Genomic DNA, 870,451 nt, shown 5'->3' with positions numbered 1-870,451 from the left:
CTGTTAGTCTGCTAACCTTCCAGCAAGTAACAACGACAACAAAACAACTGAGTTCTTTTTATGAGTCAGAAAACTTACTAAGGGTTTTAAAAACATTATTTCATTAAACCCTCGCAAAATCCCCAGAGGTTGGTAATATTATTATTCCCATTTTAGAGATGAAGAAATTGAGGCTCATGGAAGGGAAGTGTCCTGCTCAAGGTCGCACAGCTAGCAGGAAACAAAGCCAGAATTGGACTTAAAAAGGAGTCAGAAAAAAAAAAAAAAGACCACGTCACTAGCCTTAGCCACTACTCCATAGAGCTGACGTGTTGCCTTCCTTCTCACTCCCTTTGGACTGGATTCCATGCATGAAGTGGTCTCCCAGCAACACAGATAGTCCATCTGTTTACAAAGGTTCGCCAAAAAGGTTTGGAGTTTGTGTGTGGGGTGTGTGTGTGTATGTGTGCATAATATTTAGGAATGGGGGAAAAGATGGAAAGGAACAGTGTCCAGTCTGGATGGGGGAAAAAGTCTGCCAAAATTGAATAAGAGAGAGAGCTTCTTAGTGTAGAACGTCCCTACTCATGGATTTTGTTGGAGAAAAACTAGAAATTTAGTGAGTAGGAAATCCAGAGGGCCAGTTGCACCATATGCAGTCCACAGTTTTGTTCCTACTGCTTTTCCTACATGTAGAGTCAAAAACAGTTAGAAACAGTTGTTTAAGAAATATGTCATTATGAAACTACAAGGGGAGGGTGAGAGAACTAACATTATCAAGCATTTAGTGTGTGCCCAGCAGTACAGGTGTACGATCTTATGGCTGATGTTACTTAACCTCTTCAAGCCCTCGGTTTTTTTAACTGTGGCAAAATGGAGCAAATAATAGCTACCTTAGCTGTTTACTATGAGGACTCAATGAGATTTTGTAGATAAAATATCTAGGGCAGAACCTGGCACGTCATAGTCTTTCAACATGGATTAGTTACATTTCTCAACTCGCAGACTTCTATAGAAGGAAAGACAAGGGCTTAGAGGTCCATATCAGAAGTGTGGTGGTGGATTGCATCACTGCCCTGCAACTCCCTGCAGTGCCCACCCTCCTTTTTACATTCTTGCCCTTTTGAACTCAGGAGTTGCCCTGTAACTTGCTTTGACCAATGAAATGTGGGAAGACTTAATGTGTATATTTCTGGGCAGAAATTTTAAGAACCAGTATGTGATTTGCCATCTCTCTTATTTCCTTCGGCCATGAGGCTACATAGAGGCTTCTCTGTCAGCCTGGGTCTTGGCATGAGGATGGCGTGGAGCAGAGCTACAAGCCAGACCTTGATGAACTTGGAGCTGAGCAAGAAATGCATTTGGGGTTATGAACTACTCAGATTTGGGGCTCTTTTGTTATACATCACAACAAAACCTAATCTGGTTGATTAAAGAGTTTTCATAGCTAGTAAGTGGCTGAACCAAGATTCCACCCTGAGTCCATATGATCTCACTGTCCTTGCATCCTTGCTCCTTCTATCAGAATCAACTAGATTATGGGTATAACATCTCGTTCATATTTTGATAATGATGATCATAATAAATCTATTGAGTTCCTGCTACATGTCAGGGACTGTGCTTAGTACTTTGCCGATAGCATTTCAATATTCCTTATTCTATGGATAGTCTATCCAGGCTTAGAAAGGCTAAGTAAATTGCCCAAGGTCATTTAAACATTTGTTATCTCTTTAGACAGGGATAGTGATTTATTTAAAATATTGCTCATTTGCATATCATTTGAGCTGAGAACTTGGCACAAATGAAGTGTGATTACTGAGCCTATTTCCTAGGTCCCCCTTCACATCCACATTCCTCCTTCCTAATATCATGGCATTTTTTCCCAGTTCTCCAAACACCATGTGAAGAAGCCAGAATTGTGGCAAATGGCGATGTAATAGCTTAGACAACAATTGCACATTGTCAGAGGATGCTTTTCACATTCCAGAAATGTGTGAGCTTCCAACAGCTGCATCACCAAAATAACCCAGAGTTCCATATCACATTTGCAATGTTAAATATTTTGTAGACTTTGGGGTACAAAAACCTCTGTACTCAGACTTGGAAATAACTTTGGTTCCCTAAAGAACTAGTTTGGGAGGGGTAGGAAGATGGTGTAGACATTGCCCCAAGATCACTATCAATGGCTGAGGGTAGCCCCCTTTCTTCTGCCCTTAGATGATGAAAGGTAATTTCCCTTTTACCATATCAAATCTATCATAAGGGCTTAAAGATCATGTTGACCTTGTTGGGGCATAAATGCTCCTTTTTAGTGTCCTTCATTGATTATGTAACTCAAAGAATTTATGAGTTTTCTTTTACTTTGGGCCAGGGGTGCATAGATATGCAGATGTATTTGGCATGCCAAGGAAACCCATTCATTTACTGTATAATAGAGGGTGATTTAGTCCCCTCCCTTTCCCCTACCCCAGAGACATTTGGCAATGTCTATAGACACTTTTGATTGTTATGAAGGGAGGAGATCTAATGGGGGGGACGGGGTGCCATTCAGTATCCTATGATGCAGAGAAATAATCCCCTCATAGCAAAGAATTATCTGGAAAATATCCATAGTGCCAACATTGAGAAACCCTGACTTACTCACTCAGCAAGTAAGGATGGAGTGCCTAGTATGTGCTATCTCTGGCCTAAATACTTGTGATGGACTCTAAACAGCTTGACAGATTCCTGCCTTCACAGAGCTTACATTGTAGTGTGAAATGCCTTAGGCCCAATTTCCTAAAGCTCAATGTTTTTGAAATAAAGAAAATAAACAAAAGTCAAGTTTCAGACAACCAACCATTTTGAACCTCCAAGAGAGTTCATCTTGAATCAAAACTGCAAAAACCCTATCCTAAGGCTCCGTTATAGACAAATTATATCTTGTTCTCAATGAAATAGACATCTGGCTTTCGTCTTCCTTTGTCTCTTGTGGTAGAAGAAAAAGTAATTTAAAATTTTATCCATAGCAACCTAGCAGAGGAGGAAACATTGCCCATATGTTCTGAAATCTAAAATATTGGAAGTAAGTAATGCGTGGGAGTCAAAATATTATATGTTTAACTCTCTGCTCATGCTACTCGCCTGAACCTTCCAAATCTCTCCTTAAGTGAGTAAGTAGGAAAGCAGAGGCCAACAACATGTGTAGTTATTTGTTTTTGTGTTTGGTTTGCATAGGGCCACTGGTACATAGGAGGGGAGATGGTATAAAAATATTTTCAAGAACTCTAATTTTACAATATATATGGCATTAACTGTCAACCCAAAGATCAAATAAAGCCACTTTAACTTTTTCATGCTTTTGTCTTGGGAGGCTGCAATAAACTATGCGAACCTGTGTGTGTGTGTGTGTGTGTGTATGTGTGTGTGAGTGTGGTTTAAAATTTCATCACAAAATGGGATTCCATAGGCTTCCTATGGGAATTCCTAGGATTCATATAGGATCATTCTTAATTAATAATCGTAACTAGTATAAAAATGCAAATATGGATGGCCAATGCGAATTCTCATCACAAAATGCTAATTCTAATGCACTAATTCTAGTTCTGTCTTTGTTTTAAACCAAAGACATCTGCATAAATATGGCCAGGCTTGTATGTATGCAAATTAGAAGACCAAAAATAATGTCAAAGGATTCACTAATGACCCCAGAGAAGAACAATAGTAACAATAAGCATATTAATAACTCTTGCAATCTATTAAATATTAAGTAGATGCTGCATAGAGTGCCAAGTGCCTCTATAGGCACAGTTTTTTAAAATTCTCCATCAACTTTAAATGTTTCACTTAATCCCATTGTGCAGATGAGAAAACACAGGCTCAAAGAAATTAAAAATCTTGAATAAGGTGATTTTTTGGTTTTGGTTTAAAACAACCTTTTATCATGCCCACGGATCTGTGGGTCAGGGCTCAGCTGAAGGGATTCTTTTTCTCCCTGTGGTAATGACTGAGGTCCCGCAGAGGTATTCAGCTGGTGAACGAATGCCACTGTAGGGTCCTAGATGTCTTCACTCTGGTCCTGGGCTGGGCTGACTCAGGGACAAGGACGGCAGATTGGGGTGTCTAATGTGGCCTCCCCCATGTGGCTTGGCTTCCTTCTAGCACAGCTGCCTTGCTATGGATAAAGTTTTATGGATAGTAAATAGCGGAGACAGGATTTTCCTCCTACTCTCATAACTTTCCAAGGAAAAGACGATACACAGTTTCAATTGCAAATTTAAAAATGTCACAGGCTTTAGGCAAAATATTTTTCCTGCTGAAATATAAACAAAATTTCACTGGAGAAATGAAATAAAGATGGGTGCCATTTTCTAGTACTATTAATACTGCTGCTGCTACTGTTATTCCTAAACCCTCTAGAGCACAATTGGAAAAAGCCTTCCCCTTCTCAAAGGCTCGATCATTCTAGTTTTTGTCTTTCATCATTAGCTGTGATTTCCAAAATGCTCATCATTTTTGATGTTCTCCTTGGATCATGCCCATGTTTTCATAGATTCGTGGAGCAGGACAGCTTTGAGTTAATATCATCCCACCCACTCTAATTTTTGAGTGAGGTAAATGAGAGTAGAGGCGTCTTGCCTAGAGTCTTCCCGGGAGGGGTCCAGCATACGAGGTGGTGGCACAACCTCTGGAATCAGGTTGGCTGAGTTCATCATGTCCTGGTTTTGTCACTTCTAGTTGTGTGATCTTGGGCTAGTCACTTAATCTCCGGTACTCAGTCTCCTTATCTGTGTACTCAGTTTCCTTATCTATAAAATGGGGATAATAGTTGTACTTCCCTATCATTTTGTAAGAAGGTACAAATGAGTTAATATAAGTAAAGCACCTGGAAGACTGTCTGGCACCAGATAAGCTGATATGGGTATATACTAAAAGCCGAGAAATATGACCTATAACAGCAGTAAGGAGATGGTCTGTATTAGCACTCTAAATAGTTATTACACAACCACTATTCAAAATAAACACGTTTTTATAAATTATTTCCTTCTATTTCCCTCACCATTTCTTTTCAGTAGTCTCATTCCCCTCCCCCACTCTCCAATTCTTTCTTCTTCCTTTCTCCTTAACCCCCTAGCCTGTCAGTTGGTCTTAGGTATTTTCCTTAGAGATTAGAAGGAATATTGTAAGACTCCAGGGCATTCAAAGCATCCTTTTAGGGGTTTCCAGATACCCATACACTTCCTAGGATAATACAATACAAAATAAAATATATATTATTTTTATGATGAATGTAAGTAGTACACTGGCAGTGGCTTTTAAGATTTTCTTAAAAATAGTTTTACTTGGCAACATTTACCATCTCTCATAATTTTATTCTCGTGTTAGGGAAGAAACATTTATGGATGAAAAATCTTACAGATGATCAAGATAGGAACAATCAGATGAACTCTACCATATCTTTAATAAAAGTATGTAATCCAAATTTTACTGCATGCTTTTCACTTTATTAAATTCTCCAGATGGTCTTTAGATCTTGTGTTTCAATATGACAGAATGGCTTTTGCATCTGTTGTGAATGAAGTCAGTGAAAACCTGACCCTGTTCATCAATTATAAGTACTTATTTATTTATTCTTTCCTAATCACAACCTTTAAATTAAAAAAAAAAACTCTAATTAATTTAAAGATAGAACGCTAAAAATTGGATCCTCTAGCACTCCATTGTCATCGTCTCTGTCTGCCTGACGACTGAGGATGCTGCTGGATCCATGCGCATAGAGACAGCACAAGTCCAATACCTAAAATTAGGTTTTTACTAAATTATATTGCACTGCACTTTACACCTTCTTGGCAAATAATACCCAGAAGAAAGGTACAATTACATAGATTCTTTGCCAGAAATAGAAGACAGGTTAAAAAAAAAAAAAAACACACACACACAAAGAGAGAAGGAAAGAAGGGAGGGAAGGAAGGAAGGAAAGAAGGAAGGAAGGAAGGAATTGAGACACGGAGAGGGAGGATGAAAGAAAATCCTTTTCCTAAACCATGGTCAGTAGTTATAATTATCTAAAATATTTCTTTTTTTAATCTGAATTCTATAAGACATTAAATACTAATGAGGTGACAGAAAAATGATTTTTAAAAATGTTAATCACTACTTAGCTTCTATTACTTCTCAAATGTAGATTAAGAAATGGAATATGTTGATGAAATTCCTCATCTAGTAATATGAATATAGGATTACTCTTTACTTAGCCTGACCTATAAATTAACCAAGAGAAAAAGTGATTTTCTTCCGCATGACTTTGATCTCTATATTAGGATCAATTAAAGGTAATGGTTTTTTGTTTTCTGTGTTTGTGTGTGTATTTATGTTTATGGGGAGAAAATATAAGCACATTAACACTTTCTGATATCCTTTCTGCTCTATGTATTTTAAAAGTATTTGTGATAGTAATACATGTAAAATTCCAAATACTGAACTGTGTAAAGTAAAAGCATAACTTCTTTTTCCCCTCCTCCTTCTTCCATTACCCATAGGTAACCAATTTCCTGTACAGTTAAGTGTGTATGTGTGTTTATAGACACACACATATATGTATATAAAGATATACATATATATAAATCAAATAAATATATCAATATTTCAAATAGCATATTATGCTATTTTTTTTTACAGAAATGAGATACTACTATGTATATTATTCTACCAGCTTCTTAAACTTTACATTACATCATGGTTAGTTTTCTCTGTCATTACCTGCAAATCTACTTCATTATTTTCAGTTGCTTCATTCTATTTCATTATTTAGATGTGCCATAATTTAACCAATCCTGTGTTGTTGAACTATGAAATTGTATCTATTTTCATGTTGCAATGAACATCCTTGTAACTATAGATATTACCACATGCATGTGAGGTTTTATATGTAGTTCCCTAGAAGTGAAATTACTTGACTAGTCAGAGAATAGGCTTTGATAGGTAGCCTTTGGCTACCTTTATTCCCATCAAATTTATAGACAATTTCTGGGTGCAAAAAGATGCCAATACTCAATGCCATGTTTTTCCATGGGAGGAAGTTCCATTCTTTGGTACATACATTCTTTAAGGAATGATATTTGTAGCAAAAACTTCTACTTGTCTCTTGGCATTTCTTCTCCTCTTTCTTTAGTGATAAACTCTTGAGTTTTAGCCACACACGAGACCTCTCGGATAAAGACTAAAATTTCTAATCACCCTTGCAGTTAGTCATCACCATATAACTAGACTCGGATCAATGGGAGAGTCTTCTGCGCTATGCTCTTAGGAATGGGCCTGTGCTCCCTTTACATTTCTTTCTTGTTGCTGGCTTGGATCCACTTATAATAACAGGAATAGGGGCAGCCACTTTGGAGGCAAAGATGAAAGTCATGCCTGGAGGATATTACGAGGTAGTACTTTGTTCATGCCAATAGGCTTTGGGGTTTGGGTTTTTTAATGGTATATTAGAATGTGACCTAATAACACTGCCACTCAATGCCCAACTCAAATGGTGTCTACTCTGGGAAAGCTTCCAGATTTCCACCTCCCTTAATCGTTTGCAATCCAGCTGGTTACTCTTAAACCAGTGCTCTTTGAACTTTGAAAATGTCTATTTTAGCACTTATAATCGTCTGATTTTACTTTTGCTCCCTTACGGTAGTTTCTGTTTCTCACGCTAGAAGCCTTATCTAATGCTCCAGACTAAGTTAGGTGCCCCTGTCATGTACTTCCATAGCACTCTGTACTTCTGCAAAACAACTGTGCTTAAGATTACTTTTCCAATATTTATCTCCTCACTTACTGCATAAGCTCTGTAAGAGCAGAACTTTAGCTGCCTTTTTGGTAAGTTTATCTTCAACTCCCATGAAAGACCTGACATATAATAAGCACACAACAAATATTTGTTGGATTAATGAATAATCTCCCTGCTGGAAGAAAACATGGATTACTTGTATTTGTAGCCCGTTCAGAGCTAAGTTAGTGTTTGGCACCTATTAGGTAGCCGATGGATATACAGTGGAACAGATTGCATTTGGATGTGATGGGATGTCATGTTTGGAATATCATTTCTGTGCAGGGCAGTAAATGGATGGTTTTGCTCAAGAACATCCTTACAAAGGGTTTGTCTGGCAGTGTTTCCATTAACAAGTATTTTTAAGATCCTTTCTATCTGAGAAATGATTGTTGGTAATAAAAAATACGTATCAGCCAGAAAAGAATGGCTGTTACTTAAATTCTTAGATGGGCTTTCCTTATCTTAAAGCAATCATATGCATTTTAGTTTTAACTTGAAACCCCAACTCCATTTTTCCCTGGTCAAGCTTTTGTAAGAAATATCCAGCATTAATTTTCTAATCCCAAAGCAAATCATATCCTTGTGTTATTAGGGAATTAGAATTTATGCATATAATTTGGGTAATAGATATATATGGGATACTGAAAAATATATAAATGGCTTCTTAGTCATTTATTATTATTAATATTATTGTTAAAGTTATAAAAAAGCCTTTCCAGAAATATTTTTTAGGAGTAAAACTGCTTAGAAATTGAAGGAAATTTCTAGGATTCACACAGAGCAGAAAATTTCAAAAATGGTACATTCGGGACATTCATTTTGAGGGCTTAACAATTCCATTCAACCTATCCGTGCTATATAATGAGTACAAGATTAGGTTCTTTAAATTTTTAAAATATTCCACCTCTTTCACAAATACTTTTACATAATATCATAATCACATACACTCTACATTTCAGGAATGGATTGATCGATTTGACCATCAATCCACAATATGAAATGGTGTTTTCCTTAGTATCACCCAGGGTTCTTTTGCTGTCTGGATGCCAGGCTACCATTGACTTGTACCTTCCCCTTTAATAAAGGCTGTCCTTGGAGGCTTTACTCCCTCATTTGTTACTTGGCATATAAAATCATGAGTTAAATTGTGTTCTCATTTTATTTGCTTGTTTACATGAAAAGCGATGATTCAGCGTGAAATGAACTTTCAACTAGTGGAAAATCTGAATTTATTAAATTGTTTCAGAAATTTTTTGCTAAAATTAATCAATTCATGAGAACAAATTGCTATTTTGTTTTTTTGTTGTGTTCCTGTGGTCTCCTTAAAATCTATGCAGTGGGGGAAGTTCTCCCAGGCCCTTGAATGAAACCTGAGATGTGACTTTTTTGGATCACTCCTTTAATAAAAAGTTCCAAGATCATTTTAGGTTTTCTAACACAATGTCAAATTGGAAAATACAATTCCCAGTTCCTCATAATAATCAAAATCATGAAATTGATTTAAAGTTAGATATCTCATTCCCCAGCCAGAGAGCTTATACATGGTGGACTGTGGTGTGGTTTGCTTTTCTTTTCATGCTCCTCCTCTCTCCCTCACTAGCAGCTTTCTGAGAGTAAGGAAGGAGTCTTGGATTAGGAAAGCCCTTACTTGACTGACACTTTAAAAACTGGTTTCATTCTCTTTGAGTCTGGAAGACTTCCTTCTTCAGAAAGACTTTCCCAACCCCCACTGTTGGAAACCACTCACCTGCACCTCATTAACCTGAGCAAATGTACCTCTGCTTCAGCTGGTCACTGTCTCCTGCAGCGGCAAAGGAACCGGGTGTCCTCTTGGGCTCCCTTTGTTGATGTCCTATCGACACTGCAGAAAGCCCTTTCACAGCTCCCTTACATAGGACTCATGGGTGGTCCATGGGGAAAACTCATGAATCCTTTTTCCCAACAAACTCGGAGAGAGCAGGTTACTGAAAGTTTCCAACTCCGCTTTGCTTTCTCTTGCCCACCAGTAGCTAGCCCAGTGCTTTTCTCAGAAGGGAGCTTGACATCAGCTCATTTTTTTCCAATGGCAGGGGCCACATAGTGAGCTCCATTTTCATATCTATAGGGTTTTCATGAGCTCAGTGCACTCTATAGTGCACCGTAAATAAATCAATTTTTTAAATAAACTCTTTATTTTGAAACAATTTCAAACCTATAAGATAGTTGCAAAAATAATACAAAACCCATACAGAGAGCTCCAACATAGTCCCCATTCAGATACACAGATCCACCGACTTTTAACATTTTGCCACATTTGTCATATCACTTGTCCTATCTATCTATCTATCCATCCGAGTCTGTCAATTTGTCTGTCTTCAAACCATTTGAGAATAGATTGTATACATCATGCCACTTGAACACTTAATGCTTCCATGTTCCTTTCCTAAGAATGAGAATATTCAGTCATGTAATCATTTAAGTACAGTTATCAGGTTTAAGAAATTGACACTGATACAAAGCTTACAGTCTATATTCCAGTTTTTCATATGTCCCAGTAATTTCCTTTTGAGCATTTTCTCCTCCAATATTAGATCCAGTCCAGGATTGTGTGTTACATGCAGTTAGTTGTTATTGTCTCTTTTGTCTCTCTCTTCTCTCTTAATTTGTTAACATACATACACATGAACGTTCCCACTCAACACTACCAAGCATACAATTCATTGGGATTAATCACATTCACAGTGTTGTGTTACTCTCACCACAATCCATGGCAAGAACCTTCCCATCAGCCCAAACAGAAAGCTTGCACCCGTTCTGCTCTAACTCCCCATTCTCCTCCGCTCCACTCTGTAACCTGTAGTCTATTTTCTGTCTCTATGAATTTCCATGTTCTAGCTATTTCATATAAGTGGAACCATACAGTAGCTGTCCCTTTGTGTCTGATTTATTTCACTCAGCATGATGTCTTCAGGGTTCATCTATGTTGTAGCATGTATCAGAATGTCATTCCTTTTAAGGTTGAATGATATTACATTGTATGTATATACTACATTTTGCTTATCCTTTTATCTGCTGCTGGACATTTGGATTGTTTCCACCTTTTGGTTATTGTACCAGTTTGAATGTATTATGTCCCCCAAATGCCATTATCTTTGATGTAATCTTGTGTGGGCAGACCTATCAGTGTTAATTAGATTGAAATTCTTTGAGTATTTCCATGGAGATGTGCCCCACCCAACTGTGGGTGATGACTCTGGATAATTTCCACGGAGGTGTTGCTCCGCCCATTCGGGGTAGGTCTAAGTTGAGTCACTGGAGACATATAAATGAGCTGAAGGACAGAGGGAACTCAGTGCAGCTGAGAGTGAACTTTTGAAGAGGAGCTACAGCCAAGAGAGACACTTTGAAGAAAGCACAGGAGCTGCAGATGAGAGACAGTTTGAAAACGGCCATTGAAGGCAGACTCTTGCTCCGGAGAAGCTGAGAGAGGACAAATATCCCAACTGCAACTAAGAGTGACATTTTTGAGGAACTGCTGCCTAGAGAGGAATATCCTGGGAGAAAGCCATTTTGAAACCAGAACTTTGGAGCAGACGCCAGCCATGTGCCTTCACAGCTAACAGAGGTTTTCTGGACACCATTGGCCATCCTCCAGTGAAGGTACCCGATTGCTGATGTGTTACCTTGGACACTTTATGTCCTTAAGACTGTAACTGTGTAACCAAATAAACCCCCTTTTATAAAAGCCAAACCATCTCTGGTGTTTTGCATTGTCAGCATTAGCAAACTGGAACAGTTATCATGAATAATGCTGCTATAAACATTAGTATACATATATCTGTCCAAATCCCTGCTTTAAATTTTTTTGGGATTCCTGGGTCATATAGTAGTCCTATGTTTAACTTTCTCAGGAACCATCAAACTGTTTTCCATGGTGGCTACACCATTTTACATTCCCACCAACAGTGTACTAAGGTTCTTATTTCTTTACATCCTCCCCTGCATTTGTTATTTTCTGTTTTTTTTTTTTTAATAATAGCCATTCTAGTGAGTATGAAGTGGTATCTCATTGTGTGTGTGTGTGTATGTGTGTGTGTTTTAGTTTTTATTGAGATTGTTCACATACCATAGAACTATCCAAAGATCCAAAGTGTATAATCAATTGCCCATGGTACGATCAAACAGCTGTGCATCCATCACTACAATTATTTTTTTTCAATTTTTAGAATATTTTAATTACTCCAGAAAAGAAGTAAAGACAAAAAAAGGGAACTCAAATGCTCCCCTACCCTTAACCACCCCCCATCCATTATTGATTCATAGTTTTGGTATAGTATATTTGTTACTGTTGATGAAAGAATGTTACGATACTACTAACTGTAGTATATAGTTTGCAATAGGTATATTTTTTTCCTATATTCCCGTCTATTATTAACTTCTAGTTATAATGTCATACATTTGTTCTAGTTCATGAGAGGGATTTCTACCTCACGTAAAAACATATTTGTACCTTTTATTACAATCGTTGCGCACCCTAGGTTTCACAGTCCCAGTCTATATCTTTCGTCTTTCATTCTGTTGTCCCACATGGTCCTAACCTTTTCCTCTTTCAACAATACTCACTCATCTTTGTTCAGTGCACTTACATTGCTATGGTACTATCTCCCAAAATTGTGTTCCAAACCTCTCACTCCTGTCTTTTCCTTTCTGTCTGCAGTGCTTCCTTTAGTGTTTCCTGTAGAGCAGGTATCTTGTTCACAAATTCTGTCATTGTCTGTTTGTCAGAGAATATTTTAAGCTTTCCCTCATATTTGAAGGACAGTTTTGCCAGATATAGGATTCTTGGTTGGTGATTTTTCTCTTTCAGTATCTTAAATATATCACACCACTTCCTTCTTGCCTCCATGGTTTCTATTGAGAAATCTGCACATAGTCTTATCAAGCTTCCTTTGTATGTGATGGATCACTTTTCTCTTGCTGCTTTCAGGATTCTCTCTTTGTCTTTGACATTTCATAATCTGCTTATTAAGTGTCTTGGCATAGGCCTATTCACATCTATTCTGTTTGGGGTACACTGCACTTCTTGGATCTGTAATTTTATGTCTTTCATAAGAGATAGGAAATTTTCATTGATTATTTCCTCCTATTGCTTCTGCCACTTTTCCCTTCTCTTCTCCTTCTGGGAAACCAATGACACACATTCCTGCATTTTGTTTTGTCCTTAAGTGCCCAGACACATTGCTCATATTTTTCCATTCTTTTCTCTTTCTATTCTTTTGTGTGTAGGCTTTCAGGTGCATTGTTCCCCAATTCCTGAGTGTTTTCTTCTTCTGCCTCTTGAGATCTGCTGTTGTATGTTTCCATTGTGTCTTTCATCTCTTGTGTTGTGCCTTTCATTTCCATAGATTCTGCCAGTTGTTTTTTCAAACTTTCAATTTCTTCCTTATGTACGCACAGTATTTTCATTATATGCTTCATCTCTTTTGCCATATCTTCCCTAAACTTTTTGAATTGATCTAACATTAGTTGTTTTAATTCCTGTATCTCAGTTGAAGTGTAAGTTTGTTCCTTTGATTGGGACATAACTTCATTTTTCTTAGTGTAGGTTGTAGTTTTGTGTTGTCTAGGGACCTGATTTCCTTGGTTACCCCAATCAGGTTTTCCCAGACCAGAATGGGACAGGTTTCAGGAGGAGGCAATAGTATCACGTCTCTCTGAGGGTGTGTCTTAGAAGATTGGTACACCCTCTGAGGCCTCAAGTCACTGTGCTTTTCTGCCCAGCGGGTGGCGCCTGTCAGCCTGTCACTCCAGACTGGTGTAAGGAGGTGTGGCCTGTAGCTGTTTTCCGCTAGGCTCTGGGGTCTGGTTCTGAATGGAAGGTGGGTGGTAGAGCTTGGCACCACCTTATTCCTCTTAGGGAAAATACACCCCCTAGGGTGAGGTCATTTACATTTGAATAGACTCTCTGCCTGTGCTATCTCCACCCTTGTCTGGGTCAGAGCACTGGGAACTGAAAATGGCTGAGGCTTTCTCCACTGAGCCAAAAAAGGGATAGAAAGCCCACTTCAGGGCCAGTCTGCAGCCACCCTCTGGCTCTCTAAGGTCAGTCTTCACCAAAAGCCTCTGTCTGATTTTTAGGGATTCCTATCTTGTATTGAGCAGTCCATGTTTGTTAATTAAAACCCCAGTTGGAGCTTATTATATTTGTTTGCTGGGAGAGTGCTGCTGTCTAGCACTGCGAGCCTTTGCAGTTCGGGCCATGGGGGGAGGGGGCTCCCAGCCTGGATCCACAGTTTTTACTTACAGATTTTATGCTGTGATCTCAGGCATTCCTCCCAATTCAGGTTGGTGTATGATGAGTGGACAGTCACATTTGTCCCCCAGCAGTTATTCCAGATTATTTATTAGTTGTTCCTGGTTGCTTATTAGTTGTTCCAGGGGAACTAACTAGCTTCCACTCCTCTCTATCCTGCCATCTTCTTCCATCTCTCATTGTGGTTTTGATTTGCATTTTCATAATGGCTAATGATATTAAACATCTTTTCATGTGCTTATTGGCCATTTGTTTATCTTTGGAGAAATACCTATTTGAGGCCTTTGCCCATTTTAAATTGGGTTGTTTGTCTTTTTGTTATTGAATTGCAGGCATTTTTAATATATTCTGAATATTAAATCCTTATCATATATATGGTTTTGACATATTTTCTTCCATTCTGTTAGTTGTCTTTTCACTTTCTGGGAAATGTTCTTTGATGCACACAAGTTTTGAATTTTGGATAAGCCCAATCTATCTATTTTTTCTTTTGGTGTAGTGTCTAAAAATCCTTTGCCTAATACAAGGTGCTGAAGGCATTTCCCTAATTTTTCTTCAAAGAGTTTTACAGTTTTAGCTGTATATTTAGGTCATTGATCCTTTTTGTGTTGATTTTTGTGTATGATATGAGATAAGGGTGAACTTTCTTCTTTTTCATCTGAATATCTAGTTTTCCTGACACCTTTTGGTTGAAGAGATGATTCATTCCCCATTGAGAAGACTTGGCACCCTTGTCAAAAATCAGCTGGCCATAGATGTGTGTGTTTATTTCTGTGCTTTCAATTTTATTCCATTTGTATGTATGTATATATGTGTGTGTGTGTCTATATATATGTATATATATATGCATATATCTGTCCTTGTTCCAGTACCACACTCTTTTGGTTACTATAGATTTGTAATAAGTTTTGAAATCAGGAAGTGTGACTCCTCCAATTATGTTCTTTTTTTTTTTTTTTGGAAGATGTGTTTGGCTATGTGGGGTCCCTTGCCCTTCGATATGAAATTGATAATTATCTTTTTCATTTCTGTGAAGAGTGCAGTTGGAATTTTGATTGGGATTGCATTAAATCTTTAAATCACTTTGGGTAGTGTTGACATCTTAATGATTTTAATTCTTCCAATCCATGAGCACAGAATATCTTTCCATTCATTTAGGTCTTCTATAATGTCTTTCAGTAATGATTTGTAGTTTTCTGCTTAAAAGTCCTTTACATTATTGGCTAAATTTATTCTTGGATGTTTATTCTTTTAGTTACTATTGTAAATGATATTGTTTTCTTGATTTCCTTTGCTTATTATCCCTTGCAGTTTTATAGAAAAATCACTGATTTTTGTGTACTGATCTTATACCCCTCCACTTTTCAATTATTAGCTTTACTGGCTTTCTTGTAGATTCTTCTGGATTTTCTACATATAGTACCATGTCATCTGTGAAAAGGGATAGTTTTACTTCTTCTTTTCAAATCTGAATGTCTGTTATTTCTTTCCCTGTCCTAATTGCATTGCTCTGGCTAGTGTTTCCGGGACCATGTTGAGTATCAGTGGTGATAGCGAGCTTCCTTGTCTTGTTCCTGATCTTAGAGGGAAAGCTTTTGTTCTTTCACCATTGAGTATGATGATAGCTATGAGTTTTTCAAATATGCTCTTTATTATATTGAGGATTACCCCTTTTATTCCTCATTTTCTGAATTCTGACATCAAGAAAGTTTGTTGGGTTTTGTCAAATGCTTTTTTTGTGTGTGTACAAGATAATCATGTTTTTTTTCCCCTTTTATTCTATTAATATTAATCGATTTTCTTATGTTGAACCACCCTTGCATTCCTGGAATAAAATCCTACTTGACCATGGTGTATGGTCCTTTTGATGTGCAGTTGGGCTTAATTTGCTAGTATTTTGTTGAAGATTTTTTGCTTCTATATTCGTAACGAATCTTGGGCTGCAATTTTCTTTTCTTGTGATATCTCTCTCTGGCCTTGGTATTGGGGAGATGCTGGCCTCATAGAATGAATGGGAAGTATTCCCTCTTCTTCTGTTTTTTTTGGAAGAGTTTGAGAAGGATTGGTGTTATCTCTTCTTTGAATGTTTGGTAAAATTCACCACTGAAGCATCTGGTCCTGGATTTATCTTTTTTGGGAGGTTTTTTTTGTTTGTTTGTTACTGTTTCAAGTTCTTTACTTATTATTGGTCTTCTAAGATCTTACATTTTTTTTCTTGAGTCAATTTAGGTAAGTTATGTCTTTCTAGAAATTTGTCCACTTCATCTAGCCTATCTAATTTGCTGGTATACAATTGTTCATAATATCCTCTTATAATCATTTTTATTTCTGTAAGGGAGTAGTGATGTTCCTCTTTCATTTCTGATTTTTATTCGTATTCACTGTCTTTGTCAGTCTAGCTAAAGGTTTGTCAATTTTATTGGTCTTTTCAGATAACCAATTTTTGTTTCATTGATTCTATATGTTGTTTTTTCTAGTCTCTATTTCATTTATCTCTGCTCTAATCTTTATTATTTTCCTTTCTTCTGCTTGCTTTGCCATTTGGTTTGTTCTTCTTTTTCTAGTTCTTCTAGATGTGATGCTAGGTTACTGACTTGAGATCTTTCTTCTTTTTTAGATGTAAACATTAAAGAGCTATAGATTTCCTACTCAGCCCTGCCTTTGCTTCATCCCACAAGTTGTGGAATGTTGTGTTCTCATTTTCATTAGTCTCAAGATATTTTCTAATTTCCCTTGTGATTTGACACACTGGTTGTTTGAGAGTGTGTTGATTAATTTCCACATAGTTGTGAATTGCACAATTCTCCCTCTGTCATTGATGCCTGGCTTTATTACATTGTGGTTGGAGAAGATGCTTTGTATGATTTAGTCTTTTTTTAACTTATTGAGACTTGTTTTCCAACCTAACATATGATCTCTCCTGGGGAATGGTCTGTGTGCATTGAGAAGAATGTGTATTCTGCTCTTGTTGGATGAAGTGTTCTGATTGGTTTATAGTATTGTTCAAATTCTCTATATCCCTGTTATCTTCTGTGTAGATGTTCTATCCATTATTGAAAGTGATGTAATGAAGTCTCCTATTATTAATGTAGAACCTTCTATTTCTCCCTTCAGCTCTGTCAACGTTTGTTTCATATATTTTGGGGGTCTGTTTTTAGGTGTATATATGTCTAGAATTGTTAAATCTTCTTGTTTAATTGTCCCTTTTATCAATAGATAGTATCCTTTTTTTAGTACCTTGTAAAAACTTTTGACTTAATGTGTGTTTTAGCTGATATTAGTATAACCACCCTAGCATTTTGAATTCTATAGAAAGTAAAAAGCAGAATTACAAATCAAAAATACAATAGTACTGACATTTATATTTACCCATGTCAGTTGCCTTTATCAGAGATCTTTGTTTCATCATGCGGCTTTGATCTAGTGTCTAGGTCCTTTCCTTTCAACTGAAGAACTCACTTTAGCATGTCCTGTAGGATGGTCTAGTGGTGTCAAACTCCCTCACCTTTTGTTGAATGTCTTAATGTCTGATCCATATTTGAAAAACACTTTTTTTCCAGATATAGACATCCTGGTTGGCAGATTTTTCTGACAGCACTTTAAATATGCCATCCCACTGCCTTCCTGCCTCCATGGTTTCCAATGAGAAATCGGCACTTAATCTTATTGAGGCTCCCTTGTGCATGACATGTTGCTTCTGTCTTATGGCATTCAAAATTCTCTATCTTTGGTATATGAGTGTTTGATTATGCTATGTCTTAATGGGAGTCTACTTGAGTATATCCTGTGTGGAGTCCATTGTGTGTCTTGGATGTGTATATTCATGTCTTTTGTTATATTTGGGAAGTTTTCAATCATTATTTCTTTGTATATTCTTTCTGTCCCTTTCTCTCCTCTTCTTGTGGGACTCCCACAATGCATATATTGGTATGCTTGATGGTGACCCATGTATCTCTCAGGCTCTGTTCAATTGTCTTCATTCTTTTTTCTTCAAGTTGATTGGTTCTTTCTTTTCCCAGCTCCAATCTGCTGTTGAATCCCTCCAGGGAATTTTTTTTTTTATTTCTGTTACTATCTTATGTTTGGTTCCTTTTCATTATTTCTATCTCTTTATTACTATTTTCTTTGTGGTCATCTATCATTTTTCTGGTTTCCTTTTGTTCTTTGTCTATGTTTTCCTTTAGTTCTTTGAGCATATTTAGGGCCATTTTTTTTTTTACAAGTCTTTGATATGTCTAAGATCATGTCTTCCTCATTGATGGTTTCTAATGCATTATTCTGCCTTTTTGTTTGAACTATCATTTCCTATTTCTTTGTCGAAACCCATCAAACATTTTGATATTTTAATGTTATACCTGGAATTTAAACATGAGATGTCTGTTTCTTAAGCTTGTATCCAGCTAGTGTTAGGACAAAGATTTCCTTGGATGCCAGGAGCTAAGAAACAAACAAAACAGAGAGAAATAGAGGGGGAGAGAGAGAGAAAGAGAGAGAGAGGGAGAGAGAGAGAGAGAGAAAGAAACACCTTGCTCAGTCTTGCAGGTTGGTCTGTGTGAGTGCTCTCCTGCAGAGCTTAGCCTTCCTAACCATAAGTGTAGCAGCCAGAGGCCAAAACATAGAGCCCTCCTTGGTCTTTTATGTGTTTGTGTTTTATCCTGAGCATACATATGTGGTCCTAGGAATTCCCCTGTGTACACAGATATGAATGTCCCCTTCTGTAGGAAATAGCATTTCCTCATAGTCCTGGGTCACAATGTATGTCCCACAGCCAGCAATCCTTTGCCCCAGCTGCTGTAATTTTTCCTACAGTATTCTGTAGAACTCTGTGAGCTTCCTTGTTGCACAGGGCACATTCTGGGGCAGTGAGCTTACGATGTGTGTCCTAGTGCAGTCCTTCATACTGCTCACAGTCAGGCTAGCATAGGCATACGTGCATCCGGTGTATGCACAAGAGTTACTCTGCTCCCTACAGAACCAGGACCACTGCAGTGGGAGTGCAGGTCAGCTCTATGCCAAGCCCTGGGGAGGGGCTGAAGGAGAAGACAACAAGGGCAACATGAGATACTACCATTTTTAAGTTTACTTTTTTCTTGATTTGACACTCACACTCTTATTACAACCCTTTAACTGTTTTCTGGAGCCTTCAGAAAGATGGTTCTGCCAGTTCTTGTTTGTTGTTTAAAACTTTTCTTGGGGGACAGAGTCCTAGATTATCTGACTATGCCATTTTGATCCCTGTTTTGTACATCAATTCTTAGCCATTCATACACATTATGATTTTTGTGAGCCTTGGCACTTTTGCGTTCACGGGCTCCTTTCGCCATAAAAAAATGAAAAACTGTATTTTACAACTGTATTGGTGTAAAGACAAACATAGTCCAAGCTGGATTATGTTCATTCTTTTCCTTTTGATTTTAAATAAACTAAAACATCTTTGTGGGCCCCTAAAAGTGATGTGGACCCTAGGTGCTGTATCTCCTGTGCATAGTGGAGAACCAGACCTAGGTGAGCATCCACAAATATAACCAGTATGCTGAACAAGTGGGACTCATGGGGATGCTATAACAACACAGTTTTAATTTTGTCTTTCTCTTATTAACAATTTACTGACTGCCTACCAAGTACTAGGCACTGTAGTAATAAACACAACAGATAACCTGATGTTGTCAATATTTGAATATATCAAGTCAAACAGGTAATGTAAAGAATAGTGAAAATAATAACAAGAAAAATCACAAATTATAGGACTGGTTTATGTTATAAATTCGTCTATGTCCCAGGCTGTTTGGGGCTATGTGGACAGATACTTGGTTTGGTAAGGGATAACAGTGTTTCACGTTCTTGTAAATAACGAGTATTGCCAAGTCCTTGTCCACTGGATTGATGAGCAAATTGAAGTGTCTGTTTCCTATCTGGTGTGGATTTCTGTAGCATCCATGAAGTTTGGTCAGATTTGTTAGAGTCTGGGTTTCTAGAATCAGTTTCTTCATTTGTAAAAAACATTTAGAAGAGATGGTCTTTAATGTCACTGCTATTTTGTAACAATAAAGGGAAGCATGGCAAAGCATATTTTTAAAATATGGATGAATCTGATTTAAATTCATTAAGTGGATTTAAATGGACTATGACTAAATATTATTTCTTGAAACAATTGAAGCATCTCATTCATTCATTCATTCAGCAACTGTTTATTGAATGTCCACTCACCACATAAATACTAGGCCAAGCACTGGGGTTGCAATAGTGGATGCCTGTGTTCTCCGCCCACATTGGGTATAAAAGTCTACTGAGCAAATAAATTGCCCTGTTCTCTACATTCTAGTGTATTAAGTATTAGGGAGGCAAAAATTTTTTTATTACTAATTAGAAAATAAAAATCCTTAAATTGATTTTGGGATTAGAGAGGTACGAGAATTGTTTTTATTTATTTATTTATTTTTAGCAAATAATATTAATTTCAAAGTTAAAGAATTTTTTCAGAAACCACACTACCATTGTACATTATACATTGTATGCTTAAAAACACATTTAAATTGTTTCTATGGTTTTGAATAACTCTGTTGTCTTCCTTCTAGGAAGAAATTTGGTCAAAAAGCCAGCAAGATGCCTCGCACTATGCTAAATTTTCAAACATTTTTATGTTTCCTGTCAGAGAGCAAGTACTACTATCCTCATGGGGTTCCAAGTTGAATGTCTAAGTACCATTTCCACATTTCCATCACACAAGCACAAAACAGTAGACCCTGTTTAGCGTTCAGTTCTGGAGATACAAGTCAATAAACACCACACATACTCCTGTTTTGGGCTTATAATAAAATTACTCTTCATTTGGAGCACTTTTCTTCTTAAGAGCTAAAAAGTTTCACTACATGTCCCTCTGTATTCAATATTCTTTCCAAAGAGGTTTATAAGGCAAATGTGACCTTCTGATGAATTATTATTTTGCTCTAATCTAAGCATCATATTGATCACTTAACTATTGATCTTTTTGGCTTTTTTCCACAAATTACTGAGCCCTTCACCTTTTCATCTACTCAGCATCAGATAAGATCCCTACCCATATGTAATTTATGGAACGCTTGGGACGTCTACCCTTAAGCAGCAAATCCAGGCTATATGAACTATGTGGAGTTTTATATACACTAAGCACAGGAGAGAGCCCAGCATAATGCTAAGAACCTGGGCTTTGGAAACAGAAAGACCTGGGCTTAGGTTTTATATGACATATACTAGCTGTATGAATATGGGTAAGTTACTTAATGTCCCTTTGCTTCAGTGTCCCTGTCTGTAATATTGAGATATATGAATAGCAAGTACTTCTCATATGGTTGTTTGAAGACGGGGCAGTGTTAAAACATGGACCCCAAATTCTTTGACACTTCTCCCATTAAGAAGTGCGGCCCATGTCCCTTCTATTTAATCTGGATTGTGACTACTTCATCATTGGAATACACTGTCAGTTTCTGAGCCCTTAGGAAACTGGCAGCTTCTACTTCCTAGCTCTTGGCCACCATGGTGAGAAGCCCAACAAGTTCATGGAAAGGAACTGAGACCACCTACCCTTAGCCATTGCTGAGCTCCCAGCTGGCTTTCCAGCACCAGCTTGCCAGCCATGCAAGTGAAATATCTTGGAAGTGGATTCTCTTGCCCAGTCAAGCTGCCCCAACTGATGCCACATGGAACAGATACAAACCTTCCCTGTTGAATTCTGTCCAAAATTCATGAGCTAACTAAATGATTGCTGTTGTTTTAAGCCACTAAGCTTTAGAATGGCTTGTTATGCAGCAGTTTTACTTGGAACAAAGATTAAATGGCATAGTATATGTTACATGCTACATAGTTCCAGCATACAGTAAGAACTTAAAGTCTTGGAAAAAAAAAGACTTGGAAAAGGCATTAAACTTGGGCCTCAATATTCCAGAAATGTTAGGGTTGAAAGAATCTAAGAGATCATCTAGGTGAGAGATGACAAACCAAGGGCACAACTGGCTGACAGGTGTATTTTCTTAAAAGCTCATTTATTGCTTAGAAATAAAAATTGTACAAACATTTAAAATAGGGTGACTTCTCATGAAAATTAAGTTTTCCAGCTTATCCCCTTAAAAAGTCCTTACATCAGGTAATGCTGGGTCCATATTCCCACTTTGCAACAAATGACTGGGGCTGAATGGGGTTACCCTCTTTAGATTGGACACAATCACTCAAGTTCACTTCACCTTCACCAAACACTCTCAAGAGCTGGTCCATTTCTCCCATTTGTATTTTTTGCCTGGCCACTGTGAGCATTTGAGTTTCCATCCTCTGATCTAATCCAACTTTATTATGTAAATAAACAAATATAAACCCAGAGAAATGAGCAGGTCTGTCACAGAACACTCTGCCTTAGATCCAGTGTCCTGATTTTGAGTTCAACATAGGTGTTTTCACTGGTGGCTGTGGTTTCTAATTCAGCCAGTCAACCTGTACCATTTATACTGGACCAATGTCTGTGCTTCCCTCCATGCACCTTGCTCCACCTGAGCCCTGGGCATTGGCTGCTTGGCCACTGCCTCCATGCATTGTTGGCTGCCTCTGTCTTCTGTGGAGCTAGTGCTGGGATTTTCATGGCCTCCATCCTGTTTGCTGCAGTGAGAACCACAGCAGCCAGGTCCACCCTGAGTGAACTCTCATTCCCTCCGCTGTTGAGCCCAGGTGACGCTGTATCCTGTGGGAGGTGGGACCTGGCTTCCCTATCAGCTTCCAGAAGGGCCAAGTACCACAGCCTAGATGTACAGGGGAGTTAATGCCCTGTGGAGCAAACTTTGACCAAGAAGGGAGAGAAGGGAAGAAGCCTCTTCCTCATCTTTTCTCTCCCTTCCACCCCCCAACACACTGTCCCTAAAACCAGTCATTCCATATGTCCCTTAAGAAAGGTCTTGCATGACCAAGCAATTAGTTGGGTTTTCTAGTCAAGCTGTAGCCAGTTCAATCATGAATCATTTTGTATTTGTTTCCCGACCTGTTCCTTCCTCTCTTCCCTTTCCCCACCCTTTCTGCCTTTGAATTTTTACTTGAATTTTATACAATACAGCATTAGCATGTAAATTTTATCTTCACCTTCATTATCTGGAGAATTCAGGATAAGGCACCATCGTTTTGCAATATTCATTGGCTTTTTTCTCAAGAAATGACTTTATAAAAATTGTAATGGTAAAGCCCAATACTGGGGACAGAAGTCTGAGTTCTTAAACCCAGCTCTGCCCCCAACACAGTGAATGATAGCAAATGATCATTAAACTAAGTTGGACCTTAGTTTTCCCATCTAAAAAGTGGAAGAAACTATTGTAAATCAGTGTTATCCAACCTTTTTCACTTCATGGCATACATAAAAATTGTATTTATATAGTACTTTGGCATAACAAGTTCATGGTCAGAGGTGACTGGCCCAGGGTTCTGTCTCTCCAGGTTTTGCCTGGCTGAAGAATCAACATCTTGGCATATCTGAACCCAGTTGTGACATAGTGTGCTATATGACACAGTTCAAAGAAAGAGATTTTCAGACTTTTTGACAGCAACACACAATCACAATAAGAAATTTATTTTTACATTATTAGTATAACTATATATATCTAGAGCAGCGGTTCTCAACGGGGTGGGGGTGGGGTGAGGTGTGTGTGTGTGTGTGTGTGTGTGTGTGTGTGTGTGTGTGTGTGAGATTTTGCTCTCCAGGAAACATTTGGCAATGTCTGGAGACATTTTTTGTTGTTGTAACTAAGGAGTGGGTGCTACTTACCTCTAGTGGATAGAAATCAGGGATGCTGCTATTCACAGGACAGGCCCCCAACTGCCCCCCACACCATCCCATCCCCCCCACGTACAATAAAGAATTATCCATTCCAAAATGTCAATAATGCTGAGGTTGAAAAACCCTAGTCTAGAAAAATACCTTGCACATAGTGTTTGCTCATAAATTTTTACTGAATAAATGAATGCATGACTGGAAAAATTGGAACAAACATTTCATGAAATAATACCCCAACTACATATGATGCATTTTTCATTCTATGTTTTTTAGTGTTGATTACAACCACTAAATTGATTTCATGACCCTCTCGACCCACAGCTTTAAAAATGTTGATCTGAAGTATTGCCCAACCTTAAAAACCTTATATTTACATATTTAAAAACAAATATCATCTATAGAGTGCTACTATGAGTCATTTAGACTTTTTTTTTTTAACAGAGAGACTAGAATTTACTCATCAAGATTATTATTTTAAAGTAGTCTACTAAGAAGGCAGTGCAGTTGTGCAAATGATGCTGCAGTTGTTTACAACATTCAAGAGTTTCTTTTCAGGAATGCAGCTTAAACTCCTTCATAATTTGAAGACCAATCATGCTGTTTTATGTTTTATAAATTTATTTTAAATTTATTATCTGAATCAAATTACTGCCTTATTCACCATACTTGATTCTAAATGAACTTTGGCTGCTTTCAGAATTTAAATCCACTCTCAAATGGGTATTTGGTACCCATTTGGACATTCAAAAGAATGTGTCGTAAACTCTGAAAGTAATTCCAAAAAGGTCTTACTAAATATTTTCAGTAACTTAGAATGACTATAAGATGACTTTGAAGGGAGCCATTCTAACCTGCATATGTAAGTTCTGGGGATACACTCAGTGTCCATTACCTGCACGTATTATGTATGCCAAGTCATGTGAAAGTGCATGACTTTGTCTTGTTCTTCAAATCATTTGTCATTGCTCTGGAAAGTCTTCTGTAGCTTTGTGCTGAGAAAATTAGCCTGCCCACTTTTTGGAGAGAAATAGTGGGAAATTTTCCTTCCTCTGAGGTTCTATATATATATATACATTTTTTTTTTCTATTTATGTTTATATAGTAAGAGATTTTATTATAAGGAATTGGCTCATGCAACGGTGGGGACTGGCAAGTACAAACTCCGCAGGGCAGGCTGCAAGCTGAAGACTGCCACAAAACTGATGCTGAAGTTGTCTGAGTTGCTCAGGGAAAGCTGGCCCTTTAAGTTTCTTAGAGGCACACTGCAACACCCTTTGTAACTGAAAGAAGAAACCCAAGTGGATTCTTTTGGATGGCTTATGTTACACCCAAAATATATGCAAGACATGTTTTTATTCTCTATTCTCAAAGCATAGAAGTAAATGCTACATAAATGGAATTCTAATTGAATGTAATAGATCACAAAACATGGCATATGGACAAAAAGCCTATGTTATTATTTTATAAAAAGAATACATGCTCTTGGTTAAAAAAAAATCTTCATGAAATGATATAAAATGATAAATCTCAATCTCCAGAGGAAATCAGAGTTAATCGTTTTCTTCCACATACTTTGAACATTTAGAACATATAACATTTTATGCAAATAGTGCATACTATTCAAATTTTTCTTCACCTTGCTTTTTTAATTTAAAATTTATCTTGCAGATCTTTCATATCAGAGCATATTTATTTTCCTCGTTATTTTAAGAGATACATATTATTCCATGGTATATGAAGTGAGAGATGATCTCATTCCACTAACTCAGCAATGAAGACATTTAATTGCCTTTATTTTTCTTTAGCTCAATTTTATCTCAGCATTCTATTTCTCTGGGTGGTTAAAACTTAATTTCTGTCAGTTCTGGGTCTTCCTGCTTTTCACTGGCATTTATCTGAGTTCCTCAAGGCTTATGTTGAACAGTGATCATGGAGCATGGACCTGGCATCTTATCCTTGGTTGTCATCTTCCATACTGGTATACACTGAGATGTATATTGTACCATTTTGTCCTCAGTCATCGAAACATGTAGGTCTCTGCTGATCATCTCTGGCTCCCATTCTAGTTCTTTTAGATCCTATGAATCTCCTTGATATAACCATGTCTCTCGCAGATACTGAGATGTGCTGGAATTTGAGGAAAATCTGGTAAGCTATTTCAGATCTGTCTTTCAGTTACACAACACAGCTATTTCTATTCTGCTCTTTTGGCACCATGGCAGGATACTGGTGAAACCATGAGTCTTGCTATTTTCCAGGGATCTACTTAAAAAGTAAGTTTTCTTTTCTCTCAGACTCTGAAAAATTACCTGAATTTTTTATTACTGCTCACCCCTGGATTCTTCCTTAAATAGGAGGCCCTTTCTGGTACATTCATGCTTCCTTCCTAACTCCTTCTCTCCTCTCCACTCAGGGAATTTTTATCTTTGGGGGCAGATAGATAAGCATTTTCTTACTCATTGCACATGTTTCCAAATCTTTTGGTTAGCATCTAGACTTTTGAAACTTGAAAGCGAAACATTCACTACTTACTTGTTATTTGCATTCTGCTGCGCCATTTTTCTCCTGAAGCAAGGCATGTAATACACCAAGTGAGAAAATTTAAAGCAAAAAAGAGCTAATATTGCAAAAATGTTATCTGTCATCTCATCACATGTGTATATTTCTTATTTATGAAACTTTATAGGTTGCCATTGATATTGTTTCCACTTTTCCACTTTTTGTGGTTGTGGTTACAAGCTATAATAAACTTCTTTGTCTATATAGCTTGAAAATTTATATAAGAATTTGATAGAATAAAAATTCTAGCATTGGAAGTACTGGGACAAACGGCAAGTGTGATATCACCACAAAAAAGCTTACACTACCAACAATTTTGTATAAGTGGTCTCATCCACACAGTGTTTTATCACATATGTTTATTTTTTTCAGTCTGATAGCTAGAAATATTGTCTCTTGTTTTTCTGATATTCCATACCTTTATAAGAGAAATTGAACAGCCATTTTAGTCTTTTGCTTATCTTGATCTCTAAACATAAAATAATATGTGAAATAATCCTAAAGTGGATTAGATAAATTTTTTGAGAGTTATGTATCCATTTATTTAGTTTTAGGGAGTGGATTATGCAGAATTTAAGGCATCTATTTCTCAGACTCTACTTCATTTGGCAGTAATACCTATTATATGGGGATAAGAACAAAACAAAACTGAGGATGAAAAGTGGAATCACGAAAACTAAGAGTTATTATGTTTCCACAATGTCATAACATCTCCACACTCCAAATACAGAGCTAGTTCTTGTCAAAATGACATTCGCTCTAATCCTTACACGTTAGGGAGCCATGAGAGACAGCTAACATAATCAGTAAGTGTCTCTTGAGTATGTATAATTATGCGAAGATTCCAATAACTAATTAGCAAAATGCATTTTGGTCTCAATTCAAGTATTGCATGGCATCCATTTCACATGTCCTTTGTTGTCACTGACTTGAAAAGTTTCCACCACAGTATATTTGTTCCCAGTAAGAATTCCCCAAAGAGAAAGAGAAAGAAGACATAAAGATTTTAAGAGGAACAAATGAAGACTGATTGCCATCTGTGAGATTAATTTTATTAAACAACTTGATTATGTAACATCTGAAATATCTGACTTCTCATTCTGTAAATTTCTCCATGTTCATTTCTTGTATTTTCTATAACATATCCCCTTGTATCTTATTGAAATTTATCTTTCAGCTAAAAAGCATCTTAAAATCTGAGTAACTCCTAGGCTACTTCCATCACACTTCACCTTCATCTTGATCATCATTGCTGATTCTATTTGCCAGGCAACCCTTCAGGGTAATCCTATTTTACTAATGGAGTCTGATGCCGAGAGAGATTGAAAAACCTGTCCAAAGTCAACATCTAGTAAGTGTCAGAATCAGCCTTAACAGGTTCTGGGGGTCTGATATATTCTGTAAGGCAAGAGGAAGATTTTAAAATACAAATTGTGGCATTTCTTGGAATAGGCTTTGCTAGAACTGCTACTTAATAGCTATCGATGCAAAGGCCTCTCTGTACCTTCCTTTCCCTTGGTTGTCCCTTGAATGCTTTGAGTATTTCAGTTTAATCCTGTTTATGAATCGTAAGTGTGGATAAGGCATTCTGTGTTGTATTACTCTTGGACAGTTTTTCAGACACTGAGAAAGAGGCCACACGGAGAGTAGACTGGACTCTTGATTCCCTGCTCCATCTTTTTCCCAGGCTAGGAATGGCCCTAGGTGGACCCCTTCCTCAGCTGCTTGCTCCCCCTTGGCCAGGAGCTGTCCACTTCCCAGTCTCTGCACATTTCACATCTCCTTTTTCAGGCCGACTCACTCAGAGAGCTCAGAAAATGCCTTTTCCTCAAGAGGGAGAAGGGGAAGAAGTAGGATTTGGAAAGGAAAGGTTGGAAGGAGAATTAATCCTGTGTAAGGGACCAGTAGCAGTTGGAGTTAGACTTGGATGATGGAACCCTTTGAAAATATCTCAGGAAGCCAGGAATTTGGGGAAAGTAACCCTTGAGGTAATTGAAAATTGGGCAAACTTTCTAGATAGCACCTTGGCCTGTCACACTGCAGAGCTAGGGAGCACTGGACTCCATGCTTCGGTGTGACTGCACAGACTTCTCATCATTCAGCCCAAAGCAAACCTGAGCGTCAAGTCCATTGTTATCCTTACCAGAAGTAAATGCAGCATTTTGTTCAGGGATTTAAAAGCAGGGCTAATAACTCTCACAGTATCTGGAAGCCTTAGGTTGAAAACTCTAGATTAAATTTCCTCATTTTGCAAAATCTAAGAGGCAAAGCCACTGTCCCAGTATCAAACAGAAAAAGAAACATGTCCAGTCATGTTATAATTTTTGATTAGTTTCAAGAAAGTTCAAATTCAACATTCATGATCCTCAATATTTGCTATTGCAGAAAATTCGTGTCCCTGAGAAGCACTCTTCCCCTTGTAAACAGCTAACATTTATTGAACTTAGCACAGTGCCAGATAGTTTGCTGAACTCTTTGCCCACACTGTATCACTTAATCTTTACAAGAACATTGGGAAGGAGGAAATTGCATTATTCCCGTTTTATAGGTGAGAAAATAGAGACCCAGAGATTTCCAATCACTTGACAATAGCTAATATATAGATTTTATCCAAATTTTCTAACGCCAAAGCTCAAACAAGCTTCTCTCAACTATTGTGACACACCGAGGCCATATATAGCATTTAAAGTATTTAAAGTGAATCAAGGGCCCTGCCTCAGAGGGCTTGCAAATGCTGTTTCCTTCCACCTGGATTGCAATTTTCCTAAAAATCCGCAAGTCTTAAACTTTCATTTACTTCAGGTCTCTGCTTAAATGTGTCCTTCTTACAGTGAGGACTTTCTTGACCACTTTGAATAAATATCCTTTCCCCTCTGCACATCCATAGTTCTTATCCCCTTCATCCTGTCTTATTTTTCTACATAGAATTTACCATCATCCAACTTATGTTATGTTTACTTCTGTGTTGTTTATTGTCTATATCCCTTGCTAGAAATGTAATCTCCATGAAGTCAGAAACTTGAATCTGTTCCCTGTATCTCCTGCACCTAGAAGAATGCCTGGAGCACTGTAGGTGCTTACTAAATATTTGCAGAATAAGTGAATGAATGAATGAATGAATGAACCAATCAAGCAAGTGTAATCACATCTCCATGAACAGTCTCGTAAGATGTCTATCACAGGAGTATCTCCAGGGAGTCTGATTTAAAATGTACCTGATTTTCTAGAGAAATCCAGTTTAATAAAGGAATATTTAATTATGTCAGCTGCTGATAATAAAGCATGCGAGGGGATAAAATTTTTCTTCAAGCACTGACAACTGGGAGAAAAATACAGAAGCCTATTCTCCTTGTCTGTCCTTGCATTCTCTTCCTCCTTGCATTGCTCTTTACACTTAAGAGTCATTGGGGACACGCATTCTGAGAAATGTAGAAGTAGTTTTTTCCCTTTTCATAGGTTGAAACATATTCCCAGTGGGTAACCTTTAGCAATGAAGTGTTTTTCACTCAGCACTTATCAGTGTTTCTGAAATGTACATCATAATTAAATTACACATGTTGTGCTTTGATCAGTAGCAAATTTAATGAATATTCAGGTGTTCATTGTTAGGGAAAGGGAGCGTGTCAGAATATTTTCATCACAGCCTCAAAAGTCATCCAGAAGAGGGTGCTATTGTTCTTTATGAAATCATTCTCTCTCTCTCAATCTCTCTCTTTCTCTCTCTCTCTCTCTCTCTCTCTCTCTCTCTGTCTCACACACACACACACACACACACACACACACACAGACTCTCTCTCTCTCTCAACAAAGCACTCACATAACTAATCAACCAAGACAAATTGTATGTAATGGACATTAAATAGAAAATTTGTAAACAACAGCAGTTCAAAAGTCAAAACAATTGCTTATTATTTTTAAGGCAATAAAAATTTTAGTTTTTTTCAGTCATGCTGTTGTTTATCCCTGTGTTTCTTTCTTTTTTTGCAAGTTTGGTTTTTAATTTTTTCCGTTTTTTCTTTATTAGAGAAGATATAGTTTTACAGAACAAGCATGCAAGATTCCCATATACTACCCCACCACCGCCACTTTGCATTGGTGTGGAACATTTGTTACAATTTATGATAGCACATCTTTATAACCATACTATTAATTAAAGCTGTTGTTTAACTTAGGGTTCCCTGTTTGTATGGTTTGTATTCTGATACCATATATAAATCTTACATTTCCCCTTTAAATCATATTCAGATATATATGTCAGTGTTGTTAATTGCATTCACAATGTTGTGCTACCATCACTGCCTTTCATTAACTAAACATTTCCATCATTCCAAATGGAAACCTTGTACATTTTAAGCCTTAACCTCCCATTCCATATTCCCACCTTGTCCCCTGGTAACCTATATTCTAGATTCTAACTCTATGAGTTTGCTTATTCCAATTATTTCGTATTTGTGAGATCATCCAATATGTGTCCTTTTCTGTCTGGCTTATTTCATTCAACATAATATCTTCCAGGTTCATCCATGTATCAGGACTTCATTCCTTCTTACTGCTGAATAATATTCCATTTATGTATATATAACATTTTGTTTATCTATTCATTGGTTGATGGACACTTGGGTTGCTTTTATCTTTTGGCAATTGTGGATAATGCTGCTGTGAACCTTGGTGTGCAAATATCTATTTGAGTCCCTGCTTTCAATTCCTTTGGGTATAAACCTAGTAGCAGGATTGTTGGGTCATGTGGTAGTTCTAAACTTAGCTCTCCGAGAAACCGCCAAACTGCCTTCCACAGGAGCTGCCTGCCCATTTGACATTCCCACCAGCAAGAAACGCGTGTTCCTATTTTTCTGGATCCTCTGCAGCACTTGTAATTTTCTTTTTTCTTTCTTTTTTTTTTTTTTTTTTTTAATAGCAGCCATGTTAATGGGTATGAAATGGGATCTCTTTGTGGTTTTGATTTGCATTTCCTTGGTGACTAATGATGATGAGCCTCTTTTCATGTGCTTTCTGGCCATTTGTATATCTTCTTTGCAGAGATGTCTGTTCAAGTCTTTTGCCCATTTTTAAATTTGTTTGTTTGCCTTTTTGTTGTTAAATTGAAGGATTTCTTCATATATTCTGGGTATTAAACCTTTATTGGACATGTGGATTCCAAGTATTTTCTCCTGAAACAATTATTTACTGATAGCACTAAAGGTTTTAAATAAGGGGAGCATTTATCTATAAAATCTACCTCAATTAACCACAACACCTCAAAAAAATTTTTTTCTAGCCCTATAAATGTACACCAGAGTTAATGCTGTGCTATAAGCCATGAAATTATATCAAAACTAATTTAGCTAACATTTAACATGACAGCCAATGGCATATTTAAAAAAAAAAATGACACTTTTTTCAATTAACAGCATAGCCTTCATTCATAGATTTTTCTTTTGAGGGTTAAATAAAGATGATTATTAGTTACTGCTTAATTTTGATGCATGAAAAATAATATTGTGGATTCTACTTACCAAACCCTAAATAAAAACAAGATTTGATGTTGACATTTTTTTTCTGGCTTACTTGGTCAGAAATAAAATTTCAGAAAAGATGAGGTTTCTATGAATTAAGTAATTGTCAAAATTCTTCTTTACTTGGTATTTGAAGGTATGTTAGAGAAAGTCATAGCAAAAACATCTTTTATTGATAAATATTTTTTTCAGGTTCTCTTTTTTTTTTCATTAGAGAAGTTGTGGGTTACAGAACAACCGCACGTAAAATACGGGACTCCCCTATATCACCTTATTATTAACACCTTGCATTGATGTGGTACATTTATCACAATTAATGATAGCACATTTTTAAAACTGTACTATTATTTAAAGTCCATTGTTTAACTTGGGATTCCCTGTTTGTATAGTGTAGTTCCATAGATTTAAAAAAAAATTTTATTCTGTTACCATGTATACAACCTTACATTTCCCCATTTAAATCTATTCAGATATATGTTTCAGTGCTGTTCGTTATGTTCACAATGTGTGCTACCATCTCATCTCTATTGTCAATAACCAAAGCATTTTCATTGTTCCAAATAAGAACTCTGTATATTTTAAGTCTTAACTTCCTATTCCCTATCCCCACACTGTCCCCTGGTAACCTGTATTCTAGATCTGACACCATGAGTTTGCTTATTCCAGTTATTTCATATTTGTGAGATCATACAATATTCATCCTTTTGTGTCTAGCTTATTTCACTCAACATGATGTCTTCAGGTTCATCCATGTTGTCACATGTATTAGAACTTCATTTATTTTTATGGATGATAATATTCCATTTCATGTGTATACCACGTTTTGTTTATTCATTCATCAGTTGATGGACACGAGTTGTATTTCGGTTTGCTAAAGCTGCTGGAATGCAATATACCAGAAATGGATTGGCTTTTATAAAGGAGATTTATTAAGTTACAAATTTCAGTTCTAAGGCCATAAAAGTGTCCAAACTAAGGCATCAGTAAGAGGATACATTCACTGAAGAAAGGCCGATGGTATCCAGAACACCTCTGTCAGCTGGGAAGGCACGTGGTTGGCATCTCCTGGTCCTTTGCTCCCAGTTTGTGTTGCTTTCAGCTTCTGATCCCAGTGGCTTTCTCTTTAAACATCTGTGGGTTCTCACTTAGCTTCTCTGGGGCAAACTCTAGGCTTCATCTCTTAGCTTAGCATCTCCAAATGTCTTTCTGTCTGCATATCAAAGCTTCTGGGTCTGTGTCAGCTCTCAAGTCTCTCTCTCCCTGAGCTCTCTTAAGGTCTCCAGTAAACTAATTAAGACCCACCCTGAATGGGTAGGGTCACATCTCCATGGAAGTAATCTAATCAAAAGGTCCCACCCACAATAGGTCTGCCCCCTACAAGAGTGGATTAAAAAACATAGTCTTTTATGAGTTATATAACAGTTTCAAACCAGCACAGGTTGTATCTATCTTTTGACAATTGTGAATAATGCTGCTATGATCGTAAGTGTCCAATATCTGTTTGAGCCCCTCTTTCAATTCTTTTGAGTATATCCCTGGTAGTGGGATTGTCAGGTCATATGTTAATTCTGTACTTTCTGAGGAACTGTCAAACTATCTTCCACAGTGGCTGCGTTATTTTACATTTTCACCAGCAATGACTGAGTCTTCCTATTTCTCTGCATCCTTTCCAACACTTGTTATTTTCTTTTTTTTTTTTTTTTCAATAGTAGCCATTCAGGAGGGTGTGAACTTGTACCACATTGTGATTTTGATTTGAATTTCCCTGATGGCTAATGATGTTGAACATCTTTTCATGTGCTTTTTGGCCATTTGTATACTTTCTTTGGAGAAATATCTACTGTCTTTTGCCCATATTTTAATTGGGTTCTTTGATTTTTTGCAGTTAGGTTGAAGGATTTCTTTATGTATTCTAGATATTAAGTCTTTATCAGCTATGTGGTTTCTAATGGTTTCTAAACATTTTCTCCCATTGTGTAGATTGTCATTTTACTTTCATGATAAAATCCTTTTTAGGTACAAAAGTTTTTAGTTTTGATGAGATCCCATTTATCCATTTTTTCTTGTGTTGCTTGTGCTTTGGGTATGAAGTCTAAGAAACCATTGCCTAACACAAGATGCTTCCATATGTTTTTTTCTAGTTCGATAGTTCTGGTTCTTGTGTTAAGTATGTGATCCATGTTGAGTTGATTTTTTTATAAGGAGTGAGGTAGGGGTCCTCCTTCTTTCTTTTGCAAATGGAGATCCAGTTTTCCCAGTACCATTTGTTCAACAGACTATTCTTTCCCAATTGAGTGGGTCTTTGCCCCCTTGTCAAAAATCAATTGGCCATAAATGTTAGGGTTGATTTCTGAACTCTCAGTTCTATTGCATTGGTGTATATGTCTGTCCTTGTGCCAGTAAGATGCTGTTTTGATTACTGTGGCTTTGTAATAAGTTTTAAAATCAAGAAGTGCAAGTCCTTCTTTTTCAAGATGGCTTTGACTTAATCAGGCCCCTTACCATTTCATGTAAATTTGATGATGGGCTTTTCCATTTCTACAAAGAAGGCTGTTGGAATTTTGATTGGGATTGTGTTGAATCTGTAAATCACTTTGGGTAGTAGTTAGTCTTCCAATCCATGAATGCAGAATGTGCTTCCATTTATTTAGGTGTTTTTTATTTCTTTTAGTAATATTTTGCAGTTTTCTGTGTACAAGTCCTTTACATACTTGGTTAGATTTATTCCTAAATATTTGGTTCTTTTAGTTGCTATTGCAAATAGATTTTTTTTCTTGATTTCTTCTTCCAATTGTTCATTGCTTGTGTATAGAAACACTACTGATTTGGGTGTGTTGATCTTGTCCTCTGCCACTTTGCTGAATTGATTTACTTATTTACTAGCTCTAGGAGCTTTATTGTGGATTTTCTAGGATTTTCTGTATATAGGATCATGCCATCGGAAAATAGGGAAAGTTTTACTTCTTCCTTTCCAATTTGGATGCCTTTTATTTTTTTTCCTTCCTATTTAATCTGGCAAGAACTTCTTGTACAATGTTGAATAACAGTACTGACAGTGGACATTTTTGGCTTGTTCCCAATCTTAGAGGGAAAGTTTTCAGTCTTTTACCATTAAGTATGATGTAGGCTGTGGGTTTTTCATATATGCCCTTTATCACATTAAGGGAGTTTCCTTCTATTACTAGTTTTCTAAGCGGTTTTATCAAGAAGGGGTGTTGTATTTTGTCAAATGCTGTTTTTACATCAGTTGAGAGTGTTGTGTGGTTTTATCCTGCCTTCTGTTAATGTGGTATACAACATTAATAGACGTTCTTTTGTTGAACCTCCTTTGCATAGCAGGGATAAATTCTACTTGATCATGGTGTGTAATTCTTTTAATGTGCTGTTGGATTAAGTTTGCTAGTATTTTTTTGAGGATTTTTACATCTTTATTCATAAGAAATATTGACCTGTTATTTTCTTTTATTGTGGTATATTTTTCTGGCTATGGTATGAGAGTAATGTTCGCTTCATAGAATGAATTAGGGAGTGTGCCCTCCTCTTGAATTTTTGCAAGAGTTTGCACAGAAATGGAGTTGTCTTCTGGGAATGTTTGGTAAAATTCCTCTGTGAATCTATTTTGTTCTATGCTTCTCTTTTTTTGGGGAGGTTTTAAATCACTTATTCAATCTCTTTACTAGTTTGATGAGATCTTCTGTTTCTTCCTGAGCCAGTGTTGGTAGTTTGTGTGTTTCATCTGAGTTGTCTAATTTATTGGCATACGGTTGTTCATAGTATCCTCTTATTGTCCTTTTTATTTCAGCAGGGTCAGTAGTAATGTTCCCTTTTTTATTTCTGATTTTCATTATTTGTGTCCTCTTTTTTTCTTCAGCAGTCTAACTAAAGTTTTGTCAATTTTATTGATCTTTTCTAAGAACCAAATTTAGTTTCATTCAATCTATTTTTTTTATTCTCTATGTCATTTAGCCCCACTCTAATAATTGTTATTTCCTTCTTTCTGCTTGCTTTGGGTTTAGTTTGCTCTTCTTTTTCTAGTTCTTCCAGTTTTGAAGTTATGTCCCTGATTTGAAATCTTAGTTTTTAATGTAAGCATTTAGAGCTATACATTTCCCTCTTAGTACTGGCTTTGCTGCATCACATAAGTTTTGGTACGTTGTATTTTCATTTTCATTTTCCCTAATATATTTTCTAACTTCATTTCTGAATTCTTCTTTAACTCATTGATTGTTTAAGAGTGGGTGTTTTTAATTTCCACATATTTGTGAATTTTTCATTTCTTCTTGTTATTTATTTCTAGTTTCATTCCATTGTGGTTGGAGAAGATACAGTATATTATTTCAATATTTTTTAATTTATTGGGACTTTTTTTGTGACCTAAGATATGGTCTATCCTGGAGAATGAACCATGTGCACTGGAGGAGAATAGTTATTCTGCTGCTGTTGGGTAAAAGTCTATATATGTCTGCTAGTTCTAGTTAGTTTAGAGTATCATTCAAATCTTGCATTTCCTTATTGATCTTCTTTTGAGATGTTCTATCCATTATTGACTGTGGTATATTGGAATCTTCCTGTCATTTATGTGGAACCATTAATTTTTCCCTTCATATTCTGCATGTATGTTGGGGCTATGCTGTTAGTTACATATATATTTATAATTTTTATGTCTCCTTGGTGAATTGTCCCCTTTACCAGTATATAATGATGGTCTTTGTCCCTTATAACTTTTTTGACTGAAAGTGTATTTTATCTGATATTAGTATAGCTATGCCAGGTCTCTTTGGCTATTAGTTGTATGGTATATATTTTTTCCATTCTTCTACTTTCAACCTACATGTGTCTTTGAATTTAAAGTGAGTCTCTTGCAGACAGCATATAGTTGGGTCATGCTTTTTAAGCCATTCTGCCAATCTCTGCCTTTTGACTGGAGGCTTTAATCCATTTACATTTAAGATCATTACTGATAAAGCAGGAATTTCTTCTGCCAGTTTGCTATTTAGTCTTGGTGAATCTTGTACATTTTCTGTCCTTTAATTCTTCTGTTAATGCCTACTTTTATATTTATTTGATTTTTTGTGTGGTACCATATTGAATGCCTTCCCATTTCTAACTGAATTTTTCTTTCCCCTATATTTTCCTTGTGGTTACCAAGGGCTTAAAATATAACATCCTAAATATATAACAATCATATGTGGTTTGATACCAACTTGACTTCAATAATGTATACATACACTATTCCTACGCCCTTCCATCCCTCCTGCTTTTTTGGTATTTGTTACCACTTATATCTTTGAATAATGTATGTCCAAAACCATAGATTTATCATTACTTTTTATGTATTTGCATTTTAGCACCTGTAGGAAGTAAGAAGTGGAGTTACATACCAAAAAATACAATACAATAATATTGACATATATAATTATCCATATGGTTATCTTTACCAGAGGTCTTTATTTCTTTATGCTGCTTTAAATCACAGTCTAGTGTCCTTTCCTTTTAGTCTGAAGAACTCCCTTTAGCACTGCTTGTAGAGTAGGGCTAGTGGTGATGGACTCCCTCAGTTTTTGTTTATTTGGGAACATCTTAATCTCTCCCATATTTTAAAAAGAAATTCTTGCCAGATATAAAATTCTTGGTTGAAGTTGTTTTCTTTCAGCATGTTAAATATTTCAGCCACTAACTTATTGCCATTGAGAAATCAGCACTCAATCTATTTGGGACTCCCTTGTACATAACATGTTGCTTTTCTCTTGAAACTTCCATAAATATTTTCTTGTCCTTTGCATTCTACAGTATGATCAATATATGATGGGCTGTATTTTTCTTATGCTTATCCTGTTTAGTATTCTCTGGGCTTTTTGGATGTGCATATTCGTGTCTTTTGCTAAATTTGGGAAGTTTTCTGTCATTATTTCTTTGAATATTTCTTCTGCCCCTTCCTTTCTTCCTTCTTCTGGAATTCACATAATGCATATATTGATGCATTTGGTGGTGTCCCAGAGATGTCTGAGGCTACATTTGCTTTTTAAAATTATTTTATTCCTTTGCTCCTCAACCTGATTGAGTTCTTTTGTCTTGTCTTCAAGTTCACTGATTCTTCTGCCAGCTCCAATCTGCTGTTGAAACCCTCCTGGGACATTTTCATTTCAGGTATTGTGCTCTCTAATTCCAGTAGTTCTGATTGGTTTCTTTTAAAAATTTCTCTTTAATGAGATTCTCATATTGCTCATTCATTGTTTTCCTAATATCATTTAGTTCTTTCCTTTTATTTTTCTTCATCTCCTTGAGCATTTTAAAGATCATTTGTTAAAGTCTTTGCTTGGTATGTCCACATTCTGTTCTTCTTCACTTTTTTTGTGTGTGAATTTGTACCCTTTTCCTTTGGATGGGTCATCATTTCCTGTTTGTTTGTCTGGTACTCTTTTATTGTACACTGTACATTTTAATGTTTTAAAATGTTAACTCTGGATTTATTCCTTGAAATGCCTGTTTCTGATTTTGTAATCAGCTGGTGATAAAACAGAGAATTTCTTGTGTATCATCCTTCCTATCAGGCAGGTCCACACAAGGCAAATGCATCGTACAGGGTCCTCCCTGGCTTTTTTGGCCTGTGTCTTGTCCTGGGCTTGTGCTTGTTAGTTGTTTTGGAGTTTCCCTGTTCACAGGAGTTTGAGAGCCCCCTCTATTTCCCAGGATACAGACCTCCCTCTCTGCGGTGTTTAAAGCAGGCAAGCCTTTGCCCCAAGCCATACACCTCTATAGTTTCTTATACCCCTTTCATTGTCTCAAGCTGCTTTCACGTGGAGGGTGCATTCTAGGAGGTAGGGAACACCGAGAAAGGAGCTTCCCAAGTCAGTCTTTCCCTCCTGAAACAGGGCCAGGGACTCACAAAAGGGGCACAGACTGGCTCCCAAGTGCCCTGTAGAGGGGATCAGGAAGGGTTCCAGGAGTTTCTTCCATCATTCCCCAAAGCTGCACTTTCTTGACCAGCCCAGCAAAGGCAGCCCTTCAACTAACTGCCCCCTGCAGCCCTGAGGAAGCTCAGTATCTTTAAGTCTCCTTTGTCTGGGGCAGGTTTGAACAGTGGTTGCCTTCAGAGCCCCAGTGATCCAAAGTTACTAATCAAAATCCATGGTCAGTGATCGGCCGTGCACACCCCATGTCTTGGGGAAGAGGATTTTATGTCCTTTTCTGTCACTAGCAAGCTAGCCAGGGCCTGGGCACATGGTGGCCTGCTGTAAGCCCAAGGCGATGGGTGCTGTATCCACAGCTAGAGGAAGCAATTTACTAATCTTTACTGTATTTTACCAGCTCTTCCTCCTGCTCCTCCCTGGTTGCTGTACAGTGTTTTGCCGAACTCCAAAGTTTCAAGATAGTTGTTTCTCCACATAGTTCCTGCCTCTTTAATAGGTGTTCTGGTGGTAGGACTGATTCCTGGAGCTTCCTGCTTGGCCATCTTTCCACAATCATGCTCTCTACTGATATTTAAAATGTACCCCAATTTCTCTTCCTTTTCCTAGGCTTTCTGAATGCCTGTCTTTATAGCTCAAGAAATTTGTCTTTTGATCACTTCTTTGAAGCAAAGCAGTCATGTGAACTGCAAATTTTCTGTGGGCAAATAAAATTCAAATAAGAGGAGCTTTCTGTGACTGCCTAACTGATGCGACTCAGAATACAAACAAGAAAAGCCATACAGACAGCAAAAGCTATTTTTACACTCCTTTCTTAGCTTCTAGGCATAGCAGTTTTGAGAGGACATCTGTATTCCAAAAGGCTCAATAGATGAATGGTTTTAAATGAAGTTCCCATCTTGTAGAACAGGACTCTCATTGGAAAGAATCAATGCTTTTGCATGAAAGAAAAGTCAGTTTAGGCAATCATGCACAAAATGCTTGCATCACTTTCAAGCCAGCCCTCAATACCAAGCTAAGTGGAAGAACTCAGGCAGCTGGCGGAGTTAGAGAATAGAGCAGACAATTGAACAGGCCACTGACACTTAAAACGTCTGTCCTCCTGCTAAGAGCCATTGTAGTGATGCTCACAAATCCATCAGCTGGGAGTGAGTTCAGCCCATCACTTCCTGTGTTCTCAGATCCATTCTCTGCCCTTCTCTGCCCTGTTGTGTACTGCAGGAAACTACATTTCCTAGGCTTCTTGCCTTGTGCTTCCAGGTGGGTTCAATTAATGGAAGACTCTAGTAGAAGCCTGGAGGGCAAGAGAAAGAAAAAAGCCAGGATACTATCCCTGCCTCCACCAATCTCCCATTCCCACCCTACTCTGTTTCAGGTGGCATTTCCTGCTGAAGCTGCACCACCTCTGTGGATTCAGTTCCTGCAGGATAGCCCCTACCTCCACAGCCTCTGCTCCCACCAGACGGGTGCACCAAGTGACCTTGACTCCTAAGCTCCGATATAACCACCTCCTGCTTTTCTCACTCCAGCCCTGGTTTGGTAGGCTTCCTCGCTTTTGCTAAGTTCAGGGTTCCCTCAGAGTGCCATTTGGCTCCTTAGCTACTCCATCACCAGTGTAATCCATACCCTATATTATATTCTCCCTTTGAAGCATTCTTTTGTTTACTAATACAGGGAACATCTTTTGTGCTACATGACGTTTTGGAAAGGACTCACTGTCTTAGCTTACAGAGTGTAGTCTTACAGTCCAATAACATTTGGATGGGAATATGGGTACAATATATTGCCAGAAAAAAAATGTTACTCTTCACTGTTTATGAATCCACAAAGAGTCCATGAAATGATGCAAAAATATTTCTTTATTTTCCATCCACTTATTGATTCATTTAGAATGCTTTTGGCTGGAGGCAACAGAAAACCCAAATAAAATTGGCTGAAAAATTCCCTTATTTAACCAAAAGGCTAAAAATAAGGCCATTTCAGAGTTGGTTAACTGAGTGACTCAACCTCACTATTGCTCCAGCTCAAATTCTTTGTGGATCTCTTAGCTTTCTCTTCATGGTTATGAGGTGACTGCAGCTGTTGTAGGCATTACATCCTTGATATATATTCAGATATAGGAAAGGAGGGGAGATGATGTATGTCTTCCTTAGGACTCTCTTTTTAAGAGCAAGGAAGAATTTCCAGAAGTCTTGGGGCACTTAGTCTTAAATGTCATGGATTAGAATTGTCCATTTCCAAGCTAGTCACTGGCAAGGGAAATGGAATTACCATAAATTGAAAAAATGAATTTAGACTCATCCTAGGGTTGGTAATGGGTCCAAGCTTCCCTGAAGCACAAGGTTCGTAACTGAACAATATCAGGAGTTTTTTTTTTTTTTTTTTTTTTAAGCTTGAAGAACAGGGAATAGATGTGGGGTAAGTAATCAATAGTGTACTGTTTTCACTTTTCAGTTCATTCAGACGTTAGGAAAGAATCTGGAAGTCCATTCTCTGGTATATTTTCCTCCCCATTTCCCAAGTCTCTTTCTTTTCCCCACGCCAACCTGTGCCAGGGCTCTAGAGCTATCTTGAGGATTATTGTTGTTTCTGGTTCTTTCCTGAAAGATACCTGATCATTGGCATCTCTTTACTGCCTGTGCAAAGCCTGATCTTTTAGCATCTTCAGATTGGACCATCTCCAAGATAATTAGGGGCTATACTCATCACCGACCTTCTTGAGAATTTTGGTCTTTCAAAAGTCCCATGGCATTGTATGGATTTGCATGCATGAGGTCATTGGATGGGAACAGTGCAGTCTCATGGCATCCTGGGATTCTACCCTGCAAAACAAAGCTGGTGACATGCTGGTATGAATGGCACAGAGTTTCTACCTGTTGCAGGCTGAAGTCTTGACTGGCGCAAGCTCTAGTTTATTATGGGTAATGGGAAATACTCACATAAAGGCTGTGTGGGTAGTTGGCAATGACTCCCAGACATTGTGGGTTGTGGGTCTTCTAACAGTGTCTTTTAAGTGGTCCTTTCTCTCAGTTTACTTACTGGGCATGCCTTAGGTTATGGGGCAATGACTTTTTGGACAAGCCCCTGAGGTGAGGTCATTAACATCAATTGCCTCACTTGTTTCTCCACTTCCAGGTACCCCTCCCCATCTAGTTTATCCCTTTACACAAAAGCTCTGTCTCACCTTTATTTCTTTCTGGACTTCAAAGGGCTATAAATCAAGAGCACAAATTATAGGCCACTGGAAAAGTTGTTTCCCTTTCCATGAGTGAAGGGAACACTGCTTTTAATATTTTCCACATAGCGAAGGAAAGCGTTTACTTTTTTCTTCTGAGGGTAGACTTTACTTTCAAAAACCTAACAAAATTAACAAACCAAACTCAGGAGGAGTGAAGAGGGCAAAGCATAAAAGGGATGAGAGGGGTGGGAAAGTTCCAGAACCCTGTCTCACCTCACATACGACCCCCGCCTAATTCAACTGAATTTTCTGAGCCTGTAGGAATATAAAGAAATAAATAGATTACACAGGGTCCATCTGATAACCTGTTTCCATTTTTTTAAGTCTTGTAAGCATTAAGCAGTTGCCTGACAGGGGTTGAATAGGTGAGTGACACCAATCACGTTTTCCCAGTTAAGAGGTGGGGAAGGTGGATTTTGAAGCACAAGTACCAGGGTGTTAAATAAGAATGTCAGCAAAGATTCATTTTGAGTCCACATCTATCAAGAGAGCTATAAACTAGCTATCACAATTCAGATTCAATAGACAAGAACCTGTAAAACTCAGGAGTTTTACAGTAACGTAAAACTAATTAATGGTCAGCCCCCATAGGAAAATGAAGTATATGCCACTGCATTCTCTTAAATAGTTCTTAATCTTGTTTTTGATCAAACCTAAAACTGTTATTAGCTCCAATATTTTTTTGAAATTTCAAAATAAATTAAATCTTATAATTAAAAGAGCTGAACAGACACCTCATCACAGAAGATACACAGGTGGCAAACACATATCTGTCAAGATATTCAACACCATATTTCATTAGGGAATTTCAAATTAAAACAATGAAATCCTACTACATGCCTATTAGAATGACTAAAATCCAAAACACCAACACCACCAAATGCTGGCAAGGATGTGGAGCAAAGGAAACTCTCACTCATTGGGTGATGAGAATGCAAAATGGTACAACCACTTTGGGAGACAGTTTGGCTGCCTAAAGCTAGTCATAAGCTTACCAGATGATCCAACAATTGTGCTTCTAGTGAGTCACTCAAAGCAGGTGAAAACTCATGTCCATGCAAAAATCTGCAAGTGAATGTTTATAGCAGTTTTATTCATAATCACCAAAAATTGGAAGCATCCAAGATGCCTTTCCATAAGTGAGTGGATAAACAAACTGTGACACATCCATACAATGGAACATTATTCAGAAAAAAAAAAAAAGAAATGAGTTATCAAGCCATAAAAAAAATGGAGGAACCTTAAATATATATTGCTAAATGAAAAAAGCCAGTCTGAAAAAATGCTGAAAAAAAATCAACATACTATATGATTCCAGCCAAATGACATTCAGGAAAAGGCAAAAACATAGCGATAATAAAATCAATGGTTGTCATGGGTTAGGGTGGAGTGGGGAAGAGGGATGAATAGGTGGAGCACAGGCCAATTCTAGGGCAGTGAAACTATTCTGTAGTGATGGATACATGGCATTCTTCACTTGTCAAAACCCATGGAACTATGTATACAAAGAATGAACCCTAATGTAAACTAGGGAGTTTAGTTACTAATAATGTATCGATATTGGTTCATCAATTGTAACAAATTGTGCCACATTAATGCAAGCTGTTAATAATAGGGGCAACTGTGTCTGGGGGTTATACAGGAACTCTCTACTTTCTGTGCAATTTTTCTGTAAACCTAAAACTGCTCTAAAAATAAATTTTACTATTCAAAATAGCATAAGAAAACAGTGATAATTTTAGAATCCACTCTTTAAAGATTATACTGCCTCCTCCAAGATAAGAATATACTGAATTACCTCCCTACCACACTCCAAAATTCACTGCCATGAAATAGCTTTCTCACTTACTAGCTATCTGAAATTATGCCTTTAGGGCTCTATTTTGTTTATCTTCGATCCATATTAGATACAAACAACCTCTAATAATGTTGAAACATATAAGCTGCATCAGTCATTAAAATTGTGTGAATGAATGTCATGTCTCTTATTTGAAATTGCAGTTTTAATTTAATAGTACTACGAAAACTCTGGAAATTTTAAAACTCCCTATTTTATAGCTTCCTTTGTGTTTAAGCTAACACAAAGGCTGTCCTGTTTTCCCACATTCATGCCACTAGTTTTTCATATGTTTAAAAATCATCCCAAAATTATTACCCAGAAGATGGGGAAGAGGATGAGGAGGGATAAGGGAAGTAGGGGCTAGAGAGTGAGGAAAGAGAAATGCTGGGAAAAAGGCCTTATCAGCAAGATAAATATTGTCTCCTTTTCTATGGGAGGTAGAAACTGAAGGACAGAAAAATTTTTTTGAATAATTTGTTTTAACTAGGTTTTTTCTTCCATTTAAATGAAAGAGGTCAGGTCGACATTCAGTCATGATCTGATAGCATAGACCCATTTATCCCTGCTCCTTTCCACAAAGCACAACTATAACCCTGGAAATGCCTCAAGAGACAACCAAAGGAAGGCTCTAAACAGTGGTGAGAAGGTGGTGAGCTGGTTTCGGACCTCAGGACTGAGGAACACCACTGTGGCAGGCTGTGTCTTGCCCCTTCATGCACACAAGAAGACCACCCAGACCCAGTGTTTCTCAACCGCTGATCTAACAAGAGAAGGTAGCCCAGGTAGGTTCACTCCTTCCTCAATGGAAAGAAGGAAAGAACGGGAGTCACACTGACAACACCAGGTGAGCACAATACCACTGTCAAGGAGGATTGATTGGGAAACCAGACAAAAATAAGTGGGGAAATGCTCTCCTTCTCTGCCAGCTTGAGACTCTCCTCTGCCTGCAAACACTGGGACAGGCAGGCAGGACAGGATAAAAGGGACCCAGTGGCAGCTATGGGCCTGGGCTAGGAGGCCCCTTTGTTAGTGTGCCCCTGAGATTCTCTTCCTCCTCCCAGAGACACCAGGGAAATGTAGGTACCCACAGGGGAAACCCCCACACCCTCATTCACTGCAGACACCCAGTGGCCTGTCTTGGGGAAAACCCGCACATGCCCTCTGGCGGCATTAGGATGGAACAGTGGAGACCCAAAGACACTATAGAAACCAAGTCTAACCAAAGAACATTGCCAAGTCTGAAAATTAAACTGCCAGTGAAACCACAGCCCACAAAAGTAAACTATGACTTGTGTGTTAAATGTAAACAAGATAATTGCCTGCTAAAATAAAATATTTCAATAGAACTCAAGAGTGTCCTAACATAATAGATAAAATGTCCAGGATACAACTGAAAATCACCCATTAAACCAAGAGCCAAGAAAATCACAACTTGAATGAGAAGACAATCAAACAGTGCAACACTGAGATATATCAGATGTTGGAATTATCTGACACGGATTTTAAAGCAGTGGTCATAAGAATGTATCAACATGTGGCCCTCTCTCTCTAGCTAAGCCAACTTGGCAGGTGAAATCACTGCCCTCCCCTCTACGTGGGATCTGACACCCAGGGGAGTGTGTCTCCCTGGCAATGTGGAATATGACTCCCAGGGATGAATCTTGACCCAACATTGTGGGATTGACAACATCTTCTTGACCAAAAGGGGGATGTGAAAGGAAATGAAATAAGCTTCAGTGGCAGAGAGATTCCAAAAGGAGTCGAGAAGTCACTCGGGTGGACATTCTTACACACTATATAGATAACCCTTTTTAGGTTTTAATGTATTGGAATAGCTAGAAGGAAATACCTGAAACTATCAAACTACAACCCAGAACCCATGAATCTTAAAGACGATTGTATAAAAATGTAGCTTATGAGGGGTGACAATGTGATTGGGAAAGCCATATGGACCACACTCCCCTTTGTCCAGTGTATGGATGAAAGCGTAGAAGAATGGGGGAAGGAAACAAACAAACAAACAAACAAAGGCACCCAGTGTTCTTTTTTACTTTAATTGCTCTTTTTCACTTTAATTATTATTCTTGTTATTTTTGTGTGTGTAGTAATAAAGGTGTCAGGGATTGATTTTGGTGATGAATGCACGACTATGTAATGGTGCTGTGGACAATTGAATGTACGCTTTGTTTTGTATGACTGCATGGTATGTGAATATATCTCAATAAAATGAATTAAAAAATAAAATAAAATAAAATTCTACTCAAAAAAAAGGATGCATCAACAATCAATTACATGTTTTCTCGAAACAAAGGAAAAATTAGAAAATCACAACAAAGAAAAAGGAAATTACAGTAGTGAAAAATACGGTCTCACTTGTAAAGCACTCACTGGATGGACTAAATAGCAAGTAGAGTTGAAAGAGAATAGAATCAGTAAACTTGAGGACAGAAAAATAGAATTCAAAATTCACCTAATCTTAAGAACAGAGAAAATAGACTGAAAAAAAAAAAAAAAAAAGAACAGAACATCAAGGACCTGTAGGGTAATAACAACAACAACAAAAAAATCCAACATATACTATATCACTATACCAACAAGTTAAAGAAGAAAATCCTATGATCATATCAATTGATACTGAAAAAGCATTTGAAAAATCCAATACCCATTCAATGATAAAAATCTCAGCAGGTTAGGAATAGAGGTGAGTTACCTTGATAATGTGCATCTATGAAAGAATCTACATCTAACAACATACTTAATGGTGAAAGATTGAATGTTTTCCCCCTAATATCAGAAACAAGGAAAGGATGTCTACTCTCACCACTTTTATTCAATATAGTACCAGAAGTTCTAGCCACTGAAATAAGGTAAGTAAAAGAAATAAAAGACATACAAATTGAAAAGGAGATAAAACTTTCAGTATTTCCAGATGATGTGATCGTTTACATATGAAATTCCAAGTAATCTACAAAAATACTCCTGGAACTGAAAAATGAGCTTAGCAAGATTGCAGGATACAAGATCAACACACAAAAATCAATCACATTCTTATATACTAACAGTGAACGTAGGGAAACCAATTTAAAACATGATACCAGTACAGTTACTCCAAGTAAAATAAAATACTTGGGTATATTTTTAACAGAATATTTACAGGATCAGTAAGCTGAAAAACTACAAAATGTTGAGGAAAGAAATAAAAATTAACTAAATGGAAAGACATTGTGTTTTCATGGATTGGAAGATTGTATATAGTAAAGATTTTAATTCTTCCTAAATTTGAATGCAATCCATCAAATCCAATTCCTATCAAAATCCCAGCAGGGGGTTTTGTAGACACAGACAAGCTTATTCTAAAATTTATATGGAAAACAGAATTTGAATTTATATCTCTTTACAAGGTTTGGAGACTTACTCCCTAAGTACATAGTAGGTTTATGATAATGTTCACATCCATACTATGCCATTCAGAGAGAGAGCTACATCAGTGATTTTCAAATGGCTATAGGCTTAAAAGTCAGCTGGGTTCTCACACCACATAATTCTGATGCCCCAGGCCTTTGGATCATGCTTAAAGAAGACTGTAAATAAAATTTAAACAAAATTCCCCTTTTACCTCACCTTTTAACAATAGATCTGAATGCACTTTCTTTTCATAGATGGATATAGCATTTCTAATATCCACTAGAGGGTAACATATTGAAATTTTGAGTTTTAAACAAAACTTGTTCTAGTTGTGTGATTTCTAAGTTATCAAATGTGTTAATTTTTTTAATTGTTTTTTTTTTCGTGAAAAATGTTAAAAACCATTTTTTGGAAAACTGATTTTTCTTTTCTTTTTCATTTAATCAAATGACTGTCCTAAATTAAATTATTTTCTCAATTGCTGATGTATTGATATTCTAGGCAATGCAACTACAGGAGACAACTATAGAGACAGCCGACCCACCTAGAACCCATTTTACAGATGAGGGGTGTGAGCCCCAGGAGATAACTTGCTCCAGGTCTCTGCACTTAGTAGCAGAGTAGGGATGAGATCCCAGGTGGCCTGACCACAAATTCAGTATCATTTCCTATAAACCATCTTATTAAAAGGTTAGATAATTTAGAAAAAGGTTAAGGGAAGTGAAATGAATACTGCATTATCAAATTTTAATTCCTTTAGCTATAGTTTCAATAAAAGCCAGAATCTAAAATATTCACTTGAAACAGTCCCTGAGAACTGTGTGAAGTAACCCTATTTAATTGCTTTATGAATCTGCATATGAACTACCCTATTTCTTTTTTTTTTCCTTTTTCCATTGGATTTACCAGCTTTGAGTTATAATTTTTTTATTTTTGCCTTTTCAATTTGTACGCCTGATTGTGTTGTTGTTTAGTTTTTGTTTAAAAATGGTAGAAATAGGGCTTCTCGAGTAAGAACAAAATGAATCAGGATTAAAAAGAACAGCAGCAGGATGTGTTCATCTTAATAAAATAAGGAAACAGGTGTAAATGCTCCAGCAAACAGCCAGTTTATATTTTAAGTGCTCTTGGCTTTAGATAAAGATATCTGTGCAAAAGGGTTGAACTTTCTTTTCTTTCTTTCTTTTTTTTTTTTTCTTTATTTCCTCATGCACAGCAGTTGCTTCACTTAGTGTCTGGTGAAGCCATGTGCTTTTTTGATATGGTTGTTTCACCCAAGAGTGGTTGAGAGACAAATGGTCTTTTCTTAGAAGGATGCTAACCATTTTTGATCTGAGCCTCGAGTTTGGCGGGCCCGATAATGGTAAAGTCCCTTTTATTAAAGAAAGTAGCAATAATGTTACTTCTTTATCTCGATGGAAGTAATTTCCTATGACGGAAGACTTCAGAATTTAATTAAGATACAAGAGGGAGTCAATAGGCAGTAATCTAACATTTTCCCCTTTTTAGTGGAAAAACAAGGGAGTTGTGGGAAACCACAAATCATCCTATGCACAATAAAATAGTATCTCCTGAGCATCCTACTCATATATATATAATAGTGACTATGAAACTCCAAATTTCCAAGGTGCAAACTGGCTTTATTGTTGTAATAATAAAGTGGCCACCATCCTAATAAATGTCAGGACTAGGATGAGTTTTACCCATAAGATCTCATTTATCCCTAAGAGGTTGTTGCTATTATTATCTCCATTTTACAGAGGGTGAAACAGACTCAGGTGGGTTAAGGGGCTAAAATTAAAAACTAGAGGTGAAAGAGTCTTCACTCAAATCCAGATAGTCAAACTCCAAGGGCTCTCTGTAATACTGTGCTCAGTTTACACGCAGGGCAATACAGAGAGAAATGCATCCCGTGCATGCTTATGTGAAGGACCAAATTTCTCAGGAATATTCACATGATGTGTATCTATCTTCTCTTTAAGGTTAAGATGTTCTGAGAGGGGAACAAATATTAATTGCTAGGCACACTTTAGTGAGAATAAGCCTTCAAAGCTGAGATAGGGTTAATGTCTGGATAAAATTCAAACCAGACCTGATTTTCATGCTCTATTAACTGCAGCAGACCAAGATCCTTAAGAATCTCTGGAAAAAGACAGAATAAATAGCAAATTTATTGAAAGTACCAGAACCTGGACACACTGTGTATATTCATGTTAGAGATAATAGTGTTATTTCAAATATATATTAAATTACATTTCTGAGACATCAAGGCATGTGCCTCAATTCACAATAGTTTAAAGCTCCATCTTTACAAAATTGTCCTGAATACCCACTGAAACTTACAAGAGTGAAAAGAAAACTACTGGAGGGAAAGAGAAACACTGAAATTCCTACTCCAAGGAGGCAGCAAGGTATAGACTGGGTTGAACACCGTGTGGTGGTTTGTGTACCACTAATGGTATCTGGATCTAGGTGGTACACGAATCCATTTTTTAAAAAGTCTTAATAGTTGTATATTAATTGAATGGGTATTAGGGAAAAAATCAACATATAAAACCAGTGATTTCATGTATATTATTTCTTAGGACAAGGCTATGTTTTAAGAGGTGAGAAAGTTTAAGTTTTATTTGAATAAAAGTATTAAACAATATTACTGCTAAAATTACTGGTAACAGGTATAGAAAAATTTTGGAAGTGTATATACATCATTATGGTAGACTCAGTATATGATAAAAGCTCTAGATACTTGGGTCCTATTTCTGGTTCTGAAATGGGCTAGCCATATGACCTAGGACAAGTCATTTACAGCTCTAATCTAGACATAGCCTCTTCTATAAAATGAGCAGATTAGACAATATCAGGGGGTCTCTTTCAGGGGCAGCAGGCCCCTAGATGGCCTTGGTGTTATCCCAAGGAATCTGAGAATCCATACACTTGCTAATCACTAAGGGTTGAATTAATGTCTTACCTGTAAATGCATGACTACTTTACAAAAGCACATGCATGCTGTCATGATTAACTCAGTCCAAATTCATGTAACAGCTCTAATGAATGCACAGATGCTTGTCCTGAACGTACATTTTCTATACAATAGATAATAAAGGTACAGTTGCAATTGATGTTTGATGTTGGCAAACATCCATACAGATTTTTCCTATTAACATACTTTAAACTTCCGCACCATGGAAAAATTTCAACTGTGCACATCACGGAAGGATGGCCCAAGGGATCATGAGTGGAAGCTAATTAGTTCCCCTGTTACATGATAGTAATGAGGGGAGAAATACCCTTTAGCTACCAACATTTGGTCTCTTTCCTCATCTAGAATAAGTGCATACAGAAGTGCCATACTCATCCTAATGATCTCACATATCCAGGCCAATTTTGCCAATTTCAAAAAAATAGATTTTTAGACAACTGTTTTTCATTGAATTACATTAATGATAATAATGGTAATAATTATGTGAATTTCTTCCATTTATTTAGCAATTCTTTCTCTCTTGATACATATACATATGCATATATATGCACACACATAGATGCTGTGCATAGTATTTTATGTACATATCTCTGATATTTCAATATCTCTGAAAATTAAATTCTGATATCCCTAATTTGTAGTTGAAGGTCAGGGATGCTAAATGACTTGCTTGAGGTCACAATTCCATAAGTGGCAGTACCAACATTCAAATCCAGAACCATCTGGTTCCAAAATACCAACTACTACTGTGTTAATCTGCTTTCTGATATAATAAAAGTGAAGATTTCAAAAAAGACATAGGCATAGGAGAAAGAGTTGTAAGGAGCAAGTTCAAGAAAATTTTCTTTAACAAGCATAAATGCTCTTAGGTTAAGATAAATGATAATCTGATCATTTTAAGACCCACTGGTAATTACTGTTTGGATTAAGCCAGAATTGAGAGAGGGATTACATTTTCACAGCTAAGGTCCCATCACAGTATCCCCTGCCTTGACTGAAAAGGTTTTCTCAAAAATTTAAGCTATAAGATAATTACAGGGTCTTGTGGCTGTTCCCATACTGTTCAGACTTATATTTTCTGAAGCATCAATTGGCTCTCATCCAAAAATTTGGCAATTTGATGAACTAAGCTGATGTAGAAAGCCTATGACTGACTGCTTGAATCCAAATTTATAATCCTAGTGTTACTAGAGTTGTTCTCCTATGTCAAAGAAATGCCTATTAAACAAGCCCAGTGGGAAAGGAGTGAAATAATACTCTGGGTACATGATCATCTGTATGGCTCTCAGATGTGGGGTGACACCACTCAGACAGAATGACTTGGGACATGATTTAATTTTACTTCAGTTACTATGAATGGAAAAGAAAGGTCGTGCATAAATCCATTCATTCAAAAAGCATTTGATGAGGTCCTACATTGTAGAAGTTACTAATGGCTGGAGAATGTCTGTCAAATGATCAGGAATCTGGGTCATAAGGGTCATAAGACTGACTTTGTGCTTGGAAGTACATGGTTTCTGCTGGCCACTGTTGTCTATATGTAACAGCGATTTATTATACCACAGTTGTCAGAACACCAGACAAATTGCCAGGCAGAAGAGATCAAGTCTCAGTTTTCCTGTTAACTAGCAGTAGGACCTTGGCTAAATTAGAAACTATCTGATATTTGGGGTTAACTGTGCCAAATTAAAGAAAATATTCCAAGTATTGTATAAATACCACCTCCTTTCCTTCATGTCTTCATGAGAGGATCCCAGGGTTCAGAGAAACCAATGAAATAGCATCCCTTTAAGATGGCAGCAATCAAATTATTATCTGGTTTTCTATCAGGGTCCCATGGCCATGAAGTAAAACTCGCATTTTTTTTCTTTTCCCAAGCAATTTCTAGAGTAGCCACTTGGTGGTGCCAGTTGGTTAAGTCTGTTTTTGTTTAAATGCAGAAGATGACTGAGAAATGAAGAGTTTTCTCTACAATTCCAGGGAATTCTTTCCTCTTTGTTATTATAAATATTTTCAGTTATGAGCTTAACCCATAAAAAGCTATTAGGGAGGGTCTGGAAATCTTGAAGTTGTGATAAACTGAAGAGAAAATAAATAAAGGAGAAATGAAACTGAGGAAAAGGTAAAGACTATCTACATGAGGAAGGAAACAAATGTGATACCCAGCAAAGTTTCACAGATTTGAAACTGGTATAATCAGATTCAGAAAAAAATTCAATTAATTATCTTTAATTATGAGTTAAAGAAGTAGCATGGTCGCTTGCAGCCTCAACAGCTTCATATCTAAAATGAAGATAATAATTCCTTATTTGTCTTCGAAACTGAAAGGTCTCTTTCCCCAGCTTCTGGAAGATTACCCACTGACACCTCTCTGCTCTCAGTTGTTTTGGGGAATTGCCTCACTTGAACAAGGCCATCTTGCCCAAAATAACACCCTCTTTCCAGGACAGCCCGCACTCAATGACCAACAGACTCTGAGGTATAAAAGCCTGGCCCCAAACTCTCCCAAATGGGGACATCTATGAGGGACTATCCTAATTTCACCCAGCCTGTGAGAGTGGATGATGTGGTATCATAGCCCAGCTACTCTCTCTTCCCAATGCTGATTCTGTCCTTTCCCTTCCCTTCCTTTTCAAAGATACTGATCATGAAACGACCCTCTAAATACTTCCTTCATGTTAACTTTTATCTCAGTGTCTCCTTCTCAGGGAACCCAACCTGCAACAGAAGGTGCCAGGAATCATCTGAAAAACAGTATGATAGGTATCATGGAATGTGCAAAAATTAGCCATTCAGACATGATCTCTGCCCTCAGGGAACTCACCTACAGGGTGGTGGCAGACAGTTACTGTACACATAGCACATCACAGCGGAAAGTAGAAAAAGTTAATGACAGTGAGAGAAAACACATTTCTGTGGGAATATGGAGGAAGGGATAGTCATTTTAGCTGGATGGATCTGTCTGCATAGTACCTATTACACAGCTGTGCTAGTTAGGTCGTTGGCCAGGAAGACTAGAAAACAAGGCTTGGAAAACAGGCAGAAGCAAAGGAGGCCAGAACTCAGCCAAAATCACGGCACTAGTCTGGTGATTACACTGCTCCAGCCCCCGCTTATCATGAGACGCCATGGCTTGTCGAACTCCCACCTCTCACCAAGGCTCATAAGGTGGGAAAACTCAGAAGCATAGGAAAGAGTTCAAGAGGTTAAGTAATCAAAATAACACTATGACCAAGGCATGACACAGATCAGTTTTTCAATAAGTGTTCAATCAGTTAAGAAATGAATATGCTTTATGAACTGGAGACGGTGTTTGAAATCATCTCACAGTCACTGGTAGATATTACTAGGGCTCCCTCTTTTCACTGATCACCTTTCCTTCTTGGGACCATGAAAGAGTCCCCTTCCTAACCATTGCCAGGCAGTTAGGCAGGGCGATGTGTTCAATTCTGGCCCAAGAAATGGGAACAGAGGGGACCTGTGTGCCTTCCAGGCTGAAGCAGTAGAAGCTGCCTGCACCATTCTTAGTCTCTCCTCCCCGTCTGGGAGGTGTTGAGACAGCCAGCACACAAGATCCCTGAGTCACTGCAGGAGGACAGCAGCCTGGGAGAGTGCAGGGTCTACAGCAGATTTTGAGTGATCAAAAAATATATTTGTATTTGTTAAAATCACTGAGACTTGGGGGTGTGACCAAAGCCTATGCCTAGCCTAGCCTGACTAATACAGGGTCCTCCCTACACAAATAAGACAAAAACTTTCTGACAATTATTTTGAAATGCCTTTTGCTTATCAAGATAAAAATAATATGACCAGTCTCTTTTAAGCCACCTTGAGACTCACCATGACCCTGTGTGTTACAAATCACAGAACAGAAATCAGGAGACATTTTGTAAAAGATGAAAATCATTTTAAAATTTGAAATAGAACCTTTTACTCAGACTCAAGGTGTAGCACCAATCTTTACTTCCTCTGGATCAGTCTTTCTAAATTTTCACGGTATCATTCTATTCTTAGCTTCTGTCATTTGTCACCTTCCTTTCAGGGTTTGGCTGAGCCATGAATCATTTGGAAACTTTGCAGTGCACTGTATCATGAGTTGATCTCTTTCATGTAGGAAGCAAAGGCCATGCTCACAGCTTCTCATTGCTGTTCTCTCAATCAGGAAGAATATATTGCATAAACGGTCTTCTCTAAAATGGCAGGGGCTTGAAACAGAACCTTCCATTAAACAGGGAGCTTACATGAAGCAGCCACTATCTGCTCATCACTTTGCAAAAAACAATCCAGCATGGTCTCTTTCACCAGGGCGTATCAGATAATCTTCTAACACTGCTTGACTGCTACTATTTCTAGTACCATCAGCTACCATTTATTGATTGCCAATAATGTGCTTGGCCCTTTGCTAAACCCTTGAGAGGTATTATTTAATTTAGTTGTCTCCATAGCACTCTGTGGTACAAATTCTCATACCTGTTCTACAGTCAAGAAAACTGAAGCTCGACAAGGCAAAAATTCCCCCAATTATACAGCTAGACAGTTTACTGCCAGGATTCAAACTTGGTTTTGCTTACTCAGGAATAACCACAGAACTCTACTGACTCCCATTAGGGGAAATAGGACAGGCAGAAACACAGTGCTGAAATATTCCTCCCCTGAGCCAGATCTGTATATCTTCTGGTTGCTTAGTACTTTGCTTAAGATCTTAGGAAGAACAACACCGGAGATAACTTAGCCAATATATGGTTCTTATTCTTTGTTGGAGATTCTAAACCAACCCCATTTCTTTTTCAACACTAGTAGGCTGGATTGCACACTTTTGCTCTTTGCCCTCAAAGATTAGACTAGTGTTTCCCAAAATGTATTGGGTTTCTTCCCATACCAATTATTGATTCATAATGAATATAAGCATGTTTCATAGCTATTCAATCCTAAATCCCCTTGTTCTTCTCTTTATATTCTCTCCCCTAGTGAAATCATCCAGCCTTATGACTTTAAATTCCATCTAAATATTTATATTCCCAAATTATGTTTCAAGTTTAATGCTCTCCTTGGAATACTAAATGTATTTCTCCAACTGTCTGCTTGACATCTCTACTTGTAGTTCTCATAGGCATCTCAAAATTAAGGTATTAAAATCCAAATTCTCCATTTTTTTTCCTCCTGCCTTTTGATCTGTTTCTCTCCCAGTCTTTCCCATACATCTATTGGTCAAACCAGAACCCTAGTGCATTAAGCAGAATCCAGTCAAGAGACGAAGCACACCAGTTATTTAAACAGAATTTAATATAAAGAATTGTTAGCTAGGTATAAAATTGTTAACTATGCAACTGAAAAACAAAAGAATATGGAGTTATTTCAGAAGTAGCACTTGAAGGAAGTGGCCATCACCTCAAGGCCTGCAGGACCAAAGGAAAAATGTTGGAGTTTTTTAAAATTAGAAGGTTAAAGGCATGGACCCAGTGGGGCTGAAACTCAGAGGCTTGAGGAGGTGCTGTGGTCTCTGAGAGGAAAACGGGACTGTTCTGTGAGTAATAGAGAAAGTGCAAACTGGATTTAAGCATTCTGCTGGGGTGAAGAAACAAGGCTAGAGTGACTTCCATAGACGAAGAAAGCCCACAGAAAGGGAGCAGGAAGGAACAAGTCCCTTCTCCCTCATCTTACTGCCCAGTCTCCTTCTAATACCTCCTATTAGGAGAGCATAACAGGGAGCAGTTGGTAAAGCTGAAAGGTGGTTTGCAGAGTCCTAGCCTCAGCATCATAAAGCAGAGTACAGAAGGGCAGACTTCAATCTGCGACAATAAGATAACAATCAGCTGATCAGTCATTAACCACTTAACACAATTATCCTTGGATCCATCTTCCTGCTTCTTCCAATATCAACAGAAAGTCCTAATATTTTCTTATTGTTGCTCTCTTCAAAATAGTTCTTAAATTTGTTGACTTTTCCCCTTCTTTCCAACTATAAAGCTGGGCCACAGTTTTGTCACCCCATTTTGGTTTGTTAAAGTTGCCGAAATACAATATACCAGATATGGGTTGGCTTTTTCAATGGGTTTTTATTAGGTTACAAATTTATAGTTCTAAGTCCATGAAAATGTCCATATTAAGGCATCAAGAGGGGATTAACTTGTCTGATGAAAGGCTGCTGGCATCAGGGGTTCCTTTGTCACATAGGAAGGCACATGGCAATGTCTGCTGCTGCTTCTTTCCTGGTTCTGGTTTCAATGCCTGCCTCCAAATGTCTCTGGGCCTTTCTCTCTGAGCTCTCCTGCTTTACCTGCCTTTTATCCTCTCATAAAGGACTGCAGGATTAAGGATAAGACCCACCTTGAATGAGCTGGGTCACATCTCAGTTGAAATAGCCTAACTACAAGAGGTCCACCCCACAAGAATGGGTAAAAAAGAACATGGTGATAGAGGTGGGGCATGATGGTGGCATAGGGAGGTGTGGAATTTAGTTAGTCCTCTGGAACAACTAGCATATAGCCAGGAACCACTACTAAATACTCTGGAACAACTGTTGGGTGACATCCATGACTGGACACACATCATACACCAGTCTGGAATGAATGGAATGGTTGAAATTGCAGCATAAGAACTATAAGTAAAGCTCCCCAAACTGCAAAACTGGTGCCCCTCCCCCACTGACATGGCAGGCTGAATTGGAACACTTTTCTGAGGGAAAAAGAAGGTAGCGCAACCAAGCTCCAATTGTGGTTTAATTAATGAATTTAGACTGCTGAGTACAAGCTACGAGTACAGATAAACCCAGAGCAAGCAGGAAAGGAACCTGGAGGCTTCTTCCGGCAGACAGGAGGTGGGGCTGATGGAAAAAAAATACATAAATAAACAAAAACAGAGGCTTTTGGGCTTTTGGAATCAGCTGAGCTCAGAATACTGGAAAAGGGCTATGTCCACGAAAAGGGGCACATAGAACCTGTCACCAACTCCAGTTCTTGACTGGAAACTGGGGGGGAGGGGGGGTCTAGGGACTGGCTCTGAAAAGGGGATTTCTTTCTTTTTTCTTTTTTTCTTTCATTCTAAGTAGCTCATGAGAGAAAGCCTTAGGCATTTCCAATTGTCAGCACTGACCCAGGCAAGGTTGGAGTTAAGATCATCAGAGAGTCAAAGGAACAAGTCAAATGTAGGAGATAAATCCCTAAAGGGCATATCTTCCCTAAGAAAAGGGGGATGCAGGGCCCAGTTCAAGTGGCTGCCCTCCCTCAGAGAACTCAGACCCTAGGTCCTCAGGGAAAAATAAACAGAAACAGCTTAAGCTTGGCTTCTGACACTCTCAGCCCCTGGCAGGGACAGGGTCTACTGAGAATTAAAGGCAACACATCTCTTTACACTGGTGGGGAGCTACGGGCTGACAAGCACCACCTGCTGGGCAAGATAGGAAAAGCATAGCATCTAGAGGCCTCACAGTAAAGTCTGACAACTGTCGGAGTCTCATTCTCAGGGAAATCTGATACTGATTACACCCTCTTATTGAGACCTGGGCCCATTTAGTCTGGGAAAATCTGATTGGGATAAACAAGGAAACCAGATGTCTAGACAGCAAAAAATTATGACTCACACTGAAAAAAAAAAAAAAAAAAAGAAGATATGACCCAGTCAAAGGAACAAACTTACACTTTAAGTACGCTACAGGAGTTGAAACAACTAATTAAAGATCTTCAAACAAATATGATAAATCTATTAAAAAAATCAAATCAACAAGTTGAGGGAAGATATGGTGTAGGAAAAGAAGGATATAAAGAAGACATTGGGCAAACATAAGGAAGAACTTGAAAGTCTGAAAAAACAATTGGCAGAACTTATGAGAATGAAAGGCACAATAGAGATGAAAAACAAAATGGAGACATACAACAGCAGATTTGAAGAGGCAGAAGAAAGGATTCATGAACTGGAGGACAGAACATCTGAAATCCTACATAAAAAGAACAGATAGGGAAAAGAATGGAAAAATATGAGCAGTGTCTCAGGGAATTGAATGACAATATGAAGCACACAAATATACATGCCATGGGTGTGTCAGAAGGAGAATAGAGGGGAAAGGGGGCAGAGACAATAATGGAGGAAATAATCACTTAAAATTTCCCATTTCTTATGAAAGGCATAGAATTGCAGATCAAAGAAGCACAACATACCCCAAACAGAATAGATCCAAATAGACCTACTCCAAAACACATAATGATCAGATTTCAAATGTGAAAGACTAAGGAAGAATTCTAAAAGCTGCAAGGTAAAAGTGATCCATCACATACAAAGGAAGTTCGATAAGACTATCTGTGTATTTCTCTGTAGAAACCATGGAAATGAGAAGGCACTAGGATGAAACATTAAAGATACTGAAAGAGGAAAACTGCCAAACAAGAATTCTATATCTGGCAAAACTGTCCTTCAAAAATGAGGAAGAGTTTAAAATATTTTCAGACAAACAGACAAAGACTTTGTGAACAAGAGACTTGCTCTACAAGAAATGCTAAATGGAACATTACAGGCAAATAGGAAAAGACAGGAGAGAGAGGTTTGGAGGAGAGAGTAGAAATGAAGGCTATCAGTAAGTGTAAAAAGAGAGAGAGAAAAAATAAAAATAAGATATGACATATAAAATCCAAAAGACAAAATGATAGACAGTAGATATTACATTGAGTGAAATTAGACAGAAACAAAAGGATGGATACCCTATGGACTCACTAATATGGACTAACATTGATGCGCAAAACTTGAGAGGTAAAGTTGAGAACACAGGTTGTCAAGACATAGAAAGAAGTTAGAAAATGGGCATTTGATGCTGAAGGAGTACATAAGGGTAAACAGGATTGATTGTATAGATCCAGAAATGGATAGCATAATACTGTGTGATGGTAGCACAGTATTGTAAGTACTCTAAGCAAAGATGAGTGTGAGTATGGTTGAAAGTGGAAGGCTAGGGGCATGTATGACACCAGAGGAAAGATAAAAGATAAAGATTTGGATTGTATAACTTAGCGAAACCTATAGTGATCAAAGATGGAGATTAAATGTACAAATATCAGAATGTTTTTAAGGGAGAACAAATGAATGTCAACCCTGCAAGGTGTTGAAAATTGGATGGTATAGGGGAAAAAGTACAATCAGTGCAAACTGGAATCTATAGTTAATGGTAACATTGTAAGATGCTCCCATTAATTTTAACAAGGCAATACACCAAAGCTAAATGTCTATAAGCGGGGAGATAAAAGGGAGTGATATGGGATTCTTGGTCATGTTGTTATTGCATGAAATTTTCATTGTATTTTATTTTATTTTAATTTTCTTCTGTCTTTTATATTTTTATTCTTCATTTCCCCCCTTTTTCCTCTTTCTTTGTGGAAGAAATGGAAATGTCCTCATATAGATTGTGCTGGTGACTTCATAATTATGACTATACCAGGAATCATTGATTGTTTACTTAGAGTGGATTGTATGGTATGTGAATAAAACATTAAAAAAATAGAGGGATCCAATGTGGAGAGATGGATGTACCTATGCACTGTTGGTAGGGAAGTAGAATGGGGCAGCCCATCTGGAGGGCAGTGTGGTGGTTCCATGGGAAGCTAACTATGGGGTTGCCATATGATCCTGCATCCTTGTTATTGGGTAAATACTTGGAAGAACTGAGAGCAGGGACATGAATGGACATTGCACACTAGTGTTTATGGTGGTAGTATTCATGATTCATAATGGATGGAGGTGACCTAAGGGTACATCTACGGATAAATGGAATGGTGAATTGTGGTGTATAAATATAATAGAATATTGGGCAGTGGTAAGAAGAAATGAAGTTGTGAGATATGCAACTAGGTGAATGGACCTTGAGGACAGTATGAATGTCCTCAGCCAGAATAGAATGACAAACATGTCACTAATGTGGACTAACTATAATGTGCAAACTCTGAGAACTGAATCTGAGATCATAGGTTATCAGGAGGCTTATGGTAAAGGTTCCTAGATTGTAAGCTCTTATAGCAGTCTCATCTTCATGAGTTATAATGGTTATTTCTAAATTCTGAGATGCTGAGCTCTTTATGTATAACCTGGTCAGTCCCTGGAACATTGGGTATCTGTGTGACACCTGAGATTCAGAGCCAGAGTTCAGCAGCTACGAATGTTGGCATTACCCCATACAGCAAATGTTAAAGAAGCTGAAAAAGAGATCAGACTTTAACTAGAGATATGAACAAAATGGACTTGGTTAGGACTAAGGTAAACCAGATTAAAGGGAAAACAATGATATTGACTGTGTTTTAAAACTTTGACTTCTGTGTGAGACCAAAGGAAGAGATGTTTATTTGGTGGAAAATCTGTATTTTCTGTAGCATCCTATATAATGTAACTTGTATGGTTAGTTTACTCAAACACCATAATTATATGGAACCTTGAATAAGGGGTGAGATCTGGTTGGTTTGTGCAGGTTAGCATGAAACCCCAATACACATCCCAGAATAACTTGGGCAGAGAATAAAAAGTATTTGCAGAGCACCCTTGGGGGACTGGGGAAAAATTGGAAATATTAAACGTCCCCACCTGGGAATTCCTGATATTCTCACAAGCACTGGGGACTACCATGGTTGTAGGCCAAGCCCTCGATCTTTGGGCTTACTGCAAAGGAGAGGCTAATCCTACTTATAATTGTGCCTAAGAGTCACCCCAGAGAACCTCCTTTGTTGCTCAGATGTGGCCTCTCTCTCTAAGCAACACTGCAGGTAAACTCACTGCCCTCCCCCCTACATGGGACATGACTCCCAGGGGTGTAAATCTCCCTGGAAAAGTGGGACACGTCTCCTGGGGATGAGCCTGGACCTGGCATCATGGGATTGAGAAAGCCTTCTTGACCAAAAGGGGGAGGAAAAATGAAACAAAGTTTTAGTAACTAAGAGAACTCAAATGCAGTCGAGAGGTCATTCTGGAGGTTATTCTTATGCATTATATAGATATCCCTTTTTAGTTTTTAGTGTATTAGAAAAGCTAGAAGGAAATTCCTGAAACTGTTGTACTGCAATCTAGAATCCTTGATTCTTGAAGACAGTCGTATAACTATATAACTTATTTAGATAACTGTGTGATTTGAAAACCTTGTTGCCCATGCTCCCTTTATCTGGTGTATGGACTGATGAGTAGAAAAAAGCAGGACAAAAAGTAAATGAATAATGGGGGGAGAGGTATGAGATTTTGTGCATTCTTTTTTACTTTTATTTTTATTTTTATTTCTTGGAATAATGAAAATGTTCAAAAAATTGATTGTGGTATCGAATGTACGATTTGTTTTGTATGACTGCGTGGTATGTGAATATATCTCAATAAAATGAAGATAAAAAAAATTGTGGTGATTAATATACAACTATATGTTGATACGGTGAACAACTGATTGTATACTTTGGATGATTGTATGGTATGTGAATATATCTCAACAAAATTGCATAAAAAATTAAATACAAAAAAAAGAACATAGTCTTTTCTGGGGTACATAGTAGCTTCAAAACAACAGAAACCCTTACACTGGACTACTGCAATATGTTTTACTGAACTTCTTAATTTACTCTTGCTCCCCTCCAAATTATACATTCATTCAACAAATAGTTATTGAGCACCTACTGTGTGCCAGCTGCTGATCCAAGCACTTAGATTACCGTAGTGAAAAAAACAGATGGAGTCCTATGTTTGGGGAGCTTCAATTCCAGCCATTCACATCCACACAGAGCAGCAATGTGGCTCTTTTAAAAATATGTTTTAAATTGTTTACCTGTTTAAAACCCTTCAAAGACCTTCTGTTCCAAATCAAATAAAAGGCAAACTCTCTGCAAAGCCCTGTGTGATCTTATGAATGCCTGCCTCTACAGACTCAGTGGTGCCCCGCTCTTCTCCTTTTGCCCCAAACGTCTGACTGATTTTCAGTTTCTTGGACACATCAGAAGCTTTTCCAGATTTACATCTGACACAATGTCCAGCACCTAGTAGGCTCTCAACAAATGTTAGCTCTCACACTTGCACCCACTCCATCTTTCCATCTTTCCATCCATAGGAGAAATAAATTGCTAACGGTCTGCAAAGAATGAAGGAGAAACAGACTGCATAACCCTGCCATGCATTATGTTAATGACTAGTGGTCAGGGTCATCAACTAATGCATCTTTTATAATTTTTCATCTTCACAACATGCTCAGTAAATATTAGATATGGTCCTTCCCTTGAGAATTTGAAAACCTAATTATGGAAAAACAACCAATCCAAAGGAAATAACAAGAGAGAAATAAAATGCTAACAGGCAGTAAGAGTTCTGGGAAAGGAGGCATGAAGATAGAAGTATCTGAGGTTTCTCTCAGTAAAGGATAGTGGGGAACATGGAAATGCAATTACTCATATATAGCCTCTCATCCTGAACAGAGTTATTCAAATACTTTTGGGGAGTTGGCAAATCCACCCAAAATAAAATAAAATTCAATTCCAAATTGAACATTGTGCCATTCTAAAACCACAGCACATTTTAAGGAGTCTGTCCTCATGAATCCCCAACTACAGAAAAATCCAAGCTACTTCCTAAAACCTGACTTCTCAGTAGAGTGCTTCATTATAGACCCTGGGAAGCTCAAATGGCAGGCTAATTTTTCTTCTTCCCCAAAATTGAAAACAGCTTGAGCTCTCTAAAGTCCTTGTCATCTACCAAGAAAGATGGAAACTTGAGAACAACCTTATAACAAAATAGCAGCAGGATTAACCTATGGGGAGAGAGTGGGCTTGAAGGGATTCCATAGATCACTATTGCCGTGAAAGACTGTGACCTTGAGTCTCCTTGCTCTGGGACCATCACATCATTCTAAAGGAGAAAAAAAATGTGAAGTAAAAGAAGGCATTATGGTACTCTTTCCTCCAGTGTAAATTATGAAAACAAATCTAGTTAGATTAGTGGAGTCTGGGGGAAATTCTGAACTGGGGAAGTAACAGTTCCTTTTGCTACATATTTAATTTAAGGCACTGGTGAAGCACACATGTAGTTGTCAGGGATGAAGTTGATTACAAAAGCTGATACTCACTTTCACTTGGTATAAAATAAAACCAGAGGTTTTAAAAATGGAATATTCTCAGCCTTATAATTTACCAAGGGAACAAGGGGGAGGGATGGGGGCAGATTGTGTGTCCTCCACCCTCAGTGACCCCAAGCAGCTCCAATTTGTCATTTTAATGGTTTAATTTTGTTTCTTAAAAATAGGTTCCACTGCTTTAAAAAGACTGAATGTCATGGAATTGTGTAATTTATCACAATCTAAGTGTGAATCTATCAAATTGGGAGAGTTATCAATACTAATCAAACCATGCCTAATACTCCCTCAAAGATTGCTACTCTCTGGATTTAGGGTTCTTCTGTGAGGTGGAATGTTTTCCCACTGCATTTGTTAACTTCCCTCTGGCCTTGACTTGATAATAGCTTTCAGTATTAAAATGGCAGAGATTCTTATATTAAAAAGACAGTCTTAATGAACTAAGAAAGTTTAACACATGATTTAACAATAGTAACATTAATGAAATCCTAATTAATCAGTTTTCTGATTGTCTCCATTTAGCATTCAATTTTGGTAGGAGCATATCGTGGGTATACAAGCATTTGAGAAGCCATACAACAATATTTGGATTGTTAGTGAGTGAGTCAATAGTTAAAACACACATCAGATATCTACTAAGAGGATCAGAAGGAAAGAAGGGAGAGAGGGGAGGGAGGGAGGAAGAAAGGAAGGAAGAAAGGAAGGAAGGAAGGAAGGGGAAGGAATAGTTTATAGAACATCAATGTGGATGGCATAATTTTTTTTTTTTTTTTTTTAACTAACACCTACAAATGGTTTTACCTTCCTCTGTTTGTCGTTCCTGTTCTTCAGCCAGTCCCCTGTTTCTCAGTTTTCTAGGTGGGGCACCAAAAGGCAGCAGTGGTGATTGTGCAGATGACTGAAAAGGGAAGGGGGAAAGAACTGGAAAATAAGGAAGATTTGTAGGAAACTGGACCAACCAAATTAATTTTTATCAGAGAAAACATGATTTAGAGCAAATGCAAGCTCTGATGAACCTGAGATGAAGTGAAAAAAAAAAAAAGGATTCTAAAAGGAAAGGGCCTGTGTATTACTGCTTTTGTCCACAATCTAATTCAGACATAAAATTTCTTTTATACCCTGATCAGTCCTAATTTCCATGATAGGACTCTTTCAACATTCTGCCACATTACCTACTCCTTGAGGAAAGGGATCACCAAAATCAGCCTTATGATTCTCAGCACCTGGGTAGTAGGCCCTGCAGCTGAATTAAATAAAAGCAGTTAACAATAAATGCTGGTCAGAGATCTATAAGGAAAGAAAATAATCATTTTCATTAATGAATAAGAGGTACATGGTGAACTGAATTTCTCTATCTTAATTACACAAAATTAACCCTCTTAATTTAAACACTCAAATGGTTTTCACAATTATATTATGTTTATTTGACTTCTTTTCAATGTCATGTTAGGGAAAAAAATAGTTAGCTATGAATTCTATGAGGTTTTCTAAACCCCAATTTAAATTGCAAAATAAAGTCTAAATTCATACAGTAAATATTCTTGAGCACCTATCAAACACTCCACTTTAGGCAACACTGAGCAAGACCACTCCAGGTTTCATGGAGCTTACAGTCTGTAGAGGAGACAGATATCAAGCAACAAATTACCTAATTCTAATTATTATTTGCTTATTTGATTGAAATGGTGGTAAGGTTATAGTGGGGAAGTTTAGGATGCTATGAGAGTATGTATATCAGAGATTCTGGAATTCTTTCCTGAAAAAGAAATTATACTTGAACCCAAATATGGAGGTTACGGAAGGATTAGTTAGGTGAATGGGGAGAGGTAGAATAGTTTCAGGTAACATGTTTAAAGACCCTGAAGTGAGAAAGATCAACATGTTGGCAGAACCAAAGGAGGGACTGTAGCCTTAGCACTATCAGCCTTAACACTTTCCTGGCTTTTAAAACAGAAAATGATGCTTAGATTTCTAGACAAGAAATATCTTTTTAAATGATGGTTGAGTTTTAAATGCTTTTTTTTCTTTTATTGAAGGAATAAGATAAACTTCAGAAGAGAATGGTGTGACAATGATCTATGCCACCATTTTTCAAATTGTGTTCTGTGTAGTATGGTATTATGTGAGAAAACAAGAGTTCTGTGGTCACACTTTCAGGGGAAACAGAAGATTAGACAAAGGTAAACAGGTTTCCTGCTTGAGGGATTTCTCAAAGTTTACTATTCTGCTGAGTCATTTGACAGTGTTTCTTGCTAATCTATTGTGTGCCAGTCACCGTGCTGATCCCAGGGACATGGAAATGACTATGAAAAAGGCTTGGTCCCTGACCTTATGGAGTGTACAGTCTATGCAGCAGCGATTGTGATTCTCCAAGATGGAGATAGAGTTTGTAGAACTACCCAAATGTTGTTTGAGTGCAGAATACTTTTTCAGCAGAGCTTCTCCTGAACAATTTTTAAGAAATGTTTGCTAGTTCTATCTAGAAGAATCAGTACTAGGCATCCTAAAAACACTTAGAGTTATATGGAAAAGTGCTTTTAAAAATGCCAACTAGACATTGTTTACTGGATGACAGATCAGATGACATGTGCTAGGACAGCCTTTTAAAACAATGAAGTCATCATTAGAAGTCCATTTGTTCCCCAGACGGGGAAATGCTAGCTCATTCTGTGCTGGATTGGACAATAGCATCAAGGAGTTCTAATGATGAGCACCAGAAGCCCACATCTTTCCTCATGCTAACTCTAGAGGAAGACCAAGAACAATTTAAATCTCATGCCAGTTACATAATAATTGGGTTTCATTGTATTTTCTATTTTAATGCAATTTTAGTTCAAAGGAGGGTTCACTCTAAGTTTGAGGCTAATTAAGACACCCATTAAGGCACTGATCTTCTATATGTCTCTCTCTCCCCCTTTCCCCTCCCCCTTCCCTCCCCCCCTCCTCTTTCTTGCTTGATGCTGGGATTTGAAAGGAAATTCTTTCATTTTCTTTCTGAACTACTGCAAACAGTAATTATACAGGAGATTTGCTGATGTTGGGATTAAGAAAGACTGGAAAATGACTTGTCTTTCAATTTTAAGAACTCAAAGTTTTATTTTCTCATGAATTATTTTACTTTCAAGAGTTTTACTCCTTGTGGAGCCTTATGATTCACACTACATTCAGTTATGGATATTGCATTGTGATATTATTTAGAAGGATCAAAAAGGTGATGGTTTTCAGATAAATCCATAAAAACAAGATGTCTTGGTACATAAAAGGTACTTGAGAATGCTTGTTAAATTGTTCAGTCTTGTTAGTGACAAATGTTTCCTTTGAGTCATTTTCCCTTTAGTGACAATGCCGTCATGAACAAGTCAAAGATAAAATCCACCTGCTTTGGTTCCTGATTTCAAGTCCACTTTTAAAGGAGTTAGCATTTTAATTATATGGCTGGAGATATCAGACCAGAACACACTATATGGAAAAATTAATATTGAGTCAGAACATTTAAATACATGTTAGGCTGACGTGTGTCCTCACAAACATCGAGTGAACACCCTCAGTGAAATTTGTTGATCTCCATCCTCCTCATCTCATTCAAGCCCCTGTAAATTCTGTGCTTTTATTAACAGTAATCTTGGTTATAAGGATGACGAGAAAATAAGACTAAATTTCATTCCTTGATCAGAAGATAATGCACATTGTCAATGGGACCTGATAACTGGGACTGGAAAACTAGGAACCAAACTTCCTCTCTCCTTCTCCCTTAGATCCTGGTGCTTCTCTTTATGTATGCACATTTACTTCATTCTGTTCTGTTTCTGCACAACAGTTTTCTCTATTGTCTCCATGCAACAAGAACAAAATATAGTCATATGTCAACTCCAGCCATGAACCCAGATCTACAAAACTTCCTAATTCCTATTCTTAAACCTAATTTCAACTTTCTAGAACAGAGAATCTGGTAGGGCTAGCTCAGGTTGAGTGTCTCTTTCTAATACAATCAGCAATGGCCAGAATGAATGGCCCATGTGTTATTCTGCCCACATAAGGAGAGGCCTAGCATGCAAAGTGATTGACATGTCAACTTTACTTTCCATGCCTTTTTTACAAAAGCTTTTTATTTTGAAATACTTTCAAATTTATAGGACAGTTACAAAATAATACAAACCCCATACAGAAACCTCCAAATACCCCTGTCTCCCACAGATACCCAGATAAATCAATTTTAGCATTTTGCCACATTTGCCGTATCATTCTATCATCCATCTATTTATCAATCCATTTTCTATATATGTTGTGCACACCATGCTCCTTGACCGCTTAGTACTGCCATGTACATTTCCTAATAACAAGGATGTTCACTTATATGCCTACCTTAAGTGCAGTTATCAATTCAAGAAATTTAATATTGATATAAAGCTTACAGTCTGTAACCAATTTTTTTCATATGTCCCAATAATGTCCTTTAGAGCTTTTTCTCCTCCCTTGTTAGATCCTGTGCAGGACCATGTATTGATATGCATTTAATTGTTGTTGTCTCTTTAGTTACTCTTACTTTCTTTTAATTGTGGAAATATATATTCAGTGTAAACATTCTCATCTCCACCACTCCCAAGCACTCCATCAGTGGGATTAATCACACTCACAATGTTGTAGTAACCTCAGGACCTTCCGTTACCAAACAGAAACCCTATTCCCATTATGCATTAACTCCCCATTCCCCTTGCCCCCCACCCCTAACAACCTGTGCTGTATTTTGTGTCTCTATGAGCTTACATACTTCCTAATATTTTCTTTGTAGTTACCATGGGACTTAAATTTAACATCCTAAATCTGTCACAATCTTGTTGGCTTTGATATCACCTTAACTTCAACAGTATATACAAACTATGTTCCTAAAACTCTCCGTCCTCCCACCTTTATGTAGTTTTTGTCACAAATTACATGTTTATATATTGAGTCTAAAACCATTGATTTGTCATTACATTCTATGCATTTGCATTTTAGATTCTGTAGGAAATAAAAAGTGAAGTTACCAAACAAACAAACAAACCATAACAAAAAAAAACAGTAGCATTAGGCTTTGTATTTACCCACGTCATAACCTCTACTGGAGATTTTTATTTTTTAATGCAGCTTCAATCTTTTGTCTATTGTCCTTTCCTTTCAACCTGCAGAACTCTCTTTAGCAAGTCTTGTAGGGCTGGTTTAGTGGTGACAAACTCCCTCAACTTTTATCTGGGAATTTTAAAACTTTCCCTCATTTTTTAAAGGACAGTTTTTCTGGATACAGATTTCTTGGTTGGCATTTTTTTTTTTTTTTTTTTTGCATTCAGCACTTGAAATATGTCTTCCTTCCCACTGCTTTCCTGCCTCCATGATTTCTGATGAAAAATCCACATTTAATCTTATTGAGCCTCCCTTGTATGTGACATCTGACTTCTCTCTTGTGGATTTCAGCATTCTTTCTTTATCTTTGGCATTCAGCAGTTTGATTGTAATATATAGTGGTGTGGGTCTACTTGGGTTTAGCCTGTTTGGAGTTCACTGAGGGTCTTGGATATATATATTCATGTTTTTCATTAAATTTGTGAAGTTTCAGCCACTATTTCCTTGTATATTCTCTCTTCCCCTTTCTTTCTTCTCCTTATGGAACTCCCACAATGTGTATATATGTACACTTAGTGGTGTCCCACAAGTTCACCAGGCTCCTCATTTTTCTTCTTTCTTTCTTCTTTCTTCTCAGACTGGACCATTTCAATTGTGTTATCTTCATGTTCACTGAATCTTACTTCTGCCAGCTCCAATCTGCTAATGAACCCCTTTAGGGGATTTTAAATTTCTGTTACTGTAGTTTTCATAATTTCTATCTCTCTATTGATATTCTCTTTGTGTTCATCTGTCATTTTCTTGATTTTCTTTAGTTCTTTGTCCATGTTTTCCTTTAGCTCTCTGAATGTATTTAGGACCAGTTTTTAAGGACTTTGCCTGTAATGTCCCAGATCTGACCATCATCATTCATGGTTTCTAATGCTGAAATCTTTTCCTTTGCCTGGGCCATTGCATGTTTTTTGTATGTTTTGTAATCTTTTGTTGAAACCTGGACATTTTGGTGTTTTAATGTGTTATCCCTAGAATTTAGTCTCTAAGATGTCTGTTCCTTAAGTTTGTACCCCGCTAATGTTATGACAGAGCTTTCCTTAAATGCCAAGAGCTAACAAAAAAAAAGAAAAAAAGAAAAAGAAGGAAAAAAAGAAAACACCATCCCAGTCTTTACAGATTGACCTGTGCAAGTGCTTTCCTTCAGAGCTTATGCATACGATGAGTATAAAGAATCGCTTGAGGCCAAAGCATAGGAGCCTGTGCATATGTTTTGTTTTGGGAATGTATATGTGGCCCTAGGAGTTCTCCTGTTTACATGGATATGAGTGCCCCTCTTCCCTGGAATACTGTTTCCTCATGGTCCCAGGTGTGTGAGTACACACACCCATTATGTGTACAAGGGTTACTCTGCTTCTCCAGAACTGAGACCAAGGGTCTGCACTGGGAGTGCAGGACAGCTCCATGCCAAGCCAGTGAGCGGCTTGGGGAGGGAGCAGCCAGGGAACCTTGAGATCCTACCACTTTTTTTTTTTATTCATTTTATCAAGATACATTCACATACCATGCAGCCATACAAAACAAATCGTACATTCGATTGTTCATAGTACCATTACATAGTTGTGCATTCATCACCAAAATCAATCCCTGACACCTTCATTACCACACACACAAAAATAACAAGAATAATAATTAAAGTGAAAAAGAACACTGGGTGCCTTTGTTTGTTTGTTTGTTTGTTTCCTTCCCCCATTTTTCTACTCATCCATCCATAAACTAGACAAAGGGGAGTGTGGTCCTTATGGCTTTCCAAATCCCATTGTCACCTCTCATAAGCTACATTTTTATACAATCTTCTTCAAGATTCATGGGTTCTGGGTTGTAGTTTGATAGTTTCAGGTATCTACCACCAGCTACCCCAATTCATTAGAACCTAAAAAGGGTTGTCTATATTGTGCGTAAGAGTGCCCACCAGAGTGACCTCTCAGCTCCCTTTGGAAGCTCTCTGCCACTGAAGCTTATTTCATTTCCTTTTACATCCCCCTTTTGGTCAAGAAGATGTTTTCCATACCACGATGCCGGGTCTGCATTCCTCCCCAGGAGTCATATTCCATATTGCCAGGGAGATTTACACCCCTGGGTGTCTGATCCCATGTAGGGGGGAGGGCAGTGATTTCACCTGCCAAGTTGTCTTAGCTAGAGAGAGAGGGCCACATCTGAGCAACAAAGAGGCATTCAGGAGGAGACTCTTAGGCACAGTCATAGGGAGGCCTAGCCTCTCCTTTGCAGCAACAGTCTTCCCAAGGGCAAGTTCTGTGGTAGAGGGCTCAACCCATCAAATCACCAGTCCCCTATGTCTGTGAGCACATTAGCAACCATTGAGGTGGGGCAGGCCCATACCCCTGCATTCTCCACCAGCTCCTCAAGGGGGCTCTGCATATTTTTTTCCTTTTTTTTCTTTTTTTTTTTAATTAACTTTTTTTTTTAACTCAACTGTATAAAAAATAAAAAAAAAATTAAAAAAACATACAATAAAAGAACATTTCAAACAGACCATAACAAGGGAGTAAGAAAAAGACAACTAACCTAAGATAACTACTTTACTTCCAATATGTTCCTACTCTACCCCAAGAAAGTAACCTGATATAGCAACATTTCTGTGAACTTGTTCCTACTATACCCCTCAGAAATTAACAGAACATAGTCATTCCTGGTCATTCCCAGAACATTAAATTTACCCACGATAGCTTATCTGTTCTTATTGGATTATTGTTCCCCCTTCCTTAATTGCTCTCTATCGCTAGTTCCCCTACATTCTACATTCTAAACCATTTGTTTTACATTTTTCAAAGTTCACATTAGTTGTAGCATATAATATTTCTCTTTTTGTGCCTGGCTTATTTTGCTCAACATTATGTCTTCAAGGTTCATCCATGTTGTCATATGTTTCACGACATCATTCCTTCTTACTGCTGCATAGTATTGCATCATGTGTATATACCACATTTTATTTATCCAGTCATCTGTTGAGGGACATTTGGGTTGTTTCCATCTCTTGGCAATTGTGAATAATGCTGGTATGAATATTGGTGTGCAGATATCTGTTCATGTCACTGCTTTCAGATCTTCTGGGTATATACCGAGAAGTGCAATGGCTGGATCGAATGGTAACTCTATGTTTAGTTTTCTAAGGAACTGTCAGACTGACTTCCAGAGTGGCTGAACCATTATACAGTCACACCAACAGTGAATAAGAGTTCCAATTTCTCCACATCCCCTCCAGCATTTGTAGTTTCCTGTTTGTTTAATGGCAGCCATTCTAATCGGTGTTAGATGGTATCTCATTGTGGTCTTAATTTGCATCTCTCTAATAGCTAGTGAAGCTGAACATTTTTTCATGTGTTTCTTGGCCATTTATATTTCCTCTTCAGAGAACTGTCTTTCCATATCTTTGCCCATTTTATAATTGGGCTGTCTGTACTATTGTCATTGAGTTGTAGGATTTCTTTATGTATGCAAGATATCAGTCTTTTGTCAGATACATGGTTTCCCAAAATTTTTTCCCATTGAGTTGGCTGCCTATTTACCTTTCTGACAAATTTCTTTGACTTGCAGAAACTTCTAAGCTTGAGGAGTTCCCATTTATCTATTTTTTCTTTTGTTGCTTGTGCTTTGGGTGTAAAGTCTAGGAAGTGGCTGCCTAATAAAGGTCTTGAAGATGTTTTCTACATTATCTTCTAGGAGTTTTATGGTACTTTCTTTTATATTGAGATCTTTGGTCCATTTTGAGTTAATTTTTGTGTAGGGGGTGAGGTAGGGGTCCTCTTTCATTCTTTTGGATATGGATATCCAACTCTCCCAGCCCCATTTGTTGAAAAGACCATTATGACTCAGTTCAGTGACTTTGGGGGCCTTATCAAAGATCAGTCGGCCATAGATCTGAGGGTCTGTCTCCGAATTCTGAATTCGATTCCATTGATCTATATGTCTATCTTTGTGCCAGTACCATGCTGTTTTGGCAACTGTGGCTTTATAATAAGCTTCAAAGTCAGGGAGTGTAAGTCCTCCCACTTCGTTTTTCTTTTTTAGAGTGTCTTTAGCAATTCAAGGCATCTTCCCTTTCCAAATAAATTTGATAACTAGCTTTTCCAAGTCTGCAAAGTAGGTTGTTGGAATTTTGATTGGGATTGCATTGAATCTGTAGATGAGTTTGGGTAGAATTGACATCTTAATGACATTTAGTCTTCCTATCCATGAACATGGAATATTTTTCCATCTTTTAAGGTCCCCTTCTATTTCTTTTAGTAGAGTTATGTAGTTTTCTTTGTATAGGTCTTTTACATCTTTGGTTAAGTTTATTCCTAGGTACTTGATTTTTTTAGTTGCTATTGAAAATGGTATCTTTTTCTTGAGTGTCTCTTCAGTTTGTTCATTTCTAGCATATAGAAACATTACTGACTTATGTGCATTAACCTTGTATCCCGCTACTTTGCTAAATTTGTTTATTAGCTCTAGTAGCTATATCGTCAATTTCTCAGGGTTTTCTAGATATAAGATCATATCATCTGCAAACAATGACAGTTTTACTTCTTCTTTTCCAATTTGGATGCCTTTTATTTCTTTGTCTTGCCGGATTGCCCTGGCTAGCACTTCCAGCACAATGTTGAATAACAGTGGTGACAGCGGGCATCCTTGTCTTGTTCCTGATCTTAGAGGGAAGGCTTTCAGTCTCTCACCATTGAGTACTATGCTGGCTGTGGGTTTTTCATATATGCTGTTTATTATATTGAGGAAGTTTCCTTCAATTCCTACCTTTTGAAGTGTTTTTATCAAAAAGGGATATTGGATTTTGTCAAATGCTTATTCAGCATCTATTGAGATGATCATTTGATTTTTTCCTTTTGATTTGTTAATGTGTTGTAATACATTGATTTTCTTATGTTGAACCATCCTTGCATGCCTGGAATGAACCCCACTCGGTCATGGTGTATGATTTTTTTAATGTGTCTTTGGATTCGATTTGCAAGTATTTTGTTGAGAATTTTTGCATCTATATTCATTAGGGAGATTGGCTGGTAGTTTTCCTTTTTTGTAGCATCTTTGCCTGGTTTTGGTATTAGATTGATGTTAGCTTCATAAAATGAGTTAGGTAGTGTTCCATTTTCTTCGATGTTTTGAAAGAGTTTAATTAAGATTGGTGTTCTAGTTTGCTAATGCTGCTGGAATGCAAAACACCAGAGATGGATTGGCTTTTATAAAAGGGGGTTTATTTGGTTACACAGTTACATCTTAAGACGATAAAGTGTCCAAGGTAACGCATCAGCAGTCGGGTACCTTCACTGGAGCATGGCCAATGGTGTCCGGAAAACCTCTGTTAGCTGGGAAGGCATGTGGCCTGTGTCTGCTCCAAAGTTCTGGTTTCAAAATGGCTTTCTCCCAGGACATTCCTCTCTAGGCTGCAGTTCCTCAAAAATGTCACTCTTAGTTGCACTTGGGATATTTGTCCTTGTTCAGCTTCTCCAGAGCAAGAGTCTGCTTTCAACAGGCATCTTCAAACTGTCTCTCATCTGCAGCTCCTGTGCTTTCTTCAAAGTGTCCCTCTTGGGCTGTAGCTCCTCTTCAAAACATCACTCACAGCTGCACTGAGTTCCTTCTACTATGTCAGCTCATTTATATGGCTCCACTGATCAGCCTAGACCCACCCTGAATGGAACTCATCCAATCAGAGTCATCACCCACAGCTGGGTGGGGCACATTCCAAAGAGACACTCAAAGAATTACAATCTAATCAACACTGATAATGTCTGCCCACACAAGATTACATCAAAGATAATGGTGTTTGGGGGACACAATATATTCAAACTGGCACATTCCACCCCCTGGACCCCAAAATGACATTATCTTTCCATATACAAAATACATTCATCCCACAATATCACAGAAACTTAAATCATTTCAGTAACAATAGTTAAGTACAAAATTCCATCAAAATCAATTATAGGCATAGTCAGTCCTAAGGCATAATTTTCCTTTAGCTGTGGATCTGTGAACTTCGGACAACTTATGTGCTTCCAATATACAAAGGAAGGACATTCATGGGATAAACATTCCCATTGCCATAAGGAGAAAGAGTAAGGAAAACAGGGTATCAGGGACCAAAACAGTTCCTAAAACCCACAGGACACGCTCCATTAGACTTCAAAGTGTGAGAGTCATTAACAGAATGACGTTGCATCCTTGGGGCTTGAGAGAGCGGGAGTCTAACCCTTCCTAAGGGCCTTTGCAGCAGCCCTTTCCTCTCCAAATGCTTAGGTGAGTGCTCCAACATATCCACACAGTGGGGAGACCACCTTCTCGGACCCACCCTCCTCAAACATCGGGGCAGCACCCGGATTCACTTCCATCTCTGGGGCACACGCTCAACCCCTTCAGAACAGTGTGGTGGCAGCCAGACTCTCCCCAATTCCCTGGGAATGTGCTCCACCCTCTTTGTAACCTGGGGTGGCAAAGAATTCCCTGAGCATCGAGGCGGAAGGCCCGCCCTTGACCTCCAGGGCAAACTTACCCTTTCCATGCATGTGGGCTGTTCCACTCTCCCAGCCCGAGACCTCTTGACTCCAGACCTCAACCTCCATGGCTCTGTCTTTGAAGAACTTTTTCCTTCAGTTTGTTCCTTGTCTGTCTCCTCCAGTCCAGAGTGGCAATGGCTCTGTCTCTAAAGATCTCGCAAAAATTCTGTTGGCTTCGCACGAAGCACACAGGGGTCAAAGCTGTCAGACAATAGGACTTTCCACAAATCGTTTCTGGATAATTCCATCTCCAATCTTGGCTTGTACTGAAATGGTGGCTGGGTTCCATGTTTGGTTACATCCTCACGTTGGGCTGTAGCTTCTGGGATTCCACCCCCTGGAAGCTCGTAATTTTCCAAGCTATCAGCTTCTGGTCTCTTTGAACCCAAGAGTTCAGTTCTAAGTTTATCTCTTTCCGCTCGCATTTTACTATAAGCTGCAAGGAGAAGCCAGGGTATATCCTCCACATGTAGTCTGGAGATCTCCTCAGCTAAGTATTCCAGGTTGCTGCTTTCAAATTCTTCCTTCCATCTGACACTAGGACTCAATTTTGCTAAATTCTCTGCCACTTTAAAACAAGGATCACCTTTCTTCCAGTTTGCAACAACACATTCATCATTTCTGTTGAAGGCCTTGTCAGAAGTATCTTTAGAGTCCATATTTCCACAAACAGTCTCTTCCAAGCAGTTTAGGACTTTTCTATCAAGCTCTTCACAGTTCTTCCAGAATCGTCCCCTTATACGTTTAAAAAGCCATTCTAACATGTTTGGTATTTGCAAACTCAGCAGCAAAAGCACCCCACTTCTCTGGTACCAAAATCTGTTCTAGTTTGCTAATGCTGCCAGAATGCAAAACACCAAAGAAGGATTGGCTTTTATAAAAGGGGGTTTATTTGGTTACACAGTTACAGTTTTAAGGCCATAAAATGTCCAAGGTAACACATCAGCAATCAGATACTTTCACTGGAGCATGGCCAGTGGTGTCCGGAAAACCTCTGTTAGCTGGGAAGGCACGTGGCCTGTGTCTGCTCCATAGTTCTGGTTTCAAAATGGCTTTCTCCCAGGACATTCCTCTCTAGGCTGCAGTTCCTCAAAAATTGTCACTCTTAGTTGCACTTGGGATATTTGTCCTCACTCAGCTTCTCTGGAGCAAGAGTCTGCTTTCAATGGCCATCTTCAAACTGTCTCTCATCTGCAGCTCCTGTGCTTTCTTCAAAGTGTCCCTCTTGGGCTGTAGCTCCTCTTCAAAACATCACTCACAGCTGCACTGAGTTCCTTCTACTATGTCAGCTCATTTATATGGCTCCACTGATCAGCCTAGACCCACCCCGAATGGACAGAGCAACACCCCCATGGAACTCATCCAATCAGAGTCATCACCCACTGCTGGGTGGGGCACATTCCAAAGAGACACTCAAAGAATTACAATCTAATCAACACTGATAATGTCTGCCCACACAAGATTACTTCAAAGATAATGGTGTTTGGGGGACACAATATATTCAAACTGGCACAACTGGTGTCAGTTCTTTTTGGAAAGTTTGATGGAATTCTCCTGTGACGCCATCTGGCCCTGGGCATTTATTTGTGGGAAGCTTTTTGATGACTGATTGGATCTCTTTGTTTGTGATTGGTTGGTTGAGGTCTTCTGTTTCTTCTCTGGTCAGTCTAGGTTGTTCATATGTTTCCAGGAAATTGTCCTGCTCCTCTACATTATCCAGTTTGTTGGCATACAGTTGTTCATAGTATCCTCTTACAATTTTTTTAATTTCTTCGGGATCCGCAGTAATGTCACCTTTGTCATTCATTATTTTGTTTATATGGGTCTTCTCTCTTTTTGATTTTGTCAGTCTAGCTAGGGGCTTGTCAGTCTTGTTGATCTTCTCAAAGAACCAACTTTTGGTGTTATTTATTCTCTCTATTGTTTTTTTGTTCTCTATGTCATTTATTTCTGCTTTAATCCTTGCTATTTCTTTTCTTCCACTTGGTTTAGGATTGGTTTGCTGTTCATTTTCTAGCTTCTTCATTTGATCCATTAGTTCTTTGATTTTGGCTCTTTCTTCCTTTTTAATTTATGCATTTAGTGCTATAAATTTCCCCCTCAGTACCACTTTTGCTGCATCCCATAGGTTTTGGTATGTTGTGTTCTCATTTTCATTCATCTCTATATATTTAGCAATTTCTCTTGCTATTTCTTCTTTAACCTATTGATTGTTTTGGAGTGTGTTGTTTAACCTCCAGGTATTTGTGAATATTCTAAGTCTCATATCGTTATTGACTTCTTATTGTATTCCATTGTGGTCAGAGAATGTGCTTTGAGTAATTTCAATTTTTTCAAATTTATTGAGGCTTGTTTTTTGTCCCAGCATATGATCTATTCTGGAGAAAGTTCAGGGAGCACTAGAGAAGAATGTGTATCCTGTTGATTTGGGATGTAATGTTCTATATATGTCTGTTAAATCCAATTCATTTATCAGATTGTTTAGGTTTTCAATTTCCTTATTGATCTTTTCTGTCTGGTTGATCTATCTATAGGAGAGAGTGATGTGTTGAAGTCTCCCACAATTATTGTGGAAACATCAATTGCTTCCTTTAGTTTTGCCAGTGTTTCTCTCATGTATTTTGTGGCATAAACATGATTGGGTGCATAAACATCTGTGATTGTTATTTCTTCTTGTTGAATTGCCCCTTTTATTAGTATGTAGTGGCCTTCTTTGTCTCTCATAACGTCCTTGCATTTAAAGTCTAGTTTACTGAGATTGATATTGCTACACCTGCTTTCTTTTGGCTGTAGCTTGCATGAAACATTTTTTTTCCATCCATTCACTTTCAATTTCTTTGTGTCCCTGTGTCTAAGATGAGTCTCTTGTATGCAACATATTGATGGTTCATTTTTTTTTTTGATCCATTCTCCAAATCTATATCTTTTAATTGGGGAGTTTAATCCATTTACATTCAATGTTGTAACCATGACAGCATTTCTTGAATCAGCCTTCTTATCCTTTGGTTTATGTTTGTCATATATATTTTTTCCCTCTCTCTATTAATATCCTTTAATGTAACCATACTGAATCTCTTTAGTGCTGATCCTTTCTCCATGTCTCTCTCTCCTTTCTTGTTTCTCTGTCTGTAGAGCTCCCTTTAGTATCTCCAGTAGGGCAGGTCTCTTGTTAGCAAATTCTCTCAGCATTTGTTTGTCTGTGAAAAATTTAAGCTCTCCCTCAAATTTGAAGGAGAGCTTTGCTGGATAAAGTATTCTTGGTTGGAATATTTTCTCACTCAGAATTTTAGATATGTCATGCCACTGCCTTCTCTCCTCCATGGTGGCTGCTGAGTAGTTACTACTTAGTCTTATGCTGTTTCCTTTGTATGTGGTGAATTGCTTTTCTCTTGCTACTTTCAGAACTTGCTCCTTCTCTTCCATATTTGACAGTGTGATCAGAATGTGTCTCGGAGTGGGTTTATTTGGATTTATTCTATTTAGAGTTTGCTGGGCATTTATGATTTGTGTATTTATGGTGTTTAGAAGATTTGGGAAGTTTTTTCCAGCAATTTCTTTAAATACTCTTCCTAGACTTTTACCCTTCTCTTCCCCTTCTGGAACACCAATGAGTCTTATATTTGGATGTTTTATATTATCTATCATATCCTTGAGGTCCGTTTCGATTTTTTGCATTTTTTTTACCCATTCTTTCTTTTGTGTTTTCATTTTCCATTCTGTCATCTTCCAGGTCACTGATTCGTAGTTCAGCTTCCTCTAATCTTGTACTATGAGTATCCAGAATCTTTTTAATTTGGTCAACAGTTTCTTTAATTTCCATAAGATCATCTCTTATTTTATTTACTCTTACAATGTCTTCTTTATGCTCTTCTGGGGTCTTCTTGATGTCCTTTATATCCTGTGCCAAGTTCTTCTTCATGTCCTTTATATCCTGTGCCATGGTCTCATTGTTCATCTTTAGTTCTTTGATTAATTGTTCCAGGTACTGTGTCTCCTCTGATCATTTGATTTGGGTGCTTGGGCTCGGGTTATCCATATTGTCTGTTTTTTTCATATGCTTTAAAATTTTCTGTTGTTTCTGGCCTCTTGGCATTTGCTTAGCTTGATAGGGTTCTTTTAGGATTTGTAGACAGATTGAAATCCTTACCTCTAATTTGTCAGATCTATAACTTCGTGGAGGACACTTTCTCTAACTAACCAGCAGGTGCCATCCACGAGCCACCTGTTCCCCTCAAGCCAGTTCTCCCCTGCTTTGTCTTTGTGGTGAGTGGGGGAGTGATTCTTGTGGGGTCCAATTGGTGTACCAAGCTTGCATGTGTAGTTGGTGTTGCCCTCCCTGTATATGGGGCATGTGTCTGGGTGGTCAGGGAGAGGGGCGGCTCTAACAATCAAATCTCCCTGGTGTTCCTGGAGATTTAAAGCTACTGCAATAGTTTAATCCTTCAATTCAGTCCTGCCACAGTTTGTCTCTGCCACTGACCCACAAGTCCTTGGTATTGGCATATGGCCCCTGAGACTTGCGAGTGGGTCCCTTTTCCAGGCCGTGCACCCCCAAGTCCTCTGTTGAGGGATGACTGTGCTATGTCACAGGTGAGTGCTGTCCCCCCAGGGCGGTTCTGGGCTGCAGGGCTGTGTAGGGAGGCTCCCAGTCTGATTAAAGGATGGCTGAATGGGATCTGTTAGTTCACACTGCTTTGCCTTCCCAACTCTAGGACAACCAGCTGAGGGTGCAGGGAAGGCTAATGTCCACGCCTGATTTTGTGGTGTATGCATGTGTTATTGGAAGCACTTTGGCCACACTGGGTTGTCTGGGGCAGCTCTGGGCTATGGGGCCGGCAACGGGCAGGAGAGTTCCCTGTCCACTGGGAAGATGACTGTGAGGGTACGCCCCCCTTTTCTTGGGAAGTTGTGGTGTTTAGTGAATTTTCTCAGCCCCTGGATTATTGCCTTTTGTCTCAGAGCTCTCTTAGTTCTGCTCTTGACTTGACCTGCCCAAATTGCAAGTCTTTGAAGCTTTCTGTATTGGGCTTCTTAAAGTAATTGTTTGAGAAAAAGATTAAAAAAAAAAAAAGGCCCTCCTCACAGATCTAATGGGTTATTGAAATGCTAAGAGACAAAGCAATTAGGGCCATTAAGGAAAGGTCCAGGGGGCACAGAAACCGGTTTTTCTTCTGGATTTGCATATGAGCCTGACTCTGCCTGAGCTCTGCCCTTCCCCTCTCTATGTTCACCAGAACTCCAAAAAGCCTCTGCTTTTATTTTTGTTTTTTTCTTGCTGTTTTTGCTATCCCTATCTCCTCTCCAACGGGCTGGCTGCTCCCAGAGTTTCTGGTGTCTGGTCTCAGTCTATCTATGGTTGGAGTTTGGATCAGTAGAATGAGTTTCCAATGAGAGCCACCACTGCTGTTCTCCCTCCTCGTTCCCAGCACTGATGGCCCCTCCTCCCACGGGACTGAGCCTAGCAGGACGGGGCCCGGGTTCCCTGGCCGCAAAAACTCACAGATTTCACTGATCTCAGCAGTTCGACGTGTTCATGAGTGTTGTATGAAATATGCCCAGAGTCAAATTGCTCTGCAGTGTCCAGTCCACGCAGTTCCTGGCTTTCTACCTACTTCCCTGGAGGAATAACTAAAACGTACACCTCACCAATCCACCATCTTGCCCTGCCCCTCCTACCACTTTTAATATACCTTTTTCTTGATTTGGTACTCTCCCTGTTGCTGCAATCCTGTAACTGTTTTCTGGAGCTTTGATACAGATGTTTCTGCCAGTTCTTGTTGTTTGAAGCTTATGTAGGAAGATGCAGCCCTGACGTTTCTCACTCCACCCTCTTGATCTGGGTGGGGCTTTTCATGCTCTTTTGAATAGAAATTTAAATACATCTCCATGTCATATTTGAAAAGTTTAATATCCAACCATACAAAAGTTTAAATGATTAAAACAAATTATGTAAAATCTAAATATTGTGTGATTTTTCCAGTGGGGTGTGTTTATAAATGTCCACTGGAGGAGTCTTCCCCTGAGCTTTTCCCTGAACTAATTCTAAACAGTAGTTATCAAAATTTAGGGCACACTAGGATACGACTCCTGGGGATGAATCTGGACCTGGCATTGTGGGATTGAGAACATCTTCTTGACCAAAAGGGGGATGCAAAATGAAAATAAAGCTTCAGTGGCTGAGAGATTTCAAGTAGAGTCAAGAGGTCACTCTGGTGGACATTCTTATGAACTATATAGATAACACTTTTTAGATTTCAATATGTTGGAATAGCTAGAAATAAATACCCGAAACTGCCAAACTCCAACCCAGTAGCCTTGACTCTTGAAGACAATTGTATAACAATGTAGGTTACAAGGGGTGACAGTGTGATTGTGAAAACCCTGTGGATTGCACTCCCTTTATCTAGTGTATTGATGGATGAGTAGAAAAATGGGGAAAAAAACAATGAAAAATAGGGTGGAATGGGGGGGATGATTTGGCTGTTCTTTTTTATTTTTATTTTTTATTCTTTTTCTGTTTAGGGCACACTGAATCCCCCACATTTGTTAAAAATGAGGACTCTTCTGCCCTACCTCAGAATGTCTGATTAAGTCAGTCTGGGGAGAAACCAAGGGATAAATATTTTTACAAATTCGTCAGGTGATTTAGTTGTAAATGGGTCATAGTTTGAGAAACACAAGTCTAGATTAAATAGAAGGGAAAAATGAGCAAGAGCTCAGAATTTGAGAAAAGGGTTTTCTATGGAGCGGAAAATAGAAAACAATCAGTCTTTTATTGTTTCTGGGGGGTTACTTTCTTCCTGTAAACTTACTCATTCAACAGGAGAACTGATAAATTCCCGCTGTTGAACTAAAACTTTCTCAGTAGATTTTCTACCACTGCATTTAACATGAAATGTGTGGCCAGAAATGTCCATTGTTCTCAGAATGGGGTGTGCAATATCTCCTTTCATACAGTAGCATTTTTTAACCAAGGTAGATAACAAATTACATCTTCCTTCCACTCTGGTAAAAGATAGCTGGCTATAGCTTATACAGGTTATGAATATAAATCTGGCTTCCCAGACAGACAGAGCTCAGTTATCTCCAGAAATCAGCTGAATGAAAATGATACAGACTCTCTTTTCAAGCACCTGTCAAGGGGGAGAACATAGACATTACACAAAGAGGCTTCATAAATCAGTTTTTACTCAGTGACAGAGCACTGTGGCGATCATTTCATTCTCTTTTGCAAGAGCCAACTTTAACAGTGACAGGAGTTTAACAGAAACTCCAGGGTTTCAGAGACATATCCCCCATGAGTGAGGAACTTGCCACATTGAGGGAGATCGTATTTCCCACACTCGAAGCACTAGGCCAAGTATCTTTTGGTGCTTTGTGAACAGGTAGAAGAGATTTTTTTTTTTAAATATCCCCTCAGAAAGATTCTCAAGTTCATTGATCCATTTATTGATTCATTTGCTTATTAAACATATAATTGCAAAAAAATATTGAGGCATGCTTTTCATTGAGCTGTGCCAGAAACTATGCTAAGTGTTAGGGATGTAAGACAATGCAAAATCTGACAGAGCCCATATCTGTGAGAAAGACAGACATAGAGACAGTAATTATATACATCGTGTAAAATTCTAGTGAGATACGTACTATGTATAAATTTGGCGGTGCTAGAAAATGTAATAAATGGGAAAATGACCTGGTCAGAGAGGTCAGAAAAGGATCAAGAAACAGAGGTAGGGTCACAGTTAGAGTAACCAGTTGAAGAATAGCCAGAGGGAGAAGTGTCTGCAAAGGCCATGGGATGAGATGGATCTAGGTAAGTGAAGATATTGCTGAAGCCTCCTGACAGAGACGAGAGAGCAGGTGTGAAGCACGATGGTGTTAAACTAGGCTGGGGAGTAGAGCAGGCAGATCACACAGGGCCTTGAAGATCTTGCTGAAGGTTTGGTTCTTTCTCTAATGAGCAGTGGGGAACCAAATAATTTTTAAAGCAATGAGGCACTGGTGGCTGGATGATGTGTGATAGGATGAGATTTTTTTTTTTTAATGGTTGCCTGGACTTTTCTAGTAAATGAGTTAGAAGTAGGCACAAATTATAGCTAACCAACATTGCCTTTTCAAAACAGCCATCCAGTTAGATCAGATTGTTCTTTCCAACTACCCTAGATTACAGAAATCAAAACTTTCTGTACTATTACTGGGCAACTGAAACAAACTTTTTCCAAGCTGTGTTCCAAGGAAAACCGTTCCTAAAAAATACATTTTAGAAGATATTCCATGGTCAAGGAAGTTTTGGCAATTCCAAGTTTCTTGGGAGTGCTTCTCCTTTCTTGGGGAGTCATGATAGGAATTAGCATATTGAAGTCTCTTGGGAGTCCTGCTATAAAGATAAAGGTTAACCCCGGTGCCCAAAGGTGTTTGCCTATGAAATATGCTTGGGCCAAACTAAAACCAGAAATAGGTGAGAACCCCTGAAAACATTCTTAAGAAAATGTAGAGGGATCTTTTAAAATAATCTTTTCAAATACTCACCTCACTTTTGGAACCAGGAAATGCTACCTAATACTTAGTTTAAATCTTGTTCTACAGTCTTTTGTTTTCCTGTGTTCACGGCTGTCTGGAGAATAGCTTCTTATAATCAGTGAAATGATTGTCATTTTGAAGCTTAAGTCTCCTGCCTCCTCTTCTCCCCATATGAAACTAATTTGAGAGATCTGCCCTCAAGCAATTCTACAATCAGAGTGTGGAAAAAATATTTCTGAACAAAAGGAATTGTAATCCTTTTTTAAACAGTATGTTCAAATGTGATTTCAAACGTATAGTCCAAAACTTCAAAATGTTGGCCATCGTCACCGAAACAGAGAATGCTATACCTGGAAAGGAACCCAGGAGGCATTCAGTAAAGAGTTCCACTTTTGTTCATAAATGAACCAAGACCCAGATAGTCAAGGAGACTGGATCAAGACCACACAGCTGATGGGATCACACAGCCGGAAGAAGAGCAGAGGTGTTCATTTCCACCCCCAACTTCTTTTGAAAAAATCTTCTGGGGCCTTTAAAAACTTGCATAAACTCCTGACTGTATTTAATCCAGACATTAACATCTAATATAAAGAAGACCACAAAAAAGGCAATATAACTAATTCAAGAATCTCAACAGCATATACCTTCTTTGTGAGTGAAACAAACCAATTCAATAAAAAGGTGGAAGGGGAGGAATAAGTTTTAAATAGGAAAAATAATGCACTATAGTTAAAGCTTTATGTTCCAGTTATTCAGGTACCACATAAATGATTACCTTTAAATTATCAAAGAATAATCCCTTTTGATAATTTTATATATTCATTATTAGTTCTCCATTCTTGGTGGTAGAATATGTATATTTTTCTTTTAAGCGATAAAATGTTAAGGAAATGACTCTGAAAACATATCTCCTTTGGCTATTCCTTTTTATTCTCTCTCCTTCTCTTCCATGAAGTATCTATGTTGCAGATCTCTCAATCAGTAAACCGAACATTTTAGAAAGGAAAGTCATGTTTTGCTATCTCTGCTCTTTGTATCATCTGGGTTGTTAAAGATCCTTGGTACATTGATGGAAATAGATTTCAACTACATGTTTTACCATCTGGTAGAAACAAAAGCAGATGCAATTCAGTGCTAAGGAATAGTCTTTCTGACAAGGTGATAGGGCAAAGCAGAAAGGAAGATGGCATTCATGCAGATAACTCTGGGAGACATAAATATGGTGGGTCCAGAGTGTGCACATCTTACAGGGTTGAATATATTTCTGGTACTTAGTTAAAAGTAGTGTTCATGCAGCGAGTCCCCTTCACCAAAGCCGGCTTCTTCATCCTGTAACTCAACTGAAGGAAAAGTGGTCTGTTCGAATATTGGAGCATAAATGGGCTAAGGAAACCCTTGAGACGATTTTTCAGTTGCATTTCTCCTTCCTGAGGCACTTTTAAGGATTATTTTGGCTCTGTTCCATTTTCTCCTTACTGGCAAATTTTGGAACCTAAACCACACATAAAATGTACATTTCAGGTATAACTTCATCAAGATTAAACAAGAGTGATGCTGCCTGGACACACCTATCTTTATTCTGCTCTTACCTGCCCACTTTGTTTCTGTTTAGATGGCACATTGATCTTATCCCACTTGAGCCAAACTAAAAGCGCATCCAGTTGCCATCGTTCTCTCAGGAAGCAGATACCTCTTTCAGATTGCTTAGGGGTTTTCCTTCAAAATGTCCCCAGTCCTCTGACAAAAAATACTCAAAGAAGTTACAGTCAGTATCCTTTCTCTAATTCATAGAGAAGTTTGTTGTAGGGAAAGACTGAAGAATAAAAAAGAGACAAGAATCTACATTATGGTCCCACAGATTATTTGCTAAGTGGCCTTCGACAAGTTTCTTCACCTTCCTGAAACTTTTGCTCATCTCTATAATAGGAGAGATCATATTTACTCAAACTATTGTTGGGAAAAGCAAGTGAGGTTTTATAAAGTGTCTTTCATGGTTCCTGGACATCAAAGCTCCCAGGCTCTACACTGCACCTTCCCTTCTCTGGTCTCCTTTCAACTGCGGCGTTCAACCCCAGGTAGCTTCAGGAATTAAATGTCAGCTAGATATCTAAAATAAAGTTCTTTTAGAAAGTTTAACCTAAAAGAATCTGTCATCCAGAGTCAGTCTCATGTTGAAGGGTGGGTAAAACACCATAAAAGCAAAGCATTGGTGAGAAAAATCAAGGATAGATAAAAAATGATCTTCATGTAATATCATGAAGGGACTGTGTCCATGAATAAGAGATTTAAATGAAATAAAAAATACATTCCAGTATCTAGACCATATCAATTCCACAATTACTTACAGATTAAAAAGTCATGATAATATTGAATTAAACCTGGGAGGCAATTAAATAACTATTACATGAATTTGTAGGCAAATAAAACTGTATTTCCATCACTGGCTCTACCGCTTATTAGCTGAGCCTTCTTAAGTGAGCAGCTATTTAACCTCTGCGAGCTTCAATTTTCTCATCTGTAAAAAGGGGGATAATGTAATAGTATTTCATTTATGAGGTAGTTGTTGTTGTAGTAAATATCGGAGTGGATGCAAAGTGCTTTACACACCACCTGCCAGGTAGCAAATGTTCAATAAATGATATTTATTATTATTGCTGCCCATGTTTTGTTTTGTATTTTTTCTTCAGGCACTTAAGGTCAAGTCTGATTCACTCTAATCACAGGGCTTCTGCCTTCCAGTGCTCCAGAATGTACAATAGGAACCCAGTGCTTGGGTACAGAAACAGACAAAAGAAGAAAATGTTTATCTCTGATGAATCCTCCTCCTCCATTAAACAGTCAGGAAATAACATAGTGGGCACCAGTAGGGCAAAACTGAAAGAACTATTTCTAGCCATCAAGAAACATTTTGCAGTCACTTGGAGTCCATGCTTTTCAGCCTGCACACATGAGGTGTGACTTCTGTAAAGCATGTTCATTTTAGCTCAATTGCCAGTTTTTCTTTTAGAGCAAAACTAAAATACTTAGCCCTGTAACCAATGGGAAAGTTTCTATCTTCATCCTAGCTGATTGGTCAACCTGACAACTGAAATAATAGAACTTTTCAATGTCATTATATTTAGATATCTAAAAAAAAACAGGAATCCTGGATTTCTCTTAAATGCCAAGTACTCAAAGCAAAACCTGATAGATATATAAATTGTTTCTTGGGTAATCCCCAGTTTTCCTTTACTTCATGGGAACATCGACAGGAAGATGTAAATCAAGATGTTAAAGATTAAATATCTCGGCCCCCCTTTAGAGCAGAACATGTGTTTACTAAATAAGAACAGTGTGATATGGAATGAAAATGAAGGGATATATGTGTTATATTGATGCTTTGTATAAAAACCAATTGAGAAAAGAACATTTCGGGGGGAGAATCCAATGAATGAGGCCAAAACCTAAAATGGATAGCTGCTGCTCATCCTAGACTAGGTGAAAACATTTAAATAATTTTACATTGTTTAAAATGTAATCATTTATAGAGAGACAAGTTATTTAAGTATTATATATCTATATATACCTCTCTCTCTCCCTTTGTGTGTGTGTGTGTGTGTGTGTGTGTGTGTGTGTGTGTGAGTATATAATGTAATTTCACATATCAAGGAGGCCAAAGTAACATGTAACTGAAGTATTATGTGATTATGGAATTGATAAAATTCAAATTAGAATGTATCTGTATTCTTTGTAACAACTATGGTTTTATTCATAATTATCAAAACATGAAAACAACCCAAATGTCTTTTACCTGGTAAATGGATAAACAAAGTGTGTCACATTGATACAGTAGAATAGTGTATACTGGATACAATGGATACAGTAGAATACAGCAAAAAAGGAACAAATTAATAATATACCCAATAGCATGGATGAACCCCAAAAGCATTATGCTGAGTGAAAAAAGCCAGAGTCAAAAGACTACATATGTGATGATTCCGTTTATGTAACATTCAGGCATAGACAGAACTGGAGGGACAGAAAATAGATCAGAATTGCCAGGATCTGAGGTGGAGAGAGGGATTGTCCACAAAGAAGCGTAAGAGAATTTTGGAAGAGGTGGGACTGTTACATGTCTTTATTATGGTGGTGGTTACCAGAACTCCTAGAACTGTACACAAAAAAGGGTAAATTTTACTGCGTGTAAATTGTACCTCAATAAAAACAAGAAAGGAAGAAAAAATATCTCTGGGTTTAACAGAAAATTCCATGAGTATAGCGTTTCAGACATAGCTTTAAGTAAAATAGCTAAGTCCCTTCTGAGACAACCTCTTATTGACAAGTGAGGCTGTACCAAGCAGTCATTAACTGCTCACTGAGTAGGTCTTAAATCTCCTCCACTTGGCCTCGATGCCCAGCCATGGACCCAAGGAAAGCAGCAACAACTTCCCATCTGAGACCCGAATTTTGTCCCCTCTTCCATTTCCCTCCCTGCCCTACATGCCCAGATGGGTACTTCTGGCCTCTATCCCATGGCTTCCTCCAGCTTCTCAGCTTCTCGGGTTAGTTCCTCAGATCAGACGCTGCCCAGCTCCTTCAGCATTTTCCTCCCTGCATCTTCTGTTTCCATAAATCAAAAGTATTGGCAGGGGGAACCAATGCCTCACAGCTGCCTGCACTTCTGGGACCCTGCTAAGCCTGAAGCCTTTCAAACGTCCTGTGTTTGACAGATAAAACTGTTTCTAAGAATCAGTCTCTGCTGGAACTCTTCCGGAGTAAATCAGAGGAAAAATGCAAAACCAGAATTAGGGATCAGTTGTATGAGAAAGACGAATCCCCAAGGCCTCCCAATGAAAAGTGTATTAATTAGGACTCAGTGTTAAGTAACAGAAACCAACCTGTGGGAGAGAGGTAATATTATATCTCAACGTACTAATCTGTGCTTTCTATATATTCCCTTCCCCCACTAGAATGCCAAGGTCATTGCCTTCCCTCTCCTAGTCTGTACAGAAGCAAAATCAAATACTGAAAAATGCCACTGGCTTAAGAGTAAGGCAGAATTATTTGGATGCATGTTTTCATCATCAATATTGGCTAGTTCATATTGAGATGTGCTGTTAGTGTAAAATATACATTGCATTTTGAAGACTTGGTACAAAAAAGGATGTAAATATCTCAATAGTTTTTATAATGAGTTACATGTTGAAATGATCTTATGGGTATAATTTCAAATATATTTTTGAAATTAATTTCATTTGTTTCTGTTTACTCTTTATTATGTGGCTCTAGAAAATTTAAAGTGGAATATGTGACTCACAGTATATTTCTATTGGGCAGTGCAACACTATATAAAACCTTGGTAAATGGCTGATGTTCAGTTCTCAACTGTAAATTGTTGTAAGGGTCAGAGCTAATGAAGAGTAAGAGCTTAGTGTAGTGTCTGAACTCTCAAAAATGGTTGCTGTAATTATCACAAAACAATAGGTATAAATAGTTATTTATACAGTATATGCTACACAGGACATTTAAGAAATGTCAAATTATTATATAACCATAACATAGAGAAATAAGTTTACATAAAGTGGAGTCAGATTTTAGAGTTTAATTACCTGTTCTTGTAACTTACTAAAAAAATAATTCTTTCAAAAAGTCTTGTGGGCAAGTTGGAGTTGTCACCCAAAAGGGAGTGTGTGTGTGTGGGTGTGGGTGGGTGGGGACAGCTTATATAGAAATATGGTTTGAGGAAGAAAGTCAATTTCCTGGAGTTTGGGAGAATTTGGAGTGTTGAGTGGTTCTGGGAAAGGTAGGGGCCTGCACCCAACTCTTACAAGCCACCCACGAGTCACAGGCCCTGAGGGGAGAACTGCATAAACTAAAGTCCCCGGAGCCTGGGCCTGGGCATGGAGCTTAGATTCCTTGGAGCCGCATTGCCAAGCTTGGCACAGAAGGTGCGGAGTCAAACCAGGAGCACACGGAGTGGTGCCGTGGTGGGCTGAATACCAGAGAGCCTGTCTATTTTCCTGAACTAAATAAATCCCAACATGTTTGTAATTTCAAGGGAGAAAAGGATAAATCCCCTCCCCATACACACATGCACACACACACACAAATTACATCAAAATGCCTGAGATGGGATGCCATGCCAACCCTACTAGCAAGTGGCTGAACTGGTTTAGTAAAATAAGGGAATGTGATATTTCTTGCACCTCAAGTTCTATATTAAAAATTCATGCTGGATTCCCACATATAATTGTGTATACTCATGGAAAAATATGTTGGAATTACAATACATTCAAGCATTATCGTTTGTTATCTCTTGAGTGGGGTAGAAATTTGAGGGGGTTTCTCTTACTGTTGCTTTTCCACAGTATTTGAGCTTCAAAATTAGTAATGTGTTCTTTAATAATAATGATATTATTACATTCTCATTTGGAGAAAATGATAAGTCCATAGAAAAAGTTCTCCTCATTTGAGTTTTCAGCAGTGTTTAAACTGCCTTCTCAGACTTGGATAAGAGCCAAGTTTGTCAGTTTAGTGGAAGTTCTAGGATTATGTTTCCAGGTTTTGGTCTGTAGCTGCTGACTAAAAGCAGCCGCCCCAGTGATCCCCTGATCCTCTGAGAGCTGACCTGGAATGGGAGGCCTGGGCCGTTGTCTCCACAAGCTTCTCCTCAAGTCATAGAGCACAATTTGGTCCTAGCTGCGGCCTTGCTGGTCACTTGCTCAGTAGCTCAGGGATCAATTGCTGGGTTATCTGCCCAGGAACTCTTTCCAGAAACTAACTGCTCTTCCCCAGGAGAAGTTGCCCTGTTTCTGGTGTGTCCTCCTGCACCTCCAGGCCTGGTGGTTTGGCTCAGGACAGCTAACTCAATAAGGGCTATCTGATTCTGTCTCAAAAAACTTTGCAACAGGGATGAAAAAAGAGTTGCTCCCAGAGGGTAATAGCCATTTGATGTGCAGACTTACAACATGGAGGCAGAAGAGAAAAATGAGTCTGCAGAAAGAGGAAAAGAAAGCAGATGGGCGAGGGGAGCAAGTAAGAAATGGCGGAGACTAGGACGTCAGTTCTGATATCAGCTGTGCCAAGTTCCAGTCTCTGCCTGAGGCTCCCTTGTCTTTAAGACCCTTGTAGCCTGGTAATAATTTCCCCTCCTTGGCTCAAGCTAGAGCTAGTTGTGTTCAGTTGCTTCCAATCAAAGGGCCTTAAGGAATGTCTGTGAAGTATCTATCTACTCAGAGCTGAAACAAATGAGGAAGAATCCTTACTTAGGAGAGTACAATATGGTTGGAAAAATTGGTCCCAGCCTTCTCATCTGTAATAAAGGGATAATGATACCTTTCTTCCCTGCTAATATTGTGACTTTATAGACAACACCAAAGATTTGCCAGAAAATTTCGAAGAATGGTATGGTGGTTATGATGTTATGACAACCCTGTACAGACAACCCTATCCACCCCCAGAACCCATTAGCTCCATTTGCCAACTCAAGTTGATCCTACACTATCCCACCTTCATACATCTCTTACACAGAATAATCGCATTAGACTTCTCAGCCAGAGATGATAAAATTAATCTACAATGCTATTGTCAGGGAACAGAAGGGGGCGCCCTAATAATAGTTAAGAAATGGTGATCACCAACTCTTAACACACTTTTGCTATCATGAATGCTTTCTCTCAAGCATATGAAAGCAAATAATTATCAGTGTTGCAGCTAAAATTATTCTGCAGAGCCACATAAACAGAGGATAAAGATTAAGTGTATGTAAGTCAATCTTTGGGGAAAAAAAGCAAGGACTGAAAGAAAATAAAATATCTGTCAAGCATGTTATACTCTCAAATAATTTAATTTGATTGTCACAGTGGTCTGAAATGTATTTTTTTCTATTTAGTGAATGTGGAAAGAAATTAGGGAAAGGAAATAATAAAACTTTTATGGAGCAATTTTGATAGCCATACATATCATTTATGTTTTTAGAGTATTTATTTAATACTCTACAACATCTCTAGAATATAAGTACTCAAAGTTTCCCCCAGACTGGCATTTACTAAGTGATTCTATGTCCCTATCATTTTTAACTAGCAAGTTTGTATCTGAGAAATTAAGAATTAATAAATTATAATGATTACTGAATCATTATATAAATGTTTTTTCTTTCTATAGTGCAGAATAGCCAAAAGTTAATACCTGAAATTACTGAAACTCAATTAGTCTCATCCTTGCTTATACTCACTATTGTAATGGTCATTCTAGCCTAGTCTCAGCCTCGTTTATATAGTACTTTGTGTTGTAATGGTAACAACTCCATCTCCCCTTGTTTGAATTCATGAACTCCTTAGATTTGGGGAGACAGATTTTGGGGCTGATAGGTCATCTGATCTGCAGCTTCCTGCATAGCAATAAACTGTTTCTTTCTCTGAAATCCTGGGGTCATAGATTGGCTCTTAGGCGCACCGGGCAAAGAATCACCCCCACCCCCTGCCACTTTTGTTCCATATCATGTTGATCCAAATGGTATCTCAATAATGATAGGTCTGAAATAAATAGGTAGGTTATTCAAGACATCTTTATTGAACTATTGAATCAAGCGATGGAAGAAGGAAAGAGTAAGACAGGAAATGAAGAAAAAGAGAAGATGGAAGGATAAGGGGAGGAAAAGACGGAGGGAGGGAGGGAAGGAAGGACAGACAGGAGGGGAGAAAAGAATGAGGAGGAGGGAGGAAGAGAGCAATGGAAGAATGAATGGGAGAGCAGAGCAACAAAAAAGAAGGCAAAAGGAGATGGAAATTGAAAGCAGCTGAAAAAAAGCTTCTCTTGAGGCCTAATTTATTCAAAAAGCCTTCATGGACCTGTCTCCAACATTTCCTTTATTTTCATACTCACAACCAGCCCAAGTATTATATTTCAGAGACCCCATAATGGCATTGGGCAATGTCAGTATAGGTTACAATGTCCTCATCTGGGAGTTAATGTTTATGAGGGAGCCAAAAGCAGCTACACGATTGGGGCCCAGTCAAGGGAGAGATATTGACTTAGCAAGCTCTGGAAGGGGCCTCACTGAAAAGGTTTGCCAGTCTCCAGCTGCTCATTAGTTAATGAATATGAAATATTGACGCAAGGGTGGCCTCACAGGTGTTCAGGAAAACAATCTCATTTCAAATCGGTCAATTGCACATGGCCTGGAGGATGGGTTGGTGAGTGGGGGAAGGAGTTTAAATCCTTTAACCCTCCCTTTGCCTTGCCCCAGAGCCTCAGGCTAAGGTGTATCTTTGAGTTCAGATTTTTTTCCCAGTTGCTTGAAGCAAATAAAGACAGTGCAGGCACATCTGCTTCCCTCCCTCCCTAAACACTTCAGGATAGAGCCGAACTGAGTTCTGAAGTTTGATAACCATGGTAGGTAAAATACTTACAAAAAAAGCCTGGTGTATTCATTTTAAGGAGTAATGAGAGAAAAATAAACCTGAAAATAAAGCCCTCAATTTCACAGATAATGAAACAAAGCCAGAGGAAGCATTTATATTTTTAAAAATAGACATGTACTTCATATGCAGATATATAGAGATGACTGTAAATATTGAAGTTAGAAGGCAAATGACTGAAGTTTGAGAAGGACTGATTTAGGACATAACGCTGTTTGGATCAGAGATAGTATATGGTAAAATGGTAGGTGTATAGATGGGTTCATGAGTGGTTGGTGAAATGGATAGCTGGATGAACCAGGAGTGTTGGAAGGATGGGTAGATGATGGATGGATGGATGGATGGATGGATGGATGGATGGTTGGATAACTGGATGATGGTTGGTGGGCGATACCAGGAGTGACCATGTAAGATGTTCACTTAGTTTGATTATCTGTCACTCAAAGTGGGTGCCAGTGGGTTTGTGGAAAATGGAAATGGAAATGAGTCCTGATTCTCAACCACTTCCACAAATTAGGGATGGGGCAATCCCTTCACAGGTGAGCTGGCAGCCTATGGTTAATGTAAAAACTTATTTTTCTTGTGATCTCAGCAAAATTCTAGAGTTGGGCTCTGGAGTCAGATTTCCTATGTTAAAAATGTGGCATTTCCATGTACTTGCTGTTGTCCTTGGAAAAGTAGTCTTACTTGCCTGTGTATCTGTCTCCTAGCGATCATAGAACCTACCCTGAAGGATTGCTATGAGGACTACTAATAAAGGCAACCAGAACTATCAACCAATAAAATTCAAATTGGCATCAATGGATGGATGATATTGTTTTCCTGGAACTAAACTGGTGATGTTGAGTATAATAAAATAAAAAGACATCTGCATGTTTTAAGTTTCACTTAGTTGGAATCTTCCAATTTTAGTCTAGCATTACCAATTCTGTTATGCTCTTCCTTTTAACAATGAAGTCATTTTTAACTTCTAATTACTATTTTGAGGAGCCATTCAATTTAATCCTGTACCCCAAAATGCAATCTCGAATTTTTAAGTAGCTGTCTAATGAAAGATTTATTTTGCCTCACACACGTTTTTTAAAATTATCATTTGTGATAGACAGCCTCTAAAATTGTTCCCAGTCATCCGTCTTTATCCTCATGCTCTTGTGCAATTCCCTCCCCTTGAGTGTAGACTGAATCCAGTGACTCAACTTTTAATGTACAAGATATGGCAAAAGTGATGAGATGTCACATCCATGACTAGGTTACAAAGAGATTGGTTTTTATCTTGCTTGCCTTCTCCAGCTTTCACAGCCTACCTTGGATTCCTTGCTCCGGGGGAAGCAAGTTGCCATGTTAAGAGTAGCCCTATAGAGAGGTTCAAGTGGCAAAGAACTGATATCCCTCCCCAACAGCCAGCCAGGGCCTGAGGCCGCCAACAGCCCAGTGTGTGATCGTGGAAGCTAATCCTGCCCTAGTGCAGCCTCCAGCTGATACCTTGAATTCAGCCTTGTGAGAGAGGCCATGCCTAGGTTAGAAACTGTGAAATAAAATAAATGTTTGTTGTTTTAAATTGCTAAATTTTAGAGTAATGTAATTTATAGCAATAGATAGCTAATATATCAACAAAATTTGAGTTCCTATAGAACATTCAAGAAACACTGTATTAAGTGACTGAAGTTGCTATTCCTATGGTGCGTGTGAGCTTAACAATTAACTCAGTCTCTCTGACTTCCATTCCCTCACCCATAATGTGGGGATAAAAAACTCCACAAAATTGGTCATTTATTTAATCTTTACTGTAAAACTTGGATGAGTGCTTCTTACTCCATGAAGTGTTTGTAAATGCAAATAATTATTCTACTTAAAAGCTTTCAGTTTGCTTCATTCCATGAATGTGGAAAGATTTTTTTGTGAAGATTGAAGATAAACTTAAATACCAGTTTGGGATATGGGGATTTAGTCTTGGGAAGAATAAACGTAGATCAATGCTCTCGTCTAACTGTGAGTTCAAATAAGAATTCAAGTTCAAAAGCACACATTTGGGTCCTGCCCAGTGTTGTCTCCTCAGGCAGGTCTACTCTGATAACCCTGGGTGAAGCAGCTCTCCTCATCCCCCAACGCACAGCCCTTAAGCCTGTTTAATCTTTTCACTGAATTTAGCAGTACTGGAATTTACTATATTCATTTATTTCTTTCCTGTTTCCTCTCTCAAGTAAGTTAGTTTTTTGAGAATGAGGACCCTCTCTGCTTGCTCATTGCCAGCACGCAGTAGGAGCTCAGTACATTGATTACCTGCCTGACAGGGGCTAGGAAATGGGTTTTCTGCCTTCATCATCTTGCCAAGAAAGAGTCACTAAGACTTTCAGTTAAAGTTCCTTTATTAAAAATAAAGAATCCTCTTCAATTTAGGATTTTTCTGGTTTTCATAGGATTCAGGATTGATTATTGGAGAGAGGTACTGGATAGAAGCTAATAAAGAGTTATAAAAATAATTGCGCAATCTCTAGCCCCAGAAGCTTTAGACAGTGAGAAGTGGACCAAATGATCTTGAGGCCACCTCTGCCTACCTGCTAGCAATACCCTTTAAAACATAAAAGGGGACAAGTAGCCTGTTCTCCCTTATCTGTTATTGTTAATATTTGTTTAGGAAATAGAGACCTAATACCGGCTGATGGCTAAGTAAAGGTTTTCAAAATCTTCAACTGAGAGAATGAAAGATTAACTTTCAAAATTCCTATTTGGGTGACATTAATTTTCTTTGATTGAATCTCCATTTATCTTCCTCCTACCAGAGTACACCGTCTGTCGTGTATGTGTGCGTGTGCGTACTTGGGAGCTGGGGAATTGTGAAAGGAAGAATGAAGTGAAATATGGATGTATTCAGATTTTTTAAGTATCCCACACCATGGTTAAAATGTAGTTTCATGTAGCAATCAGGAAAAAGTGCATGACATATCACATCATTTGATGCTTTGAAAGGATAGCATGTAGTTAGTTGTGTTTTAGAAAGATAGTTTAAAAAATAACCTCAGCTCTTAATCTCAGCAACTTTGCTGAGCTTCAGCCTAAAAAATGTCCAGTCTTTTCATTTATTTTAACTTCTAGAGAAAACAGCACAGGATGAAAAATTTATTTTGAGTTTTCAGAGGTGGAAAAAGAGGGAGGGGACCTGTTTTCCATCTTACTTAACCCTTCTTCCCTCAGGCATGATTCTGGAGCTGAATAAAGACAATATGTTCCAAATTGCCAATCACATTAGTCTCTGTGTAGGCTGCCTAAAACATGCAAATGGCTCTGAAAAATGTCTCCCATTCTACAAAGATAAATGAAGGTGCACATCACCATCAATTGCATTGGAAGTCAAAGGAGGACAGAAAGTGTTGATAAATGAGGAAACTTTGCTTTACCCATAGACAAATATTCTGTAAGGAAACAGGAATGTTGATGGATTACATCAGCCTCCTGACTAGATGTACACCTGTAGTCTCTACTGCAGCATCGTCCCCACCACTGCCAGACAAATCTTCCTAAAGGATAGCTCTGTTCACTACACCCCCATACTCAAAAACCTTCAATGGCTCCCTATTGCCCATTAAGTAAATAACGGAAACCCCAAATTTTCATGCTGGTATTTAAGGCCCCAGTTGACCTTGCTATCCTTATTTTCCACAATTTGTTGCTATGTGTCCTATGTTCCACCCAAACTCAGCTACCAGGAGATCCTCAGCATTTATTATCAGAGCCCAATGCAGTGTTGATATTGCAAAAGGAAGTCAAAGCTATAATAATAGGAAAAAATTTACCAACGAATAGAGCACTTATGAAACTTGGGACTATCTCTAACATCTCTGTTGTTTGAGTCAATCTCTTGGTTTCTCTAAGATGGTCAGAAGCTCTAAACTTCCCTCAATACAAGATAAATACAATGTGAACTGATTACAGAAGACGCAACATGATATGAGGTTGAATAAAATCACGTAGAAGAAATCAATAGAGCTCTCAAATGTTTTTTTGCAAGTATGCCATCTTCATTGCCAATCTGTGAAAATCAAATATAAAGTTAAGAAGGTCCTCTGATTTTACCATACAATTGTGTCAGAAGTTTCTCACACATACACACACACATCACTCCTGATTCATTGTTTAAGACTTAGCATATATCTGTGATTTTAATGAACAATTTGTGGAATATAAATTCCACTTCTTTTTGTAAGTTTTTCTTTTATTTTTGATATAAATTTGCAAACTTCCCCCATTGTTTACTTTGAAATTTTGGTCCCCACTTTAAGTGAATTCCTTTTAATGGGATACCAATTTCCTTTGCTCCTTGCTCATATCACAAAATAGTCTATACTTTCTGTTCCTGCTGATTTGCATGTTTCTATCACAAGTCTCATTCCTTCCAGGTGCAGCTCAAATACCACTTCCTCCAAAAATCCTTTCCAATCTCTGTGTTAAAAAGAATCTTTCTCCTCCAAACTGCCAGCACATTTTATGTGTAGCAACAATGGAATATTTCATATGCTACTTTGAGATATGGGTTCTTGAGCACATAGGCTAGACTGAGGGCAGGTATTATATAGTTCTCATCCCTTCATTCAGCTAATATTTGTTGAACTCTTTTGAAGTATGAATCAGTGCCCTGGGGTCAGTGGGGAGACAACATTGTTTCTGTAAACCATGTCTTTAATGAATTCTATTTATTGAACAAAAAGCAAACAAGAAAATGAAGATTCGTGTTTCCTTTTTATGGGCTTTCCCAAAGTGAATGTAACAACTGATATTTTTGAAGGGAGATTTATTACAACAAGGGGAGATTTATTACTTTTCACTGTGGGCCTGTGTTCAAAAGGAATAGTTTCAATGGGACATGACTGTCCCCCCTTGCAGGGTCTCAGTACACTGGTCAGGTCCCACGCTGCTTCCTGTTCTTCTAACCCAGTTGTTCATCATCTGCTGCCTGGCTGCTGGGGGCCTACAAGCACACATTGCCCCGGTGCATTGATGGAATGGTGTGGGATGGATCTGTAGGCCCTGTCCCCTGTGAGTCCCATGCCTTATTTGCGACAGTTAGATAGTTTTTGAAGAACTGGAAAGTTGCTTCTCAGAGCAACATTGGCCAATAATACCCAGGTTGGTCCAAGCCTGTGATACAATTACTCCTTCAAGGAGAGGATAGAGAAGGTGGCTATTGGCTGGAATCTTTGCAACACTGATCAGTGTTACATGTCAGCATTTGAAGAGAACCCTGAATTTAAAATGCCAAGGAACAGAGAGTTTAGAGGTCACTTGCTGAGGCCAAGTGCATAACACATCTGCCCTCCTTAAGTTTGGCTACTCTTACCTACAATAACATCTTCAAAAGGTCCTATTTACAAATGACTTCACACCCACAGGAAAACAAATCAAGATTAGGATATTAACATGTCTTCTTTGGGGTACATAATTCAATCTACCACAGAATTCAAATTCAAATATTTTTGTAAACACAGTATGTTCCTAACATAATTCAATTTTGGATGTGATGTGGCCTAAGGATGCCAGTTTGCAAATCCCAGTTTAGGAGAGCCGTAAATCTCCATTTTTAATTACTTTTTTATTTTATTCAATCATTCATTCGTTTGTTCATTTATTTTTCTGCTGAGGCATCTTTCTAATAGCTGTTTGTACTGAATCCATGGCTCTCCTCATCCAGATCACTAATAGAAGATCCAGTTCTTCTATTAAAGCAAAGGACAAAGAGTTTTTAATGTTGAATTCCAAACTTGTGTATACCCCTGGGACCGGCCTGGAGACTACAAACTTATTCTTTTAAACCTAATGAGATAGGGAGCTTATAGATGGCTGATCTGCACTGCGTTAACCCCTTTCCTGGCGGCGCCGCAGGGTGCGTCCCCAGCTGCCTCTGGGGAGGGCCCCGGGAATCCTCCACTCCTGTCTTTCCCAGAACCAAAGCTGGATGACCAAGTTTCAGCATTTCTTCACTGAAGGGTCCTGGGGACTATTTCCAAGCTCAGCTGAAGCATAGGAGAGTGAAGGGAGAGAAGAAATATTAGGTGCTGTGACTGAACTATTCCCGTTTTCCCGCACAAGGGCCCAGCCCTCCATGTGAACGGACTTGAAGCAGGTTCTCAACCTTGGCTTTAGGTTGGAAACACCTAGGGAGCTTTTTTTAAAAAAATACTGGTTCTAACTCCCAGAGAGTCTGATTTAATGGGCTTGAGAGAGCCTAGACAGCAGGATGGTTAAGCTGCTTCCAACACGCAGCCAAGGTCGAGAACTACTGGCCTAGACCTTTAGACGTGCGTGTTCCGTGGGACTGTGGAGACGGTAAGTGGTCTATGTGAGTGCTCCTGTTACCCAAATTCCTTCCCTTCCTCATTCCCACTGTGTTTTCTATAACCCCTTTCCTTTCTCTCTTGCACTCATATCCCCCCAATCAACATACATAAACAAAATCCAGCCTCCTTTATTTTTCTTATGTCTAGATAATATTCCAGTCTTAGGCATGCCTTAAGTATGAGAGTTCCCACCTCTATATTAGATTATGTAACATTTTTTCCCTTGCCACTAAATAGTTGTCATAAATGTAGTTGTAGTGGCTGCATAATATGTCATCATGTGTATACGTGATCATTTATAAAAACAGTCCCCTATTCCAATAAATTTTGGTTATTTTCCATTTTGTAATATTGTAAATGATGTCACTGTATTTAAATATAAATATTTGTCCACTCCTCTGATTAATTCCTTAGGTGAGATCCCTAGTAGTGGAAATTATTGGTGCAAAGATAAACTTGTTTAAGGCTTTAAATATATATTGCCAAACCACTTTTCAAAGGAGGTGCACTCATTGAGAAAACCAACCGGGATGGTATTCTTTGATTAATCCTTTGTTGCTGAGATGGATACATTTCAATTGTCTGGCATAATTTAAACGGAATTCAATTAAGGCTCATTTTGCTGGCTGTACCTTCCAGTAACAGGTATTAAACAAGAGGTAATATTAATAAGTATTTGTTACAGCGTCCAAATAGAACAGCATTTTATTTGTCCTCTTGCACAACTTCATTAGTACACTGTACCTACTTTTCAAATCAATAAAGGCCTTAAATTATTTTCATCTTGAGTAACTTCCCTTATAATTGTAACGAAATAGAACATGTCCATGAATCATGAGCCAGGTCTGTGGACGTACTGCAGGGGAATCATCTAGGGTTGTTTTAAGCAACACAAAGTCCTGGATTCCTTTCATGTCAGATTCAGATTTACTATATTTCATGTAGAGTCTGAGAATCTATATTTTTACAGAGGCTGTGCAGGTGATTCCAGTCTGTGGTCAAGTTTTGGTATCACTGTCATGTGTTACAGTGAAAATGTCTTTATGACCCTCAGGTACATATAAATCACAATCCTCCTTAAACTTTACACCTCTTATTTGAAGCAGCAATTTAAGAATTATTCGACCATGGTATTCTTTCTGAAATTATAATGGATTGAGGTAGCATCAAATGCTTATGAACTAAAATTCACAACAGGATAAAAGTAAAATGTTCTTGCAGATGAAGTAATTGCTGCAGGAAATTATCATATGATTAACCTGTTTAATATATAATAGAGATTAAATAATACTACAAATATGTTAGAATTATAAGGCATCAAATACATAGCAGAAACCAGTGATCATTAAGACGATAGTGTATCCCTCTAGGGGGTGAGCGGGTAAGTATGTCTCAAGCATCAATTTACAGATTAATACCTGGCTTTGATGAATTGGTATGACCTTTGTTCTCGGGAATGGCACACCGTTTTCTAAGTCACATACCTCTGTTTATTATGTTATACATATGCATGTATATATGTGTGTACATGTTAGGAAAACTTGGGGGGGTGGAATCAATGTTGATATCTTTATAGAATTCCCATAAACAGCACAGGGAATGCTGACGAATACATTTGCCACTGACTGTCATAATTAGGACATATACAGTTGCAAGGAGAAATATATTCATACTGACTCATGTAACAAAGAGGTTTACGGAAAGGGTACAAGAACGTCTCACATAAACCAAGCCCAGAAATGACAGCAAGGCTTCCTCAGAACTGGCGTGACCAACTCCCCCACTGTGCATAGTCTCTGATCTCTACTCACTTTGCAAATATATTCCAGCCCCCTGCCTAATTTGAATTGCAGCAATTTGCTCATTTCTCAGGTCTTACAACAAGTCACCTCTGGGACAGTGCCTGCCGTGCATCCTGTATCACCATGGGCGTTTAGTAGGCCCTTGTTAAGCTTGGTTGTTGAGAAGCAATGTCTGCAGACACCTGGAGTTGCAAAGGTCAAACTGCCTGAGGCTTCAGATTTACAATTTATGTTACAGGTGAGAAATGAGCAAATGAATTCCAAGACCCTTAGGGCGATGAGCTCCCATGTATTAGGCAAATAATCAGAGCAGCATTTGGAGGATTACCAAGCACCCACAAAAGTCAGATAATTAAATTGGCAGAAAAATCACAGTGATATCTCTGTGATTTTTATATGCAGACACACACGCACATACACTTACATATACACACACTCAATGACTCCTGGCAGTGTACCCTGTTTTTCTTTTAGACCTGATTATTTGGAGTCTAAATGGAGAAGGGGACTTCTGGAGTAGAGGTACCCACTGGTGAATAATTCAGGTATGATAAAATATTTCTTTACAACATTGAGGTTTTTCTTCCTAAAAGAATTATCTCTGATAATATGTGATAATTCTAAAATATGCCAATACCCAGTGAAAAGTTTTCTTATCCCAAATTCACAGCACCCAGAAATAACCAGTGTATGTACATAGTTCACTGCATGTACATACATTTCTGTATTCATATAGATTTAATATTGATAGGATAATACCATATATAGTATTCCACAACCTCTTTTTCTCTTCTGCTACATTTTGATGCTTTTCATATCAGTACATAAATTGGCTACAGAATTCTTCACTGTATGGATGAACTATGATTTGTTTGACCACTAGCCTTTCCATGGACATTGATTTTCCTTCTAAATTTTTGCTCTTACAAATATCTGTGCAATAAATTCCAATGTACACACACATATCTTGTTTTCATAGATTATTCCTCAAAGTGGTATTTCTGGATTTGTCTCCAATTAGTTCGTGCCAATGTCTTTGTAGTAGTGGGCAGAATAACTCCTCCCCTGCAAAGAGTTCACATCCTAATTTCCAGAACCTGTAAAAATGTTAGGTTATATGGCAAAGGGGAATTAAGGTTGCAGATGGAATTAAGGTTGCTAATCAGTTGACCTTAAAATAGGAAGATTATACTGATTATCCTGGTGGGCCCAAGGTATCACAAGAGTACTTAAATGTGGAAGAGGGAGGTTGAAGAGGAGTCACTCAGAGGAAGATGTAACTTCAGAAGATAGGCACAAGGAGATGCAACATTGCTGGCTTTGAAGGGGAGACAGGTGCCATGAGACAGCCGTCCGAAGCTGGACAGTGCTAGGAAACAGTCTCCCCTGGAGCCTCCAGAAAGCAGTGCAGCCCTGCCAACACCTTGAGTGTAGCTCAGTGAGACCCATTGTGGACTTCCAGCCATACAATACCATACCATACCATACCATACCATACCATACCATACCATACCATACATACATACATACAGTACAATACATACAATACCACACAATAATACAATACCATACAATAATAAATTTATGTTGTTGTAAGCCCCTAAATTGGTGGTGATTTGTTACAGCAGCAGTAGAAAACTACTACAGTCTACTCCCAGAATAATTTAGTCAGGGTCAGTCTAGGTTCTTCACTTGTTTTGATCTTGAGCTCTACATTAAGGTGAAAGGATGACCCCTCCTGATAATCCATGATAATCTCCCTATGTTAAGGTCAGCTAATTAGCAACCTCAATTCTGTCACACCATGGTGTTGTATAATAAAGAATTGGCTGGTCTGTGTCCCCAATTAATTGTCTTAATAATAATCCATATCGCTGGTTCTCAACCTGTTGCTTTTTCTCGTATCCTATCTTCCCAGTGTCCAGCTGTGAGAGAATGTAGATGAGTTCACCACACTGCCAATGACAGCTCCTTTTGTTCTTGCCTTCCTATAGTAGAGGCAGTAAATTCCTCAATTCTCCCTTGCATGTGATGTGACATGTGACACAGTTCTGGCCAGTCAGGGAAAGTCTGCTCACCTCTCTCTTCCCTCTTTTTCCTGCCTTTACTGAGGACATGAAGGCTGGACCTACAGCAGCCAAATGCCAACCCTTGGGAAGAGACCAAAAGAGTGTTAGAGATGTTGGACCTGACATCACTGAGTTCAATGCTGACTTCTTGTTTTGTGAGAAAAATAAACTTACACTTATAGAAACCACTGTTAGTTACTTTTCAATAATTTGCAGTCAAAAGCACTCCTAGAAGTTAGAACCCCCTTCCATCTTTATTCATCTTTTATTCCCTTTCTCTCTTGCATTTAATCCTATCCAACCTTAGCTACCTCCTTCCTGAAGCTTCCTCACTGTTTCAGCCTTGATGTCTCCTCCAAAGCCCTCTGGCACCATCTGGGCCAATCAGTTGGTACTTAATGTTGTATTTCCCCCTGACTGCCGCATGTGTGCCATCCTTGGCTGCTCACACAAGCAGAGCTGCCCAATAGAACTTTCTTCAATGATGGATGTAATCTATATCTGTGATGTCCAATATGGTATCACTAGTTCATATGTGGCCATTGAGCACTTGAAATGTGGCTAGCAACAGCAAAGAACTGAAATTTTAAATTTAATTTAATTTAAATTTAACTAGCCATATGTGGTAAGTGGCTATCATTTGGTCAGCACAGCCCTCAAGGGTCAATTCTTTAAGAAAACAGCCATGATTAATAAATTTCTTTGCCTCCATCAGAGGGGTAGGCACTAAGTAGATAATAAATCATTTGTAGATGACCATTAATTACTCCACATTGCCCAAAGCTGTGATTGCCAATCCATGTGACTACAGGAAATGGACAGGTAATTTAAATGGAAGAAGTGTACTGAGTATTACAATAGGGAAGGATGGGGACTGTGGCAAACTGTCTAAACTGTTCCAATTTGCTAATGCTGCCATTATGCAAAATACCAGAAATAGATTGGCTTTTATAAAGGGGGTTTATTTGGTTACAAATTTACAGTCTGAAAATGTCATGAAAATGTCCAAATTAAGGCATCAACATTAATATCCCTTCACTGAAGGAAGGCCAGTGGCGTTTGGAAAACCTCTGTTAGCTGGGAAGGCACGTGGCTGGTGTCTGCTGATCCCAGATTGTGTTTCAGCTCCTCTCTCAGCTCCTGTGCGTTCTTCAAAATGTTGCTCTTGGGGCATTTTGTCCTCTCTTAGCTTCTCTGGAGCAAAGTGTCGGCAAAAGTCTGCTTTCAATGGCCATCTCCAAAATGTCTCTCTTGGCTGCAGCACCAAGCTCCTTCTGTCTGGGCTCTTACAGGGCTCCAGTGATTTAATCAGGACTGACCCTAAATGGGTGGGGTCTGTATCTCCATGGAAATAGTTGCCCACAATTGATTGAGTAGCATCTCCATGAAAACAATCAAAGGATTCCAACCTAATCAACACTAATACATCTGTCCCCACAAGATTGCATTAAAGAACATGGCATTTTGGGGGACATAATACATCCAAACTGGCACGGAGGGCTGTAGCTTTTTAGCAACAGATGATATTGCTATGGCAAAGAGGAGTCAATATGGCCAAATATTCCCATTTTTCAAGAAAATCTAGAAATTTAGATACTTGAATGAAAACACTCGATTTTTTAATGTTGATAATTGAGTCAAAAAATTTTAAAAAGAACATGGGTAAAACAAATAAAAGACATATGTTGGCCATATTTGGTCAGAAAGCCACCGACTTGAGGCCTCTGGCCCGAAGATAAATTTAAGATTCTTCCCAACCTAGCCCCAGAAACCTGCAGATGTTCCAGGCTCGTCCCCTTTTATTCCTTCCAAACGTAATCTGCTCTAGCAACATGGGACTACTTACAATTCCCCAAATATGTCCTACATTCTTGTGCCCTTATGATTTTGCTTCTCCCATTCTCAACGCTTCTATACATCCTTAAACCTCCTTGTCGTCATAGGAAATTCCTATTTATTCTTCAAAGTTCAGTTCAGATGTCCTTTCATCTATAAAATCTTCTCTAAATCTGCACATATCAAAAGACTAGCATAGCCCTTTGCACATAGAGCTTCTATATTACTTTTTCAGATGGGATTAGAGTAAGTTGCTTATTAACCAGCTTAAGAAATAACAATTTTCAGTTTCTAAGTGCTGTGCTAAGTGACTTATATAACTAACTACACTAAAAGACATATAGCTTATGACCAGTTCTCCCCAGGATTAAATAACTAAGTTCTTTCTGTTATTTCCTTCTCTGTGAAGGGTGGTAATAATAGTAATTACCTCCTGGGATATGAAGAGTAAAAGAGAATCTGCATGGAAAGCACAGTGTCAGGCACACAGTAAGTGCTCAATAAATGTTTGCTCTCATTTTCATTACTAACCCAGTATTATGCCATGTAGAGGTGTCCATATGTGAGGTAACACAATCACAAAGAAATGCCTTATATTAGGAGATCTGTTCAAGAGAATTATATTTAGGGGCTCAAGTTTGATACCAACAGTTTTTCTTTTCTCTTTTTATTATGGTAAAATATACATAATTTAAAACACATACATAACAAAGCATACAATTCACCACTATTTTAACAACCACCACTATTTCCAGAAAGTTTTCATTATCCTAGAAAAACTCTGTACTCTTTAAGCAACAACTCCTCACCCTCCCTCCCCTCAGTCCATGGTACCCTCTAATCTACATTTTGTCTGTATGAATTTGCCTATTCTAGATATTTCATGTACCTGGAATCATAGAATATTTGTCCTTTTGTGTCTAGCTTCTTTCACTTAGCATAATGTTTTCAAGGTTCATCCACGTTGTAGCATGTATCAGAACTGCATTCCTTTTTGTGGCTGAAAAATATTACATTGTATGGATATATCAAATTTGCTTTATCCATTTTTTTGTCAATGGACACTTGGTTGTTTCCAACTTTTGGCTGTTGTGAATAATGCTTTTATGAACATTAGTGAACAAATATCTGTTCAACTCCCTGTTTTAATTCTTTGGGGTATATATATAGTCTTATGGAATTGCTGGGTCATATGGTAGTTCTATAGTTAACATTTTGAGGAACTGCCAAACTGTTTTCTACAATGGCTGCGCCATTTTTCATTTCCTTTCTGTGTCATCTTAATTCACAAGGTATGTTCCCAAACTGGGCAGTCACCTGCACCTCTCATTCCTCAATATCAGATGCTTAGAAAGATAACTTCTTTTCTCTCTGAATTGCCTCTTAAACATATCCTAAAATGAATTCTGCATATACCATGTAGCTTAGTTTGTCAGACTATCCAACTAACTTAAGATTCAAATTTGATGAAAAATCCATGCAACTGCTTTATCCTGAAATAGCAAGTAGAGAAACAATTTTGTTTATATAGAATTTTCCCTTACAAAAATGCTGTGACTAATATAAGAAAGATTTCACATGAACTAGAATGAAGGTATGTCACTATTACAAAGAGTTAATAATGGGGTGGCATATGGGGAAAATGCAATTAATGCAAACTAAGGTCTATAGTTTACAGTAACATTGTAATAGTCTTTCATTAATTGCAGCAAAGGCACCATACCAAGGCTAAATGTCAATAATAGGGGGATATAAAAGAGAGGTATGGCATTTTTTTTTCCTTTCATTTTGGAAGAAATTGGAATGTTCTCATATAGATGGTGGTGGTGAGTTTATAACTGTTGTTATACCATTGATTGTACACTTAGGTTGGATTATACAGTGCATGAATAAAACTGTTAAAAGAAAAGTAAAATAAAATTACGTTTTAAATATGAAAAAGTATGCTGTGACTTAAGTATTATGGATTTTATTTTATGGATTGAAAATCTGAAGGTCAAAGAGGTTGAGAAGTCTGCCCAAAGCCGCATGCATGTTGGAGCAGGGATTTAAACTCAGGTCTGATTGAAATTGAAGCCAAACAATTCTAAAGCTGATCTCCCTACTTCCCAGATGGGTAAGGAAAGTGATTGACTGGGTAACTCGGCAGGGCTGGGACCCTAATTCTGTCTCCTGACTCCAGGGGCTTCTTCCGTTCTAGCCAATCGCCTCTCCATTAGTAAGGAAGTTTGCACCACCCTGAAGGATTGATTGAGTTTCTGCAGAGCAGGGCTAGCAGCTGCTTCTGTAAAGGGAATTTGAAGCGGTCTAGCATCTCTTTAAGATACAGTCATTTGGGATAACAGCCAGAATCAGATCCAAGGAGCAACCTGCACAGCACTCAGACTCTTAAGAGGGGTACAAGGTTGTCCTTCAAGGGCAAGGCTGCAAGGACGCTGGCTTCCCTGACAGCCAGACCAAAGGATAAGGGGCATGGACCAGTCTTCACAGACAAACGGCGAAGCTCTCCGGAGACGCAGCCCAGCTCTTCTTTGTTTCTTCACAGCCTTTAAAAACTGTAGAATATACAAAAAGATATATTTCAAGTGCCTCCTGAGGAATACCTCCATTTCTTGAAAGAATAGTGTTTGTAATGCTATGAAGCCCATAGCTTCTAAGAATTCTTTAGAGTGGCAGAAATTCACAAAAATCCTTTTTTATTTAATCGTTGGGAAAAATGGATTTAAATAAACTAGTAAAGTGATTATCATAAAATATATGCTAATGTGTACATTTTTAAATTTAGTGTTTCTACAGCAATACCTCCTTCTCTTAAGAAGAATAGTTGTTGCAGTTTTCTGACTAAAAATGTCCTGTTCATCCAAGGAGAATATACAGACGACACAAATAAGAACATTTAAGTCTGCTACCATCCCATCACGCAGAGTTAGCTGCAGTTAATTTCTTGGAGTTTGTGTTTCCAGTCTGTTTTTAAAAATACATATCATACTTCTTTCTTACTTGATTTTTCTTTTAAACCCTTAAAATATTATGAACACCTTGTGATGGAACTGTTCTGCATTTTGACCATGATGGCAGTCAAATCTACATACGTGATAAAGTTGCATAGAAATAAATACATACACAAATGAGTTCTGTGGATTATATCAATCAATGCCCATTTCTAGGTTGTGATACTGTACTCTAGTAATGCAAGAGGTTCTCTTTGGGAGAAACTGAGTGAAGGGTAAACTAGACCTCTCTGTACTGTTTCTTACAACTGCATGTGAATCTACAACTATCTAAAAACTAAAAGTTAAAAATAACCTCAAAAATATTCTGAACATCCTTCCATCAATAAACATTGTCATGCCATATCATTGTTAATGGCTGCCTAATTTTCCATGATAGAGATATACCATGATTAGTTTAACCAATTCTCAAGCAAATTCCCTTTGAATAAGGCCATAGGGACCTGAAAAACTGCTCATTTGCAGACATTGCTCTAAATTTGCATTGATAAAACCAGAAAAGATCTTAGTAATCATATATACCATTTTATTGAAGGGGAAATTAAGGCCCAGAGAAGCAACGTGTTTTGTTTAGAGCCAGAGAACTAGTGAATGGGAAAGCCTCACCTAGAACCTTGGTCTCCAGACACCCATCTCTTACGAGGTAGAAAGTAAGCTTAGGGGAGAACTTCTGGGGAAGATAACAGAGTAGAGAGCTCCAGGACTCAGTCCTTCCACCGAACAGCTATTAAACCGGCAGGAACTGTCTGAAACAACCGTTTTGAAACTCCAGAGGCCAGAAAAACACTGTACAGCTTCCAGGGAAGAGCGGGAGGAAGAGGCTGATAAATGATGGCAAAGAAATGTAAAATACTCTTTCCATCCAGAGGCTACTGGCCCCCACCCCCCACTCTCACGGCATACCACCACAGGTTCCTGTCTCTGGCTAGGTGCTGGTGACAGGGAAGGATATAAAAGTCCTCTCCCCCAAGAACAGGGGTGTGCATGGCCAATCACTGGTCATGGCTTATGATTAATGAATTTGGGTCGCTGGGTCCCAGCTCTGAGGGTAGCTATTGTTTCACCCTGTCCTGGACAGGGGCAGAGGCGGTGGAGATTTAAAGATGCAGCACTTCCTCAGGGCTGCAGGGAATGGTTAGCTAAAGGGCTGCATTTGCACGACAGGCCAGGAAAGCCCAGCTTTGGGGAGCCATCAGAGAAGCTTTTGGTGTCCTTCCTGACACCTTCCACAGGGCACTTGGGAGACAGTCTACACCTCCTTTGTGGGTCCCTGGCCTGGGAAATTCCTCCCTGGGTTGACCCTCCTTCCAGAATTTGCCCTCCAGGCAAAAGCAGTGTGTGACAATGAAAGGAGTGTGCACCGCTATAGAGGCAGACAGTCTGGGACAAATGCCTGCCGGCTTCAAATACCAGGCAGAGGGAGGTTTGTCCCTTGGGAAACGGGGCACAACCAAACTCCTGTAAATAGGGCAGTTCCAAAACAACTAACAAGCAAAAGCCCAAGGCAAGACAGAGGCACAGAAAGATGGGAAAACCCCGTACAGTGTAATCACCTTGGGCAGACCTTCTGATAGGAGGGCTGAACCTCAAGAAAATCTCTCTTATTGCTATCTGGTTACAAAGCCAAGAAACAGACATCCCAGGGGGGTAAATCCCAGAGTTAACATTTTAAAATATTAAGAAATACAGTGTTCAACAAGGGAGTGCAAGACGAACATAGAAATAGGAAATGTTGGCCCATCGAAAGGAAGAAGATAAAAATACAGAAAACACCAATGAAGGAGGATGTGGACATACCAAACAAAGCCTTTAAAAAATGATCTTTAAAATGCTCAAGGAGATGAAGGAAAGTACAGAGAAAGAATCAAAGGAAATCAGGGAAACAATGAATGAGCAATATGAGAGTCTAAGTAAAAAGAATTCTTAAAAAGGAACCAAAGAGAACTACTGGAGTTGAAGACCACAATAACTAAAATGAAAAATGCCCAGGAGCAATCAAAAGCAGATGGGAGCTGACAGAAGAAAAAAATCAGTGAACTTGAAGACAAGAAACTTGATGAGCAGCGAAAAGAAAAAAGAAATAGTAAAAGCAAAATAGCCTAAGACAGCTGTGGGACACCATCAAGCGCACCAATATACACATTATGGGAGTCTCAGAAGGAGAAGACAGACAGAAAGGGGATAAGGAATATTCAAAGAAATAATGACAAATATTGCATGATCTGTTTTGAAATGATTAGAATAAGCAAACTCCTAGAGTAAGAATCTAGAATATAGGACATCAGGGGACAGGGTGGGGATAGGGAATGGGAAGTAAAGGCTTAAAATGTACAGGGTTCCTATTTGGAATGGTGATGATGGAAATGTTTTTTTTTGCATAATATTTGGTGATGATGGTAGCACAACACTGTGAATACAATTAATAGCATTAAATATATATTTGGATATGAATAAAAGGTGAAATTTTTTATTGTATATATGGTAACGGTAAACATTTTTTAAAATCCATGGAACTACACTACACAGTAAACCCTAAATGTTACAATGGACTTAAATTAATATAGAGCTATAAAAATGGGCTATTATCAATTGCGACAAATGTTCCACACCAATGTAAGGTGTTGCTGGTATGGTGGTATATGGAATACTGTAATTTATGCATGATTGTTCTGTAAACCCACAACTTCTCTAACAGGCAGAGGGAGGTTTGTCCCTTGGGAAACGGGGCACAACCAAACTCCTGTAAACAGAGCAGTTCCAAAACAACTAACAAAGGAAAAAAAAGTAAGTTTAATGAATCATGGCAAAACATATTACAGATACCACAACCAGTTGATAGCTTAGGATTTTTTTTTTAATTTTTTTTTTAATACTTTACTGATTTATAAAGAGCAAATAGCAAAATGGTATAAATAATAATAGGGTTTCAGCACAAATGCCTACATGGGCAGGCAGTAACGTGAATGAGTGAAGTGGAGTACACGGATTATGATAGAGTGGGGTGAGAACTATGGACAATCTAGCCACAGCAGTTGCTTCCAGTTAATTGTTGCTAGATCAGAATGCATGTGTTGCCAAAAGGAAATTTCAGACTTAATGTAAAAATTTGACTTTTTAAAAAATGTTTGCACCATATTCTTTAAAGTAAGCAAACAAAGAGAACTACCTGAGTCAAGCAAAATATGCTTGTGGGCTGGTACCATTTTTGGGGCTTCATGTTTGTGACAGTTTTTTGACTGCTAAAGTGTGGTCCAATCTGTATTATAAAATATACATAAACAGAAAAAAATCTGGGGGAATAAGTATAATAGCCATTACCACTGATACGTGGATATACTGAACATTTGTCATTTTCAGGGGCCACCCAGCACCAGAAATACATTCCTGTGGCTGAAGAGTCGCCCACCCACGTCAGAGTCTTCTCCCGCTAGATACTGGCTTTCCCAGCCTTCCTTGCAGCTGCGGCATAAGCACGTGACTTAGACGCTACCAATCAGATGAGCTGCCCCAGTCTCAAATTGGAAAATATTGATACCAAGAAACAGAACTGTTCCCACTCCTCACTGGGGAAGGTGGGACGATGGCAGTTACAGGCACTTCCTGGAGGCTTCAGTAACAGTGGGAGAGGCCGTGTTCAATGGTAGGAACTCTGCAGAGCCCAGGTCCAAGCTCTGGTTTTCGTGCCTAGTAAAAGCAAGTATGGGATCTTCGTGGGGTCAGTTCTGTAGCCTGATTTTGAGAATTGTTCCTGTCTGTTAGCATCCAAGCCTAGTTCTCCCAGAGATCATCTCCTTTTTTCAGCATCATTTAATAAATTCCAATTGAGCTTAATTCAGTCAGAATTGCTCAGTGTTACTTACAATGGAGAGCCCTGACTGATGCATGGGATTGGGGTGGTGTTTGCACAAAGTCGTGAGGAGCAACTCTTACTTTCTCAATTTTATATTTTTTATATCTCTGTAGTATTTACATTTTAAACATCAGTTTATATTACATAAATAGACAAATGTCTAAAGATTTGGTGTTCAAGTAAAGGATAATTGAGGGGAAGAGAATATGGAGTATAATATTGTAATGAATGGTTCTTAACCTATCCATTGTCCCCACTCTTGCTTATGGTAGTTCCTCCACCTGGAATACCTTCCCTCTTATCCACCTATGAAAATCCCACTGTATTAGTTTCTTAGGGACTCTGTAACAAATTACCACCAAATGGGTAGCTTAAAACATAGAAGTTTATTCTCTCACAGTTCAGGAGGCCAGAAGTTGGAAATCAAGGTATTGGCAGAGGTGTTTCCATCTGGAGGCTCTGAGGGAGAATCTGTTCTCCTCCCTCCTAGATGCTGGTGGTTGCGGCTGTCCTTAGCATGCCATAGCTTGTAGCTGCATCACTTCACTTGCTGCCTCCATAGTCACAAGCCTCTCTTCTTATTTGTGTCCTCTGTGTCCAAATTTCCATCTCCTTTCTCTTATAAGGTAACCAATAATTGGATTTAGGGCCCACCCTAATCCAGTGTGACTTCATCTTAACTTGATTCCTTCTACAAAGACCATATTTCCAAATAAGATCATATTCATAGGTACTGGAGATCAGTGCTTGAACATATCTTTTGGGGGAACTCAGTTTCAACCTACTATATCTACTACCTTCTTAGTCAGCCCTTAAAACCTTCTTCCATGAACCCTAAATCTAGAAATGCACACCAGCTCTCTGCCATAATCACCACTGTTATCACTCCCATACAGGTCCCATTTGGACTAAATGGAAGTTAAAAGTGAAGGAAGATCAGGAAAGAAGAAAGACATTCCTACCCCCACTCTAGACTCACGTTTAGGTCCTTGCCAGCCTGTCTTCTCTTTTGGAGGATGAACCATGCATCTGTATTCCTGCTTCCCCAGCATCTAGTACCTGGAACATACAGGGTATGCAGTGACTATTTGTTGAAGGAATAAAGACACCATTCCAAGGGAGGGACAAGAATTAAAAACATGTCTTCTCATTGACAGCATCTCCATTCCTTTTCCATCTTTATTTTTACATCCTCCATCCTGCACCAAATGTCCAGATCTATCTGAGTATAATCACAACCCCATTGATGAAACAATTTGGTCACTTCCAAGTAAACCATTGACATCCCGTCCCCCTCTCATCACATCAGACTTTGTTCACAGTTCACCCTTGAATGTTCTCATGCTGACGGCCCATGGAATAAGGCTGTATACTGTGGTGCAGCACTCACAGGGTTAACAGCGGGGAAAGGCCCCCCAGAGCTCCTGCTCAGAGTTGTAAATGTGGCTCATAGTTCTACGTTGGGAGATGGAAACAGTAACCACAGTCCCTGGTTGCTGAGAGTCTTTTGCTCAAAGTCTGAAAATCTCTCCTTAGAGAAGCAGACATCTGACAGAAGCTGCAAAGTTGGCAAATCTAATTTCAGACTACCTAGAATATAAAAATAGGTTACCCAAGTTCAGCTGGAGTGGCTTTGAGGAGAATTCAGAGGGCTGGCTGGCCCAGTGATTGGTCAGGCAGCTGTGAAGGGTCAGGCAGCGCCTCCCCAAAGCAGCCCAGATCTTGAGGGGCATCTTTTGCCTCTGCTGGGAAGCACAGCATGTCGAGCTAAAGGGAAATTGGATCACCACATCTAATGCTCTCATTTTAATGGCAAGCCAAGGAGAGGAGAGAAGTCATTTGCCAAAAAGACACAGCAAGGATACACTGCCAGCAACCAACATCTGCCTATCAGCAAATGGGTTCTTCTGTTTCCCCTGAAATGACATGGGATTGTATAACTCTGCTCCTCTGGCCTTTGGTGATCTCAGAGGCTGTTGACCCAGGAACTTGAACTCTACAAATCTACAAAATGGCCTGGCTTTCAAAAGGTTTGATCAACTGTCCCAAGGAAGAGTCAGTCTGCATGAAGTGCTGAATTTCCTGACAGTGTCTCTAATGAGGCTTTCTTGGTCAACAAACATTAGTTTTAAAAGAATTAATTCATCCATTAATATTCCTCCCGACTCCATGCTTGGAGGTAGCAGACACTTTCTAGTTGATCTGCCTGACTCGCAGTGATACCCCTTCTCTGAGAAATACAGTTCCCCATACCCAGGGATACACCTAGCTCAAGCTGGGTGAATCAGATTCCCTTTCTATGGATTTTGAAATCAAAGACTTAGGGAACTAGCTAATCATCTGAGCTGCTCTTCTGAAGTGGAGGAACTAGAACCTAGAGAGTTGTGAGAGGGCTTTGTCAGCATATGGAAACCTGAACCAAGCCAGTTGAAGGAAAATGAATAATGAGAGAGGAGGAGAAAGTGATAAAGAGAATGAGAGACAGACCAACAGAAAGAAACAGAGAGAGGGGAGGAAAGGAGAGGAATGGAGAAGGAAACACAGAGGGACAGAAGGAGACAGAGAGCCATAGGCAAAGCTACAGAGGGGTGAGAGAGAGAGAGAGGGAGAGAGAGGAGAAGAAGCAAAAGAAAGAAGGAAGAGAGAGATTGGAGACTTCCTTTCATGTTTCTGTTTCCAGGCATCTGAAAGGTCCAGCTGCTTTGGGGTTCCATGGATAACACAGTGTCCTTCCAATAATTCCCTCTTTTGTGATTTGAGCTTTTGTTGTTTTCTGATAATTGCAGCCAGGGGTTTTAACGATAAACTGCTTGGCACACATTTAAAAAGCAATGCGAGTGAAAAAGCAAAACCAGAAAAATACAAGCCAAGAAGTGACACATTTTGGAGTTGTACATATTTGAGACTACCCATACCTCCTCCTTTCCATTCAAACTCTGCCTAATTACCTTAGGTCAATAAAACCTTCACCATTAAAAGCTGTACATTTCAGCCCTGCAACTGGGAAAACAAACAAAAAAAATTTTTTCCATGTAACTATCTGATAGGTAGAGAAAGTTAATATATCTATGTTTGAAGGAAATAGAATGGAGAGTGCCAAAGAGAACTGCATGCTGAGTTAAAATGCTAGAACCCAGTCAAAAGTTCTGAACACTTTCTTGAAAAAGTGCTTTTTGAGACACGATTGGAGTGGGTGGCATAGGCAGGATCTGGAAAGTGGAAGCAGATGTATGGAGATTAATACCAGCTCATAGCTGTATATTATTGCAGATGGCATCACTTTGCCATGTTACATATTGTTTACAGGCAGGCACTCCTCTGCACTCTGTTTGTGTCATTACTGCCCAGACACATTACTCATTTTTGAGTATGCTAGCATCTGTTTCTACCTTTCCCTGTCCCTGCAATACTTCTTGCCTTTCTCTTCCACAAACTCCTGTGCACCTTCCAAGTCCCTGCTTGAAGCTTTGCTCCTCTGGTGCCTTTTGCAGTCCACCCCAGGCAAATCCAATCATCTCTTCCTCTGATACATGCATTGCACTTGGCATTGATCCCTTTTATAAGCTGGACACTTCTAGGTGCTGTTATAGGGCAATCAGCAAAACTCTTGTTTCACTGGTGCTTACTTTCTACTTTGGGAGAGAAACAGAAGGCAAATAAGCAAATAACTATATAATTTTCAATACTGATTAGTGCTATGAAAATAAATTATGCCATGTAAGGAAATGAATGATGGGGAAGGTAATTGGATTTTATTATAGCAGTTTTCACATGTTAGGTCTAATTGTGTCTATGTTGGTTGACCCTACTAGTCTATGAGCTCTGAGAAGGGTCTTGGCCTGGTACATAGCAAGTGCTCAATAAATTCGTAGTAAAAATACAAAAGATCAGGGTCATAAATTCAGTGTTTCACAGTCAACAGAAACCTTGTCTTGGTTTTACAGAAAGCAGGTTAGCTAGATAGTTAACCAATTTTCCAGTGAATAGCTGAAAATTATTTTGTTCCTTGAAAAATGTGTCATATTTTTCTCTGACTTCACCGGGAATGTAATTAACCAGAAAGCTCTCCATACTGTTACCAAACATCAATATTTCATTTCTCAGTTTCATAAATAGCTATGTAGACTTGGCCCCAGATTCCACTTTCACTTGGTTCAATTATTTAGTGCCACACATTCCTGACCAAAATCTCCTGTTTATTATCTATTTGTCTCACATTACTTTTCCAGCCACCAACCTAGACAGGTTGTAATTTTCAACCCAGTGCACTAGGGTTTGTCGTCTGATTTCCATTTCCAATACTAGCTAATTTGGCCATAGGGAACCTTGAGGGGCTGAGCTACTTGGCTGAAATAGGATGCATTTTGTTGAATAAGAATAATGAACTCATTTCTGATTACAGGAATGAGGGTGGAGTAAGCTGGAGCATAGGATCACAGAAGCCAAGGGTCTTGGATTTGGAAGGCAGCAAAGGACATAGGCTTTGTCACCAGTTAGAGATTGGTTTGAATTTCTATTCTGCAGCTTATTATTAACGTGTTCTTGGTCAAACCAGGGTCCTCCTCTGAAAATGAAAGGAAAGTAAAACCTACTTTGTAGGGTGTTGCTACAACAATCAAGTATAATGTATGCAAAACACCTAGCAGACTATCTCACACTTGGTAGGTACTCATAAAGTAATAATTATTAATAGGCTTTGATCAAGGTAGTCGGTATTGTTAGAAAGAAATTTATATTCAACAGACTCTCTCTTTAGAACAGAGACTGTGTCTGGCAATGGCAGTGTGCTCCTCATATTCTTAGCATAAAAACAGAGATTTGTTTTCAAGAACACAACAGTGGATCAGATGTCCTGGTTTGAATCCCTGCATCACCTCTTAGAGCTGTATATCCTTGGACAGGTTTCTTAACCTGCAGTGCCTGTCGCCTTATCTGTAAAAAGGGGATAATAGTAGTGCCTCCTTCATAGGTTTGCTGTGAGTTTAAAAGAGGGAATACGTGCAAGTTGTTTAGAACAGGATCTGGCATGGTGTGTATTATTTGTTTATCGCTTTTCTTTAAATTGACTGATTTTTTTTTACTTAGATATATTCATTTTAAACAAATGCTTTATACCATGCCCATTATGGGAAACCTGTAATCATTAAAAATGAACACAATAAAATCTAAACAATGTTATGAAAGTCCTGCTAAACACTCTTGTCTGCTGGGGATTTTGAGATTGAGACCTGCATTTTCTTGGTTCAAAGGGAATTTTGCAAGTACTAGAGAAGTATTAAGGGCAACCTAGTACTAAACTGAGACTTTCTCCATAGAGTCAGAAGATGATCTCACTATGTGATTCAGCCTTAGATTGATGTGCTTCCTAAGAGCATCTCTCCCACCCCTAGATTTAAGCACCCCATGCTTAGGGAAACACTGGAGAAATTGAATGAGGAACACCAGCTTCTAGTCCCAGGGTCACCACTAGTTACCTGTGTGACCTTGGACAAAAGACTTAACCTTCTCAGGTCTCAGTTTCTCCTGTGTAAAATGAAGAAACGGGGCTCTAAGATCCTTTCTGTCTGTGGAATGGAAGGTTCTGATGCTCCTTGAGACAAGGCTAGTTTTATTTTATCCCTCTGCTTAGCAACATCAGAGAATGCTTGAGCAGTACATTCAGTCTTTTAGTTGCACTGACCACTGTGGACTACTGTAGTTTCCCTCGATGGGTAATGTCCTTGTTCTGGTTTGCTAATGCTGCCAGAATGCAAAATACCAGAGATGGATTTGCTTTTATAAAAGGGGGTTTATTTGGTTACACAGTTACAGTCTTAAGGCCATAAAGTGTCCAAGGTAGCACATGAGCGATCAGGTACCTTCACTGGAGGATGGCCAATGGTGTCTGGAAAACCACTGTTAGCTGGGAAGGCACGTGGCTGGTGTCTGCTCCCAAGTTCTGGTTTCAAAATGGCTTTCTCCCAGGACGTTCCTCTCTAGGCTGCAGTTCCTCAAAAATGTCACTCTTAGTTGCACTTGGCATATTTGTCCTCTCTCACCTCTCCTGAGCAAGAGTCTGCTTTCAACGTTCGTCTTCAAGCTGTCTCTCATCTGCAGCTCCTGTGCTTTCTTCTAAGTGTCCCTCTTGGCTGTAGCTCCTCTTCAAAATGTCAGTCTCGGCTGCACTGAGTTCCTTCTGTTATGTCAGCTCATTTATATGGCTCCACTGATCATATAAACCCACCCCAAATGGGCGGAGCAACACCTCCATGGAAATTATCCAATCAGAGTCATCACCCAAGGTGGGTGGGGCACATTCCAAAGAAACACTCAAAGAATTACAGTCTAATCAACACTGATAATGTCTGCCCACACAAGATTACATCAAAGATAATGGCATTTGGGAGACATAATACATTCAAACTGGCACAGTCCTTGTCTCAGCCAGGTGGAAAATACCTTGAGGGCAGGAACAGCACTCATTTTGTCTTTTCACTTGCGAAAGACTGTGAAAACAGACTTAATGATTTCATATATTTGCTTTGAATAGATTCAATAATACTTACTTTTCTGTTAAAACAATGGGAGACAGAAAGGACCGGGCAGCATCTACAGAAAGTGAAACCATGTCACTCTGAAGAATATATCAGAGATCTTCACTTAATCTCAGGTTCACAATATGGAAATGTTTCTGCAAACTTAGGACCTCCCAACATGGAAAGCTCAGGTTTCCGAGGCCTAAACTCATTTTAACATTTAACATTTTTAAAATGTTTTCACATTTTGAAAACATTTCTAATCTCTCTTGATAATTTTTTAAATCTCTTTGAAACTTTTAGTAAAACAATTTTATAAACCCCTATTTCTGATTTCATTATAAAGGGCTACTTCAAGTCATAGAATTGAGCTACTGACAAATTCTACATTCTGTTTTTTAATTTTCCTGAATATCTGGCTGAACACCATCTTTTTTTGATAGATTCTTCACATTATCTTTGCTTACCTCACCAGGCCTCACCAGTTTCCAGTAAGACACTATTTAATAAATTGCTATTCTAATTGCTACTCCATATGCTGGTAGGAAGTATAATGGAACAGCTCATTGACATGTGGATGTTGGGCAGTTAGCTAGGCTCACTCATTAGCTAGATATTCGGTCTACATTGGTTAGAGTTCCTTGGTGGCAAGCAACAGAAAATAACTCTGATGACAATAAATAGGAAAGGGGAATTTACTTAGAAGGATAAGGGGGGAGCTCACAGAATAAAAAAGAAAAGCTGAAAACTAGACTTAGGAAAGACTAGGAACCTGAGCAACTCTGAGACTCTAAATTGCCAGACTAAGGCCCCTGGACCAAATACACCAGCCACCTATTTTTGTAAATAAAATTGATAGGAACATGGCCACACCCATTTGTTTACATATTGTCTATGGCCACAGAGTCAAGTAGTTGCTACCTTCATGTCCACAAAGTCTAAAATGTGGTCCTTTACAGAAAAAGTTTGGTGACCCCTACTCTAGATGATGGGAAGGAATGGACAGTATTTTCAAGGTATCATGGAAAGACTGATGTTTTTCCTGTTATCTCTTACTTCAAGATTCAAATTCCTTGGAGAGAGAGCCTGATCCTCTTTAGGGGAGGGTTGGGTTCCTTGATACCCTTCCACTAAAGCAGTATCCAATGGGCAGGGTCCCCCTGAGCAAACCCAAGGGGCTGTTACCGAAGAATGGAGAATAGGTGCCAGGCAGGCAAAAACGACAGATGTTCAGTATACACACTCCCACAGAGCAGACTTGCAGCAATTCAGATTCGTGCTTCAACAAAATTACACACACACACACACACACACACATACACACACACACACACACACACACTAGATCACAGAGTTTCAGGTTCACAAATTGTCAAAAACACAAATTATAACTTTTAATTCCAAGGATCTACTGTAGTCTATTTCCCGTAGCCCCAAATGCACTAGAAATAGCACTGAGGGGTAAATAAAGCCATAGCACTGGACTTCCAGTCCTGACACTGATAAGCGAATCATGTCAGCTCCCTGAGACTCAGTTTCCCCACCCTGCCTGCCTCACAGAGCTGTGGTGAGGCACAGGGGCAAGTTTGGAGTAGGTGCTTAAGTGGATGAGGATCCCTCATGAATAAAAGGCTTTATGATTGAAAATTACTAAACAAAAGTAAGGCATGATTAAAAATCCAAACACAGTCTTTTATAGTAGGTCTTGTCTATGTTGTGCTACTGTTCTCAAGGAGCCATTTGCTTGCTATCATTTCTTTCTATAGATTACAAGTATTGGAGTCTTCTCTTTCTCTTTCCCTCCATCCTCATCCTCATCTCCAGTGGGTGTGGCCTCCCTGAGGTCACCAGAGTAAGGTCATAAAGTTGGACACCAGACCAAAGCGTAGGCTCCTGGGAAATGATACTGACTTCTTGGGAGTAGATAATGATGCAAGTTCTGTTTGTAGGAAGAAGTTCTTGCAAAACTTTATACAAGCTAGACTCTTGAATATTACCACCTTTTTTGCTGTACTCTCCCAGGTCAGCACCCCTTCATCACCATAGTTGCTATGGTGTTCCCTGATGATTTTGTATTCCTCCCTGGAGCGCCTTATATTCTGGGATGTAAATCCAAGACTACTCTGTGTTTTAGTCTCCCTCTAATGACAACCACCACAAATCCCTGACAATGTGCCAAGAACCATGCTAAGATTATAATATATTTAATTTATTTGGCACAAGATCCTTGGTACCATTTCAAAGATGAGGAAACTAAGGCCAAGAAATATTACAAAATGGGCTCAAGGTTACAGAGCTTGTAAGGGCTGGAGCTTGGATTCGAACCCAGACTGGCTCATGCAGAAGTCCTCTCAGGGACTATGCTTGGTCATCTAAGTCCTCAGTGTAAAGTAAGAGAGCGCACCAGTGTTACCCAGATCAGCAAAAAGGAAATATGGAAAACAATGAAGTTTTCCAATGCAAATCAATATTCTCTAACTCAAGCATAAAATAAGATTAGATAAAGGAATGCAGAAAATCACCAGAAATGCAAAAAGTTAATAAGTATTTACCACCCAAAAATGTTGACCCAACAGGCCAAGAGGCTGAAACATGTCTGAAATCTGTACTGCCTGCCTCTGTCCTTTAAGCTGGGTTCAGTAGAGTTTACCCTAGGCCTGGGTAACCAGCCACCATTTTCACCACTTATCAACATGGTTTCCTTGGTTTCTGAAAAAAAAAAAAATAATAAGGAGGGAAGGAAGAAGAAGGTCCACCATTTGCTTTCTCATAAACAAGGTGTAAACACTGCATGTATCTGAAAACTATGCCTTATTCTTCAGTCAGTGGTATCTGGATAGAGCTGGCAACATGGATAGGAATATTTGGGAGAAAATGGACAAGGCTTGGATCTGAGCTGAAAAGAATGCCACTTACCCAGACAGTTGCAGGCGCATGACATATGGTCCACAGCACAGTGATGCCTGCTGGTTGTTCACCTAAACTACACTAGTGGGATTTCGGAAGCATAAATCTATAAATTATGACTCTCAAGTTTCTCTAGCCCAGCCCTGGATTCATCTGTCTATCTGCCTCTTTCTAGCACCAGTTGAATGTCAAATACAACATGCTACAGTGGTATATTTTATTGTCCCTAAAACTTGTTCCAACTTTCCCATTTCTGTGAGTAGCAGAACCACTATCCTTGTTGTTCAAGCTAGAAATTTGGAATCATTCTCTCCCTTTTCCCTTCCCAATGATAATTCTTCTATCAGCATATCCTGTCTGTCCTACTTCCAAAATATGTCTTGAATCTATCTAACCCCCCTCTATTTCTGTTGCTACTAATCTGGTCTAAGCCATCATCATCACTTTCTCAGTCCTCTGCAATAGCTTCAGATTTCCATTCCTGACTCTTAACAATCCAGCAGCAAAGGCCATCTTTTTAAAGCGCAATATCAGATCTTGTCACTCTCCTGCTTAAAAGCCGTCCATCACTTTCCATGGCACTTACAATCAAGTCCAAAGCCCTTCCATGGCTTGCATGTCTCTTGTGTCACGTGCTTGCTCTTTCTCCCTGACAATTCACTAGTCACACTCGTCTTCCTTGAGCTGTTCTTTGCTTTGGTCTTCCCTGTGTGTGCCTTTATCTGCTGGTCTGACTCCATTCCACCACCAGGCTCATCTCCCATATCACAGAGATTTACCAAGTTTGCTTTTTCAGTTTCTTTCTCTCATGGAGTCCTGTTCCTTTCCTTTATAGCACTTATTTCAGGGATATTAGCTATTTGCTTACTTGTTTAATATGTCTCCCCTGATATTGCCACAAGCTTCACAAAGTTGGGGAGACATCTGTCTTGCTCACTAATAATCTCTAGCCGTGAGCACAGGGCCTAATACATACTAGACACCCAATAAATAACAATGAATAAATGAATGAATGTCCTTTGATTCTTTATGATTTCTACTGTCTTGTTTATTGTTTCATCAACTCATTTCCTCCCATCTGCTTAGAGATTTATAGTTTATAAAGCGCTTTCATATTCTGTCTCTCATTTGTGAAGAAAGGAGAGGAGTTGAGATCTGCCCTTTCAAAGAACTGAAGAAAACAGGTTCAGGGAGTTCAAGGATCTGCCTAAGGCTTAAAGGCAGCTAGTAAGGGGTTTTCTTAAGTCTCAGTCAATGCCTTGACTCTTTTCTCCTAAATGGATGATTGTTATTAGCAAACAATATAAGAAAATGATATTCAAATAGAGCTAGGAAAAGGTCTGAGTCCTATTTAGTTCTATTGTGTTTTTTTTTTTTCCAATATTTATCTTTTCTGGTAATAAGGAAATACAGCTCATTTATGCATTGTGCTCCAAGCAAAGCCAGGAACAAGACTGTCACTGGAATTTCAGAATTTGAAACTTTTCTCAGATTTTATGAAGATTTATTACAAGCGAGGCATTATAGTGGGTAATAAAGCTAGCTTCATTGACTGCAGTAATGATCGAAAGTAATTAAAAAGCTGTGGCCATACGAGATTTTAATTAATGTAATGAACATGTCTAAAATGCAGGTATATCCATTCATTATTCTGTTAGCGTTCCATATTTCCTAAAACATTAACGTGCAAAGTATGGCTACATAAAATGGATTATTTTACTCATGGACATTATTTTAAATTTTGACTGAGAACAGTTCATATTTCAGAAATACCATTAAGTAATTTTCATGGAAAGTTTCTGCTATTATAGAGCCACATCAGTCCCTTCTACAAAGCAACTTATCCCTTTACAATTTGTAGAAAAGTACATTAGCACCATGTCTAAGCATGGCTATTCAAATATCATGATTGATTCATTCATTTATTTTTATCTTTGAAATTAAAATAACTTATGCAAAATAAGCCTCTCCCCTCTATTCCCAACTCACTCTTCCTAACTCATCCAAGGATAATCAAATCCACAAAAGAGAAATATTTCAGTTCAAAATGTAATATTGGAATTACCTGGTTTAGCTATCCATAGTGATTGATTTATCAAATGAGGTAGCTTGTCTGCAAAGATGACCCACAACAATTTCTCCCATTCTCATATGCACATGTCACTGCTGTCATCAAGGGGTGGAATCTATCCTCCCTCCCCTAAAACAGGGGTTGCTTTGGGCCAATAGAATATGATAGAAGTGACACTGTTAATTCTGACATGAAGATTTAAGAATCTTAGCAGCTTTTGTTTTTACTTTTTGGGATCCAGTTCCCATGTAAAAGAGATCAGGTGAAACTACTAAATGATGAGCGAGTACGTGGAGAGAGAGGGCCAGTGAGCTCCAGCCCTTCCAGCCATCCCAGCTGAGGCACTGGACATATGAGTGAAACCATCTTTGATGTTCCCGCTCTCACAGAATTTATCAGTTCAATAAAGCCACACAGTGACCTCAGCCAGTACTGCATAAAGGGGTGACAAGCTGTGCCCACTGAGCCCTGTCCAAATCTCAGAATCGTAAGAAAATAAATGGTTCCTGTTTTAAGCCACTATATTTAGGGGTGGTTTTTATGCTGCAATAGATAACTGAAACACCAAGATAATCACAATTTTCTTTGCTCCATGTAGACAAATGCTAGCTTGGTCAGTTAAATACTTATTTATTGAGCACCTACTGTGAGTACTAGTGGTGCAAAAATAAATGATACATAGTTCTAGACTTTAAGGAAGTTCTTATTCTAAAGGAAGATACAGAAAAAGAAACACAGATTTACAATACAATGTTTTAAGTGGTAATACAGGACTGTGCATTGAGGCATAATAAGGCCAACTTACTAATCAGAGAAGGCTGAGAGAGGCGACAATTGAACTGAGTCTTGAAGAGTAAGTAAGAACTACCCAAGTGTATAAAGAACAAAGGAGATTAAAAAGCCTGGTGCACATGGAAGTGGGGAGGGGTCAGAGGGTGGGGAAGGGGTCAGAGGAGGGGAACTGCAAGAAGTTTGGGGTGACTAGAGTATGACATGAGACTGGGAATGATGGAAGATAAGTCTAGAGAAGATTCCAGAGTATGGTTAGTCTCAAATATTGATACCGCAGGGACGGCTCTTTGCAGTAGAAAGGCTGGCCCCATGGTGCCACAAAGGAGAAACATGTCTCTCAGTGAGAAGGTGATTTTATTGCAAGTGCATAGCGAGGAACTGGAGGAATCTTCCTAAAACCAGTTTGAAGTGAGGATGTGGTTAACATTTTTATAAGTAAAGGAAAGGAGGTAGGGGTCAAAAACTAAGTAATGACTCCATGATTCATTCTTGTCAGGTCAGCGATGATGTTGGATCTTTGTAAGGAAGGCTCGGGCGAATTTCCCAATGCTGTGGTGTCTCAAGCCGCTTTTTCCAGCTTCAGTGATTAGATTTAGATACTGATGTGCAAACTTCTGCATGCAGAGCTTTCATGGCTCTTTTCTTAGCTGACCATTCAGGAAAGTAAACTTTTATCTTTTGAGGAGGAAGTCATTGATTCTTTGGGCCATGGGAGTTCTTGACGCTATTCTGTTATATTCCTGTAAGCAGAACTGACAGGGTCTGGTTAATGTCCGTCTGGGGACTAAGAACAAAGCTCAGCTAGGGTAGCCATATTTCCTGGCTATCAATATCATAATAAGGGGCTTGCTCTACACAGTATATGGGATAGACTTTACCATAGGGCATGGATCAGAGCTACTTTTTTAAAGGGAGTCATCAAGATAAAATTCACTCTTGGGTTTGGCAGCTATCATTACGATCACCTGGACTCTTAGTTGAAAGTGACAGAATCTTAATTCAGATTGAATTAAGTAGTAAAGGATATTTGAGGGTTGTGGTCATGTAGCAGAGAAGGAGACTGAGGCAGCTCACAGGATTGGAAGAAGAGCTGCAGAGACCTGGGGCTCAAAGAACAGAGCCAGAAACCTGAAACCACCAAGACACACTCACTGCCACACATTTACTTCTCATTATCTCTTATCTCCATAGAAGCAGCTACTTTAAACTCTAATTTTTTATGGTTACTATCCTACATGTCTAAGAATATATGCCTAAGCTACCTTTTCTTGAATTCTCATAGACATTGGCTACTGATTTCCTCTTTAGAAATACGAAGATCTCAGTTCTATTCCATTCTGTTTCCCTTGCCTCTATCCCTTTCAATATAATTATCTCACAACTTATTAACTACACACCAGCACTTTTATTATCATGACTATGTAAATATTGCTCACTGTTCAGTCAAGTGGTGTCCCATCACTTTTGTTTCACCCAGAGTTAAAATTGACTCCTTTTTTATTTGCTCAGTTTTATATAATTCAGTGAACTCTTTTCAATCTTCTAACAACTTTTCAGAACACTTTTTAGTTTTTCCAATATCCAAGGTGTTATATCTTGGTTTCAGTATCTCTCTAAGACTTTTCTCCTTGAGCCCACGTCCTCCTGCTCCAATCCTGACCACATTCTCCCAAGTAAAACTTGAAACCAGGTCTTCTATTAGCTACCATTTTGGGAATTCCCTTCACTTGGGTGGATCCCCACTTTTTCTGGGTCCCATCTCTCCATCTCATTGAATTTTTACATTCTGATGGAACAAAGAAAGAAGATTTATGAAAGGAATTATTTTGAGATACAAAAGCCTGAAAAATATCCTCATGCTTGATTGATAATTTAGAAGGCATAAAATTCTGGTTTGAAAATTATTTTTCCCCCAGAATTTTTAAGCCATTCTTTTTTTGTCTCCTAGCTTTTAATACTGTTGTTGAGAACCTGGATGCCCTTCTGATTCCTGATTCTTTTCACGTGAAGTGTCTCCCCCCACCACCACCACCTTGAAGGATTTTGCACTCTTCTCTCTATCCCTGGTCTTTTGAAATTTCACAATGATGTACAGTAGGGTAAGACTATTTACTCCCACTGTGTTGCATATTTAGTGGGCTCAATCTGGATACTCATATTGTCAAGTCCTTGAACATTTCCTTTTGTTACTGTTTAATAATTTTTGTCACAGATGATGTTTTCCTGTCCATATATCCTTAGCATTCATCTCTTCATGCAAAAGGATACACACTGTGAACCTCTGTGCATCTCTGAATGAGGGATTATTTTTCCCCTAGCTGCAGAAGCACACTTGGCCTACACATGAACAAGTCAAATAATCCCTGGAAGTAGCTCTCAAACAATGACCTAAGAGGAGTGGTGGATTAATACCCCAGCCTCCTCATCCTTTGTTCTGATTAGGTTCCTGTGTATCCTACACTATCTCCCATACTCCCCCAATGGGTTTGAGCTCCAGTTGCCCACCATAGTAACTGGCTTGATAACATTTGCTTTATTATGTTCCTTTTTCCTTCCCGGTTTCACTGACCACCAACCCTACTGTTGTTTTCTGGGATCACTGCCAAGTAAGTGACTTGAACTCAAATCCAAGTCTAAGAGCCTGCTTCTGGGGAACCCAAACCAAAATGTTTCCTCACCACCATCTCTTTTTATTCTAACATCCATATGTTAGTTTATTTTCTTTCTCTCTTACAGATTAATGGATTGTCTCAAATATTTGGTAATCTTTGGCTTCCATTCTTTGAGCTAGGTAAAAATGACGTGAGGAAAGTCTGTGTGCATGATTGGGGCTTGTCAGCTGGAGGGCTCATTTTAGATTTCATTGCATCCTGGATATTTTTCTTGGGATTCCCAAAGTTTGATCTGCAGATCTTTTGCAGGGGGGTACAGGGGCAGTTCAGTTTCTCTAGAGAAGGATCCCTCAATCTTACACTTGGGCTAAGGCTAAGGAATATGAGACTGCTTATAGGAGCTTTGGATTGGACAGAGGTTTGGGGCTATGGTTCATTGTAGCAAGCAGACTTGCCCTTAGCTCTCTATTTTCCACCACACCTCTCTCACTGCCTCTTCTATGCCCAGAGTCCCAAGTCTGAAGCCTCTTTGGTTCAGTTCCATCAGAGGCCATTCCTTCTATCTTGTGAGGGGTACTGGGGCAGGGGGACTAGGGAAGTGCAGGTGCAGTTACTCATTATTTGGACTTTTAATACATTTCCCTGTTTTCAGCCACCACTGGACTGCCACCATCTGAAATACCAGGTGCCTGTAATTCCTGAGCTTTTATGAGGTCCTTCAAATGCAATCTGACAGCTGGGTAAATGACTGTGCAGCTTAGGTATTTATCATTCCTAGATCTGCCTTATCTCTTCGTATATCATGGTTTGGGAGTTACATATTTAATTTAATTGATGATATTTAATCCAAGATAGAGTTTGTATTTCTGATTCTCTTTCTCCTTGGTATTCTGGGGTTGATTTTCAAAAGGGGGATATTGACTTTACATAATTATCTTAAAGTGGAAGTCCAGGAAATAGATTTTAAGCAACAAAGGCAACTTATTTCTAATCTAGTAATTCATACTTAAATTACAAATGACATCTAAACTAAAAATATGAGATTTAAAATAAATCTCATTCCTGTCTTATTGTTTTATGCATGTAAACTGATAACTATAAGGTCTTTGAGAGCAGGGAACACATGCTTCCCTCTTATTTTCTACACTATCCCTAGCACAATGCTGGGCAATAAGAACTGTTTGATAAATATCATGCAAAGTAAATTGAGAATGAATAAAAGAAACCATACCTGCCTGCCACTTTTCTCTAGGTTTAAATATTCCCTGACCATCATTCACATTCTCGAACTTGGCAAACCCAGTTTTCCCATTTCATTTTTACCTATGAAGAATTCTGTGAATTGCAATATGGAGAGCTTAATTCACCTCCATGTTTCAGATCTAATCTCTGTATCTCCTAAGGAAATAGTCCACCACTGCCTCATATATTAAGTCCAAACTATCAATGACTCAGCTCTCTATAAAAAGCAATTCACACTCCCTCCACTTTTCCCAGAATCCACAAATATAAAGAGATTCTGTGAAAGAGAAAAGACTTCATGGTCTTTTAAGATGATCAGATAGACAATGACCTATGGATATGGCCCGAGCTGTGCTTCACCAGGGAAAGCAGACAAACTAGCAATCACAGAATGGTAGAATTTCCCAAAGAAAGTGAGATGTCTAACAAAGAATGTATCCTATATCAAATACATTTGACAATTACTGAATAAGTTTTCCCTTCTGGGAGATTCACAGCATCAATTAGCATATTAAAGGCTCTGGGAAGTCCTGCAGTAAAGAAAACTGCTGAACTTGGTTTAATTAAATGGTTCCAAAAGGTATTTGAGAATACCAAACTTATTTTTATCATGTTAATAATTAGTGACTCCAAGACTTGGTTTCTTCTTTTGTAAAATAAAGATAATGGTATCTACTTCAAAAGAGCATCTTAAGTCTTTAAAGGGATAACCCATTTAACTAGTGTCAGGTTTATTATGAGCCTTCTAAATTTTAATTGTAGCAGTTTATTTAATTGTAGTTTAATTGTGGTAGTTTTAGTTTCTGTTGTCGATAAAAATAATACAGTATAACATAAAAGTATAATATAATACAAAATATCTAATGGGATATATCTAGAAGTGGTATATTAGAAGTATGTTGATGTTTACACAACCACAAATCAATGAAACATTATAAATGAGTAATTCTGAGATGATCACAAGACTCCCACTGGATCAAAAATTTCAATATGTCCCGTTATGTTCTCTACTCCAGTGGTTTAAACCATGTTATTGCTGCTATTGGCTCCTATTAGTGTCCAGTCTGACCTGGTTCTCAGAAGAGTCATGAAGGCAGCAGACTGAGACTTCAGGGATGCAACATGGATGAGTGGGAAAAAGCATTGATTTTGGAGCCAGGTACATATCTTGGCCCAGATCCCAGTTCTACTCTTTGCTTTCTGCGTGATCTTGGATCATTTACTTAATCTCTCTGGGCCTCAGTTGTCTCAGCTAGAAAGTAAGGAAGATGATGTCTAGTTTACAGGATGGTTGGGAAGATGAACTGGGATCATTTGTGGAAAGTGAGTGGCTTAGTGGCTGGTATATATTGGGCAGTCCCTGTTTAGTTCCAGGTATATTCAGGATTTTATGCACTTGTGGTGATGGTCCCTGCTCTACTGCTAGAATCCAGAACCTTAGTTCTGCCTGTTACACCGGAGGACATCAGTTGTGGGTTGATTTCATCCATCTCCCTGCCCTCCTGTCACCTCCCAGTTCTGCCCCTACTGGGCTAACACCTGTGAGGCATTATCCTCAAGCCCCCAAGTGCTAGAATTTTACCATCTTAACAACTCAATGCTGGATGTACCACACACCAAGGCAAGTCAATAGGGGAGAGGGGTAGGAGCATTAGGAGTTTATTACAAGACCAGAAAAATTTATATTCAAATTGACTCAAAACATAAAGCTTTTATATCCAAGCTTTGTCTTATTTGACATTCAAAACAGCCTTGTAAAGTAGATTTATCACATTTTATTATCCTCTTCTTATACAATAAGGAACAACTTCAGAATTGGTTAGAGTTTTCCCAAGGTAAACTTCTTCACTAGTACTAGAATCAAGCCTTTTGAACCCAAATAATACATACCAACTTCCATGGCCAGGACCACCGAGCACTGTACCAGCTCCTCAGTTGCAAATCTCACTTAATCCTCAAATAAACTCTGGAAGGTAGGTAACATCTCCCTTCCATAGATGAAGAAACAGGTGCAGCTGTAGAAGTGGTAGAATCAGGATTTGAATTGAGGTCTGTGTGACTCCAAAGCCCTCACCTTGCCCACTAAATCATGGGAACTCCAGATACAACCCTTGGATCCTCTTAACACCATAAAGACCCTCAGTAAGATGTGGTCCAGTAAACTAGCACCCAGGGCTGCAAATGAGTTTTTATGAATACTCACTGTACACAAACACATAGTCATCTATTCTTTAAACACAGGTTTTAGAAGTCTGGAAAGACTGGCAAAGTGAACAAGCCTTTCATCTGGACTGAGTCAGGCACACTGTAAAGATCTGCCGACACAGAGTCAATATTTGCCTAGACCCCTTCTTTCCTTGGTTTCACATTCAGCTGCTGATCATCCAGTTGTACTCACCACCCTCTCACAGAACTCTTGGCACTCTGGATTCTTTCATTCTTCATTTCTTTTAGATCAGAAATAGGCAATAACAAAAAAAAAAAAAAAAAAGAATTCCTTTAGAATTTTCTACAAGGCAGGCACCATGAAAAACTCTTTATTTTCATTATTTTTTGAAACTTTCCTAAGTCTTCATGGAGGTATTCTTATCACACCAATTTTGCCAGTGAGAAATCAGTATTGGTGACTTGAAAGGGGTCACAGCTTGGAAGTTCTGCTGGCACAATTTAACCCTTATCAGTCTAATTTCAAATCTCAGCTCCTTTGCCATTTTGCTAGACCTCTTTTTTTAGAGAAAATGGAAAAATACCACACCAAAAATCACCTCACAAGAACCACCAGCCTTATTTATCCTCAAACGCTGATGCCAGAAAACCTAGAGAAGGGAGCCAAGAGTGTTTAGACTACTTTGGAAGCATATATCAGGATTGAATTTGATGATGTTTTTACCAACTTTTACCCCTAAAGTCTCTATCTTTGTATCTTTCTGTGGATTACAATAGCTCAGGAGAAATACTTGTGATGAATCCATAAAACGTCATGTCTTAAGTTACTAAGAGGCTCGCTGCCAGGCTGCCGAAAGAAACATGAGTAAACAGTCTCTTCCCAGGCTCTTCAGTGGCAATCCTACATATATTTCCTGTTGGATTATTTTGGTTACAGAGCTATTCATAAATTTTTAGTCTCTGGATGAAATCCTTCAGAATTATGCAAAATTAGAAACATAAATGAGAACCTAGGCTTGAAAGATACTGATTTCTAGGAGATATGACACACAAAAAAATCACCAGTAGCAGCATCCAATTTATTTAGGAACATTTTAACATGCAAATAATTGTCCCATGATAACTCACTAATCTGCAGTGCCAAATTCTAAAGAGTTTATTAGCCACTCCATTTTATGGCTGAGGGAAACCAAGGCCCAGAGTGGTGAGGTTCCATGCCCAAGGTCACACAGGATTTAGTGGCAAAGCTGGAATGCAAACCAAGACATCTCAGTCCATAACTTGCACACTGTCTACCACCCATGGTTTCTCCAGACAAAGGTTTCTACCTCTAAGGGTGCATTTATTGACAAAGGCTACCAAATGCCAGGATTGAAAGTGCTGATTTGCTAAAGCACGTCTTCTAAACTCAGGGTATATGGGAGCAGATGTTCAGGGCATCTTCAAATGCCCTGGAACGTTCCCAGGTTCAACCTTTCAATCCTATCCCAAGGACTTGAGTTAGCAGGCCCCTCCCAGAACAGCCAGTCTTCTCCTGGTTCCTTACTCCCCAGGAATCCCAACCGAGGCTGTTTTTTCTAGGGTTGGATGGCAAGGAATTCCCAGGCCCCAATTCCTACTTCTATCCCAGCCAAGGAAAAATGTTCTACTCCTGTCATTTGCCACAACCGGTGAAAGGAAGGGTAACCAGCCTACCTTGCTGTTTTAAAACCAGGAAAGTCATGGGAAAACCCTGTTGGTCACCCTAATAAAAGAAGAGGGTGTATTTAAAAACCGGACCCTGAATTGGACCCTAGTATTCTTTCCAAAATATTTGATGAATATTCACCAGAATTAAGGCAGGTATGTGTGGACTCTGATTAGATATCTAAGTTTAGCATAGCACCAGGCTCTGAAGTAATTGGTAGTAATTACTACACTTACCTAAGTAATTGGCTCAGTAATTGGCAGTTTGAAAAAATTCCCTAGTAAAGGTAGATGGGTGACAGTGCCAAGTGTGGCTATCTACTCAGAGAGACCTTGCTTCAAGTCCCAACTTCTCTATTCATTCAAGGGTGACTGATGAAAAGTTTCTAACCTTCACTGAGTGTCAACTGTAAAGGAGAATAATAGTATCTTCCTCATAATGTCATTATTTTAAGAAATACATGAGAGATATTTATTCTTAGCACATCTTTGCATATAATAAATAGTAAGTCATAGGTATTATTATTTGAAATAATATATTAGGACTTCTTTGGTTGCAACTAAAATAAACAAAATAGGGATTTTATTCACTTACCACTTGAAAAGTCCAGGGATCTAACTGGCTAAATCTCAGCTGAGTTTTCTAAACATAAAAAATGATGTCACCAAGGATCCTTCTCTCTCCATCTCTTAATGCCATTTCTTCTCTGTGCTGCTTCATTCTGGCAAACTCTCTCCATATGAGGGAAATTCCTTATCAAACCATGAAGAAAGAACCACTCTCATTAGTTCCAACAAAATTTGGGGGTAGATTCTCATTGAACTCAGGTGACTTTTTTGCCTGTCCCAGAACCAATCACTGTGGCCAGGGTAATGAAATATGCTCTGATTGCTATGACAAATATCACATGATGGGTTGGCTTAGCAAGCAGGAACATATTGGCTCACAATTTGGGAGGCTAGAAGTCCAAAATCAAGGCATCAGCAAGACTGTGCTTTCTCCCCAAAGTCAGTAGCATTCTGGAGCTGGCTTGCTGGCAATCTTTGGGGTTGCTTGGCTTGCATCTCTGGCAATCTCTCTCTCCTTGTGTCTGCTCTTCTGGTTGCCACTGACTTCCAGCCTTTGGCTCCTCCCCATGGCTTTCACTGGAGTCTCTTTTTAAGGTCTCCAGTAAAGCAGATTAAGGCCCACCCTGATTTGTTGACCATAGCTTAGCTAATAATAACATCTTCCCAAAGTCCTCTTCACAAATGGGTTCACACCCACAGGTATGTGGATTAAAATGTGCACATATTTTTTTGTGGGGGACATGATTCAGTCTGCCACACACTGATTGGCTAGGCCTGAGTCACATGCCATCTCTAGAGCTGAAGGAATTAGACACAATTCACCAGCTCCACATGGACTGAGAGAAGAATCAGCGTTTCCCAAAGGAAAGTTAGAAGAAAGGAGAAGGGATCCTGGGCAGGCAAAAACTACAGATGTCCTGACATTGGCATTATTATTATGGCATCATCTGAATTCTTTAGAAGTCAACCTTGGCCAAGGAAAAAGGGCATTTAAACTGCCATCAAATGTGCCACCTGAATAAACTTCTCACACAATAAAGCTTTGACCACATGGTTCATTTTTCTGGCTTGAATTTCCTGGGGAAGCAACATTGCCTACACTTACTAAGGAATTTTGAAGCTACCCAAAGAGCAGGACTGTGATGATTTTAAAATATGTCCATAAATTCTACGATACTTCTCCTTTTCAGATCTGAAGCCTAATTCCCCTCCTGTTGAATAATGGCTGGATTTAGTGACTCGTTACTAATGAATAGAATATAGCAGAAGGTATGGTGTATGACTTTGAGACTAGGTCATAAAAGGTACCGCAGATTCCTCTTCATTCTTGCTTTGGGCTGTTCATTTTGGGGGAGGTCAGTTGCCATGTTGTGCAGACACTGGAGCAGCCTCATGGGAAGGTCCCGGTGGAGACCAATTAAGGCTTCCTTCCAACAGCCAGTGAGAAATGAAGGCCTACAGTCAACAGCCATGTGAGTGAGCACGGTGAAAGAGGATCTCCAGCCCCAGTCAAGTCTTTATGACCACAGCCTCGGCCGACATCTTAACGGCCTTCTGAGAGCCCACAAGCCAGAACCACCCAGCTAGGCCTCTCCCCGATCCTCAGAAACTGTGAAATTACAAATGTTTGCTATGTTAAGCCACTAGGTTTGGGGGCAATTTATTATGCAATAATAGATAACTAATGCAAGGTCACCAGGCTAAAGGTAGTCAGTGTAATCATATGGGATAAGCACTAGAAGAGGTATCAGAAAATCTGAATCTATGACCTGGATCCAAAATTCAGTAGCAACATATTTGAGCTAATAATTTCTCTGAGCCTCACTTTCCCCATATATAAATTAAAGAAACAGTACATTCCCTGCATATGTCACAAGATACTACTGATGATCAAACTACATAATGCAGGTATGGCTTAAAGTAGTGAAACTAGTCTTATTATTAACTTATAAACTTCATATCATCATATCATAATTAATATGGGGAGAAAATGATTTAAAAATTATCAATTGTATAAACAATTCGAGATCTTAGAATTAGAAGGGAATTCAACATTTAGTTCATTTCCCTGCATTTTTGGCATTTAGGATTGTCTTTCGGTCACAAATTCCAAAAACGTTAAGTCAATAGCTCAAGGCCATATAGATGCAAAGTGAAACCTAGAAAGCAGCCTCCCTAGGCCTCATTTTCTTCATCTATAAAATGGGAATAGAACACATCTCAGAAGGTTGTTTTAATTGTAAACCCTACAAAAGCTATAGCCCACATGGTCTTTATTAAAAGTTGTGTCATGGCCCAAGACTATAGTCCAGAAATTGAAAAGAAATCTCAAAATATCAAGTCATTCACTTTCATTTTCATTCACTATAGGAATACATGGGGAGAAAACAACCTCTTCCCCACATATTCTTCAACTATCCTGCAATAACCTAACACGAGGCCTGCAGTGCTCCAAAACCTCTTATCCCTCTTTCCTTCCAACTGCCTTTTCCTTTTATGGTTTTATGGCAGAGAGTGAAGAAAGAGAAGAAACTAAGTGGGCAAGTCCAGAATCCTTTTTGGTGGGCAGGGGAAAGCAAAGCAGGAAAAAGTAATTGTTAATCCTGTTTACACATCACTGCTGTCACTGGATGGATTCTCCTAGACACACACTCTGAGACAATTTTGACCTGTGGAAGGGAGGGAAAGGAAACAGGGCTGGTGTCTTAGTTTTCCAGGTCTGCTACAACAAATGCCCACAGTCGGCTGACTTAAACAACAGGAATTTATTGTCTCACAGTGTTGGAGGTTAGAAGTCCAACAGCAAGGTATTGGCAGGGTTTGTTTTCTCTCAGGGTCTGTAGCATTCCAGCAACCCTCCATCATATGGTGATATTCTCTCTCTCTCTCTCTCTCTCTCATTTCCTCTGGCTTCTACTAACTGACTGCTTCTGACTTTCCTTTACTCGTTATCCGTAATGGGCCATTTCCAGGAGCTGTAGATCAGGCATAGATTTTGCTGGTATGCCTGGGATCGGGCCCAGGCCAGGAAGCACCCAGAGGAAGGATTTGCTGCCATCACTATGCTGCCTCAGTCAGTTTTTCTTCCTTGCTGTTCACAGTTAACACAGAGCTCTTGTACCAGCTGCGTCTGACATCACTGATGACAGGGCAACTCTAAACTCCGACCCCCAAAATTGGGTTCATGTCCATGCTGGAGGTGTAGCTCTCCACGGGGAAATTCTCAGCCATCTTTTCAAACGCAGGCAAGGGCAAGCCTACTCATCGTCACTCACAACACTGTTCAGGAAAAATCAGGTCAAATGAGCATCACAGGCAGCCTTGAAGGGAAAGAGAAATGACTGGGGCTGAGCGCCAGGGAGACGGCGGAGAGAGGATAGGCTGATTTCTTTCCTCTGGGAAGGAGGGGTTTGTAAGCCGATTACCCTTTTATGCATTGATCCTTCTTTTCTTTCCCTTTCTCAGACATTACAGGAATTTATGGGTAGAACTGGAGCAATCTTCATTTCACAACAACTGAGGGGCAGCTTTTTCATTTATTTATTTTTCCACTCATTCATTCAGTAAATATTTATTACAGTGCCAGGTACTGTTCTAGCTAGAGGATACAGCAGTAAACAAAAAACATCCCCAACCCCATGGAACTCACATTCTAGCAGAGAAAGACAGTTAATAAACAAATTTGTAAATACAACCTCTATAGTATGTCAGATGGTAAAAGATGCTAATAAGAAAAATAAAGTAGTGATGGGTATAGAGGGTAGAGAGGCAGGAGGTGGTTGGCATTTTTAAATAGGATGGTCAGGGAAGACCTTAATGAGTACATGATGGTTGAGCAATGACCTGAAGGAGGCAGGAAAATACACCAAAGGGCAAACCGGGCATCTTGTGAAAGACTAACCAGAGCAATGCCAAGGGCTGGGTGGGAAGTCTCAGAGGCCCTTCTCAGGCCCTCCTGGCTGGCTCATGTTGGCACACCTGAATCATTCAGGACCCTGGGGAGAGCATCAGGGTAGTGACTAGTGTCAAGCTCAGGACTCCCCGGGAGGGAAACACTGTCTGCCCCTTGCCCAGCATCCATACTCAAAGGCTATCCAATGCCAGGTGGTGAGAGATGGGAACATGCATGACCAAAGTGGGGAGCCAGGGCAGGAGCAGTGAGTCTGGAATGCCCCCCAAATCTCAGTCACCACTCTACAATACTGAGAGACAAAGCTTCAGTTCTTCCCAGTTGTTCTAGTTTGCTAATGCTGCCAGAAGGCAAAACACCAGAGATGGATTGGCTTTTATAAAAGGGGGTTTATTTGGTTACACAGTTACAGTCTTAAGGCCATAAAGCGTCCAAGGTAGCACGTGAGCGATCAGGTACCTTCACTGGAGAATGGCCAATGGTGTCCGGAAAACCTCTGTTAGCAGGAAAGGCACGTGGCTGGCGTCTGCTCCAAAGTTCTGGTTTCAAAATGGCTTTCTCCCAGTACGTTCCTCTCTAGGCTGCAGTTCCTCAGAAATGTCACTCTTAGTTGCACTTGGGGTATCTGTCCTCTCTCAGCTTCTCCGGAGCAAGCGTCTGCTTTCAATGGCCTTCTTAAACTGCAGCTCCTCTCTCAGCTTCTGGGCATTCTTCAGAGTGTCCTTCTTGGCTGTAGTTCCTCTTCAAACTGTCACTCTCAGCTGCACTGAGTTCCTTCTATTTGTCAGCTCATTTATATGGCTCCAGTGATTTAATTTAGACCCACCCTAAATGGGTGGGGTAACACCTCCATGGAACTTATCCAATCAGAGTCATCACCCACAGTTGGGTGGGGTGCGTCTCCACAGAAACACTCAAAGAATTCTGATCTAATCAACACTGATAACATCTGTCTGCACAAGATTACATCAAAGATAATGGCGTTTTGGGGGACATTATACATTCAAAGCAGCACACTAGTCTCCCCACATCTTCTTTATAACCTGGGGAAACATCTCCTACCTGAGAATAGTTTAGGCATTTGGGTAGAAAATTAAACAGAAGAAAAAGAAAAAGCTGTCTATGTGCCCAGTTTCTGGGCTGAGCATATTATAGATACTACTCCATGTGAACCATGTGACAATAAATCTGTGAAGTGCATTTCACAAATAGGAAACCTAGGCACAAAATGGTCAAATGACTGGCCTAGAGTCATACAACCAGAAAGCGTGAGGCTGGAATTTTAACTCATGCAGCCTGTCCTTGGAGCCCACATTCTTAGCCCCCAGACTTTAATGCTATTGGTCACATGTCCAGCAATTGGAATTTGAATCCAGATCCGGTTGACCCCAAGCCCATGTTCATGAACCACACCATCTACAATTCTCTCCCTCCCATGATACATCCTCTCCCTTTTTGCCATTTTATTTATTTTTTGCCATTTACAATATCTAGAAACCTGAGGTTTATAGCATTTAAAACTCACTTGCAGGGGATAGGCAAGTGTGGAATTTCTAAGAAACTAAAATGGCTACATTGTTGGAATAATGGAATTATAGAACTCCTGCACTGGAGGATATCTGACCCACCACGAGATCCAGTCCCCTCTCTCTCCTTCCACACTATCACATGCTTCATTTCCTTAACCTCCTTTCTCAGCAAGGGCCACTCAGCTTCTGCTTGCACACCCTTGCTCATCAGGAACCCAATCTATTTTTGGACAGATCTGAGTGACAGACTTGATTATTTACACTCAGCTAAAATTTATTTGCCTTATTGTGACTTTGATTCATGGTCAGGCTCCTGCTACATTCTATTCTGTCCTCTAGTTATCCCCCTTGCTCCTTGAGCTACTGACTTCCTTTCAGGTCCTTGACTGTACCAAGTTCTTTCCCACTTTTCCTGTTCCCTCTGCTCCGAATACTTGTCCTCTCTGTTCATCTGGCTCTTCTGGAGGTACCTGGCAGGTCTCAATTTAAATGTCATTTTCTCAGGGAAGTCTTTAATGAACCCTGAAATTGGATCAACTCACTCATTCTGTTGATACTCTATTTTTCTTTCAGAGTTTGTTAATGGATGGAGATGGATGAATGGAATGGGTAAACTGATTGCTACTCATTGTTTTTAATTCCACCTTTTGGCTTCACCCAACAGGCTTGGCTCCTCTTCTTCATGAGATCCCTTCCATTATTTGCAGAATGAATTTATGCCCTGAGTCACTCTTTTCTAGTCTAAATATCCTCAGTTGTGTTTGTGTTCCATTTCAAACCAACGCATGGACAAGGCCTTTGTATTGTTTAAAGTGTACCTTTTACAGTTATATTTGATTCAAGTTGATTCTAAACAGAATGGAAATTAATGCATGGAAGGAAAGAATCCTTGAAAGAGGCCAGCTGTGAATGAAAGGAGCAATGAGTGGAAACAATGGCAGGAAATCAATATAGTGATATTGCAGCTATGTATAGAAAAGATCCACATTTACATAATTTATACCATTCTTGCGAGTACCCATAGACTTTTTACCAGCCAGCTCATTCCCCAGGAGGCCCAAAGGTCATACTGACATGGGGGTGAGTCTGTATGTAAGGCTAACTTACTCCAAGTAGTAATGGCTTAGAGCCGTTTCTGTTCTCTTCATTCTCAGCATTCGTAAAATGTTTAAATCATAACACCCAGGACCTCCTCCTTGCCATACCCTTCTTAGATCTCAAATCTTGGTTGAATGAATCATTTTATCTCTTTGAGACTCAGCTTCCTCATCTATTAAAATGGCATAATAGCCCCTGTCTTATTTGCCCTTCAAGAGCAAATGATATAAAGCAAAAGTGCTTTGCAAGCTGCGAAACACTATACAAATGTAATGTATGTTCAGGAGAAATGGTCTTACTTAGAGGAAAAGATGGGACATGTTTTGAGTAAACCGTGAAATATATCTCTGGTAAGTCAGTTCACAAGAGTGAACTGGAGACTCCAAAGAATAGTGGGGTCTCTTTACTTATCGAGGTTTCAGTGTGAGGTAAGATCAGCAAGAAAGATCCTCGGATGATGAATTCCAGTTTGCAGACGCCGACATCTCATGCCCAGAAAATATGGCTTTCCTAATGTGCACAGAATCCATGTTGACATGAAAGGCTTGCTTTTCTATAATTCAAGAAAAGAAAGTATGCAAAATGATATCCAGGCATTTTATGCTAGTGGATTAAAACAAGCTTTTGAAATCAGGCAGACAAGAGTTCTGCTCCTCACTCTGTGACATGGAAGCTGTGTGACCTTGGGCATGCCCTCAGTTGTTCAAGCCTACTTTTCCGCATCTGGAAATTTTATGTATGTATATGTGCATGCACATATAATCGTCACAGAGTGCCTGGAATGTAGTAGGAGCTCAATACCTTAGTGGCTTTTTGTTTGTGACATAGAGCAAGGAAATATCACAAGCAATTACAAATGCTGAAACGTGAAGTGGTATTTACTACAAATACCTAACTCAAGTTGCACTTGTAAAAGAAATGAGACGAAACAATGAGTTTAAAAACAATGATGGGAAGCACTTTTAATCTGCAATATGAACTCATTGGGAAGCGTTTTTAATCTGCAATATGAACTCACTGATATTCTTTATTAAAGCTGCCCTCAAATACACTCTGGAATTGACGTCTTATTAGATTTTAGCCCTAGCTGTTGTTCCTGAAGTCACTGTGCTACCCTACAGAAAAATGATGTTAAAAGCCTTTAATGTGGCCCCACTTCCTCTGGGCCATTTAGCCCACACCATGATTCAGTCTGCTCACTCATCTACCTACTTCCTCTCTTCTCCCCTCTAATCCATTCTTCACACAGCAGCCAAAGTGGATTTATTAAAATATAAATGAAATCATGGTATTCTCCCCCCCCCCCCCCCCGACACCACCTTATTGCTTAAAATCCTGCCATGGCTTTCCTTTGCTTTTAAAATACAACTCAAACTCCTTGCCATGGCCCACAAGCTCTGAGAGATCTGTCCCCTTTCCAGCTCCTTATAACATTCTGTGCCAGTGTACCCTTTGCTCAATGTGCTCCAGCCACATGGGGCTTGAACCAACACTTAGAATGAACCAAGGGCTCCCCATTGCCTGAGACACCCTTTTTCCTCACTCCTCTCCTCACCCCAAATCGCAAAATTCACTATTTGAATACTCCCTCCTTTCACTGACGCCTTCCCTGACAACCCTTTCTAAAATAGTCCCCAACCCTATTACTTTGTTTTTGTCCATCATAAATACTTGTTATAAGTTGAAATCATTTTAATTATTTATGCATTCACTGGCCTTTGATCCTATCTCCCCTTACTAAAATACAAGCTCCATGAGACCAGGAACCGATTTTGCATCTTGACCATGGAGCACTACAGAGTACTTGGCATATACAAAAGTACAAAATGAAAATCGTTGTGTGACTAACTGAATGAATATATCCAAGCTTCACCTGTTTTCCTAAATGGTGGGTCCCTGAAGACTACAGGCTGGCAGATTGATCACAGCTTTGGTGGTGTTTATTCATTCAGTGTTTATTTGCTTGAGAGAAAACACTTGCATGTTATAGCCAAGCTTTCTCAGTAAATTATTAAAAACAAAAAACAAAAAACATGCAGTACATGTGGCCCATAAATTTTCCTGGAAATCCTCAGAGTTAACCCTAGTGTTGTCATATGAATTCCCTCCCTCCCCAACTCAGCCACAAATTCAGAGGATGGGGTGGTGTGAAGCTTAGATAGATGTGGGAAGTGATGGCCATGGAGGTGTCCCCCCATATCTCCCTTCAAGAGAAGTTGCTGCAGGGATCATGGCTGGCTGACAAGCACAGCTGCAACACCTTCAGATCCACTGTAACATCTTCATTAAGGCTGCTCCAGCCAATAACTGAGCAAAAGAGGGCTTTTAAATCCATACTATTTCTGCCTGATGCAGCAGTCCTCCAACAGTAACTTTTGTTCAGGGACTGCTCATTGATCTGGCCACAACTTTCTCCTAACTGCACTATGGCCTCAGGCTCCTCTTACCCAATTCTTCCTCCCTCCTTCCTTCATTCTCTCCTTTCTCAGTTGTCAGAGCTGTGTTGCAGTTAAAGGCTCTCCCTACCTACTCCTGCTATCTCCCCCTACATTCCCCTCAATATATCTTTTTATTTTCCAAGCTTAAAGATTTATTATTTACCTACTCCTTCTATATAGCTCAGCATCATTAAACAGAGTAACAAGGCACAAAATTCAAAATGAAATTAAGTCATGTAAACAGATCATCCTGGATATATATGTTTTCCCTTGTTAGAGAAGTCATGGGTTTACAAAATAATTAAGCATAAAATAAAGGATTCCCATACACCACCCCATGACCAATACCTTGCACTGGTGTGGAATATTTGCTACAATTGATGATAGCACATATTTATAATTATACTATTAATGAGAATCCATGATTTAACTTAGGGTTCACTGCTTAGTGTAGTTCCATGGATTCTCTTTAATTTTTATTCTTTTACTATATATGCAATCTAACATTTCCCCCTTTAATCCTATTCAGATATATATTTTAGTGTGGTTAATTACATTCACAATATTGTGCTACCATTACCACCATCAATTACCAAAACATTTCCATCATTACAAATAGGAACCCTGTACATTTTAAGCCTTAACTTCCCATTCCCTATCCCCACCCCTCAAAATATCATTTGCACATCTAACACACCTAATCTCATCTTGTTGTCCATTTCTCAGAGGACACAAACTGACATAAGGGGCCTCCTTTGAGAAAAACAAATCAGAATCATGAATATAAATTTAGATACAGGTCCTTGTAAGGGGTCCATGTGAAAGTGAAGATCCTTGAGGGTTTAAGTTTCATGAACATCACAGGAAATCCTCCTCTGGCAGAGCTTCACACACTTGGCTACACATTGGAATCACCTGAAGAACTTTAAAATCTGCTGCTGCCTGGATCCCACCTGGGAATCAAACATTTTAACCCATAGCATTCCTTGAAATTTGCTAACTACTTGTTAAATCATACCTTGAAAGTTATCACTGTTATGTATATATGTTAAATTTCACAATAAAAATGTATTATAAAAAAATATTATTGAAAATAAAGCTCCCAGGGTGATTCTAATATTAGCTGGGGTTGGGAGCTAAAGTGCCTCATGGATGCCTGGAGGGGCAGCTGCCCTTCAGAAGAATTTCTGATTCTGGGGCTTACTTGTTTTGAAGACTTTATGAAATTCTGCTTCAGTGCTTCTGCCACTAACCAGCTATGTGAGGCCGAAGAAGATCCATACTATCTCTGAGGTTTTCCATCTAGATCTGGAAAATGGGTTTCAGGACCTATTTCATGGAATTAAATGAAGCAAGGAATGTTAGAGCACTTTGAAATTACTTTTGTATTATTAAGGATGGTTATGAAATGTGGACTGTGCCAGGTCCACATTAGAAACATGATGTGGGAGTAAGGATTTTGGGTACAGAGACATAAAAAACTTCCTGATCACTTAACTCCTTGAGAATACAGACTGTTAGGCTGCAGGGACCATTTTCTCCATGTGCTTGGTGGTATTAGTAACCGATAATGACAACTCATTGTAGGAAAGTAATTTGTTTTTGCCCAAAAGAGCTAGATTGGTATGTCTCAATTTCTCATGGGTATTAAACTTGCATCAAAATCTTCTGGTTAAAAATGCAGCTATCTGGGCTCCAAAGAAGGCATATGAAATAAGGATGAGGGAAGGTGCAGGATAAGAAAAGTGTATTTTTAATAATCACCACCAGGTAATCATGCAGACAAAGCTGCCGCCTTACCTCTGGTGTCCATAGGGCCAAGGTTTGTCCCCAGTTAAAATGGCAGTGTCCTCCATTTCCCTGCATAACATTCCTTTCATCACAAACCTATTAGCACCAAATGCAGCCCACTTGAAAGGACCACTTGATTACAAATTATTTGATCAAGAGATTTTGCACATTAAAATGAAAATAATTTTAAAGGGTTGAAGACTGCAGTAGGTACAAAAATAAACACTCAGCAAACATATTGTGCTATTTAGGAACATAACTCTAAAATTCTTCTTTATTATGTAGCACAAATCCAGGCAGAAGCAGGAAAGTGAAAGAATAATGCTTCTTCCTGCTCCTTAGCACCACATAGTCAAGATGATGCTACAAATCTAATTCCTGCCTTCATTATTTCTCACATGGATCTTGAAACATCTTCCTGACTGGCTTTCTGCCTTCAGCCTTCCCCTGTCCCTAATCTCACTATCCCAGGGTGATCTTTCTGGAACACCTTATTACCCTCTGCTTTATAGTCCCCAGTGCCCCATTGCTTAAAGTCTTGTTAAAGTGTAGCAGCATTGGTATCACCTGAGAACTTGTTAGACATGCACAATTTCTAATCCCATCACAGACATAATGAATCAGAATCTGCATTTTAGCTAGATCCCAGGTGATGTGGATATGGCATTGCAGAGAGAGAAGCCCTGGTCTGCAGCATAATGTACAAGCTATTTAACTTGCACACAAAGCTCCTTGTGATTGGTCCATGCCCCCCTCTCTAGCTCTGCCCCAAAGCTTACTCCCTGTCCACCTGCAGCAACTACAAACTATTCCACTTACATTTTTGCACATGCTATTCCTACTGCATGGAACATCTTCTAACTCTCATCAACTTCTATTTATCCTTCAAAACTTGCTTGGGCATCCCCTCTTTTGTGATGCTTCCCCTGACCCTCCACCAGATGGAGTTATTTTTTCTCTCTGAAATTCTTCTGGGTCTGTTTTCGTTTATACCACATTATGTTGTGATTGTTTTTGTTGCTTTGCTTTCCTAGATTGTGACCATGTGGACAGTAGGGCCCATTTTCATTTTTAATCTTGGTGTCCTACACTTAGTGCAATATCCTACACAGAATAGGTACTCAATCAACATTTGAGGAATTGAATTTAATACTTAGGAAACATGCTGCTCAAGAACTCAATGACCATTGTCAGATTAAAAACTGCACTGGACAATGTGAACTGGCAAGGATGACTTTATTCAGGGGCTGCTAGAGCAGGGGAGAGAGTAGAACTCAATTCTGTCAAAATAAAAGACTGCAAGCTTTTTAAAGGCTGAGAGTGGGTTAGGAGGAAAAGCACTGGAAGATAGCAAGGAGGATTGATCACTGGGATAGGTGAGGGATTTGCAGAGGTTGCAATTAGAACCACTTGGTTTGTAATGTTTTTCTCTGCAGTAATTAGGCCACCTGGAGTCTGTAAGGGCTGGGAGTGGGGAGGGGAGGGGAGGAGATAAGGGGGTACCTAGTTGGAAGCTCTCAGTTGCCTGGATAGTGTAAGGGCCCTGGTGAGAGGGAGGTCAGGGGCATGGATTCAGGGAGAAACCTGTCTAAACTTTAGTCAAGCTAAAGGAAAATTAAGGCCACCTTGGTCACCATGATCAGGGTCACTGCGAATGGTTATATAATACAGCTATGGTGTGACTAGCAGCCCCTAGTGTTGTGCAGTGTATAACTGTATGTGGAAGCTCTGGTTAAGATTAAGTTTGGTCTCTGTATTAGTTAAGTTCCAGTCAGGATAAGTGACAGAAACAACTCAAGCTAGTTTATGCAAAGAAGGGGGATTTATTGTAAGAATAAAGGCTAGACCTGCAAATTGTAACTAGAACCCATGAAACCAGACTGGAACCAGAAATTCAAACATATTCATGGCTTTCTATTTCTCATGTCTGTTTGCCTTTGCACCTCAGTATTATTGCTTTCTAGATACAGATAGGTGGGTGTTCTTTTGTGGGTTTTTTTTTCTCTTTGTAACATATGACTTTTGTGGCCATCCCATTGTCCCCAGGTTTACTTATTACTAGTCCAGCCACTCACCAGGATAAAGATAGGGTATCCCAAACTCACAGGGGCAATGATCTGATTGGCCCAGCTTGGGTCAGTGTTAGCTCATTGACCAACCAGCTCTGGCCCATGCAGTTCAAACATAACTGTTACAAGCGTATTTCTGTGGCTACATGGATGGCAGTGACCCCTGAAACAGGAGGTTCATCAACTGGCAATTGGAACTACATGCCAAATGGTGCCCCTTATACTGTGTAGTTATGTAAGAGACTGGCTCTGCCTATACTGCTAATAGCACTGATGGGGCAGAGCCATAGGTTCTATTCCTATGTGACAGGGAGAGTTGTTTGGTCCCATGCCAGATATCACAGTGAGCCCTGAATGGTCAGCTCAGTAATGTTTTGTCTGAGAGTGTCCCTCCGTCCATTTCCTTGTCCCACTTCCTTAACCTATGAGAAAGAAATGAGGAATGGGGAGTCACAGATACCAAGAAGAGGGAGACTGAAATTCCCTGGTAGACTCTGACTTCACTGAGGGCAGATTACGTATCTTTTTTCTTTTTCTCTTTGTCTTACTTTCCTTTCCCAGAAACTGAAAACACTTCATGCACTATATGAATCAAATGAACTGGACCAGACCATTTTTTATTACAGACACAGAGGATGATTCGAAAAGTATTGAAAGCAATGTATAAACAAACTGCAATATGTTGCTGAATAAGGAACAATTATATTATCATAAACTTTGATTTCGTGGCTCCCAATGACTGGGATCATACTTTGTTATGAATGTAATGGCGGTTTTGAAGTCTGGCGTACCATGGTTTGACATTGGCTTTGCCATGTACTAGCTATATGTCTCTGGGCAAATTACTTAACCCAGCCAAACCTCAGTTTCCCCATCTGTAAAGTGGAGATGCTAATACCTGCCTCATAGGTTACTTGTGAGGATTAAATGGAAAAATGTAAAGTACTGGACACAATGCTTAGCATATAGTGAGCAATCAGTAATTATGATTATTTATGTATTTATTTCAAACATCAGCTAGCTTAGGGGAACATTTCCAAGACTCCATACCCCCACATGATGGGGCTAACATTTCTAGGTTACATCATAATCCCAAAGCATCCGTGATGGCTTGGATGCAATAATAACTTCAAACCTGGCTAATTTACCACTAGGGAGCTTAGAAAGATAACGCTTAATGAGAAAATGTACAACCAATATGCACGTGTTCTTTCTAAAGCCTGCTCAGTTCCCAAGGGACAAAAAGCCAACTCAATATTAAAGTGTTTTGGAAGCTCAAAACATTGCAGAGTAAGAGCAAACATCAGAGTTACCAATTTTCTCCCTTAAATATGGCCCAAGCATCCCTCCCATTCTAACCTCCTCTAAATCACCTTTACTAAAACCTTGCCACTGTTTGGGTCAGCAGGAAAGAAATACCATCCCTTGTAATTAGCAACTCTGATATTCCAAAAGTCTTGACCACATAGTCTTGGTTTCTTTTATAGCATCTGTCAGCCAAAAGGTCTTCTGTGCATTCTTCAGTCTTTTCAATTATGTCTCCAAAACATTTGCCCCAGTTGTCATTGAGGATGTCTAAGAATAGGATGCTGTAGTTTGATTTTCTTAGCAAAGCAAGAAAGAAGCAGAAGAGAAAACTCAAACTGAAAGAAAGCCCAGGGGTAACTGGCTGTCCAATATTCTGTAAGCAAGTACTGTCCAAAGATCCAGAGTAAATTGCCCTGGGCCAACATACTGCTGGTCTACAAAATATTAAGCAGTAAACCAAAACATAAACTGAAGCCCTTCTAGTTCATTTACCCATCAATATTCATTTGTTTACTTGGGGTTTTCATTTGTTTGTTTTTGTTTTGCCTGTATCCTTCACAAGACCTTATGCCCTGCCAGGCAAAGCCATAAGTGTATGGTTCACTGTTAAAATCTCACCACCTAGCACAGTACTTGGCATATAGTAGGCACTCAAAAATGTATCCAATAAACAGATTATTTCATGTTAATGGGAACATATGTCTCTGTCATAGGTTAGGTTCTCTAGAGGCAGATGGTAAGTCAAGAGTTTGGGACACAAGGGTTTTATTAGGGATCAATATCTCTGAAAGAGAGAAATAAGACCCAGATTGGGGCAGAGGAAGTAAGTCAACTGCAGTGCAGGACTGACAAAGGCTTGGCCAATCTGGTGGACTTTGGAGTGAACTTGCTTGTCAGAGTACCTCGCTTTGCCACAGGGGCTGAACCTTTATATATCCTCCTCGTTCAGTCACTGATGCAGGCTTCCTTAGGAAGGGTGCGACCTCAGGCGGGAGTGGGAGGCTCTCTGCAGCTAAGAGCATCCTTGAAAATCTGCTTGATTGCTGGAGACTGTCTGCCTCCCTTGTTCCCCCGCAAATGGACAGCAAGTCCTTCTGAGGAGGAGCAAACAAGCGGTGCATCTTTGTGCATACCACAGTCTTTGTATTGTTTTTTCTCCCTGGTGGAGATGAGACAAAGGGTGAGACATGGAAAAGAAGGCTATCTTGGCTGAGCACATTAATGAATCTCTGGATGTGCAAAGAGAGACCCAAAGCACAGGTTAGGTGTTGAATTGGAGAGAGGTGAACTGTGCTTTATAATAAGTTAGGATGATTTTTCTTTTTAATTTGCTGGTGTAAAGAATGGAAGAAAACAGAGAGTAACAAGAAATTGGGCTGAAGACTGATGCTCCAATTAGCAAAATAACTCCTTGAAGGAGTTCTAACCCCTGAGAGACAGATACCTAATTTTAAGTTATCTGCTTGCAAGCCTACAGCATCACTTCCCACCCTCATTGCCTGTTACTCTGTACCTTTAGTAAAAATATGCTTCATATCTATCTGTATCTTTTTAGTTCCTTGGAGTACAATTGAATAGTCAAGCTCTACACCTGTTAGCTTAAGTAAACACACAATAGACTTAGTGTTAAGGATGTGAAGCAAAGATGTAGCAAGACAACATGGAGAAGGTATCCAGCAAACAGAGGCTCTTGCAAGTCTATGAAGATGAATTTATCAAAATAACAAAATGGGAGCATTTCCAGTTAAACCTGGCATTAACCAAATTGACTAGGCTCCGTTTTTACCCTCCCTTCCAGGTGTGTGAAATCCAGGAGATAGTTTCCCAATGGCATTGAAATGTTTTAGTCTTATCTGAACCAGATCAACTAACCAAGATTCCTATCCAAAACTGATTGAGTACAGGTTAGCACACATAGTTTATTTCTACCTTTTAGTGATTTCTTTGTAGGGTTCAGTCTGGGCATGTCCTCCATGCAGATGCCCACTGAGCCCCCCAAAGGTGATTTCATGGAAATCAAGAAGAGAAATGAATTTCTTATATGGGTCACACAGAACACAGAGAAAGATACACCGTAGGAAAGTTAAACATCCATTGGGAAGAGGAACTTTGAGCATGGGGTTATAAGCAACAATGCCCAGAAGTTCTAAGGAGAACATGGATGTGGGATTTGAAATGACATTTATGTTATAATATTCTCCAATTCAAGAATCAAGAAGTCGGTTTTCTCAAAGAGCAATATCTCAAGGATAATCTCCTCTTAGAATATATGGATTATCAGTTGCTAAGAGAAAGCATTCAAATCTAATAATTTCAGTAATATATGCTAAAACTTGAACACTTGGAGCATATGTTCAAAACGTTTATGTTGCAAGTGTCCAAAAACACAGCTCAAACTGGTTGAAACCCTAGAGCAGTGGTTCTCAATGGGGGGTGGGGGTGATATGTGATTTTGCTCCTGAGCGAACACTTGGCAATATCGGGAAACATTTGTGGTTGTCACAAGTGGGATACACGACTGGCATCTTGTGGGTAGACATACTATAATATGCAGGAGAGCCCCCCACAACAAAGAATTATCTGGTCTAAAATGTCAGCGGTGCTGAGATTGAGAAACCCTGCTCCAGAGCAGACTTACTGGGATGACTGCACCTGAAAAACCCAGAGGCAGGTGAGCTTGATCCAGCAGCTCAAATGAAGTCACCAAGGACCTGGGTTTTCTCTGCCTTTTCATCCTGCTTTCTGTGGTGTTTAATCCTGAGAATCTGCCAGTTCCAGATACTTCCTTTATCATACCGAAATGGCTGCAGAACTTTCATCTGTACACCAGGCACTCAGGTGAAGAGAACTTTTTTTCTTGTAGCTTGCATACAAATCCTGAATTACTTTTGGGCATTTGCACAGTAGGTTAGGAACCAATCACAGTGGCCAGTGGATTGGCTACTGGTTTAAATCATGGGTTCTCAAACTTTAGCTTGCATCAGAATCACTAGGAAGGTTTGTTAAAACAGATTGCTGGTTGGTCTGAGGTAGGTCTTTATTTTTCTATAAAGGGAGAGAGAGTAAACATTTTAGGCTTTGTAGGCTACACATGGTCTCTGTTTTTACTTATCCTTCACCTCCTTTCTTCTCCTCTCTCTCCTTTTTCTTCTTCTTTCAACCTTTTAAAAAATAAAAACTATTCTTATTATAAGCTGCACACTGGTCAGATTTGGCCCATAGGCTGCATTTTTTATGGCCCTAAACTATCCCTGTTTAAATTGCTATGTGATTTCCAGGAAAAGTTTGCAGATTTCCGTGATAAAAGAACAACTATAAGACATAAGAGAACTCTATATTGTAAGCAAGCTGAGGGAGAATAACCAAGGAAGGACAAACTTGGAAAGAGGCCCCCTTGCCAAGGCTGGGATTCAGACCGTATTGGACAAGGTGTAGCTGTTGCCCACTAGATGGTAGAGAAGTTTGCGGGTTTGCTGGGCCAGAGCTGTTGCACAATTGCTGGACAAGCAGAAAGCAAGCCTCAGGGTACAGGTGGGGTGCAGCTGGTGGCCAGGTGTGTGGGCCTGTAGAGGGAGTTGGGGAGGTATTGGTGGGAAGCCTGGGATGTGTACTGTCCCTGGCAAGAGGGCTGTGGGAAGGTGATCTCCAGGCTGCTGGGCTGCTAGGTGCTGTCCCTGACTGGGTCAGAGCCCCATCAGATGTCCTCCCACACACACCACTCACTGTCAGTGCACCTTCCAGAACCAGCAAGAGAGCACCTTTCCTCCTCCAACATCCTTCCAGTGCCATCTACTAAGAAAGCTTAACATTGTGCTCATTGTCAGAGAATTTTGTCCATGACTCTAAAGCATGCATTAGTGAAGGGTGCATGTGGAGCCGAGAGGCATTAAACTAATAATTGGCACACAGGTAATTTTTCATAATCTACATAATAACGTGATGAGGGAGGAATAAAAATTACTCACATTTTACAGCTAAGCAAGCTGAGAGTCAGAAAGGTTAAGTAATTTACCTCAAGTTAACATTGATGGTGACTGGGAAAGTCAGGATTCAAACTCAAGTAGACAGGTTCCAGAGTCTATGTTCTTACTGGTACACTGTATCACCCCTCATATGTATATGCACATCGATTGCTTTGTGTGTATGTGCATGTGTGTGTGTGTGTGTGTGTGTTATATCCATTTAGTTGGTTAACTCATTGTCAATTGAAGGATTACTTCTACCTCTTTTATTTTTTAAAATTTTTGTTTCTTATAGCCATGAAAGCTTTGCAAACTATTTCCAAAATATAGCAAAATAGTGTGCACCTGGCTTGCCCAGTGGGCAATAGCCTGTCTTCCCCAACAGCCCCTCCTCCTTCTTTCGGTGTTTGGTGTTTCCACAGCTGGTGAAACTCCAGGAAATATGTAGAACCCAGAATGGACGATCATGTCATTCTTTTTTTCTTTCACTCTCAAGAAACTTTCTTTGATTGTTCCTTTAGTTAAAAACTTTGAGACCCTTTGAAATGCTTTACCCTCCTAGAGCTTCAGGGGAATATGTTGAAAAAGAACACTTTTAAAATTCTGGTCACAGGACACATCTATATTTTTATTCAATTTTATCACTACCACGAATATCACAAGTACTAGAGAATGTGTGATGGGTTTTCTGGAGTTTTTAGTATCTCTGAGCTTTGGTCTAAAATCTCATTTATCACTCTATTTATCCCTTGGTCCTCAGATACTTGTATCCTGTTCTATAAGCCTCATAAAATGATCATTTCTTCACTTGCTAAATGCTTTCCCTCATGAACCTTGCTTTATAAATTGAAATGGAAGCTGAAAGTAGCCCTGGGGAAATATCACTGATGGCAGATAAAGTGAGTGTCATGGTCACTCAGTTCTCCCATATCTACTTTTTTGTTTTAACATTTGTATAAGATAGGCATTTACGGGCCCTAGATTTCTGTTTCTGAATTTGGTGGAACTGGGTCCTCTTTCTTACTTCTACTTTTCTACTTTAAAAAAATCAATTTATTTTTAAATGAAAACTTCTAAATAAAATTTAGTAGGTTAAAAAATTTAAAAAAATGCAATACATGCACATTTCAGACCATTTAGAAGATGCAGAAAAGTATAGGAAATAAATCCAGTCACCCAGAGACAACAATCGTGGTTAACATTTCAGGCTTGTTTTTTTCTAAGTGTCAAAGTTTAGTCCATTTATGATAAAACTCTCAATATTGTTTCATATACTGGTTTTCCACAAATGGGTTTTGTTGTCTCTTTTGCCTCTGAACCTTTTTATTGGAATATAACACACATGCAGAAGAGTGCTCGCATCATAAGTGTACAAGCTGATGAATTGTCACGCATAGTACATGCCCATGTAAACAGCATTCAGATCAGGAGACATCACCTGAGCATGTTGGAATCACTCCCCCATCCCATGTCCTGCAATCCCTACCCTGCCCAGGAGCAGCCATAATCCCTACTTCTATCCCCAATGAGTGGTTTGCCCTGCTTTAGAACTTTATGTAAACAGAACCATAATATATGTACTCTTTAGTGTCTGATTTTTTTCACTTAACACTTTATTTATGAGATTCATCCACGATGTTTTAGATAGTTGTAATTAGTTTATTCTCAATCTTTTTAAAATATGTGGGGCAAGAAGAGTGAGATTCATGTATATCCTAACTGATCTCTTTCATCTCCCAGTGAAGTGGTGTTATTCAGAATTATTTATCTGAAATGGGCATCCGACTGATTTTTTTTTTTTTTTTTTGAGTGGAGGGCTGAGGGGATGAAGTGTGGTAGTGGACTTCCCTTGTGACATACAAAGATTGTGTATGTATCCAGGACTTCCCCCAGGACCCCTCAAAACATAAGTAGTCTAAATCAGAAAGGGTTTTCTTTCTTAGAAAGAAGGTGTGCTCAAAGCAGAGTACACAAAACATTGAGATTAATAAAGCAAATAAATGAACCCACAAGAACTTCTTTTATTCTGGTTATTTCTAGGGTGTGTTTATGACTTAGAAGAATTTTGTTAATTTATGAGAAGTTTAACTTCTTGCTATCATTGAGAGCAGTGCCCCTACTTGGATCAGGAGTGTCAGCCTTACTCTAGAGCTTGTTAGAAATGCAAATGCTTGAGCCCCATCCTAGACCTACAAAATTAGAATCTCTGGGGATAGGGCCTAGAAATCTGGGCATGGATTTTGGAGTTGCAGAGAGCAGGGTTCAAATTCCACTTTTGGCATTTACAAGTGTATGAACCTGGGCAAAGTTCTTAGCCTCTTTGAGACTATGCTTCCTTGTACATAAAATGATAATCACATAGAGTTTCTGTAAATTTCAGACAAAGAAAATGCAGATAAAGCACTCACCATAATGCTCAGTGTAGGATTTTTAACATGAGATCTGTATTTCCTTAGGGATCCATATTTGGGCTTTAGAACTTCCATGAAATCCTTCATTAGTCTGGAGTGGAAAAATGGGCCAAACTGGGTTGATCAGAGACTCTTTTCTAGGAAGTAGGAGTCAAATATATGAGAGTTTTAGTTTTCACTCACTGCTTGACACTAGGGCATGTGAATGGGGGAGCCAGGAGACAGCCATCTTCTCCCATATGTGCAGAGATAATACTCAGCAGGGGTGTCATAAAAGAAAGAAATGAGCCTGAGGTACAGAAATAAGGGGAAATGGGAGACCCTGTGACTCCAGAGAGACAGCGAGACACAAAGATACAGAGAGACTAAGAGTAGGCATTCAATTCCCCAGTCCAGTGTCTTCAGAGGTCTGACTGTAATGACTACCTCTGAGTTCCATAAAATACCCCTGTGCTCTTATATATAAGCCTCTTCATATTTCAGCTAATTTGAGGGGATATATTCTAATTGTAACAGAAACAAATCTTGACTAAGACAAAGTACAACTGCAACATTGCCCCCCAAAGGCCCATTGCCACTGTCTGAACCAGCATCCCAGCAGCGGGGACCGTCTTACCTCCCTGAGGCTCCTGCATCCTTACGTCAACATCTTGAAAACAGAGCCTCTTCCTCCAGTTGCACTAATAATCACAGGGAAGGGAGTATTTACATGTTCAACATAGCTGCCTGGAAGAAGGAAGATGGGAACAAGGTTGTCCATAGTTCACAGAGAAATAGCCCTTAAGGCCCTCTTATAATGAGACTTGCGCCCCATAGAGTTTAATAATATCAAAGTGGCAGTTCAGTTTGATCATTAGGCTAACTCTTGATGAATTTTGCTAGTGCCAGGGAAAAAAAGAAACGTTCTTTAATGTTACAGATCAGTTAGAGATGTAAAAAGTATTCACAGTGAATCTATCTCCTAAATTTGCTTCATCCCTTCCCTAACCTGGTTGTTAGTGGCTCAAACAGAGCACTCAGGTTGAATTTGGTTTTTAGGCAGACTTGCAAGTGGGTATTGATTATACCTACTTATGCTTTCAGGGTATAATTGGGAATATGATGGCTCTATACTTAGATTCTAGAAGACTACCTGGATTATTCAAGGAGACCCTCCTTGGGATCTTCTGACATCCCAATATAATAAAAAATATTTTCTTATATTAATTAATAAAAACATTTTCTCTTTCCCTTGTTGGGGGATAGGAATAAAATATACAAAAAATGATATAAAGTTCTATAGACCATACCAGAGAAGTTAAATTATACACAAAATAGTAAAGAAAATGTGTAATAGTTGCAAAATCCCTCTGAAAAGATTCTCTTTGTCCATAAATTGTGCTTACTTGCTGCTTAATGTTCCTATTAAGAGGGGAACTTGCCCCTAAGGGCCTCAAAAGAGATCAAAGGTTGTGAAATCTTGTGACTGAATGCCAACATTGCCTGAAATTTCTGCTTTTGAGGAAGTAATGCAGGTGTGTGTTGGGGTGCTAACACTCTGTGTCCACCAGTTTGTACAAGTGACGCATAGATTGGGAGCGAGTGGCAAAGGGAGGGAGCATCCATGGACGCTCATTCAAAACAATCAAAACAGCAGAGGGCAGAAGATAGTGGCCATATTATCTCATTTATGATTTGCATTGTCTTGGAGACAGAACAAAGACATCATTAAAAGTAATTTTTTAAAATGTCTTGTCTATTTTGGTATGTCATGAAATTTCCATCTCCTTATATTTAAACGAATTAAATTAAGCCTCCTCCATGGAATGGAGTTGAGTTTTATTAAGTTCTAAAATATTTATTCCTTCTCACATTCACTTGTTCTACTGTTTCATTAGAAATTATCTAGTTCAACATCGTTATTAAGTAGATAAAGAAACTGAGGTTGAGGAAAGACATGCAGCCTGTCCAAACTAGCTGGTGGCAGAGCTGGGACCCAAACCCAGCTTTCCTATGCCCAGGGCTCTGCGCTTTCTCCCCATGTCATAGTCATACTTCAGGCTGAACCCGGCCCTCCAAGATGTGATGAATACAGTTTCCATTGTTTGTTGTTTTCCAAATAACACGATTTTCCATATGAACCATTTTTTAAGTATACAATTCAGTAGTATTAATTGCATTTTCAATGTTGCCTACCATCACCACCATCCACTACCAAAACTTTTTCATCACTTCAAACAGAAACTCTGTCTTCATTTTATTATAGTTTTTAAAGATTCTGCAAATAGAATTTTCCAAGTAATTAAAATGCTCACTCAGGGCTAAAATGTATACACTGGGCATCTTCTTTGCCATGTCTGAGTCATTTTCTATTTGTAGTTTAAGCCCTGGAACAACAATTTTCCTTATTCCAACACAGGAACATGACCATGTCCCAGGAAGAAAAGCCAGAGGTGGCCCCAGGAGCCTTGATAATTACTCATCATTGTGAAGCTATGCTAAGGAAATCAAGAAGGTACCTGTTTTTTAACTTCCTAGAAACTTGAGTTATGTTGACTAAAGTCTTTGTCCTTGAAAAAAAATTCTCTTGCTTTAAATATTCAGTATACACTTATTTAAAACATATTTTTTTTGATGATTTTCGCAGCATCCTTCAGGAATTTAGTTCCAACTCTGACACCCTGTGATTATGGCAGGGATATCAAACATGGGGTTCAGAGTCCCTGATCATAGTTTAGGTGAGGACTCAAGATTTGACTTGATGAGAATCAGACTCTCAGTCTAGGAATTTGGATCTTGGGCAACCACATACATGAGGTGGCTGAGGCAGAATGATCTGATGGCAGAATCCTGGAAAGACTGCTCATGAGCTCCTGCCACCGAGATCCAAGGAGAACACATGTTCCTGTCTTTCCCAATGCCTAGGTCTTCAGCTCTTCCTTCATTTCCATGAGCTGTCCAGTATTATTCCTACTTGTCTATTTCTCTATCTTGCATTTAAGTTATACAGTGCAGAGCTTATGTTTGTAATCAAGGAGCTCTACTCTTGCTCATCTACTGAGTAGGGATGTGATCCTGAGCAAGTTCCTTTGCCTCTCTGTGCCTACATATTATCTGTATGACAGGTGTTCCGGTTTGCTAATGCTACCATTTTGCGAAATACCAGAAATGCATCGACTTTTATAAAGGGGATTTATTAGGTTACAAATGTACAGTTCTAAGGCCATAAAAGTGTCCAAACTAAGTCATCAACAGGATACCTTCACTGAAGAATGGCCAGTGGCATCTGGAACACTTCTGTCAGCTGGGAGGGCACATGCATGGCTGGTATCTGCTTGTTCTTTGCTCCCAGTTTGCATTTCAAAACTGCTTTCTCCAAAATGTCTCTGGCCTCTGTCTCCCTCAGCTTCTCTCAGCTTTCTGCTTGGTTCTGCTGGGGCATTTCTTTCTAAGCCTCTGAGGGGTCCTCTCTTACCTTCTCCAGGGAAACTCTGGGCTTCGCCTCTTAGCTTAGCATCTTCAGACATCCTTCTGTCTGCATCTCCAAGTGTCTCCAAGTGTCAGCATCTGTGTTGGCTCTTTTCCCAGGGGCAAACTCTGGATTACATATCTTAGCTTCTTCCAAAATGTCTCTCATAAATTCTCTGAGCAACTTCTGTCCGTGAGCTCTCTGAAGTACTCCAGTGAACCAGTCAAGACTCACTCTGAATGGGCAGGCTCTGCACCTCCATAGAAATAATTCTATCAGAGTTATTGCCCACAGTTGAGTGGGTCACATGTCAATGGAAACATTCAATCAAAAGGTTCCACCCCACAAAATTGGATTAAAAGATCATGGCTCTTCTGGGGTCCATAACAGTTTCAAACCAGCACAACAGGCATGATGAATTAAACGCTCTCCCCAAGAGAACAAGTAAGGGCGTATGAATGAGAGGTTGAACAACTTTTTTTTAAAAAAATGACTATTTTAGGCTTTGTGCTAAGGCCAGGGGAGTAAAAAGGTAAATAAGACACTTTGTACTCTGCTGTTCTGGGCATACAACTTGTTTATTTAACAAGCATAGCAGAGTCAGTATTTCTAAACTATCCCAATTGGAGTAAATAACTTTACTCTAGCTTTAGATAGAAATTGTGGGAAATGGCAACAATGCTCATGGAGAGAGATGTCTTCATTGTGAATATTTGCTGCAAGCAGCCCCATGTTCCCCATTAGAGCTCCTGATGTCCCTGATGGGAGGATGGGCTCACCATGGCTGGCCTGCGGCCTCTGCAGCAGAGTGACTCTCTTGCTCCAGAGCAGTTTCCACCATGTACATCAAAACCTGGAGCCTGTGCTGATCAATACCTGGCTCGGCCAGGGCAGCCGTCAGTGGTTTGGCACTGTCTTACTCCTCGCATTGAAACTGATGATACCTCGTGGGTTTGAAGCTTTTACATATAGTGAGGTCTTCAGCTTGAATTCAGGAAAGGACAGTCAGAAATGCTACTTTATGCCCTGTCTCCAAATGGGTCTTTTCTATCTCCCTTCTGTAAACTACCCCAAGCAATAGCCTTTCTAGCTGTATGATTGGAAGCAGTAAAATGGACAGAGCCTCCGATGAAAATGTGAGCTGTGGCCCACAGTCACCTACCCCACAGCTGGACCTTCACACATTATCAGCCTCAAGAGAGAGAATGTGTAAGCTTAAGCGTCCTTGTTCTGAATTAATAAGAGTAAAGATTTACTGAGCACCAGGTTTTACAAATCTTATCTCCTTTTAACTTCACAAGAACCCAGTGAGTTAAGCACTGTAACCCCAGTTTTTCAGTTGGGGAAGCTGAGGCTTAGCATGTATAAAGAGGCAGAGTCGGGATTTGAGCTCTGGCTATCTGACTCTAACCTCCTGGTTTTGTCTTAACCATTACACTATTCTGCCTCTTCTCTCTCTCTTTGGTAATGGGAAGGGGTGAAAAATTAGTCAAATAATCTGAGAAAGGATTGATAACTTTTGTGCTGTGTTTGGCATCATTATGTAGTACCCATTACTATCGATGCCTGGCACTATTCTTACCTCAGTATAGGGAGAAATATCAGAGTTGGTAAGCCAGATACTAATGTGGATTCCCCAAAAAGTACCAAATTTTGCTCTTGTCTTGCATTTCCTGCACCTACAGACTTTCAGCTCTCAGTTTTCAATACTAATATTTTTAATTCCAGGATGGTTTCACCCCAGCACCCAGGGAAATTTGGAACTGAATTTCTCTTTTCCTCCTTTCCCACTAGAGCACATACTCTATTCAGTATTGAACTGTGAAACCTCTAAATAGAATATCGAACAATACACTCTTGCTAAATCTGATCATAGATTGCAAAGTTGAACAAACAGGTTTTGAGCAACTGATCTTCTGCTAGTCAAACTTACTGGCAGAAAATATACAATCAGACCTCCAGGCTGGATAAAATGAGTATACAAGTGCAACCTGAGAAAGTCCCTGAGGGTTATTTCCACAGCTGCTATTGGGGTTGTCTTGAAGTCTTTCATACTGGATCTCATTTCCATCTGTTATAGTTATTATCATTTAGTAAGTACCCCTTGTGTGCCAGGTACTGTACAAAATCCTATACAAATACCACAGTGTTTAATCAAAAAAAAATAACAAGAGGCAGATAATAGATGCCTCTGTCATCCTGAGTAAAATGGGGCTTAGAAATTTGCCCAAATAAATAGTACAGACAGGACACAAAACCAGCTAACCCTGACTCCAAAGCCTGTATTCCTAGGCACTGTGCTAGACGTCATCTATTCTCCAAAGGAATTATTGCTAGTTTCATAAATCATTCCCCCTATGGGTTCACTGTCATGTACTTTACAAATATTCAGATAAATTTCACCTCCCTCCCTCCTACTTATAAGGCAATAGAGGAAACATATAAAAATATCCAGCTACATTGGTCAAACATGATCTGTTTTTCATGAGTGCAATAGAGACTCAGTAGATTTCCACTGATATCAGCTGAAGAAATAATCAATTCTGCTACAAACTCACCTTGTACTTAATGTCATTCATTTGCCCTTGTAGATGATTTAATATACTTTCTGGGGCTGTAAGTGTTCATACTAAAATAGGCTGACATTGAAAGATGTGAGAAAGTGCTAGGAAGCCAAAACCCTTTAAAAGTTAGTGGAATCTCTTTATTCCTGTGTGAACTGGGTGGTTTAATGAATAGGGCATGAGCATTAGAGACTTAAATTGGCCATAGGATACTGAGGGCTGTAAGCTCTTAAGCAGGCAAGAGGCAGTGCCTTACTGAGAAGCTGTGATCCAGTCAAGGTTCTATCCTCACCTTCTCTGGAAATAATGTATTTTTTTCTCTGTCTTCTGTATGCATCATTGCAGCAAAAGATCCAAAGTAACTAGACCCCTAGTGAAGAAATCCAGCAGGGTCACTCACTGCCTTCCACTTATGACCTAACTGCTTGATATTTAGTCAATTACCTCCTCTCCACAGAATGTAGCTTAGATTTTCCTTCTATGCATTGGCTGAAAGCAACCTCAACTTCTGTCATATAAGCAAGACATTTTTTTTAAACAAAAGAGTACTTATTACAGAAAATGACAACAATAAAGTAGCAAAAACATGACATGCTTCAGCAGTGCTAGGTCCCAGCACTTGAGACTGCTAATGCCCCACCTTACATCATGCTCTATTTGCCATTAGCTACTGTATTTTTACCTGAGTCCATTATTCAACTATCAGAAAAGGAGCCAAAAAGGGGAGTTATGAGGCAGGTTCTGATTTATACATTTATAGCCCCTATTTGTCTTCAATGGTTTATACAGATTTCCAATATCTTCAGAATTAAAAAGTTCCCATTCACAATAGCTCTGAAGGGATTTCTTTTCCTGATTAAGATACAGATCATCTCTCCTACCCTAACAATAACAAGTTGGATGTGTTATGGAGAACTGAGGATACAAGGAAACCTAAGGACTAAATTTCAGCAAGTGATAAGACCATCTTAAGAGAGAAGAGAACAGTTATTTCATCCCTAATGGAACTGCAGGAGGAAGAGGAATCTGTTAAAACATAGATAAGGTTAAACCAGTCAAATTGTTAACAAACTTTAAATGGCTGCATGTAAGTTGGCATGAGAGATTAGAATCCCAAGGAGCCTCAACCACAGAGAAACTGGGTGCTCGTTCCCCAGCTCTTTCCCACAAGTTTTCACTGAGTACTTGAGGATGATGTGCTGAAGACTGGGAGCCATTCAAGACAGCTGAGAGAAACTCCTCCAAGGGATCTCAGACTTTGAGTTATACTTCAATTTCTATCCCAAGGCGGAGGGTGAGGAAGATGGGCTAGGGGAAATTTCATATGCTATGGAGTACTAGAGAGCAAACAGAACTCCGCAGAGACTTAAAATACTAGAGAGGCTGTAAAGCAGAGGCAGATGCCAGATCACTCACCAGTGCTCAGATCCCAAGTCCTTCTGAAGGGAAAATGCTTCAAGTGAACTGATATAACTAAAGCTGCATCAGAGATAAATGTAGATTATATTGACTCAGCCCCCAACATTATCAACCTCACAGAATAAGGAACCATGCCATTTTTCTGGAGGCAAACAATGTTTACTTAATGTTTATATACAGTATTTAGGCTATAATAAAAAAGTTGAGACATTGAAGAAGCAAGAACATGTGACCCATAGTCAAGAGAAGAAATAATCAATAAGGACAGGCTCAGAGATGGCCCAGATGTTGGTAGTATGAGACAGGGACTTTAAGAATTATGAACAGTTAAAGTTGTAGAGGAAATGGCGGACAACATGTGTGAACAGATGGGGAATTTCAGCAGAGAAATAGAAACTGTAAAAAAGTACCAAATTGGAATGCTAGAAATGAAATATATCTCAGAAATAGAAAATTCATTTGATGGGTTTAACAGCAGACTGGGCATAACAGATGAAGTGATCAGTGAACTTGAAGATAGGCCAATAGAAATTACCCAAAATGAAACCTAAAGAGAAAAAGAGTGCAAAACACATAACAGAGCATCAGTGATCTGTGAATCAATATCAAATGGTCCACCATATGTGTAATTGGAGTCCCAGAAAAAGCAGAAAGAATAGATCAGAAGAAATATTTGAAGACCAATGAACAACTTCAACCCACAGATCTAGTAAGCAGTATTAATCAAAATGAAACCACTACTAGGCATAGCACAGTCTAATTGCAAGACACACACAAACACAAACACACACACAGAGACAAAGAAAAAGAAAAATTTTTAAAGCAGCCAGAGGACCAAAAAGATATATTACATATCAGAGAACAATGACATGAATTGCAGTTGTCTTCCCTTCAGAAACAATGGAGGCTGAGGGTAATGAAATATCATCTTTAAAATACTAAAAGAAATAAAGCAGTCAAGCTGGGATACTATTTTCCATGCAAATATCCTTCAAAATGAAGGCAAAATAAGACAAATAAAAGTTGGGATAATTCATTTTTGACAGACATGCATTATAAGAATGCTAAAAAAATTTCAGATAGAAAGCCTGCATCTTCAGGAAGGAAAGAAGGGCACCAGAAAGGATAAATATGTAGGTAAATGTAAAAACCTTTTTAATGAACTGTCTATGTAGCCATTTAATGCATTTCTTTAAACACCTTTTGACTGTTTAAAGGAAAAAATAGTATTCTGTGTGGTTTATAACATATGTAGAAGTAAAATATATGACAGTAAGAGAGGCATGGAACTACCTCTATTTCACATATAATGAGTGCTCTGCCCAAATCCCAGTGCAGTGGACCTGGGCTAGACACTGGATATAGAACAGCCAATGTGTAGGCTTTCTAGTGACATAGGCTGGCTCAAAAAGATAAGCCGGACTAACTGAATTATTGTTCTCAAGAATTTGAATTATGAAACTCAAAAATAAATGAAGTGATTGGGAAGAGGAACTGAAGCTTAATGTATTAGATAGAAGAAGGCATGGGCATAAGGTAGATTATAGTCCCTTGAAGTCTAATTAGGATACAAAAGGACACAGCAACCCCAAATTATGTAGAAGCAGAATCCATAAGATAGCAGAAACCATTAGGTATAGAAAACATATTCAGAGAAGAGGGAAGGAATAGGCAAGTCCAGAATGAGAGAAGAGCAAAAAATTAGCCAAAAAATGATAGAATACCATGTGGTCCATGAGAAGGACACACACACACACATAGAGATTAGCTCTAAGGTAATAGTAAGTATCTTTCAAGTTGCATTTGTCACTAGACCCAGCTTGCCTCCAACAGTTCTTGTTTTGGGATTCTGGCAGTAGATGAAGGCACTGGCTTTCATATCTGTAGAACTGCATTCCCATCTCAATCTCCTCTGCCTACTAAATTTGTAATCTTGAGCTATTTAATTCACTAATATGTAGTTTCCGCTTCTATAAAATGGGATAATGATAGTACTAGCTTCACTGGATTGTTGTGAAGACAAACCAATCCATATAAGGTCGTAGCATAGTGATTGGCATCTGGTGAGCACTCAGTAAATAGTAGCTATTTCTATTCATAGTATTTTTTTATTGTTTAAATATATTTTGAACTAATATTGACAGGCAGTCTTATGTACTCTGAAGATACAGTGCTGCATGAAAACAAAACCCCTATTCCCATAGAGGTTACATGTTTTATTCCTTGTCTTGTTTATTAACCCTACAAACTTCCTTACAATAGTTCACTGCTTACTCACCTTATTTGGGTTGTCTTAATTAAGACTCTGTTCCTTGTATCCAAAAATGCATAACCAAAACCAGCAGCCTGGTAGAATGTAGAAGATTAAAAATTTAGATACATGTCTCTGGATCTAAAATGTCTCCTTTTGACAATTTTATCAAACTCTCCATTCCCTGATTTTCTCCCCTGGGAAATGAGCAGAGTACATGTAAAATAAATAGGTCATAGGGACCTCTTTTGACCTTATTAGAAGAAAAACACCAGAGAGAGTCAAGGCATTATAGTTGTTTGTCTGTGGCACTATCAGCATTCTGTCTATTGTTCATGATTAACAACTGCAAAGCATACATATTTGAGAACATTTGTGTAACATAAAGATGGGTGCTAAAAGTCCAAAAATAGTATTTTTCTTGATATCCTCAAATAGAAATCAGACACATCAGGAGAAACAGTCCAGGTGATGTATGAAGACAAAGAGAATCTGATCCTCTGTGTCCTCCTATCCTTATTTTTGATGAGCTGATCAAAATCAAAGTTTGTATTTCTGCCAGAAGATCAGTCATTGAAAAATGGTGACTCAGAGAGCTCAAGACCCGAGGGAAATTGTGCTTATGGTGACCTTTACCCTTATATCCCATTTAATTTACTTGAGTCTGAAAAGAATCAAATAGAAATCAGCAGCAAAGTCTAGACTTAGCTCCAGTATCAGTCATAACTGTGGAAGATAATGTGCCTGATTGCTCCTGTTTTATAGCCTTGTATCGACACAGCTCAGGAAAGGGACATGCCAAGCACGGGGATGACCAGACAGAAGAAGAGGTGCTGAGGCTCAAAGAGAGCCGCCAGTGCCTCGTGCTCACTAGACTAGAAGGCACCATGTCCTGTTGGACAAGCATCAGACCTGGGATCAGAAGAACTCAGTGTGATTCCTGGTGCTGCCACTTGCTGTTTTTGGTTATGGACATATCACAATACTCACTGAGCTTCCATCTGTCATCGATAAATTAAGGAATAGTAACTACTTTGTTGTAAGGTTGAAAATCAAAATAAGAACAGAAACTTGTCTGGAAAACAATAATTATCTAGTGAGTATATGGTGACTGAACTAAGACATAAAATGAATTGGAAAACACCATAAAAAGGGAAGATATTTGAAAGGGCTTATTAAGTTCCATATGAAACTTCAAAAATAGTGCTAAAATTTCTATATTTAAGCCATGGTATTAATTTTCTGTTGGGATTTATACAAATTCCTGAACCACTCTGTACCTCAGTTTCCCAATAAGCAAGAGATAAAAATTAGATACCCTAATCATACGTTATATATCTATATATATACAAATATATATTTTTGACAGTATAATAATGAGTGCTAGATTTTATTTAAAGTGTCCATATTCAGTTATTCAGTCAACCATTCAATAAATATTTACTTCTACTACATGCTTATCAATGTGCTAGCCCCAATGGACAAAGCAAAAAACAAGACGTTATTTCTACCCTCTTGGAGTTTACACTATAGTATATTTGAACAAATAATTTGAAGCCCATGTGATGGCCAGTGACAGGAGAAGCACAGGTGCTGTATGGGATTGTAGCAGGAGCCCTTGCTCTGCTTGTATATTACCACAGGAATCCCACAAACCCAAACATTTCACCACTCTGGATTTTCTAGTAAGAGCTAAAACCATCATCAAAACCTAGCAGTCTCCTTGAGCTTGGCTGTCTGCTGTGAATGAGAGTCAGAAGTGACATCTGTCACCACAGATGACACTGGCTGTCAGAAACGATTGCATCTTTAAGAAAGAATGAAGAAAATTCCCCTTCATGCTCCCAAGTGAGTGTACCAGGTGTAATTGTTATGCAAGAAGGGACTTTTCAAATCAGCAGCTAAAGCACTGCTTGGCACAACCTAGAAAGCAACAGATCTATCCATCATGTGGCTGGCAAATCTCCATTTTGGAAGAATATATATTCTTCCCTACTGAGAGTATGAGCTTATTTGTATCCAGTAGTGCACGGATCTTTGAAAAGAAGAGGTGTATGTATGGAATTCTGTTGCTCTTGCCTGCCTACAATGCATCAAGTTCCATCTTTATTAACAGTACTTCAATTGCCTCTAGGTAACCAGTCACAAACCAAACCTCTATGCTGATGTGATGTGATTTTGGTGGGAGCAGGGCACAGGCTGGCTCCTGGAACATCCCACCTTCTTCACCCCACTGACTGGTTGAGAATTGAGGACTCAGTTCAGACTAATCCCATATGTTCAATCAGAACCAACCCCAGGTTTACCTTGAACAACCAAGAAATAAGGCATTCCAGTTCTGAACTTGAAACTGGTTAGAAGTCTTGACCTGCTTGTACTATCTTGGCACCCCATCTGAAGAGTCTGTCTAAGAATGGATCCAACAAAGAGCAAGGAATAACCAAGAGAAGGAGAGAAATAACCTGGACCCTGATGAAATAATTTGCAGCTTTCAACTCACCATGCCTAAAGTGGAACCAATCCATTTTTTTAAATGAGTTTGAATTGAACTTTATTACTTGCAATTGAGAGAATTATGATGGATACAGATGAAATATATCTAATTACTACTAGGACAAGTGCTTTGGGTCACAGGATAGCTTGAATTATCTACACCAATCACCATTTATGATAGTTGAATTTGTACACAGAACTGTATGATTCCACAGGGCAGATATGAAACCATTCTGTTAGATTTGAATTCCCAACAAGTTACTTTTGTATATCATCCCACCCAAGGGTATTTTAATTTTAAAAGATGACACTCGGTTGGGGATGACATATCCCAAAGGGATGAATTCTTTTAACAATATTTGTCAGATGATTAAAACATCATCCCTTCCTTTCTCCTTATTGGTTTATCACTGAGTCCATATAGAGTTGAAAAATCTTAAATCTTTTCTTAATATCATATACTACAGTGAGATCTTCCATTCTCTCCTACTACTTCTAGCCAAATATTTTTAAAGAGCTGGATTTATGGCAGTTTAGGAATCATATAAGTAAATGATGATTATCTTCTAGCTTAATGTGGATGAGTCTGTATGAAAGTAGTTGATGCTAAATATACAACAGGTTGTAGAAACCCCTGACTGCATTCTCAGGTCTGGCTGGCACCCTCTGTCCCTATGCCACAGTCAAGAAATTAATCACTAGGAGATTTCTGGGTGCTCACAATGGACATAGCCTGTCATATTGTTTAAACACATAGTCTTTGAAGTTGGACAGTTCTCAGCTCAAATACCAGCTCTTAAAACAACTAACAGTGAAATCTTAGACAGGTTACTAATTCTCCTAAGCATCAGAATCCTCATCAGTAAAATGGGTATATTCATAGAGACTCTCAGATAGGGTTGTTGGGAATATTAAATGAGATAATATAGGGAAAGAGCTTAGGAATAGAGGAAAGGCTCAATAAATATTAACCATTATTAAATTATATAAATTATGCTTAAAGCCTCCGAAGAGTCCTAATTCATCAGAATCACATTGTTTCATTGCATTTGATTCTTTAGAAGAGACAGGAAGGCTCTCAGGACCTACTTCCATGGCTAATTTGCTGTGAATCTGAAACTGGAACCTTCTAGAAACTCAGAGTTAACTGTCCTTTCTCTGTTCGGAGCAGTTCATCGGAAAGCCTCCTCTGCGGTCGGGGAAAGGCCCAGGCTCCTCCGTTGTTTGGAGGCTCTTATTATATAGAAGTACAAAAAATAGCAATATATGATTTTTTAATATGAATATATATATATATAATTCATATGAATATATATAATTTTTTAATTGACAATTCACCGTGCACTTCAGGCAACGTGGTTCAGTAATGGGACACCAATGCAATTTGAAAGACAAGCCTCTTTATTTTCTCAATCTTGTCACTGAACCTCTGAGACTATATGATAAGCTTATTTAGACATAATCTCAACAGACTAAATTGTGGGCCCTTCATGAATGTGAAAGCCAGGTATAATGACTTCCCCTCCCAAATTTTACTTCCCCTATCCCCATCCTATGATGGATGAATATCACCAGAAAGGGAATTTATGTGTACAGGAAAAATATTGTAGTATTAATAATCAGCCATTTGCTAGCCATCTATATAAAGCCATGTATCAGGTTTTCTTCTCCTTTTTAAAAATATACAATGTTTAAGACACAGTGCAAAATGTAACATATAATACAAGGAAAACTGTATATTCATCCTCCAGCTTAGGAAATAAAGCATCACTAATAAAATTGAAGCTGACTTTCATTCCATTTTCTTAAAACAGATCTAGCTAAGTTATGGAGAAACAGAAGGCATATTATGGTGGGCACTTCATTCATTCTCTCATAATTATATAACCCATAGAGAACACATCTTTCTATGAAGGTAGACAAAGGTTTTGTCAAGCACTTCTGAGGGTGGAAAGCTGAGTGGCTCTACAATTTATACCCCTCTTCTCCAGATCTGCCTCTCTCAGCTGGGACTTAACAAACACTCTGAACCTCCTTTCACCCGCACTATAGAGACTGAAATGCTGCAGTGCAAAGTACTGATCCAAGAGCAAGCTCTCAAGCCAAACCAGATCCTAGTGGGACCTGGCCAAATATGGCAAATAATAAAACTATAGTGCTAAACGAGAATTTAAGTGCCATCTGGATCCAAGCTCCCATCCATAAATCCCTTAAGTCCCTTTTGGACTCTTTGAAAAATCCAGTGTCTCAGCTACTACTTCAAAAACAACTTTGGCCTCAGAGATTAACCTGAAATAGTGTCTTGTGTGGCTGGATTAGCCATGATGCCCATCTCTGGCTTTCAAGAAGGAATGTAAGTCATTAGGTATTGAAGTTGTCTGACACTTAGTCACACTGTAAGCTTTTCTTTCAGCACAGACCCAGGGCTCAGGGTGAGTACGTACGTCACTGTAACAGCAATGTTTTGTGAGGGCTTCTGTGGTCTCTAGGTCCTGGTGGGTGGACAGCCATATTTACCGAGAACCAACTAAGAACACTTTATTCATTGCTATCTGACATATTAAAAGAAATGGAAAAGCTTTATTTTTTTACTAAAAAGTTTCCAGCCTATTCAGTTGGCATTCAAAAAATGTGAAATAACAGTGAAAATACTTTATCAGTGAAATCACTTTATAAACTGAGTATCTCTATGCCAATGCAAAGGATTTTCATTGTTATTAAAATCCATTTTTATTGACTTCTGTGGCAAGCCATCTTTGATGATTCAATGCAAATGTCCATTTTGACTAAAAGAAAAGTAGGAGGGTAATCAGATTTGTGAGCCCCAGGGAATCTAATGAAGCATAAGTCTATCTTCTGGGATATACATTTCCATAGATGCAGCCGCAAATAAAGTTATTAATTACCAAAAGTCAATCTCATTTGCTTTGATGCCAACTTAACAACTTCAATAGCAAACATAAGCTATATTCCTATACCTGTCTGTCCCTCCTACTTTATGTAGTTCTTGTTACAAACTACATATCTATATATTATAAGTCCAAATCATTGGTTTATCATTACACTTTATGCATTTGCCTTTCAGATCCTGTAGGATGTTAAAAGGTGGAATTACAATTAAAAAATACAGTAGTACCAGTATTTACATTTACCCTTGTCATTATCTTTACTGGAAATCCTTATTTCTTCCTGTGGCTTCAGTCAATTGTCTAGTGTCATTTCCTTTCAACCTGGAGAACTCCCTTTAGCATTTCTTGTAAGGTCAGTCTAGTGGTGACAATGTCCCACGGTTTTGTTTATCTGGGAATGCCTTAATTTCTGCCTGATTTTTGATAGACAGATTTGCTGAAACAGAATTCTTTACTAACAATTTTTTTCTTTCAGCAAGTTAAATGTTTTACCACTGCTTTCTTCCCTCCATGGTTTCCCTTGAGAAATGGGCACTTCATCTTATTGAGGCTCCTTTGTATGTGATCTGTTTCTTCTCTCTTACAGTTTTCAGAATTTTCTCATTATCTTTGGCATCCGACAGTTTGATTATAACATGGTGTGTGTCTATGTGGGTATAACCTGTTTGGAGTTCATTGAGTATCTTGGGTGTGTATATTCATATCTTGTTAAATTTGGGAAGTTTTCAGACATTATTTCTTTGAATATCATCTCTGCCCCTTTCTTGCTTTCTTCTCTTTCTAGGACACCCACAATGTGTATATTGGTATGCTTGATGGTGTTGCACAAGTCCCTTAGGCTCTCTTCACTTTTCTTCATTCTTTTGTCTTTCTGCTCCTCAGACTAGATGATCTAAATTATATTATCTCCAATTCACTGAATTTTCTTTTGCCAGTTCCAATCTGCCATTTAACACATCTAGGGAGTTTTTAAGTTCTGTTACTGTGGTCTTCAGCAATGTTTGGTTCCTTTTCATAATTTCCATTTCTCTGTTGATACTCTTTATGTTCATCCATTGTTTTCTTTATTTCTTTTAGTCCTTTGTCAATGTTTTCCTTGAGCTCTTTAAGTAAATTTAGGACCATTTTTTAAAAGTCTTTGTCTGGTATATCTAAGGTTTGATCTTCCTCATTGATGGATTCTAATGCTTTAATCTTCTCCTTTGCCTAGGCAATCACTTCCTATTTCTTTGTTTCATAACCTTTTCTGAAAACCTGGACATTTTGATCTTTTATTGTGTTATCATTGGAATTTAGACTTAGAGGTATCTGTTCCTTAAGCTTCTGTTCAGCTAGTGCTATGTTAGAGCTTTCCTTGAATGTCAGGAGCTAATATTTTAAAAGGAGAAGGAGAAGAAGAAAAAAAGAAAACACATTTCCCAGCCTTTGCAGATTGCCCTGTGCAAGTGCTCTCTTTCAGGGCTTATCCATACAATGTATTTAGAGAATACTCCTAGACAAAGCATAGGGGCCTCCCTTATCCTTTCTGCATATGCCTCAGGTCTTGGGCATGCACATGTGGCCCTAGGAACCAATGCCCCCATTTACATGGATATGAGTGCCCCTCTTCCCTAGGAAACAATTTCCTCCTGGTTCTACACTGTATGTCCTATAGCCAGCAATTCCTCGCCCCAGGCAGCACAACTTGACTGCCCTCCCACAACTTCAGTGAGCCACCTTCCACATGTAGGACAAGTTGTGGGATAGCAAGTCCCTCAAGCTACCACCAGATATATTGGGCCAGACATTAGCTGGCTCCACACTAAGCCAGTGAGGGAATATGGAAAGGGCCAGCCAGGGCATTGCAAGATCCTCCCACTTTTAAATGTTCTTTTCCTTGATTTGGTACTTACCTATTACGGCAATCCTTTAATTGTTTTATGGAGCTTGTTGATTGCTCAAAGCTTCTGTGGGGAGGATGGAGCCCTGAAGGGTCTCACTCTGCCACCTTGACTGGGGCTGACCCCTAAATACATATAGCTTATATATGCATATTTAAATGGGAAAAATGCCTAGAGGGATATAAACAAAATTCCTAAAGCAATTATATAGGGATGTTTTGTGTAAGTTGGATATTTTGTTCATCTGTATTTTCTATTTTTTCTACCATAATCAGGCATTACTTTTGAAATTATAATATAATAAAATGAAATTTAAAGTATAAATGAAATAACAATACAAATAATGGGCTTATGCTTTTAAGGAGAAGAATCCCACTCCATATTTCACCCTGGAATCATTGGTAGCCTATCTAAATGTTGTTAGGGTTTCAGTGGATTTTTGCATCTCAGTCAGAGAGGTTAAAGCAGCTTTTAGTCCTTTAACTTAACAGCATGGAATCTGAATCCGTATGTCAAGTCATTACTTTCTTCTGCACTCTTGCAATTTTGAGTTCTACCTGTAGGTAATGCAAAGATTAGAAGAGGAGAAGTTGGTCACTGAAAAATTTTGATGGAAACTGAGAACTGGGAAGGATTCCCATGGATGATAGGTCAAACAAAAGACTTTCAGACTGGTGAGGGAAAAACTGGAAATGACAAGAAAATAACATGGAAGGAGTGTTTCCTATAATTATGCCTAAGAGCACCTCCGGGAAACCTCTTTTGCTGCTCAGGTGCGGCCTTTCTCTCTCTAAGCCCAACTTGGTGAATAAATTCATTAACCTCCCCCCAAGAAGGACATGACTCCTAGGAATGAGCCTGGCCCTGGCAGCAAGGGATTGAATAGGCCTACTTGACCAAAAGGGGGAAAAAGAAAGGTAACAAGCTGAGGTTACAGTGTCTGAAAGATCCCAAATAGAGTCGAGAGGCTGTCCTGGAGGTTTCTCTTATGCAAGCTCCAGCTAGACATCCCAAATGGCCACAGTATGCCACGCCCTTACCGAAAGTAGTCCCCAAATACCTAGGTCCCTACCTGAGATTCTATAAAAGAGTCACTCACTAAGTTTTATCTCTTAGAAACTTAAATCCACCAGAGTGTTCCTATGCCAGACAAGTCCTAAAACCCAGGGGCAACAGCTTCTTTAAGAACAACGATCAGATGCAGCCCCCCTCCCCATACTGTTGACACCCTTTCTTAATATGAACAAGTTAGGGTGCTCACTGCCTAGACACCCCTGAAGATGGAGAAAGGGATTAAGTGAGAGGAAGGAGTAGCAACAAACAAAATACGATTTTTAAAAGGTCTATGAATACTGAAACTTTATATATAAAATATATATATATATTTATATGCTGGGGTGTTGGAATAACTGGAAGGAGATAAATGACATGGTGAGACTGTAACCTATAACATCCTTTGAAATTTGTTCTATAGTTCCTCGTTGAATTGAGTTTTCAGAGTCTTCACCTTTCTTTATATACCCTATATTGCATAATAAAGAAAGAATTGATGCTAATTGTTTTAAATTGATTATTTTCATTTAATTCTTACCAGAACCATTTGAACTAGATACTATTATCCCAATATGATAGATGAAGTTTAGATTATATAACTTTTCAAAGGTCACCAGTAGCAAGCAGTGGAGCCTACATCCAAGACCAGCAAGTAGAAATTACAGAGATCACAGTTCAGCACAGGGACGGAGGATGAAATGGGCCTCTGCTCTACATAATGAGTTCCACACCACTGGAGGTGACCAAGACAACTTAGACTCCTATGACATAGTGGTTAGGAGGAGATTCTATCACTGCTGGGTGGTCACACCATTTGTACATACAGTCCATTACAACCCTGAAAATTTTGTCATCCAACCTACTCACCAAGAGTAAAACTTAGTCTCTTCATCTTAACATTCAGGCAAAAAGAGTTCAGAACCTCACTCAGGGACCTGAGTGTCTAAGAATTGACAAAGGGACATTTCACATGTATCTCTTTTATCCCTGCTGCTGTAATGTTCTTTCTTTTTCTTTGTATTCTCCTTTATTGTAGTTTGAAGAATAGCAAATTGCCTTTTCCATATCTGATTCTCCTCCTCCCTTCCCACTGCTTAGTCTCATGTTCTTTAAGTGACACATCCTAGGATAATTTCATTTTACCCCTCTCAGTTCTCCTTTTAGACACTTTCAATCAATGCATATCAGCAAGGGTGCAGGAAACAGCACACAATGGGAGAAATAACATTATAAAATCCTGTTAGAACAGTCTTCAGAGCTCTTTTGTTCGTGGGACTCAATGCCAAGTTCTGTTTTCTCCCAGCCAATGTCCCATAAGCTGTTCTTGCAATGTTTGAGCAGAGGCCTGTTGTGATCTTACATTTTAAAAATGACAAAAGGGTAACTAAGACCAATAAAGATGAACAGTGACACACAACCTTTCTCAGATCTCCTCTGTGGGAATAAGACGTCAAGACATTCCTTGCTCCATTCACCCATTCATTCATTTATCCATCGAGAATCAATTACGCATTTATCATGTATGAACAAATCCCCTGCCAAAGAGACAGGGGTAAGTAAAGCTTGGAAGAACACATCTGGACAGAGGGATTGCAGTAGTAGAATGGCCTCCAACAATAGCAATAAATCTCAGAAGCAATAAATCTCAGAAGAAAAGCCATTGCTGGAAAATTGGCATTTGTGGCTGCATCCATTCAACAGTCATAAGATGCATTCATTTAATACTTCCACCTCTGCAAGGAAAGTCATATTAATCCCAGTTTACAGGTGAATTAAATGAGAATTGAAGAGGTTAAAAAACACTCACAAGGTCACACAGCCCAGAAGTGGAAAAGCTTGTGTTGGAATCTGTCTCCAAATTCTATGCTTTTGGCACTAGAGGTGAGATGGAATAAAAGAGAATGTATCTCTTACACCTTAGGAAAATTTATTTTCTTTTCTCCACTTCTGAGAGGTAAATTCCACCAATAATACCTCCTATTTAATACCTTTAGGAAGTGGAAAGGCAAGACAAAGGATAGAGTCTAGTTGGGGAGTCAAAGAAAAAGAAAAGAGAGAAGGCACCATTCCCATTTATCCTTTTCCCTCACCTCCCAACACACACACACACAGACACACACACACACACACACACACACACACGCATACGCATGCATGCACACAGACATGCTGGCACACACCATGTTCATGACCACACATGGGCATTTTGTTATCTTTATTCTATACCTGGAATATCCTTCTATTCCCACATCCTGTTAATGGAGGAAAATCTGTATTGAAATTCTGATTTCAGGCAAATCTTTATTTAGATATTCCTGATTGTTTTAGTTCTTCATAACCCTGTTCTGTGAACCAACATTCTAATAGATTCTATTGAATCCTGCCACTCAAACCAACTTGAACTTACACACAAAACAGAACTTGTCTCAACAACTTAATCTGAATAACCCATATTTTATTATTTTACATTTTGTAGCATAGTCCTGGGCACAGAGATAAAAAACAAAGATCCTTACTGAAAGATAAGATTGAGAATAATCTTATCTGATGGTAGGGTATGAGTAGAAGCCACATGTCAATTCAAAATAGTTGGCAAGACATGATACTCTTATGGGATAGTTTAGGCTTGTTCAATCAAGGAGGCACTGGATATGACAGGCATTGTTGACAATCTGGAGGAAAATTGACTAACAGCAGGAATGTGAACAGTCCAAGCCAGTATTGATGATGTCATTGCTGAGTTCTGTCAGATACAGCCTATTGAGCTATAATGGGGACTGAAGCCTTATCCAAGGGGGTGCAGCAGAGAGCAGTGGATGAGAGGCCATTTCACAGCTCATCAGCATTTCTAGCCAGGTTTTGTTTGGTTTGTTTTTGCTTTTAAAGAACCAGGAGAATTGGAATTTTTAAATAAACAAGAGGTATTTTTGTTTGGCAGTGTTGAAGAATATATTGATGGTCTGGTACATATAAAATGCTGAATTGGATTATAGTTTTTGAATACTGGAAGAGTATAGCCTCAATTTTTTGTGCTAATCACAATGTAACAGCTACCTATATGGTACACTTTTAAATGAAGTTTGTATTATTAATATGCTCCCCATAACTTTCTCAAAATCAACAAAACAATAAATCAAACCCTGATTTTTAGCATTTACCAATTTCTGTGGTGTAAATATATCCACCGTGGCCACCAGGGCCTCTATCAATATGATGTCACTTAATGTGGAGTTGGGAAGAGATGCCTCATAGCTCACCATTAAATAGTATTTCCATCATATAGCTACAATAGATGTAATGCCAAAAAAGTAATTAGGAAACTATGAGTTTTGAATATTTATCACACCTTTGTTTTTAATATACTTATTTTTACCATTTAATAATGGCGGTGTTTAACAACCATCTTGCGAAATTCCTGAAAATGTAACAATTAGGCAGCTCATATGCACTGGTTTCTGCACACAGATGATCCACTCTTGCTCTATTTACCTTCTATCTCATTATATTGAGATAATTTTCATAATAGTATTGATCACAACCTAATATTATAGTATTTATTTTGAACCTTATAGTCTATTCACCACACAGCAATGGAATAAACATTCATGAAAGCAGCAACTTTGGCATTTTTCACTTTTGTATTCCTAGTATCTGGAAGAGCCCCTGGCACTATAGTACATTCTCGATAAATATCTACTGGATGTTGAATGAATACAGAATATATATATATACACACATACACACACACACACACAAACATATACACACACACACAGGGTTCCCACATACCTCCCTAATATTAACACCTTGCATTGGTGCAGTACATTTGTTACAATTAATGAAAGCACATTTTTATAATTGTACTATTAACTGTAGTCCATGGTTTAACTTTAGGGCTTACTGTTAATTGTTATATATATATTGACCAATTAATGAGAAAAAACATGCTAGTCAAAGCTAGTCTAAGGAAATATTAGGCATTTCACAGATGAAGAAACTCAAATGGACTGAACATATGTAAACTCAACCTCAGTTGAAGTTAAGAAAATGTCTTTATTACAATTATCCACCCTGCCCTTGCCTGGGGACTGCTTTTCACCATACCTCCCCATTTGGAGATAGAGTTTATATAGAAAAGCAATCCTCAAAGGTGAGTTTCCATAAAAGATTCTGACTTGGGAAGTCCAGGAGTCTCCAAATTTGTTTTTACAAGCACCTTAGATGACTCTGAGTTGGGAGATTCAAGGATTTTTTTTTTTTTTTTTTGAGAATCACAGTTAAATGACTGAACATTAGCATTACCTGGGGGGTATATTCAAAATAGAGACACCTGACCACCCAATTGTTTCTCCTCATATACAGCCACTGTATATTCAAAATAGAGACACCTGACCACCCAATTGTTTCTCCTCATATACAGCCACTGAAGATTTTTCCTTGAGCTCTTAAAAGATTCATTTCTTATCTGACTGTTTTCTGCCTGGTAAAAACCTATAGTCTGAAATATAGTCACAGTAAAAGAAAATGACCCAAGTTAATACCCTTTCCTATTTTGCCTCCGTAGGTATAAATACTATCCAAAGATTAAGTTTATTGAACTTAAAAATTAGAAATGCATATGACTTAAAAAAAATCTCAAAAGTTTATTTCAGATTTTTCAGCATTTTGACTGACCTTTTCCATTGTCTGTTTCAAAATATGTCTACACAACTGAACACACAATTATGTATGCCTTTAGCTTTGTAGAGACTGTTGAGTATAGTGTTTGAAGTCATGGACTGTAGAACAGAACGTCCTGGATTTGAATCCTAGCTGCCCCTGGCTGGCTGTGTGACCTTGAGAAGCTTTTCTAATCCCCGGTGCCTCAGTTTCTCCTAAGAGTTGTATTAGGACTGAGTCAATACATGTGAAGCCTTTAGAAACAGTGCCTGGCACATAATGAGTGCTCTGTTAATGTTGCTATTATATCATTAATCATCAGGGTAGCAGTAACCCCAGAAACATATATTCAGGGTAGAGGAAAAGGCCTATATCTAAGAAGAAAAAGCAACTGATAATGTTTAAAAATTACATCAACCTGCATCAGCGTCTGTACTAGCTGTCCCTTGCTAGCTCGATAATAACTGCAATTTAGCATTTACATAAACCACATGATGTGTTGCCTAGGTTCTCAGCCCCTCTCCAAAATAATAAAATACTCTTCAAGTCTTCCAGTGAGATGAACTTCGGGTGATCTTTCATTATCCTGGAGCTAATAAAGAAAACTTCGAGTGGCAGCCAGCATTGTCTTTCAAAGAACTTCTCAGAAATAGGAGAAATTGTACCATTTTTCACCTTAAATCATTCACCAGTGAAGTGAAACAGATTCAAGAAAAGGGATCCAGGATCACCAGGAGAACTGTGTGCCAAAACTAGGATCTAGTTCCTGCCATCAAGTAGCTAATGGCCTAACAAAGGAAAAAGCCTCATATAGCCCCAATTCTCTCTCTCCAAGTCATCTTCTTTTTTACCAAAACCAATATACTCTCCAGGTTACAAATGAGGAAACTGAGGCACAAAAGGGAAGTAATTTATCCAGGATCACATGGTGGGTCAATGTAGTATAATAACTGCAATGATAAAAATTTCATAGAGAAGTGGTTCTCAGGATGTGCTTCTTGGACCCTGGTATCAGAATCCCTTAGGCACTTGTTAAAACTGCATTTCTAGAAAGGACCGAGGAGTCCTTATTTTAACAATTTCCCAGGAGAAGCTCATGCATATAAGTTTGGGCACTATTTCTGGAGAGTTTCTATTGTTGTTTCTGTTGCTGTAAATAAATCTCCTCTAAGGATGTGTAGAGAATTTAGTTAAGGTTTTCCTTTTATTCAAAGAAAGAAATGAACAAGCAAAACTGAACCCCCAGAAGCCTTCCCTTCCTCCATTATTTTCCCCCTTTTCCTTCTTTGGTCTTTCTCTCAAGAATACAGTGAAAGCTGCTTCCTTTCATCCCTTTATTCTGGCATTGCCTCAGCACAGCCCATTTTCTCACCTCATGCCCCTCCTGAGAAGGAAATACAGAGGGCAGCAGACAGGACGAAAGCAAGAAAGCTGGACCAGGATGCTTAGGGCAAGACCTTCTCCATTTAGTCAGCAAGGCAAGACATCTCTCCCATCTGCCACTTCCTGAGATTCCTTTAGGAGAGCTTTTCCACGGTATTAGCTATTGCTCTGCCCAGAACGTCCATGTCAAGAACAGTCTGGGTCTAGCAGACTGCCCACAGAGGAGACTTTTTTTTTTTTATCACCTCTGAGCTTCCTGGCTGGCGCAGCTCCAGCTCTAATGGTGCCTGCGTCAAGCTGCTGCTGGCAGAGATAAATGGACCTGGCCACCTGCTTCATAATTCAGTTGGTTGCAGAACGCCAAACCGCAGCATAAGGAGGCTTACCTTACTTGCACTTTCTGGACCAGAATTCTCTCTCTCCAAGTCATATGTTCTTTTACCGACACCAGTATTTCTTTCCAGTTTACGGATGAGAAAGCCAAGGCACAAAGAGAGCAAGCAATTTATAAATATACAGGTAGAAGTGACAGATCATTTAAAATATCAAGGGATTAACAGAAGTTGTTTAGTACCTGGGCATATGAGCCAGAGAATGAAAAGAGCATCCTATCCAGAACCATCATTTTAAAAATAAGGAAACCGCAGCCTTGAGAAAGTGAGGCTATTGTCCAAGATCAGACAGGGACCTGAACCCCTAGCATCTGAACAAATGTTTTCCTCTACACCAGCAACTGTCAACCCTGACCAAATATTAAACTATCAGGGGGAGCTTCGAAACAAAACAAACAAACAATATATAAACACTGATTCTCTGGACCCAGCACCAGGAATTCTGATCAGCTGGTTTGATATGGGGCCTGGACATCAGTATTTGTGAAAGCTCCTCAAATGATTCTAAAGTGAAGTCCAGGTTGAGAACCACTGAATTGCAGCAGTGGCTCTCAAACTTCAGTGTATTTCAGAATCGCTCAGAGCTAGGTCCCGCACTCATAGTTTCTAATTCTGTAGGTTTGAGGTGGGGCCCAAGAAACTGCATTTCTAACAAATTCCCAGGTGATGCTGACACCGCTGGCTGTGGACCACACAGTAAGAACTACTGCATTGCTCAAGACCAGAATCCTACCTAATGATTATGACGGTCTGGATCCAAATCCTAATTCTGCCAGTTACTAGCTGAAAGAAGATGGAAATTTGCTTTTCCTCTCTAGCAGTGATTCTCAACTTGGGCAATTTTGGCCCTGAGGGAATATTTGGTATCATCTAGAGATGCTTCTGGTTTTCACAACTGACAGACTGTCACAACCTGGTATCTAGTGGGTAGATGCCAGGGATGCTGCTAAACATCCTACAATGCACAGCACAACTGGATGAAGAATTATCCAGCCTCCAAATGCCAATAGTATCAAAGTTGAGAAACCCCATTCTATAGCTTTAGTTTCCTCCTCTAATAAAATGGGGATTATGAGTTACTTATCTCATAAAAGTATCATAAAGACTAAATGAAATATGACATGTATGCAATTGGCACTCTGCCTGGCACATAGAAAATGTTTATTGATTGTTAGCTATTGAAGCAAATTGCACCAACCCCAGCCTATAATTTAAATGCCAAAGACAATGATAAGAAATATGGGGGTTGGGGACTTCCTTAGGATGTAGAAATTGGAATCGGTGTACCGAGTGAAGGTGTGGGATGGGAACAGCCTGCCCCTGGTGCAGACAGTAAGAGGGCACATTTTCTGTAGGCAATTTGTAAACAATAATAAACCCAAATAAAATTGGTCTGATTTTTGTTATCATCAAGCATCAGAAACTGTAAATGATGTTATCTAGTGAATACTTCTCTCCTTCGCTGGGGCATACCACTTGCATCACCCCACCATGCCACTGCATGTATCGGCTTATTAAGAGTCAGACTCATTCCTAAGAGCTTTACAAATATTAACTCATTTAATAATATTGGCAACAAACTATGAGGAAAGTATTAATGTTCTCCATATTTTGTAGACAGAAAAATTACACCCAAGAAGATTATGAATGTGTCCTCAGTCACACAGCTGGGCAGAGGTAGAGCGGAGACCCGAACCTAGGCAGACCCCTTCGGCGTTCAGCTCATAGCCACAAAACCACATGGCCTTCAACACTATCTATGCTACTAGCCACCCCAAATGACAGCCAAGTAAACCTCTTCTTAAAAATGTTAAATTTTTTTATTAGAGAAGTTGTGGGCTTACAAAACAATCATGCATAAATACAGGATTCCCATACACCACCCCCCCACCACCACGACCTTGCATTGCTGTGGAACATTTGTCACAAATGATACAGACTTTTTTAACAGTAGTTACTTTGTTACAATTAATGAAAGCTTATTAAAAGTGTACTATTATGTATTGTCCTTAAGTTACATTAGGTGGATTTTTCCCATATACCACCCTATTGTTGATACCTCCTATTAGTATTGTACATTTGTTATAATTCATAAAAGAACTTTCCTATACTTTATTATTAACTATAGTCCATCATCCACAATAGGGTTCACTGGGTTGTACAGTCCTATGGTTTATCTTTTAATTTGTATTCTAGCAATATATACATACTAAACTTTCCCCTCTTAACCACATTCACCTCTATAGTTCAGTGCTGTTGATTATACTCACAATAATGTGCTGGCATTACAACTACCCATTTCCAAAACTTTACCATCAACTTACATAGAAATTTTGTACAAGTTAAGCATCAATTCCCCATTCTCTAATGCCAGTATATCTCCTGGTAACCTATATTCTAGATTCTAACTCAATGAGTTTGCATATTACAATTTGTTCATATCAGTGAAATCATACAATATTTGTCCTTTTGTGTTTGGCTTATTTCACTCAATATGATGTCCTCACGGTTCATCCGTGTTGCATGCATTAGGACTTCATTCCATTATATGGCTGAATAATATTCCATTGTCTGTATATACCACCTTTTGTTCATCTGTTCATCAGTTGATGGACCCTTAGGTTGCTTCCATCTTTGAGCAATTGTGAGTAATGCCACTGTGAACATAGGTATGCAAATGTTTGTTCCATCCCTGCTTTCACTTCTTCTAGGTACAAACCTACTAGTGGGATTGCTAGATAATATGGTAATTCTATATGAAGCTTCCTGAGGAACTGCCAAACTGTCTTCCACAGAGGCTGCACCATTTTACATTCCCGCCAGCAATGAATGAGTGTTGCTATTTCTTCGCATCTTCTCCAACACTTGTAGCTTTTTTTTTAATAGTGGCTATTCTGGGTGTGAAATGATATCTCATTATGGCTTTGATATGTATTTCCCTAATAGCTAGTGATGTTGAGATCTTTTCATGTGCTTATTAGCCATTTGTGTATCCTCTTTGGAGAAATATCTATTCAAGTCTTTTGTCCACTGTTTAATTAGGTTGTTTGTCTTTTTATTGGTGAGTTGTAAGATTTCTTTATATATTCTATATATTAGATACCAGATATGTGTTTTCCAAATATTTTCTCCCATTGAGTAAGTTGATTTTTCATTTTGGTGATAAAGTCCTTTGATGCACAAGGCTTTAATTTTGAGGAGGTACCATTTATCTATTTTTTCTTTCATTGCTTGTGCTTTGGGTATAAAGTTAAAGAAACCATTAACTATCACAAGATCCTGAAGATGCTTTCCTATGGTCCTGGCTCTTATATTTAAGTCTTAGATCCATGCTGCATTAATTTTTCTTTATGGTGTGAGATAGGGGTCCTCTTTCATTCTTTTGCATATGAATATCCAGTTCTCCTAACACCATTTGTTGAAAAGACTACTCTTTTCCAGTTGAATTGACTCGAAAGCCTTGTCAAAAATCAATTGGCTACTGATGTGAGGGCCTGTTTCTGAACTCTCAATTTGATTCCATTGCTCAATATATCTGTTCTTATGCCAGTACCTTGCTGTTTTGACCACTGTAGCTTTGTAATATGTAAAGTCAAGAAGTGTGAGTCCTCCAACTTTGTTCTTTTTGGAGATGTTTTTGGCTATTCAGGCCCTGTTACCATTTCAAATAAATTTGATAATTGGCTTTTCCATTTCTGCAAAGTAGGCTGTTGGAATTTTGATTGGGATTGTGGTGAATCTGTAAATCAATTTGGGCAGAATCAACATCTTAATGATATTTACTCTTCCAATCCATGAACATGGCATGTCTTTTCATTTATATGTCTTCTTTGATTTATTTTAGCAATGTTTCGTAGTTCTCTGTCTACAAGTCCTTTACATCCTTGTTTACATTTATTCCTAGATATTTGATTCTTTTAGCTGCTGCTGTAAATGGATTTTTCCCATTGATTTCCTCCTCATATTCTTCTTACTAGTGCATAGAAACACTACTGATTTTTGTGTGTTGATCTTGTTTCACACCACTTTGCTGAATTCATTTATTAGCTCCACTAGCTTTGTTATAGATTTTTCAGGACGTTTTTTTATTTAGGATCATGTCATCTGAAAATAGTGAATATTTTACTTACTCCTTAACAATTTGGCCTTTAATTTATTTTTTCTTGCCTAACTGCTCTGATGAGAACTTCTAGCACAATGTTAAATAACAGTGGTGACAGTGGTTATTCTTGCATCTGTGTCTTGCTCCAGATCTTTCACCACTGAGTATGATGTTAGGTGTAGTTTTTTCATATATGCTTCTTCATCATGTTTAGGAAGTTTCCTTTTATTCTATCTTTTGAAGTGTTTTTAGCAAGAAAGGATGCTGGGCTTTGTCGAATACCTTTGTTGTATCAATCAAGATGACCATATGGTTTTCCCCCTTGATTTGTTATTGCAGTGTATTGCATTAATTGATTTCCCTGTGTTAAATGACCCTTGCATGTCTGGGATAAGACCCATTTGATCATGGTGTATAATTATTTTGATGGGCTGTTAGATTCTATTTGCAAGTATTTTGTTAAGGATTTTTGCATCTGTATTCATTAGAGAAAGTGGCCTGTAATTTTCTTTTCTTGTAATATCTTTATCTGGCTTTGGTATTAGGGTAATGCTGGCTTCATAGAATGATTTAGGTAGTGTTCCCTCCTCTTCAGTTGTTTGAAGAGTTTGAGCAGGATTGGTATTAATACTTCTTGAAATGCTTGATGGAATTCACCTCCGAAGCCATCTAGTCTTGGGTTGTTCTTTGTTGGGAGGTTTTTTGATGACTGATTCAATCTCTTGGCTTGTAATTGGTCTGTTGATGTCTTTTATATTCAGTGTAGGTTGTTCAGGTGTTTCTAGGAATTTGTCCTTTTCATCTAAGTTTTATAATTCATTGGCATACAGTTATTCATAGTATCCTCTTAAGATCTTTTTTTTATTTCTTTGGGGTCAGTAGTGAGGTCCCCCTTCTCATTTGTGATTTGATTTATTTGCATCTTCTTTTTTTGTCAGTCTAGCTGAGGGTTTGTCAATTTTACTGATCTTCTCAAAGAATCAACTTCTAGTTTTTGTTTTTTATCTCAATTTCATTTATTTCTGCTCTCATATTTGTTATTTCTTCCTTTATGTTTGCTTTGGGATTAGTCTGATGTTCTTTTTCTAGTTCCTCCAGATGTGCAGTTAGGTCTTTGATTTTAGCTCTTTCTTCTTTTTTAATGTGAGTATTTGGGTTATAAATTTCCCTCTCAGTACTGCCTTTGCTGCATCCCATAAGTTTTGATATGTTGTGTTCTCATTTCATTCCTCTTGAGATATTTACTGATTTCCCTTGCGAATTCTTCTTTGACCCAGTGATCATTTAAGAGTGTGTTATTTAATCTTCATATATTATGACTTTTCCAGTTCTCCATCTCTTATTGATTTCCAGCTTCATTCCATTATGATCAAAGAAAATGCATTGTATAATTTCAGTTTTTTACATTTATTGAGACTTCTTTTGTGATCCAGCATGTGGTCTATCCCAGAGAATGATCTGTGTATACTTGAGAAGAATGTGTATCCTGCTGTTTGGGGGTTCAATGTTCTATGTATGTCTGTTAGGTCTTGTTTTTATGATATTATTCAAGTTCTCTGTCTCCTTATTGATCCTCTGTCTAGACGTTCTATGTGTTGATGTGAGTGGTGTATTGAAATCCCCAACTATTATTGCAGAGGTGTCTATTTCTGCCTTCACTTTTGCCAGTGTTTGCCTCATGCATTTTGGGACACCATGATTAGGTGCATAAATATTTATGATTGTTATTTCTTCTTTGTGGATGTCCCTTTTATTATTATATAGTGTCCTTTGTCTCTTACAACAGCATATGTTTAATGTCTATTTTGTATGATATTAGTATAGCTACCCCAGCTCTTTTTTTGGTTGCTATTTGCATAGAGTGTGTTTTCCCAACCTTTCACTTTCAGTCTATTTGTGTCTTTGAGTCTAAGGTGAGTCTCTTGTAAACTACATATAGTTGGATTATGCTTTTTTTTTTTTTAATCTATTTTGACAATATGTGTTTTGATTGGGGAGCTTAATCCATTAACATTCAGTGTTATTACTGTAAAGGCAGTACTTCTATCATTTTATCCTTTGGTTTTTATATGTCATATCATTTTTTTGCATGTCTCTTTTTGTACCCTTTTAGTTGCCCTTACTGATAATCTTCATTTCTTCACATGACTCCAAGCCACTTTCTCCTAGTCTTTTCCTTTCAACCTGCGGAACTCCTTTTATTATTTCTTGTAGGCAGGTCTCTTGTTGACAAACTCTCTCAGTTTCTGTTTATCTATGAATATTTAAAACTTGCCCTCATTTTTGAAAGACAGTTTTGCTGAATAAAGAATTCTTGGTTGGCAGTTTTTCTCTTTCAGTACCTTAACTATATCACATCATTGCCTTCTCACCTACCTAGTTTCTGATGAGAAATCAGCACTTAGTATCATTGAGTATCGTATGTGATGAATTGATTTTCTCTTGCTGCTTTCAGAATTCTCTCTTTATCTTCAGCATTTGACATTCATATTACTGTATGTCTTGTATAAATGGGATTTATTCTGTTTGGAGTACATTGCACTTCTTGGACATGCATATTCAAGTCTTCCATAAGAAATGGGAAATTTTAGGCCATTAGCTCCTCAAATATTCTTTCTGTCCCCTTTCCTTTCTATTCTCCTTCTGGGAATTCCATGATGTGTATGTTTGTGCACTTCCTGGTGTCATTCAAATCCCTGAGACCCTGTTCAATTTTTCCATTCTTTTCTCTATCTGTTCTCCTATCTGTAAGATTTCGATTGTCCTGTCTTCTAGCTCACAGATTCTTATTTCTGTCTGTTCAAATCTGCTGTTGTATGCCTCTAATGTATTTTTAATCTCTTCTATTGTACCTTTCATTCCCATAATTTCCATTACTTTTCTACTTATACTTTCAAATTCTTCTTTATGCTTACTTAATATCTTCCTAATATCCTTTTTCTCTGTAGTCATATTTCCTTTCATCTCCTTGAATTGATTTAAGAGATTTCTTTGAAGCTCTTTGATAAATTGTTCCAAATTCTGGGTATCCTCTGAAGTTTTAATTTGTTCCTTTGACTTGGCCATATCTTCCTGTTTCTTTGTATGGCTTGTAATTTTTTGCTGATATCTAGGCATATGATTATCTTGATTAGTTTATTCTGAAGGTCAGCTTCTCTCTCTTGCCTAGCCTTTTATTGGTGATTGGCTTTGTGTTAAGGCTCTTCTTTGATGCTTAGTCTGCCTTATTTTAGACCTTTAGGATAGTACGTGTTTAACTGATCATATTTTTAAAAATATGTTCTTTATTTGATTCTATCCCTGAACATTTAGTACAGTATCTGAGATAGCACTTTTTGGGCAATTGCTTCACCTATAGGAGAAAGCTTCCTTTTCTCAGTTGCTTCTTTTGGGAACCTTGATCTGTTCTGTTTTTTTTTTTAATGCAATTTTATTGAGATATATTACACACCAGATAATCAGTGGCACACAATATTGTCATATAATTGTGCATTCATTGCCACAATCAATTTTCTAGCATTTTCATTACTCAAAAATAAAAATAAAAAATAAAAAAAAGGAAAAAGAAAACCTAAATCATCCCATTCCCCTTATCCCCCCATTATTTATATTTTTTCTCATTATTTTATTACTCATCTGCCCATAAACTGGTTAAAGGGAGTGTCAGTCACCAGGTTTTCACTACTACATGGTCACACCATAAAAGCTATATAGTTCTACAATTATCATCAAGAATCAAGTCTACTGGATAACCGTTCAACACATGCAGGCATTTCCTTCTAGTTATTCTAATACACTAGGAACTAAAAAGGAATATCTATATAATGCCTAAGAATAACCTCCAGAATGACCTCTCAACTCTATTTGAGATCTCTCAGCCACTGAAATTTTATTTTCTTTAATTTATTTTACCCCTTTTGTCCAAGATGGCATTCTCAATCTCATAATGCCAAGTCCAGGCTCATCCCTGAGTGTCCTGTCCCTTGTGGCCAGGGATACTTACACCCCTGGGAGTCATGTCCCAAATAGGGGAGCGGGGAGGGTGGTGACTTTATTTGCAGAGTTGGCTGAGAGAAAGAGGCCACATCTGAGCAACAAAAGAGGTTCTCAGGGGGTAACTCAGGCATAATTATAAGTAGGCTTAGCTTCTCCTTTGCAAGAATACGCTTCATAAGGGCAAGCCCCAAGATCAAGGACTTGACTTATTAAATTGGGATTCCCTAATGCTTATGGGAATATCAGAAAATCCCCAGGTGAGGAAGTTTAATACTGTATTTCCACATTTTCCCCCAGTCCCTCAAGGGGACTTTGCAAATACTTTTTTATTTTCTACCCAAAGTACTCTGGCGTGCATCAGGGCATCATATTAACCTGTACAGAATAACAAGATCTCATTCCCCATTCTAGGTCCCATGCAATCAAGTTGTTTAAATAAACTGACCATATGGTTATATTAGAAATTATGTTACAGAGTTTATAAATTTTGTGCCAAATAAGCATCTGTTAAATAATAGTCAAAACTCAAAAGTAGATGTAACTGCTGTAAAAGCTTGCAATCTATGAACCTTTACAACAAGCCTGTTGAACACTCTACACTTCTGTATCATCGATTGCCCAATCTCTGTGCACATTCTATCCTCTGGTATGTATGCTCTCAATGTCAATTCTCAGCATTTGCTCATTATAGTAAGTTTATATTAGTACGAACTTACAATATTTTTCCTTTCGTTTCTGGCTTATTTCACTCAACACAATGTCCTCAAAGATCATTCACCTAGTTGCATGTCTCATGACTTCATTCCTTCTTGCAGCTGTTCAGTATTCTGTTGTACGTATATAACACATTTCACCTTTCCATTCACCTGTCGATGTACCTTTAGGCCACCTCCATTCATTGCAAATCATGAATACTGCTGCAATAAGTCTATTTGTGTCCCTGCTTTCAGTTCTTCCAAGCATATACCAAATAATGGGGTTTCAGGATCATATAGCAACCCTATACTTAGCTTCCTGTGGAACCACCACACTGTCCTCCAGAACGGCTGCACCATTCTACTTCCCTACCAACAGTGAATAGGTACATCTCTCTCTCCACATCTTTTCCAGTATTTGTATCTTTCTGTTTCGTTTTTAAACAGTTTTATTCATACACCATATAATCCATCCTAAGTAAACAATCAATGGTTCCTGGTATAAACACATAATTATGCTTTCACTACCACAATCTATATGAGAACATTTCCAATTCTGCAAAAAAAAGAAGAGGAAAAAAATATAAAAGAATAAAGATTAAGAATAAAATAATATAAGATAAAAGGAGAAACAACAATAAGAAGAATAATTCCATACCCTTTCCTCCCCCTCTGTTGACATTAGCTTTGGTGTATTGCCTTTGCTACAATTAATGGAAGAATATTACAATGTTATTGTTAACTGTAGACCCTAATTTTAATTTATTGTGTTTTTCCCCATATACCATCCTATTTTCAAACAACTTGCAATGTTGACATTCACTTGTTCTCCCTCATATAAAAACTTTCTCATATTTCTACATTTAATCACCATCACTGTCTACTCTAGTTTTTGCTAAGTTATACAGTCCCAGGTTTATCCTTTCTTTTTCCTTCTGTGATGTACATGCCCCTAGCCTTCCTGTTTCAACCATTCTCTCACTCAGCTTTGTTCATTATACTTTCAATATTGGGCTACCATCAAATAGTATTGTGCTATCCATTTCTGGATTTTTGCAATCAATCCTGTTAAACATTCTGTACTCCTTCATCATCAAATGCCCAATCTCTACCTTCTTTCTACCTCCTGATAGCCTGTGTTCTTATCTTGAACTTTCAGAGTTTTCTCATTATAGTTAGTTCATATTAGTGAGACCATACAGTATTTGTCCTTTTGTTTCTGGCTAATTTCACTCAACATAATGTCCTCAAGGTTCATCCACATTGTTATATGATTGTACAACTAGGTGAAGATGATGTAAGAAACTGACCATTTATCTTGGGATAGAATATATATTAAGTCAAATTAGGAATATACTACATAATAAATCCAAGCCCTTGACTTGAGACTTGCTCTTGTAAAATTTAGGGTTAAATAGGAGGCTGGGCCCTCCTATAATTATGCTTAGGAGGCGCCTTGAGGCAACCTCTTTGTTGTTCAGATGTGGCCTTTCTCTCTCTAAGCCCAACTGGGCAAATGAATTCATTACCCTCCCCACCACAAGGGACACGACTCACAGGGGAATGAATCTCCCTGGCAATGTGGGACATGATTCCCAGGAATGAGCCATCCGCCAGTCAAGTATCAGGCCACCGTCGACTATGTTCCTCAACGGTGGGGGAAGGACTTTCAGACCCAGGGGTAGAACAGTCTCTGTCCACGTTTTCTTAGACTCTTTGACCCTCACAGAACTGGACCTTGACATGTCCTCCCCATCTCCCTGATCTCCAAATGATGGGGATCTGTCTCACTGCTGCAAGCAATTTTATAGTCTGTGTCCCTGGTGGTTGGTGAGAGGAATCCCAACTACTTGTTCTGTGTTTCTTCCATGCTGGGTGAAGCTGAGTGAAGGGGAGGGGAGAGGACCAGCTGGTCTGGAATGGAGTTTTTCTACCTGATATTTTTCTTTTTCTTCAACTTGGCATTTGTAGGGTCCTCAGAGTTTTGCAGAAGTCAGGGTTATCCCCCTTTTCGCTGAATATCTGGGGATAAGTTTTCAGTAGCTCTTTACACCACCATGTTGGTGACTTCACCCCTGTTCTGTTTGTTTTTGTGCAGAATTTTCTCCCCAGCTCCTATGATTTGTTTAAATTTTCTCCCTCACTCAGTGCCCCATTTTCCTTGTACTTTTCAGTTCTGGGAACCTCCTGTCTTACAAAGTTCAATTGAACCCTACTCTCTTTTTCTCTCTCCATTAGGCTTTTCTGCCTCTGGTTTCTTCCCTGTTAGCGTATCTCACCCTGGGGAGAAAGATGGGGTCAATCCAGAGTGGCGGGGGGTGGGGGAGAATCACACCAGAAGAGTCTGTTCTGTGTTTTAGGTGTCCAGCCAACAGAAACTGGATTGAATGAGGGCACCACTTCCCAACTGTAGCCCCCCCCCCTCACCCAACCACCTGGGGTCCTTACGCATGCAGCACTCCAAAGTGGTTTTTGTTCTGCACTGGGTCTCTGAGGACTTGGGACCCTGTGCCTGGAAATTCGTGGGGTTCTAGCATGCTCCTGTGAGTTGGTCTAAAGTCTGTGACCATGATGGGAGGGAGGGATCCTGGCCTCTCTGACTCTAAGGGACTCCCAAGTTGCATGGTGCCAAGTGAAGGGAACAAGTGGGACCAGCATCCTGGGGTGGCAATTTCCTACCTGCTATTTTCCTTTTTATCCACTTCAGCATTTGTGGAGTCCTTCTTCAGTCTCACTATCCTCCAGAGATTTAAGCAAGTGGGATTTGTAATTTTATTTGCTGAATCCCTGGGGAGGTTTCTTCAGGGGATGCCTTACTTTGCCATGTTGATGACGTCGCTCCAAGTAAACCTTTTGAGGAAACTTATAGGACTTCTTCTAAGGCATTTGACATTCTTCTACCCAAAAATAGAACAGCTCCTATGTTACATTTTCCTGTAACACTAACATTAGAAAAATGTTTTAATGTGGTAAGTTTTCAGGGCTAAGTCTCACAGGCCTGGAGGTCAGAGCCATGATCAGTTGACTGAGTTCTCCAGACTCAACGTTGTTGACTGAATTAATGTTTTCTGAGTCCAAGAAGAGAAATGCTAAGAGTTCTGGCTCCTACAGATGTTTTTGCTTGTATGTGGGCCAGAAAGCAACATCTGCCATCCATATCCCTGGACTTTTCCCAGATGTTTAGGGGACCTTTATATAGGTTAAATTTGCCTCCATGTGAGTAAACATGTTTTCTGGCTTCTTTTGTGCTGAATAATAGTTTCAGAGGGTCTACTTCCACAGATAAAAAGCAGAATTGATTACTCTATTTTAGGATTTGGTACAGAGTTACTGGACAGGAATTGGCAAAATGCAGCTCCAGGGAGAAATAATTCAGTTTTCTTTGGAAAGATTTTGCTTCTAAATTTGCTCCTAAAGACAATGTAGGGAAATAAATGTGTGTCAGGCAAGACAGTAGCCATTAGCTCTAAGCCATCTGAATGACAAATAAGGTTATAAAGTAAATGGTTAAATCTAGGACACTCACTCTTCAAGGGAAGACTCCAGAAGTGTCCATTACATGTGGAGCTGTGCAGATGTTATTTAATAACATTTCCCATGAAGAGAATAGAATTCGAGAGGTTCAAAAGGGCTTACATCCTCACCCATAGAAGGTGGGAAGTGAAAATACCATTTGTCTAACATTTCCAAGAGATGAGTAGCACCATTTAAGTGTATATTTTCAGATAGCAGAAATGCCAAAACTTGACTTTAATTGTTTGGGTTTTTTTTTGTAATTTCTTTAAAATATGTTTCCTACCACCTTAAAAAGAGCTTACAGCATTTTGATGCTGATTTGGGCTTTAGTGATAATAGTTACTTTTAGAGCTGCGTATAATAAAATAATGCTCTCCACTGTTACTGATACATTTTGTCCCTATACATACACTGAGTGGCCCCAGCCTGCTGTGTTTGAGCTCTTGCATCTTTGCTGTTTCTGTTACAATCTCTTTGATGCCTATAAGCTTATCTCTGGCAATCTTGCCTTTATTCTATTCTATTCTTCTTACCTCTTCTGTTCTGTTGAAGGCTGAAAAACTAGAGGACCAAACTTGTTAGAATTGTTTTGAACATAAAAGTCAGCAGGCTCTAAATGAAAAAAAATGGGTAAGGGAAATAATTACATGGTCTTGATGATTATTATTTTCACTTTTCACAGTTCTTAGTTCCAAGGTTGATGTGATCAAATCAACTTCAGATTAGTGTGGTTTTACTGTACTTGGGGACTAAAATTGATCTTCTCATCTGTTAAAAAAAAAAACTTCTAAGTCAAATTACTATACCTCAATTTTACACAGCATCAAATTATAGACAGCACGCTCTTGAACCAGATGAGGCAAATATTCTTATTTCAAGTCTTCACATAAGGAAATGATGACTCAAGGGGTTAACTGAATTGCATAAATCAGGGAAAGAATTAGATTTATAGCAGAGGTACTCAGATTTGGCTGTATATAAGAATACTAAAGCTCGAGCTTTATGCCAGATGAATTATATCAGAATCTCTAGGCAGTTGAGGTCTAGGCATCAGTATTTTAAAAAAGCTACCTGGGTACCATTTTCAATAGCATCAAAATGCATCGAATAATTGTGAATAAGTCCAACTAAAGATCTATGAGAAACTGCAAAACATTATGCAAGGAAAAATCTAAATGAATATACCATCTACATGAGTTAGGAAGAAGATCCAATATTGTAAAACAGTCAATACTCCCAAAGTCATCTATATATTCAGTAAATCCCAATCAAAATCCCAGCAGTTTTTTTGTTTTTGTTTTTGTTTTTTGTTTTTTTTTGTTTTTTGGTGGAAGTTGACAGGCTGGTTCTAAGTCTATAATGAAATGCAAAGAGCCAAATTATAACCAAGACAATTTTGAAGAACAAATCTATAGGCTTACACTCAGATAATAAGACCTATTATAAAGCTATAGTAGTTAAGCCAGTATGATATTAGTACAAGGATACACAAATAGATAGATGGAAAGATGGAACAGAATAGAATCCAGACACACACCCTCATTTATGACAAATGAATACTGTGTGCAGTTGGAAAAGGTAAATGGAACTGGGTCAATTGGATATTTAGATGGAAGAAAAAAAAAGTATCTTGACCCCCTACTTCATACCATATGCAAATATTAATCCCAAATGGATTGCATATCTAAATGAAAAATGTAGAATGATAAACCTTTTAGAAGAAAAAACAAGAGAATATAGTCATGGTCTTAGAGTGGGTAAAAATTTCATGAATAGATACTAAAAGCAGTAACCATAAAGAAAAAGTTTGATAAATAAGACTACATTAAAATTAAGAATTTCTTTCTATTCATCAAAATACCACAGTATTAAGAAAATGAAAAAGCAAGACACAGTGGGATAAGATATATACAATACAGATATTCAATAAGGACTTATATTACAGAATATATTAAGAATGCCTACAAGTCAAGAAGAAAAGATGGACAATCCAATAAAAACTTAGGCAAAAGGCTTAAGCAGTAACTTTAAAACCGTAGTTATGCAAATAATCAATAGGCATTTGGAAAAGAAGTCAGCTTCATTAATCACCAGGGAAACACACATTGAAACCACAAGGCAACACTACTACACATCCGCCAAAATGATAAAAATGAAAAAGACACACAATACCATCCGTGGATGATGATATGGAGTAAGTGGAACCCTCAAACACTGCTGATGGGCATGTACTCAATATAACCACTTTGAAAAACTGATTGGCAATATCCACTAAAGCTGAACATATATATATGCATGCCATATGATCCATAAATTCCACTTCCAACAAAAATATATACCCAATAGAAATGCCCATATGTACACTAAAAGGCGTATCCAAGAATGTTCACAACAGCACTATTCAAAATAGCCAAAACCAGAAAAGGAACTAGATGTCTATCAAGAGTAGAATGGATAAATTTTATATTCACACAACGGAACACTATAAACAATGAGAATGAACATACTAATTCTACACACAACAATATGGAAAAGTCCCAGATATTATATTGAGTTAAAGAAGCCAGGCACCAAAGAGTATATTCTGACTATTCCAATTATATACATTTCAAAACATCCAGACGTAATCTCTAGCCTTGGAAGTCAAGGAAGTGGTTAACTTTTGTTGGGAATAGTGAGCAGAAGGATCGATAGGGTGCTTCCAAGATGCCGAAGATATTGTTTCTTGAGCCATGTCCATCAAGTAGTACCCTAATAATTTGGGTACTTTTATGTGTGTATGTTATATTCAGTAAAAATTAAAACAAACAGAGAATTCCCCAGGTGATTCTAATATGTAGCCAGAGTTGAGAACCACTGAGCTCAGATCGGATTCCTTCCTTTCCTTTCTTCCTCCCCTCCTGGCTCCCACCCACCCATGCCTTCATCTTCCCGCCTCTCTGCCTCCAGTATCAAGCCCTGTTCTGGGTGCAAAAGATACACGGAGGAAAAAGTCTGTCTTTACCTCCAAGAAGCTAAGTGTTTTCTTACCTATTAACTTCAGGCTGTCTCCTGACAATAAGATTCGCTTGTCTACATTGCAGTGGTTACAAAATGAAGTTATCACTAATTACAGCTGCAAAGAAATGTCCCTATGACCTACCTGAATAATTGCAATGCTAATGCACAGGACATAACTAGATCATAGGCAGACCCTATTGCAACAGGTATTAAGTACCTAGCATTGTATTGGGTACCATTTGACCCAAGATATAAGAGAATATGCATAATAATGAACAGAGTTACTGGCGCCAGGTTTCTAGAACCCACATAATGTTTCAATTGTATCTGGCCTAAAGATACAGTGGGACTGTCCTATTCCCAGTCAACACCACATGCTTCCCCGAGCATAAATTATTATAATCCTCTTTTTCCTGGTATGACTTTTACAAGCATTGTATGAAAGTTACACTTTCTTTCCTTCCCTTTATTATTTCCTCTGCATCACTCAACACTCTTGTTCTCAAATAAACAAAAAAGCAAAGTCTCTTTAGAATCTAGACCTTGCTGATTTCCAGAACACATATTCCTGCTCATATGTTTGTCCTTAGGCATTTCCAATAACCGAGGCCCAGGCTGACATAGAAAGTCAAAGGAAATCACCTTTATCTTGCACAGCACATTCTGTCTCTTAAGAACTTGGCCATTGATTTTCTGACTAGGATCACTATGCTAAGGTTTGCTTCATAAACAAACACAAGATGAGCTAACCTTGGCCTACATTCTGCCTTTAGTTCACATTCTCTCTGACTGCCGTAACTAGAAAATCTAAATGCACACATGGCAAAGGGTCTTGAGAAATTACCAATGGCTTTACCTTTGGGCACAAATTCCCTTCTTCCTATACCTTCCCTCCAACCAATAATTTAACCCATGCATATAAGAACCCCTATAATGTCTCCAAGAAAAGGACATTCATTATTTCACTGACTCCAACTTACCCTTCAGGTTCCAGATTAAATGTTCCTTCCTCAGGGCAGCCCTCTCTAAACTTTCCAGAATGGCTTAGGTATCGTATTAGAAACTTGCATATAATTTTCCTTTATAGCACTTAGCCCAATTGCAAGTAATTAACTTTTATGACTATTTGTCTCATTCACTGATGTATCTCCAGCACCTGGCAAAATTTACTGCACATGGTAGGTGTTCAGTAAATATTGTTGAATGAATGAATGAATGGCTGAACCTCCTAAAGAACCTATGCTACTTTTTTCATTGTTGGGAGCTTGTTTTCTTCTCTAAGAGTATTTTCTCTTGATATAAGTAAAGTGCATTACCTTTTATTCTGTCTTAAGTGAGATGAATGGCAAACAGGTAGCCAGCACCTCCTATGTCAGAGCCCTTCACATAATAATAAATCATGAGAAATATATTTACTCTGATATCATGTGTCTTGCTGATTTTCTCTGAAGGAGACCTAGGTCATGGTGTCACACTCCAAAAGGGAGGAGGTATGAGGAATAAAATCAGCTATGTCTTCTGTATATGGGGATTACACTAGTACTTGAGACTCTATTGTGTCTAAGACTTTTCTAGAGATCTTGACCAAGTCCCTCTGACTACCTGGTCTCTTCTATATAAGTTATGAAACTGGACTGGGTCAAACAAAGGGTCTCCCACATATCTGCAGCCATATGCCTTCGTTGAAAATATTCAACAAATATTTTTAAGAGCATATATTGTGCCTAGGCTTGTACTAGGTCTTGGAGATCCAGAAATGATGTAGAGTAGCAGGGTCCTGCTTTGAAGGGGTCCAATTGCGATTGGGAAGAAGGTGGTGGTCAATGAAGACCTTCTGTCAAAGGAGTTACCTAGATCAGTGATTCGGTAGGTATCAGAATCAAGGAGGTCATGCTAACATAGATATTGCTGGATCCCACTCCCAGTTTCTGATTACCTGGGGTGGCATCTAATAAGTTCCCAGGAGTGATAGGTTGAATGAAAAGGAAAAAATGTCCTTAATCTCAATCCATTCCTGTAGGCATGAACCCATTGTAAATAGAACCTTTTGAGTGCATTATTTTCAGTTAAGATATGGCCCAAATGAGGTGGTGCCTTAATCCTATTACTGGTGACATTATGAAGAGAAAGTCATGTGGAGGAGCAAGAAGCTGAAAGTCAATAGAACTCAGAAGAGAAAGGAAAAGGTATTGCTACATGCATTGCCATGTGACAGAAAAGTCGAGGACCCAAGGATATCTACAGCCAGCCCCAGAAATCCACAGTCTTCAGGGAATATGCATCTCTTTGCTGTTGCCTCAATTTTCTAAGTCTCCTCACCTTAAAACTGTGAGCCAATAAATTCCCATGTTTAAGCAAACTCATTGTGTGGTATTTTTTTTTGCACCTGAGTCACCAGATGATACTGATGCTGCTGGTCTGGGGACCACACTTTGAGGACCCCTGACAAGAATGAAGTGGAGTATCATGTAAGAATATAGTTAGACAATAAATTTTTGTTTTATGGGTAAATGAATTGATGAGTCAATTAGCCAATCAGTGAAAATCCATCAATTTATCAATAGTATAAAACCTCTATACAAGGAGGTCAAAGAGATGGATTTTACAGAGGTTTATTGCAAAGCTATGAAAAAGTTTGTCCCTTCTTTTTCTGTGGTCCCTAACATGACTCATCACTCACAAAAATGGTATGGCTAGAATTAATCAAGCTGCTTTTCCCTATTTATGTCTTGTTCTATCTAGAGTTGCAATGGGCATTGCCTCCTCTGGAGTGTAATTCAGGCTGACTCATTTCCCAAGTCACTGACAAAAAGGTCAGCATGACTCCAGTTCACTGTTGAAGGCATAGCAGGAGTTATTGATCAAGAGTTGCACATCAGAGAGATTAGCCAGCTTCATTTCAGTTCTTTCCTGGCTGCCTTGCCAAAAATCTGGCAGGTCAGTTGAACTAAAAGTGAAAAACTCTTACTGGCATTTGTCTTTGAATGTATTGTGCAGTTGATAGCATAGAAAATTGCAACATTTGTCTAATAGAGAACACTTATGTGCATAAGCTTTGTTTGCATTCGATAGACGTGGGTATAAGTCCCTATGAATCTGTCACTATGAGTTACATGATCAATACTTTCATTCATAAAACAGGCATAACAGTAAGAATTAACTCATAGGACTGTTCTAATGAATCTATAAGTAATGTACATAATGCATATTAACCATTCAACACATTTTAACTTAGCATTGTTATCCATTAGTGTCTCAAACTTTCTTCATCACATCTATTAATGATTTTATCCATCATCTTTTGAAGTAATAAACTTACTTGTAAGTTTGTATCCTTCAATTAGCTTTAAGCTGGGTCTTTAGGAGGAATTTCACTGCTTGGATTTTCAATTTTGGGCCATGGAATGGAGTGATTCATATACCGCTAGCTTCCTTTTGCTAAACAGTATAAAGATTTCCACATTGGGCCTGGATTCATTCCCTGTTAAGGGTACCAAGAGGAGAGCTATAGAAAAAAGATAATTGTATTCCTTAAAATCAGCCTTAAAACATCAGAATAAATACCCCCAGTCTACCCAAATCCCCAAACATTTTCTTGAATCTAGCAATATTCCCTAGGATAGTAACAACTGATTGAGGAAGGCTCCGTATTAGCTTGAGGTCAAACACACCTAGTTGAAGTCCTTTCTGTACCACTACAGGCTGTGTGATCTTGGGAAAGTTACTTAAGTTATCTCTATTATTTTATCATTCTTAAAATAATAATAATAAATAAGTTAGTGTATTAAATCAGTCAATGCATTTTCCATTATCTGAAAAATAATAAATGCTACATAAATATGAGTTATGTGAAGTCTTAGCATCTTATCCTGTTGTGTGACCCTCCTTCTAGTATTCCTGGATTTGTAGGAGTCAGTGCTCTTCAGAATTGAAAAGCTTTCAACGATATCCCCTTTCAACCCTCTCTTTTCGATATAAAAGCCCTAATCCTTTTAGAGAGTACCCATTTCTTTCATCCTTTTGAATGTTGTAGTTGCCTGGTAATTTCTTCTGTATCTGCTTCTTCAGTCTTTTTGGCAACACTAAATAAGACCTTTCTATGGTAGCTCTTTCATCCACATTGCCAAGTACAGGGCCTTGTCCATAATAGGCACTCAATAAATATTTGTTGAATAGATGAATAAATAAAAGCAGTCAAGACATGCAAAGTAATCATGGCATTAAGTTAAAAATAAGGCAGGCTTTGTTCCTCTGTAGACATGCAATGAGACTAAATTACCCTAGCCTCTTGAAAGAGTTCTTCCAAATCAGTCACTCATAAGGAATTGTGCAAAGCCCTATTAATCATAATGCTATTATAAAATGCAAGGCTGGGAAAGGGGACTGTCTCCTCTGCATTAGGCTTTTTAAAATTCTTACTTTTGCCAAAAATCACTGTCCTATAGACATAGCCAAATTCAAAGCAAAAACAGTTCACAATTCATCTCTAGTGCCACCATACACTAAAAATTAGTAGATAGCCAAGTAGTTTGGAACCCCATGAACTGTTAGTAAGTTCTTAAAAATGTATATTAGATTATTTTACTCCCCTGTTTAACACTATGCAATGGCATTCCATGGTACTTAAAACCCAACCTCCTTACCATGACCTAAAGGGCCCTAAATTATCTGGGTCCTTCCTACTTCTTTGCTCAATTATCACTTCCTCTGAGAACCATCCCCCAACTCTCAACCTAACACTCTTTAACCCATAATAAGAGGTCAGTAAACTTTCTGTAAAGAGTCAGACAGCAAATATGTTAAATTTGAGTGTCTATACAGTCTCTGTTGCAACTACTCAAGATTTACATTATAGTGTGAAAGCATCCATAGAAATTGCATAAATGAATAAGTGTAGCTGTGTTCCAATCAAATGTGATTTATGCACAAACAGTAGGCTGTATTTGGCTTATGGGTTGTAACTTGCCTAGCTCTGCACTAAGATAAAACCCATCACTCTCTATACCCATATCCTGCTTTAGTTCTTGTCATATATTTTCATGTTTGTTTGTTTCTTATCTAGATTGGCCACTAGACTGTGAGCTTCATAAGGTCAAAACCTGTTTTCTTGACCCATTATCTCCAGGACCAAGGACAGTTCTTAGCACCCAGTATGTGTTCAGTGACTATTAGTGTAATTCATGGCATCATCTTGTACCAATTTCACCCTCACTCACCACCCTGACTTTCTTTCAGTTCTTTGAACACTTCAGACTCTTTCTTGCCTCCTGATCTTTGTACTTGCCTTTGCCCTCTGCTGAAGCATCCTTCCCTCTAATTTTTACGTCTGCCTCTTTCTTTCATTCATGTTTCAAATCAAATGATGGCAGTTTGGAGTTGTCTTTTCTTATTAAGCTAAACAAAGCTCCCTGGAAGCTTCAGCCATTCTGTATAACATTATTCTGCCTTATTTTCTTCATAGCATTTATTAAAACCTGGAATTATTATGTTTTACTTGGTTCCTACATCCTCCCCCATGAGTCCAGAAAGTTTCTCAGCCTCCTTAAAGCCTAGAAAAGTGTGTGGCATATAGTAGGTTTTCAGTAACTATTTATCTAGAACAGTGATTTTCAAATTTTAATGTCAAACTTCAATATAAGTCATTAAGGATTTTGTTAAGATGTATATTTGGAATCAGTAGGTCTAGAGTGGAGCCTGAGATTCTGCATTTCTAACAACCTCCTAAGAGTTGCTTATACTGCTGGTCTGTGAACCACATTTGCAGCAGTAAGGGTCTAGTGAACATTTTGACTGCTAGGCAAAGATATTCACCTCTTGACCAGGAAATGGACTGTAGTCTGAAGGTACTTCCAAAGCAATCTAAGGTATTTGCAGCCTGAGCCAAAGATCAAAGTGAGAGACCAATTCCAAACCTGAAATGTGCATCCAGTACAAATTACTGAGGGCATATTTTCCTGAGTCATTTAAGTGGTTTTGGCCTCGGGCACCAGATCTTCAATGAACGGGAATTGGCAACATTTCCCATATTAAGTTCTCCTCGAAAATGCTGGATCATCCATTGGGAGCCAAAATGAATCTGTCTTCATTAAATGTCCAATTATGTCTCCTTTTCTTCCAGTCACTCTGTTGCATGCATTAAGGGAGTTACCTGCTCTACACCTCAATGTGGTAATGCTGAGAGACTTCATGTGTATCACAAAGTAATGAGCAATGGCTTCTAGTGCAACCTGGTGCTGATATGACCTGAAAGAAGACTCTCCACATCTTAACTGAAAGTGAATATATCCATTAGAGAAATACGATATAGCAGAGTAACTAAGAGCAGATGCTGTAGTCTGATTAGATGTAGTGTCTGTGACTTTTGGCATAGAACCTATTTTTTTCATACCTTGGTTTCTTCATCATAAAAGGCATAATAATGGTGCCTAACTTGTAGAGTTGTTGTGATAATTAAGGGTGGTAATTCTTGTAAAGAACTCAATACTGTAGGTGCCATATGTGTGTATTAAAGAATATCAGCTGGAATTCTTATTCTGCTCTACCACAGAATATTTTTATCATATTGATTGAAAGTTATCGTATATACTAGAATTTGCAAAGTGGCTTTTAACATAACAGTTAATACAATAGCAAAGACATAGTGAGCTTACTATGAACCAGGCAATCTATTAAATGCTACAATGTCTCATTTTGTCCTGAAAATACCAATGAAGTAGATATTGGTGTCTCCATTTTGCAGATGGGGAAACTGAGATTCAGGATGGTGAAGAGGTTTGCTAAAGAGCACTTTGGTAGTAGGATTGGAGTCAAGATTTGAGCCCAGGTTCTGACTAATTTCAGTGCTCAAGCTCTTAGCCCCTACAATTCACACCTCAGCAGTGGTTTCTATATATAAGTATAGATTTAGATCTCCTTGTTCTAAAACAGGGGATCTTTCCACCACATTGTTGACACTCCAGGCAGTTTTCTCTTCTGTAAATGAGAGGGTTCTGGTTGATAATCTCCAAACATACTTCCAAGTCTGGTAACCTAATTTTCTGAGTTCTATTCTGAAGGTTTTGTTAGTTTTTATTCCATTTGTTTGTTCATTTAATTATTTGCATTGTAGACATATCCTCTATGTCAGAGCTTTGGCCAAATTAACATCATGTGTTCAACCTTCAAGATGTTCCTTGATGCCCAAGCTACTCCTTATTTTTCATTTATCTATTGCTGATTAACCACATCCCAAAATTAAATGGTATAAAATAGTAGTAGATTCTGTGCATCAGGAATTCAGAAGGGGCACAGTTATTCTCTGCTTACAATGTGTAGGGCCTCAGTTAAGAAGCCCCAGGACTAGGGAGTGGCTCTAAGGTCCTGGAGCTGGAGTCATCTAGCAGCATCTTCATTCACGTGTCTGGCACCTGGGTTGGGATGACTCAAAGGTTGGGCTTAGCTGGGACCAGGGGTAAGAGCACCTACATGTGGCCTCTCCATGTGGCCTCTCCATGTGGTTGGGCTTCTCAGCTTCCTGAAATGCAGTAATCCAAGTGGGAGCATCTCGAGAGCAAGAATTCTCTGAAGTCTTTAGGCTCTGCCTCAGAAATCATGTAGTATCACCTCCTTTGTATTCTATTGTGCAAGTGAATCACTAAGGAAACCAAGATTCAAGAGGAGGGGAATTACACTCAGCCTCTTGACGGGGAAAGCAAGGCCACAATACTAGAGAGTATATTGTTTGTAGCTCTCTTTGGAAAATACATGACAAATATGAAAATGTTTGCAAGAGGAAAAAAGCTTCTCTGACACCCTCACATGATCAGACAATGAGGAGGAAAAGAAGAATTTTCCCAATGTATTGAACATCCTCAGAAGAAATCCTCTTTTAATATGTAGCATAGCTTCAAGCTATGGCCATTAGTATTATATGAAGGCTTTTGGAATTTACCAAGAGGTCTTTTCTGGTTAAATGAAGAAATTTTTAAAGTAAGATTCATCTGAAGGAAACAATGGATAACATTAACGTTTATGAACACCTACAAGGCAACTTTTAACATGTATATAATCCTCACAAGCAAATTGAGTAAGTAACTTTCCAAATTCTCTATAATAAGAAAAAAAAAATAAAGTTTGGAAAGACTAGGTAAGTGATCCAGTTTCACCCAGTTAGGAAATGGGAGAGTAAGGATTCAGGTCCAGTTCTTTCAGACAACTATAGCAATTCAATGATAATCCGATGATCATCTTGAGAGATCAGTTAGTTCCAAGCTCCCCTTGTCATTCAGGACTTGTTTTATTTCAGATAACAAAACCAAGTTGGCTGAACTAAGTGGAAAGTCACACTAGTTACAGGAGTTTCAGATATGGCCAGAAACAGGAGCGCAGACAATATCATTATGAATTTCTTTCTCCATCCCTTCGTTCTTCTTCCTTCTATTTTTGGTTTCATTCTTAGGCAGACTTTCCTCAATGTGGTGAAAAGATGGCCACTGCCAGTTCCAGGCCTATATCCTACCATGTGAGCGATGACAAGAGAAATTCAGCTTCCCTTCTCTGTAAATTTGAGGAAGTCTCTTTTATCTCTTATCTCAACTAAACTCTAATTGATCTCAATTGGGTCTCAAGCCCATCCCTGAATCAATCACATGTGAGCAGGGAGATAAAATCAGATGTGTGGCCAGGTCTAAGTTAGGCCTTCACAACCAGCTTGTACTGTGCATGGGGGAGGAGTGGTTTCCTAAAGGAATATCAGAGTGAAGTAACCAACAGCTCAGGTGCTGACTGTGTCCTCATTTTACAGATGGATAATCTTGTAACAGGAAAGACTGAACCTCATTCCATTTTTATCAGTTCCTTCCCTCTGGCTCCCAGTATTCTATTACTGCATCTGTTCCTCCTTCCTTAGAGGAAAAGAGTTGACAAACTTATTCACACTAAGGTATGAGTCACTCCCTCAACAAGAATTCTTGAATTCTAGTTTCTATAAAGAGTACTCACTCATTTGACCAATATCTATTGAGCAGTCACTAAAGGACAGGTCCACACTAGGAAAGCACTACAGATAGAGTGGTAAAATAAGACAGGCATGTTTTACATAGATTTGAGTATCCATTAATATTGTAATGACAAAAATAAACTCTTTTCATTTTAAAAATTTAAAGATCATGTGGAAAGGGCAAATACTCAGGTATTTTCAAATTTGAGGTTCATAAAAATTGCTTGAAGCTGCTTTCTGTCCCCTACAGTCCAGATCTTTGATTCAGCAGGCCTGGAGTAAGACCCAGAAAACTGAATTTTTATAAAGCACTCCCAGGCAATTTTGTTGAAGAGATTTCAGGGACTTTACTTTGGGTATCTCTGGCTTAACACAAAGGAATTATTCTCTGATGACTAAACTTCTAGAATCGTTCAGTCTCTCCTGAAAAAGAGAAATCTGGGAGCAAGAGTACTTTTCTCTTCAAAACATACTGCAGAAGCAGCATCTAATCTTCCTGTGTGTTGAGATTTGCAAGGTAAATGAATGGTTCCCCCTAGTCATGTGATATTTACAGCAGATGCTTTCGGTGCCCCACCCATATCCCTTGGTACCGATCTCTTCATAGTGAATGCCACTTACTGTGAGTATCTGAGCCTCCTGTCTGATTGCCTGTATTTTTCTGGCTGTTGGAGCACACGTGGCCCATTCAGGTCCACTGGAAGGGCTGGAGAGTGAACGCTCCTAGGGCAGCTTTCAATCAATGCAGGATGAGGAGCCAACAGATAAGGGCCCCAGCTTTCTTCCTCTCCAGTGGGATAGCTCTGAGTCATGTTCTGCTCTTTTATCTCAGTGTACCCCAAAGGAATTAAGCTCTGGTTGCTCACAAATGTAACTGGGTGTTTTGGGTTCCCTACCTGATCTCTCATCTGCACTTCTCTGCTAGTTTTACCTGGGGTCACCTTCCATATAAATGACCAGTAATTTAATCTTTGTTGTAGAGTCATCTTCTGGGGGAATCCAAAGGAAAGGAAACAACCATGTATGTCTTATTGTAAAAACCATGTGCTGTGTTTATATTTTTCTTAGAAATATTGTGTTGATAATTGCCCTCAGATTACATGGAGGAAGAGGCTTCAGTCAAATATCTGAAAGAATCAAGCCAGGGCTTCAATTAGAATGGATCCCTCAGTATATCTGGCACACAAACTAGTGCATATGCCCTCAGCTTCAAGCAGAAGAAGAATTTATTTCCATTATTATTTTTATTTTTATCATTAACTCTGAAAAAAGAACTCAGCCTAAATTGTGCTAAATGGTGGTTCCAAAGAAGGATGCAGAGAAAGAACAGGTTGATATAAAAATGTTGTACTAAAATTGTCATAGAAAGTAGAAAGAGTATGTTTATTGTGTCGAATGTATCTGAGCATGAGTAGATGTTTGGCAGAATAGACACAAGGAAAGGGTGGAAAAAGCTAAGCAAAACCTAGCCAACCCCAAAGATTTACTCAAAAGGAGAATGGATAGAAAACTGATTCTTGGGATTTGAATGATGAATAACAGGCGTCTCCCTTCTGCTTTCTCTATTTCCAAATGGTAACAAATCATTTTGATGATAATTGCAGAATATGTCTATTAATGGCAACCTGACAGCCATGGAGATGATCCCATTTTGGTTCTATTGATTACACCCTCAACCCCCACCCTTGCCATCTGATTCGTGGGCTTTCAGAAGAACTCAGAGAATAAATAGCAAGATCAATGCTTTGTTCTCTGACATGACAAGAAAAAGATAATAAAATACTTGTTGAAGGAACATGTAAGAAAGAAAACAAAGCAGTACTCAGAAGGAAAAGTTAATATTTTATATTACATTAAATATTATACATTATGTAATTTATACACATGTATGTATGTATATGGATGTAAATGGTTGGGAGAGCTCTTTTTTTATTTTCAATGTTAATTTTTCTTCAGATGGATATTTTCTTTAGAGATGTAAGAAGGAAATTTTCCACTGAGAGCAGAACCTGCCAAAGAAATAACAAAACTGGATTTTGTATTTCATTATATCTGATTATAACCAACTGAAGCTTATAAAGGACGATTGCATTTTTTAATGCAACTTTACTGAGATATATTCAAGGAGAGCTCTTTCAGAGAAATATTCATAATTTCTCTTTTTTATTCCTGTTGTAACCACTAGGGAGAGGTCAATATAGAAATTTGTTTTCAGTTTTATAATTCAGACCTCCAAAATTTGTTAAAAAGCCCCTGAAAGGATAAAAACTAAAGGACAAATGAGGTGGGATGGGGGGATGATTTGGGTGTTCTTTCTTCACTTTTATTTTTTATTCTTGTTCTGGTTCTTTCTGATATAAGGAAAATGTTCAGAGATAGATCGTGGTGATGAACGCATAACTATGTTATCATATTGTGGACAGTGGATTGTATACCATGGATGATTGTATGGTGTGTGAATGTATTTCAATAAAACTGAATTTAATTTAAAAAAAAAAAAAAAAAGCCCCTGAAAGCGTTTTGTTTTTTTTTTTCAAATAAGAGAATTGAAAACTCATTCAGAAAATACAGACTTCCTATATACCCCTCTCACACATGCAGTTTCCCTATTATAAATACTTTGCATGAGTATGAGTGTAGTACCTTTGTTACAACTGATGAAGCAATATTATTATAATTATACTATTGACAATAGTCCACACTTCACTTTAGGGTTTACCCTTTGTGTTGTACAGATCTATGGTTTTTTTTGAAGTTTTTTTCTGTTAACATATATGCAACCTAAAATTTCCCATTTTAACCACTTTCAAATATACAATTCAGTGGTATTACTTACATTCACAATATTGTGCTACCGTAACTACCATCCATTACCAAAACTTTTCCGTCACCCCAAACAGAATCTCTGTACCAATTAAGCATTCACTCCCCATTCCATATCCCCTCCCTGATCTCTGGTAACCTATATTCTAGTTTATGTCTCTATGAATTTGCATATTTTAATTATTCCATATCAGTCAGATCATACAATATTTCTCCTTTTGTGTCTGGCCTATTTGGTGCAACATGGTGTTTTTAAGATTCATCCATGTTGTTTCAGGTATAGAACTTTATTCCTTTTATGGCTGAACAACATTTCATTATATGTATATACCACATTTTGTTTATCCTTTCTTCTGTTTATGGATACTTGGGTTGCTTCTATCTTTCAGCAACTGTGAATAATGCTGTTATGAACATCAGTGTGCAAATATCTGTTCAAGTTCCTACTTTGAGTGGGATTGCCAGGTCATATAGTAATTCTATAGTTAACTTTCTGAGGAACTGCCAAACTGTTTTCCACAGAGGCTGCACCATTTTACATTCCTGCCAAAAATGAATGAGTGTTCTTATTTATCCACATCTTCTCCAACACTTATTCTTTCCTGTTTTTTTTTTTTTTTTTAATATTAGCCATTCTAGGAGTGTGAGATGGCATTTCATTTCAGTTTTCATTTGCATTTCCCTAGCGGCTAATGATTCAAACATCGTGTCATGTGCTTATTGGCCATTTGTGTATCTTCTTTGGAGAAATGTCTGTTCAAGTCCTTTGTCCATTTATTTATTTGGGTTGTCTGTCTTTTTTGTTGTTGAGTTTTAGGATTTCTTTACATTATCTGGATATTGAATCTTTATCAGACATATGGTTTTCAAATATTTTCTCCCATTCTGTAACTTGTCTTTTTACTCCTTGCTGGAGTCCTTTGATGCACAAAAGTTTTTAATTTTGATGAAGTCCCATTTATTTTTTCTTTCATTGCTCATGTTTTGGTTGTAAAGTCTAAGAAACCATTACCTAACACAAAGTCCTGAAGATGTTTCCCTTTGCTTTCTTCCAGGAGTTTTATAATTTGGGTTCTTTTATTTAGGTCTTTGATCCATTTTGAGTTAATTTTTGTATACGATGTGAGGTAGGGGTCCACTTTGATTCTTTTGTGTATGAGCATCCCATATTCCCAGCACCATTTGTTGAAGACACTATTCTTTCTCCACAGAGTGGACTTGGCACCCTTATAAGAAAATTAGTTGGCCAGAGAAGTGAGGGTTTATTTCTGAATACTCAATTCTATTCCATTGGTCTTTATATCTGTCTTTGTGCCAGTACCACACTGTTTTGATTACTGTAGCTTTGTAATAAGTTTTAAGATTGGGAAGTATGAGTCCTCCAGCTTTGTTCTTTTTCAGATGGTTTTGGCTATTCAGGGACTCTTACCCTTCCATATGAATTTAATGACCGAGTTTTCTATTTCTGCAAAGAAGGCTGTTGGAATTTCGATTGGGACTATGTTCTACCCAATCACTTTGGGTAGAATTGACATCTTCTCATTATTTAATCTTACAATACATGAACACAAAATGTGCTTCCATTTTTGTAGGTCTTCTTTAATTTCTTTCAGCTATGTTTTGTTATTTTCCTTATACATGTCCTTTATATCCTTGGTTAGGTTTATTCCTATATAACTGTTTCTTTTGATTGCTATTGTAAATAGAATTGTTTTCTTGATTTCGTCTTCAGATTGTTCATTACTAGTGCATAGAATTACCACTGATTTTTGCCTGTTGATCTTATACCCTGTCACTTTGCAGAACTGATTTATTAGCTCTAGAGGCTTTGTTGTGGATTTTTCAGGATTTTCTACATTTAGGCTCATGCCATCTGCAAATAGGATATGTTTTACTTCTTCTTTTCCAATTTGAATTCCTTTTATTTCCTTTTCCTATCTGTTTGCTCTGGCTAGAACTTGCCATACAATGTTGAATAAGAGTGGTGGCAGTGGACGTCCTTGTCTTGTTCCTGATCTTAAAGGGAAAGCTTTCAGTCTTTCACAGTTGAGTATGATATTAGCTGTGGGGTTTTTTCTATATGCCTTTTTTCATGTTGAAAAAGTTTCCGTCAATTCCTAGTCTTCTGAATATTTTTATCAAGAAGGAGTGCTGGATTTTGTCAAATGCCTTTTCTCTGCCAATTGAGATGATGGTTTTTTTCCTTTGTTCTATTAATTTGGTGTATTATATTAATTGATTTTCTTATGTTGAACCTGTCTTGAATTCCTGGGATAAATTCCACTTGGTTGTTTTGTGTAATTCTTTAAATGTTGCATTGGATTAAGTTTGCTAGTATTTTGTTGAGGATTTTTGCATCTATATTCATAAGGGATATTGGTCTGTAATTTTCTTTTCTAGCAATATCTTTATCTGGCTTTGGTATTAGGGTGGTGCTGGCCTCATAGAATGAGTTAGGGAGTATTCCCTTTTCAATGCTGGGGGACAGTTTGAGCAGGATTGGGGTTAATTCTTCTTTGATTATTTGATAAAACTCACCAGTGAAGCCATTCGGTCCTTCCTTGAGACCAAGTTTGCTCTATACTTTTCTTTGTGAATTTCAGAGATGTGCCACTCTTCTGAAATTATTTATTAGTTATTTTCAGAAATCATATCATTAAATCCTTTCTTACACCTCTAATTATAACAAACCAACTATTTCCATTAGAATTCTTTGTTAGCATGCAACAAAAATAGATTGTGTTTCTGGCTTACTTAAGCACAAAATAATTCATTGGAAGTACCTGAGAAGACTTTCAGAATTAAAGGAAAAGTTGAAGGACAAGTCAAAGAAAAGGCTAGCTGGGACCAATAAAGCTCTGGCAATCCTGGTAGGAGGAAAAAATTAACAAATTCATCAGCCACCACACTTGGGATGATCAGTTCCAACTTTTTTTTTTCTGCCATCCTGCCATACCATTAAAGATACAGAATACTGGGAGAGAGGGAATAAGTTGTCCAGCATTGGTCATAAGTCCATCCTTGACAAGGGAAGAGCAGAAAATTCACCAAAAAAAAAAAAAAAAAAAAAAAAAAATTAGGTACCGTATGAGAAGTAGGGAGTGTATGAGGATCAGGCATGATCAATTGATTAATGAGGTAATGACTTAGTGAAAAAGGTGCCACCCTTAGACCCATCTTGTCTCACCATCTCACGGTCTTGCTGCCTTTCCTAAAATATTTCCTTCATAGATGCAACAACCATCATACCAACATTAAAATTTTGTGAAAAGGTTTCACTTTTGGAGGGTGTTATTCCTCATCCCCCTCTTACCCCTGGTGGCTCTGTCCCCAAACCCTGAAGTGTCACTGTCCTTTTCAAACTCTAAACACACAGGCAGCCCTGCCAGCGCACTCTACTTCTCCTGCTTTGTATGGCGCCTAAAAGACTCAAGTTTGAATAACAAATTTATATTCTCTGAATGCTAATATACAGCCAATTACTATGTTTTAGGAATTTGACACTTACACTTCCTGTGTTAGGTATTTTACATCTATATTTGTCTCTGTGCAGGTAAACCCTGCAGTATAAAACTAAAATTAATAATCATAACACAATGTGTCCTTATTAGTCCAATGTGATATATTCTAAGTCTTTTGAAAATTACTGAAGTTTCAAATATAACTCTTCAAATTATATTTTTCCCCACAAAATGCAGTAAAGCATAACTGAGAAACTATTAAAAAAAAACTCTGTTGTCTTTAATGATGTTATAAATATCAGACTAAAATTATTTATAAAGCCATTAGAATAAATATTGCCTGGAGCACTCTCTGAGAAAATTTCACAAATCACTTTTTCTTGTTTTCTAATAGAGAGTAGAGATCTGACACACTGCTGAATATAATATTCTCCTCTTTGATGCCTCCATTACATGTAATTTATGGATAAGAATGCCAGTTTTCCTCTAAACTTTTTCCTATCTACCACCAATGTTGAGAGGAGGAGGGTGGAAACGCGTTGGGCTCTGGAGTTCCCAGATTCAAATCCTGGCTCCACTACTTAGTGCTTGTGTGAACCTGACAACGACCTCAGTTTCATAAGTCTTGGTTCCCTCAACTGTAAAATGGAGTAATGATAGTATCTCCATGTGACAATTCATTTTCAGGACTTAGTAAAGTATCTGGTATTTATAAATGCTCAAAACACATTAGCTACTACTTTAAAAAAATCTTTAAAATAATTACATTAGGAAAACAATTATTTCTGCAAAGAAGACTAGAGAATAGCAAAGCACCTTAAAATATATATATTGAGTGCTCAGCCAGGCTCACTCACCATCTTTGTGACTCATTCCTCACACAATTCATATTTATATCTTAGCAAACTTGAAAATTCCTTTATGGCATCAATCTTCAGGATCACTTATAAATAACTGGAATATTAAATCCATAGATGCCAAGAATCTAATGCCAAGTTGACAAATAATTGTAAAATAAAATAGCAAACTTTTAGAAGGAATGTCCCTGAAATATCATCTTGCTTTGTGACAAAGACAAAGCATATTAATATTGAAACAAAGTAATTCAAAACGTTATTGAGCTTCAGAATATTTGTAAATGGAATCATATAATTCTCTGAATGACTTATTAGAACTTCCAAGTAAATAAAAGACCAATTAGAAAGTTCAGTTCACTGAAGCAATCATCACATAAAGATATTGTAGTTTCCCAGGAAATACATTGGAGTTGGTGGAAGGGAGGCAGAACATGAAAAATAAATGTAAGTCCCAAGATTTCCTGTCTTTATCAGAGAGTTGGATTTAAAGTATTAAAAACATATTTATGGTAAAATCTAATATAACTGCTAGTGAATGAACACCATAGTTAAAACACTAACTTATGACAGCTGTTTATGGCTATAAATTCCATGTTTGGTAGCAAGAATTTCCCATTAATTTTCATGGTAAATAACCTCCCAAGTTCATATTGGAAAGTGATAAATATTGACTCAAATACAGAATCTATGTACAGAATTTGCATTCAATAGAAACATGGTACAGTTTATAAATGGCCTCAGGGAAGATATGTGACTCCAGTTAAATAAGGAAGAGAAAGATGTCAAATGAATATTCCTCTCAAGGACTTCTCTCAGCCCAAGAGGCTTGAGAAATTTAGCTAGAGGAAATTTACTAGTAAGTGCTTTACCTCCTTGGCAATACTATCGAAGAAAATCTTTCTGACAGTGGATCTTTGCTTGATCCAGTGTCGGGCCCTTCCATGCTACCTTGGATTCACTGATTCGGGTGCTGATTAACAGGTCTCTCTGCAGCCTTGCAGCCAGGTATCATAGCACCAAAACGTAGCATTAATCATTCAGACCTGGGGTTACCAGTTCTCCATGCCGCAGGTCTTTCTTTAAAACACAAATATCCCTGGGAGGAGATGACATCTTTTTACTGTTGCCTTAGTGTGAATTAATTCAAAGGAAATGAAAGCCTTTAACACATGAGGAACAAGTCACAGAATTATATGTTTGTGGCACTGGGGTTTGGTTCCACTGTGAGGCAACAAAGAACCCAGTTGAGATAGTTAGGTGAGCATGTAAAGAAAATATTGCTCTACTTGGATGCCAAACTTGTAAGTGTGATAGATGAGATTATTTTCAGCAAATATTTTCTCCCTCTACCCCATCTTGCTGTGAGCAAACCCTGCCCCACTGACTTTGGGCTTGGCCCTGTGACTTGCTTCATCCTGTAGAGTATGGACGTAAGTAAGTAGAGGCCTCAAGTATGGTTACCTGCTTTGGCTTGCTCCCTTATACTCCTGCCATTCGTCATAACTGGAACATTCCTGGGTAGGCACTGGTCTCAGGAGGATGAGCAGAACTGAACCCAATCCATAGCCTTGAGTTAGCCAAGCCCAGTCAACTTGCAGCATTACAGAGAGCCTTTCCAGCTGACCCTCAGTCCCAAGAGCAAGAAAAATAAATGTTTATTATTGTAAGCCATTGAATTGTGGGGTGATTTGTTACTCAGCATTATTAAACAATAACTGACAGATTAATAACAATGGCTAATGTCTATTGAGCCCCACCCCATGCCAGGCAGGGAACTAGAAACTTAACATTCATGATTTCTTTTAATTCTTTTACAACCAGGAGGAGTGGGTATTACTAACCTATTAAAAAAGTTAAGTGATTTGCCTAAAGTCACACAATTAGCAAGTAGCAGAACTGAGAAGCAAATTCAGGGTAATCTGACTCCAATGTCCAGTTATTTTTCACTGTGCCACAATTGCCTAAGTGCTCATTTATTACAGTTTTGAAGGCTCAAGATTCAATTTTCTACTGACCTTGAAGCTATTTGTCCTACATTAGTAACTGTTTATTGAGTACATACTACGTGCTACACACTGAATCTGGGACACAGTAAGCACTTACTGTTTGAATGTAAATTAGCTACTATTATTAGTTTTACCGTATGAATATGTGAAAAAATTTAAACTAAGATCTTAAAACAATAAAGGAAGAAAAATAATTTGCTTCTGTGATAATATATTTGAACTAACTGAAGAAAGAGACCACTTATAATTATTCATGTTAAATGATTGATTGCTACCAAATATCTCATAATTAATTTAATTATCAGAGCATATAAATTCATTTGAAACCTAGGGGGATAAAAACTTTTCTAATTCTCTTTTCTCACTCCCAGCTTTTATATTCTGAATTATCTCTTGGACCCTAAGCTTGTCTTAAATACAAACAAGTCCAAAACAAAAATCATCTCTCTCTCTCTCTCTCTATCTCTCTCTATCTCTATCTCTATCTCTATCTCTATGTCTGATGCTTCTGCATGAGGCGGAATTATATGGAGGCCAGAATATTTTTAGATAGAAAAAAATGTCCACACCCCAAAACAATAATCCAGGGTATATAAGGAAGACTTTCTTTCTTCATAAACAATTTTCAAAACTTTTAAGAGTTAGATGGCAAAAAGTATTTATTGAACAAATGCTAGATGCCAGGTAATAATATAAATATAAATTCTGGGCATCTTAATGTCATCTAATAAATCACCCTCATTTTCCATTTATGGAAATTACAGAAAGTATTAACAATAGCCCCAGTCCCACAGCTGATAGTGGTCATTCAAGACTTAGAATCAAGGTTTTTCTGATTCAGAAAACCGGGCATCTTGTTTTGACAGAACTAGATCCAAATGAGAAAAGTGGTAAGTTTGCTCTATCTAGTTCTGAATTCATAAATGCATATACCTGCAAGAGCCATTCAGGTAAAGTAAATGCCCAAGAGTGGCCAGGTGGAAAACCAGAGAGGATGAGAAGGCCTGAGGGGTGGCTGTGTGCACAGGCCCTGCATAGTCATGGTTGATTGCCTCGTTGATTGCCTGCCCACAAGTCATTCCTGACACCTTTCTCCTTGCCTGCAAAGCCTTGATTTCATTTAGGTGGTGGTGTTCCCAAACCCTGGTGATGAATCAAATTGGTAAGAACGAATCATACTGATCCCATTGTGCAGCCAGGAGTGGCCACGTGGCCCAGCTCTGGCCAGTGAGAGCCAGGGGAAGACTTCTAGGTAGCTTCTGGAAAGAATTGATTGGGTAAGGAGTAATCCCTTGAGTATGACTTCTTTCTTACTGCTTTAATGGTGAACAATTTTTTAAAAAAGCCAATATACTGAGGATGGCAGAGCAAAGGAAAGAAAGATACCATTGTTAAGGTCTTGAATGAAGCCCTGACAAACCTACCTCCAGACTCCTCGTTAAGCAAGCAATAAATGTCCCTATGGTTTTCGCCTCGGTGTCTCACAGCGGAACGCATTCCTAAGTGTTCTGTGTCCTAATTAAATAGGCAGCTGCTACTCAGCTCCCACCAATTATAGACAGGTGAGAAGGCAGCACCAGTGGTGCCACAACTTCTAAAAAGCTAGAAATCTGGATCTTTCAAAATGTGAAATCATCTGTTTTAAAAATATGGCCAACTAAATCAAATTATTAAAACATCATAAATACTAACCAAAACATATCTGCAGGACAATTCTGAGAGCTGCAGTTCTGCAGCTGTCTGTATCAAGTTTGTAAATTCTTCCCTAAATAAAATACCCCCTTTGCTGGCCTGGTCTTATAGGAAACCCACAAAAGGACAATGAAAAAGTAATTATTATGTGAACACTGAGTCCTGCAGACCTCATAAGCCGGATTTGCCTTCCTAGATTCAAGAAGAAAAGGATCAGCTTCTCCATACAACGGGACTTGGATTTTAAAATAAAGTTGAATTATTAGGTCATAGAGAGGATTGAATCTGTTCCAACATTTCAATGGGTCTGTTTTCGAAATTGATTTGTCATTCCTTTGAAAAGATCCCAGAAACTGATTGCAGAGCTTTTTGTAGCCCAGAGTTCATGCAACTCCCATCAAAAGAGGAAGAAAATAAAACCCTTTATATGTCAGTAATCAAACCACAGACCTGCTGCTAATCTCAGATTCATTGTGTAGCTTCAGATACTGCCCCAGGCTAGAATAATGATAGTATCGGTGGTAGTAACAATAAGAGCAAGGGCCTCCATCCATTCTAAGCATAGAAATAGACGTCTGTTGTTTTCATGTTGGGAAAGTTCCCTCCCCTGCCCCAATTGAACCATAGATCATGGGACCTGCCTATCTCACGGACACAGGGGAGGGCACGTGACCCAGGCCTGGCCAATCTTTTTACCACCTCTTCTTGTGTGCTTAGCCAGAGGAATGGGACTGTGATGCAAGCAGGGAAAATCAGAATCCCTCTGTGAGAAATGAGACAGGAGTAGAAAGGGATAGTCTCTGGCCCCTTCCGTGAGTCTAAGCTGTAAAGAAGTGTGCTGTGCAAAACCAGACACTATCTAACCAGCACATGCATAAAACCTGTCTGAAAAAGAAGCCAGGCAGTTTGTGTATGGCCTTAATCTAGGGAGGGAGACAGAACCCCAAAAATAGCATTTAAACCCCTGAAACCAAACATGCCTGAAAACAGTGCACATTGTCTTAAGTAAGACAATGAATACCTAGAAAAATATTGCTAAAGGTTCACAGCAGAAGGTACCAGTGTACTGGGAATAGAGAGCAACTACATGTGAACCATAATTATTGGCCTAGGAGATATGTAAAAGCAGTTTCAATCCATGTGCCTATCAAAAAAATCTCATGGGAAGGACAAGAAATGTTTGTAGGAATCAAAATAGAAAGAAATAAGGAATACAGAACAGAGAGATGACATATGATAATGAAAGAATCTCTGCTTCCTAACATCTACAAGTGATATATCTTGAGTTGTCTGCCTTCCTTTTATGTTTCCCCGCTGCCTCCAAATGTAGTGTTTTCTACAGACACAAAAGGCATGGCCTCCAGTGGGTGAGGTTCCATGGACAGGTATCTTACAGGCCTGGTAAACCCTGTCTCCTTCTTAAGTCTTTGTCCCACTCATTGTTAACAAATTATAGTCATTCGCTGACAAGGAGGAATAAATATTTTATCTATTCAGAACACAGGTTAAGGGTCAGGAAGATTTTGTTTGGAGACTCAGCTCTGCCCATAACTAGCTGTGAGACTTAGATAAGTGTATTAGTCAGGGCTCTCCAGGGAAACAGAACCGACAAAATATATTATGTAAATATTATGAGATTTATTATGGAAATTGGCTCACATGACTAGGGGGATGGGCAAGGCCAAACTCGGCAGGCAGGCCACAAGCTGGGAACTCCAATGAAGGTTTTTGATGGATTCCCCAGAAGAGGCTGGCTGGCTGAAGCAGAGATGGAAATTCTTTCTCCTTGCTGCTGAAATCATCACTTCTCCTTTTAAAGCATTCAACTGGTTGGATGAGACTTCTCTCATTGCTGGAGGCAACCTCCTCAGCTGATTGTAGATGTAATCATCCATAGATGCAATCAACTTACTGATGATTTAAATCCATGAAATATCCTCACAGTGACAATCAGACCAGTGCTTGCTTGACCAAACAACTGGACACCATGAACTGGCCAAGCTGACTCATAAATTTAACCATCACAATAAGTTACTTAAACAACCTGAGCCTCAGTTTTCTCAGGAGTAATATAGGTTTGGTGAGCATTAGACAAGGTATTGTGTATAAAAGTACACAACACAATGCCTTGCTCATTGTATAAGCTCAATCAAGAGATGTGCAATGCCCAGCCCATTTTCCTCTGTTATCTCTTTCTTACTCCTAGGCTCTCTCGCACTCTCTTGGTTTTCTTTTCCTGTAATTTCTTTCTTTTTAAAAGTTTTCTATGAACCATATCTCATTTGTTTTTTTTTTTCTCAGAATACAGGATAATGGAGAACACAGAGTAGCATTCAATAAATCCCTTGTCCTGACACCCTGACATCCCTTGAGCTCCCAAATTCTAATTCCAACTTCTTTCTTGATATTTCCACTTAGGTGTCCAGTAGGCATCTCAAATTTAACACTGTTAAAACAGAACTCCTGATTTCCTCCATACCTTGAAGCCTCTTCTTCCTTCAGTTTTCCTACCTGAGTAATGGCTCTACCATCCTCTCAGTATCCAAGTTATTCCACCTTTCTATTCATCTCCCACATGTACCTCATCAGCAAATAGATGTACCCCATCTTCTTCCCTTATTGCCAATGCTATCACTCTTGTCCAAGCAACCATCACCTCTTGCTTGGTCTCCTCAAGGCCCAACTAGTCTATGATTGAGTTTGGAGTTGGCCTAAGCTAATCACCATTAGAAGTTTCCAATAAAGACAACATCAGGGCTGTTTATCCTTGGACACCTTCCAGATCATCCTCAACCAAGAAAAATTCAGGAAAGCTAGAAAGGCAAAGGACTGTATCATGAATTTTCTCCATCTGGGACAAAGTCTAGGAATTTTTAGGAATCAAGAATTTAAGTGTCATGCTGGAGAAATGTCAGCTGACATCCCCTGGTACCAGGTCGCATGTAACTTTTCAAGTTTAGCCATTCTTCCCAGGGTTATTTTCCCATCCCTGTGACACTAGAATAGAGACCTGGCTTCTTATGCCCTTGAGAATATCAAGGAAACCTGGTGAATAAATTAGACTTTGTGAAGTTCAATCAGTTATTGCCCAGAGCCCTGAAAAGAAAGGTAGCAATTAATCTGAGGTTTCTGCTGCTAAAACAAAAGCATCTAAGTTTCTGTGTGGCTCACTAGACACAGACTCTTGGTGGCTATTATAGCTACCCTTTAAGAACTTTAATATTCTGTCGAACCATATGAAATTGCAATTTTTGTAGGTCAAAAAGTAGTAGAGCAATAGCCATTTATATTACTCATCTATTATTCATTGTTTACTATCTGCCCAGTACTATATAAAATGTTTTATGTGCATTGTATGAAAGTGCTCAACAAAATTAAAGGGATTGATGATTACTGGCAATAACAATAACTAATAATGTATCATTCACTTCCCACAATAACTCTACAGGGTATTATTACCTCATTTTTATAGATCAGGAAACTGAGAGAGAGAGCTAAATTGCCCAAATCCAAAATACTAGTAAATGTCAGTCAGATAAAGTCAGGTCTTTCAGATTCCAAATGCCACAAGTTACTGCTTTATTGAGTCCCTTCTATGGATGGCATACTTAGAATACTTTAGCTACAATTTTCACAAAAGTGCATAAAAGGTACAGATCATCTCAATTTTCTAAAGAGGAAGAAACTGAGTTGCCAAGAGGTTAAGTGGCCTAAAACCACTTGTAGGCCTGAAACCTAAAACATGGCACAACTGCATTTAAACCCAGAGCTGTCTGACTTCATAGCACCTATGTTTTATCAGTACACCAAACTGCCTTTCACAAATGGAATTTGTTTGGGAAGGAAGGAAAAAATACAAGTATGTACATATGTGTGTGTTTGTGTAAAAAATATACACAGACATAATTTGTTAATACTAGTAAGCTGGATCTTATAAAAGAAGCCCATTTTCTTTGACTTCTGGAACCTTGTATTTCCTAAGAATGCAAAGTCCATGGAGCTTAGGAACGAAAGCCAGGACCCTGAGCCCAAAATTTGTTCTGGATAAAAGTGCTGCTGATGGTTTTCCTCGTGAACTTCCAAGCCATTCACTGGCACTGTGAAACTTTGCTTGCCTCCTTCCCCAATCCCCTGAGGGAACCAATGCAGGCAGTGTGTGTGGAATGACTCACCGAACACTGGAAAAATGAACAGATTTTCCGAGGCTGTCAGCCAACACTGAGAAATTTCATATAGACCATCAACCAAATGGAACTCAATTTATCTATATAAAGATGATGGGAATGAGTCAACTCTCAGGAGCTTTGAACCTTTCATTTCAATTAGTCCAAAGAATGTAAAGCACAGGCTTTAAAACCACTAAAATTCAACAAGCTGCCCACATCTTCCCATAAATACTCCCCCGCCCCCATCATTCCCCCTTGTCTTTTCGCAGATACGAGAAATTGCTAAAGTAAAGGGACAGACTTTGACTCGAATCAATTTCTCTCTACTCGTTGACTGAAGGCTAAAGTTGCCAACATTCCTCAATTCTGCTAGCCACAATCTTTATCTTAAAACACAAAAGGCAAAGAACTCAGAAGATCAGAATTAAGAGTCACCCACATGATGGAAAGAATGTGGCTTTGTAGTAATTCTTTACATCCTGGATAAACACATAGATTCCAAATGTTTATCATCTGTTATGCAAAGGCATTTGCTCCTTTGTATTCATGATAATGTGGAGGTTAAGAGCATGGACTCTGAAATCGCACAGACTTGGATTCGAATTATGGCTCTAACACATCTTAAAAGCAGGACATCTCATTTCTCTCCCCTTTAAAATGTGACTAATAATAGCTTAGTTCATAAGATTTTTATAAAGAGTAGATGAAATATAAAGCTTGTTAAGTGCTTAGAACAATGCCTGGCACATAATAAGTGTTAATTAAATTTTATGTTTTATCATTATTTTCATCTACATATTGGACAATAATCCTTTTCTTGAAGCAAGAGAAACCCAATTTAAACAAAAATGTAAAATAAAATAAAATAGAAATGTTGTTACTCACATAACTGACAGGTCTAGGAAATTATCAGGTTCATACACAGCTGGATCCAGAAGCTCAAGCTCTGTCATCAACAATCTGATCAACATCAGCAGTTTCCATTATACCCTTGAAAAGAGAATCCTTCTTTCCCAATAGCTCCAGGAAATTCATAAGGCATGTCTCACACTGGGCTAAAATTCTTTCCTGACTGTCTCTCAACCAATTGTCGTGGCTCTCTTTGACCAGGCCTGTGTCACGTTCCAGCCCATAGAGACAGAATGGAGTGAACCCTACTTGAACTCCATGGTTTGAGAAGGGGGGAAAAATAGGTCCTGAAAACAAAACTGAGGCACCATTACCAGAAGAATGGAGAATGAGAGCCAGAAAGGCAAAGATAATAGATGTTAACTCAAGTACCCAAGAGTTAAAACTGGCTCAAAACATAAAGTCCAAGACAGACAAGTTTGTAACAAGGGATTCATCACAAAGAAATCAGAAAACTTTGAAGATGACATGAAGAGCCTCATTTTTCTCTCAAGTCCACTCTCATTATGAACCTGTTCTAAGTACACTTAGGTCAAGTAAATAATCTTTAGCTTATTTTAAATTAATTTCAAGGCTGCTAGAATATGACCAGGTAGGTGGAGGAGAGCACTTCACAGTTCAGTTAAAATCACATCTAAATGTATAAAAGTCTGAAGAGATGGCTTCCCCCTATGGGAGGGGGAATTCTCAACCCAGTGAAGAAGGTATCATTACCACCCTTTTACAGATGAGGAAACTGAGGCTCAGCAAATTTAGGTAAACTGCTCAAGGCCACTCAGGTATGCACATAGCCCAGCCAAATTTCTAAACCATTTAAATTTGTTAGACTCCAAAGTTTATACTTTTCCTAAAGTAACTGGCTATCAATTTTCTCAGTTCCAGCCAATAGTTTCTTCCCTTTTCCCCGTTTTTCCATATTTTAAATGTTCTGTAAGGGAAGTAGAACGGTCTTGAATGAAGCTGAGAGTATCCACACACAAGCAATCTTTTGGTAATGACACCAAGTACGGGAAAAAGTGCAACTTCACTATAGCTGATGATCCGTCACTTCCAACAAGCAGCCACCCTCTTCAAATTGGAATGTATTGCTCTCCATCCTAACTGGAGGGTGGGTGCTTTTAAAACATTGGAGGAAAATTCTTTCAGCCATTTTGAGTTGAGCAAGCATGAGAAAGCAGACATTCTCCATTCCACAAAGAGCATGTCTGATTAATAGGTACAAGATATTTCTGGGGAATTTTCAAAATTAGAGGAATCTCTATTCAGGAGATTGTCTATCCGAAATGACAGGTTATCTGAGATAACTGCTTTCCCTGAAAAGTGACTCAGATTATGCTATTTTACTCAAGAGGGTTCCTACTGCATAATTCCTTATTGACATCCTAATTAACATGTAGGAAACTTTGAAGCTGGGTTTCCTGGCTACAGAAGAACTAAGGAGCATTCTGGTATTCATCACATGCCATGTTAGGCTGAGGCCATGGTCCATCCATCCATCCAATCCTTCGTTCATTTCATCTCCAGAGCTCCCGACTGCCTGCCTGTCCATGACCAGTTCTCCACATGGTGACAGATTTGGCTGAAAGGCTGCTCAGCATGTGAGCACAGTGTTTACCTTGATTACTTCTTTCCCAGTACCCTTCCAGAGGTGGAAAGGATTGGACCTTGGGGAGTGCTGACATGGAAGTGGAGGTTATCAAATGACTGCTCAAAAATTTTTAAAAAAAATAGTATATAGTTTTACTTAAAATATTATCTAGTTAATTTGCTTCCCACCTGTTTCTGGCTTTTTTTTTTTTTTCTTCAAAATGTGCTGGATGGTATAAAGAGGCACACAAACAAACACACATATCAAATGGATATGTACAGTCTACAAAGTTAGAACTAATAGAAAATATAAAGCTATTACCAGCTTACAGATTTTTGTCCCAAGCCTACAACCAACATGAGAAGTAGGAATAAGTAAAAATTCCCATTCTTTTCTCATTTCAAAGCAACTCATGAAGTGCAGAAATTGACTTTTAAAAATTTTAGATCCCCAGTACCTAGCAGTATGTATGCATATGGTAAGTGTTCAATAAATAATCATTAAATGAATGAATGGACAACTCACACAGTTGTGTAATTCCTTGTAGTTTGGTGATTTCTTCTGGTATGCTGTAATGTATTAGAAATGCTTGATATTTTCTTAGTTCCCTCCAAAGCAGACCATGAAACAAGATTAGATTTAAGTAGCTTGAGAGGTGACTTCAGGAAGCACCACCAATAAAGGAGAAAGGAAGGGAAATATGGAAGAGGAGAAAGCTAATACAGGTTGCTTTCATGAACAGGTTACAGCTGTGGGGACAGAAGCTCAGTCCCACCAGGGGCCTCTGGGAGACAGGGTAGAACACGCCTCAGAGTTGTGGGGTGTTTGTTCCCCTACTCCCATCCTCGACTGGTGGAGACTGGTTCCCGGAGGAGTTAACCCCCAGCCTTTCCACTCTGTTCCATCTGTGAGCCAGCCATGCTCCTGTGAACAGAGAAAGCCCTCGCAGGGTGGCAGGTGCTGAAGGTAGGGTGCTATCACGTGTGCTAGAGTGGTCCGTGCATGGATACTCGCAGTGTGTGCTATAGTAGACAGCCTCGAAAATACCCCCCAGTGATCCCCACCTCCTGGCACTCACACCCTTGCATAATCCTCTTTCCTTAAGTATGGTCTGGATATAGTGTCTTGCTTCTAAAGAACAGAATATGGCAAAACAATGGGATGCCATTTCCGAGATTAGGCTACACAAAGACTGTCTTGCTCACTGTGCCGGTTTGAGTGTATTGTGTCCCCCAAATGCCATTATCTTTGTGGTCTTGTGTGGGGCAGAAGTTTTGGTGTTGGTTAGATTTGCTTGGAGTATGCCCCACCCAGCTGTGGGAAATAATTTTGATGAGATGTTCCCATGGAGGCGTGGCCCCACCCATTCGGGGTGGGCCTTGATCGGTGGAGCTATATAAATGAGCTGACTTGGGGGGAAGAAAGAGAGTGCAGCTGGGAGTGATGTTTTGAAGAGAAGCAAGCTTGCTGGAGAGGAACGTCCTGGGAGAAAGCCGTTTTGAGGCCGGAGCTTTGGAGCAGATGCCAGCTGCCTTCCTAGCTAACAGAGGTTTTCCGGAGGCCATTGGCCATCCTCCGGTGAGGGTACCCGATTGCTGATGTGTTGCCTTGGACGCTTTGTGGCCTTAAGACTGTAACTGTGTAGCGAAATAAATCCCCGTTTTATAAAAGCCAATCCATCTCTGGTGTTTTGCATTCTGCAGCATTAGCAAACTAAGACAGATTTTGGTACCAGAGAAGTGGGGTGCTTTTGCTGCTGAGTTTGCAAATACCAAACATGTTGGAACGGCTTTTTAAATGGATAATGGGGAGTTTCTGGAAGAGTTGTGAGGAGCTTGATAGAAAAGGCCAAAACTGCTTTAAAGAGACTGTTTATGGAAATATGGACTCTAAAGATACTTCTGATGAGGACTTGAGCAGAAATGATGAATGTGTTGTAAACTGGAAGAAAGGCGATCCTTGTTTTAAAGTGGCAGAGAATTTGGCAAAATTGAGTCCTGGTGTCAGATGGAAGGAAGAATCTGGAAGCAACAACTTGGAATGCTTAGCTGAGGAGATCTCCAGACTACGTGTGGAGGACGTATCCTGGCTTCTCCTTGCAGCTTATAGTAAAATGCGAGCAGAGAGAGAGAAACTTAGAACTGAACTCTTGGGTTCAAAGAAACCAGAAGTTGATGGCTTGGAAAATTACGGGCTTCCAGTGGGTAGAATCCCAGAAGCTACAGCCCAACCTGAGGACAAGCCAAGATTGGATAAGGAGTTAAGCAGAAAGGATTTGTGGAAACTCCTATTGTCTGATGGCTTTGACCCCTGCATGCTTCATGCAAAGCCAACAGAATTTTTGCGAGATCTTTATAGACAGAGCCATTGCCGGTCTGGACTGGAGGAGACAGACAAGGGAAAAATTAAAGGAAAAATCTCTTCAAAGACAGAGCCATGGAGGTTGAGGTCTGGAGACAGGAGGTCTCGGGCTGGGAGAGCGGAGCAGCCCACACACAGGGAAAGGGTGAGTTTGCCCTGGAGGTCGAGGGCGGGCTTTCCTCCTCGATGCTCTGGAAGAGTTTTGCCACCTCAGGTCCCAAAGAGGTTGGAGCACATTTCCAGGGAATTGGGGAGAGCCTGGCTGCCACCACACTGTTCTGAAGGGGTTGAGCGTGTGCCCCGGAGATGGAAGGGAATTCGGGAGCTGCCCCGAGGTTTGAGGAGGGTGGGGCCGAGAAGGTGGTCTCCCCAATGTGTGGATATGTTGGAGCACTCACCCAAGCGTTTGGAGAGGAACAGGCTGCCGAAAAGGCCCTTGGGAAGGGTTAGGCTGCAGCTCTCTCAAGCCCCAAGGATGCAACGTTGTTCTGTAAATGACTCTCAGACTTTGAAATCTAATGGAGTTTGTCCTGCAGGTTTTAGGAACTGTTTTGGTCCTGTTAACCCTGTTTTCCTTACTGTTTCTCCTTATGGCAATGGAAATGTTTATCCTATGAATGTCTGTCCTTTGTATATTGGGAGCACATAACTTGTTCTAAGTTCACAGATCCACAGCTAAAGAAAAATTATGCCTTAGGACTGGCCATGCCTATAATTGATTTTGATGGGATTTTGTACTTAACTTTTGTTACTGAAATGATTTAAGTTTTTGTGATAAATGAATGTATTTTGTATTTGGAAAGATAATGCCATTTTGGGTTCCAGGGGGTGGAATGTGCCGGTTTGAGTGTATTGTGTCCCCCAAATGCCATTATCTTTGTGGTCTTGTGTGGGGCAGAAGTTTTGGTGTTGGTTAGATTTGCTTGGAGTATGCCCCACCCAGCTGTGGGAAATAATTTTGATGAGATGTTCCCATGGAGGCGTGGCCCCACCCATTCGGGGTGGGCCTTGATCGGTGGAGCTATATAAATGAGCTGACTTGGGGGGAAGAAAGAGAGTGCAGCTGGGAGTGATGTTTTGAAGAGAAGCAAGCTTGCTGGAGAGGAACGTCCTGGGAGAAAGCCGTTTTGAGGCCGGAGCTTTGGAGCAGATGCCAGCTGCCTTCCTAGCTAACAGAGGTTTTCCGGAGGCCATTGGCCATCCTCCGGTGAGGGTACCCGATTGCTGATGTGTTGCCTTGGACGCTTTGTGGCCTTAAGACTGTAACTGTGTAGCGAAATAAATCCCCGTTTTATAAAAGCCAATCCATCTCTGGTGTTTTGCATTCTGCAGCATTAGCAAACTAGGACACTCACCCTTACTCACTCTCTCTTTCTTTTTTTAAATTCAGTTTTATTGAGATATATTCACATACCCTACAGTCATCCACAGTGTACAATCAGTTATTCATAGTACCATCATATAATTGTGCATTCATCATCACAATTTTTGTACATTTTCATTATTCAAAAAAAAGAATAAAAATAAAAGTAAAGAACACCCAAAACCTCCCATCCTCCCCATCCCTTGCTATTAGTCATTTAAGTTTTGTCCCCATTTTTCTACTCATCTGTCCATACATTGGATAAAAGGAGTGTGAGCCACAAGGATTTCACAATCACACAGTCACACCATGTAAGCTACATAGTTATACAGTTGTCTCCAAGAATCAAGGCTACTGAGTTGCAGTTCAGCAGTTTCAGGTATTTCTTTCTAGCTGTTCCAATACATTAAAAATTGAAAAGGAATATCTGTATAGTGCATAAGAATGCCCTCCAGAATGCCCTCTTTCAACTCTCTTCTAAATCTCTCAGTCGCTGACCCTCTGTTTTGTTTCCTTTCTGTTTCCCCTTTTGGTCAAGAAGACTTTCTCAATCCCATGATGCTGTGTCCAGGCTCATCCCTGGGAGTCATATCCCATGTTGCCAAGGGGATTTACACCCCTGGGAGCCCCACATAGTGGGGAGGCAGTGCTCATTCACTCTCTCCTGCTGGAAGTTACCTACAGAGAGGCCCATGTGACATGGAGAGGATAAGATGCCCTCAGACCAAAATCCCACTGAAGCCAGGGACTGAAGCCTGCCAACAATCATGTGAGCCCTCTTGGAAGTGGATCCTTCAGCCCCAGTTGAGTATAGAGATGATGGCAGCCCAGGCTGACAGCTTGATTGCAGCTTGGGAGAGACCCTCAGCCAGAGGCACCAAGCTGAGCCACATGATAGTTATTAGTTTAAGAAGATAAGTTTTGGAGCAATCTGTTATGAGCAATATATATATTATACTATACATATACACACAATACAGATGCTCTATGATGACCAAAAGCTTTTTGACTACTTTCTAGTAATAGCTTCAGAAGAGGTATTAACTTTTTCATGTTACCAAGGTATACTGCTAATAGCTTTCATAAGACTTTCAGAGAAAAAATTTTAACAGGTCACTGGAGAACTCACCCAACTTTTTATATTTTTAAAATTGATTTAATTGGGCCTAACTTACCATTTAAAACAATGACTCGCTTATTGGACACAGTAACTGACATTATAATCTGAACAAATACATTGAACTAAAATGTGTTACAGGCAAACGAGAATCAATTAACTTTACACAATTGATTCCTGACTCTTACATTTATTATGTGTTTGTCAAAGCTATTGAGTGAAACCCTGAGACCTGTTACTCCCATTCCTGAAATAACCGAAGCTAGGAAAACAGTTAAATGGCATGAAGTCTGGGGATATACAGTACTGAAGTACAGTTTGGGAAGTCATAAATTTTGAGCATAGGGATTTATTTCTTAACTTGGGACAGAGCCATCTATAACTTTTTATCCTCATTTCAAACTTGAGCATTCTCCCTTGTCCTAATAGGATAGAGCTAGTTGCACAAATTCTTTTATTATGGGAAATACCTTGGAAAATATCCCTACAAGGAATCTCAGAGTCCCCATTCACAGTTTCTCTTGAGATGCAGATCAATAGAGTGAATAAACTGTTTTATTAAGCAGCACATCATAAAATCTACAGGGCTATTCTTGAAGATAAGCCAAATTCCTGCAGAAGACTACACATGTTGCTTTTATAAAGGCCCAGCTCACAGTCCCCTTTGGTTTGGAAACTTTGCTTGCTTGATTTTTATGGTTTTTCAAAAGAAGGTCAAGGTTACAAGGTCATCCCACAGGATCATAAACGATACGAAAGACTTGTGGCTTGATGAAATCCAGGCCCACAAGTTCTGCCCTGAAGGAAACAATGAAGGGAGTTGGGGCAGCTCCTCTGCATTTGCCTGGTCACGTCCACAACCACAGGTGCAGAATTGCAGGCAACCCTTCTGCTGGTGGCCTGAGGTCCAAGGCCAGTAGGAAAAATGAGGAATTGGGAAGGAGCATCCCTGCAAAATGTCCGGATGTTGATGAGCTCTGAATTTGATAGGGAATAAGACTGGAAATTTCTCTTGGCAAGTCTCTGTCTCTTCTTATTCTCTCAGGTTAAGATAACAAATTATGAGGTATGATTTTGCTCTAAGAAAGATGTCCTCAATTTGAATAAAATACGCCTTTATTTTGTAGACAAGGAAACAGAGACCCAGAAGGGTAGTGTGTTGCTTAAAGATCCCACAGCTGATTAGTGGCTTTAAAAGAGTTCAATTTTCCAAGACATTTGGCAGCACGTTAGGAGGAAATGGGCATCGGTATTGGAGTGAATTTAATCTAAGTTTGAATCCCAGCTGTCTCATCCACCAAGAGTATTACACTGAGCAAATGATGAGAAGTCCCTGAGCCTCAGTTTCCTCTTCTGTATGAAAGGTCTAAGTACATTGCCTGACACAGAATAAGTATATATTCACATGATTTCTTCAGTGTCATCCAATCTATTCTTTGATTATTCTGAGCAAAGCATTGTCCTTAGTCTTAGAATTGACTAGATAATAACTATCGTCTTTCCCAAAATAAGCCCCACAAACATTCATATAAATCTTCAAGTGACTCACCAATACTACTTTGAGTAAACTAGAATTTCCCTCTAATACTCCTCAGTCAGTTTGTAACAAGCCAGAAAAAAAGTCCTCTTAGGCATTCAAAGGAGGTAAAGGCTCCAAGATTCAGTAAAAGGTAGTTCAGCTGATTTGTTCTCTGGAGGAATAAATCATGGATTCTGCTTCAGTATTAAGAAGACAAGGCATCCCCACATGAGGTTTCTAACAGTAAAATAGATGCAGTCACCTGCCAAGTCATTAGAATACTGAAAGGGAGCCATGACCTGCCTGAATAATAATGCCAGCTAAAACTTATGAAGTGCCTACTATGCACCAGCACTATGCCAAGCCTTTTCTGCATTATCTCACTGGCTCCTCACAGTCACCCCATGAGGTGAGTACTTGTACTATGGCAGCTAACAGGTAAGGAAAGTGGACTTCAGAGAGCTGAGTAACTTGTCTGGGATCACAGAGCTAGTGAGTGACAGGACCAGCCAGGGTACATGTAGATCTGTGTGTCACACAGTTTCTTGATGATGCTGTCATCAATGCAAAGGAAACATATGCAAGCTCTGGAAAGACATTCCTCTAAGACACAGCCACTATGATAGAATGTTAAATTAAATGAGAAACCACGCAAAATAATGAAGCATTTGTTCTTTTACCGTATATCTTCTCATCAAAACACACAATCCAATTATATGTATTGCTGCCTTTGTTTCAGCTTCTTCTTTAAAAAAAAGTTTTGACTGATGGCTTCTTAGAAGTCACTATAATTCAATCTATTTACTTTCTCTTTAGCCATTTTACTTTGCTTCCTCTGTCAACTATTTCTCTACAAAGGAAGGAAAAGATTACTTTTCTTTTGCATTTTTGCATATTTCTATTTGGAAAATCTTAGAAGGCTTTGTATGTTTTTCTTTTCTTTTTAAAATTCTACCATTTCCAAAAGGAAAGTCACATATTTAAAAGAAACAGAAGCAGGGGAGCTTGGCTCCAATTGTTTTCCAAATAAGAATACAGGAAATCAGTAGAGGAGACAGACTATTCTCATTCATTCATGCATTTGACACATATAATGAGCACTTACTATGAACTTTGCCATTTGATAGGTTTAGTGGCTCATTCAGTCAGATGGCACATCAGTAATCACATTAGATCAATAAATGAATAGGGAGTTGACCTTATTGGGAAGGTCAGGAAACTTCTCTAGCAAGAAGAAGCAGGAGGAGATTAGGGGCAGAGTAAACTAGGCAGAGAACAGCAGGGCACTGTTGGAAGAAGGATTGAACAGGAGAGTGCTATGACTAAAGAAGGAGAAAGAACCAGGCCATGTGGGACCATGTAGGCCATGATGTGGATTTGGGATTTATATCCAGAACAATGAACTGGTATTAATCAAGAGCATACTATGTGTCAGGTACTTTCTTAAATTATCTTACTAATATTTGGATTGTAGAATGATCACTCTAGCTGCAATGCCTTGTAAAACTTTCACATAGAGGGGGCAAGACGGAGGATTGGTGAGGTGTGTGTTTTAGTTACTCCTCCAGGAAAGTAGGTAGAAAGCCAGGAACTGCGTGGACTGGACACTGCAGAGCAATTTGACTTTGGGCATACATCATACAACACTCATGAACATGTCGAACTGCTGAGATCAGCGAAATCTGTAAGTTTTTGCAGCCAGGGGACCCGCGCCCTTCCCTGCCAGGCTCAGTCCCGTGGGAGAGGGGCCGTCAGCGCTGGGAAGGAGGAGAACTGCAGTGGCAGCTCTTATCGGAAACTCATTCTACTGATCCAAACTCCAACCATAGATAGACTGAAACCAGACACCAGAGAATCTGAGAGCAGCCAGCCCAGCAGAGAGGAGATAGACATAGCAAAAAACAGCAAGAAAAACTCCAAAACAAAAACGGAGGCTTTTTGGAGTTCTGGTGAACATAGAAAGGGGAAGGGCAGAGCTCAGGCCCTGAGGCTCATATGCAAATCCTGAAGAAAAACTGATCTCTCTGACCCCTGGATCTTTCCTTAATGGCCCTAATTGCTTTGTCTCTTAGCATGTCAATAACCCATTAGAACTGCTAAGAGGGCTTTTTTTTTTTTTTAATCTTTTTTTTTCTGTTTCTAAAACAATTACTCTAAGAAGCCCAATACAGAAAGCTTCAAAGACTTGCAATTTGGGTGGGTCAAGACAAGAGCAGAACTAAGAGAGCTCTGAGACAAAAGGCAATAATCCAGTGGCTGAGAAAATTCACTAAACACCACAACTTCCCAAGAAAAAGGTGGTGTCCACTCACAGCCATCATCCTGGTGGACAGGAAACACTCCTGCCCATCACCAGTCCCACAGCCTAGAGCTGCCCCAGACAACCCAGTGTGACGGAAGTGCTTCAGATAACAGACACTCACCACAAAACTGGGTGTGGACATTAGCCACCCCTGCACCCTCAGCTGATTGTCCCAGAGTTGGGAAGGTGGGGCAGTGTGAATTAACAAAGCCCCATTAAGCCACCATTTCAGCAGACTGGGAGCCTCCCAACATAGCCCAGCGGCCCAGAACCGCCCTGGGGGGACGTCACTCACCTGTGACATAGCACAGTCATCCCTCAACGGAGGACCAGGGGGTGCATGGCCTGGAAGAGGGACCCACTCGCAAGTCTCAGCGGCCATACGCCAATACCAAGGACTTGTGGGTCAGTGGCAGAGACAAACTGTGGCAGGACTGAACTGAAGGATTAGACTATTGCAGCAGCTTTAAAACTCCAGGAACACCAGGGAGATTTGCTTGTTAGAGCCAACCCCCTCCCTGACCGCCCAGACACACGCCCCATATACAGGGCGGGCAACACCAACTACACATGCAAGCTTGGTACACCAATTGGACCCCACAAGACTCACTCCCCCACTCACCACAAAGGCTAAGCAGGGGAGAACTGGCTTGTGGAGAACAGGTGGCTCGTGGATGCCACGTGCTGGTTAGTTAGAGAAAGTGTATGCCATGAAGCTGTAGATCTGATAAATTAGAGATAAGGACTTTAATTGGTCTACAAATCCTAAAAGAACCCTATCAAGTTAAGCAAATGCCAACAGGCCAGAAACAACAGAAAATTCTAAAGCATATGAAAAAACCAGACGATATGGATAACCCAAGCCCAAACACCCATATCAAAAGATCAGAAGAGACACAGTCCCTAGAGCAAGTAATCAAAGAACTAAAGATGAACAATGAGACCGTAGTACAGGATACAAAGGATATCAAGAAGACCCTAGAAGAGCATAAAGAAGACATTGCAAGACTAAATAAAAAAATAGATTATCTTATGGAAATTAAAGAAACTGTTGACCAAATTAAAAAGATTCTGGATACTCATAGTACAAGACTAGAGGAAGTTGAACAATGAATCAGTGACCTGGAAGATGACAGAACAGAAAATGAAAACACAAAAGAAAGAATGGGGAAAAAAATAGAAAAAATCGAATTGGACCTCAGGGATATGATAGATAATATAAAATGTCCAAATATAAGACTCATTGGTGTTCCAGAAGGGGAAGAGAAGGGTAAACATCTAGGAAGAGTATTCAAAGAAATTGTTGGAGAAAACTTCCCAAATCTTCTAAACACCATAAATACACAAATCATAAATGTCCAGCAAACTACAAATAGAATAAATCCAAATAAACCCACTCCGAGACATATTCAGATCACACTGTCAAACACAGAAGAGAAGGAGCAAGTTCTGAAAGCAGCAAGAGAAAAGCAATTCACCACATACAAAGGAAACAGCATAAGACTAAGTAGTGACTACTCAGCAGCCACCATGGAGGCAAGAAGGCAGTGGCACGATATATTTAAAATTCTGAGTGAGAAAAATTGCCAACCAAGAATTCCTTATCCAGCAAAGCTCTCCTTCAAATTTGAGGGAGAACTTAAATTTTTCACAGACAAACAAATGCTGAGAGAATTTGCTAACAAGAGACCTGCCCTACTGGAGATACTAAAAGGATCCTTACAGACAGAGAAACAAAGAAAGGAGAGAGAGACTTGGAGAAAGGTTCAGTACTAAAGAGATTTGGTATGGGTACATTAAAGGATATTAATAGAGAGAGGGGAAAAATGTATATGACAAACATAAACCAAAGGATAAGATGGCTGATTCAAGAAATGCCTTCACGGTTATAACGTTGAATGTAAATGGATTAAACTCCCCAATTAAAAGATATAGATTTGCAGAATGGATTAAAAAAAAATGAACCATCAATATGTTGCATAAAGAGACTCATCTTAGACACAGGGACACAAAGAAATTGAAAGTGAAAGGATGGAAAAAAATATTTCATGCAAGCTACAGCCAAAAGAAAGCAGGTGTAGCAATATTAATCTCAGATAAAATAGACTTTAAATGCAGGGATGTTTCGAGAGACGAAGGCCACTACATACTAATAAAAGGGGCAATTCAACAAGAAGAAATAACAATCATAGATGTTTATGTACCCAATCAAGGTGCCACAAAATACATGAGAGAAACACTGGCAAAACTAAAGGAAGCAATGGATGTTTCCACAATAATTGTGGGAGACTTCAACACATCACTCTCTCCTATAGATAGATCAACCAGACAGAAGACCAATAAGGAAATTGAAAACCTAAACAATCTGATAAATGAATTAGATTTAACAGACATATACAGAACATTACATCCCAAATCACCAGGATACACATACTTCTCTAGTGCTCACAGAACTTTCTCCAGAACAGATCATATGCTGGGACATAAAACAAGCCTCAATAAATTTAAAAAGATTGAAATTATTCAAAGCACATTCTCTGACCACAATGGAATACAATTAGAAGTCAATAACCATCAGAGACTTAGAAAATTCACAAATACCTGGAGGTTAAACAACACACTCCTAAACAATCAGTGGGTTAAAGAAGAAATAGCAAGAGAAATTGCTAAATATATACAGATGAATGAAAATGAGAACACAACATACCAAAACCTATGGGATGCAGCAAAAGTGGTATTGAGGGGGAAATTTATAGCATTAAACGCATATATTAAAAAGGAAGAAAGAGCCAAAATCAAAGAACTAATGGATCAACTGAAGAAGCTAGAAAATGAACAGCAAACCAATCCTAAACCAAGTAGAAGAAAAGAAATAACAAGGATTAAAGAAGAAATAAATGACATAGAGAACAAAAAAACAATAGAGAGGATAAATATCACCAAAAGTTTGTTCTTTAAGAAGATCAACAAGATTGACAAGCCCCTAGCTAGAATGACAAAATCAAAAAGAGAGAAGACCCATATAAACAAAATAATGAATGAAAAAGGTGACATAACTGCAGATCCCAAAGAAATTAAAAAAATTATAAGAGGATACTATGAACAACTGTATGGCAACAAACTGGATAATGTAGAGGAAATGGACAATTTCCTGGAAACATATGAACAACCTAGACTGACCAGAGAAGAAATAGAAGACCTCAACCAACCCATCACAAGCAAAGAGATCCAATCAGTCATCAAAAATCTTCCCACAAATAAATGCCCAGGGCCAGATGGCTTCACAGGGGAATTCTACTAAACTTTCCAAAAAGATCTGACACCAATCTTACTTAAACTTTTTCAAAACATCGAAGAAAATGGAACATTACCTAACTCATTTTATGAAGCTAACATTAATCTAATACCAAAACCAGGCAAAGATGCTACAAGAAAGGAAAACTACTGGCCAATCTCCCTAATGACTATAGATGCAAAGATCCTCAACAAAATACTTGCAAATCGAATCCAAAGACACATTAAAAAAATCATACACCATGACCAAGTGGGGTTCATTCCAGGCATGCAAGGATGGTTCAACATAAGAAAATCAATCAATGTATTACAACACATTAAAAATTTGAAAAGGAAAAATCAAATGATCTTCTCAATAGATGCTGAAAAAGCATTTGACAAAATCCAACATCTGTTTTTGATAAAAATACTTCAAAAGGTAGGAATTGAAGGAAATTTCCTCAACATGATAAACAGCATATATGAAAAACCCACAGCCAGCATAGTACTCAATGGTGAGAGACTGAAAGCCTTCCCTCTAAGATCAGGAACAAGACAAGGACACCCGCTGTCACCACTGTTATTCAACATTGTGCTGGAAGTGCTAGCCAGGGCAATCCGGCAAGACAAAGAAATAAAAGGCATCCAAATTGGAAAAGAAGAAGTAAAACTGTCATTGTTTGCAGATGATATGATCTTATATCTTGAAAACCCTGAGAAATCGATGATACAGCTACTAGAGCTAGTAAATTTAGCAAAGCAGCGAGATACAAGATTAATGCACATAAGTCAGTAATGTTTCTGTATGCTAGAAATGAACAAACTGAAGAGACACTCAAGAAAAAGATACCTTTTCAATAGCGACTAAAAAAATCAAGTACCTAGGAATAAACTTAACCAAGGATGTAAAAGACCTATACAAAGAAAAGTACATAGCTCTACTAAAAGAAATAGAAGGGGACCTTAAAAGATGGAAAAATATTCCATGTTCATGGATAGGAAGGCTAAATGTCATTAAGATGTCAATTCTACCCAAACTCATCTACAGATTCAATGCAATCCCAGTCAAAATTCCAACAACCTACTTTGCAGACTTGGAAAAGCTAGTTATCAAATTTATTTGGAAAGGGATGATGCATCGAATTGCTAAAGACACTCTAAAAAAGAAAAATGAAGTGGGAGGACTTACACTTCCTGACTTTGAAGCTTATTATGAAGCCACAGTTGCCAAAACAGCATGGTACTGGCACAAAGATAGACATATTGATCAATGGAATCGAATTGAGAATTCAGAGATAGACCCCCAGATCTATGGCCGACTGATCTTTGATAAGGCCCCCAAAGTCACTGAACTGGGTCATAGTGGTCTTTTCAACAAATGGGGCTGGGAGAGTTGGATATCCATATCCAAAAGAATGAAAGAGGACCCCTACCTCACCCCCTACACAAAAATTAACTCAAAATGGACCAAAGATCTCAATATAAAAGAAAGTACCATAAAACTCCTAGAAGATAATGTAAGAAAACATCTTCAAGACCTTATATTAGGTGGACACTTCCTAGACTTTACACCCAAAGCACAAGCAACAAAAGAAAAAATAGATAAATGGGAACTCCTCAAGCTTAGAAGTTTCTGTACCTCAAAGAAATTTGTCAAAAAGGTAAAGAGGCAGCCAACTCAATGGGAAAAAATTTTTGGAAACTATGTATCTGACAAAAGACTGATATCTTCCATATATAAAGAAATCCTACAACCCAATGACAATAGTACAGACAGCCCAATTATAAAATGGGCAAAAGATATGAAAAGACAGTTCTCTGAAGAGGAAATACAAATGGCCAAGAAACACATGAAAAAATGTTCAGCTTCACTAGCTATTAGAGAGATGCAAATTAAGACCACGATGAGATACCATCTCACACCAATTAGAATGGCTGCCATTAAACAAACAGGAAACTACAAATGCTGGAGGGGATGTGGAGAAATTGGAACTCTTATTCATTGTTGATGGGACTGTATAATGGTTCAGCCACTCTGGAAGTCAGTCTGGCAGTTCCTTAGAAAACTAGATATAGAGTTACCATTCGATCCAGTGATTGCACTTCTCGGTATATACCTGGAAGATTGGAAAGTAGTGACACGAACAGACATCTTCACGCCAATGTTCATAGCAGCATTATTGACAATTGCCAAGAGATGGAAACAACCCAAATGTCCTTCAACAGATGAGTGGATAAATAAAATGTGGTATATACACACGATGGAATACTATACAGCAGTAAGAAGGAACGATCTCGTGAAGCATATGACAACATGGATGAAACTTGAAGACAGAATGCTGAGCTAAATAAGCCAGGCACAAAAAGAGAAATATATGCTACCACTAATGTGAACTTTGAAAAATGTAAAACAAATGGTTTATAATGTAGAATGTAGGGGAACTATCAATAGAGAGCAATTAAGGAAGGGGGAACAATAATCCAAGAACAGATAAGCTATTGTGGGTAAATTTAACGTTCTGGGAATGACCAGGAATGACTATGGTCTGTTAATTTCTGATGGGTATAGTAGAAACAAGTTCACAGAAATGTTGCTATATCAGGTTACTTTCTTGGGGTAGAGTAGGAACATGTTGGAAGTAAAGTAGTTATCTTAGGTTAGTCGTCTTTTTCTTACTCCCTTGTTATGGTCTCTTTCAAATGTTCTTTAATTGTATATTTTTTTTAATTATTTTTTTTTATTTTTTTTATTTTTCATACACTTGATTAAAAAAAAAAAAAAAAAAAAAAACAAGGAAAAAAATATGTAGAGCCCCCTTGAGGAGCCTGTGGAGAATGCAGGGGTATTGGCCTACCCCACCTCGATGGTTGCTAACATGACCACAGACATAGGGGACTGGTGGTTTGATGGGTTGAGCTCTCTACCACAGGATTTACCCTTGGGAAGAGTGTTGCTGCAAAGGAGAGGCTAGGCCTCCCTATAATTGGACCTAAGAGCCTCCTCCCGAATGCCTCTTTGTTGCTCAGATGTGGCCCTCTCTCTCTACCTAAGCCAACTTGAAAGGTGAAATCACTGCCGTCCCCGCTACATGGGATCAGACACCCAGGGGAGTGAATCTCCCTGGCAACGTGGAATATGACTCCCGGGGAGGAATGTAGACCTGGCATCGTGGGATGGAGAACATCTTCTTGACCAAAAAGGGGATGTGAAAGGAAATGAAATAAGCTTCAGTGGTAGAGAGATTCCAAAAGGAATCAAGAGGTCACTCTGGTGGCACTCTTACACACAATTTAGACAACCCTTTTTAGGTTCTAATGAATTGGGGTAGCTGGTGGTAGATACCTGAAACTATCAAACTACAACCCAGAACCCATGAATCTCAAAGACAATTGTATAAAAATGTAGCTGATGAGGAGTGACAATGGGATTGGGAATGCCATGAGGACCACACTCCCCTTTGTCTAGTTTATGGATGGATGAGTAGAAAAATAGGGGAAGGAAACAAACAAACAAAGGCACCCAGTGTTCTTTTTTACTTTAATTGCTCTTTTTCACTTTAATTATTATTATTGTTATTTTTGTGTGTGTGCTAATGAAGGTGTCAGGGATTGGTTTAGGTGATGAATGTACAACTATGTAATGGTACTGTGAACAATCAAATGTCTGATTTGTTTTGTATGACTGCATGGTATGTGAATATATCTCAATAAAATGAAGATTTAAAATAAAAAATAAAAAATAAAAAAACTTCCACATAGATAGGACTTGTTCATCATCTTAGCTTTTGGTGTAGCTAAGCAAGTCTCAGACAAATTTTTTTTCCAATAGGCAAAGAGCTTTGCTTAAATGGAATGATCTCAGAAACTCTGGGAATAGACTTCTTCTTTGGTCCTCAAAATCCCTGCCGGGAGTTGGGCAGTGAAATTAGCTCCCTAAAATACTATGTCATTAACAAAGACAAAATAGGATCCTAAACTCCCAAGAGCTAAGAACATATTAGCATGGATTTGTTTCTTATTTCTTTCCATGCTTAAGGCCCTTTGGGAATCAGCAGCAGCGGCATCTCTACATTTAAATAACTCTTCTGGAGATTATGAAACACTTTCCCAAACATTATCTTGTTTAAAATTAATGATAACAATAACCAACACTTACGAGTATTCATCAATTACATGAAACTGCCCTAATTTAATCTTTATCGTATCCTATAGGTAGGTAACAATTATGTTCATTTTAGAGGTGAGGAATCTGAGGTGTAGGGACATACAGTGAATTATTGAACTTGTAAGTGACCAAACTGGGGCTTGAGCCCAAGTCTTCTGACTTCTACTCTGGAATTTTATGACTGCATATTGTAGCAGGCCACCTGGACTTATTTCTTGGCTCTACCACTCACTAACCAAACAAACTTGGGTAAGTTTATAACTTCTAAGGCTGTTTAATGAGATATATATATATATATATATATATATATATGTATGGCTAGTAACAGAACTAGTTCAAAGAGTTAAAAAATTAAATAAGTTAATGGACACAATATACTTGGGACGATCTAATACATAGTAAAGGCTCAATAAGCATTATTATTATTATTACCATTATTATTTTTTTTATTATATGTTCCATTATACTGTAGTATTTTGATTGAGGCAGGGAAATGCCTACAAATAATAAAAGTAAATTTTAAAACCAGATAAAATTTTATCAGGCAGTTGTTGTTCGTGTTCAGAATGTTTTACAATGAGGTAATAATATTATTATTCCATTTATTACTGTTGAAGAAATTGAGGCCTAGAAATTAAAGTAAGTTGTCTATAACCCCCAAGTTAAAATGTGGCAGGGCCAGGATTGGACACCAGTTTCACCTGACCTCCAAGGCCGCAAGCCTCGCTGGTCAGCCTGAAATCACTTGGATTTCTTAAGAGGACCATTGAAGCGGGAAGACCCAGGTGGCAAAAGTAGCAGGAGGGCACCTGGAAATTAGGGTTGGGGAAAAAAATTCTTGGATCTGAGTTTTCATTCTGGCTGACTGAGTAGTCTGAAAAACATTTTAAGGGTTGAGAATCTTAAAGACATCTACATATGCGTCTATAGGGAAAGAAGAGGATGTTAATGAAAGACAAAATGTCTGTCAGTAAAGAGATTAGAGATCCTTAGATGAAATATACTACAATGTGAAACTTAGTGCATTTTAAGAGGCATAGAAAGTAAGATCCATAATGTATCCCAGGCAAGGGGAGAAAAAAAACACAAAACAGAACATGCTTCCAATTGAAGGGATTATCCAAGGTTTTAATATGGAATTGATTGTGTCCATTTTCAGTGAATATTCTTCACGTTTTTCCTCCTTAAAACTCTTTCTTGCTGTTCATCATGGTTCACGCCATTTCTTAGTTGAGTGGGTTTAATTATTATTGCATGTTCAGTAATACAGCTTTTTTCCCAAATCCAAGCGCACCCAACAATACTAGTGTCAATCTTTTAAATGGGTAGGTAATATAAAGTCTGTTTGAAGAGCAAACAGCATATTCATTTTACTCAAGAATAAAATTTTATCTCTAAACTGAAGTTTGTCTGTTCTCTACTTGGCCAATTTGAAGATGAGATGGTCTTGTGGAATTCCTTTCTATGCCCCTCGGTTTTAGGATTACGTTATTGTGTCTTTCCAACCTGTGTCTGCATGATGCCACCAAATTCAAGATTTTGCCACAGGTATTTGGGATTCTCTTTATGGTGGGAAATTACCACTGTCTATACTGGGTAAAACAATTAGATTAGCATCAAAAGGAAAACGACTGGTCATGTTACCAAAAAAAAAAACGTGTGGTCAAGATTCATTTATTTAAAAAATTGTTGGGATTGGAATACAAATAAATATTGCATATTGCCCCATTTACAGATTTTGTGAAGACCATATTGTATGCTGGCAATATTATAGTGGCCTGCACATTTCCTTTATTTGATGGTCATGACCATATTGTTGCCTTTCAATAATAGCTTACCTTTATTGTGATGCATAAGTGACTAGTAAATAAGGAAGCCTTTCATAAAACACTCTAAACAATTCAATAGATGCTGTTAATGTAACAGGGTATGCTTGTTTCTTTCAAAAAGACCTTACATATGTCCACAGTCTATTTACCATCTGTTTGATCTGATAGCTCTGTAATAGTATGCATGATCATCTCAGTTTCACCTGACATAAATGGTCCTTCTCAAATAAACAAAAGGCTAAAGACCCATTAGTATAACCAAGACATGGGCACTGAATTTTCTCCCACTAGTATAGATCACAAAAATGTTTTTAAATTGTTGTTAAGGAACTTTAATCCCTTATAAAAAGGATTTGAATTGCCATGACAAATGGCATGATTTCAAAATGGTGGATCAAGGTTAAGGTGGCCGGGAAAAGGTATGGAGGGTCAGTCTTTTCCTACATATACCTCATCAATCTTTCAAGTGTCCAATCCAAATTTTTGACCACATTAGAACTCATTAGTTGAGAAACATAATTCCTTAGACAAGGCCTTTCTTGCAATCTAAGAAAAAGCCTAGATGTTTCTTATCCTACTCACTAATTAACAGTTGCTAAGTTGGGCTGCATGCATGTAAAAATAACAAAAGGATGGATTTGAGTGGGGTTAAATATAGGAGCCAAGATCCAGATTCTATTATGTTAGAATTCCACATGACTGAACCAATTCCCATAGGTTGACAACAGTCTAATTTTAAATCTAGAGACATTATAGCAGTAAAAAGTATTTCCTAATTAGGCAAGGCACTTGCCTGTCTTTCTCGCCTCCTGGTAGTTATCACAAGAAAGTCATTTATATTTTCAATTGAACATTTTCGGAGCTTTTCCAAGTTTGTTGCAAGTCCCATTTGACTTCCAAGAAACATGCTAATTGTCATAGTGGTACTGCAATCACTAACTCATGGTGAGTGCTGAGCTGGAATTTCAGGGAGCTGAGCTTTAGTAACAATGAAAAGACTTCACTGTCACTCGTACTGACTGAATTTCAAAGGTATGATAAATGATAGAATCTCATTTAATTACCATTTGTTCTTTCATGACAGTGAAAATTATTGTAAATTATGCAGATAAGAAATTCGTCATGAAGAATATGCCAAAATTTTAGGTCTGCTATATTAAATAATGTTGATTCTAGGCTTTGAGAAAATCAAAATCATAGAGCACGAGGTTAAATTTTGCCCTAACACTTAGCACAAATGAAGTCTCTCTTCCTGTTTCAATATCTCTAGCCCTGCCTATTCTTCAATTTTTGTTCAAGTATGTACTCCAAAGTCAGACTAAGAATTCCACAAAAAAAATCACTTCAACCCAATTCATTAGGTTTTTATTCAGCACCCAACATGTACAGAGTTTTGCCTTAAGTTCTAGTTCAAATGGACATTTTGGTCTCATTTGAATTCAAGGTGTTACTTGCGATGCATTTCTATAAGAGTGGTGAGAGTGATAAATGACAGCTCTTCCCTTTTCCAGACAAAATTTCTCATAAGTTCTGTAACTTCAGCTTTTCAGATTCAGAAGAATTTGTTGTTGTTTTACCTTATAATCTGAAGTCCTAGTTTGTCTTTAGGGAATGAGATATTTTGAATCCAAATCCAGTGAGTATTCAAGATAGCCTCTTCTAAAGTTGTACAAATGAAACTGGTACTGAGGGTCAATACTTTGACAGAGCTAGGCATGGAATGAGCACGTTTTTATAAGGAGTAACAGGATATACTGAGGTGGGGAAAGGACAGGTAGAACTCTACAGTGGAGAGTGCAGGGGAACCAAAGAGCAGCATGGGGGCTCTGGGGGTCTAAAGAGCTGGATACTCCTTCAAGGAAAGTACAATGAAAAAAAAATGACAATAGTAAAGACTAGTACTACTCCATTTTTTTAATGCATAATGTCCCAGGAATTCTGCTAAGCACTTGACGTGCATCATCTCATAAATCCTCAAGATAATAGCCATTCTGCACTGTTCATTTTTCAGTTAAGAAAACTGAGGCAGAAAGAGGTTGAAAAACTTTCCCAAGGACACACACAGCTAGGACGTGGTAGAGCCAAGATTCAAACCCAAGTCTGCCTCCAGAGCTCAAATTCTTAATCCCTACACAAAAATAGATTTCATGAATTTGAGTAACAGCATTGCTTGGAGGCATGACAATGTAATTGAGTGGAGTTAGTCTCTACTCAGTGAATGGCACTTCAGTTGGCTCAAGTCAGAAATTGTAGGAGTAATCGTTGAATGAATTTTTCAGTTTACTCCAACCCAAACTTCCAGTCCATCTTTTCAGCTCCACCTCCAAAGTGTACCCTAAATGTGACCACCACTCTCTAGCCCCACTGCTTTGTCTTGAATCCCAGAAACCATCATCTCTCACCTGGGTTACTACAATGGCTTCTACCTAGTCTTCTTGTTCCCACTATTGACCCTCTCCTCATTCTGTGCTTAGCAGCTAGAATAATCATTTTTAATGAAATTTTACTGAGATATATTCACACACCATATAATGCAACCAAAGTATATAATCAGTGGCTCAGAGTATCATCATATAGTTGTGCATTCATCACTACAATCAATTTTAGAACATTTTCTTTACTCTAAAAGAAAAGAAAAAATAAAAATAAAAAATAACACCCAAAACAACCCATACCCCTTATCCCCCCCCCCCATTATTTATGAGTTTTTTTTCATCTTTATTTTATTACTCATCTGCCCTTACACTGGGTAAAGGGAGTGTCAGTCACAATAAAAGCTGTAGAGTTATACAGTCATCATCAAGAATCAAGTCTACTGGATTACATTTCAACAGACAGAGTAATTAGTTTTAAAAGCAAAACAGATTATGACACTGTTCTGTTTAGAGGACTCCAATGGCTTCCTATCACTTTTAGAATAAAATCTAAAATCATTTCCATTGCCTATTGGGTCCTTCAGGATTGGCCCTGTCTACTTCTTCAAAATCATCTCCATTAACTCCAATAATTCTTACTCCATCTCATTATGATCCAGTTGTCCTGGCCTTTCTGTTCCTTGAACATGACAAGATAGGTTTCACTCTAGGACTTTGCTCCTTCTTCTATTGTGAGTGTTTTCCCTCCAGATCTTCTCATGGTGGGCTCTTCTTTGTTACTTAGGTTTCAGTTGAAGCATCATTTCCTCCATGGATCCTTCTGTGAACGCCCAATCTCATTGCTCCTTATCCCTCTGGACATCCTGTTTTTCTTTTTTTATAGCATGTATAACTACCTGATAGTATGTCATTCATTACTTATTTATTATCTGTCTCTTCCAATCTCAGATATACTTGCTATGAAAGAAGGGTCCTAGTCTGTCTTTTTCTTTTCACTAAGAATAGTGCCTAGAAAATAATACTCACAAAATACCAAAGGTTGTATGAATGAATGAATAGATGAATGAATAAAAAATGAATGAATGAATGGAGAAATTAAGGGAGATTTAGTGCAAGGCCCTGTAGCAAGTACAAAGTAAAACCAGGGCTAGAATTTAGATCTTCTCACTTCCTGTCCAATGCTTTTTGTATTACATGATAGCATCTTAGTCTCTGTCCTTATTGACTTTACAATTGGGAGGAAGCTAACACCCATACACAAATGACCATTTACAAGAGAGAGGTTGATGATCTTGCTAAGTGCTATAGGAACACCGATTAATGGTAATAAAAAGATCAAGGAGAGTTGGTATTTGAGTTGTCTTAATAGAGAGTAGGATTTTGGTATGCAGATGTGGAGGCTAGGGCAATCAAAGCCAAGGGGATGATGTGAGCAGAGGCAAAGAGGTGGAGATGTTGGGCATGCTCCCCTACAGAAAAAAAATATCAAATTGGATAAGATAAGCAAAGAAGAGAAAGAGGCTGACACGGCCTCCCACTCTGCAGCCTGCAAGCTTGTGGGAGAATCTTTGCAACTGGTCCTACAGTTAAAAGAGTCTTAACTGTACTCCTTAATTTTTTAGCTCAACTGTTGCAATACCACACCTACTTCTATTCTGCTTCCATTATGAAGCTCTAATACAGCTCAAATTTAATTACCACTAGGTTGCCTAAGACTCTGATGACACAATTACAGCAAAGCTCAGTGGTGGGTGGAAAGGAGTGAGAATCAGGAGGTGTGGGTTCTTAACTCACCCTGGAACCTTGGAGACGTGTTATCACCTGTTTATATCTCAGTTTACTCATCACAATCCAGCCGTAACACTCTGAAATTCTATGGTTTGACCTAGAGTGTTGGTTACCACTCACTAAGTCCCTAAGGCATTCACTTTTTCATTCATTTATTCAGAGTTTATTGTTTGTCTCTTTAGCGGGCGTGTCTTAATTTCCTAAGATTGCCATAACTAAGTACCACTAACTGGATGCCTTAAAACAACAGAAATATATTCTCTCACAGATCTGGGTACAAAATCCACGTGTCCAGAGGGCCGTTCTTGCTCTGAAGCCTCTGGGTAGAATCTTCCCTGCCTCTACCTGCTCCCAGTGGCTCCTGGCTTGTGGCTGCAGAGCTCCATTCTTGGCCTCCGTCCTCACCTCACATGGTCTTCTTCTTATAAGGATTCCAGTCATTGGATTTAGGCCCCACCCTAAATCCGGGATATTGTCAACTCGAGATTCTTAACTAACTACATCTGCAAAGACCCTATTTCCAAATAAGGTCACATTCGCAGGTACTTGGGGCTGAGTTGAATACATCTTTGGGGATCCACAGTTCACCTCACTACAGGTAGCTGTACCAGATAAAGATCTCAGGCCATGGGGTTAGACGCAAAGTGACTCAAAACCAGCTTCCACCGCTCTTCAAAGTGTGACCTTGAACAAGGTGCTAAATGTAATCATCTAGGATTGTTCAGAGGATGGCATGAGAATATAGATATAGATATAAAACTTTGGCATATGACTGGCACATAATCAGTGTTTGATAAATGTTATACTCTATAACTATTAAACTCTTTAGCAAAACATTTCCATTGATGGAGCCTTCTGTCCATGAAGAAAACAAGTTTGTGTCCATACCAACCCACTACAAAGGAGAGTGGAGATAATTAACCGGGAAATTAAAACCCCAAAAACTTACTATAGAAAATGTGGGCCTGAGTTACCCAAACAGACTCACTGCATTGATTGCATTATCCAGACAAATGTCCAGTTGCCAACTTAATGGCATTCAAATAGATAACGGCTGGACTTAAGGCTCATTCAATACCTTTTTACTTTCTAATGGGCAATTTCCAGTTTCACCCAGCATGACTGGAAAGATGTAGTTAATATAGTAGGTTTCTTGGAATAAGAAGCCTATTAAGCTTAAAGCAAACGATCATTTTTGCACCTTGGAAGCTCAACAAATAAGAACAAGAATCCAATTTGCAGAGATTTTGCTCTTAAGTTTCTCTTGTTTATATACATCAAACCACGCATACTCAGATTGCAGTGGCATAAGGCTTTCTGCTGTTTGTGCTGCAGCAGCTGCAGTCTCCTTCCACTACGCAGGACCTGGCCTCTGCCTACTCCTTCAGCTTCATCATTTATCCACTCACTCAGCAAACAGTCACAGATCAACACCTATGAGCCATGCACTCTCTAGACACAGAGAACATCTCTGGTCACTCATCAGGTTTGTAAATGTAGATTGTCAGTGATATTTTTAGTTCTGGCACAGGATCCCAAGGATCTTGATCACGGCTTCTTTAAGTTATCAAAGAATTAGTTAGTGCCTCTCAGGACCCAGGGAAAGTGTGACAGCAATGTTCTGTTCCTTCTGGAAAATTACATATTTACAATATTGCACTGAGTGATGTGGGATTGCTGACACTGGACTGGAAGAAGTTGTCATTGTGGAGTTTATCGATTCTTCTCTTTGGTATTTCCGATTTGGTCTGTGACACTATCTACAGTGTACGCTCTAAGATCCTGCCATTCAAGCAAATGCCCTAATTGACATTATCCCGTGACTCTGGAGACCAAGGTTAAAGCAAGGCCTTGGTAGCTTCCATCACATTCATCTGACTTCAGGTCCATAATGTTAGCCACTTTGTCTGTTTTATTTTTCATTGTATGCCTGCCACTTGGGATACACTAAGTGTCCAATAAATATTTGTGGAAGGAAAAAAGAAGGAAGGGAGGGAGGGAGGGAGGGACGAAGGAAATGCTCACAATAGATCAGAAATAAAACTAATAGTTTTTGGTCTGTCTGACCCTTTGAGAAACTAGATTCATCAGAGTGGTCTACCACCACCACCACCAAGGAATGAACAAGTTACATTCCTCGTTCAACGGTGACTTTCTAACTCTCTGCTCTGTTGGTATTATTTTTATCTCACAGCTCCTAGTTACTTGTGGATTTGGATCCCTCCTAGCTACAGTTTACCATGGTCTAACCCTATTAAGGCCTCTCTAGTCAACCTTTCAGCCTTGACTCCTGAAATTTGCCGCCTTCTCTGTTTCCCAGTTCAAATTCCCAAGAAATAGAGAATCATGTTGGCCCATTATATCTTTTTTTTTTTTTTAACCCTGTCACATCATAGATCATTTATGTCAGATGCTAACCTTTTAGCCAAGCAGCTGTGGTTAGATTTATTAGGGGTAGAATATTTATTTATATATATTTTTCAGAGAAAAACGCACAGGTTCTAAGATGCATCCATTTCATGGCATGCCATTTTTTTTCAGCAGTGACAGCTCATTACCATATTGGCCCATATATTAAAAAAAAAAATTTACACCCGACGCCAAAATAATCTCATTAGAATAATAGTGAAGAAAGAAAATAAAGCACATCATCCATATAGCTTTGGAGACTAAGCCTGACATTCCAAGAAAACAGTCCCATGAGAGTGCTAGTAAAATCCTCCTCTGTATCTCCCCTCTCCACTACTCTGTTTATCTCCATATCAGTGAATTATTTTCACACAATGAAAGCACCCATATAAGAAACATTTCCACATGTAAATATGCTCACTCTCATTTGAAGAAACCTGTTTGCTTCGTTATTTCACAGGGTGCAATTTATACCATTTTCCCTGTTATTCCAGCCATTGACAGCAGCAACAAGAAGTAGGCCTGAAATATATCATCAGTTTCCAGAGGGGCAGCCATCCTTTGCTTGGACAATAAAATGGCCCAATGTGTTAGGCCAAAATCAGAAATTTAAAAATGGGTTGTATCTAATCTTCAGATGTTGGGATCTGTTTTTAAGTGGAAAATCAGTGACAATTAAGGGATCAACAAAGCTGAAACAATGTGATAGCTGTGTTCCTCTTGTAATAATACCAGAATTTGTGCTCAGTACAGCACTGCATCCAAATCTACAAGCCTCCCTTAAGCTTACAAATGATATTTCATTTATTTTAAATCAATCAAGTATCCCAAGAGGAGTTCACCAGAAAATCTAATATAATTACATACACACAAATCTTCCTATACTGTATATGCATATATTATATCAACAGATAAATGTATCTTAAGTGCAAGGCAGAAAGGGGAAGGTTTATAGAATATGTTCTAATGTCTTAAGACATAAGATGCCCAGAGTAACTATTAGTCTGAGATCTGGTATATGTATTCCTTAGCACAAAAAAAAAAAAAGTGAATAACCACAGAAGACATGATTAGACCATCACTGTGGTTGGAATTACCCAAAAGTAACCTTTCTTCATTTAAGTGAAGCTTACTGTGTTTTGTAGTCTTCATTTCAGTAACATGCTTATTCAAATCCTAGAAATTGCTAATTTCATCAGCACTAGGCAGTGCAAGGGCCTGAGGCCACAAATTGGTCTTTTATGTATTCATTACATTTGTATAGCATCTCTTTTCCAAAGGGCTCCGGGTACTCTAAGGAATGTTTAACTGATGTTAGACCAAGGTTTTATGGAGATGAGACGTATAAGCATGCAGAAGGAGAAATGGGAGGAGAGGAAAGGAAACTAAGAGGAAATGGAGATACTTAAGAGGATAGGAGGAAGACTTAAGCTGGCTTTAAAATACAAAAATAAAACAGAAGTTTCAGCACCAACATTCTATAGTTAATCCAGATTTGGTTTGATAGAAGAACACTGCTTCTCATGGAGGAATATCATTTTGAATCTCTTAGAATTATGCAACAGAAGAGTCTTGTTTTACTTAAAAGATCAATAAATGGATACCAAATCAAGGGAAATAATTAGTAATGGTTTATTTATTGTCATGTAATTTATGCTTTTCCAATTCTTTATCTGCAAACCCATTGACCCAAGAAAATAAATGTCTCAGAATATTAATGGCAAATGGAACATAGGCAACATAAATGAAAATAAGAAATTTTAGCTCTTGCCTATTCTTTAAAAAGAACATAATGGATACCTTATAACCAAAAGAGTCAATTAGAAAGCTGGATTAGGCTGAAGGTGTAGGCTTATTACCTGAACTCACACATGCAGGCTCTCTGTCCTGGCAGTTTGAATCCTGAGTGACAGAAAAGCAGAAGGAATGATTGATTGATGCTGACCCCTCCCAGCTGAGGCCCATGACAGCCTGGCCCTGCCCTGGCAATGATGCTGCCTGATTCCCGGCTTTCCGGGATTGCCTTAGAGCTCCCCATTCCCCAGGTCAGTTCTGCATTCTTCACAGGTTCCACACCCTGGATACTCCTCCAGCTTCTGTCCAAGATAAGATGCCCAGAGTTGGTTTCTATTGCCTAGAAGCAAGGCACCTGGTCAAAAGCTTGTGAAATGACCTGCTGACCTTTGCTGATTTCCAGATAATGAGAAGTCTAACAGAAGGGATGCTTTTCTCTTGTGAGCTCCCCTATCTAGCTTCTTGGAGACATTTTTACCTACAGTTGGGTGAGTCTGAAGAAAAGAGGGGCTGATTTACTCACTCACAAATGTTGGGATGGAGAATAGTAAGTAAAGAGGAAGAGAAAACCTTTATGTGTCCTTCAGTCATCCTCCTTCTCTGTGATTCTTGTCAGAATTCTTGTCAGAATTGCCTGTCTAACCTCCCCCTAGAAAACAGAAGCAAATAATCAAGAATTACAGAGATGAAAATTTACTGTCCAAAGGCATTTACTCAGAAAAATCCAGATCCAGATCAGGATGAATAAATTGAAAACTAAGGAACCTACTTTCCTGGTTTTGCCCATTAAATCCTCAAAGAGAGAGAGAGAGACAGAGACAGAGAGAGAGAGACAGAAAAGGAGAGAGAGAAGTGACAAAATGTCAGGCTTTAAATATAAGTGTGGTGCTTCTGTATTCCTTGACAGTTAAAGTAGTGTCACTTTACACTCTTGTGATGTGTGAGAAAAAAAAAAGCATAATGTCAAATTACATAAGAAATATTTAACAATGCTAAAGTGGATGGTGTGTCTCTGGGGATTTAAAGACATTTTACACACTAGTTTTAAAAAGCAATCCTGAGTTTATTTTCAGATCTTGCAGTGATATATCTTCAACAGGTAATGGATTCTATTTTTAATTTTGACAGCTCTTATTTTCCCTGTGGTTTTCTTTATAATTGGTTGGTGACTACATTTTTTTTCTTTTCTAGAATTCCTCCTGAACTTTCCTTTCTTTTCAAGCAGAGTCAAATTCAAAGGTGAACACCATTTTCTTATTCTAGGTTGTTCTTTGCCTCTTACCTGCAACTGATCTCAATAGAGGCTTAATTAGTCATTAACAAGCCAACATGCTAAGATTTCTAATTAATGGTGGCTTGCCTATCAAGTTAATGTCCTTGCAAATTATCTCCTTCTAGAGATTATTACAATTTGCAGATGCAAATACATTATTTATTTTATAGGGGGTTCAGCAGACACTAATTCTAAACACAATGCTGGGGTGTCTCTTCCCAGGATGGGGTGAGATTTCAAAGTCAATGTGTAAAATGAAAAACATGTAGAGTCAAAATTACTCCCTTGACAAGTCCCTAAATGGCACTGCATTGGAGATCAGCATCCTCCTGTCCATCAGTCCTGCACAATCATTTAGATCACCCTTTCTTCAGTTGAACACCAGATCATTGGCATGTAGGAGTCATGTTGAATGAAAAATAATTACCCTTGAACACTAGAATCACATTAAGCATGGCAAGTTTCTCAAACAGACATGAAAACAGTAGTCTCATCATATCTCAGGCTCACCCCAAGGCATGCGCTCTGATGGAATATGGCCTGAATTTCCTGCATTATTCAAATTGCTCACTCTGTCGCCTCCCTCCCACCCACCCCACTGCTCTCTCTTCTTACCAAGCACATATAGAGGAATTTAAGTGAAATAAGAGAATATGATGCCACTATAATACCTTTTTAAGCAACAATCATATGAATAGTTTCATGGCTTAATGTTTTTTTGTGGGTGACATTTATTTTAGACATGTGAGCTTACAATGCCATTGAAAGCTTACATTTTTTGTTGTTTTTTTTTTTTTTGTCTTCATTTTCTTACTCATCTGTCCATACACTGCATAAAGGGAGTGTCAGTTGCAAGGTTTTCATAGTCACACAGTCATACTGTAAAAACTATATAGTTATACAATCATCTTCAAGAATAAAGGCTACTGGGTTGCAGTTCAGCAGTTTCAGATATTTCCTTCTAGCTATTCTAATACACTAAAAACTAAAAAGGGATATCTATATAATACATAAGAATACCTTCCAGAATGACCTCTCAACTCTATTTGAAATCTCTCAGTCACTGAAACTTTATTTTATTTCATTTCTTTTCCCCATTTTGGTCCAAGACAGCATTCTCAATTCCATGATGCCAGGGCCAGGCTCATCTGCAGGCGTCATGTCCCATGTTGCCAGGAGATTTATACCGCTGGGAGTCATGTCCCACATGGTGGGGAGGGCAATGAGTTTACCTGCAGAGTTGCCTTAGAGAGAGGCCACATCTGAGCAACAAAAGAGGTTCTCTGGGGGTGACTCTTAGGCACAATTATAAGTAGGCTTAGCTCTCCTATGCAGGAATAAATATCATAAGGGCAAGCCTCAAGATCAAGGGCTTGGCCTATTAAATTGGTAGTTCCCAATACTTGCAAGAATATCAGGAATTCCCCAGGTGGGGAAGTTTAATATTTCCATATTTTTCCCCAGTCCCTCAAGGGGGCTTTGCAAAAACTTTTTTATTGTCTGCCCAAATTACTCTGGGATGTACTGGGGCATCACACCAACCTGTTTAAACCAACAAGATCTCCCTATTAAAGATTCGATGTAATTATGGTGTTCGAATAAACTGACCCTACAAGTTAAATTAGATAGTGTGCTGCAGAAAATATAAATTATAAACATCACTTTCTTTAGTCTCACACAGAGGTTGACGTTTTAAAACACAGTCAATATCGTCCTTTACCCTTTAGTCTGATTTGCCTTTGTCCTAATCAGATCAGCTTCATTCATATCTCTAATTAAGTCTGCTCTCTTTTTCAGCCTTTTTTTTTTTTTAACTGTTGTGGTATGGGGTAGTTCTGACTTTCATAGCTGCAAAACTCTAGTTCTGAGTCGCAGGTGTCACACAGATATCCCAAGTTCCAGGGAATGACCAGGTTATACACGAAAAGCTCAGCATCTCAGGATTTAGAAATAACCATTACAACTCAGGAATAGATGTGACTGCTATAAGAGTTTACAATAAGCCTTTCCATGATAACCTAGCTCTAAAATTCAATTCTTAGAGTTTGCACATTGTATTTAGTCCATATTAGTGAGGCGGTATAATGTTTGTCTTTTCGTTTCTGGCTTACTTCACTCAACATACTGTCCTCAAGTTCCAGTCACGTATTTGCATGCTTCATGACTTCATTCCTTCTTGCAGTCGCTCAGTATTTCATTGTATGTATGCACCAACACAGTTCACCATTCCACTCATCAGTCTCTGTACCCTTAGGCCACCTCCATCCATTGCTAATCGCAAATACTGCCGCTGTAAACACCAGTATGCAAATGTCCACTTGTGTCCCTGCTCTTAGTTCTTCCAAGTATATACCTAGTAACAGGGTTGTAGGATCATATGGCAACCCTATACTTAGTTCATGGCTTAATTTTGACTCACAGATTTTGCCATGCTTTATATGTGTGTTGTTTCTTACATTAATAACACCCATACTTTAATTTCAAATGCCCTGGCAAGAGAATCTTTGCCAAAGTTTCAAAAGAAATCAAAACAACTTTACTAGAAGTCAGTTGGGCTGGACACCCAGTGGTCTGCCCAAGCTCTGGGGTCTCATGAGTACTCATTCATAAGAACCCCAGGGTTGGTCCAGAAAATTATGATCGTGACTGGTAGTCATCTGCATCAGGAAATGGTTCCTTTATCTTTTTGTCTCAGGCATCTGCTCGATACTGGCATTTTTTAGGTTCTCAGAAAGCACTTCTTGAATGAAAAAGAAACAAAAGGAGAGTTAAGGGAAGAAGAAATAGGGGGTGAAGGAAGGGGAAAGAAGAGAGGGAGTGAGGGAGGAAAGGAAGGGGGAAAAGGAAGGAAGGAAGGAAAGAAGAAAAGGAGAAATGAAGGAAGGGAGGGAGGGAAAGTTAGAAGTTGATACAAAATATGAGCATGGGTTTGATATCAATCTATGTCTAGAGTTTGAAGGCTGATTCTATACAACTGGTTTCTATGACCTTGGGCAAATTACATTCCTTTATGAGTCTTAGTTTTCTCAGCTCAGTGTAAATGTCTAACACCTAGTGATTCAATAAATGGTAGCTGTAGCTACTAAGCATTTATCACCATATTTGGCATTCTGACTGCTTTGCATCTTCACGCCTGCGCTATTCATAAAATATAAATACATAAATATTTATATCTTGAGACTTAAGAGTTGATTAGTAAGTAGTTATGTGGTCCTGAGCAGCAGCCTGCCCATCAAGACCACCACAGAAGTAAGCAAAATCTTTTGCAAGGTCTTCAAGGTTGCTGCACTCACAGGCAAAAAGCACATAATCGGGAAACGATGATATAACAATGAGCTGAGGCCTGTTCTCTCATTAGTAATAGAGCTGCCGCTTCCTTCCATATGCTGAGTCTTTAGTATATAAAATAGCTAATCCTCACATTGTCCCAGTTAGGAGAGTGATACTATTCTCATTTTTCAGATGAGGAAATGAAGTTCAGAGAAGTTAAGAAACTTGACTAAATTTGCAAAGATTGTAAGTGCCCGAGTCAGGATTCAACCTCACAACCTCCACTGACTCCGCCACACCCAGGTTCTTTCTATTATGTACCTTCACATTCATTATTATCAGTCAGCTGATCAACTCTATAGAAAGTGTCAAAAGTCATCAGAAGCAAACTGTTAACTGGACTAAAAACAAACTAGTAAAAGGAGGGTCAGTGTAGGTGTGTGCATTGAAAGAGACAGATCATTATAATACAAAGTGCATCCAGTTCCAGGTGTCCTTGGGCGATTTTCTGTTTCATACAATATGAAGAAGGCCTGACAAGTGATAGTGAAGAACACTGCACAGGTGGGGCCCTTGCGTGTATATTTTATGCCAGACATTACTGTAAGCACTTTTATAGGTACAAACCCTTTCATCCTTACAGTAACTCTTTGGGGGCACGTACTAACTCCTGGAGAAGTTAATATAACCTGTAAGTAGAAGATGGAGTTGAGACTGGAACAAAAGCAATCTGGCTCCCAAAGGCTTTGCTCCAAACAGTTACAACACTTGGGGTGATGTTTGTTATGGCCCATGCCGGGTCTGCCTAAGGGAGTGGTGGAGAGACAGGACAGCACAACATAAGCAGGAAGCTTACAGCATGAGCCAGGCCTTCATAGGATCTAGGATCTGTTCCTTCCCCCTCTTTACACCTTCATCAGAAAAGTGTGGCTGATAATACCCAACAAAGCCAGTTCAATGAGGATGACAATTGTTTTAGTTTGCTAAAGTTGCCAAAATGCAATATACCAGAAATGGACTGGATTTTAACAATGAGGATATTAGCTTATTTGCTGGTTTGGATGTAATATGTCCCAAAAAACGCCATTATCTTTGATGCAGTCTTGTGTGGGCAGGAAACCTATTGGTGTTGATTGGGTTGATTGGGTTGGAGATGTGATAACTCAACTGTGGGCAAGATCTTTCATTGGATCATTTCCAAGGAGGTGTGGCCCCGCCCATTCAGTATGGGCCTTGATTAGTTTACTGGCACACTATATAAGCTCAGACAGAAGGAGTGAGCCTTGCTACAGCCAAGTGGGACACTCTGAAGAATGCCCAGGAGCTGAGAGAGGAGCTGCAGATGAGAGACAGTTTGAAGATGGCCTTTAAAAGCAGAGTCTGGCTCTGGAGAAGCTAAGAGAGGACAAATGCCCCAGGAGCAACTGAGAGTGACATTCTGAGGAGGAGCTGCGGCCTAGAGAGGAACATCCTGGGAGAAAGCCATTTTGAAACCAGAACTCTGGAGCAGACACCAGCCACATACCTTCCCAGCTGACGGAGGTTTTCCGGAAACCACTGGCCATCCTCCAGTGAAGGTACCCGATTGTTGATGACTTACCTTGGACACTTTGTGGCCTTAAGACTGTAACCTTGTAACCAAATAACCCCACTTTTTAAAAGCCGATCCAGTTCTGGTGTTTTGCATTCTGGCAGCATTAGCAAACTTGAACAGCTTACAAGTTTACAGTTTTGAGGTCTTGAAAATGTCCAAATCAAGGCATCAACAGGATGAAACATTCTTTCTGAAGAAAGGCTGCTGGTAATCCGGGGCTCCTCTGTCACAGGGCATCTGGTGGTCTTTCTCCTCTTCTGGGCTTTGTTGCTTTTCAGCTTCCGGCTTCTCTGTCTGTGGCTTTCTTCCTAAGCTTCTGTGTGTTTCTCTTTCTCTCAGCTTCTCTAGCTGCTTCTGTCAGCTTCTCTGAATTTTGTCTCTTATAAGAAGATTTACACCCACCTAGGGTACACCTCAACTGAAATACCCTAATTAAAAAGTTCCACCCACAATAGGTCTACACCCACAGGAAAGGATTAGCTTTAAGAACATGATCTTTCTGGGGTCCATAACAGCTTAAAACTACCACAACAATGTACAGAAACACTTGGGGAAGAACCATATAACCTAGTGGTTACAGCACAGGTGCCCGAATCAGATTCCTGGGTTTAAATACTGGCTACCAATTCAGTAGCTGGGTGAACTTGCCTAAGTTTCTTAACTTCTCTATGCCTCAATTTCCTTATCTGCAAAATGTGTATAGTAATAGTATTCACCTCATAGAATTGCTGTTAGTATTAAATATATTTATTTATATATTGAGATATGTGATATAATGTATGCATATATGTGTATGTCTGCATGTGTATATATGTGTTCATGTACACATATATACACATGTACACATGTGCATGTGTGTATGTATATATGTATATGTATATGTGGTATAAAACAGTGCCTGAGTGTTTTAGTTTGCTAAGCTGCTGAAAGCAGATACCATGAAAATGGATTACCTTATCAATGGGGAATTTATTAGTTTATAGTTTTGAAGCTGAGAAAAATATCCAAATCAAGGCATCATCAAGAAAATGCTTTCTTCTCGAAGAGTAGTTGCCTGTGATCCTTGGCTCCTCTGCCACATGACAAGGCACATAGTGGCATCTGCTGGTCTCTCCCTTCTCTTCTGGGTTTTGTTGCTTTCGGCTTCTTGCTTCCACGGCTTTCTCTCTGTCTGAATTTCTTTCTCTTATAAAGGATGCCAGTAATAGGATTAAGACCCATCCTGGGCCATGCCTTAAACTGTAGTAACCTCATCAAAAGTTCCTACTTACAATAGGTTTACAACCACCGGAATGGATTAGCTTTAAGAACATGATTTTATGGTGTACATACAGTTCCAAACCATACACTGGGGAATAGGACACACAGAGTAAATATAGGCTACCATTACACCCTTCCATTGCAAAGGATTTATTCATTTTAGGAATTGAGCACCATCATTATTTCCTATGTAAATCAAACTTAGATCCCTACTGTAAGCAGTTCGTATTGTTACTTGATGCTGTGTAGCTTTTTCCAAAAGCACCTGAAGCTGAAAGAATTGACAGAAATAGCATGAGAAGGAATGTAGTATGTGAAGTTCTTGCAGAGGGGGTCTTTCATCTGCTCTCTCCTTTGTTACCTGAAAGAAAACAGCTTCAAATACGTGCTCTGTTGGTTGATGTCAGCTGTCTTAAAAGCCAAGTCTCATCTTGTGCAGCTTATGTTAAAAAACTTGCAGTATCCCCCTTGGAGGTACAAAAAATTGATGGCAGCCTCTGGGTTCCCCAAATGCACTTAGCTATTAGGCAGTCTTTTGTAGTGTAAGAGCAGTAGGATATTATGAGGAAAGGGGAGAGAAAAGAGAAAAGGCATCTACAAACAACAAAGGGTTTTAACTATTCCCTCCTTTTTCTTATAAACAACACCCCACTTTCCTGCCATGAATCACCCCTTTCCCACTCACAGTCACTATGGTTTGGTAGAGCTGGTGTTACCCACCACTTCCTCCAGGGCTGGCCAGTCAGCACATTCCATTCCCCTGGCGACAGAGATTAGTTCAGGTTGGGCACAGAGCCACATTAGGCCAATGAGAATCAACTCTGGGACTTTTGTTGAGCGAATTAGCAAAGAGAGGTTCTCGTTTTTACTGAGGTCACTAACTGGTGGAATAGAAATTTTGGAGCAGTTGCCAGCCATCAAGCCACCACTTTAGGGACAACTTCGTTGAAAATGGAGCTAAGAGAAGGGAAGTGGAGCTGAAGATGGGGAAAGCAAGATGGCATCTCTTGCTGGATCCCCATATTGAACCATGACTGAGCCAGACTTTCTGGACTTTTCTGTCACAGGATGGTAAATTCTCTTCCTCCATCTCTCCCTCCCTTCCTCTCTCTCTGTCTTCTCTGTCCACCCCCATCCCACCCCCAATCCAATCAGTTTGGTATTCTTGTCATCGTTATCTGTGTTCCCAGTTTCATCTTATGTTTGTTTCTAATCTTCCCATGTTATAGAAAGGCTGCATCTCTCCGTAGGCTCTGAAGCTGTATGCAAAAAATTCAAGCACAAAACTTCAGAATGATTGAAAGGCTTGCAGACAGCACAAACAGAATCTCATTTTCCTGGGGGAATCAGCTCTTCAAATTAATAAAAATATCCATGTCTACATTGTGGAATACAAACTCATTTTCCTGGGTTTATAAACCTCCAGATAGATATCCGATTCTATTAAAATGTTGATGGCTTTTATGAAGCTCTGCTGAAAGGGGGAAGAAACAGATGCTTCCCTGTGCAATGAGCTCACATGGCCTGTGGGTCCCATTCATCTTCCTGGAGGGTAACACAAGGAGCATTGAGGGTGTCAAAGAAGTGAGAGGAACAGTAAGGAATCCTGTGCAAATCAGTCCATGGTTGAAGCGGATAAGCCCAGTCTTAATTTTGTCCATCTTGCCTTTCCGAGGGAGAGTACAAACCAAATTAGATTTGGAAAATGGTCTATTATCCTACTCTCATTAAGGAGAAAAGAACCTACATGTAGCTTCCTGGGAATCAGAGTCCCATTGAAAATTCCTAATGAAATAAACTTAGCTGCTGGGTAATATGCCTTATGGTGACTTTTGTAGAAATCCAGTATCATTACTTATGTTTATAGATTATGTTTCAAGTTCTAGAGTGAATAGCAAACCATTAAAAATAAAGGAAATGAGAAAGGTTATAGTTGGGAAAATCACTGAATTTGGGGTCCCCTCTTAATTTCATTTGCTCATTCAATATATATTTCTTGAGCATCAGCTGCATGCCAAGCAGGGTTCCAGGTATAGAGGACAGCAGAGACCAAAGCAGTCAAGGTTAGTGCCCATATGGAATTCTCTGCTCTAGTTGGAGACACATCCTAAATAAGTTGGCATGTGAGCAATCATGAATGAAAGCATAAGATAGCTTCAGAAAGAGAAAAGTACTTTGAGAAATACAAATAATATAATGTAAGAGTAACTTGTTGGGAGTGGCCGTCTTTAGAAGGGTGATTTAACAAGGCTCCACTGAGGAAGTGAGGGAGGTGGTGCCCAAGCAGAGAGAATAGCAAAAATATGGTTCCAGATTTAGCAAACAAAATGCAGGAGCCAGGTTACATTTGAATTTTAGATAAACAACATGTAATCTATTATACTCATGGTAACAAAATAGCTCTTCTATATCTTGTAGCCCCAAAATATAAATGCTCAGAAGTAGGACTAAGCTTGGGGGAATTAAGGATCAGCAAGGATGGCAAGGCTAGAGTTTGGGCATGAGAGGAAAGTGATGGGATATGAGATTGAAAATGGAGGCAATCAAGGTAAGAGGTTTTGAATTTTATTCTTAATGTGATAGAAAGCTTTTGAAGGGTTTGATACAGGTGAATGGCAAAATCTGCCTTGTGTTTTGAAGTGACTGCCCGGTCTGCTGCAGGAGACTGGACTGTGGTGGGTGGGAGCAGGAAGGCAGGGAGGCAGGCCAGAGAACGTTGCACTGGTCCAGCTGGGAGGTGATGGGGCCTCACTCCAGTGTGAGAGCAGTGGAGGGAAGAGAAGTGACCTGTGTGTGACGGAGTTTTCAGTTGCAAGTCACAGAAACTGGATCTGATTATCTTTAGCCGCAAATGGCTCTTTTGGAAGTGCATGTGAATGCTGAAAAAACAAACTTGAGAAATGGACAGAGATAAAGGGAAGGATGGCGGTGGGAACCTGGCCAAGGTCAGGCCGTGAAAATAGATGCCAGCAGCATGCATTGGCCCTTCAAGGCTGTGTTCTCCACGTTGCCACCTCCCAGGGATATGTTTGCACTGTCCCTGCATCTCCACACCACTTCCCTAAGATTCAAAGCCCTGAGCAGGATCATCTGAATGGCCATTCCTAGTCCCAGGCCTGTACCTTGGCTGCCAGGGAGCAGGGGAGAGACTCTGCCTCCTTTGGATTCTGTCCACCATGGGTCAGGCTAAGATGCATTCACCTGATATAGGAATCGTATTCAAATTGGGTAGCTTAAAAATTGGCCAATATCCATTACTTGGATGGCTGCTATTCAGGGTCAGAAAAGTGACCAAAGTATCAAAATGCTTGGAATTGTCTATAATTTGTTCAAAGCAAAACAAAGATCAAAGCAGTTAGATGGATATAATTAATAAAGATAAACTTCTGCATTTATGTCCAAAAATTATACCTGTGTGAGTAGAGAAAGGAGAAAATAAGACTTATCAGTAGCATGTGTGAGAAAGACCTGGGGATTTTAATGGCTGGTAGGCATAATCTGAGTCACTAGTGAGTGGTGGCTGACAAAACAGCAGAAATCCCCATGGAAACAAAACCAAGGGGGATTAGAAAGAGAGAACCTAGGAGAGAACATGTACTTGAAATAAGCACCCCGCCAGATCTACAGTAGACCCAACTTTCTGGTTTATTTCTGTGGCTGACATATATGATCTTAATATCTGACTGTCACCGAGCCTCTACCCCTTCTGAGATTATGAAGTTCTTCTGTTACCATGAAGCTGAAGAAAAAGTTGAAGCCTTCTGAGGAAGTTAAAATCTTAGGCTCTGTATAGTCAGACAGTCTTGGACTGGGCAAGTTACTTAACCTAAATTTTAGGATAAAGGAAAATGATAATAGAATTGATTTAGTTGTTCTAAGAAATGAGATAATGCATAGAAATTAATAAATCTAGGATGCAGCATGGAGTAAGGGCTCAATAAATGTTAGCTATTGCTTTCACAGAGAATATTTCAAAACTTCTAAAGAGTCAAAAGTTGTGTCTTAGAATTGGACAAACAGAAGTCAGTTAATAGGTATTCATTGAATTGAAAACAAAAACAAAAACAAAAACTCTGCTTAGGATTGCCTAGGGGTAAAAAAGAAGCCTTGAAAACAAACAGAGGAGAGAACCTGAAAGACTCAATATAATTGATTTCTCATCTCAGTAGAAGTGGCTCTGTGCTTTAAGAGGGCGCTACTCAAAATCCCTGTATCTGTGATTTTACCACAATCAATAGGAGCTCTATAAACAAGAGACTATACATAGCCAAAGTCAGCATGGGTGTTGTATGACTGCACTGAATAGCCATCTACTTCAACCTGTAGAGTCCCTAGCTGGCCTTTTCAGCCACATACCTAGAAATCTAGAACCAGATAGTCATAAATTAAATTCAAATCTTGCCTTACTTGTTCTATTCAAACCTAATTTTATGAGAATGTTAGAAGACAAGATGTAAAGATGGCAGTTAAAGTTTTATACAACAAGGAATATCAAAAACAGAATATTGGGGACCTAATTTATCATATTCATTTACTGTCATGTGCATAGTTTATATAGTCTGCTTGATACTTTATAAAAATGTTTCAGATTAAACCTTAACTGTATAGGAATAGGACAACACTCATCTTATGCATTTTATATTTCAATTTTTCATAAAAGAGAAAGACTGATCAGTAGAGTGAGGGAAGAGGAAGGCACCAGACAAGCTTTTCGAGTTTGTGAACAGCAGGAATTCACTAGGGAGATAAAAACAACAGGCATTAAATTCTAGGCTAGGGCCCTATAAAGTATATACGTTTTCCTGAAAAATTGGTTTTTAATAAGCCACAAGCGAGGGCATGCTTGATGTGGCTGTATTTTCTGTGGACTGTCAAGTAAACCATCTTTAATATCAAGCTTCTTGTTATCTCCTACATTCAGCCGTGGCTTATATTCTGGAGGGCACTTGCCAATAAATTGAATTTCTGACATTAGTAAGAAGCAATCAGAAATCAGATCCAGGAAAGGCTATATTCCTATTTACTCTAAGTCAGAGAACCAGCAGAAGAGAGCTGTGTTTTATTTGCTTTTATTTTAACGTTGTTTCCAGAGGACAATAAGGCAGTTACCTGAGTTCAGCTTATTTGGCTCTGAACCACAACTTTCCTCCATGCCATTTTGGCTTTTTAGTGATGGCCTTTTGTACTGAATATGATGATTTACTTCCTTCCTTCATTTACTCATTCTTGCATTCATTCAATAGATGTTTGAGGGTAAGATTATAATTGTGCTGTGTACTGGGTAGGCATGGAACAAGCCCTGCCTTCCAGGAGTTCTTTAAAAAAGTGAATTCTTTTAAATTAAAAAACTATGGTCATGAACTCATCACCATGATCTGACCTAGTGAAAATTACTCCCACTGCTTTAGCCTGGAGCTAAACTCTGGAGGGGTGGAAGAAGCATGTAGAGAGACGTTCAGAGGTTATGTGGACTGGGAGTCAGAAGCCATGTTTCTAGTTCTAGCTCTGATATGATCTTCCCTAGGACCTTAGACAAATCACCAAAGCTGTGCAGGCTTCAACATCTTCATCTCTAAAACAAGCAGATGGAATGAGATGTTTTAAATTCTCTTATACGCTAAGATTTCGGATTGCTTTGTGTCTCTGGTACAAATCACATATCTTACAGATGAGGACTTGTCTAAGTTCTCCCCAGCTAGTGAGTAATAAATAGAGACTGAAACCTAAGCCTCCTGACTTTCTCTGCCTGGAAGGGTGTTCTGGTTTGCTAATGCTGCCTTTTTGCAAAACACCAGAAATGGATTGGCTTTTATAAAAGGGGGCTGATTTTGGTTACACACTTACAGTCTTAAGGCCATAAGGTGTCCAAGGTAACACATCAACAGTTGAGTATCTTCACTGGAGGATGGCCAATGGTGTCCAGAAAACCTCTGTTAGCTGGGAAGGCAAGTGGCTGACGTCTGCTCCAGAGTTCTGGTTTCAAAAGGGCTTTCTCCTAGGACATTCCTCTCTAGGCTTCAGCTTCTTTCCAAAATATCACTCTTGGTTGCTCTTGGGGCATTCGTCCTCTCTTAGCTTCTCCAGAGCAAGAGTCTGCTTCCAAAGGCCATCTCCAAAATGTCTCTGTAATCTGCAGCTCCTCTTTCAGCTTCTGTGCATTCTTCAAAGTGTCCCACTTGGCTGTAGCAAGCTGGCTCCTTCTGTCTGAGCTTATATAGTGCTCCAGTAAACTAATCAAGGCCCACGCTGAATGGACGGGGCCACACCTCCATGGAAACCATACAACCAGAGTTATCACCCACAGTTGGGTGGGGCCCATCTCCATGAAAACAACCCAATCCAAACGTTCCAACCTCATCAATACCAATACGTCTGCCCCCACAAGACTGCACCAAGAACATCGCTTTTTCTGGGGGACACAATACATACAAACCGGCACAAAGGGAATTGACTAAATACAGCCCACAGACATGAGCTTTTGGTGAGGAAGGTGCTTTGTCTGGTTGAATTAGTTGACGGTAGTTAAGCAAGGAATATTTTATAGAACAAGTGGGTTCATGGTGTCTCTTGAAAGAGGACCTACCAAATACTGAGCTACAATCCCAAGTGTTGATAATTGGCTGGAGATAATTAGGGGCTAACCCTTCAGATAATTTACTTAGTCAAATCTGCCACATTCTTCTCTACTCCCTATTGTCTTATACAGAACTTTCTCTCTTCCCTTATGTTAACTTGCCCTGTCCTTTAAGGTAATGAATTTACAAATCTTATACTAAACTATTAACAGATATGCGAATTTGTATGTGTGCATCAGTGGGTGGAAGTGGAGAGGAAGGGAGCACATTTTCATAAAGAATTTACAACTATATCCAATATAAGAAAAGATCTAGGCAAAAATCACTGATGTTTTACCCAATAAACTAGTAATTAAAAATTTGGCTTCATGGCTGAGAGATTCCAAATGGAGTCGAGAGGTCACTCTGGTGGACATTCTTATGCACTATATAGATAACACCTCTTAGGTTTTAATGTATTGGAATAGCTAGAAGTAAATACCTAAAACTACCAAACTCCAACCCAGCAGTCTGGACTCCTGAAGACAATTATATAATAATGTAGATTACAAGGGGTGACAGTGTGATTGTGAAGACCTTGTGGATCACACCCCCTTTATCTAGTGTATGGATGAGTGGAGGAATGGGGATAAAAACTAAAGGACAAAAGGGGTGGGATAGGGGGATGATTTGGGTGTTCTTTTTTCACTTTTATTTTTTATTCTTGTTCTGGTTCTTTCTGATGTAAGGAAAATGTTCAGAGATAGATTGTGGTGATGAACGCATAACTATGTTATCATACTGTGGACAGTGGATTGTATACCATGGATGATTGTATGGTGTGCGAAGGTATTTCAATAAAACTGAATTTAATAAAAAAAAAATTGGCTTCAATGTCTCCTCATATCTTTGAATAGGCAGAAGAGAAATAGAAATGCTACTCAGAATTTAGTTATTTAAATTACTTTTCAATATTAACTTCATATATATTTTTCTTTTGTTTTGTCCAATCCAAGAATCAGAAGATTTAGATTTAGAGATACTTTCAGATAAAGCCCATGCTATAAGGACAGAAAGCTTAGTCATGAGAATTTATAAATTATTTTCTTTAATGCCTGCCTGAATAAAAAGATTACACAGCTAAACTGGATCATTTTCAGTTTTGTTAAAACTTTGAACTTAGTTTATCTCACTAACAGCTCAGCTTGGTTAATTAAAGAAGAAAATAAGGAAAATGTTCTTACCCAATTTCAGTTTTCTATTTCTTTTTATTTTTTTTAAGTGCAAGTCATTTTCCTTAGAGTTTTATGTAGTATTTCACTCTCGAGTGATTTCAGCATAACTTCGTATTTATTGTCCTTCAGTCTTGAATTATTCTTTTTCTTAGAGGGAGATAAAACGGTTAATTAAATGTTTATATTGGAGGTTGAGAATGTTTAAGAGGAAAATGACCTTTTTCTCATTTGACTTCTGTCCCCTCTGGGCATTTTTCTTCATTCTTCAAATGTAAACATAATCAATTGTACCTCATTGTTCCTTTCTTCCGATTTTTTTACGTCTTCCAAGGCAAAATATTTCCCAACTCATTCTCCACCACCACTCCCAAAGTCTCAGTGGTGTTTAGGGTTTGCTGTTCTTGAATTGACTAAAAGAGTTGATATTTAAAAGATTAAAATATTATCAGTTTAACAGACTTAAAAAATTTGAAGCAAAGAACATAGGAAAGACATAACTTGAAAAGAGTTACTTTCTATCCAAGAGGAAAGTTTCAGGCAAAGAGACTCCTCTATCCATGCCAAGATGACTCTTTTAAATTCAGTGCAACCTTTATCAAGATTATGATTTCTACTCTGATGCTCAGAGTTTTTACAAATGTTATGCAAGGTCTTAAAATGTCCCTGGTCTTTCCTCTGACAGCTTGCTGTTCTGCATCATTGACTGCTTTGGAACTATGTTTTTTAAAGAGATGGCATTTTTTCTGAGGAAAAGTGACAGTACATATGAGACATTTTCCCCTCATCTGTAGATAAGAAATGTGTAATTTTGAGATTGGGATTTTTTCCTCTAGCATTTGAAAGATGAGTTGCCTACAATATGCAATTATGTGGCTCAAGACAAATAATTCCAGAGATACAGCAGTTACAAACTGATCGGAGAAGAGACTTGGTGACATTTCATGAGAAGGTACATCATGTATAAATCAAGAATTATAAGGATATTAGAAAGAATTTTAGAAAGTACAACTATTTCTACTCAACCTTTGGCAAACAATTTTTCCTTCCCTATATATCAATTTGCTTGCTCTTCCATGCATCATCATAAAGAAGAATTTTTAGAGCAGATCAAGATCTACTGGCAATGCAAAAAAAGAGAAGTGTTCTTAGGCTTTTTGGCTGTGTCTGTTTCCATCCATTTTAGTATTTAAATTCATGGAATACTTCTTTTCAAGATAGAATTAAAACACAAAGGAGGCAAATTACCAGACAAAAATAGGTTCATCAAGATAATGGTAATTTATCAATGTAAATACAATGCTTAACAAAAACAAACAAAATTAACATGATTTCCAGGATACTTGATGTCTAGAGCTTTATTTCATGTAAAGGATGTACGTTCAGGCCTAATTTTTAAATAGTATCATTTCTAATTATTTAATGGTATTGGGTTTAAAAAAAATTTTTTTTAATTTTTTTTAAATTAGGGAAGTTGTAGGTTTACAGAAAAATCATGTAGGAAATATAGTCAGTGTTCCCATATAATTCCCCCCACTCATTATTAACACTTTGCATTAGTGTGGTACCTTTGTTATAATTGATGAAAAAATATTATAATTGTATTACTAGCTATAGTCCATAGCTTACATTAGGGTATATTTTCCCCCACATACCATCTTATTATTAGCACCTTGCATTAATGTGGTACATTTGTTATAATTTATGAAAGAACATTTTTATAATTGTATTAACTATAGTCCATCGTTTACAATAGGACTCACTGTGTTGTACAGTCTGTTTTATCTTTTACTTTTTATTCTACAACCTAAAATTTCCCCCTTTGAACCACTTTCAAATATATAACCCAGTGCTGTTAATTATACTCACATTAGAGAGGGAGTATGAGACAAAAAGAGGAGTCAAGAATGACTCCAGGGTTTCTGTCCTGAGCAACTGAGAGAATACTGTTTAGGGAGATGGGAGGAACGGTCTGAGAGGAGATCCAGAGTCCTGGCTTAGATGAGTTAATTCTGAGATCCCTGTTAGACATCCTAGTGGAACCAAGTAAGCAGTTGGATATGTGAATACAGGCTTCAGGGAGATATTGATACTGGAGATATAATTTGGGAGTTTTCATTCCATAGGTAATAAAAGGCCTTGAGACTAGATGAAATCACCTAGAGTAATGGCTCCCAACAATGGCTTTATGTGGTAACCACCTGCAGCTCTTGGCATGTACTCAGGACTAAGCCCTATCCAGATTCGTTAAATCAGAACCTCCGGGGGGTGACACCAAGGCATCAGTATTTTTTGAAAGCTCCCCTTGTGGTTCTTAAGAACATTTAGGATTGAGAACCATTGACCTACAGAGTCAATGAAGGGAAGAAGGGACGTCTCATAGCTAAGCCCTGGACAGCTCTCATGTTCATAAATTAGGAAGATGAGGAGGAATCAGTAGTGTAGAAAGTGACTATTAAGTGGGATGCAGAGCTGGGGACAGCAAATTCTCTCTGTAAAGGGCCAAATCGTAAATAGTTTGTCTTTTGGGCCATATGGTCTCTGTCACCACTACTCAGCCCTGCCATTGTAGCATGAGAGCAGCCACAGACACATGCCTAGACGAATGAGTATGACTGTGTTCCAATAAAACTTTATTAACAAAACAAGTGGTCACATAGACCCAACCCATGGACTGTAGTTTGCAACCTTTGATATCAACCACCAAGGGAATTGTCCTGGTAGTCTCTTAGTCAGATGCTGTTGGAGCAGTAGGGTGGGAATAAACAGAAGTGCATGGAGTGGAGTCTGTCCCCTCTTCAGTGACACTCATGAAGATATCAAGGCCATTAGAGGGCAGCCACTAGAGTGTGTAGGCACCCCTTACTCATTTAAATATTTCGAATGTTTTTAACTGAAATCTGTGGTGTTTGTAGGTAGGGATTCAATAATGGGTATGGATTTTTATAATTTCAAAAGAGCCTTTTTCAAATAAAATCCAACCAAATGAGAGGCTATACAATTCAAAATGATGCCATGAACAAATTAGTTAATTTTTTTTCCTTTAATATTCTACATATTGTTCCGTTCCACATGGAAGGGGGCATTATTCTCCCAAGACCTCCTGTTTGGAGTTTCCCTGGAGGACTGTAATTATTCTTTTCACTAGACTTGTTAAGATGAGGCAGAATGTATTGCATTTTACGGGTTGTCCCAGACCACTGGATGAAAGTATGTTACTACTGTTGAAATCAGAAGCCTCTGGAAACAAGTAGTAAAAGTATATCATTACCATTGAAGCCAGAAGCCACTGGAAAATTGTAAAGAACTCATTGAAAATGCAATTTCCCACACAAGGAAAAAGAAATCACAAAGAACGTGATTTTTGGAGACCAAGATTGTTGCTTTCATTCCTTAGCAGCTAAATCATATTGATAATCATGGTAATTTGCAGTTTCATAGGACCTCTAACTCAAACACTTCAAAGGGTTTTTGAAATACAAACATACCCTATTATTCCTCTGTGGTTATAAAGCACGTGACCTACAAAGACATGAAGGAAACAGAAGCAAGGTTATATGTGATTGTTCTAAGTGGTCAGAGTGCAGGGAAGGTAGAAGCAAATCCGGAAGGTAGAAGGTAGAAGGTAGGAGCAGAATTCCAGATATCTGGCGAACCCTAGACACAGTTTATCCATCAGGCCTCTTTGGGGGACTAGAATTCTATTGGTGGCTTGGAAAGTTCTGTTCAGGTTCAGGAGAGGAACCGTTATACAGTTGGGCTACAGTAGGAATATGCAAATTCAATCAAGTCCTTCATAGCACAACAATGTGCAGGTGGGTCTAATCAAGCAAGACTTGGATTCTAAATCAAGAAGCATTTATTGAGCACCTGCTGTGTGCCAGCCCTCAGTTGAGTTATGATATTAAATCTTGAAATTAAGGCAGCATAGAGCAGAAATTTCTGGTTCTGGTGGAAATGTATTAACCACATTCCTCCCACTTCTTCCCTCTTACAACTAAAAAACTATACATAACATGATAAGCATGCATAGAAAGACTGAAAAGTGGCAAGAACCCAGACTGCCTAGGAAACTTGGGAATTGAGGAATGACACAGCAGTGATGGATTCCTGGGTTTCCTTATAGCCTCCCATCTATCCTGAATGGGATGCTGCAGAAGCCTTCAACTCTGAACCACCATAAGCCTGGATATAAAGCTCCAGGAAGAGATTCTTCCCCTAACCAAAAGAAGTGGATAACCAACAGAAAGCCTTTGTAGCAATACTCACTCTGTGCCAGCCAAACACTGACAGAACAACCACAACCTCAACCCCTCCCAGGGTTTAGTGAGTCAGGCAGGGAGCTGATCTTAGACCCTACCTTCCTACTCAAAGCAAGAGAACGATGCTCCTATGCCCCCACCCAGTTGGTTGTATTGGTGGGGCCAAGTGGGTAGCTGATCTTCTATCCCCTGAGTGGTGGCAGCAGACAGCTCTCCAATTCCCCTGATGGCTGGTATTGTAGGACCAAGTGGGGAGTTTGGTTCTGATGTCTATCATCATAGGCCAGTTTTACCTGTTCTTGAACTTCACGTAAATAGAATCATATAGCGTGTACGCTTTTGTGTCTGGCTTCTTTCAGGTAACAAAATGTTTTGTTTTGTTTTGTTTTGTTTTGTATCAGTTTTTAGCTCCTTTTAATTACTGAGTAGTATTCTATTGTATGGATATATAAAATTTCTTTATTCACTTTTCTGTTGAAGGACAATTTGTATTGTTTTCAGTTTAAGGCTATCATGAAAAAACAGAAGCTACTATGAAAATTCTTATACAATCCTTTTATGGACATAATTGATCATATAGACAATCCAGATAGATATCAATATCTGAGGTGTATTGATCCACTTTGGCCATCATCACTAACTAAATTAACCAAATAATAGTTAAATTTTATCTCACTTCATGCTGCTTAAAATCAGCCTCAATCAGGAGAAAAATAATGGGAGAATTGGGTGGGATGAACTGAGTGTGGTCAAAAGTTGCTATTGCAATTCAAGCTGGTTGTATACAGTAGAGATTTTTATTTCACATATTCAACCCACTTACAGAATCCAACTAAGAATCAACACAAAGATAAAGGTAGTTCCCTCCTTGCTGATGATGTGTTCACATGCAAGTTATTTGATCATGTGAAAGTTTTAACCATTTAATTTGAGGGAGTTTGGGGATTGGGAGGACATCTTATTGAACTCAGTCTTCGAATACGATTTTTGGATGAACCCATTCATTATGAAGTTGGAAGTGATGAAATTTCATGCTGAGCAAGGAAATTGACAAGTTTTTAAGATTGAAAAACCAAAGGGATTGATAGGAATCTAAATGGTCTCCATTCTTTGGAAAGCAGGCAGCCATGTTACCAGAAGGATAGAATGCTAATTAATCTTTCATTTATGGGCAAATCCTAAATACTCTAATCTCTTCCCAATGACAGAAAGCGAAAGAGGGCGGTAGGTGAGTCATTTTTGAAACAGACCCAAAGACACAGAGATTCCATTATTCCTAACAATTTAGAAACATACTGTACCTTGCCATATTTAATCAATGTCACCATTGCAGTTAAAGAAAAAGCTGTAATGCCAGGACATTTCAAACTGAAAATTCAAGCCAACACTAGCAGAATAGCATCTTGAAGTAGAAATTAGAATGCCTGGACCTGTGATCCAAAAAACAAAAAACAAGATTCAAATAAAAACACGTAAGGAACATGAGTCCCATTAATATCATCTCAATTTTTATATTTACCCATAATTTCTAGTTTCATCCCTGCACCTTAACCTCTTCCCTAAGAACCCATTAATCTTCCAATGTGGCTAATGTAATCGGTTCAGAGTTTACTTGGAATTTCTCTGAAAGGCTATGTAAACATTCACATTTATGGCTGTGATGCAGATCCTGCAAAAGAGAGGCAGGGCTTCTTATTAGATGTTGCTAAGTGCTCATCATTTCTGTTAAGAGAAATCTGGTTCAACTGTAAAAGTCCTACAGAAAGGAGTTTAAACACAATGAGAAGGATTCCTAAAGCCTTTAGACTGATTAGGCTTATTGTTCAGGGAACATTAAAGGAGAAACTTGAATTATCTTGTTCCTGAGAAACTCTTTGGACTCAAGTCCTGAATTGTTTTACCCTGGCCGTTGTGATATATTTTCCTATAGATACTACGGATCTCTGTGTTGTAAGTTCACTTAAAGTATAATACAGTCGTGATCAACTAAATTAAAAATAGAAGTTGCTTCCCTTTCATAACATTCTGCAAATTGCCTTTTTGCCCATTAGCTAGTAATGGTTTGCTTTCAATTTGCATGACCTTGTAGTTTTCTACGTCCCTCTGAACCCTCTCTGTACCTTACTTCAATGTTCTGCTTTTGATTTATCACCTTCACATTGGTTGTTTTTTGCTGTTTTTTGAGTAGGAAGAATAACTCCACAATTATCACAGCAGAAAAGGAATCCCATGTCAGACAGGAATATGAATGCCATTTATATCCCATGTAAAACCATTTAGTATCACCCCCACCCCACCCCACGGCAACAACAGCATCTCAGAACTAGGACTTTTAGTCATTTTTAATCCATCCACTGGCCTGTGGGTCACAGAGGCTATAACTGATTCTTCTTTTGAAGCCTTGTGTACCCATGATGTTCCCAGTTACTAAAGGTAGAACATCCCTTAAACCTCTTTTCTAAGCCGAGTGAAGCTTAAGTCACTGACCAGCCTGAGCTGTATCTCCAAATGCCAAAGCCACCTGCAGCCATTCCAGCCTGGAAGAACCTCCTAACTTATTCTTGTATAGGCTGATGTAAACTTGAAACTGAATCTATCCAAAGAGCCCCACATGTTACTATCTTATTCTGTCCAAAGCTGAGCTGGAGACCAGTGCCTGCTTGCTCCTAAGTCTAACTCATGACAGTTTGCTTGAGTCCAGGGACCAGGCCTGGATTTGTGGCTGGTTCTATTATATCCATTGTTTCCCCAGATGGGAATCCATTCCTTAGCTTTATTTCTACCATGTATCAATTACTATTGAGCAATTTACAAAATAAATGAAATGCCTGCCCTCGGAGAGCTTACATTATGGTGGAAGAGACAGACAATAAACAGATTTTAAAAATCAACAGTATGCTTTTTGATAATGACAAGTGCTATGAAGAATATGAACAAGGTGGCTTGATAGAAGATAATGGAAGGGACTCTACTTTAGATTAAGTAGTATTCAGAGAATAGCATGGGTAGTTTTGAGGAACAAATGAGACTATAAGGGCAAATCTTTTACAAATGAAAGTTTTATTGTTATTTCACTGTCCTAGTCCAATCTTGGGACATGTATCGAACAGGCTTATTAAGAAACAGAGGACACACTTAAATCAGGTATTGAGGAATGTTTAATGATGGGAATACAAAGTTTTAGGCAAGGTTAAGATAAACTGAGGAGTAGTGAAACTCACCCTACCACATCTAGGATGACAGGGCAAGGAGAGGAAGGGGTTTCTGGAACTTGGGGAGAGTTGCTGTACTCTAAGAGAGATGCTCAATAAGAACTGTGTTTTCACAAAGAGATCACAGCTGGTTTGTTTCCTGATGATGTGTGATCCAGGGAAATAAAGATCCCAACCCCACTTGCCTCCTGTTTTCCAGTTTCCTCCAGTGCCTAGTGAAACCCAACCAAAAGCCAGAGGGTGGGAACCCTGGCTGTTTCAGTCTGCAGAGCTCAGCCTCCCAGGGCACAGAACTAGAGGAGAACAATAAAAATGTTTACGGAGGGCCAGAAGAAAATATCCATCATGAGATAAAATAAGCCAGGTCCTGACACTGCTAAATTGTGATCAACCATTGTTGAAACATCAATTAAGGCAAATATTCAATTGAAGGATGAAGGAAATCAATCAAATACACAATGAATGCCTCACTATAAAACTGTCATGGGTAGGCAGGTGGTTCATGATGTAGAACCACCAAGACTGCCTGTCTTACAAAATGATAGAATAGTCTTTGTAATTCAGTAACAAAAGTCTTTCCATTAAGTGTCATTCTACAGAAAACCCTGTATAATGAGATTTTACTGTGTAATTTTTTTAGAGAAATCAAGGCATCCTGACAATTGTAATGGCAAACATCCTAAACAAGAGTGTGCCAATGATTTGAGTGACTGAGACATTCAAGATGACAAAAAGCTTTGGTAGCTTAAGCTCTGGTTTATCCTGGATAAAATGAAAATTGCCTCCTGGCTGGTCTTGCATAAATTTGTATTTTCAAGTAATAAGTGACAAGAGGAATTTTCCTTTCCAATCAAATCACTTGCCACCCTTCAGTCCACCTTCAATTACTTGTGCTATCTTTAGCATTCAAATATACTTCTCTATATGTACCAAATTACAGGAAACTCTTGAAGGGCCAGTAAGGAATTTTTTCCTGATTTGTCTATGCCTCAATTTCAAAGTCCCACCTTTGTGATTTATTTCAATTCAAATCAATTCATAAGCTCAGCAACCTTCACTGAATGCCCATTCTGTACTAGGTTCAGGGAAAAATTGCACCTAGTAAAAAATCCCCTTTGAAATGCTCCTAGCTCACCCAATTGTACAGTATGTGTGACTTTTGTGGTTTCAGTCCAGTATCAGTTTATCTTTCTCTTTGTTAATCAGTATTACTCAATGACTCTCAATTGATCTTTGAATTTCTTTACTTAAGAATATTAACAGTGCTTCACCACCTATTTTTCTGGCTACTTGATCAATGTGTTTCACCTCTTGATCAATGGTTGGATCATCCTTAGGGTCATCCACACATTCTTTCCAGGGGTTTTGCCAGCATACGTTGGCTGTAGCAGGCTTATTTGCATCTACTGACTGTTTAAAATAAGGGATATAAGGGTAGCATTGCAAGCTCTCATGGTTGAAATCCTGGAAGTTAGATCTGCCTATATGGTGACTCCACTTTGATGTGCAAGACACTATGGAGATACAAAGATGAGCTGCGTGCAGTTTCTGAATGCAAGGGGATCCCAGCCTAATGCTGGTGGAGATGGTACAGGATAACTAAAGCACAAGGGAGAAAGTAGTGAGTGTTTTAAGCAGAGCAGAGGAATGGAATAAAACTGGGACTAGAAGACTAAATGTTGGAGGCAGCTTTTAACCGGGATCTTAAAAGTCAGATAGAAATTCAAGGGCCAGAAATGGAGAGTCAGACCAAGAACATAAGCAAACTCTGAGGGGTGGGTGGGAAAGGACACAGATGTTCAGGGAATGTGAAATGCTCAGTTTCCATGGCCTGAAGTATGGAGATTGGGGGTGGGGTGGGGGTGGGAGCTGCAGTGTCAAGAGTAAGGCCCATAAGATAAAACAAACTTGAATGCAGATCCCAGCTCTGACTCTTATGTGATTTGGGGAACGTTACTCAACTTTGCTGAGGCTCAGTTGCCTCATTCTTTGAATATGGAAAATAATATCATTGTCTCATAGGGTAGTTGTGAGGTTTAAATGAGGTGAAATGTTTATTGAATGCTAATACCCTCTCCCCATAACTTATTTTACTTCTGAAATCAGCAAACCTCCAAAGAAAGCAAAAGAAGGATTTGAATTCTAATTTTTAAAAATGTGTAATAACAGTTAACCTCTGTTGTTTACTGTTCACTGGGCTAAGTGTTCTGTATGCAACCTCCTCATGAGCTGTGTTCTATTATCATACCCCTTTTGCAGATGAGGAAACTGGGGCTTATAGAGGTGAAATAAATGAACCAAGATTATTGAGTGACAGAGTAGGAATTTCCAGCTAAGTAGGCTGGCTCCAGGGCCTGTGTTCTTAAATACCACACTAAATTGTGTCATGTAAAATTCATCCATTTACTCAACTAAAATGTATTGAATGCATAGCATATGCCAGGCTCTGTTCTAGGTGCTGGGAGGCACAGTAATCCAAAGAGACAAATGCCCTCTGCCCTCTTGAATCCTATGCTCTGCTCTGTGCAAGAAGAAGGTCAATAAATGAATAAGTATGTTGTCGAGTATTTTGGAAGATGGTAATTAATGGAGGGAAAAATGCAGGAAAAGGCCTTTGGGAGTGTTGGAGGGTTACAGTGTTTAAATAGGGTGGTCAGGGAAGGTGGCATGGAAAAGATGACACTGAGCAAAGACTTGAAAGAAACGAGGGGTGGGCTCTTAAAGTTATCTGGGGAAAAGGCTTTTCTGAGGCAGGAACTGCAAGTAAAAGGGCCTGGAGGTGGGAAAAGCTGGGCATGTTGTGGAACCAGCATGAGGTCAGTGTGGGTGGAGTGGAGTGAGTGAGTAGGAGTGTCAGGAGACGAGGTCAGGCAAGTAACAAAAAGCCACAGCTTGCACAGCTTTGTGGACCAAATAAGAACGGACTTTGGCTTTTCTGAGAATGAACTGGGAGTCATGGGCAGGTGTTGAGCAGAGGAGTGGCATGATCTGACCATATAATAATGGCCTCACTCTCCCTACACTTTTGAGAAAACTGAAGTGGGTAAAGTCAAAAGCAGGGGGACCGGTGTGCAGACTACTGGGGCCATGGAGGCAAGATGAAGATGGCTTAGACAACGGTGCAAGGGAGGAAGTGACAAATGGTCGCATTTTGGGCATATTTTAGTGATGGAGCCATAGGGATCTGCAGAGGAATTAAATGTGGGGTATGAGAGAAAGAGAGGAGTCAATAATGACGCTAAGGCTGGTGGGTTTTTTTTTTTTTTAAACCTCCATAGGAGAATTACTCCATGTCACTCCATTCATCATGTTTTCTCCCCCAACAGCCAGCTTCCTATACCAAAACCAGGAAACCTGCCCTCCTAGGTCTCTCACATTCGGGATAATAACACAGGGACAGAGAAAATAACCACAGCATATCAGAGCTCCCATGGTGATAATGTAGTAGGGAGTTTTCATTGCCAAATTCGCCCAAATAGAATCATACCCAGTCTCTTCAGGTTTCCGAGCACACACAAAACTGTTCAGTCTAAGACGGAAAGGGAGCCACTGATAGAATGTGGAATATCTACCTTGGGAATTTTGCTACCAGTTTTGCTTTAATTACTCTGCATTTTTTAAGCGACAGAAAATGTGAAAGTTTATACACTGAGCCCAGGTTTCCCTCTGGGTCTAGGAAAACCCATCCAGCCCTCCTAATCTCTCTCTAGCCCTCTCCCCACACCATGCCTACATTTTCTCAAGGAGAATGCTGGGTTTCCGTTCACATGAGTATGTGGCCGGCCACATGTGCAAGTGGATCCTTAGTACCCACCACTGATCTAGGGAAGAATGAGCCGCTTTTGGATCAGGCACTTTCCCATAGCTCATTAAATGAGGATGTGTCAAGGGTGCAGAGAAGAGTCCTGACCCTGGGGACTGGCTCTCCCACTTATCTACTGTGGGCCAAGGCCAAATGACCTACCCAGAAAAAATCCCTTCCTCACCCATATCACCTGTTAGGATTTTTATGAAGCATGATTGCAATAAAGCACATGAATCTCTTAACCCACTGCCTGGCATGTAAAAAAGTACTCAATAAATATTGTTGGCTGTTATGGATTGAGTTTTGTCCTCCAGGAAGATATGTTCAAGCCGTAATCCCTGGTCCAGTGAATGTGATCCTCTGTCTGTGAAGATGTTTTTAGGTAACATGAGGCCAAACTGGATTTGAATAGGGCCTAAGCCAATAAAACTGGTGTTCTTATAAGAAGTGGAGAAGTGGACACAGAGACAGAGAAAAGAAAGCCACAGGATGGAAGCAGAGATTGTGTTATGCCATTGATTGTAGGCAAGTCACCACTAGAATCCAACAGACCTCAGGGTAACTGAGGATGTCAACTTCAGACATCCAGCCTCCAAAATTGTGAGGCAATACATTTCTGTTGTTTCAAGAAACAAAGATGATTGGACCAAGTGAGTGGCTGTGAAGACGATGAGAAGTGTATGAGTTAGAGATATCTCCAGGACATAGGATGAGAAGGACCTGGTGATTGATCAGAAGTGGAAGGTGAGCATGTATTCTCTCTACTCTTTCTGCCAAACCACAAAGCTTTTCTGAACATTGTATTGTGTATCTATTGTCATAATAATGATACATAACAAGCATCCATAAGACCACAGTGGCATACAATGGACATCAATATTTGTTAATGATTGTTCAACCAGGCAGCTCTCCTGATCTGAGCCAGGTTCAGCTAACCTTGCTGGGCTCACTCATGTATCTCCAGGAAGCTGGCAGGTTTTCTGGGGCCCAACTGGTCAACCATGACTGGATGCTGACTAAGGTGATGGAATAACTGGGCCATTGTCCTTCATCATCCAGCAGACTCACCCAGGCTTGTTCACACAGTGGCAACAGAGTTCCAAGAGAATAAGCAGAAGCCTCTTGAGGTCTAGACTTGAAGCTGGCATGCTGTCCCTTCCACCCCATTCTATTGTCCAGAGCAAGTCACAGGACAACCCACGCAATGGGTGTGGATATGGGGAGTGGTGAAGAATCAAGGACATTTTGCAATCAATCTCCCATACACATCAACTTATGCATATAAACGCCTGCATGGAGAAGAGTAGGTGTCAGCCCATAACACCTGTCTCCTCTTGCACGCAGCTGAGCCACCTGCCACAAATTTACTACAGACAGCTCATCATAAGAGCTCTTTGTAATCTTTCTAATGACTGAAGAGTTAAGTTTTCAGTTACCTGAATGTAGGGTCACTATCTAACCTTCACCATCATATCAGAGGAACCCCACCCCACCACCACCTTTACAGAGGCAATCTTGGAAAGCCACATGCAGATCACTTTGGAAACTGATCCTATTTCCACAGAGATGTGTTATTTTCAGTCTCATCACTTCTGATGGATCTTGGCAGTATCCGTGAATGTCTTCTATCCTCTAACCCTTAGCTCCCAAATTTCTGAGATCCCAGCTTCTCTGCTGATTTTCAATGATTTGTAAACAAACACTTCTATTTATTAAAGGTGATCATTTGTAAAGGCATTCAGAAACAAATCCTTGCTTAAGTCACTTATCTGCTTTGGAAAAAAATGGGAATTTTTCTAATGGAAGCAGCCCTGAACATACTCACTGGAAGATGTGGAAATGAGAATGGCAGATGTGGAAATGAGAATGACAGCCTGAGCAGTGTTTCCACTGAGGCTTTAGTTAAAATAATCAAAAATGTCATCCTTAAACCAACAAACTACTGCTTGGTGATTAAGCAACTGATTGAACAGTCCCTTAAGTGAGTGTGCAGAAACCACCTTCCAAGTAGACTAACTAGGCAGTCTCCTTGAAAGCTGTAATTTTGGGGCTGTGGAAAATACATCCATCTGTCTTCTCAGTGATAGCTGAAATTGTCAGAGCACAAGGGCTCTTATTACATAATTAAAATTAAAGCCTATATAGCAAATATTCCTAATGGCTCTAACACGGGGTGGGGGCTTGCATTCATAGGAAAGATCTAATCTCATAAATGGATAGATGACAGAGGATAGATTAGACAGATAGATAAAACAGATGCTTTTAGATAATTTACTTTTTATTTATTCAACACATTTTCTGAGCAGCTAGTGTGTGCTTGGTTCCTGTTATAGATTGAATTATGTCCCTCCAAAAGAGATGTTCAAGTCCTAACCCTTGTTCCCATGAACATGACCTTATTTGGAAATAGGGTCTTTCAAGATATGATTATTACAATGAGGCCAAACTGGATTAAGTTGAGCCCCACTGTAATATGACCAGTGCCTTATAAGAGGAGAAGCACACGGGGGAGGACATGGGAAGGCAAAGGCAGCGACTGGAGTGGTGCATCCACAAGCCAAAGAATGCCAAAGGCTGTTGGAAACCACCAGCAGCCGGGAAAAGGAAGGGAAGGCTTCTTCTCTGCAGCTTTTAGAGGGACCAAGGCCATGCCGACACCTTAATTTCTGACTTCTAGACTCCAGACTGAGGCAAGAAATGTCAGTTGTTTTAAGCCACCTGTTTTTTTTTTGTTTTTTTGTTTTTGTTGTTGTTTTGTTTTTCAGTCTGATTGAGATATATTCACACACATACAATCATCCATGGTGTACAATCAACTGTTCACAGTACATCATATAGTTGTGCATTCATCACCCCCAATCTATTTTTGAACATTTTTGTTTTACCAGAAAGAATCAGAATAAGAATAAAAAATAAAAATAAAAAGGAACACCCCAATCATCCCCCCTATCCCACCCTATTTTTCATTTAGTTTTTGTCCCCATTTATCTACTCATCCATCCACATACTAGATAAAGGGAGTGCAATCCACAGGGTTTTCACAATCACACTGTCACCCCTTGTAATCTACATTGTTATACAATCGTCTTCAAGAGTCAAGGTTACTGGGTTGTAGTTTGGTAGTTTTGGGTATTTACTTCTAGCTATTCCAATGCATTAAAACCTAAAAAGTATTATCTATTTAGTACATAAGAATGTCCACCAGAGTGACCTCTTGATTCCATTTGAAATCTCTCAGCCACTGAAACTATTTCATCTCATTTTGCATCCCTCTTTTGGTCAAGAAGATGTTTTCAATCCCACGATGCCGGGTCCAGATTCATCCCCAGGAGTCATATCCTGCGTTGTGAGGGAGATTTACACCCCTGGGGTCAAGTCCCATGTAGGGGGGAGGGCAGTGAGTATGCCACATGGTTTTTGGTACTTTGTTACAGCAGCCCCAGGAAACTAACACAGTTCCTTTCTCTCGTCTATCTTTTCTCCTTTTTAAAATTTTCTTTCCTTGTTCCCTTTCTTCTTTTCTTTCATTTTGTTCTTTCTAATCTAGAGCGATATCATGATATTAACTCCAAATCTTAATGCAAAACTCATCAGTCGAAAAGGACCAAGCAAAGGTGCCATCCCCTGAGCTAGTTAGGCCTAAATACTTGGAGTAAAAACAGGAAGTGAGAAGCAGTCAGTTCATCAATCTCCCCGACCCCCTCCTCAAGCCTATATGTGAGTCAGATCTGACCACAACAATATGAAGAACAGTGAATGCAGAGAATTCCTTCCAGTGACAAGGAAAATAGCCAAAGCAAGAGAAGGGGTGTGGATCCTTAGTGTGCAGCCCCAAGCTGCCTGAGCTTCCTGCCCCACGAGAGGGAACAGACAGCCTGCACCTCCATGCTGGGCAAAAAGCAGAGCTGCCTGAGTGTCAGATCACATTCTAACATCACTGAAAGCTGAACCACACATATCCCTGCCTTCAATGGGCTTCCCTGCTGGTGAGGTAGGAAAACAGCAAAATGGGATAATGGCTGTAAGCATTTTAAGCTCACCATCCAGCTCGCAGAAAAGACTGTGTTCACACTGGGTCTTGAAGGATGAGCAGAAGTGTACTTGAAGAAGGTCAGGTTGGGGTTTTGTGTAGGGGAATATTATTTCTTGGCATGAATAAGAAATGTGTGAAAGGGTATGTAGAACTTGTTTGTAGAAACTTGATAGTGTTCCCACGTTTTGTTTCTATTTTTGCATTTTTTCCCTTAGTTTGTATTTCCCCCATCAGCCACTCTACCTAGTCAGCAAATTCCAAGAGTAGAGCAGAATTGCAGAGTTGCAGCCTCTCAGTCTCAAAAAATGAATCGTCCTTGGTGACTGTGAATGGCAGGCTTGGGGGCAGAGCCTCCCTCCTCTTCAGAGCTCAGACCTTTTCTCAGGGGCCTTGGGGACAGGACATCAAGGAGAAAAGCAAGATAGTTTCCTTCAGTCTGGTCCTTGAAATAATACCAAAGAAAGAAAAATAAGCTGGTGAGTTGAATTTTTAGCAGTAGATTTAAACAATATCATTACTGTGCTTCATTCCTATTATGTGCCTAATCCAAGACTTTAGAAAAGGAGGGTGGGTACCCTGTTTCCATGGGTACCATTCTCAAGATGCCCACTATTGAGCACGGCAATCATATTTTTTGCTGTGACCCGGTTCTCTGATTCTCACCAATGCTCACCAGTTCCCAAACTCCAAAGGTTTACAAAATGTAGCACTCTTAAAAAACTTAAGGCACTCCATTAATTTCAAATTTCTCTACTCTGCTCAGATCCAAATGTACTCATTTCCAAAGGAAATGACTCTTGAGAATCTGAAGAGCCTCAATTATTCTAAATCACTCTGCAAGTCAAACACAAAATTAATAGGGGATCCTGTGCATTCATGTTTGGCATCAGTCGGGCATGTGGCAGAGAATGCCATAAATAAAAACGCCAAGTCCGACTGTTGGCCAAAACCTCCAAGGAATCTGTTTTCAATTGGGTAAAATAGAGCAGCACCAGCTTGTTGAACATATTCTACTCAAGGTGTCATGCCCTGAGCTAGTTAAGCCGAAATACCTGGGATCAAGTTAGTATGTGAGGGAGGTGTGGGAGGAAAAACTGGAAGAAGAAAGAAAGAACCAAAGAAAGAAAAAAGGGAGGAAGGGAGGGAAAGAAAAGGAAGAAAGCAAGTTTAAATTGGCAAGGAGTTACTACTTCACTAACAACCCTTTTCAGAGATATGTGATTATTTCTTAAGATTTAAAAATAATTATCCTTATCTACAGCTTTTGGGACAGGGCAGTGTTTCCAGCTAGATGATGTTCGAAGTTTAGGACCTTTGCATGCACATGACTACCACAGGGCAAAAAGGCCTTTGGTCCTTTTCCAGTTCACTGAAACTTGTTTGATAGTTTAGAATCCAAATATGCTATAAGTGGAAGAGTTCTTAGAGGTGTCCTTAGCAGCAGAGATAAATACACAGCAAAACATCCTGAAAACAAGTCACCGACACCATCATCACTATGAGTATTTACCAAGCATTCATTATGTATCAGACACTATGACAAAAGCTTTATATGGCAACTCTTGAATTCTCACAACAATTCTATAACAGAAGGAAGACCTTTTACTGCCCCCCTTTTATATATGGGGAAACCTAGAGAGGCTAAGCAGTCTGAAATGACACTGCTAAGTGGAGGAGCAAGGATTTAAGCCAAGTTCCCCTGGATTGCAGAATCTGCCCTCTAGCCACAGAGTTGGACCACAATGGATGGTGGAGCCAGAATGAGTACCCAGCAGTTTCTACACCATTTAGTTATCCTCATTTACAATGTTGGCTGATTGAGTCCCAAGAAAAGAATATAGGTCCCTTTCATTTAAGCACACCAGACCATGTGCTTCTTGGGGAAAGACAGTTTCTTCCAATTGTATATCCAGCACCTACTAAGGTTAAGTCATTAGTTATTGATCAATTAAGGGTGACTGAATGAATAAGTGAATGAAAGAGTTTAACCACAAGTTGTGTTCTCTTTGACAGTTGTAAAGTTTTAAGTAAACAACACAATGCTAGTGATTTCAAAAGATACCAAAAATCCCAGATACAATTCACCTTCCAAAAATTTCCATGCATCTACTTTGGAAAAGTCTTTCCAAATTATCATCAATTTTCCGCCCACACCACCATGTACATTAGGCAGTAAGTAGACAAAAGGAGCTCAGAATAATTATTGGGTTGCCCTGGACAAGACACTTAAACTTAAATGTGACTCAAGTCCACTAATGACAGATTCCAGGTCATTGTCTTGGACACGATTCAGTTGAGGGATAGAGGGGAAAGCTGCAGCTGAAAATAGGTGCTAAAATAACAAGAGAATGTGTTTAAAGAGGTTTCTTATTTCCTAAGGAAAACTACATATAGAAAATACTGAAGATGTAAAGTTGATTATTCAATTTATAGCTTTCAAAAAGAATTCCATGATGTTAGGGATTCCCATTCATTTCATGTATTCAGTCCATTTTGTTTCTTTTAAAAATTATAGCACTCAGTTCCCAAACACACATTACATCAGTCTAATTAGTTGTCATTTTACTTGCCTAGATTTGTAGATATATTTAAGTAGGGCTATTTTCTGGTGGGAGCTAGGGGGATGGAGTTAAGAATACAGCTGCTGAAGTCAGACTTCCTAAGTTCAAATGTTGCCTGGGACACTTATCAACTGTGACTGCAACCTTGGGCAAGTGATTGAACATTTCATGCCTCATTTTCCTCAGTTGGAAAGCAGGGATGATAATAAAAGTTCCAAAATACCTAATTCCATGGGGATTATCTAGGGATTAAATGAAATGATACATGTAAAGCTTATAAAACAGTGCCTGGTCCATGGTAGATATTTAAAGGTTAAATATCATTAATTTTCCATCATTGTCAACTTACTTTATTTTTTTAGACCTCATTTGGAATAATATGAATTAAGAGATGTCTGCCATTAAAAGGATAGCTTTTGTAATAAAGCTGTCACCCTGTTGGCCTATTTGATCTCAAGAGAAGCAAGTTCCATTTCCACAGCCAAGATTAGATGATATCACTATATACGCCATATACATGTACACATGCTGGTTGGGACTAAACTGGAGAAATCAAACAAAAAAATTATCTGACCTAAATATAGAAATAACAAAAGTGATCAATTATGATGACCTACTCTGTAAACTTTATAAAATTTCTACTCCTTACCACCTTGAAAGGTAGATATTATTATCCTATTTTATAAATTTGAACCCTGAGACTTCAAGAGGTTATCCAAGTAATCTGCTCCAGCTTATACAACTAGAAAGTAACTGATAAGAGTTTTGAATCCTAACTGTTTATTACCAAAGCCCATTACCCTTTCCCTAGTCAGTGATTCTCAGCCCTGGCAGTACATTAGAATAGCTGGGGAGCTTTTAAAAATACCAATACTCCAGACCCATCCAAAACCATTAAGTCAGAACCTTAGAGGGTAGAGGGAAAACCCAGGCATCTGTAATTTGTAAAACTTTCCAGGTGGCCCTAATGTGCAGTCAAGGCTGAGAACCCTTCGCATTATCTACGCCATTAGTTAAAGTAGCTCTAACGAAAACTCGTTGGCATAATTTACTCAATGAGCTAATTTTCCCTTCTTCGAAAGCCATCAATGCAAATTTGGATGAAGAATCCTACATTACTTAGTTTGTTTCTAGACTATGCTTAGTCTTTTTGTGTGATTTCTTTTTCATTCAAAAATTATTTTTGAGAGTCTCCTTTGTGCCCTTATTGTTAGCTATGAGGGGCATGCTCTTCTCAAGGAGCTTGCAATCATTATTGCAGCAAATGAGTATTGAGGTTTTTGTTTTGTTTTGTTTTGTTTTTGCCACTGGGCATTGTACAAGCCACCAGGTAAGTAGTGGCAAACAATGAACACTAACTCCTGCCCTTTGGAACGCAAAGTCTAGTAGGAAGAGACAGGTGATTGGCATGTAAACCAGTAAGTAAAGATATAATTGCAAGCAGAGAGGCTCTCCTTTAGATTGGGTAATCAGAGGTAGTTTCCATGAAACAGCTTTAAAATCATGAGTCTATTTGATAATTATGCTTTATATAATAACCATAATAATTATGGTTTATGAATAATAATACATTTTATAACAATGTACATACCCACTCTTTTGTGCCTGACTTCTTTCTCATGGCGTAATCTTTCTGAGATGCATCCTTGTTGTTGAGGATATCGCTAGTGTGTTCCTTATTATTGCTAAGTAGAATTTCATTGTATGAATACACCTTTGATGATTTTTATGCACATGAAAGTTAAAGAATCACTGAACTAGATTGTTGACTCCTGAAGGGCAGGGGCAATATCTTATACCTTTATATGCCCTCCATTTTGCACTTAGTAGTAGGTATTCAATATACATAACCTGATGTTCACAGATAATGACTTTCGTTCTCTCTCCAAGGTCCCAGTTCTCACTATTCATGTCATTTCTTTTTTAAGTTTAAAGTAGAGCCAACAGGAAACAAGAGTGAGGGAGTTTTTCCACACAAGTCAAATAACTCATTTGGGGTGGGGGCATGGACTCACACTAACAGCATTGAACCAGCTTATTCTCAGGATCCTTTAAACTAAGTATGTCTAATGCAGGCATTGTTGCTCATTTATAAACATGTCCATGGTTGGTTCTTAATCTTTATCAGTGATGTTAATCAACTGCACAAAACTTGGGTGCAGTAAAAGGTGAAGATACTAGACTGTAAAATCCTAGGAATCCCTAGCTTAGCCGTATTCATCTTTTCCTCCATCGTAGCTTCACAGTATCTTAGAATATAGTAGTCGTCAATAAATGTTTCTGGAATTTAACTAAATGTAGGTAAATTGCGTTAATGCCAAATACAAATGTTGATGGTATGTCAATCCATGATGATTGGCTTGGGAAGTGTTATAAGAAAACCTTACCCAGCCAGCATTTTAGTGCAGGGCACATTTCCGAACGGAGATTGATGTGCATCTTAATGTCTCCCGTGAAACCAGCCTAACATTTAAAGTAGTGTGCCAGCAGCAGAACTATCTGAGAAATGTCAGTGTGGGATGTGATTACCAGCCAGCCTAAATGAAGGAAACAACTTTCTTTAATAAACTGAGCTTTATACAGGCTGCGGAAACCTATTAAAATGAAGGGAGTTTGACTTGGCTAAACTAAAAGGCTTAGATGTTGTGCCGGTTTGAATGTATTGTGTCCCCCAAATGCCATTATCTTTGTGGTCTTGTGTGGGGCAGACGCTTGGGTGCTGGTTAGATTTGCTTGGAGTGTGCCCCACCCAGCTGTGGGAGATGATTCTGATGAGCTGTTCCCACGGAGACGTGGCCCCGCCCATTCAGGGTGGGCCTTGATCAGTGGAGCTATATAAATGAGCTGACTCAGAGAGAGGGAACTCACTGAGTGCAGCTGGGAGTGATGTTTTGAAGAGGAGCAAGCTTGCTAGAGAGGAACGTCCTGGGAGAAAGCTGTTTTGAGGCCAGAGCTTTGGAGCAGACGCCAGCTGCCTTCCCAGCTAACAGAGGTTTTCCGGACACCATTGGCCATCCTCCGGTGAAGGTACCCGATTGCTGAGGTGTTACCTTGGACGCTTTGTGGCCTTAAGACTGTAACTGTGTAGTGAAATAAACCCCCATTTTATAAAAGCCTATCCATCTCTGGTGTTTTGCATTCCGCAGCATTAGCAAACTAGAACAGATGTATTAGTGCCTATTAAAATTCATTAATTTTAGGATAAAGCCATCAGAGGCCATTCCATTTTGAGGGAGATAGTTATAAGATAGTTTGAGCATTCAGGCTCTGGAGTCAGAATTAGATCTGCCATTTCCTACCTGCAACCTTGGGCAATCTACCTAACCTTTCTGAACCTTAGTTTTCTTTCCTATAAAGAGGTGATAGTACTAACAACCTCACTGGGTTGCTCTAGGGTTAAATTATATCAAGTGTTATGTTATGCCTTGCAAGACAAATTGTGGACAGAAGTCCAACAAATCAGCATCGTCTGGGAGCTTGTTAGAAATGCAGAATCTCAAGCCCTACCCCAGACCTCCTGAAACAGAACCATTTTAGCAAAATCCCCAGGGTGCTACTGTGCACATTAAAGTTGGAGATCTTAGACGAATTACACCTGCCAAGCACACAGTAAATGCTAGATAAATGTTAGCTACTATTTTTCATGAAGTAAAAATACAACAAAATATATAAATAAAAAATACTTCCATCTTCTCTGAAGGGATAATCAGATGCATTTCATTACCATACTGTATACATCTTTCATCTTAGAATTCTTTCACTTTTGCTTAGCTCAATTGCCCTTTAATATACAGCATTCAGTATAAACACTGGCTTCCTTAGTTTTGAAGATTATTTACAAAACCAGGGTTTCATAGTAGATGTTCATCACCTAATATGCAGGTGAGATTTCTTTGTGGACTACAAATTTACAGCTTTATCAAAGTTGGCAGGCTGATGTCAAAATGAAATTAATTGACTATTTCCTCTCTCACAGCCATGAACAGTATATATTGGTTTTAAATGGATTCTTCACACTCTAGCAGCTTGGTCACTGCCTTCCACACTCATAATTGATAGCAAAAGTTGAAACATAAAGGAACAAAGACTAAAAATGTAAGAGACTATCATTTCTAGTTTCCTTAAGCCTTTTTTTTAAAACAAAGATTGGAAGTAGTGTACGTGGGGTGGGGGACAATAATGCTTTCCTCATGGAATTTTTCCCTCTCTGCTTTAATACACTCATGTGCGTTGTCTGAAAACCTCTAAGAAAAATGAATGGTTCTGCATTTGGCTTTGAGAATTCTCCATCTCTCTTGAGCAAAAGCTGGGAGCATAGAAAAGGTAATGCATTCCTTATGAGCTTCAAATGGAAAGTACAAACCATCAAAATTTTTCAGAGCAGCATGCTGGCCCCAAAGCAAATGGACCAAAGATGGTGTCAAGCCATAAAAAGTTCATTTACTGGAGTTTCTTCTGAGAACAGTCAAGTCATTTAAAATTCTAATGCAGTGTTTCTGTCCATCTTCAACAACTGTAGCAGCACTGAAACAGAAGAGGAGGCAGTTACAATGAAAACTTTCAAAAGAAGGAATCAAAAACTTGCCCTCCTATTTGTATGGTGACCTGAGTTGTTTCTTCGATCTGTCTTCGTTGAGAATGCTTTCTGGTCCCCGAAGAATTTCACTACTGGCCTGTGAGGAGATAATTTTTCCCTGAACGTTGTTACATTGTTTGCATCATGTTATCTGATCATGGGGCTCTAAGTCGCCCTTATCATAGAGATGATGAATCTAATGAATTATTTCATATCACAGTTAGTGTCTGACAGCATTTTTTCTATTCTTTTTAAAACCTATTATGAAATGTTGAAGGCATATAAAAAAGGCACAAAGAATAGGACTTCTCTAGGCAATGCCCTCCAAAGACTACTTACCTCATAGAAAATGAAACCCAAATTCCCAACCCTGGCCTTCCAGCCCTTTGTGAGATGTTTTCCCTACCTCCAGCCCTTCTCTCGCTTTCCCTGTCCACTCAGCCGCCCCAGCATCTCTGGGTCCCAGCCTCAGAGCACTGGCATTTGATGCTCCTTTGCCTTCCATAATCTTCCCATGTAACTGTTTGACTAATTTCCTCCGTTGTTTCAGGTCTCTCTGAAATATCTCCATCTCAGAAAGGCCTTTCCTAATAGCCCTAAATGAAAGTTACTTCTCCCCTACTCCATTCCAGCACTCCATGCACCCCACCCCACCCAACTTACCTTGCTTTGTTTTCTCCATAGCACTGATCGTGATCTTATAGATTATATATTTTGTTATGTTTTGTTATTGTTTGGTTGCCCTAACTAAAGTGTAAGTTCCATGAGGTCAGGGATTTTGTCTTTTTTTTCCCTGCTATATCCCCAGAACCTAGAAAAGAGACTGATACCTGGTCCCAGTAACAATTGAAAGAATGAATGATTTCAACATCATCTGTACTGCCCATCCAGATTAAGAAAATTATAAATATATGTGAGATATAAACATAACGCAAAATTAAGTACATGTGTGTGCATCAATATAGTTGAAGTCACCTGTTTATCCTTCCTGCTTTCACACCCTCCCTCTCTCCCAGAAGTATTCTCTATCCTGAATTTGATACTTTCCCTTGGTTCTTTATATTGTGTGTGTGTGTGTGTGTGTGTGTGCGTGTGTGTATAACTAAGCAATATATCATATTATGATACCAGTATAGTATAGTATAGTATAGTATTATACTATAATATAGAATAGTATAATCATATAATAAAGAACAGTAGTTATTAAACTTTGCTGAATCACAATCATCTGGGGAGATTTAAAAAATTCCAATTCCAATGCCATGGCCATATCCCATATCAATATCATCTGAAAGTCTCTGGTGGTGGTGGGGCGGGGGAGGGTGCTTCTCCTTCAACTAACCTCTTTTAGGTATTTTTCTGAAATATTCAACTTAAGCCATCTAAGTCATTGATGGTCTCCAAAAAGATGGTCATTCCTTGTTTCAAAATGCTCATTATTTTTTCTGAATTTAAAAATTTTTAAAAAGTACCACATATGCTGAAGAGCGTACAAATCATAATTGTACAGCTCTATGAATTTCATAAACTGAACACAACCGTGTAATCAGCACCCAGATCAAGAAAGACAGCATCACTGGCCCCAGAACTGGCCCCTCAGGCCTCCTTCCAGTCTCTGTCTTCCTGAATGGCAACTACTCACTTGACATCTAGTATAATAGTATAATAGTATAATTTTGCCTGTTTTTGAACTTCATATGAATGAAATTATTCAATATGTTCTCTTTTGTCTTGTTTATTTCCTTTGACATAACACAAAACACATTACATTTTTAAGGCAATGTTATTGAAATATAGTCATACACTATACATCATCCAAAGTATACAATTGTTCAGTTATCATCATATTGTACATTCATCAACACAATCAATTTTTGAACATTTTCATTACTCCAAAAAATAAAAATAAGAATAAAAATAAAAGTCAAAAAGAACACCCAAAACATCCAATATCCCTCCTCTCCCCTATTATTCATTTGCTTTTTGTCTACATTTTTGTACTCATTTGTCCATACACAGGTAAGGGGAGTGTGAGTCATAAAGTTTTCACAATCATGCAGTTGAACCATATAAGCTATATAGTTATACAGTCGTCTTCAAGAATCAAGGACACTGGATTGCAATTCAAAAGTTTCAGATATTTTCTTCCAGCTATTCTAATAAACTAAAAATTAAAAAGGGTATCTATATAATGCATAAGAGTTACCTCCAGAATGACCTCTTCTCTCCATTTGAAATCTCTCAGCCACTGAAACTTTACTTAGTTTCATTCATCCTCCCCCCTTTTGGTCAAGTAGGCTTTCTCAATCCTACAATGCTGGGTCCAGACTCATCCCCAGGAGCCATGTCGCATGTCACCAGGTAGAATTACACCCCTGGGAGTTATGTCCCATGTAGTGGGGAGGGCAGTGAGTTTACCTGCAGAGTTGGCTTAGAGAGAGAGAGGCCACATCTGGGCATCAAAAGACATTCTCTGGGGGTGATCCTTAGGCACAATTATAAGTAGGCCTAGCTTCTTCTTTGCAGTAACAAGCTTTATAAGGGCAAGCCCAAAGACCTACTAAACTGATAGTCCCCAATGCTTGCGAGAATATAAGAAATTCCCCAGCTGGGAAAGTTTAGTATTTCCACATTTTCCCCCAGTCCCTCAAGAGGCCTTTGCATATACTTTTTATTCTCTGCCCACATTTCTCTGGGGTATATTGGGGTTTCACACCAACCTGTACAAACCAACCAGATCTCACTCTCTAGTCAAGATTCTGTGATATTATAGTATTTGAGTAAACTGACCATACAAGTTGAATTATATAGTTTGCTATGAAAGTTAAGATTTTGCACCAAATAAACATCTCTTCCTTTGGTCTCATAACAGAAGCTGAAGTTTTAAAACACAGTTAGTTTCATCCTCTACCCTTTAGTCTGATCTACACCAATTTCGACCAAGTCCATTTTGTTTATATCTCTGATCGACGTCTTATCTCCTTTTCAGCCTCTTTAACAGTTGCTGCATGGCACAATGCCAACACTCACAGTTGCCGAACTCTGGCTCCAAGTCCCAGGTACCGCACAGACACCTGAAGCTCCAGGGACTGACTCGGTCACACACAACAGCTCAGCATCTCAGAATTTAGAAAGAACTGTTATAACTCATGAATAGATGTGACTGCTGTTAAGAGCTTACAATCCAGGAGCCTTAACATAAGCCTTCCCCTGATAACTTATGCTCCCAGATTCAATTCTCAGAGTTTGCACATTATTGTTAGTCCATATTAGTGAGGCTTTATAATGTTTGTCTTTTCATTTCTGGCTTATTTCACTCAAGGTCCATTCACCTAGTTGCATACTTCACAACTTCATTCCTTCTTGCTGCTGCTCAGTATTCCTTGCATGTATACACCACAGTTCACCATTTGGCTTACCCTTAGGCTACCTCCATCTGTTGAAAATCATGGTGTCCCTGCTCTCAGTTCCTCCAAGTATACAACCAATAATAGGGTTGCAGGACCATATGGCAACCCCACAGTTAGCTTCCCGTGGAACCACCACACTGCCCTCCAGATAGGCTGCTCCATTCTACTTTCCTACCAACAGAGAATAGGTACATCCCTCTCTCCACATTTTCTCCAGCACTTGTATCCCTCTGTTTATTTTTTAAACAGTTTTATTCACATGCTATACAATGCATCCTAAGTAAACAGTCAGTGATTCCCGGTATAATCACATAGTTATGCATTCACCACCACAATCTATATAAGGACATTCCATTTAGTTCTATGCTGCTATATCAGCCATTCCACCCATTCCAGACTGCAGTATGATGGGTGTCCGGTCACGGATGTCCCCTAACAGTGGTTCCAGACTATTTACTCATTGTCCCTGGCTATTTACTACCTGTTCTAGAGGACTAACTAAATTCTACACTTCCCTATGCTGCCTTCTTACCCTTCCTTTCCAACACATTACTTTTTAATATCTTTTAGATTTAAAGGAAAAGTATAAAAAGCAAAATCAGGCAGAAAGGAAACCAAAAGGCACTAATTATAAATAATGTGTTTGAGTCATTACATTAGAAAACCAGAGAAATGTTTTTTTTTTAAAGAAAGGGTTCTGTAATTTATTTTTTAAAAGACAGTTGCCCATTTCTCCTTAAAGAACAGAGAAACTTTTAGATTGTCTGTCTTACTAATGCATCCATAGACCTGTCAGTGTACTTTGCATATGTGTATTACTTAGAAAATGACATGAATATATATTATTTGGAAAGCCATTTCTGGAAAGGCAGGTAAGGCCAACCTTGAGTGTTCCATTAGAAGACTGCAATAGTCCATTATACAAAATTCATTTTTATTTCGTCTGGGAGTGTATGGTTTAAAAGATAAATGTGAACTCATAGTGATAATTTTAGGCTAATAACAATATTAATCTGAAATACAATATTGAGCAAAAACAAACTCAGTCCCTGGACCAGTGGATCTTACAGTCTGGTGAGAGAGAGAAATTAATCAAAGAATCGCGAAAATAAATTAAACTTATACAGTGCTAAGGGCTGGGTAGGGGTGGGCACATCCCTATGAGAGCACATAAGGGGGTGGTGCCCTGATCAAGAGGGTCAGAGAATTTCCCCAAGGAAGTGATGATGGAGTTCATAATTAAAAGCAGGATAATGAAAGTATGGTGCTGGGATTTTTAAAAAGCCTCAACATTTACAAACTAGATATACAAATGCTGAGTGCAACACTTCAGGGTTCTGTCTGCCAAGAGTATTCTCCACCATCCAACTGTCACACACCAAACACACACACACACTCACACACATTCAAATGTACACGCCCATATGCACACTTCATTGTATAGCTGTTATACAACTTTCAGGTTTCAGCTGAAATTATTCTTCTTATGAAAGTCCATGGATGCTCTCCATGAACCCCAAGTAGGTCAACACTCCTAGTTTATACTTTTATATTATTCCTTACATCTCCTTCCGTGGTTGGTTAGTTAATGTGTCAATTTCACCAGGTGTCCATTGTTTGGTTAAGCAAGCACTGGCCTGATTGTTACTGTAAGGACATTTCATGGACTTAAATCATCAGTAAGTTGATTGCATCTATGACTGATTACATCTACAATCAACTGAGATTGCTGTCAACAATGAGAGACATTTCATCCAATCAGTTGAAAGCTTTAAAAGGAGAAGTGATGATTTCAGCAGACAGAAGAGAGAATTTCCATTTCTATAGCCAGCCAGCTTCTCCTGGGAAATCCATCAGAAACCATCATTGGAGTTCCCAGCTTGCAGCCTGCTCTATTGAATTTTGAGTTGTGCATCCCCACAGTCACATTTTTATAAAAATCTCACAATATTTACAGATATCTCCTATTGGTTCTGTTTCCCTAGAGAACCCTAATACACATCCATGGCATTTGTGATTGGTTTTTCTCTCTCTCTTTTTAAAACTAACATGAGATGATACTTACCATTTGTTTGCACAGCACAATTATGCAAATAACATTAGCTGTTAATACATTTAATTTGTAAAAACACTTTTACTTGTTTTATATCTGTCTCTGCAAAATCACTGGCAGCTCTGTGTCATGTTTCCCCCAGAACTCTAAAACGTAAATTATCTAGTCTAACATAAGTGACGAAAAGTGAGTTTAACAAGGTCAGGAATGAACAGACACACCCTTTGACTCCAAATACAGTGCTTTTTCTACTACATTACGCAATTTTTTTTGGTAAATATCATATCAGTCTTCAATTTAGAGAAAACCAGAGGAAACTGGTCACAAATGAATTGAAAATATTGTAATAGCTTAATAGTATTTCCTCAAATGAAAATTGTGGCATAGATAATAAATATTTAATGCAATGATAATTTACACAAATTAAATGCATTAAGAATTAATGTTTAATGTATACTTCAAAATGTGCCAAGCATCGTGTGACGCACATGGTATATAGTCTCTTAAGGTTTCCTTAAAAATAAAAAAGGGAATAAAGTTATAGGTTACTATTGCAAGCCTTGCTCAGCCTAGAGCAGTTAAGTGATGTGCCCAAGGTCACACAGCTTGGAAGAACTAAGATTCAGACTAGATGAGTTGTACTCCAGAACAGTCTTGTCCAATAGAAATATAATGAAAGGCACATATGTAACTTTAAATTTCTAGGAGTCACATTAAAAAGGTAAAAAGAACAAGGTGAAATTAATTTTAACAATAGTTCATATTTAACCCAATATATTCAAAATATTATCTTTTCAACCTATAATCAATATAAAGATTATTGAGATATTTAACATCCTTTTTCTCATATTAAGTTTTTTATAAATAAGTGAGTATTTTATTCTTACAGCACATCTCAATTTGAAGGCTAAATTTTCTTCAGAAATACTTAATCTTCTATGTAGATTTCATAAAATTTACAGTTGAAAAAGCAGGTTCACATACCCAAGTTGTTCCAAATATATTTAAAAGCTTTCCAACAACTGAATTAGGTAACTATTTTTAAAATTTAAATTAACACTAAATAAATGAAACAAATGAAAAACTCAGTTCCCACTGGCCCCATTTCAAGTGCTCAGTAGCCACATGTGGCTTCTGGTAGTGGACTGAGCAGCCCGGCTCGTGAGTGTGTGCCCCAAACTCCCTGCTCCACTTGTCCTGCTGTGATCCTGCACTCACAGAACCTTAGTGCCATGAAGGCCTAAGAATCCAGGAACTTGAGAATTGAATTCTACAGGATGGCTCACCCAAGGCCACTTCAAACATCTTGGGCCTTCTCAGTTGAGTCTCAGGGTAGATGGATTGTTTTCAACTTAATCCATCCTTTTTTTTTCATGGATAAAAATTATTGGCTTAATTTTCCTAAAGCAACTTGGTTTCCAATTTAATATAGACCAGAAGTAAAATACTCATTAGACTAAATTGGAAGGTTTTTGTTATTCTGTATTTGTATAGCCTTTGAAATATGAATTTCTTAGTAGTGCCTAGGATGTGTGAGGTTCCTCTTTGGTGATGGCACTAATCTTCCTAGTTGATGCAGATGAAATCACTTATCAATGCAAATGTGTTAGAACCTTATGACATAAAGCTTTGAGTTTGAGAAATAAAGATATATTAAAAAAAAAACAAAAACCCCACAATGCATTGGAGGAATCATAGGAAATTGGATGTTCCCAGAAGGAAGGTATATATGAGCATGTGATAAGTTTTGAGAAGAAGTGTAAGGGTCAGACCTCATGCTAAACTGACTCTGAATTTATCCGGAAAACAATGAGATGCCACTAGAGATGCCATGTCAGGAAACTGACATGCTGTTACTGGTGTTTTATAGCATATTAGCTAAGAATCTTTTTTGGTGAAAGAAACAGAAAAAAACAATTCAAACTGGAAACAGTAATAATATTTACTGGTTCATCTAGTTGGAAATTCCAGAAAGCTTCAGGTGAGCTTTGACCCAGGTGCTGAAAAAAAGTTACCAGAACTTGGTTCCATTTCTTAACTGGTTCCTCTTTGCTGGATCTATTTTTGGCAGGCTTTCTCTACATGCTCCCAAAATAAATTTCAGCAGCTTCCAGAACACATGATTCCTTGTTCACATCCAGTGGGAGGGACAGAGACATCTTCTCTGGGAGCTTATAAGAAACAGCTTTCGTTGAGCTTCTGGTCAGATTTGGTGATGTATCCATTTCTGAATTACTCATATAGGTGGGGGAACTACGATCAAGCCTTTGATAAGCTATGCCTGGGTCATTAGATCTATACCTGGAGCTGGAGCTGGAGGTGAAGTCCACTTCACCAGGAGCATGAGGCTGAGCATGGGGGAGGAGTCCCAAAGGAAATTTAGCATACTGGCATGACAAGCCATTTTTGCTCTGAAAGAAATCTGAAGAGGCTGGCCATTCTGTGGCATCTGAAAGTACCAGGCAGTGGATATGCTTTTCCCTTCAAATGCCTGATACCATGGTCAAAGCTGCAAGTTTCAATGTGACTTAAAAGGAGAATTTCCAGAAGTAGAAAGTATTCAATATGATACTGTCTTTGGTGGGTCAGTGGTTCAGTAAAGACCAGGTGGGAGAATGTAAGTGGTAGAAACCAAAGGGACAATTAGGCTGGATGCAGTTCATCGTTTATTCTAATAAGAAGAAAAAAAATTCATCAGTTTTCCCCCCAACTTGCAGCCATGGCCAAAGGAGACATTCCATCATTTTCGATCACCTTAACTGTTCAGCTCTCCTGTATAGAGACAGTAAGAATCTCTGTGTTAGGAACTCACAATGAAATGAACTACCATTCCCAGCTCTTACAAGGAGCAATAAATTTCAACAAGAAAAAAAAACAGATTAATTCTATAAAACAAGGCCAGCAAACATCTCCAACTAAGCAAGTTGGCTTTACAGGAAAAACAGTAGAGAAATTAAAGTTTGAGTTCCAGGCTCTTAATTACTTGTTTTATTTTCTCTGATTGATTTTTGCTAAATTAATTAGAATGATTCCTGGTTAAATCAAACACTTCCCTAAGGGATTCTATAATACTATACCTTTTCATCTTTCTCAATAAATAGATTATATTTCCTTGTGGTATTGTTTCTACTTTTATGCCCTAATATTTTTCATATCAAATGTTGATAGAAACTAGTATTTAAATAAAACAGATTAAAATGAGATTTTTTTTAAAAAAAGAACAGTTTCTAGCAGTTTCCAGATTCAAATGGATTGAGAGGTTAAAAAGAAAAAACAATTATGCTTAAAAATGTACTTTTTCAAAGTTTAGGCATTATAATTTAATTTCTGTCCTTGTTCTGGTTTGCTAATGCTGCTGGAATGCAAAACACCAGAGATGGATTGGCTTTTATAAAAGGGGGTTTATTTGGTTACACAGTTACAGTCTTAAGGCCGTAAAGTGTCCAAGGTAACACATCAGCAATCGGGTACCTTCACTAGAGGATGGCCAGCGGTGTCTGGAAAACCTCTGTTAGCTGAGAAGGCACGTGGCCATCATCTGCTCCAAGCTCTGGTTTCAAAATGGCTTTCTCCCAGGACATTCCTCTCTAGGCTTCAACTCCTCAAAAATGTCACTCACAGTTGCTCTTGGGGCATTTGTCTTCTCTTAGCTTCTCCAGAGCAAAAGTCTGCTTTCAAAGGCCATCTCCAAAATGTCTCCGTAAGCTGAAGCTTCTCTCTCAGTTCCAGTGCGTTCTTAAAAGTGTCCCTCTTGGCTGTAGCTCCTCTTCAAAATGTCACTCTCAGCTGCACTGAGTTCCTTCTGTTTGTCAGTCCATTTATATGGCTTCAGTGATTTTATTTAGACCCACCCTCAATGGGTGGGGTAACACCTCCATGGAAATTATCCATCAGAGTCATCACCCACAGTTGGGTGGGGTGCATCTCCACGGAAACACTCAAAGAATTACTATCTAATCAACACTGATATGTCTGCCCACACAAGATTACATCAAAGATAATGGCGTTTTGGGAGACATAATACATTCAAACCGGCACAGTCCTCAAGCAAAGAAAAATGGAGGAGTCAATCAGAAGGGTAAAGTAAACAGACTACACCACATTTTATTGCACGGATGTTAAAAACCGTCTGCTTGATTAGGCCATAAAATTTGTACTTAAATCTCACCAAACTAGAACATTGGCTCCCCCAGGATAGGGATGTTTTTGCTTATTTACATTGTGTCCATGGCTTGCCCACATTAGGAGTTCAAGAAATTTCTTAAACAAATGAGTTTATGACGAGGAAACATATTCTAAAGGGTTAAGTGAGTGGGTAAGGTATTAATTACGAGAGGATCAAAATTATAGCATGGTCTCTTGATTTACCCAAACCCAATATTCTATTACTTAATTAGAATGAGAATAATAAAATATAGCAATCTCGGTCGTACTACTTACATCCCCAGCATCCATTTCCCCTCCTACCTTCCCAGCAGCAACCAGTGTCCATTGGGATCCATAGGATCTAGAAAAACTGACTTCTTTCCTAACTCCAGGAGTACATGACTAAGACAAGCCAATCAGTGCTCGCCACCTTCTGATTGCAGTGATTGGCTCAGGGAGTCATGTGACCTAAGCCACCCAATCAGTGACTCGGAGAACTTCCACAGTGGATGTTGAGGCACACCTGCTTTCTTTGTCTGGATAAGATGGAGTGTGGATTTGAGGCCCGGGTCACTTGCCAGGGAGTGAAGGCCTTAGGCCATCCTCCTCATCATGGAGGAAGCCAGCCAGATGAAAATGTATACTTACCTGAAGGGTTTAGCTGAGAGAATAAAGGGACCTAGAGTCAGAGTCCAATGTGAACCTCTAGATCAAATCACACCTAAAAGGTTGACTTACCTTAGAATTTTCTGCCATGTGAAATAACACATTGTCTTTACTGTCTGAGTTGGCAGTTTAGGGGGAAAAAGAGTTATGACCAGACTGATGACATTTGTAGAGCTCTTACCATGTGCAGGTAAGGTGATAAGCACTTATTCAATATTTTATTTAATCTTTACAAACATCTGTATGAGGTAGTAATTATTTTATCCTCATTTTACAAATGAAGAGACCCGCTTACAAAGGTTAAATGATTTATGCAAGAGCCCACTGCCAGTAAGTAGTACACTTTGGCTCCAGAGCCCACACAGCTAAAGACTGTACAATAATCCTAGAGGCCCCAGTGCTCCCTTTCAGTCCCTCCAATGAAAAAACCTCTTTCCCTCTCAGAGCATTTTAATTTGTATTTCCTGCTGCCTAAGAAGGCTTTTCTTGTTTAACTATCAGGTCAATTAGCACCTCTACAGTGGCCTTCCCTGATCATTGTAACTAAAGTAAGACTCTACCAGGAACTCTTCACCCCATTGCCCTCTTTGTTTCCTTCATCACATTTGAAATCTATTCCCCACTACCATGTAAGCTCCATGAGGGCAGCAAGTTTGAATTTTTTCCCTCCCGCATTATTAGTGCCTGGTGTAGTTTGACATGGGGCAGGTGTACATTCGATATTTGATATTTGTTGCATGAATGAATGTTGCAATTAATTAGAAATGATTAGCATTATTTGGATTATAATCACACTCCCATTAATATGTATTAATGAAACAAAACAGTGATGGAGAGTGAAAGAGAGAGAGTGAGAGAGGGAGAGGGAGACTTTAGAGCCCTTAGAGGCCAAGATCACTGGTAAATTTGTTTTGCTGTGGCATCTAGGCAATTTGATGAGTCAGCAGGTCAGCATCCATCTGTGAATAGCCAAGTTATCATTTTAAATGTCCTCTGTAGCCCGTCACATGCATGGCTACCCAGACAGCTATTTAAGGGAAGAGGGGAAGGAACTGACTCCAGGTTCTGTGTGATTCATGGGCACGAGGAGACCAAGAAGAGGGGAAGTGGAATGATAATGAGAGCTGAACAAGATCAGTTTTGGCCAGGTCTCTGTAAGTTCAGGGTGCCTCTTTACTATGCCCCTTCCCCAAATCCACTTCTGCTAGAGCATTCTTAGCAAAGCCCTCAGTCCAGGGCTGTGCCTTGCACCACATCTTCTGAGCTTCCCTGATTTCACACCTGATGTGATGGACAGTTCCATGTACACTGCCAATGTCCCATCAAGAGAAAGCCTGGGGAAGAAGTCTATCCCCTTTTCTGCCCCAGAGGGCCACCAGTCTCCAAAATGTGGGATACAATTAATGCCCCAGGGACAACTTTCAATCTAGGTAGCAAAAACATTTCTAGGATTTATCAACCACTACAAATCCCAAATTGACTTATTCCTTCAAACTCTATTTCTCTCCATAGTGGATCTATCATATGTGAATATTTATATTTAATCCTCTTCTTATAGACAATAACAATGATTATGGTAAAGGTTATACATTTTTAGTTTTTGCTTCCAAATTACCATGCCAAACATTATCTCACAAATTCCTCACATGCAGATGTTATTCCAATTTTATCGATAAGAAAGTTGAGACTCAAAGAGGATAATAAGTTGCCCAAAGCAAAACTGCCTAGTAAGCTAGGATATGTTGAATCCAATATTCAAACCCAGATCTTCTGAATCCAAATCTTGAAACCTTCCCACCAGGCCTGGCAGCTTCAATAAACATCTCATGATATAACCAAAAATTTTAGAACCTGAATATCATTTCTCTTATTCTACTGAATTCTACAAATTTCCTGCTGCTTTGCCAAGTAATTTAGAGGGACAAATATCAGGCATATAGAGCTCAATATATATTGTTTTCATTGAATGGACAAATGACTGAAAAGATGAATAAGGATGAAGGAGACTTGCTTAATGGTTCCCTAATATTGTAAATTATTAACGTAAGACAACAACTACCAATATGCCAAAGAGACTCAAATATGTAAAGAAATGGGTGGGTTTTCTGTCATACCAGGGCTGGAATCTTGCCTCTTAGTAACTTTGAGAAAGTTTCAGGAACATAATAGTCTTTCAATCATTAGTTGCTTTATTGTTAATTAATTAATTTACTAACTAATGCATATTAAGTGCCTACTTTATGCCAGTCAATTCAAGGCATGAGGTGGGGCAGACCAATGAAGGACAGTGTCAGCTGTCATGGACCCATAGCCAGTGGGAAGACAGAGTTTATCTGTCCCCTTCTCATTTTGCATCAGTCTGGATTTAATCAGATCACTCAGGAAAGTGGTGGAATACAGAATCAAAAGGAAAGTGCTGGACTGTAGAATTTCCCACACTTCCGAGCTGTGGACTCTCAGAGGACGAATTTGAGTAAGCGGAAAGAGTCAGAAGTCCTGGGTTTTAACTAGTTCCTGTCCTTGGGCAGCGAGTCAGACTCTCAGTCTACCATCTTTCCATGGAGAGCCCACAGCACCTCCATTCCACATAGTCCCTCCAGGTCTGGTGCCTCTGCTGCCTCAGGGCCTGTAACGTTTGGGGAAGCTGGAGTCTTTGGTGTCTCCAGGGATGCCAAGCACTCATTGCTGTTGGAGGTGTGCACGTCTTCCCAGAGCACTGTCAGGGAGGACAGCGCAACTCTCTGCTGCTTGGGGTGGGTGCACACACATACACTTCTGTCTCTCCTCTGTTTCCAGAAATCCCTTTTAGTCAAAAGTAAATTCCCTCTTTTCCTCCACTCATTTCCCTTTGAGACCTGCCCCCTCCTTTTCCTGCCAGAAATCTAGCATCATATCCTCAGTGAACTTAGACTTCTGAAATCAAAATCCTGAAAGGGGATTGTCCCCTCTGCTTTCTAATCTGCTGCTAACCTCTCCTGAAGCAAGAAGCCAAGCCTTACTACCTGCTTGAGTGAGGGAAAGGAAAAGAAAAATACGTGGGAAACATTCAAATTAACATGGATAAATGCCCCTGTCACAGTTCTGTGCTGCCTGCATTTCAATCCAGCAAGCAGGGTAATCAAATACAATGTTTTGAAAAGCTGTCTGATATCATATATCAAGGAGGAGAACAATTTCATAAAAGTATGTGTTTATAGATAATTAGAAGCTAGACATAACCTGAAATTGCTACTGCAATGTTTGTATATGAGCAGAATTGATTATGATGATCTGTGAGAAAGGCAAGACTGCAAAAAAGCATTGTAAAACATCAAATGCCTTTACCCGAATAGGCTGAATTGTCATCATACAGCGCACAAAAGGTAGAGAGACAGTTGTAATAGCCATTAGTCATTGGGCCTTCACTATATGCCGTATCACCACATTCAAGCCTCAGAAAAAAGGTAGACTGCAAACTCCAGGAGAGCAGGGACTGTTTCTTTCTGTGCTGCATCCCACAAGCGTGAAAAGTGCCTGGCACCTGGTAGGTGCTTCATACATATTTGTTGAAATAATGAATACATTGAATTATCTCCATTTTCCAGATTTTAAAACTGAGGTTTTGGGAAGGCAATCACATTGGTCAAAGAGATAGCATTGGGACCTTGGTCAGTTTAACACCCAAGATCTTATTCTTTCTACCTTTCTAAATATTGGGAACTGATGAAGGAAAAAAGAGAGAATTAAGAAATTACTAAAATCAGGAATGAAAGAGGGGGATGTCACTACTGACCTTCAAGAAATGAAAATAATTATAAAGGAATATCATGAACAACTATCTGCCAACAAATTAGATAACTTAGATAAAATGGATAAATGCCTAGAAAGACACAAATTACTTAAGGTGACTCACTGAAAAAGAAATGGAAAATTTGGATAGACTTATAACTAGTAGAAGGGATTGAGTTAATAATTTTTTTTAATTTTTCTCAAAGAAAAGACCAGGCACAGACAGCTTCACTGGTGAATACTGTCAGACATTTGAAGAAGAAATACCAATTCTTCATGAATGCTTCTAAAGAATAGTCGAGGAGAAAGGATTTCCTAACTCATTTTATGAGTCTGGTATTACCCTGATACTAACCCCAGACACAGCCTTCAAAAAAAAATTACATACAAATATCTCTTATGAATATAGGCACAAAAGTCATCAACAAAATACAAGCAAACTGAATCTGTTAACAGAAAAAAAAAAAAAAAAAAAAAGAATTATTCACCAAAACCAAGTAGTGTCTATCCCAGGAATGCAAGGTTGGTTTTGCATCCAAAAATTCAATGTAATGTACCATATCAATACAATAAAAACAAAAGCCACGTGATTGCCTTAATAGACCCAGAACAAGCATTTGAAAAAATCCAACAACCATTTATCATAAAAACACATAGAAATAGAGGGAAACTTCCTCAACCTGATATATTCCATCTATGGAAAACCCACAATTAACATCATATTTAGAGGTGAAAGGCCAAATGCTTTCCGTCTAACATCAGGAACAAGACCAGAATCTCTGTTCTTACCACTTCTATACAGCATTGTAACAAAGGTTCTAGCCAGGGCAATTAGACAAGAAAGTGAAATAAGTGGCATCCAGATTGGAAGGGAAGAAGGATGTTCTAGTTTGCTAATGCTGCCAGAATGCAAAACACCAGAGATGGATTGGCTTTTATAAAAGGGGGTTTATTTGATTACACAGTTCCAGTCTTAAGGCCATGCAGTGTCCAAAATGTCATCAGCAATCAGATACCTTCACTGGAGGATGGCCAATGGTGTCCAGAAAACCTCTGTTAGCTGGGAAGGCACGTGGCTTCCATCTGCTCCAAGTTCTGATTTCAAAATGGCTTTCTCCCAGGACATTCCTCTCTAGGCTGCAGTTCCTCAAAAATGACACTCTTAGTTGCACTTGGGATATTTGTCCTCTCTTAGCTTCTCTGGAGCAAGAGTCTGCTTTCAACAGCCATCTTCAAACTGCCTCTCATCTGCAGCTCCTGTGCTTTCTTCGAAGTGTCCCTCTTGGCTGTAGCTTCTCTTCAAAACATCAATCACAGCTGCACTGGAGCCCATCAGCTCATTTATATGGCTCCACTGATCAAGGCCCACCCTAAATGGGTGGGGCCACACCTCGATGGAAATTATCTCATCCAAGTTATCACCTACAGTTGGGTGGGGTGCATCTCCAAAGAAACACTCAAAGAAATCTAATCAAAACTGATAATATCTGCACACACAAGATTACATCAAAGATAATGGCGTTTGGGGGACACAATACATTCAAACTGGCACAAAGGAAAACTATCTTTTTTGCAGATAACATGAACATGCATGCAGAAAATCCTGAGAAATACACTAAAAAGCTAGTACACTAAAAAGTGAGTTCAGCAGGGTTGTGGTGTACAAGATCAATACACAAAAAATCAATTATGTTTCTATGTACCAGCAATGAACAATTCAAAAATGAAGTTAAGCAAACAATTCCACTTAAACTAGCGTCCAAAAGAATAAAACACTTTGCAATAAGTTTAACGAAAGAAGGGCAAAACTTACTCTCTGAACTCTATAAAGCATTCTTGACAGAAATTAAAGAAGACTCAAATAAATGGAAAGGTATCTTGTGTTCATGGATCAGGAAACAATATTGCTGAGATGGCAATACATCCCAAACTGACCTACAAATTCAACACAATCCCTTTTGATTCTAAAATGTATATGGAAATTTGAGGGATGTAGAATAGCTAAAACAATCTTGAAGAAGAAGACAGAGTTGAAAGACTCATACTCCCCAACCTCAAAACTTACTATAAAGCTACAGGAATAAGACAGTGTAGTAAGTGGCATAAGAATTGGCATACACAGCAATGGAACAGAATTGAGAGTCCAGAAATAAACCCTAGCATTTATGATCAATTGACTTTTGGCAAGGTTTCCAAGACAATTCAGTGTGGAAAAGAATAGTCTTTTCAACAGATGGTGCTACAAGAACTGGGTATCCACATGCAAAAAAAACCCACAAAAAACAAAAACCGAAGTGGACCCGTTTCTCACACCATACACAAAACAACTCAAAATGGATTGCATTCCTAAATATGAGAGTTAAAACTATAAAGCTCTTACAAGAAAATAGAATAAATCTTTGTGACATTGGGATACACAATGCCTGTTAGATATACACTAAATACTGAGAGCTCTCCTTGGTTGCACGTGGTGAATTGAGCCTCAGAGGAGACTATACAAACATTTCTGCCTGGTAAGTGTGGGCCATGTTGATGTGTCTCAACCTCCATTCTACACAGTGCTGCTCAAGGTGTAGTCCCAGGTCTTCGTGGGGCCCTTGCCTGCCTTCTGCTAGGCTAGAACACTCTACCACCATCCCCAACATATAATACATGAGAGCCATTGCTGTATGTTGTGTGCTTAGCTCCATGGAATCTCACTGAGGCATTTACACACTCTGCAATCTGCTTCAGATTTCCAGAAAATGAAAACAGACTGAGATTTTGTTATCTGGATTACAGAGGATGTGATGGCTAACCACATATGATGAAGGGGTCCAAGAGGGTATTACTAGGACTGTGTAAATCTGAATATCAAGACTTGGGTGGCTATAATAGCAGATTTAGATACCCATCTGCTCCACGTCCATCACTGTGGTATGTAATAAATTGAGCCTTTTACCACAGCATGCCATGCCCTTACCAAAAGTTGTCCCCAAATACCTAGGTCCCTACCTGATATTCATAAAAGATGCACTCATCAAGTTTTATCTTTCAGAAACTTCAATCCACTGGAATGTTCCTATACCAGACAAGCCCTAAAACCTAGAGACAATAGCCTCTTTAAGATCAACTATCAGATGCGAGCCCTTTCCCCACACTGTTGACACCCCTTTTTAATATGAACAAGTTAGGATGGTCACTGCCTAGACACCCCTGTAGATGAAGAAAGAGATTCAGTGAGAGGAAGGAGTAGCCACAGACAAGATAGGATTGAACAAAGTTCTATGAATACTGAAACTTTATATGATTATATGTATACATATTTGGATGCTGGCATGTTGGAATGGCTGGAAGGAGGTAAATGACATGGTGAAACTGTAGCTTACAGCATCCCTTGGGATTTGCTCTATAGCTGCTTGTTGAATTGTGCCTTGAAGGTCTTCACCTTTCTGTATATACCTTGTATTGCATAATAAGGAGGGAACTGAAATTGTGGAACTGTAACCCATAACAATTTTTGAAATTACCTATATGACTGTTTGTTGAGCTGTACATTGAGAGATGACACCTTTCTGTATTTATGTTATATTTTACCATAATGGAAATGGCTGAAATTGTGGAGCTGTGACCCATGACATTCTTTGAGATTTGCTCTCTAACTACTTGTGAAATCGTACATTGAAAGTTATCACTGTTATGTATATATGTTAAAGTTTACAATTTAAAAAAATGGAACTAAAAATCCATTTAATTAAAGGGCTATGAAGGATGAGAAACATATCCAAATTTAAATCATTCAACACTGGTGGTCCATGGTAGAAAAAGGTAAAAGCTTGTGATGGGGAGGGAGGATGTTATTAATATTCAGTGTGGTGAACACTGATGAACCACCCAGCAATCCCTTCAGCTAAAGGACTGATTGCCCCAGCTGCCAGGAGTGCTGTCAGCCCCTTCAAGGATGGCATCAGCTATAGGGATCACTTCATCTCTCCGGGGAAGTCTAAATTCAGTGACCAACATAAAGGAGATGGCCAGGAGTATAACGATCTGGCCAAGTCACCCTACTTGGGACACTTCTATAGGGTATTTCTAGCTCCAGAGCTCCCTGTGGGGTTGGCTGAAGCTTTTGTTGGACCTGCATCACAGCTTAATTTCTCTTCCTGTTCAATCCTGCTTTATGCCCTTCCCTTCCATAAGAGTTGATCCCAAGCATACTCCTTAATAAATCTCCCACATGAAAAACTATCTCAGCAATTGCTTCCCTGGGAATCCAATGGTTGACACGCAGATATTCAAAATTCTTGTCTGTGATACTCAAGCACTGATCACTTTTACATCATTTCTTATATCATCTGTTGACTGCAGTCTCTAGTGCCTAATATAACCCCAGGTTTGACATTTTATCTAGGAAAAATTATATACTTAGGGAAGTTTGAGGAATTAGAACCTCAGTTTGTTTCATTAGCTTGGCAGCTTCTTCTGCTTCTACCTAGAGCATCAAGGTAACTTTAGTCTTTCTCTTCAAAATCTCCACTTTATATAATGAGGTTTTTTTCTGTCGTTAATTTTCCCACAAATGGTTACATTTACTTAAGTTAGTTCAGCCATGTTTTTTTTTCCAAGTTGGTTTATATGTTTAAATTCTTCCTTATTAAGGACAATAAATACTTAGTAAACATCTAGTTTGTACAAACTGCAGGCATGGGAAGTAGAAATAGATTAGCCATCCAGATACTCTCAGAGCCCTGTCAGCCTCCCTCAGGTGTTACCACATCAGTGCCCTCTGGCCACTGTCAATGGACAGTAGCAATCTCTCTCTGGTTAGAAGTGCCAGAGAGTTCACAAACACACACACACACACACACACACATGCAAACCCTCACCTGGGAGTCCTTAACCAGTGACTGATGGGAACTGGTGTATAGAAACTCTAGGACTTTTGACCCTCAGTGGGATAATTATCTGTGGACTAATTCTGAGATATGTTTCCTGTATGATTTCCCAGAGTTCTCAGCAGGATTAAACTCCAGGAGCTCTCTAGTGATGACTGACTTGAAAGCACTATCAGTTTTCACTGCTTTCCCTTCCCCATCTTGTTTCCCTACTCCCCTTCTGGTTTCCTCACCTCCCAAATAAACTCCTTTCCTTGAAACTTTGCTTTAGAATCTGCTTCTTAGGACCAAAAATTAAGGCACACATCATTCCTAATTTTGAAAATTTTATAATCTATTAAAGATTCAATATAGACATCAAATGACATTAAAATGTGCAAGTTTCAATAACCCAAAGAAAATTTTCTAGTTCTTTTCCAGCCCATCTTTGAAATTGAGTAAATAACTAATTAAAAATTCACCTCAAGCTTTTTAGCCAAATGGCTGGTGTGGTTTCCATGGGGAGTTCAGTTAATCCCATCAAAGGCTGGTGCCCCTGCTGAGGCCCCCTCCTCTCCCTCCCCCCGGCCCCCCCAGGGGCCATGTCACCATTAGCTCCTGGCTGATGGCAGATTAAGCAACCAGAGAAACACAGAAAGGCTTGTTCTGGGAACCAAGAACACTGTTCCTGCTTTGGTCTCAGAATCAAAGAGAGGTTTAAATGTCAGAAGCTATGATCAAATTGTAAAAGCTTTTTTTTAAAGTTGAAGGAAAAGTCACTTTCAGCTCCAGTTCTTTCTGAATAGCCAGAGCCAGGAAGGAAACAACACACACACACACACACACACACACACACACACACACACACACACACCCCACAAGTGTAAGGAAGTTGTTGGTTGTCCACAAATCTAGAGAATAGGAAAAATAATACACTAACAGTTAACCTTTTTGAGTATTTACCTTGTGCCTTATACTCTCCTCATAGTAACCTGAAGAGTTAGGTATATTTACAGATGAGAAAACTAAGGCTTAGAGAATGTATATGTCTTGCTTAAACTTTCTCCCTTAGAAGAAAACAAATATAAGCTTCATGATAGTAGGGATTATATCTTGTTCACAATTCTCCTCTACATAAGTATTTAATAAGTGCTTATTGGATGTTGGTTGAATGTTGAAAATTTGTCTTCAGATTTAATATCAAAAGAATCATCTAGGGCAGGGGTTAGTCAGCAAACTTTTTCTGTAAAGGGCCAGATAGTAAGTATTCTAGACTTTTCAGGCCATGAAGTCTCTATGGCAGCTACTCAATTGTGCCATTGTAGAAGTGAAAGCAGCCATAGACAATATATAAAGGAATAAGCATGGCTGTGTTCCAATAAAACTTTATTTACAAAACTGGCAGAAGGCCACATTTGGCCTGAGGGCTGTAGTTTGCTGACCCCTGATCTAAGCAGGACTTGCTACTCAAAGATGGGTCTGGGAGCACCAGCATCAGCATCACCTGGGGCATAAAATGCAGAATCCTAGGCCCATCCCAGACCTACACTAAATTAGAATCTGCATTTTTAACGAGGGCTCTAGGGATTCATATGCACATGAAAGTTTAAAAAACACTACTCTAGGGGATTTGGATAGTGTGTGCTGTTAGTGAGGTTTGTCATATGGGTATCAAATGAAATTATTTCCATACAATATTGCCAAGAAATTTGCTTGATTTTATGTGATTATCCAGGTCCACACTGGTCCACACTCTGCCTTAGGTGTAAAGACTGGAATGGGGAAAGTGGAGGAAAATCAACCTAAAGCCTACAAAATTAGGACAGACCACCAAATCTTAGTCCAATTTAGGACAACTCACAAGGAATCACACCACACCATAAAACCAAGAAACCTCCATGTCTTCCTTTCCTTTCCTCACACAAGGTAGAAATAGCTTCTACTGAAACAAGCCAAGCAGCCTTGAATCAGGTTGTTTAGACGTGGGTACAGATAATTTAGGTGACTTTGTCATCACAGATCGTTACATGCCCACAGAGGATAAATGTCAGACTTGGAGCTTTGGAGAAAGTGAATACTTCTCTCCAAGGACTGAAATGCCTGCTCATTAAACTTACCAATCATAGTATGTTTTATCAAAGATGAATCCATAGTGGATAAGACCAAGGAAAGAGAGGGTGGGGTTGGGGGGAGGAGTGAAAAGGATATTGCACTCACGGTAGAGAACAATAGCAACCTGCTCTGCCTCTCTTTACCCCGTGAACCTGAGCAAGTGGCATGAGTTCTCAAAACCTAAGGCTTCTCCTCTGTAAAATAAGGAGTAAAAACATCAGCTTCTAATTTCTCAGTGTCTATAACAGCTTTACAGGCTCATAACCATTGAACCAGCAATTGTACTGCTAGGAATATGCTTTATAGAAATTTTCACATAAGCATGCAAAGGTTTAGACTGAAAGATATTCATCCAGGACTATTTTAATATTAAATTTGAAAGCAAACTAAATGTTCAACAATATGAAAATGGCTAAAGAAATTGTAGGATAGCTAACTATGTTATGATATGCAGTTTACAAAGAGATGGATCCATTTGCACTGAAGTGAAAATCTGTCTGTGCTGTATTGTTAAGTGAGAAAAAAAGATGCCAAACAATGTCATATTTTGTTGATTCCAAAATGTTCATTTTTTTCACATTTTCAAGATGCATGTTATAATTGATGGTGTCTTATAAATGTTATCATCCAGGCAACAGTCATGATGTTGTATATAAAATAACAACATACTATAAAATTGATGGCATCTTAGCTTCAACACACTATGGGTAAAGAACCACATACATGTGTGTATAGCTATTTTCATGTATTTTATGCTGTGTACATTTTTACCTATAAACACATATATGTGTACATATGAAAGCATTGAAAAATGTTTAGAAATATGCATACTGAACAATCAGTAATCAGTTTTAAGAAGAATAAACAAATTGCATTGTGGAGTAGGATGGGGAGAAGTGTTCTGCTTTTAGACCATACATTTTACACTTTTTGTATTATTTGAATTTTGATGGAGAGAATTTTTACTTTAAAATGAAAAAAAAAGAACAGTATACTCCTAATAACAATGTCAATAACGATAATAATGTCCTTATACTTCTCTCACAAGATGGAGAAATGAAGAATGTTATCATGCATTTGTAAGTGCTACGCAAACTGTAAAGGGCTGTAAAGTTGAGCAGCAGTTCTACTTTCTCTCCTCATGCACGTACAAAGAGAACACATTAGACACCAAAATTGGAGTCATTCAGTGCTGCCACCTTTTTAGTTCTGCCTCAAGTGCAACATTTATTCTGTGAGAAAATGAGATGGGAATGGCCCCTGGTAACAGGAGAAGCCAATCTTTGGCTCATTGGGCTATCACTTCCGATCAGGAATGTGTGGTGAGGCGTTCACTCATGAGGCAAATCAGCAAGGCAATGTCAAAACATCGGCAAATTGTGAGTAAATAGACTCAGACACTTTGGTGCAAACTTGCTGAGAACAGAGGCTGTAGTTTCCATATGCCCCAACAGACTCCATGGAGTAGACGCCCTCATGAATATTAATCAATTATACACTGCAGGTTGGATGCTGGGGTGCAAAACTAATGCGCCAAGAAGAGCCCGGGCCCTGTAGGGAGAACTGAACGGAAGGCGTTGCAGTCCTGCACCTCAAGGCTTTCCCTGGGAGCCGACCAAGGCCGTTTTCTCAACGACGCAAGTCCCATCCATAAGATGATATGTGTAAGTGTGCTTCCCAAGCTGTATAGCAGCGCGTGTGTTCTTATTTTGTCGGCACAAATGTATATTTCATGATAGTGTCTACATTTTTAGTTTCTGGAACGCGGATCCTTCTTTAAATACTGTGCTTCCTCTTAAACAGGGCTCAGCCTGCTGGAATATGCACCAGGTGCACGTCTTTGAGGCTGAATTCACTGAGCAATCTAGCATCTTTGAGAGAAGCACAGTATTTCTGTTTATTTATCCCTAAGAGAACTGCAGGGTGAGCTACCCAGAAGTGGTCTATAGATGGTGGAATTCCACATGGAAACCTGGAGTGGGTGGGGTTATTGATAAAACAAGGTGGGCATTTGTTGATCATTGTTGAGACTAGGTGATGGGTCCATAGAGGTTCATTATACGCTTCACTCTACTTTTGTGTGAGTTTGAATATCCGTAAGAAAAATTTAAAGGAGAAATAACTGGGGACTCTTGAAGAAGAGGGCTCAATTTCTATAGCAGCAGTCAGGAGCTAAATATGCCAGCAAAAGTTCTATTATATTCTTAATTTCCACATCTTAAAAATGAAACTTATACCAACTCTCTGAGTTGTGACAATTAAAGAAAATAATGATTGTAAAGTTTCCAGCAGTGGGCTGAAAGGGTGCTACTATTATTAAAATAAAATAGAACAAAATACATTTAAAGTACCAAAATATTGACAATGATTGCATTTAGACAGTGAAATTATTTTTATTTGTTACTTTTTAACTCTATTTCCCCTATTTTCTACATTGAGCAAATATATTGTTTACAATTAAAAACAAAATAATCTTTATTTGAAATGAATGTTGGCTTGTTTCTACCCACATATAACTGGGCCTGAAGATTTTGGATGATAAATTCTAAAACATTCCTAATATTGTATCTTCAATTCCTCCCTGAAATTTAAAGGCTTTTGGTACAATAACTTTGTTTTGAATTTCCCTAAAGAGCAATTTAAAAAGCTGAGTTATAATATACTCATCTCTTCCACCTGTTGGTTTCGGTAAACTGTTTAAATTAGCTGTTGGCTATTCCTGTGTAAAATTAGTTTGCGATTTCACTTGACAAGTGATGGGTTACAGTAATTCACCCTGCAGTTCCCCCAGGGATAAACATGAAATATTCTTCTACTGTCAAAGAAGCTAAATTGCTGTTGTTTTTGCCTACAAAGCATATATCACATGCGGTTGACTCTGCTTTTATTGGGAACACGCAATAAATAGAAGATAATCACTTGCAGGAGCTTTCCCATATTGATACAGCTACAAAACGTTCATATATACTATATCAGTTATCAGTTGCAGTTATAGCTTAGTTATATAGCTTCCTTGAAAATAGAATATTTCATGCTTTCACTGGGATAACTGCAAGGTTAGTAACTGAAACCCTCCAACTAACTTACGTAGATGCAATCCACCTGTAAAACTCAGCTGCCTACAATAATAAACATTTATTTCGCTCATGAGTCTGCAGCATGTGGTTGATCAGGCTGGGCTTGGCTATATGGGCTGGACTCACTCCCACTGGCATGTCTGGCTGTAGGCTGGGGCTGTGAGCTGCTCCAGCATGACCTCGGCTGAAATGAAGGGGGCAGGGACTCTGCTCTATGCCACATGTTTTTCTTCCTCCAGGGCATATTTTTCTAATGGCACAAGAGCAAGTGCCTGCAGAAATACCCAGGTGATTTTTTTAAGCCTCTGCTTGTGCCATGTCTGCTAACATCCCATAGGCCAAAGCAAGTATTTAAATCAACCCAGAAGCAAGAGGTGATTGAAGGGAATTGCAAATTTACATGGCACAAGTTGGAGATACAAGAGAGAGTAAAGTATTGAGGACATTAATTCTATCGCTATGCCATATAAACTTACAAATAAGAACTAACATTTTTTGGTGACATTGTGTACTTTGCAAAACATTGTCATAAATCATCATTTCTGACGACTAAAGAAATTAATACTTTCAGTAGAGCCACTGTGGGTTGTTTCGAAGATGAAATTTATTTTTACTTCTAGTATTTTGTCTTATAAATTGTACATACATACTATGATAGTTTGAAGTTAAATCACCTTTGTGATTGATAAACATCCATTCACTTTTCAAAACACACCTGTTATGTCACCTCTTCCAGGCAGCCTCTCTGGTCTCTCCAGATATAATTAATCCTGCCCTACTGCTGTGCCTCATAGCTAATTGTACTTTCACCCTTACCCCACTATTTGTTTAAGCTTTCATCTGCATCTCCAGACTCTGAGCCCATGGAGGGGAGTAAGGAGCTCAGGTTCTGGAGTCAGACTACCAGGGTTCAAATCCCACATCTGCCATTTCTTTCCCTGGGATGTTGAACAAGTTATTCAACTTAGCCTCTTTGTGCCTCCATTTTCTCATCTGTATATTGAAAATGATAATTTCACTGACTCAAAAGGGATAGGGAGAGACTTAAATGAGCATTAAACTTTTGGTAGTATACTTGATACAGAGTTCTCAATAAAATTAACTTGTTGATAATAATCTTATTATCCTTATCATTATTTATTGGCTTTATACTACCTTGTAGTTAATTTATTCACTGGGTCTAGACTGCCAAATACCTTTAGATCCTTGAGTCCTCACGGGGTCCCTTTTAAGACTATAGTTTGGATCCAAATGATTTCTGATATTGCATTCAGGACCTGAAGGAGAAGGGGGCAGAAAATTAATAGCTGGGCACTGGAACAAGCTTCCCAAGACCACCTCATTCTGACCCTGATACATAATTCCATAAGGATAAAACAAATACAGGAGGATTAAAATGTACCTAGTTAATATTCATCTGTATAGATTTCATTTCTAGTTGTTGTCTTTCTGTTCCTCTGAGTAGAATGTTCATTTAAGCCATTTCAATAAGCTCTGTTTGCCAAAATCCAAATAGTAAGATGATGTGGGGACAATGGGAAATAAAATGAAATGGCATAACCCATCCCTGAGGCTAGAAGAGACAATGAAATGGAATTACATAAGCTGCCCTTATATCTTCCATTTGAATGATGAATATTCTTTAAGACTTCTCTTCTTCTAAATGGGTGGGCTGAGAATTAGAATAATTGGACAGATGGCACCTTGATAAATTGAATTAATACTCTGAACGTGAAGGAGGAGATACATTGTATACAAAATTCAGAAAAGTATTCGAAGTAGAATAAAGGGTAAGCTATATTTTGAAACATCTGAAGATTAATTTATATGTCTGTGTCACTATCATTTTAGCACATTCAGGGGGAAAAAAGAATCTTAACAAGTTAAAAGACATACTTTAACATTTATTTACTGTGACATAGTGCTAGCGAATATTAAATTTAAAAGATTAGCTTTGTATGTGAACAACAAACATGCTATTGCTTATCAAAAAAGTTGTCTTTGTTGAATTATATTAATGTAATTTTTAATAGGCAAAATTTGTAAATAATCAAGATAAAAATAAAAATCTACAACAGTACAAAAGCTTATACAGTGAAAAATGATTCTGTCTCCCACTTCTAATACCCCATTACTCAAGGGTGACACTGTTGCAAATTTCTTATATATCCTTTCTTTTATTTTATATGTTTTTATATTCTGATAATTGTTTTACAGCTTCTTTTTAATTTTTTTATTTTTTCAAACAGTTTTAATCATTCACCATACAATCCATTCTAAGTAAACAATCAATGATTCCCTGTATAGTCATATAATTATGTAATCACCTGCACAATCTGTATGAGGATATTTCCATTTTTTCAGCAAAGAAAGAGGAAAAGGAGAAAAAATTGAAGAATAAAAAATTTTAAAGATAGAAGGAAAATTAAAATAAAATAATATACAGTGAAAAGATCAGATAGCAACACCACCACCACCAAGAATCCTATATCACACCCTTATATCCCCTTCTTATAGCCATTTAGCTTTGGTATATTGCCTTTGTACAATTAATGGAAGCATCTTACAATGTTACTGTTAACTATAGACTCTAGTTTGCATTGATTGTATTTTTCCCCAATAATATCCACTTTTCAACACCTTACAATGTTGACATTCATATATTCTCCCTCTTTTAAAAACATTCTTATATTTGTGTAATTAACCACCATCGTTGACCACTCTAGGTTTCGCTAAGTTACACAATCCCAGTCTTTATCTTCTGTCTTTCCTTCTGGTGTCATACATGCCCCTAGCCTTCCACTTTCAACCATACTCACACTCATTTTTGCTCAGAGTACTTACAATATTGTACTGCCATCACACAGTATTATGCTATCCATTTCTGGATCTATGCAATCAATCCTGTTTACCCTTATGTACTCCTTCAGCACCAAATGCCCATTTTCTAGCTTATTTCTATCTCCTGACAACCTGTGTCCTCAATTTTACCTCTCAAATTTTGCTCATCAATGTTAGTTTATATTAATGAGTCCATAGAGTACCCGTCCTTTTGTTTCTGGCTAATTTCACTCAATGTAATGTCTATTATCTACTATTTTGTCTTTTGGATTTTATATGACATATTTTATTTTTATTCTCTCTCTCTTCTTACCCTTACTGATAGTCATCATTTCTACTCTCTTCTCCAAACCTCTCTCCTTGTCTTTTCCTGTCTGCCAACAGTGCTCCCTTTATTATTTCTTGGAGAGCAGGTCTCTTGTTCACAAACTCTCTCAGTGTCTGTTTGTCTGAAAATATTTTAAATTCTCTCTCATTTTGAAGGACAGTTTTGCCAGATATAGAATTCTTGGTTCACAGTTTTTCTCTTTCATTATTTTAAATATACCATGTCAGTGCCTTCTCGCCTCCTTGGTTTCTACTGAGAAATCCACACAGTCTTTTCGAGCTTGCTTTGTATGTGATGGATCACTTTTCTCTTGTCACTTTCAAAATTCTCTCTTTGTCTTTGATATTTGGTAATCTGATTATTGTGTGTCTTGGAGTAGGTCTATTTGGATTTATTCTGTTTTGGGGTACACTATGCTTCTTGGATCTGCAATTTTATGTCTTTCATAAAAGATTTGAAATTTTCAGTGATTATTTCTTCCATTATTCTTTCTGCCCCTTTTCCCTTCTCTTCTCCTTCTGGGACACCCATGACACATATATTTGTGTGCTTCAGGTTGTCATTCAGTTCCCTGAGATGCTGCTCATATTTTTCCATTCTTTTCCCTATCTGATCTTTATTGCATAGGGGGATTTCAGATGTTCTGTCCTCTAATTCTTGAATCCTTTCTTCTGCCTCTTCAAATCTGCTGTTGTATGTCTCCATTGTGTTTTTAATCTCTTCTATTGTGCCTTTCAATCCCATAAGTTCTGCCAACTGTTTTTTCAAAGTCTTGAGTTCTTCCTTATATTTGCCCAATGTCTTCTTTATATCCTTCATCTCTTTTGCCATATCTTCCCTCCACTTGTTGATTTGATTTTGGAACTGATTTAGCGTATTTATTTGAAGGTCTTTCTTTAGTTGTTGGAAGTCCTGTAGGTCATTTGAAATGTAAGTTTATACCTTTGACTGGGCCATATCTTCATTTTTTCTAGTGTGATTTGTAATTTTTTGTTGTCTAGGCATCTGGTTTCCTTGATTAACCCAACCAGATTTCCCCAGACCAGATGGGCCCAGGTCTCAGGGAGAGGGTGTAACCAGTATTAAGTTTCCCTGAGGATGAGCTCAAGCAAGTTGTCACACTTTCCTGTGAGGCCTCTAGATGCTGTGCTTTTCCTATCTGGCCCAGCAGGTGGTGCTTGTCAGCCCTCAGCTCCCCGCCAGTGTAAAGAGGTGCATTGCCTTTAATTCTCAGTAGACCCTGTCCCTGCCAAAGGCTGAGAGTGTCAGAAGCCAAACTTAAGCTGTTTTTTTTCCCCCAGACCCTAGGGTGTGAGTTTTCTGAGGGATGGCAACCACTTTAGCTGAGACCCACCTTTACTTAGGGAAGATAAGCCCTTTAGGGATTTATCTGCTACATGTGACTTCTTCTTTTGACTCTCTTTCTTGACTCTATCCTTTCCTGGGTCAGTGCTGACAATTGAAAATGCCTGAGGCTTTCTCTAATGAGCTATCTAGAATGAGATTTAAAAAAAATGAAAAAAAAGAAAGGAATTCCCTTTTCAGAGCCAGCTTCCGGTCCCCCAGTTACCAGTCAAGAACTGGAGTTGGTGCCTTGTTCTCTGTGCCCCTTTTCTTGGGACATGGCCCTTTTCCAGGATTCTGAACTCAGCTGATTACAAAATCCTGTCTTTTTATTTATTTATGTATTTTTTTTTCCACCAACCTGCTCCTCTCTGGTGGGAGAAACCTCCGGGTTACTTTCCTGCTTGCTCTGGGTTTATCTGTGCTTGTAGCTTGTATTCAGTAGTACAGATTCATTAATTAAAGCTGGAATTGGAGCTTGGTTGAGCTACCTTCCCTTCCTCCTAGTAGACTGCTTCTTTTTCCCACAGGGAAGTCTACCAACTCAATCTGTTGTGCCAGTTGGGTGGGGCACTAGCTCCATAGTTTGGGGAGCTCTACTTACAGTATTTATGCTGCAATCTCAGTTGTTCCACCCATTTCAGAGTGGTGTACGATGTTTGTCTAGTCACAGCTGTCTCCCAACAGTTGTTCCAGACTATTTACTAGTTGTTTCTGGCTATCTACTAGTTGTTCCAGAGGACTAAGTTCCACACCTCCCTATGCTGTCATCTTGCCCCACATCCTCCATAACTTCTTAATAGAATTAAGTAGTTTTTAGATTTGTACCTTCATATTGCATATATTTACAAAGAAATTAAAACCTTGCAGTTTAGAGAATTTACATGATTTGTGCAAGGTTGTCCATTAATTGGTTAGGATTAGTTTGGATTCAAGTGATCAAACCAAAGCTGATTTAAGCAAACAAACAAACAAAAAAGGTAATTTATAAACTCATAGAAAATATCCAGGAGTTAGATCTGATGGCTTCAAACACAGCTTTAGGTTTTGGCTATCTGTTCTCTTTCTCACTTTTTGGCTCTGTTTTCCACATGTTGCCCCCTTTTTTAGGTTTCACTGGTAACAAGATAGCAGTCAGGAACTCCAGCCTGTCATTGCCTCTAGCTTCAAATTCAGCAAAATAAAACAGAGCTCAGCTTCTCTCCAGCTATTCCACGAAAGTCCTAAGCTTAATTCTTTTTGGTCCAAACTGTCTCATACCCATCCCTGAACCAATCACTGTGCCTAGATGGATGTCCAAACCTGCATCCTACCTCCACCAAAGCATATGGTCTAAGAGTGAGGAGGCTTTATCACACACAGGAAAATTGGGGTTCCATTAATGGTAGGGTGAATTGATGGTAGTCAGGTAGAAATCACAGAAGTCTACTGCACTTATTCAATTAGGAGAAAGATGTGAGTAGAAATCTCCTGCTTTGAAGTAGAAACTAGCTGTACCTAACATTGAGGAAAGTATGTCCTCCTCTTTTAATACCACATAGTTGTTTGCTTTAAAATATTATTCCTGATTACAGGATAAATGTTAGTGGAATAGGGGTATGAGCTATCTATCTAAAAGCCATTCTAATGTTCCTGCTTTCTACAATACTGACTTGAATTCAAGAGAACAATAATTCAGATTTTGGTCACTTTCCAAATGCTTTTGAAAATCATTCCTAGAAAATACATGGTGATAGCATTATACATTTCACCCTTTCAAGAAGTTCATTACTAAAATGCTTTTAGCCACTAAAGCCAGCAGTTCAATTTTCCATCATCCAGACAATGTGAATATATACTATGTTAAATTAAAATGATAAAATAATATTCAGATGATTTCTATCAAATTAGGGAAATTACAGTTAAGAGTCAAATAGAATAAGTAAACCAACAGTAACACAAGGCGAAATATCTCTTCCTTGAGATGCATGTTTCAAGTCATATTAAGAATGCTGTTTATAAATAGGAAAATTATTCACTGACATTGAAAATATATTGCTTTTAACTTCAAGATCACAGCAGATTCAGGCTGGAATATAGTTCATCTAGAATGGTCATTCATGTGGTCACACAACTGGTCCATGTATGATGGAGCAGACCATTGGGAAAAGCATCAACTCAGGTGCTGAATTGAAATGCAAATTGCTAAGCATGACCCTGATCTAATGAACCAATACCTCTGTTTCAGTGGAATCTGAGAATTTGGATTTTAATTAGTTCATTGTGGATGCTTATGCAGCCTAAACTTGAAAAATGTAGCTGATCCAACCCCTTCATTTTATAAACAGAGCTATTGAGATGCAGAAAGAGGAAATGATTTGCTAGTAAATGGCGGAGCTGGGTCTCAACTAATGTGTCCTATCTCTTCTTTTACCTCTTCTCTTGTTTCCCACTTTTCTCTACATCCATTTCAAGGGGTCATTGAGAATGAATCTGGCTGAACAGGGAGTCAAAGTTGGTGTGAAATTCTATTAGAAAGATGTCTGGTTGGGAATTTACCATGTCAATAGGCTTTAACTGTTTCTCATAGGATTCATTTTCCTGACTGTACAAAACATCTGCCTGGTTTAACACTTAGTTAGTTGTTGCTGTTTTTACTTTAACTGTTTTATATTGGATATTTTTAAAAATTCAATTTTATTGAGATATATTCATATACCATACAGTCATCCAAAGTGTACAATCAACTGTTCCCAGTAGCATCATATAGTTGTGCATTCATCGCCACAATCAATTTTTGAACATTTTCATTACTCAAAAAAAATAAAAAATATAAATAAAGTATAAAAGAACTCCCAAACATCCCATGCCCCTCCTCCCCTGATGTTATTCATTTGCTTTTTGTCCCCATTTTTCTACTCATCTGTTCATGCACTGGATAGAGGGAGTGTGAGTCACAAGGTTTTCACAGTCACACTATCATACCATGTAAGCTATACAGTACACATTTGTCTTCAAGAGTCAAGGCTACTGGGTTACAGTTCAAAATTAGCTGGCTTTTTTTAAAGAAATGTGTTCCATATAATGAATGGTGTTTTCTCTTAGTTGAATAATCATATGTTCAAAAGATCAAAATCAACCAAAGAGACCCATTCAAGTTCAGGATACATGGTGAAATTGTCCACCTTGTAGCACAACTGAATCTTACTGTACTCTCTGCAATAAAAGTGAACGAGACTGAGGAAATTATTATATTGAAACATTTTAGATTTTATTTTTTCTATCTTAGGTCTTATTTTATCATACCTAATATTGTACCTGGATAGTTTATTTGAAGTGATGTTTCAAACTGAATTGAGCAGCCTCCACAACCTTCCAGTTTCCAGTGGCTGAGATTTTCTCCTCCTTGATTCTACTGTGACTGATTCTACTTTGTATTTTCTGCATCCAGCACAATGCCTGCTATATAATGTTATGGAATTATGTACAAGTTATATACCATAGTAATTAAGAGAAAGGGCCATTGTTATGTTGATAAATGTTTAACAGTGGCTCTTTCCAAGAGAAAAAAGGTACGTATTCGTAGCATTTTCTGGTTTCCATGGGGTAAATATTCTACCACTGCCAATTTCAAGTCACCAGTGTTCATGCAGCACAGAGTTGGAAAGAGATGTGCCAAACTCTCCACCATGGATTTTCAATAACCAGAAATACATTCAAAAGCATCGATAAAGTAAAATGTAGTAAAATAATTAGAAAGTGATGAGTTTGAGCATTTATTTTTCTTTTAAATATAACTTATTTAACTTAAAGTTTAAATAATTAATATTTAATAATGGCTGTGTATAACAATAGGTGCTCAAAATTCCAGAATGTTTAAAATTTGCTCTTGTGAGCCAATAGAGCAGATTTCAGTTGCCACTAGAAAGAGTTCTAGGGTCAAAAAAATTTGTCTTATTGAATGCCAAGGATGAACTTGGATGGGATTGGAGGGTGGAGGACAGGTGGCTCAAAGGGACACAGTTGAGACATAAGGAAAAGGAAATATAGAATGTAAGCTTTGTATCATTGTTGAATCTCTTGTACTTCTTAGCTGCACTTAATGGGATTGCATAAAAGAATATTCTTGCTCATGGGAAGTGTATACGTGAATTATAGTGTATGTTCAAGGATGTATGCAGCTAGCTCTCATATGTTCAGAAAACAGAGCAATAGATGATGGATGATAGATAGAGAGGGAGGGAAAGAAATAGCAATGTGACAGCATGTTAAAGTTGGATTGAGCTATCGGGGGAGGGGGGTCAGGGTATGATGGAATTCTGTATATGGGGCTAGTATTGTTTTTGCAACTGTTCCTGTGTGCCGGTTTGAATGTATTGTGTCCCCCAAATGCCATTATCTTTGTGGTCTTGTGGGACAGACGTTTTGGTGTTGGTTGGATTTGCTTGGAGTGTGCCCCACCCAGCTGTGGGAGATGATTCTGATGAGATGTTCCCATGGAGGCGTGGCCCTGCCCATTCAAGGTGGGCCTTGATCAGTGGAGTTATATAAATGAGCTGACTCGGGGTGGTGGGGGGAGGAAACGGAGTGCAGCTGGGAGTGATGTTTTGAAGAGGAGCAAGCTTGCTAGAGAGGAGTGTCCTGAGAGAAAGCCGTTTTGAGGCTGGAGCTTTGGAGCAGACGCCAGCTGCCTTCCTAGCTAACAGAGGTTTTCCGGATGCCATTGGCCATCCTCCGGTGAAGGTACCCGATTGCTGATGTGTTACCTTGGACGCTTTGTGGCCTTAAGCCTGTAACTGTGTAGCAAAATAAACCCCCGTTTTATAAAAGCCTATCCATCTCTGGTGTTTTGCATTCTGCATCATTAGCAAACTAGGACAGATTTTGGTACCAGAGAAGTGGGGTGCTTTTGCTTCTGAGTTTGCAAATACCAAGCATGTTGGAACGGCTTTTCAAATGGATAAGGGGAAGATTCTGGAATAATTGTGAGGAGCTTGATAGAAAAGGCTGAAACTGCTTTAAAGAGACTGTTTGTGGAAATACGGACTCTAAAGATATTTCTGATGAGGCCTTGAACAGAAATGATGAATATGTTGTTGTAAACTGGAAGAAAGGCGATCCTTGTTTTAAAGTGGCAGAGAATTTGGCAAAATTGAGTCCTGGTGTCAGATGGAAGGAGGAATTTAAAAGTGACAACCTGGAATACTTAGCCGAGGAGATCTCCAGACTACGTGTGGAGGATATACCCTGGCTTCTCCTTGCAGCTTATAGTAAAATGCGAGCGGAGAGAGATAAACTTAGAACTGAACTCTTGGGTTCAAAGAAACCAGAAGCTGATGGCTTGGAAAATTACAGGCTTCCAGGGGGTGGAATCCCAGAAGCTATAGCCCAACATGAGGATGTAACCAAACACAGAACCCAGCCGCCATTTCGGTACAAGCCAAGATTGGAGATGGAATTATCCAGAAAGGATTTGTGGAAAGTCCTATTGTCTAATGGCTTTGACCCCTGTGTGCTTCATGCAAAGCCAACAGAATTTTTGCGAGATCTTTATAGACAGAGCCATTGCCGGTCTGGACTGGAGGAGACAGACAAGGAAAAAGTTAAAGGAAAAATCTCTTCAAAGACAGAGCCATGGGGGTTGAGGTCTGGAGTCAAGAGGTCTCGGGCTGGGAGAGTGGAGCAGCCCACATGCATGGAAAGGGTGAGTTTGCCCTGGAGGTCGAGGGCGGGCTTTCCGCCTCGATGCTCTGAAAGAGTTTTGCCACCTCAGGTTCCAAAGAGGGTGGAGCACATTTCCAGGGAATTGGGGAGAGCCTGGCTGCCACCCCACTGTTCTGAAGGGGTTGAGTGTGTGCCCCGGAGATGGAAGGGAATCCTGGAGCTGCCCCAATGTTTGAGGAGGGTGGGGCCGAGAAGGTGGTCTCCCCAATGTGTGGAAATGTTGGAGCACTCACCCAAGCATTTGGAGAGGAAACAGCTGCCAAAAAGGCCCTTGGGAAGGGTTAGGCTCCCGCTCTCTCAAGCCCCAAGGAATGACTCTCAGACTTCGAAATCTAGTGGAGTTTGTCCTGCAGGTTTTAGGAACTGTTTTGGTCCTGTTAACCCTGTTTTCCTTACTGTTTCTCCTTATGGCAATGGAAATGTTTATCCTATGAATGTCTGTCCTTTGTATATTGGGAGCACGTAATTTGTTCTAAGTTCACAGCTCCACAGCTAAAGAAAAATTATGCCTTAGGACCCACCACGCCTATAATTGATTTTGATGGGATCTTGTACTTAACTTTTGTTACTGAAATGATTTAAGTTTTTGGGATATTGTGATGGAATGAATGTATTTTGTATTTGGAAAGATAATGTCATTTTGGGGTCCAGGGGGTGGAATGTGCTGGTTTGAATGTATTGTGTCCCCCAAATGCCATTATCTTTGTGGTCTTGTGGGACAGACGTTTTGGTGTTGGTTGGATTTGCTGGGAGTGTGCCCCCCCCCCCAGCTGTGGGAGATGATTCTGATGAGATGTTCCCATGGAGGCATGGCCCCGCCCATTCAGGGTGGGCCTTGATCGGTGGAGCTATATAAATGAGCTGACTCAGGGGGAGGAAACGGAGTGCAGCTGGGAATGATGTTTTGAAGAGGAGCAAGCTTGCTAGAGAGGAGTATCCTGGGAGAAAGCCGTTTTGAGGCTGGAGCTTTGGAGCAGACGCCGGCTGCCTTCCCAGCTAACAGAGGTTTTCCGGACGCCATTGGCCATCCTCCGGTGAAAGTACCCGATTGCTGATGTGTTACCTTGGACGCTTTGTGGCCTTAAGACTGTAACTGTGTAGCAAAATAAACCCCCGTTTTATAAAAGCCTATCTATCTCTGGTGTTTTGCATTCTGCAGCATTAGCAAACTAAAACATCCTATAACTTTGAATTTATTTCAAAATAAAAAAAAAATTTGTCTTTGCATCATGACTCCTCTACTAGTTCTGAGATTCCAAACAAATCTGCTTCACCTCTTTGTACTTCACATCCTTATTTATATAATGGAATAATAGTAGTATAAATCTTATGTGAGGATAAGAGAATACATGTAAAATTAGTGGTATCTTGCAAGAACCCAACAAATGTTAGCTTTTAATAATCACTATCATCATCAATAAATAATTCAGAGATGGGTGGATGGATGCTTTTCAAGTGGGAGAAAAACAGGTCTTCTTGATTGCAAAAAAAACTGTATAAATATAAATAAATAAAAATGAGCTGTGTTCTTCCATAAAATGTCTCTAAGGAGGAAATGAAAATTTCCTCTCCGAACTGCTGGTTGGATTTAACCAAGTTCTCGGCACTTTTGTGGAGTTAAGGCCTAAGCATTATTCTAACAGATACAGTACATAGCATCAGCAGCCACTGAAAAAGCAGGGAAAGAAGTGTTTGTCATTCATTCCTAGATAGAGTAGGCTTCTCCTGTGAGTAGAAGTGTTTAATCCCCTTTTAGACATCCTTTCTGTGTGTCCAGGGCCTCTTCCCTTTGGAAAGTGGCTGAGCCAGTCTTTGTCAGAGTCACACCTCAGCGAATATCAAGTGCAATTGTTTTCCCTCCAGCAACTGCCTCCTCTCCTAGGACCACCTAAAGAAACATCTCTTTCCTGTTCCCAGTGGACTGATGGCAGCAGCACAGTAGTTTAACAGCGTCCAGCAGGATTGTCTCTTGCTCGGATGGGAAGTCTGAAATACTGGGAATGGTATTTCCTCTCAGACTACAGTGGAGCCCTTCTTCTTTGCAGTTGCATCTTCTTCCTTATTTACTTAGGGTTCTAATTTGCCTTCACCTGCCAAGATAGGAGAAAAGAGTCTCCTGAGAACTGTGCCTCCTAGACCTTCCCATAATGTCAATCTAAACTTCTGTCATGCCAAAAGCAAAAATTGAAGTACTCAACTGGTTATCACCTGAGGTGGGTGAGCAGACACCCTTAGAAATTAATAGTAATCATCTCAATGACATAGAAAATAACAAGGAATAGGGCAGTATATGCCAACCTGCAGTTTGCAAACTCTCAGTTAGTGCCTAGAGGTTCTCTGAGGGTTCAGGTTGTTACAGACATTGAGGATGTCTGCTTTCATTTTGATTTCTTAAGGCAATAAATTGATTGGTGACTTTTTTTCCATTGAACACACAGACCACACACCACCACCACCACCACCACCACAACACAGTTTGAGAACTTGCAGCCCTTATATACACTATTAAGTAGACTTCACTCAGCTAAACGCTATTCCCAAAACAGGGGCTTTAGATAAAGTTAACATAGTTTTGTGTGGTTTTGCTTAACTATTGTTTATTTGCATATTGCTTAATTTATACCCTCATTAGATTATTGGGTAAATATAGGAAGCAAGAAAAGCAAGAAATTAATGACCATGAAAAATGATAATAAATCTGCAATTTCCCCTCAAATTGATACCTTCCAGACTCTGCATTAATCCATCTGGTCAGAACTTTTAAACCACATATCAGGATGTCTCTACAACCTCAATTTCCATTTTCAATAAAAGGAATTAACTTCCTATAGCTAAATTGGCTTTTGATTTATTGGAGATAATACATACCCAAATGATAAGTTCTTTGCAAAGAAATGTTGCAAATAGAACCTATAAAAATTTTATTAACTTCTGGTTTGCAAAAACATTAAAAATAAGGCAGTTAGCTTTAAAGTAAAAAATCCAAGCATCCCAAGCAATCAATTCATGAAGCCATTTTTAAAAATCTATTTTTGATGCTGCAACACCTGTTAAATACCAATCTCTATTTTAATAAGCATTCAGTCTTCGAACTATAAAAGATATGCTGTCCCTTTAACATATATTTTTGTTACAAAATCAGTTTAAAATAAATTTTAGTGTCTATCCTTTCTTAAAGGAGAAAAGTTCATTTATTTTTACATATAAAGTGATTATTATAGAATATCATTATAATATGTCATTATACAATATAGATCTAAATATTTTTAAAAACCATTTCTCAATAGCATTCCATGAAAGAAATAATAAAGTATTTATTAATCTGCTGAAGGGATACATGAAACAATGTTGCACGTCATAGACTTTTTTTGTTTCTGTCCATTCAGCACCATTTCCTCTTCTTCTGGCAGTGGTACCTGGAGTCTCCTTGGGGAGCTATCCCCTCCCCGCCCCCGGTCACCATGTGGTTTAGGTGGAGCTCACCTGACTCCTTGGTTTATTGACCCAGACCTAGAAAATCAGAATGTCAAACACTCCTGACACAGTGTTGACTCAAGATAGAACATGACCCAAGCTGGGCTAACGATGTCCACTGGGATCAGTGGAATAAAGAAGTTCTTTAGACTGGAGCCACTCATCTGGAAGGATGTAAGACTGGAATTATCTTAGCACTGCATGAGCAATCAGTGGAGAAGAAAGCAACATAGAGAAAAGCAGAGTCAAGCCATGGATAAAGACAGATTCTTGAGGACATGGTTGAGCACCTGGATCCAGCTGTTACTGAACTCAATTTTATTTCACTCTTAGATTTCTAAATTACTTCAAGCAATAATTTGACAGATGACCGTGAGTAAATCACTTTATTTCTCTGGACTTTAATGTCCTCATCAGTAAAATAAAGGTGTTAGACTAGATAACTGCCTAAGACCTCTTTCAAATCTTACATTTTTTATCTTATGTTCAGCGATGCATTAGTGACTTCATTGATGGGGTCCTTAAATGAACCCAATTTCAACTGACAAAATAATTGGTGCTGACCATTTCTGCCTTCTTTACAGATAGCAAAAGGCAACTCATACATAGTCATAACTGAAGAGGCCTTAAGAGGTCATATAATCCTCCTCCAGAGTCTTTGACCTTAAATGCTAAATGTACAAAGATTGTTTTACATAAGGTATCTTCATTTTGATGAAGCTTAAGGACAAATATCTGGGTTAACTTAATCAAAGAGATCATTTGCAGCCTATGTCTTAATCATAAGTATGCCTGTCCCCATTTTGATGAATAACTATGGCAGTTATCCATTCCAGTTTCACATATTTGATAGAATTCCATTTTTACAATTTAGCAAATGCAAAGAAAAATCCCCTTTATGTAATCCCTCATAGTTTAATAATTCTTTGATAGACAGCATTCATATCCCCTGCTAATTATTTTCTCCATAAGGCAGGGTATTATATTTCCCAGAAGATGTTTTACAGGTAGGAAAGCTGTGAAAACATATAATATTTTGACCTTTTAAGATAAGAGATTTGTTGTGAAACTAGTCCTTTTTATTACTAGGGTGTCATTCAAAATAAAATAGTACCTTTAGACATGTTGCAGCAATTTAGTTGCTATTACTCAAATCTTACCCTCTAATTAGAAAGAGAAATATGAAGCCTCATCAGTGCATCATTTAACAAACTCAATGTCAGGAAATTACCATATTTTATTCTTTCCTAGCACCAAAATTTGTGGGCATGGAAGAAAAATGTTCACTTTTAAAATACAAGGTATGAATTATAACAAAAGGGTGCTTGAGAAATGAGAGTGTGGGTTCGAGCTAATCAAAGGTTTTGGACAAGTTCCAAAGGCAGATTTTAAAATCTAACTCAATCTCCAAATCCCACCTGCTCTGGGATACAGTTGAAAGAGAAATGAAGTCACTTGGGAAGAGAGAAAACTATCTGTGGTAGTTTGAAGCTATGCATACCCCAAAAAAACACATTCTTGGATTTAATCCATCCCTGTGTGTGTAGACCCACTGTGGGTGGGAGCTTCTGATGAGGCTACTTCAGTTAGGGTTTGACCCACCTCAAGCTGAATGGGTCTTATTCCTTTTACTGGAGTTTTTATAAGAGAATGAAGTTCAGGCAGAGAAAGACAAAGCCACAGAAGCAAGAAACTGTGCAATGAAACCTGGAAGAGAAGGGAGAGACCAGCAGACACTGCTATGTGCCTTGCCATGGCTGTGTGGCAGAGGAGCCAAGGATCACCAGCAGCCGATCTTTGGGAAGAATGCGATTTGGACATTTTCTTGGCCTCAAAGTGTAAGCTAATGAATTCCCATTGTTTAAGCCAACCCATTTCATGGTATCTGCTATAAGCAGCCTAATGAATTAAAACACTAGGAAAACCAGGACTTTTTGAAGCTCTGATGGAAGTGGTTATGGGGCCGTGAGGATTCCAGGAAGAATTCTCTAAGGATTCACATTAAGTGGAAGAGATATACCTACATTGGAATTCAAATTTACTTTGCTCTATCATTTTTCTATCTACCGTCTATCAACATACCTGTAGGTTAGCAGTTGTAACAAATAGCCCTAAAAGGAAAAGGTTTTGTTGAATATGTCATAGTCTGCCTCTCCCTCTCTCTCTCTCCCCTCTCACCTCTCTCTCTCTCCCCTCTCCCCTCTCCACTTTCCCCCTCTCTCCTCTCTCTCACACTTTCTCCCCTTTTCCCCCCTTCCTCTATCATCCTTGCAGAAGCAATATTGCAAAATAAAGAATTCAGCCTCTAGAATCGGTTTACTTAAATTCAAATGCAGGTTCTGTTCTTAGTAGTTATGTGATCCTGAGAAAGTATGCAAGCTTTATGTGCTTACTCTTCTGTAAAATGGAGATGAACAAATGTACTCCTTCATAGCATTGTTGTGAATATTAAATAAAGTCTCTCAAAGAACTTAGAGTCTGCTCAGAACTTAGATACTCCTCAGTATCTCGGTTGCAACAGAAACAGACCAGGTGCCATAAACAAAAAGAAAATTTATGTGGGAAATAAGGGGGCTCACAGAATTCAAGGAAGAATGTAGAAACGGGCTTAGAAAACAAGCAAAAAGCACTTTCTGGAGGGCCAGGCATTGGGAACCAGAGCAGTTCCCCAGCAAGAACAGGTCTGCCCACAGACCCACAGGTCATCTCTGCTGCTGAGGTGATTTCCTGCCAGAACCACCACATCCTGCAACATTTATTCAAATTCCAGTGCTGTAAGAAACTGTCTGATTGACTACGTTGAAGTCAAACACCTGCCCCTGAGTGGAGAGAAAGCGGATCTGACTCCATTTGCTTCCCAGTTCCCAAGAATGCATACAATAGTACCTTCTTAGGAGGAGATAAAATTTTATAGTCACAGTTCTTTGCAATGACTGAATGCTGGGCACATAAAACTGTAACAAATATCCATTATGTGATTCACCTCCCCATCCATCCATCCACCCAGCCATCTAGCCATCCAGCCATCAGTCAATCCATTCATTCATCCACACGCAGATGTAGATTCATACATATTTGCCAATAAACACACATCACCAGATTTCAGTCAGGTTCTTTACGTCTAAGTGCTCATAAAAAATGAATCTTTCTGAGGTAGCTTTTATGAACCTAATTCTCCCCAAGGCCTATGTCTCCCTGAGCAGGAGATGAAAAATATTGCAGCCTGAAAAGAATTGACTTGAAAGAATTAAGACCCCTGCCTAAATGCCTAACATAGTACAAAAGACGGATTCCAGCCAAGGGGCAAATGGAATCTTATGTTTCATTAGAAAAGATATTTGTTATCATGGCAGGACAAAATGGCCTTGGTCAAATCTTAAATCCAGGATTCACCCAAAGCAAGAATGCTACTTGCAAATACAGTTCCAAAAATCTACGTTAAATGCAAAGGTTATGTACAAATTCCATTTTAAATTCTCTTTACAGATTAGGCTTGCCATTGATACCAAGCTTCTATTCTATTTGAGATGTATTTAATGCTCTGAGCAGAGTTTCAAGCTTTCTTCTGGAACTAATAACCTCATTTAATTTGCAATTTCTATATTAGAATTGACATACTCAAAATAAAAGAAAAATTACATTATTCTTCAATGAAATTCTAAATTAGTCCTTGGGATCTCCAACTATGACAGCCCCCACAAAAGATTCTGTATTTTAAGAGACAGGATAATTTTGGCATTTTAATGCCGTGTTTTTGAGGAATTAAAATCCAGTTACCAAAATGTTCTGTAACGCAGTTGCAGTAGACACCTTCTCAGGTCTGCCTCCCACCCTTTAATGGTTGGGCACTAGGCATCGTGCTAAAATATTTGCGCAGATCAGCTCATTTAGTCCTCAGAACTACTTACGATATAGGATTTATTTTTTCCATTTTCTATATGGGGAAATCGAGACCTGCATCGTTAAGTAACTTACCCAACTTCACACATGTATAAATGATGGAACTGGAAATGAAAACGAGTAGTCTGATTTTATAGCCCATGCTCAACTTCTGTATAGCTCTACAAATCCTGTTCAACTGTCCCTCTCATGCACAGAGTTGGCTCATTGTCAGTCATGCTTGGTGTATGTGACCCCACTATCTTGATTGCTATTATTTGGGTTGTACACCTCATCTGAGAAGGACCAACTGAGGTAGTTCTTCTGGAAATCTGCAACTGAGATTAAGAAACTGCTGCTTAATACGTGCTAGCATTTTAAAAAAGGAAGAAATGCATTTGAAATGTTGGGTGGACATCTTTTATACATGATGTGGGACTGGGTAGCAGGAAGGCCTGTATTGTAGATGGTGGGAGAATTAAAAGGACATGCCAAGAGGAGCTTTGCGTATTTCTTAAACCATTTTTGAATTTGTTTAATTAGCATTTGTTGAAACAAGGATTTTATGGTAACCTCAAAAATAATAGCAATTTTGGAGATATCTCTTTCCAGATTTTTATAAATTCACTTATCAGAATACTCAAGAAAACCTGTAGAATCATATAAATTAGGCAATGCTACAGGAATATATACCCTTATTTGCTTCACTAGTATGCTTGTCCTGGACATTTTTTAGCACTTGACTTAACTCATGTTAGCAGCCCAAAAGGCATTTATTTGTAGGTTATTATTCTAAATTTATTTTAAATTTATAATATTCTAAATTTATTTATATTTATTTAGAATAATCAATTAATCAGTTAATAAGAACCGATTGTTCTCTCTTAGGGTTATCTTTTTTAAGGAAGGTGACTTTTTCTTTATTATAGAAGTTTGTAAATCGCTTCCTAATCTGTATAAATTATTTGTATACATTGTAAACTTTAATCCAATAAAATATATACCAGGTTTTTGTTGTTTTTCAAGTAGTTCAAATCTTTCATAAGTCCAATTTCATCTCTTCCCTTGAGTTCTGGGATTTGCCTCTGTATCAATGTGATGTATTTCCTAATGTATTTGAGATAACTGGACTTTCTTTCTGTTGCTTGCAACCCAGAGTGTCTTAATTCTGTGGGAAAGCGGGGAGGCAGCCAGTATTTATTAAATATCTCCTACATGCTAAGGCATTTAATAAGTTTATTAATTTAATTCTCATGTCATCTCTGTGAATATCAAGTTCAAAGCATTTAAATGATTTGGAGAAGCCAGTATTTCATATTTGGTCTCCTGAACTCCAAAGCCCAAGCTCTTTCTCCTGCATCATGCTGCGCCTACCCCACAATGTAAAAAGTAAATTAAAGAAACTGTACAAATATTGCTCCAAAACTGAACTTTGACATCTATGAATTATGAGGGTACAAAAAAATTTGGTGACAGTGTTCTAAATTACATCATCATCCCCTCCTAAAGCACTGAATAAAAAGTTCTTAATTTTTTGTGACCCTATGTAGTTGGAAATTATCAGTCTACATGATTACTGTCACAATTTGCACAGAGCAGAACAAAGAACAAGGCCCATCCTTATGGAAGCAAGTAGGCAATGAACAAGAAATGAACAAGAAATGAAAAAAGAATGTAGAAAAAAAGACAGTGCAAAACTATAGTTACATTTGGTGTTTACTTGAGCTCTTTGGCCACAAGGAAGAGAGTCAGGCTAAGTTACAACAGGGAATTTTCTGGGCAGTCAGGGACAATGGGGATCCCAGGACAAAAACCAGGTATGGATTGGCCTTGGAGAGGCAACAGCAGGGGCCAAAGCAACTGGAGAGACCTTGGCAGCAGGCCTGAGCAAATCTGTAACCGTCAGAAAATAGGTCTCTAGTGGTCAGAAAATATAGCCACTTGACCCCGTATCAAACAGAGAAACAAATGTCTTTGTTTTGGTGCCAAAGTACATTTATAACAGATGCACATGTAAGGAACTGGAGGAAAAATTTTCCAAGACCGGTTTGGACTGAGAAGGGGGTTGGGGCTTTTATTACTCCAAGCAGACAAAGAAATGGTCAGGATCCAGAAGAAAGCAGAAGGAAAGAAAAAGAAAAAAATAAAATAAAATAGAAGAGGAAAAGCTGTTCGGTCAGTATATCCTGTTATCTTGAAGTCCTCCCCTCATTCAGGCTTGTTTTTCAAGAAGGTGCTGGTTATCAGACCTTATGGTAATATCCCTTGCATCGTCCTGTAGGCAATGCTGGGAGAGTTTTTGAAAACAGAGAGTAAGTTTTTTGTTCTTGTTGTTGAGATTAGATTAACAGCGAGCTATTTCAACAAGGGCTTTTTATGCTTAAAATAACTCAAGGCTGCTTGAGTGGAGTGATCATAATGAACTGTTTTCTAGCTACTGAGGACCATACTAAGCATTTTCCAGCTAAAGAATTATATTGAGTATTTTTTTTCTACTTATCCAGCTATCAGATCTGCCTGCCCACACTCCAGCTAAAAGGAAACCTGGCTACTCTTTGTTCCTTCTTTGTATTTTTGCTTCTCCTCTCACTGAAAACTAGCTTCCTTTTCCACTCCCCTATGTGTTTCTTGACTTACAGCTTCTGTTACTCGTGACTTCTGCTCTCTTGTGGCTTCTGCATACTTATAGCTTTTCCCATCTATTTATGGTCTTCATTATCCCAGCTCTTCTCAATAGTACCTTTGAATGAACATGGGATCATTAGCAACCTGCTTTGCTCCATGCTTCCCAATTCAAAGTCCTGGCAGCTAGAATCTGACTGTCTGAGCTCATCTCTACTTAGGCAGAAGTTGGCTTGCTTGTTCGTTTGTATGTTCTTTCACCAAGTTTCTCATATAGAGTTGGCCAGCTGATCCATCGGCTGTGCTGGAGCCAGGATCTAATTTCTGATCCACTCTGACTGTGGTAGTAGAGGGGATGGTGAGTGAGGTGTAGAGTCAGCACACAAGCACATTATAGAAAGCAACGTGACCTAAGGCTGCCCACTCACCTCAATCAGGGGCAGTAGGTGGGGGGGGGGGGGTTCCTTAGCAAAAACTGTGCTTAGCCCAGGTTTTGCCAGAAGCTCAACCGCCAATATGTATCAGTCCCTGCTAAATGTTTGGCACATTCTAAGTATTTCACGTACTCCTAAAAATAACTTTATGAGGTAGCCATTATCATTACCGCTATTTTAGAGTTGAAGAAACTGAGGCGAACTGGGGTTCTTAACCACCTCATAGATTAGGATTTATTAGGGGTTCAAGTGGGGAGTTTATTGAAGGAAGAAGGAAAGTTTCCTTTCAAAAAGTAGAAATAAGGAAAGTTATTGCTTGTCTCTGGAATTTCTGATCCGTGGTAAAACTTGATTACTTTTCAAGCTCCTAACAAAACAAAACAAGGATGGAGGATGTTCCCAGTGGTTTTGAAGTGGCAGTGCCCTTCCCACTGTATTCAAGATTCAAATAAAGTACCTGACTCTAGAGATAGTCTAGAGAAGGGTCTTCCTTCCAAAAGCAGCTTGAGAAAATGGACTCACTCAGCAAAACAATAAAGGAAGGAGTAGACTGATGAGGACAATTAGGTCTCCCTCTTCCAATCTTCATCTTGTATGTAAAAGAAAAGCAGGGAAAGCCTATCTAGATCCTACCTGACCTTAAGAAGTGAGAAAATTCTACCCCGCTCCTCCAAGAAGACTTCCCTGATTATTCCACTGGTCTCTCCTGCCTTGGAATTCCCCTTGCATTGATTTTGTGGCTACCATCAGAATGCTATCCACAACATAGGAAAGGAGTGAATAATTGTGGACCGAATCTCTGAGCCTCTTTGTCACAGCTTCAACTGTGGCAGCGGCAGGGTCAGCAGCAGCTGAAGAAATATTGGCATTAGCAACTCAGGCAGATGCCAAAATCCAAAAGCAGACGTGCATCTGGGGTTTTTTTTAGTCCTTGCTGCTGGGGCTGCTGCTGTTCCCCTGCCTCTGGTGCTTCAGTCTCTGTCTTTGCTCTTTTGAGGGCCTGGAACTGGGTTCTGAGGAGGCCGGCACATCCCTGTGGTCAATGACCATTACGTCTGGGTGAGTCCATTGAGTGATTCCGAGAGGAGGGAGGGCAAACACAGCCAGGAAAGAAGCTGACAAATGAACTGAAACAAAATAGAGCGGCAGAAAGAGACCACTACGGTCACGGCGCATTTGGGTATCTGTACCTTATGCAAGCTGAAGAGTTAAAGCAGATTACTTCCCTCTCACAACTCAGCAAAGGCCTCCTGCAGGGAATAATGCTGTCTCCCACTCTCTTGAACACAGTCTGTTGATGACTTTTCAAGCTGCACCAAAACTGCCTTGCTAAGAAGAAATGTGCCATTATGTTCAAATCCATCCCCCATCCTCATGTCTTCCCCTGCCAGTAAATACTTACTAATCTGTTTTCATCAATAGTAATTCTATAAGGGAATTGCATAAGAGGCTCTCCACCCCCACCCCTTTTTCTCTCAAAGATCAGTGTACTTCTTAAAATGCATTTATGTACTTATGTATGTTTTCAAGGAACAATTCTCTACAGAAGTGGGTCACATCCCTTACCTTGTCTATGTTGAATATAGGTCTATAAGTTACAGAATCAGGAAATGTAAAGAATTAAATGTTAAGCCACTTTGTGTATCTGTTTTTGTTTTATTAAGACCAAATTCTCTTTCCGAGCTAGAGTCTATATGTCTTTTGTAGAAAAAGGACTGGGATCCAGTAAGTTGTATTCTCTTTGGGAGAAAAATATATATTGGCTTTAAACAATACATATGTATCTTTTCTTCACCTAGTCCTGGGTTTCTCAAACTCAGCCCTATTATATTTGGGGCTGGATAATTATCTGTTGTAGGGGACTGTCTTATACAGGATGTTTAACAGCATCATGGGCCTCCACCTACTAGATGTCAGTTGCACCCTCCTTCCAGTTGTGACAACCAAAATGTCCCCAGACATTGCCAAGTATCCCTGGGTGTGTGTGTGCGTGCAAAAATCACCCCCAGTTGAGATTCCTGATCAAGAGAAAAGGCACGGAGCTTTCACACAGTAGGCATATTATGGATTTAAGTGAGAACAAACTAAAGAGTATTTCCTACTGTTCCTGGGGAAAAGACATAGCATCTAAATGTAGCCTTTCTGATTAAGGTGGTTTGACCTGAGCTTACCTGTCAAATCAGATCTGAAACCTTATGTCCCCTGCTCTCTTTGTTCCAGCCCCACTCCTTTCTTCCATGGGGTTTAACACGTGGTGTCTGTATGACGAATGACAGTTCCTTACCTTCTTTTGCAGATTTAACTCCTGTTTCCTGTTTATCCATCAGAGCTTACTCAAATGAAACTTTCTCAGGGAAAGGACAGTGAGAGCCTCCTTTAAGCAGTTTCGCTTTCTATTACAGCCACTCTTGATACCCTGTGTCTCTCCTTTTTTTGGCTCCTGTTTGAAAGTTTACATTGGTTTGCAGATATTAACAAATGCATGCGTAAGCTGTAAGCTCCATGAGGACAGGGACCAGGACTGGGTTTGTTTTGCTCTTTGATTCCCATTTTTCGTCATTGTTATCCAGCTTCCAGCACAATTCCTGGATTATCATGAGTTAAAGGATCTGATTTCTAACAAGCACAAGACTATGTCAATATCCCAATTCCTTGCCCCATTCTTTAAAGAGATTTGAATTCAAATAGATGCAGATGTCAACAAAAAATGTCCTTTTATTTTAATATCTTGATTTAGGTTAGTACATTCAATTTGTCCCCCCAATATGTGAAAAAGAGCAAGAATTTTCACGTGATAATTTGGATCAGAATTAGCTAAATCAGAAGATCCTAGAGCAGTGTTTCTCAAACTTGAGCCCATTCCTAATCACCTTGTTGAAACACAGAGCAGATTGCTGAGCCCCAACTTCAGAGTTTCTGAGTCAGTATATCTTGGATGAGGGCTGAGAGTTTGCATTTCTAATAAGTTCCCAGGTAATACTGATAATGCTATTTGATGTACCACATTTTGAGAACTTCTGTCCTAGAGCAAGGAGATCCATGGAAAGCCTGTGGAATCCGACCTTCTCTCAATCGTGGATTTTCTGGGTGATAACTATGGAGGTCCAGAACGGTGAAATGACTAGTTAGGAAGCTATAGAGTCAAGAAATGGATCCTCCTCTAACTGATTGCGAAGAACCATGCTAGCGTGTCTCTAACTTGCCTAATGGCAAGGATTGCTGAAGGTAGTTGTTAAATATGCAGGTGAAGCAGTTTTGGGAAACACTGTGCTAGTTTTTCTCCCTGCCTCCCACTCAGAGACACTGCTCAGCAGCTGTGCCTGCCCCTGGCCCCATCTTCTTCCTGAGCCATCCCAGGGCTTCTCCATCACTGAACGCCAACACAAACCAACCTACATGGTACTTCCTTAACTGGGATAGCTCCAGAGATAAGAAGTAGTGTTTGGGAGTTATGTAAAGCTGCTAAGTAAGAAATGCACCTTTTTTGGAGCATCTAGTTTTACCACTTAGTGGGCAATTTAAGATACTTTTTATATTAAAAACAGAGCTATTATAGACTGCAAGAGAAATTTTGCATGAGTGCATGTGTGCATATTTAAGATAAAATAGAGACTTCAGGTAAATCTCATGTTTGAGATGAGGCAATCATTCCACACCGTCATACAACCTCAAACTGTGAGTATCGTCTTTTCTGTAGTCGGGGTAATTTGGTGAAAAAGTTTAAAATGCTTTCTGGTTCAACACATGAGAAGATTCTAGTAGCATCCAGGGGAACAGTAAGGATCCCCAAGAAAAATCTACCCTGTATTTGGGGTTGGAAGTCTCCTTTCATTACTGAAAGGCCACTAAAAAGCCATGCCAGAAATAGTACCTAACTTCATGGAGTTATAATCCAGTAGAATTAGGGTGTGAGATAAAATGCAGAAAGCCCAGTTAAATTTGAATGTCAGGTAAGTGTGGCCCTTGCAATACTTGAAATATATTTATACTAAAAATTATTTGTTGTTTATCTGAAGTTCAAATTTAACTGGGTATTCTGCTCCACCCCCCACCCACCCCCAAATCTGGCAACTCCAAGTAGGGCAAGAAAGAAATATCCATGCAAATGTAATAATTCCAATACTGATTGGACAATGAGAATTACTTCAAGGAAATTACAAAGGCAATGGTTTCAGATGACATGTAGAAGACACATCTGGTTGCAAAAACTGAAAGATGACACAGGAATGGAATTGGAGTTGAGCCTTGAAGGGTGAGCAAGATTTGGAAGAAGAAAGAAATGGGAGGCATGAGAAAAAGTCAGGGAGGCAAGAAAGCATAGAGCATGTTTCATTCCCAAGAGTGCAGATTTTGAGTGAAAGACGTAAAGCTGAAAAGTGATGATGAAGCCAGAGCACAGAGGCCACCGTTGGCTAAGGCATTTAGGGTTAGCAGTTCATAAGTACTGGGAAACCTCTGAAGCTTTCATGGAATCAAGCCTTTGAGGAAGGCAAATCTGGCAGGAGTCTACAAAATTGACTAGAAGGGGAAGATCAGTTAGACAGCAATTCCAGTGGTCAATGTTGGTGTTTTCCCAATTGTGGGTACCAGCTTATTAGCAGGTTGTGAAATCAGCACCTTTAAAAAGGAAACAAATAAAACAGATTAAGAAATATCAGGATCAGCAAACATCACATTTAAGTATTGCTTTAAGAAACATTTGTTTATTTTATATAGATTGTGTGTATGTGTGTCTGTGTGTGTGTGTGTGATGGGTCGTGATGTAAAATGTGTTTCTTCCAAAGTTCAAAATGTTTGAAGACCATTGATCTATGCAGTGGATGTGTCAGTTGACTTCTTGGCCTTGTCCACACCACCTTCTCAATCAGTTCTCTCTCACTGACCTCAGCCCTGGCAGCTCAGCATACCATATTAGCCCCACCTTGTCCACAGCCACCTGGATCAGGGTGGACATCTGACCCAAGAGGAGCCAACATATAGATTGGAACTGAGCCAATCATCCTGTCCTGAGGACACACTTAAGATGAATAAATCTCCAATCACACAAAATGCAGCCATAAGATCATGTAGCCTGTAGCTGGTGGTCAGTTTGGGTCATTGGCTAATGGAGGCAACTAGTTGAGAGAGTAAGAAGTAAGGATGATAGGGGCCATCCAGTCCCCCAGGAATGCAGCAAAATGAGGCCCAGTGAAGTCACTGGTGGACAGAGAGAGTAATATTGTGTCCCAGATTTCCATTTGCAGTTCCCAGTGAGGTTGCCTCTTTTGACTGTGCATTTTTGTTTATTTGTGGTAAATCCCCTCTTAAGCAAGCAGGAGCAGGTTTGATTCCTTGTTACCAACTGGTCTCTCACTAAGGTTGCCTGGGCATGATGATGTCGATAACTAAATATTAATTAGTGGAATGAGAGGGAAAGAGATGTGCAAAATTACTAGGAGGATCTGACAGCTGATTAATAACAACAATGACAACTATTTATTTGGTGCCTCCAAGTATCCAGAAACAGGGTAGACAGTCCCCTGGCCACCATAAGTATGAATCCTCACCACCCTACAAGTTTTACTTTTCACAAATGCAGACACTGAGTCTTCAAAAGATTAAGAAAATTGTCCCAATGCAGACTTTTCACAAATGCAGACACTGAGTCTTCAAAAGATTAAGAAAATTGCCCCAGGCCATCTCTTATAAGTAACAGAAGGGACTTGCCCAGGTCCTCATCCTCTACTCTTGGTGCTTTTACCACTGTGTCACTTGACATGGCTAGGGAAGGACAAAGATATGGCAAAGGCAACAGAATCGCCAGCCCTGCAACTAAGGATGTAGTCCAGACTGGAGCTGTGTTGCTCTTTCACGTTTAATTTCTTTCTTCAACTTACATTCTGGCAGCAGTCAATTGCAGCATTAGACTGTTTCCATACAACCTCAAATGAAGTGGAAATCACTATGATATAGTTAATTGGATCAACAGTCAAGCCACACAAATCAGGTTTTTTGTTTTTTTTTTTTAATCTTCTTTAGAAACGTGTTTTTCTTTTCTGACTGCTGGTTTCAATTTTGAACTGGCTCCATGCGTAAGAGTAACAAGTCACAAGTCCATGGGTGTGTGATAGCCCAATTCTTCAGCCCAAAAGTATGCCCTTGGGCAAGTTAGTATTGTGTCCACCCCACAATAGTGGAAATTGAGGAGGACCCAGAGCTGCTATGTACTATCTTCTTCCTCCAAACCTTTAATGGCTCTATTTTTTTTCTTTCACAATATAATCCACATCCTTGGTATGATATTCAGGTCCCTCAAGACCTGAAACTGACTTACCTTTTCCAACTTATATTCAACAGCTTGTTCATGCATTCAACACATGCATTTGGGCATAGAGCGTTTACTGAGTTCCTACAATATGCCAGACATGTTACAGGCACTGGGCATTCAAAGATTAATAAAAACAACAACAGCAGCAATAAAAACAACAGCTAATTTTTATCAAGTGCATAACAGGCCAGGGTCTAGGCTAAGCAATTTATTTGCACTAACCAATTGTACATGTTAAATAAACCTAGGAGGTGGGTACTATTATCATTCACTTTACAATTGAGGAAACAAAGGTATGAAGATGTTTACCTGCCTAAAAGCCACACAGCTAATAGATGGCAGAGCCAAGATTTAAATCCAGATCTTTCTAATTCCAGAATCTAAATTGAGCTGTTGTTCCCATTGCATCCTGAGAAAGAGACCTACATAATCCTTGTCCTCAAGTAGTTCACTATCTATAGGGAGAAATAGACATGTAAATAAGAATTGAATATGGAAAAGGGGATCATATCTCATCCAATTGGTTTACTTATTGTCCCCCAACCACCTGCAGTACATTCCTAGGCTCTGCCTTTGCTGACTTCATTTCCTGGGCATGGAGGTTCCATCCAACTTCTCTCAATTTGTCGAGTCATCCTGTTGCTGTGTGCCATATACGCTTCCACACTACCCTCCCCTGCCCAAGAGAAACAGTTAATCAAACAGGATGCACTTTCCCGTCAAACCTGGATTTACCACAGATGTCTTCTCCACACAGCTTTCAAGGCAGCCACTATTAATTAGAATTGCCACGTAAGTTAAATATATTTTGTCTCTTAGAACTAGTTTACCACAACCCACTTTATAAGTGAGGAAGTTGAGGCTCAGAGAGCTGGAATAACTGGCCTAAGTTCACACAGTCAGTCAGAGACAGACCTAGGTCTAGAAACCAGACCTCCTTCCTCCCCTCCCAGGGCTCTTTATCCTGATCCATGCCCTCCCGGTTCTCAGCCTGCCTGTCTCATCTTATTACCAAGTATGAGAAATGACGATAAATGCAGTCCAAGCAAGCAGAGAGGGAGAAGGGAAATAAAATGCCAATTACTCAGTCCCAACAGACTGGGTGCCCATTTGCAAGCTGCATAGGGATACACCTACGGAAAAAGTCTTTAATTAGAGACAGCTTCTAATGAAAGGTTGGCAGTGTCCCTGAAATCCTTGTTTGCATCTAAGTACACAGAATACTATGCATTTATATCATTCCAGGACATATTTGAGCTGAAGAATATTAAATATTTATTCTTTGCCAGTTACTGAGTAACATGCTGCTCAACTTTCTTATTTACTAACAACAACATCCATTTATTTAGTCCATGGCTGCGATTCCAGTTGGCTATTTGAAACATCGCATTGGGCAAATTCTTAGGTATTAAAGAAAATTTATATTTATAAGTGAAGCTGTAGTAAGTAGACACCTGTAAGATACTGGTCTACTGTAAGTACTGGTCTACCATGGTCACTTAATCCCACAGTACAGTGGGAAGTGCCTTTAGAACCAAAATTCTGTCCTTGCCAGCTGTGAGTCCTTGGACAAGTTAACTTTTCTGAACCTAGTTCCTCATATCTAGAGCACCCTTGCAAGGCTGGCATAAGGTGAGAGGGACTATATTGTGTCTGACTCCAAAAATGGCAGCTATCTTTCTTCACCCTGCTCTCCACACTTTTGCATATGCTTTGCTGCTGCTTGGAAAGCACACTTGGATACTCAAGTTCTCCACATCAAACACGTCCATTACACATCCCACTTCAGTGAAGGCTGTCCATTCCAGCCCAGAGAGGGCACTCTCTCCTCTGAATTCCCAGACTATTAACAATTGAGCCAACCATTTGGGAACTTAATGCACACTGCCTTAGATTGTTTTAACTTTTAATGTCAGTTTTCTTGCTGAAGATACTATCGTTTTGTCTACTTTATGCTAAAATTATAAAAGCAAATATTTAGTAAACACTAATTATGTGGCAGGCCCGATGTTAAGTAATTTACATTATCATCTCATTTACCTCTCACAACCTGACAGCTACCATATGAAGTAGCTACTATGAATGTGCTAATTTTAAGGCAGAGGCTTCAAAATTTAACTCACTTTCCCAAGTGGCAGGTTTAGGACTGGAACCAGGATTGATAGTTGAACTCTTAACCAGTAATATGTTAAATAAATATTGGGTGGATGGATGGATGGATGGGTGGATGGGTGGATGGGTGGATGGATGAAAGAAAAGCATATTTCTGAATTTTCACAATCATTGCTCCCAACTTGACTCACGTTTTCAAGGCTAGGTGATATACAAGTCTACCTTCTATCAGGAATCAGTCCCAATTGTAATTCAAACATGCATTAGTTATAGAGTCAGAAATTGTGAGAACTGAAGAAAACGGTGTAGACCATCCAATCCATGGAGAGCAAACCTGAATGCTTACAGGAGCCACCAGGGAACATAAATGAGAGAAGTGGGCTTGTTAAGGACTGTGGTAAATTGGAGAATATGAGCTGTGTTTAAAGCGGGCAGCTGCTACACAGTTCTAGACGAGTGTTGTCTTTTGGCAGCTCTCCCAATTTTTCCAGGGAGGCTAGAAATATGAATTTGAAGGTGCTTTTCTCCAATGTTAACAACAGGTTCAATTTTAAAAGTAACCATATAAGCTAAACAGAATTGGTCTATGGCTCAGATTCTTTGCACCGGCTATTTCCTTTGCCTTAAATGCTCTTCCCCCCAGTCTGCCCTCATCTCCTTTAGGTCCTGGCTCAAACATACTCTTCTCACTGAGGTTTTCCCTGACTACTTTTTTTTTAAATTCAGTTTTATTGGGATATATTCACATACCATACAGTCATCCATGGTGTACAATCAACTGTTCATAGTACCATCATATAGTTGTGCATTTATCACCCTAATCTATTTTTGAACATTTTCCTTACACCAGAAAGAATCAGAATAAGAATAAAAAATAAAAGTAAAAGAGAACACCCAAATCACCCCCACATCCCACCCTATTTTTCATTTAGTTTTTGTCCCCATTTTTCTACTCATCCATCCATACACTGGATAAAGGGAATGTGATCCACAAGGTTTTCGCAATCACACTGTCACCGCTTGTAAGCCTCATAGTTATACTATCGTCTTCAAGAGTCAAGGCTACAGGGTTGGAGTTTGATAGTTGCAGGTATTTACTTCTAGCTATTCCAATACACTGAAACCTAAAAAGGAATATCTATATAGCGCATAAGAGTGTCCATGACAGTGACCTCTCGACTCCATCTGGAGTCTCTCAGCCACAGAAACTTTATTTTGTTTCATTTTGCATCCCCCTTTTGCCTGACCACTCTTTTTAAAATTGCCAGTCCTACCTCCCCACAAGCATTCTCTGCTTTATTTTTCTCCTTAATATTTAGCCCATCTTAAGTTCTGATATATATATTTTGTAATTATCTGTTTCTGCCCATTAGAATGTGTAGCAGTTAATATGGCTGTGTAACAACTGCGCCAAAAGTTAGTGGCATAAAACCATTTAAAATGCTCATACATTCTGTGGGTCAGGAATTAAGATAGGGCACACATGTGGATCACACTCCCCTATGACCAGCGTATGGATGGATGAGTAGAAAAATGGGGGCAAAAAAAAACAAAAAAAACAGGGCACCCAGTGTTCTTTTTTACTTTAATTGTTCTTTTTCACTTTAATTTTTATTTTTATTATTTTTCTATGTGTGGTAATGAAAATGTTCAAAAATTAATTTTGGTGATCAACGCACAACTATATAATGGTACTGTGAACAATTGATTGCATGATTGTATGACTGCATGGTATGTGAATATATCTCAATAAAATTAAATTAAAAAAAAAAAAAAAAAGATAGGGCTCAGGGATGATGGCTTGTCTCTGCTCCACCGTGTCTGGGAGCTGATTCATCTGAAGACTCACATGTCTGGCAACCGAGGCTGACTGTTAGCTGGGGGCCTCAACTCTACTCCGTATGGGCCTTTTCAGTGGTCTCTCCACAGGTGTGAGTTGGTCTTCCACACTAAATGGTGGCTGTGTTCCGGTGGTGAGCAACGAGAGAGAGAGAGAGAGAGAGAGAGAGAGAGAGAGAGAGAGAGAGAGAGAGGGAGAACACACCAGGCTATGCAACCTGACTAGAAATCTCATGACATCACTTCTGCTACATTCTATTGGTTGAAGCAGTTGCAGTCCTGCCCAGGTCCAAGGGGAAAGGAAAGAGATACCACTTCTAATAAGGGAATGACAAAGTTCTGAAAGAACATGTGGGACATGAAACATTTCTGTGGCTATTTTTGGGAAACACAATCTGTAGTGAATACAAATGCCACGAGGGCAAAAATGTATATCGTTACTGTCCCTGTTTGGTTCCCTTTGTCTAGAACAGGACTGACCCTGGTAGGTGCACAATAAATTTCGTTGAATGAGTGAAAGAATGCCAGTTTGCAAGACCAGTGACTTGTCAAATGCCTTCTTTTAATGAAGATGAAATTGAGGGCCCCTGAAGGAAAATGACCCACTGAAAGGCAGAGCTGGGACTAAACCTGAGCCTCCTGCTTCTACTCTCACCGTCTTTCCACACCAAAATTCTGCCTCTCTTGGATAAATTTACTGGGAAAATATGAGAGTAAAACCCACATCATGAGTCAATGTCTGGAGAAAATTACCAATTCTGGAGCTGCTGAAGATCTCCTGGAAGTAACAACTCTTCTCACAACAAAATATCAGTACTATAAATTGTTACTTGTAAGAAACATATTCATAGAAACCTAGAGAACAATTTTTGAAGAATTGATCGTTTCTGGCCCCACCATTTGGAGGCCATTTGGCCTTTCTTCAACCTTTCTTCCTTCTCTCTTCTTATCCGTAGAAGTTTTCACATGCACAATTTATGTCCTGCAGCAATCTTCCTAATATCCCTAAGTATTTATCTTGAACTTGGATACATTCTATTTATACTTATTTATACCACTTTCCTTCAAAGTCTTTCAAATTTCCTTCCTTCCTCCCTCCCTCCCTTCCACCCTTCTTTTTTTTTTCTTCCTTTCATTTTATCAGCCATCTACCATATGCCTAGCACTCTAGCAGTTTCTGAAAATAAAATGATGAAAAATTCATGATCTCTGACCTCTAAGAGACCACTTAATATCTTAGGTCAGATCCACCAGAAGTAGACCCTGAGACCAGGATTCACTTGCAAGTGATTATTCAGTGCTTCTAGGAGAAACCAGTAAAGGAGTAGGGGAATCAGGTCAGGGAATGGGGTAAAAACCAAGCAAGGGTGCTCCTTCATGCAAAATCCTGCACAGACTGATCCTGCCAGTAAGGTCTACAGTCTTAACTACCTCTCAGTGTTTGTCCGAACTTGAGGCAAAGGAGCTGGGCTTCCATACCCCTAAATCAGTCAGTCCTGGGCTCAGGGCCACCCTGGGATGACCTAACCCCCCAGGCACTTCCACTTCTCTACCTGAAGCATCTCTGGCAGCTCCAGGCCAAGTAGAGTGGCAGGTGCTGATAATTAGAAGCAAGAGCACACACAAGTCAGGGGAGAGGGCGCAGGTAAATTGGGTTTTGGGGCACTTGGGTGGAGCACAGCAGTGTCCACTCTACTTAGTTGTCTTTAACATTTTGTTTGGAGCATGAATGCTTTCTGTATTTTTCTTAATACTATAATACTTTTTCCTCCATGTGTCTACCATATTGCTTTCTTCCTCCCTATCTTCCCTCCTCTCTGTTGGTGCATTTATTAAGCACTTATCACGGACCAAGCACTGTGCCAGGAACATAAGACCCCTGTCTTTAAGGAGTCCGCAGCCTTCTCCTGCTTACTGAAGCATACCATGGATCTTTACCACGTGAATGGCTCTATCCTAAATCACACCAATTCTTCATTCGACTGAATGCTTTAAGCAATTAGAGGACTTTTAGTTCCTTCCTTTAAAATGTATTTCACTTCATCTGCTCAGCATCTATTAGGATTTTTAGAATTCCTTCCCATTTTGTGTCACCCACAGATTTGTTCAGTAACGAGTCATTGACAAAATGTTGATAGATTCGTACAAAAGCTGCATCTATAGATCGACTTCTAGAATGGCACAGAAGCAATTTACCAGCTCTTCTGGAAATGTACTTAATCAGCTCCACCTGGCTGTCTAATTGTCGAGTCCAGCCTCCCCACCTCCAATTTTTTGATTTCATGACAGATTTTGGCTAATTCATTTGATACAATCCAGACATGCTATATCCGTAATAGTCCCCCAACTTTCTAGAGTAATATTCTTAATAGAGCTTCATGGAAAAAAAACACCAGCTTTGGAGTCAGAAAACCTTGGTTCAAGTCTAGGATTTATCACATCTTACTTGTTAACTTGGGTAAAATGCTCTGAATCTCAGTTTTCTTGCCTACAAAATATGAACAATAAGACTACCTATCATAAGAATGTTATTAGTACCTGGGTAGATACGTAAAAAGTGATCAACCTATGGTAGCCATTATTAATTTCCTGGACTGCTCTTATTGAAAAAAATATATAAAGTAAGTTCATTTTACCACATACTATTGGCCAAAGCAAACCAAAAGGACAGTCCACCTTTTGATGAGAGATGCTACAAAGTCACATTGCAAAGGGAATGGGCATGAGGAGGCCATTAATGGGGGTCAAAAATGCAATCAACTTACCACAGATACCTTTATTTTTCCTTCTCCATGTATGTCCTCTTCCTGGCAGGCAAGGCTTCACTACTCTGCCTTAACCTTGCTAATCTGATACTATTGACCTTTACTCTTCAAGGTGAAACTTTCACACTGGCTGGCTCGGGCTCTGGCCATATCAGCCTCTAGGAGTAGTGCAGTCCTCCTCCCCTCCCCATTCGAACTCAACTCATCCTTCCAGGCTTGGCTCAAGTCTTAACTCTTTGTTGCAGCTAAGCCAGCTTGTTTTCCTGAGCCCTATCTTCCCTGAACACTTAGCAACACAGGTTAATAACTGCAAGGCATTCAGGTCAAATATGTTTTTGAATCTAGGGATTAAATAAAAGTTAGAAACAATTGGAATCTTTTTTCAAGTCCACTGGCCAAACCTAGAAGAAGAGCACAGAGAAGGAAGACCATAGAGGGAAGCAATATATAATAATACTTGAGCAAAGTCTTAGGAGTCAGACCAACCTGGATTTGAATCCCTGCTCCCTCACAAACTGTGTAACTTTGGACCAGTTACTCGGTCTCTAAAATATGATCTCATCCAGTTTTCTTGGGGATTAAATAAGATAATATACATAAAGCATTCAGCACAGTGCCTGGCACATATAACCTGTCAATGTTTGCTGCAGTTGCCACTACTAATAGTTGTCCTTGATGTTAGTAATATATTAATTCTACTACCCTCTCCCCAAGGCCCTTGGCTAAATGAGGTAAGTCAAACAGATCAAACCATTATTTGGCCTCTTTATTTCAACCACCCTGGTAAATTTCATTAGCAAGAACCCTTTGTTTATATGATTAAAGTATTATTCAAAATGTCAAGATTTACTATTTGGAAATGGCAGAAATCAAATGGATTTTTGTAATAAGCATTACATTTAACTATCTTGACTTATTTAATCACATTGAATTAGGCTCTAAACTCCTGTCTAGTTACCAAAGGTAACTAAGTACCCTTAGTTCTTTGGCAATATTAGCCATGATGATTGATCAGTTCTTGCCACTTGGGTCTCTCATTCAGCTTCTAAATGAACAACATCTTCCTAGGATAGTTGGCTCTTTTCCAGTAGATTGGCTCCTTCAGATTATGCGAAGTAGATCAGTGTTCTGAACCAAAGAAATTTGTTGAAAACCTTTAAAACGTCCAACACGTTCAGCCTAAAACCAAGGAAGAACAAAATGGTATACAGAATTGCTCACAGCTGGAATTGAAAGAACAGGATTGTATGTTCCAAAGGGGCAAGGTCCATGATCGTATCATTAAGAAATATATACTCAATGGCAACACAGTTCCTGGCACACAGTAGGCCATCAATAAATATGTATTGGATGAATGAATGAATAAATGAACAACCAGATTACACTAAAATTCAAAATTTCTAGTAAGAACAACATTGTAGGTCTTAAACCATTCTGAATACTTTAAGGATCAAGTAGGGTGTTAATTAATTTACTAAAATCCCCAATTTACCAATCTATGCCCCTCTTAAGAACCAAGAATCAGATTAGATTATGAGGAATTACTTTAACAATCTTCTAGGGATTTTTTCTCTCTAATCTATGTTGCAAATCACCTCAAAATTAATCTTCTTGGAATTTAATCTTTCATCAATTTATTCCTACCACGGCCTATCATGTCTTTCTCTCTCCTACCTCTTCAAGTCAGTCATCAAGTATTTCAATTAGATAATAATAACATTCTACTTTAGGGTAATATTCCAATTTCAGTGGGGGTATGTAAGTATTGTGATGTCTATTACCCAAGGTAGAAATGTCTTGGAAATGTACTGTTTGACAAATATCCCTCACAAATTATATATTTGCTTTTGTATTCTTTTTATTACAAGCTATTTAAGCAATCAGGAGGAGAGTGGAGATCCCAAGAGCAAATAGCATCATTCAACATATTGAGATTTTCCTATGACATGTGGCAGGAAAATGTGCAGCTGTTTTGAAAATAGAACATTTCTGCCAAGATACCTGACTCTCATAGAAAGCTAAAAGAGTAGTTTGTTCTACTATTAAGACCCTATGAAATAATTAGTAACTATTTCCGAGAACATACCATATATAACTGATAATATCTACCATTTATTGAGTATTATATATATACCAGCCAAAATGCTAAAGGCTCTACATCCGTTGGCTCATTTAATCCATCCCTCTCTATGAAGTAGTAACTATTGTAGCCACCATTTTATAGATGAGGAAATTGAAGCTCACATGTTAAGTAACTTGCCCTCAGTCACCAAGGTGGCAAGGAGCAGAATGGGATTCCTAAAAGAAGTTGTCTGACATTACCACCTGTTGAGTCATTGGCTATATTGACCCCTTATACTTTCTCTAAACAGCAGAGGGGAAAAGAGAAATATATTTTCTATTTATTTAGAGGGATATTTGAACATTTATTCTGTGATCCATTTTATGAATATTGCAAGCCGCTGCACTGGGCACTGTTAACCCTCTGAGTCAACAGATCAGTGAGTGTTGGCGAAGGAGAGGGGAGGTGAAAGCAGTTATTTTTAGCTTTGAACATGTATCAGGTACTATACTAGATGCTTTTCATATTCTTTAACATCAACACTACCCCTATTGCAAAGCCCACCACAAAGTAAGTGCCCAGTAAATACATGTTGAATCAAAACAACCAAATTAATACTATAAAGTACAGAGCATCAAGTGGGTATTCAAAGAGTCCACTCCTTTTTACTTTCCACAAAATTATAATACCTCAACATCCTAATCAGGAGAGCTGTGGAAATACTCTTCATGAACATGAATTGTTAGTTAGAAAAACAAGGTAAAAATGTGAATACATTTTGCAGACTGTAGATGTAGCTTAAGTGTACTTTTATAAACCACCAAAAATGATGGCCAAAGGGGTATTAGTAAGATATTAAGTATTAGTGGGATCTGAGACAAGGCCCTGAGTCAAATTTTATAGATTATTGGTTGAGGCAGGGGTCCCAGAGTACAGAGAGGATGGCTGGACTGGTCCCATAGATAGAAACAGATGAAGGGGACCCCCCACTTCAGGAAGAGAATACAAAAACCGGGACCAGACTTTGCATTGTCACTTTGCACACCATGTCTAACCCAATGTGAATGAATGTAAACTTGAAGCAAGCTTCTACAAGATGGAGCAGATCACTTGACCATTTTCTCAAAATCTGCAGAATGTTCCTCCCATCTGCCTAACAGCCATCAGCCCCAGCCCTTTCCGGATGTCCATACAAAACCATCCTTTGCAAACACAGGTCTCACGATCATGTCTCTTTATCCCCCCTGTACCTTTCCTTGTGTTTGCCAGGTTTTTTTAGGGTGGAAGGGAGGACAAGGAGAACCAGAAGCTTCTATCTCTATGATTAGTTGGTTTGATTCCTGACTAGACTTGGGGTAATAGCAAATAGCCACAAAGAAAAAAAATGTAGGAAATAGCAAGGGCTTTGAAAATCAAACCCAGAAGAGAAGGGCTCTCTCATTTAACAGATGAGGAAACAGAGGCTCAGAGAAAGTCAGTAAATTGCCTGGGGGCATATAGTGTATGGCTGAGCTGGAATTTAAACTCAGGTCTCTCTGCCTCAAAGTGTGTACTCTTACTCAATGTGAAGAAGATAAAACAGAAAGCTTCCCAAAATAAATGTTCAACTTAGAATTCAAAATAGATCTTGTGGAGAGGCAGTGACAAAAATCAAGCTTCAAGATTGATAATGGACATTCTGCTTCAGCAAGGACTTTGGCACTTAAACAGCAGGAGCTAAAACAACATATTGGGGTGTGGAGCTTATGAGGAGCACCAAACAGATTGTTTAAAGAACCTTGTTAAAGGAAACTGCTGTCTATTTGTAGAGTACTGAAGGTAGAGGAGAGAGAAAAAAAAACCTATTTCACATAATATGCCATGGTGGTGTGAAATGGTTTGAATATTTTGGAATTGGAAGTTTAAGTTACTTGTAAAATTAGTTAAACCAGAACTTGGATCATGTGCCTAGCAGATGGGGACTGTTACTGGCCAGAGTCATCTCCTTTCTTTGTGGTTAGGACTCTATGCACTCAATGTGTTAATACAATGAGGACCAAAAACAGAAACATTATTTGTTCTGATGGACATTTGCCCTCATAAGGTATACTAAAAATACAAAAGAAGGTAATAAAAGCAACAACCCAAGCCAAAGTTCTAAGGAGTCAACTTTGATAAACTTCTGTGTAGATTAAATTCTTTTCTAAAACAGTCTGAGAAACTGTGACAAACCAGAGGAATCTTGAGAGGCCTCCTCACTAAATTCAGTGGTGTTTCCGAGATTGGATCCTGGAATGGAAAGACGACATTAACAGAAAACATGGTGAAATCCAAATAAAGTCTGGAGTTTAGTTAGTTACAATGTACCAACGTCAATTTCTTCATTTTGACAAATGTACCATGGTAATGTACAATGGGGAAAACTGGATGTGAGGTATATTGGGAACTGGCTGTTACTATCTTTTCAAGTTTTATGTAAATCTAAAATTATTCCAAAAATAAAATGTTAATATAAAATACCCTTTCTACCCTGTTGCAATGTTTTTGTAATGGGCTTCCAATTCAGCGTCTCTTCCCCTAATCACCATAACAACCTCCACCGTATGACAAGTGGTGGGGTTATAAGAGAAGAGGAAGAAGCAAGTCTGCAAATGTGACCTTAGTTTTCCCAATCAAGGGACTCTGTCCATAGAGGGCTCCTCCAGCAGCTTGTATTTTTAGTTTGCACTTGGCATCCTGAGATATATATCCCCCGCCCATGATCATTGGAAATATCCCAGATGGTGTTCCTGATTGTCTTGACATTTTAGGGTATTGCATAGTCCAAAAGTGTTGTGCCTGGTTTCAAGAATGAACAATCATAAAAATAGTCAAAGTTATATAAATGTAAACATTTCATAGAGACAAAGACAAGGCTGACTTTCTAAGAAAAAGAGAATGTGGGAAGGCCCTTATAGTAGAAAAGGAGATCTCAGAAGTTAGAAAACTACTATGGTGTCTAACTTAGAGATTGAAGAGAAAAAAATTACTGGCCAAATTCTAAGTCTCTTTAAGAGAGAGGAAGAAAGACACAAATGACAATGGGGGAAATCCAAAAAAAGTTCAAGACATTGGTTGTTGTCTCCAGAGAGTTCTATTATTTAATATCAACTAGCTATTTATTAAATCCTCACTATGTGCTAATCTGACTTGTTTGTAATGTGATTCCTTTCACTTAAAGGATGATTAACACATTGTAGAAAAAGTGTCTATAATAAATTCTCCAATAGAGGTACCATGTTTGCTGAAATGCATGTGATTTTCCAAAATGTGAGATAAAACAAAAATCTAGGATACCAGCTGACTTCAGTATGAATGGAGGAAAATGTGTAAGTTCTAACATGTGATAGACATACAAATGGATTTTTTATTTTAAAAGTAATATAATAGATGATATCCTTGTGTCTTCTTTTGCAATATATCCAGGATGGAGAGGGTGCACATCTTAAATATGTGCATTTTTTCAATTATTGAGAACCTACTATATGCCAGGCATTTTTATCATGTTTTATATGTATTATGTACTATAACACTTACTGTAAAGCCATGAAGAAAATAATTTAAAGGACAAAAATTGCCCAACTCCTTACCTTCAAGCCAGAGTTGAGCCAATTAATTTAATAGTACCTCAGTTTGAAATATTAAGTAAAGGGAAGTAGTTAAAAGAAATGAATATATAAATTTGACTTCATCAAAATTAAAAACTTTTGAGTATCAAAGGATGTTATCAAGAAAGTGAATAGATAGCCTACAGAATGGGAGAAAAGAGTTGCAATCTGATAAGGGCCTAATATTCAAAATAAATAAAGAACTTCTACAACTCAACAACCAAAAGAAAACAAACAAAAAAATTAAAATTGAGCAAAGGACTTGAATAGACCGTTCTACAAAAAGGTGAACAAATGGCAATAAGCACATGAAAAGATGCTTAACATCTTTAGCCATTAGGGAAATGCAGAGCAAAACCACGATGGGATATCACTTCCCATGCACAAAGATAGGTATTATTTTTTAGAAGTGGAAAATGTTTTGTAGCCTTTGTAAAATGGTGCAGCCACTTTGAAAAGCAGTATGGTGGTTCCCCAAAAAAGTTAAAGATGAAATTAACATATGACTCTGCAAATCCACTATGTTTATGCCCAAAGAATCTGGAAATAGGGACGTGAACTATCGTTGTACACCAGTGTTCACTGCAGCCTATTCACGATAGCCAAGTGGTGGAAACAACCCAAGTGTCCATCAATAGATGAATGGCTAAACAAAATGTGGTGTATACACACAATAGAATATTTTTCAGCCATAGAAAGAAATAAAGTTTTGCTAGATGCAACCACATGGCTGAACCTTAAAAACATTATGCCAGGCAAAATAAGCAAGGCACTTAAGAACCGATATTGTATGATTTCACTTACACAAATTATCTAGAAATGGCAAATGCCTAGAGACAGGAAGTAGATAAGGAGTTGCCAGGGATGGGGGGAGGGGAGAAGGAGTTGTTGTTGCTTGATGGGCATTAATTTAAAAAGAAAGGAAAAAAAAAAAAAAGGAAAGGAAGAAAGAGAGGAAGGCAGCAGGGAGAGAGAAAGAGGGAGGCAGGGACAGAAGAAGAGAGGGAAAGAAGTTAAAAACGTACTTCCAGAGGCTTCATTTGATACACTAGCATTTCTTCTCCCACTCAAAATGCTTAAAGTGTTCCTTGTCCATGAATACTGAGTTTGGGAAACATTTCCACAGTTAAGTGATGCTTTCTAAGAAGGAAGAAAAATAATGGATGAATGTCTTTGGTCCTTGTTAGATAGTAATCACTCTACCAGTCCGTCACTGAAAATTCCATCATGAAGGAATCCCTTAGCAGACAAGAGCCCATCCCCTCCCTTTTCTTAGGGTTTGTTCTAAGATGTTGGTCCTGAAGATTAGAAGAATTTCAGCAGGATCCATGCTCGCCTCCCAGACAACTCTGGTTAGGAGACACATACAGACATAGTCTTTGACTTAAGATCCACCCCCCTCTTTTATTATTGAATTTATTCTTTTGGATTTTTTAAAAATATAAATATAAATCATGCTTATCATAACAAGTCAAGCAAAAAGTTATTAACATTTCCTTCCCTCCAAGCAGCATCCTTCCTTGTACCCTCTGAATAATCAATCCAATGTGAATAGATTAGTAGACATTTGTTAAAGATTAGTGGCTATATGCTCATTCAAATATATAAAAATATAAGTGCTCATAAATAGGTATTTGGCATACTATCTTACAAAAATGGCATCATATCCTACACTGTACAGTGAAACTTTTTTTTCATTTAACAGTTATATCATGAACATCCCTCCAGGCCAATATGTTGGAGAATATAACTTATTCTTCTTTGGTTTACAGCTATGTAACACTTCATAGCATAAATATGTCATAATTTAATCAACCATCCCACTCAAGGTGGACTGTTTTTCTCACTTTGTTTTCCACTACAACAATGCTACAATACATACCTACATCTTTATATAAATAGATATGCATGGATGCTTTATTTCTGTAAGAGAGATTCCCCAAAATGAGATTATTGTTCAAATCAGTGACTCATTTTTGGATCCAGATGTGAAGGTAATTATAACTACAAGCATCTTCCTTCTTTTAATAATTGGAACCCCTTGAGGATCATATAATAATATAAAAAGATAAAGTTCAGCAGAATCCAAAGGGAACTTCAGACACAAAGCATCCTCCACATCATGGAACCAGCAAAGTCCCCAACTAAGCTTGATGAAAAGAGAGATGTTTTCACGAAGATTTCGTAAATCAAGGTGTGACGGTAACCTCATGAGACTCCTCCCCATGACAGCTCACTCTCGTCACCATGAAAACTTCTTAGTAAAGGGGTCAGGAAAAGAGGTTTCTGATAGTGTCTCAGCCAAGGTGTTGTCTTCTTTGGAATGCTCTAGGATTTACCGAACATTGATTATTCCTATTTTGAAGAATCAAGGAAACTAAAGGTTAAAAACTAGTGAGGCTGACCTCAGCAGGTGAACTCACTGCCTTCCCCCCTACATGGGACCTGATTCCCAGGGGTGTAAATTTCCCTAGCAATGCAGGAGATGACTCCCAGGGATGAATCTGGACCTGGCATCGTGGGAATTGAGAACATCTTCTTGACCAAAGGGGGATGCGAAATGAAGCGAAATAAAGCTTCAATTGGCTGAGAGATTTCAAATGGAGTCGAGAGGTCACTCTGGTGGACATTCTTATGCACTATATAGATAATACTTTTTAAGTTTTAATGTATTGGAATAACTAGTAGTAAATACCTGAAACTACCAAACTCCAACCCAGTAGCCTTGACTCTTGAAGACAATTGTGTAACAGTGTAGCTTACAAGGGGTGACTGTGTGATTGTGAAAACCTTGTGGATCGCACTCCCTTTATCCAGCGTATGGATGGATGAGTAGAAAAATGGGGACAAATAATAAATGAAAAATAGGGTGGGAGGGGGGGATGATTTGGGTGTTCTTTTTTACTTTTATTTCTTATTCATATTCTGATTCTTTCTGGTGTAAGGAAAGAGGTCAAAAATAGATTGGGGTGATGAAGGCATAACTATATGATGGTACTGTGAACAGTTCATTGTACACCATAGATGATTATATGGTATGTGAATATATCTCAATAAAACTGAATTTATTTTTTTTAAATGCAAAAAAAAAAAAAAAACACTAGTGAGCCTGGACCCTTTTGCAGGGGTGGTGGGAGTGCAGCTTTGGAAATTGCACTGGTTTTCCAAACAATCAGTTGGGCCAATACAAACAACAAAAGAAAAGCCATTATTTAGATCCATGATTATGTAACATTCTTTGGCTTCAAAAAGCTTTACTAGGGAAAAGGGAGAAGGTCATACTCTTAGACTAGAACCTGACTGAGATATTAGATTTCCAATGAATATCAATTCCTGTAGGATTATTAATGTTTTACCTCAACAGAGGCTGTGGTTGAAAGATGACTAGGAAAATGGATGAGCCTTTTGAGGGCTTTCTAAGCACCCAGTGGAGAGGAATTTGTATTTTGAAAGCTCTGGTTGGACTCCTTGCACAGCCACTTGCTGCTCAGTGTAATGGAAACTGCTTTGAACTAGAACTCAGGAGATCTAGGAAACATTGGGCAAGTCTCATAAACTTTATGAGCTTCCTTTTCCTCATCTACAAATTAGGCTAATAATGCTACCTGCTCTCTTTACATCAGTGCAGCCAATGAAATAATATACCTGGAGGAGCACTGAAGCCAACTCAGAGGTCAAGAACACAGATTCTGGAGTCAAACCAACCTCAGACCGTGTATTTAGTGGTCATTACCTGGGTGACCTTGGTCCAGATACTTACCTTCTGAGCTTCAGTTTCCAAAAGAGGCTAATAGAGCTTCTGTGATTGACTTAAGAATGAGATGGGAGGGGGCGAGATGGCAGCATAGAGAAGAGTGGAAGCTAAGTAGTCCTCCTGGAACAACTACAAAAAAACAGAAACAACTAGTAAATAATCCAGACTAACTGCAGGGGGACAAACGAGACCATCCACTCATCATACACCAACCTGAATTGGGAAGAATGCCCGAGAACACAGCATAAAATCTGTAAGTAAAACCTGCGGAACCAAGTCGTGGGACCCCCTCCCCCATAGCCCGAGCTGCAAAGCCTCGTGGTGCCAGAGAGAAGCTCTCTTCCAGCAAGCGAATATAGCTCAGCTGAGCTCCAACTGGGGTTTTAAGTAGCGAGTGTGAACTGCTCACTACAGGTATGCATCCCCAAAAAACAGACAGAGGCTTTGGGTGACGACTGACCTGGGAGAGCCGGAAGGTCACCTTGGACTGGGTCTGAAGGGGACTATCTGTTTCTTTTTTGGCTCAGTGGAGAAAGCCCCAGTCATTTTCAGTTTCCAGGGCTGTGACTTGGGGAAGGGTGGAGACAGCACAAGCAGAGAGCGAGACCATTGAAATGCTAATGACCTCCACCTGGGGGGTCTGTCTTCTCTAGGAGGAAAGGGGTGGGGCCCTTTCCATTCAGAACCAGACCCCAGAGCCTGGGGGAACACGGCCATACCTCCTCACACCAGTCAAGAATTATAGGCTAACAGGCGTCACCTGCTGGGCAGAAAAGCACAGTGACCCGAGGCATCAAAGGGTGGAGCAATTTTCTAAGACACACCCACAGGGAAACCAGATACTGAATATCTCTTCCCTCTGGGACCTGAGCCTGTTCTGGTCTGGGAAAACCTGATTTGGATAACCAAGGAAACCATGCCTAGACAACAGAAAATTACAACCTACACTAAGAAAAACAAAGTTATGGCCCAGTCAAAGGAACAAACGTACCCTTCAACTGAGTTACAGGAATTTAAACAACAAATGCTAAATCAAATCAAAAAGTTTAGAGAAGATATTGCAAAAGAGATAGAGGCTGTAAAGGAAGCACTGGGCATGTATACGGCAGAAATCAAAAGTTCAGTAAAACAACTAGTAGAATCTATGGAAATGAAAGGCACAACACAAGAGATGAAAGACACAATGGAAACATACAACAGCAGATCTCAAGAGGCAGAAGAAAACACTCAGGAACTGGAGAACAAAACACCTGAAAGCCTACACACAAAGGAGCAGATGGAGAAAAGAATGAAAAAATATGAGCAACGTCTCCGGAAACTCAAGGATGAAACAAAGTACAATAATGTACATATCACTGGTGTCCCAGAAGGAGAAGAGAAGGGAAAGGGGGCTGTCCGGCGCCGCCCCGCTCGACCCCTGTTCCCCGGCCGGCGAGGGGAGAAACAAGGGATGAGAGAGAGAGAGATGCAGACCACGCAAACTGACCTGGCTGGAAGTCACGACTCGAGCCACACGGCGGTTGCGAGAGCAAGTCTTTTACTGAAGCTAGATAAGCATTCTCTGTTACAGGTTTCCACGCGGGGCAGAGTGCCTCGCGGGAGAGCAGCCTCGATGTGGCCGTCAGGTACGGCTCCTAGTGGGCTGTCTCCCCGAGGTTCGCTTGGGCAAACTCTTAAGTACTCTACTCATAACCAATGATCTAGCGCCGCGCATATGCACTCAATTGGCAGATAGGAATAGTGAGTGTGCACGTCATAAGCGGAAGCAGGATATGGGCGCCATCTTGGCTCATTCGATGGGCGGGGGGACTTTGGAGCAGGTTTACAGCGCATGCGCTATGCCCGTCCCGGGAGACGGCTCTCCACAGGGGGCAGAAGCAATAATAGAGGAAATAATTAATGAAAATTTCCCATCTCTTATGAAAGACATAAAATTACAGATCCAAGAAGCACAGCATAGTCCAAACAGAAGAGATATGAATAGACCTACGCCAAGACACTTAATCATCAGATTATCAAATGTCAAAGACAAAGAATCCTGAAAGCAGCAAGAGAAAAGCGATCCATTACATACAAAGGAAGCTTCATAAGACTATGTGCGGATCTCTCAGCAGAAACCATGGAGGCAAGAAGGAAGTGGTGTGATATATTTAAGATACTGAAAGAGAAAAACCGCCAACCAAGAATCCTGTGTCCAGCAAAGCTGTCCTTCAAATATGAGGGAGATCTCAAAATATTTTCTGACAGACAGACAATGAGAGACTTTGTGAACAAGACACCTGCCCTACAGGAAATACTGAAGGGAGCACTACAGGGTGATAGAAGACAAGAGTACGTGGTTTGGAACACAATTTTGGGAGATGGTAGCACAACAATGTAAGTACACTGAACAAAGGTAACTATGAATACGGTTGAGAGAGGAAGATGGAGAGCATGTGAGACACCACAAGAAAGGAGGAAAGATAACGACTGGGACTGTGTAACTTGGTGAAATCTAGAGTATTCAACAATTGTGATAAAATGTACAAATATGTTCTTTTACGAGGGAGAACAAGCAAATGTCAACCTTGCAAGGTGTTAAAAATGGGGAGGCATTGGGGGAGGGATGCAATCAGCATAAACTAGAGACTGTAACTAATAGAATCATTGTATTATGCTTCCTTTAATGTAACAAAGGTGATATACCAAGGTGAATGCAGATAAGAGGGGGGGATAGGGGAGGCATGTTAGACACTTGACATTGGTGGTATTGTCTGATTCTTTATTCTACTTTGATTTAAGGTTATTTTTCCTTTTGCTGCTTCCTAGCTGTCTTTTTTTTTCCTCTTTCTTTTGCCTCTCTACCTTCTTTGACTCTCCCTCCTGCCTTGTGGAAGAAATGTAGATGCTCTTATATAGATAATGGTGAAGGTGGTGAACACATAAATGTATGACCATGCAGAAAACCATTGATTATTTACTTGGGATGGAATGTATGGTGAGTGAACATAACCATATTAAAAAAAAATGGGTTGATGACAAAACCTCGAGGGCAATATACTGAGTGAAATAAGCCAGACACATTAGGACAATTATTGCAGGGTCTCACTGATAGGAACTAATTATAATATGTAAACTCATACACATGAAATATAAGGTACCAAGATATAGGACGAGGCTTAAGAATGGGGAGTGCTTGCTTAGTATGAGCTGAATGTTGAATTAGGATGAACTTAAATGTTTGGAAATGAACAGGGGTGTTGGTAGCAAGATGTGAGAATAACTAACAGCGCCAAATGGTGTGTGAATGAGGTGGAAAGGGGAAGCTCAGAGTCATATATGTCACCAGAAGGAAAGTTGGAGGTCAAAAGATGGGAATGTATAAAACTGAATCCTATGGTGGGCAATGTCCATGATCAACTGTACAAATACTAGAAATCACTTCCATGAACCAGAACAAATGTATGACAATACAATTAGAAGTTAATAATAGAGGGGCATATAGGGAAGAACTATATACCTATTACAAACTATATACTACAGTTAGTAGTATTTCAACATTTTTTCATAAACAGTAACAAATGTACTATATCAATACTACGAGTCAACAATTGAGGGGGGTTGGTTAGGGATGGGAAAGATTAGAGTTTCCTTTTCTTTTCTTTTTTTTTTTTTTTTTTTCATCTTTCACTTTATTTCTTGTCTGGAGTAATGAAAAGTTTCTAAAAATTGAACAAAAATTAAGTGTGATGGATGCACAGCTGTGTGAGGGTACCCAGGGGCAAGTGATTGTACACTTTGGATCTTTGGATAATTGTATGGTATCTGAACAATCTCAATAAAAATGAAAAAAAAAAAAAATCCCCCAGAATAGCAGTCAGATATTACCAATTAAATCCTCATCATCTGAGATGGCAACAAAAATTAAATGAATAATAGGGGAAATGGGGGATGGGATGTTTTGGGTGTTTTCCTTCACTTTTATTTTTATTCTTATTTTTATTTCTTTGGAGTTATGAAAATGTTCAAAAATTGATTTTGGTAATGAATGCACAACTACATGATGGTGCTGTGAACAACTGATTGTACACTGTGGATGATTGTATGGTATGGAATATATCTCAATAAAGCCGAATTGGAAAAAAAAAAAAAAGTAAAAAAAAAAAAAAATGAATGAGATGGGATCATGCATTCAAAAATGCTAGCACTGTGCCTGGCATATAGTAAAACCTCAATAAATGAGAGCTATTCTCTGTAAAGTGACCTTTAATACCTTAAGGAAGCCCTAGGTTTTCTGAGTCCACTTAAGCTTTTTCTTCCTTTCAGAAACTGCTTTTCTTCCTCTCCTGAGCCCTCTGTTCTTGATAAGGCCCATTTGCCCTCTGTGTGAAAGATAAATAGGGGCCTTGGTGCTAGAGTCAAGGCTGCAGAAAAGGGTGAGAATATGAGATCCAGCCTGTGTTTTGATTGGAAGCCAAGCACTCAGGGACCCCAGCACCTTTGTAGCCCATGGAGTCAACACCACATTGAATTCTGATTGCTCTGCCTCCCAGGAGAACAAACCAAGAGATCAAAGAACAGTAAATAGGGCCAGATGCAGGTAGAGAAATGTCCTCCAATCCACTTTGGTATAAAGTATGCAGGTCTGGGGGAGTTAAGGAATCAGTAAAATATACAGTTTTCCTATGCCTTGACCTGGACTTTTACCAGCTGCTGTGTCATCTTGCTTTCTACCGATTGCCTGATGCACCAGAAGTAGAGATATTTATCTGAATCAGTCAGTTCGAGGAATGGAGGCCAATTTGGACTTGGTGGGGCTGGGATTGGATCCTTTTATGCTAGCTCTGGGGTAAGGGACAGCTCTGGCCTTAGACTATGGGTAAGAAGGTTGTGGTCAAAATAATTTTCATTTGAGGGAGGTTGGATGGCCCTTGTAACCAGGTGATGAGACCAGCAGACTGGGAGACCCCTCCGGGTGTGCATCAGTACAGACTCCACAAATAGTAGTAGTTATTACCCAATATTAAATTTTCCTTTTCTGCTTTGTGATTCCCTTCTCTGAACCCCAAGCCCCCAGTTATGTCTGTTAAATACCACAGCCTGGGTGTCATTGTGTTTTGAAGGATAAAGGGAAGGGTCTGTGGTCATGCTGGGTGAACAGAAGACAGAGGGAAACAGATTACAAGAAGACAAAAATTGACCAGTGTTGCTCTGAAGATGTAGTCAAAAGCAAAGAGGGATGTTGAGGTGCCATACAGTCCCAGGACAGATTTCAGAAGTATGCCGGAAATTATGTAGGGAGAAGACTACAGAGATTTGACTCAGGATAGTTTTGTGGGTTTTATACAGAAGGATGACCCCCAAAGGCTGGAGATTCATGGGCCATGTGGGTTATGTAATTGTTATTATCATGACTTTAACTGCTGCCGATTCTTGGCTACCAGGCACTATGCTAGGGACATCAATGATGGTATGACATGGTGGATCATTTTACATTTTACAGGTGAGGATCAGAAGCTCAAGCCACTTCCTGAGGTCCTGTAGTGAGTATGTGGTGATCTTGGATTAAGACCCCAGGTCTGTATGTCTCCAGAGACAGGGTTATTCACCACATCACCAGGATCTTGTAGGCTATCAAACCCCAGCTTTGTGTTCAGCCCTTCATATGCCAGAGTTTCCCACCAACAATACAGCCAGTTGTTGGGGCTTGGGGAGGGAAAGTCAATTCCTGCTTTGTGTGACTGCAGAGATGCCAAGAATAGACAGTGTATAGAGGCAGAGGGGCATGAAAGGGCATGGAATGCTCATTGTGATAAGAGAGACTAGGGCATGTAGGCAAGGGCAGTCAGTATAGTGGGCAAGGTGGGTTTGACCAGGGTCCTCCAGAGAAAATAGAGCCCACTCACTGTATCAAAATTGGGAATGGAATTTAGAATTCATCTAACAGTGCCACCCAATAATGCAAATGTTCTATACCTGCAGTAGCCAGATGTGGCTCTTGAGCACTTGAAATATGACTAGTATGACTGCAGAACTAAAATTTAATTATATTTAATTTTAATTAATTTCAGTTTTAGTAGAAATGTGGCCAGTAACATATTGGGAAGGGCAGATCTACAGCTTCCCCCAGCTGCCTGGTCTGGCTTTGCCAAAACTGTGAGTTAGAGAGCTAGATCCCCCACTGCATATTAATATTTAGGAGAGTTAGTCTAATCTCTAGGAGGAAGGGTTCTGGAGTCAGCCTGCCTGGGCTTGAATCCCGACTTCTGTTTGCTATCTATGTAACCTCTCTGAGCCTCAGTTTCCGCATCTGTAAAATGGAAAATAAAAATTATAGCTACTCCATAGGGTTTTTATGGAGGATTAAATGAATTGAGATTTGACTATTATGTTACACATTGCCCATAATATAGTAAAAACGGAATAGATGTTAGTCAGGCATGCATTAATGTAACCAGTATTTAAGTCTCCACTGTGTGCCAGACCCTGTGCTCAGGTCAGTGATAAGGATATAACAACAAACAAGATCTATTGGTAGGCACTCACTAAATAATTGCAATTTTTCTCTTGCTGAATGAGATTATATAATATGCAAAGTTAGAAGGAACAAACCTTTGCTGCATTTTTGGCCTCCTGCACACAGGACTTCCTGGCAGGACAAACAGGCAGTAACAGGTACTGAGTTGAATACTGTCCCCGCAAAAGAAACATCCACCCAGAACCTCAGAATGTGACTTTTTGAAAATGGGTTCCTTGCAGATGTAATTAGTTAAGTTGAGGTCATACTGGATTATGGTGGGCCCTGAATCCAATGACCGGTACCCTTATAAGAAGGCCACGTGAAGAAGGGACATACAGGAGAAGACCATACGAAGACAGGGATGGAGATTGGAGTGATGCACCTAAGCCAAAAGGTGCAAGGGTTGTCGGCACCCACCAGAAGCTGCGAGAGAGGCAACGGACAGATTCTTCCCTAGAATCTCCAGAAGGAACCAGCCCCACTGATGCCTTGATTTTGGACCTCTGGCCTCCAGAACTGACAGAGAATAAATTTCTGTTGTTTTAAGTCACCCGATTTGTGGTATTTTGTCACTGCACCCTAGTGAACAAATACATACCATGTCAGACCCTGTTTTCTGCTTCTTTTCCCTTTTAGAGCCTGCATGAGATTTGAGGTGGAGCTGGGTGCTCCCCCAAATCCAGAAGTCTAACAAAGGAATCATGGTCATCATTCCTTTTGTCTAATCAAGAAACATGTAATAGATATCCTTATTTTTTTTTTCTTTTCCATCATCCATTGGCTCTTCTTCTGAGGACCAAACCCTGTTTTCCTTGAGGAATCACTCCTTCCCCATCCCACTTCATGTTGTTCGGGTGGGTAATTCCGACTCTAGAGTGGGCATGTGATTTTGGATTGGACTGCATCTGATTAGGAGCATGGCATTCCCACAGCCATAGTGATTGGCAGAATGAGCACTTCATCCAAGTCAGACCAATGAGACTCAATCCAAAGCTTTTGGGGGACTTTTGGGAAGAAAAAACTTTTCTTTCCATAGAACTTAAACTGAAAGGACCTTGCTGGAGCTACCAGGGAATATTACATGGAGAAGACCTGACCTGGAGGGAAATCAATGCAAAGCAAAGCCGAGTTGAAAGAAAAAGGGACTGCATCTCCATGACTCGCTTGAGCCCCAGATCTGCCTGGCCTGAAGCTCTATGACTGGACTTCAATTACGTGACCCAAGACAGTGCCTTCTTTGCTTAGGCCAGTTTGCTTTGGGCTTCTGTTTCTTGTACCCAAAGCAGCAAGTTCCCTCTGCCACGTCCTTGGTGCTCCGGGTTTCCTCCCTGGGACCCTGTGTGAGGAGGAGAAAGGCCAGATGACCTGCTCGCTCGTTCCCATGGTAGCAGCCTCTGGAGCCCAAATCACAAAAGACCAAGTGGCAAAGGCCACTCACTTGCTGGTGGCAGCAATTTTAAGGTTGTTTTGTGTGCAGCTGGCCCTAAGAAGGGATTCTAAAAGGGCTTTGCTTGTGTGATTTCAATTCTTAAAATAACTGCAAATTGAGTCTGAGAATCCCACTGGGGACCATGACAACCTAACCTGGGATGGAGAGGTCACAGATTCTCTGTGAATGAAAAATACGCTGATAGCAAAATAGGCTAAGAACAAAATCATCTCATCCTCAGTAGAGGGGGAGTGGGTCAGGACTCTAAGTGACAAATCAGTGACTTTGCATTTATTTAACAACTTTAAAGATACCTTTAGCTGCACAGGAGGCAAGCTGCCCCATTTTTGGGTTAGGAATCAATATACTAATAAAAGTAATCCTTAAAAATAGCTTTCCCTTCTTAAAATATATTTCCCATTGAGCAGCAACCAGAAGGAAAATTTTATTTGATCCCTGACTCATTTTTCTACGACTGGAAACAGAAGAAGATGGAAAATTTGGCGTGCTGGGTGGTTGCTTGCCTGGAAACTGTGCCCAGGGGTTCCCATTCCCTGGTGGAGGCTCCAGCCCAGGTTTCCCAGCTCTCCTTGGTGAGCAGTTCCTCCTCCCTCAGGTGAGCAAGAGGGCAAGGCCATAGAGGCTCCCTGGGGATCACTTTGCCAGGAGGGATGCATGTGGTGTTCACATCCTGTTTCCATCAAACTGAAACCTGGAAACTGAGAGTAAGAAGCAGGGTCAGGAGCACTGAGAATGACATTTTCAAACAGGGTAGGGAAGTCCCCTGGGAGGAGTGGCTGTTGCTCAGACTATTGGGAAGATGTGTGCAGAAAAGGGAAGGAAGAAACTATCTTAAGAAACAGGCAAACCCTTCAGGACTGGTGTGATTTGACCTGTGAGGACACTGTCCTTTTCTTGGGTTTGGATTTTTCCTTATTCTGACTCCCTTGGAATGACACTGTGATTGAGATACCGTTTCATTTTTTTGTAAGAATTCTCTTTCCTACTCATAGAGGAAAATATTTTTCTCCTTCTTCCAGGTTCTGTCCAGCATTTTCTGTAATAGTAATGATTTGGTTTCTATGTCTGTCTCCTCTATCCTTGTGTCATGGGAATGAAAACTCCCTAAGGAGCATTTCCCAAAGTGGGGACGTAGACTATCCGTACCAATTCTGACTTAAGCACAGGCACCTGACAAAAATGCATATTGCAGAAACCCACTGCAGACTTCAAAATATTGGAGGATGGAAGCCAGGAATTTCCATCTTTAAGATTATTCCCAGTCTTCTTTATGAACACTAAAGTTTGGAATCCATGGCCCAAGGCCTCAAGGTAACAGCAGATAATGTTTGGCCAGAAGATAAAGTAGAGCCTCCTGTGCCATATACCCTTTGATCTCAAGGGGAAGGCCCTGCATGAAGGGAAATAAAAGAGAAGAGGGCAGGAGTAGCTCTAATCCTGCACTTTCCTTCTCACCTCAAGCAAAAGGTCCTGTTTACCCCTGGTTCATGGGGCCCTTACCATCTCCTTACATCTGCTCTTGGACACTAAAGGCAGCAGCCCCTGTCATCAATGCCCGGATGCAGAAATCCTGGTCCTTGGGTCCCAGGGCACTTTGAAGGAAGCCAAGGCCAATCTAGCTGGTCACAAGATTTTATTATTTTCCAGCTGTCACCAAGTCTCATAGAAAACAACAAAACAAACAAAAAATATGGTATCACAAGCATATTTAACAGAGCACATTTTTAATCTTGACTTAATATTGGTGACTAAGTACAAGGGCAACTTTTCATAAGCTTACCCAACTTTTTAGCTTCCTCCCAAAACAATAACACCATTAACACTCATCTGATAAGACCAAGGGGCAGAAGGCTCATTATCAGAAGATCACAGGCAAAGAAACCTGCCTTTGTCCTGGAAGGTCTGTCCTAATCAACTCTTGTCATTTTGTGCATGCCATCTGTAGGTAATGAAAAATGCAGGCTTCAAGATCCATTTGTAAAATGTGTGTGTGTGTGTGTGTGTGTGTCTGTGTGTGCAGATCCAGCTTCCCACTTTCTTCTTTCATTCCATTAAGCTGGAGGTTGGGCACATCATCCAGTTCTGGCCCTGTGAGCATATTCCCCGTGAGCATATTCCATACCCCAGACCTGAGTGACTGACTCAAGTTGTGTAATCAGAGCTGTTCCTGAATGTTTTGCAAGAGCAACCAGGGGTGTGGGAAGTTCTTTTCCATCATGGTTGCTGGAGGAGGACGTGTAAGCCTGGGGCTACTGTCAGTCCTGTATTCCATCAAGAGGGAAGAACCTGCCTTATAATGGAGCCAACATAGACACAGTTGGGAGTGGGGTGGGGGGGGGGGGAGGGACAGACAGAAAGAGAGAGGGAGGGAGAGAGAGAGAGATGATGATGATGATTGATGGTGGCGGCAGCCTTCAACAATTTAGCTCCTAGATTCAGGTATGCCCAATGTTGAACCCTTAAATTTTTTTGTTAACATGCACCCAAATTTTCCCTCCTTTCTTCCTTTTTTTTTTTTTTGTATTTGTGTGTGTGTGTGTGTGTGTGTGTTTTAAAGCTAATAGGCTGTGTTTTTTGTAGCCAAAGCATCCTGACAAATACAGCATCTTTATGCTTGGGTTTCCCTCTTATGTCCAGATAAAAACTAAAATTTCATAAATCTTACATGACCACTAGGAAGAAGGCAAAGATGACAAGTGGCCATTGTTAATAGATAAAAGGAAAGCAAAGGTCTATACTGTTACTTAACACATAATGCCAGGAAGCTAAATGATTGCCTACTTCTTTTACAGTCACACCTCCAGAGTTGAACGCCTAAATATGGAGTTCAGAATAGTCTTCGGGCTCCAAATGAAGCCTCCCACGCTGAGTCAGGAAGGGGTAGAAAAAGGACAAGGAGAAACACCTCAAAAATCCCAGAAGCTCCAAAATCCCCCTTCCTAAATTCAATTCAAAGTCACTTTCATGAAATCTGTGGTTAATGTTGCTTTATGAAGGTTGAGTTTTGGCTTCCCTCATGCCACCAGAGATGGCAGAGTGGTGTGAAAATTGTATTATTATGGGTCATAATCTGCATTTTTGGTAATGGAAGCAGAGGTTATTTTACAACTAGGCCTTTCCAGCTCTGAGGCTAAACAATGGGCATGAGAGAGACAAAGGAAAAATGTAAAACTTGCTTCAACACCTCTTAATTAGAGCATGAAAAGAATGCAAAATAGCAACTAGTTGTTGTCAGTGGGCTGCTGAGTCTGATATGAGTAACAAATATCAATTGAGACAAAGATGCTCTTTAGGGAGTAGGCACTTAAGGGTGAGAGTTGTCCATGATGGTGTGTGAATGGTGGTTCCATGGAAGGTAGTAGAATAACTGAACCCATGAGCTCAATTAACTTAGGATCCCTCCCTTAAAAGAGAGATTGAAAAACCAAACCAAAAGGGGAGTCCTCTGCTATGCCTTTGTAGATAGCAGCTAGATCTTTGAGGTACGTGGAGAAAACTAGGTGATTATTATGCTTGTGGAATCTAACATTCATAGTTCCTCAGCCTTACTCCTGAATCCTCAGAAGAATCCTATGAAGTGTGATAGCCAAAGAAACTTGGGATCTGAAATGTCAAATAACTTGCCCAAGGTACATGTATTTAACAGAGAGCAAGGCCAGGAACTAAATCCACATTCTTGTGGTAGTGAATTTAACTCTTAAATCCTTTTAATGATGATAACAAAGTCCAAACTATAAGCAAGAAGCAATCTTAGAACCTCCTTTGCTCTATAATATACTGAGGTGTCTAAGAGCACAGGTGGAATCAAGATATGGGGTATTTGTAGAAAAAAATTAGAGGAAACATGTAAAATACTTTTTTTGTGTGCATGGATTAAGCAAGCACCCCATAAATGAACATTAAGTATACCCTTATCATTAATATCCTCAATGATAACATTTATCATTATCGTTACTATTATTCTCTAAATACTACACATTTTAAAGGTTACTTAATCTTAGAATTCTCTAAAAATAACAATAGAAGTCTACATTTTTTTAAAAAAAGAATGATGACAAAGCAGGTTATGTGAGTAGATTCACCTGCTCTAGGAAATTTCTCCATTATTCACTGTTAGCTAGAGACTGCCAGAGTCAAGATTTGAACCCAGACCTATCTGATTCCAGTGTCTGAGCAGATTCTTCCATATGTCCATACTCTTTGTCCCTGAGCCTCTGCTCACATGGTTCTCCTTGTCTACAACCTTTCCCTCTGTCTTCCTTTTCCTTTAGGAAAACTTTCACGTTAAAACCTTTCTCACATTATTGAAGACATATTCCAACATGTAAGGCATTCTCTGCAAATGGCCCTCTTGGGCACGGTTTCCATCTTTCATACATAGACCACTGCCAACCCTAGTGTTCTACTTCCTTCTATTGTTTCACCACACAACTCTTGGTACTCCACTTAGGTGATCCCATAACATACAAGGCAGCTCCAACCTTGGACATTTTAGAATATATTATCATTTTTTCTTTTGTCACCCATGCTCCCAACTAGAAGCAACCCCTTGGAAGCAGAAAACTTGACTTGTTCAACTTTGTCTTCTGAGGATCTTCTATAAAAGCTGGTACATAATAGGGGTTCATTATTTGTTTATTAAATCAATGAATAAATAATTGAACTCTAAAGTCAAGATTACTTAATAAGCATTATTAGAAATCCCTATACACCTGCCACAAATAATAATAATTATCAGAGCCTCTGCTCACAAAATCTAACTTAAATTATATGTGATTCTGTTCCAATGGTTAAAAACACATCCTCATTTCAATTAGTAGAATTAAAATGCAGTCAAGTTCCAGCAGTGCACTTTCAGGGTGCAAAAACCAAAACTCTTGGCTCACTGTGTGGTTTCACATATAATTATTGTCCCTTACCATCCCCAGGCTTGAAAATTGGCACATGTTGAAAGGAATCTCTCGAGTAGGAGAAAATCCTGATTCCCTGGTATGTTCCAACAGGGACAGAAGGATTGCAGATTCATTTCCTGCCAATTTTGAAATTATGAATATTTTGGTGTGATTGTAAGTAAGCAAGACAAGCCTACAAAGGAATCAAATAATCCAGGAACATGGAAACATAGACTATTGTTTTTCTTCCCTCTCCTCAAATTGATTTATTTTGCCTTTGCAAAATAAAATAATGTCAGGAGCAGGAAAATTACACTGGAAAACTTAAATCTACAAAATCATGGCAAGAAGGAAATTCGTTTTTTGTTACTCAATCAAACCATCCAAATGTACAATTCTGTTATGGTTTCACTGTAATTACAGAGAAATTCTTTAGTTAATTTAAGCCCTCCTTTATGTTGAAAAATAACTTTGCCTGACCATCCCAAATAGCTCTCCAGATTGGGTAAGCTTTTTGGGACCCACCTCTTTGAAATATTCATAGTAAAATATAGACAGTTTAAAAAGCGTTTATAATTCAGAAAAAATGATAGTGGTGAAAGCAGATTTCTTTTCAAGTTTCTAGAGTGAAATAAAAAAGCTTATATTTTAAGGCATCGTTTTGTAGTAATCTGAAGCATAATTTTTGTTATGTTAATGAAACACATACTACTGTTTTGAAGACTCACTATATTTTCCTTTCATACCAAAGCACTTTCAGAACTCAGACAGATTAGGTTCGGGCAAGACTACCTTTCCCATCATCATTTTATAAGTAAATCTTTCAACATCCAGCCTGTGCTAGTTAGCTGAATTAATGAGAGCAACAAACAAAGAAACCAAAACTAATGATGACTGCACTCAATGGAAAACTTCATCTTACTCCAAAATCTTCTCTCTTTTTTGTCGTTTGAATGTCATTACTAAATATAAGATGGGAATGCATACTTGTATACTTCCCTTTATGTTCAGTCTCATTCACAGACTTTCTGACTCACCCCTATTCATGTTCAAACACAAATTGCACAAAAGGTTTAATTGCATCTAGACTTTAATAAATATTCTATTTGGGATCTGCAAATAAGACTATAGGAAGGTGGGGGAATCTTTTTGTTATGCAAATATAAGCCAGTGGAAGCTCTGTCTGAAAGCCATTGAGCTGAGCCCTCAAAAAAGCAATGTTTCAATGGCCTTTTCTTTCTTTTTCCTTCCAGGAATGTCAACCTCATTATAAGTCTAGTTATAACATCCTTATTTCATGGTTATTTGACAAATAAGTTCTTCCTGAGATGAATTTTGATAAAATATGTAATGATAACTTCACATATTTTTATAAGCTGTCTCAAATAAGTTCTTTATTCAGGAATAAAAGATTAAATTCTTGATCAAAAAGTAGAATTTGTGCAGAGGCTTCTTCAACAGGACCTGTCCTCTCTGCAAAAGGCAAATGCTGGGTATATCTCTTCTGTTAGTCCTTCCATTCATACATAATATTGGTAATAGTTTCCAGTTCCTGACACTTTTCATGTGCCAGACATTGTGCTAAGCATTTTAGATGCATTAACTTGATGCTTCTTCACACACATAAAAACTTGTATTACTGGTACTTTTGTCACCAATTTCAAAGTTGATGAACTAAGAATTAAAGAATTAAGTATCACAGGGCTGATAGAGCTGAATTTGAACCCAAGTCTGTCTGATTCCAAAGGCAGAACTCCTAACCTTTTATTGAGTGTTGGGTATTTTAGATTCTCGGTCTGAGAGTCCTTTTTCTTTTGGGAAACAACTAAATGAATAAAACAGGAGGTGCCTGGATATATTTTATCCAGAGAGCCATGCCTAAAAGGACCAAAGTCAATATACAGAATATGAAAAAAGCAAGCGTAATTATGGGGATAAAGAGACCAAATATTTGACCTTGAGACTTATCAATAAATTGTGGAATATAAGTTGATATGGGGATGTCAGAAGTTTGCCTTTTTATCTAGATGTCAGGCAACCTGGACAAGCTTAGGGAAAAAAGTCAAACCCTTAACTGGTTACAATTTTTCTTTCATCTTTGAACTTGTTATTCCTATAGGAGATTAATTTTAAGTTCACATTTTGTATCATGAACGTGGGCACATTTTGAACATTCATCACTTTTCATCATCCAACTAGTAAAACGAGAGCGAGGAACTGAAGACTCTATTGCCCTCAATAACCCTGCAAATATGATTGAGCCCAGTGATAAAGTTAACCATGGTGAAGTCATTCCCATTGTGAAGTCAACAGAGGTTATGCATATGTATGGGCGGAAAAAATGATGACTTGGTTTTATGTGATTACTCAACCTATTGCCTGAAGGCATCATCACACACGTAAGGTTTTCCCTTTTCCACACATTTTCTGAAGTAATCAAATGGGTTATGGCTGCTGCATGGTTAATGTGCCATTTTAATGGCTGGCAGTACAATGACTGGGTGACTCATAGGCTTCTCATTTTATTGTGCAGTATAAATAATAGTAATGCAAGGAAAGATAAGACCTTATGGTTTAGGCTAATTCTTTGCAGTCTCCCCACTTAAGTTGACTTTGAATGCAGAATATTCTTTAAACAGTTATTTCTTTATCTATGAGTTGATTGAAATGGAGATTGGTTTTCACCAGTCCAAGGAAAGTCTGTATACTGGTCTTTACATGGTATGAGGTAATGCCTTGCAAGGAAAAGGTAAAGAAATAACTGTGGCAGTAGATGTGCCTATTCAAATATACTCCAAAGGTTTCTCTTAGAGTCTAATCCACCCTTCCAACTTAAAAACTTTGCCCCTCTCCTTCATTTAACTACTCTCCCTATGCTGATAGACCTTCTAAAAACATATAAATAGACCCAGATATCAGAGTTGGGGGAATAAGGGGCTGGTATTAAATCTGTATTGAAGGAACACAATGTCTACCCCAGTCAAGATCTGTGTTGTAGGCCTGGGCTTGTCTTTCATGGCCTACTTTAGGTTGTGAGCCCAACATTGCCATTCTGTTAAGGGGCAAGAGGTTGCTCATTAGCTTTAGTAAGCTATGGCTACCTTCCCTTTCAAAATAATAGGACCCAGACTTGTTAATAAGTTATCAATAGTATCAATGGTATTGTCATTTCCACTGGCACTTACTGGAAGCTTACTATAGACTGGACTTTGTTCTAAGCACACACATGTATTAGCTCATTATCTCCTTCAAATATATCACCAAGAATAGCACCAGCATTCCAGATAAATACAGTTGGTGCAGAGATGCTCACTCTTGAGGATCAAGTACAGAGGTTTATTTACTTTTGAGCAACAAGTACAGAGGTTCATTCAGATTCTGGGTTGCAGGACAATCAGGGGTCTGAGAGTCTCAGTAGTTGGTGAAATGTGGTATCTTGGGTTATGGTCTTTCAGGGAGAAAAGCAAACTCTTGGCTGTCTGCAGGCCTGTTTCCTACCCACTTCTCTCTCATCCTCAAGAGTAAGGTGTATTAACCAGATTGAGGAGATGAAGTATGTCAGTTGAGCTGTGTTTACTAGTGGGTAGGTCACAGTGGATTAAAGAACCATGTTATATATCTCTCTTCTATTTTCCTCTCCCATGTGACTGGGGTGAGTAGATTCAAGGCCCTTATATTTGGGGTAGACCCTACTCTCATTTTGCAGGAATGCCTAATTTTTCTAATCAAGATATGAATTCTGGCTGATGGGGGTAGAAATTCTGCTTAGGAATAAAGTCTAAACTACAGGTTTCACTTCACAGTTCTGTTTGGAGAAGTATTGAACACTGGCCGAGTTATCATAATGGCATTGTTAGTCTTATATGCAATTTTTCTTTGTACATGCTTTTTAGGACCGCATGGGAAGAAGAACAATGGAGGAACAGGATTTGGATAATCCTGAGTTCCCAGTTAGAATTATATTAAATTACACCATAACCCAACCACAAATTCTTATAGAAGTCCATTGCTCCTTACGATTTGTAAATCTTCAGGTACAGCTTGAGAATGAAAGCAGCAGGTTAGCATCTCCTCAAATAATCTTTTGGAACCAAACTGGGACAGAAAGTTCTTCATGATGAAAGAAACAAGAGAAGAGAAAGAGAAGTTCTTCCAGAAAATGAATTGGGTTAGTGGACTACACCATGGAAAAAGTGTCAGTGCCTCTCTAAGAAGAGGAAGAGGAAGGGGGCAGTCCTATGAGCAGAACCCAGGCCTTAATCTGTGAACTTCCCTTTTGCTCGTCTGGTTCAAGTGACTAGATGTGGTTTACAGCATTCCTCCTGAAATGTTTGCCCCCGTTGATCCCTAACCTGGATGATGGCATCTACTGCTTGATCAGGACCCATCCTTACATTTTTGCTTACTTTCTCTTCCTTCACCAACACTGTTTCACCCTTTTCCCTACTTACTTTCTTTCCCCCAAAGACTAGATAAAACTCATATGTCTCTTTATTAATAAAGCAACCAGAGGATCCTAAATTGGCAGAACCCTCCATTCCCAGTTATTTAACACAGAAGACAAACTTGTTAATTTGAAAAAGATCCTGATTTCAATCATTCCTATTTCAATCTGCAGAAAGCCTCCCAGTCTGTAGCTACTGTAGTATGTGAAAACAATTAAATAAAACCAGACAATCAAGTCAGGAAATATTTTAAGAAGGAGACGGTGTAATGTTAGCAGTATTTACCAAAGAAAGCCAAAGTGGAGAATTGGGCTAATTAGGCAAATTACCTAGTTAATATCTTATCATGTGAGAAAGCTGTTTGGGTATGTTTTCTGTTTTATTTGCTGACATGTCTCTGTATCCAGAGTCCATTTTGTCTATGTAGATATCTGCATAAACTGCATTTCAATCCTTACCATGTCTAAGTCCTACTTCTATTAAAAGAAAGTATGCACACAAGAAACATGATTACCCTTGTGAATAGTCAGTTTTCAGAATTCAAGTTAAATATTTATTGTAATATTTCTTACTCCATTTTTCCTTCTCATCTTCTTAAATCATAAGTATGACTTTCCAAGACCAATTCTTGCAAATAGAATTACTTATCATTTCAAAACATGTTTTGCTGCCTGGAGTGAAAGAAGCCACTTTGTGTGGCTTGATTTTATTATTTTTAGTCTTATGATTTTCCTTTAATTCCATCCTAACCCATTTTATTTCTCCTTAGCAAGAATCATCATATTATAAAGAGTGATGAAGAGTTGATTTCTCAAACAATGTAGACCATTTTCTGAGTTTCTGAATATACCATCTAAACAAGACAGGGATCAATTAAACAAATAAGCCATTCATAATGGTCTATTTCTGGATAATTTTACTTTTTTTATGTTGTTTCTCTTTCTAATTATTTGTGTCCAAATTCTGGTCATGTCATTTATCATTAGTCTTTCTAATGATAAATTGAAAAAAAAATGGTTACCTCTAAAATCTGTTGAAAATTACTTTTTATACATCATCTAATTTAATCTTCTTGTTACCCCAAGGGAAGTGAGTACCATTATTCCCCATTTTATGGATGAGGAAACGGAAGCTAAGTCATTGAATAATTTGCTCAGAATAACTCTGCTATTAAGTGGCAGAAGTGAGACTGCCTGAGTCCAGACTCGTAGCATTTAACCTGGCCTAAAGTATATCATAATTTCATACCAATCTGTTTTGGTACTTGTCAGTTGTTCTTAAAATAAAATAAAAAATTATTGGTGGAGATGAGATTATTACAGCCAGATAATATGAAATTTATTGTGAGATTTTACAAAAAGATTTAACTTGTCCAAGCACTATCTTCTGGTAATAAATGCACCAAACCTTTAAAATGGGCATTGAACTAGGTTTTATTTGATTAAAACATGCTTTGTGAATGACATACAGAAGTGAATGTTTTTCACCAAAGTTTCTATCAACTGCCAATGTGTCAGATATTCCTTCATAACTGTCACCTTTTATACAATCCCATCACCAAGGCAGACATTTCAGGGAAGAATGGAGATCATCTAGGTCAAGATTAGAAAACACTGATTTAGTGTTTCAGTCATTTCTGCTACTTCTAAAGTTTTCTTTTTGTGGGTGGGATTAAAAATGTTCAACATTATGGCTTCTACTTTCATAACATGTCTTTTCCAGATGTCTGACTAAAATTCATTCCATCAACTTGAGGTTATTCAAGTTTCTACAGGGCAGAAATAGGGGTGAGGGGTAACCATGTAAGCACCCAAAACAGCTTGTTTGAGGATATATAAATACTTATGTGTATTGGTATCAATGGTAGAATTATGTCTTTTAAAAATAAGAACATAGAGGTTAACGAGAGGTAGACAAATGTTAAGAGCCTTTGGATGTGTCCTGAGGGTTATTATCCTCCTTGTTCATCAAAAATTGCATCAAGGATGCCACAACTCCTGGTTCTGATGCCTATGGAGCTCTGGTTTACATATCTTGTCTTATGCACTAGGAAAGAATTATAGTATCTCCAAAGATACTGAGCTGACTTTCAGCTAAGGTTAGAGGTGTTTTTGAAAGGGTGTATAATTAAAAATATAGCAATGCACACTTTTTAAAAATTATAAAAGTATTTCTGGTAAAATCTGTTTAATTTTCTTTGATCAAACACTTTGCAGAAGGGAGAGGGTGATAAGACTGTAAGATTATCTAAGCAATACTATATTTAATACCCAAATCATTAGTTTATATGATTAACATAAAGTGGAGGTTGAGTTTCTCTATTAATGACTATGATTGGAAAAAAAAAAACATAAGAGTTTGTAAAATGAAGCCAAAGAGAACTTATTACAACAATTGAGAAATTACAAATAGCTTTACAGATTTCATGGCCATTTTACCACCAACTTCTGACATGATAATTCTTAAATGTTTACACTTGCTTAATAAACAAAATATTTAATTAGTTAAAGGCCTCTGCCTGGGCTTCAAGAGCACCTTCCTAAATCACCACATGCTCCTTAGCTAACTTCTAATTCATTTCTTTGTGTCCTAAACATGGTCCCTCTGTTCAGCCAAATGAATTATAATTTCAACTCTTTCCTTCCTCTTGGCCTCTCCCTTACCCACCCCACACCCCATCAGTATAACACTCTGTGCCTAACTTGGTCTCTTGCCCTATCACTATGACTTTGCAAACCACTTCTTCACCTTGGAATATCTTACCCTTTTATCACCCATTTATATGCATTCTTTCTTTAAAATTTAACTTATAACTTGCATCTCTTCTTTGAGAAATATACCAACCCTTTGTACTCCAAATTACTTCATTTATGCAAGCTTTTTGCAGTTTACTGACTTGGCTTTATTGATGTGTTGCTTTGAAATAAGTGCTGTCAATCCTTTTCATGTGTTTATATTGTATTTCTCAAAGGAAATTATAGTCTCTTTAAAAGAATGTCTTTTTGAAATTCTATCCATCCCAAGCACCTAGAACAGTGTTCATTCCACAAAAAGTTGTTAAATAAAGACTTGATTGACTGATTGGCCTACTATACTTTCTGTTCTAAAGAAACTAGTACAACATGATTTGAATGTTTTTTTCTCCTTTAGAAGAATTAATAAGTGAGGACTGCCAAATTGTAATAATTCTGGCATTGCTCAATTATTTGTTTTATATTGATACATAATGTGTGATGGCCACAGAAGTTGTATTCTTTACGTGAGTGAGGTAATGAAATAAAATATAAACCATGCATATGTTACTTAATTCAAAAAAAATCAAACTGGGTTGTTGTAGATATGTGGCGCCGGGTGTTATTTGGGTCAATTTTTAATTCTCAAAACAGCTTAGCCAAACATCATTTGAATGTCAACATATCAAGACAGTTATAACGTTAATTTTAAATTCATGCTACCTTTTACAATCACTCCCACGAGATCTACGGATAATTAGAAAATATATAAATACAGGAGATGGAATGGGAGAAGGTGGAGAGAGGTCCCTCACTAGTCTTAAGATCTGAGGGTGGCAGGTTTGTTTTCAGTCCGTCAGTAGGTCGTTGATTAGATTCAGCACGCTGGCCAGCTCCCCGACGGCCGGGTTTATTGGCCTAAGTGAAAAGAGCAGGGGGGAAGACACCATCTGTTGCTTGTATTAATATATTAACCGAGAAGCAGAAATGAAGATAGTGTGGCAAAGTCAACGCATTTGATGCCCGGAGTGTCTTTGATTCCGGTGTCCTCACTTCTCCACTCAGATCCTCCAGTTAATTAGAACGTTGGAAGGGCTGGGCAACTAAAAACCCTTCTTTTTCTGTGGTAGGTTTATCTCAGCAGAAAATAATCCTAGTTCTTGGAATTGAAGAATATTCATCATAAAAGCTTTTTGGGGAGTGGGCAAGAGGGGATTCTACTTAAATAATTGAGCTGCACGAGCGATACACTAATCCGCTCAAAATTTGATTCACTTGTTTTAATGGGAATGGCAGTTAGTAAATTGCTGGAATCTGCGTGAGGTTACACACGTGGGACAAATACGCTGCCCTGCCCCCACTGCCCCCACGCCCCAGGTGTGAAGAACCTGGGGATAGGAGATGAGTCCTTTCTTTAGCGTATGGATCTCAGCGATTTTCTCTTCGAAGATTTAGAGTTTCCAAACAGACTCCGCTCCTTTCTGACAAGAAGTCATCACTGGTTTATTTCTTTTCCCTCTCCTAAGAACTTTTTGTTCGCGGGAGGGGGAGAGGGGTCGAGGCAACGAAAACTGTAATCATGGAGGAAATTATCCACAAGGAGGAGGGGGTTAGGGAGATGTGGAGGCGTGGGGGTCAGTACTGAGGTTCTGGGGCACGCTCCGCGCGCTCTCCCCACTCCAGCCCTCTGCAGCCGCCCTTTACGCCGCGGACACGGGAGAGTTAAGCCAATAAACACGTAAGCGCCGCTCCCTCCCCAATCGGCAAGATGCCTCTCCGGCTCTTGGCTGCATCGACAGCTTGCAACACTCGGCATCTTTTCTGGAGGCGCCTCCTTCAGCGGCTGCAGATGGCATCCGCCTGCGGACTCGGGGCTCGCAATTGATTTTCCCCATTGCCCACCTCTGGTCCACGGACTCACCTCTCCCATCCCTTCCTCCCCTCGCGCTCCTGCGTCTGAGCCCAGCTCTGGATCGCGGTCGGAGGAAGCAGTCGCGGCGGCCGAGGCTGAGCAGCAGCGCGCTTGCTTCCTGATTTGGGGAGAAGCTCCCACTCCGGAGAGCCGACCCTAGCTGCCTCCAGCGCCCCCCACCTTTTGCATCTCAAACCAGGGACTCCAGGGACTCTCCTCCCAGGCACCATCATGCTGGACCCTTCGTCCAGCGAAGAGGAATCGGATGAGATCGTGGAGGAGGAAAGCGGCAAGGAGGTGCTCGGCTCGGCCGCGTCCGGCGCGCGCCTGTCTCCCAGCCGCACAAGCGAGGGCTCGGGCGGCACCGCCGGGCTGGGAGGCGGCGGCGGCGCCGGGGCAGGAGTGGGTACTGGCGGCGGCGGCGGCAGCGTCGTGGGCAGCGGCGGCGGGGCCGGGGGTCTGCAGCCCAGCAGCCGCGCCAGCAGCGGCCGCCCCTCCAGCCCCAGCCCGTCGGTGGTGAGCGAGAAGGAGAAAGAGGAGTTGGAGCGGCTGCAGAAGGAGGAGGAAGAAAGGAAGAAGAGGCTGCAGCTCTATGTGTTCGTGATGCGCTGTATCGCCTATCCCTTCAACGCCAAGCAGCCCACCGACATGGCTCGCCGGCAGCAGAAGGTAAGTGCGCCTGGGAGGCCCAGGGAGCAGCGCTGGGGCGTCCCCGGGCGGGCGAGGCAAACAATGGGAACTGGCGGCGAAGCTAGTGAGGAGGAGTAGGAGACCGCGCCCTGAGGAAGGTGCTGCGAGGTACCCTCCCCCGGCCCGGCCCAGCCCAGTACAGGAAGCACCGGCAGCTTCCCGGGGCCCGCAAAGGGTCTGAAGCGCAACGCCACGCGCCCAGGCCGCCTCTCTCCCGAGCGCCGGCAAGCGAGGCAGGTTCCGCTTTGTGGCCCGAGAGACTCGAGGGGTGACTTGCAGCCCTCGGTGCCCAGAGAGGCCTTGCTCACTTGCGGAGCTCCCAGCGCTCTCCAGCGGCTGGCGGCTGCGCTCAGTTCTGGGCCCGCCCTCCTGGGCGTGCTCTCCTCGGGCAGGGGTACTCGGCAGGAGGGGCGCTGGACGTGTAAGAAGAAGAGAGCCCTGGAGCAGGGCTCGGCTCGCCAGGGCATAGAGCAACCGCCAGGGCAGGCGGGAGAAAGCAAGCCAGGAACGCGAAGCTTCCCGAGGTGCTGCGAAGAGTGCCCTCCTTTCCGCGCCCGTGTCAGCTGATCACTAACAAGGGTTGCCTAGGGATCCCCGAGCACAGGTCCCCTCTGGCCCGGGTTCTTCATCCCTCTTTTTCTCTTACTACACAATCCCAGAGCAGGGCACGACCTCTGGTCCGTCTGCCCGGGTCAACCTTCCTCCCTCTGACCCTCTTCTGTTCCCAAGGTGACTTCGCCGCCACCTTCTGGCTCGCCGAGGCTCTTCAAGCCCTGCCGCTGTTGGCTTGATAAAGTGTAGCTGCAAAAAGCCTCACAGTTATAAGCATCCAAAAGATTTTGAGTCTGAGGCTGGGGCAAGACTTTGGCCTGCCTTTGTGAAAAAAGCGCCTATTTCTATTCTGTAACCAGAGAAGGGAGGGGTTTGGTTACTGCAGAATGAGGGGTAGCAGCAGGGTTCCGGAAGAGGTCAGGTACCCAGCTCAAGTGAGTTTTGTGAACAAAGTCAGGATTTTGTTTGTTCCCTTTTGAATGAATCTGCTGCATGTGATAACAGAAAAGCCAGTCAGCCCCCCCCCACCAAAAAAAACAAAAATCCCAGCTCAAACCTCATCAAGGATGTTTCTTAAAACAGTGAATTTCTAGGTGGCTGCCATTTAAGACTGGATTGAATTGTTGTTTTAATAGGGTATTAGGTCGTCCTATCTGTAGCCACCCTTATCTTGAGTTAGCACAGATGTCTGTTTGTTTTACTTGCATGTGTACATACACCACCCAGCGCTGCTCATTTATTCTGGCTATCACAAGCTTGGGTATCAGTTTTATTAAAAATAAAACTCATTTTCTGGTGAGCTATACACACCACCAGCACTCCCCACCCCACAAAAACACACACAAGAACTGCTTTGCACTCCACAGCCTCTTGTTTTTCAACCTTTGTTTTGGACCACAATAGAGCAAAAGTATCCTCAGAGAAAGTAAAAGTTTTTTGGATATTCTTTTCAGGTTGGATGTTGAGTCCTTTGGTCCTCAGGGTCTGATATTTCAAGTTACAACCTAGAATTATTATGGCAATGGTCTTTATGGCATGGGAAATTCCATCTCCAAAATGTATCCCATTAATAACAGCATCAACCAAAGGTGTCCTATTCCTTTGACAATGAAAATTGTTGTCCCTTAAATGGAAGCTGTTTTGTTTTCTTTTTTCTTTATCAGTCAAAAGGCTACAGAGCTCTGTCCTATAAAAAGAGGCATACGCTAGGCACCAGAATAGGAAAAGAAATACATCCCCAAAGAGACCACTTCTAAATAGAGCGTTTAGCTACCTGAGAAAGATCATCACGAGGCCGTTTTTCTGATCTGATTATGTATTTTGCCTGAATCCATTCAAAGATGTGATTTTAGGGGCAAGCTGGTTTTGTTTTTTCACATGACCTTAACATCAGAGAGACTCCAGGACATATTGATGCATTTGAGCAAACTATTGTTAGTTATCGCAGCAAACTTGTACTATATAATATCCCTGTAAAGCTACTCCTGGGGCTGTTGGCTACACTGGGAAGCTGAGTGTATACTCTTTGATTAGAAAGGACAATGTTTTTTTTTCATTTGTTATATCTTTACATTTTTAGTCCTTTTTGGAAAGAGATGTTTTCTTATTTTTTCTCCAAGTAGAAAGCTTGGAACATTTACAGAAAAAGATAATGATGATTAAAAGTAACTAAAAAGTTTGCATAATGATTGTGGTAAAATTTAAAGTTAACAAATAAGGTTGATGAACTAAAATTATTAGTCTTGGAGAAATATAATCTACTTGTAAGCTAAACATGAATATGTATAGGATAAATATGGATGAATAGGAAAAAGTCAGAGGAAAAATGATGTAGCGAAAGGTAATAGAGTGACATGCAGTGCAAAAAAGAGTGAGAATGAGAGAAAACTGTCTATGAAAAGGCATTGTTGAATGTGGGGAAAAGAAAAGGCTGTATTATACAGAGTATAGTAAACCTTATGAAACTAAATAATCTTATCACTACTGGCTACCATTTTTCAAGTGCCTACTAAGTGCAAAGCACTCCACTTTTATCATGTTTTTAAATTGATTTTATTTTTAAAAACAGTTTTAGATTTACAAAAAAAATTTGAGAAAACAATACAGACAGTTCCCACATACCACTATCCAGTTTCCAGTAACATATTACAGTAGTGTGGAACTCTTGTTATAATAAAGGAACCATAATTGATCAATATTTCCTTAGTTATTCTCTAGTTTTCTCTTTCTGTTAGATCATTTTTAATTCCCCTTATTAGCTCACCAATGAAGGAATTCCATCTCTGAGTTTAGAAAACTGAGTTCAGAAAGGTTTTGTAATTTGCCTAAAGCTGATAAACAAGTAAGAATTGCAGAATGGGTCATTCTGATTCCAAATCCTATCCTTTGAGTATGACACATTGCCAGGAATATTCTGGGGTTGGGGGATGAGGGGTGGGGAATAAGAGCCATAGCATCCTGACAACTTGTCAAGTGTGGTTCTTTACCAAAGGTTCTTTATATCTGAGCTGAGAGAGGCCTGCCAAAAATAGTCAACATGGATACTTAGGTACTAACCTTATAAAGAGTACGAAGGAGAGAGATGGGCCATTAGCTGGTAAATCTGAACACAAAACCTCTGTCAGTCTTTCTGTGTGACTCAAGTTAATAGAAAAAATATTTTATCTCTGAAACACAATTGGGAGGGAGCAGAGAGAGAAGGTACCATAGATTGAATAATTTTGATTGTTAATTACTTTGTCCTCTTTTACTGGACTGCCTGGGCATTCCAATAACTTTGTAATTAAAAGAGAGAATTTCAGACTATTTTAAAAACATATTTCATCATTTAGAGGTATATTTCACTCATATAACTGTAAATTTAACTATAACATGATGATAATAATTTGTTATCAAAGCAAAAATCAGTCTACCAGATTGTCATATTGTATGTTTTAGCAGCTCATAAATGACAATTTGAAAGACAGTTCTTTGCTTTGCTTTGCTTTTGTCACAATGGTAGAGTGAATACCTAGAAGTTGGCATGGCAAAGCTACACCATATGTTTCTAAATTATGTAGTAATGATGATGGGTGACTACCTTGTGTGAACCAGCTACTTACAAATGTTACCGAGGGAATGTAAAATCAGGCACTGTAAACAATTCTGTGTAATATTTAGATCGACATAACCGATTTTTTTAATTGGCTAGGAATTATTCATAATTCCTAGATTGCAAATAACCTAATACACAAATACTGTGTGTGTATATGCAGGTGTGTGTATATGCTTGTGTGTTTGTACCTTTGTGTATGTGCGTGATGAGGGAAAAGGGGAATCCTGAAAGTATGTCTATGCTATATGAACTCCTACTCCATTCAAGAGGGCTTTATGACTAGACCAAATACGTTGTCTGTTAAACCTACTCATTTCTATGTAATTCAATTTATACCTTGCCATGAAATTATGGCTAACCTTGAGTCACTGCTAGCAATAGAAATTCTTTATTCATTCCCTTATTTGACTGTTACTTGGTCTTGAATCAAAAGCCTGAGTCTTTCATACAATCCAAGATCTGTGTTAGCTAACTATATATATATGTGTGTGTGTGAGAGTGTGTGTATTTTGAATCAATAATAGTGATTCATTTATTCAGATCTACTTTGAAGCACTTGGGTTGGTTCCACTATTCAAAATTTTTAAGTTGGCTTTCCCAGTGCAACCTATGATTTGCATTTTTAAAAATAAAATATTCTAACCTTTTGAGAGAACTAGATGGCTGTTAAACTAGGTTTCTTTCACACAGAATTATGTGTTCCTCCCTTCATCAGGGGCAGAATTGAATTATTTAAGTTTGCTTTTTGGCATTCCTCACCCCAATCTCCTCGGTGCAGCAGGCAGAAACTGTTGTGCACTGCTACTAGAAGAGACATTCTGAAGAGGTGGAATACCAAAAAGATAATGAGAGTTTCTTGCCTCATTACACACCTGGAATAGCTTATACTTTTCTAAAACTGAGCTGAAGGACAAAGGAAAGTAAATCTTTCATTCCTGAAGATTCTATTTTGTAAAGTAATAAACAAACAAAAAAAAAACATGATTGAGACTTCCCCTGCAAAAGCAAATTTAATACACAATAATAGGCAATCACAATGAAATATAATCATTATTTGTGATTTGGGGCCACAAGTCTATAAAACTGCAGCTAGCATGTTTAGGATCCTTAGTATCACTAAAGAAATGTGGTCCATCAATGAAGAGTTAGTCATTGCACCAAGTACTCATCCAGGCTTGGTGATGGATCCAAAAGATAGCTGTGAGACATGGTTCCTAAATTGGAGGAACTTATGTTCTAGTTTGGAAGATAAGACATATACATGTCAAATAAGTTGAGAATAAGAAAATGTTTAATTGTAAATGCTGATTGTAAACTATTAAATAAAGGGAGGGAAAGAGCGAGTACATGTACACAAAGGATTGGATATAATAGTGGGGAAATCATGGAGGAAGTAGAATAGGCATAGGTCTTAAAGAATGAGAAAAAATGTGTAAGTAAAGGAAAGACCAGTCTGGGAAAAGAGCATAGGGTAGCAGAAATTTGAAAGGAGTAATTTTGGGCCATTATATGTTAAATTTCTTGGCTCCAAGTGACAGCAGATGACTAAAGCAAAAAGGAAAAAAAAAAAAAATAGAGCAGGGGAGGTTTTTTGGTACATATAATCAACAAGTCTAGTGCAGAGGTGACTTCAGGCATGGCTGGATCCAGGAGTTCAAATGACTTTCTGGAAAAAATGGAGGAAGCTGGCTGAGCAGGTGAAAATACATATATTGAAACCTATGTTTGAGCTCAAATTCTACCACCAAAGTACCACTGCCTATAGGCAGACCATCTTCTGTTCCTGGAGCAATTTCTTCCTTTGTCATATAGAATGGGTGGGGTGGGGGAGGGGAGGGAGGAAGCTGCAGATAATCTCTAATGTCCCCTACGGATATAATAGTTGATGGTTCTTTCTGGAAAATGAGATTACTCATTACCAAGATTTATGAGTTCAATCAAACTTGTACCTGGTAGTTTTTACATTAAAAAATAAGGTAATGGCTTCAAAGCATCCAAGGCAGTGAGAGATGAACTTAGAGTTCAATTAGTCCAATTAGCTAAATTTCCAGATGATTAAGTAGGATCTCAAAAGGTTACAAAACTTTAGAGTGCTTGAGAGGTTTTACACTGTAGCCTACGAGATTGTACACTGTGGCCCACAAATGGAATGTGTTTTATCTACACAGCACTTTTCAAATTTTTGAATTAGCTCCCAAGATTTAAAAATATCAGGATATTTCAAGTAAAAATTGAATTTGGGGCTTCTCTTATAATTGGAAGATGTGGTAACACTGGACCTGAGTTTTTATAAAGTGTAGCAAAAAGAAATAGAAATAAGACTAATCAGCCAACACTTAAATCAATGTTAACCCCTTTTAACTAAAATTATACTTCTTCCAAGAGTATATCTGTGATGGTAGGACATTGGCTATCTGGTTCTTGTTCTTGACACCACCACCTTCTTGCCATTTCTGCACAGGCATGGAGTGTCTGACCCTAGCTTCTGTAATGCAGTCAAGAAAAAGATTTGGAATTTGAGGCTCTATGTTCTATGTCTCTGGCTACTGTGACAGTTTTGCTGTTAGGATCAGATTTATAGTTTCTGCAGAATTAGAGAGCTGACACTTAGAGTTACCTGTTACTTTTTCAATGGCCAGTCCAAACACATGGTAGAATTGCTCCTCTGTTGCAAGCAGGTAAGGAAAGAGGAATGAAATCAGCTAATGGTTTGATTTCAGGCTACCAGGACACTCAAGCTCTGGTGTTTGCTATTGACATTTGATGGAGAAACAGTGAAGGACAGTGATTAAGAACATAGACTCTGAAACCAGAATTCTGAGTTTTCCCTCCTGCCTATACACCTGACTGACTGTGTGATCTTGGACAATTAACTTACACAATATCTGAGGCTCCCTTTATTCATCCATACAATGGGGATAGTAGTGGTACCTCCATCAGTGGGTTCTTGTGAAAATTAAGTGAGAAAATGTAGTAAATCTCTTAGGACAGTGGCTGGCAGATGGTAAGTGCTATAGGTGTTAGTTCAAGTTATTACTAAGTTGACATGTTCAATGTTGTGCAATTTTTTTTTAATCTGTAAAAGGATAGAGCAAGGTAATATATGTAAAGTCCTGGCCATATCAAGCTCTATTGCTGCCATCAACATCGTCATCATCTTCATCATTGTTAGCAGACCTAGAAAGCCAGTAGTTAAGATTATAGCATTGCTACAAAACAGAAGGCACGGAGGATACAATACATGCCTGCTCTTGGGCTTTTGTTGTCACTTCACTAACGTTTCTTTGGACAAAAAAGAGAAGCCTGTTTGCTTGGTTTCAAAGGCCCACTTAGAAAAAAAACAATACAGCTAGAGTTTCCAGGAGATTTTTTACAAGGCTAGTGCAAGCCCACTTACATCGGAGCATTTGACGCAAGCTTGTCAAAAGACCCTGATAAAGGTTCTAGGATCACTCAACTAGTAAATAATGGTGCCCTCAAAGTTCCTTATTCTCCACTTAGCCTTTCTTTTCCTCATGATGCTTGCTATCATAGAATAGGTCACCTGTCTTTTTCTAGCCTTACTATTTTGGTCTTGATCCATTTAAAAATGCTGGTTTACACTATTGACCATTGCCTATTGCCATTACAAATGAACACACCAAATAGGTGTTTTGTGTATGTGTAAAGAGTAAATTCTAAGTATATGTGACTAATTCTAAGTATATATGTGACTTTTCCATAGATCTAGGCTAAGGAAGACTCTCACAAGTGGATAGCATTCAGTAGAGCTTGGTGGCTAAGACCTCCAACTGTGTAGACCATGAGTCCCTGGCTCAAGTCTTGCTTGGCTATGTGACCTTGTGGCTATGTGACCTTGGGCACATTATCCAGCCTTTTTAAGTCATCTGCAAAATGGGGAAAGCAGTGATACATACTTAATATGAACTGTTGGGCAAATGTTAGTAATAGCAGTAGTAGTATTACATTTTTGTCCACCAAATTCCCATGCTCTTTCATACTGTAGTCTTTGCTCATGCCATTCCTTTTTCTAGAATCTTTTTCATCATTCTTCACCAATTCGCTCTTGTTTATCCTTTAATTAAATTGGGCATTATCTCCTTCAGAAAATGTAAAGTTTTATGTTGGGCTAAATGCTTTCACAACTTCTTGATTTCTATTTTAGCTCCTTATGCCTTATATTTAAAGTATTTTGTGTGTGTGTGCGCCTGTGCCAATTTGGATCTATTATGTCCCCCAGGAAAGCCATGTTCTTTAATGCAATCTTGTGGGGGCAGGCTTATTAATCTTTTTGATTAATGTGTGACTTTTTGATTTGGTTGTTTCCATGGAGATGTGACTCACCCAACTGTAGGTGAGACATTTTGATTAGATATTTCCATGGAGGTGTGGGCCAGCCCATTCAGGTGCATCTTAATTAGATCGCTGGAATCCTTTAAGAGATACTTGGGAGCCAACAGAGATGCTTAGAAATGCCTGGAGATGTGGACAGAAGGACATTTGGAGATTCTAAGCTAAGAGATGAAGCCCAGAGTTTGTCCGGAGAAGCTAAGAGAGGACTCTCAGATGCTCAGAGAGAAGCAAGGATGCACAGGAGCTGAGAGAGAGGAGCTAAGACAAAAGCCCAGAGATGTTTTAGAGAAAGCCATTTTAAAACACAACCCAGGAGCAAAAGATCAGCAGATGCCAGCCACGTGCCTTCCCAGCTGACAGAGGTGTCCCGGATGCCATTGGCCATTTTTCAGTGAAGGTATCCTCTTGTTAATGTCTTAGTATGGACACTTTTATGGCCTTAGAACTGTAAATTTGTAACCAAATAAACCCCCTTTACAGAATCCAAGCCATTTCTGGTATTTTGCGTAATGGCAGCTCTAGCAAACCGGAACAGTGACTCTCCTCAACTAGACAGTAAGAACCCTAGAGACAGGGACCACTTCTTACTCATCTTTGATTCCCTGTAGACCAAAGCAGTGCCTGGCACATAGTAAGTCTCAGTAAATGATCAAACTTTTGAGACTCTACATTGGGGCTTATTTTCCCTATGGAGTTTCTAAGAAGAGGAATCTGCCTTTATTATGAAGCTACAACTTATTTACTTCTTATTTACTTCTATAACCATTCTCAGTGAAAATCATGAAAGGTGAACCGATTACTGATGGCTTCAAAATAATTTGTTACAGAAATTAACTATCACTCCTCCAACTTAGTTTGTTTAAAACAACTGACACATTTCTATGTCATTATTCGAACAGTCTTCTTTTAAAGACCATATGCAATTATGAATTCCTTGGAATGGTTTCCAGTCACCATAGTGCATATTTAAGTGGCCCAATGAAAAAATAAAAAAGAGCCAAGGTGAGAACTAAGTTTCCATATTGATATGTGTTTGGTAAGTTTTGACTTAGCTCTTCCTGAAGGAAAAAAAAAAAAAAAGAATGGGCAGTCAACACAATGCTGGTGAAAGTTAGGCTGTTTATAATATTAAAAGGATTATTGTTGCAAAAATTACATGATGAAATCTATAAGTTCTATACATTTATACAGAAATAAATTTGCTTCTTTGATCACCACTTTTATTCTCTTACTGAATTTAAGCATTATTTTCTCTGTTCTTTAATTTTAAGCTGTCCAAAGTCCTCCTTTCTGGATATAGGTAGGATATAAATAAATGATAACTATAGGGCTATTGCATATTGAATGTGGTAGTAATATGATGATCACAGAATATCTGTAAAAAAGTAAAGCTGCTTCCTAGTTACAGATTTTTCTGATACCTTTCCCCAAAGGGAAAATTACCTTTGCTATAGAGTTTCTTTCATTTTTAACACATGGGAGAAACATTGATATGTTTGAAAAATAAATTGAATTATCAATCCCCCTAGCATTCCAGTCTTCTGGCTGCTTTTCTAAAATTGAGAGACATGGAATGAATGGTTAATGCCCTTTCAGCAGCCTAGGAAGAAAAATATCAACTTATATGAAGTGGTATTTCTCAGAGTAACTTCACTTCTGTGCAGTAGAAAAGTTGTGAGCCATTTTGAAGTGAACTTTTTTTTATCCCTAAGTGTCCCAGTTGCAAATCTCCCAGGGTCTGTAGTGCTTTCAACAAGACAATGGAATTTTTGCAAATACACAGAGTAGTAGAGAGAATCTACTTTGCCACTTAAGAAGGCAAAGAGAACACTGAAAATTCTTGCAAATAATTATGCCTTCTGTTGCCCATGCAGAAAAACAGCCTTTTGGTGTAGATGGTAGAGATAGAGTTGTTTAAGCAAATGAATTAAAACATATCTTGAACATCTACTTTGGTGATTTTTCTGACAAGTATAGCAACTGTTTTCTGTAAGACATACTGTGTTCAAAACATTTCTTGGGGGCTCTTCCATATTCAATTTTTGTTTGTTATGCATCATCAGACAACATTGTTTTGTGCCACTTCTACAGACAAGAAATTTACTATATTTTGCAGGCAAAATATGCAAAGACATTTTAGACAGCCTTCCTGACCTCTAGGAACTTAGCAATCTGGTTGAGAAGTTGAGATGCTCCTAAGTAGAATATAATTTAAAGTTAAGTCAGGATGTGGTGAACATCCAACTCTTACATGCTGATGTATCCCAGGGCTCGATCCTCGGTTTTCTTCTCATCTCACTATATACCATGTCTAGACAACCTCACCACTAATGATGGCTTTAGCTACTACCATCTCTAAACCTAAAATTGTCTAATCTTTATCTCTAGCATAGCCTCTTTCCAGACCTTAAAACCCATACATCTAGTTGCTTACATCACTGCTGATAAACATGTGGTCCATCAGCTGGTGTAGGTCAGTGAACTCTTTGTTATGAGTCCACCAGAAAATAAATCAATACATAGCTTCCTTCTTAAAGAAAGTCTTGTAAAGAAGAAAAAAGTCAGCTGAACTGAACGGTATTCTTAGTGATGAAGCTGATGTAAGCTCTTTCTCTTGGTGGGGACCCATAACAAAGGATTCACTGATTGCACAAGTCTACAGTCCACACTTTGAAAATCATTGATCTCCATGACATGGCTGGGTTGTCCTTATACCACTCAACAATAAAAATTTTCTTCTCACTTAAATTCTTTCCCCCTCTGTTTTCTAACTCAATGAATGGCACAGTGGCTATAACCAAGCTGATAAGGCATAAATATGCAACACAGCTTCAAGCCTTTACCATTACTTATCCTCTCCATCAAGGAACACATGTGTCCTGCTGATGTTCTTCCTGAGAAAACATTCATCACTTTCTTCTCTTCATCACTGATACTCTGCTTTAGGCCTTCATGATTTTTTGCATGGACTTTTGCGACAACCTCCTAACTATTCTCCCTGCCTCTATTCTTGCCAACACTCCACCCAGCCAGCAAGTGATCATTCTGAGGAACAAATCTAATCATGACCTTTCCTTGCTCAGAATTCTTCTTTAGCTTTCTGTTGTCTGTGAAGAATAAGATTTAAACTCATTTCATGGCAAAACTGGATCCTCCCTCCTCATCTAGCCTCAACTCCTGCAGTTCTCCTACACACACACACAATCTCAGCTTCAGCCCATTAAACCACTCACCATCCTCAGCTCAGTTTGATGTTCTCTCATGCCTCAGTGTGTTTGCACCTGCCCTTCCTCTTGCTTGAAATGCCCTCCCCATCTTGCTTTCCATCACTTTCCCTGGTAGACTATGACAGTCATCATAAAAAACAGGAATAAATAGTGAGCATTTGTTGGATGTACTCCAGACAGTATTCTTAACCACGTGCTGTATTAACAACACAGGAGCATTTAGCACATCTTACTTCAATGTATACCTATTTCTTTCTCCTGATTCCACAGGGATCATTTCATTTAGTATCTCCAGGTGTCTGATAGATAGTGGGTATACATAATAAGTGTTCAATAAATAGTTGCATGAATTCATAATTGTTAAATTCTTGATTGTTTAGAGGAAAGAACAGTAATAAATATTCTTACTATTTATAGCATGTTTGCCAAGATGATCTCATTTCTTCTTTAAAACAACCTTTTTCAGTAGGTGGGACTTGCATGATAAATCCTTGCATTAGAATGGGCAAAACTGAGGGGCAGAAAAGTCCCATTGGCTGAAAAGAACTTCAGAACACCAACCTGGGGCTTCTAACTGTCCAGAGCTCTTCCCACTGCCCTATTGGTCTCAGATTCACACTAAAAATGGACTGGGCCATTGCAGGCTTTTGCAGGTCATAGTGACTCATACCTTTAGAGGCTCCCCAACCTCTTAGCACAATGTAGTAAAAATGTACCTCTCATATCCCACATCAATTTAACATTTTTATTGTAAAAAGCTGGAAACCATCTTTCAGTCTTAACATTTTTATTGTAAAAAGCTGGAAACCATCTTTCAGTCTTACTTTTGAAACAATTTGTCTTTACAACTTATTTGGTTAATAACTGACCAGGAATCAAGTTGCATCACAGGAATCCTTGCAGATGGAAAATACCAACCTCACCATTTTTTTCCAAACCTAGTGATATTTTATGAGTACTAAATTTAACAACAGAGTTGACATTTATTTGGAAATTGTTTAATTGAACATTTATTAGTTTTCATTGTTCTTTTTACATTTTGGAAATAATACATTTTATTTTTATTTAAGATCTTAGACTTTTTTTCAAGGCCATTGAAAAGTTCCATGATCCCCTCACTTTGTCGGTTGTCTAACAGATAAAATATCGTTACACCAGGCTTGGTGTAAGAAGTGGCATTTGAATTAAGCCTCAAGTTGGCTGGGAAGATCAAAGAATGGGGGTGTGATATTTTGGTAAAAGGAATGATACTTCCAAGTATTCAGAGATGAGACAATGTAAAGCAAGTTTGAGGACCTCGAAACAGACAAATATGATTTCATAGGGTTCCAATAGTGGAGATGAAAGATACAAGAACAAAGATTGATTGTGGATGGCCTTCTATGTCAGGGTAAGGATGTTTGTATTAGTTTCCTGGGGCTGCTGTTTCAAAGTACCACAAACTGGGTGGCTTAAAACAACAGAAATTTATTCTCTCACAGTTCTGGAAGCTAAAAGTCTAAAATCAAAGTGTCAGCAGGGCCACTTTCTCTCTGAAGTCTCTAGGAGAGGATCTTTACTTGTCTCTTCCTAGCTTCTGGGGCTACCAGCAATCCCTGCCATTCCTTGGCTAGTGGCAGCAAAACTTCAATCTCTGCCACCTCATTCACGTGACCATCTTCCCTCTGCATCTGTCTCTGTGTCCAAATTTCACTCTTCTTTTAAGGACAACTGTCATATTGGATTTAGGGCCCACACTAATCCGGTATAACCTCATTTTGATTATATCTGCAAAGACTATTACCAAATACAGTGACATTCACAGGTTCTAGGTGGACATGAAATTTTGGGGCACACTATTCAACTTAGTACAGGGGTTCAGGAGGCTTTATCCTGTAGGCAGTGGGGAACCACTGAAAAATTCTAAGCAGGGCAGGGACATGACCAATGTAGTGTTTTAAGAAGATGATTCTAAGCAAGGCTTATGGAAGGTATAGAGAAGGGAAAGAAAGGAGGGTAAATGCCTTCACATTGTGAGAAAAGGTCATGAATTAGGCTTGAATGTTTATCCAGCACAGATAATGTTAAGAGTTCTGTGGGGAAATTTTTAGAAAACCTGAGAAAATTAATGCCTATATGTAGACATGTCTTGAATTAATAGTTCAAAGGTGTTTCAGTAAAGCAATTGTTGATCCTTTTCTTAATTTTATTAGAGTAACATTTCTACATTTGTCATAATGTGTGGATTATGACTGTTCATTTCTCTTCCTACAAAATTTTAAAAATATGGAGCAAGGTGCTTGCCCTTTAAATTATCTTTAATTTCAGTGACAGCATTCTGAACACTGTGCAGGCTCAAAAACACGCATGTATAATACTTGGAAAAAGTTCATGGAATTGAACCCGGTATAATTTCAGAAAATGTCCTTGTGATTCCATTTCATGTTCCACCTGCTCTGAAAGATGCAGATAGGGTTTAATCTGGCCACAACAAGCCCAGATTTATATCAAGCCCTCAAGGGGACAGGGGAGGGGTCCTGACTTCTGATGGAGGTTTTGAGTCTGGAGGGGAAATTGCTGAGTGTACCCAACCAGACTGAAAGAAAATCTTGGATTTGTCCCTGTCACTAAATGATTGCATCCCCCCAAATCATCTAAGTTTGCATAGGAATCTAGGGGAGAGGATACATATAAGTTTTCTGCCCTTCATCACTCCTCTCCAAGTGGAAGGATTCTGATCTTAGTGGTAAGATTCCAGAACAGTTATTGGCCCACATGTAGGGTCAGTCACTTACATTAAAAGGGAAACATAACATTCCCAATCATCTCTTCCATCCCACACATTCTTAGGTACTATTGTCTCTTCAATCTCTTACCTAATAGATATGGTAAGGTTTGGATCTGGGCATGGGAGTAAGAAACGCTACATGCTTTAGCCTAGTCTTCCAAAGTTCTGATGAAAAAGAGGGATTTTATTTTCCATTTGTCATTGTTATCTGTGTGTATAGCTCCTCAAAGAGAACAGGTGACTGCTCTAAGATAAGATTCAGGGATTCCTGGTCACCAGTCATTACATTACCTTGAAGGCTTCCAAACACCACATTAAATATCAGAGGATCAAAGCCGGCTTCCTAGAGGAGGTTGCATTACATCTGGGGAATAGGCAGGATTTAAACCTGGGGAGGGAAGAGAATAGGTACTCTTGGGAGAGCATGAAGAAGACACTGAAGCAAAAACACAGCTAGAACAAAGAACACATTAAGAGGCATGAAGTTGAAAAGGTAGGTTGGGACCAGATAGTGGTAAACATTGGACAGCTGGTCTTTATCAGTTGTCCTTGAATCTGCAGGCAGCAGGGAGGCTTTGAAAATGATCTGCACCCCTGAGAAGCTCCAAAGGAAATACCACTGAATAGATGCAGAGGGCCTATCAAAGACAAAGGAGATATCTGGGCAGTTGCAGAATGGAGAGCCATTGACTTTGACCTTGTCTTAAGTGATGTTGTCATTAAGAATATTGTCAACACAAGGAGAGTGTCTTATTTGCACAGGACATGATTTGCTCCAAAAGTTTTCCATGACCAGGTTAGAAACAACTTCCTATGAGCTTTGACAAATCCCTCACGTCATTTGCTATCCTCCCTGTTAGCTTAGCAATGGGGAAAAGAAAAGTTTTTTCTACTATCTACTTTCCATAGGCATCCTATTTACTGTTGTATATTACGGATTCAGTATTATAGACATTCAAAGTGAACAAACACTGGTTAAGATTTGTACTTGTTTTAACTAAAACACATTTCTTCTACCTCTCCCTATGAAGTGGCAGTTCTAAACAATTGTGGATCTGCATTTTAGATCAAAGAGATTTTTCGTGGTTTTTTTTCCATTTTTATTTGCTGAGAGCTGAAAGCTGTCTTTTAGTCAATATTCAATTAGGCTTTGAGTTGGAAGGCCATGTTGAGCTCTTACAGGGAGCTATAACGTAGTCACTTGCTCCTGCCTCCATTTGCATGTGTGCAGAAAACAATCCATCATTTTCTACTAAATAAATATAGGTCTCCTGCAGCATAAGTTAAATATTATGGCAAATTAACAATATCTGTTTACTTACTCATGACCTGGCAATAAATGGCAGCATTGGAGGTTAGGAAAGGAGGACCTTTGGAAGGGAAAACCAAATTCAACATTATACATATTGTATAAGCCAAAATTTGAGAGATTTATGATCTGGAACATTTTCCTCTTCTCCATCACAGCAAGAATTCTGTGCATTTCTGTTTTGTGTACTCATCCAAATGCTTTTCTGGAAGACTTCCTCTAATCATTATCCTTTGGCATATTCTTTTGTTTCCAGCACAGTCCGTTACTAAATACAATCTTTGTCTGTGGTTCTAGGATACAAAAAAAATAAACCCCTAGGATTGTTTAAAAGCCAAACAAAAATCTTCTTCTACAAATATGATAGCAACAAAGGTATCTAGTGAATACAGTCATTTCTTTTGGCTTTATATACAGAAAACTAACCTACCTACTTGAAAATCCAAATCTTTAGGGACAATAGTGATAGGAAAGTTACGTTAAATTGGGTGAAAATTTACACTTGTTCCATGATTGAAAAGTCATGTGAGCAACACATATGATTAAACTGACATGGATAGTCTGAAAACATATCCAGTGAATTTAATCAATATTACTGTCTGATTGAGATGATTAAGATGAAGCTTTCTATTGTACGTTTTAAATAGAATAGAATCTTTGCATCCTATTTTTAGTAGACACTACAGGTTATCTACCTCATATTCAGTCCCCACTTCTAAATAGAATTACACTTTTTTTTTTTTTTTTTTTTTTTTTTTATATTCCCCATCCCCAGCTTCAGAAATAGGTACAGGTTAGTCCAAGCCCATGGTATTGTACTGGAAGTATAATTAGCTCATGGGTGACCATGTTGTGTTGATCCAGTCAGACTGGAGGAAACGGCTTTTACTCAATGCTTGGGGGAGAGGTTTCAACATAACCTCTTATTGTAACAAACATAATCAAGAAAGCATTTGCTGGGATTTCTACTGGCAGCCACCTTAGAACCATGAGGATACCCAATTTAGGCAGAAGCCAGTGCTAAAGATCGCCAAGTATTTGAGCGATGGAAATGACTTGAGTTTTTGATAATGGTATCATGCCACAACATTGAGCCAGACCTGGAACCCACCTTCCTTCTAGACTTTCAATAATGTAGTAGTTCTCCTTGTGTAAGTTGACTTGAGTTGAGTTTTCTTTACTTGCAACCAAAATTAGTTTACCTAATACTGCATTTCTCTTCAAAACAGTAATTATAAGGGCTTGAATTATCAGGTCTTAACTCTATTTTACATATTTAGATTCTTTGAATGTAAGAAACAAAATAAGAATTATTGCCTCTTCACTCTAGATATCATTTAGCAAAAAGGTATAAGTTTATTAGCTATAATTAAATACCTAAGCACAAGGTTAATTTTTATTATAACTAAAAAAGATAAGTAAATTGAATTCAATGAAATAGTCTTCCTTTTTTTGACCTAAGATGACTACTTTACATATTTTCTGTAACAAAAACAAAATCTATTTATTACAGAAAATTCAAGTAATATAGAAATATAAAAAATAGGAATAAAAATAATTCCCGATCACACTACCCAAAGACAACTATCATACACGTAAAATATGTCTCTATATCTACGTGGATATTGTGCTGGTTTGGATATATTATGTCCCCCAAAAAACCATGTTCTTTAATGCAATCTTGTGGGGGCAGATATATTAGTCTGTTGTATAGGGTGGAACTTTTGATTAGATTATACCCAAGGAGGTGTGGCCCACCCCATTCAGGGGGGTATCTTAATTAGATCACTGGAGTTCTTTAAGAGACATTGTAGTTTACAGAGATGCTTAGAAATGCTTGGACATGTGAACAGAAGGACGTTTGGAAATGCTAAGCTAAGAGATGAAGCCCAGAGTTTGCCCTGGAGAAGCTGAGAGAGGACCCCCAGACAAGAGAGAAATGCCTTGGGATGAAGAAGCAAGGACCACAGGAGCTGAGAGAGAGGAGCTAAGACAAAAGCCCAGAGACATTTTGGAGACAGCCATTTTGAAACACAACCCGGGAGGAAAGGACCAGCAGACGCCAGCCGCATGCCTTCTCAGCTGACAAAGGTGTTCTGGATGCCATCGGCCGTTCGTCAGTCAATGTATCTTCTTGATGCCTTAGTTTGGACACTTTTATGGCCTTAGGACTGTAAATTTGTAGCCAAATAACCCTCTTTATAAAAGCCAATCCATTTCTGGTGTTTTGCGTAACACCAGCATTAGCAAACCAGAGCAGATGTATAGAGAGATTGATTTTGTATATGCTTTTACATAAAATCAACAATTCTATACATGCTTTGCAACCTGCTTTATTTTGCACAGCAGTATATAAAATGAAATATTTTGTATAAATATATGGTAAGTATAAAAAATAAATATAAACTAGTACAGCCTTTTAAATGTGTATATAGCTGTCCATTTGATGGATGTACAGTGCTGTATTAACCACTGGTCTATTGATTATTTTCTATTTTTTGCTACTGTATGCATTCTACAGTGATCACCTTTTGTGTACATATATTTCTATACATCTTCAAATTTGTCCTTAATATAAGGAGTATGTACATTTAAAACTTTGATACCAATTTACAAATTACTCTTCACAGCATCTGTAAAAATTTAGTTTCTCACTAGTAGATCATGAGCTGTCTGATTGCCCATGGTAAAACTAGACATTATTTATTTCACCTTTGCCAACCTGATATGTGACTTGAAAAATTCTCTCTTTATTTGTATTTCCTTTTCACACGTTTATTGACTCTTTATGTTTCTTCTTTTACATATTCCCTATTATATCCCATCCATTTTTCTGTTTCTTATTTATTTTTCAGTGCCCTTTATATTTTAGTGTTAATAACACTTTTATATGTGTGAAGTTTATTTTTTGTCATTTGTCATTGGACTTTTTAAATATTTATTTTAGCAGAACAGAATTTTTTTTAATGTAGTGAAATCTATCCAGTTTTTCCTGTTACGGTTTCTTGTGTTTCACGCAATGACAGACTTTCTCCACCCAAATATTATAAAATAATTGCTCATACATGTTTTTCTTCACTGCTTTGGTGATTTCATTTTTCACCTTTACATTTTTGACTCATCTGAAATTTATGTTGGTGTAACAAATGGAATAAGAAACCAACTTATTTTTCTTTCCAAATGACTAGCCAGTTGTTTCAACATCCCAGATTAAAAAATATATTTGCTCTACACTTATTTTAAATGCTTCTGTCTTAAACAAGGAAAAAAAAAAAAAAAAGATGTAGTGCCCCCTTGAGGAGCCTGTGGAGAATGCAGGGGTATTCGCCTACCCCACCTCCATGGTTGCTAACATGACCACAGACATAGGGGACTGGTGGTTTGAAGGGTTGAGCCCTCTACCATAAGTTTTACCCTTGGGAAGACGGTTGCTGCAAAGGAGAGGCTAGGCCTCCCTGTATTTGTGCCTAAGAGTCTCCTCTTGAATGCCTCTTTGTTGCTCAGATGTGGCCCTGTCTCTCTGGCTAAGCCAACTTGAAAGGTGAAATCACTGCCCTCCCCCCTACGTGGGATCAGACACCCAGGGAAGTGAATCTCCCTGGCAACGTGGAATATGACTCCCGGGGAGGAATGTAGACCCGGCATCGTGGGCCGGAGAACATCTTCTTGACCAAAAGGGGGATGTGAAAGGAAATGAAATAAGCTTCAGTGGCAGAGAGATTCCAAAACGAGCCGAGAGATCACTCTGGTGGGCACTCTTACGCACACTTTAGACAACCTTTTTTAGGTTCTAAAGAATTGGGGTAGCTGGTGGTGGATACCTGAAACTATTAAACTACAACCCAGAACCCATGAATCTCGAAGACAGTTGTATAAAAATGTAGCTTATGAGGGGTGACAGTGGGATTGGGAATGCCATAAGGACCACACTCCCCTTTGTCTAGTTTATGGATGGATGTGTAGAAAAGTAGGGGAAGGAAACAAACAGACAAAGGTACCCAGTGTTCTTTTTTACTTCAATTGCTCTTTTTCACTCTAATTATTATTCTTGTTATTTTTGTGTGTGTGCTAATGAAGGTGTCAGGGATTGATTTAGGTGATGAATGTACAACTATGTAATGGTACTGTAAACAATCGAAAGTACAATTTGTTTTGTATGACTGCGTGGTATGTGAATATATCTCAATAAAATGATGATTAAAAAAAAAAATGCTTCTGTCTTAGTTTTCCAGGACTGTTGTAGGGAGGCCAGTGCTTGACCAAACAATTGGACGCCATAACTTAGTCAAGTGGACCATGAAATTAACTATCACAGCCTCCTTTATCATATCAAACACACTAAATTCTTATTAATATTTCAGTTTATATTTGAGCTCTCAGTAGAAAGCCATTGATCTAACTTTCCCTTCCTACACCTTTACCACTGATATTACTGTAGCTTTATGATACATTTTCAATTATATTAATAGGGAAGTTCCTTTTAGTACAGTTCTTCAGAGTATCTCTGACTCTTCTTGCATATTTTAATTCTCTTTATTCTGTCCATTTTAAAGTAAAAGGTCACTTGGAGTTTGATTGGAATTCCATTGCATCTATAGATTAATATAGGGATTGCTGACATCTTTATGACATTGAATCCTCCAGTTCAATATCTAGGAAAATCTATATTAATTAAGAAATTTTTTATGTACCTCAATTCATTGTCATAGTTTTCAATAAGTTCTAAATATTTATTGTTGAACTTATTAACTAAATTATAACATTTATTAACTGTTGCCCACTTACCTGCTCCCTGCATTAACCAGAACTCTCCATTCCTTCTGATCTTGGGTAATTGGATTCACTCTAATACACCTGGGCACTTCTCCTATCAGCTGGGTGTATGCTCATCAAGAGTCCTGGTGCACCCCAAACCTGTTTAAGCTACTTTAGTTGTCATTGTACTTCCATAATTCAATTAAATATTCTATAACTGGATGAGCTGTAAGTGTGAAAAACAAAGGGTAATCTTTGCTTGTATTAACCAAGTTCACTGCTTTGGAAAGATTCAATTATGTTAAAAGAAATGTCATTAAATTGTAGGTGGGCAAAACTACAGTAACATTTTGGGTGAAAAGTCATGAAAAGCTAGAGAAATCTTTGGCCAGATTGCTTCAGATGTTCTTTAAATTTTTACTCCACTTTAAGGACCAAATACTGGAAATACTACACAATATATTTGGGCTGTAATGGGGATGTGAAACTAATGAACCAAATACTGGAAATACTACACAATATATTTTGGATGTAATAGGGATGTGGAACTAATGAGCAAACTGTTACACAAAAGACAAATTAGTAATCCTACATTTAAAAAATGGCAAATGAATGAGTAATTATAAACTTTAGGTAAAGTTACATTTCCTTCTCAGCACATTGCTAGTGTATAGATACACTACTGATTTTTGCATTTTGATCTTGTATCCTGTCACTTTGCTAAACTTGTTTATTAGCTCTAATGACTTAGTTGTTGAGTTTTTGGGACTCTCGATATGTAGGATCAGGTCATCTGCAAATAGGGAAAGTTTTATTTCTTCCTTTCCAATCTGGGTGCCTTTTATTCCTTTTTCTTGCCTAACTGCTCTTGCTAAGTAGCACAATGTTGAATAACAGTGGTGATCGTGGGCATCCTTGTCTTGTTCCGAATCCTTGAGGGAAAGCTTTCAGTCTTTCACCATTGAGTCTGATGTTACCTGTCTGTTTTTTGTATATGCCCTTTATCATGATGAGGAACCATACTTCTATTCCTATCTTTCAAAGTATTTTTATCAAGAAAAGATGCAGGATTTTGTCAAATTCCTTTTCTGTGTCAATCAAGATGATCATGTGTTTTTCCCCCTTCAATTTGTTAATGTGTGTATTACATTAATTGATTTTCTTTGTTGAAACACCCTTGCATGACTGGGATAAAACCCATTTGGTAATGGTGTATAATTAGTTTGATGTGCTCTTGGATTCAATTTGCAAATATTTTGTTGAGGATTTTTACATGTGTATTCCTTAGAGAAATTGGCCCATAATTTTATTTTCTTATAGTATCTTTATCTGGCTTTGGAATTAGGGTAATATTGGCTTCATGGAATGAGGTAGGTAGTGTTCCCTCCTCTTTAGTTTTTTGGAAGAGTTGGAACTTAATTGATACTATTTTTTTCTTGAAATGATTGATAGAATATACCTGTGAAGCCATCTGGTCTGGCTTTTCTTTGTTGGGAGGTTTTTGATGACTGATTCAATCTGTTTTCTTGTAATTGGTCTGTTGATGTCTTCTGTTTCTTCTAGAGTCAGTGTAGGTTGTTCATATGTTTCTAGGAATTTGAGCATTTGATCTAAGTTTTCTAATTTATTGGCATACAGTTGTTCTTAGTATCCTCTTATGGTCCTTTTTATTTCTGTGGGGTCAGTGGTGAGGTCTCATTTCTGATTTTATTTATTTGCATCTTCTCTCTTTTTTTCTTTGTCAGTCTAGCAAGAGTTTGTCAATTTTATTGATTTTCTCAAAGAGCCAACATTTGATTTTGTTGATTCTCACTAGTTTTTATTCTCAATTTCATTTATTTCTGCTCTAATCTTTGTTATTTCTTTCCTTATGCTTGCGTTGGGATAAGGTTGCTGTTCGTTTTCTAGTTCCTCCAGGTGTGCAGTTAGGTCTTTGATTTTGGTGCTTTCTTCCTTTTAAAAGTAAGCATATAGGGCTATAAATTTCCCTCTCAGCCCTGCCTTGGCTGCATCCCATAAGTTTTGATATGTTCTGCTGTTGTTTTCATTCATCGCGAGATATTTACTGATTTCTCTTACAGTTTCTTCTTTGGCATACTGATTCTTTGAGTGTGTTGTTACCCTTTTAGTTACTTATGATCTTCATTTCTACACGCCAAGCCTCCCTCTCCTGTCTTTTCCTTGCAGCCTGCAGAACTACCTTTAGTGTTTCTTGTATGACAGGTCTCTTGTTGATGAACTCTCTCAGTTTCTAATTTATCTGAAAATATTTTAAACTCACCCTCATTTTTGAAGGACAGTTTTACTGAATAAAGAATTCTTGGTTGAGTTTTTCTTTTTCACTACCTTAAATATGTCATACCACTGCCTTCTTACCACATGGTTTCTGATGAAAAATCAGCATTTAATCTTACTGAGCATCCCTTGTATGTGACGCATCGCTTTTCTATTGCTGCTTTCAGAATTCTGTCTTTATCATTGGCATTTGTCATTCTGATGAGTTTATGTATTGGAGTAGTTCAATTAGGATTTAGTCTGGAGTACGTTGCCCTTCTTGGACATGTATATTCAAGTCTCTCATAAGAGTTGGGAAATTTTCAGACATCATTTCCTCAAATATTCTATCTGCCCCTTTTACCTTCTCTTCTCCTTCTGCGACACTCATAGGCATGTATGTGTGTGTGCTTCATGCTGTCATTCAGTTCCCTGATGAATGTAATTTTTTCTATTCTTTTCTCTCTCTCTTCTTCCATCTGTGTAGTTTCAGATGTCCATCTTCTAGTTGAGTGATCCTTTCTTCTGCCCATCGAAATCTGTTGTATGCCTGTAGTGTATTTTTAATCTCTTCAGTTGTGCCTTTCATTCCCAGAAGTTCTGTTATTTTTCTTTGTGTGCTTTGAAATTTTCTTTATGCTTACTCAGTGTGTTCTTAATATCCTTTATCTCTTTTGCCATATTTTCCTTCATCTCCTTGAATTGATCTAGGAGACTTGTTTGAACATTTTCGATTAGTTCCAAATTCTATGTTTCTTCCAACTTTTTAATTTGTCCTTTGTGCCATATCTTCCTGTTTCTTAGTACGGCTTATAATTTTTTGCTCATGTCTCGGCATCTGATTATCTTGATGAGTTTATTCTGATAGTCAGCTGCTCTCTCTTGCCTAGACTTGTATCATTGATTGGCTTTGAGTTAATGCTCTTCTTTGACACTTGGTTCATCTTATTCTAGATCAGTTGTCCATGTTTAACTGATCACAACAGGGCCAGAGGCCCAAGAAGGGGACATAGACCAGTTCCAAAGGGCCCTGGGGAGAAGGTCAGGAAAGATGCCAAAAAGCCTTTCTTTTTCATCTCCCCGATGCTGTGCTTTCCTGGCCTTCCCAGCAGATGGTGCTCTTTGGCAAAATATTCCCGGCAGCCCTAAGGAAGGCATGTATTTTTCAACCTCCACACCGCCTACCCACCACCACCAGTGGGGGCAGGGTTGAAACAATGTCCACAGGGGTACTCTGTCAGGAAAGACTAGAAACACGATTCAGAGCTGGGATCCAGCATTCCAAGCTCACTGGTCAGAAACCACACAGGGCACTTGGCCTTACCACCCCCACCCCCTACCCCACTCCTGGGGAGGAACCCTCTGTGTCCCTCTCCAAGCACAGCAGCTAGTGCAGACCATACCGAGGCTTCTTGCCTGGAGGCTGGGGGATTGGTGCTGGCCACTGTCTTGGTGTGGTTCACTCACAGTTTATTTGCTGTAGCTTCTCAGTCTCCCCATCCTGCTCTTTCCTTGATGCTGTACAGTAACCTCCTGGCCTACGGAGCCTTAGAACCATTGTTTCAGACACTTTGTGCCTGACCACCAGCTGCTTTAGGAGGAGGAGTGTGTCCTGCAGGTCCCTTCTCTGCCATCCTCCCCAGAAGTTCTCCTTCAACTAATTTTAAAAATTTTAACCTGTTGAATACCACCCTGAGTGCATTGAATAAGACTTGTACATTATTTTATGTTTTTGTTGACACGTACAAAGAATGTAAATTTAAAATTATTTTTTTTATCATTCCAAATAGTTTTCAACTATTTTTGGTGTTTTCTGATATTGAATTATGACAAAGAAAAACAATACTTTTTTTCTTTTCCAATATGTTTACATTTTCTTCTACTTTCACTGCTTAACATTGAGTTCTCTATTACTGTTAATTATGACTGGGTAGCATGAGAAATGGTTTTCTCATATATAAACCTTGAAAAATTTAAACTCAGGATAATTAATTTCATGATAGTTACAGTTTCTTTGAAAATAATCAGATCTTACATCCAGTGAAAATCGAGGATGCTCTAAGAGAGGGGAGTTGGATTTTCATGCTGAATTCTATATTTTGTTTTAAATAGGGCTCATTCTAAAAAGGTCTCTGCAGACCAAAATATTGAAAATATATTGAGTATATATTTCCATTTTTGAATCTTTGAAATAAGATGTATAAAATATAAGGGACAGCCAAATTAAAAAAAAAATTTAGCACTCTATTTCCATTTTATTTCACTATTCTTTGTCTTTTTAATCAAGAATTCATAATCCATGAATGGAAAATATTTTCAGGCTGAAAGGAAGAAGCTTCATATTAGGGAGGAGATAGGGAAAACTGAATTTCATTGTATTTATGTATTAGGTTTCTCCAGGGAAATAGAATCAACAGGAGATATCTGTAAATAGTATGCAATTTTTTTAAAGTGTCTCACACAACTGTGAGGCTGCATGAGTCCAAATTCTATAGGGCGGGCTGCAAGCTGGAGCTCCATTGAAGGTCTTCGATGAATTCCCCAAGAGAGGCTGGCTGGCTGAGACAAAGGTTCTCTCTTCTAACTGCTGAAATTGTCACCACCCCCTTAAAAGCCTTCAGCTAATTAGATATAATGTCTCTCATGGAGAAGACACTCCCCTTAGCCAACTGTAGATGTAATCAGCCATAGAAGCAATCCATGTACTGATAATTTAGGTCCACAAAATTTCCTCACAGCAACAGATAGGTCAGTGCTTGCTTGATCAGACAGCCAGGTACCATCACCTGGCCAAGTTGATATGTGAACCTAACCATCACAACTTATTACTGCATAATCCCAGCCCACCGAAAAATGTATGCAGTTGTTTGCAACCTGGACTTTTCCCAGCCTGGTGATATTTCTCATGTGTCTCCACAGAGGATAACATTGTGTACCCCCCCTAAAATAGCCATTCATGCTTTTCTTACTGGTTTCCATATTCCTTGCCAGCAGAGAACACCCAATATAGGCATTTCCCAGCATCCGCTTTGTCATTAATGAGAGACTCTTCACTGAGAAAGGTATGATTTGAAGCTTAAAATTACAACTCCTTATATTAGAAACTCTGGAATAAAAGTCACTGTACCAAAAAAGATGAATGTTCCTACCAGCACGTACATTGATTGCTGGCTACGCCCTTCACAGGGCAAAACTATGAAAGGAACATACAGAAATAAACTTATTGTTTTAACAAGGGGATTAGTGATTTTATTCTATCCATTCCAACCACACAGATTTTCCCTCTAATTTATATAATTTAGGAACTTGTGGATTAGAGTTGGAGGCAAGTAAATCATTTTTTAAACTTTCTGTGCTGAGATCTTGACATTGGAGTTCATTCCAATAAACCCTTTTTTGTAGATGGCCTTGAAAATGCTCACATGCAGGTCTGTGGAGCAGCAAAATGTTGAGCATAAAAGACAGAGGGGAGTTTGTATGGAGAGTCAGTCTTTATTTTTACTTAGTTTATCATATATATATTTGATGCTCTCTCATATCACTATATCTTGAGTGTATGCTATAAATACTGAAAACAATGTGATTGACCAAGATGGGACCTGTTCTGACTTGGCCTGATAGAATTTTATTTTATTTTCTGGAGCTTCTTTCTTTTGTATTCTGTCTACAGAAAGAGGTGATAAAAGTTGGAAAACATTGTTGTCTCCCCTGTTTGTTCTGTTGTTCATTTTGAGATTCATTTCATTCCCTTTGCAAAATTAATGTGTCAAGTGCAAGATAAAATATTTGAACTGCTGTGTAGGTAGGCTTCCTATGGTTTGCAGCTCTGTTACTTACCACTGGAGATAAGATGATATCAGTCTAGTATATTTTAAATATTTTTTAAAATAATAGAATAGTGGAATATTGGAAATAATGGTAACATGGCTCTGATCTGGGACATTTTAAGTTTGTAGTTATTTATTCATTCCTTCAGTGCTGTGTAGGCATGTGGACAAGTATCTAAAATATAAAGTGATGGGTGGAAAATGCCAGAAGGAAGAGGCTCACAAAGGTGGTTCATGACTTGTGAAAGCTCACTGATGAAGGTGGCTTCTAATCTGAGCCCTGAAATATTACTGGGATTTCAAAAAGTGGGAATTAAAGATCAGCTTAAGCAAAGTCATAGAGGTAAAGAAGTGTGTAACTGAATTGCTGGGGCAATGGACCAGAGTCTTAGATAAACTTCAGGAAATTCAAATTAAGATGGAGAGCCAAATGGGCCATATCATGGCAAACCTCAAGTATCAAGTCAGACTTGTTTTGTATATAAAGAGGGGTGAATTACTAAAGACTTTTAAATAAGAGAAAATCATGCTGAGATGAGTTTTAAGTCTCTGTGGTATAGATTGGAGGAGAAAAGATTAGAGATAGAAGGTAAAGTTAAGGAAGAAATGTAAACAGTTCCATGATGGGATCATTATGAACTTGACTGCTGGCAAAGGAAATAGAAGAAATGGATGCAAAAGTCATCTCAAAGGAAATGTTGATGGGATTTCATAGCTGGAACATTTGTCATACCAAAAAGCAGAGAAGTTATGGACAAAATTATCAAAGACAACTTAGAATAGGCTCTGACTGGCCCAAGAGGGGGCAATCTGAGCATTATTAAGGAAAATAACTGAAACGGTTTGAAATACAGCAGGTTTATTCAAATCCCTAAGTTCATAATAATATTAAGGAAAAAAACCCACCCATTTATTTGGTCACTTAAGGAGGATGCTAGAAAGGCAACACACTTTGAAAACTGACAAATAAAGGGAGAGAATCCAGCATTTTTCTTGCCTTTCCTCATGACTGTACTTGAGGCCATTCAGATGATGGAAAGTTTCTCCTTAAAGGTCATTCCAAGGAACATAGGAAGAAGGAGTGATAGACATGGAATATCACCATTTTGCAACCCGTAATGTAATAATGGGTCATTGGGCAATGATCGTGTGTGACTGTTGACATCATAGAACATTATGTATCTTCCTGATGGGAGCACAGAAACTGCCTATGGAGTAGTGTTGCCAGAAATAATTGAACCTAAATCTGACCAGTCTTCTAGGTCTGACATGAAAATACAGGGAATACAGAGGAAGAGGAATATGCCACTTGGGGATGGAATCAGGAAGATGCGGGCTATCAGCAAACTTGTCAGAATAAAAACCAGGTGTTCTCAACAAAAACAAAAGCACAAGCAAGAGAGAGAGAAGAGAATAGAGAGAAATGGAAGGATGGAGGGAGGGGGAGGAGGAGGAGGGACTCAATAGAAAAAAAAGAGATTTAAGGAAAATAGCAACCAATTGTGGGGCAAATACTTTAGCATGATGGGGAGCAACTAAAATAGAATTGGGAATTTAGTCCATGTTCTCAATATCTACTCTTATAATCACAAGGATAATAATAATATTGGTGATGATAATCATATTCATGTTGATAGAATGAGGCATTTTCCTGACTTCCCTCACAACTGCTCTTTGGACCAATATATTAAACTCTTACTATGGGTTTTATAATTTACATTTGCATGCATAATCTCATTTCACCCTCAAAACAACTCTGAGACATACAATAGAACTGAGACTCAGTTCAAGTAACTTGCTCAAGATCACACATCTCTAGGTTGCAGGTTCTGTATGAAGGGCTACATTTGTGGTGCCCAACATCCAGACATTTCTATTTGGGGGAAATTGTAATGATGGCAAGTCTTGGGATAGGAGGCTCCATCTTCTACTACAGAAGTCTAAGAGGTCAGACATCTGTTCTCTCAGATCTCTGATAGGGCCTGAAAATGTGGCCGAAGATAGGCCAATCTGATGGACAATTCCTTCTAATATGTAAAGTGTGGAACAGTTGAAGCAAAGAAGCTGCAACCATTTAGAACTTATTCCACATAGCGATAGCACCCTGTGTCCGGGTGGGATAGAGGTAGCAGAGGTAAAATCCGCACCCCGAGGAGATGAGTGTCCATGGCTGTTTCAACAAAGTGTGATCTGGCTTTTTCTCACCAGCTGAGCCTTGGTTCCTACCTGTTTTACAAAAACCCATTCTACCTTCCTCGAGACCCAGTTCCCTACACAGTATTTTTCCAATAAGTGCCCTTTCCTCTTAAGTTAACTAGAATGAATTCGTCTTGTTTGCTACCAAGAATGCCAATAAGTTTGACCATAGATCTATCTGATATTGAGCCGTCACTTTCCCACATAATTAAATAAGACCAACAGGCAGAAAGTAGTCATTGCTTTCTCTAGTTACCTATTAAGTAAGAATCCATTTCCTGATTTGCATTTGTGTCCTGCATGACCCCCCTTGAGATCTTTAAGTCTCTAGTTTATTCTTCAAACAGTTCAGAGGCCTTGATAACTATGGATCCTTACAACTTCTTTAAATTTGTATCCACTTTCATGTGATTTGTTGTTTCCTCTATCCCTGGGTACTTCAAAGGGCAGCATCAGAGGTGCTTGGCTGCTCAGTACAGGATAAGAAAAAAGGAAAGGAAGAAAGAACAGGGGTGTCTGCACATGAACTGAACATGGGAAAAAAAATCTGAAAGTATAACCCTTAGGGAAAGGAAATTATGTCAAAAAGGGGGTGTTATGGACTTGGATCAGATTTTTTCCTTTCATCACACATTCCAGCCTGAATTCTTGTTCTCAATAAGAGAATTTTACTGTTTCATCAAATCTAAGACTTTGTTTCCAGCCCGGTGTTTTAAACCGGATGAACCAAAGCTTGAGCTAATGAGTGACATTTATGCTTGGTAACCCTTATTAGAAAAGGTCTAACCTTTATATATTTGTGGTTTGGGTCTTTGCTTTTTTTCTTCCTCCTTTCCTAGACACTAGTGGTTGAGGCTCACTGAAGCACCATTTCAAGTGAGCATAACAATAACATTCATTCCTATGTACAAAGTATCTGCATTTAACCCTGGATTATGCCGTTTGAGTCACCCTAGGTTAATGTCTTAATTTAAAGGAAAATAGAACTGATCTTTTTTACAGTTTAAATTCTGGCAAACTCTCCTCTTATATACATTCTCTTCTTTTTCTTAATAATAGGGCTTGATTTTTAGCAAGAGAAAAAAAAAAAAAACACTTCCCAGTTCCCTTTTTATGGCTAGATATGACTTGGGGACTAAGTTCTGATAAGTGGGATGAAAGCAAAGGGCCCGAGGGACTTCTAGGAAGTGTTATTTAAAGAAGTGACCCCTCCATTCCTCTTTCTTTCCTCCCATCTGTAAGCCAGAAAGCAGACCTGATGGCTGGAGCTTGAGCAGCCATTTTAGACCATAAGGCGAAAGTTTTGTTTTGAAAATAGGGGCACAAAATGGAAGTAACTTGGGGCCCAGGTGATGTTGTATCCAGTGCTGTACTGCTTTCTTCTGGCCTAGTTCCCGTTCTCTCTCTCTCTCTTTCTGCTCTCTCTCTCTCACACACACACACACATCCTAACTGTTATTTGTTTACATCATTGTCATTTTGGGGTATTTAAAATACAAATATGAAATATCTGTCTTTAAGATAGAAATCTCAGATATTTCTGTCTCATGGCCATAAGTCTTTGTTATTTAATAATGTCACTAATAATGGAAAAATACAGGTAGTTTTAGTCATAAACAAAGAGTAAGAAAATAGTGCAAATAATTGTTTTCTGTTTATTAGCAATTATTAATAATCTCTTAAATGATTGGATATTTGCATATAATATTTGGAAGATTAATTCACTTTGACTTTAAATGGCATCGTTTGTCTCATGGGGAAGATTATTCTTGATAAAATACCTGTTAATGTTTTTACAGCTCAGGAAAAAAAAATCTGAAATTAATTATCCCATGGAATATAGATGAAAAACATTTCATTATACCAGAGCCTGATAGTGTTAGTAAACTTGATGAATTGTCATTTTTTATTATAACACATTTGTTGTGTGTTTTACAAAACACCATGCCTTCCACTGGCTAGGAAATGAACTCTCAGCCGGGCTCATTGGGCCTAGGTCTAGACACTTCAAGGTGACCCCAGGTGGATGTGTTTATGTATTTATGCTCAATCTGTGCATTGTGAAGGTGAGGGAAGAATTTTTAAATTATTAGAATTCTTTAAGAAAAGCCTATGCGTACAGAGTAAGATGGAGGTCTTTGCCATCATCAGAGGCATGCAGCCTGGGGTCCTGATCCTGGCTCTCCATCTCCTTGTTTTTGACCTTGGAAAAGGCACTTACTCAACTCCTCTGAGCCTTGATTTCTTCACTTACAAATTGAGGCTTATTTTGCTTTGTTAGACTTTTTGTAGGATTGCAGTTACATGAGATACTATATGTTAGTGCTAGACACAGCTTTGATCAATAAAAAGCATTTATGATCATTCTTGTTAAGATGATTAAATGGATAAGGGAGGAGTCACTCAGAAACTTAAGCTGTTAATCTTGCTCTGAAATGAAAAAGAGGATTATCTTTACTGACTGTCTATATTAGACACTACCTGGATTCTGGTCCCATCCCTGTCTTGCCAGCTGGGCGACTTTGGGCAAGCTACGTAACTTCCCTGCACCTCAGTTTTGTCATCTGAAAAATAGGAATAATAATTGTACCTACCTCACTGGATTCTTGTGAAAATTAGTTGAGATAATATATGTACAACTTTTAGAATAGTTGTGAAAATTATTGAGATCATATTGTACAACTCTTAGAATAGTGCCCGGGCACTGTAAGTGCTAAGTATTAGCTCTTGTTATTGCCAAGAGATGTGAACATTGTGCACTTTTGATCCACAATGAATATGGTCCATGTAGATTCTGTCTTTGATATAAACTATCCCACATATCTTAGTTTATTTCAAATAGGAGTATTCTCTTTGTGGATGTGTTTGAGTAGTTTCTTCATGTTTGGTTTTAATCTGAGGATATATGTTTTCTAAATCTGCACTTGAGGTACTAAGTCCATGAATAAAACTGAAATAGAAATATTTCAGTAAGTGAAAATTGGCTTTCACTTAAAGGAAATAAAATCTTTTTTTTTTCTCTAACCTCATTATAGATGAAGAGAACTTAAAGGCAGAGAGAAATAATATATTGAGTATTTGGGAGAAAACATTGAAGTTGACAGACAGTTTCACAAGGGACGTCTTAGGGAAGTCCCAGTTTTACAAGGAGATACCAGATGGCCATAGGATCTAACATTTTATTCCCTTTTGATGTGAGTTGTTTTTTCTTGCAGAGTTAAGTACCAAAATGAGTACCCAAGAAATTAAAGATTTCTGCCTATCCGAGAAGGTGGTTGTGAGAGAAGCCGTACAGTGTGTGGCTGTGCCGCATGCCCTCTGCACATGTCGCTCTGAGGAATACATGATGACAGTCTGGGTGGTTGCCTTCCTTTTGCTTTGTTTTGGGCTGAAGGGTTTTCTTTCTTCTTTTACTCAGTTTCTAGTCGATATGTTTTCTCTTCAACATTTTGCCTGCTGGTTGGTGCCTAACAATGGATTTAGATGAGACTCGGAGGAGATATTTGCCAGCACTAAGGACTGTTAAAGAACAGAATGTATTACAGAGAGAAATTTAGGAATCTCATTTGCTGCCTGGAGTTGGAGAATGGAGCCAGTGAGGTCCCTTTTGCTGTAAAGTGGATGATCTTTTAGATAAATGAATACAAAGACTGTTGCATTCTTGGGGGCATCCAGATTAGTAGTACTACACAAGAGGATTCATGCTAACTCACTCTAGTGTGATTTTCTGGCTTGGTCAATTTAACACAAAGGATGGGCAGTAATCCCACAAAATTAAAATGCAAATAATAAAGTGAGTCATTTGGGAGCCAGGTTTCTTCAGACACCTTAAATAATTGTCAGTCCATAATTTTGACTTTTGATTACTTTCTGTGAGCCAGTTTTCTGGTCTGGATATTAAAGGTTTATTTTAAAGTGTGAAACCTTTATAAAAAAAAATATTACCACCTCAAACCAACTTCAGGAGACTCAGGCTATTAACTACATGAATTATTTCCCATCTGTACATGTGAGGGGGTAAACACTTTTAGGTACAAATACATATATACAAATGTACACATAAAAAGCATACACAAACAAAAACATACAAAATACTTTGCCTTCTGAGAGAGTCTGCAAAAATCGACACATGACCATTAGAAAAACTAAATTTTTATTTATAAGATTAAAAATATGGTGATTTGGCTCTCATGTTAAGCCATGAATCTCATAGGTATAATTGTCTTCTCATTAAATATGGTAGAATCATTATTATGCACTGTCTCCATCCCTTTGAATTTAGTGTCATTTAATAATAACTATTGGATTTATATGTCTTTCCCACAAGAACTTGATGTTTCTTAGTCAATTTCATTTTATACCCTGACATCCTGATGAGTTAGGGATGAAGATGGTTATTATCCCCGTTTAAACAGATGGAAACTTTTAGGCTGTTGAAGGTTAAATAAGAACTTGCTAGGGTCATACATTAAGCTAGTGGCAATAATAATGATGATAATTAGTTCTTTGGTAGTTTATGAAGCAATCCATGTGCATTATCTAATTTAATCTTTATCATAGAGTTATCCTGGATTCATTCATATGCCCTACTCAATTAACTCAACTCATTATGTCCATACTAAGCTCATGCCCTGCCCATCCCCCTAAACACGATTCCACTCCCCCTCCCAAATCAGTATTTAAGATGGAGGAATTTGCATGCACCTGCTGGTTGGTACTTAACAGATTTAGGTAAGACTCACAGGTATTATTTGCCGGCAGCCAAAGTAGAAATCCCAGAATTGCCTCCTTTGCATTCATGTGTAATCAAATACCAAATCATTCCAGTTTATCTCCTAAATGTTTCATGCACCTGTCTTACTCATAGTATTCCCTCAGCCGCAAACCAAGTTCAAGCCATCCTCATTTCTCTGTCTGTTTCAAAGGTGTTTTCTAATTAGTCTTCTTCCCTCCAGCCTGTCCAGCTTCAACTCATTCTTCACACTGCCAGATTCACCCCTCTGTGTGAACTCTTTAGTGGTCCCTAGAACCATAAGGCGAGTTTGTAGCTCCTTACCAAGGCATCCAGGCCCTTCTTGGTCTAGCGCCCCCACCCTCCCTTCCCACCACTCCTTGTCTCATATTTTGGACTCCAGCAACCTGGCTCTACCTGCAGCACTTCACAGCTGCTGTGCTGCTTCCCACCTCTTGGCCTCTGCCTGAACTTGCTGCTTGAGGGACCGTTCTCTCCCTTTCTCCCTGAATCACCACCTCTTTAAGCAAAGCTTTCTGGGAGAAGTGGTGAAGGTCATTTGTCCCTATAACTGAATTAGCAGATCTCATCTGTGTCCCCATAATTCTCTGAATATATCTCTGTCATTGGGCTTGCCAGTTTATTATAAGTATCCATTTATGTTTATTTTACACCTTATTTTTTTTTTTTTTTTTAACACTTATCCAACTACTCCAGAACATGAGTTCCTCTGGGAAAGGGACATTATCTTACCTTTCTATTTCGAGAGCTGCCCAGTGCCTAGAGCAAAGCAGGTGGTCACAGTGTTTTTGCTGGAAGGCATCCCGTTTTATGATTGGAAAGCCGATGCCAAGATCTCGTAAGTGACTTGCCCGTTAATTTCAGGGTGAGGGACGTCTAGGATCCAGAAAGCCAGGGTCCAAGCAGTCCCTTCCATATACAAAATTATTATTATTAATAGTAAACACCCTGTTTTTGAGGCACTTTCTAAGTGCTTTGTAAATGTTAACTGATTTAATTATAACAATTATGGGGTATATTTTATTACTTTTTTCCCAGTGATAGCAAGCAACTTTCCTAATAATCTCACAGTTGGAAAGTAATTGACCCAGGATTTGAACCTAGAGTCTGTGCCCTTAACTCTTTCAAAAATCTGAAGAATGCAGACTTTCTGCCCAAACAGCACATGTACCCATACATTGTTTTGCACACAATTTGGGGGGCTTCACCGATTTTTCTAAGAAACATAGAAACCCCTTGTTGTGAACCCCAAGTTAAAGACCCTAACACTGGATTTTCCTACCTCAATAACATCTCAAAATTCTTTGACCTACAAAATATTGCCTGCCCTATACTGATCCCCTCCTGCCTCCTGCTTTTGGTGTTTTTATTTACTTTCTATAAACCAAGCTTTGTCTCTCTGTATTACTTTATGTCGTCTTACCTGCCTCTGTCTGACCAGGAGACCCACACATTTTTGAGTCATCTGTAAGTCTCATCATTTCATTACCCATTTGTTAGTGAGGTCTGAAATACATACAGCAAATGAAACCAGCTCTGGGGCTGATTTCTAGGATGCCTAAAAGTAGCCAAGTCTTTTCCAGTCTGCACAGATTCAGAACTCACTCCTTAGTGACTTAGGAAACCAACATATGGGTTGTGTTCATTTTCCCAAAAGCAAGTTTGGTCATGTAAAGCCAGTCTTCTCTGTAGCTTAGCATATGCATTTTGGAGTCTGTTTCACTAATGCTTAATTAATCCATCTTTAATCACATCAGAAGAAGGAAATTAAAAACTAACATTTGTTGAAGGCTCACTGCATGGCAGGACTTGGACATTTGTGCATTATGTCTAGTGGTCAAAATTTCTCTGGATTTTATATATGAGGAAACTTAGAACCAGAGAGGGTAAGTCATTTGCCCCAAGTCAGCTCGGCTAACAAGTGGAAATTTAAATCTGTACTTGATTTCAAGTTCACATTCTTTCTTCTATGGTAGCTTGCTCTGTCATCTTCTCATGTTAATAAATGTCTATTACTTAACTATATCCTCATATCCTGGTACTGAGTGAAAGGATAATTTCCTTGTGAAACATGATGTAGGGCAGCTCATAAGATCAAAAGGAAACAACAGTGTCAAGAGGGCAATGAGTAGACCCCGCCATGAATCGGGCCATTCCACATTGCTTCTGGAAGATGCAGCCAGCACATAAAGCTATCTTGAAAATAACTGGTTGGCTCACATGCCTGGATCTAATTAGCATTTATGAGGCTCTGTTAGTGTAACTGGAAGAAACTGACTGACTTCTTATTTCCATGGACTGATTTCCATGGGATGTTACATATTTCCTTACAGTTCATTGATGTTGTAGTTTCCTCAACTTATCCTCCATTGTAAGGCCAGGGTGGAGCCAAGGATGTTCTTTATGTGGGTTAGGAACTAAGCAGTGTAAGATGCAGGAGCCTTAACTTTGCAGATAGGTGTAAGTTTTATTCCTAGCCTGATAACATACAAGCTGTGCAATCTGGGGGCAAGTTACTGAACTTCATTGAACTTCAGTTTCCTTATGAATAAAATAGCAATAATATCTACCTTGAAAACATTACTGAATGGATTAAATGTATGTAAATTCCCTGGCATATCGACTGTGATAGAAGTTATCAATATAATATTATTATGACTGTTATATTATCTGAAAGAAAAGCATTAGTGTCTTTTAGACACAACAACATGGTATAAGGTTTCCTTCTTATTGTGAAGAGTTACCTACAAAAATGTGTAACAAATTCGCACTGAGCATCAAGGTGCCCACACTGGCATGGGGATGGACTGAGGGAACTTAGCATCCAGAGGACATGATTGTTGTAGATATCCTGGGATGAATAACTATGTCTGATTCCTTCTTTTATCAAAAGAAGGTTCCAGGGTTTGTCCTAAACCCAAACTTTATTGGCTTAAAATTCTTCAGAAGCTTCTCTGTAACCTTCAGGATGAAGCTCCAACTCCTGGTACACAACACTTTTTTATAAACTGAACCTAGCTTCTCCAGCCTTGCCTCCAAATACAACTTTCACTTTGGTCCCATTGAATAAATGCATGGCTCCAGAGATGCACAGATCTTTTTCACCTACATGCCTTTTTGCACATGCTGTTACATCTGACTAGAATGGACTTCATTTTATATATATAAGGTATATAATACACACATACACATATATGTATATGTACATATACATATATACATCGTATATAATATATTATACATATACACGTACACACTGTTCTAGTTTGCTAATGCTGCCGAAATGCGAAACACAAGAAACGGATTGGCTTTTATAAAAGGGGGTTTATTTGGTTACACAGTTGCAGTCTTAATGCCATAAAATATCCAAGGTAATGCATCAACAATCAGGTACCTTCACTGGAGGATGGCCAGTGGTGTCCGGAAAACCTCTGTTAGTCGGGGAGGCATGTGGCTGGCATCTGCTCCAAAGTTCTGGTTTCAAAATGGTTTTCTCCCAGATCATTCCGTTCTAGGCTGCAGTTCCTCAAAAATGTCACTCTTAGTTGCTCTTGGGGTGTTTGTCCTCTCTCAGCTTCTCTGGAACAGGAGTCTGCTTTCAATAGCTGTCTTCAAACTGTCTCTCATCTGCAGCTACTGTCTCAGCTTCTGTGTGGCTGTAGCTCCTCTTCAAAGTGTCACTCTCAGCTGCACTGAGTTCCTTCTGTTTGTCAGCTCATTTATATGGCTCCAGTGATTTAATTTAGACCCACTCTGAATGGAAATTATCCAATCAGAGTCATCACCCACAGTTAGGTGGGACACATCTCCACAGAAACTCTCAAAGAATTACAATCTAATCAACACTGATAGGTCTGCCCACACAAAATTACATCAAAGATAATGGTGTTTTGGGGGACATAATACATTCAAACCGGCACACACACATACATACATGTATATGTACACACATACATATACATTGTATATAATATATGCACACATATATATACATACATACACATCTATGCACACATATATTTATATATACATATACACATATATGTATATATACATTTATGCATACATATACACATACATATGGGCTAACTCCAACTCAGCCTTTAAATTCTGGTCACATATTATCTCCTCAGAGAGTTTTCCTTAAACCTATATCCTGGCTGGGCAAGGGGCCTTTCTTTTGTGATCCCTTTGAATCCAGTGCTTACCTTTTTCCCCATCTTAATTTTATTGCTTGTGTCCCCCACCAGATTATGTGCTCTTGGAGGACCAGAGTATAATCTCTGTCACCTCAGTTTCTGGCACATAATAAATATTCAATAAATCTTGGAATAAATGTAAGGAAGAAAGGCAGGGAGGGAAACTACTGCCAGGATATTTTTTTTAGTTTATTTTTGTTTGCTTGCTTGCTAATTTGGGTCTGAATTAACTTGATAATTTAGTCAGCTCCTTGAGAACAGGGGAGAGGCTTTATCAATATCTTTGAAACCCATGTATTTAGACCAGTGATTCTCAACCTTGTCTGCACACTGGAATCACCCAGGAGCTCGAAAATATCCGAAAGCTCAGGAGCCAGTACTTGCAAAACCTTTCCAGGTGGTTCCAGTGCGCTTCTAGTGTTCTACTTCAGTGGATGAAGTAGAAGGTACTCAACAAATGTGTAGTGATTGAAGCATTCAACCAGTAAATCTCACCTGGACAGTGTGCCTAAACAGATACAGTTGTAGATGAAAAAGGGAAGGAGAAAAGTGACCAGGAAGGGGAAAAGAGAGAGAGAAGGGCACCATTAGCTTTTGATGGAGTCACCTAATGAGTTTGACTTCCCAAATAATGGAAAATATTTTTCCAGAATTATTTAATGTAAACAATTTCTGTTTCTTCTTCCTCTTTCATTTTTAATTCTGTCAGGCATCCTCAGATTGGGGTTCGAGATGGAGAACCCAAGTTTTGAGTGTGTCTTGATTAACATCACAATAAATAGATGTCTGTCTTTTCTTCCTGTCAAAACCACACAGCTCTGTTTTGCCCCTTTAACTTGCTGTCTCCCCTTTTGAGTTCACACAGCTGCTCTCTCTTATAATAAGACAGCCAATACTGGTCTGCATAATTCATGTTTACAAGGTATGTACGTGTGAGGATAAAGGAAACTGATAGTTAATTTACACAGTCCCATGTTTTCTCATAAAGAGGCATGCACACCAAATCACAGATTCAATAATAAAAAGTAACAAGAAGAATGAATTTGGATGTCATTTTACAGACATGATGTAAGAAAATTGAATTTGGAGGTTATATGAATGCCTGAATGAAATAGGTTTTTGGAAAATTCAACTGATATGTATAGTATTTTACATGGAGTTTTCTGGATTTGACACACCAATCTCCCCACCATTTCCTGATGAGTTTACTTTTCTGTGAGGTAGTCTGCAATATCAGTACTTTGTTTTATTTCAAGATAGTCAAGACACATTTCCACATTAAATACTATCTTATATGTCTTCAATTATTCCCTAGAAGCTAAAAAATGTGTTCAATTTCCATTTTTACAATTCAAAAGCTATCACTATGGTATTGTTTCTTTATAAAACGAATTTATAATTTGCAAAGATTTGGAGAACTTTCAAATCAAATTAAATTATATAAAATTTTCTGCTTATCATACTTTAGAGTTTGTATTCCAAACAAAGAAAACTGTTCCTCTGAATACTATGTCCTCTTCGAAGCAAATGGAAAATGGAAGTAAAAATCCATTTTTGAACTCTGATGTCAGACTGGATTATGGTGCTATTAACTGTTCCTGGTGTGTATTTGTATAAGAGAACTGTAATTAGGAGCTCCTTACCTCCACCAGTAGAACATTCTGAATTACTTGGCTTGCCTCAGAAGCAAGTACAATTTTAAGACTTCTAGGAAAAGCAAGCAGATGGGAGGAGCAAAGGAGAGTTGATAATACTTTTTATACTTGTAAATACTTGGTGAGACCAAACTTGGTCCCTGGCTCATTGATTATCATGAGATTATCCTATCTAAGCCTCACAGTAACACAGTATGGTAATAATATGATCCTAATGTTTCAGAAGAGGAAGCTGGGGCACAGAGAGGGTAGGTGATATGTGCACGGTCACACAGCTGTTAAGGGGTGGTGGCACCGAGTCTCACACAGGACTGTCTGACCCCAAAGCTGGTGCCCTCGACCACTATGCTCCTGCCTTAGTTGATCAATGAAGGGCCAAAGAGTTGATTTGGAGGATCTCAGAAGACTAAGACTCTGGTCCCAGTTTTCCATAACCAGTATGTGATGGGTCTGGAAGTTCACTTCCACTCTCCAGCTCCTTGTCTATATAATAAGGGCATCTTCTCAAGTGTGTCAGATGTCCTTTGAGTCTGAATCGCCTGCTACTGACATCCCATCTCCATCCAGTTGGAAATATTGCTCATACTAGGATTGCTGGGTGGGGCCAATTGAAAGCCAACAGCTTTCCCCATTATGGATGAGTAAACTGTGAGATTCCCCAAAGTGACTGCCTCCACACCAGAAGGAAAGCGCTACCATCAACCCAGGAGTCTGAAGAAGACCTCTTTGTGTTTCACGGTGCCAGCGGTACCACCTCTTTACCTTGCTAAGGAGTCCTCAAAGGCCAAATTCATTGGAAACGTGACTTTTTCTTTTACCTATGCTTGTTACTTATTTTCTTCTTACAAAACCCATGACAGAAAACTTAAAAAATAAAATCAAGCAACACAGAAAAAATATAAATCATTAACAGAACAGTAAGAAAAAACAGGAGCTATATTTTATTACCCTTTTTTTCTGTGCACTATATATGCACACATACACTATGAAAAATGAGATTATATTGTATATATGGTTCATGATCTCATTTTCCCCAATTAATTCTAGCAACTGAAATAGTTTTCTAAAAAGCATTCTTTTCAGAACCCCAATTTTACCCCATAAAAAAGGAGATGCTGTCTTTTGGGAAAAGGAGCACAGAAGGCAAGAAGGGAGCCCAGGCTTTGCTGCAGCGTTCCTCCCTCCTTCTCTCTCTTCCCTCTCTCTACCTCTCTCTCTCTCACTCTCTTTTCCTCTCTCTCTCCTCCCTTATGCTCCCTGTGGTGCTCCTGAGCACTACAGTACTCTGCACAATGGGTTTGAAAACTTACTTGTTCTTTTATCTTATGCCAGTCCAAAATGCAGAACTTTGGAAACAACTATCTCCTTCAGGATAAAAATCATATTAAAAGATCTTCATAGCCATAATGGTTTAAAACTATAATTTGTTAAAAACCCAAGGAAAGCAGGCAATTCTGTGCTATCTTGTCCCAGTAGACAAGTTCCTGGACTGTTTTCAAGCCCAGATCATTAAAAGAGAACTGGGGCCAAAAAGAAGGTAACTTGTGGCTTTAGAACTCTTCCCTAATTTTAAATAGACAAATATGATTAAAAGAAACGCTCCCTACCGTGAAGAAGGAAATCCTCCAAAAATGAACAAAAAGTTGTTGGTTGTTGTTGTTGATTTTTAAAACAAGCGGAGGGGCTCTTCCTTCCATCCAAGCATAGATGATTCTGTAGCCAGCAACAGATGGCCCCCTTCGTCTCTGCCCTTTAGTTTTATGACTGCAAGACTGGGAGATTTTTCAGCGGTTGCGAAAGTTGGCTTCATCCACCATGTGTGGCAACGCCTCAGCCGCCGCAGCTTGTCTTTTTTACATTTGGGATCTATAGCTATGGACTAAGCAAAGCTTGGTGTTTTCGCATCAGAAGCTGATGATGAGCGATGCGAGGAGAGACAGAATTAAACAGATCCTTCCCTGCTCTCCATTTCTTAGTCTGTCTTGTAGCATGTGCGCGTCAAGCTGGAATTTATGCTACTTGGTGGAAACTCTGCTCCAAAGGTGAAATTTATTCTCCACAACATCTTCTAATAGAATGAAACCACCTGCAGATCCCATTTAATGACTTCCAAGGTAGACAGGGCTACAGCCTCTTTATCTTGCAAATGTTGCCTAAGATCTAGGCACACGGTTTCTGGATTCTGTTTTAATTTTGACAGTATTATACTGTGTAGCCTTGGGCAAGTCGTTTAAGCTCTCTATTCCTCTGAGATCCTAATGCCACTTTATCTATCCCTTCAGGCTTAACTTTAAGAGATTCTTCAAGATACTTATATTGGTTGGTGGTTCTCAACCCTAGCTGCACCTTAGGACCATCTGGGTACTTTTCCAAAAAATGCCAGTACCAAAAACCCCAGTGATACCCAGTGTAGCCTCGATGGAAGAATGCTAGCCCTGACAAACCCCTTCAGAATTGCTCTCATCTTTCTGTGTCTTCTCTCTTGTTTTCTTTTACAACTCTTAACCTAACAGGCCTCAATCTTTTTTATATATGTAGAAGGCTTATCTATCAATAAGGAACTGTAATTTTCTTAAGGAAAGAGATAGGTGCATAAATCATCTTTGTATTCCCACCGTTTCTTGACCAGAAGGAATCAAGGTTTAAATCTTAGCTTCAAGACTTATCAGCTGTGCAATCTTGGGCAAGACACTTCTGAGACTCTGTTTCCTCACCTGTCCCATGCGGAGGAGAATACCTGCATTGCCTTGAGGCTTAAATAAAATTATTTATGTTTGGCTTATAGCAGCCAGTAGTTACTAGCCAACACAGATCAGTTACTCAATAAATGCTCACTGAATGTCTCTTGGGTGATGATTTTTCTTTTGTTGCATCATTCATTCAACAGATTTTTTTTGAGCACTTCCTACTGTGGTTTTAGGTATTTGGGATACAACGTTGAACACATTCATGGAGCTTACACTCCAGAATATAATTTCTGCAATATTATTTAATTTTTATAAACACCTGTGAGGTGACATGTGTTCTTATGTCAAATCAATTGAGATCCTGAATGCTGAGAGAGAGTAAGGCCACATGGTAATTTGATGATAAAGCCTATCTTTAGACCTTAGAAGGTTTCAAGACTTTCATTCAATGCTCATTCCAAAGGATAAAACCACAATCTTGATTCTCTAATCAGTGACTGTGACAATGGGACTGTTGTCACAGAAGCAACATCATGTAGGGGATGAGAGTGTAGGCTTTGAAGCTGGACTGCTTCAGTGTTAACTAGTGGCTTTGCCACTAATAAGTAGTGCATGCTAATAAGCTGTGTGACTTTGGAGAAGTTATTGCACCTCTCTGTACATCAGTTTCCTCATCTGGAAAATGAAGATAATGATATTTTCTTCAAAGATTTTTCGTGATGATTAAGCATACTTAATCATACTTAAATCATACTTAAAGTACTGCATAGCACCAACCACATAGCAAGCAATAAATGTTAGTGATTACAATGCTTAGTATTATATCTATGATTTAAAGTGATTAGTCTCTATTAAAAACTGCCCAGGAATTTAGGGAGGCTCGATGAGCTGCTGCCAGTAGAATGCAGGCTGATTATCAAGCAAATATCCTGGATAATCAATCTTACTTAGGTGTAGGTTGGTTGTCAAGCAAATACCCTGAGTTATAATTTTAGAAATTTACATGCTTGTCTACAATTGTACATCCAAGAAGCACAGCAGTTCTGATATTTGTGCATATAAAGGAATAAATCCTCCCTAGCAAATTGGACTAGTTCCATGGCCAACAGTTGGTAAAGTCCAGAATTTGCATGAGGATATGTGAGGATATTATACATCAGCTTATCAAAGGGCTGACTGGCTAATAGAATAATTATATGGAGCTTGGGCTTGAGTTCCTTGTGTGCATCTGTCTTTTTCTGTTGTAAGAAAAATCTAATCTGGTTTCCACAGAACATGTGGAGTTTTATCTTAGGAGAGAAATGTCCAGGCCCAGAACACCCCATCATTCAACGTGATAGCTTTAAAATCATTGAAAAAGCCATGTATTGAAAGCTTTCTTAAATCACACCTGTACAGCTATAGAATCAATTTCCTGTAGGGAGACTATGTTTATGACTGAGTGGGGGTTATGGGGTTTCTAATTAATTTAGCTTCTAGCACTTAGTGAAGCCATTATCCCATCACCTTGTTTTCTCTGTATTTACTCTATGAGGGAAAAATGAAAAGGGGAGAACAAAGACAACAGCACAAGTATTTTCAGCATTTCTCTCTCTTGGTATACACATTCAGCTGATAAGAATGCCCAAGAGGGGGGAAAATCATTGCTAGCAGATGATTATGATTAAAGTGGACTAAGAAAAAGCTTTTAATGCAGATGGGGGTCAATGTTCTTTTTTATATTGAAGATGGTCCTTATTTGTAAAAATGTCAAAACATAGAAAAGCAACTTTGCTGACTTGCTGTGGGCCATTAGAGAGAATGATTGTCAAAGATCATTAGTTGGATCTTTCAATAGATCCAGAAGATGAGACCCCACTAGCTGCCCGACCTCCCTTGGAGACATGAGACTGAATGAAAATGCTTATGGTCTTCTGTAAAGGAAAGATTTCAGCATAATGTGGTAGACGCCCTGATAGAGCTAAGCACAGGATCCTACAGGAGCACAGAGGGGAAACCCACTTAGCTGGTGGTGGTAGATCCAAGAGAGGACGAAATTTCAGCAGAGGAGATGTCCCTATTTATTGATAACACTTTGGCTGTTGGGCAGGCACAGCCCCAGAATTTTACAATCAAGTGGATCTCCCCAGCTTCTCCTGTCTCTACCTTGCATTCTTAACAGTATGAACTGTTTTTTCTTTTTGTTTTTTTTTCTGTCCTGCATCAAAGAGGGACTGTCAGAAATGGAGTGCTCATTTATCTTAGGTTAATAATAATAAGTTAATAATAATAACTCTCTGAAGGACTTAACTGTTCATTATTCTTGACCCAGAACCCAGAAGGAAATGTAGCAAATGGTAGTCTCTTAATGAATAGTCCATGGGTGGATAGATGTTGGACTCTTAGCTTCATCAAAGTGTTTTTGCATTTTTCCATTCATTAGATCTTCACAGTGACCTGTGACATGGGCAAACTAATAATACTAGTCTGATATTTTATGCAAGAAACCAACTGCTCAGAAGGTGAAAAGCTTGCGCATTTTTAACCTTAAGCCACCAGGCCCCTTAAACCCTTATGTCACCATTTTCATTAATCCCCAAACATTTCCCTTGGATAAGCAGCCCTAGACTATTGCACTTCTACATAGCCACTGAACTCAATTGCCTAGAGGGACCATGCATATAAGGTAAAAGATGAAAATAGACTGGATGTCAGACAGTTGGGAGTGGTGGGGATTGTGGTAAAATGGAGTATGCATAAGTCAACTAAAGAAAATCAAAATCAAATTTTTAAAAAACACAAAACAAACCAGAAATTCTGTGTATTGGCAGAACTGGGGTCCATAAGGAGCCAGTTGACAACTTGGCCAGAAAAACTGAAATACAAGAGAAATCCTAAGGAGAAGAATAATAAAAGAATTTTTAAAAATTGGTTAGTGTATATTTACATGTTATTAAAAGCATATATAAATAATCTAATTTGGCTCCTCAACTGCAAATACATAATTAAATTAAATGGAATATTAAAAGGTTACTGATGTGTAAAATAAACCTAGACCTAACCCTGTGATACATAACACTCTCCTATATCCATTTGCCCTTTTGTGCTGATTCTGGTAGCGTGTATATAATATATATATATATATTTATATATATATATATATATTTTTTTTTTTTTTTTTTTTCTTAAGAGCTTTTATGGCAAATGTAGGATTATCTCAATGACCAATTGGTCATTTGCTCAGTTTCTTGGCGATAATTCTACTTCTCTTTCCAGTTACTTTAAGGTACTCTCCCTGGTGACTGACAGTGGGAACTGTTTTATGGAAACCATCCAAACTTGGTTAGATTACACATTTGATGGCTTAAAATGGCAATATGGTAGAAAATGCTAGAATTGCCATTGGGAGACCAGATTTGAGCTTTGGCTCCATGACTTACAAGATGTGTCTCACACACACACATACACACCTACCTGCCATCCTTGCCATGTATCAGTGGCTCTCCATGGGGAAGGGAAAGTACAACTTCTTTAGGGTGCATTTAATAATGTGGTTGGATGGGGGCAGGGTTTTGGCTGTGACAATGATTAGACAAGAGCTATTGGCATATAAGTGATGGGAGCCCAAGATCTCTGCATGTCCTGCACGCAATGCACAGGAGATCCCCATACAATGAAGCAGTATTCTATCCAAAGTGCAGAAGTTACTCGTTTGAGAAATAGAGCTCTAAGCAATTTGTTTATTCTCTGTGAACTTCATTTTCCTCATTTTTAAAATTCTTACTGAGTTTATAGGATTATTATGAAGATCAAATGAGAACATGTGTATGAAAGTGCTTTGTAAGTTCTAAAGCACTGTTTGCAAGTAAGGTATTATAATGATTACGCTACATGGGAAAGAGAGGCAAAACTCTGTAACAAATTGTGAACAGTTCACATCTGTAATCTCCCTCTTTTAATTTTCTTTACACAGCTTGATCTGGATCATCTGCACCAAGATGGTTGTTTTTATCCATTTAAGATTTTCTGGTTCTCTCTTAGGAAAACCTCTCAGTCACAGTATGTGTTTAATTTGGAAAGTGTCAACTGCAATTGTGATTTGCCAGTGTCTAATCCCAATTACTCACTGAGTCTTAGAAAAATCTAGGCTTGGAAAAGTCTGCATAGCACATATAGCATACCTGCTAAGAGTAGTAATTTCTAGGCTGAAGGCAGGCAGTTTGAGGTCTGACTCCACCCTTCTTCACCACCTCTGGAATCTCAGGCAAATTAATTTACCTTTCTAATCATCACTTATCTATAAAATGAAGATTAAAGTACATACCCCATGGGTGTTGTAAGGGTTAAATGATGTGGCTTTGGCATAGCAGGTGTTCCCAATAAATATACTTTCATCTTGCCCAGCCTCCAATGTTTGCATAAAAAAATAGACATCCTGCTTTGGTTTTCCCACTTCACTAGTGATGGAAGCACTCATCCCATTTTCAGACTTCCTGGAAAGATGTGGTTAGGAACTATATCATACTTCCAGTCTGAGGGTGGAGAGGCTCTTTCATAGAACTGGGAGAAAAATCCAGAATTAGCCTCCACCCAGCTCTGCAGTGTATTGTTTGATCTAGGTAGTCAAGTTATCTACTTGGATGCCCTTGTATCGTCAAGCCTCCTATCAAAACCATTAACAGGCAGTCAGTTGATGTGACATTCTTGGCTCTCAACAACAGCTTAGGTGTATTTTTAAATATGCTGTCTGGCAGCTCAGATTAAAAAAAAAGAACTGGATAGGCAGCAACTAGCAGAATTCTTTCCAACAAAGATTCCTACCCTCCCCCAAACTGCCCACCCCTTTCCAGGAAGAAATAGGTTGAGAGATACTGTACCAAAATAGCAGAGTGGCCTTGTTACCTAGCAACCACACCTAAGGATGGGTGCTAGACATGCCCACTAATTATGCTAGCAAGGAGAACCCCTCCCTCAGAGGGTGGCTTCATCAGTGAGCAAGAGCATCTATGTTTCGGGGACTTCTGTGAAAGTGTAAGAAGGGTGTGAGAGCCTCCCTCTGTTACTGAATTGCCTTTCAGCTGCTCAGGAGCTGTGGGGACTTGAAGTTCCAGGAAGGGATGACATCCATGGATATAATATTGTATGGCCCCAGGTTACTTTCCCCAGACCATTTCTGCCCTTCTTGTCATGATACCAGTTTTTATATTTTAAGATAATTGTGGATTTACATGCAGTTGTAAGAAACAATACTAAGAGGTCCCATAAGCCCTTCACCCTGTTTACCACGGTGATCACATCTTGTATCTCCCCTGTTCTAGTTTGCTAATGCTGCCGGAATGCAAAACACCAGAAATGGATCGGCTTTTATAAAGGAAGTTTATTTGGTTACAAAGTTACAGTCTTAAGGTCATAAAGTGTCCAAGGTAATGCATCAACAATCAGGTACCTTCACTGGAGAATGGCCAATGGTGTATGGAAAACCTCTGTTAGCTGGGAAGGCATGTGGCTGGCATCTGCTCCAAAGTTCTGGTTTCAAAATGTCTTTCTCCCAGGACATTCCTCTCTAGGCTGCAGTTCCTCAAAAATGTCACTCTTAGTTGCTCTTGGGGTGTTTGTCCTCTCTTAACTTCTCTGGAGCAAGAGTCTGCTTTCAACAGCCATCTTCAAACTGTCTCTCATCTGCAGCTACTCTCAGCTTCTGTGCATTCTTCAAAGTGTCTCTCTTGGCTGCAGCAAGCTTGCCCCTTCTGTCTGAGCTTATATAGTGCTGTAGTAAACTAATCAAGGCACAAGCTGAATGGGTGGGGCCACACCTCCATGGTAATTATCAGAGTTATCACCCACAGTTGGGTGGGGTGCATTTCCATGGAAACAACCTAATCCAAACATTCCAACTTAATCCCCACTAATATGTCTGCCCCCACAAGATTGCATCAAAGAACATGGCTTTTTCTGGGGGACATAATATATGCAAACCAGTACATCACATAATCATATTTTCACCAATTTTACATGTACCATCATACCAATTTTAAGGAAAACATAAACCTGTTCTCCTAGTGAAACAAATCCTTCTCCTAACTTCACAGTGTGAATTCTTTATCTTTTTGATAACTCTAATCAATTAAATACACGGCCAGATCAAAAGTCCTTGCATCTCAGACATCTCTAAATACCTCCCTAAGGATCTAGCTCACTGGCTTCTACCTCCACTGTTTCTTCCATCATCTCACTCAGAATTTTTGGAATGAGACAAAGAGCTGCATCTCAAGACCACAGTGTGATTTAGAATCAGGCACAGCAGCCTGGGGATTAATTGCTTGTAAGCCCATGGCCTACGTATAATCAAGAGGCTAAAATCTGAATTCTTTGAGATCAGGGAATTTGACGATCCATTTGTCACTCTAGGCTATTCACTTGATCCCATAACTGCTGCTGAAACTTGATGCTGTGTTTCCATTACATTGAGGGCTGAGGGTAGAAGAGGATTTGGTTGCAGCTATAGACATATGATGGAGCATTGCCTCCCTTTGCATAGGGAGCTTCTTTGCTTCTGGACAAGGCCAGACAGAAGCTATTTTCAAATCTTGAAATTATGGCCAACAGTGCCCATGTGCAAGCTTTCCTGGAAAGGGTTGGGGTTAGAAGCCTTACCAGTTGGAGTTACAGTCCCAGTCCCGTTACTGACTGACTATGTGACAAATTACTTCCTCTCCTAGCCTGGCTTTCCTCATCTATGAAAGATGGGAAACAGAGATGACAATCACATTTCATAGGGCAATTTTGAGATTTAACTGGTAAAAGGCAGTGGTTCCCAAATTTGAGTGTGCATCAGAATCACCTGGAAGGCTGGTGCTAATGCAGATTGCTGGGCCCCATCCCCAGAGTTCTGGATTCAGTGGGTCTTGGGTGAGGCCTTCTAATTTCATTTCTAACAAGTTCCCAGGTGCTGCTGCTGGATTGGGAACATAAAGTGCCTCATATCATGCCCAACACTAGGTGAATACCCAGAGAGAGCTAGTTCCTTTCCCAGCTAATAAAGAATGAGGCAACCCCCACCCCCACCAAAAAAAGAACTGAGTTCTCTGACTTTCCAGAAACTGATCCCCGGGTTTACAGGAGACCATGTCTAAACAAGCAACATGAAATTCGAGGCTGCGAAATTATCAACCATATTTGACAAGTGTACACAGCTAATTTTGATATGACCCAGTTTAAAAGTGACTTTTCCTCCCTAAAAGCAAATTTAGGGTTGGAGGTTTCATGCTGGTTTGTGTGCATGTGTTTTGTGTGTGCGCACTTCTTGGCTGTGTGTGCCAGCTTCACCCCCAACCCATATTTTAACCAGGCAGGCCTGCCCTACATGATGTTTCGTAGCATGTGTATGTGGGAGAGAATGTGGGAGAAGGATGCTTGGGAAAACAAGTGTTCTTAGAAGAACTGCAAAGAACCTGTCATTAGAGGAGAGAATTAAAGTATTTCAGTCCCTGAGCTGTTCTCTTTAAATACACCAAATTACATCAGTTCTTGACAGAAAAATAAACTGCAGGCCATACGATTATCTTTTTTTTTTTTTAAGAGTATTTATGTATTTTACTTGTGCTAAGAATGATATAAAGAAAATCACCCTAAATGTTTTGCTTGCTGCCATGGATATTTTTTTAAGAGACGGACCCTAGGTGTAAACCTGAGGGATTATTTTAATAATCTTCTGTGGCCTGGATTTCCTGGCATTGCATGAAACCCTTGATTTCTTTTTATTAGTTTGCCCTCCAGGCTCCTTACATGCTCTGATTTCCAGTGCTGGAGAGAACATTCACAGAGCATTTGCTAAAGCTCAGAGTTATTGCTGTAGTCTAAAGCTTGACTTCCAGATCCAAGGCACTATTGAGGCTGTTGCTGCAACAAAATGGTATGATCGACTGCATTTTTAAGAGCTTATAACTCTGTTGAATATGCATTATACAAACATCTGTAGCTTTACCCTTCTGTCAAAGATCTGGCTGGGCTTAGGAATGTGTCTGTGAAGGCACTGGCTTTCTTGAGGTTATTGCAACAGGTACCAGTAACACAAGCTGTGAAGTGTTTCAGAATTGGGAGATTTGCATGACAGTGGTAATCTCAGCCTTGGATATCTGTTTGGATTTGCTTTTTTGTCCCAATCCTTCTAATCTGAGATTACTTCAGGTCATTTTCTCCCTTGTGCATTATGTAATGTCTGCAAAGTGGAGAAGTCAGATGGAGGATAACAGTGGGAGCCATGGCTGGAAAACATGGGCAGTATTACCTCATGCTTTCACATACTTACGAACGTGCAGCCTCCAAGGTCCAGCAAGGATGCAATTGACTGGACTCCTGAGCTTTGATCAGTTCATTCCTAGGGAAAGGCAACAAGCAGCAATTGAAACAGTAGTTGTTTTCCTTTTAATCATGGATGAGATGATTAAACAGATCAAGGCTTACCTCCTACAATGCACCAGAATAAATATAGTTTGCTTCTCTGATAGGACTGTAACTGTCAGTCAAAGGATTAGGTCTTGGGGAGGTGAGGAGGGAGGTAGCTTTAAAATGTATTCAAATTTGCAAACTACAGCTGTGTGTTTTAATCCTAGAGATACACATTGATCTTGTCCCCTCTTTGAAGTCTGCTGTTTTATTAGCTTCAGGCTCTCTGCCCCCCACCACTTTTCTTACACTAACAAAATTATGATATTTTAAAAACTCACTTAAAAATAGTATTGCATTGAGTCACCCAAAGGGGAAATATAATTAAAGTAACCATTCATATTACCCTCAGTGAAGAAAAACTTTGAAAATGTGATTAACTTTGGAATATATGAGTCTGATTATTTCATCAGAATTGCAACACTGTACATCTAAAACTGTTTTTCCCCAGCCCTTTAGGGGTTTTGAATTACAAGGAGGCTGTTTATTCATTTATCAGTTCAGTTGAGGGCTGAGTGTAGGTTTTTAATCTTAGCAGCACTGTTATGCCCGTTGGTTTAAATCGTACCAGCTGTTAGAACAGCCACAAAATGCACGTTGTTTTCTCATTAGCTGTCATACAATTGTCTGTACCTATTAATAGTTTAAAAAGGTAATAGATATCCCTGGAGAAACCAGGGGAAAGTGGAAGAATAAATGGCAGGTAATTCCTCATGTGGTGACAGAAATTAAGCATTTGTAAGTTTCTGACCATCAACAGTCATCACTCTGGGTTCATTATTTCAACCTTGACATCTGGGTTCCTAATATTTTTCACAATTTCTTTCCACTCTTTCCTTGCCTGAAAGCAAAAGTCCCATAAGCCAAGATTGTTTCTTAACATATCTGTATGTAGTAAACAAGGCAAGGCAAGCTAATCATTCAGCTAGTAGATTGAAGTGGGAGAAATCCATCCATCCGTCTAGCCTTCCATTCGTTGATTCATTTACTTAACAAGTGGCTGCTCTGTCTCATGCATGGTGCTCAAAACACAGCAGTAAATAATAAGGACTTATTCCCTACCATCATGGAGCTTACAATCAAATGCAGAAGAAAAAGTAATGGCAAAGAGAGTTGCAAGGAAGATGTGTTGACAGAATTCTGAGTGACCCCCAAGGACCCTCACCCATGTACAATCCTTTCCCGTGTGTGTGTGTGTGTGTGTGTGTGTGTGTGTGTGTAAACCCGTGAATATAGTAAAGAATCACTTCCTTGATTATGCTAAAGTATATGGCAAAAGGGAGATTATCCCAGTGGTCCTAACCTAATTGTATGAACCCTCTAGAAACAGAGCATTTTCTCCAGCTGGTGCACAGAATGGGAAGTCAGAGATTCAAAGCATGAGCAGGATTTGATGCACCTCTCCTGGCTTGAAACGGAGGGGGCCGCATAATGAGGACAGCAGGTGGCCTCTGGGAGCTGAGCGTGGCCCCCAGCAGACACGAGCAGGGAAAGCAGACCACATTGCTGCAACTACAAGGAACTGAATTCCTGACAACATCCCAAATGAGCGTGGAGGTGGGTTCTTCCCAGAGCTTCAGATAAGAGCCTGGCCAGCCAACACCTGGGGTTCAGCCTTGGGAGACTCTAAGGAGACAACCCACTCCAGCCTGCCCAGACTTCAGACCTACAGAACTCTGAAATAATAAATGGGTGTGTATTTAAGCTGCTAAGTTTGAGGTAATTTGTTATATAGCAATAGAAAATGAATGCAAAAGAGTGAAAAGAAGAGCCTAACGTCCTAATCTGAGGCGGTTTCTCTGAGAGGGAGGTTGAAGAGGAGGCAGAAAGAATGAGTAGTAACTATCTGACAGAGGAGGAAGAAGCAGAGAGGGACGTGCAAAAGCCCTGAGACAGAAGATAACCAGCTGCGATCAAGGAACTCAACTCTTCAGGTTTCACCCTTCAGTGTTGCTGTCATTGCCAGCCTTAGAGACCTATAGGCTCCGTCCTTGTCCTTATAGAGCTTGTATGTTAGTAAAGGAGATTAAAAATACATAAATAGAATGAGAGATGATAATTATAGTTCATAAGAACGCTGTCAAGGAAAAACAGGGACTGAGACAGAAAATGACAGTGTATTGGATGGCCCAGTAATAGCAAGAGGGAGAGTGAAGGGCCTTAAAGCTGGAGAGGCAGGCAAGGCTGGGTTCAGCAGGAAGCTGGGATTGTCTGTTTCCCTACTTGTGGAATCTTTTAAGAAAGTCCTGTCTCTCTTACTTAAATTGTCTGGTAATCACAGATACACAGTTATCACATCAGCACCCTGTATAGTAGCCACATGTACCTGGTCAGATTGAGGCTAGCAGAGAGAATTCTAGACCATTCCTCTGACATAACACAGGATTTTATCCCTGGGGAGGTCATTTTTGCCTGTCTAGAAATATTGGGCTTTCACTTAACCATCTTTTGATTAACTTGTGTCTCTCTTGTTCCTCCTCACCCTCGTCACATACACATGCACAAACCCAGCACACAGTCATTGTCATTAATTTAACCCTATTTGCAACCCTTGCTGCCCCAAAATGTTGAAAGCCTTGTCACCAAATTCTTTGGGGTTGGAGTGAAATCTGGGAATCATTTTGCAATACTTGACTAAATTTTTCTCTTATGTTCCTTGCTGTCATGGCTTACAAACATAAATTCACTTTGTAAATATGTTTGGGAACTTTTTTCCTTTAGTTTTATTTTATTAAGGAATAATTTACATATAGCGAAATGTGCTGATCTTAAGTGTACAGTTCAATGAGTTTTGACAAATGCAAGTGCCAGTGTAACCCACACTCCTGTCAAATTATAGAATATTTCCATCACCCTAGAAAGTTCACTCATTCCCCTTCTCAGTCAATCCCTGCCCACACACACCCACCATCATCCCCTGGAACCAACCACTCTTTCACCAAAAATAAGTTTTTCCTGTTCTAAAATTTTGTATAAGTGGACACTTAGAATATGTGGTCTTTTGTGTCTGATTTCTTCACTCAGAAAAATGCTCTTCAGGTTCACTCATACTGTGTTTATCAGTAGTTTGTTCCTTTTAAATAGTGAGTAGTATTCCATTGTGTGATTATAGCACAATTTATCCATTCTCCTTTTGATGGACACTTGGATTGTTTCCAGTTTTTAAGCTATTATGAATAAAGTTGCTATGTATTTTCATTCCTGCACAAGTTTTTCTGTAGACATATGTTTTCATTTCTCTTGGGTAAATAGCTAGGGGTAGAATTGCTGGCTCATAAAGTAGATATGTTTATGTTATCTGCCAAACCATTATGCAAAGTGGTTGTACCATTTTATATACCAGCTAGCAGTGTATGAGAGTTCCGTTGTTGCACATCCTCTCCAACCCTGGTTGTCAGTCTTTTAAATTTTAGCCATTCAAATAGGTGTGTACTGACATCTCATTGTAGTGTCTTGTGCCTTTTCTGAATGACTAATGATCTTGAGCACTTTTTCATGTACTTACTACAAACATCTTCTTTTGTAAAGTGTCTGTTCATATTTTTAATCCAATTTTAAAATTGAGTTGTTTGACTTTTTCATATTGAGTTGTAGGAGTTCTGTTTCTGTCTCTGGCTCAGCCTTTCCTCAGAGTTTGATACAGTAGGTCCAGTACTGGTGACTCTGATTTACAGACAAGTTTGAAGACCACTGCATTAATGGATAAGATATTAGTTTGCCAAAATTTCAACTGTACTCGAAAACATGACTTTAGATTTTCCCATCCAAAGTCTTGCAAGGTGATTATTTTAAATAGTCAAGGAAAAGACCTTTGAAAATTATTACCAGTGTATTGTTTCCTCCTCACTGTGGACTTGGCACAGAATTTTAATGTCAAAACTTCAGCTAGAAAACTCCTGGTTTTAGACACAGTCACTTAAACCAAATGTGGGTTGCTTGCAAGGTATTACCGTAGTTATTCAAGGCCCACTGAGTGCATTTGTAACAGCATCCTATCCCACATCCTGGATATGTGGTTATTTAGACATTTGGACTTGGAAGCTCAAATGCAATTTGCATTCTTCTCTAGAAAATATTGGTTGGAAACTACTTGAACTTTGTGTTAATGTTCACATCCTAGCAATTTGTCTAGCAGACAACCTTCCTAATGCAAAATGTTAGGCTGCTCAATAACTCTTTGGGCCTTCAAACTGATTTACAGAGTACACCGAATGTGATATCTGCTAAATGAAACCATCTACCCACGGGGGAAAAAAAAAAAGATTAAACAAAGAATTCCATTCAGCTACTTAACAAACTCAGGACATTTTCTCTCTAAGGAAACTCCTGGCTTAGCAATTTTGATCCTTGGTTCATGGTTCTAGGAGGTTAAAGGGCTAAAGAATCAGAGTATTCAAGGAACCGAAGATTTCTACGAACTTAGGCATCTGAAAATGTGTCAGTAAATTTTCTTTTTCAAGGAGCCCTGCTGTCTTAATAAGTCAGTACAAAGATGGCACATAGAACACATAGATGAGACTGCTAGTTGGTATGATGGCGGGTCATGCAGAGGAGGCCCTTCCTGCTCCTTGGGAAAGTCAGCTGCATTTGATTTGTGATGCCCACCTTCCCAAGCAAGAATGTACCTTTTCAGTGCTGTGAACTTGACCTTTCAAGATGTGAGATTCTGAAGCTATCCAGAGAGCAAAAGCAAACAAATTACACAGTGTCTATCAAGTATTCTGACATCCTGATACTTAGAAAGGCTCCTTGGGCAATTTTTGATTCTCCAAGTAAATGAAAGGAAATATTTTAAATTCCAGGGAAGGGATATTTTCAAATCCTCGGAGACTTCAGATAACCTTTTCTCCAGTGACCTCCCTTGTCTTTGCCTTTTACTTCTTGGTCTTGTACCATTTCATTTTATGCCTACCAGGTCAAGGTTGAGAAAGGCCAAGAAAAGTTCAAACCAGTCCTTCACGACATTTGCATCTCTGGCTGCAATATTTTGATAAGGACAAAGTGGAGGAAACCCTCGGCTTCGATGCAGCTTCTGGGTCACTGGTAGATTTCCGTTTTCCTTGTCACTGCAGACTGCAGAGGTTTAGGAGCTAGGAGGATTAGGCACAGAGTCTGAAATTTGAAGGGAGTGATGACTGTGTCAGCTTTGATTGGTTTACTTCAGGAGAAGTAAACCATTTTTAAAACTCTCCTGTACAAAAGAGGCTTTCTGAATGCACAGCTTCTTACAATTCTGCACTATGACAGGTTTCTGCAAAAATAGTGGGCTCTTCTTATCTAGCAGCACCAGGATGGTTTCATTTAGCCATGCCTGTTTTTATTTTTAAAATTTACCATTGGGGGAAATTGCTTCCTTTTTCTCAGCCAGAGTAATGTGGAGTAATGTGTGTACTCTAAATGGCTGTCCTAAACTGTGAATAGATTGTTTTTTTAAAAGTTCTCTGCTATAATTTCCATGTGATACTTTGAAATGAGGAACACAAGTTACATTAGGGGAGGCAGAGAACAATTAAAGACCCATTTTTGTAAGCAACTTTATTTGAGGATGTGGGGTGTGGAGAATGGGGATAACTTCTAAGTCCAGAATATCATCAGTTCTTTGGGGCTAAATCCAAAGTCTGCTGCTAGCTAACCCTTTTCCTAAAGAGATGCTGGTACAGGTGGAATCAAAATGGGAGAGGATTTTTTCCCACCACATATCGGGTTTTAGTATATGAAACACATTTTTTGTCCTTTTGACCATTCCCACAAATTTTAATAAATATGCTAAGTATTCTTATCAAAAGAGGGTTGGAGAATCAGGCAAGTGTTACCTTAAAATCTTATAAAAATACATCCATCCCTCTGTGATCACTCTCTGAGGCAGCTAGATGAGTGCAGAAAAGCTGATCTCTCTTCTAACTCCAGTTAGAAAAAAATGAGAAACAAAAAATAAATATTTTAACTATTCAAGTTCCCAACAGTATCAAGAAAAGAAAAGACTACTTTGAAGGCCTCAGAGGCACCCCATAGATGTTCTAATTCCATCACAAAAGTTTGGTTATTGCCAAGTTCTCCTTTTCAGTGATTTGCTCACCTGAAGAAGAGAGCGAAAGCCCAAGAGAGAGGGAGGTGAGTGGTGGGGAGGGAGTGAGGGCGAGGGACAGAGAGAATGAAAGACAGACAGACAGAGAGAATAAAAAAAGTCTGTTACTGAAAAGCCATTCCAGTTGTTTTACCTCAGCTTAGCTAGAATGTCATAAGGGCAGAAATCAGAAGCAGCATTAAGTGACCAACTTTTAATAGAAACACATGAGGTAGAATGTATGATACCAAGATTCTAGCTTTCTCATGTGTCCAATTAGTTTTATGTAAATGTTATTGAAGTATAATATACATGCAGAAAATTGCAAAAATTCTACATGTACACACAGGTATACTCTGCACCCAAATTTAAAAACAGGATGTTACGATGCCCCAGAAGATCCTTCCTACTGCCAACCCATCACTTTCCCCCACCAAGGGTAACTGCTATCCTGGCTTCTAACCTAGTAAATTAATTTTGCCTGTTTTGAAAGGTGCGTAAATGGATGCATATGGAATGATGACTGGTGTCTGGCTTCTTTCACTCAAATTTTTGTGTGTGTGAGGTGCCTCCATGTTTTTGCACGTAGCAGTAGTTTACTCGTGTCAATTTTGTGTGTTCCATTGTTTGACCATACCAGATTTTTTTTGCCAATTCTACCTGCAGTGGGCATTTGGGTCGTTTTGGGTTTGGGGGTTTACTGTTTGTGTTGCCGTGATCAATCTCATCATGTGTGTCTTTTGGTGAATATATACATACGTATTTTGTCTCCAGTTATTTTTAGGGCTATAGTAAGAGCCTCACAAAAATCTGAGAAATATAAATTTTTAATTAATTAAAAAAAAAAACTTATGCATCTTAAAGATAAGGAGCAAACAATTTCACAAAAGAGTTAACTAGCTCTGCTAATGGAGGGACCAAAAAGACAGAAATCAAGCAAAACCTATTTTGTGAAGTTTGTGCCACTGCAGACCCCTCAAAATTGATTTTGCTTTTAAAATGTTACAATTTGTTTAGTGATTCATATCATCAACTAATTGCTTTGATCTTTGAAGTAATGAGAACAGTTGAAAGAGGAAAATTGTGGGTACTCACTGTGCCCAACAATTAAGTTTCCTGGAGATAAATCTTAATGATTGCAGAGCACACAGAACCTCTTCTTGCAGTAACAAGTTCCTGATGGCATTTTCAGAATATGGCTTGCCAGTTTTGAAGGAATTGCAAGTTTTGAGAACCACTGTAGACCAAGTTCTCTAATAGTGCAGATTTTCCCTGGAATTTGATTAGATATGTTGGAAAGTTATAGGCCAGTGCTGAGATGTGCTGAATGTCAGATTTCAAAGAATTACTTAAGCCATATAAATAGATCACATTAATACTTGTTATATTGATTGCATTTTGAAATACTATTGCAGATATCAATATGTTGGTTGAATATGTTATTACAACTAACTCATCTAGTTTTAAACTACTGGAAGGTTAAAATTATACATGTGGCTTGCATTTATACTTCTGTTGTGTTTATAGACCTTCCTACCATCACCTTCCAGAGACTGGTGATTCAGTTCAGAAGACAATGAGTTTGACAGAATGGGGGAAATAAGTTTTCAAGGATGATATATTTAAAATGCTTACTTTCTACATCTACCCACAGATTCCACAGCAGATATGGGCTTAGAAAAGGTTGCACCTATCTTTTACCTTGTTATCATAGTTCTTAACATAACATTAGTAGACATTTAATAAGTGCCAAAACTGTGTGCTTTCATATGAGAGATGTTGTTCCAGTGTGCTAGAGCTGCCGTTAGGCAAAATACCAGAAATGGATTGGCTATTATAAAGGAGATTTATTAGATTACAAATTTACAGTTCTAAGGCCATTAAAGAGTCCAGACTAAGGCGTCAACAAGAAGACACCTTCACTGAAGAAAGGCTAATGGCATCCAGAACACCTCACCTGGGAAGCCATGTTCTCACATCTGGTAGTCCTTTGCTCCCAGGTTCTGGTTTCAAAATGGCTTTCTTCAAAATGTCTCTGGGCTTCTGTCTCTCTTAGCTTCTCAGGGCAAACTCTGGACGTCATCTCTTAGCTTAGCATCTCCAAACATCTTCCTGTCTACATCTGCAAGTATGTCGGCTCTTAGCTTCTCTCAGGGCAAACTTTGGATTACATATCTTAGCTTCTCTCCAAAATGTTTCTATCAGTTTCTCTGAGCTCCTTCTCTCTATGAGCTCTCTTAAAGGACTCCAGTAAACTAATAAAGACCCACCCTGAATGGGCAGGTTCACACCTCCATGGAAATAATGTAATCAAAAAGTTTCACCCACAGTTGGGTGGGATACATCTCCATGGAAACATTCAATTGCAAGATTGGATTAAAAGAGCATGGCTCTTCTGTGGTCCATAACAGCTTCAAACTGGCATAGGTGTTACATGGCCATTGCTTCTGATTGAAGAGAAAAGTTCCATGTTTCATTCTTTCATTCAATAAGAATTTATTGAGCTTCTGGCAACTGGACTAGGCATGGGAGATTCAGTAATAAACAATACAAAGTTTCTGCTGGAGAGGAGCATAGAGTCAAATGGAAGAGAGAGATGAGAAATCGGTATATGAAAAGTAGAAACTCTGGGAGCATTAGGCAGAGTGACCTGATTTAGTTACCTTGACCAGTGCCCTTCTACTCTACTTTTTCTCCCTAGAAAGCCATTGAATTCTTTCCAGGAAGTCAGAGGATTGGGAGTCACCAACCTGGAATATTCTGGAGGGAGTCTTACACACACATAAATAAATTGGTTGCCTGAAGAGTCATGCTTCTGCACTGATACCTTGGTGTTGTCTCAAATGGAGTGGATAATCCACTCACCCTCTTAAAATTAGGAAAAAGGTCCCACAGCAGTTTTCTAAAAGAGCATGGTCTTTCAGATGATGATGAGTGTGCCTTCTGAGCCACCTAACTGCTCCTGTGAGTGCCTTGCATGATGCCTACAGAACCCTCTAGACTGCACCTTGTCCTTGGCTGGCCTGAAGCAGCACTCCAAGTTGAGTTGTCTTCTCTGCTGCCTTAATGAGATTGCATGCACATCTGAAACTAAACAATGCTTGTACCATCACACTGATTCAGAATATAAAGGATAGCTTTTTTTGTTAACTGATTCTGTAGCAGAGAAAGAGCAAGAATTTCTGGGTTCAAATTTCCACTCTGGCTCCCTGTGAGCAGTCTTGGGCGTATTAGCTGGGACTGTCTGAGCATCATCACCTCACACACAATTGAGGGCTTTTTTTTTTTTTTATTAAATTCAGTTTTATTGAAATACATTCACACACCATGCAATCATCCATGGTATACAAGCCACTGTCCACAATATGATAACATAGTTATGCGTTCAGCACCACAATCTATCTCCTTACATCAGAAAGAACCAGAACAAGAATAAAAAATAAAAGTGAAAAAAACAGCCAAATCATCCCCCCATCCCACCCCATTTGTCCTTTAGTTTTTATCACCATTTTTCTACTCATCCATACACTAGATAAAGGGGGTGTGATCCACAAGGTCTTCACAATCACACTGTCACCCCTTGTAATCTACATTATTATATAATTGTCTTCAGGAGTCCAGACTGCTGGGTTGGAGTTTGGTAGTTTCAGGTATTTACTTCTAGCTATTCCAATACATTAAAACCTAAGATGTGTTGTCTATATAGTGCATAAGAATGTCCACCAGAGTGACCTCTCGACTCTATTTGAAATCTCTCAGCCACTAAAACTATTTCGTCTCATTTTGCATCCCCCTTTTGGTCAAGAAGATACTCTCAGTCCCACGGTGCCAGGTCCACATTCATCCCCGGGAGTCATATTCTGCATTGCCAGGGAGATTTACACCCCTGGGAGTCGGGTCCCACGTAGAGGGGAGGGCAGCGAGTTCACCTGTCGAGATGGCTCAGAGAGAGAGGGCCACATCTGAGCAACAAAGAGGTACTCAGGGGGAGACTCTTAGGCACCATTACATGCAAGTTTAGACCCTCCTTTGCAGTAACAAGCTTCATAAGTGCAAGTCCCATGATCGAGGGCTAAGCACATCAAACTGCCAGTCCCAATGTTTGTGACAACATCAACACCAGTCCAGGTGAGGAAGTCCCACACATCTGCACCTTCCCCCAGATCCTCGGGGCTGGGGAGGGGGAGGCTGTAAATATATCTTTTATTATCTGCCCAAATTACTCTAGGATGTGTCACTATTTCACTCCAGCCTATACTAACCTACCATATCTCACTTCCTATTCAAAGTTCCACGCAATTGTGGTGTTTGAACAAATCGACTGTAGGGTTGTACCGTTTAGAAAATTTAGATCCTGTACCAAATAGATATCTCTTCCCTTGGTCTCATATGGAAGTTGAAGTTTTAAAACACAGTCAGTTTCAACCTTTACCCTTTGGCCTGGCTTGCCCTGGTCTTAACCAGACCTGCTTCATTCATATCACTAATTGAAGTCTAGGCTCTTTTTCAGCTTTTTTTTTTTTTTTTGACAGTGGCTGTATGCACTAATACTGACATTCATATCTGCCAAGCTCTAGCTCTGAGTTTCAGGTGTCTCAGAGATATGCATTGTTCCAGAGACCAATCAGGTTATACGCTAGGGGATCAGTATCTCAAAGTTTAGAGATAGGCATTACAATTCAGGGATAGAGTTAACTGCTGTAAGAGCTTACAATCTAGGGACTATTACAATTATTATGTCCACGTTAGGCTATGTTCTAAGATTCAATTCTGAGTTTACACATTGTAGTTAGTCCATATTGGTGAGGCATTAAAGTGTTTGCCTTTATTTCTGGTGTACTTCACTCAAATACTGTGTACAGGATCCATGCACCTCGTTGTGTGTCTCACAGCTTCACTCCTTGTAGTTGCTCAGTGTTCCACTGTAAGCGAACACCACAGTACACCATTCCATTCTTCAGTCAATGTACCCTTAGGTCATCTGCACCCTTTGCAAATCATGATTACTGCCTCCATGAACACCAGTTTGCAAATGTTTATTCATGTCTCTGCTCTCAGATCTTCAAACGACATAACCCATAATGAGGTTGCAGGACCTTTTGGTCCCCACATACTTAACTTTTTGTGGAACAACCACACTGACCTTCAGAAAGGCTACACCATTCTACCTGCTCCTCAACAGGTAGATAGGTACATCCCTCTCACCATGTTTTCTCCAAATTTCTTCAAATTTCCACTCTGGCTCCCTGTGAGCAGTCTTGGGTATATTAGCTGGGACTGTCTGAGCATCATCACCTCACACACAGTTGAGGGCTTTTAAAAAATGATAGTTATCTATTATACTGGCACAATTATGCCCATTGGATAAAATGTATGTATGTATGTATGCAGAAAGTTATATAAAAGTGAGTTCAAAATTACCTGTATTCTCACTACCAAATATAAATATCTTAACATTTTTTGTCTTTGATTCCAATTGATTTGTGGCATTTTTCATAGTTGAGGTCATACTATAGTACATGATTATTATCCTGACTTTTTCACTTGAAATTATTGTGTAAATATTTTGCCTCAGAATGAAAAATTCTTTAACAACAGAATTTTGGTTTTATTTTTACTATTTTATAGCATGAACATATCCTAATGATTTAATCCTTTTGCCACTGAAGAACATTTAAGTAGATAAAAATCAGTTTTAAGACTTTAAAGCAAAATCAATGTTAGTATTTTTAAAGTTTAATTCAAACTCCAACATGGCATCCCTTTTTATTTTTTTAAGGCTATAAATTAATTTGCTTAAAATATGACACTCAGAGATATGAATGTTCTCATTTTAGGGAGAAATATACTTTCTAACAAAAATCAACTGATAAGCATTTAATAAGCACCAGTCTTTGGCCCTGTATGGTAGAATTATGAATTACCAATTATTGTAGGGATGCAATTGTTCTATTGCCTGAACAAAAGCATCAGGTTGCATACCTGTCAGAGAAGGAAAGGAGGAAGAGAGGCTGCTGGCCAGTGCCCCTGGAGAAGCTTTGATGAAGTGCTGGGTGGGCCTTAAGCTGGGCTTTGAAAGATGGAGTAGGATTGAAACAAGCCTCCAGACTGCAGGGCTTTCGACAGTTGCATGCTATATCCCACAATCTACAGATATTATTTTTTTGTGATTATTTGAAAACAAGAGATGCAAATCTATACTGTCATATGCACATATTTGCTTGAGGCTTGTAATGTGGACAATGTATTATTTTGAGAGAGAAAAGTGCCAAGCAAATAAGGCTAGTGGTTATGTATTGCACAGTGCTAAAGGAGTGCAGGAGAGTGTTGGTTTGCAGTTTTCCTAAGACTGGGTAGTAGGAGGGGTGGGTGGGAAATGAAAAAATAGAGAACAATTAGGTAAAAATATTAGGCTCCTCTCTCAGTTAAATATTAACATTGTGAAGAGTTTGACTTGATTCATTAATAGTGTGCAACTTTTGAATGCCATTTACATCACTGATTCAGGTTCTGTTGGGTCATCAACCCACTTGAAAGTTTGATGAAAGCTAAGGACCCATTACCTCCCTACAACTACCTACCCCATCCCACCCCTTGTGAAATGATTGCATGCATTCATATCTCAGTATCTTTTCACCTACAATTTCATGGGTCCCTGATGAATAAGAGTTGATTTAAAAAGAGTGTGGTTACAGGAAGTAATATTCCACAATTCTGGCTTTATTTTTACCCCCTGTCTAATTCCTTTGGCTCTTGAATTAGGCCCGTTTGAAGTGGAAGGGGAAAGGGAACTGGGCTTGACACCTGCAACCCCATGCTGGGCACCGAGAACAGGGTCCTCACTGCTCCAAGGGGCTGCATCTCCACTTGGAGACTCAGAGTGGTGACTGGGAACCTCACAGGAACAAAGACCCTCAAGAGTTAAGCTGTGGTTCCAGGATACGGTTACTCAGAGTTTCTGTCACTTAGTGTACCAAGCCGTAGAACATGATACAGGACTGTATTTTAACTGAAGAGCAGGAGGTATAATTTTGTTCTTTCCATGGCTATCAGAACATCAGGCTCTGGGAAAGAACAGACCATTGTAAGAACCAATCAGAGAAATAAAGAAGTTAATCAAATCCTTCTCATCAGAATTTTCCCCACAGGTTTTAACATGGAATGGAAATGCATTTGGGGAGCTGCTTCTTAGTAACTAAATCACATAGATGATGATGATGATTCCAATGATATAAATAGTAATAATAATAATGCCACTACTGCTAACATGTTTAGATGTTCATTATGAACTGGTTATTATATTGGGTGCTTATGTGAATAATAGCACTCAATCCTTTTACTGTAGATAGTATTATCCTTGTTTTATAGACAAGAAACTAAGACCCAGAGAGTCAAGAAAATTGCCCAAGTTCCTCCCGTTAGAAAATGGTATGAGTTTAGGTCCATCTGACCCCAAACACCATGCCCCTAACTGCTACCCTCTACTGCCTTTTTAGAGTGAAAAGAGACAGGAGAGAAGCTCACATCACATTTTGGGAAATGGAGACCTCTCAAAGGTAGAATGGCTTGACCAGTAACACACAGCAACTTAACAGCAGATTTAGAACTTGCACTTGTATCTGTGGCTGCAATTAATATTCAGAAAATGTGTGCACTAATGTGGACCCTAGTAAATAATTCTAGGATTCAGAAATTATTTGTGGGTGATAACACCATTGTAGCAGCTGCAGCAAAATTATAAAGCAATGTTTCAAGCTAAGGTACAATTGTATGTATTAAGAATGATGGGGAGAGGGTCTAATTAAGGAAATTTCCACAGTGTGTTTATGATCTGATGTGTAGGCTTTATTTATCATACACTTATTCAGTTCACAAATATTATACATCATTTACTATATGGCAGGCACTGTGCCTGGTGATGGAGATACAGCAATAAGCAAGACAAACATTTTCTCTCCTTTCATGGACCTGGCATTCTAGTGGTGAAAGACATGAACGTACAATTAACTAACGACAAAAATATCAGATGCAGTGTGTTAAAGTTGGGTGACATGATAGAGAGTTCCTGGGGGCGACTTAGATTGGGCAACCCAGGGGAGTGACGTTTAAGCTGAGAACTGAACAATAGAAAGAGACAGCCACATAAAGATATGATGCATAATACTCCAGGTGTAAGTAATGGCTAGTGGAGTATAAAAGCTCTGAGGCAGGACAAGCTGTGAAATTGGCTTGCTTTAGGAAAAGAAAGGCAGTCTGTAGTTGGCAATAATGGGAGAAGGCAAGAATAATAGATGAAATCAGAGAGATGGTCCATGGTTGGATCTTATAGAGCATTTGTGAGCCAGAGGAAGAAGTTTGGATGTTACTCTCAGTACAGCGGGAAGCACTGGAAGTTTTAGACAGGAGGAGTGGCATGGTTTGATTTTCTTTTTTGAAAGATCATGCTAGGAGCTGGGAAGTCTGGAAAGCAAGAGTAGGAGCTGGGATATTGGTGCAGAAATGTGGCAATTGATCTGCAAGAGATGGTGGCATGGATTCAAGTGGTAGCAGTGTAGATGGGGAGATATAGATGGATCCAAGCTATATTTGGTGAAAAAAACTTGATGGATTAAATGAGGAAGAAAGAGAGGAAAAGATAAATCAAGTATAACTCCTACAAGTTTTTTCTTGGCCCAAAAGGAAGAGATTTAAGAGGGAATAGTCAATAGTTTTGTTTTGGTTGTGCTTGATTGGAGATGCTTGTTAGACATCCTTCAGCCTGTGGCAATATCAATTAGCATTGGATCTATGAATCTATAGCTTAATGGAGAAGTCAAGATTAGTGACAGATTTAAGTATCATTGATAAGAGGGGGTTGCACTTAAAGCCCTTGAATTGAGTGAGAACACCTAAGGAGAAAGCAGAGATCGAGAGAAGGAGGAGACTCAAGACAAGGCCTTGGCACTCCCCAACATTTGGCATCAAACAGAAGAGGAAGAACAAAGAACTGATGCTAAGAAGGAAAGCCAGGGAGGTAGGGAGGTAGGAAGGAAACCAGGCGAGTCTGGTGCTTCGGAACCTAAGAGAAGTTATACCAAAGGAAACATATCTGCATCCTACCAAGAAAAATGAAGAATGATGGTGATTGCCATGATAAGTGGTCATCACGATGAGCCCATAGCAGGACTTCTTGACCTCACTATATTGATCTTAGAGATTGAGGATTTGATAATCACTCCTCTCTCCTTTTCTCTTGGTTTTACTCTTTGTCTCTCATTCTTTGGGTAATTCTCACTTTTTGTTCATAATCTCTCAAAATATTTTACTGTAATTTTCTCATGAGGCTATCAATCTTTTATCTCATTTATGATTTGTATCCTGCTTAGAAATATTTGATGTGGAGTAAAACAGAGGATACCTAAAGCTGCAAGAGGTAAATTTGATATCGTCTAAAAACTGGTAGGCAATAACTTCTTGATAAAATTCAGAGGTGCACAGGTTAACCTGAAAAAAATGAGTCTTGGTAGAAATAACGGTGAGTGAGAAATTCACTGTCAGAGCAAATATTTATTAAAGTTTCTCGGAAGAAATGAGCTCAGACCTTTGAAAATAATTTTGGTAACATAAAAATGAAAATGGAAAAACTGGAAATGATTCAATTGTGCTGGATATAAATTTGATTAAGGAATTAAATTGGCTTAATGGCATTTATACTAGAAACTACTGCTTTGAGGAAGATTCTCCAGTATTGATTTAAGTCTGGTTAATGTTTGTAATCAAAACATTCGCAGCATCAAAATGGCAGGGTCAAACCCAGGGGTCAAAATGTCTGGTTCCTTGACAGGTAATATATATGCAATAGTGTATAATGAACACAAACTATCTTTATAGTGCAAGAATTAATTGCTGTTCCAGAAGTTAAAGGTCCACTGAAGGAATCCTTAATTTCAAAACCCTTGATTCGAAAAGCTGACTGCTTTAGGACTGCCACCTTCCCAGTTTCAATTAAGACTATAAATGTTAGAGAGGAAATAATTATTTCACCATTTTATTCAGGAAGAGTTGTCAATTCCTTGCCTGAGCAAGGACAATTTCTGAATTAGTACCATCTGAATTAGTGCCTTTTCAACCGGAAACATCTTCCTAAAATACTTGTTCTTATACTCTAATGCGTATGTTTTTTTGTTGTTGTTTTGTGTGTTTTTTTTAAACTGCATTTGGTTGCAATTGAGGTTAACATTACTTAAATTCAGCTCTACTTTTATCCCTAAATTCATTAACAGTCTCTGCTAGGTACTAGCTAAACGGCCTCAAACAAGTTAAACTCTCTAATCCTGTTTCCTCAGCCTTAAATAGGAACAATAACACATGTTCCATAGGATTGTTGAGAGGATTAAGTGAGAGGAAGACTTGAAATCCCCTGGCTTAAAATAGATGCTCAATAAATTGTAGCCTTTGCCATTATTAGTAGTATAGTGTACATTTTCTATGCACTCAACATAATTACTCTAGCTGTTTGGTTTGAATGTTTTTGTCCCCCAGTTAGGTTGTAGACTTCCCAGGGCAAGGGTTAGGCTCTGCTACTTTTATTAGTTTGTTTTACCCTGTTTTATCATTCAGGATCCTAGCAGAAAACAGCTGGTCCACACAGACGGGGAAATCGAAAGGTGTTTAATGAAGGCAATCTTTACAGAGGGGTAGGCAGGGTAAGGGAAACCCATAAAGCATGAAGAATCACCCTGAGGCTAGCAACAGCGGGGATCCTGTAGCACCTATGGTTAGAAGAGGCAAAGGAAAGAGCTACTAGGGAGAGTTTGTAGCAGTGAAAGAGGGGCCTCCCAACAAGAGCTGTGGTTTAGATGGAGAAGTGTTAAACTGCAACCTGGCAGGAAGGGAGCTGGGAGACAAGAAGTGCCCCCACCTCTCACTGGTCCCACCCTCTGATGGCCGGCTAGTGCCTCCCATTGGCTGAGCCCAACAGAAAGCCTGAAAGCAAGGAAGCTCTTTATACAATCTGCAGAAGTCAACTTTCCTGAACACAGAGCAGAAAGGGGAAGGGAAGAGAGTGTGTCTGGGGAAACAAACCAAGTAAGAGTAAGCAGCAGAGCCTCTCCTGGCCCCGTCAATTAACATACCTGCTTTATGTAAACCAGGTGCCGATAAATGTTTGCAGAAGGAAAGCCAGGGAAAATTCATTGAAGATGGTTCAATTGTAGAAGATTCACCTTTAAATGCAGGTTGACAGAGAGTCTACCTAACAGCATAGTAGTTTAGAGGTAAGGTTTGGAAACAGACAGACCCCAGTTTGAATCATGCCTTCATTCCTTCCTGTGATCAAGGGCAGTTGCTTAAGGACTCAGAGTAATGGAGATAAGGTTAAGAGCTACTTCATAGGCTGCTTTTGAGGAGTAAATGAGATGATGCGTATTGTGCATCTGCCACAGAAACAAATGCTTATGAAGTGTTACAAATGAATTCCCAGTACCAGTGGTTCTTGGCTGGGGGCAATTTTGCTCCCTCAGGTAACATTGTACAGTGGCTGGAGTCATTTTTGGTTGTAAAATTGGGGGTTTCTATGAGCATCTAGTAGACAGAGGGCAGACGTTCTGCTAAACATCTTTAGGCCCATAACAGCCCCCCACAACAAAGAATTTTCTGACCCAAGATGTCAGAAGTACCAAGGTTGAGAAACCCTGCTCTATACTGTTTTCCTCTCTGTATCTCCATCCTTGAGCCTTTGTATTCACTTTGTACTGATTCATAAGGCCCATGATTACTACTCCTTTGTTCACTCTCCATGAATTTGAGATTTTGTCCTCCCTCTTCCATAAAAGCATGAGGTGACATAATGTATATAACATTTCAACACTGTGTGGCTTTGTTCCTGCACTATTTAAAATAAATAAATAAGGAAAATATAGAAACTGCTGTGATATTTTGTAATCTGAGCCACAGCTACCCTATATTAAAGTACTTATGTCAAATAGATGTTATAGATTTTTAAGGCACCAACAATAACAGAGCTATTTCTAGGGGCATTTCAGATCACCAGGGAGCAATATGTTGGAACACCTCGTTATTTCTGCAGCTGTGATCTCTGCTGAGGCTCTTTCTTCTGGGAAACAAAAGCCACAAACTCATAAAATTAATAAAACTGAAATAGGTCAGTGGAATTAAACATTGATTTAAATAAGGACCTTCCTTAAACCTGGTTTGAATGCATGCGTGTGTTTTGGTTGGTCTCTCTCTTTCGTTCACTCTTCTCTATCCCCTAACTCAGCCCATTCTTTCTAGAGTGGTTGCCCCTGGCAACTATGGCCTTGACTCTTGCTCTGTTGAAAAGTAGAGATTATTAAAGGAGAATATCCCTGGCCCCCAAATGACTCTGGGTCTTCACTACTTGTCTCATTTCCTCCATCCTCAAAGGAAGAGTGGTCCTCCCAGCTTTCCAATTCTTTCATTCATTCACCAAGTATTTGCTGCAGTCCTTGGCTTAAGCAGTACAGGCATAATGAGCCCTGCTCTCATGGGACACTGACTCTGTTGGGGGAAGGGAGACTAATCAAGTAAGCAAACAAATGTATAAATGCTGATTATGACCAAGGATGTGGGGGAGGTAGGAGATTGTGACAGGAGGGTGTCTTTGGGGACGTGATGTTTCACAAGAGGATGGAAGGGAGGGAGCTTTCCAAATGAAAGGCAGGGGGAGGGCACCCTAGGAAGAAGGACCCACATGTGCAAAGGCCCCAAGGCAGGAAGGAGTTTGATATGTTCAGGGAGCAGATATTGGCTATTGGCAAGTGAAGCTGACCTCTGGCGGGAGAACGTGGGACAGGATCAGCTGGAGAAGAAAGCAAGGTCAGTAAGGGGCTTAAAGTGTATTCTGAAAGCAGTGGGAAAACATGGAATTTTCAGCAAGATAGTGACAGTATTTGCTAACATTTAGTGAGTGTTTTCTATGAGCTGAGAGTACTTTATAAATAGTAACTCATTTAACCCTCACATCTACCTTGTGAAGTAGGAACTATTATTTTACCCACTTTAATAGATGAGACAATGGAAGAACAGGAGGGTTAGGATACCCAAGTTCGCATAGCTATAAATCAGGATTTCTCAACCTCACCATGATTGCAATGTGGGGCTGGAAAATCCTTGGCTGTCGGGGGCTGTCCTGTGCACTGTAGGATGTTTAGCAGCACCCCTGGCCTCTCTACCCACTAGATCAGTAGCAGCTTCTCCTTAGTTATGGCAATCAAAAGTCTTCAGACATTGTCAGATATCTCTTGGGGGGGAAAAATGACCTCTGGTTGAGAACCATTGCTATACACATAGAAAAAAATATTAAATCACCTTGATGCCTGTCACCAGCGATGACCCTATGTTAGTGTCTTCCAGTCCTCTTTCTAAGCTTTCTCTGTGTTTGCTTCAAAACATGGTTCTTGCAAGGGTCAACCACCTCAGAACAATGGTTCCCTCCTTCCCCAGCTTGTGGGTACCCCATCCCCCCACCCATGAGCCAACCCACTGAATAAATTGCCCAGTGAGAGTAATGGTGTGGAGTTTCATGTTTCAGCTCTTCTAAGCATTAAAACAGATCTTGAAGGTGGTAAAATGGATGTAGATAAGAGGAGAGGGGTTATGGGGAAGGCCAGTGTTCTCTGTCTCACAGCCCTCTCCATCGGTAAGGGCTCTTCATCATCTCAGAAGCTCACTCAGCTTCGCCAGGTGACTTGGGTGAAGCTCCACTGCTGAGTCAGAGAACTAATGCATTTGGGCAATGCAGGGGTATTGCTGATAATGACAGGTTGGAGACACAGAAGTTTAGGGATTTCCTTTCTCTGGATCAGCACTGTGGACCAGAGGTAGTAGGAAAGAGAAGGATGGCTACAACTTGATTTGAGACTTTTGGGGAAAAAGTGATGTACCATATTGAACTAGCATCAGATTCTTGATTTGAAATGTGTGAAGGTGCCTAACATTGAGTGTCGCTTAATAAATATCCCATAAATATCTGTTTATTCATTAAGTGTTTTCAACATCTAGGATGTTAAGAGAATGTTTTGAGCCCTTTCTGTTTCAAAACCATCCCCTTCACCCTAAGTCTCTAACTCCACCCCCATCAAATGTATCAGGCAAAGATTCACAGACTCATTAAATGAAACTGCATTTCTATCGTGGCCAGGCACTGGGGCTAGCAAACAGTGACACATCTTCTCTGCCTTCATGGAGTTTATGGTGTAATAAAGGAGATAGAAATTGATCAAACAACCATATGAATAAATGAATGACAATTCTGACCACCTCTTTGAAGGGGAAGTTGTCAATACCTATTGCAGGGATTTGACCTAGTCTTGGGGTGGGGGAAGCAGTTCATAGAAGGCTCCTCAGTAAATGCAAAGCCTATTTGCAGAAGCGAGTTAGGTGAAGAAAATGGAGACAAGGAAAGCATCCAGGCAGAGAGCTTGGCATGGGCAAGGGCCCAGCAGATGAGCTGGCCTTGTAAATGTAGCATTTTCAAACAATATCTCAAGCCCAGGAGGGTGTGTTTACGACTGTATATGTACAGGTTTTCATGCGTTCGTGTGCTTTAATTTGGCATCACCAGTCCCTGTCCATACACTATATTGTCAAAATTTGGCTTGACTTTATGGGTCCTTTGGTTTATTCAGGTTTAATTTCCACTGATGTATATTATTTGCATACACAGAAGAAACTTTTGCTGTTTAGATCAGCTTTGGAAGGCAAATTAGGCAATATGAACCTTTGTCTTTGTTAAAGCATTACTGGCTAGAAAACACAAAATATTGTGTTAACACAAGCAAAGTGAGATGGAAGAACTGTGTCTACAGGATTGTGTCCAACAAAATAAACAACTATAAAGAGAGAAAAATCAAGATCCAGGAAAATCTAGACAGACTAGATGATCAAAAATGGAAATCATATGGCATTGAGGAAAGAACATGATTTTTTAAAACAGTTTTATTCACACACCAAACAGTCCATCCAAACTATAAAGGCAGTGGCTCTTGGTATAATCACAGAGTTGTGCATTCATCATCACAATCAATTTGAGAACATTCTCATTGCTCCAAAAAGAAAAACTCCATATCCTTTATACCCTTGTATTATTGACATTTATCGTTGGTACATTACCTTTATAAAAATCGGTGAAAGAATATTACAATGTTACTGTTAACTATAATCCATAGTTTGTATTAGTTGTATTTTTCCCATATACCACCCTATTAATAACACTTTATAATGGTAATGTTCTAGTTTATGTAAGAACATAATTAAATTTGTACAGTTAACCATAGTCATCATCCACTAGCTTTCCTTCTAGTGACATACAAGACCCTAAACTTTCAACTAAAATCACACACATAATTCAACACTGTTAATTACACTCAAAGTAATGTGCTACCATCATTTCTATCCATTTCCAAACATCTACAATCAACCTTATTAAAAATTCCGTAAAGATTAAGCATCAGCTCCACATTCTCTGTCCTTATTCTGTCTTCTGCTAATCTGTACTCTAGATTTTAACTCCAAGAGTTTATGCATTATAATTAGTTCATATTAGTGATACCATACAGTATTTGTCCTTTTGTGCCTGGCTTATTCACTCAACATAATATCCTCAAAGTTCATCCATGATGTTGCATACATCAGGACTTCATTCCTTCTTGCAGCTAAATAATATTCCACAGTATCTATATAACCACACTTTGCTTATCCATTCATGAGTTGATGGACACTTCAGTTGTTTCCATCTTTTGGCAACTGTGAATAATGCTGCTATGAACATCAGTGTGCAAATTTCTGTTCATGTCTCTGCTTTCAATTCTTCAGTATATACCTAAGTAGCAGGACTGGTAGATTGTATGGCAGTTCTTTACTTAGCTTCCTGAGTAACCACCAAACTCTTCCACAGAGGCTGCACCGTTCTACATTCCCATTGGCAGTGAATAAGTGTTCCTATTTCCCCACATTCTCTCCAGCACCTGTGGTTTTCTGTTGTTTTTTTTTTTTTAATAGTGGACATTCTAGTAGGCATGAAATGATATCTCTTTGCATTTCCCTAATAGATAGTGATGTTCATGTGCTTTTTAGCCATTCGTGTTTCCTCTTTGGAAAGGTGTTTGAGTTTTTGCCCATTTTTAAATTGGGTTGTTTGTCTTTTTATTGTTAAGTTGTTGTATTTCTTTATATATGCTGGATATTAAGCCCTTATCGGATATGTGGTTTCCAAATATTGTCTCCCATGGAGTAGGCTGCCTTTTTACTTTAATTGACAAAGTCCTTTGAAGCACAAGAGTATTTTATTTTGAGGAGTTCCCAATAATCTACTTTTTCTTTCATTTCTTGTCCTTTGGTATAAAGTCTAAGAAATCCATTGCCTATATGAGATCTTAAAGATACTTCCCTACATTTTCTTCTGTGAATTTTATGGTTTTAGCTCTTATGTTTAGGTCTTTGATCCATTTTGAGTTAATTTTTATATATGGTGTGAGATAGGGGTCCTCTTTCACTATTTTGGATATGGATATCCAGTTCTCTGAGCACCATTTGTTGAAGAGGCTGCTCTGTCCCAGTTGAGTGGACTTGGACACCTTGTCAAAAGTCAGTTGACCATAGATGTGATGGTCTATTTCTGAACTCTCAGTTCTATTCCATTGAGCAATATATCTTTCTTTTTGTGAGTTACGTCGTGTTTTGACCATTGTTACTTTGTAATATGCTTTATAGTCAGGAAGCATGAGTCCTTCAACTTTGTTCTTCTTTTTAAAGATGCTTTTGGCTCTTCAGGGCCTCTTGCCCTTCCAAATAAATGTGGTAATTCACTTTTACAATTCTGCAAAGTAGTCTTTGGAATTTTGATTGGGAATTGCATTGACTCTGTAAATCAATTTGGGTAGAATTGACATCTTAACTATATTTAGACTTCTAATCCATGAACACATAATGTTCTTCCATTTATTTAGGTCTTTTTTTTATTTCCTTTAGCAATGTGTTGTGGTTTTCTGTGTATAGGTCCTTTACATCCTTGGTTAAATTTATTCCTAGATATTTGATTCTTTTAGTTCCTATTATAAATGGAATTTTTTTCTTGATTTCCTCCTAGGACTACTCGTTACTAGTGTATAGAAACACTAGTGGATTTTTGTGTGTTGATCTTGTATCCTGCCACTTTGCTGAACTTGTTTATTAGCTCTAGTAGCTTAAAAATGTGGAACACTTCATGAATTTGCATGTCATCTTTCTGCAGGGGCCATGATAATCTTCTGTCATTCTAATTTGAGTATATGTGCTGCTGAAGCAAGCATAGAACATAAATTTTGAGGTCAGGACTACCAGCATTCAAATCACACTTTACCTCTTGCATGATTCTGAACAAATTGTTTCACTTCTCTGAGCCTGTGTTCTCATCTGTAAAATGGGGTAATGATACCTATTTCACAGGTTCCCTGTGAGGAATAGGGATGAGGTACAAAAAACACTCAGCATATGGTTGGTGCTAAATGAGTGGAAGTTGCCATTATTATGATCAATGTTATAAAGTCAGAACTGATGAATTTTAAGCATTTAACTATGGACTTCATTTAGAGCTTCCTAGTGGCCACAGCAAAACAGGAAAATTATATGACTGATATTGTTCATAAAGTAAAATTGCAGAAATTCTTCAGGTCAAAAAAAGATTATCAGGGAAATTAGGCATGAAAAAATGTTTTGCTCAGCTCTTCACTGAGGCCTCACTGAACAATATAGGAGACTACATCTTTAATATCATCCATGTAATAAGTAAATAAATTCTATGCAGTTATTTCTTTAATCTTTCAGAGCAAGCAAAAATCCTAAATCCAAACAGCAGCTGTGGGGTAAGAATTATTTCTAATCATTCATATTTGCCAGAAAATTCTTGCATCAATGGCATTTACTATATAGGTGATATATACTGTATAGATGTTATATATATTATTTATATATATATATATATATATATAATTTGTAGACATATTTAGTGTTCACAAAGCACTCCAAGAAGATTTTTTCGGTGTATGTTATAATGCCCATTTTACAGATGAGGAAACTGGGGCCTCAACCCTGTTAAGCCACATCACTGGTAAGTGATGGAGCCAGGACTTGCACCAGCTGCCACCTTAACAAATGTACCTAGCCTTATGTGTTGCCCTGAAGGGAAAAAAAGGCTTTGTATCCTTATATAAAAATAGAAAGAAAGAAAATTAAGTTGTAACTCTAGGTTTAAAAGTGCTTTATTCCTAAGACATCAAGGAAGAATGTTTTGTAATGAATTTTTTGGAAGAGATATTTTAATCTTTTTTTGTCCTTGTTTCTTCCAAACCATTTAACTGAAATGACATAGATAAAAAGGATATTAAGGAACACTTTCAACAAGATTATGGCAGTGCAATATATATACACCAAATTGCACGGGCGGCTCTAGTTTTGAACTCTGTGCCTTGAAAAAGGCAGAAATAAATGAACCTGTACAAGTTCAATTAACACAAAGCTGCAATTTTTAAACTTAAATATAATTCTATATTTACATATTCAGTTTAACTCATATCGAGTAAACATACCCCAAATTAACTGGCTTTTAAAATATCCTTCTAGTTAATCTAATTTTCATTTTTCTGCATGATTATGAATGAGAGTGTAATAACTTAGTTCATGTATTAAAGTCAAATGATTTGTGCTTTTAATGAGAGTAGTAACTTTGAATCATGCAAGGAGTTTCACTTAAGATAAAGACCTTAATATTTACTTTCAGAATTTTCTTTACCCAAAAGAGTGATGGTGATGGTGAAGATGGTGATGGTGAGAGTGATGATTCTCAACAATGGTGAAGGGTCTGGGATTTTACACTACCTGTAAGCTAACAAGTTAGCCTGCCAGACATTCAAGATCCTGGCAGATGACCCAAGACTCCTGGGTCAGAGACAACGTCTTTCCTACTCAAACACAGCATGTAGCGTGTACTTCCCGTTCATGCTGATTCCCCATGTCCCCTAAGTCCCGTGGGTGTAACGTGGAGAAGGCCAGTGGACATCACACATGCGTGGGTCTGCTTCTCAGCAGAGGAACCTGAGCTTAGGAAATCCCAGTCTTATATGGGGCTGCTAAAAGAGCTATCCAATCTTTGTCCCTAAGAAAGACATTATCTTAGTTATCCTTGCCACGAAACAAATCTGCCCTCTGCCCTGGACTCGATCTCTGTCTTCTAAGATTATTTGACGGGCATCTTCTTGACCAAGAAAGGGGGATGTGAGGGGGGGATGGGGCGGGCTTCAGTGGCAGAGAGATTCTGGGGGGGAACCAGGGGGTTGCTCTGGTGGGCACTCCTGCGGGCACTCCTGCACAGTTTGGATGGCCGTTTTTGGGTTCTGGTGGGTTGGAGTGGCTGGTGGTGAATGCCTGGGGCTGTCGGGCTGTGACCCGGAGCCCTTGAATCTTGAGGATGATTGTGTGAGGGTGTGGCTTGTGAGGGGTGACAGTGTGGTTGGGGGGGGGGCATGTGGACCGCTCTCCCCTTTGTCCAGTGTGGAGGAGTGGGGGCAAAAAGAAAAAGGGGGGCACCCAGTGTTCTTTTTTGCTTTGATTGTTCTTTTTCACTTTGATATTTATTCTTGTTTTTGTGTGTGTGGTAATGAAGGTGTTTGGGAATTGAGTTTGGTGATTAGCGCACGGCTGTGTGGTGGTGCTGTGAACAGTTGAATGTGCGCTTGGTGTGGCTACGTGGTATGTGAATGTATCTCAATGGAATTGAATTTTAAAAAAAAATGATTATTTGACATAGAAATATCCTTGAAAAGACAGTTCAGAACAAAAGCTGTCAAAAATAAACTATGGAGAAACACCATGGAGAATTCCTTCCCAATGATGAGGAGGATGATGGCAGCTAACATTTATTGAGCTCTCATTTCCCAGACATTGGGCTAAGCCTTTTAGATACATAATCTTATTCAATCCTCATTACAACCTCAGAAGTAGACAGTATTTTCTGTATTTGCACATAAATATAGTTGAGTCTTAGAGAGGTTAAGTAACTTTCTTAGGCTCATACTACAGAAATTGGCAAAGACAGCACTCAAATAGTGTCTGTTTGACTCTAGAATCTGTGCCCTTATCCTTAATTATCCTTCCAGCTTGCAAAATATATTCAGAACTGAATATTTCTCATAGGTGTAACAAGTTATTTAAAAATAGAAATAATTAGATTGGTTCTGTGAATACATATATTCTTTTTTCTTGCCAAGACATCAAGGAAGAGTATTTTATAAGTGAGCTTGTTGGGAGAGCAGGTGACAGCACCTAGATATGTATCTAGAAAGTGTCTTCTCTAGAGTTGGAGCCCTTCATTACCAGGCTACATGGCCTGCTGGAAAGATGAGCCCTCAGTTACATTAACTCTGCCCATCTAGCCCCTGTAATTCTTTAACCTTCTATGTCACAGTGTCTCCAAGCCTGCAGGCAGAGCCCTGTCAACAGTGCTATACTGTGTAATGTTGCTCTTCTGAAGAACATGGACAACATAGAAATATACGACCCAGGTGAGCAATACAGGAGAGGACCATGGCTATGGGATGCTTGAAAATGATATTCAGCTGAAGCTTGGGTAAGCAGTTCTATAGGGTAACAAGAGGAGTGGCGGGTGAAGTTAATGCCAAAATATTTTCTGAAGTCTAGAGAGACTCATGGCAGTGGGTGCTCTATCAGCTTCTGATTTCTTTAAGAGCCAGTGCAGGTCATTCATTCATTCATCCAACAAACTCTTAATGAATGTCTACAACATGTGAGATTCTTGGCCTCATTTGGTAGGGTAGGAATACTGACAAGTAAGCTTGTTAAGGATAAAAAGTGATAGGTCCTCTAAGAGAGCTATGCAGAAGGTGTGATTGGAGGGGGCAGGAAAAGGTACCTAACACATTTTTGGGACAATGAGGCAAGATTCACAGGGTTAACACTTAGGCTGAGCTTTAAAAGATGAGTAGCATTTATCTCCCTGTTTATGTCCTTCATTGCACTTATACCAATCTAAAATGTGTAATTTATTTAATGTTTACTTGTATATTGTTTGTCTCACCCCCATCATCTCTAAGCTCCATGAGGGGAGGAACCAGGTCTTCCTCGCCAACCTTTGTATACAGTTCCAAGCAGATGGCCTGAAGCACAGTAGATGCTTGGTATTTGTTGACTGAATAAATGTTAAATATTATTTTGCTTTTATTCTTCATGATGGTCTTTAAAAATACATATGGGTAGTACCGTTCGATCCAGCGATTGCACTTCTCGGTATATACCCAGAAGATCGGAAAGCAGTGACACGAACAGATATCTGCACACCAATGTTCATAGCAGCATTATTCACAATTGCCAAGAGATGGAAACAACCCAAATGTCCTTCAACAGATGAGTGGATAAATAAAATGTGGTATATACACACGATGGAATACTACGCGGCAGTAAGAAGGAACGATGTCGTGAAACATATGACAACATGGATGAACCTTGAAGACATAATGCTGAGCGAAATAAGCCAGGCACAAAAAGAGAAATATTATATGCTACCACTAATGTGAACTTTGAAAAATGTAAAACAAATGGTTTATAATGTAGAATGTAGGGGAACTAGCAATAGAGAGCAATTAAGGAAGGGGGAACAATAATCCAAGAAGAACAGATAAGCTATTTAACGTTCTGGAGATGTCCAGGAATGACTATGGTCTGTTAATTTCTGATGGATATAGTAGGAACAAGTTCACAGAAATGTTGCTATATTATGTAACTTTCTTGGGGTAAAGTAGGAACATGTTGGAAGTTAAGCAGTTATCTTAGGTTAGTTGTCTTTTTCTTACTCCCTTGTTATGGTCTCTTTGAAATGTTCTTTTATTGTATGTTTCTTTTCTTTTTAACTTTTTTTTCATACAGTTGATTTAAAAAAGAAGGGAAAGTTAAAAAAAAAAAAAGAAAAACAAGGAAAAAATAAAGATGTAGTGCCCCCTTGAGGAGCCTGTGGAGAATGCAGGGGTATTCGCCTACCCCACCTCGATGGTTACTAACATGACCACAGACATAGGGGACTGGTGGTTTGATGGGTTGAGCCCTCTACCATAAGTTTTACCCTTGGGAAGACGGTTGCTGCAAAGGAGAGGCTAGGCATCCCTATGGTTGTGCCTAAGAGCCTCCTCCCGAATGCCTCTTTGTTGCTCAGATGTGGCCCTCTCTCTCTAGCTAAGCCAACTTGAAAGGTGAAATCACTGCCCTCCCCCCTACGTGGGATCAGACACCCAGGGGAGTGAATCTCTCTGGCAACGTGGAATATGACTCCCGGGGAGGAATGTAGACCTGGCATCGTGGGATGGAGAACATCTTCTTGACCAAAAGGGGGATGTGAAAGGAAATGAAATAAGCTTCAGTGGCAGAGAGAATCCAAAAGGAGCCGAGAGGTCACTCTGGTGGGCACTCTTATGCACACTTTAGACAACCCTTTTTAGGTTCCAAAGAATTGGGGTAGCTGGTGGTGGATACCTGAAACTATCAAACTACAACCCAGAACCCATGAATCTCGAAGACAGCTGTATAAAAATGTAGCTTATGAGGGGTGACAATGGGATTGGGAAAGCCATAAGGACCACACTCCACTTTGTCTAGTTTATGGATGGATAAGTAGAAAAATAGGGGAAGGAAACAAACAGACAAAGGTACCCAGTGTTCTTTTTTACTTCAATTGTTCTTTTTCACTCTAATTATTATTCTTGTTATTTTTGTGTGTGTGCTAATGAAGATGTCAGGGATTGATGTAGGTGATGAATGTACAACTATGTAATGGTACTGTAAACAATTGAAAGTACGATTTGTTTTGTATGACTGTGTGGTATGTGAATATATCTCAATAAAATGAAGATTAAAAAAAAAAATATATGTACCTGCATATTTTAATAAAAAAAAATACATATGGGTATGTACCAAAAGATTAGTTTATTATAGGTAACTTTCAGGAAAACTTTTTAATTTGCTTTCATGACAATATCCATATCCCATGTCATACAGGAGGCAATGTGGAGTGAGAGGTGATTGATTCATTCATTTTTCATTAAATATTTTCTGAGCAACTACTAACTGCATAGTGCTGGATGTTAAGTTGTCACAGAGAAGCCAGCAACTTGATTCCTGCCTATAAATTGATCAAGCGAGCTTTGGGGCACAACTAATGGAGAACAAAACAAAGAGGCATAACTGGCATACGCACATGTGTACACACACACACAGACACAATAAAAAGGATGGAGTTAATTATTCCTTGGATCATCCCTGCAGAAAAACCTACACAGTACCCCAAACTTTGATTTTCTGGTGGGAAATCTTTTGGATTGGATAACTCAGATTAACTCTGTACATTGATTAATTTTTCCAGATAGTCTTTTACCCATCTCACTTCTCTTAGAACAAAGGAAAAATGATGGAAGAAGTGAAATATCCTAGGATTCATTTAATTATTAGATTTTTACTAAATATTAAATTAATGGGAACCAGTGTTTTCATAGCAGTGGTTGGTTTGTCAGAAAAATTTGTCACACATTCTTTTTTTTTAATTCAGTTTTATTGAGATCTAATAACATACCATACAGTCATCCATAGTTTTCAATCAACTGTTCACTGTATCGTCATATAGTTGTGTTTCACCCCAATCAATTTTTGAACATTTTCCTTACTCCAAAAAGAATAAAAATCAGAATAAAAATAAAAGTAAAAAAAAGACACCCAAAGCATTCCATCCCCCCCCATCCCAGCCTGTTTTTCATTTAGTTTTTGTCCCCATTTTTCTACTCATCTGTCCATACACTGGATAAAGGGAATCACACATTCTTTTTCATTCCAACGTCTCCTACATTTATTGAAATTTTGTTTTTCTCTTCAGCACTAAAGCACACAAGTTTATTAAGCAGTCTAGCTTCTCCTCAAATTTACTGATCCTGACTGGTTATAAAATATTTATGCAGGTCATTTAAGTTGAATCAGAAATGGTTTCCCATCAGAGTGAAATCATCTTAGTTTAAGCAAATGATGCCAGTATAAATAAGAGTTACAATTATGCCCATGCCTTGATTCTGTCTCCTATAGGACTTCTCCAGCAAAAATTTTAATGTCTTTTTAACACAACATTTGCCTGCTTATGTAACTCCTTCGTGGACTTCATCACTCTTTCTCTTAACTCAACCAAGTGCAAATCGCTGCCCTCCAGGGAGAGAAAGCTTTGAGGTTGCTTCCTAAAAATCTAAAGAACATAGCATCTTCACTGGAGATTTTACTCTCCTGTTTAACACTTCAATAGCTCCCCATGCTTATAGGATCAAGTTCAAGCTTTTTAGCACTTTCAAGATTATACATAATCTGGTTATGCCGTCCCTTCCTCATACTGAACCATCTGATAATATTTGACTACTGAGATCTTCCCCACCCAACATGATTTCCACACCCTGTTGATGTTCCTACCACCAGCATTGCCTGTCCTGAATTCTTTACTTGACTGTCTCCTACTCATCCTTCAGAAACTAGCTCCTCTTTCATGTCGTGTAAGAAGCATTCCCTCACTAGCCAGGTTTGGCTGAGACACCCTCTGCATTCCATAATGCCAGTGTAGATAAAACATTGTGTTGAAATTACATATCCACACTCCTTCACCTAACAGCCTAAATCTCAACAGGGAACAAGAATGTGTTCTACTCATCTTTTTGTCCCAAAGTCTAGCACTATTGGGCACTCAGTAAATATTTGTTGAATGAGTAACTGAATGAGTGAGAACTCATGAGAAATAACCTGAAATGGGAAGTCAGTGAAGCAGGAAAGCCCTTAAAAATAAGTCTAGAGAGGGAAGAAGCTGAGTCCAAGGAATATGGTGAATGCCAGGATGACAAATTCACCTATTTGTTACGGCAATGTTTATTGAACATACGTGTGCTAATATAGGGGTTGCAGTGACAAACAAGATAAACAAGGGCCCTGCCTCATGGAGCTTACTTTAGGGCATACATCAACAAGGCTTTTACCAAAAGAAAAGTTTATGAGGCAATAAAAATGATGAGGATCATGATAGGGTAGTCGGGGGAGATATTTAGATCAGAGGTCAGAGGGGGCCTCTTTGAAAAGGTAATTTGATGACACCTGAAGGGTGAGAGGAAGTTGGTCTTGCAAAGAGCTGCTGGGAAAGCATTCTAGGATGTGCAAAGGCCCTGAGGCAGGACACAGTGGGAGGTTTTGAGGCATAGTAGGCCTATTATTATATAGAAGTCAAATTGGAGAGGTGGAGGGCCCAAATTCAGAGAGAAGATGGTCAGTAAAAACAAAGGTGGCTTGTCAGTGGCAGAGACCAGAACTCAGAGGACTGCAGAGAAAGGACCCCCGAGAGCCCATGAATGTAAGAGCCTGGGGAGGTAAGGATTGGAAGGAGAGCTTCTGACAGGCTCTTTACTGGAATCCACTTTTCACAAGCTGATGCACAAGAGGAGAAGGGAGAAATGAGGCTTTGGAAAATTCTTTCCCTAAACTCCTGAGACCAGAACATTCATTAGGAAGAGCTTTTGCATCCATTACATTGGCCCTGTGTTGTATACATGACCAGCGCATTTTCTCACCCACAAAAATGTATCAGCAGGTCTCTTCCTTCCCTAAGGACAGGTGACAAAATGAGGGACATCAGCAATGGCTTCTGCTCTATTTTCATTACTTTCCTGCATAAAGGCAATAACAGTAATAGCAAAAATCATTGGGGACTTACTAAATACCAGCCAATGTGCCAAGTGTCTCACAGGACGAAGTGAGCTCTGGAGTGGGCTCTGGAGTTGGCTGCTTGGGTTCAAATACCACTACCACTACCACCACCACCACCACCACCACACACACACACACACCCTCCCCAGTTACCAGCTCTGTGGCTTTAGATAAGTTACTTAAGTATGTGTGACTTGATTTCTTTAGCTATAAAATGGGGGGAGGGGAAGAGGATAACAAATAACAGTAAGGTAATTAGAAATATAGGATAGCACCTCACCCATGCTAAGTACTGGCTATGTAAATACAGGCTTCTATTACTGACATTTAATTGTCACAGTTTTGTCAGGTGGGAATGATTGTTATCCCTGTTCAAGATAGGAGGAAAGGAAATTTAAAGACGACTTAACTTGCTCAAATTTTCATAGCTAGTCTGTGACAGAGCTGGGATTTGAACTCAGACTGCATCGCTCTATCATAGTTTTAAATTAAATTAGGTCTATCACCTGGGTTGGAGACTAGCCCCATCTCTCCAAACCCTAATTTTGGCTGATATTGATTGTATGGTGTATCGGTTTATATATATTATGCCCCCCAGAAAAAGCCATGTTCTTTGATGCAGTCTTGTGGGGGCAGACATATTAGTGTTGATTAAGTTGGAACGTTTCGATTAGGTTGTTTCTATGGAGATGTGCCCCACCCAACTGTAGGTGATAACTCTGGATAATTTCCATGGAGGTGTGGCCCCGCCCATTCAGCATGGGCTTGATTAATTTACTAGAGCCCTATATAAGAGCTCAGACAGAAGGAGTGAGCCTGCTACAGCCAAGAGGGACACTTTGAAGAACACACAGGAGCTGAGAGAGGAGCTGCAGCTTACAGAGACATTTGGGAGATGGCCTTTGAAAGCAGATTTTTGCTCCAGAGAAGCTAAGAGAGGACAACTCCCCAAGAGCAACTAAGAGTGACGTTTTTGAGGAGCTGAAACCTAGGGAGGAACATCTTAGGAGAAAGCCATTTTGAAACCAGAACTCTGGAGCAGACGCCAGCCACATGCCTTCCCAGCTAACAGAGGTTTTCCGGACGCCATTGGCCATCCTCCAGTGAAGGTACCTGATTGTTAATGTGTTACCTTGGACACTATATGGCTTTAAGACTGTAACTTCACAACCAAATAAACCCTCTTTATAAAAGCCAATCCATTTCTGGTGTTTTGCATTCGGCAGCATTAGCAAACCAGAACACATAGTTTTTTTGTTGTTGATCATCTGTGGGGTTTAAGAGAAGATGGGTGTAAGTAGTTGGAAATCAAAGGGTGTTGTGTTGGTTCCAGACTGCTAGTCTCTAGGATAGCCCAGAAAGTTCCACATACAACAAATGAGATGGTAAGCATGCTTTTGCTATTCAAGGGCTTTTTCATGGTGTTATCCACATTATCTACAACTCATAATGATGATCCTGAAGAAGAAAACCATCAAGCACACATACATATACACGTACCATACTCAGGATGATTTCAGGTTTGTCATTTTTTAAAACTTTTTTTCTGGAAATTGGAAATCCATGACCTAGCTATTGAAATTGTTTAAAAACCAGCTTCACTCCCCTCAGAAAATAATCCCATCTCTACTCAACGCAAGCTAACCAAGTTTTCTGCAGCTAGGTCAGGATGCGTCAGGGGAAAGGACCCTGGTTATTTGGTGCATAGATTTCCAGCAGTGGTTTGTGTCAAAAGGCCCATGTTGTGGGTTAGCAGTGAGGAAGGGAAAATGAGAAAGGAGGCTTAATGGAGTGATTTGCTGGATACATTAGTTGAAATGCTGAATTTGATTCTCCAGTCTTTTCTACAATTCCTAATTCAGTTCATGGATAAATTTGGTCTGCAGCATCAATTAAACTGATTCAGTGTAATTCAGGTCTCTGTTGGATTCTTTCCAAGAAGAGTCGGCTATAGAGGATACCAAAAGCATCCTGCTTCATACAGATCACTCAGTTCCACCTCAGATAGTGTCATGGACCCCCAAAGAGACCATAGAAACCAAATAGATAGCTATGCCACATCCCTATGCCATATTGAACTTTTTGTATGTTTCACAATCATCACCAATGCTTGCTGTCACTTAGTATTGATGAGGTCTTGCAACATTTGGTCTGAAAGCTGAGCAAAATAGGGGCAGAATTAATTTGTGAAGGAAAGTACTGCCAAACCTTCTTAGGCTGATGACCTTTAGGCGGTTTTATTTGTTTATTTTTAAGTTACTTAGCTACTGAGTTTTTTTTTTTTAAGGTACGTGTATGCTTTTATTTTATTAACCGCTCTTTCTTTTTAGCTTATACTTAACTGAGCTGCCAAGTACGAGATACTCTATTGAGTACTGTAAATGTATGAACTCGTTTAATATTTTCATAGTCATGTGAGGTTGATACAACCATTATGCCCATTTTACAGATGAAGTTAAAACATTTGCTAGAAGGTGGCAAAGTTGAGCTTCCAAACTAGTCTGGTTCCCGAATCCATGCTTTAAACCTCTATGCTATAGTGTCTCCCAAAAGTAGGTTCTCAACAAATTTTTGCTAAATGAATGAACTATCCTTTTTTTAATTAGGAAAACTCACCAAGACCCTGTAACAGACAGCAATGATCTTTAAAGATTAAACAAATTTTTTAGTAACTGAATTTATTACCTTATGATGTTTTATTTAATGAAAAATCTATCCATGCATTGAGGCTCTGTCTCTTCCTCCATGCTAAATTTCCTAAGAGTGTATTCTCTGAGAATGAACCCACATGAGATTCAGCATCTTTTTAGCATGACAATTTAGGCTCTGCTCTGCGCTAAGGTTCCAAATAAACAGCTAGTTTGATTGTTGGGTCTCCTGCAGTTTCATTGTAAGAGCCTTGATAATTAAAACAATGGCAATAACGATCATTTATGGGGCACTTGCTCTGTGCCAGATGTGCTAAGCACTTAATGTGTATTATCTCACTTAATGATTGCAAATTGTCTCTTCATAAAGGATGGGGAAACAGTCTCAGAGGAGAAAACTAACTTGCCCAAGATGATACATCTAGAAAGGATGTTTCCAGTAGGAGTGGACCCCGGGTTCCTGCTCTTGTCCAATATGCCGTGCTACTGCCTAACGCCCACATACCTTTTCTATTTTCCATCCTGTGCCTGGTCTAGTGCGTGGTGCCCCAGGCAGACACTGGTACCTGCCGAGTAATTGAAAGGTCATTTAGTTGCTTGATTGACTAAGGCCATGAAATGGAAAGTTGAGCAGTTGTCTCTAGAGTGGTGCTCTAGTTTGCACATGAATCATCTGGGGACCTTATTAAAATTCAGATTCTGGTTCGGCAGATTTGAACTAGGGTCTGCGATTCTGAATTTCTAACAAGCTCCCAGGGAATGCCAATGCAACTGACCCATGGACTGCACTTCCAGTAGCAGGGCTTTAAACTGACTTGTCGAGTAGTAGCCACTAGCCACATGTAGCTATTTACATTTAAACTTACTAAAATTAAATTAAAATTCTGTTCCTTCGTCCCACTAGTCACATTGCAAGAGCTAAATAGCCATATGTGGCTATTGTTTACCATATTGGACAAGCAGATATAATGCTTACATCATCACAAAAAATTCAATTGGACTGCTCTGTAGTAGAATATTCAGTAAGCATAGAAAAAGAATCTGCTTTAAAGAGTCCCAAGTACATTTTTGCCTTATTTCATTGGCCTGAAAAATTGTCTTTACTCTGATCATCTATTGTGTGGTCCTATCCAATGATAGGATACTAGAATCTCTGGGGACTGGCAGTACTGCATAGAAAATACTGATACATATGTATATTTTTTTAAATTTAGGAGCCAACACATGTGCTTGAGAAAAAGAAATCCGCTGTTTTTAAAATAACACACAGCAGGATTGTCACGACTTCAAAAGCACGAGAGCATCATTGGAAATGTTCTAATTAGACTCGGAAAACAGACAAGGCTGCATCTGCAAAGCCCAGCAATCTCTGGTACCTTTTAATCAAAGCCATGACTTTTCTCCATATAGAGCTTTGTCAAAGAGGGAGCTTCCATGAATGCCTTGGGGTCTAGGGGCCATGATCATTGTCAGCAGAGTAAAGAAAATCACTTTGATCACTGACAAGGTCATTTTGCCCAGTCCTTTCATTTTACAGATGGGTAAACCAGAGCTTCAAGAGGAGCTGTAAATTGCAGTCAGTTAGTGCTGGCTAGAGCTGGTCTTAAATGAACAGTGGTATTTGCTGAATTGATGTGAATTTTCTTTTCTGCTTCCCCATTGGAGTATGTTGCATGGAATGACACAGTGATCACATCAAATACAACACTTTCTACTTCCAGTTCTTTGCACTGTTTCAAAGATATACGTGGAGACATTAGAGTCAGAAACAAATTTATGGAATGGAAACTAATAGGGCTACAGCATTTACAAAGTAATTTCTTTTTCTTGTTATATTGGGGTACCTATTCATCACAGGAACTTTAAAAATACACATTAAAAAAGAGTACAATTTAAATCACCCACAGTCCAGTTTTCAGAAAAGCTACTATAAATTTGGTGAAGGAGGGCAGGAAGAAGAGATGTATGTTAAGTACCCAGTTTAGAGCCTGGCACAGAGTGATGCTGGATAAATGTTAATTGCAGTTATTACTTTCTTTGAAGTTATTATTATTCACACTGCACTGCACTGCAACATTTTTTCAGGGTTTTTTTGAATTATGTCTAAGAATAAATATGAAACTCCTAAAAGGACTCCCACCAAATCCCTTTTATATTCTCATGTGGCTTATTACCTCTTTTGTTGAATATCTCTGGAATGTGTTCGATGTAGAGGTGGTTTCTGACTTTTTATTATTATTAATTATTATTATTATTATTTGCCTGCACATTTGTAAAACTTCTTCCTTATTATCAATTGCTGTCAGCGCAGGCTCACAGAATACAACTTATTGGGACAAATTAACCTGAGCAGTTTATGAAACAGAGAAAATGGTAACAGGCATGCCGTCTCTAATATAACAGAATTTTAGTGTCTACTGGTTGGACTCACTCCCCTACTACTCTTCTAGGGGGAATGTAATGGGGTTGTTAAAAGACATTGGCTGCAGGTTGGAACATGGGGTCTGCCATCTTAGCTGTGTGATTTTGGGCAATTTACTTGGTGTCCCTAAGTCTTGGTTTCCTCACTTGTAAGAGCCGTACCTTCTTTCCAGGGATGTCAGGAGGAGCCACTGAGCCAGTACACATAAATCTCTTGGCTCCACATCTAGCTTATAGTGAACACTCAAGAAATGGTGGTTACTGATACTAGAGCTACCTTAAGAGTGGTTATTAAGAACTGAATACAAGAAGAATCTATGTTCTCATGGTTCTAGTTTATGGATTTAAGTTTTGCTTTCAGATTCTGTGATCAATAGCTATTGCTGGACTTACCATTTGGGAAAATCTTTCAGCAGGTGTTGTGAAGCCCATTTTTCTACTTGGAGAAAATGAGGCCCACCATTGCACAGCAAATGCTTTCAGCACATCAGAGCTTCCAGAAAAATGTTGTAATTATAACTTTCACCAAAGCATCTCCATTCCCACTTCCAAGTGCCAAACTACTTTATGATAAAAAAGCAAATTGTGCTGGTGATAATAATGACCATGATATTGATGGCATCTTACGTAAAGTGAGTTCTTATTTTTGGCCAGGCAACATGCATTTATACACATTATCTCATTATCCTCACAACAACCATAAAGGTAGGTGCCATTGCTACGAAAAGCCAAGAGAGGTTATTACTTTGTCCATGATCACCCAGCTGGGAACTGAAGAGATGTAATCAGAAACTAATTCTTTCTGATGCCAAAACCTGTACTTGTAACCACCACAGTTGGCTCGATAGCAGCCATCATTCAGAAATGAATCCCTGCTCTGAGGAGAAATCAGTGGCAATATTTATTCTGATTATTGAATGTCTGCCAAATCACCTGGATTAAATATGCAGCAAGATGAATATTAGATCCTAAACTCTGATTTCTATTTGCAGTCCTATTTAAGGTCAGTGAAAAATACCCTAAGCTACTAGCCTTTCAAGTGAGAAGTTCAGTGGAGTTTATTTTTAAAGTCCCCTTGAAAATGTCTGGGTGAAATCCTGCTTTCCTTTGTAAAGAGAGATTTATTTTGCCTGTATTCATTAACTCTTTGGCTAAGCACACAGAGGAGCAAGACAGTAGATTATTCAAATAAACAAGTCATTTAATTGAAAGTACACTAATAACTCTGTCATTTAGAAGAGACCCTGTCTGGTGGGAAAGTCTCTTTAGCAACAACCATGTAATTGAATTGGAAGGTGAAACAGAGACTAAAGTACACATACAGTAGCTTTTCAAATAATAAAAATACAGCTGTGTGTGTCCTTTAGGTCACGCTAATGGGTCTTTAAAACACATGAGCTAGAAGCATGACTCTTATCTAAGTGGGCATTGAGAAGTGAATAACTTTCACCAGTGTCCACAGGAAAGTGCATGCTCATCTCAACTTTTAAATCAGTTTGTTCTCATTTAAGGTGAACTAGGGATACAGGCACCATATGATGCAGCCACACAAGCAGCACCAAGAGGAAGGTGGAAAAAAAGGATGCGTATGGTGAGAAGTGCTTTGCACTGTGGCCTGTCTGGTTTCTTCCAAGAGCCTTTTATTTTTCACTGGTGTACTTTGCAAACAAATTAAGGGAGGTAACTAGTGAGTAAAGTCATTTCATAGTCGACTGTGTATGGCACATACCGGGTCATCCATTCAAGCGTTGAGGGACCCCCAACCTAGTTGAGCAGCCATGCATGTAATAAAACTGCCAAAATAAGTTATGGATTTTCTAAGACAAGTGTCAGACTCCCTCAGACACCCTGAAGGTTACTTGAATCTTATTATTTAGAACATGACATGGATGGTGGTGACCAGACAACTTAGTTGCATGAACTAGAATGACAGTGATGATGATGATGATGATGATGATGATGATGATGATGATAACACCTAACATTTTGGGATTCTTACAGTGTACAAAACAAAACTACAATTTCTTATGTATTTCACATAGTCTTTATAGCAATCATAATGAAGATACTATAAATATACCCATTTTACAAAAAAACTGAGGCTTCAAGAAGCCAAGTTCTTTTCCCAAGGCCACATGACTGAATATTAGACCCTAAACTCTGATTTCTAATTACATTATTGTCCATAATGGACAGTGGAGCCAGAATTCAAACTGAATTTGATTCCAGAATGAAGAAGCTTGGTTACTATCTCCATTGTCTCCAAAATGTTGAACACACACCCCTCTTTATATTTATTAATAACTAATACTGTGCAAATATATTATTTGTATAATAAAACCTGTATCAAAAATAGAAATTATAAAGGACAAACCAAAGATGAAATTTTGTTTTGATTTTATTGGCTCCATCAATGATGCAAACATTTTTTTAATTAAATTCAGTTTTATTGAGACATATTCACATACCATACAGTCATCCATGGTATACAATCAACTGTTCACAGTATGATCATATAGTTATGCATTCATTACCACAATCTATTTCTGAACATTTTCCTTACATCAGAAAGCTCAAAATAAGAATAAAAAATAAAAGTAAAAAAGAAAACCCAAATCATCTACCCCCATCCCACCCTATTTTTCATTTAGTTTTTGTCCCCATTTTTCTACTCATCCATCCATTCACTAGATAAAGGGACTGTGATCCACAAGGTTTTCACAATCACATTGTCACCCCTTGTAAGCTACATTGTTACACAGTCATCTTCAGGAGTCCAGACTACTGGGTTGGAGTTTGATAGTTTCAGGTTTTACTTCTAGCTATTCCAGTACATTAAAGCCTAAGAGGTGTTATCTATATAGTGCATAAGAATGTCCACCAGAGTGACCTCTCGACTCCATTTGCAATCTCTCAGCCACTGAAACTATTTCGTCTCATTTTGCATCCCCCTTTTGGTCAAGAAGATACTCTCAGTCCCACGATGCCAGGTCCACATTCATCCCTGTGAGTCATATTCTGCATTGCCAGGGAGATTTACACCCCTGGGAGTCGGGTCCCACGTAGTGGGGAGGGCAGCGAGTTCACCTGTCGAGATGGCTCAGTTAGAGAGGGGGAGGGCCACATCTGAGCAACAAAGAGGTACTCAGGGGGAGACTTTTAGGCACCGTCATACGCAAGTTTAGCCTCTCCTTTGCAGTAATGAGCTTCATAAGGGTAAGTCTCATGATAGAGGGCTCGACACATCAAACCTCCAGTGTTTGTGACAACATTAATACCAGTCCAGGTGAGGAAGTCCCACACCTCCACACCTTCCCCCAGCTCCTCGGGGGGCCCTGTAAACACATTTTTATTCTCTGCCCAAATTTCTTTGGGATGTGTCACTATTTCACTCTAACCTATACTAACCTACTGTATCTCACTTCCTATTCAAAGTTCCATGTAATTGTGGTGTTTGAACAAACCGACTGTAGAGTTATACTATTTAGAAAATATAGATCCCGCACCAAATAGACATCTCTTCCCTTGGTCTCACATGGAAGTTGAAGTTTTAAAACATGGTCAGTTCTGACCTTTACCCTTTGCCCTGGTTTGCCCTAGTCTTAACCAGATCTGCTTCATTCATATCACTAATTGAAGTCTGGGCTCTTTTTCAGCTTTTTTTTGTTGTTGTTGTTAACAGTTTGCTGTGTACGCTAATACTGACATTCATATCTGCTGAGTTCTAGCTCTGTGTTTCAGGTGTCGCAGAGATACCCATTGTTTCAGAGACCGATCAGGTTATACACTAAGGGATCAGCATCTCAAAGTTTGGAGATAGCCGTTACAATCCAGGAATAGATTTGACTGCTGTAAGAGCTTACTATCTTGGGACCATTACAATAATCGTTCCCCTCTTACACTGTGTTCTAAGATTCAATTTTGAGTTTACACATTGTAGTTAGTCCATATTGGTGAGGCATTATAGTGTTTGCCTTTGTTTCTGGCCTACTTCACTCAAATGCTGTGTACAGGATCCATTCACCTCATTGCATGTCTCACAGCTTCTCTCCTTGTAGTTGCTCAGTATTCCATTGTATGCATACACCACAGTTCACCATTCAGTTCCTTGTCTGTGTACCCTTAGGCCACCTCCACCCATGATGCAAATTGATTTTGCTCTCATGAAAAGATATTTATAATTAATATTTTAATGAAAGAAATATGCTTAAATATCTTCAGTAGTTTTGAAAATTCTTGTTTAATGTTTTGTGGCTTAATAACTGAAAGGCCCAGTTCTCAGTTTTCTCCAATCCTTGATCATAACTGGAAAAGGTGCTTCAGAAATATTCTTATATCCAATGGGCATTTCTTATATCTCTGACGGGCATCTTTGGCTGCACTTTTGAAATGAAGATATCTCCATTTCATTTTCACTCACCAATTAGGCACAGATTGTTGCTGAAATTCATCTAGTAAATTGCTGTTTTCTCCAGTGTTTATCTATTGTTTTTGTCCAGCAAATGGAACAGGTTGCATTCTTCTATTTTTAAAAAGTGAGTCTAAAACCTATTGAAAGTCATAGTTCAAAAATCTGAAACCTGATTAATTAAGTTTATAGAAGTGTTTCCAATAATTAAGAGATTTTTATAGATATACTATTACATCGGGTATATCTTTACATCACACAATAAAGAAACCATTTCTAACAACGGTTTGTACTTTCAAATTGCTCTCTCCATAGCACCAGTTTCTTTTGTAAAGAATTTGTCTCCATGTCCTAGAAGCTTGTTTTTTTTATGTCTTGCTAATTGTGATGGCTTCAAGCTATCATTAGCTACTGTCTCAAGGCACAAGGCGCATAAAGTTCTGTGTTAATGATAATGATCCATATATAAAATATACCCCTGATAAACTTGAATTTGGAGAGCCGGACTGCTCATTTTTGTTTTTACCCCATAAAATGGCTGATAGTAGCCGAGTTGATCTTGCTTTTTTCCTATTCACTTATGCTTATCTTACTATCATCATCTTAACTGCCTTGGGTGGGACTGGAAGATCGTGAATTGAGGAGAGTTTAATGGTGTCACATGGCTTTCTTTCCTTGGGTCCTGTTGATTTGGGGAATGGCCAGAGATTTCACTATTCTGGACTGTATGAATAGTGCAGTTCTATAAGATCAATCAAAAAAAACTAGAGGGCAAAGGCAATATTTAAGGTGCTGTGATACTCAAAGTACAGGTTTTAATAGTACAGTATGAACAAATGAAACTTTTGGTTTTTACTAGGAGGTTGAGAGTCAGCATGATCAGGACTGGGACATTAAGTTACTAAAAATAAGTCTGATCACTGACTTTCCCATCCCCACCCCAAACACCACTACCACGAGTTGGAGAGATCACTCCCTAATATTGTAAGTTTTTAAAAACTATTTTTAAATTATGAATATAGCAAACATATGAACAGAAGTAGAGAGATTAGTATTACAAACCCTCTTGTACTCATCACCCAGCTTGTTAAATAGGTCTTCATGGTCAATTTATTCTGTCTGTACTTCCCAGCACCCCTCTCCCACCAAATGATTTTGAAGCCAATCCCAGACATAAGATCATTACATCCATAAATATTTTAGTATGAATGTCCAAAATTTGAGCGCCTGTTTTTCAGACATAATCCCTGGTTCCATTATTATGCCTAAAATGTTAATTAACAGGAACACATTAATATATTAATATTTTCAAATATCAGTTAATGTTAAACTTCCCTAACACTCTCAGAAATATTTCTAGTTGTTCATTCAAATCAGATTCCAAATAAAGTATATACATTGCATTTGATTGATATGGGTCTTACATGTGTTTTAATCTATAGGTTCTGTCTCCCTGCACCACCCCTTTTTTTTCTGGCAATTTTTTGTTGAAGATACCAGGACATTTAACATGTTTCTCTGCAAGCCCCATAAATCCCCATGCTCCCAGGATCACTGGTAAATTTTATTGGGCATTGGGATTCAAAGATCACAATCCAGATATAAGGAGTGTCCATTGCTACCGTGTAGTTTCCCCACTGTCTTATTTCCGAGTCCCTGCCCCCTGGAAATCACTTTCATTTTAAGCTTTGGTTTAACTTGTATTTTGAAAATATAAGCAAATGTGTGTGTGTCTTTGTGTGTAGGCCTCTGCCTCTCTTTTTAGATATACCCTATACATACTTTTATCTGTCTCACATTTTTCCAACTAGCAGTATATACTGAGCTCACTCCAAATCTGTATCCAAAGCTATTGTCCACCTCCCTTTTATGGTTTTATAGTACTCCATTGTGTGGATATACCATAGTTTATTCAATCAGACCCCAACAATAGACATTTGCTATTCTAAGTAATACTTCAATTAATAGTCTTGTGCATTTATCTTTTTTAATTGGTCTCATCTAGATTTAAAATCATGTCTAATTGGTTAATTAAATTGCCCAGGATCATGCAACTAATATGAGCTGAGCTGGGTTTCAAACTCCATTGTCTACCTTCAAAGCTCAGGATTTTCTTTGCTGCCTCTTTATGATCCAAAGATGACTAAATCGTTATGCCTGGAATTATATCAATTCAGTATAGAGGTATTGCTGAACTGAAGCTCAGATTAAAGTTTATTTATCTTTGATTAATAAAAATAAAAAAAGAGAGACTATTCATAAATTCATGGTTTTGGGAAGGAGACAACTTTCAAAACTTGGGTCCACTGGAGGAAAAAACAGGAGCTCCTCATGGTAGAAAAACTTGGGGTGCACCATTCCCAATTCTGCTTTAGACTAGAGTGGTCTTTATATGAGGACACAGACCAGGAGCACACATCTCTCAGATTTGCTCGTCCGGATCTTCCTCAGCTTGACCAGTTAGGTAACCTTTGTACAAGGAAAACCACATATTTTGGTTGGTTGTTTTCTTTCTGTAACCACTGGGATATTCTGGAGGGATGGAGGATGATGCTAAATGGAAGATAATAAATTGAACTATATTCAAAACTTTTAGAATATGAGGCTACTTTCCTTCCTGTCTAGGATTTGGCCCCCAGGTAACCCAGTATCTCTGCTTTTTAAATTCTTTGTACTCTAGTAGAGAAAAAAATTGGGCCATCCTTTTGGTGCCTGCATGGAAAATTGTGAGTGAGAATTTGCCTCTTCTTTCATTAGACACTAAGTAAAATGTTGGCTCTGAGCTCCTACCATCCATTGGACATCATGAGGGTCAGCTAGAATGGTAGCTTCAAAAGGGCAAGGTTTGTTACTGTTTAAATTGCCACTGAATCCTCAATACCTAGAACAGTGCTTGACACATGATGGTACTCAATAAATAGTTGGTGAATGAATGAAGGAATAGATGGAGGGATGGATTTGGGCTCCAAAAATCTGAAGTAAATGCTATTGTTAAATTTTGAAGATGCTTCAATAAAGTCTGCCTTATGCAAAAATTACCAAGATGGGGAAATATCTTGTTTCCTCTTACTTTTCTCTCTCCCAACTCTGGATATCCTCCCCTCTCTCCAGAGCTTTTCAACCAGTTTTCCACAGTGATGCCTCTTTCCTTCTTCACTCTCACTAAAGGTCCAGATACCTTAGTACAGCAGATGTCAGCTGAGGATAGGAGGGGAAAAACACATTAGTGTATGAATGACTAGAAGTTGATATGAGGCTTTTTAGACAAGTTTTTTAGAACTGAAAAGTATTGATCAAATTGTGAGGGTTCTATGGGCCAGAGGGATTGCAAAGATTTTGGAGAATTGGAAAATATAAAGCCTGTTCCAGCCTTTTATTAATATTTTTAAAAATCACTTAAGCTTACAAAAGGTTGTCCCTGAGATGCAAAAATTTGGAATGCCGGGCTAACGTATCACCCCTGCCCTCTCTTGGTCTGCTTGACTTTGGGTACGGGCTTCCATGGGGCATCTGAGGTCACTCAGACTCGTCTGCCTCAAAACACTCAAATATGGCATGTCCTGGCTTCCAGGAGTAGCTCTCTCTGAACTCAAGGCCCTTGTGCCCTCCCCGCAAAACTTAACTTGCTGTTTCCAGAAGCCTTGTCGCCTCTTGCCACTTCTCAATTTCTGCTCTGAGATATTTTGCCTGTGCTGGGTGTCAAATATGTCATTGTCTCTTCCTTCCTTGTTTGGTCAGAGGCCCAGGAGGCTGATCCAGCACATCTGTTCTTTTCCGGGCTTCCATGCCCAACCTCAGAGTGGTTGTCATTTGAAAGGAGGCGGTTTGTGTAGAAGTGGCTTCTGTTTTTCTTTTAACTTTATTTATAAAAAAAATTACAAACAAACAATGAAAAAGCAGCACTTCAAACAAGACCAAAACAAAGGAATAAGAAAACCAAATAACCTAAAATAACTGCATTGCTTCCAACATGTTCCTACCATACCCCCCAAAAATTAACAAACCATAGTCGTTCCTGAGCATGCCCATAACATTAAGATTATCCTCCATAACTTACCTGTTTTTATTAAATTATTGTTCCCCCTTCACTATTTGCTGTCTCTCGCCAGGTCCCCTGCATTCTATAATATAAAACGTTTATTTTACATTTTTTCACAGAGTTCACATTAGTGGTAACATACACTAGCTCTCTCTTTGTGCCTGGCTTATTTCGCTCAGCATTATGTCTTCAGGCTTCATGCATGTTGTCATATGTTTCACGACCTCGTTCCTTCTTACTGCCATGTAGTATTCCATCGTGTGTATATACCACATTTTATTTATCTACTCATCTGCTGAAGGACATTTGGGGTGTTACCATTTCTTGGCCGTTGTGAATAATGCTGCTATGAACATCAGTGTGCAAATATCTGTTCGTGTCACTGCTTTCAGATCTTCCAGTTATATACCAAGTAGTGCAATTGCTGGATCAAAGGGTAACTTGATATCTAGTTTTCTAAGGAACTGCCAGACTGTCTTCCAGAGAGGCTATACCATTATACAGTCCCACCAATGATGAATAAGAGTTCCAATTTCTCCGCATCCTCTCCAGCATTTGTAGTTTCCTGTTTGTGTGAGATGATACCTCATTGTGGTCTTAATTTGCATCTCCCTAATAGCTAGTGAAGAGGAACATTTTTTCATGTTTTTTGTCCATTTGTATTTCCTCTTCAGAGAAATGTCTTTTCATATCTTTTGCCCATTTTATAATTGGGCTGTTTGTACTATTGTCATTGAGTTGTAGGATTTCTTTATATATGCAGGATATCAGTCTTTTGTCAGATCCATGGTTTCCAAGTGTTTTTTTCCATTGAGTTTGCTGCATCTTCACCTTTTGTGGGATTGTACCAGTGGAGCATATTCCCTGACCTGCCCTCAGGTTTCACTGCTTTTATGTTTCTGCTGTGAGCCCTCAGGACAGTAAGCACTCCTGAGAGAGACTCTAGTGGAGTCAGCCCTGGGACAAATGCCCTGGTTCTGGGTTATGTGAATACGTTAGTGTGTATTCTGTCTCCCCAGTAAAACATCTCTGCAACACAATGTGCCCATCTCCAGTAGGTCTCATTCACATTAGCAACCGAAGTCATAAATTATGAAACAGATAGAGCCCTAATAAGCATTAGCCCAAACTTTTGTACATGTAGAAACTGAGCCTGGAGAGAGAGATCAGGACTAACAGTTTTTGAGTAGCACTCAACTGCCCAATCCTATGTAAATTTCTTTATATATTGTCAAGAGCTGTTTTTCAAAAAGCTAAAAACATGTCTCCTACAGATACGTAATGTACATTTATCAAAGAGTAATTGAATTCATTAATGAAGAAACCAGCAAGGTGGAAAAACTGGTTCGAAGAACATTTGAGGACAAGAGATTTATGTCATCAGTGAGGAAAGGAATGTTAAAAATAAATTTGCTAAGCTATATGTAAAACCTGTTAATGTCCTACAGGTCGATAAAGTGGTAGCCTTTTGAATCATTTTCTTTCTACCAGACAAAAATGATTTGCACCTTGTCAATATTCTAGAACCTGTGCCTTCATGAATGGAGGAAAAAAAGCCAAACAAACTTCCAGTGCTGCTGTAGAATGACACAGCCTTCAGGCGGGCTTGTTAGACTATGCCCTGCATGACAAGGAAAGGTCACACACACAGTCATCTCTTAGCTTGATTTCGAAGTTTTGGATAATTTTTCTTAATAATTTTTCTAATATCTAAGTACCTAGCATGTAAGTGTAAGTATCACCATTTTAAAGGCAAGCAAATGTAGAGGAATTAAGTAACATGCTCAAAGTCATATAGTGCAAAGGTGCCATGCAGCCATCTTCATTCCCCACCTATGGCTTTAAAAAAAGAAAAAGCTTATATACAGATTTATTTGATGATATGTTCTTATACTTCATGAATACTGGATAGGTGACTATTATGTATTAGGCTTTCTGCTAGTGCAAGAAAGTCAGCAGTGAGTGGAAGAGTCAAACTCAGCCCTTATGGGCACATTATAGCAGGGAAGATACACATTCAATACATAAATAAGAACAGTGGTGAACAGGGCAAATTTAAGGAACCATGGGAGCATATAACCTAATCTGGGTTTCCTGAGAAGGCTTCCTGGAGGAAGTGGCATTTTACTTGAGTATACTGTTAAAATTGAGGTGGTGAAGGGAGAAGCATTGCAGGCAAGTACTAAAACTCTGCATTAAGAGTTTGCACTTGAATGAATGTTTCCTGGCTGTTCATTTAAAATAAGAAATACACATTTTAAAAAAAGAAGAATTTTCTTGGAGCAGCAAATTAAATTCTTCCTCATTATAAATTCTATAATTATGAAACTGAAGAAGGATGGAAAAGGAGAGAGAGATGGGGAAAACACAAAGGACAAGGATAAAAAAAGGAGGCAGCTTTCCTCTGGTGTGCTTGAACTAGCTCACAAGCATTGACTGTTAAATTTTTCAGGAATTGTTTGAGCCAAATGATGTCACATTGGTAGCTTGCAATCAACTATGGTGGAATATTTATATTAGGGAAATCAGCAATTGCTACAAATCAGTTTGTTTCTTTCCTAGAAAGCTGGTTACCAAACTTTTACCAGGATACCACTGCAACTTTCACAGGAGGAAATTCAAAACCACAGGTTCATTTATCATTTGCAGAGAGAGTAATTATCCGGTTCTTGTCTCCACTGATTATACATTTCTAAAATTGGAAATACCATAATATCGTTGCACAAGAGACTGCGGTAACCACATGCTCCTACCCTCTGTTCAGAGGTGAATCCCCTCTAAGCAACCAAATGCTCTCAAGGATAAGAAACTCTGTGCATCATGTGACAACCTAACCTATTTTTAAAGAGTTCCCAATAATAGAAACTTCATCCTCATGTTGCCCCTAAATTTACCTCCTTCTCCAACTACCTTCTTCTACCTAGTCTTAGTTTAGACTTCTGCCCAGAAAAATCTAGTCTCTATTTCACATGAAGAAGTTGCAGAATATTCAACCTGTATTACAGAGAATAGAAACATAATTTTAATCCTCTATAAAAATCCACCATTGCAAAGTTTATTCAATAACATTTCTTAAAATGGCTCTCAACTTCGTGCATCAGAAACACCCAGGAAGCTTCTAAACTTCCATCCCCAGTCATTCTGTGTAAGTGGGTCTGTGTTGGGGCTATAGGCATCGATATTTTTTAAACTTCAGTATTTTTCACAAGCTTAATTTCCTGACTGCTATAACAAATACCATTCAATGGGTTGGCTTTGAATTTTTTGGCTCATGGATTCAGGGGCTTAAAGGCTTGCTTCTTCTTGGGGTCAATAGTGATCTGGCTGGCTCGCTGGCAATCCTGGGGGTTTCTTGACTTTCCTTTCACCTAGTAATGTCCTCTCATTTCTCTTCAGAGTTTCCACTGACTTCTGGCTTCCAATTCTTCCCCATGGCTTTCTCTTTTATAAAGCTTCCAGTAATAGTATTAAGAACCATCCTGATTCAGTTGGCTACACATTAACTAAAAATAGCATTTTCAAAGGCCCTATTTACACTGGGATCACAGGAATGGGATTGAGATTAAGAACATGTGTTTTTCTATGGTACATAACACTATCTACCATAATGGGTAATGTTCATGCAAATGGCAAGCCAAAAATTTATTGAGCCGCCTTGCTGCTGCTCGGACCTGAGGTTTACTGTTGAAAAAAAGGAAGGTCATCTTTCTTAGGAGCTGCCAGTTTAGTGGTAAAGACAGACATTAAAGCTAATGCTTTACATTAATACTATAATAAATGCTACGAGTCAGGAGATGAAGGAGTTCAGACAAAAGGTATCTAGCTGAGGGGCTGGAAGGAGACAACAAAAAGGGTGAATTATGCAAAATCTTGAAAGACAAGAAATGTTAGCTAGGCAAAGAAAGCAAAGGGAGGAGTTGGAAGAAAGATTTATAAATGGAATTAGTCAAAAAAGAAAAAGAACAAAAATCAGTGTTGTGTGGACTTGCTGGAAAATGAAATTTGAATCATTAACCAAACATAGGTGCTATAATCTAGACACGGCATGAATTGTTTCCCAAATGCAGGCAAAAGTTACAAGGAGAAAAAAACTTTCCTCAAAGCTATTTCAGTAATATTCCATCCGGCATCCCCACGTGCTTGCCAATGCGTTAAACAAATACCACTTGTCTGCTGATAGGACGAGCAGCATCCCTCAACTTGAAGAGAAGCCACCCTTTCCCCTGCTTCTAAGAGAAGAAAAACTATTTCTCTGTCAGATGGAACACGGATAATTAAATCACTGATGCCTTTAAAATATCAGTAACCCAAAACCTCAAGGGTGAAATTGAGCCAAAGATAAATACTGTTTTAATAAAGTCAGAACTGATCTGGGGATGCAAGAAGGTCTCTGGAACTGCCTGTGAGACCCAGCTACCTTGTACTGCCACAAGGCATTGGGCGATAGAACTCAGAAACACTGATGACGTTTCACTGTTTCCTGCATCTGAATTTCAGGGCAAACTTGAGTGACAGGATTTTCTGTTATCCTCTGTGCACGCTTAGCCCTGCATTGTATGTACTACTATATTTGGATCATCTTATAGAAAATCTCAGCTTGCATATGTGTTTTTAGTATTTCCCAGTTTCAGAGAACCTTCAGGTTTTGTCCCATGTCTACTCTCCGCCCCTCTGGATCATGAATGGAGATTGCTGGAAAAACCAGACACAATCTCCACATTCTTCCAAATACCCTAGCAGCCTGAAGAATGATCAATTGTACCTTTTCTCACTGTTCTTGACTGACAGGACAAGGTTCTTATCTAAATCAATTTCAGTGAAGCTCATGGTCACAGTGTGTGAAATGGTAAATTGAAGACTCTTCTATAATGTATGAATTGGCCGCCGTCAGATTTTCTTTTTTAGCTTTTCCCCTGGAAATAATTGCAACTGATAAGTTCAGAATTAAACCTCATAAGACCCAGGATGGTATCTAGTGATTGAGTGATTTCATATGTTGCCGTGTTGGTCTTTTTAATCTGGGCTTCTGCCAAATGAAACTATCTGCTGTTCATTTCTGATAGCTTCGTGACTTTATTTTTGGACCGCCTGTATTGAGGCATACTGAGAGCTGCCTCTAATCCTTTTAGAGTCAGCAGGGGACCCAGCAGGATCTAAATTATAAATTAACAATAGAAAGTCTTGCTGTTCCCCCCAAACCGACCTCACATTTTCTCATCTCTCTTTCTTCTCTCGTTTTGTGCCCGCATCCCAGAATGCCGTTCTCTTCCCTTCTCCACCCTGCCTTCCTCCTCCGTCTTCTCTGACTACTCAGACCTTCTTGGCCTCAGATTCCACAGCTTGCATGAAACATTCTCCTAGTGCTCTCATGACCACCAGCACCCATTAATGTTCATTGATTCTGCTTCTACACTGAACTCTCAAAACTCACTAGTCTTCCGGATCCTGTATGCTCTCAAACCGTGTCTCTCCTCATACACACTTCAGAGGCTTCTCATCATACTTAGAATTAAATCTCAGCTCCCGACTCTGGCTCACAAGGCCCTGCACTATGTTTTGTCTAAGATCATCCTGTGCCACTCTCCTTCTGATCAACCCTCCTGCAGTATTTATAGCTGGTCAAGTTTGTTGATATTAACTACATCTGTTCTCAGAGTGTGGTCCATATACCCCTAGGGGTCTGCAAGGTGATTTTCCTTATTTGTTTTTTCTTTTTTTTCCCCACTGTGTTAACATTTGCATTAATGGGACAAAAGCAATGGTGACTAAAAGTGCAGGTGCTTTATCGTAAATCAAGGCAGTGGTATCAAACTGTTTTAGTAGTCTTTGTATTCTTCACTGCCGGGTAATCACACTTTAAAGTTATTTCACTGAATAACTGTCTTAAACAGGTGGTATTAATTTTAATAAATTTTGTTCCTTGAGTATGGGTCTTTTTAATATTCCATGTAATGAAATGACAAGTACACGTAAAGCACTTTGGCTGTCTCGAGGAAAGCGACTTGTATGTTGTTTGAGTTGCCAACTGAGCTAGCCACTGTTGTTATTGGAATACTATTTTACTTGAAAGAATGACTGAAATACAGACTAAGATTATTCAAACTGGCGTATTTCGAACTTTGGTTTTCTTGAAAGCAAATGGAAGGAGATTGTCACTTTAAATAAAGCAACCAACAGTATTTGTTGCCATTGATAAAATCTGAGCTTTCAGTCCACTACCATAAGCTTGTCAGTTTCCCAATACTTAGACTTTTCTGATGATGTCAGTGATGATATTAAGTAATATGATTTTTATGTAGTGTACAATAAAATTTGTTAACATTTACAAGAACTGCATAATTCAACAAATCAATATTCTCCACATGACTTTTTCATGATGTTTAAAACATCATGCATGGGTAAAAGAGTCATTCAAAAAGCGAGACACACGAATGTATTTTAATGTAAGAGAGTACAAAATGCTCATTGATGTTTCTGATTCCACATTGCAACCACTCATTGAGTTGTGGTGTAAAGCCAAAGAAAACTATCCAGTGACCTGAAACAGCTATTAAAATATTCTCTTTTCTAATATAGGCCATATTTCCTTCACATATTTCAACAAAAATAATACATCACAACAGACTAAATGTAGAAACATATATGAGAATTCAGCAGTCTTCTATTGTCTCTGAAAGAGAGCTGCAATGACATAAAAAAATTGCCAGAATTTCCACTATTTTTTTTGTTGTTTTGGGAAATTTTTTTAAAAAGTGTGTTATTTATGGGTTAATATGAAATGAATTTTTAAGAGGGTGAAGGGTATCTGAAACCAAAAGCTTGAGAGCAATGACAACTAGGTCACCACTTAGTGTGGCTTTCAGGTCTAAAATTGCACATTGACCATCTGTAAACAGGGTTTGGGTGAATACTGCATGAACGCCTCCAGTTTGGAAAAATAAGTCCCCATTTAAAACAAAACAAAAGAAAACAAAAAACAAACCTGAAGTGTCAGGCTCAGGTGTAGGACATTTGCTCTGACTTTTAAGATACTTTGGAGGGAGGGGAGGGGATGGAGGGCATCTCCAAGACTCCTTCCCCTCTGCTTCCTCTCCTCCGACCTCCGTTCTCTTCCTTTTCCTCCTCTCGTTCCATCTTCGATCCAACTATTAGCCCCAACTCACTCTCTGGATTCGTTTTCTTAAAGTTTTTCCTCTTCTACTAGATAATTGCTTTCTGAAAGAATCCCAGCTGCATCAGTGTATGAATTCTGTCACTGAGATCACTTACAGGCTCTCATTTCCCTTTAGGTCACAGAACCCTTCGTAGCAGTATCGTGCATCTCTCTATACTTCTTTCTTATTTCTTTCCTGCCCAAATAGATCTTTGGGAAAAACGTGGTTGGCTGGTCTTTCTATTATTCAATTATTTAAAAGTCCATAGTTAATTTTTAAAAAGTAATTATCTTAGTTCTATTCAGCTGCTACTCTGAATTTTTTAAATGAGTAAGAACTTTTTAATATACCTATTTAAAAAAATATTCCAAAGAAGCACTTCCTAGGATCTGGTAGATGTCTGCAAAATGATGGCATGTGGTATCTATTTTAACCACAGCTAGCTCATGAAGTATGTGGTTTCATAGATATTACTGCCTAGAGCAAGTTTCAGTGTTAAAAATTGAAATGATTAGAAATGTAGGTAAAGCAAAATATGCCTAGCAATATAGGTAGTGCATGGAAAGGGCTTATCCATGAAGGTGTTACTTGAGTGGTTGAATTTTGGGAAACCATATTCCAAGGGAAAGTCCACACTTCCAGCCTCACTGAAACTCTTCCCACCGTCACTACTTTTGCCCCTTCAACTTCTGTCTTCAGAATTATTCAGTCATATTTGCCCATGATAAAGTCTTTCAAACTGATTTTCCCCGTGAAATCCCAAAAAAATTAGAATCCACTTAAAACACCTTTTCCAGAATGTAACATCAACATACATAATATAGAAGATGAGAAGAATTTCATCTAAGTAAGTAAGTACTCGGTTAAGATGATACAATTTCTAAATTTCCCAGAAGCAAGACTCCTTTAGCTTAGAAACTATCTTAATATGGTTGTAGGAGGAGGATACTTTACTTGGTAATAAAATTAAGAGGCCAGTTTAAATTTTTTATAACCTCCAAGGAAAGGAAATTAAGTAAACATTGCCCTCATCTGTCTAGGCTAACTGATGGCTTTCAAAGCACTTGTTTGCTCTCTGCCTCTGTCCCATGGCCACCCACAGTTGCAGTGGAGGCTGGGAAAAGGGTGTTGGACTTCCCAGTCTCTATATTGGCAAGACAAGAAAGAAGAGGGTAGAGAATGCTACTCCAGTGTATCTTCAAAAGACCGAATAATTAAGGGGAAAGGAACATTGGAGGAAGGTAAAAGAGCAATGATAGGGAGAAGGAAAACTAAATAATAATAATTCTTATTGTTCCTATTGTTGAGTCCTTTCTCACTCTATGCCAGATCTACTATGCTATGTCCTTTACACATATTATCTCATCTAATTCTCACAGAAACCCTATGAAGTAGATGCAATTATCCCTAATTTACAAAGGAGAAAACCAGTGTTAACTGCTTGCATTAAAGCTAGATTTTGACCTGAACTCACTCTGACATCAACATTACTCCCCCTGAGACCAGCACTTAAACATGTGGTTTTTCTTCACTGAAGATCCCATTTTACACCTCTCCAGAATGCTGCAGAAAATTAGAAACTGCCTGAAATGCAGTGGGAATTTTCAGACCTTGGTTAATGAGGTGGACTGAACCAAGAATGCTTGAACAGTTCTAGCAAACATTGCTGCAGAGCTTTCTTCTGCAATAATTACCTTTCATCTTTTCAGGTCTTCTGCTTTTGGAACTCATTATGTCAATTCTGAATTCCGACCTGATATACAGTGTTTCTATACATTTTAGCTGCTTTTAGATGGACTTCTATTTTAGGAGGGTCCTGTTTGTAAGCGGCTCAGAGAAACCTGTCTATTTAGAGTTGTGCTGTTAGCTACTCTGGGCCAATTATTTTGGTTGGTTCATGCCAGGTCACCTCCAAGGTTGAATCTGATCTATGTCATTTAACTATTACCCTAGATAAACTCTGTCTGACTGATTAGACCTTAGACTGGTTGTTTATGGGATCTTCTAAGGAAGATTTTTATTCATTCAAATGGTCAGCAAAGGGATGCTAAAAAAAAATCAAAGAATATGTGTTCACTGACCTAACTACAGGAAACTTAAGAGTTAAGATTGTGCCTTGGTCATTTTACATCTCAGATTCCTGTGACTTAGTTCTAGTACATATGTTCTGTGGGGAGATGATAGAGCATGAAAAGTGAGCAAAAATTTTAAAAGACAAAAGAAGACCCAAAGTCCATCAATGGGATAACACATAAATATGGTTAGAGTCATGCAATAGAATACTACACAGCAATGAAAGTAACAAACTTTTGCTAGCCTAGCCACATAAATGAATCTCATAAATGTAATGCTGAGGGAAAGAAGCCAAATAAAGAAAGAAATACTGTATGATTGCATTGACATCAAGTTCAAAACCAGGCAAAACTAATCTATCATTGTAGAAGTCAGGTCGGCAGTTACCACTGGGGTGGGGCAATGACATTGGGGATATGTGGGGGCTTCTGGGTTGCTATTAGTGTTCTTTATCTTAACATGAGAGGTTATGTGGAAAAGTTTACTCTGTGAAAATTCTTCAAGCCATGTGTTTATGACTCATATGTTTAGTATATGCCTAATTCAATTACATACGTTTATCATCTAGAAGAGAAATTTTAACTATGATAAGAGCTGTGGAAGAAATTCTCAGGGTCCAGGGCAGTGTGGTAGGGAGCGGCTTGGAGAGACTACTTTAGACGGGTTGTCAGGGGAGATCCTCATGGGAGATGCTGGGTAGGCTGAACCCCAAGGGTGAGAAGGTGAGAAGGTGGGAGCCATGGGGAGCTCCAGAAGAACATCCCAGGCAGGGGAAATAGCAAGTGTAAGGGCTGTCAGATAAGCAATGCTTGGGCAGATTTGAGAAAAACAGAAAACAAAAGCTCTAGGGGTTGGAGAGAATAAATGAAGAGCAGACTGGGAAGACAAACCAGGGCCACATCAGGGGTTTCTTGGAACCATTTAGTTTATGGTCTGTCCCTTGTTGTTTCACTCTTCTTTAGTGCCTGGCAGTGTGCTAAGATCTTTAGGAACACTACACAATTTCCATTTAATCTTTGCAGTAACCCTGGGACTTTGGTCTTATAACTCCCATTTTGACATGAGGAACCAAGGCTTAGGGGAAAGTAACTGGCCCAAGGCCATACAGCTTGGAAAGGAATGGTAAAACCAGTATCTGAACCCAGGTTCCTCTGACCCCAGGTCTGTGTTCTCAACTCCTGCCTCATGAGCCTGCCTCTGAGCACCAGTGTTTAAGTAAATAAATCCTTCACAGTAGCTGTCTCTACATTCACACTTAGGATTGTGAATAAAGTACTGAGGACATACCCAACTCCAGCTGGGGGGCCTGGGAAGGAGCACCTGCCCTGAATTTTGGAGGATACATTTGGAATATTCTCACAGGAAGGCATTCTGGAGGGAACCGGATGTGTAAAGACCCAGAGATGAGAATTAATAATTCCACAGCTAACGTTTGTTGAGCACTTATCCTATGCCAGGTTGTATAGTATTGTACTTAACCCGGTTAATTCTCATAACAATCCCATGAGATCAATATTGAAGCATTTTAAGGATGAAAAAACTGAGGGACAGAAAGGTTAGCCATTTGTGAGACACAGCAAGTGAGTTGCCTAAATAAATACTATGCTTGCTCAATTAATGGTGAGAAAAGTAGTGAATTTGGAATGGTGGGTGGCAAAACCCAGATATAGTTGTCCTAGTAGAATCCCTGACCCTAACTCTGCTGCCAAGAACTTGTTGTATTGTGGGAAGTTGTACTGAGGGTATTGTGCGGCATTGAGATATACGTTTTCTGAACTTGACTGAAATTAATACTCCTGAAGATTCTTTCTCATTAAAGAGTTTTATATTCTGTAGTTTCCTTCCTCTGACATCCTAAAACAAAGATGAGCGTACCATTTTATAAGTTTTTTCCCCTCCATCTAGTCTACAGGTCCTTGAGGAAATCCCCCATTTCTTTTGATTCCCCAGCGTCTAGCCCTGGCCAGCAGGCTCTGTGGGATCAATTGTTGGGTGTATTTTTTGATCACTGTACTCTCAGGACCTGGCACAAGCCTGGGCAGATGGCTGGTGCTCTGTAAATATTTCTTGAATAAATGAGCACCGTGCTTACTTAAGATTAGAGAAAAAATGAATTTGGCCAGTGTGGACATTCAATCTTGGTAATTCAGATGGTGCGCACCTAATTTTATTTCAATTACTTAGGTATTTAAGGCAAAACCAAGGTTTATTGGTCTCCCCTCCTTCTCCTTCTTTCCCGTCACCCCACCTAACACCCTAAATCAAGCAGAGCTAGTATTAACCCAGCTTGGGAAGGAATTCTGAGCAAGGAATTCTGTGAGAAGCCTCAGCTGGTACAGCACTATAAGAATTTGTGAGTTAGGCCAGTTGGGGGGGGCCTCCTTAAAGAAATTCTTGCTGTGCTGTCATTTTTATGAGCAAATCCATTGCTGCCTCATCTTTCATTTTAAGGGGTTTCAAGCACATACAAAATAACTATGATTTTCTGTACAACTCCACTAATACTTGCATCCCTGGGTCAGAACAGGAAAGCTTAAGCATCTTAGAGGTGACTTCTTTCTGTGCTTTAGGCTTGTGCTGTCCAATATGGTAGCCACTAGCCACACATGGCTATCGAACCCTTGAAATGTGGTTATTCTGAATTAAGATGCACTGGAAAGATTTTGGAGACTTTGTCTAAAAATAATATGTTAACTATCTCAATAATTTTTATGATTATGTATTGAAATGATAATATTTTGGATATATTGGGTTAAATAAAGTATGTTAACATTCATTTTACCTGTTTTATTTTTTGGACTGTGACTTGAAAATTTAAAACTCCATGTGTGGCACACGTTGGACAATCGTACCCTAGGGTGTAACAGATAGGAATCTGATAACCCCTTTATATCTCCCCCTTACTCCACTATTCCCCCACTTCTCCCAGAGTTATAAAATTTAGTTGAAGCACCCAATGCCCATCTATGTCCATTCTCAAAACACTGTTTTATTTTCTTGATTGACTCAAAAACTTCAGAGAGTTTTGAGTCTCTGATAGCTTTAAACTTTATTTTCTACCAGCAAGACTTGTATTGATTCTAATGATAAAATTCATTTTAAATTTATGTAGCAACTCATGATTTTTAAAGAAATCATATATTATGGCATTGAATAGCTATAACCATCCTGAGGCAGTGGATAATTAGAATTATCACCATTTTCCAGTTGAGAAAACTGAAGATGAGATAACATTTATTTAAACCCAGTCCTGTTCAGCAAGGATCTTAGCTCTCAGCCATTTCAGAGAATATAAGTTGCATTTCCAAGATGACACAGTAAATAACAGAACTGGGGCCTGGAATGAAGATCTTCTTACTCTCTCTACTAAGAGCAGTTGTTGGATACAGTGTCCCATTATTTATTATGAAGTAAAACTTTTTACAAACAATGGTTAAAATTGTAAATTTTTTAGTTAACTTTCTTTTTATATAAATTAGAACTGATTTAAGGATACCCAAAAATAATATATTACTTTATACTTCATTCATTCTTTCATTCATGTAACAAGCACTTATTTGGCGCCTGCAATGTATACGGCACTAAACTAAACTACGTCCAGGGGAAACAGTGATGAACGAGATAGCAAGAAAAGAGAGACCGTCCGGTAAATTTAATAACCAATAAGTAGTTGAAATAGTGGGTGGTGGAAACACAGAGCAGGAAGCCCTACCCTAGGCTAAGGGTGAGTGCTGCTCACGATGAGACTGAAGGAGAGCAGGACACAGCCAAATAAGAAATAGAGGAGGGAGATAGGGATGTATCATTTAGGAATGCTTTCCAAAGTGGGAGATAAAGGTGGGGGTAGATTCATATGGCAGAAAATTACCCATAACCCATTGCCCAAATTGTCTATGCTACCTCCCGGCAGTATGTCCCATATCTAAACATCATCTGTCATGTGGTCATGGATGTAGCAAAGGCAATAAAGCTGGAACGCCTCTTCCTATCACCAAGCTGCACTTAGTGGGGCATTTCAGATTACCTAAGGGGTCAGTGTGGTGGTATGTTGGCTGTTAAATGTACCACCCACTCTCTCTCAAAAAAAAAATCCCTTATTTGTATCATCTGCCAATTTCCAAGATATAAATACTCCCATCTTGGCTGCTATCAAGCTGCCAGTGAGATGTCGCTGAATGTGGAGTTGAGAAGACATATGCCATACACTTTTATGTATCGCTTCCACCATATAAATACAATAGATATAAACCACCTCAGGAGAACAGCTGAAGTAAAAGGTGGTAAAATAATCAGGAGGCAATGACATCGGAGTATCTCTTGCCTTTATTTTAATATACTTTATTTAACTGAATGTTATATTATTTGACTCTTAATAATGGCTATATTTACCAGTTGACTCGTAAGATTCCTGCAAATTTAACAATCAGCTCTCACAAGCCCGTACAAGCTAGCTCCAGCCCACCACTGGCCTGGACATCTTCAGGGTACAGGTAGACATGGTCCTTGCCTGGAGCAAGTCCTCACTGTGCCCTCCTTCTCTGCTTCTTACAGATCAGCAAACAGCAGCTACAGACAGTCAAGGACCGGTTTCAGGCCTTCCTTAACGGGGAAACCCAGATCGTGGCGGACGAAGCCTTCATGAATGCCGTCCAGAGCTATTATGAGGTAAGACTCACCATGTCAAGAAGAAGGTCAAGACACCCAGGCCTGAGGCCCAGGGAATCTGAGCTGGCGGGCACTGTTAGCAGTAACCTCAGCTTTCTCCAAGACCATCCCTCCTGAGACAAGGGCTGGGGGCTGGCTGCTCTAGAAAATAACCAAAGTAATTTGGAGGAATAATGGCATTTTTTGGGGGGGAAAACTGTAAACAGAAGCTACTGTTTATCAACTGATGTGTATACAAGGCAATAGGCTGAGAACTTTACATATGATTGTTTAATCTTCACAACAGCCTTATGAGTTAGGTGCTGCTAGTATTCCCATTTTACTGGTGGCTCAGTAAAATGACTGAGGCTCAAAAAGGCCAAGTCAGTTACTCAAGGTCACACAGCTGTTAAAATGCCACAAGCTGATATTTGAAATGAGTCTAGAGGATTTTCCCACCACTTAGGCCCTTTCTAAAGGATGTTAACACGCCCCAAGAATGGTGCCTTAACTAATGTGCTATTTTTATTAAAATGGTGTTGTAGCTTCTTTTCTGGAGATTAGAAAACCATCTACAAGGCACTTCTGTTCCCTAGAAAAAACCTACAAAAGAGAAAATATGTCCCAAGTATATATCACAGGTAAATTCTCATCTCTTCACCTGCAAGTTTTATTTATCAGTAGAGTAGATTTGCAATTTCACAAGGCATTTTAAAATTTTATAAGTTTCTTTTTTAATGTGCACCTTCACCACCACTGGATCTTTGGCTATTGCTTGTACATCTATAACAACAAAGCAGACATGTCATACCTTTCGATTAGCAATCTTCTCGTGGCATGAGTATTTTCTCTATTTCCTATCATTTGGGCTTCATATGCTCAAGATGATTATTTGGTCATTAAAGGATGTTTTACCTTGTATTAGTCTATTTTAATGAGAGCCAGTGTATATTGTCTGTGTTTGGAGTCCCATGTCATTATGTCTTACTCATTGTCAAGGCCAGATTAATCTTGATGATTAACCATTAGAAACCAGTCCTAAGAACTGGAAAACTTATGGCTTCCCTCCATATGCAATTCAAAATAGCAATACACTGTTAAATAAGTGGAAGAAAATCCACAACAAAATCTAATTTTTTCCCCTGCGGAATTGCTTTGCTGCTTTTCTTTCTCCTTCCTTTCTTCCTTTCTTTTTAATTAATAGATAGAAAATCATTTGAAAACAAATATTTTGGTGCTCTGGCTATGCTGATGTTCTAGGAGCATTCTTGGACTGCCCATTGGGCTATCCAGTCTGTTGTTAGCTGATGGAAACCTTGGTGGAGAAATCCTGATTTGGTGAAACTCTCCTTCCCACTTTTTAAAGCTCTTGACTTCTTTCATACAGACAGGGGAGCAAGATTACAGGTAAATCTGTCAATAATCTAGTGACAATATTATTGATTACTTTACTAATTAGTATACAGTAGTAAAAAAGCCTTTGTCTGTGATATTTGCCAGGTCTAGCCACTGACTCATTTTACACACCATTCTCTTAGTGAAGTTTCCATTTGGATCTGTTTTAGAAGTTGAATTCATTTTTCTATTTCTCCAAGTTTGAACTTTTTTTATTTTAGAAGTATCATTTTTATTACCAATGATTATTGAACTTGCTGCTTAATCTGATGTGATAGTTTTTCAGTTGAATCGAACGGGTATTAGAAATGAGATTTGGAATAACAGCGATGTGTGGCAGCGAGTAACTTGAAGAGATTTAACTAAAAAAATCTGTTTAGAAATTGCCAGTGATAAGAGGGCCCTTGTCAAGCAAGGCAGAGCCTTATCAATAATTCTCCATGTTTAGAGTCATTCACAGGAGTTTATAAATTTGTAGATTGTAAATCTTAATTAGAAAGCTCATTTGACTAATGAAGTAAATTAAAAGAAATTGCAATTTCTATTAATTAAACTTGAAAATTAATAGTCATCAACGTGCTAATGAGTCTCTAGAAATTACCGTTATATCTATAGTGATCTTCTCATTTTCCTCTATAGTGGCTTCTTTTTAGTCTGGTGAAAATACAGAAGTTGAGGAATTACTGAATACTTAATGTTAAGATTTGTGAAACATGTGGGGTATTAATTATTTAAGTAGTGCTTTATCTTCAGAGAGTCTTGAGATTCACTCTTCCAGGGAAGTCTAATCCTGTAATGCAAGGGTCTCATCAAAGTCTCAGGCTTCACACTTTACTTGGGAGAGCCCCAAGTTAATTGCTCCTCCTTTTTTCCCTTTCCTGTCATTCTTGGGTTGGGGGAAGTGAGTGTCTCTTCCTGGACCCTCTTCTGGAATCCAGTTGCTTCCCCTGTCAGCATTTGCGTTGGCTGGGATTCTTTGAATAACAAGTGGCAGACATTAGTTCAAACTGGGTTAAGCAGAGAGAGAACACAATTTATTTGTCAAGTAACTTAAAAGTCCTGGAGTATATCTAGCTTCAGGTATGGCTGGATCCAGAGATTGCAGAGATGCCAGCAGGATGGGCATCTTTCTCCCCATATCTCACTCCTGCTCTCCCCGGTTTGGGCTTCATTCTTGTGGAAAACCCTAGCAGCTCCAGGTCATGCCCTACCAGCAAAGCATCCGCAGAAGCAAGGAGATCACCTCTTCGGTGACAGTACTAGCAAAAGGCCCCAGGGGTGATTCTGGTTGGATTGGCATGGGTCCTATGTCTGTTCTTGAACCGATCACAGTGGATGGGAGGCAGAATAGACTGGGGGATCACGCCTAGGACAGATGTCACCTCTGGAGCCTGAGCACTGGGTCAGCCTTGCTTGAACTATTTGCAGTGAAAGTGCAATGGTTTCCCAATATGAAATTAGGTGCTTTTTAACAGAACAAGGAATGAATGCTGGGCAGGCAAAACCAACAGATATCCTCTTTTTAATTCTACCCCTCAACTCCCACAGTCATGCACACACACACATGCTCCCATCCCCCCATCCCACCATGCAACACCTCACATTCCAGTTTACCAATGTAATAAATTTTAAAAATAAATAGTGCAACTCCCCCCACACACCCCAAAGTTCTGAGAGCTCTGTACTAGAAAAACTCCATTCTAGGCATTAGCCTGGTTTTGCTAAGGTAATAATGATTTCTTAGCATGCTAGAGTAGTAAAGAACATTTTATAAAACAATAAAATAAGTGAGGAGGGAGCTGCCTTTTTAACATATGTGCTCACCCTGCCCTGTCTGAACCAAGGTAGCAAGCAGTAATAGCTAGCTGGTGAGGCCTGGGCTCTGAGCTGGGGTGGAATAAAGGGAGACCAAGGTCTCTGCCTTTTGAGAGCATGCAGGTTTATTTTCTGTCTTCCTGTAGCCCTGATTGTCAGAGTGACTCAAGCAGATCAGCAGATTAATACTTTTATCTCTTCAGTTTTGGCTTCGATGGAGGGAGGCTGGGGCAGGTGCTCTGAGGAGTTCTATGCAGTTCTCACACCCTTGGTCCTAAGATATAGGAGACTCCAACCATTTCCCCACAGCCTCCACCTTTTCCGTTGGCTCTACTAAGACAAATGTCTAAACTAGAAGCCCTCCCATCCCCATCCTGATGCCTCACTCCCACTCTCATGTGTAATTTTGGTTTCTTCACATGCTGGTCCTGTCTAAGAGAGAAGAGTTAGATACACAGTTTCCCCAAACTTTCCTCACTCAGATTCTTCCTGGAAGGAGTCATGGGAGTTCTGGTAAGAAGTTGGAATGTAGAATGTGGTGGAAGATGTATGAACAATAATTTTAGGACCCTACAGCCTGTATCTGGACTTCAGCCAGTGAAAACTGCTACCCTTGAGTTTAGAGGCTTTTCCTTTTTTTTAAATGATCACATGTTACAAAGTGCCTGTTTGAGTTTTGTCAAACTAGCTTTGAATGTTGTACCAGGCAGAATTCTTCAGTTGCTAGCAGCAGAAATGGACTGTGGGTTGTGATGATGATGATTAAAGAGAACATTCAGGCTTCAGAAAAGTTGAAAATGAGGACAGTTGGGTTTCTGGAAGACAGGTAGCAGGTTCTAATAGTCACCCCATCATTGGTATGGATCCACTCCAACCCCATTCCATTCTCATGTCACCCCACCCAGAATTTGATCCCCAGAGGGGAAGTCTAATTGGCCATGCCCAGGTCCAAACCCACCACTTGGCTAAAGAAGGACAAGGTCCCATGATGGACTATCCCAAGGAGGCATGAAGGAAAATGAGTTCTCTAAAGAAAAACTGAGGTATTGTGCTCCAAAGCAGAATGGTGAACAGAGAGAGACTGCAGATGTTCTCTACAAAGGGTGACATACTTTCTTTAATCTTTACGGTTGAACTCTTTTTTTAATCTAAGAAAAGAGTAAGTCAAGTCATACCCAGCTATTCTTTTGAAATGAAGAGTTAAATTTTCCAATAAGCAAAACCACTATATTTACTCAGCAGCCTTAAAACAGATACAACCCTAGAGAAGAGTGAAAGCATCATTCTTGTGTGGAAAGCTAGGCAAGGAGAGGAGACGGGGAAGAGTGGTAAAGAGAATGGGTGTAGGATCTCACAGGCTAGTTCTGGTGCACACTGGCTATGGGACATTGACAAGTCTGAGCCTCAGTCTTCACCTGTAATAGGACTGTCCTTACTGTCCTTGCAATATTGTTGTCAAGATGAAATGAGGATATTTTTATGTATACGTATGTATGTGTAAACCCTTTCTCTGAATCTAGCACCTGGCCATGTGTCATTATTAATATATTAAGGGAAAACTGGGAGAATGTGGTTCCCATCTGCTGGATAGAAGAACTAGAAGTAAAACAGGCCAATTATAAAAATACATCAGACTGTATAGGAAAAAATCTAAATTGAACTGGTTAAAAGAGAAATACTGTAATTGCATAATCCTAGACAACTGCTATTAATTTCTGGAATGTATCTTTTCAGATTATGTAAATGTGTCTAAACACATAAAGATAGTTACTTGTTTTCTACATGAAGATGGTGTTTTAGTTTCCTAAGCTGCTCAAGCAAATACCATGAAATGCATTGGGTTAAACAATGGGAATTTATTCACTCATGATTTGAGGCTGGGAAAAGTCCAAATCAAGGTGCCATCAAGGCGATGCTTTCTTTCCTAAGACTGGCATTCTGGGGCTGGCTGCTGGTGACACTTGGTCCTTCATTCCTGTGTCACATGGCAAGGCACATGGCACCTCTCCTGGGCTCTGTGTTCTCTTACAGTTTCCATTAAATTTCATCTTCCGGCTGCTCTCTGTGGCTTTCTCTCTCCATCTACATTTCATTCTCTTATAAAGGACTCCAGTAATAGGGTTAAGACTCATACTGATTGAGGTGGGCCACAACTTAACTGAAGTAGCCTCATCAAAAGGTCCTACTTAGGATGGATTTATACCCATGGAAATAGATTAAGAACATATTTTTTTAAACACAATTTTATTGAGATATGTTCACATACCATACAAACATCCAAAGTGTGCAGTTGTTCAACTATCACCATATAGTTGTGCATTCATCACTACAATCAATTTTTTGAATATTTTCATTACTCCAAAAAATAAAAACAAAAAAGAACACCAAAAACATCTCATACCGCCTCAACCCACCTCCCCATTATTCATTTACTTTTTGTCCCCATTTTTCTACTCATCTGTCCACATACTGGATAAAAAGAGTATGAGCCACAAGGTTTTCACAGTCACACATTCACACCATGTGAACTACATAGTTATACACTCGTCTTCAAGAATCAAGGCTACTGGGTTGGAGTTTAACAGTTTCAGGAATTTCCTTCTAGCAATTCTAATACACTAAACACTAAAAAGGGATGTCTATATAATGTATAAGAATTACCCCTAGAATGACTTCTCAACTCCATTTGAAATCTCTCAGCCCCTGAAGCTTTATTTTGTTTCATTCTCTTCAAGAAGTCTTTCTCAATCCCATGATGCCAGGTCCAGGCTCATCCCCAGGAGTCATGTCCCGCGTTGCCAGGGAGATTTATACCCCTGAGAGTCATGTCCCGTGTAGGAGGGAGGGCAGTGAGTTTGTTTACCTGCCCAAATTAAAAAAAAAGTTTTATAACATAGTTCAACTGTAAAGATTAAAGAAAGTGTGTCACCCTTTGTAGAGAACACCTGCCATCTCTTGTCTGCTCACCATCCTTCTGCTTTGGAGCACGGGCTTAGAGAGAGGTCCCATCTGAGCAACAAAAGAGGTTCTCTGGGGGTGACTCTTAGGCACAATTATAAATGGGCTTAACCTGTCCTTTGCAGTAACAGGCTTCATAAGGGCAAGCCCGACGATGAAGGATTCAGCCTACTAAATTAGTAGTCCGCAATGTTTGCAAGAATATCAGAAATTCCCAAGGTGGGGAATTTTAATATTTCTGCATTTTTCCCCAGTCCCTCAATGGGGCTTTGCAAATATCTTTTATTCTCTGTGCAAATTACTCTGGGATTTATCGGGGCATCATGCTAAACTGTACAAACCAACAAGATCTCACCCCCTATGCAGGATTCAATATAATTATTGTGTTTGAATAAACTGAACAAAAAAGTTAAATTATATAGTGTGCTACAGAAAACAGCTTTTGTCCCAAATAAACATCTCTTCCTTTGGTCTGACATAGAAGCTGAAGTTTTTAAACAGTCAATATCATCCTTTACCCTTTAGTCTGATTTACCTTAGTCCCATCCAAGTCCATTTCATTCGTATCTCTAATTGAAGTCATATCTCTTTTTCAGCTTTTTAAGCAGTTGTTCTGTGGGGTACTGCTGACATTTATAACTGCCAAACTCTAGCTCTGGGTCTCAGATGTCACACAGATACCTGAAGTTCCAGGGACCAACTAGGTTAATACAGACAAAGCTCAACATTTCAGAATTTAGAAATAACTGTTAAAACTCATGAATTGATGTGATTGCTGTAAGAGCTTTCAATCTAGGAACCTTACAATAAGCCTTCCTCTGATAACCTATGATCTCAGATTAAATTCTCAGAGTTTTCTCATTATAGTTAGTCCACATTAGTGAGGCATTATAATGTTTGTCTTCTTGATTCTGGCTTATTTCACTCAACATATGGTCCTCAAGGTCCAGTCACCTAGTTGCTTAACTCACAACTTCATTTCTTCTTGCTTCTGCTCAATATTCCATTGTATGTATATATACCACAGTTCATCACACGGTTTATCAGTCGATGTACCCTTGGGCCACCTCCATCCATTGGAAATTGTGAATACTGCTGCCATGAACACTGGTGTGCAAATGTCCATTCCTGTCCTTGCTCTCAGTTCTTCCAAGTATATACCCAATAATGGGGTTCCAGGACCTTATGACAACCCCATACTTAGCTTCTTGTGGAACTACCACACTGCCTTCCAGATGGGCTGCACCATTCTACTTCCCTACCAACAGTGAATAGGTACATCCCTCTCTCCACACTTTCCCCAGCACTTGTATCCCTCTGTTTATTTTTTAAACAGTTTTATTCACACACCATACAATTCATCCTAAGTAAACAATGATTCCCAGTATAATCACATAGTTATGCATTCACCACCACAATCTATATGAGGATATTTCCATTTCTTCTGCAAAGAAAGAGGAAGAGGAGAAAAAAAAATGAAGAATAAAAAAAAGATAGAAAGAAAAAAGATAAAATAAAATACAATGAAAAGGTCAGACAACAATACCACCACCAAGATCCCATACCACTCCCTTGTATCCCCTTCTTATAGACATTTAGCTTTGGTATATTGCTTTTGTTACAGTTAATGTAAGCATTTTACAATGTTACTTTTAACTATGGACTCTAGTTTGTATTAATTGTATTTTTCCCCTGTACCATCCAATTTTCAATACCTTGCAATGTTGACATTCATTTGTTCTCCCTCATGTAAAAACATTCTTATGTTTGTATATTTAGTCACCATCATTGACCACTCTAGGTTTTGCTAAGTTATACAATCTCAATCTTTATCTTCTATTTTTCCTACTGGTATCATACATGCCCCAGTCTTCCTCTTTCAACCGTATGCACACTCATCTTTGTTCAGTGTACTTACAGTATTGTGCTACCATCACTATTACTATGCTATCCATTTCTGGATCTGTTCAATCAATCCTGTTGAATCTTCTGTACTCCTTACCATCACTATTACTATGCTATCCATTTCTGGATCTGTTCAATCAATCCTGTTGAATCTTCTGTACTCCTTCAGCGTCAGATGCCTGATCTCCAACCTCTTTCTATCTCCTGTTAACCTGTGTTCTCAACTTTAACTCTCAAAGATCACTCATCAATATTATTTCATATTATTGAGACCATATGGTATTTTTTCCTTTTGTTTCTGGCCAATTTCTCTCAACATAATGGCAACTGTCTACAATTTTGTCTTTTGGATTTTGTATGTCATATTTTACTTTTTTTACATCTCTCTCTACTCTTACCCTTACTGACGGTCTTCATTTCTACACTCTTCTCCAAACCTCTCTCTCCTTGCTTTTCCTATCTGCCTATAGTGCTCTCTTTAGTATTTCTTTTAAAGGAGATATTTTGTTCACAAACTGTCTCAGTGTCTGTCTGAAAATATTTTAAACTCTCCCTCATTTTTGAAGGATGGTTTGCTGGGTATAGAATTCTTGGTTGGTAGTTTTTCTCTTTCATTATCGTAAATATATCATGCCACTACCTACTCATCTCCATGGTTTCCACTGAGACATCTGCACACAGCCTTATCGAGCTTCCCTTGAATGTGATGCATTGCTTTTCTCTTGCTGCTTTCAGAATTCTCTTTGTTTTTGACATTTGATAATCTGATTATTAAGTGTCTTGGAGTAGGTCTATATGGAGCTATTCTGTTTGGGGTATGCTGTACTTCTTAGATCTGTAATTTCATAAGAGATAGGAAATTTTCAGTCATCATTTCCTCCATTATTCTTTTCCATTATTTACTTTCCCTTCTCCTTCTGGGACACCTATGACACATATATTCATGTGCCTCCTGTTGTCCTTCAATTTGCTGAGACCCTGCTCTTATTTTCCCATACTTTCCCTATCTGTTCTTTTGTATGTAGGATTTCAGATTTTCTGGCCTCTAGTTCATAAGTCCTTCTGCCTCTTCAAATCTGCTGTTGTATGTCTCCATTATGTTTTGTTATCTCTTCTGTTTTGCGTTTCATTCCATAAGTTCTGCCAATGTTTTTTTGAAACTTTGGAGTTCTTCCTTATGTTTGCCCAATGTTGTCTTTTCATCCTTCATCTCTTTTGCCATATCTTCGCTCAACTCATTGATTTGATTGTTGAATTGATTTAGCATGTTTTTTTGAACATCTTTAATTAATTGTTTCAACTCCTGTATCTCATTTGAAGTATAAGTTTGCACCTTTGACTTGGCCATATCTTCTTATTTCCTAGTGTGACTCATAACTTTTTGTTGTCTAGGCAGCTTATTTCCTTGAATACCCCAGTCATATTTTCCCAGTCTAGATAGGCCCAGGTCTCAGGAGGAGTGTGTAATCGGTATCAAGTTTCCCTGAGGATGAGATCCAGCTAATTGTCAGACTTTCCAGTGAGGCCTCTAGACTCTGTGCTTTTCCCATCCTGCCTAGAATTATGCTTGCCAAGCATGCAGCTTCTCAACCAGTGTAAGGTGGTGTGGTGCCTTTAATTCTCAGCAGGCCCTGTCTGTGCCAGGGGCCCAGGGTGAGTCAGAAGCCAAGCTTAAGCTGTTCCTGTTGTTTTTTTTTTTCCCCCTTTACTCAGGCCCTGGGGTCTGAATTTTCTGAGGGAGGGTTGCCACTTGAGCTGGACCCCACCCCCCTTCTCTTAGGAAAGATAAGCTCTTTAGGGAATTATGTCCTACACTTGACTTCTTCCTTTGTCTCTTTAACTATTTTAACTCCACCTTTGCCTGGGTCAAGGCTGACAATTGAAAATACCTGTAGCTTTCTCTAAAGGGCTACTTAGGCTGAGAGGAAAAAAAAATTAAGAAAAAGAAATCCCTTTTCAGGGCCAGTCCCCAATCCCCCAGTTTTGCCAGTTGGCCAGAGTTGGTTTCTGGTTATGTGTGTCCCTTTCCTTGGGACACAGCCCTTTTCCAGTATTCTGAGCTCAGCCAGCTGTTTTTGGTGATGAAGATGATGTTGATGATGATTTCCATCATCCCCTCCTCCTCTCTGCCAGGAGAGATCTCAGAGTTCCTTTCCTGTTTGCTTTTAGCTTGTATTCAGTAGTCCAAATTCATTAATTAAAGCCACAATTGGAGCTTGGTTGAGCTGCCTTCTCTTGCTCCCAGCAGAGATCACTTCTTTTTCCCACAGGAGAGTGTTCCAACTCAGCCTGCCCTGGCAGTGGAGTTGGAGGGCACCAGCTTCTCAGTTTGGGGACTTTATTTACATTTCTTATGCTGCTATCTCAGCTGTTCCACCCATTCTGGACTGGTATATGATATGGGTCTGGTCACAGATGTCCCCCAAATAGTTGTTCCAGACTACTTACTAGTTGTTTCTGGCTGTTCTAGTTTGCTAATGCTGCAGAATGCAAAACACCAGAGATGGATTGACTTTTATAAAAAGGGGGTTTATTTGGCTACACAGTTACAGTCTTAAGGCCATAAAGTGTCCAAGGTAACACATCAGTAATCGGGTACCTTCACTGGAGAATGGCCAATGGCGTCCGGAAAACCTCTGTTAGCTGGGGAGGCGCACGTGGCTGGCATCTGCTCCAAAGTTCTGGTTTCAAAATGGCTTTCTCCCAGGACGTTCCTCTCTAGCAAGCTTGCTCCTCTTCAAAACGTCACTCACAGCTGTACTGAATTCCTTCTCTTTGAGTCATTTATATGGCTCCACTGATCAAGGCCCACCCTGAATGGGTGGGGCCATGCCTCCATGGGAATATCTCATCAGAGTCATCACCCACGGCTGAGTGGGGCACATTCCAAGCAAATCTAATCAGCACCAAAATGTCTATTCCACAAGACTACATCAAAGATAATGGCGTTTGGAGGACACAATACATTCAAACTGGCACACTGGCTATTTACTAACTAAATTCCACACCTCCCTATGCCACCATCTTGCCCCACCTTGCCAAGAACATATTTTTTGGGGGTACATACAACTTCAACCCACCACAGATGGAAAATAATATAAAATATTATATTATATTAGCATGGTGGTTTTCACTCACCTTCCTACCTCTACAAAAGTGACATATATGACATATTCTCAACAGTAAAATTTCTTATCACCTCTGTTGTTCTCAATCCAGAATCATGCTCCCATCCTTCAACCCCACCTCACCTCTACCATTGAGAATCTCTGGTTTAACGATGTGTCATGGACTCTGCTAATGGAAAAATATCTATCTTTTTAAATGCTGCATGATATCTCATTAAAAAATAACAGCTAGCTTTCATTACATTCTTACCTTTAAGTGGCACCATGCTAACTAATATATATGCATTCTCTCATTGAATCCTCACCAAAATTCTACAAGGTAGACTATATCCCCATTTTGAAGGTGAGGAAACGAAAGCCCAGAAATATTATGTAGCTTGGTCAGGTAACAAAGCTAGCAAGTGGAAGAACCAGGATTTGAACCCAGGTGGACTGGCCCCAGAGTCCACGCTCTTAAATGCAAGGCCTCACTGTCTCCCATTATTTATGTACCATTTATTAAAAGGAACCAGATTTGGGTGTTTTGTTTTATTTTATCTTATTTACTCTAACATCTAGGTCTTTTCCTTATTTATGTTGGAATGATAAGCTTTTTAGAGCAGGAAAGAAAATATCTTGGCTTCTCATTCTGTCAGAAAGGAAATGGGGGGCTGGGTCAACTTCACCCTATAAGGAGTACAGTCACTAAGTATTGATGTGTTTGTGTGTTTCTAAAACAACCTTGAGGTTGCTTGGCTTTGCTGACGGAGAGAGGGCTGATGGATGATGGATGGGGTCGAGCTGCTCAATTGACTGTCCTTCACAATTCTGTATTTATTTGTTTATCTTCCATCTCCCATTATGACCTGTCTAGAAGTTGGCAGAGGAGTATGGGAGGATTTATGGATGTGCCCACATGGAACTATGCCTGGGGTTAAAGTCTTTTGAGAAAGCCACAAAAAAAAGAAGGAAAGAAAGGAAGAAAGAAAAAGATCCATATAGAGCTCCCAGCAAAATGAGTTTCAAGGATAGTTTTAGAAACACACCAGTACTTAGTGGCTATATTCATTACAGGGTATAGCTGGCCCAGGCCCTACTTTCTTTCTGACAGCCTGAGAAGCCAAGACAAATGATGTGGCTCGAAAATTAGTTTCCTGCTGCCACCTTCTCTCCCCATGGCTGTCTTGTCTCCTTTTGGCACTTCATCTTTCCTGTCTCCTCTGTCTTCATCTCCTTCCTCCACACTCTTGTCATTCACTCATCTCCCCTCTTTCTGGGGTGTGGCAGGCACATCTTACTTTTGTACAGATGGCGCTCTCTGCTTTTCTGTGTCCTCTCAGTTTGATGTCGGTTAAAGAAGACTGTCTGCATTAACCCTGTATGACAGCAATGGAGAGTGAAGTTAATGGAGGTTAAATGGCTTGTCTAATGCCATCCATCTAATGGTTCAACCAGTTTTAATTGAGTGGTTACTAAGTTCAAAGGAAGGGACTGTGCAAGGTAGATGATTTTTCAGGGGTCATCCAGCTGGTTAGGAACTCCAGCTAGTTCCAATGTGCCAACATCCTCATTTCTTACCCCCTGTTCTCAGATTCCATGGAAAATCTGGACATATATTTTCCTGCTGGTTTCCCCTCTACAAACTCTTGCCCCCGTCCAATAGTCTTGTTCAATAGGTTCTTTGCCAGAGGAGTGTGATTTGTCCTTGTTCATTCACTCGTTCAGCAAATATTTAGTGGGACAAACTATGCACTAACTTAGGCACTAGGAATAAGTAATAAGAAAACAGCTTTCTGGGAACTTACCGCCTAACTCGATACTCAGTAACCAAACTGTCACAGAAACAAGTATCAAATGGCAGCTATGGAAGGGCTTTGGAGGAGAGAAATGTGCTGAGATTTTATGACTGGGGCATACTGTTACGGGCAGATGGGGAAGAGAATATGGTTTCGTTATTGAGTGAATGTTTCCAAAGTGCCCCTGATGTGTGTTAGAGCTCACAATAAAGAATTAACTCCTTTCACCTACAACACCATCATCACCCACTTGTACTCTGGCCAGTACCTCCCAGCTGGCTTCCTTGTCTTCTCTTTCGGTCCTTTTCAAGTCTGTTCTCCACAGTGAAGCCAGAGAATACAAATTTAATTTTGCCCTTTCCCAGTTTAAAACCTTCAGTGGCTGCCCGTGCCCTTAAAATGGAGACCGGCGTCCTTAATGCGGACCCCATGGCCTTGGCATTGCTGCCCTTCTTGCAGCAATCACTCTGCCACCCCCAATGCCACGGCCACGCTGGCTTCTCCTCATTTCTGCAGACACTCGGGGTATTCTCTCTGAAATACTCTTACACTCTGTCTTTACCTGTGCAGGTTTACTTGTCTCAAGGACATTTTCCTCCAAGAGGGCTTTCCTCACCACAGACCAAAATAGAGAATAGATGCCTGGCTATAGACTCTTATGGTCCCCTGTAGTTTCCCTTGATATTTGTATGGAATTATTAGGGTGATGTCTGTTCCCCTCTGTGAGGGTGGAGTCTCTGTTTTCCTCAACCCAGTATCCCTGGTAACTGACACAGTGTCTTCCATCCAGTGAGAGCCCATAGAAAGGGTGAATGGTTTCACAAAAATAAGTATAAACATTATAGCTGGAAGAACAACCCCCAAGTCTTATAGTTCAACCTCCTTAGTGTACAGGTAAGAAACTGGAGAATCAGAGAGGGAGGTGACTTATCCAAGGTCACACAGCATGTTAGTAGTAGAGCTGGCCTGGGGTCATAGTTTACAGCTCCTGCCACAATGCTACACTGCCTCTCAAGAAACTTCCTCTATTTGCCTCAAAACTTTGATTTTTTTTAGATCTAGACCTGTATCTGAGACACATACTGTGTTAGATGGAAAAACCATTTGCATTAAGCATAACAGGTTTCAAGTGAGTTGTTTATTTCATTAAGGCTCATAAGGCTTGAGAATTCATTTGACACTCTTTTTCTATAATTGGTTTTAAAATTAACTCTAATGTCTCATCTCACCTGAGGACCAGATCCCAACTGCAGGGGAATGGGCCATGGCCTCTGGCCTGTGATACAGATCCTAGTCCTCCTTCTTTCTAAATTAGATCATTAAGTCAACAATAAATGGAGTCCACCTTTCTAACATCTCCCCTCCTGGGAAAGGTTCTGTGATGAAGTACGAGGCAATGAGATGCCCCCAAGTAATACTGTCTCGTGGCCAACAAGGGCATTTTCTGAAATCTGACAGGGCAGTGAACATTTGCTCTTGAAGGATATTTATGAATCTTCTGAAGTGTGACCAGGACATGGCTCAAAAGTGTCAGATGATTCCTCTCTGTGAATGTGAAGCAGCAGCTTCCTGCCTTGTATTACACACCAGAACCATGTAGCTTCTATAAGCTTCTCAGCGATGGGCACTGGAATGAAAGTTAAATGTTTTTAATGGACGGCATGGTCCCAAAACCCAGGTAGCACCAGCAAAACAAAGTGTTCTCTACCAGGCAGAAGAGATTCTCCACCATGCAGGTGAGCTCCATAGGGAAGGAAGGAACCAGGTGGACTAAAAAGAACATGTGCTTGTAGTCATTCAGTTCGAATTATCAAGAGAACATCCTCTGCACCCCCACCCCCAACCCCCAACCCACCCCAGAACTTTGGTTTTTCATCTACAAGATGAACTGACTATACTACCTTTGGTCATTTACTTTCCTTAAGTGCCAGGCTCTGTCCTAGGTACTGATGCGATTGTGGGGAACAAGAACTCCAAATGTGCCCACGTGGAGTTCACATTTTAGGGAGGGGGACAGATTTTAAGCAAATATTTACTTAATACTTTTAAAATTCCAATTGTGATCAGTGTCCTTAAGAGGCTAAAATGAGATACAAATAATGGCTGACATTTAAGCACTTTGTGCCTGACATTATATCAGATACTTAACATGTAATGATAACAACAAAAAAAATTCATATGGCATTTAATGTGAGCCAGGCACTGTTTTAAGTGCTTCTTGTATATAAACTCATTTAATCCTCATTTAAAAATACTAATAATATAGGGACTATTACTAGCCCCATTTTATAGGTGAGGAAACCAAGACAAAGAGAGGTTATCTTGCCAAAAGTCACACTCATATCAGATAACAGAGAGGGAACCCAGGTAGTCTAAACACGGAGTCTGTGCTCTTTACCACTGCAATCTCTGCCTCTCTTTAAGATTATTGTTACATTTAATCCTCGTAACAACCCAGTATGTGCTATTCTTATTCTTGTTGTACAGACAGGGACCCAGAAACAAAGGTGAGTCATGTCTGAGTTCACACAGCTAGGAGGTGGTGGACAGGATCTGCTCCACACTGGGCCCCCCCTGGTGTATGTGAAGGGTTGGCTCAGCACCCAGCCCCAGGGAACAGGTGCCTCCCTGGATGATCTCTAACTGGCTCCCCTGCCCTCCCTCGCTCAGGTGTTCCTCAAGAGTGACCGTGTGGCCCGCATGGTACAGAGTGGAGGCTGCTCTGCCAACGACTCGCGGGAGGTCTTCAAGAAGCACATTGAGAAGAGGGTGCGCAGCCTGCCCGAGATCGACGGCCTCAGCAAGGAGACCGTGCTGAGCTCCTGGATGGCCAAGTTCGATGCCATCTATCGTGGGGAAGAGGACCCCAGGAAGCAGCAGGCCCGCATGACGGCCAGCGCGGCCTCTGAGCTGATCCTGAGCAAGGAGCAACTCTATGAGATGTTCCAGAACATTCTTGGTATCAAGAAGTTTGAGCACCAGCTCCTGTACAATGCCTGCCAGGTAAGATGTCTCTCGGGCCCATAGCTGTGGGCAAGCAGGGCCACATCCTGACTTCCACAGTCCCAGTACCCTTGCCTTTGTGGGCTGCTTCTTGATAAAAAACATTAAAAATTATATTTCATGACTGTATTGGTATAAAATTGAATATAGCTCAAGATACATTATTTTGTATTCAAGTTTCTCTTCTGATTTTAAAAGAAACTAAAACATTTGTGCAAGTCCCTAAAAGTAGCACGGGTCCTAGGCACCATGCTTATTGCATCTAATAGACAAGTTTGCCTTGTTGGTAAGGCCCAGCTCCCATGTGTCTTAAGTGCTAAAACATCAAAATAGAGTTTTTTTAAAAAAGATTGTTCTGCCTTTAAAATGTGGTGTTTGGTAGTTGAGGGGCTTGCACTTCCCCTGCTGGGGAGATAGGTGGATTTGGCACCATCATCAAGGATAATTGTTTAAAATAGGAAACTTCTGGGTAAGGGTGTGTGTGTGTGTGTGTGAAGTTGATCACACCCATGTATGAGTCATTTTATGAATTACCAAGTAGATCTAAAGGGGCTAGCTGAGGCTGTGCTTGGCGCCACTCCATAGTGGGCCTATATGTTCTCTAGATTGGAGGGTTAGGGGAAGGAGGTACCCTGGATCTTGATTTCCAGCCTAACTTTTCCATTATATTCATTCATTCTACAGGTATTTATTGAATACCTACTTTGAAATTGTTTGCAAAATTTAATGTGAGTAATTTGGGGCCATTTTCAATGTCATATTCTGAGCCCCTAACCCTAGACATTCTGATTCTGTAGTCCCAGTGTAGGGGCTTGGAATATACATTTTAAATGAGAACCTCCCTTCCTGGTAATTTTGCTGCATTTCCTCTGCTTGGAACTCTTAGAAACTTAGCTCTTCTGTGCTTCCCCTGGGCCCACTCCACCCCTCTAAGGTATATTAAATCAATGACTGTGAGTTGCTCCTTGCTCCGAATCAGACAGATCTGCGTAAATCCCAGTATGGCCGCTCACCTTGCTCTGTGACCTTCGGGAGTTAGTTAACCTCCCCACCCATGAGCTTGGGATGAAGTTGTTATAAGCATTCAATGTGTATGAAGCCGAAAGCAACCCGGGGTACTTTATAAACGGTAGCAATTAAAATATATTATCGTAGAAGGGGCAAAAAGTCAGCAGGCAGTACCAGAACAGTGCCATAAATGTTTATCATGAGAACTATGATATTTTGAGGGTCTCTGCTTTTGCCTCCACATCTACCCCCTAGTTCAAGCCACCAGCATGTCTTAGCAGGATGGCTGCAGGGTCTACCCAGCTAGTAACTCTGCCTCTTCTTTTGCCCCACATGATGTACCCACCACCCAACAGCTAAGGTGATCTTTTTAAAATACAAATTACATTGTATCACTCCTCTGCTCAAAACCTTCCAGTGGTGTCCCGTCACCCTCGAATGATATCCAATTCCTTACTATGGCTTGAGTACACGAGCCAGCCCGGTTCATACCACTCTCCCTGCTTACTTACTCATCTTCTTCCTGCTTCCCCAACACACGCAAGTGGTCCCCACTTCTGGGAGGTGTTTGCTTCTCCCTCAGCTAAGGATGCTCTTTGTCAAGACCATTGCATGACTATAATTTACATGTTGCTTTCTCCAAGAGATATTCCCATCCAGTGTCCTTCCTTGCCTCATACCTCACCAACTCACTTTCTATCACATACCCCTATTCTATTTCCTTCATAGCCTTTGTCACTATTTTCCAGTATCTTGTTTTTTGTTTTTGTTTTTGTTTTTGTTTTTTACCTATTATCTACTTTTAGCTATTATCTGACTCTCCCTCCCAATCCATCCCTCTCCAAAAATGATATCCTTATGAGGGTGGAGATTCGTCTTTGCCTTATTTGCTAATATTCCCAATGCAACTAAACACTGTTTGGCACAAAGTGGGTGCTCAGTAAATTTTATAGAATTAAATAAATGGTTAATGGCAAATTATTTTAATTGGTAGGTAGACTCTTGTTACAACTATTATATCTCACCCCAAATTTTCTAGATGTTTTAGTTAAGTAGGAGTTTGGTATTTCATAATATAATACATACATTATATTCAAAGATATTCTTGACATCTTACTTTCTTCTCAGCCAATTGCAGTTCAGAGCAATTGTAAACCTGGAGGTACAAGGTTTCTTTGATCAGGTCAAGAAGTATTTGAAATTCTCACATAAATCCCAATATAAAATTAGTTTAATTGGTTTTGTTTTAAACAGTACTGTACCCCATGTGGCACCTTTAGAATGGGTTAGACATGTGGTATCCTGACCTTTTCCACTACCAGAAAATGGGTTCTCATAGTTTCAAAAAGATTGAAAATCATCCTCCTGGTGATTGAGAATTACAGTAAGAGCCAAGTATTCCTAGGCCTGCTAGGCACAAAACGGGTCTAGGGGTTAATTTTTCCTCTTATTGTGACAGTTTATGATGCATATTTTCTCTTCTTGCTCAAACATCAGCAGCATTGGAATTAGTCTTGTCTTATCTCAGTGTTTCTAGACTTGTTGAGTAGAGTCATATGTCAGGAACATGTTTTACTTTTACCCCAAAAATGAATTTATTCAACTCATTTTATTTTCAACATATTTTCCATATGTTAGAAAAAAATACATTATAAAAGAATAATGCCCTCACTCCTCAGAATTTTGATTGACCCCGCAGCCATAAGTTAAAAGGACTGTCTGGTACAGAGATAGTTACTGCAGTATTACACTTCTCTGTATTTGTTTCTGAAATTTGGTTATTGCTTCTAAGTTTCACAACAATTGAATTAAGGACAAAGAGAATATGCAGGTAATACAGAAAAGAAAAAATACAAATGAGTTCTAAATACATGAATTTTTTTTAAAAGTTCCATGTAAACTAAGAAGTTATGTAAGAATTTTGATGACCAAAAAAAATATTCAAAAGAAAGATAACATTGATAGTGATTGGCAAAATTAAAGAAATGGGTATTCTCAGAACGTACTTTTAGAATAAATTTTATTGGACCTTTCTGGAATTTATCAATTTTTGGCAAAGAACTTTCATAATGGGCAAACTTTTTGACACAGCAGCCCCAACTCTAGGAATTTTTGAGATGCATAGAAGGGTGTGAAATCCAAGGATGTTCATTACACCGTTTCATATGTCAGGGAAGAAATGGAAGCAACCTTAATTCCCAAGGGGAGGGAATTAATTAATTAAATTTTGATTTAACCGTTTGAGAAAATACTTTTCAGTCAATAAAGAAGTAAGCTGTAATATTAACATTGTAGATGTTCATTAGATATTGCTAAGTAGAAAATCAAGCTATGTGAGTTCAAAACCATTTTTATGAAAAACTAAAAGCATGTGAAAAGATCTGGAAAGGCAACAAGCAGAATGTGATTTGTGTTTGTCTTTAGCTGGGAGCATCATGGTTGATTTTGATGATTTTCATCTGTGCTTTTCTATGTCGCCACGTTGTCTGCCTTAAAAATATAGTTATTTTGAAAACGGAAACAAATACCAATAGATTCAACAAAGAAGTCATCAGAACATTGGGACGAGAAGAAATTTTAATTTCCCAGGTTTTGGTCAGTAGCATACTGCCTTCAAGATTTTTGCTATTTCTGTGAATCACCCCTATGATTGTTTATTTAATATTTTTTATTAAACCAACTCACTTTTTTTAAACTCGTCTTTATCTTAAGAAGCAGTGTTTGTGAAATCATAGCTTTGATGTACTAGTTTTCAAATGCTACACTTTAAATGAAAACATAGATATTAAATAGAAACCATTCATTTTCAACTGCCCTCCTATGTCATCTCGCATGGAGAGACACAGCTAGGGCAGCCACTGCCTGACGTCATGAGGTTGGTGGGGCAGAGTTCTCTAATGCCATCCAGAAAAGAGCCTCATCCTGACCAGAGCAGCTTTCACGTGAAGTCTACATAGCCAGGCAGCAAAGTGTAGATATAATTTTCCCCACTCTTTTCCCCTTGCTGGCAGGCTGTATATGAACAGGCATGAGGAAAATACTGCACTTCTCAAGTGTTCTGCAATCAGCTGTCAGAAATTATACATTCACTCACTTGTTGTCTCATAGACTACACTCAGCTCTGCAAAATTCTATCAAGGCGCAGGAGCAAGGATGCAGAAATGAAATCAGATCACTGTCATCCTTACCCTGTTTAAGTTTTGTTTTGTTTTGTGTTTTCCTTGACCTTCTTCTCCTTATAACACAAAGTGATTCCCTGGTGCTTCCAAAACAAGAAGCATACTTAATTTTCCCCTCTTATGCATATTGCATCCTAGCGGAAGTTGTAATCTGATTTCTGGTGCTACTTTCTGAAAGTCCCTATAATCTTTCTTCTTGAGGTCCTGCTGCTAACTGCAGTTTTCATCTCAAATAAATGACATTTATCAAAATGTGATTATATCGGTTGCATATCAGCTGTCTATTGTAATATGAAATGTGTCTCTCAAAATATATAAGAAAAAAGCAAGAAGGCTTAATGTTTCTTCCATGTTTTCAATGGAATTTTTTGAAAGGGTATTTTGTTTATTTGAGAATGGGTGGGTCTATGTCATAGAAAAGTTTTTCATACTCAACAGAGTATCCAGTACAAAATAATTGGCAACGCTTATTACCCAAATCAGTGTTATTTTTATTTTTCTTAGACTCTTGGGAGGAAGCAATTATGTAGCTATTTTAACATTTGAGTTGAATACAAAATTTAGTTCAGCAACTGAACTAGTCCTTGAGTTCCCTGAGTGGATTCTTTCTTTGAGAATTGGTTGCATCATTTGAGAAATGAGACTAAGATCTACTTTCCATCTACATGAAATGTAAAGCAAATAACAAAATTGTATTTTTTAAAACACTAAAAAATACCAAGCAGTGTCTCTCTCCTTTCTCTTTGGTGGTTCCAAACTTGGCACCAATTTAATATCCAGTTGTATGAGGTGTCTGCTACTTTCTCCACCTCTGTTTCCTTGATAAACGTTTCCGGTTATCAGTAATCTCATTATAAAACGTGTGCATTTTTCCTCGAAAAATGTCCATGAAGTGTGTTTTAGAAGAAGGCAACTCTACATTTTGAAATATTTTTAAAAGCAACCAACCTCATTTCCAAGGGAATATAGATGAGCATGAGCTGAGAAAGGCAGTTTTCCCTGTGAGTTTCTATTCTGCTTTTTGAGAATGGCATTTCCAGTTTGAACTGTTACTGATCTCACTCTAAGTTCCTGGAAAAGTCAGCAGCATGACTCTAACCTTCTCCACAGCCATCATTTTTGCCTGATGGACAGAAGGGATAACAGCCATTCATGCTCCAACTAATCAGAGATGACACTCTTCATTTATCCTCTTTGAATTTCTAGTGATTTTTCAGGTAAGTCTAGAAGACTTGGCTAGGGACACATTGAATATCATATCCTTATCTGCAAAAACCTCTGCATTTTATTAAGTTCCCTATCATTATTGAACTGCTAATTTTCTTAACATTTCATATCCTTTCCTCCAAACCACCATCAACGTGTCCTTAGATGATGTGGTTATCTTATTACTGTACTATCTTCCTTGAACCTGATTAGATCTTGGCAGCTTTTCAGATGGTTTATTAGACTCGGAAGAGAAACCTCAAATTATCAGGCCTTCAGCTGTAACCCAGATAGCTGGGTTGTGTCCATACCTCATTATGGAGTCTTTAATCTCCATATAACTTCATATTTTTTCTTTGTTCAGAAGTTTCCAGTGGATCTGTTGGCTGAGAATTTGCTTCTTGGGACAGGTTCTATTTCTTAATCTCTTTTCTTGGCTCTGCATAATACAGTTCTTCGTACGTAACAGGGTCTGTCAATAAATAACTGTTTAAAACCTGGGAGTTGTTTTGGCAATGTCAATCTAGTATTAAACACCATTACTTAGAAATGTAATTTCATTATTCATTCATTCAATAGGTATTTTTAAGCACTTACTGTGTACTAGGCAGCATGTTAGGTGCTGGGGATAAAGCCTAAACTTTCTTACCTTGTTATAGAATGGTGCATGATCTGACTGCTGATTATCTTTTGCCTTGCTCACTGCACACCTTTCAAAGGCTTGTCCTTCAGTGTAAGGTATTGTGTTTGTTTTCATTGTATTGCTATGCAACAAATTACTGCAAAGCTAACATCTTAAACCAATACCCATTCATTATTTCTTAAAACTGTGGGTCTTAAGTCCAGGCACAATTACCTGGATTCTCTGCTCTGAGTTTCAAAGCTGAAGTCAAGGTGGCAGCTGTGTTGTGTTCTCACCTGGAGACTCCATGAGGGAAGAATCTGCTTCCCAGCTCCCTTGCAGCTCCAGAATTCCTCACATCCAACGGTAGAGAAATTCTTTGCTGTTTCAAGTCTCTGCTTTCTAGTCCCACTTTTAAGTCAGGCCCACTCAAGAAAATCTCCTTATAGATTAACTTAAATACAATGTATAGAGGACTTTCATTACATCTGCAATGTCTCTGCATTTTTGTCATTCGCTATTGGTAAGAGACAAGTCACGGGCTCTGTCTGCACTCGAGGGAAGGGGACTCATTTGGGGTCATCCTAGGGCTGTCTGCCAAAAATGCTCGTCCCCCATCCCACTGTTCATGGGGTGGCTGCCTCCTCATCAATTTAGATGTAACTTTCAGAGGTTCCCCCCTCACCATTCTATCTGAAATAGGCTTCTCTTTGTTTTTTTCTGAACTACCTCTGAATTACCATCAGAGCCCTTATTTCAATCTGAAATTACCTTACATACTTAATTACTTTGTTATTGTCTATCTCTCCCTCTAGACTGTCTCCACAAGGGCAGGGACCTTGCCTGTTGCATTCACTACTGCATGGCCAACACCTAGCACAATTCCTGACACTAAACAGATGCTCACTTAAATAGTGACTGAATCATTATACACAGAGTCCAGGGCACATGTGGCCTCATGGAGCTTAAATGCCAACGTTCTACAAAGGTGTGTGTTCAGCTGTTTTCCTGGTGAAGCAAAGTGCTGTGATGGAAAAGGCATGTCAGTCTAAACCTGAATCCACCTGCTGATACTGTTTTATAGTGTGGATATCACTTTAGGTCTCCAATATTGTTCCAGGCATAAACTTTCCCTCTGCTCACATTCAACCTGTCTCCCACTGCCCATATGGCTGAAATAAGAAGGACAAAAATTAAATCTTGTCTTTCCAAAGTCCCGTCCTGCCTCTGACAGTCATTAGGGATTTTTTGGACTGCTGTTTTAAATGACTTTGTTTGCCAGATGTACTTTAATTTAGGCAATCTCAGGATGAGGGAAGAAAACACAATGTAGACACCATGTGAACATGTTTCCCTTAGGTGGTACATTAAGGGTAAATTAGAGGGCATTAAAAGTGTAGGGTAGAGGGCCAGATAGCAGTATTTCATTCCCCAGAGCAACAATTATGTGAAAATCGCTTCCAAATTTTTCTCTCTCCCAGTTCTTCCTAAAACACATTCTGTCTAACTGTGTGTACTGTTACTGAGAAAATAACTGCAATGGAAGGTTGAAATTGAGAGAGAATGGGTGTCCTGCATCTGAGGAATAGGGAATTGGATATTTTCTATGCAGTCTTCAAAACTGCTATAGATATTTTAGCAATCTGTTTCCTTTGTTGCCAAAGTTAAATCATAAATATGCTCTTTTATTCAAAGTCCTTTTAGGAGCAGTGAACCATAAATTTGTAATTAAAGGTGTTAAAACGGTATGCTTTCAGAAAAAGACATACAGAAATAGTATTTTTTTACTTTTACCATCTTTCACCAATTGGTGAAACCGTGGGAAGCCGTCTAGCACAGCCTTGCAAATAGAGATACTTTAACAGCCTCCTGACATGTTTCACCAGCCCATCCTTCCCATAGTAATGATTTATATTTACCTTTTTCTTCTAACATGCAGTCTTCTTGTTTCCTCAATGATTCAGACCTAGAATTAGCAGAAGCTTGGGAAATGGAGTGTATTGTACTGATCAAATTTTGCTGTTACCTCTTTTAGTTTCAATCCTTGTTGAAGATACATATAAAAAATATTTGTTTTCTCTCCTGCCAGAGCAGCAGATGATTCTGCATTATTCTTTTGTGTAGATTCACAGTCAGTAGAGGCTTCATGATCTATGTTCTGACCCTCAGTTTGAACAATTATGACAGCTACCACATAGTAATCATTTCCTAAGTGCCAGGTCTAGTACTTTATATAAATTATCATATTTAATTCTTACAACAAGCCTATAAGGTAGAAATTTTTACTTACTTTTTAATAAGAAAATTGAACCACAGAGAAGTCAAACAATTTGTCTGAGGTCAAACAGTCAGATGGCAGCAAAGATGAGATTTGAACTTGTAGTTACAAAATTCCAAAGACAAGCTTTTAATCTTAATCACTGAAAATGGTAATGATTTTTTCAGAGGTAATGAATATTCTGGAGATTAAGTAGAAAGTTTATTGATCCTTTCTATACCTTAGGAAGGTAGATTCTTGTATGTTTTACTACATCTTTTATGACTGCTTTGCTATAACTTACTTCTTTCTCCTAAAATCTGTTGGAGGAGAAGAAAAGACAGTAGAAGACTTAGTTCTGTGCATTGGCTAATTATGATAAAGACAATCAAGACTAGGTATGTTTGTTTTCTTTATCCATTTGGGTTCTACCATTCTCAATGCAAGTATTTCCTGATTTAATTTTTGAAATCAAACTTAAAGTCTCACAGTCTTCAAAGCATGGCTAAAGGATAGGAAATTCTTGTCCTTGTCTAATGACAGTGCTGGTGGGTTACCTAGCAAATGGATGACTTGGAAAAGTGGCAGCTTTGTGTTTACAGCATGAGCACTTTATTATGTGCAACCAGTGTGTTGGGGGCCCCCAAGGTCGCCCTCAGTCTTGATGATTCTTTAGAAGGACTCATGGGCTCAGAAAAGAGGCTATATGCATAGTTGTGGTTTATTACAGTGAAAGGATACTCAGTAAAATCAGTAAAGCAAAAAGTCACCTGGGGCACAGTCCAGAAGAAACCAGGTGCAGCTTCCAGGTATCTTCTCCCAGTGTAGTCACATGGAGATGCTTAATTATCCCAGCAAAAATGTGTGACAGCACATGCGAAGTGTTGCCAACCAGGGAGGCTCAACTGAGCTTTGGTGTCCAGGGATTTTAGTGGGATCAGTCACTTAAGCATGCAGCACCTGTGTGACTCACCTCAGCTACTCAGACTGCAGCACCCAGAGTAAAAACAGACATTTAACATAAGTCACATTTTTAGTATAAACTATCTGATCAAATTGGTACTGCACAGCCCGAGGCCTTGACATACAAAAACACTCTTATCAGGGAGAATATTCCAAAAGCTTAGAGATCATCTCCCAGGAGCTTGCCAAGAGCCCATCCTGAAGACAGGCCTTTCTTGGGGATGTGCAGAGTTTGAGCAGCCCGGGCCAGCTCAGTTAACCTCTTCCTGCATACTCAGTGACCCCAGAATCAAATCAAAGTTGCTTCTTGGAAAAAGAACACCCACAAAAGCACGTATGAAAATTCTAATTTAAAAGTTCTTAGATTAATAATTAAACCATGAGTTGGCCATCTTTTTTCTGTATAGTTCCAGATGGGAAAGATTTTCAGCTTTGCAGGACATTTGGTCTTTGTAGAAACTCTGTAACTCTGTCATTGTAGCAAAAGGAGTAATAGACAATACATAAACAAATGGGCATGACTGTATTACAGTAAAACTTAATTTATAAAAAGAAGCAGCCATCAGATTTGAGCCATGGGCTATAGTTTGCCAAACCCCGAATGAAATAAATTGTCATGTCACAACAGAAAGAACTATTTGCTTTTCAGAACAATTCACCTACAGATATAAGATCTTATCTTTTCATCCCAAAACATGTTAACATAAAACTTATCAGCCCGTCCGTTTTGTGAAAAGTGGGAAGTGATGCTTGTTTACACTGTTGAAACTGAAGACAGAGTCATTATCTATCAGAAAAGTCAAGAATGCAATGCAATATACTAGATTCAATATAGGCTCTGCTTTTACTACTGTAAATCTTGCATAGGTCACTTCTCTAAGCATCAGTGCACTTGTCTGTAAAATGGAAATAATAACAGGATTTACTTTACCAAACGTATAGTGAGGCTGTGATAAAGTCATGAATAAATCACTTAGCACCATGCTTGACCATATATGCAATACAAAAAATATCAGCATTCATTATTATGTATTATTATTAGCACTCAAGTGAAAATTTGGTGCATGAGTGGGAGTTTACCAAGGGTTGTTCTTTTAAGAATTTTACAGCCAAAACCTTTACTATAGTTAAACACCTGGACACTAGTGTTTGAGAAACTGGGCTCTTAGGTTACAGGGATTTGGACTTGTGTTCTGTCTCTACAACTTACTGTATAGTCTGTGAGATAATGAGTCAGTCAGTTAACCTCTCTGAGCCTCACTTTCTGCATATATAAAATGGGAATAATGATGTTCCCACCTAATAGGATGGTTGGTACTAGTTCTTATTAGTCACTGTTCGTTAATTAGTTTCCTGTATCTTGGTAAAGTTCCACTGTGATTAGTAATGATGTTTAGGATTGGACTTGTTTTGTGGAGTTAGTTCCTGAAATCAAACAATTAGTCAAAATGTGCTAAGGAAAAAATCTGTATAAATGTAATACAAGATCCTTGCAAGAAGTATGCATTGTATTTCAAGGGAATGTTTATGTGGGAAATGATAAAAGGTGCATATTCCACACATTTTTCTCCAAGGAGAATTGCCTGGAAACTATGACAGACGGTTGATTAAGTGTCCATGATTTACCTTTGTGGATATCTTACCCCACATGGTAACACCACTAAATAGTCTTTCTAATAATACTTTCATGCTGTTAGTTCTGCATGAACCAATTGGGATGGACTATGTTTTTGTTGTTGTTACAGAAAGTAAGAGTTTGTGAAAATGATGTCAGACCATACAACATATTTCTCTCAATGCTAATACTCTGCTTTTATGCCAAATTAGGCAGTTTGTATCACTTTATATGATCCTCAAAGCTCCCTCATGGGGCAAGAAAGACATGTGTTACTATTTCCTTTTAAAGATAAGGAAAATGATACCTTGGCTGACTGAGGGCTGGCTTTCTGTAATCACAGGTAGCAGAGTTAGAACTTGAACCTAAACATGTCCATCTGCACATCTCAGCTCTTGCCTCCCATGCCACCTTTCTGGAGCTGATTTCCCCATCATACTAGTGATCAGGTACATCAGTTACATCAGGTCATACTGGTCTAGCTGACTATATTAGATATAGGTTAAGCTGCTTTAACCAAGGAGAACCAAAGAACTTTATTTTTCTTTCATGTAAAATTCTCAACTAGTAGTCTTTCAATCGTGTTGTACCATCATCTCCTAGGGAATTATCTATGGGCACGATTGAAGCAGTCTCGCCACCCACATATTCATCGTCAGCCCTCAAGAAGAGAGGAACAGGGAGTAGTGGGCAAGCTGCTTCCTTTTAAGGATGTGACCCAGAAACAAATTGTAATAAGAAATAAGATCCCATTGGCAAGCATGTAGTCGCATGACCACATCTCTTTACAAAGAAGCCTGGGAAGCATACCCTCTAGCTGGACAGCCAGGTGCCCGGCGAAAGCTTTGTGGGGTGGGGGAGTTCAAGCACTGTAAAGAAGAAAGTGAGAATGGGTACTAGGGAATGCTTAGCAGAGTCTACCACTTTGATGGATTCTTTTTTTTTTTTAACCATGTGATTTTTAGGGCATACAAAGTCATGCAAAGTATAATAGCACTGATATCTGTGTACATGTTACCAGGCAAAATAAATATTAGTGGTGCCCTGTACATGGAGTAACCATTTTTCTGCTTTTGCGGTTTACCCTTTCCGTGCGTTTCTTAATATTTTTTGTTACCAGTATAAGTATCTTAAACAGATCCATAGTATTGTAATGAGTATTTTAATTTTTTTATATGTGGTGTTGAACTGTGTATTTCTGCCACTGCTTGTTTGGTTCATTGTTATATTGGAGAGATTCATTCAAATTGATACATGTAGCTCTGTTTGTTCATTTTCATTGCTGGACAGTATTCCATTATGGATATTCTATCATTTGCTTACTCAATAAATTCCATATTTTTCTATTACAAAAAAATACTTTTTTGAATATTCTTGTACATGTCTCCTTGTGCACATGTGCAAGAATTTCTCCAGGGAATATACCTAGAAGTAGAATTTCTAGGACATGAGGTAATTGCTGCTGAAAGTTATTAGATATTATCAAATATTTTTCCATTAGTTGTACATTCCTATGAATCAAATATAAACAACTACTGAATTCTTTATGAATATCCATAGATAAGAAGTAAAATTTTATTAGAGTGAAACAACTGGACCTCTTCTACCTTGCTGTGGGGTAAAGTATTCTCCGGCGGTATCTGCTAAAGTTAGATTCTTTAACTATGTAACACAGCAGTTCTACCTCTTAGTACATAGTACATTTGTCTACTCAAAAGGTACATATAAGAATATTTATAGCAGATTCATTCCTAATAACCAAAAATTATGGGGAGGGGGAAGGAGAACCCAAGTACCTATCTAAATGGATATCTATCAAGATGGTTAAACTATGGTATATTCATACAATGGATTACTAATAGCAATTAAGAAAAGCTATCGCTACCTTAAGCAAGAAGGATGAAAGAAAAATGCGAGATTCAAAGAGCATATGTTGTCTGATTTCATTTATATGAAATTTAAGATCAGGCCAAACTAAGTTTGGATGATAGAAATCAGAGTAGTGATTACTTCAGCGGGAGGTAGATGAGCCTGTGTAGATACTGATTTTCAGATGCACAAGAAAGCTTCTGGGGTGCTGGAAATGTGCTGTATCTGTGCTGTCTAAAATGGTAGCCACTAGCCACATTAAATAAAAATAAAAATTCAGGTCCCCAGATGCATTAACCACATTTCAAGTGTTCAGCAGCCACATGTGACCTGTGGCTACTGAACTGGAAAGCACAGACATATAAGGACATTTCCATCATCACAGAATGTTCTATTGGACAGCACTGTCCTGTATCTTGAGTTGGGCTGTGGTTTCATGGGTATATATATGTAAAAATTCATCAAACGGTGCCCTTAAAATTTACATTTAATTATGTCATGCCTGTTTGGATGTATTATGTTCCCCAAAATGCATTATCTTTGATGCAGTCTTGTGGGGGCAGATGTATTGGTGTTGATTAGTTTGGAATCTTGTGATTGAGTGTTTCCATGGAGATGTGACCCACCCAACTGTGACACCTTTGATTAGGTATGACCTCTTGATTGAATGTTTCCATGGAAGTGTGGCGCCACCCATTCAGTGTGGATCATTATTGGATCACTGGAGTACTTTGAAAAGAGCCACACTGGCCCAGATGCTGCTGCAGCCTAGAGAGGAACATCTTGGGAGAAAGCCATTTTGAAACCAGAACTCCAGAGCAGATAGCAGCCACGTGCCTTCCCAGCTAACAGAGGATTTGTGGATGCCATTGGCCATCCTCCAGTGAAGGTACCCGATTGTTGATGCGTTACCTTGGACATTTTATGGCCCGAAGACTGTAACTATGTAACCAAATAAACCCCGTTTATAAAACAATCCATTTATGGTATCTTGCATAATGGCAGTATTAGCAAACCAGAACAATTGTGCTTTAAAAAATGGGAGGGGAAGCAAAAAGAAAAAAAGAAAACAATCTTTTAAATAAGAAGAGCCTTTTAAAATTGAATTTTGAATGTAATATGTGATGTGACCTCAGGAGAAGAAAAGCATATAAGCTCTATTTAAAAAGTAACAAATTAATAAGACTTTTAAAATGGAGATTATGTCTCATTAACTTTAATTAAGCACCTTGAAGTTTTGCAGGTTTGATAAATTATTAAGCCAAAAAAAAAGCGTTAGGCTCATCTCTCAGGCAAATATCTTCAGTTTCTGAATGGGCTGTGGGTACTCTTCTGGCATCACCTTTGTTACATTTCTATGTAAATAGATGTTGCTAATTTGATTCCATCATGAAGCAGGTTTTCAATCATTTTGTGTAGGGATGTGCAACCCCCAACCGTGCACAAATGCATGGCAATTAAAGAGTTAGATTAGAGTGGTATGATTTCTGGCTTATCAAAGTTAATTGGAAGTATCACTTTAATCTTTGTCACAGAAACCTGATTAACCCATTGCCTATCTTAAATTTGCAAAAATGGATGCATTTCAGCATATATTTGTTTTTAGATTATTGAGAAGCATAGAGAGATGCAGTGTGAGATTCGTAAGTCAAAGCAGACATTCTTAGACTGGAGATAAATATATGAGCTCTATCACGTTTGAGTAGGGAAAAATGAATCTACAAGCTGTGTGTCCTTGAGCAACTTCTTACCTAACTTTGTGAGCCTCAGTTTCCTCCCTTCCTGCCTTTCTTGAATCTACTAAGCAGTCATTGTCTCCCTTCTCTCTGTTTCCAGCACAAATCATCGCAGCCACTGGAATGGCACAGAGTACAATAGTCCTATAATTTAGTCCCATGCACTTTGTCCCCCCCATGAGACTATGTGTGTCTGGAGTCTATGAAGTGCGTCTTTGTTTTCTTAGTACCCAGGCCATTGCTTGGCCTGCAGGAGAGTGCAAAAAAAAGGGTTTGTTGGATAAGTGAGTTAGTGAATGAATGAATGTGAATGAATGCTGTTAGTTATCTGTTGCTGTGTAGCACATTACTGCAAAGTTTAGTTGCTTGATAACATGCCTTTATCATCTCTCAGTTTCCATGGATTAGGAACTTGGGCACAGCATACCTGAGTCCTCTGCTTCGGGGTCTCTCTCAGGATGCCGTCAAGGAGCCACAGTCCTCCCAGCCAAGCTCACTTTGGTGGGTGCTGGAGGGATTCACTCCCACGGGGGCTGTTGGACCGAGGGCCTCTGTCCTGTGCCATGTGGCTTCTCCACCATGGCAGTTTGCTTCATCAAAGTCAGCAACAGAGCATGCTCTGGCAAAACAGAAGTCATAGTCTTTCACAACCCAATCACAGAGCTGACATGCCATTGTTTTTGCTGTTTTCTGTTCCTTAGAAGCAAGTCACTGGGTCCAGCTCCCACTTGAGGGGAGGGGAAGCAAGAATATCATGAGGTGGGGGTCATTGAGGCCATGTCAGTTGCTGCCTACGACAAATGTCTATTTCACAATTGAGTGAGAAAGGTCGAAATGAGATGATACCTGTGAAACACACGATGCCTGCTGTTTACTCTTCCTAGATTACTCTTTCTCCTAGAATGCACTTCCCTCCTATTTTTCTCATCTTTTAGATTTTTGCTTAAATGCCACCACCTTGGAAGGGCCTTTGCTAAACACTGAAGTATGATCCCTGAGCCATTCTTTTAACGTAGCACACAAATTATGTCCCTTAGAGCACAAGTGGGCACCCATGTTATTTTGTTTATTTCTTACTGTCAGTCTCCTCCACAAGAATGTAAGCTCTAAGAGGTCAGGAGCTCAGCCTGCCTGAAGAGCTGAAAGCAGCTCAGTATTGGACTCAGATGTTTTTAACATTTTCAGCTGGATAATTCCTTACTGTAAAACACTGTTCTGTGCATTGTATGGTGCTTAGCAGCATCCCTTGCCTCTACCCACTAGATACCTGTAGCAGCACCACTTCCAAATTGTGACAACCAAAATGTCCTCAGACCTTGCCAAATGTCCCTGGAGTAGAGGGAGGGTATGTCACTATCAGTTGAGAACCACTGGACCAGGGATAGGGATTGTGTATCAGTCAGGATAGTCTAGATATGCTACAGTAACCAAGAACCACAAATCTCAATGGCTATGGAAAGCAGATTTGTTTCTTGCTTACACTCTTGCCTATCATGGGGTGGCAGAAGGTCTGTATTTTTCACATAAACTCAGGGACTCAGGATGATGCAACAGCCAACATTTCTAATGTCATGAGTTGCCATTCAGAGGAAATAGATTACTCTCATGGGTCTCAAACCAGCAATCAATTGCTTCAACCCAGAAGGTTCACATCACTTGCTCTCATACCCATTGGCCAGAACTAGACTCACTCAATGAAAAGGAGACCAAGAGATTTAACCTTACCCATGTGCCCAGTGGTGAGGAAAACTAGAAATATGTGATAAGCAGCCCTAATGACACCAGAGATGGAGAGAAGTTCTCCCTTTCCTGTTGATATAGAATGAGAGAGTGTCAAAGTCAAGATCTAAAAGGGTGATCACTTCCAGAAAACAATAGCAACAATAATAACATGGATTTATAATAATAACTACTATTTGGATTGTGCCTATTATGTGTCAGATAATTTAATTCTCACCCAGAGACCCAATGAGGTAAATACTTGTATTCTTTCCATTGTCCGGATGATGAAACTAAGACACAGAATAGTTAAGTTAACTTGCCTAGATTCACGTAGCTAGTAAGTAGCAGAGCTGAGATTTGATGCCAGGTCTCTCTGATACCAAAGACTAAGTTGTTAAACCTCACTTCATAAATCAATTTGGCTAGTATGCAAACTATTTCCTTTCTTTTGGGGATTGAGTGAGCAGATTGTCTCCCCTGTAATCTGCTCTGTACCTTTGTGGTTTAAGGTAGATGTATGATTATTATGTATTTGCAAACTCCATCCATCCTCCCATTTACTTAATATTTGTCTTAATGAATTCCAACATTCCAACATCTGAAGGGTACCTTAAGTCACCCATCAGAGGGTGATCATGCTCAGAGAAACAAACAGGATCCATTCCAGGGAGTCAGAGAAAACACAAAGCTCCACATCCATTTGGACACTAAGGAAGCAGGGGCCTACACCAAAATCACTTAGTGGACCCAACAACGTGAATACTTTAGAATGCTATGACTGCCCCACTTGAAGCAGGCCCAAATACACGTTTCTAGATCCTAGATGCTAAGGCCAGGAGATTAATATAAAAGTAAGCAAGAATAAAAATGACTAACATTTATGCTAAGTATTGTCTTCAGTATGCATTATCTAATGCAAGTAAGTACCATTAATATCACTGTTTTGGAGATGAGAAAACAGACACTGAGAGAAGTTACTTAGCCAAGGTCACACAGTGGGATTTTGGAAGGATTCCAGAGTTGACCCCAAATCTCATGCATTTATCCACAACACTGGTAGGCCCCGTGCATGAAGTTGCTTCAAGTTTTAAACACACGTAACAGCTCTTTCTCAGTCTGCTCCAACCCAGAGTCAAGCATACAATATCCGTTTCACAGGGAAAGGGGGAAAAAAGAACAAACATTTATCTCACTCCTTCCTTCAGTCCAAGAAGTTACCTGAGAATTGTTCAACTGATCATGTCTGAATTCAAAGATTCAGACTTTCCCAAGCCACCTTCAGAATGTGGTAACTCAGCCACTTCCCCCAAGGTATTGTCAGTGAGAGCACATTTAGATTAGGATGTGGAATAACACTGCTTCAAATTCCAGTCTTCAGTGTGATATTTGAGGGGGGATGTGAAGACCTTTGGAAATAATTATATTTAAAGGAGAAAGTTAAAAGATATAGTAGGAAAAGAGAAAGCTGAGATGTGCTTGAGTATCTTCCAAAGAATTTAAATGAATTTATTTAAAGAAAAAGTGAGATGAGTGATAGATCTAAGAAAGCCTTCCCTAATTAAGTTGGAAATCGGTTATTAAAGGTAATGAGGGGAATACCATATCTCCTTCCCTGTGGCAGTCTGAGAGGAGGCTAATCCATGCCAGATGGAAGCAGGTCATAGATTTTGCAAACAGACCCTTCTGGACTTGAAGTCCAGTTCTGTTGTTTACTAGCTCTCTGACTCTGGGCAGGGACTTAACCTTGCCAAGCCTCAATTTCCCCACTTGGGAAATAAGAACAGTAAAATGTGGTTTATTGGCCGTGCCAGGTTATGTACATAATCAAAGGACATAGTGTACATATGGCCATTTCTAAATTGATAAGGGCTTCGGAAGCACACGTTGAACCCAAATTGAGTTGGTGCCATTTCCCAAATCCTGCCCTTGCTCATGAACTTACAGAAAAAGAACAAGAGTGGAAGTTGGAATGTACTCAGTTTAGTTTCACTGTGGGCATAAGCACACTAAATATTCTGGGGGAGGCTTTATCAGGATTTCCATTTTCTGTATCTGGTCCCCCACCTTCCTCCCCAGATGAGTCACAGACTCCAAGAACTGAAACAAAAGTGCCAGCTTCTAAATGAAGTTTAGTCCTGTCCCTCAAGATAGTTATAAAAAGCTCCCATTGTGTTCTCAGAGTAGTGCTAGTATTATCATTTTCAAAACATTTCTCTAATAGGGGAAAAAAGGGAGTTTTGTCATAAAGACCCTCTCAGGGTTGGAAGCATGAATCTCTGCAGGTGCCTCCTTAAGGCCACTTTCACAGAGGCTGTTAGGAATGACAATGTCTCTTGTTGGAGAGGCTGCACATTTTAGAATCTGTGACTGTTGCCATGGAGACAATGTGAGATCGGAGAAAAACTGGGTACTGGGAATTTAAGATCAACACTGATACCCAAATGGCCACCTTCTGAAACTGCTCCTGCAGATTAGTTTGACCTGTTTTGAACTTCATATAAATTAAATTCAAATGTGTATACTCTTTTGCTCAACCTCACATCTGTGAGATTTATTCATATTGTTGTGGTAATAGAAGTTAATTCTTATTCATTGGTATATAGTAGTCTATTGTGTGAATGTACCAAAATTTATTTATCCCTTCTGCTGTTGGTGACATTTGGGTTGTTTTCAGTTTGGGGCTAGTGTGAGTAAAGCTATTCTCAGCATTCTTATACCTGCCGTATGATGGCTGTTGGCACCCATTGTTTTTGGATAGATACTCAAGAGTGGAATTACTGGATCATGAGGTATTCATATGTTCAGGTCCATGAGATATGGCCAAACTGTTTTCCAAAGTGGTTGTATCAATTTATATTACCATCATCTGTGTAATACAGTTCTGGCTGCTTCACCTTCTTACCCATAAAATATGCCCTACCTGAATTATCATAAATCAATGGCTTTTTTTTAAAGTATTGTCTGTAAAAGCCTGTATAAGTCCACTTAACTATCCCAAATGCTTACCAATAACAGCTAGAACCATGAATTGAGCAAAAACTCGATTTGCTTGTGGATTTTTTTTTTTTTAATCTTACTGTGCCATTAAGAAAGAAAAAAAATTTCTGTTTGAGAATTTGGTGGTTGATTGGTTGGTTGGTAGGAAAAATAAGAAAATAAAGGAAGCAGAAAGGTTAATTATTTTGGAGTTAAAATTGTTTTTACTTTCTTGGGTCACAATCCTGTATTATCTATTGTTAGTCGTTGATGGATACACTTCTGATTTCTAACAAGTCCACAATTTCACTTCTGCAGAGCTGCCTCACCTGGGTTATTTGAGTACATTATACATCCTCTTTATAACTAGAAACAGAGCAATCTTGGATCCCTGTAATTAAGGATAACACAAATTAGCCTTCCTCATACAGTATTTCTCATGTCATAAGATAATTCCTTATCTTTTCTCGTGAGGGCTTTGCTGTTGGTTCCTGATGTTTGTGACTAATGCCTGGTCCACTGAGATCCCCAGGATTTTTGTTTAATCCAGGGAATGTATCTCTTCAATTTCATATGGAACTGGAGTTTTATTTCAAGTTTAGATATAGGCAAGTTGAGAGTATGAGTTTGGGAAAAGAGGTACAAAGGCATTACTTTCACTACGAAAATGTACAAAGGAAATTAGTATAATTATTCACCCAACCAAATGAAATTCAAAAGCCCCTCCATGGACCCAAAGTGGCTATTTATTTCGCTGCCCTTCAGGGTAGATCTATACCAAGCAAGACTTACCGACAGTAGCTGCAGCCAGTGACTGCTAGGCAGCTTGCCACAGCATCCTTCAATTATCCAAGGATGGAGTTTAAATATTCACTCTGCTCTTCCCTCAGCCTATTTGCCTACCTTCTCCATTCCTCCTTCCAGTGCCTTGTCTCAGAGTAGCACTCTTCATCAGAGATGTGTCAGACTCCCTTCTCTGTGGTCAGAGACCATGCACTTAGGTACCATATTGAGAGCTTGTATCTGGAGACCATGGTCTGTATTCGAATCCAGCCTCTGACACATTGTAGCAAGCTGTTTATGCCTCTAGGCCTCAGTTAACCTCTTTTTAAAATGGTATGATTCAGATGGTCTTTCTTTGTGATGGTGATGCCTCCAAAAATGTTGATCAAGGAGCAGGGGCTAACATCTTTGACAGTTAGTCCAGGCTTAATCACAAGGCCTCACACACAGTATGAACTAAGTAATAATAATACCAAATCTTTGTCAGTGTTTCCTAAATGCCAGATGATGTCTAAGCTTTTCATGCTTATTAACTTATTTAATTTTCATACAGCCCTCTGAGTTGGGTGCTGTTATCATCTCTGCTTTACAATTGAGGAAACTGAGTCATAGACTTGTTAAGTGATTTGTGCAAGATCACAGTTAATTTGTGCTAGAGTTAGGGTTCACATCCAGATGGTCTGACTCCACTACACTGTGGTTTCCCGTTGAATTTTTATGGACTAATTTACGTGGACTCTGGTTTCTGTTAACAATGAAACTCACGGAGATGAGTCTAGACCTGTGTTGTCCAACACAGCAGCCACTAGTGACTTGCCACTATTTAATTTAAGTTTGATTAAAATTAACTACAAACATAAATTCAGTTCTTCAGTCACACTAGCCCCGTTTCCCATGCTCAATGGCCACCTGTGGCTGCTGGGCAACGCAGACACGGAACAGTTCCTTCATCACAAAGTTCTATTGAACAGCGTGCTTTTATCTATTACACCTAAGATTTTGAATAAAGGAAACAAGATAGACAAGTCCAGGTTGGGTTTTGAGGAGAAGATCAGGAATCCAGAAGTTGGTAGTCTGGGGAGGCAATAAAGGCAGACAAATGGAAGTCTTCCAGAAGGCAGGCAGGCTGACAGGGCCATCCAGGGAGTGTGTAGCTTACTGGATAACAGCAGGATCTCTGGAGTCATATCTGCCTGGGGTTCAAACCCAGACTGTGCCAAGAACTGGCTGACTCAGTCTCATGATTTCATTTCTCCTTATTTCTTGGGGTGTGCTTCATCTTACCTGAGGGGCCATTGGATGTTCTCAGCAGTGGAGAGGTATGATAAGATTTGCCCTTTAGAAAGATGTCTTCTGGAGATTTCCTGGAGACAACTGATGGGAAGAGAGAAATTCGAGTCAGGGAAGTAACTTAGGCTACTGGTGCCCATGTTTGTGCCCTCATCTGGCATTTCTTGGCAGAGTTTTCACTGATCCATAGCAAAAGTTGGAAGGTAAAGACCATGGACTTTGTGTGTGTGTATGTGTGCACATGCTTTGGGTATGCAGTCACATGTGGGAATTCCAACTGTTTCAACCATCTTTTTTGTGAATGCCTGGTTATTCTGAGACCACAGCCTTTCTGCCCCTTTTTTTGGTATGAAGATGTTTTTTGTTGTTGTTTTGTGAAAATTCCTTTTATTAACTAAATAAGACTCATAATAGATGGTACAATTATGTCCTTACCAGATAAGGGCTTATATCTGTGCCTCAATTCATTTAAGTTTTTATTTCTTATTCCATGAAATCAAAAAATCTGAGAACTGATGTGTTAAACACATTGCAATGGTTTCCAGGTGAGAGCTGATGAGCTCTTAGGGAAGAGGGGGAGGCAGTTTTGAGAGTGACTGAATTAAACTAGAAGACATGTGGATGGATAAATAATCATAGAGGGAGTAAAGGAAAGGGAGCGGTCTCCGAAGAGTGTGCGGTTTCTTCCCACCTGTGAATGCAGGTGCAGCAGCACAGGTAGCAAGTGTTGTCCTCAACCCCACCGTAGTACCTTCCCTTCTTCTGTTTCAGCCCTGTTCCATAACAGCCCCTGAGCACACATGCTGAGCTCACAAACATCAAGGTTAAATGCATTCAGGGAGAGGTGTCTCCCATCTCACAGTGCCAGAAAGCCACAGGCGCACACTCTTGGATACTGCTGTTCCAGGTGAGGCCACCTGGCCTGGGTCACCCTCCACCCAAAGCCCTCTGCCCTCTCCCAGGCACCTAGCATGGAGAAAAGGCTCCCCAGAGCATCTCAGTGAATTTTCCATCTCTCTGCGACAGTGGTTACCACATCGCCTCTCAGACAGAGCCTGCAGAGACAGGAGGGTGCCAGCAAGACGCCAGGGCTCAGGGAGCTGCCAGGCCCAGAGAGCTGCCAGGCTCGGGGCAGCAGGCTTCTCGCATTTTAAGCAGCATATGCAAATTAAATTAGCAAGGGTTCCACTTCATCTCCTGAGTGGCTCAGCCACACTCCCCAATAATTCCCAAGCCAAACTGACCCAGTTTGAAATTAAAATCAGGTTTATTTTTAGAGGGATATATTTTCCATTTGCCTCTGTCTCGGTGAATTTTTTTTTTCTATTTTGCCTGATAAACATCCGAGTATGTTTTCCCCAGACTGCTGAGTTCTCCTGACAGCGCTTGATAGATAAAAAGCCTTGTAGAATCTGGCTCATGTATATACATATGGTATAGGTGAACCCCCAAAACCCATCCTGGGCTGTATCCATGATGCCGGAAGAGGGCTGTGTACACTACGTACATTTTCTTCCTTCTTGAGACTGGTGTCAGGATCCCTTGAACTGGAAACATGTTTAAGTTGATTTGGATCCTGGTCACACTCCAGTTCAGCAGAACCTCCTGGCATTCATTAGAGAACTATAACATCTGATAAAAATCTAGTCAATATGAATTACCTCTTTGCAGCCACATCAAAGAATGTTTTGCATCTCAGCTGAAGGCTCTGTACTTTTCCATGGTACCTCTTTTCACAAGGAATTATTTGCAGAATTGTATGGCTAACACCTGTGTCTTCTCCCAAAACTACAAGTTCCTTGGAGGCACCAGCCACCTCTGGCTTTTCTCTGTCACCATTCTCAGAGCCTAACACTGTAAGTCCTCAGCAAATGAATGAAAGAAGCTGCTATCCCTGTGGTTCACAGCCAGGGACGATTTTGACCCTTGGAGGTATATGGTGATTTCTGGGGTGCTGCTGACATCTAGGGGGTAGAGGCCAAGGATGCTGCTAAGCATCCCACAGTGCCCAGGACAGCGCCCCACAACAAAGAATTACCTGACCTCAAATGTCAATAGTGCCAAGGCTGAGAAACCCTGTGCTATATAGAGCTGTTTGTGTGTGGTTATGTCTGAGCTGGCAGGCCTGGGTCTCCCAGTGATAGAAACCGTTGGAGACTGATTTTTTTTGGTCAGAGTTGTAGATGCCACCATGCTCATCAGAAAAGGAGCTGTTGATCTAAGATTTTCTTCAGTACAGTGGGGTGGTAGTTGGTTCACTCAAAGGCAGAATAATAGATTGGCCCAAGTGGGAGTGAACCCGAAATGAGCCTTGGAATTTATTGCAGCAACTGACTCTTGCTGACCCCAGCCCCCACCTGCATGATGCTGAATCTCAGCAGCCCCTGAATCTCCCCCAGTTACTTACTTGTGAGATGTTCATTTGGGCTCATGTCCTTGTTTATGAAGCCAAGGTGCTGGCTCCCTTCCCAGAACCTTGTTCTGAGGCTTCCAAAGCCCCAGAAACCACTGGAGAGTGGGGAGGGGGAGCAGCTCCCCAAGTTAACATTGCTGTTTCCACGGAGAGGTGGGGAGAAGGCCCCTCTCTCCAACTCCCTGGGGAATCCTTGTCTAGTACAGGCCAGAGTGGGAGTTCTAGAGACGAACTGCCTGGGTTTTAATCCAGGCACTGCCTTATACTAGCCTTGTGGGGTAATGACAGTACCAACCCCATCAGGTGGTTATGAACATTCAGTGCAATGGCAGGTGAGCTCTTGGCAGAGTTCCTGGCACATCATGGCTGGTGTGTGTTCAGTGGTCTCTATTTCCGTGTTGTCGCTGTTGCTGTCGTTGTTGTTGTTACTGGCCTTGTGTTTTGAAGCCAGACTGCCAGGATTCACAACCCAGATCTGACATTGACTGGGCAAGTTACTCAACCTCTGTTTGCCTCAGTTTCTTCATTTGCAAAATGGGTATTAAAAATAGTAGCTACTTCACAAGGTTGGTGTGAAGATTAAATAAATAAATTAATTAATCTATGTAATTCCCTTGGAATCGTGCCTGACATGGAAAGTGCTAATAATAATTAGTTATGTAAAATATTACTTCAATAGTTATTAAATTAAAATAAGTAATATTGTTTTGTTAAGCTTTTGGTTGCATCCAAGAGGTTAGAAAGTTATCTCTGTCAAACTAGATTCTGATGATGTTGTAAACCAGTAGGACAGTTTGGAAGTTAAGTCTGAGTGTGGAAGCTTCACAGCAGACCAAGAAACACGATTCTGAGTCCCTTAGGATGGAATGATGTGGTTGCAACTGAATAAGTTCACTCACCCTCCCAAAGCTTGGAGCTTGCTAAACTTGGATTTTCTAAGCTTCCTACCATTGTTTGAGCACAAGGACAAATTCTTCCCAGATAAAGTGAATTCTTCCATAAAATCTGCTCCTGATTAGCTTCTTGCAGAAACACCCCAGGGCCCAGGTGCTTTCTCAAGGACAAGGGCTCTTGCAGGATTGCTGTTTCACAACCCACTATCGCATCCTTTCTGTAAGTGGCAGCATTTTATCCTCCCTCCCCACAGAAATTTGGATCTCTTTACTTTCTTTGTTTTTCCCCCCAACAGTGTGACATATGTGAGGGACAGTATGGATAGAGCAGTGATTAGCAACACGTGAGCTTTGGAATGAGGCAGATTGGGCTCCACCCATCTCGAACAGGCTGACTTTGCATGATTTACTTAACCTCCCTGAGCCTAATTTCTGCATCTGCAAACTGAGAGTAAAAATACTGCCCCCCCCTTATACAGTTCTTATGAGGTTGAAACAAGATAATGCATGTAGATCCTATAGAAACATACTTGGCACATAGTAATTTTTCAATAGCTGTTTATTATTATTGTTGTCATTGTTACCATTATTATTGTTACTGTTGCTATTTTTTTGAACTAGGAGGTTTTGATGCAGCTCTTCATCAGCCAGGGTAAGCAACATGTGCTGTGGTAACAAACAACCCCCAAATTTCAGTGGCTTAAAAGACAAGGGTTATCTCTCTTTTGTTGTGTCCATCGCAGGATAGTTGCCCGATGATCCAGGCAGATGGTGCAGCCCCCATTTCAAATGATGCTGCCATTCTGCCATAGTGAAAGAGAGCTGTGGAGGGTCTTGTATCAGCAATGAAATGTTCCAAACCAGAAGTGGCACCTAGCACTTTTGCTCATTGCTCATTCATCAGAACTTAGTCATAAGAACTTAGTCATAGAACTTAGTCTCCAAACATAAGAGTTACAGAAAGTCAAATCCTACCATCTTTGCAGAAGGTAGAGAGATAGAAATGTTTCGCTAACAGGATGAGTGACCACCACAACCATCTAGTGTCATAGTAGGATACACCTTTTCTTGTGAGGGCTATAGTTTTCAGGGCATATATTTCTCGGGAATGCATTGCCCTCATTTACCAATTATTTATATTTAACAAATAGTGCTGAGGGAGGCTCTATGCTAGACACTGGGGGTAAAAAGGTAAGCAAAAGCAGATAGATTCCCTGCACTCATGTATCTTACAGGCCATTGGGGGAGACCAACATTAATTTAAAAGTCACACCAATGAATTTATAGTGATACACTGAGATAAAGTTTCTGAAGGAAAGACTCTGTGGGGCAGTCTGATACAGACTGTGGGAACATGGGGGAGCTTCTCTTAACAGATGCATGAGTTTGGTGTATAAAGGATGAGAAGATATTCACCAAGTGAAGTAGGGCAGGAACAAGGGACATTTAGGACAGAGGAAGAAGCAAGTACGAAGGCCGCAGGGTAGGAGAAGGACTGAAAGCATAAGGAGTTGAAAGGTCTGCATAATTAGAGCAGGGCCAAGGAGGGGCATGGTGGAAGATAGGAATGGAAAGACAGGCAGGGAACAGGTGACACAGATTCCAGGTGAGGCCTCATCAGGATAAGGATCTTTATATCTACCGATGAGTCAGATAATTACAGATGGTAGTAAGTGCAATGGAGCAAAATAATGGGTCTCTCTCTCATAAAGTCTTCTGAAGGACTTTTTGTAAGGGGCTGGTGTATTACCCTACATGGCATCCTGATGAACTCTGAACTTAAAAAGGAGGGTTTTGTATTTGGAAGGTCTCCTGACTCCCTGCTCTCATCAGAAGTGTTCTGAAATCATAGGTCTGAATTTTTACTTGCAGCTTTTTAAAGCAAATACTCAAGCCTCTCTAAACCTGAACCCCAGAGTCAGCATCTGTACAACAAATATGTCCCTTTCTGTTTGCACCTCTCATACTCAAGCATGCCTCCCACAGACTCTGAGAAGGAACTACGATATCTATTCACAGTAGTGCAACTGCATACAGAGAGCAAAACATTCCTAATGCAACTAACAATATGTTTTCCCTCTTGGGGATATGGGTTGCACTCAGTCTTTCAGATGCGTAGGTTTGAAATGTGTCACCTCCTTAACCTTGGAGGATTCACTTTTCCAGATCTGCTGCCAAAAAGAGACTCGACTCACTGAGCTCCCCCAGTCTCACATCTGTGATTTTGCATAGATGAGAAAAATTGAGCAACGGCTACCCAACTGGGAAGCATCTAGGATCCTCTGATTGCTCTTCCAGGAATTCCACCTGGCTGTGCTTATCTTAGAGGAGAGAAGGATCCTGGATTCTGCCCTTCAGACTTACACAGAAAAACAGTAAGTTCTCTTGTTATTCCCTTTGGGTGCTGGAAGCCTTGTAAGGGTGGAAATCATTTAATTTTTGTACTGTCAGAAAAAAAAAGTTCCTGGTTCTTACTGGACTCAACATTTAAATGGATGGGCTTTTTTTTTAAAAAAAAAAAAAAGAAAGAAAGAAAGAAAAAGAAAATGCACTCACTCATTCATTAACCTAACCATCATTTGTTTAGCACCTACAATGAGCCAGGCACTGTGCTGGGTGCTGGGAATACATCAGATGTGAACAAAGGTGTATATGTTCTCGGATCTCATGGAGCTTTCATTCTGGGAGAAAAGACAGACAAAAAGCATGTAAGTAATTAAATAAGTCAGATAATTGCAGATAGTGGTGAGTGCAATGGAGCAAATAAGACAAGGAGGGGAGAAGGGATTTCTTTAGTTGGAGTAGTCAGGAGAAGAATCATTCAAAGGAGGTGAAATCTGGCCCAAGACGGAAATAATGAGAAGGAGGCAGCCATGAGCTAGATGGGAGACAAATTTCCAGGCAGAAGGAATAGCAAGTGCAAAATGCTTGAGAAGAAAATGAGTGTGATGTGTTGGAGGAGCACAGGGACAAGGAGAGATGTTGTAAGAAATGAGGTCAGAGAGGTTGGCAGCATCCAGATCTTATGGGATGTAGTAATGAGCTTGAATTTTATCCTAATTGCAACAGGACACCGTTAGTGAGTTTTGAGGAGGGTAGTAATGAGAGTTCTCTTATGCCTTGAGGAGAGCACGCTGGCTGTTGTGTGGCGATGGGGCCGAAGGACATGCAGGTGTGGAGGTGGGAAGGCCGGTTAGGAAGGTGACACAGTGGCCAAGTGAGATGATGGGGGTTTGGAGACATTGAGCAGCTCCCAGAATCAGCAGAAAATACAGAGATAGCACTAATAAGAATTACTGCTGGACTGGATGTGGAGGAAAAGGGGAAATAAGGTTGAGTCCCAGGTTTTTAAATATGAGCAAAGGTATAGATGTAGGTGTTATTTTCTAAAATAGGAAAATGAGGAAGAACAAGTTCTGAATACCGTGTGGAACCAAGATTTCTCTTTTGTGCAAATTAAGTTTGATACTTCTATTAGATATCAAAGTGGTCACATTTAGGAGGCATTAGAGTATGCATAGAGCTCCTATCAGAGATAAGATTGGGGTGTTGAGTTGTATAAATGGCAAATAACACAGGACTAATTTGCATTGTTATCAGAACATTTGGCATTTGTCTATTCTTTCAATCAACAAATATCTTTTTATTACTATAACATGTGAGGTTCTGTACAGAATTCTAGAATATCTCATCTCATCTTGGAACTCATTGTTCACTTATCACAGTGGTTGTTTTATTTCTAGTCTTCAATGTAATGAGTTTACTGAATGAGAGGTAAATGAAATGGAGATATTGATGTATTGGAGAAGTAACAAACAAATCAGTTCTAATTTGCAGACTTTTCTAGGGCTGTTGCTGCTAGAGTAAATGGTCCATCAGCGAAAAGTTGTGAAACAACCTAAGATTGAAGGGCTGGCTTAGATAGCCACACTGTAGACTTCACTAGTCCTTTAATCATCTCTGTCTGCCTAGAGTTGCCCTTATGAACCATTAACATTTTAAGAATCTGTATTCATACCACCAGATTAGAGAAATAGGATTGTTTGGGACATGAGCACTAGATTTTCAAAACATGGTCTCTAAAAGATCCATTAATTCAGCCAAAGAGTGAATCAAACCATATGATATATGTGATGGTCAAAATGAGCAGATGTGAAGGGAAGAATACACTCTTCAGCTGACTGTTCTAATACTCTGTAAGCCTGATGTAAAAGGTAAGGTCATCTCTGCCCCATTCTATCATTTTTTTTAAGGTTTGATTTTGAAACCCACAAGTGGTAGAAAATAGCAGTAAGCTCTTCCCATTTGGGTAGCAGTATCTAATGCAGTGCCACCTTCAGAAAAAAGGCAAAGCACTTTGATCTGTCAGACCATGTAGCAAGCGATACAGAGATTTCTGAATTCACGTGAAAGTCAGCCTTAAAAAAAAAAAGAAACTATCATTCAGGGACTTGAACTCCAAGCCCTCTAGATTTTTCCAGAACTTCTCCTACCAGTCTCTGCTGGTTCTAGGTTTGCAATCATGTAAATTGAAATGTTTTACCATGCATTGCAATATATTTTTTGTCTAAAACCAAACCATAAATGTAAATTTGCATAGTCTAGTAGTGTTTTAAATGCTATACTATATTTTTAAAAAACTGAACAGAATGTCTTAATGATTCATTTAAAAAGAATTTATATAACTTCAAGTAGCATTTATGATAGTTAATGTGCATGTTTTAATATGTTGCAATGATTCTTAAAGTTCATGTAAAGTGTCTTTTACTGGAATCCAGCATGGATATTGGATCTTATTGTGATTTATACAGATGTAATACAATACTTAATCCCCCCAGCAAATATTTAAGAAATTCCTTCTCTGTGCCAGGCAGTGAACTAGTCACTGTAGGGAACATACAAGTATAAAAGACAGCCCCAAACCTCAAGTAGATTATAGCATTCTAAGGAGGAGGAACAGGCTTCCAGTTGTCAAAGAAAAACGGCACCAGACGATGTTAAACAGGCAAGGTTGACTTTACTTGTAGAGACCATGGTAGGAGAGACAGAGAATAGAACCCAACTCCGAGAAAGGCCAGGGGGTGATGGAGTTTTACAGTCAGGGTAAGGGCAATGGGAAAGTACCAGTAGACCATCTGGTGAAGGGGTGGGTCAGCGTCAAGGTTGATAACCTGGAATAGCTAGCATCTGAAGTTGTCTCCCCCATCCCTTTTTATTTTTCCTGCAGTCTGAGTTGTTTTTCTCTGCAGTCCCACAGCTTCAAGATTAGTTTCAGGATAGTCAGGCCTGCAGGGCGAGCAGGTCGGGACATGCAAGGAGCCCGGCAGGCAGGCAGCTTGGTCAAGACAAAGAAAAACAATCTAGGTCACAGTGGATGTAGAATGGATAAGTACCTCAAAAACATTCTGTGTAGATTATTACAATTATAATAGTAGTAGTTGACACTTGAGTTTTTTTATCTCAGGCACTAAGTTCTTTATAGAGATTAATTTTCACAAAATTCCTATAAGGTATGCTTTATCATTATCTCTATTTTAAACATGAGAAAACTGAGATACAGAGAGTTAAAATAACTTGCACAGGGCCCCATAGCTGAATAGCAATGAGCATTCAAAGTGGAATAAATATTGCAAACAATGGTTAAATTAAATAAATTCATGACATGGAATCTTTCATATAAGCAAAAATAGTATATTTTATGTGTATATAAATAAAGATTAAGGAATGATAAAATTGAACACCTGTGCCCAAGTTAAGAAATATTTTTTCCTTTTATTTAACTCTTTATTATGTAAAATCTCTCACATGTTCTTAAGAGAATACGATAGTGAGCTCTCAAGTAACCATTACCCAACTTTTATCACCTGTCACCTAACGTTATTGAGTCAAGTTCATTCTTGTTTCATCTTCAGTCCCACTCACTCAGCTACCCACAGATTATTTTGAAGCAAATATCAAATATCCTATCATCTGTACATATTTAGTATGTATCTCTAAAAGAGGGACTCAAAAGTAATCATAGCCACAAAACCATTGTCACAGCTAAAACATATAAATGTCCCTTTTCATTTAATATCAAATAATATCATTTACTAAAATTAATATCATTTAACATCAAATATGTGGTCACTTTCCTTGATTGTTTTATATATATATATTTTACAGTTTGCTTGAATTTCTGCCCAAATGAGGGCCATACAGTGTGACTGGGTGATAAATATGTCAAGTCTCTTTTAAAATCTATAATCTATAAGTATTTTTTCAATAAAAATTTTACTGACACAAAGAAGAATCAGTCATATACTGTAAGAGATTTTGCATGAGGAAAAACCTAAAATAAGAATATTTTGCTCTTAGATGCCTTCTCTTTCATACTCTAGCTGATCAGATCTTGTTCACATCTATGAATTTTGACAAATACATTATTCTTAACTTCTTTTTCCTGATCATCTAAGTGATGTAGTCACATGATATTTTGCATACAGGCTCCTCTTTCCTCTTGGAAGTATCTTGCTTTGCACAGAGCCACCTCCCCCCACCCCCACCCCCTGCCTCCCCCAAGTCCTTCCCGTTGCCTTTGGGCAGTGCAGCGCTACAGTGGTTGGCTTTGCCATGATTCCATCCAGCCTGTATTCCCCACAGCTAAACTGCATTTCCAAGGAAGTCATTTGGAAGGCAAGCATTATCTTATTAGAACCCTGAAATTGACCTAATGAGGATTCTGGTACCCCAAACAGTCTCTCCAAAGTTAAGAAACTGTACAATTTCAGGTAGCAAAAATGAGCAGTCAGCAATTAACTAACCATGATGCAAAGCAATTTAAGTCTGTGTGTATAATTGCTTCATTAAGAAAAGGATTGTTTTCTTTTAATTGAGGGGAAATTCGCATAATACAAAATTAATGATTTTAAGTTACAATTCAGTGGCATTTAGTACATTTACAATATTGTGCATATGCCGCATTTATCAAGTTACAAAACATTTTCATCACCTCGAAAGAAAACCCTGTGGTGGTTTGGAGCTATGTACCCCAGGAAAACATGTTCTTAAACTTAATCCATTCCTATATGTGTGAACCCATTGTAAATAAGAACTTTGATCAGGTTACTTCAGTTAAGGTGTGGCCTGATTGAATCAGGATGAGTCTTAATCCAATTACTGGAGTCCGTTATGAGTAGAATGAAATTCAGACACATAAAAAGAGAAAGGCATGGAGGAAGCAGACAGAAGCTGGAAGTGGAGGGAACCAAGAAGTTAGGAGATGCTGCCATGTGTATTACCATGTGACAGAAAAGCCAAGGACCAAGGATTGCTGGCAGCCAGCCCCAGAATGCCACAGTCATCAGGGAAAAATCATCACCTTGACAATGCCTTGATTCTCCTAGCTTCAAAACCACGAGCCAATAAATCCCCCTTGTTTAAGCCAACCGATTGTACGATATTTGCTGGTAAAGCCAGAAAACTAAAACATTTTCATCACCCCAAAAGAAACCCTGTACCAATTAAGCATTAACTCCCCATTCCCCACTTCCTTCAGCCCCTGGCAATCACCAGTCTGCTTACTGTGTCTATGGTTTACCTATTCTGTATATCTCTTATAAATGGAATCAAGTAGTATGTGACATTTTCTGTCTGGCTTCTTTTACTCAGCATGCGTTCAAGGTTCATCCATGTTGTAGCATGTGCCACATTTAATTTTTATGGCTGAATAATATTCCTTTGTATGTGTCTATAAACATTTTTTTTTTATCCATTCAATCATTGCATTCATTCATTGATGGACATTTGGGTTGTTTCCACCTTTTGGCTGTGTGAATAATGCTGTTCTTTTGAATTGTGTTCAAGTATTTGTTTGAATACCTGTTTTCAGTTCTTTTGGATATATACCTAGGAGTGGAATATATGTATTATATAGTAGTTCTATGTTTAGCTTTTGGAGGAACAGCCAGTGTTTTGTACAGTGACTGCACAATTTTACATTCCTACCAGCAGTGAATAAGGGTTTTAATTTCTTCACATCCTTGCCAATGCTTATTATTTCGTTTTTTAAATATATGTATATTATACACATACATGAGAGAGAGAGAGCCTGCATGCGTGCGAGAGTGAGCATGTACATGCCGTCCTAGGAGGTGTGAAGTGGTATTTCATGTGGTTTTGATTTATATTTCCCTAATGACTAATGATGTTGAGCATCTTCTCATGTTCTTATCAGCCATTTATATATCTTCTTTGAGAAATGTCTATTCAAGTCATTTGCCCACTTGTAAATTGGGTAGTCTTTTTGTTGTTGAGAAGTGTCTTAGTTTGCCAGAGCTACTACCACAAATACCACAAACTCCACAAACTGGTTTTGGCTTAAAAACAGGAATTTATTGGCTCATGGTTTTAAGGCTAGAACTAATCCCAAAACAAGATGTTGGCACGGCTTGCTTTGTCCTGGAGTCTGCAGCATTCTGGTGCTGGCTGCCAACAATCCTTGGGGTTCTTTGGCTTGTATCTCTGCCTCCCATCACATTTTGATGTTCTCTCCATTCTGGCTTCTTAGACTACTGGGTTCTCATTATAAAGCCTCCATTAATATGGATGAAGGCCAGTCCTGATTCAGTTGGCCACACCTTAACTTCAAGAGTCTTGTTTACAATGGGTTCACACCCACCATCGGGATGCAGATTAAGATTAAGAACATGCATTTGTCAGGCACATACTTCAATTTACCACATGTAGTAAGACTTCTTTACATCATCCAGACATTAGACCCATATCAGATTTATATGATTTACAAATAATTTCTCCCCTTCTGTATGTATTCTTTTCACTTTGATAGGGTCCTTTGATGCACAAAAGTTTTTCATTTTAATGAAATACAGTCTATCTGTTTTTTTCTTTTGTTGCTTGTGCTTTTGGCATCATATCTAAGAATCCATTACCAGGCCCAAGGTCATGAAGATTGACCCCATGTTTTTCTAAAACTTATAGTTTTGGCTCTTATATTTAAGTTGTTGATCTACTTTGAGTTAATTTTTATATATGGTGTAAGGTAGGGTTCCAACTGCATTCTTTTGCATGTCTGTATCTAGTTGTTCCAGCACCATTTTTTTGAAGAAACTATTCTTTCCATATTGAATAATCTTGGCACCGTTGTTGAAGATCAACTGACCGCAGATGTACGGTTTTAATTCTGGATTCTAAATTCTATTCCATTGGTGTATATGTCTAGCCTTGTGCCGGTATTACACTGTTTTGATTACTCTAGCTTCCTTTTAACTTTTGAAATCCAGAAGTGTAAGTCCTCCAACTCTATTCTTCTTTTTCGATATTGTTTTGGCTATTCAGGGCCTCTTGAAATTTCATATGAATTTAAGGATCAGCTTTTCCAATTCTTTCCAAAAAGCCATTGGCATTTTCATAGGGATTGCATTTACTCTATATATCACTTCGGGTGGTATTACCATCTTAAAAATATTAAGTGTTCCAATCCATGAGCTATAATATCTTTCCATTTATTTAGGTCATCTTTAATTTCTTTCAACAATGTTTTTAATAAAGTTTAAGTCAAATTTTGGAAAAGAGAAATTGACAGAAACTTCCAATATTTGTTTGTTTCCTTGTTTGCCTTTCTTTTGTAGGACCTGGATTACATATCAGTACTTAAGAGCTTTATGGTATCAAACAGATTTTTGGTAGTTTCCAGCTCTTTCACTTACTAGCTAGATGAGCATCCATTACCTCAACAAATAATAATAATGTGTATGTATTCTGGCTGAATAAACATATCTATAACCCAAATGAGCCAAGGACATAAATACTGAATAAATACAAATATACCATACTTTAATGAAAAAGTTTTCAATGCTACTAATAGTCAAAGAAATGCATATTTGACAGCAATGACAGATTTTTCACTTATCATATTCCCAATAACTGGGAAAAAAAAGGACTGCCAATACCTAGTGTTGGCAAGATTGCAGGCCACCGATACCCTCCCACACTTTGCTGGTGGGAATATAAATTGGCACAACCTTTCTGGAAGACAAACAAGACAATATCTGTCAAAATTAAATCATAAATTACCATTTGACCCAACAATTGCACATCTAGTAATCTGCCTTACAGTAATATCCATATGTATGCTCAAAGTAATACGCACATAAATATGCACTGTTTTTAGCAAAAAATAAATAAATAAAAATAAAAACAAAATGCCATCAATTGGGGAATTGTTCAAAATTTATCCATACTAAAGAATGAGGTATATCTATATTCTGAAATGGAAAGTTGTCCAAAATGCATTTTTGAGTACAAATACTAAGTTGCAGAAAATTGGTGGCATGATACCATTTTGTAAATACGTGTTTATAGATGCTCTAGAAGGACTGAAAGGCAATTACTTAGGAATGTGTTGGTTTTTTAAGTTGCTATTGAGCAGCCACTATGGAGTTATCAGTGTTTCTTGGCTTGAGAGCACAAAAGAAAATAAGAAGACTGAACTTCTCAGTCATGAATTTTACATCATAATAGGGGAGAAATAATAGACAGTCAAGAGGCTATTAGAATATAAAGTAATACTGTGGTAAAAAAAAAAAAAAAAAAATGCAAAACTGGTACAAACCCAGAGAACAATCAGGTCATTTCAAGCTGGTAGGAGTAATTGACCTGGACACAAGAGACCACTGCTATCAGAGGAAGGAAAACCAAGTATGAGGTTCAAGTTCAGAAACTTCTCAGAACTTTAGAGATGAAGAGCAGACTATGGGTCAGACCCAGAGAAGAAGGCAGAGTATCATAAACTGAAGATGTAAGATGGAGCCTCAGGCTCAACTGCCCCTGGGATATAAACTAGTAACAAAAGGAATAATGTAAGGAAACTAGGGGTGTAAGCTAGTAACACAAAGGAATAAAGTAAGTTAACGAGGATTTGAAAAAATTACTATTCTTGCAGTGGTGGTTTATTAATGGCATTTTAAGCAATATACTTTTGAGTCAGGTGTACTTTTATTACATTTGAAACAGTTAGGGCTATTCTTCACTTCCACAAAGAATTATGCTCCCTTCTATTTTTCTTGACACATAGAGCCGTCTGTTTAATTTTTCTGCTTTTGATAGAAATAAGGACAAAGATATTTTGCTTTCTTCTGAACTCTAATATAAGAAACTAATAGCACAAGCACAGCAATAAATAATAACTGACAGTTCCCAGTGTTGGGGATACAGTGGGGAGTGGTGGAGACTGGGGAACTGTAGCACCCCTCCCTTGTCTAAAGGATAGGCACTGCTCAACTCATACAAGAGCCAGGTATTTCCAGGTCTCCCTTTGTGTGTGTGTGTGTGTGTGTTTCCTTTTCTTGAAAGAAACCAGAAATCTGGAATTTCATGTAAAAATCTTTTGTGTTTGAACTGTTGGCAATCAATGGAAATTTTTTGGAAACCCTGGACTCAACAAAACATACTTACAAGTTCCATTCACCTAACTACTGGGCTCCTGTTTTCAGTTTCTGGTTTATAGAAAAGATCTTCGAAGTATAAGTCAGGAGACCTGGGTTTCAATCCCACTGCCCAGCTGTGTGATCCTGGACAATAACTCCAGTCTTCTATTTCTCAGTTTCCTTGTCAGTAAAACAACCGAGCTGGTCAAGCTAATCACCCTCAATAGCTAAGAGTTTATGATTCGGAAAGTCACAGTAAGACAAGAAGAACTTGAAACTGTCTTACACAGTGGATTTAGGGAGAGTCTATAAATAGAATATACGAAGTCCATGAACTCAATTGGGGGAAAAATTGCATCTTATTTTTACTAACCTTTACCTAAAACTTACTGTTTCCTTCAATTATGAATGTAGGGAACAAACTTTAATAATACTAACAGATACTTTCATATCATATTAGGAGTTATTGCAGATACCTTGAAATATTGTTTATACTCATCTCTGAGTCAAAATTACCATAGATATGAGATTTGCTGCTAGTTTTGTTATTTAATGAGTTAATAAATAAGCACATATTATTAACCAGGTTTAAAAATTTTTGAAAACTATTTATAAATAAAATTGGTTTTCTTTGTAACCATGTGTATCTTTGTAATTTTATAAATATGCATTTAAAATCATCCTGAGAAGAAGTCTATAGGCTTCACTGGACTGTGCCAAGGACTTCTTGGCACAAAAGAGGTTAATAACCCTGCCTCCTTGTGTCCTTGCTGCAGGGGTAACCAGTGATTGGCTTCCTGGGGAGGGGCACAAGGCCCCAGAAAGTAGCCATTCACTGGGGAAGTCCTGATAGTCAGCAGGAAGCTATAGGCATGGAAGAAATCATAAGTCAAGAATTAAAAGAAGCGATAAGCATAGGTAGTCAGTGATGATAAGCTTGGGTTAGACAGAGTGTTTAATTTCCTCCTTCCCTGATAATTATCTTAATTAAGATTCATCCCATTTTTTTCCTATTCTCCTTCACCTCTAAAGAAAATGTCCAATGATAAGTTCACAAATGTGGGGGGAGGTGGGAGAAGTGGAAATCCCAATGTTCTAGAATTTATATCAGTGATTCTCAACCCTAGCTGTACATTACAACCACCTAGGGAACTTTTAAAAACATAGCGATGGGAGAGGTAAAGGATGTTACTGACTGGGAGTGGCGTGAGGGAGACTTCTAGGGCGTGGAAAATATTTCATGTCTTGATGTGGGTAATAGATAAATGGCTGTGTCATAAAAATTCATTGAGCTGTACATTTAAGATTTGTGCACTTATACCTTGTTTGGTTTACTAGTGCTGCCATTATGCAAAATACCAGAAATGGATTGGCTTTTATAAAGGGCATTTGCTAGGTTACAAATGTATAGTTCTAAAGCCATTAAAGTGTCTATACTAAGGGATCAACAAGAGGATTCCTTCACTGAAGAACAGCCATTGGCATCCAGAACACCTGTCAGTTAGGAAGGCACATGGTTCGCATCTGCTGGTCCTTTGCTCCTGGGTTGTGTTTCGAAACGGCTTTCTCCAAAATGTCTCTGTTAGCTTCTCTTGGAGCTCTGCTTGGTCCTCCTGGGGTGTTTCTCTCTAAGCATCCAGGAGTCCTCTCTTAGATTCTCTGGGGCAAACTCTGGCCTTCATCTCTTAGCTTAGCTTCACCAAATGTCCTCTGTCTGCATCTCCAAGTGTCTCCAAGCTTCAGCGGCTGTGTCAGCTCTTGAGCTCTTGTAAGTACTCCAGTGAATTAATCAAGACCCACCCTAACTGGACAGGGCCACATTTCCATGGAAAAAAAACAATCAAAGCTCTCACCCACAGTTGGGTGAGTCACATCTCTATGGAAACACTCAAATCAAAAGGTTCTACCCTAATCAAAAGACTAATAAGTCAACCCCCACAAGATTGCATCAAAGAACAAGGCTTTTCTGGGGAACACAATATATCCAAACCAGCACATACCTCAATTTTAAAAATAGCAGTGCCCAAGCCCTACCACCAAAAAATCCAATTCAGTTAGTCTGGGGTAGGGACTAGGAATCAGCATTTCTTAAAAAGCTCCCCAGTTGATTCTAAGGTGGAGGCAGGATTGAGAAGCACCTAGAAGATTCATGGGATGGAATCATTTATTCACTCACTATGTCCATAAATATTTGAGTGCTGATAAGTGGTGAGGATATAGGGGAAAAGATAATTTCTGTTCTTAAGACATTTTAAGTACAATAAAGTAATATTGATCATTATTGAAATGTTAGCATGGAACCTATGGGTCCTCCAACTTCAGTGTCCAGCCTCTGAATCACCTGGGGAGGTTGGTGAAAATATGATCCCAGGCTCCATCCTGAAGATTGTGATTTAATAGGTCTAGGCTGGAACCAAAGGGGTCTGCTTAAAGAACAACAAAAGGTCTGGCAAAGTGCCTGGCATGTACTGGGAGAGCAACAACTAGTTGTTGAAATTGTGAGTTACTGGGCCAAATACAGAATCTACTTTAATAATAAACCACAACCCTATGAGGTCATGTGGTAAACAAAACTCTTGTTCTACAGAGGTGGAAACTGCATATTAGAGATGTTAAACCACTTTCCCCAAGGACCAGTAACTGACCAGTGTGGGCATGGGAATTCAAGCACATGCCTAACTCCAAAAAAGCAAACTTCTGTACTAGCACATTATGCTGCAAATGTTCTGCAATTCTAAAAATCTATATAACCTTGTTGGAAGTCTGATCATTCATGAAGAAATGTAGTTCTGGCTCTCCCACTTCCCTGCCGTGGGGCTGTATTAGAAGGAGAGAAAAGGAGGGAGTGACCCCATCTGTCAGATTATTGCTTCGACACACCCCTTTGTTTGAGCCAGAGCTGGAAATACCCTAATTGAAGCCACTATTAACTGTAAGATGCTGGAAGACAGAATCTGAAAGCTCTGTTTGAGTTAGCTCTGGCAAGTACCTTCAAACGCCTTTACAGTGAAAGGGAAGGTGTTCCAGCATTGGAGCTCATTTCCTCCATCCCACACAGCCTTCTCCAGGGCGGAGCCTTTGCAGAGAGAGAGCTAATTGTTCTGTATATGCACTTGCTTTCTGCTTGACTTCCAGTCCCTCGGGCTTCCCTGAAAGTCGAAATGCACAATGCACTAGTGACCACCTTTGCCCTTTCTTTATCCTGTTCAGCTACTGCAGATGTCGCAGCTGCTCAGCTTTCTGCTTCATCATTGAACCATCAGTGGAGACAATTATAGCAGAAACACAAGTAACTGAACTTGGTTTCTTCATGATGTGTGATTAGGGCCCTAACAAAGACGGGGAAGGCATAGAATATTTCTACAGAATTCCCCACTCCCCAGCTTAGTCTGTGGCTCCTCTCAGTGCTTTTTACCCTCTCCAAACATCTAGTTCTCTTACATGAAAAGGAAGTAGAGTATAACGGAGTGGGCTCTGGAGACAGGAAACCTGGGTTTAAATCATTACTTACTTATAATAATCTTGGGTAAAGTAACTGCTCTCGTTACTTCGCTTTCCTCATTTGTGAAATGGGGATAATAATAATAATACACACAACCTTGGGTCATGAAGATTAAATAGGATTTTGCATACAAAGTACTTAGCACATTGCTGGACACATTTTATATCTATGTATATGTATACACACGTACAATATAAACATCAATATAGACATACATATGCACACAATGCACACACACAAATATGATTTTCTTTATATCTTGCCCACTTCCTCCTCTGACTTCAACACTTTCTCTAGACTCTCTGCTCTTCTTACACCAATTCTGTCCAATACAAATATAATGTGAGCCACATATGTGATTTAAAATTTTCTAGTAGCCACATTAAAGAAAGTAAATATAAGCAGGTAAAATTAATTTTAATAATATATTTTATGCAAAACAATACATTTTAAGTATTTCAACATAATCTATAAAAATTAAGAAAATATTTCACTTATATTTTTAACTAAGTCTTTGAAATCTGAAATTACAGTTATAGCGTGTCTCCTTTTGGACTAGCTGGATGTCAAGTTCTCAGTAGCCACATGGAATTAGTGGCTAGCGTTATTAGATAGTAAAGCCTTATCCAATCACCCCCTTTATAAAAATTTATCAACTCAACGTTGCCCCTTCAGGCCCCATTATCAGCTTTCTCTTCTTTCATTCCAACATCTAGGAAGTATTTGTTAAGCATTTACTGGAAGTTAGGCACTGTATTGTGTCTTGTGGAGACAAAGGTAATATAATCCCTTTTCCTTCTACCCTCACGAATGGTAAAGGAGCCCACGCAAAGTCTGTGATCAAACTAAGAAGGAAAACCCAGCAAGGAAAACTGATTTTACCAAGTCTCTCCCAGAGCCAACTCTACTTTCAGGAATATTATTTTTGTCACACATTATTTCTCATGCCACGCTGGAATCTCAGACATAATCAAAATCCAGGTATGTTGAGCTTGATTGATTTATGGGGGGGGGGGGGGGAGGCTTTCTGTGCTCTCAAGTCCTCCACTTCACTGCCTTCCTTGAGGGCATTTCACCATAAAGGCTTCCCAGAAGTGGTCTGAGGAAGCAGGGGGAGGAGGGATCTTTCTATCTGTGGTTAATTGATTGAAAGGTTGTGGGATGGTCTACAGAACACCTACAATTACTTTAAAAGGAGAAATCGTAAGTGCTGTTTGATGCTGGATCTACCTATAGTTGCTAAAATTTGATGGCACGTTTGTACCCATTTGGTAATGCTCTGTTTGGCTGACATTACTTGTTTTGTGCAAGAAGAGCAAAATGTTGTAAATAACGCCCAGCATGTGTCAAGGATGACCACTTTAATTTCCATGTAACACATCCATCATCGTTAGTGCTGAGTCCAATTCAGAGTAGGCAGGTAAAGGAGGCCTGCCAAGTGAAAGGAAGTCCAAATTAGGGATTCTAGATGGGGACAAAAAATTAAAGAAATATAACAGCAGTTGGAATAAGTAGGACCCCAAAGGATAGTAGCACATATCCTTAGATATCAGTAAATCATATGTGAATAATAGGGTGAGTCAAATAAAAGTCAAATTTATACTCAAATGAGTATAGCACAGACAAGCATCTCTCAGCTATGATTTGGAAGGAATGATTGGAGGAACAGATTCAGAGAGAAAGTGAGGAATATTCTCTGAGAGTAAAGATTGAAGACTTCTCATCCTTCAGGCCAGGAGAAATGCCCCCATACTTCTTAAGCACTATATCATAACATCTTCTTTTATTTATTAATAACTGTCTGAATTTGTCTACTTTAATTTTCTTGTTTTCCTTTTCCACTAGAATGTAAGCCCCAGATAAGCAGCGATCTCTCCTGACTCGTTAATTGCTGGGTTCCCAGAACTAAAATCTTGCTCATCATGGAGTAGATGCCAGTGAATGGGTAGAAGGAATGGATGGAGTCAGAATTGAGTCCTGCATCATGAGGACCAAGTGTTGCTTGATTGAAACTTCCCTGTGTTCCTAGGGATTCGCTTGTGGGTAGCTTTTTCCGGGTGAGGGGGATGCTTTGGTATAGCAATGGGTCAACTGATTGATATTGCATTTTATGCACCAACTGGCTCACTGGGAGTCTTCACTTATCTTTCAGAATTGCTCCTTTTGTAACTAAGGGGAAATATGACCAGGCATTTCATCTCAGTAGATTTGCCTGCATTTCGTCTGGCAGTAACGCATTGTATGACCTTTGCTGGTCTCCTGTAGCCACGCCACCTAACCCTAGGAACCCCGGTTCAAATCTGTGTTATCGCCCTGTGATTCATTCTGACGCCCTCCCTAAGGTATGCCATTTCTAAGATTTCTCTCTACAGCTTTCCATTAATCCTACTGAACAACACCACCACCACCAAAAAAAGAAGCTAGCATCAGAATTCAATTTCACCTTCTTGGCAGGACAGGCCACATGTCAGCAATCTTTGAGGATTGTAGAAAGATGTTCTCAGGAGCTTTCTCAATTCCTCCCCAGCTGTGAGGTCTAATGCCAATTCCTTAAGCTGAAAGTAAAAAAATGCCCCCTGATTTACCTTGGGTTAACTACAGGACCCACTTCTATTCCCAGTGAGAAATCCCTCCCTGTATTAAGTGAATTCTGACAGAACAGAGTTTTGACTCATTAAATGGTTTAGTACATCTTCAGAATTCATTAAGTAAGGTCACGCAGTTGGAGGTGTGAACTGTCTCAAGCAAAATCCTCTAGATTTACCAAAGGGTTGAGTCGGGGTGTTCACACATGGATTCCTTTAAAGAGCAAGCTGCTGTAATATCTTGTAAATAATTCTGTTGAAATCTCACAAGCTTTTAATAATGTGGCTGCTATATAATGAGGCATCTCTCTACCAAAAGATTTGTATGAACAGACTGCTGACATGCTGTGGATCAGTTGAGAACATGGGCTCTGGGGTCAGAATGTCTCAGTTCAAATCCTGCTTCCTGACTGTGTCATCCTGGGCAAGTAACTTAGCATCTCTGAGCCTCAGTTTTCTCATTCTTGAAATGGTAGTGATGATGGTACCTCCCTCATTGGGTCATTGTGAGAGTTAAATGAGATAATTCATCCAAAGTGCTTAACTGCAGTGCTGCATCATCCAGTAAGTAGCCCTAGCCACATGTAGCTGATGTAAGTTAATTAAAATTGTATAATTATAACTTGAAGTGATTGGTCGTCATGTGCCAATAGTGGCTACCATTTTGGAAAATGCAGAGAAAATATTTCTTTATCACAGAAAGTTCCATTGGACAGAGACTGCCAGAAATAGACTTTAAACCATCCTAGTAACTCTTGCATTTCCTTTTCTTATCTACTCAGTGCCAGGTACGCTTGAGTCCGTATTTTTCCCTTTTGCTCCCTATTCTATGTCCTCATCATCACCAATCCATTTTCTCCTAGATGATACAGCTCAATTGGTGTCCCAGTATCTTTCCTCCTCTGTGGAATCCTCTGGAGCTTCCCCAGGCCAAGCTCCACAGCACTTTCTTCATTTCTCCTCTGTCAGGCTCAGCCCATAGCATTGTGAATGGCCACACGCCTTGAAGGCAGAGACCACATTTTATGTATTTTTGTATTTCCACAGTCCTTGACATGGAATAGGTATTGAAATGCTTGAATGAATGGGTAAATCTATGAATAAATGAACAAACCTTCCTATGCAAGGGAACAAAAACTGTATCTAGTCCTTAGTCATTCTGCAAGGCACCGTCCTCTGAACAGTATCTGTGCCCCAAAGCAGTGCCTCCAGGTGTGAGCCTGCAGGTACCTACTGTGAAATCAAATGGCAATAAGGGCATCTCTTAAAAGCATCACTTTGTCCTCAGCCTCCTCAAAGAGACTCCCCAGTGGCCTCGTGGCCCCTTGGCGGAGGCCAGGAGCTGTGCTCCCACTCACATTCCACTCATGCCTGTACCTTTAAGTCAGATGGCCCATGGCCCCTGTGCTGGGATTTTCTAGATTGGACCCCAATTCTCCACAACTAACACAAGCAATAGTAACTGTTCCCCAGCATAGCTGCTCCCCCTCCTGTCCTAGAAGGGTAACGTGGATGGGACTGCAGTCTCTGGAATCCAATTAGTGGCATCCTTGCTCCTCTACCACTTACTAGCTGTGTCGTCTTGGAGACATGACTTAAAAATTCTGTCCTTCCATTTCCCCAACAGTAAACTGAGGACAATAATGGTACATCCTCAATACAGTTACTGTGAGGATTAAGGGAAGACAAACTTGTCAAGTGCGAACACATGGTCTCATGCATGGCAACAGCTAAATAAATGTTACAGCGGTAGGCCTAGAATTCCCGCTTTAATCACACCATGAGTCATAGGATAAGCCCTTCAATTTCCTCCTTTAAAATGCAAAACCATCCCCAATAGAAGTGAGCCATTATCAGGGATCCAGTTAAGATGATTATAGTTATGAGGACTTACATTTACTCAAGGAACGCTTACTTTACCAGACACTGGGCCAAATGCCTGGCCTGCATTATCTTATTTAATCCCTGAGCAACCCAAGAGAGAGAGCAACCAAAATGGAAACACACTGCCTTCTTATGACATTGTGTCTGAAGTCACAAGCCATCACATCTGCTGTATTCTATTTCTTGGAAGCAGGTTGCTACATCCAGCCCACACCCACTGGGAGAGGAATTGGGCTTCCTCTATGAAGGGAAGACTATCAAAGAGTTCGTAGACATATTTTAAAAGCCATCATGGATGTAAGATGTATTTCTTAATCTAGGTGGTGGTCTAAAAAGTTTGAAAGCCACTTCTCAAGTTTGAATGTATTAACTAATTTACCATTATGGAATCATGGGTGGATAGTATGAGAAAGACAGAGACCTACCTGTAGAGATCATGGAGACCTATAGAACAAGGGTTGGCGAACTTTTTCTACAAAGGGTCAAACAGTAAATATTTTAGGCTTTGCAGGCAATATGGTATCTGTTGCAACTACTGAACTCTTCTGTTATGGTGCAAAAACAGCCATAGACAATATGTAGACAAACAGGTATGGTTGTGTCCAGTAAAACTTTATTTTTAAAAATAGGCCATCAGCCAGATTTGGTCCATGGGCTATAGTTTGTCAACCCCTGACCTAGAACAATATATATCAATCCTGGCTTCGCAGTAGACTCAAGATATTTTGTTAAATGACCAATGCCTAGGCCACACCTCAGTTCAATTAAATCAGAATCTTTGGGAGTAAGAACCGTATATCGGTATTATTGTTAAAAGCTCCCCATGTGATTTCAAAGTGCAGCCAAGGTTAAGAACCACTGATTCGCAGGAGGTGATCACTCTACTTGAGGAAAACAAGATGCAGAAGGGTTAAAAGTGAGCCCTGAATCACACCAACTTTTAGGTGACAGTTCTGGTCCCAGGAAGCTGCTCCCGAGCAAGTATTCACACATGGGAAGCTGAGTGTGGGACATTGCCTGGGTGGAACACACCTGGGTAGGCCAGGTTCCTGGGCCCCTGGCAGGGAGGCTTCCAGAAGAATTGTTCTGCTAATTAGATAGTATGAAGGAATTTGAATGCAAAGATATCTCTGAGGTCTGGACTCATCACTTACTGTCTTTGGTCAATGAGTTCAAAAATGTTTGCTATTATTTCTCATCTGTGAAATGATAGCAAACATTTTTGAACATCTATTGCATGAGGCACTATGCTGAGTGCTTTCTGTGCATTCTCTTTCTTACCCATTATAACAGCCCTAGGAAGTAGGCAATGCTGGGGTGACCATTTTGCAGAAGAGGAAACTGAGGATCGAAATGATTAATAATTGCCTAAGTTCCCTTAGCTAGTTGAACCAGGATTTGAACCCAGGTCTTTGTATCTCCAATGCCTGTGCACTTGACTGCCTTGCTGTATGTCTGAGGGTTCTTTTAAGGACTGGGTCAGATGATGTGTGAAAACATGTTGCAAGCTCTAAAGCATATGTACATGTGTCAGGAATTATAATAGAGCTTTATATTGAAAGATGTCAGTGAGGGTTCTCTGGGACATTATCCTGGTCAGCATGCACCCTGACTGGTGCCTCTCAGGACCTCTAGACATAAAGAGACAGGAGATGTGGCCCCTATCTTGACAGTGCAAGCCATTCCCTCTCCCACCACAGAACACTTCTTTGTCAGTAACAGGGTTTTTGCCCCATCTCCATGTTGTTTGGAGTAGCCTATTAGGTAAGTGAATCAGCTCAGCTTACCCAAAGGCCTTCTTCTTGCTGTGTCACCTCTCTCTGAGTGATGCTGTGACCTGCTGTATCAGGCTACAGCTGCACCCCTCTGCTGTCTGCCTGCAATCAGTAAGGGCAGTCAGAAGACAGAAACCATGCCAGTTATTTGAACAGAGAGGATTTAATATAAAGAATTATAAGCTATTTATGAATTTACTGTCTAGGTAACTACAAAGGTGAAAAAGAGAACTTGAAGGTATCATAAAAGTAGCAACCAGGAAGACGGCAGACTGGAGAGCTGTAAGTTTTAGTTACTCCTCCAGGAAAGTAGGTAAAAAGCCAGGAACTGCGTGGACTGGACACCACAGAGCAATCTGTCTTTGGGCATACTTCATACAACACTCATGAAAACGTGGAACTGCTGAGATCAGCGAAATCTGTAAGTTTTTGCGGCCAGAGGACTCGCGCCCCTCCCTGCCAGGCTCAGTCCCGGGGGAGGAGGGGCTGTCAGCTCCGGGAAGGAGAAGGGAGAACTGCAGTGGCTGCTCTTATAGAAAATTCATTCTACTGATTCAAACGCCAACCATAGATAGACTGAGACCAGACACCAGAGACTCTGAGAGCAGCCAGCCCAGCAGAGAGGAGACAGGCATAGAAAAAAAACAACACGGAAAACTCCAAAATGAAAGCAGAGGATTTTTGGAGTTCTGGTGAACACAGAAAGGGGAAGGGCGGAGCTCAGGCTTTGAGGCGCATATGCAAATCCCAAAGCAAAGCTGATCTCTCTGCCCTGTGCACCTTTCCTTAATGGCCCTGGTTGCTTTGTCTATTAGCATTTCAATAACCCATTAGATCTCTGAGGAGGGCCGTTTTTTTTTTTTGTTTTTTTTTTTTTTAAATCCTTTTTGCTGTTTCTAAAACAATTACTCTAAGAAGCTCAATACAGAAAGCTTCAAAGAATTGCAATCTGGGCACGTCAAGTCAAGAGCAGAACTAAGAGAGCTCTGAGACAAAAGGCAATAATCCAGTGGCTGAGAAAATTCACTAAACAACACAACTTCCCAAGAAAAGGGGGGTGTCCGCTCACAGCCACCATCCTGGTGGACAGGAAACACTCCTGCCCATCGCCAGCCCCATAGCCCAGAGCTGCCACAGACAACCCAGTGTGACGGAAGTGCTTCAAATAACAGGCACACACCACAAAACTGGGCGTGGACATTAGCCTTCCCTGCAACCTCAGCTGAATCTCCCAGAGCTGGGAAGGTGAAGCAGTGTGAATTAACAAAGCCCCATTCAGCCATCATTTGAGCAGACTGGGAGCCTCCCTACACAGCCCAGCAGCCCAGAACTGCCCTGGGGGGACGGCACTCACCTGTGACATAGCACAGTCATCCCTCAACAGAGGACCCAGGGTGCACAGCCTGGAAGAGGGGCCCACTTGCAAGTCTCAGGAGCCATACGCCAATACCAAAGACTTGTGGGTCAGTGGCAGAGACAAACTGTGGCAGGACTGAACTGAAGGATTAGACTATTGCAGCAGCTTTAAAACTCTAGGATCATCAGGGAGATTTGATTGTTAGGGCCACCCCCCCTCCCCAACTGCCCAGAAACACGCCCCACATACAGGGCAGGCAACACCAACTACACACGCAAGCTTGGTACACCAATTGGGCCCCACAAGACTCACTCCCCCACTCACCAAAAAGGCTAAGCAGGGGAGATCTGGCTTGTGGAGAACAGGTGGCTCGTGGACGCCACCTGCTGGTTAGTTAGAGAAAGTGTACTCCACGAAGCTGTAGATCTGATAAATTAGAGATAAGGACTTCAATAGGTCTACAAACCCTAAAAGAACCCTATCAAGTTCAACAAATGCCACGAGGCCAAAAACAACAGAAAATTATAAAGCATATGAAAAAACCAGACGATATGGATAACCCAAGCCCAAGCACCCAAATCAAAAGACCAGAAGAGACACAGCACCTAGAGCAGCTACTCAAAGAACTAAAGATGAACAATGAGACCCTAGTACGGGATATGAAGGAAATCAAGAAGACCCTAGAAGAGCATAAAGAAGACATTGCAAGACTAAATAAAAAAATGGATGATCTTATGGAAATTAAAGAAACTGTTGACCAAATTAAAAAGATTCTGGACACTCATAGTACAAGACTAGAGGAAGTTGAACAACGAATCAGTGACCTGGAAGATGACAGAATGGAAAATGAAAGCATAAAAGAAAGAATGGGGAAAAAAATTGAAAAACTCGAAATGGACCTCAGGGATATGATAGATAATATGAAACGTCCGAATATAAGACTCATTGGTGTCCCAGAAGGGGAAGAAAAGGGTAAAGGTCTAGGAAGAGTATTCAAAGAAATTGTTGGGGAAAACTTCCCAAATCTTCTAAACAACATAAATACACAAATCATAAATGCTCAGCGAACTCCAAATAGAATAAATCCAAAAAAACCCACTCCGAGACATATACTGATCACACTGTCAAACATAGAAGAGAAGGAGCAAGTTCTGAAAGCAGCAAGAGAAAAGCAATTCACCACATACAAAGGAAACAGCATAAGACTAAGTAGTGACTACTCAGCAGCCACCATGGAGGCAAGAAGGCAGTGGCACGATATATTTAAAATTCTGAGTGAGAGGAATTTCCAGCCAAGAATACTTTATCCAGCAAAGCTCTCCTTCAAATTTGAGGGAAAGCTTAAATTTTTCACAGACAAAGAAATGCTGAGAGAATTTGCTAACAAGAGACCTGCCCTACTGGAGATACTAAAGGGAGCCCTACAGACAGAGAAACAAAGACAGGACAGAGAGACTTGGAGAAAGGTTCAGTACTAAAGAGATTCGGTATGGGTACAATAAAGGATATTAATAGAGAGAGGGAAAAATATGGTAAACATAATCCAAAGGATAAGATGGCCGATTCAAGAAATGCCTTCACGGTTTTAACGTTGAATGTAAATGGATTAAACTCCCCAATTAAAAGATATAGATTCGCAGAATGGATCAAAAAAAATGAACCATCAATATGTTGCATACAAGAGACTCATCTTAGACACAGGGACACAAAGAAACTGAAAGTGAAAGGATGGAAAAAAATATTTCATGCAAGCTACAGCCAAAAGAAAGCAGGTGTAGCAATATTAATCTCAGATAAAATAGACTTCAAATGCAGGGATGTTTTGAGAGACAAAGAAGGCCACTACATACTAATAAAAGGGGCAATTCAGCAAGAAGAAATAACAATCGTAAATGTCTATGCACCCAATCAAGGTGCCACAAAATATATGAGAGAAACACTGGCAAAACTAAAGGAAGCAATTGATGTTTCCACAATAATTGTGGGAGACTTCAACACATCACTCTCTCCTATAGATAGATCAACCAGACAGAAGACCAATAAGGAAATTGAAAACCTAAACAATCTGATAAATGAATTAGATTTAACAGACATCTACAGGACATTACATCCCAAATCACCAGGATACACATACTTTTCTAGTGCTCATGGAACTTTCTCCAGAATAGATCATATGCTGGGACATAAAACAAGCCTCAATAAATTTACAAAGATTGAAATTATTCAAAGCACATTCTCTGACCACAATGGAATACAATTAGAAGTCAATAACCATCAGAGACTTAGAAAATTCACAAATACCTGGAGGTTAAACAACACACTCCTAAACAATCAGTGGGTTAAAGAAGAAATAGCAAGAGAAATTGCTAAATATATACAGACGAATGAAAATGAGAACACAACATACCAAAACCTATGGGATGCAGCAAAAGCAGTGCTAAGGGGGAAATTTATAGCACTAAACGCATATATTAAAAAGGAAGAAAGAGCCAAAATCAAAGATCTAATGGATCAACTGAAGAAGCTAGAAAATGAACAGCAAACCAATCCTAAACCAAGTAGAAGAAAAGAAATAACAAGAATTAAAGCAGAAATAAATGACATAGAGAACAAAAAAACAATAGAAAGGATAAATATCACCAAAAGTTGGTTCTTTGAGAAGATCAACAAGATTGACAAGCCCCTAGCTAGACTGACAAAATCAAAAAGAGAGAAGACCCATATAAACAAAATAATGAATGAAAAAGGTGACATAACTGCAGATCCTGAAGAAATTAAAAAAATTATAAGAGGATATTATGAACAACTGTATGGCAACAAACTGGATAATGTAGAAGAAATGGACAATTTCCTGGAAACATATGAACAACCTAGACTGACCAGAGAAGAAATAGAAGACCTCAACCAACCCATCACAAGCAAAGAGATCCAATCAGTCATCAAAAATCTTCCCACAAATAAATGCCCAGGGCCAGATGGCTTCACAGGGGAATTCTACCAAACTTTCCAGAAAGAACTGACACCAATCTTACTCAAACTCTTTCAAAACATTGAAAAAAATGGAACACTACCTAACTCATTTTATGAAGCTAACATCAATCTAATACCAAAACCAGGCAAAGATGCTACAAAAAAGGAAAACTACCGGCCAATCTCCCTAATGAATATAGATGCAAAAATCCTCAACAAAATACTTGCAAATCGAATCCAAAGACACATTAAAAAAATCATACACCATGACCAAGTGGGGTTCATTCCAGGCATGCAAGGATGGTTCAACATAAGAAAAACAATCAATGTATTACAACACATTAAAAACTCGAAAGGGAAAAATCAATTGATCATCTCAATAGATGCTGAAAAAGCATTTGACAAAATCCAACATCCCTTTTTGATAAAAACACTTCAAAAGGTAGGAATTGAAGGAAACTTCCTCAACATGATAAAGAGCATATATGAAAAACCCACAGCCAACATAGTACTCAATGGTGAGAGACTGAAAGCCTTCCCTCTAAGATCAGGAACAAGACAAGGATGCCCGCTGTCACCACTGTTATTCAACATTGTGCTGGAAGTGCTAGCCAGGGCAATCCGGCAAGACAAAGAAATAAAAGGCATCCAAATTGGAAAAGAAGAAGTAAAAATGTCATTGTTTGCAGATGATATGATCTTATATCTAGAAAACCCTGAGAAATCAACGATACACCTACTAGAGCTAATAAACAAATTTAGCAAAGTAGCAGGATACAAGATTAATGCACATAAGTCAGTAATGTTTCTATATGCTAGAAATGAACAAAGTGAAGAGACACTCAAGAAAAAGATACCATTTTCAATAGCAACTAAAAAAATCAAGTACCTAGGAATAAACTTAACCAAAGATGTAAAAGACCTATACAAAGAAAACTACATAACTCTACTAAAAGAAATAGAAGGGGACCTTAAAAGATGGAAAAATATTCCATGTTCATGGATAGGAAGGCTAAATGTCATTAAGATGTCAATTCTACCCAAACTCATCTACAGATTCAATGCAATCCCAATCAAAATTCCAACAACCTACTTTGCAGACTTGGAAAAGCTAGTTATCAAATTTATTTGGAAAGGGAAGATGCCTCGAATTGCCAAAGACACTCTAAAAAAAAAAAACGAAGTGGGAGGACTTACACTCCCTGACTTTGAAGCTTATTATAAAGCCACAGTTGCCAAAACAGCATGGTACTGGCACAAAGATAGACATATAGATCAATGGAATCAAATTGAGAATTCAGAGATAGACCCTCAGATCTATGGCCGACTGATCTTTGATAAGGCCCCCAAAGTCACCGAACTGAGCCATAATGGTCTTTTCAACAAATGGGGCTGGGAGAGTTGGATATCCATATCCAAAAGAATGAAAGAGGACCCCTACCTCACCCCCTACACAAAAATTAACTCAAAATGGACCAAAGATCTCAATATAAAAGAAAGTACCATTAAACTCCTAGAAGATAATGTAGGAAAACATCTTCAAGACCTTGTATTAGGAGGCCACTTCCTAGACTTTACACCCAAAGCACAAGCAACAAAAGAGAAAATAGATAAATGGGAACTCCTCAGGCTTAGAAGTTTCTGCACCTCAAAGGAATTTCTCAAAAAGGTAAAGAGGCAGCCAACTCAATGGGAAAAAATTTTTGGAAACCATGTATCTGACAAAAGACTGATATCGTGCATATACAAAGAAATCCTGCAACTCAATGACAATAGTACAGACAGCCCAATTATAAAATGGGCAAAAGATATGAAAAGACAGTTCTCTGAAGAGGAAATACAAATGGCCAAGAAACACATGAAAAAATGTTCAGCTTCACTAGCTATTAGAGAGATGCAAATTAAGACCACAATGAGATACCATCTAACACCGGTTAGAATGGCTGCCATTAAACAAACAGGAAACTACAAATGCTGGAGGGGATGTGGAGAAATTGGAACTCTTATTCATTGTTGGTGGGCCTGTATAATGGTTCAGCCACTCTGGAAGTCAGTCTGGCAGTTCCTTAGAAAACTAGATATAGAGTTACCATTCGATCCAGTGATTGCACTTCTCGGTATATACCCGGAAGATCGGAAAGCAGTGACACGAACAGATATCTGCACGCCAATGTTCATAGCAGCATTATTCACAATTGCCAAGAGATGGAAACAACCCAAATGTCCTTCAACAGATGAGTGGATAAATAAAATGTGGTATATACACACGATGGAATACTACGCGGCAGTAAGAAGGAACGATCTGGTAAAACATATGACAACATGGATGAACCTTGAAGACATAATGCTGAGCGAAATAAGCCAGGCACAAAAAGAGAAATATTATATGCTACCACTAATGTGAACTTTGAAAAATGTAAAACAAATGGTTTATAATGTAGAATGTAGGGGAACTAGCAGTAGAGAGCAATTAAGGAAGGGGGAACAATAATCCAAGAAGAACAGATAAGCTATTTAACGTTCTGGGGATGCCCAGAAATGACTATGGTCTGTTAATTTCTGATGGATGTAGTAGGAACAAGTTCACTGAAATGTTGCTATATTATGTAACTTTCTTGGGGTAAAGTAGGAACATGTTGGAAGTTAAGCAGTTATCTTAGGTTAGTTGTCTTTTTCTTACTCCCTTGTTATGGTCTCTTTGAAATGTTCTTTTATTGTATGTTTGTTTTCTTCTTAACTTTTTTTTCATACAGTTGATTTAAAAAAGAAGGGAAAGTTAAAAAAAAAAAAAAGAAAAGAAAAAAGACAAACAAGGAAAAAAAAAAAAAAGATGTAGTGCCCCCTTGAGGAGCATGTGGCAATGCAGGGGTATTCGCCTACCCCACCTCCATGGTTGCTAACATGACCACAGACACAGGGGACTGGTGGTTTGATGGGTTGAGCCCTCTACCATAAGTTTTACCCTTGGGAAGACGGTTGCTGCAAAGGAGAGGCTAGGCCTCCCTGTATTTGTGCCTAAGAGTCTCCTCCTGAATGCCTCTTTGTTGCTCAGATGTGGCCCTCTCTCTCTGGCTAAGCCAACTTGAAAGGTGAAATCACTGCCCTCCCCACTACGTGGGATCAGACACCCAGGGAAGTGAATCTCCCTGGCAACGTGGAATATGACTCCCGGGGAGGAATGTAGACCCGGCATCGTGGGATGGAGAACATCTTCTTGACCAAAAGGGGGATGTGAAAGGAAATGAAATAAGCTTCAGTGGCAGAGAGATTCCAAAACGAGCCGAGAGATCACTCTGGTGGGCACTCTTACGCACACTTTAGACAACCTTTTTTAGGTTCTAAAGAATTGGGGTAGCTGGTGGTGGATACCTGAAACTATTAAACTACAACCCAGAACCCATGAATCTCGAAGACAGTTGTATAAAAATGTAGCTTATGAGGGGTGACAGTGGGATTGGGAAAGCCATAAGGACCAAACTCCACTTTGTCTAGTTTATGGATGGATGTGTAGAAAAGTAGGGGAAGGAAACAAACAGACAAAGGTACCCAGTGTTCTTTTTTACTTCAATTGCTCTTTTTCACTCTAATTATTATTCTTGTTATTTTTGTGTGTGTGCTAATGAAGGTGTTGGGGATTGATTTAGGTGATGAATGTACAACTATGTAATGGTACTGTAAACAATCGAAAGTACAATTTGTTTTTTATGACTGCGTGGTATGTGAATATATCTCAATAAAATGATAATTAAAAAAAAAAAAAAAAAAAAAAAAGTAGCAACCAGGAAGCAGCCACCACTCCTAGGTTTGAGGGAACGGGTTGGAATTATTACAACTTAGAAGCTGAAGGGAGGAGGGCACACCAAACTCTAACTCAGGCCCCTGAGGAGGAACACTGGGCACTCACGCTGGTGTCTCTGAGCTCAGAGGTGTGTGGCCCTGTGACGCTGGTGCCAAGACCTTTGAGGAGGGGTCGCTGGTGGTCATGTTGGTTTCTCTGAAAGAGCTGTACAATGAGGCTGGTTCTGTAAGTGTTGAAAATACTGCAAACTAAATTCAGATGCTGTTAAGGGAAGGCACTGCTGTTGCTTGAATCAGGAAGATTTTCTGGGGTGCAACTCATTGAAACGGAACAAACAGGAAGGAGCAGGAATTTTCTCTGGCTTCCACCCTGCAACTTGCCCCTAGTGCCCCCATTGGCAGAACCTAACAGGAAGCAGCTGGCAAAGCAGATACATGATTTGCAGACTCCTAGCCCCAGGATCACACATCTGAATATAGAAGGATGCTTTGGAGGCTGAGAGGCAGTAACTTAATTACTGACCCAGTTCTCCTGTTTGGCTATTGCACACCAAAACACATCCTTCTATGTGTATTTGAATTTCCATACAACAACAAAACAACTCTATGGTTCTACCTCACAATATGCAACTATCCTTCATATGAACAAAAACTTTCCCACCCTCTCCTCAAAGTGAAGGGATGCAAAATTCCAGCAGTTATCATATCCATCTCTGGGCTCCGTTAATTACAATCTCACCTGAATTTTTTGTCCTCTACAGTCTAAATTGTAAAGTTATCCTCCACTAAAACTTGTGTAAAATAATGAGGGAAAGGAAAAACCAAGGTGTCAAAACCAGTAGAGCTCAAAATTAAAGGGCAGGAAGAAAGCATTCTGTGAGTGGATTATTAGGTGCCCTAGTGACAGGAGATGCTCCTACCTTCACCCTTGATCTCTGGTCACGTGTACTGGCGCCGAGGTGGACAGTGCCATACGATGGTCTTTGAATGGAAGCATATACTGCGTCCTGTAAGAAGGTCCCCATTCTTTTAGGGTGCTGCCTCCTAACCGACAACATAACTGAGTCTTCAGTAAGCTATTCCACCTTTAAGTTGGGCCAGTTGCTTCCAGATGTTGGCATATGTGGTAAGACAAGTTAATTCCAGAGCTTGAGCCCACTGATGTACTTCCTTTGCTATGAAATGAGTTCCTTGATCAGATGCACTGCTGCATGGAATGCTCTGATGGGGATCAGACATCCGGGTGATGCTGGCAGAAGCATTGTGATCAAGGAAAATCCCTGTGCAGAAAATGTGCCTATTCCAGTAAGGACAAATTTCTGACCCCTCCATGAAGGAAGGGATCCTTTGTTTTCCACTTGCCATTGGGTGGCTGACTGGTGCTCCCTAGACATGGTGCCATATTGAGGACTCAATATTGGTCTCTGCCATCGGCAGTTAGGCAAGTAGTAGTGGCCATTTTGTCCACCCTATTAATGATGGCCTCCTGTGCACTGCATGCCTTTAGTGGGCCTTCACATGAAATATCAATTAAGTATTTCATTTTAGAGCTGATGAACATAAACTTAGCTGATATGGGTCATAAAATAGTAAAGAAACTCAGGTGTTTTACTGTTAGTTCATCCTGGTGGTAGAAATGGGGGGAAAAGTATTTTGAATATTTTCCCCCATTCATTTTTCATCAAATGTCTATTAAGAATCTACTCTGTGCCCAGGAGGATGCTCAGTGCTGGAGATCCATTTGATGAACATGGCAGATCTGTGCCTGTTCTCACAATGTATAGCGTACAACTCTGGATGAGAAAGTGAACAAATGAATGTACAAAATAATCAAGACTTGTGAGGAGGACTGTGAAGAGATGAACAGATTGATGTGATAAAGGTAACAAGGTAGGGGTGGGGAGTGGGACAAGTACTGCATGAGACAGAGTGGTTGGGAAGGACCTCTCTAAGGCAGATAATTTAAGCTGAGAACTAAAAGATGAGGAGGAATGGAGGACTCCCAACAGAGGAAAGAGAAAATGCAGGGGCTCTGGGATGGGGAAAAACTTGATATTCGAAAAATGGAGAAAAGACAAAAAGGGCAGTGATGGGGAGTATAACTCCAGATGAGACTAGAGAGGTTAGTGGAGTTCAAATCATCTACTAAGATGCCCTGATTATTCTAAGAATGAGAAGAGCCAGTGATGGTTTCTTAGTGTTCCATTTCTTCATATTGGAGTATATTTATTATATATTTATATTATAAAGATGTAAATTTTCCTTAAATTAACCTGTAAAATCAATGTAAACCAAAAACAGTACTGTGCCAGTTTGGATATGTTATGTCCCCCAGAAAAGCCACATTCGTTACTGCAATCCTATGGGGGTAGACTTACTAGTTTTTTGATTAGGGGGGAAACTTTTGATTGAATGTTTCCATGGAGATGTGACCTACTCAGTTGTGGGTAAGAATTCTGATTAAATTATTTCCATGGAGGTGTGGCCCCACCCACTCAGGGTGGGTCTTGATAAGTTCACTGGAGTACTTAAGAGAGAAGCTAAGAGCTGACACCGACCCAGATGTCTGGTGATGCTTGGTGATGCTTGGAGATGCTTAGAGATGTGGATAGAAGGACATTTGGAGATGCTAAGCTAAGAGATGAAGTCCAGAGTTTGTCCTGGAGAAGCTAAGAGGACCCCCAGATGCTTAGAGAGAAATGTCCTTGGAGAAGGAAGCAAGGACACATAGGAGCTGAGAGAGAGAACCAAAGACCCAAACCCAGAGACATTTTGGAGAAACCCATTTTGAAACATAACCTGGAAGCAAAGGACCAGCAGACACCAGCCACCTGCCTTCCTAGCTGACAGAAGTGTTTCAGATGCTATCAGCCATTCTCCAGAGGAGATATCCTCTTGTTGATTCCTTGGTCTGGACACTTCTATGGCCTTAGAACTGTAATTTGTAACCTAATAAATCCCCCTTATAAAAACCAATCCATTTCTGGTATTTTGCGTAACAGCAGCACTAGCAAACTGGAACAAATACCAATAGGTTTCATTCTTTAAAAAAAAAAAAAAAAAAAACCTCACTTTGGTTATGTGTGGAACCTGTATTAGAGGGGCAAGACTCAAAGCAGGGAGACCGGGTGGAATGTACTGCAACCATCCCAGCAAGCAGCAATGGTGGCTTGGACTAAGATGGTGGCAGGGGGAATTAAAAGGAACAGCATCTTTCAAGAAGATAGTTACAGGGCCAGGTTTATGTTTGTAATGAGCTAATGAGATATGGGCTATGGGTTCCAACCCATTTCCAGAAACCTGGAATAGCACGCAGATTTTATTTTCTTGGTCAACAGATAAGTCTTTTATCTTCTGGTCCAACTCTGATCAAGTGGTAGCGTTGTGGTAAGCAGTTTTGAGGCTAAGTCGGAAAGAGTGCAGAGATAACTTAGTGGGGTCTGCTATGCTGCAGGAGAAGAAAAGTGCTAGTAAGTGTGCCACACATTTGCCTTCTCTGAATCAGATGGTTCCTTTCTGTTCAGCAGTTCTTATCCTTTGTTAAATACCTTGGAAGATTTACCTTGAAAGTGGATTTAAAATGCAGGGACTGGTGCCTCATCCCCTAGAAATTCTGAGCCATAGGTTTGGGATAAGTTCTGAGCATCTACATTTTTTACCAATTCCCCAGGCAGTTCTGATACAAGAGTTTGACAACCTGGTCTAAAATACTGTCATCCCTATTCTAAAAGTTAGAGCACTACCAGGCTGAAAGGCAGTGGGGTTGAGAATTTAGATGATGGATGCTAAGTGACAGACAGTGTTTATAAAAGAAAATCCACATGCATCTGGAGTTATAAATACATTTCACAAGAGAAGGTCACATCGTCAAAAGGATTATATTATCTATTCATTCACTACCTTAACCCAGCACCTCCTGAAGAGGAAATATCTTTACTGACTGGTGTTGAAAATCATTTTTGAGGTGTGTTTTCCTCTGTATGCAGGTAAATGTCCCTTTAAGAAATTCTGTGATAAGGCATGTGGGGCTTCTTTTCCAAATCCTCCCCACCCCCTCCAATCCGGCTGAACTACTAATTTAGGTTTCTGAATTGCCGGCCCCTAAGGTCAGAGACCCCGTGAGGTTAGTAGTTACCTGGCAGAATTTGGTGGGTGGAAGTCTGCTTATGACAACTCTGCAGTGAACAGAGACAGCCCTGGTGTTTCTTTTAATTTATACAGAGAAGACAAGAACAGCTCTTGGAGTTGCTGCATTTTATTGCCAAGTCTGGAACTGACTTCCCCTGTGGCCTTGGAAAATTAGAGAGTCAGTTTCAGTCTCCCAGTCCATAAAGTAAGGAACCTGCTGTTCACCTCAGAGGAGTTTTATGAGCAAGAAAATGTGAAGTTCTGTATGGCTGCCATGATTGGCAGGAGGGTCTACTCCTGTAATCAGTCACTCATCCATTTAATGAGTACCTACTTATACCAAGTTCTTCTCTAAGTTCTCAGAATAGAGCAGTGAAGAGCTCTGGCTCTCATGGAGGCAAGAGGAAGCTCTCTTGGGTAGTATTTGTGATGGCCCCTAATGGTGAAGTTTCCAAATAGTGTTCCTAGTTAATCAGGCGAATCTTCAGCTTGCTTATCTTGACCTCTAATGCTCATGTCAGCAGTAAAGTTCACCAATGGTATCTTCCTGAGCAGATATAGTACAATGAGAATACTTGGGTAGCAAGCGCCTCAAACTGATTCCAGCTAACTTAAACAACAGATTTAAAAAACAAACAAACAAACAAACAAACAAACAAATATTTGAGCTATCAGACCTTGGGAAGCACAGGAATAGGGCAGTGCTGAGGTTCCCAGCAGCAGGCATTGGGCAGTGTCTTCAAAGTTGAATGACTCAACTTCAACTTCATTCTGTCTTTGTACTCCTCTGCTTACAACTAAGATTCTTAAGAGAAGGTCATATTGGCTTTTTTGGGTCTTATTTTGGCCTGGGTAGGAGGATGGGGCAACTGTCAGGAAGGTCCTACCTGCTGGGGATGGCTGTGCCACCAGAACAAGATGGACTTACAGAGTGGTAGTCCACTAAAAGAAAAGCAGGGCACCCTTACCAGAAGAAAAGAATTCCATTACTGGACAAGCAAAATCAGCAGATTTCCACCATACATGTTTTTATTTTGTGTCATACAGAGGTGTGACAGTGGTTTGAGAAGTTCAAGTAATGAAGGTCAAAATAGCAGGGTGGGTTTATGAAACAAAACACCCCACATTCATAGACAGTCCCAAACAGTAGGGTATGCCTCATTGCGCAATAAGTCACTGATTATAATCAAAAGTACCGATTATTCTCTTTAAGTATTTAAAACAATTCTTTCTGATCATTTGTTTGCTATCCTTACTTTTCACTTCCTCTCTTCTCATGCACAGAAATCCTGGTGGTTAAGCTTTTATGTGGCTTATTTGATAGAATCCATTCATATGCATGGTTTCTCATCTCTCTCCCTTAGCCCTGGAATCTGGTAAGTCTCCCATGGATTCCCCAGGTCAATGGTCCTGCCTCAGGCTGAGGCATTGGGACACAGGCCACACCCTTCTACCTCAGAGGTCCTCCTCCCTGGCTCCCATTGTGCTTTGCTCTCTTGGTTTTCCTCCTTACCTCTGGTTGCTCCTTCTCTGACTCCTTCATGGTATCCTCATGGCTCCAAAATGTAGCTTTTGGCATGGTTCAGTTCTGACATGCATTTCTGCTCTTCTTTCTCTACAGTGTCTCAGTCTCAGTGACTTTCATTCCAATGATATTGTTCCCAGCTTAGCCCCAAGACCAAAGAACACACCAGGCATGGAGTTAGACATGAGTTTAACAGGACTTACTAACAGGAGATAATTCTTCTTGGTGGCATCTGGCTGAGGAAAGATGGAAGGTAGCACCCCACAAAAGCAGGGAGGAGGAGTGCCAGGGGGTGGCTTATAAGGGTTAGGACAAGGACGTTCCATAGGGTGTGAGAACAGAGTTTTGGCAGGGTCTTGTGACACAGGGGTATGGAGATTTGTTATCAATGGTGATCAGGGAAGGGGAGTTTCAGTGCTTTGTTTATGATACTGATGACTTTTAATGTCTGTCCTGGTCAAGTAGGCGGCTACATGAGATAACTCATTTTTACTAGGGAGGGGAGGGGGCCCGGGCCCTGGGTTCCCACAGATATCAACTACCTTTTCTATCCAAGTGATTCCCAATTCCCTGTCCTCTGCCTCAGTCTTTCCTTTTTGTTCTAATCTCACATTTCAAATTAACTTTCCCACTATCCTTAGCTCAACATATCCAAAATGAGCTTATCACTGGTCTCGGTGTATTAGTTCATCCTTCCAGTTTTCCATTTTCTGACATCATGCACTCAGAGAGCCAAAATAAAACTTTAAGATGGCGTCTCCTTCACCCCCACATTTAAGTCATTCTGTCTCAATCCAATGTTACTTCTACCACTCTTACTCTTGTTCAGGCACTTCTGATCTTGTGCCTCTTGTACGGCAGCCATTTGCTAATTCAGCTCTCTGCCTTTTAACAATCTTCCTTCTTTTCCATCTGGTTTGGTTTCTCATACCCAAACTAAGATAAAATTTTGGTCATGTCACTTTATGCCCCCAAAGTTTGTAGAGCCTTCCCATATCGAAAACAGGGGTTATGACCTCAGAAACTGACAAAGTTAACAAAAATGAGAGTGAAGTGATCTAGGTGTAAGGAAAATCAACTTTTTCTTTCCTGATCTGTGGTAGAAGAACAAGACACAATACAAACATTCATCTTGTTGAAGATTTTGATTCTCTACACTAAGAAAAACTCAACAATAGATCACAAGTTGCTCTTTTTATCAGTATACTATCAAGACAACAGGGAATGGTGGGGACTGTGGCCAAATGGATTGTTAATGCCCCAACTATAGACAGCAGCTGCTGATTGGCTTCAGCTCCAGAGGTATCATAGGCTCATGGTTGACAGATGCTTCAGAATTTCAAGAGAAGCTGAAAATCTGGATTTAAGATATACATATTGTACAGGACAATCAAAACATATCTTCACTCCAAACATGGCATGCCAAGCACCTGCTTGGGATTCTAGTGTAAAGACAAGTCAGTCCTCTCTCCAGCTTTGGAATGCTTATTGCTCCTTTCCACCAGTTTTGCCCTCTGGCAAAACCAAACTAGTCATCATCCTTCTAACTTGCTTTGGGCTTTCCTACCACCAAAGCTTTGCTTTTGCTCGTTCTTCCACCTAAATGGCCCCCTCACCTCATCTGCCACCCATCACGCCCATCTCAAAAGCTACTTCTTTCTAGAAGCTTGTCCAGTTATTAAAAGGTATACATATCTCCTTGTATAGATGACCCAAAATACTACAAGTACATGTGTACAAATTGATTTATCAACCATATGCAGAACCTAAGGCTTTAAATGGTTAGGGCAAGGGCCTGATAAGTTTTGGCAACTTGGCTGAAAGAAATTCTAAAATGTCAATACCACATTCTCCTAGGGTTTATACAAACACATCATCCAAATGCAAATTAATAAATTGTTTTTTACTTTATGCCCTACAACTCCCCTCCTGAGAATGCCTACATTTGGTAAAGCAGTGATCCACTTTTCACTCAGGGAGCCCTGAGGCACTGACATTCAAGGCAAGGTCTTGGCTAACACCCAACCTGTCTTTCTGGACCTAGGTTTGCTTCTCCTGCCACACGCATACAGCAGCTGGAGGGCATTATCTCAGTATGACCTTCCATTCTCTTGGCATTATCTCTTAATTAAGATTACATTATGGATTTTGAAGTTCATTGTGTATAATGTCTTCAGATTCACATTTCCTATAATAGGAAAAGTTCTTATAAGCCATCTAAGGTATAAAAGAAAAAAAATAGAATAGAGAAATACATTTTCTTTCAGCAAAGGGACAGCAAGGAAGAATTAATTGCACTGTTTTGCCTACAGAAAACCCTTTACTGCTTAGAAGAAATCAAATGTCAGGCCTTCCTTTTGCAAGATGTATTCATTGTTAAAACTGGGAAATTTTTCTACAAATAAATATCAGTAAAACTCTTGAAAGCTGTCAAATTATAGCTACTTTAACAAAGGAAATCAAAAGACATATCATTTGTCATACTGTTATTCTTCTTCACACTCTGGAAAGATTTCTTTTTTATTTTCTGGGATTCATATGGAGAAAATTGGTGGCACTGTCACCTCGATTTCTCTTCATCCTGTCTTTCCACATCACTCCTCACTTGTAGCATAGCACCCTGTGGTCAGTGGGGTGACGATGTCCTCAGCACCTTCTGATGCTCAGACATTTTGTGTGCTTTGATCCATTGTGTGCATTTTCCCTGAGAACAGAGAGCGAGGTGACACGAGGACTCTGAGTAGGGCAAGTTCTGAAATGTCAGCATGAGAAAAGCCTTTTCAAAACTGGAAAGGTTCCTTACAACTTAGGTGACGAGACGATGACAGACTAGGACAGGAAGATGTTTACAGATGGTGAGAACAGGAACAAAATGAGGTTTTTGGCTGGATGAGAAGCTGAGAAGAGTTGCCAGCTGGAGGAGCAGATGGAGCTGTATATACGGAAACTGAGACCCGAGCTTGAGGCCTGAACCTGCCTCCATCTTTCCATTGGCCTGGGACATAGTAGGCACTCCATTAATGTTGAATGAAGAACAGCAACTCCCACATACGATCACTTACAGTCAATCCAATAGCAACAACAATGCTATTAGGTAGAGACTATTACACCCATTTTAGAGATGAGAAACCAAGGCTCACAAAATTCTCGTAGCTGAGAGATTTTGCCTCCCCTCCTGGAGGATATTTGGCAATGTCTGGGCACATTTTTGGTTATCACAACTGGGAAGGCATGCTACTGGCTTCTAGTGGATAGAGGCCAAGGATATTTCTAAAAATCCTTCAACACACAATCCCCCTCCCCAACACACACATAACAAATTATCCATTCCCAAATGTCCATTGTGCTGAGATGAAGAAACCCTGATGAGCTGATTGAAAATCCTGATTAAAACTCAATCTCTCTGCTCACAGACATATTCTAACCACGATGCTTTACTTCTTCCCAATTAAAGTGATTGTGCACCTAACCTAGAGGCTGCTCAATAAATAACTGCTGAGTGAATGAATAGAGGGAGTAAATGAATGATTGACCCTGGGAATTTTTCTTTACCTACCTCAGGCTCAATTTCCTCAACTGAAAAATGGGTATGACTTATTTTAAATATGCCTACTTCACAGTGTTATTGTGCAGTTCAGGTGGAGTAATGTCTTTGAAACTTGTGAATTGTGAAAAATGTAACAATAAGATGGAAGTGAACAAAATTTGAAGGAGAACCAGAAAGCGTAATAAAAACTATTAATAGATAATGCTGAAATTCAAGGACAGGATTTCAAAATAGACAAGAGAATAATATTAATAGAAAGATGAAGTAGTCACGATACTCACCCCTGAAGACTGGAAATATTCAAACCAACTGATTTTGTCCCTAAGCTACTGGTGCTCCCATTTCACATGCCTCCCTTTCTATTTACCTTCTCTTCGTTTAATTAATAGCAAGAAGAAATAACTTTACTTGGCAGCAGCTAAGTGCTTTATCTTAGAACTTATTAACAATCACCCAATAAAATGTCCTTGGTTGTTGATGGCAATCTCTTCTACTTGAATCAGATGTCACTGTGCTGTATTTCCAGCCCTATTTGGAACTTGTTCTCATGTTCCCTGAGGAGGTCAGTGTGAACTTAAAATCCAAAAAGTAACGGTGAGGGCAGTTTTGTCTGCTTGTTTTGACTGGTGAATTTTTAGCCATTTTAAATTGTTCACTGACATCAGCCCTTTAGAAAAACAGGAACAGATGGAAGGGATTTGTTGCCCCCGTTTGATAACCCTCAACTCCAAGCAACACTGTTGATCCGTCCTCTCTGCCGTACACAAAGCTCCTCATGGTGTTTTGAACTGCAAGCCTTTGGCCTTAAAGGAAGCATCCCATTCTTGATGGCTGTTTCCCAGGCTGCTGTGCCAGCTGCAGCAGCTGTACCACTTGCTGGAGGCCTACAGCAATCACCATCATCACAATTATGTTATTAAAAGCTAGCATGAAGCCGTCATCTTCTGGGCATTACTCTATGTAGAGGAGCACGAGACAAAACTGTGTGCAGTGACAGCAAGAGACCCCGCTGGCCTAAAATACAGTACAGCTTAATTACCCAGTGCATTCTGGGAAGCACCCAAGTGAAAGATGCTATAAAAATGTATAATTTTAAGTAAATGGTCATTTTTGTCATAATCTCTAAAATACAAATGAGTTGGACCTCATTTATTACAAGCCAGCAATACAAGGTAGATAAAGTACGACTATGAAATATACTCCTTACACAGGTCACTCAAAGAGGCAAAAACAAAAACAGTTGAAATGATAAATCTTCACGTATGTGTCGTTAAGAAACCTCGGAATCTTATTTGCCTGTTTGTCTGCTGACGAACCACATTTTTTTCCCTTTACATCATGACTTACAATGTACATTAACTCCAGTTACCAAAAACATGGCTTCAGAAATTAAAGGGAAATCTCTCTTAAGTTCACAGTTAACAAATTCATGTTTTTCTGTTGTGTGGGATCAAAGACACATTCCTATCCACAAATGTCAGCTGACACTTTGATTCCGCCCCCCCCCCCCGGCCTTCTAAAATAATTTTGAACAGATTTTTTTTTATTATTTTTGTTTTTTATTATTTTTGTTTATTATTTTTTATTATTTTTATTATTTTTGTAGGAAGGCATAGGTATTTTATGCTTGTAAAGTGTTTTATAGAGAAAAGCAAATGCTCTTCTGATTGCCCAAAACATGTAGGGTTTTTATTTTGTTTGGTTTTATCATTCACTGGAATGCAGTTAACATATCTTCTTGTCCCTGTTCTTCATCTGTAGTCTTCTCCTGACTCTGTAACATTCCAGCTGTGTGAACCTGTCACTTCACATTCTGGACTTCAATATACTAACCTCTAAACTGAAATGCTATCATTAGACTACTCTTAAGCCCCCTTTCTAATCTAAATATTAGCATCATTATCACCACTTCTTTGATTTATGGGATATGTGTAGTTCACCAAGTGCTTCTATATAAGGTCTATTGTTTATTTCTTTGCTTTTATATTCCTTAGGTCTCAGTCATATGTGGCAGGTGTGTGTGGGTGTGTCTGTGTGTGTGTGTGAGAGAGAGAAAGAGAGCGAGAGAAAAGGCCAAATTTACTAACTGCAAGAACTGGTTAATTTTGTTCTGCTACTCCTGTGACCAAGCAAAAGAAGTAATTGTAATGGTAAAAGGTGCTAATTTCCAACTTATATATTTTTATAGCTTATTGGTAAAGAGGGGTAGGAATTAAATAATGTACGTTTATTGCAAAATAGTATTTTTTAAAGTCAGAAAAGTAAATAGAAGAAAACAAACAGCCCCTGAAATCTTGGTTTCACTTATCTATTGCTACATAATAAACTATCCTCCAGTTTTAAGTTTTGGCTTAAAAGAGCAACCACTTTATTATCATTCATGAGTCTGTGGGTTGGCTGGGTTTGGCAGGGTGGTTCTTCCACTTTAGATGGTATCAGCTGGGACTTAGTCATCTGCAGGCTCAGCTGGGTGAGAATATCAACAATGGCTTCCTGGCATGACTGTCCACTGGAAATTCAGCCAGGGATCTCCACAGAGTGTTTTCTGTTCTCCCCTTGTTGGCCTTCCCTTGTGTCTTGGGCTTTGCACATCATGGCACCAGGAACCAAGGGACATGAAATGGAAGCTTTCTACCCACTTAAGGCTTGGGCTCAGAAGTTCCAAAACATAAATTAGCTGCATAGCTCACATGCAGTTCCTTTTAGCAGTTCCGTTTTTTCAAATGGAATCTTGTATAGATTAAAGTCTAGAGCTGCTCTGCCTAAAGTGGGGGTAGAAAACAACCCGGAACCCCACCCTTGACCTCTATCCAGCCTTCCTCTGTGGCCCCTGGGAACCCAGTACTCTGTAGAACACAGTGTGAAACATACAGCTAGCATCATTCCTTCCTGAAGCCTCTCCAAACTGACAATTAAGGGAGATGGGGAGAGGAGATAATGAGAAAATAATAATGTAAGTTGGGTAATAGATAGACCAGACATAAATGACTTAGGAAACTCAAAGAAACATCATTCTAACTAGCAACTGGGAAATCTGAGAACCCTATTTATTTTGTAGAGTCCCCCAAATGGTTTAGGAATTGGTGGCACTATGTAGTTCTGAAAGTGGGAGTGAAGGGAAAAATAAAGTTAAGGATTGGTTGAAAGTCTGTTTAGGAATCATTATGTCCTCAGTACCCCCTCTTCTGGAAAAGGGTTGAAAAGGGTAAACACAGCCTCTCTAGACTAGTGGGTACCAGGCACGGTTGAGAGGGTAGATAATAAAGTGAAAAGTGTATTAAGAAGACAAATGCAAACTGAATATTGAGATTTGCAGCTTTCATCCACACCCATCCATACCCCCTGCAATAGCAACCAGGTGCTGAAAATCAGGCTTCTGTCCTCCAAGCAGGAGACAGAAGCATCTTCTCTGGAGAATCTGAAGCACCCAACAGGGCAGATCTAAAGATAGTGACATTGGATATTGCCCCCAAAATGGGCCACCCAGTTCATCGTAAGCAAAGATCAGAGTCAGAAGTTACCTCGAGTTCTCTCTCCTTCTAACCAGATTTTTAGCTACCCATTCCTTCTTGCAAATGAGTAGAAATCAAAGATTACCAGACATCTAAGGAAAGCCTCTAACACGGAAGCTAGAGACCAAAAGGGAAATCAGAGGCAACTTATAGAAAACAGATATACCATTCAAGGACATGAAATGTCAACAAATACTAAAATCCTCAGTGAGATGAGGAAGATATTGCAACCATGAAATAAGAACAATGTATTACTATTACAAAAAAGGAACATTCAGACCCTTCAATTTTAGTAACTTTCCTTAGCTAGGTTTTCTAAGTGAAATTACTCTACCACTCCTAGCTTTTCAAATCATTCTTGTCCTTTTCAGTCTTGCTTGTAAAGGTTTATTGTACCTGTGTCTTGTTGGAACTCACCTAATTCTCTTCTGGGAGCAAAGTTGGTAGGTTATAAATTATGAGTAAATGAGTGAATCACTGTCTTTAACTGGCAGCAGAATTTTCAACTCTTTCTGAGCTTATGCCCTAGTTTGTGAACTATTGAGCTCAAAGGCAGAGTCTCTACCCTCTGTGTCCCTCATGGTGTGCTGCACCATCTTTACCTGTGATCACATCTTCGTATGGTTCCATCCACATCCAACAGGAGGAAAGAATTGTTCCTCCAAATCTCTCTGAGAAGAACAGAAGCCCCCTGATAAATGCCATCCTGCATCTGATTGGACCTAAGGGTATCATGTCCCTACTTCAATCCCTGTGGCCAGGGCATGGGATGTGCCAAATGGCGTATACCAACAAGGACCCTCCCCCAGAGCTGAGGATAGTTTCAGATTCTCCCGAAGTACATTGGCTGTCTGTGGAAATGGAGATTAAGGAAGGAAATTCAGGGATTCTTACAACAGAGAATGAATGAAAAAAAATTCAGTTGAATTTTTAGTACACCCTTTACTTGGGCAAGTCACTTAATCTCTCTAAGTATCAGTGGCCTCATCTAAATTGAGAATAAAATGTCCCTTTTTCCTCAGTAGTAAGAGCACACCCAGTACCCAGATAGATCTTGGTTTCTAATACCATCTCCAATAAAAGGATCTAGAGCTCATTTGGAAAATGGCCAATTGTAGGGCTGGGAATGGAAATAACAAGATGAGCCTGAAACACTTGTAGTCCCATCAAGTAAGGAAGCATTCAAAACACAAAACGATGGCGGTATGTCAGAGGCACACAGGTGCCAACCGAAAGAGCTCCCAATGCCAAAGCTGGAGCAATTTGAGCAAAAAATTAATGTAGTGTTAAATTATAACCCAAAATATAAAATAAATATCCATGAGTCCATGTTATAATAAAGAGAAGAATGAATAAATATGTGAGGGAGAATAAACAAATCCATACAGAATTTCAAATATTTTATGTAAATACTGTTCCTAAAGGAGTAGAACATGATTCCCTGCTCCTTAAATAATAATCTGCCTAATTATTTGCTTCTACAGAGTGTAGTATGGAAAGAGGGAAAGTAACTTTATAGTGGAAAAACCAGGCAAACACGACCTTAACCAAGTGAACAAGCCCTTAGCAAGATGTGCTGAGAGTGGCACTTCATCTCTGTGGTTTTCTTCCCCAAAACTTATAACTCCAGTCTAATCAAGAGAAAAATCCAAGGAAAAAGAAAATTGAATGACATTTGACAAAATACCTTACAAATACTTAGCGGAAAACAGTCGAGGCCATCAAAAACAAGGAAAGTCTGAGCGACTGTCACAACCCAAAATTTACGAAGGAGGCATGACAACCAAATGCAATGTGGTATCCTGGATGGGACCTGGAGCATAAAAAGGACATTAGGTAAAAACTGAAGAAATAGGAGTACATTATGGAGTTTAGTTATTGATAATGTATTGATCTTGGTTCATTAGTTTTGACAAATGTGCAATGGTAATGTAAGAGGTAAACAATAAGGGAAATTGGGTGAGGGGTTTACAGGAACTCTGTAGTATCTTTGCAACTTTTCTATACATCTGAAACTATTCTAAAATAAAAGGTTAATTTAGATATAAAAATATTGCTTTTGTACAGGATTTTAGTCACAATTTAGTAAGTTCATGTATGCTATAAACACCTAACCATAGCAAATACTTAGGATATTGAGTTGACTCTGCCACCAATAGCAATAGCAGGATTCACCCATACCCCTTCCAATCCATTCTCCACATAAGCCAAAATGATCTTTATGAAATGTTAATGTTAGTTTTCATCACTCCTCCCCGCATTTTCTACCCTACCCTCCAGCTTTAAGCTTTCCAGTAGCTTCCCACCACATCCAGGATAAAGTACTCTCGTGACCTGCAAGCCCCCATGCATGACTTGACCCTGCCTGTCTCTCCTGCCTTCTATTGTATGACTCTCCACATTCCCTTCTGCCACAGGCCCTTTACATATACTATATCTGTCTGAAATGCACCCCCCCCCCCCCACCCCCGACTCTTTGCCTGTTTAGCCTCTACTTATATTCAGTTGTTAACCCAAGAATTGCCAGATCAGACTTCCTTTGCAGAATCTTGTTCCCATCCCTTGGAGCAATTATCTGATTGTAAGTTTGCATTCATGTGCATGGTTGCTCGATTAATGCTTCCATCTCTCACTAGATCATAAATTCCATGAGAAAAGACTGGTTCATTTATGCTTATCATTGCATGACCAGCACCTAGCATATTGCCTGTACAATTTATGCTCACTAAATATTTGTGGAAGGAAGGGAAAGAGGAAGGAAGGAAGGAATTAACTGCTCTGGGACAAACCCTTTTAAAAACTGTTTTTTCCAGAGATCTGTATCTCAAGTAAAAATTTTTAAACGCTAAACTACTTTCATAATCTCTTAGCTTCCAACTCTTTGAATAGTAAAGTGAAGAGGAATATTAAAATAGACTCACTTGTAAATTCTGTAGCTAGACACTGACAGTTTTCGGAGAGGATTTTCAAAGCACTAACATTTACAGTGGGTAGACAGTGCTTCCAGACGATGTGCACAAGACGTGACGAATAGCTAACATCTTTAGTGCATTGGGCTTCCTTGCTAGGATTCTCAGTTAAACCCCTTTAAGATTTAAGTGTCTCATATAACTTAGACTGAGCCGGTTGGTTCTGGCATTTTCTGGTCATTGAATGATTCACTGGCTTCCTGGGGGCATAGGTTCCCTATACTAAAGTAGTATTAACTGTTCAAAAAAAAAGCTCCTGCACTTATCTCTAATGTCCAAAAAAAGCTGAGTTCTTTCCTTGATTCCAGAAATACTTTTATTGTGGTATCAAGGCACAGCCACAAAATCGGTGGACTGTGAAATAGGATTTCAATTATTAAACAAGGAAACCTCCACCTTTTTGAATTGTCTTCATTCCCCGTGCTGCTGAAAATAGCTCACCATCATTCCTTCTGATTATTTTCTTATGGCCTTTGAATTTGTTAGTTAATAAGGTAGCTCTGCAATAAGCTCTTTGTAATTCATCTACAGGTGCAAACACCCTGAATCTCTTTCAATATGATTTTTACCCAAATAAGGTCCTCTGGAGAACAAAAAAGAAGCCTCAAGTATACTTCTTCCCTCAATTGTCACCCCACATCCCACATGCCTTCCTACCTATTTCAGAAGTCAGTCTGGAACAGAATTTAAAATAAAGCAGAAGAATCTTAGAGATCATGTACATTTGCCATGCTGGAGGTCGGGAGAGGGAATCAGATATAGTTCCTATCCTTAAAAGTTTCTAGTCTTGTAGGAACATTTAATAATGCCGAGGTATTATACAATCAGGAAGTCAACCTAAAGAAGATTCATTTCCTTCTTTCCTTCCACAAGCATTTAAACCCTGACAGGCCAGGCCATGTGCCAGTCTCCAAGTTTATTGTGTTGAGTGAAAACCTTGGAATTGATCAAATGGAAAAACAGACATCAGTCAAGCAATCTCGCTATGGGAGTACACTTACAACCTGAACTGGGTTGTGGGACCCAGAGTCCATGTTTTTATGAGAGCCTTTGAACAAAGAGTCTGAGCTAGACCAAGAGTGATGAAAGCCTGCCCTAGAGCAGAAGGATGTGGGGCTTGACTTACGGAAGAGCAAGGGAGCATCATTCTCAACAGGGAGCAACACATCGAAGGTGGGCTCAGATGCCTGGCAGGTCCTCCTCATGCAGAGATGTATCCCAGACCAAGAATCAGTGCCACAAAGACAAGGAAAGGAAATGTGTGGAGCATGGTGGGGAATCACCAAAATTCAGTTCAGCAGGATCAGAGGGAACCTGGTGCAAGAGGAGTCAGGAAAGGCGGAATGAGCCCAGGCCATGAAGAGCCAGGCTGCATCCTCACATCCTCACAGTTTTCACAGAGTGGCTCATGGAATCCAAGTGGATTTCCAGAGCCTTTCAGGGCCACCAAGTGAGAATGGGCCACAGAGTCTCAACTCCCACCACTACCGACAACAATAACATCAACACCATTTCAGACACGTAAACTCTTGTTTCCTTGATATTGCACCAGAGCCATCCAGATAATATTTCCATTTTTAAAGTGCTACACTGATTTTCAAAAAAAATGAAAACCACTTCCTTGGGAAATGGGGAGTCACTGAGGATTTTTGAAGAAGAAAGCAACATGAACAGATTTCTATTCTGGGTCTCTCTTGTAACAGCAGCAGAGAGGAGACAAGAGAAGAGTTGAGAAACTATTACTATAGTCCATGTGAAACATGACAAGAGCCTGAACTAAGGAAGCAATAGAGAATGAGGAGAAAGACTCAGATGAATTAAGAGAAGCAATACAGAGGAGGACCGGACAGCATCTGACAAATGACTAGATGTGGGTGGTATTGAGAGAGGAAAGTCAAGGAGATGCTGATGTTTTAAGCCTAAATGCCTGGGAGGACTGAAGTGTCATTTATAGACGTGGGTAATTCTAATGGGACGAGAACTTGAGGGAAGGCTGGGGCAGTGAGTTGAGTGTTAGCATGCCAGTACTTTACATGCATGGTTTCATTTAATCCTCATGCCAGCCCAAAGAAGTATGTATTGTGGAATGCCCATTTTTCACATAGGGAAACAGGTTCATAGAGATGAAGCCACTTTTTCAAAGTCACAGAACTTCTAAATGACTGACTCCACTCTGCTCTTCACCACTATGAACTATGTCTAACCTAGATGATTTCAACAGCTGCCCACCTCTTCTCCCTATTGCCTCTCTTTCCTCCTCTGCCAAAAGAGTGATCCAGAGCACAAATCCAATCATGTTGCCCCGTCTACAATACTCTTTAGTGATTCCCCATTGCCTGTAGAGATCATTGTTAATTTTTTAAAAAAAGGCTGTGTAACCTTTAAAAGGGAAAGTTCATTGAAGAATCTGGGTGTGGTCTATAATTTTTTGACAATTCTGAACCCAGTGGAGGACAAACATAAAATAGTTATGTTTCCAATTACAAGCTTTAGCCTTGCTCTGTCAAAACTCCCTCTTCCAACTATGACACCTTACATACAGTCCATAGCTTTCCAGTCACTTTCAGTTTTGAATAAAAAAATCCACTCTTGTTTAAGACATAAATCTCCTATTCAATGGAAAGTTAATCACCAACCTGCCTCTGGTGGCTAGTTTCTGCATTGTCAATGCAGAGAGCTGAGGAGGGTACAGTGTTGGGAGAAAAAGCAAAGTTCTTTTTATTTAATTGGACTTGTAACTACAATCTCCTCTCTGTTTCACTGCCTCTCCACTGATCACACTGGGTGATGGCAGCTAAGTGTTGGTGCTCTTATGAGAGGCCTGCATGAGTTCCATGGGGGTCCGGAGATCTTCTGCAGCTTGACATTTTCCAAACAGACACCAACTGCCATCTCTCAGGCTCCATTCCAAACCTACCTGTTGCTGGCGTTCTCTGGCCCAGCATCCACCTTCTAAAATGGTGTTCTGGCAAGATGGCTCATACCAAACTACCTATTTCAGGGTGCTCTTCACCCATGAGAAACCCATGCATCTTTGCCACACAAATAGTGGTAGGTACCTCCCATCCACCTTGCCATCTCCCTCCATTTCCCTTTGTGTTTTAGATCTACTCAATTAGACTGAGAGCAGATTAACCAGTGGTCTGCAAAGCAGACATCCAATAGGTAAATGAGATGCCAACCTTCTTTCAGACCTCCCAATCTCTACAAGTCATTTTCTTGGAGGGGAAAGTGGCAGGAAGCACCACAGAGGATAAAGAAAAGCTACAGCAATCTCTCTCTAGGCTAATGCTTTAGAAACACTGATAATTTTTTCTTTCTTTCTAATCAGTTCCTCTACTACCCTTTCCCAGTCTTCTACTTATATGCATGGAGGCAAGAACAGTGGGAAGGGTTGTTGGAATGAAGCTTGGGGGTAGCAGTGCCATTGTGGACACCTCCTAAGAAGCCCTAGATGGTGTGAAAGGCCCCCTGTATTAGTCAGGGTTCTCCAGAGAAACAGAACAGACTTGATATTATATATGTGTACATATATCTATATACTTGTGTATATAGACACATATATACATACACTCACATATGTATGTATGTAAATATTAAGAGATTTACTATAGGAATTAACTCACATGGCTGTGGAATTGGCGTGTCTGAATTCCTTAGGGCTGGCTGTAAGTTGGGCATTCCAATGAAGGTTTTGATGAATTCCCCAGGAAAAGCTGGCTGGCTGAAGTAGAGATGGAAATTCTCTCTGTTGCAGTCATCACCTCTCTCACTTTAAGCCCTCTGTTTGAGTTGGGTGGTTTTATTTGGTACAAACTTTACAGTGTGAAAGCCATGAAAATGTCCTAATCAAGGCATCAACATGGAGTATACCTTCACTGAAGGAAGGCGATTGGCATCCAGTAAACCTCTGGTTAGCTTGGAAGGCAGGTGGCTGGCATTTCTGCTGATCTGGGATTGTGTTCCAGCTCCTCTCCCAGCTCCTGTGCATTCTTCAAAATGTTGCTCTCAGGGCATTTTGTCCTCACTTTAGCTTCTCCGGGGCGAACACTGGGCTAGCATCTCCATAATGTCAGCAAAAGTCTGCTCTCAGTGGCCATCTTCAAAGTGTCTCTCTCAGCTGTTTTCTCTTGGCTGTGCTGAGGTTCTTCTGTTTGTGAGCTCTTTTGTAGGAATCCAGTGATTAAATCAAGACCCACCCTGAATGGGCAGGGTCCATATCTCCTTGGAAATAATTTAATCAAACATTTCACCTATAGTTGATGGAGTCACATCTCCATGGAAATGCTCAGTCAAAGGATTCCAACCTAATCAACACAATAATGTCTGCTCCCACAAGATTGCATTAAAGAACATGGCGTTTTAGGGAACATAATACATCCAAACCAGCACAGATGGTAAAGGGAAAAAAAAATACAATCAATGCAACTAGAATCTTTAGTCAATGGTAACATTATAAGATGCTCCCATTAATTATAGCAAAAGGCAATATACCAAAGCTAAATGCATATAAGAGGAGGTTATAAGGGAATGATATGGAATTCTTGGTGGTGGTGGTATTGTCTGACCTTTTCTTTGCATTTTACTTTATCTTTATTTTTCTTCTGTCTCTTATATTTTTATTCTTTATTTTTTTCTCCTTTTCTTCTTTCTTTGCGGAAGAAATGGAGATGTCCTCAAATAGGTTGTGGAGGTGAATGCATAACTATGTGACTATACCAGGAATCATTGATTGTTTACTGAGAATGGATTGTATGGTGTGTGAATAAAACTGTTTAAAAAATAAACAGAGGGATACAAGTGCCAGAGAAAATGTGGAGAGAGGGATGTACCTACTCACTGTTGGTAGGGAAGTACAATGAAGCAGCCCATCTGGAGGGCAGTGTGGTGGTTCCACAGGAAACTAACTATGAGGTTGCCATATGGTCCTGCTACCCCATTAATGGGTATATACTTGGAAGAACTGAGAGCAGGGACGTGAATGGACATTGCATACTGGTGTTTATGGTGGCAGTATTCACAATTCACAACAGGAGGTGACCTAAGGGTACATCGACTGATTAACAGAATGCTGAACTGTGGTGTATACATTCAATGAAATATTGAGCAGTGGCAGAAGAAATGAAGTTTTGAGGTATGCAACTAGGTGAATAGACCTTGAGGACAGTATGTTGAGTGAAAGAAGCCAGAATCAAAAAAAAAAAAACAACTATTATAATGACTCACTAATATGGACTAACTATAATTTACAAAATCTGAGAAATTGAATCTGAGAGCATAGGTTGTCAGGGGAAGGCTTATGGTAAAGGTTCCTAGATTGTAAGCTCTTATAGCAGTCACATCCACTTATGAGTTGTAATGGTTATTTCTAAAGTCTGAGATGATGAGCTGTTTGTGTATAATCTGTTCAGTCCGTGGAACTTGAGGTATCTGTGTGACACCTGAGACTCAGAGCCAGAGTTCAGTTGCTATGAATGTCAGCATTAACCCATACAGCAAATGTTAAAGAAGCTGAAAAAGAGATCAGATTTTAATTAGAGATATGAACAAAATGGACTTGGTTAGGACTAAGGTAAACCAGACTAAAGGGAAAAGGATGATATTGACTGTGTTTTAAAACTTCAATTTCTATGTGAGACCAAAGGAAGAGATGCTTATTTTGTGGAAAATATTTTCTGTAACACACTGTTCTGGTTTGCTCCTGCTGCTGGGGTGCAAAATACCAGAGATGGATTGGCTTTTATAAAGGGGGTTTATTTGGTTACAAAGTTACAGTCTTAAGGCCATAAAGTGAGGAAGGTAAGAAATCAACAATTGGGTACCTTCACTGGAGGAGGGTTATTGGCGTCTGAAAAACCTCTGTTAGCTCAGAAGGCACGTGGCTGGTGTCTGGTTGCTCCTAGGTCGTATTTCAAAATGGCATTCTCCAAAATGTCAGTGTCGGCTTCCAACAGCCATTTTCAAAATATGTCTCTCAGCTGCAGCTAGCAGTGAGCTCCTTCTGTCTGAGCTTTTATAGGGCTCCAGTGAACTAATCAAGGCCCATGCTGAATGGGTGGGGCTATGCCTCCATGGAAATGATCTAATCAGAGTTATCACCTACAGTTGGGTGGGTCACATCTCCATGGAAACAACCTAATCTAAAGGTTCCAACTTAATCGACACTAATACGTATACCCCTACAAGATTGCATTAAAGAATATAGCTTTTTCTGGGGGACATAATATATACAAACCGGCACATACACTATATAACTTAACTTGTATGATCAGTTTATTTAAACACCATAATTACATGGAACCTTGAATAGGGGGTTGAGATCTGATTGGTTTGTACAGGTTAGCTTGGAGCCCCAAGGCAACCCAGAATTATTTATTCAGAGAATAAAAATGTATTTGCAAAGCCCCCCTAAGGAACTGGGGAAAAACTGGGAACATTAAACTTCCCCACAGCATATTCCTGATATTCTTGCAAGCATTAGGGACTACTATTGTAGTAGGCCAAGCCCTCAATCTCAGGGCTTGCCCTTATAGAGCTTGTTTCTGCAAAGAAAAGGCTAAGCCTATTTGTAATTGTTTCTAAGAGTAACCCCCAGAGAACTTCTTTCGTTGCTCAGATGTGGCCTCTCTCTAAACCAACACTGCAGGTAAACTCACTGCCCTCCCCCCTACGTTGGACATGACTCCCAGGTCTGTAAATCTCCCTGGCAAAGTGGGACATGATTCCCAGGGGTGAGCTGGGACTTGGCATTGTGGGACTGAGAAAACCTTCTTGACCAAAAGGGGGAATAGAAATGAAACAAAATAAAGTTTCAGTGGCAGAGAGATTTCAAATGGAGTCAAGAGGTCATTCTGGAGGTTATTCTTATGATTTTATAGATATCCCTTTTTAGTTATTAGTGTACTAGAAGAACTAGGAGAAAATACTGCAATCCAGTATCCTTGATTGTTGAAGACATTTGTATAGCTTATTACCATGTGACTAAGTGATCGTGAAAACCTTGTGGCTCACACTCCTTTTATCCAGTGTATGGACAGATGAGTAGAAAAAAAAGGGGACAAAAGGTAAATGAATAATCGGGGGAGAAGGAGTAGATGTTTTGGGTGTTCTTTAATACTTTTATTTTTATTTGTCAGAATAATGGAAATGTTCCAAAAATTGAATATGGTGATGAATGCACTGTGAACAATTGATTGTACACTTTGGGTGATTGTGTGGTATGTGACTATATCTCAATAAAATTGCATTAAAAATATGTATGTATTTAAGAAAACGTTAGAGAAGAACCCCTCTGCTGCATCTCTCTCCATGGAAGAACGGAGGTTGCTGCATGAATATACATAGGGCACCGGGAGTCTGATGCACTCAGAAATCTCCTGGCAAGATACCACCAGGAGGTGAACCCTAGTGTCTCACATACTTTAGTGACAAACTAAGTGACAGAAGCTCCAAAGCAGAGTTCCACAAATACCTTTCTTGATTATTCTTGAAAACTTGGATCCTTCTTGAACAAATCTCTTACTCACAGTATGAATTGTCAAAATTCCCATTCTCATCTCTTTCTTTCCCCCAAATTATTTCAGACCTCAGTCCAGCTGGTAATATTGGGAAAGGTTTAAGAACTAGAGGATTAACATTATGAATTTAAGCCTCCATGTCAGCTTAGCAACTTTCTCTTTGCCCTTATAATCAAATGTTGTCAGGGCAAATACGTTGCTTGCCTGAGGTCATCGAGTTTCTCAACCTCACCATTACTGGTATCTGGAGCAGGTTAATTCCTTGTTGTGAGGGTGCTGTCTTGTGTACTGTAGGGTGTTTATCAGCATCCCTGGGCCCTACTCACTAGATGCCAGTAGCATCCCCTATCTCAGTATGTCAACCAAAACTGTCTTCAGACATTGTCCAATGACTCCTAGGAGGTAAATTTGCCTCTTTACCCCTCCCCATCCCCTACCCTGTCATTTGAGAGCTACTGATCTATAAACATCACAGGATTTTGTTCAGAAAAGTCCTAATCTGTGTCACTCTCAAATCTGAACCTTTTTTTTTTTCTTATACTGGGGAAGGAAGTTTGGGAGGCTGTGATTAGGAGATTCAGTTCCTTCATCTTATAAATTATGATGGGTAACATCACTGCTTATCTTAAAGACTGTGCCCTGGATTTCTATAGCCCTACTTTTCTCGTAAGAAACTGAAGCTTACCATGAAAGTAATCACTCGGGAGGGATTTTCACAGGGAGGGATAGTTCCAAGTCCTGACTGTTCCCAGTGCTAGCCAGTGTAAATTGCCAGTAATTGTTGAATTAGAGATTAATTGTGAATGATAGAGAAGCTTATGAATTTTTCAGAATCTTCTCGTTGGGTGCATCAGCCTGACTTCCTATCAGGAGCATAAGCTCACTTCCAACTGTCTTACATCAAAGCCACAGACTGTCACCCAGGGCATTATCTTGTTCTGTGCAGGCTGGCTGCATATGTTGGCTCCAGATTTTTTTATCAGCCATTTTCCAACACAACTGCACATGTCAAGCTTTAGAGACAGAATCCGTTAAGCACTGTCTGAAACCAGCAGGGCCCTTGTGGCATCATGATTTGATATCTCTAAGGCAGGATTTCACAATAAGAAATTACAGGAGCACACGTTTTGCTGAAATATCAGCAAAATGCCTGCAGGTAGGGCCCTGCCCTGATGAAGATGGCAGAGTGAGACACTTCAGGGCTCTGTTCACCTAGAGAAGCTTTGAAATACCAGCAGAAACTGGCAGAAACATCTTTGCCAAAGCTCCAGAAAATAGATAAAGGATTGTAGTATCAAGGCAAGCCCGAAATCAAGAAAAAGATCACTTGAAAGTGTTGGGATCTGGTGGCATCCTAGCTGGCCCTTCCCCTAAACCTTCACTGTCCTGGCACAGAGCCAGCCTGTGCTCCCAGAGCAGATCCCTGGTCTTGGATCCAGAGGGAGCAGGGTAACCCTCATGCACATACTGGGAACTTGTATTTCTGGCCCAGTCTGTCTGGTGGTGGCTTGAAGGACTCACTGACCCAGGTGTGCCCTGTATATAGAAGACACTTCACTGACCTCTCCTACAGAACCCTTGGGGAGAGCAGTCAAGTTGTGATGCTTAGGGTGAGGCATTGCTGGCTGCAGGACATACAGCGGAGTGCCCAGAATGTGAGGAAACTGTATCCTATGGAAGAGAAGGCATTTGTATCTAAGAAAATGGAATTCCCAGGCCACACAATCATGCCCAAGACAAGAGGCGTGCACCAAAAGGATCAGGGAGGCTCTTAACTTTGGCCTGTAGCTAAACTCCAAACTCATTATTTACAGAAGCTCTAGAGTATGCTCTCACACAGGTCAATTTGCAAAAACTGGGAAAGGTGTTTTCTTTTTTTCCTTCTATGTTTTGTTTTGTTTCGTTTTGCTGGCTCCTGGTATTCAAAGAAAGCTCTGTCATGGCACTAGCTGGATACAGACTTAAGGAACAGATGCCTCAGAGTCTAAATTCAGTGATAATACACTAAAATATCAAAATGTCTTGGTTTCAACAGAAGATTATAAAACATACAAAGAAGCAAGAGGTGATGGCCCAGGCAAAGGAGAAGATTAAAGCATTGAAAAACACAAAGATGAAGATCAGATCTGAGACAAAGCAGATGAAGTCTTTATAAAAATGGTCCTAACTATATGCTCAAAGAGCTAAAGAAAAATATGGAGAAAAAAACGAAAGGAAATCAGGAAAACAATAGATTAATATGAAGAGAATATCAATAGAGCGATGGAAATTATGGAAAGGAACCCAACAGAGCTGAAGATCACAGTAACAGAAATTAAAAATTCCCTAGAGAGTTTCAACAGCAGATTGGAGACGGCAGAAGAAAGAATCAGTGAACTTGAAGAGAAGACAGCCCGTCTTGAGGAGCAGAAAGAGGAAAGAATAAAGAAAAATGAACAGAGTCTGAGGAACCTGTGGGGCACCATGAAGCAAACCAATATATATATTGTGGAGGTCTTGGAGAAGAAAGAGAGAAGGGCAGAGAGAATATTCAAAGAAATTATGGCTGAAAATTTCCCAACTTTAATGAAAGACATGAATATACACATCCAAGATGCTCAATAAACGTGAAACAGGATTAACTAAATAGACCTATGCCATGGCATATTATAATCAAACTGTTGAGTGGCAAAGATAAAGGGAGAATTCTGAAAGCTGCAAGAGAGAAGCAACATGTCACATACAAGGGAGCCTCAATAAGATTAAGTGCCGATTTCTTACCAGAAGCCATGGAGGCAAGAAGGCAGTTGGAAGACATATTTAAAGTGCTGGAAGCAAAAAAACTGCCATCCAAGAATTCTGTATCTGGCAAAACTGTCTTTGAAAAATGAGGGAGGAATTAAGACATGCCCAGATAAAGAAAAGCTGAGGGAGTTTGTCACCACTGTGTCAGTGCTATAAGAAATGCTAAAGGAAAATCTGCAGGTTGAAAGGACAGAACACTAGACAATTGAATGAAGCCACATGAATAAAGAACTCTGGTAAAGATAATGACATGGGTAAATATAAATGCCAGTACTATTGTATTTTTTATTTGTAACTCCACTTTTTATTCCCGCAAGATCTAAAAGGCAAATGCATAAAATGTAAAGATACATCAGTGATTTGGGACTCATAATGTGTAAATATGTAATTTGTGACAAGAACTATATAATGGTGCAGGGTTGGAAGGGTATAGGAACGTAGTTTATGAATGCTATTGAGGTTGTTAACTTGGAATCAAACAAACAAGATTATCATAGATTTAGGATATTAAATTTAAGCCCCATGGTAACCACAAAGAGATTATCAGAGACTATACAAACTCATAGAGACAGAAAGTAGAGTACAGGTTACCAAGGGTGGGGCAAGGGCAGTGGGGAGTTAATACAAAATGAATGTAAGATTTCTGTTTGGGATGATGGGAAAGTTCTACAGCCAGCAATCCCTCACCCTAAGCATCACAACTTGACTGCTCTCCCCAAGGGTGGTGGTGAGGGCACTTCAACATTGAGAATGTGATTAATCCCACTGAATGGTATGCTCAGGTAGGGCTGGGATGATTTCCACAATTAAAAAAAAAAGAAAGAGAAATTAAAGAGATAATGACAGTTAAATGCAGTACATTACTATGGATGGGATCTAAGAATGGAGGAGAAAGGCTCAAAAAGACATTATTGGGACATTTAAAAAATGGGAATATAAAATGTTTTATACAATGTTATAATAATGTAAAATTTTTTGAACTTCCTAATTGTACTTAAGGTGATTACATAAGTAAAGTATGGAAGTGTTATGTGTTCAATGAGTATGACGTGTGCAACGGTTCTCAAATGTTCACGGATGGATGGGTGGATGGATGATAGAAAGAATGACACAGCAAAGGTGGAAAAATGTTAAAATTGGCGGATTTGGGTATCTGTGGTGGTGGGAGTATGTTGGAGTTCTCTTATGGGGTTTATATTATTTTTGCAACTGTCCTGGAACTTTGAAACTATTTCAAAACAAGTCTTTTAAAAAGGAAAAAAAATCTCCTGCAGGATTTAAAAGGAGATGAAATACCATCAACAATAATAATCTCAGTACAGTCCTTTTAAATTTGTGACGCATTTTCATATCTATTTAGGTATCTCATTGTTTCCAAACCCTGTACTTTTAGATCACTCCTTCCTTTTCATCAAATAAAATGAACAGGTAACTGATCCAGTCATCTTTTAATCAATAGAGTTGATAACGATGGTTGTTATTGGTTGAATGATAAAAGCAGAGAGGATAAATTTTCAATTAAAAAAAATAACATAGACTAGATTAGAATACTGAAGATTCCCTACTACATGAAGGATAAAATATTTATGGACAACCACCCAATAAATATTTACTAAATGCCTATTTTGTGCTAGGCACTAGCTGAGCTATTAACCCCAAAATTGTTTTGGTTTCACTTTACACTTTGCTAAAATTTATTTTTCCAGTCTCTTGCCTTAGAGTACAACAAGCTTCTTACTGAAAGGTATCAGTTTGCAAATCAATTCTCAGTGACCAGAAATGTTAACATAAAAAGGGCAGGGTATTGACCTGATACATACATTTGGTAGTTGATTTTCAAAAACCAAACTCACATTGTGAACTGACTTTCCTTGTGAATGTACATTCGTTTTTAAAAGGTGTTAATTGATGTCCTGGGTTAAGGTTTTGTTCCTTTTGAGATTTTACAGTAATTCATGGGGGCAAGGGGAGATTTGCTAAGAAAAAAAAAAAATATGTCTTTTACAAATATGAAAGGGCAACATCAGCAAATGAACTGTCTAATCTTAAAACCCGTTTTACAGAGGATTAGCCTGACGTCTGAGTTGCCAGTAAAATTGGAGGAGCTGAGAAGTCATCTAGTCTTGATGGTTGTCTACCACTCAAAGCACTTCTTAGCCTGGGCACCAGGGAGCATCAGGATGAAGTTAGATTGTGAAACCCTGGGTCTCTTGATTTGAACCTCCCCAGCCAGTGGTGGGTATTAGTATTTCAGTCAATATTGTTTTTAATTATACTGATTTAAATGCTGTTAGTTTGCAAGTTTCTCTCTCCTAGGAGAATATTTCCTTCTTCCATTTCTTTCCTCCAAGCCAAGGCCGTGTTTGCCTTGCACTAAGCAAATTTCATTATGTTGCACCATGTTAACTTTAGTTAGTTTGAATTGATGCAGGGTTGTCCACACAGGCCAGGCAAAAATAGAGAATTGAGCAATTGCCACATATTCAAGATAGAGTTTATATTATAGGCATCTTAAGCAGAATCTGTAGGAGTTTTTCTATGGCACAGACAGTAAGGCTCACTGAATATTCCATGTGTTCCTTTACATTTTCTAGCTTCCTTTGCAATTAGGTTAAGACCATGTGGCTGGTGCAGTGAACAGGCTCTGAGTACCCCTGTCGCAGTGATCCTGGAAGCCATGTGGTGAGATGGCAACCACAAAACGGTGGCACGTGCCTCAGCCTGGGCTCCCAGAGGACATGTGGAACCGCCCCCATAATCCCATTGGACATATAGGATAAGCATGCTATGAAGTGTTGTGTTAAGCCACTAAGATTTCAGGGTTAATTTGTTACCATGGAAGAGATTAGCCTGCCCTGATTAATTAATTTCCCTTTCTAATTCAGATTTTCAATCCTTACTTATGTTCACAGTTCAACACAAGATTATCCTTGCTTATGACTGATATGGGATTGTTGACCCCAACCCATGGAAAATACACAATTTTCTACTTCTTTTGAATCCCCCAAATTGTGAATGTGGTGATAGGCACAGAGTAGGCCTTCATATGTTCTAGTAAATAAGTTTAAAACTGCCATGTTTATTAGAATAAATGATATCTTGGAGGCCTCTGCTCACCTGTAGCAACACTACAGTATACTGTAAGCAGCAAGCATTTAATAAATGCTGATAATGTAATTATTTAAATCACTCTTTCCTCCCCTCTGTAGGAGAATTTTTTACCTGACATTTTCGAATACTGCCTCCTCCTCTTTCCCACAGATACTTTTAAAAGAAATATTTTTTTTTTTTTAATTCTGCTTGGTTATGAATTTTTCAACAGGAGCTAACTGTTCCTTTGACAGGTCTTAATCAAGGTGAAACATACCCTTTATAAATATTTTTGGTTTTGAACAATAGTAGCACCAAGGTAGACACACCCTTTAGGGCAGAGAAAATGAGATAATGATATATGTGGGTAGACTTATGAAAAGACCCAGCTTCTACCAGGTACCTATGTAATGATCAACCTGGGACTGAAAATTAAGCATGTCTTACATTTGTGACATATCACTCAAAGGAAACAGTAGTGCATGTGACATTTCTCATGTACCCTGGAAATTATACTGCCTCTCCTCAATTTTAATTGACATGGGCAACTCTATCATTTATAGCTCTGGATATTTTCTGGTGCTTGTACTCACACATTCACAGAGGCCACAATTGTAGAAGCTGGAAAATCAAGTACACTTTGACCTAGTGAGTAACTTTTATACTGTGTCATCAATATTTGAAAGTGAAGTTCACTTCTTAAAATAGAGGGCATTTTTTGGCAAAGATAGTAGATTTTATTAGCATTTAGAGGTATTTTAAACATCATTAGATATTTTCTGGATTTCCTGTTGAATGCATTATCTTTGCCAATTATAAACTGCTTTTCTCCATGACTCTATACTACCAAGAGCTCAAAATGATTCAGAAGCACAAAAATGCCTTTTCTCTCCTATAATATTTATGATAATGTCTCCAGAGAATAAAATCACCTATGGCTTATTTTGGAATAGTGACCAATTTCCATCACTGGCTGCCTGTACAGAAATTCAGAAATCAGTAAAAGCTGAATTCAAAGATGAATTCCAATGAAAAGAATTATTTGCATTTGTGCAACATTTTACTCACTTTTAAAAAATATTCCTTCTTTTTTCATTTGTGAAACATTCCTGAGACTTTATCTTGGCTAAGTGTTATAAGAATGAGCTGGTTAAAAGCATGCACTCTGGATTCAGAGAGAACTGAGTTTGTGTCCTGCTCTACCACTTCTTTGTGACATTACTTTAATCTCTCTGAGCCTCAGTTTCCTCATCTGTAAAGTGGAGTTGATAGTAATGGTAATATCTACCTCACGGGGTCCTTGTGAGAATTAAATGATGAGTTGATTGCCAATTTCCAGATGAGAAACTGAGGCTTACAGAGTTTAACTGGTTCACACCTCTGTGGTTCACACCAGTTTAGTCAATTATTCTTTGAACATTCTGCACTTACATACTCTATTTCATTCCTTCATTTATGCATTCAATAAGTATTTAATAAGTTTAAGCCATTTGTATTCAGATTTTGGTTTAGGTCATGATTTGAGCACCTACTAAATGTCAGATACCATACTAAATGTTCTGAAAACTTAACTCATCAGAACAACCCTGACAAGCAGATACAATCATCTCTGTCTCCTGTTTAATTCTGAAAATATACCTTGCTCCCCAGTCATGTGTCAGTCACTAGAGATTTTATAGTGGGCAAATAGACAAGGCCCGAACCTCGAGGTCTTTACAGTCTTGCAGAGAAAACAGACATGGAGCAAATAATGTGAATGTGAAGGAGGTGATAAAAAGAGAAGGCTGGATTTGCTATGGGAACCTAAAGGAAGTGAGCTTGACGAGGGCCACGAAAGCTTCTAAAGAATGAACATCTAGGCTGGAACTTGGGTTAATGAGTAAGTGTTAGCCAGCAAAGATGCAGAGGAGGGGAGAGCACATACACTAGTTCAGAGCCAAGTGAGAATAATAATGTTGGAGGACCCAGAGGGAGCACGGAGTGGCTTGAGCCTGGACCCCAAGACAAAGTGTCCGGGGATGAGACTGGAATGCAGTGCAGGAGCTCGAGGTTGGGGGTAGCTCCCTAAGCTTTGATATGGATCTCCAGCTCCTATTGCCAAGGAAAATGAAATCAGTGAAGAGTTTTAGGCAGGGCAGTAACATGAGCTCATTCCCATTCCAAAAAGCTGAGGAACCTGCAGTGCTGAGCATGGTTTAGATCCTTGTTCCTCAAAGCATCACATCACCCAGGAGCATGTAGGAAGGGCGAATTCCTGGGCTCACTCCAGGCCTAGTGAATCAAAAACGCCTGTGAGTGAGGCCCAGCAATCTGTGTTTTAACAAGCTCTCTGGCGATTCTTGTGTGCACCAAAGTTTCAGAACTGTGGGATTTTGACAGAGGTTCTCAATCTTTGCTGCATATTGGAATCACTTAGAGAGTTTACAAAAAAAAAAAAAAAAAAAAAAAACTGATAACTGGTCCCTGACCCAAAATGTCTGATTTAGTTGGTCTGGGTACAGCCTAGACACTGGGCTGGTCTTCCATCTAGCCCAGGTGATTCTAAGATGTAGTGAGGATTGACAAATGCTGTATTAGAGGGACACAAGAGAGAATGCAGGGGAAGAGCCAGTGGTCCAGGATAGAGAGGATGGCGGCCTGACCTAAGGAAGTGGAAAAGCAGAATGGGCAGATCCAAGAGATATTTAGTGTAGAGCAGGATAACTGATTGGATATGGAAACAAATCAGAAAGGTTTGTAACTTGACCAAGGTCACACAGCTAGGAAGGGATAGGCCAGGCCTGATAGCCTGCATCCTCTCTTCACAGAACCAGGTGCTTCTTCTCCACCCTGGGCTTCAGCTGCTGCACACACATCCAGGGGTACAGTGCCCACTCCCTTTTTTGCATGGCATCCTTCCCTATGTCCTGAGGAAAGTGCAGGTGAACTGGACTGGATCCCACTCCAGCTGTGAGGTTCATTAAGCTGAACCATAAAAAAACACAGATGTCTGTGCCACACTGGATAAAAATCCACAGTCTCTGCCTCCATAGTCCTAAATTATAGACCTGACTTTATGACCCCTCATCATATCCGAGTATCAGGTAAGTGCTTTATGAGGAATGTCTTCTTTCATTCTCATAATGCGCCTCAGTGGTATACACTGTTGCTATGAGGATTCCCAACATTGCAGATGAGGCAGCAGCATAGAGTTCACTGTTGTCTGGTGTCACAGATCTGATAAATAATGGAGCAAGGATTGGAGTCCAGATCTGATGGTTGCCAGCCCTGGGGTCCCTGACCACTGTGTCATACAGCTGCTCTTGCTGGGAAGGGAAATCTAAGATACATGACATATAGAAACTTAGGTCCTGGTTGGGCTAGCAATGCCTATAAAAGTGGGTAGATGCAAGGCTTAAGTAATCAGTGAGGGCTTCCTGAAGAAAGTGGTTCTGAAGCCAGACCATGAATGATATGACAGATTTGGGAGACCCAAATAGCTGGGTCTGGAGTGGGGAGGAGAGGAGTAGGGAAAGTCTAGTTGAGAACTGCAGGATCATAAAGGTTTTCTATTTGGGGTATTTTTATGTATTTATTTTCTGCTTGCTCAGAGAATTACTGCATTTAGAGCCCTTGTGTTATATTTACTGCATTGCCAGAAGTGAGCAAAGACATAAAGCCAATGACTCAAATGTAGACTGTGTTCTCATTGGCCAGCAAACTATAGGAGCTAAACCCTGCATTTTGTGATCAAGGAGAAGTGCCTCCTTCATAATGGAAACTTTGACCTTCCCAAGTCTTTTCTTGGAGAGGAAGTAAGGCATGGTAAAGAAAGACACGAATGATCTTATTTTAACTGTTCCCCAAATGAGGTAATATCCACTTGGTTGATTTTTATAAAAACAGAATGGAATAGAGTGTGCACAGGACACCAAACTCCATATTTTCTCCCCAAATAACTTTGGAACTGAGCCCTAGTAAAGGCTCAGAGAGAATTCAAGGTTGTAGATTTCATCAGAGATTCATCCCCACTAGTAATAATAGATGTAATAACAAACCTGCAGTATACTGAACCCCTGTTTTATGCAAACCCTTATTATTTTAATCATTGCAGTAGTCATCTGAGGTTATTAATTTAGAGATACAGATGCTCAGAGAGATTGAGTGTCCAGGCCCTGGTCACACAGCAAGTATGTGACAAGAGTCAAATTTGATCTCAAGGTTTTCAGAATCTAAAATCCATCCTCTTTTTTCTAAGGGCTGCCACTTCTGTGCAAGGCCAGCTGTCTCTGGAGCTACTGGCAAACTACTTAACTTTTTGAAGTTTAATTTCCTATCTCAAAGAGGGGAAACTTAAACTTGTTCTGCCTACTTCAAGTGTTGTTAGGATCTGACTGTGTGAGGGAGAATGGATGCAGGCTGTAGAATAATAAGTGCTAAAAGACTGCTAAGATTTATTGGAAGTGGCTGTGTGCCAGGCACTGCTAAGTGTCATACACTTACTATCTCATTTAATCTCCCCTCAACCCATTGAGGTAGGTGTTATCATTATTATTCCCATGTTAGAGTAAGATAATTGAAAACAATGAAAAGGTAATACTCGAAGTGGTCAAGTAACTTGCCCAAGGTCACTCACCTTTAAAGCGGAAAGGGAAGGATTTGAACCTGGGCCTCGGGGATGGGGCACCTGCTGACCATGTCCTACAGCCTTGATATTAGAGGTAGAGATGGGGGAGATGAGCTGTGAGGCAAAGGAGAAAAGGAATTTGATGCAGCACTGAATCAAATCAAATGCAGAAATGTAACCCCAGTCCAAACCTAAGTAGATTCTTGAAATAGGTGCTTCAGCATCCGCAGACCCCTGGTTGGGACCTGATGTTGCCGTGGCTGTAACTTTCTGGACTGTAGTGCGCCGGAAGGCAGGCATTCGCTGGAGGAGTTTGTCTCTGAAGGATGTAAAACATGGGGCTTTGCAGAAAAGGAGGGTCGTGCCAGCTGATAGGAGTGCTTTCTGGGGAGGCAATTCCTCCGTCTCCACAGTGGCTCTTGGCAGTCTCCTCCTCAAACATGGATCCTTGGGAACCAAGGGACCAGACTGGAAAGTGGAGAGGAAACAAGGGGAACAGGTTGAGCTAAAACCCAGGTCAACCAAGGTGACTTGCACCACAGGTTCTTCTAGATACGTCTGCCTCAGGCCACCAAATCCCAGAATTAAGAATGCCGCATCAGAAGCATGTCTGGTGAAAAGCCAGCAAAGTTCCGTCTTTACCTGCATCAGAGAATGGCACTTTCTGAGACATAGATATTAAATAGCAAAATGTAGCCAAATGGAAATCAGTATGCTTGGAATTTGGTCCTAGCTATCCCACTGATTACTGTGTGACAGTGGGCAGGTCACTTTCTTTTCTTGATCCAGAGCTAATTGGCTCAGTCCTGTACTCAATCTGCAGTCATTTTATTCATCTACAGATATTTACTCAGAGCCCACTATGTATTTGGCACTGTGCTAGATGCCAGGGATACAGCAATGGGTGAAATCACACCAAGCCCTGCCCTCAGGGGGCCTATGGTCTAGTAGGGGAGGTAGATAAAAATAAAACTATCACATGAGTTCATGTAAAATCACAGTTTTGATAAGTGCTAATAAAAGAGAGTGCATAGTGCCAGGAGAGCATGTGATAGGAGAAACTCCCCTAGTCTGGAGGAGTCAGGGAAGGGTTTTCTGCAAAGCTGGAGGCTGAGGGATCCAGGAGACAAGGCAAGAATGCTCCACGCATGAGGAGCAGTGTGTGCAAAAATCGGTGGCAGGAGAAAGCAAGCCATTCCCAAGGACCTCAGACTTGGGAGCACACGGAGGGGCAATGTGGTGTGCGATGAGGCTGCAGAGCTCAGCAGGGGCTGCACCTCCAGCCTGAGATTATTAGATAGTTTCTGACACTCCTCCCAGCTGTAGTTCTGGATCATTTTAGTGTTAGTCCTCAGGCTAATTTTGGTCCATTTTCCAGAAAGCAGAGCAATTGTTCAAATAATGCTCCAAGTTATCTACCTGTTTCTGCTTAAATTTTCTGCATATTTGAATCAGAGAAGTCTTCCCTTTACTTGACCAAAGGCTGTCTCATGGCAGTAACCATGATGACTTTGGAAGAGTCCACAGTTGCCCTTGCTTCCATATCATCCTACAGGGTGAGCACCAGAGGATTTGGGCATCCCTGGAGAAAGACCTGCTACCTGGAGAGTGACTCCCGGGTACACTCTCGAGGCCAGTCCTCCAGGGGCTCTGAGGATAATGAGGCAGCGCCAGGCCCAGGCCCCATGATGGATTTCTCCATCACCCTAGAGGTCAGACAGGGCTTTCCCAGGTGGGTTCCTGTTTTCAGACACATAAACTCATTTGCTTAGTATGGTTGCTTCCTCCCGTCACCCCCCCAAAAATGCAATCCATGAACATGGAAAAAAAGCGAAGCACACAGAAGAATTGCCTAGGTTAGCATTTCCCAAAATGTGTTCTGAGATGTTCAAATGCACTCTACACATGGTCAGATAATTTTGGGAAATGTGGGGACTCATGAACTTTCCTTGGTGCAGGAATTCTCAGTGACTTTAACTTGCTCTAATGCCTTGTGCAACTCCAGGAAAGATATAGAAAGAGCAGAATTTCCCACTTACCTTACCGCAGAACTCTTTCTCACAGAGATCTTGCAGGATTATTATTCCCTAGAATATAATGCTGACAAATGCTAGTTAGAGCTTTTCAGAAAATCCTGGAATATATTAACTTAGGGTTTGTCATTGCTCAGATGAAAAGACTATGGAGAAGTCATGACTTTGGCCCAAGATCCCACAGCTAAGGGCAAATCAAGGACCAGAACACAGGCTCCTGGCAGCCATTCCAGGACTCCTACCGTCTGTGTCTTTCATAAATTACAAAGGGCAGAGAGGGAAGTAAGGATATGGGGAGTACCAGAAACTATTTACCGAGGACCTACTATATGCCTGCAACATGATAGGTGCTGTGCATACTTATCATGGCATCTAATCCTTAGAACAGTACACTGGGGTCAGCATCTTACCCCTGTTCTATACATGAGGAAACAGGCTTAGAAAGGTTAAGTCGTTTGTTCATTCCCTTTTAGAAAGGAAAGTGCAAAGCCAAGATTTGGACCCAAGTTTACCTGACTTTGTCTCATTTCTTCCTCATAATAGCCTTACAAGATAAAAATTACCCCCACTTTGCAGATGAGGAAACTGAGGCTCAGAGAGGTTAAGAGACTTGGCAAGGTGAAGACTAGAGAGTGGGGTGGCTGAGTACAAATTTCCTCTGCCTTTCCAGGCTCGTGTCCTTTGTGTCACACCACATTCCAGCAGGGGCAAACTGCCATACAGCGACGCTGGTCTGGGTTCTTGACTCTGCATTGTCTGAAGGGGCACAGCCCATTGACCGGAAGGAGTGGGAGAACTGATGATGGCTTAGGCTCTACATTTCTCCCCTTCCACAGTGCTGAGCTGAGCTTTCTGCTTCTGTCACTTGAAATGTCCAAGGAAATATTCCCCTTTGTTTGACTGACAAGTCGAAACAACCACACTGCCTCTGCTTGACCTCCACTAAAATGAGGATTATTTGTCTAATTAGGTAAAAAGCCTTCAGACACATGTATATTTTTGAACTCTAATGAGCTGTTGAAGCAAAAAGTTTACCCTCAGTCAGTTCTCCAGCCGCTCTTGCCTTTCTTGAGTGGAAAAGACCAAGATGGTAAACAGAACCTTGTTTCCATGGAAGCTCACTCTCTGGCTTTCCCTTTCCAGCACTTGAAAAGTAATTACTTGAGTTCTCTTTATACTTTTGGATTTCATACAGTGGGGGTGTCAAGCTCCTCAGTTGAAGATGGCCTTCTCTTTCATGCCAGGCTATTTTAGGAATATAGGTTGCAGTTTCCTTGTCATCCTCCATTCTGATCATTAGCTGTCAAGAGGCAGTGTTCACCTTCGGGTCACTCCTGCTAATTAAAGTCTAACAACAGGGAAAGGACTTGCCCCAGGGAAAGTAGGAGCTGCTAGAAGCCCCCAGAGAAAGTAAGAGAAGCTGAGAAAGTGGGAGCTGCTGATCGTATGTCAAGAGATAGGAGCCCCCAGTCACCATCCCCTCCGCTGCCTGGGCTGTCAGACCATGTCTGCACATCCATGCTGGGGAGGGACACTGTCCTATCTGGGGCTTCTTGTCTGGACTTTTAATGCCCAGAAATGCAGCCAACATGGGCTACTCCAACAGCACAAATAACAGCAACCACCATTTCCTGAGGGTTTGACACATGCCAAGCTCTGTACTGAGCATTTTATATCCATTATCTCAGTTAATTCTCAAGACAACTTTAGGTAGGCTTATTATCCTGATTATTCAGATGAAGAGGTCTGTAGCACAGAGAGGTTAAGTAACTTGCCCAAGGTCACACAGCTAAGTGGAAAAGCCAGGATAAAGGCATGCCCATTACTATCATTTCTTAGGGAGAGACCTGGCATTGCTACAGCTTCTCCAGGAGATATCAGTCAGTAAGGCCAGGTGCTAGATGGTTGTGACATTTTCCTGTCCTCCAACAGTGGTTCTGTGTCAAATTGACCCATGTCTACAAGGAACAAAGTGAGGGTGCAAGTTGGCTAATTGGCAGAACCAATTAGAAAACAAAACAAAAAGGCACTTAACATGGAAGCCAACATAAAGCAGGGCAAAAGTGCTCCAGTTTGAGGCAGGACTGACTTGGTTTCAAATAGTCTGTGCCACTTTGCCAGATCTGGGACTTGGGGCACATTCCTGAACTCAGTTTAGGAGAGTCCATTTCCTCAACTGTAAAATGGGGATAATAGGGGTACCTACCTCACAAAGTTGTTTTATATATGGAATTTCTCTAACTTCTCTGTGAAATGTTTTCTGTAGGATAATTGTGTAAAAGACAAAGTTAAATGCAGTTAAACAGGCTTATTTGTCTTAGAAGTTCTTGGAGTCTTGATTATGCTAATATGCATTGAGAATTTTCAAGAGGCGGCAGCATTTTCTGACCCCAGAACCCTGTTTCTTGGGGAAACACCCATTCACGTCTATTTCTTGGGACCCTTTAGAAAAGGCTGTAATAAAGGTTAGCGGGTACTTGTGCTTGAAACACGCATCAATAAATGCTAACTCCCTTCCCTTTGTACACTAATTGTTCAGATAACCATACCTGTTCTTGAAAGCTCCAAGAGATAGGGGCTAGTTCTGTCTTGTTCCTTTTTGCATCCCAGTGTCTTGACATATAGAACACAGCCCATAAACATTTTCTGAATGAATGAATAAATAAATGAATTAATGAATTAATGATTGAAGTTGACTGTAGACTTTACCTCCTAGTCTCCATTGCCAACATGCCCTGTTGTTTCTGGTTGCATTCTATCACTCCAGTGGGAGAACTTCGATACTTCTGTGAGACTTACTAATGGGGATGGTCTAGGTAGGATGTGTTTTTCCCTCTTCAATTTTGACCTGTGTGGGCACCATATCTTCTGATAGAGTTCCCATATCTTCTATCAGTTCTTCTGACAGAGCCCCCAACCAAGTTATTTTGCTGCTTCTCAGTGAAGTAGTCAGATGTTTGATTTGCATATGTATTTGAACAAACGTCTCTGAGTATTCCCAATGGGTTTGCACCTGGATCTCAAGAAATCTTGGGCTTCCAGGGGAATAGAAGAATAGCTGCTCGTTGGAGTTTAAAAACAACACTGAGGAGACCGTGTTTCCCCTGTGGGCCTACCAGCCAGTGGTGCTCAGGATGGACCACTGATTAGCAGTGTGATTGCTTTTGAGGTGTTCTCTTTACACTTCAAAACAGATTTTCCAAGTGGTGTTGTGTGAGCACTATATGAAAAATAAACATCTTAAATTTAAGCTAAAAGAAAGTTGAGTTAGACATGGTTTAACAGATTTCCTATGGTAGCACTGCTTAGAGACTTTGTATATTTCAGCACTGCAGTTCCCAAGGTTATCTGACACTGGTCCCCTTTCTTCTGGAGCATCTAGTATGACTGTTGTTCAGCAAAGCACCCTTGGGAAATGTTGCCTTAGAATAGATGGCCAAATATTGCAATCCATTCTTCATAATCTAGGAAGTAGTCCTGCTCTCCAAAATTGTTGAAAGAGTAGATAAACCAGTGGTGACTCCTGAAATGGACAGGGTGATAAAATATGCAGCATAAAACCAGATGTGTTTTTATGTTTTGTAAAACATAAACCAAAGTAGACTAATCATGATGCTTCAGAAGTATGACCATGAATTCTCTAATATTATTGTTTACAGCTGTATTAAGGTTCTCTAGGGAAACAGAACCAACAAGAGATATCTGTAAATATAAGATTGTATAAAAGTGTCTCATGCAACTGTGGGGGTGCATGAGTCCAAATTCCATAGGGTAGGCAGCGAACTGGTAACTCCAATGAAGGTGTTAGATGAACAACTCAGGAGACCCTGGCTAGCTGAAGAAGAAGGGAATGTTCTCTGTCTTTCTCCCCTTAAGTCTTCAACTGATTGGAATAAATCCAGCTGACTGAATTCTCCCTTTGCGGAAGACACGCCCTTCATTGATGTGATCAGTCACAGGTGCAGTCAACTGACTGATGATTTAATAAACAGACTTCTGGTTATTAACCAGCCACAAATATCCTCACGGCAATGGTTAGGCCAGTGATTGCTTGACCAGACACCTGGGTACCATTACCTGGCCAAGTTGACACATGAACCTAACCATCACAACATTGTATTAGGAACAATTTATTTTGTATACCATTTCATAGCATAGGTGAGATACGTTTTTTTTTAAGCAAGAAGCTGAGTTTAGTGGCATGTTCAAATATCTGAACCAAAAATGGTATTTAGGAGAAAGGGACTTAGAAAACTCACCTATTTCTTAGAGCTACATTTTTGTTATGAGTTAATATGTAATAAAAAGAGGGATAAAGCCCATATTTGAATTCTATAGTTTCCTACTTATTAAACTTTTCTGTGAACAAAATAAATCATAAATTACTGAAAAAGCAGACTCAATTATAGTTTGAAGGATAATGCTAGTCTTGCTTGGAAAAGAGAGCTTCAATTCATAGAGCCTGGGTAGGAAAACTACAGCCTACCACTTGTAAAGCTTTTTTGGGACACAGCCACACTCATTCATTTACATATTGCTTATAACTATTTTCACACTACAGTGGAAGAGTTAAGTTGTTCCAACAGAGATGTTATGGCCCACAAGGCCTAAGACATTTATTATGTGGCCTTTTACAGAAAGCATTTGCCAATCCCTATTTATAGATTCATAGAAAGTTAGATATGAAAGGGATGGAGATTACATAATCAAGCGCTTCATTCTGAAGATGGGAAAACTGAAACCAGAGAATTTAGGGAATCGTCCAGGGATTTATGCTTGGGTGTTCTGACGATTGTTTCTCAATAGCTCTAACATCAGGGAGGACAAGGATAGATTTCAGCTTAGGTACTCATGCCAGGTGAGTGATAGTGGTTATCTTGAGTGATGGCTGAGAAGATTAATGAGAAGGAATACAATGACTGGTTAATAATGTCTTCCACAATCCAGGGATGGGAGAAAAGTAGGCTCTGTGCCATGTATGCACTATGGATATACACTGCATCTGCTTCATACCTTTCTAATAATTATATTGCCATCTCCTTCCTTGTATGCCTGCCATGCAAGCACTTTCTCCATAGGGTCAAAACAGAGGCATTGCGTTGGGCCCTTATTAGAACACTGCTGCCTAGTAGTTCAGAGGAGATTGCTGATTTTTGTACAAGTTCATTGAAATGTCTTTCTTTTTAATTTATTTATTTTAAATTTCTTTTAGAGAAGTTGTATGTTTACAGAAAAATCATGCATAAAATACAGAGTCCCCAAATACCACCCTGTTTTTAACACCTTGCATTAGTGTGGTACATTTGTTAAAATACACAAAAGAACATTTTTCTAATTGTCCTATTTACTATAGTCCATTGTTTACAGGAGGGGTTACTTTTTGTGTTGTACGGTCCTATGTATATTTTTAAAATTTTTATTCTAGAAGTATATACAACCTAAAATTTCCCCTTTTAATCACATTCAAATATATAATTCAGTACTGTTAATTACATTCACAGTGTTGTGCTACCATCATCACCATCTGTTACCAAAACACTACAATCAACCCAAATAGAGATTCTGTACATTTTAAGCATTAACTCCCCATTCCTGACCCCATCTTGGCCCCTGTTAACATATATGCCAGTTTCTGACTTTTTGAATTTGCTTATTCTATTTATTTCGTATCAGTGAGATCATAAACATTTTCCCTTTTGTGTCTGGCTTATTTCACTCAACATGGCATCTGCAAGGTTCATCCATATAGTTGCATGTTTCAGAACATCATTCCTTTTTCAGCTGAATAATATTCCATTTTATGTATATGCCTTTTATTTATCCATTCATTGGTCGATGGATACTTGGGTTACTTCCATCTTTTGCCAATTGTGACTAATACCACTATGAACATCAGTATGCAAATATCTGTTTGAGTGCTTGCTTTCAATTGTTATGGGTATATACCAAGTAGAGGGATTACTGGATCATATGGTAATTCCATACTTAGCTTTCTGAGGAAGTGCCAAACTGTCTTCCACAGCAGCTGCACCATTTTACATTCCCGCCAAATATGAATGAGTGTTCCTGTATTTCCACATCCTCTCCAACACTTGCAATTTTCCATTTTTTTAATAGTAGCCATTCTACTGAGTGTGAAATGGTATCTCATTGGGTATGGATTTGCATATCCCTAATAGATCAATATTTTTTAATTCATTGAGACTTGTTCTGTGACTTAACATATGGTTTATCCTGGAGAATGATCCGTGTGCACTAGAGAAGAATGTGTATTCTGCTGCCGTTGGGTGAGGTGTTCTATATATGTCTGTTAGGCCTACTTGGTATAGAGGCTCATTCAAGTATTCTATTTCCTTATTGATCTTTTGCCTAGATGTTCTATCCATTATTAAAGTGGTGTATTAGAGTCTCCTGCTATTAATGTAGAACTGTCTATTTCTCCCTCCAGATCTGTCAATATTTACTTCATATATTTTGCCGCTCAGCTGTAAGGTTCATATATATTTATAATTGTTATATTTTCTTGTTGAATTGATGCCTTTATCAGTATATAATGCCCTTCTTTGTCCCCTGTAACAGTTTTTGGTTTAAAGTCTATTTTATCTGATATTAACTCTCTCTTGGTTACTACTTGCATGGTATACTTTTTTCTATCCTTTCACTTTCAACCTGCTTATGTCTTTGACTTTAAGGTGAATCTCTTGTAAACAGCATGTAGTTAGGTCATGCATTTGTATCCATCCTGCCAATCTCTGCCTTTTGACTGGAGAGTTTAAACCGTTTACACATTTAACATCCATAATAATTATGCAGGACTTTATGTCATTTTGGTATTTAGTCTTTGCAAGTCTTATAACTTTTTGACTCTCAGTTCTTCCATTAATGCCTACTTTCATGTTTATTTGATTTTTTGTACTGTTCCATCTTGATTCTCTTCTCATTTCTTTCTGGATATATTTTTCATAAATTTTCTTTTTGTCTACATCTGAAATATATAACATGTAGTCAACATCCTAAATATATAACAATCATTTTTTATTTGATACCAACTTAACTTCTAGAGCGTATACATACAATGTTCCTATACCCATCCATCCTGCCACCTTTTTTTGTACTTACTACCAAATGTATCTCTGTACATTGTATGTCCAAGACCATAGATTTATCATTTTTATGCATTTGCATTTTAGCACCTGTCAGAAGTAAGTAGTGAAGTTACATACCAAAAAAACTACAATGCAGTAGTACTGGCATTTATAATTACACAAATGGTTACCTTTACCTTTACTGGAGGTCTTATTTCCTTATGCCACTTTGATCCACTATCCAGTGTCCTTCCCTTTCAGTCTGAAGAACTCCCTTTAGCATTGCTTGCAGGGCACATCCGGTGGTAATGAACTCTTTCAGCATTTATTCATATAGGAATGTCTTAATCTTGGTTATTTTTTCTCTCAGCACTTTAAGTATTTCAATCCACTATCTCCTTGACCCCATGGTTTCTGATGAGAAGGCAGAACTTAATCTAATTGTATACAATGCATTGCTTTTCTCTTGCAGCTTTCAGAAGTCTCTCTTTCTCCTTTGCATTCATCAATGTGATCAATATGTGTTTGGGCATATTATTCTTCAAGTTTATCCTTATTCTTCTACTTTATTGTGTTTGGTATTCTCTGAGATTCTTAGATGTGCATATATATATATATATATATATATATATATTTTTTTTTTTTTTTTTTTTTTTTTTTGCTAAGTTTAGGAACTTTTCTGACATTATTTCTTCGAATATTCCTTCTGCCCGTTCCTCTCTTTCTTCTTCTTCTTGGACTCCCATAATGCATATATTGGTCCGCTTGATGGTGTCCCACAGGTCTCTCAAACTATTTTCACTTTTAATAGTTCTGTTTTCTTCTCCTCAGCCTGACTCATTTCAATTGTCTTGTCTTCAAGTTCACTGATTCATTTTTCTGCCAACTCCAATCTGCCGTTGAAACCCTCCTGGGAATTTTTAATTTTAATTATTGTGGTCTTCAACTCCAGTAGTTCTGTTTGGTTCCTTTTTAAAATGTCTCTCTCTTTACTGACACTCGCATATTGTTCATTCATTGTTTTCCTGATATCCTTTAGTTCTTTTTCTGTATTTTCCTTCATCTCCTTGAGCACAATGAAGATCATTTTTTTGCAGTCTTTGTCCAGTATGTCCACGGTCTGTTCTTCTTTGTTGATGTTTTCTGGATTTTCACCTTCTTCCTTTTGATGGGTCATCATTTCCTGTGTTTTTGTCTTGTAATCTTGTTTGAACACTGTACATTCTAATATTTTACAATGATAACTCTGGGATTTAGTCCCTGAGCTGTCTGTTTCTTGAGATTGTATCCAGCTAGGGATATGACAGGGATTTTCTTGTGTGTGAGAAGCTAACAACCAAATAAACCAATGCAGAAGAACTGTCTTTCACAGTCTTTGAAAACTGGTTTTGCATTGGTTGGTGCTCTCCTTCAGGGTTCAGCCTCCCTGTTAAGAAGGTCAGCCCAAGGCAGATGCCAAGTGCCAGGTCCTACCTGTCTTTTTGGGGTTTGTGTTTTGTCTTGGGTTTGTGCTTGCTAGTGGCCTTAGGAGTTCCCCTGTTTATGGGAATTTGAGTGCCCCCTCTATTCCCTGGGAGACAGAGCTTTTCCCTCTCCTGGGTGCTCCAACACAGGACTTAAAGCTGGTAAGCCTTTGCCCCAGGCCACCTGACTCAATTGTTTCTTACCCTGCTTTCCCTGTCGCAAGCTTCATTTTCTTGGAGGATAAATTCTGGGAGAAGAAAGCAGGAGAGCAGTTTTCCAGGCCAGTCTTTCTGAGCAGAACAAGGGAGTGCCAGCTGGCTCCACACTGCCCTGGGGAGGGGACTGACGGACAGGCCAGCAAGGGTGCCAGGAGCTTCTCCTATGGCTCTTTGAAGATGTATTTACTTTGTTCAGCACTTGCCTTGTAAATGCAGCCCTTTAACTGTTTTCCATAGTTTCAAGGAAGGTACTGTCTTTAAATCTCCTGTCCTGCTTTTGTCCAGGGCAGGTTTGAAAAATGGCCATCTCAGAGCTGGGCCCCTCAGCGATCTGACATAGCTAATCAAAAGTAGTCATCACTCTTGAAGATGATAGTATAACAGTATAGATTACAAGGGGTGACAGTGTGATTGTGAAAACCCTGTGGATCACACTCCCTTTATCCAGTGTATGGATGGATGAGTAGAAAAATGAGGACAAAAACTAAATGAAAAATAGGGTGGGATGGGGGGAGTGATTTGGGTATTCTTTTTATGTTTTTATTTTTTATTCTTATTCTGATTCTTTCTGGTATAAGGAAAATGTCCAAAAACAGATTGGGGTGATGAATGCATAACTATATGATCGTACTGTGAACAGTTGATTGTACACCATGGATGATTGTATGGTATGTGAATATATCCCAATAAAACTGAATTTAAAAAAAAAAAATAGTTATCAGCTGTTGGACAAGACCTCCCCCCCACCTGGACCTTGGGGACTTGGGTCTTTATATCCCACCCTGAAACCAGCAAGCTGCACCAGGGCTGGAGTTGAGTACCTCACTGCTGTAATGCCGAGGGATGGGTGATAGAAGCTGCTGCCTGGAGTGCAGTTCACTAGTATTTCCTGTGATTTACCATATTCCTCCTCCCACTCTTTCTTGGATGCTGCATGATGTTCTACTAGACTCGGGAGTTTCAAAATAGATGATTCAGATAGTTCCTGCCTGTTTAATAGATGTTCTGGTGGAGGTGCTAATCTACCGTTGTTGTTGCTCAAATGACTTTCTTTGCCTACTACACCACACTGTGCCTAGAAGAATTTTATTTGGGATTTCATTTGAGATTGTTTTACAACATCTTAACTTTTAGGGAAGGTAGAAGTGAAATATGTCTATGGAGACAGGAGGTATAAAACGGAAGGCCATGAGTTTATTGGTTTGTTTGTTTTGACCCATACTGAAAGCCCTCATGTTTGTTCTTTTGTGCAGCTGGATAATCCAGATGAGCAAGCAGCCCAGATCAGAAGGGAGCTGGATGGACGTCTCCAGATGGCAGACCAAATTGCCAGGGTAAGGATATTTGGGGAACATTTGCAGGGGGACTGGACAAAAATCCCACACAAGAGGTACGGTGATTATTAACGGCCTTCTAAAGTTAAATTTGAGAAGCAGAGAGGAGGGAAGATGAGGACAATCACCCTGACTGGGCCGTCAGCCCTCTTCTTTCCATAAGCTCTTCCAAAGCTCCTACAGGCATTTTCTGTGTTCCCATCAACACTCAAACTCCAGTGTCAACCTCCCTTCTGAATTCCAGACTCATATTTTCAACTCTCTGTTGAAGATCTCCCCTTAGACATTTCCCTGACATTTCAAGTTGAATGTGTTCAAAATCTGTCTGCTTTTCTTCCCCTTCCCACCACCTACTCTCTTATCTACATATACACCTCTCATGTATTCTCTCTCCTGCTACAGTGAATGAAACCGCCTAGTCATTCTCCAGTTTCTTCTTCCTCCTCATGGCACTCCACACTTAATCAGACACCCTGCCTCCTAAATGTGGGTCGAATATGTTCATTGCTCTCCAGCATCACTACTGGTGCTTTGATTCAGGCCCTCCTTTCCTGGATCTTGGTGTAGCCTCCTGACGGTTATCCCTGTCACCATTCTCTCCTGCTCTCCTTTCCATCCTTCACACTGTTGCCGTGCTGGAAGGCATATATGAACATCTCAATACCAAGGCTCAAAAACCTTCAGTGGATTCTCCTATGGCCCCCAGAACAAAATATAACCCCTTTAGAGTGATAGTCAAGGCTCTGAGTCAGAAAACTGTATCCTTCCTTTTTAGCCTCCCCTCCGCCAGCTTTCCCACCAGTGCTCCCCAGTCTGACTACAGAGAATGTCTCCCTCTGAATATCCCAGGCCCTTTCTAGTCTCTGTGTCTTTGTATCTGCTGGTCTCTCAATCTATAATGAACTTTTCCTCTCTCCTCCACTTAGCAAACGCTCCTACTCAGCCTTTAATACCTAACTTAAAACACTTTCTGTAAGAGGTTAGCAGTTGGTCCTTCCCACCTTTGTGCTCTCATCATGCCCCACAGAGAACTTATTGTAGGAAGTGATTGAATGTTGATTATTTGTTTATGTGTCTGAGTCTCCCAGGAGATATGATTCCTCCAGGCCTGGGATGATGCCTTATTGTCAGATGACTATAACTGTTATCTCCCATTGTTGTTATTGTTGCTGTTTGTGTTATTATTGATAGTAGTAGTGCTCCTAGTATTTATTGAGTGCTGACTCAGTTTCAAACATGCTAAATGCTTTACATGTTCCATCTCATTCAATCCTTCCAACAGTCCTATGAGGAAATTCCAATTAATCGTTCTTGTTTTAAAGATGGAGAGATGCCAGATAAGCATGGTAGCTGCTGGTTGATGGGGCTGCACCGGCTCCTCACCTCAGGTCTCAAAGTATCAGGGCTCAGACTAGGGTAAAGCACTCACCTCAGGTAAAAAATTTAAGGGGATCTCAAAAAACTCAGTAATTATGATAAATAATATTTTAATGCACTGTTGTTATAAATCAAAATTAATGCAAAAAATCTGTGGTGAACAAGGTCTCATAATTTTAAATACGGATAGGGAATGTTCGGGAGGCGGGGCAAGATGGCAGACTGGTGAGCTGTAAGTTTTAGTTACTCCTCCAGGAAAGTAGGTAAAAAGCCAGGAACTGCGTGGACTGGACACCACAGAGCAATCTGTCTTTGGGCATACTTCATACAACACTCATGAAAACGTGGAACTGCTGAGATCAGCGAAATCTGTAAGTTTTTGCGGCCAGGGGACCCGCGCCCCTCCCTGCCAGGCTCAGTCCCGGGGGAGGAGGGGCTGTCAGCTCCGGGAAGGAGAAGGGAGAACTGCAGTGGCTGCTCTTATCGGAAACTCATTCTACTGATTCAAACTCCAACCATAGATAGACTGAGACCAGACACCAGAGACTCTGAGAGCAGCCAGCCCAGCAGAGAGGAGACAGGCATAGAAAAAAAACAACACGAAAAACTCCAAAATAAAAGCAGAGGATTTTTGGAGTTCTGGTGAACACAGAAAGGGGAAGGGCGGAGCTCAGGCTTTGAGGTGCATATGCAAATCCCGAAGCAAAGCTGATCTCTCTGCCCTGTGGACCTTTCCTTAATGGCCCTGGTTGCTTTGTCTATTAGCATTTCAATAACCCATTAGATCTCTCAGGAGGGCCGTTTTTTTGTTGTTGTTGTTGTTGTTGTTTTTTGTTTTTTGTTTTTTAAATCCTTTTTTCTTTTTCTAAAACAATTACTCTAAGAAGCCCAATACAGAAAGCTTCAAAGAATTGCAATTTGGGCACGTCAAGTCAAGAGCAGAACTAAGAGAGCTCTGAGACAAAAGGCAATAATCCAGTGGCTGAGAAAATTCACTAAACAACACAACTTCCCAAGAAAAGGGGGGTGTCCGCTCACAGCCACCATCCTGGTGGACAGGAAACACTTCTGCCCATCACCAGCCCCATAGCCCAGAGCTGCCCCAGACAACCCAGTGCGACGGAAGTGCTTCAAATAACAGGCACACACCACAAAACTGGGCGTGGACATTAGCCTTCCCTGCAACCTCAGCTGAATGTCCCAGAGCTGGGAAGGTGGAGCAGTGTGAATTAACAAAGCCCCATTCAGCCATCATTTCAGCAGACTGGGAGCCTCCCTACACAGCCCAGCAGCCCAGAACTGCCCTGGGGGGACGGCACTCACCTGTGACATAGCACAGTCATCCCTCAACAGAGGACCCGGGGTGCACAGCCTGGAAGAGGGGCCCACTTGCAAGTCTCAGGAGCCATACACCAATACCAAAGACTTGTGGGTCAGTGGCAGAGACAAACTGTGGCAGGACTGAACTGAAGGATTAGACTATTGCAGTAGCGTTAAAACTCTAGGATCACCAGGGAGATTTGATTGTTAGGGCCACCCCCCCTCCCCGACTGCCCAGAAACACGCCCCACATACAGGGCAGGCAACACCAACTACACACGCAAGCTTGGTACACCAACTGGGCCCCACAAGACTCACTCCCCCACTCACCAAAAAGGCTAAGCAGGGGAGAACTGGCTTGTGGAGAACAGGTGGCTCGTGGACGCCACCTGCTGGTTAGTTAGAGAAAGTGTACTCCACGAAGCTGTAGATCTGATAAATTAGAGATAAGGACTTCAATAGGTCTACAAACCCTAAAAGAACCCTATCAAGTTCAGCAAATGCCACGAGGCCAAAAACAACAGAAAATTATAAAGCATATGAAAAAAACAGACAATATGGATAACCCAAGCCCAAGCACCCAAATCAAAAGACCAGAAGAGACACAGCACCTAGAGCAGCTACTCAAAGAACTAAAGATGAACAATGAGACCATAGTACGGGATATGAAGGAAATCAAGAAGACCCTAGAAGAGCATAAAGAAGACATTGCAAGACTAAATAAAAAAATGGATGATCTTATGGAAATTAAAGAAACTGTTGACCAAATTAAAAAGATTCTGGACACTCATAGTACAAGACTAGAGGAAGTTGAACAACGAATCAGTGACCTGGAAGATGACAGAATGGAAAATGAAAGCATAAAAGAAAGAATGGGGAAAAAAATTGAAAAACTCGAAATGGACCTCAGGGATATGATAGATAATATGAAACGTCCGAATATAAGACTCATTGGTGTCCCAGAAGGGGAAGAAAAGGGTAAAGGTCTAGGAAGAGTATTCAAAGAAATTGTTGGGGAAAACTTCCCAAATCTTCTAAACAACATAAATACACAAATCATAAATGCTCAGCGAACTCCAAATAGAATAAATCCAAAAAAACCCACTCCGAGACATATACTGATCACACTGTCAAACATAGAAGAGAAGGAGCAAGTTCTGAAAGCAGCAAGAGAAAAGCAATTCACCACATACAAAGGAAACAGCATAAGACTAAGCAGTGACTACTCAGCAGCCACCATGGAGGCAAGAAGGCAGTGGCACAATATATTTAAAATTCTGAGTGAGAGGAATTTCCAGCCAAGAATACTTTATCCAGCAAAGCTCTCCTTCAAATTTGAGGGAGAGCTTAAATTTTTCACAGACAAAGAAATGCTGAGAGAATTTGCTAACAAGAGACCTGCCCTACTGGAGATACTAAAGGGAGCCCTACAGACAGAGAAACAAAGACAGGACAGAGAGACTTGGAGAAAGGTTCAGTACTAAAGAGATTCGGTATGGGTACAATAAAGGATATTAATAGAGAGAGGGAAAAATATGGCAAACATAAACCAAAGGATAAGATGGCCTATTCAAGAACTGCCTTCACGGTTTTAACGTTGAATGTAAATGAATTAAACTCCCCAATTAAAAGATATAGATTTGCAGAATGGATCAAAAAAAATGAACCATCAATATGTTGCATACAAGAGACTCATCTTAGACACAGGGACACAAAGAAACTGAAAGTGAAAGGATGGAAAAAAATATTTCATGCAAGCTACAGCCAAAAGAAAGCAGGTGTAGCAATATTAATCTCAGATAAAATAGACTTCAAATGCAGGGATGTTTTGAGAGACAAAGAAGGCCACTACATACTAATAAAAGGGGCAATTCAGCAAGAAGAAATAACAATCATAAATGTCTATGCACCCAATCAAGGTGCCACAAAATACATGAGAGAAACACTGGCAAAACTAAAGGAAGCAATTGATGTTTCCACAATAATTGTGGGAGACCTCAACACATCACTCTCTCCTATAGATAGATCAACCAGACAGAAGACCAATAAGGAAATTGAAAACCTAAACAATCTGATAAATGAATTAGATTTAACAGACATCTACAGGACATTACATCCCAAATCACCAGGATACACATACTTTTCTAGTGCTCACGGAACTTTCTCCAGAATAGATCATATGCTGGGACATAAAACAAGCCTCAATAAATTTAAAAAGATTGAAATTATTCAAAGCACATTCTCTGACCACAATGGAATACAATTAGAAGTCAATAACCATCAGAGACTTAGAAAATTCACAAATACCTGGAGGTTAAACAACACACTCCTAAACAATCAGTGGGTTAAAGAAGAAATAGCAAGAGAAATTGCTAAATATATACAGACGAATGAAAATGAGAACACAACATACCAAAACCTATGGGATGCAGCAAAAGCAGTGCTAAGGGGGAAATTTATAGCACTAAACGCATATATTAAAAAGGAAGAAAGAGCCAAAATCAAAGAACTAATGGATCAACTGAAGAAGCTAGAAAATGAACAGCAAACCAATCCTAAACCAAGTACAAGAAAAGAAATAACAAGGATTAAAGCAGAAATAAATGACATAGAGAACAAAAAAACAATAGAGAGGATAAATATCACCAAAAGTTGGTTCTTTGAGAAGATCAACAAGATTGACAAGCCCCTAGCTACACTGACAAAATCAAAAAGAGAGAAGACCCATATAAACAAAATAATGAATGAAAAAGTTGACATAACTGCAGATCCTGAAGAAATTAAAAAAATTATAAGAGGATATTATGAACAACTGTATGGCAACAAACTGGATAATGTAGAAGAAATGGACAATTTCCTGGAAACATATGAACAACCTAGACTGACCAGAGAAGAAATAGAAGACCTCAACCAACCCATCACAAGCAAAGAGATCCAATCAGTCATCAAAAATCTTCCCACAAATAAATGCCCAGGGCCAGATGGCTTCACAGGGGAATTCTACCAAACTTTCCAGAAAGAACTGACACCAATCTTACTCAAACTCTTTCAAAACATTGAAAAAAATGGAACACTACCTAACTCATTTTATGAAGCTAACATCAATCTAATACCAAAACCAGGCAAAGATGCTACAAAAAAGGAAAACTACCGGCCAATCTCCCTAATGAATATAGATGCAAAAATCCTCAACAAAATACTTGCAAATCGAATCCAAAGACACATTAAAAAAATCATACACCATGACCAAGTGGGGTTCATTCCAGGCATGCAAGGATGGTTCAACATAAGAAAAACAATCAATGTATTACAACACATTAAAAACTCGAAAGGGAAAAATCAATTGATCATCTCAATAGATGCTGAAAAAGCATTTGACAAAATCCAACATCCCTTTTTGATAAAAACACTTCAAAAGGTAGGAATTGAAGGAAACTTCCTCAACATGATAAAGAGCATATATGAAAAACCCACAGCCAGCATAGTACTCAATGGTGAGAGACTGAAAGCCTTCCCTCTAAGATCAGGAACAAGACAAGGATGCCCGCTGTCACCACTGTTATTCAACATTGTGCTAGAAGTGCTAGCCAGGGCAATCCGGCAAGACAAAGAAATAAAAGGCATCCAAATTGGAAAAAAAGAAGTAAAACTGTCATTGTTTGCAGATGATATGATCTTATATCTAGAAAACCCTGAGAAATCAACGATACACCTACTAGAGCTAATAAACAAATTTAGCAAAGTAGCGGGATACAAGATTAATGCACATAAGTCAGTAATGTTTCTATATGCTAGAAATGAACAAACTGAAGAGACACTCAAGAAAAAGATACCATTTTCAATAGCAACTAAAAAAATCAAGTACCTAGGAATCAACTTAACCAAAGATGTAAAAGACCTATACAAAGAAAACTACATAACTCTACTAAAAGAAATAGAAGGGGACCTTAAAAGATGGAAAAATATTCCATGTTCATGGATAGGAAGGCTAAATGTCATTAAGATGTCAATTCTACCCAAACTCATCTACAGATTCAATGCAATCCCAATCAAAATTCCAACAACCTACTTTGCAGACTTGGAAAAGCTAGTTATCAAATTTATTTGGAAAGGGAAGATGCCTCGAATTGCTAAAGACACTCTAAAAAAGAAAAACGAAGTGGGAGGACTTACACTCCCTGACTTTGAAGCTTATTATAAAGCCACAGTTGCCAAAACAGCATGGTACTGGCACAAAGATAGACATATAGATCAATGGAATCGAATTGAGAATTCAGAGATAGACCCTCAGATCTATGGCCGACTGATCTTTGATAAGGCCCCCAAAGTCACCGAACTGAGCCATAATGGTCTTTTCAACAAATGGGGCTGGGAGAGTTGGATATCCATATCCAAATTATGAAAGAGGACCCCTACCTCACCCCCTACACAAAAATTAACTCAAAATGGACCAAAGATCTCAATATAAAAGAAAGTACCATAAAACTCCTAGAAGATAATGTAGGAAAACATCTTCAAGACCTTGTATTAGGAGGCCACCTCCTAGACTTTACACCCAAAGCACAAGCAACAAAAGAGAAAATAGATAAATGGGAACTCCTCAAGCTTAGAAGTTTCTGCACCTCAAAGGAATTTCTCAAAAAGGTAAAGAGGCAGCCAACTCAATGGGAAAAAAATTTTGCAAACCATGTATCTGACAAAAGACTGATATCTTGCATATACAAAGAAATCCTACAACTCAATGACAATAGTACAGACAGCCCAATTATAAAATGGGCAAAAGATATGAAAAGACAGTTCTCTGAAGAGGAAATACAAATGGCCAAGAAACACATGAAAAAATGTTCAGCTTCACTAGCTATTAGAGAGATGCAAATTAAGACCACAATGAGATACCATCTAACACCGGTTAGAATGGCTGCCATTAAACAAACAGGAAACTACAAATGCTGGAGGGGATGTGGAGAAATTGGAACTCTTATTCATTGTTGGTGGGACTGTATAATGGTTCAGCCACTCTGAAAGTCAGTCTGGCGGTTCCTTAGAAAACTAGATATAGAGCTACCATTCGATCCAGCGATTGCACTTCTCGGTATATACCCGGAAGATCGGAAAGCAGTGACACGAACAGATATCTGCACGCCAATGTTCATAGCAGCATTATTCACAATTGCCAAGAGATGGAAACAACCCAAATGTCCTTCAACAGATGAGTGGATAAATAAAATGTGGTATATACACACGATGGAATACTACGCGGCAGTAAGAAGGAACGATCTCGTGAAACATATGACAACATGGATGAACCTTGAAGGCATAATGCTGAGCGAAATAAGCCAGGCACAAAAAGAGAAATATTATATGCTACCACTAATGTGAACTTTGAAAAATGTAAAACAAATGGCTTATAATGTAGAATGTAGGGGAACTAGCAGTAGAGAGCAATTAAGGAAGGGGGAACAATAATCCAAGAAGAACAGATAAGCTATTTAACGTTCTGGGGATGCCCAGAAATGACTATGGTCTGTTAATTTCTGATGGATGTAGTAGGAACAAGTTCACTGAAATGTTGCTATATTATGTAACTTTCTTGGGGTAAAGTAGGAACATGTTGGAAGTTAAGCAGTTATCTTAGGTTAGTTGTCTTTTTCTTACTCCCTTGTTATGGTCTCTTTGAAATGTTCTTTTATTGTATGTTTGTTTTCTTTTTAACTTTTTTCTTCATACAGTTGATTTAAAAAAGAGGGGAAAGTTAAAAAAAAAAAAAGAAAAGAAAAAAGACAAACAAGGAAAAAAAAAAAAAAGATGTAGTGCCCCCTTGAGGAGCCTGTGGAGAATGCAGGGGTATTCGCCTACCCCACCTCCATGGTTGCTAACATGACCACAGACATAGGGGACTGGTGGTTTGATGGGTTGAGCCCTCTACCATAAGTTTTACCCTTGGGAAGACGGTTGCTGCAAAGGAGAGGCTAGGCCTCCCTGTATTTGTGCCTAAGAGTCTCCTCCTGAATGCCTCTTTGTTGCTCAGATGTGGCCCTCTCTCTCTGGCTAAGCCAACTTGAAAGATGAAATCACTGCCCTCCCCCCTACGTGGGATCAGACACCCAGGGGAGTGAATCTCCCTGGCAACGTGGAATATGACTCCCGGGGAGGAATGTAGACCCGGCATCGTGGGATGGAGAACATCTTCTTGACCAAAAGGGGGATGTGAAAGGAAATGAAATAGGCTTCAGTGGCAGAGAGATTCCAAAACGAGCCGGGAGATCACTCTGGTGGGCACTCTTACGCACACTTTAGACAACCTTTTTTAGGTTCTAAAGAATTGGCGTAGCTGGTGGTGGATACCTGAAACTATTAAACTACAACCCAGAACCCATGAATCTCGAAGACAGTTGTATAAAATGTAGCTTATGAGGGGTGACAATGGGATTGGGAATGCCATAAGGACCAAACTCCACTTTGTCTAGTTTAGGGATGGATGTGTAGAAAAGTAGGGGAAGGAAACAAACAGACAAAGGTACCCAGTGTTCTTTTTTACTTCAATTGCTCTTTTTCACTCTAATTATTATTCTTGTTATTTTTGTGTGTGTGCTAATGAAGGTGTCAGGGATTGATTTAGGTGATGAATGTACAACTATGTAATGGTACTGTAAACAGTCGAAAGTACAATTTGTTTTGTATGACTGTGTGGTATGTGAATATATCTCAATAAAATGATTAAAAAAAAAAAAAATACGGATAGGACCCTACTGGTTCCTACTGAGGCCACAGACCATGTGTGCACATGTGGATAGGGGGCTATAGGGATGGCAGGGAGGATAGACACAGAGGAGAGCTTAGTATTTGACTTTCCTCTTTCTGGAGAGAGGCGTCCCAGAACCTGAATACCAAGAAAGGAATCCCACTGGAAGAGAAGCCAAAGAGAGATTCCAAGACTCATGAAAATCCCTCTGTTTGTGCTCAAGCAGTTTTACTGAAATGTTTTGCATTTGTATCTTGTTTTTGGATACTGTCAAAGTTTATAGTCAAGCAAGTCTGGTGACTAAATAGAGTATGCAATTATGGATTTGGCTACAGGTAGTGTAAAAGGCTCTTACATTTTAAAATCCTGCTTAATGTGGGAGTAAACATCAAAAGACTTTAGGATTTACTTCTGCACACTCACTTTCTCCTCTGAGCAGATTAGCCAGAAACCTGAGGTCAGTGAGTCCATTCCCCTGCCTTTAACATTCCAACAAGTAAGTATTCATCCTCATTTAAATAAAATCACAGTCTCACTTCAAAAACAAGCTCATGGTACCTTTATTTTGTTGTTTAGTGTGCTTTGAGGCTTAACGTTGTAATTTAGGAAACCAGTGTTAGGCTAATTTTAATTTTAGAGAAGACTGTAGATAAAGAACTGTTATATATGAGCCAAGATATTCATTTCTAAGCAGTAGATCAAAGAACTCTCTTCCCCAACCCACACCTCTAGATATTCTGAAATCAAGTCAGAGATTATTAACAACTTAAAAACTAAGCTGTCTTGGTCAGTGAAATAGGTGACTGCAGGGAATCTTGGTTATTATTCACAGAGAATGGAGAATAATTTCGAAGAATATGGAGGTTCCACAAACATTCAGGGTGTTGTGGAATTCCGTGAGATAGTCTCTCAATGCCATCTCCTTTTCTCCTAGAAACTGCAGCTCTTTTCTCCTGCAACGTTCTTTTATGCCAGCAGCCCCCTTGCCTAAATTATTTGGTCCTAGAGTGAGCTCTTCACCTAAGCTGGACCAATCACAGTTCCCCAGCCTGCCCAAGCCACACGCGATTGGTCCAGGAATAGATTCCTGCTGCAAACTAGACCAATAAATTCCTTTCTCAGGACATGTGGACTGGGGGCCAACAGGGATATATCTTTCCACTGGTAGAAAGGTATCTGCAGCCATACTTCAGTTCTTCCACGTAGAGAAAAGAAGATGAAAGAACGAAGCCAACACATGGAGAGAAAGAGAGGGAATATTCTGACAGTCCTTAGCATGTTTCAATCCGAAACCTCAGCCTCATATCTGCTTTTTTTCTTTTTTTCATAATGCAGTTTATTTAACCCAATACACCCAAAATATTTCAACGTGTAATTAATATAAAAATTATTAATGAGATATTTTACGTTCTTTTTTCATACTAAGTCGTCGTGATCTGGTATGCATTTCACACTTACAGCACATCTCAAATACTCATAGCTGCTTTTCTCTCAGTTTAGTTAAATTCTAAGAAAAATAAATTCTCCCTTTGCCTAAACCATCCTAATACTGAGGAAAATTGGCAAATAGTTCATCTGCTAAAAATTAAATAAAATGTCAAGATCTCAGATTTTAACTAGTTCATGAAGAAATATTAAAACAAAGTACCTCTGCTTATCTTTTTTTAGCATGCCCTGATTTTTCTGCTTCCAACATCACAGTCAGTTTTGGAGAGGGTGTACAATTCAACCCATATGGCTGAGGCTCAGCTCCTGTAAATATCATAACCAGAAATTCTTAGGAATAGATGTCTTCCATCATGCATAATTCATTCTGTTCTCTGAATTAAAAGATTGGTAGAGTACTCTTGATTGCAAGTACAAGGCACCAACTCAAGGAAGCTTATGTAAAACAAAGGATTGATTCTAGGGATCGAGGAATATCTCACAAACCCCATGGATAAGGTACAGCCAGAACCCAGGAAAGAATCCACCAGGGAAAGTACCAGGGGCTTTCCCTCCATTTCTCATCTCTGTGTGTCCCACTCATTATTCTTTCTTTCTACACAGACCAGTTTTCTTTGCTTCTCAGGTGGGAAACTTGACTGACTCAAAGATCTATATGCTTCCTCCATGGCCAAATAGGAATCATGCAGCCTGTTAGCTTCCCACTCTCTTTCTCCCTCTCTCCCCTCTCCCCTTTTCTCACCACCCCCTTCAAATTCACAGTTCAAGAATCAGGCCTCTGATTGTACCTTCTTTGTTTAAGCACCTGTCCCTGGTACAATCAACTAATCCCCTGTGGAAAGAGTGTGGGGGTCTCCTTGCGCACAAAGATGCTGCAGATGTACCCCTGGGTGAGGGTGAGGATGGCACCTAAAGGGTAGGGGTGTGGGTTGGGTGGTCATTATGAATTAGGAGATGACCCAAGATGTACTAATAGTTATTAGTGGTAATCGCTAACATTTATATAGCAGTTACTATGTGCAAAACTCTCCTAAGCCTTTTACACTCAGTAACCCATTTAACTGTCCAACAGCCTTGTGAGAAAGGTGCTGTCATTATCCCATTTCCTTTCATAGATGAGGAGGCTGAAGCAGAGACATTAGAGAACTCAGCCAAGGTCACTAATGAGAAGAATTTGCACTCAACCAATAGGCACATCCCATTTCCAAATGCCTTCCCAAATACAGCCCCTCATTTTCCCTATAACTTAATATGACTTGGGATAAAACATGCCCTTCTCCCAGTCCTTCACCTTATTTCTCAACACCCAAACCACCCAGACCTCTCTCTCTATCTCTGCTAACCACTTCTTTATTCAAAGTGCTAGACACTGGCTGAGCAATTACCTATATACTCTTCATTTAGACACATGACTCTCCCCAGTTTGGGCATGTCAGAGGGCTTAGGTGGCAAGCCCAGAGTTCATTCAGCTGGAAAGTGGAGAACTGAACTCAAAGCCCAGTCCTCTTACTCTGCACCTCATGCTCTTTCTTTTGAGTAGTGAGACGAGAGGCAGTAGGACAGGCCGACCAGGACTGCCCCTTCCCTCCCCAGCCTCTCTCCATGCTGCTGGTCGCTCCAGGACACTGCTTTCTCTTTTCCGCTAAAATTTTCCATGTGTTCAGTTCAGTTTATCCAGAAGCCCAAGATGGAGCAACACTGTCAGGCAGACCCAGGTCCTACAATTCAGAATCCTGTCTAATTTTATTTCCTTGGAATCTGGAATGGAGGTTGTAGGGACCCTGCTCCTTCTACCAGCAGCAGCCTCATGGGCACATGCCTCTGCTGAAAGGCACGTTTTTGTCCTCTCTTTGTAGGAAACCAGGGAGACAAGAGTAAGGCAGCTTTCCCTTACCACCCTCCCACACTGTAATCTATCAGTCCGTTCCCACAGCATACCACGAGTCATCAGACAGACACGGCTGCGCAAGCCCTCACTGTGAATCTCAGACAAGCTGCCTTCAAAGTTCCAGAGGAGATCTGAATGCGTTTTTTTTAATCTGGTAGAAAAGACTTTTTAATCCCTGTTCAAACATTTCCCCAAATCCTCTCATGTTGACATTAAAGTGTCCTCATATTTCAACCAGGAATTAAGTCTGTTATTTAAAATACGTGATCAGAAGTTGACATTGGAGCTTAAGCAGGCAGATTGTGGCATTAGCACTGCTGTAATATCTGCCAGTTCTTTTGGCCACATTTTGGGGTAAAATTCCAAGACACTGGAGCTAATTATAGAAGACAAAGAATACAGTTTGTGTGGTATCAGTGGCAGAGGTCTGAGAGTGAAAAGCCACTGGTTTTTCCAAGCTATTATTTAAATATAGAATTTTCCAATTCTCTGGGGGGCAAAATTACCATCTCACACCATGGCCCTGTTGAAAACATCAATGAGAATATGGCCCAGGAGAGAAATAATTTCCAAATATCACCCTGATGCAAAAGTTCTGTTCTCACATTGTCGAAAATCAGATGGAAATGGAATCTTCTCCTACCAGAGAAAGATGTCAGCCCCCAGATGACAAGCTAACTTTGTTGCACCTGGCATTTGCCCTGCATCATGAAGGAGCCCCATTCCCAGGCACACAGCAGGGCTTTAGTTCCATTTGTTGCCTGAAGAAGGTGAGTAAGGAGCATCTCCACCATGACTGTGGTTTTTTGTGCAGTGACCAGAAACCCAGGAGATTCTGAGTTCAAAGAATTATCTAAATGCCAGGGAGGTCCTCTAAAGCTCATTCAAGTGAAGGGAAGTTCACCCAACATGTAAGAGCTGAGAAAGTATAACCAAACCATTTAAAGACCAGTTTGGGTAAAGAAGCCAATTCAGGAAACAAAAATACTTCCTAAAGCCTGTGGTGCTGATTTTAGCAAACCACTCCCAGGCCCTTCTTCCTCTCTTTTAACCTGCCCTTCCCCTCCCTGTTACTCCCTATGCTTTACCCCACAGCCTCCCTCACACAGTCCAAGTTGACTGCATGATAATCGGACGGCCATTGCTGTGGTGGACTCCGCTGTCACCAGCCCTCGGCTGAGCACGACAGGATGAGAGGGCCCATTGCAGAGCTTCTCCATCTGGGCACTGTTAGCATTTGCATTCTGCCTCACTGATAGTACATGGGCTCTGGAGCCAGCCTCCTGGGTTGCAGACTTAACTTGACCAGTTATTGATTTAATACCTGTGCCTCCTTTTCTTCTAGAAAATAGGGATTAAAAAAGCAGTGCCTGCCTCAGTGGGTTGTTGGGAGGACTTGGTTAGGGGCCCAGTACTTAGCTGGCATTCAGTAAGTGCCAGCTGTCATCAGTATCTTTACCTTAGACACCAAAATGTTTTTGTTGTTGTTTTGTTAGCATGGGGCCTGATATCTATAATCAGTGCTCAAAAATTATTTTTGTTTTTCTTCTCTTACTCCTCACAATAACTATGAGCTTTATTATCATTCCACGTTTCAGATATGGAAACTGAAGCTCAGAGGGGTATAGACACCTGTGTAAAGTCACACTCCCCAGGAAGTGTCAGACCCAGGATTCATAGTTGAGTCTGTTTCACTAATGTGGACTGAGCAAGGTTCTTTGGTGCCCCTTTGTCCTCTGAGCATGCCTCTGTTACTTCATGTGTCACCTGATGTCTAAATGGTTGCTTTCTGGACCCCCCCCCCCTCCAATACTGTCACCTCCTGGCTGACTGTTTCATCCCTGGTAACAAATGCATGGCCTGACACATGGTAGAAGCCCAGCAAGTGTTTGAGGGGTTGCACTGAATAGCTGCAACACCATCTCTGAGCTCCCATGTCTATAAAGTGTCCTCTGTCACATCCCATCTCTCCTTCTGATCGCCTGCCAGTCCACTGACTCCAGCCTGGGGTCCAGGGAGCCTGTTTCTGAGGGGGAAGGGGGGTGGGGACTTGTCAGCTTTTATGCATTCCCCTTCATCCACTCTCGGTAGAAATGCAAAGACAGAAAAAAAGGGCACTTGGCTGAGGAATCTGAAAGTACTTTCACGTGCTATTTCTCATATGTTCCAAAAAGCTCTCAGTGTGGCCAACTACAAATAACCTAGACGGGATGTGTCCTTGGGAGGCCATCCCCACTGAGGAATGTTATCAGCCCAAACAAGAATGAATGGCCAGTGGAGATTTTCTTTGGAGGACTTTGTTCATCCATTTGCCATGTTTCTCATAAAGCAATATGAATAAACAATTCTTTTCTCAAGGCTAATTTACTTTTTGTGATTGGAAAAGTAGCAATGGAGATGGACGACGACAGTTTCCTTGCTTTGGCCCAAAGTCAGCTTTGGAATGTGTTTGTAATGGGCCTGCCGCGGAAAACCACTCAAGAAGTGTGGTCTAGATTGACAGAATGCTATTTCTCCTCAAGGCTTAAGTACCCGGAGCAGAAAAAATTGCTTTGTTTTCCCTTGCAGACTTCAGTTTTATGAGTCTCTTTTTATGATGTCGTTAGGAACTGTCCAAGTTCTAGGAGGAGTGATCATTCTTTGGATTTCTCCAGTGTTCTGCTGCATGAAGTTTGGTGGGCTGTGATTCTAGGTCAGAGTGGTGTTGCCTGTAACCATTCTGTCTTGTTCCAAAACTTCAAGACAGTGGAGTTAAAAGGAGTTCCATATATGGATGTGATAAAAGGGACTGTCCTTGGTAGTAGTCTCCGAAGGCTGATTAGCAAGAAAGTACTCAAGTCACAGACCTTTTCTCTCCATCCCTACGGCAAATGCAAAGCTGGCAGCTGGCAGTAAAAATCAGAGATATCACCTACCCAGTCCCCCCGAGAACACCAGGTAATCCCTGAAGTTTGGGCCCCAGTGTGAAGAGAAAAAGAGACAGGTCATTGTAACAACCCTCAGACTGTGGGATGTAAACTCTGCTGTTTGGCAGACTTTCAAGTAGCCTGGGGACCACTCAGACTATGACTTAAGCCAGCTTATTCTTCCCTCTGTTCTCAAGAAAGGCCATGTTTCACACAAGAAGGGGAAATAGTTTGTGACCACTTACAGTTGAATAGACCTTCTTGGGATTCATGGTTAGCTTGAAATACTTTCCATGTGAAGTTGACGAGCAGTGGCCCTCTATCAGTCAACCCAACCTGCTGGAAAACTTCTTCATCCATCAAACACTCCATCTCAGGGTCACCTCTTCTAGGAAGCCATCCCTGATTCTCTCAGGCAGTGTTCACTTCCCATATACTTCTGTGATAGCATGTACCCTGATCTTTCTTTTACAGACCATTCTCCCACTAGCTGTAAGCTCCAGAAGGCAGGTCCACAGCCTTTCATCATGACCACCCCCAGTGCATAACTCTTTTCCTGGCTCAGCACTGGTGGCAATGAATGTTTTCCAAGTGAACAGTGGTCCAGCAGCCAAATCCTCACATTTCTCTGGCCTTTTTCATAAAGGATGCCCCAGTTCTGAGACTTACAAGTAGCCCTTGATTGAGTCCAAGAAGGAGAAAAGCACGCTGACTGTGGAGGAGTTTTAGAGAAATAAGTTCCTCAGAATTCTCTTGCATTGAATCATTCCTAGATCTTGACAAGGCCATCAACCTGTCTTCTGATTTCAGTGGCATTCACCCTGCTTCTCCTCACAGTCACCCACAGTGTGTTTTGAAAGCACCATGCAGTTCCTGAGCCCGACCTCAGAGCAGTAAGTGATTGTTCCAAGAGGTTCAAGAAGGAACTGGTACTCATAAATTGCTGGGTGAATTTTAGTCCCCCACACTCATTTACACAGAAAAGCAGCCTTGGTGTTCTTCCAGAACTTAATTTATCATCTCTCTACCTCCTCCTCACAGCTGAGTTGTAGCGACATTGATATTTAATATGGACATTTTGACAAGCCATAATCCATTCACTCAACACATATATATGAAATGTGTATGATGTGCCAAACATTGTACTAGAAACCAGAGATTACTCAGGGATATCAGGATATGTATGGTCCTGTCTCATGGCACAGCAGGAAAGACAAATATTGAACAAATAAATTATGCACTTGATTCATTAACTGTAATTATTATTAAGTGTTACCAAGGAGGTAAGCGAGATGTTATACAACGGGGGTTCCCAAACTAGGAAAGTAAGGTTTCGAAGCTGAAATTTAGAAGATGGCTGAGAGTTACCAAGGGAGGTGGGGTGGGGGAGGGGAACAATGCTTATGAAGACCTTCAAGTAGAAAGAAGATGAGCAAAACACAAAAGCATCCCCAAGCCACTATGTGTAAATGAGTCAAGTTTCCTTGGTGGCAAGAAAGAAGTCTCCTTCTGCTAGCTAGTGGTTAGGAAGGAGTTATGGAAAGGAAGATAAGAGAATCTCAAGGAACCCAAATTCAGGAGGAATAACTAGACCTTGTGGAAATTAGAAAACCAACAAAATGCAAAGCTCTTTTCTGTGACTCTAGACAGCTTCTTCTCTCAAGATCTCTCTTTCCCTCTTTCCCTCTGTCTAGCTCTCTCCCATCTCTATCTTTACCTCTTTTCTCTCATTTCTCATGTAAATGTCTTATTCTGCTATTACCTGGTCCAAAATAACAACAAACCCTGAGTACACATGATCTTATTGTTTCAGCTCCAAAAACAATTACAGTCTCAGTGTCTCTCAGTTTAGTTGTCTGAAAGAATGAATCTCGTCAATTGCTGACCAGTTAATAGGACTGGTTGGTTGACTTGCAGTCAGGTGCCCATGTACTAGACATCATATTTTTTGCCACCCAGAATTCATACCTTAATTGATCTCTGGGAAAATACTTCAGCTTCCAGATCTGCAAGTTGGTGATCCAGATAGAGTTCTACTTCCAGCACAGTGATGGAGGGTGTAACTCATACCTAAGCAATTTAGTACAGCATATTCCTGGCCATAGAAATTGGTTCCACGTTTTTACATATCCTAAGCCAGTTCAGTCAGTTTGAATTAAGACAATTTTGAGATGAAAGGACTCTCCATCTTTCACAAGAGTTAGAAGGGGAGATATTTACTCTACCTTTCAATAGTATGGTGTGATATCATTAGCAACCATTTTGTGACATTAAGTGAAACCAGACCGAGCATGGAGCCAACCCAGAGGAAATAAAACCAAGATTCAGAGGAAAACCTCAGTTGTGTTGACATCATCTGAGCCTGATTCTAGCTTTACCTGAAGCTGAACCTACCCTGGGACATTTCCAAGCCAATAAATTCCTTTTGTTGTTTAAACCAATTTGTGTTTAATTTTTCCATCTCCTGTTCTTATAACAAAATAGCTTGACCCAACCCTATCAGTTATGCAGGGGATTGGGAAAGGCAAGTTCATGTTTCAAGTGGGAAATAATTCTTTGAGAACGTGATCGATCTCAATAATACTAAACGCAACTAGATAATTTAGAGGTACAAAGAAACAAATGGCAGGACTAGAGCACTTTGCAATTACAACCAAAAACATAAGCAAGGAAGGAAAAACAGAGGTCAGTTCTGATACTGAATTACTTTATCTTCTTTTCTAAGGAATTTTAATCACTTATTAATTTTTTTCAATTTTTTCTTGAAAACAGTAACTATTCTTCTTTGAAATAGCCATAGGCAATGCTTGAAAATCTCAAGTGAACTCCTTTTGAATTATTCATGAGAAAATCTCTATAGATACCCAGAATTAGGGTATCTGTCTCCATAACTTAAAAATAGCTCACTGCATTTTGCTAGAAAGAAAAACTGTTTGAACTGAAACCAGATTTGAAAAATATCACCTCATTTTTCTTCCCACAAATCAGATTTGCTGGAGAAAGCTGGGGAAAAATAGAACTGTAATAAAACATTTGATTCTTTCTTTTTGTATGTTTATACATGGGTTTCTTACCTGTTAGAGATTGTAAGTAATTAGAAAGCAGGCAACTGTCTACTCAACTAGGCTGAACATTTTTCTAGCACAATACCACAACATGTGGGCAAATACCACTAGTAGTAGATGTTATCTTAACTCTGGGCTGTGAGACAAAAACCTTCCATGTAAATCAGCTCTCTCTTACTCCTCTGCTCATGCTTTTCTTTGTCTTAAGGAACGCAAATTTCCCAAGTTTGTATCCAAAGAAATGGAAAACATGTACATTGAAGAGTTGAAGTCCTCTGTCAATTTGCTCATGGCCAACTTGGAGAGCATGCCGGTGTCCAAAGGCGGCGAGTTCAAGCTTCAGAAACTCAAACGCAGCCACAATGCTTCCATCATCGACATGGGCGAGGAGAGCGAAAACCAGCTCTCCAAGTCGGACGTCGTGCTGTCTTTCTCCTTGGAGGTAAGAAGCCCTAAACCCTTGAAAGTTTCCTGGCACAGCAAGCGGGACATGGATGATTAGATTCATCACAGTCAGCCTGTTTTCCCTCTTCCGCTCCAGGAGCAGTTATTAAAATAACAGATTGCTAAGCATGGGTCAGCTAATCAGCAAGCGATTCCCCATCTCCGGGAGCCCAGACTTGGTTGTAAGGAAATGCAATCTCAGGAACCACCTACTGAGTTTAAACTAGTATTATCAAGGTGTTTCTATTTTCCCCTGTCTTAAAATGGTGCTCAAGGATTTTGTAAAGATCTTACGCAATGTAGGAAGTCTTAGATGTTGACAACCTGCACTGCAGATGTGATGGAATCCTTCTGGTCTCATTTTCGTGGGAAGTTGTCAATTTTCTTTCCCGTCATCTCTCCTGTTTGGCTGCACAGTAGAGAGTCCCTTGGTGTGGTGGAGACTTTGTTAGTAGATCTCAACACTCAAAGTAAGAACCCAGTATTTGGGCCAGTATTTTGACAGAATGCTCTGCAGGTCAATAAATTTGTCTATAAGTTCTACTGACATGTTGTGTTTATCATACATACAATTTAAGACGGTGGTTCTGATCTACCTGCATCCAAATTACCTAGGAAGCTGGTTAAATCTGAGATTCCTGGGTACCATCCAGACCTACTGAACCAGAACCTCTCAGGGTTCAGCCATTTCAGAAAACAGTTTCCCAAAAAGTTCAACATAAAACAATTATGTGACCCAGCAACTTCACTCCTAGGTATCTAACCAAGAGAAATGAAAACAGAGGTCCCCACAAAGATTTGCTCACAGATGTTCATAGCAGCGTTATTCTTAATAGCAAAAATGCCCATCAAATGGTGAATGACTAGACAGAATGTATACAGAAGTATGCAAAAGATTACTGTACAACCAAAGGAGTACATGCTATGACATGGACAAACCTCAAAAAATATTATACCGAGTGAAAGAAACCAGACACAAGAGACCACATATTGTATAATTCCATTTATACAAAATGTCCAGAAAAGATACATCTATAGAATCAGAAAACAGTGGTTTACTCTGGCAGAGGGTAGGAATTGGCCATGAGAGATCTTATTAAGGGAGATGAAAGTGTTCTAAAACTAATTTGTGATGGTCATACAACTGAGAAATTTACCAAAAATCATGAAATGGTATGCTTGATATGGGTTGATTATATGCTCTGTAAAACATGCCTTAATAAAATTGTCAAGAAAAAAAGCAAAAGAATTTCTAGGCGAGTAGAGCCCTGGACTTCATTTTAATGAGCTACCCAGTTATTTCTCATATACTCTAAAGTTTGAGAACCACTAATAACTTATTAAAGCTCAAGATGGCACAAGGATTTTATAATGACCCTATATTTGGGGAGACAAGAGAACAGATCAGATTTCTGTAGATTTAATTAGAATTTGTAAAGACTAAATTAATTTTCTAGAATATCATTAAGGCTTGCTAATTTGTTTTTCTGTGCTCAGTTTGAATTGAGATAGTCATGTTACAGTGTTTTCACATGTATTTTGAGTCAGGAGAGCAATATTCAATTAAATATAGAGCTCTTGGTTTGTGAAAAAATCGTCAGTGTAATTTCACAGAAGCTTTCTTTTTTTAATACTGCCACCTGAGGGACTGAATGCGTTTTCTTAGGTGTCTTTGAATTTGATTATTGCCTATTAGAGGTGCCAATTTATTGCCTACTGCCTCTTGTCTTCCTAAAGAAAGGGAGAAAAGCAGCTTATTGATTTTCGTGAAGATTTTGAATTTTGTAATTCTTTATGAGCACTCAATATTATCCAGCTGATTATATGAAATTTCAGTGTAGGCAAATCTGATCACACTCCCCTGTGTATATGATTCAAACAGGCTGTTTTGAATTAGTTAAGTTGGATTTTAAATTTGGGTCCCAGTGAGATCATGTCTGACAAAATGGGAAACTGAGCCTGAAAAATGCATGAGAAAAGGTCAGAGGAGGGGTTTTGGAGGGTTGCTAGAAAATGCAGTAGGTTCAGGTGGCTCAAGCAGCAGGTGGGGAGCACCCAAGCAGAGGAAGAGGAACCCCTGGGCTTGTGTCTTTATTGTGGCCCGGGGTGGGGGAGTCGAGTATGAGTTAGTTTAAAGCAAACAGGCATGAAAAGGGAAAGGGACTGGGGGGTCCAAGGGCAGTGGGGATGGGTAGATTATCATCTGGGACCACCTGTGGGTACTAGGTGAGGCGGTGGAGGGGTGGGGGGTGACCAGTGGATGTGGGTTTGAGCTCTGGGGAGTCCTGGCCCCAGGGGGGGGGAAACACTGTTTATTCACTAGGCCAAAGGTCATCACCGAGGCCAGTGGCTTGGCCAAGGTTAGATGGATGCCGATGCAGCACACGAAACATTTTGATAGTTTGGGCACAGCCTTTAAATTGTAAATACAAGTACACAATGAAATGCCCTAGGGTTTCCAAATAATTTTTAATTAGAACAGCAAATTGCACATCATACTCAAACTGCCAGCAAAAATCATTGTCTATTTATGAATGTTTTTTTGTTTTGTTTTGTTTTTGTTTTTGTGGAGGAGGGCCACAGAGAAGGGAAGCAAAAGAGGAAGAGGGCTGTCATCTCACCAGGGCCAGGATTTGCATTCGCAAATTGGTGCAAGACTGAGTTTATGTCATTGTGGAATTGCAGGGCTGGAAAAGAGAGTGAAGAGCAGTTAACTTTGCATCAAGGAGACTTGAGAGCCAGGATGCCTAGGGCAGAGCCTTGAGCTGGTGGGCAGTGCTCTGATGAAAAGCAACGGGCAGTTGTAGAATGCTCCCATGTTCCCGGTAGTTTGCTGACATTATCTCAGTCTTCACAATAATCTTTTGAGGCATCTGCAGATGTGGAACCAAGCTTCAGAGAGGTTAAGAAACCTGCGTAAGATTAGACAGCTAGTAAAGATGTGGATTCAGTAACTGACCTCAGAGTTTGTTTTTTTAAAAACTCTAAAACGTGTACTCTTTCCACACAGCATCCAGTTTGTTTCTTTTTGTATGACTCTTCCCAGTGTAAAAATTTCCAATTACGTACATCGTCTTATTTGATTCTCACATAGTTAGAGAGAAAGATAGGACATATCATTACCCCCACTTTACAGATGGGAAAACTGATGTGCAAGTGATTTGAAAGGAACAAAGCCTCCAGTTGAAATCATTTGCCCAATATTGCATGGCTAGGACAATGGTTCTCAAAGTGTGGGCCCTGGACCAGCAGCAAAGCACAACCAGGGAAATGGTTAGAAATCCAAGGCCTCAAGCTCAGCAACCCCCACTCCCCCCAAACCTACTCAGTCAGAAACTCGGGGGAGAGACCAGCAAGCTGTGTTTTGACAAGCCCTCTAGGTGATTCTAATTCACACTAAAGGGTAAGAACCACTGGGCAATTAAGTAACAGAACTGTGACTTACAAATCCTGGTTCACTTCCTTGAATCAAATCCATTAAGGAAATAACTCTTTTTCATTCCTGTGTGTCAACATCACCTCTTTAAGGAGTACAACTGAATGATTTGTTCATATACCTTGCTCATGGCAGATCTCTGATCTAGGTCATTTGTTTCAGATTTTTAAATCAATCCTCCCCCACCCCCAGTCGGTGACAGAGCATCATACCCCTGGATGATTAGAAGAGCAGATAATTGTGTGCAGTTTGGGGTAGAGATGGAAAGTGCTAGGAATTGTAAGTGACATATCTTAGTCCATCTTGACACCAGCGTTTTCCCTCCTTCTAGACCAGAGACTACGTGGCTGCAGACATGTTCAGTTTTGTCCCAAAACTGTCGGCCTGAAAAAAGTTTGTGTCGTTGATTTCCCGCATTTGGATTATTGGTCAACGTTTCAAAATCAGATTTCTGAGTTGATTTTGATTCAGATTTTCAACATCCAGTAGGAAACATTGGAGTATCTGGAAATCTGGACTGGGGCAAGATAAGGCAACAATGGGTGGCAACTGAGTAGTGACTCCTTTTTCTAGCTGGAGTTTGTGCTTTTCCAGTTTGCCACAGACCCCACAACTCCTTATTGCATCTCTAATACTAATGCTGAATGGTACTTGCCTTTTATCTTAGTACTAGCACTGTCACTTACTTTATGGTAAAGAGAAAAGTGGATACATTCTTGGGCCTCTGCCTCTGCCAAATGCTGAATCAAAACTTAGACTATTTTTCAGGAAATAGGGGAGAGCCTCTTTCTTTGTGGAAATTAAAAAATGATCATATATATTTAACACAGAATAGAGTACCCCATACTACCTTACCTGTATGGCCCCTGTGAGTATTTGAATTAGTAAGCTTTGTCTTTCCATCTGGGAGGCAGTAAGCTACACGATGAGGAATTGCATCTTCATGCTAGACTAGTTGCAGCATGACAGGTAGATATCTGCTAGAAGCCTCCAGATACCTGTTGGCTTTCCTTGTAATTTCTTCTCATCTAGATACTTTCCTCCAGGTGATGCTACACATGGGCTTTGGTAATAACCTCTACTACATGTGATTCTGTTTCTAGGTGGTGATCATGGAAGTCCAAGGCCTCAAATCCTTGGCTCCAAATCGCATTGTGTATTGCACAATGGAGGTGGAAGGAGGAGAGAAACTACAGACTGACCAAGCCGAGGCTTCTAAACCAACGTAAGTTATGTTTCCCCATGGTTCATCTTCCGGAAGATTGTTCTCGTTGGCTCTATTTTGGCCAACTCCAAGGCCTGGTTTCCTCAGAAGGTCCTAGAAGACATAAACCTGTTTATTTTTCAAGCAAGAAGACTTGAGTCTATTTTATGTGGCAACTATAACAAGGATTCCAATTCCTTCAAAGCAGAAAATGGAAGGGAATTAAAGAAATAGTCTCCTTTCTGGAGGCATTATGTATTCATCTTAGAGAGTTTAGCCACACATTCCATCCTGAAATATGACATGCAGAAGAATTTGATATAAATTTGTTTTATTATGTTTTATAAGTAATATTTGGTGTATAGGATAAGCAATTTTTTCAAAACCTTTCTCTATTTGTCACATTTATGAATATATCAACAAAGCAATATGTTAACTTGGACGTAATACATTAATTCATTATCAATACATATTTATCAAATGCCCTGTGTGTGTGTGTATAAGGTGCTGTGTTGCACAGTGGAAAGAAAAATAATCACTGGCATAGCAGAGCTTACAGTGGATGCATCAGACAATCACAGAAACATATAATTACAAATAGTTATAAATGCTGAGAAGGAAGTGGTTCTTGGAGAGCAGAAAGAAGCAGGACCTGAAGCAACTTGTGGCATCAGAATGAGAGTAGGACTTCCTTGGGACACATGTGACATTTGAGCTGAGATTATAAAAGTTGAACTGGGGCATGGGGGTAGAGAGAGCATTCCAGGCAGTTTGAACAGCTTATGCCAAGACCCTGGGGTAAGCAAGGGCAAGGAGGAAGTAAAAGAAAGCCAATGGGGCTGGAGGGCAGAGAGCAAGGGGGCGTGGTGCTCCAAGCTGCTACGGAAGCAGGCAGGGGCTAGACCATGCAGGGCCTTGTTAGGGAGGCATGAAAAGACACGATTAGATACATACTTTGAAAAGATCATTCTGGCTGCAAGTGGAGCGGGGCAGAGTCAGTTCTGGAAAGCAGTTAGGGGACCCTTACAATGGTCCACAGGGGAGAGAATGGTGAATTCATTTGGGTTAATGGGCCCTCGGGTCTCAAAGATTCTCAAGTTCACTTCCTCGCTCCTCTCCCTACCCTGTGCCTCTCTCCTTTCGTTTTCTATCCCAGTTAAGCCAGCCGAGACTAATAAGTGTCTTCTCGTTGTTGTTAATTCATAAGAGAGTCCTAAAAAGGGTAAGCCCTAACAGCAACACACTGCCTCTTGGCTCCCAGAGCCTTATGAGCTGTTTGGCAGAACACAAATAACTTACCAGGATGTTCAAACAAAATAGTTCCAAGAAAGCACTGAATGTTTCCAGGACTAGAGAAAACTCTAAGGGCATTGTTTGCCTTCAGGTGGTTCTTTGCATGAATAGGCCAAGGCCTCAGATGCTCGGAGCTGGGTGAAATTAAGGAGAATGTGCCGGTGTGGGAAGAAATGGAAACCAACGTAGCTTGTCGCACACCATCCTTCCTTTCTTTGCTTACATATTTTTTTCAAAGTGATAATGAATGCTGATTCTTTTTTACTGCCATTAGTGAAATCCCAATTTCTCCCCAGCAATGACCTTGAGCTGATCATTATCAGTGCTATTATGTTATGTTGCACTATTTAGATGTGCTTTTTAAAGAAGTGTAATTGATGGGAGAAGAACCTATTTTGTGTTTCGGCCAGCTTTTAAGATTTTGGTCCCAGTAGAGTACACAGAGGATGGAAGGAGAAAGCTCTGATTATTCTAATAGTCTATTGTTTCATGTGCGCTCTTATAATCAAAACAGAATTCATACTACTTTATTGGATTTAAAGGTTTCAGTTGCCAGGGTAAATGATGAGTTGATTTTCATGTGCTTATGAATGCTTGAAACAGAGTTTCAGATTAAAAATAAATTTGAAATGCTTGGGTCTGTTTACTTGAAATACTCATATTTCATATACATATTTATTCGTTGTATCCATATACGAAATATATCACTGAAACATTTTGCTTTTCTAGCCAGAAGCATATTTTGTTGATTCCTCTTCCGTCAGTTAGACGGTATTATCAAAACCCCATAGCAGGTTGGTTTATTTTTAAATACACTAAGAATGCAGCTTTTATGAGTAGGGTCAAGTCAAATAATTGGTAGTGGCTACCTGGAGTGCTGTGTTAAAAAGGATTCTGAGGCCAAATCTGTATTCAGAGAAAAATAGGGCCATGACCAACTAGTGATGTTTGCCTGGGGGAGGAAGTGACAGGTCCCCTGAATTTGCCATTCCTGTAGTATCCCGAAGAGATACACCCTGAGCTTGAAATGAACCAACACTCATGTTTCTTTCTGTTTCTTTCTTTATCCCTTTTGTATAAATCCCCCTGTAACAGCTGCTTATCTTCCTTCTAAACCCACCGTTCTTTTTCCAATACTCTTCTTTACTTTTTTCTTTGTCATAATTCAGTTCTGATAGTTTTCCTCTGTCTCCAGTTCTATCAGGTAGGATGAATGAGCTTCTTTTGTGCAGGTCCATTTTTTTCCTGCCTCCCTAGTTTTGACTTATTCAGAATCCTTTCCATCATTTCTTTTCTTTGAAGCTTTTATTTCTTCTCCTTTTCCTCCCCCCTTCTACTTACATTTCTCCCATTATTCATCTCCAGTTGTCATCCCTCCTACTTGATTTTGATTGTCCCAAAAAGTGTTCTTTTGGGGGTTATCTTTATCTATCCTTATAATTCCACTTCATCATCTGATAAGTTTAGCCCTTTTCCTCTCCTATTTGTCTTCTGAATATTGTCTTTGACTATTCCTATAGCCATCTGATGCCTACAGTTTTTATTTTCTAAAACCAAAATCCCATCCAAGCCTGTTCTGTTCATTACTCATGAATTCCATTTTTGCTGCTACCAAGTGTTCCACTGTGGAAACTGGAAGGCTAACATCTTGCCCTGTGGTGTATCTACATGGAATTTAGCATTTCTTTTTTTTCAAGTGCCGTCACCAATCAAGGAAGACATGACATAATCCAGTTTGTCAGGGCATGTTCTTTGGAATGCCAACATGGAAAATACTCCAAGAAAAACAAGGAGGGTTTGGGAAGGAGTAACCTGGTTATCTAAGTTTAGGAGATGCAATAATCATATCTTTCTGAATTATTCACAGTGTACAATAGCATTTTAAAGGCTCTAAGATTTCCAACGTTAAGTAAGCCTGTTTAACTTTGGTTATCCCTGAGTTTCTCAAACTCATTTCAACTGATACCCATTAACATCTATTGGAAATGTTGGTCTCTGCTGGCCAGAGCCAATGATGAAGGTTCCGAGTTCTCCCTCACCTCCTTTATAAATGCCGTCTCTTCACTTACAACCAGGGCCCTGACCAGCATGGGCATTTTATCACTTGCATAATGCAGGAATGTTGTGCTCATGAGTTAAATATACTTTCTGGTTGGAAAAAGTTGGTATGTGTGAGGCAGGTGCAGCAGAATCTTTTATACTGTCCACTAAATTGAGCCCCCACCCCATCATTTTGTTATGATATTTGCTGTATGTGAGTTATTTCGAAGCAGGCTATATGATGTCTCTAAATTCTCTTGTCCTCCTCTCCTGGGTTTTTAACTGGGAAAACCTGGAGAATACACAGCCAAAAGTTTTCAAGAGATGTATTTATTTTAAAACATAACCTTCATTTGTAAGATGTTATTTCTGTTCATGATGGAAAGCCAAAATGGTGGTGAGGCAGAAGGAATTGAAATCCTGTTAATAGATGAGCAATCTCAGGAAGGAATGGAAATGGAGATGGGAAATCCTTTGTGGATTCAAGAACCCAGCTGTGTTTTTCCACCTCCTTTGAAATACCACAGACAGTTTTCTTGAATTAAGGCAGTGTGTTTCAAAGCGTAGACCTCTTACCTCTGCTGATAACAGAGACTATGTTAGGTATTACCAACACATGGCATTGAGAATCAATAAAACACATGGTGAAAAGGTACCCCTTTTCCATTTATTTTTCAGTTTTTCTTACCAGATCAAGAAGACAGTTTCTATTTGAGGCTAGTAGGTCTTTAACACCTCCACAGCCTTGGGCTCAGAGCCTTCTGCAGGCTCTGAAAACAACAGCATTTTTAGATTTCATTGTGTTTGCCTTCCATTCGTGGCTGGTGTTGCTGCTTTGTCTTTTGCAGCATTGACATAAGATTTCCTTTTAAAAGCAATATACTGACATTTAAAATGTGAATTGATTTAAATAGAAAATAGTCAGTAAATAATGGCACAGATGGTACCTGAATATTAGCAAAACATAATCAAGAAAGATCTTGTGTTGGTATGTGGAAATGGCAAAGTTTGGGAAGATGGTATGCAAATTACTGTAATTTGGAAAATTGATATAAGGAAATTTGACAAATCTGTAAGGAGAAGATACACTCCAAAATCACTATCCTTCTCAGTAAATCTGTTCAGCCACCTTCACTCTAAGGCACTTTCCAGAGAAAACCTGCACTAAGAATTAAGTATCGTAGCATTTAAATAATTTTGCTAAGAAGAAAGGCAGTTTGAGTTAGCAACCCAATATTGTGCTAACATTTGAAATTATATTCTGCTGAATTGAAACCAAGGATGCCACTTGGCATTTGATCACTTTACAAGTTTGTTACTCCCTGACAAGCCATGGGCTTCATAACATATGGATTTCATTATTGCTGTGATTTAGAAAACACAAACTGGTTCCTGCCATTTTCTGAGGGAAGGAGAAAATAAAACGCACTAAGTGGGAGATCTTACCATAGCGCTAGCATTTGTAAATGGTACCGTATTTGATGAGACCATATTTGGGGTGGGAATGGGGAGTGAGAAGCGCAATGATTTCTAGATCATCTTTCTTCTGTGAAATATGTTCTTTTCCCTAATGGTACAGCTTCGAATGGGTCAGACTTACTTTGCCCAGATTATTCACAGGAATTGAATGCTATTAAATCACCCCCACATCAAGTCATTTACAAAGTCGGGAAAGGAAGTGGCGCCCTCCAATTCCTGACTTCATGTATCGGCTTCCTAACAGCACTTCCTTCCTCAATTTAACCAAAAATGTTTTCAGTGTAATGGGCCTTGGGGTGGTTTATATGGAAACAGAATTCTCTCTTGCAGGGCTCCTTTGAAATTTAAATGTGAGTGCATGCTGTGGAAGATTAGACACTTGCATTCCCTGGACAAGCGTGCGTGGAGTGCTTTCCTTGTGTCTGATATCACACTGGTCAGGGGCTGCAGCCATGAACCGCATTGATCAGGCCCTGGCCGCCTGGTATGCACATTCTAGAAAAGGATATCACTAATAAACAAACAGACATGATAATAACAGATTATAGCACATGCTCTGAAGGAAAAGAAAATGAGCAGCCCTCTGTGGTAGAAAGAAGTGAGGTGGCGGCTGCCCTAGTGGCATCTTGGACCAGGTTGACTTGACACCTGAAGGAAGAGAAGGTTCCCGGCATTGGAAAAGGCAGGGAGAGAATCTTGCAGGCAGAGGGAATAGCAAGTGCAAAGACTCTGAGGTGGGAAGGGGCTTGATGTGTTCCTGGCACAGAAAAGAGAGCAGTGTGCTTTAGAGGTTTCTGAAAGAAGGGGAATGAAAAGCAAGGCAGGTCAGGCAACACAGGGCCTTGTAAGCCAGGAAAGGACCCTGAACTTTATTCCTAGACTGTGGAGAATCCATTGGAGGATTTTAAGCCCTGGTTGGATTTACATCTTGAAACCGAAGGAGTAAACTTGGAATCACAGTTATATTGCTCAGCAAATATTTTTGAGCACATACATCTTGCCAGGCACTAGTGTTAGAGTAGTGAATAAAGTGAATAAAATAGATGTAGCCCTTGAAGTTCTAGACTCATGGAGAAAAGCTGACTGGAAAAAACAAATGCCTGGGCACGTAGAGTGATAAGTTCTCTGTAGCTTTTGAGAACTTCAGAAGCCACCATGTGGAAAGGATGTGAGGCCTCCTGAAAACCAGCTCTGTCCCTCTCTACCTTTCTCAACATTCCATGCTCAAGTTCAAAGTCCAGGAGCAGTTTATTAGTACTGAATGGGAACTTGGGTACCATTTCTCTTGTTTTTCCTTCCTCAGGAAAAGCTTAGCTCTTAGCATCTTTTGAAGACAAATTAAATTAAATCCTAAATGGTATAGGCCAGCATTTACTGAGAAATTCAATTTTGCTAGGCTCCCACAAGATGTGTGGGTTGGTAGGAAACAAAATTATAATCACAATTTGGGATGCTCCAAGATTGTCTTGCCGTCCAGATCAGAAAGCTCGTTTCAGAAGCCCCAATGTTTACTTCAGGCCAATTTGTGTTTGCTTGAAAGCTGGTGTGGGAACACAGGCTGGTTGATTAAACAACAAACAGTAGGGTAGATGGTGGAAAAGAATGGGGGGCTTGAAAACACGCTTTGGAGAGGGGGGACCGAGTACTGCTCCCAACCCCATCAAGAATTTACTAACTTGCTTTATATAGTTACCAAGCCTTTCCAGTCTCATCAGGTCCCAATAAGTGGTACCCCTTCTCCCTCAACACTTCTGTAATTCTTTCATCTGGCTGGTGCAGAGAAGAGCCAGAGTGACAGAACCTAAGCAGACTTTTCAGGAATTATAACTCCTAGCTGGGTGAAATGTGCAGAGTTGGTATGAGTTCCTGAATTGGATAGTTGAGCAATGGCTGGAGTTTGGCATTTAGATATTGATGCTTCATCAAAATGTGAAAAATTCATGAAAGTTCTGATTTCATGAGTAGTCCAACCTTGAGTACTATGAAACAGGATGTACTTTTCAAAATAGCCCTTTAAGAATGAAGTAACTAGTAAGTCCATTTTTCTTTCTGGTTCACCTCCTCTGATGCTTTGCCTGAGAAGATTACCTGTTTACCTACTTGTATCTAATGCTGGAGTAAAGAGAACTGGACTGATTATCCATCACTGTTTAGTGGAAATTCAATTCAGTACCTTTCTCCCCAGAAGTGGAAAACCACTATACCGGTTGTTCAGTGATCGTGAAGAATATAGAACAGGATGTCATAGAATTACTGACATAATGATGGGATGCAGTCCAGAAACTAAATCCTCACTAATCAGAATGCAGGAGAGACTGGCTATAGATGAGTCAGTGCATAGCAGCAGTAATACAGTGTTATGGACAAAAGCACAGAATCAGGAGGCAGAATCCTGGGTCCAGATCTCGGCTGCAAAATTTTGGGCAGATTGCTTAATTCTTTGTGCCTCATTTCCACATTCTTGTGAAGATTAAATGAATGAACATCTGGAAAATACTTAAAGCAGTACCTGTCACATAGTAACCACCATATAATTACTGACTGTCATCATAGCTTCATTCCTGCTTGGCGGTGGGGAAGACGGAAAAAAAAAAAAAGTGGCCTGGATCTGAAAGAGTAATCATTAACATTAATTCAACACTTGGTGTTATGCTAAGTATGCTATGCTGAGTATTTCACAGTCATCATCTTATTTAATGCCACACAGAAACCTATGAGATAGGTACTATTGTTATTTCCATTTCACTAATGTAATACTGAGATTCAGAGAGGTTAAGTAACTTGGTCAAAGTTGCACAGATTAGTAGCTGAGCCAGGAGCTAAACCCAAAGCCTTTTAACCCATTCTGTTACCCTACCTTTCTGAAAGAAATCAGGCCGCTAAAAGAAGATATCTTACTGAACCTTGAATGCTAAGCAAAGCTCTCTAACAGGACTCATTTCCTTGCCATAAATTCAGTTGTTGTATAGATTAAATGGCTGTCCCTGTTCAAATGATGCTGAATGTGCTGAAGTGCTCACTCCAGCACAGGTGTTCAAGGCAGGCACCCAGCAGGTGTTATTAAACCAACATGTATCAGCGCTGTGAGGTGCTACCTGTGAGTCTGCAAAGATGAGCCAGACCAACGTGGAATATGACTCCCAGGGAGGAATGTAGACCCAGCAGTGTGGGATGGAGAACATCTTCTCAACCAAAAGGGGAATGTGAAAGGAAATGAAATAAGCTTCGGTGGCAGAGAGATTCCAAAAGGAGCCGAGAGGTTACTCTGGTGGGCACTCTTACACACAATACAGACATCCCTTTTTAGGTTCTAAAGAATTGGGGTAGCTGGTGGTAGATACCCGAAACTATCAAACTGCAACCCAGAACCCATGAATCTCGAAGACAATTGTATAAAAATGTAGCTTATGAGGGGTGACAATGGGATTGGGAAAGCCATAAGGACCACACTCCCCTTTGTCTAGTTAATGGATGGATGAGTAGAAAAATAGGGGAAGGAAACAAACAGACAAAGGTACCCAGTGTTCTTTTTTACTTTAATTGCTCTTTTTCACTTTAGTTATTATTCTTGTTAGTTTTGTGTGTGTGCTAATGAAGGTGTCAGGGATTGATTTAGGTGATGAATGTACAACTATGTAATGGTACTGTGAACAATCGAAAGTACGATTTGTTTTGTATGACTGCGTGGTATGTGAATATATCTCAGTAAAATGAAGATTTAAAAAAAAAAAAAAAAGATGAGCCAGACGACCCCTGCCCTTGAGGAGCTTCCAAAATCCCGGGAGAACCACTAACGATAATGATCATCATCATCATGGAAATCATTATCAATAACAACTGCAGCTACCATTTATTGAAATCTCCTAGGTGCCAGGCACTGAGCTAGGTGATACCATATGGTTGAGTCAGACCGACCAGAGTTTAAATCCCTGCTCCACCACCCACTAGCTGGGCGACCTTAAGCACGTGGATTCTTCTCATTGAGCCTCAGTTTCCCCACCTTTGAAACAGAGACAACAACACAGCCTGCCCCAAGGAATTGTTGTCAAAACAACATGTTAAGGGTGCAGTTCAGTGCCTGACCTATAGTAAGCTCTCAAGAAATATTAATAATAGACAAAACCCCACTATTATTTCACTGAATCCCACATAGTTCTGTTAAGAAATAGGTAACCATTCTCCCCTCATTATATACAAAGGAAAATTCCCCTTTTAGAGAATTAGGCAGGCTGCCCGCAAATGCCACCACTCCTCAGACCAGGCTATGTGACTCCAAACTCCATGGAAAGCAAATAATCAAATCTGCCAAAGAAAACTGGAGAACTTTTGCCAAGTGCTTTAGGGAGCCAGAGGACAGCCCTGGGGGTGGGGGGTGGGAGGAGTGCCATCCATCTGATAGGACAGGAGCTGGTTCCCAAAGGCAGGAGGAGTGGGACTGGTCAGCGTCTTCCCTGATTCCTCGTCCAGAGCCACAGCACCCCAAATCATTCAGCCACCTACGGCCTCGCCCTCCACAAGCCCTTTCTTTCAGCTTCTTTGAATCAGGGCTTCTGTTCAGGAGGGGTTAGAGTGCTGGTGAGATAATACTTTTGTTGTGTTCTCAATTTTCTTATTTGTTTTATAGCAAACCCCCCTCTCCCTGGTGCTGTACACAGAGCTGACCTTACTATAGGGCTGCAGATGTGGGTGGTGCCTCTGGGGAAGGCAGATGCTCTTCTTAGCATGGTGCCAATTAGGGCGATTGGAAGCTTCTGGAGCCATGGTTGTGCGTGTGTGTGTGTGTGTGTTTTAATTCAATTTTAATGAGATATATTCACATACCATACAATCATCCATGGTGTACAATCAACTGTTCACAGTACAATCATATAATTGTGCATTCATCACCCCAATCTGTTTTTGAACATTTTCCTTACACCAGAAAGAATCAGAATAAAAAATAAAAAGAAAAAAGAACACCCAAATCATCACCCTATCCCACCCTATTTTTCATTTAGGTTTTGTCCCCATTTTCCTAGTCATCCATCCATACACTGGATAAAGGGAGTGCGATCCACAGGGTTTTCACAATCACACTGTCACCCCTTGTAAGCTACATTGTTACATAGTCGTCTTCAAGAGTTAAGGCTACCGGATTGGAGTTTGGTAGTTTCAGGTATTTACTTCTAGCTATTCCAATATATCAAAATCTGAAAAGTGTTACCTATACAGTACGTAAGAATGTCCACCAGAGCGACCTCTCGACTCCATTTGAAATCTCTCAGCCACTGAAGCTTTATTTCGTTTCATTTCACATTCCCCTTTTGGTCAAGAAGATGTTCTCAATTCCACGATGCCAGGTCCAGATTCATCCCCGGGAGTCATATCCTGCGTTGGCAGGGAGATTTACACCCCTGGGAGTCAGGTCCCATGTGGGGCGAGGGGTAAGGGGGGGCAGTGAGATCACCCACCAAGGTTGAAGCTATGGTTTTTAAACTCTGGAGTCCTTCAAAGTTACCTGGGTTCCCTGGTTAGGACTGAAAGCTCTCACTCCACTCTGTAGCTTCCACTTTAGAAGACTTGGGGTAGGGGGTGGGGGCAGGGAAACAGTTATTTCAGGCAGCTTCTAATGTCTGGAATCGATTGGAAAGATTTCAGTAATTATATGGAAAATAAAGTTTCTACATAGTCATAAGGGCACACGCTTTGGGGTGAGACAACCCCTAATTTGGATCCCATTGTGCCAGTGATGTAACCTTGAGTAGATTGGTAAATATTTCTGAGCCACAGTTTCTTTATCTACGAAATGAGATTAATGAGACTTACATCGCAGGCATGTTGATGAGGATTCAAACGAAATGATATAAGTGAAGCACTTGGCACAATGTAAGAGTTGTTATTATTTTTATAATTATTGTTGCTATCAGTGGACCCAGGATGAAAACAGCTACAAAGGCCATCGAAATCAAGTTGTATGTACGAACCAAGTTTAAGACACATAATCTCTCAGTTAGATGCCCTTCCTTAGTTTTCTTTTAATGTGTTCACTTATATGTAGATTCCTCATTTGTACTTGGAAAAAAGCTTCAGGCTAGTTTTCTTATAATGCTTTACATTTAATAGATGCTCAATAAATCTTGATTAATTCAGAGTCAGTCCTTAATGGTGATTTGTGAAAGGCTGTAGGAGGCACTAAGCAGGGGGTCCATGGAATGGGCTTAAAAAACTCTTAGAAGTTTTGACGATCATAAGGATGATTGTGGTAGAGATTCCTCCATTCAAATGAGTGCTCAATATCCAAAAGAACAGAAAATGTCTGCAAAATAAAGTGAATCCATTACCCCTCACTTTTCAATGAATGAACAAAACACGCATACTCATACTCAGACACACACCAGGAATTGCTAGGCATGTCGGAAATTAAATTAAATCTATGTAAATTTGGGGTTATCTTGACATTTGGCAAATAGGCTGTTATGCAATCTAATTAAGGCAGGGTGTTGTGGATTTTTCTCTTTTGTAATCTTAGAGAGAGAGAGACTAGTAAAGAGAGCTCTTGTCTCCCATTACTGTGTGACATGGATGCACATCGTGTTGGAAAATAGAGTTCCAATATCAGTATTTGAGGACTGTTAGGAAAGAGGACTTAGAGGCAGGAAGCTCTGGGTGTCCAGTCCCAGGTCTGCCTTGCGGTGTGTTGCTGCCTTGTCTTGTTCCCTGCTGAGTCAAATCGTGCGGCCTGTTCCTACTCGGAGAGCAGAACTATGCGACTCAGGGCCTGGCAAATGCTTCTCTCTTTTTCTCACTTTCCTGCTTCAGAGAGACACCAAATAAAACATCTCTAAAACCAACCTGCTTTCCAGAAATAGCAGCCTCTAAAAGATGAGTTCAATGTGCTCTTTTGGTGTTGATCCACATGCTGACCCTGCAAGTACTTGTTAACCAGGGATAGAATCAGATCACAGATGGAGAAGCAAAAGATGCTCTTGACCAGATTCCTTTGTTCAGTCAGTCAGCCTTTCTTTCATTATCTCATTTATCTAAATGGCTGCTATGCGCTAATCACTGTACAAGTTGCTGGGGATCCAGCAGTGAACAAAATGAGCAAAAATCCTGCCATTATGTCACCCACAGTCTAATAGCACAGGCAGAAAAATACACAAGACGTGTATTTAAATCATGGTGGCTAGAAATGCACCGAAGTTTGGCTTTAGCCTTGCTGTTTGGTCAAAATCATTATGTAGCCTTGACCTCAGTCTTGCCTTTGGAGGGCCTAATAGTCAAATGTATTTTAAAGTCATTTTTATCATGCCTGAAGTTGTGCATGCTCAGTGATCATGTATTCACGTTGGCAGCCATCATGTCCAGCCAGAGTGATAATGTTTGTAATATAAGCAAAGTACATCATTCTGATTTATTGCTAATTTCTGAATACTCATTTTCAAATATAGATGAGTATTCCAGATGCATATTGGAATCAATTTTCATATGTGCGTTAAATGTGAAATTCTATCAGACAGTGGAAATATATATACACATATTTATTATGGAAATGCTATCATAATAATTGATCGTTATAAAAACTTCTTATTTTATATGAAAGAAACAATTAAGATTTTTAAGTAGTTAAATGAAAAAGTAGGTAAACAGAATGTGTAGGTGAAAGAATGTGTTAATTTGATTTCTTTATGAAGATATATCCCTTTTGAGTTAAGACATGTTTATAAAGTTTAAATAATAATACAAGGCAGGAAAAGTGATATCAAAATTCTAATCTTTTTAGATCTTTTTCTGGTGCACTAGCATTCATTACATTACACAAAATGAGGTAAGACTTTCCTTAATCTGTGTCTATCAGGAAGGAAAGCTTAATAACTCCTGTCAATATCATCCTCACTATTTCTGCACATTGGCAGAGCTGGTCCCAAAATATTTCACTCCTCCACTGATCTCTAGTGAAAGTATATGTCTTTTTGGTGTCTGTCCTAAAAGTGCAGTCTAGAAGCACAAAGAGGAAGTTTTTAGCCAGTAGTGCAAAGAAATTATTGTTCCTGCACCATAATAACAAAAGTCTAAATTATGACTCACAAAATTTTAATAATAAAATTGTAATAATGACAAAATTGTTAAGAATTTCATTTTATTCTTGTATTCCTAGAAGTTTATTCTGTGAAATTGATTTTGACTTTGGCCCAATGTTTATTTTAACCCTCTGCCCGTTGAGCATTTGGCCAAAATGTGAGCTCAGGGCACCTCCAGCATGCTGTGAAGCAAAGCTGTAGCACGATTGCATGGGTTGGAAGGTAACCGCATGCGGGTTTGGGGAGGGGGGCGTGTTTTAATTAGGTTGGTCACCAAGTGTCCCCGAAAAGGTGACATTTGAACTTAAACCTAAACAAGAAGGACCCCATTGTGCAAGGACAGAGAATCGTGAGTTCAGAGCCACTGTGATAAGGAGCCTTGCACGTTTGAGGGGCATAGAAAAGGCTGTAGTGACTGGAGGAGAGGAGAGAGAGGGGATGGGGGAAGGCAAATGATTCGGTGAGGTTAGCTGAAGCCAGACCCACACAGGGACTGGAGGCCAAAGTGCAAGAAGTTTGGATTTTAAGGCCAAAAGTAACCTGATGGATTTACGTTTTTAAAAGATGCCTCTGGCTGCCATATGGAGAACAATAGCAGGGGGCGTGAGCAGGAGCAGCAGCAGCGACACCAGCTGGCAGAGATGGCAGTCGTCATGTGAGAGATGATGGAGGAAAGGGAGTGAAAGAGATGGGTTCAATATGGAGTGGGAAGCAGAGTCAAGACTCTCCTGCTTATTTCCATTTTCCTCCTCTTTTCCAAGGCTAGTACTGTGCCTTCTGGGGGTTGCATTCTGGCCATAAACAGCACTGGGCTCTTTTTGCATAAGTTTGCAGTTGATTATTACCAGCAAACCTTGCTTTACATATATCACCCGCAAGGCTGTAAGTTGAGCTCAGGTGTCTTGGTGAATGACCTTGAGTAAGCTTAAGCCAGACAGGCATCTCTGGCAATCTCCTGGGTAATAGACAGCTGGGAACTAGGACAATCAGTTCTCTAGCTGGGTCTTTTATTCCCCTGAAGGATCATTCTTCAGCTGTACCAAATTTGTTCTTTCTCCACTTTAGCAAAGACGTGTCTTTTACAGAATGTTACATGCTGACATTAGGGTGACATTGACACCAAACCAAAAAAGAAAATTAACTCATTCGTTTCTCCCTCCAGATTTCGTCCCCTGCCTGGTTTATGAGACGGCTTGCTCTGTGCTTATGATAATAATTGCTACTGGTAGGGAGGTATTAATGTGAAAGGATTTCAAGAAATAGCCTACAGTGGGTCCAGTCCCACTGAGCAAGTGAGCCTTTCTCTGTTAGACAATGGAAGTGTTGGGCACTTGAAATTTTTCATGAGGATAATGTTTAATTACATTTAAATATATCAGGCTTGACTCAAACTTTACTATGGAAGCTTAGACTCAGGACTGTCTTAACAGGTGCAGCTGCTTAAAAATATGGGGAGAAAATGTGTATTTTGTACATCCACTTCACATAATATTTATTCAGAAACTATTCTGTACAAGGTACCGGGCTTGGTCTTATTATTGGTTTCATTTTAAATAATATTTGATGTTTTTTTCTGATCATAAAATTGATATGTTTGTTGCAAGAAAATGAGGAAAAATACTTAATGGAATGAAAAATCAAATATTACGCATGGTCCCAATACTCTGCAGTAATCACTGAAATGTTTTGGGGTTGTTTTCCAATTTGCTTTTCTGTATCTGTGGGTATGTGTACACACACACAGAGAGAGAGATGCACGTGAATAGATAACGTTGTATGGAAATCTGTATACTCATCCATGATAGTTTCTTCTGGGTAAGTTCTTAGAAGTGTTATTATTACATCACAGCTGGTTATTTCCTCCATGTTGGTAGGTATTCAACTCATCTCAGTTTGCCCAGGATTTTCCAGTTTTAGCCCTGAAAGTCCTGTGCTTTGGGGCAAACTGCAATAGTGGTCACTCTATTTGAGGAAACACATTTATTCTCAACCTCCGCCATTTTATATACTGGAAAGAAATGTGTGGTTGAAAGTCACTTGCTGAATTTGTTGGGATACCTCTATCTCTTCAGCTACCACCCTTTCAAGGTCTCTGTTTCTGACAGCTTCAGATAATTCAGTGCAGCTTTTAACTTGCACTTGCAATTAAGATGTGGTTCAGCTGTTTGTATACAAACAACAAGCAAGTTATTGTATTCAAATGAAGGTCACTCCCCAGCCTCTGAGCAATCTCAATTTGTTCCATTTGTCTAGATACACAAAGAGCTTCATGATTAGAATTATTATATAAATACAGTGATACTTCATGTAACTAAGCAAGCAGATTACATTGTGGTGTTTGTACATTGAGGCGAGAGCAATTAAATGTCTTAGTTATATTTGTGCAGGATCTTGGGTGGTTAAAGCTGGGGGACAAAAACAAAGTCATGGATTAAAATATAGAGAGACAAATAATGCACATGAGACAAACATAAATCAATGTAGGGAATTTTCCAGGTCTTTCATAATAACTAGTAACAAAATAAGTTCTTTTTAATAGAATAATTACAAACAATTCCACAAATATTTTTTTAGCCTACTAGGGATCAAGATGCCAGATCCACATTGTACATGTTAAGTGAAAATGGGTCTCTCAGGCAAGTCTTAGGATCAAGGTTTAAAAAAACTGACTTTAAAGTAAACTAAGATTAGCTACCAACTTCATTATCTAACAGCAAAACTTTTCTAGGGTTTAGGAAAACGAATACATATATAGAGAAGGGAAAATTTATATAATTTTTTTTTTATTGTAAGGAAAGAAGTCACTTTTCCTTTTGGTTCTCCTTTTTAAAAAGTAAACTAAGAAAGAGGCTTACTCATATTTGAAATGAAAAATATTCAGGCACTTGAGAAATATGAGAAACCTACATAACCTTGGGGACATTTTGAATAGAGATGCAGTTATTAGGGCTTAATCCTCAAAGCAAGGCTGCCAAAGTGACTGAAACCACAAGTCTCTTGGAATTTACATCAAGCACCTTGTTAAAAAGTGGGTGATGGTAAATCACACAAAACTCCAAACCAGCAGTATGATGTGTTATTTGCACCGATTTTGAAGGCCCGAAGTGCTGATCAGAAGTACATAGTTTGTCTGCAGGAGGCTATACCTAATCAAGGGACAAGTGATTAAATTTTCTTCATTTCTGTTTTTCATAGAAAACGAAAAAGTAAAGATCCAAAAATATTGTCAATTCGACCAAAAACAAAAACAACAAGAAAAAACCAGAGTTTGGTGTGGCTCAACTGTCTGTCTCCAATCTATGGATCCACTTTGCATCCTGGATTAACCTGTTTCTTCATTCAATAGCTAAAGAGCTGTTTACATAAAGGGACACACTAGGCATTGGTCTCGGTACAAGTGATACTGCAATGAATAAGACAGACATAGTACATTCTAGTGAGGAAAGACACAAAAATAAATATGTGAGCAATAAGATAATTTAAAATAGCAGTGAATGCCATAAAGAAAACTGAACACTGTGATGTGAAGGGGAATGACTGAGTGGGGGAGAAACTTTAGATGGCTGGTCAGGAAATGTCTCCCTGAGGAGGTGCTATTTGAGTTCTGGCTTAAATGTCAAGGATCCAGTCCCCTGAAGATGAAGCAGAAGAACATTGGAAAAGAGGAAAGAGCAAGTTTAACGTCCCCAAGGTGAGAAGAGCTTGTCGTATTCAAGGCACAGAAAAGAAAACATTGTATCTGAGTATGTAGCAAGGGAGTTTGTCCCAGAGCATTTACAGAGATAGACGAGGTCCAGGTCTGTATGTCCTTGTGGGCCATGGGGGGCTTTGGGTTCTATTTTAATTGCATTAGACAGTTGTGAGCATAGGAGTACCTTGATGCCAGTGGCTTTGTGGGGACTGGATTGTAGGGAGGCAAGAGTGGAAGCAGAGTACTCTATACTATTCTAGTTCAAATTTGAATGATGGCCTCGCAGTGTTTAATCATTACGCTTCAGAAATTATACATATGGGCATACTCTTCGACAATAAAAAGGAAAGAAGTACTGATACTAGTTACAACCCTGATGACCCTCAAAAACATTGTGCTCTGTGAGAGAAGCTAGACACAAAAAAACCATGTATTGTATGATCCCATTTCTTTGAAATGTCCAGAAAAGGCAAACTATAGAGACAGAAGAAGATTAGTAGTTTCTTAGTTGTTGTCTAGGACTGGGGACAGGCATATGATTGGCTGCAAGGGGGCATAAAGGATTTTTTGAGGTGATGAATATGTTCTAAAATTGAATTGTGATGATTGCACAATGCTATAAATTTACGAAAAATCATTGAATTGGACACTTAAAATGGGTGAATTTTATGGCATATAAATTATACCTCAAGCTGTTATTTAAAAAGCATCAGGAAAAAAAAAAAAGCATCTGGAGAAAAAAATAACATGTATGTGTCTTAAGGTCTTTTTTAAAGAGAGAAGAAGCAGGCAGACTAGTAGGAAGTCTATTGCAGTCGTCCAAGCAAGAGAGAGAGGATGTTGGTTTCGGTAAGAGTGACAATGAAGAAAAATAGATGTTTTAGACTATCATCCAGAGGCTCATGGTTGAATTAAACATGTTCATGAAAGAAAGCAGATATAGTGTGGGGGGGGTGGGGGGTGGAGAGAGGAATCAAGGAAAACATCCAGGTAGGGGGGCTTGTGCAGCCAGATAGTAGTGACGCCATTTCCTGAGTTGAACAACAACAGCTTGTTAATCTGTCCCCATACCTGGTAAGTCACCACCAGTGTGAAGTATGTTGCTAGTGATTTGTTATGAAATTTTGTAAAAAAAAAAAAAAAAAAATTCTATTAAATATAGAAGATTTAGAGTTCCTGATTTAACGTCTCTCTAATTCTCTTGTATTTTAATATGCTTTCTTGAATCTGAAGAAAATGACTACATGACGGTTAATATACCTACAGGGAATTGCATCTAATCAGTATCCTGCCCTATCTGTGTCATGGCCCCGAGCGAGTGTGAGTGCAACTCAGACAGCGTTCTGTGTTGTAGCAATGCGAACTGGTAGGATGCTTTACAACTCTGCACGTTCTAAGGAGTGTTTCCTTCTGATCTGCTTATGCCCATGGGAGCAAGTCACACACAGAACACCTTCCTTATTCGCTTCTTCCTAATTTGTGAATCTAAACAGAAAAGGAGGAATGCTCTACTTCACCTACCATAGTGAAGAGCTAAATATTTAGACATTATTATCATGAAAAATGCTACCTGCAAAAAATGGCCTTAGGGCAAGTGATCAACTGATTTATGAACACATTATTTACCCCAGGGTTTCTCAGTTAGAATTTCCTGTCAGTGTGAAACTGAATATATTTGAGACCTCAAATAATAGCTTTTTGAGGAGAGGGGGAATCCTACTTCTTCCTATTCGTTTTTAGGGCAATGATGGTGACAGATTCACTTTAGGGTGGAGGTGGGCTGAAATAATGCATGCTTGAGTGATCAAAACATAATTACCAGGCGGGGCAAGATGGCAGACTGGTGAGCTGTATGTTTTAGTTACTCCTCCAGGAAAGTAGGTAAAAAGCCAGGAACTGCGTGGACTGGACACCACAGAGCAATCTGTCTTTGGGCATACTTCATACAACACTCATGAAAACGTGGAACTGCTGAGATCAGCGAAATCTGTAAGTTTTTGCGGCCAGGGGACCCGCGCCCCTCCCTGCCAGGCTCAGTCCCGGGGGAGGAGGGGCTGTCAGCTCCAGGAAGGAGAAGGGAGAATTGCAGTGGCTACTCTTACCGGAAACTCATTCTACTGATTCAAACTCCAACCATAGATAGACTGAGGCCAGACACCAGAGACTCTGAGAGCAGCCAGCCCAGCAGAGAGGAGACAGACATAGAAAAAAAACAACACGAAAAACTCCAAAATAAAAGCAGAGGATTTTTGGAGTTCTAGTGAACACAGAAAGGGGAAGGGCGGAGATCAGGCCTTGAGGCGCATATGCAAATCCCGAAGCAAGGCTGATCTCTCTGCCCTGGACACTTTTCCTTAATGGCCCTGGTTGCTTTGTCTATTAGCATTTCAATAACCCATTAGATCTCTGAGGAGGGCCGTTTTTTTTTTTTTTTTTTTTTTTTTTTTTTTTTAAATCCTTTTTGCTTTTTCTAAAACAATTACTCTAAGAAGCTCAATACAGAAAGCTTCAAAGAATTGAAATTTGGACACGTCAAGTCAAGAGCAGAACTAAGAGAGCTCTGAGACAAAAGGCAATAATCCAGTGGCTAAGAAAATTCACTAAACAACACAACTTCCCAAGAAAAGGGGGGTGTCCGCTCACAGCCACCATCCTGGTGGACAGGAAACACTCCTGCCCATCGCCAGCCCCATAGCCCAGAGCTACCCCAGACAACCCAGTGTGACGGAAGTGCTTCAAATAACAGGCACACACCACAAAACTGGGCGTGGACATTAGCCTTCCCTGCAACCTCAGCTGAATGTCCCAGAGCTGGGAAGGGGGAGCAGTGTGAATTAACAGAGCCCCATTCAGCCATCATTTGAGCAGACTGGGAGCCTCCCAACACAGCCCAGCAGCCCAGAACTGCCCTGAGGGGACGGCACTCACCTGCGACATAGCACAGTCATCCCTCAACAGAGGACCCGGGGTGCACAGCCTGGAAGAGGGGCCCACTTGCAAGTCTCAGGAGCCATACGCCAATACCAAAGACTTGTGGGTCAGTGGCAGAGACAAACTGTGGCAGGACTGAACTGAAGGATTAGACTATTGCAGTAGCTTTAAAACTCTAGGATCATCAGGGAGATTTGATTGTTAGGGCCACCCCCCCTCCCCGACTGCCCAGAAACACGCCCCACATACAGGGCAGGCAACACCAACTACACACGCAAGCTTGGGACACCAATTGGGCCCCACAAGACTCACTCCCCCCACTCACCAAAAAGGCTAAGCAGGGGAGATCTGGCTTGTGGAGAACAGGTGGCTCGTGGACGCCACCTGCTGGTTAGTTAGAGAAAGTGTACTCCACGAAGCTGTAGATCTGATAAATTAGAGATAAGGACTTCAACTGGTCAACAAACCCTAAAAGAACCCTATCAAGGTCAGCAAATGCCACGAGGCCAAAAACAACAGAAAATTATAAAGCATATGAAAAAACCAGACGATATGGATAACCCAAGCCCAAGCACCCAAATCAAAAGACCAGAAGAGACACACCTAGAGCAGCTACTCAAAGAACTAAAGATGAACAATGAGACCCTAGTACGGGATATGAAGGAAATCAAGAAGACCCTAGAAGAGCATAAAGAAGACATTGCAAGACTAAATAAAAAAATGGATGATCTTATGGAAATTAAAGAAACTGTTGACCAAATTAAAAAGATTCTGGACACTCATAGTACAAGACTAGAGGAAGTTGAACAACGAATCAGTGACCTGGAAGATGACAGAATGGAAAATGAAAACATAAAAGAAAGAATGGGGAAAAAAAATTGAAAAACTCGAAATGGACCTCAGGGATATGATAGATAATATGAAACGTCCGAATATAAGACTCATTGGTGTCCCAGAAGGGGAAGAAAAGGGTAAAGGTCTAGGAAGAGTATTCAAAGCAATTGTTGGGGAAAACTTCCCAAATCTTCTAAACAACATAAATACACAAATCATAAATGCTCAGCGAACTCCAAATAGAATAAATCCAAAAAAACCCACTCCGAGACATATACTGATCACACTGTCAAACATAGAAGAGAAGGAGCAAGTTCTGAAAGCAGCAAGAGAAAAGCAATTCACCACATGCAAAGGAAACAGCATAAGACTAAGTAGTGACTACTCAGCAGCCACCATGGAGGCGAGAAGGCAGTGGCACGATATATTTAAAATTCTGAGTGAGAGGAATTTCCAGCCAAGAATACTTTATCCAGCAAAGCTCTCCTTCAAATTTGAGGGAGAGCTTAAATTTTTCACAGACAAACAAATGCTGAGAGAATTTGCTAACAAGAGACCTGCCCTACTGGAGATACTCAAGGGAGCCCTACAGACAGAGAAACAAAGACAGGACAGAGAGACTTGGAGAAAGGTTCAGTACTAAAGAGATTCGGTATGGGTACAATAAAGGATATTAATAGAGAGAGGGAAAAATATGGCAAACATAATCCAAAGGATAAGATGGCCGATTCAAGAAATGCCTTCACGGTTTTAACGTTGAATGTAAATGGATTAAACTCCCCAATTAAAAGATATAGATTCGCAGAATGGATCAAAAAAAATGAACCATCAATATGTTGCATACAAGAGACTCATCTTAGACACAGGGACACAAAGAAACTGAAAGTGAAAGGATGGAAAAAAATATTTCATGCAAGCTACAGCCAAAAGAAAGCAGGTGTAGCAATATTAATCTCAGATAAAATAGACTTCAAATGCAGGGATGTTTTGAGAGACAAAGAAGGCCACTACATACTAATAAAAGGGGCAATTCAGCAAGAAGAAAATAACAATCGTAAATGTCTATGCACCCAATCAAGGTGCCACAAAATACATGAGAGAAACATTGGCAAAACTAAAGGAAGCAATTGATGTTTCCACAATAATTGTGGGAGACTTCAACACATCACTCTCTCCTATAGATAGATCAACCAGACAGAAGACCAATAAGGAAATTGAAAACCTAAACAATCTGATAAATGAATTAGATTTAACAGACATCTACAGGACATTACATCCCAAATCAACAGGATACACATACTTTTCTAGTGCTCACGGAACTTTCTCCAGAATAGATCATATGCTGGGACATAAAACAAGCCTCAATAAATTTAAAAAGATTGAAATTATTCAAAGCACATTCTCTGACCACAGTGGAATACAATTAGAAGTCAATAACCATCAGAGACTTAGAAAATTCACAAATACCTGGAGGTTAAACAACACACTCCTAAACAATCAGTGGGTTAAAGAAGAAATAGCAAGAGAAATTGCTAAATATATAGAGATGAATGAAAATGAGAACACAACATACCAAAACCTATGGGATGCAGCAAAAGCAGTGCTAAGGGGGAAATTTATAGCACTAAACGCATATATTAAAAAGGAAGAAAGAGCCAAAATCAAAGAACTAATGGATCAACTGAAGAAGTTAGAAAATGAACAGCAAACCAATCCTAAACCAAGTACAAGAAAAGAAATAACAAGGATTAAAGCAGAAATAAATGACATAGAGAACAAAAAAACAATAGAAAGGATAAATATCACCAAAAGTTGGTTCTTTGAGAAGATCAACAAGATTGACAAGCCCCTAGCTAGACTGACAAAATCAAAAAGAGAGAAGACCCATATAAACAAAATAATGAATGAAAAAGGTGACATAACTGCAGATCCTGAAGAAATTAAAAAAATTATAAGAGGATATTATGAACAACTGTATGGCAACAAACTGGATAATGTAGAAGAAATGGACAATTTCCTGGAAACATATGAACAACCTAGACTGACCAGAGAAGAAATAGAAGACCTCAACCAACCCATCACAAGCAAAGAGATCCAATCAGTCATCAAAAATCTTCCCACAAATAAATGCCCAGGGCCAGATGGCTTCACAGGGGAATTCTACCAAACTTTCCAGAAAGAACTGACACCAATCTTACTCAAACTCTTTCAAAACATTGAAAAAAATGGAACACTACCTAATTCATTTTATGAAGCTAACATCAATCTAATACCAAAACCAGGCAAAGATGCTACAAAAAAGGAAAACTACCGGCCAATCTCCCTAATGAATATAGATGCAAAAATCCTCAACAAAATACTTGCAAATCGAATCCAAAGACACATTAAAAAAATCATACACCATGACCAAGTGGGGTTCATTCCAGGCATGCAAGGATGGTTCAACATAAGAAAAACAATCAATGTATTACAACACATTAAAAACTCGAAAGGGAAAAATCAATTGATCATCTCAATAGATGCTGAAAAAGCATTTGACAAAATCCAACATCCGTTTTTGATAAAAACACTTCAAAAGGTAGGAATTGAAGGAAACTTCCTCAACATGATAAAGAGCATATATGAAAAACCCACAGCCAGCATAGTACTCAATGGTGAGAGACTGAAAGCCTTCCCTCTAAGATCAGGAACAAGACAAGGATGCCCGCTGTCACCACTGTTATTCAACATTGTGCTGGAAGTGCTAGCCAGGGCAATCCGGCAAGACAAAGAAATAAAAGGCATCCAAATTGGAAAAGAAGAAGTAAAACTGTCATTGTTTGCAGATGATATGATCTTATATCTAGAAAACCCTGAGAAATCAACGATACACCTACTAGAGCTAATAAACAAATTTAGCAAAGTAGCGGGATACAAGATTAATGCACATAAGTCAGTAATGTTTCTATATGCTAGAAATGAACAAACTGAAGAGACACTCAAGAAAAAGATACCATTTTCAATAGCAACTAAAAAAATCAAGTACCTAGGAATAAACTTAACCAAAGATGTAAAAGACCTATACAAAGAAAACTACATAACTCTACTAAAAGAAATAGAAGGGGACCTTAAAAGATGGAAAAATATTCCATGTTCATGGATAGGAAGGCTAAATGTCATTAAGATGTCAATTCTACCCAAACTCATCTACAGATTCAATGCAATCCCAATCAAAATTCCAACAACCTACTTTGCAGACTTGGAAAAGCTAGTTATCAAATTTATTTGGAAAGGGAAGATGCCTCGAATTGCTAAAGACACTTTAAAAAAGAAAAACGAAGTGGGAGGACTTACACTCCCTGACTTTGAAGCTTATTATAAAGCCACAGTTGCCAAAACAGCATGGTACTGGCACAAAGATAGACATATAGATCAATGGAATCGAATTGAGAATTCAGAGATAGACCCTCAGATCTATGGCCGACTGATCTTTGATAAGGCCCCCAAAGTCACCGAACTGAGCCATAATGGTCTTTTCAACAAATGGGGCTGGGAGAGTTGGATATCCATATCCAAAAGAATGAAAGAGGACCCCTACCTCACCCCCTACACAAAAATTAACTCAAAATGGACCAAAGATCTCAATATAAAAGAAAGTACCATTAAACTCCTAGAAGATAATGTAGGAAAACATCTTCAAGACCTTGTATTAGGAGGCCACTTCCTAGACTTTACACCCAAAGCACAAGCAACAAAAGAGAAAATAGATAAATGGGAACTCCTCAAGCTTAGAAGTTTCTGCACCTCAAAGGAATTTCTCAAAAAGGTAAAGAGGCAGCCAACTCAATGGGAAAAAATTTTTGGAAACCATGTATCTGACAAAAGACTGATATCTTGCATATACAAAGAAATCCTACAACTCAATGACAATAGTACAGACAGCCCAATTATAAAATGGGCAAAAGATATGAAAAGACAGTTCTCTGAAGAGGAAATACAAATGGCCAAGAAACACATGAAAAAATGTTCAGCTTCACTAGCTATTAGAGAGATGCAAATTAAGACCACAATGAGATACCATCTAACACCGGTTAGAATGGCTGCCATTAAACAAACAGGAAACTACAAATGCTGGAGGGGATGTGGAGAAATTGGAACTCTTATTCATTGTTGGTGGGACTGTATAATGGTTCAGCCACTCTGGAAGTCAGTCTGGCAGTTCCTTAGAAAACTAGAGATAGAGCTACCATTCGATCCAGCGATTGCACTTCTCGGGATATACCCGGAAGATCGGAAAGCAGTGACACGAACAGATATCTGCACGCCAATGTTCATAGCAGCATTATTCACAATTGCCAAGAGATGGAAACAACCCAAATGTCCATCAACAGATGAGTGGATAAATAAAATGTGGTATATACACACGATGGAATACTACGCGGCAGTAAGAAGGAACGATCTGGTGAAACATATGACAACATGGATGAACCTTGAAGACATAATGCTGAGCGAAATAAGCCAGGCACAAAAAGAGAAATATTATATGCTACCACTAATGTGAACTTTGAAAAATGTAAAACAAATGGTTTATAATGTAGAATGTAGGGGAACTAGCAGTAGAGAGCAATTAAGGAAGGGGGAACAATAATCCAAGAAGAACAGATAAGCTATTTAACGTTCTGGGGATGCCCAGAAATGACTATGGTCTGTTAATTTCTGATGGATGTAGTAGGAACAAGTTCACTGAAATGTTGCTATAGTATGTAACTTTCTTGGGGTAAAGTAGGAACATGTTGGAAGTTAAGCAGTTATCTTAGGTTAGTTGTCTTTTTCTTACTCCCTTGCTATGGTCTCTTTGAAATGTTCTTTTATTGTATGTTTGTTTTCTTTTTAACTTTTTTTTTCATACAGTTGATTTGAAAAAAGAAGGGAAAGTTAAAAAAAAAAAAAAAAGAAAAAAGACAAACAAGGGAAAAAAAAAAAAAAAAAAACGATGTAGTGCCCCCTTGAGGAGCCTGTGGAGAATGCAGGGGTATTCGCCTACCCCACCTCCATGGTTGCTAACATGACCACAGACATAGGGGACTGGTGGTTTGATGGGTTGAGCCCTCTACCATAAGTTTTACCCTTGGGAAGACGGTTGCTGCAAAGGAGAGGCTAGGCCTCCCTGTATTTGTGCCTAAGAGTCTCCTCCTGAATGCCTCTTTGTTGCTCAGATGTGGCCCTCTCTCTCTGGCTAAGCCAACTTGAAAGGTGAAATCACTGCCCTCCCCCCTACGTGGGATCAGACACCCAGGGAAGTGAATCTCCCTGGCAACGTGGAATATGACTCCCGGGGAGGAATGTAGACCTGGCATCGTGGGATGGAGAACATCTTCTTGACCAAAAGGGGGATGTGAAAGGAAATGAGATAAGCTTCAGTGGCAGAGAGATTCCAAAACGAGCCGAGAGATCACTCTGGTGGGCACTCTTACGCACACTTTAGACAACCTTTTTTAGGTTCTAAAGAATTGGGGTAGCTGGTGGTGGATACCTGAAACTATTAAACTACAACCCAGAACCCATGAATCTCGAAGACAGTTGTATAAAAATGTAGCTTATGAGGGGTGACAGTGGGATTGGGAATGCCATAAGGACCAAACTCCACTTTGTCTAGTTTATGGATCGATGTGTAGAAAAGTAGGGGAAGCAAACAAACAGACAAAGGTACCTAGTGTTCTTTTTTACTTCAATTGCTCTTTTTCACTCTAATTATTATTCTTGTTATTTTTGTGTGTGTGCTAATGAAGGTGTCAGGGATTGATTTAGGTGATGAATGTACAACTATGTAATGGTACTGTAAACAATCGAAAGTACAATTTGTTTTGTATGACTGCGTGGTATGTGAATATATCTCAATAAAATGATGATTAAAAAAAAAAAAAAAAAAAAAAAAAAAAAAAAACATAATTACCAAAAACTCTATAGATAGCTTAAACAATTTAGGAGGGTGAGCATAAGTAGTGTGTATATATGCATTTTTAAATTCTGTATTACCATATGAAGAAAAAACATCAAGTAATGATTGGTTTTAAAGATTCTCATATTATCCTGAGAGCATCAGTCTGTTTAGTAATTTCCATAGTTATGGTATCAATATATTTGATGTGCTTTAAATCCCTAAGTTTGAAATTTTTCAGTTTAGTAAACAGGCCATAAAAGTGGGTCTATTTGCTTTCTAACAAATAAGGCAGAACAGCTTGCCCATGGGGATTTAAATCATAATTTACATTTAGGTTTATTTTTATAGACAGGCCATAAGTACAATTTACAAAGCTGGATAAAACTAAGGTAGTAGAAAATTAAAAAGAGAGATTTATTTTTTCCCCTTAAAATTTAGCTCAGTTGTAATTTAAACCTAACTGCTTTAATTATATAGGATAATTGGATTAGGCAGAGGTTTACATAGTTAGAATCAGAAGATGACAGTTAATGTGTGCTGTTCTCTTCTGTTGAAGGCAGAAGGCATACAGGCACACAATGAAAGAAATCAAAATATAACATGGAAATGATTCAGAGGAATTAAGAACTTAACATTATGTAAAAATAAATCCTCCTATATACATATTAATCATGAGGTTTCATCAAAAAATCCACTCCAGACATGGTTTTGAAAAGAATTAGGATGTTTGTCTAGTTGTAAATCTTCTTACCTTTTTCAAATCTGATGTATCTTTAATATTCACTGCAGTTAAATATGCAGTATATAGCACTAGCTACAAATCTCTAAAACTTGAGTCGTTCCCGACTCAGGTCATATTTGCCCACCGCTCAAACTATTTGCTTTAAATCTATTATCAGTTTTTAACTTAGATTTTAAAGGGAATCTCATTATGCCTGATTGTAATTAGAAAGTAGCCGTAAAAAATAACTTCATTGAAAATAAAATAATGTTAATAAAATATAACTTGATTCTGTGCCCTGCAGAAAGCTCCAAATATCAGCAAAACTGCCCTTTCTTTACAAAACAAAAGAGGACTAGCAAACTTAAACATTTGCCCACCAGATTGTGAAATTCTTCCCGAGGTCATCAGAAGTGGAAGTTTGATGGGCTCACAAGGTCATTTGATGCCCCATTTTTGTAGCACTTTGAAATCATCTCCCAGGCCCAAGATCTGCATGTTCTCAATCTCTCTCGGGCAAATTGCTTAACTATACCCTGTGAATTTCACTAGTTTACATGCTCACCCTCTTGGGTGGTGGTTCTAGGGAATCCATGGTTTCTTTCCGCTCTCCCTGACAGCTTGCAAAGTGAAGGGAGTGAGAAAGACTTAATTAGTGATTTTGTTCAATGTAGACAGTCAAGACAAAAGAAACATTTTCCTCCATAGCTGTCTCTATCTTCTGAATTATCTGAGTAAAATATCAAATGGTAATGTTAATTATTGATGGGAAAACCAAAGGGATCTTCATGGGAAAGAAAGCATTTGAAATCGTCCTTTATTTTGCCCTCGGTTGTATTTTTTTCTACATGTGATCTTTTTTCTCTTTTAGAGCAGTTGTAAGTTTATCAAAAAATCATGCAAATGGTACAGAGTTCCCATCTACCCCCCTCACCCACTCAGTTTCCCCTATTACTAACATTTTGTATTAGTGGTACCTTTGTTACAACTGATGAAAACATATTATTATAATTATACTAGTAAAGATAGTCTGCACTTTACAGTAGGTTTTACTCTGTGTTATACAGTTCTATGACCGTTTTTCTTTTATTTTTATTCTGGTCATACATCTACCACTTATATTTCCTATTTTATCCACTCTCTGGATGTTACTGACATTTACAGTGTTGTATTTTGATCAACATCAACATTTTATTCCAGCCTTGAAAAAGATGAGAGTTACTGAAAAAGTTCCCAGACCACAAATAAAATAAAATAATTCATTTCTTCAATAAATTTCAATTGGCGGTATCTGCAATGTGTAAAGCACTACTAGATACCAAGGGTGTAAAAATGAAAAGCAAAGATCCTGCCCTCAGAACGCAGGCACTCTTACTGGGAAATAAGTCATGTACATTAATAATGAATACAAAATAGAAAGAATTCCCTTTTTTAGGGAAACGGCAGATTCTTTCTTGTTGGGTAAGCCAAAGAATGCTCCGTGGAAGCGATGGTTTTTGAACTGGCCCTTGTCCGGGTTTGAAGCACTTGCAAGTGGGTGGTGGGAAGGGCCTTCAAAGAGGAGGAAGGAGCGTCAGTCAGAGCCTGCAGAGTCACAGAAGCGCTGGGCTGTGTGGGGAGCACAGGTTCTAAACATTCTACAAGGAGGAAGGGAAGAGGAAGAAATCTATAAATGTAGGCCGAGTCAAGGCAATAAAGGGCCTTGATAATGAAACAAAGGGGAAGAAAGCTACATTTGGAAGGGACAACATGAAAACTGGAAAAAGACAGCTCACAAGCACCATCAGAGTGATCCTGCGCTGACAGTTAACTGGTTTCTGAGCCTCCGCAATCCAAGTTTTAAATTCCAGAAAGAGGGAATCCAGTTGGCTCATCCTGGGTCAGGTGTTCAGCAGGTCAGTCCACTGTCACCAGGAGTCACATACCACAACCCAGCTACTGGAAGCCCAAACCAGGGTGTGGAGGTGGCCAGAGAGGAAGGATTAGCTTGTGCTGGTCTCTAGTGTAGCCCCACCTTAGAACAACACTGCAAGGTGGTATTATCATCCCCATTTTACAGATCTGGAAAACTGAGACTCAGGACGGGTAGGTAACTTGCCATATGAAATGGAAAGAAACTTGAAAGTACAAAGGAACAAAATTAAGGAAATCTGTGTCTGAGAGTTTCCAAAGTCTCAGCGAAGCAAGAAGCAAGTTCCTCTGAAAATAGATGGGCAACTTAATTTCTCAACAAGTACTTTGGGTTTTTTTGTTTTTGTTTTTGTTTTTTTTAAGAGACTTTAAAAGACTGGAGAAGTTCTGGAATTCTTCCTTTTTAAAAAATATCAGCCCTGGTTTAAATGGTTCTTTGCACAGCTGTGTACTTTGCAGAGTACAAGTCATTTTCATTTTTGGATTCTTTTTCCTGGAGGCAGGTGGATGGTCTGATGCAATTCACAAACAGCTGGAGCTGGGAAGGGCATGCACGTACACTGGGATGGGGATGGAGAGAAAAGAACAGGGAGGACAGGATTCACAGCCCAAGCATTGTATCTTACGTGGCCAGAGACAAACTGCCCCATCAGTTCTTTTATTGACTTGTGTAACTTCTAAAACTACTCAAATTTCCATGCCATTTTTACTCCAGGCACTAATGACATTTTGGACCAGTTAACTCTTCTTTGTGGGGGGCTGTCCTGTGCACTGTAGGCAGCATCCCTGGCCTCTAAAGATTTCTGAAAGGTCTTAGGAAGTTATAAAATGAAGAAGTGAAGAGAAGGAAGTCTGTAAATGTAGGCTGAGTAGATTCTAGTAGCACTTCCACCCCAAGATGTGACACTAAAAATTGTCAGCAGACATTGCCACATGTTCCCCGAAGGGGAATGCAAAATCACCCCTGTTGAGAACCTCTGATTTCATCAAAATTCTTTTTATCTGTGATATCAAACCGTTTTAATTTATTTTCATTGACTGAAACAGTGGTTTAAAGAAGTGATGGCAAACTTCAGTGTTCATTTTCCATGTTGGCAACATCATCAATGAAAGACTGTATCAAGATTGTCTCACTGAGAAAAGTGATTGGTCCAGGATCTAACACTCCACATATTATTGACAAATAGTGACCAAGCTACAGCTAGCAAGCAAGGAGGCTAGGAATTTATTATAAATCAGTTTAGGATTTATTCTTGGGTCATATTATCTTCTTATATACCAAAAATAAATAAAAATCCCTTCTGGTCTGGTCCACTTCCTGATGGCGTGCAGGGATGGAGGCTGATTAGAACGATTCAGTCAGAGGAAATGGAGGGATTGTGTTTCAGTACTGATTAAATACTACGGAGTTATCAGCCACAAATAAAGAATAATCCAGTGGTGCTTTCAATTTCAAAAACTCGACTCCCTGCTTTTGATCTCCCTGATCTATGTTTCAGAATCTCCAACGAGTGAGACCTGAACGGCTCTGTTTCAACCCTTTGTCTGCTCTGGCTCCGTCAGCTCTGGACAAGGGACAGAGATATATGGGATTAGCAAAACCATGGGAGGCCCACCATGAAGTATGGGGCTTGCTCCAGAAAAGAGAGATGGAATTTTCTTAAGATTCTTTCACCTCCAGTACCGCTATCTAGCTTTCATATAAAGCAGAATCAAGGTGCATTTTTAAAAAAGTAACTATGGTGCAATTTAAATTACATTTGAATGTTGACCATGGCTACAATCCTCGTTATCAGTTAATTAACTCTACTTGTTTGAATTTAAAAGGCAGTTAAGGATGCAAAGGCTCTGGTGTGTTTTTTGAACATTTCCAAATCAGCTGAACTATTTCTGCAGCAAATGGAAATGTACTTGGGAACACAGGATTAAAAATGCACCATGGGCTGAATTTTAGCGACACTCTCCTTTGGAAATCTATTGCAAAGATGAGGGAAGTATTTCTTGCCTATGATTGCCATCTAGTGGCTAAGTCCTCTTAGAACTTCCTTTCTTTCTGAGCTTCACCAATCTTATATTTCTTCAATCGCTTATCAGTCAACAAATCATTAAATGGGCCAGCCCCTTGCAGCCCAGGTCATAGCCCTTTCCATTTATAAGACGTTTTCATATTGCTCATTTAATTGAGGTTAGCTCCCTACCTTTAAAATGCTAGCTAATAAAAGAAAACCCTACAATTTCCATGTTCTGGAAAACAAATGAGATATGCATATGCATATAGGCCTGATTGTTCGGCTTTGGGAAGTATCAGTGGCCCAGGAAAAATTAAAACATGTGGTGCACAAGAAACAGTGCTGCATTGGTCCTGTTCTCTGTGGTATTTCTAGCAGCAAGCACTCAGCCTAGCATGTGGTAGAAATGCAATAAATATTTGTTGCTGAGAGTGGGAAGTATCCAAAGTTAGAGACATTTGATTCCATTTCCTCTCCCTTCTACACCCCAGACCCTGGGTGAATCCACATCAAATAAGCAGCTGAGATGTTGGGAGGACCTACTCAGCCCACAGCCCTCGGCAGCTTCCCTGGGAATTCAGACCATCTGCAAGCAGAAGCAAACACAAGGGAACCAATTAAAGACAGTTGAGAAATAAGCTATACCTAGTAGTGGTGTCTGCAAGAGGAAAGAGAGATGAGTGAGGGCTGGAATTATCTGGAAAGAGCCACAGAAGAAGGGAGATTGGGAGAGATTAGAGTGATGAGGGGGATTTAAATAGGAAAGGAATGAAGAGCCCTTACTGGTAGAGAATGCAGCTTCGGAAAATGTTTAGATGTGAGTAGGACTATGTGTTTGGGAGGACTGAGGACAGTAATAGGAGTCAGGAAAATAGGTGCTGTAGGATTATTTTTCCACCAACCCAGTGAGCATTTTCCGGACTTGACAGTTGACTTCTGATCTGTCTGGGTGACACGCGTGACTCTTAATGTCCAGTGGCGACTTCTTGCACTGGCAACTTCTGTTTGCTCCTCTGCCACCTGTCTTCCATCCATCCATCCAGTAACCATCCTTGGGCATAGAAATGGCTCCAAGGAGCTTCCCAAAATGCATCATTGAAAGTCCACTACTCAGAGGAATCATGGGTCCTCCACATCCAGATGTGCGTCTATATGTTCTAGTCACACAGGATTCACAGGAAAAGCTGCAATGCCTCAGACAGAGATTAAAGGACAGAAACAAAGGATGCCTGATCCAGGAAGGAGTGTTGAGTTCATCCTGCCCAACCCTCTCACTGGCCACAGATGGAATGACTGGGTAGAGAGAGGATGCAGCTTACTCAGAGATACACAGTGCAAGAGCTGGGGCTTAAACCTGGGCCTCCACTCTCAGCCCAGTGCTACTTCTAGTTTACCACCTTGCATCTTCTGAGAGGCAAAGGGTGGCTGAGCCTCTCACCTTCTCAGGAATTCCTGCCAGGAGTTAGGATGGCCAGGCCCTTAGCTAGAGGTCCCAGTTCAGAGGCTGTGAAGGCCAGCACTAGTGGGAGGGCCACGGGCTTTGGTTTCAGAGAGTTCTGGTTTGCTGAATTCCAGTCCTGCTTCCCACCAAAGGGTGGTCTGCATTAGAATACTTTTTTTTAAAAATGGGCACTCTTTCTCTCTCTCTAAGCCCACTTGGCAGGTGAACCCACTACTCTCCCTCCTATGTGGGAAAAGACTCTCAGGGGTCTTAATCTCTCCGGCAACGCAGGACATGACTCCTGGGGATGAGCCTGGACCCAGCATTGTGGGATTGAGAACATCTTCTTGACCAAAAGGGGAAGCAAAACGAAACTAAAGTTTCAGTGGCTGAGAGGCTTCAAATGGAGTCAAGCGATCACTCTGGAGGGCGTTCTTATGCACTATATAGATATCCCTTTTTGTTTTTTAGTGTATTGGAGTAGCTGAAAGGAAATACCTGAAACTGTTGAACTTCAGCCCAGTAGCCTTGATTCTTGAAGACGATTGTATACCTATGTAGCTTACATGGTGTGACTGTGTGATTGTGAAAACCTTGTGGCTCATATCCCCTTTATCCAGTGTTTGGATGGATGAGTAGAAAAATGGAGACAAAAACTAAATGAAAAATAGGGTGGGATGGGGGGATGGAATGCTTTGGGTGTTCTTTTTTACTTTTATTTTTTATTCTGATTTTTATTCTTTTTGGATTAAGGAAAATGTTCAATACTTGATTAGGGTGGTGAATGCACAACTATATGATGGTACTGTGAACAGTTGATTGCACACCATGGATGATTGTATGGTATGTGAATATTATCTCAGTAAAACTGAGTTTAAAATAAAATTTTTTAATGGGCACTGAAGTCTTCTCAGCTTCACACCTTTCTGGTCTGGTACGTGGAGTGAGTTAACTTCTTTGAGCCTCAGTTTCCTCTCTGTAAAATGACAATAAAAATAATATCTGCCCCATAAGATTGTTGTGACAATAGAACAAGACAGTGCGTGTAAGGTATTTAGCACAGCATCTAGCATATTGAGTGTTTAATATTAACTTATTGTTATTGTTAAGTTGAATGACCTTCGTGGAGTTACTTAGAGGTTCTGAATTTCAATGTTTTCATCTGTAAAATAGGGATAAAAGTTCTACCTTACAATGACTGTGGTGCTGATTAAATGGGATCATACAGATAAAGCACCCTACCACAGCACCAGACACACAGCAGGCCCTCAATCAACATCTCTTTGGTAAGACCCATACAAGATCCCTAAAAGGTACCATTCTTTCAGCCCTAACTACCCACCCAGCCCCACCCTGCTGGGTCTGTCTCCAGCACTTCTCTTTCCAATAAGGTTAAGTAAAGCTTAATAATATGAACAGATCCCAATTCCCCAAGAGTTAACAAAAAAATCAATAACACCCAATAAATAATAAATGCTCTTTTGTGCATCAATAACAAATGCAATGCTCCAACCACAAAAAACAACCTTTCCACCACCAGACATGCCAAGTGAATAAATAAAGGCAACAAAATAATCCATAATCATAACCTCAAACCAACAGATGCATCTTTAAGCAACCCCTGTCCACAAATAATATATCACTGGGCTCCAACAAAGCACCTCAAGGAGAGGTTATAAAGGGGAAGGGAATAAAACATCACATCTTGAATAATATAAAAATGTCTCTGCTCATTAGGAAAACCATAATGCTTTTTAAAAACCTAAACAAATAGTACATGGAAACTTGTTTAGGCCCTTGTAAATTCCAAAGAGAGAGAACAGAAGCTGGTCCCAGAAAGAAAGCTAGAAGCAGTGGATTTTCCCGACTGCTGTCTTATCAGGATGGTGGGTATTGGGCTTGCAGGTGCTAGAGGAAGTCTCTGCTCCTCTTAGCCACAGCTTGAAAAGTCTCACATTAGAGACTTACGATTTTTAATGTAGGCCATGCTTTTCAAGCTGGAGCAAGCATGGAACATCTTTATGGCATATCTACCTATTGGGAAAATCTGAAATTTTATTTTTTTTATTGAAACAAGTAGGCTAGTTATGGAATAGAATGCAAACTATGTGGTTTTTAAAAATCAGAATACTTTGAATAAATGTATTTGCACGTTGGCATTCAGAGTGCCACCAGGATCGTGAGAGTTCAAGTTTACCCTTCACTCTTCTCCTTCATCCCATTACCCTACAGACACCTTTGGGAGGAAATGTAGGTTAGATGAGGGGTCAGCAAACCTTTTCTGTAAAGAACCGGTTAGGAAATATTTTGGCTTTACAGAGCATACAGTATTTGTCACACTATTCAACTCTGTGATTATAATGTAAAAGCAGCCATAGATAATATGTAAACAAATGGGTGTGCATGTGCCCCAATAAAACTTATTTACAAAATGAAGCAGCAGGACAGATCTGGCCCATTGGCAGTAGTTTGCCAACCTCTGGGTTAGACGGTCACCAGTCATCAATACCTTAGTGAAGATTAGATTAATGTGCAATATTCTGCAATGTAAGTTCAATGAAAGCAGAGACGTTTCCTGTCTAGTACTTGGAGTGTCTGCTACAATGCCTGGGGTCTGCTAGGTGCATTGAATGAACATATAAAGGAATTATTAGGTTCTCAGACTAGCTTGTAGTCTATTAAGAGCTTGAGGGAATGGAACTCAGGATAGGTAAGGTTTGTTTAGAAAAGATGCTCTCAAAAAGTGTCCAAATAGATTAATTTCAGCCCAGGTGAAACAGCAAAATGTCAGGCTCTGAACATGGGGAAGTGGTTATCTGAGAGGAAGGGATACATGGATAAATTGGAAGAAGTGCGTGAAAAGGAAAGAGGCAGTGTAGGAACAGATAGATGGGGCTCCACTAAAGTCTTCTTGTGTTGCAATTAACAGAATCTCAATTCAAACTGGCTTAGACTGAGAAAGGATTTCATTATTTCATGTAACTGAGGAGTCTGGGGCTACAGGCGTGGCTGGATCCAGGTGTTCAGAGGATGTCACTAAGAGTTTCTCTCCCTCTCTCTGTTAATTTTTTCCAAATTACGTTTATTCTCAGACAGACTCTCTCCTCATTGAGGTAAGCTCCTTGCTACCAGTAGCTCTGGGTTACATTCTACCAGTGTAGTAACCCCAAGAGGGAAAGCTTTTCCTTCCACGTGGTTTCATCAGAAGTTCTGAGGCTGACTCTTGGTGAATCAGCAGTGTCTGGGATCCATCTCTCCACCAGTCACAGTGTGGAAAGGTAGAGTCCGAAATGGCCACCTCTCAATCCAGGGTGGGATCAGCCCTGCCCAAACCACATGAACCAAGGGCAGGGAGAGAAGTTTCCCAAGGGAGAACTGAGATGCTGTAATCAGGAGAGGCAAAGATGTTGAGAAGGCAAAATCAATAGATGTCCATGAACTTGTACTTCACCAGTTTTCCCTGGGCCAACTCTGCCTGCCCTCTGGTAGCTCACTCATTAGACCAAACCTGCAGATATCTACTCTTCATCTAGCAGCCCAAATCAGCTGTCCTCCATAACTGCCCACATTCTCTGTGAAAGTGAAGAACTGGCTCCATGTGTGTTTATACTCATGTTAAATAAGTGCCCACATTGTATATTTTATTCTCTCTACTTTCCCTTTCATAGCTTTCATCACACCAGGACTCATTCCATTTGGGGCTTCTCCACCAGCCTGTTAGTTCCATGAAGGTGGGGACCATGTCCCAATAACTCCAAGAACAGTAGGTGCTTGATCAGTAGTTATTGACTGAAGACATGAAAGCAGAGTTTGCAATTCATCCTTAGAGCAAAAGGAACACACTTCTGGATGTTTAGTAATAACCACTGGTTTCCACTTGCCTTCCCCACAACACTGTTGGCTCATCCAAGTTTTATCCACTCCTAAGATCCATGCTCATTGCCCCTCCCCACAAGGGCAGACTCACAGATCCAAGCCAGCCATGGCAGTCTCATTCTCCTCCGAAGCACAGTGCTCATTACCTCTAGCACTCATTTAGTACCTAATTGTTCTGCTTTGGGACACTTCTTGAATTATATTAAACTGTTTAGTCCCCATGCACACATTTAATTGTTGAGGTAATTACTGAGTTCTTCAAATGAACTAGGACAGAAATGGAACCAGACATCTTTGTTGTATCCCAGAACTTAACATTGTGGTATACAAAATGTAGGTGATCAATTAATGTTTGATCAATTAATGTTTATCGAGAGATTGATCAGACATCTTTTCTCAGGATGCCAGGGTATCATAAAATTGTGAAATCATCTTCTGTGGGGTTTTTTTTTTTTTTTTTTGCAGGGTTAAAAGGTCATTTAAGTAAACCAAATTATTTCTAACAAAAATGTATGTTTACTCAAACAATTTTAGTAAAATTTGGCTATATGTGTCATATCTTACGTTAAATATCTGTGACATTAGTGAAATATCCCCCTCAGCCGTGGTGTCTTTAATACCTCAACCCAGTCTACACGAGGGTTTCTCAGTCTCGGCACCACTGACATTTTGGGGGGGAGGTTTGTTGTGGGGGCTGCCAAGTGCATCATAGGGTGTTTATCAGTATCCCTGGCCTCTACTTACTAGACACCAGTAGCAACCTTCCCCCCAAATTGTGGTAATCAAAAATGTTTCCAGATATTACCAGATGTCCCCTTGGGGTGAAATTGTCCCTGGTTGAGAACCACTGAGCTTAAAACACCTCCAGATACCAGGGTCACTCTGAAAGAGTGTCAGACCTGGGTTTTTGCAGAATATTCTAGAGACAATCTCATTTGGCAGTTGCTGGAGCGCACACACACACAGACACAAGTGCATGTATACTCAGGGAGAAGAGGTACACAGGGGTGAGGGAAAGAAGAAGCCCGTTAGTCCCTTTATATTTCCTTTTCTTGCCCTCACCTCCCTTCCCTCTGTGGAGTCATTAAGGCCTAGAGAAAGAGCAGGCCCTCAGTCATCCTGTTGTAAAGAGTTGACGTTGGCCACAGTGGTCTTAAATTTCTTCCTACTCAAAAGTATAGCAGAAAGAAAAAAAAAAAAAATCCATGACTACAAACTCCAACTATGTTTGGCCCCAGTCCTTGCGGGTTTTTGCCCTTGTGAAAATCTGACTCTTCCGAAACTCCAGTGTTCATCCATGACAGAGGTTGTACTATTGCCATGCAGAAATGTTGTGGAAACAGAATATGATGAGGTGCTTGGCACGTGGTTGGTCACTAACAAGTGTCAGATCCTTTGTTAGTTTCCTATGGCTGCTGTAACAAATCACCACAAACTTAGTGGCTTAAAACAGTGCAAATGTGTTGTGTTCAGTTCTGAAGGTCAAAGGTCTAAAAAGGTTCTCACTGGGCTAAGCTCAAGGTATTGGCAGGGCTGTGCTCCTTCTGGAGGCTCCAGGAGAGAATCAATTTTTATGCCTTTTCCAGGTTCCAGAGGCCATCTGTATTCCTTGGCTTGTGGCCCCTTCCTCCACCTTCACAGCCAGCAACCATATCACTCTTACCTCTGCTTCCATCATCACATCTCCTTCTCTGGCCCTGACTCTCCTGCCTCTTTCTTTTCTTTTATGGACCATTGTGATTACACTGGGCACACCTGAATAATCTAGGATTATCCCTTCATCACAAGACCCTTAATCACATTTGCAAAGTCCCTGTTACCACCAAAGTTAATAGATAACATATTTATAGAGTCCAGGGATTAGGACATGGACATCTTTGGCCCCAGAGATTCATGTCTGTCCCATACAAAAAATGCATTCACCCATCCCAACATCCCCCAAAGTCTAAACTCATTTTAGCATCGACTCAGTCCAAAATCTCATCTAAATCGTACCAGCTCAAAATTCCCAAATCTCATCATCTAAATAATTTAAATCAGGTATGAGTAAGACTTGGGCATCTTCCATCCTCAGGCACAATTCATCTCCATCTGTGAATATATGTAACTCAAGAAACAAGTTGTCGGCTTGCAAAATACCAGGGAGGGAAAGCATAGGGCAACAGTTCTAGACATTCCCATTCAAAAAGGGTAAATGGAAGGAAAAAAAGAGTCATGCATTCCAAGGAATGCATCTCTCCCTTTTTGTTTCTATAATGTTTTCTCACTTAAACCCCAAGTCCATCTTTTGTCCAAGAAATCCCTTCAGGAAAGTTAGAAAGGATGTTTTCTAAGTTGTTCATTCTGCTAGGACAGGCAATGACTACTGCACAATGTTAAGGTAAATGAGAGAGAGCTGTACAGCTTGTGGTGAAGAACCTGGCCTTGAATTCAAGTCCATCACTGACTATAACACGTGATTTGAGAATCAGTATGTGGAGCAGGTGAAAGTGTCAAGTCAAGAACAAGACTACTTGCATTTAAATCGCACCTGAACTTGCTATTATGTGTGCAAACTTAGGCAAGTTACTTAACCAATCTGTGCCTTGGTTTCCTCAAACACGAAATAAAAATTATAATAATGACACCTAACTCATAGAGTTGTTGTGAGAATTAAATGAGTTTACATAAGTAAAGTACTTAGAACTGTGCCTGGAACAAGAAAAGTACCCAATAATATCTTGAGCAAATTACTCAAATGCTTTGAGCCTCTGTTTTTTCATCTATAAAAAGAAATAATAATACCTACTCTATAAGGTTGTTGCAGGGATTCAAGAAAATGTATGTACAGTGCTGCATATCATGTCTAGGACATAACATTTAATAAGTTTTATTGCTGACAGTATACAAAAAGGTGGAATTATAGACAAGAAGGGCTGTGACATGACCCATTATCACAGGTGGCAACACTGATCAAACAAAGGTCCTCATACATGACTATCAAATTTCAATCTAAACTTCTTAAAGGTAAAGGTATGTACATAAATCCATCATTCCAACTGTCCCTCAATATCACTGCTTTAAAAAGGGCCAACTATATATCAGTCACTGTGTCACTTATCTGATTTTTTTTTTTTTTTTTTTTTTTGCCTTTTCTCTCATTCTCCCTGGAATATAGCTTTGTTTTTGCCACCTTCTATGCAGAAGAAAAAGTTTCAGCACTCCAAACATCACCAATATTTGTGCCTGACACAAGACAGAAGGAGAGGAAAAAGCCATGTCTGTCTGATCTAAACAGCTCTGAATTTTCATGTTAAGCACATGCTGAATTTCAATGATGCAAATAATTCATAAAATTTGCAAGCAATCATAATGGATAATGAAATTATCATTTCCCTCTTAAAGTGATGAAATTAATCACCAAAATTCTATGAATTTTTTAGAATGATTGATGGAGGGAATAAACCTGATTTTATTGTGTTTATAATGAACTGACAGAGCTTAAACCAGTGATAGGTTGGAAGGAGGGAGGACATTTGTAGGCAGAGAAAAAAGACACACAGATTTCTGTAGGGGAATTTGGCCTGGAGTTTAATTGAAAAGCAGTGCAGTATTGATTTTACTGTTCTTCATCAGGGGAAGGGAGGTGATGCTATATGAAAGTACCTAGAAGGTTACAGATTGTTTTTTTTTTTTTTCTGTAAATCTGACAGTTGTGAGAACGGGGCTTAAAGCACCTAATCATCACAGAATTCTGATTTTCAGCAAATTTATCACAACAGTTTACTCGGAGACAGATGCCTTTTTCTTTCACTTCCTCATTCTCCTCTCCCCCTCCCCTTTCCTTCCCCCTCCCCCTCCTTCTCCCTCTTTTGGGTTCACCTCATATCCATTAACTGCTTAACACTCCCCAAAAATTGTGAAACAGTCACAGTAAGGCAGAGCATTGTTTCCCCATCCAGATCTCTTTTCCAGGCATCGAGTGTCAATTGTGGTCTCAGACATGCTTCATGAATCATGCCTTCCTGACTTTGGTTGACCTGTCCAACTGAGCCATGTAACCAGTCAATATTCATTCAGCATAGATTCGATTCTTAATTTACTAAAAGAGATGATCCAGGTAGAAGTACTTAACACCTTGACCAGCACATAGTAAGCATTGAGTCAATGTTTTATTGTCATCATCATTTGCTGGGGAGTGGGTGAAACACTCTTGTATCTCCCTTCTAAGGGTTAGTATTGTAGTAACGCTTGCTAATTCAATACTGTTCCAATTGCCCACTGGTGGCTCACAAACTGAAGGAGACAATTTACCTGTAGTCAGCATCTCAAAGAAACTCTTTCCTTTCCTTCCTTCCTTCAAGAGCCACCTAATATTGTTGGGATATCTATGATTTGTAGACTAAGGCCTGTCTGCTTGTTCATCTTGCTGCATCTTAATCAGATAAAGTATGTCATGTGGCCTCTTTGATGTGTGCCCAGCACTCTGCTAATGACAGCAGACTCTGCAGTAGTTCACAAACATAGCCAAGCAGGAAGATCATTAAAAATATTCCTGGACAGGCTATGTTCTCTAGTATTTCTTGCACAGCAGATATGAGATGGAACTTGGAAATTTTCTATTTTAGTGCCCAACACATCCTTCCCCAATCCATATCTTGCCCCATCAGAATGATTACATTCCCCCCGCCTCTCCTTACTCCAATCTATTTTGTACATGCTTGACAAATTATCGCCCTAAATCTCATACCAGCTAACATTTATTGACAGCTTACAAGGGCACCTGATACTATGCTGAGCCCTTAATATTCATAGACATTGTTATGTCCCTGTCTACAGATGAGAAGATAGAGGCTCAAAGGGTTTAGAGGACTAACCCCAGAGCACACAGCTGGTTAGTGTGGCACTGAGGAACGCAGGTGTGTCTCATCACAGAGCCCCAGCTCATAAATGCTACATAATAATGATTCACTATCTTTCATTAGGACACTCCCCTACCAAAGCCTCCCTATTCTCTGCATCAGGGATCACAAACTTAACATCTTCATAAAGAGAGTCCAGGCAGCAAATACAGATACCTGAAGCTGGGTGGGGGGAAGCAATAGAAGCTAAGCATCTTTTATTGGGCACAATTTCCATGCCTGCCCAAGTACAATGACATTCAAACACAGTGGCCAGGTCCTTGACTCTCTATCTTCAGGAAATTTCATTAATGTTACCAAATATCACTGATTAAAGCACTGATTGGCTCTGATGTGCTTTTCCTGTCTTTATTGTTCTCTTACTTTTGCTTTTTAATTATGACAGTCTCTATATCCCGGCTCAGGCATTGATTTTGCAAACGTGAATCTAAAGGTAACTCTCTGGAGACAAGGAAGTTGAACGGTCCAGGGGCTCACACAGCGCAGCACAGCTTATCTCACTGATTCTGCCCACTCACGCCATGCTTGCCCCTTTTGGGGTCTACTGACCCCACCCTGAGATCCTCCACTCACTTCACGTTCCCCAAGAAAGGGACTCAGACACCAGACAGAAGGGGCCCCATCTACCACTTAGTAAATATATGACGGTTGTCAAATTACTTAATATTTCTAAGCTTCAATTTTTTCATCTTTAAAATGGGTCGAACAGCCATAAGCACCCAGAGAAGCACTGTGAGGCTTAAGAAGAGCACTTGGCACTCTGCCTGGCTCATAGTAAGTGCTCAATAAATGGGAGCTTTTAGGATGAATCAATGACCATGGCGGTGAGATTAATAATTTAAACGATTATATTACTCAACCTAGAATATAACAATTTGAGATTTCCCCAGGCCCTGCCCCTGTGGCAGGCAGGAGGTGGGGAAGGGGGGCACCCTCTCATGATCATGCTGATTGACAGTTACTCAGGGAGAGCAGAGGAGAGTGGAGAGAAAAACAGATAGAAAGACCCTAACCTTTGCCTTTCTCCCCAGCCCCCAGATCCAATCCTACCACTAACCACAACCACAGCAAACTGAATGGCCTTCTCTCTAAACAAGCCTCTCAAGTGTTTTATTTTCTCCTACATAGTAGCAATCAGTTTTACCTGATTTCACCAGGATACCACTATTTGGTCAGAAGGAGCACAGCTCTGGACCCAACATCCCTTAAAGATGACTTTGGCTAACCAGAACTAAATTATTAGCTTATGGGAATTTCTTTGGTTCAGAGTTCACAAAAGCATCCTCCACCAAACACAAGCCATTCACAATGTTCTGTGCAAAAAGAGTTCTATGATGATACACATGCAAGAAATTTTATATGCTTTGGCCTCTCTGGAAGATCCAGAATGCACATTAGTATAATAAAGGCTCTGAGAAATCCTCCATAAGGGAAACAGTCTTTGTGTATGCCAGCATTTCCTAAATATTTTATCAGAAGATCCTTCTTTTCTATAACACCTGCTAACTCCTTAGGCATTAGTGGTTTGCACAGCACATTTTTGAAAAGGCCACCTTTGCCAAAACTGCCCATGCTCAAGTGCTTTTGCCAAGGATCTCTGGAGGATGAGCTGGGAGGGCCAGGGAGAGAGAAAATGGAGGCCAAGAATTTAGATGAACAGGTGTAATGGCTCCTCCTTTCTAATAAGCTTGAAACCGAGTGGTCTCCTATCCCACCCTCCCCTAAAGGAGGACATAGAGGAGGAGGTGAGCAGCTTGATGGGGACCCCTCCTCTTCTCAGAGAGGACCCCTCCAGCCACCCGATCTAATGTGGCCCTGCCCCGCCATGTCCCATGACCCTGTTCTGTCTTCATATCTCCTAGCATTCTTAGAAGTCATCTTGTTTTTTATGTATCATTGTCTGTCTTGCCCAAACATTGTGAACTTCATGCCTGCCAGCATCCTTTCTGTCTTATTTGCTGAGTCTTGCCCAGAGCCTGGAACAGAGCCTGGCACATAATGGTGCTTGACGTAGATTGGACAGGTGGGTGAATTTGTGAACAATGAGCCAATGAACAACAACCAGAAAACAACAACAAATGAGAACCATTGAAGCTGAAGCTGTACACTTGCCCTCATTCACTGGAAAATTCAGAGAGACCCGGGCAGCAGCCCCATCCATTTCCTGTGTTCTCCCATTCTGTGTTACCGCTCCAGTCCCTCTGCCTGCACTCATCAGTCCAGCGTGAAAGTCTGACGCCCAGTGACTCATCTCCATTACAGTCAAACAGTTCCCTTCAGCATCTAGGTCCCTTATCTAATTGACTTGAATCAAAATATGTGGAATCAGAAGGCTGGGAAGCCTGAAGGCTTCTGGATCTAGCCTAGAAGTTCAGCAGTGGATGGACAGAAAAGAGGCAGGTGGAACAATTTTGGAGTCTTTTGAAGTTGGGCAACTAGGTAATGGGCTCCTGTGCAGACTAGAGAAAACCTCCATGTTTAGCCCCATTTTTTTTTCACCATACCAGCTACATTTTATTTAGTACTTTGTATGTTGCAGGCACTGTGCTAAAAGGTTTATATGCTTTATTTCATTTAAACCTCATAACAGCTTAAAATTGAAACTCTGATTACCCCTTGTTCAGATGAGGAAACTGAGCTCAGAGAATTCAAGTAGCTTTTTATGGTTATAAATCATATAAGTGGCAAAGGAGGATTTTCCAAGTAGCCTAGTACATTCAGAATATTCTTATTCATAATGAATGAAAATTACTCTGATGTCAGAACTCTGAAATAGCCCTATTTCAAAGCTGATTACTCATTCAACAAATATTTGTTGTGTCTGAAATATGGCAGGCATTGGTCTAGACATAGATATGGCAGAAAACCGAGCAGGAAAAAACCCCACATCCTCCACAGAGCTTGATGTCTAGTTGATGGGAGGGAGACAAGCAATAAACAGACAACAATAATGAAAATACAATAGACGTTGGGTAGAAATAAGTGCTAAGGAGAAAAATAGAGCAGAGAAGGAGAAAAAGGAGTGCTAGGGATTCTATTTTATGCAGGGCAGTCAAGGACAACTCTGCTGATTAAGTGACTTCGGGGCAGAGGTGGAAAGAGGCTGAGAGGGTGAGTCACGCAGGTAGCTGGAGGAGACTGTTCCAGACACTGGAAGCAGCAAAGTCAAGGCTCTCAAGCAGAAGTGTGTGTAGCACTTTTAAGAAACAGCAAAGAGACCACATGAGTCTGGAGCTAAGTGAACAAGTATGAGAATGGTAGGAGACAAATTCTCAGGCAATGGCAGACCAGCTCATAAAGCGCCTCAAATTTGTCTTTTTCTGTTTTGTTTTGTTTTTTTTTTTTTTTTTGAGTAACATAGAGAAGCATTGAAGTGTTTGAGCAGAGGAGTGATCTGAGTTGATTTACATTTAAAATGTAAGTCATCTTTAAAGGACCACTCTGGCTTTTGGGGAAGGAGTGAATGGAAAAGGGACAAGGCCAATGCAGTAAAACAAGTTAGAAGGCTGGGGCATTAAATCAGGGAAGAGATGAGGGTGGTTTGGACCAGGGTGGTATCAGTGGAAGTGATAAGAAGTGGTTCATTTCTGCCTATATCCTGAAGGTAGAACCAACAGATCTGCTGAAGGATTGAGTGGAGAATGTGACAAGGAGGATTCACAGATGACTGTAAACTTTTGGCCTGAGCAACTGGAAGGGTGAACTTGCCATTTGCCAACCTGGGGAAGACTTGGGAGGATCCAGTTTGAGCTTGGAGTGGAGAAGATGGAAGTTAAGTTTTGAGCATGTTAAGTAGGAATTGCCTAGTAGACATCATTAGGGTGCTCATTGTAGATCAGAGTTTCTCAGCCTCATCACTGTTAATATTTTGGGCTGGTTAATTATTTGTTGTCGGGATGGGGGGTTTGCTGGTGTGTTTGTTGAAGGATGTTGATCAGCATCTCATGCCCCTTCCCATTAGATGCCAGTAGCACCCCCCACCCCAAGTTGTAACAAAACACAAAATGTCTCCAGATGTTGCCAGATGTCACCTGAGTGGGGGGACAAAATCACCCCCCCCCCCCATTGAGAGCCACTGATATATACAGAGCAAAGAAGAGGTCTGATGACTTGGGCCTGGCTGTGCTAAGTTTAGAGAGGAGACAAGGAGGAGCTGCAAAGGGGACTCAGAGGGGGCGTGGCCAGGGAGATAAGATGAGAAGCAGGGAGGGTACTCGTGCTTCACTTGCTATTTGAATGCTTTTAAACAGTAACCTTGATAAAGACGCCTGCAAACAAGTCCATCAAAGTGCATAGAATTCAATGGTAAGTAAATGATGGGTGGCCCTAAACAATCCAGCTATAACAAAGGAAGGTCTTCGTGAGTTTAGTTATGGTATTCTCGAAGAAAGTTCATGTAATTCAGCCACTTGGAATTCTAAAGGGCATTTCAAATTCCCTCAACATCTAGTCCATGTTAATAACAGTAGCTAGTGTTTATTCAATCAAGCCGTATCATGTGTTCACTGGGCTATGTGCCTTCATGAATTATCGTATTCAATGTTTACTGCAACCCCATGAGGCAGGTGTTTTGCTTCTTCCCAGACTGCAGATGAGGGAACTGAGGCTCAGAGGCATGTTTCTTGACCATGGTCACACAGCTCTTGAGACTCAGAGCCAGGATTCAAACCAGGCAGCTCACTACAGAGCCCACATTTCCAGCCATAACATCTTTATACTTTCCTTCAGGCTGCACCTGGCTTCTCTTTCTGCCACTTTGTTTTCCATGGCGTTAAGCCTCAGTGTAGTGAAAACCTTAAAAATCAAAACTGAGCACCTGACAAGTAGGAGTGGTGGGAATGAATGAGATACCCAGAAGCTGGCATGCTAGAAATGGATTTAATTGCATATTCCTTACACCTCTCTCAAAATGAGAAAAGGAGGATGAAGGAAGGAAGAAAGCAATCAGGTTGGATGTGTCAAAACAGGCTCCACTGTAAAAATAAAGAAAAACTAACATGTGTAAAAGCCCTGGAAGCACCAGAAGGTTTTTACAACTACCATCTACCTTGGGGACTAAAGAAGGAGTTATTGTCACCTCCATTGAGGAGGTGAGAAAGCTGAGTCCAGAAGTGAGGGATTGGCCCTTGCCTTGGGCCCGGGTGTTTCAGGCTTGCTTGGTTGCGTCTACCCTCCCTTAAGCCACTCCCCCTGCTGCTGAGACAACAGAGGGCACACGTGCCCTTCAGGAGGAAGGGCCTGGCAGAACTATCAGAGCCCACCTATGTTACCCAGGCAAAGGGCATGAAGCCGATTCTTGATGGGAGGAGGTGTGCCTGTTCGAATCAAAGGAAATTAACATTGATCCTGGTTCTTATTAGTTGATGAGTCTTCAAATTGATTATTTGAAAGTGAAAACCGAGCACCAGTCACAAAGTTTTCGTTACATGTGGGCTTAAGACAGTCTGGTCATTAGAGTTATCTTATCCACCGGATTCTAATAGGTACAGGACCTGGGACCCATGTGCTTTTCAAGAGCCCAGGAAACTATTTAAACCTTAAAAGGAAATGTTTTACCCCTAAAATATTTAAAGATAACTGCAAAATCAAAATAACATTTAATTTAAATGTCTTTTCAATTTTAACCTTAAGTCATCTAGTCAATGGCAACTCAATTCAGCGTTCATGCGGTTTTTTAATACATTTTTAGAAACGTGGCCTGGGGTACCATTTAGTATGTTTAATATTACGTGGGTGAGGGTTCTAAAGTAAGAGTAGCTAGGTCCAGTAGAGGACTTAAAATGACCGTGGTGGTCAGTGCAAGGAAAGCCAGATCTGACTGGGAACATAGGCATTATTTTCACTCCACTGAATAGGTATTAGTGTTCCAAGGTCTGATTGAACGGTGGTGAAATGACTCCACAACTGACTTCATTGCTTTTCAAGGACATTTCTCTGGCTCCAAATTGGGCCTATGCCATGCACTTGGCCTCTAGAACAATCTCCACAATGCTTTAGGACCACGCCTTAGTCCTTACTGAAGGGAGCTGGGTCAGCTAACCGCACTCAACTTCTCCCTTTGAGACTCCTGGCATTCATGACAATGCCCACTGGTTTCTCATAAGTGTTGAATAGAGTGAAGAAAGCACAAACCCACAAGCCAGTCCCTGGGGGGAAGAGACAAGCAAGGCTCACAGCAGAGTGCTGAGAAATCCCTCTCTGCAGGATGATGGGAACCCAGCCCATGGAAGCAGTCAGCCCCCTCCCTAATGCAAACCAACAACAGCTCTCATAATCCCCTCTGTCAGAGGCAGCTGGGAAGTCTCTCACAGGATGGGGCTGGCTACTTGGAGGGTAGCCAAAGCCCTGAAGGGCCATCCCTCGGCCCCCAGGGCTGTCCCTGCTTGCCTACCTCAGCTTGAGTGCCCACTCTGACACAGGCACAGATGTTGGAGGCAGTCAAGTGCTGCTGAGGTTGGCTTTGCTGTCATGGCATTCCAGGTGGGAGGCTTGCTGCAGAGCTCCTTTGATGTGGGTCAGGGCTTTCCCTGGGAGTGCCCAACCACTGGTGGCTTAAGACACATTGGCTGCCTGCCTTAGCACTGGGAGGTTGACACTCTTGCTCATTATAGAAACTGGATGATGCCTATGGCAGCTGTAACCAGGCCTCAGTCTAGTCTCACACTCTGGGTTGGCTCTGCCTCGCTCAACACTGGTAAACAGGGAGATTGTTCTCTGAGTAGACATGTGCTGTGAACTATTTTTCCAAGTCAGCAAGGTCATTTGGCAGGAGCTTACCGAGTGACTTTATGTAGCATAAAAGGACTATAAGATTTCCCTGGGCTCTCCCAAATGTGTTATTCTAACTAAGGACTCCAGACGAATCTCAAGACACAGAGTGGAAAAAAGATGATGTGAATAACTACCAGATAAAGGGGTTGTATTAGTTAGCTATTGCTATGTAACAAACTACCCCAAAACTCAGTGACTTATAACAATAGTCATTTCTTCTAATTCACTGACCTGCAAATTAGTTGGGCGTTGGCTGATCCACACCCTGCTCATCTGGATGGCTTTGCTGGCCTTGACTCCTCACTGTGGCTGAACTCAGCTCTGCTCCTCTTAGTTCATTCTGGGATCCAGGCTGATGGGGCAACAGCCACCTGGAGGAAGTTTGCACATGGCGATGACAGAGGCATAGAGGAGCAAGCCCAACCACTCAAGCAGATTTCAAGCCTCTGCGTGCATCATATCTGCTAACAACCAGTAAGGTGAAGTAAGTCACATGGATAATCTCAAAATCGAGAAGCAGGGATGGATCCTCTGCCCAGAAGGAGGCAGAAACAAGTAGTTATGTGGACAAACCCAACATCAGTGGGTCAGGAAGGAAAATCCTGTCTTGGAGAAGACAGAAGAGAGTAAATACCATTGAACAATAATCTGATCTACCCCCAGGGCCAAGAGAAAGCCAGGGAAGGAAGATAGCTGCATGGACAAGAGGGATGAGGTTGAGAAGTGTTCCAGGCACTCAGAGAAGGAAGTCAGAGAAAATGAGAACAAGTGCTTAGCACTTGCATTTTTGCTATAACTGCCAAAATACTGAACCCAAATTCAAGTCCCAATTTTATTTTTCCCAGACTGAGAAAACAAAAAATTCATTGCTTACATGATTTTGAAAACATTTGTAACATCAACTCAGATTTTGATTTTTTTATTCCAGTCCTGGAATTTGGACTAAGTTGCTGTGCAATTTTGAGATGTTACTGAATAATTATCACAGTCTTTATAGATAACATTTATGGAGGGCTTATTGTGAGTCAGGCTGGGAAACATTTTCTCATCTAATGCTAACCAGAGAATGCTAAGAGGAAAGCATGATTAAGTCCCCATTTTACAGGCAGAAAAATAGAGGCTGCTCAAGGTAACTCAGCTGGGTATGGAATCCAGGCTGTCAGACTCCAGAGCCTGTGCCCTTAACCCTTTGCTCCCAAGATACACTAACTTCCCTTTGTTAAGAACCTACATTTTCGTAAGTCCTTTTCTCTTTTAATTTCAGGGCAGGCAGATAGAAACCCCTATTTAAAAAACCTCACCTTCCTGGCATTCCCAACTTCCTTTTCTGGCTTTTATTTTCCTCCATAGCAATTATCAGGTTCATGATATATGTGGAAGGTGTGAAAGATGTGGTGAAGAAGTGGATGTAGGGTAAAGAGGAGAAAGCAAGGATGATATCCAGGTGGCTGGCGGTATGTTTGACTAAGATGGGGAAGCCTTACAGGAACAAATTTCTGAGGTTTGGACTCATTAGATTTTAGATTCCAGGAGAGGAGATATTCCAGTGGATATGTCAAGTGGGTGAACCAAAGCCTTCATCTCTCTGCCTCCCAGACAACCCAGTTTTTACAAAGCAAATGCCTCATTTATGAAGATAAGAGGTAGCTTAGCTTTTCTAGTACATTGGAGGCCCCAAATTACATCCTGTCAATTAGTTTGCATGAGACATACTGCAATGGTACAATTGGTTTGATTGGAGAAGAATATCATGCAGTCTGCCTGAAAGGCAGGTCAAAAGATTTTAATGCAGTTGTCTCTAGGCAATTATTAACTTTCCTTCTTAGCAACGGAATCACAGCACTTTCATTCCCTGACCTGACACTTCTCCCTTGTTAAAGCCCATAGTTGATTTTATGAACTGCACCAATTTAACACCCAGCTTACATGAACCATATACCTTGAATAAATGCAAATCCTGTCTCCATGGCATGAATTATGGCTTTATGCTGAGCATCACCATGGCAACCAATGACATCATTGCCCAGCACCATCCTGCACAAAATCCAATTCTCTGAGGGTTCTTGTTTGCCTAAAGTGGATGTGTTCTTGGCTTACTCACATGCGCATTCATAAATATCACTCTGTTGTCAAAGGTTTGTGGTGGATGTTTGCTATCATTTTGGGAGGTATATTCCCTTTGTGGCAAATGTTGTTTTTTGTTCATGGGGGGAAAAATTCTAATGAAAATTACTCTGTATTTGATTAGCAACATTTGTTGATAACATATGGTCTGAGGAGGCTTCTGCAAATAAAAGGCTTTAAATAGTAAACAGAGATGTGACTGCAATGAAGCAGCTGCTCTCCACACACACAGTGCAAGGTTGGTTTGCCCCTAAGCCCCCCTTCCCCCAAGCCTATTCCTCTCCATCATTTTCTCCCCCAGATCAAAGTGTTCACTTTCAAAGCAGTGGCAGAGAGAAATCGGTTAGGAGAAAAACTGTGCTATGTCTTTAAAAGTCACCCCCTCCCAAATATGGATTATCTGCTACTCATGTTTATTATTTGATATTTGTAATGATGTAGTGTGACTAAATGAGTCAGCCAGCTTAAGTGGATCTGGAAGCAGCATTTGGGCACCACATGTGTGAAATGCTATGATGCACGGTCCTGAAACTTCCAATATGCCAGAAGCTCTGGAAAGAGGTCCATGAAGAGTTGAGTGCAGCAAATTGGATCCCTATTGGGGGAGCTGTCCTTGTAAGTGCATGTTGCACCTTAATCTTGGTGGATGTGCTCCCTGAACACACTTCTAATTGGCTAATGAAAATAAAGTTATTCACGTTAGGCTAAGCTGGCAATTGAACTTTTTATAAAGGAGGTCTGCAAACTTTCTCTGTCAAGGACCAGATAGTAAATATTTTAGTCTTGAAATGTCAATATCAAGGGGATATAAGAGGTATGGGATTTTTTTCTTCTCAAGAAATGATAATACTCTCATATCTACTATAGTGGCAAATGCACAACTATGTGATTATACCACGAGCCATTGATCGTACACTTAGGATGGATTATGTAGTATATGAATAAAACTGTTAAAAAATTAAGAAAAGAAAAAAGATTTTAGACTTGGCACTCATCTCAGCCATTGTACCAAGAAAGCAGTCACAGACAATAAACAAACAAATGAGTGTAGCTGCATTCCAGTAAAACTTTATGGACACTGAAATTTGGAATTCATATAGTGTTCATGTGTCCTAAAATCTTCTTCTTTTGATTATTTTCAATCATTTAAAAAGGTAAGAGGCGTTCTTAGTTTGTTAGCCAGATTTGGCTGGTGGGCCATAGTTTGCCAGCCCATGGTTTTCTATGTAGCAGGTATTGCATTAAACACTGTATATGCAATAGGTTATCTCTTACTCAATCCTTTCGTTGATGCTCTGGGGTTTGTACTCATATCCCCAATTTACAGATGTGGAAGCTGAGGCTCACTGTCACACTTGGTAAGAAGTGTTATTTCTGTACATGGCCTCTCCCCAAGTAGAATGTGATATCCATAAGGGAAGAGCTTATATCTCACTCACCTTTGGATCCACAGCAGCACCTAACACAGTGATTATATGTGGTAGACATTCAGAAAGTATTTCCTAAATGAAGGGAGAAATAAAGGGCTAATTAAAGGTAGGATTCCTCAGCAATGGAACTCAGCTTCACGAAGTCTTCATAATGCTTGTAGGTTAGTCAACTTGATCATTCATCTGTTTCGTCCCCCTGTCTTCTAAAAAAAGGATTTGCTTTGGAATGGACACACATGTCTAATACATTCCTTCCCATTTAGAGACACTACCATGGTTGACAGCATTTCTATAGCCTGTGATTATCACTTGAAGTTGTGAAAAGATCAAAAGTAATAATAGCTTGTAACTAGGTGGCACTTTCCAGCATTCAGCCCATTGGCATCCATGTTGCTTCTGGCCCTTGGCCTCTGCCTTGAGTCTCAGAGTGCGGTCATGGCAGCTGTGTGTGCTGTGCTTCCTCCACATGCTACCAGCCACTCAGAGAGTTGGCATGCTCCTAAGAATCCATTTTATCCTCAAGGAAATTAAGCCCCGGTTTGTCTACAGTGAGGCAGTCATGGTCTTGATGATCTCATATCTCATCTCTCCACAATTCCCCAAATTTGGTGACATGGTTATTCTCAATTTGACATGTCTTACCAGTCATTAAGCAAACCCTTATTGTGTGTCAACAGCTGTGCAAGGTGCAGGAAATGCAAAAAGACATGGTCCCTGCCTTCAAGGTGTTCACCGTCTAGAGAGGGAGACAGATATACACACAGATCATTGTCAAATGCCACTTTGATACTGAGTTATGAATTATTGAGAGGCAATAAAGCCCTGCAGTTTAATACATGGGCTTTGGGGTCAGAAATTCTGGGCTGGAAGTCCAACTCTGTAATAGTCTGAGACACTGGACTGGCTACTGTCTCTCCTACAACCCTAGTTTCCTCATTTATAAAATGGGGATGATAACAGAATATACCACCCCTGGAGCCGACAGAAGAGTTAAAATGAGATAATCCGTGAAAGTCCCTCAGCCCTGGGGCTGGCAAACCATAAGCACTCAATAATAGGTGACTGTTTTTAGCATTTAGTAAGTCAGCCGTTCAGTGTAAGTGCAAGGGTAAGTAAAATGGGATCACAGGGGAGGGAATCCTAGCCCATTTTCTTTATCCATATGTGTTCAGAAAGAAGTTAGTTAACCTTCCCAGCCTCTGCTTGCAATAAATGTTAACAGTCTCTGATCTTTTCAAATCAAAGTTCAATTTCATTTCAGTCTGGGAAACTTAAGAGGTATTCATCAGTCAATTTTACAGCAAGGAAATAAGTAATGGGCAGAGAAAAATGCAGCACTGAGAAATAGATTCATTTATTAATGTGCGGTCCTACCAAAAAGCCGACTTTTCAGTGCCTCCTCCAATGGCTAATTTGTCTGTGTGGAATGAAGCATTCTGTGAAGTATATTGACCATGTTAAATAAATCTAAACTTAGAAGTCAGAGTTTCCCAAAGCCCAGGATTCTTGAAACACAGCTCTCTTTGAGATTCAAAAGTAACTGATGTTAACTGGATCAAAACACAGAGGAAGAGGAGTGAGTTGGTAGAATGTATGAGGGAGGCAATATGGCAGCAAGGTTAAGAGTGAGTTTGATTTGTGGAGTCCAGCTGTCATTTACTCCTTGTGTGACCCTGGACACGTTACCTAACCTCTCTGAGCCTCAGTTTCCTCATCTGTAGTTATAGGGTGATAATTGTAGGCATTTGTCAGGGTGACCAAGAGGGTTTTAAAAAGATAAAATGTGTATATGACTATATAATATTTTTAAGGTGGGAAGTTGCACCTGGCACATGGTACTCTCTAAATAAATGTTAGCTGTTTTTATTACAGCAAAGTCTCTCCATGACTGGAAAAAGAAAAAAACAAAGAGTGGATGTTTTCATGTCTTTTTTTCCGAAGGGGAGAGATAAAGGGAAAGATCTAATAGTTAAACTTCCTTATTGCTCATAGGAATGAGAAGCACTGACAAAAAGAAGGTGGTTGTTTTCACACAGTAGGACTACTGTAGATAGGTGCAAAGGTTTCACGTCAATAGCCAGGAGCAGCCCAAACCCACTGTAGTTCAAACTACCAATTCCGAGGTGGCATTAGTCTCAGCTGGCCTCCTGAGCATGTGACTCTGGGCAACTATACGGGTTCCCATGCTCAGAGGGATGCCACATTTTGTATACTGCTCTGCTGTTGCTGTCTTGAAATTCTTAAACTTTTATCTTTGAACTTGTGTTTTATAAGCGAAGCTCAATGGAACAATGAAACGTTCCATTTCAGATGCTCAGAAAAAAAGGAAAGCATGTTCTGTTGTCTTACCTTTAACAGCACCTTTTCCTGCTTTTTGAACGAGGAGCCCCATATTTTCATTTTGCCCTAGCCCTGAAAATCATATAGCCAGCCCTGATTAATTTGGAGACTTTCTTTTTTTGCCTGCTGCATTGGGCCAGGTGATTATTCTGAAATCTGACATATAAATTGGGATTCAGTAGAGACCTAACAACTCAAGGTGAGCCTGGAGTTGTAGTTGGAAGCCAAAAGCACAGCTGCAGGCCTAGTGGAAAGGAAAAGCAACTCAGTGTCCAAATGGATGGGGGTCCTCAGGGCAGCCTCCAGTGGCTTGAGGTCCATCCAGCTGATTTGGCCAGTGTGTCAGTTTGGATGTATTATGTCCCCCAAAATGCCATGTTCTTTAATGCAATCTTGTGGAGACAGATGTATTAGTGTTGATCAAGTTGGGATCCTTTGATTGAGTGTTTCCATGGAGATGTGACCCACCTAACGGTGGGTAACGTTTGATTACATTATTTACATGGAGATATGGCCCCACCCATTCAGCATGGGTCTTGAATTAATCACTGGAGTCCTATCAAAACTCAGAAACAGAAGGATCTCAGAGCAGCTGCAGCTGAAACAGACATTTTGGAGACAGCCGTTGAAAGTAGACTTTTGCTAGTCCAGAGTTTGCCTGGGAGAAACTAAGAGAATACCCCGAAACGCCAAGAGAGAAACATCCTGGGAGAACACCATTTTGAAATGCAACCTGGGAACAAGCAGACATCAGCTACGTGCCTTCCCAGCTAACAGAGGTTTTCCGGACGCCAATGGCCTTTCTCCATGAAAGTATACTAATGTTTATGCCTTGGTTTGGACACTTTTCTGGTTGTACAACTGTAAATTTGTAACGAAATAAACCCCCTTTATAAAAATCAATCCATTTCTGGTGTTTTGCAAAATGGCAGCATTAGCAAACCGGAACTGCTGGCTTCCTCCCCCCTCCTGCATTGCTCCACAGCTTGAGCTGTGTTAAATGCTTTATGAGCTCACCGTCCTTGGGTAGCAGCAGGAGTTCAGGCCAGACTGGATTAGTTCTCACTGAGCAGGCCAGGAAATCCCTGAGAGCTATCCCCAAGGACAAGGTTTCATGGGGATACCGTGCGGGCTACCCCCAGATCACTGGGCTCGACGCCTCTGCTCTGTGGCTTAGCAATAAGGCTTCTCATTCCAGCACTCTTTTGGTTTCCAGCAGGAATCTTCCCCATCCCCATTGCCAAGCATGATAAATGCCCAAAGGGATTAATAGCATAATTAATCATAAATAATGAATTAATAACCATGGGTCTAATTGGCAGTGTTGCTAATCGCTAATACGGCGTATTACTGATAGCCATGACAATACTGGCAGCAAGACCTGTAAACTGGGAATTAAGAGATTTGAATTCTAGTCCCAACTCTGGAACTGGATTCACTGGAATAAAATGGGCAAGATCCTGAGTTTCTTCTCATTTTCCCCTCCTGTGAAATGAGGAAAATAATAGCTGTTTTACTGCTTACCTTGTATAGTAGAAAGGGGGATGTCCATCTCACTTGCTCTTGTATCCCCATTGCCTAGCTCAGAGCTGGACACTTAGCAGGTGCTTAATAAACATGCTCTGAATGAGTGACACAAAATCAAAGTGATTATCACTATTACAAGAATAACTTTTTATTTTGGAAAGTGAAGATAGCTAAAATTCGTTGTGTTCCCATCCGGTTCCAAGCCTGCAAGTATTTTCTCCATAACTGCTCTGTGAAACGAGTTTATTTTATACCTGAGGAAACTGAGGCACAGGGATGTTCATTAACTTGCCCCAGGTCTCACTCACAGTTGGTAAGTGACTAGCCGGGATATGAACTAAGGGTGAATGGTTCAAAACCCTATGCTTTGTCATGTCGCCTTTGCTAGCACAGAGATTTCCCCATCTTAAGGTCTTGATGCAGTTGCTAACAACCATAGTTAGGGATATCTATCTGCACATCTAACTTTTTGCTGTTGTTCTTGCAACTTGTGTTTTCTTGCTCTGTCTCCCTTTCCTCCTGCAGTCCCTCTCCCTTACTCCTTCCTGACTGTTAGGCTTCCTCCATGATTTTCCGGCACTTAGATCCCCATGGATCTGGATTCCGCCCCATCTCCATTATTATCACCATTGTCCTGGTACTCTCTGGTCAGCTCTCTCTAGATGTCCTATGTTTTTGTGTTTAATGTGGCTTGTTTAATTGAATTCAAAAATGAGACTAAAAGAGATTAGGTTTCCAGTCTCTTCAAAAAAAGAAGAAATGGGGAATGAATGTTTAATAGGTACAAAGTCTCTGTTTGGGTAAGAAGTTTTGGTAATGGATGATAGTGATGGTAGCACAACACTGTGAATATAATACCACTAATTATGATGTATATAGGCTACTACAATAAAAAAAAATTTAATGGGAAAAAAAAAAGAAATACAAACAGCCAACAGACACAGGGTAAAATGCTTAAGCTCATTAGTGGTAAAAGTAATGCCCTTGAAAACAGTAAGAAAACGGACCAAATAAAACAGTGAATACTAACACTCAAAGCAGGTCAGGAACCCCTGGGATTTGTACTCTCATTCCCTGGTGGTGGGAAGACAATTGCTACCTTTCTGGAAAGCATTTTGGGGCTAGGTATCCCAAGCCTTTAAAATGTTCATCAATGAGCACATTTCCTACAGCTATGTAAAAGCTCCATAATGTTTGTTGATAAATTAATGAGGAAACGATCTCCCTTTCCTAGGTCTCTATCCCAAAGAAAACAATCAGAGAGGAAATAGAAATTAATGTCTAACCCAATTTTAGCAGAACAGTGGTTAAATAAATTTTGATGCATTCGTCAGTCGTAATGTTATAGACATTAAAATCATGTTTTAATGAATATTTTACAATAAGGCTAGTGGCGTTATATAAGTCTAAATGAAAAAAAAATCTATATACAAAATTGTATCTATGTATTTCCTAATTTTGTAAAAGAACTTATATTGGGATCATTTGTTTATTCAACAAATCTTTATAAAGTGTCTTCTGTGTGCCAAACACTGGGGATACAACATAAACGAAATATTTGTAGTGCTTGCAGAATTTTATGGGATTTGGCTATTATTAAACAATCACACAAATAAATCAATATGTTAAATCAGAATGTTAAAGAGAGTTTAACACTGGAACCTAATTTAGATTGACAGACCGTGGGGTGTCTTCTCTAGGAAAGTGGAATCTAAGTTGGGATCTGAGGAGGCAGCCAGGTGAAGGGTGGCATAGGGAGAAGTGGCAAAATCAGGAGGAGGCCCAAGAGACTGGAGCAGCGGAGTGGGAGACAGTACCTAGGTCCAGATTGCATCCTGAGTGCAATCGGACAGATGCCGTGGGTGGGTTTTATGGAGGGGCTCAGTGCAATCCAAGTTACACTTCCAGAAGCTCACTCTGGTTGCAGGTACCCATAGATGGAGATGCTCCATAAGAATAATGATGAGTGAATAAGAAGAGGCCACATCTGAGAGGCCCATTGAGGGCTTGTGTCAGCCAAGCCCAGAAACTCTGCCCAAATGCTGGTTAGACCTAAGACTCAGATACCCACAGACCAGTGAATTGGGAACAGCATTTCTCATACCCTCATCTTTCCACTTCCCAAGCCCTCTTTGGCAGAGCTGAGCTCCACTCGGGCTGCATTCATTCCTTTATTCAGCTGGTCTTTGAATGCCTGCAGAAACAGGGCCCTCACCTCTCTCCACTACTGCTGAGTTCTCATTCTCTAGGCAGGTGTTAGCTACAACCAAATGAAGTCCACTTTAATATCTGGAACTGCATTTCTCAAGAAGTATGGATTCAAAGGGTACAATGAAAAATTAGTGGTTGCACTGGAATAGTTTTTAAGTATAGCAAATATGTGGGGGAAAATTCTCACCAACTTGACTGCATGCTAATTCCGAGTGATTCCTTATAGTGCTCTGTGAAGACCCGTGGCAAATTTCTGAGCATCTGTCTTGCATTTGCCTAACACCTTAACACTTTTTGTCACTCTGGCAGCTTTGCAGGGGCGGGGAGGGGAATGTGCCAGCCAACAGTGCCTCTCGGGTTAACCCTGCAATCACCCGACCCATGGAAGTTGGCAGCTGAGTTTAGCATTATCAGGGCGGAGTTCCCCACACTGACCTGTCTGATTTTGTCTGCAGCTGGGGCACCCAGGGAGACTTCTCGACAACCCACGCGCTGCCTGCCGTGAAGGTGAAGCTGTTCACGGAGAGCACAGGTGTCCTGGCCTTGGAGGACAAGGAGCTCGGACGGGTAAGCACTCCCCATCTCAAGAGGTATCCACTGGAGTTCCAAGGAGTAGGTGACCCTGGCTGGGTCCCAGATGCATGAGTCACTAAGTGCTGAAAAGCTTAAATCCCAGGTCCTCTTCCTGTTAGCTGTGTGACTTTGGGCAAGACCCTCAACCTCCACAAGCTTCAGGTTCTCTGTAAATCTGAGCCAGTAATAGTGCACACTGCAGAAGCTGGAGCAGGGGTCCCCAACACCATCAGCCCCAAACACCCTTTTATAGCAAACACTAGTAATGCCCCTTTACTGTCCTGAAGTGAAATTCTTAGATAATTCGATAAACCTACCAACCCAACAATTTTTAAATCAACAAAATTCCATATTGTAAAGGAGAGATAAAAGCAAAGTCATTTATAATAAAATAATAATGTCAGTATATAAATACCCAGGCACAAGAAGTGCACCGGAAGATCTAAAGGACTGGTGTTTGCTTGCTTGCTCCCCTATGGAAAATCACTGTGAATATGACAGCTACCAGACTGCACTGTGGAGGCTCTCTGTGTTGGGGACACAGAAGCCCAGTGTCAGTACAGTGATTTTCTGAAATGGTAGACAACTGTTGGCAAAATTTCCTTGATTCTCCAGGAAAAGGCCAAAAATACTTTGGGTTTGTGTGTGAAACAGAGTTAGGATCTAGACTCAGTTAATTATAAGCAGGTTTTTTTCACCTCCATTGAAATCTAGTGGGAATATTCAAGTCGGGAGGGATCCAGGATGGTTCCTTTTCAGGAGGATTATCTCACATGTGCAGATGGTTTAGCATCCCTGGCCCCCCACATTAAAAGCTAACAGAATGCAGTACCATTATTCTGTCAACCAAATTTGTCCTCCGATTTTCAGAAACACCCCTGAGGGGTGGTACCACCCCCTTTGAGAACCACTATGATTATAGAGAATTCTTCCTTCTTGCATCTCAGCAATTGACTCTATAGCAAGCATCCAGTAGTACTTTCATAGCATAAAGTGAATTTGCCGCTTGCTTAAAATGCTTCCATGAAATGCAAATCAAAACCGCCACAGGATACCACTTCACACCCACCATGATAGCTATTATTTAAAATACAGAAAATAACAAGTATTAGTGAAGATGTAGAGAAATAGGAACACTTGTTCAATGTTGAGGGAATGTAAAATGATGGTGTGGAAAATAGTTTGGCATTTCCTCAGAAAGTTGAATATATGATTACCGTATGACCTGGCAATCCCACTTCTAGGTGTATGCAAAAGAGTGGAAAAACAGGACTTAAACAGAGACATTGTACAGCAGTGTTCACAGCCACATTATTCACAGTAGCCAAGAGGTGGAAACAACCCAAGCATCTGCCAACAGAAGAATGGATAAACAAAATGTGGTATATCCATACATTGGAATATGATTTAGCTGAAAAAAAGAATAAAGTTCTGATACATGCGACAACATGGTTGAATCTTGAAAACATGCTAGGTGAAATAGGCCAGTCATAGAAGGACAAATATTATGTTATTCCACTTGTATGAAATAAACAAATTCATAGATTCAGAAAGTGGATTGAAAGTTACCTAGGGGTGGAAGAGGGAGGGAAAGAGAGAGTTATTTCTTAACAGTTATGGGATGTTTGAGGTAAAGGGGAAAGTTTTGATAATGGATGGCGGTGATGGTACCACAATATTGTGAATATAATTAATATTGCTGAATTGTACACTTAAAATGGTTAAAATGGAAAATTCTGTGTTATATTTATGTTACCACAAATAAAAAAATTTTAAGATGCTTCCATGACCCCACGCCGCTCTTAAAATAAGACCTAACCTCATTAGCCCACCTACAAGGAGTTGTGTGATGTGGCCACTGCCCACACCTCAGGCTCACCTGCAGCCACACCCCCTTTCACTCATTATGCCCCAGCATCGTTGGACAGATTCTAATTCCCATATAAACCTAATTCTGTCCCACCTCAAGGGGCTTTCTGCCTAGAACATTCTCCCTGCTCCCAACTCTTGAAAAGGCTACCTCCTCCTCTGCATAAAAGCCACCTCATCGGAGAGCCCTTGCCTGACTGCGCATCCTCCTTCATGCACCAACTCAGACCCCGGCCATGTCCTCCACTGAACTTCTCACCAGTGAGAGAGAGAGAATTTACAGGAATTTTGGCTTCTGTCTTCCGCACTGGATTGTAAAAGTTCCATGGAGATGGAAATCTAAACTGTTTTGTGCACTACTCTATACCCAGAGTCCAGCACATGGACTTTCAGTGAATCCCATTTTATACTGGTTGAATACATAATCCGTGCTAATAGCTGTGTGACCTGGCCAAGGCATGTAACCTCTCTGAGCCTCTTATTGGTCATCTGTAGAATGAAGAAAGTTCACCCATTGACAAGTACACAGGCATAATACCTGTCAACACCAGCAGTAACACATTTCCCATGCTTGCTTTTTCTTTATTTTCACATCCCCAAACTGGCTTTTGTATATAGAACTGACCCAGAATCATATTCCTAGGACATGACCACATATGGAAGTAAAACAAAACGCAAGCAAGGCTAACAACAAAAACAGTGCCTCCTAATAGAGGGAAGGACGAAAGAAGAGAAGTTTAGCATTTTTCTTTGAGAAATGACAGGTATTCATTTCCATGCCCAGGGAAAGAGAGACTCACATGGAGTGAGAAAAGTGGCCTGCCTTTCATGTTTCTTTAAATTTAAAAAAAAAAAAAAAAGAAAAAAAAAAAATTCCACAAAGGCAGTCAAGAATCGTAAGAGTCTTAGAGACCCAGGGTATGAGTGTTGGAAGAGACAAATAAAAGCAACTGGCCAGGAGTGTTCAACCTGGGTCCATGGATGGTTTTCACAGGACCCCTGAGCCCCTTCAAATTTTTTGCAAACATTTGGATGTGTGTGCATATGTGCATTTTTCTTATCTCTCTGGTCCCCAGCATTCGTCGGCTTCTCATAGCTATTCCCACTCAGAAAAATTGAAACCACTGGGCTATCCAAATCGTTTTATTATATAAATGAGAAGACTGACTCCCATGAAAGGCAGGAAACTAACTTTCAAAACCATCCAGTTAGTTGGGGGCCCATGCATCGTACATTTACCACTGTCCCAAGGACTGTAGGTGCTTCTGCTCATTTATTCCCCGCAGTAACCCTAAAGGGGCAGGGAGTGTTGCTGCCTCTCTTGTCACGCATGAGCAAACTAAGGCCCAGAGGAGTTAAGCAATTTGCCAGGAAGAATGTCAGCCCATCTCCAGGGCTGTTTTCACTGCACCACCTTGTCCTTAGGCAAAAATATCGCCACAGCCTCTGCTGTTGTGAGGAAGGCCACTCATCTCATAGATTGTTCTCTCTTCCAGACCCATGATAGATTCCCTCCCACACTAGATACTTTCTAGCAGTGTGGTGGAGCTGGCCGGCCTGCACTCGTGTTGGCTGGGGGCCCTCTGCCTGCAGCCCTTCCACAGGCAGCAGCTGCGTGTCCAAACAGTGCTGTCCTTTTAAAGCTAGGCGATTCCCAGACCCCTCGGGAGAGTGGTTCTGAGCTCTGATTCTTCACAAGTTCAGCACAACATGGCCACATTCATAATCTGGAAAGTACATTCATTCATTCAACATCTTTTAGTTTGTTTCATTTTAATAACGATGTTTCATTTTTATTAAACTTTTTAATTGAAAAATCAATTCAATTAGGTGTTTAATTAATTAAATTAATTTTAATTTAATCAATTAAATACACATTGTAAAAAATTAAAACCATGCAAATGGATATATAGTGAAAACTAATGATCCCTCCCACCTCACCCTACCATCCCTTTTTCAGAGAATATCCTTTTCAATTTATTGTGTATGCTTCCCCAAAAATTCTAGGCATGTAGAATATGTAGCATATACAAGCATGTGTATAAAAATCCCTCTTTAAAAATAAGAAAACACAATTGGAAGTTACTGTATATATACTGTTCGGCACTTTGCTTGAAATATCAGTATATTTGGAAATTATTCCATAGCCCATAATGACCTGCTTCTTTTTTTCCAAAACTGTATAATATTCCATTGTGTAGATGTATCTTATTTATTTAATGAGTCCTCTATTGATAAAGTTTTCGAGCACTTGCAGCATTTGGCTATGTAAAAAATACTTCTGTGAATATCTTCAATATACACGTGTATATACCTATAGGATAAATTTCAAGAAAATATATTGCCAAATGAAATTTGAATTTTGACAGATTTGTCAAATTGTCCTCTAAGTATCTACTGTACTTCCACAAAAAGCATAAGAGAGTGCCTGTTTCCCCACGCCATTGCCAACCCTGCAACAATATCAAACTTTTAACCAACCAGTATGACTGCAGACCTGCTGTGTCTGGTCATTTGTACTATGTACTGAGAAAGAAGAAAGAAAGGCAGAAATCCTCAGCCTCACAAAGCTTCAGGGGCACAGACATAAAACCAGAAATTATAGCGCAGTGGGGTGAGTGCTTGCTGGGAAGACCACACCTGGGAAGCACCTAGCCTGGCGGCATACCCAGTCTAGGGGCAGGGATGCCCTCCCTGCAGGGATGCAAGGGGGTAGAAGGAGATATGTGGGCTGAGTTTTGGAGGGGATCAGCCAGGTAAAGGTCCAGAGGAGTAAACCCAGAAGGAACCACCTGTGTGCTCAGGTAACTGGGAGATCCGAGGCTGGCTGGGGTGGGTTGTGGTTCCCACATCGGCAACCCCACATCAAAGCACAGAACACATGGGCCTCAGCCAAGATGACGGAGTGCCTGATTAGCAGCCTGGAATGTCTAGATGAGGTGTCTGGTCTGTTCGCAAGGCATATGCACCAGAAGGACCCTAATAATTCAGCGGGGCTGACACATACAAGAGAGTTGCGGGCCAGTCTGGGAATAGCAGGGTGGAGACACAGATGAAGGCGTTCTTTGGTGACCTCATCTCCCCATCCAGCCAGCAGAGGCAGCCTCCCGGGGAGCGACCATGTGGGGGAAGAAGTCTTTGTGGAGAGGCCATAAGGAGCTGCGGCCGTTTGCATCAGTGAATGGACACCATATTGCCAGTGGGAAACTCGCCCGGAATCCATATGGTGGAAGGCCTGTTAACGAGCTCCGGATGCCTTGATTTTGCCAAACGGGCAGGAGCAGAAGGCGGCCAAAGGCCTTTTCTGTTGCTTTTTTGGCCCTGGCTGGGGTTTCTCTTGTTGGCCCTTTCCCCTTCCTTGCTTCCCAGCCATCAGCCCCTGTCAGACAAAGTTGCTCAGGGAAAAGGGTCAGCTTCCTGGGGGCCCACAGCTCCCTCCTCTCCATCTCCAAAGGCTGCGGCCTGAGGATGTGGAACCTGACACCCGGGGGCAGATACGGACCAGGTGGCGTCTTCAGGGAAGAGAGATGTGCTGACTTACTCATCTACTTTCAGCCACCTACAAACTATTCACAGTTCATTGCTGCCAGTTAAGTGAATTTACACATTTAGCTAAATTAACCTTCACAAAATGGACAAATGGCCTAAAAAGATTACTACAATAGAGCTATGATTTGAAGATATGGTTAGTAATGCAAGTCTGGCAAACAAGAAAATGGAGGAGCTGACATTTCTATTGCCAGCAGACTCCTGTTATCCATAATTGTGAGATAAAAACAAATGCCAGGGTAACCAGAAAGGATGAGACAGCAGTCAAAATGTTTTGAAATTATTTAGAAGACTGCTTGAACTATGGATTTACATCTGCCATTAGCAATAAGTCTTGCCCTAGATACATGTGAGTACCTTAAAATATTAGCTAATAATAGTACAAAGCCATTTAAAAATGAGTTTTTTCATCTTTAGCCCATCCTTTTAAAACTTTTGTGTTTTATGATATGTCTAACTTATTACTGCAAAGTAAACGTATACATAATTCAAATGTTACCATGCAAATAATGGGATACTCACTTAAAAATATTTTACTGAAGTAGGGCATTATCAGAAAACTTTGCCAGCCTCTGATCTGGAAAGTCAGGCCTTCCTATATTTCATAATAGGACACTGGAAAGACTCAGAATTTGTATTTAGCAAGAATATATCCATTTTCCAAGAGGAAAATCAATGGACAAAAGGGCTGGACCTAGAATCAGAAGGGGGGAAACAGCACAAATGAAGCATGTCAAAGTGGAGTGATTTTTTTTATTTTCTGTGGTGGTCTCCTGTTCCTTCTGGAGCTCTTCTACTGTAGTCACACAGAAAACCAGATGCTTCCACCCTCCAAGCACGGTCCAGGCACCTATGACTGCAGTGAAGCTGACACAGCATCTGGAAGGCCCGGGTCATTCTCGAGACTCTGAGCCTCTCCCGTCTCCCTCCAGAGGTGAAAGAAGCCCGGGAAAGGAGCCCCCTTCCCTGCACCTGGAGAAAATAGATGGTTTGAAAGCAGAGCCAAAACAATGTGCAACAAACCAGGGCACACTGCCATCACAGAATCAAAATCTGAGCAAGCCCAGCTTTTGTTGTGCCTATATTTAGTTCATGTTCCCTTGGTTTAGGGGATTTTCCAAATATTTCACTTCTCCCCAAGTGTGTGTTCCCCAGATCCCACGTGGCTCCTGAGGACTCCCTCATCACGAAATGAAAACATGGCTTTTCTGAGTTATGCTTCTTGCTTCACTCACAACATCCGAGATAATGAGATCTGAGGCAGAAGACTCAAAACAAAGAATCATCTCTGAACCACTGTGATGAAAGGTGTTTTCTAAGAACTAGTCCTTCAAGCTGTACAAGCCTCCTTCAGAGCCCAGTCAAAGTTGGGGGTCATGCAATAAAATTTCAAATCCAGATGAAATGTGTTACCCTCTCTAAGTCTCACAATTCTCATCCATCAAGTAAGCCCCTTCCATTTTCCCCTGCAGCCTTTGAGGAATTTCTCCTCTCAGAATGATGAAAGAAATCCAGAAGGTTGGAAAAAAAAAAAAAAAGAGTAGACTGGAATTGTTCTCTAAGGTGTAAGTGTATGTCTTCCTTTCAGGAACATCTTTTTATATGAAGATTAAGAGAATAACTTGTGGAGAACATTCTCTGTTCTGGGTTGCTCTAATAGCAGTAAGAGACCACACCCAACTGTAGAAAAGTAAAAGCAGAATCACAGAAATCATGATCCTTATTTTGGAAGAATTAGTCAGGAAGAGAGAGAAGAGAGCGAGAGAATGCCATTTCTGTCGTTAGGCATGTCTGCGACCAGGTCTCTACTTCATTTAACTGCTTTCCTGCTAAGTGAGGGACCCTGACAAGCCACTCAGCTTTTCAGCTTCAAAGTTTTCTCATCTATAAAATCATGCCCATAACAATATTTGTATTTTCTGGCTAAAATTGTTGTCCTTTTCCCCTACAGGTTATTCTCCATCCCACCCCTAACAGCCCCAAACAGTCAGAATGGCACAAAATGACAGTCTCCAAAAACTGCCCCGATCAAGATCTAAAAATCAAACTTGCTGTCCGAATGGATAAGCCTCAAAACATGAAGCATTCTGGGTAAGTGTCTCTTCTCCTAGTGGTGATTTTGGGCACACATCCCCTCATTCTTAGAATTAAAAAAAAAAACGAAACAGACAAAAACAGTAACAGCAGCAACAAAAAACTGGTCTTGAGAGAACTACATAGGAAGCACTATAAAAGATTCAATTAAAATATTTGACTCTGATATTTCCTATAAGTTCCCTCAGTTGTTATGATAATTGTATTTGTATTTTTGCTGTCATGGTAGAATAATTTCCTTCTTCTCTTTCTCAAATAGGATTGCTAGTGTTATTTAAAACTTTCCTAGAAGCATTCTAGGTGCTTCTGGTTTGGGGATTTTGTAGGCTTCATGTAGTTTTTCAGAAGCATCCAGATCTTTCAGACTCTAAGAATAACTTGCTTGCACCTTCATCAACAACCACACCCATGGGGTTTGATCAGTTGCCATCTTCAAAGAGTCAGTTCTGCTTGAATCAGTTTTAGTGTTTAGTATGGCTTTTAAATTACTTGATCAAAAATAGTAAATTTATGATTATCTTCCTTTTCTTAAATTTTGAGAGGAATGACCAATTAAGTAATGTCAAGTAGGGCAAAAAGAGAAGATAAAATATGTTTTTTACAGATCAAAACAAAGATTTATACAGGAAACACTTATTGACAAATGGGTATATGCTGAACCATGGCCTCCTAGATGTAAACTAAATCCCTTGGACCCCTGTATCTCAGAAAGTGTTTCACTTGGAGAGTAGTGGTGCTTATAACTCTGAATAAGGGACTGCTTCACCAAGGGAACGGGATGGCTTGTTTTCAGATATTCTGCAGGTGCCTTTTGCCATGGCTCTCACTCTCTTATCCCCTCTGGTGGGTAGAAAGCTCTGGTTAATTCTCTTTCGGGGATATGTGTTTAAAACCACTGTCAAAATTGAGGACAGGTTGTATATACTAGAGGTAGGGTATTCAGAAATCAAATATCATGACCTAGTAGCTGGTTACACAGATTATAAAGAGGACTTAGGAAGGAGTCCAAGAAGGAGCGACCAGAATCGGAAGGGGACATCCCAGCGGATGAGCAGGCCGCAGCAGCATGTGGTCCAAGAGCACAGTGCAGGGCCCTGGCCTCGGCATCTCGGGGTTCTAGGGAGCAAAGAAAGCCCAGCTCCAGAGGAAGAGGGTACCTACACACCAGTGCTGCAGGAGCAGCCAGGCACACAGGGCTCCAGATGAAGCAAAGCCTCCCACAAGCTGGACACCCATTAGTGAACCTGAGGTTTGGCATTGACTTGGGGAACTTATGATTTGTGAGGTCAGCTCTTCTTCCTTTTTATCATACTCATGGCTTATATTCCAAAAATATTAAATGTAATTTCTCCCTAATGCCTTTTCCCTCTCAATGGTAAACATCCTAGCTTTAAGACAACAGGGTTGAGAATTCTACTAGCTTCCTATAGCATTCAAAAGATCTTGCTTCTTTTGCAAAATACTGGCTCATAAATAAATACTCAGTAGACATTTAATAAAAGGATCAAGAATATGAGTGAGTGGGACAGAGGGAAGAAGAAAGAGAGTAAAGAGGAGGGGACGGCAAACCAGAGGAGAGAGAGAATAAGAATATGAATGAATATATTTGTCCTCCAAACAACTTCTTTTTTTAAAAATTTCCTTAAAAAAGATCAGTAGCTTGACCCACTTTCCAGGTCCCTTTGAAGACCTCTACTGGGAGTTTTATAAACACTGTGTCATTTTATCCCCACAGCAACCATTTGACATAGGTATTATTTTTCCCATTGAACAAATTCCCATTCCCACATTCTCTTCATCTACTCTGGTGGAAACTGAACTAAGTGATCTGAATTCAGTAGTTTTTCTACTTATTCATTTGTAAAATCATTAATATGTTTCAGGCTACCTTGACCCCACTGGTGACAAAAGAGATATGAGGCTTTGTTCCATAGCTACTTCAGATGTCTGCCAGAAAATATAGCAGGAGGGCCAGAAATTATGAACAATGGGTGCTGCAATAACACCCTCAGACGCAAATCAGGGGTGCACAACCTTAGATGCACAAGGGATGATTCAGGGAAGATAAAAATGTTTATGGGCTACTCTTTTTTTCGTTAAACATAAAATAGCTTTATTGCGATACCAGAGCAGAGTCATAGCTTAGAGAGAGGGACAGGGAAAAGGATTTTAAGATGCACAAATCCTGGAATTATAAATTGTATCCACTTAGGTTTTTTAAGAATTAAAGGAAAATCAGAATTACTGTGAATTACTCCTTGCTGGTGGACTATGGTTACTCGAATGAACCACTGGGCCATTTAGAATAACTTTTTTTATTGAATAAAAAACTGTCAGGAGAAAATCAGTACTGTTTTTTGGCCTTAAAACATGAATATCTGGTTATATTTTGGAATTACCAAGTGTCCAGCCCGTTGGTAAGGGAGGGATTCCCATCCTAGGATTGTGGGGAGGGACGAACACACAACACCCTGCATGTGTGGGTCAGCAGCAGTTTATTAGTCCCACAGACTCACAGCCAGGGGAGGAGGACACCACACAGGGCCATGCAGAGGTGGCACTTGGGAGCAGAGAGAACAATCAGAGGTTGGGGCGACCCCTGGTTGCCACGGGAGGATGTGATTAATTCCACGAGCTGGCAGGGGACTGAAACCCACTACTCAAGGATAAGCAGGCACTACATTTGGTCTGTTTGATAATGAGGGTTGTTTGATTAGGGCACTTTTCCATGGGAGCATAATGGGAAGGAGAACTCGTAGTTAGGCCATTTGAGTCCCTCCCCATTTCAAGATGGGGATGTCAAGGCAACACATAATATTGAACTTTAATTTCAGGCCATATGCTGCAGCAACTCCTAGGTGGCTTTCTAATTTTTCATCTTTTACTTCCATATGGTGCTTTCAAGCCCAGGAAGGGCATTTACATGCATTGTCTCATTTCACCAGGCTCACAAGGATTAGGTGCCCTCCCTTCACCGAGTTGTTCGGGCCAAGAGTCTTGGAGGCATCCATGATGTGTCTCTTTCTCCCTCACTCTTCGTATCACCCATCATCACATTCTTTTCACTCCACCTTCAAGATCAGTCTCGAATTCATACCCTCATCACCACCTCCGTGTCATCATCTGATACGAGCCACCGTCACATCTCCCCTGGACTTGGTGCACTTGTCATGTAAGCAGGACCCCTGCTTCTGTCCTTGCCTCCCTGAAATCTGTTTTGCACACAGGAGCCAGGTTTTCGAAAACTTGTGTGTTTTAAAAACACCAGTCAGATTCTGCCACCCCAATGCTGAGAGCCCTCCAGTGGTTCCCTGCCTCATTTAGAGTAAAAGAGTATCCTTACCCTGGCTGCAAGGCCCTGTCTGATAAGGACCCCACTATCACTCTGACCTTGACCACTCTGCTCCGGTCACGTGGCTTCCTTGCTTTTCTTCAAAGACTCCAAATACACTCCCACTTCAAGACCCTTGTCCCTGCTATTCCCTGTACCCCTCCCACCCAGATGTCCACATGACTCACCTTGATTTCTGCAAGTATTTGCTCGAGTGTCTCCTCTCTCTCCCACCTGCTTTATGTTTAATCAGAGAGAACACTATCATGCATTGTGTATCTCTTTGTTTATTGGTTTATTGTCTGTGTTCCCTACTAGACTGAGTTTTGTGTAGCAGGGACATTTGTCTCCGGTTTAGTAACAGTGCAAGGCCTGAAATATATTAAAAGTACAATAAATTATTTGTGTGAATGAACAAGTGAATGTATGAATCCCCACTTTACATATAGGGAAACTGAGTCTTGGAGAGATGAAGACTTGCCCATATCAGAGTTAGCCTCAGAACTGGGGCTTAAATTGTTATTGCTTTTAGCTCAGCGTTTACTGAGGACCTGAAACATGAATAGAACACAGTTCTGTATTGCTCTACCTTGGATATATTCAAGGAACTAGAGACCACCAACCAGGAGTAATTAGTAGCAATTCTGACTTTCCTTTCATGTTTTAACAAACTTTAAAGAGGATACAATTTATAAACCCTGTTAAAATCCTCTTTGTTGTGGATTTCTTAGCTAAGCCACTTCTCTAGACCTCTCACATTCTTCAAAGCCATCACACTCCTCTTTCCTCCTCCTAAGTCTCCAAGACACCACTCACTGAGCACAGATATCAAACCAGATTTCCTGGACTGGACTAATTGAATATATTTTAGGATTCCATTTTATCTACCTTGTCTTATTATCCATAAATTTCAATTAGATCAAGTTGGCTGATAGTATTGTTCAAATCTTCTATATCCTTACTGATTTTCTATCAATTATTGAGAGAGAGAGATTGAAATCTCTGAGTCTAATTATGAATTTGTTTATTTCTCCTTGCAGTTCCATGGATTTTTGCTTCATATATTTTGAAGCTGTCTTATTAATGCACAGACATTTAGGATTTTATCTTCTCTTGATGAACCAATCGCTTTATCTTCACAAAATGATCTTTATCCCTGTCAATATTCTTTGCTTTGAAATCTACTTTGATAGTAACATTGCCACTGAAACTTTCTTTTGATTAATGTTAGCATAATATACCCTTTTCCATCCTTTTTTTTTTAAACCTATTTGTGTCTTTATAGTTAAAGTGCATTTGTTGTTGGCAGCATATAGTTTGGTCCTGTTTTTTAATCTGATCTAGAACTCACTGCCTTTTAATTGGGATATTTAGTCCACTTACATTAAATGTAATTATTGATATGATTAAGTTGAATTTTTCATCTTACTATTTTTTTGTTTGTTTTGTCTGTTCTTTGTGGCCTTTTTCCTCCTCTCCCTTTTGCCCTCATGGATTAATTCAGTACTTTTATGACTCTATTTTATCCTCTTTATCATATCATTGTCTATAAATGCCAATCACGTCAAACTACCTAGAGTGGAATTGTTGACACTACCGTTTACTAATGGTGGACAAGTTGTGTAACATTTCTGTGCCTCAATTTGCTCAGCGTAAAATGGAGGTAACAATAGTGCTTGCCTCTCGGGCTGCTGTGAGAATTAAATGAGCTAATACATGTAAAGCATTTAGACCAGGGCCTGATACATGGTAAGAGTTACAAAAGAGTTAGTAGTAGTAGCTGTTGTTGTAGTTGTTGCTATTTGTTTTCAGCCATTTTTTGTACTTTTTCACAGCCTGTGTTTGTCCCAACCAGGCTGCTGCAAAAAAGCTGAGGGACGTGGTCTCTGTGCCCTCCCTATTCTTCACCCCCCAAGGAAAGGAAGGAGACATCCCAGTAGGAATCAGAGTTCTTGTCTTACTGTGAATGCTCCTTCATCTAAGAAATTCTCGTGAAGAATGTCTGGCCAGTAAAATTCTCGTGAGCACTCGTGATGTGCCAGGCAGGGTGGTGGTGACATAGAAGGGCACAAGGGCAGCAGCTGCCTCCCTCGAGGCTGGGACTCACTCTCCACCTAGACCAGAGCAGCCCAGATGCCTTGTTTTCTAGGCTTTTCAGTGACTTCTGTCCCAGCAGCCCCTCGGGATGAAAACTGTGCCTGATGTGGGCCTCTGTGTCCCCTCCTTACCCCTCTGAAAGGTGCCCACAGGGCAAGTAATTCTGGCCAATGGCCCAGAGGGGGTGGCACCGACTCTTCTCCCTGCACCAAATACTCATTGCTGGGCATCCTGGGAGGAGATGCAGTAAAGATACTTGCCCATGAAAGATGCTGAGCACACACCATGTGCAAGTCTGGTGCTAAGCACAGTAGATACTGAATAAACACAGTTGGTTTTATATTAAATTCACAAACCCACGAAGGAAGACTGTCCCAGGACAAGCATCACCATGGGTGCTGCCTTGCCAAGTAGTCCCAGGGCAGTGGGACGCTGAGGTGAGGGCATCTTCCATGACTCAGCATTTGTTTGGGATTCCTGGGGCTTAAGTTCAACCCAAGCACATCTTCCTCTTCTCCTTGTAGTGATTTGTAGTTCACTCTGGGCTCTCATGTAATTAAAATGCCCTGAGCAGATGACAGGGATGCCAGTGACCTCACTGGTATGGATTGTGAGGAAATGCTATAAGCAAGGAATCATTAGAATCATGATGCAAAATACTATCTGGAGCTCCAAAATCAGACACGTGTATTTCAGTTCATTTTCCTAATATGCATGTACCCAAAAACCAAGTGTAAATTCAAATACAGAATCCTGTATAATTACATATTCTTTCTATGAGTACTACTATTTCTACTAATAGTAATACTAACACTAATAATAATGCTTAGCATTTATTGAGCACTTACTATGTACCAGTTACTATGCTTAACACTTGACATGCATCATCTCAATTAGTCCCCACAACAACCCTATGAAGTAGATACTGTCTTATCCCCATTTTGCAACTGAGGAAACTGAGGCATATGGCAGCTAAACTCCTGGGAAGCTAATGGCAGGATCAGGATTCCCGCCCAGGTGTTCCCACCCCAAATCCGAGATCATACGCACTAGGCTGAACTGCTGCTCACTACAGTAGAATGCTAGTATACCTATTGGTAAATACAGATTTCCATGCGTCAAGCCAGCCTGAAGCAAGAGTTGGGGGCCACTAATACCCACATAGATGGATCTGTCTGTGGTGTGAGGAGCTAGAGGGGGAAAGCCACCTTGAATGTCTGCAGTAGCAGAACTTCCATCTGCTTCAGGTATTTTGCATTCTGTTTAATGAGCGTGTTTCAACCTGAGAAAATGCAGAGCTGGAGCCGACTAGACAGAAACAGTACATTACAGCCCTTAGTTTTTCTCAGTTTTGACACCTTCTGGTATGTGCCAAATTAGCAATAAATTCTAAGGAAAACCTCAAAGGGAAAGCCCCTCCTGCCTGCAAACCAACTGATACTTTCCAAAGGAGGGTTGTTAATTTTTCTGTGATCCCTCTCAGCTTTCCCATTTGGAGACTCTGAACCAGGAATCCTCTGTTCAATTGGAATAGCAAATTCATATTCTCATTTCAATAAAGAAACCAGAGTTTGTCATCTAGAAGGAGAGGAAGAAGAGCACGGTGAAGAGAGTGCTCTGAAATCATACTCTTCTGAGTTTAAATTCCATTCTGTCATTCATCAGCTCTGGAGCCCTGGGAAAGAAACTTAACCTCAGTTTCCTCAAGTGCAATAATTGTAAATGTAGTAGAGATGATATAAAGATAATAGCTAATAATAAGTATTGACTTTGTGCCAGGCATTATTCTAAGGATTTTATATTTCATTAAGTAATTTAACCCTCACAACAAACTTCCAAGTAGGTGCCATTAATATTATCCCCATTATACAGATGAGAAAATTGAAGTAGAGAAAATTCTAATAACTTGTCCAAGGTCACCTACCATCCAGGCAGCGTGGCTCTAGAGCCAAACTCTTACCCCTCCATTATACCACCCACCCCACAGATAGGTATTATAAGGCATGTAAAGGACCTGGTCCCGCACAGAAGACTACGGAAGACTAGTTAAACGTCACTAAACAGAAGCCATTATGTTACTTTGAAAGAAAGGTTAGTGATTCAATATGAACTCCATTCTATGGGTCTTGTTAACTCATTTTCTACCTTCAATCTCATCAATTAAAACTATAAACATGTTAGATGTCATAGCTGCATTCACTGTTTCGAATTTCTTTATGTGGATGCAAGCTAAAGAGAAGAAAAAAAAATGGGTAGGAGCGCCCCGAAATAACTCCAAGAAATTGTAAGATTATTAGAACCTTGCCAGTCATTACTGAAAATATATTTTAAAAGTTGCCTGCTTTCTATATTTGATTTTCTATTTCATCTATTTCCCTATGTCTATGTGTACAAGGAGACTTTTTTCACACACTTAGCTCTTATGTACTGCTAATAATGACATGTTTTCCTCTGTACAGATACATTATAATCATGCCTTGTTTAATCATACATTGTATAATCATTATACAATGTATAATCATACATTGATTGTGTATGAACTCCCTGCCATGGCCTGTGCTTACACATCACAAGCACAATCCCATTTAATCTCACAACACCCCTGAGAGAGAGGAACCACTTGTGACCATTTTACAGAGCACCGAGAGCTTAAGCGACCTGACTATCATCACAGAGTAACTGGCAGACCTGGAACTGAAGACAGTGCTCTTATTGTTACATACCATTGACCTTCTCTCTCCTTAGCCCTGGATGAGCCTCTCTTTTATGTCCATTCTGCCATGAATACATTATAATATTATTATTTCAAGAAACTTAAGCATGCTTTCCAGGGCAGCCAGATGATCCACGTAGCAATAGAGCTGACCCTTTTGGCTTCAGCAGCAGCACAGAGCTGCTGAGCTTACTGACCATCCTGCCTTTCCCACAGTCTCAGCCTTGGTCCAGCCTCCATCATCTCTTGCCTGCACCACTGTACCTGTCCCCTCCCTTATCGTCTTGCTTTCTCTTGCCCCCTCTGTCTACAATGCATTCTTCACCAGCAGCCAGTGTGTCATTGTAAAATAGAAATATAATTGTGTCACCCCTTGGTTTAAAACCTTTCCATAGTTTCCCATTCATATTTAGAATAAGCATATTAATAATCTGGTTTACCCATCTAAAAGATGATAAAAAGCGAAAGCAGAGATGCCAGTTAGGAAGCTCTTGTGGTGGTCCAGGTCAGGGACCATGGTGGCTTGACTGGGGAGTAGCAGTGGGCCTGGAAAGAGATGGGATATGGAAGTAGAATTTTAAAAACTTGGGGATGGATTGAATGTTTTTATGCAGTTTTAAAATCTCATCAGAAATTTTTGTAAATGTCACTCTGGTTTCTCAAGAGCAAGGCATTCAAAACCAACAGTACTGTAACAAGTATCTGTTGACCCTCTGCCATACATCAGGAACTCTGCTAGAAATTCAGAAAGGAGAAAAACAAGGTTCTTTGCCCCAGGGAGCTCACAATCCAATAGGAATGAAAAATATGAAAATAAATAGACTATATCAGTTTGATAATTATAACAGCAGACTCATCTACAAGTCAAGGAGGTGATGACATCAAGGCTCGAATTAAAACTTAAGAAGAATATGAGTTCTGACACAGGGGGCAGGGTGAAAGCATTCCAGGTAGCATAACATCTGCAAAGTTATGGCAGTGTGAAACTTTATAGTGTGGTCAGGAATTATAGATAATATAATATGTAGAAGATAAGCCTAGAGAGGTAAGCAGAGCCAGATAATGAAGAGTGTTTTAGGCCAAATCAAGATGCTGGACTTTTTCCTATAAACCAAGGTTTCCCAAAGTATATTCATATCACTCATGTTGCTATGTCCAACATCATTTTAGTAACATATAGACAAGTCTGTATTAGTTAAATAGTAACACATTTTAATGTGTTTCACATAATATATAATTTAGTATATCAAGCCTATGATACAAAGTTTCCTTTCAAAATAAATGTATTTATGTTAAGTGAGTCAATTTAAAGAAAAATATCAAGTGAATCATAGTACAAGTGGATAGATATGGGACACATCATGAAAATGAATGCAAAGTTGGACAGGGAAGACCCCTTGAAGTAGTTTCAGTAGGGAAACGACATGGTAGGATTTGCTGTTGATCATTCTCATGGCCAGGACAAGAATGAAAAGTACTCTTGTGTTCTTGAAACAAGTCAAGAGGCCCTTCTGTAGTGGTCCATGGAAGCAAAAGTGTAAGCTGGGACTCAAATAGTGGATGTGTGAATTGGAAAGTCTGAGCAGATTGAAGAAATTTCCAGGAGGTAGACATCAATTGCACTTGGCAGTTGAGGCACAAGAATGAGGAAACAAGGACCCAGGATGACTTCCAAGTTTCTAGCTTAAAGGTCTGAGTAGATTGTTGCCACCAGCTATTCCTAAGAGCCCCTGAAATTTGTAGATCAGTATACATTTTAACTAGTTGCATTCTTCCTTATGTTGCAAAGCAAAAATTCTTTCTGATTCTAAGTGAAGTGAGGATTTGGGAGTTACCTCGTTAGTTTCTGATATCAGGTAGAGTCAGTTTTTGGAACTTGAGTATTTGAATGTGTTTGAGTATATCTCTCTCTCACTTGGTCCTGTAGAGCTGGAACCACCAGCCTCACTCCCTTAATCAATCCCAGGTCAACATCTAACAATCCACAAGGCCAAAGGGACAATTCATGAATGAATTTCTGCTAAATATTGGTCTTAAAATCCCCAGATAGTTTGAGCTATGCCTCTTTAGTTCATAATTCTCATTTTCCTGGTTAAAACTTTTCTGTATAAAGATTGATTTCATTCAACAGAAGAGCATTTGGGGAAGGGGGTGGAATAGGAAGAACTACGTACGTTGACTTGAAGCTCGCCTCCCTGCAGTATACCTGTATTTGCCAGAATTCTGGCAAAAGGAAACAAGTGAAGGCTTTCCTGTCTGAGACTTGACAAGAGGTGAAAGAGTAGGCGCTGTGAGATTTAGCAGTCTTTTTTTTTCCTCTCTCATGCAACATCTTTCAGGAGTTTCCCTACCTAAAAGACTTGTATCACATATTCAAACTAATTCCCAATGTAGCCTTTTTCAAGGTGCTTTTGGAATCAGTTAAGGAATCTGAGTCAGGTTTGATGATGAGATACAATTCTTTCTGTAAGTGGAAGTGAACCATACCTGCTGTTCCTTGTCTTCTACCATACAGTTCCAAAATCTGCTTTCTGGTTCTGAACCCTGTGCATTTCCATGTTCATGAGTTCTAAGCATCATGGTAAAGAATGTTAAACAGTGCACTCGCTCAAGCATTAATGCAGCTCTGGTCTTTTTCTTTTCCCTTAGGTATTTATGGGCCATCGGTAAAAATGTCTGGAAGAGATGGAAGAAAAGGTTTTTTGTATTGGTGCAGGTAACTCTTCAACTCTAATATCATTCTTAAAAGGCATCAGTATTAAAGATTTAAAAGGATTAATTAATGTTTTTAATTGAAATATATAAAGTGCACAAAGTTTAAACATTTAGCTCAGTGAATTATATATCCATGTACCCACCATTCAGAGGAAGATATAGAACATTTCCAGTACCCTAGAAGGCTCCCTTACGCTTCCTTTCCCTTTTTAAAAACCACTTTAAAATAAAAAATGAATGCATGCTCATATACAGATGTGTATAAGTAGGAAAGTAGACTCCATCCCTGCCCAATCCCCTCTCCAGTGATGGAGTATCCCAGAGACAGAGTATGCATGTGCCTGGTTGGGGCAGTAGGGATGTTAACATTGTTTTATAAAAATTTGGTATTTTTAAAGGCACTGAGATAGCTATTATGAGAAAAATTAGAGCTTAGTTGGATTTTTTACGTCAACCTTATTGTGTAGTATGTTTGATTGCGGAGAAGCACTCCACTCATCTTGGTGCCCAGGGCTTCCAAAGGCCTGAAGTGAGCTCCCCTAACTATATGAACAGTCTGGAATGTAGCTTTCCAGATAGGTGGACATTTTTCTTAACCAAAGTTAATCAACTCTTTGTTGTTCAACAGCTTGCTTTTTCACAGAAGTTATTGTGGACATTTTTCCATGTTCAGAATATGCTCTGGCTCTAATACCTGTAGAGTCTTGCTTTTTGATGGACAATTTGGACAGCTTTGCTGCAAAGAACATCTGTGTGTATATAGATGTAGATGCAGATGTTGACATTAATGATCCATTAATAATATATTGATAATAACTTTGCTCTCTTGCATGTTTCTCTAGGATAAAAATGACCAGAAATATACCTGTCCTTGAAAAGCCTTTTTTGTTTTTTCAGTTGGTTGTTTGGTTTGTTGCACCAAGATTTTTCAGTTTACAAAGGAATTTGCCATTGCCTCTGCAGATCATTTAAACTACAGTCCAATTTGCAAAAATTTAATTTATGCTCCTATCTGAAAGACATCACAAAGTGAGTCAAGTTGTAATTTAGTGACTAAAAGTGCTTATTGGATGTGTTAACTATGAGCATTGATTAGTATTTAGAGCACTTCCAATTCTGAAATTTTTCTATAAAGTAACTCCCTCTTAGATCTAAATGGACCTTGAAAATGCCACTAACCCTGAGTGTCTAAGACTATCTTCTGCAAATCTACTCAAGTCTCTTCTTATAGCCACTAAATGCATCTCTTTATGGCTATAAGCAAGAGGTAATCTTTGCTTTCATTAACATTATGGGGTACAACAAACCTTATGAGTAAATTAGCAAGAAGGAAAACTTTGGAATGATATCCACCCCCTAATGTAATCCAGGACTAAGCAATGGAAGACATTTCCTCTTGAGACATGTTTCCTCAGGCTATCAAATGACCAATATTTATTGAGCACCAACTTTGTGTAGGCCACACTGGTAGGACATAGAGAAGCATTAGGAGACTGGTCTCTCATCTCCAGAAAGGCATCAGTTAGAGTTCTTTAGATGCAAACAGCAGAAACAGACTCTGACTAATTTAGGTAAACACGTAGATATTTTGGGAGGTTCTGGAGATAGTTTGTGGGATTGTTGAAAAGGCCAAATGACCTGTCGTCGTAAGACAGGGCCTACAGCAGTTCCGCAAATCTGGGTGGTGGGAACCATAGCCGGTGTCTTCCATGTGGTTATAGGACAAAATTGACTATGACCATTTCCTGTCCTCACATCACTCCTCTTGAAGGCCAAACTTCATATTGGTCCTACTTGAGTCACACGCCCAACTTTTAGCAGGGGCAGGGTATGGCCCTTTGATTGACAATTCCACTGAGCAGCCTCCAATGTAAAATCAGGATGTTTTGACTAACTAATATAATTAAAAACTAAAAATAATTACCAGCAAGGGGAAAGGATGCCAGGCAGGAAAAAGCAGCTGATGTACACTATAAAAGGAGTCCAATATGATGGGAAAAAATGCTGCATAAAAAGAGGCAGTGCTGAGTTATGGATGGTTCTCCCTGCTCAGTGCTCTTAGCATGGCATCCTCTCTTAAAGTCACTTGTATGCATGATTGACCTCCCCTAGTTGACTGAAAGCTGTTTCAGGGCCAGTTCTGTTTCTGATTCATCTTTGTGTCACTCCTCCTTTACCCCGGTGTGCACACACACATCCCCCAGCCCAGCGTTTGGCATAGGCATTCTGGAAGCATTTGGTAGAAGAAAGAAGGAAAAAGAAGAGAAAGAAAGAGAGCATAGGCAATGCCTCTGGCAGTTCTGAGAACAGAATGATTGTGTGGGCTGGAAAGTGGCCGGTGACACCTTCACAGGGGAAGTGGAACAAGCAGTCCTCTAGCCGTGAGCTGAAGTCTCCCCCTGCACTTCAAGGTGGTCCACTGGACACACAGTTCCTCCTTGCGAACCTCTGAAATGGTGGAGTACTTGGGAGAAGCAGCTGACCTGTTACTTTCAAAGAACTTTCGTGGAGGGTGGCAGGGGGGAGACTCTTTAGGAAATAACAAGAAGAAATGTGCTGAAAATATCAGTGGAGCCATGCCTGTACACTGTAGAGTGAACCAAAAAGAGATGATGTTTTTCGGGCAGTACAGCTGGAGCCCAGATGTTCCAGGGCTTTCGCACTGAACCTTCTACAACAGAAGATGAGAACTGCACAGTAGCTAAAACCAAGCTCTGTGCTCACTTCTGGAAATCATGCAAAGCTCTTTCCTATAAGAACAGGAAAAAGAATCGCAGGATCTCGTGAAATTTTTCAATAGTCTGTACACAGGATTCTCACTAGCATTAAAGAGCATTGAGGGACATTGGGTAAATCAGTCCCCCAAATTAAACCTTCTGTTTCAACCTAAATTATTTTCCTCCCTTAGCAACCTCTGTGGCCTGCAGGGGTGAAGACAGCCCCACCTCCCCAGAGGTCACGGGGGAGCCAGGATGGGAACTCAGGTCTTCTGTTCCTATTCTTGTCCTATTCACAATAATAACTTAACACAATTTTGGTGGCCTACATGGAAGACACTGGATTATTTTTGGATTCCTCCCATTTTTTCCTTCTCACTACTAAGTGATTACCTTTATAGGCACTTTTTCAAAATGATAATGAAAACCTCACCCCTTATGAAACACCCCAGTGCCAACTGAGTTTAAGGAGAGAGGTTCCAGGTCCTGGCCCCAAATCAGGTGAAGCCGGAATATTCCAAGTTGTCTGAAGAGAAGGAGGGTCTTCAAGCAGTGCCAAGCACTGCGCAAGAGCTGCATACAATGTTGAATTCAGTCACACATACCGATGGTTCTCTGTTTCTTTACACTGAATCTCAACACTAAAGTGAAAACAGGAGAACTACTCTGGTCAAATTTGCAGTGGAGAGGAGAGAGCTGGGGGAAGAGGCAGATTCTCCTAAGCCTCCCTCTCATCTCCCCAGGCAGCCTCAGGGAGAGTCTGTGGAGGACAGTGTGAAAACCACACAGTAGGAAGTAGGTCCCAGTGACTTACTGAATTTTTTTTCCTTGCCATTCAAATGTTAGGTCTCTTGTGGAGTATATTTCATAGAGAGGTGGCAAGACCAAATTAATTTCCAACATGATTATGAATTCCATTAGATTGAATTCAAGGAAACTTATTTGAAAAACCGAAGAGGGAAAGAACTTACCTAACACTAGTCTTCCCAAAATGTTCTCCCCTCCCTTCTTTCTCTCTATTCTGTTCCCCTCACTCCCTCCTCACTCACTCCCCTCCCTCTCTCTTTCTTCCCCCCGCCCCCGCCCAGTCCCCCTCTCCCTCTCTCTCCCCTCTCTCTTTCATTCATACTGTCTCTCATACAGAGTCTACTTTTTTGTCTGGCGTGCAGAACTATTAAAATTCTCCCTAAGTGAGATTTCCTTTTAGTGCCACTACTTTGGGGAACCAAAAGACAGACTGTAAATGGACTTCCTACTAGCCAGGGACAAAGGACAACGTCAGAGGGGTGTAGAACCAAAGCAGCAATTCGCATTTTTAAGGATCAGGGCTAAAATTATTATTCATACAGCTGGAGTCTGCCCACCAACTGTGAAGGGAATGAAGCAGTTGAAGGGCGTTTCTGTGCCACAGACTTTAGATCGTCGTTCTCCAGGTGTGAGCCTGGGCCTCCTATATCAGGTACTGTTTAAAATGATTCCAGACTCCCATCCAGAAGGCTCTAATGCAGTAGGCCTGGGATGGGGCCCAGGAATGAATATGTTTAACAAATAACCAAGGAGATACTGATGCTGGTGGTGCAGAGCCCCTCCTCCCTTGGAGAAATACTGCCTTAGGGGCCAATATCCTTTTTAAAGTGAAGTTCCCCATTCTCTTCAGACCAGATGCTCTGGGAGTCTGTGCTGTCCTACAGAGCCAGTCATCAGAGGAGCTAAATAGATGATTTTATGCAAATAGCATGACAAAGACTCTTCAGATGTGTTCCTTGAAATTCCAGTACATGCCTTATGAACATGGCTGCAGAACCTAGCCCAGGATCAAGGGGAAATGGGTCCTATTTGAGAATGGGGCCATGGTAAAGACTCAACACATTGATTTCCACTGCTAGTAACTCGAATGTGACCCAACCAGTGCTAATGATAAGGGTGTCCATTCCGTAGAGCTGCACTTGGCAGCCTGAACTCCCACCCCCGCCTCGGGTGTGTGAGGGGAGGAGGGAAAGCAGGGCCACTCATCATACCAGGCTGGAAAAATCCCACCACTATTATCTTTTTTTATTAGGGAAGTTGTAGGTTTACAGAAAAAATCAGGAAGAAAATACAGAGTTCCCATAGATCCTTCCCCCCTTATTAACGCCTTGTGTTAGTGTGGTACCTTTGTTACAACTGATGAAATAATAATATTGTGCTATTAACTATAGTCTGTGGTTTACATTAGGGTTCACTGTTTGTGTCGTACAGTCCTCTGGGGTTATTTTGTAAAAATTTTCATTTTAGTAACATATTTACAACCTAAAATTTCCTCTTCTAGCCACCTTTATCATCTTTTTATTTGAAAAGATTTTCTGTCTATGAGCAAAAGATTTCTGGAGAAAAATCTGTTTCTGATTTGTCTTTGGCCAAAGTATTTCTGAGGAACTTTCCCCATTTTAGCACCATAGGAGCAATAATACTCTGTGGCTCTTCTAAAATACCAATACTCCTATGTTTACATGGTCACGTAGAGCTTACAAAGTATCCATCAAGTTGGTCTTCACAACCTCTCACAGTGAGGACAAGTTTTATCCCCATTTTACATTAGAAGACACAGGGTCAGAGAGGTAAAGGGACTTGTCTAAGATCACGAGACTCACAAGAAGCCAATGTGAAACTTCAACACAGTTTTCTGACATGGAGCACTTGGATGCGGCTGGTGCCCAAGAAATGTATGCTTATACAATGTTCTAGGACTCGGCTGCCTTGCATCTGATGGAACCAGTGTGGTGCCTAAATCCATGTCCTCTGTTTCTGATTCCCTACAGAGAATATAATGACTAAAAACTCTGACTGTTCCAGCTTTCAGAAAAACCACTATATCTGAAAGAGATAAGATATGGTCAGATAATGTAAAATGCCTTAAAATACAGCAGTAGTCACCCGGGAATACAATATTAATTAAGTTAACTAATAAATGTAAGTAGCTGAGTGATTTATAACTCTGAATGAATGTTCGTTTTCCCCACTCAACTTCACAGTTGCCCTATAGGGTATTTATATTTATGCCTGGTTGCAAAGGACCAAAAGTCAACCCAAACTAATTTAAGTGTTAAAAGGGGGATTATTTTATTGATTATCTAATTAAATAAGTAATTAATTGAAGAATCTTCTAGTGTGGGGCTAGGTCCAGGACTCAAACGGTGTCTTGAAGGCTCAGTCTCCCTGGCTTTACTCTCAGGCAGGCTCTCTCCGTATGGTGGACTCCCAGCCATTCAGGGCTCACAACAGCTTAGCATCCTGAACTTAGCAACCTGAACAAAAAGCTGCTTTTCCACAACAGTTCTAGCAGAGACCCTAGCTCAGTTTTCATTGGCCTGATACAGACGTGTGCCATCCCTGCACCAATCAACTGCAGCCAAGAGGATGTGAGGCTGGTTGGCCAGGCCTAGGTCCCGGTCCCACCCCAGCACCCCCCACCTCTTGTTGGAGGAGCAGTTAGCCCTACACAAAGCACATGGGCTCAGAGTAGGCAAGAGGTTTGTTCCCCAAGGAAAATCAGGGTCCATTGCCTGAGGGCCATGAGTACTGTGAATGCAAACCCAAGAAAAGTCCCCCAGATGTTATCATCGTCCCCATTTAAAGATAATAAAGCTGTGTCCCAGAGACGTTAACTGAGCTGCCCAGGGTCACAGAGCTAGAAAGTCATGCATCCGAAAATCAAATCCGAGTCTGTTTAGCCCCAAAACCTGTCTTGTTCCACTCCACCAAATGGCCTTCACATCAATGTCAATCAGGAGTGTGGGGTTTAAGCTTCATGTTCCTTCATTCACATCATTTTAAAAATGATCATTAGTCCCCAAAATTTTGTATTTCACGTCATAAAAATTGTTCTCCATCTTTCAGATCTTGATTCAGTCAGCCACTGCTTTCTCATGTAAACTTTCCCCAGCAACTCCAACTAGACCAAATCCCCAAGCTCTTAGAGCATCAGGTACCTCTTTTTAATATTTATCAGCACTAAATTTACACATTTCAGACATAATGTGATTAATGTCTGCCTTCCCAACTAGATATGAGAATTATGTCTGTTTTTGCACATCTTTAAATTCCCTGCACCAAATATGGTAGCTAAGAATTTGTTGAATGAATGAATGAACCTGCCCTGAATAAAGAATTCTCTTCTTTATTTTAACCCCAGTCAAGGACCAAGCTGAGTCAATCTAAGGGAACGGTGATAACAGTAAGGAGAGGGGATTTAGACAAAATGCATTCTATTGTTAGTTGCACATCCAAGTATTTTAGTTCTCCTTGGGTGATGGGAGGGAAGGGAGAGAAGGGTTGGGGACATAAAAAGACAGACCTTATCTCACAACTGGACTCCAGTTGCTTGATATAATTGCAATGCTGGGGCAGTCTTAAAGTTCTGGATAGTTCCTGTATGTTGACAGTGGTTTTCAAACTTTACTGAGAAGCCTATGAAAAATGTAGCTTCCCAAGACCTGCCCTGACATAAGATTCTGATGCAATTAGCCTGACTCAAAGAATCTGCATATTTATAGCCCAATCCATCCTCCCCACCCCCCACTCTAATGTAGGTAGCCGCAGTCTCCTCTGAGAAGCATTTCCTACCTTGTCCTAGTTTTAAAAAGTGGGTAGGACCTGAGCTCAGGGATTCCTTATTGAATCTCAGCCCCAGAGTTCGAAAGGGCACTTGTGTATCTGAGGTCCAGCCACCTTTAAAACAAACCTTTGTAGACTCAGAAGTCCCAACAGTCCATCCCAGGATTCCATGAGAAGGTTCATACCTGATGGAAATCCCAATGTATAAAAATCTGGTCCTTTAAGCCCTTCTCTCCAAAGTGCACGTTCAGTTATCTGCTGGGCATTGGGGATCACTGTGTTTTCTGTTGTTCTAGTCCAGCCCTTCTGATAGGGGTGGCTGATTTTCTGACTTCTAACTTGTATTCTAGGCTCTGGCATGCCATTCTGACAACAGATTGCACTGTCTCATTAACTTTTAACCAAAGGACAGTTCAAATAGAATACTACTGTGAAAGAGAAGCATGCCTTTCATTGAGAATAGCTTTCGCTTAGTGAGGTTTTAAAAAAAAAAAAGTTTTAAAAATATTTAAAAGTTTTGGAAAAAATCAAAAAGCTTCCAAATTTTTCCTATTCCCCCAAATTTTAATCACTCTAGAAACTGAAGTTCTCCAAACAACTTGCAATAATTCAGATTATTCAGAGAGAAATAACTTTTTCTCTCTGTTATTTCCTAAAGTAAGTTGCTAAATACTAAATTAAAATACTCCTGATAAACCTAACTCAAGTTTATTTTAGCCCAGTTTGTCAGAAACAGTTTCAGCAGTACAACCAGAAGAGGGCAGCAGCACACAGAGCTCCAAGCAGGAAGCAGTTAAAATAGAGAAGGAAAAATCAAAAGTACAAGCTGCCAAGTAATAAGTAAATGCACGCATCTGCAAATAATACCTTTTAGTTGTGATATCTTTCTGATCTCGACTGAGTATCAGCAGCTCTCTTTTTGTTCAGGATGTCACTTGAACAAACAATGTTGTCTCTGATGCTTCATCAAGAGGTAAAATCACCACAACAACCGTTTCAGCTTTATTTGCAGACCGTATCACGCTTGGAGTTGTGGGGAATGCATTATCCATAGGACTGATTACAGGTTGGAAAGGGCAGGCACTGTGCTTCTAGTTACATGCAAATCTAGGGAGAAAAAACTTCCTTATTGGATCACACAAACTCCACCTTCTGGAACCAGTCATACTCAATATATGCCCGTTAGATGGTAGATTTTGCTTATGGGGATGGGAATATAACTGAGATACATGACTCCCTAGCCTTGCCGTCAAAGGATTTATAATCTAGTGGGCAAAAACACCTGAAACAGTACTCAGCTACTCTGTATTAGAATGTTAGTGCCCAATTGTTTACACAAATGCGTAGATTGAGTGTTTACAATGTGAATGTCACACCCTGTGTGTAAAGCCTTTTAAGTGCTCAATTAATCCTCCAGTAACAAGAAGAAGGAGGTATTTTTATCATCTGCATTCTACAAGTGAGGACCTGAAGCCTAGAGGGGTGACAGCTAACTAGAGCTGGGATTGGACCCCAGGCCTACCTGACCCCCAAGCTTGACTCTTAACCCTTCTTTTTAGGAGAAGTGGCTGTTGTTGGTTGTTCTAATTATAAAGAAGTAAAGTATCCACTTATGCATCCACTTCCAAAAGTACTGTTAGTGATCCAGCCCAATGTTCCTTGATTCCCATCAAGGCCTTACAACAAAAGAAAGCTGGTTCTGCAAACCTTTGTGTTTGGGGTCATGAAACGGTCCCTGTAATGGATTGTGGTGATGTAGCACAATATTGTGACTGTAATTAATACCACTCAAGCGTTGGCTTAAAAAATGGTTAAAACAGGAAATTTTGTGTTCCGCATATGTCACCACAATATAATTGATTGACTGACTAACATAAAAGAAAAAAGAAAAAAGAAACCCTAATCAAGCAGTAAAGTTTTCATCAGGAACCAACAGATGGCAGCAGCAGATCAACCAACCACCAAAAACATCCTCCTGGGAACAAGCCTCACCTCCCAGCTCGCACCTTCAAGCCTGTGACCCTTACTTACTGCAGAAGATCTGTGCTGGGCTCAAGAGGGCCGATTTCTTATCTCCGTTAAGAAAAAAAAAGAAAAGAAAGAAAGATGAATCTCACTATGGAAGAGACTTTAAAATGTCCCCAGTTGTGGTTTAAGTTCACTTGGAAAAATGTCTCTTGTAATAAAGGCAACTAAGGGATGAGGGACGTGACATCCCATTTGCCAAGACATTTGACATCCGTGGATGGTAAATATGCCTGTGAGCTTTTAGCCAGAAGCCGGGAGGATGCTCACTCTCCCACAGGCTCCGCAAACACGAGCCAGGGGTGGAAATCCTCCGTATATACGTTCTGGATGCGCCTCAGTGACAGGTCCTGGAGCCGGGCCTGCAGCTACAGGACAGCCATGCAGCCTCAGCAGTGGAAGGCGAGTGTCAGGCAGATGGTACCTCAATCAAGTGAGAGCTGCCACTCAGGGCCACGGTGACAACCCCAGGCCATCCCAGGCTGGGGATTGCCCTACTGTGACTGGCACCTCGCAACGGAGCCCTCATTGCTTGTGACAGGGAGTCAGTCCTGCACTTGCCTAAGATTAAGGGGAGACTACAAAGCAACCCAAAGCACTCATTTAGTGGGAGGAGGGAACGGAAAAAACAAAACATGTTGGTAGATGCTGAGAACTAGCCTGCAAAACATAAAATGCTAAGAAAAACAGTAACGCATATATACATGAGTGCCCAGTTCCTAACTTCTGGCAGGCCTGCTTTGTCTCCGCATTTTAGCCAGGGCCGTAGTAATGCTAGGTAGCGACCATGAAGTTGCTGATATACAACCTGTTTTGACTCTAAAAAATAGAATTTATTATAATAATAATAGCAATAAGGATAGTAGGTACTTACTAAGTGCCAGGAACAAATTTTGAGTTCATTCCACTTATGAACTCATTCAATCCTTATAATAAGTCAGTGAGGTAGATTGTTTGATTATTCCCAGTCTACATATGAGGTGACGGAAGGACCAGAGAGGTTAAGTAACTTGTTCAAAGTCACACAGGCCTAGATGGCAAAACTCAGTTTGAACCCAGCTACTGAGTCCAGGGCCTCAGGGAAGAGAACGTGGTTGAATGAGGAGGGTTTCTTGGGGGAACTTTCCTGAAGGTTTCTAGAGAACGAACATCACAGTCTCTGTTTTTCATCCCCAGGTCAGTCAGTACACATTTGCCATGTGCAGCTATCGGGAGAAAAAAGCAGAGCCTCAGGAACTTCTACAGCTGGATGGCTACACTGTGGATTACACTGACCCCCAGCCAGGTACACACCCAACCTCAAGGCCTTGAACCCATGAAACTCTCCACCTTCCCGTATCAGCGGACCACTACTCCTCACAGGGCACTTACTCTGTGCGAGGCACTAGGCCGAGTTACTAGGGATTCAGGGGTGACCACGACAGCCACAGAACCGATTTGTATGGAGTTTCCATTCTGGTTGATTAAATGCCATTCAAATCAAAGTCTTCGGTTTTACTCAAGAGATTTTCTGCTTTAAAACAAAAAAAGAAGACATAATATATTTTTCTTTTACATACCTGGTGGCGGGGAATAGCCAAAAGCCCACATCATGTATGTATTCCACCTTAGACTGATGAAAAAGAAATCTCTGAAAAAGGACTCATGTGTGCGTGTGCACACATGCGTGCATGTGAGTGTTTCACCGGTGATGTTTGGGCTTGGCTGTATCATATCTCTGTATCTGAATGAGCCTGCCCTGCACATCCGTATCTCCTGCTTATAATTCAAGAGCTAATAAGGTTAGCCAATGGCACTTTTAAAGAAGGACAACCATAAATATCTTTTTTTTTTCCCTGAAGACACCAATCCACAAGCATAAACATCCAAGCCTTATGTAACTAAGGGGATCACACTAACAGTATTTCTTATAAATTCTTCATTGCCTGAGTTCTACATCCTGCCCACTCACACCTCTCCCTCCACCCATTTTATCTTTTCTCTTAGAAAAAAAATGAATAGAAATCAGTCTCAACGAACCTTCAAAATGGGCGGGGGGAGCGCAAATTCATTTCAGCATATTAATGAACAACAAGCACCAACAGCCCTCTCCCAGAGAAGTTTATTTTTATGCCAAATCTGCACAAGGGAAGCGTTTCCAACCATACTGCATTATTTGGCCCAAAACCTTTTTTTCTATTCCCATATTGCTCTTCCACATGCAACAAAATACACATAAAAGAAAAACAGAGTTTGAGAGAAGATGGGGTGTTAACCTGAGAAGGTGTGGCAGAGAAAGCCTAAGGTCCAGCCCACTTAGAAAACTTAGCACCTTCAGAATTCCAACCCGGAGTGAAGGGACCGGCCCACCCCCTTGGATTTCCATTTGTACTTTGCCTCCTGCCGGCGTGTGATTCAGAGATGACCACATAAGGCAGGAGTTAAAAGCTCTGCCTGGAAATCCTTCATAATGAATAGACCCTACTCATTTGAAGCAAACAATTTCCTGCAACATTTCATTGAAAAGACGTGGCTCCTGCATTCAGAACCTAAGCCTCAGGACGGTGTGTGATGGTTTGTGTTCTCCTCAGATCATTAGGTTCCCTTTAAAGAATTAGATTTAGTCTTTTCCTAGTACTTACATTTCAAGGGTAGATATTAAAGTGGGAGGCTAAAGAGCCAAGAAGAGAAGGAAAAACAGTGCCACCTTATGACAGTAATTCCTTTGAAGCCAGTTTGAACTCATTTTCCTTCACGTGATTGCATTTGGCCCTCACAACAATCCCAGCAAGTAGATTGGACCAGGGCTATTGTTCCATTTTGTAAATGAAGAACCTGAGATTCTAAGAGGTTAAAGGATTGCTCAAGACTGCTCCGTGGCAGAGCTGGGACTCGGGATCTAATCCACATCACCCTTTGGCATTTGCAGTAAAACAGAGCTAAGTGTACAGCTATAGAAAAGCTATAGAAGTTATTTTATTTTATGAAAGGAGAGTTCTCTGTGGTGGGGAGGGTAAGAGAGGGGGAAAAGCTGTTCTATCTACATGCAAAAGGAGTTACCATGCACATATACTTTGAAAGCTTTTCTTTCTTTCTTTTTTTTTTTCCACATTGATCCCATGGGATATCATTTACAAATTTCTTTACCAAAGATGTAAACGGAAAGTTAATTTACTGTGTTCTTGAAAATAATAAGCCCCTTTTTCTCTTTGCCTTTCCGTGTGACAAGTCGTATTTATTTCCAAAGTAATGTTTGATTGAAAAATGGAGATTTAAATACTCCCAATTGTCATAAGAAAACTCTGTCTTAGAATTTCTTAAAGGATGCTTGTTAAAATTAGAAGTTCCTGGGCCTCTCTCCTAAGCCATGAACCAGAATGGGGGCGAGCAGCATCTGCATATTTAAATAAGTGCTGCGTGGAGCGGGGGGGGGGGGGGGGGGGGGGGGGGGGGGGGAGTTCTTTTGCATTGTAAAGTTTGCAAGGTGGAGATCTAAATAATGTATGTTTTAGTTTTAGGCATGTCCCGGGAATTCGAGGAGGCTCCTTAACTTTTCCTTGGAAAGTGAGTGTACAGATGGAGAAGGGCTTCTGAATCCACCTATCCCCATCCTACACTTGGCTTTATCAAGGTTGGCCCTGGAACCAGGTGGTAGAGATGTTTTTGGGGCACGTACTCTTGTAGGCCTTTCTTTACCTGTTTAGGGTCCTTGAAGTGGGGACTTGGTAAATAACTGGTGTAACTTTTTACACACATACGTATCCATTTGAAGCTAAAAATTATGATCCTTCACTTTGCCTTTCCCTGGGTATGGTTCAGAAAGCATGCCAAACTCTCTCCATTCCCATTAGATTAAGAAATTATTACATCTTCAAATAAAGGGATAGCCATTCTGAGTAATTCAATGGCATAATTCATCGAACAGCTAAATTAATCTTAGACAACTCTGTATAGAGTCTTTTATCATATAAATAGACTCCGCCCATGCGGGTTGTTGGAACACCAGTCTCTCCCAGGGAGCTGGCCGGCATCCCCTTGCCTGACCTGCCTGCATCCATCTGAGTCTTGGCATCTCACTCTTGACAGGTCAGCACCTGTGGGACTGTGCTCCACGTTCTCCCTCACGCAGTGTCACACATCACGTTTTGCAGAATCCCCAGGAACAGCTGCTTTCTCTAGGACTCTGCTGCCCTCTCGGCAAATGTCGACATTCACTTTGCTTTCTCTCTCTCCCCTGGTTTTCTTTGGACTGTGCCACTCCTCTCCTTCTCCTCCTCCATGTGGCCTTGACCTCTCTTGCTTTCTGCACTCTCTGTTGCTTTCCACTGCGTTTGTTGTCATTGCTTCTGCTTTCGATGTTTCCCTTTGCCCTTGCTCACTCTAGGATCCGGTCTCATTCTGCTGCTCCTAACCCACCCTCCGGGGGTGGTGGCTGGGGCCAGACCCGGGTCTTCAAGCTTTGCAGAGGCATCGCACAGTGGTTACAAGCTGTGGAACTAGACAACCTGGGTTAGAAGCCCAGCCCAATCTCTTACAGCCTAGCTGTGTATCCATGGGCTGGTTATCACCTTCTCTGTGCCTCCGTTTCCTCAGCTATAAAGTGAGAATCCCAGGACTGACCTCATAGGACCGTTAGGAGGATTCGATAAAAATCTGAAAACCGCTTAGCTTCTTTCTATCTCTCCCTCTGAATAACTGCACAGTGGAGAGAGTATCTGTTTTCTAGAGGTAATCCCTTTAACTGATTTTCTGACAGTAGCTCCAAGAACATAGCATCCCCATCCCCAGCAGGCCCTGGTGGTGGAGCAGAGAGAAATGCCCTTCTAGAGATATCTATCCTGGCATTCACTGATAATAGCAAAGTAGCTTATCCCAAGAGTTTCCATGAGATACAGAAGGACTGTCAAGCCGCTCTTCCTTTTAGCCCCATGGTGCTCAGTTTTCAGGGCATAAAGCATTCCTCAAAGCTCTTCCTCTCTTTCCTACCAGAATGTTCTTTCTTATCACACTATCCATTAGTTTCATTAGGTTTTCCCAGCTTACTAACCAAATCATATTTAAAATTCCTTCATAAGAAATTAGGGAAAATATTTCCTCATAATCGTAACCACCAAAAAGCTTTTATTAAAGCTTTATTGATGTTGTACCACTAGACCCTCTAGATAAAGAAGTGCCTTTTTATCATTCTCAATTCCTGGCAATTGTAAATGCAAGACAACCAACATACAGCCACTCTTGCAGAATAGACACCAGAATTAAAGTTAATAGCAAATGGAGAAGTCTTAATGTCACCAGGAATCTTTTCCAATGCCAAATGTCAAACAGGTTAGTGACTGGGCATTGTTGGAAATCTGGGTGTGCTAGTCACTAACTCATTCCCCCCTCAACTTTTAACTGATAATTGAGGGGATGATGAGGAGCCTGAAGAAGATATGAGGCTTTACTTCTGGCCAGAGAGTACCCAGTTACCCCAAAGTAAAAACTTATGGTATATTTTATCTGAGGCTGTGATGTAGCTTTGGCCTGAGCCCAAGAGGAACTTCCACCCACCTCTCTGTAAATCTTAACCTGGAAAACTGGCTGTGCAGGAATACAGAGCATTCATTCACTCAGTGTATATGTGTTGAACACCTACTGTGTGCGGTGCACTGTTCTAGGCACTAAGGATGCAACAATGAATGAAACAGACAAAAACTCCCACCCTTATGAAGTAAAGTAAATTGTGTCATTTTTCAGAAGGTGGTAAGTGCTATGGAGAAAAATTAAGCAAGAAAAGAGGAAGGGGTAACAAGGAGTGGAAATCAGGGAAGGCCTCAACCAGAGGGTGACATGTGAATGAAGACACGAAGGAGGTGAGGGCGTGAGTCATGCAGATTTCAGGAGTAAGAGCATTTGGGTGCAGAAACAGCAAGTGCAAAGGTGCTGAAGTGGTGACAGGCCTGGGGTGTTCAGGGAACCACAGGAGGCTGGTGTGGCTACAGTGAAAGAGAGAGAGAAAAAAACTAGGAGAGGAGGTCACACTTCCTCCTAGTGAAATGTGGAGCCACTGGGGAGTTTTGGACAGAGGAATGACATGATCTGACTCATGTTAAAATGATTACACTGGCTGCCTTGTTGAGAATGGATAATAGTGAGCAGCGGTGGAGACAGATCATTTAGGAGGCTTTAAAAATAATCCAGGCAGGAGATGTTGTGGCCAGATTCAGGGTGGCAACACTGGAGGTAAGAGAAATGGTCATTGTGGATCACACCCCCTTTATCTAGTGTATGGATGAGTGGAGGAATGGGGATAAAAACTAAAGGACAAATGGGGTGGGATGGGGGGATGATTTGGGTGTTTTTTTTTTCACTTTTATTTTTTATTCTTGTTCTGGTTCTTTCTGATGTAAGGAAAATGTTCAGAGATAGACTGTGGTGATGAACGCATAACTATGTTATCATACTGTGGACAGTGGATTGTATATCATGGATGATTGTATGGTGTGTGAATGTATTTCAATAAAACTGAATTTAATTAAAAAAAAAAGAGAGAGAAATGGTCAAATTTTGGTAATGTCTTGAATATAGAGGGAAAGCAGAGTCAAAAATGATATCAAGGTTGTAGGCTTGGGGGCAACTAGAGGAATGGGCTCAGTTTTACTGAGATAGAGAGGAAGTTTGGGAGGAAGACCAGAAGTTCAGTGTTGGCTATGATAAGCTTGAGATATCTGTCAGATACCCATGTGGAGAAGTCAAGAAAGTCCTTAGACATACAGGTCTGAAGTTCAAGGGGAGGTCCAAGCTGTGGATATAAAGGCGGGGGCCGTCAGCATACTCCAAGGTATTTAAAAGGGAGAGAGTAGAGATAAAGAAGAGAAGAGGTCCCAGGACAGAACCCTATATTTCCAATATTTAAGGTCAGGGAAAGGAGGAGGAACCAACAAGGGAGCATGAGAAGGAACAGCCAGGGAGGCAGGAGGACAATCAGTTTTCCTGGGAGCCAAATGAAGACAGTGTTTCAAAGAGAAGGGATGAGTGTCAAATGCTGCTGTGATAGAGTGATGGATTGAATAAAATGACTGGGAATCGGTTATTCGATTTAGTAATATCGAGGTCACTGGCGACCTTGGCAAAAAAGTTTCAGTGGGGCAGAAGCCCCATTGGAGTGGCTTTTAGGTAGGACAGGAGAAGCTCACCTCCTGTACTCAAAGCACAGTCTTGGGAGCGGCAGCACCTCATCACCTGGGAGCATTTTATTTTATTTTATTTTATTTTTTTCTAATCTTCATTTTATTGAGATATATTCACATACCACACAGTCATACAAAACAAATCGTACTTTCGATTGTTTACAGTACCATTACATAGTGGTACATTCATCACCCAAATCAATCCCTGACACCTTCATTAGCACACACACAAAAATAACAAGAATAATAATTAGAGTGAAAAAGAGCAATTGAAGTAAAAAAGAACACTGGGTACCTTTGTCTGTTTGTTTCCTTCCCCTATTTTTCTACTCATCCATCCCTAAACTAGACAAAGTGGAGTGTGGTCCTTATGGCTTTCCCAATCCCATTGTCACCCCTCATAAGCTACATTTTTATACAACTGTCTTCGAGATTCATGGGTTCTGGGTTGTAGTTTGATAGTTTCAGGTATCCACCACCAGCTACCCCAATTCTTTAGAATCTAAAAAGAGTTGTCTATATTGTGCGTAAGAGTGCCCACCAGAGTGACCTCTTGGCTCCTTTTGGAATCTCTCTGCCACTGAAGCTTATTTCATTTCCTTTCACATCACCTGGGAGCATTTTAGAAATGCAGAATCCCAAGCCCCACCCCAGACCTACTGTGTCAGCAGCTGCATTTTAACAAGATGCCCAGGCAATTCCTGTAGGCATTAAAATTTGAGAGTGCCTGGTATAGATCCCCCTTTTATTGTAAAGAGAAGAACCATAGGATAGATAGCAGCTGAAGGGAGAGGTGGGGTCAAGAGAGGATTTTTGCATTGCAGGTTGTTTGTGTTTAAAGATGAGAGAATATTATAATACTATATTTGTAGGCAGATGTTTGCCCAGCCAGCAGTGTGGAGATGGCTGCCTGCTTGACGATTCTGTCCTCAGTGGGACAAAGAAAAAGAAAAGAGCCCAGCTCAAAATGCCTCTTGAACATCGTGGCCCAACTCTGTGGCCAAGTGGGTATCAGACTCCCCACCCCCAGAGGCAGATAAGGTGCTTCACCTCTCCTCTGGCCTAAGGAAGAGCAACAGAGATTTCCTCTCTAAGAACTGAGTCCTGCTGAGCACAGTGCAGCCCAGCCTGGTAGAAGCCGTTCTTCCCTTTTATTCCAGGTTTGGAGGGCGGCCGAGCCTTCTTCAATGCCGTCAAAGAAGGAGACACCGTGATATTTGCAAGCGATGACGAGCAAGATCGCATCCTGTGGGTCCAGGCCATGTATCGGGCCACCGGGCAGTCACACAAGCCTGTGCCCCCGACTCAGGTCCAGAAACTCAACGCCAAGGGAGGAAACGTGCCTCAGCTGGATGCCCCCATCTCGCAATTTTGTAAGTAAATACTTAATTTTTTTTTTTTTAAATAGCCCTGTCGGTCAGGTATATCTTCTGAAATTGAGTTAGAAAATCTTGTTGCTTTTAAATTAAAGATGTATAAAATCAGGCTGGCTGAAAACAGAGAGTGAATTCAGGGGGACAGTTGGGACCAAAAAAAAAAGTTAGATGAAAGTAATTTTAAAGTGCAATACTTGACATTTTTCCCCCCAAGGACAAAGCAAAAGGAAGTAGAATATTCCTGTAGGTTTTAAGTAGATTTTTTTCTGTGCTCTGGTGAGTTTGGAATTCACAGCAAAACGTTATTTGTTTGAGTCCTTCAAATATAATATTTTATTTATGTCTTTTGTCTCATTTCTTCCTTTTAAAAGTAATTTAAAAATACAACTTGATTAAAAATAAATTTAAATCTGCGATTTAGAACCATTTAAAGATAAAAGACGTCATTATCACATGCAGTGGAGAGAAAGGAGGGGTCTAAAATCCCATTCTGAACTATGCAATTAAAACACCAGAACCCCAAGGTGAAACTGTCTCCTTAAACAGCCCCACTTAACATTCCAATGTCTTCTCCTCTTACTTCTGCATCTGTTTTACTTTCTTGCCCCTTTGCCATGTCTTCTTGCTACCTAGGATTGTTTTATCTCTCAACACTTCCCATACGAAGGGTAAGGTAAGAGCCAACATGCAATTGGGGACATTTATTAAAACACAGTGGAAACATAAAACATCAAATACAGTTAACTCATTTTAGTTTCAAATATTAACCCTAAATAGAGCCTTTTGACTTACCCTGAAGGTCAAGTCAATTATGGGTAACACAGGCACAGGTCATTTTTAGCAATAATCATGATGAATCCTTACTCGAGTGTGGAACCCACTCATTCAGACTAGTTCATCGAGCTCCTGTCTAGGTGAAGGAGACATAACTAATGAAGACAACAGACAAGGTCCCTCCCCTTACAGTAGCTGCATCCCAGTGCCCAGGGAGGCTAGACAGCAGACAAGGCAACAGATAGATCAGGACATTTCAGGCATTGACAAATACCGTGAAGCATGTCATGCAAAGGTGACTCAGCAGGAAGAGAGAACACTAGATAGATGAACAAGGAAGGCTGCTCTGAACTTCAACCCAAGTGATATGGAGTCAGCCCTGCAAACACCTGAGGAAAAAGAATTACAGCAGATGGGAGAGCAAGTGCAAAGACCCCCAAAGCAGAAACTTGACCTTTTACAAAGCGCTTTTACATAGTCACTCCTCCATTGCTCTTCAGCAAAACATGAATGTGGATAGAGTCATTTTGCCAATACAGCACCTAAATAAAGCGAAGTTCTCTCTTGAATGAGTTCCACTGCACTGTCCATTGCTAACAAAACTATGTCCTTGAACCTTGCAATAGCCCTGTTAGTGGGAGAATACAACCTTTTTTGTATGGCAAATACTATCCATCAGGTGCTCCCAGGAATTCCTGTCCAGGACTGACAGTTTTTTTAGGAAAGATGCATTCCCTTGTGGAACATTATAAATAACCACCCAATCGCTGCCCCTTCCCCATGGGGAATGGAATGCACGCAGTAAACCATGAAAAGATAAGGAAGATGATGAGGTGGGATTTGGGGGAAAAGGGAAGCCCCTCCTACCCACAGCCACTGCTCTCCTCTTTTGTTCTCTAACATCTTGTGGTACGTGGGTTTATTTGAGAGCCATAAGGGAGAAGGTAACATCTCTTTATAACACTTTAGTCATAATTTGATATTAAAAATGCCTAATATTTATTTAATTTTTAAACCTTTTCAATAGAACCCTTCTTTCACCTTGTCTGATAGGCTCCTTTTAAAATAAATTTGGAAACAGTGCACCATATCATATCTCCCTTAAATGGAATTATCCTTTTATCAGGAAAAAAATCATAATTATAAGCACCATCCAAATCAACCTCATAAAACATGTATCACAGGTGATATTTGGAAAATACTGGTCATATTTCCAAATAATCTCCATTTCTTCTGAAGTCATTTCACCTTACATTCAATGTCTCTGTACTATCATCTGTCCAGATTAAAAAATTACTACATGGCTTGTGATTGGCCCCACTTTTTCTTTATTAGAGTAGACAAGAGGAAGGCCATTAAGGGGTACAGTTAAATGGAGACCACACACTGATTTGAAAAGACCAGTGATTGAAGCTGCCGAAGGAGTGTTTCTTCTCAGAAATAAATAGGGGCTCTTGATTTAGATTTTCCTCCCTGTACAAGAATTTATTTAACTGTGAAATTCAAATGCTAGTCATTAAGCATCAGCAGGAAGATTTGACTGAGCACACACAAGTTTGATGTATGTCACTACCCTAGTTGACAAAGGAATTTTAGTAAATAAATGGGGCATCCAAACCAAAATCCTAAGTGTTAGGATTTGAGGGGTACGGGGTGGTAAATAAGATCATCCCTAGAGAACAAATGAGGCAGGCTGAGAGATAAGTGAGAAAGTGAGATAATGCACGCCTTTGGGATTTATCAGTTGTCTCTTCTCTCTTGTCTCCTTTCTTCTCTGTTGTCTCCCTAAGTCGCTGCCCAGGAAATGGGGTTCTCCACACCTACGAAGTTCTACAAGAACAAGGCCACCACATTCAGCCATGCAGGTTGTGCACTGCAGGAGGCACCTGTCATAAAGACAAAAATGTGAATGGTGCATACTGAGTTGTGCAGTGTGCAACCTGCATAACTGAACACAGTGACACTGTTATAAACAGTAATCCTTACCTAGAGCTTCAACATAATAGTGTTGAACCCAGTAGTCCCGTGGTTACTTTTTATTTTTGAGACAGGTCCTCAACACTGCTCCAAATTTCACCTGTCCCATGTTAGGCACACAATAAAAACTGCAGCCAGATTTCCAGGAACTGGAGTTCCTGTTCCCATAATTTAGAAACCAGCAGAGAGAAAACCACTCAGGATTTAACTAACCCAGCCTCCTGGACCTGAGCTTTTGCAGTTTGTGGTCTACAAAACCCATGAGAAAGACCATAAAAAGAGCCAGGAATTTTACATTCTGTGGTGTCACTCAGTAGTTGTTACGTAAAACAAACGAAAAGCGGCTGGAGGTTGTATCATAATCTTTAGTGAGGTCTGCCATGGTCACAGCTGCCTTCAGCCTATTAAGTTCAAACCATCTCTATGAAACAAATTATGCCTTATTTACAGGGAACTCAGTCAAACCCACAATGTTGACTCATACTAGGGGTGAGCAACCCGTCCTGGTCTGCCCAGGACTTTCCTGATATTGGCACTGTCAGTCCTGTGTGCCAGGAAATCCCTCAATCCTGGACAAACCACAGTGGTTGGTCACCCTATACTACAGAGCATTATTATATATGAAAGTGAACAATAATCATAACACTTGTAAATAGCAAACTTTGGTCCTTCATTTACATTTAGTGTCCAGTCTATATATTGATTTAATTAAGTCACCCACAAAAATTGTCAGTCACAGATCCTCTGGCTAACAAAAAGTAAAAACAATCAAGTATTGCATTTTAAAAAGGTTTCCTTGACTTCCAAAAGGTAAGAGTCATTGTTAAATACTTTACTGTAGCACCTCTCATTAAATCCTAGTTTCGAATATTTGTTCAAAGTATTTGCCATTCTTGCTAGTGAATAATTTTTGAGAACAACTTTTCAATGACAACTTTGTAATTGCTTTATTGGTATTTACATAGCAAAGGAAAGCTGCATAGAAATGGGAAAGGGTTTTGGGGCTAGAAAAAAATAAACACTCCAGTCTTGTCATGTCGCTGTCTGCTCAAGGAAAACTTGAGAAAGGAACATTTTACAGTTTGGGAAACGGGATTTATTGTGAGTTTATTTGGGTTTTCCAAATTCCATTTAACAAACGTCTTGTTGCAGTTTTTATTTTTTTTGCAATACCCAAAGTTCAATTTCCTGATGAAAAGACACGTCTAAGAAAGAGTGGAGTGGAGTATTTATATGGAATTTTTAAAACTGAAAAAAATAGATCCTGCTATTCATTAGTTTGTGTGTGACTCTACAAAGACTTTGGGAGGGTTCCACCAAACTTTTAAAACTTTTTTTGTTCTTTTTGTTTTGTTTTGTTTTTGGTGTGTGTTGTTATTGTTGTTTTTTTTCTTTTTTTGTTAGAATTTTTGAAAATTAAGCTAGTACCTAGCTATACAACTTTTTTAAAACTAATACTTGCAGTTTTCCAATGTTTAAGGCCAACATTACTTAACTTGGAAACAATGTCCAAATCTGTACTTGGATGTTGCCACAATTTATTATTCCAAGTGGCCTCACATTGGGACCGCATATCCCGGTCCATTCTGTGTTAGTGGAACAGTAAAAATCAGTGCCTCAGTTCAAATGCAGAGTGGGGCAAGAGGGGGTGTGTGTTTTAAGCTTTGGCATTTGGTCAACGATTATTTGCTATATCATTTGCAATGACTGACGTTTTTAATGTCTATTTCTCAACTAGTAACTGTTAATCACATCATGGTTCCCTAAAGTTGGATGTTTTTCAGAATTATTTCTATTTTTGCTACCACCCGAACAGTCTTCAATAGTTAGTGGGTGGGGTGGGTGGGTGGGGTTGCCTTACTGTTGGTTTTGGGGGGGTTGGTTTTGTTTTTTGTTTTGTTTTGTTTAAGTTTTCTTGTTCAACCTTTGCTCGAACCCAAGAACGTTAGCTGCTAGGTTAGAGCTCCTGTCTGCTTTCCTGAGCCTTGTTGCTAGTCTTTATGTTATTCTGGTTTGTTCCTTCTTACCCTGCTAACTTCTAGCTGGACTGAAGGGTAAGTGCTCCCCTATAGCTAGCACAGCTCAGATAATCAGACTAGATTATCTGACACCTGCAATGTGCTTCCTCCCTCTCCTCTTAAAATCTTCCTCATGTCTAGACTTTGTAGTCAAACTTTTCATGTTATTTTCCTGACCTTAGGTTTGAAATGTAAGCTTCCATACTGAAACTAGGATGCATGTGATGTGTGCATAATTGCCTCCTCTCCTTGGCTTTCATATTGGCATCAAATGATCCTCCGAGTAAAGCCAACCATTAACATCTCCTAATTTTTTGCATTCCAAGATTATTAATTAACATCACAACGAAATGGCAAGCAATGCCTTTGTCTCATGGAATTCACAGCTACCTGACTGCTTAATGCCTGAAAACAGATCATTTGCACTCTGACAATTGTTGTTGTTGTTGTTTTTCCTTCCCCAATCCAAAAATTAGTATGGTCAGTAGACCAGTGGTGTGGTAATCATGGATACCTTAATGAAAGGTGGGGTAGGAAACCCAAAGACATAAACTGAGCAAGACTTCCAGAAGTTGCAAAATTCATTTACTCAATAAAGTAGATGCATTGTTTGAACACTGTCAGATTAATTCTACCTGGCTGGAGGGTGTGCTCTAAAGTAAGATCTGATAGAGGATTAATTTTGAAAGGACAGTTATAATATACTGGGCTACCACACACAAAAAACAGGAAACAAAGGACATGATTGAGTCCATGTAGCTTACTGACAAAAGCTTTGGATTCGCATTCTCACAATGGCAAGGAGTTTCAACCCCCGGTTTCACTGCCACTCCCCTGAGGACAATGACAACAATAATTTTTTTGACATCGTTTGTATTCATATTAACTTTTATAAAAATATAGCTTTAAGAAAAAAAAGAAACTTTAAAACTTAAGAAAAACCTTTCTCTTCTCTATTAAAGTTATTAATAAGAGAGAGCATGCTGTTTATTTATACAGGAAGCCATCAACCAAAAATGTGGTGAGAAAAGACCCAACATAAGAGAGAGCTAGAAAAATTGGTCAAGAGAGCAGGCAAATATGTATTTGAGATTTTTGAATGCTGACTTGGAAGAAGTAGGACGTATCATTCTTCCTGACCATTTAATAATAGTCCTTTCTTTTAATTCTTTTTGTCTCTCTTTAATTTGCTTTCTTTCTCCCTTTTTTTTTCTTTGATTTTGCATAAACATACCCCTGCCTAGCAGACAGACTTTTTCACCATTCCAAGCAGATGCCTAATTTAACTTTACTTTCTTTTGAATGTCTGATGAGGCATTTGAAAAAACTTACTATAGAATGTGAACTTAGTGGGTATTCAGGATTTTGCTATACTTTTTTTTTTGTTAAAAAAAAATGAAAGGATGGTTGAAGAGGTGATTGAATGAATTCTGTTCTGAGTGAATTTACATGTATTTGCACAACAAGGCATTGCTATCTAGAAGACTTTCAAATAGTCATTTGCCTTAATTCCTTTCTATATTTTTATCTCATGGGATCTTTGCTGTACCTTTTTGAATTGTCAGCTTGCAGTTGCTACATTGCAGGAATGGGATAACAAGAATTAGTTCAATATTAACTTGCATGACCCAAGACCACACTGTAGATCACTTTCCTTTACATTGTAAAGCTAAGTGACTTTTTAGTAGAATAGGCCCCCTACAATCAGGTCCAAAATTTTTCAAGCATCGTGATTTCATCTAAATAGACTACAGTAAGTGAAAGTGCATTTCTTTATAAACTACTTCAGACATGGTTACCATATCGTTCCCTAAGCAGTGGTGTGTTTTCATGTAATGTGGTGATATACAATAAGATGCAATATTAATTACTGCCAAGTATAGAAAATATGTTGTTGCTCATGTTGTAGAGAATACAAAAACTCCAAGTACACTGTAAATTTATTGAAAAATGTAATAACTACATCAGGGAAATTTACAAATCATTTATTTATTTGTTCTGAGAGCATTGGCAGTCTGTTATAATTTTTATTCAAAGCAACTGTCTTACAAAGAGTTGTAAAAATTAGCATTGACATAAACAAGTATTTGTTGCCCTTGGGCTTATTGCAGTAGTGGTTTTAAATTCAAGATTTCTACAAAATGCAGTGTGGACTCTGATAGCTTCCTTGACCATGCACATTAGCTTGGTTTAGTCAAAGGGATCACGAAAGAATTAAGTTGTTTCTCAGTTAGGTGCTCTGCTGTTTGCCTCAGGGAAGCAGGCGTGGGAGTACCAGTCAGTCTTTTGCTTGCTTTGTAGAGCTCAGGCAGGGCACAACATCCGCTGGTCACTTGACCATGCCAAGAAAAACTCTTCTAGAAAAATCCATAAACAGGCAGCTGCCATCAATCATTGTCATTTCTTTATTTCATGTCTTCTGATGAGGTTGACTACTGTCATTGTTCGTTACTGTCCGGACCATACATTCACTCTTGTACTGTCAAGCAAATATGACAAGCACACATTTTTCATATAAGAAAGATACAAAGTCACCTTTTAATTTGCAGTTTGGGCTTACAGATGGCTTCAGAGTTTTATTAGCTATTCTCTTGCCTCTAGCATCCATCAGGAATAGCAAAAGCTATAGCTGCACTCTGAATTTCGGTGCTAAAACAGCTACCTCTGGCTTATTATAAAAGGGATTCATTAGAGAGAGGAGCCTCTTTTAGAGAATTTATTAATAATTCAATTATAAATACATTCAATAGCAGAAATTCTTTTTCCCTAGCCCATAAAAAAATTCCAAAATGTTGTATCACAAAATAAAAAGGAGGATTTGACCTTTCATCTTCATTCCCTTAGCTGTTAGAATAATAGGAAAATTTCAGTAAAATAAAATTTTAAAAGCTATATCATTCCTCCAAGAAAGTTACATTTGATAGGCATTATTGCAAACCTATCTAAAAATATATCCATATGCCTATAGCCAGTTCACATAAATAAGTATGTTGTAGAGACAAGAGATCATGACAAATATTATGTATTTTTCCAGTTACAAGAAAGGAAAATAATATCAACCATGAAATGAACCTAAACATCATGAGCAATTAAACAGCATAAATGATAGGGCTGGTCAGTTAGGGACCACATCACTGAAATTTTAATTAAGTAGATTAAATGAGAATATAAAACCCACATAAGGGTATGATTTCTGGAACTGGTGTTTTTCCAACACTCTTTAAATGCCGATGGAAATTGTCTCCAAATAAACTTGAAGTAAAGAATTTTATTAGTTTCCATTTAAAAGTGTGCCTTCCAGAAGTCCGTGTGTCAACCTGCTTCTGTTTCATGGATAGTGCTTTCTGTTTCTTAATGTAGTTGAAGTATCAATATTAGCTTTATTTGTCTATGTTCAGTCTGAAGTCAGTTTCCTATGCTATAAAGAATTTCAAAATCCTTATCAGTTAAAACCCAGAAGTGAAACAAGCAGCATCGTTTGGAAGGTGTGTTGGATTACTGGATTATGCCCTGGCTGCACAAACTACCACAGTTTATGCAGAGCCTATAAAATCACGTAGCCCATTTTCCGTACATTTGGAACTTAGTATTTAGGAACCACTCTGCCAGGTCTCGAAAAGGTCAAAGTCGAAATCAGTTCTTAAATTGCTGTTGAATCTTGAGTTCTAAAAAAAAAAAAAAAAAAACACATGTTAAAGAAAAAGAACATTGGTATGTACCTTCCAAAACAATAGATAATCCAAATGTCATTGCAGTTTTAAACAGCCACTTTACCCAGCTAATTCTGTTTTGCTCAACCTAATGTTCAAACTCATTTTCATGCTCTTAACACATACAAATATCAGCAAAAGAAGTGATCCCAGAGTGTCGTGAATTTAGGAAATGACTCTCATTTTTTTGCTCTGGTCTGTTTCCACCTCCTCACATCGACATTGGAATTTTCTTTTTCTTTAATCAGCCCATTCCAACTGTTTGTGCAGGGGGAAATGGAGCTGCAAGGAGCATTTATTTCTTAATATTCAGCACTGTAGAAGAACAGACTGGGACAGTGCAAGAATGACTGTATGGTGTTGCTTGGGAAGCACCCACAAGTTCTTTGAAACAGAACTTGGAACAGCTGGACCACTGCAGTATTTTATTTTAAAAAAGACAACATATGTAATGCATATGGCCCTAGACATGTATGGAGACACAGGCAGACAATCTGAATGGTATCCAAAGACACCTGCACCTAGAATTCTGTTTCCTTCTATAAGAATTTTTTCCCCTAAGAGCACATGTTCCCACTTTTAGATTTGCAAGATACCATCTGAATCCCCATGTGTGTGACTCTTTAATAAAGCCAATGGGAAGTTTCCTGGGGTGGAGGTGTCAGAGTAAGTCCGTTAATAAAACACCTCCTGAGGGTCTGGCTCCTCTGGGAGCTGGCAGAGGAAATAACAGATCAGAAACTTGCCCTCAAGGAACATATTGTCTACCAGGGGATTCAATTGTAGTGCAAGTCCTGACAATAGAGAAACTGGAACATAATCCAGCAAAAAAAACACACAGAGGTGGACATAGGAATTGGTAACACAAGGGCAGAGGAGAAGCATAAAGTGGAGCAACTGGGAAAGACTCCCAGCTTCCTAGAAGCAATTCAGTTTTAGGAGCAAGGAAGGATGGAACATTCGCTGTAAATGCCGAGACATCCTTGGCTTGCTGGGAATATCAGACAAGATGGGCTTCGGGAATGCTAAGAAGCCTGCCCTTTTACTCCTAGCTAATGTTTATTTGAGTGTGTACTATGTGTCAGGCACCCCCAAGAACTTTATAGGCACTTGTCATCAGCTCCCCTCAACAACCCTCTAAGAGTAGACTAGAATACTATCCACAGTTTACAAATGAGGAAAACAAGGCTCAGGAACTTTAAGCAACTTGCCTCACATCACGTACCTATTAATGGCAGAGCTAGTTTCAAATCCAGTCTTCGTGACCCCCTACCCCCACCCCAAGCCCATCCACTCAACCAAAGGTTATTCTAGCTCCCATGAAATAAACTGAATTTAGTGTTTCAACATTCCAAAAAATCAAAAATAGAAAATATTTGTTGCATGAATTTATTTAGTTTGATGAAATGAATTCATTACTTCAACAGATACGTATTGAATGTCTCTTATGTGCCAGACACTGTTCTAGGTGCTGGAAATATAGCACAGAACAAAAACTACCAAAATGCCAGCTCAGATGGAGCTTAACTATCATATCCTTTCTCCCGCCTCCTTTTTCTCAATATACCAGGCACAGTGAAATTCTCAAAGATTACATGAGAGCCAGTCACTTTCTTAAGTACTCTTGAGTTATCGCAACCATTAAGACAATAAGCTTAATTCTGAGTAAATGCTAATTTTGTTCAAGCAAAATCCAGGGGACTGCAGTTTTACTTGCCGGAAATTCCCACACATATAGAAGATGGCGTGCAGTGCTTAAGGATCGTTAAATTACAGTTCAGTTCATTTTACACACAAGGAAACTGAGGCTCAGAGACAGAAACAACTCAGCAAGCATCCATCCTACACCTAATTAGAAACAGAGCCCAAACTAGAATCTAGACTTCCAAAACCAGTCCCAGTTTCTTTCTACATGTGGTCCGATGTTGCTGTTTTAGGCAGGGAAGAAAGGAGGAAGGGAAAAGGAATTTTTATTTTGACAGGAATACTCTTTGAAAAGGAAAATAGGCTGATTTTAATCATCTCTTTCTATAAGCCTACTTTAACATGTAAGTAAGCATGAAACTGTTCTTTAGACTTATTCTAACCCAAGAATTAGCACAGGGAAGCCCTATTCATTGAGCCATTGTGATGGATTGGGGGGGGGGGGCAGCGGGGAAATGGGTCTGTATCCAGGTCCCCATCTAGGAGCCAAATTGCCTTTTCAGATCCATTTCCTAAGTGGCCAGCAAGGCAAAATAGTTCATCCACAAAGTCTTCAAGAGGTTCAACAAATTAACAGAGTAAGAGACTTGAAACGTGTCATTTTTTAAACAGCTACAAAAGAGTCCCCCTTCTCTCTGAGCTAAATGAGCATTGTACCATCATAATTGAATAATTGAAGAGCAATAAAATAGCTGAGCCAAACGGGCAAACAAATGAACAGAAAAAGGCCCAGGACGATTTGTCAGCTTGCAGACTCTTCAGAGAAATCTGAGAGCAAGAAGCTGATGCTAGCCAAAATGCCTGATCCACCTTATCGGTTAAAATAGGCGAACAGAGATGGGTGAGGCTTTTTATGAGGCTGAAACAGGATGAGCAATTAGTGTATACCCCACACTGAGTTTTTCCCGAATTAATATGACCTTGGACCAACAGGATGAAGGTAAGAGGGCAGAATCTGTGAGAACTGATGAAGGGGTACACCTAGATTCCGTGGGTATCATTCTGTCAGAGGAGACCTAAATTGGAACAAATTTAAGATACTTGCCTTGGACCAGAGGAGCCACACACCACAGAGGCAGCCAGCTTTTTTCCCCAGCACCAACTTCCAGGTCACCTCTCTTACTAGCTGCCCTGAGTTCAAGGAAAATGTGGTTTGGAGACCCAAACAACTAAACGAAATGAATCCTCTAGTTGAAGCACCTAACCTCACATCCAAGCGTACTTTGCTGAGGATAAATCTGAGGCAGTTAGCATAGCCAAGACGATTCTTTCAGATTCTCTAATAAAATTCCTGCACACACGGTATTCCTTCCAAAAGCTTGTGTTTTATTATCCTAACGGAGCAATTTGACTGTTAAAATACACATTCTTCAACTTCCCTTCTGGAAACCGTTGCTTCTGTGCATCTTGGGCATAAACAACACATCTTGTTCAAACACTGACCACTTGCTGCTTCTATGAAAAATGACAGATTTCTAAAACCTAACAATAAGAAGGCATAAATCTGACATACCATGCATTTGGGTTTGAATGGTACACAAAATCAATACTAATGTGAGATGAAACCATCTTAAAGTCATGCTGCTACCGTAACCCAAGCTTTCAGCCAAACCCCAAGGATAGGGGAAAAAAAAAAGAACCTGCATGGGATAGAGGCCATATATGAAAATATTATCCAAACAGCCTCTCAAGTCAGAAATCAATTTCCCCTGTGCTCCGACAGCATCTCTGTTTCCTGGCAGGTCCCTGTATTTCAGTAGAATGTTGCATGCAAGCGGATGAATAAAATCTTGCTCGATTTGATCTGATTCCTTTTCTTCATATCTGCATTTCAGGAGATGAGGACAGATGATCCCTTTAATGTATAGGGCCTTCATTCATACCTCTTTGGAATCTGCTTGGCCGCAATTTTGGGTTATTTTGCCGGTTGAGTATCATGTATTTTAGTTATACATGTTGGGATTTATTAGTTGGCCCTTAGGAGGTTTTGCCTACAGCCTTCACCCTGTAAGGAAATGTGTGAATACATTGAGACTATTAATTCACAATAAATGCCAGATAATAGCCCTTGCTGAGTAAATTTTTGTTTGTCTATTTCATAAGCTTTGCTAACTGAGTAAGCATACTCTAAGGCAATGTCCTTGACTCTCACAAATTAAATTAACAGTTAACTTATTCTCCAGGTTTCAATGAAAATTTTTGTTATCTTTTTTTTTTTAATTTTGGAGGGTGGGGACTCAAACTTTTTGTGAAACCAAATTGGCAATGGTGATTTGGGGGGAGTGGATAAAAATATTGTCATTTTGCTGAAAATCAGCATAACACTTCTTCCAGACAATCCCAATAATTATAAAGAAATTACTCTAGACATAACCACTGGAATGGCAGAATCTATTAAAAACATGAAAAGCTAAAGAGGCTTTTATAAGCAAAGATCCGATCTGCTTTCAGTGTTTGGTGAAATGCAGGCGAAGTTACGGTCTTGTGCTTAGTTTTTAAAGAACGACATAAATACACTGGAATTGTGATCATTTGATAAACATGTTGATGCCAATATATTTTTGCCTAAATGCAATAAACTCACCAGTAAGTGATGCAAATTGACAATGGGAGGTAGAAAGAAATATCTTGGGGAAGTTGGTGGGAGGCAATGGGGAAACAGCTAGCATTCATAATGACTAGTGAATTCCTGTGTATTTGAAATGTCAAAGAAAATGTGATGTGTTTCTCTAAATTGTGTCTCTCTCCACATGTATAAATGAACAGATGCAGATAGAGCTCAAAAACATGGCATGGATGAATTTATCTCTTCCAACCCCTGTAACTTTGACCACGCTTCCCTCTTTGAGATGGTGCAACGCCTTACTTTGGATCACAGACTTAATGATTCCTATTCTTGCCTGGCAAGTATTTTCTTTGGTCTACAGCAATTTAAACATGAGAACTTTTTTAAAAATAAAATATTTCTCCATCTTCATGTCAGAAGCTCTTTTCTCCATTACAGAATCCCTTTACAATTATAAATGTGTTCTCGATTTCCTGAGTTGAGATAGTTTTACTTACCAAAGAAACAAGACTGAGCTAGAGGGAGTTATCGGTAGAGAGGGATCCAATTTCCCAGCCTCCCTATCTTCGCTTTCCCCTTTTCAGCTGCTACATGAGAAATATTCCCAAGAGGGTAATTGAGTTTGGCACCTGCTTGTGAAGAACTTGTAAAAACTGCCTCGGTGTCTTGGAGTTTAGGAACCCCTCCTCCCTACCCCAGATGATCAGGCCGGGTGCTCCCGCCTCACTAATGAACGCGTTCTTTTTGTGTATCTTTTAAAAATTAAATTATTCATAAATAAACGCCACTTCATTTTTCATATGCTGAAGTGAATTGGGTTTGTTTGTTTGGGTGGCTTTTTTTTCCTTAATGTGAATAATATAATAGTCACGGCGTTTTTCACCTACTGGGGGAATTTTTTATGGTGTTTTAGACATTTGAAAGACCATCTATTCAGCAGTAACGGCGTTTCCTGAAACCCTATTTTAAAACTAGACTTAAATCTTTTAAATTCAAGGGACTGCTGTTGTGTCTTTTTTGGAGTTCTAAAGACACATTTTTGGCTTTAAGTGATCAAATTTATAAGCCTAAAAAGGACCCAATTTATTTCTTCTGTAAACCATAAATTCTTACTTTGTTACTTAGAGATAAAGCCAATTAATACCAATACGTAGATGGGAAAGGTGAGGGGTAATGGTAAAATGACTTTTAATTGAGGGAAATTGTCATCCCTGATGTAAACACTAAGGTTAATGTACCTATGTATTATTAACAGGATTATTATACATATTAATATTATATAATTAACTAAGGTTAACACTGATATTAATATTATGTGTATATATGTGTATATATATATATATATAATGAAAATCATCTTTTTTTGCTAAATGGCATGACATCATGTGAAAGATTCACTGATTATCTCAGGTTTAGAGTCACTTCATTAGAGGAATCTGAACTTTGCCACATTGGAAAGAAACACATCACTTTGACTTAAAGAAAAGAAAAGAAAGAAAGAAAAGCTTACCTTGCATTGCAAGGCAGTTATTCTGAAATGTGTTTCCTAAGATTATGTGATTATTCACATAATTATAAATTACATTTGTGAAACTTGTAAGAATGTGCCTCTGAGCTTAAATCATTCTCTTTTATGTTTAATTCCTATTTTTTTGAGAAATTTTTTAGGTATATTATTTTTGAGACTCTTTTTCCCATCATTTTTAAAATTTTTCTTTTGTTTTAATTTATAACACTAAGAAGAGTTAGTGAACACCCTCTTAAAATTAAATCAGAAATGAAATTTTGAAGCCTGTCTCCTATTAGGTACTTACACGCTTTAAAATGTGGTGCAAAATTCAAAATAAATTGTTAAGAGCATAAAATAGCTTTTTTCTCTGTTTGTGTACCTATATCTATTAATCACCATCCCCAAATTTCAGAAAATTACAGAAATTAAAACGACCTTATTTCCTGCCTGTATATATTCCATTTTCTCATTATTACAGTCTTTTTTTTTCAGTTGGTTTTGGAGACCGACCAGCAGGGATACATAAATTTTTCTGTGTCTTCGACTGAGTTCCTAATTGATATTTCTTCAACTCTTTTCAAAGCAGCTATTTTGGCATCTACAAAAGACTTGGTGTCATCTGAGTCGTAGAAAATATATTTTAATCTTTCACAGCAGTGTTGTTTCTAAGATTTAGCATTTGGGGTAGCAGATGGGGTGGCAAAGAAGTTGCCTATAGGGGCAGCCCACTGCCTCGACTACTCTCCCGCCCTCTGCAGTAACTTATAATTTGAAATAGGAAAGATGCCGTCTTTCGTTGGATGCATCGCTGAGCTGCATGTTATCAATTGAAGATTCCCCGGATTCCTAATAAGAGATTAGACTGCTGCAAAGGCCTCCCTCACTGCTCTTGGTTGGCCTCTACATGTCCCCCAGTCGCTTTCTCCTTTTGCCTTTTCCCTCCCAAGATGGAGCAATATTCAAAAGATGACTCAGAGAAGATCCTCAAAGTAGTATTAAATTTATATTTAAGACAGCCCAAAATTTCCAGCTTACCATGTATCACCTATGTTGCTGTATGTCTTCCTTTGGACAGCCACTGAAACCAAAGACATGATTTGATTTTAGGGCTCTGCCCAGGGGTGACCTTGAACAGCCGGTTTGTTGGCTTTTCTGAGCATCTGTTTTCTTAAGTGCTTAATGGAGGTGGCAATTTTCTACCCCATCATGCCACCCAGCCTGCTCTGAATTGGAGATTTCATCCAGGTTCTCCTTTGTAGCAGAGTTTTGGCTGGCCCCACAACAAGCATATAAATAATAAGAAAGCAAGTCATTGCCAGGAGAAAAATAAAACAAAACACTAAACCAGGGCACCAGCAGCTCCTCTCAGTTCAACTGAATCATTTCTCATTCGCAACTTGAAAACTGAGTCATGCTATTCTCTCTGGAAAGTTATGGTTTACCTTCCTTTTAAAGTAAAAAAGAATTTCTTCCAAAGTGAAAGGATTTATGAGGTCCTGGCATGTATATAAACCAAGCCCCAAATTTCTTAATGCTCTGTAGTAGAGGAAAAACAGAGGACTCTGAGTAAGACAGAGCTGGGTTTGAGCCTCACCTTTGCTTTATATGATCTTATTTACTTAACAGCTGTGATTTCCATTTCCTGATTTGTGAAGTGAAGATAAGCCTGCCCTGTCTACACCACAAGGTTGCTGTAGGACTTGATTGAAAGTCCTTTGTCAAGTGTAAAGCATGATAGCAATTTAAGGCGAAATTTTATCTCCCACCCACAAATACCCTTTTATGATGAATGGTTCAACGTTAGAGCCATGATTCTATTTCTAGAATCATGCTGTCTGCTAATCCAGGCTCCACCACTTACCACCTCTGGGACACTGGGAAAATTCCATGTCCTTCCTGAGTTCAATTTTCCCATCCATAAAACAGTGATAACAGTACCTACCTCCCAGAACTGTTATGAGGATTAAACCAGGTAATACTCGTAACGTGTTTAGTACAGTTGCTGGCACTTATTAAGCATTCAGTAAGCATTAGCGCTGGCTGTTTTTTAATCCCCTCCTCCAGCCACTCTCAATTCTAGTAGCTCTCTGGAAAACAACCTGTATTTAAAAGAAAGTCTCTCCTTTATTTCCCAAACAGGGCTGGTTCAGTCCTGGCCAGGTGTTTGTACTAGACGAATATTGTGCCCGAAACGGAGTCCGCGGGTGTCACCGACATCTCTGCTACCTCAGAGACTTGCTTGAACGGGCAGAAAATGGCGCCATGATTGATCCCACACTCCTTCACTATAGCTTTGCCTTCTGTGCATCCCACGTCCATGGAAACAGGTAAGCATGCTTCCAGATGAGGCACTTCAAAAAACCACCACCAGAGCAAAACACTGCCAGTGGTTTGGGGACTAACTCTCTGTCCATCCCCATTCCCTCAGCCATAGGTACTCTCACACACACACACACACACACACACTCTCTCTCTCTCTCACATGCACAGAGACTTAAATTAGCTTTCTCTCCTTTCAAGAGACTTAAAAGAAATGGCAATAAAAGACTTATAGCATAGTCTCTGAAGTTACACCAATCTGGGTTTATATCATGGCTGTTCTATTTACTAACAATGACCCTAGTAAGTGATTAAACCCTCAGGGTCACTGTTTTCTAAAGGGGATAATGATAGTGTCTTCATGTTGTTGTTGAGAGGATGTAAGTGGACATAAAGGTCTTAGCACAATGCCTGGAACATAGCAAGAATTAAAATATGTGCTTTTGTTGCTTGCCATCATTCATTCATTCCAGAAATATTTAATGATGATTTACTAAGTGTCAGGCCCTCTGATGGGAATTCACCATACACACAGTGAGAGAAAAAAAAAAAAAAACAGAGACCAAATGAGTTGCACACTTGCCTATAGTGCTCTGAGGAAAAGGAATAAAGTTCCATGATAGCATTTAACAAAAAAACATTACTCGGATGGGGTGGGGTGGGTCAAGGAGCACCTCCCGGTGGAAGTGATGCTTGGGATAAGAACTGACGCATGCCTAGGAGTTGAGTGGTTCAAGGAGGCAGCATGTGCAAAGGCCCTGGAAGGGAGGATGCCAAGCACATCTCAAGAGCTGAACCAAGCTCAATGAATCTGGAAGGCAAAGATGATGGTAACACTTATGATTTAACCATAGCACTTGGAAGAACTCTAGAGTTCACAGTCTAACCCAACCTCCTTATTTTATAGATTTTATAGACAAGACCCAGAAGGCAAGTCTCTTGACTCCATGCTAAATGTTCTTTTCTCTAGACCTTGCCCATTTCCTTGAGGAAAAGATCCATGTTCTGAGTAATGCAAAGCAGCAAATAATTTAAGAACATTGCCATTTGGCTCTGGAGCCATGGAATAAATTTCCACACTGCCACAGCCAGTTTCCTATCCCAATGTGCATAGCTGCACATTAGTGTATAAAGACAAGCTTACGTTATCCCAGGGCATCCCAACCAACAGCCAGGGGAGGCACACTCAGGGAAAACTAGGTGGCTTCAAACACTAGGCTCAGATGAAAAAATTGATGCTTTGGGAAGCTCCACATGTGGCAGAATCTAGAATCTGCTACATTTATTTTAAATCAGAATGATCAGTCAGCTTCATATTTGTAAGCCTTACAACTCTGACATAACCTTTGGAATTTGTTCTGTGCTTTTTTCCCTCTCTTGAGTGCTGGTAGGTTTTATGAAATTCAACTTCAACATTTAGAACTAGATAACAATAGCATTGTAGGTTTGAATATTTAACAGGCAACAAGGTTATCATCACCTCCCATTGTTACAAGATTCACTAGCCTAGCATGTGACCTTTTATTTGCATAAAATATACTCACGAAAACTCTGATACCTGGGGGGTATCTGTGCATAATTCTGCTTTTTATAAATATGTACACTTTGATGACTATCTTTTACAGCCTCTTGGACTGAATTCTTTTAAGACAGAGAGAGGGAGAGAAGTTGCATTATATTCTCTGGGTTGTCACACTGTATTCTACATATGTTACTGAATAAGAAAGTGTTATAAAATAATGAAGTGTTTTTGTAAACTCCCTGGTAAACATCATCATGAATTATGATACACATTGTCTGGATTTCATATTGTAAGACTGCCACTTGATTCACAGTTAGGTTTATACATCTTGTCATGGAAACAGTTTTGGATTTCTTATTTTCTTTTCAGTTCTGATTTTCCTTATGCAAGTTTGCATCTTTTTTTTTTTTTTTTTTTTTTTTTGCTTATTATTTTAGTTTGAATGCATTTGCTCTTGCTTGTTGATGCATCCTTCTTTTTCTTCTTTTGTTTGTGCATGTATGGGTGCTCTTGATTCTCCTATGGCTGGTCACACCCTGTGCATGCCCTATGCAACCACCCCTCTCCAAAGTCAACAATTGCATGTGTATCTTAGTGGGCTGCCGCCAAATACAGACCCTGAAGGGAGCAAAACTCCCTCCCCGTCTGAACAAGAGGCTAAAAAAGATGCCAAAAAGGAATCCAGAAAAAGGAAAGATTCCAAAATCCAGGCAAATCCAGAGCCCAAAAGGTAAGAAGTTACGTGTGCAGTGCTTACTGTTTTGTGATGTCTGTAGCCTTTCCCATCCCCCATCCATGCCACCACTTCCACCTTCTAAAACAGAAGTCTCTGTTCTTTAAGGTTTTTTAAATGGTGCACTTTTTTTTTTTTTTTTAATCCTAGCAATGGACAAAAATACTGAGTATTGGGACTGAGTTTGATTCAGGTGTTTAGTGACTTCTAAAACATGTTCAAATTGAAAAGACAGACTAATTGAGCAATACGTAAACAGAATCATGAATCAGATTGCTTTTTCGTGGCATGTAGTGAGGGCCTGGTACCTTACCAAGTCATTCATAATAAGCAACCATGTTTCATAAATTTGAAATTATGTTTAAGGAGCAAGTAAAATGGATTGGCATAAGATGGGCCTATACATTTATAGTAGCTCCATCAGTTCTCGGCAAACCCCCGAGTTCCAGATTCATCTCATGAAAAGAAATCCATCTGCAAATAGTGATTTTTATTAAAGACACTAAATGAAGCCTATCACTAAATTAATGGCTCTTAGTGGAATCACTTATCTAATGAGGTCACCTTTGAGGACATTTAAGTTCTAAAATTATGTTTATTCTGTCCTGTTTCCTAAGTCCTTTAAGGATGCTCTCTTTGTGAATTGACAAATGGGCATATTGGCGGCTTTCCCTCTTTTTAACTGGTTTTGCTAATTATCTCCAGGGCCACCCTTGTGTCCTTCTTCACCTTCTCTACTCTCCCCAAATTAACATTAGCACTTTAAAGTTTTATATTTGTGATTTTGAAATTGATGTTCTGACCCTGGCATTGACAAGCCACATAATGTTCGCAAGCATGTGTGCTTTATGCTTTTGTATGTACTGGATGACTTCTATACATAGAAAATGCCAACTTTACTTCCTAGAGAATGCAGCAGGCCACCCTCCATGTATGCAGGTTCAATAGTAAAAGCCAAAGAAAGCTGATTCACCATGGCCACCCATCTTGTAAGCCTGTTCTATATAAGGAAGGAGGCGAAGTAAACTTCCTGTTTGTGTTTTGCTGTGAGAGTCAGATTGCGAAGGAACAGTAGCATGCACCCAGTCAGAAAGTTCCCAGAGAATGTTGTGGACACCTGAAGGTCAGGTCTGACAGACAGGCTCTCAGACAGGAAGCCTCCTGGGTGCTGTCCAAGGTGCTGCTTTAGGAATACAGGCTCATCAGCATCCAGGGGGAGCAGAGAGCAAAGCGCCACTGCTAAACAGCAATATTTGTGCAAGCCTGACCCATTCCCGATGCCATGACTAACCTAAAGAATCTCGAATGGTACTTTGGGAGGTTTTGTGTTCCAGGATTTAGGCTTGCATTGCATTATTTCATGAAGAAGAAGTCATTAAATTTCAGTTGTATAGCATCTTACACTTTGAAAGTGCTTTCAAACATTTTATCTGTTTTGATATAACATTTTCAGGTTAGTTATTTTTACATCCCATTTTGCTGATAATGAAATTGAATTTCTGCAACACTAAGTAACAACTCCTGATATTCTGAGTTAAATGTCCTCTCTGTTTTCACTAAAACAGCACTATACTTAGATTCTGAAGACCTGAGTGTTAGAGCTTGTTCTACATAAACTTCATAATGTCATATCTCCTCTTTATGACTCAGTTTTCTCCTCTGTAAAATGAGAAAATTGAATAATCACATCTTTAATATTCCTTCAACCTCTAAAATTACAATTGAAAAATGAAATAGCCCATTGTCAAATTTCCTAAATAAGGTTCAATTAGAATTAGGATGCTTGCTAATGATTTAATAAGTGCTTGCTCTATGCCATGTCCTTTGTGACATGCTGGTTACATATAGGATCTCATTTAATACTTACTCCATCACTCTGAGATAAGTACTATTTTTGCCTTCATCCAACAGATGAGGAGCTTGAGGCTCATACAAGTTCAATCTCTCACCTGAAATCCACAGCAAATAAGTGGCTAAGGCTTATTCAAACCTGGATATTCTCACTTTGGAGCTTTGATTTGTAACCACTCTGCCCAACTGCCTGCCTAGCATTAGCATTTATACATGGTTTTAGATGCCACATTCAGCCTTTTGATATGTGTGGCAGCATTTCCAGATGAGATGCTACAGTCATCACCTGAATTAATTAAAGGGTTGTCCATATGGGGACTGAAGACGCCCCAAATCAATTGGACCCACCTGGTAGTTTTTGCAGTGTGGAGAAAATCAAAGTCTCTATGGAGTTTTAAATCACTAAAGAGCCTCTTTTGAACACTAACTAACTGGTATTGGGGAAACCATTTTCCTGACCCCTTTCAACAGCATGACCACCATATGCATATGGAGATATCTACTTATTGACCCAGATTAAGAAGGAATGCATGAACTCACATAAGCAAATTACCCCTTAACTGAATTTAATTGAATAATAGAGCCCATTCCCTGTACCATCTCACAGCCCCCTTCAGATTAGGCAAGAAATTACTGAGCATCACTGTTATTAATTCAGCTGCCCTAAAGGTAGAGGCCGGCCCTACTCTGCTGCAACTGGATATAATAGTGATGCTTAGGTGTTAATGACTGAGTCCCTCCCATCTGCTCCAGAAGCCTATGCCACATCTCTATGAAAAACTATGCCTGCATGAATTGAAAACCATGCCTGCATGAGTCTAGTCAAAGGTAGACACATCTGGTTAATCAGGAAGGTGTTCGGTGTTGAAAATTCCAAGCACTAAAAGATATTAAACCATCTGCATGTTTTAGACTAGTGGTTCTCAATTGGGGCACTCTCCCTCCACCTGCCCTGAGAACATTTTGGCAATGTCTGGAGACATTTTTGGTTCTCACCACTGGGAAGGGTGATGCTATTGGCATATAGTGGGTAGAGGACAGGGATATTGCTTAAACATCCTACAAGGCACAGGACAAACCCCTGCAACAAAGAATTATCCAGTTCAAAATGCCACTAGTGCAAAGGTCAAGAAACCTTGTTGTAAACCAAACTCCCAGGTGATAGGCTGAAATTTCTCCTTCTCACTGAAATTTTTATTTGCTCCTTTTACACAGTCTTCCTCTGGGTCTAAAGACACAACAGGTGACACCAATTTGTGGTCCTCACACTCGAGTGTGCATATAAATCGCATGGGGAATTTGTTAAAATGTAGAGTACTAGGTCCTATCCTCAAATAATTTGATCCAAAAAGTCCTTGAAGGAGCCCAGGCATCTGCACTTTAATGCATTCTCCCCAGATTATTCCAAGGTATTTGGTCTTCATATCACACTTATTTAAGCTTTTGGTTGTCAAACTTGGCTGCATACTGGAATCACCTGAGGAGCCTAAAAAATGGTGCTGGCTGGATGTGACCTGCAATCAGTTCTAATTACATTAATCTGGAATGTGCCCTAAGCATCACAAATTAAAAATCTCCTTGAGTGATTCTAAGAAACAGCAAAATTTTTGAGAACCATTGATTTTGAGAAGCATTTATTTGGGCCAGTTCTTTAAAACTAAACTCATTTTCCTCAAAAGAGAGAGGGAAAGAAAAGGAACATGCAAGTATGTTCAGCTGGTTGTATTTGGCGATCATAAAATCCACAGATGTAAATCGCTATATCTTCTAATTTTTAAATCAGCTCCTAAGGTTGCAGTACTTAATTTTCACCATAATATTTTTAGTATTCTTTCTAGATGACATTTAGATTAGCATCTCTTTGGTCACTGGCCCACAGTGACAAGGCAATCAGACAGTTCCGATGATTGCAAGTTGCGTCAATGTTCCTTGGATCCCTTTATTATTGGGATTGGAATTTTTCTCATTTACATTATTATTTAACATTTCTTGAATGCCAATGCCGCTCTTCACATATGGCCTGTGTAGAAAGTACATTGTATCAGCAATTAACAAATCCATAATGCCAACCGCCCCAATCCAACGTAAGCCGCATAGATTAATGAGTCTGTAAGCAGATGTAAGAGGGCACGAATCCTAAAAATCTCTGAAAATACATCCAAAGACTCTTCTGGGAGATGTGTTTGAGCCAAGGTGCTGCCTATATGCAAACACCATGTGATTTTTGTGAGTTAGGGTTTGAGCGAACAGCCAAGCAGAATCCACTTTTCTACCCTGCTCCTTCGCCAGGGTCCCCAAGTGAGTGAAAGCTTCTATCCCGTACTTGCCCAAGACTTAGGCTCTGGAGCCATCCGTAACTCCTCCTTCTCCCTTTGCCTGTCATACTTGTCCAGTTGTCATGCCCTGTAAATGCTCTTAAGTGTATCTCAAGTCCCTCCGTTTCTCCCTCTTCATTGCCAATACCCGATTTCGGGTCTCTATCTTCTCTCCTCTGGACCACTGCAATTGCCTTATGGACCATGTCCTTGCCTCCAGTATTGTGCCCCACCCCCAATCTGTGCCCCAAACCGGTTGCTTTTATTTCTTTTTTGTGAATGACTCCCTAGCAGTAAATGAGTAATTTTCACACGTGTTTTTTTTCTGTCACTCCAACCTCTCCTCACTTCTCCCTCTCTCTCTCTCATCAACCCCCACCCAACACACACACACAAACACACACATTATGCCTAGTGCTTTTTATCTCTCCCTCCTCCAAAGAGAAAAAGAAAACAAAGCTGTGTGGTAGGGATTACTCTGCTTTACCGCCCTTTATGTAGCAGGCCGGTGTGCATGGGGAATGACAGTGACCCACACATTCTTGCTTTCCGGTTACACACTGACCTAGGGCATCAGTGCACTTGTGAATACAGGCACATCGTCACTTGTGGGCCTTCCAGCTCTGAGCAGGTGTTGGCCTTACATATGACTGAGTCATGCTTGCTGCATTCTATAAAGAACCAGCTTTACCTAACAGGAAGTATTTCTAAAAGAGAGAATAAAAAAGTCTAAACATGTTTTAAATAAAAGTAGGCATCCCAGATGTCCAAGGAGAAATGCTCTTTAGAGCTTGTCTCCTCCCTTTAACCCACATGACTCTCGGCCAGAAGGAAACTTGCCCAATGAGAACAGGAGATTTTCCACCCCAGAAATGGGATCTTCTGAAATGTGCTGAATTATCTATCTCATTGTTGCAATTTTCTGGCCCAAAACAAGCCATCAATAAATGTACATTTTTCCTTCTAAATTTCCAAGTGTGTCTTCTTCTGGTGGTCATTGAATTCAATAGTGCAAAAACTACTGTCACACTCCTTTCAGGGTGGGTGTGATACCAAAATCACATATGTTGCTAGTATGACCACTCAAAAGTTTGTATTTAGGGTCTTCAGCGTGGAATCTAAAGCCTAATTACCTTAGAAAGAAAGAAACTCATCTCTTCTCACCCTGTTCTTCAAAGACAAGATTCTGTCTACCAATTTTGGAAGCTGGCCCTTCTATGGGGAAAAAAAAAATGTGTTTTTCTGTCAAGAGTACATTTTATATGATTTCTCTAATCATTTGTTGCTTTATTCAGTGAGTACCTATACTGAGCCTGGGCCACTTTGACTAATGTCCTTGTGCCAATAGCATAACATCCTTTGTGACTGTTCAGTAGGGAGATTCTCTTCAATTACCCCCATCCTTATAATATAGAGTGAATGACCCACTTGATATTTTTGGGTTTTAAGTACATGCTAAAGAAAACCATAGGAGAGTCAGAAAATCTCTCACTGATACATATTTGCCCTCTCCAAGCCTCTTTTTGGAATTGACTAATAGCCAACCCCTAGAAGCTACACTGCCCATTTATAATGTAGAAATGTGTGTTGTTGCTTCCTATCTTATTCTTTGTGAAACAAACACTTTGATATATTTGTTTTAGCAGTGTGTCTGACCCCCAGGGCATCAAGGCATAATTAGAAAAGGGCATGAGCTGGAGGGAGAGGGGAGGGAAGGGGCGAGGTTGGGTTATCATAATGAAGCAGTGACCATGGGATGTGAGAGTCCTAATTATACTTTATAATTAACTCAAAGATTACACAAACCATCCAGGCAAGCAAGCAGGGATGTCTCCTTTTGAGAGGATAACTCTTTGGTGCTATCTTGAATTTGTAGTTATTAACCACTTGAAAGAGACAAAGGAAAATACTCTATGCTAGGATTTAATTCAGACATTTCATTCTAAAACTGGTAAGGAAAAAAGCTTTGCCAGAAGTCAACCAAAAAAAAAAAAAAAAGTTAAGAGAGGGTGTTTTGTCTAAATGTTTTATTAAGAGATCATTGCAAAGAACATCTGCTAAGATATCCTGTCCCACCCCGACCCTTTAAACTCTCATTCCCAAGTTTCTAGGCTGGAACAATTTAGACGCAAGTAGCATTCAGTTATCATACTTGTTTAAGGACATTTTCATGGATCCATAATGTGGTCTGCAGGCATATATCCATTTGGAGAGAGAGAATATATCATGTTTACAGTGCCTGCACCAGCATATGTGGACATTTGCATTTGGATATGAAAGTATATTCCCTCTTCAGTTGGAGTTTTATCGTTTTTGGTAGCGATTGGAGGATTAAATCTGGCTGTATGCAAAGAGGCGAACCAGAAACTCTTTCCTCTTTTGTTGAATTCGTACATTTCTTTTTACACCTGGATTCTGCACTTAATCACCAAATAGATGCAATATTGGAATACATCAATCATTGTAAGCTTAGAATTAAATTAGCAACCTGACCTTCTTGAAAAGACATATTACCTTTCAAATAGGGGTTTGTGGCCCAGCTTTCAACATACTGTGGAAAACCATGCTAGCAGGATAATTAAATGCTAGGAATCCGGGTGCTCACCTGGGTGTGTAGCAACACTTTAAAGACCCCAAAGAGGTAAATTCATTTCACAAAACACATGGCAGCTTGAATTCTTTGACTAGATTGTTCACACTTAATTTCAAGTATCAAAATAAAATGTTCCACATTAAAAGCCCAGGATGTAATCGTATTGGAGTAATCCTTCAATAGACAGTAATTAATAAGTGCTAGTTCAGAAGCACTAGGCAAAAGGAAGAATAATTTGCACAACTAGGAACTCAGAGGATGGGAAACCGGGTTATGGTAGTTTCAATCTGACAAGAAAAAAAGAGAGAAAGAAAAACCTCTAGATGTATTATTATTTGTGACATGGCTCAAGATGGGAGACTGTGAGGAGAGTGAAGATGACAGAACTGGTGCTAACCACTGTGACAAGAACTTGAAGAGCAGCCGACATGACATCTTTCCTATCATGCTGCCGAAAATGTCAACTTTGTGAAGGACAGTGAGAAAATGGTTTGCCGAAAACTTGAAAGGTGGATTCCAGAGATGCCCGCTGTGTCAGATGCTATATAGTCTGCTGCAGCCGGAGAGAGACCCGCTTCTGGCTGCCGTGATGGCCTGCAGGTGGGAGAGCTTCCAGTCTTCGGCAGGGCTCCAAAAATGACTGCACTTGACCCGCGTGTTGTCTCAAGTTTGCGGGATCATGATACACAAGAACTGAGTTACTAGCCAGTGTGCAGTCAGGTGGAACCAGAGACCGCAGGCCACATTTCCTTGTCTTTATGTGTATGTTTCTAAAGCTAGGTTCGAAGGCATCAGTGCCTCTATTAAAATTGTGTGTGGGTTTTGTGGTAGTAGTGGGGTTTATGTGCTTTGTGAATATCAGTTTGGTGTCAGTTCAAAAAGTAACTGGAAAATGTAAGCAAAAGGGAGTTGATAGAGATGATGCTAGGAGGCTCAAAGCAAGGGAGGGGAAGGCTGGAATCAAGGCAGCTATAGAAGATTAGAATGCAGTGGTTCCCATCCTTTATCTGCACATTAGAATAACCTGGGAAGCTTCAGGGGAAAAAGCCAATGTCCAAGGCCCTACTGAAGACAAATTGGATCAGAGCTTTAAGGGTGGGGCCTTTTCAAAACTCCTCACGTGTGTGAGGTGCAGGCAAAGACAGAACTAACCGATCAGGACAGTCTAGTCAGGACACAGCTGTGGGAATGAGTAAATCACACCTGTTTCTTCTATCTTTGCCTCATTTCCTCAGTGTAAAAGTGCCAGAAGAGAGTGCCCAGTTGGTGAGCTTACGTCATGGTCCAGCTTAGATGGACAGTGGCCATGAAAGGGAGGAACTGGTCTCCAGGAAGCTCTTTAGCATCAATAGCAGGAGAGTAAGTGTCTAGATTTACTCCCCCACCCCACCCTACCCCCAGTACTCACGACAGAGCTGAGGTAGTTCGTCCAAAGGAAACTCATTTTTTTTTTACTTGATAAATAAAGTATTTAAGAAAAAAGAAAGCATTCAAAGGAAATTCAGTTGCTGTTAGGAAAGGTAACAAATGCTAAGAAGCCAAAAAAAAAAAAAAAAAGGCAGAACAGGACACTGGAGGACAAGGGATTAAGGTTCCTAGATGTGTAGTCTGAGTAAAGGAGGCACAGCTGAGCCTGGAATTATCTAGCTAGAAGTTTTAAATCCAGCTTTATCCCTCTTCTCTCATTCTTTGTGACTCTTTTAAGTGTTAAAAGTATTGAGAAAGGAACATGATGTAGAGCCAGTTTTATGACAATTATAGAATCACCCCCAAATGTTTCCAGAAGAAAGCAAAGACACAGCCTCTGGGAGACACCAGTACAGTTCGGCTATTTATTTTGCAACCAGCACTGCTTGGAGTAGCACCTTGGAAACAGTGCAAATGCCACTTTGGGAAGAGATAGGTAGCCCAGTAAGTGAACTATATACCTTTTGCAGAAGCTTTCCAGTTCCAAATTCACTCTAATCCGAGGGAAAGTGGGAACAATGAATCAAATATGCCCTTGCAGGCACTGGAAGAGCTATCCACCAAATACTATCTTGCTGTGGAGCAATGGTTCTCAAAGTGTGGCGTCTGGACAAGTAACACCAGCCTCCCCTGGGAATTTGCTAAAAATGCAGACTCTCAGGCTGCCTCTCCAGATCTACTGAATCAGAAACTCTTGGGGGGCTCAACAATCTGTGTTTTCACAAGTCCTGCAGGTGATTCTGAGGCGCATTCAAGTTTGAGAACTGCTGTTCTAGAAAAAGTATTTTATTGCTTCTGTGGAGAATGGTGCCCCCCAAATATTTTACCAGGATATTTTAGTTAGTGGCTCCATAGAGATCAATCTAAACCTGTAGAATTAGCATTGACAAATTATAGAGGTCAACAGAAAAGAAATTCATGTTTGACAGACTTTTCAAAAAAATTTTGTGAAACAAACAAAAAAACGATTCTTTTGCTTTGTAACTAATATAATTACTACCTGTGATCTTTGACAAATTACATTATTTCTGCGTGTCTCTTCCTCAGTTTATAAAATAGTATTGTCCCTTACCAATACCTTTTCAGAGAAATTCTGGCATTACAAACAAATTTACATTCAATGTCAAAATTGTGATTCGCTTTATCACCTTTTTGTTGTTGATGAGTTCTGTATTACGCACCTTACAGGCTTGATGAGGTTAATTTGTTTCATTTATTTTAAAATAAAACTATTCACACTCACATAGATGATTAACAAGCAAATTTAGAAAGAGACTACAAATAGAGTTTTTAGTTATTTACTTTTTGTAAATAGTGAAATTAACAGTGTTCAGAAAATAGTCCAAGGAGAGGTGATCAGGAAGCGGAAACTGCCATCTGATACTTTTAATAATTACAAAGGTGAATCATCAGAACCAATGAAAAGAACATAATCAAGTTCTCCATTTGTAGTAATACCTTTTATAGTGAGGATTAACTGAGAAGGATAGGCACACACAAATAATCAATAAAGACTACTTGTTTTTTATCGTCTCAAATGCAAATCAAAAAATTGCCTTCTAATTGACACCTTTAGAAGGCTTCTTCAGTAAGGAATAAATTATTTTATTCACCGAGAGCCCTGTCTTCTGATAATGGCCATACACATCTCTGGACTGTTTATGATAAACGGTTACCATGCTTTTCCATATGATCTATAATCCCCTCCCGGAATTGTATATTATATTTGATGGCGTTTTCTCTGGATTAATTCAAACTGAATTTTGTGTATACAGAATTCAAAATCCAGAGCTAAAGGAAGTAGTAGATGATAACAGAAACATGGGAAGTTACCAAAGAAAGCATCACATGTATTTGGTAGGGGGCAGTGAATTTGTCTTGAGATTTAACTACAGATTCTGGGCATACCATGTTTAAAACAAATTTTTTGTTGTTGTTTAAATCAACTTTGTAAATTTAACGATTGAAATTTTGCCAGAAAATTTGAAAACAAGGGTACATTCTTAGATTCCAACAAGCTACCTGAGATTTCCCATTTTTCTTGCTTTCTTCCTTGAAGTTCAGCGGAGTATAGAAGAATGGACTATACAGGATTTTGCTATTGCTGGGTGTCTTCTATAAAGTGGGGGAGAGTAAAGTTTTCCCGTTTATCAAATAGAGCATTTTTATTATTTAAAAAGAAGGGAAGCTGACCAATTAACCCCTAACAGGAGGTACACGACTAACATTTGCCAAGTCTTTTGTGCAGTCAGACTGGTCTAGTATACAGGATTTTCCCAACTTATGCTGGATCCTTGAGAAGGCCTATAAATAAGACCATTTGTTTGGTCTCAAGATGACTTGCATTTGCAAACTGAAGAATGTTCCAATAAAAGTTTCATGGTGACGCACCAATCTGCAAACTGGCTCAGCCAGTAGTCAAAACAAGTCACCACGGGATCTGGGAAGCGGAAGTCTTTGAATGGGTCAGATTATTCTGCATCTAATTTGGCACAGATTAATCTGGGCTGTAAATATGCAGCCTCCTTTTATATTTCCAACCTGAATGGCTCATGACAAAGAAAAGAAATATATGTGAACCTGATGGAAACTCCAAAACATGAGAATACCGTGATTAAACTAAAATTCACTGATTTATGCTAAGGTCCTTCTTTTTATTACATTGAGTATTAGATTGCATAACATGTAGTCTTTTTGTCATTGAATACATGGAGTGCTTAAATTAATCTGAGCATCTGTAATTATAAATTGGAAATGAGCCATTTAAGAATGTTTAACACTGGGCAAGGCATGCTCTTCCAAGGCATCTGGTTTTCATACTAATTTGTGTACATAATGCAAGAGCCACAAACCCAAGTACCTATGAGAGACAGGTAATGCAAATTAAAAATGGGCTAGTGAGTGCCTGTCTAGGTAAGGAAGAAGTTGTTAGTCAGCTCTGGTCAAATTAATGCCAGCTCTTGTAAATTCTCAAGAGAAACCAGAAATCAGATTTGTATTATAAAACTTTCCTATTTTTAAAAATGTTGGCAACCAGTTTGAATTTTTTTAAGAAGGTGCAAGCCAAACAGAACAAGTCTGGAGCTGGATTTAACCTGCATGCCACCAGGTTGCATTTTTTCACTGTTTCACAATAAATGAGCTCTAGTTCTGCTAATGTCTATGAAATGTTAACCCTAAAAAGAAATAAAATTTTAAACGCTGGTAGCCAGCACTGCATTGCGGGGCTGCTCCTGAGGTCGCATCGATCATTGTGATTTTTCATCTAACATGGATGGTTTCCTCCTGCTACAGATTTGATTTAGTGGTGTCAGCATATGGGGTCCCCGTCACTTCATGGCATGTCTTCTTTCAGGCCCGATGGAATTGGAACTGTGACTGTTGAGGAAAAGGAACGCTTTGAAGAAATCAAAGAAAGGCTCCGAGTTCTGTTGGAAAATCAGATTACACATTTTAGGTGAGGATTTGGGGTTTAGAAACTTATCAGGAGATTGGGGCAGGGGCAGGACAAATAGAAGGCTTGATTTTTCTAAAACTGCAAATCTATCAGAGATGCTTGGACATTTAGAAATAACTGAATGGAAAAAGCAAACGTTTGGGGCATGGCTTGGTAATAGCCAGCAGACTTTAAATTCTTAAATTCATTTCTTTTCCACTAAAAGAGCTGACCCTAGTCATCAACCTATTATAAAAAGTTAATTCGAAGCTCCTTCAAGCTTCCTAAATAAAGCAATCAAAAATGTCCGTGAGTCAGATCCTGGTGAATGGGGAAGGTGGGCAGTGATACCCACGGGAGAGTCTCTACCTTCTATTACCTCAGAAATAGGTAGACTAGCTGACTACATAGAGAAAAGTAGAGATTTGGGCCAGCCTTGGCAGGTTGAATCTTCCTCACGCTCTTAAGACACCAACAAATCTCAGCAGTCAAGTCTTGTGCTATACAGCCCACTTTTCCCTTGGAGCAACATAGACGTTTCTAATGCTGCCCTGTTGATTTCTGGACCAAAGATCCTGAAATAATAACTCAAAAAAATAGAAATAGCAGTTCCTTTTTATTAAACACTTCTTGTGTGCCAGGCACAGGACTAGGGAGTAAATAAGCATTAACTTGTTTTTTTAATTCTCACAACTTTGTTAGGTAGTTACTATAATCCCCACCTAAACAAGGAGTATGCTGAGGCCCAGGGAAATTAAGCAGCTTGCCCAAGACCACCCAGCTGGCTAGTGGAAGAAGCAGGATGCACACGGACGTGGGATAGTCTGAGTTTAAATAGCCTTTGCTCTTCCCTCTGTGCCGTGAGGGACGGTGTCCTGAAGGGCTCGTGTCAGCGCAAAACAGCCAGTAGAGTCTTGGTGGGATGTGACAGAGTTCTAGCTGTGCCATCAAAATCCTCTGATAACCTTGATTGATCATATGCTATATAAAAGATGCTCTGCCAGTAGCAAAAGGTCCAATAACAATTTAACAACACAAGCAAGGAAGGAGAGCTAGCAGAATCAGGAATTAGCTCTGAAGACGCTCCTCTATTTCATATATTAAGCCTTTGGGGATTTAAGTGAGTGCGTTTTCATTTCAGCCTGTTTCAACTAATATTTTTCAAAGCTGGTATCTATGATAATAAATAAGGTCACATTTGAACCAACAAATGGTTCCCCTTCACAATGGAAATCTAAACAGAGCCTTATGTCATCACTCTAAATATTCTCTTCTGCTGCAGACATTTGCAGAGTCCCTCTTTAGTCATTATTCACACATACACATATATACATTATATACACACATATATAGTGTGAATTCAGATTAACATAACACAACGTGACAAAATAAAAAGCACTTTCCGTTCCTCAGGAAGAGTTGCTATAGGAATCAATTTGCAACATATTTCATGCTAAATGTAATAGATTTTGAAAACCTGAAGAATCTTTTGTCTTTTCTAGGTATTGCTTTCCATTTGGTCGACCTGAAGGTGCTTTAAAAGCTACTCTCTCACTCTTGGAAAGGGTAAGAATGAAAAGTCAATGACAATTTACATACATACAGAAATGAACACAACTGTAATGAAATCTTGTGGTTGATTGACCTAGTTTTTTAAATGTTTTAAGGGTTTGATCACAATTCATCAAATATCAGAATAAAAGTGAAGTAACTGCCCAAATTCTAGATATTTCATCTTCAGACTCCCAAATAGTTGGATATGTTGAAGATAATGTCACTGGCCTTCCCTGATGTATGGGTAGGTTTTACCATTCTGGCCATTCATCGCAGTTCTGGTATTTTCTCTTCAGTGATGGTTCTGAATCAGTATTAAGTCACAAGGAAGTATTTACAACTAATTTTAAGCTTGAACCCTTTGAGAAATCTCACTATTTGAACCCTCTTAATAGTCTTTTGTTGTTGTTTCCCCTAAAGGTTTTTTTTTGTTTTTTTGTTTTTTTTTTTTAGAGTTTTTAATAATTTTATTAATTCTTCACTAAAATGCACTTGTTTAGAATTGTCTTAGTTTTCTCTGGGCTCAGAAAATAAAAAAAACAAATCTGTCTGCTGCTAATGGTCATTCTTATGAGCCTATGGGGTATGAGCCCATGGTCTAAAGAATTGGAGTAGGTTCCTTTGAAGGAATTAGTAGGCTTAAAATCTTTTATATACTCTGCCATCCATTTTCTTCTTTTAGTTTTATCATAAGAATTTGTGCTAAGGGGAATCTTTGCATGCATATTCTAACTCAGTTCATATATACTTCCTCAGAAACCTGAAGTCAATCTCATATAAAATTTATTTTTCTAGAATTTAATTTGTTTTAGTCCAATATCTGGTGACATTATTTAATGTCATTTCATTTCCAAAAAGATGAAGACTCTGTGGATTCAAGAGAGAATGGGAGGAGAAAATTTGGAGACAACACTTTTGGGGAGTTTGCTGATTGCATGGGAATGTTAAGGGCCCACTTGAGATTCTGGATCATGAATTTAGAGTGAGAATATTGGGTCTAGAGGCAAATAAGTGTAGTATTGTAGTTAACTGTGTTGTGGTTTTGTCAAGTGAGCAGGTTCGGGTGAGAAGTATGGTAGGGAGTGGTTATGACAATTGACCTTGGAATTTAAGTTGGTGAAAGAGGCTGAGGCTGGATATGGGGAGGGTGAGGGACAATGAAAAATGATAGGATTAATGGGTTGCAGTCTCAGTAGGAGCAGACATTTGCTGGAATTGAGGTGCCAGGGGCAGGGAGCTGAAAAAGAGGAGGTGATGGGAGCTAGAGAGTAATATGGAAGAATTTCATTTGAGAATTGGTGGTATATGTTCCTGGAGTTAGGACAGAGGACAAGAACTGAGAGGCAGAGTGTTGGAAAGGATCATCTGTGTTGATGTTGAATCACCTAGAATTGTCACAGTAGAGATGGAGAGGGCAAGGGAGCTGGGAACCTAGATCTTCCCAGCATAAGGGAGTGTGGACAGGAGGAGAATTGGGGGGTCTGATTTTGTGCAGTTCAAAGCAGAGGGTTTTTACAGAAGAGAAAAAGAGAGTGAATGGTCAGGATGTGGTAAAAGAAGCAGTAAGGACACCTACCCCAGCTCTAAGCCCTATAGTTCAAGGAATTTGGGGAGAAAAGAGTCATCACTTAAGTCAGTTGCCAAGGGAGCAGCAGTATCCTCAGGAGAGAGTTAGGTTTCAGTTAGAACAGGAGGAAGATGGGGAGAGCATTCAGTGAAGAGGTCAAGGATATAGGGACCTTGTGAGTTTCAGAAAACAGATGAGAAGTGGTGGGAAACAGGGTCAGGAAAGGGAATGGAAGGGTTCATATGGTGATGAAAGTTTGGGGAATGAGAGATGACCTGGGAGTCCAGTGCTTCTCGTGGTGGGATAGAAGGTGTGATGAAATTAGTCCTGATATTCCCAAGGCTATGAGTATAAGAAGTGGTTTGGGGAAAGAGTGGTATGAATATTGGAGCACCAGGGTTCTGGAACTCCCACCAAATTGCTGCTTGAAGGATATTCTTACTCAGAGTACATAGGGTTCCCTTTTAACTCTAGCCAGAAGAGGGACTGTCTTAAATCCAAGCACTCAGAGCTCATTCTTACCCTTGTTTAGGGACCTGCCAGGGGAGGTGTAAAGAGCATTTGAGGGCCATGGAAGGCTCTTCTGCTTTATTCAGCTTTGTGGATCACTTCACAACACCAACAATGTCCCTTTTGACTGTCATGTTTCTGCTGATTACTTTGTACTTGAAGAAGAGTCCTCCTTTTCCTTCTTCTTTCCTTCCCATTTACCCCTCTGTATTGCTTGTGTCGGGACAGATGAAAGCTGCAGTGTATGCCAGTCCAAGGGCAGAGCGTCTGTGAGGTGCCCTGTAGGGCTCTGCTCAATTAAGACACTGTCTGCAGGAAGACGTTTGGTCTACACCTAGGGATCACCTCTACCAACCTATTCTGGTTTGCTGAAGCTGCTTCTCTGTCCCCTAAAGGTTTTGATGAAAGATATTGTTACCCCAGTACCACAAGAAGAGGTAAAAACAGTCATCCGTAAATGTCTAGAGCAAGCTGCTTTAGTCAACTATTCTCGGCTATCAGAATATGCCAAAATCGAAGGTAAGACTTCCTTCTGTCCCCAGTTTTGAATTTAAAGTTTGGTATGCCTCCCTGGGGAAATCTCTCTTTCTGATGGGCACCAGAAAACAGTGATCAATCTGACTATGTTAAGCTGAAACCTGAAAGCACTTGAAATGTAAATGCTTCCTTGGTTATGGCCAAACAAACAAATTAAAGAACAGGGGCTCAGAAAACCATCTTGAATATGGGGCATATTGAATATTGTTCTTTGGAGAGGCTGTGTTGGCCCTAACTATCTGCTCTGTGACTGATGTTTTCCTATGAAAGAATTCTGTACAGCTTGTTACCTTTTTTAAGTAGAAGAAAACAAATCAGTTTGTTGTCCGCTGCTGGTAGCATTGGAAGTAAAACAAGAATTGAATAAAGCAACATGGGGTTTTGCTAAACTCTTTCTTGTCCCCTGGAAGTATCTTTTCTATCGGTAGGGTTTCCGACTGGATGACAGATTCGTGTGGCGCCATCTCTGATGGCTCCAGGTTTGCTTTAGATCCCATTCATTCTTATCACTACAGACCCAAGACAGGTGTTACCACTGCCCTCATAAGTTTTAGGAAACCGGCCACTGATGACCAAGTCATCATCCAAAAGTCACTTTGAATAAACTCTACTTGAGAAGATATGGTTCTTTGGGACCTATTCATTCGCAAAGGTATTAATCACTTTTCATTGTTACCTTGTTGGCTGCTATAGGGTGATTTGAAAACCACACCCAACTTGACCCGTGGTGTCAGTGGATAAATGTGGAAGTTCTGTGTGCAAAACTCAATGTGTCCGTATTCTGGAATCCGATGTTCTCTTCACACATGAAACGTGGCACCTGACTAAACCAGCAAGTGCACATTGTCTGCCTTCAGGACATGACAGGAAACAAAAAAAAACCTAACCAACCACCAAAACCCCATCACTTACCCTGCCCAAGTCCTTGTTTCTTAGAGAGTTAGGTTCAGACCATGTCAAATTTGCAGTGTTCTGTATATTAAATGTCCTCCCTCTATGAATTTTGTCTGTCTAACAATGCAAATTGTGTACCAGTGGTTATGAAGTCATTGTTATGCCTCCAGGGAGAAACACTTAAGAATTGGGCACTAAAAGGATGTTTATCGACTCTTGATTTGGTAGTGAGTGACAAAAATAGAGAAACAAGAAGTTCTTTAGGGGCTGTATTTGCAAATAATTGTTCCAGTGTTCAACTTCCCAGGGCAAGATAATTGGTTGTATTTGCTAAAGTCAACCGGGTACCTATTAATTCTAGGCCAGGCCAGAGACGGGCTGGGATCAAGAAATGTTCATTTGCCTTGTAGGTCTCAGTCTAGCTATTACTAGTCTTTGGGTAAGCTCTGCTCTCTTCTTTCAGATAAATATATCCAAAAACAAACTTTATGATCTGTAAGTAAAAATGCATTCATTTCCAAAGTAGATCAGCTAGTCTGTAATTTCCTTTTGTGCCTCAATTCTTCTTGGTTGTATTAATTATCTTTTGCACTGTGACTTTTAGGTCTGGGGATCTTTGAAGAAACCAATCCTTTTTTTCCAACTCTTTTTGCAGAGAAGTACCTCATTCCACACTAGCTGCTCTCTTCTGCTTCTCTCCTTCCTTGTCCGTGATTGGCTCAGCCACTTTTTGACATTTCCTCTGCAAAAGTGGCTGTGCACCAATTTCAAAGCATGCTGGGATTGTTAATTCAGACAACCCAACATCCTCTGGCTGCATGTATCAGGTTTTCTTTCATGAACATAGTCCACCATAGATTGAGACATTGCAGCTTTAAAGATATTACTACCAGGCAACTTACTTTTACAAGGTTCTGATCCTACCCTCAGAAAAGAAATCTTCCATTTTTACATTTGCGCCCCTTCTAAGTGAGCTTAGTGAATTTAGAGAATTTTGGAAAGAAGTTGTAGTAATATGCTGGAGACTATGTTTATGAAGAAATACCTCAAGAGCCTTAGATACTAAAGCCTGTAATCCTTAGTATCTTGGAGCCTTAAATCAATAAAATTCTGTTTCCCTTTACTCATGATGTTTTTGGTCATTGTATTCTTGCAAACAGTTCTAAAGAGACGTGTAAAATCATGGTCACAATTTCTCTCGTGACTCACGGCATGCTGAATGGTTAATCCAGTAGATCTCCAATTTTGAAACTCCTTTTTCTTTTATCCTGTGTTTATCCCAAAATATTCTGTGGCTATTTTCCTTTGAGCTAATGTAACGTTTTCCTCTAACCTATGACCTTTAACCTCTTTACCTCTGACCTAAGCCTCTTGCATGCCCAAATCCTCTTTTATAGGGAAAAAGAGAGAAATGTATGAGCATCCTGTCTTCTGCTTGGCCTCCCAAGTGATGGATTTAACCATTCGTGAGTACCTACCACCTCCTCGCCATGCTGTCTTCACTCTTTCTGTTTTCATTATTTCAAGAAAATCCAGATCCAAACCAACTCACTCTCCTTGCTTCAAGTTTTTTAGCATTGGCTTGTCTGTTGGTTCTGTCTGTGAAACCCAGTGTGAGAAGTCCAGTCACTTTTTATCAGCCTAAAACAGGTTAGACAATTAAGCCATTTGTTTGTGATAAACTCAGATTTGTCTGTAAGTTTTTCAGTTATTCTCTGTCTGTGACCTGAATGCATTTTTACTTTGCTTGTGTGTAACCCCAATTTGTAAAGTGCTTGTCACTGGTACACAATCAAAAGGTAGCAGCTAGGCTGGGGAACAATGCGTTGGGTATCAGATAAAGGACATTTGGGGCAAAGTTATGCCTTCTCCATGTCTAAGATGTCAAAACTAGTACGGGTATGTGATCACATGAGGTGGTCCACTGTCTGTAAAAATTAGATCTTATATGCCTCCTGTCTGTTCTCTCTCAAGCTGGGAAGCTTTTCCTTGCTCTCTCTCTGGAGATTTTGACTTGTCCTTGTCCTCTAAGCTCTGGCTAGAACATATGACTTAATTGTCACTTGGAGAGTTCATGTATGTTTCATAGATTGATTTCTCATTAAACTTGATTTCACTAATTTTCTATTTGTGCAGCATTTTCCACCCCTGTGAAGGAGCCTTTTTTTTGCTGGCCCCACACTTTGGTGCAGTGGGAACCCAGGGGCAACCTTTTCTTTCCAATATCATGTATCACACATAATTGGGGGGCATTTTGTTCCACTTACTCATTAATCCTGCATATGTGTTCTTGTTTCTCTCTCTCTTCTCTCCTTGTTGTGCTCTCTCTCTTTCATATAGAGAATCAAAAGGATGCAGGTGAACCAATTGTATATGCCTTATAAACTATCAGGACTGTTGACTTATATTTAGTTTTGTTTTTGTTTCTGTTTTTAAATAGCTCCTTAAGGTATGTACTCCCAGAAACTGATGTGGAGTTGCAATAATACTTAAGGAGTTAATTTGTGCTGTCTCAATCTCTCTCATGCCCATTAGGTGTTGACCTTTATAGAGCAGAATTTCCGTAAAGGCATAAGCTTTGAGGGATTAGAATTCTGGTTTTGCTAAGGAGCTTCATTTCATCTTTGGTTTCAGGATTCCAGTGATTTGGCCCCATGTGCTTTTAAAAAAAAAGTTATTGAACCAAACTAATCTTCCGTTGTGTTTTTCATTTCTTTTTTCTGTTTTCTGCCCTATTGAGAAGTTTGTGTTCCTTGATAAATGTGTAACAGGCAAGACAGAGAGAAGTTGTGTCCGTGTTGTTCTTGTATGTATCGTGTGATGAGGTAGGATGGGTGAACAGGGTGGCTGGATAGGGGCTCTGGCTAAAATTTCACAAAAGGGAGGCTATTAGAAAGGTCTCTGGCTTTGGAAATTGTCTTCTTGTTTGGTCACAAAATTTCTGAGCATTTTTTGAGGAGAGATCTGTCTTAAAACTTTAATAAGTATATAGTATTTATGATCATTTTTAAAGTCTAAAGGAGTCTTGAAAGATGATTCTCATTTAAGCAAAGTTAACAGTAAGTTGAGCATGTTTCAGATGAATTCAGAAAAACATTTGGGTACCTGCCAAGCAGCAGGCTAGCGATAAGTATTTGAAGACACACGAACAAATGTGTGTTTAAGATACGCAAGCCTTTCTCTCCCTGATAGAGAAGGTATCATTCATTCATTCAATAAATACTTAGTAGGAGCCTACCATGTGCCAGGTACAGTGTTAAAGTCAGGAAAAGTTAAACACAGAATTACCATATTTCTTAGCAATCCCACACCCAGGTATATACACAAAAGAATTGAAAGCAGGGATTCAACAGATGCTTGCTTATTCACCAGTGTTCATAGTGACAAATATTCACAATATCTAAAAGGTGGTAACAACTCAAAAATGTCTGTCAGCCAATGAATGGATACATAAAATGTGGCATGTCCACATAATGGAATATTATTCAGTCATAGAAAGGAATGAAGTTCTGATATATGTTTCAACATGAGTAAACCTTGAAAACAGACACAAAGGACAAATATTGTATGACTCCATTTGTATGGAATACCTAGAATAAGCAAATTGATAGCGACAGAAAGTAGATTACTGGTTACCAGGGGACAGGGGATGGGGGCAATGGGGAGTTATTGCTTAGTGGGTACAGAGTTTCTGTTTGGGGTGATGGAAAAGTTTTGGAAATGGACAGTGGTAATGGTAGCACATTGTGAACAAATTTAATGCCACTGAATTATACATTTAAAAATGGTTAAAATGGCAAATTTTATGATACATTACAATAAAAAATTTAAATAAGTCAAGAAAAAATAATTACCATTAAAAAATAAAGCCCAGGGCATTGATGCAAATGGGTGCATATGTGTAAATTACAAATTGAGTATACTGCAACTTTTACTGGTAGACTTATTTATAAGAGACATGGGGACCTTGTCAGGAAAACATGAGAGTCTTCCCAGGAATAATGAGGCTTGAGCGAATCTTGAAAGATCTGTAAAGGGAGGCCGGGATTGGAAAAGTTCTCTAGATGGAGTAATGTATGCAATTATATAAAACCCTATAGCTAATAAAAATAGCTAATGCTTATTGAATGCATATCGTGTACCAGGTAGGATTCTAAGTGCTTTATGTGTATGAACTTATTTAATCCACACCCCTTTATGAAGTAGGTATTATTATTGTTCCCATGTTAGAGATGAGGAAACTGAGGCACAGAGAGGTTAAATATTCTAGAATGTTATGTGGTAGAATCAGAATCTGAGCCCAGGCAAAAGCCACACTCTTAACTATTCTGTAATTCAGTAATTTGTGGCTGTAGATCAGGGTGAAATGGTGGCATTGATGGGTGCTGATGGTGGCGAGGTTGGCAAGGGCAAGATGTCAGAGGCCTTTATATGCCTTAATAATACAGAGTTCAGACAGTATCTTATGGACCAAGGGTTCTTACTCTGGAATTTATGCCAAGTTTTGCAGATTCCTTTTTCAGAGGAAAAAGTCCATAGCTCTCACCTCAAAAGATGATAGACAGCCACTGAAGGCTCTTATTTAAGCATGGAGATGGCTTAGCAATTTGCATTCCAGAAAGATAATGCTGGCTGCAATGGAGAGAATTGATTGAGGAGAAGGAATAGAGGAAAACTGGAGTTAAAAGTTAAGGTCAGATTTATCCTGTACACTGAAAACTAAAAAATAACATTTTTAAAAAAACTATAAAAATTGGTGAAAGAAATAAAGAATACATACATATGTGCATATGTATATATGTTCATTCATACGTACATGTATATTAAGGTCAAAGGCAAGAGGGGTTTGAAGATCATTGTGTCAAAGGGCTCTTACAGGCATGTCAGATTTCAATCATGATCCTAATTTCTTCTTTCCTGACCTTTAAACATTTCTTCTTGCATCCCTCCCAATTTCCTTAAAGGGAGCAGAGAACAAGGACATGGATGGATATGCACAACCAACTGTGTGGAGGTGGCAGGGGACAGCCGGAGTTACATGTGCAAACGGGGTGGGGTGGAATGCCAGGGACTGGAATACGGACAGCTCCTGAGGCCTCTAGTCAGGCTGTGCTTTGGGAGTCAGTGGATTCTGCAGATGGCATTTTGGTGGACTTATGCTTTCTGTCTGGTGGTGTTATTAGTAATTAAATGTTCAGTTTAATTACAGTATCTCAAAAAAAAAAAAAAAAAAAGGATGTAAAAGGCTGCTACTCTATAAAAGAAAAGCTGTGACTCCTGAAAATGAATTCTTTCATTTTAAATACATTCCATTTAAACCGTCACACTTTCTGAACCCAGCAATCTCTGAGAAAGTCCACACTCCTATTGCTATTTTGCCTCAGTTCTTGGCTGAATACCTGCGTAATTTTCTGAGCACCATAACCATTCCACTGGAAATTGAAATAAAACGTTTTCCTTTAAATATGCCAAGGATTTGCTAAACATAGATAGATACATAGATAGATGGATGATAGCCCACTTATGTACCCAAGCACTATGCTAAAGACTACATGGATCATCTTATATAATTTTTACCGTAGTCCAATAAAGAAGGTTTTTTATTATTGCCCCTTTTGCAGATGAGGGCACAGAGATTCAGAAAGGATAAATGAATTTCTCATCCAGGATTTGAATCCAGGTCTGTCTAAATTCAAGCATTATGCTTTTTTTTTTTTTTTTTTCTCTTTCTATGGAGTGGCCTTCCCAGCTGGTTTGCTGGGCATTTGGACAGTATCCATTTATTCAGTTAGTAAGGTCAAAAGTACCTACAACTTTTAATATCGGAAGGACATCAAAAGATAGAGTGGTCCTTTCTGCAACCAAATCACTGCCAAAATCTTTCCAGTATGAAATCTTCTTGTAGGCAGTTGGGATTCCCTGAATTTGCCAGAAACTAAGGACTTTTATTCTCCCCAATTAAAAGAAACCTTTCAAAGCAGATCAAAATCCATTCAAAGGACTTCCAAGCAAATTCTGCAGTGTTAGGGTTCTGTATCTTTCCCTTTCTCCAGCCGAATTTCCTATAGGTTCAATGCCTGTCAAAGGAGAGAAAAGAGACAACCAAGCTCGTGAGACCACAACACATAGTACAGCTAGCTGCCTGCTGTCTTCCTCAAGGGAACCAGTGGGGGTGAATCCCATCCCTGGCAAGGTCCAGGCCCTTGTAAGATTAGTTCCATCTCACATTTCAGGTCTTATGCATGAGGGACTAAATGTTTTTAGTCTTTTCATCTCTCTCATTTCAGTGATGCATAAATCAGGGTTTCCAAGTCCAAATTATTCTGTGGACTAACACCTCATCTACACTTTACAAAAAATAAGGCAAAAACTGAGGGGAGGGGACAAGGAGAATCATGTTTCAAACGCTGTCACCAAGATGGATCTTGGAGGAAGAAAGGACATATTAAAAATATGGCATGAACCAAAAAATATGAAATTGGTGTCCTTTCTACCAAAGACATGATGCTGATGCCAGTGACAACTGCAATTTATTGAGAATTTTGTATGTGCTCAGTACTTTCATGCATATCTCAGTTTTAATTCCCACAAAAATCCCATGAGATTTTTATTACCGTATTTCATTGCGTCACAAATGTCATCAATTATAAGATGCACCATTAATTTATATACCCCTCAGAAAGAAACAGCACATTAAATTGAGACATGGCATCCAATGTAAGATGTGCCCAGATTTCAGAAATGTTAAAAAGTGCCTCTTATATTCAATGAGATAAGAAATCAGTCTTTTTTACTTGGAAATCCTCAGGTAGAGAGAGGTTAGTTACCTTGCCCAAGATTACACAGTTTATTCGTTGCAGAGAACAAATTTGAACATGGGTCTAATTCCGAAGCCCACACTTTCAACTTCCGTATTATGAAACACCAATGATTTGCTAGCTGTAAAATTGTAAGACCAAAAAGGGGCTTTTCAGTCATCTAATCACAAACCTTCATTTGACAGATGGTGAAACTGGGCCTGGAGAAGAGAAAGCAGTTTCAAAATGAGAACGGTCATTAGTGACTCGTAGTGGTTCAGGAGCCATCGCCACCCCACCCGGCCACGTTACCTTCCAGCTAAGAGATAACGGTCCTGCCTGACATCCCGTAACTGGGCTGAGCTTCCAACATGACATCTGATGTCCACATGTTAGAAACATAAATGTACAGCGCCAAGAAATCACTATTTCAGAATCTAAGCACTCCCTTGGGGGTTGTTCTACCAAAAATTTAAATTGCTCTCTTGGCTCCACCACAATTTTTAACCTTCTTAACCTCACTTCTAGCCTCTATAAAAAGGGGTTAATAATGGTTCCTTCCTCAGAGTTGCTGTGAAAACAGATTTCCTAGACAAAGCTCTTAGCACAGTGCCTGGCACATAAGAAACATTCATTATATATTAGCTGCTACAATTCATTCCTTTTTTTATTAAAAAAAAAAAAAAAAAGCTCTACCAAATCCAAAAGTGTAATATAGACATATTACTTCATTTCAGAAATGGGGTACAAAAGCAGCACTTTTGAAATTTGATGTAGGTATAAATCCCCAGGAATCTTGTGGAAGTGCAGATTCTGATTGAGTAGATCTGGGATGGAGCTGATGAGTGTGCATTTCTAACAAGCCCCCAGGTGAGGCTGAAGCTGCTGATTCAGGGATTGCACTTTGGGTGTCAAGGGAATGTGGGAGACAGTCTAATGATCTTTCTACCAGAAATTTCAAATATAAAATTTCAGAGCAGATCCACATATAATTGCTGAATACCCACTAAGTTCCAGGAGCTGTGCCAGGCACTGGGGGAGTCTGCAAAGAGCAAAATGCAGTCAGGGTCCCTGCTCTCATGGACCTTATAAGACAGCGGAGAACACAGGCAATTACAGTCTGATGACTATAGTAAGGGGAACCGCGAGGTACTGCGGGAGTACAGTCTCCTGAGATTTCACCTATCCCACCTTCTCTAAGGCATCACCAAGGAAGGGATGTGTCAGGGGAGGAAGTCATGGGGACCCCAGAGAACTGAATGGCATGTTCCCTGGCCTTTTTGAAGTGTCTGCCTCTCTTCCTCATCCCTCCAGCTTGTGGCCCTCTACATCAAAGCATATTCAGGGACTGGGCAGATGTATTAAATCAGGACTATTGCTGTAGCCGGTGACACAAACCCAACTCAAATAGCTCAAGCAAGATAAGAAAATTTTTTGACCTATGTAGCTGGAAGAACTGGCCTCAGGGATGCAGAAGTTTGGTGTAAGTGTGTTTTGATATTTCCAGCTTCTGACAGGCTTCTGTAATGTGGCTGGAGATAAGGGCAGTAAGACCATAAATAGGCAGCTGGCTTTCATGCTGGCTAATGACCTCAGAAGAAAAAGGTGCTTTCCTATCAAGCAACAGTATATAATTCCATAGACGATTCTCATGGGCCCAGTTTGGGTCACATGCTAATCGCTGAACCAGTCATAATACTTATGATGGGATAGGGTGCCATGGTTGGTCAGTCTTGGGTCACATGATCACCCTTGAAGGATATATTACTTGACATTCCCACCAGAACCATATGGAGTGGATGAGAGGCAGTTCTATAGAGAAGGTTACTGCACAGAGAAGGAAAACAGATGTCCACTGTAGTGCCCATACAGAATTAAGCTCATTTTTCTTAGGTGCAACAGCTCAGCCTGAGGGGAAAAGCCTACCTGGGGATACCAAGATACCAAAGTGGAGAAGAAAAATATCACAATAGCATTATGTCTTCCATATGGATATAATTTATTTTAATATAAATTGAAAATATTTTTAATTATCTTCAGTCATTTTTAATTGCATGAAGATACTGGAAGTCATCCTCTTGTTTGGAAGTTTATGTTATGATATTTACTCTTCACCAGTTCAGCTTAGGACATTTTTAGGTCTCCGGGAGCTTTGGATAAGAGATAAAAGTAGCTGTAGAGTTCACATGCATACAGCAAATGCAGAGTAGTATTGTCTCTGTGAAAGCACTGCCTTGAGTAGGCTCCGCTAAGGATTCTCTTCCACCAATATTAAAGGACCTGCCCTGGGCCAGGCACTATTATATACCCTAGGAATGCATGATTCTCTGGGCAGAAGGGGAGACAGACGTGTATGATTTGCTATTACTTCGGGCCAAAAGTGCTCAGGTAGAGGTGCTAAGGAGGAGTTGAGCCTTTGATTTGAAGGCACTGGGGATCTCTTAAAGGTTTTGGAACAGAAGCAAGCAAGAACAGGATCAGAGGTGTGTTTTACGGAGATCACTCCGGCCATTGGAGAAAGGACTGCAGAGGAGGAAAGGATTATAGGTTGGCTTGGAGACTTTTGTAGCCGTTTAATTGGAGATTCTGAGACCCAAGTCACATGCCCACACCCTCAACAAGAGTGTAGATACTGTGATCTATTACAGTGGGTGACAAAAGCAAAAGACATGTTGGAGGTAGAGTGGCTAGGCCATGCTGCCCACGACCTTACAACGAAGAGCCAAAGATGACTCCAATGAAAAGATTAGAGAAAATGATCCGTGATTCAGCCAACAGTCTTTATTAACATACACTTTATACTGTCCTTGGGATCCAATCTTCTGAACAGGGGTATTGGCAATGCAAGTGGTTCAAGTATACATAAAGGACAGTCCCACTAAAGAAATCATGTTGAATTTTCATCTTTGGTCCATTATTTTAGAGAGGCGGGGCCCTCTGGAAAGCATGATATGGCTATCTGTTTAGCTTTCTATTCCTAGTCTAGCTTTTATCCACTACCACCTCCAAATCAAAGCAAATATAGTGTTACAGGCTAGTCGTTTTCAATAATAACATAATCCAAACACTGGCATCTTCAGCCACACATCAATATGCTGAAACTTGGGGGAAACTGGGCTTTTCATCAATCGTATCTATCTTTCATATGATATTTCAGCGGCTGGCAATGCGCTCACTGGAACCAGAGATGGTCAGGTTATTTAAGGGCTAATTGGAGTGTCTCTCACTCCTGGATGCTTCTCTTCCTTGGCTTTGCTGAGCCTGCAGAGGAATTCTCTCTTTGTTTTTCTGCAGTCACATTTAACTCTCTCTCTCTTTCTGGAAGCCAAGCAGATTTAATTGTATAAACATGAGCAATGGTAATTGGGTAAATGGAGTTGGAAACCAAGGTATGATGTTTTTGTTTTGCTCTGTGAGGGAAAAAAAATAGGGAGCATGTTTTTTCAATGGTGGCAAACCTCCCTGTCAGAGTTCCGGACAGACAGTTGGCAGGAGGGACTCCCTTTCCGAATTTCTCATCAAGACCCATTGATCTGAAATAATGTTATCTGCTGCCATGCGGGTTATGCATCAGCCAGGGGGTGTTTCACTATTTTATGAACCAACAGAGCAAGTATTTCTCTACACAGGTGTAGTGATTTGGGAAAGAATCAGGAGTTTCCCTGAGACTTGCACACTCAGGTAAAACACATTCACTGAAAGTGAAATGTGCCTAATTTTAGGCAGAGCTATAAGTGGAAAACCAGATTTAAGCACAATACAAAATAGAGCACTTTTTTTTTTTGATGAAAGGATCAGTAATTGCCTTCCTTTAACAAGCTATCATTTTAAACTGATTTTTCTAAATTCTCTTTAAACACAATCTTTCCCAAACAATTTAATAAAGAAGAAATGAGTAAAGATGTTTTTAGTCCTCTGTTGGAAACATTGAGATCGTGCAAGAAAAGGCTCTCATCCACTTTTGCTTTTAATAGATGCTTTTTCCAGGATTTTTTAATTATCCTATTTTCCTATCTTTTTTTATTAATGTTATTAGAATTCCATTTCCTATAAGCCTGCAGTAAAATTCACTTTCCCCAGTTGGAAATTCAAGCAAACTTGGCAATGGAGTGTGTCCCTCTCTCCATACAGATTGCTTTATTGAAAAGGACTATTAGAAAGGATCAGGTCCAAGGTTAATGAGACACCCATTATAGAGAGAGAGAGCATTGCAGAAACCGATAGTGCTCCATGCCTGTATTAAAAGAGAGGCTATTGTTATGGGATGTTTGCTGTGCTGATATTGTAAACCACATGACAGATGGGTCAAGTGCTGATTACGGTATTCTAACATTTGGAATAGCAAGTAACATATTTGATAAGCTGGCAAGTTTTTATATATGATTCAACCCACAATATAAAAGCCATGAGAATTCCAAATTGGAAATAATTAAATGAGCTGGAAACAATCAGATACCGCACATTTTTCCCCCAAACGACAGATTTTTACATGTTGAAATTCCACAAAGGGAGCAAGAATATTTCCTAGCTCACTTGAACTAATAATGGCCCTTCATCTGCTTTTGCAAGGCAATTAATTCCTGTCTTCTCACAGAGTGGAGGTAGCGATAAACATTTATAGGCACCTTATGTTTTGCAGAGATCTGTCCCATAGACTGTCTTCTGTGCTTCTATTAACAACCCTGCAAGGTAGAAGAGATATTAATATTCTCATTTTATAGTTGGAGAAACTAAAGCCCAGAGAGGTTTAAGTAGCAGTTATAAGGTTACAGGGAAAGTTAAATAGCACATTGAGGATGGGAAGTCAGATCTTCCAACTAGAATACCTCAAGCTTATTTCTGGTCATCTGAAAGGAAGATGCTGCTGTTCACATACGGGTGTTCTTTATTGTACAAAAGTGTATCTTCTTTTACTCGCTGACGCTCCGCCATCATTCACGTCTGTCCATCTGGATAAAGGCATCCAGTGTTTACATTCTGCCTGAGTGTAGGGGTGACCTAGTGACGCTGTTAAGAGCCCCGTTCCTTGTCAAACGATGTCATGCCTCTATAATGTTGAAGGAACACCGAGAAAGCAACAGCTTTCCATTGGTGTTTTATCGTTTTTGCTTGTTTAGGTGTTCTTCAGAGTTCGCCATCTTCCTTGTCACCCTCTGTGAAAGTCATTTTGTCTCTTTACTTTTTTACCATCTCTCTTCACCGACCTGAGCAGCTCCCCTGCCACCTCCTGGGCCTCCTCCTCCACCCGCCCAAACACAGACCAGCATGTTATATCAGAGGCTCAAAGGCATGCCTAGGCCAAAATCAAGTACTGTAAAACCTCTACCATTCCTTTATTCGGCAGCTTTCTAGTTTAGTTCGCTTTTCTGTTCGGTTTCTTCTTGAAATTTTGTTTCGATTTGAAATATTAAGCTAAGGCTTAGGCTCTCGAGTTTAATGCTGTAGGTTTTGAGAGACTCGAAAGAGAGCATTTATTTCCAAATGTCCACATTTTTTTGTCTAGCTATGTCTGACATATGCAACATTTTCAAATCTCAATGTCAGCACAAAATAACATTGTTGTTGCATAACATTTTGCATGACGATTTTTTTTATATGTTATGAGCTTCAATTCTGTTGTATGAACTGTTTCTAAGTATAATGTATTTTTAGTTCCCTTTCGTCAGTGCTCCAGCTAGTACAAGATTGGGGGATAGGAAGACTGCAATACATTTCAAGACAGCAGAAGTGACAAAAACAATAATTTCTAAGCACAAACTTATCCTTGACCTCTGTTGGGGAGAGGGAGGAGGTGCTAGAGAATTTGGCACTGTATTTTCTTTAAAGACAACATCTTAAGAAGTCATTTTTAGTACCACTTTTGCCATTTAGCTAGTAAAATAGCTATGTGAATGAAGAAGAAAATAGTGCTCCAATGAAGTGTCTTAATAAAGTGACTTGACCTACAGATAATGGAATTGCAGCTAATTAATAATAAATTAAAGTTTGGTCACATGGGTTAATTGGCAGATCAAGTGTTCTAGATTAAAGGGTCTTTAACCTGCTAACTTTAATGTTTGCATGTTAAAGTAAATTTGCAAAAGGTTTTATTAAACATACTGTCTGTATATATACATCAGGCAAACATATCTGCGTACATGTGCACACACATAAAATGGCTGCGTGCACATATACACTTTATGTGTATCTATTGATATATACTGTAGTCAATCTAAGAGTACCGCATGTTAATATAAATCTTCAGGTGGTCCTAACTTAAGCATCTTGGATTTCTCCAAACGTAAAAAATCATTCACACTTTTAAAATAAAAGTATATGAGATACCGGTGGGAATTACTCCTCTTTCACATCAAAGACCACGTATAGCTGGAATTCCTCTAGATTTGGTGAGTATTCCACTCAAAATCACGTCTCTACTTTTTAAGCAAGAGATTTCAAAGATGTGCCCCAAGTGGGACTTCCTGCAGATTTGTATGAATGTGCAGGCTTGTCTGGTTACTAGAAAATGTATGTAAATGTGTAATGTGTGTATGTAGGTGTATGTGTCAAATGGGTAATAAGCATAGGATGAGGAATTTGCAAATTGATGTGTAAATGTGACTATCAACTAATAAAAACTTGTAGTCTATGCATATTTACTATCAAAATGCAAATACCTCACTCTACACATATTACCCAAACATATATACACAGTATGTTTGTAGAAATGCCTGAAAGTCTACTAATGAGATTATAATAGTCTATTTTTGAAATTATAAACAGGCCAGGTGCCCCAAAAGCACGAGAAATCAATCTTGTCACTCATTCCTTCTCCAAATATTTATTGCTCTGGACCAGGCCATGAAGTGTCAGCTCCTATACTCCCTGCTTCTCCTTACTCTGGGTGTTGGATATTCTCTGCCTCACCTCTACACTTACGTTCCACCAGCTCCCACCTTCACGCCATAAACACGTCCAGCCACATTTCCACCCAGGCACGGCAGAGATGAAGAAGCCTCCCACTGGCCTGAATCCAGAAGGCCCATTTTCACACCAGCCATCAGGCCTCCTTAGATTGAAACCTTAGACACCTTGATAATCTTACCAAGTCCCATCCATCACTCTTAGTTCCCATGGGCTGGAACACTCTTATTGCATAGGTTTTCACTGAATTTATTTTTCATTATTAAATCCTAAATTACTAACAATCTGGTACATTCTTCACCTATCTAAGAAATGCACAAAGGGAAATGATGAGCCTTTTCTTAAAATTAGCAATCTCTTATGATTTGCTTTAATGCACCCCCACAGTGGGGGAGGGGAGAGGAGGAGGGGGTTACTGAGAAGAATTAGGTAATTTTCTCTAGCAAGAAAAACCATGAAGGCAAAATGTACTGCTTCAAATGAAGAGAGGAAAATAAGGTCCGGCAGCCCTCTTGCATGCGCGCGCACACACACACACACACACACACATGTAAACCTACCTGTGGAATCACACCAAATGATCACTATTATCAACATACCCATGTGGCAGGAATGACCCTGAGAATTCACAGCGTGAAGGGGTCTATGGAAGAAATTCAAGTTCCCCTGTGAGTTGAGAATGGTTGGATTCGGGCTTCTTCATTAGTGAAGAAGACCTTTCTCTTTTGAACATTTCTCTTTTCCCCTAGGAAAAAAAAAGTGTGTAGTTGTTGACATCATAATGACTTTGCCCAACATTCATGAACTTAGCTCTATACAGGGTGCAACCTAAGCCAGGGTTCAATTTGTTCCTCCAACCATGTAAAAACACAGCCCTTTCACAATAAAACTAAAAAAAGAAAGAAAGAAAGAAACTTAACTGATAAAATTTCAATTGTACCATCCAGTGGCACAAACTACCACCACCTCATCCAGTAATCTACCTCCAGCACCCTTTTAATAATTGTATCCTGCTCTCTACCTAATAGCTCAGGAATGTTTGATTTTTCTTTTCAATCCCCTGCCCATGCACCCCACCCCCCTGCTTCCCGGGACAACTTGAAACAGCCAGACCTTTGAATCTGCTTTTCCAAAATGAACATCCCAATACCTGCTAAACATGCAAACCCGTAATGAAAAACCATGCAGTAGTATCAAATGTTTAGTGACAAACACAGACAAATGCAGCAGCAAGCAACGTGAAGCTTCTGTTACATCTTCCTACCCCAGCTAGCACGAACACAGACTGGAGAGTAATATAAGATAGTATATTTATGCTGTCTTTAAAGAACGTGTGTACAAAATGTCACTAAATTTGAAATGGGCTGTCAAAGACTGAATATAGTTTAATATGCAAAATTAAAGCTGGAGCACTGCTTTTTCCTGACATGTATTTAATGACGATGGTGATAATAATAAATTAGCTTTATGGTTTGCTCACTACTAATTACATGGCACTTAACATTTGCATGAAACTTCTTAAAAACTTGGTAACTATTCACAATTTCTTATCCACTACTTCTAATGGCCACCAAACTAGCCTGATCCTTTCACTGAATTTTAACACAAATTCTTGTACTACAGAAAATGTAGGCCGGTTAATCACTCCTGCCAAAAAGCTCGAAGACACAATACGTCTTGCTGAACTAGTCATTGAAGTTCTTCAACAAAATGAGGAGCATCATGCAGAGGTGAGCAGGCATCTTGGGAATGTTTTTTGGTGCTCCTTAGCTGAGGTTTCTAAACTAATTTTACTAGCCAGACCGTGAGTAAGTGGCCTTAACACCCATTTTCTTTTAACTGGACTTGCAAAGAGAATGAAAGAGGAAGTTTTTCCTGGAGAAGACTTTGGAATGTTGTGTGAAACAACCAAAAAGTGGTTGTCTCTTGTATGTTTCGGCTTAAGTTTTCAGATGTTTCTAGCAAGAAGCAAAAGAGGTGAGTGTATTTTAAAGATAATTACTCAAGCAGCATATGGTCACCGTTGTCCAGAACCCACAAAATATTTTTTGGTCTTCTGTGGTTGTTTTTGTTGCCACCACTGTTGTTAATGGTTCTTGGTGTGTGGAACGTGGGCCATCTTTTTGAATTTATCCCTGTACCTTACTCTGCTTGCACTACAGTCTTCAATTTTTAACTTGAGAATGCCTGGGTTGCTAAACGCAGCGGCAGAAGCAGCTCCTAAACTCCCTGCTTCTCCTTACTCTGGGTGTTGGATGTTCTCTGCCTCACCTCTACACTTATGTTCCACCAGCTCCCACCTTCACGCCATAAACACGTCCAGCCACATTTCCACCCAGGCACGGCAGAGACAAAGAAGCCTCCCACTGGCCTGAATCCAGAAGGCCCATTTTCACACCAGCCATCAGGCCTCCTTAGATTGAAACCTTAGACACCTTGATAATCTTACCAAGTCCCATCCATCACTCTTAGTTCCCATGGGCTGGAATGACTCATCGATTCTCCAACATACATCTGGATAAATAGAGCTTACTTTTTTATAAACCACTGTCAAAATGATCATTTTGATAACAATTATAAACCAAAAGGTTTCAAGGATAACTAAATCCCAAATTTATAAGGACTTAAACAATCCATCCCTTCCAGGAAAAGATTCCAAGATTTCATTATGGTCACCAGTTTTATCACTGCTTGTTTCAAAACTGAGATCAAAACTTCTCTTTTAAAACAACCTCTGTGAAAATTGCACTAATTCTCCCTCTTCCTCTACATTCAGATCTACAGCAAAAGGAAAAAAAGGCATCCCATAAAAGTAATTTCTCAAGCACCTAAAGTGAGCGTTCCCATGACTAAATGAAAATTGATAGTATAGTTAAGTTATATATAATACACCATAAATCCAGTCATCCCAACTAATGCCTGATTGCATATTTAAATTTCCTCCCTGTTTCTCTACTGTTCATTCAATCTTGGCTGATCGTGGCAGGGGAAAGAGGTATGTGACTAAACCGAATGAACCAGCCACTTGCTGTCATACTCTGTGCATGCCCTTCCAATACCATGTCTTCTAACGGGACTTTTCCTGGGTGCTCCTGCTTCCTAACACTGACCCAAGGAATGTAACAGCAACTTCCAGTGGACTGCTTGTGAAATGGGTGGCCCTCCACGGCAGGGTAAATGTGGAGTGATTCTCTTGTGCGTGCATGAAGCAATTGATATACTTAACAACAACTGCAGTTACATCCCAAGACACGCCTCCTACCTGCCTTGACTCTGTCCTTAGCTGTCATAGTTTCCTATGTCGTCTTTACTTACCTTTATTACAGCAGATAAGTAATGAACTTAGCAACCAATAGCTGGCTGGAGTGATACTACTAATCTTTCTCTACGACTGTCTGTATGTGAATTATATATACAGTATTTAGAGAGAGAGAGAGAGAGTGCCAAAGAATCATTATTTCCCTGAAAACTCCCCAAGAAAGGGGTGAAGGCCCCTTGAGGCAAGGACAATTAACTCATTCAGCACCCAGCAAGATGCAGCCATGAGTGAGAAGGGGAGCCAAATCAGTCACCTCCAGACATATAAAACTAGGACTAAACTCCAGACATGTATGATTACTTTGGGTTAGAATTTTTTCTACTCTATCCTATGTGGTGATCTTTTCAGATTGGGGGACTTGGGGTTCAGGGGATGGTAAGTATGTTCTTCTGGAGGTCCTGAAAATCAACCCCAAATGCACAGAGGTTCTCTGGCTTGCCCTCCCCTGATTTGGGCAGTTGAGGCTCTGCCCACGATACCTGATCACATCCACACGTTTTTGAAGACACGGATATAAGAAAAACTATTTTCCTTGGTCACAGTTCTGCTTTTAAGTGAATGATAGAAGGAAAACCACAGGATGTATTTGGTTTATAATCAAGTCATTTTCTGAGGCTTCTACAGGCTAAGAAGGGATTATGTTTTCCAAAATTACTCATAAGAAGTACCAGAGCAAAGTTTACATTCCAAAGAAGGCTTTTTCACTTTTCCAAAAAGCATTTTCTTCACTAAGTACTAATCACCATTTTAAACTGCCCTAATAATCAACATAAAATATCTTACATATTCAAATCTTACATATTCAAAAACCATTTGGGGTAAATATTAGGATAAAAATAAATTTCATTCTGTTCTCAGTACTAACTTCAGAAGTCAGTAATGAAAACTTGAGCATACTTTAGAGCTCTGGAAACCAAATTTGCTTTTAGATCAATGTACAGGATTATTCTCCAAATTAGTACTTTCACCCAATCACAAAATCTCATTACTGATTCAGTGAAAAGCTATTAATTGAGCATCTCCTATCTGCTGAGCACTGAGACAAATACCTGGGTGCTTTTGAAGGATGAAGTGTTGTAAGGCACCTTGGCCTTCAAACAATAGAATGCAGAGTGGCCACAGGCTCAGGCTCTGTGCCAGAAAAACTTGGGTTTGAATTCCAGCTATACCTCATTCTTATCTTCTGACCTTGGCCCCATTATGTAACTTCTCTTCTTCTGTAAATTGGAGCTAATAATAGAATTTACCTGAAATGACTGTTGTTTAGGATGGAAAGCCCCATTAACTAAAGCATCTGGCATTTCTCCTGGCACATAATAAACACTCAACAAAGGTTGGCTATTTCCTTATTAGGAACAAATTGCTAAGAAAGCAAAATATATGAAGATATGATCACTAAAAGGACAAACCCTAAATGGAAAGTACTAAAGTAATGACATAAATAAAACTATTGAAAAGAGAGGAGATTCATTTCAAGGGGGAGCGGTCAACCTTCACTGTTTTCAACCGTCACTGTAGATTTCAGTCACCTGGGAGGCTCTTAAAAATTATTGATGCCCAGGCTCACCTCAGCTCAATTATTCAGAATCTCATAGGGAGATCGTTTTTTCTAACTACACAGGTGATTCCAGTGTATAGCTGGGATTGAAAGCCCCTGGGCTCGGCAGAAGTGATCAGAATTACACTGGTACACTAAAGATGCATTTTTGCAGCTAAAAAGGATGAAGTAAAAGAAATTTTTTCTACTGCCCAGGACTCACTTGGTATTCTCTGGGAGCTCAGTACACTCTAGAAAATCACTAACTCGTTAGCACGGATCCGGGTGTACGGCCATGCTGTTTGGTGGCCCACGCAAATGAAAGTGACAAGTAGTCTTGCTTTTCCCTCCCTGAAAAAAATAAATAATCCTTAAAGCCATGTTTAATTCCAAAATGAAGCAATTAAATATCTCAAGAGAAAAAAATTCCCAGCAGCTAAGAATACATCATATATATTCATATGCACATTTATCTCTTAATTGTAATTTAATTCCATTCTCAGAGCCTATGCTATTAAAACACACACACTGACATGAATTATGCCTTCATGTATTGTTGCTTCACCTCCCCAATCTCTCTCTCTATGTATATGTATGTATACGTATATATGTATTGTGGTATACAGAGAGGTACATATATACATGTTGGTTTGTGTGCAAAATATATGGTGTGTTCAGTGTGGTTGAAAGTACCCCTAAAGCACACATCTTTGCTTTTGAATAGTGAAAAGCATTGGGTAAGTATTTAGAAGCCAAAGGAGAACACTTTATTGTCTTTGAAAAAAAGGTTTCTAAGACTTCAGATGCCCACAAACATTGTGAGCTAGCTCATGTACAAAAATAGCATTCACCTGTACCAGCAAGCACAAACTAAATAAATATAGCTTTGCTTTCTTCTTTTAAAAACCCTTACCTGGCCCAACGCAGTCACACAGATCCTGTTCATGTGGTTGAATGTTTGATATGACTTTTGGCTGTCACTGTTCTTGCTAGGATCTTTTTTCTCGTTCTCAGAGAGTCAGGTTTGATTAGGGGTTTCTGAAAGAACTACCTTGGATGTACAGAAAGAGCTTTGGTCCTCACCTCTTCTTCAATCCCCATATTTAAATTCTCTTGGTTCACTAGGATGCTAAATTCCTCTGCGACTTCAATAGTGATAAAGTATCCCATTTTAGATATTGTTCTTTGTAGGGCTACCTATCTATATGATTATTAACAAAACCACTGTAGATGTTTGCTCAATGATATATTAAATTACAAGGAGGGACTAAGTTCTCTAGAGATGACAGATGTGGGTGCTTCCTATGGCCTCTGGTGTGCAACTTTTAAATAAAATCTGGTAAAAACCAGGTATGAGTTTGGGTTAAGAAATGTTTAAGTTCAGGCATTTGGGTTTTTTGGCTTGGTTTGGTTTTTTCCTAGTCATGCTAGAGCAAACTCATGTCTGGGGAGGCAACTCAGACTCCCCAGTAAATGTTTTCTTGGTCTCACTCTCTGAGGATGTAAAGCTAATCAGATAAGTAAAAAATGAGTACCAGCGAACATTTGGTGTGCTTTCATGAATTTTGCAAATATCCTGGATCAGGATGGATGAGTCAGCCCTCGATATAGGGCTAGAGCGGTCTGGGTGGGACCTCCAGCAAATTCCAGTTATCAGATGGTCTCTGCCTAAAAGGCAGATCTGGGAAAGCTCTGGGGGAGGGATGGAGGATTTCTGCCTTTTCTGAATTTATCCAGCAGCAAGTGGAGCAAGCCCCAAGCCCCAGGGCTCTTATCCCCAGGTGGAAAGACTACAATAAAACCTCATTGGTTCAGACCCTAATGCTTGGAATTTGTGACAGTTGTATTTCAAGTGTGGCTCTTCTCATTTTTCTTAAATATGATGTGATCTCAATGTTCTCTGGAAATTCTGAAGACTCTTCGTACAAGTTGAAATAATCCAGTACTTTTTTTTCCATCCCAGGACCTGTGAAATTTCATCCCTCAGACTTCAATTTATGTCATTTCATCTTACAGTTATTAGAAGTTAAAAAAATTAAAACTTTTATGTCTGTGATACAGTCATACAGACAGCATTTGAAAGCTTTAAAATACCTCTCTTTAAGAAGCCCAATAATTTAGGCTTTTTTGCTGACGGACTAGCATCTCCCCTCTCCCATTACACTGAATCAGTGAGGTTTTACTGTAAAATTAAAATGGAAACAGCAGGTGTCTATTTCCAGCCAAGCTGACATTGCAGAATGGTCCATGACTTGATTTTTTCCATTTAATTTGCAAACCAGCCACATGTTGATAAAGGAGAAGTAAGTAAAATGAAATCTCATGAAAGAAGAACGGTGGACTCTAGTCTGCCTCCTAGTGGCTGTTAGAATATCCCCAATAACTAAGAGGTCACAGAAGAGCTTGGCCATTGAACAAACTCTTTCATTTATGGAATTATTTCCATAATCATCTTTCATGTTTCCAAACGCCTTCCCATCTTTTTACGGTGAATGCTCCGGAAAGTGTTTCCAATGTAAATACTTTACGGCATCAGATGGGGGGAGTAGGGGGCCAAGGAGGGGCTGGTGATTTGTTTTTGTTTTTCTGCTCTCTTTGAAATCAGCAAAAAAGGGCCTGTTGACACTGCCACTCATTCTGCATGCTCCCCGCCAGAAATGATTAGTCAACATGCATGCATGCCTTTGAATTGCATTCACATCTGGCCCAGTCCGATGTGAATGTCACCCGAGACCCTGCACAATGATTTCCAAGGACCCACGTGCATGAAAATGAGTTACTTCACTGATATTTTTTGGTTTTCAATGTACATATATGTCCAAACCCCAGAGAAGTAAGTTCTAATCTTACTGAGTGTTTCCTAGCATAAAGTCTGATCTTTCCCACAGACCGGATACGAAGGCTCCCTGCTTAAAGAGATTTTGACTCAAAAGTTGTGTAGCATTTGCAACAATGGTTTCCTTTGACTTGGTATGAAATAGGAGAAGCATTTGCAATGTGTAGGGAAACATGAGTCCCTGGGTTTGTTCGAGACCATAAAAGATTAAGCCCCAGACATGTAGATACAAGGTGAACACTAATTGCAATATTTCAAGTTAGCAGACAGCAGAAAACCCATAAACACAGTGAAGAAACTCCCAAATTCTAAAACCTTAGAGCAACAACTAGCCAACAACGGTGATAAAGAGCATGACTCAAAGCATACTAAGTTATTGTAAATTGAACAGAGAAGTTCGAGGTCTGCTATCTCTCCAGCTGCATCCTCAGATGGACTGTAAGAATAAAGACTCTCTAAGGCAGGCCTGAACTCATGAGTAGCATTACCTTGGAACACTTAGAGACCCAATTATATCAACGACACTGTTCTCTTTACAATAAAATTGCCAAACCCTAAACCCTGCTGGATGCACAATTAATCTTGATCAGTGAGGGCTTGAGTTCACACTATGTCTTTATATCCGAGAGAGAAGCTCATCACCTCTTTGTCTATTGTTTTTCTGCCAAATTTCAAAGGCCTTTGCGTGGTGGTCAGACTTAATGGTGGAGCATGCCGAGACCTTCCTATCACTCTTTGCAGTAGACATGGATGCAGCGTTGGAGGTGCAGCCCCCAGACACGTGGGACAGTTTTCCACTGTTTCAGCTGCTGAATGATTTTCTCCGCACTGATTGTATGTATCGCCTTTGACTGTTTGATTTTCCTAGGTGGGATACAGATAAACAGATTGCTAAAATGTCTTTATCCTAGACAGACTACAGGCTAGGACATAGCTCTTTATATTTTTATTATTACTTTTTTTAAAAAAGCACAGTCAGTGGACATTACCTTTCTCCCAACAATTGTCTTGTTGCAAGGGAGCTTTCTTTTAACTGGACTGAAGGGCCCAAGGGACATGTGAGACAAGAGGTCTGTGCCTGTGTGTTTTAATCTCTCTTGATCAAGCTAATTTACTCAACCTCTTCACATTTTGTAATTTTTATCAAAAGAAGCTTTCTAGATGAAAAACAATTTCTAGCTAAATAAAACCCCAAGCATTTCAGAATATCTTACTGTAACACATAGCCATAGAGGAGACATTCCTTCCCCAGGGAGGAGGCTGTAGGAGGGGAGGGTACTGGATGTTCTTTCTTCCTGGTAAAGTAATGGGAGGAAGGGGAGTGGGTACAAGGAAAACATGAAAAATGGTGAGAATCGTTGTTGATTAAAAGAGAATGATTATTTTTCCTTTTAGAAAGATGACACAAATGAATAAAATGTTCCTGAATTCCATTTTCCTTCCAAACAGGATTAAACGTGAGCTCAGATGACATTCATGTGCGTCCCCCCCACCACCCCACTCTTCTTTTCTGGCTTCCTTGGAAGCAGTATATTTAATATGGAAGACAATTGTCTCTATGTGTTTGTCGTACATTGATGAAGTACCTGTCATCTCTTACCAAGCTTCTGCTTATCTGTTCTAGATAATTTGTGCAATGGAAAATTTCACAAACACCTGCAAGACCTGTTTGCCCCACTTGTTGTTAGATATGTGGATTTGATGGAGTCCTCAATTGCACAATCCATTCACAGGGGCTTTGAGCGGGAGTCATGGGAACCAGTCAAGTAAGGAAACCTCTTTTAATACCTTCGGAGTTTGGGTGCAAATGGCTGGAGAGTCATGCAGAGATGGATTAATGGTGTCATATGGTTTTCACTGTTAGTGTGGACAGAGAGCAAACACTGTGCACATAGCTCCCTTGCCCAAACAGAGGGAGGAAGAGGTTGAAAATGTTTTATGAAATGGAATCTGTTTTATTGTGGAAGATAAATAAGGAATAAGGTATATAGACGTGGTGTGATGTTTGTACTGCATATCTATTTCAGTAGTGTTATTCTTTCCCAAAATGCATTCCATGGGGGGGTCTAGGCCAGGGGTCAGCAAACTTTTTTGTATAAGGTCTAATAGTAAATATTTTAGGCTTTGCGAGCCATACAGTCTCTATCTCAACAATCAACTCTTCCTTTGCAGCACAAAAGCAGCCATAGACAATATGTAGATAAATGAGTGTGGCTGAGAGCCAATGAAATGTTATTTACAAAAACAGGAGGCTGGCCTGGGGGCCGCAGTGTACCACTCCCTTGTCTAGGTCTTTGAGACACACATCATGAAGAGGACTCTAGGGCCAATATGTTTAGGAAATGCTTTATACCCCACTTATCCATCCTGTACCCTTGTCTCCTGGAGAGCCACAAAGTGTGCTGGCGTGTTTTAAATCTCTGAGAATATAGTAATACAGGATCTGAGAGTGTAGTGAAACAGTTGAACTCTGTTTAACCAAGAGTTTTCTGAACATATTTGACCACAGTGCTCACTGTTTTGGGGGATACCTATCCTGCAGGACAAATTATGGAAAATCCTGTGGGTTGTGAATTTGTCAGTTTCCACAACTGCTTGGTAAATCTTGGAAGCTATTTGAGGATGTTAAGCAGATTCTGTGCGCCCTCCATTTCCCAGCAAAGAGGTCTGTGACTCAAGGCTGCCAGAGGGTCAGTCTCAGGCTCCCGTTTCTGGAAAGACAGAGGACTCCTGTAAGAAGAGACTTTTCTGGTAGGGAGTGAAAAGTTTCAATAAAGCTTGGTATTGGCTTTGCCTTTTTGGATACTCTTTATTGCTGTAAGAAAATCATTTTGTTCTCTCCAGTCCCTTCCATCTTTGAGTCCAGGCACTCCCAAACAAGGATCGAGAAGCTTTTCCCAGTTTAGAAGCTCCAACTCATGCCCAGTCTTTAAGCAATTTTTAGAAATGAGACCTTCCCTGTAGTAGTCTACTGTATAAGACCGATTGATAAGGAAAGTAATGCAGAATTGCTCTCTCTGCCTTCCTTCCACATCAGAGCCATAAGAGAAGTTTGTTGACTTACCCTACCAAGAGTAAGTTAATAGGTAATAGTCCTTCATTTGCATGTACCAAGAAATGTAAATTTTAGCTTGTTGTTCTCAGGTTTATAACAGTCTCTTAATATGGCCCTGCTGGCTTTTAACTCATGAGGCTAAAACTGGATGCCTTGAAAATAAGGCATCAAGAAGGGACTCTAAATTTTTAAGTGCTTACTATAATTAATACAGTTGTGCTTTGGAGAACAGATGTGAAAAGAAAAAGGTTAAAATGAGTGATATTTGCATTTTAAAAAATAACAATGGTTTTTGAAATAGCATTGACTTGCTCAGGTTTAAATGTGAGGCTACCACCAAAACACAGGGGAGAGAATGATTAGTATCTTTCATTTTTCCTTAAAAAGCCCTAGATTTAGGGCCTTATCCCCCAGTGACTTGCCAAAAGACAAGACCTTGAACCTCTCTGAGCTTGTTTCCCCAAAAATGCTTTAAAAATGTCCCTACTCAGTGTGTGAGAATTACCATGAAGCTTTGCAATAATGTCACTGAAGTCATTTTATAATCTGTTAAATTCTTGAGAAACCAGACACACCGATATTAATATTATCGGAAGTAAAGATAGAATCAAAATCAATTTCACTATTGAAAGACTTAGTCTGGAAGTGTTTTGTTGTTTTGTTTTATTTTTTAATGATAAGAAAAACAAATTGAACTACTGGATGAATAACTTCAAGTTCCAAAAATTTATGAAGGAATAATAGTTGTGAACAATAACCTGAGACTATTTTATGTAGATATTTTTAAGTAGATTTTTGCTGTCCCAAATCACATGTTTACTAGTGAATATGACTATGGTTTGTTCCGTTCATGCCAAATAGGATGTGCCTTTAAGACTATGTGGCGATATTTGAAAGTGCCAACTAAAATATAAGTTAAATTAAAATCCTTTGAAGCCATAAACATTTTATTAGCTGATTTGTAAACAGAATGTAGGTTCCACAGCACAGCTTTGCAAAACAGCACAAAGAGGAAGGTAAAAAAAAGAGATCAGGGCATGCTCATGAGCTAAGAAGAGTGAGTATCTCCATACTTCCTACCATGTGGAAAAAAACAAAGTATGAACCTTCACCTGACCACTGGTTAGAGAGTTGATAAAGAAGCAGAGATGGATTTTTCATTTCGGATTTTTGTTCCAAATAAAGAATGTTCTTTGGGGAATGCTTTTCATCAAGCTGACTCAAAAACAAGAAGCTGACTTAGGTAAACAGGTCTAGCTTGCTCAGTCTTTTCTACTTTTGCCACATGATCTTCTAACACAAACACACCACCCTGCCATCCCACACCACCCCTGCCATCTCCTCTTCCTGTCAGCCAGCCCTTTTTTCTGACAGACGATCACCCAATCTCTCTTTAAACACCTCGAGGCACAGGGAATCTTCTGCTTCATGGTTGTCTATGTCTCTTAATGATAGATCTAAACACTGGGTCTTGATATATCAAACTGTAAAGTCTGCCTTTCTTGTTTCTCAAAATGTACTTTATCTCTCTGCCTGAAATATACATATGAAAGTATTTTTGAAATAATGCTCTTTTCCAGGTTGCCAAAGGTGTCACTATCTTAATAATAATAAGCCATCAGACCAAAGTCACCTTAGCAATAGGTAGGTGGCTGGTGGGAAATAGAAGGAGAACAGGACTTAGAGTCAGGACCCCTGACTCTGCCAGTACCTTGCTGGGGGCCTAAGCTCGGTTTCCTCCTTTGTAAAACAAGGAGTTATTGAATCCCTGAGGTTTTTCCAACACTGTCAGTCCCAAAAATGTGTGTTCCCGTTCACACCTATGCACGTTTGATTAGCACGGCCTCCCCCATGCCTAGAACAGGACCAGGGACATAACAGGTGCTCGGTTAAAACTGTAAGGAAAAAGTAGGAAAATTATGGGGATAGAAGAGAAAAAGAAAGTTACATTCTCCTCCCCTCATTGGGGGGTTTCAATCTAACTGGGTCTGAGCAACATAAACACAAGAAAAATGGCTTCAAAATATTTAGCAGTTATGCCTCTACAGAGATGTGGCTCATATTCAGAGCCTGTGCTCAGTGTGTTACTCACATCAAATATATTCTGTGGCTTTGCATGTGCAAATGCCATGAGAAAGAGTGGTGACATCCTAGAGGATAGAGATTCTGTGGATGGATGTGAGACGTCTTGAAGGAAACGGCTTAGAGAGTAAGATGTCAAAAGGGGGTAGAGGCGTCAAGCATGAACAAAAGTAAAACCATGAGGAAAAGCAGTGGAAACAGTGAATGGTCTGGTTGTGGCTGGCGTGAATTATAAAGGAGGAGTGCTATAAGGTTGGAGAGAGAGTTGAGAGTTTCTAGATTCTAAAATCCCATGAAATTCAGAACTTTATTCTCTAGGTCATACATTCTCAACCAGGACTTTATAGCCCCCAACCTGGTGAAAATTAGTTCTGGGGGTGGGGAAGGGCAAAAAAAAAAAACACTTTTTTTTTGTATGTATAAGGCTCAGCTAAACATACAGTACATAAACATATATACAGTGCATCTGTGATCCATGGTATTAAATTGTCATGAGGAAGGCGGGTGGGGGGGCGGGTTGGCGATAATGAATAAAAGGTTAAGGGACACCACTCTAGACTCTAGGAAGATATCAAAGGGTGTCTATGCCCTAAATTAGAGATTAGACCTAACTGCAAACACTGAGAAGACTGTTAGTGTCCAGAGCATCTATAGAAGAAAAGATGTACTGTATTTATTCATGGAATAAATGGCTCATAAAAGTAGAAGGCAATCGATATCTCAAGCCTAACCCCATCCGTTAATGTGAAGCAGAAGTCTTTGAGAGGAGACCTGCCCATGTCCCTTCTGCATGGAGACACAATCTGGATTAGAGTTAATTCTAGAAAGTGAGGAATGGCTCTACCTCCGCCATTTCTATCTTTAGAGATAATGAACATGCACACATCTGAGCATTCTTCCATGTGAGAGAGAGCACATGAAAATTTTTAAATCTAGTATACCAGGGACATGCCCTTTGACCTGAGGGGAGCTATCCTTTTTCAGCAGAGACCCCAAAATGAATGAAAGAGTCTAGTTTTTAGCATTTATCAGTTGATAGGATTGCATTTCACACTTTTTATACTATCCAGAGATACCCAATTATGATTCTCACAGAAAAGCATGACAGACTTGGTTTTAATGTAGTTGCTAAAGGACCCTCTTTAAAATAATAATCTATTATATCCATCAGCCATTCCAGGAGCCTGGTCTGAACTGAGTACTACTAGAATATCCTCCCTTTTCCCACGTATATTAATCAAATATTATGCTTGGAATTGCCTCTTTGATTATTAAGATAAGTTATTAATATTGAAATAGTAACATTAGTAAGGCACTAGATTATTTTGCTAAAAACAGAATTATCAAGCATGTTTCATCCTTTTGAAAGTAGAGCATTATAATATGTCATATGAAAGAAATGTTTCTATGAGTCCAGTGTAGTAGTCCAGTCAAAATGTCATATTTTACAAATACAATATGTTTTGATTAATATAGTATTCAAAAAATTTTTCCATTTGCCAAATGAAGCTCGTTTCTGATTGTGTAACCACCATCCGCTAATATGTTTAAATTAAGTTGCTTTTGCATACATTTGTGTGTTATTCATTCCTTGCTACTTATAATTTGCTCAGAATTGACATTTTAACTTTCCAGGCTGCCATCTCTAAAGATCTCCTAATTCCTTGATCGTTATTCAGTGTGTGTATCATTTAATGATCACATTTGCTTATATAGACTTGCACATGTTTCAGTGGAAATCGCCAACGGTTTTGTTACATCGCAGCATTTGACTGAGAACCACCAGGGACTGAATTCAAAGGCAAATTCCCCAGTTAAAGAGAGAGTATAGAAGGAAAAGTCCCATTTTCCCTTCTCTTTAATAATCATTTTTAGTTTATCTTCTCTTGACCATTCCCACAAGAGCAGCCTTTCGTCCCAAGGAGAGATTTATCATTGACTTTCCCAAAATGTGAAGTGTGATGGACAAACCTGTGAGACACCTGTTTTCTTGAAGAAAAAAGAGTGTCAGGTTGGCAATTTTGCTTTCTGGATTTTTCGGTCTACACACCAGGGCTATGCTGCCATTGTGACATTTGTTTCTAGAGGAAGACAGGGCAGGGGCCCAGGCTTTCTGCAGGGTCAGCGTTCCTTGCCTAGCAGGAGGCTTGCCTCCCTAAGCAAACCCAGAGGCAGCTCCAGCTCTTGCAGGAGTCCCGTTAGCCCAACACGCTTGCCCGGGGCAGAACTGCTTTGGCAAAACTTGCTCTTCTCCTGCAAGATCCAAAAAGAGAACCTCAACTCCTTTGCCAAAGTGCTGTCAACTCCACTTAAACAGGAAGGCTCCTCTCAGCTGCAGACTTAGGCTGGGCTCCTCCGTGCCAGTGGCTTTGGCTGGATAGAGCACCCTTAATATGCCATCCCGGAGGCACTCAGTGCCAGCTCCTGTAGTAGTACATGACACAGGCCCTCCAAAGAGATACGGTGGATTCGATGCAGGGGGATTTGTTTTGTTTTGTTTTCTCTCTTAACTCTTAAAACCATCCATCTCCCTTTCATCATATCAGGCGCTTGATCTTAGTTCAAAGGTAAGAAGCAGGTAACATTTTTAACTTTTTAAAAAAACTTATTCCAGAAAAAATACATAGCTGGATTTTCACAAACTGAACACATCCTTGTAATTATCACCCAGATCAAGTAAGAGAGCACTACCAGTCTCTCAAAAAGCCCCTCACTTCTTTATGCTTTCTTCCAATCTCTATCCCACTTTCAGCGTAACTATTATGAGATGAGGTCACATTTTAGGTCCACTTCTGGTTAAAGAATGTAATATAAGAGCTGAATTTGGGATTCTTTTCTTTTCCTAGGTGTCTGTGGCAATGAGTAAACATTTCTACATTTGAATTGGACATAGTTTGAGAGAAACAATTTAGGTTTTCTTTATGTGCCCTATAAAATTATTCAAAGTTGATCCATTCCCTTGACATGAGTTCTTCAACTTAGCTGTCAACTCTGATACCCCATTACACTACCTGTCTTCCAAGAGAGGCAGTTGGAAAGAATTCCATTTCTGTATATACCCATTATGCATATATTCAAGTGGATGAAATTCTTATTACATCTTTTATCTAATATCTAACCTGAGAAATATGCATCCTTAAAAAATAATTTATAAATGAAAGCAAGAAAATTCAAGTGTCTTATCATTTCCATCAATCTCAGCTGCTTCCCAGCATTTTGCAGTCATAGCAACACCAAGAATTCCATGAACTTCAAGCTCTTGGTGTGGGACAAGTTCTAGACTCTTATCGCAATGAAACTGGAAGCAGAATGCCCCTTACAAAAGCATTTAAGCAATGTGATCATTTTATATGGTGTTCCATGACTGACCTTGCTTTTAGGTCACTCCGTGGTTGGTTTTTCCCATTAACTTTTTGCCATTTCTCTCTGAATCTTGAGCTGCACCCACAACTCCCCATCTGTAAGCTGCTTTCTGAAGTATGTCACTTGAGTTTTTGCTGTTGTCTTGCTATGGACTTAGCCAATTTATTCACAACTGTCTTGTGCTTCTGCCACATCTGCATTGTCACTGTGATGGTATTTTTTCTTTCTGTCTGTTTCTTCCACAGGAGTTTAACCAGTAACCTACCCAATGTGAACCTACCCAATGTGAACCTTCCCAAAGTACCAAATCTACCAGTTAACATCCCTCTAGGCATCCCACAAATGCCTACTTTTTCAGCACCGTCATGGATGGCTGCTATATATGATGCTGAGTGTGTATTTCAGTTCACATTAGATCTAATTTAAATTTAAGTGATCTTGGCATGGATATGTATTGTTTATTTCTATACATCCTATATTACAGAGATAGAGATGGATAATTAGACATATTTTGCTGATCATACAGAGACAATATTGTTTATTTCTGGCATGTATCGTGTTTGTAAGACATTTTCTATATACAAGCACTAACAATTTTTCTTACGCCCACTGAACACTTAAAAACTGTTTTACTTCCTGAATTCTTTTACAAAAGAATTCTGCCCATTTTTTTTTTTAATGCAGGTGACATGACTTTAGGAGTTAATCATCCAAAATAGTCCAAGAAACCTCTTTGATAGGCTGCCCAGTCATCTCTTACCTGATGTAAATCTAAGTGAGAAGCACACCTACCCAGAAGCTTGTTTTAAAAAAATAATAATTAAAAAGTCCTGAAGCATATTTCTTTTGTCAGCAAATGGTAGGATATAGTCATAATTTGGTATGTTCAGGACTAAATGAAAATTTCTGAGTGGATCAAGCCTTAGTAATGCAAATGTTACATAATGATATTTTCAAGGGTCTTAAATATCATAATACGGTGCATTAAGATCTAGGTAGCAAGAAGGTTGCTACATTTGAGAATGCAAGTTTCAAACAACAGAAAAAGTACGTTTTTTGATAGCCATATCATTTGTGGCCTGAGTATTGGGTCATTCCTTACAGTCATCTACACAAAAGCCAGGAATGCATGGGGTGTTTCTTCTTGAAACATCCCTTTAAGCCAGCAGTTTGGGGGGAGTAAGAGTTGAGTAGCCATTTCATTTAGCTTAGGAAATGAATCCTCTCTCCTTTTTTTCCTTGGTGAGAAGATGCAGCACCCCTAAACTCTACCTCAGGGAAACTAAATTAGAACCACATGCATGATTTAATAAGTGAAATAATGTTTAGCAATTCTATACCCTCCTTTGATCCTTTTCTTAGACCACAGCTAATTATAGGCCAGATAAGCTTTTTCTTGAAAGAATAAATTGGCACATTTTCAAAGGGAAGTGTTATTATCAAAGGAATAAAAAATGATCTGAAACTGGCAGTGAGGTTTTGAAATCTCAAAGTCACATTCATCAAGATGGCCTTCAGCATTTTTATTTTTGCCATGACCCAGGCAGAGAACAGGACGTTAAAATGACTATTCTACCTGGTTTCTCATGCTGCTTAATATTTTTTTTAACCTACATTTATGCCCAGGTTCACAATGAAATCATATGGTCAATGTGTCTGATTCTCTCTTACAGATAAATTAAAACTTCCAAAAATTTATGTCTGGAAAAAAATCTAAAAAACACAAATCATATTCATGCTAAGATGACTATATAAAAGTTAGATTAGATAGTATCTGTTTAAAAATTTAAAAATAATATGAAAGCTTCTCTTACCTTCCTCTGTGCATGCTCTGTGACATTGTTTTTGAAAAGATATGAATCAAGACATTGTAATAAAGCAGATAATGGTCTCTGTTCTATTAATTAAGGCATGAGTGGGAACACATTTTGGTAACTGCTCAGCAATCAAAATAATCTTGGTGCTATTGCCTTAACATTAACAGTTTATCTTAAAAATAAAAAGAAAATATTCTTTTCCTCATGTCAAAACTTAATAATAAGCCCTTCAAAGAAAAAAAAAAAAAAAAACCCCAGAAGAATTTTCTGAAACTCTGAAACCAGATGGGTGTCAAAATGTTGTTGTAATAAATACCAATTATTGCATTCATATGTACTTAATGATTTAAAACATACAACCATGCAGTTCCAAAACGGGCCTTAGACTAGTCAAAAAGTTGGGGTATCTTTTTCCCAAGCACAGAACAGGGTAGGGGGAAAGCTGAACTTTCATGGAGAGACAATGCATTCCCCCACTTTTGAACAATGCTTACAGCAGTATCTGAAAAGAAGGCGTGGATTCTCAATCACCCACCAGGAAATGCCTGATTCTATATCTTTTCATAATTCCAGTTTCCCCCTTTGCCACCTTTCATTTTAAGGACGTGTTTTCATGTTACCTGCTCCTTCGTGTCAGATACATCAGTGTACTGACCTCAGACTGGTCTGTCCTTGAAAGCATTGCCCTGTTGGTCCAGGCTGTAGGCTTCCTCTCGGCATGTTGGGAATTTGCCCCTCCCCACCCCGCAGTAGCTGTGTATGCATTTATGCACTAGCTATATTTTTCTCTGAAGCATTAATTCAATGCAGCTGGCATCTGTCACAATAGAAACACCCACTCTCATCTGTTTCTATAGACGATGTCAGAAAAAGTGGTAATGCATGGTGTGTTGGACATTTTATAAATTACCGTGTTAGCATTAGTGGTATGCGAGGAAGGAGGTGGAGTGTGGCCACCCCTCAGAGCTCAAATGGGATTGTTTCAAGAGAAAGCCAGCCAGAGAAGGGCAAGAGGGTGAGAGATGGAGCATTTCCTGTACACAGGCTTTCCATGGATGCCCCAGGTAAAAGTTCCTTAGACATCATTGTACAGAAAGGGATCAAGAGCAATTTCTCTGTCTGTACAGAGGACTGGGTAAGATGGTACAACGGTAAAACAGCTCAGGTTTTGAGCACTAAAGCATTTACAAATATCCCTTGTCCACTCACCTCCCCCACAACTCACTTCCTCCTGGGGCTGCCCATGCAATGGGCTGGTCTATGAAAATTGGAATGATAATCAAACTGAACAAGCATCTTGGATTCAGAGGTATCCTGGTGCACCCGTCTCTATTTGAGTCACCACAATTTCTTTCCAGCTCTTCAAGAGAGAAAGCAGATCCTCGCTCACCACTTTGTTAGCACTGTCCTTTTAAAACTGAAAGTCTTTTTGCAATCTCCAGGAGGCCTCCGCTCTGGAGGGAAGCTGGGGAAATGCATGAAACCTTAAACTTTAATAACTGCATGTTGCCATGTAGTTATTAACATTGAGACTTATTTCTCTCCCTGGTTTGTGGCCTTCATCTGAATCATCACATGTGTTAATGTGGTTATTAAAAGAAGGCTGATTTTTACCATACACCATTCTCCTAGTTGTTATGGGGCAATGCCTCCTTCAGACTTCTCACTGGTCTACAATTATTGGCCAAACAATGCCGGCAAAGTCATGTATGGTAAAATTCAAAACTGCTGGTGGAGATTGCCCCCACCTCCACCGCCAGCACACGTCGTTTTGTATGTTGATGCCACTGTTTGCCTTAAGTCTCCAGCCCCCAGTTGTCTTTGTGTCAGCTTTTGCAGAGCCCGAGGCCAGTGGGTGACTCTTGTTTCCTAATTTTTATCCTGCCAGTAATGGATCAGGTACCTCAGAAGATCTGTTCTGGAAACTCGATGCCCTTCAGACCTTCATTAGGGACTTGCACTGGCCCGAAGAAGAGTTTGGAAAGCACCTGGAACAACGGCTGAAGCTGATGGCAAGTGACATGATTGAATCTTGTGTCAAAAGGTAAGCCTGAGTTGCTGGACCGGTTCTACATGCTTCCTCCACTGTACACTGCCTCGGGGAAGGGCAGATGCCCATTCCTTCCACTGGCCATCATTTGAGGTTTTTGGAAAAGGTGATTACTTATCACAGTCAGCTGGAGTGGCAGCTGCCCAAGCCTGGCTTCCATTTGCTTGTCACTCATCTGTCCCAAACCCAAAACAATCTCATTGGCAGTGTTGTCTTAGTTGTTGGCTCTATGAAGAAAGGATTCATGTCCATTATTTTTCGTCCTTGTATTTCTGATAGGTTGCAGTGCCTGGTATAAAATATTCCCTTAATATAAACATCTGTTAAGTTTATGCATGAGTGAGTGCATGGATGGTAATTAGATGGAGGAAAGAGAAGAAAATCTGAGAGTCATAATATCCAACACAGGTAGCAAGAAACTAATGATTTGCCAGCAGTGTGGGCAGGACCTCAGCATCATCATTCATTCCACATATATATGAACTAAGCACCTAAGATATACCAAGTATTAATTGTCTTGCCCCAAGTCTAACTAGGTTTCGACAAGGGGCATGAGACGTTGAACATACATTTTAGCTTCCCACAATTGCCTCTTTTGTTGTTGAGGCACACAGGATTAAAGTGGGAATGGTGTACTTGAAATTCCCAGGCAGACTGTTCAGAGAAGGTGAGGGGGTAAAATGCAGACACTATTCATCCATTCAACAAAAAGTTGTTTGAGCTCCTCCCATATGCCAGGCACCGGGCTAAATTTGGGGCATACGATGAAGAATAAGACTACATCCCTTTCCTCAAGGAGTATCAATATCTGTTTATCAGATACAGAAATTGTATTCCACTGACTTATCATCATCATCATCATCATCACCCTTCCCACCCCCTGGACACCATATGTCCAAGTTTCTTGTCCAGTTCATAACTGTTTCATTATTTTTCTCATTCAAAAAAGACTGTGAGTCACACATGCCACTCTGGATCTCCAGATGTTGTGTAGTTTGTTGATGGATCGCTTGCAGGTGATGGGGGCTGGGTTTGGCCAGAGTGCTCTGAATTCATCACTTGATAGCTTGAAAGAAGAAAAGATAAGTAAGAGCCTCAAAACTGGACACTGAAAGGGAAAAGAACAGCCACTACCAGGTAGGTGAGAGTCTCAGCAGAAATTGGGAAAGGAACTCGATGTTAGGGAGAGTCTGGGCAAGTGTTTGTTGACGCTTTTGGAAGCTTAAATCCCTGGTGAATCAGATACTGTTTTGCTCTTCTCTGCCCACGAACCAAAGGAAAACCTGTTTCTGAAACCCAAGTTCAAAATGCTTCTTTAAGGTTTTGAATTCCACTGACTCTTATATGGTCTATATTAATTTCAGGAAAAGCAGCTCTTTTTTCTTAGGGCTAAACCATTCCTCAGAAAAACTTCCTGCAGAGCAGTCCCCAAGGCAAAAAGTTCTCCCTTGAACTGTCCTAGCAGCTGAAATGCATCAGAATTAAGACTGATCTATGGACAGCTTCTGATCTGGTGCACACATTTGCATAGAAAGACATTTATGTCCTCTGAAAAGCCAGTGTTCTGGGTAGGGAGTAAGAAATACGGAGATGCCGAGAGAAAAAAGGCAAGACATGTGGATGTCAAAGAGGATAATGACTATTTTATGCCTTACCATGTTACAATCATATATTTATGGGTCAGCTATCTCCAAGAGTGTGAGCCATTCAGAAGCAGGGAGTATATTTTATTCATATTATGTCCCTTTGACTTCTCCAGGTCTCTCCACTGTGCTTAACACATAGTAGCTGCTTAGCAATTTTTATTGATAGAAATTGGTCAACAGCACCTGTATGCTTTCAGCTGGCCTAAAACACTTAAATTTCCCCGTGCCCTTTCAATTCAAGTCCCAGACATGCACACACACACACATATCAGCTCTAGACCTTCAGATTCAGGGGGGACCATGAAGACATCCTTGGATGCTTTAGGACATAGAATCTACATTTGTAAAGCCTAGAATCCATGCTTTCCTCTTTGGGACAGAATAAAGAGCCCTCCTTTCAGAAGGACTACCGAAGTAAGGACATTGTTTCATAGATGTAAATTTTCAGTGCCAAAAAAAGTTACTGAGGCACTTCTCGTTTCTAAGTTTCAAAGAAATGTAAATCATTATTTTGATGGGCGTTTATGGAGCCTCTCTAGTCTAGGCTATATCAGGTACTGTGCTGGGCACAAAACTAGGCACCGTGACTCTGCCCTCAAGGATAGTCAGTTGTATTAAGTCACCTACCCATTTTTTTGGACCCATAGAACAAAATTCAGCACACATTCAGCCCTCTCAGTCCTATTAATTTTGCATTCAGCTTCCTCTTTGCACATTCCCACACTCCAAGGGCTACGAACAGTTCTTCTGTGAAGACAGAAGCCGATTACTTCATTGTAAGGGAGCCACTTTTCATTTCCCTTTCTTAAATTGGACCGGAACTGGCACACCAGCCTTAGAAGGGACCTGCCCAACTCAGTCCTCACCAGCCCTCCTTTTCACAAAACCAGAAAACGACATATTTTCAGTGTAGATTTAAATGATCATCATGATTAGAAAGCTACTTCAGTGCATTGAGTCTTTGGAAGCCAAGATACATTTATCTTTAACATGATCATCTAATATATAGGGGTGTTTTTAAAGGATTTTTTTTAAAGATTTTTTTCTTAAGAACAAGGCTTCCAACCTTCGAAATTATACTTGGCTTCCCTGCATACACCCAGGGTGTGTTAGCAAGTTGGCATCCTGTCCTGAGCTAACTAGCTGTGTGGTCCTCCTATGCACTGTTAGAAAACTGCTGCGAATACCTCTTAAAGCGGATGCTTTTCTGGTGGTTGCATGATCTCCAGAACCTCCAGCGAGCAATGCTGAAAAGATACATTGGATGAAAAGGGGCTTTAATAAAGCCACTTACTAACCAGGTGCGTTTCTTCAAAGACGTGTGATAATGTGACCCACTTCTCTGAAGCCTTTTAAAATATAACTGGGCCCCTTTATAATGCTGATACTGAGGATTAGGCCTCCCACCTGTATTTCCAGCTGCCTACATCAGACTAGGCTTTTCCTGTGAGCAGTTAGCACATTGCTGGAGTCATAATTTGACCAGTGACAGAATTTTGTTACATTAGGGTTCCACCATTATACAGTGCTTGAAATGATAAGTATTTCATTTTATTTATAAAAATAATATATTATTACAAAATAATACATTGACATTGAAGGAAAAAAAAAAAAAGTGTTCCTTCCCCCCATATCATACCAGTCCTCCCAAGTTCACTCCCCTCCCAGGGGTAGGCATCTTCAACAGCTTGATGTATTTCCTTATTATGACCTTTAACAAGCAAAACATCATTTTGTCATCTTTAAAACAAGATAATAAACGTGGATTATTTGTTATTTCAGTCAGAAATAAAACACAATAAATGTCATTTAAGATTTTCCCCACCGTGAGGTTTCAAAGATTAGAAGCTGCTTTTTTGTCTTGTTTTGTTTTGTTTCAATGAGGTGATTCAAGGTAGGCAATTGCCAATGTGAGAGAACTTACATATGCTATAATGCTGTAATCGGGTTTTTGTTCATTCATTCATTCTCCTGCAATTAGAGTTCTCCATGGCATGTACACTATAGTCAGAAGCACGCCGAGCTACAGGTGTTCCATGTGCTGCCGAGAAAGGCAGGGTTTACGTGGCTGTCTTCCTGAATAGGCCTTCCTTGGTTGGGAAAGCCATTTTAAAAAGAACACATGTGAAGTCATTGTCACTTGAAACTGATTATCGCCCTCAATTTTCTTTTTCACTGACCGCTCAGAAAATGTCTCCTCCACCTGCCGCCATCTGAACACTGAATTGGTCTTTTCCTACTTTGTTTTAATAGAACCAGGATTGCATTTGAAGTTAAGCTGCAAAAAACCAGTCGATCAACAGATTTTCGAGTCCCACAGTCAATATGCACCATGTTTAATGTTATGGTTGATGCCAAAGCTCAATCAACAAAACTTTGCAGTATGGAAATGGGCCAAGAGGTAAAAAAAAAAAAAAAAAAAAAAATGCAGATTTTTCTTTTTACTTCATTGATCATGTAGTATAAAATTTCACCAATTCCTTCCATCTACACTAGTCTGCTAATTTCAGAAATATACTGTACTCTAACATTTGTGGATTAAGCCACATACACAGTCTGTGGATGAGTGTTTGGTATCTGTTTGTCAAGTAAATTTCAAAGGTGTGTGCTGATGAGAATGTCAGTAATTTGGAAGTGATTCTTGGGTGGAGTTGCGGTGGCCAGAATGTTCCTTTAAGCCAAATGATGTTTGATGACCTTATTTATTAGGCTGGTATCTCTGACAGATCTGTTTACCAGAATGCAAGTCATTTTCACATTTGAAGTGCATTTTATCACTTTGAACATCTGGAAAGCAGGAGAGCTCTCCTTCTTGCACCAAACAGCTTCCACAATCTATATAGTATTCGATCACCCTGCAACCTCTTCCCCAGCCAGCAAGCTCTGAATTTCCACGAAACTGCAGACTTTCAATTTTCCTTAGATTGAGTTCATTGTGAATCTTCCTTGACCAAAAGTTTAGTCCTTTGCTAACTTTCCAATTCCAAGGCGGTATTTAAATTGTAAAGAAGGAAACAGCAACTTGGGCTTGATTAAAGACTATCATGATCATTTTTCTCCGATGGCCTTAAGCCAGCTAGATATTCATATACCAATTTAGAATTAATTCAGAAACATTTCTGGCAACTCTCATGTTGTTGCCAATTGGCAGAAATTGCTCCTAAATCAGATCTTTCGATACCAGCCTTACATGCTCAGAATTTTTACTAAATTATATTTGCTCCTTCGTTATTTATTTTCTGTTTCGGCACCTTCCATTTTTAAATGTGGGCTGGTGCTATTCTCTTCCTGGCGAGATCATCTCCAACCTTGTTTCCCTGCAAGTGAGCTTCCTCAGCCATCCCAGGTAGCCTCTGCTCCTGACTGATTTTATGGTCAGGGACCTCTCCCCAGGGACTGTGTTCCAGGCACTGGAACTAAATGCAGGAGGGCCCTTGGTTTTCTTGCTTGATTCCATTTGCTGTAAAAGAATGATCTGGAGTGTTTTTCAAATTTCACTGTGCCTCAGTCTCCTCTGGAGGACTTCTTAAAACATTGATTGCTGGGCCTCACCCCAAGAGTGTCCAAAGAGTCTGGGTCATGGTCCAAGACTTTGTGTTTCTGACAAGTTTCTGAGTGAGATTGATGCCGCTGCCCCGTCTGGGGACCAGGCTTTGAGAATCACTGGTCTGGAGACTTGGAAATTGAAAATGACTTAAGGAGAAGGGCTCAGGCATGAAGTCCAGCCCCCTGGGGAAGGCCTGGGTTGGGTTCTTGCTCTGGCTGTGCTGCAAACTGGAGTTGGATAAATCATTCAGCCTCTTTGGGCCTCAGTTTCCTCATCTGTAAAATAACTGCACTATTCTAGTTTTATTCATGCTGTTTTTAGCTGCAGAATAGGTTCTGCAAACCTTACCTAGAAGGTCAGCATGTGAAGCAAATAAGAGTAGAGCTGCTCTGGGTGAAGTTAGGAGGAGAGGAGGATGTGTAAGAGCAGGTCTAGAGCCCAAGCTGCCATGATCCTCTCCATCTCCACATGTCTTCACTGCCCAATGCCCACCACCCACTCAAGTTTCTCTGGAGAACTCTGAACAATCCCTTAGGCTTCACAGAGCCTACCCGAAAAACCCCATTTTGGGAGGTAATGTCTAAAGTTCATTAAGATCTCCCTGAGTGCAAACTTTCCAGAATCCTAACCCTTCTGAATTTTTCACTAATAGGAGCTTCTTTTTTAAAAAAACTGAGGTATAATTCACATATAAAATTCACCCTTTTAAAGTGTACAGTTCAGGGATTTTTAGGATACTCCCAAAGTTGTGACTCTATCACCTCTAATCCAGAACATTTTCATCATCCCAAAAAGAAACCTCATACTCATTAGTGGTCACTCTCCAGGCCCTTCCCTTCCCCCAGCCCAAGGCAACTGCTAATCTACTGTCTTTTTCAATGGATCTACCTGTCCTGGAAATGTCAAAATAAATGGAACCTATAATATATAGCCTTTTTTGTCTAGCTTTTGTCACTAAGCATAATGTTTTCAGGGTTCATCCATGTCATAGTATGTATCAGTGCTTCATTTGTTTTTATAGCTGAAAAATACTCAATTGTATGGATAGACCACATTTTGTTTATCCACTCATCAGTTGACAGACATTTGGATTGTTTCCTCTTTTTGGCTGTTATGAATAATGCACTATGACCATTCGTGCTCAACATTTTTTATGGACCTATGTTTTCAGTTTTCTTGGGTATATACCCAGAAGTTGAATTTCTGGGTTATATGGTGACTCTGTGTTTAACTTTTGAGCAACTGCCAAACTGTTTCCCACAGCAGCTGCACCATTTTACATTCCTGCCAGAAATGTTTTCCATGGTTCCACGTGAGAGGTTCCAATTTCTCCACATCTTAGCCAATACTTATTATTTGTCCTTGTTATTATAGCCATTTTCATGTGTGAGAGATGGTATCTCATTGTGGTTTTGATGTTGAACATTTTTCATGTGTTTTGGCCGTTTGTGTATCTTCTTTAGAGAAACGACTATGTTCTTGCCCATTTTTCCAATTGGGTTATTGGTTTTTTATTGTTGAGTTTTAAGAGTTCTTTATATATTCTGAGTAAAAGACCATTATCATATTTATGATTTGCAACTGCTTTTCCCCCATTCTGTGGGTAATCTTTTTCACTTCCTTGATAGTGTCATTTGAAGTACAGAAGTTTTGTTTTGATGAAGTCCAATTTATCTATTTCCCCTCTGAGTTTCTTGAGATGTCCATTTTAACTGGGTTTCATAAGGGTAAAACCATTCAAGAGAAGGAAAGGAAGGATGTAACAGGACTAGCCTCCTTTTCCCCTCAGCAAACTTTACAGTCCCTCTTTAGATTAATTCAATTATGGTTGCATATAAAGAGCACCTGGAAACCTGGTCAGCCAGCTGAACAATTCTTCCAAACAAATCACATCGGTCCAATCTTAACTTTGTCTTTTTGAGTTGAGAAAGTAGCATGAGTGAGTGATTGTTGCCACAGACCCGACTGAAAATCTGATGAAACTTACGGAGATTTTCCCAGGGAAAAAAATATACTTTCACACAATTTTACCATACAATTTCAGGGGACATGTGGACTCCCTTAAGCTCAATCATGGGCCCTAGTTACATGAAGAGAAATAACAAGCTGACTTTTACCACAGTGTCTCAGCCTTGTTACTCACCGCTTTTGTGCCAGAGTAGAATGACCTTGGTTTCACCTTGGACTCTGCTTTTTCACCTTGGAGCAAGTTGTCAAGTGACTTAATCGCTACATCCTATGGACCCCACCCCTTACCTATTAAACTGGGTGACCTTGAGCAAGCCATTTACTCTTTTAATCTTACTGTCTTCATTTGTCAAATGAGGGACTTAGCATGCAACAGACAACCTTTAGGTTGTATGCAGCTTGTCTAAATTGGGGATGAGACCCCCTAATTTCTGGATGTAAGATTAGACAGTTGCCTTGGATAGACTCAAATAGTAACATTTTGAAGCTAAATAGCAATGTGTATTTCTTCCTTGGTATTGTTCTATTTGATAAAGTAGAATAGATTCCATTTATGCCTCCATGCAACTAAAGTTATTTTTCTTTTTAAATGAAAACCATAGCTGAGGCTCACAAACATTTTCTGTTTTTTTTTTCCAAAATAATCCACCACGCAGGCAAAATTATCTTTATTAATGTCTCCTCCAATATTGAATTCTAGTCTATGACTCTGATCCTAAGGCTGCCAGTTTTCCCAAGCCATGCTAAAGAGAGCTGCCATGCCACTTCTCCTTACTAATAATTGAATCAAAGACACTTAAATAATCAGCTTCAAGGAAGGGAGGCCTCTTTTGACCTTAGAATGCCAAATGACTGAGAAAGTTTGAATGAAGCCAGACATCACTGTCTGAAAATATATCCTTCCTCTGAGGGATCATTGGAACACTGGCTCTGACCTTGAACATAAATTGGAAGGCACATGCCAATGTTCCCTCCTTAACTTACCTCACTTTGTAAAATAGGGATACTCTTCTCCAAAATAAAACTAACTTGATAAAATGAGATTACTAAGGATAACTAGAGACATTCTGAATAGGTGGAAATCTAATGTTTTTATGTAGCTCTTCGCTTTGCAAGCGGATGTTCAGCCCATATGATAGATCTACTTACCCATACCTGCCTCCACCTGGATTCCAGCTCCCTCAACCTGTTTTAGACTAAAAATGGGCCAGGTGATGCAATATTCTCTAATATATGATCACTTCCTGAATTTCATCTAGGGTGAAGTCTCATCTAAAGGCAGCTGCTGAAACATTTGTTAACCATACTTTTCCATCTTAAATATTTATTTTTTTCATTAAAATTTGCAAAGCACCAATGGAGAGGAAATTGTGTATTAAATAGTTTCTCACTTGGTCTAGTGTGTTTTCATCTCATTTCCAAGGTCAGATGGTCTTAACAGAAAGACAACATACACACAATCTGTTCCATGACAAGGCAAAATGTGCAGCACAGGAAGTCAAGTGGAATGATTTTCATGTAGTGATTGTGAATTTGCAGCAACTTAAGTCATCAGAAAGAAAAGCCCCAAACTTTCTGTTCCATTCAGGATGAGCACTCCCCTTGCTATCACCATGATCTAGGGCCCTGGGATATGATTTGGGAGCATAGGCCAAGTTAATCCAAGAATGCCAACAGAGAGCACTGAAAAATATGAAAATGGGAAGTATCTCTCCAAATGGAACAACAGAATTAGTCAATCTGACTGTAAGAGATTTTCTGACAAGATAATCTAGAATGGGGGTGAGTGGGGGGGGGGGATTAAAAGATGCCCCAGTGGTATTTATACTCCCATGGAGGCTTCGTATCTGCGTGGGAAAATATGTCTCCCAAGAAAGAGCAAAGACTGAAGGCAGAATGCTCACTCTTGCTCCAGAAAAGCAAGTTAATCAAATAAATCTCCATATATGAAAAGACTCTGGAAAAAGCATTCGTGTATTTTGTAGTTACTTGCATAGGAATGGTACCAGCTTTCATATTTAACCTTTTGCTACATAATAGGCAAAATAAATATTATCCTGCCCTGCCATCTTTCTCAAAGGAGGTTTTATTTTAATTGCAATATAACTTACATTTAATGAAGTGTATAGACTTTAAATGAATTGGGACAAACATATACACACAGGAAACCACCACCCTAATAAAGTATCACTAGTAGTAGTAGCAGTACTACCAGTAGTGGTGGTAGTGGTGGTGGTGGTGGTGGTAGCAGTAGTAGTAGAGGTAGAGAGACTTCCACACAGCACTTTTAAGCTTCTAAATATATTTGCATACATTGTTTCATTACTTTGTTAGGCAAAAATGATTTCTGTATTCACAAAAGAAATAACAGTAGCCACAGGCAGAGATGAAATAAACCAACAGGAATCGACTTACCCAAAGTTCCTCTGGAATTAAGAAGCAGAATCATCATATCAAAATTCATAACCAGGATAGAAGGACTGTTTATTACAACAGGAGGGGAGTGGAGAGCATATTAGCAGAGTGGAAGGGGGAGACAGTGGGACACCTAGACAGAAGTTAGGCCCAAGTCTGACTTGGTAGAATTGAAGATGGAAAGAGGTTTCCACGTGCTTCAGTTCGGACTTTACTTAGAGAATTAAAAGGTTTGAGGTTCCCCCAGCTACTAAAGAGAAAGTTTGTTTCTCTTGGGAGAAAGAATGGCAATCATTAACCCCTCAGACTGAGACTCAAGGTTTCTTGGCATGCAGTGAACCGTTGCTCTTGGCCCTGCTCACCGTTTCAGCTAAGTTTTTCAAGAAAATTGTTTCTATTCTCAGTGATGTTCTTCTTTGCTTGGAAAAGAAGCCCCTTATTTAATATTCTATATTGTATTCCTTTGCACACAGCTCGCTTTGCTGATTTAGTTAAGTCCCGTAATAAATTTGGCGAACGTCAATCATTTACAGAAAGAAACCCGAGGAAAAGCTCGGGGACGACTGCAGTCACGTGAGCAGGGAAAGGAAGCGTGTGATTCTGGATCATATCTCAAGACCTAAAAATGAATTTGGAGCCCTCTCAATATCCCTGCATTCTTTTGCTCCTACATCTTTCTTTGTGTTTCTAACACAGAATTCTACCAACAGGTCTTTGCATTTAGCTTCAGGTTTCTGCCATTACTACTAAATCCTTTACTGAAGCGGGCAGTATCTACCACCAAGAGAGGTCTGCTCCAACAACCCAGACTGCCCACCATGGGCCACTCGCTTTATGGCTTTTCCCCTAATCAACTAAAATGAAACTGGATGAGATGACTAAATGATAAGACCATCACTCCCTACCCTTATCTTCTACTTGATGAACAAATAATATTGAGTCACAATTTATAGTTGACAAAATGCTTTGCATTTAGACTCTCACTTGATCGTCAGAACAAATCTATGAGGCTGGTAACAGGACTGTCAGGAGAGTCTTGGGCCCCCTTTTGCTTGGTTTTGTTTTAAGTAGTAACAAAATAAAAGGAAAAAACAGAGCAGCGAAAACTCTTTACAGAGGTTTTCCTCTCACTGGTCATGAGCGGTAGTTGTCTTATCTGTTTTTTCACAGATTTGGAAACTGAACTAAATTTTCTTAGGCAACGTGACTTCCCAACTTTGCACTTGAACTCTGTCCAGGTCTTCCAATTACAAACAAAAGTCCCCTAAAACTTAAAAGTAAATTAACCTAATTCACATCTCTTTGTTCCCTCTAAGTAATTCTAATTGCCAATAATCAGAATATCAAGCTGCATTTACTATTGCTTATTATTTCTGTATGTTCTCATAGCTTTTTGGATGGTTTATTTAATTTTAATTTGATCATGTGCCCTTTGTCCTAATTTTTATTTGCATCATTCCTTTCTTTCTGTTCCTAATTAATCATCCTTCTTCTGAAAGTTTGCTAAAGAGTGGGTAAGTGCATTTTCCTTTCCAAATAACAAGGTTTTGCATTGTTGTTTTTTTTTCATTAAGGAAATATGGAATAATAAAAATGGGTACTAAATTGATCTAATAAATGTCAAGGAGCTGGCATATAACATTTTCTGTTGAAATTGCATTTCCTCTCTCCCTGGCATTTACAGCAGATTTTTGTTTGTGTGGCGTTTGTTTTTTGCATTACAATTTAAATTAAATCGACAATGGCCATTAGACAAATTGAAAAACAACATTAGTCCCAGTAGAGACTCTAAGTCCAGGTCTGCTTATCCATGAATGGAGACACTTCAACACAACGCTCAATCACCTGGCGATAGAATTGGGGAGCTCTGAGGCATTAACCCACGGTACCTGGTGTTTTTAGAACTGTTTTTGCAAAATTGGTCACAATGTCTTGGTCAAATTCCCTTTAGAGTCCATTACTTATGCCACGTCCCCACAGCAGTTTTCCAAAGATAATTTTTCATCTCCTGTATTAAATTGTTGTGATGTCTTGCTTTGTACAACCCAGATCAACACACTGCTAGGCTGTTAAACCATCCACACGAGCTATTTGTAAATGTTTGTCTGTATCGACATATATCAAATCCATCGAAGCTAAGAGCTTCAGCTCTCTCTCCATCAAAGACGTGGAGTCAGAATCATACACCTGCTTCTGGGACTATGAAAATAAACTGGGTCTGCAGGGCAGGCTTTGTTGATAAATTGTGTTGTCTAAAAATTACTGATGAATGCAGTGCCATCACCTCCCAGCCATGCTAATATTTGTCTTTCTGTGTTCTTTAGCATCAATACCATTCAAAAATAGACGAACTAATTGAAGAAACTGTTAAAGAAATGATAACACTCTTGGTTGCAAAGGTAACCTTCAGCTTCAGGTGAAATCTTTCATTGTGAACATTGCTTTGTTTTGTCTGCATTTTCATTAAAATGTAACACGTTAAAAAGTTGAGGTGGATACTTGTGTTTCTCAGGAAACAAGATTGTACGTCACCCAGCATCAGTCCTGAATGATTTTTCTGATGATCGCGAGCCGTGTGAAGATAAATTGATGAAGTGGCATATGTTAACTTAATAAGAATTTGTCCCCAAACATTGCATTAGGTTACATGGAAAATGTTTGTTTTGTTTTTCAGCACTGACAAAGTTAGACTTTTAAATACAGAAAGTTAAATGGTAATAAGGAATTCTGCCATCATGAAAACCCCTTTTCCCCTAGTTTCAAATGCAGTGAGAGTCATAATAAAACATAAAAGTCAGATAAAGCTATTTCAGTCACCCTCATGAATTATAGAATTTTAACTAAGTGATGCTGAATGGAAAGACATTTATATTTGCCAGTGCTAAACTTCTGTTTCCCCCAAATTACTGATAAAATACAAATAAAAATAGATCAGATTAAATGTAGTGCTAATATGTAACATAAAAACTGCTTTGCGCAGTTTTGGATTTTGAAAAGTGCATTTAATATTATCGCATGCTATATGCAATTCAATAATATTTTGTCACTTTGCATTTCTGTAACACTCTATATTTGCAATCACATAATAATGAAGAGAAAGCCGGATAAGTCAAATATTTCTATGTAAAAGCAGTCTATTCCTTTCCCTGAAGGCTGGAATCGAATAATAGAAGGCAAAAATGTGCGGGTGGCTCAATCCCCGACTCCGTGTGGTTGGGAAACAGTTCTCCTTATGGTGAACAACTATAGTTTGGGATAATAATAATTTTTTTTTTTTTTTCCTGCTTTGCTGTTTTTCTAGTTTGTTACTATCTTGGAAGGAGTCCTGGCAAAATTATCCAGATATGATGAAGGGACTTTGTTTTCTTCTTTTCTGTCATTTACCGTAAGTAAAGAGCTTCTTTCTTTCCTGGGTTTTGTTTTCAGTTTGGGTTTTGGTTTTTATTTGGGAAAGGGGTGCTGTTATGTCATTTTGTCTTAGGGCTGTGTGTGTGTGTTTTAACTGCAGTCAACTACCCAGTGTATAATATTAACACTAGAAGAATTAGTGGGATTTCAGAACAGCAGGTAATCCAAAATCATTTCTCTTTCATTTTTGAATGTACTGTACGCTTGTATGTCTATGTGTACATACACACACACGTCTGTATATGTGTGTCAGAAGAGTTTCCTCTCTGAGCACACCTTTGCTATCTTGGACAAATCGCTTAATATTTCTGGGCCACTATTTCCTCACTGGTAAACGAGGAAAATTAATTTTAGAGATTGCAAATGAAGGCCTGTAAGTCAGAGAGAGCTTGAAATACTTTTTATTTGGTCCTCAGTACATCGGATACATTTTTCTTAACTGAATTAGTCTCGCATGTTTAAAAATCGGGAGGTTTCACAGAAAAGTCCAGATTTCAGGATTTGACAAAGTAGACAAGCCAGGAGCACCGGGCCTGCATGTCTGCCTAGCAACAGATAGGGGGTGTAGAGTCACGTTGGTCCCATAGCTGGTCATGTGTTTACAGGTTTGCTGTAACCCCCTCCTGGATATTTCACTCATTCACTTACTCACCTGGCCTTGGGGGCATCTCTGAGACAGATGTTGTAAGAGTCCTTTGCAAATTCTGAGAGGCTCTGATTCTGTGCCAGAAAGGGACAAGGCATAGAGATTAGTTAGAGGACAGGCGGAAGTCAGCCTTGTTTTCTGTAAACGATCGATGGAGATGGTCACTGTAAGGTGGCTGCTTGAGGGCACAGTTCTCTCACCCTTCCCAGTACTGGGTGGGCACCATAGCTGCAAGCTTTCGTGCTGTTTCTGACAGTGGAGTTCTTGCAGGCTCTGAGGCCAGCTCTTTTCTACTGACAGTGCCTTGGGAAAGGCAGTCAATTTAGGATCCTCTCTCTATGGGTCTTTAAAACAGCCTTCCTGTATCAGAAATCCCCCAGGTGGGCATTGAGTGCCAAGACAAGGTCTAGTACATCATTGTCTTTGGGATCCAACAGAACTGGGTTTAAATCCTTTTACTGATATTAAATGGCTGTGTGATCTTGAGCAAGTGTCTCATCCTCTCTGAGCCTGTTTTCTCATCTGTGATGGGGCATGGGCAATGTCTCCCATACAGAGCTCTTGTGAGGATAATAATGTAAGTTAAAGAGGCTAGGCCAGTGCTAGCACAAAGTAGACCCCAGTAAATGGCAGCTATTATTAATAAAAGGTATAATTATTATAAGGTGCAAACATACATGCACACAACCTCTTTCCAAATATACCCTATGTTGATCTTTCCCCACCCCATACTTTAGTTTTCTGGGAATTAAGGGAAATGCAGGCAGAATTTCTAGATAGCCTCCACATATCAACATGCCTAGCTTGTTCTGATGATGCAGCTCTGACCTTCCCAGGTATAAGGACTGAACTCAATCTGAAAAGTGTGAAGGCCCTAGTTCCATGAGTTTATTGGCAAAGGTGCAGTGGGAAGGAGATGTTGACAATAGGAATGCTATACAATTTCACTCGGTAGAAACACCCTTAATGGGCCTCAGCTGAGGGGAAACCTATCCAACCCACTCCTGTAACCAAAAAGCTGAGGACCAGAGACAGGGAGTAATTTGTCTAAGGTTGCACAGCAATGGACACAGCAGGGACAGGAACCCAGGTGTCCTTCCAGCTTCCCCCACCATTGAACACCATCCTGGAGAGAGTGGGCTTTAGCTGGCAATTGCCTGACACTAGAAGGCAGATGGGAAATGAGTGGGGAAGACTCATAAAGAAAGATTCAGGGCACATGAGTGGGGAATCATAGATAATCTTTCATTCCTCAGTGAAGTTGTAGAAATGGTGAAGAAAGGTACAACTAAATGCAGCATTTCTGCAAAATGTTCCCCTGACACCCACAAAATGTATTTTTGAGTCTTCATTTGGAGCAACTGCTTTTACCGCATTGAACTTGAACCAGTGAAAACCAGGAAAGCCCCTCCTTGGTTTATTGAGCAGAATTCAATCCACTAAGGGCCCCACCCTAGTTACTGGGTTACCAAGAGGACTGTGCAAAAGGTGGTCCAGTGACAGCGATATCAAGAACGCGGTATCAGGGAGATTCCCACAGGAGGGTTAGAAACAAAGAAGGGCCTGAAACTTCCCTTCCTCGGTGACACTTCTCCCACACGCTGGGCCACCCAAAGACCAAAAGCACCCACTTATCATTTGCAGCCTATGTTCTCATCTCCTGTCGGTATCCAGGACTGGAGAACGCGAGCTGTGCTGAGAGGTGGTGGGAATATCTCCACACATTGATTCTGAGCTCCTGCCCAAACTTCACAGGGCCTCTGAAGGCTTCCTGCAGCCCAGTTGTGTTCCTCACTCAGCAATGGAGTGGGGGTAAAAGGTTTGAGCAGAGGTGACGGGTATTATGGAAAGAGCCATGCAGTCAAAGATGGGAAAGCCAGCTGCGAGTACTGGAACCCTGGACAAAAGGGAAGAGATAGTGCCGACACCCTGGCATGATTTCCTTAACGCCGCTCCATTTCTGATTCAATTCCTCAAGTATTACTGTGCACTTATCACATCCCCACCTCAGCAGGGCTGCCAAGCCTGAGCCATGTGCTCTGCCCCCCAGAAAGCTGACAAGTATCGACAAATATGCCACCCTTTCCCCCTCTTTCTCCCGCTGAGCACCTCCTTTCCTGGGTGGGCTTGATTTCATGGTCTAAGCCAGACATTTTGGAAAACGTCTGCAGTGGCACAGAGCAGGCAGGAATATTTATTTCTCGTCTCCATCTGCATTGCTTCCTCTCTTGGAGAAGAATTGGGGGAGGAGGGAGGATGAGATGTGGCTTCTTCGTGCCAGCCCAAGAAGCGCCCAAGCATGCCCCTCCTCTCCTGCCTCCCCAGCCTCAGCAGCAGTAGCAGCCTGGGATTTGTGGAGGCAGGTGCCTTTCGAACTTTTGGAAAATCAGCCCGATTGGAAGATGCAATTAGCAACTATCTGCCCATTTCCCTTGAGAGGAAGATGTGCTTTTGTGGAAGTTGTCTGCTTGGAAGGGTCCCTGTCTTGTGAGTAGCCTCTCACTGTTCTTTTAGGAGGCCAAAAAGGGGGGTAAGCAGGTGCCCAGGTCTCTCTCACAGCAAGTTAAAATCCTTTCCTCAGTTGTATTCAGGTGCTAACAGAGATGCTGGTTCTGGAATCCGTGCACTCATTCACTCATCCAGCGTGTACTGACTGAGCATCTGTGTCACGTATTGTGCTAGGTGCTACAGACACTGCAAAGAGCAAGAAAGATACGCTCACTGCCCTTACAAAAGCTGCACTTGGTAAAGGAGACAGACAGTTAAAAAGGAAAGAAAACTCTAGATCAAGATAAGTGCTGCACAGGATATAAACTGGAATGAGAGCAGGTGGAGGGTGGCATTGTTTCAGCTAGCATGGTCAGGAACATTCTCTCTGAGGAGAAGACATATGAGCTGGAAGTCGAGGGAGCCAGCTATGGGTAAAGAGAAGGGAGAACCTTCTGGACAGAACAGCAACTTCAACCCCAGCTCTGAGGCAGGAAAGCTGAAAGTATGTTTCGAGAAATATTTCAGAGGTAACACAAACAGGACTTAGGGGTTGAGTGGATGTTGGGGATGGAGAATCAATTACAGGGTGCAAAGGCAGAAGGCCCGAGACCTCAGCCGAGCTCAGTGAGTCTTCTGAGTTAGTTGGGCAGAGAAGCAAGTAAGCCCAGTGAAGGGAGACCCGGGATGGGATCCCAGCTCTGCTCCTCACCAGGGAGCTGTGAGACCTGGAACAAGGGACGGCACCCCTCTGACTTTTAATTTCATTCACTGTGAACCAATGATGGTTATATTAGATGAGTTCAGAAGTCTAAAATAGCAGCAAGAGCTATAGCTCCTGTTCCTTAAGCACTTTAAGGTGCCTAAGCGCTTTAATTCTGTTTTTCTTGTTGAATCCTCTGAACAATCCCATTCCAACATTGCTCTTCTGAAGTTGATGCATCTGAGGCTCAGAGAGGTTAAGCTCCACGGCTTGACCTGTGTTGTCCCTCCCACTAAACTCTGGAGCCTCAAAGGAGGTATGAAGAGGTGGAAGGAGCCCAGTCCCCACCCCCAAGAAGTTGCAACAATTATATCAAGCCCTCTGAAGCCCCTTAGAATTCAGCCAAGATCCGGCATCATCCAAATCCATTTGAAATGGCTACAATACAACATGGAAGTCACTCGAGATGAGGATAAAGCCTATTTCCAATTTTGTATGTAACAAAATCACCGTCATTCACCCTTTTTTAAGCCTTTTCCCATCATTTTAATTGCTTTGCCACTTAGAAATGAAACACAGTAGACAGGCTTCCTCCCACTAGAATCCCTAACCAGGGCTGGAGTTGGTGTGAAGCAGCAGCATTGGCTGCTTCTATTCAGAGCTGTTGGTGCCGTGTCATTGAACACGACTGCTACTTTGGTCAAAAGCTGGAGCTGGGTCTAGGGGATGCACTTCTGTACACAGAACATTTTGTCCAGGAAGCATTAGAATTGTAGAGTTGGGTGAGTTTTTATAAGGGCTTGTCAGTGTTTTCCCTGTTGGTGTTTCATTTTTGCTTTGACTTTGGGGAATGCCCAGCCTGGGAGAGACAGCTTTTTACAATGAGGATTGGTGATGGGAGCTGCAGACAGAGGTCTTGGTTTGCAATTCCAGAGGACGAAGTCACCAAGTTATCAGATGTGTATTCTTGCAATCCAAGTCAGCTGGCTTCTACATTTCCAAGTGGAGGTGCCGGCCTCATGCAGAAGCATCCACCATAGTAGTAATAGCTGACATTTATTGGGCACATCCCTTGTGTCAGGCACTATGCTAAGTGATTTATGTGCATTTTTCTCATTTGAAACTCACAATCCACCTATGCAATAGATTTTATTATTTTCCCCATTTTACAGATGAAGAAAGTTGAATAACTTGTCCAAAGTCACCCAGCGAATAAGTCTCCACCTTAGATTTACTCCTTTATTATTGCCAGGATGCTATTCCCACAGATGCACAGAATGCCATAAATAAAGCCAATTAGTAACTCTTCCAGGGACCTTCCACTAACTGGCATCATTCTTAAGGGGAAAAGTCACCTATCTTTATTGTCTTATCCACAAGAATGTTTTATAAATAATTTTCCCACCAGTCAGTTTTGCAATGACAATGAAATAATTGATGTTGAAAATTCCTCTTACCTTGTGCTTTCCAGATAATCCTCCATTTTATGTTAGTCTTCCATTCAACACATGTTTATTGAGTTCCTACTTTGTGCTAGGCTCTGAAAGCTTAGCAGTGAATGGGATGAACAATAGCTCTGCCTGCAAAGCAAGTACAGTCACAGGAGGGAGATGTATTCTGAGCAAATAATTTCCAAGTGTGGGGAGTATTCAGTTAGAGAAGTAGCTGGTGCAATGGGACCGTAGAGCAAAAGGAACCAACCTCATGTGGGAGGCCTTGCAGGGAGTGGCGTTTGAGCTGAGACCGAAAAGATAAGCAGAATTTTGCCTGGCAAAGAAGAAGAGAAAGGATGTCCCAAGGTACAAAGACTTGAAAGGGAAAGGGAGGGACCAGTACAATCTGGGAACTGAAAGATCATTATAAAGGGTCAGAGCAGAAGGAAGGAGATGACAGGGATGGGTTAAAGAGCTATGCGTAGACCTGATTATGAAGGAGCTTGTCCACATTTTGGAATTCAAGGGTTTTGAGTAGGGACATGATCAAAATTGATTAGGCTGGAGAGGTTAAGAGAGGTCATAGACTGGGTCCCTGGTACAAGCCAGTGCTGGGTTTGCAGTCTTTGATTTTGAAGCTTTGAATCCCTGTTGGAAGGAAAGACTTATGGCTTCTAATGCATGTTGTTCACATGGACCAACAAAAACAACGTGTCCTAAAAAGTTAGAGAATATAAAGCACTGATCTGGCATTTCTCCTACTGATTTCTTTCATCAGCTGCTCCCCGATGTTTCAGAATTTGATATCCACTTTGGGGTCTTTGACATATTTTATCACCTAGTAGGACATCCTCATTTCCAGTTCATGCCTTTAAATTGCAGTTGGCAATTAACATAGGTGCTGCCCCAAGCTGACCCTTCAGAAGTTATTCAGAAGAAAAAATAAGCATTCAAAGTTAACCATTTCCCTTAATATTCTTCAGTTAAATGAATGTAGTTCAAAGCAAACATAAGACAGACACAGTGTTCACTTCAGACTGTGAGGTGCTGAGCCTAGATATGCCAGCTATGAAAGAGATACCTCATAAACATGCACTTAGCTTCAAATGGGAAGCAATTGTTCTGAAATTAGAAGCTGCCCTGACCTCCAAACCACATTCGGTAGGAAGCTTTTCACCAGAAAGTTAGAGGAGGAAGATATTATGGTGAAGCCTGGCCTAACAGAAATGTGGGCAACTTATTAAACATTTCAGAGCCCAACTCTCATCTGTGGACTGGGGATGCTGATACCTACTTCAGAGAGCCATTGGGATGATTCGAGAGAAAGTGAGCAGTGGGTTCTGCCTCACACATGACACACAGTAGGAACACTAAAGAGCCACTCTTTGCCTTATCATCAACTTAACTCAAAACTGTAAGCAAGTTTAAATGGCACCGGTGCTTTAAGCAAGCATTTTCCCACCCTTCAGTACTTAACACAACAACCATTTCTCCTATAAATTTCCCAGGCTTTTATCCACTAATAATATAAACCAAAATCCCTTATAACATCTCTTTCAGCACATTCTTATAGCCAAAAAATTGGTTCATCAAAGATATTTCCATTATGTTTAGTGTATTTTTAGTAGTTTTTATTATATTTTAATTCCTCAGGAGTTTTTCATTCCAATATAGTCTCTAGAATACCTCTCTGTTAACCAGACTATTTGTTTAACTGGAATCAATTATTTAATTCTCTAAGCATATTTGGATTTGATTCAGTATGCACTGAGGTTGCTTGTTTGTCCTAGTTCTGCTCCTTACTAGAGTGCAATTTTGGACAGATTAGGTAACCTCTGACCTTGGCTTACTGACCTGTAAAATGGGAAGAATAATAATAATGCCTACTCTATGGAGTGGTGTGAGAATTAAATGATAAAATGTTATGTACCTGGTACATGGTAAGCTTTCAACCCTTGTTAGATATTATTGTTGTTGTGGTTATTACTGTGTTTATGTCACTGAGTCTTGAGTGTTAGAATCAGTTACTTTTTCAGTCATCATCTTTTAAGTGTCTACTATATGTAAATTACTGAGCTAGGAGTTGTAGAGATGGCAAAGATAAAACAAAAAAAAGATTTTATTTCTATCATCTTCAAGTCTCTATGTAGAGTGCATGCTATAGAAACTTCAAGCTTTTCTGCTCAGCTCCTCCCTGCTTGTCAGAGCCACTTCTCTGCATCTCTCCCAACTCAAAACACTACCAAACGGGACTTCTTTTTGGGGGGAGGAGAGGGTCAGTTTATCAGCACACCCACTGGGTGTTTCCCAAGTGTGGGATGTGCACCACACGGTACCTGAGATGGTGTTAGCTGCTACACAGACTTCAGCATTAAATGCTGTCAAATCACGTATGAGGGGTTATTCCTTTTGTAATTCTCTTTTCATCCTTACCCTTATGATAGCAAGGGAAAAGTTTCTGTTTAGAGATTGCCTGATTTTCATACTACTCTAAAAATGGCAAATCTTCATGAATAACCGAGAGAGAGAGAGAGAGAAAGAGAGAAAGATGGAGCAGGCCTCAGACTCAGCACCTTCAGCAGGCAACGATGTCTACCAAGAATTTAAAAATTTTGTTTTGTTTATATTGTTTTTTATTTTCACCTTTACCTTCTCTGTATTGAGAGTGTTATTGGTTTTCCATGTAGAGTGAGAATCATATAAAGTTTCCTTTTAAAATTAAGTATTTAAAAAAAAGTGAACCAATTTAAAGAAGAATACTAAGTCAATATAGTACAGGTGGCACATAGGCTGTAGCCAAAATCAGGAAGTTGGTACTGGTGCCGGAAGCTGGAAAAGTTCTGATGTGTTTTAGCCGCCCCTGCTTGCAATTGTGCAAACCCAGGCCAGAGAAAGAAAATCATTTGCACAGCTAGTTTAGTCATGGACCCCAGACTTCCTAACTCATTCAACTGTTTGTTTTCCCCACTCTTTACCTGAAATGAGAAGAAAAAAAAAAAACCCTCCCCAGCATAGCAGACCTGAGATGACTGTGATAGACAAGTTGTCATGGGCAGTGATGATGGAAAAAATTATACCCCCAAGTGCAGGCTGAGATGGCCTGGGAGTAAAGGGGGAGGGCCTCAGAGGCGACTGATGACACCTTCAAGTAGAAACCTCACTCTTCAGTCCTGATAGCCTTGCCTCATTTACTCAGCACCAATGCCATGTGGAAGACAGGTACATAAGTAGGACGTGGCCATTGCCCTCTTCAAGCTTGCATTCTATTGAGCTTCTGAGTAATGAGAGATGTGCAAAAGTCAAAGCAAAACCCCCAAATCCTAGAGGTGGACAGAGGCCCCCAATTGTAATCAAACAAACATAAGCCTTCATGCCTGCTTGAAGATGTTACAAAATTATAACTTTTCAATTTTTACTACTGAGTTTCTCCTGGAATGAGAGCATGTCGTTTGAATAGACTAAATGGCAAAACAATATAGCATGCCATTAAGAGGACAAACTCTGGAAGTGAAAGGAACCCTGTTTAAATACCAGCTCCAGGTTGTCACTGGCTGTGGGTCTTCAATGAACCTCAGTTTCCTCATCTGTAAATGATTATCATCATGCCCACCATTGTGAGAGATAAATGCTTATAAATTGCATAGCCTCATGCCAAACAAACACTAAGGTCACAAACATTAAGTCTTAGCAGCTTTAAGAGGGTGGATTTGAAGACCTTGAGCCTTGTAGAAAGCCTTGCTGAGAATGAAGGGTTGGGACAGAAATGAGGGAAACTGGAAGGAAAAACAGGTCTACTTCAATCTGGCATCTGTTTGGAAGTCCCCAGGGGGTAGGGGAGACGGGGAGCAGCGGGAGATGAGAACATACACTTCCTGGACCCAGTCTCAGATCACAGTACCCTGAGCAACAGGAGATGCGAACAATTCTCATCGTTAATGAGGCTGCGGCTCGTAATCGTTGCATGGAACAGAATGCTTTTGCTTAATAGAGATCATTTCCCTGCCTTCTGCCCAACTCCCCAGCAGTGCCAGAAGCTCTTTGTTTAATGAAAGGTGGGGACTTTGAGTAGCGTGGCGGGACAGGCTGTAGGAGGCATTATTACTCTCATTACTATGGTAATAGTTTAATCACAATCAATATTTATGAACATGCACAGAAGCCGTGCAATCCACCAGCATCTCTACAACTCAGGGTTTTCATGCTCTTGTCTAAGAAAGCTTTGCAGGAAAGCCTGGGCCTTCTCCCACCTTCACCCTGGTCCCCTCCGAAGATCAACAGTGGTTCTCAGATGTCATTTCAGAATATCCATGATGGCTACAGAGTTATATATGATGTCTTGTTTGTGGTAATAGGTGAATATTATTAGAATCTGGCACTTTTTACTTTTCAAAGCACTTCCACAGTCATTGTCTGGTTTTTTACCATCACGCTTTGGTGAATTCTCTTGTGAAAAATGTAGGGCTTTGTAGGGGGCAGCATAATATAGTAGAGAATGCTTTGAAGTCAGACCCACTAGGGTTCAAGTCCTAGCTCTACCACTTCTTAGCTGTGTGCCCTACAGAAAGCAGCTTAACCCCTCTGGCCACAATTTCCTCATTTGTAAAGTGGGAGATAAGTTCTTAAAGAATTAAATAAGAGAATGTAAATTCGATGTCCCGTCATTGGCAAATGCATCCATATATGTACAGATCACTGTATATCAAGTATTAAATGTTTATTTTCTGTCTAAAAAAAAAACTAAATAAATTTTTCCCAAAATCACACAGCCAGTAATTGAGAGAACAGGAGCAAGAGTCCAGACTTGGAATCCAATATTCTTTCTTCTATTATCTGAAAAAAAAAAAAAAAAATATATATATATATATAGCACTGGCTACATCTTAGGGAAACATTATTTCAAAATATTTTGTTTAATAGTTTTCTTTCAAACCATACTAAAAGTTTGAAAGCCAGTGATCATTTTCTGAGCAGTGACTATCTGGTGAGCTACCTTTGAGAAATTTTTAGTGTCAAGTTTCCACATGTGCGCAAACAGCATTTATATGCTCTGGCCCTCCAGAAAAAGAAAGTGAGGGGCGATGTCATCAGGCTGTATGTGCACCCTGTAGCCTCCCCACGGTGCTTCCATGAGTACAGCACCTCCCGGTTGGCAGGGCACACCACCGTTCTTGGGTAACCACAAAGACATGTCATTCCCTGTGGTGACAGAGCTCTGGGAAGCCGTCACGCTATCTACAATCCCACGGTTACTTGGAAGGTTGTGTTTTCTTCCAGCTCTCAGAAAGTGTTGGAAGGGGCTTTCACTGTAATTGTCACTTGGCCCCAAGCAGGAGCCACTGAGGTTTGCTCAACTGCTCACCCGCACACTCAGTCCCAGTACATCCTCCCACTCGCACATTCTGTCTCGCCCAAGCAGTCGGTCCCTCAGTTGGCACTTACAATTTATTCATCTTCCCAAGATGCACGTAGAGCATCCAGATTATGTATGGGGGGTGGGGGGTGTTAGGTTTTGCGTTTGCCTTTGTGGAAGGTGTATCTCAGAAAAGTGATTTTTGTCATTCAGAGACTTCGGGAAAGTTACCCGGGAGAAGACACAGTCTTTCTGTAAAACATCTTTCTCCGTTAGAACATTGAAAATTTTCTCTCTCATTTTGTTCTTTTTTCAATCATTTTAAAATGAAAGTCATGTAAGTGCATGGTTAAAAATGAAATAGTACAGAAACACTTGTGATTTTTTTTTTAAAGCAACCGTTTTCTGTCCTACCCCTTTTCACCTTCAATCCTTTGCCCCAGAAGGGACCCTTTCAAATGGTTTTATTTTTACCCCCATAGCTGTAAATACTATTCTTATGTTGCTATTTCTTGATCTGTCAATCTTAGAGATTATTTCTTTGTCCCCCTGCTGTGATAGAGCTTTAGCTCACTTTACCATCTCCCACTTCTTCTTCCTCCCTCCTCCTGATATGGTTATATGTTCATTGTTGTTCCTCTCTTGGTATCTGTAAAACTTCAAGTAAAACCTGTCTACTTTTATTTTCTGTTTTCACCCACAAGATGACACTGTTAACACCTATGCCCTTTACTCTCCCCTGCTCCCATCTCCAGCTGATCTCATGTTGCAGCATGGGAACTGAATGGCACACCTCTTCACTGTAATCATTTAAAAATGTAATAACCTGTATTTATGAATGTCTCTTGATTCTAGACCAGCACTGTCCAATAGAACTTTCTGCACTGGTGGAATTATTCTCTATCTGAACTGTCCAAAACAGTAGCAAACAGCCACATATGACCCTTGGGCACTTGAAACGTGACTGGTGCAACTGAGAAATTGAATTTTTAGTTGTAGTTGTATTCCATCTTAATTAATTTATATTTAAACAGCCACATGTGACTGGTGGACAGCACAGGTCTAGACCAATCTTAATGTACAAGTCCAGTTACCTACAACAACCTGATTTTTCAGCAGAAATTATAATAATAGCTGGCATTTACTATGCTCCAGACACTATTCTGAGAACTCAGTTAATAACTCAACAACTCTGTGAGGAGTACTATTTGTTCCCATTTCACAGATGAGCACAATGAGGCACAGAAAGCATAAATAACCTGCCTGGTAAGTGGGAGAGCTAGAGTTTGGCCCATGCAATGCATGAGTCTATGCTCTTACCCACTTCCCTCTACTGCCTTTAATCCCAATTAGAAATCCCCAAATCCCTTTTCAGATCCTTCCGGTCTGCTGGCCAGTGCTGTGCTCACGGCTTCTCCCATGCTACTGGCCTGAGCGGGGTTTATCCCCGGGATTGTGTGCACTTCGATGTAATCCCTGTCCTTTCCATTTCTGCCACACAAAGGAAAGCATGAAAACTGGAGGCTGAGGAGGGCTATGCATAAATGCAGGGGCTCAGGGCAAATTAGCATAGATGCTTGCTGCCCTGTCACTGAGAAGTTGTTCCTATGGCCTTGTCATTTTAACAGTGATAATATAGCAGCCAGCAGGTACTGAGGACCAGCCATGGCCCCTCATTATACCTCTTTCTGTGCATCATCTTGGTTAATCCTCACAACTGCCCTCTGAGGTACAGATGAGGAGATGTGCGTTGCTGGTATAGGATCACTGGAAGGGTAAATGAGGTAATTCATGAGGAACACCTAAAATAGTACCTGGCACAGGGTAAGCATTCAACACATGCTGCCTGTTTGTAATCCTGTCGTCTCTTTGCCAAGCCTGCTTACTGGGCCATACTATGCCCCGTTGTCTGCTACCTGTGTGAATGGTCTTTATTTATCTTTAATTTTTTTCCTTTCCCTATTACTATAGTTTTTCCTTGGCCCTCATTTTCAGTGCGCTGATAAATATGGAATATTAATAGCCTTCTGTTTGACGATTATAGTATCTGTAATCATTGCAAGGTGTGGGAAGTTTTTCTGACCCCACATTTCTTTCTAGAATCTGACTGTACACTATCTGAGAGTCCCAGACTTTTTTTTTTTTTTTTTTTTTTTTTAATCTGGAAGGAACCTATTATATTGGCTAAGAACATGGGGCCAACATGTTGGGCAATTAGTTGAGAATAAATTGACTAGTTATGGTCAAATTAAGAGCAGAAGTTCACATTTTCAGATTTATTTCCCTCCACCTCACTGCTCCCCACTCAAATCATGTTATAGTCCAAAGGTCAGCGAACGTCTGTAAAGGACCAGAGAGGTAAATATTTTTGGCTTTGTGGACCACACAATCTCTGTCACAACTACTCAGCTTTTCCGAAAGCTGAACCAGTGCAAAAACAACCAGAGGCAAGATGTGAATGAACGGGCATGACCGTGTCCCAATAAAATGTTATGGACACTGAAATGTGGATTTCATATACTTTTCACATGTCAGGGAATCTTCTTCTTTTTATTTTTTCCAACCATTTGAAATTGTAAAACGCACCCTCAGATCATGGGCTGAACAAAAACAGACAGCCAGCTGGATTTGGCCCTTGAGTCATAGTTTGCCAGCCCTTGTTCTAGTCTATAAAACGATGGGAGCATACTTAGTAACAGCCAACTCCCAGCTAACCAAGAATGAATTAAACACTAACAATATTGTTAGCTTATTTTTGTTGAGCTTATTTTTGTTGAGCAGGCACTGTGTTGAGTGCTTTACAGGATGCCAACTATTATAAGCCTCACAAGAACCCTCCGAAGGAGATACTACTGTTGGGGTTCTCACCGCCTGGTGGTCTCGGTGTAGTTGAAAGGTAGTTTCTTTCAAGACTGAGGAAGAGGAAGCTGCCATCCTCTTCAGGGATAAACTCAGAATTGGCACAGTTTCAAGGGTGGTGGGGAATAGACTCCACTTCTCGAAGAGGGAGTGGCATACACATCCAGGGAGCAAGGTAATGGATAGCTACCAACCATGTGGTGAGAGGGACTTAGCCTCCAAGTCCCAGTGCAGAAAACTCTAAGGAACCATGCTCATCTCCAGGGTCTCTTTCTAAGAGATTAGGCCTGAGGAGCCAGGGAAAAATAGAATCAAAGAGAGGATCTAGACCACCACCCTGAAAATGGCCAGGACAGAAGAATGGAAGCAAGATGTCCAGGCCTCTTATAGCATGAGGAGTCACACGCTCTCATCTGAAGCATTCTAACCATGAAATAGGAGTACTACACCTGAGTGTGCAGGTATTTAAGGTTTAGTGACCCCACCCAGGAACAAACCTAACCTAACTGGTGCCCTGCAACCTCAGCAGTCAAATCAGCCCCTTTGTGGGTGGAAGGAAAAGGGAGGGTAAAAATAATAGTTAATATTGTACACATAATTTGTGCCAGATTCTGTGCAAAGGCCTTTCCATATGTTAACTCATTTAATCCTTTTCATGTACTAAATGAATTAATACAGGTACAATGTTTAGAATAGTGTCCTGCACTAAAAGAAATCTGTCTTTTATCATTAATAATTCATGCAATCACTGTATGAAGAGGTGTCGTTGTTGTTGTCATCATTATTCCTATTTTCAGAAAAGAACGCTGATGTTCAGAGATGTTAACTACCTGGCCCACAGTCTGTGGTGATAGAACCTGATGCCAGCCAGGTGTCTGACCTCAAGCTCTTCCCCGCTTCCCTGTACTGCCTCTAGTGTATGGGAGCAAGAGATGCTTTAAAGCCCTTGTTGTAGAGGCAACAAATCCAGTTCCTTTTCTTATCTTTCCTGGTAAAAAGTTTGTGTTGATCATACTTAGTTGTACTTTTCTTAATCTCCCCTTCAGAGTGTTATAGCTCTAAAACCAACTTCAGGAAAGTTAGATAATTCTGTTCAGCTTCAGGAACCCAGGTACGTAGTAAAGAGTACCATTCTCTGAAGGGTGGTCAACAAATTTTATTGAGCACTTATTATAGCAGACAGTGCAGACACTGAGGAGAGTAAGAAGTTCCAAATCTTCATAGAGCCTACATTCTGCTTACAAGAGTGGTAATACATGATAAAATTGAACTAGTGAGAAATAAAATTATCTTATTTTATGAATGTTGGTGGCACTGGATAATGCGTTTACGTACAATCCTGCCAATGAACTCCCTTGACTGTTAAAAAAGAAAAATCCAGATCTGTTAAGATCATCTAGGTTAGGAATTAAGGAAAAAAACACAAAATAGCATCATTTTCTTGCGGCAGACATTTCAAAGGCTGAACACTGAGGTAAATTTTGCTAGCCCCTTGAAATTGTTTTGTGGCCGCAGTTTCTAGGCAAATTTAGGGAAATCAGCCTAGAGCGCTTGTGAAGTCAAATAGGCATGGGTAGAGTCGGCTCGTGCAGAGAATAAATCATTTCCTTGGTTGGCTTTTTTTTTTTTTTATTACAGAAAGCATAGGGAGAAAGGAGAGCTCAGGCAGTCACTAATGCAGTGGTATCTGTTCAGACTTCTTTTTTCTTCCATCTTTGAATCTTACCCACCAGATTTCTGTTTGCAAAAAGGGCCTAATCCACTTTTTTTGTCTGTGCATTGATTTAATAGTATCAAACCCTGAGGTCCTCATGGCCTGCACCTGGGTTGCTTTTTCCCCTAATGAAGCAAGAGAAGTGGTTTAAGCCCCTGCCGTGCTCCCTATCAAAGCTACACAATGATTAAGTCAGGTTCCCTTATTAGGGCTAGGCAGAAGAAAATCCCTTAGTCATCAGCATTGTGAAAATCCTGGAATGGTGAGTGTTCAATGAAAAGATTACCTTGGGCACCTGAAAAATAATGGAGGAGCTCAATAGAGAAACCATTAAGCCTGTCTACACACGCTAAGTCAGGTGGAGGGTTGAGGTAATTAGCTGGGACATTCAGGCCAGAGAAACCCATTTTGGACCTTCTGTCCTGATTGAGTCAGTGCAGATAATTATTCAAATCCCTCATACGCTTTTCCTGGAGAAGCCATTTTAGGTTGTGTCTATACATATACAAAACAAATCTTACATATTACTGGTCAATAAAAGTGGTTTGATTGTTTGTGTTTTGTTTTGCTTTGCTTTGTTTTAAACTGCATAAGAGGCAACTTAGGGGATGGGAGGTCCAAAGCCGTAACTTATTAGCTGCGAGACTTCAAACAAGTTGTTTCATCTTTCTTAGCCTCGGTTTCTTCAGTTGTAACGTAGGAATATTAAAAGGACCTCCTCAAAGAGCTGTTGTGAGGATTAAATAAACTAACAAATGCAATATTCCTAATTCAGTTCCTGGCATGCAGTAAGTGCTCAACAAATGGTCCTTATTGTAATCAGTTGTTGGGTGGACAGGACTAACTCTGAGTGTTTGGAAAGATTTGTGCATTTTGACATCATCTAAGAAAAGGGGCAAGAAACCAAAGGAGCCAACACCTTTGACCAACAGCCCCTAATACGGTGCCTTGTACAGTCTCGAGTGTTCCTTGCTTCAGGCATGTGAAAAGGTGAACAAGTTACCCACTGACAGCTTGTCTTCTTTCCTTCATCCTTGATTTCCATCAGCCTCTCCTGATTGCTATCTTCTTTCCTACCCTTCTTTCCCAGAACTGACTCTACTGAGGTGTGGTGGGGGGGACTCGTTACATAGATACAGCTAGAGAAGGGTGTTCTTTGATGCACCAGAGGGAATGGTGAGAAAAAGGTAGTCTGGGGAAAAGCAGAGAGACAGGAAATTCAGCTTGATCTCTCACAGTTCCTGCCTCTCCTTGGAGGGCATTTAAGTCTCTTCTTAGAAGAGAGGCCAGACCAGGTGTCTGCGGCAAACTCCTTTCCCTTGCCCTTGTCTCCTGTGGCCCAGGGCAGATGGCTGGATTCCAGAGAGCTGTAGCTCTGTGTTGCTGAATTGAGCAGAGAATACCAGCCTGGGAGCTGCCCTCTCACTCATTCCTAAAGCTTGGCCATGCTGACGTAGAGAGCAGAGGTCTTCACAGCTTCAGTGTTTTGGGGGTGAGTTCTGCAGGGCATAGGATGTCACAGAATTGAGTAGAAATATGCCAGCTTGAGAATCAGCTCAGATACTTTCTGGTAGAGAAAGTCCACATCTACTTTATGGTAAGAGATTGCCCGTGGACTAGTTAGTGGTGGGGAGTGAAATCCTTGCCACCAGGATGAGGAGAATGTGCTTTGCCTATAACAGTAAACCAGTATTCCCTGTACCCATGATAAGAAGAGCTAGTATTTAGTAAGCCCTTACCATGTGCCTAGCACTGTTCTAAACACTTAGATAGATGCCCTTTTCCAATCCTCACAGTATCCCTTGAGTAACATTACTATGGTCTGCATTTACAGAGGAGGCTCAGAAAAGTTAAGTAGCATGTTCAGTCACCAAAGGAGAAAATGGCAAAGCGAGACTTCTGGCCCAGCCAATCCTGAACCCATCCCCCTAGCCACTTCACTATAAGATTTCTTTTAAAGTTTAAAAAAAAAGTTACATACACACATACCTTTGACAACCATTAATGGGAAAATATACATAAAGGCAAAAAAACTACTATAAAATACATGCTTTTAAAGGAATTTGTATATTATTCATCAAAACATCTGTATACATTTGGAAAACAGTCTTGTGTAAGTTGTAAGGCCTCTTGTTTAAATACACAACAGGTCCAGAGACAGTGCCCAGTGCCTACTTGGACTTTTGACCCTTGGCAATAATTCCAGAGCTAGTGGGTTAGGAGGGTCTGGTCATTCCTCTCTACTGAGAGTGTAGTTGGCAAAAACAACATATTCCTATGCATAGTTAAGAGAAATGTGGTGTTTAAAGGAAGCAGTGCTGGCATTACACCCAAAAGCATTCCCGGGTCCAGAGCTCTGGTCCTGGTCTCGGACACATCTCAACGTGTCTGCTGTAAAAAATAGAACTGACAGCAGCTTCCTGCTTCACAAGGAGACTAGAATCAGAGATCGGGAAGCAGCCTTCGAGGTCACCTCTCACATAAGGAAGACATCGCATCCAGGCCATGCCGCATAGCCTCTGCTTGAACCACTGTAGTGAGGAGGAGGTCTCTGTCACCAGAGACAGCCAGTTCCTAACTGGACTGCAACGGCTGTTTGAACCTTGCTCCGGGGCCCCCCTTGTTTTGCTCAGTCATCGTGATTCTGTGGTCTGGAGCCACCACAATCAAGTTCAACCCTTTTATGTTGAAGTTCCTTAACTACATGGAGATTCTGATTTTGTTTCCCACAAGTCCTTCCTTTTCTAGGCAAGATGCCTTCACTTTCACTTTCTTTATGGAATGCATCCCAGATTCCTCTGTATTCTCATCATCAACATCCTTATTAAAGTTAAATGGCCAGAACTAAAAATTATACTCTGTATGGGTCTAAATAGCAATAGACCATAGTTTACCTTGAGCTCTTTGTTGCTGTTTTGATGGAATGGGAAGAAGATCAATTAGACTTAATTCAAGTTAGTTATCAGATAAATAAAGAAAACTAATGAACTGAAGTCTGGTGCATGTGGGAAAATGGATAATTTTCATTCATGACCTAGAGATTGCCTCATCTTCCCAAACTGCCTTGAAAGGAATGGAATTCGGCTGGTGTCATTCTCCGGATTGGAACTGCATGTTAGTGGTTAATGGAGAGTAGGCGTGTTCAAAGGTTGATCATTTCAGTCGTAGCAAAACTCCTACCAGCTGCCAGGCATCAATTCTGCAGAGCAAAGGAGGCAGTTTCTAGCTGAGGGGAATTATTTTGCCGGCACTTGCTCTGACCTCTGATGGTTAAATTCCTTGTACTTTTCTACCATACTCAAGGATGTTGGGAGAGCCAAAGGAGAAATTTAGACTCAGAAGACCCACATGTGAGTCCTGGCTTCTCTGCCTGCTGACTGAGACCATGAACAAATAAAATTCTTTAAATTCTCTGGGGTTGAGTAAATGGAGATGAATAATAGCTCCCATTTCACAGGGTGGCTTAAAGAAAAAATTGTACATGAAAGTGCTTTGCAAAGTGAAAGACATTGTATAAATATTCAATAGTATTAGAAATGGAGGAGATTTTTAAGGAAGGAAAGCCACGGTCTTGCCTGAACTAAATTCTGGACCAGGAATGGAGAGGAAAGATTTGGGGTTGGGAATAATTTAGTAGAGATATTAATCATGCAAAATCTGAAAAGCCTCCTTCAAATACCTGTGAGGACCAAGAGCCACTAGCCTTTGCAATGACCCACCAGCCTTTTCAGGTAGTCAGCTCGAGATATAGCTATGTTGGCTTTCAGAATTACAGATACGGTGGCTTCTCCATCTAGTCATCCCTGTGCTTATTTTTCAACCATTTTAAACTCAGAACTGGTCACTAGCTTTCTCTCAGTCCTTCCTTCTACAGATTTTCCCTGAGTGACCTTTCTAAGCTAGGTAGCAGGTGAGTCACTGGGGAGAGAGCCATGAATGAGACATGTACAGCCTTTGCCCCATGACATCTTGTGGGAGACAGACATTGCACCAAAATTACTGAATTGCAGTTGCAATCAGTGCTACAAAGGAAAAGTATAGGATTCTAAGAGAATCTATAACAGGAGGATTTGGGGAGTCATCTGCGAGACTCCCATGATTCAAGAAGACAGAATATGTTGCTGTCTCAACTAATCAATGTATGTTTGGGCCCTTAAAGTTTCTCATTTGTTTTCTCATTTGATCAAGCCTTCAACCTCGCAAAGTAGGTAGAATGATCGCCATGTTTTAGAATTTAGGAATTTTGAAAATCTCAGGGACATGAAGTGATTTTCCCAGGGTCAACCTATTCTGGCACTTACAGAACTTTTGATTAAATCCTTTCCTCTTTCTACCCCATCCTGGGAGGGGTGGTTGGCTCATTGGCTTCTGTCCCTGGGGTGCTGACATTTTGAAAAAGTAGCCTTGAGGAAATAACAATATGGAAAAACATTCTGATGGGTAATTTACAGGGAGACATTTGAGCGGAGGGTTGAGATTCCCAATACTGGTCTCAGCCAAGTGGTTGAGACACTAACTGCTTTGTGTGCATCACAGTCTTTGAAGTTTCCAGTAAAACTGGAAAGCCTCTCTCACCTCAGAGGGAGCCCCTCAATCTCACCTGTGCCTGGAAGAACATGTGTGATCTGAGTCAAAATGAAACCGTATAATATCAGACATTCTCCTGTCAGTTTTATTCCTCAAACCCAACTGTTCATCGACTTCTTAGAACTCATCCAGGTTTGCTTATGAATAGATCATCTTAGCTGCCATTTGTTCCATGCTCACTATTACATCAATAGTGAGTGTTCCATGTATTCACCCTTATATCAGACTACTGAAGTAGGCACTATTGGTATCTCCATTTTTCAGATGAGGCAACGAGGCTCGGAGAAATGAAGTAACTTTCCCAGGGTCACACAGCTCGTTAGTGATAGAGTCAGGATTAGAACTCGCAACTCCATGCTCTCAAACAATACCTTCTACCACACTCTCCAAAACCTGAAAATAAATTTCAAAACCACTTCTTGCATTGCCTTCTGGGTTTTTCAGCATCTAAGATTGGGAGATGCAACAGCAGACTTGGGGCAGTTTTGAAAGGCTCTGGTACCCTCCCCAGCCCCACCCCCATCCCCAAACACCCATCACCATATTCTCTCCTCTTGAAGGGAGGTGAGTTAACTGCATCTAAGACCTGAAGGGTTCAAGTAGGACAAACCTGCTGCCAAAATATACCAAAATCCAAGGTACAAGAGGTAACAGTGGCCTTAGTTGCTTCTCTAGACTGGGGAGCCCTCCGCAGGAGAGAGGGAGGAAAATGCAAAGCTATGGCTTGAAATAAAATAGCAAACAGACTTTATTTTTTTAGTACTTTTTTGTTTTTTCCTGGTCAGCTCCGTATGCCAGCATATTGTTTTAACTCTGATGGTGATTCAGCATTGAGCTGTGAACAATTAAACATAAACACCAGCCTCATATTCATCCTCTTCTTTCCTCCTTAGGTGAAAGCAGCTTCCAAATATGTGGATGTACCTGTGAGTATTTGAATTTTTTTTTTTTTTTTTTTTTTTTGCTTTCATCTTAATTTTGATGGTACTGTTTTCGTTACTTGGTGCTGAATTGTATATCCCTGACTTGAGTCGTTAGAAAGAAGGAAGCCAAAAATATTGCAGAGTAAAAATTTTTTTGTGGAGAAGAGAGTGGTTTCTTTGATCAGGAGGAGGGTTCCTGTTTGAAGCTAAAACCAATTCACTTTCATTTTCATTTTTGTTAGTTTCTCTGCTGTATTTCATTCTGTTATCATCCTGCTCACATCCCCTCCTGCAAGCATAGCTTGGGAGGAGAGCTGTGAGCTAGAAATTTGCACAAGGGTGCCAGTATTCTTAAAAAAAAAAAACAAATTCTGAATTTGTTCATTTTGGGGTCAATTCTGCAGTTGTTTTAAGGAAACCTTACAAAACTGCTTGTAATTAGTGCAGGCCTCATTAATGAAGAGAGCCCTCAAAGTTCACAGATGAAGCCCTTGAAGTTGCCCAAAATTTACATTTAAATTGAGGTTAAGTACTACACATGAATGCTAGAATGTGGGATTACCTGTGATAAATCAGGATGCATTTATAGGGACAGACTTTGCCCTGCCTGTTAGCAAAACAAAATTGGAGAGATTTAAATATATTGCAATAAAGGGGAAAAGAAAATGATTCTGTTTCTCCATTTCTAACAAAAGAGGTGTGTCTATTATAAAATATTAAATTTAAAGAGCTTATCTCAACAGCCACCAAGGGTCTTGTACTGAACGTTTCTCATTCTGAACGTGGTTAAGTACCCTCCATGTTCAAATACTTATTTGCTAAAATTTGTTTTTTTCTAAAAGGATTTATATTAACATTTAAATTCATTTCCCCAGGAAGCTAAGTGTGTAATGGTTTATTGGCTTCTTTCTCAAAGGAAGACAGAATGGAAAATTGGAGTGAACTTAGCATTAGCCATGTACTTTATTTGTTTAATGAAAGAATATACAATCAATAATTATACTTTGAATTTATATAATACTTCTCATCAAGGGACCTTAGAGTCCTTCAGGTAGATCATCCTTATAACACAGAATGGAAAAAGTTCACCTAACAGCAGTGAGGAGAGAAGTTTCCAAGCCCCAAAGTATGAACTTTCAGTTCATGGGGAGCAAAACGTGCAAACCATTTGGGTCTGTTTCCCCATCCATAAAATGGGAGATAATCATACCTAACTATGCAAATTAAATGACACAAGTACACATGGAATGCCCAGAGCCGTACTTGGCACTCTGTGGACATTTCAGCAGCAGGAAGAGGGCTTGCAGTGGTGGAGGAGAGAGGTACGTGCTCTCTATTATGTGGGTAGCAGTGGGGGAAGTGGTGGTGATTTTGCTGACAGCCCCTCACCTGCGCTGGATTTCAACAGTGATATAAATTGAAATTCTAGGCTGTCAAAGTTCTAGCAGCTAAGGTGTGTTTTCTGTAGGCCTCAAAGCAGAGGGGAGATCTCAGCAGTGAGCTTTGAACGGGTGACCAATAGGCAAGGCCCAAATACCCAGTGACATTTTCTCCAGCAATTGGTACTAACATCAGATTTTATTAAGCTGAACCACGTGACCTGCCTACATTCTGAGTAGGTCAAAAAAGTCTAATATTGGTGATTTCATGTGCTTTGACCTAACAACTCCTACAGGACAGATTCAGATTTATAATAAAGATGGGGGGGGGGGGAATGGACTCTGCATCAACATGAAAGGCCCCTGATCTGTACTCATGCAGTTGTCATGGATTAATTATCTGTATCAGAGGCCTTGCTAGGGCTAAGATGATGCAAAAATAAATTAGCGGTTTCCACCCTATAGAGATGCAAAAGAAAATGATACAGTCATTTCTTGTCCTCAAAATGTGGGACAGTTGCCACTGATTATATGCAATATAATAATAAGAACCACCACCAAACCTTATAATTCACTCACCATGTGTCAGGCACTGTTTCTGAGCTGTTTGCATTTAGTCTTCAGAAGAACACACTTTTCAGATGAAGAAACTAAGGCATAAAAAGATTAACTTGCCCAGGGTCCCGCAGCTGGTAAGTGTCAGAACTAAGATTTAAACCCATGCTCTTAAGCACTATACCATACTGCAAGATGATTTGAGTTAGTGCATGCACAAACATCTTTTATTTGGATAGTTACATAATTTGTTTAGTGAGTATAGAAAAAATATAATTAGCACATCAAGCCCATAATTTCACCAACTATTATAGCTTAGAACAAGGCAAAATTTCAAAATTAAGTAACATATTTTTATAGCAAATAATATTAATAGTATAATGAAGGTTTTAGTAAATAAACAATTTTATAATAAATAGTAGTACATAATACACATATGTACAATGTATACATTATTTACATATAATAAACAATAGTAATCATTTATTTCTCAAATTAACTCTATGAGCATTCCCTGGGTCTCCTGGCGAGTGGGTAGCATAATAAAGATTTGAGCGCTGGTAGTTAGCCTACAGAGCCTGCACTTCCAGTGGTGTTCTAGAGTCTGCTGGGTCTGCTAGCACTGGCTCCCAAGAGTCAATTGTTGCATCTCTTTGCAACTCTGCCTTCAACAAGGGTACATTGTAATTTGAAATCAGCCATGGTGGAAGTATTTACACCACAGAAATTGGGAAGTGCTAAAAGTCAGGGTTTGCTTTATTTGTTTGGAGAGCCAGTTTGCCAGCACAACACTGAATATTACCTACTAAATCAATGGTTCCCAAACCAGGCTGTGCAGCAGTAATTCTTGGCAAGTTGTCTGGTTTGTTTTTAATTTTTTTTCAAATAGAGATTTCCACCACCCCTACCACATCCCCAATCACCCCACCCCACCCCCAACCCCCACCCCAAGATTCAAATTCAGTAGTTCTGGGGTAAAGCTTAGAAATCTCTTGCTACAAAGCCCTCCAAGGGATAGCACAAGTTTGGGAACCAATGGACTAACTCATGAATGGACTAACTTGGCTGTGTATTGGAATTATCTGGGAAATTTTACAAATATTAAAGCCTAGGCCACTTATCAGACAAATTAAAACAGAATCTCTTGGGGTGGGTCCCAGGCATCAGTATATTTTTCAAAGCTCCCCAGGTTTTTCTAATTTGCAGCTAAGATCAAGAACCATTAGATAAAATCATTTCTCACATTGATCCTAGCTCTGAAGACTCTGAGTTCATCTGTGTTGCCCTGTGAGGTTTTTGGCACACAGTTTATTGGTTTAACTCCGTGTGGGGACTAGTAGTTAGTTACCTTAGAGATTTCTCTCTTAATTATAGAGAGAAGCACTGCTAGTAGTCACTCAGACATTGCATAATCCCCAAAGGATCTCTCTTTGTCTTACATGCAACATTCTACCCTTTGGTGTAGCAGATTTGCATTACTAATTAGCGCTTGTTTAGGATAATGAAAATTTGAGTTTGCTTTCATCAAACTCAGAAGTGTCCTGGTAGGGACAAGCTTAGTACTCTTTTTCCTATACCGCAGAATGGCTTATTCTCAAATTATGTCTTCCACAAGTGGATGGAAGTAACTGTACAGACATTTATTTGTTTGCCGTTTGTTTAATGTGTTTTCTAAAATCTACAGCGTATTCTGTCAGCCTGCCCAAGCCACATTTAGAATAAGCCAACAGTGTAATTGTGAGATATCAAAAACCATCACCTAAAAGTTTATCCCATCATGTGTAGGTAGCAATGTGGTATGAAGCCTGATTTATCTAATAGCAGCTGTTGTTTCAACAGTATTGTCTTAGTCTGCCAGGGCTGCTATAACAAATACCACACACTGATTGGCTTAAAGCAATTTGTTGCCTCACGGTTTCAGAGGCTAGAAGTCTGAAATCAAGGTCTCTACCAAGCCGTGCTTTTTTTTGTGTCTGTAGCATTCTGGTGCTGGCTTCCCACAATCCTTGGGGTTCCTTGGCTTGCATCTCTGTCTCTGTCACATGGAGATCTGCCTCATTCTCTGGCTTTTTCTGACTTCTGGTTCCTATGACTGACTGCATCTGAATTTCCTTTGCTTGAAAGGACTTCAGTTACGTTGATTAAGGCCCACCCTGATTCAGTTTGGCCTCATCTAGCAGGCTCTTCAAATATCCCATTTACAAATGAGCTCACACCTTACCTGATGATAGCATCTTCAACGGTCCTGTTCACAAATGGGTTCTCACCTGCAGGACTGGGGTTAAGGGCCTGGCCCTGTCTTTATGGGGGACATGATTCAATCCCCCATGAGTATATTTTCCAAGTAGCTACAAGATAGTTTGTTAGTATGTGAACAGTTTTTGTTTTAAACATTTTGGTTGGAAATCTACTTGGAATGCATTGCACATCCTTCCCTGCCTTTCTAAGCAGGCTACTGACCCTAACCTAACCGTTCCTCAATGACCGAGGATCACCATGATGACTGTTTCCCCCGGGGCTGCAAAGTAATCGCTGCCCTCGGGGCCTCCTGAGGTCCAGCGCAGCTTGCTCCCGTTGAGTCCATGGGCTGTTGTTACAGTTGAGCCACAGCCCTCATGCCTGGGGGATCAGGAAAAGTGACAGCTCTTTCTTACTGGCACACCTGTTTCAAAAAATTCCCCTCTTCCCCATACCTCGTCCACCAAAAGATGGAAAACCAGAGAACCAAACTTGTTGAAATTGGATATAAAGCTGGTTGAGAAGGAAGATGGTTGTGAGTGGGGGCCTGAAGACTCTGTTATGAGAAAAGCATACATGTCTTTATGCCAAGACTTTGCCATTTTAATTTTTATGTTGCCTCCTCTGAGACCCCTGTTTTCTTCTTGGTTCTAAAGGAGATTCTAAAGGTAGGTAAGGCTCGCTCTGGAGTGATATAATACTGTGGGGGTTAAGTCATAGGCTCATGCTTCTATACCAGTTTATGGCTGTTAAGGCACTTTCACATATATTATTTTAGCTGATCATCATAACAACCCTTTAAGGTAAGTAGAGGAGCTGTTATTATTCCCGTTTTACAGATGGAATAACTTAGAGCCAGAGAATTTTAAATGATTTACACAAAGTTCCACTGCTATTAAGTTGGGGTAGGAAGGTGGAAGGAGGATCCAGTAAAAATCTAAGGAGTCTAGCTGAAGAGATTTAAAAAGGCATCTGGGGGTTGGGGGCAGATTTGCTCATTCATTCATGGATTCATTCATTTAGTCCAATATTTTGTGAGAACCTACTATGTGTGAGGGACCATTTTCTGTGCTGGTGATACAGACCAAACAGAGTTCCTGAATTCATGGAGCTTATGTTCCAGTGGGAGAAGATGGACCAAAAAACCCAAGAAATAAGTGTATAATGCAATGCCAAGTATCCGTAAATGCTATGAGGAAAAATAAAAGTAGAGTCAAAAGATGGAAAATTGTGGGGCCTCTTTACTACCTAGCTGAGAAGAGTCATGCTGATTTTAAGTTTTTTAAACTTAAATGAAATGCCCTTTTGAGAAGTATAGTAAACCTAAGTGAAAAGAGAAGCAGTGGTAAAAATAACCAGTATTGTAGCTCACTGTCTCTGTCATGTAGGTGACTGATAGGTCTACTGAATGTGGCTTTGGATCTTAGCTCTAAGATGGCTGCCAGTACCCAGGAAAAGACCCAATCTGCCACAAACATTACCAGAGAAGAAATGGAAACAGTAATAATAAGTTTCTCAAGTCCCCCAGGCGGGGATCTCCATCCCCTACCGAGAATGGCCTTTGATGTGTGGCTGCCAAAGGGATAGGAGAGAGGTGCCAGTTTAGAACTGATAGCTATCACTTACATCTCACTGGAGAAGCGCTTTTGCTTTGTATCATAAAACTGCAACAATTATGGGGCCATCATGGAACCCGTTCCATCCTTTGCTGAAAATTGCTTGAAAGTGTAACACTTGACTACTGTGGCTTTGGGTTGTCCTCATTGTTTTTCAAATTAATACCTTGTCATTGTTTCAGCAGGTGTTAAGAAATGTTACTAGCATCCCAGGGGCCAAGCATTGGCCCTTTGCTTGATAATTGTTTGCTTTGTATCAGAAAAAAAAAAAATACAATCCTACTGTTTCCAAACCTTCCTCATTTTCACCCTGGAAATTACACAGAAGTGTTAACTAACTTCAATTTACAGGGCCTGACAGTCATGTCTCGTAGAGAAATGATACTTTATGATCTAAGGTAAATCACAGTAATGAAAACTAATCTTTTTAGTTATTAGCAAACATACATATATACTGTGGAAATTTAAGGGGTTTGTGGCAGCTCTCCTAATGACCCATATTACAGTGTTTTAATAGGCTTCTTTGGAGATAACTTTGATTGCAAAATCTCAAGCAGTGTGCATTCTGAGTTCATTTTTTTATTTTCTTAAAATAAATTGTTTACTAACCACTGGCTGAACCACCTGCTTACCTTTCCAGAAAATCTAATTTATTTAAAAATCAAAGCCCCCCCACCCACCCCCCCTTTTTTTTTTTAATCCTTGAACTAAAGGCTGCACCAGGAAGCAAAGAGAAATGTCAAATGTCTCCTGTGAGTGAACTATTAGCAAATACGCACTACATACTCGGGTTTATCTACCCCCAAAAAATGTGATTTGGGTAGGAGGGGTTGTAGATTGAAATGTGATTTCTTTACTTAGCACTTTCTAATTTAAAAAAAAAAAAAAAAAGGAAAATGGATTTGGGAAAGGCTATTATTGCCTTTCTTATGATATATTAAGAGCAGTGGAAGACAGACCATGTTCTGGTATTCTTTAATTGGCATTCCAACCCAAAGCAAAGACAGAGAATATTTCTGGGGTATCCAGTGAACATTTATCCATTACAACATCTTTGCCAGAAAAAAAAATTAATTAGTAGAAAAAATAAGACCTTGCAATCCCAACTTCTTTCTTGACCAGTCTTGATTTCTGGAAAGAGCAGGAGGTTCTAATATCAATTCCTGCCTATCCAGGCCGTACATAAATGTCCTGCGGCTGCAAAGGTGACCCAGCAAAGGTGGTGGGGGGTGGGTTAGGGTAGAGTGGGTTGGGATGCTGTGGGGAGAGCAAGGATACATCAGGAAAGAGTCACTGTCTGAAAATTCCATTTTCATGTTTCCCTGTTTCTTTGCAGAAACCCGGGATGGACGTGGCCGATGCCTACGTGACTTTTGTCCGCCACTCTCAGGATGTCCTGCGTGATAAGGTCAATGAGGAGATGTATATAGAAAGGTTATTTGATGTAAGTAAATGCCTTCTCCTCCTTGAAGACCAAGGAGGAGACCCCCCAAAATGTGACAAAATAAGAGACAGGAGGATAAGTCACATTTTGAGAAAATGGATTGGTCCTGATTCAAACAAAACCTTTTCCTCTCCCTCTGCCGTGGGCTCCTATCTGTCGTGTGTCTGTTCCGAAGTCACCCTGGTTTGGCAGTGTGTTGGTCCCAATCTGTGTGATACCTAGGACGGCGGACAGCCTCTCGGAGGGCAGGCTCGTTCCTGCACGAAGCTTTCTCTAACTGGCAAAGACCCTCCTGGATCCTGGTTCTCCTCCTTGCAATCTGGCCCCACTGTAGGGAGACGTTCTCGTCAGCAAGGCTGAGGCCAGTTCCCTCTCCTGGCGGTGGTGCCTCCCTGACACCAGCTGTGGCATGCAGATGTGCAGTAAACGCCCCATTGTTGCTGCTTCACAGGCAATTCCGTTTCTGGAAGATTAAAAATCCTGAGCCCTGGCTTTCAGGAAATGTTCATGTTAGAGTTGCTCTGTTGGTGGCAGTTCTAAACTGTTGCACCGCCTGCCCACCCACCCACCTGAAAATGTGGGTGAATAAGCTGGTGTTCAAAGAGCAGGTACTCTTTGGGCTGTGAGACCCAGACAAAAACTTTTCAGAAAACACAGATTTCCAAGGGTCAATAGTTATCAAGCAATCTTACTGCCACTTAACTACATCTGCATTGCCAAAGCAAGCCACTGAGGCAAAAAAAAAGAATCTGCTTCGGTCTCAAATTGCCTGCCTTTCTCAGGCCAAAGCAGATGGGTTGCCTAATTTAGCCAGATTATTTTGCTTCCAATTTCCACCGTATTTGCCAGTGTAGACACGGCTAGGGTGCATGGAAGCTGATCTATTTGTCTCTGTGTGGCTCTGATTGTACAGCATATTTCTGTCTCATAACGCTTGAGCTCTTCCTGTCCAGGTTTCCGTATTTTTAGTGCCAGCCTGAACAATAATGTTTTGGTCGACTATGGAATCCAAGTTTCTATATTTTTTTCTGTGATTGTGTTCAGCCGTTTACGTTGAGGTTTTTTGCTTTTGTTTTGTTTTTGTTCCATAGCTAAGTGAGCTCATTGTTGGCACTGCTTTGGGATTCTGCAGCTTCCGATTTAAAATGCTTTGTCTTCCAGCTCTTTTGCTTTTCTCATGTGTCAAAAAGACTCCTTTTTTTCTTTCTTTTTTTTCCCCCTTTTCCAATCATCCCCTTTCTGTGCTCGATATCCCTCTCTCCTCTGCATCACCTTTCTTTGAGAAAGCCCTTCTTCCTTTTTAATTCCCAGCCATCCTATCTCTGATTAAAATGGAACTTATCTCTCATGTCAAATGTTTTATCACATTATATCAAGTGGCATGAATTAGAATCAAATAATCTTCCTGTGTACATCTTCTAGCATGACCCACATCCACTGAGAATGCCTCATACATGCGTAAAGCTCACCAGCGGGCCCTCCCCCTTCTCTGCATGTGTGCCTTTATAAAAGTACAGAGCCTAGAATGTCTGGGGCACAGTCACCCATCCAATAGGCATTGAAAACAGAGACAGGCAGCACCCTCGGGTCTGCAGTTAGGAGTGTGGACACCCTGCCCATCTCCACTGAATTAAATTCCAAACCACAAATTTTCAAGAAGTCTGTGGATTGTTCTTTTCAATGCCTAGGTTGCCTTTTTTTTTTTTTCTTTTGTTCACTATCTTCTGATTCTCAGTTTTGTGCGGCCCGTGCGTGTGTGTGTGTGTGCGTGTTCCTGTGTGAGTGTGTGTGCGAATAACCTCGTGCTCTCTAAAACTTAAAAACATCTAGTACTGAATTTAATGTTTAACGTGCAGTTTAGCCTGTCGCTTCATTGACAAATAACCCACCCTTCCCTCTTTCTTTTTTTAATTAGAAGTGTGGAGAAAAAAAATTTTTAAAGGTAGGCTTGTTGAAGGCAGCAAGGCAAATTTTCCTCTTCTGTGGCTCTTTTAGAGGCAAAGTGCAACCGAATCTTTATTTTAAAAGTATGAGTACAGTCTTGGCTAGCACGGATGGTAAAACTGGACTTGTCTGACTGCTGAAAAATGCAGGCAAATCCAAGCCCTCTGGCCTGTAATGTGGATTTATAAGGAAAAGAAATATTACTAAGAATATGTTTTTCAGAAAGCAAATTATGTTTAGAGTCATTTAAATATTAACAAGTATCTCCAGTTCCTTATTGAATTATACTGAACAGCATAAAATGGTTTCAGTAACATGGAAACCCCCACAATTTGGTCTCATATTGTCCCATTTATGTTTTATCAAAGGAGTCTTATTTACACCTTCCTGATTATCTGATTTTTGAAGTGTAGCCAGTACAATCATTCGCTGCACTTCACCCCCATGGAAAAATATTTTTCACAGGCTTATTTAGATATAACAAATTTCTTTGTCATTTATTTTCTTACTTTCCAAATAACTGCTCCCCTAATTTACAGAATATTGGTGCTAGGCAACCTATCTGATTAAGTGCAAAAAAAGTTATTGGATCTGTCATTGATTTACAACATTTGTCATTTGAAAAACGCAGAGCTTCTCAAAAAGCTTCATTACCATGCAGTCTTGGTAATTTAATTCAGTACTTACTGTTTTTCTATAATCTAGCAGCAAAACATCAGATTACCAACATGTTTGATTATTTTCGGCTTCTGTTTTCTCAAGCATGGTATTTATTTCTTTGCATATATACTCTGCAAGGCTCTCTTGTCCACTGAGCTAAACAAGGAAAAAGGAATATTAAGGCAGAAGGGGCTGCAAAACCTGCCACCCTAAATTTCTTCTGCGATTAATTCTTTAAGACCCATTCCTTAACAATTGTGGTCCTAGGGCAGGTTTCTAAACAATTGGCAGAGATCTACTGAGAAAGACTTGTTGATCTGGAAGGTTTCTCTTCCAAATTGTTGCGTTTTGATAAATGGCAAAAATGAATAATAGGAAATTAGCATTTTGAATGAATAAAAATGTATATACCTCCTTTGAGATTGTTTGCTATTTGGGGGTTGTTGATTCTGACTGTTGTGTCATTCTCTGATTTGCAGTTCCTACTGGCATCTGTCATTCAGAGGCTTGTTCTCAGAGTTCCTGTTGTGTTTTTAGCTGTGTTTCAAGTTTCGGTTTTATTTACCTGACAAGTCCTTTAAGTTTTTGCTATTTGGTATCGTTTCTCATTTTTTGCCCTTTGAGTTTGCCCTTGTAGAAAAGGCTGGATGGCATTAGTGGGTGTTTGTATCTGAGAATATTTGGACTAATAGCTGGTCATTCCGTGAGTGCATCTTCTGTTTTAACTACGCATAGCCTACCCCCAGTGCTCTCTGAGCTGGTTTTCTCTCTGCCTCGTCATTGTACTTTTGGCTGGAAGTGGGTGCTTGTGGGAGATTATCGGCAAAGCATTTGGGGCTCTATATTTGATGTTCTGCATTTTTATCTCTCTTATTATGTAACTTAAGAGCAGGCTTTCCAAATTTATCCTCACTGATTTTTTTTTTTAATAGGCATTCTCTAGGTTTATTAAAGAAATACATTTGGACATAAAGTTGCCTTAAGTGGGCCTTTCTTAATGCAGTAAAAGTTTTCCTATTTATTAATATAATTGATTTACATAGTTCTTAGTCATTTTTGATAGTGCACCTAAGAAGAAAACTAACCCTGTCCAAAATAAAGTGGCAATCGGAAATGAATCTTCAAACTGCTTCCCATAACATTGCACATGTGCAGCTGTACATTTTTTCATTTACGTTTGGGTAATTTTTTTCCTAAAAAAATGAAGTGCAATTGTAAACCAGTTTCAGTTGCTGTAGAATAAAAATATATTATGTTTAGAGTTGAAAGATTCAGAGATTTAAAGCAGAAGAATATTCTAATATGTACAATAATGAATTTAAATTATTTTAAAGACACTGAATTTTTAAAAGAAAATCAGATTGCTGTAGGACTCAAGTGGAATCTTGGCCTCCTTGAAAATTCTTGCTCACTTTTAAAGAAAATACAGAACACTGATATGAAATAGTCTCCATATTCTGAAAGCAGCAGCTAAGAAGGAAAGCGCAAGCTCAAGAAATAACTTGAAGACAGCGATTTAAAACTGGAGTGTCCGTAAATCATGCAGATGGCTTCCCCCACCCCTTCTCTGGTGATCAATTCAACATCTTCCCCCAAACAAAAACATGCTTTTTGAAATTAGAGCTCAGATCATCAAGAGATGCACCTAAGATTTCAAGGTCTAAACAAAAATTAATTTATTTTCTTTCCTCCTTGTACTTCTTGAAGACACAGACTGAGAAGAAAATCAGGATTAAAAGAGATGTGCTTAGGGTGAATTCATCTGCTTAAACCTCACAGGCTCGGAGATGAGTGATTAAAAAGCCATCTCGAACTTGGATGGGATCCACAATCGTGGTAATGCTGCATCCGCAATAGCTTTCTCCAGGCCCCCGAGTTACTGTGGACTGGGCACATGGAGCATTTGACTGGAGATGATATGTGGATTATATAGGTCAATTATATACTTAATCTGCCTTCCCGAGGATTAAGTATTTGCAGATTGACTCTGCGTTTGGCTTCTCCGTGGCAGTTACCAGATTAGGAAAGGGCCCCTTACCAGACTACCCTGTAAGAACTTAATCAGGCAGTGTGGTCAGGTTGGAGGGGGCTGCTGCTCAGTATTTATTGCCTTGTGCAGATTTTAATTTGCTGTTTCATTATCAAATTGTTTATTTGCCCACTTTACACATCAGCACAATAATTGAGTGTGAATATTTCCTTTTAAAGGGGTAATTTGAAAAGTGAAATCTCTCCTTATTAAAATATATTTACTATATTTATATATGAAACCACAGATAACCTTATTAAATTACCACAGCACTATGCATGTGAAGATATATCAATCAAAGTAGGAGTCATTCTGCTCTGGGAAATAAGTCCTGAAAAATAGGCTATAAGGAAAGTAATACATTATATCTATAAGGTATGTCACCAACCATCTGGGTGTGGGAATCTAGTTCAAATACAAAGTGGGAGCAGCTGCAGGAGATTCACCAGTACAATAGGTTGCAGTTTTAGAGGCCGATTAAAGAAAATGGAGACATGAGGTATACTAACTCCTCTACAAGCAATATCTAGAATTGAGTGCCCTGGATGGGAGTTATCCTTGGGTAGTGATCGTGGGCCTTGCATCTGGAGCCTTCTGTCCTCTCCCCTACTCCTTACTAGCTGGGTGACCTTGGACAAGGTATTTAACTTCTCAGTGCCTCGGCTGGTTCATTTGTACAGCAGGGACAATACCAAATAGGATCTTCCTCGTGGAGTAATTATGAGGGTAAAATGCCATATGCATCTGCAGCCTTGGGCTTTGAGAAAGCATTTGATATGAGCCTTCATTATCACCACCATCACCACCACCATCATTGAAATGGAAATGTTTTTCCCAGCACTGTTTCTTCTTATTAAACAACATTCAAGATCAGTTCTGAGGTGCTGTAAGAACATCACTATCACTTTAAGACGTTAATCCCAAGCTTGCTTAGAATTACTTGACAGAAACCTTTTTACTTTTGGTAAAACGTATTTCTGAAACAGGCGGAATAAGGATGGTCAAGACTGGAGCTTTGAAGTAAGCCAAGCAGAAGGGATCCTGGTTTTGCCACTTCCTCACTGTCTAACCTCGGGTGAATTATTTAGCCTCTCTGAGCCTCAATTTCCTCATCTATAAGGAAACCTATTTCTTACAGTTATAGTGAGGATTAAATAACATAATGACAATAGACTGCCATAGATAAAACTTCAACAAGCCTTTTATTATCATCGTCACCATCGTCTCATAGAAGCCCTTGTTCCTTCAAGTGATTTTGAAATGACCTAGCCCAAACAAACCACAATACACTGGCAAATAAATCAGAAATAACCTTCTGAATATGAGGAGATTTTTTTATGGGGAGTGGAGTTAGTACCTTTTATTATCACAGATGCAGCATATATATATTATAGAAATTTAGACCATACAGCTAAGCAAAAAATAAGAATATTAAAATGTTATGTCCCCATCACTTAGAGATTATTTCTTGAGTGTTTATTGTTTTGGATCTTTTTCTATGTGCTTATATACGTATATGAAATTTAATCAGAATGAGACCATATTTTGCATAGATCGTAGCTTGCTTTTTTTAGTTAATCTCCGTTTTCCATGTCAGTAAATATTCATCTAATATACTGTCCCTATTCAATATTTCCCACTTCTCCCAAAAATATTCTTCCCAGCTGATCTGGGCAAACTAGGATCCAAGGCAAGGACACACATTGCATCTGACTGCGATGGCCTGTAAATTTCTTTTTAAAAAGCAGTGACCCTTTTGTCATGATCCTGACTTGTTAAAGGGATGGCCTGGCCAATTGCCCTGCAGACTGTAGGAGCTTTTTTGTTTTTGTTTTCTTCACGATCTAAACATAATACTGATTCTGGGAGAAAAAAAATCTAGCTGAACTCAACCAAGTAGTACTTTTCAACATAATTAGTGACTTAGCAGAATTTAACCAGGGTTTTTGTAAGCTGCTCCCTGTATGTAAGGAAGATTTCTGAGGCTAGGTTTTAAAAAATAAAAATGAGCTAAACAGCAGGAAACCCACAGGGACAGGGTACAAATTGGCTAGGTGAGACCTACATGGATTTTATTTCATGCGATAAGGCGTAGGTATTTGAGCTGGGCAGCTAAAGCTGAGGTCCATGGACCAATATTGATGTCACTGTATCTTCTTTGGCAAAGTCTTAGAACAGTGACTTTTAAAATTAATTTTATTTAAAATTTTCCAGAGTTTACACTCTGTATCCACCAAGGAACAACTCCCTCTCACCCCTCTTCCCATCTGCTGGTATCCTATAATCTACTTTCTGTCTCTATGAATTTGCATATTCCAGTTATTTTCATATAAGTACAATCATATAATATTTGTCCTTTTGTGTCTGACTTACTTCACTCAGCATGATGTCCTCAAAGTTTATCCCTGTAAACTCGTGTATCAAAACTTCTTTCTCTTTTATGACTAATATTCCACTGTATGTATATACTACATTTTGTTTATCCATTATCTGTTGATGGACACTTGGGTTGTTTCCCCCTTTTTGGCTATTGTGAATAATGCTGCGATGAACATTCGTGTACAACTATATGTTTGAGTCTCTGTTTTCAATTCTTTGGGTATTTACCTAGAAGTGGGGTTGCCAGGTTATATAGTGGTCCTACGTTCAATTTTTTTTGGCTGTCCATATAAATTATGTTTCTTTTAGGAGGCTTTGTAATTATCACAGTCAGACAACAAAAACAGTTTACTTATTTAGTAAATTCATAAACTTTGTGTGCATAAACTTGCACTGGTATTTTTTATACTAACAAGCTCCATTCTGCTTAGAATAAAAACTGAACAGGTTTTATAGTGCAAAACAAAAATAAATCAACTACTTAACATAGAGTTAATTTCCTTACCACACCCACACTTCTTACATCAGCTTCTAAAAGCCCTTCAGCCAGTAATAATTTTTTACATTTTTTTCTTTATTAGAGAAGTTGTAGCTTTACAGAACAATCATGCATGAAATACAGGATTCCCATATCCACCCTATTATTAACACCTTGCATTGGTGTGGGGTATTTGTTACAATTGATGATATCACATTTTATAATTGTACTATTAACTTTATTTCATGGTGTAACTTAGGATTCACTGTATAGTGTAGTTCCATGGACTTTTTTTTTTTTAATTTTTATTCTGTTACCACGTATACAATCTAACATTTCCCCTTTTACTCACATTCAGATATGTATTTCAATATTGCTAATGACATTCACAGTATTGTGCTACCATCACCACTGTCCATTACCAAAACATTTCCATCATTCCAAACACGAACCCTGTGCATTTTAAGCAATAACTCCCCATTCCCTACCCCCAGCTCTGCTAACTTGTAATCTGTCTCTATGAATTTGCTTATTCTAATTATTTTGAATCAGTGAGATCATGCAATATTTGTCCTTTTGTGTCTGGCTTATTTCACTCAACTTCAGAGTTCATCTGTGTTGTCATCTGTATCAGGACTTCATTCCTTTTTATAGCTGAATAATATTCCATTGTGTTTATATACCACATTTGCTGTGACCATTCATGTACAACTATCTGTTTGGGTCCCTGTTTTCAGTTCTTTGGGTATTTTCCTAGAAGTAGAATTGTCAGGTCATATGATAGTCCTACATTTAACTTTTTGAGGAACCACTAAAACTACTTGCCACAGCAGCTGCCCCGTTTCACCTTTCCATGGACTAGTGACTTTGACACACACACATGCTCCATACTATCAGGAAGGTTCCTTTGTTAAGTCTACTGGGATTTTCCCTAAGGTTATCAAACTGAAATTAAGCCCTCCAGATCAATCTGGACCTGGGCTTTTCAAGACTCTACAGCTCAAATTTTAATTGAACCATGACCTTGTCTGTCATCTTCTCTTATAAGGCTAAAGAGCATGATCTCTAGTCTAAAACATCCTTTAGTACTTGTGTGATTATATCGAACCAGGACAAAAATCCAAAACCTATCAAGAAAGACAGCTAGGAAAGGAGAGACAACTGATTCTTTTCACCTGGTTTTGGACCCCAAAGTAAATTCTGATAGTTAAGCCATGTCTTGAGACGTGCATTAGGAAAATAGAGGACTGTCATTTCCCAAGAAGGAGGAAACTGGACACAAAGTCAGGGGGAAATGAGAATTGGATGACCCATCCTCTCGCCTTGGTTTGTAACATTACCTGATACACACACTCACACACACACACACACACTTATATATAAATATACAGTTATTTTGAGGATTAAATAATGTAATGAATGTAAAGTGGCATAGTTAAAAATTCAAGTCTTTTATCATCATCTCATAGAACTACTTGTTATGATATCCGTCAGGGAGTACTATCACCCTTCTATACCCTATTTAGTTCCTGGAAGAAAACCTCAGAATCAAGATCTTTTCAAATTGGAATTAGAAAATATCCAATTTCATCTTAGCCTCCAGCTCTCCTCTTCATGGTTTCTCTACCTCTCATCATCTAAATCTGCTCAACAGATTTGATAATTCCTCTCCTATTGAGGTAAAGAGGATTTAAAGGGCTGCCCTTCTTGGGATATTTCAATTCTAACAAAATATTTTTACTAAAAGAATAAAGTTCTAAGAGTGTCTTTGAGATAATAGAAAGCAATGTCTATTGGTGGGAGGGGGGAGTAGAATGAATAGTACTTTGATGCCTCTGATACCCTATTGCAATGAATGTCTTATCCAAATGTGTGCCCTTACTTCCCCATGGCCTTCACCTTAACAAGTAAATAATAGCAATTAATTGCTTTCCTTTTGGAGTCTTAGGTATGGAAACACATTTCTGTCCCGTATGGCTATGGGAGTGCTTCTCTCTATGCCTGGATGGTTTGAAGTTTCAGTCATCCTTTGTACAGAAAAGATAAGGGAACATTAGTAGATTTGGAGTAATCATGTAACATTGGTTATTACTATCAAAAAGGAATTGAAGGCTTAGTTTTTGTTAGTATCATCTTCACATTTATACTACCATGGCATGTCCTCAAAGAGTTCTCTTCTTATCCTGCTATTTCCTTTCTAAACCATTCATGAAGATAGGTCTCATTTACTTCCAGGCAAACCATACATAAAAACAGTCGTGAATTTTCTCTGGAGCTTGTTGCAATGAAGAGTTTTCCTAAATGTCTTTATCAGAACAGCTTTCTGTGTTCCAGGAGACATTTGGTGAAGAGAGTTAATTTGTTTTCTTTTCCAGTGAAGAATGTTCCATTAATCGTTCTAAGAAGCCAGGCTGATTGCTCTGTTACGTTAAGGTCACACTATTCTTGCTGACATGACCCACACCATAGTTTTGTGTCTTAGAAAAGGCTTTTTTTTTTTTTTTTTCTTATGGCAGGCTGTGGCAGGGAGGCAGTAAGTGATGGACTTTTACACACACCATAGCATGTGCACACACATATACACACACAGAGTAGCCAAGGCACATTTTGTGGAACAAATATCATCACATTGTACTGCAGAAGATGCAATATACTAAATCCTCATATACTTGCCATTGATTAACCTAGTAATGTTGCTCTCCGTGCCTGCCTCAGTATAGGCTACTACCAAAAGATTTCACTATCTATCCATACCTAGAAACATAGTCACTTGCTCGAATTATTTTTAGAAATTTTTATTTTGAAATAATTTCAAACTTAGAGGACAGTTGCAAAAATAATACAAAACCCACATAGAAAACTCCAACATACCCCCACCCATATATGCAGATCCAACAACTTTTAACAATTTGCCACATTTGCCATACCCTCTTTGTATCCATCCATTCTATCTATCTGTCTATTTTCTAAACATTTGAGAGTAGGTTATATACATCATGTTCCTTGAACATTTTATACTTCCATGTACTTTTCCTAAGAAAGAGGATAGGCACTTATTTAACCACTTTAAGTATAGTTGTCAAGTTCAAGAAATCTAACATCTATCTAAAGCTTGCATTCTGTATTCCAATTTTTTCATATGTCCCAATGATATTCTTTTGGCATTTTCTCCTCCATTGTTAGATCCAGTCCAGGATCATGTATTGCATTTACTTTTTATTGTCTCCTTAGTCTCTCTCTTCTCTCTCTTTTTTAATTGTGGAAACATATATACAACAGGAATTTTCTGATTGCAAGCGCTCCCAAACATACAATTAGTGGGATTAGTCACATTCACAATGTTGTGCTACCCTCACCACCGTCCATTACCAGAACTTTCCCATTATCCCATACAGAAAAGCTGCACCCATTATGCCTTAATTCCTCATTCTCCTTCCCCCCCCAACTCCTCTAACCTGTAGTCTGCTTTCTGTCTCTAAGAATTAGGTTATTCTAGTTATTTCACTTATGTGAAATCACACAGTATTTTTCCTTTTGTGTATGATTGTTTCACTCAGCATGATGTCTTCAGGTTTCATCCATGTACTAGCATGTATCAGAACTTCATTCCTTTTTAGGATTGAATAATATTACATTGTATGTGTATACCACATTTTGTTTATCCATTCATCTGTTGATGGACACTTGGGTTACTTCCACCTTCTCCTTATAGTGAATGATGCTGCTATGAACATTGGTGTACAAATATCTGTCCAAGTCCCTGCTGTCAAGTTGGACTGCCAGGCCATATGGTAGTCCTATGTTTAATTTTGTGAGGAACTGCCAAACTACCACAGTAGTGGCACCATTTTACATTCCCACCAACAGTATACCAAGGTTCCTATTTGTCAGCATCCTTACCAGCACTTATTTCCCACATTTTTAAAAAAATAATAGCCATTCTAGTGGGTATGCGGTAGTATCTCATTGTGATTTTGATTTACATTTCCCTAATGGCTAGTGATATAGAGCATCTTTCCATGTGTTTACTGGGCATTTGTATATCTTCTTTGGAGAAATGTCTATTCAAGTCCTTTGCCCGTTTTCAAATTGGGTTGTTTGTCTTTTTGTTGTTGAGTTGTGGTAGTCTTTGTATAATCTAGATATTAATCCCTTATCAGATTATGGTTAGCAATTATATTCTCCCATTCGGTTGGTTGTTTTTTCACTTTCTTGATAATGTCCTTTAATGCACAAAAGTTTTTGATTTTTATAAAGTCCAATTTATCTATTTTTTTCTTTTGTTCTTTATGCTTTTGGTGGAAGTCTAACAATCCATTGCCTAACACAATATCCTGAAGATATTTTCCTGTGTTTTTTTCTATGGGTTTTATAGTTTTCACTCTTATATTTAGGTCATTGATCCTTTTTCAAGTAATTTTTGCATCTTGCATGAGGTAAGGGTCCACTTTCATACCTTTATATGTGGATATGCAATTTTCCCAGCACCCATTTGTTGAAAACACTGTTCTTTCTCCCTTGAGTGGACTTGGCTCCCTTGTCAAACATCAGTTGGCCATAGATGTGTGGGTTTAATTTATGAACTCTCAATTCTATTCCACTGGCTATTTGTCTCTCTTTGTGCTAGTACCATACTGTTTTGATTGGTAGCTTTCTAATAAGTTTTGAAATTGGGAAATATTAGTCCTAAAACTTTGTTCTTCTTTCACATGATGTTTTTGGCTATTTGGGATCCCAATTGCCCTTCCATATGAATTTGATGATTAGCTTTTCCATATCTGCAAAGAGGCTGTTAGAATTTTGATTGGGATTCTATTGACTCTGTTCATCGCTTTGGACAGTATTGACACCTCAATGATATCAACTCTTCCAGTCCATAAGCATGGAATATCTTTCCATTTATTTAGGTCTTCTTTAATTTCTTTAAGTAATTATTTGTAGTTTTTGGCATACAAGTGGTTTACATCTTTGGTTAAATTTATTCCTAGATATTTTTTTTCTTTTAGTTGTGAATGTAAATGGATTTTTAAAATTTCCTTTTTGGGTTCTTCCTTGCTGGTGTACATAAGCACCATCAGTATTTGTGTTTTGATCTTGTACCCACCACTTTGCTGAATTCATGTGTTAACTCTACTATCTTTCTTGTAGATTCTCCTAGATTTTCTATATATAGGATCATGTCATCTTTGAATAGGGATAGTTTTACTTCTTCCTTTCCAATTTGAATGCCTTTTATTTCTTTTTCTTGCCTAATTGCTCTGGCTAGCACTTCCACTACAATGTTGAATAGCAGTGGTGATAGCAGACATCCTTGTCTTGTCCCTGAACTTAGAGGAAAAGCTTTCAATCTTTCATGATTGAGTCTGGTGTTAGCTGTGGGTTTTTCATATATTCCCTTTCACATGTTGAGAAAGCTCCCCCTATATTCCTATTTTTCTGAGTATTTTTATCAGAAAAGGTTCTGGACTTTGTCAAATGCCTTTCTGCATCAATTGAGATGATCATATTGTGACTTTTTTCCTTTCACTCTATTAATGTGATGTATTATATTTATTGATTTTCTTATGTAGAACCACCCTTGCATTCCTGGGATAAATCCCACTTGAGTATGATATATTATCTATTTAGTGTGCAATTAGACTCAGTTTGCTAATATTTCATTGAGCATTTTTACATCTGTATGCATAAAGGATATGGGTCTGTAATTTTGTTTTCTTTTGATATGTCTATCTGGCTTTTGTATAAGGATGAAGGTGGCTTCATATGATGAATTTAGGAAGTGTTCCCTCCTCTTCAATATTTTGGAAGAATTTGAGAAGGATTGGTGCTAGTTCTTCTTTAAATGGTAGAATTCAGTAGTGAAGCCCTCTGATCTTAGACTTTCTTTGTTCAGAGGTTTGTAATGATTGATTCAATCTCTTTACTTGTTATTTGTCTTTTGAGATCTTCTATTTCTTCTTGAGTCATTTATTAAATTGTGTGTTTCTAGGAATTTGTATTTCTGGGTTGTCTTATTTGTTGGTGTATAATTGTTCACAAAATCCTTGTATAATCCTTTTTATCTGTATAAGTGCAGTAGTAATGTCTCCCCTTTCATTTCTGATTTTTATTGCATCCTTTCCCCCTTTTCTCTTTGTCAATCTAGCTAAAGGTTTGTGATCTAATTTTTTCATGAATGCAATTTAAAACATCATCCAGGTACTTGCTACGCAGAATATGGTCCATCCATAGACCAGCAGAATAAGTATCACCTGGAAGTTTATAAGAAATACAGAATCTTAGCCTGTTTTCGTTTCCTGGCTGCTGAAACAAATGCCATGCAATAGGTTGGCTTAAACAACAGGAATTTATTGGCTCACGGTTTTGAGCCTAGGAGAAGTCCAAAATCAAGGCATTCTCAAGTAATGCTTTCTCCCGAGAAACTATGGCATTCTGGGGCTGGCTGCCGATGATCCTTGGTTTTTGGCTTTTCTGTTACATGGCAGTGCACATGGCAGCATCTCCTGGCTTCTCTGGGTTCCATTGACTTCTGGCTTCTTCCCATGGCTTTCTCTCTGTGTGTCTGAGTTTTATTCTGCTTAAAAAGAACTTTGGTAACAGGACTAAGACTCATCCTGATGCAGCTGGGCCATCCCTTAACTGAAGTAACCTCATCAAAAAGTCCTGTTAACGATGGGTTCACACCTGCGGGAATGGATTAAGATTAATTTAAGAATGTGTTTCTCTAGGGTACATAGCTCCAAGCCACCACACAGTCCTTACTCCAGCCCAGATGAATCAGAATTGGCTTATTAAAAAGATCTTTTGGTGCTTCAAATGTGCATTCAATTTGGAGACGTCCTGGGCTAAATCAGAGATTTTTTCAACTTGTTTTTCCATGACTCAGTATGAAACAAATTTTACTGCAACCCAGTACATGCCTGTATATAGGTACAAATACCCAGTACATACATACATAAGTATGTGTATGTATGTGTAAACAAGTGAAACAAAAGTTTATGAAACAATATTTATTCTTATACATGTGATTCAGTGTGCTGTTTTCTATTCCATATTTCAAAAATGTTGGTTGTAACCAATAGAATGATATTACCACACACTAGTATGTCACAACCCTCAGGTTTAAAAACACATCTAGAGCAAGTTTTCTTACCCTCCACACTATTGACATGTTGGGCCATATAATTATTTTAGGGGACTAGTCTGTGTATGAAGCCCGTCGAGAAGCAACCCTGGTATCTCCACTCTAGAGGCCAGTAGCACTGCCCCCTTCCCCCACTCCTTGTTGGGAAAACCAAAAATGTCTCTAAATGTGGCCAGATGTCCCCTGGGGACAAAAATCACTTCTGGTTGAGAACTACTGATCTAGATGAATCAAAAAAAGATATTAATGCTAAATCTGTACAAAGTAACCCTTCTTCTCTGAAGGCCAGATGTCCCTCTGCCTCTACTACCACACACCATCATGATGAGTATGTGGAGACAACAAAAACAAAGTTGAAATTAGAAATTGTTAAAATGATTACTAAAGAAAGGCATTTTTCAACCCAGAAATTAGCTTGGGAGCCTGTGCTAGTCCCCAAATAGATTATATTTGAGGGGCTTCATAGCACGACAGAAATGCTTACAAGATATTCAAGACCATCTTCGCCATTCTCTAACTGTAACTCTCCAGAATAGTCCTACTCAGAGCCAGTGAGTCAGATCAGCAGTTAGGAATTCCTGCTTTGGCCTCCCAAAATCTCTTTTCTTTCCTTTTTATAATTCCACACGGGCCTTGGTGAGAAGTCATTGCTTCCACCAGGTGGCTTTTAGTTATTTTTGCATGGCAAAAACCTGAAAAGAAGGCTCAAGTTGAATACTTCATTCATTCCAAATTCCCAATTCAGAAGAAAACAGTTAAAAAGCCTCCTGTTCTGTTAAATCCCTGCAGAGTTGACTACAAACCGAGTTGATGGGTCTGGTGATTCGCCTCCAGTGTGAGTATTTCCGAGTCCTACAATGATAGCATCACTTGCAGTAGTGGGTTCCCTTGACTGCCTTTGGCAGAATTTTTCACCGGAGTGGTTCACCAACAAAGCTCCCCATTCTGCTTAGGATGGGGGGAATTACTAACTACCATCTCTGCTTGCCATCTGGGGTATAAAAGCCCCTCTTAGTGTTCCTGCAAAAAATTTTTTAGAAAAGAACAATGAGATGTAAAATAGGCTAAATTAAATTCATGAGTTGTTTTCTGGTGAAATTTTCCAAATTGCCTTTCAAGAAAGAGAAATACCACTCCCCTTTGTTCAGAAAAATCATTCTTTGGCCTAAGAAACCCCTGTTGAAGAGAAAAGTCCCAGTTATTAGGTGCTACACTAGTTTTGGGATCGCCTAGGTCAGTGGTTCTCAACCAGGGCCCCCCAGGGGCATTTGGCCATGTTTGGAGTCATTATGCTTGTCACAATAGGGGCAGGAGATTGGGGCACATGCTCCTGGCATCTGGTGGATAGAAGCCAGAAATGTTACTAAACATCCTATGGAACACTCTCCCACAAGATTATCCAGCCCAAAATGTCGGATTGAAAAGCCCTGCTCCACCTTCACCAATGCTTTGTCTCTAATGATATGGGCTATTTGATCTTAGATTTTAGTATGAAACCTAAGCATTATATTTGGGTCATTTTATCACCAAAGGATTCCAGTGACTCTCTCTAAAGAATATTCTACCTGGCAGGTATCTCAAGAACCCATTTGAATGTGTATGTGTGTGCATTCTCATACACATACATATAATGGATTACATTTTCCAGGGGAAAAATAAGTAAAAAATAAAAAATGATACGTGAGAATTATGGCCCCATATTCCTAATGATACCTAGTCTTAATCCTTGGAAATTATTGTTATTTAATATAGGAAAAAGCTCTTCACATGTTAGATTAAGTTAAGGATGTTGAGATTAGGAGATGTTATCCTGGATTCTCCCTTATTACCTCCAGAAGGAGAGTTGTCCTGCCAATGCACTGGTTTCAGAGCAGTGAAACTGATTTTTGACTTTTGACCTCCAGAATTGTAATGGAACAAATTCTGATTGTTGCAAAAAAAAAAAAAAAAAAAAAAAAAACCATTTGACAAGTTTCAACCAAAAGCATTTTTTTAGGGTCTATAAAATAAAAGCCAAGTAATCATTAGTGCCTTGCCATCAGCTTGAACTTTACCCTCACCCTTATGAAGTTCCCATGGAGCTACAGTTATTCAACAAAAACTGATCTTGTCAGTTAAATGAATCACTACAGCCTCCTTCTACTACAATGTACCTCTTCAAGGTTTTTAGGGATTGGTTCCTTTAAATAAAGCAGAGGTTAAAAGTATGGCTTTTATAGTTAGACGTCCCTACATTTGGTTTCTGGGTCTACCACTTACTAGCTGTGTGACTTTGGATAAACTTCACCTAGAAGATGATGACTCACATCTAGGCACTGAATATTTGCTTTGTAGGCATTTGCTGCTCCTTAACTTCAAGGACGAAATTCTCTTTTTATTATTATTTGTTGCTTTGTCTGTAAAGTGTGCTTCTCAACCAGGGGTGTGCATCTGAATTGTTTGTGTGTTTTTTATTTTAAAAAGTCACTCATCTGCACTGTACACTAAAAATCCTGAGTCAGTAGATCTAAGGTGAAGCTCATGTATCTAATTTTTTATCAAGTTCCAAGGGTTTAATCTGGTCACGAAGCACTGCTTTAGAGAAGTGATTCTCCACTGGGAATGATGTTGAACTCCAGGGTGTATTCGGCAATGTCTGGAGACCTTTTGAGTTTGTCACAGCTAGGGGAGAGGAGTGCTGTTGGCAAGTAGTGGGTACAGGCCAGGGATACTGCTGAACATCCCACAGTGCACAGGACAGCTCTCCCAACAAAAGGATTATCTAGCCCAAAATGTCAGTAGTGTTGCGGCTGATCAATCTTGTTTTAGAGGATAAAAAATGTGGAAAGACATGTTTGTTTCTGTTATTTTCATTAATACCCTCTCTTCTTTGTGTCCTACAGAACAATTTCATATCCATTTTTTTTAATTTCTATAGCAACCCTGCAAGGAGTTGGGAGAACACACTATTATTTCCATTTTAAGACAGAAAACCTGAGGTCCAGAAAGAGCTTGCCCAGGGCCACAAGGCCCCAAGGCCCATGTCCTGAAGCTGTGGTTTTCCATCCCCCTCCCTGACAGCCACACTATTACTTGTCTTATTCACCTTTGCATCTTCAGGGTCTAGCATATGTAAGCCCTTGATACCATTGTTAAGCAGGTATTGATAAACTTCTAGCCCTTTCGTACATTCAGTACATTGTCAAATCTGTTTTCTATCTCCAGTTCTAACTCAAAAATACAAATTAACTCCTTTATCTCACTATAAATTTGTATAATTGTCACTTGATTTTTTTTCCAGAAACCTTGAAAATACAGTGTCCCGGTTAATTTATTGGGGGATGGGGGGAACAGATTGTTTTGTCCCATTTGATTTTTTTGTTAATTTGAAGATTAATTGGAAAATCTATTCTTTTAACTCCTACCCTTGAAACTATTTCTAAAATGTCTTAGCTCTATTCTGCCTTCTCAAGCATTAGTAGCAGAATCTAATCCTCTGCGTCAAGATCTTTCAGGGCTCTGGCTTCACCCTACCTCACCTCAAGTGTCACTCGCCAGTCATGAAGATGTAAACGAGTGAATTATCCTGGATTGCACTGCTAGTAAGTTTCCGGACTCTGAATCCAGTGCTCTTTCCACCATAATCCATGCCTCAGGAAGGCAGGACTATACTGTTTATGAGCCTAAAGCATATTCTAAAAGCTGCTCTTTTGATTAAATCCCAGAGAGGACTTTAGGGGCAGAGGAAAAAGAGAAGCGTTCTCTTAAAAGGCAAAAGCTAACCAGAGGGAAATTTTCCAATTTACTGAGAGTTCTAATTAATGGCTGCTTAATAATAATAGCATTTATTTTATTTTTGTGTGTGTGTATTTTCTTGTCTGTAAATCAGAGACAATAGCATCTTCTTGTTAAAGGTGTAATTTCTTTTAAATACTCCTGGCAGCTCTAGGAAACAGGTATTTAATGATCCCCATTTTACAGCTCTTAAGACTGAGGAGAGCCAGTATTTGTGGGGCTCTGTCTGTTTACCGGGCACTGTTCAGTTCTAGGCACTTAAAGTTAATCAACTAATGCAATTCTCATAACTTCCTTGTGAGGTAGGTTTTGACAGATGAAGAAATTGAGTCACTGAGGGGTAAACTGATTTCACCAAACTCAGAAGCCTGGTAAGTAGCAAATCGTGGACCAAATTCTTTTCTTTCTGACCCAAAGAATGGGCTCCTAACAATAATGTCTTAGGGGGTAAAGCTCAACTATTCAAATATGTGCCCCCCCCCCCATCCTCCAGAGGTCCCTCTCCACAGTGCTCTGTGCCCAAATTCATCTGCTGGGGTTCTTACTGTAATAGTCACTGTTTCTTACATGGTGCCACAGCGTATGCAAGGCAGAAATTGCAATCTGGTGACCCTCTGGGTAGAATTTGGCTTATTAGTCACAGCTTGTCCACCAACAATGATGGGAGTTGCATGGCTAATCAGGAAGACCCCCTCCATGAAAATTCAAGCCCACAGTGGCCGGCCTCCTCCTGATGTGAAGCTGTGTCACTGGGCATTTGTTCCATGAACCCCTGCAGAACTTAGGGACCTCAAGAAGGGAGCCTCCAGAAATGCTACTGTAACCACCTTCAGGGTGAAACTCCACCCTCAGCTGAGAGGGACCACAGCACAGTAGGAAATCTTGCAGACCATATGTGCTGCAAAAACCACTTCTACCTAGGCCCAACTAAGGGGTGGGTTTCAGCTTTCAGTCTGTATCTCCCTCTGTGTTCTCTCTAAGATCTTTCATCCCATAAGAATAAAGTTTTGTGGTTTATTTGGGGGGAAAATGATGGTAACACAATACCATTACATCCCAGACAGTTGATAAATGGTTTAGGGTAGCAGCTTAAGTTCCTTAAGCAAAGCTTGACACAGTGGTATTATTAAGCGACAATGCCCAAGACTTCCCTATGAGGCCCCGCTGACTCTTTTAACCTACCCACATAGCTGAGTTTTCAATGGCTCTATAAGGTTTCAGAGATTGGGAATACTTTACAGGGGAGAAAAAGTAATCCAAAATCACAGAATAACATGGTTATACAATCTGCACATAATACAAATGTAGTTGCAACTAAATCATTACGTGGTCATTATGCAATAATGCCTAAGATGTCAGCAATGTGAAAATTTACGATCAGGTATCACCGAAGTCTTTCCTGGGTTTATTTCCAGCCAAAGCATACTATAAACAATGTGACAAGGTGAGGGGAGAAAAAGCAAGAAAAAAAGAATGAAGGAAAGAAAGAGGAAAAGGGACGAACAAAAGAAAAGAGTTGTGATATTTTTCTCTGGAAGCTTTAAAGTGCTTACCAGATAGATGGTCAGCTGATAGCCAGCTCTTAAAAGTGGAAAAATCCCTCGGCCAGTGGAAAGTGGCCTATACACATTGTTTGCAAGGAGTTTGTTTATTCAACGTATGTCTGGATTTGGCATTAGCTTTTCTAAGTGAGCATGGGCTCCAGGTCGTCTGTGAGGTGGGCACAGCTCACTCGCCCCACTCGCCCTGCCTGTGGTTCCTGACCACCAGAAAATAGTGGGAGCCGAGGCACAGGGAGCTGTGGACAGAGGTTAGGGAATTTCTTTCAAAGCCTCCCCACTTGGCTTAGACAGAATTAGAGAAACGGAGGCCTGTTTGCATTTGTTGGTGCACATTAGAAATAAATTTGAGCATTCAACTTAAAAGAACTCAGAAACGGCAAGATACACAAAGAAATGCCATTGTGTATTTAGCACAGGCTTTGTAAGCCTGGCCGAGCAAAGGGAGGTTTATCAAAAGAAATATGTAAATAACACAACCTGCTTTACAAAGGAAAAGAGAATAAAATTAATCCAAGACATCCGCAGCAGAATACTATTTTCTGCCCTCAGCTTTTCTTTTTTAACTTGAGACATGCAGCCTAAGAGTCCAGAGCAAACAATAGCACACTCGAAAAAATCCAGACCCTGGGCGTCCCTCAGTCCCCACCAAAGAACTCCAAATGAGTCTTCAGCCTCATGCATAATATTAGTATTAAATCTGACATTATCATAGCCAAATTGTTGGCTTGGGCAAAGTACCCCCTTCCCCCCCCCACTCCTTTTTGGGGGGAAAGGGGGAAGTGTTGGGAGGGGCAGGGGAACCAAGCCAATCAAAGTTAAAATAAAGTCTCTTTCTAGCAAGACTACTGTCTATAACATGTTGTTCCTTATAGAAAGTGGGATATGGTGGCATTTGCTTGATTAACTTGCTCGACAAAAGTGACAGCTGCTGTGGGTGCATGCGGATAAGCTGCACGGCGCAGTTCCGCCTTTGTACATCTGTCAGCAAAAAGGGAAGAATAAAGAGTGAAAAGAGACAAATTGGTCCCAAAAGACACTCCATTCAACTTAGGAGGTTTGCCCCATTCAGGCGCTCGCTGTGCGCCTCAAGTACTGAGAGCTTATTCAATTTCATTCACTCTTTCGAATGAACCCACAAGTGTTTAATTTCTTATTCTGTCGCCTCAAAAGGGGGGCAGGGGGGACGGAGCCTTGTGGACTGGAAGCATTAATGGCAAGGCCGGGTGATGTAGACTTCACATATTAACTCACGGCTAATGTACGGTTTAACTCTATGTGCTCAGGTCTCGGACCCATCTGAATGTTTCAATGCGGCACCTGACGCAGGCTTCTTATCTCCTGGCTGGTAGATCCCAAACCAACCATAGATATCTAGGGCACCCAGCGAGGTCCAGTGTGCGTCTTGTGTAAGGACAGGGGTTTGAGGCTTATGCCTTTTACAGAGATTGGTTGGCTGGCTCCCCAGGGTAAGGTTTGGGTAAGTGATCTGGCAAATGTGATTTTATTCCTCCCAGAAAGAGAAAAAAAATTAGAGGCACACGCAGTGAGAAGTAGAGAGAGGGGAATGTGGTTTCCTGAGATTAAAAATAAAGCAAGAGGAAAGGGCGCCATTGGGAGGCAGAGCCCAGCTGTACATGGTGAAAACACATGTTAACTCTGAAGAAGCAGCACTTGGTCTGTCTTTTCCTTCTTCCTGAGCCCCAGGCATCTGAACCTGTTTCCTGGCCTCCTTTAAACGGGCAGTTGCGATACACACCTAAATGTTCCTCTTAGGAAAACCGAAAGCCTCCACCAGTCCATCTGCACAGCCACAGCCTGCCCAGTTTCCTGCCATTTTTTTCTCCTGCCTTCATGCCACTCTGCCTTCTCTTCCAAAACTCTATACCCCTTTCCAGCTCCTGCACCAGTGTCCGGGTATTGCCTCACACCCAAGCCTTCCTCCTTGACTGCTTTTTTGGAAACCACTTGGTTCCATCTTTGGCTCCTAAAGAGATCAGGTTCTTTCCTTACGAGAAATCATTCCCCAAAGAACTCATGCTCACTAAGTTGACATAGCTCTAGTGTTAAAAGTGTGTAGAGGACTTTGGAAAAGGTCCCAGGTCCAGTTACAGTTGTTGAGTTTGTGGTCTTTGAATTCTGAGACTCTGGACAGAGCCTTCTTTCATCATCTGCTGGGACCTTAGTTGTGTGGTTTGACCTAATGCATCCTGTTAACCTGTTTTCCTGAACCTTTTCCATGTGATAGCTGGAAATTACATGAACATACAGACCTCACTTTTCATAGAGAGTCGGATGATGATTGAAACTACCTTAGCCCAGGAAAACAGCTCCCTGAACTCAGTGCAAATTTTCCTACATAAGAACTTCAACTCTGGCTCACAAAACTCTAATGATTCACGACTAGAGAAAGTTTAATATGTGCGGATTATGAAATTAGCCCTAATGTGATTAGCCAACCTGTTTTAAGAAGACAAAGTTGGCATTCCACTTTATCTTTCCGTTCTGTGTATGAGTTATAATCCTTATTTTAGAGTCTGATTTCTATAATCATTTCTATATGGTATGCAAATTTCTTATTCAGTCGCTTACGTCAATCGGCTTGCGAATTAATGCAGTTAACTATAAATGCAGTTCTCATACCTAAGAAGCAATCAGGGAGGGGGCAGATGCTGTTCGTGAATAATCTGAGTTCAGCTCATAGGATGAATCCTTTCCCGACTTGTTGAAGTCCTTGTGTTCGTATCAGAGATTAGTTTTCAGAGAAATTATTCACACCTTTCACATGGATAATAGGTGGTTGGGTGTGCCACCAAAACTAGAATTTTGGTTCAGGCATAATTGAACCTTAAATGACTGAGATGTCTTGAAAGTGTGAATTCAGATTATAACTATACATTTTCTCAAAACAGTAGGTGCCTTTGAGAGGTGGGAGGCTAAAGGCATAGGGGTCCATTTTCTCAATGCACAGGAAGGCCTAGGACTAAATCCCCAGCATATCCAGAGAAAAATAGGCCCCAGCAAAAGGTTTTGTTAACAGTGGTCAGTTTGTTAATGCCCAAAGTGCACACCTGCCCTGGGAGACCCAGGTGGCAGACAAGGTCTCGTTAGAAGCTGGCTGCGGCTTAATCACATTGAGCTCATTGTTTGTGTCTCTTGGAGGAAGAAATGTTCTGAACTAAGAAAATCCAGGTATGTCAGAGAATTGTGCCTTTTCTCTTGAATAGCAGCTCCCTGATCCGCTTGCAGAAAGTTAGGTGTTGGCCTCTGACAATTGCTTCAAGAACTTGTCAATTTAACCAAAGTCACAAACTCGCATTTGTCCTGATCTTGCTGTTCTGGGTCCTGCTGATCAGCCAAAGGGTCTTAGAACAGCTGGTGTTGGCCCTATGTTCCATCTCTCATTCAGCTTTTGACCACTAGTTACATTTTTATTCAATTACTTAGACACCCAGCAGTTGCAGAAGTCATGTTGTGTACAGGCAAGCACAGATCTAATTTTGATATCTAAATTGGATTTTTTTCTTTCAGGACAGTGGAGCTTTGGAGACTAATCAAAAGACATAGGGCAAGAGGAATATTTTGCTATTTGGAGGAACCTTAAGTTCAAGGGTGGAGGGGTTTTGCAGGGAGTCATGCCTCATTCCTCATTTAATTTGATATTAAATAGGGCATAGACTTATTTTTAAAAAATTATTTAGGGAACCTATGGGACTTCAGGACCTCCGGAGGGTCAAAAACAGGAAAAATACAATAAAAACTGAAAGCCAATTTATTACTTATGTGCTTATTACATCTCTTTTTCCCTTTTTCATAGAGAACAAATGTGTACAAATATTATATACTATACAAATATAAAATAGGATTAAAAAATAACTACTTCCTGAGGTTGTTATGAGAATCAAATAAGTTTAATCCATATAAACTGCTTAGAACAGTGCCTGTGACGTAGTAAGTGCTCACTAAATGGTTGCCATCATTATTGTTACTAATTATTATTATTATTTATGTCATGATAGAACATTTTTTTCCAAGGTGGGTTCCATGTAATATAAATACTGAGAGAGAGTCATAGGTGATTCATGAAAAGGAGTTCTTTAGTCAAAAAAGTTTGGGAAGCAGGAGGCTAAATGAAAGTTATTGGACTTACGTACTGCAGGACTTCTCAGAGCATTCCATATGCGAATGTGACCCTATGAATCTGAATCACCAAAAGTATTCAGACAAGTATACAGTGTAATATATATGTATTCACGGACGCATTCCCAGGCCAGTGAAACTGTAAAGCTAGGGAATGTTTATGCTAGTATCAATTTTATTTCCTTTAAAAAACTTGCAATTAAATCCCTCTGGGCGGGTGGTTTTGTCCTGTCTGCATTTAGCCCCACTGATATGATAAAGCAGTGAATGTTCATTCCCCCAGGAAGAACCTCTCATTTTTCTCCTCCCAAACTTTGGAGGCATAGCCAGAGGGTCCGAATGGGAAACCTGGACTTTCCCTGCAGCTGGTCTTTGAGGTACACATGTTCTTTTATTTTTAAGGGATAATGTTCTGTGTCTTCACGACATTTTTGAAGGCATCCTGCAGCCTCAAAAACATAAACTTCAGAACCACCTTGGATTCAAAAGGTGAAAGGCCCTTACTCAAAATTTCAAAACAAGTTCTTATCCTGGACAAAGAGAGGAGTAGCCTATATCTGGAGCTTTCCAGTCCAAATAAATGTCGCCATTTAAATGAATAAAAAGACACAAACTCCTTGGGTTGGTTCAGCTGGGCTGGGAGCCCTGTGATAAGAGGTCACTGGTGTGAGTTACTATGGTAATTGAGTAGTATCAGCAATAGTTTTGCTCTCATGAGCATTAAAGCACATAATAATAGGCAAACAACAGTGGTTAAAGCAAGCAGGTAGGATTACTATGTTCTTTTGTCGGAAGTATATAATGTCTTGTAGTCAGTTTTAAAGACTTCTCAACCCCCCAATCCACCCCACCGTCACCTGCTGAGTAATTTTGTGTGCTTAATCTCCTGCCCTCAACTCCAAGCTTTCTGCTAATTTGAGGCAAATGGGTATTTCTGACATTAAATAGGGCAGCAAGGGAGCTCTGACCTAGAAAACCCGCATTCTGAAGCACTGAGAGAAAAAAATATTCTTTCAACAATTTTGTTAAGACTCTTTTGAATGACGATGGAAAAAATAGCTTTCACTGGAACGGGAGGTTGCAGCCTCCCAAGGAAGGGTTTTTGCAGAACAAGAAAAAAAGAAAGAAAACAGAAAGAAAGAGAAACTTGCAGAGCATCCCCACTCCCAACTTCCTCCATAAAACTTGTCACTTCGCATTGCCATCCGCTACCCCAACAATAATCGCTCCGTGCCTATTGCTAATTGCAAGCACAGCTGAGGCCCAGCGGGGAGCCCTTGCACAGTCTCAGGCCTTTATACGAAGCTCAATCTGTTGTATGGCACTTGTTCACACACAAAAAAACTACCAGCAAAGGCAGAAAGAGGCAGAGTCACAGGTTTCTTGTAATCCCTCTGCCTCCCCGCTGACAGCCCAGCCCTAGAAGCATTCCTGGTTTTGTCCTCCTCTTTACAAAATCTGAAGTGACCTTAAGCTACAAGCATGTCAGCTTTTGAATGTTGAGTTGCCGGCTCCTTCAGGTGCATTAAGGAGCAGGGGGAGCTACATCTGGCTTCTGCGTGTCTGTTTGCAGCACCCCTGGGGCGAGCTGTGGCTTCCTGTAACATGTAAAATATGAGTGTGAACTCAGGGTTCATGGCAAGGAACAGGAGGTCATGCCTCCATTCAGTTCTAAGTAAAGAAACTGGGAGTTTGCAGATGTTTTTCTGTATGTGTAATGACACCACCCGCCTCCCCAGCCACTGAGCAACCGAGCGCCGTTTTTTGATAAAATGTGCCACAATCAGTGTGCTACTTGCAGATTTATTCATATCAATTTTTGCAATTTATATATTCAGAGACAAGATTGCTATTTCGGCAACTTTATGTTGGATGTCGTACGTTTACGTCTAGAGAAAGAGGGGAAGAAGTATGGGGGTGGGGGAGCAGGGTGGGCAGAGAAAGAAAGGAAATTAAGTCCGTTCCTCAGGCCACTGGCTGAGGTGTTGTCAAGGAGACAAAGCATCCGACAGGAGGGTCTGCGTCTGCCTTTTGCCCAGCGGTCACTTCCTACCCAGGCTCGGGGCTGGGAAATCTATTGCTTCTGGCCCCAAAGAAGGCCCATTAATGGGCACTGTGAGGGGCAGGGTGGGGCTGGACAGTACAGTCCCCTGAGCAGAGAAGGCCCCAGCAACCCAGAGAAGGGCCCTCCCATCTTGCCTCCAGGTCAAGGACGGGCAGGCCCAAGCTAGCCCTTGGCGAGGCCTCCACTGGGGCCTGGCAGGGGTCCCCCAGCACTTCCTTTCCACTTGCCACCCTCCAAGATGAGAAGGGAATTACGCCTCCTGTGAAGTTCCTGCTCGCAGAAATTTCTGTTCCCCACCCAAAGGCTCACACTGTATTTTAACCGAAGGGAGACATTGGTCGAGTGAATGCAGAGATTATCCTCCTTAGCCTGGGGAGTAAATGTTCCACAGTGGGGCAGTGTTAATTGCCAAGCTGGGTGCAAAGATCATTTTGAAGCATTTAAGAAATACATGATTTTTATTAGTATAACTGTTCCACGTAGGAGTTATTTCTCAGCAAAGGGCAAAAGCTTTGCCTGCCTCCCATTATTAGTCTAATTCTACTTAATTGTTTCCTAAAATAAGGGCTTCCTGAACACACATTCCAAACCCTAATGAGTCTGTGGTGGTGGGAGTGAGGCTGGATGTGGGAGCTGTTGTCCTTTTGGGCAGAAGGAACTGAGCTTTCCTGGCTGATAGCGTGTCCTGCTTGATCAAATCTGTGCTTGCAGAATCGGGGTGTGAAGGTCAGTACAGGGGCTGGGGTGAGGGTGGGGGGGGTCTCTGTGAAAATGTATATATGAGGTGATGTGGCATGCCGTGTAAATAAAGGCATCCTTTTTTGCTGTTTGGACCCAACCCCCTATGAGGATTCTCAGTTCTCATCTCTGGGCTTCATTTAATTCTGTTTCACAGATTTAGAAATGTTGGCCCTGTGGCATGTTTAAAAAAAAAAAAAAAAAACAAATAAATGACTGAGCAAATGCTACCAGATTTGTTCTTTGTTCTTCACAATCTCAAAACTCGGCCTTAAGATATCGCCTCAGTCCTGGTATTAAACGAAATGGCCACATTCATCTTGCAAATGATGTTTTGCTTTTTGTGAATACGGTTGAGTGTTCCAGATGAGAATATGTACATTGCTACATATCTGAGCTTTCTCAAGCAAATTTTCCTTTTCTGTATGGGAAGTGATTTTTATTTCCCATCTTTTTGTAATAGCATTTAGTCTGGTTGGGGAATGGTGGAAGAGTGGTATTTGCTTTTGAGTTGAGGTAGCTTTCCCAATTAAAAATTCACATTGGTTGCTTCTGTCTTAAAGCAGATAACTATGAGTTGAACTACGGCTTAGCTTTCTTATTCGAAGATGGCAAACTATTTCCAGCAATATCTTATGATTATTAGGAAAGAAACCTTTCAGGGATCATCCCAGCTCTTTGCCTGTGACCACCTACCATTTTGAGACATGGGGTTGGGTAGGATAAAAGATGGGGTTGTGACTTGTTGGGTTTTATACAATCTGATTCAGAAGCTACAAATTTGTTTCCAGACTGGCTTTGGCTAGCTTGTATAGCTCACTGAGACTGCCAGTGAGTTAGCCAAACAATTAAAAAAAAACACAGAATGTGTCTTCCAGGAGAGAGACCTCCATATAGCTCATGGAAGCTAAGCTTTGAATTACACTCTCCTGCCTGATTTGCTTTCAGAAAGGATCCTTCAGGACTCTCACCTCCCCTTGGCAACTAATATCCATAGGACTGATTTGGGTTAGAAGGCCATGATGCATTCAGTCAGCAGTCATCTAAATAGGGATTCCTCATTTTGATCATTCATTTGAAATGTTGATGCTAAAGGCTTTCTTATTGTTGGATATTTTTCCCACATTTCAGGTTTACATTTTTGAAAATTGGCCTTGAATAAAGAACTGCTTATTTTAATAAAATATTATTGATATTATTTAGACCATTTCTAAGAGTGTTAAAAAATGTTGCTCTCCAGTGTGAAACTCCATATACACATTCCTGTATAATCAGCGACAATTTTAAGTCTGGCATTTTTTTTTTAATTATTATTTCTTTTGCACACTCTCTTCCTTTTGAGAAGAAGCTAAAGGCAAAAGAGTAACTGACTCATACTTTCAGCATTAGGTTGTAAATAGAGTCTCTGGAAACACAACTTCAGCAGAATGCCTGGGACTTCATCAGTTAGTCCCCAGAGGGAGTCAATTAGAAGTTTAGGCAGCCTTGCAGAGCCGTCGTGCTCAGACAGCTTTGCAAAGACTGCAGTGAAATGGCTATTTAGGCATCCAAATAATTGTGTATGTTTTTTTTTTTTTAAAAAAACTACTCGTTACATGTATCCTCTGATTTTGGTGTCTGCGTGTGGCTTTGTGCTTTTAACTGTGAGTTCTGAAGCTGTGACTGGGAAATTCCCATTTCTCAGAGCAGTTGTTTTGGTGGATCAAATCATGATTACAACCAACACTCAAGAAAGGCAAAATATAGTATCTTTCAATGGTGTGCCCATTTTTAAAAGAACTCAGGTGCTATGCCCTTTTCAGGAAGTGTTCATTCAGCCTTTGGGGAGCTTTGACAAATCCTAAGGCTCGCTATGAACTGTGCCCAGTTGGTTAGGGCTGTACCCACTTAGCATAGATGACATGAACGTGCCGGGGCTTCTTAGTCAAACTCTCGCTGAATCTTTGATTAGAAGACCAAATAAAACCAGATTCCTAGCGATCGTTAGACCCGAGAGACCCATGAGGCAGTGGCATTGGTGGCTCAGGTTAACAAAGCTGAAAGTACTTTGGTACAACTATAAAGAAACCCTGGGTGATGCTGTTCACATGCTCTTAAATTACCCAAAGTGTGAGAAAAATATATAATGAAAGGTTCAAATGTAAAAGATTTCATTATGGTATTTCAATACAGCAATTTAAATAGGCATTAGTTTTTTTTCCTCCCTCTAATAATAATCAACTTTTTTCACACATACACAAAAAAAAAAAAGTGAAGAACTTAGTCACATGGGTGTGGTCAAAGTATTATCTTCCTCTTGGACTCTTTGCCAACATACAAAATGTCGTTTCTTTATTAGACACTCCAGGCAAGGTGTTGAAGCAAATGTCTCTGTTGTGTAGCCAGGTGTTGGGTTGGAGAAAGGGTACTTTTCAGAGAAAAGATAAAAATCTTCCAGCATTCTCTGTACCTCTTCAGTCCATAAATGCAGGTTGGTTACCAAATGGTTACCAAATTACCTGTTTGCTCAGGCATTTTTAGGAGAATGGGAGCTGCTCAGAAAGCAAGACACAGCCCTCAATAGCTTGCGCTTGCCTGATTTCTTATTTGTGGAGCTGTGTGGGGTTGGTGTGGCTAAGTTCATAACAGCGAACATTGATATGTGCCTGGTAATGTTTCTGTAAGCACGCCACACATATTAACTCCCTTACTTCCCACAACAAATCTAAGTAGTTTTCACTGTTATCCCTGTTTAGCAGATGAGAAAACTGAGGCACAAATAGGTTCATGGATCTGTCAAGATTCCAACACAGGAGGTCTGGTTCCAGAGTCCGTTCTCTCAGCCGCTAGGCTGGCCTCAGATGTGAGCCCCTCCGACTTTTGAGTCCAGACTCCAGCTCTTGCTATCTGCTAGACCACTTTACCCCTCTGAGTCTCCGTTTCCTCACCTGTAAAACGAGACTCTCTATGACACTAAAGATGCAGCGAGGACACTGTGCACAGTTTAGCCATGAACTCCCCAGGCACTTCGTGCTCTGCCTGCCTGGTATCTATAGCTTGAACATGCCAGTTTTAAAGGAAATACATATTTAGAAGTAAACTAAAATTAGAACTCAGTTCCTAGTACATTTTGTTTATCCTTCAGGATGAGGATATATTGCACTGAGTTGCAAGATTTTAATCATAGACGATGTGTGAAGATGTATGCTCTCGTGTGGTATAGTTAGGTCACATGATGTGTCCTTAGGCCAAATGCCATGTTTGTTTGTTTTTTAAGGAGCTCATTTTTATGTTATTGGGCTAAATATTACCCTCAGTTTTAGGCAGGTGACAACATGTCTTATTGTGTGTGTTATGTGTATGTATGTGTGTTTTGTTAAATGTGATAAACTACAGCATGCTTGTTATACTTCGATAACTTCTTTTTTTAAAAAAAAATTAAAAAAAGCCACACAGGGAGCATGAAATTTTGCACTAGGTTATTTTCATTGCATTTGTGACCCTGCCTAAAATTGTTTCTCTTACACCACCTCCTGATGACGTCTTCTTTAATTTCACAAGACAAGTTTCCCTTGACGTGAAAAGGCTCTAATATGTTACTCTTCCTAGTCACTGAAACTTTAAAAGCGTACAGTATATAATTTTTCAGAACTGAAATTTTGAACAATTTTATAACTTCTGTATCTCCAAAACTCTCTTAGGAAAATTCAATCCATTGCAATGAATGCAACTTTTCTCATTGCATTTCTCCTTGAAAATTCAGACTGCACACGGTGAAAGCTTTCTCCCGGTAGCAGTTGCTGAGTACCAACCTAAAGCAGAATAGGAAGAACTCAAGTAGGGCTATAGAGAGAAGGAAAAAGATGTAATTCCAGCTACAAAAATGGCATCCTTCATCCCCATCCAGTTCTTTCTGATCATTTCCTTTTAAGAGTCAACAATGGTTGTCTCTCATCCATGAGTTCTTTAAGGCTGTTGGGTTTCTGTGGGAATGCCCCTGACTCCACCTCCATGTTCTGCTTTGTAATTTTCTAAGCACATGAAATGTAGAATCCTGTCAACACCAGTCCAAGCTTGGGCTCTGAGGGGGACAGTTTCTACTGTCCTACCCACACACTTCTCCTTTGAGATGTTAATACAGCTTCAGAGCTGAATGGACTTGCTGAGGAGACACCTAAGAACCCAAGCTGTTTCTGTATAAACAATCGATTAGTTTTTGAAATTATTGAATGAATGTAGTCAAACAACTCATGCAGATTTAATGATAATCAATTTGAAACCTTGCCCATCACTTAATAGTTGTGTGACCAGACACCGTATTGAAGCTATCTATGCCCTTTTCTCTCATCTACAAAATGGGGTCCTTAATAGTGTCAACATCTTAAGAGTTTAACACAATGATTAAATTACATAATGTTTATAGAGGGCTTAGCACAGTGCCCACATATTATAAGGGCTCAAGGGCTTAATGAATGGGTAACTATTATTATTAATTAAGTGTGTATTTGTGCATATATGTATTTATATATATGTATGTGTGTATACATATGTGTAGATGTATGCGTGTATGTAATCCTGAACATAAATAGTACTTGGTTAAAAACAGTGGACTCGAAAGTCTTATAGAATGGTCTGGTCTGGCAGAAGGTTTGGGTAAATTATTGGGACAAATTATCCTTGTGACTAGTAGGTATGGAAATACAGGGGGTAGTTCTATTCGTTTTGGCCTCTATTCCTTGTTTTCATTGCCACTCTTCTGTGATATGAGGGTTGCTGTGTGAACAAATGAACCATACAAGTGAGGTCTCTTTGGGGTATTAAATACGTATCAAGATGAGGGTGTCAGGAATTAAGATTCATATAGGTCGTGGTGGTCGTATTGGTGGAAGATGTAACCACAGCGGCATTCACCATAGTGACAGCTCTATATTGCTGACTAGGAATTTTCCAAATCAAAGTCAAAGTCCATTTTCTTTGAACTCTACATTGTCCAGTGAGGTGTTGATGGTTCGTCTTATCTCTTGATCTTGCATCCCTTCTAAGGGATAAAGCTTCCAAAAGTGAACCCCACTGTGGAGACTAGAGAGAGAGAAATGAAACATGCCTCTTGATTGAAAACTTTAAGGGAGAGCAAAAAAATATGATAAGATAAATAATATTTTAATATTTTAAAAAATCAAAATTAGTGCAAAGATCCATGTTGAACAAACTATCAAAAACTGAAAAAGACAACATCCAATCCTGCACTTGCATGATCCGACCTTACTTGCGTCACCCTAATCTCGGCTGTAGTGAACCCCACATTGCAGAAGAAACACTTTGTATAAGGCTTTCTCTGCATGAAATTGGTGTGTTTGTTTGCAGGGCAGAATGTGTGACCTGAGTATGTCTGCATATTAATAATCTAAGCTTTTACTAGATATGGATCAAGAGGGTTCCTTTTTGTCGTGTATTAGAAATTATACCTGTTATGTGTCTGAGAGTAATAATAACAAGAGTGCTAAATTTTATTGAGTGCTTACTATGTGACATGCACTCTGCTACGCACTTTACATAAATTATCTCTTTTAATGCTCACAGTCATCCTATGAAGTAGGTACTGTTATTAGCCCCAGGAGGAAACTGAGGGTCAGAGTTAAGTGGCTTGCTTGAGGTTATCCAGTGAATATGTAGCATTCCCAGGCTGAAGTTGTAACTTAGCCCCACAGGGTTTGAGAAATCACTCTGAGATATTCCTGAGATTTTCCAATTGGAATAATTGCTTTCTCTGGTTGCTTGTTCTGCTTTCCCCCTTGCTCTTTAGTGTCTCTTAGGTTGAGAGAGAGAGAGACAAAAAAAAAGGGAAATGGTGGTGGTGATGATGGTGGTGGTGGTTGTGGTAGTGACTATGATTATGACAACAGCTATTGTGTTCCAAATACTGGGTGAGTGCTCTGCTAGCATTATCTCATTCATTCATCACAAAAAGCCAGTGAAAGGCTATTTAATCCCTATTTGATGATCAGGAAACTGAGTCTCTCAGAATGCAAGTAACTTGTCCAAAATCAGCCTTCCAGCTCCTTTTAAATAGAGCCTCCAGATCGGGTTGCAGGACTGGAGTTCCCACCTTTCCAAAGGCCCTCTCATCCTACAAGCCATAGATGTGATGGGCCTCCTTTTGGGTTCCAAGACCAAAGCCCTTATAGAATTTGTCCCAGAGGGCCCATTATAAAGGTACAAGGCCAGTGATTTTATTTCTCTACTCTTTTTTTAGGATTAAAGTAACCTTATTTATGAAGTTTCAAATTAATACACCTGAATTATGAAGAGGCAGAAAAGAAGTCATTACTATACTTAAACAGTTAGTACATGCCTCCAGTCAGCTCTCAATTCTGATTGCTCTGGGCATAGAATACATTTTACCAAAATTGCAGTGCCCAGGTGTTAGGATAGCTCTGTAAAAGGCATATCTGAACCAAAGAGAAAACAAAAAGGGGAGAACTTAAAATGTTTTATTAATTTCCTCTTTTGAAGAGTCATAACAAATCTGCTGCATTAGCATCGATCTCAAATAAAGCAAACATGATTAATAAATGCTACGAGCCCCGTGAAAAAGAGCAGGAACAGCTCAGATACCTAGTGGTGTGCTGATAAATGTTTTTAAAACTCATTTTCTAGACGGGGGAAAGCCCTGGTTTATAGCGTTTGCTCTTTTCCGCCATGTAAATGTGCCCACTGTGGCCGAGATCTAGCTGCCAATGTGATACCCCTGAGCATGATGTGGGAAAAGAAGCCCAGATCGATCTCATGACCAGCACACCATTGCACCCCTTTAGGGAGGAGAGATGGCACATGACCCACTGTTTCAGTCCTGTGGCCATGCTGGAGAACTGCCACCTTTGGACTCACTGTCTGTGTGCTCTTGGGCAAGTCACTTCACCTCTTTGGGCCTTTTTATCCTCCTCTATAAAGGATAATACAGAAGATCCCATTCACCTGTAACATTTTAAAGTTCTAGAAGGCAGTGCCTCCTGCTTTCTCCGACATCCAAATGCCTTTAAGCGCCATTCTGAAAAACCAAGTTAGCACTGCGCTGCTTCCAAAAGTGCCTCCAATTTCATCTACTGAGCATAAGGTTTGGAAAGGAGTGACTTACTCCCTTTGCCTCTTTAAATGCATAGCCAATGGGGCATCATACATTTTTTACACTTCTTTTGCTAGATGTGAGATCCAGGAGGAAAAGCATGGATGTTCCAGGGCTTTCTATTCTCATGGGGTGGGGATCTGTGAGTGTGATGCTCTGATCCATTGCTATATGCATTTCCTACCTCCCTACCCCTTCTGCAATGGAGCAAGAGTGTTGATAGCAGTCTACCTTCTTATTTATTTATTTACTTTACCATCCAAAACGCCATTTACAAGAATGGGAACTGCTTACATAAAATGGAGAGGGGCTTTGCGGTAATTTTTTTTCTTTCCTGAAAGGTGGCACATCTCTCAGCAAAGAGAAAAAGGCATGTCGCACAGGCTTGCTGGCAGTGACATAAGCCAGCGCTGGTTTGCCTGTTGTCACAGCCAAAGCAAAATGCCACCTCTGCCTAGAAGCCAGAGTGCCACATTCCTCCTTTGTGTCCCTGAGATGCACCCATTGTGAAGCCCTAGGCTTGTAGGTTTGGCTGTGAGGTAACCAGGGTTCCTTGAAGGACTTCTTCCAACTCCAGGAGGTGGGGGAAGGGAGGGGTTTGCCCATGGCACTCAGAATAGATTATGTGAGCCCCCAGATTGCTATTCACAGTGTAATGCATGTCAGACGCTGTCAGTGGACATGAAATTTGAGGCCTGGGGTGAACTCAAGAGAGCCCCCAATTGCCGAGAGTAAGGAAGGACTTGCAGAGACAACTGTGACCCAGTGATATTCCTCTCCCAGACCTCTTTTTAACAAACCCAGATGCCGTAGCTGCAAAAGCTCCAGAATCCCAAGGCTGGAGGTGCCAAAACCAACCCCCAACGACCACTAGCAAAAAAAACAAAAACTTTCAGTAAAATGTTCTCACCCCTAGAGGGGAAAACCTGTCCATGCCTGAAGCAGTGTGACCCCTGGCAAACTGCACCCTCCCTGGAGTGAGCTGCAAATCTCAAGAAAAGAATTCCCCCCACCGCCTGCTCCCTGGGGAGGGACAGAAGGTTCCTAAAACTGACAGTTTCAACTCCATGATCTTTAAAAGAGCAGAAGCTGGCTGTGAAGCCGCAGTGCTGCATCGACTGGGAGAGTGTGGTCCTGCGGCTGGGCTCCAAGGACAGCCACGGTTGGCTCCGATGAGGAAGGAGCCTTGAATCGGAAGATTGCAAAGAGGGCTTCTGAACACCATAGCTGAGACTCTGTCGTTTCTTGCAAGGTGAAACTTGGCAGTTATACCTTGCAAGTAAAAACCCAAATTAATTTTTTTAAAAAGAAATTAAGTCAGAAACAAGGCTTTGGAAAAACTGTGAGTGTTAGGCATAAACTGATTTTGGATGATCTTTAGGTGAGAAAGGGTGGAGTTACCATCAGAAACATGTTTTTATTTATGCTTTTCAAATCCCCACTGGTGTGTGATGTGTGTGTGCACGCGCGCCCGGGTGTGTATTGGTTAGCATGCAAGTATTCATCGTCTAAATTATCTAACCATTCTTTTTTTTTCTTTTTTTTTTTTTTTTTGCATTTCTCTGTGTACAATTCATATAGATGCCCTATAAATAAATACATAGGTCCATCCACACCTTTTCATTTTATTTGTAAATTGTTTGATATCAGCGGCAGAGCGTAATGAAACCTGGTGAAGTTTAAAAGATTAGATTTTTTTTTCATACTGACACTTTATAACACTATTCATATGTCTCAGAGTGAGATTTATGAATATATGAGCAGTACTGCAAAATTATACCGCACCAGAGACTTCCTGCACCACAGGGGTGGCAGTCTAAAGTGACACAGCTTCAAGCATTTTTCACAGACAAGAAGCAAAATTTAACCCCCTTAAGGGGAAGTATGATTTCAACAGCTTGAAATGAGCTCATTTGTAGCTGTTTTTTTTCTCTCATCTTCCATAATTTTTGGGTGTTAAGATTAAAACAGATTGCACAGGCAATGTAAGGGCACCTAAGCTGCCCAGGGTACAGTTTGGCCCTTAAAGAGAAACCTTCCTTCATTGTCTTTATCAGGAACGCCCCAATAGGATAAATGAAGGTAAACTTTGCCCTAAATTCCTAAGGCTCCCAGAACTGTGTTTTGCAGACAGGGTCTGGATTTTTCAAAAGGTAAGTGGCAACCAACATTAACCGATTCAGTGAAGCCTGCATCTCTCTGGGCACCTGATACAATGGGTTTAGGAAATAAAGAGTGGCCTGAATCTCAGCTGGGTAAAACTACCTAATAAGAAAGGGAATCAAGAGAGCCGAACAATGGTCTCTGAATTGACTGTATAGGAAATGTCTACGGTGGAAGAGTTCTGTTTTATGTTCAAAGTCCAAACTAATCTCTTGTAGGCTGGCCCAGTACTTTGTGATTTTGTGGAAATGAGCACTCACGATTGCTCTGCTCTCAAACCCCCTGTAACCACTGTGTTTCCTCTTGGAACAGAGCGGGGTGCTAAACGTGGCCTGTTCGCTCTCTGCTCTCTGAAACTCTCCATGATATGCTGGCTGGAGGACTTTTGTCTCTTTTTTCAGCAATGGTACAACAGCTCCATGAACGTGATTTGCACCTGGCTGACAGACCGGATGGACTTACAGCTTCACATATATCAGCTGAAAACTCTTATTAGGATGGTAAAGGTAAAAGAAAAAATAAATATCCTTTTTTGCATATAGCTTACTAAAATACGTTTTACTAGCAAGCCGCAGAACTTCCTTAACACAAAGAATATTGGCCGCAGACAAAACAAACTGATTTCTAAAAATATATCTCCTTACAAGAAGAACCTATAGCATCACTTTAGGAGGCACAGTTAATTTATCACACAGACATCAAGGGAAATTTTAATAAAAAGGAATTTGGAATCTTTATCCAGGCTAGAAAAATACATTATGTATTTGCTGCACAAAAATACCACAGGGGGCATTGTACCATTTGCATGAGACTTTCAAAAACGGACTATGGATACCACTATGCTAATCATTATCAATTACCCATTTCATTTTGGTGTAATTAAATAAAATGCTGCCACAATTAATTTACTAGAAATATTTACCTCCAGCTATTTATAAACAGGACCTGTGATCTTTATCGGAATGCAAATCAATATTGTTCTCATAGTTAATTGAAATAGTTTCTCTTACAATGCGTGTATACAATCAAATGTAAAGGATCACAAAGGTGAGATAACATACCCTGAAAGTAGCTTTTTTCCCTGTTCTTGTGTGTGCGCCTTGGACTAATGATAATTATTTCAGCGTGAAATCTCAGTGGTTTACATGAAATAATAAGATCACAGAAGGGGGTAAATACGGTTTTGATCATTTCAGTTTCCATTTGCTGCCTCCATAGAGGGTTTTAAAACATTCGTATGCAAAAAAAAAAAAAAAAAAAAAACACACAAACTCATTCAAAGCACAGAGTCCCCTTTAAAATATTTAAACAATAAAACGGAGCTGAATTTCTATGTCTTAACAGTTTGCCAGAATTCTTCCCCTTCCCCCTACCTCCTGTTTCTTGAACTCTTTCGGATTAGCACCATGTCACTGAAGGTGCTCCTCTATCCCAGTGCCGACTTAAAAAACCAATTATTCTTCGGTTGTGTGTAATTAAGGAGAATCATCATCATCTGCATTTGATCTCACAAAGAGTCAGCCCAGGGAAGGTTACATACAGCAGTGCACTACGGCTCTTAAAAGAAAGAAATGTATGTACTTGGACTATGGATCCAGCCTAATTTTTGTATGTGTTACTTCAGTTCCTTAAAGCAGGCTCACTGGCCATTGCCCAATCACTTGAGTTTTATTTTCTGGGTCTAAACGCTCTGTGAGGGAGAATTTCTGTTTGACCCAGATTGGTTGGACAGGAAAAGAAGATAGAACTATAATATTTTTTAATATCTTCTCATTACTGATATTTTCAGAACTATGTTGGGAATATCTGAATTTCCAGTATTTTATTCAGAAAAAAATATGTCAGAGAGGAGGTCTAATCTTATCCTTCTGCCAAAAACACACACACGTGAAGCCCAGGGAAGGGAGGGAGGTCCACAGGTATATTGCTGCCAAAGAGCCCCCTCTGCTCTTGCTGAAAGGGGGCCCCTCTTACCCATTGCCAGCACACAGAGGTATGAAGCAGAACTCACCACCTGCTTACCAAGACCATTATCTGGAGACCTCCCTCTCCAAAACAAACTTCCAAGGACAATTGACGTTCTTTCCTGCCTTAGCAGCTGCTTCATTCATTCATTTGTTCCAGTCATTTATTCTTTCTCCAGCATTTATTCGTTCGTCTAACACTGGATAAATACTAGTTGAGCCCGTACTTGCATATTACAAGATGGAGGATTCAAAAATGAGTAGGTGTGGTCCCTGACTTTTAAATTTGGAGTCTAGTCGGGGAACACACAATGCTCGAATTTGATAAAGGAGAGACTACTCTGGCCCTTTCTGCCTTGCTTTTCCCCACCACATTCTATTAACAGTTATGTTATCCTATGTGGCAACAAGACAACTGATTGGAAAATTCAAAAAAATCAAGTTATTCTTCTGGCTATCTGGTCTACACCATGCCTAGCATTTATTCATCCTCCTGCCTTTCCTTATCAAGGTAAAGAAACACTTGTTGTAGCTACCTAGCTTTCTCCTCCTGGAAGACACTTGCAGCCTCATCTATAACTTAAATGACCTCATAATTTATTGCCTAAACAAGGTTACTTTTTTTTTTTTATTAAATTCAGTTTTATTGAAATACACTCACACACCATACAATCATCCATAGTATACAATCCACTGTCCACAGTATGATAACATAGTTATGCGTTCATCACCACAATCTATCTCTGAACATTTTCCTTACATCAGAAAGAACCAGAACAAGAATAAAAAATAAAAGTGAAAAAAGAACACCCAAATCTTCCCCCCATCCCACCCCATTTGTCCTTTAGTTTTTATCCCCATTTTTCAACTCATCCATACACTAGATAAAGGGGGTGTGATCCACAAGGTCTTCATAATCAGACCATCACCTCTTGTAATCTACATTATTATATAATTGTCTTCAGGAGTCCAGACTGCTGGGTTGGAGTTTGGTAGTAAACAAGGTTACTTTTAAGAGTGAAAGAGGACATTACTAATAATCATGCTGGGACAACAGGCATAGATTAACAAACAGGACATGTGGTCATCTTACCTATAATCTTATATTATTTACTTCATTGAGCCAAAACTGCTATCACTAGTTAATTCTGCAGGAATTACAACATCTGACCTTCAAGAGAGGTTGACACTGTGATTGCTGGTACTCTGACCATGTCAGATAGAATATTAAAAACATAAATCATAATAGGAGTGGCACTGAAGTATGTTAACATCCCTTCTTTTGGCCCTTTAGCAAGTTTCCCTTATCAATAGGAGAAACAAATGGCTGAATCAGTAGCTGAAATGATATGCAGTATGATGAGAAGAGTTGTGGTTAGAGAGAGACCTTTAAAAAAAATTTTTTTTTAAAGTAGACAACAGCCAGATGCTTCTGGTCATGTTCAGTTAACACTAAGAGATTTCTAGAAAAACAATCCCTAGGATACCTAAGGAAATTCGAGAGAAATCGCCTGAAGGAACAAAGAACTTGTGGTACCGTAATACCAAACCATTGTTCTTGAAAAAGAGCCAAATTTCTTCCCTGAGACCATGAAGTTGTGAACTGAAGAGATACAATTCTTTCCCAAGGAGATGAGAAATGAGTCACATGCCTGCAACATATTGATGAGGCATTAGCACACCATCTTCCCCATAATTGTTGCTGCCCGTAATAGGTTCCATATACCAACATACATATGTCTGTCTTCTGAATGAGACGGAGGATATGGCTCTTGCAGCTATGAGCCTCGAAAATACTAAAGACCAGACTGCAACAGAAATCGCAAAATACCATAATCACTTAATCCGTTATTTAAATGTTATAGCCCGTTACGCTGTCTATCAAATTCGATTATACTAACCTAAGAGAAAGAACCAGACCCCCCCCAAAAAAGAACCAAAACAATTATGGAACATTTCCCTTCATGGAACAGAATAAACACGAGCTTATGTTCTTTGCTTTGTCTCATCTAATACAGTTTATCCTGTCACAATTTCTCATTTTCTGTCATTCAACACATCTCAATTGTCAGACAAGTGAAATCTGAGCATGCTGGCTTTTTATTTGACAATGCATAAAGTGTGGCACGTGGCTGAAGGTCAGTGCTGGTTTTGCATCCTTCCCCTCCCGGTCACGGAGGTAAGATCTCCCTCATCACTGTGTCTTTTCCCTCCTTAGAAAACCTATAGAGATTTCCGATTGCAAGGGGTCCTGGACTCGACCTTAAACAGCAAGACCTATGAAACCATCCGGAACCGTCTTACTGTGGAGGAAGCCACAGCATCAGTGAGTGAGGGCGGGGGCCTGCAGGGCATCAGCATGAAGGACAGCGATGAGGAAGACGAAGAAGACGATTAGACCGTCTGGTCCTAGAGTCCATGGGGACGGAGCCCTGTAACCAATGCATGTCCTTAGTCTGTTAGTTAAACCCCAGTAGGGAATTTTTTGTCAAATCCCATGCCCATGAGATGTTTACCAATACAATTGCCATTTTAGCTATGTGGTCCCAAGATTAGCAAATGACCTTCGAATCCACTGATGACCTGATTTCATGTCTATATGTTTACAAGCAATATGGAGCACCATTCTTTAAATAATGTTCATGGAAAATACATAATCCAACTGCTAGGCGTGTCCCTGTTTTAAGCAAAGTTAAATGATGCTTCATTAATGTACTGTGTATGCATTGATGGTAAATGGATATGAGGGCAAGTACACCAAGTACTTTCACGTCTTTGTTTTATGTATGTGGATGCCAATTATTTAAATTAGTACATAAATAAATTAATTTAATTAAGACACATAGTTCTGCTTTGATTTTTGAAAAACAAAAGGCAGGTCTGCAACCACCAACTTTTGATTCATTCTGTTCCCCTAAAACTAAAATATGAACCCCTTGTGTCCTTGTTAACCCATCCTTTCATTGATCCATGTAGTTAGTCAAAAAGGATGACTACGTACCAATGGATTGATCCCCTTAATTGCCACGGCAAGTGCGTTCCTATCGTGACTTAACATCAAGCACAGTTTGGAGCAACTGTCTTCTGTCAAAGTTTATCCTATTATATGTTACCTTTTGCTTTTAAGTTTCAATAACTGTGTATGTAAAAAAAAAAAACCTGAATATTTAAATAACAATCCTAGACTATAAATGTGTTTATAAGATATGGATATTTCCTTCAGTAGACTGTAACCATAATTTAAATTATTTTGTTCCACAATGTTTTTTATATCTGTCATGTACATTGCATTTTGATCCATAACTGCATGACCCTGGGGTCCTCTGCAGAGCTGTTTCTTTCTGTGTAAAGTAGTGAATCCATCTTGCTTTTGCCTTATATAAGCCTACAGTTAAGAAAGTGTGGAAAACTGTGGCTTCTCAATAAACAACTATTCAGATGTCCTAAGAATACACTTTTGAGTCTTTTTTCCTATGTCTCCTTTGAAAGCCAGAACTGAGACACAGAAGGAGAAAGAGATGGGATAGAAGAGGGAAGAGGTCATTTTCTTAGACTGTTCTTCAAACTAGTGGAGTGGGTAGTTTTCCAATGCCTGTAGTTCTCTGTGAGCAAGAGCCTAAAATTTTGTTAATCCAGACTCCACTAATTCAGAATCTGTGGGCATTTGGACATGTTGGGCAGATTACACTTGCATTATAGGATAAATAAGGGTTTGCTAAGCAAGTGAGTAGTGTAAACGAGAGAAATGTTTCTCCTGTATGAAGTGAAGGCCAACAAACTGTTTTTAAGCACCACTTTAACAGCAGTGTTTGCATTCAAACAAAGTGTGTGCCAATTATATATGATTCTTATATATTTGTTAAAACATTTTACAGGATTCTCTAAGATATGGTACACTCTTCTCACTCCTCGATTCCTGTCAGCAATATAATCACCTAGGTTTGAAAGAAATCAAGCATTTTTAATTCTTTTTTTTTTTCCTTCTTTTATCTATCTAAGTCATGCTGACCTTTTCTTGAGGGTTGAATGAGGTTTTAGGGAAACAGCTACCTTTCCAACAGGGGGAGGGAGAATGGTCCCCAGTGGCTTTCTACAGATCAACCATTCTAGACAGCACGTCACACTCTTTAGATCTTTGAGGTCTGCAGGTGTAAGCCAACAGTACTTCCTGACCTTAGCGGGTTTATTAGAATGGTTCCCATTTATTGAGCAACTATTCTATGCCAGGCATTTTGCATGTATTACCTCATTTAAATGTCACAACTATAAGAGGAGAGGTCGAAAAGCTTACATTAACTTGCCCAGTGGTTACAAAACTTGATGCAGAAACATTAATTCAGAGATAGGAGCGTTGAACTGGTAAGACAAATGGTGGGCATAGATCATTCAGGTGTGAAAAAAAAACTTTGATTTCCCAGCAATATAGTTAAGTATGAGTGGCAAAGCTATGCTTTTATTTTTAAAAAGTCTGTTTTTGCGATATTTTTAGTCGCAAAACTAAAGCACATTTCTTGCAGCAATTACAAACGATTCAAAATGTGCAAAGTAAAGAGGAGCATCTGCCCAGTGTATAGGAGTTAAAAAAAGATGAAAATGTTCAAGAACCCTGGAGGAGAGCTAAAGGAGTAGATTAGATAACTAAGCAAAGGACATGGTCCAAAAGGCATAAAGAGGACCAAGCCAGAAAGGACTGTGTCTCCACAACCAAGAAAAAAAAGAAAGCTTGCTTCAAAAGGAGACTTCACTACAGCCTAGCATTGAGGAGCCCGTGAAACAGCATCCCCCATTGCAGCAACCCTGGAGTAAGAGCAGTGGGAAAGGAAATGACATCAGAAGAGACAGAGAACTGCCCAAGTTTAAGCCTGAGGTTATCCTTACCGCAAACTCAAAGCTGAGAAAGAGACAACTTTGGTAACTTGAGCTTCCTGTTTTATTTCCTTGGGTTGGTATCTTGAGCTTTCTCTCTTTTTAAATTCTAATTAAAATATATCAATATATTGTATTAAAATACATAAATTAAAAAAAATATATGTGGAAAAGTGTACAGACCTTAAGCATACCACCCAGTGGTCTATCACAAAGCGAACACACTCATGGACCACTCCCAGGTCAAGAAAGAGCCTAAGTGACACACACACACACACACACACTCCATGCCTGTGCCCTTCCCAAACACTATCCCTCCTTACTCCCCAAAGGTAAGCACTATTCTGATTTCTAATGCCATAGATTGGAATTTCCTATTTTAAACCTTTGTATAATTAGAATCACAGTACATATTCTTTGACGACTAGCTTCATTTGCTCTCCATTATGTTGTTGGTATAGTTGTGGTTTATTTGGTTTCATTGCTGTATAGTATTCCATTTTATGAAAATATATATTTTGCAATTTATCTATGTTATAGTGTTATGGTTAGTTTGGGACTATTATGAATAATTGAGGTGTGAATTTTCTTGTACATGTCTTTTGGTGCAACTGCTGGGTAAATGTGTGTTCATTTTTAGGAGATACTGCCAGTTTTCCACAGTGGGTGTACAAAGTTACACTCTCACCAGCAGTATATGAAAGTCCCTGTTGCTCTACATCCTGCCAACACTAAGTACTGCTACTCATGAATTTTCATCATTCTGGTAAGTGGTGTAGTGGATTATAATTGTATTTTCCTGATTACAAAACATGGAGTTAGTTACCTTTAAAATGGATTTTGGCCTTTTGGATACCCTCTTGTGTGAAGGGTGTGCTTACGTCATTTGTCCTTTTTGAAAGGAGGAGAATTCTATAGCTATTTGAAGTCTGAAGGGGAAGAGGCCATAGTGTAAAGTGCCATATGGGTGGTGAGCCATAGAGATGTCAAGGGAAACATTATCCTGATAGAAAAGCATTGACTATATTAACATTCCATCCATAAGCAGATATTAGGTACGTGCTGCTCAGGACTGTATGAGAAACATCCAGACTCTCTTATCCATTCCCTCTCATTAGTCAGTGCGGCATTTCACAAAGCAATTGTCATCTTGTTGCTCCTTGAGTTAAAAGCCCTCAATGACTCCCCTTGCTCTTATAATGAAGGCCAAACCCTGTAGGGTGGCGTGTATCGCCATGTACAATCTGACCCTTGCCGACCTCCCCGGCCTTCTCCGCCTGCCCTGCTCCCCTCAT

General features: G+C 39.6%; 1 protein-coding gene, 1 long non-coding RNA gene and 1 pseudogene across 15 annotated transcripts; 1 reads left to right on the top strand and 2 right to left on the bottom strand.

Annotated features, from left to right (window-relative positions):
• Window positions 1-112,818: 112,818 nt before the first annotated feature.
• Window positions 112,819-130,414, bottom strand: LOC119529016. The gene is made up of 3 exons (XR_005215809.1): window positions 130,363-130,414; window positions 129,855-129,979; window positions 112,819-112,884 (listed from the first exon to the last, which is right to left on the bottom strand). It is a non-coding gene; the product is annotated as an uncharacterized LOC119529016 (long non-coding RNA).
• A 241,628-nt stretch (window positions 130,415-372,042) lies between these two features.
• On the top strand, window positions 372,043-867,740 carry CADPS (calcium dependent secretion activator). Of its 14 annotated transcripts, XM_037799547.1 has the most exons (32): window positions 372,045-372,842; window positions 482,067-482,180; window positions 497,806-498,138; window positions 597,699-597,779; window positions 616,732-616,965; window positions 621,507-621,628; window positions 679,573-679,684; window positions 687,060-687,199; window positions 697,993-698,059; window positions 708,570-708,678; window positions 715,702-715,914; window positions 728,867-729,003; window positions 732,316-732,503; window positions 734,589-734,747; window positions 746,332-746,433; window positions 747,915-747,978; window positions 750,439-750,562; window positions 752,872-752,940; window positions 753,815-753,832; window positions 766,798-766,904; window positions 768,161-768,169; window positions 773,544-773,700; window positions 774,491-774,632; window positions 781,612-781,758; window positions 785,072-785,227; window positions 789,133-789,280; window positions 797,134-797,208; window positions 798,111-798,194; window positions 818,890-818,922; window positions 826,044-826,151; window positions 862,728-862,832; window positions 866,509-867,740. In XM_037799547.1, exons 1-32 carry the CDS (start codon window positions 372,405-372,407, stop codon window positions 866,686-866,688), a joined length of 4,275 nt encoding a protein of 1,424 aa, XP_037655475.1. In that variant the 5' UTR covers window positions 372,045-372,404; the 3' UTR covers window positions 866,689-867,740. The 14 variants fall into 14 exon arrangements, with proteins under 14 accessions (XP_037655490.1, XP_037655492.1, XP_037655519.1 ...); XM_037799562.1 differs by lacking the exon at window positions 781,612-781,758 and having other exon boundaries at window positions 372,043-372,842; XM_037799559.1 differs by lacking the exon at window positions 752,872-752,940.
• On the bottom strand, window positions 446,206-446,304 carry LOC119510490 (annotated as a pseudogene).
• Window positions 867,741-870,451: the final 2,711 nt, after the last annotated feature.

Source organism: Choloepus didactylus, chromosome 1 (genome assembly GCF_015220235.1).
Source record: "Choloepus didactylus isolate mChoDid1 chromosome 1, mChoDid1.pri, whole genome shotgun sequence".
Lineage (NCBI taxonomy): Eukaryota > Metazoa > Chordata > Mammalia > Pilosa > Megalonychidae > Choloepus > Choloepus didactylus.
This window is presented reverse-complemented; position numbering and strand designations above follow the sequence as displayed.

Coding starts and splice junctions, on each gene's coding strand:
- CADPS (XM_037799547.1), top strand. CDS start 372,405: ATGCTGGACCCTTCGTCCAGCGAAGAGGAATCGGATGAGATCGTGGAG. Junction 498,139..597,698: donor TCCTGTACAATGCCTGCCAG/GTAAGATGTCTC, acceptor TCTTTTGTGCAG/CTGGATAATCCAGATGAGCA. Junction 746,434..747,914: donor AATCAGATTACACATTTTAG/GTGAGGATTTGG, acceptor TGTCTTTTCTAG/GTATTGCTTTCCATTTGGTC.